The sequence below is a fragment of the Bos grunniens genome, chromosome 17 (genome assembly GCF_055505025.1).
Source record: "Bos grunniens cultivar Pamir isolate PY7600 chromosome 17, Bosgru_T2T1.0, whole genome shotgun sequence".
NCBI lineage: Eukaryota > Metazoa > Chordata > Mammalia > Artiodactyla > Bovidae > Bos > Bos grunniens.
In genome coordinates this window covers 47,497,733-48,533,317 of record NC_141181.1, presented here as the reverse complement: position 1 = coordinate 48,533,317, position 1,035,585 = coordinate 47,497,733, and the positions used below count along the sequence as shown (strand labels likewise).

Below are 1,035,585 nucleotides of genomic sequence, written 5' to 3'. Positions count from 1 at the left end.
CTTGCCCAGAGAATGCCGTGGACAGAGGAGCACGACAGAGCGACTAACACACTCATACATATTATCAGTTAGGGATGGGATTTGGAAATCCTTTGTACTCTCAGCCGGCATGTGGCTTCAAGTGTTCGTTGTATTTCTGTGTCATCTTCAGTAACAATACTTGGCATAGCTGCATAAACTCTTCCCTAGAAGCTTCCTGGTGCTTGACCTTGCAGTTCGTTAATTGCAGCCCATTAGGAGAAGGCAATGGCACCCCACTCCAGTACTCTTGCCTGGAAAATCCCATGGATGGAGGAGCCTGGTGGGCTGCAGTCCATGGGGTCGCTACGAGTCCGACACGACTGAGCAACTTCACTTTCACTTTTCACTTTCATGCACTGGAGAAGGAAATGGCAACCCACTCCAGTGTTCTTGCCTGGAGAATCCCAGGGACGGGGGAGCCTGGTGGGCTGCCATCTATGGGGTCGCACAGAGTCGGACGCTACTGAAGCGACTTAGCAGCAGCAGCAGCAGGAGATGGGGAGAGCCAGCTCTTGTCTTCTTCCTCCTCCCACCTCTCTCTCCTCCCTTTTTCACGTGCATCTCCCCATACTCCACCCTCCCACCTCCCTTCCCCTTTCTGACCCAGTCTCCTCTTGGAGAGTTAGGAGTCTGATGTGGGAATGACACGCAGGAAGTCCTCCCCAGCCAAAGCCAGCCCTCACCAGGGAGGCCAGGTAGTAAAAGCAGCAGTTCCCCAGCCTCAGCTTTTATTTTTAATTTTATTTAATTTTTAAAAATAATTTCATTTATTTATTTATTTTTGGCTGTTGCTGCATGGGCTTTTCTCTAGTTGCAGAGTATGGGCTACTCTAGTTGCCGTGTGTGGGCTTCTCATTGTGATGGCTTCTCTTATTGTGGAGCACAGACTCTAGGGCGTGTGGGCTTCAGTAGCTGTGGCTCCCAGGCTCTAGAGCACAGACTCAATAGTTGCACTGCGTGGGCTTCGTTGCCCTGCAGCATGTGGAATCTTTCTGGGGCAGGGATCGAACCTGTGTCCCCTGCATTGGCAGGCAAATTCTTAACCACTGGACCACCAGAGAAGTCCCCACTGTCACTTTGAAAACTCCTGATGCTTGGGCTGCCTCTCAGACTGATTACATCAGAGTCTTGGAGGTGGAGGCACCCAGGCCCGAAGTTTCCCTGATCCAAAGTGTAGCCACAAGGGACAAGGACTGACTGAAACATCCACTTGAATATGGACCAGAATTTCAGGGAAAACAAGGACCATTGAAATAAAGGTTGGTTGTGACTTTGTATTAAAAACTGAATCCCAACATTAAGAACATAGAGTACATTCGTCTAATGTTTACTAAGATTTATTTCTGCAGATAGAATTGAAACTCTCAGCGCAGTGCCAAGAAATATTTCACACAAACAAATAAGCAAAACCCATCCACTGGGACTTCATCAATATTCCTCAGAGCTTCTTTTCTTCCTTTGATGTTGTGGTTTTCTTTTGCAGTGTCTGCCCTGTCCTCATCCTTAAGTCACTCATTACCTGGTTCCATCCTGCCAGAGCCTCCTTTGCCTGGGTTTTAGGTAATTTTCCAGCATCCATTTCATCCATTTCAGGAAAATCCTGCATCTTCTGCAAGGTTTGCTATTTCACTTTGTAGCTGACTTACACTGTGTTGACATTTAAACATGTAGAATGTGGAACCATCATTAAGAGGGGCCAACTCTATCCTGGGTATGGGGAGTGGAAGGGTATTGTTTAGAATTAATATTTGGATATGACTGACAGAAAATCCAAAATAATAGTGGCTTAAGCAGAAGAGAAATATATATTTATCTATCAAGTAGAGACAGTAATTCAGCTCAGATTGTGCTTCTCAGGGTCAGGGACCCTCCATCCTCAGCAGGTGTTCCTCTCTACCCACCCACCATGGTGTAAGGTGGCTGCCCAAGCACTGCCATCGTGCCTGAATTCCAGGCTGCAGGAAGATGGAAAGTGGGAACAAAGATTTATCTCTTTCCTTTCAGGAAAATTCCTGTTTCTAGTTACATACTGTGCCCACATCCCATTGTAAGGGAAGCTTAGGATTGCAGGCTTTTCTCCCAGCAGCCATGTGCCCGGTTAAAAACCAAGTGTCTGTTATTGAGACTTCCCTGGTGGTCCAATGACTAAGACTCTGTGCTCCCAATGTAGGGGGTTCAGATTTGATCCCTGGTTTGGGAACTAGATCCCACATGCCACAACTAAGAGTTCACATGCTGCAACTAAGACCCACGGCAGCCAAATAAATAAATAAAGTTTAAAAAAAAAAAAACAATGATCTACAATCAAAACAGAAGGGGATGAACAACCAGAGCAGACTATCCTAGAGCTATGGGACAGTTTTAAAAAGTGTAATATGCATAATGAGAATGCCAGAAGGAAAAGAGAGAAAGAAACAGAAGAAATATTTGAAACAATAACTCCGATAGTTCTCCAAGATCAAGGTCAGACACCAAACCACAGATTCAGCAAACTCAGAAATCATCAAGAAAGGTAAATGCCAGAAAAATATACATGTAAGCTTAACACATTCAAACTACAGAAAATCAAAAATAAAGAAAAAAATACCTTGAAAGAAGTCACGGGGGAAAAAACCCCCACTTACGTAGAGAGGGAAAAATTTACAGGAATTATATCTGACTTCTATGGAGCCATGCAAACAAGATGAGAGTGGAGTGAAATATTTAAAGTTTTTTTTTAAAAGAAAGAGGGACTTCCCTGGTGGTCCAGTGGTTTAGAATCCACCTTCCATCTAGAAAGATGGTATTGATTAACCTATTTGAAGGGCAGCAAATGGGCATCCCAAGTGACGCAAGTGATAAAGAACCCACCTGCCAATGCAGGAGACATAAGAGACGCGGGTTTGATCCCTGGCTCGGGAAGATCCCCTGGAGGAGGGCACGGCAACCCACTCCAGTATTCTTGAGTAGAGAATCCCATGGACAGAGGAGCCTGGCAGGCTGCAGTCCATGGGGTCACAAAGAGTCGGACACAACTGAATCGACTTAGCACAACAGAGATGCAGACATAGAGAACAGACCTATGGATTGGAGTTTGGGGGAGGAAGGAGAGGGTGGGACAGAAGGAGAGACTAACATGGAAACACATACACTACCATATTTAAAATAGATTGCCAGTGGGAATTTGCTGTATGACTCAGGGAGCTCAACCCAGTGCTCTGTGACAACTTAGAGGGGTGGGATGGGTGGGAACTGGGAGGGAAGTTTACGAGTGAGGGGTCAACCTATGGCTGATTCATGCTGATGTATGGCAGAAACCAACACAGTATTGTAAAGAAATTATCCTTCAATTAAAAATTAAAAAAAAAAAATCCGTCCTCCAGTGCAGGGGCACAAGTTCAATCCCTGGTGGAGGAACAAAGATCCCACATGCCAGGGGGCAAACGCTCGTGTGCTGCAACTGCTGAGCCTGTGCACCATATTTACAGAGAAACCCACAGGCTGCAATGAAAGATACTGTATTTTGCAGTGAAGATCCTGAGTGCCGTAACTAAGACTCGACACAACCAAATAAATAAATATTAAACAATAAATAAATAAATAGAGAGAAGGGAAAATGCTGATTTGGGACAGCTTGCAGTACAGTAGCCACTGTGAAAAACTGGTTTTAAATTCTGTAGTGGTTACAGCTGTATGACCTCTTACTTATCACTGAAGACCTTTTAATGCCAAGAAAAGTGTTTCCCATAAGGTTTTGATTAAGGCTTGAAGGCCATCTCAACACAGTTCACATTTTCTTCCCAAGATCTTATTTGTATACAAACCCTCAGCTGGAGCCATGTATCGATTATTACCTCAAACCCTGAGTACAAGGGTTTCCAGCTGAATCTCCTACAATGTTTCTTTGTGTGAGGTAAGACACAGTCCTGGAAGACATAATAAAATGAAATGTGTTGACTTTATATGTAATCCCAGTCTTTCCACTGGTTGTTCTCCTGGTTCCCCTAAATGAGTAACCATGGCAATGCTCATGTCGGAAGGTCTTGGGAAATAGAAATAGTTTCTCAAATGATCCATGGGTCAGTTTGACTGAGACAAAACAAAAATTTGGACTAAAAACTAAAATCATGCAGTATTTGTCTTTCTCTGACTTATTTTGCTTAGCCTAATGCCGTCCAAGTCCATCCATGTTGTTGTCCACAGCGACATTTCACTTTTACAGAGTAGCAGTCCATTGCATATATGTATCACATCTTTATCCATTTGTCTGTAGATGGACACTCAGGTGGTTTCCATATCTTTGGTCAGTCTTTCTTTTTTAAAACAGAAAAAAAATTATTTTTTGGCCATGTCACTCATGGCATGTGGGATCTTAGTTACAGAACCAGGAACCAAAAGCATATCCTCTGCACTGGAAGCATGGAATCTTAACCACTGGACTGCCAGGGGAATCCCCTAAGCCTGTATTTCTTATAGCAGTTGAGACAGACACTGCTTTCTGGTATAGATACCATAATGAACACTCCTGATCCTTATGAGAGGGGTCACTTCTTAGTGGGCTCAACCATTCACACAGACATGGATGGATGATTACAAGCAGTCAGTGAGCATGTAGCCAACGCTCAGGAAGGGATCAGATCAAAGGCTGTGAGAATATGACCCATGAGGCAGTTACGCCTCCAAAGTTAGAATGAAAACCCCAGCCAAGGCACCACAGGTCATTTCCAAGAGAATTGTTTTAGACTGTAAAGGAACTTCTGGTAAAAATGATTACAAAAAAAAGTCTATCAGGGGGAGGGTGTCAATTTAAAAAAATAAAAATGACTTCATCTTTATCTGTGGCCACAATCTATTTTAAAGAGATTATTTTACAATCTACTTCTTTCTTCAAACTCATTACTAGTCCTTAAAAATCCAGGCTGAAAGAAATATCTTCCCTCCAAATTACACAATTCTGCTAAATTACAAAATCTTTCTTCTTAGAAAAAAAAATAATAACTTCATGATGCCATTCTCAGTAGAAGCCTTCGAACTCTTTCTACAATCTTTAGAAAGCCCCAGCTATTAGGAGAGTCATGCTTCATTTAAAGTGGATTTTCTTCTTTAGCATCTAATATAAAAATATGCTAAGTATTTCCTCCAAATCAGAAAGGTTAATAACCAGGCATTTGCAAGAAGTCAGAGCATGAGGAACCAAGTAATACTAGGAGACTAGCTTTCTGACTTGGTATTTGGTGCAAATTCCCCCATTTTATAAACAGCTGGAAAAACAACTCACAGAGTCTAAAGATCTTCTAGATTTCTGCTTGCTAAGAAGGGTTTCCTCTCTGTGTTACAGAGTCTAGGCTCATATGGCTCTCTGTACAGCAGGTCAATATATCAAGAGAGGAGATGTTGGGGCAAAGGTTAGCAACTTCATTTAAAAGACCAGCAGATTGAGAAGATGGTGGACAAGTGTCCCAAAGAACCATCTTCCTGAAGTTAGAATTCAGACTTCTTTGATACTAGAAGGGGAGAGGGTATGGCTGGTTGGTACAAACTTCTTGGTGCAGGAATCCTTTGTTCTTGCAGCTGTCCATGTAGGTCAGGTCACCATGTTCCTATAAATGTCTAGCAAGACAAATATTATTCTCTGTTCTGAAACATTTTATCTCTGTATGGATGGAAAAGTTTTACACCTTTAAAGGTCAGAGCCTTGAGAAGGGCCCTCCTGTATATTTCAGGCTCTAGGGAACATTCTTTTACAAAAGGTGCAGGGCCAGCATGACTCAGCCAAGGCAAAAGAGCACAAGAGTTAGAGCTAAAGGAATAGATCCAACATGGAGTCAGATTTGCTCTTCTCTGTTTCATTGTTCCTTTCCTATCCTATTTCTCTGAGTGTCTAATTTAGACACTATCCAGTATCTAAATGAGTTTAGAGGCTCAGCAGGCATATAAAAAATGATAATACACAAGGTGATTGAAAAAAAATCTGTGTTTATGACTTAAAATGGTGTCATTACTCCAATTTTGTCAGTAATCACAAACATTAATTGGACACTGTGTGCTGGGCAGGGTGCTCAATGCTGACGACCTTGAACTTTACCGGAGCTCTGTGTTCCTGGAAAACAGCAAAGGTTAAGAAATGCACTCCCCACGTTTATGTTCAGGGAAATGGTTTACTGTAAAGGACTTCCCTTCCCCACATGGCTTACATGAACTCACAGATTGCCTACTTCCCCCACTTCCCATGCACTTCTCCTTCCTCAGGTTCTGGTCCAGCCTTAGTCAGAGGCAGCAGAGAGCTCATCCATCACAGCCCCCCACCCCCACCCCCACCAGCCTAGTCTCAGGACACAGACATCTCCCACACATCCCACTTCCCCATACCGGGCTCTTTCTAAGCCTTGTTTCCTCTTCCTAGATTTAATAAAAAATCCACTTTGCAAAATGCTTGCAAAGATTTGCTTACAAATCTTATTGTCAGAGAGTCCTCTCTATTGCAAAAAATCCTCACAAATCCACTCCAATAAAATCTCTCTTTGCTAACTCAGGATTTGCTTCTTGTTTGACAGTGCCTTATCTGCGGTATCTCGATCCTCACCCCCATCCCCATTAATTAACAGATGAGGAAACTGAGGCTCTGAAACTGGTCCTGAGTCACAGGGGTGGAAAGAGATAAAGCCAGAAAACAGACTCAGGGCTGCTTAGACTGTTTTCTCCTCTCTCTCATTTCCTGCACCCCGCCTCCGCCCCCTCATTCTCTGTCTCTCTGTCTCATATTCTCTCTCTCATTCTCTCCTTGTCTCTCTCTCTCCAACCCTACGTGTGATTGTCTCCTTATCCCACGCACTTAGTTGTCAGCTAGACTCTAAGGAATTTAGTTTGCACATGAACTAGATAACTGTTCAACCCAAGTCAAAGGCAATTGAAAAGGATCAGAGTATGTGACACCCAAATATGCCTCTTGGTCATATAGATTATTTTGAACTGAAGTCGGTGCCAAGATGAGTGACTGAGAGTGGCACAGTTGTGTCCAACTCTATAACCCCATCAGCTACAGCCTGCCAGGCTCCTTGGTCCATGGGATTTTTCCAGGCAAGAATACTGGAATGGGTTGCCATTTCCTTCTCCAGGGGATCTTCCCAACCCAGGAATCAAAACCAGGTCTCCTATTTTGCAGGCAGTTTCTTTACCATCTGAGCCATCAGACAAACAAATTTTACTAAATAACATTCGTCTTCCATTAGTTTCCCTATCTGTTTATCTTCCCACAACTGATTGCCCCTAGAATCTCAAATCCCCTTTCCATTTGAGGCAGGAGGTAGATGCCCGCCTGCCATTCCAGGGTAAAGCAATTGGAGATTCAATCCTTATAGACTGAAACTCCAAGACAAGAATACCAGAACAATTAAGAGAAGGCTAGACCCTGCCCAGATCACATGTTTCTCATTCTTGAAGTTATGAGACCTCCTTGACCACACATATGCCGAAAGTCTCTTTGGAGGTCAAAGGGGAGTGATGCTAACTAATGCCAGGCTACCCATAGGCCTTTGCAGTAGAATCCATCTTGGCTAAGAGATGCGTGCACACACATGGGAGGATCTGGAGAAGTACCAAAAATGGACTGTGAATCAGGCAAATCAAAATGATTGGCCAAAGGAAGCTAGAAGAAATGCCCTCTATAAGTGATTTAAACACGAAATGGCACCCCACTCCAGTACTCTTGCCTGGAAAATCCCATGGACGGAGGAGCCTGGTAGGCTGCAGTCTATGGGGTCGCTGAGAGTCGGACACGACTGAGCGACTTCACTTTCACTTTTCACTTTCATGCACTGGAGAAGGAAATGGCAACCCACTCCAGTGTTCCTGCCTGGAGAATCCCAGGGACGGGGGAGCCTGGTGGGCTGCCAGATGTCTATGGGGTCGCACAGAGTTGGACACAACTGAAGTGACTTAGCAGCTGCAGCAGCAGCAGGGACTCTCCCTCTGAGTCTAACACATCCTATACTCTTTTCCTCTTAATGAATACTTTACTTGCTCCTCTACTTTCTGTCCTTGTGGAAATTCTCTGCAGAGCTGAGAGGCCAGGGCCCTTGTCACTGACCACTGGTCTAGTGGCTAGGATCTGGTGTCTCGCCGTGTGACCTGGCCTCAGTCTGTGGCTGGGAACCTGAGCCCTGCTTCAAGCCACTGCAGGCTGGGGCTACCAGAGATCACTTTGTCTTTTCACAGCTCCAAATATATGTTGCCCTTTGTAGAAATTGTATGTAAGTCTCTGCCTCTGTAGGATTTTCACTTCTGTGAGCCTTCATATGGATGTGAATAAACTTGTTCCTCCTATTCATCCATCTTTTGTTAGATACGCAGGATTCCGGCCACTGAACCAACAGGGTAGAGGAAAGAGATGTTTTCCCTCACGTAAGTTTTAATATCAATATGTTTATTTTGAATGAATTACATAGTTAGGAGTATTGTTCTTTGTTGATCAGTAGAACCGAGATAGAATTTTGATCAATAGGTCTTAAAAATGTGTGAAAGCATGCTAAGTCCTTTCAGTCGTGTCTGACTCTTTGCAAACCTATGGACTGTTGCCTGTCAGGCTCCTCTGTCCTTGGGATTCTCTAGGCAAGAATACTGGAGTGGGTTGCCATGCTCTCCTCCAGGGGATCTTCCGGACCCAGGGATTGAACCCACGTCTCTTATGTCTCCTGCATTAGCAGGCAGGTTCTTTACCACTAATGCCATCTGGGAAGCCCAGGTCTTAAATATAATAAGACTTTATTGTTTTTAGAATGTTTTTAGCAGCCTGAAAACAACTACGATGTTGCCTTTATTCAAAATTTTTTCCTATTTTGTGGTGGCAGAATACTACACCAATATATTAACTAAGCATATATTTTTTTGCACGCACCCATATAGGTACACACTTACATTAATTCTTTGTGAAAACTGGACCATTTTGAGCTTATTGCATATGGGACTGGAGGTAGGCATTGTCAGACCAGATTCAGATACAAAAGAGTCAAATTCTTGGCGTGAGTTGCTAAGAAGCCTTTGGAATTTCCAGAGAGAGAAAACAAGAGTCTTGAAAACCAAGGCTTTTGAATTGCAAAGCAGAGGTTTTTGAGAGAGACAGAAAGGTTCTGTTGGTTCAAAACAGAAGGTCTAGCCAGTTATCAGAGGCAAAGTCCTGAAGGACTCAAGGCATAATGTCTGTGCTTTAATGATCAGATTGGGAAGAAAACAGATGAGGACTCGGGTCACCTGGGCCTTGAAAATTTGAGGTGTAGCAAGGCAACACATCAGCTGCCATTCAAAAACACTGACTCACTGTTGCCAGGTGGAGGGGGGTACATTGTGCCTTGAGAACCACAAAGGAAGCACCAGGGTACATCAGGAGGCAGAGGGAGCTGGTGAGGGGGATATGTGCATTAAGCCCACATTTTGGCCAGTCATGAGGAGCAGAAGCCTCCATCGGTTTTTTTTAATTGGACAATAGTGGGTTTTTTTTAATATTTATTTTAATTATTTGTTTGGCTGCTGCGGGTCTTAGTTGCAGCACATGGTATCTGGACCACCACAGCACTGGGCCACCAAGGAAGCCCTGGAACACAGTTGATTTACAATGTGGTGTTAGTTTCAGATGTACAGCAAAGTGATTCAGTGATACACGTATATATTCTTTTTCAGATTCATTTCCCTTACAGGTTTTTACAAAATATTGAGTGCAGTTCCCTGGGCTATACAGTGGGTCCTTGTTGGTTACCTATTTTATATTTAGTAGTGTGTTTATGTTCATCCCAAGCTCCCAATTTATCCCTCCCTACTCCCTATTAATGATTTTAGTGCTTTTCTAGGTACGAGAAGATGTAAAAAACTGGGCTTAGAAAATGTTCTCCTGAAAAGGTCTAATTATCTGAAGGCATGTTCTGCCAGTATCTTCTAGACCACAGAGGGCCTCCTTCCTGACTTGTGCTCTGAATTCCTTTCAGGGTGTGTTGAAGATCGGTGGCCGTAGTGACCAGTCACTTTGTCTTTGTAGAATCAGAGGGTGAGTGACAGCTTTCAGCCATCAGACCTAGGACTTGGAACTCAGGAATACTTCCAATTCAGTGTCTATTCTCCAAACTAAGGCAGTCCTATGCCCCATTTTGACAGAAAGTTATTACAGTTATAGTTGCCTTGTTGTTGTGTTGTGAAGTCGCTCAGTCATGTCCGACTCTTTGCGACCCCATGGACTATAGCCTACCAGACTCCTCCCTCCATGGGATTCTCCAGGCAAGAGTACTGGAGTGGGTTGCCATTTCCTTCTCCAGGGGATCTTCCCAACCCAGAAATCAGACCCGGGTCTCCCGCATTCCGGGCAGACGCTTTAACCTCTGAGCCACCAATCGTTGCCTAGTTCCCCAAATTAAAACTGAGCAGGTCTCTGTGGGGCTCCAGAGTACAGATCTGTTCTGTGTTCTGCATTTCTTATCCGTAGGATATAGGCTTCATTCAGCCTCCTTGACCTTCCCTGAGTTCCAAAGGGTGGATTCAAACAATTGCTAATCAGGGAAGGGAGGGGATACAGAAACAGAGGAGAAACAATCAAATGGTGGTACAGCCTTGAGACAGCGTCCTGGTTCCTAGTCAAAAAATATGCATAACAGTATCTTTTAGTTCTTTTGCAGAACTGGGACCCCACCCAGGTGGAGGATGGTAACTTCAGGCTGAGCACAAGATTCCTGGAGCACAGCTCTGCTGCCTCACCACCAACCAATCAAAGTCACAAACTCTGCACCCCTCATCCCAAATGTTGCCTTCTGTTTCTGGGGACCAGTGATGACCATCTGTTAGGTCTCCTGTTTGGCCCCTGTCTATTTCATCTCTGAGAGGAGCCAACAGTTTCAAACTAAATTGCTGTTATTACAAGGGTGAATGCTGGTTCCAGACAAAAAATACCTTGACTTAGATCAGGTAGAGAGAGACATCTGCTCTGCTAGGCAGGCCTACACCCATGCACAGCAGGAAGAAGTTACAGAATAAAAGAGACCTTTACCTCAATTCCCAAGAAGTATCTTGAGTATGAAGTCTCTTAGTGGGGAGTTGTTAAAGGAAGCAGACTGACTGAAACCGTCCACCCTGGGCAGCCACCATAGTAACCATTTGCATGAGTTGTTTTACAACAGGAGGTCCTGGTAAGGAACACGGAACTAATAAGCCACCACCAACTGGAAGTTTGGGAAAGGTCAAAAGGAGACACCACATGTCCAACCACCTCCCAGAATCCTCTCTGGCATCCATCTTGGCTGAACAAGGCGTGGACCACCATGAAGGACTCTGAGTCAGAATGATTGGCTAAAGACAACCTGGAAACTAATCCCATCACCATAAAACCAGAGACTGCAAGCCACAGAGCTGTACTCCTGGGTTCCCTTACCCTACTGCTCTCCACCCGGTGCCTTTTCCCAATAAAATCTCTTGCTTTGTCAGCACATGTGTCTCCTCGTACAATTCATTCCCAAGTGTTAGACAAGAGCCCAGTTTCAGGCCCTGGAAGGGGGTTCCCCTTCCTGCAACATTTCATATTTAGTAGTGTATATATGTTCATCCCAAGCTCCCAATTTGTCTCTCCCTACTCTCTATTAATGATTTTGGTGCTTTTCTAAGTATGAGAAGATGTAAAAAATCAGGCTTATAAAAGCTTCTCCTGAAAAGGTCTAATTATCTGAAGGCTTGTTCTGCTAGTATCTTCCAGAGCACAGAGGGCCTCCTTCCTGACTTCTGCTCTGAATTCCTTTCAGGGTGTGTTGAAGATCAGTGGCCAGTGACTTTGTCTTTGTAGAATCAGAGGGTGAGTGACAGCTTTCAGCCATCAGAGTAAAGTCAGGTCCCTGCTTGGGCCCGCCTGTGCAGGTAATGAGAAAGAATTCCCCAGGTGTCACCTCATATCTTTTTTTAAATTCTTTTTGAGTCTTTTTAAAAAATTATTCATTTCTTTTTGGATGTGTTGGATCTCCACTGTTGTGCATGGCCTTTCTCTAATTGAGGCAAGTGGGGCTACTCCCTACTTGCAGTGCTTCGGCTTCTCACTACAATGTCTTCTCCTGTTGTGAAGCACAGGCTCTAGGGTACAAGGGCTCAGGGGCTGTGGTGCACGGGTTTAGTTGCTCTGCAGCATGTGGGATCTTCCCGGACAAGGGATCAAACCCATGTTCCCTGCATTGGCAGGCAAACTCTTAACACTGGAACACCAGGCAAGTCCCACCCGTCTCTTTAACTCTCTCTGTTGGGATTTCCTTTCTTACACTTATTTATGATGACCCAACACATGCAGGTGAATTTGTACTGAGATGGGTGTTTTGCAGTTACCCACTCTCCATCTTCACAACTCGCCAATAATTGTCCTACTCTTGCGACCTCCAATCCATGGGCATAGGTAATATCACAAATAGGATTTTCAAGGTGTTAAAAACTTAATTCTATGAATGAGACTATGTCAGGTTTCATTTAACACATTAGTGAGGGAACCAGTGGGAAATCAAAACCAGTTTAAAGGACACGAGGAACTGATGTCTGTGCATCACTAAAATTCTAAAAAGTATAAAGTAGGAGCGTGTCAAATGGTAGGTATAGTGGTTGGCTTCTCTAAATAATTTGAGTTGCACCTTGACAAAAATTATTTTTAATATCTAAATATTGAAACTTGTAACATGTCTGACTCCTAATCTATTACACACACACACACACACACACACACACACACGAGTCTCTTCCTCAGAACTCTTAATGCTGGCTACAATTAGCTGGTCCAGGAATGAACATTCGATCCAAGATAGGCAATCAATCTTTCTCTGAGAATTTTGAGTTGGAAAGAGTGAAAACTGCAACAAATGTTACAGAAAAGAGCAGAATGTGAAATGAGAGAGAGAGAGAGAGTTTTAAAGAATTCAATTACCAGACTTTGGTTATTCAGGCTGGTATTTTTTGTCTTTTGTTTTAAAGGGACACCTCTTTAAAATAAATTCTCTGTTTTGCTTACATTAGTTTGGGGTGAATGGAAATGGTATTCTTATAACTACCTGAGTGCTGTTGCTGAACCAGGCTGCTTGGATGGCTGCAGAGTCATTAGTACAGGGCACCAAAAGGTCAAACTGAAAAGCTCTAAGCTGGGTCCAGCCTTTGCGGCTCCTGGCATTCCCTGGCTTTTAGCAGCGTCACTTCAATCTCTGCCTCTTTCTTCACAGGACACCCTTTGTTTGTCTGGATGCTATGAACTGAAGTGAATCAAATTCGTATGTTGAAGCCCCAACTCTGAATGTGACTGTATTCAAAGATAAGGCTTTTCTGTGTGTGCTCAGTTGCTTCAATTGCATCCAACTCTGCAACCCCATGGACTGCAGCCCGCCAGGCTCCTCTCTCCATGGGATTCTCCAGACAAGAATACTGGAGTGGGTTGCTGTTTCCTCTTCCAGGGCATCTTCCTGACCCAGGGATTGCACCTGAGTCTCTTGTGCCTCCTGCATTGGCAAGTGGGTTCTTTACCACTGAGCCACAGGGGAAGTCCTTTCATAGATAAGGCCTCTAGGGAGAGAGTTAAGAATAAATAGAATCATTAGAATGGGTCCCTACTCCAGCAGGACCCGTGTGGGAGATGAAGGAGGAGGGGACACCGTAGGGGAGGAGGAGCAGAAGCCAGAAGAAATATCAGAGACCTCTTTTGCTCCCACATGCTCAGAGGAAAGGCACCTGAGGACACAGCAAGGAAACCATGTGTAAGCCAGAAGATGAGTTTCACTAGAGACCAACCCTGGTGGCTCCTTCATCTTGGACTCCCAGGCTCTAGAACCTTGAAAATAAAGGTCCATCCTGTAAGCCACCCCATCTTGTATTTTACCATGGCACTTGAACTGATACACTATGTCTTCTTTTCTCTCTTCTAAAAGGACACTCATTCTTGGATTTCCCCCTCACCTTTATCCATGGTGGTCTCATCTTGAGATCCTCATCTTATTTACATTTGCAGAGATGCTTGGTCCAACAGAATCATGTTCCTAGGTCCTAGGTGAACATACCTCCTGGGAGCCTGATTCAACCAGCTTAACCAGCACATCTCATTTTTTAGCCAATTTAAGACCACTTACATATAATCCAAGGCAGGGCCTCACTGTTTATAGAATGTAATGTGCCTGGCACCCTTCTGCATTTATGCAGGGCAGTAGCCTCCTTCACAGACACATGCAGCCATTGTGAATGTGGGTTATTTAGGCAGCAGGCCAAGCGTGGCTAGCAGGGCAGCTCTGGGAAACGGTGGAGAGTGGGGCTAGTTGACATCAAATCCCTTGAGATCAATCAGAGCGCTTGTTAACTGCCTCATGGAATTAGGAGGTGGGTGCCGCGGAAGAAAGGAGAACATCAAAGCTCCGGCTAAAGATGTGAGCACTTTAAAAATCATCAAATTCTTGAGTGCTTATCCTGGAAGTGTAATGGGTGCAAACTTTCTTTAGGGCTATTTGGTTTTATATATGTTGTGTAAAAATACTGGAGGGTTGCCATGCCCTCATCTAGGGGATCTTTCTGACCCAGGGATCAAACCCACATCTCATGTGTCTCCTGAATTGGTAGGCAGATTCTTTATCACTGTGCCACCTGGGAAGCTCCATATATAAATTCAATTCAGTTCAGTTCAGTCGCTCAGTCGTGTCCGAATCTTTGCGACCCCATGAACTGCAGCATGCCAGGCCTCCCTGTCCATCACCGACTCCTGGAGTTCACTCAGACTCACATCCATCGAGTCGGTGATGCCATCCAGCCATCTCATCCTCTGTCGTCCCCTTCTCCTCCTGCCCCCAATCCCTCCCAGCATCAGAGTCTTTTCCAGTGACTCAACTCTTCCCATGAGGTGGCCAAAGTACTGGAATTTCAGCTTTAGCATAATTCCTTCCAAAGAACACTCAGGACTGATCTCCTTTAGAATGGACTGGTTAGATCTCCTTGCAGTCCAAGGGACTTTCAAGAGTCTTCTCCAACACCACAGTTCAAAAGCATCAATTCTTCAGCGCTCAGCCTTCTTCACAGTCCAACTCTCACATCCATACATGACCACTGGAAAAACCATAGCCTTGACTAGACGGACCTTTGTTGGCAAAGTAATGTCTCTGCTTTTGAATATGCTATCTAGGTTGGTCATAACTTTCCTTCCAAGGAGTAAGCGTCTTTTAATAATCATGGCTGCAATCACCATCTGCAGTGATTTTGGAGCCCCCCAAAATAAAGTCTGACACTGTTTCCACTGTTTCGCCATCTACTTGCCATGAAGTGATGGGACCAGATGTCATGATCTTAGTTTTCTGAATGTTGAGCTTTAAGCCAACTTTTTCACTCTCCTCTTTCACTTTCATCAAGAGGCTTTTTAGTTCCTCTTCACTTTCTGCTATAAGGGTGGTGTCATCTGCATATCTGAGGTTGTTGATATTTCTCCTGGCAATCTTGATTCCAGCTTGTGCTTCCTCCAGCCCAGCATTTCTCATGATGTACTCTGCATATAAGTTAAATAAGCAGGGTGACAATATACAGCCTTGATGTACTCCTTTTCCTATTTGGAACCAGTCTGTTGTTCCATGTCCAGTTCTAACTGTTGCTTCTTGACCTGCATATAGGTTTCTCAAGAGGTAGGTCAGGTGGTCTGGTATTCCCATCTCTTTCAGAATTTTCTGCAGTTTATTGAGATCCACACAGTCAAAGGCTTTGGCATAGTCAATAAAGCAGAAATAGATGTTTGTTCTGGAACTCTCGTCCTTTTTCCATGATCCAGTGGATGTTGGCAAGTTGACCTCTGGTTCCTCTGTCTTTTCTAAAACCAGCTTGAACATCTGCAAGTTCACAGTTCACGTATTGCTGAAGCCTGGCTTGGAGAATTTTGAGCATTACTTTACTAGCATGTGAGATGAGTGCAATTGTGCAGTAGTTTGAGCATTCTTTGGCATTGCCTTTCTTTGGGATTGGAATGAAAACTGACCTTTTCCAGTCCTGTGGCCACTGCTGAGTTTTCCAAATTTGCTGGCATATTGAGTGCAGCACTTTCACAGCATCATCTTCCAGGATTTGAAATAGCTCAACTGGAATTCCATCACCTCCACTCGCATTGTTCATAGTGAGGCTGTCTAAGGCCCACTTGACTTCACATTCCAGGATGTTTGGCTCTAGGTGAGTGATCACACTATCGTGATTATCTTGGTTGTGAAGATCTTTTTTGTACAGTTCTTCTATGTATTCTTGCCACCTCTTCTTAATATCTTCTGCTTCTGTTAGTTCCATACATTTCTGTCCTTTATCAAGCCCATCTTTGAATGAAATGTTCCCTTGGTATCTCTAATTTTCTTGAAGAGATCTCTAGTCTTTCCCATTCTGTTGTTTTCCTCTATTTATTTGCATTGATCGCTGAGGAAGGCTTTCTTATCTCTCCTTGCTATTCTTTGGAACTCTGCATTCAGATGCTTATTATCTTTCCTTTTCTTCTTTGCTTTTAGCTTCTCTTCTTTTCACAGCTATTTGTAAGGCCTCCTCAGACAGCTATTTTGTGTTAATTATAATGACTAACAATTCCAACAGTGCAAATATCTAGAAACAGCAAATTGATTGTTGCTGTTAGTCTTAACATGGAATAATGTGCAGCTTTTAGAATTTAAAATATAAATGATATGACTGGACAAGGAAACATAGACCGCCTTGTATGTAAAGTATGATCTCAGTTTCCTTATAAATCAGAACTTGTTCACAGGTGTGTATTTGGGTGATGAGGTTATGGGTAACATTTATTTTCTTGTGTGTTTTTTCTGTGGTCTTTAAGCTTCCCAAAGTGAACATATTTTATTTTCATAGGTTAAAAATGATATTTTAAAAATTATTATGAAACAATAATAATGATTATAAAATAATAAATGAAGAAGGAAAAATAATCACAAAGCCCCAAAATCTCCATCTGTCAATGACTAGTCTCGAGTTCCATTAAATGAAAATGCTGATATGAAATGCTACACATGTTTCTGGAACAGACTAGCTGAGGCCACTACATAAAATGAAAGACATCATTCCCTCTTATTCCTAAATGTCCCACTGGAGCTATCTCTTCAAAAAAGAGTCTTAAATATCTTCATCAAGAACAAAAACCATGCTTTGTTTAAGCATTGGCTTCTGGCTTAAGACTGTATTTCAGTTTTCTTGGAAGTGGTTAATAAAACTGTAGTGAAGCAGAAGTTGGACATAGACATAGGGCACATCTCAGATGCACTGCCATAGGCTTGAAAGTAGAAATGCTTATTCATCCATAGACTAGCACCTGACTTTTATCTGAGAGGGTTTATGGGGAGATTTGGAGTCTCTTTCTAGTAAACTATGGCGTGATGGGTAAAGGATCAATATGACCAGTGTTGAAATTAACCTAATTAAAGTAATGGTTCTGTCACTGTAGCTGTCAGGCGTGTCAAGTCCACACAGAGCCCACCTGGTGAAATCCTGGCATTTGTACCAAGTGCGTTCCTTGGATTCATTGCAGGCATTTGGGATGCTAGCTTCAATTCAAAGACAGCTTTGAGTGCCCTCAAAGGAAAATTCTACCAGTTGCTAAGCCTGCTTTGCTTTAGGAGCCACTATATACTTTTTTCATGTGTTAATAATCAAGATAAATTAGAATGTGACCATTTTGTTAAACTTAGGTGACTTGCAGTTCTGAATTTTTGGTTAAAGGTTTTGGCTGATGTAGAAATGTTATTTTAAATATATTTTGAATTATAAGAACAGAAACTTTTTTATAGTTTTTTCCCCCATTTAACTGGAATGATTTCCAAGTTTCTGCAAATAAGGTAATTGTAAATTTAAAGAATTAAGCATTTATTGGTGAATAATGTATATCTTCTCATTCTGAGAAACGTAAGTGGGTGAAGTCAAAATAAATCTTTTAAAGTTTACTATGCTGCAAGTAGTTTCACAGCCATTCTCTTGTATTTATTTTTCAGTTAAGTCAAATAAAAATGATTAAGACTGAAAAAAAAAGTGGTGGCCAGAGTCACCTAAGATTTAAGGGCCAGTCCAGGAGTACTAAAGTAACCAAATGTGGGTGATTTCTGAGCTCTCAGAACTCATGTCTCATTACCTCATAACCTCAGTTATTTGAATTTGAAAATCTCCAAAGAAGACGCTTTATTTTTCCTGGTGGAAGTCAGGGGTGGTAAACTACACTGTAAAAGAAGAAACGAGCCCTCTTTCTATATAAGCAATTTGTAACGCAAGTCCCCTCACACACACAAAAACAACAACACAGGATTAATACTTCATTTTCACTGGATGGGAGAGTGTCATCTATCTTGGGACCTTCTGGTCCTGCCTCTGGCTGTGTCTTGACTGGTGAGCAGTGAAGCTCAGACAAGGCTGCAGTTGGGGAAAACCTTTTTGGTTAATCTTTCTCATCCATAACATTTCCATGAAAAAATAAAGAAACAGTTTGTCAAGAGCTTGTCACAAGCCATGGAGGCTTCCATGTGGAAACCAACCATTTAATGCCTCAGTGGCAGCTGTGAATTTTTCATTAAGTTGTCCAGTATAATTTCATCATTCTGGGAAGAATTCGGCTTTCTTCCGTTCTTTTGGGTTGGAGAGAAGCCAGTCATTGGAAAGTCGACAGCTCTATCTAGGTGCATGGTCAGGGTGAAATTCTGGAAGCATGCTCTTAAAAATCCATTATTTACCACTTTGTTCTTAATTGATATGTGAGTATATCTTTTCATAATTTGTTCTTTCATGATGGACACTTGGTTATTATTTCTGTGTCTCCAATGACAATCCATTCTGATCTCTTCTAGCTTTGCCTGGAATGGGGTTCACCCATTTACCCATTATCTGTTCACTCCACAAGTAATCCTTGATGGTTTGTTACAGATCAGAAACTGGTGTAGACTTTGGGGAAGGTGGCTGTGAACCAAGGAGGGCAAGACTCCTACCATCACGGTGGGGTATATTCTAGAGCAGGGGTCCCCAACTTCCAAAATCTAATGCCTGATGATCTGAGGTGGAGTTGATGCAATAATAGTAGAAATAAAATGCACAATAAATATAATGCACTTTAATCATCCAGGCTTCAGCTATATGTGAACCGTGAACTTCCAGATGTTCAAGCTGGTTTTAGAAAAGGCAGAGGAACCAGAGATCAAATTGCCAACATCTGCTGGATCATCGAAAAAAGCAAGAGAGTTCCAGAAAAACATCTATTTCTGCCTTATTGACTATGCCAAAGCCTTTGACTGTGTGGATCACAATAACCTGTGGAAAAGTCTGAAAGAGATGGGAATACCAAACCACCTGACCTGCTTCTTGAGAAACCTGTATGCAGGTCAGGAAGCAACAGTTAGAACTGGATATGGAACAACAAACTGGTTCCAAATAGGAAAAGGAGTATGTCAAGGCTGTATATTTCCACCCTGTTTATTTAACTTATATGCAGAGTACATCATGAGAAATGCTGGGCTGGAGGAAGCACAAGCTGGAATCAAGATTGCCAGGAGAAATATCAACAACCTCAGATATACAGATGACACCATTCTTATGGCAGAAAGTGAAGAGGAACTAAAGAGCCTCTTGATGAAAGTGAAAGAGGAGAGTGATAAAGTTGGCTTAAAGCTCAACATTGAGAAAGCTACGATCATGGCATCTGGTCCAATCACTTCGTGGCAAATAGATGGCGAAACAGTGGAAACAGTGGCAAAGTTTATTTTTTGGGGCTCCAAAGTCACTGCAGATGGTGATTGTAGCCATGAAAGTAAAAGACACTTACTCCTTGGAAGGAAAGTTACAACAACCTAGACAGCATATTCAAAAGCAGAGACATTACTTTGCCAACAAAAGTCTGTCTAGTCAAGGCTATGGTTTTTCCAGTAAGTCATGTATGGATGTAAGAGTTGAACTATAAAGAAAGCTGAGCACCAAAGAATTGGTGGTTTTGAACTGTGATGTTGGACAAGACTCTTGAGAGTCCCTTGGACAGTAAGGAGATCCAACCAGTCCATCTTAAAAGAGATCAGTCCTGGGTTGTTCATTGGAAGGACTGATGTTGAAGCTGAAACTCCAATACTTTGGCCACCAGATGCGAAGAGCTGACTAATTTGAAAAGACCCTGATGCTGGGAAAGATTGAAGGCAGGAGAAGGGGACGACAGAGGATGAGATGGTTGAATGGCATCACCGACTCAATGGACATAGGTTTGGGTGAACTCCGGGAGTTGGTGATGGGCAGGGAGGCCTGGTGTGCTGCGATTCATGGGGTTGCAAAGTGTCGGACATGACTGAGCGACTGAACTGAACTGAACTGAATCATCCTGAAACCATCTCCCCCCAGTCCGTGGAAAAATTATCTCCCTTGAAGCTGGCCCCTGGTGGCAAAAAAAAGGTTGGGGACCACTGTAGAGGTCCGTGCTCCTCCCATTCCTGGGCATAAAGACCTATTTCTAGATGTATCAAGGCTTTAGGGAGATGTAAACCAATGTCACATCTATCTCTTTACATGACACATCTTTGATTTGTGTAATTGCCCTTCTACATAAAGGTTATTTATAGTTTAAGCTTAATTGAATCAAGCATTAGCAGATATCTGATGGGATCTGAGCAATTTTCAGAGATTACTTGTACTGCAGAATGGCCCAGGTTATTACTGGGGCCCTGGGGAAATAAAATGAGAAGCGGTAACTTTAACATACGTGATCTATCAACATTACATGTGCAAACGGGCCCATACATGTGCACACATGCATGTCTATCTCTAAGAATTTCCTAGAGAAACATTGCAAATAGCTTCTTCTATAAATAAGCTATCATTTCTTCCCCTGTCTTTGGATTCGTTATGAAACGGAAATATGTTACATGGATACCAGCTATTATGGCTTTTACTTTTTAATATATTTAAAAATATATATTTTATTTATTTGGCTATATTGGGTCTTAGTTGCAGCATTCAGGATTTTCAGTTGTGGCATGTGGAATCTAGTTCCCTGACCAGGGATCAAACGCAGGCCCCCTGCATTGTGAGCTTACAGTCTCAGCCACTGGACCGTCAGGGAGGTCCCTACTATGTCTTTTAACTGTATGTCTCTAAAACATATGTTTAAAGGTTCCTAGGAATCAAGGCTTTTTGTTTAAATTTTTAACACTTTATTGAGGTAACACTGTTTATAACACTATTTGTTCCCCATGTACTGACTTCTGTACACACTGCAGAGCGCTCACCACCTAAAGTTTAGGTTCCCAGAGTTTCCTCGTGGTCCAGTGTTTAGGACTCTGCACTTTCACTGCAGCCGGCCGGAGTTCAATCCCTGTTAGGGGAGCTAAAATCCCACAAGAGAGAAACTAAGGAGTAATTCAATAGACCAACAGTTTTTAGTTTTCATCTGTCACAATACAGTTGAGCCCCTGTACCCATTTCACTGCCCCCAACCCCTTCCCCTCTGATAACTACTGCTCTGTTCTCTGTATTTGTGTTTGCTTTTATTCAGTTTGTTATTTTTCTTTCCTTTTTATGTCTGCATATAAGTGAAATCCTATGGTATTTGTCTTCCTGCATCTGACTTATTTCACTTAGCATGATACTCTCAAGGTCCACGCTGTTCCAAGAGGTAAGATTTCATCTTTTAGTATTCTATTCTCTGTGTGTGTGTATGTATCTCACATCTTCTTTATCTATTCATCTATTCATAGACACTTAGGTTTCTTGCATGGGATTCCCTGGTAGCTCAGCTGGTAAAGAATCTGCCAGCAATGCAGGAGACCTGGGTTTGATTCCTGGGTTAGAAAGATCCCCTGGAGAAGGAAATGGCAACCCACTCCAGTATTCTTGCCTGGAGAATGCCATGGACAGGGGAGCCTGGCAGGCTACAGTTCATGGGTTCACAAAAAGTCAGACATGACTGAGCGACTAAGCACAGCACAGCACAGCACAGCACAAGTTGCTTGCATATTTTGGCTGTTGTAAATATTGTTGGAATAAACATGGGAGCTGTGCGTATAGCATGGTGGGGCTCATGGCCCCTTGCTCCATCCTCAAGTTCAGTTCAGTTCAGTCACTCAGTCACGTCTGACTCTGCGACCCCATGGACTGCAGCACACCAGGCCTCCCTGTCCATCACCAACTCCTGGAGTTTACCCAAACTCATGTCCATTAAGTCAGTGATGCCATTCAACCATCTTACCCTCTGTCAACCCCTTCTCCTCCTGCCTTCAATCTTTCCCAGCATCAGGGTCTTTTCAAATGAGTCAGCTCTTCGCATCAGGTGGCCAAAGAACTGGAGTTTCAGCTTCAACATCAGTCCTTACAATGAATATTCAGGACTGATTTCCTTTAGGATGGACTGCTTGGATCTCCTTGCAGTCCAGGGGACTCTCAAGAGTCTTCTCCAATACCACACTTCAAAACCATCAATTCTTCAGTGTTCAGCTTTCTTTATAGTCCAACTCTCACATCCATACATGACCACTGGAAAAACCACAGCTTTGACTAGACGGACCTTTGTTGGCAAAGTAATATCTCTGCTTTTTAATATGCTGTCTAGGTTGGTCATAACTTTCCTTCCAAGGAGTAAGGGTCTTTTAATTTCATGGCTTCAGTCACCATCTGCAGTGATTTTGGAGCCCCTTAAAATAAAGTCAGCCACAGTTTCCAATGTTTCCCCATCTACTTGCCATGAAGTGATGGGACTGGATGTCATGATCTTTGTTTTCTGAATGTTGAGCTTTAAGCCAACTTTTTCACTTTCCTTTTTTACTTTCGTCAAGAGGCTCTTTAGTTCTTCTTTACTTTCTGCCATAAGTGTGGTGTCATCTGCATATCTGAGGTTATTGATATTTCTTCCGGCAATCTTGATTCCAGGTTGTGCTTCATCCAGCTCAGTGTTTCTCATGATGTACTCTGTATGTAAGTTAAATAAGCAGGGTGACAATATACAGCCTTAATGTACTCTTTTTCCTATTTGGAACTAGTCTGTTGTTCCATATCCAGTTCTAACTGTTGCTTTCTGACCTGCATACAGATTTCTCAAGAGGCAGGTCAGGTGGTCCAGTATTCCCATCTCTTGAAGAATTTTCTACAGTTTATTGTGATCCACACAGTCAAAGGCTTTGGCATAGTCAATAAAGCAGAAATAGATGTCTTTGTGGAACTCTCTTGCCTTTTCGATGATTCATGGATGTTGGCAATTTGATCTCTGGTTCCTCTGCCTTTTCTAAAATCAGCTTGAACATCAGGAAGTTCACGGTTCATATATTGCTGAAGCCTGGCTTGGAGAATTTTGAGCATTACTTTACTAGTGTGTGAAATGAGTGCAATTGTGTGGTAGTTTGAGCATTCTTTGGCATTGTCTTTCTTTGGGATTGGAATGAAAACTGACCTTTTCCAGTCCTGTGGCCACTGCTGAGTTTTCCAAATTTGCTGGTCTATCAAGTGCAGCACTTCAACGGTATCATCTTTTAGGATTTGAAATAGCTCAACTGGAATTCTATCACCTCCACTAGCTTTGTTCATAATGATGCTTCCTAAGGCCCACTTGACTTCACATTCCAGGATGTCTGGCTCTATGTGAGTGATCACACCATCGTGATTATCTGGGTCATGAAGACCTTTTTTGTATAGTTCTTCTGTGTATTCTTGCCGCCACTTCTTAATATCTTCTGCTTCTGTTAGGTCCATAGCATTTCTGTCCTTTATTGAGCCCATCTTTGCATGAAATGTTCCCTTGGTATCTCTAATTTTCTTGAAGAGATCTCTAGTCTTTCCTATTCTATTGTTTTCCTCTATTTCTTTGAATTGATCACTGAGGAAGGCTTTCTTATCTCTCCTTGCTATTCTTTGGAACTCTGCACTCAAATGGGTATATCTTTCCTTTTCTCCTTCGCTTTTCACTTCTCTTCTTTTCACAGGTATTTGTAAGGCCTTCTCAGACAGCCATTTTGCTTTTTTGCATTTCTTTTCCATGGGGATAATCTTGCTCCCTGTCTCCTGTACAATGTCACAAACCTCCATCCATAGTTCATCAGGCACTCTATCAGATCTAATCCCTTGAATCTATTTGTCCACTTCCACTGTATAATCATAAGGAATTTGATAAATCAAATCATACATGAATGGTCTAGTGATTTTCCCTACTTTCTTCAATTTAAGTTTGAATTTGGCAATAAGGAGTTCATGATCTGAGCCATAGTCAGCTCCTGGTCTTGTTTTTGCTGACTGTATAGAGCTTCTCCATCTTTGCCTGCAAAAAATATAATCAATCTGATTTTGGTGTTGACCATCTGGTGATGTCCATGTGTACAGTCTTCTCTTGTGTTGTTGGAAGAGGGTGTTTGCTATGACTAGTGCGTTCTTTTGGCAAAACTCTGTTAGCTTTTGCCCTGCCTCATTCTGTACTCCAAGGCCAAATTTTCCTGTTACTCCAGGTGTTTCTTGACTTCCAGTCCCCTATAATGAAAAGGATATCTTTTTTGGGCGTTAGTTCTAGAAGGTCTTGTAGGTCTTCATAGAACCATTTGACTTCAACTTCTTCAGCATTATTGGTCCGGGCATAGACTTGGATTACCGTGATAGTGAATGGTTTGCCTTGGAAACGAACAGAGATCATTCTGTCATTTTTGAGATTGCATCCAAGTACTGCATTTTGGACTCTTGTTGACTATGATGGCTACTCCATTTCTTCTAAGGGATTCTTGCCCATAGTAGTAGATATAATGGTTATCTGAGTTAAATTCACCCATTCCAGTACATTTTAGTTCACTGATTCCTAAAATGTTGACTTTTACTCTTGCCATCTCCTGTTTGATCACTTCCAATTTTCCTTGATTCATGGACCTAATATTCCAGGTTCCTGTGCAATATTGCTCTTTACAGCATCAGACCTTGCTTCTATCACCAGTCACATCCACAACTGGGTGTTGTTTTTGCTTTGGATCCATCTCTTCATCTTTTTTCCATCCTCAAAACTCACAACATATCTTCAAATCTTGCTCTCTGCCCTCTGCTTCTGTCTTCGCATCTCTTCTTATGACCCTCTGTTTCCCTCTGATAAGAATTTTTGATGACACTGAGCCTACCTGAATGATCCAGGAGCATCTCCCCATATTAGGATCTTTCATTGAATCACATCTGCAAAGTCTCCTTTGTTATAAAAGGTAACAAATCTACAAGGTCCATGGATTAAGATGTGGGCATCCTTTTGCTGCTGCTGCTGCTAAGTCGCTTCAGTCGTGTCCGACTCTGTGCAACCCCATACATGGCAGCCCACCAGGTTCCTCTGTCCCCGGGATTCTCCAGGCAAGAACACTGGAGTGGGTTGCCATTTCCTTCTCCAATGCATTAAAGTGAAAAGTGAAAGTGAAGTCGCTCAGTCGTATCTGACTCTTAGCAACCCCATGGACTGCAGCCTACCAGGCTCCTCCATCCATGAGATTTTCCAGGCAAGAGTACTGGAGTGGGTTGCCATTGCCTTCTCAGGGGGATCCTTTTAGGGGAGGTCATAGTCTATTAACCACACTGTCTAAGTCAAGAGTTAGGAGGGCAGAAACACAGAACCAATTTGGTTAACCCACATTCCTGGCTTCTGCAAATCCATTTATTCTAAGTCCTCCCTAAGAATTTGTCATTTTGAAAACTGAATGGCAACGTGATCAGCTAATTTCTACTCAAAGTAGTTGTTCAGTCACTAAGTCTGACTCTTTGCAACCCCATGGACTGAAGCACTCCAGGCTTCCCTGTCCTTCACCATCTCCTGGAGTTTGCTCAAACTCATGTCCAATGAATATTTATTAAATCTTACTGATACCTACCAGGGTTCTTGACCTTCTCCAATCAATAGAAACTGATACAAAGCCAGACAAGGAATTCAGGCAAAAGTTTTATTGGGGCTCCTGCTATAGCAGAGAGGAGTGAGAACAAGTAACAGATTCTGTTGTTCATTCGCTCCCTGAATGGGTGGCAAGGTTGTTCCTTAAATGGAGCAACCAGAAGTTGGATTGGAGAGGTGGCTTAGGTGGTTTGCCCACTTCTCTGGTGGTTTTGAGGGTAGGGGCACGTTCTTGCTCCCTTCTCTTCAGAAGTGGCAGTTGCATTTTTGGTCCTTTTGTATCTTTTGTCCAGAATGCCAACTATGGGTACATGCAGTTATTTTTAGTCCCTTAGGCTTTCTATTTTGTTGCTCAAGGGGACATTTGTCCAGGTTCAAGCACCGCAGCAAAGGGTCCCAGGCCCCAGCCTGTCCCTCTACAAGGCACATTTGTGACATCTTGCACTAAGTAGGTTCTTAGTAAGATTTTTGCGGAATTTATGAGTGATAATAGTGGTAGCTTGCACTCACAGTGTTCTTCCTTTGTTTCACATCAGATCAGATCAGATCAGTCGCTCAGTCATGTCCGACTCTTTGCGACCCCATGAATCGCAGCACTCCAGGCCTCAGTCAAGAGGAGCTACCCCGCGTCCGAGGTCAGGGTGGGCGGCGGAGAGGAGATACCCAGCGTCCAAGGTCAGGGGCGACGACGAGAGGAGTTACCCTGCGTCTGAGGTAAGGGGCGGCGGCCGGAAGGAGATACCCCACCCCGCTAAGCCCGAGGCCAGGGGCGGTGGCTGGGAGGACCAACCCCACGTCCAAGGAGCCGTGGTTGCGCGGGCACAGGAGGGCCTAGAGGAGCTATCCCACATTGAAGGTCAGGAAGGGCGGTGGTGGGGAAATACCCCTCGTCCAAGGTAAGGAGCAATGGCTGTGCTTTGCTGGAGCATCCATGAAGAGATACCCCACGCCCAAGGTAAGAGAAACCCAAGTAAGACGGTAGGTGTTGCAAGAGGGCATCAGAGGGCAGACACACTGAAACCATACTCACAGAAAACTGCTGCTGAGTCACTTCAGTCGTGTCCGATTCTGTGTGACCCCAGAGACGGCAGCCCACCAGGCTCCCCCGTCCCTGGGATTCTCCAGGCTAGAACACTGGAGTGGGTTGCCATTTCCTTCTCCAATGCACGAAAGTGAAAAGTGAAAGTGAAGTCGCTCAGTCGTGTCTGACCCTCAGCGACCCCATGGACTGCAGCCTATGAGGCTCCTCCGTCCATGGGATTTTCCAGGCAAGAGTACTGGAGTGGGGTGCCATTGGCTTCTCCGTCACAGAAAACTAGTCAATCCTTTGTTTCAGGCCCTGTTCTATTCCATTAATATATACCTGCACATTCTAGGCAGAAGGTAGTAAAAGCTCTCTCTGGAGGGTTACAGTGTTAATATATTACTGACCTTTTATTTTAGTTAAGCTTATTCACTTTTTCCATTATTTTCGCAGAGTGCAATCTATAGAATTAACTCCCAATGGTGTTGGGCTTCTAATTGCTAATTCCTTAGGTGACTATTTCCCTGGGAAGGGGAGCAAAGATTAAAATTGGGCCGGGACAGTGGGAATTTATCAGATGGCAATGAACCATCTTACTTAATAGTTCTTCTGAAAGCCTACTTGTTGTTTTTCCACACTTTGTCTTTTGTTAAAACAATCAGCAATGATTTGAGAGAGGAGCTCAGGAAGAGGAGGTAGGAGGGCTACAAAAATGACCCTAGTGTCTTGTTGGTACACTCATCTAGAGTCTTATTTTCTGGACTTCTATGATGGTCCAGTGGTTAAGAATCTGCCTGCCATGCAGGGGACACAGGTTTGATCCATGGTCAGGGAAGATCCCACATACCACGGGGCAACAAAGCCTGTGAGCCACAACTACTGAGCCTGCGCACCCTAGAGCCTGTGCTCCAAAACAAGAGAAGCCACCTGAATGAGAAGCCCATTTCTTTAGGCAACTAAAGAAAGCCTGAACACAGCAACAGAGACCCAGCACAGACAAAAGAAACAGAAGTCTATTTTCCTACTCCCAAGTGGGAAGCAGACTGGCCTTTTGACCTGCCTTGGAGAAAAGAATGCAACAGAACCAGTGTCTTATGAGTCCTGAGTCTGGACCCAAGAAATGTTACATGCTCTTGATCAAGCTTTTCTTAGAAACCCGCAGAACCATTACATAAATAAGCCCAGGCTAGCTGGCTGGAAGATGAGAGTCTTGGTGGAGCATAGAGAAGTCATTCCAGCTGAGGCCTCCTTAAACCATCCAGACCACAGCTGACCAGACACCCGACCACAGAAACATGGGTGATCCCAGCCACAGACAGCCAGCATGACTTAGATCAGTGGGACCACAGATTCCTGAGCAATAATCATGATAATTAACAAATCATTACATGCTTAGTTGCTCAGTTGTGTCTGACTCTTTGCAACCCCATGGACTGTATGGAGCCCACCAGGCTTCTCTGTCCATGGCGATTCTCCAGGCAAGAATACTGGAATGAGTTGCCATGCTCTTCTCCAGGGGATCTTCCCAACCCAGGGATCCAACACAGGTAAATCATTATAATACATTATAATTCATAAGCCATGTCATATTACAGTTAATAATAACAAAACATGATAATGGAAAATAAGCCATCCACTTTCTTTCTAGGTCACTGACATTTGGGGTGTGTGTGTGTGTTTTATGCAATAATAAACAACACAGAGTTAACTTGGTGGGCACTTCAAGCTGGATCTAAAAGAATCACAGAGACATTCCTGACAGTCCAGTGGTTAGGATGCTGCACTTCCACTGAGGGGGCGCAGGTTCAATCCCTGGTTGGGAACTGACATCCTGCATGCTGCACAGCCAAAATAATAAGAATAAAAAATACAAAAGAATCACAAATATGCTGGTCATGTTTGGGTTAACCTTTTCAAGCATCATATTTTCATAGCAAGTTCTAACTCAGAGGTTGTAATGTGATCTATACAGTTATTAAAAACCAAACTGAGTCAATACATAAGCATTGAGATATTTTATAAAGAAATCCTAATTTTGGTCTCTTTCCAGAAAACAAAACATCTGTCGATGCTGAATGTGCCTTCCCCAAAGGCAACAACTGACTCTCGACTATTGCTTCTGGGGGATGAAATCTTGCATTCCCATCATCTGGTTCTGACTCCGGTTGTCAGTTGTAGTGTTGAAAACCAAACTGGATTGTGTTGAGATGTCAGGATTCCAGCACATGCCTTCTGCAGCTAGACTGCTCTGTACTGAGCCCTAGACCTGCTGTTTTCTAGCTGTGATAGCAGGTACACTGCTCAAGCCCTGTCTCGGTTTTCTCATCTGTAAAATGGGGCTATAAAGGTAACCTACTTTCTGGGTTTGTTGTGAGAATCCAATAACTATGACATGCAAAGTGATTGTCCAGTCCTTGGCACCTTGACAGCACTACACAAGTGTTTACTATTCTTATCATTATGATCTTTATTAATTTCTATTCCTTGCCATGCCCCATAGGTAGGTGAGGGTTTTTGAAAGTATTAATTAATTTATTTATTTGGCTGCACCGGGTCTTAGCTGTGGCCCTTAAGATCTCTGATCTTCGTTGCAGTATGCAGGATCTTTGGCTGCATCATGGGGGATCAGTTCCTGATCCCCTGAACTCCTGATCAGTTCCTGATCAGTTCAGTTGACTAGGAACTGAACTCAGTCCCCATGGATTAGAAGCATGGAGTCTTAGTCACTGGACCACCAGGGAAGTCCCACTATGTGAGTTCTAAAACTTCTGCTCGAATTCCCTTTTGCTGATTTATTTCCTATTCTACTCTTCTGCTGTTAATCACCAGTGAAAAGAAAGGACAGCAGTCTAGAATATAGATTTGGGATATTGTAAGATTCCTAGGATATAGATTTTCAATTCTGTGTGAAGTTTTTCCATCGACTCCATGGTAGGAAACCTCCTTAAGGCTACATTGCTTTTAAGAACACTGCATGAGTGTAGCCACTTTGAAGGGCAGTCTGGCAGAAAATATTAAAAGTAAAGATGTGATGCCTTGTGACAGAAATTCCTCTTCTTAAAGGCCTCTCCAGCTCCCCTCCCATGGTGCATGGGTAGTCAGGATAGCAATTGTGCAAGAGGAATAAAGTTTCAAGCTAATTTAATTAAAAATTCAGTTTAGTTCAGTTCAGTCACTCAGTCGTGTCCAACTCTTTGCGACCCCATGAATGGCAGCATGCCAGGCCTCCCTGTCCATCATCAACTCCCAGAATTCACCCAAACTCACGTGCATCAAGTTGGTGATGCCATCAAGCCATCTCACCCTCTTTCTCTGCGTATAGAGTTCCATGAATTTCAGATGTATGGATTCATGGAATTAACACCAGGATCAGGATACAGAAAATTCTTTGTGCCTTCCTTTATTTTTACAAGTCAAATAAGTAGTTTTTACTTCTAAATTGAATTTCTTTCCTAGATCTTTGCGTCCTTTATTTTTAATAAATTTTTTTATTGGAGTGCAGTTGATTTACAATGTTGGTTAGTTTCAGGTGTATAGTAAAGTGAGTCAGTTCTATATATATATATATCCACTCTTTTTTAGATTCTATTCCCATATCGGTCATTACAGAGTATTCAGTAGAGTTTCCTGTGCTCTATAGTAGGTTCTCATTAGTTATCTATCCTATATATAACAGTGTGTATGTGTCAATCCCAATCTTTCAATTTATCCCTCCCCCTTTTTCCCCCTGGTACCTCCCTTTATAATTATACTCTCCCACCCCAACCCCTTACCTCTGATGACCACAATATCTTCGCCATAGGCGCAGTTTTTTTAAGGCTATCACAGAAATGGAATCTTACATATGTCATGTAAGCTTTTGAGATTTGGCTATCAATATTTATAACAGTGTAAAACTGAAAACTAAGCCAGAAGTATACCAATCAGTTCAGTTCAGTCGCTCAGTCGTGTCCGACTCTTTGCGATCCATGAATCGCAGCACACCAGGCCTCCCTGTCCATCACCAACTCCCGGACTTCACTCAGACTCATGTCCATCAAGTCAGTGATGCCATCCAGCCATCTCACCCTCTGTCATCCCCTTCTGCTCCTGCCCCCAATCCCTCCCAGCATCAGAGTCTTTTCCAATGAGTCAACTCTACGCATGAGGTGGCCAAAGTACTGGAATTTCAGCTTTAGCATCATTCCTTCCAAAGAAATCCCAGGGCTGATCTCCTTCAGAATGGACTGGTTGGATCTCCTTGCAGTCCAAGGGACTCTCAAAAGTCTTCTCCAACCCACAGTTCAAAAGCATCAATTCTTCGGTGCTCAGCCTTCTTCACAGTCCAACTCTCACATCCATACATGACCACTGGAAAAACCATAGCCTTGACTAGACGGACCTTTGTTGGCAAAGTAATGTCTCTGCTTTTGAATATGCTATCTAGGTTGGTCATAACTTTCCTTCCAAGAAGTAAGCGTCTTTTAATTTCATGGCTGCAGTCACCATCTGCAGTGATTTTGGAGCCCCCAAAAATAAAGTCTGACACTGTTTCCACTGTTTCGCCATCTACTTGCCATGAAGTGATGGGAACAGATGCCATGATCTTCGTTTTCTGAATGTTGAGCTTTAAGCCACCTTTTTCACTCTCCACTTTCACTTTCATCAAGAGGCTTTTGAGTTCCTCTTCACTTTCTGCCATAAGGGTGGTGTCATCTGCATATCTGAGGTTATTGATATTTCTCCCAGCAATCTTGATTCTAGCTTGTGTTTCTTCCAGTCCAGCGTTTCTCATGATGTACTCTGCATATAAGTTAAATAAGCAGGGTGACAGTATACAGCCTTGACGTACTCCTTTTCCTATTTGGAACCAGTCTGTTGTTCTATGTCCAGTTCTAACTTACTTCCTGACCTGCATACGGATTTCTCAAGAGGCAGGTCAGGTGGTCTGGTATTCCCATCTCTTTCAGAATTTTCCACAGTTTATTGTGATCCACACAGTCAAAAGCTTTGGCATAGTCAATAAATCAGAAATAGATTTTTTTCTGGAACTCTCTTGCTTTTTCCACAATCCAGCAGATGTTGGCAATTTATACCAATAGGAGAATGATTTAATAAACAGCACATACATCCTATGAAATACCATGCAGCAGTTAAAAAAATTAGGTAGTCCTATATATGCCATCAAGGATAGAATTCCATGACATATACTATTGGGTAAAAAAATTGCCAATGGATACATTTGACATATTATCCATTTATGCTAATTTCCTCCCTCATATATAGGTTCTACATAAATGCACAGAGAGGGGCTTCCCTGGTGGTCCAGTGGTTCAGACTCCATGCTCTCAAAGCAGAGCCACGGATTTGATCCTTGGTTGGGGAACTAAAATCCTGCATGCCTCACAGCTCGACATTAAAAAAAATGCATAGACAAAGGACTAAAAGGAAGAGCACCAAATAGATAACAGTGGGTATCTTTTCCTTTTTAACCTCCCCAGATGATGTTGACGTCCATCCAGTCATTGCATTAGTTCAGTAGTTTGTCACCTTCTCTGTACTGTCTTGCCTGGAGAATCCCAGGGATGGGAAGCCTGGTGGGCTGCCATCTATGGGGTCGCACAGAGTCGGACACGACTGAAGCGATGCAACAGCAGCAGCAGCAGGGGGGCTTTTATTTCTTTATTATTATTTTTGGGGAGCATGCTTCAGGGCATGCAGGATCTTAGTTCTCTGACCAGAGAGCCAACTTGCACCCCTACGTTGGAAGCATGGAGTCTCAACCACTGAACCACCTGGGAAGTCCCAGTAGTGGGTGTCTTATAAGGCTAAAGTTCTCCACCTTGTTTCCCATCCTAGTCTGTCTCCGCCGCCCCCCATTGCCCTTATCTCCATCCCCTAGCCCTGGGGCTGTGCTGATATTTCCAGTTCTGTTACAAACATTGTGAAAACAGAGTTTCCAACATGGCGTCCAGTGATCCCCGCCATTTCCATCGCTATATAATTCCCCTCCCATGTAGACTAAACCTGATCTGTGTAACCTCTCAAGGCTCCAGTTGGGGAAGAGGGAGATGCTTCTAAGCCCACCCATGTGGCTGCTGATCATCCTCACTGCTTTGCCACATGGACTTCCCATCGGGCTGCCACCAGAGCCGGCAACCCAAGAGAGAGTCTTTTTTTTTCTCTTTCTCTTTAAAGAGAGTCTCTTTGAAGACCGTAGCTTTCCATTCTTGAGACACGGAAGCTACAGCCTTTTTATAACCTTTTTATAATTCATCTCTTCTGCCACATTGTATTAGTTAGAATTGGGTTGATAAGTCCAGATCACACATAATGGGAGTGGATGGCCCAGGGTGTGAACATCAGAAGACTAGGGTCAGGGATTGGGGCAGGGGAAGCTTTAGAGACTGTGGCTACAACATCTGTAGACACCAACATAAATGACACAAAGCAACTGTCTGAAGACATTTCACTTCCATCTTTTAGAAGCATTCAAACTATACTGGGATTTAGAAAACGGTATTTTTGTTTTGTTTTTAAAAATCTAACCCCTTAGGGACTTCCATGGCGGTCCAATGGTTAAGACTGTGTTTCCACTTCAGGGGACACAGATATGATCTCTGGTCAAGGAACTAAGATCCCACATGCTGTGTGGCAGGCCACCCCCCCCCCCCCACACACAAATCTAACCCCTTAAATAAGCAACACATTTAAATGGTTCAAAAATAATATCCCCGTTGCCCTTCCTCCTTTTACCCCAAACAGGTCATTATTTTAATTATTTGTGTTTTATTACAGAGCATCTTCATGCAAGCAGAAGCAAGGACAAAATACATTCATATTTCCCCCATTTTTTCATATAACTAGTTGTAGTGCTATGCATCCTATTATGTAACCTAAGTTTTTCCCTCGCTGAAATGTGTCTCTGTCTACATCAGTACACATTTTCCTCTTTTCTTTTTTTTTTTCAGATGCACTCTTTTTGATTACATATTCTGTTGGATATAATGCAATTTATCCAACTAGTTCCTTGATGGTGGACATATGGGTTGTTCTCAATCTTTTGCTCTCACCACAAAAATGCAGCAGTGAATACTCTTATGGACATGTATTCCTGCATTTCATATATATGGGTGGGATATTTTCACAGCAGAAGAGTAGATGGGTCAAAGGTATGTGTATTTCTAATTTGATGAACACTGCCAAATTAATCCATATGGAGCTTGTATCAGCTTACGTTTCCACCAGCTACGCAGGAGCGTCTGCTCTCCCTCAGCTTTACCAGCACAGCATGTTGCCAGGCTTTGGGATCTGTGCCAAGCTGCTAGGTTAAAAACATAATATTTCAATCTGCTTCTAGTCTATACTTGTGATGCTATGGAGTCAAGTTGAACCTTTTCCCATATGTTTGAGAGTACTTTTTTTTCCATGTCTGTTCACAAATGGCATTTTCAAGTCTCTGTATTTTCCCAAATTTTTAAATTAGAATACCTTTGCCTCCCTACAGCTGGGGAGTTCCTTAATCCCACTCTTGATTTCATGACTCATTAGAACTCCCAGAACTCAGCAAAACTATTATACTCATACTGCTGTTGTTCAGTCGCTAAATTGTGTCTGACTCTTTGCAACCCCATGGACTGCAGCACACCAGGATCCTCTATCCTTCACTATCTTAAGTTTGCTTGAACTCATGTCCATCCTGTTGGTGATGCTATCTAACTGTCTCATCCTCTGCTGCCCCCTTCTCCTCCTGCCCTCAGTCTTTCCCAACATCAGGGTCTTTTCCAGTGAGTCAGCTCTTCGCCTCAGGTGGCCAAAGTATTGGAGCTTCAGCTTCAGCATCACTCCTTCCAGTGAATATTCAGGGTTGATTTCCTTTAGGATTGACTGGTTTGATCTCCTTGCTGTCCAAGGGACATACTCATGATTATGTTTTATTAGAGCAAAAGGATACAGGATAGAATTAGCAGGTGGAAGACATATATAAGGATGATAATGAATGAAGAAGTACATTGTGGGTAGCTAGCTCAGCGTAGAGTGTAGTATTCCAACATGGGCTCTTCCAGGGATTCCTGGAAGACCCAGTTGAATTTGGGAATAGAGTCGGACATGACTTAGCAACTGAACAATAGAATTTGAGTACGAGGAACACTGGGTCAGGAATTTTGTATTAGTCAGGATGGGTTATCTGACATAAACGGTGGCTAACACAGTTTGTTCCTTGTTCATTTAACAGTTTGGAGCATGTGTATAGTAGGCATCTTCCACATGGTGACTCAGGAACCCAGATTCTTTCCATCTTGTAGCTCTGCCCTTCTCTAGGGCTTCATCGTTTAGCTGGTGGATGGGGGAAACACAGAGATCATACCCACAGGCTTTCTTTGCTCCATGCTTTAATTGGAAGATATCATTTTCTCCCATATTTCTATTGACCATGCCTCAGGCATTTGCTTTCTTCTACCACAAGGAACCCTGAGAAATTTAGTTAAGCTGTGTTTCCAAGTGGAAAGGAAATTAGGGTTTGGTGAACCCTTAGCAGCATCTGCCAGAGTCCCTGAACTAAACAGCTTTATCTCCTTGCTTTCCCCTCACTGTTGGGTAGGATGGAGTTCACCTAAGCTCGCTAGTGTCAGAAGCAGGAGTGTGAGGTCAAGGAGGAGGAGGATGAAGGAGGAATGAAAGCACATCAGATGGGGAGGCGGACAGGCAGCCAGGGGGGTACCCTGATGAATTCACAAACACCGGCTCCAGAGTCTTTCCTGGATCACCTGTAAGTGCCTTCCTTGCCATGCAAACTGTTGCTAAGTATTTTTAGCAAGGCCAAAAGTTCCCTTAAGCACCGTAATTATCTCCATTGGAGATGTCAGGAGAGTTTACTGTTAAAGCAGGAGTTGACTTTCCGCCAGCATAATAAGAAAGTACGCTCTGTGCTGTGTTATATCTTTGGGACAGAGCGCTCCTGCAGTGATATTACATATGGACTGGGGACTCACTTGTCCTTTGGGGGAACCAAAGAGGCATCATTTGTCTTCTGTGGAGTAGGGTAGAGTACGTTATTCTGACCCGCAACACTCCCACCTCAGGAGGGAAGAAAATCAGTCGACACTCTGTGCAAAAGCTTCCCTCGTTAGACCCAGCTCTGATGAGAACCCCTGGGGATCTTGCTGGTCTGAAGGCAGCACCCAGGCTGGATTCCACAGGAAAAAAAGAAAACACCTGAGGTTATGCAGGAGAGCTTTCTCAGAAACTGGGGACTGTGTAAAGAGAAATAGAACATGAGTGTTTGGATCCACCAGGAGAGAAGTTATCTGTTGAAATAAATGGGCTGAAGAGAGGAGGTTGATTGTGAGGATCAAGAGAGTATGTCTGGGGGAGCCAAGCCCCCCGGACCTGAGGTCAGGCTCCACCAATGACTAGCTCTGTGGTAGTGGGCAGGTTCTGTATTACCTCATACATATAAATGGGAGCCTGTAAGGTAAGTCCATGACTGGCCAGCTGAGGCTGATTATTTTCCAGTAACAACCCCCAGATCCAGAGACCTACAACCCCTGAGATTCATTTCAGGCTCATATTATATGTCTACCATGACAGAATGGCTCCTGTTCATGATGCTTCCAATCTTGTGGTGGAAGAAAAAGAAGAGTGCAGATCAGTCAGTGATGCTCTGTCTGGGAAATAGTGAAAGGCACATCTATTCACATCCCATTGCCTAAAGCAAGTCAGTGGTGATGCCTGACCGCATGGTTCTCCCATAGAAACTGGACCTTAGGGGAGGAGCAGGAGTGACTTCTAAACAACAACCCATGGCACACGGGCTTAGTTGCCCAGAAGCATCTGGAATCTTAGTTCCCAGACCAGGGATTGAACTCGTGTTCCCTGCATTGGCAGGCGGATTCTTAACCACTGGACCACCAAGGAAGTCCCTCTCTAGTAAACTTTTTTCTTTATTTTTGAGTAGAGGATAATTGCTTTACAATATTATGTTGGTTTCGGCTGTACAGCAATGTGAATCAGCCATAAGTAAACATATGTCCCCTCCTTCTTAAACCTCCCCCTCCACCTCTTACCCCATCCCACCCCTCTAGGTGGTCACAGAGTCCTGCACTGTGCTCCCTATGTTATACATATGTTGGTTTTATTTCTCGTTTTTAAGGAACCTCTGCAGTGGCTGTATCAATGTATTCTACTTTCTGTCTCTGTGAATTTGAATTCCAGCTACCTTGTAAAGGTGAAATGATGCAGTGTTTGTCCTTCATATCATTTATTCTTCCAAGCACAGTGTTTTCAAGGTCCACCTATGTTGTAGCATTGTATCAAATGTTCATTCCTTTTAATGGCCAAGTAGCATTCCATTGTAGATAGACACATTTTGCTTAACCACTCATCTCTAGATGGACACTTGGATTATCTCTACCTTTTAAATATTGTGAATAATGCTTCCAGGAATGTGGTATACAAATAACCTTGAGTTTCCACTTTCAATTCTTCAAAATTACTCTTTTTTAAAAAAAAAATTTATTTGGCTGTGCTGTGTCTTAGTTGCAACATGAGGGATCTTCAGTCTTTGTTGCGGTATATGGGTTCTTCAGTGGCAGCATGCAAATAGTTGCAGCATGTGGGATCTTGTTTCCTGATCAGGGATTGAACCCTGGTCCCCTGCATTGGAAGCACAGAGTCTTAACCACTGGGCCATCAGGGAAGTCCTCTTCAAAATTATTCTTGATGATTCATTACCATGCTGGAAAACTTCATAGCACACACTCTGTCTCAGAAAACCAACACACACATCTTCATATTTCTCTTACTGAACAAGTGTTGATGAATCTGCTCAATTTAATTGTCTCTACTTTCCTTTGGGGTTCTTCTGAATCATTAGTTTTCAGCAAATCACTGTCATTATTTCCAGAAATTTATATGCTCATCCGTAACTGTAAGCCATTCTCTTCCTGCGATTTTCCCCTATCTTCAGTAAAAACTTTCCAGCCTGGTGTGCCACCTCTCCAAGTCTTGCTAAATAATGACAGTCAATTTTACTGAATCGTGTCAAGAATAATGGATTAAAATCACTCCTCCCTGGGAACACATTTGCATCTGCCTAGGATCTAAAGAATCTTAACTTAAGGCAATGTCGAATGCAGGGAGTTTTGGCATCCAGCTACCATGATGGAGGGAAGGGTAATTGGAGTTTGAGGACTTTTCTAGGTTAGGAAGCCCCCTCATCACAACAACTGACCATCAATCAGGCTGTCAGCTTTGCACCAAGAAAGATGTGCAGTCAGCCCCAAAGTCTGCCTCTGCCCCCAGCCCTGGCTTGCTGCTTGCATCTGCTTTGCCAGGGAACCCTGTGCATCCTGAGAGAGAAGCTGTTTTTCACGGCCCCTCTCTCCCACCAACAGCCAGGAAATCCACTCAAAGGTCAGCTCTGTTTTTGAGAGATGTGACATTTTTTCAGTCAGTTAATGACAAACTGGGGAATTGAAGTGTGTTCGTCCGTGATGCTCAGATCAGGGGAAGACAGATGGCTCATATTTGAACTTCAGACTTTGGGTGAAAGAGTAGGAATCTGCTTCTGTGCGCGCACGTACACACACACACATACAGTCTCCCCAACTGGCCTCCATGAATCACAGCTGGTGACACACAAGTGCTGGCTGGTCCTCTCGGGTGAGTGCTTTGCCTTCCTCTAGAGGTTTAAGTCGGAGAAGGCAATGGCACCCCACTCAAGTACTCTTGCTTGGAAAATCCCATGGACGGAGGAGCCTGGTGGGCTGCAGTCCATGAGGTCGCTAAGAGTCGGACATGACTGAGGGACTTCACGTTCTCTTTTCACTTTCACGCATTGGAGAAGGAAATGGCAAACCCTGCAGTGTTCTTGCCTGGAGAATCCCAGGGACGGAGGGAGCCTGGTGGGCTGCCATCTATGGGGTTGCACAGAGTCGGACACGACTGAAGTGACTTAGCAGCAGAGGTTTAAGTTCTCTTTGTACCTTTCATGGAGACCAGCGCATTCCAGAAGCACTGCTTACATTCCTCACTTGTAAGGGGTTGGAGAGGTGAAATGGTAAATGCCTGTTATATCTTAGTGGGTCCATCCTGACTCACCCCTCTCCAGCCCATGCTGCACACAGCACTCAGAGGCATCTTGTATCAATACAAGTTGCAAACAGGATGATGGCCCAGCTGAGAGCTTCTCATTACATTGCGAAGAAAAATCTTACCTCCCAACACAGCCATAGAAAGTAGAAAAGTGTCAGTGGCTCAGTCGTGTCCAACTCTTTGTGACCCCATGGAGTGTAGCCCACTAGGCTGCCCTGCCCATGGGATTCTTCAGGCAAAAATGCTGGAATGGGCAGTCATTCCCTTCTCCAGGAGATCTTCCTTACTCAAGGATCGAACTCAGGTCTCCTGCACAGTGTGTAGCTTTTTTATTGGCTGAGCCACCAGGGAAGCCTCTAGGATGGTCCTGCCCGTCCTGTCCCTTGGGGATGCTGCACCTTGACCCCTGCCATCCTCTCTCCTGTGGCAACTCCTTCCCCCACGCTCAGACGGCTGACTCTTATGTCACATCCTGTACAGAGACCTTGTTGTTCACCTTCTCCAAAGAGCTGTCTACTTAGGACTTCACTGTATCACCCAGTTTTGTTTTTTGTTTTTAAATTTTATTTATCTATTGTTTTTGTCTGTGCTGAGTCATTGTTGCTGTGCGGGCTCTTCTCTAGTTGCATCGAGTGAGGGCCACTTTTTCTGCATGGATCACCCAGTTTTATTTTCTGTATGGCACCTGTCAGTGTCTGAAATGACCTTGCCCATTGATGGATTTCTTTGCTAACCGTTTGCCCCACCTCCGCCCACTGTGCCGGACCCCATGCTTATAACACTAGGCACCAGCAGGGGCGCTCCAGAGAGGCGTGAAAAATGAATGAATCCTTCAGTTGAGTTCAGTCACTCAGTCGTGTCCACCTCTTTGTGACCCCATGGACTGCAGAACGTCAGGCCTCCCTGTCCATTGCCAGCTCCTGGTGTTTACCCAAACTCATGTCCATTGAGTCCACTGATGGCCATCCAGCCATCTCATCCTCTGTCATTCCCTTCTCCTCATATCTTCAATCTTTCCCAGCATCAGGGTCTTTTCAAATGAGTCACTTCTTCGAATCAGGTGGCCAAAGTATTGGAGCATCAGTCCTTCCAATGAATATTCGGGACTCATTTCCTTTAGGATGGACTGGTTGGAACTCCTTGCAGTCCAAGGGACTCTCAAGAGTCTTCTCCAACACCACAGTTCAAAAGCATCAGTACTTCGGCACTCAGCTTTCTTTATAATCCAACTCTCACATCCATACGTGGCTACTGGAAAAAACACAGCTTTGACTAGATGGACCTTTGTTGGCAAATAAATTTCTCTGCTTTTTAATATGCTTTCTAGATTGGTCATAACTTTTCTTCCAAGCAGCAAACGTCTTTTGATTTCATGGCTGCAGTCACCATCTGCAGTGGTTTTGGAACCCAAAAAAATAAAGTCTGTGACTGTTTCCATTGTTTCCCCATCTATTTGCCATGAAGTGATGGGACCAGATGTTATGATCTTAGTTTTCTGAATGTTGAGTTTTAAGCCAACTTTTTCACTCTCCTGTTTCAATTTCATCAAGAGGCTCTTTAGTTCTTCTTTGCTTTCTGCCATAAGGGTGGTGTCATCTGCATATTTGAGGTTATTGATATTTCTCCCAGCAATCTTGATTCCAGCTTATGCTTCATCCAGCCCAGAGTTTCTCACGATGTACTCTGCATATAAGTTAAAAAAGCAGGGTGGCAATATACAGCCTTGACATACTTCTTTCCCAATTTGGAACCAGTCTGTTGTTCCATGTCCAGTTCTGACTATTGCTTCCTGACCTGCATACAGATTTCTCAAGAGGCAGGTCAGGTGGTCTGGTATTCCCGTCTCTTTCAGAATTTTCCACAGTTTGTTGTGGTCCACACAGTCAAAGGCTTTGGCATAGTCAATAAAGCAGAAGTAGATGTTTTTCTGGAACTCTCTTGCTTTTTCGATGATCCAGAGGATGTTGGCAATTTGATCTCTGGTTCCTCTGCCTTTTCTAAAACCAGCTTGAACATCTGGAAGTTCATGGTTCACGTACTGTTGAAGCCTGGCTTGGAAAATTTTGAGCATTACTTTACTAGTATGTGAGATGAATGCAATTGTGCAGTAGTTTGAGCATTCTTTGGCATTGCCTTTCTTTGGGAATCCTTGTAGACCTGTAATCATATTATATACTATTGTACATCAATTTTAAGTAGTTTATCAGTTTAAATCTCAACATTTAATCAAAAAAAGATTAATGATAAATAAGACCATGTATATGAATACCAAAAAAATGAATGAATGAATGGATAAGCAGCAATTTCTGATGTTGCCAGAAAACTAAGCGACACAAGGTATATGAAGTTCTCAGTACCAGGACTGGTCATGCAGTTGGTGTCACATTAATGTTATTTATCATTATTACCATCGAGAAGTTTCACTGGAAGATAGCGCTCACAGCCTGGACCACAGGCTAACTTTGTGTAATTTGGGGGATTAAAAAAAATATGTTTACATATTTATTTATTTGCCTGCACTTGTCTTAGCTGGACTGTGCAGGATCTTCAATCTTCATTGCACGTGCAGGATCTTTAGTTGTGCAACCTTTAGTTGCTACGTGTGGGAACTAGTTCCCAGACCAGGGATTGAACCCAGGCCCCCTGCATTGGACCACCAGGGAAGTCCCTTTGGAATGCTTTTTAAAAATTGAGCCACTCACAAAATGTTGGAGGGTTTACATTAAATCCTGGTTTCTACATTCTTTTCCACTCTCTATCATCACCCTCCAAAAATCAGAAAATCTGGTGACACCAGACTCACATCTCTCATGGCAACAATGGCTGGCTGGTGCTGGACAGCACAGGCTGCTTTCCCTGGGGGTGTCTGGCCAGGTTGCTGCTGTCTCCACTGTCATTGGGACTGTTCACCTGGCCCCTGGGTGCATCTGAGTTTGCAGGATGAATAGGGGCCTGGTGATCACAGTAGAAACCTTGATTCCTATGGATCTACTTCTTGTAACCAAGGGCTGGGTTGAGGTGGGGGAACCGTAGTAAGCCTAAGCTCCTTCTCCTGACCCTCCAGGGCCACAGATGTCTCCTCGGGCCCTTCATGGCTGTGTGGTGTGGTCCGAAAAGCTGTGATGTTGGGTTTCCCTCTGCTGCAAGCAAGTCCCCCAGGGTCTCAGATCTGGCTGACTAGGCCCTGGGTGATCCCCTTCCAACCTCCAGCTCTCTGCATTCATCTTATCAGGGAGAGTGATTCCTCGATTCCCATAAACTGCAGCCTCCTTCCAGATCTCAGATATTGGGGAGTTTCACTGCCAGTAAGGGGGCAGCATCCCACCATCTAGCTCAGCCTGCAGCAGGAGAAGGGTAGAGACACATGTGGGTCTGACTGCTGGACAGAATTAATAATCAGATGCTCTGGGAGAGGCCCTGTTGCTCCCAGTTATCATCTCTGGGCAGGACCCACCACCCATTCAAATGGTTCAAATCAGCAAATAATTAAGAGCCCCATCCCTAATGTCCAGCCCCCACCCTCCCTCTCCCCAAGGCTCTGCACACAGCTTGGACAAACCAGCCTCTAACAACCAATAGTCAAGTGGACTTTCTGAGCACAGGAGACTTACCAGCCCTGCCATAACTCAGGTAGGGTCTCTTCTGACACAGGAGTGGTCCACAGAGCAAGTAGGATGAAAAAGTGGTGTGGCTGCTGGTGGTTAGGAACCTTTCCACGCTGTCACCCTGGAAATGTATGTTGCTGCAGAACGTTATGCTAGGGTTGCTGGTGCCAGGGGCTCTTTGAAAGTGCCAGAGTTAAACACATCTCTCCCCATTCCATTAAAAGGGGACAGGAAGAATGGTCCCACACACGCTTGTTCTTTTATTAAGGGCTAATGGCTATAGTTTGTCAGCATAATTAGGATATGTATGGGGTCACACAGAGTCGAACACGACTGATGTGACTTAGCAGCAGCAGCATGTCTTTCCAGGTAGCTCAGGATAAAGCATTGATTGGTAAGATGCTTTCTCTGGAGCAGATAAAACTCTTTCCTGGAACTTCCCAGGCGGTCCAGTGTTGAAGAATCTACCTCGCAATGCAGGGAACACAGTTCCCCCCACCACCCTTGTCAGGGAATTATGATCCCATATGCCCCAGAGCAACTAAGCCTGTGTGTGGCAACTACTGAGCTTGTCTGCTCTGGAGCCCCTGCGTTGTAACTAGAGAATCCATGCATGGCAGTGAAAGATCCTGCAGGATGCAGCAAAGATCTTCTCTTGAGGTTCACACTGGTCACAGTAAATATTTTATTTTCAACAGACTCTTTATAACATCTTAAGAGTCTCACAGTTACAGAATTTCTCCCTAGTTGATGCTTCTGATGACAAATCAAGAGGCATTTTAATCTCATCCATAACTTGTCTCCAAGCCGTATTTTCAGGAAGATTTGCTTCAGGGAGGCATCCCTACAGAGAACTAATTCCATCTGTGGAGTATGACTCCTTGTTCCAACCTCATGGATTGATTTATATCATCGCTAGTAGATTAGGGGACTCATTATTTGGGGTTCATTTGTTACTGAGTCCAAGCTCACTCTGCTTGCCCCATGAGAGACCAGTGAATCTGAGAGACCAGGTGTTGTGGCAAGGACTATGACTTTATTTGGAAAGGCAGCTGACCAAGAATACGGCAGACTAATGTCTCAAAATAACCCTCTTGTGGGGGTCTGGATGCCAGGTTCCTTTATGTATCAGAGGTAGAGGGAGGTGAGGAAGCAAAGTAAAAAGGTCATTTAGTCTTGCAAATACCTCCTAGAATGGCAAGCTTCAGGCAGGGGAATGTATTAATTTCTTCCTTTCTGCCATCTACAGATGGACAGGGTTCTGAGAAAAAGGTTTTAGCTTGAGTGGCTCAGACAGTAAAGAACCTGCCTACAGTGCAGGAGACTTGGTTTCGATCCCTGGATCAGGAAGGAGGAGGACGTGGCAACCCACTCCAGTACTCTTACCTGGAGAATCCCCATGGACAGAGAAGCCTGGCAGGCTACATTCCATAGGGTCGCAAAGAGTTGGACATGACTGGGTAACTAAGCACAGCAAGCACTCAGGCATAGGGGCAGGATTCTCTGAGACAGGCCATAATATCTGATTATAATAATAAAAGTGACCAAAAACACAGATCTAGCATGAAGAGTCAAAATTGACTCTTTTCTGTTAGAATCCAACATTCTTTTGTTGTAACAGAAAATGATTTTGACTAATTTTTCCCCACCAGGTCAGCTTTTTTTTTTTTTTTTTTTTCTATTGGAGTATGTGTGTGTGCTCAGTTGCTAAGTCATGTCTGACTCTTGTGACCCCAAGGGCTGTAGCCCATCAGGCTCCTCTGTCCATGGGGTTTTCCAGACAAGAACATCAGAGTGGGTTGCCATTTCCTCCTCTAGGGTGTCTTCCCCGCTCAGGGACTGAACCTGCGTCTCCTGCATCTCCTGCATTGGGAGGCAGATTCTTTACCACTGAGCCACCTGGGAAGCCCCTTATTGGGTGAATAGTTGATTTACAATGTTATGTTAGTTTCAGGTGTACAACAAAGTGGTTCAGTTATATATGCAAGTATGGTGGTGGTTTAGTCGCCAAGTCGTGTCCGACTCTTGCGATCCCATGGACTGTAGCCTGTCAGGCTCCTCTGTCCATGGGATTTTCCATGGACAAGTATACCTATCTTTTATGATTTTGACTAATTTAAAGAGAAATAGGCTTTATTATAAGGTAATGGGGTATCTTACAAAATAGAAAATTGGGGGGAGGGATAAATTAGGAGTTTAGGATTAACAGATACACACTAGTATAAACAAAGTAATCAACAGGGACCTAGTCTACAGCACAGAGTACTAGACTCAATAGTCTGTGTCAACTGAAAGATCAGTCACAACCTGAAAGCAGAGAGCTATTTTATTTGGTGGGAATGTTTGGTACCCGAAGCCCTGGATACAGCATCTCAGTAGCTCTGAGAAAACTGCTCAGGAGGCAGGGCGGGGAGTCACGCTCTATACTTTCTTGCAACAAAGTGGGGCAGGCAGTCTGAACATCAAAGATTATTGTTAAGTAGTAAGAAAACCTAGATATCAAGTGAGGAGTTTAGCGCTCTTCTGTGTATGGGAAGATGCAAGTGTCTGGGCTCACTGAATTCATTCCTTTCATATGCACCTCAGCTATCTGGGGCCAAATCCTGTTTTTTTTTTTTTTTAATTTCTCACATCCCCCAGGGCTCTTCAGCAATCACTGTAGGGGGGTGATGGCATCTGCTCAGGCATTATGCTCCCTTTTGGGAGCCCTCAGTCACATTTGGAGGCTTGAAGTCACTGATGGCTGTTACATCCTTGTTTATTGGGAATACAATCTGAAAAATAATGGACACATGTATATGTATAACTAAATGACTTTGTTGTACACTTTAAACTAACACAACATTGTAAATCAACTATACCACAATCAGTTCAGTTCAGTCACTCAGTCGTGTCCAACTCTTTGCGACCCCATGGACTGCAGCACGCCAGGCCTCCCTGTCCATCGCCAACTCCCAGACCTTACTCAAACTCATGTCCATTGAGTCGCTGATGCCCTCCAACCATCTCATCCTTTGTCATCCCCTTCTCCTCCCACCTTCAATCTTTCCCAGCATCAGGGTCTCTTCAAATGAGTCGATTCTTCACATCAGGTGGCCAAAGTATTGGAGTTTCAGCTTCAGCATCTGTCCTTCCAATGAATATTTAGGACTGACTTCCTTTAAGATGGGCTGCTTGGATATCCTTGCTGTCCAAGGGACTCTCAAGAGTCTTCTCCAACACCACAGTTCAAAACCATCATTCTTCAGTGCTCAGCTTTCTTTATAGTCCAACTCTCACATCCATCCATGACTACTGGAAAAACCATAGCTTTGACTAGATGGACATTTGTTGGCAAAGTAATGTCTCTGCTTTTTAATATGCTGTCTAGGTTGGTCATAACTTTTCTTCCAAGCAGCAAACGTCTTTTAATTTCATGGCTGCAGTCATCATCTGCAGTGATTTTGGAACCCCAAAAAATAAAGTCTGTCACTGTTTCCATTGTTTCCCCATTTATTTGCCATGAAGTGATGGGACCAGATGCCATGATCTTAGTTTTCTGAATGTTGAGTTTTAAGCCAACTTTTTCACTGTCCTCTTTCACTTTCATCAAGAGGCTTTTTAGTTTTTTGCTTTCTGCCACAATATTAAATAAAAATTAAATTAATAAAAGTTTAAAAAGTTAATAATAGATTTCTCTGAAATAGGAAATCAGGCTGAAACCTAGACTTAAAATGGACAGGAAAGGACCAAGGAATCAGAACATCAGTATAATGCAGAAACTGAGGGCACCTGGGTGGACATCCTCTGAATGGAGGAGGCCCGGGCAACTTGACCCACAGCTTCACCAGACTGCATCCAACTGGGCTCAGTCAGTAAAGAATCTGCATGCAATGCAGGAGACCCAGTATCCATCCCTGTGTTGGAAGATTCCTTGAAGAAGGGAATGGCTACCCACTCCAGTATTTTTGCCTGGAGAATTACATGGAAAAGGAGGCTGGTGGGTCACAGTCCATGAGGTTGCAAGGAATCAGACATGACTGAGGGACTAACACTTTCACTTTCATCTTCCTCAAAGCAAATTTGAGATGCTGTCACCAGAGAAAGTGTGATACTAAAACTGCAAAACAACATGTGACCACGATGTCCTGTTTTATCATTTTTTTTTACTTTGTAATTTTTTAGATGTAATGCAATGCCTTTCAAAAGGTAATTTTTAAAAATAAACTTAATATTAATAATGCCACGTTTTGCTATCTAAAACTTACTGTTGCAAGTTGATACACTTCATGCAGGCATTCCCAATTTAGAAAAATGTTTTTCAAGCTTCATAGGAAAACATTTGAACACATTAAATATCACTGCAGCAATGAACAGAGATCTCATATTCCTCTGATTTCCTCCTTTTCTGATTTCTACATCTTTTATTTATCTATTTATTTGGCTGTGTTGAGGCGTAGTTGTGGCATGCAGCATCTTTTGTTGCAAGCACGTGGACTCTCTAGCTGTGGCATGTGGGCTCAGTAGTTGCAAGGGCTTCCCTGGTGGCTGAGAGGTTAAAGCAACTGCCTCCAGTGCAGGAGACCTGGGTTTGATCCCTGGGTCGGGAAGATCCCCTGGAGAAGGAAATGGTAACCCACTCCAGTATTCTTGCCTGGAGAATCCCATGGACGGAGATGCCTGGTAGCCTACAGTCCACAGGATCGCAAAGAGTTGAACACGACTGAGCGACTTCACTTTCTTTCACTTGGTTGTTCCGAGGCAAGTGGGGTCTTAGTTCCCCAATCAGAAATCAAATCCACATCCCCTGCATTGCAAGGCAGATTTTTAACACTGGACCATCAGGGAAGTCCCTCTACATCTATTATATTATGAGCAGACATTGCCAAAGAAAAGGCAATAAATTACTATAAACGACGACATTGATTCTTAGGGAGAAAGGATAGCAAAAATCAGCTCTTTTATGTGACCATAGAATCTCTTTATTTAATGCTCTTATTAATGTGAACTGAACCTAAAAATGTGAACATCTAGATATATATACATATTGCTTAAGTCGAGTTTTACCTGCATTAGATAAACTGCCTTTAACTTCTTTTCTTAAGGAATAATTGTGTATGTTTCTTTTCCTCAATTTCTCACTAAATGTCAAATCTTTTTGGAATAAATAGTATAGTAAGGTATTATATAAATAGGAAAAAGTTAAATACTACATAAGACATCGTAAGATGCCTTCTTTTACATTTATTTTTTATTGAAGTATAATTGATTTATAATGTGTTAATTTCTGCTGTAGAGCAAAGTGACTCAGTTACACACCTATATTATACATTCTTTTAAAAACAATATCCTCTTCCATTATGGTTTATCCCAGGAGATTGGATATAGTTCCCTGTGCTATTCAGTAGGACCTTGCTGTTTATCCATTCTATATATAATAGTTTGCACCTACTAACCTTAAACTCCCAGTCCATCCTTCTCCCTCCCTGCCCGCTTGGCAACTACAAGTCTGTTCTCTATGTCCATAATTCTATGTCAGAGATAAGTTCATTGTGCCATATTTTAGATTCCATGTATAAGTGAAATATGGTATTTGTCTTTCTCTGACTTAGTTCACTTAGTATGATAATCTCTAGTTGCATCCATGTTGCTGCAAATGGCATTATTTCATTCATTTTTAGTATTCCCGTATTTATATGTAACACATCTTTATTCATTCATCTGTCAATGGACATTTAGGCTGTTTCCGTGTCTTGACTATTGTGAATAGTGCTGTTGTAAACATTGGGAGTGCATGTATCTTTTTGATTGTGGTCATATCTGGGTATATGTCCAGGAGCGGGATTGTTGGATTCTATGGTAATTTTATTTTTAGTTTTTTAAAGAGCCTCCGTACTGTTCTCCATAGTGGCTGCACCAGCCTACATTCCCAGCAACAGTGTAGGAGGGTTCCCTTTTTTCTACACCCTCTCCAGCACTGGTAATTTGTAGACATTTTGATGATGACCATTCTGACCACTGTGAGATGATACCTCACTGGAGTTTTGATTTGCATTGCTCTAATAATTGGCGATATTGAGCATCTTTTCACTACGCCTTCCTTTTTAAACTGGTCCTCTCGATAGATGCAGTGACTGTATTCAAAATACTTAATGAGCAGTGCGAACCCTGACCAATCAGAGTGGGGGTGGGACAGCCCTGCAGGGGTACAGCAGTGAACACCAGCTCCACTGCAGGCACACAATTCTATTCTTATAGAAGTTTTCCCTCTCCTGAAAGCTGGAGAAGTAAAAATAAACACACACTGGTTTCTTGTTTGTATCGTCTTCCTTTTCTGTATATTCATCTCTGGATAATTTTGGAGCCAATGTGCCTAATGAGATGAGCACTGAGTTAGGAATTCTGACATTCTGTCATTTCGACTCATCTTCTTAAATCAGTCTTGTTGTTTTACCAGGGGTCTCAGGGTTCCCACTGTGAAACTGGGGCAAGGGACCTTTAAATCCAATTGACCTCAATAAGTTTCTTAAAATCCTGTTCACCTAGCATTTGTTAGCAACAGTTGACAGTCATTAATTGTAGAAAAGCAACACTTTCTGAATGAGTTGGCCACTCGGATTCTGTTTCTTTAGACTGATCAGCTAGATAGCCTAGAACTTGAAGATTTCTGTCTCTCACGTGAATAAAAGTTAAAAGTCCACACACTACGGCCTGTTTAGCATCTCTGCTGTCAGAGTTAGCTTCACCTGGAGAAACCATCCCCTCCAAAAAAAAGACTAAACAATGCCAAAACAGGGTCTCTCTTCATCTTGAAGAACAACAGCTTAATTGGCTCAGCCATTTAGAAGCCAAATCACCGATATGTTCACTAATGAAATGTTTCATGCTCTTTGGAGCCTTTGAGGGGAAAAAAGAAAAACGTTCACGCTGATCTATAAATCACGTTAAATAATTTCTATTCCCTTCCAAGGAAACTTTTTTCACTCTCTGTGTGTTATATTATCTCCGTGAAACAGACACTGGCAGAGGGGAAAATGACAGGACACTCTAAGCAAATTTAATGAAGTAGCTCCAAATATTGTGTCAAAATAAATGAAGTGAATAATGCAAGAGCTCGTTCCTGGGTCTCTTTTCACAACAATAACCATTGTACGAAACACACACCAGAGGGGATTCAGATGGATGGCTGAGTCTGAAGGCGTCATTGTGATGTATTACATACCAGGACACAATAGGCAGCTTCAATCGCTATATTTAATTTCAGTAATTCTTTGAGCCTGGTAATTGGGAAGAGGTAGGAAGGGGTGGGGGAGAATGAGAGTGACAGCCCTTTTGAGCTGTCTACAAACAGTGTTTGCTTTGGCTTCCATCAAAAAACCTAGATGGGTTCTTGAGTGTTTTTATTATTATTATTTTTAATTCTATTGAAGTCTAGTTGATTATAATGATTAACAAAGTGACTCCATTATACATTTGTTGTTAGTGGTGGTGTTTAATCGCTAGTCGCGTCTGATTCTTTTGCAACACCATGGACTGTAGCCCACCAGTCTCCTCTGTCCATGGGGTTTCCCAGGCAAGAATACTGGAGCAGGTTACTGATTCCTTCTGCAAGGGATCTTCTCAATCCAGGAATCAAACCTGCACCTCCTGCTTGGCAGGTGGATTCTTTACCACTGAGCCACCTGGGAAGCCCCCAGAACATATATATATATGTTCTTTTTCATATTCTTTTCAATTCTGACTTATCACAAGATGTTAAATATAGTTCCCTGTGCTCTGCAGCAGGACCTTGCTGTTTATTCACCTATACATGCTAATTTGCATCTGCTAACCCCCAAACTCCCAATCCTTCCTTCTCCTCCCAACTTTTGGCAACCATAAGTCTATCCTCTCTGTCTGTGACTGTTTCTGTTTCGTAGATAAGTTCATTTGTATTGTATTTTAGATTCCACATATAAATGGTATCATACGGTATTTGTCTTTCTCTGACTTACTTGGCTTAGTATGATAATCTCTAGGTCTATCCATGTTGCTGCATGGCTTCTTCAGTTTTTTAAAAATGTTTACTTAAATTTATTTTTATTTATCTGTTTTTTGACTGCACCACCCAGCATGTGGGATCTAATTTCCCCAACCAGGGATCAAATCCGTGTCCCTGCAATGGAAGTGTATATTCTTAACCACTGGACTGCCAGGGTTTGGACTTTCTGGATCTCTTGGTAGGACTCCCTCCATTGTCTGAGGGAGCATTGCTTAGAAATTAGTGGCTCCCACTAGGGTGGACCTTTGTCATCTTTTGGTTGTCCAACACTGGTGATTCCCTTAGGGAAGCCCTCACTGTGAAAGAGTGAGATTCCATCTCTGATGGTGAGGGGGTCAGCACATGTCCTGGATTTGGCCAACCTCATTCTTTTCCAAGAATTCTGATTCTTGAGTAACTGGTGTAGGGAGTTGGGAAATATAGGAGGTCACACAATATTGAGACATATAGAGGTCAAATATAGAGGTGATCACCATATGTCCTATAGCTGGGACATAAGTGGCTTTTGTCACCTTTTCTGTGGTCCCCAGTAGCTGGTTCTCTTGGTTCTTACTCATTTCTCAGGTTTTTAATCTCTGCCTCTGATATCCTTCTAATAATGGGTCACTTTCTGTTGCTTGAAACCAAGAAAACCAACTCTCTTCAACAGCTTCTTAGAAGAACATGCCCCCTTTTTTTGTTTCGGGGGAAAAAGAGGTGTGAGGTATTTTGAAAACATCCTGAGGCTGAAGATAAGAAGATAATATGCCACAAATCCATTAAACTTGTGCTATGTGTCAGAAGTGGTTCTAAGCAGTTTGTATCTATGAGCTCAATCCTCACTATTATATTTTAAAGAGATTTATCATTCTTCCCATTTTAAAGATTAGAAAATGAAAGCAGAGAGATGATCAATAAATCACTTATGTGCATCAAAGTAAAAAGTGGAAGGGCCAGAAATTGAAATCAGGGAGTCTGGGTCTACCTCTTGTTTTTTAAGGATATTCTGTTGCTTCTCTCAAATGATAAAACTGTCCAACTTTTTCAAGATGGATTCCAGCCCAGAGGCCTCTGGGATCACATATTAGCATCACATATTATGGGTTGATGACCCCCATAGAGCCTTTCTGCACACGTGCAGTGTCTCCGTTGCCCCAAGGATGGGAAATATGTGGACTTCTGATCCTTTACTCAGACAAAGTTTAGCCCGTCTCTGTTCCTGCCATGACCATTATCGCACAGCGTCCACAGGAGGCAAAGCCCGGCTGTTTACCCTGTCTCAGTTGCTACTTCCATTCTGGAGAGCAAATAGCAAGCTGGTTATAAATGCCTAACCTGGAGCCTGTCTATCTCTTACTTCACTACCATTTAGATAGCAGAGTAGGCTAGAAATATTACAGTTTGGATATAATGGAGGTGGTTTTTGCTGCTTTTAGCAATTATCTGGCAGCTGTGTGCCCTCTGTTTAGGTCTTGGCTAAATTTGCTGTACCTGGTCCTTCTCAAACCTTGTAGAATTAAGATTCGTCTATCCAAGGACATCATTATGCAGTTCCATCACAGTCTCGCACATATGTTACCTTGTCGTTTTTATACTGTTAGTGGGCAGCATAGCACAAGGCCTAAAATTTTACTCAAAATGGCATGTGAGATTTAGGAGCTGTGGCTCACTCAAAGTTGTCTTTGAGGGGACTTTCTTGGCAGTCCAGTGGTTAAGACTCCACACTCCCACTGCAGAGGGTACGGGTTCGATCCTTAGGGAACTATGATCCCACAAGCTGCATGCTGCTGACAAATAAAGTATCAAGCAGCTTTTTTTGTGTGTGTGTCTTTGAAATCAGGAAAGATGGTTTTGGGGTAGTTTCAGAGAAGCACAGCTGGGGATATAAGAGGCTTGAAAACCTTTCCTTGGGGATTTCTGCAATGCGGGACAGACAGAATGCACTGCCACCATTTTCCTTGGGGAAAGAGAAGGCTTATTGATTATCACCCCTCCCAGGCCTCTGGAATCCATTAAAAAAGATTTATCATTTGCATTGACTGCAGAAGTTGTAGCTTGTGTAAGATTTATGCATCAAATTACTCCTTCCCCCTTGTACCCCAGGCTTCTGCTTCAGTTCTTCATGAGATTACTTAAGCTTTACCTGGGGGCTTCCCAGGTGGTACTAGTGGTACAAAGTCCACTTGCCATATAGAAAAACTGGGTTCGATCACTGGGTCAGGAAGATCCCCTTGAGGAGGAAATGGCAACCCACTCCAGCATTATTGCCTGAAAAATCCAGTGGACAGAGGAACCTGAAGGGCTACAGTCCATAGGGCTGCACAGAGTTGGACATGACTGAAGCGACTTAGTAAGTGTGCAAACTTTACCTGGCTACTTTTTCTCCAGGTATAGCTTTTCTGGCTTGGCCAACCTCCCTCTAATCTTGCAGATTTGGAAACACAATCCAATTACTCTCAATTTCTCCCAATTATGGTCCAGGTCTTACATCTGGATAAGCATATTTTTATTCTTTTTTATTTTCCATTAAGTTGACAAGCACCATGGACAGGTCTACTCATCTACTTCTATCATACCTTGTGGTAATGACCAAGCTGAATGAGTGTTGGGCTCAGCCTTGGTATCTTAAGTGCATTATCACCAACCTAACCCTGTTAACAGATTGAGAAGCTGTAATTAATATGATAACTTTTCACACAGGACATTTCATCTACAGAAATAAATCACAAGAAACATGCATTGGTTTCAGTTAAGGTGAACTCAACTGAATTACTGAGAAGTTATGGCCTCACTGGGAGAGCTGAATGCCTTGAAAACAAAAGTAGAAAATGAATTAGTGAGTCTTAAGTAGACATACACAGATGTAAGTTGGGATTGTCACCTTGAGTTGCTGTGTGTGTGTGTGTGTGTGTGTGTATCTACATGCCGTGTGTGTATCTACCTGCCATGTGTATCTATAGAACAGGGATTAAGAATACAGGCTTTGGAGGCAGCCTGTCTAGTTTCATATCATGGGCCTGCTAATTATGAATTCTATGATCTGGGGCAGGTACCAGTGAACTCAGAATTTGAGCCCAGGCATTCTGGCTCCAAGTCCATACCTTAAGCTACCATGCTTTACTGCTTTTCCAGCAGGATAATAAATAACAAGTCAAGAAGACAAACCAAGTGTTCTTCCCACATCCCCCTTGGTCTTCTGATTCTTTTCAAACAAACTTACTAGTTTCTTATTTTTTTAAATTTATCATTGCTTTACATTTTTTAATTGAAATGTTTCAGGTGTGCTGTGCTATTATTTGATATTTGCATAATTATGAAATGATCACCGTGATAAGTCTAGTAACCATCTGTCCTCATACAAAGTTATTACAATATTGCTGACCATGTTCCTTATGCTGTATATCCCCATGACTTATTTAATATATGAATGGAGGTTTGTACCTCTTAATCCCCTTCACCTATTTTGCTCCCTACTCTCTCTTCTCTGGCAATCCTCTATTTGTTCTCTGGTTCTGTGCATCTGATTTTTGTTTGATTTGTTTTTAAGATTCTACATATAAGGGAGACTGTGGTATTTGTCTTTCTCTGACTTATTTCGTTCAGCACAGTACCCTCTAGATTCACCCATGTTGCCACAAATGGAAAGATTTTATTCTTTTTTTATGGCTGAGTAGTATTTCATTGTGTGTGTGTGTGTGCATGCGCATGTATGTGCTGTGCTGTGCTCAGACACTCAGTCATGTCCAACTCTTTACAACCCCATGGACTGTAGCCTGCCAGGCTCCTCAGTCCATGGAGATTCTTCAGGCAAGAATACTGGAGTGGGTTGCCAAGCCATCCTCCAGGGAATCTTCCCAACCCAAGGATTGAACCCAGGTCCCCTACACTGCAGGTGGATTATATCCCACCTGGACCACCAGAGAAGCCCATATATAAATACATATATATAATCTAAGTCAAAACATTTTGTGTTTATTTGTGTATATTGTGTGAGAAATTAGTCCAATTTTATTCTTTTGCATATAGCTGTCCATTTTCCCCAGCACCATTTATTAAAGAGGCTGTCCTTTTTCCATTGTATAGTCTTTCTCCTTTTGGCATAGGTTAATTGACCATGTAAGTATGGGTTGAGTTACTGGTTTCTTATGTACCACTCCAGGAATATAGATTTTAATTAAGTGTGACCTAGTCTTCATATCTACATGTTTGGCTTAACAACAAAGCATAGAGTGTTCATGTTCTGTAAAGACACCCTTCATTCCTTTTAGTATGCTTTATTTAAACTCCACTGAATGAGCTGGCCCTGATGTGAGACAGGGTGTCACTCCTGCTAGAGTGACATCATGCTTGTGAACAGAAGGTGAACAGCTCAGCCAACACCCAGGTTGACTTCTCCAAAGCCACTCACAATGACAAGACCCTCTATATGGCTGTGGTGGCCCTGTGGCCAGCATCTTCCTCAGAGACATCTATTTCAATGATGATGGAAAGGAGTTCCCCAGGAGCCTGTGGTATCTTCATCCAGGGAGACCTTATGGACCCTCTATTACCATGAAACCTACCGATTCTATGTGGCAAGAGGAAGCCACACTGACTCTACAAATTAAGGCATCATCATGGTCTTACCAAGGTGTATCAGTCAGCTATTGCTGTGTAACATCCAAGCACAAAAAAATCCTACTGCTTAAATTAACAAACATTCTTTAGCTCCTGAGTCTGTGCATTGGCTGGACATTTCTTTTGGTCTCAGGTGGGCTTACTGATATTCCTATGTCAGTTTGTGAGTCAACAGTTAGATTGATTTTGCTGATTTTGGCTGGGCTCTCAGGTGTTTGGAGTTTTGACAGGACAACTGCATTTCCTCTCCTGCTAAATATGACTCATTCTTCAGCAGGCTGCCCCCGGCTCATTGATGTGGAGGCAGAAAGTTCCAAGGAGTGAGCAGGAGCAGGGCTCTTGAGACCTAGGTGTGGAAAGGGCACAATGTCACTTCCACTATACTTTGTGGGCTAAGGCAAGTAACAAGACTAGCTCAAATTTGAAGGCTGAGGAAATATACTGGAAATATACTCTACCTCTTTTTTATCTTTTTAAAATCCTAATTGTTTACCTTAATTTTCCCACAAGCTCAGTTCTTCTTTTTTTAAAAAAAAATTATTTATTTATTTATTTTTGGCTGGGTCTTGATTGCTGCACAGACTTTTCTCTAGTTGAGCTAAGCAGAGGTTACTCTCTAGCTGTGGTGTGGAGGCTTCCTGTTGCAGTGACTTCTCTTGTTGTGGAGCAGGGGCTCTAGGATGTGCTCGGGCTTCAGCACTTGTGGCATGAGGGTTCAGTAGTTGCAGTGCCCAATAGTCGTGGCACATGGGCCCAATCGCTCTGCAGCATATGGGATCCACCCTGGATCAGGGGACCCATGTCCCCTGCCCTGGCAAGCAGACTCTCCACCACTGAGCCACCAAGGAAGCCCCTACCTCTTAATAGAGGGAGCTTCAAAGTTACACTGAAAGTGATGTGCACCTGGGGAAAAGAATTGGAGCCCCTTTTTACAATCAATGCATCACACAACTAGAATATACTGTCCCAGAAGCTTGGAGACACTCACAGGTCGAAAAAAGACCTTGGAAGCCTCTACTGACTGTTAGCAGAAGTTCATGTTCTTGACACACAATGAGACCAAGCAAACTGAAATGACAGAGTTTGGAGCAGAGAAATGTTTACTGTAGGACCATGCAAGGAGAAGGGTGGCTCATGCCCTGAAAAATCCTGAGCTCTCCAAGGGTTTTGACAAAGTGCTTTAAAAATCCAAGTTAGGGGGTTGGGGGTGTCATAGAATATATAATCAGCTTGTGAACAATTCTATGACTGGTGAAGCAACAGGGTGGTGTCACAGGAGTTGACATGATCAGTCCTTAGGCTCCAGGAGAGCTGAGGCTATGAACTCATGAATGTCAACTAGTTAACAAGTTTCATTTGGTGAGAGGTTTTCACATCTGAAAAACAATTCAGGAAATGTGCATCAAATACTGTTATCTAGGTACTTTGGAGAGGAGCTAAACCAGAGGGTATGGAGGAGGGCCTGTCCCCCTACCCTCAGGAAGGCCCCAAGGGGTCCTGCTTGGTTACATGACCACTTGGGGCCTGAGAAGCTAGTTATAACTCAGAGAGCCAGAGGTGCCCTTTGGACTCTGCAGCCAGTTCCCTTTTGATTGTTCCCCAGTATTTTGTCACTCCAAAGAGCTGAGCGAGAAATATCCTGTCTCCATCTGTCTTTGTGCAAAAGTTCAGATCCAGCTGTAGGATAACTCCATGGACAGAGGAGCTTGGTGGGCTATAGTCCATGGGGCTGCAAAAGAGCTGAATATGACTTAGCAACTGAACAAGAAAAGGGGGCCCTTGAGAGAGAATCCTTCTTTTGGGGGGAGGAGTGTTTGGTAAAGTATCTAAATAACTCCATGCAGGCAGGGGCTTCCCAGATGGCTCACGAATCCACTCGCCAATGTAGGAGACACAGGTTCAGTCTCTGGGGTCAGGAAGATCCCCTGGAGGAGGAAATGGCAACCGGTTCCAGTATTCTTGCCTAAAAAATCCCACGGACAAAGGAGCCTGGCGGGTTCCTCTGCCCATGGGGGTCACAAAGAGTCAGACACAACTGAACGACTGAGCACGCACACGCTCTGGTTCCATGCAAAACAGTTCTCCCTGAGACCTGTTCCTAGAGGCTGATTCATCATCAGAGGCACCAGTGTCTAGCAGCAATGGTCATTCTCTGCGTCCAACCTCTGCTATCCATCCCCTCCAGCATTCAGCATCAGTCTTCCAGACAACGTTCCATGGAGTGCCTCTCCCCTCAGCCAGGCACACAGAACCAAGGACTGCACTAAACCAGATCTCGGTTGAATGGCTCAGTATTGCAGGGCATCCTGATTCCAGCCCTGCAGGCCAGTGCTATTGTTTAAAGAGAGGATTCGTTGCCCATCTCTGACCTTGGGAACTCACCCAAGGCTTGCAGGTGAATGCCAAATGCTAAGAGGAATGCTATTGATCAGGACTGGAAGGGGGGAGGAAAGCTGGGTCATAAATGCTTATTAATGGCTTGAAAAGGGACTGACGCTGGGGTTTTTGGCATGACAATAAAAGGGCAGAGAGTGAAGTTAAAGAATTGGAATTAAAAATCTCTGCCTTGGGGGAGCCAGTACTCAGACCAGGTTTACATCAGAATCAACTGGGGGAGCTTTTAAAAATACAAATTCCCGGCCCAGACTCAGCCTTATCAACTCAAAACTTCTTGGGGGAGAGGCCTTAGATTTTTCAAGTCATATTTTGTAAAAGGTCTCCAATTGGATTTTAGGAGCTACTGACGTGGTCCAGTGTTGTAATCCACTCCTCATCACCCCTGAAGGATGAACCCAGGATATTTACAACCATGGTACGTCCTGTGTATGAGGCTGACTGTGGCCAGGCAAAGTGCATTATTTCATCATGTTTCCTCCCAATCCTATCTATCTGTGTGTTGTTTAGTCACTAAGTTATGTCCAACTCTTTGCAAAAGCACGGACTGTAGCCCATCAGGCTCCTCTGTCCACGGAATCTCTGTCAGGGATTCTTTAGGCAAGAATACTGGAGTGGGTTGTCATTTCCTTCTCCAGGGGATCTTTCTGACCCAGGGATCAAACCCACATCTCTTGCACTGGCAGGCAGATTCTTTACCACTGAGCCACTAGGGAAGCCCCAATCCTATCTATAGGTACAATATAATCATTATTCCCATTTCCCACATAAAATAATTGAGGATTAGAAGGGATGGAGTAAACAAAGGTACACAGAAGGGGAGTGGCAGAAAGTGAAAGTGTTAGTCTCTCAGTCATATCCTACTCTTTGCGACCCCATACACTGTAGCCCACCAAAGAGAATACATATATTGGGCTACCCAAAAAGTTCATTAGGGTTTTCTGCAATACATCTTTTTTTTTTCTTCCAGTTGTTTATTCATTTATGGCTGCGCTGGGTTTCTGCTGCTGTGTGCGGGCTTTCTCTAGACGCGGCTACTGGGAATTACTCTTCATTGCAATGTGTGGGCTTCTTGTTGCAGTGGTGTCTCTTGTTGTGAATCATGGGCTCTACGTGTGCTGGTTTCAGAAGTTGTAGTTGCAGTACCCAGGCTTAGTTGCCCCTTGGCATGTGGGAACATCCAAGACCAGGGATCAAACCCATGTCCTCTGCGTTGGCAGGTGGACTTCTAACCACTGGACCACCAGGGAAGTCCTTTTCCATAAGATCTTATGAGAAAAAAACAAATGAGCTTTATGGCTAACTCTACATATAATATTTATATGTATTTATGCTTATATATATTGGAGAAGGAAATGGCACCCCACTCCAGTATTCTTGCCTGGAAAATCCCATGGAAAGAAGAGCCTGGTAGGCTGCAGTCTATGGGGTCGTGAAGAGTCAGACACGGCTGAGCGACTTCATTTTCATTTTTCATTTTCATGCATTGGAGAGGGAAATGGCAACCCACTCCAGTGTTCTTGCCTGGAGAATCCCAGGGACGGCAGAGCCTGGTGGGCTGCTGTCTATGGGGTCGCACAGAGTTGGACACGACTAAAGCGACTTAGCAGCAGCAGCAGCATGCTTATATATACTGAAACAGCTGAAGTTCCAATACTTTGACCACCTGTTGAGAAGAGTCAATTTATTGGAAAAGACCCTGATGCTGGGAAAGATATAAGGCAGGAGGAGAAGGGGAAAACAGTGGACCAGATGGTTGGATGGCATCACCAACTCAGTGGACATGAGTTTGAGCAAGCTCCAGCAGTTGGTGATGGACAGGGAAGCGTGGCATGCTGCAGTCCATGGGGTCACAAAGAATTGGACATGACTGAACAACTGAACAACAAAATGCATGTATATAAAGTGTGTGTATATGTATACACCCAGATGTATATACAAATGTGTGTATATATGTATGTATGTGCATAAACATTTCTGTATCTCTATGTGGATATATATGCATGTATAAATGTATGTATCAATGTGCATAAAGGTATATGTGTTTCAGATCAGATCAGATCAGTTGCTCAGTTGTGTTCAACCCTCTGCGACCCCATGAATCGTAGCACACCAGGCCTCCCTGTCCATCACCAACTCCCGGAGTTCACTCAGGGAGTGAATCAAGTCAGTGATGCCATCCAACCATCTCATCCTCTGTCGTCCCCTTCTCCTCTTGCCCCCAATCCCTCCCAGCATCAGAGTCTTTTCCAATGAGTCAACTCTTCGCATGAGGTGGCCAAAATACTGGAGTTTCAGCTTTAACATCATTCCTTCCAAAGAAATCCCAGGACTGATTTCCTTTAAAATGGACTGGTTGGATCTCCTTGCAGTCCAAGGGACTCTCAAGAGTCTTCTCCAACACCACAGTTCACAAGCATCCATTCTTCGGTGCTCAGCCTTCTTCAGAGTCCAACTCTCACATCCATACATGACCACAGGAAAAACCATAGCCTTGACTAGATGAACCTTTGTTGGCAAAGTAATGTCTCTGCTTTTGAATATGCTATCTAGGTTGGTCATAACTTTCCTTCCAAGGAGTAAGCGTCTTTTAATTTCATGGCTGCAGTCACCATCTGTAGTGATTTTGGAGCCCAGAAAAATAAAGTCTGACACTGTTTCCACTGTTTCCCCATCTATTTCCCATGAAGTGATGGGACCGGATGCCATGATCTTCGTTTTCTGAATGTTGAGCTTTAAGCCAATTTTTTCACTCTCCACTTTCACCTTCATCAAGAGGCTTTTTAGTTCCTTTTCACTTTCTGCCATAAGGGTGGTGTCATCTGCATATCTGAGGTGATTGATATTTCTCCCGGCAATCTTGATTCCAGCTTGTGTTTCTTCCAGCCCAGCGTTTCTCATGATGTACTCTGTATATAAGTTAAATAAACAGGGTGACAATATACAGCCTTGATGTATTCCTTTTCCTATTTGGAACCAGTCTGTTGTTCCATGTCCAGTTCTAATTGTTGCTTCCTGACCTGCATACAGGTTTCTCAAGAGGCAGGTGAGGTGGTCTGGTATTCCCATCTCTTTCAGAATTTTCTTCAGTGTATTGTGATCCACACAGTCAAAGGCTTTGGCATAGTCAATAAAGCAGAAATAGATGTTTTTCTGGAACTCTCTTGCTTTTTCCATGATCCAGCAGATGTTGGCAATTTGGCCTCTGGTTCCTCTGCCTTTTCTAAAACCAGCTTGAACATCAGGAAGTTCACGGTTCACATATTGCTGAAGCCTGGCTTGGAGAATTTTAAGCATTACTTTACTAGCATGTGAGATGAATGCAATTGTGCGGTAGTTTGAGCATTCTTTGGCATTGCCTTTCTTTGGGATTGGAATGAAAACTGACCTTTTCCAGTCCTGTGGCCACTGCTGAGTTTTCCAAATTTGCTGGCATATTGAGTGCAGCACTTTCACAGCATCATCTTTCAGGATTTGGAATAGCTCAACTGGAATTCTATCACCTCCACTAGCTTTGTTTGTAGTGATGCTTTCTAAGGCCCGCTTAACTTCACATTCCAGGATGTCTGGCTCTAGGTCAGTGATCACACCATCGTGATTATCTTGGTCATGAAGATCTTTTTTGTACAGTTCTTCTGTGTATCCTTGCCATCTGTTCTTAATATCTTCTGCTTCTGTTAGGTCCATACCATTTCTGTCCTTTATCGAGCCCATCTTTGCATGAAATGTTCCTTTGGTATCTCTGATTTTCTTGAAGAGATCTCTAGTCTTTCCCATTCTGTTGTTTTCCTCTATTTTTTTGCATTGATCACTGAAGAAGGCTTTCTTATCTCTTCTTGCTATTCTTTGGAACTCTGCATTCAGATGCTTATATCTTTCCTTTTCTCCTTTGCTTTTTGCTTCTCTTCTTTTCACAGCTATTTGTAGGGCCTCCCCAGTCAGCCATTTTGCTTTTTGCATTTCTTTTCCATGGGGATGGTCTTGATCCCTGTCTCCTGTACAATGTCACGAACCTCAATCCATAGCTCATCAGGCACTCTATCTATCAGATCTAGGCCCTTAAATCTATTTCTCACTTCCACTGTATAATCATAAGGGATTTGATTTAGGTCATACCTGAATGGTCTAGTGGTTTTCCCTACTTTCTTCAATTTAAGTCTGAATTTGGCAATAAGGAGTTCATGGTCTGAGCCACAGTCAGCTCCTGGTCTTGTTTTTGCTGACTGTATAGAGCTTCTCCATCTTTGGCTGCAAAGAATATAATCAATGTTTATATATGTGTAAATGTACATATATGTGTATATGTCTATATATCATCTCCACACATAGCTAGCCAAGGAAACTGGAATCTGTGTGCCTTCTTCATATCATGTCTGGGAGATCCCGTGAGATGGCCTTTCAGGGTCTGGGGCAGAGCTTACCCATTGTCCCTGGAATCCATTCTTCCTATATCCCCTTTAGAAAAAGGATCCCCTGCCTTTGAGCCAGGCATAAGGCAGCTCAGGTGGTGACATTTCCCAGCATCCCTTGAAGCCCTGGGTGGACCTGAGACAAGTTCAGGCCAGCGGGATGTGAATGGAAGGGAGGTGAGCAAAATCAGGGTCATGTCCTTCTGAAAGGAGATTACTCACTCTCTACTGCTTTTTCGTTTCTCCCTTTCCTCCCTGAAGGCTGGAATGAGGACCCTGTGGTGGTCACACAGCACTGAGTGGTTCTTGTCTAGAAGCAATTTTGCCCACCCCCACCATTGGCACCTGGGAATACCTGGAGACACATTCTCCTATCACACGACAGAGGGGGTTGCTGCTGACATCTCATGGGTAGAGATGCTGTAAAATATCCTGTGATACACAGGAAGCCCCCTCTCCCAAATAAAGAATTGTTGTTGTCGTTGTTTAGTTGCTCAGTCACAACGGACTCTTTGCGACCCCATGGACTGTAGCCCACCAGGCGCCTCTGTCCATGGGATTCTCCAGGCAAGAATACTGGAGTGGATTGCCATGCCCACTTCCAGGGGATCTTCCTGACAGAGGGATTGAACTTGCATCTCCTGCATTGGCAGGTAGATTCCTTACCACTGAACCACCAGTACAAATAAAGAATCATCCAGCATTAAAACGTCAACTGTGTGGAAGTTGAGAAAGGTTGTAATAAATGTCTCTACATAAATATTTCCTTTTTCCTACAAGCTTAGCTTGTACCACAATATGGGACTTTATTAAAGCATAGGGCATCAGAGATCCCCAAATGATTGTGGACCAGATGCCATTCTGGGAGAACAGAGAAGCCCTTTTATTATCAGGAAGCATAAGAGAAAGACCAGTTTTTAAAGATAAGATATCTGATGGAAGTCAGGAAACTGACATGCTCATTAATACAAGCAAAATATAATTTCCTGGAAGGCCACTGAGAACTGTCAGAATCACTGGGGAGGCTGGAAACAGGCATGTAGCAGTAGAGCTTTGGAGACCTGGAGGTAGAAACTACAAAAATGTTCCCTAGCAGGAACAAACTGGATGAGTGGGTCCAGATTGGGTGGATGCAATTTCGTCTGCTTCTTCTGTCCTTGGGTCACTTGTTGGAAAGTTAGTGGCTCTAGTTAGCATCTACCTGGTTCAGTTCATTTCAGTTCAGTCGCTTAGTTGTGTCCAACTCTTTGTGACCCCATGAACCACAGCATGCCAAGCCTCCCTGTCCATCACCAACTCCCGGAGTTTACCCCAACTCATGTCCATTGAGTTGATGATGCCATCCAACCATCTCATCCTCTGTCATCCCCTTCTCCTCCTGCCCTCAATCTTTCCCAGAATCAGGGTCTTTTCCAATGAGTCAGCTCTTCACATCAGGTGGCCAAAGTATTGGAGTTTCACCTTCAACATCAGTCCTTTCAATGAACACCCAGGACTGATCTCCTTTAGGATGGACTGGTTGGATCTCCTTGCAGTTCAAGGGACTCTCAAGAGTCTGTCTCCTCCAACACCACAGTTCAAAAGCATCCATTCTTTGGTGCTCAGCTTTCCTTGTAGTCCAACTCTCACATCCATACATGACCACTGGAAAAACCATAGCCTTGAGTAGATGGACATTTGTTGGCAAAGTAATGACTCTGCTTTTTAATATGCTGTCTAGGTTGGTCATAACTTTCTTTCCAAGGAGTAAGTGCCTTTTAATTTCATGGCTGCAGTCACCATTTGCAGTGATTTTGGAGCCCCCCAAAATAAAGTCAGCCACTGTTTCCCCATCTATTTGCCATGAAGTGATGGGACCAGATGCCATGGTCTTCGTTTTCTGAATGTTGAGCTTTAAGCCAACTTTTTCACTCTCCACTTTCACTTTCATTAAGAGGCTTTTGAGTTCTTCATTTTCTGCCATAAGGGTGGTGTCATCTGCATATCTGAGGTTATTGATATTTCTCCTGGCAATCTTGATTCCAGCTTGTGCTTCCTCCAGTCCAGCGTTTCTCATGATGTACTCTGCATATAAGTTAAACAAGCAGGGTGACAATATACAGCCTTGACATACTTCTTTCCCAATTTGGAACCAGTCTGTTGTTCCATGTCCAGTTCTAACTGTTGCTTCCTGACCTGCATACAGATTTCTCAAGAGGCAGGTCTGGTGGTCTGGTATTCCCATCTCTTTCAGAATTTTCCACAGTTTACTGTGATCCACACAGTCAAAGGCTTTGGCATAGTTATTAAAGCAAAAATAGATGTTTTTCTGGAACTCTCTTGCTTTCTCAATGATCCAGCGGATGTTGGCAATTTGATCTCTGGTTCCTCTGCTTTTTCTACCTGGTTAACCAAGCTTAAACTCTGAGCCCACCTGCTGGCTGGGTGCCCAGTAGAGATAGGAGTGCAGTTACTCAGGAACTCTCCAGGTGACCTCTGACCTCAGAAGATCCGCCGCCTCCCTGTACTGTCTGACCAGGAATGCACACAGTGTGACCTCCCTGGTGGTTCAAGGGTTACGAATCTGCCTTACAATGCAGGGGACACGGGTTTGATTCCTGGTCAGGGACCTAAGATCATGCATGCTGCTGGGCAGCTAAGCCTTCACGCCACAACTGGAGAGTCTGTGTGTTACAACGAAAGATCCACACGATGCAATGTGGATCCTGTGTGCCACAACTGAGACCTGATGCAGCCAAATAAGTAAACTAAAAAAAGATAATAATAAAATAAAACTTAAAAGGATCTTAAAGAAAGAATGCCCACAATGGAGTAAGATAATTGCAAAGGAATTTGGAGTCACAGTACGAAATGGGGTTGAATGCTATTGTAGCCCTAACCAATGATTCATGTTAGGAAGTCAAGAGAGGAGATTCAACCACTGGCTTTGCCACTTCCTAGCCATGTGACTCCGAGAAAATTCCTTTGATTTCTTGGGGGCCTGATCATCAAGACTAGAATCTCAAATGATCCACATCCTCCAACTTGAAGTATCTCAGATCCACTCAAGCAAGTGCAAAAGATGATTAATAGCTGCTGGTAATAGATTACCCTGCTTGCCAAGATCTATATATTGACACCTACAGCTCAGGCATTTGTCTGTTCAATTACACATCCAAAAAAAAAGGGAACATTTTAATTGCATATATTGATTTTGTCTCAGAGATTTGAGGGACATGGAGACAGACTGGGAATTTTCTTCAAAGCCTTCATGTACTTGAAAGCATCTCAGAAGTTGGGAAGAAGCAGAGCAAGATCTCCTGTCCTGTGAATAAGCCATCTAGCCATAGAGAGGCAGTGAGGGAGTCTCATCATCCCATTCTTGTGTTTAGGGACTTCCCTCACAGCTCAGTTGGTAAAGAATCTGCCTGCAATGCAGGAGACCTGGGTTGGATTCTTGGGTCAAGAAGATTCCCTGGAGAAGGAAGTGGCAACCCACTCTAGTAGTCTTGCCTGGGGAATCCCATGGACAGAGGAGCCTGGTGGGTTACAGTCCATGGGGTCACAAAGAGTCGGACACATTTATCCTACTCTAAATCTCCTGAGTTTGAACCACAGATGATCATTATCACCTTGGGCTGTGTCTAATCACACAGCCTCGAGAAATGTGGACTTTCTAATGTTTCTCGATGACACAGATCTTCCAAACGAGATTGTCTAAGATGAATGTTGGCCCATCCAGTTCTCATTAAAACCCTTTCTTCTTGGCATGGTGATTTGGTTTCTGTTTCCACGGAGGAGGCAATCAAGCCATAGACTCATTATTTAACTCATGCTTTCTCGCGCTCTCTCCTCTCTCTGTCTCTCTCCCAACTACAGTTATTTTCAAACACCTTTTTTGAGAACACTGAGTTTTGCATATTCCTTGAGGCTTTTTTAAACTGGGAGGATTGAGATTTTGTTTACATGGAGAAAAGTACCAATCTGGGAAATCTCATTTGTTGGCGCCTGAGTTCTGCCCCAGGGGCCCCTCCAGGCTAGGTGTAGAGCTCTCCTTTGTGGTAAATCGTAGGTGACAGTCATGTCTGGGAGAACAGCTCTTGGGAACACAGAAATTCACACTGAGAGCGGCAAGAACTGCCTGGTGTAGTGTCAGAGGCAGCCACGGATGCCAGAGCAAGCGATGGCAGGGGACCAGCCAAGGATGACCAGGAGGTTACCCTCTTTAGAACAGAGGGGGCCCAGAATCATCCCAAATAGTGGAAATGGATGGTTCCATTCAGAGCAGTGAAGATTTTGAAAAATTTGAAATATCAATTGGATATTAAGCTTAACCTGGTGACTTGATAGATATTCTTGGGTCTATGTTTTCCTAAGATGGTATGGGGGGAAAGATAGGGCTAAAAGAAAAGCAAGGATCTCATCTTCTAGGACTTCCATAAATCTACTGGGAAGTTACAAAACTCCCCTTCCACCAGGGTCCAGGTTTCCTGGGCTGCAGCACTCTCTCACTGTTCTAAGGCTGAAAAAACCCATATCTGTTTTAGTAGATGGATACAAGATTCAAATAGGTGGTTGATTGGAGACCATGACCCTCTATAACTTCAGCTCCTGAAATATCTGGGGCTAGAGTGGTCAAAGGGCGAAAGAATTGGTGCCAGGCTCGTGGTCAGTCAAAGAGGATGCTACCTTGCAGGGTCCCCAAGGATACTTGTGCCCCATTCAAGATACTCACCTTCATCAAGGGCTATTGATGTCCTTGTTTTAACAGCTCTTTCTGCATCCACATCAAGAAGAGCTTGCTACTCGTCAAAGATGTCATGGATAACCTTACAAGTTCACCCCAATCATCTTAATGGGGCAGCTATGGTCTTCTCATGACAGCCTTGCCTGTTACAGCAAGACTTTGCATCATGGAACAGGAAGCACAGGAGAGGGAATGGAAAGAAAGGAAGCCTCCCACACTGTTGGTGGGAGTGGAAATTGGTGCAGCCACTATGGAGAACAGTATGGAGTTTCTTTAAAAAACTAGAGTTACCATATGACCCAGCACTCCCACTCCAGGGCGTGTAACTGGAGAAAATACTAATTTGAAAAGATATGTCCACCCCTATGTTCCCAGCAGCACGATCTACGATAGCCAGGATATGGGAAAAACCTAAATGTCCATGGATAAAGAAGATGTGGTACATATATACAATGGAATATTACTCAGCCATAAAAAAGAATGAATGATACCATTTGTAGCTACATGGATGAACCTAGAGATGATCATACTAAATGAAATCAGATAGAGAAATCCAAGTATCATATGATATTGCTTATATGTGGAATCTAAGAAAATGATTACAAATGAACATATTTATAAAACAGAAATGGCTTCCCTGGTGGCTCAGGGGTAAAGAAACCACCTACAATGTGGGAGACACGAGTTCAGTTTCTGGGTTGGGAAGATCCCCTGGAGAAGGAAATGGCAACCCACTCCAGTATTTTTGCCTGGGAAATCCCATGGACAGAGGAGCCTGGTGGGCTACAGTCCATGGGGTCACTAGAGTTGAACACAACTTAGAGACTAAACCACCAACCACCATAAAACAGATATAGACTCACAGACATAGAAAACAAACTTATGGTTATCAAAGGGGAAAGTGGGGAGAGAGGGATAAATAAGGAGTTTGGGATTAATGGATACACACTGAATGTATGTGTGTGCTCAGTTGCTCAGTCATGTCCAACTCTTTGTGACCCTATGGAATAAATTAGAAAACCAACAAGGACATACCATATAGCACAAGATACTCAATATCTTGTAATAACATAACGAAAAAGAATCTAAAAAGGAACATATATGTATTATATTCACATACACATTGTGTGTTGTGCTTAGTTGCTCAGTCATGTCTGACTCTTTGTAACCCCATGGGCTATATATAGCCCACTGGGCTCCTCTGTCCATGAGGATTCTCCAGGCAAGAATGCTGGAGTGGGTTGCCATGCCTTCCTCCAGGGGATCTTCCCAACCCAGGGATGGAACCCAGGTCTCCTGCATAGGAAGGCAGATTCTTTACCACCTGAGCCACCTGGGAAGCCCATATATACAAACACATATATGTAAAAAACCAAATCCTAATTTTAAAAAATACAATTAAAATTTTTTTAAAAAGTGAATCACTTTTTCTGTCCACATGAAACTTTATAAATCAGCTATATTTCAATGAAATTTTTTTAAAATAAAAAAACTAAAAATAAGCAGAAAGCATAGATTCCAATCAACTAAATGGGGTCAGCTGAGGTCAGTAGGCAGGAAGCGAGTTTCTCTGGCTCTGTTATGAAAAGGGTGGTCGCTCAGAAAGCAGCAGTGGCCACTAAGCAAAGCATAGGAGTGGGGTCCATAGAGACTCTTCCAGGCAGGACCTCTGCTATATTGTCAAAGATACAGTGGTGCAGGCAAAGAAGTGGCCCTCAGCCAGGTGGCATCCTCTCCATATTGCAGGTCAGATGCATTGAGGCTGGCTGTGTCGGTTCCCGGATACCTTACAGAAACTGATATTAGCAGCATGAAACGCTTCAAACAGCAGCAAGAGCAAGTTTCCCTGGTGGGTCAGCGAAGATTCTGTAATCCCAATGTAGGGGCCTGGGTTCCATCCCTGGTCAGGGAACTAGATCCCACATGCTGCGAATAAGAGTTCACATACCATACCTAAAGATCCTGCATGCTGCAACTAAGACCCGGCACAGACAAATTCATTTAAACAGACAAACAAACATCCACACGGGAACACAGGAGATTTCAGGCAACCTCAGCTTTCCTCCCAGCAACTGAGGCCACGTGGAGATCTAAGCCTGGACGTCTGCCCACATCCGCCGCTCATAGGAGTGGGAGTTGGACCCAAGCTGCCTCCTGCTGTTTCCTGACCTTAGGCTGCTTGGTGGGTCTGAGAGGCTGGGACAGGAGCTGGGAGGCACGGCTGAGCAGAACTTGCCTCCTTAGGACTATAGTACCCACATCCCCATGTATCACTGATATGTGTGCTTCAAACAGTAGCTTGGGAGCAGGGCCACCAGTGGAGCTGGGACAATCAACCAGTACAGAGGCCTTTGGGGAAGGTCAGGCTGCTGAGCGACACTGTCACAGACAGAGCAAAGCAGAGACACTCCTTTCTCAGCCGCCTAATTAGTTCACACCAGCCACGAGACGCCGGCAAGAAAGTCCCTGGTCGTTTCCCTCAAGCTGGTGGTAAGAAGCCCAATTAGGCCTCGAGAGACCTCGTCCCTCTCAAGATGCTATGCTTGTTCCACTCCTTCAGGCCAAGCCTGCATGAGCATCCAAGTCACGTGGACCCTCAAAGGGGAAAAAGAACCTGGTTTGGCATGAATCCGGTCCCCCTCCCTCTGTGCTCCCATCTTTACAGGAAGGTCAGCTCCCCGGAATCCAGCCACTCAATAAGTCAAGAAGCTTCTACTGAACGGCTAGTGCATTAATCAGGCGGGAGTAGGTACTGCGGTAAATAAACCAGAACAGCAGTCAGTGAAACAGAATAAAGGACTGTTTCTTGTCCAGAAGGGTCTGGGAGGTCCCATCCTCTCTAAGGCCATGAACCTCCCACGTGTCCCTGGGTCCTTGGGGACCTGGGCTCCCTCCAACCGGTGGCACTACAAATCAGCATGTGTCTTCCCCAAACTCCATAGGATGCCACTTACATGTGAAACCTAAAATATGACAGATGAACCTACCTAGGAAACAGAAACAGAACCGTGGCCACAGACAACAGACTGGTGGTTGCCAAGGGGTGAGGGTGAAGAGGGAAGGATTGGGAGTTTGGGGTGAGCAGATGCCAGCTACTATATATAGGACGGATAAACAGTAAGGTCCTACTGTAGAGCACAGGGAACTGTATTCAATACCCTGTGATAAACCACCATGGAAAAGAATATGGAAAAGAATATACATACATATATATATGTCTAATTACTTTGCCATATAGTATAAATTAGCATTAGAAGTCAACTATATTTTAATAAAGAAAAAGTCCCCAAACATGTGTCTTCCCAGTCACTGAGGCAGGATAAGGGAGAGCATGCACAGGTCACTCACCCTGGCTCCTGACTGCCCCTGCTGGGAGTGACCTGTCATCACTGTTCACAGTCGTTGCCAGAACTGCTAGTTATGCAGACCCAACTGAACTGCAGGGTTGGTTGGGAAATGTGTTGAGCAGGTGTCCAAGCATGCCCCAAGGATGTGGGGGCTCTACACAAAGAAGGTAACCCCATTCCTTTCCTGGGGGATGTGAAAAGGCCAGAGAGATGTCATGTGTTTTTTCACTAGACTCTGGAAATTCTGATTGAATGGAGCATGACTGGCAAGATTTCGACTCAAGTGAAGACCTCCCCACAGTGAGGTTGATCTGGGAAAAGGGGGGGATGTTTTAATTCTTACCATGCTTCACTCACAGAGGGCTAGGCCTTGATGGCAAGCCAGCAAGGTCTGTATAGAAACAGAGGACAAGGAGTATTGTCTTCTCTGCTCCTCTTGAGGGCAAGAGTTGCATCTAACTATTTTTTTTGCCCCCAGAGTGACCAAATCTACAGACTCAGGGGAAGATGCTGTTGTTACATCCAAGTGGAAGCACAGCCCCACTGTATTAAAAAAGCCTCTGGCATCAGTTTAGTTCCTGGTTCCCACTAGGTGCCTAGCTTAATTTATCAGACTGTGTTTTTGTCATTTATGCTCTGCAAACCATTCATTGTCTCTTGCCCATCCATCCATTCATTCGAACATCCACCCATACATCCAAACATTTGTCTATCCTTTCAAGCATCAAATCATCCATCTATTCATGTGTTTAATTCATCCAAACATCCACTCACTCAACCAACCATCAATCCATCCATCCATTCACTCACCCATCCAAATATCCACGTATCCATCCATCTCTTTTCATCTATCCATCCAAGCATTCATCCATCCACCCAAACATTCATCAATCCATCCAAGAATCTAATCATCCATCTGTCCATCCATTCATTCAAACATTTGTCCATTATTCAAACCTATAATCGTCCATCTTCCAACTGTCCATCCATTCAAACAACCACTCGCTCAACCATCCATCAATCCATTCATCCGTTCACTCATCATCCAAACATCCATCCATCCAAACATCCATCCATTCTTCCAAACATCCATCCATCCAAGCATTCATCTATCCATTCAAGCATCTAATCATCCACCCGTCCATCCATCTGTCCAAGTAAATGTTTACTGATTGCTGACTCTTGCTAGGCATGGCTCTAGTCATGGGGTATATAGCAGAAGACAGGTAGGACTAGATCCTTATTCTTCTGGAACTTATCTTCTATGAGGAAACACATATAGCAAACAAAGAAGCAAATACTTGGAAAGGACAAAGCCAGAGTTGTCTAGGAGATACAAAGACTGTAAGATGGGATGATAACTGGGGGGTAGGGGGAAGGGGAGGGACTTAAATGGAAGGGATGTGAAGCTACTCTCAGGTGGCTAGAGAAAGCCTCACTGAAGAAGCAACCTATGAACTAAGACCTGAATGGTGATGAGGAGTCCAGCCTGTGACAATCTGGGAGAATAGAGTTCTGGAAAGAAGAGGGAAAAGGGGAATAAGCTCCAAGGTGGGGATGGGCTTGTTTTGCCAGAAAAATAGACAAAAGAGAACCAGTGGGACTAGAGTTAGTGACCAAGTGTGGCTATGGTGGGAATTGAAGGTGGGGTTATGGGCAGTGCTGGTAACAAAGTCCGGATTTCATTCTAGGATTTATGATCATCTATTGGAGGATTTTAAGAAGGGGAGTGAGCTCATGTGAATTATGTTTTTAAAAGGTCACTCTGTTAATTTTCACTTAGCAAACATTGACTGTCTGCTTAGTAGATTTCATTTAAGAGGCATGAAATGTTCTGGAGGTAGGGGAAGCAGAGGAAAGCAAGACAGAAGTTTTAGAGTTATAAAACAAACATTGGCCATCGTGCTTTGAGTCCATTAGCATCACTGGTGGACTTGATTGAACATCAGGGGAAAATGGTCATGAGATGTTCAAAGTCTGAAAGTCCTGGACAGAGGAGGTGACCCAGAGCCTGATGCCCCCAGGACTCTCTACTGGGCACCCATCCAAGAGTGACAGATGGGTTTCCATGGGGGATTCACACAGTTTGCTTGTGAAGGGTGTTTGCTGTCTCTCCTTCAGCTTGGACCTCAGTCTTCTGGGGTCCTGTACATGCGGTTCCAGAGTCTTCCTCAATGTCCAGAAAGCAAAGCTCATGGGAATGGAATTGGGGGTGGGGAAGCCAGGAAAAGGCAGTGAAAGGAGGAAGGAGATCCATTGCTTTGCAGGGCAAACATCCATTTTTATTGCAAAAATATCTTGATTTTCCCTTGGAAGTTAGTCCTTTCTCACTTTACTTTTTTTAAACCAAGATTTAATGTACATTTATTCTGTTTACTTAAAGCTGAATTTTATTTATTTATTTTTAAATTTTGGCTGTGCTGGGTCTTCGTTGTGGCATGAGGGGTTCTCTAGTTGCGACACTCGGGCTTAGTTGCCCTGAGACATGCAGGATCTTAGTTCCTTAACCAAGAATGGAACCCACTTCCCCTGCATTGGAAGGCAGATTCATAACTCCTGGACTACCAGGGAAGTCCCTTGTATATTTATTCTCAATGTGTGGAGCATATAGTATAAAGGTTTCATACTGAATAAAAGATATTCTTTAAGCCACAAAGGGAGGAATTCACATCAGGTTTTAGTTACCTTGTTTGCAATACAAATATGCAGATTTTATCACTGAAAGAAATCTCAGTTGTATTTCTTCATCAGAAACTCAACTGAACCTAGAAATTTTCACACCTCGATCAAAAACAAAATAAAACAAAGACACAGGAAATAAAAAATGTAAGTTGATTGTTGAGACAGCAAGGCACTAATCTCTCCCCCTGGCACTAATCAGTCTCTAGGGTTGGAGGAAGATGCCTGTGATGGAGGCCTGGACATTGCATCTTGCAGGTGACAGATTTGATTTCTGTTCAGCTTGTGACTCCAGCCAGCCAATAGGGATCAATTGAAGGATTTCATCTGAAAGTGTCAGGACACTTACTGTCTTTAACTCAAAATTTCTTTCATGGGAAATTACCAAGGCTAGAGTTTCTGGAGGCCACCGTATGCAAGAGCTTTGCCTGAGCCTGAAGTCAAATAAGCAAAATGAGATATGGAGGTTATACATTTATTATTTAAATTTATACAGAGACCTAAACTAAACATTAGACCTAAATTAACATATCCCTAAATTTATGTTGTTAAAATGTAAATTTTAAAATTTTTAAAAATTAAATTGACAACTGCTTGACAATTCCTTTGCCATAAAACCCCCATAGGTGTAATTGGGGTAGCCAGACAAAAAATTGGTTTTATGGCAAAATGGCCCCCTAGAGTGGGTCCATCTGCTTGCTCAAACTAAAAAAGTAGCAGCTTCTTATCCAAGATTGATAGCTACTTTGATATTAAAGGAAAAAAATCAGAACATTAAGTTATTTGGTAAAGAGCCATCAGAAATTGTAATTCCATATAATAAAGAACAACTTGATGCTTTTCTAATGATTGATGAAAATTGGCAGATTGCTATAAGAAACTATTTTGGTCAAATTTTTACATCATTTACCCTCCAACGTTTTGTTAAATTTTATATCTAGACATCCAGTTATTTTCCCTGTTAAATACAAACAGTTCCCTATTCCAGATACCAAAAATTTTGTATAAAATTTCAAATAAATCATAACACAGGCATCCCTTACTATCCCCAGGGACTAGCTATAGCAGGTAGAACACACTAAACATTAAAAATACAAATTCAAAAATTAAAAGAAGGTGAGTTTAAGTATAGTTCCCCCCATCAGATCTTACAACATGCTCTCTTTGTAATAAATAACCTAAATGCTGATTCGTCCAGAACAACAAGATACAAAGCCATTGGTGAAATGGAAGGACCTCCTCTTTGGACAATGGAAGGGTCCTGACCCATTATTAACTAGCAGTCGAGGATGTGCTTGTATTTTTCCACAGGACGCAGATTCTCCAATTTAGATCCTGGACAGGCTGATTCACCGTGTTGCAGTTCCCCAGACATCCGGTTCCCCCATTGCTTCGATCACAATAGAGGAGGGGCACTCCTCTGCTCCTGCCACCGATGCCGCATGGAACAGCCACACGTCAGGAGCCGCGGGCTGGACCAGCCTGGCTGCCAGGGCCCAGCGCACAGCGCTCGCAGCCGGTAGCCCCGCCAGCGTCTGTCTGTGCTTGCTTGGCCGCCGCTGAGCCCGAGGCCAGTTCAGTGAGGGAGCAGGGGCGGCACCCGCCGGTAGGGGAAGCAAGATAAACATCGAGATCCTGGCGAGACTGACAGGGCTGCTGCAGCGTGAACTCCAACCAGAAAATAATTCTACTTATTCTGTTTTAGCTTGTCTACCCTCGCCTTATGTTTTTCTTTTTACTAATGACTCCAAGAAACTCAATGTACATATGAATTAATCAGGTGGACCTAATATAGTAACTTGTGAACAATGTATGCTTTCATCTTGTTTAAACCCTCAATGTAATGTTTGCTCCTTTGTGGTGTTACAACGCCCATCCTATCTTATGGTGCCTATATGATAGCTATGGTCTTGCTGTGTTACAACAACTACAGGATTTAATGTGATCGTGATGGTTTGTGGGCTTACTTATTTTAGAAATATCAGCTTTAATAATCACAATTACATCTGTTACAGTGGCAGCAATATCATTGACTCAACAAGTGCATACTGCCCAATATGTTGATACCATGTCTAAAAATGTTTCTCTAACTCTAACAACACAGGAAGCTACAGATACAAAATTGGAGATGAGAGTAGATGCCTTAGAAGAGACAACAATGCACATTGGGACTGAGTTACAGGCTTTAAAAGTGAAAATGGCTTTAACATGCCAAGCTGATTACAGGTGGATATGCGTGACATCTTTGAAGGTAAACAAGACAGATTATGAATGGGAAAAGATTAAAAATCATATCTCAGGTGTTTGGAATAGGTCTGATATTGGCCTGGACTTAGGGAAACTTCATAATCAAATACAGACCTTGGAACACTCTCAACTGGATTTTACCGCCACTGGAGCAGCTAATGACTTTTTTCTCACCTTCTCTAACTTTATTTCTGGAAAAACATTCTGTCTAATATCCCTAGTTATGCTGTCGTTGGTGCTCTAATCCTACTTCTCATAATCATTCTTCCTTGTATTGTCAGGATTCTTCAGCAGAGCATTCGGAAGCTTGCGACTGAGCTGCATCTGGCTGTTTTAAGAAATAAAAAAGGGGGAGATGTTGGGGGCCGGCGTGAGGCACTCCGCCCACGGCAAAGGTCATGAGGAAGGAGGCTCGACATACACAAAGGCGGGATCGAGCCTCAGGAGTCCCCCTGGAAATCCTCGAGCATCTACCCCCATAACCAGAGCCTGCCTACTTTACTACTTTGTGCTCTCACCTACACCTCTGACTTTACGGGGGGCTGTCCCCCACCACCTCTTTTGGAGAAAGAGTTAACTTAGAGCTCCAGTTAATAATAATTCCTGGGCGTGATAGGAGTGTTTCAACCTACAAACTCCTCTGAAGGTTCTCTAGCCTGCCTGACAGGCTTGTCTGGCCACATGTGATTGCTCACAGCCTCCCAACCATGAGAGGCACGAGATGCTTTAAACCTTCTAAAAATAGGTTCCTTAGAAAAGTTAGAAAACCATTAGTATAAGTATAGTGGGCTGATTAGAAATTGTATTGGTGAAGGGTTTTTCATTTGTTGAGCCAATGTTTACTGCTAAGTCTCCACATCCCCTGCCCTTATACACATTAATGAATATATAGAAGAAATAAGTATTAACCTTTGATATTAATCACGTTAGACCTTAGGCTAAGCAAATTCTTTCCTTAATTAAAACCCACTACACCCTCACCCTATAGGAATGTAACTTTATCTGGTACCTTTGGAAGGTGGCGTCTGTTTCAAAAATAATCACCCCTGGAGAAATAAGTGTTCTGGTTGACTGATCGCTGTCACAAGGAGAGGACCATAAATTGTCAGCAGGCCCCCCTGGCCAGAAGATGATGTAACACCCCTAAGATCTCTCTATACATTTGTACAAAGCACCTGACTTTAATAAAAGTCAGGACTGCTGTCCCTGCGTGACTTTTGTATAACACCTCAGTGTATAAAAACAGACCCTGGAAAATAAAGAATTGGGATCAGTTTCTCGAAAGACTGGTCTCCCCATGTCACTCTCTCTCTCACTCTGGCTGAGTCTCCATCTGGAGCGTGGAACCCACCATGCTTACTAATTATGCCTGGGCTTCTAAGATCCGACCCGGGAGGCCTCAGTGTCTCCTCTCCTTTGGGAGAACGGAAGGATGCCTGTGGCCTACATAAGTGATGCAAACTTCTTGTCTTGAAGTTTTATTGGTCTCCTGCGTAAACCAAGCTACTCAGCCTCTTTTCTCCACTGAATTTTCCTACTGAGCTATCCTCATTCTATTACTCTTTATATCCTTAATGAACATTTAAATAGTCGTCGACGCCGTCTCCCCTTCAAATACCCTGGATCAGCTGGGGCTGGACCCTGGCACAAGAACACTGGAGTGGGTTGCCATTTCCTTCTCCAATGCATGAAAGTGAAAAGTGAAAGTGAAGTCACTCAGTCGTGTGTGACTCCTTGTGACTTAGTCACATACAATTCTTTGAGACTTCATGGACTGTATGTAGCCTTCCAGGCTTCTCTGCCCAAGGAACTTACCAGGCAAGAATGCTGGAATGGGGTGACATTTCCTTCTCCAGGAGATCTTCCTGACCCAGGGGTCAAACCTGCATCTCTTGCACTGGCAGGCGGATTCATTACCAGTAGCGCCACCTGGGAAGCCCGTTGTCCAGTCCTAGGGAGAAATAAATTCTGTCCACTGCCCCTATTCTTCCTGAAGTTTGGTTAAAAAATAATGTTTAAAATCACTTGCTGCATAGATTTTCTCCAAAGCAAACATCAGAAAAGGACTTCTTCCCTCCTAAGGGGACTGCTTCCTCCCTGGAGTGGGTAGAATTGTCTTCCTGAAAAGATATGTTGAAATCCTAACCCTCAGAACCTGGGACTGCAGCCTTATCTGGAAAGATCATCTTTGGAAACAGCTAAAGGATTCCAAAGATTGCTAGTGACCAGCAAAACCCAGGGAAGAAGCATGAGACAGATTCTTTCATAGCCAAGAACCAATTCGATTAACACCTTGATTTGGGGCTCCAGAATGGGGAGTAAATACATTTCTGTTGTCTTAAACCCCTAGTTTGTGATACTTAATGATGGTCACTCCAGGAAAAAATAAGTACACCTCTCAGAGGACACGTAGCCTTAGTCCTTTCAATTCTCTTATCTACAGGAGGCTAGATACACAGCTCAGCACTTTTCCCCATGTCTTGTGATAGACACAGCAACTGGAGCCAGGTGTAGGCAAAGTGTACCATAGAGAACTTAAGAGGAAGGCCTTTGGGGGCCAGGCAGGGGTCAAACTTGCATCTGGAACTCTGGCCATAGCATGTTCTTCGCTCCAAATCCCCTGTCCATCACCCCTCAGGTCATCAATGACGGCTGGGTTTGAGGAGCTGGTCCACGCTGTCAGAATATGCTTGCTTCACCCACATTTCTGCCAGAATCTCCATGGCTGCAGCCACAGCAAAGAGGGGGAGTGGTCCCCAGTGAGGAGCTAAAGACTGCTAATGACTGTGTCTTGGGAAGTGACACATGGGGTAATTAATTCACAGTTCTGAGCTTCCCCAGAGGGAAACAGATAAACTGTTCCCTTGCTCTCCCAGGGTGTCCTTGCACAGCCTCATTTATAAAGTGGGTGTGAAATTGAGGATGAGGTGAGGCTTTTCAAAATAAGACAGTTTCCTGGAAGCCCAGTGCCCTGGTTGGTCCATGGAGCAGTCAATTGCTCTTAGTCTGCTCACGAGTTTAGCTCCTTAGACCTCTGGCCAGAGGCCAGTGCTATGACTTTATTTGTGCCCCTCACATTAATGGGTTGAAGTCCTAACTGCCCAGTAACTAGACGTGACCTTGCTTGGAAATAGGGTCTTTGTGGATGTAGTTAGTTAAGATGAGTCTTCCTGGAGCAGGGCGGGCTCAACTCCAACTTGCCTGGCGTTTGTTTATAAAGGGGAAATTTGGGGACCTCCCTGGCAGTTTAGTGGTTAAGACTCTGCACTTCCAGGTTTGACTCCTGGTCAGGGAACTAAAGGGGTTTCCCTGGTAGCTCAGATGGTAAAGAATCTGCTTGCAATGCAGGAGGCACAGGTTTGATTTCTGGGTTGGGTAGATCCCTAGGAGGAGGGCCTGCAACCCACTCCAGTATTCTTGCCTAGAGAATTCCATGGACAGAGAATCATGGTGGACTACAGCCCATAGTGTGGCAAAAAGTAGGACAGGATTGAGCGACTAGTACTTTCACTTTCAGGGAGCTAAGATCCCATGTGCCTCGTGGCCAAAATAAAAAACCCTGATGACCAAAGAACCCACAAAGCAGCTCTGAATGCAGACCTTCAGTCCTCTTCCCTATAAGAGAGAAATACAAATAAAAAATAAAATGAGGAAATTGGGACACGCACACATGCACATGATGTGGAAAACGCCATGTGAGCATGGAAGGAGAGACGGGGTGAAGCCTCTGCAGGACAAGAGCCACCACCAGGAGGCAGAGAGGGGCTGGATCAGAGCCCCGTAGAGCCTCAGAAGGAACCGACCCTGTGGACACCTGATCTCGGACTTCCAGCCTCAAGACTGTGAGCACATTTCTGTTGTTCAGGTGGCCGAGTGTGTGGAACTCTGTTCAGGGAATGGATCGCTCAACTCTGGCGCACTAAACGCTGCAGGAAGCCACGGAGTCCACCAGGGGGCGCTGATGATCCTGGTTTTTGTGGGCTTGGTGTCTAAGTCTACTGGGTCGGAACTCACCAATTGGCGGGATGGGGGGCCCACGAGGGGTGGAAATGAGCAAGCAGGTCAGGCTAGGAGAAACTGCGCAGCATCCTTTATTTTATTTGCACCCTAAAACACCCTGTCTAAAAGTCAATTCGTTAAGGTGTTCATATCATTTCTTTCTCCTACTCTCCGGGCACACAGATCACATTATGAGCTGTGTGAGCTGTGTTTTTTAAATCAGCGGTCCCCAGCATTTTTGGCACTGCTGCTGCTGCTAAGTCGCTTCAGTCGTGTCCGACTCTGTGCAACCCCATAGACGGCAGCCCACCAGGCTCCCGTGTCCCTGGGATTCTCCAGGCAAGAACACTGGAGTGGGTTGCCATTTCCTTCTCCAATGCATGAAGGTAAAAAGTGAAAGTGAAGTCGCTCAGTCGTGTCCGACTCTTCGCGACCCCATGGACTGCAGGCTACTAGGCTCCTCCATCCATGGGATTTTCAAGGCAACAGTACTGGAGTGCGTTGCCTCTAGGGACCGGTTTCGAGGAAGACATTTTTCCGTCGAAGGGGTGGGGATGGTTTGGGGATGTGTCAGGCGCATTAACATTTACTGACTTTTCTATTATTATTGTCAGTTCCATTTTAGATCATCAGGCATTAGACCTCTGAGACTGGGGATCCCTAAAGACAACAATCTCTATTTTCCTACCAGACACCGAGGGTACTCTCTTTAACATAAGAATATACTTCTCCTAATTTTGTCTAGAGAACACACAGCTCCCTCCATTTATTTTTGTTTTCAGCACTTCTGGGTAGAGACACAGCTGGGGAGAAATATTTCCTTATTAGAAGAAAAATGGTGAAATAGATGGCAAATGAAATTTGCCCTCTGGGTCAGAGAGACAATCTGGGTGTGGAGGAACCTGCAGGGGTGTGGGGGTGTCCTGCCTGGAGGCCACAGCAGTAAATTCAGGATGTCCAATTAGGGCCAAGGTGGATTCTAAGACCCATCTCACCAGAGTCTGAAATTTTCGAGAGAAGACAGAAATTCAGATTTTTTTTTAGGTGCAATGGCCAAAGTCTTAAGCATTGACCCAGTCTTTTTCTATACCATAACCTATTTTATTATCCTTCATATAATGTATGATGATCTGAAAATTACATTGTTGTTAATCTCCTCCACCCCACACTAGAGGTCTTTGAGAGTAGGCATGGGTCTATTTACCACTCATCCTTGGCCTGCAAGGAGATCAAACCAGTCATTCCTAAAGGAAATCCACCTTGACTATTCATTGGAAGGACTGATGCTGAAGTTGAAGTTCCAAAACTTTGGCCACCTAATGCGAAGAGCCGACTCATTGGAAAAGACCCTGATGCTGGGAAAGATTGAGAGCAGGAGGAGAAGGGGGTGACAGAGGATGAGATGGTTGGATGGCATCACCAACTCAATGGACATGAGTTTGAGAAAGCTCTGGGAGATGGTGAAGGACAGGGAAGCCTGGTGTGCTGCAGTCTATGGGGGTCGCAAAGAGCTGGACATGACTGAGCAACTGAACGACAACTAGCATATAGTAGGTGCTCAATAAATACCAGTTGAATAAAAGAATGGTACATCACTTGACATTGCTTGCATGAAGACAAAGATTTCATGCAACTTCTTCTTCTGTGGAATCATCTTGGGACTGCAACTGATTATCAGAGGAATCTGAAAATCAACCTTTAAAAAATTATTTATTTGGCTACATGAGGTCTTAGTTGCAGCACTTGGGATCTTCACTCTGGCAGGCACACTTCTCTCTAGTTGAGGTGCAAGAGTTCAGTAGTTGTGGCATACAGGCTTAGTGGCCCTGCGACACATGGGATCTTAGTTCCCCGAGCAGATGCCGACCCCAAGTCCCCCGCACTGGAAGGTGGATTCCTAACCACGGGGCCACGAGGAAATTCCCTGAAAAATCAACCTTAAAAAAACAACAACAAGAAACCCAGCCCACAGTCACCGTGGGCATATACATCCTTCAGGAAATTGACCTCTGAACGTACAAGAGCGATCTAAAGAAATGACAGAGCCCATTCGTTCCCTCCCTCCAGCCCAAAGGGAGGCTGGGATACACGCTTGCCTGCCGTGGTTCTCACTTACCGCCATCAGTCAGCAGGCTTTTAGCAGAGAATTGCATGTGTGATTGATTTGCAAATCCTTTCAGGTCCTGAAGGAGAGATGCTTAGTACACAATGTACTTTGTCATCATGTGTCAACATCGCCTCGATGCGGAGAGCGGCATTACACGATGTAAGCGTGTAATTGGATTGTTGCTGGGATCTTTCCATCTGCATTTTCATTTACCCAAAGCTGCAGCTTTGGAGGGTCATTTGCTGAGGATGCCAGCCACTGGGGCGGGGAAGGGGGTGGTGTGAGTGCGTAGAAAGACAAAGGACAGCCATAAGCCGCAGAAGGCAAACTTTATATTTACAGTCGGTAAGTTTATAAATATATATTACATTCTTATAATCTACAATACATTCTGCACGCAGACGGATTGGAGAGGGGGCATCGACAGCGGTATGAAAACGAGGGAAAGGCTGAAAGGAACAGGAGTGGGTTACTGAAAGCAAAGGATTATCATTGAAAAAGGGTGACCATTTAGTCACCCAGCCAGACAATGTAAGTCAACTTGGGGACAGGAGCAGGTGGCTGATGGCTCCTGGACTCTCAGTGTTAGGGCAAATGGACAGCACCTTAGTTTTAGAGAGAGTGCTGAGGTTGAGAGGATGAACTGGTGGAATTACACACTTGATCTCAGGAGAATTCAGTTATATGCACAGAGAGAGACTGAGACACAGAGAGAGAGGAAGCAGAGAGATAGGTTCAGAGAGACATAGAGACAGAGAGACAGAGAAAGAGAAATTGACCTTAGAACCCAATGCTCGAATAACCCAGCTCTCTGCCCCATAGGCAGGTACCATGGGTCCCTCTATCCCTCCAAGGTGAAGAAGCAGCAGCCTCATGTTCCCCCCACATGTGAGGGGGGCCAGATTTCCTGCCCAACCCTCGTCACACACACTGAATCTCAACTCTCCTCACCCTGTACCCCTCTATGGGCATGCCCAGATTTATCTCAGCAGCCTTGGGCAGCAGACCAGATGGGACTGTCGCAAGACCCATCACAGACCATCCCTCCCTTCTTTCCAGAAAAGCCAGGAGAATGAGCATCCTTGGGTGTTGTATTCCTTGTGAGCACTGCTGACCCCCAAAGACTAGCCTTTTCAAAGCAAGACACGTGTGAAGTTGGCCCCATGGGGCTTCAGTGTAGACTGATTGACACAGAGGCCACGGTGGAAGAGGCTCAGCAAACAGTGACATGGGTCCCCACTGCCCACGAGTGATTAATGACTTTTGCAAAGGTGGCGATGCAAGGAAGGGTACAAATGTGAACAGAATAAATTTGCTTAAAAAAAAAAAAAAAGCCTGGTTCTTTGAACCTGATTGAAACTCTATGCCCAGGATCCCTAGTTTACCAATAAAGGGATGCTCCGAATGGCTCAGAGGGTTTAGTTTCCTGGGTGTTTGTTCTTGACATCTAGTTACAAAGGTATTGGTGACCTGTTTGCCCTCTTGTTCCCTTTCAACCCCTTGTCAATGATTGCCTTGGTTTGTCAATAACCGGGGTTTACCCTGACCCAGCCTGTGGGAGATAATTGGAAATCATACTTCCCAAGAGCTGACTCTAGGCGGCGCTAGACTCCGCTTCTGCTCAGGCTCACAGCCAGGTGAGTTTCCATGACGCACTTCCTCCCATCCAGCCCGCCCAACCTGAGTCTCCTTTTTTTCCTGTGGTCCGCAACATTGAATATTGCAGCCATGTGGCTTTGGCTGTATCCAAATTGCTTCGATTAAAGAAAGAGAGATGGCAAGTGAGGGACAGTTTTTTCCTGGAGGCTGTCGGAAGCTCAGTGACTCAGAACTCATTTTTCTTCCAAGTTGAAAAAAAATCTCGCCATGAGTGATAAACCTCTTTTCATCGACTGAGACATCGGACCCTGGAATGTGGACATTGATTCCAACTCGGGGCCTCCCTGGGGGATCCAGGGTCGTTTTCTGGGGCTCTGTGGATAGTGTCAGCCTGATCGTGTCCCTTTTTTTTTTTTTTGCCACGCCTGGAGGCATGGGGGACCTTAGTTTCCTGACCAGGGATCAAACCCACGCCCCCTACAGTGGAAGTGTTGAGTCCTAAACCATTGGACTGCCGGGGAAGTCCCCCTTGTCTTTTCATTCCCCCCACTGCGGTCCCCGTTGCCCCGAATCCCCAAGTTAAAGGCCGAAAGGTGAGTGAGAACCAATGTCTGCGAATGCCCAGTTTACACATCTTCACGTAATCCTTCCCTGTAGCCATGTGACTCTTGGCCTCCCCCAGGGTCCAGATCCTGGCCGACCCAGTTCACGGTATCCTCCCTGCTGGCCGCTAGGGAGTTCACAGCAGGGCATCCATCCTCTGGAGAGAGGGTGGCGAAAGTGGTGAATTTGACTCTTTTCCTTTTTGAGGTAGGGGACGTTGGGGGCTCGCTTTTCTGATCTTTCCCGTCCATGAGGGTGGGTCCTGAAGATCTGAACAGCTGCCCGTTGATGCTCTTTTGGGAGTCTGTGCAGAGCAGATACTTACTCTCTTCGAAATCCATGCCCCTGTCGATGGCGGTGATCTGCTCCTCTTGGGAGGAGGCAAAGTGGAGCTGGTTCTCCAGCAGTTCCGTCCGGTGGCTCAGGCCGACCCAGTCGTGGGAGTGAGTCATCCCTTCCTGTTCTTCGAAGGGGACCTGTTTGTGCCTGTACTTTAATGCAAAGGTCACGCAATTGATGAGGAAGACCAAAATGGCCAGGCAGAAGACCCCCAGCAGGGCATACATTCCGATCTCCAGGTCGCTCAGCCCTTTGGAGGACTGGGGGTCGTTCTCCTCTGTCTCCCCGTGGCTTCTGGGCAGGTCCACCTGGGCTGGGAAGCTGGTGAGGTCGATGGAGATGGTCTGCAAATGGCTGCCATCATCCAGAAGACTTTCCTGGCCCCTGTTCTTCTGGAAGGTGGACCTCTCCGTTGTGGAGCCCCTGCCTTCCATGAGGCCTATGGAGGAACTGCTGTAGTACTCTCCCTCCTGACTCCCCCATTCCTGCAAGGGCTTTTTGGGTCTTCTGTCACTGATGTTATTATCCAGGCGACCTCCTGCCCCTGTGTGTCTGCTGTCACTGGTGTTGGGGGTGGCATCGTTTTGGCCAAACTTCACTTTGATATTGGCTGTCCCCACAGCCAGCACGCTCTTCCGCTTGGATTTCTGGCACGATTCGCAAATGACCATTTCGACCTTCACCAGGGCCCCCTGTCCTTCAGCTTCAGCGGCGATTATAGGCCACTTGAATTTGGGGTCTTGGTGGATGGAGACCACCTTCTCATCCAGGGATGTGGCCATCAGGGAGAAGTCTTTTGCATCGTAAATATCCAAGGGGGTGACGGAGCCATCACTGAATTGGACCCAGCAACTGATGGCTGCTTCCTGTTGAAAAGAATAAGTAAGCTCATCAAAGATGGACAGAGAGGGGGAAGGGGAGGGTGGAACAAACTGAAAGAGTAGTGTTCACATATACACACTACCACATGTAAGACAGACAGCTGCTGGGAAGCTGCTATATAGCACAGGGAGCTCAGCTCGGGGCTCTGTGATGACCTAAAGGGACGGGATGGAGTGGGGAGGGGCGGGGGGGCAGTCCCAGAGGGAGGGAATATATGTATACTTATAGCTGATTCATGTAGTTGTACAGCAGAAACTAACACAACATTAACATTGTAAAGCAATTATACTCCAATTAAAAACTAAGGTAAAAAAATTGGGTCCCAAAGCTCATTGCACACAAAGACACTCTGTAGCAAAGAGAATGTTACAAGAACAAAGGGAAACCTGTTACACAGTATAGAAGTAAGAAGCACAAAAGGTATAAAATAGAATGAATTCTTGTAAAGACAAGAGAAGCTAAAGAAAACCCACAACAGTAAAATGACAACCACGAAACACGACCAGGAATAAACACCTCCTAATAAGATTTGCTTTCTTTCCCGAGGTGTTGAAAGAAAGATTTTTTTTTTCCCCTTCGCTGGAAGATCTACTTCTGCACAATAATAGATTGCATGTCAAAGGAGATTTACTGGCTAGTGGGTCATTCACAAGTGTTACACATTTAAATGAAACATATTTATTACATTACTTTTAAGCTGCTTTAATACCCAGTCTCTGAACATTACTCACAACACAGATGAAAGCCCTTGATCTACACAAGGGCGCCTCAGAGGTCTGGCTTTAGGCTTTAGTTGTTTCGGGTCCTGCCACACAAGCATCTAAGGATAGGCTTGTATTGGCTTGCAGACACAGTCCCGGCTTGGAGGTGAGGGGTAATGCTCTCCAGGCAGGGAGAGGGGTTGGGGTGAAGATTAAAGTTAGGAAGCTCTCTATTGGGAGAATTTTTGTACTCCCATCCATCCTCCAACCCACCCATTGGGGGAAACTGGGAGACCAAAGAGTAGCCAGGGCCAAGGTTTGTGTATATCTCAATTTCTTTTCTTTTTACTTTGTTGCTTTAGATCTGATTTCCTAGGGACTAGTCTGACCAGGGAGATCATAAGAGATGAGATAATCTCCAGGCCTTCCAATTCAGTGAAGATGTCATTGGCCTTGACAGCGAACTGGCAGGCCCGTTGCTCCCGCTTCCTCCTGTCTCCTGGAGAAGCTGCTGCATCCCAAGCCCAGAGGGGTGCTCAGCCCCAAGAGGCTTATGCCCCTGCCCACCTGGCCATAGCTGACCTAACCCGGAGAATGGCTGGTCAGAGCCATTCATCTCAGCAGCTCTGAGCTGGCCAGCATCTCCCCCTCCAGTTTGAAATAAGAAAGACAGGACTGAAGCACTTAGCTGTGGGCAGATGAGTGGGAGCTTGTATGAAACTGGGGAATGAAGCCTCACTTTGGAGCAACTACAATGGATCGAGTACAAACAAATGTCTGGGCTCAGCATTTATCTAATGAGATAATGGATATGAGAAAAACTGCTGAACCCGTTTCACCAAGTTCTTATAGCTGGGCTTCCCTGGTGGCTCAGACCATGGAGGATATGTCTGCAATGAGGAAGACGTGGGTTTGATCCCTGGGTCGGGAAGATCCCCTGGAGAAGGAAATGGCTACCTACTCCAGTGTTCTTGCCTGAAGAATTCCATGGACAGAGGAGCCTGGCAGGTTATACAGTCCATGGAGTTGCAAAGAATCAGACACGACTGAGCGACTAACACTTTCACAAAAGCCTTGCTAACCTTGTAGTAAATCCAGTGTTATTTCAACTTGCTTGAGTGGATTTCTCTTTCTTGAAACCAAGGCACCCCAAACCACAACAGATTAAGTTTTCCTGGTGGTATCTGGTCTTTGGAAGTGAGAAGGAAGCTTCTCACATGAGACTGGGGGCTTCTGCTCCTGCTTCCACTCAGTCGGTAAATCCTGACCTTGTTAGACATTGGCTTGGACTGGCTGCTGGGTGGAAAACACCACCAGGAGCCAGTGCAAAAGCCACTGGGCATAACCCTGGTTTACAGGGTCAATTTTTCTTTTAAGCTGTGCCAGCTCTTAGTTGGGGCATGTGAACTTCTTAGTTGTAGCATGTGGGATCTAGTTCCCTGACCAGAGGTCAAACCCCGCCCCCCTGCACTGGGAGCACAAAATCTTAGCCACTGGATCACTAGAGAAGTCCTCTACTAGGGTCTTCCGATTGGCCATGAAATCACAGCAGGAAAGTCAAATGCACACTGGATTTCTTGAAACTGAAATGTCAGAGCCAAGTTGCAGGCAGAGGCCAAGCTCCACCCAAACCAAGCACAGACCAAACCTCAGGGTCACATGGCTTGCTCTGCTTGTGGGGAATGGATCAGCTCTGTGGCCTTATTCTAACTGTGTCTTATCGCTTCCTTAACTCCTCACTGGCCGTCATCTGATTGGATCGCCCCAGGAAGACAGGAAGAAGCCTCAGGTTATTTCTCCTTTGCTACCTGGAATTTGTGTCCTGGCTGGCATTGTGCCCTGAGAAGAGGGAGGTTTGCCTTTGGCAAGAATTCATATCTGTTTCTGAGCTCACCCACTTTCGAGTGCTTTGTAGTCCAAAGCCTTGCACACAGAGACCAGAGTGAAAGGGCAAGCAATTAGCTAACGCCTGATGGAGGAGCATTCAGTGATGGATATGGGCTGGGGAAACTGCAAGACTGACTCTGTGCTTCCAGGGGAAGGTCTGGCTTAGCCCACCTCCCTGCCTGAACGTAGTCACAGCCTCAGTGGGTGCACAAGGGGGCTCAAGTCGTAACGCACCTGCTGAGCATAGAGCTGCTGGGAAAAGGGCTCTTGATTGACAAGGCAAATTGCCTGAAAACTCCCCACAAGGACTGGAGGCCTTCCAGCATCCCCTCGGGAGGACGGTCTGTCTCATGGGGCACAGAGAATCAGCAGCCTGAGACCATCATCCTTGGGTGTTTGGTAAACAAGGCTCCTGAGACTCACAATCCAGGTTCTCTCTAAGAAATAATGTTTCTCCACCTCTGATGAGGGAGGAGATCAGATAACATTTTCAAGTGCCCTGTTTGTTTGGAAACTGTGGCATCAACACACAAACATGCGCTGCACAATACACACAACATGTGCACAACACACAGAAAACACACCCAGCACACACACCCATTCTATTAGCACATGCTGTTTTCCAGTAAAGAGAAAGAACTCCACGTACAACGTAACCAGCAGTTTGTTACTTCTGGTCGGAGCTAAACAATAAATGTGGAAGCAACTCCTCCATTCTCCTTCTGACCCCCCAGACCTGTGGCCCCATCATAGAGGGGCAGGGACTTTACAGGAGTTTGGACACCTCCTTAGGGTCTGTTCCTGCCCTTGCCTTCACCCCACTGCTCGGGGAGGTCAGTGGGGTGAAGAGCCAGGACCATCATGATGTGGAGAAACAGCAAATGCGATGTCCAGTGGGATGTAGAGCCTGCATTGAGCCCCTGGATTCTGCCTAGAATCCATCACGCATGGCAACCTTGTTGTTCAGCATCTCCATTTAGGGGGTAGGAAGCCTGAGGCTGAGCAGTGACTCCTTCACAAACCCTTTTCAAGACTAACAAGGACCTATTGTACAGCACAAGGAGCCCTACTCAGCACTCTGTAGTGACCTATATGGGGAAAGAATCTAAACTAAAGAAAAGAGTAGGTATATGTATATGTATAGCTGATCGACTCTTCTGTACACCTGAAACTAACACAACATTGCAAATCAACTATAGTCCAATAAAATTAAAAAAAAATAACAACAACTGAGGAACACCCAATGTGCAAGCCCACTCTTTTGTGGGACCCCCCCAAACTGGTGACTCCACCAGATGGGCAACCTCACCTGCTGTGTGACCTCAGCTGGTGTGTGACCTCACTTGATGTGTGTGTGTGACCTGCTCAGGGCAGGACCCCACTCAATGAATAAACCCACTGGTGTGTGACCCAAGCCCGCCATGCGGCTCCGAGACACATAGGGTTTCACCCTGGTGTGTGACTCTCCCAGTCGTGTGACCTCCCCAATAGGTGACCCCTCCTCACGGTGTGCCGTTCCCACTCCCACACCTGTTTAGGCCTTTGCAGAAGTTCTTGAGCCACCGCGGTGGCGAAGATGGCTCTGTTGCTCCCTGGGCTGAGTTGCAGGGAGAGGGACAGTCCCGTCACCAGCTGGACCCCAAGGTCTGTGATTGTCACCTTCTCGTCCAGCACGGTGACCGTCTTCTCGGCCAAGATAGCATCTGACAGAGGCGACAGGATCTGAAAGGCAGAAATGACATAGCTCTCTGTGGTTTCAGAAAGCCCCCACTTTGGTGTAAAGGATGCTCCATGCGGGGGAGGGAGAGAGATAGACAGATGAGTGCGTCAACTGCAGGAATTTAGATCTTTTTTAAAAAATTTATTTATTTATTTTAATTGGCGGTTAATTACTTTACAATATTGTAGTGGTTTTTGCCATACATAGACATGAATCAGCCACGGGTGTACATGTGTTCCCCATCCTGAACCTCCCTCCCACCTCCCTTCCCATCCCATCCCTCAGGGTCATCCCAGTGCACCAGCCCTGAGCATCCTGTCTCATGCATCAAACCTGGATTGGCCATCTATTTCACATATGGTAATATACATGTTTCAGTGCTATTCTCTCAAATCATCCCACCCTCGCCCTCTCCCACAGAGTCCAAAAATCTGTTCTTTACATCTGTGTCTCTTTTGCTGTCTCGCATATAGGGTCATCGTTACCCTCTTTCTAAATTCCATATATATGCTTAATATACTGTATTGGTGTTTTTCTTTCTGACTTACTTCACTCTGTATAATAGGCTCCAGTTTCATCCACCTCATTAGAGCTGATTCAAATGCATTCTTTTTAATAGCTGAGTAATAAGGAATTTAGATCTTTTGAGCAAAAGTCTGCTGTGAAGATTGCAAGCACTTGTCCATGGGGCAGGTATGTTTTGTTTGATGTAGTACTTTAAAATGGGATGAATGGCCATCCTTAAAAAATAGAGGATTTCATATTAACGATAGCTTTCTAGCTGTTCTGGAAAACTGGCAATATCTCTCCATGCTGGGCTCCCATTTGCCCTTTGGCAGCTTTTGGAGAGGAATAGCAGCCTCTTCATCACACTCCTCACCACTCCGTATTGTGCTCCTCACATTTAGGTTCCAAATCAGTCATTGTCTTTCATCTGATACCCATCCTAATTTTCTCACTGATGGCTCCTTCTCAGCTTTCAGAGAGCATTGGAACATGTGACTCCTGGGTCCCAATTCAAAGCAATCTATTTTCCTCCTTGATAAAATGATCTCTTTTATTTTCACTATTTTTTTCCAGTGGCAGAAGTACTTTATTAAATTATATCATTTGCAAGTGGTTTCATAAGAATATCTAAAAGGAAAGTTATAAAACATTCTCAAAAAATATAGGGTTAACAGCCAAATTACATTTTCTTGATCATATAAATAAAAACATTTTGTTTCAATAGGCTGTCTGAATATTTTATAATATATGCCCCAACTGACAGCTGCAATAAATCTATTTTAATGAGAAGTCCCATGGTTAATTAAGTCATTTGTTAATAATGGGTTCAAAAATGATCTCTTTTAAATTCAAGCCCATTTCCCAGAGTGATTTAAATTTTCCACAATCCAATATAGTTTCACTTATAAGTCTTTGCAATGCCCAAATACTTTAGAAACCTCACTTGTTGCTTAAGAGGATGATCGCCTCTCCTACAAATGGGGCAGCCACTGAGGAATATTATTTGGTCTCAGACAGGAGGAAAATGACTAAACCCGAGTGGCCCTCGAGAACCATGTCTTGTGAAAGGGTTTGCTTCAAAACTCCCATTCTGCACACTGGTCTACCCCATCCATTCCCAGCAGGAGGTGCTCACAAGACTGGTGGAGTCACAATTACTGTGTTCCTTCCTTCCGCACATTTCTGGAATGTGTGGGAGCTGTGGCCTGGTGAATGCAGCTGAGCATCACGGCAGGATGCAAAGCTTTCAGGTGACAAGGGTCAGTGAGGTAGACTGACAGAGTGAGAAGCTGCTGGCCACGCCCCGAATTCTAATGAGGTTAGTTCATCTCGAGGGCTTTTCAAATTTTGTTTTTAATTTAAAAATTAAAAATTTGTATTTTATATTGGGGTAGAGTTGATTTACAATGTTGTGTTAGTTTCAGGTGTACAACAAAGTGATTCAGTTATACATACACATATATCTATTCTTTTTCAGATTCTTTTCCCACATAGGTTCTTACAGAGTATTGAGTAGAGGTCCCTGTGCTGTACAGTAGGTCTTTGCTGATTGTCTATTTTATATATGTAGTGTGCATATTTTAACCTCAGATTCCTAATTTATTCCTCCATCTACCTTTCCCCTTTAATAACCATAAGTTTGTTTTCTATGTCTGTGAGGCTGTTTCTGTTCTGTAAATAAGTTCATTTGTATCATTTTTTTAGATGTACAAATGAACTTAATATCACATGATATTTGTCCTTCTCTGACTGGCTTACTCCATTTACTATGCTAATTGTTGTTGCAACTGGCATGATTTTGTTCTTTTTAATGTCTGAGTAATATTCCAGTATATATGTGTGTGTATGTGTATATATATACATCTTCTTTACCCATTCTTCTGTTGATGGACACCTGGGTTGCTTCCATATCTTGGCTATGTAAATAGTGCTGCTATGAACACTGGGATGCATGTATCTTTTCGAATTAGAGTTTTTGTCTTTTCCAGATATATGCCCAGAAGTACAATTGCTGGATCATATATATAGTGGCTCTATTTCTAGAGCTTTTGTCCCAAGATGGTAATGTCCACTGTGTCTTACAGACAAGTAATGTCTTGAAGTTTCAGACATGATTCAACCCAAGAAGTCAGGCCAGTGTTGCTCAAATGAAAGGAATATGTGAGGAATTTAAAGACTTGTAACATTATTATACCATTCATGTTATTTACTTGACAGTTCCTTTCAACCTACTCACTCTGAAAATGGGCATTGCCAAATAGTTACCTAATGATCCACGGATAGCACTCCTGGGCAAACATCTAGAGAAAACTCTAATTTGAAAAAATAAATATACCTCTATGTTAATTGCTGCACTATTTGCAGTAGCCAGGGCATGGAAACAACCTAACTGTCAACTGACAAATCAGTGGATAAAGGAGATGTGGTACATGTATGCAGTGGAATACTACTCAGCCATAGAAAAGAATGGAATAATGCCATTTGCAGCAACACGGACAATCTAGACATTATCAAACTAAGTGAACTAAGCCAGATAGAGAAAGACAAATAACATGATATTCATATGTGGAATCTGAAATATGACACATACATATGTACTTACTACTACACACTACTATATATAAAGTTGAAAAACAACAGGGACCTACTGTGCAGCACAGGGAGCTGTATTCAACATCATATAATAATCTATAAGGGAAAAGAATCTCAAAAAGAATAGATACATATGTATGTATAACTGAATCACTTTGTTGCACACCTGAAACTAACACAATATTGTAAATCAACTGTACTTCAATTTAAAGACTGGATATTAGTGTAAGAGACAAATAACAGAGTTCTCATCTGAGCTGTCTTACCTGAATGGTGGTCATCCCCAGTTCCTGGCCAATCAGGACTTGTCCCCCTTGCAGCTTAGCGATCCGGGGCTCCTCCACCTGCATGAAGTCATTTACCAGCTCCGTGATGTCCACCTGCCAATCGGAGCCCAGAAGGTGGGCCAGCTGCCCCCCAGGCTCAGCCGCTTCCACCACAAACTGAGTCAAGACCCGCACCATGGCATGCTGGTATTGGAGCGTGCAGCCCCTGTTCCTCTTCTCGTCTTCATCCTCCTCCTCGCTGTCCTGAGCTGGCCTGTCAAAGGGGCGGTTCAGTTTAACAGATGCTGATTTGTTGGGTCAACGAGGGGGCTGGGTGTGAAACATGGCAGGAGCTGCAAAGGTGAGTGGGTGTAAGTCCTGCTGTTACGGAGTTCATAGCCGGGGTTGGGCAGGATATTTGGGCAGAATATTTGACCACTGCTATGGCCTGAGGACGGGCTTCCCCAGTGGCTCAGCAGTAAAGAATTCGCCTGCAATGCAGGAAATGCAGGAGACTTGGGTTTGATCTCTGGGTCGGTAAGATCCCTTGGAGGAGGGCATGGCAACCTGTTCCAGTATTCTTGCCTGGAGAATCCCATGGACAGAGGAGGCTTGTGGGCTACAGTCCATGGGGTCACAAAGAGTTGCGACTGAGCACCCACCCACACTTACGGCCTGAGTACAGGCCTCCCTAGTGGCTTGGCTGTAAAGAACCCATCTGCCAATGCAGGAGACACAGATTAGATCCCTGGGTGGGGAAGATCCCCTGGAGAAGGAAATGACAGCACACTCTGGTATTCTTGCCTGGGAAATCCCATGGACAGAGGAGCCTCACATGGCTACAGTCCATGAGTCACTAAGAGTTGGATGCGACTTAGCAACTAAACAACATGGCCCGAGTACTGACCAGTCAGAATGGACTGGAGTGGCCAGCAGAGGTCTAAGTTGTCCCTAAACCCCCCTCACCTCCTAGTATTCATTTTGTGAAATCCCCTTCTCCTTGAGTGTGGGCTGGACCTAATAAATTTCTCCTGAAGTAAGATAACTAATTGAGTTTTGCCAAGAAAATACACTGGTCATAGCAAACACCCTCTTCCAACAACACAAGAGAAGACTCTACACATGGACATCACCAGAGCGTCAACACCGGAATCAGATTGATTATATTCTTTGCAGCCAAAGATGGAGAAGCTCTATACAGTCAACAAAAACAAGACCAGGAGCTGACTGTGGCTCAGACCATGAACTCCTTACTGCCAAATTCAGACTTAAATTGAAGAAAGTAGGGAAAACCACTAGACTATTCAGGTATGACCTAAATCAGATCCTTTATGATTATATAGTGGAAGTGAGAAATAGATTTAAGGGACTAGATCTGATAGATAGAGTGCCTGATGAACTATGGACTGAGGTTCATGACGTTGTACAGGAGACAGGGATCAAGGCCATGCCATGGAAAAGAAATGCAAAAAAGCAAAATGGCTGTCTGGGGAGGCCTTACAAATAGCTGTGAAAAGAAGAGAAGCAAAAAGCAAAGGAGAAAAGGAAAGATATAAACATCTGAATGCAGAGTTCCAAAGAACAGCAAGAAGAGATAAGAAAGCCTTCCTCAGCTATCAATGCAAAAAAATAGAGGAAAACAACAGAATGGGAAAGACTGGAGATTTCTTCAAGAAAATTAGAGATACCAAGGGAACATTTCATGCAAAGATGGGCTCGATAAAGGACAGAAATGGTATGGACCTTACAGAAGCAGAAGATACTAAGAAAAGGTGGAAAGAATACACAGAAGAACTGTACAAAAAAAGATCTTCATGACCCAAATAATCACAATGATGTGATCACTCACCTAGAGCCAGACATCCTGGAGTGTGAAGTCAAGTGGGCCTTAGAAAGCATCACTACGAACAAAGCTAGTGGAGGTGATAGAATTCCAGTTGAGCTATTCCAAATTCTGAAAGATGATGCTGTGAAAGTGCTGCACTCAATATGCCAGCACATTTGGAAAACTCAGCAGTGGCCACAGGACTGGAAAAGGTCAGTTTCCATTCCAATCCCAAAGAAAGGCAATGCCAAAGAATGCTCAAACTACCGCACAATTGCACTCATCTCACACGCTAGTAAAGTAATGCTCAAAATTCTCCAAGCCAGGCTTCAGCAATAGGTGAACCATGAACTTCCAGATGTTCAAGCTGGTTTTAGAAAAGGCAGAGGAACCAGAGATCAAATTGCCAACATCCGCTGGATCATGCAAAAAGCAAGAGAGTTCCAGAAAAACATCTATTTCTGCTTTATTGACTATGCCAAAGCCTTTGACTGTGTGGATCATAATACACTGAAGAAAATTCTGAAAGAGATGGGAATACCAGACCACCTGACCTGCCTCTTGAGAAATTTGTATGCAGGTCAGGAAGCAACAGTTAGAACTGGACATGGAACAACAGACTGGTTCCAAATAGGAAAAGGAGTACATCAAGGCTGTATATTGTCACCCTGCTTATTTAACTTCTATGTAGAGTACATCATGAGAAACGCTGGGCTGGAAGAAGCACAGCTGGAATCAAGATTGCCGTGAGAAATATCAATAACCTCAGATATGCAGATGACACACCCTTATGGCAGAAAGTGAAGAGGAACTAAAAAGCCTCTTGATGAAAGTGAAAGAGGAGAGTGAAAAAGTTGGCTTAAAGCTCAACATTCAGAAAATGAAGATCATGGCATCCGGTCCCATGACTTCATGGGAAATAGATGGGGAAACAGTGGAAACAGTGTCAAACTTTATTTTTTGGGGCTCCAAAATCACTGCAGATGGTGATTGCAGCCATGAAATTGAAAGACGCTTATTCCTTGGAAGGAAAGTTATGACCGTTGGTCATATTGAAAAGCAGAGACATTACTTTGCCAACAAAGGTCCATCTAGTCAAGGATATGGTTTTTCCAGTGGTCATGTGTGGATGTGAGAGGTGGACTGTGAAGAAAGCTGAGTGCTGAAGAATTGATGCTTTTGAACTGTGGTGTTGGAGAAGACTCTTGAGAGTCCCTTGGACTGCAAGGAGGTCCAACCAGTCCATTCTTAAGGAGATCAGCCCTGGGATTTCTTTGGAAGGACTGATGCTAAAGCTGAAACTCCAGTACTTTGGCCACCTCATGCGAAGAGTTGACTCATTGGAAAAGACTCTGATGCTGGGAGGGATTGGGGGCAAGAGGAGAAGGGGACAACAGAGGATGAGATGGCTGGATGGCATCACTGACTTGGTGGACGTGAGTCTGAGTGAACTCCGGGAGATGGTGATGGACAGGGAGGCCTGGCCTGCTGCAATTCATGGGGTCGCAAAGAGTCGGACACGACTGACCGACTGAACTGAACTGAACTGATGGTAACAGCAGAAGTTACAGGATGTCACTTTCAAAATCAGATTTTAAGATACTTTCTTGTTTGGCTCTCTTTCCTTGGTTCTTCTCTCTTGCTTGCCCTGATGAAGCCAGCTGCCATGCTGTGGGAAGCTCTCTGAGGACATCCCACAGCTAGAAACTGAGCAGCCTCTGGCCAACAGCCAGTGAGGAACTGTGGCCCTCAGCTCAATAGCCTGTGAGGAGCTAAGACTGGCCAGCAACCATATGAGCTCAGTTGCAGGTCCATCCCCACCGAGCCTCATGATGAGACCACAGCTCTGACTGACAACTGGATGGCAGCCTGAGAGAGACCCAAGCCTTGCCTGGGTTCTTGATGCAGAACTGTGAGATGACAGGTTTTTCCTTTAAGCCACTTGGTTTTGGGATAAGCCATTATATCATGTCACGGTAGTCAATACAATAAGGCTCTGGATGACCAGTGTAGCCCTATAAACCAATACACAAGGAAAGTGAGCGTTTCACTCAAGGTGTTTGGTGACGATAAATGTTGAAAGAACAAGGATGGTGGCCAGGAAGCAGATGTTAGTTGTTCCCTCATCATCTGATGCCTTAGGCACTCTCTCAGCCCTTCCCAGCACCATCACAATCGCCATCAAACCAGCTGTTGATTCCTTGAAATAGTTCTGTAGCTGAAAAGTTGTGACAGCATCTGCACTGTCCATAAAGAGACTCAGCCAGGTCTTTCTTTTTCCCTTTTTTCAGCCAAACAGCATGTGGGATCTTAGTTCCCCAACCAGGGATTGAATCTGCACCCCCTGCATTGGAAACATGGCATCTTAATCACTGGATCATGAGGGAAGTCCCCAATTCTTTGGTGAGTCCCTCCCTGCAACTGCCTCCCCTCAGCAGCATCAATAACCATGCTGAATTCCATTCTTCCAACTCAACATTAGAAACCCCTGTGGTTAAGAAAAAGATCGTGTCTGAAACCATCTTCCAATTGCACATGGAACCCAAACCTCCATTCCTGAAGTCATGCCCTCTCCCAGGGGCCACAAGAACTCAAAGGGGTGGACTTCCAAGGGTAAGAATGTGAAAGCTATCCCTCACGTAAGTACCAATTTTCTCCTCTCTGTTGAGTACCCAGACTCCAGGAATATTTCCTTGTCTAATTCTGCACTTTCTACAAGTCACTTGTATGTGATTCTTTGAGCATGGGTCTCTCTGAGATGATAAAGTTCTCTGAACAAAATTCTCTTTTTATCTGATGCCCACTTATTTGCCTCATGTGGATAGTGCAGACTTGTCATTCCATCAAACACCATCAGAGTGATGCACTAGGCACACAGATGACAAGCTTTGGACTTCATCTCCCCAAGGGAAAGTAATCTCAGAGTTTCTGGGCTGGGGCACAAAGAGACTGCCCAGGTCAGGCAGCATCTGTTCAGACAGGTCTCTAGTGAACCTCTATGGCTTGGGTCCTCCCAGATCAATTCTCCCTTCTCCTGATATTGATCCCTTGGTTTAGGCAGGGTTGACCTTCTTTCTTTAGTTCCTCTGGCTCCAGCCTAGCTGGTCAATCAGTGTATTCTGTCTACCCCCCTTCTCCTCCTCCTCGTCTACAGTGATTAGATCAGGCATGGACACACAACCCAAGTAAGAATAACACTTAACTCCAAGTCTCTAGTAGGAATTATTGGGGAAGAGAGGATGTACTTTTTTCAGAGTCACAAAGAAGGTAGACTAGAAGTTTGGAACCGCAGGAGCAAAACTTGATAGGGAATGAAGCTGATATAAAGCAAATTGGAGCTGAGAAGGGGATAGAGACACACACCCCTAGGCTACCCCTGAACCCCTGGAATGAGACATGCCTGAAGTTAGCTATCCTGTAAATTTCCACCTTTAGGCTAAGCATACTTGACCTGGGTTTCTGCTGTGGAGCCTGATCAGCACACCCACCTCTTGTTGGAGACGATGGGGACTCTCCAGCCCTTGATCTGGTTGAGCTCAGTGTCCGAGATCTCGATCTGCAGGGGCAACCGGGGCACCCATACCGTCATCTCCAGAGGAGTGTTCAGGTGCTGGAAGGTGAAGTTCACCACCACGCCCACCTTGCCCTTCATTTCCTTCCCATTGACAAAGATGTAGTCACATCTGTCAGAAACCTGGAAGAAGAGAGAGAGTGGTAGGGGACCCATGAGTGAGTTTTTATCACACCGCAAAGTGGTAGTGGAGAAGACTCTTGAGAGTCCCTTGGACGGCAAGGAGATCAAACCAGTCAATCCTTAGGGAAATCAACCCTGAATATTCATTGGAAGAACTGATGCTGAAGCTGAAGCTCCAATACTTTGGCCACCTGATGTGAAGAGCTGACTAACTGGAAAAGACTCTGATGCTCGAAAAGATTGAGGGCAAGAGAAGTGGGCAACAGAGGATGAGTTGGTTGGATGGCATCACTGACTAAATGGACATGAGTTTGAGCAAACTCAGGGAGATAGTGAAGGACAGGGAAGCCTAGCATGCTGCAGTCAATGGAGTCACAAAGAGTCAGACATGACTTAGTGACTGAACAGCAACAACACAGGAACAGCAAGAGAAAGCAGAGGAGAAAACTGAAGTGCCATAGCTCTTTTGGGGTCACGACCATGAGAAGTAAGTGGACGCTGCTTTTTTTTTGGCCACACCACATGGCTTGTGGGATCTTAATTCCGGATCAGGGATCGAACCGCGTGCTTGGCAGTGCAAGCGCAGAGTCCCAACCACTGGGCTGCCATGGGATTTCCTGGATACTGGTTTTTGCTTTCTGATACAGCAGAGGCTACAATGACAGATACCATGGGCCCCACCCACCTCTCCTTCGAGCTCTTTGACTAGTTGAGGTCATCCCCACTGGCTGCAGGTGTTCTGCTGATAATTTATGCTGCACCTCCTCTGGGAGATTGCTCTTAGGTGATGGAGCCGTACCTGCAGAGTTACTTGCATGTTATATACCACCCATCCCATCCCGTCCCATCACATCGCATCTCTTTGCCCAGTGATGACTTCCTGGTTTGTCTGAAGGAGGAACAAACTGCGTATTAACACATCCAGGCACAGGTTAGATCATTTCATCCTCAGAACAACTCCGAGACGGGTGTTAGTCCCATATTCCAGATGAGGAAACTGAGAGTAGAGGAGTTTGACCACAGTCCCCTGCTGGGCAGGAGCAGCCATGAATCAGCCCTGGGGTCTGGTTTTGGAATCCACATTCTCACCTCGTGCTGGTGTATGGGACGGCTCCTCTCTGCCCACGTTTGAGAGAAGAGCCAAGTTCAAAGCACCTTGTCCCCTCATCTTTGTGTCCCAGCTCTGCAGGGGAGCCCATGCTCGTCCTAAACAAGACTTGGGGCAAAGCTCCGGAGTTGTGCGATAGGATGAATGATGGCCCTCAACGATACCAAGTCCTAACTTCTGGAACTGGTGCATTAGTTTATTTGGCAAAAGTGACTTCACGGGTTTGATGACATTAAGGGTCTTGAGATGAGCAGGTAGTCCGAGATTATCCAGGTGGTCCCTAAATGTAATCTGAGTGTCCTTATAGGAAAGAAGCAGAGGGAGATTTGAGAACCTCGGGCGGAGGAAGGCTGTGTGTCGCCAAAGCAAGATGCTACATGGCCAGTTTTGTGGATGGAGGAAAGGGTCAAGGAGCCCAAAGAAAGCATCTCGAGGAACTTGGGGAGTCAGGGACTGTTCTCTCCTCTAGAGTTTCAGGGTTCAGGGGGAGTGCAGCCCTGCTGACACCTTGTGAAGCTGATGAAGGGTTTCTTCTCTCAGAACGTGTGGGAGAATACACGTGTGTGGTTTTCAAGAAACTTTTATTTATTTATTTTTGACTTGCGGGATCTTAGTCCCCCAATCAGGGATTGAATCCACACCCCCTACAGTGGAAGTGCAGAATCTTAACCACTGAACCACCAGGGAAGTTCCTCTCCATGGCTTTTTTCCCCAAGATTTTTTGATGTGGACCATTTTAAAAATCTTTACTGAATTTGTTGCAATATGGCTTCCTTTTTTACCCCTCTGGCCACCAGGCATATGGCATCCCAACTCCCTGACCAGGGATCGAACCTGTATATCCTACATTGAGTGGTGAAGTCTTAACCCCTGGACCACCAGGGAAGTCTCACATGTGTAATTTTAAGTCATCAGATTTGTGGTCATTTTTCCCAGAAGCCACAAGAGATGGACACTGAGAGGGAGAGGAGGACAGAACCAGAGGCCATGAGGGTGTCTTCCTTGCTCGGGGCTTGGCTGGTTGAACTTGGAGCAAGATATGAACTGGAGTGAAGCCCTTGGTTTACTGAGCACCTAACCTAATATGTGCCCAGCCCAGCAGGTGACCACCTCCCACATATGGTTCCAGTTACTAGTCAGTCACAAGAACCCAGGAGGTGGGGCCATTACTGTCATTTCACAGGTCCAAGAATTAAGTACCTTTTCTTAAGGACACTTCCCAGGTGGCGCTAGTTGTAAAGAATTTGTCTGCTAATGCAGGAGATGCAGGAGATGCAAGAGACGCAGGTTCGATCCCTGGATTGATAAGATCCCCTGGAGTAGGAAATGTCAATCCATTCCAGTATTCTTGCGTGGGAAATTCCATGGACAGAGGAGCCTGGTGGGCTTCTGCATGGGGTCACAAAGAGTCAGACATGACTGACACACACACACACACAAAGGACGCATGGCTGGAAAGTGGAAAAGACCAGATTCAACCCAAGTCACCTCCCAGCTGCCTCCTGCCTCGGTACAGGCATCACTCTTGCCTGGATGCTCTGTTGTGGTCTGTTTTTTTTTTTTTTTAAACGATGTAAACCTCCTTCCAGCACTTGGAGGGGCATGAAGAAAGCAAATGCAGAAATGACTAGGTTGTTCAAACATCTTAGAAAGGATTGCTGATGATGGCTCCTTGATCTTCCTGGTGAGGCAACAAGGGGGCCAGGGAGGCTCACGGGGAGCTCGGCATCCAGGCGATGGTCAGTGACTTGGAGGGAAATGTGGGCCCGGGTCCATTTCTGAGTGGAGTGGGTGGTCCTCCTAAATGTCCGCCAATAGTGGGAGTACTGAAATCTGATTGGAAAGTGGAATGGAACCAGCCCAGGTAGTTTTACTGTCATTTGTCCTGATCACTGACATTTCATCTTCAGGGCTGCCGAGTCTTGAATCTTAGGCATTTTCTTTCTTTAAATATTTTATTCTTTTTGATGCTTTTATAAGTGTAAATATTTTATTTTTAAATTTTATTTTGGCTGCACTGGATCTTTGTCATGGGGCTTGGGCTTAGTCGCCCTGAGGCAGGTGGAATCTTCACAGATCAGGGATCAAACCTATGTGCCTTGCAATGGAAGGTGGATTCTTAACTATGGACCATCCGGGAAGTCCTAGCTTTTCACTTTTAAGCCTTTCAATTCTGAATGAGGCTGAACTGCCAGAGGTAAGCTGAGAAACAGAGAGACTGAGAGACAGAGGGAGCAAGAAAATACTGAGAAGACTTGCTTTCAGAAAAAGAAGCTGGGACTTCCCTGGTGGTCCAGTGGTTAAGGATCTGCCTGCCAATGCAGGAGACACAGTTCGATCCCTGATCCAGGAAAATCCCATATGCATTGGAGCAACTAAGCCTGTGTACCACAACTATTGAGCCTGTGCTCTAAAGTTCGGGCACCGAACTTTAAAGTTCACTACTGAGCCTATGTGCCACAACTAGAGAAAAGCCGGTGTGGCAACAAAGACCAAGCACAGTCAAAAATAAATAAATAAAAATTTAAACAGGCATTAAAAAAAAAAAAGAAAAAGAAAAAGAAGCTGTTTCATGACTTTAATTTTATGGGCCCTTTTGTCAAATCAGGGGCTCTAAGAAAAGATGCATGAAGCTCACTGTGGGCAAAAAGCCCTATATCCTCCTGTGGATGAGAGATGCTTGGTGTGTTAGCCAAAGCTGTGAGCGCAAAAAATGAAGTCTATGTGTTTTGTTCTTTTTTTTTTTAAAAAACAAACAAACAAACAAACAAACTCAGTGTTTCCCCCCTGAAGCAATGAGGAAAAGTGGGATTTAGACTTTGATACAAAGGACAAGGAAGGAGAGCAGAAGGAGAGCAGGGTTTGACACTTAGAAGGTCACTCTTAGTAGAGATGAGTGGAGGCAACTGATGCTCGGGACTTGAAACAGGAGTGCTAGGTAAGCTGGGCTGAGCACTGAGATAGAGACGGGTTGTGTGTGTGTGTGTGTGTGTGTGTGTGTGTTTACATCAATGAATAAGGACAGCATCTGCATTTGATAAGAGGTTTGTAAGTTTGATTTAAGAGTAAACTCTAGTTATTAAGTACTTTTAAAAAGAAATCCAGAAGCAGCATTTTTCCCTCCTGCGCAATCAAGTTACAAAGTTCAAAAGTGTTTCTTATGCTTCACCACTCAGTTTTTAGATGACATGTACCCCAGTGTGCGAGCTTCCCTGGTGGCTCAGACAGTAAAAAACCTTCCTGCAATGCAGGAGACCCAGGTTCGATCCCTAGGTTGGGAATATCCCCTGGAGAAGGGAATGGCTATCCACTCCAGTATTCTTGCCTAGGAAATTCCATGGACAGAGGAGCCTGGCAGGCTATGCAGTCTATGGGGTCACAAAGAGTTGGACACGACTGAGCGATTAATACACACCTGGGTGTGCATTGCAGCACTGTTTACAACAGCCAGGACATGGAAGCAACCTAGATGTCCATCAACAGATGAATGGATAAAGGAGATGTAGTGCATATATACAATGGTATATCACTCAGCCATAAAAAAGAATGAATTTGAGTCAGTTATAGTGAGGTGGATGAATGTAGAGCCTGTTATATAGAGTGAAGTAAGTCAGAAAGAGAAAAACAGATATTAATACATTTATATGGGATTTCGGAAAGTGATATCGATGAACCTGTGCAGGGAAGGAATGGAGACAGAGATACAGAAAATGGGCTTGTGGACACAGGACGGGAAGAAAAGAGTGGGATGAACAGAGAACGTAGCATCGACACATATACATGGTCATGTGTAAAGCAGATAGCTGGTGAGAAGTTGCTGTATGACACGGGGAGCCCAGCCTGGGGCTCTGTGATGACCTAGAGGGGTGGGGGGAGGGGAGGGAGGCTCCAGAGGGAGGGGATATATGTATACTTAAGGCTGATTTGCATCATTGTATAGCAGAAACCAACACAACATTGGAAAGCAATTTTCCTCCAATTAAAAAATAAAAAAGATAGTAACTAGAAAAAAACCTGTTTTTAACTTTGTAAACCACATCTGAGAGACTTGGCACTTCTGCATTATCATGTTTAATTTCTTTTTTTTTTTTTTTCTGTTTTGGTTGAGGACAGTAGAAGAAGATTTTCTGGCATTCTTGTTCAGTTGGTTACATTTGTCTAAACTTACGATTGCCAGTTGCTCAGATAGCAAGTGACAAGGCAGAATTCTTTAAAGTGTTCAAGTTCCTTAAACCCGAGGCTAAATCCTGAATACAGTATTGAATTCTTTAATATTCTGATGGCTAGCATTGACAGGTGCACATGCGGCATACTTTGGTGTTCGGTTCTTTTTGGACTTTATTTTTCATTGCAGGTTTATGTGGTAACTTAAAGTAAATTTTGTAAACTTGTATCAGGTTTATGAATAAAGAATCAGTAAAAAAGCAAATGGCCCTTCTGGTTTTCCATACCCAGCCCCCGTCCTTGCTCTGGGCGTGGAGGCATCACTAAAGTATTTGCCAACCATACCTGGTTCTTCTTTGGTGACACAGTAGGGGAGGGAGGCGGGAAAGGATGGGGGAGTAAGGAGGCGGGGGAGAGAGAATTTTGGAGAATTCCTCTGGCTGGTGGGAGATGCCTGGTGAGGGTGGGGTCTTCCCACCCCTGCTTATCCTCTGGGCAGCCTGTGGCCAACCACTGGCTGTACAAACACACCTCAGGACAACGTCTCTAGTACATTTCAAACTCCAGAGCTGGCGTGGGGAAGCAGGGTCTCCTGAACCGTATGCGTGGGAGGCTGAATAATGGTTCCCAAAGATGTCAGATCCTGATCCTTAGAAACTGTAAATGTCACCTTCTATGGAAAAAGGGTGTAATTAAGCCCAGGATTTGGGGATGAGAGCATCCTGGATTATGGGCCCTGAATGCAATCCCAGAGTCCTTAACTGGGAGAGGCAGAGGAGGCTGGACATGGACAGAACAGCAGCCCATGTGGAGAGGAGCAGCGGTGTGGCCACAAGCCAGTGAAAGCCGGCTGCACTGCCAAAGCAGTTGGAGCAACTTCTCCCCTGGGGCTCCCAGAGAGAGCATGACTTCACACTCCAAGACTGTGAGAGAAGGCTGGTTTTTTAGAGTCCTTTTTTTTTTTTTTTAAGAGTTTTATTTATTTGTTGACTTATTTATTGGCTCCACTGTGAGGCATTTGAGATCTTAGTTCCCTTCAGTTCAGTTCAGTTCAGTCGCTCAGTCATGTCCGATTCTTTGCAACTCCATGAACTGCAGCATGCCAGGCTTCCCTGTCCGTCACCAACTCCCGGAGCTTGCTCAAACTCATGTACATCGAGTCAGTGATACCATCCAACCATCTCATCCTCTGTCATCCCCTTCGCCTCCTACCTTCAATCTTTCCCAGCATCAGGGTCTTTTCCAATGAGTCAGTTCTTTGCATCAGGTGGCCAAAGTATTGGAGTTTCAGCTTCAGCATCAGTCTTTCCAATGATCAAATGCATGCCCCCTGCATTGGAAGGCAGTCTTAACCGCTGGACCACCAGGCAAGTCCCAAGGTGTGGTTTTAAGACTCCAAGCCTGTGGTCATTTGTGACAGTGGCCACAGGAATCTAATATACCATCCCGGCCCATCTCTTCCCTTGCCCTGTTCTGCCCTCTCACCCCTCACTCCCTTATTTCTTGGGGGCGGGGTTTCATCAATGGGTCTCCTACACACAGTGCCTCAGCTACAGGGAATCTGATCTAAGACTTGGTGACTGTCAGTTGGGAAGATACCAGTCTGGTTTCCCAAGGGCAGACCTGGCCCCTGACCATTTCCTTGGCATCTGCTCAGGACAGATGAGCTGAACTGTGTTCTCACAGGAGCTGATGGGGCAGAACTGGTCCTTCTACCTCGATATCCATCTTTCCCTCCATCTCCTTGGCCACTGAATTCTAGCATTAATTCCTCCTCCCCGAGGAGCTGAACCAGAGAAATAGGACAGTCTAGGTGAGCTGACAAGACCTATTCATTTCCTCTTGTTTAAATACAAATGACTGTACATGTCCAATAATTCATTAACTACCACTTTACAATGCTGAAGGTTTGAAGGAAGGATCCATTAAAACATTTCCTCTCATAATACATTTCCAGCCAGCTGCACTGTTCCGTGACGGGAAAATGGTTAATATTTCTGACTCTGGGTGTGTACAATCTGGCACTTTTGTGAATTTAATGCCATTTGCTTCTTTTCTGTTTAAATGCTGTACAAATTTAAATCTTATTTAAATATCACCAACATTTGTGGTGAAACGTATGTTCTTCTGATGTTTTTCTTTTTTTTTTTTAAGAGTGAGAGCTAAGGATATTAAAATTCCATCCCCCTTCCCTTTAAATTTGGCAAAAAGACACAGTCAGCAGGAGTATTTGTATCCAATTCTCAAGTTAGGCATTACCTACCTGAGATTAGTGTTAATCTTGGACAAAAATGGTACCATTAATAATAACAGTAACAAGAAAAGCAGTGACTGATATTTATTGAATGCTTTCTGTATGCCAGGCACTGGGTTAAGCATCATTCCATTTAATCCTCATGATAAATCTATTAGTAAATGCTATTATCCCATGTTTCAGAGGAGAAACTGAGTTGCCGTGTCCTATGGGCTTGAGGAACATGTAGTGAAGTGACAGTCACTCAGTCGTGTCTGACTCTTCATGACCCCATGTACTGTAGCCCACCAGGCTCCTCTGTCTATAGGATTCTCCAGGCAAGAATACTGGAGTGGGTTGCCATTTCCTTCTCCAAGGGACATGTAACACTGGGCTAATTAATGGGAAGAGAATTTCCCAAGCTTGTGACACTGGTTAATTTATTGGGAGACAACTTTGTCTACCTCAGCGGTGTCTATAAATATATAATAGACACTTTTCTGCCAAGCAAAAAGTTCTACATGAACACACTGGAGGAGGAAGAGCCAAGGCAGGGAGTATATGCAGGTCCTGAGGCTGACACTCAGGTGGATGGAGGTGCCTGGTGTTGTTATTGTTTATTCAATAATTAGAGTCTGACCCTTTGCAACCCCATGGACTGCAGCATGCCAGGCTTTCCTGTCTTGCACTATCTCCTGGAGTTTGCTCAGATTCATGTCCTTTGGTGATGCTATCTAACCATCTCACCCTCTGTCATCCCCTTCTCCTCCCACCTTCAATCTTTCCCAGCATCAGGGTCTTTTCCAATGAGTCAGTTCTTCACATCAGGTGGCCAAAGTATTAGAGCTTCAGCTTCAGCATCAGTCCTTCCAATGAATATTCAGGGTTGATTTCCTTTAGAATGGACTGGTTTGATCATCTTGATAGCTTGTAGGAAAAGGTTTTTAAAACAACATGAAGGGTGAAGGTTACGAGGGTGAACATTGCTTGGGTCGTTAGGTAACAGGGTGGTGTTTCAGGAATTTCATTCATCAATTTTATGGCTCTAACAGGTCTGGAGTCTATGTGCTGGTAGTTAGCATACAGTCAACTTTTTCCACCTGGTGGGGATTTTAGTAAGGATATGGTTCAAGGAAATGGCTCAAGATATTATCTCTAGCCCTTGAGAAGGAACTAAAGGTCATTGACTTGCTTTATGGATAAACCATTATTATTCTGTCTTGCTTGACTGCTTTCCTTGGTTTCTACATTTTTCTCACTTCTCTGATTAAATTTGTTCTTTGGAGATTGGGGAAAGACTAGGAGACTAAAACTTTTCTACAAAGAGGCCAGGGATGTGGTGGAGTCTTCCCCCAGGAAGGTCCTGTAGGGTCCTATTTGGTTCCAAGAGCCCTATTTGGATGGAGCATCTGAGGTCCCTTCCATGTCACCACAATGAACCTCTTCTTGAACAGGGATATTTTTCACATTTTTGGAATCATTTATATTAGATCCTATTTTTCTTCCATTAATAAAACCCTAAATTTAAGTTCCCAAGAAGCTTTGTTATTTTTAACTCAAAACAGAACATTTTTACACAACGCTACATTCTCACTTTCCCTCTTTCCTGGGTCAGAAGGAATAACACATTCAGTGAACGTTCTCTTTTCTTTGTTCTTGAAATTACCCCATGTGGTCTGGGTCACCATTGTTTTCTCACAGTTGCCAATCAGCACTCTGATAGAAAAGAACTTTCATACCAACCCATGCAAGGAGCTCTTGGCCTGTGCCAGCCTTGGCACTGGCAACATCTGGGGATGGATACTTCTTGTTACAAAGGCTGTTTCGGGCATGCTAGCGTGTTTAGCAGCATCCCTGAACTTCAATAACCACATGCCAGTTATGACCATAATATTGTCTCCAGTTATTGTCAAATGCCCCCTGGGCTGAAAAGTCACCCTCAGAGAAGAACTGTCATTTTGAGCACTTCTAAATGATTCCTTTGAGCATCACAAGGCCCTATGTCACAGATTGTACAACTGTGTACAGAGGGGGGTACTCTTTCAATTAAGAAACATTCACATGTTTCTACATTTTGCTTTTTAAAACCATGTGGTAACGAATATCCTTGTGCACACTCCCTGTGCTGCAGTGCATGCTTGGCTTCAGTGCAAACTGAGAAGCTTGCCCTAGGGAATTCCACTAGGTCCTTCTGCTTTTCCCAGCAGTCCTGGGAGGTTGATGTGATGACACTGATTTGTTTTTTTTTTTCCTGGGTAGAGAACTTTGAGACTCAGGGATGCGAGGGAATGTGGTACATTGTATTCCCAAAGGTGGCCACAATTTCTCACAGCTCACATGCTCTTCCCCATGGGGCCTCACTGTACCCCACAGAAGAGGTGGAATCCAATTCCTCTCCTCGAGTTTGGACTGGTCTTAGTGACTCTCTGGACTTACAGGATGTGACACAAGTGGTAACCTGTGACTTCTGATGCCAGGTCATGAGAAGCCCTCCACCTATGGTTCCTGAAATACTTGCCCTTCAGATGTTCCCCCTCAGAAGTCATGTGCCAATATCCTAGGAAGCCTAGGCCAATATCCTGTGGACTCTCCCATCTACAGCTAACACTGGGCTCCCAGCTAACCACCAGCACCAGTTGCTATATGCATGGGTGCTCCACCTTGGATGTTGGTCTGGTTCAACCTTCGGGTGGGTCCACCCAGGAGCCACTGATAGCAACCACATGAGGTCATGAAAACCACTCCACTGTGCCCAGTCAACCCACAGAACTGTGGTCTGTTGTGCAGATAACCAGAACAAGAAAGTATGTGTGGAAACCGAGAAACTGGCCTTGAACCAATATGTGCCTTCCAATTCTTTGTTCTCAGAACCCAGGACCGCCATCAGTGTGGATCCTGTTCTGGTTGTATCACATGCGTAAGAGAGCCTGCTCTCTTGGCTCTCATGGATAATGTCTCAGGAGCACAGAATCTTTGTTCTGGCTTTCCATCCCCAATGTGTTCAGCACGTTGCTTCACCACATCCCACTGTGTCGGAAATTCCAGATTTCCCCTTATATAAATGCTGTCCGGTGCCTTGGTTTCTCGTCAGCTCTGCCCCACTGCCCTGTCTGCCTCAGAGCTCGGTTCCTTAGCCTGGCCTCACTGGTTATAACTCTTCATTGAGACTTCTGAAGCCAGAAGATCTAACATTGATACGTTCCAGTGTCACAGTCTTTGTAGACCAGGACCTGGGGACTGGAGTTGATGAGAAGGACGCAGGGGACCCAAGTCTCGAGTGAAACAAGGGTGCTTTATTTGCAGAAACGCATGTTTATGTATCTTCATACATGGCAGCTTTAGGCAGTAAAAAAATTGAGCAAAAACAAAGCCAAGCAAATAACAATCTTCAAAGGGCCAGAAAGCATTCCACATCCTGAGTAAGAGGGGTATAACTGAATAGATTACCTTTAAGTAAAAAGTCACTGAAGGGGGTCACTAAAGGGGGTCACTGAAGGGAGTCACTGAAGAGGGTCGCTGAAGGGGGTCTATGAAGGGGGTCACTAAAGGGGGTTGCTGAAGGGGGTCACTGAAGGGGGTCGATGAAGGGGGTCACTGAAGGGGGTCACTGAAAGGAATCCAAGCAGGTGCCCTTCTCATGATCTCAGTCCTGAGAACTGCGTGCAGCTCTGCTTGTTCCTGCTTTCCAGGAACTGATAAGGAATAGAGAGTCCTTGAGAAACGACACACAAAAGAAGAAAATAACATACTGGATCCCTTAAAGTTGAATGTCCCCTGACATTCCAGGCTCTGCATTAACCAACTTACATACATTCCCTTACGTCTTATGATAATCTTCTACATAAACAGAGGAGCAGAAAGGGAGGCCTCATTGCTGAAGAGTTGCAAATTAAGAATACAAAATTTCTATATACTTATGGTTACCAAAGGGAAAAGGGAGGGGAACAGATCAATTAGGAACTTGAGGTTAACATGTACACACTGGGCCTCCCTGGTGGCTCAAATGGTAAAGAATCTGCCTGCAATGCAGGAGACCCGGGTTTGATCCCTGGGTTGGGAAGATCTCCTGGAGAAGGGAATGGCTACCCACTCCAGTATTCTGGCCTGGAGAATCCCATGGACAGAGGAGCCTGGAGCGCTTCAGTCCACAGGATCGCAAAGAGTCAGACATGACTGAGTGACTAACACCATTGAACTTTTGATATACACACTACTATATATAAAATAGATAACCAACAAGGACTTATTGTATAGCACAGGGAGCTATGCTCAAATCTTATAATAACCTACTATGGAAAAGAATCTGAAAAGAATATACATATACATACAAATACACACACATATAAACAAAACTGGATTGCTTTGTTGTATTCCTGAAATTAATGTAAGATAGTAAATCAACTATACTTCCATAAAAATTAAAACAAAAAGAATACAAAATTTCTTTTCTTTCTTTTCAAAAAAATTTTTTGAAGTATGGTTTATTTACAATGATTCAGGATTACAGCAAAGTGATTCTATTTTATATATTATATATATGTGTTGTGTGTACATATATATATATATACACATATGTATTCCTTTTCAGATTCTTTTCCATTATAGGTTAATACAAGATATTGAATATAGTTTCCCATGCTTACAGACTTGTTTATCTGTCTTATATGTAATAGTGTGTATCTGTTAATCCCAAATTCCTACATGCATACATGCCAAGTCACTTCAGTTGTGTCCGACTCTTTGCGACCCCATAAACTGTAGCCCGCCAGTCCCCTCTGTCCTTGGAATTCTCCAGGCAAGAATACTGGAGTAGGCGGCAATGCCCTGCTGCAGGGGATCTTCCCAACCCAGGGATCAAACCCATGTCTTCTGTGACTCCTGCATTGAAGGTGTATTCTTTACCACTGAGCCATTAATTCCAAATTCCTAGTTTATTCCTAATTTATCCCTGTCCCTACTTTCACCTTTGGTAACTACAAACTTTTTTTTTTAATGTCTGTGGGTCTACTTCTTTTTTTAATAAATAAAAAAAAGAATTTTATAAATAAATTAATTTGTATCATTTAATCTGTGCTGGGTCTTGGAAGAGAGCCCAGGTAAGGGAGGGGCCATCAAGCCTAAGCTGCATTAGCTTCACAGTAGATCTGCCTCTGGGTAAGAATGATTAAAGTTATGACCAACCTAGATAGCATATTCAAAAGTGGAGACATTACTTTGCCAACAAAGGTCTGTCTAGTCAAGGCTATGGTTTTTCCAGTGGTCATGTATGGATGTGAGAGTTGTACTGTGAGGAAAGCTGAGTGCCGAAGAATTGATGCTGTTGAAATATGGTGTTGGAGAAGACTCTTGAGAGTCCCTTGGACTGCAAGGAGATCCAACCAGTCCATTCTAAAGGAGATCAGCCCTGGGTGTTCTTTGGAAGGACTGATGCTAAAGCTGAAACTCCAATTCTTTGGCCACCTCATGCAAAGAGTTGACTCATTGGAAAAGACTCTGATACTGGGAGGGATTGGGGGCAGGAGGAGGAGGGGACGACAGAGGATAATATGGCTGGATGGCATCACTGACTCGATGGACGTGAGTTTGGGTGAACTCTGGGAGTTGGTGATGGACAGAGAGGCCTGGCGTGCTGCAATTCATGGGGTCTCAAAGAGTCGGACACAACTGAGCAACTGAACTGAACTGAAGAATGATTATTATCTCCAGTTTACAGATGAGGAAACTGAGGCATAGATTGTTTATTTGCCTTGAAAATATTTATGTAAGCTAGAAAATAACAGAATCAAAACTCTGTCCCTAGAAGACTAACAAGCTGCCAACACCGAGTCACACCCCCTCTAGGCAGTGGTCTTCTAAACAGTGTCCCCAGGTAGTGGTGTGCTGGTAAGTGTAACAACCGGCTCTCTGTGAAATAAACACAAGCCTTATTTATAGCGTGTGATTTCCATGGCATAAATGCTCCTGATGTTACGCTATCAACCTAAAGTCACTGGATGCAGACTTGAGAAGAGATGAGCGAGGATGAGTCGTGCTAGATTTACAAGCCAACTCCCATGCACCTCTGTCCCCAGCACTCTCCGGTTCATGGGGTCCCACCACCCCCTATTGTCTTGCCACCAGCATTGGATTGGCAATCCCTAAAAGAGAGGACATCACAAGAGGGAGAGAATCAGCGATGCTACCAGACTTCAAACTCAGTTTTCCAGATGAGAGAACTGTCTGAAAGAGGAAGCCTTCAGGGCCATGAAGAATCACATACATTTCCAAGTGTTGCTCAGCCATTAAACTGTAGATACGAGATCTGACCCAAAGGTTTCCCTGGCCCTGGTGTCCTTGCTCATTTCATCATCTCATGCTGTTTTTCCCTCTTAGCCCCATCAGTGCAGTCCTTCCATCCATTTATCAAGAAAGAGCTATTCCAGAGAGAACAGCATTTGTACTGACAGTGAGAAATCGGAGGAGAAATGCTGATGGCAACCTAGATCCTTTGGCAACTTTCTGGTTATAAATGAGAATCAGTAAATACAAACAATGCTTATAAAAACACAGAGCAAAAGCCGGTCTTCTGGGCATGTCATTCATAAACCTCATGCAACCTCACCCTGTGCAAGTGATGAAGTCTGTGGATCAATGTCGCTGCCTTCATTCCCCATAGAATGGCATGGACATGGGAACAGGCCAGCTTCAGGGCAGTGGAGGCCTTGGATGTGAGACTAAGAGGGTGGCAGAAGAAGCTCTGGTCCGACTGATGGAGCTCTTGACTCCATCCTCATCACCAAAGAACACAGAAAAGTAAACCAGTGATGTATTTGTGAGTCAAACCAGTGAACTGTCAAGAGCCACGCGTCTAGAAAGACTCTGACCCATCTCTTTCTGGGGTATGTATAGACACACATTCATCATTAATCACACATACACACACAGATGAAATATAGATAAAGAGGGGAAATTGGAAGCCTTAAATCTCTAAATGGACAAATGCTTCTTTTGCTACCAGCTGTTGAGTTTTGTTTCCCTCTCTTGCTAAACCTCTCCTTAAATACCTTTATAAAAAATTATTCATGTATTTGACTTTGATGGATCTTAGCTGCGGGACTCAGGCTCTGGAGCACATGGGCTCAGTAGTTGCAGTGTGGGCTTAGTTGCTCTGCAGCATGTGGGATTTTAGTCCCCTGACTAAGGATTGAACCCACGTCCCCTGCACTGCAAGGCAGATTCTTAACCACTGGACCCCCAGGGAAATTCCTAAATACCTTTTAATAGCCCTTGAATACAAACACTGCAGCCCACTTCTGGAAACCACCGCTCCTTTCTTTTCTTTTGGATCACACAACATACTCGACATTGAAGCAGCAGCACAAGTGAACAGGGAGTTGATGGATGTTTTGTGTTTGGTCCAAGGATCCGTCTTCTATTTATGGTCTCTGGAACTCATGGAACCAAAGCCAGGTCTTGGGAGGACAGAGCCTGTGTCTCACAGCACATTCAATAATCACAAAAGAGAAAACACAGCACAGGAGACCAGCAGGTGCTGAGTTCTGCTTTGTGAAAACGAGATAGAGGAGACTGTGAAGATCAGCGCATTGAGAAATGAAATGTTTTGGAAGGTGGTTATTGTCGCTGAGCTCAAGCTCTCCCTGCCATGTCCTGTTCCGGGATTCTGTAAAGTCAGCTGTGCTCTTTCATAGGTTTAGCCAATAAGATGATGAGAAGGCAACTTCCAGGCTGGTGGAGGAAAAGCTGGCTCCTTTCTATTTTCTTCCCAGGAGCCTGTCCTGTCTCCTGTTGGACCTGTGAGCATCACTGTAGCAATGCCTCAGGCCGTAGCAGCTGTGCCTCCTCTGGGGCATCCAGCCCACAGCTCCTTTAACATTTCCAGAACCAGCCTCATCACACCTCTTCAAAGACAAGAGCATTAGCCAGCCAGCATGCCCTCCTCCAAGCTCTGGCTTTACAAATGAACTTATTCGCAAAACAGAAATAGACCGATAGACATAGAGAACATGCTTATGGTTACCAAAAGGGAAAGACAGGCAGGCATAAATTTGGAGTGTGGGTTTAACAGATACACACTAATTTTCAGACTGTGGCCCGCCAGGCTCCTCTGCCCATGGAATTTTCCAGGCAAGAATATTGGAATGCGTTGCCATGCCCTCCTCCAGGGGATCTTCCAGACCCAGGGATCAAACTTGCATCTCTTATGTCTCCTACATTGGCAGGCAGGTTCTTTACCACTAGTGGGGAAGTGGGAAGGCCACTATATAAAACAGAAGTGGGAGGCTATTTTACATATAAAATTGATAATTAATAAGGACCTATTGTATAGCACAGGTAAGTCTACTCAGTACTCTGTAGTGACCTATATGGGGAAAGAATCTAAAGGAGAGTGAATATTTGTATATGTGTAACTTGGGTTTCCCTTGTGGCTCAGCTGGTAAGGAATCCATCTACAATGTGGGATCCCTGGGTTGGGAAGATCCCTTGGAGAAGGGAAAGGCTACCTACTCCACTATCCTGGCCTAGAGAATTCCATGGACTGTATAGTCCATGGGATAGCAAAGAGTCAGACACAACTGAGCGACTCTGACTTCACTTCATAACTGATGCACTTTGCTGCACACCTGAAACTAGCAACACTGTAAAGCAACTATACCCCAATTAGAAAAAAAAAACATAGCATCTAAAAAGAGTCATAAGGAGTAGACAAGTCTGCACACAGTCAGGGATGGCTACATCTCTGACCTCCTATCTGGATATTACCTAAAAGCTTTCACTGTTGAGTAAAATTTTCGAAGATGGTTTTTGGGGACACTGAGTCCACTATCTCCCCCAGATTGCTGGCTTTCTGATTAAAAGCATCTTTCCTTTCTACCAAAATTTGTTTCTCTCGAGTGTTGATTTTTGAGCAGCAAGCAGCCAGACCCAAGTTGGGTAATACAGGTAGAGACCTTGTTTCTAGTTCTCATTTTTCTTTTCATTCCTGACACTCCCCACCTCCTTGACTTAAGCATGGCTGTGAGATTTACTTTGGCCAATAAGGCAGGAATGTGTTTTACTTCTGATCAGAAGCATTTAGGAACCAGTGTACGTTCTCTGAGTCCTTTTCCCTGTCTGGGAGTCCCAAGATGTAAGTGCCCCCAGTGGAAGTGGTCTGGGAGGCTGTGCTGTTACTCCATAAAGGATACTTCCCCTGGGGAGCTTCCAGATGCTGTCTCTGAGAGTGAGAGGAAAAGTCAACAGTGAAAACCTGCCGAGTGTCCTGTGCTGTTTGTTATCTCAGCATCATCTAACCTATTCTGACTAATGGCCTGTTCATCCATTGTATCCACTGTGCCGAGAATTGGACCTGGTATATAATAGGTACACAAGACAGAATTGTTGAATGAATAAATAAAAGAGAACCACTTTGCAAGAAAGTCTTAACTGCAGCTAAGATAAAGCACACACTTCCTAACACCACGGTTTTCAACCTTATCAGACATAATACCTCCATTGTTCAATGAATATTTTATAACGCCTTCAAAATTCCAAAGTGGAATTCACAGATAATGTAACCTATCTGCAAGATCTTGTTATTAACATAAATATATGCCCTAACTGGATATCAAGTAAAATAAAAATTAATTTATAATAGAATGATACACATTTCAACAAGTACCTTCTTAAGTATAATTCGCTAGGAAATGTAGAGAAGGCAGATTCTCCCTCTTCTCCCCCCCTCAATCGAGCCATCATAAATGCTACAGCTATGAGGGTGCTGGTACAGAAGGTGGAGTGGTTGGTGGGGAAATTTTCCCTGGTAGGCACACTCTTGGTAAAGTTACAAACAAACACAAAATATTCTTTTTTAAAAAAATTCATTCATTTATTTTCGGCACTGCTGGGTCTTTATTACTGCATGTAGGGCTTTTGCTAGTTGCAACGAGCAAGCGTTACTCTCTAGTCATGGTGCTTCTCATTGCAGCGGCTTCTCTTGTTGCAAAGCATGGGCTGTAGTCAGTATGCGGGCTTCAGTAGTTGTGGTGTACGAGCTCAGCTGTCCCTTGGCATGTGGGATCTTCCCAGACCAGGGACTGAACCTGTATCCCCTTACTGGCAGGTGGCTCCTTCACCACTCTACCACTAGGGAAGTCCAAGTATTCTTTTGATTTACCCTGAGTTTGCATTACTGAGAAATTCCCGGTTGTGTGTACTAAGCTACTGTACAGATAATAACAGTTCCTCACCCCCTAGTTTGGAGGGACATCTAAAAGTCAAGAATGTATGGAATAATTTTCTATAGTGCAGAGCTGTCCTGGACATTACAGGACATTACTACCTCTGATGTTTGCCTACTAACTATTGGTAATCCCTGAGTGACTGAACTGAACTGAACTGAACTGAATCCTTATGAACAATAACAAACTACTCTCACAAATGTGCCAAACACCCCTGGATCTCTATCACAATCCAGGGCCTCAGACTGAATATTTTAACCTTGGACCATGCCCAGTCACTGCCCCCTGCTGGGTCCATGTCCGGCACTCCATGACCATGATGGATGTGGCTACTTCTACTGTCCTGGTCCCAGTGACCAAAAGGAAGATGTAAGCGGATATAAGGGGGAGAGGACCATCTCTTTTGGGTGCGTGGGCACAGGAGTTAACAACAGTGCATTTTCATTCACCAAGTTCTGGGGATGTGGAGGAATGGGCCAGGTGGAACACTCCGTGCGCCTTATGTTTGGGTGGCAGGAAAAGAAAGAAAAAGAAGCTTCTGGGAACTGCAGAGAAAAAAATACATCTCTCTTCCATGCAAACAGGAACAGGGCAAAGCTTTCCTATTAATGGCCATCCTCTCTCCATCACTCTCATCCTGACCTCCTCCTTTGCGATGTGATTGGCACAAAGCAACCACGAAATGGTCTGTTTACATTCAAGAAGCCATCTCTGTCCCCTTCTCTGGATATCAGGAAGTGGCTGCTTCTGGCCCCTCTATTGGCAGAGGGTGCCCAGGTGTGACCCAGGTCACTGCTCTGAGTTTTTCTTCAGGAAGGAGAGGAGGGGGTACTCTTCAAACCAAGGCATCCATGTGAATGACACCCTCCCCCCAGAGTTCTGCAGCGCACAACCTATTCAAACATACACTGCAACTCCAGAAGGCAGTTCTTGACTTTATAACACCAGAAAACAATATTAAGTCATCCCATCACTGGTCCATTTGCCAAATGCATCATGGACTCTTCTAGGTCAATTTCTTTTCCGGTGATGAGTCCTCCCACGCTAAATGTGCTGGGCATCCCCTGCAGTCATTCTGGCAGCTGCAAAGCACAGGGTTTCTGGGGCTTCTGTGTAGGATATGTTTTGGTTAATATTTACAAGCAAATAGAACTGCCCACTCTTGCTCCTGAAACCATACAGACTTTTTTTTTTTATCAGTCAACCTTTATGAAATAATGCCATTTGCAGCAAGATGGATGGACCTAGAGATTGTCATAGTGAGTGAAATAAGTCAGACAGAGAAGGATAAATATCATAAGGTACCCATACATGTGAAATCTAAAAAGAAATGGTACAAGTTAACTTATTTACAAAACAGAAATAGACTCACAGACTTTAGAGAACAAACTTATGGTTGGTAGTAGGGGTAAGAATGGTGGGAGGGGATAGTTAGGGAGTTTGGATTACACACACTGCTGTATTTAAAATTGATAACCAACAAGGACCTACTGTACAGCACAGGGAACTCTGCTCAATGTCGTGTGGCAGCCTGGATGGCAGGGGAGTTTGGGGGAGAATGGATACATGTATATGTATGGCTGAGTCCCTTTGCCGTCCACCTGAAACTATCACTACATTGTTAACTGGCTATACTCCAATATAAAATAAAAGTTTGTTTTTTAAAAGAAAAAAAACCATCCTTTGATGTTTAAAAGAGGTGTGGATGCAGAGCATAACAGACGTTGAGGGGCATGGCTCCAGAAGCGAGGGAGTAATCAACGCAAACCAGACCGTTTATACCCTTGAACCAAGGGACTCTCTACCAGTCACCAAACAGGAAGATTTTCTTAGTTTTCCCGATGACTTTTCAGACTTTTAGGGGGAGAAATCCCACTAACATCCCAAAGAGGGCAGCAGTACAGACAGGCAGAGTGGGGACTCTGCACCCACTCACAGATCTGGCATCACAAGCACGTGCCCTCCCCTCTCTGCTCCTCATCTGAGCTGGTATTCACTTCACAGGGATGGAGAGTCACATGGTGCCCTCATGGCACTTACAGCAGGTCAAGAACACGGTGAAGAGCATACATTTATTAATACTTAAAACTATGAAAACTCAGGCTGATCACCAACAAATCCAGAAGCCTCTGGCATCCCCTATATCTTTACCCCAGGTAAGGCAGCTTTTCCTGAAGTTGAAAGTCTAGCCTGAACCCATGTTGCTGCAGAATGTATTGATACCTACCTCGCATGCTTGGGCATCATGTACCATCCGTGTTGTGCTTGGTCATTCAGTCGTGTCTGACTCTTTATGACCCCATGGACTGTAGCCCCACCAGGCTCCTCTGTCCATGGAGATTCTCCAGGCAAGAATACTGGCATGGGTTGTCATGCCCTCCTCCAGGGGATCTTCCCAACGCAGGGATCACACCTGGATCTCCTGCATTGTAGGCGGATTCTTTACTGTCTGAGCCACCAAGGAAGCCCCACGTATCGTCTCCCACACAAAAATGCCATAAGCTCTCCAGGGGTCCTTCCTGCGACCCTGCGTTTGCCTTAGACTGTGTGGCTTCGAGGAAACTTTCTGTGAGTTCATTTCGGCTCTGATTTTGGCAGGTGGGCGTGACTCAGGCTGCTTGTCTCACATCCTGATCTGGTTCTTGGCAGCATTACTGGGTTTGGGAAGATGGCTCAGATCTCAAAGCCTTGGACAGTCTGTTTGAGTGACAGCTGTGATGCCACCAGAAGAGGGGAGACCACACTGGACAGGTTAATGCTCCCCCTTCCCCCTGAAGCTGGAGCTCCCCAACCCCCAGTCAGGTCCAGGGAAAGCCTGAGCTGCTTGGTTCGTGCAGACTTTTCTGTCTCCTCTACCATTTGGGGGAGGACCTCTCTAGCCATCACTCACAACTGTACTATTTTCCAAACTCCAGCAATGCTCAATCCACCCACAGAATGACTACCAATCACACATCACCTACAGTTTACAGTTTTGATTAAACTGTTGACCTGCTGTTTTCAACCATTTGTTATGACAAATTTTAAACAAAAAAGAATGAACTCATACAGCAAACACTCATACACCCACCACCAAGCTTCTATCATCAACACAATCTGGACGGGCTTTGTCACACGTCTATCCACTTCTCAGCCTGTAGTCCATTTCCTTTTATGATTCATTTCAAAAGAAGTTGCAAACAATCAGTTTTCCATAAATGCTTCAACCTGCCTGTTAATAACTTCAGTTCAAGAATCAACTTTTTTCGCTTAAACTTTGTACTATTGTCAGAGATGGAAAACTATCATCAGAATGCATAAATAGAATTAATTCCTCTTAAATAAGGATAATGAAAATACTGCAGGGCTAGAAGAAACAAGAATTTGTTCAGAACTTTTACATGATGGAAAGGTCTGTGTGAGTTTTTCCTTCTGGGTAAATCCCAAGGCAGTCGAGTATCACTAGGTTCTGGATCCAGATGTTCCAGGCATTTTACATTATACCAGCTCCTTCATTCACTGGCTGTGTGACCCCGGACAAATCACTTAACCTCTCTATGACTTGGTTTCCTCACCTGTGAAATGGGAGTGGTGAAGGGTTCCAGCTTCATGCACAGTTTGAAGAGTAAATGAGTTAACATACATGCAGTTCTGAGGTTTCTGCAAGCATACAGCAAACAATAAAACTATCAACCCTGTTTGCCTTAGGGTCTACTCTGATGAGGGTGGCAGAACAGATGCTCAGCAGTGGTGAGGAGTGCCATTCAGATTTCCCTTCAGTGGGAGTCTACCATCGGGAGTGTCATTTGCTGACTCCATCTGCCTGCAGGGCCCCCAGCATCTGCCAGCCAGTGTTCGAACACCGTAATGGAACAAGGATGACCATTTTGACCCAGCGTCAGTTTTCCAGGTCATCTGCTTAATGGCCTGAGAATTTTGAGATTTGCTGCAGGCAGGCTCCTTCTCCTCTTCCTGTTCCTACCCCTCTCCTTTCATAGGGATCAAATCCTCACTGCATTCTGAAGCTCACTCTGCTAACTTCCACTCCTTCCCCACTTTATCCTTCCCTTTGATTAATCTCTTACACATATAGCTCTGCCTGTTTGTAAAGAGGTACACTGATCTTGAGGGTGACCCACATGTTGGGATCTGAAACCTAGAGTCAAGAGAGGAAAGAGGAACCTCTTCCACCCTTTCAACCTCATTTAGAAAATTCACTATTAGTGATTCATTCCTTTGGCTATAGGGCTTATGGTCCCTATTAACCACAGAGAGAGTCACACTCAAATCTTTAAAAATTTTTTCACATCATTTTCTGTGTAGTTGTAAATATAACACACACAAATGAATATTAAACACACAAATAGGGCTGCATGAATAATTATGATGCAAATTAGTATACTGCCAAGACAAGAAGTAACTATTTGTATATAAGCACCCTCATAATTTCCTCAGGTGGTACAGTGGTAAAGAACCCAGCCACCAATGCAGTAGATATAAGAGATGCATTTTAATCCCTGGGTTGGAAAGATCTCCTGGAGAAGTTAATGGCAACCCACTCCAGTATTCTTGCCTGGGAAGTTCCATGGACAGAGAAGCCTGGCAGGCTGCAGTCCATGGGGTTGCAAAGAGTCAGACACAACTGTGCTTGGACACACACATCCTCGATGGTATAATAACAATGCTCTGCCTTTTAGTCTTATCAGAGGTGTCTATGCAAGAGGAGAAGAGGGAGGGAAATGCTGACAGAGGAATAGGAGGACCAAGGATGTGCTCTGCCTGCTTCCTGACTCTGCTCAGTATCTCCCTGTTGGCACAGTAAATATGAGGGCCATGCTGCTCAGGTGGACCTGTGACCTTCTATTGAATCACACAGGTGCTAGCTGGATGTACACCTTGTGGGCTGGTAGAGCAAGGGGCAGGCTGGTGCTCCGCCCACTGAAGTGAAGGGATCCAGGATGCATCCCGAAATGAGAAAAGCCAGTGCCCACACAGAGGCCACCCTGGCTGACAGATCATCGAAAATCTCAACTGGATTCTAAGATCATTACTGTCCTCAGTCTCCAGGTCACCCCTGCCACCCCTGGGATTTCTGGGGCCTCTCCATGGCAGAGCAAGGAAGGGGTTTCTCTGTCTTGAAAGGAGTCTTGGGAGTGAGATAAATTGGGAGATTAGTATTGACACATATACACTATGTATAAAATTGATAACTAATGAGAACCCACTGTGTAGCACAGGGAACTCTATTCAGTGTTCTGTGGTGACCTGAATGGGAAGGAAATCCAAAAAAGAGAGGATATATGTGTATATATAACTGATTCACTTTGCTGTATAGCAGAAAACTGACACAACATTGTAAAGCAACTATATTCCAACAAAAAAAATTTTTAATGACCAAACTGGGTGGTTTATAAACAGCAGACATTTATTTCTGACAGCTCTGGGGATGGAAGTCCAAGATCATGGCTCCACCAGATTTGGTGCCCACTACCTGCTGCGTAGATGAACATCTTCTCTGTGTCTTCATGTGGTAGAATAGGCCAGGGCACTCTCTGGGTCTCTTTCATAACGGCACTAATCCCAAAGTAAGGGCCCCATCCACCTGACCTAATCACCAAAGACCCCACCTCCTGCCACCATCACATTGGGCACCAGGTTTCAATGTATGAATTTTGGGGAGGACACAGACCCTCAGTCTAGAGTACCACCTATGATAAGAGCCTATTTTTAAAAAAATATTATTTATTTATTTATTTATTTTTGGTTGCCCTGGATCTTCATTGCTGGGTGAAGCCCTTCTCTAGTTTCAGAGAGCAGGGGCTTTTCTCTAGTTGTGGTGCATGGGCTTTTCATTGCAGGGGCTTCCCTTGTTGGGAAGCACAGGTTCTAGGTTCACGGGGTTCAGTAGTTGCAGCACGCAGGCTCAGTAGTTGCAACGTGCAGGCTCTAGGCATGCAGGCTTTAGCAGTTGCAGCACGTGGGCTCAGTAGCTGTGGTGCCTGTGTTTAGTTGCTCCATGGTATGTGAAATCTTCCCAGACCAGGGATTGAACCTGTGTCCCCTGCATTGGCAGGCAGACTCTTATCCACTGCACCACCAGGCAAGTCCCGATAAGGGTTTCTTAGTGTGTCTTTTCCTCCAGGCAACCTTTGATTTGTCTCGCTTTAGTGGAGAAGTGGAGAAGACAATGGCTGCCCGCTCCAGTATTCTTGCCTGGAGAATCCCAGGGACAGAAGAGTCTGGTGGGCTGCTGTCCATGGGGTTGCACAGAGTTGGACACGACTGAATCGACTCAGCATGCCTGCATGCATTGGAGAAGGAAATGGCAAACCACTCCAGTATTCTTGCCTAGAGAATTCCAGGGACAGAGGAGTCTGGTGGGCTGCTGTCTATGGGGTCGCACAAAGTTGGACATGACTGAGGTGACTTAGCAGCAGCAGCAGCAGCAGCAGCAGCAGGGGAGAAGACTTCATATCAGCAGGTTCCTCACCTCAAATGGTCATGGACCAAGGTCATGGTTCTGATGGCTGAGTTTCCACTAACAGGGGGCTACATAAGATGAGGACTGCCTGAATGTCAGTGTTATTTGAAGTCATGTGGACATATACCCAGATAAGGAAAAAATATATAACAAATACAAATCCCTCGGATCTTTTGCAGATCTATGGTAGTGGATTGAATCCTTCCAAATTCCTGTCTACCCAGCAGCTCAGGGGGTCCTTGCAGATGGAATTAGTTAAAATGCAGTCAGACTGGATTAGGGTGGATTCTAAAGCCAAGGAGAGTGTCCTTGTAAGAGACAAAAAAAGGAGACACAGGAAAGCAGGCCACATGAGGATGGAGGCAGAGACTGGAGGGATGTGGCTGCGGGTCCAGAATGCCCAGAGACACCGGGAACTGGAAGAGGCAGGAAGGATCCTTCTCTGGAACCTCTGGAAGGAGCACAGCCCTGCCCACACCTTGATTTTGGAATTCAGACCTCCAGAATTGCAAGAGAGGAAATGAACTGATCCAGTTAGCGGCGATTTACTACAGTAGGCTCAGAAAGTGAGCAGACTTCCTAGGTGAGCCCTCCCAGTTAAGCCAGTGAATCTGCATTTTGACAGATGCTGTGGCTGATTCTCATTTAGTTGACAGTTGAGAGCTGCTGATGGGAGGGTGTCCTGCACCCAGAGAAGGGATAGTGATATTACCCTCTCACTCCACAAAGAATGAGCTAATACTAGTAACTTCTTTCACAGATGAAATCCACCCATCTGTTCTGAAAGGCTTGGGCTTTGATTACAAGTTCTATGGTGAATAAGGACTGATGATAAAAAACCTCCCTTCCTCTCAGTCCCTCAACAAAAGCTGTTTCCCTGGCTGCTTTGAGCTGGAAGATTCTCTGCTTAATATCCAGCGATGTTGGACAATAATCCTTACAGGGCTAACATGAATGCCATCTAAAACATGCAATGCAAATGCAGCCTGACGATGCCTCTGTCAGCTCAGTGTTATCTACTTAATGTGTTTCCTCACTGCCTCTGTAAGTGATGTTACTGGTGGTCCAGGGGCCCTGGACCAGCAGTTCGGGGGTGGAGATGGTGAGGTGGCAGTGCTATGGCTAGAAATGTCTGCTACATCTCTGACATCCATCCATTCTTTCCTTGATCCATTTGTCCACCCCTCCCTCCATCCCTCCTTCCCTCCATCCATCTCTCCTTCCATCTAATCATCTCTCCATCCCTCCCTTCCTCCATCCCTCCCCCATCCATTCATCCTTTCCTCCATCCATTTATCTCTCATTCCATCTATTAATCTCTCCAACCTCTTCCCTCTCTCCCTCCCTTAATCCCTCCATCTGTCCCTCTCTCCACTCATTGTCCCTCCCTCCATCCATCTCTCCTTCCATCTAATCATCTCTACATCCCTCCTTCCAACTCCCTCCCTCAACCTATCCATTCATCCATCCATCCATCCTTCCTTCCTTCCCCTCCTCCCTCCTTCCTTCCTCCCTTTATTATTTAAAAAATCTTGGGACACCCCTGGTGGTCCAGTAGTTAAGGCTCACACTCCCAATGCAGGAGGCCTGGGTCTGATCCTTGGTCAGCAAACTAAATCCCACATGTCTTGACTAAGAGCCTGCATACCACAATTAAGACCCAGCACAGCCAAAGAGATCAATTAAAAAAAAAATCTTTTTAGGAGCTCATTTTCTGTTGAACTTTATTATCTACAGATAAGTGTGCACATCACTACTGTCCGCTCAGTGACATCTCACAGTGAACAAACTCATAACCTGAACCCGGCTCAAGAACCAGAGCACTATGGTTCGCACTGGAAGCCCCTCGCACCCTTCCAGTCCTGCTCCACCCCCACCACCGGAGTAAAGGCGAACCTCTTTTCTGATATCATAGCTTGGTCTTCCTTGTTTTCAGTCAGGAATAATGAGTCAGCACTGGGTGGACGCCAGGAGCCTGTAGGCACACCGACCTGGCAGGAAGGGTAAGCACTGTCCGCAGGCTTGTGGAAGCCAGAGCCCAGGACAGTCAACATCACAAGCACCAAGGTGGCACATGAGTACGACCTGGATGAACTCCCGTTACTTCCTGGCAGGACTGGCTGCAGGCTTTGGTGCAGGGGGCCCTGCACATGGCAGGTGAGGGCAGCCACACCTCCTTTTGGCTGGACACACTTTTTTTTTTTTCTACTTTTTATTTTCTACTGTAGTATATCCGATTAATGGGCTTCCCATATGGCGCCAGTGGTAAAGAGCCTGCCTGCCAACGCAGGAGACTTTAGAGACGCAGGTTTGATCCCTGGGTCAGGAAGATTCCCTGGAGAAGGGCACGGCAACCCACTCCAGTATTCTTGCCTGGAGAATCCCCATGGACAGAGAAGCCTGGAGGGCTACAGTCCACAGGGTCCCAAAGAGTCGGACATGACTAAATAGACTCAGCACAGCACAGCACAGGACACAGCCGATTAACAGTGTGTGATAGTTTCAGATGAACAGCAAAAGGACTCAGCCATACATATCCCTATATCCGTTCTCCCCCAGATTTCCCTCCCATCCAGGCTGCCACATACCATTGGGCAGATGTCCCTGTGCTATACAGTAGGTCCTTGTTGGTTATCCATTTTAAATATGGCAGTATGGACATGCCGATCCTGAACTCTCTAAACAGCAAAAACCAACCCTTGTCATTTATTAGTGAGAATGGCATTAGAACACTGCAAATCTAAATTTGCATGACTGATAGAGAATAATAGTAATAGCAGCTAATGTTTAGACAAGCGACAGGCTGGGAGAAAATTTTTGCACGCATCTAATAAAGACTGGCATCCAAAATATACAAAGGATTCTTAAAACTTAACAATAAGAAAAAAAAATTTAAATCAGTGAGAGATCTGAACAGATACCTCACCCAAGAAGGTATCCAGATGGCAAATAAGAATATGCAAAGATGCTCCATATGTCATCAGGGAATTGCGAATTAAAACAACAATGAGATGCTACCACACACCCATTAGAATGGCTAAAATCCAAAACATTAACAATACCAAATGCTGGCGAGGATGCAGAGCAAAGGAGACTCTCCTTCACTGCTGGTGGGAATACAAAACGGTACTCAGCCACTTGGAAGGCCATTTGGCAGTGTCTTACAAAGCTGAGCACATTCTTACAATATGATCCAGCAATTGTGCTCCTTGGTATTTACCCAAGCGAGCTGAACAACATATGTCTACATGAAAACCTGTGCGCAAATGTTTGTAGCAGTTTTATTCATCATTACCAAAATCTGGAAGCAACTAAGATGTCCTTCACAGCAGGTGAATGGATGACGAATACACTATGGCCCAGCCAAACAAAGGAGTATTTAGTGCTCAAAAGAAATGAGCTACCAAGTCATGCAAAGACATGGAGGAAACTTAAATGCATATTGCTAAGTCAAAGAAGCCAAACTGAAAAGGCCAGGTACTGTGTGATTCCAACTCTGTGACACTCTGGGAAAAGCCAAATTACAGACGATAAAAGGATGAAGGTGAGGAGGGAGAAGGAATAAGTAGGCAGAGGACTTTTAGGGCAGTGAAATTATTCTGTATGATACCGTGAAGGCAGATACATGTCATATTGTTATTGTTTAATTGCTAAGTCATGTTCAGCTCTTTGTGAACACATGGACTGTAGCCCACCAGGCTCCTCTGTCCATGAGACCTCACGGGCAAGAATACTAGAGTGGGTTACCATTTCCTCTTCCAAGGGATCTTCCCAAACCCAGAGATCAAACTAGAGTCTCCTGCATTGGCAGGCGGATTCTTTACCACTGTGCCGTCAGGGAAGCCCACACGTGTCACATACATTGGTCACAATCCACAGAAGCCACAATGTAGACGTTTCACCAAAAATGAAGGAAAGAAAATGAAATAATGTGATATGCAGCTACATGGATGGACCTGGAGACTATCATCCTAAGTGAAGTAAGCCAGATAGAGAAAGACAAATATGACATGAGATCACTTACACGTGGAATCTAAAATATGATGCAAATGAACCATTTATGAAACACAAACAGACTCATAGCAGAGAAAACAAACTTATGTTTACTAAAGCGGATGGAGGAGAGAGAAATTAGGAGTTCAGGATTAGCAGATACACACTACTATATAGAAAATAGATAAGCAACAAGGTCCTACTGTACAGAACAGGAAGCTATTCACATATTCAATATCCTGTAATAAACTATAATGGAAAAGAATCTGAAAAAAATGTGTATAAGTATATATAACTTTGCTGTATACCAGAAACTAACACAATGCTGAAAATCAACTATACTTCAATAAAAAAAGAGTGGAAACTATGGACTTCAGTTATTAATAAAGTATCAAGATTGGTTCAAAAAGTCCCCTAATGTTTATTATAGTATTTTCTATATTGCAGGCACTGTTTTAAGTGCTTTCCATGTTTTATTGAATCTTCATAACAACTCAGTGAGGTAAGTATTTTTATCATGATTTTTTTTTCATGATTATTTTTTTGAGAGAGGAAATTAAGCCCTGCATGGCCCATGTCACAGCTGGTAAGAACCTAAGCACTCTTGTTTCCTGGGGTTGCACTGTTAGGCTCTCTTCTATAACAGCCTCGGAACACACCAGTCAGTTCCCAAAGGACAGTCTGAGCTCGGACTCCACAGCCATGCAAAGAAACACGTCTATCCATGAGTACAGGTTTCCCTTCAATGATTTTTTAAAATTCATAAAACTTTGTCATATATTCTAAACATTTCAGACTGGGTTTTCAAGTTTGAATACCTCATTGGAGATTTTCAACTGTTACTTATTTTTCAGTATAAAAATGGAAAGTTGGTACAGGTTCATGGTTTAAAGTCAAATAGAACAGGAAGAAGCATTTGCAGTGAAACAAGCATAAATCCGTCCCCCTCCCAGCTGGAGCTCCCCCTGCTTCCCACTCTGAAAGGAACCATCGTCAGCAGTCTCTTGAGCCTCCTTCCAGAAGAGTCTATGCATGTACAAGCATTTAAGTATATATACTTTTCTCATTTTTTAAAAATATGATGGCCAACATTCTATGTTCTGAGCTTTTCCCTTAAAAATACAGCGTGTGGGTAGTTCTAAGTCCTTCTCAGTCCATTTCAGATTTCTAACATTCAGGAATCTAAGAATCAAAACCATACTTTTGAGTTGCCATATATCCCACTCCTGGGCATACATCCAGACAAAACTATAATTCAGAAAGATACATGCAGCCTTTATGTTCATAGAAGTACTATTCTCAATAGCTTAAGACATGGAAACAATCTAAATGTCCATCAACAGATGAATAGATAAAGATGATACGGCATATAGACACAATGGAATACTACTCAGCCATAAAAAAGAATGAAATAGTACCATTTGCAGGAACATGGATAGATCTAGAAGTTATCATCCTAAGTGAAGTAAGTCAGGGAAAGACAAAGGTCATATGATATCACTTATATGTGCAAACTAACATACAACACAACATGAACTTATCTACAAAACAGAAGCGGAATCATGGACAAAGAGTGCATTTGTGGCGGTCGAGGAGGAGGTTGGTAGGGAAGGGATGGACTGGGAGTTTGTGGTTAGCAGATGCAAACTATACATATAGAATGGATAAACAACAAGGCCCTCCTGTAAAGCACTGAGAACTACAGTATCCTGATAAACCATAACGGGAAAGAACATTAAAACAAAGAATGCATGTATTAATATACGTATAACTGAGCCACTTTGCTGTACAGCAGAAATGAAACACTTTGAAGACTAATTATACTTCCATCAAAGACTTCATCAAAATCATACTTTTGAAGATGATGGTTAAATGGAAAATGGACACCAACTTTCTTTTAAACATAGAGGATGGATGCATAGGGGGTGTTGTGAATTATGAAGCATATGGTGCAGTTGGAGCACACAGGAGCTGCAGAGTGGCTTCCCCAGAAACTCTGGGATGTGTGTTCTCAGTCAGCAGTGAATGCCCGTGATGAACCCCCTAGCCATCTCACTCCCCTGGGGGAGGGCACTGGACCCCTTTCATCACCTGCCCCTCCCGTAGCACTGGTTCCCAGTACCCTGACTGCTCTGGTTTCCAGGGATGCAGAGATGCAGGATGTCAGGCTGCCCAATGGCCCATTGGAATGGTGTGTGTTCTCTAACACCTTCTTTCTTTTTTATTTTTAATTGGAGTATAATTGCTTTACTATGCTGTGTTAGTTTCTGCTGTATAACAATGTGAATCAGCTATAAGCATACATATATCCCATCCTTCTTGAGCCTTCCCCCAACCCATCCCGGCCCTCTAGGTCATCACAGAGCCCCGAGCTGAGTTCCCTGTGTTATACAGCAGCTTCTCTGGTAACTTCTGCACACAATGATCAACCTCAGGGCCTTTGAGAGGACATGAAATTAAACAGTGCTGCTTGCAATGAACGTCAAAGCAGAGTGGACTTGGGTGCTGCTGTTTGGAGATCAAAAACAATCTTTGTGAGATGCTCTGGAATGAGACAGGCCATGGAATATACTCAATGATGTCCTGGCAACTCCAGGCAAGGGTTCATGTCTCACCAGCATCTCTCCTCTGTGCTGAGAGCTCTGATGCATCATATACCACAGCTCGCACACAAGGCTGCCGCAGAGAAAGGGACTCGGGGAGAGCACAGCATCTACGTCTCTGCTGCTCAGATGCTCATAAAAGATCCACTTCTCTTCTGTCTGCAGAGGCAGTCTCGCTACTCTTACAAATGAGCTGTCCTAAAAGCAGGCTTCCTGAACTAACACTGTCCCCAGAGAAAAAGAATGCAAACCACGTCATCCTTGCTTTTTTTTTTTTAAACTTTTAATTAATTTTTATTGGAGTACAGTTGATTGACAGTGTTGTTAGTTTTAAGTGTACAGCAAAGTGAATCAGTTATACATATATTCCCTCTTTCTTAGATCCTTTTCCCATTTAGGTCATTATTTCCTGGTGGCTCAGAGGGTAAAGAATCTGTCCGCAATGTGGAAGACCCAGGTTTGATCCCTGGGTCAGGGAGATCCCCTGGAGAAGGAAATGGCAACCCACTCCAGTATTCTTGCCTGGAGAATTCCATGGACAGGGGAGGCTGGCAGGCTACAGTCCATGAAGTCACAAAGAGCCAGACACAACTGAGCGATTAGCACACACACACACATACACACAGGTCATTACAGAATACTGAGTAAAGCTCCCTGTGCTGTACAGTAGGTGCTTATTAGTTATCTATTTTATATATAGCAGTGTGTATATGTCCATCCCAGTTTCCCAATTTATCCCTCCCTCCTTTCCCCCTTGATAACTGTAAGCTTATTTTCTACTAATGTGATTCTATTCATGTTTTGTAAATAGGTTCATTTTTTTTTAGATTCCACATATTTTGTTTTAAATAACAGCTTTATTGAGACCTTATACTATACAATTCAGTTACTTGAAATGTACAGTTGAGTGGTTTTTAGTCTATTCAGAGTGGCACAATCATTGTTTTAGGCTATTTTTGTCTTCTTGTTGCCAGAGTGTTTTTTTTTTTTTCAACTTTATGTATTTTTTAATGTATGTATTGAAGTCTAGTTGATGTACAACATTATATGTTACAGGTATACAAGAGAGTGAGTCACCATTTTAAGTTATACTTCATTTATAGTTATTGTAAAACATTGGCTATATTCTCCATTCTGAACAATATATCCTTGTAGCTTATTTTCTGCCTAATAAATTGTACCTCTTCATCTCCTTCCCCATCTCCCCCCTCCCCCTTCACTGTCCCCATTAGTAATCACTGGTTTGTCCTCTGTATCTCCAAGTCTGTTCTTTGTTATATTCAGTAGTCTGTTATATTCACTAGTCAGTTGTATTTTTCAGATTCCACATGTAAGAGATTTGATACGGTATTTATCTTTCTCTGATTTATTTCACTCAGCATAATGCCCTCCAAGTCCATCCATGTGGCTGCAAATATATTGCCCTTGTTTTTAAGCATCTTCCATGAGTTGTTCCATGACAGGAGACTGACCACAGTAATTGAGGGGATGCTGACGGGGGCCATAGGAGAGGTTGAACTTAAGCAATTGGTAGAATTCCAGTGTGGGAAGACAAGGCTTAAAAAGGGTGTCTCTTGCTCAGATTTTATAGGAAGGCATTATGTTACCAAATCTGGAGGTGCTAGAAGTAGGAGTCCTTTGGACTCTGAAAAAGGTTGTTTGAATCGATGAAATGAACTACTCCTTGATCTGATGTTGGCTAGAGCTATGAACAGGATTAAAGGAATTCATTTATCCAACCAATGTTTTATGAGCACCTTTTGGGGGCCAGGTACTGTCCTCAACACCATAGATAAAATGGTGAATGGTAAGTCAAACAGAGAAAGACAAATATCATATGATATCACTTATACATAGAATCTAAAAAAAAATACAAATGGATTTATTGGCAAAACAGAGATAGACTCACAGAGAAAACAAATTTTATGGTGTATATATGCACACACACACACACACACACACACATATATATATATAACACCGAATTCACTTTGCCATAAACTGGAAACTAACACAATATTGTATGTTAACTATACTTCAAAAAAAGCAGTGGATGGTAGAGATTAAATGTTTGATTTGAAGAAGCTTATAGTGGACTTCCCTGGTGGTCCAGTTGTTAAGAATCCACCAGCCAATGCAGGGGACACAGGTTCAACCCTCGTCTGGGAAGATTTCACATGTAGCAGGGCTACTAAACCCATGCACCATAATTACTGAGCCCACACTCTAGAGCCTGGGAGCCCCAATTACTGAAGCTTTCATGCCCTTGAGCCTGTGCTCCACAGTAAGAGGAGCCCCTGCAATGAGAGTAGCCACTGCTTGCTGCAACTAGAGAAAGCCCACACGCAACAAAGAAGACCCAGCATAGTCAAACATAAATAATAAAAAGAAGAAACTTATGGTATCATTGGGGCAAAGACATGCATTCAGATAATGGTGGGATTTGAGAAAATGAAGTAGAACCCCACACTTGGCCACAGAAGAATGAGAAATGTAATAGAGACAGGGAAGGAGGCAATACTTTAACTAAGATCTGAATCCTAAGTCATGGGTCAACCATGAGAGGACCTGAGCAGAGGGTATTTAGGAAGAGGGAAAAGCAAGTGTAAAAGTCAGACAACAGAAATGAGCATGAAATCTCGAAGAAATAAACCAAATGCAGAATAGGATGACCGAAGCGGAAGGGAGAGAGGCAATGTGGGTGAGAGGAATTTGGCAGGGCCAGATCATACAAGGCCTGAAAGGTTAAAGTGAGAAGGTTAGATTTTAGTAAAACCATACAAAACCACTGCAAAAGGCCATCAGGATGCTTTCTGCATGGGAGTGATACAGCTGACTTACATGTTTAAAAGCCATTTTGACTACTTGGTGAGGTGTGGATTGTGGGGAGGAAGGGCGGAAGGCAACATCCCTGGGTGATGTTAACGTCAGCGGGTGAACATCTAAGGAGAAATGGGATATTTGCATGCTATCAGGATACTACCCCGAGATTAACTGCAAAGGGAAAGAAATAACTTCACAGTGGAGAAACCTGGCTGACACTACCTTAGCCACATAATCAAAGTGAACATCACCGGGAAGAAAGCATACTGATATCACATCACCTCATTTCTGTGCTGTGTTTCCCAGAAAGCTAACCTCTAATCAGGAGAAAACATCAGACAGACCCATATCGGGAAACTCTCTACAATGTTTCTGACTGGGACCCTTCAAAAATGCCAAGATCATAAAAAATAAAGAAGGATGGAGAGATTGTCCAAAGTGCCCACCTGGCCCCAGGAGGATCAGTATCACCCACATCTTGGACCTCCAAGTCTTACCTGCACACACAGGTAGTTAAAAAAAGTTGAGTCATAACTTACTACCTGAATGTGCACACATCTTACCTGTACAACTCGGTGGACGCCTGCGTGTGTACACACCTGTACAGCCTCCCAACTCCAGATCACCGCAGCCCTCTCAAAGTCTCCCTCCTCCTTCTCTTCATCACTCCCCGAACCATTCACAATTAGTTTGGCTTTTCTTCCCAGGGGTTAGTTTTGCGTCTTCTAGAACTCCCCAGAGAAGAAACAATGCCGCGTCTCCTCTCCTCTTTCCAGCTTCATTAGCTCACCTTTAAGCCTGTGGGCTGTGTCCATGCTCACTGCTCTCTTTGAGCAGTGTGTTGTATATGAACCCACAGCCGTGTGTTTATCTATCCTCCTAAAGATGGGCATCTGGCTCATTTCCAGCTTTGGGCAATCACACGTGATGCTGCTGCAAATGTTCCCGTACACAACTTCTTTTTTCATCTCTTTTTTAATTAAAAAAAATTTTTTATTGAAGTGTAGTTTTACAATGCTGTGTTAGTTTCAGGTGTACAGCAAAGTGATTCAGATTCTTTCCCTACATGAGTTACTACAAACTATCACACCATACAGTGGGGCCTTGTCATTTATCTATTTTATATATAGTCGTGTGTATGATGCTTTTGAACTGGGGTGCTGAAGAAGACCCTTAAATTCCTTGGGTAGCAAGGAGATCAAACCAGTCAATCCTAAAGGAAATCAACCCTGAATATTCATTGGAAGGACTGATGCTGAAGCCAATGCTTTGGCTACCTGATGTGAACAGCCAAGTCATTGGAAAAGATCCTGATGCTGGGAAAGACTGATGGCAGGAGAAGAAGTGGGTGACAGAGGATGAGATGATTGGATGGCACCATCGACTCACTGGACATGAGTTTGAGCAAACTCCGAGAGACAGTGAAGGACAGGGAAGCCTGGTATGCTGCAGTCCATGGGGTTGCAAACAGTTGGACACGACTCAGTGGCTGAACAACAACAACAGTGTATATCTGTTAACCCTAAGCTCCTAATTTATCCCCCCTCCACAGTCCTTCCCCTTTGGCAACCATAAGTTTGCTTTTTTTTATTTTTTAAATCTTTTTTTTTTTTTATGGCTGTGCCAGGTCTTCACTGAGTGCATGGGCTCCTGTTGCAGTGGCTGCTCTTGTTGTTGAGCACAGGCTCAGTAGTTGTGGCACATGGGCTTAACTGCTCTGTGGCATGTGGAATCTTCCCAGACCAGGGATCAAACCCGGGTCTCCTGCACTGGCAGGCAGATTCTTAACCACTTTTGGGACATCGGGGAAGTCCTATAGGTTAGTTTTCTATGTCCGTGAGTCTGCTTCTGTTTTGTAAAGTTCCTTTGTACCACTTTCTTTTAGATTCCACATTTAAGTGATATCATATTACATTTGTCCTTTGCGGTCTGACTTACTCAGCCATAAAAATGAAGGAAATAATGCCATTTGCAGCAAGATGGATGGACCTCGAGATGATCACACTAAGTGAAATAAGTGGTATACAACTTTTGATGACACATGCATGCCCTCATTTTTCTTGGGTGGATTTGCTCGGTTCTGGACAGACCTATGTTTCATTCTGCAAACACTTCCCCTTCTCGTTTGGCCAATAAACTCAGTTTCTGCTCTGAGAGGAAGTCTGGTGCCCCCTATTAATGTAATTACATTTCCCCATCTTGTTACAATGACGTGGCTGCCGCTGTAACTAATCCCAGGAGGAAGACGAGAGGAGAATGGACTGTTTGCCTTTGGAATGAAGCACATCCCGACAAGCCTGGGAGAGACGGGGAGATGCCTGATGTCTATTAACGATGTTTCATGCTCTTCTGTCGGTTCCCAAAGAGCGATAATGTGACCCAGCTCAGAAATAATGGGATGTGTTCCTGGAAGTATGCTCATTTCTAGAGGGATTACGTATGTTGATATTAGAAAAATCTAGACCCACCATTAAGCACTCTTCTGGGACATGATCTCCCAATAGAAATTCTACCAGAGAAGTTGAGAGCCACATCCCGTAAACTCGTCCCCAAAGTTTAGCAAGAAACTAGCTCAGTGGGTCTGAGCTGTGTCAACTCAGTTCTTTCAGCTCAGGGCTCCTTCATCTCTGTGTGATAAAGAAAGTTGATTTTTTTTCTTTGATTTCCAATCTAGCACAGACTGACATTTTGGTAAAACACAATGAAAATGTATTTGGAATCTAAAAAGAAATGATACAAATGATCTTACTTACAAACCAGAAACAGACTCAGACTTAGAGAAGGAATTAATGATTGCTGTGCAGAAGGCAGGGAGGAAGGGATGGTTAGGGAGTTTGGGATGGACCTGTACACACTGCTGCATTTAAAATGAACAACCAACAAGAACCGACTGTATGGCACTGGGAGCTCTGCTTGGATGGGAGGAGAGTTTGGGGGAGAATGGATACATGTATATGTATGGCTGATACTCTCTGCTGCCCACCTGAAATTATCCCAACACTGTTAACCAGCTATACTCCAACATACAACAAAAAGTTTTAAAGAATGTGTTTGGAGGATGTGAAGATGCTGAGTTGCTATAGCCTTACTGAGGCAAGAGATGTGATGATATCTTCTTGGCCAGAGAGTTCCTATCAAAACATCATCGACACGGCATTCCTTGCCCTTCCCAATCTTCTGCTAATTTACACAGTGTCCAAGGCAGGTGACCTCCTGGAGGACATGCCCTGGCTGCCCAGCTGTGCTCGACCCAAGCACATCCCTCTGTGAGGTAACAGGAGCTTGGAGCATTGAGTGCATCTTAATTTTCCTTTTCTTTTGCTCAATGAAAAGCAAGAAGTACATGGGCTTTAAAGTTATCCCAGGCCAGACGTACAGACAGAATATTGAAATGCACTGATATTAACATCTATAATCGCTCTCTCTCTATTTATATCTATATACTCTTATTCATGGGCTTCCCAGGTGGCACTAGTGGTAAAGAACCTGCCTGCTGATGCAGGAGACTAAGAGACTAAGTTCAATCCCTGGGTTGGAAAGATCCCTTGGAGGAGAGCATGGCAACCCACTCCAGTACTATTGCTTGGAGAATCCCATGGACAGAGGAGCCTGGTGGGCTGCAAAGTGTTGCAAAGAGTCGGACACAACTGAAGTGACTTAGCACGCACATTCATATTCATGTAAGTATCTGTGGTGTCTATTTCAGTGGCACTCCAGAGCCAGTTAAAAATCTTTGTATTCAGTCACAAAAAAGAATGAGATAATGCCACTTGCAGCAACATGGGTGGACCTATGGACGGTCATACTAAGTGAAGTAAATCAGACACAGGAAGACAAATATCATATGATATCACTTATATGTGGAATCTGAAAAATGATACAAACAAACTTATATACAAAACAGAAACAGAATCACAGACAGAGAAAACTAACTTATGGTCATCAAAGTCGAGAGGTTGGGGAATAAATTAAAGAGTTTGAGATTAACAGATACAAGCCACTATACATAAAATAGATAAACAACAAATAAGGTCCTGCTATATAGCACAGAGAAACATAATAACCTATAATGGAAAAGAACATGAAAAAGAAGACATATATATATATGTCTGAATCACTTTGCTGTACACCTGAAATTAACACAACAGTGTAAATGAACTATGTGTTAAGTCGCTTCAGTCGTGTCTGACTCTTTGTGACCCTCTGGACTGTAGCCCACCAGGCTCCTCTTTGCATGGGGTTCTCCCTCCCTCATTGATAAGGATACTGGCGTGGGGGGCCATGCTCTCCTCCAGGATCTCCCCAACCCAGGAGTCAAACCCACGTCTGTTGCGTCTCCTGCATTGGCAGGCGGGTTCTTTATCATTAACGCCACCTGGGAAGCCCCAGCTATACTCCAATAATAATAATAAAAAATCTTTGGGTGGTTCTGGGACCTTGGTTTTCTCTCTGTTGTCTCTACTTTTGCTTTTTCCAGCAAGATCTTGTTGCAGTTTCTGGCCCCCAGGCCTCTCCTCCAGCAGAAGCATTTGAATAAGGAAGGGACAGACCTCAGAAGCAGCAAGAAACTCTCTGGTGGGTTTCTTCTATCTTGGTTTAATTAGCGTAGATAACATCTCGAGTACAGGAACCCACTCAACGCTGTAAGCCTCTCCGCTGTATCTAAGGGATCTGGCTAATTGAAGAACAAAAATATGCCAGTGCTGTCGGGCTGGTGGGTGAATGGTATGGGAATAACTACATCACAATATGTACGCATGTGGCAGGAATTTATATTAGGGAGTGAATTAGCATTCCTTGAATTAACTCAGGGTTCTAGTTTAATACATTTTCAAGACTCTGATAAAATGAGCTAGAACAGAGAGTTTTTCCTCTTAACAGCACTACATTTTTAAACTTAAGAAAGAGCTTTTCTCTTCCTTATTAGCATCAGGCAGTTACAAGAGAGGACCAAGTTGTACATGAAAAGATGTGTCATTAGGGCTAACAGATCTGTCACTGGGATGCTGAGATGCCACAAGTCATGAGAAAGACATCGCATCTGATTCTGGGGTGTGGGATGCCCTGTAGTTGCGGATGACATTGGAGGGAGGCAGTCTGAACTAACCTGGTGGCCTCAGAGAAACATTCAGAGGAAAAACATTTGGCGCCAAGGAATGACAGACCTGTCCATCCATCATGGAGCCAAGAGGGAGAGGGACTCACAAAACGAATGACATTTGCATTATATCCTGTCATACTCCCTAAAGGTACTGGCGTGCATGTATACCAGAGCATGTGTGTCCTTGATGAAGTTTTTCATATTTCCAATCACTTGCATGCCAAGAACACTTGTTCTCCACAACTTAGGACTTTTTTTTTTTTTAAAAGAAAGACTAGCTCATGGTGTGAAACAGTGCACAAATGTCTCCTGCCTCCTCATGCCAAATGCCTCACTAATCCCAAATCCAAACAGCCCCGGAGCATCTGAGGCTAATTTCATTATAGCGGTTGAGATTCAACAGTTGTCAGATGTGAGGAGACTTGGCCCAGCCGGTGGCTTCCAGCAGGTCCGGAAGGTTTCCCAGGAGCCAAATTTTGGTCCTTATGCATACACAGATGAAAGCAAATAAGCCAAATGCCCAAGAAAATTGGCCCTTCAAGGGTATGTAAACAGCCTACGCTCTAGGCATCTGCTAAATACTGGGGCTTTTGAAAATGCTTCTATTTTACCCTAGGTGCTTGGCCAGGTTGAAGCAGAAAGCCACAGAAACGGTCCTTGAGCCAAAAAAGCAGCAGCTAATTCAAACACAGCAAAACAGATTTTTGCCTAATTGGTGCATCTAAGTTTAAAGGTTCATATAGTCAAAGCTATGTTTTTTCCCAGTCATGTATAGATATGAGATTTGGACCATAAAGAAAGCTGAGTGCCAAAGAATTGATGCTTTTGAATTGTGGTGCTAGAGAAGACTCTTGAGAGTCCCTTGGACAGCAAGGAGATCAAACCAGTCAATCCTAAAGGAAATCAACCCTGAATATTCATTTGAAGGACTGATGCTAAAACTGACATTTCAATACTTTCGACTCCTGATGGGAAGAGCTGACTCACTGGAAAAGACCCTGATGCTGGGAAAGATAGAAGGCAGGAGGAGAAGGGAATGACAGAAGATGAGATGGTTGGATGGCATCACTGACTCAAGGGACATGAGTTCTATACATCACTGTCTCTTTTGCTGTCTCGTACACAGGGTTATTGTTACCATCTTTCTAAATTCCATATATATGCGTTAGTATACTGTATTGGTGTTTTTCTTTCTGGCTTACTTCACTCTGTATAATAGGCTCCAGTTTCATCCATCTCATTAGAACTGATTCAAATGTATTCTTTTTAATGGCTGAGTAATACTCCGACTCTGTTGGAGAGGGAGAGGGTGGGAGGATTTGGGAGAATGGCATTGAAACATGTATAATATCATGTATGAAACCAAAAAAAAAAAAAAAAAGGGACATGAGTTTGAGCAAGCTCCGGGAGATGGTGACAGACAGGGAAACCTGGTGTGCTGCAGTCCATGGGGTTGCAAAGATTCAGACACGACTTAGTGACTGAACAAAAACAACATGTTTCTAAATGAAGATGTCTGGCTGATCAAGAGGAAGGGTAAGAATGGCTGGTGTTTTGTACTGGACACCTCCTGTGTACTGTTTCATATGCTCTTGCCTGCATTTTAACCTTGGTGGTTGCTGCTGGAATCAGCATCCTGCAGGACTAGCCCAAAAGCTTCTCTCTGGTTGCCGCCTGGTGCCTGGAGGAATCTGTCCAAGGGGTGACCAACCGTTCTGGGTTGGCCATGATGGAAGAGTTTCCTGGGATGTGGGACCTTCAGTGCTTAAGCTGGGGCAGTCCTGGGCAAATCAGCTGGTCACCTCCTGTTTGGCCTTAGGAAGGCAAGTGCATACTTGAAGTGCAAGGGAGCTAACATCCCTGGTGGGCCCGGGACTGGTAGGGGAAGGAAGCTGGTAGGAAATTACTCCCCTTCCTGGAGTCACGAACACATGATTCTCAGATGTCTTCTGCATGCCTCCTCTGAGGGCTCTGAGCAGGACGGAGCCCTGTGGTCCACAGCTTGTTGTGTTGTTTTAGTTATTAAGTTGTGTCTGACTCGTTGCACTCCTATGGACTGTAGCCCGCCAGGCTCCTATGTCCATAGAATTTCCCAGGCAAGAATACTGAAGTGGGCTGTCATTTCCTCCTCCAGGGGATCTTCCTGACCCAAGGATTGAACCCACATCTCCTGCTGGTATGAATAAATACATCCTTCACTCTCCCTAGTCCTCCAAACCTGTTCCTTGGGTTAACTCTCCAAGATGAAGTTTGTAAGCTTGAAAATCAAAGGTCTGTTTGGGGTATGGGGAAACAGAAAGTTACTTTCTAAAGTAGTTTTGAGCACCGTGACACTGGCTGTGATGTGCCCCCCGCACCCCAGACCCCCATCTCCAGGAAGGAAGGAAGGGTGAATTTACTCAGGTGCCAGTGGTGTGGGTAGTAGATGGTCCTTCACCGTCAGCCCTCAGGGGATGGCTGTAGCCGAAGCAAACCAGCTCCCCCAAGGTGGCTCTCCTTCCAGGGATGCCTGTACCTGGTGACTGATCAGTGTGGGGGCGTAGAGGTCCAGCCATCTTGCTCTAACTTAGCCCCAGGTCCTCCTGGGGGCCCATCACTGAGCCCTCCCGGAGGCTGCAATGTACCCAGCTTCTCCCTCCTCCCTACTGTGCTTCTGGCCCCTCTCTTTCACAGGTGTGGGTCCCCAAGGAATATCCTGCAGGCTTACCTCCATCTTGGGGTCTTCTTAGGGGAGCCCAACCTGCTAAAGCACTTTCTAGAATGTTCTAGACACTTGAGACAACAGCTAAAAAGCCTTGTCTTCATGGAACTTTATTCTAGGAAGGGATGTGGGCAATAATCAGAGACAGACAGATTTAGGGGCTTTCCTGGTGGTCCAGTGGCTAAGACTTCGCACACCCAATGCAGGGGGCCTGGGTTCGATCCCTGGTCAGGGAAATATCCTGTGTGCCATAACGAAGACCTGGTGCTGCCAAGTAAAGAAATAATTTTTTTTTTTTTTTAAAGAAAGAAACAGATTCAGAGCACAGTGTCAGAGAGTGAGAGGCTCAACGAAGATCAGTAAAGCCTGGTAGGGTGTGGAGAGTGAGGGCTGTGGCAAGGTGATTAGGAGGATGTTCTGGGGGAGGGGCTATGCTTTAAAGAATCAGTGAGCCAACACCTGCTGCAGAAATTAGCAAGAACCTCACACCTGCCGGTTATCCTGGATACACATCAGCTTAGACGCTGACTAAGACTAAAATGCTGGGGCTGAGCCCAGAGTGTGTTTTCCCACCCATTAAAATCATCTGGATAGCTTTAAGAAGGCAAATTCCTGGGCTTCCCCAGTGGTCCAGTCATTAAGACTCTGTGCTTTCACTGCAGGGAATGCGGGTTCGATCCCTACTGGAGAACTAAGATCACACATGCTATACAGAGCAGCCAAAAAAAGAAAAAAAGCCAATTCCCAGGGCCCATGCCAAGAGGTTCTGATTCAGCTGGACAAGAGTGGGGCCCAGGCATGAGCATCGTAATGCCCCCGAGTGTTTTATGTGCATTTGGGTTGATAGCAGTCACCTAAACACTTGTTCAGTTGATCTACCTGGAACACTGTGACATACAGATAACAAAAATTACTAATGAGAAACAGAAACACAAATTGTGTCTTTCCGTGCAATTACATTATATTTATAGTTATATTCATCACGTGTGTACATGCTTAAGTTACTTCAGTCATGTCCGACTCTTTGTGACCTCATGGACTGTAGCCCATCAGGCTCCTCTGTCCATGGATTCTCCAGGCAAGAATACTGGAGTGGGTCGCCATTCCCTTCTCCAGGGGATCTTCCTGACCCAGGGATCAAACCCATGTCTCCCGCATTGCAGGCGGATTCTTTACCGTCTGAGCCACCAGGGAAATCCATGTGTCACATACATGATTGCATAAGTGTGTATGAACTCAGAACACTTTAGAGCGGTATTCCAGATTCCAGTGCATTTTCCTGCTTTGGGGGTCCAAAGATGCCTGCTTTGAGAAGAAACTGGCACCCTCATGTTAGAGAGTCTCCTAAAAATTGCAGGTGGTGAGCAGGTGTCAGAACCCAGCATACTCAAAATATGTTTAATGAAAAAGTCATGAAAAAGAAATCACCAAGCAATGCTGACAACTTTATGCTTAAATAACAACCAGCTCTATTTTCCTGAATTTTCATTAGACCCCAGTAACTTGCTCTAATAATTAAATTCCTACTAAGAGCACATAATCTTTGCTCTTGGACACTTTCAATGAACTAACCAAAATTAAAAGCAAATATTTTCTTAATATTTTCAAACTTTTGCAGGAGGACAAACACTGAATTTTTAGCTAGGCTTCACTTGAATGCTTTCTCATTTAGCCACCCCAAACTTGAAATCAAGACTGCAAAGATTCATGGGTATAGAGCAATTATGCTCTGTGTACAAAAGAGTTGAATTTGAAGTTTTATCCTACCTTCACTCTCGTTTTTACTTGCAATGAGTAATTTAAAAAGGATTTTTAAGGGAAAGGAAAGCTAGTATAATTCTATTGCTCTTATAGAAATGCTTTCCTTTAAATATGTTTGCCAGGAATCTGTTTGCAAAGTAGTAGGAAAAAATATATACACACACATTACTAATATATATATATATATTATATATATTATATTGGGACAAATCTCTTTTTGTCTGTTTATAAATATCAATGAAAATGAAAATTGTTGCTTTTAATTGACAAGAGAAACAATTACTCATAATTTAACTATTTTAGAATTGTAACTATGAGAACTGCATTCCTATTTCCTTAAGACTGACTGCTATAAATTTAGGAACTTATATATATGGAAATATGTGTGTGTGTGTATATATATATATATATATATATATACACATTTAACTATGTGTGAGTTAGTCGCTCAGTCATTTCCGACTCTTTGCTACCCCATGGACTATAGCCCGCCAGGCTTCTCTGTTCATGGAATTCTCCAGGCAAGAATACTGGAGTGGATTGCCATTCCCTTCTCCAGAGGATCTTCCCGACCCAGGGATCGAATTCTAGTTTCCTGCATCAAAGGCAGATTCTTTACTGTTTGAGCTACAGGGAGATCTCTCTATATATTACTATATACATGTACATATAAAATGTATAACATATCATATACACATAATATACATATAATAAAATATAAATTATATACTGTGTATATAATTGCATAATGTAATAATAATATAATAATATATCTATATATAATATATTTATATTATCTATATCTTACATTCCTAAATTTATAGCAGTCAGTCTTAAGGAAATAGGAATGCAGTTCTCATACTTACAACTTTAAAATAGTTAAATTATGAGCAATTGTTTCTCTTGTCAATTAAAAGCAACAGTTTTCATTTTCATTGATATTTAATAAAGAGACAAAAAGAGGTTTGTCCCAAGCAAATGGTGAAAGACAGAGTAACCTGGCGTGCTGCAGTCTGTGGGGTCACAAAGAGTCAGCCACGACTTAGCGACTGAAAAACAGACCTTGAGTCCAAGTCTCAGTGACTGCACGTCCCATATTATATTCGCCCTCTTCAAGTCTGGTGTTCACCCCTTTCTGCCCCTACAGTGCTCAGTGCCGCAGTGTCTTTCCACCTTTCTAATCTTCCTTGAAGATGCCTGCGGCTATGTGATACCTTTTGGACAATAAGAAGCAGGCTGTTCAGTTCTGGAAATGTTTTGCTTCCCTGATATAGCCTGTGCCCCTTCCTGATTCATTCTTTTTCCTACTTAGAATGTAGATTTGTGGCTGGAGGTGTGGCAACCATCTTGTGACCACGAGGCAACAGACCTGAGCAACAAAACCATCATGCTAAAGACGGTGCTGCAAAAAAGGAGAAAGAGACGGCTCCCTGTTATCATTGCTAAACAGCTGCAACAACTCTAGACTCGAACCTCTGGACTCCTTGTCACAAGTCCAGCCCTAAAAATAGAACTTGGTTCTTCTACATGTTGCTATTGTCAGATCCTTGTTATTTCAAGCCACGTGTGACCCTAATCTGATCCCCAAATACAAATGCAGCTTCCTTCTGTTTCAGGAATGCTGGTTTCTAAATTTTTCCCTAAAATTTTTAATTGAATTTGGGGGTCACCAAAGTCCAATAACTACAGAGAGTATATATACATAATATAAATAGACACGTTAAGTGTAAACTATAAAGCTCTCTCCCAGGCAGAAGAAGAATAGCTGTTAAGATTATCTGACTGTTGCCCTGTTAAAAAAAGGGGTCACTGTTGCCAGCTATTTTATTTTCTAAAAAAAGCTATAAATCCCATTTTAAATGCAACTTTTAATATAACAATCCCAGATTTCAAAATTTTGGCCAATATTAAAAACTTTAAGGCCAAACACAATGTGTGTAATGGCTGCACGTAACCCAAGGACCTCAAACCGGCAACCTCTGACTTAGAATATAAAGCTGGCATCATGACATTTATTTAGTTTAGGATATTGGAGAAGAAAAGAGCCATAAGAAAGCAGGCTGGGACTCTGTGATCTCTGAACCAGCCGTAAAAACCAACAGCAAAAAACATGTTGACAAATAGAATCTTCTCACACTGCCATTGTTCATCACCATCAACACAGAGACTGGAAACCGTGAAATATTGTGACGGGAAGCCCCTTCTTCAGCTTCTGCTGTGTCTCTAATCATAGCACCCACACCAGTGACCCCACCTTCATTCTGAAGACAAATGGCTGCCCCCAGACTTAAACTTGGGTGCTGATTTCTAGTGCTGTAAACAGCAGCCCTGACTATTTTAGTAAGAGCACATTAAAATCCTCCCCTTGCCCAAACACTGACTTTTTTTTTGCATTATTGCTGAAGCTTGCAGGAAGCAGGAAAGATGAGTCCCAGTTCAGTTAGGAAAAGAGAGAGGGGAAAAAAAAATATCAACTTTCCAAGGTCCTGCAGGAGGGAGTCTGATGCTGCCTGGATTTGGTTGCATGACTTAAAAAAAAAATATATATATATATATATTTAAATTTATTTTAATGGTAATTAATTTCTATTGGAGTATAGTTGATTTACAACATTGTGTTAGTTTCTGCTGTACAGCAAAGTGAATCACTTATGCATACACATGTATCGACTCTTTAGATTCTATTCCCATCTAGATCATTACAGAATATTGAACAGAGTTCCCTCTGCCATAGAGTAGGTCTTTATTAGTTATCTATTTTATATACTGTAGTGTGCATATGTCAATTGCAATCTCTCAATTTATCCCCTCCACCTTCCTTAGTAAGACAGTCCCTTGGACAGCAAAGAGATCAAACCAGTCAATCCTAAAGGAAATCAACCCTGAATACTCATTGGAAATATGATGGATGCTGAAGCTGAAGCTCCAATACTTTGGCCACCTGATGCGAAGAGTCCACTCATTAGAAAAGACCCTGAAACTGGGAAGGATTGACAGAAGGAGGAGAAGGGAATGGCAGAGGATCAGATGGTTAGATAGCATCACTGACTCAACGGACATGAGTTTGAGCAAACTCCTGGAGAGAGTGAAAGGCAGGGAATCTTGGCAGGCTGCTGTTTATGGGGTCGAAAAGAGCTGGACATGATGGCAACTTATCAACAACCATAAGTTTGTTTTCCACTTCTGTGACTCTATTTCTGTTTTGTAGATGGGTTCATTTGTACCATTTTTTTTTTCAGATTCCACATGTAAGTGATATCATATTTGTCTTTCTCTGTCTGACTTACTTCATTTAGTATGATATTTATGACCTCGCCCACTTTTTCGCTCCCAGAGAAATTCCCTGGACATTTAATTTGGAGCTGTCCTGTGACAGCTGAGCGGCACTCCATTCATTATTTAGCTTTTCTGTTGTTGGACCCTTATCTACTCAAAGAGCTGATCAGGGGCCTGAGGGCTAAGATGGTATCTTCTCACCTTGCTTGGCACCCTCTCCCACACCTAGCATCAAGGTTTTCTCACAGAATTTCAATTAATGAAGAAGAGAAGTGGGCAGAAAGGAAAACAGGGATACACCAGGGTGAAGGACAAGCCTTAAAACTCGAGAACAAGCAGAGCGTGGAAAAGACACACCAGGAATTACATACGAGTCACGCTACAGCAGGGGTTGTGCTAATGGCCCCTAATCACTCACGCCCCCAGTGGCCAGATCCTTGGGGTTAGGGTCCCTTTCCATACTGACTCTGGGCTTCATGTCAAAATGATGATTTTCCAACTTGTTCTGGCCAAAGTAGCATCTGTGAGCATAACACAGAGGCTTGCTAGGTGCCTGGAGAGGAAGCCCTAGTTGGCCAAGTGGAGAAGCCTGGTGCAGGAGAACCAAGGCCACCAGCTGACAGTCTGGCTGATGCTCAGACCTGTGAGGGGGCATCTGGGACCACCCAGCCCTGATTGGGCTGCTGGGTGACTCTAGCTACCTGTGTGTCCACAGCAGAGGTAAGTCCAATTTGCAGTTATATTTATACAACTTAAGAGACTGAACAACAATATATTTAAATATATTTACATATAAATGATTTGTTGTTTGAAACCACTCTGGCTTTTCTGCAGTAATAGATAATTGATGCACGCTCCATTTGCAATGATATAAAGAGGTATGTGTGTGTGTGTGTGTGTGTGTGTGTGTGTGTGTGTGTTTATATATCTGTATATATAAATACAGGGCTTTGCGGGTGGCTCAGAGGGTAAAGAATCTGTCCACAATGCAGGAGACCTGGCTTCAATCTTCCCATGTCGGGAAGATCCCCTGGAGAAGGAAATGGCAACCCACTCAAGTATTCTTGCCTGGAGAATTCCATGGATAGAGGGGCCTGGTAGGTAACAGTCTTAGGGTTGCAAAGAGTTGGACATGACTGAACAACTAACACACATATAAACACATATAGTAATTTATATGCATGCATTATTTTGTATGCATATAGACTGAAACACAAGTGTTCATATATAAGCACATATAACCAAAATGAAAGTTGTAAAAATAAGACTTGCTTCTCTTATATGCATGACAGTATTTTCTATGCTTTTCCTTTCCTTTATTCCATTCTTTCATCCCTTCTCTTTTTTCTCTAATTCTGGTCAAAAACCCACTGAATCTATTTCATAACCCACTAACGGCTCATCACTCACACTTGGAGTTCCTGACCTCAAGAAGAGCTCTTTAACTTGGACAAGGAGGGAGGGACTTCAGGGATGACTTCCAGGGTCATTCCTTAAATTTACATGAATATTTTTTAGTGCAAGTGGGCTTCCAGGAAAGAATCCTTTTCATCAAATGAAAAGAACCCACCACTGATCTTCAGAGTCACCTTACCTGGTGATGTCATACACAACAGCATTGTCATCAAGGTGATGGTGATAACTCTGAATCTCTGTCTCTGACACTGAGCTCTGGGCTCAGCCAACAGACCACTGGACATTTCCATCTGATGTCCTTCAGTTCAGTTCAGTCACTCAGTCGTGTCCAACTCTTTGCAACCCCATGAATCACAGCAGGCCAGGCCTCCCTGTCCATCACCAACTCTTGGAGTTCACTCAAACTCATGTCCATCGAGTTGGTGATGCCATCCAGCCATCTCATCCTCTGTCATCCCCTTTTCCTCCTGCCCCCAATCCCTCCCAGCATCAGGGTCTTTTCCAATGAGTCAACTCTTCACATGAGGTGGCCAAAGTATTGGAGTTTCAGCTTTAGCATCAGTCCTTCCAATGAACACCCAGGACTGATCTCCTTTAGGATGGATTGGTTGGATCTCCTTGCAGTCCAAGGGACTCTCAAGAGTCTTCTCCAACACCACAGTTCAAAAGCATCAATTCTTCGGCGCTCAGCCTTCTTCACAGTCCAACTCTCACATCCATACATGACCACTGGAAAAACCATAGCTTTGACTAGACGGACCTTTGTTGGCAAAGTAATATCTCTGCTTTTCAATATACTATCTGAGTGAGTGAGTGAAGTTGCTCAGTCGTGTCCGACTGTTTGCGACCCCATGGACTGTAGTCCACCAGGCTCCTCCGTCCATGGGATTCTCCAGGCAAGAGTACTGGAGTGGGTTGCCATCATAACTTTCCTTCCAAGGAGTAAGCATCTTTTAATTTCATGGCTGCGGTCACCATCTGTAGTGATTTTGGAGCCCCCCAAAATAAAGTCTGACACTGTTTCCACTGTTTTGCCATCTATTTCCCATGAAGTGATGGGACTAGATGCCATGATCTTAGTTTTCGGAATGTTGAGCTTTAAGGCAACTTTTTCACTCTCCTCATTCAGTTTCATCTAGAGGTTTGATGTTCTTAGGGCACCTCAAATGCATTGTTTCCAAAATTTTTCAATTTTTTTTTATTGTGCAATTTTTGGAAAGAATTTAATACATTCAATGGTTTTTCTTCCATTTATGCTATTCATCCACTATAAAGTATTGTCCACTTCACAACATAAAACCATTTCCAGATAATTGTTGACTGTATCAAGAAGTAGGTAAGCTAAAGCCAACAAATCTGTACAGTTGGGAGAAATGATAATAGCCAGGACCCAGCAGAAGCATTTTGAACCCTTCTGCCTCCACACTGTGGGCCAATGGAGTCCATCTACAGCCTTTAGGACTTTTCAGGATGACAACTGCACATCCTCCACCCCAAACCAGCTCCTCCTGCCATTTTCCAAGCCAGAAGCCTGGAAAGGCATTCATTTAAAAAAAAAATCACTGAAGTATAGTTGATTTCTCACATCATGAGAAATGCCAGGCTGGATGAGTTACAAGCTGGAATCAAGATAGGCAGGAGAAATATCAAAAACCTCACATATGTGGATGATACCACTCTAATGGCAGAAAGCGAAGAGGAACTAAAGAACCTCTTTATGAGGGTGAAGGAGGAGAGTGTAAGAGCTGGCTTAAAACTAAATATTAAAAAAAATGAAGATCCATTACTTCCAGCCCCATTACTTCATGGCAAATAGAAGGGGAAAAGGTGGAAGCAGTGACAAATTTTCTCTTCTTGGGCTCTAAAATAACTGTGAATAGTGACTGCAGCCATGAAATCAGGAAATAATTGCTTCTTGGCAAGAAAGTTATGATAAACCTAGACAGTGTGTTGAAAAGCAGAGACATTACTCTGCTGACAAAGGTCCATACAGTCAAGGCTATGGTCTTCCCAGCGGTCACATATGGTTGTGAGACCTGAACCATAAAAGAATTGATGTCTTCAAACTGGTGCTGGAGAAGACTCCTGAAAGTCTCTTGGACAGCAAGGAAATCAAATCAGTCTATCTTAAGGGAGATCAACCCTGAATATTCATTCATTGAAAGGACTGATGCTGAGGCTGAAGCTCCAGTATTTTGGTCATCTGATACGAACAGCTGACTCATTGGAAAAGTCCCTGATGCTGAGAAAGATTGAGGGCCAAAGGAGAAGAGGGCATCAGAGGAGGAGATGGCTGGCTGGCATCACCGATGCAATGGACATGAACTTGGGCAAACTTCGGCAGATGGTGAGGGACAGGGAGGTCTGGCACACTGCAGTCCATGGGGTCGCAGAGTGGGACGTGATTTGGTAACTAAACAGCAACAATAGCTGATTTACAATGTTGTGTTCATTTTAGGTGTTCAGTTATGTACACATTCTTTTTCATATTCTTCTCCATTCTCATTTATCACAGAATATTAGATATAGTTCCCTGTGCTACACAGTAGGATCTTGTTTATCCACCCTATATATACTAGTTTGCATCTGCTCGTCCTAAATTCTCAATCCTTCCTTACCCCTTGACAACCACAAATCTGTTTTCTATGTCTGTGAGTCTGTCAGTTTCATAGATAAGTTCATTTGTGTCACGTTTCAGATCCCATTTATAAGTGATATGGAATGATATTTGTCTTGCTCTTTCTGACTGACTTCACTTAGCGTGATAGTCTGTAGGTCCATTTGCTTTGCTGCAAATGGCATCATTGTGTTCTTTTTATGGCTGAGTAATATTCTGTTGTATGTCTGTACCAGATTTTCTTTATCCACTCATCTGTTGATGGTCATTTAGGTTGTTTCCATGTCTTGGCTGTTGTGAACAGTGCTGCTCTGAACATAAGCTTGCGTATATTTTTTAAGTTACAGTTTTGTCTGGATATATATGCCCTGGAGTAGGATGGCTGGATCATATGGTAACTCTATTTTTAGGTTTTTTAGGAACCTCTGTCAGAGAAGCCAAAGGCAACCCACTCCAGTATTCTTGCCTGGAAAATCCCAGGGACAGCAGAGCCTGGTGGGCTGCTGTCAATGGGGTCGCACAGAGTCGGACACGACTGAGTGACTTAGCAGCAGCAGCAGCAGCAGGAACCTCTGTCCTGTTTTCTACAGTGGCTGTACGAACCAACATTTCCACAAACAGCATAAGAGTTGGGCAGGCATTCTTGATGTTTCCTCACCACCCACCAAATCACGTCACTCAAACTGCAGATTCTACTGACTGTATCTACCAGATATCTCCAAATCCTTTCCTCCCATTTGGCCTTCCTGCAGTTTCCCTGGTTCCAGTTCTCATTATCTGTTCCCTGGATGGTCACCATCCTTAATGACTTGCTGGCCTGTTATTTCGATTGGTCAGATCCATTTTCTACGATGGCCAGGGTGGTCTTTGAGAATTGCAAATTTTATGCCACCACTCACCTGTGTGAATTGAAGTGAAGTTGCTCAGTCGTGTCCAACTCTTTGCAATCCCATGGACTATAGCCTACCAGACTCCTTTGTTCATGGAATTTTCCAGGCAAGAGTACTGGAGGGGGTTGCCATTTCCTTCTCCAACTCACCTGTCTGGACCTACATTAATCACTCAAACGCTAACCACACTATAGAACAACTAACAACCTTCCTTTGTGTGGGCGAGAGGCACTTCATAGTCTGGCCGCTCCTCATCTGTCCATCTTGTGCCACATCCCACCTCTCACTGTAGTTTTCAGCAACATTTCTTGCAAATCGGCAATGCTCTTATTGTACGTAGCCAGCTGGCAAACTTTGACACATCCTCCAGATCTCAGTTAAATGTTACCTTTCCTGGGGATAATAACACAGGCAGTTCTGCTGAGCACAGAATCCTCTTCCAGGGGCTTCACATGAATTAGTTCATCTGAGCTGCACACAGTCCAACCAGGGAGGTGCTGTTGGAATCCTTATTTTACAGATGGGTAAGCTGAGGCTCAGGGGAATCACAAAATGGGCTGAAGTTAACAGAGAGAATGAGAGGGTACAGCTGAGACTCAATCCCAGGCAAGTCTGGAGTCTGAGTTTACACTGTGTTCATTAAAAATTGCTTTTCATTTGGAAATAATGTCAAGTTTATAGGAAAGCTGCAACAGCAATACAAAGAGGGCTTCCCTGGTGGCTCAGTGGTAAAGAATTCAATGCCAATGCAGGAGACACTGGTTTGATCCCTGGTCCAGGAAGATCTGACATGCCGCAGAGCACCTAAGCCCCTGCACCACATCTACTGACCCTGTGTTCTGAGCCTACGGCTCTAGCCGCACTCTGGCAACAAGAGAAGCCACCACCATGAGAAGCCCGTGCACCCCAACTAGAGAGTAGCCACCACTCTCTGCAACTAAAGAAAAGCCTGAGGAGCAACGAAGACCCAGCATAGCCAAAAATAAATGACTAAAATTAAACAACAAATGATAATACAAAGAGTTTTCTTGACCTACATTCATCTACTGCCAATATTTCACCCATTTGCCATAATGTGTTCTAATCATGACTCCACTATCTATCATCAATTTATTAATCATCTCCTATTCATCTATAATCTAACATCTATCCACAATTTCTTTTTGAACAATATGAGAGTGAGTTACATACATCATGGCCCATTGTTCTTAGATACTCAAGTATGAATTTGTCAAGAGCAAGGATATTCTTGAGAAATTCATATTTGAGTATTTAAGAGCAATGGGCCATGATAACTATAGTATAGTTATCAAATTCAAGAAACAACCTTTCAGTTAAATTCGTCTGATCTTCCATTCATATCCCAAGAACGTTTTCTTAATTATTTTTTCTCTCCAGGACAAGAGCCTGGAGTCTTAGATTGGGCATTGCATTAGATGTCATAGTTTTTCTTTAATTTGGAGCATTTCATCATATGATATCACTTGTGTGTGTGTGTGTGTGTGTGTGTGTGTGTGTGTGTGTGCATGCACACACTCAGTTGTATTTGACTCTTTGAGATCCCATGGACTGTAGCCTGCCAGGCTCCCCTGTCCCTGGGACTTTCCCAGGGAAAGAATATTGGAGTGGGTTGCCATTCAGAATTTAAAAAATGATACAAATGAACTTATTTAGAAAGCAGACTCAGCAAATGAATGTATGGTTACAGGGAGGGAGGGATAGTGGTCAGGAGGGAGTATGGGACGGACAGTGTACACACTGCTATGTTTAAATAGATAACCAACAGGAATCCACAGTATAGCACAGGGAACTCTGCTCAATATTCTGTAATAACCTAAATGAGAAATGAATTTGAAGAAGAATAGGTTGAACAACTTGGAACATTTCCTTGACCTTTTGTTCTCTTTCACAATATTGACATTTTTGAGGAATCTGCCAATTTGTAAAAATAGGATGTTCCCCATTTGGGGCCAATCTAACAGTTTCCTCATGATTAGATAACTCTATGCCTTCCCATCTGGGATGCTGCCCAGGGAATGCTGTATCCTTCTTGGGAGAATTCCATCCACAGGTATGGGACATCCATTTGCCCCTCATTCGTGATGTTAATTTCGATCACCCCTGGTCAAGGTGTGGTTTGATTTCTTCACCCCAGACTTCCTACTTTTTCTTCTTGTAACTTATAAGCGTTGTGAGACACCTAAGACCATGAGAGTATCCCACTCCATCCAACACCCTCCTACCACCCTAGCTTTAAGTGTGACTGACAATTGCTGTCAGAACTAACTTGAGTGTGATCATTTAGAAATCATGACTTTCCATTTCTAGCACTGTCTCCACATTTCCTGGCCAGCATCTGCACAGATGCCATGATTCCTTTCATTCTTCCAGATTTAGGCATCCCATACTTACATCCCCATGCTACTATGACCATAATTTACTGCTTTGTGATTGCTTTGTTGACCTAGCTTTTTCTCTACTAAACCTCTGAGCTGACTGAAGGCAAACACCCCACCTTTCCCTCTTTGCATCTGCAGTGCTTTTAAAGAGCTTGTTCTAAAATAAGCACTCAATTTGTTTTTTAAAAAACTATTTATTTTTATTTATTTAGCTGTGCTGAGTCTTAGTTGTGGCACATGGGATCTAGTTCACTGTGCAGGGATTGAACCTGGAGCCCCTGCATGGGGAGGGTGGAGTCTTAGCCACTGGACCACCAGGGAAGGGCCAGCACTTGCTTTTGAATGAGATAAAGTGTCTCCCCACCATCCCACAAGATGTCCACATCCTAAGCCCTGGAACCAGAGACTATATTGCTTGAATAGGAATGGGAACGTTACAGATGTGATTCAACTAAGGATCTTGAGATGGACAGATTATCTGTTTGGCTACCCCAGACCCCTTCCTGGGACCCTCCCTCCAGACATGCCCAGTATACAGCAACTAAAGGTCCATCCTAAAGGAAATCAGTCCTGAATATTCATTGGAAGGACTGATGCTGAAGCTGAAACTCCAATACTTTGGCCACCCGATGCGAAGAACTGACTCATTGGAAAAGACCCTGATGCTGGGAAAGATTGAAGGCAGGAGGAGAAGGGGACAACAGAGGATGAGATGGCTGGATGGCATCACCAACTCGATGGACATGAGTTTGAGTGAACTCCGGGAGTTGGTTGATGGACAGGGAGGCCTGGTGTGCTGCGATTCATGGGGACGCAAAGAGTCGGACACGACTGAGCGACTGAACTGAACTGAACTGAAAGGGAAGGCCAGGCTTCCGGCATTGAATCTGCTGTTGGCCTGTGCTTGGTTAACAAAGGCACCTTTGTAACATATCTGTATATCATCAATCCAAATCCATATGCCTTTAATTTTATTATTTAGTTACTCTGTGCCTTTTGTAATTTCCAGCTTTATTGAGGTATAATATTATAAGATATTAAAAGTACACATGCGGTGATTTGATATACATACACATTGTGAAAGGATTCTGCAATCTAGTTAATTAACACATCCATCACCTCACATATTTATCTTTGTTTATTATTTATTTTTTTTTGTGACCATTTAAGTTTCTACTCTCTTAGCAAATTTCACGGATACAATCCTGTGTTGTCACCTGTAGTCACATTTTACCTTCAATCCTCACATCTCATTCATCCTATGTACCTTTGAATCAAATTACTTTTGAAGTCAATTTGCTTTATGAATTATATGAAATATTTAAATTTCTATATAGTTTTCAAAAAAATTTTTTAAATATCTTTTTTTAGCTGTGCCCCCGGCTTGGTGAGATCTTATTTCCCTGACCAGGGATCTAACCTGTGCCCCCTGCAGTGGGAGCACAGAGTCTTAATCACTGGACTCCCAGGGAATTTCCTTAATCAATTCACTTTAAAGCAAACAAGCAGTGCACTCTGGGCTTCTGTAGATGGGCTTTTCTGTAGATGGGACTTTTCCTGTGAGGTGTTCCAGTCTCTCTGTTATGGGGTGACAGGGTGTTGAAATAGAGCGTTTTCCCATATTCCTGCCAACTTGAAAATACCATCAGCTGAGGTGGTGATGCATTGTCAATCTGCCTTTTGATTAGTGTCAGGGGAGGGGAAGCAGGGGCAGTTGGGTTGTTAATTCTGCAGTCCTCTTAACCTTCTGCCCAGTAAGGCAGGAGCACCGAGAATGTGCTCAAAAATCCCCCAGGTGGGGCCTGAGATAGGTCTGGGCTCCAGTGGGAAGGCATTGCAGTTGCCAGTTCTTTGTCTTGGAATGGCTGCCCTTGTGAGGCTCTCCAACCATTGCTGCAAGGGCGTTTTCTAACCAGGAGGTGAAAGAGGTCTCCCAGCCAGAGGGGTTCTGGAGCATCCAAGGGGAGAATCAGGATTCTGGGAAGAAGGCTCTCTCTCTCTTGTGTAACGTAGAAGTTATATCCTGGGTGCCTGGAATTTCCTCCTATGACTCACTCCCCTGCTACCCCCACCAGCACTGCTCTGAATCACAGGTCTTTGCAAACCATTCCCAGGCTTCATGGTCAGCTGGCTTCCAAGTAGGTTCAGCCAAGTGGAGGCACTGGTGGGGTTGGAGAGGGATGGGGATACTGGGGGAGATCCAATAATATGATACAGGGTTGTAACCTATAGTTACATTGTACCTCAAATCCTCACACCTCACTCTCTCTGTGCTCAGGACAGCAACTCTGGTAGGGGCTGGGTGACTCCGTGGTTCTGGAGATATCACCTCATCCATTCATCCTTCCAGACCTACTACTCATGGTGCTTGCTGCCCACTGCTGCTAATGTCTCAATTCTTTCGCAATCTCCGCTTGGCCCTTTCAGCTATTTGACAGCAGTCCCACACCTTAAATTCCCTCTGTGGAGGCTTTTGCCTTGGTTTCTGGTGTCCTGATTACACGTGGCTTAATGCACCAACTTTGTATCCAGCCTGGTGCCCAGCACCGGGAGAAAAGAAGGATTCAGACACGATGATGTATAGACCACAGAGATGGCTGTACAACATCCTTGGGAGAGTTGATGATCACTGATCATGGACTTTAAATGTGGTGCTGCCTGTAGTATACAGAGTCTGAATATGATGGAATCAGGGATTTCTGCCTACATACATGAAAACAGATGTTCTGAAGCTTTTCTGTCTCCCCCTCTGAAGCTGGAGCTCAGCGTTCAGGTCCCAGTGAAATGCCACAACCTCCTAGGTTCTGAAGGCAAGATTGGAAGGACAGCTGTGTATACCAATTATTTATTTCTACCTTTGACTTTTCTGTGCTTTGCTTAATGATTCTCAGAAGCTGACCTGGTGAGGAATTTTCACACTTGTAAACAGATATGAAAAGATTGCATCTGAAAAATTAACAAATGTTTTTCAAAACTGCCAAATCAGAAGGAAGGAAGGTGACTTTTCAAAGAACCTCAGGCTTGGCTGGTGGTGACCACCACTGCCAGCCAAGAACAGGAGTTCCTGGGAACCCAATCATTTTAGTTGAGAATCAGTGATAGAGATAGAGGTATCAGGTGGAGTTTATTGGGATGACTCTGGGGGTGGGGATGGTGGTCCTGCACCTTCTCCTGTGTGCCCAGGATGATGTTGGCTCTTATTTCAGTTGGGAGTCATTTCACAGACTGGAAAGTGACATAGGAAATGTATTTTGCAGGAGTGGAGCCAATTAAAAGTCAGAAGATGATACATCACAGCTGCCCATTCTAGGCAAGATTTATTCAGAATATTTACTAAGTTTCTGGTTCTTCTCTGTGTCACAATTTTCTCTGAAAACCATAATTCATCTTATATTTAAAATGCTTGAAGTCTGGGCTTCCTTGGTGGTCCAGTGGTTAAGAATCCATCTTGCAATGCAAGGGACACTGTTTTGACCCCTGGTCCTGGAAGATCCCACATGTTGCAGAGCAACAGAGCCTGAGCGCCACAACTACTAACCCAGTGCTCTAGAGCCCTCCAGCCACAATGACTGAGCCCATGTGCTGCAACTACTGAAGCCTGAGAGCCTAGAGCCTGTGCTCCACAAAAAGAGAAGCCTCCGCAATGAGAAGCCCACACACTGCAATGAAAAGTAGCCCCTGCTTTTTTCCACTAGAGAAAGTCCGTGTGCAGCAACAAAGACCCAGCATGACCAAAAATAAATACATCTAAAAAAATGCATGACATAGTCACATGTCATTGCCTCCTTCTCGACAAATAGGGACAGTGTGATAGATTCCTGGGTGGTCCACAGACTGCAGTTTGAGACGTTCTGGGGATGCGGTGAGAGACAGTGAGTGAGAGACAGTTCTCCGGTGGGATTACAGTGTGGTAGGATAGTAGAGAGACAGGCTGGAACAGCATCCAGAGGACCACATGTATCATTCCCATCTGAGTACTGCCTGCCTTCCCATTTTTAGAAATCGTGGAAAATATGCCTAAGTTTCCCCAATTTTGCAATGTACATTAGAGAGCTAGGATGAGATGATATAGATTGATTCATTAATTCCACAAATATTGACTCTTTAGCACTGATGATGATTCAAGATATACAGAGTTGCATAAAGGGTGGTTTTGTTTTGGGGTACAGTGTCTTCAACATTTGGTATCCTCAGATCATTTAATCAGTGTTTGGATGCAGAGTACAAGTTTATAAATAAGACATAATCTTTTGAGATTTAATAATGATGATTCTAATATTACTAAGAATGATCATATTTCTGATGATTACACCTCTGAGTCAATGACAGATAGCTTACACCCTAAGCTTGCTTGCTTTCTTTTGCTCTTTCTTTCTTCCCCTTTTTCTTTCCTTCTTTCCTCCCTCCCTTCCTTCCATTCTTTCTTTCTCCTGGCTCATTAGAGACAGCAGGTAGAATGAATTAGTTCTAATACTTCTGGATGTCTGAAGTGACCACAGACTCAGAGCATTTGCTGTGGCTTTTAATTGCCAACTGCTTCCTGAGAGTTACGTAATTCCTGCCCCTTTTGCTGCACATCCCTTGAATGGACACATTCCCATTCCATCTTTGATCATATCTACACTTCTCTGACATTACAGAGTCAAGATCAGGTAGCATACTGTCGACCACAAAATAATGAACAGAATATGAAGTCATCTAATATTTCTTTCTGATACACGCAAGAAACAGCACACGCACTGAGAGCTGTTTTGTATGAAACATGCATTTGTAAAATAAAATATTTGCGAGAACACACTGATACAAGTTGCTTTTCTGCAGAGAAAGTTGTCTGATAAAGGAACTTACCAATACTGTACTGCACTCTCTCTCCAAGTATATCTGGTATTCAATTCGCACCTGACTTTGAAGCTTTTTTTTTTTTTTTTTTGGGATATCACATTTAAAGTACATTGATAAGTCAGAGTGTATCCATAGGAATTTTAAATAAAGAAAAGAGGGCGTCAAAGTACCAGAGTTCAAGAGTATGAAGAGCTGTCATGTAACACTGTTTACACTATTCATATGCAGTGGGTAGTGTTAGAGTGAATGAATGGGCTTGCTCAAAGCAGGTTTATACTTTCTATGACAAAATAATTAAGTGATTAGATCTGCCTTTTTTTTTTTTTTCGTTTCATACATGACATTTCTGTAAGGTACTCGTTTTACGCTACAAGGAAGACATACATCTTTGATGGTGATTATGTAATTTTGATTTCTTTACCTTTAACCATGATGCTAATTTGGTATAAAACGCATTATGTTGCTTTTGCTATAAAATGATTATTAGAGAACTACTTCTTTTTTGAAATGTCACAAACATTTCCATGGCTTCCTGTCAGTTAAATAAAATCCAGTTTTCAGGGAGTCATTATTCTTACTAGTTACTCTTTTCTTCTTCATGAAAGCTCATCATATTTTCAGATTCACTGGCCTCAATACATTCAGATCTACATTTGGGATTTGGCCACTCTTTATGTTCATATCATCATTCTAGATAAAATACTAATATTACTATTTTAATCACTAAGTTTGATACTTAGTTAACCTGTGTGGAGTCACTGACCTATGTTTATGATTTGGAGTATAATGACAACACGATAGAAATGATCCACCGTGCAAACTTAATAAATGCCAGCAAAAGCCACAAATTATATAAAAATACTTTAGCTGATATTAATTCCACCCTGATCACTGAACATTCAGTGCAAACAAAACTCCAGACCATCTGGTCTTCGCAATGCCTATACAACTTTAAAGTTGTAACGATTATTAAGAACATAATGTAGTTTCTTTGATAATCACATTTCATCTTACATTTAAAATTTATGACATCTCTAACTCCATTGCTTTTTCCTCTGCAGCTGTCAACGCACTAGCTAGATGGCTGGATGTACTCTACTAGGAGAAGAGGAGTGAAATTTATAGCACAGTGTGTTGGTGGAAGTGTAGTTCAGTTTGGCTGGAAAAATACATTTTGACAGGTGAATGGGGACAAGGTGGGAGAAGGGAGGGAAGCAGAGGCCAGATCGTGACATACTTTGGTAGCAGGGGGGGATAGGTGAGGTTTATATTTTAGTGGCTTGAAGAGGGTAAAACTGGGGACCCAAGAATGATGTAGGAAGTTGTTGTAGGTATGCAGGTGAGAGGTGATGGTGGCTTGGTTGAGGAGAGTTGTGATAAAGAAGGAGAGAAGGACTTCCCTTGGGGTCCAGTGGCAAAGAATCTGCCTTGCAATGCAGGGGATGCAGGTTCTATCCCTGGTCAGGGAACTAAAATCCCACCTGCCACAGAGCAACTAAGCCTGTACGTTGCAACTACTGAGCCTGTGCACTCTGGAGTCCGCTTCACAGCTGTAGAGTCTGTGTGTCATAGCAGAGAGTCCATGCGCCACAAGGAAAGATCCCATGTGCTGCAACTAAGACCCAATGCAGCCAAATAAATTAATAAATAAAAGGAGGGAAGAAGACAGCTTGAAGATATATTAAGGAAGATAAGCCTCAAATCAGGGGTTGACTCCCAGTGATCAAGTACGTGTATGTTTTGCAGGTAGGAGGAGAAAACTGAAGAAGAAGGAGGAATCAGGAATGACTCTCCTTCTGAAACAGAAAATGCAGTTGGATGAGGAGGTTGGGGGTGTGTGCGCACTTTTGATTCTGGACATTTTGCATTCAAGTGGTCCACGTGACAAGTGAGCAGGTATGTGGCCCAGACACTGGAGTTCAAGACAAGCAACTGGGTTGGAATTCATACTTGAGGATCACCAGTTGATGTATGACCATGGAAATGAGTGGGGACTCTCAGAGTGAGTGACACCATGAGAAATGAAGAGGCAGAGGATGGGACATCAGTCTTTGAGTTGCCAACTGAAGAATGTTGCCTGGCCACCAGCTCTATAGGGTTGAGTCATTTGCCACTGTGGTTGCTGACTTTCAACACACGCTGAAAGGAGTTCAGGGTGGAGATCAGGATTAGGGTCCTCTGTGCTCTGGGAAAACTGGCAGAACAGACCTTCTGATAGATATTTTCAGGAGAAATTTTTTGTAAGCCTGGATTCTTGCATCTTCCCATACATTGAAAAGTACCAAAATCATTAACTAAGACATCTGTTCCTTATGACTAGCGGAAACCTTCTATCGAGATGTATGACTGGTTGTTAAGTATCCCCTTCAGCAAAATCACATATATGTTGACCTCCCCCCTTATCTCTTCAGACCAGTTCTCAGAGGTACCTGAGAGGCTGTCTCCCTGGCTATAGTCCTCAGTACGATGCTGAATAAACTTTTCTCACAGCTTTTACATCATGTATTTTTCTTTTTAAGTTGACACAGTCTTGGCCAGGAGGATAAGAGCCAAATGAAGGACAGGAGAAAAACTGGAAGAATGTATCATGGAATTTCAGGGAAGATGGTTTTTCAAGGAAGAGAGAGTGGTCAGTTTTACTAAATGTTGTTGGGAGTTCAAGCAGGATGTGGATGGAAAGTGTGTCTTTTTTTAAACAGCAACTATTTGGTTCTGTGACCCTGGCAGGAGCATTTTTAACCCAGTGACATGACAGATGACAGTGAGTTGGGGGTTGAGATTGAGTAGGGTATACGAGAGGACCTCGTGGGTGCAGACGATGCCTACAAGATTCTAAGCTATGAAAAAGCCCCAAACTGGCCACTAGCTGGAGGACACCCTACCTAGAAGGTCACTCTTTTCCCCCCTTTTAACATGGAAGGAACTTAAACATGTTGATGTCTGGGGAAGAGAGAGAGATGAGAAGGACATATATCGCATGACACTGTCTATATGTGAAATCTAAAAAAAAAAGATACAAATGAACTTATTTAAAAAACAGAAATAGAACCACAAACATAGAAGACAAACTGACGGTTACCAAAGGGAAAAAGGGGAAAGGATAAACTAGGAGTTTGAGATTAACAGATACACACTATCATTATAAAGTAGATAAACAATAAAGTCTTACTGTATAGCACAGGGAACTAAATTAAATATTTTGTAAGAACCTATAAGGGAAAGGGCTTCCCAGGTGGCGCTAGTGGTAAAGAAGCCACCTGCCAATGCAGCAGATATAAGAGAATCCAGTTTCATTTCTGGGTCAGGACGATCCAGTGGAGAAGGGCATGAGAACCTATTCCAGTGTTCTTGCCTGGAGAATCTCACAGTCAGAGGAGCTTGGTGGGCTACAGTCCATGGGGTTGGACATTACTGAAGTGACTTAGTGCACATGCATAAGGGAAAAGAATCTGAAGATTTCATATGTATATTCATGCTGTACACTTGAAACTAACACAACGTTGCAAATCAGCTATACTTCAGTGAAAGATGCAAGAGATGCAGGTTCAATCCCTGGGTCAAGAGGAGCAAATGGCAATCCACTCCAGTAGTTTTGCCTGGGAAATCCCATGGACAGAGGAGCCTGGTGAGCTGTAGTCCATAGGGTCTCAAAGAGCTGGACATGACTTAGTGACTAAACCACCACCACCACCCATACACACACAAAGCACTACATGCGATATGCAGAATAGAAAAGGAGAATGAAAAAGACAAGAACAGTTGGGATTCAGAGAGAAATAGGATCAGCTACGACTCTAAGCAGAGGACGGCCAAATCATCCCTGTGACGAGGGAAGGAGGGTAGAATGACTACAGATGCAGGTGGGTGTTTTGATCTGACTCTTTCTGGTTTCTCTGTGGACTAAGTACTGAGTTGTTGCCTGAGAGGGGTGAAGTGGCAGAATCAGAGTAGAAAAGTGTGGGTCACATGTAAAATATTCACAGTTGTATATGAGGTGAACCGTCATCAATTAAAGAGTATATCACAGTTGACTGTGTTTCTGAAGGAATCTGCACTTCGCTAGAGCATCAGTTCCTGGTGGATATTTGCTGGGCATCTGTTGTTTCGTTCTGTACCAGCCCCACTGCATCCTCTCTCAGATACAGAATTCCTATTTCCCTTGGGGAGTCACCTTTCTCCCACTCTCAGGCCAGGTGATTCAAATGGCTCACTTCAAAAGTGGCATGCACCCATGTCTTGCCCGTCAATCAATCCCATTCTGTCTGGTCACATGGATTGGCTCAGAGATGGGTAAATAGCTCAGAATACACAAATCAGACTCAGTTCCAGGGTACTAGTTTGAATTATTGGAGAAAAGAATGTCTCTTTCAATTGTACTGCTGACTGTGTGGATCATGTAACTGAATCTGCTGACATCCATTTTATTTGAGAATGAGGCCGACCTGTGGGCAGCCAGAGTCGAGAGATGGGCAGAGACTCATACTGATGAGAGTGTTTGAAATCCTAGTTCAAGCCGTATCTGAAAGAAGCACCCCTGGATTTTCAGTTACAAAGGTTAACAATTCCATTGGGAATAAGTTTTCTGATCTTCCAAAGGAAGGGTCCTGGCTACTACAGAAGGATACGGCCTGATGGATTTGGGCACAGAATGGAAAGTTATCTGAGAAGAAAGAAACAGGACTTGGTGACGGACTGGATATGAGAGATGGCAAAACAGGAATTTTCCAGTGTGAGTGCCTGAAAGAACAGAGAGATGCTATTTACAGCAATGCAGATCACGAGTTGAGGGAGATAACAGATTCGGCTTTAGATCAGCTGGTCTGAGATGTGGTCAGATCACTGTAGGCAGACAAGTCCATGCTAACACAACTTGGAGAATTCAGGGGATGCAGTGTTTAATGGAAAAATTTGGTTCATTTCTCTTAGAAATGAGAAGTGAAGCTGCAGGAATGGATCAGTAACCTGAGGGAGAGAAAGAGAGAGGGAATAAGGCTGAAGACAGGACTTTGCGAGGTGTCCAAGTTGCAGGATGAATGGATAGATGCAGTTATAGAGGCAAGCGAGAAATCAGGGGTCCTGGCAAGTGGAAGGATGTGAATGCAGGCAGATATTATGAGAAGAATAAACAATTTACCAACAGCACCCAGAAAGATGGGAGAAGACAGATGATGGGGATGGTCTGAGGTGGGGGTATGGCAAAGAAAAGATTTCATTCTATGCTCAAGACAGCACTTGGCAGAAGTTTAAAGTGTAGACTGTGATGATCCAACAGGTGTTTGTGTTGCAGAATGATGACCACAATACAACGAGTTAACATTTCCATCCCCTCATACAGGTGTCATTTCTTTTTGTAGTGAGGACTTTCAAGAACTATGCTCTTGGCACCTTACAAGTATATGATACATTATTGCAACTACAGACACTATGCCATACATTAGCTCCCAGGACTTAATCTTCTTGTAACCAAGCTTGTACCCTTGGTCCCACATCTTCCCATCCATCCTTTGCCCCATAACTCCTGGAAAACACCATTCTACTCTCTGTTTCTATGAGCTCTGTCTTTCTTTCTTTCTTTTTTTTTTAAACAAAGAGTTTCCATGTAAGTGATTTCATGCAGAATTTGCCTTTATCTGATTTATTTCACTTAGGGTAATGCCCTCAAGATTGATTGATGTTGTCTCAAATGGTGGACTTTTTATGACTGAATAATCTTCCCTTGGATATATATGCTACATTTCTTCATCTGTGCATCATACATGGGCACTTGGGTTATTTCCACCCCTTGGCTATTGTGAATGGTGAACACGTGGATGCAGCTGGGCCTTCAAGAGAGTGCTTTCCTTTCCTGAACACACGATGAAATGTACATTTATTTCTTATGCTTACTAATACTGAAAAAAAAAATCAGAGTGGAAGCATTTAACTGAGTACCTTAGACTTTTGAAACAGGCTTCCAAATATAAAAATCCAGAACTTTCTGGTGAGCAAAACTTTCTGTGGACATTTAGCATGACAACTGATTTATCTCAAGGTGCTATTTCAGAGGGCTGAGAAAAATTATAATAGATTCTTTTTTTGTTAACAAAATGAAGCATATAATATCTCACTTCTAAACCAATCCTTTACGCATTTCCAGTAATTTTGCAATCTCTTATGTAACTGCTTATGTGTCAGAAGTTAGATCATAATCCTACTCTTCTCTTCCAGCTTCTAGTAAAGCATTACTTGCTAAGAACTTGCTGGTTTTCTATTTAACTGCTAAGTTCTTCCTATATTTACCTTATCGTTTGGACAATTTAACTTTTTCCCTGACTTTTTATTTTTCACAGCACCAGCAATGCCAAGATTTTTGTTAGGATTTTGTTTAAAAGCTAAAACTTTGAGCAGCTTCTGAGAAGAAACATTCTTCTTCCTTCATGTGCTCACAACTAGCTCCTTTTTTGGGGGCGGGGGATGAGTTTAATGTGTTACCTTTACCTTTTTAAAAAATTATTTATTTTTAATTGAAAGATAATTGCTCTACAACATTGCACTGGTTTCTGCCATACATCAACATGAATCAGTCATACAACTAGTTCTGTCTTGTTACATCCTAAAGCCCCGTGTCATAAATTTCTCTTTGCTTCTCTCTACAACCTGGATTGGTTCTGACCTGGTGGGTACATTAATATGCTGGTTGGCTTCTGTTCCAGTTATTTGGTTTGTTGTTGCTTAGTTGATGAGTTGTGTTTGACTCTTTGTGACCTCATGGACTGTAGCCTGCCAGGCTCCTCTGTCTAGGGGATTCCCCAGGAAAGAATACTGGAGTGGGTTACCATTTCCTTTTCCAGGAGATCTTCCTGATCCGGGGATCTAACCCATGTCTCCTGCCTGGCAGGCAAATTCTTTACTGCTGAGCCATCTTGGTACCTTGGCCATTTGGAGTCAGACGTGCTACCTTTGCATGGTGAGGTCCTGGTACACCTGGCCATTCTGGACCATGAACTGTTTTAAATACCAGCTCTTCTACATAGGAACGAGCTAATTAATCCCCTGAATCCTCTGTCCTCTTCTTTCTCCTCAAGTCCTGGAATGAAAAACTTATACTCTCCTTTTGAAAATAGTTATAATAGACAGGAAACATCGAAACACCCCTCATTAAGAAATTGATTAAATAAATCATGATGCATCCATGCCACAGAATGCTACAGAGGAGTTACAGCAGAATGAGGCAATTCTGTGCATGCTGGTATTGTGATTTATAAGAAATCACATTAGAAATATACATTTGGTCTTCTCCATGGTTCCTGGCTCATAGCCCCCCAGACCTTTGAGATGTCCTCAGCTACAAAAACAATGGGAGCACCTTTTGCTATAACATTTGGCCTCTTGTCCTCAGTTCCTGAAAAACTGCTTCAGAACCATGAAGATGTAATGAGTGTCTTATTATTCAAAACAAGCCCCTCTCAACCTCAACAGGGTTCATGCTAATGAGGCAACTTTTGGAAATCCTTTAAAGATGGGGAAGCTGGTTGCCAGGGTAACCAACCTTGAATAGAAGGTTAGAACTTTCAGTCCCATCCTCTGATTTTCTGGAGAAAATGGGAGAGGGGCTGGAGGCTGAATCAATCACCAATAGCCATTGATTTCGTCAATATTGCCTGTTAAACGAGGCTTCCATAAAACCAAAAAAGGATGGAGTTCAGAGACCTTTCAGGTTGGGGTATCAGAACATGTTTTTATGCCTGCTGTTGGGGCTCAGACTCCCCTAGGACAGAAGCTCTTTTGTTTGGGACTCCACCTTAAATATCTCTTCCTCTGCCTGTTGATTTGTATCCTTTAATACCCTTTGTAATAAACCAGTAATCCAGGGAATAAACTGATTCCTTGAGTTATGTGAGCCATTCTAGCAGAATAGTTGAACCCAAGGAGTAGGTGCAGGAAACTCTGATTTACACACAGTTGATCAAAAGCACAGGTGATGACTCAATTGGTGTCAGAAGTGGGATGGGGGTGTCTTGTACGATTGAGCCTTTAACCTATGGGATCTTATGTCCCTGGGTAGAGTGTGTCAGAATTGAATTGAAATGTAGGACACCCAACTTGTGTTGGAGAATTTCTTCCTGGTGGGGAATTCCACCTCACTCCCCCAACACATACACACATTTGAATTGATTCCAGAACTTTTAGTATGCTAATCTGATGTGATCACTGAGTTTTAGGGCCGAGAAGAGAAAGCAAGATGCAGGATCCTAGAAATAGTGTGATACACTTTTGTATCAAAAAGGAGGGGGCTATGGGTCCAGATGGCTTCACAGCTGAATTCTACCAAAAATTTAGAGAAGAGCTAACACCTATCCTGCTCAAACTCTTCCAGAAAATTGCAGAGGAAGGTAAACTTCCAAACTCATTCTATGAGGCCACCATCACCCTAATACCAAAACCTGACAAAGATCCCACAAAAAAAGAAAACTACAGGCCAATATTACTGATGAACATAGATGCAAAAATCCTTAACAAAATTCTAGCAATCAGAATCCAACAACACATTAAAAAGATCATACACCATGACCAAGTGGGCTTTATCCCAGGGATGCAAGGATTCTTCAATATCCGCAAATCAATCAATGTAATACACCACATTAACAAATTGAAAAATAAAAACCATATGATTATCTCAATAGATGCAGAGAAAGCCTTTGACAAAATTCAACACCCATTTATGATAAAAACTCTCCAGAAAGCAGGAATAGAAGGAACATACCTCAACATAATAAAAGCTATATATGACAAACCCACAGCAAACATTATACTCAATGGTGAAAAATTGAAAGCATTTCCTCTAAAGTCAGGAACAAGACAAGGGTGCCCACTGTCACCATTACTATTCAACATAGTTTTGGAAGTTTTGGCCACAGCAATCAGAGCAGAAAAAGAAATAAAAGGAATCCAAATTGGAAAAGAAGAAGTAAAACTCTCACTATTTGCAGATGACATGATCCTCTACATAGAAAACCCTAAAGACTCCACCAGAAAATTACTAGAACTAATCAATGACTATAGAAAAGTTGCAGGATATAAAATCAACACACAGAAATCCCTTGCATTCCTATACACTAATAATGAGAAAACAGAAAGAGAAATTAAGGAAATAATTCCATTCACCATTGCAACGGAAAGAATAAAATACTTAGGAATATATCTACCTAAAGAAACTAAAGACCTATATATAGAAAACTATAAAACACTGGTGAAAGAAATCAAAGAGGACACTAATAGATGGAGAAATATACCATGTTCATGGATTGGAAGAATCAATATAGTGAAAATGAGTATACTACCCAAAGCAATTTATAGATTCAATGCAATCCCTATCAAGCTACCAACAGTATTCTTCACAGAGCTAGAACAAATAATTTCACAATTTGTATGGAAATACAAAAAACCTCGAATAGCCAAAGCGATCTTGAGAAAGAAGAATGGAACTGGAGGAATCAACCTACCTGACTTCAGGCTCTACTACAAAGCCACAGTTATCAAGACAGTATGGTACTGGCACAAAGACAGAAATATAGATCAATGGAACAAAATAGAAAGCCCAGAGATAAATCCACGCACATATGGACACCTTATCTTTGACAAAGGAGGCAAGAATATACAATGGATTAAAGACAATCTCTTTAACAAGTGGTGCTGGGAAAACTGGTCAACCACTTGTAAAAGAATGAAACTAGAACACTTTCTAACACCATACACAAAAATAAACTCAAAATGGGTTAAAGATCTAAACGGAAGACCAGAAACTGTAAAACTCCTAGAGGAGAACATAGGCAAAACACTCTCTGACATACATCACAGCAGGATCCTCTATGACCCACCTCCCAGAATATTGGAAATAAAAGCAAAAATAAACAAATGGGACCTAATTAACCTTAAAAGCTTCTGCACATCAAAGGAAACTATTAGCAAGGTGAAAAGATAGTCTTCAGAATGGGAGAAAATAATAGCAAATGAAGCAACTGACAAACAACTAATCTCAAAAATATACAAGCAACTCCTACAGCTCAACTCCAGAAAAATAAATGACCCAATCAAAAAATGGGCCAAAGAACTAAATAGACATTTCTACAAAGAAGACATACAGATGGCTAACAAACACATGAAAAGATGCTCAACATCACTCATTATCAGAGAAATGCAAATCAAGACCATTATGAGGTACCATTTCACACCAGTCAGAATGGCTGCGATCCAAAAGTCTACAAATAATAAATGTTGGAGAGGGTGTGGAGAAAAGGGAACCCTCTTACACTGTTGGTGGGAATGCAAACTAGTACAGCCACTATGGAGAACAGTGTGGAGATTCCTTAAAAAACTGGAAATAGAACTGCCTTATGATCTAGCAATCCCACTGCTGGGCATACACACTGAGGAAACCAGAAGGGAAAGAGACACGTGTACCCCAATGTTCATCGCAGCACTGTTTATAATAGCCAGGACATGGAAGCAGCCTAGATGTCCATCAGCAGATGAATGGATAAGAAAGCAGTGGTACATATACACAATGGAGTATTACTCAGCCATTAAAAAGAATACATTTGAATCAGTTCTAATGAGGTGGATGAAACTGGAGCCTATTATACAGAGTGAAGTAAGCCAGAAGGAAAAACACCAATACAGTATACTAACGCATGTATATGGAATTTAGAAAGATGATAACAATAACCCTGTGTACGAGACAGCAAAAGAGACACTGATGTATGGAACAATCTTATGGACTCTGTGGGAGAGGGAGAGGGTGGGAAGATCTGGGAGAATGGCATTGAAACATGTAAAATATCATGTATGAAACGAGATGCCAGTCCAGGTTCGATGCACGATACTGGATGCTTGGGGCTAGTGCACTGGGACGACCCAGAGGGATGGTATGGGGAGGGAGGAGGGAGGAGGGTTCAGGATGGGGAGCACATGTATACCTGTGATGGATTCATTTTGATATTTGGCAAAACTAATACAATTATGTAAAGTTTAAAAATTAAATTAAATTAAAAAAAAACCCATTCATCCTAACAGTAAAAAAAAAGAAAAAAAGAAAAAAAAGGAGGGGGCTAGATATACGAGGTCTAGAAGCCCACTGAGCATTTGAACTGTATGCTAAGTAGAATGGGTGTCTCAGGTGGATGAGCTGGGCACCTGGGTTCAGGTATGTCTTTACATCATTTCAGTCGTGAGAGGGCATTAAAGTCCTATACATGAGTTGATGTTAACACATGAGTCCTACAAACAGATAGCTTGGGTACCAATCCCAGCCTCTCCACTTACCATGAGTCACTGCACACAAGTTATTTAACCTCACTGAGGATCAGTATTTCTATCTCTATAGTAGAGATAATAATAGTACTTACTTTATATGGTTGTCACAAAGATTATATGAATTAATGCATGATTTTTTAATTGGCTCATATTAAGTGCTATATGAGTGTTAATTATTATATGATCCCTTGCTGGAATGCTTTATCATAGACATATAAAGCCTTTGTTAAATTAGAGGAAAATGTGTGAAAATAGATGAAGGCAAAAAAGTTAAACATTTCACACATAGACTTTGATTGGACTCAAAAGGACCTCTTGTCAAGCCCAGGAAATGAGTGATTTTCTCTTCACTGCCTGCCACCTCAGCTCCCAGCTTAACAAAGATGAAAGCAGAGAGAAGCAAGGCTGCCCAGAGAAAAAGACAGCACTTTTGAAAAGGACTGAATAACTGTGTCCAGATGCAGTAAATGCCAAAGGAGATGGAACCCAGAGGTTCTCAAGTCAGGGGGCTCCAGTTGAAAGTTGACTTGAAAATTCAAATAAACTGATTGGAGCCTCCGTCCAGTCTTCTACGGTGAGACCTTCCTGGCCTGAGAAAAAATATCAAGGTCTTCACACTCTCCCGGTCAGTTCCGTTCTGAGCCCACTTCCTCTTTACCTTTTGGCCACGGCCCTGTGGTTCTTTTGTACATCCTGTCACCCCTGCGGAACAATGCCAAATTCCCTTCCTCCTCCTCCAGAATACCTCCATGAGGTAGCAAACACACCAGACTTTTACTGATCTTTTGGAGTGAGAGCGAGGTCTGCTGGGCAGTTGACATTGGGCCAGCACATGTAGTTCCAAGTCCAGCCACTGGGGGGCGTTGACTGGCCACCGAGCTCTATTGTTTCTTCCTAGTCCTTTTTTTCCTCTTCCTTCCAAATGCCAGTCTCCAACCTCCACTTGGTGGCTTCTATGCTTACAGCACTCACTTTATATTCGTCCCCTCCTTCTAGACCATACCTTGTCCTTAGGGTTAAAGATGGTAGCAGGGAAAACAGTGCAGGGTGGAGGGGGGCACTGGTTTATTTTCTGCCCTCTACCAGCTATTAAAGTGGTTTCTTAAATCTATCCACACTTTTCTGAACACATCTTCTCTGATATAGCTTTGCCTCTTTCTCCATCCCTCTAACAGGCAGAGATGTAGTTGGAGGACCATTGAAATGATCATGGTCTAAATGGTCCAAATGAAATGGTCCAAATGAGGCCAGCCTGTCCTATGCAATGAGTAGTAGCCACAGGCCCCCTTGAGGATGACCTACTTTGCTGTATCAGAATCTCATCATTCTGAAAATGGAGCACTATGAAGCATCTGTTGTCCTGGAGAAAGCAGATAGTAAAAATTCTTGTGGGCTTCTGAAGCCGAGCCCTCCTAACACTCCTTTAGGAAGTGTTAGGAAGTGCTAGGAAGGAGGCAGATTTTTAAAATCAAGTGAGGGTATTGAATGATCCAAAGAGGGATGTTAACCAGTAAGAATAGCCTGACTTGGTGACTCAGGATTAGGACAAAAACCTAATGGTTTGGGGACTTCCTTGGTGGTCCAGTGGTTAAGAATCTGTCTTGCAATGCAGGGGACTCAGGTTTGATCTCTGGTTGGGGAACTAAGATCCTACATGTCACAGGGTAACTGAGCCCGTGTGACTCAACTAGAGAGAAGCCTGACACAGCCAAATAAAAAATACAGTTTCTTTAAAAGCCTAACGAATGATTTTGTTGCAGAGTATGTAGTCTCACCCTCTGAAGTGTCATGCTTTGAGGATTAACAATTTTACCTTTAGACTACATTGTATCTTTTCCCCACCTTAAGTTCCTATGTTGAAGCCCCAACTCCCAATATACTTGGAGATGGGTCCTTTAAGGAGGTGATTAATGTCATGAGGGTGGGATTCTAATTCAATAGGACTGCTGTCCTTAAAAGAGAAGGGGGAGACGTCAAGTCCTCCCGCCCCGCCCCTTTCCTGAATGCTCAGAGGGAAAGCCATGTGAAGACACAGCAAGAAGGTAGCCCTTTGCAATGCAGGAAGAGAGATACGGGAAACCAGCACTGATAGCACCTTGATCTTGGATGTTCAGCCTTCAGAACAATGAGAAAATAAATTCCCACTGCCCAGTCTCGGATATTTTGTAACATCAGCTCAAGGAGTACCGGCAGGGAACATGTGAAGTGAGTATTGATCTGGGAGTCTGTGCAGCCCTGTCTCAGCTCTGGGTTAAAAAGGTCTCCACCCCAACATCAATCACCACGCGGCTGACTCTGCGGACGCACTACTCGGCAGTGCCGCCAAGTGGCCGCAGGATGCAACGGCAGACGTGAACCCGTCGCGCGGAAACCTCCCCCATGCTCCCCCTCTCCCATCCTCCTTGTTCTCTGCAAGCCCCTGTAGTTCTTGGACAATGCATGAGTGGGTGGCCATTGAAAGGAAGATTCTAGACATCCTGATAATAAGGCAGGTGTGTGCTTAAGAAATTAGTTTGCAACAATACAAGAGGTAAATTAATTGTATTTGTGTCCAAATTGGTGAAGCGTTTCATGAGATAACAATGCTAAAGCAGCTGCAGCAGTTATTGTTCTAAATAGCATTTTAATTTCTTCTTCCTACATCGAAGTAACAGCTTATATGATTTCAATGAGCTTTGGGATTGCACTTTTTTTTTTTACTCTCTACCTGTCCTGATACATTCTCTGCCCTTCCCTTCCCTTGTCTTCCCCCAGGAAGTCAACTTTCATGAATCAGATCAATAGATTTCCTTTTTAAAAAAAATATAATTTTATTTATATATTTATTTTTGGCTTTGCTGGGTCTTTGTTGCTGAGTGGGTTTTTCTCTAGTTGCAGTGAGTGGGGGCCACCCTCTAGTCCTGGTACATGGGCTTCTCTTGCTGTGGAGGCTTCTTTTGCTGTGGAGGCTTCTCTTGCTGTGGAGGCTTCTCTTGCTGTGGAGGCTTCTCTTGCTGTGGAGGCTTCTCTTGCTGCGGAGGCTTCTCTTGCTGTGGAGCATGGGTTCTCGGCCATGCGGGCTTCAGCAGTTGCAGCTCCTGGGCTCTAGACCACAGCCTCAGTAGTTGTGGTGCACAGGCTTAGTTTCTCCACGGCTTGTGGGATCCCCCCAGATCAGAGACTGAACCCCTGTCTCCTGGATTGGCAGGTGGATTCTTTATCACTGAACCACCAGGGAAGTCCCACCAGATTTCCTTTTCCCACTAGATCCTGGGCTGGGTTTGACCAAAGGAAGACACTGACAGGAAGTCTGACTAGCGGCAGAGAAAGGCTGGATATTGTCTCTCAGCTCCTCCCTGCCAGGCTGCTGATTGGCCCCTGCTGCCTTACTTCCTGTATCCACGTGCACAGCTGCTCCTGAGCAGTGTCTCTCCTGCTCTGACTTTGTCTGAGGTTCAGCACCGGCAACCTCTCCCTGGCCCTTTCCCCCAGGAGTTCACAGCTTCTCACTGTTACTGTTTCCTGGGTTCTGCATCATGTTTGCCCATGCCTGTGAAAATGCCCTTCTTTCAATTCTGTTCAGTTACCTCTGCAAGTCTCCTGCTAACCCTGAATGTTGTTCAGTCACTCAGTCGTGTCTGACCCATTGCAACCCCATGGACTGCAGCACACCAGGCTTCCCTGTCCTGCAGCATCTCCCGGAGCTTGCTCAAAGTCATGTCCACTGAGTCGGTGATGCCATCCAACCATCTCATCCTCTGTTGTCCGCTTCTCATCCTGCCTTCAGTCTTTCCCAGCATCAGGGCCTTTTCTAATGAGTCGGCTCTTTGTGCATTAGGTGGCCAAAATATTGGAGCTTCAGCTTCAGCATCAGTCCTTCCAATGAATATTCAGGACTGATTTCCTTTAGAAATGACGGATTTGATCCCCTTGCAGTCCAAGGGACCCTCAAGAGTCTTCTCCAGCACCACAATTCAAAAGCATCAATTCTTCAGGGCTCAGCCTTCTTTATGATCCAACTCTCACATCCATACATGACTACTGGAAAAACCATAGCTTTGACTAGATGGACCTTTGTAGGCAAAGTAATGTCTCTGCTTTTTAATATGCTGTCTAAGTTCTTCCAAGGAGCAAGCATCTTTTAATTTCATGGCTACAGTCACCATCTGAAGTGATTTTGGAGCCTAAGAAAATAAAGTCTGAAAATAAACCCTGAATGGTACAGGATAATTGACTCCTTATTCTACTCTAGTTCAACCATCTTTACTCCTTAATCTTCTTCACCCAAAATCTACTCTGCGGGAAAGAGGAACGTTTAGGTGAATCAACTGGATGGAAAATGACACCAAATGGATGATCTGATCTTTGTCCAAGCATGTGGTTTCTGTGACACTGCATGGCCTCCTGTGTGACTGAGGACCCCCAATACTGCAATCTTCTCTGGCAAGTTTCCCCATGGCAGCTGGATTGATATGCAAAGTCAATCAATTGTGGGGAAAACCCACGATGCATGCCTAGGGTCTGGAAGCTGATGGGGCATCATTTCAGCTTCCAGCTTTGTGTCCCCAAGAAACACATTCCCCGGTCAGCTGGTGGTAAGAACTGGATATGATGCTTTTGTTCTGAACCAAGTCAAGCACTGTTGTCCCTGATACCCACAACTCTGCACTGTTCTGGTGGCTCCTTCACCACCAGATCTGACAGTGCACCCACTGGAGTGGCTGCAATTAAAAGAGCTAAGAGCATCATTTAAATATTGCTTGGATGTGGGCAAGAACATGGAGCAACTTGAACTCAGACTTGGTGGGTGGGGAGTTTGGCTCTTTCTAATTGTAGGGCTTATGACCCAGATATTTTACTCATATTTACAGGAAAGCAATGAAAATCATGTCCACATAAAGATTTCCATATGGGGCTTCCCTGATGACTTGGTGGTAAATAATCCACCTGCCAATGCAGGAGACACAGGTTCCACCCCTGGTTCGGGAATCCCATATGCCTCCGAGCAACTAAGCCCGTGCATCACAACTATTGAGTGCTTTCTCTAGAGCCCAGGAACCACAATTACTGAAGCCCAAACTCCCTAGAGTCCATACTCCACAACAAGAGAAGCCCCAGCAATGAGAAGCTCATGCCCCACAGCTAGAGAGTAGCTCCTGCTTGCCGCAACTAGAGAAATGTCCACATAGCAATTAAGACCCAGCACAGCCAAAAATAAACAAAGAAAATTATTCTTAAAAGAATTTACATATGAATGTCCCTCTGTCCATGGGACCCTCTAGGCAAGAATACTGGAGTGTGTTGCCATGCCCTTCTCCAGGGATCTTCCTAATCCAGAGATCGAACCCAAGTCTCCCACTTTACTGGCTGAGCCACCAGGGAAGCCCCAAAATTATTTTAAAAAGGATTTACATATGAATGTCCATACCAGTACTCATATGAGCTAAAAACTGGAATCATCAACAGGAAAGACACAAACAGTGGGATATTCAGAGATGAGAATGGAAAACTATCCAGGCTTTAGAAGGAAAGAATTATTGATTCACATGATAAAGTGAATAAGCCTCAAAAATATTGCACTAAATGAAAGAAGTATTCCATACACGATTCCATTTATGTGAAATTTTCAGACAGGGAAACTAATCTACTGAGAAAAATCTCAGAATAGTGGTTGCGTCTGAAGAAGGCTAGGGTTGACTGGAAAGAGGGATAAAAGAACTTTTTTTCCTAATTTTACTTTCATTGGAGTATAGTTGATTTATAATGTTGTGTTAGTTTTAAGTGTTCAGTTGTACAAAGTGACTCAGTTGTACAAATACAAATATTCACTCTTTTTTAGATTCTTTCCTCACATAGGTTATTCCAGAATATTGAGTAGAGTTCCCAGTGCTATACAGTAGTTGAAGGAACTTTCTTAAATGGTGGGAATGTTCTGTCTTGACAAGAGTTTTGGGTACAAAGGTATATGCTTTTGTCAAAACCCATCACTTAAGGGGACTTTCCTGGTGTTCCAGTGGTTAAAAATATGCCTACCAATGCAGGGCACATTGGGTTCAATTGCTGGTCCTGGAAGATCCCACATGCCATGGGACAGCTAAGCCCATGAGCCACAACCACTGAGCCGGCACTCCAGAGCCCAGGAGCCTGCATGCTGCAACTGCTGAAGCCTGCGTGCCTAAAGATTTGCAACAGGAGAAGCCGCCACAATTAGAGGTCCAAGCACTGTGGTGAAGAGTAGTCCCCAATTCCTGCAACTAGAGAAAGCCCACGTGTAGCAATAAAGACCCAACACAGCCAAAAAAAGTAAAAATAAAATAAAACGACTGTTTCCTTTAAAAAAATCACTTAGTACTGTTAAGATCAGTGCATTTCATGCCATAAATTTTATGGAAATCAATTTAAACAAATACTGAACTCTAGTTAATGATAGACATACTTAAGTGTTCAGAGGTGAAATGGACTGATATCTGCAACTAACCTTGAAACATACAAATAAATAGGTCAGTGGTAGTAGGTATGAATAGATAATGAAAAGTATAATAAAGTAAGTATAGCAAAATATTAATTGCAAAAATTAGACCTTTCCTAACATGGTTTCTCCGACATTATTCTCTAAATGTACTCTTGTGCTGTATGCTAAGTTGTTTGAGTCGTGTCCAACCCTGGGTGACCCATGGACTATAGCCCTCCAGGCTCTTCTGTCCATGGGATTCTCCAGGCAAGAATACTGGAGTAGGTTGCCATTTCCTTCTCCAGGGGATCAAACCCAGGTCTTACAAATTGCAGGCAGAGTCTTTACCATCTGAGCCAAAATTATGAACCGATGAAACGTACTCCTACCACCCTGCAAGTGGAAACAGACTGGCATGACAAATGTAGATTTGGCCATGGGCAGGGCAGTATCACAGCTTTCTACCCCTGCTCTTTTTTTTTTTTTTGCCTGCAGAAAACACGCATGTTAGAAACAAAGCATTAGAGAAAGTTAAATAATGACACCAAGAACGCCTTCCCAGAGAGCCTTGAATTCTTCTGGCTGGATGTTCCCTAGGTTGTTTCTCTTGGTGTGTAAGTACAGGAAAAAAAAATCATAAAACTGATGCCTGTATGATCACTGGCAGAGGCAGGCACTGCCATGGGATGCATAATTTATGACTTTTTCCTTTAGAAGAATCATCCTACAGGGTCCTGGTAACTTGACAACAGCTAATGTTGCAGAAAGAAGTCAATTCTGATTCTGTGTCAAAACTGTTTCTTTGACTTGCTTTCTGTTGCTTTTGTTATAATCACACATAAAGGCCCATCTCAGAGAATCCTGCCCCTCTGCCTGATACTGTTAAGCTAAAGTGCCTTTGTCATAACCTTGTCTACCTGTAGATGGCGGGAAGGAAGAAATCAACACATCCTCCTGCCTGAGGCTTGCCATTCTAGGAGATATTGACAAGATTAATGGGCTTTTTCGTTCGTTTTCTCCCCTCCCATCCCACATCTCTGATCCATAAAAGAACCTGAAATCCAGACCATGACAAGATGGTTATTTTGAGACTTTAGTCTGCCATCTTCCTGGTCAGCCAACTCTCCGACTAAAGCTGTATCCGCTCCCCCGCCAAAAAAAAAAAAAAAAAAAAAGCTGTATCCCTCGCTCAACACCTCATCTCTGACTCATCAGCCCATCAGGCGGTGAGCAGAACTTGGACTCAGTAACACTAAGACCAATATCTGAAGCCAAATGATGATGTTTTTGATTAAGGGCTGACTATTTACATCCTTTCAAAATTCCTGTGTTGGAGACTTATCCCTTAACATGTTGATATTAGGAAGTGGAGGCTTTAAAAGGTTTAGGTGAGGTCATGAGAGCAGGGCCTCCATGATGGGATTGGTGGCCTTATAAGTAGTGGAGAGTGACCAGAGCTTGCAGTCTATGTCCCCCAAGTGGGGATACAGTATGAAGATCATCTGCTAGCCAGGCAGAGGGCTCTCACCAGGACTGAACCTCCCAGGCTTTGATCTTGGACTTGCCAGCCTGGAGAGCCTTGAGAAATAAATGTCTGTTGTTTATGCTGCCAGTGTATAGTATTTTGTCAAAATAGACAGAACCAACTAAGACATTCATGGCATTATTAATAGCGACATTCATTTTATAGCTTACTTTGAGCTGGGCACTGATTTATCTTATTCACATGTATTCTTTTTAATTCTCACAGCCACCATTTGAAAGTACAGTTAGTATGAACATCATTTTAGGAGTGATCAAAACGAGGTTCAGTGAGGTTATATAAGTAGCTACGTCACACAGTGAATCATTAGGGGACCGGGACTTGACAACTAGTCTTTAGGATTTAAAACCCGGTGTCAGAAACTCAAATGCCTGCAGGGCTGAGGCAGGAAAAGAGAAGCAATGGGCTTTGTGCAAAGGGGAACGCCAGTTCACTCTCACTTGATTCAGTGTTGGGGTTGAACTGGGGTTGGTGGGGACTGCAGCAAACCAGACCACCCTGCTCTGCTTCTGTTTAAAGGGCCAGATTGATTTCAGCTCTAGCTGACGTCTGATGAGCATGTATGTATGTGGACTGGGTGTTGCAGGCTTTTTGGTATCTCAACTGATGCCAAATCTATATTCTGACCCAAAATACCTAAATACTTGAATATCAGAAATGAATTCAATATTAAAGTGCTGTAAATTAGCCAGTTTTACATTAACCTTAAAATACAGTATTAAAATATAGAAGTGTACATGCATGCATGCTAAGTAGCTTCAGTCGTGTCCGATTCTTTGTGACCCTATGGACTGTAGCCCGCCATGCTCCTCTGTCCATGGGATTCTCCAGGCAAGAATACTAGAGTGGGTAGCCATTTCCTCCTCCAGGGGATCTTCCTGACCCAGGAATCGAACTCTCACCTCTTACATCTCCTGCATTGGCTGGCAGGTTCTTTACCACTAGCGCCACCTGGGAAGCCCAAAATATAAAAGCAAACAATAACAAAAAACTAAAACTTATTTCTGAGCAGAACAGGGAGCTTCTGTTGTAAGACTCTGGATGTAACTACTACATAAATTGCCAGGCATTTCTGGCCCTATGCAAAGGCCCACTTATGGTGGGTAGTGGTGGTCAATGGCAGAGACATAAGAGACTCCGTGCTGTTGCCTGGGATTGCTGGGCAACCACGCCGATGCTGAGATGGGTAGCAAGCAGAATATTTCTTAAGTGACCTCAGGAACTCCATGTGTTCCTTGGCTAGAAGACTCACTGGGGCCCGTGGTTCTGGCCATTGCTCAGTGGGAGGCATGCGGTAAACTCAACATCTTATGAGATCAAGGGCTCGTGCCCCCCACCAGGAGGGGCGGCAGAGTCACTACCTACTAGGCAGCTCGCTTCCCTGACAAGTCCTATAAATAACTGACTTCTAAAACCGGACTGCTTCTGTCTAGGCTGTCTGCTGCTCTACCAGCTGACAAGGTTGCCTCACACCTGCCAGGTAAAAAGCACCTGCGGCAGCAGGAGTCAGGGGCCCTCTGCAGGTTCCCCGCAGCCCTTGGTCTCAGCACATCTCTCCACGGAACAAGGGAAGATCGGGAAACTTGCCTTCTCTAGCTACTGCTTCTTTTTTTACTTTTTAATTTTATTTATTTATTTTGGCTGTGCTGGGTCTTTGTTGCTGTGTGTGGGCTTTCTCGAGTTGTGGGGAGAGGGGGCCGCTCTCCAGCTGTGGTGCCTGGGGCTTTTCACTGTGGTGGCTTCTCCTGTTCCGGAGCACGGGCTCCAGAGGGTGTAGGCTTCAGCAGTTGTGGTGCACGGGCTTCGTGGCCCAGCAGCATGTGGAACCTTCCCGGACCAGCGATCGAACCCTCATCCCCTGCCCTGACAGGCAGATTCTTATCCACTGCGCCCGCCCCAGGGAAGTCCCTCTCCTGCTGCTCCTTGATTCATGACTTTCCCCATGAAAGCCCACCTCTGAAATACACAATGTGGAATTTCCACATTGACACTGTGGAATTTGCCTTAACCCATTTTGCATGAGAGTAGCCATAACATAGGTCTACAGGATAATGCGAGCATTTGTGTAACGTTTAAATAATTGAGTTTTGAATTCAGATGGCAGCTGGTCAAACTGGGAGCCAGCCCAAGTACTGCATTTGGAGTTACTAAGATATGCAAGCCTGGGGAAGAATTACCTTGACCCCAAATACTACAGAGGCTGCAGTGAGCACAAAGGGCTCCTGCACTTCTAGCTGCTTAAGGAAAGCGTGAGGGTGGGTGGAAGAAGAACGCTGTCGAAAATAGTCTTTTTCATAGCGATTACCAAAACAGTCAAGCTTTTTGCAAAAAGTAAAAATAATAGCCATATTCACAGAGATAAGATGACATATTCAGAGCTAATAGAAGGAAAAGTACCCAGTCATGATGATTCTTGGAAAAATGTATTCTTTTTTGAAAAAAGCTGGGGCATTAGCAGTGGGAAAATTGCAGCTTTTTCTATGAGATAGCACCATGGTTTCTCAACAGAAAGAAAAGTCTTCAGCACGGGAAATGGTTTTACTAAAGAGTTTTCAGTTTAGGGCTTTCAATTTATCCCCCCTTTTTCTTCCCCCCAATAACAGCTTTATTAAGATATTGTTTCCATACCATGAAAATAGTCCTTTTAAGTGCACAATTAAGTAGTTTCAACCATAGTCACAGAATTCTGTAACCATCATCACTTTCAGTTTTCATCATCCCAAACAGGAAACCCCCAGACCCATTAGCAGTCAATGTTCTTTACCCTTCCTGCCAACTCTGGGCAACCAATAACCTACTTTCTTAAGGATTTGCCTCTTCTAGATCTTTCATGTAAATGGAGTCCTACAACACGTGGCCTTTTGTGTCTTGCGTCCTTCGCTTAACAGAATGTTTTCAAGGTTCACCTGTGTCGTGACATCCCTAGAGCCATCCCAGGGTTCCCCAGCCTTACTAGTGACATATGGGGCTGGATAACTCTTTCGTTTGCGGTGCTGTCCTTTGTACTGTAGGCTGTTTAGCATCATTCCTCTCTTCCACCCCCCTAGATGCTAGTAGTGTCTCCTCTCATTTTAATGGCAACCAAAAACATCCCCAGATACTGCCAAAGGTCCTGCGGGGACAGGAATTGCTCCTGGTTGAAAACCACTGATCTGATCAAACCTCTTCTCAAAACTCCCCCCGCCCTTGCACTCCTATCACTGTTTAAATAAATGAAATCTGGGAAGTTAACTTAATTCCAATAACCACACAGTTAGCTAGTGACCAAGAAAGGGACCAGAACCCTAGCACTTGATAACCTACTTTATGTCTTTTTAGCATCTACCTTTCAAATTTAACTTGACTAAAATCAGGCTGCTTTTTACCCAAACAGCATTTTTCCAAAGCAGTGTTTTTTAAACTTGATAATGCAACCAAGGGTTTGTTAAAATACAGATTACTGGTCACCACCCTCAGAGTTCTTGATTTGGTTGGTCTGGGGTAGGATCTGAGAATTGGCATCTGTATGCAATTTCCAGGTGATGTTGACACTGTGAGTCTGGGGATCCTACTCTGAGAATCAGTGGCGGAGAGTAAACTCATCCTACCCTTTTATGGACAATCACAAATATCTTCTCTGGTCAGGCAGGAAACATAACTATGGGACATGGTGGTGTGAGGATGTTGTGGTTGGAGCTGTAGCAGCCATTATGTGACAGTGAATAGAAAACCAAGAGAATCACTGGAAGCCAGGTTGAAGCCCTGATTTCAGGGGCTGCTGACACAGCTGCAGCTGGAACTGGCAACGTCTGAACATGTTGTCTTGTAGAATGGATTATCAGTTCAGTTCAGTTGCTTAGTTATCTCTGACTCTTTGAGACCCCATAGACTGCAACATACCAGGCTTCCCGGCCCATCACCAACTCCCAGAGTTTGTTCAAACTCATATCCGTCAAGTCGGTGATGCCGTCCAACCATCTCATCCTCTGTCGTTCCCTTCTCTTCCTGCTCCCAATCCCTCTCAGCATCAGGGTCTTTTCCAATGAGTCAACTCTTCACATGAGGTGGCCAAAGTATTGGAGTTTCAGCTTTAGCATCAGTCCTTCTAAAGAACACCCAGGACTGATCTCCTTTAGAATGGACTGGTTGGATCTCCTTGCAGTCCAAGGGACTCTTAAGAGTCTTCTCCAACACCACAGTTCAAAAGCATCAATTCTTCGGGGCTCAGCTTTCTTCACAGTCCAACTCTCACATCCATACATGACCACAGGAAAAACCATAGCCTTGACTAGGTGGACCTTTGTTGGCAAAGTAATGTCTCTGCTTTTGAATATGCTATCTATGTTGGTCATAACTTTCCTTCCAAGGAGTAAGCGTCTTTTAATTTCATGGCTGCAGTCACCATCTGCAGATTTTTATTGTCTCTGTATTTCCACTATCTAAAAGAAGGAGGTCTGACATTCAGAGGGTATTCAAGATGTCCTTACTTACTGAATGAATGAATTTACTGCTTACCCTTGCCAAGCTTCAGTCATCCATACATACCATTTTTACTTTTGCCACGTATCTAAGCACCATTTCTGTTATTACCTTTTTTTTTTTCTATTTTTTGGTTGCACCCTAGGGCTTGTGGGATCTTAATTTCTTGACCAGGAATCAATCCAGATCCCGCTGCAGTGAAAGCATGGTGTCTTAACCACTAGAGCACTGGGGAAGTCCCTATTACTTTTTTTTTTTTTTACCCTAACCTTCTTCCAAGTACAATATTTGCAATCCCAGTTTTGATATGTTACTTACAGTTTCTAAGAGATTAAATGAAACACACAAATATTGTGTTTCAAAAGCATCCATCTATGATCTATGTACCACCTAGAATTCTTACACTGGCTATGAGTTGAATCATGTCCACACTTAGGGATACCCTGCTGGACTGCAGCCAGTCCTTAATTGGGTCCAGGGCGGTCTGACTTCTTCATGAATAATCAGGAAGTCTCCAAATCCCTTTCTCACTTAGAGCTGCTCTTTCTAGGTTAGGGGTGAAGCAATGGGGGGAGATTGTTTCTCGAATGCTCTTAGCGTATGCAAACTGTGAATAAATAAAAGATGATGACATCTGAGGCTGGCAGAGAAGATCCTCGAGGCAGTAACTAATCACCAACAGATGTGAGGTACAAATTTCAGTGAAGAGAGCAAGCAAATATGCCCAGGATTTATTGCTATAAAGATGAATAAACCTTGCCTCCTCCAAAAGTCTCTAAAATGGACTGTATTTTAAGAAAAACTACTTGTGAGATGAAGGGCATGATACTTTGTGTCCCTGGACATTTCTCCTACATTGTACCTAAAAAATTGTAAAAAAGGATGTTCTCTAATGAGACATTATTTCTCAGGCCAGCTCAAGCAGCCTGTTTCTAGCTGCCTCCTTTTGGTCCAAACCCTGCTTATTTCTCACCAAAGATTCCCAGCCTGGGGGACTCTTCATCCCGTGAGTATATGATCTTTTCAACATCAGCAGGGCAGTTTCTGACTCTCACATTGCATTAATGCAAGCTTCTTTTGTGATTTATATTTATGCCAATGTTCAATTCTTCCACTTTCTCCTTCCCACAGCCTCAATGTCCTCTCCAATTCTTTTCATCCTGATAATATCCTTTTTGTAGCTAAGTCATAGGCTGTCACTTTGCATTTGTGAATGGAGTCAGAGATGTGCGTGATTATTTTTATGAATGCCCATAATGACTAATGTATTGAGTGAATTCTGAGGGAGGGGCTTTAACTTCTGCCTAATGGATTGTCTCCTCCCCCCCACGAAACGCTCAGCTTTTTAACAATCTGCCTGTGTGGAACAGGTGATGAAAATCTGTCATTCTTTTTCAGGGTTTTCAGAGATTGTGAAAAAAGCCAAGCCTATCTTCCAATTGCTTGAATTTCAGAATCATTTTAAGTTGTGATTCAAAAGAAGAGGGAAATGCACTTCTATTTTAATAAGAATTGGACCAGAATGAGCTTAGCCTGGCTATATAAATACTCCTTCAAAGTCATAATTAGGCTGTCTGAAAAAAAGATGATCTGTTTTTCAAGGGAAAGCAACATGGTGGGCTGAGACGACCCCAGCACGTGATATCCAGAGCTAGATTTCTATGTCACTTCTGACTTGGCTATCAGATACCAAGAATGTCATTTAACATTATGTGTTTCTGCTTCCTCATTTGTCTTACAAGTTTCTGTAAATGAGGAGAATATAAGAAAGTATTTGGAAACCTATAAAGTGCTATATAAATGAAATCATCCTAATAAAGCAAGGCTGCTTAACAAAACTGATTATTGTTGCAAATGCAATGATGCTTTGTCTACCTAACATCCTGGAATTAGGATCCTTAGCCTTCCAAGTTTGTTCTTTTACAAGAAATAATTTTATTTATTTATGGCTGTGGTGGGTCTTTGCTGCTGCCAGGGCTTTCTTCTAATTGCAGAGAGTGGGGGCCACTCTCTAGTTGTGGTTTGAGGGCTTCTCATTGTGATGGGTTCTGTTGTTGCGGAGCACGGGGTCTAGGGCGAGAGGACTTCAGTAGGGGCGTCTCCTGGGCTTAAGAGCACAGGCTCAGTAGTTGTGGTGCATGGGCTTGTTGATCCACCACATTTGGGATCTTCCTGGACCAGGAATTGAACCTATGTCTCCTGTGTCGGCAGGCGGATTCTTTATCACTGAGCCACCAGGGAAGGCCTCAAGTTTGTTTTTGTCATGCCCAAGAACCTTCTAGACTTAGCAGAATGAAATCTCCTATAGGGGTGAGGATGTAAGGCAAAATATTTTGCAGAACATACACCTCCCCTCCCCACTGATCGCAAACTCCTTTGAGAAGCACTGCATTGGATCCAGAGACTGTCTCAGTAATTCCAGCACGGTCCAGCACCCTCCCAGCTCTAGAATTGGTCATCATTTTTTGGATGAACGCTGGATCCACTGAGGGGGCTTGGATCAGAGACCATGCTATGTGAAACTAGGCATTTTCAGAAGCTTCTGCAGGGAGATGCTCACATCCTGAGAACCGTCTGGGGAGGGAGATCATCGGGGAAGAGTAGATTCTGGCTCCCTTTTCCCCATTGCCCCCAGGAAGCTCCTCTGCATGTGGAAGGTGTGAAATCTCCTTATTATTTGATTAAGACTTCTCTTTTGAGGGACTTCCCTGGTGGTCCATGATTAAGACACCAATGCAGGGGGCACAGGTTTGAGCCCTCGTCTTGGAACTAAGATTCCACAGGCCTCATAGCACGGAAAAAAAAAAAAAAAATTCTCTCTCTAAGCTCATGTGTGTACTTGAATTACCATGACAAATTCACACGCGATATGGTTCTACTGGGCTCAGATGCAGCTGCCATTTATAACTATAACTCCTGAATATTCATTGGAAGGACTGATGCTGAAGCTGAAGCTCCAATACTTTGGCCACCTGATGTGAAGAACTGACTCATTAGAAAAGACCCTGAGGCTGGGAAAGATTGAGGGCAGGAGGAAAAGGGGGTGGCAGAGATGACATGGTTAGATAACATCACTGAGTCAATGGACATGAGTTTGAGCAAACTCTGGGAGATAGTGAAGGACAGGGAAGCCTGGTGTGCTACAGTTCATGGGGTCAGAGAGTCAAACACGACTTAGCGGTTGAACAGCTTGAACTTCAGAAAATCTTCCCACCACATGGCAAAAGCCATAGAAGAAAGCAGGTCTCCAAGAGAAGTCTAAATATTAATTTAATTTTTAAAAGAAACTTATTATTTTTTGGCCATACCAAAAGGCATGCACGATCTTCACTCCCCAACCAGGGATTGCGCTTGTGCCCACTGCAGTGGAATCATGGAGTCTTAACCACTGGACTGCCAGGGAAGTCCCGAGACATCTAAATATTAGAAACATCACTTTTTTGTTCTCTGTGCTAGAACCAGGTGAATCCTGGTCTTCTGGAACTCTCCATCCCCTATTCACTTTGCTTGGATGACTCTTTCTACAACCCTACAGAGAATACGTTTCTTTTCATTACAGGCATTAAAATCCATTTTGAGGTTTTTGCTGGGGCCTCTGAGAAAATGTGAAGATCTCACTGTCAGTAATTAGCTTTGCTGAAGGGCAGACACTGATGGCAGCCTGGCCCTGCCCGTCACAGGTGTGAGAACCAAATTCAGCAATTAGTGTCTGAGAAATACAGCTACTTTCCTCTATATGCATCTTGGGCATTGCCCAGTCCCAGATGTGACCAAGCAAACTGCCAGGCATGGAGGTGTATTCAGGCTGAGAAGAAAAGCTGCCATTTGGGAAACAGTCTGTCAAACACATTGGAAGGGAAATATGCCAATAAAGCCAAGGATTGCCTTCAGTGGCTTTGCCCAAATGCCATAGCTTTCTCTCTCTCTTTTAATATGTATTTATTTATTTGGCTGCATTAGGTCTTAGCTGTGGCAGGCAGGATCTTTCCTTGTGGTTTGTGTGCTCAGCAGTTGTAGCACATGGGCTTAAGTGGCCCACGGCATGTGGGATCTTAGTTCCTGGACCAGGGATCAAACCCATGTCTCTTGCATTGAAAGGTGGATTCTTAAGTGTCAGACCACTAAGGAATTCCCACTAGAGTCTTCTCTTTAACATGGCACATGGTTTGGAGATTCCAAAGTCCTGAAAATTATCTTGTTGGCAAAACCACAATAGGTGATATTTAATTCTCACAAAATGGGGAATTAATAGGATGAAAGGAAAAAAAATATTAGATACTTACAAGTGGAATCACAGGGAAGGGTTACTCTCACTTGCAAGTTGTCAATGAATTCATTCATTAAAACAAATATTTTATTGAGGACCTAATGCGTGCTCAATGAGAAATGTTCCTACATGGGCTCCATCAGTCAATAAAACAAAAATTCCTGTTCTTGTGGGGCATATATTCTAATGTGGGTAGAGACAATAAACAATCAATATGATAAATAAGTACACTATGTAGTAGGTTGGAAAATGATGAATGATATGAAAAAATCAACCAGAAGATGGAGAGCCCATGTGGTTTCAAATGAGTAGGGATTCTCTGGTGGTCCAGTGGTTAAGAATCCACCTTCCAATGTAAGGGACACGGGTTCGATCCCTGATCAGGGAACTAAGATCCCACGTGCCTTGGGGCAACTAAACTCACACACAACTACTGAGACCGAGCGCAGCAACTCAGAGAGCCTTGCACTGCAATGATGTCAGTGTCAACATACTGAGCTCCTACTGTGTGCTCTGCACTGTTCTAGGCATCCAGGAGATGCTGAAGCCAAGGAAGTCAGGTCTTTGCTTTCATGGATATCACAGGGAAACTTTTGGATAGTATGGCAAATAGATGGGAAAACAATGGAAACAGTAACAGACTTTATTTTCTGGGCTCCAAAATCACTGCAGATGGTGACTGCAGCCATGAAATTAAAAGACGCTTGCTCCTTGTAAGAAAAGCTACGACCAACCTAGACAGCATTTTAAAAAGCAGAGACATTACTTTACCACAAAGGTCCATCTAGTCAAAGCTGTGGTTTTTCCAGTAGTCATGTATTTCATGTCTGTCATGTATGGACTATAAAGAAAGCTGAGCACTGAAGAATTGATGCTTCTGAACTGTGGTGTTGGAGAAGACTCTTGAGAGTACCTTGGACTGCAAGGAGATCCAACCAGTCCATTCTGAAGGAGATCAGTCCTGAATATTCATTGGAAGGACAGATCCTGGAGCTGAAACTCTGGTACTTTGGCCACCTGATATGAAGAACTGACTCATTGGAAGAGACTCTGATGCTGGGAAAGATTGAAGGTGGGAGGAGAAGGGGACGACAGAGGATGAGATGGTTGGATGGCATCACTGAGATGATGGACGTGAGTTTCAGTAGGCTCTGGGAATTGGTAATGGACAGGGAAGCCTGGCGTGCTGCAATCCATGGGGTTGCAAAGAGTTGGACACGACTGAGCGACTGAACTGAAAGTGAACTGAAGGTCTGTGAAGGAAATGATGGGAAAGATTAAGTAGAGCAATGGGACTGCTTAAGATGGGGGTGGTCAGGAAAGGTCTTTGAGAAAATGACATTTGAGAGTCGAGTGATGGGAAGGAGGTAGCCAACCCCAGATGTGGGGTAAGAGCATCGCAGACAGGAAGCAGAAAGGGCAGAGAGCATAACTCCCTTCTGTTGTCTCCTGGCTCATCAAGCACTGCCCTCCAAAAGAAAAGGAAAGCAGACCAGGGCAGTCATAATCCGGTAAGGGGAACATGGTAAGAGTTAGGGTCAGATGACATCAAGACTTATAAACCATGGAAAGGCATTTGGATTTTTTTTTCCTGGGGGGGATGACAAGATACTGGAGGGCTTCAGCAGAGAGAGGACATGATTTGATGGACTTTATGGGATCATGGAAGGAAATACGGAGACCCATAAGAAGGATGTTGCAATTATCCAGGTAAAGGATGATGTGCTGGACTCGGGTCGTAGCAGTGCGAATGGGATTTGTGAGCAGACACAGGAAACGCTGCAGGCAGCGCATACTCATTATAAACAAACTAAGTTCATTTCTCTTCAGATTTGTTTCTTCTCTTGCTTAGAGGTCAGGTGCTACTCTCCATCCAGAATTGTGGAAGCCATCTGAAATTCCTCCTCCTCCTTCATTTCCGATACCCGATCAGTCATCCAAGCTGGAAGACTCCATCTAAAATAGAGCCTCTAAAATACGTCCTCTTCTCTGTATCCCTACTTTATCATGTCTCACCCAGACTATTGCAATGACCTCCAGATTGGTCTCTCTGCCTCTAATTCCTCACCCTGCTTTGATTGATTCTGCAACATGAGGGAGAGTTTTCTGAAGTGGAAATCTGAAGATGCCATTGCGTTTCTGAAATCTATGCAATGGCTCCCATCCCTGCAGGATAAAGCCCAAACTTTAGCAGGGCACATGTATTGCTCTCTAGATGATCTCCTGCCCGATTTCCCAGCGAGGTCCTACCTCTAACTCTAGGTTAACCTGCCGGATGTAGGACCCAGGCTGTTTTCCCCTCTGCCTTGTGAAAAGCCATTTCCTTTGCCTAGGATGCATCTCTTCTAAACCACACACTGGATGAGATCCTGTTTAATCTCAGCTGATCCAGCTTCAGAGTCATTCTTTGATCACCCTCTTCCTCTGTGCAGCTGTGACCGTTCCCTCCTGTGCGGACCTGTTACGCTCCATTCATTTTTCTATCATCTCCCATGTAATACTTTAGTGCACTGATTTGAAAAGCTGTTTTCCTTTTAGTGCAGACAGATTCCTCTGTTTCTTACTGCCACCATGTGTTCCATTCATCTCAGTGTCCTGAGCACCTAGCAAAGCTTCTGACACACATCAAACACAGAATCTAGCGGGGGTGGGCATGAGCGAAGGTATGAAGGATTTCTCTGCCGCCATATGAATGAAATGTGGAGCAAAAGCAATTGACCTTCCTGTTGAATGGTGGGTGTATCCTGCCACCACACAATAAGCAAGACCAAAACCACCCACACTTGCCTTGGTGGGATGGTGTATCAATCAGGGTTCTCTAGAGAAACAAAACTAGTGAGGTGTATGAGTGTGTCTGTGCACGTGTGACTCTGTGTGTTTGTATACATACATTCACACCTACTTCTATAGATATCAGCGGATATCTATATCAGCTCTCTATACCTTGTGTGAATGCTCAGTCCTGTCTGACTCTTTGCAACCCAATGGACTACAGCCTTCCAGGCTCCTCTGTCCATGGAATTCTCTAGGTAGGAACACTGGAGTGGGTTTCCATTTCCTTCTCCTGGAGATCTTCCCGACCAGGGATCAAATCCACGTCTCCTGCTTGGCAGGTGGATTCTTTAGCACTGAGCCATGAGAAAAGCCCACCAATAAAGCTGTTACCCACCAAAAGAGAGAGAGAGATTTTACCCAAGAACCTGGATTTCTAGTTTCTCTTGAAGAGTTACTAGCTCTGGCAGCACTGGGCCAGTGTCACAGGGACGATTATCTGGGGCCGGGTGGTGAGAGAGTCAATTCCTAGGCAGGTTGATAAAAAGTCTGGGGGTCCTTGAGGAGAGAGGGGTCTGGGGTTCTTGAGGAGGAGATAGGGGTCTGGAATTCTCCAGGAGGAAAGGACAAACATTTTTTTTTTCTTTACATTCCTGAGTCTTGTCACATTAAAATGTTTTTTTTTTTTTCTTTAAGCCTGGAACTAATGATTAACAACAAACAACTTGGTTTAAACTCTGTACTAAGGATTATATAACAACAACGTATCCTGCTTGCGGACAGTTGCTCCTTCCTGAAAACCTTCTGACTAATCCTGATATCTTAGAACGTATATTATGGGAGTGGGTCTGGAAGGATCTTTCTATTGTTAAGTTCTAATCCTGTTATACTAAAATGTAAGTTGTGGGAGTGGGTCTGGTAAAATTTTTACAACCTTGAGACATTCCTTTGATTTATTGTAACAACTAAATTAAAAAGTATGTAATTCCTTTCCTTGCTAACTCTAGCAAGGGGGGCGTTCTCCATCCCCCTGCTGATGTCTATGTCAGAAACTTTCTTTGTCCATTTTCACTGTAATAAAACTTCTGCTACACAAAAGCCTTGAGTGGTCAAGCCTGGTCTCTGGTCCCGAAACTAAATCTTCTTCAGAGATCATGAATCAGACATCATTCACTGTAAGCTATCAGCGGTGGCTTCCCCCCTTTAGTGGGGACCTTCTCCCCAGTTTTACAGAAAGCCCTTCATGTTTTCCCTCTTAAAAGAAGTTACATGCTGGTTGCCATTTATTGTTGAGCTAAGGTTGATGTTTTTCTCTTCATAGAGGTAAATTTCCCTGTGGACATGGTTTTATTACAAGAGAGACGACAAAAGCTGCCTTGGGAGAACTGTGCACACACATACCCTCCACATCCCCGCTCCCCAACCGCTCATGTCACCATGCTCCCCGCCACCACTGAGTCTGTGGTCCTCGGCAAGGCAGACTCTAATGGAGCCAGGCATCACACCAGCAACAGGGCAGGGAAGATAGAAGGTCTGGACGGGCTCCAAGAGGACTAGGGATGCCCTCCTATCTCATGTCTCTCACTGTCAGAATTCCTCACATCCCACAAATAACCAGGACTGAACGCAGAAGCTGGTTGTGTTTCAGGAGTGCCCGTCTGCTGTTGCATTTCAGTAGAGGACTGAGCTCTTCTGAGCTCCTCTCCTCTGTGGGCTGTCTTCTGTATGGGCTGTTCCGAAGCCAAAGAGAAGAGTACTGGCTGATGGGATTTTGCGGGGCCAAAATGCTTACAGGAATGGGGGTCTCAGGGGCTATGTCAGTCCTGGGCATATTCATGGCATCCCCATAGCATACAGAAGAGCTACACTGGATGTTAGTCTCTTCATGGCTTTATATGTGAAGTTCAGGACCATCCATCCTCAGGCACAATCCACTCTAAGAATATACACATGTGATCTTATCTTTGGGACTATTTTTTTTTTTCCTTCTTTTTTCCCAATGACTTGTTCTCTTCAGCCCTGTATTATCTGGTGATCGAGAGAAGGTGCTAAGTCTGACTCAGAGGGGGCTTCATGCCCCTCCCCTTAACCTACTTCCTCTTTCCTATAAAAATCTCCTTTGGTTGTTTCATCAGAAATGTTTCATGCATTAAATTAGGAGGAAAAACAGGACAAGCGTTTGGGCAAAGCCAGGAGGTGGGAGCATGTACTTCTGCTTCAGGTGACCTGAGCTGACCCAAGGCTGAGCCCCACAGGAGAAGAGGGGGCTAATTTGCTAAACAAAGCAGAACCTGGGTGGAAATTATTTCACAGGACCTCAAGTCTAACACCAATGAACGTGAGCTGGGTTGAATCTGGGCTGAACTTGTTTACTTTCTAAAACTACAGAATCGTCTTGGAATTGAACTTGAAGCTGATCAGGTTAAAATTCCCACTTCTACCCCCAGAGAGAGAAGATGCAGGAGCTTGTTGGCATTGCCGCAAGGAAAGGACCAGAGGATACACAGAGCATGGAGGAGAGTAGATGACCACCTACAGAGGAAAAAGCGTTTCTAAGGTTTCAAGAAAAGACAGTTTCTATTATCTGTCAGCACTAGGACAAAGGGTATAGCACGACAGAAAAAAGAATCGCATTTTCAATCAAAAGAGCATTTAAAGCAAACAAAGGAGGACTTCCCTGGTGGTCCAGTGGTTAAGAATCTGCCTGCCAGTGCAGGGGACATGGGTTTGATCCCTGTTCCAGGAAGATGCCCCATGCCATGTGACAAGTAACCCCATGCACCAAACAACTGAGCCCACGTGCTGCAATACTGAATCCCGTGTACCTCGAGCCTGTCCTCTGCAACAAGAGAAGCCCCTGCAGCCTATACGCTGCGACTTGAGAGTAGCCCCCGCCCGCCACAACTAGAGAAAGCCTGCTCAGCGACGAAGACCCAGCAAAGCCAAACTTAAATAAATAAATAGAAGGAACTGATGAAGACAAGTCATCACATTGCAAATTCTTGATGAATTTCTCCACCTAGAAAGTCAAGCTTTCCCCCCTAGTCATTTCCAAATATATCAACAACTGGGAATTTATGTATGTACAACATTCTAAGTTTGCTTCTCAAAATCGGTTGGTTTAAGATTTCCCAAAGGAATGCTTACAGTTTCTTTTTATCTATCTATCTAAAAGAAAGTGAAAGTTGCTTGGTTGTCTTTGCCACCCCATGGACTATACAGTCCATGGAATTTTCCAGGCCAGAATAATGGAGTGGGTAGCCTTTCCCTTCTCCAGGGGATCTTCCCAAACCAGGGATCAAACCCAGGTCTCCTGCATTGCAGGCGAATTTTTTACCAGCTGAGCCACCAGAGAAGCCGAAGAGTACTGGAGTGGGTTGCCATACCCTCCTCCAGGGGATCTTCCTGACCCAGGAATCCAACCGGGGTCTCCTGCACTGCAGGTGGATTCTTTACCAACTGAGCTATCAGGGAAGCCCATCTATCTATCTAATCACCTCCGCATTGGTGAACTTAAGCAACTTCGCTCTGAAGTAGACTGCATAGGGGGGTTTCCCAGGTGGCTCTAGTGGTAAAGAACCTGCCTGCCAATGCAGGAGACATGAAACATAGGTTCAATTCCTGGGTCAGGAAGATCCCCTGGAGGAGGGCATGGCAACCACCTCCAGTATTCTTGCTTGGAGAATCCCAGGGACAGAGGAGCCTAGCAGGCTACAGTCCATGGTTGCAAAGAGTTAGACATGACTGAAGTGACTTAGTATGCAGCCATGCGTAGACTGAAACAATCCAGAGGCCTTGGAAATGTGTCCTGTTTAAATAAATGATTTTCCCCTGACAACACCATGAAAAACCTCTCGATGAAATTGCCACTAGAAATGCTCAGACCTGTGGAGGGTTGCACTAAAAAGTCAAGATTAGGTGTTGAGCCTGACTCCCATCAACAGCAGGGTTCAGAGAGGCTTGCAGTCTGCAAAAGGCCAGACCCTTCTGCAGGGTTTTGAGGAGCTGCTGGGAGCCCCTTGCAGGGGCAGGGAGTAAGTCCAAGGGGGTTCTGCTTGTTCATCTATTCAGAGTGCAGAAACCTCTGCGTATCTGAAGTCCAGGTGAGCCCAGGGCCCCTGTCTGGTGCACCTCTGGTTTAGGTCCTGCTTGTCGAGCCTGATTCGGGCAGTTGTTTTGTAGCCACATTCAGGAACCTTCTGGGTACACTGCCTGTGGCTCAGCTTCACCTGCTCTTCTGGGGCCAGACTCCAATCTTCATCGCTCCCAGGCCTCTGCATATGGTCGTGCTCCACTGGAAGGGGTCCAGGAATCTCCTGTGCAGCACAGGGGTCTGCTTCCTCCCTGCCCTGTCCTTTGTGTGATCATCCACCCCATCCCTCTGCAGGCTGCACTGTTCCTGCCTCCCCGCCTCCTGAAAAAGGCCTCTCCCTTCTGTCTCCTCCTTTATCACAAATTGTCTTCATCTGTGATCAATATCCTGGTGAAGCCTGGGGCCAGACAGCCTGAGTCCAAGCTTGGGCACATGCCCCCGGTTCCTCATCTATAACACAGGACCTTCCTTACAGGGACATTCGGAAGGCGAAGTGAGCGATGGGTCTGAGTGCTCAGGACACTGCTGGGACCAGCAAGACCACGAGGGGTTAGTGTGTACTCATCATTACTTGCTAAACTGCAACAGCAATTGCAGATTCATTGCAAAAGGACAACTTCGTTTCTTCACAATTGATTTTGCATGATATTAGTATCCTTTTTTTCTTGGCTGCACCATGCAACATGTGGGATCTATGTTCTTAGACCAGGGATCGAACCTACACCCCTTGCATTGGAAGTGTGGAATCTTAACCACTGGACAGCCACGGAAGTCTTAGTATAATATTAGTATCTTATGAAGGTTCAGAATTTATTAAAACCATGTTCATTCACAGAAGCACTATTTACAATGGCCATGACATGGAAGCAACCTAAATGTCCATCAACAGATGAATGGATAAAGAAGATGTGGTGTATATGCACAATGTAATATTGGTGGTTTAGTCACCAAGTAATGTCTGACTCTGTGCGACCCTATGGACTATCGCCCACCAGGCTCCTCTGTCCATAGGATTTTCCGGAGAAGAATACTGGAGTGGGTTGCCATTTCCTTCTCCATAATGGAGTATTAGACATAAAAAGGAATAAAATAATGCATTTGAAGCCACATGGGGGGACCTAAAAGATTATTATACTAAGTGAAGTAAGCCAGACAGAGAAAGACAAATATATGATATCACTTACATGTGAAATCTAAGATATTATACAAATGAACTTATTTGCAAAACAGAAATTGACTCACAGACATTGAAAACAAACATGGCCACCCAAGTGAGGGTGGGGGATAAATGAGGAGTACAGGATTAACATATAGACACTACTGTATAGAAAAGAGATCATCAACAAGGCCTTGCTGTATAGCACAGGGAACTATACTCACTATCTTGTAATAAACTAAAATGGAAAATAATCTAAAAAATATATAAACACACACATATATACATGAATAAAAGAATCACTTAACTTTACCCCTAAAACACTGTAAATCAACTATACTTAAATTTAAATTTTTTAAAAGTGAATAATAATTTTAGATATCATATTTTTATGTTATAAAAATCTGTGGTAAATCATACCTTTATAACATGACACGTGTCAATTTAATATAAATAATTAGCTGCCTACAGGCTCTCCTACTTCTTTAGACCTGAGTCTCCTCCACTCAGAGAACTTCTCTGTCAGTACACACCTAGCCTCCCTTGCACTTAGGTGAGACCATGTGACTGTGTTCCAGCCAATGACAGGAGAGTGGAGGCACACCACGCTCAGGCCTAGCCATCATCAACCACTGTGTGTGATTCGCCACGCTCTCCGCAGCTCCACCAGATGGCGCTAGAGGAGCCCCAGGGGATGGAGAAGCCACAAGATGGAAGGAGCTCCACCCTGAATCACCACGTGGAGGATGACAACCAATGCCAAGATTGTAGAAAGGAAAGTAAACTCTGATTGTGTCGTTGCTGCTGCCAAGTCGCTTCTGTCGTGTCCGACTCTGTGCAACCCCAGAGATGGCAGCCCACCAGGGTCCCCCGTCCCTGGGATTCTCCAGGCAAGAATACTGGAGTGGGTTGCCATTTCCTTCTCCAATGCATGAAAGTGAAAAGTGAAAGTGAAGTCGCTCAGTCGTGTCCCACTCCTAGCGACCCCATGGACTGCAGCCCACCAGGCCCCTCCACCCATGGGGATTTTCAAGGCAAGAACACTGGAGTGGGTTGCCATTTCCTTCTCCGCTGGTTGTGTTAGGCTTCTTAAATATGGAGCTTTATTTGCTACAGCAGCAAGCCTTACTGTAACAGATACAGATGGAGAAGGGGAGATGGGAGAATACTATTAATAAGTGAGTAGCGTCAAGCTTCAAGCTTCAAGCTGCAAGGAGATCCAACCAGTCCATCCTAAAGGAAATCAGTTTTGAATACTCATTGGAAGGACTGATGCTGAAGCTGAAACTCCAATACTTTGGCCACCTGACACGAAGAACTGACTCACTGGAAAAGACCCTGATGCTGGGAAAGATTGAAGGTGGGAGGAGAAGGGGACAACAGAGGATGAGAAGGTTGGATGGCATCACCGACTCTATGGACATGAGTTTGAGCAGGCTCCAGGAGTCGGTGATGGACAGGGAAGCCTGGCGTGCTGCAGTCCATGGGGTCACAAAGACTTGGACACACCGGAGTGACTCAACTGAGCTTCAAGATCTTGGAAAATGGGGCTGGAGGGATTTAGGCAAGGGTGTCAGGGATGTGGTGGTGGTAATGGAAGGGTGAGCAGGGAGAAACTGGAGTGAAAGTCTCAGATTGTATTACTTAAAAGTATTTTTTAAATTTAGCTTAGGTTATAAACTTCTATCATAATCATGAAACTAGAACTTTTAATTAAAAAAATATATATTTATTTGGCTGCCTTGTGTCTTAGTTGTGGCACATGAGATCTTCAGTCTTTGAGGCAGCAAATAGGATCTTTAGTTGCAGCAAGTGGGATCTAGTTCCCTGACCAGGAATTGAACCTGGGCTCCCTGCATTTGGGACTGTGGTCTTAGCCACTGGACCACCAGGGAAGTCCCCAGAACATTTACTTTTTAAAAATACTAATAAAGTCAGCTATACAGAGTGGAGGTTTCTTTTTTGTACTACTGCCGCTGCTGCTGCTGCTAAGTAGCTTCAGTCGTGTCCGACTCTGTGCGACCCCATAGATGGCAGCCCACCAGGCTCCCCCATCCCTGGGATTCTCCAGGCAAGAACACTGGAGTGGGTTGCCATTTGTACCACTGCATCCTCACAATTAGAATGATGACCTATAGTTCTGGCATTCTAGGAAGGGACGATGAATCGTTGTATGACACTGGGGCCTTACCCGTGTCTTTTCCTATAGAATCATACTTTTAATGAGTACGCAACAGAGCCATCTCCCGTTTCCATGAAGAGGGTTACCCACGCTTATTGAAGAAGGCAACAATTCCTCCACTTTAATGCAATTGTATGTCGAAGCGGCATTGTCTGATCCCTTGTGTACCACCTTCACTGTTTCTTATTCTTCCCACGTACCACCTGTATTATCGTTTACTAATATGTTTCTTTACATCTTCTTTATACTAACAACTTTTTAAATTTAGTCTGGTCCCAAGGAAGAATATCCGTAAAATCACAGTTGGATGTCCCAGACATATGTTAGCCTAGTAAACATTAAAATAAATAGAAACTGCTAATATAGAAAGTGTTCTTCTCACCCTCTAGAAAAATGTTATATATTCTACCTTAGAAAACACTGCATGAAAGGATCCAGGACGTGAATTTTCCTTAAACTGAACAGTTCAGTGTGTGAACCCCAGAGGCATTCCAGAATCGCTATCGTGTTCCTTCCAAGTCTAACCTCAGGGGTGACTTTTTCTTTGGAAATGGCATTCAATTATAGATTGCTATTCAGTGAGAGACTGCTTTCCGGCTCTGAGCCACAGAAAACACATCAGTGCTCACGGTTCAGTTTCTCTGAGCTCAGAATTCTTGCCCTAAATATCAGATGCACCCCACCCAGTGAAGCAAGCACAGCCCTTTGCTCCTATTTGGGGTCATTGCACACCCTGGTTTGCCCAGGACAAGTCAGCTTTACATCTTTCATCATGAGTACCATCTCCCTCCATTTTCAAAAGTGGCCCACTGTAAGAAATATGCTAAATTACATTCTACCTATTAGCTGCCCTGATTACACTATTCCTTCAGTATCTGAAATATCAAACACGGTGTGGCTATACTGTTTGAACTTCACATCTCCTCCTGTCCCCACGAACCTGCTTTTCGGTATTTTGGTGAGTGGATACACTGTCCCCCAATACGCTCAAGTCAGCCATGGCTGGTCAACGAGGGGATTGGGATTGCAGAATAAAGGGTTGTTTTATTGTGGGAGGATAGTGTTTCTGAGAGGAAAATCTCTCTGGCCCTCAGGCCCCCAGGAGAGAGGAGAGGAAAGTCCTCGAGAGGTTACTGCCCATCAAACCATCAGAAGGAAGCCCCCCAAATACCTATAGCATTTGGAAGCATCCAAACTATCCCCCTTCACAATGTCAGAGGCTGGTGACCCATACTCTGAAAGTGTGGGAGCCCTTGAACAAACAAAGTGTCTGATATGCTTGGAGATAATGAAAGTGAGACTAAAATCGTGGTTTGAGGTAAAAATTCTCAAGTCTCCAACTTCTGAGAAGTAAGGGAGAGGGTTCCTGCTCAGGCTTTGGAATTAAAGCCCAGGGATTAGGTGATGGTGGGGGTGAGCTTGCAAGAGGCAAGAGGGACATGCAAAGGAATATGGCACATGGCCACCACCGACTCCTGCAAAGTGTAGCTGGATATGAAGGGCTGGGCTGGGCTGGGCTGACCCAGTCCCCCCTACAGATGGATAAAACGTGTGATGTTCAATCTGGAGGAAGGTGTGCATGGCCATCACAAGCCACAAGAGACCATGTTTGGCTGTTCTCTCTCCTGTTGTGTCACCTTTAAGCCAGAGATGTTCAGGAGAAAAGGGTGTATGTGACACTTCATCGTCTAAATATCAAGAGAAGCACATCAGGTTGGCAGAGATGTTGGCAAGGTAGCCTGTGTTGGGCAGCACAGAGTGCCCCCAAGGATGTCAACACCCTGCTTCCTGGAAACTGTGCACAGATTGGGTTTCATGACAGAGGTTGTAGATGGAACCGAGTCTGTGATCAGCCGACTGTGAGACACAAAGACCATCCTGGGTGATTCAGGAGGGCCCAGTGTAGCCAGGGGGCCCTTGGAAGTGGAGGACAGAGGCAGAAAAGGAATCAGAGTGAGCACAGAGACGCAACTCTGCTGACTTCACAGATGGAAGGAGGAAGGGGCCACAGACAAGGAGATGAGGGTGGTCTTTAGCTACTTCCTTAAAGGCAGATTTTCAATTTTAAGTGGGAACACCTTTGAAGTATTAGCCAATATGACTCCTGCTTTGAGCATTTAGACACACCTTCCCTAAGGATACTGAAAAAGAAAACAAACAAAAAGAACCCTTTTAAGAATCTAGCATTTGCCTAAAGCAGACTTTGCAAGCCTAGTAGGATTCTGTCCCTAAGAAAAGGACTGAATTTCATCTGTCCTTAGACTGTTCTCGCCTTCTCTCTGTAACATCACCGAAACCAGGACGCGCTTCACAATCAACATTGTCAGCCTTGGGTCACGTTTTACCTCCAGTATTTTTCTTTCTTAGCGGTATTTGAAATCAGTGTGAAAATCAGCGATGGATTAAGTCGGATGAAATACGAAAATTGATTTATTCTTTCATTTTTATAAGCATCATGAAGCCTTATTTAAGTTTATTGTACTTTATTACTTTGTTATTACAGCAGCATCATAATCCTTCCTGTTTTTATGCATTTTCTTTTCACAGAGACAAAAAACCAGAATCACCCATGGTTTCAATATTAGACCCGTTTTTTGCTCGCTTTCCCCTCCTTGCTTTGATGAGATGTACTCAACATGTAACATTGTGTAAATTTAAGGTATACAACCATGATGATTTGACACATGATCCCACATGCCACAACTAAGACCCTGACTTAGCCAAAAATTAAAATTAATTGATTAAAAAAGAAAAACTTTCTATAGGATATAGATAGATTATATCGAATATATATATATATATATGCAATATGCATCTGTAAATAAACAATATGCAAACAGGATATTTACATATATATCCTATTTTTAACCTCCATGGAGAAAACCATATATGTGAAACTACATATATATGAAAGTGTATATACAGGATATACATCTGCCTACGCGTGGGTGTGTGCTAAGTTGCTTCAGTCGTGTGACTTTTGTGACCCTATGAATTTTAGCCCACCAGGCTCCTGCTCATGGAATTCTCCAGGCAAGAATACTGGAGTGGGTTGCCATGCCCTCCTTCACGGATCTTCCCAACTCAGGGATCGAACCCATGTCTCTTATGTCTCCTGCATTGGCAAGTGGGCTCTTTACTGCTAATGCCCCCTGGGAAGCCCATGTCTGCTTATATATGAAACTATATATTATAGGTTGTATCAGATATAAAATTTATAAGAAAATATCTCCTACTTTACTCTTCTGTAAAGTATATGAAATTATATTTGTGAAGAAATATGTATAAGATATAGGGGATATAGAATATATACGTGAAAATAGGATTTTCTTTTTTCCTCTTGAAATCATGAGGGCAGGACTCTGTTTTGCTCACTCCTGAATCTACAGCACCTGAAAACCATGCCTTCTGTGCATCAAAAACTCAGTAATTATTTGCTGAATGATTTATGTTTATAATTAAGCTCTTCATTAGACTAGTTATAAGCCTTTCAGTGCAGTTTTAATTTTGAATACCATATGGTAGCCTCCACAATATTTTCTGAACTTTGGGCCTCTAGAGTCTTAATCTGACTCTGGGAAAAAAAAGATATTTCCCTGGAGAGTGGTGGCTTGAATGCTTACCTCTGGTTTTCATCAATACCTGAGCATTACCTGGCCTGGCCTCTGCTATTTCTTATGGCCTGAGTTGTGCCCAGACTGGAGAGGCCTGGGACCCGGGATAGATCTCTGAACACTCCAGCCAGTTCAGTGTTGCTCAGAGACTTGAGGGTCCAAAGAAGGTCTGCATGTGGGATCTGAAACCACACTGATTCTTCTCCTTGACTGTGACCACTGCCTCCAAACTGAGAAATCTGACTCCCTAGTTTTACTTGCAAGGGCCCCAAGCTGGGTTTTTGTCTCAGTCACAAACACTCATTATGCTCCTGGCATTTTCTCTCCTCTTCTTGGATCAAAGATCATTCCCTCGGGGAAAAGCCAGCAGAAGCTTCTGTAACTCACCCTAAAATTAAAGTCAAGGCTTTGTGTCAAGTTCTTATAAGGCAGAAACCCTCAGTGCCAGGCCTGGAAAGACAAATAATGGAAAAAAACAAAAAACAAACTCCACAACTTTTGGCTAAGTATAATATCAAATATCGGATTTTGTATGTACATTTTTGCCATCATTTCTGCCCTCTATTAATTTTAACTCTGTAGAAGCAGAAGGTAAAGATGTATTGATGGGTTGGTACTAATTATCTCCTGCTGTCTTCATTGATGAGAGTTTCTGATGTTAGTTGGGATTTGAATCACAGCAGTGTGTTGTACACTCACATCCATTTTAGATGTGATGTGCGAGCTGCTAGCTGTATGCCTCATTTTACCACCAATGGAGGTTTGACTCCTAAATCACCATGCAAAACACCATCGTTCTTATGTTGGGTTTCAAAAGAAGAGTGCAAAGGCTCTGTGCCAACAACATGCACTCTGTATAGGACAGTGTTTAAATGTCTGAGCATTGACTCAGAGGATTTAAAAGGGCTTAGGACCTATAACTCATGCTTTAATGCACCTGTTATCAATATGTTTTCCTTCTTCATATAACAATCTACTTTCAGTCACAGAATTGTAAGTCAAAGTAATAATTTCTATCACAGAAATGGAGGGAGGTTGAGCCAAGATGGCAGAGAGGAAAGACACAGGGTCAGTGTCTCCCCACACCTAGGACACTCACCAGGTGCTGGTGGGGGACCTCTGACAACCAGGTAGGCACGAGGAAGCCTGAGTGACCAGCACTGTTTACAATAGCCAGGGCTTGGAAGCAGCCTAGATGTCCACCGACAGATGAATGAATAAAGAAGATGTGGCACATGTACACAATGGAATATTACTTGGTCATGAAAAGGAATGAAATCAAGTCTGTTAAAGTGATGTGGATGAATCTAGAGCCTGCCATACAGAGTTAAGTAAGTCAAAAAAGAGAAAAATAAATATCATATATATATTATTACATATATATGGAATCTAGAAAAATGGTACTAATGAACCTATTTGCAGGGCAGGAATAGAGGCACAGACACAGACAATGGGCTTGTGGACATGGTGAGGGGGAAGAAAAAGGGTGGTGAACTGAGAGAGCAGCATTCACATATACACACTACCATGAGTAAAACAGATAGCAGGGGGGGAGCTGCCGTATAGCACTCAAGGGGCTCAGCTCAGTGCTCTGTGATGACCCAGAGGCTAGGGATGGGAAGGTGGAAGGGAGGCTCAAGAGCGAGGGGATACGTGTATACATATGGCTGATTCACGGTGTTGCATGGCACAAGCTGACACAATGTTGTAGAGCAATTATATTCCAAATAAAAATAGAAAGAAGTGGAGGGGAATTAGTTACTCTCACCCTTATAGGCATTTTAGAATCCTGGAAGGTACTATGCTTGCAACTGGGGCTTCTGCCTGACCAGGCAGTGCTCAACAAGAAACCTTTAGCTCGTAATGAACATCTGGCTCCAGGTGTAGACAGATGATGCCTCTTGGCATCCAGCAAACAACACATCCAAAATCCAAATTTCATCAAGTATGTGTGTTCACAAAAAGACAGCGTAACAGAAAATGCTATGGCAAGGAAACAGAGAGGATCTGGTACTTCATGCCCCACTGGATGTTTATCAATGCTCAATACACATCTGTGTTTATTCTACCATTGATTCATTCCATTTATTTATTAAGAAACTGCTACACGCCAGACTCTCAGTTAAGTCCAGGAAGATAGAAATAAGTCAGAAAAGTCCCCCAACTAGAATGTCTCCAAACCTAACATGTAAATAACTGAGGATAACCACATTCCTCACAGAGTCACATCTTACCTAAGAGTTAAAGTCTAAAGAAAGGTGCATCCACCTAAAGTGAAAATTACTCTTGAAAATCTTTTAAATTGGGTTTTTTTGGACCACAAATGTATTGCTTGACTTCTAACATCTGACTTCTGTCATTTTGATCTTTAGCATCTTGGAAGTAACAGTGTGCAATTCTCCTGCACAGTCTAATTGCCTACCCAGTGTCTGAGAAAGAACGCTCAGCCTCTGGCTTCTTGTTACCATTTAAGCTGCCAAAGAATCCTAATTAGCTGTCACAGTTCCTCCTTCATGTAGAAAACAGAAAATATGGAGGAGTAGCAATGGAGCTGGATCCCTTTCTTTCTGACCTTGCCTTTACAGCCAAGGTATTATTCTCTCTATAGCCACTCTCATCATATCTTTACTGTTTTCTGAGTCAAACTAACAGAGCCATTTAAATACAATTCTGAAAGCTGTCCATCAACTCATTATCCATCATCTATTGGAACTCCTGCATGTTTCCTCTTGGTCTGGAGAAAATTCCCACCCACCATCCTTTAAATGATCTTGCTTTTTCATATAAAGGTTTGGAGAAATTCTGCTGCACAAATGAATATATAGGTGTCTCTTCACTTCAAAGAGGAGAATGCTGAGCTGGGTTCCTTGCTGATTTTTTCCTACTGCAGGGAAGTTTCCCTTGGATATCCGAACCTTCCACGTCACAACCAAGAGAGATGGAGCTCTTCTCCCTCATCCACTTTGTGACTCCGTAGATTAGACCCTTCCTTTCAACAGTTATTGACAAAGCAGCAGGCATTGCTCTAGGCATTGGAAAATCATCAGTGGTCAAACCAAGAAGGTCTTGGCCTCATAAAGGTGGACAGTGAATAGATGAACAAGGTTATGGTGATTAAGTTCCAGGAAGAAAAATAAACCAGGGAAGAGGGGATGGAGAGTTGGGGAGTGATGGAGCCAGCTTATTGCCCTGTGAACTGGGGACTTTGGAGCTAAGAAGGAAGTGAAAGGGTGAGCTTTGTGTGCATCTGGTAGAAGAGACAGCAGATGTTTGAAGGTCTTAGGTGGGAGCATGCCTGCAAGGTCTCTGCAATCTTCAGAAGGCAGTCTGGCTGAAGGGAGAGGCAGGAAATGAGGTCAGGTGGTGAAGATCCATGGGGGAGGACAGGGAGATTGGATGGTCTTAGTGGCAATTGTAAGGCATTTTAGTTTTTATTTTGAGAAAATGGAGAAGCCATAGGACAATTCTGAGTGGAGGAGTGATGCGATGTGTCTTACATTTCCAAAGGAATACTTTCACTGATGAGAGTAGTTTTGGGGGTAGTTTTGGAGAGTAGTTTTAGGACAAAATTAAGGGCAGTAACATGCTTGAGGAAGTTGTGGAAAGTTCATTTTACCTTCTAATCTTGACCCCACTTATTAAGTTCTAAATGAAACTTGAAAAGATTTTGTGCAGATACTCCTGAAGTTAAGACTGTGGCTCAGAGGCAAATTCCTACTTATAAAACAAATATACAAGTGATCAAAGTGGCTCTAATAGATTGCTTTCCCAACACAGTGCAGAATCAAATTTGTCACAAGAATGTTATATCCATCTTACAACTGAAGAAACTGAGGAAAAGGAAGTTTAAGTATCCAGACTCGATCTCATTTATTAAGAGTTAGGATTTAAATCCAGACAATCTGGATGAGAGCCCAAACATGAGAGCCCAAACTCTTAAGCCCCATGTGTCCACCATGCAATAATCACACAGGATGTGGCATTGGCTGCACCTTTAGACAGGATATATGCTGCTCAGTTTGCTGAAGTCTCTACTATTTCCTTTCTCCTTTACACGTTTAAGTTATTGTGTGGATCCTGTTTTCTGGGGTGATGATCCTTGGTCTAAATGTTTTCCGAGATCCTTTGTGTAAATTCTAGGTCAAAGATGATGAAGAGGTTTCATCTCTTAAATCCATGATTGATGGTGTTGAGAAGAGTTCTCAGGAATGTCTGAACATGATAGAAAGATGTGCTATATTTGACTGGCGATGCTGAGTATTTTGTATGAGGTATGTTTGCTGATGCTGCTGTTGGCTAACCCGGGATGGAAGGCAAGGTTGGTTTGCCCTCTCCGACCCAATCTATCCCATTTCCCAAAAAGGCATAATCTCTGCTTGTCCTGATTTTGACTACCAAAGAGCAAAGTTGATCTAAGCAAGTTCATTCTGACAAAATTTTCAGGAAGGGATATATACACAGTCTCTCCCAGAAGTATGTTCAGTTTGACAAAGGAGAGCAGGAGAATGAATGGTTAGTCCAATAATATGATGTCTTGTTGGAGGGATTGCAAGCATCCATGTGTGGAGGAGTTATTTTTGGCTGGGAGCATGGGCTTTCCATGTGCCACGGTAAATGATCACTCACAGAAGGAAAGCCTGATCAGAGTCCTTGAACAGAGGTGGGCAAATATTTTCTGTAAAGAAGTGGATGGTAAGCATTTTTGGCTTTGCGGACTGTGCGATTGCTCTCACAGCTACTCAAGTCTGCCACAGCAGTGCTAAAGCAGCACTGATAAATGGATGGTACATTCCCAACTTGTTACCATGGCAGCCATAGTTTGCCAACCCATATCCCGAATGATGAGCGATAGAAGCAAAAGCAAAACAGGCCTTGGAAATGGGTATCATGGATCTCGGTTTCTGATGATGTGTTAAAATTCTGTGCATTCATCTTCCAAGAGAACTTTGCAGGCAGAAATCTTGCCCTAGTCCACTCTCAACAAAATCCATTTAGAAATACAAAAATTCAACCAGATTTAATCCAGTCTTAGAAAATCCTGAGCATGTACGATTTTAAACATGTGGTTTCTTTAGAGAATATCTCAGGGTGGCACTAAGTACCTTCAGTTTCCTAGATACCTTTAATCTCTCTGCAAAGGGAAGCCAATATTCAATAATTAATGCTTTAGTATCTTATTTCATTTGGAAATTACCTACCCATTAAAAAAACTCCCCCCCAAAATCCCCCCAGAAACAAACAAAAAAACTGTGTGTTCACATCAGCCAGTTGACAGAAGGCTGAAGCAACCCAAGTTCCCACTGATGGATGAATGGATAAATGGTCTGTCCCTACGATGGAATATGACTCAGCCTTGAAAAGGAAGGAAATTCTGACCCATGCAAAAACATGCATGAACCTTGAGGATGTTACAGTCAGTGAAATAAGCCAGACACAGAGGACAAATACCGTATGATTCCACTAATATGCGGCACCTAGAGTGGCCAAATTCACAAAGACAGAAAGTAGAATAGAGGCTACCGGGGCAGAGGGAATTAGTGCTTAATTGGGACTTAGTGTTTAAATGGGTACCAAATTTCAGCTTTGCAAGAAGAAAAGAGTTCTGGAGATAGATGGTGGTGATGGTTGCTCAATAATGTGAATATACTTGACAATACTGCCCTGTACATTTTGGAATTGTTAAGATGGTAATCTTATATGTATTTTGTCACAGTTTAAACAAAAAACCTCTGGGTGCCTCAATATTCTTATCTGAAATATAAGATAAAAACAACACTATTTCTTGGGGTCATAGTGAGGATCAAAGAAATGTTACCTGCTGTGTAATGAACACCCAGGATACATGAAAACATTGCTATTTCTATTATTATTATAATACTTTTCATGTTTAACCTGGATCAGGAGTCAAGACCTACTGACAACTCTGAAATGATGCTTTATATATTAGAAACTGGCAAGTGGATAGAAAGGAAGAGAATCAGGGTCTAAACACTGGGTCCAGGTTTGAGGAAGAGAAATACTGTTTTCTCTAAGCTGAAACATTTACTCTCAATCAAGCAATAAAAATGTTCTGACACTAGTAAGTCAACTTCAGGGAAGGAACACTGTTATTTGGTGTCCAAATAGGATGCTGCCACATGAAGAGAGATGCCAGTAGTTGTACAGGCAGAGTTGATGCTGTGCAGCCTATCGGCTCTTTTTGTGCTTCTGCTGCTTCGTTTGCATCCAAGAGTGTCTCTACTGATGGTGGGGGGGTGGGGACAAATATGAGGTCCAGACATTGCATCCAGCAGGTGGCTTCACCCCACTCTGTAGCTACAGATTCTATTCCTATATGTGAGGTTTATTTATTTTTTTGTTTTTTTTTTAAATATAAATTTATTTATTTTAATTGGAGGCTAATTACTTTACAATATTGTACTGGTTTTGCCATACATTGACATGAATCCGCCACAGGTGTACATGTGTTCCCCATCCTGAACCCCCCTCCCACCTACCTTCCCATTCCATCCCTCTGGGTCATCCCAGTGCACCAGCCCTGAGCATCCTGTATCATGCATCGAACCTGGACTGGCGATTCGCTTCACATATGATAATATACATGTTTCAATGCCATTCTCCCAAACCATCCCACCCTCGCCCTCTCCCACAGAGTCCAAAAGACTGTTCCATACATCTGTGTCTCTTTTGCTGTCTCGCATACAGGGTTATCATTAACATCTTTCTAAATAACCACTGATACAATCTAAATGCTCATTGACAGATAAATGGATAAAGGTGTGGGATATTTATACAATGGAATATTACTTAGCCAGGAATGAACTAAGGCCATTTGCAGCAACATACATGGACCTGGGGATTATCCTACTAAGTGAAGCAAGCCACGCAGAGAAAGACAAGTATCATATGATATCACTTACAGGCGGAAGCTTAAGAAAACAGATACAAATGAATTTATACACAAAATAGACCCACAGACATAGAAAATGAACTTATCGTTATCAAAGGGAGAAGGAAGGGGGAAGGAGGGATGAATTCGGAATTTGTGATTAACAGATGTGTGTACTCAGTCACTCAGCCGTGTCCAACTCTTTGGGACCCCATGAACGTTAGCCCGCCAGGCTCCTCTGTCCATGGGATTTTACAGGCAGGAATACTGGAGTGGGTTGCCATTTCCTTCTCCAGGGGATCTTCCTGATCCAGGGACCGAACCCATGTCTCCTATGTCTTCTGCATTGACAGGTGGATTTTTTACCTCTGAGACACCTGGGAAGCCCAATTAACAGATCAGATCAGATCAGTCGCTCAGTCGTGTCCGACTCTTTGCGACCCCATGAATTGTAGCATGCCAGGCCTCCCTGTCCATCACCAACTCCTGGAGTTCACTCAGACTCACGTCCATCGAGTCAGTGATGCCATCCAGCCATCTCATCCTCTGTCGTCCCCTTCTCCTCCTGCCCCCAATCCTCCCAGCATCAGAGTCTTTTCCAATGAGTCAACTCTTCGCACGAGGTGGCCAAAGTACTGGAGTTTCAGCTTTAGCATCATTCCTTCCAAAGAAATCCCAGGGCTGATCTCCTTTGGAATGGACTGGTTGGATCTCCTTGCAGTCCAAGGGACTCTCAAGAGTCTTCTCCAACACCACAGTTCAAAAGCATCAATTCTTCGGTGCTCAGCCTTCTTTACAGTCCAACTCTCACATCCATACATGACCACAGGAAAAACCATAGCCTTGACTAGACGAACCTTTGTTGGCAAAGTAATGTCTCTGCTTTTGAATATGCTATCTGGGTTGGTCATAACTTTCCTTCCAAGGAGGAAGCGTCTTTTAATTTCATGGCTACAGTCACCATCTATAGTGATTTTGGAGCCCAGAAAAATAAAGTCTGACACTGTTTCCCCTGTTTCCCCATCTATTTCCCATGAAGTGGTGGGACCGGATGCCATGATCTTCGTTTTCTGAATGTTGAGCTTTAAGCCAACTTTTTCACTCTCCACTTTCACTTTCATCAAGAGGCTTTTGAGTTCCTCTTCAATAAAGGAAAACAACAGAATGGGAAAGACTAGGGATCTCTTCAAGAAAATCAGAGATACCAAAGGAACATTTCATGCAAAGATGAGCTCGATAAAGGACAGAAATGGTATGGACCTAAGAGAAGCAGAAGATACTAAGAAGAGATGGCAAGAATACACAGAAGAACTGTACAAAAAAGATCTTCACGACCCAGATAATCACAATGGTGTGATCACTGACCTAGAGCCAGACATCCTGGAATGTGAAGTCAAGTGGGCCTTAGAAAGCATCACTACGAACAAAGCTAGTGGAGGTGATGGAATTCCAGTTGAACTATTCCAAATCCTGAAAGATGATGCTGTGAAAGTGCTGCACTCAATATGCCAGCAAATTTGGAAAACTCAGCAGTGGCCACAGACTGGAAAAGGTCAGTTTTCATTCCAATCACAAAGAAAGGCAATTCCAAAGAATGCTCAAACTACTGCACAATTGCACTCATCTCACAGGCTAGTAAAGTCATGCTCAAAATTCTCCAAGCCAGGCTTCAGCAATATGTGAACTGTGAACTTCCTGATGTTCAAGCTGGTTTTAGAAAAGGCAGAGGAACCAGAGATCAAATTGCCAACATCCGCTGGATCATGGAAAAAGCAAGAGAGTTCCAGAAAAACATCTATTTCTGCTTTATTGACTATGCCAAAGCCTTTGACTGTGTGGATCACAATAAACTGTGGAAAATTCTTCAAGAGATGGGAATACCAGACCACCTGATCTGCCTCTTGAGAAATTTGTATGCAGGTCAGGAAGCAACAGTTAGAACTGGACATGGAACAACGGACTGGTTCCAAATAGGAAAAGGAGTACGTCAAGGCTGCTTATTTAACTTATATGCAGAGTACATCATGAGAAACGCTGGACTGGAAGAAGCACAGCTGGAATCAAGATTGCCAGGAGAAATATCAATAACCTCAGACATGCAAATGACACTACCCTTTTGGCAGAAAGTGAAGAGAAACTCAAAAGCCTCTTGATGAAAATTAACAGATACACACTACTATATATAAACTAGATAACCAACAAGGACCTACTGTATAGCACAGGGAACTATACTCAATATTTTGTAAAACTCTGGAAGGGAAAAGAATCTGATACACACACACACACACACACGTATACGTATAACTGAATCAGTTTGCTGTACACCTGAAACTAACACAACATAGTAAATCAATTATACTTCGATAAAGATAAAATTAAAAAAGAACAAATGCTAAAAAATGATATTGAGGAAACAGCAGCAACAAATAACTACCCATTACGTGCAAGATGGATTGAAGAAGGGGAGTATTGAGAGGTTATTCTAATCTAACAGCCTTGCTCAATAAAGGAACTCAAGGGATATGTGTTCACCAAATGAAAAGTGCGTCGCCTCTATCAGTGCCTGAAAAGCATCACGCTCCTTCTTGGAGGATGCCATGTCCTACAGCCGAACCTCTTCCCAGGAGCTCTTCCCCTGCAAGTAACACAGGGAGAACCTGCAGAGGAGGCAGCAGGGCTGATCGAACAGGCATAATCCACACGATTTCCCGATTCCTTGGCTGGTATTTAAGGAACCACTTGGGGGAGTTTCCTGGTGGTCCAGTGGTTAAGAATCCACCTTGTAATGCAGGGGACCTGAGTTTGATCCCTGGTTGGGGAGATAAAATCACACGTGCCATGGAGCAACTAAGCCCACGTGGACACAACTAGAGAGAATCTTTATACCACAATGAAAGAGCCTGTATAATGCAACAAAGATCCCACGTGCTGCAACTAAGACCCAAAAGAGCCAAGTAAGTAAATAAAACTAAAAAAAAAAGAAGCCACTTCTCTCTGGGAGGGGACAAAAATGATGAGCCCCAGTAAAAGATCAGCAGACTGAGAAAAAAAAAAAAAAAGAAGGGACTCAAGAGGATGCCCTCTCCTCGTGGCTCTCTCTGTGGCTGATCAGGTGACAGGAAGTTCAGCAGGGGTCCCCAAAGTGGGCTGCATGGTGGGCAGGGCCCCCACTATCCCTCTCTCCTCCTCTGGAGCAAGGCCACCGCCAGGACAAGCCATAGCCTGCAGCCCACAGCACAGCGCCCCGCTGGGGAGGCAATCTCTGCTACTCCTTTCCTCTCTTGGGGTTGTTAAGTGTCTCATTCCAGTCCTGAAATCACCCTCCTTCCCCTGGCAGCGGCGGTCTGCTCCTGTGGCAGGAACACTTCTGCCTGGATCAGCCTTGGGAGAACACGTCAGGCTTGATTAAGCCCAGCTTCCAACCCTTGTGAGTTTCTGCTGGAAAGCAGGGTAGGTCCTGATGCTGTCAGAGTATTAGAAGATGCTGAAGTAGGCTCACTGGATCCAGCTGCGATGTGCAGGGGCTGACCTCCCTTCACTGGTAACAGAGGACTTTTCTGTCATTTGGGGAAGATACTTGTCTGTTTAGGAGCAGTTAATGAACGCTTTAAAAACAACTCAGCAAAAAAAGAAGCCTCCTACACTATTGGTTGGAATGTAAATTGGTGCAGCCACTATGGAGAACAGTATGGCGGTTCCTTAAAAAACTAAAAATAGAGCTACCATATGATCCAGCAATCCCACTCTTGGGCATATATCCAGAGAAAAAATCTAATCTGAAAAGATACATGCACCCAAATGTTCACAGCAACATTACTTACAATAGCCAAGACGTGGAAGCAACGCAGTGTCCACCAACAGATGAATGGACAAAGAAGATGTGGTATATATACACTGAAGTGAAGTGTTAGTGGCTCAGTCCTGTCTGACTCTGTGACCCCATGGACCCACCACGTTCCTCTGTCCATGGAATTCTCCAGGCAAGAATACTGGAGTGGGTTGCCATTTCCCTCTCCAGGGGATCTTTCCAACCCAGGGATTGAACCTGGGTCTTCTGCATTGCAGGCAGATTGTTTACGTTCTGAGCCACTGGGGAAGCCCATATATACACTGGAATATATTAAAAAAAGAATAAAATAATGTCATCCGTAGCAACACGGATGGACCAAGAGATTATCACACTAAGTAAAGAAAAAGAAAGACAAATATCACATGACATCACTTATATGTGGAATCTAACTTTTGAACTTATTTGCAAAACAGAAACAGACTCACAGATAGAGACAACAAATTTATGATTACCAAAGGGAACATGTTGGGTAGGGGAGGGATGAGTTAGGAGTTAGAGATACACTCTGCTGCTGCTGCTGCTGCTGCTGCTAAGTTGCTTCAGTCATGGCTGACTCTGTGTGACCCCCATAGATGCCAGCCCACCAGGCTCCCCCATCCCTGGGAGATACATACTACTATATATAAAAGAGATAAACAATGAGATCCTACTGTATAGCACAGATAAATATATTTAATATCTTATAATAACATATAATGGAAAAAATGAAAAAGAATCTCTCTATATATCTATAAAAATATGTATCTCTCTATATTCTATTACCATATATCTGAATACCTTTGCTGTACAACAGAAACTAACTCAACATTGTAAATCAACTGTTGTTCAGTCATTAACTCATGTTCGACAAGTCATGTCCGACTCTCTGAGACCTCGTGGACTGCAGTACGCCAGGCTTCCCTGTTCTTCACTATCTCCTGGAGTTTGCTCAAACTCATGTCCATTGAGTTGGTGATGCTATCCAACAGTCTCATCCTCTCTTGTCCCCTTCTCCTCCTGCCTTCAGTCTTTCCCAGCCTTTTCCAATGAGTCAGCTCTTTGTGCATCAGGGGGGTCAAACTATTGGAGCTTCAGCTTCAGCATCAGTTCTTCCAATGAATAATCAGGGTTGAATTCCTTTAGGATTGACTAGTTGGATCTCCTTGCTGTCCAAGGGACTCTCAGGGGTCTTCTCTAGCACCACAATTGAAAAGCATCAATTCTTTTGGTGTTCAGCCTTATTTATGGTCCAACTCTCATGTCCGTATTTAAAGAAAAAAAAAAAAAACAAAACTCAGCAAGCATTTCAGGAGTGACTCTCGAGCCCAAATCAGTCTTCTCTGCTATGTGTAAAAGTGTAGTTTGGCTTTGCAGTACAGCCACTTCCCACAGGGCAACTGTGGGGCTCTTAAGGGTCCCTGACCTCCATAGCTCTGCCAGTCATAAGTGGCTGCATGCTGCTGCTGCTTCTGCTAAGTCACTTCAGTCGTGTCCGACTCTGTGCGACCCCAGAGACGGCAGCCCACCAGGCTCCCCCGTCCCTGGGATTCTCCAGGCAAGAACACTGGAGTGGGGTGCCATTTCCTTCTCCAATGCATGGAAGTGAAAAGTGAAAGTGAAGTTGCTCAGTCGTGTCCGACTCCTAGCGACCCTTGCAGTATATGCTGTTTCTGTTTCTCGAAGGCCCCACCGTCTTCGGTGGTAAGAGCACTCAGAGTTCCTGGGGCGGGGGAGGGCCTGCCCCTCTCCCCACAACCCCTCCTTTATCAGTTCGTGTCCTTTGGAGTGATGTAGGCTTTGAACATTTGGTGTTTTAGGCTCTCTGAGCTTCAAGGATAAGGAGGTGACCTAAACAGGTCCCATTAGAGCATATCCCAGGACTTACACTGGACTGGCCCAGAGGACGTAGGTTCTTTCCTGTTGGATTTGAATCGGTTCTGAGGCATCCATTTTGCTCCCACAAGGGCAGCCTCTGTCAGAATGAAACTCACCCACAAGAAAGTGTGGCTATATGTGAAGGGGTGGGAAAGAGAGAAAGAATGTTCTTGTGGTTCTGAATAAAACCCTCAGAAATTAGTTCTGACTGAACTCTCCAATGACGTCAGCCACACTTTTTTCCTATTTAAACTTAAGTCAGTGTGGGTGGAATTTCCTGTTATTTCCAACTCCTAAGAATCACAATAGATATTCTCATCAATATCTGAAATGCATCCGTGAGGGACCCGCTGCCTTCTTAAAAACCCAGCAGCCTTGGGAGACACAAGGTAACATGCCTTCATGTAATTTACGATTCAGACCAAATGAGTTTTCCAGTGGATCTCCTGAGAGGTGGTTTTGTATGGAGGGAGGAGAATGCAAGAGCTTATTGGGCCTCTGGCTAGGGAAAGAAGATAAAGCAATGAAAATAAAAAGATGTAGGGGATGGGGAGATGGGCTTTAAAGACAGACCTACTGCTCAGAGATTTCCCAGGAGCCTCTGAGCAGGTGTTGAGATGCTTCTCCAAGGATTCCTTGGCTTTCTTTCTCAAGGGCCTCCAAATGGCACCAAAACATTATCTACACCAAGTGATTCTCCTTCAGCACCTGTGATTCATAGAGCAGCACGGTGACAGCTGTGCAGGCTGTGGGGTTTGATTTTCAAGTTATTCACCAGGCGGTGAGGCCTGTGGATGGACGTGAAACTGAACACAGGAAGGTTTTCCACTTTCCTTGAGCCTCTGCATTTCTGACAATGATTTCATGGACTCCCGAGACGACCCAAGTCATTCTGTACTCTTTAGGGCACATATATAAACCCGGACTTCTTTGGTGACTGGTATTATAAGATAAACAGAAATTGCTTTACACAAAAAAGGACTCCATTGGTTTATGTTTAGGCAGTAGTGCGGTGGGATTCGAGGTCTTGAGCAGTAGCATAAGTTCCTGGTTTTTCTGAACAGTGGTTCTGGCTTCCTCTATTGTTTCTAATTCCCTGGCAGGTTCCTTTCTCAAGATGGAATCTGGACATCCCTGGTGGTACGGTGGATTAGAATCTGCCTGCCAATGCAGGGGACATGGGTTTGATCCCGGGTCCAGGAAGATTCCACATGCTGTGGAGCAACAAAGCCTGTGCACCACAGCTTCTAAGCCCACAAGCTGCAACTACCGAACCCATGTGCTGCAACTATCGAAGCCTGTGTGCCTAGACCCCGTGCTCTGCAATAGGAGAAGCCACTGCAGTGAGAAGCCTATGCACTGCAGTGAAGAGTAGCTTCCACTTGCAGCAACTAGAGAAAGCCTGCACACAGCAACAGAGACCCAGGGCAACCAAAAAAAAAAAGGAACTTAATAACTCTGGCATATCCTCTCAAGGATAAGGAGTAAGAACAAAAGGAGAGAAAAGGTTGTCTTACAGGAATTTCAGCCAAAGTCTCAGGATTGCCTCCCATTGATTGGGATTGAATACTGTGTCTCCCCCTGAGCCAATGAAAGTCTCTGGATGGATGCAGTGCTTTGATTGGCCACTGTGGGTCACATGGCCACTGGAAGCTGGGTTGGACACCATACTATTTAAATTGCATAGATTTAAAATAAATGAGGCATGGTTATGAAATACACAGCATGGGAATACAGTCAATAACTATGTAATATCTTTGTGTGATGACATAGTGACTAGACTTACCGTGGTGATCATTTTGAAATATATAGAAATCTCAAATTACTCGGCTGCATAACACAAACGAACATGGTGTTGCAGGTCAATTATATTTCAAAAACAAACAGATATAAAAGAGATCAGATTTGTGGTTATCAGAGGCATTGGGTGAGGTGAGAGGGAATTGGATGAAGGCAACCAAAGAGACAGACTCCTAGCTATAAGATAAATAGGTGCTAGAGATGTAATGTACAACATAAGAAATAGAAGTAATACTGCTGTATGTTACACGTGAAAGTTGTTATGAGAGAAAATCCTAAGAGTGAGCATCACAAGAAAAAAATTTTTTTTCTATTTCTTTATTTATGTATCTCCCTGGAGTGAGAAGCAACTCACTCCAATATTGCCTGGAGAATCCCATGGACAGGGGAACCTGGCAGGCTCAGACTGACTGAGCACACAATTATGTATCCACGTGAAGTGATGGACATTCACTAAACTTATCATGATCATCATTTCATGACGTACACAGGTTAAATCATTATGCTGGACACCTTAAACCTATACAGTGCTGTATATCAATGATATCCCAATCAAACTGGAAGAAAAAATTTAAATAAATTTTAAAAAGTAAAACATTCAAGACTCTCATACAGTGAAGTTAAGTCACAAAGAGGAAAGCAAATACCGTGGATCACTTGTAAGTGGAATCTAGAAAAATGGTACAGATGAACTTACTTGCAAAGCAGAAATAGAAACGCAGATGTAGAGAACACACGTATGGATACCAAAAGGGTGGGTAGGATAAACTGGGAGACTGAGATTGGCATATACACACTACTGTGTATAAAATAGATAACTGATGAGAACCTACTGTATCGCACAGGGAACTCTACTCAGTGCTCTGTGGTGACCTAAATGGGATGGAAATCTAAAAATCAGCAGATGTAGGTATACATATAACAGATTCACTTTGCTGTACAGCAGAAACTAACACAACATTGTAAAGCAACTATACTCCAATAAAAATTAAAAAAAAATAAAATAAAGAATTTGGGGGGGAAAAAAGGAAAAAAACGTGTACGAATTCGGTGGAGGGATTTTTAGAGAATATCCGGTTATTGTTATCAGAAAAAAGGAAAATGGGAGCTGCAGGACAAAGCTCCCTATCTACTGTAGGAATCAGTAGTACTTCCTAAAAGCGGCGCAAACAGGAAGAAACTCACAGTGGATGATTTACCTAATTCATAATAAATAGCCAACAAAGACTGTCTGGAACATAAAATGCCACCCACAACGTTGCAAACTGGAAGCTGGTGCAGGTTTAAGCAGCAGACCTCCCCAGGGGTATGTATGGTTTCCGTGATCTTCCTCTTCCGCAGGTTCATCTTCAGAGTTTCCTTAGTGTTTTCCTGGAGCCATGATGGAGAGGACCCTTAATAATAATAAGCTAAATAATACGCTTAATAAATATAAGCTAAATAAAGTAAATAATGAGCTAGATCGAATGGCATATGATTTTTACAAAATTTTGCAAAACTTACTCGGGGCTTCCCTGGTGGCTCAGTGGTAAAGAATCTGCCTGCCAATGCACGAGACACAGGTTTGATCCCTGGCCCCGGAAGGTCCCACGTGCTGCAGAACAACAAAGCCTCTGCCCCGCAAATCCTGAGCCTGTGCTCTAGAGCCTGGGAATGGCAAATACTGAGCATAGCCTGCAGGCCCTAGAGCCCACACTCCCCAAGAGAAGTCATCACAATGAGAAGCCTATGCAGCACAACTAAAGAGTAGCCCCTGCTTGCTGCAACTGCAGAAAGCCGGGGCACACTAACAAAGACCTAGCACGGCCAAGAATAAAATAAATAATATCATATATATCAAATGATATATATATATAATTTATTTATATAAATATATATCATATATATATATTATATATATATATATATAAAACTTGCTTAGGAAAGACTTTAGCAAGAAGATAAAGGGGTGAGCATGCCTGAAAACCATCGAGGGGAAGAGAGTTAGGACCTTGCGGAGCAGAAGGATGTCTGAACTGTTAGAGGAAAAGCGAAATCTGCATAGTCCTTGGAACAGAGGTGGTGAGAGGGAGCATGACCAGAGTGAGGTCTGAGTTGAGGCAGGCATAGCTGGCTGGGCTGTACTTCCCCTGTCCTGGTAAACCCTTTGGCTTTACCTTTGAGGTGGGAGGAGGCCAGTGGATGGTTCTGAGCTAAGGAATAACATCACTAGGCTTCCACATGAATCACTCCAGCTGCCTCAGGAGGCCACTGAGAAGCCAACAAGAAGGTCACTGCTTTGATCCAGGAGAGTTATGGTGGCTTGGGCTGGGGTGGTAGCTGTGAGGACTGCTTGGCTCCTGGGTGTGTTTAGAAAGCACTGCCAACGGGAATTGCTGAAGGACTGGATGTGGGGAGAGAGAGAGAACCAGGAATATGGGACGTGCTAAGACACTGGTTTAAAGGATGTGCCAAGATTCTGGTCTGAGCCACTGGGAAGATGAATGTGCCATGTACTGAGGTGAAGGGAATGAAGGGTGGGATGTGTTGTATAATGTGTCACACGGCTCGGTCATCTTCTCACAGCACTGCCTTCTCTCTGAGACTCTAAGGACAGGGCCGTGCCTCTAACTTGTGGTCCCAACATCTGAAACTGGACCCAGAGCTCAGCGACGACTCAATCTGCGTTTGTCCCCTGCCTTCTCGTGGGTGGAAATGCTACCTGGGGTTCACGTGGGGTCAGAGAGGCCCTTCAGTCCCTGAGCAGAACAGGCAGGAAGGCTGGTGGGCTCTGATGAGTCCTGGGACCACAAGGATGGGAGGCCCCCCCCCTCCCCACTGCATCCCTCCCAGGATGGGGGCGTTTGCTGGGAGGCTGGCTCAGAGGAGGTGCCAGGAAGCTCTGTCTGCACAGTGGGTGGCGACAGCGTGACAAACCCTTTCCCCTGCTGACTGGCATCACACTACAAGCTGCTTGGCAGAGCAAACCAGGCACCCCCTTCCTCCCCAGGCATTGCATTCCCCCAAAGGCCTTTGTTTTAGATCACTTTTGCATTCAATTTAAAAGGTAAAAGCAGCCAGAGAGAAGGAGGGAGTCTTCAGCATTTAAAGCAGGGATGGGGGAGCTGGTCACCCCACCCCTAACTCATGGAGAATCCTACTGGTTAGCTAGGGGAGTGGAGCCACTTGTGAATCCTCACTGATCCTCCAAAAACCTTTGTGCTATGAAATCATCCTAGAGCGTGGCGGCATACACATCAACCTAGTTTCTGATGCTCCCTTCTCTCCCCTTCCCAGCCGATGCAGTGAGTGGGGGGACAGTAAGCTCTATTTGGATGGTGGTCCCTCATCCCTCGGCCATCCTCCCTGGGGGCGTGGAAGAGGTCACAGCATTTGGAAACACAGACGGTTAGGATCATCACTGACCAGGACTACCATTCCCCACCACCCCCTGAAGCACCATGTCCTTCTCATCCTGATCTAATCTCGGGCAGGGAATGGAAGCAGCAGGATAACCAGAGTGGGATGGGGGATGGGGGATCTTGGGGGACTCTGTGGTCCCAGCCGGTTGACGAGCACTGATGCTGACTCAACAGTGGATTTCTGCAGGGAGCCGGGGGTGTCAACTTGCCTTAATGACATCTTCATCAGATGATCGACACTCCACGGACTTGAGATCTGTCACCGCACCGTCCTCCTCCACAGAGACCACCTTCACGGGCACGGCCACTGTCTTCCCAGTGAGGATGGCTGTGTTCAGGATTTCCGCCTCCTGGAAGAGCAAACGTATTCTGCCATCACATCCAGACACGTGTAGATTGCCTTCCCTCAGGCTCCCTGTGAAGAAGCTGCCCCCACTCAGGTTCAGGAAGCCTGGCATTCTGCACCAGCCAAGGGATCATGGTGGCCCAGGTAATGTTCCTCCATCACCCAGACTTTTGAGGGGTTGAATATGATGGAGAGGGGTATGGGATGCAGAGGGCGGGGGAGCAAATTCATCATGAATATTGTATTTGACAAACTTCATCATGCACCAAGAACTGTCCTAGCACTGTATAAGTATGGACCTATGAAGTCTCACAGAATCATTTAACGTGCATTCAGATTTGCTCTACTATGTGGTTGGCACAGAGAGGTTTTGTTACTTGACACAGCTAAGAAATGGCGAAGGTGGAGGTGGAAGTAGAACCCAGGATGTTCAACCCCTGAGTCCACGTGTTCATGTTCCAATTGGTCTAAATTCACACAAAAGGATTCCGATGTAAACAGTCAACTGTTGGCCAGGGAACAAGATGCCTAATGTGCGGGACATAAGGAGACTGAGAGACTGTCACTCTGTATGCTGTGGCTCTTGCTTTCTTTCACTTCCTGTCACTTTTCCAAGGCTATCCCAGCCTCTGTATGTGTCTGGAATGCTATGATGACCTCAGTGACACCCCCAGAGCCCCATCAATGTGACACACACACGCACAACACTCATACACACACACTCACCCCAACATGCATTTTCCCTGCTAAACACTTCCTCCAGAGCTCAGCTCAACATGTGTCCTTTAGGACCTCCCTGTTTGCTTCTGTTATTTGCTTTCAGAGCCAAGAACATGACAGTCCCTCAGAGCCCAGGAAAGAAAGGCATGGGCTCTCCTTTGGGGCATCTGACACCACTGCAGTTTTGCTATTCCTTATAGTTGTTCAATCCTTTCATCCTTCTAGATGGTAAGCTCTGTGGGGCTGCCTCTGCTTCCTGCTCAATAGAACCTCACCCAGAGCCTGTGGAAAGCATGGAGAAGGACCCAGCAAGGGAGGAACTGGAACCCACACTAGCATATTCATCTCCTTGTTCTGTATGTTAGCCTTCTGTGCGTAGGTCCCTTCCTTTTAATTTTTTATTTTTTACTGACATATAGATGCTTTACAATGTTGTGCTATTTGTGATACATGGCAAGGTGATTCATATATGTATATATATATTACTTTTCAGATTCTTTTCCATTATTGGTTATTCCAAGATACTGGATATAGTTCCCTGTGCTATACAATAGGTCCTTGTCATTTATCTCTTTTATATATAGTCGAGTGGAAAAGGAAATGGCAACCCACTCCAGTATTCTTGCCTGGAGAATCCCATGGACAGAAAAGCCTGGAGGGCTACAGTCCATGGGGTTGCAAAGAGTCGGACACGACTGAGCGACTAACACACACACACACACACACACACACACACACACACACAGAGTAGTGTGTACCTGTTAATCCTAAACTCCTAGTTTATCCTTTCCCTGCCTTCCTTTTTGGTAACCACAGTTTGTTTTCTATGCTTGTGCGTCTATTTCTGTTTTTGTAGGTAAGTTCATTTGAATCATTTTTTTGGACTCCACGTGTAAGTGATATCATATGACATTTGTCTGCCTGAGTTCTCTCTTCTTGGCAATGGGTACTTTTTCTCTGTGTTGGGAAGATCCCTTGGAGAAGGAAAGAGCAATTCACTCCAGTATTCTTGCTTGGGAAATCCCATGGACAGAGGAGCCTGGTGGGTTACAGTCCGTGGGGTCGCTAAGAGTAGGCTACGACTCAGCGACTGAGCACACACGCACCTTTTCCTGGACACTAAGCAAGAATCCTCACTCCGCACTTCTGCCTCCAACAAACCTATGCCTTCTAGGGTTACTCTCACACTCTTGCGGTTTGTGAACTGGAGCAGTCCTATGGGATCCTGTGAGCCTATTTCTCAGGTGGAGAACACTGAGCCTCAAGCAATAGGAATCTCATTCTTCTCTGCAAGGATCACCTCCTTTAACCACGTGAAGATAAAAATTCCCATATAAGCCTCAATCTTTGTACAACAAGACATTCGAGTTCTGTTCAATCCCCATTCATCACATGTCAGTCGTATTCCTAAGAGATCTTATGTCAGCGTGCACGCCGAGTTTCTTCTATTCATCTGAACTTGACCGGTTGAGCCTGGGTACAGCAACACCACGTCTGGACGGGCCTCAGGACCTATTTAGGAAGCCTTTTACGTCTTTTAGAGACAGGCTTGCAGAGATTCTTGTTAATTTGGTTTTCATGTGAAATCAAAAACGCCCATTTAGCTGTATGCCAGAAGAAGGCGTAGAAGTTTATCAGCTTAAAATTATATAACCGTTTTCCTTATGTTAACTTTCTATTTCTTATGTAAGATTTTACTTTTCCTTTATAGGACTCAGTTCGTTTTATAATTAGTTCATTTGGCTTAGCCTTTGGATATGATAATATATATATATACACACATACATGGATATATATGTGTGTATATATATATTGTTTCTTTAATTCTAAAAGACAAGACTACAGTTTGTAATGTTCCTGAATTTCAAAGACTATGCCTCAAATTGTCTGAATATGCATAGGCCTCCAAATACCCCATTGCTTATGCACCTTTTTTCCCCTCCCCTGTGGGTTTCCAGAGGATTTTTATTTTATTTTGGGTACAAACATAGTAAAAGAATGAAGGAAGCCAATCAGCATGGTGTTGCTACTTCCCGCTGCCTCTGGGGAGGAAAAAGGCCAGCCATATTTTTCCACTCTAAAGGGTAGAGATCAAAAGGAACTGTTCACACTTCGAGAAGAAGTGGAAAAATGCAATTTAACTCTTAGGCCCAAACTGGCTCATCTCTAAGGGAAAAAGCAGACTAGAGAAACAGCATTAGAACATCAGCTTCAGGGAAAACAATTTTGCACACCAGTGGTAGAAAAGTAAAGAGCATCTCTGCCCAACAATAAAACTCAAAAGGCCTGGAATGCATTGCAGTCAGGTCAGCATTGTGGGAAATGACCCTGGGATAACCACTGAGCAGCTGTGAGCCCACAGGTCTGGGATGTTTTCTTATCCTCTAAACAGAGTGCATCAGTCCATCTGCAAGATTTCAGTGGGGATTAGGGACCAAGCTTTCAAGCCTGGCATTTTCCTGCCTCCTCTGTGTGATTATTTGATATCAAGAAACTTCTCTTCACTCTGCTTAATATTCAGCAACAATCTAAATGGGAAAAGGATTTGAAGAAGAATAGACACATGCATATGTATAACAGAATCACTTTGCTGTATACCTGAAACCAACACAGCCTCAGTTGCTCAGTCACGGCCGATTCTTTGTGACCCCATGGACTGCAGCCTGCCAAGCTTCTCTGTCCATGGGGTTTTCCAGGCAAGAATACTGTAGTGGGTTTCCATTTCCTATTCCAGGTTATCTTCCCGACCCAGGGATTGAACCTGTGTCTCCTGCATCAGTAGGCAGATTCTTTACCACTGAGCTACCTGGGAAGCCAACTTCAATATAAAATAGAAATTAAAAAAGAAACCTAGATCTAATCCATGCAATAATTCATGGACTTCATGGTTACACAAAGCAATATATTCCCTACTGCTTATTAAAACAAAAACAAAAACAAAAAAACGTTATTGCTGTGTTTTTTTGAATTAGTTAAGTTTGGTTCTTTTGCTTGTATTAGTAAGGTTCTGAGGGACTTCCCTGGTGGTCCAGTGGTTGAGGACCTGTTTTCCAGTGCAGGGGACAAGGGTTCGATCTCTGGCCCGGGAAGATCCCACATGCCATGGGGGCAACGAAGCCTGTGTGCCACAAGTACCGAGCCCCTGCTCGAGAGCCCATGCTCCGCAGCAAAAGAAGCCTGAGTCCCATAGCAAAGACCCAGCATAGACAAGAAAGAAAGAAGGAAACATAAAGAAAGTTCTGAGTAGTGCAAAAAATTTAAAAAAAGATGAAAAAAGAAGAGAGCCTTCTCTTGTGCATTGCTGACTTTCTCCAGGAGGTGACTGGTGTGTGGATGGCTCACAAAAGTCTCTGGACAAGAAGATGGTGGTGAATGTGCCTGCAGAGGCCTGGCGTGGGTTGAGATGTGATTCCATAAAACCCTTGAAGGCCCAGTTGCCTTATTGACGTGAGTTCCCCTTATCACAGCCCCTGAGCCTCGGATACAAAGGCAGGCATGTCTTGAGAAAGCCCTGTCTCAGTTCTTACTGATAGCTCCATGCTTGTCTTCTGCCATCTGGACACTGTGTTCTTGCTAGTAAGTCCTTTCTGGGAATTGGACCACATGGCTGCAGAACTTGAGGGTCACCAGCGGCTAGGAGAGGGCAAGAGGGGGCAAGAGACTCTGACTGTGGCACCAGGAAAAGGGACGACCTCGTGAGTAAGGGTGCAGATCCTTTTTTGAAATGTAACTCATTATCCTCTATTGTCAGGCAACAATGACTGTCCTCGTTTTACTTGAGAAACGATGACCCGCATCTTAGTTTGGAAAGGCCCCAGAAACAGATGCTGGAATGAGGATTCAAGAGCCATTTGTTTCAGAGACTCAGGAAACTTCAAGAAGGGAGTGGGGAAGTGATACATGGAAAAATGGGCAGACAACAAGGATGCATGTCCTGCCAGTGACCAGAGTTGGGGGCTGGAGCTTAATCTTGCAGGGGTTGATCCCTATGATGAAACACATTGGTTATGTTACATATTTTAATATGTTGAAATGTTTTATAATATATTTTCCTGTGGGGGAAGCTATCTAAAAGACAGAGCTGAGGGGCTCCCCTGGTGGCCCAGGGGTTAAGATTCCATGCTCCCAATGGAAAGGGGCCCAGGTTCAATTGTTGGTCAGGGAACTAGATCCCATATGCCCCAAACTAAGAACCCTAGTGGCGCAGCCAAATAAATTAAAAAAAGAAAACACACCAAAATAAACAGCTAAAAATAATTACAGGAAGGGAGAGGGAGCTGGAGTTTTACCCATCAGCTCCTGCAAGCTGACCATTCCCTGGCTCGTCCAGCCTGCTGTGTGTGCAGACAGACAATCTCAACAAAAGATCCTGGCAGACGGTGATGCTAGGAATTGGTCTGGAGCACTCTGGCAGTGTGTAAGGGAAATGCACACAGCCCTGACAGTCTGCTGTGACTTAAGTGTGAAACACTTTGTCATATGGAGATCTGACGGATTGGAATCAACATTAGAGTGTTTGTTTGTTTTTTTAAATTTCCTCTTGTTTCTAGGGTTCTGATTTTGTGTATGAACACAGTCATTTCTTCATGTGCACTCTTGAACATTATTTTTAAAACAGAGAAGAGGAAGATAATGGATACAGGAAAACACTACTTTTGAAGGGGGACCCTCTAAAACATGTCAAAAACAGAAATAGACTCACAGGCATAGAAAACAAACTCATGGTTACCAAAGGGGAAAGGGGGGAGGAATAAATTAGGAGTTTGGGATTAACAGATACACACCACTATATGTAAAATAGATAGTCGACAAGGTCCTACTGTGTAGCACAGGGAACTATATTCAATATTTTGTAATAACCTATAATGAAAAAAGATTCTAAAAGAATATATATGTATGATTTAACCACTTTGCTGTATGCCTGAAACTAACACAACATTGTAAACTAATTCTATTTCAATAAAAATTAAAAAAGAAAACCACATCAAGAGATGGATCTGTGTGTTACAGGCAGTTTGTAACTCATCCAGTACATATCCTGCTTTCCTGCTTACCTAACAAAATGCCAATTTCCTTTAAGGCTGTAAAATGCCCAGCTAAAATTATTACATCTTTTTGGCTGCCCTTAATCTGTGATATGGTTTTGGTCCATGAGATATAAATGGCAGTCTCTGGGTGAAGTTGCCAGGGAAGTCTGTTTTAAAAAAGCAGATTCTGAAGGTTTGTTTTGCATTTTCCTTTTCTTCCAGCCCACCATGCACAGTTGGGGCTGTCTCTTGCACCCCCAAAGGTGGAGCTTGCTGTTAAGACCCAAATGGTTCAGTGTAGTACAAAGGTTAAGAGCAGGGAGACTCTTGTAGGACCACTGGGTTCAAATCTCACTTTTGACACAACCCACTGGGTGACCTCAGGCAACCTATATAACTTTTTTTTTTTTTAATCTCTTATTAAGTATGCTATTTTTTTCTTTCTTTTTCTTTTAACATTTTGGCTGCGCTTCACAGCATATGGGATCTTAGTTCCCTGAACCCACACCTCCTAAATTGGAAGCTCACAGTCTTAACCACTGGACTGCCAGGGAAGTCTAACTAACTTAACTCTTGGTGCCTAAATTTTCTCAACTATAAAATCAGGATAACAGTGCCCACCTCTTGCTTTTGACCTGGGTTTCAGTGGGTTAAGAATTGCCCGGTGCCTAAGAAATTCAAGTTGCAAACTTTCAAAGATGCTAACGTGCATTCCATCAATGTTAAGTGAGAGTGAAACTGCAGTTTGCCCTCCATCTCCTGTTGCTGACGATCTGCAGCTCTGCTATCTCCCACCTTCTCTCCCTCCTCCAGCCAGTAGCTCTTCTTGCCCGTTCACTCGATGCCAGCGCTTGGATGCCAGCTGTTGTACTATACTACTGTACTTTTCAAGGTCCAGTCCTGTAAGATTAAAAATGTTTTATTTTTTGTATTTTTTTAATGTATTATTTGTGTGAAAGGTATTATAAACCTATTATAGTATAGTACTATATAGCCGATGCTGTTAGTTGGGCACCTAGCTGCCTTTGTAGGACTCGGGAACAAATTGGACTTAGCAATGTGCTCTTAGAACAGAAGTCATTCATATGTAGAGAACTGACTATACCCAAAGGTGCATGATGACTGTGATGGGGTGAACAGTGTCCCCCAGAGTTCCTTTCTACCCAGAACCTCAGGACATGATTTTATTCTAACAGAGAGTCTTTGCAGGTATAATTCGTTAAAATGAGGCCATGTTGGGTTTGAGTGGGCCCTAATCCAACAACCAGTGTCCTCATAGGAAGAGAAAACAGAGTCAAGAGGCACAGGGAGAATGGTCCTGTGAAGACAAAAGCAGAGACGACAGGGATGCAGCTACCAGCCAAGGAGCTTCAAAGATGCTGGCAGCATATGGGATCTTAGTTCCTCAAACCCACACCTCCTAAATTGGAAGCTCAGAGTCTTAACCACTGGACTGCCAGGGAAGTCTAACTAACTTAACTCTTGGTGCCTAAATTTTCTCAACAATAAAATGTGAGAAAGAGGAAGCAGGAAATGTACTCTTCAAGAACAATCAGAGGGAACATGGCTCTGTCAACACCTGAATTTTGGGATTATTGAACTGTGAGAGAATAATTTTTTTTTAATTGAAGTATAGTTGACTTACAACATTGTGTTAATTTCTACTGTATGGTACAGTGATTCAATTATACATACATCCTTTTTCATATTCTTTTCCATGACGGTTTATCACAGGATACTGAATATAGCTCCCTGTGCTACAAGGTAGGACCTTGCTGTTTATCCAGTCCCTATATAGTAGTTTGCATCTGCTAATTCAAAACTCTCAGTCCTTCTTTTTCCTCTGCCCTTGGCAACCACAAGTCTGTTCTTTACGTCTGTGAGTCTGTTTCTGTTTCACAGGTAAGGTCATTTGTGTCATCGTCTAGATTCCACATGTAAGTGATATTGTGATATTCGTCTTTCTCTTTCTGACTTACTTCACTCAGTGTGATAATCTCTAGATGCCTCCTGTTGCTGCAAGTGGCAAGATTGCATTCTTTTTTATGGCTGAGTAATACCCCTTTGTGGGAGAAGGCAATGGCACCCCACTCCAGTACTCTTGCCTGGCAAATCCCATGGACGGAGGAGCCTGGTGGGCTGCAGTCTGTGGGGTCACTAGGAGTCGGACACTACTGAGCGACTTCACTTTCACTTTTCACTTTCATGCATTGGAGAAGGAAATGGCAACCCACTCCAGTGTTCTTGCCTGGAGAATCCCAGGGACGGGGGAGCCTGGTGGGCTGCCGTCTATGGGGTTGCACAGAGTCGGACACGACTGAAGTGACTTAGCAGTAGCAGCAGTAATACCCCTTTGTATACATGTACCACATCTTCTTTATCCATTCATCTGTCAACAGACATTTAGGTTGTTTCCATGTAAATTTCTGTTGTTTGAAGCCACCACGTTTGATGTACTTTGTTACAGCAGCCCCAGGAAACTGGTGCCATCGCTGAGTCTCAAAGAGAAGCAGCCTGATGGTAGATGCCTCACAGCATGAAGCTTGGACTGCTTCCTCTGAACACATCTGGAGAGAAGACTGAGGTCCTGCCCTTTTCATCCTTTTGTATGTGTGTCCCTGTCACTCACAGATAATCACAGTCCTATCTGACACAGCTTGGAAGGAAGAAATATTCATCAGTTTTCACAGCTCTTGGGCTGAAAGAAGTAAGTTAAATTGCCTGTTGTTCCTAATGAGAAGAAAACGATTTGGGAACTTCAACATTACTGTGGCTTTGGGAAATCATGTTAATATGTGGCTTTGAAATGATCCCACAAATGTTAATCTCAATGAACGAGGTTGGAATAGAATAAATGTGGTGTTAGCTGGGTTCACTCCTTCTCTAAACAGAAGCATCATAGACAGGGCTTCGAGTGCCCCATTGGAGGAGGGCAGAGAAGGGCGAACATCCTATAAAACAAACAGGATGAAGCATAAGTGGAAGTCGGGCTCCCAGCTGGGCTGCGGGAAGCCTGGCTTGGGGTCAGCATTTGCAAAATCAGAGGCTTATCTGATCAGGCTGCACACGGTCCCATCCCCTTACCTCCAAGCAGGGCATTTCACATCTTTTTAACTCAGTGAGAGAGAAATTTGAAAGATGGGCGTTATGAGGAGGTGGCAGTAAAAGTGAACTGGCACACTCAGCTTGATTTTACTTAGATTTGCACAAAGATAGCATTTCCTCTGGGGGCTCATGAGGACAGAAGAAGAGCGTGTAAGCTCTCCAACAAATGGGGTTTGAGTGAAATACCACAGTCAATTTCCTTATATTGACAAAAAATTCGTTCGGGTTTTTCTGTAACATCTTTCGGAAAAAGCCACATGAACATTTTAGCCAATGCAGTAATATTTTTAAAGAAATATAATGAGTTTCTGGGATGGACAACCTTGATTTTCACCTGCCCCAAGTCCTTCTGCATAACAGGACTTCAGTTTTCTTTTGGAAATGCAATCCCTTCCTTTTTTTAAAAAAAAAGTATGAACATGATTTATTCTGGAGCTTCATACTATGGATTAGCACTGACATAAGGACTGACAAGTACATCTGTGTAACACACTAGAGAGCCTACAAACAGATTTCTATTATAAACAGCAATTTATAGTATTAATATAAATAAATTTCTATTTACTAGAAATTGGTACATGAAATGGATCGATTTAGAAATAGCTAGGGAATGGCTAGACTGGCTGAAACCATCCCTTTTTTTAGGACTGAAAATCAGCATAATCCTCTGCCCCCAGTGATCTCTGAAGCTCTGACAATCAAGCCCTCTAACCCTGGGATTTGAATTTCATTCAAGAAGACCGAGGCAAGAGTCAAGAATGTTTGGATTCTATTTGTTGCACTGGTGGCACCTGGAAAAGTCTGTCATTTGCCCTGTTATCTGTATTTCCACTAAGGTCCTGATTCCTACCTTTTAAATGGTTTTATCCATTCTCCAACGGAGCCGTATTCATTAGGTAATTACCTTTTTAGAGGGTAGTGAAAGTGAAAGCAAATGTGTTAGTTGCTCAGTCATGTCCAGTTCTTTGCAACACCATGGACTGTAGCCCACCAGGCTCCTCTGTTCATGGAATTCTCCAGGCAAGAATACTGGAGTGGATTGCCATGTCCTTCTCCAGGGGATCTTTCCGACCCAGGGATCAAATCTCTTGCATTGCAGGCAGATTCTTTACCATCTGAACCACCAGAGGGTACAGGGTGTGTTAAATGTTCTTACCACATACATGAGTAATAATAATGACAATGATGACAATAAAGGGGGAGGGAGGAAACACTGAGAGGTGTTGGCTCTGGCCATGATCTTAGCGGTGTCGATGGCTTCACAGGTGTATGTGTGCATTCTAAGTTTCTTCAGTCCTGTCTGACCCTTTGCAACCCTATGGACTATAGCCTGCCAGGCTCCTCTGTCCACGGAATTTTCCAGGCAAGCATACTGGAGTGGGTTGCCACGCCCTCCTCCAGGGGATCTTCCTGATCCAGGGAACCAACCCACGTCTCTTTTGTCTCCTGCATTGGCAGGCTGGCTCGTTACCACTAGTTCCACCTGGGAGGCCCTCACAGGTATATGTGCTGTGCTGCGCTTAGTCGCTCAGTCATGTCCAACTCTTTGTGACCCTATGGACTGTAGCCCACCAGGTTCTTCTGTCCTTAGGGATTCTCCAGGCAAGAATACTGGAGTGGGTTGCCATGCCCTCCTCCAGAGGATCTTCCCAATCCAGGGATCATACCCAGGTCTCCTGCATTGCAGGCAGATTCTTTACTGTCTGAGTCACCACGGAAGACCAAGAATACTGGAGTGGGTAATCTATCCCTTGTCCAGGGGAACTTCCTGACCCAGGAATCAAACTGGGGTCTCCTGCATTGCAGGTGGATTCTTTACCAACTGAGCTACCAGGGAAGCCCAAAAGTACTGGAGTAGAATGCCTATACCTTCTGCAGGGGATCTTCTTGGCCCAGGAATCCAACCAGGGTCTCCTGCTTTGCAGGACCATCAAAGGCATATCAGTTCAAATCAGTTCAGTCGCTCAGTCGTGTCTGACTCTTTGTGACCCTATGGACTGCAGCACGCCAGGCATCCCTGTCCATCACTAACTCCTGGAGTTTACTCAAACTCATGTCCATTGAGTCGGTGATGCCATCCAATCATCTCATCCTCTGTCCTCCCCATCTCCTCCTACCCTCAGTCTTTCCCAGCATCAGGATCTTTTCCAGTGAGTCAGTTCTTCACATCAGGTGGCCAAAGTATTGGAGTTTCAGCTTCAACATCAGTCCTTCCAATGAACATTCAGGACTGATTTCCTTTAGGATGGACGGGTTGGATTTCCTTGCAGTCCAAGGGACTCTCAAGAGTCTTCTCCAACACCACAGTTCAAAAGCATCAATTCTTCGGCACTCAGCTTTCTTTATATTACAACTCTCACATCCATACATGACTACTGGAAAAACCACAGTCTTGACTAGATGGACCTTTGTTGGCAAAGTAATGTCTCTGCCTTTTAACATGCTGTCTAGGTATATGATGCTACTGCTGCTGCTAAGTCACTTCAGTCGTGTCCGACTCTGTGCAACCCCAGAGACGGCAGCCCACCAAGCTCCCCCGTCCCTGGGATTCTCCAGGCAAGAACACTGGAGTGGGTTGCCATTTCCTTCTCCAATGCATGAAAGTGAAAAATGAAAGTGAATATCCCCAAACTCATTGAGTTGTATCCATTAAATATGTACAGCTTTTTACATGTCAGTCATACCTCAAGTGTGGTTAAAAAATAAAAATTAACCAGCATCATTTTCTTTTGGTTACAAAGCATCCTAATCAATAAAGTTGACCAGGAAGGTAGTCAGATGAAAGCACTTTGGTTTACAAAGTTTCCTTCTACTTCTTATTGAGATGCAGACTTGGTGTTTCTTTAACCATTATCAAGCTCACCTTGCCAATGTGCAAATTGGATATTGCATTAGTCTGAGTTTTCCCCAAAGCAGAGCCTGAGCCAAGGCTCTGGATGAAGTTGATTTATTTGCAGCAGGCAGGAGTGAGGGGTGAGGCATGGGAGGTAGGAAAGAAGGGAAAACTGACTGTAGGGTGTGTGGGGCAGCTTGCAGCTGTGGGTGGGGGGAGCATAGACCTGGCCTCCCATAATTGGCTACTGGAAGAGCAGCATACATCCCCCAGGGTTATAAACTGAACACCTGGGCAGAGGCTCCTGGGATGTAAGGAAAGCCCTGGACCAACCTGTAGGAAGTTGTCTGAATGACTCAAGGTGGGACCAGGTCAGGGAAGTGCCCAGAGCAGGGCTGAGGCAGCAGATCCAAAATGGACCCAGCTGTTAGAAAGTTACTCCCAGGTCGGGTGAGAAATTTCCCAGGATCAACTGTGGGACAAGAATTTCACCTCATATTTAAAAAAAGAAACACACCTGGACATTCTCGTTTGCATGGAGATATGTGTCAGAAATTACACTAATAAAGCTGAGCACTGAAGAATTGATGCATTTGAACCGTGGTGTAGGAGAAGACTCTTGAGAGTCCCTTGGACTGCAAGGAGATCCAACCAGTCCATCCTAAAGGATATCAGTCCTGAATATTCATTGGAAGGACTGATGCTGAAGCTGAAACTCCAATACTTTGGCCACCTCACGCGAAGAACTGACTCATTTGGAAAAGACCCTGATGCTGGGAAAGATTGAAGGCAGGACGAGAAGGGGAGGACAGAGGATGAGATGGTTGGATGGCATCACTGACTCAATGGACATGAGTTTGAGTAAACTCCGGGAGTTAGTGATGGACAGGGAGGTCTGGCGTGCTGCAGTCCACGGGGTCACAAAGAGTCAGACACAACTGAGCGACTGAACTGTACTGAACTGAAACAGCAGGTTTCAGAAGTAAAACTCCTTCACTTGCCTGCTTATCACCCTTGGAGAGACTAAAATGCTCAATAAGGCTGTATCAAATGCTCCACTGAAGCAAAGACACAAACAAAATGGCGTCCCTATGGTTCATCAGGAGATGAAGAATTCACACACCCTGAATTAAGGATCCACACTGGGAGCCTTGGCACGATCTGAGGAGTTGACATGGCTCCTTTTGGAGCACAGTTTAGATCTACCTACAATTTGCAACCTTCTTACTCTCCTCCTGATACTCCTGCAACTTCCTATATTGCTAACAAATGTTTAAAACAGGTAGTTGATGTCTTACAATATTTACCCATTCTTCAAAGTATCTTGGAAATGATGTTCAGTTTTGAGAAACACTATGTGAGTCAGGGATCTTAGTTGCACACAACAGAATCCAATATAGCTCAATTCAGCTGAAAGGGGTTTGTTGAGTGTGGACGGAGCCCTGCACTGTTGACAGGATTGAAGGAACAGACTCCAGCCTCACCTCTGAAGCTTAACATCTGGAAACACAGAGTTGGCCCACTTGCTGCTTCTGCCTTGATTAGGAAGCTGACAAATCAGGAAAATTGTTCTAGAATCTCACTGCCTCTTAAGAAATCTCAGGCACACATCCTTTCTCATGGCAGCATTGGAAGTAAAGCATCACAGGTACATCCAACTGGCAGAGACTAAATCATGATGCTAAATCGCCATGGACACTTTGAGCGCACGCGTGCTCTCTCTCCATCTTTCGAGGGAGGCTACATGAAGCAGGTTTCAGAAATTTACCCAGAGAAGATGAGATTTACACTGTGGGGTACAAAGAGGGTACCCTTGGGGCAACTACAAATGATAGCTTTCCACAGTACATGCACTGGTATTTTCCTGATGTTAAAATACAGAGTATTCTATTAAGTCTGTTAACACTCTTAAATTAACATTCTATGTAGGCATGATTCACCCTCTGCTCTTGATGACACCTCGAACGACACAAACAAACAGTATCTTATGATTCTTTGTCCAAAGCAGACTGAATTCTAGGACCTCCAATGTCAAAGGATATAAGGAGTGAGAGTTTAGGTTACACACTAAAATAAGCACACTGTTGAGTTAAAGATGAATGTCCAAGTCAGGTATAGAAATAATTTTCCCCTTCTGCCAAAACATATCGTATTCAAAAGTGACAAGTAAAATATGGACTGGGGCAGGGGTTCCCAGCCTCTGGGATCTAATGCCTGATGATCTGAGGTGAACCTGGTGTAATAATAATAGAGATGAAGGGCACAGTAACTGTAATGAACTTGAATCATCCTGAAACCACCCCTTCAACCCCAGTCCATGGAAAATTTGTCTTCCATGAAACCAGTCCCTGGTGCCAAACAGATTGGGGGTCAATGGGTGGAGGGACCCTAAAACACTGGTATGGCATGGGTACCAATTAATCAGAAGGGATGCCTGGCCAGTTAGACTGGATGTTGGTAGGTATGCCATGCAAGTGAATTCCAGTTTATGCCAGAAAAACAAGGCTCAGCCAATATGTCATTTGCTCTTTTATATTTTCCTTACTTTCTACCCCTGCAGATAGAGCCATGTAAACACTTACAGCCACTAAAATGCCAGAGTCAATGTTATTTGCTACTTCTGGGTTGAGGCATTAAAGCTTTCATAAACAATTATCTGTTCTTTCTCATCACCTGCCCTGATGACTGAAAAGGCTACGCTTCCCAGCTGGTTCAGCTCCAAGAAGGCAGAGCTTGTTAGATCCAGGTTAGCATATGGAGAAGAGCTTCCTAGTGCCCCATGTAAGACATGAAGCAGGAGTAAGAAAAATGCTTTCCTTGTCTTAAGGCAACGAGATGGTGGAGCAACTCGTTACTGCAATATAACGCAATCCACTCTGACTAATATACAACACTTCCCAACGTCATTTCAAAAAATATATATTCATTGAGTTCTGGACTGTGCCCCAGGCCAAAGTATTTTAATAGACAGCTCAGGTATGAAAACTCAACACTGCTGGGTGGCTGGCTCTTCATCTCCTGGTTGACTGTCCTGATTTTTGTTGAAAGGAGCTGGGGCAGACACAGAACAGGAACCTAACATCACCAATGCCATGCTTTCCCTCAGTGTGATTCCTTCACTGTAGTTAATTTCTTACATCTTTTCAATTCACTTCCCAACAAAGATCAACAACCTAATAAATAGAATAGTGACTCATCATCTTGTTGATCTCTTGCTTGTTTGGACAAGGTCTGTTATTCCAGCTCCCCCACCTGCACCCTTAATGAATACCAAACAGGCCAGTTCATACCACATTAAACAGAAGAGCCATTAGATGACCATGGAAATACTCTATCTCATTAGTGATAATGCTGCATCATGATAAATCACCTCTGTGCTTCTTTTAACAAGTGGGAGCATCAGTCAATTTGGCACCTGCTTTGCAAGCAAATTTATAAACCACTCTGTTTTTGAAGGTACATCAGCCCTCAGGCTTGATGGTATAGCGTGGTATGGAGAATTATTTTAGCAGCCATAAAGGCTGCTAAGAAAATAAAAATTTTCTCCCTCCCAAGGGGAAGCAGAGAAATGTCATACCACAGAGCCCACAGGAGACTGGCAGTCTGCTCATGCCTTTCACAGTTAGGCTGTCTTGCGGATGACATTAAGATGCAAACCCAATGCATGGTGTGTTTACTTTTTTATGTGAATTAGAAAATCTTATCAAGGTTATATAACCTCATTGTTAAAATTTTGCATTTGTGAAAAGGTTTATCATAAAATACCATAAAAAGTCATCTCATCCATCCCACTTTCAACTCTCCCACTATGTTAGGAAGGCTTTTCCCCTGTATATCTGAATAACAGTTTCTTGACATAGTATGCTCAAATATTATCCACTGATTTTCTGGGATGACATGGATGAAATCTTTCTCCCTCTGCAATTTCTCCTGTCCCAGTCCACACAGCTAAGTTCCTGGTTTGATTCTTCTATTACCTGTCTTTTTTCTTTTCCAAATCAGAACCTTGCTGTATAGCAACATTAACTTCTTTTTTAAAAACTATTTATTTGACTGTGCCAGGTCTTAGCTGCAGTATGCGGGGTCTTTGATTTGGCAAGTAGGATCTAACTCCCTGACCAGGGATTGAACTCAGGCCTCTGGCATTGAGAATGCAAAGTCTTAGCCATTGGAGCACCAGGGAAGTCCCTTGATAAGCTTTTTTTTTTTTTTTTTTCATTTTAAGCGAAACATACCTCTCATCAAGAGACAAAGTGTTGATTCCCAAGTGGTTTAAAAGTCTGTCTGCTCAGTTTTTGACTCTGCCTATGCAGAAGTGGAGTCTAGGGAGCCTCCCCTGAAGTACAGCCTGGACTTAGTGACTCACGTTCTGAAGCTGAGAATGCAAAGGAAGTGATATGTTTTTTTCTGAGAGTCAGTCATCTAGAGCAATATAACTTCTAGTTTTCTCCCTGGGGATCCTTGTTCTTGGAACTCAACCGCCATGCTGCGAAGGAGCCCAGGCCACGTGGAGAGGGCACTGGCATGTAAGTGGCTGCCGCTGCTGCTAAGTCGCTTCAGTCGTGTCCGACTCTGTGTGATCCCATAGGTGTCAGTCCACCAGGCTCCGCCGTCCCTGGGATTCTCCAGGTAAGAACACTGAAGTGGGTTGCCATTTCCTTCTCCAATTCATGAAAGTGAAAAGTGAAAGGGAAGTCGCTCAGTCATGTCCGACTCTTCACAACCCCATGGACTGCAGCCCACCAGGCTCCTCCATCCATGGGATTTTCCAGGTAAGAGTACGCTGAGTCAGCAGCAAAAATCCAGCACTGACCCACCAGCTACATGAGTGAGGAAGCCTTCGAGGGCACTCCCCCAGCTGAGCCAGATAACTGAGTCCTGACAACTCCCAGAACCAGGACAGAAACAATATAAATGACAATCACCATGTTATGCCACAACATAATACTGTTCCTTCTAATGCAGATAGAGGTAACTGAGACCCCACACACTTTATAAGATGAGAGTATTAGCACGGCTTAAAGCCCCTTCAGCTTATAATACCACATTGACCTCCCAAGTTTTCTCATTTCTAACTGTTCCTTTTATCCTCTTCAGGTTGATAATATCTTTGTTGTGTCCTGATATATAATAAAGCCTCCTTTGCTTGGCACAAAGGTTGAATCTAAAAGTTGAAAACTGGTAATGGATCTATTACACTCATACAAATATTGTTCATTGGGGAGCAGAAATTCTCCGTCTAGACTGTTGATGTTTGGGGCTAGAAAAGTCTTTGCTCTCAGGCTATTCTGTGCACTTTATATATTTAGCCATATCCCTGGGCTCAGCACACAGTGTAATTCCCCTGTCGTGATGACCAAAAATGTCTCCAGACTTCTGATGTCACGTTAGTTGGGAACCGTGGTACGGAAATATACTGTACTACATTTCATTGCTTTCCATGCTATTGATAATACTGGGTTGGCCAAAAAGTTTGTTTGGGTTTTACATAAGATGGGATGGAAAACCCAAATGAACTTTTGGGCCAAGCCAATATTCACAGATGCGGGTGTCTCTGAGTGCCTATTTCTTCTCTTGCCTTTCACAATTCTCTTTATCATAGCTTTAATTGTTGTCAAGCTCTTCACTGACTTCTCCATTCTCCTGGGAGTGTTCCCAGCAGAACTTTCCATGCTTCTGTTCCTGCTAACACATTCTCCAAGCCTACTGCATAGATTTAATTTGGGGACTTTCCTTTCCTAGATTCAGGCTTTAATAAATACATGCACCAAAGGATAGAAAAAAGTTTATTGTTAAAGCAGGAGGGAGGGAAATCCTTGATTTTCTTCATGTCAGCAACCATTACAATAGCACTGTTATCTGTAGGAGATGTGCCTTTGAAAACTGAATATAAATTTGAAAAATTTGAAAAATCGTACTTTTTGTGCCAGTGTAGCTCACTATTAAGAGTGATCCTAAAATGCTAAGATCAAGGTCCAGCTCAAATGGGACATCTTTCTTAATCTCTCTGGGTAGAAACAATCAGTGTGCTATCATGTAAAGTTTATTACAGATATTATAGAAAATAAATTATATATGGAGACAGTAGATCAAAAAGTGAAGAATACTGGCTCTGAAGCCAGACAGGCTGACTTTGAACCCCAGTTGAGCTATTTCAAATCCTGAAAGATGATGCTGTGAAAGTGCTGCACTCAATATGCCAGCAAATTTGGAAAACTCAGCAGTGGCCACAGGACTGGAAAAGGTCAGTTTCCATTCCAATCCCAAAGAAAGGCAATGTCAAAGAATGCTCAAACTACTGCACAATTGCACTCATCTCACACGCTAGTAAAGTAATGCTCAAAATTCTCCAAGCCAGGCTTCAGCAATATGTGAACTGTGAACTTCCTGATGTTCAAGCTGGTTTTAGAAAAGGCAGAGGAACCAGAGATCAAATTGCCAACATCCGCTGGATCATGGAAAAAGCAAGAGAGTTCCAGAAAAACATCTATTTCTGCTTTATTGACTATTTCGAAGCCTTTGACTGTGTGTATCACAATAAACTGTGGAAAATTCTGAAAGAGATGGGAATACCAGACCACCTGACCTGCCTCTTGAGAAACCTGTATGCAGGTCAGGAAGCCACACTTAGAATTGGACATGGAACAACAGACTGGTTCCAAATAGGAAAAGGAGTATGTCAAGGCTGTATATTATCAGCCTGCCTATTTAACTTATATGCAGAGTACATCATGAGAAACGCTGGACTGGAAGAAACACAAGCTGGAATCAAGATTGCCGGGAGAAATATCAATAACCTCATATATGCAGATGACACCACCCTTATGGCAGAAAGTGAAGAGGAACTCAAAAGCCTATTGATGAAAGTGAAAGTGGAGAGTGAAAAAGTTGGCTTAAAGCTCAACATTCAGAAAACGAAGATCATGGCATCCGGTCCCATCACTTCATGGGAAATAGATGGGGAAACAGAGGAAACAATGTCAGACTTTATTTTTCTGGGCTCCAAAATCACTGCAGATGGTGACTTCAGCCATGAAATTAAAAGATGCTTACTCCTTGGAAGGAAAGTTATGACCAACTTAGAGAGCATATTCAAAAGCAGAGACATTACTTTGCCAACAAAGGTTCATCTAGTCAAGGCTATGGTTTTTCCTGTGGTCATGTATGGATGTGAGAGTTGGACTGTGAAGAAGGCTGAGCACTGAAGAATTGATGCTTTTGAACTGTGGTGTTGGAGAAGACTCTTGAGAGTCTTAGACTGCAAGGAGATCCAACCAGTCCATTCTGAAGGAGATCAGCCCTGGGATTTCTTTGGAGGGAATGATGCTGAAGCTGAAACTCCAGTACTTTGGCCACCTCATGTGAAGAGTTGACTCATTGGAAAAGACTCTGATGCTGGGAGGGATTGGGGGCAGGAGGAGAAGGGGACGACAGAGGATGAGATGGCTGGATGGCATCACTGACTCGATGGACGTGAGTGTGAGTGAACCCCGGGAGTTGGTGATGGACAGGGAGGCCTGGCGTGCTGTGATTCATGGAGTCGCAAAGAGTCGGACACGACTGAGTGACTGAACTGAACTGATCTGTCCCTACTAGCTCTGTGGCTGTAGACAAACCAGTGCCTGCACTGTGCCTCAGTTTCTCATCTGTACAATGGGAGTGGCAAATATTTCCATATTATTGAGTTGCTGTGAGGACTGTATGCATGAAAAGTACTTAGATCTGTGACTGGCTTGTGGCCAGCAAAAATGCATGCTAACTATGTCTAAACACAACTCAAATTCAAAAAGATACATGCTCCCCCCCTATATTCATAAGCAGAACTACTTAAAATAGCCAAGACATGAAAGCAACCTAAATATTCATTGAGAGATGAATGGATAAGAGAGATGTATATAATGGAATATTACTCAGCCATAAAAAGAACAAAACAATGCCATTTGCAGCAATGTGGACAGAGAGGGAATCATATTAATTAAAGTCAGTCAGTCAGAGAAAGACAAATATCATATGATATCATGTCTATGTGGAATCTAAGGTATGACATAAATGAACTAATGTACACGGCAGAAATAGACTCACAGACATAGAGAACAGACTTTTGGTTGCTAGGGTGGAAGGGGTGGGGGATGGATAGATTGGAAATTTGGGATTAGTAGATACAAACTATTACATGGAGAATGGATAAACAATAAAGTCCTATTGTATAGCACAGGAAACTATATTCAATACTATGTAATAAAACATAATGGAAAAGAATATGTGTGTGCTTAGTTGCTCATTTGTGTCCAACTCTGTGCAACCCCATGGATTGTAACCCACCAGGCTCCTCAGACCATGGAATTTTCCAGGCAAGCATATTGGAGTGGGGTGCCATTTCCTGCTCCAGGGGATCTTCCTGACCCAGGGATTGAACCTGCGTCTCTTGCATGTCTTGCATCAGCAGGTGGATTCTTCACCGTTGTGACACCTGGGAAGCCCATGTCTATCTATCTATCTATCTATCTATCTATCTATATTTGAGTTGCTTTGCTGTACAGCAGAAGTCAACACAACACTGTAAATCAACCACACTTCAATACAGTTTTAAAAAATAAAACAAAATCATGAATTTATGGCCATATTTATTCTTCATGCAAATCCACATCAGGTTTATTTCTGGAGAAAACATCTGGGCAGGACTGCAGAACCATGTGCTCAGACCTGGAGCATTTTTACTCATGTCCATTTTTCCTATTGAGATTTTTTCAGAGCCTCCAAGTGAGAGCTCACACATCTCAAGGGACAGGGCAATTCTAATACAGTTTGCTCTTACCTTGAGTGGCATTGTCTCTTGATCCAGACAAATGTCCCTGAACTTGGTAAGTCAGGTATGTGTGTGTGTGTGTGTGCTCAGTCATGTCCAACTCCTCTTGACCCCACGGACTGTAGCCCACCAGGCTCCTCTGTCCATGGGATTTTACTGGCAAGAATACTAAAGTGGGTTGCCATTTCCTACTCCAGAGGATCTTCCCAACCTAAGGATCAAACCCGTGTCTCTGGCATCTCCTGAGTTGGCAAGTGGGTTCTTTACCACTGCATTACCTGGGGAGCCCTGGTGTCTCGGGACATGGTATCAAAGCTCTGGTCTCAACCAGCCTGGGAGGTGATGATGGTAACATGAGGACCCTGGTTCTCACATCTGATCAAAAGCGGGCAGTTTTAGCTCCAGCTAAGGGCTACCATGTAAAAATGTGGACCTGGGGTTTGCATGTTTTCTGATTTTCCAAGAGGCACCAAGAATCAATATTTTTATGTATTGTTGTTGTTCAAGCTCTAAGTTATGTCCGTATCTTTGCAATGTCATAGACTGCAGCATGCCAGGCTCCCTTCTCTTCCACCATCTCCCAGAGTTTGCTTAAATTCATGCCCATTGAGTTGGTGATGCTATCTAATCATTTTATTCTCTGCCACCCCCTTCTCCTTCTGCCTTCCATCTTTCTCAGAATCAGGATCTTACCCAGTGTGTTGGCACTTCGCATCAGGTGGCCAAAGTACTGGAGCTACAGCTTCAGTCCTTCCAACGAATATTCAGGGTTGAGTTCCTTTAGGACTGACTGGTTTTTATGTGAGATCTGATTTTTTACCTTTGGTGAAAATCACCAGGAAGCCCAAACAAAACACATTTACCAGTTATGTTGACCTATGGGCTCCAATTTGTGACTTCTGTAGATAGTAGATAATAATCATTCCTAACAGAGAAGTCCCTTTGGGATAAAAGGGAAAGTTCAAACTCTATACTTGTCCGCACTCCCCAGCGGGGTAAGCATTTTCCCAGGACCCCAGTTCATCTCTCTGGGTCACCCCATGACCCCTACTGGCTGTGAATAAGGTCCCTTTTATTCTAGGCCATGAGAAGAAATCCCCTGGTATCACAAAAGCACTGCTTATTTTTGCATCACTAATTTCAAATCTCATTTAGCATCAAGATTCAGAATTAAGAAACTAAGTGACAGCTGTTTAATTAACTCCTTAAGCTGATTAGACAGCATTACTGAAATCCCCTCAAGGGGGAATGCATAGCTGTATGGAGAACGCAGGACCATGCTGCCGCCACTGTTTAAATTTTGAAAGATGCTAAAATTGGCCAAGCATTCTTGACATCCCCAAGGATGTGGTCAAACAGAGATTTTTATTTATTACATTAAGTGCTACAGAACACTCCAAATGATAACAATAACATGAACTTATTTATATCTGCTAAGCAAACGTGTCCTGCATGTGAAAAAGAAAAGGAAAAGGAATGAATTGGGGGTTTTCAAAAAGCACTTTAAGACGCACAGAAATCCCAAGTGTTTAGTTGTGTTGTTTAGAAGGATTTGGATTAACCCTTGGTCCTCACATAATGGGCTGTATATCCTCCTCCTGATTTATAAGACAAAAGCATATTAATGAATTTAAGACTTTAAGCCAATTTTGTCCTTAAGATTTCTGTTTCTAAAGTGAAATTTTCAAGGAAGAGAAGAAATTGTCATTTTTGCCTGATTTTACATGTGAGTCTGAGGTTGGTTGGACATCCTAGCCCTGGAGAAAGGGTACAAAACAATGGATCCCCCCCTCCATTTTCTAATCCCTATTTGGGCAACATTGAGCAGATGACAATGAGAATGTCAAAGATCTTGCAGACAGAGAGTCTAGCAGAATAAACTGTCATTTGCCTAAACTTTTCAGAAATAGATAAGTTTAGCTTCAATTTAAAAAAATTTTTAAATTGAAGTATAGTTGATTGACAACGTTGTTTTAGTTTCCGCTGTACAGCGATTCAGTCATACGTGTATGAATGCAGGCTCAGTCGCTTCACTGACTCTTTGTGATCCTCTGGACTGAAGCCCGCCAGGCTCCTCTGTCTGTGGGATTCTCCAGGCAAGAATACTGATGTGGGTTGCCATGCCCTCCTCCAAGGACTCTTCCTGACCCAGGGATTGAACCCACATCCCCTGTGGCTCCTACATTGCAGGCAGATGTTTTACTGCTGAGCCACCAGGGAAGCTTTCTACATGTATTCTTTTAAAAATTCTTTTCCATTCTGGTTTATCACAGGATACTGGATATAGTTCCCTGTGCTCTACAGTAGGACCTTGTTGTCTTGTTTATCCATTCCATATATAATGGCTTTTATCTGTTGTAAGTTTAACTTTTGAATTGAGTTTTAGAAGGATGTTCCCAAGAGGCTGAGGACACGTGGTATGATGCAGATATGGTGGGCTGGTTTTGTATGCTGAAAATTTCAGTTCCTTTTTCAAGGCAAAGAGGTTTTTGTTGTTATTTATTTTCTAAATGGGCTTCCCTGGTGGCTCAGTGGTAAAAAATCCACCTGCCAATGCAGGAGATGTGGATTTGATCCCTGGGTCAGGAAGATCCCCTGGAGCAAGGCATGGCAATGTACTCCAATATTCTTGCCTGGGAAATCCCATGGACAGAGCAGCCTGGTGAGCTACAGTCCACAGGGTTGCAAAGAGTCAGACAGGACTAAAGAACAACAGTTTTTCAGACAGCTTCATGGAGATGTAATTCACATATTATACAGTTCACCCATTTAAAATGTACTATTCTTTAGTTTTTAATATATTCACAGGTATGTGCAACCATTACCATTTCAGTCAATTTCAGAACATTTCTGTCACCTCAAAAAGAAACCCTGTATCTTGTAGCTTTTTTCCCCCACCTCCTCCAATCATACCCCTACTCTGACCCTAAGCAATTACTAACCTACCTCCTGTCCCTATGGATTTTCCTGTTCTAAATATTTCATAGGAATTGAATTATGCAATGTGTGATCTTTCATTTCTGCTTTTTTAACTTGACGTTTATCCTTTTTAATTTTTAAGAATTGATGTACAATATTACATAAGTTACAGGTGTACAATATGGTAATTCATAATTTTTAAAGGTTATACTTCATTTCAGTTATTATAAAATATTGGCTATATTCCTCATACTGACTCATTGAAGAACTGACTCCTTGGAAAAGACCCTGATGCTGGGAAAGACTGAAGGCAGGAGGAGAAGGGGACGACAGAGGATTGAGATGGTTGGATGGCATCACCAACTCAATGGACATGAGTTTGAGCAAGCTTCGGGAGTTGGGGGTGGACAGGGAAGCCTGGCGTGCTGCAGTCCATGGGGTCGCAAAGAAGCAGACATGACTGAGCGGCTGAACTGAATTGAATACTCCTTGTGGTGTACAATGTATCCTGGTGGCTTATTTTATACCTAATAGGTTGTATTTCTTAATCCCCCACCTCTGTCCTACCCCTTCCCTCACCCCACTGGGAACCACTGGTTTGTTGTTTATATCTGTGAACCTGCTTCTTTTTTGTTACATTCACTAGTTTGCTGTATTTTTCAGATTCCATATGGTATGTGTCTTTATCTGCCTGACTTATTTCACGAAGCATAATATTCCCTAGGTCCATCCCCATTGCTGCAAATGGTAGAATTTCATTGTTTTTTTAATGACTGAGTAGTATTTCATTGTGTATATGTATCACATCTTCTTTTTCTATTCATTTGTCAGTGGACACTAAGGTTGCTTCCATATCTTGGCTATTGTGAATAATGGGGCTATGAACATTAGGGTGCACATATCTTTTCTTTCTGCTTTTGTTTGGGTAAGTACCTAGGAGTGAGTGGAGTTGCTGAATCACACAGAAACTCTACTTTTGGTTTTCTGACGACCCTTCATACTCTTCCCCACAGTGGTTGCTCCATTTTACATTCCTACTGACAATGTTTGAGGGTTCCCTTTTCTCCACATCCTTGCCAACATTTATTATTTGTGTTTCTTTTGATGACAGTCATTTTGACTGGCTTCTTTTACAAAGCATAATGCCATCAAAGTTCATCTGTGGTGTAGCATGTATCACCAATTTATTCCTTTCATGGCTGAATAATATTCCTCAAGCCATGGAGTTTTACTGTCTTCCATTTTGTAAAAGTCAATTCTGAAAGTGAAGTTGCTCAATCGTGTCCGACTCTTTGTGACCCCGTGGACTGTAACCTACCAGGCTCCTCTGTCCATGGGATTCTCCGGGCAAGAATACTGGAGTGGGTTGCCATTTCCTTCTCCAGGGGATCTTTCCAACCCAGGGATTGAACCTCGGTCTCCTGCCTTGCAGACAGACGCTTTAACCTCTGAGCCACCAGGGAATGCTGTTCAAATTAGAGTTTGTAAATTTGGGCTCTGTGGACTGATTCCAGCCCACAGATATACTTTGCTTGGATTATACAGATTTAATTCTTTTTAATAGATCACAACATCTAAAAATTGGGAGATATGCAGAAGTCTGGATTTCTGATTTGTCTTGAAACATGAGAAGTGCAGGCAACTCTGGGGCATCTTTCAGTGGGCATGAAGTAGTAACTCTCCATTTCACTAAGGTCCACTTCTCCTTTGTACAACACAGCTGGCTGCAGGAGGCTTTGAAGCTGGTCTCACTTGTTTAGATGTTTGGAGACTGGCAACATGTGTGTAAATCCCCAATGCCAGGATACAAAAATTGCCCAAGCCCAACAACTAAAGCTAAAATATATAGGAAAGTATGAAAGGCACAATAGTTAAGCACTCAACTTCCTTTATAACACTTTTTTGAAAAGCAAATGATAAATCCAGTGATTCATTGCCCTCTCTGGTAAGAAAAGTCTGACATATGACAAAAATACTACGGAGTGCACTTAGCAAAGATTGACAACTCTGGATGTTGGTGAGGGTTCTTCTAAGAAACTTAAACTTCATTTACTTCATTTATAGCCTCCAAACAGCAATTCCATGAAACCTGGCATGAATATTTAATTTATGTCTGTTGATAGAATCCTCTTGATATCATAAAGAATTTGCTTTTTGAAACTAGGGGAGTTTTTGCCTGTAGCCCTGAATGAAACCAGCTGTTGGACCATTTTCCCTATCGCTACAGAGAAATGCATGTCAAATTGTCAAAGGCAACAGAATTTTCTGTAGGCTGGAAGAAGCCTACTGGTTTTCTGAAACTAAGGAATTAATTCAGTTAGTGTGGAAAGGACATACAAAATTAAGAAACATGAAAGGACTTCATTTCACTGAGTGGGTGCACCTAAAAGTGGGTCTAGAATCTCAACCCTCCAGAGGGACTGTGAGTGGTGCTGAGTGCTTTTCTGACCTGCAAGCTACAGGGATCTCAACAAGACTTATTGGTGGGGCTTGGAGCCCAGCCTTGATGATCTATGCTAACGAGGATTCAGTGGTACGCCTAATTTGAGATGGTATAAAGTCCAAAAGTCATTTGCAGTTTGGCCCCAGAATACATTATGTGCCTTTTCTTTTTTTCCAGCAGACAACTTCTTAATTATGTTTTTCTTAGGCTAATATAAAAATGAATTTGCATGTCATGAGCCCAAACTAATTAGGAAGAGAGGGGATGCAATTAACATTATTTTGGGAGGCAGGGGACACTCCATTTGGGATTTTTAAATTGGCTACAGTCACCCATGCATTGACTTCAGTCCCATAATGTCTTGGCCATGAAAATGCTTTTCAGGCATTGGTGGTGGCAGTGGTTGGTGCTACTTGTGAGAGGGACAAAATCAGTATTCTCTCATTTTGTCTTTGTATCTTTCAGTCTTTTCTCAGTATGTAAGCCTTGGATTCTATGATTCCTGGGTGTGGCTGCCCTAAGATCAGAAAAACAGATGAGGATCACAGGAGCTAGATGTGAATAAAGATGCTTACAGACCCTATTTCAAAAGGAAGCTCTATGATCAAGCTCATGAACACTGATCTTACTCTCAACCTGTTTGAAAATACAGAGAAATGTGTGATCCTTTGTGGGCCACATTGCCATGGAAGACAGCACCATGGAAGGTGATGTCATCCAGCCCCAGGATATTGAAACCAAGCAGGACCTTGTGGGTCTCCTGATCGCAAAAGCCCTTCTCTGTTCCCTTCCTTAAGTTCCAAAGGGCAGGTTCAAACAGTTGCCAACCAGGAAAGGAAGGGCATGTAGAGGCACGGGAAGGGCAGTCAAGAAACAGCAGTGCAGCCTTGGGGCAGGGTCCTGGTTACACCTTAGAGGATACACAGAACAATATCTTTGAGCTCTGCTGCAGAAACAAAACCTTCCCCAAGTCAGGTTAAGAGGTTAACTTCCTGATGAAGCACTCTTCAAGCCAGAAAAGGTCACAGTTTGAACATCACCACCTGATACCCAATGATCTCTAGGTTGATCAGCAATCCTGCCCCTGGACTATAAAACTCCTGACAACCACCTCTCTACCTCAGGTGTGAACACACAGTTTTGAGGGCATTAACCCACTGTGACTGCCTTTGTTTGGCAAAGCAATAAAGCTATTCTTTTGTATTTCACTGAAACTCTATCTCTGAGATTCAATTTGGTAGTAGTGTACAAAGGCTGAATTTTTGGCTACAATATTCACATTCTATTTATTTCCAGATTATGTCTCCAGCTCTGACCTCTCCCATGAGCTCCACACTCAGATGTTCCCTGGCTATTTGACCTCTCTCCCAGGGTGTCTCAAACTCTCTGTGTTGTAGAAGACAGATCCCTTCCTGAGCCCAAGAGTAGGCTCCTGTCTAACACTTGGAAATGAATTGTCTGAGGAGACATACGTGCTGACAAAGCAAGAGATTTTATTGGGAAGGGTAGCCCAGACAGAGAGCAGGAGGGTAAAGGAACCCAGGAGGACTGCTCTGTCACGTGACTCACAGTCTCAGGTTTTATGGTAATTCAGTTAGTTTTTGGGTTTTCTCTGGCCAATCACTCTGACTCAGGGTCCTTCCTGCTGGCACGTGCATCGCTCAGCCAGGAGGATTCTGGGAGGTTAGTAGGACATTGAACTGGCATCCCCTCTCTTCTTTTAATATTTCCTGAATTCTCTTGGTTGGTATTAACTTTTTAGCTCTGCATTTCATACCAGGACCTCCTGTTGTAAGATAACTAATGCAAATGGTTACTATGATGCCTGGCCAGGGTAGGCGGTTTTAGTCGGCGTTTCTCCTAACATCTGGGTCCAAGATAGAACTCGTGATAGCCTCCTTAAAACCTGCTCCTCTTTCAGTGTTCTGAACAGCAAACTGTGCCACTGGGCACCTGGATGCTCCAGCCAGAAACCTCAGAAGTCATCCTTCACTTTCTTCTTTAGCTCATTCCCATACCTCATCCATTCGTGAGGTCCTGTGAGCACTGTCCCAACATGTTCTGTCAACCCAGCCAATTCCTTCCACCTCCGCTGCCATCACCTTAATTAAGCACCAGGATGTGAATCCAAGGTTATGAGAAAGTCTTTGAAACCACTCATCTTGTTTATTTCACTCCATTTAAGAGAGTATTTGTCCCTCTCAGAAGTTATTTTTTCCCCTATGAATTGATTGCCTGTTTGACGAGATCAGCATAAAAGCTTCAGAAGGGCAGGGCTTTTGTGTGACTCCAAAAGGCGATAGCACCCCACTCCAGTACTTTGCCTGGAAAATCCCATGGACAGAGGAGCCTGGTAGGCTGCAGTCCATGGGGTCGCTAAGAGTCGGACACGACTGAGCGACTTCACTTTCACTTTTCACTTTCATGCATTGGAGAAGGAAATGGCAACTCACTCCAGTGTTCTCACCTGGAGAATCCCAGGGACGGGGGAGTCTGGTGGGCTGCCGTCTATGGGGTCGCACAGAGTCGGACACGACTGAAGCGACTTAGCAGACTTAGCAGCAGCAACACACAATCCAGAGCTGACCCCAGGAGGCAAGTGGGACTCACATGTCAAACTTCGAAGTGTCACATGCTTAACTCGGGACTCATCAGTATGCCTGGAATTAGCATCTGAAGTCCTTCCCTCAATTCATCTTCAGCAGATACTCTGTATTACAATCAGGTTTTCTGTCCCCGCTTTTGTTTCTTAAATGATGGGTATTTTAAAATTTATTTACTTATTTATTTTTGGCTGCCCTGGATCACCATGGCTGCGTGCCAGCTTTTTTGAGTTGCGGTGCATGGACTTGTCCTTGCAGTGGCTTCTCTTGTGGTGGAGCACAGGCTGAGGATACACAGGCTTCAGCAGCTGTGGCACGTGGACTCTAGTGCGTGCACAGTATGGCGCACAGGCTTAGTTGCTCTATGGCATATGGAATCTTCCTGGACCAGGGATCAAATGCATGTCCCGTGCACTGGCAGGCAGATTCTTTACCACCGGACCACCAGGGAAGTCCAGCCAGATTCTCTTTGCTATTTTGTTCCACAGTGAAAGCTAAATACATCCTTAGTGGACCCTTGTAGAAACATCTCTAGCTCTCCACAGTTCCTGGCTGGACTTGGGAAATCTTGTCACATCCATAAACCTCAAAGTGAAAAATGAGTCACACATTTAAAGCGACCAGACTTGGTCCAATTCAGAGCAAGAACTTAAGGCGGGGTTACCTCATTTGCTGGAATCACCATGTTATCACCAGTGTGTGTCATCGTTATTATCATTATTTTTTATTTAATTGAGCTGGACTTTGGCAGAAGTCTTCCAATTGATGGGCAGCCAAGGAAGCATCTGTCGTTGATGAGTTCAGCTGGTCAGAGCACGGTGTTAATGAGTCCAAAGCCACGGGTCCATCCCCACCTGGCTGTAGGTTTGCTCAAAATCAGCCAGCTGAGATGATAACAGTAACTCTGGCCAACAGCTTAATGCATAGAAGAGGAAGCATGGACACATAAGAGCCAAACTGTCTTGTCTTTCTTAAGGTTCTGGGGCACCTGAAGTTGGGTCCAGAGCACTGCTTCTCAACCAAGGCCATGGAAGATAATCCTGCAGGGAGGTGTGAAAAATACCAAAGCCAGGAACCTATCTCAAACCAATTATATTACCATCTCTAGGAAGAGAGGGACTTCCCAGGTGAATGGTAAAGCAACCGCCTGTCAATGGGGGAGATGCGAGTTCAATCCCTGGGTTGGGAGGATTACCTGAAGAAGGGCATGGTAACCCAGTATGTTCCAGTATTCTTTCCTGGAGAATCCCATGGACAGAGGAGCCTGGTGGGCTGTAGACCGCGAGGTCACAAAGAGTCAAATATGACTGAGCACAAGCATGAGGGACAGAGACTCAGACACCAGTCATCTTCTTATATCTTCACGGGCGATTCTACCCTAATGGTCCTCAAACTTTGCTGCACATTAGAATCACCTGGGGAGACTAAATATACTGATGCTGGATCCTGTACTTAGGGATTCTGATTTAATTGTTATGGGTTTCGGTCTCAATTTTGAGAGGTTTCAACTCCTCCCAGAGTTCTCATGAGACCCGCTGAGAGTCATCTCTGTCCATAAAGGATGGTCACTTCACCAGCCCACTCCGTCCAATGTATAAAACACATGCACACACCAACATGGCCCAAGACAAATGACTCGACAGAGAGGGCAATTGGCAAAGCAGTGTGAGGCAGAAGGTTTACTGCTCAATGCTCAAGGAATATTAAAAGAGAGTGATGGTGCCATAAAGGAAACACAGAAGCAAGGAAGGTTGGCTGAACACAGAGCTAAATTCAGGAAGAATCATGTGGGCTCGGACTTGCCAGTCCCACCCAATCTGGTCCAGAGATTCCAAGATGCATCCTTGGGAGGCAAGATGTCAGGGGCGAGGTACTGCTTCCTTCCCCCAGTCCTTTATTCACGTTTTCATTCAAATATCATTGCCTCAGAGGGGCTTCTCAAACTGATCTACTGTTAGTTGCCTTCCGCCTCTGGCTCACAACCACCGCCCCTCCCTGAGGGTGCCTCATTTTCGTTTTACCTTGAAAATGATCTGACTTTTACATATATTTAGTTTTAAAATGTAATTCATTAAATTAAATATTATTAAAGGTCCATCTAGTCAAGGCTATGGTTTTTCCAGTAGTCGTGTATGGATGTGAGAGTTGGACTATAAAGAAAGCTGAGTGCCGAAGAATTGATGCTTTTGAACTGTGGTGTTGGAGAAGACTCTTGAGAGTCCCTTGGACTGCAAGGAGATCCAACCAGTCCATCCTAAAGGAGATCAGTCGTTAATGTTCATCGGAAGGACTGATGTTGAAGCTGAAACTCTAATACTTTGGGCACCTGATGTGAAGAGCTGACTCATTTGAAAAGACCCTGATGCTGGGAAGGATTGAGGGCAGGAGGAGAAGGGGACAACAGAGGATGAGATGGTTGGATGCCATCACCGACTCAATGGACATGAGTTTGGGTGTTGGTGATGGACAGGGAGGCCTGGTGTGCTGCAGTTCATGGGGTCGCAAAGAGTCAGACACGATTGAGTGACTGAACTGAACTGAACTGAAGTGACTGAAACACAATGAATTATTTGAACTTTGAAAGTTGTCTGCCTTCTATGCTAGACTTAAAAATGTGTGAGCACACGGATGGTGTGTGTTTTGCTCACTGCTCTGATCCCATACAGGATGTAGTGACACCCAGTGCTGGCTTTCAATCATCCTTGTATGAATGGATGGATGAGCGTTCCCACAGTTTTTAGAAAAAAAGATTCTTTTCCTCCCTAGGCTTATGCTTCTTTTTCATACTCAGATCCCCCAAACAGTAATTTATCTTTTAAAAATGATGCCCTGTTTTAGTGGTTTTGAAAGCTCTTATATCCGGTGTCATTATAGGATATATTTTTGGTGAGAGCAGGATTTATTCTATGAAATATGCTTCCTAGTGTACTGGAGAAACTGAAGCAAACAATGTGATAGAGGGAGGTGTACCTTGGGAGGACAGACTGAAACCACAAAGTGATAGATAGTACTAATTTTATTTTAACGTGATTGGGTCTCTAGGTTTCCAAGGGTCAATGGATTAAAATAAAAAGAGCAAAGTACATATTTTAAAAATCGTGACCTGGCTAATTGTTGCAATAAGTAGTCTAACCAAAACAGAAAGAAAGAAAATGACATGGATATAAATGTGTCCCATGACTTTCAAGCCAAATTTTTAATGAGGGTTGTAAAGGGGTCTTTGTTTTCCACACCCAAGTCAGATATGTGCATAAATACAGGTTTTGAAATGTAAACTCTGTTCAGCCTGTGGCAAAACGTGACTTTAGGAGTTTGAGGGTTGAGACAAATTTCTAAAAGTGATTGTAGAAGAAAATTAAACCCACTCCATATCATCTCTATTGCCATGCAGGAAGGTTGCTCAGAAATTAAAGAATGGAAATTAAAATAAGGGAAAATTATGGAGATCATGCTGCTGGTTATTTGCAAATCTAGGGAGGTTTGGAAATGGGGAATTGGAGAAGCCGTTATGAAGAGACAGAATCTGTCTTGCAATAACATTCTTAGAAAGTCCTGCAAGTAAAGGCTTTCAAGCCTTTCTCACTGTAGGCTCTGTAGCAACAGTTAACTAGCTCATCTTTTCCGACTGCTTCCAAGAGAATTTATGTTAATGCTCACTATGTGCTCAAGAAAATAAATCTGAGCTTGACTTTGGCTTTCAAGCCCATGCCTTGAAAAATCTACATTTCTCCAAAATCTGATTTATAATGACCTGTAATCTTGTTCTCACCTGCCCTGAACACAAAACCAGTATTTCTTTTCTGCTCCTTTACCAGAATGAAGTACATTTTGTGAAATATCCTACTTTATCTAAATCTCTTTAAAATACCATAGGCACACAGAATCACAAATCCATAAAGAGAGCCAATAGTAATGACTTCTTGTTTTAATTGAATAGGTTTTTAATAACTGATAGAAATAGAAGTACTATTATTGTGGGTGAAATAATGATTTTTATTCACAAAGGCAATCTATGTGAGTGAAATCCATTATCTTAGAAGCATTTTGATAAGGATAAATCTATGGAGAAAGGGCTATGTATCTTGCCTGCAATTGTTAAACTCCATTAAACATGCTTAATAATTAGTTGGCCAAAGAATCTCATTAGATGTACATTAAATGTGTATTTAAGGCATATTTGAGACACTTCATTAAGAGTGACATGGTAAACTTTACTGCAAGACTTTAATAAAAATTCTAGTCAAATTAAAACTTGAATTTATGGTCAGTCTTACTATAGCTTTGAGAACAGAATACTGCCTTAAATTCTGTTTTTTTTTTCTCCACAAAGACCAGTCCTGGCCATGATACGTATTTCATAACTTCTATATTTAGATATAATTTACATATGATAAGGGCTTCCCTGGTGGCTCAGATGGTCAAGAATCTGCCTGTAATGCAGGACACCCAGGTTCAATATCTGGGTTGGGAAGATCCCCTGGAGAAGGAAATGGCAACCCACTCCAGTATTCTTGGCCTGGAGAATCCCATGGACGGAGGAGCCTGAAGAGCTATAGTCCTTGAGTCAGATACAACTGAGGGACCAACACTTTCACTACATACAATTAAGTCAATGACTTTAAAGAATTTGATGTTTTTGTAAAAGTATACAATTTTGCAACAATCACCATAATCAATTTCAGAACATTTCCCCAACCCTAAAAATTCCTTCAGCTCCCTTAGTAGTCAATCCTGACTCCCAACCCACCACTCTGATTTTTTTCACTAGCTTGCATTTTCTGGAAATTTCTTATATGTGTCTTCATACAATGTATCGCCTTTTGTGACTAGTTTTATCTTAGTGTAATATCTTCATGTAATCTGTGTAATGTAACTTTTGTTGCTATGTATGTCTGAAGGTCATTTCCTTTTTCACTGCAGAGTAATATTTCATTATGAGGCTCTATCACAATTGGTTCATACATTTGTCAGTTAATAAATATTCTGGCTGCCTCCTTTGGCTCTGATAATTTTTTTGTGGGGGGAGGGGGCCTGCGCCATGCAGCATGTGGGCTCATAGCTTCTGACCAGGATGGAACCCATACCCTCTTCAGTGGAAGTTTGGAGTCTTGACTACTGGATTGCCAGGGAAGTCCCTCATTTGGCTATGATGAATAATACCTATTTGAATATTCATATACAAATCTCTGTGTGGACATATGCTTTCATTTTTTTGTTTGTTTGTTTTTGGTTGGGTGGAAATGCTGGATCTTATGGTAGTTTATGTAACTTTAAAATTCTGCTAACTCTTTTCCAACAAGGCTGTACCATTTACATTCTCACCAGCAAAGATATGGGTTCTAGTTTCTTCACGGCCTTTCCAACACTTGATATTGTCGATCTTTCAAATTTTACCCATTTTAGCAAGTGTGTAGTTGCATCTCATTGTGGTTTTACTGTGCATTTACTTAACAAAAATGATGTTGAATATGTTTTTACATACTTATTGGTCACTTGTATATCTACTCTCATGAACTGTTTATTCAAAAAGTTTGGCTATTTCTCTAGGATTGTTTGTCCTGTATTCTGATTTATAGGATTGACAATGAAAAGTGTTTTTAACACACACTGGATACAAGTTCTCAAAAAGATGTCATTTTCTGAGTCCCGTTGGTGTCTTTGTGTGGCTATAGTATTAGTAAAATCCTGGCCTTGTAAAATAAAATGGAAAATTATTTTTAATCTTTGTAAGGGTCACAGATTGGTATTAATTTTTTTTTAAATTAAACACCTTTCTTGGGGTGTATATGTCATGTTCCTGTGTGCTAAGTCACTTCAGTTGTATATGACTCTTTGCATCGCAATGCAACCCCATGTAGCCCACTAGGCTCCTCTATCCATGGGACTCTTCAGGCAAGAATACTGGTGAGGGTTGCCATGCCGTCCACCAGGGGATCTTCCCAACCCAGGGATCGGACTTGCATCTCTTGTGTCTCCTGTGTTGGCAGATGGGTTCTTTACCACTAGCACCATGGTCACTTGTATATCTATCTATGTCATGAAACCAACCACATATATTTTAAGTCCACTGTTAAGTGTTGTATGTATACACCAGTGAAACCATCTCTACAGGCAATCAATACAATGAACATATCCATCAGTCTCAAAATTTCCTAGTAACTATTGGTCATTTTTAACTTACACCTCTCTGCTACCACCTGTTCCCCACCCCATCTCCTGGCAAGTATATCTGTCCCTATAGATTAGTGTGAATTTTCTAGAGTTTTATATAAATGGAATCATGTAGTATTATTGTACCATGCAACTGAGTTTGAGAATACCCCCCAAAAGATATGTCCCAATCCTAATCTTCAGTTATGAAGCTTATTTGGAAATGAGGTCATTTTTATGGAATTAAGGTGAGTTCCAACTGAATGAGAAAAAGTGAGAAGTGTTAGTTGCACAGTTGTGTCTGACTCTTTGCAATCCCATGGACTGCAGCCCGCCAGGATCCTCTGTCCATGGGATTCTCCAGGCAAGAATTCTGGAGTGGGTTGCCATGCCGTCCACCAGGGGATCTTCTCAATCCAGGGATCGAACCTGGGTCTCCCCCATTGCAGGCAGATTCTTTACTGTCTGAGCTACAAGGGAAGCCCTGACTGAATAAGGGTGGACCCTAATCCAATGACTGGTGTCCTTGTGATGAACGGTAAATTTGAACACTGACACAGAAAAGGGGGAATATCACGACAGCTTGGGCAGAGACTGGAGTAATGCATCTACAAGCTGCTGCTGCTGCTGCTAATGCTGCTAAGTCGCTTCAGTTGTGTCCGACTCTGTGCGACCCCATAGACGGCAGCCCACCAGGCTCCGCCGTCCCTGGGATTCTCCAAGCAAGAACACTGGAGTGGGTTGCCATTTAATTCTCCAATGCATGAAAGTGAAAAGGGAAAGTGAAGTCGCTCAATAAGTGTCCGACTCTTCGCGACCCCATGGACTGCAGCCCACCAGGCTCCTCCGTCCATGGTAGTTTCCAGGCAAGAGTACTGGAGTGGGTTGCCATTGCCTTCTCTGAACTACAAGCTAAGGAATGCCAAAGATTAGAGTCAAGGTTAGAGAGGAAAGGAAAGATTCTTTCCTAGAACCTTCAGGGAGAAAGCATGGCTCCACTGAATTCAGACTTCTTTCTTTAGAACCTTCTGTTGCTTTAAGACACCCAAATATGCAGGAATTTGCTAAGGCAGCCTTATGTGTGTGCGTGTGCATGTTCAGTCATGTGCAACTCTTTGCAACTCCAGGGACTGTAGCCCTCCAGACTCCTCTGTCCATGGGACTTTCCAGGCAAAAGTACTGGAGTGGGCTACCATTTCCTACTCCAGGAGGTCTTCTTGACCTCAGGATCAAACCCACATCTCCTGCATTGGCAGGCAGATTCTTTACCACTGAGCCACCTGGGAAACCCAAGACAGCTTTAGGACACTAACATACTTCATTTTGAACAATTGTGATTTCATTGCTCTGGATCTGGACCCAGATTTCCTGAACATACTTCCTCTCAAAAGCTTAACAAAATTGGTCTTGTTTTAGCCAGAAGGGAGAAATGACCATTAGGTCAGTGATCAATGATGCCTGCCTCCCTGTCCAAAAAGATGGACATCCTGTCTTTTGCATTAGTGATAAAAGTTGACTCAGCATGAAAATTGTAGAACATTTGGAAGCTACATGGAAGCATAAAGAAGAAAACAGACATAAGCAGGAATTCATCCAGACAGAACCTCTGTTAATTGTCACTGCATATCCTCCAGGACTTCCAATATGTAAGAATATTTGTTGGTTTCATGTATAAAATAACTCCTTAGCCTGGTGTGTCTCGTGGATGCCTCTCATTTCCTATTCTATTGCTAATGTACATTTCTTCAATCCTGGTCCAGTAAATTGGTTTGAATTTCCCCCAGGGTAGCAATGATTATGACATTCAAGTAGAGGTTATATCACAGAGAGGCTGAGCTAGCTGGGACCTCGTCAATCCTCAGACAATTTGTGTTGAATGAACAAGAACTTTAGAATTGTTCCAAATGACTTCCCCGGTAGTTAAGTGGTTAAGACTATGCATTTTTAATGCTGGGGGCGTGGATTTGATCCATGGTTGGGGAATTAAGATTCCACATGCCGAGCAATCAAAAAAAATTAAAAAATAAAGAATTGTCCCAAATGAGAATGTATGCACTTAGACAATGTAATGTCTCTAAACTATAATATCAAGAAGCAGAAGAATGAAGGGAGTTATCAGAATAAGCATGGAGAATAACCTCTTGATCCACGATTTTTTTAAAAAGGCTTTGTGATCTGTGAGTATTGAATCCACCTGTGTCTTCATTATATTTTTATGGATATTTTCTCCCCTAGACTGAACTCTTCAAGGTTGAGGCAGTGAGCCTTGTTTATAATATTTACATGGATGCCCAATCTCTAAGGTACCTACATCAAATTCAATATATGCATACCTATAAACTGCCCCCATAAACTTAGTACACTTGAATTTTTCTCATCTTTGAGAAGGACATTCCCTTCTTTCCAGGTGTTCAGGCTATCAGCCTAGGAAGCTCAAAGACATCCCTTCACCTCCCTGTCCATCCATCACTGTGTCCTGTCTCCATTCAACCTTCTGAATCTCCCCCTATCCCATCCCCTTCTCCCCATACCTATCCTATCCATCCCAACCCACAAACACCAGCATCCAACCCCCATGTTTTCCTGCCTGGATTTGGGCAATAGAGTGGACTCAGTCGTTGGCCCACCCACCTCTAACCCATCCATCTCTAGCCTCAAAACCCCTTCTCATCTCCTGGTTCCCCGTTCCCCTGCCCTTCTGCACCTCCAGCCACAAACCAACTTCAATACATTCAATTGCTCCTGGAACAGAAAATCTTCCTTGATCTGATCCACAAGTCTCTGTTTATGACACTCTCCCTGCTCTCTGTTCTCTAGTCTTAGACCTGCTTCCAGCAACCCTGTAAGATGCTCCCTCCTGCCTCAGGTTCTCTGCATGTGGTATTTCCTCACCCTGGAACATGGCATCCTGCTCTGGGACCCTGGTTCCTTCACATCCACCCTTCAGATCTCTAAGCATCACTTCCTTGGAGAAAGCTCCTCCGACTTCTCTTAACAGGTCGGTTGACCTGAGGTTTCAGTACTGTACCTCTTCTAGTACATTTTCTCTCTCCTTTATAGCACTTGTCAGATAATTTTTATATTTCTTTGTGTAATTATTTGATTAGGATCTATATAGATCATCGAACTCTGTGGTCCCCGGGGGCAGAGACCAAGCATGTTCTGTTTTCCATTCTATCTTTGGAGTGTAACAATGTGTTTGGAAAAGGGCAGATAACTAAAAATATTTCCTGATTAGATGATGCATGTCCTCAGTTGTGTCTGACTCTTTGCAACCCTTTGGACTATAGCCCACTAGGCTCCTCAGTCTATGGGATTGCCCAAGCAAGAATACTGGAGTCTGTTGCCATTTCCTTCTCCAGAGGATCTTCCTGCCCCAGGGACTGAAACTGCATCTCTTGTCTCTCCTGCTTTGGCAGGCAGATTCTTTAGCATTGTGCCACCCGGGAAGCCCCCATACAGATGATGCATATAAGGTGCCAATAATAATAAAGAAGGATGCATGAAGAGAGAAAACCAAACTTACTTAAGGAAAGAAAAAAATCTATCATTCCCTTCGACCTCACTATTCTGAGTGTGTGTGTGTGAGAGAGAGAGAGAGAATAAGGGAGAGAGGCCTTGAAGACTGATCCATTGATCCTGAGCTGTGCTCTGTGACAACCATTCCTAGTGTTCAAATGGGTCTCAATTGGGACACCAGGGTCTTTCAACCAGAATGTCATTGAAAAATGGCTGTCGCTCTATTCTTTTCTTTTTTATTAATTTTTATTGCAGCATAGTTGATTTACAATTTGTGGTAGTTTCAGGTGTACAGCAAAGTGAGTCAATTATATATATATATATATATGTATATACACACACGTATACAGATAGTCACTCTTTTTTAGATTCTTTCTCCATATAGGCCATTACAGAGTATTGAGTAGAGTTCCCTGTGCTGTTCAGTGGGTCCTTATTACTTATTTTATATATGGTAGTGTGTATATGTGGGAGGAGGGAATGGCAGCCCACTCCATTACTCTTGCCTGGAGAATCCCAAGGACAGAGGAGCCTGGTAGGGTCCCAAAGAGCTGAACACAACTGAAGTGATTTAGCAGGCAGGCAGGTAGTGTGTATGTATCAAGCCCCCTCTTCCAATTTATTGTTCAGCTGGTAAACAATTTGCCTGTAATGAGGGAGACCTGGGTTTGATCCCTGGGTTGGAAAGATCCCCTGAAGAAGGGAATGGCTTCCAACTCCAGTATTCTGGCCTGGAGAATTTCGTGGACTGTATAGTTCATGGGGTCACAAAGAGTCGGACACGACTGAGCGAGTTTCAGTTTTCACTTTCACTTTTCCCTTTCACTTTTCCCCTTGGTAACCAGAAGTTTGTTCTCTACATCTGTGATTCTGTTTCTATTTTGTAAATAAGTTCATTTGTATCTTTTTTTTTTTTTTTAAAGATTCCACATGTAAGCGATATAAGCCCATCTCTGGAGAGTGGGGTTTTATAGCCTCTCCCATTGACTTTTTCTGGAAAATCCCATGGATGGAGGAGCCTGGAAGGTTGCAGTCCATGGGGTCTCTAAGAGTCAGACACGACTGAGCGACTTCATTTTCATTTTTCACTTTCATGCATTGGAGAAGGAAATGGCAACCCACTCCAGTGTTCTTGCCTGGAGAATCTCAGGGACAGGGGAGCCTGATGGGCTGCCGTCTGTGGGTCACACAGAGTCAGACACAACTGAAGTGACTTAGCATAGCATAGCATTGACTTGTTCTAGAGTTTAATCCTCCTCCACTTCAGGAAGGTTTCCTTATGTCCAATAAATTTGCTTTTCATCCCAGGAGAGGAATAAGGTTTCAGAAGACTATTATTTTGATGAAATATATATGAATGCAGAAAGGGTATAGAATGCATATATGTGGGTACATAGATGGATAGATAGATACATCTACTTACACTTTTTGCTACAAAATCTATTCATTCGATAGTTATATACCCACACTAATTTTCTTTTAACTAGAATTTGCTTTATATATAACTTCCCAACCATCTACTTTCAATCTTTCTTTGTGTGTATATGTTGAATGTGTGTGTTCAGTAAAAACATATAACTGGAGTATTATATTTTTTTAGGTAGTCTTATAATCATGGTCTTTAATGGCAGAGTTTAATTCATTTTTATTGGTTATCATTATCTACATATTTGAATTCATTTATTTCATGCTTTGGGCGTCCCAGGTGGTGCTAGTGGTAAAGAATCCACCTGCCAATGCAGGAGACACAAAAGATGTGGGTTTGATCCTTGGGTTGGGGAGATCCCCTGGAATAGGAAATGGCAACCCGTTTCAGTATTCTTGCCTGGAAAATTGCATGGGCAGAGGAGGCTGAGGAAATGGCAACCCGCTCCAGTATTCTTGCCTGGAAGATTGATGGGCAGAGGAGGCTGACGGGCTACAGTGCATGGGGCCACAAAAGTTGGACACAACTGAGCATAGCACTTTTGCGCTTTATGTATTTTGTGTTTTCTATCTGCCTAGGCTTTTAAAATGTATTTGATTTCTTATTTTTCCTCTTCTTGCTCTTTGTTTGACTCTTTTTTTTGGTTGTTATTTTCTCCCTTCTTTCAATTTTTTCCCCTCTATTTTCTATACCCTTATCTGCCCTCATTCCAATTTTCAGTAATTACTCCAGAGATTTTATTTTTGATGGTCCACTGATTTGTTCTTTAATCATTTAATTGTTACTGAACTGTGATGAAATGCCAGACCCTGGAAATGTGAAAATAAATAAAGCATCCTTGAGGACATGATCATTCAGTAAGAAGGGCAATAGTTTTAAATCAGGGTCTACAAGGATGGCATGGAGGCTGGCTTTCCCACAGCTTGTGTATGGAAACACTATTTTTAACTTTTTATTTATTTATTTTTAGGCCACACCATCAGGCATGCAAAATCTTAGTTCCCAGACGAGGAATGGAACCTATGCCCGCTGCAGTGGAAGTGCATATTTTAGTCACGGGACAACCAAGGAAAGTCCTTGGAAAACACTGTTAACGGGATGCAAAATCTAGACTTCCCTTCATGATTCTCTTAAAGACCAGTGGTTGGATTTAGCCCTTCAGCATAGTCTGGAGAAGCTAAGCAAGCACATGGATGCACCTATTCACACATTTACACGCATACTTTTGCAACCTCTGGTCAGAATGGATAAACCATAGTACAAATCACTAGATGCTTTTTCAAATATGATATAAGCATATGGAGCCTTACAGTTGTAGTTAAAAGCACTTTTACTTGCTCACAGCTTTTCCCCAAGGTTGATAATTTTTTTCATTTTCTGTCCTTTTTCTTTAACTTTATTTTTGGCTGTGTGGGGTCTTCTTTGCTGCCCATGGGCTTTTCTCTAGCTGTGGTGACTGGGGGCTACTCAGTTGCAGCGTGTAGACTTATCGTGGCGGTGGCTTCTTTTACTGTGGAGCACGGGTTCTAGCCACGCAGGCTCAGTAGTTGCGAAGCGCAGGCTTAGCTGCCCTACGGCATATGGGATCTTAGTTCCCCAACCAGGCATTGAATCTGGCTCCCCTGCCTTGGAAGGCAGATTCTGTTTCACAGTGGCTTCTGATCCCATTTTACAGATGAGGACTTGCGAGTTTAGTAGTCAGGAGAGATGAACCCAAGATTTATGAACAACATGGCCCTCTTTCTATTATACTGCAGTTGTTGGATAAGCATAATTTGCATAAAGACATATTTAGATGATATTTGCCTTGTTGTGTGTAGGCTGTAAAACCGTATATGGGTTTGAAGCCCCTAGGGAGAGGGAGCTGCAAATCCAGCTCAGTGGAGTCCTACTCTTCGCATACACATGCAACTGTGGAAGCAATATGATTTTGCACCCTAGATTAGAATAGCTGGAAAGAGTATGACCTTTGGCTGATTTCTTTGTCAACACAGGGCTTTATCTCCAGGTATTTTGTGAGTCTCATTCTTGTCATCAGGTGAGATTTGATTTTCATTCTTGTAAAGGTGAGTTTAATGCAAAGTAAATTAGATTCTGTAATGGGATTTTCTTTAGCATGAATGAGAAATAGAAAAATGTCAATATCAAATAGCAAATTATTCTTGACTAATTTTTTAATGGGTTTAGCTAACAACCGATTGAATACATCTTAGATAATTACTTCTATGACTCCTGCATCTTAGAATTTTAATTAACTGTTGAAATGCTCTCGTTTTGATGGATTTCGTTGTTTTTTTTTTTTTTTTTCCCTTGGGTAAATGAAGCAGGTACCTGGCTTAGTTTTACATCTGGAATCTTAACACTCCTCAGGGAGGGAGTACTAGGGACTCCTATAGTCACAGTCACTGTTCCCCTAAGGACAAGGACAGTGGTGAACAGTGAGGGGGGTGGTTACAGAAAGTGACCACCACTGACCACAGAACCAAGGACAAATATTTCACTGTCTGCATGCATTTTGAATCTACCATGGAGAAATTAGAAAAGGGCAAGAAATGAACTAGAAACTAGGAAAAATGAAGAGGGTGAGCTTAGAAAGATTGACTTATTGTGCCCGAAAATAAAAATCTTAGGAGCAACTTAATATTATAACTCTCTCTTAAAGCACTGAATAGTATTCCATTGTCTGGATGTGCCTCGGTTTGACTTATTCACCTGCTGAAGAATATCTCGGTTGGTTTCAATTTGGGGTCAATTATGAATAAAACTACTATAAACATTTGTATGCAGCTCAGTTTTTATTATATTAGAACATATTTCTGGATAAAGAGAGTTTTTGCCCTTGGTCAATTTCTGATGTCAGCTTATATATTAATAACTTACACTTCCCATATTTTGGGGGGGTTGCAGTTTGTTTATAAAGGACAATGACAGTGAGTGAAGTGGGAAACTGGGCATTGATATGGCTACAAAGCCAGTAGAAGGCAAAGTGGCAGAGAGAGAAGAAAGTTGACACAACATAAAACAGAATATCCCAGAAGGCAGACCTGGCCTACATGGGTTCTGTTTAGCCTGCCTGTTTTTTTTTTTTTTTTAATAAGAGAGTTACTTGCCAACTTATAAAAATTAGGAAGTTTCATAGAAAAATAGAAAATTGGGACTTTTATTGAAAAAAACTGGTTAATCTGTCAGCTTGAGGTACTCTTCTGGAAGGACATTAGCTGACTGATTTGAGAGGCAGCTGTCTCCTCTTAGCTAGAATATGTATTGGTGGACTTGTCATCTTTCCTGCGTGACCCTTTTCATAGCATCCACTGACCTCTACAGGCATTTAAGTTTTTCATTTCCCAAAGTAGGTTACCACGTTCATAGACAACTTCAAGCAACTCTAAGTCCTTTTAGAGGGAAGATCACTAGAAAAGAAAGAATGGTGTAACCACAGCAAGACAGCACCAAGCAGAATCACCGAGGCTGCTTTTTCTTTTCAACATACAAACCTGAGCTGGTAGAAAAAGTGACATGGAAACCTATGGAAAGAGATCAGGTAACAGCTCAACAAGGTCACAACTGAGGAACTTCCTGGTTGTCCCATGGTTGAGTCTCTGTGCTTCCAATGCAAGGGGTGCAAGGTTTCATCCCTGGTGGGGGAACTGAGATCCCACATGCTGCGTGGCCAAGAAAGGAAAAAAAAAATGAAGAAATGGGATAAAAAGATGTTCTACATCCAAAGACAAAGCAGCTGTCTTCATCATGACTTACTTCGTTTGTCTTTGAATGTAGGGTATCTTAAAAAAAAAAGGTCACAGATGAGACTGTACATAACAGGATCAAAAGTCCTCATGCCCAAGACGTGCCAAATATATTATTAGTGATAGGCCAGTTCTGTTTATTTACTGGAGTTGAAGGGTCTTTTATGGTCTAGAATAAACTATATATTTATGCAACCATTTTTTTCATTAAGTTGGTATCGAAGGTGTGAAAACTGTAACTGCTATCATATGGATTTCCTTTGTTTACATCCCTTGTTCCTTAATCCAAAAGATGCTTCAAAAACTTTCTAAGTAGCTCATTTTACTTTCTTGAAAAATGTTTATAGCAAATCGCTAAAGCTAAAAATCTGGAGGTCAAGGTAGATTTTCTTCGGGAAGTGGACACATTGTTATCAATTTATATTTCTCTAATTCTTCAGATTTGGGCTTAGTCATAGAGGTTTTTCTGCATTTCAGGCCAGACATAAATGAACAGACCTCACATGTGCAGAGGGCAAGGATTGGGATCAACGTAAAATAATGACATTTAAAAGAGATATACAGACCAGATTGCCAGTTTCTCCCTCTCCGGTTTTCAGAATTACAACATATATTAAGCTATCAGCCTCCTAAAGTATTACTGAAATAGGTCATGCTCTGGATTTGGCAACTAAATGACATTTTCTGGTATTTAGATGACCACAAAAACCAAATCCTGAACTGCTTTCTCTCCTGTAATATTTTTCTGTGCTTCTCACTCTTTTTCACAAACAGGGAACAAAATTTTAATGTAAATTGTCCTGATAAGATTCATACGAATGTGGAACAAAGATAGACACGATACTATTGAATATAACTACACACAGTTCTATCTAGAATAATGGTAGATAATATTGTCTAGAATAATGAGGCGGAATATTATCTAGAATCACTGAAATTGTCACTAGCTCTCAGGAAAGTTTCCTCATTGTGGATGAGATGTTTCAAGTCAAGGTATGGGGTTGGCTAACGTGGAAACTGAAAATGGTTTTGCCTGGTTATAAAGGTGTCACTGAAATTGGAGGCTTTCGGCCTCAAGGAGCAGTTTTTTAAGATAAAACCTGAAGAACAGGAAACTTGAGCTTTGAAGCAACAAATTTCCTAGCTAGCAATGACATCTTAATAGATAAATAACATTGCATTGATTATTTACATACCTATAACATAAAATTCACGTCAAATTTTTAGTTATTCTCTATCTCAATATCATGGACAACTTCTGCAAGTCTCTTTGCAAAGAAGGGCAAAATGTCTTCATATCAAATTCAAATACCTAATAATTTGAATCACTTTTGACTTGTGATTTTGAGACAAAGGATGATCGCTGAGGAATCTACCTGTGTTGAAATGTTTGCTGAAATAAATAGCATTTCTTCACTTAATGCTGAAACTGTGTCACAGGTGGTTGATTTCCCCTTCAACTTTGTGCCAGAACTCAATATAATCCTCTGATCTCACACTAATTAACTCAGCTATCACAAAAGGCTGCTGCAGATACTCTTAATATTATAAAATAATGAAGATGTTCTGCCTTGCAAAATCCATTCTACAAGTGAAATGAAGACAACTCTAATGGATTCATTTAAAAATCGAATTCAGAATCCTCATTGTGGTGTAGCATAGAAATCATTGAAAGTGCTAAACGAGAACCAAATAAGTGGCTATTTACTGCCACACAAAGGACTTAGAAACTAATGAGAAGAGAGGGTTTTTTTTTTTTTTTTTATTAAAATGTCTGTTTTAAATTTCTTTTCAGACGAGATCAGTATTACGGAAGCTATCTCATCTCTAAAATCCCACGATGCTATAAGACAGCTCATTAAGCATAATAAAATCACCTTACGATCATGGAGGTACTTTGTCATGTTTTAGAATACTGAATTAACTTGAAAAGTCATGTTTATAATCAGTGCTTCCTGGGGAAGCCCTAAAATGCTTTCCAACTCTCTGATTATCTAAAGTACCCTGTCACATCCAGGCATCATACAGTTGCTTAAAGGTCTTCTTAGCATTGAGAACTACTCGCAATTAATATGTTCACTTATAAGTTTACTCACTGTCCTGCCCCCCGAAGGAGGCACCAACAAAAAGGGGCTGGAGAGTACACTTGTTTGTGAAGGGTGGAAGCATGAGGCCACTGTGGGACAGAGGTGTTGCTGTGGTCCTGGCTGCCAAGCCTCCTTCTGGCTGCCTCCACTGGCCTTCTCCTATGCCCCCTTCCAAATGGAATCTCCCTTCTTCTGTCCTTGCTTGGTGACCTGGGTAGTGACTTGTGTGGAGTCCTTTTGCCTTACTGGCTTCTGGTTTGGTTCCTGGGTGGGTTTGGCCCATGGCAAGCACCAGAGAAGATCTGATGGAGGGAAGTTAGCACCTGGTCCTCCTCCTTGCAAGGTGTCCCTGTTGGCTCCATCCTTTTTACTGAAGGTCTCAGTAGTTCTAAGTCATCTTTGACCACACAACCCTCTCTGTCTTCCAATCCTGGTAGTTATTTTCTCTTCTCATCCAGTCAAGTCTCAGGGGTCTGTGAACATCTTTGCTAAATTCTTTGTTAAACTTGCCTCAGATCCTCCTAATGTGAGTGAGCCATCTGTTTTCTACTGGGTCTGTGAATAATCCACTGTCCAATTTCTAAATGTGGTTCTAAGTTTTCCCTCTGTGATTCTTTGAGCCATTCAGTATCTTTTAACTTAAACTCCTTTTCTGTCTCTATCAGCCAGGCGGAATATCTGTTATTGCAACTGAGAGCCCTGACGGACATAGAGATTGGTCACTCCAGATGGGCAAGACCCTGGCCCATATTACCTGCACCTGTTATGGACACTGCCGAATAGAAGGAACTCAGTATATATTTGCTGAATGACTGAATGAGTGTGGCCAATGAAAGAAGACTGAGGGCTCAACATATGTCACAATTATATGCAATGCATTCTGGGACCTTCATAGTTGTTCCTTTGGAAAGTCATCCATTTATTTCATTGCTCAAAGTATTCTTGGAATATGATGTGACTGACAGGGTTTAATTCCCAAAATATACAAACAGCTCATTCGGCTCATACAAACAGCTCATTCAGCTCAATAATGAAAAACCAAACAAGCCAATCAAACAATGGGAAGAAGATCTAAACAGAAATTTCTACAAAGAAAACAGATACATGGCCAGTTAGCACATGAAATGCAAACCAAAACTACACTGAGATATTAGTTTATGCTGGTCAGAATGGCCATCATTAAAAAGCCTACAAATAACAAATGCTGGAGAGGGTGGTGGGAAAAGGGAACCCTCAGACATGTTTGGTGAGAAGGTAAATTGGTGCAGCCACTATGTAAAACAGTATGCAGGGTCCTCAGAAAACTAAAAATAGAATTGCCATGTGGTTTGGCAATCCTACTCTCAGGCATAGATCTTTTCTTGGGAAAAGATTAAAAGTCTAATTTGAAAAGACACACGCACCTCAATGTTCATAAGAGAGCTAGTCACAACACCCAAGACATGGAAGCAACCTAAATGTCCACTGACAGTTGAGTGGATAAATAAGATGTGACACATATATACAATGGAATATTACTCAGCCATGAAAAATGAAATAATGCCATTTACAGCAACATGGATGGGTCTAGAGATTATCATAGTAAGTGAAATAAGTCAGAAAGAGAAACACAAATATCATTGTCTTGATATTATTTATATGTGGAGTTTAGAAAAATAGTACAAATGAACTTACTTGCAAAATAGAAACAAACTCACAGAAATAAAAAATAAACTTGTAACAAAGGGGAAAGGGGTAGTTCAGTTTAGTCGCTCAGTCGTGTCCGACTCTTTGCCACCCCATGAATCGCAGCACGCCAGGCCTCCCTGTCCATCACCAACTCCCGGAGTTCACCCAAACTCATGTCCACTGAGTTGGTGATGCCATCCAGCCATCTCATCCTCTGTTGTCCCCTTCCAGTAATGCTGAAGAAGCTGAAGTTGAACGGTTCTATGAAGACCTACAAGACCTTTTAGAACTAACACCCAAAAAAGATGTCCTTTTCATTATAGGGGACTGGAATGCAAAAGTAGGAAGTCAAGAAACACCTGGGGTAACAGGCGAATTTGGCCTTGGAATACGGAATGAAGCAGGGCAAAGGCTAATAGAGTTTTGCCAAGAGAATGCACTGGTCATAACAAACACCCTCTTCCAACAACACAAGAGAAGACTCTATACATGGACATCACCAGATGGTCAACACCGAAATCAGATTGATTATATTCTTTACAGCCAAAGATGGAGAAGCTCTATACAGTCAGCAAAAACAAGACCGGGAGCTGACTGTGGCTCAGATCATGAACTCCTTACTGCCAAATTCAGACTTAAATTGAAGAAAGTGGGGAAAATCACTAGACCATTCAGGTATGACCTAAATCCAATCCCTTATGATTATACAGTGGAAGTAAGAAATAGATTTAAGGGCCTAGATCTGATAGATCGAGTGCCTGATGAACTATGGACAGAGGTTCGTGACATTGTACAGGAGACAGGGATCAAGACCATCCCCATGGAAAAGAAATGCAAAAAAGCAAAATGGTTGTCTGGGGAGGCTTTACACATAGCTGTGAAAAGAAGAGAAGTGAAAAGCAAAGGAGAAAAGGGAAGAGGTAGAGGGAGGGATAAATTAGGAGTTTGGGATTAATAGATACAAACTACTATATATAAAATAGATAAACAATAAAGTCTTACTACATACCACAGGGAATTGTATTCAGTATCTTCAGTAAACTATAATGGAAAAAATATATATGTGAGCATATATTCACATATATTATATATATATATGTGAATCAGATTACTGTGTACCAGAAACTAACACAACATTGTAAATCAACTATACTTAAATAAAAATTCTTGGAAACTCTTCCTTTTGGAATTCTTTAGAGTAAAACAGTTCATCATTTGTGTAAGTTGCATGGAGGCAAATGTTTACTTCAATTTGTTCAACAGCTCAAATCCTTCTCTACTCCAGTATTTCTGGATCTCTGATAAGGGTCCAGAGCAGACAGAATACTTCTGCACAGATTAAACAAAAAGAGGCAGTTCAGTTCGGTTCTGTTAAGTCGCTCAGTCGTGTCCGACTCTTTGCGACCCCATGAATCACAGCACACCAGGCCTCCCTGTCCATCACCAACTCCCGGAGTTCACCCAAATTCACGTCCATCGAGTTGGTGATGCCATCCAGCCATCTCATCCTCTGTTGGCCCCTTCTCTTCCTGCCCCCAATGCCTCCCAGCATCAAGGTCTTTTCCAATGAGTCAACTCTTCCCATAAGTTGGCCAAAGTATTGGAGTTTCAGCTTTAGCATCATTCCTTCCAATGAACACCGAGGACTGATCTCCTTTAGAATGGACTGGTTGGAAGACTCTCAAGAGTCTTCTCCAAAACCACAGTTCAAAAGCATCAATTCTTCGGCACTCAGCTTTCTTCACAGTCTAACTCTCACGTCCATACATGACCACTGGAAAAACCATAGCCTTGACTAGATGGACCTTTGTTGGCAAAGTAATGTCTCTGCTTTTCAATATGCTATCTAGGTTGGTCATAACTTTTCTTCCAAGGAGTAAGTGTCTTTTAATTTCATGGCTGCAGTCACCATCTGCAGTGATTTTGGAGCCCAAAAAAGTAAAGTCTGACACTGTTTCCACTGTTTCCCCATCTATTTGCCATGAAGTGATGGGACCAGATGCCATGATCTTCGTTTTCTGAATGTTGAGCTTTAAGCCAACTTTTTCTCTCCTCTTTCATTTTCATCAAGAGGCGTTTTAGTTCCTCTTCACTTTCTGCCATAAGGGTGGTGTCGTCTGCTTATCTGAGGTTATTGATATTTCTCCCGGCAATCTTGATTCCAGCTTGTGTTTCTTCCAGTCCAGCGTTTCTCATGATGTACTCTGCTGGAGGGCCCCAAATGCTCTTAGACCAATGGTCACTCTTAGACCAAATGTCTACTTATGTAGAAAATGAGTGATTCATTCATTCTCTCTTTGGGGTGGTTGAAAACAATTTAATGATAGAGCTGCCTAAGTTTTCCAGGAATATTCCCCGATACATATGGGCTGCTGGTGGTGGCTGGCCCTGGAGAGAATGACCAGATTCTCCAAAGATAAAAATTCAAGCCTAACTGGAGTCAGGCTCTCGACCATTGGGGAAGGATCACGCACCCCATGTTCACGAGTGGGAAGAGAGTGTAAGAGGCTAACTCATAGATTTCCACCCCCAGATTTCCTAGTGCAGAGGCATTATATTTTACATAAGAGGTACTTTTGTCAGCAAGTTCATAAGGTAAAGCTGTGTGTAATCAAAAGAAGTTTAGAAAATCAGCTTAGTTGCCCATAAATTTCAACTTCCAAGGTTTAATGTGTGCAACACTGCACAAAAAATTTTCATGCACGCTGAAGTTTGGAAGCACTGAACAAGACAAAAGGAAGGAGTGGAAAGGAAGCTCCAATGTCTTCACTGAAATTGCTCTGCCCTGAAGTTAACTATCAAATCCCTTGGATGGATGAAGGATGTACAAATATTTCTTACATGTTCTGCTTGTCAGCAGGAAGTCCTTCATTCTTTCTTATTATAAGCCTCTAAATTTTACCTGAGATCTCTTCAAGAAAATTAGAGATACCAAGGGAATATTTCATGCAAAGATGGGCTTGATAAAGGAAAGAAATGGTATGGACCTAACAGAAGCAGAAGATATTAAGAAGAGGTGGAGAGAATAGACAGAAGAACTGTACAAAAAAGATCTTCATGACTCAGATAATCACGATGGTGTGATCACTCACCTAGAGCCAGACTTCCTGGAATGTAAAGTCAAGTGGGCCTTAGGAAGCATCACTATGAACAAAGCTAATGGAGGTGATGGAATTCCAGTTGAGCTATTTCAAATCCTGAAAGATGATGCTGTGAAAGTGCTGCACTCAACATGCCAGCAAATTTGGAAAATTTAGCAGTGGCCACAGGACTGGAAAAGGTCAGTTTCCATTCCAATCCCAAAGAAAGGCAATGCCAAAGAATGCTCAAACTACCGCACAATTGCACTCATCTCACACGCTAGTAAAGTAATGCTCAAAATTCTCCAAGCCAGGCTTCAGCAATACGTGAACTGTGAACTTCCAGATGTTCAAGCCGGTTTTAGAAAAGGCAGAGGAACTAGAGACCAAATTGCCAACATCCGCTGGATCATGGAAAAAGCAAGAGAGTTCCAGAAAAACATCTATTTCTGCTTTATTGACTATGCCAAAGCCTTTGACTGTGTGGATCACAATAAACTGTGGAAAATTCTGAAAGAGATAGGAATACCAGACCACCTGACCTGCCTCTTGAGAAACCTATATGCAGGTCAGGAAGCAACAGTTAGAACTGGACATGGAACAACAGACTGGTTCCAAATAGGAAAAGGAGTACGTCAAGGCTGTATATTGTCACCCTGCTTATTTAACTTCTATGCAGAGTACATCATGAGAAACGCTGGACTGGAAGAAACACAAGCTGGAATCAAGATTGCCGGGAGAAATATCAATAACCTCAGATAAGCAGACGACACCACCCTTATGGCAGAAAGTGAAGAGGAACTAAAAAGCCTCTTGATGAAAGTGAAAGAGGAGAGAAAAAGTTGGCTTAAAGCTCAACATTCAGAAAACGAAGATCATGGCATCTGGTCCCATCACTTCATGGCAAATAGATGGGGAAACAGTGGAAGCAGTGTCAGACTTTACTTTTTTGGGCTCCAAAATCACTGCAGATGGTGACTGCAGCCATGAAATTAAAAGACACTTACTCCTTGGAAGAAAAGTTATGACCAACCTAGATAGCATATTGAAAAGCAGAGACATTACTTTGCCAACAAAGGTCCATCTAGTCAAGGCTATGGTTTTTCCAGTGGTCATGTATGGACATGAGAGTTGGACTGTGAAGAAAGTTGAGTGCCAAAGAATTGATGCTTTTGAACTCTGGTGTTGGAGAAGACGCTTGAGAGTCCCTTGGACTGCAAGGAGATCCACCCAGTCCATTCTGAAGGAGATCAGCCCTGGGATTATTTTGGAAGGAATGATGCTAAAGCTGAAACTCCAGTACTTTGGCCACCTCATGCGAAGAGTTGACTCATTGGAAAAGACTCTGATGCTGGGAGGGATTGGGGGCAGGAGGAGAAGGGGACCACAGAGGATGAGATGGCTGGATGGCATCACTGACTCGATGGCTGTGAGTCTGAGTGAACTCCAGGAGATGGTGATGGACAGGGAGGCCTGCCATGCTGCGATTCATGGGGTCACGAAGAGTCGGACATGACTGACTGACTGAACTGAACTGACTGAACTTTTACCTATTTACATTTTTATTGAACACTCAGTGGGATAGAGAAACTGAATAGGTGTTAAAGTGTTAAGGTCAGTGTTTTTGGCACAGATTCTAATCACCTACCTTCACTCTCCCCTTTTTTCCAGAACACAAAGCTGGACTACATTTCCCAGCTTCCCTTGCTGCTGGGTGTGGTCATGTGACTTAGATCACCAATGAATGAGTTGAGATATAAGAACTTCATGGGAAATAGATGGGGAAACAGGGGAAACAGTGTCAGACTTTATTTTTTGGGGCTCCAAAATCACTGCAGATGGTGATTGCAGCCATGAAATTAAAAGATGCCTACTCCCTGGTAGGAAAGTTATGACCAACCTAGACAGCATATTCAAAAGCAGAGACATTACTTTGCCAACAAAGGTCCGTCTAGTCAAGGCTATGGTTTTTCCAGTCGTCATGTATGGATGTGACAGTTGGACTGTAAAGAAAGCTGAGCGCTGAAGAATTGATGCTTTTAAACTGTGGTGTTGGAGAAGACTCTTGAGAGTCCCTTGGACTGCAAGGAGATCCAACCAGTCCATTCTAAAGGAGATCAGTCCTAGGTATTCATTGGAAGGACTGATGCTAAAGCTGAAACTCCTGTACTTTGGCCACCTCATGCGAAGAGTTGACTCATTGGAAAAGACCCCGATGCTGGGAGGGATTGGGGGCAGGAGGAGAAGGGGACGACAGAAGATGAGATGGCTGGATGACATCACCGACTCGATGGACATGAGTTTGGTTGAACTCCGGGAGTTGGTGATGGACAGGGAGGCCCGGCGTGCTGCAGTTCATGGGGTTGCAAAGAGCTGGACACGACTGAGCGACTGAAGTGAACTGAACTGAATGAATGCTCTTTGGAACATCTCATTTAAGAGAGCAAGTGTGCCTGTTCCATGTTCCTTATTGACTGTTGTGCCTGAACCCTGGATGTGATGTCTCAGGGACATGGCAGAGACACAAGATAGAAGAACCCAGGCCCCTAAATCTCTACTTGGATGAGCGCTCCTTGGTAACTGGAAGTGTCCACCTGTCCACCCTCTATGTTTATGCAAATGAGAAATACTTCTATCATGGTTGTGTCATTGCATTTGGGGGCTTATTTGTTACAGCAACTTAGTTTTCCTCACTAATACAAGGTAGTCAAATCATCCGCCTATTTACTAAATATCTGTGTATCTCTATTTGATTTGTAGCACAGAGCTTCCCTGACTCCTATATTTCAAATTTACAGAATCTTAGAAAATGAGAGGATTGTTTAGAAAATAAAAGGAGAGACATAGGCCTAAGGTATCAGGTGAATAAAGAAAGAGAAGAACCAGAATATGGATAGAGTGTTTTGTCCAGAAGTAGTCGACTGGGTGTGGGATCTGCTTGTGCCCCTGACATGGAAGGCTGTTTTTCTGGGTGTGTATCCTTGGCTGTATCTTTGGATAAGGAGGCAGGGGGAAAGAGGATGGGACACCAAGAGAAAAGGTGATTTCTGACTTCAGGCTTCTTGCTGACACTGCTGCAGAAGCAGCAGGAATCCATAGACCTGACTGATGGTGAATCCAAGCAGAGGACCACGGGTTGCCCCCTAGAAGGTTTCCAGGTTCCCAAGCAAGGTCTGGAATCCTCAGAGAATTCCAGTTCATGCTGCCAAGATGACCAAGGCAATGGCCTCCCAGTAGCGCCCTCACAGGGCAGTTGATCTGAGGATCTTATGGGCCCACACCACCCAAAGTCCCAGTACTCTCTGAGTTCATTCACCACACGTTTCAGTGACCTCAGAAACAAACCAAAAGACACCAGGGTTAATTTTCCTGCCAAACCATAAATAATGGGGTCTGGGAAAAGTAATTAAGTTGAGTTACAGAAAAACAAAGAAATAAATATTTCTTGATGACTTGAGCCTGTCCACTGAGATTTATAGCCACTGGAGTCAGACTTTGGGTGTTGAGGAAGACCTCAGACCTACCAGCCAGGAGCGAGTGTTCTGTTGTGCATTTCAACTGAACTCAGCAAACGGCAGGTGTCACAGAGCAGGGATGCATTGAACGGAAGTGCAGATTTAGCTGACTCCTTTCTGGAGCCTTCTGAGGACTACCTCCTATGTTTTCACTTCTCTTTGTGGGAGGTGGGGAAACCGAGTTTCCTACAAACTCAAAGACTCCTAGCTGAGCATCTGCGCTTCTAGGTGAGGTGGGATCTGGTGATTCTTCCCACAGTAATAATTAGGAGGAGAAATAAAGGCGCAGTTGTGAAAAATTAATTTCCTAGTGAAGCCATTTGAATCAAAAAGGCTCTTTGAAAAGAGGTGGGAGTCAGTGGGCAATATAAAAGCTGCAAACAAAACCCATAGACTCTCTTAGAGTCATAGATTCTCTTAGAAGTGATCAGACTTAGGGACGTTGGCTTTCTTGTCAGAAGTGGAGGAACCGATGTTGCAATGAGGCCAATTATTATTGTACTGTGGGAGGTGTGGTGCCCAAAAGACCTGCAGGCACAAATCCTTCAGCCTGGGCATCCTCATCCTCTGGGAAGTTGTGGGAAACTCCCCAAATGAGAAAGTTGCATAACGAAGCTATATTCAAAACTGAGGAGGGTTTCTTTTTTTAATTTAATGTTTTCGTTATTGTGGTAAAAGTCATATAATATTAAAAATACTATTTTAACCATATTTAACTGTACATTTCAGTGGCACTAAGTACATTCAAATTGTTGTGCAACTGCTACCATCATCCATCTCTCGAATTTTTCACCCTCCTAAACGGAAACTCTGTCCCTATTAAAGACTAACTCCCCATCTTTGTCCCCCCATCTCACCCCCAGCCCCTGATATCTACCAATATACTTTCTGATTCTATGAATTTGATTATTCTAGGTACCTTTTTAAAAAAATTTTTACAATGTTGTGTTGGTTTCTGCCATACAACAATGTGAATCAGCCATAATTATACATCTATTCCCTTTCTGCAGAGCCTCTCTCCCTTCCCCCCTCCTATGCCTCTAGATCATCACAGAGTGCCAAACTGGGTTCCCTGTGCTACATGGGAGGGTTTTTTAAATGGTGCTGATGCTTCATAGCATCCCTTAGAAGAACAGAGAATTTAAGAAGGAGCATGGAGTTAGGTGGTCTTGTTCAATCCCACTCTGCCACTTGCTGTATCTGGGACTTAGCAAATTAATCTTCTCTGATTAATCTATCAGATTCCTCAGTAATCAAATGGAAATAAATAAGAGTATCTAAATTGTAGAGCTGCAGGGAGGATTCAATGAGATCACGTCTGTAAGGAGCTTATTCGAAGTGCTTGGAGCATTCAAAGGCTCAGTGAATATTATGGAGCTTTGTTTTTCCTCAGAGGGCATGCCTGTCAAGGACAAGGCTCTTCTGACCACTTCTGGGATGGGTCCTACTCAGGGACACTTCCGTGAATCTCTTTTCTCATTCTCCCCTACCACCTGCCTCCCCTTCCCATTTATACATATCTTTATGTTGTTGTGTGTGTTTAGTCGCTATACAATATTTGAACATACTTTTCCTAAAAAAATAATTTTTTTTATCTGAAATTCAGTAAATTTTACTTGCTAACTCTTGCAACCTTATAAAGCTGATACTTGGAGATGGAGAAGAATCAGGTCCCTACAGAGGGACAGTTTGAGCTCCTGGATCAAGTCTTGCCTGAACACATCCATTACAAAAACAAAAAATTCCCTTTCAGGTTAAGATTGAGTTGGGTTTTCTGTGGCTTGCAGCCAGAGTCCTGACTATTTTCCACAGATGATGTAAAGGGAAAGGTGAGACTTCTAGGCTAGAATGACTGGATTGCAACCTGGTTAAGCTCAGTGGTGAAGAATCCATCTGCCAATGCAGGAGACATGGGTATGATCTCTGGTTCAGGAAGATCCCCTGGAAAAGGAAATGGCAACCCACTCCCGTATTCTTGTCTGGGAAATTCCATGGACCGAAGAGCTTGGTGGGCTACAGTCCATGGGGTCTTAAAGAGTCTGACATGACTGAGTCAACACACACGCATGTGTATAGGTAATATGCAAGTACTACACTAATACTACATAGGCAATACTACAGAAGGATATATGACCCAGACAGAGATATCAAAGTGTAATGATTTTGATTTTCTAAGATGACTTCCTGGAGTTTCTCAGAGAGGCCACTGGAATTGAATCTAGGAGGACTGAACTTGAACTACTGTGGGCATCCTGACACTACATAGCTATGTATGGAGCTATCTGAGAATGGAGCTGGCTCAAGGGATGCAGAGAAAGCAGATCCTAGTGACCTTGTTTGAGCTCCTGGATAAAACTATATCTGAAGTCAGTGCCCCCAACTGTCCTATTACATGCTATTTACATGAGCTGTACAGTTATGTGAGTCTTTTCTAAGCCATTTTGGGTTAGGTTATCAATCTCTTGCAGTGCACAAAGTCCTAACAGATACAACAATTAAGACAGGGTGCACAACCTTTTCACACCCCACTGTTTAAATAAAACACTTTTTTTTTTTCATAAAACTAGACACATGTGTTTGAATTCTATTCCAGTCCCTTCTGGATGGCTCATCCTGGCCAAGTCATTTAAACTCTCTGAACTTCAGTAGTCTCACTTACAAAGCTGGGCTAGATCCCACTTAATTTACAGAGTTGTTTTGAAGATTAAATGAAGTCATCTATGTAAATCAGATAGTACATACATGAGCCATTGTCAGAACACTCTATCAAGGGTAATTATTATTATCAATGTCATTATTAATAGTAATTGGAATATCCTACATACATGTAGGTAGGGTGACTATTCTGGATCTTCTTTGCAAAAATAGCACACTCCATGCTTACAAACTGCTTATTCTCAAATTAAGGAATAAATCATTCCTAATATATATTGGCTTATAGACAGCCATTGGGAGAAATCATTTCTGAATGGGAAGCTATGTGATGATCCTAAATGAATTCCGACTGACATCTGCAAGGGGAAGGATAATGACCCCAGCCATGTGTTCACTTTTTGCCTTGGTGCCAGAAGCCAATCAATTGACTAGTCAGTCACACAAGACAGGCTGTCTGCTTTGCATGGGCTCATTTGTTCAATTTTTCATTTTCTCATGTAATATTTCTGGGCACCCATTATCCACCAAGTACTGTTCTGGGCTTGAATGGCATTTGACATGGATCTCCTCCTTTCACAGAACTTACAGTGAGAGAAAAGGACAGGAAACAAGCAAACAAATAAGTCAACTAGATAAATTCAGAAAATGATCATTGATTCCCAGTGGCTCTGCTGATAAAGAATCTGCCTGTCAATGCAGGAGATACAAGAGTCTCGGGTTTGATTCCTGAGTTGGGAAGATTCCCCTGGAGAAGGAAATGGCAACTCACTCTGATATTCTTGTCTGGAAAATTCCATGGACAGAGGAGCCTGGTGGGCTATAGTCCATGGGGTCACAAAGAGTTAGACACAACAGAGTGCACATGCTTGCACACCCGCATAAAGTAAATAAATATGATAATGGGATGATGTGTGTCTTGGGTTCAGTTTCCAGAAGCAGAGATAAGGTGTGTGACTTATCAAGGGTGTGGTCTTCTGGAAATGCCAAAAAATAATGAGGGAAACAGGTGAGCAAGAATGTGTTTCATGTAGAGAACGGACCTGTGGACCCAGAGAGGGAAGGAGAGGGTGGGATGAATTGAGAGAGAAGCACGGACATATACACACTACCACGTGTGAAATAGACAGCTAGTGGGAAGCTGCTGTATTGCACAGGGAGCTCAGCTCGGGGCTCGGTGGTGACCTAGAGGGGTGGGAGGGAGGTCCAAGAAGGAGATGACATATGCATACTTATAGCTGATTCATGTTGTACAGCAGAAAATAACACAACACTGTAAAACAATTATCCTCCAATTATTTAAAAAAAGAATGTGTCTCAGGTGGAGTCTAGGATTGGTAGAGCCTCATGGGCTCTTGGGACACCAATCATACAGCATGAGTGTCCACAACTGAGATCCAGACATCAGCCATACATTGACTCTGAGCCACCTTTGGGGGGACCACTGCCTCCCAGGTTAGGTGAGACCAGATTGTGAGGGGTGGGAATCAAGAGTCTCATCCGGCCATGCTGAGTCTGAAATGCATCTGACTTCCTCGAGGAACTATCGAGTAGGTAGTTGGAGACAAGGGTATGAATGTCCGTGGAGAAGTCAGGCTTAGATTTGGAATTTCAAGCTTAACAATGAAAGGAGAGAGCTGTGGATGGATGCCTGAGAAACTCTAAATTGGGGAGCTGAGCAAAGCTATCCAAGGAGACTGAGAAGGAGTGGTCCTGAAGGTGGGAGGATAAAAAGCAGGAAAGCCTGAGGATAAAGATGCTGAGACAACAACAAGTGTCTGGAGGCTGACAGAGGCACCCACCTTCTTAATTCCACTGAGAGGCGGGGTGAGATGAGAACAGAGGGGCCACCACTCAACCAGGCACACTGGAGTTCCTTGGAGGCTATGAGTCAAGTGGTTGGGGTCATAGCTGACTCAGACCACATAGAAGAAAGTAAGAAATGAACAGGTGATGGGACTTCTCTGGTGATTCAGTGGTTAAGACTTTGCCTTCCAATGCAGGGCGTGCATGGTTGATCCCTGGTTGGGGAAGTAAGATCCCCACATGCCTCGGGGCTGAAAAACCCCAAAGTTAAAACAGAAGCAATATTGTGACTAATTTAATAAAGACTTTAAAAATGGCCCACCTCCAAAAACCTTGAAAAATAAAAAAGAGGTGAGCAAAGGATTTAGATATTCATTTAAAAATATTTCCAGGAAGGTGGCTTGTAGCTTGAGAAAGAGGGGAGGTCTAAGGGAGAGTGTTTTTAAATTGAAGTCTAGTTGTGGCACCATATTATATAAGTTTCAGGTGTACTATAGATTGTACTATTTATTGACTACGCCAAAGCCTTTGACTGTGTGAATCGCAACAAACGGTGGAAAATTCTTCAAGAGATGGGAATACCAGACCACCTGACCTGCCTTCCGAGAAATCTGTATGCAGGTCAAGAAGCAACAGTTAGAACTGGACATGGAACAGCAGACTGGTTCCAAATAGGGGAAGGAGTATGTCAAGGCTGAATATTGTCACCCTGCTTATTTAACTTCTATGCAGAGAATATGGCACCCCACTCTAGTACTCTTGCCTGGAAAATCCCATGGATGGAGGAGCCTGGTAGGCTGCAGTCCATAGGGTCACTAGAAGTCAGATATGACCGAGCGACTTCACTTTATTTTTTCACTTTCATGCATTGGAGAAGGAAATGCCAACCCACTCCAGTGTTCTTGCCTGGAGAATCCCAGGGACGGTGGAGCCTGGTGGGCTGCCGTCTATGGGGTCGCACAGAGTCGGACACGACTGAAGTGACTTAGCAGCAGTAGCAGCAGAGTATACCGTGTGAAATGCTGGGCTGGAAGAAGCTCAAGCTGGAATCAAGATTGCCGGGAGAAATATCAATAACCTCAGATATGCAGATGACACCACCCTTAGAGCAGAAAGAGAATAACTAAAGAGCCTCTTGGTGAAAGTGAAAGAGGAGAGTGAAAAAGTTGGCTTAAAGCTCAACATTCAGAAAACGAAGATCATGGCATCTGGTCCCATCACATCACGGCAAATAGATGGGGAAACAATGGAAACAGTGAGAGACTTTATTTTTTAGGGCTCCAAAATCACTGCAGATGGTGACTGCAGCCATGAAATTAAAAGACACTTGCTCCTTCCAAGAAAAGCTATAACCAACCCAGACAGCATATTAAAAAGCAGAGACATTACTTTGCCTACAAAGGTCCATCTAGTCAAAGCTATGGTTTTTCCAATAGTCATGTATGAGTGTGAGAGTTGGACTGTAAAGAAAGCTGAGCACTGAAGAATTAATATTTTTGAACTGTGGTGTTGGAGAAGACTGTTGCGAGTCCCTTGGACTGCTAGGAGATCAAACCAGTCCACCCTAAAGGAAATCAATGCTGAATCATTGGAATGACTGATACTGAAGCTGAAACTCCAATGCTTTGCCCACCTGATGGGAAGAACTGGCTCATTTGAAAGACCCTGAAGCTGGGAAAGATTGAAGGCAGAAGAAGGGGACAACAGAGGATGAGATGGTTGGATGCCATCACTGACTCGATAGACATGAGTTTTAGCAAGCTCCAGGAGTTGGTGATGGACAGGGAAACCTGGCATACTGCAGTCCATGGGGTCGCAAAGAGTTGGACACAACTGAGAGACTGAACTGATATAGTGATTTACAGCTTTTAAAGGCTATACTTCATTTATAGTTATAAAGTATTGGCTATATTCCCTGTGTTGTACAATATATCCTTGTAGCTTACTTTATATAAAACAGTTTATACCTCTTTCTCCCCTACCCCTATTTGCCCCTCTCCCAGCCTATCCCCTCTGGTAACTAGTGGTTTGTTCTCTATATCTGTGAGTCCTCTTCTTTCTGTTACATTCACCACTGTGCTGTATTTTTTTAGACTCCACATATTAAGTGATCGCATACAGTATTTTTCCTCCTCTGTCTGACTTACTTCACTTAGTATAATGCCCTCCAAGTCTGTCCATGTTGCTACAAATGGCAAAACTTCATTCTTTTTTATGACTGAGGAGTATTCAGTTGTATACGCATCACATCTTCTTTATCATTCATCTGTGGATGGACACTTATGTTACTTCCATATCTCAGTTATTATAAATAATGCTGCTGTGAACAATGGAGTGCATGGATCTTTTTGAATTAGCGTTTTCCTTTTTTCAGATACATATCCAGGTTTGGAATTGCTAGGTCCTATAGTAGCTCTCGGAGAAGGCAATGTCAAGCCACTCCAGTACTCTTGCCTAGAAAATCCCATGGATGGAGGAGCCTGGTAGGCTACAGTCCATAGGGTCGTTACGAGTCAGCCGTGACTGAGCGACTTCACTTTCACTATTTACTTTCACGAAATGGAGAAGGAAATGGCAACCCACTCCAGTGTTCTTGCCTGGAGAATCCCAGGGATGGCAGAGCCTGGTGGGCTGCTGTCTATGGGGTCGCACAGAGTCGGACACGACTGAAGCAACTTAGCAGCAGCAGCAGCAGCATAGTAGCTCTATTTTTAGTTTCTAGAGGACCCTTCATTCTGTTTCCCACAGTGGCTGCACCATTTTATACTCTGTATAAAATGTACAGTGTATGACAATGGCTCAAAGGGAGGGGTTTGTAATATTCTCTGTCAGTGAAGCTCGGCGTCAACAACAGAAATGTGCATTCTCACAATTCTGAAGGCTAGAAGTCTATGGTTAGGGTGTCAGCAGGGTTGGGTTGTTCTGAGGCCTCTCTCTTTGGTGTGTAGATGGCCGTCTTTCCCCTGTGTCTTCAGTTGGTCACCCCTCTGTGTGTGTCTGTGTCCTTATCTCCTCTTCTCACAGGATACAGTCATCAGGGTGGGTCATCAACTTAATCACCTCTTTAAGGACCCTATCTATAGTTACATCACCTTCTGTGGTGCTGGAGTTAGGACTTCAATATATATGTTGAAATATAAATTTGAGAAGATACTCTTCATTTCATTACAAGATACTAGAGCCTATTCTCTTGATGATATAAATGGGAGAAATGGATGATGCAACAGAGAGGAAAATATCTCAGGTGGCCATGTCCTTAGGTGGGTCAGAGGGGATATGTCCAGGGGCACTGGTACAAGGGCTGCTCCTTTCCTAGAATCCATTTCCTCCAAAGCCTATGCTTGTATATCACTGCCTGTCATGGCTGCTCATGTACTATTTGTTAAAAGGATTCACCAATAATGCAGAGTTTCAGCTAATTTCTTATGGTGATCAAGGCAAACGACCTTAATTGAATAAGCAATTAGCTTTGAAAATATTAGTGTGCACAAAGGCATAACAAATGAGTTTTCTAATTATTTTTTCCTACCAGAAGCATCAGCTGTTTTAGTCTTTGACAGGAAGCTTCTAACTCTTGTAGGTAAGATATTAGCTTCTAGGTAGCTACTGAGTTCTGGGCATGATAAAGCTTTAAGGCAGATGTCCCAAACTCATGTGTCTGCTGGGCTGGGAAGGTAGTGATGGGGTGAATGACCACAGAGAGTAAGAGCTATGAGATTCAAGAAAGTACACACTGCAACTAAAGAAGTAATTGTGGCAGAACTTGGGCTCAGGGCCACCTGTTGAGTCTTTCACAAAAAAGGCTGCAGGACCCAGGTAAACAGTGAATGCATTCTCATTGATATGACCCTAGAGGCTCCAGTGTGCCATCTCTGGTCTGGGGTACCACCACCCTTTTCAGAGGTTCATGGTCCAGATGGGGAAGGTTGGGGTAGTTAACAAAGTCCATGCACAAGGTGTTCTGAGCACAGGTTAGGACAGGACCAAAGAGTAACAATAACTCCTACTCATGTTCTAGGTACTTTATCCTCCCGATTAGTCCTACCCTTCTCCACCATGCTCAGTGACCTGGACGCTGACCAGTATGGGCTATCCATGGCTCCTTGACCTTGGGTTTCCAGTTGGTTAGTCCAATGGGGACCTCCAGCAGCAGACCAGAGACAAGGGACAAAGTAAATCTGAAGATTCATTTCCCATTCCCCTGAGCACCTGTTCTCTGCAGGGTCACTGTGGGCTGGCTCTGCCCTTGGTCTGAGGCCACTGCTCCTGCCCAGTGACTCTCTCCACATAGTGTCTTTCCAGGTCTGAGTAACTGCATCCTCTACTCATTTCTTGAGATCTATGTATGGAAATGGTTCTTGTCACAAATCCTGATACATTACACTGTGCTTTGTTGTTTCTCTACATCCCTTTATTATACTCTTCTCAAATGCCCCAATTTGGTTATTCCTTTTTTTTTTTTTTTTCTGATAATGTCTTAGAAAATACTGGCAATATGGTTGACAATGTTCTAACTGGTTGGAACTCACTTCATCAAATGTTATATCATTCCTATATTGCAGATGTTAAGCCTGAGGTGTAGATTTGCCCACCATCACACAAATGATAAGTGATGGAGCTGGAGCTTGAACCCAGGCAGTCTGTCTCTAGATTCTGTGCTCTTGACTGATATACAGAAGGGAGTCATTTACACCAAGATAGCAGGAGGTCACAATGATCAGGAAAATCTTAAAGATCAACTATTTTAACAGTGTCTAGAAGGATGGATATATAGGCAGAGAGGGAGAGAGGGAGAAGGAAGGAAGGACATACCAGACATATGACTGCTGTGAGCAGAAAAAGGGATTCTGTAGATGTGTCAAGGTGCTGATGAAGCAACTCTTTTCACCCAAGAGTAAAATACCAATCCTTGAAGAGAGGAAAAGGAAGCAGAAGGACAGGCCATGTAGGGCTCTTCAGAACAAAAAAGAAGGGTCTGAATCTAAGACAGGGAGTGTATATACTCACCGTTGTATCAGATGCAAGTAACAGGAAGTCAGTTGAAAATAGATTAAGAAAAAGGAACTTGTGGACTCATGTGACTGAAAGTTCAAGAGGAGGCTCAGCTTTGGGGTGCGGGAGTCAGGATCTGTTTGAGAAATACGCTTTTGCTCTGTATGTGATGTGTAGAGGTCTACACATGACCGATAATCTACAACATTGCCTAAAACATCGGTATGCCCTTCCTCACCTTAGTCCTTCCCCATCCCCCTTGGAGTCACACCCAGTGATGTTCCTATGACCTGCGTAGCTAAACATGATGGGTCATGCTCCTCCTGCATCTTCACTGCTTCCATGACTCCATCTCTACTCTCCTCCCCTTGGTACCTAAAGTCCAGCCAATGTGGCCTCCTCTGTGAGTCTACATCACTCTTGTGCAGCAGGTGTTTGTACTCAATACCCTCTCTGTTTGCAGAGCTCTTCCCCAAGAAACCCAGATGCCCAATTACCATCTTCTATCAAACGTCACATTCTTAGTGAGGTCTCCTCAGACCACTCTAACCAAAAATTGTAACCCCTCCCCTAGCCCCTTGGAAGAAAGGCTATAACAAACCTAGATGGCATATTAAAAAGCAAAGATATCACTTTGCCAACAAAGCTCCACACAGTCAAAGCTATGGCTTTTCCAGTAGTCATGTATGGATGTGAGAGTTGGACTATAAAGAAGGCTGAGCACTGAAGAATTGATGCTTTCGAACTGTGGTGCTGGAGAAGACTCTTGAGAGTCCCTTGGACAGCAAGGAGATTAAACTAGTCAATCTTAAAGGAAATCAACTTTGAATATTCATTGGAAGGACTGATGCTGAAGCTGAAGCTCTAGTACTTTGGCCACATGATACAAAGAGCTGATTCATTGAAAAAGACCCTGATGCTGGGAAAAATTGAAGGCAGGAGGAGAAGGGGGTGACAGGACGAGATGGTTGAATGGCATTACCGGCTCAAATGACATGAGTTTCAGCAAACTCAGGGAGATAGTGAAGGACAGGGAAGCCTGGCATGCTGCAATTCATGGGGTCACAAAGAGTTAGACGTGACTTAGTGACTCAAAAACAACAACCCAGCCCAGACACTGCTGTCCCACTTACATGCTTTATATTATTATTCTCTTTAACATCCATCACTAGTAGAGCATACATCTTACTTATTTATCATAGTTATTATGTCTTTCCAATGATAATGTAAAACAAAGACGTTTGGTTTGTTTTGTCCATTGCCTAACCTGGCATGCTCAGTTGTGTCTGACTCTTTGCAACCCTGTAGACTGTGGCCCACCAAGCTCCTCTGTCCATTGAATTTCCCAGGCAAGAATACTGGGGTGGGTCCATTTCCTTCTCCAGGGGATCTTCCCAACCCAGGGATCAAGCTTGCATCTCCTGCATTGACAGGCAGGTTCTTTACCACTGAGTCTCTAGGGAAGCCCCTCATCAATTCTTTACCTGGTATCATAACGAACTTTAAATAGCTACCCCGCCCTCATTTAAAAACCTCCAGCGGCTTCTGATCACAGGGTATAATCAAATGCAACTTCTCACAAGTCCTGAGATAGGGAACCTCCGAACCCTCTGGGATGTCCTGTTTCGTTCTCTGGATCATCACACTCCAGTCACAAGAGTGTTCCTTCTCTCTTCAAACAGGCCTGATTCCTGTTTGGGTTTTCCATTAGCTGTGTCCCCTTCTAATTACACCTTTTTCCTTATCTTTGCATAACTGGCTCTTTCATCTTACTCAGATCTCAGACTACGTCAAAGGGAATCTTCCCAATCCTCCAGTCAAAGGGCGTCTTTTGTATTTCCTTAGTTTATGTCCTTTCCGGAACAGTACTTATTCTAACATTCTTTACCCACTCCTTTTTTTCCCTCCCTCCTCTCCTTCCTTCCTGATGTCTTTTCCACTGGATTGTCAGTTACACGAAAGCAGGGATTTTTACATGAAAGCAGGGACTTTGCCAATCTTGGACTCTGTTCCATTCTCCCAACCCTAAAAAGGTACTTCATATGTCAGACACGTCAATAAGCATTTGTTGAATGAATGGATGAGTGTATGAATTCCTTAGGTGTTCATGGACAACATGGCAGACAGAATGGGGAGGTGGCTTATCAGCACAGGATGATGGCAAAAGGAGAGGAGATAAGTTTGGCAACTCCGTACTTAACAGAATCCTCAGGGAATCCGTGTTCTCGGCTCTACTTCAGCTCCTTCCCCTCAGTCCCACTGGCAGTCCGGTCCTTTGTGTCTCATTATTGGGTCAGAGTTAGAGCAGACTTCCTCTGAGCAGTGACTTGATCTAGTTTTCATGCTGTATGCAGAACCCAGCATCTTGTTAGTGAAAGTGCCAGAACAACAGGGCTTCAGCTAGTGCCACTTAGTGATGGATGGGATGTGACCAAGCTCCTCCAAAAGGGAAGGTGGAGGCATGAACTCAGGGGGTACCATCTGGTGAATGAATGACACTGACATCTGGGTCAGATTGGGACAATCCAGCGAGCCAGTCAGGGAAAGCTGAGGAAGAGAGGAAAAGCTCTCATAGGAATCTGATACGCTCTGTCTCTTCGGAATCGCCGTTTGTTAAGTCTTGATTTCTGTTCTCGGGGCTGGTGTCCTGTATGCAGACAAGGTCATGCTGGTTCTACATCTGCTCTGTTTTCTCATTTTTCTTCCAGCAATGATTTATCATCTGCATCTCTGCCAGAAGTGTAAGTGTTGTCAAGAGCAGGTCCTGTAACCAAAGCTGAACAGCAGCATCAGGACAAGAAACCCGGCCCTCGCCTATCTGGCCTTGTTACCATAGAAACCACCTAGAACATAGGGTACCACCTGAGTTTAAATTCTCAGAACTGAAGAGACACGGATGGCTTCTGAAAATGGAAGTATATAGACAAGCTATTCAAGAACTGTCTGCATCATTAAGCAAGGTGGCACCAGCCGACGCATGTCATCTTGTATTTCCTGTGAAAACAAAGCTTTGCAACATACCCTACTTAAATGCCATTAGAATCCAGTCTAGACAAATCTCCATCAGGTGACAGAATATGAAATGCAATTGCATATTTAGAGAGTTTCCCTTTGATCTTTGGAAATGCCTTACATCCTTCACGGTCAAAATCCCACATGGTTGGCGTGAGTGTGAGAGTGTGTGTCGAAGGAGTAGGTGTGTACAGCCAATGGCTCAAGTTGCAAAAATACATACTTTCTGTTTTGCTAGGCAAGTGAGAGTCTAAAGTGTTCAGCTAACAAAAGGCTGCGATGTTTTCAAATTAGTCCTCATCCTCCAAGTTGGTCACATGTCAAAATATTAGCATCCCTTTAGAATTCATCAGAGATAATTATAGGCATGACAAGGTTTAATATGCATTTTAAAACTGGTTGTTGTTGAGTATCTTACTGGAGCATCTGTGGGCCTGGCTTTCTCATAGGCAGGGATATTTTTGACCTACATGGTGGTTCCCCATGACAGCTGCCTCAAAGGCTTCATTGTTGAGAGCAAATAAAGGACTAATGCTCATATTTTATGTCACAGAAGTGCACAAAGGTTTTTTTTTTTTGTTGTTGTTGCTTTGTTTTTGGAGTGTATTTTCCTTAAAGCTGTAGCTTTTGAGTTGTGTTTGTAAAGCTGATTAAAAAAAAAAAAAGACCAAGCCATGTTTTGCTGATACTGAGTGATGCTGTCAGGGAAAACAAGACAAAAAAATACAGACAGCCTATTCTCTGAAGATTGGGAGCTCTTTTAAGTGGGTATTCAAGAGGACTGTGATTCTTAGCTTTGTAACATCACAGCTAAAAGCAGGGTTAGAGAGCTTTCTTGCAATAATCTGACTCAAAACATTATACCTCTTCTGTGCAAAGAGAGATCTCAGGAAGATTTTCCTTCTCCAAAGTTGGGATAGTCAAGTGCCAGGTACTAAAATATCTCAGGGGTGATAGGACCAGAAAGCAAAGGCCACCTCAAGTCATGTAGCAGTTGGCTCTTCCAAGGAAAGTCCTTAGGGCACCAGAGATAACACCATCCGGGAGTTTTCCAGCAATGCAGAGTTCCAGGTTCACTCAAGACCAACTCCATCAGTCTCCAGTGTAACCAGATGGCCAGAGAATCTGTCTGCACATCAGATCTGGGAAGCACTACTCTAGTGAGTCAGGGGATTGAGTCATCAATAACCCTTGGTTGTAATGCTAGAGGATCAACTGCCAGCTTCATTAGATGAATTCATTGGCAACATGATTCGTGACTAAATCTATAACAGAAATCCCACAAATCTCAACATTGGGGTCCCACGAGGCTCTTTACAAATTGGATATTTCTTTTCTATTGAGACACAGTCTTGTCCGTAAGCACGTTTGCATCTGACTTGTAATACAGGACTGACCATGTCTTTATTTTGCCAGGTATGGAGATGTGAAAAGCACACCTAATTTAGACACATCCTGTATCTGCCACGTTAAAGAAGAAACATTCTCTGCTGTGCTTCCCACCACTGTGGAATAAAGGATGGACTTTAAATGGCCAGTTTTCGCCATAAAATTGGTAGCTGGGTATGAATATTAGAAGGAATGGGGCCTTGCCTGTCCATCCCATGGGAATAATTTTACTCAAAACAGTGGACTCTTCAAGTGTATTGAAAATAGGACAGAAAATTACCATGAGATATTGCCTCACACCAGTCAGAATGGCCATTATCAAAAATGCTACAAACAATAAATGCTGAGGAAGGTGTAGAGAACAGGAACCCTCCCACACTGTTGGCAGAAATGTAAATTAATTGGTGGAGACATGATGGAGAACAGTACAGAGATTCCTTAGAAAAGCAAAATTAGAGCCACTGAATGATCCAGCAATATGGGCATATATCCTGAGAAAATCTTGGTTTGAAAGGATACTTGCATCCCAGTGTTCATTGCAGCAATATCTATGATAGCCAAGACATGGACTCAACCTAAATATCCATTAACAGATGAATGGATAAAGATGCAGTACATATACACAATGGAATATTACTCGACCATTAAAAAGAATGAAGTAACTCCATTTGCAGCAACATGGATGGACCTGTAGATCTTCACACTAAGTGAAGTAAGTCAGTCAAAAATAAATATATCATATAACTTGATATATGATTTGTTGAGAACCGAAAACAAATGAAACAAATGAACTTATTTACAAAACATAAATAGACTCACAGACTTAGAAAACAAACTTATGGTTACCAACGGGAAGACAAGGTAGGCAGGATAAACTGGGGGTTTGGGATTCACATATATACTAAGCTATGCATAAAATAAACAAAAAGGACCTACTGTTTAGCACAGGGAATTTTGCTCAATATTCTGTGATGACCTAAAAGGGAAAATAATTTGAAAAAGAATAGATAACATAGTGTATGTATAAATGAATTACTTTGTTGTATACCTGAAACCAACACATCATTAATCAACTCCAGGCCAATATAAAATAAATGTTGGGAAAAAAAAGGACAGAGTCTGCTTCTGCAACAGATGTTCCTGCAGCAGAATTCTTGGGTCTAGAGTTTCTCAGATGATGGCACTGGGCCCGGTTTCAGCATGCACGGATGGCAGGAAAAAAACAGAAAGAGATGTTGTAGGGGCCCCTCTTCAGCCACCACCCCCAGTGGTTCTGGGGACATTACAGAGTTTGATGCTGGTGTGACCATACTTCAGACACTGCCAATTCCTTCCCTACATTTTGTTTTTCTTTTAACAAAGAGCAAGACACCTTTTCCTGGCAAGGAGATGCACTGGGATTGTTTGCTTTATAATAGCATTATTTTTACAGTTACTTTATTGCAAGCAATCAGAGCAACAAAAGCAATATAAAGTATCTTTAAAAACATTTGTTAAATGAAGAGTTGAGTCTGTGTGAAGAAGAGCACAAAGCTGTTAGCAGAAGTAGGAATACAGAACCACCCGAAATCATGCAGGTTGAACTTGCATAGCTGAAACTGGGGCAAGGCTGCTGTGATTTAAGCAATAACGGGGTTTATTCATTATTTGGTATCGGTTTATTTCAGTACCACTTGCCAGATTTGAAAAGAAGCTAAAAATGCAAACCACATGCTCAGAAAACTCAAACCCCACATAGAGTGGAGTTTCCAAAATAAATCGTTCGAGAGGGACACAGAGCAGCTGAAACACAGCACCCCAGGGGATGGGAGGACACAGCGGTGAAGGGCAGAGGGATTTGTGTTCCATCTTTGTTCATTCTACAGCTGCTATCAGACCCCTCCCAAGCCCCAGTGAAACGAAGCAGGGGCCTAGGGTTCTTCCCCCGCCATGTCCTCCACCTGCCTTCTGTCTTCAAAAAACTTTAGGCAAAGAATAAATTTAATCAGAGAAGTGAGAAAATGCAGGAACAATGGAAAATAGTCCAACAAGACTAAATAATAATTTAGTACATAAGCAAACTCAAGGACCTCTAGTTCCTTCTCAAGGGCTAAATATAATATTCTGAGCCATCTCTTGTGAGCTGTCTTATAGATACTGAAACCCCCATCCAGGGAGAAGTTAACTACATGATGACCAGACTGTAGCCATGATGTACGCTGCCACAATTCCAAGAAATGGTCTCAAGGAAATGAATGCAAACTGAAGATGACCTGTACTTCAGCAAGATGATGCTGGTCAGATCACAGATGACCAATTTTAAGAGGACTGTCAGAGCTGACTGTGCTGCTTCTGCACATGGCCCCTGCCTTCTATCTAGAAAAGCTCTTGTTCACTGACTGTTTGGGGATGGGGGTGGTTTTTGGATAGGCGTCTGCCCTCCCTGCAGGTTACCAGCATACAAAATAGAACAAACATTTCTTTCTACCAAACTTCCCCCTTTAATTGCTTTTGAGGGGCAAGCAGCCAGACCCCACTTTTGGTTATACCAGGTCCCTTGTAAGTCACTAAAGCCATTCTTGAGATTGGGGACCTTTCTTGACCCAGAGGAGTAGCATCTACAAGGGTATGAGCCTAACCACTGAATGGCTTTTTTAGACTCTGTCCATTTAGGAGTATAATCCCTGATCACTCTTCCAGGCAAACTTTCTCTTTGAATTGTTACTCAAAGATAAAATGTTTCCTACCCAAGGCACCATTTCATTGAATAGCACCTTTTATAGGGAACTAAGTCATTGGCAACTCTGAAAACTATACTGTTAATCTGTGGGGAGCATGCAAAAAAATTTTTTTTAGAGATAGCTTTCAAGGACACTGATGATAAATCTATGAAAAGAACTCTTACAAGCCAGGGATTTATGGAATTTGCCATTTATTTGTGTCTTTGCTTTTGTCAATAACACTACGATCTGCTGTTGGTGTGGAATTATCCACTGACCCAAATCCTAGCAAGCTATCAAAATCTGTTTCTCAGCTAAAGTCGTGCAGGGGGAGATACATTTATCAGTGCCAGGCAGGCGGCCACTCCACAGAGGGGGCTATTTGTGACTCCTTTCAGTGTCGGTCAAAACGGAGAATTAGGGATAAATCACAACCCACTTACACAAATAGTTTTCAACCATTACTAAGCACTCATTGTTTCAAAAGTACCATCACAGAAAGGCTGTCTCCTGGTTTCCTATGAACTTTTAAAGGATAATGACACCCAATTTGTTTATCTAATGCACAGCCCTGAAAATTACTGACACGGCCAACATGATTTATTGTTCTCACATTATGCAAAGTGCTTTGGGGAGATCATGGCTCATTATGCAAAATCAAAACCATTGCTGTTCACGTCAATGAGTCTCAATGTGTCACTGCCAGGTGCCCTCCTTGACTGACGACCGTGTTTGTCAGTGACCTGGTGCCTAAGAGTTCAAGGCAAGACTGAAATGCCAAGTATAGAGTCTTATCTGGGGAGATGCCAAGTTGGACCAAAGTCTGGTCCAAATAATGAAAGGCAGCACATAGGTGCTAAATAATGAAAAGGTGAACCTCAGGGTCTTAGAACACAAATCGGAGAGAAAACAGTGGCAGCGTTTAACACAAAAACTTGAGAAAAAATGCTGGCTTTCTCCCTTTATTTTTCTGGCTAGAGAGAAGTGGACTGTGTGCTTCTGAGTCTCTCTCTTTTTTTTATTATTATTTATTTTTAGTTGTACTGGGCCTTCATTGTGGTGTGAGGGCTTCTCATTACAATGGTTTCTCTTATTTCAGAGCACAGGCTCTAGGCACGTGGGCTGCAGTAGTTGTGGCCTATGGGCTAGTTGCTCCATGGCATGTGGGATCTTCCTGGACCAAGGATTGAACCCTTGTCCCCTGCATTGGCAGACGGATTCCTAACTACTGTACTACCAGGGAAGTCCCCAAGAGTCTCTTTAAAAAAAGAAATGTATTCTCCTCAACTACCAGACCCAAGTCTTAGTGGCATCTATGTCAGATTAGAGCTTCACTGTTACTTTGAAATAGTTATTATAAAATAGTTCTATTAGTTTAGAGATCTACTCAGATTATCACAAGAGATTTCAGCATTCAATTTGTCAAGACAAAGAGACATAGTTTCAACTGATGCAAATTTTTGAGTGCTGGTAAAAATGATTAAATGTATTTTATTACCTATGTATCAATGCTGACTATCAAGAATTTGAAAGGCTCATTAAAAAAGGATTTGATGCGACCATTTCAAGAATGAAATCAGATAGTTAAAAGTTATGCACAGGCATGTCAGCTAAAGTTTCTCATTAACAAATTTAAAAGGTTGTTATTTGGAAGTTATAAACAAATTTAGCATCTAACTTTTAAAATTGCTTGTATTGTGTTTTTTTTAAATCATAATCAGATCATTGTAAGAAACACACCACTTTTTCACGGGCCCCCATATATTCTCTGAAGACCCTCTCAATCCCCCAGAGCTGCTCAAATTTGTGTGGATGATAAAGTTTGGGATGTGTTGATCCCAAGAATGATTCCATAGGGTTAAGAACACTTCTCTCTTTGTATCATCTTTGAAAATTCCCACCTCTATGTAGAGAGAAATGTCCAGACCTTAGTTGAATATCAGCTTTCTGGTCAACCCTCTTCCATTTGCAATGAGAGAATCCAAGCCAGAGTGAGACATCAGAGAACTCAGGAACAAGTGCGCCCAACAGGTAAGAACTCAGATACAAGGTGGGGTCAACAACTGGTCCTCCTCAAGACAGATCTGGTCTTATACCAACTTGAGTTTTCTTCTTTTAATTTTATTGGGTTACAGTTGATTTACAATGCTGTGTTAGTTTCAGGTGTACAGCAAAGTGATTCAATTATATATCCATTCTTTTTCATGTATGCATATATCCATACACATATTCATTCTTTTTCAGATTCTTTTCTCCTATGGGTTATCACAGAATATTGAGTAGAGTTACATGTGCTATACAGTAGGTCCTTATTGGTTATATATCTTATATACAGTAGTGTGTGTATGTTCATCCCAAGCTTCTGATTTATCAATTCAGTTCAGTTCAGTTCAGTCGTTCAGTAGTATCTGACTCTTTGCGACCCCATGAATTGCAGAATGCCAGGCCTCCCTGTCCATCACCAACTCCCAGAGTTCACTCAGACTCACGTCCATCGAGTCAGTGATGCCATCCAGCCATCTCATCCTCTGTTGTCCCCTTCTTCTCTTGCCCCCAATCCCTCCCAGCATCAGGGTCTTTTCCAATGAGTCAACTCTTCACATGAGGTGGCCAAAGTACTGGAGTTTCAGCTTTAGCATCAGTCCTTCCAACGAACTAACCCCTCCCAAATTTCCCCTTTGGTGACTATAAGTTTGTTTTTGATATCTGTAAGTTTTGTCAATAAGTTCATTTGTATCACTTTTTAAAAACTTAAACCCCACATATGAATGATACAATATGATATTTGTCTTTGTCTGATGTGAATGTAAATTGGTAAAACCATATGGAGAACACTATGGAGGTTCCTTGAAAAACTAAAAATAGAACTATTTTATGACCCAGCAATCCCACCACTTGGCATATATCCAGAGAAAACCTCAACTAGAAAAGACATATGCATCCAAATGTTCATTGCAGGACTATTTACAATAGCCAAGAAATGAAAGCAACTGAAATGTCCATGGACAGAAGAATGGATAAAGAAGATGTCAGTTCAGTTCAGTCACTCAGTCATGTCCGACTCTTTGCGACCCCATGAATCGCAGCACGCCAGGCCTCCCTGTCCATCACCAACTCCCGGAGTTCACTCACATTCATGTCCATCGAGTCAGTGATGCCATCCAGCCATCTCATCCTCTGTCGTCCCCTTCTCCTCCTGCCCCCAATCCCTCCCAGCATCAGAGTCTTTTCCAATGAGTCAACTCTTCGCATCAGGTGGCCTAAGTACTGGAGTTTCAACTTTAGCATCATTCCTTCCAAAGAAATCCCAGGGCTGATCTCCTTCAGAATGGACTGGTTGGATCTCCTTGCAGTCCAAGAGACTCTCAAGAGTCTTCTCCAACACCACAGCTCAAAAGCATCAATTCTTCGGCACTCAGCCTTCTTCACAGTCCAACTCTCACATCCATACATGACCACAGGAAAAACCATAGCCTTGACTAGACGAACCTTTGTTGGCAAAGTAATGTCTCTGCTTTAGAATATGCTATCTAGGTTGGTCATAACTTTCTTTCCAAGGAGTAAGTGTCTTTTAATTTCATGGCTGCAATCACCATCTGCAGTGATTTAGTACATATTAATAGATATAATGGAATATTACTTGGCCATAAAAGTGAACAAAATGCCATTTGCAGCAACGTGTATGAGCCTAGAGATTATCATACTAAGTGGTGTAAGCCAGCTTGAGTCTTAACTGTTCTCTCCTTTACATCCCACCCCTGCTCCTCCCAAGCCCTCAAGTGTAATGCAAACTAGCAGCACATTTCCTTGAGATCCCTATTGCCTCTGTGAGTTCAAGATAGCAGCAAACTTCGTATCACAGAGATGGATGTCAAATGAGTAATGCACCCAGATCTGGGGTGGGGGATTCAGGGACTGTCACTCCTGGGAATGACTCAATTACAGCAGCTGGACACACACAGCCCCTGGGTCATGCTGCTACATTACTGCTGGGAGAAGGTCAATGAAAAATTTGGAAAGGAATTTTTCAAAGAAGGGAAGGGATTAGTTCAGAAGGGAGCAGTAATGATTTCATTCCAAACCAAGCACTCCAAGGCTCCATTTTAACCCTAATCTTTCATCTGGGTCACAGCCACGCTTGGCTTCTAGAGGACAGACAACTCTGCCAACTTTCCAGGGTCGAGTAGCCATTTTACTGCGTTTGGATTCCTCTTCAGGAAACTAGATAACCACTGCGTTTAAAAAAGGCACCTGTGTATACACACTGAGGAAACCAGAAGGGAAAGAGACACGTGTACCCCAATGTTCATCGCAGCACTGTTTATAATAGCCAGGACATGGAAGCAACCTAGATGTCCATCAGCAGATGAATGGATAAGAAAGCTGTGGTACATGTACACAATGGAGTATTACTCAGCCATTAAAAAGAATACATTTGAATCAGTTCTAATGAGGTGGATGAAACTGGAGCCTATTATACAGAGTGAAGTAAGCCAGAAGGGAAAACATAAATACAGTATACTAATGCATATATATGGAATTTAGAAAGATGGTAACAATAACCCTGTGTACGAGACAGCAAAAGAGACACTGATGTATAGAACAGTCTTATGGACTCTGTGGGAGAGGGAGAGGGTGGGAAGATTTGGGAGAATGGCACTGAAACATGTAAAATATCATGTAAGAAACGAGTTGCCAGTCCAGGTTTGATGCACGATACTGGATGCTTGGGGCTAGTGCACTGGGACGACCCAGAGGGATGGTATGGGGAGGGAGGAGGGAGGAGGGTTCAGGATGGGGAACACATGTATACCTGTGGTGGATTCATTTTGATATTTGGCAAAACTAATACAATTATGTAAAGTTTAAAAATAAAATAAAATTAGGAAAAAAAAAAAAAGGCACCTGTGGCACAAAGGCTTCTGTGGATTTTGGCTATGGGAAGAATAAAGAGAATTTGGTTTTAGAAAGAATCACGCTTTCCTTCCTTCAAATAAATCTATTATGTGGTCATAATGGCCAGCCCTGAATGGTAGATAAATAAGCAGAAGACTCAATGAATGTTGTGTACATGAACAACTTGCCCAATCTGGGACAATATTTATTTAGACATCATTTTGCTATTGTTGCTGTTTAGATCAGAGGTATCCCACAAATGGGGTCAAAATGGAGTGGATTGGGTGGGTCCTGAGGTCAACTGGAAAATGCAGTTCTGAATTGGAGAAGCTTCAGCAGGCTGTAACCAAGCAGGGCTCTCATCTGCCTGTCAGTTTCTAGTTTTACAAGAGAACTCAGAAATCCAGAATTGACATAAAGTTTGCTATGTTAAACCTAGCAATAAAAATTTACATATTTTTCTTTTAGAAAAAAATCTCTGTGAGTACTCAAGATAACCTTCAGTAGGTGAATGAATCAATAAGCTGTGGTAATTGTTTGTAGATTTTTTGATGATGGCTGGTCTGACTGGTATGAGGTGATACCTTATGGTAATTCTGATTTGCATTTCTCTAATAATTAGTGATGTTCAGCATCTTCTCATGTGCTTTTTGGTCACGTGTATGTCTTCTTTGGAGAAATGTCTAGATCTAGCGCCCATTTTTGGATTGGGTTGTGGTTAATAATGAAATATTGCTCCTCTGTCCATGGGATTCTCTAGGTAAGAATAATGGAGTGGGTTGCCATGTCCTCCTCCAGGAGATCTTCCTGACCCAGGGACTAAATCCATGTCTCCCGCATTGCAAGCGGATTCTTTACCATTGAACCACCAGGGAAGCCCATGAAATATTATTCAGGAATTTTTAAAAAAAAGAGCTATCCTTGCATCCCTGGGATAAAGCACACTTGGTCATGGTGTATGATCTTCTTAACGTGTTGTTGGATTCTGATTGCTAGAATTTTATTAAAGATTTTTGCATCTATGTTCATCAGTGATATTGGCCTGTAGTTTTCTTTTTTTGTGGCATCTTTGTCAGGCTTTGGTATTAGGGTGATGGTGGCCTCATAGAATGAGTTTGAAAGTTTACCTTCCTCTGCAATTTTCTGGAAGAGTTTGAGTAGGATAGGTGTCAGCTCTTCTCCAAATTTTTGGTAGAATTCAGCTGTGAAGCCGTCTGGACCTGGGCTTTTATTTGCTGGAAGATTTCTGATTACAGTTTCAATTTCTGTGCTTGTGATGGGTCTATTAAGATTTTCTATTTCTTTCTGGTTCAGTTTTGGAAAGTTGTACTTTTCTAAGAATTTGTCCATTTCTTCCACGTTGTCCATTTTATTGGCATATAATTGTTGATAGTAGTCTCTTATGATCCTTTGTATTTGTGTGTTTTCTGTTGTGATCTCTCCATTTTCATTTCTAATTTTATTGATTTGATTTTTCTCCCTTTGTTTCTTGATGAGTCTGGCTAATGGTTTGTCAATTTTATTTATCCTTTCAAAGAACCAGCTTTTGACTTTGTTGATTTTTGCTATGGTCTCCTTTGTTTCTTTTGCATTTATTTCTGTCCTAATTTTTAAGATTTCTTTCCTTCTACTAACCCTGGGGTTCTTCATTTCTTCCTTTTCTAGTTGCTTTAGGTGTAGAGTTAGGTTATTTATTTGACTTTTTTCTTGTTTCTTGAGGTATGCCTGTATTGCTATGAACTTTCCCCTAGCACTGCTTTTATAGTGTCCCACAGGTTTTGGGTTGTTGTGTTTTCATTTTCATTCATTTCTATGCATATTTTGATTTCTTCTGTGATTTGTTGGTTATTCAGCAGCGTGTTGTTCAGCCTCCATATGTTGGAATTTTTAATATTTTTTCTCCTGTAACTGAGATCTAATCTTACTGCACTGTGGTCAGAAAAGATGCTTGGAATGATTTCAATTTTTTTAAATTTACCAAGGCTAGATTTATGGTCCAGGATGTGATCTATCCTGGAGAAGGTTCCATGTGTGCTTGAGAAAAAGGTGAAATTCATTGTTTTGGGGTGAAATGTCCTATAGATATCAATTAGGTCTAACTGGTCTATTGTATCATTAAAAGTTTGTGTTTCTTTGTTAGTTTTCTGTTCAGTTGATCTATCCATAGGTGTGAGTGCAAATCAATCAATGTAATACACCACATTAACAAATTGAAAAATAAAAGCCATATGATTATCTCAATAGATGCAGAGAAAGCCTTTGATAAAATTCAACATCCATTTATGATAAAAACTCTCCAGAAAGCAGGAATAGAAGGAACATACCTCAGCATAATAAAAGCTACATATGACAAACCCACAGCAAACATTATCCTCAATGGTGAAAAACTGAAAGCATTTCCCTTAAATTCAGGAACAAGACAAGGGTGCCCACTCTCACCTCTACTATTCAACATAGTTTTGAAAGTTTTGGCCACAGCAATCAGAGCAGAAAAAGAAATAAAAAGAATCCAAGTCGGAAAAGGAGAAGTAAAACTCTCACTGTTTGCAGATGGCACGATTCTCTACATCAGATCAGATCAGATCTGTCGCTCAGTCATGTCCGACTCTTTGTGACCCCATGAATCTCAGCATGCCAGGCCTCCCTGTCCATCACCAACTCCCAGAGTTCACCCAGACTCACGTCCATCGAGTCAGTGATGCCATCCAGCCATCTCATCCTCTGTCGTCCCCTTCTCCTCCTGCCCCCAATCCCTCCCAGCATCAGAGTCTTTTCCAATGAGTCAACACTTCGCATCAGGTGGCCTAAGTACTGGAGTTTCAGCTTTAGCATCATTCCTTCCAAAGAAATCCCAGGGCTGATCTCCTTCAGAATGGACTGGTTGGATCTCCTTGTAGTCCAAGGGACTCTCAAGAGTCTTCTCCAACACCACAGTTCAAAAGCATCAATTCTTCGGCGCTCAGCCTTCTTCACAGTCCAACTCTCACATCCATACATGATCACAGGAAAAACCATAGCCTTGACTAGATGAACTTTTGTTGGCAAAGTATGTCTCTGCTTTTGAATATGCTATCTAGGTTGGTCATAACTTTCCTTCCAAGGAGTAAGCGTCTTTTAATTTCATGGCTGCAGTCACCATCTGTAGTGATTTTGGAGCCCAGAAAAATAAAGTCTGACACTGTTTACACTGTTTCCCCATCTATTTGCCATGAAGTGATGGGACCGGATGCCATGATCTTCGTTTTCTGAGCTTTAAGCCAACTTTTTCACTCTCCACTTTCACTTTCATCAAGAGGCTTTTTAGTTCCTCTTCACTTTCTGCCATAAGGGTGGTGTCATCTGCATATCTGAAGTTATTGATATTTCTCCCAGCAATCTTGATTCAAGCTTGTGTTTCTTCCAGTCCAGTGTTTCTCATGATGTACTCTGCATATAATTTAAATAAACAGGGTGACAATATACATCCGTGACATACTCCTTTTCCTATTTGGAACCAGTCTGTTGTTCCATGTCCAGTTCTAACTGTTGCTTCCTGACCTGCATACATTTTCTCAAGAGGCAGATCAGGTGGTCTGGTATTCCCATCTCTTGAAGAATTTTCCACAGTTGATTGTGATCCACACAGTCAAAGGCTTTGGCATAGTCAATAAAGCAGAAATAGATGTTTTTCTGGAACTCTCTTGCTTTTTCTATGATCCAGCGGATGTTGGTAATTTGATCTCTGGTTCCTCTGCCTTTTCTAAAACCAGTTTGAACATCTGGAAGTTCACGGTTCACATATTGCTGAAGCCTGGCTTAGAGAATTTTGAGCATTACTTTACTAGCGTGTGAGATGAGTGCAATTGTGTGGTAGTTTGAGCATTCTTTGGCATTGCCTTTCTTTGATATTGGAATGAAAACTGACCTTTTCCAGTCCTGTGGCTACTGCTGAGTTTTCCAAATTTGCTGGCATATTGAGTGCAGCACTTTCACAGCATTATCTTTCAGGATTTGGAATAGCTCAACTGGAATTCTATCACCTCCACTAGTTTTGTTTGTAGTCATGCTTCCTAAGGCCCACTTGACTTCACATTGCAGGATGTCTGGCTCTAGGTGAGTGATCACACCATCGTGATTATCGGGATTGTGAAGATCTTTTTTGTACAGTTCTTCTGTGTATTCTTGCCATCTCTTCTTAATATCTTCTGCTTCTGTTAGGTCCATACCATTTCTGTCCTTTATCGAGCCCATCTTTGCATGAAATGTTCCTTTGGTATCTCTAATTTTCTTGAAGAGATCTCTAGTCTTTCCCATTCTGATCCTCTACATAGAAAACCCTAAAGACTCCACTAGAAAATTACTAGAGCTAATCAATGAATATAGTAAAGTTCCAGGACATAAAATCAACACACAGAAATCCCTTGCATTCCTATACACTAATAATGAGAAAACAGAAAGAGAAATTAAGGAAACAATTCCATTCACCGTTGCAATGGAAAGAATAAAATACTTAGGAATATATCTACCTAAAGAAACTGAAGACCTATATATAGAAAACTATAAAACACTGGTAAAAGAAATCAAAGAGGACACTAATACATGGACAAATATACCATGTTCATGGATCGGAAGAATCAATATAGTGAAAATGAGTATACTACCCAAAGCAATCTATAGATTCAATGCAATCCCTATCAATCTACCAACGGTATTTTTCACAGAGCTAGAACAAATAATTTCACAATTCGTATGGAAATACAAAAAACCTCGAATAGCCAAAGCAATCTTGAGAAAGAAGAATGGAACTGGAGGAATCAAGCTGCCTGACTTCAGACTCTACTACAAAGCCACAGTCATCAAGACAGTATGGTACTGGCACAAAGACAGAAATATAGATCAATGGAACAAAATAGAAAGCCCAGAGATAAATTCACACACCTATGGACACCTTATCTTTGACAAAGGAGGCAAGAATATACAATGGAGAAAAGACAATCTCTTTAACAAGTGGTGCTGGGAAAACTGGTCAACCACTTATAAAAGAATGAAACTAGAACACTTTCTAATGCAAACTAGTACAGCCACTACGGAAACAGTGTGGAGATTCCTTAAAAACATGGAAATAGAACTGCCATATGACCCAGCAATCCCACTGCTGGGCATACACACTGAGGAAACCAGAATTGAAAGAGACACGTGTACCCCAATGTTCATCGCAGCACTGTTTATAATAACCAGGACATGGAAGCAACTTAGATGTCCATCAGCAGATGAATGGATAAGAAAGCTGTGGTACGTATACACAGTGGAGTATTACTCAGCCATTAAAAAGAATACATTTGAATCAGTTCTAATGAGGTGGATGAAACTGGAGCGTATTATACAGAGCGAAGTAAGCCTGAAAGAAAAACACCAATACAGTATACTAACGTATATATATGGAGTTTAGAAAGACAGTAACGATAACCCTGTATGCGAGACAGCAAAAGAGACACAGATGTATAGAACAGTCTTTTGGACTCTGTGGGGGGAGTGATTTGGGAGAATGGCATTAAAACATGTATAATATCATATAAGAAATGAATCGCCAGTCCAGGTTTGATGCAGGATACAGGAAGCTTGGGGCTGGTGCACTGGGATGACCCAGAGGGATGGTATGGGGAGGGAGGTGGGAGGGGGGTTCAGGATGGGGAACACGTGTACACCCGTGGTGGATGCATGTTGATGTATGGCAAAACCAATACAATATTGTAAAGTAAAATAATAATAATAAAAATAAAATGTATTTTGTGATAACCTAAAAAAAAAAAAAAGAGCTATTAAGCCATGACAAGACGTAGAGTAACCTTAAATGTATATTACTAGGTGAAAGACTCAACTTGAAAAGGCTACATACAGCACGATTCCAACTATATCATATGAAAAAGGCAAAATGGTGGAGAAAATAGAAAGATCTGTGGTTTCCCAGGGTGGGATGGCAGGGAGGATGAACAGGGAGCACAGAGGATGTTTAGGGCATACTAAAATACTCCATATGAGACCATAATAATGGATGTATTTCATTATACATTTATTCAAACCCATAAAATGTACAACATACAAGTGAACCCCAGTGTAAATTACAGACTTCAGGTAATAACGGATGTCAGTGCAGACTCATCAGTTCTAACAAGTGTCCACTTTGTCAGGGAATGTTGACAATGGAGGTGTGCTTATGTGGGAGCTGGGGGTGAATGGGAAATTTCCCCTCAAGTTTGCTCTGAACCTAAAATTGCTCAAAAAAGTAAAAAAAAAAAAAAAAAAAAAAAAGGTCCTGTGTAGCCCAAGCACCCACATATCTGACTAAGAGGACACCAATTTGCAACTTTTGATTCAAAGGGAGCAGTTACTACCATCTATTTGGGGGCTTCTAAGGTGGTTCTGGGGCTTCCCTCATAGCTCAGTCGGTAAAGAATCTGCCTGCAATGCAGGAGACCCAGGTTCGATTCCTGGCTCGAGAAGATTCCCTGGAGAAGGGAATGGCAACCCACTCCAGTATTCTTGGCTGGAGAATCCCATGGACAGAGCAGTCTGGCAAGCTAGTCTATGGGGTCACAAGAGTCGGAAACGACTGAGTGACTAAGCGCACATGCAAAGTGGTGGTTGTGGTAAAGAAACCAGCAGTGCAGGCAGACATAGAAAACACGGATTTGATCTTTAGGTTGGGAAGACACCCTGGAGGAGGGCATGGCAACCCACTCCAGTATTCTTACGTGGAGAACCCTATGGATGGAGGAGCCTGGTGGGCTGAAGTCCATAGGTTCTCATAGTTGGACAAGACTGAAGCAACTTACCACGCATGCATGCAAGCCCTACCATCTAATTAGTATGTAATTAAGACACTTAAGAAAGTAGGATTTTCTCTTGCTAATAATGGACCTTGGTAAAATAATAAATGTTGTGGCAAAGTGGCAGATGTTTTTTCCACTTCCTCTGCTTCCTAAAGAAATTTTTAGGAATGAGAACTTTGTACTCATTTAGGAGAGAATTACCAGACAGCTCTGGCAATTTGTGAAACATCATCTTAAAACTGGAAACCTGGAATAGAAATCCTAACCATGCTTTGCACTGTTTGAAAAAAAAGTGTGAAAATTCCCTAATGGCTGCAGTCTTTAATATTTGATTTTTTTACCTTGAATTTTTTTTTTTTTGGTAGAAAAGCGCAAACCTAGAAAACCTTTTACCAAGAGTTTAAATAATGAATTAGAGCCAATCCTTTAAGGGCACTAAGTCACTGGGAATCCCACCATCTCTTAAAAAGTGAACTCCTGGTCTCGTGAGTGAAAACTGAGAAATCGTGAAAAAACAAATGTTTGGCCCACCTTTCCTCATGGCTGTGTCACATGACTAGGAAAATCAATAACAGTACAAGCATCCAATGATGATCTCATTTTTTTTTATGGAGCTGCGTCAATTCACTGCTAAATGATGGCACTTCATAAAGGACACAGTCAGATAATTCCATTGTATCTGAAGTCGAGTACGTTAATGTAGCCTGAATTAATTTCCCTGGTGTTAAAGTGCAAACTGGGCTAATAAAAGTGACACATTGACTTTTCCAGAGAATAATGTGCAGCTTATGAGGAATGGCAGCGTAAATGAAAATTAGCCTCAAGACAATGTTAATTATCCTCTACCCATTAGCAGAAGGGGAATTGAATGACTCGTTTTACAGCAAAGAAAACCCTGCTGGCTTCGTAAAGGGAAACTATAGTATTTAATGTTCTAATTAAGGCTAACAATGTGGCTGTATAGAGAGAAGAAATAGTGAAATACACACAGTACATTTGAGATACAAACTGTGAGTGCCATCTTGTTGAGTTCTTTTAACACGCTCATCTTCCCTCTGATTTCTAAGAAACTGCTTCATAAAAAGCATTCAAGATAGGTATGGCGGACTTCCCTGGTGGTTCAGTGGTTAAGAATCCACCTGCCGATGCTGGGGACACAGGTTCTATCTCTGGTCCGGGAAGATCCCACATGCTAAGCCCGTGCACCACAACTACAGAGCCTGAGCTCTAGAGTCTGGGAGCAGCCAGTACAGAAGCCCTCACACCTAGAGCTGGCGCTCCACAATAAGAGAAGCCGCCGTAATGGCAAGACCGCGCACCACAACTAGAGAGCAGCCCCCGCGGAGCAATGACGACCTAACACAGCCAAAAATAACTAATTTTTTAAAACATTAAAAAAAAGAGAGGTACTGTGATGGCAATCATTTCCATGACATACCGTGACCCTGGGAACACACAAAGCTAGTATATTGTTGCAGATACAATTGAAATCAAGTAATTGCATTTACAGTGTACACATAATACAGTATCTGTTTTTTTCCAGAAAAAGAATATAAAATGATTGATTTTTATAAAAAACAGACAGACATCTCCTTAGTTTTTTTTTATATATATAAGCAAGAGGTTCACTTTTAATTGTTGTTGTCCAACATTTTAGAAAATAGAATACAAAGAGAAAAAATTTCAGAAAGTACGCCATACGTTTAATGGGTAGAATAAGAAGCAAATAGTTAAAAATTTGGAGATCTTACTCTAAGTATTATCATTTTAAACTTATTCTATAAAACTCAGTTACTGCATGCATGCCAGTGAAGTTTAAAAAGAGAGAGTAAAGTTTAAGCAGTAAATGCTGTGAACATTTAAATAAATATAACATGTTTGTACATATACAGCTTTCTAGTAGGCATATATCATTTCTGCCTGGTAATTTTCTCCCTCCCCTCTGTGTCTTCCACTTCAGCACAATACAATATGACAAAACAACAGCAATTGAAAAAGAAAAAAAAAAAACTAAAAATAGAACTACCATATGACCCAGCCGTCCCACTGGGTTTTCCTTAGGTCTTTCACCAGAAAGTGCAAGTGAAAGTTACTTAGTAGTGTCGGACTCTCTGAGACCCCATGGACTATACAGTCTATGGAATTCTCCAAGCCAGAATACTGGGGTGGGTAGCTGTTCCCTTCTCCAGGGGATCTTCCCAACCCAGGTCTCCCGCATTGCAGGCAGATTCTTTACCAGCTGAGCCCCCATGTCTTCTATCAACTTCCTACTTTGCTGTAGAACTTCAGGAGCTGGCTTAGATGGGTTCGTGCCAAAGCTGCTGATGGATACATACAGACGTCCCACTAGCTTGAGCCTGAATTTTGTGGATGGAGAGGCATTTGTTTTACAAAATTTGAAATCATGTGGCTAAACGAGATTTTAACTCACTGAGTATGGGAAGAAATTTCTTTTATTTCCCTGTTTTTATTTTATTCTGGAATATTGCCAATTAACAAAGTTGTGATAGTTTTCAGGTAGACAGCAAAGGGACTGAGCCATATACATACATGTATCCGTTTTCCTCCAAACTCCCACTCCCATCCAGGCTGTCCCATATCATTGAACAGAGTTCCCTGTGCTACAAGGTAGGTCCTGGTGGGTTATCCATTTAAAATATAGCAGTGTGTACACGTCCATCCCAAACTCTCTAATTATCCCATCCCCTGCTTCTGCCAATGGAAAGAATCTTCCTGATGCCTCAGTGGTAGAGCATAGTGCTCAGATGTATCCAGTTATCTTCTATCTTCTTTGTTTAAATAAACAAACCATTATTGACACCCCCATCCCAACTCTGAATCTGCTGCTGGGGTTGATGCTAATAGCTTATAGTTCAAGAATCCTGAGAACTACCTTTGGACAATGGGAGCTGCCTCCCCTGGTATTATCTGCAAGATTCTGCTTTTCCTGAAAACCACCCCAAATGATGGCCCATGCCAGACTGATGGGGAAGACAAAAGACTGTCTTCCTTGCCCCCTGGGGCCTCCATTTAGTGACGCATTCGCTAGGACAGCAGTCCCCAACCTTTTTGGCACCAGGAACTGGTTTCATGGAAGACAGTTTTTCCATGGACTGGAAGCGGGGAGGTTTGGGGATGATTCAAGCACATATGTTTATTGTGCATTTTATTTCTAGTCTGATGCTGCTGATATTCTGACAGGAGGTACCGGTATGCCACCTGGAGGTTGGGGACCCCTAACCTAGAGCTTCCCATGGGGTCAGGCTGAGGATTGGCTTCCACAAAGCTGATATCAGATAACAGATAGCCTGGCTCTCTATTCCCCTCCCGCTTTCCTTATAGTTCTCTCCTGAGACCACCTCCTCAATTAATCACTTATTTGAGAAACTTCATCCCACTTCTAGAAAACCCAACCTAAAACAGAGTCATAGCTGTGATACCATAACTCAGAAATAAAGTGAACAGAAAGCTGAGGGTTCCTGCAACCTGACTCCGTCCTGGGCTGAATTGCAGAAGGAATAATAACATCTTCAGGTAAAGTGATGGCTCAGATGGTAAAGAATTCTCCTGCAATGCAGGAAACTCAAGTTCAATCCTTGGCTCGAGAAGATCCCTTGGAGAACCAAATGGCTACCCACTCCCGTATTCTTGCCTGGAGAATCCCATGAACAGAGGAGCCTGGTGGGCTACAGTCCACGGAGTCGCAAAGAGTCGGACATACCTGAGAGACTAGTATATTACTATATTCAGGTAAAGTTGGGACTAGGAGAGCAGAGGGAACAGAGCCATCTGCCTAGTTTTGCCCCACAGCACATACTGGGAACTGACATGGTTACCTTCTGAAGACAGAAGCTGAAGTATTAAAATCTACATGAACAGACTTACAGACTTAGGAAACAAACTTATGGTTACCAAAGGGAAAAGGTAGGGGAAGCAATAGATTTAGAGTTTGGGATTGACAGACACACACTGCTAATATTTAAAAGAGATAACCAACAAGGACCTACTGTATGACGCAGGGTACTCTGCCCAATATTCTGTAAGTAAGCTAAATGGGAAAAGAATTTGAATAAGAAAGGGGCCTTCCCTGGTGGTCCAGTGGTTGAAAGTCCACCTTCCAATGCAGAGGATGTGAGCTGGATCCCTGGTTGGCTGGGGAACTAAGAACCCACATGCTGTGGGGAAATCAAGCCCGGGTACTACAACTACTGAGCCGGAACGCCATAACTAGAGTCCATGTGCCGTAACTAGAGAGTCTGTGGGTCATAACTAGAGAGTCCGGGTGCTGCAACAAAAGATCCCACATGCTGCAACCAAGACCTGATGCAGCCAAATAAATGAATAAATATTTTTTAAAAAGAAAGAAAAAGAATAGACACATGTATAACTGAATCACTTTGCTGTACATATGAAAGTAACACAACATTGTTAAACTATACTCTAATATAAAATAAAAATTAAAAAAATAATCTGAGTGTAATTAAGGTTTGAGACCGCTTGGAAGCATGCTACATCTCCTGGTGGTAAGGCAGTAGAAGGGACATGGGCATGGCTCAGAACCATGGCATCTCTATAGACAGCAGTGGTCCAGACGAAGACCAGTAACATCTGGGTTGATTCACAGCCCAGGAGGAAAAAAGGACTGATACAGAGGTTCGAGGACCTCCCTTGAACCCAAGGCACGACATGGCAAATAAGAAAGTCCCTAGAATTTCTGTCGGATCCTGGAGAAAGAAAGAGTTGCCTTTGGGTCACCTGAGATATAGGAGGAATGCAGGAGAAATGAAAATCAAGTGGAGAATTAATAATAGAATAATAGATACATTTACATTTCTTGCATGGGTAAGGTACTGAGATGATGGTCACACCTGAATAAAAAGTGAAAAGTGAAAGTATTGGTTGCTCAGTCATATTTGACTCTTTCCAACCCTTATGGACTATAGCCCACCAGGCTCCTCTGTCCGTAGAATTCTCCAGGCAAGAATACCAGAAGCCATTCCCTTCTCCAGGGGATCTTTCTGACCCAGGGATTGAACCTGGGTCTCCTGCACTGCAGGCAGATTTTTTATCATCTGAGCCACCAGGGAAGTCCCATGATGGTGGCCTCTAGTAGGCTTCAAAAACATTTCAGATCCTGATCATCTGTCGGATGCTACAGTCCCAAAGCACAAGCTCTGAAAGCAAAAGTCCCTAAACTATGAAGCATGAGGCTGGGGATGCTTTCGTCACTTGTGCCACCTGATAAAGGCACCTGGGTCAGTTTTGTGGGTACAATATTAGCATTTCTGGGCACCTGTATCTGAATGGGTAAGTTTCCTGGGCACAAGAAGAGAAAAAAAAATCCCTGATTCTCAGGTCTGCTCAGAAACTCTATTAACACTGAGTCACAGACAGGACTTGTCAGGAAAGAGCTGACAGTCACAGATCTGTCATTCCGTCATCCGTTCATTCAGGCATTCATGAATCAAGTAAGTATTTATCAAGCGTCTACTATAAATCAGACATTCTTTGGTTTTGGGCATTTAGCAGCTATGGCAACAGAAAAAGACTCATTCTCATAAATATTACATTCTAGAGAAGAAGAAAGACAATTCATAAATAAATACCAATATAATTTTAGATAGTGATAAGTGCTCCAAAAATGATAATCTCTATTTCCTATGCGCCAGAGCCTCTCATGAGTGTTTTATGGGGTTCACTCACTTAATCATAATAAAAAATCCTCACAAGATGCATGAAATTGTTGTTCTAGCCACTTCAGGATTCTTGACTGGATGATCCCATGAACAGAGGAGCTTGGCACTCTACAGTCCAGGAGGTCACAAAGAGTCAGACACGACTTGAGCACTCACACAGGCACATGTGCAGTTTGATAGAAGTATAAATGGAGGGACAAAGGAATAAGAGATAGGCTTAAGGTCAAGGCTAGGAATGTAGTTTGCAGACTAGATGGTTCAATTTCAGTGTCCATATGACTGTGGTTGGCTGTTGCCAGCCTGGCATTATACTATAGTCAGAGTATAATGTGAGTCTATAGACCCCCCTCACAGCATTGTGACTGCAACTGGAAGACCCACTTAAATGGTTACTTTCACATTATTTGACTCCACCTCAATAAATTATATTTAAAGGCAATTATATTACCTTCATGTCTAAAATAATGTCTTTACACAGTGACATGGTCTTCTGTATGGTAGAGACAGATAACAATCTCAGACTGGGACCATGATTCAGGAACAGACCAACAGTAAACCAGATGAAAGGCACCATTCTGATTTCAAGAACTGGGACACCATCCCCAGGTCATGACTGTCGATCTATGATATAACCAGAGAAAGCTATGTCATCGTAAAAGTGAAATGCCTGAAAATTTACTTTCACTTTTATTTTCTCAAATAAGTTGCTATTTTGATGTGTTGTAGCCAATTATATTTAAAACGAATTGCCTAGAATATAGGTGTGAAAGGTACCTTTTTTTCTCCTTCCATCATTATAATTCAGTCTACCTCACTCTTCCCTTTCTACGCCAGCAGTATTCTCCCTTCTGCTTCTCCAGTTTGTCCCTCAAAATCTTCTCCTCTAATCTAGATTTTTCTTTAGCCATAGTGTGTTATAGAAACAATGTAACTTTACTAACCACATCTCACAGTTTCACAGTTCTATTTATTCAGATCAGACGCTTGAAAAAAAACCATGTTATGAAAGCCTCTTGTTTTCTTATTGTTAACAAGAGAGTTTTATTTTAAATGAACGGTTTATAGAAGGCTGTGACCACCAACCCCTGAGTCCAATTATGGAGAGAAGGTTTCTGGAGTTTGGGGTTCATTAGGAAAAAAGTCAAACTAAAAATAAAATAACTAGAACCTGAGTTTCAGACATGCCAGCTTGCCACAATCCACTTTAGATTGTTTTACAGGGAAAACAGCTGATGGCAAACCCGAAAAGAGTGCAGAACCCAAAATACAAGTGGGCCACGGTGTTTCACTTTTGGTGGTGAATAAGATTCAGAAAACATCACCATGGCCAGATTTGAAGCTGTCCTGATCTCCTTATGGATCAGCTGAGATATTTTTTAGTGACAACGAACATGGATAATCTACTGGGACTGTGACCAAGGAGACAGGCTTGGAGGATTACATTGCAGGGTTATTTTTAAGAGTGAAAAGTTGGAAGCCTAGGACGTGGGTAAATACAGAGGGCTCAGCACACTCAGCACTACTGTAATGGCAAGAGCACCACGTGCTCATCACATTGCATCCTTTCTTGGGTATTGAAAACGTAAGATTTCTCGGTCTCCCTGATCTTAGGTTGGGAGTGTGTGACTGAGAGCCAGCAACTGGGAATGAGAGCAGGGGATGAAGCACTGTGTCTGTCCCAAGACAGCATATGCCCCTAGAACCCAGATCTTGTAGCCAAAATAATGTCTTCAATAAAAGGAACCGGGATCCTTGGAGAAATGGCAGATGCCAGTCTGCAACATGACAAGTACACGATGAGCCTGAGATCTCTTCTGAAAGTGAAAGTGTTAGTAGCTCAATCATGTCCGACTCTTTGCGACCCCATGCACTGTAACCTGCCAGGCTTCTCTGTCCATGGAATTCTCCTGGGTTGCCATTCCCTTCTGCAGGGGATCTTTCCAATGTAGGAATCAAACCTAGGTCTCCAGCATTGCAGGCAGATTCTTTACCATCTGAGCCACAAGGGAAGCCCAGGACTCTCAAGGTGGCAGGCAATTTAAAAAGTGCTCAAAAAAAGAAAAAAAAGGATAATGGCATCCTGAAAGGACACAAGGACCAACTGAAGGAGTTTTAAATGGACAAATCTGGGATAATTTGAGCAAGAAACTAAATCATGAGAAGGATGGATTGTATTCCACAGAATATTTACATAGTCTCCAAGTATCTCTATAGTTATTTAATACACAGGAGAAAACAGAAAGGTCACAGTGTATAAGTCTGGAAGATGCTACCTTAACCAAACGCTCCAAGCTAGCCTCCCCTGTAACAGGATATAATGATGCCATCCACCTGCCAGTACAACTCACCAAGAAGGGCACAGCATAATTTCCATGGTATTCATGCCAAAAAAGGACATCCTGAATTTAACCACAAGGAAACATTAGCCAAACCCAAATTGAGGCACGTCCTACAAGATAACTGACCAGTACTCAAGGCAAAAGGAGAAGGGGGTGACAGAGGATGCCATGGTTAGATAGCATCACCAACTCAATGGATGTGAATTTGAGCAAACTTTGGGAGATAGTGGAGGACAGAGGCATCTGGCATGCTGCAGTTCATGGGGTCACAAAGAGTCTGACACAACTTAGTGACTGAACAACAACAACTCATTAAAAATGACAAGGTCATGAAAAACTAAGTATAAGGAATTATCTCAGAGTAAGAGTGTGTGACTCATGCCAGAAAAAGGCATTAACGGGACAATGGCGGAATCCAAATAGGTCTGTATTGATTCACATTCCCATATCAATATTTATTTCCTGGTTTTGATCAACTGCACTGTGGTTATGTAACATGTTGACATTTAGGGAATTTCAGTAAAGAGCCTATGGGAATTCTTTCTATTATTTTTGCAACATATTTTTAAGCCTAAATGTATTTCAAAATGAAAATGGAACAAGTAAGGCCCATGTGTTTCCTCCACCCCTCTCTTTCCTTTCCATGCTATTCTTGGAAACGATGCATTGAGGTGGGAGCATCACAAAATGGAAAAAGCCTGGATCCCCAAGTTAGCAGATAAAAAAACTCCTTGCCAACCTGATGGTAACTCTACATGAGTGAGAAATACATTTTTGTTGTGCTAAGACCCTGAGATTTCCAAGAACATTGGTTACTGTACTATAACCTACATTATTTTGGTTAACATAACTATGTGACAGGTAATGGGAATAACTGGTTTTATGTGCAGAGACATGGGCAGATCACTAGAAATGTTGCTGCTGCTGCTAAGTTACTTCAGTCGTGTCCGACTCTGTGCAACCCCCTAAACAGCAGCCCACCAGGCTCCCCCGTCCCTGGGTTTCTCCAGGCAAGAACACTGGAATGGGTTACCATTTCCTTCTCCAATGCATGAAACTGAAAAGTGAAAGTGAAGTCGCTCAGTCGTGTCCGACTCTTAGCGACCCCATGGACTGCAGCCTACCAGGCTCCTCCATCCATGGGATTTTCCAGGCAAGAGTACTGGAGTGGGGTGCCACTGCCTTCTCCGAGAAACGTTACTGGTGAAGAAAAAAGGGAGTTGCAAGGCAATAACTTCAGAATGACAGCTTTGATGTGGAGATAAAATCTCCAATGTCCACTATAGATTTCACATGTGCATGAATGTGTATGTGTATGAGATGTGGACTAATGTGTATGATATGTGTATATTCTACATGTGCATGAATGGGCATATAAAAGCCTAGAATGAGGCTGAAAAGATCACATGGGTAAAAGAGTGGTCATTCCTGACTGGGGGGAGGGGTAGAAGACAGTAAGATGGGAAACTTCTATGCAATACTTAAAAGGTAATAATATATTCAGCAATCATTCTTAGAAGTAAAATTCACAATAAAAGCAGGCCATTAAGTTGTTGACCTCAACCAAGTGATGTGTCAACCCATGGCAAAGATGTATTTTCATAGCAGACATCATTAGTCTGGTAGGGTCAGACTCTCTATTTATTGTGTAATGAAGTTGCCTTTCCCTAGAGGATTAAGCCTCAGAGTCAGAGCAAGACAGAAACGGCATAAAGTTCATTATTTAAAATTTTTCCTTAATTGTCCATAAAGTATGGTGACTTTATGTACATAAAGTAGGTGGTTTCATGTGTCCAATCAACACAGTGATCTTTACAGACTTGAATGTTGAAGAATCACTGGGCTAGGACTTCCCTGGTGGTCTAGTAGGTAAGAATCTGCCTGCCAATGCAGAGGACACGAGTTTGATCCCTGGTCCGAGAAGACTCTACATGCCTTGGGGTAACTAAGCCCATACTCCACAACTATCAAGCCTTCGTGCTCTGGAATTCACGCTCCCCAACAAGAGAAGCCACCACAATGAGAAGCCTGTTGCATCACAGCTACAGAGTAACTCGAGCACAGCAAAAAGACCCAGTGCAGCCAAAAAGAAATAAACCAATAAGTAAAAGTTTTGAAAAATCATCGAGCTAAAGAGAGAAACCAGACCAAACTCCAGGTGCAGACATCTAGGATAACGCCCTCCAGTGTTAAGTACACAGTTCCTATGAGCCAATGGCTGGAGAGACATCCTTACACGATTTCTTCTACTCTAATATTTTGTGTCTCAAGTTCAAAACATGCTAAAAGATATGTCCAGTGTTGCAGAATTAAGTAAAATAACGAAGTTTCATCTTCCTGGGGTTCATTTCCAAAGATAGTTCTTAAATTAATTACAGCCCAATTTCATTTTACAAGGCTTTCTTTCATTTAAAAAAAATTTTTTTTATTGGAGCAGAGTTGATTTACAAGATTGTGTTAGTTTCAGGTGTACAGCAAAGTGACTCAGTTATACATATACATATATCCACTCTTTTTAAAGATTCTTTCCTCATATGGGTCATTACAGAGTTTTGAGCAGAGTTCCCTGTGCTATACAGTAGGTCCTTATATTAGTTATCTATTTTATATATAGTAGTGTGTATATACGGAGAAGGGAATGGCACCCCACTCCAGTACTCTTGCCTGGAAAATCCCATGGACAGAGGAGCCTGGTAGGCTGCAGTCCATGGGGTCGCTAAGAGTCGGACACGACTGAAGCGACTTAGCAGCAGCAGCAGCAGCATTGTGTATATATCAATCCCAACCTCCCAATTTATCCCTTAGTAACCAGGAGGCTTTCTCAACAGAGACTACATCTTGTCTGTAATCTTTCCATTTGGCTCTTCCTCACAATGATCTGGAATAATTACAATTCTCTTGTTTTCTTCTTTTTCTTCTAGACTTTTTGTCTTAATCTGAACTACTGAATCCAGTCTGCCATCTCTCCCCACCTCCCCTACCTGGAGGAAACTATTTTTAAGAAACATATTTGTTACTTTTATACCAGCAGGTAGGCAATATAAGAAGATGCTTAGTAACACTTGGGGGCATAGGCTATGAAGTTGGAACTCAAGATCTTTGCAGGGTTGGTTTTGACTTGACTATTAAGATAGTCTGGGCTTTCCAGGTGGCTCAGTGGTAAAAGAATCTGCCTGTTGATTCAGGAGAAGAAAGGGATGCAGATTTGATTCCTGGATCAGGAAGATCTGGAGGAGGAAATGGCAACCTACTCCAGTATTCTTGCCTGGGGAATCCCATGGGCAGAGGAGTCTGGTGGGCTACAGTCCATTGGGTCAGACACGATTGAACATGCAAGCATGATTAAGATAGCCCATGGGCTGCAGAGTCCCTTCCAGTGGTTCTAAGACTCCCTCTGGGGTCTTGTATCACTGGGAAGTGGGAGTTGGAGGGGCGAGAAGATCTTTAGGAGAAGGGCTCAGGAATGGCTATGAGGTTATGGTAGAGCAATGATTCGTGGCCTGAGAAGTGGCTGGGAGGCTGAGGAAGGTCAAAGTAAGTGTCACATCCGAGGAAGAAGGTGGAAGAATTTGCTGCAGGGAATCAGAAAGACAGACTGAATGGGTTTGGAGAAGCCCAGGTGAGAAAACCAGAACATTAGGGGAGATGGGGGAAGAAGCTCTTTAATATGATTCCATAGCACAGCCTGTGATGGGGAGGAAGAAATGCAGCTGAGATGATTAGAGCATGCCTGTCACACAGGATGGGGTTTATAATTAGGATTGACTTATATACACTGCCATGCATAAAATAGATAGCTATTGAGGATGTATATCACAGGGAGCTCAGATCGGTGCCCACTGGGAACCCAGCAGGGTGGGATGGTAGGGGTGGTGGGAGAGAGGTCCAGGAGGGAGGAGATAAATGTATACATGTAGCTGATTCACTTCATCGTACAGCAGAAATGAATACAACATTGTAAAGCAGTTACACTTCAAAAAAGGAATGCAGGAGTCACAACACTGTAAATCAACTATGTGCACGCTCAGTCATGTCTGACTCCTTGCGATCCCATGGACTGTAGCCCACCACGCTCCTCTGTCCATGAGCTTTCCCAGGCAAGATTACTAGAGTGTGTTGGCCACTCCCTCCTCCAGGGGATCTTCCCAACCCAAGGATCAAACCCGTGTCTCCTGCATCTCTTGCATTAGTAGGTGGATTCTTTACCACTCCATCACCTTGGGAGCCCCCAAATCAACTATACTTCAATAAAATTTTATAAAGAGACATGGGAGAACATTAATAAAGGGCAAACTTATTTCGACTGGTGCTATTCACATTCTTTGTATGACTCAGCAAACAAACTCATTCTCATCAGTGAGAGGAGAGATGATGCTTCCTCTCCCACTTCCCAAACGTAGCCCTAATGTGGTCAGCAGAGCAAACGGAAGAAATCCATCATCATCTTCCCCCTAGCCCACCTCAGCAAAGCAGATAATGATGCCTGGGCAGACAAAGCTCCTCATAAGAAGAGGGAGCTACCCACATATGCCTCTTATTGCCAGTCAAATCACACCCATGAGAGTGAATGAGGGTGATCCATCCTTTAAAGAGATTCTTTAACTAGAGAAAGGCAGGGTTAATTACCAAAGGAAAAAGATCAGCAAGCACACTTCAACCTTATTCTTGAGCATCTCAGTTCCAGACTCAGATTTATAAACTTTACTTCTGGTTCCTTATATCCTGCACCACTTGTCCTTGGTATAGACGAACACAGAAAAATGCAAGTAGAAACACTCAGAGAGAAAAAAAAAAAGAAACACTCAGAGAGTTCAATTGGTATTAATGAGGATTATAAAGATTTATCTTTTAATAATGTATAATTATGAATAATAATAGAGACATATACGGACTTCCTAGGTGGCGCTAGTGGTAAAGAACCCACTCGCCAATGCAAGAGATATAAGAGATGTGGGTTTGATCTCTGGGTCAGGAAGATCCACTGGAGGAGGGCATGGTGACCCACTCCAGTATTCTTGCCCAGAGAGCCCACAGACAGAGGAGCCTGGCAGGCTTCAGGGTCTGACGTAACTGAGGCAATTTAGCACTTACACAGGCATGCACAGACATACACATGATTAACTATGGCATTGTGTGAAAGAGATGTGCAAATAAAATGTAGAGAAGAAAGCAAAATAAAGAGAGAAAATTTTTTACTGACTTCTTATTTCCAAAAGTCTACACTGGAATAGAGAAAAAATACAGCCAATGTTAAGATTTGAAGGAATACTCAGTGAGTAATGTCAAGTGTCCTTCAATTTCCTGAATTTGCTTCCTCTAGCCAAGAAGAGGGGAAGACAGTCAGTGACGAAGTGGGGTGGGTTTCACACAGAGTCTTAGACTTCAAGCTAAGGAGAGATGAGTGTGAGAGCAGTGAAGTGGCTCCATTTCTTGCTTCCTGAGGCAGTTCCCAGGGATGTGAAGAGTCTCCAAAGATAAGATTTTCTTGAGATTTCACTAGGCTGACAGAGTATCTTGGACATGTGCCATGCCCTGGGTTGTAGAGAAGCAGCAGAAATATTCTCATGTGCCCAGGAGTGGCTTGGAAGTAGCCAAGGGAGTTTCTGGACCTGAAAAGATGCTTCACTATACAGATGAGGGTAAAAAGCTTTTCCTAGTGGATTGTATGCATGGAGACGTTCATGGACCAATGTGTAAAAGCCAGATGGGAGAGTTGGCATCTTAGAAGATGCTTGCAAGAACACGTTCTATGCATTCAGATGTCCTCATCTCCAGACACTTTGGAATATATATTCTGGGACTGGAATATATATTCTGGGACTTCCTGGTATGTCAACAACCCAAGAAGAAAAGGGGAGGTGGATGAGATTAGATTTCTGATAACTAGCCTAGCAGAAACTTGAAAAAAAATTGACTTATTGAAAAGCAATAAAAAATATTGATCTTGCATCTTGACGTTTATGGCTCAGGACACTATTTCCATGGATGGATCATGAACATTTATGTAATCAGAATACAGTGAGTGATACGGACCCAAATTCAGTGCTTCTACCATGATTTAGAACATACTGTAAGATTTTCAACACCTCGAATACAAATTATATATATGGGGAAATCAACAGCTAGCAGATCTTTATGTCTATTTCCTAATCTGTAAAACAAAGTCATTAGAGGAAATATTTTATGAAGTGAAACAATCCAATCAAGCTTATCATAAAATTCATCAATTGCCTGCCGTGTGTTAGGGACTTGGGGCTCAAACAATGAAGGCATCATGAGGAGGCATAGGGCCAGAGTTTTTCTCACTAACTCTGTCCAGACAGCCAACCTTCATTCTCACCATGGGGGCTTGGTGGACAGTTGACATGAGCAAGGACTACAGGAGGGACTCTGGGAGAGCTGAGCATTTCTCACAGAAAACACAGAGTTTTGGTGTGTTTTCCTGCTCTCAGCACCACCTCACACTGATTTCTGAGATGCCTGGAACATCTAAGTCCTAAGCAATTTTATTCACTCTCTCTCTCCACCCTGCCTCTCTCTCTTATCAATATATCCCCCCACCCTTCTGCAGGTGGTTGGCTATCTCTGGTCTGCTAATTCAGTTACCACCTGACAGTCATCTTTCCACTTTTCAACATTTTGTGCAGTCTCTCATATGACTGTTTACTTTTTTCTTCAGTTTGATGGGTTTTTTGAAACAAACAAACAAAAAACTTCACTGTTGTAATGGCTAATTTTATGTATCAGCTTTGATTGGGCTTTGGGGTCCCCAGATAGTTGGCTAAACATTATCCTGAGTGTTTCTGTGAGAATATTTTTGGATGAGATTGACGATGAAAGCAGACTGCTCTCCATAACATGGTGGGCCTCATCCAATCAGACGAAGGCGTGAATGGAACAAAAAGAACGGCCTCTACTGAGCAAGAGAGAATTCTCTTGCACACTGCCTTCAGACTTCATTTGCAACAACAGCTCTTCCTGGCTCAGCAGAAGACAGCCTCTAGACTCAAACTGGAACACTGGCGGCTTGTATCCTCAGTCTGCTAGTCTACCCTGCAGATTTCAGACTTGCCAGACTCCATAATTATTCTTTATTATAAGTCTCTTCATATATATGTGTATATATACATATATAATTCAGTGTATATATATATGCATATATATACACACACATATACATATATGTATAAAAGTAAAAAGTATATGCAGCCACACCTCATTCATTCTGCTTTGCTTTATTGTGTCTTCAGATACTGTGTTTTTTTGTTTCATTTGTGTGTGTGTGTGTGTGTGTGTGTTTTACAAATTCAAGTTTTGTGGCAACCTTGTATTGAGCGAGTCTATCAATGCCCCTTTTTCCAATAGCATTTGCTCATTTTGTGTCACTGGGTCCCCTTTTGGTTAATCTCTCAATATTTTAAACTTTTGCAGTATTATTATACTTGTTACATTTATTTGTGGTCAGTGATCTTTGATGTTATAACTATGACTTGCTGAAGACCCAGATGACCGTTAACATTTTTAGAATTTTATTTATTTTTGGCCATGCTGGGTCTTCACTGCCGCACTGGCTTTTCTCTAATGCAGTGAGCATGGGCTACTTTCTAGTTTCAGTGCACAATATTCTCTTTGCTGTGGTTTTTCCTGTTGCAGAGCACTGGGCTGCAGGGTGTGCGGGCTTTGGTGGTTGCGGTTCCCGGGCTTCAGGGCACAGGCACAATAGTTGTGGCGCATGCACTTAGTTGCTCTGCCGCATTTGGGATCTTCCCAGACTGGGGACTGAACCCGTGTCTCCTGCATTGGCACGTGGATTCTTTACCAGTGAGCCACCAGGGAAGCCCCAGAATTTTTGTTAATAAAGTATTTTTGAATGTATGTTCAGTATTATTTTAGACATAATGCTGTTGCATACAGTATACTACCATATGGGATAAATATAACTTATGTAAGCACTGAGAAACTAAAGAATTCATGTGACTCACTTTACTGTGAAATTCGCTTTATTACAGTGGTCTGGAACCAAACCCACAATACCTCTGAGGTGTGCCTGTACATATACTATTGGTTCTGTTTTGCTGGATCACCTTGACTAACACAATAGTAAATGCAAGTAAACAACCCGCCATAGAAGTCTAGATTTGGTAACAAGAAAGCCTTTGGATTGCATTGTATGTGTTGGGAGAATCTGAATGCATTATCCCACTTAAACCTCCCAATGGTGTTGTAGAGAGATGCTTAGATTGGATAACTGGTTTGCCAAAGGGAAAATGGCAGTACAGATATTTTTTAATATTAAAAATGTTTTCAGCCGTATTGAAGTATATTGAATATAACTACAATTGTAGTTATATTTAAAGTGCAGAATATGATGATCTAATGTATATATAATTTTGAAATGATTATCACAGTCAAGCTAACACATCTATCATCTTACACAGTTACCTTTTCTAAAAAAAGGATACTTTAGATCTATTGTTAGTATAGTTCAAGTGCACAACACATAATTATTAACTATAGTCACCCACTGTCCCCAGAACTTATTCACTTAATAACTAGAAGTTTGGACCCTTGGGCCAACATCTTCCCATCCCCCACCCCCAGACACTGGTAACCACCATTCTACTTTCCGTTTCTATGAGTTCAACTCTCCTTTATTTCAGATTCCATATATAAGTGATAGCAAACAGTGTTTGTGTTTCTCTGTCCAGCTTATTTCACAGTCTCATACCCTTGGAAGGAATGCAAGTTGGTACAGCTTTTATGAAAAACAGAATGGAGGTTCCCCCCACTCCCCAACTTAAAATAGACCTACCACTTCTCTCCAGTTATCCCACTTGTGAGTATACATCCAAAGGCAACAAAATCAATATCTGGAGGAGATATCTGCACCCCTGTGTTTACTGCGGCCATATTCACAACAGCCAAGGTAGGAAGCAACCTAAATGTCCATTGATGGATGAATGGATAAAGAAAGTGCACTATATGTATTCAGCCATAAAAAAGTAGGAAATGCTGCCATTTGCCACAACAGAACAGATATTTTAAGCTAAGTACACCACACCAGAGTTACCTCTCTGATCACCTCTAACTCACCCTTACGTTCTATTCTAGGAGCAACAAGACGTCATTTGGGCAGAATCAAAGAATCTCCTGTGTTATGTACTTTGACTTCATGCTTTTCACAGCCATGCAGCCTCATTAGTGGACAAGTATTAGAAGCTTCCAAACCATCCTACTGTTTCTATGGCTGAGGTGACTCTGGATAAAACCTGTAACTTTGTCTTACTGAAGTTCCCTACACCTTCCCCAACAAGTTCCATAGTGTCCTGGGTGTGTAAGGTACTTTAAGGTGTCTGAGAAAGAAAAGGCATCCCCTTCTTCCAAATGAATCATAATCACTCAACCTGTATTCTACAGAAAACCTGAGGCAGAGGTTATGTGCTGTGAAACAAGAGAGTATGCTAGCCCCTGGGCAGGAGTGCAGAAAAAGGGGGAGGAAATAGGAATGAAGGAAACTGGTATGAACATGCATGATGGAGCTGGTCAGTGTTTGATGTCAAGCATGACAAATTGCTCAAAGTTGCCAGACTCTCTTCTGCGACCAGACCCATGGATGCTTCTCAGATCCATCCATTTGGGGAGGGATTTATCCACTGGATTCCATCTTTTGTTGGTCAAAGATGTGTCCTGAAGGATGCTAACTCCTCTTTGCTTCTGAGTACCATGTGTATACTTGACCACAAAATCTTTTACATTTCAGAATGAACAAGACAGTTCTAGGGCAGGACAGCACAGGTCTAAAGTCAGAGGCTGGTTTTTGTGTGTGTGTGACTCTCCGGAGTCACTAGGGAGTTTGTTACTACTGTATCTAGAAAGAATGGCCCAATGCCCCTGCATCAGGTAGAGCTGAAAAGATCTGAAATGGCACAAAGATATACAACTGATACAAATTCTTTAGTCCAGCTCTCGTTCCCTGTTCACCGAAGCCCATGCTGGGTGATTCTGGCCTGGCTAAATCTCCTGGTGGGTACAGAACAAGCATCCTGATGATACAGCTTAAGCTCCTGGATCAAGCCATACCTGAAATCTATGTGCAGACTGCTTCTTATGAAAGTCAACCAATATCTCTCTTTGGTTTCACCCAGTTGACTGGATTTCTGCCACACACAACAAAGAGTTTTGACAGCTTAACACTGGACTGATGTTTCTCCAAAGCACATTTTGGTCCAAAACTATATAAAGAAAAACTTAGAGACAGCTAGGGCAGCTCAGAAAATGTATTATACATGACAACTCCTCTCGATTTCCCCCACCCCACCTCTCATCAAACTGGAATTACTGAACGACTGACATTTTTTTAAACTCTTGGAACACGCAGACACTATAAATAAGAGATCATGTTCACATCTTCACTGACACTAGATTTAATTCACTGCTAAGACAAAATGGAAGCATTCGCTACGTCTTTCTCAGATGTCCTTCAGGATGGTCTCACAGTGGTGCTAAAGAAGAGGAAGCCATCATCTCCATGAACCTTTTGGTGCTGTAAAGTTAAGCATGTTTCTCCAATGAACCATCCCATTCTGACAGCTCTCCAATCATGCTCCATCATTTTCATAGGCAAGCTTCAGACCTCAAGTACTTTCCTTGTGCTCTCAAAATCTGAAATTAGTCAAACATACAGAGATAACTTGAGCTCTTTAAAGGTTGACAAAAAAAAAAGTGCAAAAATGAAGAAAAAAAAATAAAACCTCACGTCTTTTCTTTTTTTCAAGTCTGTGCACATTTGGAGTTTGGGCGCAAAGAAGATTCATAGAATAATGACTGCTTTAATGGGCCTTTCAAGACATACAGGGGAGCCAGCTGATCTCAGAGGCGATGCTGAATACTTGAGCAGCTACTAATAAAGATGCAGGCATGTGTGGTGTGAGTTCAATACTCCTGAGGCCAATCAATGCTCAGAGAAATTATCAACCTACAGAGCAAGGCACTTTGTCACACAGTTATCCTGTAAAAGGAGAGAATTCTGAAAGTCATAAAAACGGGAATGTGGGACTTCTGATAGTCCAGTGGTTAAGAATCTGCCTTTCAATACAAGGAACCCCAGTTTGGTCCCTGGTCCAGGAAGATGCCACATGCCGAACAGAGCAGCTAAGCCTGTGCACCCCGACTACTGAAGTCCATATGCCCTAGAGCCCATGCTTGGCAACAAGATAAGCCACTGCATTAAGAAGCCCACGCAGAACTAGAGGGTAGTCCCCCTTGCTGCAACTAGACAAAGCTCATGTGCAGCAACAATGACCCACCACAGCCAAAATAGATAAATAAATTTTAAGAAAGGAAAAAAAAAGGAATGTCATTGATTCATTCAAATAAAAAAGGCATTCGATGTTATTGGTAGCCAGGGCTACGAATGGAAGGAGTGCTACAGATAACCCCAGGGCACCTGCCCAGCTTAAGACCTCGCTCAGCTGAGTCTGACTCTTTGCGGCCCCATGGACTGCAGCCCGCCAGGCTCCTCTGTCCGTGGAACTTTTCAGGCATAAATACTAGAGAGGGTTGCCATTTCCTCCTCCAGGGGATCTTCCCGACTCAGGAACTGAACCTGCATCTCCTGCATTGGCAGGTGGATTCTTTACCACTAGTACCGCCTGGGAAGCACCACTTAAGAGCTTACACACGTACAAGCACCTGTTAAGGTCCCTGTATTACTTTCCTGTTGCTGCTGTAACACATGGCCAAAGGCTGGTGGCTCAGAACAATGCAAATAGATTCTCTTTCACTTTTGCAGGTCAGAAGTATAAAAGCAAGGTGTCCACAGGGCACGATCCTTTTGGAGGCTCCGGGGGAGAATTTGTCCACTTGCCGTTTCAAACATTAGAGGCAGCCACCATTCCATGGCTTGTGGCTCCATTCCAACACCACTCCAACCTGTCACTTTCCTCCAGCCTCCTTTTGAAAAATCCCCACATCAGAGCCCTCCTGTAGCCAAATTCTGCTGTTCTCTTCTATCAGGACATGTGTGATCACATTCATACTGATGATCAGGGCAAACCCCCTCATGTCACTTTCTTAACAACACCTGTAGAGCCCCTTTTGTCACAGAAGTGTACGTTCCTAGGTTCCAGATCCAAGGAAGGGATACCTTGGGGCCATTATTAAGTCCACACAGTCTTTTTTTTTAAAGTATTTATTTATTCAGCTGTGCCAGATTTTAGTTGTAGCACACGGGATCTGGTTCCCTGACCAGGGATTGAACCTAGGCCCCCTGCATCAGGAGCAGAGAGCCTTAGCCACTGGACCACCAGGAAAGTCCCTCCCACACAATCTTGAAAGTAGATGATGGAAATCAATGCACAAAGTCCCATTTCAGAAAGGACTGTCCCATTGGAACAAGCCCTGGGTTTTGCTGTGTCATTTATTTAAGCTTCTTGCAAATGCTCGATGTTTTCCAGAGTTTGGTTTCTTAGGTCCCTGTATTAAAAATATTAATATCTGGATCCTCTTTCATGTGTATACTGCATGTCCCTGTACAGAGCTTGGCGGGGGGTGGCGGGTGGCTCATGGCATTGTTCCAGCTCCTTTCTATCTCAACATTTACTCAGTAATGTTGGACAAAGACCTTTTATGAGATGTTGTAAGAAAAGACTCATACAGGAGACTGAAGTGTCTGTGGTAATTTACTTCCTCATCAAACTTGTTTCCAAAGCACAGACATTCCTGGGACTTTCCTGGTGGTTCAGTGGCTAAGACTGTGTGCCCCCCACTGCAGGGGGCCTGGGTTCAATCCCTGGTCAGGGAACTAGATCCCACAGGCCGCAACTAAGAGTTCGCCTGCTGCAGTGAAGACAGCAGCTCCCGTGTGCTGCAACTAAGGCCTGGTGCAGCCAAGTAAATAAATATTTTTTAAAAAGCACAGATGTTCTTCTTATTCTCCAGACTGAGGACCAGAGTGCCCCTGCTGTCTGAGGCATGGTTCTGGGGGCTTTTGTGCATTGTTTTGCTGTCACTTTTTAAAATTCTTATTTTATACTGGAGTATTGGGCTTCCCTGGTGGCTCAGACAAAAAAGAATTTGCCTGTAAAAGCAGGAAACCCAGGTTCGATCCCTGGGCTGGGAAGATCCCCTAGAGAAGGAAATGGCAACCCACTCCAGTATTCTTGCCCAGAGAATCCCATGGACAGAGGAGACTGGTGGGATACAGTCCATGGGGTTGCAAAGAGTCGGACATGACTAAGTGACTAATACACACACACACACACACACACCGTTGATGAACAAGTTTGTGCTTGTTTCAGGCATACAGCAAAATGATTCAGTCATACATATTCAACTACCTATTCTTTTTCAAATTCTTTTCCCACTTAGGTTATTACACAATATTGAGCAGAGTTCCCTGTGCTATGCAATAGGCCCTTCCTTGTTGGTTATATATTTTAAATATAGTAGTGTGTATATGTCTATCCCAAACTCCCACTCTACCACTCCCTCCTACCCTTCCCCACTGGTAACCGTAAATTCACAGGTGCATTGTTTGAGACCTTCACAGCACCAAAAGACCTGAAGAGCTACCAACTCTTTTTTTCCCTCTTTTTATCTTGCATTCACAGCATTTATCTAAAGGACATAAACTGAAGCTATTGTCAACCTTAGCAGATTCTCAGGCTCCAAAGACTTTGATTAAGAAGAGTCAGAACAGGACTTATCCATATTCATAAGGCGTGTCTGCCACACTTCCTACGGCTGGGACTGGTGTTTCTGAAGAGCTCTGACTCAGTTAGAGTGATGTACAACACGAAGCATTTATTCTCAGCATCCCTGATCCTTGGGTCAGCTGATGATGCTCTACTTCAGGCTGTGGGTTAGCTGGGCTCAGAAGGTCCACAGGACTTGGCTCCAGGCTCCAGATGGCGTTCAGTCGTTCTCCACACATCTCTCAGTCTCCTGGGACCACCAGACTACACGACATGTTTTTCTCATAATGATGCCAGAAGCACAAGAGGACAAGTCTGGTCACATAAGCATGTTTCCAGCACCTGTTCTGCTCACATCTGCCACCATCACCTTGGCCAAAGCAAGATGCATGGCAAAGCTCAAAGCCAATGGAAGAGGAAGTGAACTCCACCTTCTAGGAAGCAGGGAGGCAAATACAAAATCCAGGATGGAGCTCTGGGGTCCCAATGTAACCTATCACAGCCTGTTCATTTCTGGTTTGTTTTTCTGACAGTGATTCTCTCACTTCTACATCTGCTTTGATGGAGGAAAAGCCAAAAAAATAAAACACAATGTATTCTACCCCACTTGCAATTTTTTGCTCTCAACTCCATCCCCATCCCTTAAATTCATCCCCAAGGACTAAGTGTCAATGTTTCCACCTCAATGCCACCTGATTTGTTGTCTGTGCCATCTTGCTGCATCCCATCTCCATCATCACAGGATATTCAGAGCTTCAAGCAGCACCCTTGACTCTGTTCAGCACCCTTGTTTTCACACACTGGCCAGGGTGGTCCTTTGAAACAGGGGTCCCCAACTTCCAGGATCTAATGCCTGATGATCTGAGGTAGAGCTGATGTAATAATATTATAAATAAGGTGCACAATAAGTGTAATGTTCTTAAATCATCCTGAAACCATCCTCCCACCCTTGGTCCGTGGAAAAACTGTCTTCCACGAGACCAGTCCGGGGTGCCATAGAGGTTACGTGTAAACTCCCTACTTTACAACTGTGTAGTAGGAGAAGGCAATGGCACCCCACTCCAGTACTCTTGCCTGGAAAATCCCATGGACAGAGGAGCCTGGTAGGCTGCAGCCCATGGGGTCTCGAAGAGTCGGACACGACTGAGTGACTTCACTTTCACTTTTCACTTTCATGCATTGGAGAAGGAAATGGCAACCCACTCCAGTGTTCTTGCCTGGAGAATCCCAGGGATGGGAGCCTGGTGGGCTGCTGTCTACGGGGTCGCACAGAGTTGGACACGACTGAAGTGACTTAGCAGCAGCAGCAGCAGTTACAATAAAATTCAAATTCCAGATCATGCTCCAAAAGACCCCATCTTCCCCAAGGTCCTGCCAACCTCTCTCATGTCATCTTGTCACCATCCCCCAACCTGACTTTGTGTCCCAAGCATACCTGCATCTTGTCATTTTTTTCCAGCTCATGACTAAGTTATTTATTTAAGCCATCTCCTGCTCTAAGCAAAGGGAAGATCAGTGTAAAGGTCATCAAATATGTGTCTACGTGCATGTGTGCTAAGTCGCTTCAGTCGGGTGGGACTCTTTGCAACCCTATGGACTGCAGCCCACCAGGTAATGATCATCAAATACAATGGCCATCACTGGATATAAGAAGCTGAGCTGTCGATCAGATAATTAAACATTTCCAATAAATATCTTAAACAACAACGAAAAAGAAGGTAGGCTCTAGGTCCCATACATTCTTCTGGCTCGTGGGTGCACAGCAGTGGTCCAGTTAGTGCTGTGGTCCCCACTGGGTGGTGGTCCAGGTTCTCTTTGTTCATCTTCATAGCTTGGATCTGATGTGCCCATGAAGATCGGTGATGGACTCAGGTCTCTCCTCCTCTCCGCAGTGAGACTTCAGGAAGAGTTCAGCTTGCTCACTCCCACCCCTGGGAGTGCAATGGAGTAGATGAGGGCCTTCCACATGCAAGCTGAGCCTTCCTCAACATGGGCATCATTGGAAACAGGCTGACCCAACTGCAGCCCAGAACGATCTAGCAGCTCAGAAACCAGCTGCCACTGCCACCTTCCACCTCCATCACCGCCTACCTGGGTTTTCTAATTTGTTGTTAGAATTTGCTGTGCTCTTTACTTGGGGTCGTTGTGACCCTGGGTCTTCACACTGCTAACCCCTCTTGATATCCACATCTCTTGAAGGCTAACTATGGTGGCTCAGTGGTAAAGAATCCGCCTGCCAATGCAGGAGATGGAAGTGGTGATCCCTGGGTCAGGAAGATCACTTGGGGAAGGAAATGGCAACTCACTCCAGTATTCTTGCCTGGGAAATCCCATGGACAGAAGACCCTGGTGGGCTACAGTCCATGGGGTCGCCAAGAGTTGGACACAATGGAGTGACTAAAGAACAACAATGGTACCTGCAAAATCACACACACCCCCACAACCCCCACAAACTAAACTGTTCTTACGGTGGTATCATTTGGTGGCGCCAGTTTCTTCCTTAGAAAGGAACTTAACAGAGCAGGGACCTTATCAGCCCAATTTACACTGTGCCCCCAATAGCAAGCACAGTGCCAGCTTATAATAACATCTCCCTAAATACTGTGTTGAATTAGAAAAATTATCAAACAGAGACATCCGAACAAGAAACTCACACGCGGAAAGTTGCAGAAAGCGATGCTTCGTAGAGATCACTGGACACTAAAGGAACATTGCTCCAAGTCTGAGCTGCTCATTAATGTCAGCTCATGCCTACACGCACTGCTGATATTTGGGAAATGAAAGTTTAGAGTTCAAGGGCCACTGTGCTTTCTGAGGCTTGGTCAAGGGTCTTACGTAATCCCCAAAGAGTAGAACATCAAGATCTGTGTTAGTTACGAAGTCAAGGTAAAGTAAAAATGCATTCCCATAGAAAGTAGGTACAAATACTCTTCAATTCCCCTTGAACAAGATACCCAGAGTAGTCAAATTCACAGAGTCAGAAAGTATGATGACAGATATCAGGAGCTGGGGGTGGGGTGGGTGGTGGGGAGTGGGGGTTAGTGTTTAACGGGGACAGAGTTTCAGTTTAGGAAGGTGAAACATTCGGGAAATGGATGGTGGTGAGAGTTGCAAGGCAATGTGAATGTAGTTAGTGCCACTGAACTGTATAGTTAAGTATGGTTAAAGGAGTATGTTTCATATTATATGACTTTAACCACAATAAAAATCATTAAAAAAACAAAGTCAAGGTCATGTATGTCTGAGGACAGACAGTTACATGATGTACTGCTAAGCTGATGAAAGACAGCCTGATAGGGGTCTGAGCTTTGGAGCTGACCGTCTGTGTCAGAATTTGGTTAGTTTCTTCCCTCTCTTAACCTCAGTCTCAGCATCATTAAAATGAGGATAATAATAGCCCCTACTTCCTAGGCTATCATGAAGATAAAATGGGTTAGTTCATGCAAAGCCCTTGTGAACACTGCTTGGTACATAGTAAGCAATCCATCTGGGTTGGCTATTATTAGTATAAATAAATATTAATTTGGATCAAATTGTAGATACAAAGTGTGGAGAGAGAGGGGAAAAAATCATAATTAGAGCTGTTAAATAACACTTGTTATAATTTGCCTGTGGTGCCTTCTCAAAATAAGGTCTTCTGTAAATGCCACTTCAAATCTCAGAACTCAGCAACTCACCCACCAGCCAGCTGTCGGAAAATGGGTTTAACTCGTAAAAGTGGTTCTGTTCAGCCATTTCTTTTTCTCTGACAATGTGATCTCAGGGTTACCCAGCAGAAAAGTTATACTGCTTATTATAACCATAGTACAAACAAGGCCTGGGATTTATGTAACACCTCGGATACCAAAAGCTAAAAGCCCATCTAAGTGAGCCAGTCCTGTCTCTTTTCACAACATCCATGCAAAATCAAGAGAGTTTGATAATATGGTTCCCTAAGCAGATAAAGAGATCAAGAAGAAATCAAAGAACTCCTTCCGGGTGACCCAAGAGAGACGTTACAAAGCTGAAAAGAGGTCTGAAAACCAAGGTTAGCATGCCAAACCTTCTGTAAATTACCTGACTTTACATTGTTGATCTGTTTACTTATATTTCATCTCTTTCCAAAAAAGGAATGGGGACTTCCCTGGTGATCCAGTGGTTGGGAATCTGCCTTCCAATGCAGGGGACACAGGTTCCATCTCTGGTCAGGAGGATTCCACATGCCGCAGGGCATTTAAGCCTGTGCAGCACAATCACCGAGCCTGCACTGTAGAGCCTGTGCTCTACAACAAGAGAAGCCACCACCACAAGAAGCCCACGACTAGAGATGGCCCTGCTCGCCGCAACTAGAGAAGGGCTGAAGGCAGCAATGAAGAGCCCGGGTGCCACAGCAAGCACCTGATGCAGCCAAACAAATAAGTAAATATATTAAAAAATAAGAAAGGAATTGAAAATATATTTAATATGTCATGTAAGATACCCCAAATTGCATCCTATAGAACAATTACAGATGGTGGTGATGGTGACTTGGGAAAAATCCACTGGCACGTAGGATTCCATGGTGAAGAACATCTTAACCCCCTTCACACAGAAAAGGGTCATTATTTACAGTTCTGAGTGGCCCGACTGCAGAGAAGCCTGCTAACTTTGGTTAACCCAGCATTTTACATCCCTGGCAAAGCATTTTTTTTAAATACAAAATCAATACTCTGCAGAGTGCCAGTGTTCCATGGATCATCTGTTTGGAAAATGCTGACTTGAAGAAATCATGGTACAGAGAAAAATAAGGATGATAACAAGAAATCCAGGGTTGGGCAAGTGCATGAGTCCAAACCACCACTGCCTTGGCATCCAGTGGCGATAAGCAGGCTGCAAATGTGTCCATGAGCACCCTACAGGCCAAGGAAAAGGTAAGAATATCAGCGATTCTAAGCATCAGGTTATGAACAAAAGATAAATCTTGAAACAGCTCATTTTAGGATGTTTAGTGAGCCTTTAACCCCGGCTTCTTCTTCAAATATTTTAAGATTTGAAATAAAGAAGCAACACAGGACAGTGAGCAAAGACTACCCTGGCTTTCTTTTTCCTAAATAAATTTAGCAATTCAAAGTGCAACGTGTGACATTCATAGAGGTACTATTTAAACTTGTTTTAAAATTAGTGCTACTAGTTTGAAAATGATAGTGTAAATGCAGAAAATTTTCAGACTTCCTAGGAGAATTAGAGAGAAACTTGGAAACACTATGGAAAGGATAATAATTTATACAAATAACAGTAACTATGCTGCTGCTGCTGCTAAGTTGCTTCAGTCGTGTCTGACTCTGTGTGACCCCATAGACGGCAGCCCAACAGGCTCCCCCGTCCCTGGGATTCTTCAGGCAAGAACACTGGAGTGGGTTGCCATTGCCTTCTCCAATGCCTGAAAGTGAAAAGTGAAAGTGAAGTCGCTCAGTTGTGCCCGACTCTTAGTGACCCCATGGACTGCAGCCTTCCAGGCTCCTCCGTCCATGGGATTTTCTAGGCAAGAGTACTGGAGTGGGGTGCCATTGCCTTCTCCGACAGTAACTATAAGTCATCTATAATGCACCTAACAGAGACTGGGTATTCAGCAAATGACCCCCTGACATTATTATTACTGCTATTTAAAAAAAAAAAACTAGTGGAAATGTTGTAACTGAAGCTTCAATGCTGTGCTTAGTTGGTAATTCAAGCCTAGAGATCCTTTTTGGCGATGAATGCATGATTTATATAAAGGTTGTAACCTTAACTCGTCTTCCTATTGAAATGGAGCAATGAAATGGTCCTTGCCCACCAGGGCCTCCACCTGCCTTCTGTCTGTGGAAAAACTTTAGCCGAAGAATAACTTTAATCATAGAAGTGAGAAAATGTAGAAACAAAGTAAAACAGTCCAACAAGACTACATAATAGTAGTTTAGTCATTAAGTATGTCTTCCCTGGTGGCTCAGACGGTAAAGCATCTGGCTACAATACAGGAGACCCAGGTTCGATCCCTGGGTGGCAAGGATCTCTAGTTCCTTCTCAAGGGGTAGAGATGATATTCTAAGCCATATCCTGTCCACTGTCTTATAGATGCTGACACCTCCACTGGGTAGAAGAAGTTAACTACATGATGACCAGACTATAGTCATGACATAAGCAGCCACAATTTTGAGAACTGGCCTCAAGAAATGGGAAACAAACTGGCCCTGGAACTGAAGATTAAGTGCAGTTAAAACAATCAATATGACACTGGTTAGGCCACTGATGACCAATTTCAAGATGACCGTCAGAGCTGACTGTGCTGTTTCTGCACATAGCCCCCTCCCTCCATCTATAAAAGCTCTTGCCCACTGATTGTCAGGGAAAGGAGTTGGCCTCTGGACAGGAGTCTGCCCTCTTCCCTGATTGCCAGCATCCAAAATAAAGCAAACTTTCCTTTCCATCAACCTGTTCTTTTTAACAGCTTTTGAGTGGTGAGCAGTTGGACCACATTTTTGGTTCCATATTTTCCAAGTACTCCCAAATTTACATATCAATAACTAAATTTTTGATTTCTCCTTGAAACCATGTCATCTGCTTCTTCACCTCTCCAGTTTGAAGCAACACCTCCTTATTTCTATTTATTTGAAATCAGACACGGACTTCTCAGGATCCTCTTTTTTCTCTAAATGCCCACATGATCATCCACCAGCAAGGCTCAATGGCTATTCCTCTTATGATAACCTCAGATATCTTGACTCTGCCCCCTTCTCTCTACCCCACCCTCTTCCATCGTTTCTCTGCAGGACGCTGTAAAGTAGTCCACAGGTGGTCTTGCTGTCTCCATCTCTGCTCTGCTCTGCTCCAAAACAATCCCCGCTCACAAAGTATTTAAAATCCATAATATATATATATTTGTATTTAAAAATTCTCTAACTGACACTCTCAAATTCTAACTACTGCACTTGAGATAAAATCCAGATAGTCATTTCAAGATCATTTTGAGATACTTTTCTCTGATTTCTTGCCTTCTGGCCTCGAAGGTCACCTTGAGTCCTTTTTCACCTTAGACTCCACCTGCAGAAGTTTCCTTCTGTCTGCAGTCACATTCCTTGCATTATGCAGGAGTAACATACTTTTATCCTGTAAGCCTCAGTTTATTAATTTTTACTGGAGTATATTTGCCTCCCACTGGGCTTCCCTGATGGCTCAGCAGTAAAGAATCTGCAGTGCAGGAGCTGAGGGTGTCAAGGGTTCAGTCTTGGAGTCGGGAAGATTCCCTGGAGGAGGGCATGGCAATCCACTCCAGTATTTCTACCTGGAGAATCCCATGGACAGAGGAGCCTTGTGGGCTACAGTCCATAGTCCATTGGGTTTCAAAGACTGAAGTGACTGAAGTCCATAGGGTCAGACACGACTAAAGTGACTTAGCACACATGAAGTATAATTGCTTTACAATGTTGCATGTGTTTCTGTGTGTACAGCAAAGTGAGTCAGCTATACGTACACATATATCCATTTCCTTTCAAGTCACCACAGAGCACTGACTAGCATTCCTGAGCTACACAGGAGCTTCTTATTAGCTATCTATTTTATACATAGTATGAATAGTGTATATATATCAATCCCAATCTTCCAATTCATCCCACTCCCACTTCCCCTTGTGGTATCCAATATGTTTCCATAAGTCTCAGTTTAAACACCACCTCCTTAAGGCTGATTTTCACTAATATTCCAAACTAAGTACCCTCCCTTCCACAATCCTGAATTCTCTATCATGATATTCTGTTTGATAGTTTATACTATGCTGTCTGATACTCGCAATGTTTACTTATCTGTTCTTTACCTGTTGCCTATGTCTTTACTGCTAAATTCATGGGATTGGGCTCTATGTCTGTTTATTTACCAAACCTTACACTTACCTAGTATATTTAAGGCATGTAAACACACACACACATTTGTAGAAAATATGCATGATTAAATGAATGAGGAAAACACCACAAAGGATTCTTTATGAAAAAGGAATATAATTTGAATTCATGGTACACTATGTTGATGATTTGCAAAACATCCGTGAAAGGCCGATTCACTAATTAATTCCATTTTTCTCTGCCACAAAACCCACTTTGGCCAGCATATCAAAACACAAGCAGGCCTTGCTCACTATCATTTCCCTTGAAGATAATCAATGACCCTTTGCCTTGTTTAGAAATCATAAATTGATTGCAGCAGCAACATAAAATAATTCTCCAGAAAGAGCAGAATACTGCTTAGTTAACTCTCGAGTGAATAATAAAACATGATAAACAGCCTATGTCAGTGGGATGGATTTATTAACTAGGGTTTACGGAAAGAAAGAGCACTTGTAATTCAGCCATTCTTTCTGGACCAATCCCAGCTACACATGGGCAGATACTATTTGATGGAATGAAAATGTCCTAGGTAAGTGGTCTCTATCTGCTAGGATGGGACCAACAGCGGACTCTAGGTGGATACTGATTAATTTGCCATTTTAGATGTTAATCTAAATGACATTCTTAAAGGTACTATCAATATAATGGAAGTAGGTAGTTGCTTGGAGAAGGCAATGGCACCCCACTCCAGTACTCTTGCCTGGAAAATCCCATGGACGGAGGAGCCTGGTGGGCTGCAGTCCATGGGGTCGCTAGGAGTCGGACACGACTGAGCAACTTCACTTTCCGTTTTCACTTTCATGCATTGGGGAAGGAAATGGCAACCCACTCCAGTGTTCTTGCCTGGAGAATCCCAGGGACGGGGGAGCCTGGTGGGCTGCCGTCTATGGGGTCGCACAGAGTTGGACACGACTGAAGCGACTTAGCAGCAGCAGCAGCAGGTAGTTGCTAGGAAGGGAGTATCCGTAGCTTTGGGGCAAAATTTGCAAGGAACATTACATAAGGGTAAGTAGCTAATGTTAACTTACTCTTTAGAATATATGGTCTTTGCAACCTCAGTTTACTCATCCACTGGAGGAAGATCAGCCCTCCTTCTCTCTATGTCATTTGTGTAACTTCCTGAACAAACACATTCAGAAGCCAGTTATAGAGTGTAGCCATTAATAGCAAAATCTATCATCAATATCATCTCTAAAGATTGAGAAAAATGATACAGATGATCCTATTTGCAAAGCAGAAATAGAGAAACAGACATAACAAATATATGGATATCAAGGGGGAAGTTCATCTGACTAGAGTGGGATGAACTGGGAGACTGGGATTGACTTAAACACACTACTGATGCTATGCATAAAATAGGTAAGTAATGAGAACCCCTTGTATAGCACAGGGAACTCTACTTAATGCATTGTGGTGACTTGAAGGGTGAGGAGGCCCAAAAGGGAGGGGATACATGTTTGTGCACAGCTAGTTCATTTTGCTGTAAAAACTTTGGCAGTAGAAACTAATACAACATTGTAAGGCAACTATACTCCAATAAATTTTAAAAAGTAAACACACACACAAAAATCTAACTTTTCCTGGGTTCCTCATCATACATTCTCTCTGGTTCTTTCTGAAAGTTGAGTTGATTTTTCTAATGTTCTTTTTGTGGTTGCTGGTGACATATTGTTGTTGTTAAATGCAGAGGAAATAAACTGTCCAATTACCTATTTAATTACTAGTTCAGTAATTACTTTATCACTACTTAGGTAGCAAATTATCTCAATAGCTTGTGTTCCAAGATCTGTCTTGGAACAAATCTTCTGGGATTTGTCTCTTTAATACATTGGGTTGGCCAAAAAGTTCATTCGAGTTTTCTTTTTTTTTTTTCCTGTAACATCTTATGCAAAAAGCTGAAGATTTCTGGACAATACTTGTAGCGCTCTCTCTTTCCACATGTTAATGTGGGTAGAGTCTTTATGGATGAAAGTAGGACTGGGATTGAGGTGCTCTGTGACTGAAGATGCTTCATAGGTGACGGTCCAACCTGCTGTCCAGTTTCAGAGGCACTCCCAGCCTGACCATCTAGGGCAGAGCTGGACTTCAGGCAGGACCCATGAACTCTGACCCTCCTCTTCATCCATATTTGTTAATTAGTCCACACCCACTGGAGGACAAGGAATCGTACAGCCTGAACAATTGAGATGTGCTCAGGGGCTTCCCTGGTGGGCTCAGTGATAAAGAATCCGCCTGCCAATGCAGGAGACATCAGTTCTATCCCCGGTCTGGGAAGATCCCACATGCCTCATAGCAACTGAGCCCATGTGCCACAACTACTGAGCTGCATGGTGCAACTCCCAAAGCCCACACATCCTACAGCTTGTGATCTGCAACAAGAGACGCCACTGCAATGAGAAGCCCGTGCCCTGCAACTAGAGTAGCCTCCACTTGCCACCACTAGAGGAAGAGGGGGAAAACTGAAATTCTGCATTCAAAAGGCAAAGGACTGATAGAGAAAGAAAAGCCACAAACATCTGAAGGTCTAAGTTTGACCAGGGAAAGGACAGATGGGAGTCTTGTGGTGAGAAGTGGGTCTTTTTAAAATCTTTTATTTTTTTTTTCAAGGTGAACGTTTAAAAAATTATTTATTTATTTATGGCTGTTCTGAGTCTTTGTTGCTGCACAAACTTTTCTCTAGTTTTGGTGAGCAGGGGCTACTCCCCAGTTGCAGTACACAGGCTTCTCACTCTGATGGCTTCTCTTGTTGCAGAGCACAGGCTGTAGGGTACAAGGGCTTCAGTAGTTGCGGCTTCCAGGCTCTGGAGCACAAGCTCAATAGTTGTGGCCCATGGGCTTAGCTGCTCTGGGACATGTGGGATTTTCCCAAACCAAGGATCAAACCCATGTTTCCTCTATTGGCAGGTGGATTCTTTACCACTGAGCCACCAGGGAGGTCCAGATCCTTTTTTAAAATTAAATTTCTACTGGAGTAGAGTTGTTTCACAACATTGTGTTAGTTTCTGCTGTACAGCAAGGTGAATCAGCTGTATGTATACATATATCCACTCTTTTTCTGATTTCCTTCCCATTTAGGTCACCACAGAGCACTGAGTAGAGTTCCCTGTGCTGTAAAGCAGGTTCTCATTAGTTATTTTATACATTGTTGTATCCATGTCAGTCCCAAACTCCTTGCAGGAGGATTCCCAGGGCATCAATCGGGGTTCCGATAGAAAATAGGACAGGTTGAGAAAGGTTCATTTAGGAAGGTGGTGACATAGAAGGACCATAGAAAACCCATCAGTAATCTGGAGCCAGCACCAGGCTGTAGCTGCCACCCCTTGGCTGGAGGGGAGGAGGGATGTTGTTGGGAGGACCAGATATGTTAGGTAGATGGACCCCCTCCTCCAGGGCCTCCCCCAGTGTCCTGGGAAACTTGCAGAGAGGCAGTCAGGAGGGAAAATGTTGATACTACTCTGCCTCCCTTCACTTCTGTCACCTGGACTCCTGCTGGGGCCTCCAGAGACTTCTCTCTGGCCAAGCCTGGCGACAGACCAGAGGGTCTTGAAGCCCTTTAATGTAGAAAAGGGATGACAAAAACAAATGGGTCTGCAGAAGCAAAAAGATTCCAGGCGCACACATCCAGGAAAAGGAAGGCTTTCAGAAAACAGTATCAGCTACCAAAAAGCCTCATTCCCATTTGTGCTTCCATTCTGTTGTCAGAGAATCATCAGAGCAGAAGTGAGAGTGGTTAAGAAGGAACTGGACTCCCAACTGGATAAATAATTTGCAAACCATCATTGAACTTTTTTTTTTTTTTTGGCCCCCACAGTGAGCCTTGTAGGATCTTAGTTCCCTGACCAGTATTTAAACCCATGCCCCACGGTAGTGGACTCATGGGATCTTAACCATTGGACAGCGAGGGAAGTCCTTCACTGAGCCTTTTTAAATGAGATCAAGCCTTCATAATTGAATGTACCACTCTGGGGGACAGACAGACAGACTTTGTAGGGTTTTTACTGAACTTTTGAAGAATCATAAAGAGGCAGAAAAACCCCTGAATAATTTCCAGTGAACAAAAATGTACAGGACAGAAAGTCGATTATGAAAACTGCAGATCAGTAAGCCTGAAGTCAACAGAGACATGGGTGTTGAACAGGTGATCATGGATAAAGAAAGCATGGTATGTATAAACAATGGAATGTTACTCAGTCATAAAAAGGAACAAATTTGAGTCAGTCGTAGTGAGGCAGATGGACCTAGATCCTGTCATACAGAGTAAAGTAAGTTAGAAAGAGAAAAACAAATATCATATATTTAATGCATATAAATAAAATCTAGAAAATGGTACTGATAAGCCTATTTGCAGGGAGGGAATGGAGACACAGACATAGAGAACGAACTTGTGGACATAGTGAGGGAAGAAGAGTGTGGGGTGAGTTAAGAAAGTAGCACTGACATATATACACTACCATGTGTAAAATAGATGGCTAGTGGGAAGCTGCTGTATCAAACAGGCAGAGTGGCTATCGGTGATGACCTGGAGGGGTGGGATAGAGGCTCAAGAGGGAGGGGATATATACATATATATGTAGTTATGACTAATTTGCATTGTTGTACAGCAGAAACCAACACAACCTCGTAAAGCAATTTCCCTCCAATTTAAAAAAAACCTGACAATCACTAGAAGTTGCTATGGCTTCATAAGGACATGCCATGTCTGAATAACCTCAGGTATTAATTGGTTGGATGTTATATGCATCAACATTTAATCATCCAACAAATATTTTGAGCCCCTACCATGTGCGAGTTAATATTCAAGGTGTGTGGATATCACATCAATCAAAATGGACAAGCACCCTGAGCTTAAGAAGTTTAAAACCTGTGTGTGTGTGGGTGTGTGTGTGTGCGTGCACGTGTGTACTAAATTGCTTCAGTCATGTCTGACTCTTTGCAATCCTATGGACTGTAGCCCACCAGCCTCCTCTGTCCATGGGATTCTCTGGGCAAGAATACTGGAGTGGGTTGCCATGCCCTTCTCCAGGCGATCTTCCCAACCCAGGGATCTAACCCACATGTCTTGTGTCTCCTGCATTAGCAGATGAGTTCACCAGTAACATCACCTGGGAAGCCCTTAAAACCTAGGAGGGGAGAAACAAACTCGTAAGTTGATATAAAAATAGGGAGGATAATTTCAGACAACTAAAGATAAAACAAAGCAGATAAACCATGGGATGGAATGTCTTGACAGTGGTGGAGGCAACACTGATTTCTTCACTGATTGAAGAAAGCTTATAAAGAGAGGACAGGTTGAGTGATGAGTCACCTGGAGACATGCTTATGATTGAGACTTCCAGGCAGAAGAACAGCTAGTGCAAACCCAGAGGTCAGAGTAAGTTTCAGGAAGACTAGAGAATGGGACTGTGAAGCTTACCAGCAAGAGAGTTAGTTTTAGGAAATGAGGTCAAAGAGGCAGGAAGGGATCAGACAATGAAGGAGCCTTTGAGTCTTAGTAAGAACTTCATGAAGCAACCTAGATGTCCATCAGCAGATGAATGGATAAGAAAGCTGTGGTACATATACACAATGGAGTATTACTCAGCCATTAAAAAGAATACATTTGAATCAGTTCTAATGAGGTGGATGAAACTGGAGCCTATTATACAGAGTGAAGTAAGCCAGAAGGAAAAACATAAATACAGTATACTAACGCACATATATGGAATTTAGAAAGATGGTAACAATAACCCGGTGTACGAGACAGCAAAAGAGACACTGATGTATAGAACAGTCTTATGGACTCTGTGGGAGAGGGAGAGGGTGGGAAGATTTGGGAGAATGGCAATGAAACATGTAAAATATCATGTAGGAAACGAGTTGCCAGTCCAGGTTCGATGCATGATGCTGGATGCTTGGGGCTGGTGCACTGGGACGGCCCAGAGGGATGGTATGGGGAGGGAGGAGGGAGGAGGGTTTGGGATGGGGAACACACGTATACCTGTGGCGGATTCATTTTGATATTTGGCAAAACTAATACAATTATGTAAAGTTTAAAAATAAAATAAAAATGGAAGAATAAAAAAAAAAAAAGAACTTCATGACCCAGATAATCATGATGGTGTGATCACTCACCTAGAGCCAGGCATCCTGGAATGTGAAGTCAAGTGGGCCTTAGGAAGCATCACTACGAACAAAGCTAGTGGAGGTGATGGAATTCCAGTTGAGCTATTTCAAATCCTGAAAGATGATGCTGTGAAAGTGCTGCACTCAATATGCCAGCAAATTTGGAAAACTCAGCAATGGCCACAGGACTGGAAAAGGTCAGTTTCCATTCCAGTCCCAAAGAAAGGCAATGCCAAAGAATGCTCAAACTACCGCACAATTGCACTCATCTCACACGCTAGTAAAGTCATGCTCAAAATTCTCCAAGCCAGGCTTCAGCAATATGTGAACCGTGAACTTCCGGATGTTCAAGCTGGTTTTAGAAAAGGCAGAGGAACCAGATATCAAATTGCCAACATCCGCTGGATCATGGAAAAAGCAAGAGAGTTCCAGAAAAACATCTATTTCTGCTTTATTGACTATTTCAAAGCCTTTGACTGTGTGGATCACAATAAACTGTGGAAAATTCTGAAAGAGATGGGAATACCAGACCACCTGACCTGCCTCTTGAGAAACCTGTATGCAGGTCAGGAAGCCACACTTAGAATTGGACATGGAACAACAGACTGGTTCCAAATAGGAAAAGGAGTTCATCAAGGCTGTATATTGTCACCTTGCTTATTTAACTTCTATGCAGAGTACATCATGAGAAACGCTGAGCTGGAAGAAGCACAAGCTGGAATCAAGATTGGTGGGAGAAATATCAATAACCTCAGATATGCAGGTGACACCACCCTTATGGCAGAAAGTGAAGAGGATCTAAAAAGCCTCTTGATGAAAGTGAAAGAGGAGAGTGAAAAAGTTGGCTTAAAGCTCAACATTCAGAAAACTAAGATCATGGCATCTGTTCCCATCACTTCACAGGAAATAGATGGGGAAACAGAGGGAACAATGTCAGACTTTATTTTTGGGGGCTCCAAAAATCACTGCAGATGGTGATTGCAGCCATGAAATTAAAAGACGCTTACTCCTTGGAAGGAAAGTTATGACCAACCTAGATAGCATATTCAAAAGCAGAGACATTACTTTGCCAACAAAGGTCATCTAGTCAAGGCTATGGTTTTTCCAGTGGTCATGTATGGATGTGAGAGTTGGACTGTGAAGAAAGCTGAGCACCGAAGAATTGATGCTTTTGATCTGTGGTGTTGGAGAAGACTCTTGAGAGTCCCTTGGACTGCAAGGAGATCCAACTAGTCCATTCTGAAGGAGATCAGCCCTGGGATTTCTTTGGAAGGAATGATGCTGAAGCTGAAACTCCAATACTTTGGCCACCTCACGTGAAGAGTTGACTCATTGGAAAAGACCCTGATGCTGGGAGGGACTGGGGGCAGGAGGAGAAGGGGACGACAGGATGAGATGGCTGGATGGCATCACTGACTCGATGGACATGGGTTTAGGTGAACTCCAGGAGTTGGTGATGGACAGGGAGGCCTGGTGTGCTGTGATTCATGGGGTCGCAAAGAGTCGGACACAACTGAGAGACTGAACTGAACTGAAAAACTCTTAATTTTATTTCAAGTGTGGATGGAAGTGCATGCAATGATCTCAAGCAGAAAAGATAGGAAGATGTCTTGTATTTTATACAGATCTTCCAGCTGATATGAGGAAAATGAATCAAGTGGGAGTAGGGGTAGAAACAAGTGGAGGAAAGGAGACCACGTAATTAGGGCAAGACATTGAAATGTCTTGAACTTAGGGAAAAGCAGAAGAGATCAAACTCAAGGATATACTTTGGAGACAAAACAAAAACTGGGACTTCTCTGGTTTGATCCCCGGTTGGAGAGCTAAGATCCCACATACCTTGCAGTCAAAAAACCAAAACATTAAACAGAGACAATATTGTAACAAATTCAATAAAGCTTTTAAACATGGTCCACGTTAAAAAAAATCTTAAGAGAATAAAGTTCTAAAAACTAACGTGGTTATTGCTTGGCTTGTCAGATAAGAAAAATCAGTACCACAAGAACTCTTAGGTTATTGTGTTGAGAACAAGGTAGATTGAATTATAATTTATTGGGATGCTGAACCCAGGAGAAGAAAAGGTTTAGGGAAATTTTAATTAATTTTTAGAATATGATAGGCATGTTTTACCTAGGATATTGGTCTGACTGTGATAGAATAACTCAGTGTGTCATTTTGGACAATGAGAAGTCATATGAAAATCCCCTGGGCAGAGGAGCCTGGTAAGCTGCAGTCCATGGGGTCACTAAGAGTTGGACATGACTGAGTGACTTCACTTTCACTTTTCACTTTCATGCATTGGAGAAGGAAGTGGCAACCCACTCCAGTGTTCTTGCCTGGAGAATCCCAGGGACAGGGGAGCCTGGTGGGCTTCTGTCTATGGGGTCTCACAGAGTCGGACACAACTGAAGTGATGCAGCAGCAGCAGCAGCAGCAGATGATATTTAACATCACAAGAAAGGTGCAGTCATCAGAGGAGTCAAAGTAGCCAGGAAAGAAGGCTAAAGACTTCCCAGGAGCAGATCAGGTGGGTAGATGAGAAGGAATGGTGAAAGGGGTGGGGGGAGGTCAGGAAAGTAGCCCACAAGTCAGGAGGAAAAGCTGGTACGTGTGCTATCGCAGAAGCTGTGGAATTCCACAGAGAGTGCCATCCTCATCCCTTTTCTGATCAGAATTCCAATTAATGAACTGAATGAGGATACTGACAGGAAGCTAATTACAGTCATACATGACACCAAGCTGAAACGTATCATCAAAATGCTCCAACACAGATTCAGAACCCTAAAATATTTCAAGGGGCTGAAATGATGATGAACTGTATCTAATGAGGTTAGAGTTGAGAAAGAAATGGCACTTTTAGCTTCCTGGATCCAAACCCTCACTGATTCAGAACAATCATAGATAAGATGCGCTGAGGACCCATGTGTGAAAAGGACAGAGATCTGTGTAACTAGGTGTTGGCAATGCCATGAAGCTTCCCAAGAAAGGTCATGGCAAATTGGCCATGATTCATGGGGATATGGTGACCCCAAATGAGATATTAGAGACAAACTCCACTCTCTTGCCAGCTCACGCCCTGAATACTATTTTCAGTTCCAGGACTACAAATTAATTCGGGATCAAAACTGAGACTCAAGCATAATTGAATGCTGAAAAGAAGTGGAGCAGTCATCTCCAAGGACACTAATAACCCAAGGGTATTTAGAGAAGAATGCCTGACATAGTTAGAGATTAATAACAGTTGAAAGAACTGAGAGATATTTAAACCCGAGAAAGACTGAAGACTGTGCTGTGGATTTGCCAGCTCCTTCTTAGGCAGAGAAAACTACAATTTCCAATTCTCTTGCAGAAGAAAACGATGTCAGAAGAGACTGGAAAGGTAGGTAAGACGTAGGTCACAGACAGTAGGCTTCATGTGCGATGTTAAGCATTTTGATGTCTCTTTCCAGAGCAATAAGAACTCATTCAAATGTTTCAAGCAGGAAGTAGTGACATCATCAAAGCTGAGTTTCTAAAAGATTACTATCTGCAGTATGGAGAGTGAACTGGAGAGGGATTAAAAGTAATGAAACATGAGACTTCCCTGGTGGTCCAGTGGTAAAAAAAATCGCCTTCCAATGAAGGGGATGCAGGTTAGATCCCTGGTCAGGGAACTAAGATCCCACATGCCTTGGGATACCACAATTAGAGAAGTCTGCGCATCGCAAAGAAGAGCCCACGAACTGTAACAAACATGCAGCACAGCCAAAAAAAAAGAAAAAATAAATAAAATATATCAATAAAAAGTGATGATTTACTGTATAGCATAGGGAACTATAGTCAATACCTTGTAATAACCTATTATGGAAAATAATTTCAAAAATAATATATGTATATTTGTGTAAACGAATCACCATGCTGTGCGCTGGAAACACTGTAAGTCAATGATACTTCAGTAAAGTATTTATATGAAAAGAAGAGTGATGAAACGTAGGTGATGATTAGAAATAAGGTAATTTGATACAACAGTGGTGGTACGTATGGGAAGAAATGGGTGGTTTTGAGAATTAGGAGGTAAAAAGTTCTTGATATTGGGTTGAACATGAGGATATGGGACAGAGGAGAGTCGAGGATGACTTGAGTGGGTAGCAAAATGGCAAAGAAGCCATCTACTAGGGGTTGAGCATTACAAACCTCTCTCTGTATGTCTTCATTTGTGTATCACTTATAGCTAAATTATCTCTACCACCCATATTCATATTCATACTTTACCCATGTCTTTCCCGTCACCAATTATGTCTGTAGCATGGGCTTTCCTAAGACGTAGTACATTATTCTCTATACCCAGAGAGGATCAATAAAAGTCTATACAGGTCCCTGGTGAGGAGTGCTGTAAGGGAAATTCTATCTTAATATGAAAAACTCACAGGTTGTCGTGAAACATACTACCACGGATCTAACAAAATGTCAAGAATTCTATTCAGTGGATGGGCTCAGTGTGGCATTATTTCATAGATAAGGAAAGGCAGACACAAAGACAGAAACTTGCCAAAGTTACTGTGAGAAGAGGTGAGAGTGACATGGGTTTTCTTTCGTGGGAGTCCCATTTATTTTCTCCTGTCATTCAGAAAGCTCCCAACATCATCCGCCTACCATTTAGCCGTACCATAGCTTTGCTTTCTCGTCTTCTATTTTGAAGAGAAACGTATCTGGGACCATTGCATGAAGTACGCCTTTACCACCCATCCAGGTATGGGATCGATGTTTTACATTTGCTTGTCTTAAGGCACATAGGTACATCTTATGTCCCATGTCCCCGTTCAGAGGACAAGGGATGTTTCTGCATATTCTTAGTGGCATAATTCCACATTTAAACCCTGCTGGTTAACAAGTGCCAGACTTTTTCTAACTGTGTGACTTTTGGTAACTTATTTTCTTTCCATGATCCTCAGTTTTCCCATTTGAAAAATGGCCATGATGCTTCTCATGGTATTGTGGAGCATAAATAGGATCTAGAAAAATGGTACAGATGAACCTAGTTCCAAGGCAGGAACAGAGATGCAGATGCAGAGAGTGGACATGTGGACATGGGGTTGGGGAGAGGAGACGGTGGAACAAATTGGGAGATTAGGACTGATGTATATTCACTACCATGTGTAAAATAGAAAGCTAGCAGGAAGCTGCCGTATAACACAGGGACCTCGGCTCACTACTCTCTGATGACTTAGAGAGGTGGGGTGCAGGTGAGAGGGAGGTCCAAGAGGGAGGGGATATACGTATGGCTGATCTACTCTGTTGTACAGCAGAAACTAACACAACATTGTAAAACAATTATATTCCAGTTTAAAAAAAAAAAGTTTTGTAAAGCATCTAACATGGTGACTCAGGTAATAGAACACAATATAGATACTCAATAAATCAGAGTCTGCTTCTTCTTGCATGATTGAGCTCTTTTCTTACTAATTGAATTGCATGCTTATTATGATTTTGCAACTTCATTAGCACAAAGGGAATTTAAAATCAAGGACAGATTTTTCTAGAAAGACATGGGAACTAGGTTCCATCACTCTACCTGGATTCATAGACTGGAAGGCTAAATTTGCCTCCTGTCTTGTATCTCAGAAATGAGTTCAACCTTTTTCCGTTTTTTAAAAAGATGAATCTGGTATACACCATAAGAGGTAGGTAATACCTGTCGCTCTGATAGTCGTTAAAAGAATTAACTGGCTTGTCACACACACATTTTCAAAATGGAGAAAGACAAGATTTACGGATAGAACTCGCAGATCTCTGGTAACATGCCTAGCAAAATCCTTTTCTTAATTATTCCATTGCCTTTCCATATGTTAGCTTATTATACTTGCATATAACTACAAATTCATAAGGAGTGATGGCCTCCATTTCCATTTCACATTGTCAGGCAAGCAGATCTGCCTGGAATGCACAGAGCAGTTTAAATACTTCCTGTCCCACAGTTAGCTGCAGACAGGTCTAGGAAAAATAAGTTCTAGTTAAAAAAAAGTCACTTTCAACTATAAGTACCACATCCCTCAGATAGTAATTTTGAAGAATTTTGCTGCAGGGCAATCATTGTGATGTGTTATGGTGTAGCTTCCTTTTTAGAAAAGCCGTGCAAAAGTCCCTTCTTTCTATTACTGTTAATATTTCTCATGTTTTTACAATTAAAAAAGCTTAAAGGCTAACTTCTTCCATCTTTTCTGATCTAGTCATGATTGTCTCTGACACATATGATCATTCTATTAGTACAAAAATGAATACACACCCACTTGTTATGGCCCTGGAGATGAACACCAAGCTTTGCGAACATATTCCAAACAGACAAACACGATCTAGCATTAGATGAATTAATAAACCAAAGACTCACCGCTGGTGAGCCATAGAGAATTAAACTGATTCTGAAGAAGAGTGCTGATTTATTAGGAAAGTATGCTCAGAGGCAGTTTGGACTGGAGCTTAAGATGGTCAGCTTACTCTGCTACGTTTTGCTAAAATCCCTTTTGATGAGAAGTTCACAGATCATAGATAAATACATTGCAAAGCTTTAAACCTTGGCTGAAGCTCAATCTTCAACTATTTTACTTTTTTAATCGAAATATAGTTGATTTACAAAGTTGTGTGTTTCTGGTGTATAGCAAAGGGATTCATATATATGCACATATTCTTTTTCAGAATTCTTTTCTCTATGATATATAGGAAATCCTTTTCATTTATCTATTTTATATATAATAGTTCATATGTATCTGACAATCCTGAACTCTTAATTTATGTCCTTCCCCACTTTCCCCTTTGGTAACCATAAGTTTGTTTTCTATGTCTGTGAGTCTAGTTCTGTTTTGTGAAAGTAAAATTCACTCAGTTGTGTCTGACTCTTTGCGACCCCAAGGACTATACAGTCCATGGAATTCTTCAGGCCAGAATACTGGAGTGGGTAGCCGTTCCCTTCTCCAGGGGATCTTCCCAACCCAGGGATTGAACTGGGGTCTCCCGTATTGCAGGCGGATTCTTTATCAGCTGAACCAGCAGGGAAGCCCAAGAATAATGGAGTGGGTATCCTACCCCTTCTCCAGTGGATCTTCCCCACCCAGAAATCAAACTGGGGTCTCCTGCATTACAGACAGATTCTTTATCAGCTGACCTACCAGTTCTGTTTTGTAAATACATTCATTTTTATTCTTCATATCCCACATACAAACAATATCATATATCTGTCTTTCTCTTCCTGACTTACTTCACTTAGTACGATCATCTCTAGGCCCATCTGGGTTGCTGCAAATGGCATTATTTCATTCATTTACTATGGCTGAATAATTCAGTCCTCAACTTTTAATATTACTAACCAAGCATTTTATACCAGCTATTGTGATGAACTATAGCAAGACCCTTATGGTTGCTTCATTAAGGACCACAGTACCATTGGTGGTATCCCAAAGGTGGGGACTAATTTGTTTCATACTGCACGCAGGTGTGTTTCACTAATGAAGGATGGTGTGTGGGTTCTTCCTTCACAAGTCTATCATTTTGATTTTTCAAGCACCTTCTCTATTGAAAAGTTTTCACTGTTGTTGGTTCTAAGATGTGTTTTGTACATGATATGAAAAGGTAGTTTATCTCCTTTCACCCAGAACTCTATGTGATAGTATTTGTCCTGTGTTTTTCTGCTGGAGATTTTCCAGGACACCTCCGTGTCACATGTTCCCCTTCTTTCTTCCCTCCTTCTTATCAGAAACCTGGTTTTAGTTGAATACCCATCCTTACTAACAGCTAGTGGATTCAGAGAATGCTGACATCATCTTCCATCATAGCCAAGCATCGCGGTACTATCCCCTTGGCTGGAATGAGTTTAGACAGTCAGCCTCAAACTTCTCATAGTATCTGGTGATGTTTCGGGGGCAAGTGATCAAGACTGAATCTGGCATGAGCTGATCCAGAGGAAGAACTTCCATTGGATAGCTGCAGGAGAGCTGCGCTTCTTTCTCCGGCTGAATGTGAGCAAAGAATCCCTTTGCCCAGGGGTTTGATGATACCCATGAAGGCTGCATGGAGGACAAGCAACAGCAGAGCAGGACTGAGAGAAGTACAGTGAAACAGAGTGGGCACCCTGGACTGGCCACCACCCCAGAGACTGCCGCCCAAGACTCCCTGGGAGGTGGCATGAGACATTTGCTCGTGCTGTTTGCATGTGTGAACTAGATCCCCCGGTTCTTGCATTCTGAAATCATCTCAACTGGTGACACACTGATACCTCGTAAATGCAGTAATAAGATCCTTAGGTGGCCCACAATCTGTTTAAGCTGGAGACCTGCGAGAGCTGGTGGTATAAGTCCAGGCAGGGTTCATAGGTCTGAGAAGCAGGGGAACTGGTGGTACTAATCCCAGTCCAAAAGCAGGATGAGATGAGATGTCCCAACTCCAGCAGTGAGGCAAGGGACGAGGGGGTAAATTTCCTCCTTTTCTTAGTGTATAATGTAATATTGATACAAAGAAAAGGAGAATAATAATATAATTATATTACATATATACACATGGATATAGATATATATCTATGTATCTATTTCTCTATCATCTGTCTATTATCTATTTACCTATCATTCCCCTGTTATCTATCATGTTATCTATCTATCTGGGTGTCCTGGGTAGCTCAGTGGTAAAGAATCCACCTGCCAATGCAGAAGATGCAAGAAACATGGGTTCGACCCCTAGGTCGGAAAGATCCCCTAGAGAAGGAAATGGCAACTGAGTACAGTATTCTTGCCTGGAAAATTCTATGGACAAAGGAGCCTGATGGGCTATAGTCTACAGGGTCATAAAGAACTGAACATGACTGAGCAACTGAGCACATTTATCTATCATCTATCATCCATCTATAATCTATCTATCTTCCTACCTATCTATTTATCAGGTTTTCTCTGGAAAACCTTGACAAATAGAGGAGGAGAGAAAGGAATAGGGGAGAGAGAACAGGAGGAGACAAAAAGGGAAAAAATAGTCTCTTTCACCAAAATAAGAATCGAGAAAGCATGTCTTCTGCATTTGTATTCATAATCTCTTTGAAGCAAAAGAGAAATTGCATTTAAGGATAAATCAATCCCTTTTGCTTAGGCTAAATTTAAGGAATAATTTAACCACACAACTGAAAAGACTGGTTTATTCCAACTGAAAAGACAGATTTTTTTCCCCTAATTTCTCCATATTGCAAAGCTCTAACTCTGCATTTACCACCCGTCACACAAAGATTAATAGAGCAAAGAGCTTGTGGAAATGTTACTTAAAAATGAGTTTTCTTTAATTCTACACCAACTCAAATTTTCAGCATCTATTGAAATTTCCAGTTTTCTTAGCATCTGTCAAGAAAATAATGCTTTTTGTTGATCACTTCTGAGTTAAAGAACACTGGGAAAATAGTTAAGCCCCACATGAGAAAACCACTACTTTTTGAAAATACATATTTTAATGTGCTCTTTAGAAAAATTTTTCAAAATTTTAATAATATTCTTTTCTCATGACTGACACGTAATTACCAGCATGTTTATATTTAGACTCTTTATGTTTTGTATGAGAGTTCTCTGCCTTCCCTTATACTTTACAGCCAACACTGTGAATACAGAAACTCTTCTTATTTAAGACAAACATTATCTAAAAGAAAGAAACTAAGGTATCCTCAGTGCAGTCACTCAGTCGTGTCTGACTTTTTGCGACCCCATGAATAGCAGCACGCCAGGCCTCCCTGTCCATCACCATCTCCTGAAGTTCACTCAAACACATTTCCATTGAGTCAGTGATGCCATCCAGCCATCTCATCCTCTGTCAGTCCCTTCTCCTCCTGCCCCCAATCCCTCCCAGCATCAGAGTCTTTTCCAATGAGTCAACTCTTCGCATGAGGTGGCCAAAGTACTGGAGTTTCAGCTTTAGCATCATTCCTTCCAAAGAACACCCAGGGCTGATCTCCTTCAGAATGGACTGGTTGGATTTCCTTGCAGTCCAAGGGACTCTCAAGAGTCTTCTCCAACACCACAGTTCAAAAGCATCAGTTCTTTGGCGCTCAGCTTTCTTCACAGTCCAACTCTCGCATCCATACATGACCACTGGAAAAACCATAGCCTTGACTAGACGACCTTTGTTGGCAAAGTAATGTCTCTGCTTTTGAATATGCTATCTAGGTTGGTCATAACTCTTCTTCCAAGGAGTAAGCGTCTTTTAATTTCATGGCTGCAATCACCATCTGCAGTGATTTTGGAGCCCAAAAAATAAAGTCTGACACTGTTTCCACTGTCTCCCCATCTATTTTCCATGAAGTGATGGGACTGGATGCCATGATCTTCGTTTTCTGAATGTTGAGCTTTAAGCCAACTTTTTCACTCTCCTCTTTCACTTTCATCAAGAGGCTTTCTAGTTCCTCTTCACTTTCTGTCATAAGGGTGGTGTCATCTGCATATCACAGAGGTTATTGATATTTCTCCCGGCAATCTTGATTCCAGCTTGTGCTTCTTCCAGTCCAGTGTTTCTCATGATGTACTCTGCATAGAAGTTAAATAAGCAGGGTGACAATAGACAGCCTTGATGTACTCCTTTTCCTATTTGGAACCAGTCTGTTGTTCCATGTCCAGTTCTAACTGTTGCTTCCTGACCTGCATACAGATTTCTCAAGAGGCAGGTCAGGTGGTCTGGCATTCTCATCTCTTTCAGAATTTTCCACAGTTTATTGTGATCCACACAGTCAAAGGCTTTGGCATAGTCAATAAAGCAGAAATAGATGTTTTTCTGGAACTCTCTTGCTTTTTCGATGATCCAGCGAATGCTGGCAATTTGATCTCTGGTTCCTCTGCCTTTTCTAAAACCAGCTTGAACATCTGGAAGTTCACAGTTCACGTATTGCTGAAGCCTGGCTTGGAGAATTTTGAGCATGACTTTACTAGCATGTGAGATGAGTGCAATTGTGTGGTAGTTTGAGCATTCTTTGGCATTGCCTTTCTTTGGGATTGGAATGGAAACTGACCTTTTCCAGTCCTGTGGCCACTGCTGAGTTTTCCAAATTTGCTGGCATATTGAGTGCAGCACTTTCAAAGCATCATCTTTCAGGTATCCTAGAGACTCTCTTATTTGGGGCTGTTCTTCACATGTTATTCTATTTCAGGAAATTTGTATTTTCAAGTCTTGAGTTCTTATTAAAAAGACACCAGATGCATACTAAGTTAACCTTAAAATGCATTCCAATATATAGTACATGCCAGAGAAGGCAATGGCAACCCACTCCAGTATTCTTGCCTGGAAAATCCCATGGACAGAGGAGCCTGGTAGGCTGCAGTCCATGGGTCGAGAAGAGTTGGACACGACTGAGAGACTTCACTTTCACTTTCAGGCATTGGAGAAGGAAATGGCAACCCCCTCCAGTGTTCTTGCCTAGAGAATCCCAGGGATGGGGATCTGGTGGGCTGCCATCTATGGGGTCACACAGTGTTGGGCATGACTGAAATGACTTAGCAGCAGCAGCATACGGTACATGCAAATGAATACTGTTTGATTCCCCTTACATAAGGTATTGAGAGTAGTTAAATCCATAGAGTTATATAACACACTGGTAAATGCTAGGGGCCAGGGGGTGGGGTGGATGGGGAGTTAGAGTTTAGTGGGGACAGGTGAAAAAGTCGGGTCATGGATGATGGTGAGAGTGGTACAGCAACGTGAATATCCTTAGTGCCACTGAACTGTACAGTTAAATATGGTTAAATTAGTATGTTTTATATTATGTGACTTTTACCACAATAAAAAAAAATTTCTAAAGACAACAGATGCCATTTGTCATTCATGTCAAATGTCAAATGTCATTCACGTCTTGACAATATTTTTGGATGGTAGCATTACTAGGTTTCGTAGAAGCTATGCAGTCAGGGATCCGAATACTCAGTCTTGTCTAATGGATTTACATGCTTCTTTGAAGAGTAAGTTTTCAAAATCTACGCGCGTTCACTTTGCCTGAGCAACATAAAGAGGCACAGTGGAATCCATGTGTGCCCCTGACAGCATCTGTGTCTTTCTTCTTGCTTTAATAGTCAGAGACACTTCTTCGAAGAACCATTTCTCATCCTTGGGAAATGGACTTGGGAAAATCAGGATTTGAGACCTGCATAGTCCTCAACATTGCACTACCAAGAGGAGATCAGCCTGAGGGTGAAGCTGGTTCATGGGTGAGAACCAGTACGAGAGAATTTCAGGGAAGCAGACTCAGATCCTGGGTGATATCACATAATTTTTGGAGTAAAATTGGTCAAAGTCAGTTTTCATTGAGTTTGAGGTTATGTATTTGAAATTAGTGTTTGAGGTTATGTGTTTCCAGAAGACTTGGCTCATTGCTAGGGACATCTGGTCTACCCATTTCCTCAGTACTGGAGCCTCAGTTTTATTTAGGTACAGACTTGCCATATATTGCACACCCCCAGAATTGTACTATAATGCAGCCCTCTTTCAGAACCCCTGAACTCAGCCCAAAAACTTCATTTCCCGGTATTCCCAAATATGACCATATGATTATGTTCTGACTGAGGAGATATAAGCAGAAGTGTAGGGGGAGGCTCCTTACAGGAGTGAATTTTTGGTTCCTTTCCTTCTTCCTCTTTAAGTCTGTAACTCAGACTTGATGGCTGGAGCTTTATTAGCTGTTTTGGATCATGAGGTGATTTGAGAATGGAGTCACATGGTAGAGGGACAGATTCAGGTGGCTCCTGGAGCCCTGATAACCAGGAAGTCACCATATATGTCTCAAAATGCCTACCTCTGGACTTCTTTCCGATGCAAAAGAGATAAACTTCCATTGCTGTTATAGTCATTGTGTTTTGGGGTCTCTTGAATGCAGCCAAATGAATCTAATTTTACACAGTGAGTCAATCAATTATGATTTCTGCATAAACCAATTTGGATTGAATTTGAATATGTCCTAACAGATTCATCATTGTCATCCTGTGCCCACATAACTGTTTACTTAAGTCTCCATGTACAGAACTTAGTTATTATTACTTACTATTTTTTTCTTATTTTTTAAATTGAAGTATAGTTGATTTACAATGTTGTATTATTTTCAGGTGTACAGCAAGTGATTCAATTATACATATATATTTACTTATGGCTTAAAATGTTAAAGTCATTTCATTTAAAATTGAGTCATTTCATCTCTATAGGACATTCAAAGCTTATTTTCCCATAATTTCTTGGAAAACTTGTAGAAGAATAATATTGAGAAAATAATAAATACTTCAGTATTTTGTGCTAATATCCACAAACATACCTTCTTATGACTATGATTCTTAATAGTATGATTCTTAATAGTAGTGAGATTATTTATTGTACAGTCACTAAGTGCCAGATCCTGTGCCAAATATTTTATTTTGACACATTAAATTTTACATCACCCTATAAGGTACCTTTATTAATGAAACCATCATTATCCCCACTTTCTAGATAAGAAAAGTGAGGTGCAGGGAGGTAATTTAATTTGCAAAGGGTCCACACAGTTATAAACTCTCATGCCTGGGATACTAATTCAGCTCCATCTGATTCATTCTACATCATAAGCATGTTTATAGGACTCTACTGTGGGCCAGACACTGGTCTAAGTGCTACAGATCCAGCATGAGCCCCACAGGCCATGCCTCTGTTTCCTTGGTGTTTGTGGGTTGAACAAAATCAATCTATGATACATTAGGTGTCAAGAAATACCATGGAAAGAAAGAAAATAAAGATAAGGAGGTCAGAGTGAGAGAGTATGCTCTTTAGATAGGGTGGTGGTGGTTGCTGTTATTTAGTTGCTAAGTCTTGCTTGACTCTTTGTGACCCATGGACTGTAGCACACCAGGCTCCTCTGTCCTTCAGCATCTCCCAGAGTTTGCTCAAATTCACCTCCACTGAGTTACTGATGCTATCTAATCACCTCATCCTCTGCCTCCCCTTCTCCTTGTGCCTTCAATCCTTCCCAGCATCCAGGTCTTTTCCAATGAGTTGGCTCTTTGCATCAGGTGGCCAAAGTACTGGGGCTTCAGCTTCAGCATCAGTCCTTCCAATGAATAGTCAGGATTGATTTCCTTTGGGACTGACTGGTTTGATATCCTTTCTGTCCAAAGGACTCTTAATATACAGTGGTGGAGGAAGCTTTCCTGATGAAGTTGGATTTTATGGATCACAATCTGGACCACGTGGTATATAATGCCAAATTCTGACCCTAACATATAAGCAGGTAGCTAGTATCTCAAAAATACATGGATCCTAATATCTTCCCCCTGGAGAAGGAAATGGCAACCCACTCCAGTATTCTTGCCTGGATAATCCCATGGACAGAGGAACCTGGCGGGCTATAGTCCACGGGGTCGCAAAGAGTCGGACACGATTGAGCGACTTCACTTTCACTTAATATCTTCCAGAAGTCCGAGTTAGGGTTTAGGTCATCTCTTTTGTAAGAAAAATATCAAGATTAACAGATAGACAACAGTGGCTTGGCTGTTGGCATAAATGTCTGAAAAGCCCATGGATCATCTATGCAATCCTGTTTTCTGAGAGGTGTTTTCACCTTCTTTTAATTGCTGCCAAGATTGTGGAGGTCCTGGAGTGAGCCAGCCCTTAACAAATAATTCAAGAGGCAAAGAAATGTTGACACTGAGATTTACCGGCAAGCACGCCCTTAGATTAGTTACCAGCTCTCTTTTTCCTGTACCACCTTCAACTCTTGGATAATGACATTAATTGGAAGGTTAATGGAAGCAGTACAGCCAACAAATTTTGATATCATCCAGTGGAAATCATCAGAGGAAGACGATGAAGTTAACCAAAGAATGTGAGGAATACTGAGGCAGATTTAAGAAGAATAAACATCATGAGTGTGGGGTGGGGAGTCTCCCAGGACTCTGCAAAGATGGAAGACATTCATTTGATTCTAAGTGTCAGGAAAGTTTGTTTCGCTCAGGAGGGGAATTAACGAGTACAAGGCCAAGTAGTCAAAATTGAGATGTTGAGAGTGTGATCATGGCTCAGACTTCCTGCTCTGGTTACCCTGAACCTTTTGGAAACTCTTTATGGAGTGGCATATGGCGGGAAATGTATCCATGTTTACTGCAGAAAATACACTTTGCTCATGCTAATGTTACTATTTAAATTTGTTTTTATTTTTAGGGAAGCTTTCATGCAAAGTGGTTTAGTCACTAAGTCCTATCTGACTCTTGCGACCCCATCAACTGTAGCCCTTCAGGCTTCTCTGTCCATGGGACTTTCCAGGCAGGAATATTGGAGTTGCCATTTTCTTCTCCAGGGGATCTTCCCAACCCAGGGGTCAAACCCTGGTCTCCCGCATTGCAGGTGGCAAAAAGGTCAAGCCTTACAGCATAACTGGACTCCAAGGGAGGGGATGTTCTCAACTTGCAGAAGAAGAAACTGAGACAAAGATAAGAAGAGACTATGTCTACATTAGATCAGCAATGGGCAAATTACGGCCAGCAAGCTATAGTTTTTGTACAGCCTGCAGCTAAGAATAGCTTTTATATTTGGGAGAAAAAGACAGTTTTTACATTTGGAAAAAAATCAAGAGAAGCATACTTTTTTTGGTGACACATGTACATTACATAAAATTCAAATTTCAGTCCCCAGAAATAGTTCCACTGGAACTCAGCCACGCCCATGTGCTTACGTGTTATGGCTACTTCTGAGCTACAAGAATACGGCTGAATTGTTGCAAAAAGACTGTATGGCCTGCAAACCTGAAAATATTTACTATCTGTGCCCTCACAGAAAACATTTGTCAATGCCATTGTTTTTGGCCCTTTTGAGCTATTGCTCCTTTTACATAACAAATATAGTAGTGCTGACTTTATTATCCAAAATAAGAACCATCATGAATATAAGCTTCCAGCACACATGCTTAAAAAATACAATATAATGTTGTAACTGAATTATAAAAGCAGAAATAAAAGTGAATTGTTTGTAATAAAATAATATGTACTTCAATGCATGCATTTGAGGGCAGGAACTATACAAAAAGACATAATGGTGCATTCAGGTTAATTTCACCTAATTGTTGAAGGAGTGTGAATAAGACAACTATTAGTGCAGATGGACACTGATGCCTGTATTTGCAACACAAACTCCACAGCTGGTATTGATGCAGTTCCTTAACCACACTTTTGACTGACAGGAGCTGGTGCTATTGATAGAACAACACAGTCATTGAGAAATGGTGGCTCATCAGGGAAGGAAGTAAGGGAAAACAAAAGCCAACCTTTCTTTTCACCCAATGATCTTCTTCCATTTACTGGACCCAACCAGTGGACAAGACAGACCACTGGAGGTGATCCATACAAGAAACACTCCAAGAGCATAGCTCAGGGTGCAGAAGAGTGGAGTGTGGGTCCACAGACCATGTGGAGAAGGTACAGAACACCATCTCAAAAAACAGCATGATGGCCCTCTCAGTTTCCCAAACCAAAAGTTTAGCACTGTACTGTCTAACCTGATAGACACTAGCTCATATGAGTATTTAAATTAATTCAATTACATGAAATACTCAGTTCCTCCATGATACAAGCCACCTTTCCAGAGCTCAATAATCCCATGTGGCAATGGCCACCATATTAGATGGCTCATACTTTAGAACATCTCAGGGCTTCCCAGGTGGCACAGAGGTAAAGAATCTGCCTGCCAATGCAAGAGATGCAAGAGAAGTAGGTTTGATCCCTGGGTTGGGAAGATCCCCTGGAGGAGGAAATAGCAACCCCCTTCAGTAATCTTGCCTGGAAAATCTCATGAACAGAGGAAACTGGCGGGCTACAGTCCATGAGTCACAAAGAGTTGGACATGACCGAGTGACTGAGCAACAAGAGAGTCCTATTGGACTATAAGAAAACAGTGACTAATCTAGGCTATTTCATCTCCCCATTCAAACACACTCCTTATTTATAAGCAGTTTCTGATGGCTATACTGAGAAAGGACAACCCAAGACCTTCCACTTGTCTTCAATATCGCCATCATCCTAGCCCAAGTCCTCATCCTTTTCCACCTGGACCATTAAAGTAGCCTCCACTGTGATATTTCCATTTTCATTGTTGCCCCCCTTCCAAATTTGTTCTCCCCTTGGTGTTCAGAGTGATATTTTAAAAACAGATCATGAATCAGATGAGACTTAAACACAGAGAAATCAGAAATCCTACTGCACGCATCATGGCTGATAAGGTACCTACTCCAGTGTCTGCCTGCCCTGACCTCATCCCCCCATCTCACTGTTCTCCAGCTTCACTGGATGCTCTCTATTCTAAAGCTTATCAAGCTGGCCTTGCTTTGGGCTTTGGCATCCACTTCTCCTTCTGTCTGGAAAGCCAGCTCTTCTCAGATCTCTCCATTTGTGTCCTTTTTGGCAGCTCAAATATCACCCCTGCAGAGATGACTCCCATCTCAAAGAGCTTGCCCAACCAGTCTTTCTCCTTCCCAACTTTCTGTTCTATTTTCTCCTAAACATAGATCAGTTCTGAATTCACCTTGGTCAATTATTTTTTACTTATTTTTTAAATTGAACTATGCTTGGTTTCAATTCAAAAGCAGAGACATTACTTTGCCAACAAAGGTTCGTCTAGTCAAGGCTATGGTTTTTCCTGTGGTCATGTATGGATGTGAGAGTTGGACTGTGAAGAAAGCTGAGCGCTGAAAAATTGATGCTTTTGAACTGTGTTGTTGGAGAAGACTCTTGAGAGTCCCTTGGACTGCAAAGAGATCCAACCAGTCCATTTTGAAGGAGATCAGCCCTGGGATTTCTTTGGAAGGAATGATGCTAAAATTGAAACTCCAGTACTTTGGCCACCTCATGCGAAGAGTTGACTCATTGGAAAAGACTCTGATGCTGGGAGGGATTGGGGGCAGGAGGAGAAGGGGACGACAGAGGATGAGATGGCTGGATGGCATCACTGACTCGATGGATGTGAGTCTGAGTGAACTCCAGGAGTTGGTGATGGACAGGGAGGCCTGGTGTGCTGTGATTCATGGGGTCACAAAGAGTCGGACACGACTGAGCGACTGATCTGATCTGATCTGATGCTTGGTTTGGGCTTCCCAGGTGGTACAAGTGGTAAAGAACTCTCCCGTCAGTGCAAGAGACATAAGAGGCATGGGTTTGACCCCTGCATTGGGAAGATCCCCTGGAGGAGGGCATGGCAACCCATTCTAGTCTTCTTGCCTGGAGAATCTCATGGATAGAGGAGCCTGGCATGCTACAGTCCAAAGGATCTCAAAGAGTCGAACATGACAGAAGCAACTTAGCATGCATGCTTAGTTTACAAAGTTGTCTTAGTTTCAGGTATACAGCAAAGTAATTCAGTAATTCAGATATTTATATATAAATATAAAGAAAATATCACTGACCTAGAGCCAGACATCCTGGAATGTGAAGTCAAGTGGGCCTTAGAAAGCATCACTATGAACAAAGCTAGTGGAGGTGATAGAATTCCAGGTGAGCTATTCCAAATCGTGAAAGATGATGCTGTGAAAGTGCTGCACTCAATATGCCAGCAAATTTGGAAAACTCAGCAATGGCCACAGGACTGGAAAAGGTCAGTTTCCATTCCAATCCCAAAGAAAGGCAATGCCAAAGAATGCTCAAACTACCGCACAATTGCACTCATCTCACACGCTAGTAAAGTCATGCTCAAAATTCTCCAAGCCAGGCTTCAGCAATACGTGAACCATGAACTTCCAGATGTTCAAGCTGGTTTTAGAAAAGGCAGAGGAACCAGAGACCAAATTGCCAACATCCACTGGATCATGGAAAAAGCAAGAGAGTTCCAGAAAAACATCTATTTCTGCTTTATTGACTATGCCAAAGCCTTTGACTGTGTGGATCACAATCAACTGTGGAAAATTCTGAAAGAGATGGGAATACCAGACCACCTGATCTTCCTCTTGAGAAATTTGTGTGCAGGTCAGGAAGCAACAGTTAGAACTGGATATGGAACAACAGACTGGTTGCAAATAGGAAAAGGAGTACGTCAAGGCTGTATATTGTCACCCTGTTTATTTAACTTATATGCAGAGTACATCATGAGAAACGCTGGACTGGAAGAAACACAAGCTGGAATCAAGATTGGTGGGAGAAATATCAATAACCTCAGATATGCAGATGACACCACCCTTATGGCAGAAAGTGAAGAGGAACTAAAAAGCCTCTTGATGAAAGTGAAAGTGGAGAGTGAAAAAGTTGGCTTAAAGCTCAACATTCAGAAAACAAAGATCATGGCATCCGGTCCCATCACTTCATGGGAAATAGATGGGGAAACAGTGGAAACAGTGTCAGACTTTATTTTTTGGGCTCCAAAATCACTGCAGATGGTGACTGCAGCCATGAAATTAAAAGACGCTTACTCCTTGGAAGGAAAGTTATGACCAACCTAGATAGCATGTTCAAAAGCAGAGACATTACTTTGCCAACAAAGGTTCGTCTAGTCAAGGCTATGGTTTTTCCTGTGGTCATGTATGGATGTGAGAGTTGGACTGTGAAGAAGGCTGAGCACCGAAGAATTGATGCTTTTGAACTGTGTTGTTGGAGAAGACTCTTGAGAGTCCCTTGGACTGCAAGGAGATCCAACCAGTCCATTCTGAAGGAGATCAGTCCTGGGATTTCTTTGGAAGGAATGATGCTAAAATTGAAACTCCAGTACCTGGCCACCTCATGCGAAGAGTTGACTCATTGGAAGAGACTCTGATGCTGGGAGGGATTGGGGGCAGGAGGAGAAGGGTACGACAGAGGATGAGATGGCTGGATGGCATCACTGACTCGATGGACATGAGTCTGAGTGAACTCTGGGAGTTGGTGATGGACAGAGAGGCCTGGCGTGCTGTGATTCATGGGGTCACAAAAAGCTGGACACGACTGAGCAACTGATCTGATCTGATATATATTCTTTTCCATTATATGCAATTGTAAGATATTGAATATAGTTCCCTGTGCTATACAGAAGGTCCTTGTTGTTCATCTGTTTGATATATAGCACTGTGTGTATGTTAATCCCAACTTCCTGGTTTATCCCCCCTTCTCCTTTGGTAGCCATAAGTGTGTATTCTATGTCTGTGAGTCTATTTCAGTTTTATAAATATGTTCATCTGGATCATTTCTTTTTAGAATCCACACATTAAGAGATATCATGATATTTGTCCTTTTCTGCCTGACTTATTTCACTTAATATGACGTCTAGGTCGATCCATGTTGTTGCAAGAGCATTATTTCATTCTTTTTTATGGCTGAGTAGTAGTCCATTTATTAATACAATACACACCACACTTCCTTTATCCATTCATCTCTTTATGGACATTTAGGTTGCTCCCATGTGTTGGCTATTGTGAATAGTGCTGCTATGAACATTGGGGTGCATGTATCTTTTCAAATTACAGTTTTGTCTGGATGGATGCCCAGGACTGCTGGATCATATGGTACATTTTTTACCAGCCACCTCCCATGAGTGCGATGCATGCTGTTATCCCCTACTCACAAAGGCCAGTGCCTGGCACATAGAGGGAAACTCAGTAAATGCTTCTTCAATGGACTACCTTTCTGGGGTACCTGCAAAATGAGTTACATCATGAGCATTTGTTCACGGAGAACAACCAGTTGTACAGTCTCTGGGGCTGTAATAACCACACGACTAAACAACAATAGCAGTAAGTCTCCCTATTTGTTTTGCATCATGTACCTTTAAAAGCACCGAGGTGCAGCTGCCACTGTCTCATTATAAATCACCTCTGGAGAGGACAGCTCATTAGTGAGCATCAAAGGTAGCACAGTGGGCTGAAAAGAAAAGGCAGTGGCTTTGTGCGTAATAAATAATTCATTTTTAGATGACTTTTCCTATTTCAGTTAAGACTTCTCAATTTCATATTTTTACAAGTGCACATTCTTGCATTTGCATTTTCCAAAGATCTTTCCACATATTGAGCTGATCAACAGCCTTAACTCTGTTTTCAGGGAGGTGCAGCACACAGGTTGCGAGCACAGACTCTGTAGCCCATCCATCTAGAATCTAATTCCAGCTCAGTGTCTCACCTGAATCGCTTGGCGCCATTCTTCAAACACTGCGTGCTCTCATCCATCTGTGAAATGGGCATAAGAGTAGTCCAGGGACATCCTTGGTGATCCAGTGGTTAAGAATCTGCCTGCCATTGCAGGCGTGGACATGTGTTCAATCCTTGGTCCGGGAAGATCCCAAACCTGTGGGTCTTAGACTAAGCCCATGCACCACAATTAATGAGCCCGTGTGCCTAGAGCCTATAATCTACAACAAGAGGAGCCAGTGCAATGAGAAGCCCACACACCACAACTATAGGGCAGCAATGAAGACCCAGCAGGGCCAAAAATAAACAATAAAATAAAAGTAAATAAAATGTGAAAAAGAGCAGTACCAACATCAGTGGGTCTCTTAGAACTGAATGAGTTAATCCCTGCAAGGAGGAACCTAGAGGCATACCTGGTACATAATAAACAGTAAGGACCTAGAATCATCATGACTGACGGTGTTTTGGGGAGTTAGTGACTCAACAGACACACAAAGGAAAGAGTACGTCTTGGAGCAGAGATTTTTCTCAAGGCCTGTTGCAGCATCTTAATTTGCACTTGGTTGAGAAAGTATAAAAATGAAAGCAGTGCTATGCCATCCAATGTGATTGAATTTTCAAAAAGTCTGAGGAAAACAACAGAGGGTATCTGGCATATTAATTAGCAGGCTGACACAGGAAAAGGATATCATGAAAAGTCAAATAAAAAAAGAGCCAAGGAATCTGCTTTGATGACAAAAATAAAAAGAAACTTCATTACTGGAGCCAGGAGAGAGAGTTTTTCTTCTATAATTTGGGAGCCTTATCTCAAGTTCAGATCTCAAAAGGTGACAGTCAGGGCACATGACCTGTGCTAAGTTCACAGTTGATGGGGGATAAAGCAGCTGGTGTGACCCTATAAGACCCGCACGGCTCTAGTGAGTGGTAAAACTGTTCTCCAGGCTTCTACTATGGGTGGTACCATGCCTTCAGCCAGGAATACAAATGTGAAGGGGACATGGATTAATAACAACCACAGTGTTCCCAGGAGATCATCCAGGCAAGGTGGTGTGCAAGATTAACTCCTGAAGATCCTAAAACCAGGGGAAGGTGTGGGAGATGAAAGGGCAGTTCATTTGCTTTAAGGAGACAAATGTATTCAATTAAGGAAAGCTTACTTAAAATGCATTAATTTCATCAGGAGCTTTACAATAGCAAATTATATGGTAATGAGCGTGGGGGTGAGTTTTGTCTCTAAGGTTTGCAGAAATGGAATTTCTGCTGAGTCCTGGATTTAGGAGGACATGCCTTGATTGGTAAGATTTAAGAAGATGCAGGTTGAGATCAGGAAGGAAGAGGTTATTTGATGATTACTTTCTTGAAATACCCAAAACTGTAGAATAAAGAACTCAGGCCTCAGTCAAATAAGAGAAGGATCTGGCTACGTCTAAACTTCATGGTTCCCTGGGACTTCCCTGGGTCCAGTGGCTCCCAATGCAGGGGGCAAAGATTTGATCCCTGGTTAAGGAACTAGATCCCACATGCTCCAAATAAGAGTGTGTGTGTCGCAACTAAAGATCCTGCATGCTGCAACTGAAACCCAGCACAACCAATATATAAATAACACAATTTTTTAAATGGCTGCTACCTGCTCTCGTCTGGCTTATGAGGCCCTTAACTAAGGCAAACTCAAGAGAAGAAGGCATTTGGTTTGGACATAAGTGATAAGTCAGGAGTGGCGCCCTGGAGTCTCGCTCCTTCTACTTTGCAAGAGGGACCTGGAGATCAGAAGGATTTAGGTGGAGTTCAAACAATAAGATGACATAAGGAAGGACTTTGAAGGTACATAAAAGGACATCCTGAGTTTCCATCTTTCCAGGATATCCTGAGTTTACGTCTTTCCAAGCATCTTGGGTACAGCTCTTGCTCCCAATGGTGTGATCTCAACCAGCAAAAAGAACTGTGTTTGAATTCCCCAACTTGATTGTTACCCTCACAAATTGTGCAGTAGTCATAGCAGAAGGTCCAATAAGAATCATGTCAGGCTGTGAAGATCCAGGAGGACTCCCTGGAGGAAGTGGCAGGGGAAATGGGCTTATACAGAGAATTCTGAGTGATATCTGTTCTCCCATGAGTGTCATGTTTGAAGAAAGGTTTGGAATATATCAAATTGCACTTCATAAAGAGCACATGGCACATCTGACTGTTTTTGCTTAAAAACTCTGTTGGCCTTCCCCAAGCATCTTCAGGGCTGGGTCTGGCAGACACATCTGTACTCTTATGTCATCTTATGTAAATGCCATGGAACGTCACCATCACCAAGGCACTTTTGATTATTTTCAAGGATAACTGCCTGTCCAGACTATATCTCGTGATTAATTTTTATGTAAAGTTCCAACTCAATTCTAATAACTAAAATTCAGGGACTTCCCTGGTGGTCCAGTGGCTAATACTCCATGCTCCCAATGCAAGGGGCATGGGTTCAATCCCTGGTCAGGAAACTAGATCCCACATGCGGCAACTAAGAGTTTGCAAGCCGCAACTAAAGATTTCACATGCCTCAGTGGAGATCGAAAATCTCGTGTGCCACAACTAAGACACGGTGTAGTCAAATAAATAAATAAATATTAAAAAATAAAATTCAGTGGTCAAGGCTCAGACACAGCAAAATCAGAAACATCAGAAGCTCAGCATTAAGAGGAGGGTGTGCCCTTACAATCCAGAGGAGAGCTGAGTCACCCACATCCATCCTACATTCAGAACAGCCATCACAGTTATGGTACCCAAATAGCTACCACCCAGCATGAATGAAAACACTGTTTGTTTTATATTAAAATAAAGAACACACGTTAATAGGTTTGAAAGGATATTCAACTAACTGATACGGCATTCAAATTGATGAATATCAGTCTCATCATCTTTGAATCCCCACAGAAGCTCAAAACACTTGTTTTAGCCAAAACACAGGAGGCAGATAGGACAGAATGATAAAGAACCTTGAGAAACTGGGTGCCAACTCCCCACCCCTGGAAGAATATTTTCTGATAAGAAATGCAAGAAATGGAAGAAATGCAAACATGCTCCCCAGAACTCGACAATGACATGCAGTTACAGACAAACACTAATTAGATTAATGGCAATGCTCATTTAATGACCTTTTCTTCAGAATTTTCTCCCAAAGGACCAAAAAAAAAAAAAAAAATAGATTTACTCACGAGATAGTAAGGGATCATTTACTGAACAGAAAAAATAAATACTGTAATAACAGAGAGAAACACGAATGGATTTAGGAAAAAGAAATATACAGGTTTTAAGGCCATAGACATCAGGAAAAAATATGCAAAATATTGAGAAAGAAATAAGCATCTTTTGAAAAATGAACTTTGAATAGAAGGGGTTAACTGCGTGTCATCTCAAAGCTTTCCTGGAGATGAAGTTACGCATCTCAGAAAGAACAGAGGGGCCGTGTGCTCACCCCATGTGTACAGGGAGTCACAACTGCATTTACTTTTAGCATTGTTTTCTGAAGATTATAGTACTACCTATTCAAATATGCTGTGGGGGAACATTTTAATATTTGGAGGTTTTATAAGAACACAAAAGACAGGCACGATTTTTCCTCTTGGTTACAATTAGGGAGAGAGGAAGAGATTTCCACTACGGAAAAGATCAGTAGATTTGACTACATAAAAATTAAACAAATACCCACAAACTTCTGCATGCTATAATATATACAGTAAGTGACACCAGAAGACAAATGGTAAACTGGGAGGAATATTTACAGCACTACGATCAAAAGGCATGAAAACAGAAAGTAGAAGGCGTTTCTAACGGCTGGGAGGAGGGCGGGGCGGGGCTAGTGTTCAGCGAGTTGCCAGATGAAAATATTCTGATGATCTGTGGCACAACAGTGAAAATATTAAACACTAATAAACTGAACAGTTAAAAGGCACTGGGGTTTCCAGGTGGCGCTAGTGGTACAGAACCTGTCTGCTAATGCTAGGGACATAAGAGATGCTGTCTGTGGGTCTCCTAGAGGAGCGCAGTTTGGTGGCTCTTATAAAAAAATATTATATAGTACTGCAAAGTTTTTGATTCCCATCCTTTGATTCAAATGTATTTCTAAAAGTTTATCAGAAATGTGGGCAAAGAATTGAGGGTAAAAATATAGACCACAGGAAATTTTATAATAGAAGATCTTTTTAAAAAAACATTTTAATGGCTGAGTAATACTCCATTGTGTATATGTACCACAGCTTTCTTATCCATTCATCTGCTGATGGACATCTAGGTTGCTTCCATGTCCTGGCTATTATAAACAGTGCTGCGATGAACATTGGGGTACACGTGTCTCTTTCCCTTCTGGTTTCCTCAGTGTGTATGCCCAGCAGTGGGATTGCTGGATCATAAGGCAGTTCTATTTCCAGTTTTTTAAGGAATCTCCACACTGTTCTCCATAGTGGCTGTACTAATTTGCATTCCCACCAACAGTGTAAAAGAATACATTTGAATCAGTTCTAATGAGGTGGATGAAACTGGAGACTATTATACAGAGTGAAGTAAGCCAGAAGGAAAAACATAAATACAGTATACTAACGCATGTATACGGAATTTAGAAAGATGGTAACGATAACCCTGTGTACGAGACAGCAAAAGAGACACTGATGTATAGAACAGTCTTATGGACTCTGTGGGAGAGGGTGGGAAGATTTGGGAGAATGTCATTGAAACATGTGAAATGTCATGTATGAAACGAGATGCCAGTCCAGGTTCAGTGCACGATGCTGGATGCTTGGGGCTGGTGCGCTGGGAAGGCCCAGGGGGATGGTATGGGGAGGTTGGGAGGGAGGAGGGTTCAGGATGGGGAGCATGTGATTTTTTTTAAAAAAATAAAATTTAAAAAAAATAAATAAATAAAATTACCATATTCTCCTAGTAATTTGGGATGCCACCTTATCATATACTAAATTTCCATATGCACTTGGGTTTATTTCTTGGCTTTCTGATCTACTCTCTTTGCTTGTCTATTCATGTGTCAGTGTCACACTGTTTTAATTAGATGACTTTATAGATTGTTTTATAACTGAGCTAGACCTTCCTCCTTGCCTTTCCTTTTTAATATCTTTTTGACTATTCTTACATGGGTGGGTTTTTCCACATGATTTTTTAAATATTAATTTGTCTGCAATAGTGGTAAAGAACTTGCCTGCCAATGCAGGAGATGTAATAGGCACGAGTTTGATCTCTGGGTGGGGAAGATACCCTGGAGGAGGAAATGGCAACCTACTCCAGTATTCTTGCATGGAGAATCCCATGGACAGAGGAGCCTTGCAGGCTACGGTCTGTAGAGCTACAAAGAGTCAGACGTGACTGAAGTGACTTACCACACATGCACCTCCCTAAAAACGTTTATTCATGTTTTTGTTGGGTTTGTGTTAAATTTTTCATTAACTTAGGTAATTGACAGTTTATGATGTTGAATCCTAAAAAACTGGGAGTGTCTTTCATTTGTTCAAGTCTCTTTTCATAGCTTTCAGGAAGTCTATGTCTTTCCTTATAGAGTTTGTATACCTTTCATTTAAAGTTTATTGCAAAGTGTTTAATCTTTTTCTTATTGTAAATTGTAATTTTTATATGTCTTCTAACTAGTTATAAATAATATATCTGTAAAATAATTTTGGTATATAATGCTTTTGTTCTGCTACCTTTAAGTTATTTTATCATTTTAGTTAGTACCTTTTCTTGATTTGAACCAGAAATAAATTTTTATCATGTTAAAAAAAAAAAAAAAAACATTTTAAGTTTTTGTGGTGCTATCATATAATTACTGCAGATGGTGATTGCAGCCATGAAATTAAAAGACACTTGTTCCTTGGAAGTAAAGTGATGACAAACCTAGATAGTGTACTAAAAAAGCAGAGATTTCATATAGTCCATATAGTCAAAGGTCCATATAGTCAAGGGTCCATATAGTCAAAGCTATGGTTTTTCTAGTAGTCATGTGCGGATGTGAGAGCTGGACATGAAGGCTGAGTGCCGAAGAACTGATGCTTTCATACTGTGGTGCTGGAGAAGACTCTTGAGAGTCCCTTGGACAGCAGGGAGATCAAACCAGTCAATCATAAAGGAAATCAAACCCTGAATATTCATTGGGAGGACTGATGCTGAAGCTCCAATACTTTGGCCACCAGATGCAAAGACCTGACTCACTGGAAAAGAGCCTGATGCTGGGAAAGATTGAAGGCAGAAGCAGAAGGGGACAGCAGGGGATGAGATGGTTAGACGGCATCACTGACTCAATGGACATGAACTGGAGCAAATTCCTGGAGATAGTGGAGGACAGAGGAGCCTGGCATGCCACAGGATTGCATGCCAGGGGATTGCAAAGAGTCTGACATGACTTAGTGACTGAACAACAACAATCATATATAGGGAGCTTTGGGGCTGGGTCTAAAATCAGACTCATCTTTCCCCCAACTTCTTCCTTCACACCTATAACCGATGTATTGAAAAGTCCTATCATTTGCCTGCTAAGATGTATCCTAAAATGGTCTACCTCTGCATCTCTCCACGGAGATCACTGCAGTCCACTGCAGTCCAGAATAACCTCAGTGTCTCCCCATCATACATCTATATATATACATTCCCCATATACATTTTCACCAAATATATCTATAGCTGGACACAGGGGCTCCTGTGATAAAACTCACTCTCCCAGCCTCCCTTGCTCTGAACGTGATCGTTCAGCTGAGTTCATGGGCTGATGGGATGGGAGCGGAGGTGGTGGATTCAGAGAAGGGTCATGTCCTTCGTGGAGAGGGGCACACCCTCCCCTTGCACGCTTGTCCTAGTCCTATTGGCTGCCACATGGACATGTCTGTTATTAATCTGGGGCTGTGTGGATAAGGTCAGTGTTTTTAGAGTCACTTGGCAAGAGGATAGAAGGATGCTATGTTCTACCCCTTGGGGCCACCTGGTAACGCTGCTCACATTCAGATGGGAGAGGTGGGGACAAGTAAACGCCACGGTTCTTAAGTCACGGTTATTTTACAGCAGCCAAAGTAGTCCTTTCTGATGTTCCCTTGCTCTCCCAAATCCATTCTCTACATACAGCCAGAGTGCTTTCTAAAAACATTCATCAGCACAGCGGCTGCTGTGCTGAAAGCCTTTCAGTGACTCCCTATCACACTGAAATATCCGCCTCTGTTCTCTAGCTTACAAGCCTCCATGTGACCTTGAGCTCAACTCAAAGTATTCTCTCCTCATGGACTCATTATAGTCCAGGTGAGCTGGCCTTCCTTCTGTCTCTAACATTTCAAAAAAAGGTAACACATGTGAGTGATATTATATGGTCTTTGTCTTTCCTTTTCTGGCTTACTTGACTTAGTATGATAATCACTGTGTGCATCCATGTTGCTGCAAATGGCATCATTTCACTCTTTTTTATGGCCGGGTAGCACTCCATTGTATGTATGTATCACTTCTTCTTTATGTGCTAATCTGTGGATGGACATTTAGGCTGTTTCCATGCCTTGGCTGTCGTGAATACTGTTGCTGTGAACATAGTGGGGCGTGTATTTTTTTGAATTATAGGTTTTTCTGGTTATATTTCCAGGAGTGAGACTGTTGGATCTGGCACAAATGAATCTATCCACAAAACAGAAACAGACTCACAGACATACAGAAGAGACCTGTGGTTGCTAAGGGGGATGTGGGGAGGGAGAGGGGTGGACTGGGACTTTGGGATTGGAAGAGGCAAAGTACTGCCTTTGGAATGGATAAACAATAAGGTTCTCATGTACAGCACAGGGAACTATATTCAATATCCTGCCACAAACTATAATGGAAAAGAATACAAAAAGAATGTCTGTATGTACATAACTGAGTCACTTTGCTGTGCAGCAGAGATTGGCACAACATTATCAATCAAACAAACTTCAATAAAAAAGAATATGCAGCACAAATGAGTAGATGACAGAATGATATCCGATTTCAAATACCTCTCAACAAACATATAGGAACAAAAATAAAGTAAAAATGAAAATATACAGCAAAAGGTCTATTTAATGACCACTCCTCTAAAAACAAGTAAAATTTTTTCCCATCAAGTCAAAGGTGAAATGATGCAACTTTCTCTGGAAAAGGGACTCAAAACGTTCCAAATACAAAAAGACTGGGGAGTCAGGACCATGAAGACTTTAAGTTCCAGAGGAAGATGCTCAGAAGGTACTAGCAAAAAACTCCTCAGACCACATATGTTTTAATGCAGTTTTAATGCAATTCATTCACTTCCATTCAAGAATTAGAGAGCATCCCCCAATATTCAGAGCAGCATTATTCACAATAGCCAAGGCATGGAAACAACCTAAGTGTCCAACCACAGATGAGTAGATAAAGAAGATGTGGTGTATATAAACAAAAGAATATGCCTCAGCCACAAAAAGGAACACAATTTTGCCATTTGCAGCAACACGGAAGAACTTGGAAGGCATTATGCTATAAGTGAAATAAGTCAAACAGAGAAAGACGTATATTGTATGATATCACTTATATGTGGAATCTAAAACAATACAACAGACTAGTGAATATAACAAAAAAGAAGCAGACTCACAGATCTAGAGAACAAACTAGGGTACCAGTTGGGAGAGGTGGTGAACAGGCAATATAGGGGTAAGAGAGAGGGAGATATGAAGTATTGGCTGTAAGGTAGGCTCAAAGACTTACTGTTACAACATGGGGAATATAGCTGATACTTTGTAATAACTGTAAATGGAGTGTAACTGTTTAAAATTGTTAAAAAAAAAAAAAGAATCAGTGAGCATATACACACCGCCTGCTGCTGCTGCTGCTGTCGCTTCAGTCATGTCCGACTCTGTGTGACCCCATAGATGGCAGCCCACCAGGCTCCTCTGTCCCTGGGATTCTCCAGGCAAGAACACTAGAGTGGGTTGCCATTTCCTTCTCCAAAGCATCAAAGTGAAAAGTGAAAGTGAAGTCGTTCAGTGGTGTTCGACTCTAGCGACCCCATGGACTGCAGCCCACCAGGCTCCTCCATCCGTGGGATTTTCCAGGCAAGATTACTGGACTAACACTCTTCTTATCTTGGGAAACATGGGGACTAGGAACATTCCCTTTCCTGAAGACTTTACAACATAATTGCTAGAGAATTATTTATCTTTTGCATTTAGTAACTAAATGATTGTAATAAGAGCAAACATTTATTGTATGCTTGACTTCACTGGGCACTCTTCCAGGCCCTCTTGAATTATCACCGTCTCTTACATCAACCTTACGAGTATTATCTCTTTCACCCTTTGTAGATGAGGAAACTGAGCCAGAGTGAAATGAAGCATGGTTGCATAGCTAATAATGGCAACTCACTCCAGTATTCTTGCCTGGAGAATCCCAGGGACAGAGGAGCCTGGCGGGCTACAGTCCATGGGGTTGCAAAGAGTTGGACATGACTGAGCAACCAAACAACAACAATAGCTGCTAAGGGAGACTAAGATATACGTATATTTTATTTTGCTTCCCAGGAGGCTCATAAAGATGAACACAGAATGGAAAACAGGTGCCAGGATGAGGAACCTCTCTGAGCCTCAGTTTCCTCATCTGGAAATGGAGAAGGATTGTTTCAAATACTGCTCATTGCTTTGCAATATTTAATCTCTTGTTGTTTCCTTGTAACAGAACCTGAGCAAATGTGCCATACTAAAAAGTAGACTTCCAACTAAGTATCCATATAACCAAGTTCTTGTTCATTGGATACACACAGAAATATTACATTGGCTTCTTATGAGGACTTCTTGAAAGGGAAAAGGAATGGATCCAATTCTATATCTCTTCCTTTTTCTGGCTGGCAGAATATGGATATGCTGGCTGGATCCCAGGAGCCATTTTGGACCACAGGGTAACCATAAGGATAGAATGTATGCCTTCGAGTGCTGAAGCAGAAATAAAGATGAAGACTGAGTCTCAGATAGCATGGGGCAATGTACCAGCCCTGCACTACAAACCTTAAGAGTTCTTTTACATGAAGGAAAAACACACTTGTATTAAAGTGACTACTGGCCAGGGCAAAGTGGAGTGAGTGGGTAGGGCTAGGCTTGGGGTTAAGGTTAGGGCGTGTTTTCAGCCAAACGCAATTCCTAACTGATAAAAACTGAGATTCTTCTAGCTCTGCCATTACACACACTTCTACAATTATATGTATCATAGCCAGAAAGGGTGATGCAAGGTGAGAACTGTTTCAGAGACCAGGAGAGGACAGAAAGTGGATTCATGTGAGCAGGGATTCATGTAGGTTATGAAGAAGAGTGGGGTCTGAAACAGGCTGACAGTCTAGGCAGAAGAAATGCTGAACTCGGGAAACCAAGCAGACTGTCTGATGCTGAGCCAAGCAACAGAAGCCGTGTAGTGTATGGCTAACAGCTCATCAGACTAAAGGTGCTGAAAAGGGGAACAAATTCAAATAATTACTTATTCAAGACAAACGGTCTTGCCATTGCCAGTAACAGAACCACTAACAGCCTAAACGAAGGAGCGCTGCTGTCACATATGAAATAATGTACCAGGGGAGATCTGGTGCCTTTAAAATATAATAAAAGAAATAGTTAATAAGAGCCCTTATCAACTGAAGGATCCCAACACCTTTACATCGCCTAATGAACAGTATAATAACCAACTTAGTGTCACTAGGCAACTGTCCATGTTACCTTGTATTGAAAGATTGATTCCTGACATCCTTTCATGGCCCCATAATAACTCTTGTCAATAATTCCTAATAGATGGTGAGGGGGAGACATGAGGCTGTCAATCCTTCACTTTCAACAGTAAAAGTACTTTTGTAACATGAGGAAGCTCAAAGTACTCTCAGCAGACTCTCAATCCCAAGCATTTGCACTGTGAAAACTCACATCAGGAAAACGTATGATTCCTTTGTAGAGAGACCCTGGGAAAAGGTTAGGCTAGATAAGGCATTGGTGTGTTTGTTGAGGTCAACCTGGGTGGTTAGTCGTCCCACAGGCAGTGTGGTCCATTGCATAGCAACCAGGGGGTGGATCCTTCTAAGGATGAAAACCCATCTCTATTCCACAAATCCTAGGAAACACATGGAGTGACTTAGAGACCTAAATCTTTTACAAGTTACTAATAGATGGCCTGTGAATGGATTATAGCTAACCCTTTCCTAGACAAGCTTGATTTAAAATAAAATTAGTTCTAACAAGGAGTTGATGGTTCACACTAAAACTACATGGATGTTTTCTGTTGAAAAGTTAGTAGGTCTTAAGAATTCAGACTTTTCCTTGGCTTTCCTGCATGGCTTTCCTTGAATTTCCTGCATGGCTTTCCTGTTGCTTAGGCCTTTTCATTGGGTAGGTATTTGTCAAATCACTTGTCACCTTTCACTCAGATGCTAGATCTGTTTGGTCTCTGCAGGTATACATGTTTAAGATCCTTGACTAGTCTCCAGTGTATCACACAAACACCTTGATAAAATCATCAATACTTTTCTCATAGTGGAAGACCCAAATCTAATGTGTGGACTTTGATTATTTTCTAAATAATATTTTAAAGATACATATAAGTATGTATTTAGAATCAGCATCAGTTCTCCCTGACCCTGGTTTTGGGCTCACTGACATTTTCCCAGTGTGTTTAGGTCATGTGTGTGATGCTGTGCCTTTCCCTGAGGTCTGTATTAACAGCCCAGGGCAGGGACTGTCTTACCATGGCCAGTGGGATGACTCCGATCAAGTCTTTCTGACTCACGTAGATCTTGGAGACACCCAAGTCAGACGTGATGTCTCCTGGATATTCAACCTGCCATGTGACAAGCTGTGTGGCCGGCAGGTCACCGGGTTCTTCGATTTCTACGTCGATCTGCATGACTTCATAGGAGGCACTGTTAGCACTGGACAGAAGGAGAGAGAAGGAGAGAAGAACACTGAGGCCTGGGTGGGCGTGCCTGGCAGGCAACAGACAATTTCCACGCGCACTTATACTATTGTTCAAAGAGTCTGTTGGAAAAGCAATCTTCGATGACCATGGACAGATGAATGGACAAAGAAGATGTGATATATGCACATATATAATCTATATGATATATACATACATATTATACATATATTTATATATAATAGAAAATTACTCAGTCATAAAAAATGAAATAAATGCTATTTGCAGCAATGTGGATGGACCTAGAGATTATTATACTAAGTGAAATATGTCAAAGACAAATATCATATGACATCATTTATATGTGAAATCTAAAAACGAGGGTTCAGGATGGGGAACACATGTATACCTGTGGCGGATTCATTTTGATATTTGGCAAAACTAATACAATTATGTAAAGTTTAAAAATAAAATTAAATTAAAAAAATAAATAAATGAACTTGTTTACAAAACAGAAATAGACTCACAGACATAAAAAACAAACTTACAGTTACCAAAGGGGAAGGGGTAGGGGAGGGAGGAGAGATAAATTAGGAGTTTGAGATTAACAGGTACATACTACTATATATATGATAGATAAGCAATGTGGATTTACTGTATAGCACAGGGAACTATATTCAATATCATGTAATAATCTATAATGGAAAATAATCTGAAAAGAATAGACACACATATATATATGTATAACTTAATCACTTTGTTGTACACCTGAAACTAATACAACATTGTAAATCAACTATATACCAATGAAAAAAGAAAGGAAAAAAAAAGATATTCAATATCCAAAAGATTTGGATATCCAATATCCAATATCCAATATCTTCAAGAAGATTCACAGCCTTGGCCTGGCCTTAGACACCATTGCTCAAGCTTCCCAACCCTTGTTTCTTGTGAGCTGCTCAGAGTCCCCAGAACAGGTGTTTGTGGATGACTACGTGAAGTACTGATTGAATTTCCTAAATATTTCTTCCCTGAGCTCCATCTAGGAGGACAGGATTCTTTCTCCCACTCCCAGAAATCTTTTTGCTGCCTATATTAGATTTTCCAAAGCCACAGTCCCTTCAAGTTGGATGCACAGAATTTTAAAGGTGTTTGAGGGTGATATGGCTTTTTATTTCTGGTGGGGATGAGAAAGAAGTGGAGAGAATCAGAGATGAGCCATGAACAGAAGACTGGGGCTATGAGACCCACACGGATGAGCAAGGAGAAACAGCCAGATGTTACCTGAAAACAGGAGTGATTATGACAATGATTAGTTTTCAGACGTCTTGGGTTTTCTGTAAACACATATCTGAAAATGAATCCAAGTCAGAATATCAGATGATTTTTTTCAGCTATTTTGGTTAGTTTAATTCACTGGCTACCTCTTCTTCTTTTTTATAGTCAGCTTTTATAAAATGTCTGCTTTTCTAAATGACAGGCGAAAAAGATGCAGATGTGGTGCCATCCACACCCCGAGGGAAGATGTGAAGAAGTACAGGTGAGGGTTCACCAAGGAGGCAGCAAGGAGAGATGCTTTTTAACCCTACGTGACCAAAGCCACTTCCACCTATCAGATCTGTCTCTAGAGATCGGAATTTCATGTAACTGCAAAAATGATCACTGACCTTGACATTTAAGAGGATAAGAATTGGCCTTTAAGATAAGAAAAATCTATTGAAACATTTATCATACCATCAGATCCATGCAAATGTATCAATAAGAAGCTCGGAGATAAATGCTGGGGAATTTGGAACATGAGGAGGAGGAGGGCAAGAAAGAGAAGGAAGATCAGAAGATATTCCCAAAGAGAGAGCACCAGTCACAGAGGTAAACTCCCTGCATGAGCATCGGCCTCTCACGTGGAACAGGAGTAGCTACAGTGAACCATGGGCAATGGTGAAAGCAAAATGGCACTGGCTTTGATTTTATGTAATTAGTTAATTTATTCTTTGTTTAAATTTTCTAGTTTTTATTGGAGTATCGTTGATGGACAATGTTGTGTTAGTTTCAGGTGTACAGCAAAGTGAGTCACTTATAAATCCATAATTCAAATAGATACAAGCACTCCAGTGTTCATAGCAGCACTTTGCACTAGAGACAAGACACAGAAACAACACAAATGCCCGTTCATCACTGGCAGATGAATGGATATGTGGTGCATATATACAGTGGACTATTACTCAGCCATAAGAAAGAACAAAACAATGCCATGGCAGCAATATGGATAGACCTAGAGAAGGCAATGGCACCCCACTCCAGTACTCTTGCCTGGGAAATCCCATGGACAGAGGAGCCTGGTAGCTGCAGTCCATGAGGTCGCTCAGAGTCGGACACGACTGAGCGACTTCACTTTCACTTTTCACTTTCATGCATTGGAGAAGGAAATGGCAACCCACTCCAGTGTTCTTGCCTGGAGAATCCCAGGGACGGGGGAGCCTGGTGGGCTGCTGTCTGTGGGGTTGCACAGAGTCGGACACGACTGAAGCGACTTAGCAGCATCAGTAGCAGAGATGATCACACTAAGTGAAGTAAGTCAGAGAAAGACAAATATGTATCACTTATATGTGGAATCTAAAAAAAATGTTACCAATGAACTTATTTAAAAAAGAGAATAGAACCTGATTTTTAAATCCTACAAGAATCACTCTCTCTCGGAAAGACGATGAACTCTTTAAGAAACAGTGGCTGTGATAAGAATTAGAAACAAATTGTGTCAGCCACTGTGGATTGATACCCTGTGCAGATTTCTTTTCCTAAGATGCATGCCGTTGCCTTTTTGGAACTCTGAACGACAGTTTCCACAAGCACAGGAAACTTGGGAAAGTGATACTAGAATGCATCTTGGTTTTTATATTTGGAATTCGCAAGCATTCCAGTATTCCTCTCCCATTCATGAAATGGGATAATCCTTCTTTTGGCTGTTATGAGCCTTGTCTTCTATGTTTAGTCACAAGGAAAGGGAAATTCACAGAGCAGAATTGGTAAAAGTTGAATTCAGAAACTCAACTCCACAATGAAGGCACGTGGGAATTCCTTCAGAGTAGTAATTCCTTGTATGCAATATCATGACCCTGCTCCATACTTTACACTGTTCTCTTTTTTGCCCCCCCTTCCAGGTGCCCTAACCTCAACAAAACTGCACAATTCCAGATTCCACTGGAATATGGGACTTTTCTTACTGCCACATCCCCACCTTTTACTCACAGAGTTCACTTTATCAGAAATACCTTTATAAATCTCTCCATTTGGTCAAATTCTTCCCATTCTGCAAGACCCATCTAAAATAACATCAGCTATATATATATATATATATATATATATATATATATATATATATTACTTATTGGGATATAGTTGTTTTACAATGCTGTGTTAGTTTCTGCTGTACAAAGAACTGAATCAGCTATAAGTGTACATACATTCCCTCCTTCTTGTATTTCCCTCCCACCAAACCCCCTCATCTTACCCATCTAAGTCACCACAGAGCACCAAGCTGAGTTCCCTGTACTATATGGTGGCATATAATTAGTCATCTATTTTATACATGGTAGTGTATATGTGTCAATCTCAATCTCCCAATTCATCCCACCCCCTTCCCCCCAACCCCATGTTCATCCATCCATTCTCTAGGTCTGCATCTCTATTCCTGCTCTGCAAATAGGTTCATCCATGCCATTTTTCTAGATTCCACATATATGCACTAAATATTTTTCTCTTTTGGACTTACTTCATTCTGTATGACAGATTCTAGGTCTATCTAGAATGAAATGACCCAATTTCATTCTTTTTCATGACTGAGTAATATTCCATTGTATATATGTACCACATCTTATCCATTCTCCAAAGAAGACATATGGATGGCCAAGCAGCACATGCAAAGATGTTCAATATCACTAATTATTGGAGAAATGCAGATCAAAACTACAATGAGGTACCATTCCACACTGGTCAGAATAACAGTAATGTTTAAAGTGCTCTATTTACTTCTTCTAATTTTACTCCTTCAGTAATCTTGCACCATTCTCCTATCAGGTCTGATTTTCTTTTTGCCCTTAGATCCATTGCCTGGCCAAAGGGTAAAGCAAACAGTTTCTTTTGAGCTAACTTTCCTCTATTTGATTTGCTGATGCAAACAACGTAGGTTGGAAACGCTTAACCTGGCAGCCAGAGCAAACTCTAGGAAGGTCACGTATTCTGAGATTGTGTGTTTTTCTTGAATGGTTCCTTAGCGTGCAGGAGCTTCTCGGTATTTCTGATGCACTAGGGTGTGCACCAGGTCCCTGACAGTTTCCTCTGCAAATTCTGCATATGGTGATCTAGCTTTGGAAGAACTCACCTTGTGTGTCTTAGCAAATCACTGGAAATTTGAATTTTAATAACTTTTTGTAAATATTTAGCACTTGAGAGTTTCCAGAACTCTTCCATATTTGGCACTATTTATCACTTCTTCATGTTTAACTGGAAAGCTAAGGACTGTATCTTTGCAGTTGGAGTGTTTGGGTGTTAGCCTGAAATATTCTGAAAAGAGTAGTCATCCTTAGGCTGTTCCCAGAGTGCCTTGTGCAGAGGACAATACGTGGTATCTACTGTGTTACAGGAGACAAAGTACTGTGAAGTGGAAGCTTATGAAATATGTCTGCATATATCATATGCAGTGTTTCTCCACTTTACCCAGGGATTAGAAATACCTGGGGAGAACTTCACAAATAAACTAATGACCAGGCAACACTCTCAGTTCTGATTGTTTCTGAGTGGGGTGAGGCACAGATTTTGTTTTTTCTTTTCTCTTATCCCTTTTTTTCTTTGTCATTTCCCTTTCTTTCTCTTTCTTTCTTCTCCTTTTCCACCCCTTTCCCTCCGCTTCCTCCTTCTTCTCTCTCTCCCCTCCCTTCCTTGCTTCCATCTTTCTCTCTTTCCTTTGATCCAGGTCATGCTATTATACCACCAGATCATGAGCAACTATGTTAGAAGTTTTAAAATTTAATTATATGGATACCCACACTCTTGGAAATATTTTGTATATAATGGTATTTGAAATGGAATGTCCTAACTGAGCAGATTTGGGAAATATGGTCAGTAAAATCTGTGAAGACACAGATGAACCAAGAAGAAGAAACATTCAGGGTTTCCAATGTCCATCAGTGAGAGAATGAGGAAGGAAAAGAACAGAGCTCCAGCCAAGGGCGCCTGGGGGTCTGGAGCAGCGTAAAGCGTTCAGATGCCACTTTCAGTGGCCCTAGACCCAGCCCCAACCATTCTGCCTCCTTCTTCTCCTTCCCTCAGTGTTAGCCGCTCAGTTGCATCTGACATTCTGCGAAAGCATGAACTGTAACTTGCCAGTTTCCTCTGTCCATGCAATTCTCCAGGCAAGAAAACTGGAATGGATGGCCACTCCCTCCTCCAGGGGATCTTCCTGATTCAGGGATCAAACCAGGGCTCCTGCATTGTAGACAGATTCTTTATTACCACCAGGGAAGCTCCCTCCCTGCAGAGACCGAGTTAAATAATTAGCAACAGGGATGGGCAACGCTTTATGCGTGAACTCCATCTGGAAGGCAGTATCGCAGTCGAGTTTGAGCAGAGTTTGCATGGAAGACAGTGCAGTCACCCATGGAGAGGCTCAGTTCTGGATTGCGGACCTCAGAGCACTGTGGGCATGGAGCTGCCTGCAGGTTTAGGTTCTTCCACTGGCGTGGCTCCTACCAGCAGAGGAAGCCAAGAGCAACCTTCCTGCCCTGTCTTGCTTGTAGCTGTCCTTTGCACACAAGACAGAAATGGAAGCAGCGGTATGGTAATGCACCCTCTTAGGGACTCCTCAGATCCCTACTGACTGGTTCCACCTCGGTTGGCTTGGAGGCATCTCTTAATAGTTCTCTTTCACAGAGAAGTTGAATAATATATCCTTGATTTGAGGAACTCTTCTTATTTGCCTATAGCTTCCCCCTACATCAGAGAAGGCAATGGCACCCCACTCCAGTACTCTTGCCTGGAGAGTCCCATGGACGGAGGAGCCTGGTGGGCTGCAGTCCATGGGGTCGCTAGGAGTCGGACACGACTGAGCAACTTCACTTTCACTTTCCCCCTACATGGGCCACTTGGTGCATTGGGTTCAAAATCTCAGCCTTTAATTTCTTAATTTTAAAAAGTTGTATTTATTTATTTATTTTTGGCTGTGTTTGGTCTTCACTGTCACACTCGGGTTTTCTCTAGTTGCGGCGAGTGGGGGCTACTCTTTGTTGCAATGCACAGACTTCTCATTGCAGAGCCTTCTCTGGTTGCAGAGCTTGGGTTCTAGTGCATGGGCCCAGTGGTTCCGGTGCATGGGTTTAGTTGCCCCTCGGCATGTGGGATCTTCATAGACCAGGGATCGAATCCATGTCCCCTGCACTGGCAGATGGATTCTTCACCATTGGATCACCAGGCAAGTCCCCAAATCTAAGCCTTTTAGATAAGCAATAAGGACCCACTGTGTGGCACAGGGACTGATATCCACTATCTTGTAATAACCTCTAATGGAATCTAATTTGAAAAACATTGAATCGCTATGCCATACACCTGATACCAACATATTGTAAATCAACCAAACTTTAATAAAAATCTAAGTGTTTTTCACCTTTAAAGACACATGGTTTTTGACATAGCCTGCTGTTGTTCAGTTGCTAAGTTGTGTCTGACTCTTTGCAACCCCATGGACTGTAGTCCGCCAGACACCTTTGTCCCTGGGATTTCCCAGGCAAGAATACTAGAGTAGGTTGCCATTTCCTTCTCCAGGGTATCTTCCTTACCCTGGGATCGAACCCACATCTCCTGCATGGGAAGGTGATTTCTTTACCTCTGAGCCACCAGAGAAGCTCTGCCATAGCCTGAGGCTTCCCCAGATTTAAGGAAAAGAAAACACCCTTTCAGAAAACAAGGCTCTGGGCCAGCTCAGACAGTCAATGACCACATCCTCCAGGATCAAATGGAACCACCCCAGCGCATCCCAAGGTCAAGGAAAGGCATCACTTTCAAGCAAAAAGAAAATCTTCTTTTGGATGGACATGCTTCTTTTCTCAAAGTGATGGAATAATTACCACTGAGTATTTTGAATGTGAGCTGTTTCAAGGGCATTTTATGTCTTACCTCTTGCTATCCTCACAGTATTATAATAAATAACTGTTATTTACTCCCAGTTGGTGGATGAGGAGTTTGGGGTCAAGGAGGGTAAACCATCTTTCCAAGGTCACCCAGCTACTGAGAAAAGGATCCAAGAGATCTGGGTACAGGATGCCCAGTTTGCATCCGTGGGTTATAAACCCCTATCTCTTTTTCCACTGCCAGGACAGGTATGCTTATTAGCAATAAAGATCAGTAAAACAACTTTTCAAACCCCGAGAGAAACACAAGTCAAGGCATTACACAGGGCTTCCTCACGACCCCAGATTGGATGCTTCAAGTGAATTCTGTATAACCAAAGCTGGAACATTTTTTGTAACAAGATGCTTTGAGATGAGCTTGCCTTTAGGGTCTTCAGCCAACTATTTTAAGTTCCACAATGTGTCCATAAATCAGAACAGAGATGTGGAAACAAGAGTATTAGATACGGAGGCCTACCATCATCATTTGGAGAGATGAGAAACCATGCAGACACGGACCTCCCAGCATTAGAACAGTTAGGAGCTACGTATTTGAGATGCAAGTCAATGCATGTTTAAGTTACTGTATTTTTTTTTCCCAGCTTAGAAAATCAACATATTATGGCTAAAAAAAAAAAAAGTGTGCCAACGATCAGAGTGCATTCTGTAACCAACCACGTGGACAACTGGTTTCCACCACAAGTGTGAGTGTCCTGGGTGATATGGTGGGGTGGATGGGGGGAAGCAGAGAGTGGCATTTCATTTGCAACTTAGGTTTCTTTTTCCCAGATGGCACTTTATAAGATAAATAGGTAAAATTGCCAGAAACAAAGGAAAGCTGGAGAGAGAGCACATCTAGTATCTGAATGACTGCCCTTAGGAAAATTGTTCCAGATGAGTTCTAAAAACTTCAGGACACTTTCTAGAGGTCGTGTGAATGAGAGCCACTTATGACCGGGGAGCAAATGGTGATGGACAGTGTCAGGGTTCCAACCAAGTCTCCTCATATCTCTTCATCATTTCCACATGCCTTACTCCTGGCTTCTAAGTGCTTTTTCTTTTTTAAATTTTACTTTTTTTAAAATTATTTACACAATTTTTAAAGGTTACTGTCTATTTATAGTTATTACAAAATTATCAACCATATTCCTTGTGTTATACAGTGAATCCCCGAGCCCATCTTACACCCGATAGTTATACTACCCACCCCCTTCCTCTGTATTGCCCCCCTTCCCCCTCCCCACTGGTAACCACTAGTTTGTTCTCTATATCTGTGACTGCTTCTTTTTAAAATTATATTCACTAGTTTGCTGTAAATATTTTTAGATTTCAGATATAGGTGATATTATATATTATTTAGGAGAAGGAAATGGTGACCCACTCCAGTATTCTTGCCTGGGGAATCCCATGGATAGAGGAGCTTGGCGGGCTATAGTCCACGGGTTTGCAAATGAGTCAGATACGACTTAATGACTGAACAGCAACAACATACAGTATTTGTCTTTCTTTGACATATTTCACTAAGCATAATACCCTCTAGGTCTATCCATGTTGCTGCAAATGGAAAAAAATCATTCATTGTTATGATTGAGTACTATTCCGTTAGGATTTTCCAGGTGGCACACTGGTAAAGAATCCGTCTGCCAGTGCAGGAGATGCAACAGACATGGGTTCGATCACTGGGTCAGGAAGATCCCCTGGAGGAGGGCACGGCAACCCACTCCAGTATTCTTACCTGGAGAATCCCATGGACAGAGGAGCCTGGCGGGCTATAGTCCATGGGGTCTCAAAGAGTCGAACACAACTGAGCACACACACTTACACTGTACCATTCCACTGTATGTATGTACCACATCTTCCTTATTCATTCATCAGTTGAGGACCACTTAGGTTGTTTCCATGTCTTGGCTATTGTAAACAATGTTCCCATGAACACTGGAGTGTATGTATCTTTTCAAATTACTGTTTTTGTTTCTTTCAGATATATCCCCAGGAGTGGAATTGCTGGGTCATACGGTAGCTCTAGTTTCATTTTTTGAGAGCCTTCTATACTCTTTTCCACTGTTGCTGCACCAGTTTACATCCCCACTCACAGTGTAGGAGGGTTCCCTTTTCTCCACATCTAAGTGCTTTCATTTGTAATGATATCTACCTGTGACTTTCCCTGGATGGCTTTTCTTGAGTTTCTGAAGCCATCTTGCCCACAAGTACAAAGGGCTGCATGTGCTGTAGAGATCACTACCCTCGGAGGCTGCCCTTGGGCAGAGCCTGATGGTGCAGAAGGTGAGCCCTCACCTCTAGCTGAATCAGTTGGAGGCACTGAGCATGCTCCATGGGCTCCCTATGGGGTTAGGCTAAAACCACCCTGCACGTGACTTTGAAAACAGCACGAGTGCCTGGGCTCTTCTCTCCTTCTTCTACTCTCCCTGACCTCTTATTGATTTATGGGGGACATTTCCTTTATAAATCACACACAGTCTTGGCTCAGGATCTGCTTGTTGGGAAACTGAAGGAATTTTTCAAGTAAAGAAGACACCACTGGCAAATGACAAATGCTGTGTGGATGATTCTATCAATGAAAGAGACATGAGGAATGAGTGAAGGGGTGGAGGAGCCATTAGTCCAGGCACTAACCCTTTCCAGCTCCACCTGCAGGTATCCTTCTGACCAAGCCAGTATTTGTCTGCAGTGGCATTTTGGAACTTTGCATCAAATCCAGACATGGGCAACTAGATGTCTCCTAAATGCAAGTGCCATGGACTTCTTTTTCCTTCCCTTCACATCTCATGTTCAAGATTAAAATAAGGCTATTATTCAAAAAAATTGTTTTTCTCAGACATTATCACAGGATGAAGGTTTTCTATTACTGACATCTTTTTTCTAACTTTTCATTAACATTTCAGAATAAAAACCTCTCTTTAGGAGAAAAAATAGACACGATCCTTTTAATGTATGTACTTTATAATTAGGGCTTCCCTGGTGGCTCAGTGGTAAACAATCCACTTGCCAATGCAGGAGATGTAGGTTTGATCACTGGGTTGGGAAGATCCCCTGAAAAAGGAAATGGCTACCCACTCCAGTATTCTTGCCTGGAGAATTCCAGGGACAGAGGAGCCTGGCGGGGTACAGTCAGGGGTCACAAACAGTCAGACAGACTGAGCGATTGAGCTTGTACACACTTTATAATGAAGTTTTTGTCCCCATAAATTTGTCTTACCATGTCCTCTGTTTCTACCTTATAATACTCTGAGGTTGGGTAACCAGAGTACTTCTGGAGAAGCAAAATGGAAAGCTTGCAGCTTGAATCAAATTATGCTACATTTCCTCCTTTTATCTATGCTTTCTTGCTTTCCCTGCCAATATTTACTTTATTCATGCGTTCACTCAAGTGATATGTCAGGAATTCTTCTTATTTATTGGACACTGCTGGGTGATAGAGATGCAGATACAAAAGTTAGCTTAAAAAGATGGAGATCCAGTGGTTGCCCAGGCCAAGCTGATTCTAAACATCTCCTTCTACCTCCACATCCACTGACATCATTTTAGTAGCTTGACTTTGACTGGAGTGGAAATACTTTCTTTTCTAAAATTTTTTATTGGGGTATAGTTGATTTATAATTTTGTGTTACTTTCTGCTGAACAGCAAATTGCATCAGTTATATATGCATATATATCCCCCCTTTTAGATTCTTTTCCCATATATGCCATTACAGAGTATTGAGTAGAGTTCCCTGTGCTGTACAGTAGGTGCTTATTAGTTATCTAGTTTACATATAGTAGTATGTATACGTCAATCCCAATCTTCCAATTTAACCCTCCTCTGCTTACCCTCTGGTAACCATAGGTTTGTTTTCCACATCTGTAACTCTATTTCTGTTTTGTAAATAAGTTCATTTGTACCCTTTATTTAGATTCCACATGCTCAGTTCAGTTCAGTTCAGTCACTCAGTCGTGTCCGACTCTTTGCGACCCCATGAATTGCAGCACGCCAGGCCTCCCTGTCCATCACCAACTCCTGGAGTTCACTCAGACTCATGTCCATCAAGTCAGTGATGCCATCCAGCCGTCTCATCCTCTGTCATCCCCTTCTCCTCCTGCCCCCAATCCCTCCCAGCATCAGAGTCTTTTCCAGTGAGTCAACTCTTCGCATGAGGTGGCCAAAGTACTGGAGTTTCGGCTTCAGCATCATTCCCTCCAAAGAAATCCCAGGACTGATCTTCAGAATGGACTGGTTGGATCTCCTTGTAGTCCAAGGGACTCTCAAGAGTCTTCTCCAACACCACAGTTCAAAAGCATCAATTCTTCGGCACTCAGCCTTCTTCACAGTCCAACTCTCACATCCATACATGACCACTGGAAAAACCATAGCCTTGACTAGATGGACCTTTGTTGGCAAAGTAATGTCTCTGCTTTTCAATACACTATCTAGGTTGGTCATAACTTTCCTTCCAAGGAGTAAGCGTCTTTTAATTTCATGGCTGCAGTCACCATCTGTAGTGATTTTGGAGCCCAGAAAAATAAAGTCTGACACTGTTTCCACTGTTTCCCCATCTATTTCCCATGACATGATGGGACCGGATGCCATGATCTTTTGTTTTCTGAATGTTGAGCTTTAAGCCAACTTTTTCACTCTCCACTTTCACTTTCATCAAGAGGCTTTTGAGTTCCTCTTCACTTTCTGCCATAAGGGTGGTGTCATCTGCATATCTGAGGTTACTGATATTTCTCCCGGCAATCTTGATTTCAGCTTGTGTTTCTTCCAGTCCAGTGTTTCTCATGATGTACTCTACATATAAGTTAAACAAGCAGGGTGACAATATACAGCCTTGACGCACTCCTTTTCCTATTTGGAACCAGTCTGTTGTTCCGTGTCCAGTTCTAACTGTTGCTTCCTGACCTGCATACAGATTTCTCAAGAGGCAGGTCAGGTGGTCTGGTATTCCCATCTCTTTCAGAATTTTCCACAGTTGATTGTGATCCACACAGTCAAAGGCTTTGGCATAGTCAATAAAGCAGAAATAGATGTTTTCCTGGAACTCTCTTCCTTTTTGCATGATCCAGCGGATGATGGCAATTTGATCTCTGGTTCCTCTGCCTTTTCTAAAGCCAGCTTGAACATCCGGAAGTTCACGGTTCACATATTGCTGAAGCCTGATGGTGTCATATGATTATTCATCTTTATCTGTTTGATTTATTTCATTCTGCATGACAGTCTCTAGGTCCATCTGTCTTATTGCAAATGGCATTATTTTGTTCCTTTTTATGGCTGAGTAATATTCCATTGTATATATGTACCACACCTTCCCTATCCACTCCTCTGTCAATGGACATTTAGGTTACTTCCAGGTACTGGCTATTATGCACAGTGCTGCAATGAACATAGGAGTGCAAGTATCTTTCCAAATTATAGTTTTCTCCAGATCTATTGCAGAAGCAAATGATGACCCACTCCAGTATTCTGACCTGGAAAATTCCATGGGCAGAGGAGCTTGGCAGGCTACAGTCCATGGGGTCACAAAGAGCTGGACACAACTGAGCACACACACACTGGATACAAGCCCAGGAGTGGGACTGAGAGATCACATAGTAACTCTATTCTGCTTTTTAAGGAACCTCCATACTGTCCTCCATAGTAGCTGCACCAATTTACATTCCCACCAACAGTGTAAGAGGGTTCTGAGGTTGGGGGGAATAGTCGTGCCGTGGAAACTGGCAAACGTCATAATCCAGGGTTCCCTATTAGCCCCCAAAGAGCAGATGGATAAAGATTCTTGCTTTTCCAGAGCATACATTCTAGTGAGGAAGATGGATATGAAATAAATGATCCAGTCAGAAAATGTAATTAGCCACTGTAAGAAGAGGTGAGAGACAGAAGCAGCTGGTGAGATGAGAGCTATGTTAGAGGACCCTCCTGTACTCAGGGAGATAAGGATGCATTTCCTGGTGTAACAAGCGTTGGCCTGTGATCTCCAGGCCAAGTTCCAGGCTGGTTTCCAGGCAGAAAGAACTGCACATACAAATGCCCTGAGTTCGGAGGGAGCAGGGTGGGTTGAAGAAAACAAAAGAAACCAGTGTGACTGGAAGATGCAGAGGGCTTAGAACTGAGGCATGAGAGATACACCTGAAGGGTGAGTAGAGGGAGAGAGTCCTTGTAGCCACATTCAGAGTTGTTGTTTATTTTTTTTTTTTTTCAGAGTCAGCAAACTATGGTCGGTGGTCAAATCCAGCCAAAGCTTGTCTGTGCATAGATCCTGGGCTAAAAGCAGCTTTGCCATTTTTAAACATTGTTTAAAAAGAAACAAGATTATGCAGGCTAGAAAGCATATGGCCCACAAAGCCAAAAATATTTACTATCTTACCCCTTATGGGAAAAGTTTGCAAATCTCTTTATCATAAGGGAAATGGGAAATTATTAAACCTTAAAAAAATAATACGCTAACATTGATTTCAATATGTAAATGCTTGGAAATAATCATTACTGGAAGATATTAGGAGGTGGGGAAATATTTATTCCTAAGGATGAAAAATAAATTTGGATTTAAGAGTTGATCTGAGACTGTTCGGAATGAGAAAAACAGGAAACGAAAAAACACAAGTGTATGCACAAACCCTGGAATAAAAACTGTATACCTAGGATAAGAATTCACAGACCGGACTTATTGTTATAAGATAACTTAAAAAGTACAGAATGACACAGAGAATTATATTCAATACCCTATGATAAACCATAATGGAAAAGAATACTAAAAAAAAACAAAGAATGCATATGTATGTATACCTGAGTGACTTTGCTGTATAGCAGAAATTAACACAACCCTGTGAGTCAACAATACTTCAATTTTTTTAAAAAAGTACAGGATGATAATTGAACTAGGAACGATAAGTCAAGCTAAACTATAGAACTCTGAAACAGGGAAAAGTGAAAAAAGTCACACTCTTTCAGATGAGCTATGAGTCCTACAAAAATGTCTGCAGAACATTAGAATTTCAAACTGCGTAAGGGACATTCTTCATTGTGTGGAACCATCTGTCATTCTGGGCCCCACCTGCAGGTGCCGAAAGCAAACCCCAATCATCACGATGACTATCACTATGCTAAACCACACTCAACACTCTCTAAAGAGAAGTACAGGCCTGCTGTGTGTCTACGATCCTTCCGTATTTTTTCTGTCTTTAGGAAGTCCTTCTGTAAACCAGGTGGGGTACAGAAATGGTTATTTCCTTTCTTTTCTTCCAGTTGCACATCCTATTTTTAGCACTGAGAGCCTTCATGTAAAACTGTGAGTGTAGGGTCAATGGGGAAGAAGTTGGGGAAGGGATGAAACAAGAGGAGGCCTTTGGATGGGGGAGGCAGTGATTACTTGCTCATATCACCATGTGGCGGGGGGCAGGTTCCCCTGAAACTCATGACCACTCCTATCCTCCATCTGAGCACCCAGGGCAGGTTCTTGACCAGAGTATGCTGGGTGGGTTTGCAGTGGGAATGCAGATGGAGGGTGCTCCAGATCAGTCCATGATGGGTGGGAGTCAAGAGAGCCTGCCATAAGGAAGTCAACCCATGAAGTGAGGACTCCCCCGGAAAATTGGCCACCACCTTCTTGATCAAGCCATTTCTGATCCCTCACCTGGATGCCTCCCACTGTAGAGTTTGGCTTTTGTCTTCATTGTTCTGATGACAAAGGTGACTTGTAGAGTCTGCATGTCAGCATATAGCTCCTTCTTGGATAGGCCTATTGCTGGGGTCTGATGGAAGGGACTATAGGGGTCAAGCATTCAAACCATGAATGGGTTTGTCTTTGTCTAGAAACACAAGTTTCCATGGTGGCTCAGATGGTAAAGAATCCACCTGCAATGCAGGAAATCTGGGTTCAATCCCTGGGTTGGGAAGATCTCCTGGAGGAGGGCATGGCCACCCACCCTAGTATTCTTGTCTGGAGAGTCCCACGGACAGAGCAGCCCAGCGGGCTACAGTTCACGGGGTCACAAAGAGTCAGACATAACTGAGCGACTAAGCACACACAGAGAAACACAAACGAAGTTCTGTAGTCAGGGCATCCAGGGGCACACCAGGACATTACACCTGCCAAAGCAGCCCTAGAGTCCCAAGTCTAAATAGGATTCCATCATAAGGGAGGATGGTTTGAAAACACCATGATGGCTACAGTGCTGAGAATGGATTACAGGTGAATCAGAGAATACCAGGTAGATATTTAAAGAAATAAGGCCGTGGGAGAGACACACTTAAGCTTGGGTGGGCAGTAGGAATTTGCAGGACTGAGGCTCAGGGTGTATATATATGAATTTCTGTCTTGAGTTTTTTACTTTTTTTCCATTTTATTAAACTTTTTTAAACTAAAATTTTTTATTTTGTACTGGAGTATAGCCGATTAACAACATTGTAATAGTTTCAGGTGGACAGCAAAGGGACTCAAGCCATACGCGTACATGTATCCATTCTCCCCCAAGCTCCCTCCCACCCAAGTTGCCAGCTAACACTGAGCTGAGTTCCCTGTGCTTTGTTGTTCCCTGGTGGCTCAGTCAGTAAAGAATCCACCTGCAATGCAGGAGACCCAGGTTCTATCCTTGGGTCAGAAAGATCTCCTGGAGAAGGAAATGGCAACCTGCTACAGTATTCTTGCCTGGCGAATCCCATGGATAGAAGAGTCTGGGAGGTTAGAGTCCATGAGGATGCAAGAGTTGGACACAATTTAGCAACTAAACCACCACCACCACCCTGCGCTGTACAGCAAGTTCCTGTTGGTTATCTATTTTATTATTATTTTTTCAATTAATAGTAATTTTTATTTATTTATTTTTATTTTTTTAATTTAATTTTATTTTTAAACTTTACAATATTGTATTGGTTTTGCCAAATATCGAAATGAATCCACCACAGGTATACATGTGTTCCCCATCCTGAACCCTCCTCCCTCCTCCCTCCCCATACCATCCCTCTGGGTCATCCCAGTGCACCAGCCCCAAGTATCCAGTATCGTGCATCGAACCTGGACTGGAGACTCGTTCCATATATGATATTATACATATTTCAATGCCATTCTCCCAAATCATCCCACCCTCTCCCTCTCCCACAGAGTCCAAAAGACTGTTCTATACATCAGTGTCTCTTTGGCTGTCTCGTATACAGGGTTATTGTTTTTAAACATAGCGCTGGGCACCTGTTCATCCCACACTGTGTTGATTTTTTAAACTCCTGTTGATAGAGTCATGATCTTCCTGCCCAATGACTGTGAAGACACTAGTTATCACCTACAATTGCAGGTTTGCCCGTAAAAAGATACACCACAAATACATTCACTGCTCCTTTTAACCACAAACACACAAAGGCATACAGACCAGGTTTCCCTACAGCAAGGAAGGGAAAATGAGAAAACAGAAGGCAGGGAAGATAGCGGAAGAAATATAGGGGCTCCTTGTATCTGGACAAGGGCTCTGTGATGCCGTTGATGGAAATGTAGACCTCATTCGGTGATCTCTCCACACTCAGCATCTGCATCCTAAATGTCCATCATAAATGTCACTGTTGTGTGAACTCTTATATAGAGAATGCATAAACAACAAGGTCCTACTGCACAGCACAGGGAACTATATTCAATATCCTGTGATAAACCATCATGGAAAAGAACATGACAAAGAATGTATAAATGTGTGTAACTGAATCACTTTGGTATACAGGAGAAATTAAATCAAATATTGAAGTAAAACATTAAACATCATCACTGATTGCTATTTGTATATAGAACACAATCACATGTAAACACCATGCAAATCTACTGCAAAGGGATATTTTTAATTTTTTGAAAACTGTCATATTTAATCAAATCCACCAGTGGAATTTCGAAGACAATTGCTTGCATTACGTGATTCACACATGAAATGATTGACAAACAAAGGCTTGGTAGACTTAAACATGTTAAGAGAAACTATACAAGGATGATGACAATTTAGGAATGTCGAAAACATACGATGTAACAAAGGCACAAGTCTTTGAGAAAAGTTAATGAAAACCTAGATTACTTTTTAAAAATTGATCAAAACTGAAAGTTCCCCCTCCCCCAAAGATTACTTCTCCACTCAAGGAATACTGGTTTCAGTCTTTATCTGAGAACAAGACCATAATTCTAATTTTTGCATATTTAAGGTGAAATAACCTGATCATCTGTCTTAAGCTTCATTTACAAATTGTAAGTTCCTAATCAAATGCATTTTAAACTACTTTTACTATGACATTTCAACCTCTATTTGACATAGATGGACTTTGCTGGAAGTATAGTTTGTTTACAAGGTTGTGTTAGTTTCAGGTGTACAGCAAAGTGAATCAGTTATCAGATCAGATCACATCACATCAGTCCCTCAGTCGTGTCCGACTCTTTGCGACCCCATGAATCGCAGCACGCCAGGCCTCCCTGTCCATCACCAACTCCCAGAGTTCACTCAGACTCACGTCCATCGAGTCAGTGATGCCATCCAGCCATCTCATCCTCTGTGGTCCCCTTCTCCTCCTGCCCCCAATCCCTCCCAGAATCAAGTCTTTTCCAATGAGTCAACTCTTCACATGAGGTGACCAAAGTACTGGAGTTTCAGCTTTAGCATCATTCCTTCCAAAGAACACCCAGGGCTGATCTCCTTCAGAATGGACTGGCTGGATCTCCTTGCAGTCCAAGGGACTCTCAAGCATCTTTTCCAACACCACAGTTCAAAAGCATCAATTCTTCAGCACTCAGCTTTCTTCACAGTCCAACTCTCACATTCATACATGACCACTGGAAAAACCATAGCCTTGACTAGATGGACCTTTGTTGGCAAAGTAATGTCTCTGCTTTTCAATATGCCTACTAGATTGGTCATACCTTTCCTTCCAGGGAGTAAGCATCTTTTAATTTCACGGCTGCAATCACCATCTGCCGTGATTTTTGAGCCCCCCAAAATAAAGTCTGACACTGTTTCCACTGTTTCCCCATCTATTTCCCATGAAGTGATAGGACCAGATGCCATGATCTTCGTTTTCTGAATGTTGAGCTTTAAGCCAACTTTTTCACTCTCCTCTTTCACTTTCATCAAGAGGCTTTTTAGTTCCTCTTCGCTTTCTGCCATAAGGGTGGTGTCATCTGCATATATGAGGTTATTGATATTTCTCCCGGCAATCTTGATTCCAGCTTGTGCTTCTTCCAGTCCAGCGTTTCTCATGATGTACTCTGCATATAAGTTAAATAAGCAGGGTGACAATATACAGCCTTGACGTACTCCTTTTCCTATTTGGAACCAGTCTATTGTTCCATGTCCAGTTCTAACTGTTACTTCCTGACCTGCATACAAATTTCTCAAGAGGCAGGTCAGGTGGTCTGGTATTCCCATCTCTTTCAGAATTTTCCACAGTTTATTGTGATCCACACAGTCAAAGGAGGAATAGAGGGTCAGAATCCATGAAGAGGCCCTTCCTCGTTGTCCAGCAGCTAAGACTTCATGCTCCCAATGCAGGGGCCCCAGGGTTCGATCCCTGGTCAGGGAATCAGATCCCACATGTGGCAATGAAGACCTGGCATAGCCAAATTAAATTTAAAAATAAATACTAAAAAAAAAGGAGCCATTACATGTCTCTGCTCAGAATTAGGAAAGAAAGGCAAAATTCTCTCTGAAAGTGAAATGTTCCTGGAGTGATCCTAGAAGCACTTCCCCCACCCCTCCTCCCATCAGAAAGTATTTTCCACACATGAGCTGGAAGTGCTGCTGCAGACAATACAGAAAGGAAAATACAGTAAACTCTTTCCTCTCCATAGCCTGACATTTTCTTAAACATATGCACTTGCAGAGGGAGAGATATTTTATGTATATATTTTTGTTGGGAGTATTATTTTTTACTTGAAAAATCCGATTTGTAGGGCACAGACACGTTAGCATCCTCGCCAGGACTGCAGACGGGTAGAGATCACAACTCGTCTGCATACACAGGTGATGAGAATGCCATCAACTCGGTCTGCTCAGCATCTCCGATGAAACCCTAGATGCGCTTTGGGCAGAACACACAGAACCAGAATACGGCGGAATTGGCAGGGAAGGGAAGCAACACAGTTACGTGCAATTAACTCTACATGTCTCATTCTCTCCTCTTCGGGGGCTGGAAGAGGATCCATCTGAAACACCAGCTCTGTGCGCAGGTTCCTTCACCCTTCTAAGTCAGACTGACAACGGTCCACAGTACAGCTTTCTCCCTCGTCTTTGCCCTCAATCGTTTAAAAAAATATTTTTATATGTAGACCATTTTAAAAGTCTTTATTGAATGTATTACAATATGACTTCTGTTTTATGTTTCTTTGGAATTTTGCCCACGAGGCATGTGGGATCTTGGTTCCTGGACCATGGATTAAACCTGAACCCCTCTGCATTGAATGGAGACATCTTAACTACCGGACCACCACCAGGGAAATCCTTTCTCTCAATAACTTTCAATGAAAAATATTTCCTCTTCAATCTACTGTATAGCACAGGAAACTAGATTCAGTATCTTGTAATAATTTATAATTGAAAAGAATCTGAAAAAGAATACATATATAATATATATAACTGAATGACTGAACTACTTTGCTATACATCTGAAAGTAACCAATTGTAAATCAACTACAGTTCAATATAAAAAATTTTCAAATTAGCATTTCAAAAATTAAAAAAAATTCCTCTAATTCCTCCACTTTAATGCATTTATTTGTTAAGAGAGCACACTAAGAAAAAAACGTCTATTAAGACTCTGTCTCTGAAGGCTATGTCACCAGACGGGTCAAAGGAAGACATTTTGGGATGAAATTCTTTGTGTCTTGACAGGGCTTTTAGTAACTCATCTTAGAGTCAGTGCTACCACTCACAGGTGATGGCCAAAGAACTGTCTTCATCAGAAAAGCAAGGTTGGACTCCCTAAACAAGCACCTCTGACAGTTACATTGCATGGAAAATCTTAGCACAAAAATCTAACAACATCAGCTTGATCCTGGAAGTTACGATAACCAGAGACAAATTTTCTTTAACTAGCCATGATCTCTTTAAGCATGTAGCTGAATTTGTGGAGTAGAATCTCCATTCATGTGAAAATGTAAACACGACTATTAATTGATAGAGATTGGCTCTCCCAATGGTTTTCTCAACTCCCATCTGACATGACAAATGAAAGGTGAGAGGCTCAGATGTTTTATTCTTTCACAACAAAAAATAATTCAAATACGTATCTAGTGAATTTCTCCTCTGCAAGCCAGGGGTCTGTTTCTTTAGGCTTAGCCAGTCGATTCCCACATGACCAAGCCACACCATATCCCATGATCAATGTGTAACTGTGCTCCAGCCCCTCACATGCTCTAGGCCTGAGGTTGAAGAATTAATTTGCTGATCGAGGTTAATAGAATGTCAATGAATTTCTCAGTATAAATGTCAATACATTCAGTTAAGCTTCATGATTTAAATATAATTAAAGACAAACTTTAAGTCAGTGTTGCCTTTCTGGTTTGGGGCATGATGGGGGATTTGCTAAAATCTCGCAAAGCTGCCGTGAAGGAGAATTTCATCAGGAAGTTTGTTTTTCTCACAGAAGCATTTAGATGTGTTTGTTATCAGTTTCATTTGAGGAAAGAAAGATCACTTACATTATTTTATCAAAGGCTTCAAACATCCACCTATTAACCTTCACAGTTGAGGCCACTCCCAGAGGGATTTTACAGCATGAAAGTTTATTTTGTCATCGTGAACATTCTCTAGACAAGATAGTAGGCAGGCAAATATAGTAGTTGACAGAATGGAGTTTGGAGTGAGTTACACTCAGAATAGAATCCTGACTGCTATTAGTTATGAGATCTAATTTTTAATCTCCTTAAACCTCAGGTTTCTCAACTCTAAAATAGTTAATAATCACAACTCCCTCTGCACACATGATCCCATTTAACCACCATCACCAGTGCTAGGATTGGCGTATACATCGGTGCAGGTACTGCCCAACTCAAAGATACACCACACTGACTGTGAATGATGTCCCTAGAATAGTTCAGCGTACATCTGCACACTGCATTCTGAGGGCTGATCACCACACCAAGGGATAGATATGAGGTTGATTAATTACTCATTTACATATCCATTTCTCATAGCAGAGAGTGAATGTTTTGAGGACAGGAAGTATTCTTTCCTCTTCTCATTTCCTTCCATCTTTCATTCCTTTCTTCCTTATCTCTTTCCTCTGTCAGTCCCTCCTTTTTTTTTTTTTTCTTTAATAGAAAATTATTTAATTAGTATACATGTGTTCCCCATCCTGAACCCTCCTCCCTCCTCCCTCCCCACACCATCCCTCTGGGTCGTCCCAGTGCACCAGCCCCAAGCATCCAGCATCGTGCATTGAACCTTGACTGGCACCTCGTTTCATACATGACGTTTCACATGTTTCAATGCCATTCTCCCAAATCTTCCCACCCTCTCCCTCTCCCACAGAGTCCATAAGACTGTTCTATACATCAGTGTCTCTTTTGCTGTCCCGTATACAGGGTTATCGTTACCATCTTTCTAAATTCCATATATATGCGTTAGTATACTGTATTGGTGTTTTTCCTTCTGGCTTACTTCACTCTGTATAATAGGCTCCAGTTTCATCCACCTCATTAGAACTGATTCAAATGTATTCTTTTTAATGGCTGAGTAATACTCCATTGTGTATATGTACCACTGCTTTCTTATCCATTCATCTGCTGATGGACATCTAGGTTGCTTCCATGTCCTGGCTATTATAAACAGTGCTGCGATGAACATTGGGGTACACGTGTGTCTTTCCCTTCCGGTTTCCTCAGTGTGTATGCCCAGCAGTGGGATTGCTGGATCATAAGGCAGTTCTATTTCCAGTTTTTTAAGGAATCTCCACACTGTTCTCCATAGTGGCTGTACTAGTTTGCATTCCCACCAACAGTGTAAGAGGGTTCCCTTTTCTCCACACCCTCTCCAGCATTTATTATTTGTAGACTTTTGGATCGCAGCCATTCTGACTGGCGTGAAATGGTACCTCATAGTGGTTTTGATTTGCATTTCTCTGATAATGAGTGATGTTGAGCATCTTTTCATGTGTTTGTTAGCCATCTGTATGTCTTCTTTGGAGAAATGTCTATATAGATCTTTGGCCCATTTTTTGATTGGGTCATTTATTTTTCTGGAGTTGAGCTGTAGGAGTTGCTTGTATATTTTTGAGATTAGTTGTTTGTCGGTTGCTTCATTTGCTATTATTTTCTCCCATTCTGAAGGCTGTCTTTTCACCTTGCTAATAGTTTCCTTTGATGTGCAGAAGCTTTTAAGTTTAATTAGGTCCCATTTGTTTATTTTTACTTTTATTTCCAATATTCTGGGAGGTGGATCATAGAGGATCCTGCTGTGATGTATGTCAGAGAGTGTTTTGCCTATGTTCTCCTTTAGGAGTTTTATAGTTTCTGGTCTTACGTTGAGATCTTTAATCCATTTTGAGTTTATTTTTGTATATGGTGTTAGAAAGTGTTCTAGTTTCATTCTTTTACAAGTGGTTGACCAGATTTCCCAGCACCACTTGTTAAAGAGATTGTCTTTAATCCATTGTATATTCTTGCCTCCTTTGTCAAAGATAAGGTGTCCATATGTGCGTGGATTTATCTCTGGGCTTTCTATTTTGTTCCATTGATCTATATTTCTGTCTTTGTGCCAGTACCATACTGTCTTGATAACTGTGGCTTTGTAGTAGAAATTCCTTTCATTTTCACTGTTGCTGTTACTCAAACCTTATAGATCCCCATAGGTTCTAGGTACATGAGTATTCAATAATGGAATGATTCAATAACTGTGTGACCAATGTTGGATCTACAGTAAGTTCCCTACATACAAATGAGTTATGTTCTAAGAGAGCATTCATTAAGTTCAATTTGTTCATATGTCCAACAAGGTTAGCCTAGCAAGGATGGTAAAGAATCTGTCTGCCATGTAGGAGACCCAGATTCAATCCTTGGGTTGGGAAGATCCCCTGGAGAAGGGAATGGCAACCCATTCTAGTAGTCCTCCCTAGAGAATCCCATGGACAGAGGAGCCTGGCTGGCTACAGTCCACAGGGTTGCAAAGAGTTGGACACGGCTGAGCGACTAACACACACAGATACCCAACAAAAGCAACCAGCTATATCATACTGTACTGCAATAGGTTTATAATCCTTTTCACACTAATAATACATAAAAAACAAACACAAAAAATAAAGAAAACAGTTTTCATCTCACAGTACCTTGAAATGTAGAGGAGTACAGTACAATAGCTGGCATACAGAGGCTGGCACTGAGTGAATAGGCGAAAAGAACTACTGACTGGAGGAGGGAGAGGAGGTGGGAGATGGTAGAGCTGAAGGACCGTCATGTGTATATTTCTGGAAATCTATTTTGTAGCTTCCAGGAAACAAGATTTTTCCTGATAGAGAGCTGGAGTGTCAGAGGGCATACACTTTTCACCCTCCCCTCTTTCTCTTTCTTGCCTGGAATACACATGTGATGCCTGGAGGTGCAGCTGCCCCCTTGTGATGGTGAGATGGCACAGCAGGAAGGTACAAGGAGGAGACCTCAGTGGGTCGTGCAGCCATCATATCAGGCACAGAGTACCTACGACATCTTTTTGTTATTTGAAATATACAACCCCAGTGTTTTAATGGTAACTATCTCCTTAATCAACAATCCAGTTTTAAAAAATCTAACTTGATAAAAATTATCTGTTCCTCAGGTTTTTTTTTTTTTTTTTAAATTCAGATATCAGTCTTGCTGTATTAGCAGTTCTGTATCTGAGCATTGCCAGGGAAGTTAGATAGGAAATTCAGCGAATGGCACACTATACTAATCTTTGCTAGAACTCTGGAGAATACAATCACAAGATCAGCCCATCGTGTCTAAATGCTCACAGGTAGCTGGATCGGATCCACAGGGGCCAGTGCCCCTGTCATTTATTCTTTAAATGTCCCGCCTCACTGTTCAGAGGCAACTTGGGGCAGATCTAAATAGCTGGGGCTCTATCTGCCAGAAGGCTAATTTGCAAAGATCGCTGCAAGATGAAAGTGATATGAAACATGACAACTGAATTTTCCAGCAGCAAAGAGAATAGCCAAAGGCACGAACAGCCATCTTAAGCTACAAACAGAGAAAGGGAGGGGAAAGCTTCTCTTAGGAAAAGATTAAAGCCAGGTGAGATCAAGTAAGTTTAGCGTGCTTGTAAACTCCCTTTGTATTTGACACATATAAGGGTATCATATTGGGAAAAAGAACTCCAGTTTCAAACACTACAAAGACCAAACAGGTCACACAGTGAGGGGGCACAATGAGCTAAAGGAAAACAGTAGTGGTAGAGACTGTTGACAACTGGAGGAGGTTCTGGAAAAAAATGCAGTATTGGCAGATCTTCTAATCTTTTTCAAAGAAAAGTCCATTTAAAAAAATTGAAAGCTCCTTATTATTAAACATGGATAACTGATTAAACATGTATAACTTTTTTTTTTTAATTTCTTAAAACCAACATGCGAGCCAAACAAATATGTCTTCAAACCAGGTTTGGCACAAATGGCTTGCAATGTCTTCAAGGAAACTTAGAGACTGGATGTTTCACACTGTATTGCCATGAAGCTGGGAAAGTGATAAAGGTTTCCGGAGACTCCTCCTGACCTTTGATATCTTGGGCTCTGAGCAGGGCTGGTCTGCATGGCGCTTGTGTGAATTAGTGCACTGCCCCCTCTCTCTGAAGTGACAGCTCATGTCAGCCACGGCATTGGCAATAGAATGAAGTTGGGGTTCAGAGCCCCTTCCTATAGAAGAACTTAAATAATCAGCCTTGTCCATGAAGGGCCTCCATTAGGTCTTTTTAAAAAAAAACTGAAGTGCAATTACAATGTTGTGTTAGTTTCTGTGCAACACTGTGAATCAGCTATATGTAGACATATATCCCCTACCTCTTGAGCCTCCCTCCCACCCCAGGACTTAATCTTAGTAGACAAAGTATATGCTCTTCCCTCCAGATTTTATGAGTTCGCTTTTCTACATAAAAGTTTTACAAAGTAAAGTAACACTAACCATCTGATCTTTAGAAAAAAAGATGATTTTGATCATGACGATGATGATGACAAAGGTGGTGGTGATGGTGACGATAATGATGGTGGTGACAGTGATAACAGTGGTGATGGTAACCGATGATCATGCTTATGGTGGTGGTGGTGGTGATGGTGACGATAACGATGGTGGTGACAGTGATAACGGTGGTGATGGTAACCGATGATCGTGCTTATGGTGGTGGTGGTGGTGATGGTGACGATAACGATGGTGGTGACAGTGATAACGGTGGTGATGGTAACCGATGATCATGCTTATGGTGGTGATGGTGATGATAACGATGGTGGTGACAGTGATAACGGTGGTGATGGTAACCGATGATCGTGCTTATGGTGGTGGTGGTGGTGATGGTGACGATAACGATGGTGGTGACAGTGATAACGGTGGTGATGGTAACCCATGATCATGCTTATGGTGGTGGTGATGGTGACGATAACGATGGTGGTGACAGTGATAACGGTGGTGATGGTAACCCATGATCATGCTTATGGTGGTGGTGGTGGTGATGGTGACGATAACGATGGTGGTGACAGTGATAACGGTGGTGATGGTAACCCATGATCATGCTTATGGTGGTGGTGGTGGTGATGGTGACGATAACGATGGTGGTGACAGTGATAACGGTGGTGATGGTAACCCATGATCATGCTTATGGTGGTGGTGATGGTGACGATAACGATGGTGGTGACAGTGATAACGGTGGTGATGGTAACCGATGATCATGCTTATGGTGGTGGTGGTGGTGATGGTGACGATAACGATGGTGGTGACAGTGATAACGGTGGTGATGGTAACCGATGATCATGCTTATGGTGGTGGTGGTGGTGATGGTGAGGATAACGATGGTGGTGACAGTGATAACGGTGGTGATGGTAACTGATGATCGTGCTTATGGTGGTGGTGGTGGTGATGGTGACGATAACGATGGTGGTGACAGTGATAACGGTGGTGATGGTAACCGATAATCATGCTTATGGTGGTGGTGGTGGTGATGGTGATGATAAAGATGGTGGTGACAGTGATAACGGTGGTGATGGTAACCAATAATCATGCTTATGATGGTGGTGGTGCTGATGGTGGTAGGGCACTGATTAGAAACGGAAAAATACTGGAGTCTGTACGTCTCTATATTTAGCTGCTAAAAGTGGGTCAATGTTGGGGGTTATCAAGAGACACTGAACAACTTACCTGCCCCCACATTATCTTGCCAAGTCATGATCATGAGCAGTAGGGCACTTCCTGTTGGGCCAACATACATTCTGCAGCCCAGATTCTGCTACATGTTTGTTTGGGCTGTAGTTAATGTATGGGCCACTGTGAGCATGTGATACAATGTATCCTTCAGTGGTTGAGAAGAAAGAAAGGGGTTGTTGCTGTCAGCCCCTGGCCAGGCTTTGGGAGCAGGGAAGGTCTGATGCTGTCTGGGGCCATGGATGGATGGGTGTCACAGGCAGAAATGAAGATCGTGGGGCACGTAGAAAAGAATGCATCACTGCTTTTCACTTTCTTCTCTATCATATCCCCAATACTTCTTTCAACTAAGAACCAGTGTGGTCAAGCTGAATAACAACCCCCAAAGATATCTACATCCTAATCCACAGAACCTGCAAATGCTTCCTTATATGGCTAAGAAAGACTTTGCAGCTGTGATTAAGTTAAGGCTCTTGAGATGAAGAGATTATCCTGGATTATCTAGCCAGGTCTTAAATGTCATTACAAGTGTTCTCCTAAGAGGGAGATTTCCCCACAGAGAGAGAGAAGGCCATGCGACAATGAGAGAAACAGGAACTGCAGGGGTGAGCTTTGAAAATGGAAGGAGAGGTTATAGGCCAAGGAACACCAGGGCCTCTACAAGCTCAAAAAGACAAGGAAACGGTTTCTCCATCAGACTCGCCAGAAGGGACCAGCCCTGCAGACAGCAGTGAGACTGACTGCAGCCTCTGACTTCTGTGAGGTCTGTGAGAGAATAAATGTTTACTGCTTTAAGTCTCACTTTAGTGGTAACTAGTTACAGAGGCCATAGGGAATAAATACAAACAGGGACCCTCTCACTGTTAGAAAAACCAACCTATTAAGGCACCATTCCATTACAAATATTTAGAAAGTCAAATGCCAAGTTCTGCAGACTGAACGTCTGGGGCTCTCCAAAATTCATCTGTTAAGCCCTAACCCTTAATGTGATGGTCTTAGGAGATGGGAACTTTGGAGGTGATTAGATCATGAAGGAAGCCCCCCATGAATGGGATTAGTGCCTTTTTAAAAGAGACCCCGGAGAGCTCCCTGGCCCCTACCACTGGTGAGGACACAGCCAGGAGAAGCCATCTACAAACCAGGAAGAGAGTCCTCACCAGACACTGAATATATTGGCGCCTTGATCTTAGTCATTCCCATCTCCCAAACTGTTAGAAATAGATGTTTATTGTTTAATCCCAGTCTATGGTATTTAGTTGGAGCAGCCTGAGAAAAGTAGCACACCAAGTTTTCTTTAGGTTGATACATGTATCTGAATGTGGAAAATGACTTCATGTCATCACTTATGTGAACAAATCTTTCCAGCCTTCCACCAGCTTCCCTGGTGGCTCAGATGGTAAAGAATCCACCTGCAATGCAGGAGACCCAGGTTTGATTCCTGGGTCAGGATGATCCTCTCAAGACGGAAATGACAACCCACTCCAGTATTCTTGTCTGGAGAATTCCATGGACAGAGGAGCCTGGTGGGCTACAGTCCATGGGTTCTCAAAGAGTTGGACAAAACAGAGCGACTAACTCTTTCCTTTTCCTTCCAGCCTAAATTATTACCCCTCCACTACCCCATCTGTCAAGCCCTTTTCCAATCATAACTGTATTTAAATTATAAACATTTGGGCCTCATAAAAATAGAGAAATTTTACAACAAGCATCATAAATTTGTTTAAAAAAATTAGGTAGAAACTTCTTGGCATGTAATAAACACTTCCTGTTTCTTATTGGTGTTATCCAGGTCACATTTATATTAACTCTAGAAAGCAAAGATCTGGTTCATCCATTTTTTTTTTCTTTAAATAGGCTTTAGTTTTTAGAATAGTTTTAGAGTTACAGAAAAATGGAAAACGCATTTCAGAGAACTTCCATATATTCAACACTGAGATTCCCCAAAAATTAACACCTTAGATTACTAAGGTATATTTGTTACAATATACCATACTGGGAAAGATCAAAGGCAAAAGGAGAAGGGGGCAGCAGAGGATGAGATGGTTGGGTGGCATCACAGACTCAACAGACCTGAGTTTGAGCAAACTCCGGGAGATAGTGAGGGACAGGGAGGCCTGCATGCTGCGGTCCATGTGGTCACAAAGAGTCAGACCTGACTTAGCGACTGAACAACAACAGTAATTTGTTACAATTAATAAACCAATATTGATATATTATTATTAACTGAAGTCCATCTGCTAAGTCACTTCAGTCGTGTCCGACTCTGTGCAACCCCATAGACGGCAGCCCACCAGGCTCCCCCGTCCCTGGGATTCTCCAGGCAAGAACACTGGAGTGGGTTGCCATTTCCTTCTCCGATGCAGGAAAGTGAAAAGCGAAAGTGAAGTCACTCAGTCGTGTCCGACCCCCAGCGATGCCATGGACTGCAGCCTTCCAGGCTCCTCCGTCCATAGGACTCTCCAAGCAAGAGTACTGGAGTGGGGTGCCATTGCCTTCTCCAAACTGAAATCCATAATTTCTCCATATTGCAATCTAATGTTCTTTTTCTGTTCAGGATCCCATCCAGGTTTCTACAAAATATTGAGCTTTTGCATCTCCTTAGCTCTTCTTGGCTGTAAAAGTTTTTCAGACTTTTCTTGCATCTTATGACCTTACCAGTTTTGGGGCATACTGGTACAATATTCTGTAGTATATCTCCACTATTGAAATATGTTTGATGTTTCTTCTCATGATAAGACTAGAGTTTTTGGTTATGGGGAGGAAGACAGATTGTTTTATACATTTGTAATATAGTTAACTTGTCTTGTCACACTCTGCATTCCTTCTTCAGATGCTCTGACTTCCTACATGATTTAAGGCTCACTGTGCTGTAAGGCTCTTTAGGTTCTGACAAATGCATGTCATGGATCCACTCAGACAGTATCATACAGGATACTTAAGGACTACAAGGTACAAAATGAAGCCAAGCCACCTGAGGATTATGGTAGGGTAACATTTTTTGTTTTTACAAGTTAACTGGCTATTTTCTTGATTTTTCTCTTTTCTTCCTTTCACTCTATCAGGCAGAGAGACTAGTGGGTGCTCAGTGCTTCTGAGAAACAAGAAAGAATGGAGTTTCCTTCCTGGCTGCTAAATTTCAAAAGTCTAGAGTCTTAGGGAAATATTTAAAAAATAAATGAGTAAAAGAAAGAAATGAAAATCTTAAAGAATAAAACAGAATGTGCAAGAATGCGTTTCCCCCAGTCCCTGAAGAACTGTCCAAAGACAAATAATCCTATCAGATGAGGGCTCTACTCTTATGACCTTACTTAACTTTAATTACCTCCTAAAGCACTGTCTTCCAGTACAGTCACAGTGGGGCTGAGGACCTCATCATGAATTTTGGAGAGGGAGGGACATCCTTCTGTCTAGAGTAGATGCTTTGAGCTGAGAGTAGAAGGGGATTCAGAGATGGTAGGAACAAGAGGTCTCTAGGTGAGAAGTGAGGACCAGTGCTGGGGAGAAGAGAGTCATGGAACGGACTCACAGCTTTGTTTTGAGAAAGTCAAATCGTCACTGGGACCCAAGAGCTGTGCTGGGCAATTTTCAGGTTGTCTGTGGTTATTTCCTTTGCGTGACTGCATCGTAAAGCCTGATGAGTGACAGCAAGAAGGACACTCATTTTGCCTCAAGCCTGCTTACATAGTTTGGCTTAAGAGATGTAAACAACCCACTGACTCAATATTTCAGGAAGCATTATAGAAGGAGGATAGAAGCTGGTAGGGTAGCAGTGAAGTGGAGTATAATATTTCAAAAACTCTACTTGGGCGGGGCTTCAGGTAACCCCTGGGGAACCACTAAAATGTACCCCAGCTCCAGGAAACATCATAACAACTCCTACCTGGCACTCTCTCTACCTGGGCAGACCAACAGTACTCCAGCCACTTAGAATAGCTATGCCAGAACTCCCCCAGTGGTACAGTAGTTAAGAATCAATCCCCGGTCAGGGGACTAAGATCCCACATGTTGTGGGGCAACTAAGTCCCTACACTCTGGAGCCCATGCACCACTATTTGAGAGAAGCCTGTATGCTGCAACTAGAGAAGCCTGTGTGCTGCAACTAGAGGAGCCTATTTGCTGCAACTAGGGAAGCCTACATGCTGCAACTAGAGGAGCATGCATGCTGCAACAAGAAAAGCCTATGTGCTGCAACTAGAGGAGCCTGTGTGCTGCAATGAAGATCCTCAGTGCCTCAATCAATACCCAACACTGCCAAATAAATAAATAAACAAACAAATATTAAAAAAAGAACAGCTTTGTCCTTGCATGGCCAACCAGAGGAATTCTCAAAGTGACATAAATGTCAACCACAGCACAATGCACAGGGAATGTGGGTGCACTTCAGCTTCCTCTATCTCTCATCATTTCTGCCACAAAAGATCCAACAGTCATTTGCCACTTCATGTAAAGGAGATGATAAATCAACATCAACTGTACTACGCTCAGCCTTATAATAATCAATAAATTATTCAGTACAGCAGTCAGTAAACACAGAGTACTTTACAAATAGCCCAATCATGAGAGACTGTGATTCAGGCCAAACATCTGCAGTTGTGTCTACACTGCAGACTCAAGATGGGTGTCGTTTCAGAACAAAGGTTTATGACGAGGGCTGCGTGTTGGGGATCACCTGCATTGCCAGGTAATACTGATGCCTCCCATAGAGTTTGATTTAATCTTTCTGGAGTGTGCACTGGGCAAGTCTCTGGGTTTTAAAAAATTGCCTTGCATCAGTCAAATATAAAGTCATGATTAAGAACCACCATATTTGAGTACAAGGGAACTAAACTGCTTGGACCACAGATTTGGGAAGAAAGGGTGGCAAAGGTACCACTTAAATCAACGTCCTCTCCTGGAGAGCATATTAGAATCACCTGGATCAGTTGAAGCCTCACCTGAATTGGAGGTCAGTGTCTTCTTCTCCCATCCCCTCCTCCCCTACTTCCTAATAAGTATATTTCCCCACAGCCTCACCAGAAAAACTTCTGCAGTCAACTTTCTTCCTTAAAGTCCATTTCCAGGGAAACCTATCTAAGAGAAAAGCTCTGAAGAATACATAACAAAGGGAGGGGATAGAGGCCCCACTTTTAATACGGTAGGCATAGAAGATGTTATCACCATCACAGAAAACTAATCAAAATGATCACATGGATCACAGTCTTGTGTAACTCAAGGAAACTATGAGCCATATCATGCAGGGCCACCCAAGACGGACAGGTCACGTTGGATAGTTCTGAAAAAATGTGGTCAACTGGAGAAGGGAATGGTAAGCCAAGCTGAAGCTGAAGCTCCAATACTTTGGCCACCTGATGTGAAGAGCCGATTCATTGGAAAAGACCCTGATGCTGGGAAAGATTGAAGGCCTGAGAAGTGGATGACAGAGGATGAGATGGTTGGATGGCATCACTGACTCAGCGGACATGAGTTTGAGCAAGCTCTGGGAGATGGTGAAGGACAGGGAAGCCTGGCATGCTGCAGTCCATGGGGTTTCCAAAAGTTGGATACAACTTAGAGACTGAACAACAAAAGATGTTATGAGCTGAATGATGTCCCCTCAATTTTTGTATATTCAAGTCCTATCCTTCCCACTGCCCAGTACTTCAAAATGTGACTCTTTGGGGAGATATGGTCTTTAAAGAAGACATTAAGCTTAAATGAGGCCTTTAGGGTGTTCTAATCACTGCAGGTGGTGATTGCAGCCATGAAATTAAAAGACGCTTACTCCTTGGAAGGAAAGTTATGACCAACCTAGACAGCATATTAAAAAGCAGAGAAATTACTTTGCCAACAAAGGTCGGTCTAGTCAAGGCTATGGTTTTTCCAGTAGTCATGTATGGATGTGAGAGTTGGACTATAAAGAAAGCTGAGCTCAGAAGAATTGATGCTTTTGAACTGTGGTGTTGGAGAAGACTCTTGAGAGCCCCTTGGACTGCAAGGAGATCCAACCAGTCCATCCTAAAGGAGATCAGTCCTGGGTATTCATTGGATGGACTGATGTTGAAGCTGAAACTCCAATACTTTGGCCACCTGATGCGAAGAACTGACTCATTGGAAAAGACGCTGATGCTGGGAGGGATTGGAGGCAGGAGGAGAAAGGGACAACAGAAGATGAGATGGCTGGATGCCATCACTGACTCGATGGACATGGGTTTGGGTGGACTCCAGGAGTTGGTGATGGACAGGGAGGCTTGGCTTGCTGCAGTTCATGGGGTCACAAAGAGTTGGACACGACTGAGTGTCTGAACTGAACTGAACTGAACTGAATCCAAAACAACTTGTGTCCTTATAAAAAGAGAAGACTGGGAAATAGACACACTCATTTAAAGGAATGACAGTTGAAGACAGAAAGAGAATACGGCCAGGTACAAATCAAGGTACAAGGCCTCAGAAGAAATCAATCACTGAGTTCCTATTTCTCGCCTCTACAACTATGAGAAAATAAATTCATGTGGTTTAAGCCACCCAGTCTGTTGTTCTTTGTTATGGTAGTTCCAGGAAACTAACACACAAGCCTTCTCTGGACATCAGGTATTTCAAACAAATCATATTTCAAGAGAGATATAAACTATGGGACATCTGAGAGAATAGCATTCCGGAAAAGAGCAATTGCATTACGTTCTCAACCTACATTAAGAAATGTTAAATGAAATGGTAGAATTAAAAATGAAATATTCTTCCAATATTTGAGATGTTGCCAAGGGCACAGTCCACCATATTCCACGGTGTCCCTTCTCTGAGGATCAACATAAAACCTCCACCCAGATCCTGTTACCAAGAGAAGTTGTGCATCCCTGAGTTATTGGTTTGGATTCATTTTGTGGTCACTTTGAATCTTTTACTTGATTGCATTCTTTGATCTGTTGACCATTAGGATTTTTAGAAAGAAGCTCTGATTTACCACCTGCAAGTGTGAAGAACCACGTGGTGTTTATTTCCGTTATGAATCCTAACTTAACTTTTCTGTTTCCATCTGTGTTTTCCTTTCACTCCCTAATTCTTTATATTTTATCTTTTCTATGATTAACTATGGTCATCAAGCCACTTTAAGTCATCTTAAAGTGAGGTGAAGTAGGTATAAATACATGAACAGTGAAGTGTTCACATCATAAGAATGTCTGAACTACAGTCACCATCTTCAAAGTCAACATTATTTTGCAAACTTATCAGTTTCTGTTCCTGCTGCACAGTATCCTGAAATATCTGCACACGTCTCTCTTCATGACATTTAACGATCACTACAGTCTCTTTTCTTTTTCAAGTTCACATCAAAATAATCATTTTCTCAAAGTGAAACTTTAAAATATAGTGGAGAACAATCAGGTGCCCCAAACCTCAAAGGGTATTTTAATTAAAAAAATTGGTGATGGTATTTTAAGGGCAAGACCATGGACATCATATATTCAGTTCTGCAGAGGCAGGCAAGTCCAGCCTTTGAGGCCATATTCTAGGTCTAACATGGATATTCCAAAGTTGATCAAAGCAACACTACTTTCAGTTATCCAGCACTTTGAGGGCAGTTCTGCCACCCAGCACTCTTCAAGCTAATTGAAAGCTGTGGTCAGGCTGTGTCCTGATACACACACACTTTCAAAGTTCTCCATAGCTAAGAGTCTATTTCTCAGGAGCTAATCAAAAGTTTTGGGGGGAACCTGAGACAAATAATGTCAAAGGCAGCTGAAAGCTAAAGAGCTTTGTCTGAAACAGAAAATGAAATAATAGGGTCTCTCCATGCTCTGCTAGCTATCCCTGAGGGCTCTCTGCCCTGAAGCAGAACAGGCCAGCTCTAAATGGAAGAATGCCGCCCCCGTCCTCCATTCAGCTATGTGCAGGATCCCATTTCCTCCCTATAGAGGCTCGGTGAACTGTGGCAGAATGGAGCTATTTTCAAAGGTAGCCATCAGCACCATTATTGCTGGCTGAATATTTTCAGTGAGGACTCGCATGCCTTTGGAAAAGTTCAGTCGACACAAACAGCAGAGGTGGATGGAGTGAATTTTGAAATAAATGTCTTAAGCAGCTTCAGAGACAGAAACAAATAAAAGCAATGAGTGTTAGTTTCAATCGCAACATGCCTTTGGATTAGCAGGGAGCTAATTGCCTGGGAACACTGGTGCGCTCAATCTGATAGGTCTCCTCAGAATACACCTTTAATTCAATCAATGGATTACATTTAATAAACCTGATTATGGGTAATAAACGATAAAAATGCATTATCCTGGAGATGGTTTTCATTGCAACATGTGATTTAGTGTTGTGGAAACATTCTTTCAGTCCTGTTCAGCCCATATCTGAATTTGTTCACAGCCCTGCACACAATTACACGCAGACACACACACAAACACATGTGGATAAGTGTAGGCGGTTAAATTACAGGCTTAATAGTTTGCATTCAATAAGAATAAAAAGAAGGTAAGCCATTCTGCACAGTTTTCAAACCTGCACCCCCTGCATCGAAAGGTGGAGTCTCGATCACTGGAAGCAACTTTGATATAAATCACCTGGCCTTTTAATCACCCCTGTAAGGTGATGAGAGGTGGAAGATACAATGGAAACTCATGGTTATTTCCAGAAGCTTAATGTGTGGGAAAGAGTCCAAAGAAGACCCAAGAGATGCAGGTTCAATCCTTGGGTCAGGAAGAACCCCTCAAAGAGGAAAAGGCAACCCACTCCAGTATTCTTGTCTGGAAAATTCCAAGGACAGAAGAACCTGGAGGGTTACAGTCCATGGGGTTACAAAGAGCTGGACACAACTGAGTGACTGAGCACACACACACACACACACACACACATACACATTGTGTTTGAAATCATCTTTTGAACACCTGTATTTTATTTTTACAACACAGTTATCTCTAAGCCCAACTATGCCTTTTGGTATTTGACTCCTTGTTACTTTCCTCATAGAAACTCATAGACAAACCAATAAACAGTGATAAAGTTACCCAGAAAACCTAGCAAATGCAGGCGATTTGGCTCTGAATGACTCACAAAAGGATTAACTGCCTCTGAGAACACTGAAAATGACTTCTATCCTTTCAAACAATCACCTGACTTGGAATTACGGCTTTTCATTACAATTAGGTTGGTGACATTCTGGTTTGGTTTTTTTTTTCATTGTTGTTCTTTTTTTTTTTAATAATTTATTTGCTTCTAGAGTGCTTGCTGCCATCTCTGAGGTGGATTTTGCTTACGACTCCCATTTTGCATGTAAACAAATGTAAACCCAGCACAGTTACAAGAGTTTCCTCAGGTTCTGTGGCTCTGAAGTGAAAACCCAGTATCTGATTGCAGGCAGTCTGGCTCTGGTGTTGGTTTGATTCCCTTATAATTGTTTAAACTTTGTCACGAAAGTCCACATGGCATAGAGGCAGAGTCTGACAAATTTTCATAAAATTAGTCAGGTAGTTAGCAACTGAATCAAGTCACAGGAAATTAACAACATCCCAGAAGTTCCTCTCCAGAAACTGCCCTTGTGCCCAACAGTAATCATGCACCTGGCCTTTCAAGGGATGAGCATGTGCCTGCTACATCACTTCAGTCGTGTCCAACTCTTTGCAACCCTGTGGACTGTAGCCCGTCAGGCTGCTCTGTCCATGGGATACTCCAGGCAAGAATATTGGAATGCGTTGCCATGCCCTCCTGCTTCAAAGCATAGATTCATTTCCCCTGTTTCGGTACTTCATGTAAATGAAATGACAGAGTGTGGACTCTCCCATTAACATGAGCTCATCCCTACTGTTGAGTACAATCATGGATCGTTAATTCTCATAGCGGTATTGTGTTGCATTGTGTGACTACACTGGAATTTATTCATCCTACTCTTGGGTATTTCAGTAGTGTCCCAGTTTGGGCCATGTTCTATGTACATTCTAGTCCATATCTTCTGGTAACATACATGCATCCATTTCTTCTGGAGTATAATTCACTCAGGGGTGTAATTGATGGGTCAGAATCCATCCATCTTAAACACAGCACCATGTTCTTGGAAAAACTTGGTGGTGGTTGAAGTACTGTAAAAGCCTATGAGATTTCAATAACAATCGAAATTTCCATTCTGCTACTGAAAAAGAACTTCTATGCTAAAATATTCAAGAGTCAGTTTAAATATCAAACCCTTCTAGCTGATAATCAAATGTCAATTCAGAAGCCAGTTTACAAGACTCTTTCTTTGAAATTTACCACTTTTCAAGCCACTATCATTTAAGTCAAGGTTAGAACATCAGATCACAGTTTTTTGAGCACTTACATTCTTTCCAGCCCATTAAACTGAAAAGGGGTATTCAATTACCAAGTATTACTGTAATCATCCCTGAAAAATCATTTCTAGGCAATACTTACAGTATAGAGACTTGCTCCAGCAAAAATAATAATTGTCACTTGTCCATCATATTGACCAGTAAGGCTGGACTCGAGATCCCTTTAGCAGGGCAGTTTACAGGTAAGGTGATCTGTGAAGTGGAAAAGTACAGGCTACCCACTGTTGCACGGTACTGCTTGATAGTAGAAAACATAAAGTCCTAAACCTCAAGTATTAAACAAAATATTGATTCAATTGAACCAGAAAGAAGAGGAGACCCTAATTATTAACCCTAGGACGCGCTATTAACTAGAAATCATTACTTTTCCATGATTGTATGCATCATGTTCATTGTAGGTAAAAACGCTAGGCTAGATCAATTTTCACACCATGGCATCTTGAGTTTGTCAACCTTGTATGTAACTTAGAAAATTGGCCACTTTTCACGATATGGAGTTTTTTGAAAGAGTGAAATATGAGAGTTCAGGTGAAGACATGTTTAGACTGTACATTCCCCCAAAAGCCAGGTGTCCAGGGACAGAAGAAATTCTAGTTTTCAGACTTCCCTGGTGATCCAGTGGTTAAGAATCTCCCTGCCAACGCAGGGCACATGGGTTTGGGCCCTGTCCAGTGAAGATTCCACATGCCCTGTGTCATGGTTCGGGTGCGGGTTGGAAAAGAATTTCCAGACATGAGACAGAATGACGGGGAATAAAGTTTATCAGTGTGGGAGACACTGTTAAAACAGCTGGCCAGCTCAAGGAAGAACTGACACTGAACACGGGTCCTTAGTCTACTTTTATACCCAGGGTACAAGGAGTGGGATGGGGTCTTGTGGGTCGTTTGCTGATTGGATGAGGCACGTATACTGGGTTGGGGAAGAGTAAGGCAAATACCTTCTCCCTATGGGATAGGAAGGGAGACAGGTTATACTGATCAGGAGGACATGAAATCTGTTAATAGTTAGAGCATGGGGGAGGGAAAGATGATAAGGGTCTGGTTTTTTTCCTGCATTCCAAGACCCTCCTTGGTTTTATCTGCTCTTTCATCCTTGGGTCACTACACCATGGAACAACTAAGCCTGTGCACTATAACTTCTGAAGCCAGTGCTCTAGAGCCCGTGCTCGAGAAGCCACCACAATGAGAAGCTTGAGCACCACAACCAAAGACTAGCCTGCATGCTGAGATGAGGATCCAGCACAACAGCAGCAAAACCAAGAAAAGTTTCATAGAATCAAACTCCAGACCAAATGGCAAACAGAGATGACACACCAACACAGAGATTCAACAACGTGCTCCCAACAGCACATGCTCATCACAAGAAATAAGAAGGTGCAGACAAAGAGTTGCACTGAAAGAATCTGGGGGATAGCTTGATTAGTAAAACCTCGTGTATGAAAGTGCAACATTCAGGTGCCAAGTCAACTACTGAAAATTTAACAGAGCTTATTGAGACTTTAAGAGTGACCTAAAACAAAAAGGAGCAAAACAAACAATGGAAAATAGACAAAAGACAGCTGGCAACAAATTGCATCACAATAGGAAGGGCTCCACAAAGCTGTCTGGGTGTAAATCTCCAAGAAATTAACATTCAGTAGAACTCATGGGGATTTGGACCATGCTTTTGTCTTTTCTGCAGGACAAAATGTCTCAAAAGTCAAGGTGATCGGTGGGTTCCTAGAAAACAGATGACACGGCAACACTTTGCTTTCCTGGCTCTATTTATGGATAGAAGGTACACATCAGGTCATCATTCCACTTTTTCCTCAAGGATGAACCTTGGCTACTCAGTGTGTGGTCCACAGACCAGCATCTCTTAGAACTGGTTGAAAAGAATATTCTCAAGCTTGCTCCAGACCTCCTGGATCAGAGTCAGCATTTGAACACAATCTCTTGGTGATGTGTACATACAAAACAGTCTTAAAGCACTGGGAAAAAAGTTCCTATACTTCCTCCCATGTTAGAGTGCAAGTGTTTATGCTTCCATTTTAAGGTGTCATGTTCTATCTTAAATTCTTGGAAAATACAAAAAAGAAGCCAATTATCGCTCTTTCCCAAGACAGCATGTGTAGATGGACTCATAGTCAGAAACCATTCCACTCATCTCAAATTGTCTGTAGTATACATACATCATCTGAAACTGCAGCTTTGTCCCCTCTCTGCATCCCAATGAGCATTTTAAATGGTTAAAGGGCTTCTTAAACTTACTGGATTATAGATTTAGTGGGACATTTGGGGGAAAACAGTTTTGTATCTTTGTTATTCCCAGCGACCTGAAAATAAACAGATTATTCATTCATCTCCCACCCACCAGACTATCTGGTTGGTTTTTAAGAGAACAAGACTGCAATCTCCCTCTTCTTTAAATATGCAGCAAGAATTAGTCAAAAACACAAATCAAATTTCCCAGGCACTGACGGGAGAGTTAGGAGACAAGATTAACTGCTAAAAATGTCTCTCTTTCTTATTTTCAGGTTTAATAATTTAGAGCTTGAATTGTTTGCTCAGAAGGCAAACAATATCTTCTGTTGCATATTTTATGACTGTGTATTACAGAGAGCAGCGGGCCAGCAGCCAAACCATTGGTGCATACTTAACAGACTCCCCGGAGATAGAATCTCTATTAGGAAAAGAAGAGGAAGAGGCTGGGATCAACCCTGACATGCTGGCTCAGAGGCTCAGAGAGGATCAATGATGCATCTGGGTGAGTTTTAGAACCTCTTAATTAATTTCCACCGGAGACAGGCCACTATGCGGTGTACACAGTTCCCACGCTGTTCCTGCAGGTCTCTGTCTCTGATGGTTTCCCTACACAATGGCCAGTTAGGACAACACTTCCTGATAATTTACTGTGGCTCAGTCCTGTGTAATGAACTGATTTATGAGATGCACACAGCCCTAAATCCCTTGTTACAAGAGGGTTTCTGATGCTTGCAATGGAACATGCTCCTGACCAATCATGGAAACAGGAACCAAAGTGTAGAGTGACTGTTTCTCAGGACTGGTGCCACAATACTAATAGCAATATCTACATTAATACTGACCCTGACCCCAAACCCAACACTGATACTAATACTGACCCTGGCGCCAAATCCAACGCTAATGTTAATACTAACTCAGACCCCAAACCCAATACTAATACCGTCACTAAACTTGACCCTAAACCCAAAACTAACACTAATGCAAATACTAACACTAATTATGGTACTATAACACAAGTACTCGGAGAAGGCAATGGCACCCCACTCCAGTGCTCTTGCCTGGAAAATCCCAGGGACAGGGGAGCCTGGTGGGCTGCCGTCTATGGGGTCGCACAGAGTCGGACACGACTGAAGCAACTTAGCAGCAGCAGCAGCAACACAAGTACTAACCCTAATACTAACAGCAACACTAACCCCAACCCTAACCCTAACCCTAACATAATATTAACACTGATTCTGTTACCAAAAGAATGTGCGGGGGTCCGGCTACTCACTGCTCAAAAGCCAATAAACAGGCCAGGCTGGTGGAAAGGAAAGTTTGCTTTACTTCCGATGCCAGCCCTGGGGCTGGGGGAGGGCAGATGTCTGTCCAAAGGCCCAGTCGCACCCTGTCAACCAGTGGGCAAGAGCTTTTCTAGAGAGTAAGAGGGGGCTACATGCAGAAACAGCACAGTAAGCTCTGAGAGTCATCTTGAAATTGGTCACTGGTGCTCGGATCAGCATCATCTTGGTTATTTTAGGTACAGTACCCACTCGACTATCCTTGCCTGGAGAATCCCATGGACAGAGAAGCCTGGTGGGCTACAGTCCGTAGGGTCACAAAAGAGTCAGACCCAACTGAAGCAACTTAGCACGCACACAATCTTCAGTTCCAGGGTCCATTTGTTCCCATTTCTTTAAGGCCAGTTCTTAGAATTGTGGCAGCTTCTGTTATGGGTACAATCTGGTCATCATGTAGTTAACTTCTTAAACTTTTTCCACTTGGGGTTTCAGTACCTATAAGACAGCTCACAGGATACGGCTCAGAATGTTATCTATAGTCCTTAAGAAGGAACTAAAGGTCCTTAATTATTACATTATTATTATTTGGTCTCCTTTTACTTGTTTTCCTTTGCTTTTGTATGTTCCCATTTCTCTGATTAAACGTATTCTTTGACTAAAGTTTTCCACAGACAAAAGGCAGGCAGAGGACATGGCCGGGGGAAGGGGCAGCAAGGACCCATAGGGTCCTGGTCTGTTTAAATTCCAACAGGAACACAAATTCTAATACTAACCCTAATACTGATACGAACCCTAACACTAATATCAACTAACACTAACACTGTATACCAACACTATCCCTTACTCTAGTCCCAATACTAATACTAATGCTAGTGTTCATGCTAATATTGTACTATATTTATACCAACACATTCATTAATACCAGGCTTCCCTGGTAGCTCAGCTGGTAAAGAATCTGCCGGCAATGCAGGAGACCCTGGTTCGATTCCTGGGTTGGGAAGATCCCCTGGAGAAGGGATAGGCTACCAGACTCCAGTATTCTTGGGCTTCCCTGGTGACTCAGATTGTAAAGAATCCGTCTACAATGTGGGAGACCTGGGGTTCCATCTCTGGGTTGGGCAGAGCCCCTGGAGGAGTGCATGGCAACCACTCCAGTATTCTTGCCTGAAGAATCCCATGGACAGAGGATCCTGGCAGGCTACAGTCCATGGGGTTGCAAAGAGTTGGAAATGACTGAATGACTAAGCACAGTGCATTTATTAATACCATGCTAATATTGGAACTAATGATATTCTATAAATAAAATTATAAGAGCTAACAAAGTTTGAGCATTTACTATCTGCTCTATGCTATACAAAGTATTTGATCATTTAATTCCTAAAAACCTCTTGGAAGTAGATATATTACCATTTCCAGGAAATGCTGAAGAAAATGAAGCAGAGAGTGGCTAGGTTACTTGTCCAAGGTCAAACGTATGAAGAGAAAGGATGTGAAGACACACAGCCTGATGACATAATTGAGGATTGTAATTCCTCTTCTACTACAGGAAATTTCAAGAGTAAACCCCACCAATAAGTTTCCAAGAAATGTTATATTCAGTCTGAATGGGAGGGGAGTTTGGGGGAGAATGGATACATGTTTTCCTATGGCTGAGTCCATTCGCTGTTCACCTGAAACTGTCACAACATGGTTGATGGGCTACACCCCAATATAAAATAAGATGTTTGAAAATAAAATAGAAACTAAGAAATGCCATATAGGGACCACTGCCATCAGCGACTATCAAGACCTCCTCCTAGAGCATCAGGACCACACCTCCCACATCTGAATCTCACCACCAGCTGCGATGCTGGAGGACCAGCTGAGGAGGAAAATGATTGTATGACAGGGATTATCATGCTGTGGAGGCACGGATACTCCTGTACTTTCTAACACCAACAAACTCCTCTAGAATATAGTCTACCCCAGAGGCTGGCAAACTAGAGGCAAGAGCAAATCAGGCCTCTCTGTTTTTATACATAAAGTTCTACTGGAACACAGCACATTCACCTGTTTACAGAGTATGTGTGGATTTTTAGGGTCACAACGACTGAGATGAGCCAACTGTGCATTTCTCTTTTTTTGTGATGGTTCTGGTCACTGCCTCCTGTACAACGTTAAGAACCTCTGTCCACAGTTCTTCCAATACCCTGTCTGCTGGATCTAATCCCTTGAATCTATTCATCAGTTCCACTGTAAAATTATAAAGAATTTGATTTAGGTCATACCTGAATGGCCTAATAGATTTTGCAATGAGGAGCTCATAATCTGAGTCACAGTCAGCTCTCGGTCTTGCTTTTGCTGACTGTACAGAGCTTCTATATCTTTAGCAGCACAGAACATAATCAATCTGATTTCAGTACTGACCATCTGGTGAGGTCCATGTGTAGAGTCATCTCTTGGGTTGTTGGAAACGGGTGTTTGCTATGACCAGTATGTTCTCTTGACAAAATTCCATTAGCCTTTGCCCTGTTTCATTTTGTACTCCAAGGCCAAACTTGCCTGTTACTTTGGGTATCTCTTGACTTCCATCTTTTGCATTTCAATCCCCTGTAACTCAAGGGACATCTTTTTTGGGGGGTGTTAGTTCTAGAAATGGAGAAGGAAATGGCAACCCACTCCAGTGTTCTTGCCTGGAGAATCCCAGGAACGGCCTGGTGGGCTGCCATCTCTGGGGTCGCACAGAGTCAGTCATGACTGAAGCGACTTAGCAGCAGCAGCAGCAGTTCTAGAAAGTCTTGTAGGTCTTCACAGAACTGTTCAGCTTCTTTGGTATCAGGGACTGGGGCATAAACTTGAATTACTGTGATGATGAATGGTTTGCCTTGGAAACGAACAGAGATTATTCTGTCGTCTTTGATGTTGCACTGAAGTACTGCATTTCAGACTCTTTTTTGACTGTGAGGGCTACTCCAGTTCTTCTAAGGGATTCTTGCCCATAGTAATAAATATAATGATCTTCTGAATTAAATTCGCCCATTTCTATCCATTTTAGTTCATTGATTCTTTTTTTTTTTTTTTATTCTTCCAATTTTATTTTATTTTTAAACTTTACATAATTGTATTAGTTTTTCCAAATATCAAAATGAATCCGCCACAGGTATACATGTGTTCCCCATCCCGAACCCTCCTCCCTCCTCCCTCCCCATACCATCCCTCTGGGCCGTCCCAGTGCACCAGCCCCAAGCATCCAGCATCATGCATCGAACCTGGACTGGCAACTCGTTTCCTACATGATATTTTACATGTTTCATTGCCATTGTCCCAAATCTTCCCACCCTCTCCCTCTCCCACAGAGTCCATAAGACTGCTCTATACATCAGTGTCTCTTTTGCTGTCTCGTACACAGGGTTATTGTTACCATCTTTCTAAATTCCATATATGTGCGTTAGTATACTGTATTTATGTTTTTCCTTCTGGCTTACTTCACTCTGTATAATAGGCTCCAGTTTCATCCACCTCATTAGAACTGATTCAAATGTATTCTTTTTAATGGCTGAGTAATACTCCATTGTGTATATGTACCACAGCTTGCTTATCCATTCATCTGCTGTTGGACATCTAGGTTGCTTCCATGTCCTGGCTATTATAAACAGTGCTGCGATGAACATTGGGGTACACGTGTCTCTTTCCCTTCTGGTTTCCTCAGTGTGTATGCCTAGCAGTGGGATTGCTGGATCATAAGGCAGTTCTACTTCCAGTTTCTTAAGGAATCTCCACACTGTTCTCCATAGTGGCTGTACTAGTTTGCATTCCCACCAACAGTGTAAGAGAGTTCCCTTTTCTCCACACCCTCTCCAGCATTTATTATTTGTAGACTTTTGGATCGCAGCCATTTTGACTGGTGTGAAATGGTACCTCATAGTGGTTTTGATTTGCATTTCTCTGATAATGAGTGATGTTGAGCATCTTTTCATGTGTTTGTTAGCCATCTGTATGTCTTTTTTGGAGAAATGTCTATTTAGTTCTTTGGCCCATTTTTTGATTGGGTCGTTTATTTTTCTGGAGTTGAGCTGTAGGAGTTGCTTGTATATTTTTGAGATTAGTTGTTTGTCGGTTGCTTCATTTGCTATTATTTTCTCCCATTCTGAAGGCTGTCTTTTCACCTTGCTAATAGTTTCCTTTGATGTGCAGAAGCTTTTAAGGTTAATTAGGTCCCATTTGTTTATTTTTGCTTTTATTTCCAATATTCTGGGAGGTGGGTCATAGAGGATCCTGCTGTGATGTATGTCGGAGAGTGTTTTGCCTATGTTCTCCTCTAGGAGTTTTATAGTTTCTGGTCTTACGTTTAGATCTTTAATCCATTTTGAGTTTATTTTTGTGTATGGTGTTAGAAAGTGGTCCAGTTTCATTCTTTTACAAGTGGTTGACCAGATTTCCCAGCACCACTTGTTAAAGAGATTGTCTTTAATCCATTGTATATTCTTGCCTCCTTTGTCGAAGATAAGGTGTCCATATGTGCGTGGATTTATCTCTGGGCTTTCTATTTTATTCCATTGATCAATAATTCTGTCTTTGTGCCAGTACCATACTGTCTTGATAACTGTGGCTTTGTAGTAGAGCCTGAAGTCAGGTAGGTTGATTCCTCCAGTTCCATTCTTCTTTCTCAAGATCGCTTTGGCTATTCGAGGTTTTTTGTATTTCCATACAAATTGTGAAATTATTTGTTCTAGCTCTGTGAAGAATACTGTTGGTAGCTTGATAGGGATTGCGTTGAATCTATAAATTGCTTTGGGTAGTATACTCATTTTCACTATATTGATTCTTCCAATCCATGAACATGGTATATTTCTCCATCTATGATGGAGAAATATATCATTGATTCTTAAGATGTCAATGTTCAATCTTTCCATCTCCTGCTTGACCACATCCAATTTACCTTGATTCATGGACCTAACATTCCAGGTTCTCATGCAACACTGTTCTTTATAGCATCAGACTTTACTTTTACCACCATACACATCCACAACTGGGTGTCATTTCTGCTTCAGCCCAGCTGCTTCTTTCTTTATGGAGTTATTAATAATTGCCCTCTGCTCTTCCCCAGTAGCATACTGGACACCATCTGACCTGGGGAGCTCATCTTCCATTGTCACATCTTTTTGCCTTTTCATACTGTCCATGGGGTTCTCCAGGCAATAATACTGGAGTGGGTTGCCATTTCCTCCTCCCATGGAGCAGTTTTTCAGAACTCTTCACTATGATCCATCTGTCTTAAATGGCCCTGTATGGCATGGCTCATAGCTTCATTGAGTTATGCAAGCCACTTCACCACGACAAGGCTGTGATCCAAGAAGATGAAATCAGATATATGTATACATAGATCACCTTTAAAAAAATGTTTTCCTTTTCATTTAGGTCACTGGAGAGCATTGAGTTGAGTTCCCTGTGCTATACAGTAGGTTCTTATTAGTTATCTATTTATACATGGAAACTACACAAATGTCCATCAACAGATGAATGGATAAAGACGATATGGTACATACATACAATGGACTATTACCCAGCCCTTAAAAGGAATGAAATTGGGTCATTTGCAGAGATGTGGATGGACCTAGAGATTGTCATACAGTGAAGTACGTCAGAAAGAGAAAAACAAGTATCCTGTATTAACACATACATGTGGAATCTAGAAAAGATAGTATCGATGACCTTATTTGATGCCGATATTATGTGTGGAAGGAGTCAGAGATTCCTGATGTCCTCTCTTCTCTCCATGGTTGAGCCATGAGTCAGGGCAAGCCTCCAGAGGAGAACTCAGGTGTACTCATTGGCAGGGCAGGTACAGATGCTGGAAGGAAATCCGAATGACTGTCCATTCTCACCTCCTATTTGCAGATTTCAAAGGACCATCCTTGGTCCTCATGCTTCTTCCTGGTGACTCTGTGATCACCAGTCCCTAACCCCTATGTCACTCGATCTCATCTGGGTCAACCTTTTCTATCTAGAGTATAGTATAAGAGCAGAGGGGGGACTTCCCTGGTGGCTCAGTGGTAAAGAATCTACCTGATAATGCAGGTGATGTGGGTTCGATTCCTGGGTTGGGAAGATCCCCTGGAGAAATAAATAGTAACCCACTTCAGTGTTCTTGCCTGGAAAACCCCATGGACAGAGGAGCCTGGTGGGCTACAGTTCATGGGGTCACAAAAGAGTTAGACTTGATTTAGTGACTAAACAACAACATCAGAGCAGAGTACATCTGTTGAAGATAGGGATCAAGGAGCCAGGCTGTGTTCTTAACCTCAGCTCCAAACTAGTGTTGGGGTGTTGAGAAAGTTACTCAAATTCTTCTTATTTTAGCTTGTTTATTTGTAAAATGTGGGTCTTAATATCATACTATGGTGCGATTTGTGTGAAACAATTATTTAACATGTCCTAATACTCAAATAGGAACAACAGACTGGTTCCAAATAAGAAAAGGAGAACAAAAAGGCTGTATATTGTCACCCTGCTTATTTAACTTCTATGCAGAGTACATCATGAGAAATGCTGGGCTGGAAGAAGCACAAGCTGGAATCAAGATTGCCGGGAGAAATATCAATAACCTCAGATATGCAGATGACACCACCCTTATGGCAGAAAGCGAAGAGGAACTAAAAAGCCTCTTGATGAAAGTGAAAGAGGAGAGTGAAAAAGTTGGCTTAAAGCTCCACATTCAGAAAACGAAGATCATGGCATCCGGTCCCATCACTTCATGGGAAATAAATGGGGAAACAGTGGAAACAGTATCAGACTTTATTTTTGGGGGCTCCAAAATCACTGCAGATGGTGACTGCAGCCATGAAATTAAAAGACGCTTACTCCTTGGAAGGAAAGTTATGACCAACCTAGATAGCATATTCAAAAGCAGAGACATTACTTTGCCAACAAAGGTTCGTCTAGTCAAGGCTATGGTTTTTCCAGTGGTCGTGTATGGATGTGAGAGTTGGACTGTGAAGAAAGCTGAGCGCTGAAGAATTGATGCTTTTGAACTGTGTTGTTGGAGAAGACGCTTGAGAGTCCCTTGGACTGCAAGGAGTTCCAACCAGTGCATTCGAAAGGAGATCAGTCCTGGGTGTTCTTTGGAAGGAACGATGCTAAAGCTGAAACTCCAGTACTTTGGCCACCTCATGTGAAGAGTTGACTCATTGGAAAAGACTCTGACGCTGGGAGGGATTGGGGGCAAGAGGAAGAAGGGGACAACAGAGGATGAGATGGCTGGATGACATCACTGACTCGATGGACGTGAGTTTGAGTGAACTCCAGGAGTTGGTGATGGACAGGGAGGCCTGGTGTGCTGCAATTTATAGGGTCGCAAAGAGTCGGACACGACTGAGCGACTGAACTGAACTGAATACTCATACACCCATATGTACCATATATGTGTGTGTGTGTGTGTGTGTATATTCTAGCACATTATAAGTTCTGTATACTGTTGATTATTATATCTGTGGATTAATAAGACCATTATTCTTTCCATGGTTACTTTTTTCTCTTACCCTACGAAAAGCGAATCTCAAGGTTCTGCCTTAGCATGCTTCTTGTCATTTCACTATTTTCCTTCAATGAACTTATCTCTACTTGAACACTGACACAATAATGACGTAATAATATTATTATTAGCAGATGATATGGTGTGCTTGCCACTTGTATATGTGCTCAGTCACTTAGTCATTACAGATTGTTTTGATTTTTCAAGATGCTGGAAGCCTAGATTTTCACATCAAAGCCCTTGATTTTTCAAACAAGGTGTGTAATGAATTTTCATGAACCACATCCTGGTAGCAACCTAAATGTCCATTGACAGACAGATGAATGGATATAGGCGTGGTGCATGTATACGATGGAATACTACTCATCTATAAGAAGAGAATGAAATAATGCCATTCGCAGCAACACGGATGAATCTAGAGACTATCACACTAAGTGAAGTAAGTCAGAAAGAGCAAGACAAATACCACAGGCTATCACTTCTATGTGGAATCTAAAACATGATATAAATGAACTCGTTTACAAAACAGAAACAGACTCACAGACATAGAAAACAAACTTATGGCTACCAAAGGGGAAGAAGGTGGCAGAGAGATAACTTGGGAGTATAAACAAATACAAACTACTATTAACATATATAAATAGACAAACAACAAGGTCCAATGGTATAGCACAGAGAACTATATTCAGTATCCTGTAAAAAACTGTAATGGAAATGGATATGTATATATAGAGATATTCATGTATATCTATTATCTATATCTATATATACATTGTTAGTTACTCAGCTGTGTCCAACTTTTTATGTATGTATATATACATATGTGTGTGTATATATATATATACATATATATATATATATATAACCACTTGGCTGTACACCAGAAACTAACACAACATTTTAAATCAACTATACTTCAAAAGAAGAAAATCTCACTGGACAACAGAAGTGCTATCTGTGGGACACACTCAGCCAGTGGATGTGAGTTTCTGATTTCTGATCAAGACTGTCAGAGTTCCTGGAAGGAAGGGCTATGTCATATGGACCATCTTTGCCCAGGGTGTGTGACTGCAGAGGTACCAAAATGTATCTAATAAATGAGTGAATGAATCAATGAAGGTGAGCGAATAAACCAACCAGCTCTGTGTTGAAAATGTCCATCAGCCCTGCTGTGTCAGTTTGTTTCACTGGTCAGCATTTAGATGCGGTGACTTCCGGGGATTTTTCCTGTCTTTTTCCAGGAGAGTGGTGGTTGTGTCTGAGGAGTGGCTCAGAGTATGTTACAGGGTTTGCTGAGAGCATACTTAACCTTCTTCCATTGGGATGGCACAGGGCCAGACTGCAGCCTTCGTGTTCTCTTTTTGAGCGGAGCAAAGTTCACATACTTGCCGTAGGCTGCTTCTCAGAAACTTGGCTAAATTGAAAACTACTTTCTTTTACCTAACCCTGAAAAACTTTTCAAAAGCCCCTCTGGAAGAGTCTTGAGTGGCTATACTTTCATGAAGATAAATAAGACTCCAGCTGGCTCAGACACCTCAGCCAGAAACTCATGGCAAACTGAGTACAGTAACATCCATCACTCAAAAATGCCCGTCACAACCCACAGTGACACGCGTACACAGAAGGAGCAAAGCAGCGCTCTCTAAGTACCAACCACGGTCACGCTCTTCCCTGGGAAACATAAATTGTTGTTGTTCAGTTTCTAAGTTATGTCTGACTCTTTTGCGACCCTGTAGATTGTAGCCTGCCAGGGTCCTCTATCCGAGGGATTTCCCAGGCAAGAATACTGGAATAGGTTGCCATTTCCTTCTCCAGGGTATCTTCCCAACCCAGGGATCAAACCTGCAGCTCCTGCATGGCAGGCAGATTCTTTACCACCAAGCCACCAGGGAAGCCCCGGAAACATAAATATCATCCCAGAATTCAATCACTTACCACCAAGCCACCAGGGAAGCCCCGGAAACATAAATATCATCCCAGAATTCAATCACTTATCTGTCAGGCTTCTCCAAAGAGACATCCACCTCACAACCAAATAGAAATACTTTTCTTGACAGGACCATCATTTAAAATTAATATTGAAATAAGCAGCAAGGCTTTTCATCATCACCTCGTTAACAAGGCAGAATTACAAATTGAATTAAACGGCTTCCATCTCAAAGCAGTTTTGTGGCACTGCACATTTTTCAGTAACAAGCCGAGAACGCTAAACCATTGATCAAACTCTGCCATCTCGGAATGATGGGCGGGGAAAGAAATAACACTGGCCTCTGAGCTGGGAGTTGTAGCTATTACTGTCAATTATGGTTTCTGCTGAGAAACATGAAGAAATTTTATCCCTGCTGGCTGCTGCTTCCTTCAATACATTTTTGCAAGAACTGGGGATACAAACCTGGAACATGAAAAGAGGTGATTACGACTGCCTGCTAGGCTGAAATACTACTCAGAAACTCAAGGACTGGACCCGGTTGGTCGATAAAATTATTGAGATCGGTTGGCTCAGAAATGACAGTAAGTGTTTTTCTCCCTGATCACTAACTAAAGAAACAGATAAATCTCTGAGAGGCTGCATTATTTCTTGGAACTTCTGTGGAAGATTCTAGGGGTGATAAAGAACTCCCAAAGCTGGGTCACCCCAGAGTTGGGAGAAGTCAGAAGGAGTTTCCCAGGGGAAGGAGTTTAGAAGCAGGGAACAGCATTTGATGAGGTTTTGAGCTTGGTGCCTCTGTTGTGCTAAACTGCGCACATAAGATGCCCTAAAGGAACTTCCCTGGTTCCAATGAGAATTCCAATGAGAATACGCCTGCCAGTGCAGGGAACCTCAGTTCGATCCATGCTCAGGGAACTAAGATCCCACATGCCTCTGGGCAACTAGAGAAGCCCATGTACTGCAGCGAAGAGCCTGTGCAGCCAAAAAAACTCTTCATTCAAATAATAAAAAATTTTAAAACGATGCCCTAAACACACTCAGTGACATGTCACGTCACACCAGCTAGAAACAAAACAACATTGAAAAGACCACATATTATATGATTCCATTTATATGAAATGTCCAGAAAAGGCAAATCTCTAGACAGAAATTAAATGTGCAGTTGCCTGGGGCTGGTGGAGAAGAGGGAGATTGGCTTTAAAGGCTCCCCGTGATCTTTTTGGGGTGACGGAAGTGTTTTAAAATTGGATTGTGGTGATGGTTACACAATTCAGTACATAAGCCAAAATGTACACTGAATTGTACACAAAAACAGGGAACTTGACAAAATGTAAATTATACATCTGTAAAGTGTTTAAAAAACATGACATGAGGACTCTGTCATCTATTCACTGTCCTCTATGTAAGCACCCCATTGAGGGTACGAGTACACCAAATCATCTAAGAATTTCTACCACCAAGTAGAACAGGAGATTCAAAATAGAAATTAACTTTTATTAAGAAATATTTTAGGTGCTATTTTTTTATCCATTTGCATAGCATGCATGCTCAGTCATGTCTGACTCCTTGCAACCCTATGGACTGTAGCCTGCCAGGCTCCTCTGTCCATGGGATTTTCCAGGCAAGAATACTGGAGTGGGGGCTAATTGTGACTTTTGACAGTAAGAAGGAGAGCAAGAATGAGGAGGTGATATTCTAGTGTAACTTGGCAGGTTGGTGAGTTGCTAAGACCACACTGGGGAGGAATTATGAATATGTGCTATATGCTAAGTCACTTCAGTTGCGTCCGATTCTCTCTGACTTTATGGACTATAGCCCTTCAGGCTCCTCTGTCCACCAGATTCTCCATGCAAGAATACTGAAGTGGTTGTCATGCCCTCATCATATATGAATATGGGTATGGATTAATCTCAAAAAACAAATTCAGTGAAAGGAAAAAACTGCAAAACACTATGTCCAGTATCTTTATTTATGTAAAGTGAAAATTAATTCACATTCGCATAAAAGAGAGATGCACACCAAACAAAGGACAGAGGTGAATCGTGGGACGGTGGGGAAAAGGATGAGGTTGGAGGAGGTGGTTGTGGAAGAAACTGCTAATTGTCTCCTCCAATTCATTTCCCTTCTTCTGCTAATAATAGGACCTTGATTCATAAGCTGAGTTTATGATCTGCTATATTCATAACATCAGTTCAGTTCAGTCGCTCAGTCATGTCCAACTCTTTGTGACCCTGTGGACTGCAGCATGCCAGGTTTTCCTGTCTATCACCAACTCCTGGAGATTGCTCAAACTCATGTCCATCGAGTCAGTGATGCCATCCAACCATCTCATCCTCTGTCATCCCCTTCTCCTCCTGTCTTCAATCTTTCCCAGCATCAGAGTCCTTTCCAGTGAGTCAGTTCTTCGCATTAGGTGGCCAAAGTATTGGAGCTTCAGCTTCAGCATCAGTCCTTCCAGTGAATATTCAGGACTGATCTCCTTTAGAATGGACTAGTTGGATCTCCTCACAGTCCAAGGGACTCTCAAGAGTCTTCTCCAACACCATGGTTCAAAAGCCTCAATTCTTCAGTGCTCATTGGTTGTGAAATGGCCAAACCTGAACAAACTTTCTGGCCAGCCCAATACCACTTAGCTGTAGACATGTGACTAAGTTGTATCCACTGGATGATGAGAAAAAAATCACCTGTGTAACCCCAAGATCACATCTATAAGTGGAATTTCCTTAACGGCCACCTGTTCTTTCCTTTCCTTCTAACTGAAAGAAGGACTTGATGGTGCTGGGCCACTTGTTTCCATGTGGACAAGGGCACTGTCCTAGAAAACAAGACACTAGAAAGAGTCTAGGTCTTGAACAACCATGTAGTTGCATCTGCCTTCCTAGCCTGGGTAACTAGGCAGCTTGGATTTCTGTAGAAGAAAAGAATAAAGTCTTTATCTTTTTCACATTACCAATGATTCTTTCTTAAAGCACCTCAACTCAACACACTACATAAGGTCCTATTTAAAGATGATGTTATATCTGAACATTTTTATTTCTTAACAAATCCAAGAGCAAATATGATAAAACCATATTGTTGTTCATTTTGATGGAAATAAGCTATGTCTACAGAGTTATTTCTACAAATGTGTTAGTTTTTACACTTTCCTGAAACTTTTATCTTTGTCCAAGAAAATATAAAGACAGTCACACTGCTTGTGCACTCAAAATTGTAATTTAAGATCTGTTTCCAGGGACCTTCCTGGTGGTCCAGTGGTTAAGAATCCAAGCTTCCACTGCAGGAGCCTGAATTCAATCCCTGATTGGGGAACTAAGATCCCACATGCTCTGTGGTGCAGCCAAAAAAAAAAAATCTGTTTCCACAAAGTATCTATGGTATCTATCCCATAAACATACTTATATGACTATTTTGTTTGTGGGTTGTTGCTGTTCAGTCGCTAAGTTGTGTCCAATTCTTTGTGACCCCATGGACTGCAGCACACCAGCTTACCTTCACCATCTCCCAGAGTTTGCTCAAACTCATGTCCATTGAGTTAGTGATGCATCCAACCAACCATCTTATCCTCTGTCACCCCTTTCTCCTCCTGCTGTCAATCTTTCCCAGTGTCATGGTCTTTTCCAGTGAGTGGGCTCTTTGCATCAGGTGTCCAAAATATTGAAGCTTCAGCTTGTGGGTAAGTTTATTTAATAACTCATATCTTCTCCCAAGCCCTGATCAGAAGAATAAACCGATTCTTAATCTTATAGGAATATTGCCAATATACGCTTAGTTTTTTTAGTACTCTGGGGTGTAAGAACCTGTAGTCCACTTTGAGCATCTCACCTCACACAGTGCGTCTCAGTATAGAAAACACAACAAATGTTTATTGACCTCTCCAAGTGGCCTTTAATAAATTCGTCTTTGCCCTGTGAGCTTTCTGAGGAGTCTTGCTTGTCTGAGAGACGGAGTTTTCCATGCCCATCACTCACCAAGTGTGTGGCTGTGTCATTTAGGGTCAGAAACTAGATTAATTGTGTTCTTGATGAACAGCATTCTTTACAACACCACCGATCCTTAACCGTGTTATGCATTTAACCTTTCCAACAAACACCATAAAATATAATGAAAAATAGCCCTAGAAGGCAATCAGAGTAGTATCTATCAAAAACTTGGTTGAACACTTTCTCATTTCTTGATTCTATTATGCCTATCCTGGGACTGAGGATCAACAGAGAAAAGAATCTGGGAGCTGAGAATTCAGGAAAACTGCAGTGTCAGTATCTTCATTCATCTTTCTCCATGTCTGGGAATGTATCTGATGCAATCAGTGATCATTCTGGGGTGGTTGAATGATTTCCCACTCAACAAATAATTCTACTCTTCTGTCAGCCAACATTCTTTTCCCTAAAATGGCCTTGAATGGAAAGCATAGCTTAATAGTGGCATCCAGTCTGGACAATCCACATCTGCTTTGGCTTCACTGAGCTCTACTTTGATTCATCTCAGGTTGTGGAACCAGAAGTCTCGCAAGAAGGCAAAAGTCAACCCACAGATGTGGAGTTGACAGACCCCTGCAATCAGGGCCTTTTATTTAGGGCCAAAGCTTTGGTTCCTGCATGGGAACACCTTAGGGAAATAGTATATGTAATACCTGAAAGTCACAGAAGATGAGAGGAGAAGGGACTGGGGAAACTTGTACCTCAGGAGTTATGAGAGAAACCCAGAATGCAGACTAGGTGAAAAGACCAAGTTCAGGGTTAGTGGGAATAAACTGCTGCTGCTGCTAAGTCGCTTCAGTCATGTCCGACTCTGTGCGACCCCATAGACTGCAGCCCACCAGGCTCCCCCGTCCCTGGGATTCTCCAGGCAAGAACACTGGAGTGGGTTGCCATTTCCTTCCCCAATGCAGGAAAGTGAAAAGTGAAAGTGAAGTTGCTCAGTCGTGTCCAACCACAGCAACCCCATGGACTGCAGCCTTCCAGGCTCCTCCATCCATGGGATTTTCCAGGCAAGAGTACTGGAGTGGGGTGCCATTGCCTGAAACAGGCTGGGACTGGGACGCTTTGCTGCACTGCTTGTACCTGGACAAACAACTCCTCGAATAACAAAATGCAAAGAAACTATAAGGGACTAGAAATAACTCTGTGCATGTGCAGTTGGAGCAAATTATGGACAAGATACAAAATGATCAAAAAACCCAACTGCTGCTTCTGAAGAGCTGGGAGCTAAAGCAAGGGTTCAGGAGCTAAAGGAGGGTACTGCACAAGCCCCCTGCAAAGGTAGGCAAAATACCTAAGCCACCTCTCCAGCTGAACCTCAGGACACATCCCTCCCCTCACCCCATATAAGGAACCAGCTCACCCCTGACTTGGGAAGTGAGAGCACAAGGGAGCCTGTTATTTGCTCTCTCTCCCCACTGCTGCAGGAGGGGCCCCAATAAAGCCCTGGCTGAATTTCTTTTCTAGTCTCTGATAAGTTTCTATTGATTAAGGAAGGCCAAGAACCCTGCTTGGTATCACAGATGCAGGCACATTAGTTAACAGAGAATCCTTTTAGTTTGAATCTGTAACCTATGCTGGGTTGAACCATAGTCCTGCCAATGGGTTTACGTGGCCCACACCTCTTTATATGCAGGGCCACCTGGGCTACTTCGGCAGTGAAATTTATTCATTTTGCATCTCCAAGTTCCAATCAATGAACCGCAGGGTCCAATCCACTCAACACTGATGTTTTCAAATCAGTATGATGGGAAGGGAATTGTATAATTTGCACTTTCTGGAAGAAAAATTCTTGGGTAAAATATATAATCTGGATGCCAAGTTACATATGTAATATTTTTCGCATTAACTCTCAGTTGTTCCATTTGAGTGGGAAAACTACCAAGATCTTTGTGGGAAAAACGTGAGTCACAGCAGGTTGGTCATTTAGAAATTATTCAACGAAGGAAAAAATACAGCATAATTTCTTTTAGTCTGACTTCCCAAACATAAGCAAAGTTCTGAGCATGCGTGCAGTCCTCTTAGGCTATTTCTCCGTCGATAGATCTAGGGTGATGCTTCTTTTCCATTACACCCCTCAAGTTTTCACTGAAATCCACTGTTGGTTTAATTTTTCTGCACTGAGTTTGGCTGTGAGGGATCTGTGTGATTTGAGCTGCAGAATGACAGAGGGACTCGGAGGGACTCTTATAGCCCATCTTCTTTTCAGTCCCCAGAGAAAATGTCATTGAACTGGAGCTATACAGGCAATACAGCTATACAGGCTATTGAAGCCCCAGCTTCTGGCTTGAGTCTGGGTGCCCTTCCCTCTACTTCTCCACCTCCTCTGTTCTCTTCAATCTCAGTGACCAGAATAATCTGGCTCTCTATAGATGCCCGCAAGTGTTTAAGGATGTGAACTGATCCCATGAAGTCAGCTGGTGGACTCAGTTTGTCTTCTCTTGATGGGTCTGCTAGCTCTGTGATGGTGGATGCATCAGTCTCAGTACCACCGGGGGAAGCGAATGGAGGGAGATGAGTTCACTGAGAAGCCCAACCATGGAGGCTCCAATTCCATCCCCTTCTACAACCCAGCATCACCAAGGGCAGAAAGCAGCTACCCTAGACTCCATGCGAGGCAGGAGAGGGCGGATTAGTTTCTTGACTAGCCAGGTTTCCCGCGTGTGCATTTACCATCTAGTTTTGGAATTTGTTGTTGCTGTTGTTTGTCTGGAGGATGACCAAAGAGAGAAAGATTAGAAACTCTTAGGGGAGTCTTGACAAATAGCTTTGAACAGATTTCCTAGAAGTCTGCCCCTAAGGCTTCATAAAAGAAATCAAACTTACGGTGGTAGCTAGAACCCAGCATTCATTTGAGCCTGTACAGCTCCAGTTCAATGAGATTTTCACTGGGGACCGAAAGGAAGATGGGCTATAAGAGTTCCTCCGAGTCCCTCTGAGAAGATGTCTGGGAGGTAGAGCTCACTGCCTGTCACACGGGTCTATGAGCTTTCTTACTAGGGTTCTCAACCAGAAATGTTAAATCTCAGCTAATCAACATGCCTCAGCCCTTCAGTTCAAGGACAAGATGTAATCCATCCATTTCATTCTGTAATTGATAGGGTAAAGAAAGTGTTTATTTTCCACCGGCCATGAGGCTGAGAGGATGGCCGGGGAGTCTGGTGGGACAGCTGGTGAAGAGCAGAGAGATTGAGGATCTAGTCCTGGGGGTGTATTTCTCTCAGCATCCGGAGGCAATCTTATTTCTGAATGTCCACGTACTTACATGGATGAATTCTCCTTTGTTTACTAGTTTGAATTGTGTTTTTCAGCCATGGGTTATCAAAGAAGACCCATCCCATGGAATCATTTACCAGGATTGTGGTTGGCTCCTTGAAAGTCCCAACTGAGTGCCAAATACAAATTATTAAAGGACTTTGTCATAAATAAACAATAGTCTTCACTTAGCAGTTCCCTCCAAGTCACCTCAATTACCCAAAGGATAAAGTTCCCATGGCTTGAGTAATTTTACTGCTTGTTATCAAAGACTTGTCAGGCAAGGTGACTGCTACAGTGAGTCTCCGTGTGATTAGAAGATTCATCTGGAATGCTGAAAAGCAGCAAGTGGCTTTAGAAAATGCTCCCAGGCATGTCTCTCTTAGAAGAATGTAGACACATCCTTTAGAATACACACGTATCTCCTTAAAAGGAGTGTCGTAAGGAGGAAATTCACAAAACAGATGTTAGGAAGTGATGGCAGAGCACTCACGTGAAGTGAATGATCTCAAATAGAAAACTGCACTAATGCATTTTAAATAGATTTTCACCTGCAAAAATTCAGCTCATATGTAACTGCTGAAGAACACATCTGCTGTGGAAAGTGCAATGCACTTGTAATGGGGAAAAAAATCAGACAAAAGCAAAGACCTCTCCTGAACAATTTGTCACTGTTCATTTATGTGTTCAATTGCTATCTTTGGAGCATCTACTACTTGTCAGGCAAGGTTGTAGCAATTGTGGATATAGAGGAATGTGAGAGGGAAAAGGTCCCTGCTATTGGCATTCTGCTGAGTGAGTGATGTTGTATTAGTCTTTATTTTTAATTAAAATTTTTAAAATTTAAACTTTAATTAAAAAATAATTGAAAATAAATAATTGAAATATAATTGATTTACAATGTTGCTTTAGTAGCAAAGTGATTCATATATATCTATATATATATATATATATCTATATATATATATTGTTTAGTCTCTGTCTGACTCTTCATAATCCCATGGACTGTAGCCCACCAGGCCTCTCTGTCCATTGGATTTCCTAGGCAAGAATACTGGAGTGGGTTGCCATTTCCTACTCCAGGGGATCTTCCCAACCCAGGGATCCAATTGGCATCTCTTATGTCTCCTGCATTTGCAGACAGATTCTTTAGCACTAGAGCCACCTGGGAAGCCATATATTCGCTCTGGACAAAAGATACAAAGAGACCAAAAAAAAAAAAAAAAAAAACCTAACTGAAGAGCCTGGAGCAAAAACGGGGTGTTGGGAGCAAAAGTAGAATACTGCCCATGCCCTCTGCACACAAAACCACCAGAGGGGTGTGCAAACTACCTAAGCCACGCCTCCTGCCTGACCCTTGCACACACCCCTACCCTCTCTCCATTTAAGGAACAAGCTCACTCCCTCCTTGGAGTGAGCAAGGAAATCTGTTTTTTATTCTTCCTCCCCACTGCTGCAGCAGAGGCCCCAATAAAACCTTGCCTAAAAAATTTTTTTAATTGAAATATGACTGATGTACAATATTGTTTTCATTTCAAGTGTATAGCAGAGTGATTCATTCATATATATATATATATTCTTTTTATAGATTCTCTAAAACTCATAGGTTCATGATGATATGTAAAGTAGATGGAGAATAAAGAGAACATTAATTAGAAAGATGGATCAGCAAAGGCTCTTTGCAGAGGTCACATTCAAGAAAGGGGCTGGATGAAGTGTGAGAACCAGCCAAGGGAGAGCAAAGGGAAGTGTGTTCCAGGTGGGGGGCAGAGCATGAGCAAAGGCCCTGAGGTTGGTGTGTGCTGGGCATGTGTGAGGGATGGTAAGGAAAGAGAAAGTGGGCCAGAAACTATAAGGGCTTTCTCTCTGGTAAAGATTTTGGATTTTATTCTGAGTGACACAGGAAGTCACTTTAGTTCTTAAGCACAGAGGCTCTCTGATTTGAATGTTAAAAACAGCACTCATTTTTTTTTTGAAATGTAAAAATGGATGGAATATAAAAATAAAAGTATAACATTCTAATTGTGGGACCATGGTGTGGCCATGAATGAAATGGGGAGAAGACATCTCAGTCTATATATTTCCATGTCATTTTGTTATTGGAGTCTAATTGCTTTACAGTGTTGTGCTAGTTTCTACTTTACAACTCATTGAATCAGCCTCATGTATACAAACAGCCCCTTTCTCTTGGGCCTCCTGCCCACCCTCCGCACATCTCATCCGTCTAGGTCATCAAAGAGCACTGAGCTGAGCTCCCTGTGCTATACAGCAGGTTCCCACTAGCTGTCTGCTTTACACATGGTAGTGTACATATGTCATGACCCAGAAATCCTGGGCATATATCAGGAGAAAACTCTAATTTGAAAAGTTACATATACCCCAGTGTTAATTGCAACACTATTTTCAATAGCCAAGACATGGAAGAAACCTAAACGCCCATCGACAGAGTGATGGATAAAGAAGATGTGGTACCTATATCCATCATTTTGATTTTTGAAAAACTTAAATATTAGTTATTGAGTAAGACCAAACATACGAGATTTACAAGAATCTCCCTGGATGTCGGGTGAAGAGGAGGCTGTGGGGACAAGGGAAGAAGCAAGGAGTGATGTTGGGGGAGGTGAGCTGACAAGTGGCCAGATTCACGGTTTCTTTCGGAGAGTAGACCCAATGGCATTTGCTGATGGATTCAGAGTGGGCCTTGGGTGAAATAAGAACATCAAGGATGACTCCTTCAAAGACTGCCATATTTCTTTACGAAGATGAATCCCTCTTCTCCACCTCCCATCCTCCCACAGTTCATCACTTGTAGGGATATAGAGTAAGTAGATAACTTCCTTTGAATCTTACAAAAGAGGAAAAATGAGAGTTCGTGAAAGTGGGACTTCCCTGGCAATCCAGTGGTTAAGACTGTGCTTACATGTCACGGGGCATGGGTTCAATCCCTTGTCAGGGAACTAAGATCCCGTGTAGCCAAAAAAGAAAGAAAAGAAAAAGAAAATTTCTTGAATTGAATAAAAATGAAAATACAACATATTGACTTAAAAATCATTTTAAAAAAGAATTTACGAAAGATACCAGATATTTTTCTTTAGAATTTCTTTTTTCTTCTAGAAGGGAAATTTAATCAAGTTCTCATTTTTTTAGATAATGGTTTATTAGACTAAATAGTCTAATAATTTGTCTAATTAAATTATTAAAATCCCCAAATTTCCATAGAATCCAATTAGTTTGATTCACTCAGTTCAGTCACTCAGTCATGTCTGACTCTTTGCAACCCCACGGAGCACAGCACATCAGGCTTCCCTGTCCATCACCAACTCCCAGAGCTTGATCAAATTCATGTCCGTCAAGTCAGTGATGGCATCCAACCATCTCATCCTTTGTCATCCCCTTCTCCTCCTGCCTTCAATCTTTCCCAACCAGGGTCTTCTCCAATGAGTCAGTTCTTCGCATCAGGTGGCCAAAATATTGGAGCTTCAGCTTCAGCTCCATCATCAGTCCTTCCAATGAATATTTAGGACTGATTGCCTTTAGGATGGACTGGTTGAATCGCCTTGCAGTCCAAGGGACTCTCAAGAGTCTTCTCCAACAACACAGTTCAAAAGCATGAATTCTTCAGTGCTCAGCTTTCTTTATGGCCCAAATCTCACATCCATACATGGCTATTGGAAAAACCATAGCTTTGACTAGACGGACCTTTGTAGGCAAAATAATGTCTCTGCTTTTGAATATGCTGTCTAGGTTGGCCATAGCTTTTCTTCCATGAAGCAAGCGTCTTTTTATTTCATGGCTGCAATCACCATCTGCAGCGATTTTGGAGCCCAAGAAAATAAAGTCTGTCATTGTTTCTATTGTTCCCCCATCTATTTGCCATGAAGTGATGGGACCAGACGACATGATCTTTTTTTGAATGTTGAGTTTTAAGCCAGCTTCTTCACTCTCCTCTTTCACTTTCATCAAGAGGCTCTTCAGTTCCTCTTCGCTCTCTGCCATGAGGGTGGTGTCATCTGCATATCTGAGGTTATTGATATTTCTCCAGCAATCTTGATTCCTGTTTGTGCTTCATCCAGCCCAGCGTTTCTCCTGATGTACTCTGCATATAAGTTAAGTAAACAGGGTGACAATATACAGCCAAATTGGGAAAGACTCCTTTCCCAATTTGGAACTAGTCCATTGTTCCATGTCCGGTTCTAACTGTTGCTTCCTGACCTGCATACAGATTTCTCAGGAGGCAGGTAAGGTGGTCTGGTATTCCCATCTCTTTAAGAATTTTCCATAGTTTGTTGTGATCCACACAGTCCAGGAAGGCTTTGACATAGTCAATAAAGCAGACGTAGATGTTTTTCTGGACTCTCTTGCTTTTTATATCATCCAACAGATGTTAGCAATTTGATCTCTGGTTCCTCTACCTTTTTTAAATCCAGCTTGAACATCTGGAAGTTCTTGGTTCACGTACTATTGAAGCCTAGGTTGGAGAATTTCGAGCATTACTTTGCTAGTGTGTGAGATGAGGGCAGTTGTGTGGTAGTTTGAGCATTCTATGGCATTGCCTTTCTTTGGGTTGGAATGAAAACTCACCTTTACCAGTCCTGTGGCCACTGCTGAGTTTTCCAAATTTGCTGGCATATTGAGTGCAACACTTTCACAGCATCATCTCTTAGGACTTGAAATAGCTCAACTGGAATTCCATTACCTCCACTAGAATCACTCAGAAACCTCATTAAAAAGAGGAGCATCCTTCTTCATAAATACATTCATTAATATATTATAAATACATTTTTCATGATGGTTATACAAAATAAAATTTCAGAGTTGTCAAGAATTTAGTCAAATTTTTAGTCAAATTTAGTCAAATTTGTGTTTTAGAGTAATTCAACTTTAGTCTTACAAACTATACTTTTGGAAAACAGTGTTTGTTTATATACTTTAACTGAAAGTGAATTAGGAACAAAGAAAGTTTTTAAAGCAGACTTCAATGTATATTTTTACAAAATATGTCCACATATACATATTTATACGCAAATATTTATACATATGGGCTTCCCAGATGGCTCAGTGGTAAAGAATCCACCTGTCAAGACAGGAGATTCGGGTTCAATCCCTGGGTTTGGAAGATCCCCTAGAGTCGGAAATAGCAACCCACTCCAGATTCTTGCTTGGGAAATTCCATGGACAGAGGAGCCTGGGAGGCTACAGTCCATAGGGTCCAAAAGAGTTGCACAACGACTTACTAAACAGCAGCAGCATTTATACAGACACATACAAACGTGTAATTACACATGCATGCGCCTATATGCATACATACGTCTTGTATGTATTAATGCATACATGGATATTTATGATAAGTAGACACACATGTCCATACACCATATACACACTGCACATTAGGTTTGAACCTGAAGTTTCAGCAGTGAGACAAATGAGACCAGGTTGCTTCCTATGCCTCACAGGTGGTGGGTTGTATATTTAGACTCTTGTGTGAAAGCATCCTACTCACCTCAAACTGTGCAGTATACCAACTATGGTCCCGGGAGTCGCGTTCTCAGATACAGACACAGAATACAGAGTTCTGTTCAAGCCTATTAGTTTTTCTCCTTGCCTCTATTCCTCCAGCACACACTGCATGTTAATGACAGATTAATTTTCTTTTAACAATGTCCTTATTAGATAAACCAAAGGTCCCCTTGATATAAGAAAAATGCTACCAGAAAAGGCAACTTGAAATGACTTTTCCTAAACCAGGGTCCAACTTTTCAAAATCAACAATGAACGAAAAAATTAAGCCTTGATTAAGACCTAATTTAGGAAGCTAAAGTTATTAAAATGTTTGCTATATATCTCTTTAGCAACATTTAGGTTTTAATTGCAATTACAGAGTGATTCGCAGGAAAAACAGAATGCAAGCCAAGTCATTTTCTAATTAACACAATTTTACAGAGGTTAAAAATGTTAATTTGCTAAGTATAAACCTTTAAAATACAATATGACACTTGTAACTGTCTTTGCCATTTCTTCATCAGTTAGAATCGTGGAATTCTTACAAATGGGAAGTGACCCTGGCACTCTCTGTCTCTGAGAAGCTCAGAGAAAAAGTCGTAAGATTGAACTTTAAATTCATGTATTTAGGTATAAATGGTCTTGTCTGCAAAGCATAAATAGAGACCCAGACACAGAGAACAAATATATGGATACAAAGGGAGAAAGTGAGTGTGTGTGGCATGAATTAGGAGACTGGAATTGACATATATACACTACTGATAATATGTATAAAATATTAATAGATAACTAAGGAGAACCTACTGCATAGCACAAGGAACTTTACTTAATGCACTGTGGTAACCTGAATGGGAACAAAGTCCCACAGGGTGGCATACAGATACACGGATAGCTGATTCACTTCGCTCTACAGTAGAAACCAGCACAACATTGTAAAGCAACTGTACTCCAAGAAAAATTAAGAAAAAAAGTCCCCAGGGAAACCAAATGTAAAAAATAATGCCCCACTTAACCATATAATGTGCCTGGACCTTACTTAGGGCAAGGCTGATTAACCCAAAAGGCAATGAGTGTATGTATATCAATTCTAACTTTTTAATAATAATCAATAATACCTAATACTTATTGAGAGTTTGTAACAAGATTTGTTCTAAATGCTTTGTGCTTTTCTGAGTTTTTAGTGAATAAAAAATTTTTCTTTACAAAAAAATCATGTATTTATTTTATCAGAAACAATTACAGAAACATCTAGACAACCATGGTGGGATGATTTGAAATATCACCATGAATAGATGCCAAATTACTAAAATAAACTAGTTCATTTCTGGATTTGAAAGAAATTGACCATTGTGCCATTGACCTATTGTTCTTAGAGAAACCTTTCCTGGCAATCCATCCAATTTTAGCATTGTATTTTTCCTGAAGCACCACCCTTTACACTGTTTTATTTTTACCATCACTCTGTCTGTAAGATAGCATTTTCTCCTCCATTTGCACACATTAGAACGTAAAGGATCTTGTCTTTCTTGCTTAATTTCAGCATTTGGACAGTGCCTGGCATCATGTATACTCACTGAGTATGAATTTTTCCATTCTATTTTTTTCATACGTGATTAGCATGTAGGTTTATAATTTATGTGCAGGATGTATCTTCATTTTTTGAAATATTTTGGTTATTTCATTACTTCTCTTTTTTGAAATATTTTGGTTCTTTTAAGCATTCTTTTTTCTAGATGAATTTGAGAATTATTTGGTTATTTTTCTGACCACCCTGTTAGGATTTAAATGAGCATAATACTGCATTTATAAATTAATTTGCTGTGGATCTGCCACTTCTTGGTATCAACTTTTTTTTTTTTTTTAATCATCCAGGAACATGAATAAGACTTCAATGACAGAAGTCTTATTTCTTATCCCTTAGTTGAGTTTGAGGGTTTTTTTCCATATTGCTCCCAAACAACTGTTCTTGAGTTTATTCTTGGGTGCCTTATATTTTTACACATGGTCATTTAATACCATTGACAGATGGTCAGAGGAAAAGTAATAAAGCATGCTCTGGTCAGTGGTTCTAAAATTTTGGGGTCACTAATTTCTTTGAGAATATGAAGTTCATGACATTTATGAACTCTCTGTACATATAAATGTGTTTATGCGTGTGTGTCTGAGTTTCATGGGTTCCATGAACATAGGTTGACCATAAGTAGGTAAACCTTATGACTTTTAAATGAATTTTTATTTATTTTGCTTTACTTGGTCTTCATTGCTGCATGTGGGCTTTTCCTAGTTGCAGCGAGCAAGGGCTACTCATCATTGCAGTGCATGACTTCTTATTGCAGAGCACAGGCTCTAGGCGCATGGGCTTCAGTAGCTGTGGCTCTCAGGCTTAGTTACTCTGCAACATGTGGGATCTTCCCAGACCAGGGATTGAACCTGTGTCCCCTGCATTGGCAGGCAGATTCTTAACCATTGGCCCACCAGGGAAGTCTTGTAATGACTTTTTAAGTACAGAGACTGATAGACATTCAGAGAGAAATCCACTTTTATTTAAAGGAAGCATTATGTCTGTATGTCTCTACTCCAACTTACCTATGTCTTTCTTGGGAAAAAAAAATGTGTAAGAAATAGAAGTGAATTAAGATAGAAAGTCTGTCTGTCTGATACACACACATACACAGACACGTTTTCATGAACACAGGTTCAGAAGAAGACAAGCAAAGCAATATGAATATTTTACTGGATTCTCTTGGAGAAAACATAAACATTTTCTGTGTCTTTAATCATTTCTGTTCCAGTGACAAAAACACCACGGGAGAAAATTTTTCATCCTGTGGATGCTGAGAACCTAGTGGGTGAACCACCTGTAGGAAATGTGAATGACAGTGTTCGGCAGTTCAGGAGATTATATTGCCAGCAATGTTCTGACATTTCCGTATATTGTTCCAACTTCTGTAAGATAAACAGAAGCATTTCTTTACACATAGAGTGTGAAAGCACTGGGTACCTATCAATAGTAAATACACATATTTGAACACTACGTTATTTCATATTTATATGCCACAGAACTCCGACAGTAGAACTTAATAATGCGTATAAAATAGTAAACATCATTCACTCACTTTGATACAAGCACAGAAACACAACCGAAATGCTTGAATGGCCCAGAAAGTCAAGCATGTTTATAAATGGATAGAAAAAAAACAACAAAAAAACAAAAACTAGAGGAATGTAAAATCTGCCAACCTCAGTAATACTCTGGGAAGTGGACATGCTTTTAGAGTAAGTCTTTGGCTTTCAAAAATATTTAATTTATTTATTTTTGGTTGTGCTAGGTCTTTGTTGCTGCCGATGAACCTTCTCTAGTTGCAGTGAGCAGAAGGTACTTTAGTTGTGTGTGGGCTTCTCATTGTGGTGGCTTCTCTTGTTGCAAAGCATGGGCTCTCGAGCTTGGTAGTTGCAGCGTGTGGCTCGGCTGTTCAGAGGGATGTAGGATCTTCCCAGACCAGGGATCAAATCCACATCCCCTGCGTTGGCAGATAGAGTCTCCACCACTGGACCACAAGGGAAGTCCCAAATCTTTGAGTTTTTTAATACATTTTTATTAAAAACATTTTTATAATGAACATACATATAAGAAAAATCATAATCATCACAAGAAATACAGCTATTTCCACTTGGAGAAAAAATATAGAGGTTTCTAGCACTAAAAATGTGGCCAGTGTGACTGAAATCACTTAAAATTTTAATTTAAATAGCCACAGGGGTCCAGTGGTGTCCATAATGGACAGTGTGAGTTCACTTCCATGGAACAATAGTAAGAAGCAAGAAAATAAAGTCTATATGGATTTAAAATACCTGGTTTATTTATATTTATATTATTATATATTCTCCTAAGAGAATACCATGGACAAAGGAGCTTGGCGGGCTGCAGTCTGTAGCATCGCAGATCCTACATGACTGTGCAACTGAGCACACACACAAGACTGGTCCTAAGGATGACTGTGGAATGAACAATGCTGATGCCTAAGGCACCCTCAAGCAAGCAGGCAGGCTCCTATATTCTTTCATTTACCTCCCAAGTCCTAATTGACAGGTTCTTACACTTTCTTTTTGCAAGTTCTCCCAATCCATCTCCCAATTCCTCTTTGCAGATGGAGCTCACAAAACAGGTGTTACTATGGCAAACTACTGTTGATATCATTAGCAGGAGCAGGGGGCAATGAATGAGGGCATTGCAGTGGTACCCGAGTGGTTCAAATGCAGGCAGAGATCACCTTTCAGGGGTAAATTCCACACATCTTTCCCTATGACAAACAACCTTGCAAGATGCATATCCATCTTTTCATGTATTAATATTTGACACTGTCCATTGAAGAGAGATCTCTTGACCTGGAATTGCTGGTCAAACAGCACATGCCTGTCTAATCATTGGGATATCATAAAATTCCCTCTCTTAGGAGTTGTGGCATTTTTAATTCATCTGCTCCCTTCCTCACGGCTATGCCAAAAGAGGATGCTATGAAACATTCGATTTTTTTTTTATTAATTTGGGGGTGGGGGTTGAGATGTGGTATCTCAAAACACTTTTAATTTACATCTCCTTGTATATGATCAACAGTGAGCATATTTGATATATTGAATGACCATGTGCTTTTACTTTCTGCAAACTGTTTATACCTCTGAACGTTTCCCTTTAGGGCCAGTGACCTTTTTTCTCTCTGGTTTTAAAAATTCTTCATAGGTATATGGTTAGGTCTGTCTTAAAATTTATAGATATTTTCTGAAGTTTGTTATGTTTGCCTTCTGGTGAATTTTCCCCCATTCATAGCTTTGTTTATGTCATCCTATTTGTCTATCTTTTTTCTCTCTGAATTTTGGGTCCTAGGAGGGTTTTTTTTTTTTTTCTCAGATTATGGAGGAATTTCAGATTATGGAGGAATTCATCCATATTATCTACTAGTATTTGCATTTATTGCTTCAGTGTGTTTTGCTTTTACATTTACATCTCTGATTCATGTGTTATTTACCCTGGTATGATATGCGCAGAGCAGCATATCATGTCATTTTCACAAGGTGTATTCAGCTATTCCTATACCTCTTATTAAAAAGTTCATCTTTTCTCCACTGATTTGTAATGCTTTCTCATAATAAATCTCAGCATGATAAATTTTTTCTACTATGACCTATGGATTTATCTCACTACCCATGTAACAATACTACAAAGACCAATACTATGATCCTGCTTTAATTATACAAGATTTCTGATATGCTTTTTAATTTTTTTAATATTTATTCATCTATTTGGCTGTGGCAGGTCTTAGTTGCAGCATGCAAACTCTTAGTTGTGGATGTGGGATCTAGTTCCCTGACTAGAGACTGAACTCAGGTCCCCTGGGTTGGAAGCATGGAGTCAGCTGCTGGACCACCAGGGAAGTCCCATCTCATATGTTATAAGATTAGGTAGGCTTCCCTGGTGGCTCAGATGGGAAAGAATCCACCTTCAATGCAGGAGACCTGGGTTTGACCTCCAAGTTGGGCAGATCCCCTGGAGGAGGGCATGGCAACCCACTCCACTATTCTAGCCTGGAGAATCCCCATGGACAGAGGAGCCCGGTGGGCTACAGTCCACGGGGTCGCAAGAGTCGGACATGATTGAGTGACTAAGCACAGCACAGCACAGGTATACTGCACCGTGTTTTTCTTGTTCAATATATTCATGAATCTTCTTGTTCATTTAGTTTTCTAAATGAACTTTTAAAGCAACCTGTATAGCTCCAGAAAAAAAATACGATAGTAATTTTATTAAAGATCACTGAGTTTATTATTTTCAGGAAAACTACCTTCATGATGTAAAGACTTCCTATTCAACGACATGGTATATCTTTCTATTTTGAAATAGGGTTTTCATTTTTCTTTTGAACTTTAAAGAAGGTTTTATAATTTCCTACATTTTGGTTTTGAATTTTTTTTCTAAGTTTGTGCTTCAGCACTTTATGTAATTTTTGCTATTACAAGAGCAGTCTTGTTAATAAAAATAAAAAGTTAAGTCTTTGTTGTCTGCATATAGAATGCCTATGAGTTTTGTGCTGATTTTTATAAATCCATTATTTCATTAGTTTGTCTTACTATTTTTCTCAGTTTTCCCATTGATTCCTTGGAATTTTCTGGATATATAACTATATCATCTGCAAAGAGAGATGCTTTCATGTCTCCTTTTCCAATTCTTATGCCTCTAATTGCTTTCATTTGTCTAGTTAATGGAGTAATATCACCAACAAAATGTTAAAAGTTTGGGAAGAGCACAGACATCTTTATTTTGTTCCTGGTTTTAGTGAATGCCTGTGCTTTGGTTAATGGCTGTAACACTAGCTTTCTGCTAGACTTGATATTTTTGAGTCCTAAGCTCTCTCTGAGGTTCTGTGGGGACACACAGCCCTTTAGCTGTTCATCCCTACACCTGGGGCTACACTGCCCCCAGCCCCCTCCAACCACACAGATCTCCACATTTCCTCTTCCCAGTCCCCCATATCTCATCTTTCTCTGTTCTGTGTTCATAGCTTTTTCTTTTCTTTTCTATATTTTATATGGTACCTTGGCAGGGAAGGATATAATATGTGTGTATAAAACTGAAAGTTGTGCAGTCGTGTCCAACTCTTTGCGACCCCATAGACTATACAGTCCATGGAATTCTTTAGGCCAGAATACTGGAGTGGGTAGCTGTACCCTTCTCCAGGAGATCTTCCCAACCCAGGGACTGAACTCAGGTCTCACACATTGCAGGCAGATTCTTTACCAGCTGATCCACAAGGGAAGCCCAAGAATACTGGAGTGGGTAACCTATCCCTTCTCCAGCAGATCTTCATGACCCAGGAATCAAACAGAGTTCTCCTGCATTGCAGGTGGATTCTTTACCAACTGAGCTACTATGGAAGCCCATGTATGTTTAAGCTTCACCTTAAACTAGATTTACCAAAGGAGAAGTTGACTGAAATGTAGTACTCCCGTCAACCACCTTTTTTGTTGTTGCTGTTCATTTGCTTTGAAAATTAGTTTCTTATCAACAGTCTGCATTGGAACAATTAGCCAAAATGTCAGAAAATCTCATTTGAAAGACAGTCTATATATATAATATCAATATTTATTTTTCAATGTATTTATATTTAAAATATAAGTGTATTTAATAAACATATATTATATACCATATATAATAATACATATTATATGTCATATATACAACATACGACATATATATAATGTGTATATATGGCAGACAAATTCTATGGTAAATGCTACAAAATAGAGGTTTTAGACGGTGAGCTAAAATTTACAAAAATACTCATTGCTTTTGAAGAGTCTAAAGTCTATTTTTTAGAAAATAAAATATGACTGAGCTCTCTCTCTGAAGCAGGAGCAGTTTGAATAAACTGACTTGTTTACTCAGGAACCCTGTGTGGATGACATTGCTAGTCGTCTATCCAAAATCCATTTCCCTTTTTCTCTTATTATAAGAGCCTCGATTTTGCTTGAGTTGGCAGTGATCCTAGCTTTGATAAACACAAACAACGACTCCCCTTGCCTTCAGGGTGGCCAGGGCACAGTTCTGCCAGGCATTTAGGAAGCAGAAGTCTGCTGGGGATTCTGAAAACACTTAGCTTTCCTGCTCTATGTGTCACTCCTGCCTCATTCTTCCTTCACAGAAGGAAGGAGGGGGAAGAGCTGTCTGAAAACCAACAGGGAGAAAGCCATACTTTGGGGACAGGATAGTGGAAAGATGGTGCCAACCTGGGACATCGAACGCATCAGTCCTGGACCATCTTCCTCTGGGCTAATTTTCTTCATGAGAAAACTATAATCCTCTATTGGGTTAAAAAGGTTAAACTACAGTAGTCCAGTTTCAGCCACACAGATTCAAACAATATCTAGTGAAGGCAGATTTCTGTACATTTAATATAATTAGTTTGAGATAGAAAATTCCTCTAGAAAGTAAGCTATGCTATTTCCTACAGTTTGGGCATCAAACCCATTTGGGAGGATGGGGTGATTTTTGTACCCTAAGAAATACAGGCGATATTAGAAAACATTAGATAAATCCGCTTTCCAGCAAGCACCATTCTAGAACCTTTAGTCTTTGGAAGATGGTAATACATCCTCAAGGTTTCAAGTTCCACAAATATTTATTGCACACCAAGTACTTCTCTGAGTGCAACATGAATAGGAAACTCTTATTTTGACCTTGGAGAGATTACACTTTATCTATTCTAGGAGACAGACAATCAAACAATATGGTAAATACTGTAATAGAGGTTTTGGACAGTGATCTATTGAAATACAAACAAGGAGTAATTATTCTTTCCATGAAGTCATATGAATTAAGTATTAAAAACATCTTAGCTGGCTGTGAATGAACAATGTCTTACACCCAATAAGCCCTTACAAAATATTTTCTAAGCAGAATTACAGCATTTCACTATGCCTCCAGTGAGAACACAATCCACACACGCCTTTGAGTGTCCTAGCCCTGTGATGCTGTATTATAAAGAATCAAAATTAAGTCACTGAACTTCCCTGGTGGCTCAGACGGTAAAGAATCTGCCTGCAATGCAGGAGACCCCGGATGAATCCCTGGGTTTGGAAGATCCCTGGAGGAGGGCATGGCAACCCACTTCAATATTCTTGACTTGGAGAATCCCATGAACAGCGGAGCCCGGTGGCCACAGTCCACAGGGTTGCACAGACTTGGACACGATAGATGAAACTTAGCACAACATGGTGTTAAATACTGGCCCTCAAATAGTCGTGTCTACAGACTTTATGATGATGTCCAAGTGATATGCATTTAATAGAAACTGTACTTTGAGTTTTGAATTGTGACCTTATCCCAGCCTGGTGATACATGATTCAGTCCTCCCTCGAGATTCGGGATAGTGGCAGCTACATCTCACATCAGCCACATCATGACCAGGGTAAACAACTGATACACTTACAACCATCCTTGACCAGACAACCATTCTGTTTTTCACTTTCACTACAGTATTTAATAAATTACATGAGACATTCAACACTTTATGATAAAATAGGTTTCGTGACAGGTGATTTTGCCCAATTGCAGGTTAATGTATGTATTCTGAGCAGGGCAAGGCTAAGTTACGATGTTCAGGAGTTTAGATGTATTAAATGCATTTTTGACTTACAATATTTTCAACTTAAGATGGGTTATATTAAGACATATTGAGACATAATCTTATTGTAAATCAGGGAAGATCTGTACTTGGAACCTGAGAATGTGATCTTAAGTAGGGTCTTTGCAGATGTAATTAGTTAAGATGAGGTCATAATGTATTAGGGCCCTAAACTCAACAGCTGGTGTCCCTAAATCCAATGGTTGGTCGCAGAAGCAGATAAAAAAGCCATGTAAAGGTCCAGTGGTGAAGAAAGTGTCTGCAATGAAGGTGACACAGGTGCGATCACGGGTCTGGGAAGATCTCACGTGCCCCACAGCACAAAGCCCACACGTTATAACTACCGAAGCCCACACGTCTAGAGCTCTGGAGCCACAGCGAGAGAAGTCACCACAATGAGAATCCCAAGAGTTGCCCCTGCTCACTACAACTGGAGAAAAGCCTACAGCAACGAAGACCCATCACAGCCATAAATAAATATACATAAATAAAATAATTTTAAAATAGCCATGTAAAGACACAGGGGCAGATACAGACTCAGGGAGAAGGTCATGTGATGATGGAGGAGGAAATTAGAGGGATGTGCTACAATCGAGGAACACCAAGGATTCCTGACAATACCAGAAGCTTGAAGGAAACAGGGAAAAGTCCTACCCTGGAGGTTTCAGAAGGAGCAGAGCCCTGCCAACACCTTGACTCCAGATTTCTAGTCCATGGAACTGTGAGAGGATGAATTTCCATTATCTGAAGCCACCTAGTTTGTGGTGCCTTATTCCTGAAAATTAGGTGCAGGAAATGAATCCACCATCTTTCTTGTATGTTCCTTGGGGAGCCACCATTTCCCAGCTTCACTCCCAGGTTCAGGAGGTGCTAATGTCACATCCCCAAGTTTCCATGGTGTAGGATGTAGACCTGGCCAATCAGTCTTGTCTGTGATTGGGTCACAGGGAGGAGGGATGTGACCCAGTTTTGGCCAAAGAGAGAGGACTGAATTCCAGAAATTCCATGGAAACTCCTGAAGCATTTCTATTATCCTTGGATGCTCTGGGATAAAGATTTAAGTTCAGGTGCAGCAGCAAGTATTTTGCCACCATGAGGGAGACAGGCACTGACAGAAGACATGTGTGGAGCTTAAAGACAAAGGCTTCCACAGAAGTAATACGGCAAAGAAGATAGAAACCCTGACCCTGGTGATGTCATTCAGGGGAATTAATGAAGCTTTGCCTCAAACCGGAACCACCACTCTACTTTGCAGAGATGTGAGCTAATGTTATAACCAAGAAAATCCTAAATAAGTAAATAAATAGTATATATATATATACAGACACACAGTATACATATACACTATATATATGTGTATATGTATATTCATATTATATATATATATATAAGCTATACTACACTATGTTTTCTTCACTGCATCCACAGTTAAACCCTATCACATAAGAATATAAAATGCCAAGTCCACAGTCTTTCACTTCACAGGTAGCAAGTAGCTGCTAGATTTTATTTAGTCATATATTTTTTAAAAATGTAAATGTATATTGTATGACATCACTTACTTGCAAAATCTAAAAAGAAATTATACACATGGACTTATTTACAAAACAGAAAGAAACTCAGACTTAGAGAACAAACTTATGGTTACCAGGGGGCAAGGGTGGTTGGTAGGGGAGGGATAATTAGGGAGTTGGGATGGACATGTACAAACTGCTATATTTAAAGTGAATAACCAACCAGGACCTACTGTACAGCACAGGGAACTCTGTTCAATATTCTGTAACAACCTAAATGGGAAAATAATTTAAAAAACAATCTATACATGTATATGCATAGCTGAATCACTTTGCTGTACACCTGAAATTATCACAGTGTTGTTTATCAATTACACTCCAATATAAAATACGTTAAAAAAAATGACCTGAATGGGAAGGAAGTCCAAAAAAGAGGGAATATATGTGTATACGGCTGATTCACTTTGTGGTACAGTAGAAACTAACATAACATTGTAAAGCAACTATACTCCAATAAAAATTAATTTTAAAAAACTGTCAATCATCGCCACACACATCCTGCTGCTGACAGTTCCAAATCATGCCTAAGAAAGCAGAGTAAAGTTTCCTGTGCACAGCATCATGGCAGAACCGTCCAATAAATGAGGAAAACAGCAGGGGAAAAATGCGAGCCAACAGGACAGCCAGGAAAACCGAAAGCAAATCTATTTCTTTTGCTAGACTGTTTATGTACTTTCTCACTAAGCTCAGGTCCTGCAGGAAGTCACAAAGGCAGATAATCATCCCTGCTGCCAAGAAGCTGCCAGTACAACCAACAACATAGTGAAGGATAAAGGCCCCCCATCACCCCAGTAGACACGCTCGTTTCTGCCTCCCTCCAAAATCTATCTCCAACTAAACCAACACAGAGTAGGTGCAGCCTCCAATATTTTTTGAGTACTGACATAGGATACCCAGTATAAACCTACTAATTGGTGAAAGATTCCAGGAACATTTTTATATTTCCATATTTAAGCATTACATATGGTGTCTGATGTGGAGTTTTGGTATCTAGTCTTCATATAGTTAAAAAAAATTCTCATCCATTCCTACAACTTGAGCTTATTGTGTATTTTAAAAATCTTTGAGACATTTTCTTCAGATGTTTATAAGACATCAAGATGATCACATGTTTCTTTATTTATTCTATTGATCAATGATTTTAACCAGTTTCTCATGTAGGGGAGATTTTGCCACCCAGGGAATATCTGGCAATTTCTGGAGATATTTTTGATTGTCATATATGATGGAGGTTACTATGATATCTAGGTAGTAAAGACCAGTGAAAAAGTGAAAGTGTTAGTCATTCAGTCATGTCTGACTCTTTGTGACCCCATGGACTATATATAGCCCAGCTCCTCTGTCCATGGGATTCTCCAGGCAAGAATACTGGAGTGGGTTGCCATGACCTTCTCCAGGGGATCTTCCCAACCCAGGGATCAAACCCATGTCTACTGAATTGCAGGCAGATTCTTTACCATCTGAGCCACCTGGAAAGCCCAGTGGAGGCCAGAGATGCTGCTAAACACCCCTCAGTGTCCAGGACAACACCCCCTGGACCCCTGAACAAAGAATCCTCTGCTCTAAACTGCAATAATGCAGAGACACTGGAGAAACTCCTAAAGCTGATTCCCTGATGTTCTAATGTTGAATACCTACTGAATTGTATTCCAACACAATCTCTACTTGGTCATATTTTTAATACACTGTTGGATTTGATTTACTAATATTTTAGGTAAGATTTTGGCCCCTATGCTCCCAAATGAGTTGACCCTTATTTTTCTTTGTTTTTCAACTATTGTCAAATTTTGTCATCAGGGTAAAGCTAGATTCATATAATGGGAATCTTTTCTCTCATGAAACTGATTATGCTCAATTAACATACAGTACAGTTTCTTCTTACTGTGCACACTTTTGTGAGTTTCGACAAGAGTATAGTTTTATGACCATCACCACAGTAAAGATACAGAAGAGTTCCATCAGTGTCACCCCCACCCCAAAACGATTTCCTTGTCCTGCTTCTTCAGGTCAAATCCTCCCCTAACTACTTTCATTTTTCTGTTTTTTTTTTTCTTTCTTCCCTCTCTCCCGCCCTCCCTCCCTTCCTTCCTTCTTCATATTTTTAATTTTCAAATTAATTCATGCTCATTCAATTAATCAAATCATATAGCAATTTAAATAATGCTTTTCTACTTTTCTCTTATTCTCACCCCTTACTGGCATTAATCCTAGTGTTTAAGAGAATATTTACATATTTGGGGATCATGAACTGTCATATAAAATAGACAACAATTCACATCCATATAACTGTTTAACTTTGGTTGGTGAAGGCACCATCAACAAAAGCAAAAGAGAGATACATGGTAGCTGTATCATTGAACAGAAATGTCACCATCTTGACACAGGACAAGGACACTTAAAGATAATAAGGTGCCCTTGTTATAAGACAAACAACAAGAAACAAAACCCTTAGCATATATGTACCACAATTTCTTTATCCATTCATCTGTCAGTGGACGTCTAGGTTGCTTCCGTGTTCTAGCTATTGTAAATAGTGCTGCAATGAACAATGGGATACATGTGTCTTTTTCTATTTTGGTTTCCTCAGGGTATATGCCTAAGAGTGGAATTGCTGGGTCACATGGTGGCTTTATTCCTAGTTTTTTGGGAATTTTCTGTATGGCTCAGAAAACTCAAACAGGGGCTCTGTATCAACCTAGAGGGGTGAGATGAGGAGGGAGATGAGAGGCAGGGTCAAAAGGGAGGGGATATATGTGTTCCTATGGCTGATTCATATTAAGGTTTGACAGAAAACAACAAAATTTTATAAAGTAATTATCCTTCAATAAAAAATTAATTAATTAAAAAAACCCAAAACCTTAGCATAGGGCATCAACAGGCACATCCCCAAAGAGAAGCTGCCAGAGGCCAGAAAACATCTGGAAAACACTCTTCCTTATAAGCAGTCAAGACAAAATAGAACCACAAAGATTACACAGTTCCTCATCAGATTAGGAAAAAATGAGCTAACATCTAAGTCCAGGGAGCTTGTTGCTAAATAAGAACTTTCACAAACGTTGTCAGACAAATGAAATGCTTTGGTGTTCTGAAAATTAATTTGGCCTTGCTTATTATCCTAAAGAATTAAATATTCTTTGACCCATAAATCTCAATTGGGATTTTATCTTCAGTAGTAAAATCACCAGTACATAAGGATGTGTGCAGAATTATTCACACTGACAAAATATTGGGAAGAGACTTACCTGTCAGTAGGTGAATGGCTGAATCAATTATAGTAAAACTTTCCTTTTGATTATCATGCAGATTTTTTTTTAAAAGATATAAGTAATTCGGTATATACTGATGTGGAAGAAGAAGAATACACAGAATATACCTTTAAGCCAAAATATGTTAATCTTTTATGAAAAACTATGCATATATACAAACATTCATTTAGATAGTATAGTTGACATTTCAGGCTTCCCTGGTGGCTCAGTGGTAAAGAATCCACCTGCCAATGCAGGAGACATGGGTTTGATCCCTGGGTCAGGAAGATCCCCTGGAGAAGGAAATGGCAACCCGTTCTAGTATTCTCGCCTGGAAAATCCCATGGACAGAAGAGTCTGGTCGGCTATAGTCAATGGGGTCACAAAGAGTCAGACATGACTAAAGTGACTTAGCACAGCTGACATTTTAACTGAAATCATATTATTTGATAGTTTCCTTTCTTTGTTTTACCTCTCCTGCACAGAAACATGAAAAAGTGTTCTGCAAATTATGGCATTCCAGTTGAGCTATTTCAAATCCTGAAAGATGATGCTGTGAAAGTGCTGCACTCAATGTGCCAGCAAATCTGGAAAACTCAGCAAGGGCCACAGGACTGGAAAAGGTCAGTTTTCATTCCAATCCCAAAGAAAGGCAATGACAAAGAATGCTCAAACTACCACACAATTGCACTCATCTCACACGCTAGTAAAGTAATGCTCAAAATTCTCCAAGCCAGGCTTCAGGAATATGTGAACTGTGAATTTTCAGATGTTCAAGCTGGTTTTAGAAAAGGCAGAGGAACCAGAGGCCAAATTGCCAACATCTGCTGGATTATGGAAAAAGCAAGAGAGTTCCAGAAAAACATCTATTTCTGCTTTATTGACTATGCCAAAGCCTTTGACTGTGTGGATCACAATAAACTGTGGAAAATTCTGAAAGAGATGGGAATACCAGACCACCTGACCTACCTCTTGAGAAATTTGTATGCAGGTCAGGAAGTAACAGTTAGAACTGGACATGGAACAACAGACTGGTTCCAAATAGGAAAAGGAGTACGTCAAGGCTGTATATTGTCACCCTGCTTATTTAACTTATATGCAGAGTACATCATGAGAAACACTGGGCTGGAAGAAGCACAAGCTGGAATCAAGATTGCTGGGAGAAATATCAATAACCTCAGATATGCAGATGACACCACCCTTATGGCAGAAAGTGAAGAAGAACTAAAGAGCTTCTTGATGAAAGTGAAAGAGGAGAGTGAAAAAGTTGGCTTAAAGCTCAACATTCAGAAAACGAAGATCATGGCATCTGGTCCCATCACTTCATGGGAAATAGACGGGGAAACAGTGGAAACAGTGTCAGACTTTATTTTTTGGGGGGCTCCAAAATCACTGCAGATGCTGACTGCAGCCATGAAATTAAAAGACGCTTACTCCTTGGAAGAAAAGTTATGACCAACCTAGATAGCACATTGAAAAGCAGAGACATTACTTTGTCAACAAAGGTCTGTCTAGTTAAGGCTATGGTTTTTCCAGTGGTCATGTATGGATGTGAGAGTTGGACTGTGAAGAAAGCTGAGCGCCAAAGAATTGATGCTTTTGAACTGTGGTGTTGGAGAAGACTCTTGAGAGTCCCTTGGACTGTGAGGAGATCCAACCAGTCCATTCTAAAGGAAATCAGTCCTGGGTGTTCATTGGAAGGACTGAGGCTGAAGCTGAAACTCCAATACTTTGGCCACCTCCTGTGAAGGGTTGACTCATTGGAAAAGACCCTGATGCTGGGAGGGATTTGGGGCAGGAGGAGAAGGGGACGACAGAGGAGGAGATGGCTGGATGGCATCACCGACTCAATGTACGTGAGTCTGAGTGAACTCTGGGAGTTGGTGAAGGACAGGGAAGCCTGGCCTGCTGCAGTCTGTGGGGTTGCAAAGAGTCGAACACAACTGAGCAACTGAACAACAACAACAAAACAATGGAAATAAGCCACAGTGGACTGACTTACATGACTGAGTGGGTTGCAAGTCTTTGCACTGGTAACAGTCACTATCCCTGTCCTGTCTTGTCACAGAAAGCACACTCTCTTTCATGACATTTTGGTGACATTCTCATTAGGGGGCCTGATTCTTCCAGAGTTGGGCTAGCAAATAGATTCCATCTCAAGAGCAAACTTGGGTGATTGGTAGTGGCGTCTGAAGCTAGGTCAGGGCTTAATGGAAAAACATCATGATTAATTACCAAAGCCTTCCTTTCACCAGTGGAGGTGGGGACTGTTGAAGGAGAGTCTGAATGTTGACAATCTAGTTATAGATGATGTTTAAGACAGGTGTTCTGGGTGGTTCAGTGGTCAAGACTCTGCACTTCTACTTCATGGGGCACGGGTTTGATCCCTGGTCAGGGAACTAAGATCCCCACATGCTGTGGTATGGTCAGAAAGAACAAAACAAGATACAAAAGGGGAAAAAAAAGACAGGTGTTCTGTGATGGGAAACAGAAATCACAGTGTCCATTAGTCGAAAAAACTAATACCAGATACCTTCAGAAAGTCTCCGCACATAAATATTAATTTGTAATCTGTTGACTTGAAATAGAAAGATGTCACAAATTTTTATAAGGAAAGCCCACTACATCCTAATTTTTAAAACATATTTTTACAATCACAGCCATTTAGGGCACGAAATCCAATTCATTAAAGCCAAACAGATCATAAGTGTGAAATTCCTTCGATTATAATAGCCTCATGGATAAGTCTCCTGGGCAGCTTTGGCTGATGAAATACTTGACATTTTTAGAAAATTACATACAAATTTTACAACCTTTAAAAAAAACTTTACAAAGATGTATTATTTTCTATGAGTATTATATCTGTTTGATACTAGTGACACTTGGATGATGATAATCAAGAAATTTGGAAGCATTTCTGTACACGGATGACTTACTTCCCAAAAAGTTACGTGTAAGTGCTTTCATTTGTGTTCAAGGCGAGTCTATGACAAAACTTTCTTAATAGGATTTCCACTCTTTTTACCATGAAGTTTCCCAATAATGTAGTTTTCTCTCAACATCACACCAACGATATAGGTGTTCAATATCGGGGCTGACTCTCTAATACAACATTCACAGTTTCTTGTACCCCATCACCCTTCCCTTTCCTCACCCTAATTTTGACTTAGCCAAGGCATGTCTACCTCTTATTTGATAATACTCTAGCCTTCAGAATTCTTCCTATTTTCCACTGACTCTTAAAATACACAAAGAATTCTTCACCATGAAACAGCTTTGGGGTTTTAAAACATATGTATTGAAGTACATTTTAAATACTATTTAATACAACCATTGCTGGTGTATATTTCAATCACTGTAATTACATTTCCCAAATTGTGCGATCATCTAGACCATTTTGAGGGTATTTCCACCATCCTAGCAAGATCCCTCATGCTTATTTACGGTTAATCTCCATTTCTATCCTAAGCCCCTAGCAACCACTAATCTACCTTCTGTCTCTGTAACAGTTTGCCTTCTCTGGACATTTTTCATGTAAATGGAATCATGCAATATGTGGTCTTGCGTCTGCTGCTTTCACTTAGAATAATGGTTTTGAGGTTCAGCCCATGTTGCTATCTTTATCAACAGACCATTTCTTTTTATTGCTTACTGTTTCTTTGCATGAATATCACACATTGGGCTTACCCATTCATAAGCTGATGGACATTTGTGCTGCTTCCAATTTTTTATCATTGTTAATAATGGTGCTGAAATCACTCGTGTGCAAGTCTTTGTGTGGACATAAAATTTCATTTCTTTTGCATACATATCTAGTATTGAAATTGCTAGGTCACGTGGTAAAGCTATGTTGAGCATTGTAAGACAAAGTTTTCCAAAGTTGCTGCACCTTCTTCCATTTCTACCAGCAAGGTAGGAGGCTTCCTGTTTGCCATATGCTTCTATTGTAGGTTTGTTTTTAAATTCCTACGTTTGTTTCATTATAATGGAAGTTTTTATATTGCAGTTGGTTTTATACTAATTGACATTATAAGATTAACATACATATGTCCCAACCTTCATAGCAGCTCTATTTACAATAGCCAAGATACAGAAGCAACCCAAGTGCCCCAAAACAGACAACTGGATTAAGAAGACGTGATATATACATGATATAATATTACTCAGTCATAAAAAGAACGAAGTAATACCATTTGCACAACATGGATGGACCTAGAGAATATTATGCTTAGTGAAATAAGTTATACAAAGACAAATACCATATATCATTTGTATGTGGACTCTAAAAAAATAATACAAATGAATATATATACACAAAACAGAAACAGACTTACAGATATAGAAGACAAACTTCTGGTTACCAAAGAGGAGAAGAAAGTGGGGAGGGACAAATTAGGAGTATGGAATTAACAGATTAAAAACTACTATGTATAAAATAGATAAGCAATAAAAGGATATGGTAGAGCACAAGGAATTATATCAAATATCTTATAAAAAACTTACAATGTTATCTAATCTGCAAAAAAAAAAAAACTAAGCTAAATCACCATGCTGTACACGTGAAACTCATATAACATTTTAAATCAACTACAGTGCAATAAAAACATTAATCTCTTTTGAAAAGCACTCTGGAAACACAACAACATGCAAATGACTAAATGAACACGGTGGTCAAGAAAAAGTGACCATGAGACTTCCCTGGCGGTCCAGTGGCTCGGACTCCACACTATCAATGCGGGGGGCCCAGGTTCGATCCCTGGTCAGGGAACTAGATCCCACATGCCACAACTAAGAGTTTGCATGCTGCAACGAAGACAGCAGATTCTGAGTGCCGCAACTATTAATAAGATCTGTGTAGTCAAATAAACACATATTTAAGAAAAGTAAAATTATAGTTAAGTTCCATCACAATAACTTGGAGATCAGAAATTTTTTATGTGCAGAAAGAAAAGAACTGTCAATACAAAATTTTATGTCCAGTAAAAATATCTTTCAGAAATGAGGGTGAAAATTAATGTATCTTTAGATAAAGAAAAAGCAAGAGAATTTTCCATCAAGATCTACCCTAAAAGAATTTTTCTAAACAGAAATGATAAAAGATGCTATCTTTAAATATTAGGAAGAAAGTACATAATAAGCAAAATATGGGTAAATAAAATCAACTTTCTTTTAAAAAAAAAAAGAAAAGTAAAATTGACCACACACACATATGCTGACAGAGCTTAATCACGCCCTTCTTTTTGAAGTAGAACTTTGTTCCTGTTTATACAGTCAAATAGAAGTGAGTCTCTGATACTGATGTGAGGTGGGCAGGATATGGTATTCATAGTTGCCATTCACCGAACATGTTTCAAGAACAGGAACCAACTGTGATCATTTCCAGCTTTATCGAGTGTGGTTTAGAACAACCCAGTGAAGCAGCTTTGATTGTCTCTATCTACACTCAGAGACCAGTATTTGGAAAGTTTAGCACATTCCCCAGGCCTGCACAGGCAAGGCAGGACTGAGATGACATGTGAAGCCTTGCCATAACATGTGAAGAGCTCATGTTCCAGCATGAGATCTTTGGGAGAACAGCATGACAATTGGTGTACAGTTGAAGAAGAATGAGATGTGGCTGTGTTTGGTGCACACATTTTCAGGGGCCCAGAAAACTGGCAGCTGAGAGACACCCATCTCTCTATCTAGGTCCACTGAAGGCCACTGTTAGTATTGGCTAGAAATTGTGCTCAGGAGCTTGAAAGTGAAACCATAGAAGTGATTCCTTTTTCTCAAACAGCCACGAGTCCAGAAGTAGGCACTTCAGGTTTGCATAACATCTTGCATCTTCATGACCTAGTGCATGGCCTTCCTCTTATAACTGCCTCATTATCACAAGATGGCTGCACCACATCCTTCCTTCAGTCAGCAATTCAGGAAGGGAGATTATGAAGGAGAAAACAACAAGGAGAAAGAAAGCTCTTAGAGCAAAAAAGGAAAACCTTTCCAGAAATTGTTTGGAATCCCTTTCATAAGACCCCACCTAAGACCAGAGGAGGCTCAGAAATGTAGTCTTATAGCTGAGACAGTTGTTTCTCTGCAGAGAGTCAGGACTCTGTAAATACGAAAGAAGGCAGAAGGAGGATGAGGAAGGCAGTGAGTAGCAGTTGCCACATTAATGTTTAAATGTCTCTCATCTTAAGAGAAGCTCAACACACTCCCTCTCCAATCCTGTCTCAAATTGTTAAAATATTGGAAGAACCACTTGCTGAGCATGAAATTTCTAAATAATAATAATGATAATAGCAGCAGCTCACAAATAGTGCTTACTGTGAACCAAGTGCTCTTCTAAGCTCTTTACATATATTAATTACATTTATTTAATTTTTATTGGCGTATAGTTGCTTTTTTTTTTTTTTTGCCACACTCTGCAAGCATGTGGGATCTCAGTTTCCCCACCAGGGATTGACCTGCAAGCCCTGCAGTGGAAGCTCAGAGTCCTAACCACTGGACCGCTAGGGAAGTCTCAATATATTACCTAAATTTAAATCCAACAATCATGTGAGGGAAGCAATATGTGAGTATCATCACCATTATTCAAATGGGGACACTGAGGCACAGAGAGGTTGGGTAATTTGCCTCAAGCCACACAGTCTGGCAGAAGTCGGAGGAGCCACGGATGCAGTGCGGCTGCAATGCACATGACATTTTCATCCATCTGACGCTCTTTCACAAGCAGAATGTGTGGTCTCGTTTAGAGACCTATAACCTCTTAAGAGATACATGACCTTGGCAAAGTCACTTTCCTCTTGCTGAAGTTTTATTGCTCACGTGCCACGAGGGTGATGACAAAAACCTCAAAGGATGTTTGTAAGGCGTAAGTAAGACCTCATATGTGAAGCACACATACCAAGCGAGCTTTGCATCATCAGTGCTTCTGCTGAAATGTTTATCATCTCTGAGATTTGAATCTCATTTAGGGTGAGAACAATGATGTGTGTGTGGATGGTAGGAGATAGGGAGGCGGATGACCTAGGGGGTACACTTGCCAGGTTTGGCAGAGGGATAACACTCCATCATTTCTTCTCTTGGTCAGAAAATAAAGCCTAGGGCTTTCCTGGTTGGCTCAGTGGTAAAGAATCTGCCTGCCAATGCAGGAGACGTGGGTTCAATCCCTGATCTGGGAAGATCCCATGTGCTGAGGAGCAGCTAAGCCCATCACCACAACTACTGAGCTCGAGAGCCACAACTACTGAGCTCGTGAGCCACAACTAATAAAACCCGCATGCCTAGAGCCCACGCTCCACAACAAGGGAAGCCACAGCAGTGAGAAGCTGGAGCCCTGCAACTAGACAGGAGTAGTTCTTGCTCGCCACAGCTAGAGAAAACGCCTGTGCAGCAACGAAGACACAGCACAGTCAGTAGATAAATAAACAGAGGAATATAAAGCCTACCATTAAGGAAGCCTCCTCTGCTTTTCATTTGATCCCGGTCATTTTGACTCCCTATGCACCCAGTTTTTTTTAAGAATACTGATAAAATTAAAAAGCACTTAAAAAAATAGCATTTCTGGGAGAAAGTGAACCTTGTGAATTTCCTACAGGAGGAAAATAAAATAGTGGATCTGAGGATGCCGCAATGCAAGAGGTATTAAGACTCTGAGTTTACTTCAAGGGGGATTTTCACTTTAATTGCTGTATTAACAGATTTTCCAGGTATTAAGTCCCACTGAGCTGATCTCAATCATCTTTTCACATCCTGTCTCTGCTCTTATTGCTGTGTTTTCAATCCTCTCTACAATTAATGGAAATTTGTAGATGGGTCATTGAAGCTTCTATAAAGATGTATATACAATAGTAAATGTTTTCAATTACCTGATAAACAAAAACACAAAATCCATGAAGGGAAGAGTGAATAGAGGGACAAAAGACACAGAAACACAAAGAGGAGAAAACCAAGAATACGGCAGGTCAGATGTGACAGAACTGGGGACAAGAGATCGGTTTCTTTTAAGTGAATTTAAAAATCCGTTTTAAATTGGATAGTTCAGTGTCCAGGTGTACTTTACAACTATGTCACAACACAACAACATTTTGTTATAGAACATCCAAACACTTTTCCTTTAAAACAAAAACAAAAGGAAAAAAACAAAACCCTTCAGGGCCCAAGTGTGAAATTTGAATGATGAAGACCAAAGAGGTGAAGTCTTCGCATTTGCATTTTTCTATTTTGCAACTTTGCGGTTAATGTGATCCATGTTCAAGAATTCTTAACATGTGTTATTACTGGGATGAGGGATTCCATTGCTTATATAAGATAGAGAGGGTTCAAATAGAAACTTTGATTTTTATTTATTTTTTTGGCCCTAGGACAAAAATCTAGTTTTCCTTGGTAGAGAAATGGTTTAGCCATGGCCAGTTCTCAATTTTCCATATTCATGAAGGCTGACATCAAACAGCCAAAGACAACCCAAAACAAAACAGAAAACAATATTTGGCTTCAGGAGGCATTATGCTTTTTAATGGAAATACATGTCTTGGACATTTTCTCAAGGGAAAAGCTATTACCTTTCATTACCTGGTCCTCAATCCTTACGAAGGCCCTCGAGAACGATGAATTCCTCTCACTACTGAGGGGGAGGGGATGGAGAAAATGCCATCAGCCATGGCTAGAGATTATCCTTGGGAAATAAGCCTCCTTGAGAGCAGCTGAAGAAATGTGAATTTTGCCACTTAATTGTATTCAACAGCTCATCATCACTCATTGGAAATCTCTTAGGTTGGTCTGGCCAAGTGTTTGGGAATTGCGCCCTAAACTCTACTGGGTGCTGAATTAGATGAGCTGGGTCTGTCAGTAGGGGTTCAGCTGCCATTCACAGAAAGCCCCCTCATGGTGATACACAGAAAGGGGGGCTACTAGATGGAATGACTTTACAAAATCATTGTCAGATTAATGTGATTAATTAATCAAGAGCTGGAGAAACCAGCTCCAGAGTGGGATTAGAAACCCACAGAGAAGGACTACCAAGGAGTTGCTGCAGCCTCTGCTGATTAGGAATTCAGAAATTCAGGAAACACTGTCCCACCAGGGGCTCCTGGAACACACTTTAGCTCTTGTTGGGGAAGTTTGGCCAGAACTGCTGGATCCAGAGCAATGACACTGGCCCTTGCTAGATCCACACCAGGTAAAGGTTGCTTCAGCCTGCTGCTTATCACCTTATAAGGTAGTTCTGAGGTTTGATTGTGTTTGAGAGCATCTGATGGACAGATCCCTAATATGCAGGATCTTGGCTTCCTGGGAGTCTGCAAAGTACAGTTTTTAGATTTTTCCATCTATAAAGTCTCAAAGGATGTTGACTGGGCCAACTGACCATTCCTAACTCATCTAGGTTTAAACCCAGCTCTGCATTTTGCCTGTGGAACAGCCCTTAGACACCACTCTGCCTTATTTTTATGATCTGTAAATAGTGATAAACTATCTCATGGGGTTGATTGTGAGAATTAAATCACTATAAAGCCCATGACAAAGTGCAAGCTCACAATAAATGCTGATTAGCCCTGACTCCCCTGACCTTTTCCCATGGGTACTATCTTCCAACTGGCAACAAGAGATGGAGACATACAGGAAGGAAAATGTCCTTGCTCCTTAAACTTGGGGAGGTAACGACGGATATTGCTAAGGAGAGTGAAGGAGACAGGCATATATCTCAGCCAAATTAGACTGAATACCCAGTGCATACTCTGGCTAGGCCTTGGGTGCATGCCTGGTGGTGGGAACCTGGCTTGAGATGAAGGATCAGTGACGGTTAGCTTAGACTCACTGGGGACAATCCCAGGACTCAGTCATGTCCAGCTCTTTGTGACCTCATGGATCATCACCCACCAGCCTCCTCTGTCTGTGGAATTTTTCAGGCAAGAATACTGGAGTGGGTTGCCAAAGCCCTCCTCTAAGGGATCTTCCCGACCCAGGGATCGAACTCACATCTCTTGCATCTCCTGCATTGACAGGTAGATTCTTTACCACTGTGCCTCCAGGGAAGCCCCCAGGTTCATGTTCTTCTGGCTTTATTCTGGGGAGCTTCCAAGAATGGAAACTGGTCCTGCACTTCCTTATCACAGCAAGGAGGATGGATGCCTCCCACCTCTATCTCATCAGGTACTCACAGCTTGCCCTTGTGCGGGCCATTGTCCTTGTCCCATATTTGCAAAAAAGGACACCGAGTTTCAGAGCGATTCAGTGACTTACTTGATGATCCCAGCAGCTGAGTCTAGTGCTCACATGTTTCTGCTTCAATGTGCTGCTTATCTGGATTTCCCAAAGGATTATTCTTCTGGGCCTCAGATGTTCCAGAAAGTCAATTTTCTTTCAGTTTACCTCTCATGGGAGATGAAGGGCAAAGACCCATCTGTCACGTCTGGGCTGAGAGCCTAAGAACCCAGCTGCCTGGAGTGTCTCTCGTCTTCTCCAGAGTGATGCACATGAGATTCCTTTTGGGTATTGGATCCGATCAGCGGGTCTTACTTTACACACCAGATCTGGGTTCCAACCACGTGTTCTCAGCTTTATCACTCTTGCTCTGCTGGAAGCCATCATCACCTCCTCCCAAAGAATTATCGGGTTGGTCAAAAACTTGGTTCAGGTTTTCCCGGAGATCTTACAGAAAAGGCCAAATGAACTTTTTGGCCAGCCCGATACAGTAGCCTAAGTGGACATCCTGCTCCACTGTGATCCCTGTAATTTTATTGTTCATGTAGCAGCCAGGAAGAATTCAGAACAGGCCTCTCATCTCTGCTGGTTTCCCATCTCACTGTAGACAAAACTTGAGTGCTCATCACCTGCCCAAGTCCCCACATGGTCTGGTCCTAGGCTCCTTGGTTGACTCACCTCTCATTCCCTGCTACTCCTCTGCTCCATCCCCTTGGCATCTGCACTTTCCTAAAGCACAGCAATTGCACGCCTGCCCCAGAGCCTTTGCATCTGCTATTCTCTCTGTCTTTTGTCCTCCCACATACCTACCGAACAGTCAGGTCTCTCTCTGATGTGACTTCTCCCACCATCCAACACAAAATTCCACTGAAACTTACTTCATCATCTTGCTTTATCCATCTCCAAGCATTTATCCATACTCACAGGTTAAGTAGCTAGGTATGTTTGGATTTTACTTCCTCCTACTAGCTTTTGAATCATGCTGGAGAATACTCTTTAGAGTCCTTGGACAGCAAGAAGATCAAACCAATCAATCCTAAAGAAAATTAACCCTGAATATTCATTGGAAGGACTAAGGCTGAAGGTGAAGCTCCAATAATTTGGCCACCTGATTCGAAGAGCTGACTTGTTGGAAAAGACCCTGATGCTAGGGAAGATTGAGGGCAGGAGGAGCAGGGTGCAACAGAGGAAAAGATGGAGGGCATCACTGATTTAACATGAGTTTGAGCAAACTCTGGGAGATGATAGTGAAGAACAGGGAAGCCTGGCGTGTTGCAGTCCATGGGGTCGCAAAGAGTACGATGTGACTTAGCAATTGAACAACAACGAGGATGTAAGCTTCTTTTAATGACATGCATCTACTTTTTAAAAATGTATTTTATGGAAGGAGAGTTGATTTACAATGTTGTGTTCATTTCTAGTGTATAGCAAAGTGACTCAGTTAAATATATATATACTCTTTTTCATGTTCTTTTCCATAATGGCTTGTCACAGGATATTGAATATAGTTGTCCATGCTACACAGTAGGATCTTGTTGCTTATCCATCCTCTATATACTATTGCATCTACTAATCATAAATTCACAATCATTTTATATTTATCTATTGATTGATATATATATATATTTATACATATCACACACATCTTGTTTATCCATTCATCTGTCGATGGACATGTAGGTTGTTTCCATGTCTTGACTATAGTAAACAGTGCTGCTATGAACATAAGGGTGCATGTATCTGTTTGAATTACAGTTTGCTCTGAATATATGTCCAGCAGTAGGATTGCTGGATCCTATCGCAACTCTTTAGTTTTTTTGAGAAACCTCTATACTGTTCTCCATAGTGGCTGCATCAATTTACATTCCCACCAACAGTTTATAAGAGGGTTTCCTTTTCTCTTCCCTCCCTAGCATTTGTTAAATTTGTAGATTTTTTTAAATGGCGGCCATTCTGACTGGTATGAGGTGGTACCTCACTGTAGTTTTGATTTAAAACACACGCATGTTTCTGACAAGCAGAAAATTCTGAGCTCACCTGGTACTTAGTACTTGCCATGGGAGGTTGCTGCTCGGGGAGCCAACACAGGTCACAGCCACCCTCACCTGGCCGTCTTTCACACCTTTACGCTACTCTCCTGGCTACTTCAGCAAATGAAGGTGATGTTCAAATCAGTCCTAAAGGTTGGTTTCTTACCTGCTTGCTTTTCCCATACCACCTCTCTACCTCAAATGTTCTCCACTCCTTTTTCCCTGATCAACTCTCAATTCTTCTTAGGGTTTACCTCCCCAGGAACTTCTGGGGACCCCTTGGTTTGTACATTCTTACTCAATGCTCAAAGAAGGAACCTGTGCAGACCTGTATTCCTGCCCTTCCCCCATCACTCAAGCCTCCTGTTAGGACCTAACTAGCATTGCTCTACAAATATTACATGTAATTTACTCTTTCCAACAATCCCACAAGGAAGTGTGGTTCATATCATTACCAAAAGCATCTGTACAAAGGCTGACTCCCTCCAGCCGACAATCAATGGCCAAAAGATTTTATAGACAGAGGGAGGGGGCTATATGCAGAAACAGCACCGTCAGCTCTGACAGTCATCTTCACATTGATCATCAGTGGTCTGACCCATGTCACTCTATTTGTTTTAGGTACAGTAATCTTCAGTTCCAGGGTCAGATTCTTTCCATTTCTTTGAGGCCAATTCTCAGAACTGTGGCAGCTTATGTCATGGCGACAAGCTGGTCATCATGTAATTAACTTCTCTCCCTGGTGGGGGTTTCAGTATCTATAAGACAGCTTCACAGGATGGCTCAGAATATTATCTACAGCCCTTGAGGAGGAACTAAAGGTATTTGACTGTGCTTAATGAGTACACTATCATTATTATTATTATTATTTGGTCTTGACTGTTTTCCTCTGTTTCTGCATTTTCTCACTTCTGTGATTAAACTTATTCTTTGGCTAAAGTTTTTCCACAGACAAAAGGCAGCAGGGGACATGGAGGTCAGGGACCGTAGAGTCATGCTCCATTTCAGTATCATCTTTATTTACAGAAGAGGAAACAGGACCGAACAAGCCTGGCCAAGAACATTCACCCAGCACATGGCCAAGTCAAGATTTAGTATCGGGTTGCCTGGCTTCAGACTCCAGGATTCTGTTTACTATAGGAGACTATCTCTCCTGTACACTGGAGTTTATTTAATGAACTGTCTCCTTCATTAGTGAGAGAAATTCTACAAGGGAGAAGATCCGTCTCTTTCATCCTCTCCTGGTTGCTGCAACTCCTTGTCTGAGCTGAGAAGAATGTTTTCATTCTATAGCAACTCATGTCTACTGTACATGAGACCTTAGAATGTCATTCAGGTGTGTGCAACCCTGGAACAAATATCAGGGATGGTATTCCACTTGGGTTTTCCCCCAAAACATTGCCTAGTGACACTTCTTTTGTTCCTTGGTTACTGGGTACAAACTTAGGATCATAAAATGAATTGTGTAAAAAATATCAGTATATCTGTTTGTGTGTGTACTAAGTCGCTTTAGTCATGTTCGACTTTTTGCAACCGTTTGGACTGTAGCCCTCTAGACTCCTCTGTCCATAGGATTCTCCAGGCAAGAATACTGGAGTGGCTTGCCATGCCCTCCTCCAGGGGATCTTCTGGACCCAGGGATCGAATCCTCATCCCTTATGTCTCTTGCATCGGCAGACGGGTTCTTTACCACTGCCCCATCTTGGAAGCCCACGTCTCTTTACTGCCACTCAAATCACTTTTTAATTCCAGAACCCATCAGTCTCTCTGGTGGACATTTAAACTCTACTATGCTCAGGAATTTCCCCCCAATCTTTTTGTTAAAGTGTTTTAAAAGAATGAAAACATGGTCATACTTGTGTTTAGAAAAGATCAAAAAAATCAACTAAAAAAAAAGACCTTTTGATTGATGTCAAGTGTTGGTGAGGATATGGAATAACTGGAGTGCTCCTACACTGCTGGGGAGACGAGCGGAACTTGGCGTAATCACCCTGAGAAAGTGTCTGCCAGCGTTTGTGCAAAACATACCTACTCTACACAACAAATGTATGGATACCAAGGGGGAAGCAGGGTGGGATGAACTGGGAGACTGGGATTGTTATATATACACTGCTATTATAAAACAGATAACTACAGTATAGCACAGGGAACTCTATTCATTGCCCTGTGGAGACTCAAATGGGAAGGAAATCCAAAACAGGGGATATATGTATATGTATAGCTGACTCACCTCGCTGTACAGTAGAAACCAACACAACACTGTAAAGCAATTATACTCCAATAAAAAGTAATTTAAAATGAAAAAAAGAAAACACATCTCCTTACAATATCATAGATAAATCTCACTGATACAATTTTGAGCAAAAGAAGACAGACACGAAAGAGTGTATACTGTATGACTTCATTTCTGTGAAGCTCAGTAACAGGGAAGACAAGTTTATGATGAGCGAGGTCCGAATAACTCTTCTCCTCCAGTGGAGGCGGGTCCTGGCACGCAAGAGTGAGAGCATCTGTTGGGATGATGGAGAAGTTCTGTATTTAGATCTGGGAGGTGGGGACCTGACTTCACATGTGACATTTCATCACGATTGACACTTACGACTTTTGCACATTTACTGTATATGTTAGAATTTGCTAATTTTAAAAATTATATTCTTCTATCACCAATAAAGTGCTGAACAGGAATAAACTGTAATTAAAGGGTAACTCAGACATAATATGACAGAGCAGTATGTGTTTTCAGAATCAGTTTACTTGTCAGTTCCATGTATAGTACGCCATATGGAATCTGCTTTGAATGTTTTTTTTAATTGCAATTCTCAATGGAATCGCTTACGCAATAGCTTCTGGCCACTGTTTTCTCATTCCAAATCCCCAGGTTTTATGCCTGGTACAGGATTAAAAATAGACCAATAGCTACAGGATTCATAACTCCCTTTTGGGATTTTCCTCCTATAAACATTCAATTCAGTTCAGTTCAGTTCAGTCGCTCAGTCATGTCCGACTCTTTGAGACCCTATGAATCGCAGCATGCCAGGCCTCCTGTCCATCACCAACTCCCGGAGTTCACTCAGACTCACGTCCAGTGAGTCAGTGATGCCATCCAGCCATCTCATCCTCTGTCGCCCCCTTCTCCTCCTGCCCCCAATCCCTCCCAGCATCAGGGTCTTTTCCAATGAGTCAACTCTTCGCGTGAGTTGGCCAATTTCTGGAGTTTCAGCTTCAGCATCAGTCCTTCCAATGAACACCCAGGACTGATCTCCTTTAGGATAGACTGGTTGGATCTCTTTGCAGTCCAAGGGACTCTCAAGAGTCTTTTCCAACACCACAGTTCAAAGGCATCAATTCTTCTGCACTCAGCTTTCTTCACAGTCCATTGCTGCAGGAAATTAGGGGGAAAGTGCACTACAGCAGGAATTGGGACTTTGGGAATTATTCTTAACAAAGACATTAACACATTAATATTAAATACCCCAAACTTGAAATGTACAAAGTTAATCAGGTTTACTTTGGGGGTCAGATTCCTCTCTTTAGGGGCTCTGAAACGCAGTACAAGAGGTTCTATTTCAGTCAAATATCCCCACCTGGTAACAGACAAATCCCGGCAAGAATAAGGTCAGTCCAAACACCTGATGGTCAATACTCTGCTTGCATACATGGCAAGATCATGTTTTTAAAAAATTTTTAATTGAAGTATAGTTGATTTACAACATTGTGTTAGTTTCTGCTGTACAACAAACTGACGCTGTGATACATACATATATATACACACATTCTTTTTCATTGTGGTTTATCACAGGATATTGAATAGAGTTCTCTATGCTCTACAGTAGGACCTTGTTGCTTATCCATCCTGCATAAAACAGTTTGCATCTGCTAACCCCAACCTCCCAATTCATCCCTCTTCCACCCCCTGCCCTCCTTCTTGGCAACCACAAATCTGTTCTCTATGAGACTATTTTTTAAACATTAGCTTAGGTCTGCCCTACTCCCTGCTTTTGTCTCCTAACCCACTTTCTCTTCACCATTCACCCATAATCTAGTCAGTTCTGTTCTTAATGTTCAGCATAAGGGCAGACAAAGACTGTTTCCCAAGCAGTGAAATTTTCAAAAGTATGGCAGATTATTCAATTGTTTCCAAATACATGCTGGCCCTCCCTTTGGTAGACTTCTGTTTTTCTGCCTATTGATATCAAGCTTGGACATGTGACTTGCTTTAACCCATGAAGTTAACAGAAGTGACATATGGCACTTTGAGACAGATGCTTAAAGACTTATGATGTGTTTCCAAAATATTTCTTTATCCCAAAACAAAGCTGTCCTCAACAGCAATGGAACATAGATAGAATGGAAAAGAGGCGCCCCATAGCTATTTGTCACCAAGCATGGACTGGCAGAGAGAGCAAAAAGCAAGCTTTGGTTGGCATGAGCCCCTGAGACTTCAGGGTCATCCATTACCTAAGCTGACTTGCATAAAACATAGTTCTCCTAGGAAACAAGAAGGACACAGGTGCACAAAAGTAGAAATGGATTTTGAAGTATCCATGATAATGTAAGAGTGAAGCATCCAGTTCTTAAAACAAAAAATTATTTATTTTTTTAATGAATTTACAAGAGAGATATTTGAAAGGAAATCAAGGAATGAGTAGAAACTGTGGACATCTGGAAAAAAAATGGCCAGGTCTGTCTCCCTAAGTCTCAGAGAGAGAAGGCTGCAGACAATGAAGAGATTTAGGGATTGACGAACCATGGAGACCATGACTCTATCTCTTAAAAAGAAGAAGAACCCAGAGAGGAAATGATTGTGCAGTGTGATGAGGCAAAGGATTCAAACAACAGAGGTATTTTTCCAGATTCAGTGATGTAAGGACATGATGATAAACATCTCACATGTCCCAGAGAAGCAGCAGAGTCTTTGAGGCATCTCTCTGTGTTGGAGTCATTCTCCATGACTTGTAGAATGAAAGATTCATGATGTATAAAAAGCCTAGACAGACCCACACCTGAAGCCCAGGTAGACCTCAGACATCTCAGATGTTAGCTGGCTAAGTGATGACCAAATACACTTTCCCTTCACTTTCCTCTTGAACCCTTGGCAACTGCAGATCACTCAAGACTTAGATACAATTGTGCAAAGCAATTGGAAGCCTGGATCAGGAGGGTGAAGTATGTAAAAGAACCTGATATGATTGAGAGTGAAGTGCCTTCATCCAAAAGAATGGAAGTTTGAAGTAGATACTAAGATCAACTATAGAAAAATAATATTAAGTCTTGCCCATAGGAGTTTTTAGATTGGGATTTGTATCCCTCTCTATTCTATTTAACAATTATTTTGAAATTTTCATTTATCTAGCTTTGATTAATGATCTTATGGGTTTAAAATCCAGTCAGGAAAACAGTCTTTGTCTGGAGTTAACAGAGTGAATTTAATCCAGGGGATTAGTTTAGAAGATGTTGGATGTTCATGAAGATGTACAAAATTACATGCACTTAACTGTATACATAATACATTTTAGCAAAAACTTCAAAAGGTATTGGAAGAACCAAAAACCATAAAAAGAAGCAGTGAGGCAACTTAGGAAAGCAACTAACATCTCCAGGGATGGAGGTGGCCAGAAGGAGGTGGTCTTACTAGAGTCAGAAATGGAAGCCACCTGTTAGGAGCTGGAGTCATGGTGGAGGATGTTTGGTATGAGACAGAGCCATAGGGGAGGGAAGGCCACTGAGTGAGATGTTGCCCACAGCAGAGACAGAGAGACAGAAAGAGAGAAAGAGACAGAAATCCTGGGTTCTCCATTCTTCCTGCTCTCAAATCTCCTAAACTTTCTTCCATTAACTAAACGTTATGAGCACCCAGTGGGCCAGGGAGCTTGAAATATGGAATTTGGAACAATCAACCCTTTGTGATTGGAAGTAGAGCAAGGAAAGTGTGAAGAAGGGGTCTGTGAACAACTTGCCAGAAATACCTGGTTCTACATGTGCATCGCTAGTGGCTCAGAAGATAAAGCATCTGCATGCAATGCAGGAGACCTGGCTTCAATCCCTGGGTTGGGAAGATCCCCCAGAGGAGGGCATGGCAACCCACTCCAGTATTCCTGCCTGGAGAATCCTCTGTCCATGAGGTCACAAAGACTCGAACATGACAGTGACTAAGCACATTCTTAGCTCTCTCCGAGGAGAGAGCCCCATGCCTCTGTGGTAAAGTAGAAATGATCCTGAACTTAGATGTCTCAAGACTCTTCCCTTTCCCCCTGCTGTGTAATTCTGGGCAAGTCACTGAACAGTCCCTATGTACTGAGATATAAAAGCCAGGACTCAACAAGCTGCAAGGCAGTAGAGGAGTCTTCAAATTATCCACCCAATTCCCCTTCCATTTTGTCCTGGTGCCTCTTGAGTGGTACAGACATGTTTGGAATAGGGTGCTGGAATTGACTGTAGCCTCAAAGCACAGCAAAACCCTGAACACACATCTGTGTTTGATGATGCCAGAATGCACACCCAAGGCAGTACAATTGCATCTGGATTAGATGTGGGAATTTCCTTCTATGAACACAGTCAAAACAAGGAAAAGGGAAGAGCCACATGCATTTCATTCATGACCCAAAGTCCTTCCAATTCCTTACCTTTATTGAGTAAATAAGGTATATAATGGGTTTCCTCAATGGCTCAGTGGTAAAGAATTGGCCCACGATGCAAGAGACGTAGGAGACATGGGTTTGATCCCTGGGTCAGGAAGATCCCCCGGAGGAGGAAATGGCCACCCACTCAAGTATTCTTGACTGGAAAATCCCATGGACAGAGGAGCCTGGTGGGCTACAGTCAACAGGGTTGCAAAGAGTTGGACACAACTGAAGCGACTGAACACACACCATGGATGTCCTGGGGTGCTTTATCTGCCCTGCTTCCAGAAGAAGGCAGGGATCCCCAGCTGATTGGCACATTGGGAGTGGACAACTTCTAGGAACTGCCCCCAGATGAACAGACCCACCAACCCATTGCCTCCCACCCCATGCCAGGTCATGCTTCCTTCCAGACAGAAGCTGCTATTGAAAGACTGGTCGAGCCTGATACAAAGATCTAGTACCCTGGCTTCACCCCAACCTCAGGGCTCCCCTAGGGATGGACTGAGACTTTTGTTGAAACTGCACTGAATATGCTCAGTCCTGCTTCCTCCACAAGCTTTTCCCAAGGACACACCCTTAAATACCTCCTGCACACACAAATAAGGGCTAAGGGCTGGAGCAGAAAATGTGGGTGGTGCACCAAGACACCCACCACTAGTGCAGCCAGTCCTTCACGGAAGAGAGAATGGGAGACCTTGGAGAGAATATGGTGTGACTTGGTCAGTACTTCTATCCCTATGACCCAGGGTTGCAGGATCGCTGCTTACACTAGACACGGCTTGACTTTCAGGGCTGTGCACCTTAGCTGCCCTGCTGGTGCCCATGCAGAAATGACTTATCTATTCATTCAAAACTATGTGCTGAGAATACAATGTCCCAGATGTGGGAGGTCCAGCTTTGCATGAGGGAGACAAGATTCCTGCCTTCACAGTAGAATAAGACATTGAATCAGCACATGGATATACCGATGGATGTATTTACAAATTGATGTTTAATGTCTCCTGTTGACATGAACATTTCTCAGATCTCTGCCCTTAAAGAGCCCAGTCCTCCCTTGCCTTCTGAGCCTGGGTGAGCAGTAAATACATCCACTGTTCCACATTTGGCCGAGTGAGGTGTGTGAAACTGATTTTAAAAAGGCAATTGAAAGCTGGTGTCAATGATATCTTTCAGGCTTTGGTTTTTCTCTTTCTGTCACTTTAAGAAGAAAAGATGCTGTAGGGAGTAAGTTCTTCATTGTGCTTGTTTGTGGTTGTGCTTAGTCGCTCAATCGTGTCCGACTCTTTGCGACCACATGGACTGTAGCCTGCCAGGCTCCTCTGTCCATGAGGATTCTCCAGGCATGAATACCGGAGTGGGTTGCCATGCCTTCCTCCAAGGGATCTTCCCAACCCAGGGATCGAACCCAGGTCTCCCGCACTGTAGGCGGATTCTTCACCATCTGAGCCACCACTGGAGTGTGAAGCCTATCCCTTCTCCAGGGGGGACTTCCTGACCCAGGAATCAAACCAGGGTTTCCTGCATTGCAGGTGGATTCTTCACCAGCTGAGCTACCCGAGTCTTCATTAGAAACAGCAATTGCACCTGCCAAGCTTTAATCAATTGCCTGGCCATGAGACCAGGCTGGCATTAGCTGTCTTTCCCAGAAATGAAATGTCTCTGATTCTGATCACACAGCAAAGCCCCGAAGTGGACCACACGTGGCATTATTTAACCATATTTGAAATCTAAAATAGGCTAATCTGCAGTGATAAAAGCCTGGAATCTCAGGTGCTGAGTTTGTCCTTCTCAGACATAAACTGACAGTTTCTCTGTTTCTCTTCTCATCTTTCCTGACACAAGGAAAGTGACTTTTTGGCACAGAAGCCACAGAACACATGCACAATTCGCTTTTCCAACTACTATTCAAAACGCAGCACTTTCTCCAATTTTATCTTTTCTTGAAAGAGTTATTTTTAGCTCAGTAAATAGTCTGGCTCAGGGCTTTTCTGCTTCAGTCATTCTGGAATCCGATGTTTGCTCCATATGCATGCAAGTGACACTTAGGCAAACTTAATATTTTTATTAAACTGACTTGCTTTCTTGACTTAAATACATTCATTTGGAAAGGAAGTTTTATTGCACGGCTGTTAAGTTAAAATGGTGCTATTTGCCATAAATAGAAGGCAGTCATAAACATAACCAAGGAGAAAATAAACAACATGATTAATTCTAACTGTATACTATTGCCTGCCAAAGGCTCTGCCTCTGACTTGTACTTCACTGTGAAAAATGAGTGAAGCAAATACAGGGATTTAAAGACACCCGAGTATGAATGGATAAAGAAGATGTGGTATATATACAAAGGAATATTACTCAGCTATAAAAAGAATGAAATATCATTGCAGTAACGGGATAGACTCAGACATTATCATACCAAGTGAAGTAAGCCAGATAAAGAAAGGCAAATATCATGTGATATCGCTTGTATGTGGAATCTAAAAAATGATGGAAATAAACACATTTACCAAATTTGGGGGCGGGGGGCGGGGAACCTCACAGACATGGAAAACAAACATATTGGTTTCCAAAGGAGATGGGGGGAATAAATTAGGAGTTTGGGATTAAGGATTTCCTGGGTGGCTCAGACGGTAAAGCATCTGCCTACAATGCAGGAGACCTGGGTTCGATCCATGGGTCGGGAAGATCCTCTGAAGAAGGAAATGACAACCCGCTCCATAACACACTACTATATTACTAAACATAAAATAGATAAATAACTAGGACCAAATATATAGCACAGGGAACTATATTCAATATGCTTTAATAACCTATAAAGGAAAAGGATCTTAAAAATATATATATGCACATTATATATATATATATATACACATATATGTATATATATACATAAATCACTGAGCTGTACACTTGAAGCTAGTAAAACATTGTAAATCAACTATCTTCAGTAAAATAAAAACAAGATATTCTAGTATCAAATACAGCCTTTCTACATGGGGGAACCTGTATGGTGGGAAAAGAAAGGAAGAGACTCATATTCTTCCCCTGTGAGTTATTGTTGTCTAGTGCTATGTCCATGTTCCTCCACTGCAGCACCTTCAGCTTTCCTAGATATACAATAATGCAAAACATGGTCATTCATCTGGTGACCTGGAAGCAACATCAGAATCAGGAGCCCTCAGTTCCTGGTCTCTGCCACTAACCAGCTGTGTGAAGCTACCTAATCACTTCACCCGTCTGGGTACCACTCATCTGAGTTGTAATAATCTTTAAGCCTGACCACCAGTGAACTGTGAGCTCCTAGAAGTTGAAAATTACACCCTGCACATTGCGATCTTTAGGGCAGGCAGAAGAAGAGAGGAGCACTTTCAGCATGATGCTCAGTGCACTGTGGGTGCTCAGTGAATTTATGTGTGCTGAATGTCTGGACACCAGGCACTTTACACATTAATGACTTTATTCTTGACAATTACACAACAGAGTATCCATTCTCTGGGTCTCACAGATGAGGAAACAGACTTACTTTGGTTATTATTCTTGACAATTACACAACAGAGTATCCATTCTCTGTGTTTTACAGATGAGGAAACTGAGACTTACTTTGGTTAAACAACTTTTTCAAAGGATGTACCAATATGTGGTGAAGTATACAGTTTTTAAAACTTTTCTTTTTTTTCATTCTGAAACACTTGAAGTTCACAGGAAAAATAGAGGGAATGACATAATGAAAGCTTGCATATCCTGCACCTGGATGTAAACAGCTGTCTGTGCTCTGTCATACTTGCTCTGTCTCATACTAAAAGGCAAAAGTACTTGAAAGTAATGTACAATAAATCCCCTACATACGAACCTTCAAGCTGAGAACTTTCAGTGATGCAAACATACATGCCAGCCCCTGTATGACAGCTGTTGTACTATATTACTGTAGTATTCAAGGTACTGTACTGTAAGATTAAACATGCTTTCTTTATTTTTATATTTGTTTGTCTTTTATGTATTATTTGTGTGAAAAGTATTATAAACTTATTACAGTACTATAGAGCCAATTGTGTTATTTCGGTCCCTGAGCTAACTGTGAAATTAAAAGATGCTTGCTCCTTGGAAGAAAAGCTGTGACAAACCTAGATAGCATATTAAAAAGCAGAGACATCACTTTGCTGACTCTAGTCAAAGCTATGGTTTTTCCAGCAGTCATGTATAGATTGAGAGTTGGACCACAAAGAAGGCTGAACACCAAAGAATTGATGCTTTCAAACTATGGTGCTGGACAAGACTCTTGAGAGTTCCTTTGACAGCAAGGAGGTCAAACCAGTCAATCCTAAAGGAAATCAACTCAGCATTCATTGAAAAGACTGATGCTGAAGCTGAAGCTCCAATACTTTGGCCTCTTGAGGCAAAGTGCCAACTCACTGGAAAAGACCCTGATGCTGAGAAAGATTGAGGGCATGAGGAGAAGGGGGTGACAGAGGATGAGATGGTTGCATGGTATCACCAATCAATGGACATGAGTTTGAGCAAACTGTGAGAGATAGTGAAAGACAGGGAAACCTGGCATGCTGAAGTCCATGGGGTCACAAAGAGTTGGACATGACTGAGGGACTGAACAATAACAGGCTAACTTTGTTTGACTTACGAACAAATTGGACTTACAAGTGTGCTTTCAGGACAAAATTCATTTATATGGAGGGGACTTACTATAGTAGTTTCTTATTCATTCCTACACTATACTAACTGCTATGGATTGAATATTTGTTACCTCTTCCTCCACTAAAAAATTCATATGCTGAAACCCGATGCCCAGTGTGATGGTGTCAGGAGATGGGGCCTTTGGGAGGTGATCAGGTCATGAGGATGGAGCCCCCATAAATGGGGTTAGTGCCCCTATTAAAGAGGCCCAAGAGCTCCCTCTCTCCTCCTACCATGTGAGGACGCAGCAAGAAGTTGGCCCTCTGCAACCCTGAGAAGCACTGCCACCAGAATTCACCCTCACTGCCCCCTGATCTCAGACTTACAGGATCTAGAATGGTGAAAACTAAATTTCTGTCCTTTGCAAGCCACCCAGTCTGTGGTATTTTGCTATATCAGCCCAAACAGACTAAGTTCCTATTTGATGTAATGCCAGTAACATATCACCACTCAAATATTTTCAAAAGACTGAATGTATCAATATTCTGTGCTCCAAATCTGCTAAAAGAAAGATAAGGGACCCCAGTATTTCATTTAGCCATTAGTCACCAATCAAATAGTGATGAAGATTTTGAAGCTCTCTCTCACACTCATATGACTTGCCTGATTTTTATCTTCTGATAAGTGAGATTTCATTGTTCACAGTGGGTATGGAGTTTGGTTGGGGGGTTGGAAAGGGTATAGGAACCAGCAGAGCTATTGGCATTGGGAGGTCCAAGGTTCAAATCCCAGGTAAGTCACTTCATCAGTCTTGGGTATTTATCTATTAAATGGTAACAATTTAAAAAAATCAGCTCCATAAAAAAAATGCTTTGAGAATAAGCTCCTTGATGACAATGTTTAACCCTGCCCAGCATTCAATCAAGGAGCTCACTGATCCAATGGCAAATAAACTTGCAATGCAAATAAACTTCCAGGGGATGGTAAGATTGCAGTGTAAGTTTCCACCACACCCACTGGGGCTCCAGAGGCTTAGGAGAAGTCTCTGAGGTGTAACACATCTTTACACCTCCAGATTTTGTTGGAGGAGCAACCATTATATGGCCTTGCCCTCCCAGTCAGCACCCTAAGTGCGGAACAGTCCTTAGGTGGAGGCCAGATGGGAACTTTCATTCGGTCCATAGTCTTCTTCCAAGTTGGAAGAAACATTTCTGTTGTTCCAGGCACACAGTGAACTTCATAATATTGACCAAGAATGTGGTCATGTGGCACCTGACATCAATCCCATCAGTGTATCTGCCCACCTTAGGGAGGAAGTGGGTCTTTGTCTGCAGAATGAGAGGGGTACCTGCAGCCCATCAGTTGGTGGGAGCCGTTAGGAGGGACCCATCACTTCTTCCTGCCAACTGGTGCCTTGTGTTTTAAGCCTTCCTTGGCATCTCCAAGCCTGGAGAGGATGCAATGGCTCAGGTCTGTGGGTGTCTACTTTTTGTGCTTGGCATCACCGGGATCTTTTTCCTTCACTTGGTGGGAGGCCTCCTTTGGGGTTGATAGGTGAATCTTCCAGCCTCCCCTGGTCATGCTAGATGCTAACACAAGTCCTGCAGAATCTCAGCATATGTGTGGTTACTTATACAAATGCAGCTTCAAATGACATTCGTCCATCCAACTGATCAGCACCTTGGACAGTGACTCAGTGGACAGCATGAATATGCTGTCTTCTAGAATCTCACAGTATGAGAAATCTCAGCACACCAAGTATGAGTCCAGGGTGTGAAAATGTACATTTTCCTACAGCGTGATCCTTGGTGTCAGCCAACCAGTGACTTCTTTGGGTACCTCAGAAAAACAAAACAAACCTCCCAAGCTGGAAACTGTAATCTGCTCAGAGCTGGGGGATAAACAGATATGTTTGATTAGTTGAAAGTGAGTATACTTGTCTTGTGACAAGGATTTTCAAAAGTGATTTTGATTCTAAGTGATTTTCAATGATGCTTTGATTTCAGTCTGATCCTTATGTAAGTTAAGATCCCAGGTTTGATTTTTAAGTAGCAGTGAAACGTACTCCTATTAGAAAAGAAAAGAAGCAAACAGTGCTACGCTTTGCAAAATTATTAGCTATAATGTCCTGATAGTAGCATCAGCCATGAAACTTGCAAATTACTCTGCTTCTTTGCAAATAGCAGGTATTAGGGCTCATTAAAGAAATCACTTGGCACCCAGACAGGCATTTCTGCCCTGGGAAGTTTCCATAACTTCTTATCAAGGTTTCCTGGGCTTTCTGGCAAGTGTGTCTGACTTTTGCTTCCCGATGCAGTGAAATTCAAATCATGGTTCACAGATACTCTGTCTTCTGTGAATGTTCACTTCATGGGTTTCCCACGAAGTGACTGAAGCTCCTCAATGTTGTCAAGGAAAACAAAATACACAGATGCTGGCAAGAAGGTCATCATAAATTTACCACCCCCCAAAATATGCTGGAATTTACCCAGCTGGCAACACAGACCTCTGATAAACAGGCATTAATCATGGTAGAAGCATTGTTAAAACTCAAATCTGTATTGCTGCATAGCTGCCTCCCCCTTTATGCATCTTGTTTCCCTGTGTAAACATTTTGCTGCATATCTGGTGCCTGCAGACTGCACATTAGTTAAAGCTTCTACGGAATTCACACAGAAGTTTGAGTGGCAATTACAGGGCAATAAATCATGTAAACTAACTAAATGTTCAGAAAGAAGGGGCCCAGCATATTGATAACCGAGCAGAAACATTTCTCAAAGTACATAAAGCCAAAGAAAGAACTTCAAGAACAAAGCAGAGATAAAGTAAATTCATTAAAGATGTCAAAAATCAGAAACCTGACTATAGAGGTTTGTCAGTTTAACGTGACCTGCCCATCAAGGTTCTTCTCCTGTAACAAGTAATCCAGATAAAGGACAGCCAGGGGCTTTCCTGGTGGTTCAGTGGTAAAGAATCCACCTGCCAATGCAAGAGACACACGTTCAATCCCTGGTCTGGGAAGATCCCACATGCTGTCGGGCAGTTAAGCCCATGTGCCACAACTGTTAAGCCTGTGCTCTAAAGCCCAGGATCCACAACAACTGCAGTCCACATACCTAAAGGCTGTGTTCCACAACAAGAGGAGCCACCGCGATGAGAAGCTCACACACAGCAACTAGAGAGGAGTCCCTGTTTGCCGCAACTAGAGAAAAGCCTGAGCAACAATGAAGACCCATCATAGCCATAAACAAACAAATAAATAAAATCATATATATAAGGACAGCCAGGTCTGGGCAGCAGCTTAATGATAAGAGGAACCCAGGCAGGAGGGGAAGTATATCCTCGTAGGAGCTCCGCCTGGAAAATTCCACCTGTCCTTATTACAAGAATTGTGTCACATGACTTCTTAGTGGCAAAGATCTAGGAAGGTGGTTTCACCTAGAACACTGTTCTGTCCCACGGTGAGTGCAGAGGAAGGGCAGAATTGACATTAAGCAGACAAACAGCCATCTGCCACAGTGACATAAAAGGTTAGAACAAATAGTTCATCTTGAGTCTGGGTTCCTTGAGGTCAGTATAAACAGATGAAATGCTGTCTCCCAGCCCTGGTGAACGTTCCTCTTTTTCCTCATTTCCTCAAAGACACCACTCAGGAATCATGATGGATGATACCTCCACCTACCCCATTCCACATGGCCCACTTTTCAGAGCAGCGAGGAGAACTGTGGCATTTTGCTTGAAAAGAGGGCAGTGTGGAATAGTGCCTGCTTGGGGAAAAAAGTAGTGTGTGGACCCTGGAAAGAAATTCTCTCTGTTTATTGCAAAGATAACTATAAATGGACATGAGTTGATGGAGAATCAAGTCTTCACACTTGCTTTCTTGTCTATCAATAAAACTTGGAAGTCATCTCCAAAAGAAAGGATGCTGTTTCATCAATCACATGCAAGATGAGATGCTGATTGCATTCTTTCTTCCTGCTCTCCCTGGATGTTGACTTAACTCTTGTCACGGGTATTATCTTCATCACAACCCAAGTCTCTGCTTATGTTTCCCAGCCAGTGTCTGAAGAAATGAACGGGCATTCACATCGGTGGTGACACTATCCTAACAGAAACATCCTGGGAACTCATGAGTTGATCATTTTTACTGTTAAACCTTTGTTGAGCCTTGGTTTCTGAGTACTTTTTTAGAATGAAGGATGGATGGGAGGGAGGGAGAGAGGAAGGAAAGGAAGGAGGGAGGGGCAGGAACCTGTTATTTATCCCTTGTTTTCTCAGATTCACTCATCCCCCCCATCCCCCACCCTCTGCAACAGTTTAACCAGGATGCAGTGTACAGATTCTTTTACCATATTTTAGGATCACCTTTGCATTCTAGCTCTTAGCACAAACCCAGGCATATTGTAGATGATCTGAAAATCTTTGCAGACTAAAAAGCGAGCGTCCATATCTGTTCGTTTCTGCCTCCTGGCTTCTGTGTGTGGCAGTCCTTGGCCTGGAATCTCCTACCACAATATTCAATCCTTTCTAAAGGATTCAAGTTGTATTCAAAGAAGGGGTTAAAGCTGCTTCCTCCAACTGAATGAGACTCTTTCCAATAATCATCTTGGTTGGTTGCAAATACTAGAAACCTTAAACTAACTGAAGCTAACAATAATCATTTTAAAAAGAATGTATTTGCATGCAATGAAACAGTCTAGCAGTGGCTGGACGCAGGGGTTCAAACCAGGTGCAGGCATAGCATAGCTACTTCCTCTACCTGTTTCTGTTTGTTTTCTAGCTTTACTGAGGTGTAACTGTCATATGTTTCAAGCATACAACATGGTGATTCTTCCAGCTTTTGACTGCGTTATCTATCTCCTCTGTGACTCCATTCCCTGGACAGGCCCCGGGAGCTACAGGCTTCCACGCTCAGTGCCATTAAACCCAGGGGATTAGAACCATCTCACCCTTAAGGTCTACCCAACAGCCCTAGAATTAAATTGCATTGTGTCCTGTTGACTTGGCGTGGGTCCTGCACTCACACTGGAGCTAATCACTGTCACTACTATCTGTGTGTGTGTGTCTCATTGTGTGTACATGTGTGTGTCTGTGTGTGTCTCTGCATGTGCGTCTGCCTTTGTGCCTGTGTGTCTGTGTGTGAATCTGTGTGTTTGTGTATATTTGTGTGTCTGTGCATGTGTGTGTGTATCCGTCATGTCTCTATGTGTGTCTCTGTGTGTTTTTATTCACGTGTGTGTCTCTGTGTATATCTCAGTGACTGTGTCTGCATACGTCTCTCTGTGTTTGTATCTGTGAGTGTGCCCATGTGTGTCTCTGTGTGTATATGGGTGTGTATCCGTGTGTGTCTGTGGCTGTCTGTGTATATGTGTGTGTATCTCTCTGTGTGAATCCATGTGTGTCTGTGGGTGTATCTGAGTATGTGTTCATTTGTGCTTGTGTCTAAGTGTCTGCGCCTGTGTGTGATGTCCTGTTTGGTTTTCCTTTGTTCTCACATCCCCTCCCCGACTCCCACCCCGAAGCCAGTGTCCTGTCAATTACCCCGTAACCACATAACAGGAGAAGTAGTTGGAGTTCTATTTCTAAAACGGCTACTAAGTAGCAACCATAATGCTTCCTCTCTATCATCACTCATGATATACCTTGTTGAATAAATCTCTGTAGGGTTCGATTATCCCTCAGGCAAGAACATAACTCCTCCAGGTCACATTCTGTGTCTTTGAGCTTGTTTCCTGCCAGTGCTAAACGGAGTGCACAACTATTATGCATCGCACTGAATGAGTTTTGAGCATCATTATTAGTATTGAAGAAGAACCTTCAATTCTTCTTAAACTATTACACTGGAGACATTAAATTACTCTTAATATTGAAAATACACTATGGGGGCTTCCCTGGTAGCTCAGTGGTAAAGAATCTGCTTGCCAATGAAGGAGACATGGGTTTGATCCCTGATCTAGGAGACCCCACATGCCGTGGGGCTAAGCACCATGACTGCTGTGCTCTAGAGCCCGGGAGCCACGACTACTGAGCCCACGTGCTGTAACTACTGAAGCCCACTGCCTAGAGAAGCCCACATGCTGCAACTAGAGAGTAACTAACCCCTGCTCGCTGCAACTAGAGAAAAGTCTGCATAGCAACAAAGACCCAGCACAGCCAAAAATAAATAAATAATTTTTTTAAAAGAAAATACACAATGGAATTTTAGAAAAGATGAGACTTCGAATGTAGGGCTTTCAGTGTAAGGTCCTCCCCTAAGCAGTGGGTGTGGTGCAAAGTGACTGACTCAAGGAGCAAAGTCAACAGGGGCAATAAGATCTGGGAGGCACCAAGACACATTCCTGTGAAAGATTTTCCCTGTGAGGACATCATACAGGTGATGTCACTGACTTTAAGAGGTCTCCCTTTTTGCTTCTAGCTGGGGAATGAAAGAGTTCTCTGATGGTTAATTTAAGGCTCTCTAGGCACAATGATACTTCACCAGCAAGTGAAAAATATCTTTACCAATGTGCTAAACCACATAATCCTTCAGTTGGTGTAGGAGCATCACATTTGCCCTCCAAATAGGAGCTTTCTCCCTGGAAATCACCTCTTCAGCCCTTGCATTAGCCAAGGATGGTACCATCTAAGAAGGAGTTGATTCTCCTGCAAGAAGGTGTACTTCCTGTCTCTCTCTGCCCCTCCTCTCCAGCTCACAGACACTGTGTTCTGAGCCATTGTCTGTGACTACCATTACAGTTCAAGATAGCAGGCAGTCTGTCTACCTGTTTGTTTTTCCCCAAGAACTCCATGGCTGCAAACACTGGATGTGACCTCCCATCTCTCATGCATGACAACCAAAGTTAAGTGCAAGAAATTCTGCTAATTAACAGCTGACCTTTAGAGAGTTTGAAAAGAGTCCAAAAGGCAAAGGGGACTCATAATCCAGCATGCTTCCTCGGAACCATAGGCAACACATCTAAAGTAGACAGGTGCAGGTATGGGAGCCCTAAAGCTCACAGGGCTCATCAATTAACAGCCAAGTGTCTGGGCTCTGGCTGCTGATTCCAGGAGCATTTATCCAATGAACATGCATTTGGGTTTTATCACGGTCTAGAACTATAAAAGTTTAGGGCTTCCTGGGGGGCTTCAGTGGTAAGGAATCCACCTGACAATGCAAGAGGTGTGTGTTTGATCCCTGGATAGAAGATCTCTTGAAGAAGGAAATGGCAACCCATTCCAGTAGTCTTCCCTGGGAAATCCCATGGACAGAGGAGCTTGATGTGCTAAGGGCCATGGGGTCACAAAGAGACAGGACTTAGTGACTAAACAACAACAAGAAGGGTAGTCAGAGATAATCATACAAAGCCATGGGATATGACACACACACTGTAGAGACAGGAGTGATGCTATAGAGCAGTAAGAATGAGCAAAGCTAGGGGCTGGGGTGGACATCCTGGCTCTAACCCAACTTCAGCACTTAAATGCTGTGCATCTTTGGACAGAGTACTTGACCTTTCTAAGTCTCCACTTCCCCAGTTTGAATTGAGGATAATCATACACTTGTCTCACCAGGCTTTTCTTTTTTAGTACTACCGGAGGTAATACAAACGATTGTGTTACTGTTTTAAAGATCACAGATTTGAGGTGGAAGCTGACTTCAGCAATGTGATTACAACACGTTATGATGACAAACATAATGAGGAGAAAGGGCAGAAGAGGAGGACAAATAACTAAGAAGCAGGGAGCTGGGGCAGGCTTGTAAGGAGAGCATCATTTCCCTGGGTGCTGAATTGTTACTAAGAATTCTCCACGTGGGGGGAAGGAAGAAGGGAACTACAAGCAGAAATCACAGCACGTGCAAAACCATCGAGTGTTCCAGTAGGGATCTGATACATGGCTGCAGCTTAAAGGGCAGAAAGCAGTGCCTAAAGAGAAGCTTCTGGTGAGAATGGTTTGGATGGTCTTGTGATGATGACCTTGCCTTGGGACGAAATGGAGGTTGTACTTGTCCTCTGGGGAGCCAGAGGTTTTCAGTTCAGGGGACAATGGCTGTGTGTTTTCCCAGAAGGACAACTCTACTCTTTGCATGTAGGAGGGGCTTCTCAAAAGGAGAGACAGGACAAGCAGGGAAATGATTTAAGGGCTCAGTGCAATCACCCAGGAAAGACATGATGGCGGGAGGTGAAGAGTTCAAAAGATGCTTAGTAGACAGAACAGACAGAACCACATTATTGATTGAACGTACAGGCGAAAGGATATTGCAGAAGTTAAGAGGAAAAACAAGGATATATAAGGATATATATATATATATACAGGCTTCCCAAGTGGTGCTAGTGGTAAAGAACCTGCCTGCCCATGCAGGAGACATAAGACATGTGGGTTCGATCCCTGGGTCAGAAAGATCCCCTGGAGGAGGGCATGACAAGCCACTCTAGTATTCTTGCTTGGAGAATTGCATGGACAGAGGAGACTTGTGGGCTATAGTCGTCAGGGTGGCAAAGAGTCGAACATGACTGAAGCGATTTAGTGTATATATCACAGGGAACTCTGTTCCAATATTATGGAACGACCTAAATGGGAGGAGAACTTGAAAAACAATAGATACATGTATATGAATAATTGAATCTCTTTGCTGTACACCAGAAACTAACACAACATTGTTAATCAACTTCAACATAAAATACAACTTAAAAAAAAAAGAAGAAGTTAAGAGAAAAACCTGGAGACTCAAATAGCACTAACCTCAGATCCTGAGTTTGCCACCTAATCACTCTGTGTGGATATATTATTACGCTTGTGTACACCGTTTCCTCATTTCTCAACTGGAGATGATTTTAGTGGCTCTTTTATTTTTTTAGGACCATCAAGAGGATTAAATGAAAGAACATTAAAAGTTGTTAGCATAGAGCCAGATTCATGGAAAGCATCCAGGAAATGTTAGTGGCTATTATCACTGATTTTATTACCATTGTCATTATAATGATCGTGGTGACACTGGGGGAGTGGGGCAGGGAGGAAGACGAATAGACTGAGTTCTCCCCACTCCTGCTGAGCCTGTCTCAGGGTCCCCTGGCTTAGAAGCCGACCCCAACATCTTCCCTTCTTTCCAGTCACCGACTCCCCAGTATCTTCAGATTCCTCCTGGAACAAATTGATCTGGCCTTCCAGATGGCCCCCTCTCTGCAGACATAAAATAAACAGTCCCTGTGTACAACAGCAAGGGCTTGTGCTGGTCCCTGAAAATCAAAGTGGTGGGGCTACCACCTGCTTTCTTTTAGGCTGAAGGTGAAGGAGGCCTCTTCATCTGCTCCCTTTATCAATAAATGATTAATAGAGCTGGGTTTTCTCTATTTATATCACTCCCCCACTTACCCATCTGCCACCCCAGTTCCACCCCCCTTCCTTCTGCTCTGTTTTAGAATCCCTAAGGGCTACAGCTCTAAGATCCTTTATTTTCTGGCTTCTGGTTAGTTTTGGACAAAAGACAGAGGAACAGAGGGGAAGGGGTGTTTATTCCCCAACTCTCCCCTGATCAGTTGCCCCATTTCTGACAGCAGTTGAATCTCTCTGGGCTAACAGCTCTTATCCTGGGGTCCTTCTCCAGGAGTCCAGTTCCACCTTCACTCTGGATATTGTTTTCTCTCTTGGCCTTCAGACCCAGGGAGGTAAGAACTTCCTGCTGCTTTAGTCACTTATTGGGCCTTTCTCCCTGCCCACACCTCTATGAATAATCTCTCTGTAACTCTTTCTCTCCCCTCTCACTGTATCTCTTCTGCTTCCTGCTGTGACTTCAGCTGTAACAACAATAAATGGGGCAAAAACTCAGCCAGGCTGACTCTTTTTGGTATAAGTCCTCTCCACTGCAGAGGATATTAAAGGGGAAAAAAAAAAGCGTAACAACAACATAAGAGCATTGCTATTTCACAAGCTAGTATTTGCCTTACATCTGAGTAGGAAGAGGTTTGTGTTTTATTTTATTTTTCTCAAGATGGGATTTGAGTCCACTGATAATGATACCACAAGACACAAGCTAAATTCATTACAATTTTCTTCCTTTTCTACTAAAAGACCTTCTGATGTGGTTTAATCAGATGCCTCGGAGAAAGATAATTACACAGACAGCTTTGGGCATCACACAGAGAAAGAAATAGATTTGAAAGACCTGCTGATGAAACTCTGTCCCTAAGGAGACTTGAACTCACAGTCTTCCAACCAGGAGTTAAGACGTTCCAGGAAAGAGGCAACAAGCTAAACAGCGGAGTTCAGAAGGAACACCCTGGACTTCCTTGGTGGTCCAGTGGTTAAGAGTCCACCTGCCAATGCAGGGGACACAGATTCCATCCCTGGTCCAGGAAAGATTCCACATTGTTGTTTTTCAGTAGCTAAGTCTTGTTCGACTCTTTGCGACCCCATGGACTGCAGCACACCAGACTTCCCTGTTCTTTACTATCTCCCAGAGTTTGCTCAGAATCATGCCCTTTGAGTCCGTGATGCCATCCAACCATCTCATCCTCTGTTCCCCCACTTTTCCTCCTATCCTCAATCTTTCCCAGCAACAGAGTCTTTTCCAGTGAATCGGTTCTTTGCATCAAGTGGCCAAAGTACTGGAACTTCAGCTTCAGCATCAGTCCTTCCAATGAATATTCAGGGTGGATTACCTTTAGGATCTACTGGTTTGGTCTCCTTGCTGACATGCCTTGGGGCGATTAAGCCCCTGAGCCACAACTAAGCCTGAGGACCCTAGAGCCTGTGTTCAGCAATAAGAGAAGCGACTGCAATGAGAAGCCTGTGGACTACAATTAGAGAGTGAGCCTGGTTTGTTGAAACTAAAGAAAACCTGTGCGCAGCAATGAAGACCCAGCAGAGCCAAAAATAAATAAATAAATAATTTTTAAAGAAAGAAAGAATACCAGGTCGCTGTTAAATTATTCCCCAAGAGAGGCTCACAGTAGTTCTGTAATTCATCAGCTACAACCTACAGTAAGACTGGAACTGAACACACACACACATAAGTCAGCTTTCTACTCTGACAGTTTCACCCAGGGAAGTTGAGAGAAGAGACATCCAGCTCAGGGTAGGCAGGTAAGACCCACTGAATCCCCTGGGAGCTAGAAGGCAGCTCAGAAACCATGGTCTCCACTCTCTCCCATTTGACAGAAAAGGGAAAGACATTTTTCTCAATTACCAAGAAAAAGCCCAGGGCTAGTGTTTCCTGTCTGAGGTTTGGAACGTCACAAGTTTCCTGAATGAGCCCACTGGGGCTCTTTGCTCAGTAGGTTGTAATGACACCAGAAACACCTCCCCGTGTGTTCTCTGAATATCTCCAATGATGTTCCTGTCACCTTGGCACCTAGCGACACTCTGCTAGATGGATATCCTGGTGAAGCTCAGAAAATCACCCGGAAATGAGGACGAGCTGCAGGCTGGTAGTCCTGCTGATGTCCATAAAAGGATTTCTTCTGCAGTCAAAATCAAGAAAGCATCCATTTTCTTCAGTGACTAGGATCAGAACACTCTTTCGTCATTTGCAATGCTTTGCTTTTGCACAGTGTAAACAACTGGCCATGCTAATTCAGTCACAGATCCATCAAATGTCTACTGAGCCCCTAAAACTTGGCAGGAGCTCTTCTTGGTGCTGAAGTTACGTGGTGGACAAGGCAGACAAGATTCCATGATGGCGGGCAACACAGACTATAGGCAAAATGATTTCCATTTGTAATGGTAATATGGGTATTTTATAAAATGTGAATTGTATGGCTAGACATATTCTAGAACACTGGCTAAAAGCAGGACTTCATGCAGGTTGGTGCTCTGAATTCTTATACAATATGAATATTTGGAACTTGCAAAAGAGAAACTGAATGTCCCAGGAATTCTCAGAGGATTTTTAAAATCATAGGTTATTCCTAAAATACTACCAACACTTCACACCCTCTACTCATTATTATGGATAAATAAAGTGTGTCTAATAAGTCTTACGTTTAGTTGAATTTATAGATAACGATATTCCATGGTGAATACTGCAACTCTAGAAAACACTAGTGAACATTTTGGGGTAGTCTATGAGTAATTTTACATTAATATTTCGTATTAGGGTGAATGGCAATCACAGAAATGGCCAATTTAAGGACTTAATTTGCTTTGAAGATGTGTTATTTCTTGATATGTTATTTCAAGGGTTGATATAAAGTGTGCTGTGTGTACAAACATATTGTTATTTCTTTTATTAGCAATAGTGACTTACTGTTAACAGAAGTCAGGGCCACCAGCAAATATCAAAAGGGACACAGTTACAGGAAAGACCCATTAGATCACAAGGGATTTACCCCTACATACTGCAACCTCAGTGTTCCCAAATGTTCACCTTGCCCTTCAGTGCCACTCCTAGTGTTCCCGCTCTTGTTTTCACCTTGACTTTGGGGAATTTTCCTGAAGCAGGACATCTCTGTGTGGTTTGTTAAGCTTGAATACTTGTGTAAGAAGTGCCATACTTTTTCTCAATTTCCCCACTCAATTTTCTCAGGATTCAAGATTTGAAACATCTCAAGATGTTTCTCAAGACAGGGTGGGAAGAAATTCCTGCCTGGGAACACTAACTCATGCTGTCTGTGTTTAAGGAGCAGCTGTGTTATTCACTGACACAGATCAACTTTTCAAGTTTGGATGTTTTTCTAACCTTCTATGGGACTCCATCTCCTTGTCTGAAAAGGGCATAATAATTAGCACCTATGTCATAGAACTGAAGTGAGATTAGATTCTTGAATGGGTAGAAAGCAGTGAAAACAGCATTTGGCATGTAATTAGCACTGAATAAATGTTAGCTGTTGTTAAAAAGGTTACAGTTGGGATTGCTGACGACTGTATGCAGAAAATGAGGAATGAATCAGTGAAGACTTATGTGTTTGCATATGAGTGTGATGAGTCGCTACAGAATTCAGTGAGCTGATTAGGAGAGCTATACAGAAATGCCTAAGGTGATTATAAAGACCTTACTTCTCACTGGGTGCTGAGGACACCCCCATTTTCAGATACCCATGCCTATAAGGCAAACCCAGACTGCTAGAGGTCCCCCCACAAAATGAAAGTGAAATTGAAACAAGTGTGTGAAGCATGTTACTGGATATCGAACATACATTAAATGAGAGAAGTTAACTCGAGCTGGCCAGATGTGAATGGAGGTGGTCCTTGAATGGAGGTGGTCCTTGAAGAGGTTACAGGCTTTCTGGTTACCAAGCTCACCAGTGTGAGTTTGATGGCAGAGCTGGAAGTTTTACAGTGACTCTGCTGATCAGGGTTGAAGGTGATGGGAAGTCCGGTCAATATAACTATGGACAGTAAAGGCTTAGAAAAAATCAGTTGGATGGAGGAAATAGAGACAAGAAAGCACAGAGGCTGGCAATTCAGGAAGGTTTTTTATTTTGCTGGAAGGTTCCATTCAGGAATATGAAGTCTGAGCCAAGAGAAAGACCAAGAACCAGAATGGGGACTCTAGGAACAAAGTCATGTGTGACCGCTGACCTGAGCTTTCCAGTGGATGCAGGGAAAGAGATTCAAATGGAAGCTCTTAAAGGGCAGAAGTAGACATGTGGATTGAGAAACAAGACCAGAAGATTCTGTTAGCCCAGTGGCCTGACAGGTTAAAGGGGTGTTTGGTTTGTAGACAGACATAGATGGACTCAGATGAAAAAAGTAAAAACAAGACAAACAACAAAAACAAACCCAGGGACTTCTCTGGCGGTCCAGCGGTTAGGATTTTGCTTTTCAATGCAGGGGGTATGGGTTCAATCCCTAGTCAGGGAGCTAAGATCCTACATGCCTTGTGGCCCAAAAACATAAAACAGAAACAATATTTTAACACATTCAATAAAGACTTTAAAAATGGTACACATGAAAACAATTTCAAGGGAGAAAAAAGAAAAAACTCAAAGAAAATCCCGGTAGGTGAGATAAAATCTCTATCCTTGTGTTTCATGAAAGGATCAGTCTAAAAATTCCACCTTCCTTCTGACTCATTTGTCTTTTTGAGGGTCTTCACATGAAACTGGAAAGGCTAGTGTGGCTGAGCAGATGTGTAAGCTCTTTTGCAGGGACCAAGAAAGAAGAGAAGACAACCAATCGATGGATGATTGATAGATTCATATAGGTAGACGTGTCCATACGGACATGTTCCTCTCAAAGATGGAAGGCTCAGTTCAAGAAGACTGAGTAAGGAAGCATCAGAGGCTAGACATTCCAGGAAACTTCATCTCATTTAATTCTCCAGAATTCTAGAAGGAAGGCATTGCTAGCTTGTGTTACAGATAGAATGTTTGAGGGATTTCCCTGGTGGTCCAGTGGTTAAGAATCTGCTTTTCAATGCAGGAGAAGGGGGTTCGATCTCTGGTTGGGGAATCAAGATCCCACATGCCTGCAACCACTGAGCCTGTGTGCTCTAGAGCCTGTGCTCCACAATTAGAGGAGCCCCCACGTGTCACAACTAGAAAAAAGCCCACACACCACAATGAAGAGCCTGCATGCTGCAATGAAGACCCAGTGCAGCCGAATAATAATAATTTGAGAAAGGATAAAGAAGCTGTGGTACATATATACAAAGGAATATTACTCAGCCATTAAAAGGAACACCTTAGAGTCAGTGCTAGTGAGTGGAAGAACCTAGAACCCATTATATAGAGTGAAGTGAGCCAGAAGAAGAAAAACAAATATTGTATATTAACACATATATATGGAATCTAGAAAGACGGTACTGAGGAACCTATTTGCAGGGCAGCAATGGAGACCCAGACATAGAGAACAGACTTATGGATGTGGTGGTGGTGGGGAGGGGAGTAGGAAGGAGAGAGCGCGGCAAATGCAGAGAGTGGCATGGAAACATATACACTAACGTATGTAAATTAGACAGCCAATGAGAATTTGTTGCATGACTCAGGGAATTCAAACTGAGTCTCTGTACCAACCTAGAGGGGTAGGATGGGAAGGGAGGTGAGAGGGAGGTTCAAGAGGGAGGGGACATAGGTATACTTATGTCTGATCTATGTTGATGCATGGCAGAAACCAACACAATATTGTAATTACCCTTCAATTAAAAAGTAAGAAAAACAAACCAAAAATGTAATTTGAGCAGGAAGAAAGAGTTAAGTGACTCACTCTGAGTTTCAGAGCTGGGATCTGAACCAGATCTGAATGACATTAAAACCCAGGGCCTTTCTTCTGAAGGGGTAGGAGAGAAGAGAAATTCACAAACTGAGGAGAAATGAATCTTTGCAGTGAGACCACTGTAGGGGCACTTTTCCCCAAAGTTTAAAGAGAGGGATGAATGGGAGACACTGATTAAGGATATGCTTAGGAGGGCATTCCATAGACAGAGAGAAACAGAGACACAGAGACAGAGAGACCAATGGAAGGAGGTAGAGATAGAAAAAAAAAAATAGAGAGGGGGGGACATGGAGAAAACCTGAAAGAAAGGACGGGGACTTAATTTTCTTAAAATGGACAAGGAATTTGAGGAATTGAAATGGTATCACAGACCAGAATAAGAAAAATGTTACAATTTTGAGTTACAAATCTGAGTTGTAATTTTCACATTTGTATGACAGAACTAAAATGGTGCTTAGGACAGGGTTTTATGGCTGACTTTGCAAAGGAAATTATTATGAAATCTATGCGGTTAATAAACACTATTCACATTACCAGTCTCTCAGCCCTCTGACTATTGTGGGGGTCGAAGCATAACACACCCAATTAATTTTACAACAGCATTAAATATCCCTCTTTGTTAGACAGAAATTGCCTGCACAAACAAGGCTGCAGCAATTAAATTTTGGCTACCCTTGGGATATGGTAATAAAGAATTCTTTTGTCCAATTAACAACCTCAAATTGATTATAAACGGGACTTTGTAAACGGGAGGTCAAGGCAATAGAGAATTAACCCGTTGAATTTTAAGCCTTCAATGGAATGAGACATGTAGTCCATACCCTGTTCATCTTATGCTTTCACCACTTTTATGAGAAGCAGGTCTTGGCAAATAGGCTCCATCGACTTTGATTCAGGGAACCCACCCAGTAATCTCAGAGCACACATTCGTGCATACTCAGTTGCTTTAGTCATGTCCAACTCTTTGTGACCCTATGGACTGTTGCCTGCCAGACTCCTCTATCTATGGGATTCTCCAGCAAGAATACTGGAGTGGGTTGCCATGCCCTCCTCCAGAGCAGAGCCCACAGCAAACCACAAAATCTCAAGCTGATAGACACGTGAAATTCTTATTTTAAGAAGTCTGATCTAAAGGGCACACAAAAGGATATTGGATCCAGCCAACATCACTTATTCTTCAGATACAATTGATCAGATTGTTTTGAACAAGAGCTCAGAATAGAGACAGTCCTTTCTGGTTTTCCCTCCTACCAGCCTTTGAGTACGCATATTCACTTAACTGGAGGATAAACTGTAGCCTTGTTGGTACAGGCAATTTTTGTCTATCCGGATGAACTTGGTCTCTTAGCCTCATTTCCTTCATTTTAAAAATGGGGACGGTTTCCTCGTGGTTCTGTGGCTCAGGGGCTTCCCTGGTGGCTCAGTGGTAAAGAATCTACCTGCAATTCAGGAGACAGGAGATGCGGGTTTGATCTCTGGGTTGGGAAAATCCCCTGGAGAAGGAAATAACAACCCACTACAGTATTCTTGCTGGGAAAATCCCATGGATAGAGGAGTCTCGTGGGCTACAGTCCATGGGGTTGCAAAGAGTCAGACATGGCTGAGTGCCTAAGCACTCACTCACTCAGTGTCTAAGACACCAAGTTCCCAATGCAGAGTGCATGGTTCGATCCCTGGTCAGGGAACTAGATCCCACATGTCACCACTAAACATGCCTCATGTCACAACTAAGACTAACTAGAGCTAAATAAATAAATAAGAATAAAATATGAAAATAAAAATGAGAATATTCATAATTTCCGTATCTCTGGATTACTATCAACAGTGATTGACACAATGCAAGTAAATTGCTTAACACAATTCCTAGCACCAAGAAAAGCCTTCACAAATAACAAATCATTGCTGTTAAGAATACTTTTGTTATCATTTGCTACATGCCCAATCCAATCAAATGACAAAGGCTGTCGTGTCTGGTCTCTCATTCACAGTTGGTTTGACAGGAAAGACTAGTATAACACTGGTTGGTTGAACAGACTTTTAATTTTCACATAACAATTATTTTTCTGAGCCTCAATGAATCATTCCTTCTCACAGTAGCTGTTATGAATTTTCTATGACCTGTAACAGCACTTGACAATGATGTTCACTCATTAACTCACTCACTCACAAACATTCCTTCGGGAAAGCACTGTTCCTTAGGTACTTCAGAAATCAGCTGGGGGAATTCCCTGGCGGTCCAGTGGTGAAGATTCAACGCTTTCACAAATACCATATATTCATGCATTTATATGGAGTTTAGAAAGATGGTACTGATGGCTTTATGTACAGGGTAGTAAAGGAGATGCAGGGGGCTTCCATGGTGGCTCAGACAGTAAACAATCTCCCTGCAATGCAGGAGACCTGGGTTCAATCCCTGGGTTGGGAAGGTCCCCTGGATAAGGGAATGGCAATCCACTCCAGTATTCTTGCCTGGAGAATCCCATGGACAGAGGAGCCTGGTGGGCTACAGTCCACGGGGTTGCAGAGTTGGACACGACTGAGAAACTGACACTAAAGCAGACGCAGACATAAAGGACAGAATTTTGGACATAATGGGGGAAGAAGCAGGTAGGACGAATGGAGAGAGTAGCATGAAAACATAAAATAGATAGCCAGTGGGAATCTGCTGATTAATGCAGGGAACCCAAAGCCGATGCTCTGTGAAAACTTAGAGGGGTGGGATGGGGAGGGAGGTCCAAAATGGAAGTGACGTAAGCACATCTATGACTGATTCATACTGATGTATGGCAGAAACCATCACAATATTGTCAAGTAATTATCCTCCAGTTAAAAATAAAATAAAAAAAAATTTTTAGAAGACTCCACACTTTCGATGCAAGGGGCACGATTTAGATTCCTGGTCAGAGAGCTAAGATCTCACATACTGTGTGGTGCAGCCAAAAAAAAAGGGGGGAGGGTATCAGTCAAGAACATCGGACAGTCTCCCTGCCATGATGAATTACATGTTATTTTCCCCCCAAATCACTATACACCCTCTTATTTGTTCTCACATATTATTTCCTTGGCTTGGAATGCTTAGTCCCTGCTGATCTGGTAGGAAACTCTTATTTATTCGTCAACATCCAGCTTAAATGTCACTACCTCCAAGAAGTCTACTCAGTTATATCTGGAGTTGCAGGAACAAGGCAGATTCTCCGAAGTGTCTACTAAGCTACTTTGCACTGCTGTAATTATTTACATCTCCCCCATTTGGTTGGATCAATAGCCCTTAAGAGGCAGGAACTGAACTCAGTGCCTGATAGGGAATCTGACAGATACTACATACTTCATAAAAAACGTATGTTAACTGAATAATCAAAAACAAAATTTAAAATATGCATCCATGATTATAATCCAGCCAAGAAAATAAATGTTACTGCTTTTATAAGTACCTAAATAGAAAAGTCAGTAATACAACTCTGGCTTAGACCAAAAAGAAAATAATTTATTGGGTTATAGTCCTGGGAAATTCAAATGGTTGGTCTTAATCCAGACCCAGCTGAATCCACAGTTTAAATTCTGTCACCAGTATATGCTTTAAGCCTTGCTTTTCTCCATCTCAATTTTATTCCCAAGCAGGCTTTCAGAGATGGTGGAGAGCAGTTCCAGGCTTATGTGATACCAGCTCTGTTCTTGCTCTATAAAGAGACGGATTTGCCTAGTAACTTCAGCCCAAAGTCCAGAGATGGAATCTCATTGGCTATCCTTGAATCATATGACCACCCCCAGCCAATCACTGTGGCCCAGGGGAGTGGGCTGTTCTGATTGATGGGGCCTCAGTTACCTGCCCACATCTCTCAAAGGGAGCAGATTCTCCTTACATATTCAGGATGCAAATAACGGGAAGAAGAGGCAAGGATGCTGGGCAGCCAGAGGAGCAAACCTCCACCTTACAAACCTTATAAAGAAAATGTGATATCTCCTAGGAATTCGGAAATGATGACAGGGCAGGCATGGAGGGGTCAAGGCATGTGTACATGGCCTTCAAACCAGGAAGAATTTAGACAAGTATAGGGGCCTCCTATCAGAAGGCACCAAGGGTGATGGGTCCACCTCTGTGCTTGAACAACTTTGTTGTTCAATTGCTCAGTTGTGTCTCTTTCTGACCCCTTGGACTGCAGCACACCATGCCTTCCTGTCCTTCACCATCTCCCAGAGTTTGCTCAAACTCATGTCCATTGAATTGGTGGTGCCATCCAACCATCTCATCCTCTGTCAGCCCCTTCTCCTCCTGCCTTCAATCTTTCCCAACATCAGGGTCTTTTCCAGTGAGTCACTTCTTTGCGTCAGGTGGCCAAAGTATAGGAGCTTCAGCAACAATCTTTCCAATGAATATTCAGAGTTGACTTCCTTTAGGATTGACTGGTTTAATATCCTTGCAGTCCAAGGGACTCTCAAGAGTCTTCTTCAGCACCACAGTTCAAAAGCATCAGTTCTTCAGTGTTCAGCCTTCTTTATGGCCCAACTCTCACATCCATACCTGACTACTAGAAACACCATAGCTTTGACTAGATGGACCTTTGTAGGCAAAGTAATGGCTCTGCTTTTTTATACACTGTCTAGGTTTGCATAGCTTTTCTTCCAAGGAGCAAGCATCTTTTAATTTCACAGTTGCAGTCACTGTCCACAGTGATTTTGGAGCCCAAGAAAATAAAATCTGTCACTGTTTCCATTGTTTCCCCATCTGTTGGCCCTGAAGTGATGGGTCGGATGCCATGATCTTAGTTTTTTGAATGTTGAGTTTTAAGCCAGCTTTTTCACTGTCTTCTTTCACTTTCATCAAAAGGCTCTTTAGTTTCTCTTCACTTTCTGTCATAAGGATAGTGTCATCTGCATATCTGAAGTTATTGATATTTCTCCCAGCAATCTTGACTCCAGCTTGTGCTTCATCCAGCCCAGGATTTCACATGCATATAAGTTAAATAAGCAGGTGACAATATATAGCCTTGATGTACTCCTTTCCCAATTTTGAACAATTATAATGGGCTAGGCATTTGGAAATACACTTTAGAACCAGTGCCCCAAAGACCTTGCATGCTGGACAGCAGGAGCTGAATTTTATTGAGAAGCCAGTGGGAGACCACTGTAGCTTTTCACTCACAAGGAGGATGGAACCAGTTGCTGCTTTAGAAAGCTGGATCAGGCAGCTGCATGAGCTACGCCTGGGGAGCATGAAGAGAGAGGTTCAGTCATCCAGGGAACAGATAAGGAAGGCCAGGCATTCTAAGAAAAGCACATGGGACAGTGCGATTCGGGAGTGACTGGGAATGCAAGGGCTGCTTCTGAAGTAGTTTTTCCACACAGAAAGCTCCTCGCTTCAGCCGCTTGGCATCTGGGGGTGGCATTTAGGAGAGAAAACAAAGATGTTTTCAAGGCTAGCATATTAGGCATTACACACAACTACTTTTGTTTTTTTTCCCCTGGCTTCTGCCTCCCAGTAATTGCTTTTTCTTTCTCTTGCAGCGAGAAGAGGAAGATGAGCCAGGAAGGCGATTTCCATCATTCTTTGTGGTGCTCTGACCCTGGGTGAGGCAATTTGTGGCTGATTCCTCTGGACCATGATGACTGGAGACAGAAGGTGGGAAGCCCACATTCCTGGTTCCCTTCCTGGACATATGCACATCAGCATTCATTATCACAAAGGCAACGTGGAAGGTGCTGATTCAAATGTGGCCCACCCATCATTCCTACATCCACAGCAGGACAGTGAAGCAAAGAAAACTTGTCACCAGCCCCAGCCTCAAAGAGGCTCCAAGCATCCACCCAGCCTCTTCAGAAACCTTCCATTGATAGCTTTTGGTTTTCATTTTTTACCTTTTTGGCTTTCCAAAATGCAGTTCATGAGGCCTTCATCAAGAATGCAACTTGGGCTTCCCTGGTGGTTCAGTGGTAAAGAATCTCCTGCCAATGCAGGGGACATGGGTTCGAGCCCTGATCTGGGAAGATCCCTCCTGCCAATGGGCAATGAAGCCTGTGTGCCGCAACTACCAAAGCCCAGGTGCCTGGAGCCCATGCTGAGCAACAAGAGAAAGCACTGTAATTAGAAGCCTGCACCCTGCAACTAGAGGGTAGCCCCCGTGCGCCGCAAATGGAGAAGGTCCACGCACAGCAACCAAGACCCAGGGCAGCCAGAAATAAATCAATCTGTAAAAAATGCCAACGAGATCCAGAAATATTTCTCCAATTGTATCTTGGTGATTACACTTCTTTGAAACCCCCCTCAGTAGCCTCTCCTGTTCTGTCTTCACACTTCATGAAACAATATTTTCCATGCGATATTTTGCAAACTGCTTTTTACCCTGACAGCCGTATATTTCTAATTACTCCAAGCCGAGGGTGCGTGCTGCATTTTATTTTGCTTTATCTTTATGATTGGATAAATCAATTTTAATGTCACGCCTTTAAAAATCTGGCTTATTCCAGCTGGAAACAGATGTTTTGTTTTCTTGATGATACCTTAACGGGTCGTTCTTTGAAAGAGGCCCCAGTGGTAAGACAGACTCCTTAAACTCTCCTATCTTACATGGTGCTCCAAACCTGCATGTCACCTAACACATTAAAACAGCAAGAAAACAAAACATCTCCTCCTTGACTTAATGAAGAAAAATAGCCCACAGACAAGGGACCATAAGATCAAAAAGAAAGAGCTTGATTACATGCTCTAAAGATACAAGAGATTGTACCTTTTTTAAAAAAAAAAATTATTTTGTACTGGAATATAGCCAATTAACAATGTTGTGATAGTTTCAGCTTCACAGCAGAGTGACTAAGCCATATATACACATGTATCCATCTTCCCTCTGGTGGCTCAGACCATAAAGAATCTTCCTGCAAGGCAGGGGACCTGGGTTCAGTTCCTGGATCAGGAAGATCTCCTGGAGAAGGGAATGACAACCCACTCCAGTATTCTTCCCTGGAGAGACCCAGGCACAGATGGGCCTGGTGGGCTACAATCAATGAGGCTGCAAAGAGTTCGACAAGACAGAGGGACTAACACATTCTCCCCAAAATTCTTCTCCCATCCAGGTTGCCACATAACATTGAGCAGAGTTCCCTGTGCTATACAGTAGGTTCTTGTTGGTTATCCATTTAGAATACAGCAGTGTGTTCATGTCTATCCGAAACTCCCTAACTATCCTTTCCCCCACTCCTTTTCCCCTGGTAACCATGAATTCCTTTTCTAAGTCTACGAGTCTGTTCTCAGTTTTGTAAATAAGTTTATTTGCATCATTTCCTTTTAGATTCTGCATATAGGGGATAATACTACTACTAAGTCGCTTCAGTCGTGTGACCCCATAGACTACAGCACATCAGGCTTCCCTAAAATAGGTATAAAACAACAAGGACCTAATGCATAACACAGGGATCTATATTCAACGTCTTGTAATAACCTATGACGGAAAAGAATCTGAAAAAATAATACACATACACAAATAAATATACATATATACATACATAAATATAAGAAGAAAAGCTATGACCAACCTAGCTGCTGCTGCTGCTGCTAAGTCGCTTCAGTCATGTCCGACTCTGTGCGACCCCATAGACGGCAGCCCACCAGGCTCCCCTGTCCCTGGGATTCTCCAGGCAAGAACACTGGAGTGGGTTGCCATTTCCTTCTCCAATGCATGAAAGTGAAAAGTGAAAGTGAAGTCACTCAGTCGTGCCTGACTCTTAGCGACCCCATGGACTGCAGCCCACCAGGCTCCTCCGCCCATGGGATTTTCCAGGCAAGAGTACTGGAGTGGGGCGCCATTAGCATACCATATTTCCCTTTCTCTGTTTGACTTACTTCACTCAGTATGACAATCTCTAGATCCATCCATGTTGTTGCAAATGGAGACTGTATCTTTTTAAAAGATTTCAAAGTAATACATGCTAATTGTAGAAAATTAGGAAAATGAAAACAAGTAAAAAGATGGTCAGTATTCTTGCCTGGAAAAAATCTCACTACCGGAGAAGCCTGATGGGCTACAGTCCACAGAGTTGCAAAGAGTCAGACATGACTGAGTACGCGCACACACACAAAAAGATGATCAAACATCAGCTACAAATATTCCACTCATATATAAGTTTTTTTTAATACAAAATAATTTTGGTGTTTTCTTGTTTCGCTTTACATCGTGTACCTGTGTAATCTATCTACCTACCTGTCTATCTGTCATCTGTCCCTTTGTCAATGTCAGACTATACTGTAAATAGTTTCCTTTATTTTTCATCTGACAATACATTATAGGTAGCTTTAACAGGATGACTTTCAGGTGGTCCTTTTCTTTTCTCCCATTCTCTTTCATAGAATGGCCTGATAGCTCTTTAATACAGTGCATTCATTTACTTTGAATTATCAGATATGTTTTTTAGAAGTGTTTTGTGAACCACCTTGTTCTAAGTGCAATTGGTTGATGAGGGATTTTAATTGAGAAAATTTCAAGGCTGAAAGAGAAAGCATAAGCAAAATGACCCAGAACTAGAGAAGTATTAACTAGAAACAAGCTAATAGCTTTTGAAATTTTTTTCCTGATTTTAAAAATAAACAAAACAAAACCACTCCAATTCCCAACTTGTCTCTGAGCTCTTGTGATTTATATTTCAATTCAACTTCAACTATTCATAAATTGCTATTGTAAATGTACTCCTGTGGGTGACACATGGACCTGTATTTTCACAGAGTGAATGCTTTTTAGATATTTACTGCATATTTCACCCATAAGAGACCGAGCAAAACTGCAAGAGCAAGACGGAGCAAGAGAGAGAGCAAGACTGCTACTTTTTTGTCTTCCTTTAGTACAACAGCTGCCGTCTATGGGGTGGCACAGAGTCGAACATGACTGAAGCGACTTAGAAGCAGCAGCAGCAGCACAACAGAAATTTATTCATTGCCTTGAGTCAAAACAGTAAAAAGTGTCTGTCTTGAAAGGATAAAGAAGATGTGGTACAGAATGTACAATGGAATATTACTCAGCCCTAAATAATGAAATAATACCATTTGTAGCAATATAGATGGACCTGGAGAAGGCAATGGCACCCACTCCAGTGCTCTTGCCTGGAAAATCCCACGGGCGGAGGAGCCTGGTGGGCTCCAGTCCATGGGGTCGCTAAGAGTCAGGCACGACTGAGCGCCTTCACTTCCACTTTTCACTTTCATGCATCAGAGAAGGAAATGGTAACCCACTCCAGTGTTCTCAGAGAATCCCAGGGACAGGGGAGCCTGGTGGGCTGCCATCTCTGGGGTCGCACAGAGTCGGACACGACTGAAGCGACTTAGCAGCAGCAGCAGCAGAGATTATCATACCAAGTGAAGTCAGAGAAAGACAAATATCATATGATATCACTCATATGTCAATCTAAAAAAAATATACAAATAAATTTATATACAAAAACAGAACTAGGCTAACAGACATAGAAAACCAATCATTGGTTACCAAAGGGGAAACAAGGGAGGGAAGGGATAAATCAGAAGGTTAGGATTAACAGATACACACTACTATATATAAAATATATAACAACAAGAACCTACTGTACAGCCCAGGGAACTATACTGGATATTTTATAATATCCTATAAGGAGAAAGATTCTGAAATTGATTTTATATATACGTATGTATATATACGTATATATCTGAGTCACACTGTTATAAACCTGAAACTAACACAACATTATAAATTAACTACACTTTAATTTAAAAATGTCTGTCTTTTCTAGCTTCTATGCCTGTAAGACATTTTTTGTTTTTGAGTCTACAGATGTTTAAAACAATTAAGGGGCTGAAATGTGATAGGAGTTCTCGAAGTGTGTCCCACCACCTGGGAGCTTGTTAGAAACACAAATTCTCCAGACTGATTAAATCTAAAATTCTGAGAGTGGGCCTAGCAATCTGTGTTTTAACAAGCCCTCCAGGGTGATTCTGGTAAGTGTTAAAATTTAAGAACCACTCCTGTAGGGTAACTGAGAAATTAAAAATTAAAACAATCTAATGATAGAACAGAATGTTCATTCCATCCATCATCACTAACAGAATCACTGATCATGTATTCAGTTCAAGATACAGGACACTGACCACCCCACTGGGCACAGAGACTGAGAATAATATTCATCATCATTGCTGTTGTAGTACAGTTGTTTTTTTAATGGGGAGAATGTAGGATCTATGAGCTTATTAATAATTGCATTCCTTTTTTAAATATTTATTTATTTAGTTTTGGCTGAGGCAGGCTTACTTGAGCCACAGCATGTGGGATCTTAGTTCCCTGACCAGGGATTGAAATCACCTCCCTTGCACTGGAAGGCAGATTCTTGACCACTAGACCACCAGGGAAGTCTCTGTAATATAGCTCTTGCTTTCTTACAAAGTCAGACAGAAATACCTCTCTCTGTTTCCAAAATTTACTTCAGGGACTTCAGATTACAAAGATCCAAACATTGTGGACTTTCCACTGGGGTAAACCTGTGCAAAGGGAAATAAGAATTTCCCCTACGAAGCTGAAAGGACAGACTTCAGCCTATGTCTTCACATCACTTTGAGTTGTTGCCTCTGTCAAAACCCCAGAAGCCTCTAAAGTGAAATCACAGAAAATGTTTGACAAGGTGATGTTGGGAAACTTAAAACTGAACCCCCCCGCACCCCAGGCCCTGTTGGATGCAAAATTAACCTTTATGAACTGCCACTCCCAAAGAGGAGGTGAACGTTTGGGGCTTCCCTAGTGGCTCAAATGGTAAAGAATCTGTCTGCAATGCAGGAGATCTGGGTTTGATCCCTGGATCAGGAAGATCTCCTGGAGAAGGGAATGGCAACCCACTCCAGTATTCTGGCCTGGAGAATTCCATGGACAGAGGAGCCTGGTGAACTATAGTCCACAGAGTCGCAAGGAGTCAGACACGACTGAGAGACTAATGCTTCTCACTGGGGTCATAGTCCCCTTCAAGCCTCGGTGAAACATGCTGAGCGGAAAAGTTATCGACTATGTAATTTTGAAGAGGGATGGAATGTGGCTGCCTGGCCTGAAAAGAGTATGTGAATCAACCTGGAAGCTATAGATGGGAAGATACTGGGCTGATCAATCTTTATTCCCAGGCAATCAAGCAAGGTAGCATCTTTAGTTCTCTCCACCGACAGCTCATAAAATAGGGGTATTGATCAAGGGGTCTAAATTTGTCATTTTGACTATAAAAGCAATTTGTTTTTGTGGAATGGTCATAAAAGATGAATGCATTTGGGTTCCAAACTTCAAAAACTATTCTTCTGGATAACTTTGCAAGGTATCTTTGCAAGGTAACTTTGCAAGGTATAACTTCTTTGGGAAGTTACCAAGCTTTCTTCAAGTATTTTTATGGGTATGTGCATGTAAATTACTTTAGGTGATTGAAGTGCCTACCAACACATCTGGAAGTGTATTTCATAGAGAAGTTCATACTTTTCAATCCTCTGAAAGACATAAGCTAGCATTTATTAAGGGTTCCCTACTTTGTGTCAGGCATATTATGAGGATTTTGCTTATGATTCCTGATTTAATGTATCCTGATAAGTCTATGTGTGAGATATTTGGGTTTTTGTCTTTATTTTTTGGGTGATGAAACTTTTGCTACAACAGTGATGTAATGTGCTTAAGGACACATAGCTAGGAAGCCAATAATGGACTCAGGGCTGTTCCTTTCGAAATCCTGTATTCCTTAAGAAGGTTGAAAATATTGTGGAAAATGTACATGCGGGTTCCAGGCCACATAGACCACAGGCAAAGATGTATACAATTTTAGAAACAGCTTCTTTCCTCCAAAACAGACATTTATGAAACAGGTTGCTCCTTCACTGAGCTAAAAACTGGCCTGTATGTTGTCTTAGTTAGCACCTTTTGTCCCTAGAAAAGTAGAGGAAGATTGTAATTTGTAGTGAGAGTTTGGAGGCAATCAGCAGTATATGTAAACGCACATCAGTAAATGATCCTGGTGGCTCAGATGGTAAAGAATCTGCCTGCAATGCAAGACACCCGAGTTCAAAGCCTAAGTCAGGAAGATCCCCTGGAGAAGGGCATGGTCACCCATTCCAGTATTCTTGCCTGGAGAATCCTATGGACAGAGAAGCCTGGTGGGCTACTGTCCATGGGATCACAAAGAGTCAAGACACAACTGAGCAGCCAACACTTTCAGCCGTACATGTAAAGTACATCAGTAAATGATCAGAGAACTAATCTGCAGTGTAAGAAGAAAAAAGTAGAATGAAATAGAGATGATAAGTCATGAGGACCCAGAGAGACAGAGATGAGAAAGCAGGTAATCGAGAATTTTCAGGACCTGTGAAAGCTGAGCATGTGTCTTCCACTAATTTGTAACAATCTGGATCTTCACCATAAATCCTCCATGACATAAACAAGCATTTGTAAATTTCTCCTTGTGATCAAATAGACACTTAACCAGGATATAAGCTACTGTCTATGAGCTACAAGGAAGCAGATATCAAATCTTTCTTTTTCTCCATTGTTTACACATGCCTAGTATAACACCTGGCACATCATAGGTACTCCAACAAAAATAGACCAATAAGTGAATTAACTCCTTAAATATATGTTGTTAGAAACTGCATTCCTGTGCAAACAACACACAAGCCAACTCTATCCCCAAGCTGTGCCTTTTCGGGTGGAACTAGGGACTTAAACAACAAGGCTTTTCAAAATGCAGAGACTAGCAAAGTGAATCACTTAATCCTTTTTTTTTTTTTTTTTCTTTTCCCTTTCAAAGATCTCTCTTCTGGGGAGTTTCCTGGTGGACTAGTGGTTAGGACTCCAGAATTTCACTGCCATGGCCTGGGTATAATCCTTGATTGGGGAACTGAGATCCCACAAGTCCTGTGGTGTGGCCAAATATATATCTATATCTATCTATCTATACACATGTATAGGTATATATATGATAGATATAGATATATATCTATATATGTAGATGGGCTTCCCTGGTGGCTCAGATGATAAAGAATCTGCCTGTAATGTAGGAGACTGGAGTCCTATCTCTGGGTTGGGAAGATCTCTGGAGAAGGGAATGGCAACCCACTCTAGTATTACTGCTTGGAGAATTCCATGGACAGAGGAGCCTGATGGGCTACAATCCACAGGGTCACAAAGAGTTGGACACGACTGAGTAACTAACACACACACACACACACACACACATGTATCTGGTAGCTCAGTTGTAAAGAATCCACCTGCCAATTCAGGAGACGCAAGAGACGCAGGTTCAATCCCTGGGTCAAGAAGATCCCTTGGAGAAGGAAATGGCAATCTTCTGCTCCAGTATTTTTGCCTGGAAAATCCCATGGACAGAGGAGCCAGGTGGGTCACAGAGAGTCAGACAAGATTGAGTGACTGAGCATGCATACTTCCCTTCTAATAGTTCTGATGCCTGAGTTAATTCAGGTCAACGGATGACAGAGTTGTTTATCAATGCTAATCCTTCAAAGATATCTTCAGTATAGTAGAGGATTCTGGGATACAGTAGTACTCAAAATTGTAGAAATACTATAGCGACATGTATGCATATAGCAACATGTATGCATAGATACATTCTCTTCTAACACATTACCTATTAATTTGCTGAGTGCTCGCTCTGGTCCAGGCCTAGTGGTGCTTTAGGTAATTTATTATGTTTGATTCTCATATCAATCCATCACTCCAGTGAGGCAGGTATGATTATTCTCTTGTTCAGGTCAGTTCAGTCGCTCAGTCGTGTCAGACTTTGTGACCCCATGAACCGCAGCACGCCAGGCCTTCCTGTCCATCACCAACTCTGGGAGTCTACCCAAACCCATGTCCATCGAGTCGGTGATGCCATCCAACCATCTCATCCTCTGTCATCCCCTTCTCCTCCTGCCCTCAATCTTTCCCAGCATCAGGGTCTTTTCAAATGAGTCAGCTCTTCACATGAGGTGGCCAAAGTATTGGAGTTTCAGCTTCAACATCAGTCCTTCCAATGAACACCCAGGACTGATCTCCTTTAGGATGGACTGGTTGGATCTCCTTGCAGTCCAAGGGACTCTCAAGAGTCTTCTCCAACACCACAGTTCAAAATCATCCATTCTTCAGTGGGCTGTACAAACTAAAGCTCAAAGGTAAGATATTTTGCATAATAAGTTCATGGATAATAAGTAGAATCACTGGTGCTAAGTGATGTCCACGGCACCAAAGTGTGCAGGGCTGACATCTGGCCCACTTCCCTTTTGTGCAGACTAAACTGGTGTCTCTACTGACCCACTGTTCAAAGTAGAAGGGATTTGGTGACAGACACACCAAACATTGTGTCACACCAGCAGGTGAAAATTCCATCAAGGTGCACAGCTCACGTTGACCATATCTAACCTACTGGCCACAACAGGGCGAAGACTAAATCATAGATATTTCTACTGGCTCAGTCTGCTGGGCCATCTTGTCGAGCTCAGGTATCAGACTATCAGACTGAGATATTTTCTGGAATGTGTGACATTGGCCTCACGAGGTTAGCACCATAGTCTAGCTTTTAAATATCTGAGAGAAGACAGAAAAAGAGAGAGAAAGGACTTTCTTGGTGGTCCAGTGGTTAAGAATCTGCCTTCCAATGCAGAGACAAAGGTTCAATCCCTGGTTTGGGAACTAAGATCCCACACACTATGAGGCAACTAAGTCCATGCATCACAACCACCCAGTCTGTGCTCTAGAGCCCAGAAAGCCACTTTAATGAGAAGCACAAACACCACAACTGGAGAGTAGCCCCTATTCACCACAACTAGAGAAAGCCTGTGAACAGCAACAAAGACCCAGAGCAGCCAAAAATAAAATAAAACAAATATTTTTAAAAAGAAAGGTGACATTAACTGACATGTAAAGAATAAGCCGGATGCTGCTTGATAAGTAGCAAGGGGCCAGCAAAGATGAAGGCCCTGGTGTGGAAATTGCTTGGTGTTCCAGGAACCTCAAAAAAGGTCACTGTGGCTGGATGTTCCTGGATGATGAGAAGGTGGGATGCTGGAGTTAAGTAGGCATCTCCCATTGCCCATCCTTGTGTTAACTCACTCTGTGTACATGACCCTTCATGAGGCAGGGCCTACTAGAATAAGCTTGCCTCCACAAACTGCTTCCTCAATTCGGGGCGTATAGGAAAGAACACACACAAAACACAGAGAGGGAAAATAAAGGGGTCATATCTTCTCAAAAAAGTGGATTTTGCTTGGAATCTGTCCAGGACAGTATTTTCAATGCCCCTTCTTTATAACAATCATTGTGTTTTGTCCTCTTTCCTCTCTAAAATGAAATTCATACATAACAGGATTATCTACATGCATAATTCAAAAGAAATATAATGACTTATCCATAAGGTAATGAACCCATGAAAGGAAAGTGATTTTGAATGAAACAATATGCATTTCAATGTGAAGATGCGTCAACATGACTACTCTGAAAGGCACAATGAAATCATCAAAGGCTTTAGCCATTGGAAGAGATATCATAAATGTGGTACCATACAAAGTGATAGACTTCTCTAGAAAGCTTAATAACTTTTGAAACTTCTCTGAACTCAACAGAATGCAATCTTATCTTGACATCCCCCAAATTTGGTGTATATTGAAATGATGCAAAGTACTGTATTTCTATATCAATGGTGTCAAGCAGTAAGACCCACTATTTTTATATAGGCTTCCCTATCTATCATCAGACTTCCCTGATGGCTCATCAGTAAAGAATTCGCCTGCAATGCAGGAGCTGCAGGAGGTGTGGGTTCGATTCCTGGGTCGGGAAGATCCCATGGAGGAGGGCATGGCAACCCACTCCAGTTTTCTTGCCTGGAGAATTTCATGGACAGAGGAACCTGGCGGGCTTCAGTCCATGGGGCTGCAAAGAGTCAGACACAACTGAAGTGACTGAGCATGCATGCTCGCACTCATCTATCATTACCACTGTCCTGTGCGGTATTTGAAAACCGACTTGATTCTCTGTTGGATGAACAGCCCCATCCCATCACTATAGGAGATTAAACATCCCTGGTCTTTGTCCACTAAACATGAATGGCATCTCCCAGCACGTATGTTGACCAAAAATAATGCCTCCCACACATTATGAGGTGTGTGCATGTGTATCCGTGTTTGCATGCAGTGGTGGCGGGGGGACTATTAGGAAAATCTGTGGGGCTGTGGCTTTTGGTTGGGGACTCAACCATGCTGAGAAGCAATGCTCCTTGTGACCAGAATGATGAAGATATCAGCATGACTTCCTAAATTGTACATGACCAGGTGACCCACAGCCATATTTACATATATTTGTGTATTAATAAAGGAGAATGAAAACAGCATGATAAATGAAATGTTATATTCCTGAAAGGAAAAACTCATGATCTCAAAGATCTCTGTCCTCCAACCAATTAATCTATAAATTCATCACCATTCCAATCCACAACAGTGGTATTTATTAGGGGATTTTCCAGACAATTTTTAAATCCACACAAAGGAGGAGGGATCTGTAAGAATAACCACCACGATTTTGCAAATGATGAACCATTAGGGAGGACATGTGGTACCCACTATCAAAGACAAAAGTATAATGTTCACATGATTAAAAGAGGGTGATATTTGCTCAGTGGAGTAGGGACCGGGGATGAAACAGAATAGTGAGTCTAGAAATAGATGGACTGGATTTACATGCAGTGATCAGTACACATCAAAATCAGACATTTCAGATCAGCAGGAAAATGAGATTAGTTATTCCATAAATGATCTTAGAATATTTTGGATATCCAGGACAGAACAGGGGGAGGGGGTTCTTTAAGGTGTCTGTGAGGTTAAAAAGAAAAATGAGAAAATTCACGTGAAAGTGTTATGGTAGAATAGGGACTTCCCTGGTGGTGCAGTGAATGGTTAAGACTCAGCGATCCCAATGTGGGGGGCCTGGGGTCCATGCTGGTCAGGGCGCTAGATCCCACCTATCACAACTAAAGATCCCACATGTGGCAACTAAGACTAGCACAGACAAATTAATTAATCATAAAACGAATTTGTTAAAAAAATTACTAATACTGAAAAAAAAGAAAAAAATTACTAATACTAAATTACTAATATAACATTAGATCCAATGTGAAGAATGACTGTCATGCCCAAATGAGCCAGTGTTGAAGTTCAGGATGAAAGGTTGCATGATAATTAAAGGCTTTAGTGCCCTGACCATTCATTTTTCAAAAGATATTTTAGCTTCCTCTCAAAATGAAATAAAACATAATAAATGAATTAATAAAATATAATGATATGTGTATTACAGAAATAAAAACATTATAATTTATAGTTATATTATTATAGAAATATAAAAATAAATTCTAATTAATTATCTAATTAATTAGTGGATCCACTGCACAAACACTAAATTAACTTCTGAAGTGTTGTCTCTCTGACTATGAGTGTTCCACACTTTGCTTAGGTTGCAGTGTTGTTCAGGTGTGGAGAACCTGGCCCAAGTTACTCAGACCTTGATCTTCCCATCACTCTCCGGGGCCAATGGATGCCACCTGTTGTTCAGTTTTATGCTAAAGCTCACATTCTCTAAATTAATTAACAGCACATCTCTGAGCTTGCCATGCTGAAATACCATCAGGCATAGTTTCTCAACCTGGACATCTTGGGCCAAATAATTCTCTGTTTTGGGAAGCCCTTCTGTGCCCTGTAGGGTGTTTAGCAGCATACTGGGGTGGCATCTAACCACTGGATACCAGTAGCGAACCTGTATCCTACAAAAAAATGTCCCTAAATGTCCCTGCCAATCTACCCAAGCTGAGAACCACTGGAGTAAAATGTAATATTTGATTTCTTTTGGTGTTACCAAAAACGGGATCCAGCTGCATGCCATTCAACAGTCAATAAAGAGGCCAAGTTGGTGGAAAGTTAAGTTTGCTTTATTCTGGATGCCAGCAACTGAGAGTTGATGGGGAGGGCAGATATCTGTCCAAAGGTCGACTCCCCCTACTTAAAATCAGGGGTCAAGAGCTTTTACATTACAGATGGAGGGAGGTGGGTCCATGCAGAAATAGCACAGTCAGCTCTGATGGCCATCTTGAAATTGGTCATCAGTGATCTGACCAGCATCATCTTGATTGTTTTAAGTACAGTTAATCTTCAGTTCCAGGGACAGTCTGTTTCCATTTTCTTGAGGCCAATTCTTAGCACTGTGACAGCTATGTCATGCCTGCAGTCTGGTCATCATGTAGTTAACTTCTTACACCTGGGGGGGTTTCAGTATCTACAAGACAGCTTCCAAGATATGGCTCAGAATATTATCTTTAGCCCTTAATAAGGAACTGAAGGTCCCTGACTATGGTTACTGACTAAACTACCACTATCTGTTTCCTTTGTTTCTGCATTTTCTCACTTCTCTGTTAACTTATTCTTTGGCTAAAGTTTTCACACAGACAAAAGGCAGACTGAGGACATGCAGGGCAAGGACTGTAGGGTCCCACTCCACTTCACTGATAGCCACATCAAAAGACTCTTCAGCTGTCTTAAGATTCCCCTTGTGCTTTACAAGCCTGACATGCTGAAATATTCTATGCTAACTCTCAAAACTGCCCCTGGCCCAAATAGAGATGCTAAGGGAGAGATAAAATATATATATATATATATATATATATATATATATATATATATATATATAATTTTTTAAAGTGTTGCCTTTTCTTCACTAGATCATCATCTTCTATTCCATAAGTATCACCTCCTCTTAAACCTGGTCCTGCCTCAAGGTCTAACTTTGGAGAGCAACAGATTAAAAAAAAAAAATATATATATATATACTGGACCAAAGTGACAAGGCTGGGGTGTGTAGTGGCCTTTCATCTGTGGGGCGGTTCAGAACATGCAGGCAAGTATTTCATCTGAAACTAGACAGAGGTACCCACAGTGTCTTTCCATCCCACTTCCCAAAGCTCCTTGGCTGTGCTGAGAGAATTTCCCTCTTGGCTTCAAAACTGACTACACATTTAGCTGTAAGGGATGCAGGATGCTGACTTCAAATTTTAGAATCTGAGCTTCATAAAGAAGTTTCCTTTGAAAAAGACTGAAGGTACAATAAAATGTGACTACTTGCCCCTTTTTCATTTTTCAGTTTTTTAGGGTTTGGTATTCTTCCCTGATAGCTCAGCAGGTAAAGAATCTGCCTGCAGTGCAGGAGACACAGGAGGCATAGGTTCAATCCCTGGATTGGGAAGATCCCCTGAAGAAGGAAAATGGCAACCCAGTCCAGTATTCTTGCCTGGGAAATCTCATGGACAGAGGAGCTTGGTGAGCTATAGTCCAAAGTGTAGCAAACAGTTGGATACAACTGAGCAACTATGCCCACATGATTCTGCCCTCCAACATCACAGTGACTTAAAATGTTAGAAATACATACAAACAGAAGCCAACACATGTGAATGAGGACATATTTGCTGGTCACTGCTGGAGCAGAATTCATCATTTAATCCTCTCTGTTCTCTGCTCTCTGAGGGGTTTCCAGTGACTGCATCTTCAATTTACATCCAGTTGGTTGGGACCATCTCAAGAACTCAGTGTTGAGAACAACCCTTTCAGACAAGGGTGTTAGGTCAGTAGCCTTTGAGTCTTCAGCATCCGAAAAAGTACATGAAATGAATTTGATTTCATTTTGATAAAAAAGTCTGCTGAAAACTAGTCCTTATTATTAAGGGAAGCAGGAAGAGATTCCACCATATGGATAAGCCTGGGCAAAGAAAAACGAAACCAAACCTCTATTTTGCTGCAAATTTAAGGACTCTATGTCTAAATTGGGAATAAAGAGAATGATCTCCTTTACTGGTTAAGTGTCTAGCCTGGAGATCAGAATCCAGGGTTTCTGGGAGGTTGGAATCCCAACGATCACTACTGGCCTTCATGCTGCTGTTGTTTAGTTGCTTCAGTTGTGTCCGACTCTTTGCAACTCCATAGACTGTAGCCTGCCAGGCTCCTCTGTCCATGGGATTTCCCAGGCAAGAATACTGGAGTGGGTTGTCATTTCCTTCTCCAGGGGATTTTCCTGACCCAGAGATTGAGCCAGGGTCTCCTGCGTTGGTAGGTGGATTCTTTACCACTGACCCACCAAGGAAGCACCTCTTAAATATTTATTGAACTTCCAAGATGTCCCAGGTACTGGAGGTACAGGAATAAAACAATAAAAAGTAAAATAATATCAAATAAATGATCTAGGGTATAGCTGAAAGCTTCTCCAGTGGTCATGTATGGATGTGAGAGTTGGACTGTGAAGAAAGCTGAGCGCTGAAGAATTGATGCTTTTGAACTGTGGTGTTGGAGAAGACTCTTGAGAGTCCCTTGGACTGCAAGGAGATCCAACCAGTCCATTCTGAAGGAGATCAGCCCTGGGATTTCTTTGGCAGGAATGATGCTAAAGCTGAAACTCCAGTACTTTGGCCACTTCATGAGAAGAGCTGACTCATTGGAAAAGGCTCTGATGGTGGGAGGGATTGGGGGCAGGAGGAGAAGGGGATGACAGAGGATGAGATGGCTGGATGGCATCACTGACTCGATGGACGTGAGTCTCAGTGAACTCCGGGAGTTGGTAATGGACAGGCAGGCCTGGTGTGCTGTGGTTCTTGGGGTCGCAAAGAGTCGGACACAACTGAGCGACTGAACTGAACTGAGAGATCTAATAGAACAGTTCCTATTGAACTAGAACTTAAGGAAGAGCTTAATACACAAAAAGATTTTCCCCAAACTATACAACAACCTTCTATATAAAAATGTAAAACAGTTTGCAGAAGACGTGAGGGATTCGGCTGAACAGCAAATATGTGAAAAGATTCTCAATCTTAGTTTTGGTAAAGGAAATGGAAACTAAGCATATACCAGTTTTCACCTATAATATTGTTAAATTAAAAAATTAACATTTACTATGTGCATCGATTTTGGAAATGAGCTCTCATAGGTTCCTTGTGATAATGTTAATAGCCCCACCTATTTGTAAGGTGATTTGCAGGATTTACTAAGATTAAAACTGTATATACCCTTTGACCAAGTAAAATTGCTCTTGGGACTTTGCTGGCAGTCCAGTGGTTAGGAATCTGCATTTACATTGCAGGGAGTATGTCTTTGATCCCTGGTTGGGAACTAAGATCACACATGCTGTGAAACAGAGTAAAAAAAATTAGACTGCTCTTAGGTGGCTCCAGGGAGCCATTTCTCCCTATAGTCATACCATTCTGTACCCATCCCCTGCACCACACACATGCAGACATTGGACTTGACCATGACACTTGCTTTGGCCAATGGAACGTGAGGATGTATGAGGCAATGACAAGGCTTGGATCATTCCCTCTTGGAGACCTAAAAACTGCCGTGTTGTTATACTCCAGCCATATTGAGAGACCTCTGAGAGAGAACAAAGTTGTCCAGCTGATCAGCCAGAAGGAGGTCCCAGACCTACAGCCTTAGAAGAGCTGGGTCAGTTACACCCTTGCCATTCAGGCAATCCTAGCTGAGACCTCAGATGTCATGCCCCAGAGTTGATCCATCTCCACCATGGTTGTATCATTACTGCAGTGAGTGGAGTGGTGAAAAACAGATGCAGCCAGAATGTCTACCAACAGGGGAGGGATGAACGAACCATGCTACAACCATTCTATAGATTCAAGCAAGTGTCAGGACCACAGAAGAAAAAATCTTCCACCTGCCCATCTGAATACATACCATCCTATGATAAACGGAAAACGGCAGCATTGTAGACAATCCTGGTGTTGTCAAAGTACATTCAAATCCTTAAATAAATGCAAAGTAAATGTGAGTATGAACAGGAAAAATGTGGAAGACTGTATTGGGTTGTTGATACTAGCCATTTCAGGAGGGTGGGAGGAGGGACATGGTGAGGTGGAGATTATTGCCTTTTTAAATCTTTTTAGAGTAATGCAGTCATTACATGCACAATTCTGGTAATTAAAGAAAATCTAATGAAAAAATGGGAGCAAAAACAGCGTTTTAAAAAGATCAGCCTCTGAAAAAAATCAACATCAAAGGAAAAAAAACAGGGAGAGTAAAACTAAGGGTGCCTGCAAGAAAGTTCTTTCACAAATTTTAAATGAGCATTATTATTATTTTATTTTTTTGGCCAGCCTTAAATTCAGATTAATTCTGTGAAAAGTTTCAGTAGCCTTTTTCCACCTGGGTTTTCAAGATTCATTTACTATGATGATTTGGCATTTTTCCTAGCAAGTCCCACTGGAAAGCGCACACATCGGCTTTTATCTCTGTGAACACATTTACCGTGTGTGTCTGTGTGTTGCAGGAAGTGCACTAAATGGTCAATTTAAGTCCTTTTGCTCTGGAATTCGAATGACCTGGAAGCTTAAGAAAATATTCTGTCTTCTAAATATCATACACATGGAACAAATGATCCCGAAATGTTGCTGTCTGATACCTGTCATTGTGTTTCTTTTTTTGTAGGAAACTCCTGCATGTACAATAGAATCTAGACAAATTCATGCCGATATGCTTGACTTTTTCCTTCCTTTGTCTAATACCGTGGTTCTCCACTTTGCCTTCCTATTGAAAACTTCTAGAAGGCTTTGAAAATACACAAGTGCCTGGATCTCACCCAGAGATTTTGATTTAATGTGGATGAAGCCTCGGCATGAGCATTTGGGAAAGAAACCTCAAGTGATTTTAATCCTCACTCAACGTCGAGAACCACTGGTGTTACAAAGAGCATGAGTAATAATTATTCTCAATGAACACAACATATTTTTATCATTTCTTTTGAATCCATGACAAATTGAATACTATTTCACAAAGTTTTAACATGAATTGTACCTTATGGGAGTTGAGTTGTTTTGAAAATTGGTCAAAGAAATGATCATTTAATTAAAAAATTCTGCTAACCAGGAGTATCATTTAATGAGAACACAAGTCCTGCGTGAATTGCAAGAGGTTTTCAGAGGATGGCATGTGTGTTTCCGTATCAAAATATCAAAGCCTCACTTGATAGTAACAAAAAATAGTGTTTAGGACTTGGGGCTATAATTAGGTTGGCATTTTATAGCTGTGTTGTAATGTTTAATCAGGTTGTAGCATTTCATTCACAAAATTCCTTCCATGAGGTAACCTATGATTTAAAAAAAAAAAATCTGTGTTTCACAATGATTTTTCTCTAATGTAGGTTGAACTTAACAAAACATATGTGGACAAGATTCCTTTAAAATCGTGAACTTAGAATAGCATTGACATATATACAGTGCCTTTTGTAAAACAGCTAGCTAGCAGGGACCTGCTGTACAGCACAGGGAGCTCAGCTCGGTACTCTGTGATGACCTAGAGAAGTGGGCTGGGGAGATGGGAGAGACGCTCAAGAGGGAGTGGGTATATGTGTACATACAGCTGATTCACACTGTTGTACGGCAGAAGCCAACACAACTCCGTAAAGCAATTATACTCCAATTAAAAAGATACACATAGAATCATGAACTTGCCCTGAATTGGTCTTCACTCACTTCTTTACTCTTATAGGCATCTTTGAGCAGTTGATTTTATGCCTCAAATGCTTCTAAACTCTTCCCCTGGACTGTACACTTCTCCGGGGGACAGAAAGTTTGCGTTCACAGTGCTAGGCACATAATAGGGTAATTAAATGCCTGCTCCCCTGGTTAATCATTTTTGCTTGGTAATTTTGTTTGCTATAAAATATCATCCCATGCACTAGAAAGGTCGCCAAGATTCTGGCATATTTGAGGAAAAGTCATCAGATCCCTGGGGTTTTGACAAGTAGTATATTAACTCTATGAGTGGTGAGACAGACTTCATCTTGTTTCTTTTCTCAAAAGGTCTAATGTGTTCTCTTGTGACTCTTGGGTTTTCATCAGCCCAGTACCAGCCCACCATAAGTGTGACTTATAAAAACCAGACATTGATTTTTCACAGTTCTGGAAGCTGGAACTCCAAGATGTCAGTGCCAGTACGGCCAGGATCTGGTGAGAGACCTCCGCTAGATTGCAGCCTTCTTATTGTGTCCTCACATGGCTGAAAGAGATTCTTGGCCTTCTCTTGTGTATGCATGCATGCTAAGTCACTTCTGCTGTGTCCAACTCTTTGCCAACCCATGGACTATAGCCCGCCAGGCTCCTCTGTCCATGGGATTCTCCAGGCAAGAATACTGGAGTGGGTTGCCATGCCCTCCTCCAGGGGATCTTCCCAACCCAGGGACTGAACCTGTGTCTCTTATATCTCCTGTATTGGCAGGCAGGTTCTTTACCACTTGTGCCACCTGGGAAGCTCTTAGAAAGAAAGTCAAGTCACTCAGTCGTGCCTGACTCTTTGCGACCCCATAGACAGTAGCCACACCATGCTCCTCCCATCCATGGGATTTTCAAGGCAAGAGTACTGGAGTGGGTTGCCATTTCCTTCTCCAGGAAGCTCTTATAAGGGCACTAATCCCATTTGTGTGAGCTCCACCCTCATGATCTACTCACCCTCCAAAGGCCCCACATCCTAATACCATCACACTAGGGATTACGACAACGACTTCTGGGGGTCCTTCGGCCACTGTGAGGTCAGCTTTCATGGGCACAGTAAGGATGGAGGCGCTAGCAGTCAGGCACTATCAGTGTTCGTCGCCTGGGGACCCTGAAAGCTGTTGTCCCAGTGGACCAACCCACTTCTGCATCTGCACATCCTCTTCCCTGGATGCATCCTCAGCGAACCCACATGGGTCCACTGCCCATGTGTTTACAGCCAGACCCAAGGGGTGGTGAGGGGCAGCTCTTTGCAGAGGGCACTTAAGATGCTCTCCAAATGCCTGTGTATGCCCCTCGTGGTTGGCCAGGTGGGGAGGCTTGGAAGTGGGCCCAGGTTGATTGTGCCATGGGACACAGATTCTAAGGCAGAATCTGAGGACTTGCATCCAAGAATTCTGGATCCTAATGTGGCAGCCCAGGTAGTTACAAAGGTAGATTAGCCATGATGGGAGGACAGAGCATCTTTTATTTATCAGCTTGTTTACTTGATTTATAACTCTTGAGTATGGAGACATATGTTGTGTGCAGCAGATGCTGAGGGTGCCCCTCACCCCTCCTCGTGTTCCCAGGCTTCCCCACTCAGGTGCACTCAGCCTGACTTCCAATTGTCAAGACTGCATCTCTGTGCCTCGGGGCTTCAGGTTCCTGCTGGAGTCTGCTCTGCTGCCAGAACAGCAGGCGGAACATGAGAGAAATGGGTCTCCCAGGAGCAACTTCCAACAAAAGACCGATGGGTGTTGGGACAGAAGTACCCCAGGTTCTCCACTCAGGGGTGTTCACCCTCAGTTACCCCATCAGGGGAAGTCTGCCGTCATCCACATGACTGACACACTTGATGCCACCTTTTATTGGCTCTATGCCCTTCCTTGTCTTACTTCCCCTTCCCTTTTTGTCCACAAAATATACCTGCATTTCAATGTTTGTTTCAGCTTCTGCTTCTGGGAGAATCCAAACCAAGATGGTGCACAAGCTCCATTTACGTGCTTGTTCCAAGTCTACAAATGTAAGGGGGTGGGCCTGGTGTGACCACTTTGTCTCCCTCATCTTGACTCCTCTCTTCAGCCAAATGAACGAGGTTGTGATGATCCCCATTTGAAAAGGCTTTGAGCATGAAAGTCATTTGTGCAAAGTCATAAGACAATAATTAAAAGTGTATATAATCTCATCTGTGCAGGTGGCATCTGATGCACAAGATGGAGATGATGGGGAAGTCGTATCCATCTGAACTATTTACTGGACTGCTGCCAAGGTCCAGGGAGATGATGGCAGTGAGAGATCAGATACACTATGAACTGCTTTCTTCTCAGGATTATTACATCCACACTGCTCTAACCTCAAGACAACGGAATTGGGTTCCCACCTCTTCTCTACCTCTTTATCAATTTCTTATTTCTTCTTCCCTTTCCTCTCTTCCCTTCTGAGACCTGAATGATAAGAATTAAGATTTCTTATTTTATGACAATCATAATTATCTAGACTCAAGTAAAAATATAACACAAAATTTTCTCGTTGAATGTCCCTCTTTTTCAGTATAACTTCAGTTGAACAAAAACTAAGGTCTTTACTGCTCTGCTAGAACCATGGAAACATCAGACATTAGTGTCCCTAGGCAAAGAATCCAGGGGCTTCCCAGGTGGCTCAGTGGTAAAGAATCCACCTGACAATGCAGGAGACTCAAGTTCAATCTCTGGGTCAGGAAAATGCCCTGGAGAAGGAAATGGAGACCTCCTCTAGTATTCTTGCCTGGGAAATCCCAAGGACAGATGAGCCCGGCGGGCTACAGTCCAAAGGGTCGCAAAGAGTCAGACACAACTGAGAGACTAAACAACACAAAGCCAAAGAATCCACTAGCTCTTGGGAATACATGTCATCTTTAATCAATGTTTATTGGTTCTCAAACAGTATTTGAGCATCGAAAAACAAAAAACACTATTATGTAAGATTCTGTCTTGTGTGCTTGCTAAGTTGCCTCAGCAGGGCCCAACTCTTTGTGACCCTGTGGACTCTAGTCCACCCGGCTCCTCTTTCCATGGGATTCTCCAGGCAAGAACACTAGAGTAGGTTACCATGCCCTCCTCCAGGGGATCATCCCAATCCAGGGATCGAACCCATGTCTCTTAAATCTCCTGCATTGGCAGGTGGGTTCTTTACCACTAGCACTACCTGGGCCACCTAAGATATTATCTTATTTATTTAAAATAAAATGATCAGGGATACTTGTGAATGTATATATGTGACGTGTATATGTTAAGCGACACACATTCCTTGGCCCTATAGTTTTGACAACTGCAGTTGTAAATGTTATTTGGCCTTGACCTTTTAAAGAATACCATTTTTATGTGCTATATTCCTGTGAGATCATTTGAGGGAAATGGGAATCATTAGGGTAGAATATAATTATCTCTTTAAAAACTTTTATTATTTTCTAAAATATGCAAATAGTATTCTTAAACAGTAGACGAGTTCATAATTACAGACACACAAGTGGATTCTTAAAATCATCATTATAAAATCCCACCATCCAAAGAGAATTAACATTTTGATACAGATTCTTTTAAAGTCTTTTGTATATAATACAACAGTTGTCCACATGACTAGCTGACCCATTCTTTCAGGACAGAGACTAAGCCCTCCTTCCCATTGCCTATCTGCTGAGAGAGAGAAAGCGTATCTAGGCAACCATAGGCCCATGGGGACAGAGGCTAAAGCCATGTGCCTCTTGAAATTAGAGTAAGCAGACTCTTTCTTAAAATGCTTTGGGCTTAAATATGTACCAAGGAAAGCTTTCCAACTATTTCATCATATCTAATGACCACACGATATTCTGTTTAATATAGCTACTATAATCCATTTGGTCAATTCGGAATGACTGGGTACTTGAGCTTCTCTAGTGTCAATCTACTATATACAATACTCATAAATAAATAAGTTTCTACACCCACTTCAGGGCACTTGACATAATTTGCCAATCTGTTTGCTTCAGGTCTCCGGATACCCATTTGGCTTTGTAAGACCCATCAAAACATCAGTTCCTTCAACCTTCAGCTAGAATTTGCAGACTGATGACCCACAGATGTATTCTGTTTGTTCTAGATGATATTGTCAATATTTGGAAACTCCACCTGAATATATGAATGTTTTCTTTCTCAGAAAGAACTGGCCACTGTAGATCCATAACCCCATATAGCAATAAGCAGCAGGGTCTGAGTTTCAGGGCCTCATTAGTTTGTACCCCGGTTTCCACAATATCCTCCTCCCCATACCTCCACTCACAATTTGTTTGCTCATTCATATCTTCTGCCTGCCCTCACTCCTCAGGCATTTCAATGTGTGACCATCTGTTGGTCACCATGGGTTTCTTAGTCATTGAATGGCACCTACCTGTGTTACCCTATAAGCACTGGAATCTGGGCTAAAATGTAATGTCCCAACTCTAAATTTAAGAGATGTGTGACTTTAGACAACTGAGTTTCCCAAAGACTAAATTTGCCCTCTGATGATATAACCTCATTAACTCATGATCCTTATGAATATCAAATTAGATAACTCATGTTGAAAGCCCCTTGAATACAGCACAATCCCCAACAAATGTGCACTATGATTATCAGCCCATGGGAGAAAGCTTCCTGTTTCATTAATATGTCCACTCTGAGTGCAAGATAAAAATGAGGGTAAGCATAGCGCAAGCAGGCCAATTAGACTATTAACCCACGGTAAAGAATAACAAAACACCAAATTTACATTACTGGTGTCACCAACACTCATTGGCTGTTCACCAAAACCATTTCTTCTTATTTGTGGCACAGAGATAGACTACATTTCCCAAGCTATCTTGCTACATAGATGGTCATGTGACTGAGGTCAACAGAATGTGAACATAAGTGATGTATGCCACTCAGGTCTATCCCAACAGCCTCTCCCATGATCCTCACTGCTTTCTTCCTCCCTTCACTTCATCCTGATAACTTTGGTAACCTTGGAACCTATGTACCAAAGGCAATGGGATGAAATTGGATTTGTCAATCTTCGCTTAATGAGAGCTATCTATTAGCAATATCTGTTTGTATTTTACATGCAATAGAAATGAATATCACGTGTATAAGCCATTATCAATTTGGGTGTGTTTGTTAACAATTTCTATTTTTAAGGGAGAATTTTCCGGTGGTCCAGTGGTTAGGACTCCACACTCTCATTGCTGAGGGCCCAGGTTCAATTCCTGGTCAGGGAACTAAAATCCCACAGTCAAACAGTTCCTCAAAAAAAAAAAAAAAAAAAAAAAGTTCCGTAATAAAGAGTGTTAATGGAAATAACCAATAAACCTACTTGTAGTAGGAATTTTAAATGAATTTTAAAAGAATTTTAAAAAGGATTTTATTCACTCCAAACTGAGGACTATAGCCTGGGAGCCACAGATTCAAGAAGCACTTGAATTCTATTTTGTTGAACTACAACATGAAGGAGGCTTAGAAAAAGCAAAAACTGCAAAATACATAAGCTGTTTGTCAAGAATTAGGATTGGAGCTGGCAAGAAGTAAGGTGCTTGTTAAGCAAGGGTTGGTTGGGGTCTGAAATGGTTGCTTAGTTACAAGAGGAAGCCTTGAGATGCAGCTGGCAGCTGCTCACAGATACTGTTTTGAGAATGTCTGGTGGTGTCCTTGAGTCTAATAGAGTTCAGAAAATTTAAGTTCTCGGTATTATAGGAACATGTCTACAACTATGTCCACAAGGGCCACCCAGCTCCATTTTGATGCATGAATGCATTCTTTTATTTAATGGTTAAAGTCTAAGCACAATGCATGTTTAATAGGCTACAAAAAGGCTATTTTGTTTACCCTAAAGTCCACATGGGGCTTTTCTGGTGGTTCAGTAGTAAAGAATCTGCCTGCAATGCAGGAGATGTGGGTTTGATCCCTGGGTCAGGAAGATCCCCTAGGGAAGGAAATGGCAACCCACTCCAGTATACTTGACTGGGAAATCCCATGGACTGGCAGGCTACAGTCCATTGGGTCACAAAAGAATGGATGCGACTTAGCAACTAAACAACAACAACAAAAGCTGAGGTGAGATCATGTAGAAGTCAGAACGACTTCCCCAGGGGTCAATGTGTGAAAATTCTTTCCATCAATAGTTTGCAATGTCTGAAATATTATAGGTCGAAAAACTTCCTGAATCTAGTTATGAATTTCTTATCTTTTTCTGTCTTTTATTTTTTGAGTTAAAATCAGTAAGAAAAAAATAGAAAATGTCAGTTTCAAGCCAATTAAGGATACTTTTGGTTACAAATGCAGTACTTGGAAACTGATTATAAAATACTTCCTGGGAGACACATCTTTTTGCTCACAGAGTTAGCTGAAAAGCAATTAATTTTTATTTTAAGAAAACATGAGAGAGCTTTTCAGTACAAAGCAGAGAAATCAAGAAAGAAATGTGTCTATAAAGTGATAGAACGTAAGTGCACTTAGATGGATAGCAGAGAACATCTAATTATATATCATATCATTAAGTACACTGTCACAGAATCACAATTCATGCACAAAATATAACTATATGCAGCCCCCATATTTCTACATTGCACACTCCACTCATTACCTAAGCACGACCTACAATTTTCTTTCTGTCACTTTACTTATCGGAAGGTCTTTTTCCTCGGATGCCAAATGAAATGCAGTATACATGCAAGACAAAGTTGACTTTGTCTTTCATGTGATGATAGAACATTTTTGTTTTTTGGGGGGCAATGACACCTTACATTTTGTGGGAGGGTTGGCTGCAGTCCATGGGATCGCGAAGAGTTGGACACGACTGAGCGACTTCACTTTCACTTTTCACTTTCACGCAGTGGAGAAGGAAATGGCAACCCACTCCAGTGTTCTTGCCTGGAGAATCCCAGGCATGGGGCAGCCTGGTGGGGTCTATGGGGTCTATGGGGTCGCACAGAGTCGGACACAACTGAAGTGACTTAGCAGCAGCAGTATCTATTACCCATTCTTTAGGTTCCTAAGAGGTTGCCCTATCCTAAAGTACATAAGGCTAGCATGAACCAAGCCTGGACAGTAGGGCCTGTCTTTTTAAGGCTTAATACTTAGACAGGACACATGGCCCAAGGCAGATCAGAGACGGACCTGAAACTTTCACTGTGACTCTTGTGAATTAGTAATCTTCATTCTTCCTGAGATTATAATCTAAATGGTGGGCCCAAGCCACTGCATGGAGTCTTCTGAGAACAAGATGATGTGAAGAACGCTGAGTCCAGTGGTGGAAAAACCATGCCCTCATGACACCATTTGTGTCTTCATATCCAGCTGAAGCTATGTATGCTGGGCACCTATAGGTCCTTGAGCCAATAAATGCACTCTCTCTCCCATTTTGTTTTTGTTTAATTTTGAGTTTGGATTCCATCACTTGCAATCAAAGAGTCCAGATTAATCCAACAGTGAATGGGAAACTATTTTCTTATAGCTACCATGATTAACTATCTATTCTATGACAGGCATCAAATTTGGTAAGGCACAGACCCATTTGAATCTCCAAAACAATATTGAGGGTGATGTCAGTTAACATCTATTAGGTACTTGCTTCATACTGAGCAGCACTCTGTGTAATTTTCATTGTTGGAATAGTAATCGATACATATGGTTCAAAAATTCAAACAATACAAATTGGTGTAAAATTAAAATCAAGTCTCTTCACTCTCCCAGACCTCATTCCCCAGTTCTCGGGCTCAAATACAGTACTATAGCCAGCTACTCTGTAATCTCTTGGGATATTCAATATAAATAAATGTGCATAAGAATAAAATGGATGTGAGGGTGTGTTCATTTTTAACACAAATAGCACCAGCTAATAATAAAAGACTGGCTATCATAGACTAGGTACACTTTTAAACACATGACACTGATTTAATTAAATTTTATTTTAAATGTAATTTATTATTAAATTTAATAATTATTTAAATTTAATAAATTATATCTTATTTAATTATCATGAGACTCAGGACATGAGTCATCCTATGAGGAAAACGAAACATGGACAAATTAGGGAAACCAAGCAAGCCTTCTGAGCATGAACTCTGTGGATGTGTTAAGGGATCGGTAGATAACATCCCAGTTTTCCACCTGAGTCTGCAAGAAAGTGAGAGGTGAAGCTCAACTCATGCCATCTTGGAATCAGGGTTAGGCTGTAGGAAGCAGCTTGGGAATACAATCATGTTGGCAGTGGCGGGGTGGAGTTCTAAAACCTTTCCCTCCCACATGGGGAAAAGGGAACCCATATGTACTGCCAGTGGTAATGTGAACTGTACAACCACTATGGAAAACGGTACGGAAAAAAGCTAATAGTAGAGTTTCCATATGATCCAGCAGTCCCACTTCTGGGCATATACCCAGAAAAAACTAATTCAAGAAGATACAAGCATTTCAGAGTTCAAAGCAGCCTTATTGACAATAGCCAAGACATGAAGACAACCTCAGTGTCCATCAACAGATGACTGGATTAAGAAGATGTGGTACAATGAGAAAGAAAGAATTCTGCCATTTGTGGCAACATGGATAGACCTAGAGATTATCATACGAGGTAAAGTAAGAAAGAGAAAGACAAATATCATGTGATACCACTCATTATGTCAAATCTAAAAAATAATACAGATGGATGCATATACAAAATAGAAACAGATAGATAGAGAAAACAAACTTGTGGTTTCCCAAGGGGAGAGGGAAGGAGGAGCTGGACAAATTAGGGGTTTGGGGTTAATAGATACAAACTACTCTGTATAAAATAAACAACAAAGATTTACTGTATAGCACAGGGAACTATACCCAGTATCTTATAATGACCTATGAAAGTGAAAGTGTTAGTCACTCAGCTGTGTCCAACTCTTTGTGACCCTATGGGCTGGGGCCTGCCAGGCTCCTCTGTTCATGGAATTCTTCAAGCAAGAATACTGGAGTGGGCTGCACTTTGCTTCTAAAGGGGATTTTCCTGACCCAGTAATCGAGCCTGGGTCTTCTGCTTTGCAGGCAGATTCTTTACTGTCTGAGCCATATAATCTGCAAAAATACTGAATCACTATGCTCAACACCTGAAACTAACAAAATACTGTAAATCGACTACATTTCAATAAAAGCTTTCCCTCTCTTTCCTACTCCCACTATCCAGCCTAGAGTTTGGGGCAGACCCCCTCTTGGAAAGTTAAAATCAACAGAGGCAAGCTCATCCAATATTCCTGCCTCACCCTGTTGCGGATGGAGAGGAAAATTAAGAGAAAATCTTCATGGTTCAGGCATTTAATAGAAACTTGGATTTAGGTGGGAAATTAGATGGATGTCACCTACCTAGTAAGTAAGAGGACAGAAGTGCTTCTCTAGTGCCTGTATATGGACTCGTGCTCGGATGCTCAGTTGTGTCTGACTCTGCAACCCTATGGACTGTACCCTGCAAGTTCCTCTGCCCATGGGCTTTTCCAGGCAAGAATACTGGCGTGGGTTGCCATTTTCTCCTCCAGGGGATCTTCCCAATAAAGGGATGAAATGCTCTGTCTCTCATGTCTCCTGTATTGGCAGACAGGTTCTTTACCACAAATGCCACCTGGGAAGCCGATATGGACCCATGAGGGGGTGAGTTATTCATGTTTTCTTTAGCATCCTTAGTCACTTTATGAGGAATTGAGGGTCAGAGGAGTTAAGGAATATGCCTAAGTCATACAGCTAAGTGTCAGGGCTGGAAAATCTCTGGCTCCAAAGTGTGTATAAATTCACTACCATGAGCTGCCTCCCAGAGACAAGCTGCATTGAAAGACAGGAGCCGCCTACCTGCAGGCACACCTTTTCTTTTTGACATGACTCATGAATCTAATTTTCTTAACATTGCAAGCATATGCCTGCTGGGTGGACAGAATATGTAAATGACTTGTTTACATTTGCATATTAAGAAATGTACAAAGAAGTATAAATCGGCTTATAAGTAATGGATTTTTCAGCTTCAATCACTGGCATTGCCTCGAATTCTGTCCCTGTGCTTCTGCTGGTCTTTGATAATATTTTATTGTAGAATGATGATCTCCTCCCCTAAGAAAAGAAAAAGGACAAAGCATGACATATCCTCCTTCAATCTCTTAAATATCCTCATCACTGAATCAAACCAGATGTCTGTATCTTGGCCTTGTGTCTGTCTGTCTTCTCCTTCTCTCAGCTCTAAGCATCCTGGCCTCTTGCCGATCCCCAAACACTTCAGTAGTCAGCCCTGTGTTCAACAGTGGGTGTCCAGTGTCTAGAACAGTGTTTGGCATGTGGTACATGCTTAGGCATTGCCAGCTGAATAAATGGGCAAGCATTTCTAAGCAAAGCAATGAGCACACACAGAGTCCCAGGGTTTGAGGCCAGCGTTTGAGGCCAGCAGGGTGGAATGAGAGTGGGCAGAAGTGGACTTGGGCATTTTTTTTTAATTATTCTTTTTATTTGACTCCATCTCGTGGCATGCAAGATCTTAGTTCCCCAACCGGGGATTGAACCCATGCCTCCTGCAGTGGAACTGCAGAGTCTTAACCTCTGGACTGTCAGGGAAGTCCTTGGTCGTATTCTGAAAAAGCTAATTTTCTCAACAAAGGGGTAAGGAACTTAGCAGTAAGATAATATGTGTTTTGATGATCAAAACAGATTCACATACACAAAAGAAGATGAAAGCCATCATCAAGCTTTACCAATAATTTCAAAAGATACAAATGACTGATTGATACAGGCAGAACAGAAACAGCTTCGGAACAAGAGGGTCAGGCATCCAGATCTTTCTCCCCACTTTGTTTTTATTTATTTTTACTTTTATTTTCTAATTCTCATTTTCTTGGCCGTGCACCATGCAGGCTTTCTCCAGTTGAGTCCCATGGGCTTCTCTTGTTTCAGAGCATGGGCTCTAGAGCACACGGGTTCAGTTATTTGCAGCATGTGGGCTCTCTAGTTGTAGTTCACAGGCTTAGCTGACCCTGGCATGTGGGATCATTAGTTCCCCGACCTAGGATTGAAACTGCTCCCCCTGCATTGGACGGCAGATCCTTAACTGCTGGATCACCAGAAAAATCCATTTCTCCCCACTTTGCACAAAGCAGCCTCACGTGAACATCTGAAATCTCCAAGTGGTGCATGTACACGGTGAATGTCACTTCAAAGAAAGTTGGCAGCCACCAAGCATCTCCGTTTTATTAATATAAGCAGATGGTCACCAGCTTATGTGATTGTCCTATGAGGCATGACATAACTCCATTGATTCCAGCTTTGTTTGTGTGGAAGCTTTGTTTTGACCATCAAGACACTGCAGCCACCCCTGAAGATGCATGCACTCTGGGGGGATTCAGATGGAGACAAGTAGGATACTGGCCCCAGACAGATGAAGTGCATATCAAAGGAAAGATTTCAGTGAGCCCAGATTATTGCATCTTCCCATACATAGAAAAACACAAAAATCATTAATCTGAGATGTCTGGCTTTGTGACTAGCTGTCATCTTTTGAAGTTTCACTACATGTTTTGTTTGTTTGCTTGCTTTCCCCCACTCCCCCCAGCAAAACCTTCTATATATCCTAGCTCCCTCTTCGGAGCAGCCCCTCAGATTGATCTGAGAGGCTGCCATTCTGTGCTATTGCCCTCAGTAGGGTATTGGACTAAAACATAGTTCTCAATTTTTAGGTTGTTTTTTTTCTTTTCTCCAGTCTATACTTACCTTTAGCAATATTAGGCTTAAAGCATTGTCAAGATAAGGGTACTCCTGACTGCAAACACCAGGGAGTCTGTTATTAAGTTACTGAACCAGTTGACTTGGACCCATCCTCAGGGTCCTAACCCCAGTTGAGACCCCCTGTGTTGGCCAGAGAGATTCTTTTTCCACTAGGATTTGCCCAATCAATAATGAAACCAATGCAGAAACTGGAACAGTAGTAGCTCTATTCAATGGTCAAAACATGAAGAAATGAGAATTTAATTCACAAGTCAAATTCTCAACCTGATTTGAGAGGGAAATCACATATATGGGACGGTCGAGGTAAAAGGGAAGGAATTCTAAAGAATGGAAGGAATATTCATTACTTATCCAAAAACAGAGGTGTGGTTTGGACCCCAAACTGATACAACTCTCCTTTTCAGTCCTTGCCTGGGCTTTTCTGGTGGTTACTATGGTAAAGTCAACTGTCGTGACATCCATGGGTGTGTCATTTAGCTAAGATATTACAATGAGCAGGTGAAGTTCAAGGTTTATTGGAAGTCAAGTCTTCTGCCATCTTGGACCTTGGACGTTCTAACCAGTTTTGCTTTTCTCTTTGCAGCTTTCTCTTGAAACTGAGATTACAGTAACTGGTTTCCATTTGAGGGAGGGGCAGGGGTATGGTCCTGCAGTGATGGCCTTGGTTACAATTAGTGTGAACAGAAGGTGAGACGCAATCACTTTCCTTCTTTTTGGTGGTGTCCTCACCACTCCCTCCTTAACCTAGGGAGAGAATTGTGAACCTGCTGATTAAGCCTTTCCTTTCAAACCAAAATCTGATAGAGAGCTTTGAAGGGTTTTATAAAGAGAGTGACTCGTGACACAATTAGACTGTCTTTCTATTATGAAGTTGCTTCTGATCACCTTCTAAAGAGAAGGGCACTGGTTTAACATCCTCAGGGTGGGAACTTACAGCTTAGTTCTTTCCGAATCTCATTTCACTCTGGGGTAAAAATGCCAATCTCTCAACAAATGGTTTTTGAAGTGATTACAAAATAATGAGGAGTTTCATTTTGACTTTTACAAATGCATTACAAAAGAATTCTATGATAAATAGAAAACACAGTAGGAAAGGGGTCTAGAAATTTACGATGAACACAAAGAGAACAATATTCGTGCTTTTTTTTGGCAAGAGATTTATTTGGAAGCTCTGTGAGTTGAGAGATTAAATTGTTTCATTCATCATCATACCCTTCACATTTAGTACAGTACATCCATACAATTAATATTTTCTTGAATGAATTTATTGAATGAATACCTACAAAAAATTGGAAGTTATTGAGAAGGATAATGGCTATATTTAGAAGCACACATGGGGGGGTGTGGCAGCAATAAAATTTAAGATATATATGCACTCAGAGAAAATTACTAAGCCCTTTAGGAGAGAATTAGAAAATTCAGGAGAGTAATTCTGAACTAGTTTTGGCAACAATGGAAAAAAAAATCACTAATGATGACAAGGCTAGCTTGTGGAAGAAAGAACATTGCTTGGCTGACTCAGTCTGGACCCCCTGATGTTGAAAGAGTAAGGCCTTAAGCAGATCACAAAGGAGGAAATTACACTCATCAGTGTGGGAAAAGATGTTGGCATGAATAATGATCAGGGTAAGGATACATTTTGGAAATGTTCCAAAGATGGTAAAAGGCAACTCACCAGCCAGAAATATTCGTGTGGGAAGAAAAGAAAATATGTATCTCTGTACTACTAATAATATTATATTTCCCAACTGCAACTTATAGTGGGGGGAGAGGAAGTCATGAACCCCCAGTATAAGGAGAGGAAGAAGAAAATCCTAAAGGTTTCCATGGCTTTCTTGAAAGTAAACACTACATATTGACTGAACCTGAAATGTAGAAGTCTACTGAAAGTCATGGTGCACTGATTATTTTCTATTTATCTCTTCTTTTGTCCAAGATTCATTCTCCGCCTCCTGTGAACCCAGGGCTGACTGAGATGGACCACATCACCCAGGGGCTCAGATCAAGGTCCCCATTAGCCTTCAGCTTCCAACTGGGTTTGCCAATGGGATTTTCCTGGCATGAGAATAGAAGACAGAGGATAGGTATCAGTCTTCTTTCCCACTTCTCTGCTATATTCCAGATTGCATATGGCTGCTGTATTCCTTCAAAACCCTAGCTTGTGACAGGTGGTCCCCTATCTCTGAGTCTACCTCTTACTGGGCCCTCCTCCCTCGTCAAGCAAGAGTCGTGGCTTGTGACCACCCTTGGGAGTCTGAGGGAACTAACACTGCAATTTGCCTTACTCCTGCTCACACCTCATTCTTCACTGAAGTTTCTCCCATTCCAACCATCTGGAGTTTCCTGCTGGAGCCCTGGCTCATATGAAATAATTCAGTTTGTTTAATAAGGTATTTGAACACATCTAAGATTCAAAATAATCTGGGGGTGTCAACTGGCTAGAGCTACAAGTTAGAAACTATCCATTGGTTTTCAGAAAGTTTTTTAAAAGTCCTATTATTTGAGATTACTTAGCCACACAATTTCCCAGGCTTGGTTGTTGGGGTTCCTCTTTGAGCAGCAGAAATTAAATAGATAAAAAGAAGTCACACTAACACCATTCCCCCCGTGGCTCACCTTCCCACATGAACTCAGACAGGAAACAGGACATAGGATGCCCAATAATAAAATGTTCCAGGGGCTTCTTGGTGAGAAGAAGGCACTGTCAGAATGAATAAATGCAAAGGTATGCTGTAAGCTTCAAGATGAGACACGACATACCAAGATCTCGATGATTAGAAACAGTGCTATTTGCAATTTCCCAAATCCTTCTCAGAAATATACTAGTTGGCTTGGGTCAGAATGCAGAGTTTTGAGTACATAACAATACAGATACACATTTAGGCAAATAAAAGTAAGTCTACTCAGTCTACAGCAGTGTCTCTATTCAGCATCTCCTATTTGCCTTTATCAAATAAGCTTCTTTAGCAGCAAGAAAAAGAGTTTGACTCAATATTGTTTAAGAAGAAGGAAATATTGGGACTTCTTCGTGGTCCAGAGGTTAAGACTCTGGGCTTCCACCGCAGAGGGCTCAGGTTCCCAACCCTGGTCTGGAAACTAAGATCCCGAGGGCCTCGCGGTGAAGCCAAAAAAACCCCCACAAGTCTCACACGAGAATATAGGACCACCCAATGGAATCAAAGACTGGGGATATATAGAGATTCAGATAAGAACTGAAGTTAGGAGTCCATACGCGTAAGAGCTCTCTCTCTCTCTCCTCGCCTAGGCTGCTCCCCAAGTATCATGTCCACTCTTTCTCTATTTCTCTAGCATCGTCTTCTGTTTCTCTGCCTTCAAAGAATATGTCTGCCAAATTCAGGAAAATGCCAGCTTGCCTCTATCCATTCACTCATTTAAAATACTTATAGATTCCTTATCACATATACTGTATTGTTCTAGGAGCTGGAGAAACCATAGGGAGAAAAAAAGGAAGGTGACAATGTTACTGCTCTCATAAAGTTCGCTTTTCAGTGGGAGAGACAGGTCATACTTAAGTATATATATATAGTGTGTGTGATATTGAAGTGTGTGTGTGTGTGTGTGTGCACCATGTGGTTTATTTTATATTTTAGCTAATTTAGTATCATATCATATAAATATACAACATGGGATTCCCTGGTGGCTCAGATGGTAAGGAATCTGCCTGCAATGTGGAAGACCTGGGTTCAATCCCTGGGTCAGGGAGATCCCCTGGAGAAGGAAATGGCAACCTACTCTCGCATTCTTGCCTGGAGGAACCTGGCAGGCAACAGTCCATAGGGTCACAAAGAGTCACACAAGACTGAGTGACTGACACTTTCACAAGTATACAACATGATAAAATTACATCCTAGAATATGTAAGGTTGACCTTGGGAAGATGGGTTTATATCATAAATTAAAAACCCTGGAAAGAGGTCCTGGGTGACACTTAATCAGAACAGAAATATACTGCACTGGAGAAGTGAACGGAATAGAATCAGAATTAGTGTGTTATGTGAAAAGGTATGAATACAAGGTTAAGCATGCTTCAAGTATTCTCTATGTTTCTAGAGCAGAAGAACAGTGTTCATCCAGTTGACCTTGGTCCGTGAGATCAATAGCCAGGACAGAGGTATCGTGAAGAAGATGTAGAGTTTTGACCTTTTTGAACCCACAAGAGCACATAAACTGAGTATATGTGGAATCAGTCCCAGTATAACAATCATTCTTAATGTTCCGATAAGAGGCCTCTTCTCCACGCTGGTGACATCATGAAGAAAATGAAGCAAAATGGATAGGAGTGAGGGATTATGTGCTACTAGAAATGCTACTAGAAATGGTCCAGGGACCATTTTTCGGGGGACCTTCACTGTAGGGGAATCACTGGGTAAGTTTGAAAAGAAATCTGAGTATGACCTCACCAACAGTGAGATCATACATGGGAGGTCATGGCAGTATTCCTTAATGTTTCCCCCACCATGAGATCCTCTAGCAGGGCTTAGAGGAGCTCCCCCATCTGGAGGAGAGACCACCCCAGCCTCCCTACGGCTGTTGTGAGTTGCCTGGATCACCAGCAGTTGAGTCTGCCTTTCTACCCTTGGCTGCTGTTAGAAGATGTCACACGAGATGTGCCCAGAGGACACGAGGTGAGGTCTTCCCAGGAGGTTCAGTTCAGTTCAATCGCTCAGTCCTGTCCAACTCTTTGCAACCCCATGGACTGCAGCGTGCCAGGCTTCCCTGTCCATCACCAGCTCCTGGAGCTTGCTCAAATTCAAGTCCATTGAGTCGGTTCTGCCATCTAACGATCTCATCCTCTGTCGTCCCCTTCTCCTCCCACCTTCAATCTTTCCCAGCATCAAGGTCTGAAATGAGTCGGTTCTTTGCATCAGGTGGCCAAAGTATTGGAGTTTCAGCTTCAGCATCAGTCCTTCCAATGAATATTCCCAGGCAGAGTGAGGCATTTAAGTACTCAGTCCAACCCTTGATGAACAAAGTATGCTATTGCGTGTACAAACACCACCTGAGTGCTCCACTTCCCTTCTCTACCTGCTCCTGATGGACAAAGAGAAATTCTATCACGGATCACAGCAACATGTCTAATGAAAGCAGCTCTTTTGCCCTTCCCCACCTTGATCTGACCTTAAAAGAACCTAATTATACAAATTAGCTCAGTAGGCAATTTAAACAAACTCCTGACCGCGCTCTCCTGAATGCACACCGTGCCATGCCTAACCTGTTGATTCTTTTCCGGGATTCAAAGAAGTCCGAATGAAGAAGGAAGTAGTTAAAGAATGACTAGTTCTCTACACCCAGAGGCCCGCTTAGCAATCCTGCAGGCAGATCACATGGGTATGATAACATCTGAAGAGAGTCAGCCAGTCTGCATGCAGTGGAGAAGAATGCAGAACCCCCCCTCCTGGGAATTCCCTGGCTGTCCTGTGGTTAGTACTCTGCTTTCATTGGTATGGGTGGGACAGGCTGACACATGTCTGGGACCCTTTGCTGCAGTGCATGCACTTCAGCACACCTCGCCTTGAGCAAAAATTACAAAGGGAGCTATGGAATGAGGTTCGTGACATTGTACAGGAGACAGGGATCAAGACCATCCCCATGGAAAAGAAATGCAAAAAAGCAAAGTGGCTGTCTGGGGAGGCCTTACAAATGGCTGTGAAAAGAAGAGAAGCGAAAAGCAAAGGAGAAAAGGAAAGATATAAACATCTGAGTGAAGAGTTCCAAAGAATAGCAAGAAGAGATAAGAAAGCCTTCTTCAGCGATCAATGCAAAGAAATAGAGGAAAACAACAGAATGGGAAAGACGAGAGATCTCTTCAAGAAAATCAGAGATACCAAGGGAACATTTCATGCAAAGATGGGCTCGATAAAGGACAGAAATGGTATGGACCTAACAGAAGCAGAAGATATTAAGAAGAGATGGCAAGAATACAGAAGAACTGTACAAAAAAGATCTTCAAGACCCAGATAATCACGATGGTGTGATCACTGACCTAGAGCCAGACATCCTGGAATGTGAAGTCAAGTGGGCCTTAGAAAGAATCACTATGAACAAAGCTAGTGGAGGTGATAGAATTCCAGTTGAGCTATTCCAAATCCTGAAAGATGATGCTGTGAAAGTGCTGCACTCAATATGCCAGCAAATTTGGAAAACTCAGCAGGGGCCACAGGACTGGAAAAGGTCAGTTTTCATTCCAATCCCAAAGAAAGGCAATGCCAAACAATGCTCAAACTATCGCACAATTGCAGTCATCTCACACCCTAGTAAAGTAATGCTCAAAATTCTCCAAGCCAGGCTTCAGCAATATGTGAACCGTGAACTTCCAGATGTTCAAGCCGGTTTTAGAAAAGGCAGAGGAACCAGAGGCCAAATTGCCAACATCTGCTGGATCATGGAAAAAGCAAGAGAGTTCCAGAAAAACATCTATTTCTGCTTTATTGACTATGACAAAGCCTTTGACAGTGTGGATCACAATCAACTGTGGAAAATTCTGAAAGAGATGGGAATACCAGACCACCTGATCCGCCTCTTGAGAAATTTGTATGCAGGTCAGGAAGCAACAGTTAGAACTGGACATGGAACAACAGACTGGTTCCAAATAGGAAAAGGAGTATGTCAAGGATGCATATTGTCACCCTGTTTATTTAACTTATATGCAGAGTACATCATGAGAAATGCTGGACTGGAAGAAACACAAACTGGAATCAAGATTGCCAGGAGAAATATCAATAACCTCAGATATGCAGATGACACCACCTTTATGGCAGAAAGTGAAGAGGAACTCAAAAGCCTCTGGATGAAAGTGAAAGTGGAGAGTGAAAAAGTTGGCTTAAAGCTCAACATTCAGAAAACAAAGATCATGGCATCCGGTCCCATCACTTCATGGGAAATAGATGGGGAAACAGTGGAAACAGTGTCAGACTTTACTTTTTTTGGGCTCCAAAATCACTGCAGATGGTGACTGCAGCTATGAAATTAAAAGACACTTACTCCTTGGAAGGAAAGTTATGACCAACCTAGATAGCTAAAGCCTAACTCTACAACTAAAGCAACTAGAAAAGGAAGAAATGAAGAACCCCAGGGTTAGTAGAAGGAAAGAAATCTTAAAAATTAGAGCAGAAATAAATGCAAAAGAAACAAAAGAGACCATAGCAAAAATCAACAAAACCAAAAGCTGGTTCTTTGAAAGGATAAATAAAATTGACAAACCATTAGCCAGACTCATCAAGAAACAAAGGGAGAAAAATCAAATCAACAAAATTAGAAACGAAAATGGAGAGATCACAACAGACAACACAGAAATACAAAGGATCATAAGAGACTACTATCAACAATTATATGCCAATAAAATGGACAACGTGGAAGAAATGGATAAATTCTTAGAAAAGTACAACTTGCCAAAACTCGACCAGGAAGAAATAGAAAATCTTAACAGACCCATCACAAGCATGGAAATTGAAACTGTAATCAAAAATCTTCCAGCAAACAAAAGCCCCGGTCCAGACAGCTTCACAGCTGAATTCTACCAAAAATTTAGAGAAGAGCTGACACCTATCCTGCTCAAACTCTTCCAAAAAATTGCAGAGGAAGGTAAACTTTCAAACTCATTCTATGAGGCCACCATTACCCTAATACCAAAACCTGACAAAGATGCCACAAAAAAAGAAAACTACAGGCCAATATCACTGATGAACATAGATGCAAAAATCCTTAACAAAATTCTAGCAATCAGAATCCAACAACACATTAAAAAGATCATACACCATGATCAAGTGGGCTTTATCCCAGGGATGCAAGGATTCTTCAATATCCGCAAATCAATCAATGTAATACACCACATTAACAAATTGAAAAATAAAAACCATATGATTATCTCAATAGATGCAGAGAAAGCCTTTGACAAAATTCAACACCCATTTATGATAAAAACTCTCCAGAAAGCAGGAATAGAAGGAACATACCTCAACATAATAAAAGCTATATATGACAAACCCACAGCAAACATTATCCTCAATGGTGAAAAATTGAAAGCATTTCCTCTAAAGTCAGGAACAAGACAAGGGTGCCCACTTTCACCATTACTATTCAACATAGTTTTGGAAGTTTTGGCCACAGCAATCAGAGCAGAAAAAGAAATAAAAGGAATCCAAATTGGAAAAGAAGAAGTAAAACTCTCACTATTTGCAGATGACATGATCCTCTACATAGAAAACCAAAAGCAGAGACATTACTTTGCCAACAAAGGTTCGTCTAGTCAAGGCTATGGTTTTTCCTGTGGTCATGTATGGATGTGAGAGTTGGACTGTGAAGACTGAGCGCCGAAGAATTGATGCTTTTGAACTGTGGTGTTGGAGAAGACTCATGAGAGTCCCTTGGACTGCAAGGAGATCCAACCAGTCCATTCTGAAGGAGATCAGCCCTGGGATTTCTTTGGAAGGAATGATGCTAAAGCTGAAAGTCCAGTACTTTGGCCACTTCATGTGAAGAGTTGACTCATTGGAAAAGACTCTGATGCTGGGAGGGATTGGGGGCAGTAGGAGAAGGGGACGACAGAGGATGAGATGGCTGGATGGCATCACTGACTCGATGGACGTGAGTCTCAGTGAGTTGGTGATGGACAGGGAGGCCTGGTGTGCTGCGATTCATGGGGTCACACAGAGTCGGACACGACTGAGTGACTGATCTGATCTGATCTGAAAAATAACCACGTGCATGTGCATTTGGGACAAATTCTGGACAAAAGATACAAAAAGACCAAAAAACTCAACTGCAACTTCTGAACAGCCAGAGCAAAAACAGGATGTTAGTAGTAGTAGGGCTCAGAGCATGACCCCTGCACACCGTGCCATCAGAGGGGTGGGCAAATCATCTGGGCCACCCCTCTGGCCAGACCCTTGGACACACCCCTACCCTCACCCCATGTAAGGCAGCAGCTTGCCCGTCCTTGCCCACCCTCCACTCCCCTTACCCTGGCCAGGGAGCGAGCAAGAGAACTTGTTACTTGTTCTCACTGCTCCTGTTGCAGCTGGAGCCTCAGTAAAGCCTTGCCTGTATTTCTTATCTGGGCTCTGTGCATGCACCTGTGGTCACTTCGGTCATGTCAGACTCTCTGCGACCCCATGGACTGTGCCCACCAGGCTCCTCTGTCCATGGGATTCTCCAGGCAACAATACTGGACTGGGCTGACATGCACTCCTCCAGGGGATCTTCCCAACCCAGGGATAGAACCCACATCTCTTAGTCTCCCACACTGGCAGGCGGGTGCTTGACCACAACACCACCTGGCGGCTGTCGGGCCTCTAATGAATTTCTATTGGTTGAAGAAGACCAACAACCCTAAGAGTATAGGTTCAATCCCAGGTTGGGTGCAGCCAAAAAGAAAAAAACAAACCCAGCTTCCTTAATGATTCACTGAGCTTCTGCACAGTCTTCGGAGATGGCCTCTGGACATGAGGTCACTTTCTCCCCTGATTACCAGCTTTTCTGACTAAAGCAATTTTCCTTTCTCCTGACACTTGCCTCTAGAATTACCAGCTTTTGAGTGATGGGCAGCTGAACTTGAGTTCAGTACTGCTTGTTCCTGAGTTGGATTCATCTCTGGCAGGAAAATGGACACTCTGCTCCTGAACGGCCCACCAAGACCCAAGTACCTAATTGTGTTTATGCTATCATGCATCTCATTTCCAACACCGATGACCCTGGTCCTTTATGGGCATCTGATAACACATCATATGGGAGTGATAATAAGCATGTCATGGTGATTCCAATGGTTCACAAGAAAACGGGGCTGATAAAATGAGTTTAACTTCAAAACATTATAATTTCAATTATGATAGCATTTGTTTCTTTTCTGTTTTCTCCCTACAGACTCCCCGGTAAATGAAGGTACAGTTTGAGCGCCTTTTGTCTGCCCCAAAGCACAATGCCCTACATAGAGAACAGAAGCTTGAAATTACAGCATCAAAGTAGAATTAAATTTCAGGCTATAGATAGAGGAGCAAAATGAAATAAAGCTTTCAGGATTAAGGGGAAATTCATACTTAAAATGACAACCAAAGTGAAAATCATTTCACAGAGATTGAAAGACTCAAGATCTATCTCCTTAGATTAGAAAAATGAGGCAGGGGAGGAGAGACGGAGGTTTACTTAGACAATCCTAAAATACAATCTCACATCTCATGATTTCTGAGGCTGCTAAGAAAAGTAGCTTGGGGAACCACCCTGCAATTTCTCTTCTGAAAAAAAAAAATCTGATTATATCCAAGAGACGTGCTTATTTCTCATTTAAAAACTTTCTAAAATCTCCAGACTTCCGAATATCTTCAAAGCAATACATGCAAAGAACTATCAAAAGTTTGCAGCAGATCCTAAATTCAACTAAGGCTAACTCCCAGATGGGAATTGGTAATGATAAATGCCTTGAACATCCTGAGACCTGGATTCTAATGATCCAGGCTCAGAACAATTTCTCCATCTGTGAAATATATGTCTTAGACCAAACACCGCTTACTCACAATTTCTGTGATTTTCTTAAGTGATGTTGGCGACCACAGGAGAGATTAAATGCCAAGTATTAGATAATGGCTTTGTAATTTGGCCAAAGATGCAAAATCACAGAAAAACAGATGTTAATATATTCCCTACTTGAAGCCACAGATCAAATGAAGAGATACTCAGAGGGCACCCTCCCAAAGATTTAAAATTTTTTACATAAGAAGTACTCATATATAGAAACCTAGTAATTTCAAGCTCTATATCTTTAGTCATTTTAAATAAATGCTTTTGCACACTGGCTGGAACCAGAAGTTCTTCTTTTTGTGCCATTGTTGCAATTCCATGACATGTATTCTAAAATAAAATTTGACATTTTTATACTAATTTGTGGTATATAAGCAGAACAGTAACCTGGTGTATAAGACAGGTCTGCAACGAGCAGAAACCCAGCTTCGACTGGTTTTTGCCAATAAACATTATTGGCAAGTGTATGTGACAAATCCAGGGAAAGTACTAACTTCAGGTAAAGCTTGACTTAGGTGTAAAACATGGCTACCTAGAAGACACATCTAATTTTATGTCTTTCTCTGTGCATACTATTCTCAGAAAGAGTCATGCCACATTATGGCAAATTAATTACCAGCAGCTCTGAGTCTGCATCCTACCATTCCATGTAGAAGGAGCAGAAGAAAACTGAAAAGCTTATTTCCTGTAAAAGTTGTAGAAACGGAGACTTCACTGGTGGCCCAGGGGCTGGGACTTTTCCCTCCCAGTGCAGAGGGTAGGGGTGGAGGTTCATTCCCTGGTCAGGGAACGAGATCGCACATGCTGCAGCTGAAGATTCCACATGCCATAGCTCAAAGATCCTGCATGCTGCAACTGGGACCCAGCACAGTTAAATAAATATTATTTTTCAAGTCATGGAAAATGACATTCAAACATATTTTTCATCTACCTAGACCAGGGGAACTATGTGGATTTGGACCATGTCCCTCCCTCCTCTAGAGTCAGAGGGTGGGCTTGGTTCTACTCTAAGCAAGTGAACTGAGAAGTGGGGAGGACTGGTCCCAATTTTATCTAGTTATGCATTAATCTGTCTTTGGCCCCTAGAATATAAGCTCCATGAGGGCAGGAAACTTGTCAGTCTTCTTTACTACTGTATCCCTAGTACCTATAATACCAAATATCACATAATAGGTGCACAATGAGTATTTCATGAATGAATGAAAAGAAGAATAGATGACGGTCAGCCAAAAGCAACAGAAGTCCAGTACCCTAGGATACTTGGTTTGTAAACTCATAATAAGTATTGACTATCTGGTCATAGTCAACAAATCTGTAAATCAACCTAAACAGACACACAGATATCAAAAGCAAACTTCTAGTTACCAAAGAGGAAACCTAAGGTGTGTGTGGTGGGGGAAGAGGGGATAAATCGAGAGTTTGGGATGAACAAACACATACTACATAATATAGATAACCAACAAGGACCTACTGTTTGGCACAGGGGACTTTACTCAATATTCTGTGATAACCTATATGAGAAAAGAATCTGAAAAAGAACGAATATATGTACATGTATAACTGAAACACTTTGCTATACATCTGAAACTAACACAAACCAGTACATTATAAATCAACTATAATCCAATAAAATTAAAAAAAAAACACCCAAATCTATAAATCACCAAGAGTGATTTTCTAGTTGCTTTAATATTTATGTGTGATATGCAGAGTCTACAGAGGAAGTCTAAAGATTCCCCAAGTCTGGAAACAGAGACAAAAGTCCCAAACAGCAGCATATACACACTGTCGTTGTTCAGTCACTAAGTTGTGTCTGACTCTTTGTGACCCCATAGACTACAGCACATCAGGCTTCCCTAAAATAGGTATAAAACAACAAGGACCTAACGCATAACACAGGGATCTATATTCAACGTCTTGTAATAACCTATGATGGAAAAAATCTGAAAAAATAATACACATACACATATAAATATACATATATACACACATAAATATAAGAAGAAAAGCTATGACAAACCTAGCTGCTGCTGCTGCTGCTAAGTCGCTTCAGTCATGTCCAACTCTGTGAGACCCCACAGATGGCAGCCCACCAGGCTCCCCCGTCCCTGGGATTCTCCGGGCAAGAATACTGGAGCAGGTTGCCATTTCCTTCTCCAATGCATGAAAGTGAAAAGTGAAAGTGAAGTCGCTCAGTCGTGCCCGACTCTTAGCGACCCCATGGACTGCAGCCTACCAGGCTCCTCCGTCCATGGGATTTTCCAGGCAAGAGTACTGGAGTGGGGTGCCATCACCTTCTCCATGACCAACCTAGACAGCACAGTAAAAAGCAGAGACTACTTTGTTGACAAAGGTCCATATAGTCAAAGCTATGGTTTTTCCAGTAGTCATGTAAGGATGTGAGAGTTGGGCCATAAAGAAAGCTGAATGCTAAAGAACTGATGCTTTCTAACTGTGATGTAGGAGAAGACTCTTGAGAGTCCCTTGGACAGCAAGGAGATCAAACCAGTCAATCCTAAAGGAAATCAATGCTGAATATTCATTGGAAAGACTGATACTGAAACTGAAACTCCAATACTTTGGCCACCTGATCCGAAGAATTGACTCACTGGAAAAGACCCTGATGCTGGGAAAGATTGAAGGCAGGAGAAGGGGATGACAGGATCAGATGGTTGGATGGCATCACCAGCTCAATGGACATGAGTTTGAGCAAGCTTCGGGAGTTAGTGATGGACAGGGAAGCCTGGCATGCTACAGTCTGTGGGGTCGCAAAGAGTTGGACACGACTGAGTGACTGAACTGAACGTATATATGTAAAACTGAATCACTCTGCTGTACTCCTGAAGCTAACACAACATTGTAAATTGACTATACTTCAATGTAAAAACACAATAAAAAATAAATAAAATTTACAGTGGTTGAAAAAGAAATCTAAAACAGCAAATGAACAATGGTCAGTGTGTTACAGGAGCAGAGAAGAGAAACAGTTCCATTTATCTTCATTCAGGAGGCTAGGGTTGAAGACACCCAGAAATGAGGACATTTAAACTGAATAATAAAGGATGTGTATATTTGGATAGGAACCCAGGTTCGATCCCTGGGCCAGGAAGATGGCTTGGAGGAGGGAATGGCAACCCACTCCAGTATTCTTGCCTGGAGAATCCCATGGACAGAGGACCCTGGTGGGCTACAGTCCAAGGGGTTGCAAAGAGTTGGACACGACTGAGCGACTAACATTTTCACTTCACATATCTGGATAGGCAGAGAGGGGAGGGAAGGACACTGCAGGCAAAGGAAACAGCATATGCAAATGCAAAGAGAATGTTTTAAAAACCTATCTTATATACTGTATACACACATTTTAAATTTAGAAATTGATGTTGTTTTATAATGGAATTTCTCAGCATCATAACCTACCCCCTGAGTGATAACCACCATCAGCTGTACAGTCAACTTTTTTTAAAACCTACACAGGAATACCACAGGAGAAGGCAATGGCACCCCACTCCAGTACTTTCACCTGGAAAATCCCATGGCTGGTGGAGCCTGGTAGGCGGCAGTCCATGGGGTCGCTAAGAGTCAGACACAATTGAGCGACTTCACTTTCACACTTTTCACTTTCATGCATTGGAGAAGGAAATGGCAACCCACTCCAGTGTTCTTGCTTGGAGAGTCCCAGGCACGGGGAAGCCTGGTGGGCTGCCGTCTATGGGGTCGCACAGAGTCGGACACGACTGAAGTGACTTAGCAGCAGCAGCAGCAGCAAGAATACCACAGAGGGGGGTTGAGATGCGGGTAAAGAAAGATGGGAAACAAGTCAAAAGATGGACCCAAGTAAGTTTCTGGAATGTTTCTTCTGTCTGAAGTTGCAGCTGAGAGTTCCTTTTTTTCCTTCTCTTTAGAAACATAATGGTCCAGATTCCTGTCCTCCCCTTCGCCCCCTCTTCTTCAGCCCCCTCCTCCTTCTTATTCTTGTTTCCCTTCCCTTCCTCCTTCATAATCTGAGCCCTCATTGGATGGTTCTCCTCTCTCCTTGGAACCCCAAAGCTTCCACACCCACTGCAACTTCATCTACAAGCCTGTTAATCCCACTTCTCACACTTCATCACTGAGGACCTGTTCTTCTCTGGCTCTTCAATTCTATTTGGTCCACCGCCCATCAGCATCGTGGTCTTCCCACCGTCCCTCTTCTGTGTACTCTTGGGCACACAATTCAGCCCACCAGCTTTGTGAATGACTGCTTATTCTCTCCATTGAGAGGATGGGGTCAGCTCTGATCAGCCTGAGGATGGCAAGTGGTGCTGGTGCATCTGTGGACCAAACATGCTGAAAGGACAGTGAGATTCTAGCATCTGAAGGGTTCTCAAGAGCATGCTACAGAGTCTTGTTTCTGTTACACAATATTCTTTTCAGTTTTTAAAATGGTGTATAATACATGAAAGGTAATGCTTTGGAATGCTTTTTTCAAGAGTTGACATGGAGGGAATATTTGATTTAAAAAAAAAAAATGAAGCAGGGAAAGGAGGTGACTTCCCTGGTGGTCCAGTGGCTAAGGCTCCGAGCTCTCAATGCAAGGGGGCCCGGGTTCAATCCCTGGTCTGGGAAATAGATCCCACATGCTGCAACTAAGACTCAGCGCAGCCAAATAAATGAATAAAAATGAGCGAAGGGGCCTGGGTCTCAGGGCTGCGTACTGATGCAAACTGGTCTGTGATTTCTTCTACAGAGGGTAACCCCTCCACTTGCGCTGACTGCAGTCACAGCCCAGCAGACCGAGATCATACTGATTTGCGGGAGATGCAAAAGTCTATATTTTGAAGTAAAATTTCCCAAATTCTAAAAGAACAGTGTGAGGGAAATAAAAAAACGTGTACGGAGACCTGATCTAACGGGTGGTTCACCCTATTGCAACCCTTGATTATACAGATTGTTTATTGAAGCTACTACTTTGCACAATCAAAACAATTGAAATGATTCAGAACCTCCCTGCCTGCTGTACAGAAATGTCTAAAGCTCAAATTCTCCAAGGTCATTTGAGAGGACTTCACTTCTACTCATCACCAGAAGGCCATTTAAACCCTTGAAAGGTCAGAGGAAGCCCTAGTGAAATGTTAACTTACTTTTCAATGAAATTTATTGAAGTACAATTTGCATATAATAAAAAGCCACCACTTGAGGCATATAGTTAAACGAATTCTGACAAATGTACACAGTCATGTAACACAATCAAGTTATAGAACGGATCCATCAATGCAATAAGTCCCTTATGAATCCATGGAGTCAATTCCCAGCCTTTCCACTGCCCTAGGTAAGGCCTAACATGCTTTCTGTCACTATCATTTAGCTTTTCCATTCATCAAGTTTCATATAAAAAAAACAGTACACTATGCACTTATTTGTTTCTGGCTTCTTTTACTCAGCAAAATGTTTTTGAGATTCATCCATGTTGTGTGCATCAGTACCCCATTTCTTTTAATTTTTGAGTCTTATTCCATTTATAGATATATAGAAATGTATTCACCAATTAGCCTGATGACAGACATTGGGTTATTGTGAATAAAGCTGCTATAAATAAATGTAAGTATAAGCTATCCACCTTTTAAAACTTCATTCTAGTGGGTATGTGTGGTACCTCATTGTAGTTTAAATTTAGGTTTCTTTGATAACTAGTAGTGAATATTTTTTTTCATGTATTCATTTACCATATGTATATATATTTTTGGGAAACCTCTGTTCAAATGTTTTGTCCATTTTTCAGATTGGTCATTTGTCTTCTCTTCTGGATACTGGTACTTTGTCAGCAGTATGATTTGCAAGTATTTTCTTCCAGTCTGTGAACTTGGTTTCAATATTGAAAACAATATTCTGTACTTCATATATTATTTCCACATACATCACCTCATCTCATCCTTAGGGTAGGGTGCAGGGGGGACTTGCCAATAGAGAGAAGAAGGTTGTATTTTAATTTTTCAGAGGAAAAAATAAGAGGAGAAGAATATGACTTATTCTGGGTCACACAGCTGTTAACTTGATAAATATTGCACCATTAGTTAGATTTGCAGTATTTTTAACCACCTCAGAATTCATTTGCTGAAATGTAAGCAATACAAAATGGAAATTTTTGTTCTTTTTTCCAAGCCCTGATGTATCCTCAGGGCTTAGAACTGTGCCTGCACATAGCAGTCGTTGAAATAATTGTTGACTAAATTCCTCTCTCTTTTCATAATAAGACCATGTTCTGACTGGATAATTGCCTCGCATCCCGCCTCTTTCTGTGTTTCACTGACTAACTAATCCCTCTCTCCATCATGGAACCTAGGTCCCGGCTCCACTGATTGGTCCAGAGAGAGGCACATGACTAAGGCTGGTCCAATCAGAGTAAGTCTCAGGATTTCTGGAGGAATTAACTGGAGAGACACTTTATCGTGTCTTTCCTACTGTAAAATGAGATGATTTGATGTTGGAGCAGTTGTAATCAACCTGCCATGAAGAGAGGTAACCTTTCTGAGAATGTAGCCAGCCCAGAGAAGAGTCAGGGATTAGATAGAAATTCAGGACTGACGCCATCTTCTAAACTACAAATCCAGATTGGTGTAGCAAAACAAGAGTAAATGTTTATCATTCTCATGTTCTCTGAGGTCACAGATTTTGGAGTGGCTCAGTTGGGTTGTTTTGGCTGAGTCTCTCAGAAGGCTACAGTTAAGATGTAGCTAGGGCTGCAGTTATCTGAAGGCTTGACTGGGGTGGAAGACGGACTTCAAAGGAGCATGATGCATAAGACTGGCAAATTGGGCTGGCTGTGGCCAGGGTGCTGTGTTCATCCCCACATGACTTCTCCATCGGCTACTTGAGTGTCTACATGTCACGGCAGCTGGCTAGCTTGTGCCAGAGTGAATGTTTCAACAAAGATCAAAGTAGAAGTGGTGATGTCTTATGATCTAGCTTCAACTGTCACACATCATTAATCTGCCATGCTCTATTCATTAGAGAAAAACAACTGAGTCTGACCCACACTTAGAGGGAGGGTTATTAGACTGTGCCTTTTGAAGGGAAGAATGTCAAAGAATTTCTAGAAGCTTAAAATTTTTATTTTATTGAAGTATAGTTGATTTACAATGTTGTGTTACTTTCTGCTGTACATCAGAGTGATTCAGTTATACATACATATGCATCCTTTTTCATATTCTTTTCCACTATGGTTTATCACAGGGTATTCAAAATAGTTGCCTGTGCTATACAGTAGGACCTTGTTGTTTATCAATCCTATATATAATAGTTTACATCTGATGATCCCAAAATCTCAATCCTTCCTCCCCTTGCCGCCCGACCCTGGGAACCAGAAATCTGTTTCTAGACATATTTTAAAACCATTACACCAGCCATACTTGCAGCTCCACATTAAGACCTGTTTCATGAGCCGATAATTCCACCACCATCATCTCCACCAAATCTCCTAGTTTATTTTTTCTTTGTACCTTGAGTAAACTAGCTGGACTTGGGTTTTCTGACACTTTCAATAGGAGACTCCTAGCTGATATAGAAATCAGAAAGACGTTTTCTCACTCTAAATGTAGTGTTCCTTCTGATACACCACAGTAGTCAAATTATGGTCTGATTTTTGACACTGATGGGCTAGGTTTTTATGTTTTGTAGAGAACACTGGGGCTTCTTTTAAAAAAAAAATCGATAGTTCAGTGCTCACATCACTCATCTTGCTCACCTCAACGAAATGACCTGATTTATCTGTGCCTGTGAACTGCATGAACATGCAAGGCTGTATTTTATTATCTTTGCATCTCCAGTGCCTAGCAAAGTGTCTGCTGTAAATTAGACGCTTAATATATATTTGCTGAATAGGGCAAAACTGATTGCATTTCACTGCGTGAAATGAGTGCCAGTATTTAAGATGGTTAGAATTCTGCTTTTACGATACATTCTTTTCATAGCCATGATTTGTTGGAAACTGGAGCCCTCCATCAGGAATGTGACCCTCCAATTGCAGTGCTGTTCTTACGGGAAAATATGGTCCAGTGTGAGACAATATGCTATATGATTAGTGATGTTCCAGAATGCCCAGTGATGGAAAACAAGGACTGCCCATAATAGAATTGCTCTTCAGTCATTTGGAGAGACTCATTTAATCAAAGCCTTCCAGCACCAACTGCTGCTCTGTACCATGAGAGGCAGTTTCCAAAGAACATTAACCCTTGCATCTCCCCAGAACCCCAATTCAGCATGTTTGGAAATCAGCGAAAAGAAAGTCAAAGTGTTGGTTGTTCAGTCATGTTGGACTCTTTGTGACAACATGGACTGTAGCATCTGTCCATGAATTCTCCAGGCAAGAATACTGGAGTTGGTACCCATTCCCTTTTCCAGGGGATCTCTTCAACCCAGGGATTGAACCCAGATCTCCTGCATTGCAGGCAGATTCTTTACCATCTGAGCCAGCAGAAAAGCCCCAGGGAAATCAGTTTATATATATCCCATAATAACCATAGACACAATACTGCCCACTTTATTTCACTTATCTATTAATCTACTTGCTTATCAATTTTCCCAGTGTGAAACCAGGTGTCCATATACATAACTCTCCCTAAAAATCAAAACTCTGTCTCATAACTATCAGTGACTTGGCTTTCAGCCTTTCACTGTCTTTTAAAATTCATTCCAGGAAAGACTTTTTGGACACACACCTCCCTTCACATACTAGTTACAAATAGAATAAATACATACTGCTTTATTTAAAATGGATAACCCACAAGGACCTTCTGTATAGCACAGGGAACTCTGATCAATTTTATGTGGCAGCCTGGATGGGAGGGAAGTTTGGAATAGAATGGATACATGTATATGGATGGCTGAGTCCTTTTGCTGTCCACCTGAAACTATGACACATTGTTAATCAGCTACATTCCAGTGCAAGATAAAGAATTTAATAAAAAATAATAAAATGATTGTGAATGAATGAAGAGTCCAAGAAATGTTATTGAAGCTTCACACTTGAAAACTTAATTGGCCTTTCAAAGTCTTCATGTGCCTTCTGTTACTAAATGTGATTGTGACATTGACAATGAGATAAGAATCTTGTAAAGTGCTTTCCAGACATCAATTCCTCCATCCTTAGGATCCCTAAATGCATGTGTGACTATCATGTCCATTTCTCATGTAGATAGTGAGATTAGGAAGCCATATATCTTGACCAATGCCACACAGCTGCCAAGTGCCAGGACAGGGACTCTGTTCATTTAACCACTAAGCATTCATAACTTTAGGGGACTTAACTTGAGTCAAATGATCTTTAAGTGCAGCACTATGGCTAAAAGCTCCAGCCTAGGGACTGTCTCCCTGGAGTTTGAGACCTCATTATACCATTACTGCAGGAGTGAAAGAAGGATGTGTTCTAGATTCCTGCTGCTGCTGTAACAAACTACCACAAACTGAGTAGCCTAAATCATACACATCTACTCGCACAGCTCTGGAGGTCAGAAGTCTGAAATCAAGGGTCAGCTGGACTAGTCCTGAGGTTTGGAGACATCACTGGAGAATCCACTGCCTGCCTTTTTCAACTTTTAGAGGCTGCTTGCATTCCTTGTCTCCCTGTCTCTTTTTGAATTCATCAAACATCTAATTCCATTGTCACTTCTCTACTTCAGTAGTCAAGCTTCCCTCTACCTCCCTCATATAAGGACAATTGTAATCACCTTAAGTCTACCAGGATATTGCTGTTGTTAATACAAGAGTTGTTGTTGTTCAGTCGCTAAGTTGTGTCCGACTCTTTGTGACCCCATGGACTGCAGCATGCCAGGCTCCTCTGTCCTCTACTATCTCCCAAAGGACAGAATTTGCTCAAATTCACATCCATTGAGTCAATAATGTGATCCAACCATCTCAACTTCTGCTGTCCCTTTCTCCTCTTGCCTTCAATCTTTGCCAGCATCAGAGTCTTTTCCAGTGAGTCAGCTCTTCTCATCAGGTGGCCAAAGTACTGAACCTTCAGCTTCAGCATCAGTCCTTCCATTGAATACTTAGGGTTGATATCTTTTATGACTGACTGATTTGATCTCCTTGCAGTCCAAGGGACTCTCCAGAGTCTTCTCCAGCACCATAATTTGAAAACATCAATTCTTTGGCGCTCAGCTTTCTCTGTGATCCAACTCTCACATCTGTACATGACTATGGGAAAAACCATGGCTTTGACGATGCGGACTTTGTCGACAGAGTGATATCTCTGCTTTTAAATACACTGTGTAGGTTTGTCGCAGCTTTCCTTCCAAGGAGCAAACGTCTTTTAATTTCATGGGTATGGTCAGTGTCCGCAGTGATTTTGGATACTAGGATAACTGGATAACTACCAGGATAACTTGCTGTAATCTGCCCATCTCAAGATGCCTAATGTAAACACATCTGCAAAGTCTTTTTAACCTATAAGGTAACAAATTCACAGACTCCAAAATTTAGGAGATAGACACATTCTGCAGAGAGGGAAGGAGGAAGGCATTATTCAGCCTACTCCAGGGAGTCATTTAGATTACCAAAATTTAGCTGGGTCTCCATGATGCATGGAGAAGGCAATGGCACCCCACTCCAGCACTCTTGCCTGGAAAATCCCATGGATGGAGGAGCCTGGTGGGCTGCAGTCCATGGGGTCGCTAAGAGTCGGACACGACTGAGCGACTTCACTTTCACTTTTTCACTCTCACGCACTGGAGAAGGAAATGGCAACCCGCTCCAGTGTTCTTGCCTGGAGAATCCCAGGGGCAGGAGAGCCTTGGTGGGCTGACGTCTATGGGGTCACACAGAGTCGGACATGACTGAAGTGACTTAGCAGCAGCAGCAGCCATGATGCATAAAATGAGGATGATATTTCTACCTGTAGGGTTAGGAAGATGAATCAAATGAACTAACTGTACAGTAGTATAGGTAAAACACTGGAAGACATTGGATCATTACTCATCTCTTAATAAGTGGAAGACATTAGCAGTCAAATGACTGTTTGGAGGGGTCCAAAAATAGACAGTAGACTGTAATGAAAAGGGCTCAGCTGAGATCCTGGGAGTATCTAAAAATGGCAGAGATGAGGGGAGGGATAAAGACAGACAGCAAAGCCATTAGGGTTTGAGGGATCACAACTGCCCACCCAGGGTGGGGTGAAGCTGGGGGTCATCTTCAAGGGTGTCAAGCCATCTCATTGCCTTATGTTAAAACAGCACTTGACAACAAATACTAAATGAAATTTCCCTTCCCCATGCAAAATTCAATTCACATCTTCTCATAAATCCTGCCTAAGGCTCCTGCTACAATTTCTTAGGCTATAACCCCATCACAAGGTCACTCTGAAATTAGTTTGGAGATTTTCTCTGTGGCAAGCATGGGCGAATAAGGAATAGGGGGAAATTATGCTTTTTTTAAAAAAAATATTTTTTGTTTTAAAAAGAAAATTGAACTTTTGATGCTATCTGTTGAATCACAATTTGTTGATTTCTTTTTTTATATTATTTTGATATATGTCCTAAGAATATTATATAATAGATCAATTCCAATATATCTTACTAAAAGATAAGTGAGGTACGGCATGAGTATTGCAAATATTTTCATTAATCCAATCCAAAGTGAATTTAGCTTTGTGTTCTTAAATGTAGACAGATACAAAAATGCACAATGTATGTAATTACCAAGATAATCAAAAGGCAATCATTTTCAAAGACAGTTCTTTTCTAAGGAGAAGAAACGATTTCACAAATACCTTGACAGCTCCCTTCAAGCCAACCCTGATATCCTGAAGAAAATGTGTGTATTTCTCTATAGCAAGTTTGGAATAATAAAACTAAAATTTCTGGAGAGGGCATTCCTTGGCAGTTCAGTGGTTAAGGGTACCTGTCCATACAGGGGACACAGGTTTCATCTCTGGTCTGGGAAGATCCCATGTGCCCCAACGCAACTATCCTCACAAGAGCCCAAGCTCTGCAGCAAGAAAAGCCACCATAAGGAGAAGCCCACGTATCCCAGCTAGAGAGTAGACCCTGCTCCCCACAGCTAGAGAAGCCCACACACAGCAACCAAGACCCAGTGCAGCAAAAAAAAAACAAAAAACCTTCTGGGTATTTTATGTAATTATTAAAACTAGTCTAAGTTCATTGTAAAGACTCCCAAATGTCAACAAATTAAAAACAGACTTTAAGATCCACGAGAACAGATGCTCTGTTTTGTTACCATTGAACTCATGTACAATCCAGTACCACACACATACTGCTGCTGCTGCTGCTAAGTCGCTTCAGTCGTGTCCGACTGTGCGACCCCAGAGACGGCTGCCCACCAGGCTCGCCCGTGCCTGGGATTCTCCAGGCAAGAACAATGGACTGGGTTGCCATTTCCTTCCCCAATGCATGAAAGTGAAAACGGAAAGTGAAGTTGCTCAGTCGTGTCCGACTCCTAGCGACCCCATGGACTGCAGCTCACCAGGCTCCTCCGTCCATGGGATTTTCCAGGCAAGAGTACTGGAGTGGGGTGCCACTGCCTTCTCCAAGGTTCTCAAAAAATAGTGTAGAGATTGGATTGAGGACAAAATAAATACGACGTATAATCTCACTGTTATTAAAATTCTGTGTTACAAATTCCGTTTTTGTAGCCTTCAGACAATGCTGTATGTATGTGTGTATGTGTGCGTGCGTGCTCAGTCATGTCACTCTTTTGTGACACCATGGACTACAGCCTGCCAGGCTCCTCTGTCCGTGGGCTTTCCCAGGTAAGACTACTGGAGAGGGGTGCCATTTCCTCCTCCAGGGGATCTTCCTGAGCCAGGGATCAAACTCATGTCTCCTGTGGTTCATGCACTGGCAGGCAGATTCTCTACCACTGAGCCACCTGGAAAGCTCCTCATATTTGTACACCCACAAGTCAAGTAAAAGCATTTTCTGGTATCAGTAAATCTTTAAAATAGCATTCTACTGACCCTGTCATATTCTGCTATGTGAATATCCTCAAGTTTTATTTTAATCACCCCCATCCTTAATATTTAGTGCTATTAATTTTTATTAATGCTATTAATTAAAGTGTGAAGATCATGCTTGTGCACAATATTTGTGATTACTTATTTAGAACAAGTTCCTAGAATATAGGACCAAAGGGTGAGTAACCATTTTAACAAATTCTGGCACATGCAGATATATTATTTTTCTGTATAAGAACTTTTGTGAAGACTTTTTTGTTGTGTACAAATACATCCAAGTGTACTAAAATATACTTTTCTGTATTTAATGCAGCATAGAGAGGTTTAGGTTTTGACTTGTTACGAATATTAAGTCCTTGAATTTATGTCTTACCCTGTTTTAAGAAACCTAAACTCCTTTTTTTTAAAGAAACTATTCATGTATTTATTTTGGTATTACTTGACCTGCATCAGGTCTTAGTTGCGGCCCTCGTCCTCTTTGTTGTGTTACGCACAATATTTCATTGCGGCACACGAACTTTCTAGTTGCCGTTCTCGGATACAGCAGTGGCCACATACAGGTTTAGTTTCTCTGGGGCATGTGGGATCATTGTTCCCCAGCCAGGAATCAAACCCAAGTCCCCTGCACTGCAAGGCAGATTCTCAACCACTGGACCACCAGGGATGTCCCTAAATTCCTTTTAAGGAAGGCTCATTAATCGAGTGCTCAAGGAGATGAAATTCAGGGATGCTGGAGTAGAAAAATGTACCTTTAAATTAATTCATTCATTCAGTCTTGAACTGAAATTTAGCATAGCCTTCAAAAATGAATGAGAGCAACAAGCAAAGTGGTGATGATGGTAACTTCCAGCACCCAAAGTCACGGTGATCTTCATATCAACTGTATTTGTAAAAGAGATTTCAAAACGTATTCTGCCCTTCACACTTACTTAAAAAGCATAGTACTTATCAGACATGCTGCGAGTCTTTCTTATTTTAAAATACTTATTTATTTATTTGGCTGCTCCTGATCTTGGTTGCGGCATGTGAAATCTTCAGTTGTGGCCTGTAGGATCTAGTTTTCTGACCAGGTATCGAACCCAGACCCCCTGCGTTGGGAGTGCAGAATCTTGGCCATTGGACCAACAGGGAAGTTCCTTTCCAGGGTTTTATTAAGGAAACACATACAATAAAAAATATTTTGAAAGATGTAAAAGAAAAGTCTATGCACACAACCATGAAGCTGTGCATGTTGACAAACATCTTTATTCCTCCAACTTCTATATATGGTATTTAACACTGACATTCATTCTCTCCATGTAGCCCCTTCAGAAGCCTGTGCTGTCTCATTTCTTTCCTAGGACTTCACACAGGTTTTCTCTGAGAGGATTTGTTATAACAAGCATCTGCACACCACGCAAAGTGCTTCTCTCATCCACGTTCCGTTTGGCTCCAGGAGTGTGTAATCAAAACCACATTTAGCAAGTATCTCAGACTTCAAGAGTTCCACAAGCAAAACGCTGAGTGGCTATAGACAAGCACAACATCCATCACAAAAACTGATGTTGACTGAACTGAAAGAAAACCTTGGTATGTTTAGGCAGTTCCCATGTGATTTTTGCACATTGTGAAATTGATCCTAATACAATTACATCTATAGGTATTCTGTCTACAACGGAAAAAAACAGACATTTTTTTTTTCTTCTGAAATATTTCAGACTTCAGATTATATATCAAAGGGATCACCGACTTTGCAGTGTGAGTTAAAGTCATCCTTAGCATCTCATTTCTATGATATAAAGACTTGGATCTACTTTTATGACAAAGATGAATGATCTTAGAGTTCCCTGCATTTATTGATTGGCATCTTTTGTTTAAAGAAACAAATCCCTTCAAAATAGTGAGATGAAACCTTTTCATATTGCCTGTAATTAGAATGGCTGGTCAGTGGGTCATTTCTTCTCCTGATGATTGTGTGTGTGCTCAGCTGTTCAGTCATGTCTGACTCTTTGCAACCCCATGAACTGTAGCCCCCCAGTCTCATGGCTCCTCTGTCCCTGGGATTTCTCAGGCAAGAAAAATCAAATGGATTGCTGATTCCTTCTCCAGGGGATGTTCCTGTGGACTTCCCTGCTGCTCAGTGGTAAAGAATCCCCCTGCCAATGCAGGAACATAAGAGACGCAGGTTCGATCCCTAGGTCAGGAAGATGTCCTAGAGAAGGAAAGGGCAACCCACTCCAGTATTCTTGCCTGGGAAATCCCATGGACAAAGAAGCTTGGTGGGCTACAGTCCATGGAGTCACAGAGTGGACACAACTGAGCGCGTGCACACACACACACACACACACTCACACACACACGAATATATATGAAAAAGTGAAGTGAAAGTGTTAGTTGCTGAGTTGTGTGTGACTCTTTGCAACCCCATGGACTGTAGCCCACCAGACTCCTCTGTCCATGGGATTTCCCAAGCAAGAATGCTAAAGTGGGTAGCTATTCACTTCTCCAGGGGATCTTCCTGAACCAGGGATCGAACCTGGGTCTCCTGCAATGCAGGAGGATTCTTTACTGTCTGAGCTACCAGGGAAGACTGTATATACACATACACATAGTCATTCCTCAATATCTGTAGGGATTAGTTCCCACCACCACCCCTGAGGCTACCAAACTCTGAGATGCTCATATCCCTTTACATACATGGTGTGGCATTTGCATATAATCTACACCTCCTCTTACATACTTTAAATCATTTCTAATTACTCACAATACTTAATACAGAGCAAATGTTTCGTAAAGAGTTGTAGATACAATATAAATGCTATGTACATAGTTGCTGGTGTGAGCAAATGCAAATTTTGCTTTTTGGGAACTTTCTTGAATTTAAAAATTTTTGATCTACAGTTGGTTGAATTTGTGGATGTGGGACCTGCAGATATGGAGAACTTATTGTAAATGGACTCATTGAATAGGTCATCTCATGTGACTGGCTCCTTCCAATCAGTGTAATACTTTTGAGTTTTATCCAGATTTTTTGTTTGATTTTTCTATCTTTTTTATTCCCCCACACTTCATGGCTTGTGGGATCTTAGTTGCCCGACCTGGGATCGAACCCTGAGCCCTTGGCAGTAAGAGCACAGAGTCCTAAACACTGGACCATCAGGGGACTCCCTAACCATATTTTTTCATGCATCAGTGGCCACTTCCTTTTCACTGCTGTGTAGTATTCCATTGCTAAAGTGTAGCACAGCTTTTAATCCACTCACCAGTTGATACATATTTGGATTGTTTCTGACTTGAGCTATTATGGAAAAAGCAAAATTATGGATTCAGAAAAGAGACAAGTGGTTGCCTGAAATCGGTGAAGAAGTGGGGTTTCATGGCAAATTGGTAAAAAGGGACTTTTTCCACAGATGGAAATCTTCTTAAACAAGATGACTGGATAAAAAAATTTTTTTCTAAAATTCATTTAACTGCACACTTAAAATGGGTGCATTTTATGTTACATAATTTATAACAAAACTTTTTTTTAAGAGCTCTAGGTAGGAATATAAAGTCCTGTGCCCCACCACTAATTTTTCCAACTATGTCTCAGTTCAAGTACAATTCCAAAGCAGACAAGGCCCACCAGACTAACTGCTGACCAAATCAACCACCAGGGTTAAAAGACTAATAAGTTACCAAAGAAACTTTTTGAACTGGCACCCAGCATGGAAGGTGAGTGCTGTCAGAAAAAAAAAAAAAAAACGAGTTTAGAAATGATAGCAAATCTAAAACATGTGCTCTTAAAAATAAAATAAGACATCCTGGCTGAAAAAACAATAATCAGAGCAAAATTTTTAGAACATAAGAAACAAGATGATACTTTTCACAGTTGGACTGTAAATAAAGCTTCTTTGGATGGATCCCATAATTTTTCTTTTGTTTCTTTTTTAATGTTCCATGAAATACTATTATCTTTCTAAACTGCTCCCCAGGCCTTCAAGAAAACAGATAATCCAAATATAGCTTTTGCTTCTTCCAGCTAAGCACACAGGAAAAACCTGGGGATTTTGAGAGGCTTGGTAGGGTGCTGACAGCAAAGGCTTGTCATCGAGGATGAATGCACAGATCAGAGACTGTGGAGGCTCATACAGGTAAATGATCCAAAAAAAAAAAAAAAAATGACTTTCCCAAAGAACTTGGCCCCTAGAAAACATCTAAGTTATGCAGTGCACCATTTTTGCAATGGATACTTAGCAAAACAAATTTGACTACAAAAGCTCATGACCCTTTCAAAATAAAAATAATTTTATTTTTTGCATGATGCATATTTATTATGCATACATGTGTAATTATAAACTGAGACATGTATAGGTAAGTTATCAGTATGGATATATATGAAAATACAGATGCAGAGATAAAGACATACAGATATATACATATCAATGTAGATACAGACTTGTTTTTTTTTTCCTTTAAGACTTCTACTGATAATGTTCTCCATGTTTGGAAGGAAGGACACTAAGGACTATGATTTGTGGCTGTAGACACACACATACACACGTGTACACACACTTATCCAATGAAGTTTCAAGTTCAGAAATTTACTATTTAATATTGTATTTAATTTACTATTTAAATTTAATATTGAAGACAAATATTAGCCCATGGTTTTCTTGATGGGATATTACATGTCACACCAGATACTTCTGCTACTGCAGACATTTTTCATCATTTCTGTGAAGGAAGAGGCAATATATAGTGGCTTGGTATGACTTTGTGAAATCACAAACCTGGGCAACCCAACATTAGCCATGATCTACAACCCTGGAGTGTGCTTATGAAATATTCTGATGAACACCAGCCAGTGCCATCATATAATTATTGCTGCTATTAGGTTATTATTTATGCTGCATTCGTGTAGCTCTAGCAGAGAAAACAGTTGGCATTTTTTATTATAGTGCCCTGGATATCCTACCCAAAACAAAGGCAGATTCTCTAGTAAAGATGTACAGCGGTAACTCACATTGTTCCCTGCCGAGAGTGGGTGTTTAATAATTTAATTCTAAGCGTGGTACTCTACTTGGAAATGGGAGATGTTAAATATCAAATATATGGATGTAATAAAAGTAAAGCCACACCAGGGTACATTCAGGCAAATCTCACACTCCCCCCTGCGACCACCTAATAAGATGGTGTATGTGTCAGGAAGTGGTAAATGAGTCAGCCCAAGGTATAAATTCATTGGGAATTGGGCTTGTAATTTTCCTTCACTGTAATGCCATGGGCTTGAAGGATTGCTGCCTCCTTTCTCAGTCTATCTGTTTCTAGAGGAAGTGATACAAATAAGCTTACCTTTCCAGGGACACAACTAGGATGCTATTTTAGGAAAATTTTAAAGCTTTCCCCTACATGATGCCTGCCTGACACCCTCACACACCTTCCTCTGGATTATCTTTCAATGGTTGGTCTTTTAAGAAGCAGCCATGGCTCATCCCATTTATATCTGTATTAATCCAGATTAATACAGATAGAATGACTTGAGTAGAATCATACTCTACACGTTATTTAATTTAATTTTCAGTTGGAAAAATATTACTTTACAATATTGTGATGGCTTCTACTATACATCAGCATGAATCAGCCATCAGTTCAGTTCAGTTCAGTCTCTCAGTTGTGTTTGACTCTTTGTAACTCCATGGAGTGCAGCATGCCAGGCTTCCTTGTCCATCACCAACTCCTGGAGCTTGCTCAGACTCATGTTCATTGAGTCTGCGATGCCATCCAAGCATCTCATCTTCTGCCTTCAATCTTTCCCAGTATCAGGTTCTTTTCCAATGAGTCAGTTCTTCACATCAGGTGGCCAAAGTATTGGAGCTTCAGCTTCACAGTCCTTCCAATGAGTATTCAAGACTGATGTCCTTTAGGATTGACTGGTTTGATCTCCTTGCTGTCCAAGGGACTCTCAAGAGTCTTCTCCAACAGCACAGTTCAAAAGCATCAATTCTAGCCATAGATACACATATGTCCCCACCCTCGTAAAGCCCCTTCCCACACCCTCCCCATCCCACCCCTCTAGGTTGTCACAGAGCCCCAGGTTGGAGTTTCCTGCTTCATACAGCAGATTCCCACTGGCTGTCTATGTTGCATATGGTAATGTATATGTTTCAGTTCTAGTCTCCCAAGTCATCCCACCCTCTCCCTCCCCACTGTGACTATAAGTCTGTGTTTCGCATCTTTGTGACCTCTGCTGCCCCGCAAATAGGATCATCAGTACCATATTTCTAAACTCCATATATATGTGTCAATATATGATATCTGTCTTTCTCTTTCTGACTTAACTTCTTTCTGTATAACAGGCTCTAGGTTCATACACCTCATTAGAATGGATTCAAATGCATTCTTTTATATAGTTGAGTAATGTTTCATTGTGTATATGTATCACAACTTCCTCATCTATTCATCTGTTGAGGCACCTCAGCAACCTCTCCAGCTGGACCCCTGGATACACCCCTATCCTCACCTCTTATAAGGGAACAGCTCTCACGCCCTCCAAGAGTGAACATGGGGGCCTGTTACTTGTTCTCGCTCCCTCCTGCTGCAGCAGGGGCCTCACTGAAGCCTTGCTTGAATGTTTTGTTTGGCATCTTATCCATTTCTATTGATTAAGGAAACCAAGAACCCTGCCTATCAAAACAAATGTTAATAAACATTCATTAATAATTACACTTAGGTAATTCATAATTGTTGTCTTATTGCTTCATAATTGTTGTCTTATTGCTGCATAGATTTCAATTAGATAAATGTACAATTTTAAAATCAATTTATCTTTTGATGGATATTCAGGCTGCTTTTAACAGTTAGCTGTTTTTCAAAAATGCAATAATGAATACTCCCGTACCCATCTCTCCATATCCATGGCTAAGTGTTTATCTGGAGAAGTATCTAGACCTGTCCTTTCAGGGTCACATGGATGCATGTTTTAAACATGCATCAATGGCCAGTAGGTCCCTGCTGATTATCTATTTTATGTATGGTAGAGTGTTTATTTTTCTCTTAACCTCCTAATTTATCACTCCCCCCACCTTTCCCCTTTAGTAACCATAAATTTGTTGTCTATGTCTGTGACTAAGAACCTACTGTATAGCACAGGAAACTATTCAATATCTTGTAATAACTTAGAAGAGAATGTGAAAAAAGAATATATATGTATAACTTTGCTGTACACATGAAAGTTGCTGTTGTTGTTTAATCGCTCAGTACTGTCTGACTCTTTGCAACCCCATGGACTGTAGCACACCAGGCTTCCCTGCCCTTCACTATCTTCCTGAGTTTGCTCAAACTCATGTCTATTGAGTTAGTGATCCTATCTAACCATCTCATGCTCTGTTGCCCACTTCTCCTCCTGCCCTCAGTCTTTCCCAGCAACAAGGTCTTCTCCAATGAGTCAGCTCTTCACATCAGGTGGCCAGAGTATTGGAGCTTCAGCTTCAGGATCGGCCCTTCCAGTGAATATTCAGGGTTGATTTCCTTTAAGATTGACTGGCTTGATCTCACTGCTATCCAAGGAACTCTCAAGAGTCTTCTCTAGCACCATAATGAAGTAACACATTGTAAATCAACTATATTTCAGTAAAAAAAAAAATTTTAAGTCAATAGTTGGATACTGACAAGTATTTCTCCAAGGAGGACAAACTATTTTATAATTCTTTCAATGGTGTATGAGGATTCTGTGTTCTTCCTCATTCTCAGAAAAATATTTCATTATTTGTATCTTTGTTTTGCCAATATAATTAGGACAAAGGTCCATATAGACAAAGCTCTGATTTTTCCAGTAGTTACGTATATATATGAGAGTTAGACCACAAAGAAGGCTGAGCACTGAAGAGTTGATGCTTTCAAACTGTGGTGCTGAGAAGACTCTTGAGAGTCCCTTGGACAGCAAGGAGATCAAGCCAGTCAATCCTAAAGGAAATCAACCCGGAATATTCTTTGGAAGGACTGATGCTAAAGCTGAAGCTCCAATACTTTGGCCAGATGAAGCGAAGAGCCGGCTGATTAGAAAAGACCCTGATGCTGGGAAAGACTGAGGACAAGAGGAGAAGAGGCCAACAGAGGATGAGATGGTTGGATGGCGTCACTGACTCAATGGGCATGAGTTTGAGCAAACTCCGGTAGATAGTGAAGGACAGGAAAGACTTGCTGCTGCAGTTCATGGGGTCACAAAGAGTCAGACATGACTGAGCAACCAAACAACAACCACAAATAACAACTAAATCCGTATGTTCCACACCTGAAACTAACACAACACTGTAAATAAACTACAGTCCAACATAAAATATAAAAAAATAATAAAGACAGTGGGAAAACTTTCTTCATACTCAAGTACGAAGCTCCATATACAACTCAAGCTCCATGTACAACTAATGTAATTCATCTGGTATATTAAGGAATTTTCAGTTAGGCTGTGGAAATAAAGCAAAATCTTTCATGATCAAGGAGAACTTGGGTATGTGTTCTTTTTAAAAAAAAAAAATATATATATATATATATTTTGCTGCCCTGGGTCTTCATTGCTGCACACAGGCTTTCTCGAGTTGTGGTGAATGGGGGCTATTCTCTAGTTGCAGTAAGAGGGCTTCTCATTGTGGTGGCTTCTCTTGTTGCAGGGCACAGGTTCTAGGGTGTGCAGGTATCTGTAGTTGTGGTGTATGGGCTTAGTTGCCCCATGGCCTGTGGGATCTTCCTAGACTAAGGATTGAATCCACGTCCCCTGCCTTGCAAAGTTGATTCTTAACCACTGGACCACCAGGGAAATCCAGGTATGTATTCTTGATTATTTCAAAGTGTGTCTGTTCTTGTTTAGGATTACATGAGATTCTCACAACTGTCCAGTGAAGGCTAACATTGATAGGGTTGATGTTTAACCTTTTATTGCCTCTTTGGTGAACTGCAAGATGGCCAGGATAAAAATGAGCAATGAATATTAGATTTCATGAATCTTACACCTGTATTGTTTCTACTCTTTGTGAAAGAATTATCATTCAGATGGTAATACGTATTACTATTATAATCCATAACAGCCAACAATAAGGATACTGAAAGCATTTAAGGCGTCAAAAAAAAAATCACACTTTCCACAAGAAAGACATAAAATTTTGATAACTTTATACCATTGTCTCAGGTCTTGTTGTTAAACTCAAGTTCTGGATGTCAGAAGACCTGAATTGCCTTGACGAAGAGAAATTGCTAGAAAATAACTCTAATCAAATCATTACATTAATAAAAAAAAAAGATCTTTTTATTTCTATCACTTGATCTGTCATCCTGACATTGTCAAGTAGCTGTAAATTGCAATCATTAAAACTTCGCTTTCTAAAGCAAAACTGAACATTTTTAACCGATCTATAACATCTTTATTACGAGATTTTTTGCCTGGAGCCAAAAAGAAGGGCCAGCTCTTTCCGGCTTCAAATTTGGACAAGTCAGCAGATGAATAAGGCATTGCTAAACTGTCAATATTCCACTGCACAATGACAAGAGAGATGTACAGACTCTATTAAACAATTTTCCTAGCCACAGTGCATTACAACTTTATTTTTTGTTGTTTGTTTTCCATATCTGATATTTTCCTAATTAAAAGAATTTTACGTTCACCACGGGAATTTTCAGAAATACATACTGAGTCAATGAAGGGGACATTATGAATCACGAGTCATGTTGCCATCTGGCAACATCCTGATTGAATATCTGCTAAATTTTCCCTCTCCTATATTTATTGATAAAATTGGTCTTATCTCATTAGCTTTTTTGTAATAAACTGACTTTATAGCAGATTTATCAAGATATAATTCATATACTATAAAAGTCACCATTTTAACGGTGGTTTAAATCCAGAGGTTTTTAGTTGAACAACCAGCATGTGTGCATGTGTGCTAAAGCTGCTTCAGTCCTGTCCAACTCTTTCAGACTCCATGGACTATAGCCCATCAGGCTCCTCTGTTCATGGGGATTCTCCAGGCAACAATACTGAAGTGAGTTGCCATGCCCTCCTCCAGGGGAATCTTCCTGATTCAGGGATTGAACCTGCATCTCTTACGGTTTTCACATTGGCAGGCGGGTTCTTTACCACTAGCACCAGCTGGGAAGCCCTGAACAAACCTCAGCACTATCTAATTTTAGAATATTTTTTATTACTTCCGAAAGAAGCCCCATATTCATGACCAAAATCTCTCCATTCTCCCCTTCCCAGGCAACCACTAATCTACCTTCTTCCTTAAAAAAAAAATTTTTATTGGAGTATTGTTGGTTTACAATGTTGTATCAGTTTCTGCTGTATAGCAAAGTGAGAGGTATACATATATTCCGCCCCCCTCCGGCTTTTTTTTTTTTATTTCCTTCCCATTTCAGTTACCACAGAGCACTGAGTAGAGTTCCTTGCATTCCTTTGCACGGATAGGTCATGTGTTTATCTGCTCATCTACTAGCTGTGATAACAAATGCTGCTGTGAACATGTTTGTACTTAGTTCTTGTGTGGACATTTGTTTTCAGTTCTCTTGGGTATAGAACTAGTTGTGCCAGACCTTATGGTAACAGGTTATCTTCAGCTGTACCTGTGGTCATTCTTTCTATATAGCCTTGTTTGATTGGTTTTTAGGGATTTCTTTATTTTCAGTTCTTTTATTCTCTCTTCTAAAAATTCTTTCTCCCAAAGTTTTCTCTCAAGTTCACTGACTTCATTTTAAGAATTTTTTAAAAATGTACAGCATTTTTTAAGTTTTTATTGAATCTTTTACAATACTGCTTCTTTTTTATGTTTCAGTTTTTTTGGCGTGAGACATGGACTCTTAGCTCCATGACTAGGGATCAAACCTGTACCCCTTGCATTAGAAGGCAGAGTCTCAACTGCTGGACCACCAGGAAGTCCCTGATTGCAGTTTCTACAGTGGCAAGTCCAAAAGTCATTGAGTTTCTCATTCCATCTTTCTTACCTCACGGACTTTCTCTCCTTGCTGGCTTCATCTGTCTTTGATGACATCATGCTTATTTAGAATCTGAGACCACTGGTCAGTGTTTAAAATTATCTCTATTTCATGCACAAAATTCTGTTTCTGTCTCTGATTTTTAAGAATTTTTCCAAAATTTCTTGAGGTGATATTTTTAAATGCCTATGGGTTTTCTGCAGCTTCCCAACTGGTGCGGTGGTATTGAATCCACCTGCCAATGCAAAAGACACAAGAGACTTGAGATCAAGTTGGGAACATCCCCTGGAGTAGAAAATAATAACCCACTCCAGTATTCCTGCTTGTAAAATTCCATGGACTGAGGAGCCTGGCGGGCTACAGTCCATGGGATCACAAAGAGTCAGACACGACGGAGGGACTTAGCACACACACACATGGGTTTTCCACCTGCTTGAGTACCTGCTCCAAAAGTGTGCTCCTCGTCCAGTAACTGCCTTTTATTGTTACCAGTCCAAAGAGGAAATCTTACTGGCTTTGACATGTCCGTGCCCACCTGTACTAGCACCTGCTGTCAATATTAGGAGACAGTCCTGATTTGTGTGTGTGTGTGTGTGTATGTGTGTACCTGGATTTCTTCTACACAAATTCCTGGTCCTTTTCTTTTTTTAAATTAATTTATTTTTTATTGAAGGATAATTGCTTTACAGAATTTTGCAGTTTTCTTTGAAACCACAACATGAATCAGCCATAGGTATACATATATACCCTAATGCACAATTGAGATTGGCAATCTTGGTATCTTCCTTCAATCCAGTCTTGTACTTTTCACAAATATGTCTGTACATTTCTAACATATGCATGATAATTTTTTCCTATATGTATGTACTTATTTATTTAATTGGAGTATAGCTGATTTATAATGGTATGTTAGTTTCTGGTGTACAGCAAAGTGATTTATATACATATACAGACATATATGTGTGTACACATATATATCCTTTTTCATATTATTTTCCATTATCATTTATTACATAGTATTTAACATTGTTCCCTGTGCTATACAGTAGGACCTTGTTATTTATCTATTTAAAATACAATAACTGAAAATTTCCATGGGAACCTGGCAGAATGAAAGGAATGGTTAGGTATCATGTCCTTTCCATCATCCTACTGGAAATCCCACAAGATTTACACTTTATAAATTGCTGAGATCAAGGTTTCTGGTCCCTTAACCCATCCAGTCCACTTTTCTCTTTGGAGCAGAAAACTGATTCTGACTTAAGTATACTGCTGCCTGCAATACATGATGTTTCTTACTTCCCTCTGAAGTCTGGTTAGGCCATGTGATTAAGTCCTGACCAATGAGAAGCAGGAGAGTATTGGAGGTTGGCCTAAATTTCTAGAAAAGTTGTTCAAACGGAACTGATCCAGTGGAGAAGGCTCTTTTCTGTCAGTTTTTTTTTTTTTTTTTAGCCTGCAATGCAGATATGGTGGCTGGCACTCCAGCAGCCATCTTATTCTATGAGGATAAGAATCATGCATTAACATGGTGTTAAAGAAAAATAGGTGCCTGGGACCCTGATGGTACTGAGGAGCTGCCAGGCCATCTATGGCCTGCCTGTATCATGGTTTCTCCTATGAGACAGAGAAGTAAACTTTTACTTTACTTAAGTCATTTTATTTTTTGTAAGTCATTCATTGAATTATCAAACTTAATCCTAATAAAAGTATTATGAGATGGATTTATCATGCCAGCATATATTTTTTGAACACACATTCATGATTGTAATCATATCTGTGTATCCTTTAAATATTACTTTCTACTTATGGTATGTCATGCTATTACTTAAGCTATATTTGTTTTAAAATGAAACATATTGTTACAGGGAAGAACAAATCTGACTCCATATTGGATCTCTTTATTTTTACTTTAACTTCTGTGTTCTATTGCTTTTGCTACAAGTTAAGAATTTGTCTATAGCCTGAAATATACAGCATAGTCCATTCTCAAGGCTCTGATCTTTAAAGCTTTAATACTTTATAGAGATTAAAAGGTTGCAGAATGGGCTGTAAGGTTGCAACCTGACTTACATGGATAGTTCCAAGAACAAAGGATTCCTGCACCAGAAGTATGCAACAGTCAACACCCCCCGCCTCCCGTTTTAGTATAAAAGAAGCCTGAATTCTAACACAGGTAAGATGATTCTTTGCAACACTAGTCCACCCATCTTCTCAGTCTGCTGGCTTTCTGAATAAAGTCACTATCTCTTTCCCCAACAACTCATTCATCAATTTATTGTCCTGTCATGTGGCAAGCAGTATGAGCATGAAGTCGTAACAAAATTACCTATAATAAATGGAAAAGCAGTATCTTATGAAGTAAATGGATAATCATGAGAAAGGATTAAGCCTAACTATGTACTCTTGCTTGTCTACAATCTATTAACAAAGGATAGAGACTTTTAAGACATATTAGCCCCAAAAGAGATGAATTTCTCTTCAATTAAAAGTCCTGCTGGATAACTGGAAAACACACACATTTTTGTCATTTAAGTTTATTTGATCCTGTTTCTTTATACCACCTAAAATCATTTAGATAGAAACTATGGCAAACTTTGGAAAACACTCATCTATGCAAAGAAGAACAAAGAAATAAAAAAATACATGACTTTTGTTACACATTTATTTAAGTTTACAAAGTGCTAGAGTGAGCAAGATTTAGAAAATGCCAAATGGAATTTGATGGATAGAGCATAATTAGTTATTCTCCTTCTGTTCCATAATATTTCCTGGCAATGCTTAGTCAAAACAGATCTGATAGCTGTGGGTAACATTCATATGTTAATACTCTGATGATAAGGCTTTGAATAACCACAGTTCTTTAAAAAAATGAAGGATGTAGTTCAACTTAGATAAGAGATCTTCACTTACTCCTGTTGAGTTCATCACTAGACAAGCATCTCCTTAATCCATAAAATTACACCTGTCACAGGAACTTAACTTCATTAATGCACCTTCACAGTCCATGGTAAATTATTAGCAATACACAACCCATGATTCTCAAGTTCATTAAGACTGACTCTTTTGCATCTTTATGATCTGACTCTGACTCTAAGAATAACGGATGCATTTTCCTGGTGGTCCAGTGGTTAAGAATCCACCTTGAAATGTAGGGGACATGGGTTCGATTCCTGGTCAGGGAACTAAGATCCTACATGCCATGGGGCAGCAAAGCCCATGAGCTGCAACTAGAGAATCCCTGTCCCACAACGAAAGATCCCACATGACACAACAGAGATCCCTCATGCTGCAACTAAGACTCAGCGTAGCCAAAATAAGTAAATAAATAAAGTCCAAAAGAAAAAAAAAAAGAATAACTGAAAAACATTCAAAGAGAGTAGGGAGAATGTATAAAGCAAAACTGCTTCTGAAGCAAAACCTATTAACATGAAAATATCCAATCCATCATATGTTCTCCAATTATCCTTCAAGGAAAAGGAAACGGATCTTCTGGTGTGCTCACTACCCCCAAGAGTAGAGCATGATTCTTCTGCATTTAACCCCATAAAGACAGAAGCAAAATAAAAACAATTTAAAGGGAGGATAAAAGTTGAACATAGTAATTTACATTCAGCTTTCTTCCCCAACTTCCCAGCTCATTCCAAAAGAAATTACAGTTGCCAGTCCCTCTGCTGAAAAAGTGTCCTTTTCTGGGTTTTCCCTCAATAGGTCATCAATGCAGATGCTCTTATGCACCTTACTTGATATGAACAGGTATGTCAAGAGACTATTCAGTATGTGTACTTACAGATTTGCATAGTAATACATAAAGTAATGTCTTTATAGTCTTATATATAGTCTTATTCTAGGATGTCACTAAAGGAATATTCATGGAGACTCTCACAGGTAACATGTGTTGCTGTAGGGTCTGGAAACAGCTACCAACCAGACCCACCGGTGGTGTGGTTTTCCATCGGATTCATTTTGATATTTGGCAAAACTAATACAATTATGTAAAGTTTAAAAATAAAATAAAATTAGAAAAAAGAATCTAAAAATAAATAAATAAATAAAAGAGCATGCATTCTACAGCTTCCTCATTAAGCAAAGCCTTCCTGGCTGTAGTGTAACAACTAGAGTGAAAAACACTGAATAAACTTCTGCATCATAACATACTTTTCTATTTCTTATTGTGGGTCCAGATGATGAAAGAAAGCATATGTACTCATGCAGACATACACAAGTACGCATAAGTATGTCATGTATACATGCAGATACTGAAACACCCATATCCCTTATATGTCCTAGATACATATACTATATATATGACATATTACAAAGACATGTAATATACTGCATATGCACATACATATAATAGTCTACATATGCACACAAATATAACATATTATAGATATAGAGTTGTGTGTGTTTCTGTATGTCTATATTAGGCCACATGCTTTCTTTCGTCATCTAGACCCATAGTAGAAAATAGAAAACTGATATCAGAATCTACAAATGGATAAGGAATAGTCTCCATAGTGAGTGGCATGATGATATCAGAACTGTGAAGGAGTAGCTTGACAGTCCATTCAGCAAATTTGTTTCTTAAAGATACTGATACAGATGAAAGGGGGGAAAATGGCAAGCACCATACATTTGTACATTTTGATATGTCCTAGAGCTGTTGATTTTCTGTTTCATCTGAGGAAGTGTTAAAGCCCCTTGGGAATGCCTATCTTAGCTGATGCATAAAAAGGCAGCTTACACCTTACATCTTAATGGGAATGAGCTTCTCTTGGAAAGTTTCCTTAATTTCTCCATGCCCAAGACAGACTGAATGAACGCTTAGCCAGAAAGTCAAGAATACATTTCAAATGATTCAAATCTCTTCGCATTTCATACATAACACTACAATCACTGCTACTCCCACTAATCCATACAGTAAATGGCAAGAAGAAGCAAGCTGGAAAAAAAGCACCTTGGTTGGGATTTCTCCCAAGTCTCCCCCAGACTCCTGCAACTTTCTGGTAAAGAAAAAAATATATGTTTGTCTATATATCTATCTGTATATGTATCATTTATCTCTCCACCCATCCATCCATCACATTATCTATTATTTATCTAACTATCATCTATTTATTGTTTATATATCTATCATTATTCATCTACCTACCTATCTATCCTCCTAATTTTTGCTAACATTACAACACAAAGGAAACCCTTAAGGGAGCTGGCACCTTACTTCCCAAACCACGTCACTGGCACAGACACTTTTGGACGTGACCTTATTTATAAGTTCTTGAAGGTACTCCACATGGCAGACCATTACTACATAAAGACTTAGGGCAGAACTCAGATACAGATCTCTTCTTCTCTGCTCTCATTTGCTCTACAAGCAAATCTTCAAGAAAAAAATTCTTGAAACACTGGTCACAAGAGGAACGTCTTGACAGAGCTTGACAGTTGATAACCCAAATCTCAGAGCACCCACGTGAAACAGGAGCATGGAGGGAAATTCACATCATGTCACCCCCAAATTCACATCAAATGCTCTTTGGAAATAAATCCCCAAAGGCAAACTAGACATCAGCTGAGATTCATGACCTCCATATTAGAATAAACAATGGAAAATAAACTTTCTCTAAACATGGAGCTAGGAAGTTTAAAAACCTGACTCCAGAAATAATGCGTATAGGTATGGCTGGTCCATTTATTATTATTTCAATTGCCGGTAATACAATGAGCAAAAAAAAAACCCAACCAACCCCAAAGTGGCAAAAACAGGTGACCAGACCAGAAATATTTTGGAATCACAAATGCTGCTGCTGCTGCTGCTAAGTCGCTTCAGTCATGTCCGACTCTGTGTGACCCCATAGACAGCAGCCCACCAGGCTCCCCCGACTCCGGGATTCTCCAGGCAATAACACTGGAGTGGCTTGCCATTTCCTTCTCCAATGCATGAAAGGAAAAGTGAAAGTGAAGTCGCTCAGTTGTATCCAACTCTTAGCGACCCCATGGGCTGCAGCCTACCAGGCTCCTGCGTCCATGGGATTTTCCAGGCGAGAGTACTGGAGTGGGTTGCCACTGCCTTCTCCGGAATCACAAATGAGGTTTCAGGAAACAGAACTAAATCAGGAACCACTGAGTTTCCAAGTCTCTCTGCCCAGCTGTGAATCAACTGCTTCTAATTTGGTGAGTATCAGAGACAAAGTCACAATTCTCTATAATTCCACAGCAGATTGTTCACATGCCCATCAGAAAATGCCCACACAAAATGCAATCCTTGCATTATATTTAAATGACACGGCAAATGTAAAAGGCACCTTTTCAGGCCAGGAAATCTACCAACTTTACTCGTTTGTTTGTTTGCTTTCTCGAGAAACTCTTGTTTGGAACACTTGCAAAATGGGCCGTTTTATCAGAGCTGCCCAGACTTTCCGTTTTCCCTAATCGTACAGATTAGAGAGAGGTCGCGTTGCCATGTAACATCATTTGGAGATTAAACTCCATCTGCACGGAGGAGTCCCTGCAGGTGACCCAGAGCTGCACTGGGACTGTAAGCAGGTCCACCGTGAATAATAGCTCACCTTTTTCCAAATGAAGGACTTCATCCGTCTTACCTAGAAGCGCTAATAATACAGACGCACAGCAAATGCAAACCACAGTGAAAGTGGCTGTTAACGATGTGGGGAAAACAGAGGCCGCCCTCACTGATAATCTGAATACACGGCAGGCCGTGGGGACTCACCTTTTTTCCGAGCCAGCCGACTTCTTCTGACAAACAATGACAGCGGGTGTGTACTTCCCAGCATAATCTGTGCTCTCCTTGACTTCCCACACGGAAGGGCTGCTGGCTCTCACCCCAATGATGTTCATGCCTTTCATCACCTTTACCCTGTTGGAGACAGCAAGTGCACAACTGAGACGCCGGTGGGCATCCCTGGGTCACCTCTGCTTCTGGGGACACCCAGCACTTAATGGCACATGGTCAACTGAGACGCCGGTGGGCATCCCTGGGTCACCTCTGCTTCTGGGGACACCCAGCACTTAATGGCACATGGTCGCCTGGCAGGTGTCACCCCATGTTTAACAGAATTTAATCACACATTGACAATTCCATTCCAATCCATCCATCCTCATTTTTTCTCCTGGTCATTACTTCCTTTAACAGAAACAGAATAGTGACACAGGCAAGGATCGGTCACATAATAGTGGATGGCTTTAATTAAAAAAAAAAACTACCTGAATACCAGTAGACTGTTAAAATTAAATAGAAAAAAGAAATTCATTCAAACTGCAAAAGTGAATTAATAATAACAATGCACAGTTTAGGAATGTCTTTTCCATGCCGCATACTGATGGGCCCTTTCTCTGTATTATCTAATTTCCCAAGCATCGTTCCAAGTTCAAGGGTGGAGGACAGGCCCTGCCACTCAGACAGTTTTGAGAAGCATGCTAGTTCATAGGAAAACAGATGTTGACAGGGTACAGAGGCATGCCTTAATTCCTTTTTTTTTAAAGATTTTTTTAATGTGTACTATTTTTAAAGTCTTTATTGAATTTGCTGCAATATTGCTTCTGTTTTATGTTTTGGTTTTTTGGCCGCAAGGCACGTGGGATCTTAGCTTCCCAACCAGGGATCGAACCTGCAACCCCTGCATTGGAAGGCAAAGGCTTAAGCACTAGACTGCCAGGGAAGTCCCTGCCTGACTTCTACTCTTGTGTTCCTCCCACAACATCCTCATCATCAGCATTGTCATCACCAGGACCATCATTCCATCATCACTATCACTTATCGATTCCTTTCCACAAACTGGGTGCTCTTCTGAGTTCATGACAGTTTTATTTCATTTCACTCCCACGTATGCCCTGTGAGGTCAGGATCATTTTAATTTTCACTGAGAAGCTGAGCAACCAGGGGATCTGGCTGCAGGTGAAGCAGGATTTGAAACGGTTCCTGAATCACAGTGTGGGTCCAACGAGTCTCAGGGCTTTCCTTGGCATCACATAAAACTTCCTCGTGCTCAAGCCACTTATTTGAGCTGGTTGATTTCTTTGTTAGCCAACACTGGCCAGTACCTGTCCTGAGATTTAACATCTTCTCAGACCTAATGACAAATTTGTGAAAGCAGGTGAGGCCTCATACCAGACTGCTTATTATTTCTCTCCTTCCCTGGTGGCTCAGGCAGTACAGAATCTGCCTGCAATGCAGAAAACCTGGGTTTGATCCCTAGATCGGGGAGATACCCGTTGAGAAGGGAATGGTACCCACTCTAGTACTTTTGCCTGGAGAAGGAAATGGCAACCCACTCTAGTATTCTTGCCTGGAGAATTCCATAGACGGAGGAGCCTGGTGGGCTACAGTCCATGGGGTCGCAAAGAGTCAGACAGGACTGAGTGACTAACACTTTTACTTTCCATTCACACATTCCTTCTTTCATTCATTCACGGAAAGGGACAGATGACACGCTTGCAAATTTTTCCCCCAGATATCAGAGAAGCAGGATGAGAGAGGCAGAGAATGCATGGCGGAGCTGGTTTCCTCATACACCCTTGTTTTTCTCTAAGAGATTTCAAGTGAATAAATATATGGGAAATGGAAAGGATATAGTCAAAGGACAACGCAATAAATCGCAAACAGTTGGATGCACAAACTGCTGGGAAGAGTCATGCTTCCTGTTGTGTCTTCTTTTCTTAGTCCCTTGAGGAAAACATGAATGGATCTGAAGCAAGAAGGCCAGGGGACAAATGGGGCAGGCTGATGGGTGACCAGGTGGAAGATGCTCCCAAGAGGGGAGCCCCAGAGGTATGCTCCCCAGACTTATAGCTGTGGTACCTGTAATGACACAGAGGCAAGGAGGTGGGCTCTGAGTCTCCATCTCTAAAATCCTCACTCTTATCACCAGATGAGACAAGCCAAGTCACCCCTAATATTAAGAACAAAGCGGGAAGAAAAGATGCCACTTTTAGGAATGGGGCTTGGTGAGAAAAGGACTTGCCTGCATGCACTATGAATGGAATTTCCCAAAGAAACAACTTGAAGACAGATTGTGCAAAGAAAAGTGAACTCAGCAGGTCTGAGACTGCCCCCCTAGAAAGGCATGCTGGCAAGGCTGCCCTCTGGTATCTGGATTTTGAAAGGGGTTTCCTCAACTCTTTAATAATGGGCTCACTAAGTCTAAATTTTTTGTACAAGCAATATAGTTGATGACGGACTCCTGCTTTCTTTCTGGTGGTCTGAAGTTACCGTGCCTGCCAGGCAGGTGGTGTCTAGGAGACCTGCCCCCAGTAAAAAATGCTTGGCTCTCAGGCTTGGATGAGCTTTCCAGAGAGACAACTGTTTATCCGTGTTGTCATAACTTGTTGCTGGAGGGATGAAGGGCACCCTGTACAACTTCCTGAGAGGGGACTTTCCCAAGCTTGTGTCTAGTACCCCGAGACTCCACCCCGTGTCTCTTTTCCTTTTGCTGAACTTGCTTTGTGTCCTTTTAATCCAATTATGACTGTACGCTGAGTCCTTAGAGTTTTCCCCGCAAGTCATCAAACTCAGGGGTGGTCCCGGGGACCCCAAAACACATACTACTTTGCCTTATCTAACAAAGACAAGAGGAATCACTTCTTACATTTGAACCCCAGGGCTGAAGTTAGCATTTGTAGGTGAGCACCATGCACATTGGTGCTTCTAGAGGAAAAACAATACAATGCTTTGTGTCATAAATAATCCAAGTAGAAACCAACATCTTGAATGCAGTCACTTATAAATTGGGGATTGTATGCACAGACTAGGAAGCCATCTGACCTTCTGGTGACAGGAGCTGGGATTCCTGCCTTGCAGGAACTTATTTAAATTGTAAGCAACCAAGATGGTTGATGAAAAGTTCAATTCACTACGGACAGCTGCTAGTCTATGAAGATGAATTCTAAGGGCTGTTCCAATTACTGTGCACTGGGATTTTATTGAGTCAAATTTACTTTAAATAAATAGGTCATCATCAACTTGGATTTGGCAATCTTTTCGTGATACAGGAGTTATTAGTATCTAAGCTTTTTCTGATTATAGAATAGGCTCTTATTTTTCTTAAAATTTATTCATACGTAGGTTATTTAGAATTCAGATACTGTTTCTCCAATGAATCATTTTTAAGTTCTTAGGAAAGAACATGGTTGCTTATTTAACCCACAAAGTACCTAATATCTGTTGCCAATAATTCCAGTGCAGCTACCCGAAGCTATAATTTATAGCATTATTTCTAAAGAGGGATTATGAAATTGAGCACTGGGCACTAAGAAATGGTGCTTTGTGGACATAGAATGTTTTCATAAGAGAAGACACATTTCTATAGCATATTTCAGATGTTCTGAATTGGGCAAGAGGTCCCTGCTCAAGAAACATCCGTGAATAGAGTACAAACATCAAGAACGAATGAATGTATGAAAGAAACGAGAGTGGTTGTTTCTCAGAGACACATCTGTGGTACACACTGAATATGGTTTGTGTTGGGAGCATCATTTTGAAACATTCATCTCAGCGCTGTAAGTAGCAGCATTTTGGAACTATTAAGATAATCCTCAGAACACATGAAATTTGGCTCTGCTGGGTCTGAACCAAATGCTACTTCCTTCTTTTGTTGATGACAACTGGGTTACTTACATTCATTAGTGGAAATTTTATAATCTACTTGTGGTTCAATAAATACAGGTTACACTGACAGCTTTACTACATAGAGATAAACACAGCACTTGATTTCCAAAGACATTTACTATATATTTACATTTAATAGTATGACTACTGTAGTGGCTGGAGAAAAAGCCATACATTTACTATATATTTACATTTAATAGTATGACTACTGTAGTGGCTGGAGAAAAAGCCATAATTTCTCCCCACAGAATGTACATGGACTGTGGACTGGAATAAACAAACCCTGCTTGGCTTAAAGGTATAGTTTATTTCAAAAACATAACAGAGTTATTGTATTTATATAGGTTACACACACAAATATATCCATAGATAGATGTAAATACACATACAAACACAAATACACATACACGCATATAAACACAAATATAAACGCATTGATATACACATCATATATACACACATGGACATGTACACACACAGACATATACAGATGCATATACACGCATATACATACACAACAACATATGCATACATGTGCACACACAAATATACATGTATATACACATAGACATATTCATGACAATATATGCACATTACATATACACACAGGTATATATACACATATTGACATACACAGACATATATACCTGCACATACACATACTCATATATACACACAGTGACACACACAAGCACAAATATAAACATATATATATACACACATACATGCATGCACACATAGATACATACAGAGACATATAGAAACATGATACACATATATACATACACACATATGTATATACACATATATCTCTGGCATTGCAGGCAGATTCTTTACCATCTAAGTCACCAAGGAAGTCCATATATACACACACACACACAGATATATATAGACACACATAAACAAATATTATGCATGCATATATGCATATGTTTATATATACATATAGACACATACCCATATACACACATGCGTGCACATCTATGCTTGTGAGTGTTTCAAATACAGTATCCAGTAACAGTTGAAACAGCCAGCAGCCTGGGATCAGAGCTGTGGTGTGCACCTGTTATTTCTGCTCTCCCTCATCCCATCTCTCATATCCTGGGTAACAGAAGGATGCTACACGCTTCCAAGTGCTGTGGATTTGGTTAGCGGCATCCTTTCCAATTAACTGATGGGAAACCTGTCACTTCTCATTGGTTCATAGCCCAAAAAACCCCTTTGGTTCAAAATAAAGCTGTTTTGAATTCCTCCCTGTCTCCTTACTTATCTTCCCTCATTAATTATGGAAAAGAATTAAATATACTGTGTTTTCTCATACTCAGTAACTTTATTGTAATATTAATAGTCCACAATCACTCATTATTCTAATTTCTAATTGATGAGGATCAATTTATGACCATATTATGTCCCACCAAGACCACATCTTTTATAGCCTATAACATTTCATTTAAGAACCATTTTCAGACAAACACCACATGATATCATGTAGATGTGGAATCTAAAATATGACACAAGTGAACTTATTTATGAAACAAAAACAGACGCTCAGTCATAGAAAACAAAATTATGGTTACCAAAGAGGGAAGGTGTGGGAGAAGGGATAAATTAGAAGTTTGGTATTAGCAGATACAAATTCCTATATATAAAATATCTTGAAAAGGTCCTACTACACAGCACAGGGAACTCTACTCAATATCCTGTAATAAACCATAATGCAAAAGATTAAAACATAGAACAACTTTCAGCCCCATCCCTACATCTTGGACCTGCCCCAGCCAAAAATTATTTTAATGTGATTATTTATGATGTAATTAACAGCCTTTGTTAATCTTGTCCCATTTCTCCTTCCTGGGACACTGGGCCCCTCTTCCCATCACTGGAATGTACTTTGCTGAATTTCTCTGCGCATGACTTTGGGACTAACCTAATATATGTAGTTCAAGGCCGACAATGCTACACACGAGTGAACCCTAGTTAAAGCCGTAGTGTGAATTAGCAGGTTCTAAAGCATTTCTTTTACAACCAGGAACTCCTATCGGTAAATTATTTTTTAGCATTTCACTTTAATATAAATATATTTATCAAATCTATACTTGAACTACTGACATAACATGCATGCTAGAAAATATGCAGAAAAATATAAATAAAAATGATGAGATTACAAAACAACATGGTGAGAGGTCCTATTTTTGCATCATTGCAATTTTTTCATCACTTTGCATATCTCTTGGGGTGCACACACCTCACTTACAGGGAATTGCTCAAATCTCCAGACCCTTTAATTCCCAAGCGTGACATGAATAAACATAATGAACAGAAGTCCTGTTATATGGAAGCAAGTAAATAAATGCACATTAATAAGGAGATAAAACTCTACTGCTGATTCCGTGTGTTCCTATAAGTATGAAGAATCTGTTTCCACACTGCCATTTTGGTAAAGTTAAATTCAGAATGAAGGCCAGTCACTTCAAGGCAAGTCGTTTTTGATGTATTGCTATCTTGAGGCATTGAAAGTCCTAGGCTGACACAAGGCGTGTGTACCATCATCCCAGCTGTCAAAGGACCACACTCTGAGGGGGATTAAAGAGCAGAAGATCAAACACGGAGTGGATCTGCGTCACACAGGAAGGGGCATTCCCCAAAACCCACAGTGGGAGGAGCCAACAGTGGAGAAAGAGGGGGACATGGCCTCCAGGAGCCCCTGCCAGCCAGACGGGAGGGAGGTGGACACTTTTTAGTCACTGGCTGATCAACTGAATTTTCAAAGGCCGTGGAAGTGGAGATGATGTCATTCCTTATAAAGTGCAAACTTAAGGAGGGTTGGACAACTCAGACTATGAGCCCAGGCCTGGTGTTGCCAAGTCTTTAAACATTGAAGGGAGGGCAGAAATTCTCAGATGTATGTGAAATTCCAAAAATGTAAAAACACCATCCTCGCTAAGCAAAGTCATTCAAGGATTGGAAGCTGCTCAGCGTTTGTGACCTCTGTTAGCTGGAACGCAGTAAGATCAATCCATCATGAATGAGTGAATGAATCAATGAGGTATGTGACGTCACGTTACCTCAGAAGTATCACTGAGGTCTCCAAGCACAGAAAAGCACACCAACATCTTGCCCCTCCCTACACGCACACTGGACATGATTAATACCTTTATCATTTTTGTCCTGATTAAGGGGTTGGGATATGCTCACTGTAGAAAAACACTGAGTAATACACACAGGTATAAGGAAAAAAGTAAAATCTGCCTGAACTTCCATCACACTGAACTTAGATCATCAAAATTTTAGTCATCATCCTGCTTTGTTCACACCTGTGGATAAAGAATGTCACCTGCCATTTCAGTAAACAAAGGACGGTCTAGACATCAAGCCCTCAGCTCCTGCAGCCACCCTGACTGTTCACCCTGAGGGGACTCAGGATGGAGAAAAACAGGATACTGGCTCTGGACAGCTGTAGTGAACATCAAAGGAGTAATTTCAATGAGCTCAGACTCTTGGATCTTCCTATACAAAGAAAAGCACCAAAATTATTCACTCGAAATGTCTGTTTTTGTGATTAGCAGTAATCTTTCAAACTTCAACTACTTTTTTTTTTTTCCCAGCAAAAACTTCTATACATCCAGTTCCTCCCTGACCTCTTTGGAGTAGACCCTCAGAGCAATCTGAGAAGATGTCTTCAAGTCCATTGAATAAAATGTAATTCTTGACTTTGAAGCTGTATTTTTTTTTTACAGTTGACACACCCAGGTTATAATTCTATAATTTTCTATAAATAAGATCATGCCCAGGATTGTCATGTGGCCATATAACTTGTGCCCTGACCAACTCCAGGAAGTACCCTGCATAGAAATTAGGACGTTAATTGGGCCTCGTAGAGTTGAGCAGTGTACAGTCTCTACAACTGTCTGCAACAATCCCGATCATACAAAAGATGCTGCTTTATTCACAGATCACCCTGGCCGCTCTTCTCAACTGACTCCGAGGACAAATTAATTGCTGAAAGCAGGAAGCAGGCTGGCCGCCAACCAACTCAGAAGAGCCCAGTGAGAAGAAAAGCCAAAGCAACAGAACTCTGCATCTTGACCCAAAGGGTGAGCGACATGTGATGCCAGTCTCTGGCCAGGCTGGCTGCTGGTGCAGAGGCTGAGGACTTGCTGTTTCTCCCGGAACTTCCATGAGTCACCACCTTTCACCCCAGTAAACTCAACCTGTGGGCTACCTTTGCCAGCACAGAGAGATGCTCTCTAACTCTTTAAAAGCCATTGTAGAGCTAAAGGTGTCCTGTACATAGTCCTTAGTCTCTCCAAGTACCTGGTTTCCTCTGACTCTCAGTTCATTCACAAGAAGGTTCCAGAGACCCATCTTTCCTATGGGCACATGTCCAAAACATGTGGTGAGTAGAAACGGGACAGGAAGGACTGCACACCACACGGGAAGCACACCAACAGGACGAGTCTGGGTGCTAACTGTTAGAAGCTTTGGGGGGAGACTTCCCTGGTGGTCCAGTGGCTACGACTTTGCACTTCCAATGCGGGGGCCTGGGTTCAATCCCTGGTCTGAGAACTTGACCCTGCATGCTAAAACAAAGAGTTTGCATGCTGCAACTAAAGATTCCACAGTCAAATAATAAAACAAAAAATAATATTAAATATTTATTTAAAAAGAAGCTTTAGAGGAAGTGATGATCCCCCTCCTAGTACCTCCCTTCCACCAAAATGTTCAGATATAAATGCCTAAAGCAGGTCATGAATGTAATGAGTAACACTAGGTGAGTAAACCAATCCTGTCTCTTTGTCTGCTTCTTCAGTCACTGATTCATTCAACAAACACTGAGTCCCACCTGTTCTCCAGGCATCATTCACAGTCCAGGAAGCTTGTTAGGCACAAACCATGCATACTTCCTATTGACAGGGAACTAACATTCCTGGGGAAGAGACAAAACACACACACAAACCCACACACGCTTCTTACGTTGATAAATCCTACGAAGAAAAAAGAAAGCAAGACACAGAGATGGAGATCCCAGGATGAGGATGACTATCTTACACAAAGATGGAGATCCCAAGATGTGAGTGACTATCTTAAAAAGACTTTGTTACCCACATAATACAAAATGGTAAAGCCAGGAACCAAAACATGTGGGAAAGTAGAAGGGAAATATATCTATTGGGGGGAAAATTTGCCAGCCCAAAATGTCTCTGGCATGCAGATTATTTTCAGATGAAGACAATCACAGACCCAAAAACTCAGGAAGAAACTTTGACCCTTCCCTAACTGCCTGAAGAATTTCAATAGTGGTCCTATTGCAGGAACAGAGCTATCACCAGGGATAGAGGACCTGAGAAGAACAGAGACTAGGTGTGGTGGAGGGAACTCTTAGAGATCAGAGATGTCTCTGTGTCCCACGGTCTCTGCCTGGCCCAGCAAACATTTGTTCACCAAACACTTGCTTTTCCATCTCCATGTCAGTTGCCTTTCTCCCCACCAAAGTACCAAACCTCTATCCCCAACATCCTCTTCAGCCATTAGCTGAAGCTATTGTTGAAGGTGAAGATTTTGGTCTTTTTTCGAGTTAGTCAATTTTCCTGGTTTCTCCAATGTATACATGTGATTACACTTTTGTTTGACATTCTCCTGTTCATCTGTTTCATCTCAATTTAATTCTTGAACCAGCCAGAAGGACCTAGAAGGGGTGAGGAAACTTTCTTCCTCGCTCCAAAATAGATATATGAATGTCTTCTAGATGTGATTTGATCTTTGCCTGGCATGTGAGCAGGAAGCACAATTCTTGTTCCTACTGAAAAATGGCAGACCACCATCCAACCATCAAGGATGCAATTTAAATATTTCATAGCTTATTATGTGAGACTAGTATCTAACATACAGGACTTCCCTGTAGCGCAAACTGTAAAGAATCTCCCTGTGATGCAGGAGACCAGGGTTTGATCCTTGGGTGGGGAAGTTCCTCTGGAGAAGGAAATGGCAATCCACTCCAGTATTCTTGCCCGGAGAATCCCATGGACAGAGAAGCCTGGAGGGCCACAGTTCGTGGGGTTGCAAAGAATCGGACAGGACTGAGCAATTAACAAAAAGTATATAATGTAAATATGTTATATATATGTTGACAGAACTTGATAGAACTCTGTATGTGTTACTAGAATACATAGACTGGGGCTTCCTTGGTGGTCCAGTGGTAAAGAATCCACCTGCTAATGCAGGAGATATAAGACATGCAATTTTAAGCTCTGGATCAGGAAGATCCCTTGGAGGAAGAAATGGCAAACCACTATAGTATTCTTAACTGGAAAATTCCATAGACAGAGGAGCCTGGAGGGCTACAGTCCATAGGGCTACAGTCCATACAGTCACAAAGAGTCAGACACGACTGAACACACACGCGCATGCACAGCGTTTATGGATTCCTTTGAAAAACCAAAGCCTTAGTATAGACAAGATCTCTCATCACAGCTTCCCAGTAAATGATGGCTGAGCTCAGAGGGGTAGCAAAGGCATGCAGAAGGCATGCCACATGAGCACATCACATTTCTTGAAAAGCAGGAGAAATTATTTGCCTCATTGTTACCAAAGCAATAAGTAACTACACTCTGTGAACTGACCATATGTCCATGAATTAGGCCACCTCATTCTTTACATGCTATTGAGTCTCTTATCACAGAGTCACAGATACATCAGCAAATACATCAGTGAAATACATCAGCATTCATGCAAGAAAAAAAGTCCTATTCTTTGTTGAACATAATGAACTCTACAAGATACAGTGTGCACCACTATACTTAAAATGGATAAAAAATAAAATAACCAACAAGGAGCAAGTGTTTATCACCGGGAACCCTGCTCATTATTAGGTGGCAGTCTGGATGGAAGGGGAGTTTGGGGGAGAATGGTTACATCCGTCGCTATGCTACACACCTGAAACTATCACAATGTAGTTAATCAACTATAATATAAAATTGAAAGTTTTTTTAAACAGATACAGCATGCCAACTCCATAATGTCCACTAAAAATAGTCTATTATTATTATTACTATTACGATTATTATTTCCCTTGTTACATAAAAGTTTACTGGGTGAGTAAATCAAACTGGTCTCTTTGTTTGCTTCTTCGGTCATTGATTCATTCAACAAACACTTCCTGAGTCTCATCTCTTTTTCCAGGCACCATTTTGAAAGCTGGACAGCTATTTTGAATCTCTTTCCATCTCATCCTCACAACAGTCACTACCCAATGGCCTGGTTTTCCTAAAAAACCAAAACGAAATGAAATAAATCTGCATCCACGCTGTCCCGTGGGAGGTGGAAGATGCAGAGTCAAAGTTCACGTCGGTCTCAGGAGTTCCAAATTCCCAAGGGCGGAATCGCAGCAGAGCAAGCGCGATGAGTATCTGGAGCACAGCAAGCCTGGTGGCCTTCCTCAGTGACTCGTGTTTGGAACATTAGTCTCCCGACTCTGCTCCCAGGGCATAGAGATGCACTGGGGGCTGGGAGGGGTCTGGCTCCCGGGGTTTGGAATAAGACCTAATTCTCTTATCTGTTATGAGTCCCCATCCTCTAATTTCACTACAGCACATAATAGAACAGGATGGCTGTTTCCTTCAGCTTTCAAGGTTACCAGGGTTTTAGAGGGATTGTTTAAATATACTTCTTTAATTAAGGAAAACATTCTAAATCAAAACCAGAGTTATAGTTAACAAACTTGTATTTTCAGAGGCTCTTTTTGGAGGGATTCAGTGTTAATTAACTTTTTTTTTTCATTGAAAAGAATCATACAAGCATGTTGGTAAATATTTCAACATAACAAAGGCAGAAACACAAAAAGTTTCACTGCAGACTTCTCCCCCCAGACTTCTCCCCAGTTCAGTGCCCATTTTCTAGGAGATTAACACATTTAGAAAAGTAGATCTTTGGAGACTTCCTTGTGGTCCAGTGCTCAAGACTTCACTTTCCAATGCAGGGGGTGCAAGTTCAATCCCTGGTGGGGGAGCTAGGATCCCACATGCCTTGTGGCCAAAAAAACAAAAAGATGAAACAGAAGCAATACTGCAACAAACTCAATAAAGACTTTATTAAAAAAAATAAAGAAGTATAGATCTTTTAAAAATACCAATGGCAACATACTGTATACACTTTTACACATCTTATCTGTCATTTCAGCTCAGTCGCTCAGTTGTGTCTGACTCTTTGCAATACTGTATCTTTTCATGCATCTATATCAGTGTTTATATTCCCACTTCCTTCGATGTACTACTTCAATGTGTAGATTTATTTGAATAAAATTTAACTGCCTGTTGGCCATCTGATGGTCTTATAGGAGGTGTCCAATCTTTGCTACTTACAACCAGCACTTCAGAGAATTTCCATACACTCACAGCTTTGTAGACACAGACAAGCAGGTCTACAGTAACAGTTCTTAAAAAAGAAATTGCCAAGTCAAAAAAGATGTCCGTGTTCAATTTTGATAGAACGTGCTAAATTACCACTCAAAGAGATTCTACCAATTTGCACATTCACTGAGAATGTGTTAATGTGCCTTTTGATCACTACAGATCTAATACAAACAATACTTCATTAAGTTTGAGTTTCACTGAATATTTTTCATATACCTATAACTTTTTTTTTTTTGCTAAATATCTGTTCAAATCCTTTATCTACTTCTCTGTTGTTTTCTTGGTCTTGGAAGACTCTTGAGAGTCCCTTGCACAGCAAGGAGACCAAATCAGTCAATCCTAAAGGAAATCAACTCTGAATATTCCTAAGAACTGATGCTAAAGCTGAAGCTCCAATACTTGGGCCACCTAATGCAAAGAGCTAACTCACTAGAAAAGACTCTGATGCTGGGAAAGATTGAGGGCAGGCAGGGAAGGGGGCAACAGAAGATGAGATGGTTGGATGGCATCACTGACTCAATGGACATGAGTTTGAGCAAACTCTTGGAGACAGTGAAGGACAGGGAAGCCTGGAGTGCTGCAGTCCATGGAGTCGCAGAGTTAGACATGACTTAGCGATTGAACAACAATAAGAACATGTTATTAGTAAGGAAGTTAGTCCCTTGATCCATCAGGAACTCATTTTAGTGCAAGAAGTTAATGAAAGAGGGATCTTCCTTTATCTTTTCTCTGTATGGGTTTTACCAGCATGTGGTTTATTAAATGATTCCCTCAGTACTTGATTTAAAATGCCATCTTCAATATGCACTAAATTCGCCTTTTTATGTTTATTTTTGGCCTCTCCACTTACTTTCATCGATCTGTCTGATCTGTCTTCACATGAGCCAGTACCCAAATGTTTTACACACAATAGCTAATGACATTTTAATATCTGATAGAGCTATTTCCTTCTTATTATCCCCATTTTTTCGGGAGTATTTTGATGCCTATTTCAACAAGAATCATTTATGTCAGCACATCTTCAAAGATGGCCTTTCAGCTTCCAAGAAAAAAGAAAAATGTGCTTTTTAATATCCCTCTCTGAAACTGAAGCGCATACACGTCAATCAATTAAGACAGGTGATGGCCACAGCAGAACTTATCTCTTGCAAAGATAACATGCATGTGTGTTAGCATTAGGGTGACAGCTGGATTCGAACACAACACTGGCTGCTTCAAAAACCAGGTTTTCGAGGACAGTGATAACCTTCCAGGGATTTGTGGTTTGCCTTGAAAGTATTCCAATTCTTTGGGAACTGCCTTGGGTCCACGTGTCCTATGGATTACAGTGGTGTGGTCCAATCAGACTGATGGGCTCAGGAATTTTCCCAGAGCAGCAAGAAAAGACTATCTCTCCACCTCAAAATATCCTCACTAGCACGTGCATTGTCATATAGGACCCTTTGGGACCCTTTTTGGGGACCCTTTAGACTGTAGCCCTCCGGGCTCCTCTGTCCATGGGATTTTTTTCAGGCAAGAATACTGGAGTGGGTTGCCATTTTCCTCTTCCAGGTGATCTTCCCCATCCAAGGATCAAACCCAGGCTTCCTGCATTGGCAGGAGGATTCTTTACCCACTGAGCAATCAGGGACACCTGACCTAACCAGAGCCTTTTTTTTTCTTTTCATTTTTATCTTTACTTTTTAAAAAAAGCAGTAAGAACACTTAACTTGATATCTACTCCATTAACATATTTTTAAGTGCACAATACTGTATTGGATTTATTCTATTTAAAAAGACTCTATTTCCAAATAAAGTCACATCCACAGGTACTGTGAGGTAGGAATTGAGGGGGACACAATTCAACTCACAGCAAGGTCAGTTCGGTTGGTTCTCTGCAAACTCTAGTGGGCAGCTCTTAATGCAATTTCACCCAAACATGATGGACTGTTAAAATTTGTTCTACATGATATTCTCCAACTAGAAAGCATCCAGTGAATAAGTTAGTGCATGGGTCTTTGCTTAAAATTTTAATGTTGAACTAGCACTTTTTAACAAATTAATAAACTTTATTTTTTAGAGCAGTTTTACATCAACAGCAAAACTGAGCAAAAGGAGAGATTGTTCAGGTACTCCTTGCAAGCTCACCACACACACACACACACACACACACACACACACATACACTAAACCTCTCCATCACTGACATCCCAGAGTACAGTGGACAGACTACAATAACGCCTCATCATCACATCTCATATTGTGTTTCTGGAGAGAAAAATCAATACACCACATAAAAGAATCTTGTCCAACATAGAGAGTAGACATACAGTTGCCAAGAAGGAGGGAGAAGGGAGTGAGGAATGGGTTTGAGTTTAGGGTCAACAGATGCAAACTATCATATATAAAATGGATAAACAACAAGATCCTATTGCAAGCACAGGGAGCTCTATTCAATATCCTGTGGTAAAACATAATGGAAAAGAATACAAAAATAATATACATATATGTATAAGTGAATCAGTTTGCTGTACAGCAGAAACTAACCCAACATTGTAAATCAAATATACTTTCATTAAAAAAAAGAATCTTTTTTCCAAGTCTTCTGTAAATGTCTTATCATACTTCCATAATTTAAAAAGTAAAAAAGAAATAAAATTCCTATCTGAAAATGGTATAATTTTTCAAGGGTGCTTATGGAGACAAGACATAGCCTTATGAAGACTGAGGCACAGGGAAATTAAGCAAGTTGCTTAAAGCCACATGGCTAATAATGCCTCCAGGAGCCCTACTCTTACCCACTATGTCTTATTGGTCCTTTTTTCTTCCTGTAGGATATCCCCTGGCTAAGTTGACAGTCCATGCCCTCAGCTACCCTCCCCTGCCCCTCCAAGGACACATGGGGACTTGGTACATGGATATGCTATCCCACACTATTACAATTGGGCTGACATAAATTTAGACCTGGGCTTACCAAACACTGACGATTGAGTCATTGTGTAATCCACCACTGAGACAACTTCTTTCCAGAAGCTAAATGCTACTTGCTAGCAGAGGTCCTTCCGCCCTTGGAGTTCCTAATGACTTTTCTGGCAAAGTCCTGTCACCCAGCTCAGATTTTCTGCCCCATTGGTGGCAACACAGACACGCAGCTCATCCTGTTTCCACTATTTCTGGCCCTTTTCTTCTTTCCACAGTCCCTCAGGACCACGTTTACATCCGCAGAGGTGGGATTTGGTCTTTCTACATCCTCTTCTCCCCACTCTGGCCCCTGCAGTATAGCAGAATCTATTATCTGCTGGGCCCCCATCTTAGTGGGTTGCAAAGTGGGGGATAAAGAAGGTTTTCAAGAGATTTTTCTCTCACTCTGTAAACCTGGCTTCCCAATGAATCATCTAAGGACAAGAGAATCCCACTTTGGAAATTAGAATCTGAACATTGACCCTTTCTATTTCTCTCTTTAACTTCCATCTGTACCACTCTCCCTCACAACACCATGGGGTGGTTTCAATTCCTCAAACTCCCCCCTGAATTCGACACCTGTCACTTCCCCTCACATTTTGTTGGCTGAAGCAAGTTACGTGACTATACCTACGTTCAAAGCGGGGGTGGGAAAAGTTGATCCTACCTTCTGACTTCCCCGGTGACTTAGATGGTAAAGCAAGCATCTGCCTACAACGCGGGAGACCTGGGTTCGATGCCTGGGTTGGGAATATCTCCTGGAGAGGGAAACAGCAACCCACTCCAGTATTCTTGCCTGGAAAACCCCATGGACAGAGGAACCTGGTAGGCTATAGTCCATGGGATTGCAAAGAGTCGGACACAACTGTGCGACATTTACTTTACTCTGCCACACTTAGACATGGGATTGCCTTGAACGAAGAAGAAAGCTATTTTCCCCCCCATGAAAGTATTTCCAAAACTTGTTCAACTTTCTCATTGCACAATGAGAAAACCAAGATTTAAAAGAGATTAGAGGGACTTCCCTGATGGTCCAGTGGTTAAGAATCAGCCTGCCAATGCAGAGGACATGGGTTCAATCCCTGGTCTGGGAAGATTCCACATGCCTCAGAGCAACTAAGCCTGTGCATCACAACTACTGAGTCCATGTGCCTAGAGCCCATACTCCACAACAAGAGAAGCCAGAGCAATGAGAAGCCATGTGCACCACAACTAGAGTAGCCCCTAATCATTGGAAGTAGAGAAAGCCCAAGCTCAGCAACAAAGACCCAATGCAGCCAAAAACAGACAAATGAAGTTTAAAAAATTTTTAACGTTTAAAAAATATTTTTTTAAGAAGAGATTAGAAAGACTGGCTGTTTCCTTAGAACGCCTGATGAATTATTAGACACACAAAGAAAGGGAAACTTAGGACATGTACTGTCACTTGTAGAGAGTGGCAGTTGCATGACTTTCCTGTTTTTTCTTCCAGGTGCGTGGTATGATTTATTTCTCCACCTCTCCTTGAAGTGAGATCTGGGTTTGTGGCTCTGGCCAATAAAATGTGGGCTGGAGAGACACGCATCACATTTGGTGAGGTTGGAGCGTGCTCGGTGTGATGTCTTCCCCTCCCCGCCAGAGACAGTGAGTGTTCCAGGTGGTGACTTTCCCATCATCCCAGATCCCGACTGAGGACACACCAAAGCAGGGGCACCAGCAGATATGTAGTGTGACAGAGAAATAAAACCAGCTGGCCTCAAAACACTGCAGTCTAGGGGCTGTTTGTTACAGCAGCATAACCCGGACTATACTCTCTTTTAGAGAAATTCTACTCTGACTCCTTTTCCTAGGAACATATAAACTGAAAGCCTGAGTAAGAATCTGTGAATGTTTCTTCAGTTCTGATTAGATAACAAATAAACTGATCAGGCAGTCATTTGAAAGATCTGTTCTTTGGGTGAAAGAGAGAATTTTCCAGATTCAATGGCACTCACTGGGTGAAAAAAGGATAATTCCAGTCTTAAAAAAATTTATTTCATTGACATATAGTTGATTTACAATGTTTTGTTAATTTCTGATATACAGTAAAGTGGCTCAGTTATACTTCTATATACATTCTCTTCTCTTTGAATAGTCTTTTCCATTATGGTTTATCACAGGATACCAAATAGAGTTCCCCATACTCTAGAGTAGCACTTTGCTGTTTATCCATTCTCTGTACACTAGTTTGCAACTGCTAACCCCAAATCCCAACTGATCCCTCTTCCATCTCTTCTCTCTTGGCACCCACAAGTCTGTTCTCTGTATCCGTGAGTCTGTTTCTGTTTCAGAGATAAGTTCACTTGTGTCATATTTTAGATTCCAGATATAAGGGATACATTTCATTTTTGAAACTAATTATTATTTCATTCTCATGTGTTTTTTCATATTTTTATATTTAAAAAATCCTGACAGGGACTTGCCCAGTGGTCCAGTGGTTAAGACTCTGCCTTCCACTCCAGGGGTTGCGGGTTTGAGCCCTTAGTCTGGCAACTAAGTTCCCACATGCTGTAGGGTGTGGTCAAAAAAAAAAAAAAATCCTGATAGAGAAACTTGATGTTGAAGCCTTGGGAGCAAAGGGTAAGGATTTAATTCCTCTGCTTTCACTACTGAAAAGTGGGATTTATTCAACAAAGGGAAGGCTTGGTATTCGTCCTCCCTGATTGCACCTCGGAGACTGTTCTTTCCTGTTGCGATCCATGAGGCTCTTGAGTGACAGCAAAGAGGGATCCTCAGCTCACATGTGAACCAGCATCTCTGTTGACACTGCGCAGCGGCCCCTTCCAGCCCACATGCTGCAGGGCTGGTGTTTGTCAGCAGCCAGCTGTTTCACTTTATACAACACTTAGGTAACAATTTCACAGCCATTACCAGCCTGCAATCACGACTCTGGCTGAAAGCTAAGTGCTAAGCTGGTTGTAAACTACAAAGCCAACCAGGGGAGGTGAACACAGAGGCGCTGATAAACAGGAAGAGACAGCCTGTACATTTTAATGGCTTGATTTAAATCTCCATTCAGCTTTGCTTTCATCACCTCAGTCTACTGGTTTTTAGCAGATAGGGAAGGTTGTCTTGTCCGAAAACAACCCTAAGAGCATCTATCTCTTCTTTCAGTGTGAGCTTGTCTCTCCTTCTGTGAAGGAGGGAGAATTGCATGTAGGGCAAAAGAGAGGGTACAAGACTTGTGAATTAGGTCAGAGAAGATCCGTCGGCTTCCATGGTTTTCCCACGATGCTGAGCCTCTCCTGAGCAGTCTGAAGCTGCCATGCTGTGATGCAGCCCTACTGCTAAGGATGACAGGGCTTTGGAGGACACGCCCAGCTGAGGCCCAGGAATGAGCCAGCATCCACCATCAGGCATGTCTGCAGTGAGACTTAACAGGATTCCCACCATCAATGGTCTTGTCATCTCTTTCAAGCTTTCCTGGTTGAAGCCCCAACTTTCACGGTGTAAGCACCACCTTGGCCAGAGAACTTAGTTGTACTTTATACTCAAAGCCTTTACATAAGATAAAATATACTAGTTTAGTCACTAAGCAAGGCCAAAGACCTTTATTTTCTCCTCAAGAGTCATAGGTAATATTCAGAGCCATCTCCTGGGAGGTGTTTTACAGATACTGAAGGCCCCCCCAGGTGGAAGATGACTTCATGATGACCTATTTGAAGCCATGGTATCAGCTGCTCTACTTCACACAGTTCTAAGAACTGGTCTCAAAAAACTGGGAATAGACCATGGAACTAAAAATTAACTGTACTCAAAACAACCAAAGGTGTTTTAACCACCTTCTGGTGGCTCAGTGGTAAAGAATCTGCCTACCAATGCAAGAGACATGGGTTTGATCTGCATGATGTAGTTTGATCTCTATGGGTTTGATCTCCATGATTCGGGAAGATCCCATATGCCGAGTAGCAACTAAGCATGTACCACAACTACTGAGCCTGTGCTCTAGAGCCCAGGAGCCATGACTACCGAAGCCTGCACACTCTAGAGCCTGTGCTCCAAAACAAGAGAAGCCACTGCAATGAGAAGCCCGAGCACTGCAACTAGAGAGTAGCCTCTGCTTGCCGCAACTAGAGAAAAGCCTGCACAGAGACGAAGACACAGCACAGCCAAAAATAAAATAAATAAATAAATAAAACAACCAAGGTGACATTGGTCAGATCACTGCATTACTGATGTTGAGATGACTATGCTGCTCTCTTCCCTCCCTCTGCCTATACAACGCTTAAACTCCCCTTTAAAAGCTCCTGTTCCCTGAGCAGCAATCGGGGGCTGGTTTTCAGATGGGAATCCACCTTCTCCTCCTGTTGCCAGCCTCCACAATAAAGCAAATTTTCCCTCCCTATGAACACAGGTCTCTGAAGAATCGGCTTTCAAGCAGCGGGTGGCTGGACCTGGGTTCCATAACAATGGAGCAGAGACATTTACTCTAGACACACTGCTTCACAATGCCTGACACACAGAATCCATGAATGAAGAAAATGGGTGTTGTCTGGAGCACTAGATGTGTTATGCAGCAAGAAAAACTAGCACTTGTTTCTCAGTTGTGTCTGTCTCTTTTGCAACCCCATGGACTGTAGCCCTCCAGGCACCTCTGTCCATGGGATTTTCCAGGCAAGAATACTGGAGTGGGTTGCCATTTCCTACTCCAGAGGATCTTCCCAACCCAGGAATAGAACCCATGTCTATTGTGTCTCCTGCATTGGCAGGCGGATTCTGTACCACTGAGCCACCTGGGAAGCCCATGTAGCAAGAGAAAATGCAACAACAATGTTCTGATGCAAAACTGGAAAACCATTGCCTGCCTGTCCTTAGTCTACATTGGAGGCTGGGCTCTACCTGGGAAGGTGGGTTTCTCCCTCGGAAGTCATAAATGGCGGCCCATGGACTGAATTGAGCCTACACATCTCTTGTTTGACATTGTTCTATTCCATTTTGATAATTTGAACCAGTTATTTTCAAATTAAAGCATTTCCTTTAAGAATCCACATCATTGACTTGTCTTGAAACATAGTGTATAACAGTACCTGATCTGCTGCCTTAAACACCAATCAACTGAGGCTACCACCTGAAACGGTACACAAGTTGTCCAGTTTTCCCTGGTGTCCACCATCCCCTAGTGCATCTTCATCCATCAACAATTTTCTTAGGCCCAACCTGAATTAATTCACTCAATTTTGTTGTCGTTTAGTCACTAAGTCATGTCTGACTCCTTTGGCACTCCATGGACTGTAGCCTGCCAGGCTCCCCTGTCCATGGGATTTCCCAGGCAAGAATATTTGAGTGCATTGCCATTTCCTTCTCTAGAGCCACCAGAGAAGCCCAATTCACTCAATTTTATTACTTGTCTGCCTCTTGAAGGCAACCAAGTTCGGGACCCCTGCTTTTGTCCTTGGAACTAACAGAGTCCAACATTGCCTTTGCATCAGTGATCACAGAGTCTAACAGTTTAATTACAGTCCTGTGACATTAAACAACAAAGAGAACTCAGTGTTCTCTGATGTTTTGGTTAAGGTGATGAATACAAAACTGGAAAGAAGAAGTAACACACACGGCCAGAAACAACAGTAAGTCCTCCTCTGATTGAAAAGTTCTTGTTACAGGGATTAGTAGGTTTCTCTCCTGCTCTAAATTCCTTCCCATCAGATTGGAAAAGAGTATGTCTATTGGGGCCTGAGAGTAAATGAACAAACTGTGTTCAGAAATAAACATCACAAAGAAATGAGGAAGGTAAACCTGTGTGTTACATGGAAAACTTCCAACAAAGCCATTTAAGTGTACGAAGATTGGCAATTGAAAGATTCAATTTGCAACGGGAACGTAACCTTGAAATGGTGTTATCTCCCATATTAAATCTTATCTACCTATTTAACCATATGTCTGTCTTTCTACAGAGATGTCTGTCCTACAGACAGAGGGTGAGATGGTTGGATGGCATCACTGACTCCATGGACATGAGTTTGGGTAAACTCCGGGAGTTGGTGATGGACAGGGAGGCCTGGTGTGCTGCAGTCCATGGGGTCGCAAAGAGTCGGATATGACTGAGCAACTGAACTGAACTGTTTTTCTATTTTCTTTCTATGTACCTGTCTACATATCAATCATCTATCTACATATCTATCAATTGTCTATCTACCTACCTACTTAGCTTTTATTTATCTACTTACCTACCTATCAATCATGTATTAATTATCTATCATCTATCTAACTATTGATTATTTATCTGTCACCTCTTGTCATTAACTGTTTCTCTTCTAGTTTCATGCATGCTCCTTTAATTGTGTTCTCTTTTCTGAATCAAAAAGCCTGATCCCGGCCCCATCTATTACCACCTTCTCTTCACTATCATCTCTCACATCAGTTCAGTTCAGTCGCTCAGTTGTGTCCGACTCTTTGTGACAGAATGAATCACAGCACACCAGCCCTCCCTGTCCATCACCAACTCCTAGAGTTCACTCAAACTCACAAGTCCATCAAGTTGGTGATGTCATCCAGCCATCTCATCCTCTGTTGTCCCCTCCTCCTCCTGCCCCCAATCCCTCCCAGCATCAGAGTCTTTTCCAATGAGTCAACTCTTCTCATGAGGTGGCCAAAGTATTGGAGTTTCAGCTTTAGCATCAGTCCTTCCAATGAACACCCAGGACTTATCTCCTTTAGGATGGACTGGTTGGATCTCCTTGAAGTCCAAGGGACTCTCAAGAGTCTTCTCCAACACCACAGTTCAAAAGCATCAATTCTTCGGCGCTCAGCTTTCTTCATAGTCCAACTCTCACATCCATACATGACCACTGGAAAAACCATAGCCTTGACTAGACAGACCTTTGATGGCAAAGTAATGTCTCCGCTTTTGAATACGCTATCTAGGTTGGTCATAACTTTCCTTCCAAGGAATAAGCGTCTTTTAATTTCATGGCTGCAGTCACCATCTGCAGTGATTTTGGAGCCCAAAAAAATAAAGTCTGACACTGTTTCCACTGTTTCCCCATCTATTTCCCATGAAGTGATGGGACCAGATGCCATGATCTTCATTTTCTGAATGTTGAGCTTTAAGCCAACTTTTTCACTCTCTTCTTTCACTTTCATTACTTTTAGTTCCTCTTCACTTTCTGCCATAAGGGTGGTATCATCTGCATATCTGAGGTTATTGATATTTCTCCTGGCAATCTTGATTCCAGCTTGTGCTTCTTCCAGCCCAGCATTTCTCATGATGTACTCTGCATATAAGTTAAATAAGCAGGGTGACAATATACAGCCTTGACGTACTCCTTTTCCTATTTGGAACCAGTCTGCTGTTCCATGTCCAGTTCTAACTGTTGCTTCCTGACCTGCATATAGGTTTCTCAAGAGGCAGGTCAGGTGGTCTGGTATTCCCATCTCTTTCAGAATTTTCCACAGTTTATTGTGATCCACACAGTCAAAGGCTTTGGCATAGTCAATAAAGCAGAAATAGATGTTTTTCTGGAACTCTCTTGCTTTTTCGATGATCCAGCAGACGTTGGCAATTTGATCCCTTACATAGAGACCTATAAAATGTGACCATGCACTGAATTTGATATTCCCCACCAAGTAACTCTCCTTTTATGAGGAAGAGAAATCTGGAGACCTGTATCCAGGGGGAATCCAACCAGCTTCCCTGTAGGAGGCAGACTGTAAGGCTTATTGTGCTTAAGATGGTAGTACCTGAGTTCAACTTCCTAAAATTTTTCAACGATATGCACTCAAGCTAGATCAGACCCTCAAGTCACCAAGCCTGTGACTTTGAGATATTGATGGTCTGATCTCTGGCACTTTCTCCCTATTCCTGATGAAGTCCCAGTCACTTGAATAACCTTTCTTCTAGCCCTACTGTGACTTAAAGCATCCAGTTTTCCAGTGTATCTTCCCCAGCTATTTTGCTGTCTCTCTCTGTCCTTCCAAGACACCAAATATCCTGCCAATTCTTAGGTTGCTAGTGAAAACATGCCAACAGGAACTGTACCACGTCACTAAACCCGTTACAGTGTCTTCTTGTCCCCAATTTGGAAAGAGAAGCTGTTTATACAGAACTTAAACCCATTGTTTACTGGAGTTTGACAGCCCCATGGCATTGATAGAGAGCTGGGAGGGTATCAGCCAGATTGGATGCATAAGAAAATATTAACCTATCATAGAGCACATTTGAATTTGAGGATGCCTTAATGAAAAGGTGGATCTGTTCTAGGCAGTATCTTTCAAAGAACAAGCTGCCAGGTGGCATGACCTGGGTCTGCAGCCACAGAATTAAGCCTGGGTTGACCCCTTAGTAATTGATGACTTGAGAAGTGTTCATTGTTTACTGTGCAGAATATGTGTGAAATATATACACAAAAAAGCTAGAGAAACAAAAGACATTTATTTTAAAGTCATTGATCTAAAAAGGATATTAGATCATCATCAGAAGATTTTTTGGGCCTTTGAAAATGTATTTTGCCTTTCATATTTTATTTCTACTGGAAAATAATTAGCAGAAGAACGTGGTTCTCATAATCTGACAGTGCCTAGGGCTTTTAAGGTTCTTAATGTGATTCTGCTAATCTATGTCATATCTCCCCTAGAATCTGAATACAGTGAAAACAAAAGAAGAATAAAGAAAATAAACTTATGATATAGATTTAAGTGAGCAGACTTTCTGACATTACAGTTTTACTTGATATGTTCCTCCCTGTAGATACTATAGATGAATGTATAGATATGTATCAGAAGGCTGGGCATATATGTCAAAACTGAGTAGTGACATCTTGGGCAATTGGGTTACAAGTGATTTACATATTGTGCTTTGTACTTCCTCCATAAAGACACTGGTTTTCTCTCATGAATATTCATGAATTATGAATGAAGGCAAAGTTTAGAGGATGTCGCAGGGAGTTTTACATTTCCTTTCTGCCTTCATTGCTTGCATATATAACTGACTTGAATACAGCCTTGAGGAATGTGCAGGGCAATGGGAAAAACATTCACTTGTTTTCTGAGCTGTTCATCCTTGAATTTAAACACCTGCAGCAGTCCACACCCCCACCAACCCCATCACTGGCCCATGTATCAAAGTGAGAGGAGGAAGTGGTATCTCTATCTAGACCACCACTTCTGCCAACACCAAACCACCTGGCACCCAGATCCTCACTGGGTTGAAAGAAGTCTCTGAAACTCCACCCCATCAGTCCAAGTTGAGCCAAATCCCAACATATCCTTCATTACAACGGGGATGCCTCTCACTGCACTTCCTCTGGCAATGGAATGGAGCTTTATCTTCCACAGGTGCTGAAGTGAGAAGGACAGGGTTGTCTCTGTAGAGGTTAAAAATTGCTGAACATACCTCAAGTGCTTACCCTTCTTTTACAGCAGTGAATGTAAATAATTTCACAATTTTACTTGGCCCTTTTTTGCTAGTTTTTAAAGTTTTTTTTTTAATGGTTATTGCAGTTGACTTACACTGTTGTTAGTTTCTTCTGTACAGCAAAGTGAGTCAATTAAACACGTACTTACTTGTATGGCTCTTTTTTCCATCTGATAGCCCATAACTATTCGCCTGGCATGCACAGACCCTGAAAATGCACTATTCAAAAAGTTAGCTCTTGGTCCTGTGAATCTATTTAAATTTAAAATTGTAGAGACTGGCACTTCCCCAGAGGTACATTGGTTAGCACTCTGAGCTTTCTCTGCCAACAGAGCCCAGGTTCCATCTCTGATTGGGGAAACTAAGATTCCTGCAAGCTGCATGCAGTGGCCAAAAAAAAAAAAAAAGTAAAGATAAGATAAATTCAGTTCCTCAGGGGCATAACCATAATTTGAGAACATAACACATGCAGATAGGCACTACTCTGTAAGCTAGGATAGGTAGAGAACATACCCATGTCATAGAAAATGTCGTGGGATAGTAATGCTCCAGAATAATTTTTACAAAACAAGGTCTCTGCAGGCACATTTGAAAGGTGGCATTTAAAACTTTCCTTCTCAGCGGCAAAGGTTGAAATTTTCAGTATATTGTAACCATTGGCATTTTAAAATTAAACTGCTATATCAAAGTATTCACCGGAATCTAAATATTGTAGTGATTTGATACCTCCCATTATTTGTTTTAAAAAAGCACACAGACCACCTGTTCTTTACCAGGCTTGAATTTTATATTTCTTTTTTCTCTTTTAGTTTGTATATCCATTTTATTTCTTTCACAGAAGTTAACTCTAATGTGTTATGTTTTCGTGCCTGAAAGTTTTTTATTGATTACTCTGTCACACTTCTTTGCAACAGATATATGTATATAAATTCAAATTTATTTTTCCCTGTGTCCACGTCTCTAAATGTGGTTTTTAAAATTCTAGACTGAGATGCATTACAATTATGTTCAGTATACATTTAAGAATATATATATATATGTATATATGTATTTGAAAGAATAATTATTCAACACAAGACAGTGAAGGATTATCGGGAATGAATTGATTAATAACAGGAAGGGGGTTCTATAGTCAGGAGAGCCCTTCTTATGCTGACGCAGCAAACAACCCTGATGCTTACTGGCTTAGAGTAACAGATTTATTTTTTGCTCAGATCCGCCTGTCAACGCAGCAGACATAAGAGACAGGGGTTCGATCCCTGGTTCAGGAAGATTCCCATGGAGTGGGCCTGGCAACCCACTCCTGTATTCTTGCCTGGAAAATTCCATGGGTAGAGGGACCTGGTGGGCTACAGTCCATAGAGTCACAAAGAGTTAAACACAACTGAAGTGACTTTGCATGCATGCATGCAGACAGGGAAGAATTCAGACTGATGGCGCTTTAGAATTTCTCAGCCAAAGGAAGATAGAACATGAAACATCACCCCATGTTTCATACTTTCTTCTACATGGAAACGACATACATCAGATTGGCCAAAGCAAGTCACATGACTGCAGCATACTCCATGGGAGCAGAGAAATGCAGGGTTCCTGTGGGTCCCATCAGGGTAGAAGAACTGAAGCAAGTCCAAGTGGAGAGTATTTAATACAAGGAAGCAGAAACTATTGGCAACCTGGAAATAAGGGCTGGAAAGCCCCTTCCAACTATCTCTACCATCTGCTGCAGGAAAATGGATGATTCCCAGTACTAGCTCCCCAGCTTCTGGGAATATCTGGAATCTTCAGAAGCCACACAGGAGAACAACGCCTATTCTCTTCTACTTTCCAAAGCCTCATGCCTCTGCTTGGCAGACTCTAACCCAGCAAGACATGGGGAAAGGACATCTGGAAAGCATAGGTGCAGGTTTCTGCTCTGAGATAAAGAGAAGAATACAGAAGGGGTAGCAATTACAGCAAACGGATAAAGATGTTCTAGTTCAGGAACCTTCTTCCTGAGTTAGCACATGTCAGTGGATGTGTTTCACATCATAGGATGTGTTTCATGAACTGCAAGAATGAGATGGTCAGCTTCCATTCCAGTCCTGCAACTCGACCTCATAGGTGGAGTCCAGGGCACTTTGTGACAGAGATGTCACTCGTGGTTCTCAACTCTTTAGAAGAGAAACACCACATTGTGATTCATCCTCAAAGGGGATGTTTAAAGATCTGACAGTGTGATCAGAGCCCCTTCTACTGCTTTGTTAAAAGCAAAGGATTAGAGATTCTGTGGCTTACAAAGGAATTTGTTATCTAGTCATTAGAGTAATCTGCTTTCTCAAAGGCACTAATATCACTAAACTGTCTATAGCTCCTAAGCCGTTACCCAGCGCAATCCATCCAAGTGAGATCCTAGATGGGTGCATAGAACAAATAAGAAGCTGATGGGTACCTTCATGGTACATCAACTTCAAGAAAGACAATGTATGGAAGTAGAGAACTCAGAAAACAGATTCCATTTTTAAGAGAATGTCTTAAATGTTCTCTTTAAGAGAATGACTTATTTCTATATACTCTTTGAATGGCTTGGCATAACATCAGGCATACATGTACCCCAGGCTGAAGACCTTTATAATTTAAAACTGTCTTCAAAATTCCAAAAGAAGAATGGAGTTCTGGTAGATTAATAATCACAGACAACCCACCAACACCTAACTGAACACACCAGCTATTTTTTCCAGCAACTACAAAGATTCTGAGTTTTCTGCACATGTAATATTTTATACATGTTGTGAGGTTAGATGAGGTAATACGTGAGAGAATAGACAGGAAATCTATTTTAATTTTCATTCCTTTTCATCTAACATGCAGAGATTATGATTTAACCTAGAATACTTCTTCCTCCCTAAATCAAAAGTGTTTATTAATAGTCTTTCTACTTTGGGTTCAATGTTGGAAGACACCTAGAAAAATGTCAACTAGACAGATTCTTTGATACGAAGCCCACCCAAAAAGACTTCGATTTCTCTATAATATTTTTTGATGTAGAAAGAACAAGTATAACCTTGCTTCCTGTCATGTGAATCTAATCTAAAAGATATAAGGAAAGTTTTCATATTGAAAATCTACTGGTAAAATAAGAAAGGACATGAGCATGGCTTCAAGTAACATGAGAAGTGTGAAGTGAAGTGGGCTGTAGGTGGGACGTGAACACCTGAGAGGCCAGAGAAACGTAGAAACATTGATAGAAGGTGCATTTTGCTTCAATATGAAGAGTGTCTGAGCACTCGAAGCTAACTGAAGCTTAAAGAGGCACACTTATAAGTGCAGCCATACGTAAATTTCTAAGAATGAGCCCAGTTCTCCATTGATGAGATCCCAAGGGTTTTATTTGTAAATTAAAAACATTTACTATGCATCATCCGTGTACCTGGCCTTGTTTATTGCTAGGGGTACAGTGGAGCACAAAATAGTTCCAGTTCCTGTTCTCATGGAGCTTATCAAGTTAATGGGAATGAACAGTCAGGTTAGGGCATGTGATGCTGCAATAACAATTCATGCCTACGAAATAAATGACACAAGGTTATTTCTCATCTGTGCACCTGCTCACCCAGGTCAGTGGGAGAGCCAAGAGAGGCTGTACCATCTGGAATGTTGGCAGACCCCCACTAGAGAAGAAAAGATGGAAACTTTTCACATCAGTTTGCCCTTGCATCCGTGGTGGAGTGACACGTCACTGTCACTTGTCTTTAGTCTGAACAAGTCATAGCATGCCTACCTTCACGGTTATGGGAAAACATAACCCAGTTCTCTTCCTAGAGTAGATATTAGCCTATGGCTGTTGTTGTGTTAGTTGATAAGTTGTGTCTGACTCTTTGTGATACTATGGACTGTAGCCCACCAGGCTCCTCTGTCTATGGGATTGCCCAGGAAAGAATACAGGAGTGGGGTGCCATGTCCTTCTCTAGGGGATTTCCCCAACCCAGGGATGGAACCCGTGTCTCTTCATTGGCAGGCGGATTCTTTACCACTGAGCCACCTGGGAAGTCCCATTAATGGTTGGTAACAATGGCCAATAAAGGAAGACAGATGATAAACAAATGATTACATGACGATGGATCATGGTGACTGGACTGAAGAAGTCTCAGGTGTCATGAGAAAGTAAATAGGGGATCTAATTTGGCTGCGTGGGCACAGGAGGGCTTAGAAGAGCTATCCCATGTTGAAGGTCAGGAAGAGCAACGGTGAGGAGATACCCCTCGTCCAAGGTAAGGAGCAATGGCTGCACTTTGCTGGAGCAGCCATGAAGAGATACCCCACGCCCAAGGTAAGAGAAACACAAGTAAGATGGTAGGTGTTGCAAGAGGGCATCAGAGGGCAAACACACTGAAACCATACTCACAGAAAACTATTCAGTCTAATCATACTAGGACCACAGCCTTGTCTAACTCAATGAAACTAAGCCATGCCCGTGGGGCAACCCAAGACAGGCGGGTCATGGTGGAGAGATTTGACAGAATGTGGTCCACTGGAGAAGGGAATGGCAAACCACTTCAGTATTCTTGCCTTGAGAACCCCATGAACAGTATGAAAAGGCAAAATGATAGGATACTGAAAGAGGAACTCCCCAGGTCAGTAGGTGCCCAATATGCTACTGGAGATCAGTGGAGAAATAACTCCAGAAAGAATGAAGGGATGGAGCCAAAGCAAAAACAAAACCCAGCTGTAGATGTGACTGGTGATAGAAGCAAGGTCCGATGCTATAAAGAGCAATATTGCATAGGAACCTGGAATGTCAGGTCCATGAATCAAGGCAAATTGGAAGTGGTCAAACAAGAGATGGCAAGAGTGAATGTTGACATTCTAGGAATCAGCGAACTGAAATGGACTGGAATGGGTTAATTTAACTCAGATGACCATTATATCTACTACTGCGGGCAGGAATCCCTCAGAAGAAATGGAGTGGCCATAATGGTCAACAAGAGTCCAAAATGCAGTACTTGGATGCAATCTCAAAAACAACAGAATGATCTCTGTTCGTTTCCAAGGCAAACCATTCAGTATCACAGTAATCCAAGTCTATGCCCCAACCAGTAATGCTGAGGAAACTGAAGTTGAACGGTTCTATGAAGACCTACAAGACCTTTTAGAACTAACACCCAAAAAAGATGTCCTTTTCATTATAGGGGACTGGAATGCAAAAGTAGGAAGTCAAGAAACACCTGGAGTAACAGGCAAATTTGGCCTTGGAATACGGAATGAAGCAGGGCAAAGACTAATAGAGTTTTGCCAAGAAAATGCACTGGTCATAACAAACACCCTCTTCCAACAACACAAGAGAAGACTCTACACATGGACATCACCAGATGGTCAACACTGAAATCATATTGATTATATTCTTTGCAGCCAAAGATGAAGAAGCTCTATACAGTCAGCAAAAACAAGACCAAGAGCTGACTGTGGCTCAGATCATGAACTCCTTATTGCCAAATTCAGACTTAAATTGAAGAAAGTGGGGAAAACCACTAGACCATTCAGGTATGACCTAAATCAAATCCCTTATGATTATACAGTGGAAGTGAGAAATAGATTTAAGGGCCTAGATCTGATAGATAGAGTGCCTGATGATCTATGGAATGAGGTTTGTGACATAGTACAGGAGACAGGGATCAAGACCATTCCCATAGAAAAGAAATGAAAAAGCAAAATGGCTGTCTGGGGAGGCCTTACAAATAGCTGTGAAAAGAAGAGACGCGAAAAGCAAAGAAGAAACGGAAAGATATAAACATCTGAATGCAGAGTTCCAAAGAATAGCAAGAAGGGATAAGAAAGCCTTCTTCAGCGATCAAGGCAAAGAAATAGAGGAAAACAACAGAATGGGAAAGACTAGAGATCTCTTCAAGAAAATCAGAGATACCAAAGGAATATTTCATGCAAAGATGAGCTCGATAAAGGACAGAAATGGTATGGACCTAACAGAAGCAGAAGATATTAAGAAGAGATGGCAAGAATACACAGAAGACCTGTACAAAAAAGATCTTCACGACCCAGATAATCACGATGGTGTGATCACTGACCTAGAGCCAGACATCCTGGAAAGTTAAGTCAAGTGGGCCTTAGAAAGCATCACTACGAACAAAGCTAGTGGAGGTGATGGAATTCCAGTTGAGCTATTCCAAATTCTGAAAGATGATGCTGTGAAAGTGCTGCACTCAATATGCCAGCAAATCTGGAAAACTCAGCAGGGGCCATAGGACTAGAAAAGGTCAGTTTTCATTCCAATCCCAAAGAAAGGCAATGCCAAACAATGCTCAAACTACCCCACAATTGCACTCATCTCACACACTAGTAAAAGAATGCTCAAAATTCTCCAAGCCAGGCTTCAGCAATATGTGAACCGTGAACTTCCTGATGTTCAAGCTGGTTTTAGAAAAGGCAGAGGAACCAGAGATCAAATTGCCAACATCTGCTGGATCATGGAAAAAGCAAGAGAGTTCCAGAAAAACATCTATTTCTGCTTTATTGACCATGACAAAGCCTTTGAATGTGTGGATCACAATAAACTGTGGAAAATTCTGAAAGAGATGGGAATACCAGACCACCTGACCTGCCTCTTGAGAAATTTGTATGCAGGTCAGGAAGCAACAGTTAGAACTGGACATGGAACAACAGACTGGCTCCAAATAGGAAAAGGAGTACGTCAAGGCTGTATATTGTCACCCTGCTTATTTAACTTATATGCAGAGTACATCATGAGAAATGCTGGACTGGAAGAAACACAAGCTGGAATCAAGTTTGCCGGGAGAAATATCAATAACCTCAGATATGGAGATGACACCACCCTTATGGCAGAAAGCGAAGAGGAACTAAAAAGCCTCTTGATGAAAGTAAAGAGGAGAGTGAAAAAGTTGGCTTAAAACTCAACATTCAGAAAATGAGATCATGGCATCCGGTCCTACCACTTCATGGGAAATAGATGGGGAAACAGTGGAAACAGTGTCAAATTTATTTTTCTGGGCTCCAAAGTCACTACAGATGGCGACTGCAGCCATGAAATTAAAAGATGCTTACTCCTTGGAAGGAATTTATGACCAACCTAGATAACATATTCAAAAGCAGAGACATTACTTTGCCAACAAAGGTTCGTCTAGTCAAGGCTGTGGTTTTTCCTGTGGTCATGTATGGATGTGAGAGTTGGACTGTGAAGAAGGCTGAGCACCGAAGAATTGATGCTTTTGAACTGTGGTGTTGGAGAAGACTCTTGAGAGTCCCTTGGACTGCAAGGAGATCCAACTAGCCCATTCTGAAGGAGATCAGCCCTGGGATTTCTTTGGAAGGAATGATGCTAAAGCTGAAACTCCAGTTCTTTGGCCACCTCATGCAAAGAGTTGACTCATTGAAAAGACTCTGATGCTGGGAGGGATTGGGAGCAGGAAGAGAAGGGGACGACAGAGGATGAGATGGCTGAATGGCATCACTGACTCGATGGACGTGAGTCTGAGTGAACTCCGGGAGTTGGTGATGCACAGGGAGGCCTGGTGTGCTGCGATTCATGGGGTCGCAAAGAGTCGGGCACGACTGAGCGACTGATGATCTGACAATTGATGTTGAAGGATTCAGATAATGCTTCTCTGAGGGATTGAAAAAGGGCAAGTTAAGAACCTAAAAATTCTGTCCCATTTTGAGAGTCAATTCTGATTCTAACTAGGCAATGTAAAGTGAAAGTCACTCAGTCATGTCTGACTCTTTGTGACCCCATGGACTATACAGTTCTTGGAATTCTCCAGGCCAGAATACTCGAGTGGGTAGCCTTTCCCTTCTCCAGGGGATCATCCCAACCCAGTGATCGAACCCAGGTCTCCCGCACTGCAGGCGGATTCTTTATCCGCTGAGCCACAAGGGAAGCCCAAGAATACTGGAGTGGGCAGCCTTTCCCTTCTCCAGCAGATCTTCCCAACCCAGGAATTAAGCTGGGGTCTTCTGCATTGCAGGCGGATTCTTCATCACCTGAGCTAATCAGGGAAGCCCCAACTAGGCGATAGCTATGCCTAATTCAAAATAATTAGGCAAAATAAACAACTCCAAATCAATCATCTAACCAATGTCTGAGCACCTACTATGTGAAGTTCATTTCCGATGACCATGTGTGAAAGCCTGTGTGTCTCTTCTCTACCTGTGCTGCTATTCACCAGGGACAGTGAGCATGGCTAGTTTCTCCAGAACTAATCTCATTTATGGAACACTAGGCATGCAATCAGTGCTGTTCTTCATAGAAGTAGGCTCAGAGTTGCTTCATGTCACACTAATAGTCTCAGTGATTGAAAATCTGCAGCAGACAAGAACTAGGAGTCCCCGAGATACTGCTGGAGTTAGAATAATTTATGGAGAGCAGTCTAGCACAACATAAGCTATTTAGAGCTGCATAATATACCCGAAAACTCTTATTAAGGGCTGTGGTTTTCAACCCTAGGAGACAGAAACCAGTTATCATTATGCATCACCATGAAAGCAGATTAAAATTAAATCAATTTGTTTATCTCTGGGTTCTCTGCACAATTAACAGTTCAGAAAGAAAAGCATTCTGTCCAGATACGAGGACAACCCTCATTCAAATAGAGATATTAAAAATATAAATCTCGGGAGGTTTCAGGGCTAAATTCAGTTATGAAAAGGGCAGAAAACTAGTTTATGAATGATTTGTACTATGAGATAGAGCTGGAATTCTTGGACACTATCCACTTGGATTAATGGTAGGTAAAAGTTTTCTATATATAATGATTACAGTAATATATAATAATTCAGAATATAAGTAGATTTCTTTCTAGAAATAGAAAAACCACTTTATTTTGATGGCTTTATACATATACATATACACACATATTTCTTGAAAAATGTTTTACAGTGAAATATTGAAACTTTGGTAGAATAATCTATGTATTTATTAATAAATTCATAAAGTTTATGGAGAACTTTGGCTTCAACTGGGCTTCCCTGGTGGCTCAGATAGTAAAGAATCTGCCTGCAATGCAGGAGATCTTGGTTCAATCCCTGGTTGGGAAGATCTCCTGGAGAAAGGAATGGGTACCCACTCCAGTATTCTTGCGTGGATAATTCCATGGACAGAGGAGCCTGGCGGGCTACAGTCCATTGGATCACAAAGAGTCAGACATGACTGAGTGAATAAAACCTTGGCTTCAACTACCAAGGATTTCCTCCCTCTGAGTGTGGATAATCTTTTATAGCTTGATTTCAATTGGACAGTCCAAGTCCAGGTAATTCTTGAATTCCCAAATCATGTGTTTGAAAGATGACATTGAATTTAGCAATTTTTCCATGGTAGAATGTAATAGGTTGAGAGCATAATATACTCTCAGTCAGAAAGCTAATGCTGCTTCAGACCAATTAACCCAGTTCAAAGAGCGCTTCCTACTAGCCAGAAACCCTACTTTTCATCAAATGAGTTAAGAAATCTTTCATAGACAGGTAGCCAGACGACAAAGAATAGATTAGACCAGAGAGGCTGTGAGCAGGCCCTGAGTCCCCCAGACCTCTTGGAATCTCATGGAATAGTAGATACATCCCCATCCTCGTAGAAGGAAGACCCAGATTCCAGCTCAAGAACAGGCACTCACCAGCCCTGTTTTCTTGGACAATGAATGTGACAGTCTTCCTGACCCTGAACTTCCTCTTTTGAGATAACCCGACTGGGTTATCCCAAATTAGTCTCAAGAATCAGCAAAGCCTATGTGTGTATAAGATCTCAACCACTGCATCCTCTGCTATTCCCCAAGGTACCCCATGCTCCCATCTGGGTGTTTAAATGCCCATGCTCTTCCATGGTATAGAACCGGGGTCCTTAATTCCCAGGCCACAGACTAGTTACCAGTCTGTGGCTTGTTATAAACCAGGGCACACAGCAGGAGGTGGGCTCCAGGCAAGCCAGAGAAGCTTCACCTATATTTACAGCTGCTCCCCCTTGCTTGCATTACCACCTGAGCCCTGCCTTCCATTCAGTCAGTGGCAGCATTAGGACTGGGAACACTACTGTGAACTACAAATGCAAGGTATCTAGGGTGTAAGCTCTTTTTGAGAAGCATCCCCAAACCATCCCCCATCACACAACATCTGTGGAAAAACTGTCTTCCATGAAACCAGTCTATGGTGCCAAAAAGGTTGGGGACCTTGTCTACAAGGTACTTCAACCGTTTTCCTCATCTGGATAAATCTCATGCTTCCTTTGTGACCTCCTTTATAGCAAGTCCTCTAGTGAAGTCATCCCTGATTTATTCTTCTTTGACCAAGTCCTATAAACTTCCCTGTTCTCCACAAGTACTTCTATTAGGCATCTACTGCCTTGCATGTAATTGACATGCAATCAATGTGTCATTTATCATACTAAGTAGCAAACTTCTCTATCTATGTACTTCTCATCAAGATTGCCCTAGCCTCTAACAGAACCGTAGGCATAGGAGGTGCTCAGGTAACAGGGTGACTTATCGTATGGATTAATTATTTCAGAGGGTGCTTTCATTTACTGAAGATATAAAACTAAGATTCTAAAATTACACAATAAAGAATAACCACAAGCTATAATGTCCCAAAATAACATTTAAACAGACAGTATTTCTCTGTCTTCTCCAATCCTCTGTTCATCTTCATAAAAATTCCAAGACCTTGTTCAAGGACCACGGTGACATAAATGTCTACTTTCCTTAAGATGGTAACATAAAGGTCCACTTTTTCAGAAGGCACACAGCTTTGCTTTACTGTTTTATATATTTTTGATCCTGAGTGCTTTTGATCCTGTGCATAGTTGAAGATATTTATGGATATTTTCCCCCATCCTTCTTTCTTTTACCCCTCCCCACTTAACCCTTCTTGAGGGGTAGAAGGATAACAACCCAATTCTGCTACAGAGACCCAGAATTGGTCAGCAGAACAGAACAGTTAAATTATGAGGAATGTTACAAAAGAGATGTTCATTTTTCTGGTAGGTATCTCATTCTGTAAAATCTGAAGGACCTAAAGCCCTCTTCCTGGTCTGTATGTCACAGAGCAACTAAGGTTGTCCTTTCAGAATGAATTCCTGGAGACCTTGGGAGAAGAACAACCTGACTGGGAAAAGATATAAGACTGTCAAGGAGGAAAGAGAGAAGGTTAACCTTATCTGAATGCCCATCTGAGATGATGTCTTATATCCGGGGAGTGGTAATCAAAGTATTTTTTTTTTTTAACAATTGGTATATTACTAAACCTGTCAGGACAGCCATGAATTCTTTCAGTTGCCCTGACTTGGGATGGTGTGGAGTGTAAAAGGAAATGACTAAAGAAAGAATCAAACCCTTGGCTGATCTGATATGAGGTAAATGGTGTCTATTTCTGAAGACAGACGATAGGTACTTTTACACACTGGTAGTATTTCAGGTAGACGGACAGAGTTAACAGATCAAAAGGAACACAGTACAACAGCCCAAGGCATTTCACAAGATTTCACTTGTTTCTCCCAGAGAATCTGGTCTATGCAACAATTTAGTGATGATCTACTCAACCTGCCTTATTTTTTAGACAAGAAGACAGAAACAAGAAGTTGAACAACAGCCCAAGGTCAAAACTGCTGATCAGTGGCAGTGCTGGCCTTAGAATTCTATTCTCCTTCATTTGTTGAATTTATTGAAATAGAAGCAGGCATTCTTCTGATGGGTCATGTGACACAGCTGCAGTGTGGTTATAGGATCTGACAAAGTTGACAGACTAAAAGGAACATGAACCAACAGCCTGGTGCCTTCTGGCAGGACAGGGCTTGAATCATCTGGACCAAGGTCGTCTTCTTGATCCTTAGGAACTTTGTGGACAAAGGGTCCCATGACCTTCCTGGACAGTTGTCTGAAGCATCTGCTATTTTATTTAATATTTATTTATTTGGCTATGATGGCTCTTATTTGCAGCACTCAGGATGATGAATCTTATAGTTGCGATGTGCAAACTCAGTTGCCGCATGTGGGATCTTGGCTTCCTGACCAACAATTGAACCTGTGTCCCCTGCATTGGGAGCACGGAGTCAGCCCCTGGGCCACTAGGGAAGTCTTGCATCTGCTATTTTTGTCACTCTGCTTTCTTTTACTCTGACTCAGATGGTAAAGAATCTGCCTGCAGTGTGGGAGACTCAGGTTCAAACCCTGGGTCAGGAAGATCCCCTGGAGAAGGGAATGTCAACCCACTCCAATATTCTTGCCTGGAGAACTCCATAGACAGAGGAGCCTGGTAGGCTACAGTCCATGAGATAGCAAAGAATCGGACACCACTAAGCAACTAACACTTTTGTTGAAACAGTACATTTTTGTCTCTCCAGACAATATTTCCCTGTGACTTAGCGGAAATGACCCATGTCTCAGTTGTAACCAGGGTTCTTGATGGCTGACCTCTGTGATTCTCAAAGTACAGCCTGGGAACCCCCGGGGAATCCTTCAAATGTTTTCAGGCACTCTAAAAAGGCAGAACTATATCCATAATGAAACTAAGATGCGACCCACTTTTTTTCTAAGTTGTCATTTGTAATAATGTTGCAAAAGCAATGCTGGATAAAACTGCTGTCACCTCAGCATAAACCAAGGCAATGAAATCGGCCTGTACTCCTAATAATGCTATTATTCACGGTAACACACTCAAAGTAAAATGCCAATTTTACTGGAGGATGTCCTTGATGGAACAGTAAAAATGACTGTTTTTATTAAATGTGTCTTTGAATACATGTCTTTTTTAAATATTCTGTGTGACAAATATATACAAACTTATATCTCTCTTTTTAAAAATTTTTGGCCCTACCAACATAAGTGGGATCTTAGTTCCCTGACCAGGGATCAGACCTGTTCCCCCTGCATTGGAAACATGGAGTCTTAATCACTGGATCACCAGGGAAGTTCTATAGATACATATAAACTTCTACTACATACTGAGTTCTTATGGTCTTCTTGAGGAAACATGCATACTATTCTTTGAGCTGTGAGTTAAGCTGGCTACTTTTTTTTTTATGGAATACCATTTTTTAAAAAAAAACAACTAACAAGCTATGGGTATTCAGTTTGGGTATTTCACAAACAAATATGACAAATTGAGGTTGCCACTTCAAGAAAAACATCTAACAGTACTTGTTACCAGTAAGCCATTGACAGTTTTCTAGCAAAAAGTGGATTTTGGAAAACTGGTATCTGCCACTGTGATTCTGAAGTGTCACAGTGGGTATAGGCTTTTTCTGATGTTTAAAAGAAGATGTGAATTTTTAATGCTGTGCAATAAATCGGTCAGCATTTGAAAGTTGTACATAACCAGTGAATCAGTATTTTCTAAATAACCAATGCATGATTTTACAATTCATGAGTGGTTTTTGAACCACTCAAAAGTTTTAGTATCCACATTGCAACTAAGAAACTATATGACAAGTTTTGGTGTAGTATTAAAAACACACACATATACACACACAATGATCTGAAAGATTATTAAAAATTCCTCTCTTTTCCAACTACATCCACATGAGGCCAAACTCTATTTTTATGTCAATAAAAACAATGTTGTCACCACAGCTTGAATTCAGAAGTATATATAAGAACCCAGCTCTTACTTGTTAAGTCAGATGTTTAAAAAAATTGACAAAAATGTAAGAGTGCTGCCTTTCTCATGAATTTTGTTTGAACACGAAAAGTAGAGTTGCATTTCATAAAAATATACTGTTATGTTCACGTGCATTGGCTTTACAACTGTTTTTTTTTAATAAATTCATAAATACACATTTTTTGCATTTCTCAGTTTTAATTTCTAGTGGGGTAACTATTGATGGGTACAATTTAAATAAACAAATGTTTTTTAGAGTCCTCAATAATTTTAAAAAGTGTAGCCTGAGACCATGAAGTCTGAGAACTTTAAGCCAGTTAATGCATCCAAATGTCTGATCATTGTAGGTGGTTTTAGGGATGAACACGTGACCTGAATAGAACAAAAGTTAAGAAGATGTTCTAAGACCTTTGGAAGAGCAAAAAATTAACTTTATCACCCACAAGGGCTTCCAGGAGGTGGGTGTCTACTATGGGCCCTTCAAGGGAAGAGCAGACAGGAGCTTGGGCGCTCCACACAGCCAAGTCCAAAAGCAAAGTGCTTAAGGATATTGTTTGAAATGCTAAATTGAACCTCCCTAAAGCCTGGCGTGCTGCGATTCATGGGGTCGCAAAGAGTCGGACACGACTGAGCAACTGAACTGAACTGAAAGCCACCCTGTGGGCTTCTCTGGTGGCTCAGACAGTAAACAGTCTGCCTGCAATGCCGGAGACCTGGGTTCGATCCCTGGGTCAGGAAGATCCCCTGGAGAAGGAAATGGCTACCCATTCCAATATTCTTGCCTGGAGAATTCCAGGGACAGAGGAGGCTGGTGGGCTACAGTCCATAGGGGTCGCAAAGAGTTGGATCTGACCAAGTGACTAACACTTCCACTTAACAAAGCCACCTTGCACTTGAAGTTTTCGTTTCACAAGTCATATATTCCCTCTGCTGTTAAGTCAGTTTGAGTGTTTTCTGTCACTTGCCACCAGAATCCTAACTTATACAATTGGTTCAAATGATAACATATTATCTGATAGTCAATAATTCACCACACTGACACATCAAACTCCCTTATGCTAGAAGCTGAGGAGAGTCTTATTTCTTGGGAAATGAACATCACCCCAGAGTACTCATGAATCATTATTTTATGACATAATTTTCCCTACTGTTGTGTCTTAGACATCAACTTTGATTGCCTCGATGTTATATTTAAATATATCTGTTGTATTTTAAAATCTCAAATCATATTGTTCTCTTCCCTATGAAGTCCCACTGCACATCTGTGGAAAGGCAGGTCATTTATTAAGAAAATTTGTTTCTAAAAAAAATCTTTCAAACGTATTAAGCAATGCATTAAGCAATAGAAACTTCTTATATTTATTTCATTATTTTATTGTATGTTATATCATATTAATACCTTCTTACTACTAATATTATATTAGTATAGCATGATATTATTATTTTATTTTTAATCCATCATATGTTTGAAGAGAATCTGATTAATTTTTTTATTGTTCAGTTGATTCAACAGAAAAGAAAACAAAGTAGGTAAAGGTATATCTGTGGACTTCTTTTTAAAAATATTATTGAAGTATAGCTGATTTACAATGTTCTGTTAATTTCTAATGTATAGCAAAATGACTGAGTTATACATATACATATTCTATTTCATATTCTTTCCCAGGATGTTTATCACAGGATACTGAATACAGTTTCATGTGCTATGCAGTAGGACACTGTTGTGTATCCATCCTATATATGTGCTGTGTTCAGTCGCTTCAGTCGTGTCCAACTCTGTGACCCTATAGAGTGTAGCCTGTCAGGCTCCTCTGTCCATGAGATTCTCCAGGCAAGAATACTGGAGTGGGTTGCCATGCCCTCCTCTAGAGGATCTTTCTGACCCAGGGATTGAACCCTCGTCTCCTGTATTGTAGGCGGATTCTTTACCTGCTCAGCCATCGGGGAAGCCCCCATCCTATATAGACTAATTTGCATCTGCTCAACCCAAACTCCCAATCCTTCCCTTCCCCACCCACCTGCTTGCCAAACCTGTGGACTTCTACAGTAACTAGTTCTACAGGTCAGAAAGTTCAATATAGTATAAACAGGGATACACTGTCTGCTGCTAAAGCAGTGGTTCCCAAATCCTGGCACACATCAGAATCACACTGAAGGCATCAAATTACTGGCTCCTGCTGTCACAGTCTTTGCCTCAGCAAGGCTGGAGAGTTTGCAAGTCTCCACTGCCAAGTGACCCTAGAGTGACTTAGGGTCATCTCACATGACATGGCTAGTTGTGAGATATTAAAGTTCTACCAGTTAGATTTAGAAACACTAGAGGAGTAAGAAGAGTCGAGGTAGGAGAGCATCTTCATTCATAAACAAATTAGTAAGATTTCACACGGATGGTCCTCTGATTACAACATAACAGAGATTATCTGACTTTGATCAATGTACCTATCATGACAGCAGCATTAAAAGCGCAAAAATGGAGGAGTTCCCTGGTGACCTAGTGGTGAGGATTCTGAGCTTTCACAACCATGGCTCAATTCAGTTCCTGGATGAAGAACTGAGCTCATGCAAGCCACAGAGTATGGCCAAAAGTAAATAAATAGATAAAAATCAAATGTAAATAAATAAAAGTGCAAAAAATGACCTATTGTATAACATAGGCAACTATACTCAGTATCTTGTAATAATTTATAATGGAAAAGAATCTGAGAAAGATAATACATATATTGTATATAATACATATATATAGCATATAGGAGACTATATATTACATTAGTGTATATAATACAGATATGTTATATACATAACTGAATCACATTGTTGCACACATGAAACTAACACAGCATTGTAAATTAACTATATCAATTTGAAAAAAAAAACCAGATTAAAGTGATCAAAAATATGACTACCACATTGTAAAAAGGATAATGAAATTTTCACAAGTTGTATGATTGCAAACTTTTCTCTATCAAAACATTCTTTAATCTTCTTTTTAAATTTTTCATCCCAATTTTTCAGAAGTTTATTAAACTTTATATTGAACAAAGAAAAAAGTCCAATAAAATTCGAGGTTAAAGGTAAACTTGGACATCTGGGGGCATTTTCCATACTTAGGCACAAGAAAGAGATAATGGTTTTCAGATTGGCATTACAGTACGATGCTTGCCACTGGCCGTAGCACTTAAACAAACATCACCATCTTCTGGATTTGATCAGTGATTTCAATTGCCGCTAATACTCTCCTGCGTGCTCGATACTATAGGAAGGGCAGGGTGGCAGAGAGATATATATGTATAAAAGAGCTTCTCTTCTGTATGACACTGTAGAGTGAAAAGATTGCAGTATGTAAAATTTTAAATACAGATTTATTTGACTTTCCAAAACTACATTTGTGAAAGGTGTAAGCACAGAATTAAAGTATTGCTCAAGGTTATACAACCTGCCAATTTCCGGAACACGCATCAAAGCTGAACCTGCAGGCTTTGCAAAGGAAGTCAAATGAAGCAACAGCTTCATCTCAGCAAGTGGCACTGGGAGATGACTGCCTGCTGGAAACGGAGACCTGGGACCGACACTCAAGGTCGATTACCACACAGTTGCTGCTATCATATAGGGAAGAGGAAGCCTTTTATTTTCATGGTTGCGTTTTTGTGGGAGGTAGATGAAACTGTACACTGAGCGTTTTTAATTAAAGTGGACATAGCTAATGACAGCTTGTCATCCCCGTAAGGCAGTTGTGTGTGTTTTTCACTAGATGGCAAATAAAGCCAGATGTTTCTTCAACTCTAAAGGAAACAGCTCTTAGATAAAAAGAATGAAATGATGGCTTTTGCAGCAACATGGATGGAACTGGAGATTATTGTACTAACGAAGAAAGTCAGACAGACAAACATCATATGACATTACTTACATGCGGAATCTTAAAAAATAAAACACTTCTTTACAAAACAGAAATAGACTCACAGACTTAGAGAACAAATTCTTGATTACCAGGGCTGGGAGCGGGAGAGAGTGAGACTTCGGGATTTACATGTACACACTATTGTATTTAAGACAGATAACCACAAGGACCTACTGTATAGCACAGGGAACTCTGCTCCACACTCTGCAATAACTTAAATGGGAAAAGACTTTGAAAAAAGAACAGATACATCTATGTGTGTAACTGAATCACTGTGCTATACACCCGAAACTAACACAGCATTGTTAATCAACGGAACTAAAATATAAAAGACAAAGTTTAAAACTTAAAAATATAAAAATTATTAAAATGAAAATAGAAAAATTTAAAGGAAGGAACCCTTGGAAGAGGAGCAGGATGGTGGAATAAATCTTTAATGTTTTTCAGTTGGCTAAATAAAGCCACCCAGAAATGACTTATTAGAGACAATGGTGGGTCAAAAACAAAAGAAACATTGGGACAACAGTTAGGAACTTTGGCTTGAAGTAACAAAAGACCACCTACAAGGTGCTTAAATAAATAAGGAACTTATCATCTCACAAACCATTAAATCTAGAGGCACAGCAGCATCAGGGTTGGTTAATTTTGCAGCCCAGTAAAGATTCTGTTTTGATGCCATCTAAGTCCAAGGTGTTCCTTTTCTCACAGTTCCAAGATGACTATGGTACTTCCAAGCACCTCAGCAGAAAGATATTTATCTTAATTTAGTTTTATCTAGAATTATACTCTGAAATGCAGGAGACTCCGGTTCGATTCCTGGGTCAAGGAGATCCCCTGGAGAAGGGATAGGCTAACCCACTCCAGCATTCTTGGGCTTCGCTTGTGGCTCAGCTGGTAAAGAATCCGCCTGCAATGTGGGAGACCTGGGTTCTATCCCTGGGTTGGGAAGCTTCCCTGGAGAAGGGGAAGGCTACCCACTTCACTATTCTGCCCTGGAGAATTCCATGGATCCTATAGTCCATAGGATCGCAAAGAGTTGGACATGACTTAGCAGCTAGACACACTGCAGTCACCAAGGGAGTAAGAACAGAGGAGCTAATGGAGGAAATCAATTATGGTTGCTATAATTAGACTAAGTTAGAGAGAATTCCATTCCATTTAAATGTAACCAGAAGAGAGGACCTCTTCTTCTGTGTCCTCAGACGGACACTGTTGAATAAAAATTTAATTTTTTTTAAGTTGCCAAGCTTTATTTAGGTTGCAGTGGTGATGCCTTCTTGATGAGCATGAAGCAATTTCTTTTTTGGCCATGCTGTGTGGCACGTGGGATCCTATCTCCCTGATCAGGGATTGAACCCATGTCCCCTGCACTGGAAGCATGAAGTCTTAACCACTCAACCACTAGGGAAGTCCCTAGAAATTTCTTACTGTGGGGTGGCTAAAAGTCCTTATGAATGCTAGAAGTTATTTGCATATTACTCTTCATTCTTCATTCAAATATTAATTCAAAATTTAAATGTGTGTGGGGAATGGAGGGATTAACAGACGCCAACTATTATATATAGGATGGATAAATAAGGACCTACTGTATAGCACAGGGAACTATATTCAACATCTTGTGACACATCATAATGGAAAATAATATATGCTGAATACATATCAAAGAATCACTGTGCTGCACACCAGAAATTAACACATTGTAAACCAACTGTATTTCCATAAAATACAATTTTAAAAATAAACACATAATAAAGTCTTGCTATATGTGCACTACTTGAAATAGCATTGAACTGACTTGCTATTACATGTTAAATGATGTGGAGTTGGCAGGTATAAGGTTGTTCACGTGTTTTCCCTGAACAAATAGGTGGGGTGTTGCAGACTGTACACTAGAGTGAGAAGGTACGAGGAATAGGGGGAGACAGGTGTGGACTGAGGGCCGCGGGGTCTCTGTGAACTGGAGGTGCACCCACTGCAAGACTTCCATTTCAAAATAATCATTCTACTACTACTTGGATTCTGGGGAAAGCTAGTTTAGTGCTCTTAAAGTCTTTTCTCTCTCTCTTTTTTAATTGAAGTAGAGCTGATTTACAATGTGTGTTAATTTCTGCTATACAGAAAAATGAATCAGTTATACATATATTTTTGTCTTTTTAATTTTTTAATAGTTTATCATAGGTTACTGAATATAGTCCCCTGCAGTATACAGTAAGACCTGTTGTTTATCCACGCTATATATAATAGCTTACAACTGCCAACTCTAACTTTTCTCTTTTAAATTAATCTGATGGCCATAAAAGGGCAAAGCAGCTCTGTGTGGAGGCCTTGGGATGACTGAATACCCAGGGTGGCAGCCTTGAGGACCCCATACCTATATGGAGTGGCCAGTTCTTATCAGAGGATGATGCTTCAGCCAGTGGGCCAGATTCTTTTTTGGGATACTGATTTTGAAATGCATCAGAAATAAGATGGATCAATAAATGCAAAGAAAGATACATTGATGGATGTATGAGACATTTACATAATAATGTAAAGGAGACATTATTAAAAAGTCCTTTGTAGGGACTACCCTGGTGGTCCAGTGGATAAGGCTCCATGCTCCCGATGCAGGGGGTCTGGGTTCAATCCCTGATCAGGGAACTAGATCCCACATGCCGCAACTAAGAGTTCACCTGTGGCAACTAAACAAACTTCATGCCGCAAAATGAGACCCGGTGTAGCCAAATAAATACGTATATTTAAAATATTATTTGAAGAATTTCGATGAAGGATATAGGTGTGAAATCTAACATTTGATTAATATAACTGCATGTTCAAAATTTTTTATCAGTATAATAAAATGTTGGGGGGAATATATATGCCTGAACTCTATCCAGTTTAAATCAGAATCTTTAGGGATATTAAAACTCCAAAATGTTAAAAAAAAATTAACAAAAGGCCAAGACACACTGTTTTTCTTGGGAGGGAATAATGATACATGAACAGAAGTGGCAGCTGTGTGCAGAACAAATCCCATTACAAAAGTCGCTGAAACCCATTCACTTGTCTGACAGCGGAGGTGGTGGTTTAGCCGCTAAGTCGTATCCTACTCTTGAGACCCAGTGGAGTATAGCCCGCCAGGCTCCTCTGTCCATGGGATTCCCCAGGCAAGAATACTGGAGTGGGTGACCGAACTTGGGTCTCCTGCAGCGCAGGCAGATTCTTTACCGACTGCGCCACCAGGGAACCGGACAGTACAGGGGTGGGACTTCATGGATGCCCTTTTGAGTAGAAAGGAAGCTGAAGCTCAGAGAAGGAAAGTGATGTGTCCAAGCGCCCTCAGCAAGTCAGCGACTGAGTTCAAATGAAAATCTAGGAATCGAGTTCACAGCTCTTTCCAGTATTTGGGAACCTGAGGACTGCAGTATCCTTCAGTGTTTTCTGATATCAATGACAGATGATAAGATATGAAATGAAGTAAATAAGAAAGACTTCCAACTAAGGAAGCAGCAAAGTCAAAATAAAAGAAGCTAAGAAGAAGCTTGATATCAGAGAAGATGAGACGTAGATGCCAAATATTCCCCCAGGTTCGGCTGGCTCTGTGTAGAGATGGAATCAGAGAAACTGTAAAGCCAAATTCTATAGGAGGGCAGTTCACTTCCTCATCACATCTGCAAGGAGATACATTTTAAGTCTAAGCAGATCCCTCTGCCACCCAGAGGGTGTAAGGAAGTTTCTCAGAAGAACAGATCATTGAAATGGAAGCTCTCAGTTTCCCAGAAAACTTTCCTCACATGAGCCTGGTTACTGGTCCCTGCATTATTATGGCTTCCCAATTGCTGCTCGTTGAAATTATTCAATGCTCTCTGCTTCCATGAAGTAGTTAGAAATCTCTCCCTAAATTAGTGAGCTGCTGCTGCTGCTAAGTCACTTCAATCGTGTCCGACTCTGTGCAACCCCATAGACGTCAGCCCACCAGACTCCCCCGTCCCTGGGATTCTCCAGGCAAGAACACTGGAGTGGGTTGCCATTTCCTTCTCCAATGCATTAAAGTGAAAAGTGAAAGTGAAGTCTCTCAGTCATGTCCAACTCTTTGCAACCCCATGGACTATAGCCTACCAGGCTCCTCCGTCCATTGGATTTTCCAGGCAAGAGTACTGGAGTGTGTTGCCATTTCCTTCTCCCAAATTTGAGAGCAAATAACTCTTTATGGACAAAAGTGAAATGATTACTGAAGCTGGGCTGGGTGTCAAACAGGAAATAAGAAGTGATGGCACCGATCAGAATGGCTATCATCAAAAAGTCTCCAAATAATAAATGGCAGAGAGGGTCACACTGTTGGTGGGAATAAACGCTCCCACAATGTTGGTGCTGCCAATATGTAGAACAGTATGGAGGTTCCTTAAAAAACTAAAAATAAAGTTACCGTATGATCCTTCAATCCTATTCCTGGACATATATATGGAGAAAACCACAATTTGAAAAGATACATGCACCCCAATATTCATTGCAGTACTGTTATCTACAATAATCAAGACATAGAAGTACAATGGAATATTACTCAGCCAGAAAAGAGAATGAAATAATGTCATCTGCAGCAACATGGATGGACCTAAAGATTATCAAACCAAATGAAGTCAGACAAAGACAAATATCATATGGTATCTTTATATGTAGAATCTAAAAAAAAAGATATAAATGAACTTAGACACAAAACAGAAACAGATCCACAGACATAGAAAACAAACTTATGGTTACCAAAGGGGAAATAGGGAAGGGAGAGAGAAATTAGGAGTTTGGCATTAACATATACACACTACTATCTATCTACTCTTTACATGAGTGTTCGGTTGCTTCACTTGTGTCCAACTCTGCGTTGGTACCCGCCAGGCTCCTCTGTCCATGGGATTCTCCAGGCCAGAATACTGGAGTGGGTTGCCATCCCCTCCTCCAGTGGATCTTCCTGACCCAGGGACTGAGCTCACATCTCCTGCATTGCAGGCAGATTCTTTATCCACTGAGTCACCAGGGAAGCCCATCTATCTACAAAATAGACAACCAACAGGACGACTGTATATCACAGGGAAATATATTCGATATTTTGTAACAAACTATAATGGAAAAGAATTTTTAAAAGAATCACTTTGCTATATAGCCCTGAAGCTAACACAACATTGTAAATCAACTATACTTCAATGAAAATGTTTTTTAAAAAACATATTTAATTACTGAAAATAGCTGTTATGCAAACAAGCAATAATATAAAAGTAATTTGTAGTACAAAAATGTAAAAGAAAATAAAACCCTTAAAAGAGGAAATGGGAAGTGATAGGAATGTGTGCCCAACTGGATTGCTAAAGCCAGTATTGGCTAGAAAGGTCCAACCAATTTTTGCTCAGTATAAATATGGACAGAGTGTTGTCAAATCTAAGTTTTTGATGAAATTAAAAAATCCAGTTTTATCTGAAATCTGTACATATGTCAGAGATTAATTCAATTACACATACTTATAAATAAACAAAGTTTTCAGGCCAGTTTTCCCATTTGTGAGTCAGTTTCAACTTACGGACCTTTGTGTACAAAGATCATTTTTTCTCAAGACAGAATTAGCTGTCTTCACAATAACACTGCCTAAAAAACCAACACAAAATGTAGCAGCTCAAACAACAATAATTTTTCCTGAATGTCACCTGAGGGTATTTCACTATGATTTTTATCAATTTTTCTGAATTTCTAATTGAAATAGACCCATACAATGAGCTCCCTGAAAATAGCAATTTTGTCTTATCACCATCATAGTCCCATTACCTAGAATAGGACTTAGGTGTGGAATATCTGTTGAAAAACTAAATAAATACATGCCTCTCTGATTTTAAATACAGTTTTCCTGGGGAAAAAATCCATTTTAGATCATCAATGCAAATCCTATTCCACTTTTCACCCCTTTTAAAGACAGAAACATCAGATTTATTGACAATATTACCAGAAGAGGAAATTGGAATGATTTCAACTAAATTTACCTTCCTTCACATGTTCTGAACATTTACAGAAGAGTTTTTCCTGTTAGAGGCATCTTAGCTTGAATTGCTCCAGAAAGAAAGTCAAAGATAAAGTCTGATCACACTGATATGGCAGTGTGATCTCAGGGTGTGGAGTCAGGGATAAAGGCATGAGGAAGAGGAGAGAGTAAACAAGAGACGTGTTATTGAATCGGCAATCAAAGACGCAGTAGTTTCCTGACCAGGGAACTCTCTGAAAGAGAGGAGGCAATGCAGAGCCAACGCTGGAGAAAGAAAGAAAAGGTGATGTGCTTGCTTCAGTCCCCTAGTTATTCAAGAGTTGCCCCAAGAGGCATATGCTTTTCCCAAGTTTCTGGGAAGCACACACATCAATGTCAAGTGGTTCCTTCAAGGTGAGAGAAACCCTGGGGTAGAAACACATACAACATGCGTGAACTGGGAGCCTGTCAGACAGTGTCTGGACCAATCGAATTGAAGCCCATGTAGAACTAGTCTCTGCTTCCGTGCCTGGAATAAGAGCTGAATTTGAGAGGCTTTCCTAGTTGCCCCATGGTTAAAAATCTGCCTTCCAATGCAGGGGATGCAGGTTCGATCCCTGGTGGGGAAACTAAGATCCCACATGCTGTGAGGCAACTGAGCCCACACATCACCACCAGAAAAGCCTGTGTGCCATAACGAAAACCCAGCACAACCAAAATGAAAAAGGTTGAACTTGACAGAACTTGAAGGAGTGCCCCAGAGGTGCCTCATATACAAACGTCTTGTGTTAAAAAAGAACACCCCTCACATAAAATGTTGGGGGGAGGTATGCGGTGGCTAACACAATTTTCATTTACTAACAGAAGTCTACATTCTTCTAAGCATTGCCTTAAAAATTTCCAGATACGAACACTCAGATCAGATCAGATCAGATCAGTCGCTCAGTCGTGTCCGACTCTTTGTGACCCCATGAATCGCAGCATGCCAGGCCTCCCTGTCCATCACCAACTCGCAGAGTTCACTCAGATTCACGTCCATCGAGTCAGTGATGCCATCCGGCCATCTCATCCTCTGTCATCCACTTTTCCTCTTGCCCCCAATCCCTCCCAGTCTACGGTTTGTCTTGACCTTTTTTTGTTCATGTAAATTAGATTGGCAGAGTCTATTATTGATTTTTAGAGATTTCAAATGACAGGCAGGATCTTGGTGTGAAAATGTCTACCTCTAAAACTGGTACCAGGTAGACAATGGCTGATTGTCTATCACTGATTAACAGTGATAGCAACTGATGGTTCCAGATTTTGGGATTTGGGTCATTCTCCAATGCACACTGACAAAGTTTGTGGTTAAAAATAAACTCTGCCTTAACATCATTTGCCAAAAACACCATCCCTGATGGGCTTTTTTAATTTAATTTTTTACATGGATAAAGGCATATGTGCTGATGGGAAGAGTCAGCGAGACAGAGCTGGAACAAACCAAGTGTTCATATTGGATAAGTTATGCCAAGGGGCTCACAGGTCCTCTCTGATTTTATTTCCCATCTCACCGAAAAAATGTTGAGTTTTGATCTCGTGGCAGAACAAAAAATTGTGGTTCACACTTCACAATTTCCATGGCCAATCTCATGTGCTATTGACATTTCCCCTGCTTTAGCCAGTATTTTTTAATTGTTCTTAATTGACGTAGAGTTGATTTACAATGACTCATGTGTACAGCAAAGTGATTCAGTTATAAATACATATATATATACACACATTATATACATATATATATATACATGTGTATTCCTTTTCAGATTCTTTTCCATTACAGATTATTACAATATACTGAATGTAATTCCCTCTGCTATAAGTAGGCCTTGTTGTACACCTATTTTATACACAGTAGTGTGCATCTGCTAATCCCGTACTCCCAATGTATCTGTTCTCCCACTTTCCCTTTTGATAATCAGACATTGGTTATCTGTGTCTGTGAGTCTGTTTCTGTTTTGCAAAGAAGTTCCCTTGCATCATTTTTTAAGGTTCCACATAAAAGTGATACCATATATTTGTCTTTGTCTGACTTACTTCATTCAGTGTGATGATCTCTAGGTCCGACCATGTTGCTGCAAGTGGCAGAATTTTCTTATTTTTAAGGCTGTGTAATATTCCATTGTATATATAAGCACTACATCTTCTTTATCCATTCATCATCTATTAATGGGCACTTAGGTTGCTTTGGTGTCTCAGGTATTGTAAACAGTGATGCTATGAACACTGGGGTACATGTATCTTTTCGAATTTGTATTTTTATTTTTTTCCAGATATATACCCAGGAGTGGAATTGCTGGATTAATGGCATCTCTATTTTTAGCTTTTTAAGGAATCTCTATACTACTTTCCACAGTGGCTGCACTGATTTACATTCCTGCCAACAATCCAGAAGGGTGCCCTTTTCTCCACAGCCTCACCCACAAGTCTGTCATGTGTAGACCTTTGTATGATACCCCTTCTGACAGGTGTCTCATCCTTGTTTTAAAAACTAAATTGGAATATGTTCTTTTTACTGCTGTTAGTAGTCTTCATTCTAAGCATGGTAGACGCAGGTGAAGTACTTGCTTTCACAGAAGTTACATTCTGGAGGGAACAGAGCCGTAAATAAGGAAGTAGGGAAACTGGTGATAAAAATAAAATGCGATAATGTAGTAGGAAATGACCAGTCTGGGCACGTGCCTGTTTTAGAGAGTAGTGAGACAGCTGTCTCTGAAAGGGAATCAAGGTCAAACTGGAAGACTAGAAAGAATCAGTCAAGTGCAAAATTGGGGAAAAGCTATGTCAGCTTTATTACACTTATAACAACATGCTAGGTGTTCTCATTTAATAATGTCTCCTGATTCAAGAGCCCAAAGGGAAAAAAAAAAGGCAGCTGTCTTTGTTTTATCTTTTTCTCATTATTAGTTCAATAGACCACTCTTACACATTTTCTATTTTATAAATAAACATTTCATTTTTGAAACTCAATTGCTTTTGTTCAATGTGACAAACGATTTTCTCATTATAGCTTCAGTTAGACATGGTTTAAAGGTTAGAAGTTTTAAATCACACTCTGTTGTAACTGGAAGGGAGACAAATAATTTGCTGATAACAATTTATCCCTGTTTTTTCAAGTTTTGACTGAAGGAGCACATAGCAAGAAATTCAGATTGTCATAAAACTACAAAGGAGAAAAATAAAACCCCTTTCTCTTTTGCCAGTCTTCAGATGCAACTTCTATTTCTAGCTTATTATTCACATCAATGATAGCTTTCTCTCATTCCCTCTGCTATTATTTTTTCACTTAATAATATACCTGGGAGATTGATTCAGATTGGTCAATTTATACACTGATGCTTTCCCCTTTCAGCACACACTATCCTATTTTAAAGTAGACCATCATTTATGGAAACAGATGTTTTTTTGATAAGCATTCACCTACTCCCAGCCTTTGAAAGTATAAATGATGCTACATAAGTGTCCTTTATACAATTGTCAGAGGCCAAGGCTCTAGGTTATGTCCCTAAAATGGAATTTCTGGGTAAACAAAGATGCTTCTTTGACAAATACTGAGGGAGGTCAAATTGCCTTTCAAGCTGATTGTACCAGTTTCAACTTCCAAGAAAAATGTGGAGAGAGCTTTCTTTTCACATCCCTGCCAATACTTTTTTTCAAGAATCTTAATCCTGGGCATCCCTGATGGTTCAGTAGTAAAGAATCCACCTGCCAATGCAGGAGACACGAGATCAAAGTCTGGCCTGGGAAGATCCCACATGCCACAGAGCAACTAAGCCTGTGGACCACAGCTACTGAGCTTGTGCTCTAGAGGCCAGGGGTTGCAACTCTTGAGCCCACAGGCCGCAACTACTGAAGCCCTAGCACCCTAGAGCCCATGTTCTGCGACAAGATAAGTCAATGCAGTGAGAAGCCCAAGTACCGCAATGAAGAGTTGATTCTGCCTGCAGCAACTAGAGCAAGCCCTCACAGCAAAGAAGACCTACAGCCAAAAATGAATAAATAAAATTTTTAAAAAGAATTTCGATTCTTACAAATCTGTTGGATGAAAATTGACACTCCTTTTCTGAGGCAGGGTACCTATTTAATGCTTGAAACCACTTGTAGAGCCTCATGGTAAATTTTCTGTTCCAGACATCTGACTCTTTTTATATTGAATTGTTAGCAGTTTTCTTATTGATTTCTTAGAGTTCTTAATATAACGAAGAAATTAGCTCTTTCATCCCATATTTACATGTGATAGTTATTCTGTGTGTTCAGTTAAAGGATGTTACCGCTTGATTCAAGCCCATTTGGTTCCCCTTCCAATTTATAACCTTTATATCAGGGGTTGCCAGTTATAAGTGGATGGGTCAAATCCACTGACCATTTGGTGTTTTTTAACTTTTTATCTTGTATAGTATAGCCAATTGACAATGTTGTGATAGTTTTAGGTGGACAGCAAAGTAACTCTGCCATACATATACATGTATCTATTTTCCCCCAAACTCTTCTCCCATCCAGGCTGCCACATAACATTAAGCAGAGTTCCCTGTGCTATACAGTAGGTCCTTATTGGTTATCCACTTTAAATACAGTAGTGTGTACATGTCAATATCAGTCTCAGTTTTTTATTTTATCAAAGTATAGTCGCTTTACCATGGTGTGTTAGTTTCAGGTGTACAGCACGATGATTCTGTTATACACACACACGCAGGTATGCTCTTTTTCAGATTCTTCTTCCATCATAGGTTATTACAAAATATTGGGTATAGTTCCCTGTGCTACACAACATGTCCTTGTCAACCACCCATTTTTTAACAGCTTATAAACTAAAAAAAAAAAAAAAACTACATTTTTAATTGTTGAAAACAGTCAAAAGAAGAGCGATATTTCATGACATATGAGACTTACGTATCATTTAAATTTAAATGTCTACAAATAAAATTTTATGGGAAAGATGGCCACATTGAATTCATGATTCCTCCACTGACTTCAGTTGCTTTCCCACTAGAATGCAGGGGCTGAACAGCTGCCGGGAGGACCATATGGCTCGCAAAGCCTCAAATTTTAGTATCTGGCCCTTTACAGGAGATGTTAACGTAGACCGGAATTTATAGCTAATATTGGTACTTTTTCTAGTTGAGCAGGAATTCTCTAACAGACTCACTTTCAAAATGTTGCTGCTGCTGCTACTGCTAAGTCGCTTCAGTTGTGTCTGACTCTGTGCGACCCCATAGATGGCAGCCCACCAGGCTCCCCTGTCCCTGGGATTCTCCAGGCAAGAACACTAGAGTGGGTTGCCATTTCCTTCTCCAATGCATGAAAGTGAAAAGTTAAGGTGAAATTGCTCAGTCGTGTCCAACTCTTAGTGACCCCATGGACTGCAGCCTACCAGGTCCTCCATCCATGGGATTTACCAGGCAAGAGTACTGGAGTGGGGTGCCATTGCCTTCTCCAAAATGTTGCTAGACAGACATTAACCAATTGGTCAAGTTCGGCACAAGTGATAAAATTCATCACCACCAGGGTCTAGGTTCAACTATTTCTATTATTTCTTTACATTGTCTCATTTAGAAATTTTCATACAAGGAAAGTTCAAAAATAGTCTCTTTTGAGACAAACCCAAATGCTCATAGAAAACATTATAGTCATCTTGCTAGAAATCTTTTATTGACTTATGTGCAAAGTCTTTAAACTCACTTTCCCACTTTAAAAAAATGCATTAATTTATTTATTGGCTGGGTCTTCATTGCTGCTCAGATTTTGTTCCCTAGCTGCGGCGAGTGGGGGCTACTCCTCACTGCAGCGTGCAGGCTTCTCACTGCAGCGGCTTCTCTCATTGTGGAGCACGGGCTCTAGAGCGTGGGCTCTGCAGGTGCAGGTCTGGGGCTCTAGAGCACAGGCTCAATAGTTGTGGCACACAACACTAGTTGCTCCACGGCGTGTGGGATCTTCTGGGACCAGAGATCAAACCCATGTCCCCTGCACTGGCAAGCAGATTCTTAACCACTAGACCACCAGGGAATCCCCCACCTTCCCACTTTTAAATACCTTTCTTCCTCAGTTAGAATTTTCCATCCCAAGAACTGCTAATTTACCAAGATGAGTATCTTCCTTGATAAGAGAAGTATTTATGAGGAAGTAATCTGTCTTATTCACCAAAATTTTCAGACATTTTTAAAAATTCAGGTTTTTTTAAAAAAACTTTGCTTCCTTTATGTGCATGCAAGTAAGGGTCATTTTCAATGGAATGTTTTCCAAAATAATATTTTTACTTTGATATGAGAAAACTAACCATCCACACTAACAAAAGATAACATCTACCATCTTTGAATTTCTGCCATTGACCTATATACAATGGATTCAATGTTTTAAACCAACGTTTGAGAAGAAGGTAATAAAATGCCCCAGACTTGCCATAGGATATTTTCTGAGGTTTTCTCCCCGTGGAATCACAGTACGATCATAAACCTTGGCATGAATTTAGTAAACTTCTAGTGGATTCCAGTTAGTACATTCAGATGAGAATTTTCACCTGGTTCCTCTGATAGTGTCACCTAGACATTATTTCATATCCATTTACTTTCTGTGAAGAGGAAAAGCAAAACACATCATTCATGTACTTTCTCAAACCTATCACCTTGCAAACTCACAGGAAAAGTTTTTCTGGAGAAACAGTTTTATGTAGCTTTAAATAATTCTATTAGTGTTTTCCCTTACTCTCTGAGAAAGACATTTTCTGCTCCTTCTGTATTTAGAAGTGCTATCTTAACAGCAGAGTAATGGAAGGCTGTCACCGATGTTTATCCCCTCTCTTTAAGAGAATCATGAACAATTTAATATTTTTAAGTTTGAAATTATTGTTACTGTTTTAAGAAAGCTTCTGGAATAATGTATCCTAAAGGAAAGTAAAGAAACTTTGAAAAGTATGCTCATATGAGCTCCCATCAAATAAAATTTCTGAAAAATGACTTCTACAAAGAGTTGGCAGAGACACTCCTTATTAGAAACAACAAAAATACTTTTATTTCGTGTTATGTAGTTTTACTTTTTTTCCCCTCTGTGTGAACCATTATACTGAATTGTGAAAACTGGCATCTTGTTGGATTTGGTTTTTGGTGATTCAGGAACTAGCTTGAGCTTTGTGTTTGTGCTCATATTTATTTTGTCTTAGCAATACTCCAAAGTTTTTGGCTTAGGGAAATCTGTCTGTGTTTTTTAAATTCCAAGGATAGTATTGGCATTGTTCCTGAAATGAATATATGGTAGGTGAAATTATCATTTATAAATAATATCCCACTCTTTCCAGAGAAGAAGCATATTTTCCACCTTACTGATCTTTGAATATGGCTACATGAATTCCTTTAGGACCTCCCCCAGAGGCTCAGTGTTGAAGAATCTGCATGCAATGCAGGAGATGCAGGTTTGATCCTTGGGTTGGGAAAATTCTCTGGAAGATGAAAAGGAAACACACTCCAGTATTTTTGCCAGGAAAATCCCATGGACAGAGAAGCCTGGTGGGCTTCAGTCAATAGGGTCGTAAAGAGTCAGACATGACTGAGCACGCACACACACACGAATGCCTTTAAGCTCATGAGGATGGTGGTCACTTCCTCATCATTTGCCTTTGGGCTCTGCCATGTGACTTGCTTTGGCCAATGGGATGTGAGCAGGTGTAACATACGCAAGCCTGAAGTAGGGTGTTATGACTGGACTTTGTCTATTTCACTTTAACCATCACAGAGAAGTACCTTCCTTGACTACCCTCCATGGTCCAAGTAGCCTAAGAGAAACAGCCTAAGCTGGGCACCACAAGGCTTGGCTGCAAGCTGTAAGTTGGGTTCCCCGCATTGATTCAAATGACTTTCTGTATTTATCAAAGATGGGAATGTTCCAGGAGATTGTGGAAAAGATCAAGGCTTTCTCCAGTCACTAAACATTTATAATGAGATAGATAATAGCAAGAGGAAAGAATAACTCTGAATTTCTGTGTAAGCTGCCCAAAGAGAACTGAAAGGGAACGTCATTCCATGAGTGGAAGAAGCGTGGGAACAGAGCCTGAAGACTGGAAACTGGTTACCGGCTCTGGGCTTGCAGTTTGAGAGACCTTCAAGATTACTCTCTCTGTCCCAGTTTCCACCCCTGAACAATGACGAAAATAATAGTGCCTACTTCACACGTGGATCTGAGGATGAAATACACTGATGCAAAGAAAACAATGAGAATGCTGTTGACACACAACACACGCTTAATCAACAGTAGCTTTGTTGTTATCATTATTAATCAGACAGAAGTTTAATTAGTCATTGAAGAAGACTTCATCTATATTAAAGAAGCATGTGTGATCACTGGAGTGGCAGAGAAGTTTAAAAATGATTTCCGTAAGATGCATGAAAAGGCTTAGTTGCTATGAATATCAGTGTAATATTTGAACAACTGCAGTTTCCTTTCAAAAGAGTCAAGGGCGAACTAGATACATTGTCATGCCCCTGTCTTGCACTTAGTGGGGATGAGGTTTTGAGAAAAAGAAAGCATATCCTCACACCCTTAGAACTATCAGTTTGTCCTGGATTGCAATTTAGGAATCTGAAAACAAGATGAACAATTTTTTAAAACATTTGAAAATGGACCGAACCCATGGCAGGCAGCAAGCTCTGCCATGTGTTGGACAGACATTGAACCAAGGGTCCCTGGGCACGATTTACCATGAAGGAGAGACCCTTGCAGGATTGACTGACAAGTCATAATCTGTCCCCAATGATTCTTCAAATGCACAAGGGCCTGGTGAACTGTGTGATTTGTTCACAGGGATTTCCACGTCTGATTTCTTTCTACTCCATTAAATAATGTTATCACAGGATAACTGTCCCACAGATTCTTTCAAAGGGACTTTGGGTTAAAATTGCAGGTATTTTTGTTTTGTTTTCAAAATATCAGCAACTGAAGGAAATAATGAATAATATATAGATATTGATGTTTCTCCTCAAAATGAAAATATGAATGTAATACATTTCCAATCAAAATGCCAGTGAGATTGTGTGTATGTTTGTGTTGAGAATATCTTCATCATTTTATTAAATGAATTTATTTGCATAAGAAAAGCCAGGAATATTTAAGGGAAAAAAGACATAAAATAAAAAGATTTTTTCCTACTCTATGTCAAAATGTACTGGAAAAATATAATAATAGTCATTAAAAGAGAGCTGTGCTAAAATAAGAATAGATAAATAGTTCTTTGGAACAAAATGGAGCATCTAAGATCAGAACCATGCATGTGATGATCTAGGGTTGAGATACTGCTATATGCTCACCAAAGCTTCTTTTCTCCATATACATACAGGATGAATAAATCTCTAAACATTCTCTGAAATTAGATTGGAAACATGCAACTGAGTTTTGCCTATGAAGGGTGGCAGAAGTCACATAAGACACATCTAGATTTAGCACTTAAACTCATGTCTTTGATTCTCCAGCCCATTTCTGACCTATAGCATCCAACTTGAGGGCCATCTCTTTTTTGTGTGTGTGTGTGGGGGGGGGGGGCCATCTCTTCATCTCTTCCAGATGGCATAACTTTAAGATAGAGGAGGATCCCATGACCAGCCTCAGAGTGAGCTGGGTACGGCAAACACGTGTTTATAATGCTATGCTAATGATTTCCTAAAGCTTACAGTGCTACAATACCATAGCCTGGCCTATCTCCACTAATACAGGCAGATAACGTGTAATAAAGGTCACAACAGCATTTACAAGGAATAAGGAAAGAATCGATTACTCAATAGATAATGTTCAAATAATTAGTCACTTTGAAAATGAAAAAAATGAGAGAGAGATACCAAGAACCAAATGTAAAAATTATTTTTGTTGGTTTCCCACAACAAAAATGTATTAAGGGCTTCCCTGGTGGTCCAGTGGTCAAGAATCTGCCTGCCAGTGGAGGGGACATAGGTTCAGTCTCTAGTCCAGGAAGATCTCACATGCCAGGGAGCACCTAAGCCCATGCACCACAACTACTCAAGCCTGCGCTCCTAGATCTGTGCTCTGCAACAAGAGAAGCAACCCTGATGAGAAGTCTGTACAACACAATTAGAGAAGGCCTGTGTGCAGCAACGAAGGCCCACCATAGCCATAAGTAAATAAATAAATTTTTAAAACATGTATTAATTCCTCCCAAGGCAGTCAGAGATGGGTCTAAAGACCATGAAATAAGTTGGAAAATACTCATTAAATACCAAGTTAAAAATACAGATTTTAAATAATATTTATGTAGTAATATCAGCCAGGCTTCCCAGGTGGCTCAGTGGTAAAGAATCCGCCTGCCAAAGTAGGAAACAGAGGAGACTGGGGTTTGATCCCTGGGTCAGGAAGATCCCCTGGAAGAGGAAATGGCAACCCATTCCAGTATCTTTCCCTGGGAAATTCAAGGCACAGAGGAGCCTGGCGAGCTAGAGTTCATGGGGTCACGAAGAGTCAGACACGCAGAGCATGCACACACAGCAACACAGTAATATCAACTAGAATAAAAGTTATCACTGAAAAGAGAATCAATGCAGAGATCTCAGAAATTACATTTGCAAACCTGCAAATAAGGAAGGATTTGTATTTGGACAGATGCCCAGTTTTGTCGAGAATCACATTTCCATTAAGACTGCACACCCGCCTTGGCGTGCACTGCCAGGCTGGACAGCTCTCACTATCACAATTTCCTCTATTCAACAGGTGGTTTGCACAAAGAAGAACTATTTTAATCAATGCAAAAGGTTATGACAAAAAGCAACTAGAAGGAAAAAGTCAAGGTGACAGAAATGCTGGTCAGTATTAGTTTCCTGCTGCTGTAATAAATTACCACAATCTCAGTGGCTTAAGAAAAATAACATGAACAGCCATCTCACAGCACTGAAAGTCAGAAGTCCAAATTCAGTCTCCATAAGTTAAAATCAAAGGGGCAAGAGGCTGCATTTTTAGGGGAAGGATCAGGGCTTCTGAGGCGGTGCTAGTGGTAAAGAACCTGCCTGCCAATGCAGGAGACAAAAGTGATGAGGGTTAGATCCCCAAGTGGGGAAGATTCCCTGGAGGAGAGCATCACAACCCACTCCAGTATTCTTGCCTGGAGAATCACATGACAGAGGAGGCTGGTGGGCTAGAGTCCATGGGGTCGCAAAATAGACACGACTTAGTGACGACTGAGTGACTTCACTTTCACTTTTCACTTTCATGCATTGGAGAAGGAAATGGCAACCCACTCCAGTATTTTTGCCTGGAGAATCCCAGGGACAGAGGAGCCTAGTGGGCTGCCGTCTATGGGGTTGCACAGAGTTGGACACGACTGAAGCGACTTAGCAGCAGCAGCAGCAGTGACTAAACAACAACAACAAGATTCTGGTGTAAACATAATTGCTTTAAGACAAATAAAAGGAATGGAAGAAAATACACCTGAGGTAACATACATAGAGTTGCAAGAGTGCTTGAATGAATGATGAACTGTGTCTTCTCAACCCCATTTTCATTTTTTAATGATCAGCTACACTCTTATAAAGACAAATATATCTTACTTTAAATATATTAATAATGATGACTCTAGAATCACACCTAAAAGGGAAAATAGCTAAAAAAAAAATCACAGCAAAGGAAACTATAAGCAAGGTGTAAAGACAACTCTCAGAATGGGAGAAAATAATAGCAAATGAAACAATTGATAAAGGATTAATTTCAAAATATACAAGCAGCTCATACAACTCAATACCAGAAAAACAAACAACCCAATCAAAAAGTGGGGAAAATGACCTAAACAGACATTTCTTCAAAGAAGACATACAGATGGCTAACAAACTCACAAAAAGATGCTTAACATTGCTCATTATTAGAGAACTGTAAATCTAAACTACAATGAGATATCACCTCACACAGGTCAGAATGGCCCTCATCAAAAAGTCTACAAATAATCCATGCTGGAGAGGGTGTGGAGAAAAGGGAACGCTCTTGCACTGTTGGTGGGAATGTAAATCGATACAGCCACTATGGAAGACGGTATGGAGATTCCTCAAAATACTAGGAATAAAACCACAATATGACCCAGCAATCCCACTCCTAGGCATATACCCTGAGGAAACCAAAATTGAAAAGACACATGTATCCCAGTGTTCACTGCAGCACTATTTACAATAGCTAGAACATGGAAGCAACCTAAATATCCATTGACAGATGAATGGATAAATACACAACGGAATATTACTCAGCCATAAAAAGGAATACATTTGAGTCCATTCTAATGAGGTAGATAAACCTAGAGCCTATTATATAGAGTGAAGTAAGGCATAAAGAGAAAGATAAATATTGTATTTTAATACATATATATGGAATGTAGAAAAAACGGTACTGAAGAATTTATTTGCAGGCAACAGTGGAGAAACAGACATAGAGAACAGACTTATGGGCATGGAGAGAGGTGAGGAGAGGGTGAGATGTATGGAGAGAGTAACATGGAAACTTATATTACCATACATAAAATAGATAGCCAACGGGAATTTGCTCTATGGCTCAGGAAACTCAAACAGGGGCTCTGTATCAACATAGAGGGGTGGGATGGGGGAGGCAGATGGGAGGGGGGTTCAGAAGGGAGGGGACATATGTGTACCTATGGCTGATTCATGTTGAGGTTTGACAGAAAACAACAAAATTCTGTAAAGCAATTATCCTTCAATAAAAATAAATTAATTTAAAAAAATCACTTATCATTAGTATTCATATAAATATTACCAGAATGAACTTCTAAGTGTGGTTCTATAATGTAATATCAATTCTTTAAATAGGAAACTGCCCTGTAGCAGTTCAAATGGTTCAAAGTATTCAATCTTTCAAATTTTTTAGACAAGGGAGAGATCCTTGCCAGAAATTCTTTATTTTCTGATGAATTTATTTATTTTTATTGAAGTATAGTTGATTCACATTGTGTCAGTTTCTGGTATACAGCAAGATGACTCAGTTATTTATATAACATATATATAATTATTATTCTATATAATAATATATTATACATAATTGTATGTATTTATAATAATTAATATATATTATATACAACTGAATATATATATATATATATATATCCTGTTTAAGATTCTTTTCCATTACAGATTACAAGATATTGAACATGGTTCCCTGTACTATACAAGAGGACCTTGCTGTTTATCTGTTTTATACTTAGTAGTGTGATTCTGTTAATGCCAAACTCCTAATTTATCCCTTCCTTCCCTTTTCCCTTTGGTAACCATAAATTTGCTTACTGTATCTGTTAGTCTGTTTATGTTTCTTAGGTAAATTCATTTGTATCATTTTTTTTAGATCCCACGTTTAAGTGATATCATATGATATTTGTCTTTCTCTGACTTCACTTAATATGATCATCTCTAGGTCCACCTACGTTGCTGAAAATGGCACTCTTTCTTTTTTATGGCTGAGTAATATTCCATTGTATATATGTACCATGTCATTCCTTATCTATTCATCTCCCCATGAATACTTTGGTGGCTTCCATATCTTGATTATTGTAAATAATGCTTCTATGACCATTGGGGTACATGTATTTTTTTGAATGACAGTTTTGTTCATAAGTTTTCTCCGTGGGAAGTGTGGGGGAGGAATTGGTGTCTGGCTACAGATTCAAGAACTAATGTTCCTGATATATAGATAATATATCTTTGTCCAGCAGTCCTTTTTGCTATTTCCTACTCCAAGTCTAGATCCCTACACAGATTTCCACAATCAACCAGCATGGCAGGGAAAGAAGATTCAAACAGCTTATACATATTCTTGAGGAGAGCCACCTGTTGCCACGTGGTTCTTCTGGGCTCGTGGAGCAGACTGATCTTCATGGCTGGTTTAGTAAATTTACTGGCACAGTCCCACAGTGAGCAGAGAGCAACTACATCTCAACATAGAAGCATTTATCCCATTCTCACCAATAGGATTAAGTCCATTAGGCGCTGAATCTTCCACGGCAAGACTGGTGTGATCAGACGGAGTTCATTGCCTGGATTGCTCCCTGGACACTTGGAGTACATTTCTCTTTTCTGAATTTCACTTCCTTTCCTCCTGGGTCAATGACATTAAATGATTCCTTCCTGTCTTTGTCACTTCAAGACTGTATAGTTACCATGAAAGATACATATTTAGTTGGTTTTATCTTCCTTCATGAATCAGTTTCTTCAGTATCCTGCTTCATGTGTTGTTCTTTTTGCCTTTTATTTTTCATCTAAAACCCCCTCTATTTGCGTGTGTCTCGATCCTGGGGGAGAAAGATCCCCTGGAGAAGAAAATGCAACCCACTCCAGTGTTCTTGCATGGGAAATTCCATGGACGGCAAAGCCTGGGAGGCCACAGTCCATGGGGTCACAAAAGAGTCAGACATGCCCGAGGATGTACGCACCTTCTGAGAAAAAGGTATCTCAAATGAAATGCATTTTTCCAGTTTCCATCTGATTTGTGAGCCTGAGTTGTTTGTCACAGCTCCTGACTCACCAAGAAATGCCAGATCAGGACGGCCCTTTACCTGACACAGCCACCACTGAAACAGATCTCTTTTCGCACACGGCCACCCCTAAGTCTGTTTGAAAGCATGTGAGTCCCCTGTACCCACCAATCACCCATTTTTCATATCACAAGTTCACTTTCAGGTACAAATTCTTTCAAATACCATTTCATTTTTTGCCCCTGGTTCTCATAATTCTTGCAAGAGTCTGGCCCACATGCCCAAAGAAAAGGAGAAAATTTTACTTCCGTTCTTCTTGGCTGGCTGTGTGAGGAAAGATCAGAATTGTATCATTTAGGGTAAAGTTTCAGCAGCTGGAGCAGAGATCAAAAGTAATGGTAGTGTCAGTACAATAAAATAGCAGTTTATTTTTTATTCTTAATATTTTTTGTTGCAGTAAGGTGGCACCAGTAGTAGAGAACCCACCTGCCAGTGCAGACTCAGGTTCAATTCCTAGGTTGGGAAGATGCCCTGGACGAGGGCATGGCAACCCATTCCAGTATTCTTGCCTGGAAAACCCCCATGGACAGAGGATCCTGGTGGGCTACAGTCTACAGGTTCACAAAGAGCTGGACACTACTGAAGGGACATAGCACACACACATAGTTGATTCACAATGTTGTGCTAATTTTAGGTGTACAGCAAAGAAATGCAGCTGCATATTTACACACACACACAAATATATGAGTGAGTGAAAGTTGCTCAGTCGTGTCCAACTCTTCGTGACCGCATGGAGTATACACTCCTGGAATTCTCTCAGCCAGAATACTGGAGTAGATAGCCTTTGCCTTCTCCAGAGGATCTTCCCAACCGAGGGACTGAACCCAGTTCTCCTGCATTGCAGGCAGATTCTTTACCAGCTGAGCCACAAGGGAAACCCATACACACACACACACACGCGCACACACGCACACACACACACACACACACATATTCTTTCTCAGAGTCTTTTCCCATATTGGTTATTATAAAACACTGAGTAGAGTTCCCTGTGTCATACAATAGTATCTTGTTGTTTATCTATTTTATATATAGCAGTGTGTATGTGTTAATTCCAAACTTCTAATTTATCTCCCCTCACACATTTCCCCTTTGATAACCATAGTTTGTTTTCTATGTCTGTGAGTCTGCTTCTGTTTTGCAAACAAGTTTATTTGTATCATTTTTATAGATTCCGTATATTTGGTTGAATACTCCAACCAAAAGACAAAGACTGGATGAATGGATACAAAAACAAGACCCCTACATATGTTGTCTACAAGAGACCCACCTCAAAACAAGGGACACATACAGACTGAAAGTGAAGGGCTGGAAAAAGATATTCCATGCAAATAGAGACCAAAAGAAAGCAGGAGTAGCAATACTCATATCAGATAAAATAGACTTTAAAACAAAGGCTGTGAAAAGAGACAAAGAAGAACACTACATCATGATCAAAGGATCAAAGAAGAAGCAATAACAATTATAAATATATATGCACCCAACATAGGAGCACCACAATATGTAAGACAAATGCTAACAAGTATGAAAGGGGAAATTAACAATAACACAATAATAATGGGAGACTTTAATACCCCACTCACACCTATGGATAGATCAACTAAACAGAAAATTAACAAGGAAACACAAAATTTAAATGATACAATAGACCAGTTAGACCTAACTGATATCTATAGGACATTTCACCCCAAAACAATGAATTTCACCTTTTTCTCAAGTGCACACGGAACCTTCTCAGGATAGATCACATCCTGGGCCATAAATCTCAAGTGCACACGGAACCTTCTCAGGATAGATCACATCCTGGGCCATAAATCTAGCCTTGGTAAATTCAAAATATTGAAATCATTCCAAGCATCTTTTCTGACCACAATGCAGTAAGATTAGATCTCAATTACAGGAGAAAAACTACTAAAAACTCCAACATATGGAGGCTGAACAACATGCTGCTGAATAACCATCAAATCACAGAAGAAATCAAAATATGCATAGAAACAAATGAAAATGAAAACACAAAAACCTAAAACCTGTGGGACACTGTAAAAGCAGTGCTAAGGGGAAGGTTCATAGCAATACAGGCATACCTCAAGAAACAAGAAAAAAGTCAAATAAATAACTTAACTCTACTCCTAAACCAATTAGAAAAGGAAGAAATGAAGAACCCCAGGGTTAGTAGAAGGAAAGAAATCTTAAAAATTAGGGCAGAGATAAATGCAAAAGAAACAAAAGAGACCATAGCAAAAATCAACAAAACCAAAAGCTGGTTCTTTGAAAGGATAAATAAAATTGACAAACCATTAGTCAGACTCATCAAGAAACAAAGGGAGAAAAATCAAATCAATAAAATTAGAAATGAAAATGGAGAGATCACAACAGACAACACAGAAATACATATACAGAGTGAAGTAAGCCAGAAAGAAAAACACCAATACAGTATACTAACACATATATATGGAATTTAGAAAGATGATAATAATAACCCTGTATGCGAGACAGCAAAAGAGACACAGATATATAAACAGTCTTATGGACTCTGTGGGAGAGGGCGAGGGTGGGATGATTTGGGAGAATGGCATTGAAACATGTATAATATCATATGTGAAATGAATCGCCAGTCCAGGTTCGATGCATGATACAGGATGCTCGGGGCTGGTGCACTGGGGTGACCCAGAGGGATGGGATGGGGAGGGAGGTGGGTGGGGGATTCAGGATGGGGAACATGTGTACATCCGTGGAGGATTCATGTTGATGTATGGCAAAACCAATACAATATTGTAAAGGAAAAAAAAAAAAAAGAACTGGACATGGGACAACAGACTTCTTCTAAATAAGAAGCAGGAGTACATCAAGGCTGTATATTGTCACCCTGCTTATTTAACTTATATGCAGAGTACAGTTCTGAAATGCAGTTCTTGGGTGCAGTCTCAAAAATGACAGATTGATCCCTGTTTGTTTCCAAGGCAAACCATTCAATATCACAGTAATCCAAGTCTATGCCCCAACCACTAATGCTGAAGAAGTTGAAGTTGAACAGTTCTAAGAAGACCTAAAAGATCTTCTAGAATCAGATCAGATCAGTCTCTCAGTCATGTCCGACTCTTCGCGACCCCATGAATCGCAGCATGCCAGGCCTCCCTGTCCATCACCAACTCCCGGAGTTCACTCAGACTCACGTCCGTCGAGTCAGTGATGCCATCCAGCCATCTCATCCTCTGTTATCCTCTTCTCCTCTTGCCCCCAATCCCTCCCAGCATCAGAGTCTTTTCCAATGAGTCAAGTCTTCGCATGAGGTGGCCAAAGTACTGGAGTTTCAGCTTTAGCAGCATTCCTTCCAAAGAAATCCCAGGGCTGATCTCCTTTAGAATGGACTGGTTGGATGTTCTTGAAGTCCAAGGGACTCTCAAGAGTCTTTTCCAACACCACAGTTCAAAAGCATCAATTCTTTCTCTTCAGACCGTATAAATCTTCTAGAATAAACACCCCAAAAAAATGTCATTTCCATTATAGGGGACTGGAATGGAAAAGTAGGAAGTCAAGAGATATTTGGAGTAACAAGCAAATTTGGCCTTGGAATTCAAAATGAAACAGGGAAGAGGCTAGCAGTTTTGCCAAGAAAATGCACTGGTCATAGCAAACACCGTCTTCCAACAACACAAGAGAAGACTCTACACATGGACATCACCAGATGGTCAATACTGAAATCAGATTGATTATATTCTTGACAGCCAAAGATGGAGAAGCTCTATACAGTCAACAAAAACAAGATCAGGAGCTGACTGTGGCTCAGATCATGAACTCTTTATTGCCAAATTCAAACTTAAATTGAAGAAAGTAGGGAAAACCACTAGACCATTCAGGCATGACTTAAATCAAATCCCTTACGATTATACATTGGAAGTGACAAATAGATTCAAGGGATTAGATCTGACAGAGTGCCTGAAGAACTATGGATGGAGCTTCATGACATTGTACAGGAGGCAGTGATCGAGACCATCCCCAAGAAATGGGAATGCAAAAAGGCAAAATGGTTGTCTGAGGAGACCTTACAAATAACTGAGAAAAGAAAAGAAGCTAAAGGAAAAGGAGAAAAGATATACGCATTTGAATGCAGAGTTCCAAAGAATAGTGAGGAGAGATAAGAAAGCCTTCCTCACTGATTAATGAAAAGAAATAGAGGAAAACTAGAAAAGAATGGAAAAAGAAAAAAGGAAAAGAAAGGGAAAGACTAGAGATCTTTCAAGAAAATTAAGAGATATCAAGGGAAGATTTTATGCAAAGATGGGCACAATAAAGAACAGAAACAGTATGGACATAACAGAAGCAGATGTTAAGAAGTAGTGGCAAGAATATACAGAAAAAGTATACAAAAAAGATCTTCATGACTGAGATATCCACAATGGTGTGATCACCCTCCTGAGCGCGACATCCTGGAATGTGAAGTCAAGTGGACCACTCAAACAAAGCTAGTGGAGGTGATAGAATTCCAGTTGAGCTATTTCAAATCCTGAAAGATGATGCTGTGAAAGTGCTGCACTCAATATGCCAGCAAATTTGGAAAACTCAGCAGTGGCCACAGGACTGGGAAAGGTCAGTTTTCGTTCCAGTGCCAAAGAAAGGCAATGCCAAAGAATGCTCATGCTACCACACAATTGCACGTGCGTCACACACTAGCAAAGTAATGCTCAAAATTCTCCAAGCCAGGCTTCAACAGTACGTGAATCATGAACTTCCAGATGTTCAAGATGGATTTAGAATAGGCAGAGGAATCAGAGATCAAATTGCCAATATCCATTGGATCATTGAAAAACCAAGAGAGTTTCAGAAAAACATCTACTTTTGCTTTATTGAGTAGGCCAAAGCCTTTGACTGTGTGGATGAAAATGAACTGTGGAAAATTCTTCAAGAGATGGGAATACCAGGACACCTTACCTGTCTTCTGAGAAATCTGTATGCAGGTCAAGAAGAAACAGTTAGAACTGGACATGGAACAACAGAGTGGTTCCAAATCGGGAAAGGAGTAGGTCAAGGCTGTATATTGTCACCCTGCAAAGAGTTGGACACGACTGAGCAACTTTCACTTCACTTTACTTCAAGACACTGCTGATTTGCAAGACATGCCATGGTTCATGTATGATTCAGTTCAGTTCAGTTGCTCAGTCATGTCCAACTCATTGTGACCCCATGGACTGTGGCACTACAGGCCTCCCTGTCCATCACCAACTCCCAGAGTTTATGCAAACTCATGTCCATTGAGTTGGTGATGTCATCCAACATCTTATTCGCTGCTGTCCCCTTCTCCTCTTGCCTTCAATCTTTCCCAGCATCAGGGTATTTTCCAATGAGTCAGTTCTTCACATCAGGTGGCCAAAGTATTGGAGTTTCAGTTTCAGCATCAGTCCTTCCAATGAGTATTCAGGGCCGATTTCCTTTAGGATGGACTGGTTGGATCTCCTTGTTGTCCAAGGGACTCTCAAGAGTCTTCTCCAACATGTATGATTAAGAAAACAAAAACACCACTGAATCTAATTGTAAGCCATCACGAGTATAACACCCATCTGATTCCAGGGAGTGAGAAGAGAAAGTGACTTGGAACTGGTTAAAAAAAATGATGAAATATCTTACTTTCCTGTTCTAGATGGTTCTCTGTCCCCCAGTTCTACTGATCAGCTTTCTAGATGGAACAAGAGGTTATAAGAAAAACTATAAGGCATCCACAAAATACAGGCTGTTTAAAGATAACGCTTACCTATCCTAAGCACTATGAATTAGCTTTGCTTTGAAGTCTCCCATTTCATAGGATAATCCAATAGTCCTATAGAATTTGGCAATATTGTTCCTTTGAGCCAACTTCTTTTTAAAAAGTTTTTAAAATGAAAAAAATTGAAGTATAGCTGAATTACAATATTGTGTTAATTTATGCTATACGACAAAATGATTCATTTATACATTATTAAAGGACAGTGACTGCGGCCATGAAATTAAAAGATGCTGGCTCCTTGGAAGAAAGGTTATGACAAACCTGCCAGCATATTAAAAAGCAGAGATGTCACTTTGCCGACAAAGGTCCGTATAGTCAAAGCTATAGTTTTCCAGTGGTCATGTACAGATGTGACAGCTGGACCATAAAGGTTGAGCAACCAAGGATTGATTCTTTCCAATAGTGGAAAGACCACCTGACCTGCCTCTTGAGAAATCTGTATGCAGGTCAGGAAGCAACAGTTAGAACTGGACATGGAACAACAGACTGGTTCCAAATAGGAAAAGGAGTTCATCAAGGCTGTATATTGTCACCCTGTTTATTTAACTTATATGCAGAGTACATCATGAGAAATGCTGGACTGGAAGAAACACAAACTGGAATCAAGATTGCCGGGAGAAATATCAATAACCTCAGATATGCAGATGACACCACCCTTATGGCAGAAAGTGAAGAGGAACTCAAAAGCCTCTGGATGAAAGTGAAAGTGGAGAGTGAAAAAGTTGGCTTAAAGCTCAACATTCAGAAAACGAAGATCATGGCATCCGGTCCCATCACTCCATGGGAAATAGATGGGGAAACAGTGGAAACAGTGTCAGACTTTATTTTCCTGGGCTCCAAAATCACTGCAGATGGTGACTGCAGCCATGAAATTAAAAGACACTTACTCCTTGGAAGGAAAGTTATGACCAACCTAGATAGCATATTCAAAAGCAGAGACATTACTTTGCCAACAAAGGTTCATCTAGTCAAGGCTGTGGTTTTTCCTGTGGTCATGTATGGATGTGAGAGTTGGACTGTGAAGAAGGCTGAGCACTGAAGAATTGATGCTTTTGAACTGTGGTGTTGGAGAAGACTCTTGCGAGTCCCTTGGACTGCAAGGAGATCCAACCAGCCCATTCGGAAGGAGATCAGCCCTGGGATTTCTTTGGAAGGAATGATGCTGAAGCTGAAACTCCAGTACTTTGGCCACCTCAGGCGAAGAGTTGACTCATTGGAAAAGACTCTGATGCTGGGAGGGATTGAGGGCAGGAGGAGAAGGGGACGACAGAGGATGAGATGGCTGGATGGCATCCCTGACTCGAGGGACTTGAGTCTGAGTGAACTCTGGGAGTTGGTGATGGACAGGGAGGCCTGGCGTGCTGTGATTCATGAGGTCGCAAAGAGTCGGACACGACTGAGCGACTGAACTGAACTGAACTGAATTGTGGTGCTGGAGAAGACTCTCAAGAGTCCCATGGACAGCAAGGAGATCAAACCAGTCAATTCTAAGAGAAATCAACCCTGAATATTCATTGGAAGAACCGGTGCTTAAGTTGGAGCTCCAATACTTTGGCCACCTGATACAAAGAGCTCACTCAGTGGAAAAGACCTTGATGCTGGGAATGATTGAGGGCAAGAGAGAAGGGGATGACAGAGGATAAGATGGTTGGATGGCATCACTGACTCAGTGGACATGAATCTGAGCAAACTCCAGGAGACAGTGAAGGACAGGGAAGCCTGGGATGCTGAGTTCATGGGGTTTCAAAGATCGGGACATGACTTAAAAACAACAACAAGAAGGGCGCTAGGCAGGTAAAACCATGTATCTGAAAGGAGAGACCCAGGGAAAAGGACACAGCTCAGACACTGGATTATATTGGGAAATGTTAGAAAGAGGATTATTTTAATAGTACACATCTTTGTACTTTATAGTTTTTTGATCTGTCTCTCTCTATATATATGTATATATATATGCTATATGTATATGTGTATATATATGTGCTATGTGTGTGTGTGTATATATATATATATATATATAACATATATATATGCTATTCTGTGCTTAGTCGCTTAGTTGTGTCCAACTCTTTGTGACCCTATGGACTGTAGCCCCCAGGCTCCTCTGTCCATGGGGATTCTCCAGGCCAGAATACTGGAGTTGGTAGCCTTTTCCTTCTCCAGGGCATCTTCCCAACCCAGGGATCAAACCCAGGTCTCCTACATTGCAGGTGGATTTTTTCCCAGCTGAGCCACCAGGGAAACCCATATATATGTGTTGCCAACTCAATACTGATGATGAGGAGGCAGAGGAAGGGGACAAGGAAAAGGGGATGAAACCAGAATACATTCCCCATCTGCTGTGATATCAGTTGTGAAGAAGTAAAGGGTATATATTAGTCAGGGAAATTAAATACTTGGAGGGTCTCTTGTTCTGACTTACAGTGCAAAGTGGGCAAGGCCCCAGGCAGCACAATGATGGTAAAGGAACCATCCCTTAATGGCACGTTGGTAAAACTATACCAGCTCAAGACAACAGAAGATGAAAATGCCACATGACCCAGATATTTTACAGCCATAAAAATTCCATTACCAGTATGGGAGCAAAGCAAGTAAAACTGGCCACATACGTTGGCTGGATTCAAGGGTGTTTTAATATATCAATGAAATAAATCAGGTCTCAGACACCTGAAGCCCAGGAACGGCTTGGACAGATTTCAAATGTACTAGAAAGTGAATGGTAGCAGGAGGCAGAGAAGGTTTAAAAGCTGAGTTAAGAGAAAATATATTGAGGTCAAACACTAAAAAATTTATGGTTTTGGCTTTGGGAGGAAGACTAGCAATTCTCATGAAAAAATGAAGACCAATTTCTGAGAGGAAGAGGTTTTTCCTTTACTTGCTCAGTATTCACTATTTTGTGTTGTGCTGTGCTTAGTTGCTCAGTCACGTCTGACTCTTTGCGACCCCATGGACAGTAACCCACCCAGCTTCTCTGTCCATGGAGATTTTCCAGGCAAGAATATTCGAGTAAGCCTCCATGCCCTCCTCCAGGTAATCTTCCCAACCCAGATATTGAACCCAGGTCTCCAGCATTGCAGGCAGATTCTTTACCACCTGAGCCACCAGGGAAGCCCATTCACTATTTTAGGCCAAGATAAATTAGCATGGTGCCAATTGAAACACTATAATTTGTACCTTCAGTTCTCAGGAGGTGAGAACACCTGATCTGCCTCTTGAGAAATCTGTATGCAGGTCAGGAAGCAACAGTTAGAACTGGACATGGAACAACAGACTGGTTCCAAATAGGAAAAGGAGTTCATCAAGGCTGTATATTGTCACCCTGTTCATTTAACTTCTATGCAGAGTACATCATGAGAAATGCTGGACTGGAAGAAACACAAACTGGAATCAAGATTGCCGGGAGAAATATCAATAACCTCAGATATGCAGACGACACCACCCTTTTGGCAGAAAATGAAGAGGAACTCAAAAGCCTCTGGATGAAAGTGAAAGTGGAGAGTGAAAAAGTTGGCTTAAAGCTCAACATTCAGAAAACGAAGATCATGGCATCCGGTCTCACCACTTCCTGGGAAATAGATGGGGAAACAGTGGAAACAGTGTCAAATTTATTTTTCTGGGCTCCAAAATCACTACAGATGGTGACTGCAGCCATGAAATTAAAAGATGCTTACTCCTTGGAAGGAAAGTTATGACCAACCTAGATAACATATTCAAAAGCAGAGACATTACTTTGCCAACAAAGGTTCATCTAATCAAGGCTATGGTTTTTCCTGTGGTCATGTATGGATGTGAGAGTTGGACTGTGAAGAAGGTTGAGCGCCGAAGAATTGATGCTTTTGAACTGTGGTGTTGGAGAAGACTCTTGAGAGTCCCTTGGACTGCAAGGAGATCCAACCAGCCCATTCGGAAGGAGATCAGCCCTGGGATTTCTTTGGAAGGAATGATGCTGAAGCTGAAACTCCAGTACTTTGGCCACCTCAGGCGAAGAGTTGACTCATTGGAAAAGACTCTGATGCTGGGAAGGATTGGGGGCATGAGGAGAAGGGGACGACAGAGGATGAGATGGCTGGATGGTATCACTGACTCGATGGAAGTGTGTCTGAGTGAACTCCAGGAGATGGTGATGGACAGGGAGGCCTGGCGTGCTGCGATTCATGGGGTCGCAAAGAGTCAGACACGACTGAGCGACTGATCTGATCTGATCTGATAGTAAAAGCAAGTGAAGCTGTGATGAAGTGTCACAGGGAACTCCTTCGCTTGATCTAGATTTTTCTAAAATAATAAATTCCTTGAAGATCCCAGAGTTTTATCAATGGAGAAGTCCTGACTTAAACCTGCAAACCATCATGTGCTTGTTTCCTGGGCTTCGCATGATAACCTGCTGTAACTGGCTTCCCCAGTTCCCCAAGGGCTTTCTTCTGTTTTTAGCAGAAGATGACGTATTTAAGGTGATGGTTTTGGTCATCTCAGGGAGTGACTCAGTCTTCCTTCAAATCAACCCTGTATAAAAGAGGTATACATGTTATTAAACTTCTGGTTTTGTCCTGGTTTAAAAAGAAAAAAGCTTGCAGGATTTTTAAAGCTTGCATGATTTCAACTACTCTTCACCAATGCTTTTCCTTTCCCCCACCTTTTATCACCCTGATCTTAAGCCACCTCCTATGATGTATCATTTGATGTCAGACTAAGAGAAATCCTTAGAGATTCCATTTTGACAGATTTCCAAGCCATGGTATAAAAACAAGGGGCTTGCTTCTGGGCTTTCATGGTTCGTGTTTAAGTGATGAGTACATGTCACTTTGACCTGTGGATACACCAAAGAAAGAGGAATGGCTTAATGCCAGAAACACAAAGCACTTCCTGGGGCTTCCCCCTCCATATTCAGAAGTGGTTTTAAAAGCTTTTGTAAGCTGACTCAGCTTAGTAACTCCATAAGCCACATGACCTTGATTGAGACCATAATTTGCTTCTATGTGATTTTTATATTTAAGGTTCATCAAGAGATTTTATTGACGTTTATCAGGTAGATTGCCAGCTAAATGAACATTAATGGTCATGTCCAGAGGAAATTAATACATTTGTTTACCCAACTGTCAGGAGGAATGATGATTAAGAGAGGTTCTCAGTAATACACAGCAAGTTGCCTTCAGTTTTCACTGGAAGACATGTAAAAAGGGATATATCACATATTCTACGTTTAGCCAAACTATGGAGAATACCTGAGCTTCCTTGGTGGTTCAGACAATAAAAAGTCTGCCTGCAATGCAGGAGACCCAGATTCGATCCCTGGTCTGGGAAGATCCCACATGCCCTGGAGCAACTAGGCCCATGAACCATAACTACCGAAACCTGCACACCTACAGCCTGTACGCTGCAATAAGGAAAACCACTGCAGTGAGAAGCCCACACAACACAAGAAGAGTCACCCTTGTTTCGCCACAACTAGAGAAAGCCCACTTCAGCAATGAAGACCCAGAGCAGCCAAAGATAAATAAAAAATTTTCTAAAGTGGCTACAATAACTTCCCACTGAGATTAGAGATGTGTGGCCAAAACCAGTTGCAGGAATCACATTCAGCCTTGCACTAATGCTCCACAGCTTTCCTAAATCCTCTATAAATTATTCCTCAGTATTGTACATTCTACCTTTTCACATCAGTGCTTCACATTTGCTATTCTCATAACTTTCTTGGAGCAGATTCCTTGGCATGCTAGTATATCCGGTCCTCCATCTCAAATACACTATGTATTTAGTATGAACATGACTGACACTTGCTGAAAAGCTTTCCATATCTGGGGCTGCTGCTCCGATTGTGGACAGATCATTTCCTATGGCTCTAAGAATGAAAGCAATGTAAATTTACCTTATTCAACAGACTCAGGGTCTATCATCAGAGATGGGGAGAATTGAAAGCGAAGTAACAAGCCAAAAGAGTTAATAGTTTCCTTTTACAGACTGAAGAAAAGAAGGCTGGAGAGAATTAACTTGCTTCTAGACACAGATTGTGCTCAAGGGGGACTCTGGATAAGAAATCTGATCTCCTAATTAATTTCAGAGAAATCAGATACAATGCAAACATAAATGTGATTAGAAGCTGACATTTAAACCCGTCATTGATGCAAGAACACTATATAAAGTGCCCACTTTGTACTTATGCTGAATCTTATATTAAAGGGAGGTGAGAGGAAGTAATATGGAAACAAGATAACTTTAGGAAAGGAGGAAGTAAAATGGAAACAAAATAACTTTAGGAAGTAAAATGCAGTCTTGTAATAGGGAAACCCCTGCTGGAAGATTGGGGCATATTCAATGAACTAGTGAGAAGCTGTCAGCCAGGATGGTAATGTGAGTTATTGGACCCAATTCTTCACCCAGTTCTTAAGGTTTGCTCTACAACTTCACAGCTGTATAAGAGGGGCACGGACATTTCTCCACCATTGACTTTGAATTCAGTTCATGGGACACACTTTGGTCAACAGAATGAGGTAAGCATGCCTTTGAGCCAGTTCTCAAGAAGTCTTGTGCATTTCCACCTGCCCTCCTGCACTTTGGCTCTTGCCATGAGAATACCCCTGGGCTGGCCTGCTGATTCTGGGAACTGGAAGAGAGGCATGTGGAAAGCAGCCAGCCCCAGAAGAGCCAGATGGTTGCAGATGTGTGTGTGAGAACAGTTGATACCAGCCCAGCCACTGAACTGAGCCCAGCCTGGATCAGCCAATCTCCAGCTGACCCTCAGCTGCTGCTGCTGCTGCTAAGTCACTTCAGTCATGTCCGACTCTGTGCGACTCCATAGATGGCAGCCTACCAGGCTCCCCTGTCCCTGGGATTCTCCAGGCAAGAACACTGGAGTGGGTTGCCATTTCCTTGTCCATGAAAGTGAAAACTGAAAGTGAACTTGCTCAGTTGTGTCTGACTGTTAGCAACCCCACGGACTGCAGCCTACCAGGCTCCTCTGCCCATGGGATTTTCCAGGCAAGAGTACTGGAGTGGGGTGCCATTGACCCTCAGCTATCCTGTAACATAGGACCGATAGAAGGGCAGACTCTTTCATGCTGCCCATCTTTGGGGGCTGTCCGCTCTACAGCACGGTGCCGTCAAAGCTGCAATATATTTGCACACAGCTGCGTTCATACACTTTGGAAACAGATGATTCCAAAAATGCAACAACTTCAAATATTCCAAGAAAAGTACAAGTCAGGCTTTGAGAAACAGAAAGGGGTCCAGTGTGACTGAGCCACTCATTAAATGCTTGAAAACTTGCAGAATGTGGTTTCAAACAAATAGAAAAGGGCTAGGTTCAGTGTGGTCCTATGGGACAAGGTGGAGATTTTATCACAACTACAATGGAAAGATGTTGAAAAGTTATAAAACTAGTAACTGACAGAATCTCCTTATCTTGCTGATACATAACTGGATACTCTGCAAGCATCAGATACAGGCTGGTGAACAGAGAAGAAGGTAGATGAAAGGGGGCTATTTCAATAGTTGCCATGAGACAATATACTTCTTGATGTCTCTGAACAAGTATATTATATATTTGTGTATACATGTTGAGTGCACATATATATAATAAATTTATACGTTTAATTATACTACATTACATATAAAATCATACTTACAAATGCATATATTATCTATATACTATATTACATATATATTTTACATATTATGTATTATATAATATATACATATATAATTATATATATAATATATAATTGTATATATACACTATATATAATATATAATCACTTTTATCATATATGATATGTATCATACATACATATATATAGTTATATCTGTATTTAATAGTGGATAATATTATCAAGCTAATGGACCACAGTTGCGCTGCTATCAACTAGGAGGACATTAAAAAGAATAGTGATATAATCCTCTCCAATTTATTTGCATAAATTGGTGACCAGAATGTCCTAAGATATTTTTCAGGTCCTGAAACAGGTACATTTAGAAATAAAATATAACTCAATCTTCTATAATGAACACCCAGTATTTACATAAAGCAGAGCTATAGAACTTCCCAGGATGATAACTAAAATGATGTTATAAAGAGAAATGTTCCATCAGAATTCCCCAGAAGCAAATAACACATCCATGCGGTCCAAGTAGGAGTGTCCCCTGAGAAGGCAATACTACCTCTCAATTCATCCTTTATACAGGTTCCCTGAGGCAGTCCAAGGACAAAAGTCATTCCCCTTAGATGAACATGGAAAAATTCTTTAAAAAATAAAATGAAGAGCCAGGAAATCCAAATATCATGTTAAAGAGCCTTAACTACACCACAGTTGTGTTTAACCACAACCGCCGTTCGACCACAACGTAGCATTTGAACTTGTAGCTATATTGGCTGAACCACTGTCTGCAGATCACAAAATGCCTCAAAGGTGGGCCTGCCGTTATTCACAGATCAACCATTTCCCATCTGGCTTGGACCATGGGTAAAGTTTAGACAACCTCAGAATATCCCAGAGTTCAAGCTGGTCCTACATTAGATGTGCTTTATTGGGGGGTGATGAGTCCCTTCAAACATGTTTTTTAAAATGCTATTTGAAAGAGACACGTGTACCCCAATGTTCATCGCAGCACTGTTTATAATAGCCAGGACATGGAAGCAACCTAGATGCCCATCAGCAGATGAATGGATAAGAAAGCTGTGGTACATATACACAATGGAGTATTACTCAGCCATTAAAAAGAATACATTTGAATCAGTTCTAATGAGATAGATGAAACTGGAACCTATTATACAGAGTGAAGTAAGCCAGAAAGAAAAACACCAATACAGTATACTAACGCATATATATGGAATTTAGAAAGATGGTAACAATAACCCTATGTACGAGACTGCAAAAGAGACACCGATGTATAGATCAGTCTTATGGACTCTGTGGGAGAGGGAGAGGGTGGGGAGATTTGGGAGAATGGCATTGAAACATGTATAATATCATGTATGAAACGAGTCGCCAGTCCAGGTTCGATGCACGGTACTGGATGCTTGGGGCTGGTGCACTGGGATGACCCAGAGGGAGGGTAGGGGAGGGAGGAGGGAGGAGGGTTCAGGATGGGGAACGCGGGTATACCTGTGGCGGATCCATTTCGATATTTGGCAAAACTAATACAATATTGTAAAGTTTAAAATAAAATAAAATTTAAAAAACAAATAAAATAAAATGCTATTTGAATAAGGTCAGAGACATATCAGAATTCAATGAAATTAGTGGGGAATATAAGAATTTCAAAGGTGGAAACCCAGTCATGACATTCTTTGCGAAAAAATAAATAAATAAATAAATAAATAAATAAATAAATACAATAAAATTCTGTCACAGGGATTTCCCTGGCGTCCAGGAATTAGATTTCAACTTTCACTGAAGGGGTGCAAGCTTGATACCTAGTCGGGGAGCTAAGATCCAATATGCCTTGAGGCCAAATAAAATGAAACGTAAAACAGAAACAATATGTAACAAATTTTTAAAAAAGACTTAAAAAATGGTCCACATCAAACAATTTACCAAAATATTTGATCACAAATATAAATTACATATATCTTTGAGGGGTAGAATCCTGGCACATGGTAAGCCAGATTTCTAGGATAGATTCTTAGGAAACACAGGAGTGTTTTCACACATTTCAATCTTCCATGAGAAAAATGCATCCTACAAGATGCTCTTCATTCCTTTCTGGGCTGTTGAGCACAGTGTAGCCTGGAATGACTCTCAGAAGTGGCTGAAAAAGGGCTGTAAAAATAGACTTACTTAGGTCAACCCTCAGACCACCTAAACACATCAAACCAGACTGACATCTGAGCAAGGCATCCAGATCTGGATTTTCTATGATTTTTCTTTGCCCCAAATAGAATCATCACTCTCTCTCTCTCAGCCAAAGGTTCCTACTGCTGTTGCACAATTAAGATAGACTTTGTACGTGTTTGTATTTTCTATTGTCGCTATAGTTCCAGGTGTGTATTGGCACTAATGGCAGAAAATAAGCAAGAAATGGTACAATCAAGATAAACGTAAGCCAAAGGAATACCACCAACAGAGGAACAATAAAAATATAAAACAACAAAGATGGATGGAAAAGTCACAGCTTACAGAAACATTGCTTTGATTTCTAGATAATGGTGGTCATGGGTACTGGATACCAGTTTCCCTGTTTTCCAAGACTTGTTCTCTCTTTATCTCATGCTGGGGACTTCACTGATGGTCCGTTGGTTAAGAATCTGCCTGCCAATGCAAAGAACATGGGGTCGACCCTGGTCCGGGAAGATTCCACATGCTGCAGGGCAACGAAGCCCGTGGACGCAACTACTGAAGCCTGCGTGCCTAGAGCCTGAGCTCAGCAACAAAAGAAGCCACCACACCAAGAAGTCCATGCTCTGCAATGAAGAGCAGCCCCCACTTGCTGCAACAAGAGAAAGCTCAAGTGCAGCAATGAAGACCTAGCACAGCTAAAAACATAAAAGATAAATAAATACATTTTAAAAAATCTGATGCCACTAGCATCAGTTTCCACTTCTTCTTCATCCAAAGTCCATGTGGTTTGGTGGGGTGAGTCTATCCCAAGCTAGGCTGGGCATTTGATCAAGGCAGGACCATCATACCTTTTCATAGCATTGCATCGTATTTGACTGGAAAACTCATTTTGTGTCGTGTATTTGGATGCCTGATGTGATTAAACCAGCCACAGAAAATCCCTAGGCTTCTGAGGGATGCTGGGGACTACTGACCTTCCCCTGTAACTGTTCAGGGACAGAATGCAGGCTTGGGGTTTCTGGAAGCCATATTTCATCAAGAAGGGGAAGCAATGGAGAAAGGAGAGCAGGGCTGAGAAGCAGAGAAAGATTTATTGCCCTTGGCTCCTAATCCTAGAACTAGCCATGCATGAAAGCAGGGCCACCCTTGGAATTCCCAGTTTTATGAACCAATAAATCCCTCATTCTGCTTAATCTGGTTTCAGGAGGGTTTCTGTCCCTTGCAATTAACACATTCACAACTGATATATTTTGGTGCATATGACTGTCATTCTTTGTGTATAATCCAAGGCGAAAGTAATAATAAACATGAAACTTGGAATTACAGAAGCTTTTAAATACCAGTGACTATACAATATTCATACAAAAAATTCCCTGCCAGTCAAATAAGAAAGAATTTAAAAACAACAAATGACTACTGCTATCATATAATTTGTTTCATCAGTTGGCATGTATAATTGCCCCAAAGAGGTTACATTTTAGTTTTGTTTTTTAATTATTTATTTATTTGACTGTGTCAGGTCTTAGTTGTGGCACACAGGATCTTCTTCATTGTGTTCTGCAGGGTTTTTCGTTGCAGTGCACAGACTCTCTAGTTGTGGCACATGGGCTCCAGAGCATATGGGCTCAATAGCTGTAGTTTGTGGCTTAGTTGCTCCTCAGCATGTAGGATTTTAGTTCCCTGAACAGGGATTGAACCTGTGTTGCAAGGATTCCTAACTACTGCACCAACGGGGAAGTCCCAAGACGTTGCATTTGAAACCACAATTCAGAACCACCAAAAAGCTCTCCGTCGTGAATCAGTGGAATTTCTCCTGTATTTTATACTTTGTGCATTTTAAACGTTCCATCTATATCTTGTGAATGTTGTCGCAATCGCTTGTACTGAATGGATTATGATTATTTATTTCTGCCTCCCCAGCTGGAGTCTATTCAAACTTGTAAATTCAGTACCTAGGACAGCACCTGGCAAAGCCTGTGCTCTGTTGGAACATCTTTAAGGGCCGACTGATAACATTAAAAACCATCAGGCAGAGAGGTTAAAGGTGAAACCTGAGCAGCTTATCTCTGTTTATTACAACCACACCGTATAGGTTAAGAATGTGCAAACACCTACCCATATTTCCAAAAACAGTGCACCAAAAAACAAATACTGATACCAGAACAGATTAATGAAGCTATCAACAGTCAGTTCAACTTTTGTTTTTAAAAGCAGACAGCAGTTATGCCTGGATGCTACTGGCTTATTTAAATGTAGGCAGGAGACGATGATAAAATGAAAAGTATGAGAAAACAGTAAGAGAAAATAAGTGAAGAACAGGAAATAATAAGAACATGAGAGGGAAAAGACAATTTGAGGTAATACCAGAAGTTTATACAGGTCACCTCCAGCTCTCATGACATCAACTTTGGGGCCCACTGATTGCATTTCTTTGGGCCTCGTATTGATTTTAGTCACATGGGCAAATGCCATTTTTGATTCAGAACATCACAGATGTCATCATTTCCAGACCTGACCCAACTGTCTAGCCTCTGGTAATTGTTTTCAGTTGAATGAGGAAAGAACGGACGCATTCAAATCACTATAATGCAACTAACCAATTGGAAAATGACACAGACAGGAAAAAACTCCCCCCCTCATGCCTGAAGCACTATCATACTTAGATGCTGAAGCATGAGATTTCATTATCATTATCGTTATCTAAGCTTGACTAGCTGCAAATGAATTTCAAGTTCCGGGTACCTAGCCAAGGCACAAAATGAAGACGCTGTTGGCAGACAATATTAAACAATACAAATGCATACCTTCCTAAGAAAATAGTTTTAATTAAAACAGCTTTGCCCTTGAGGGAGTAAGGGTAGGGAATGAACACATTGAGATGTGAGATAACCATTTCAGAGCAAAGTTCCCCCCCAACAAATTGAGTGACCTATCCACATATAAATTTCAGAATTTTCCTCTTCATACTGTAGGTATTAATACAAATGAATCATTTGCCCTTAAAATATACTAGAGGTATAAATCCAAGATGACCTTGATGGGACTCACTCTTAAAGGTTCTCATCATTGGTCCCCTTCCAGATTTTCTTCTCACGTACTTTGTAGCTTGTGTTCTGCTGTGTCACAAACACCCATCACTGTGCCACTGAAGACTTAAATATGATGGGTATGATTATTAAAATGATATGCACTTGTGGGGACATGACTTTTTATCATGGCATTGTGGATTTCCTCTCCTACCAAGTCATCCCTAAATGGGCACACACCAAATACAAAGTAACAGACAACTGGAAAGGAATACAGATGCCCTCACTTTAACTCCTCAACAGTCATGAGGGTTCTAGCCTCTCTTTCACCTCCAGGAAAAAAAGATCTTGTCTCATCTTATATTCTCCTGAACAGTCCTTGAGTGACACTGGATCTAAGGGTTAGAAAATTCTGTAGTTTCTCTTGCAATATCTTCATGCCTCTATCTACATAGCCTTTTGATGATTATGGGCAATTAGGGCTCCATGTAGAGAAGTTGTATTTAGGGAGAAAATGTGCTGATTGGCAAACACTCATTTGGAAACCTTGAAGACCACATTGTCCATTGTAAATCAATAACCAGGCAATGCAGTTTTTCATATATCCTTGTTTTTATGGGTTGGTGTTCTTGGTTGCCATCAACAGCTGCCATATTGAATCTGTGAAGGCCAGATAAACAGGCTTAGTTGCTGGGAAGCCAGAAACAAGGCAGCCAGGAAAAACGCTCAACTCTGCCCCAAGGCTGTTGTGACGATATCACAGCAGATGCTCCTACTTCTGTGCAGCTGTCCATGTTAGGGATCAGACGACACACAAACCAACAAAGCTGGTTAGGAAGGACCAGACCCTCAGCCACCCAGCTTGATAATTTCCCTGCACAGGGAAACCTGAGCTTGTATAGTTACCCACTCACCTCTCCCCCTTGGTCTTGTGAGTGGTGTCTCCTTGGGAGAACAGGTTATAGATGGACCCCAATTATAAAGGCCTTTAGGAAATATCATTTTAGCCTATTTTTCACCCTTCACAGTATAAAAGGAAAGTTGGAAGTGAGTCACAGTGGGTATGGATGAAGACAAACTACAGACGCCTCTACAGACTTTCTTGAATAAAACCTGGGAAGATGGAGGAAACTGACAAGGAAGATGTAGAAGGATGAGACAAGTCATCATACCCAGGTGCAGAGACTCTAAGACAGGCCCAGAGTTTGCCAGGGTCCCCTAGCCATGTGGGAAAGCTGCTAAAATTCCCCTGTATCCAAGAGATGGTGTAGACTGGCTCAGTTACCAGCCCAGCTAGAGAGAAGCCTGCAGAGAAACTCAGTAAGGTCATAGCTTTGGTGAGAGTGGATGAACACCCAAGGACCTGAGACCACACCAACCTCATTCTCCATCACTCTCACCCAAAGGCAGGTACTATCAAACTGCCTGAATCTTAGAAGCAACTACCCAGAAAAGCAGAGAACTCAGAATTGACAATAAGAACCATATTGAATTACCTGACTGATTGAGATAAATTTTCTGCTGTTTGGGTAAAAAGTAGGGAGAAGAAAAAGAAATTACCTTAAATTTGGAGGAATACAATTGCATTTCTTACACACCTAAGTATATAACTTGATGTAAGCACCCTCTACAAAATACTTAGGGTACAGTGTAACTCAGAATGCAGCCTTATCCCAAACAATGCATTTGGAATAGAAAGGGCAGTAAGTGTACTGATTCTCTGGTATACAAAGAGCCTTTATTATGCTCTTCCGCCATTATCGGTTTCCTTTTCTCTCTTGGAAATGAAGAAAGAGACTTTGTTCTCATCTCTGTGTCTCCAGCTCTAACATAGTCCCTGACTTTTTGAGCAGGCACTGAAATACAGGAGGTCCCCAGGTTTATCCTGAATAAGAATTAACTAGAACTCAGCAAACTCAGTAAAGCTATAATACTCCCAGTTATGGTTTATTACAATGAGAGAACACAGATTAAAATCGGCAATGGGGGAAAACGCATAATGGCAGGGTCCAGGAGAGACCAGGTGTAAAACTTTCTGTGGTCCTCTTCCAGAAAAGCCGTGCAGACAATGCATATTTCTCCCATCAATGATGTGTGATAATATGCACAGAGTATTGTCAAACAGGGAAGCCCAGGGAAGCTTGGTGTCCAGAGATTTTATTGGAGTTTGGTCCTATAGGCATGGCTGATCACCTGCATGGTTGACCTTAGTCTCTAGCTGCTCCAAAGATGGAGTTGGTATCTTTTGGATGAATCAAGGGCTCCACCATAAATCATATTGCTGCCACTGACTATCTGGCATGACCCAAGGTCCTCAGGTAAACAAAGATACTTACCAGGCAGAACATTCCAAAGGCGGAAAGGTTAAACCCCAGGAGCTGGGGACCAAGGACCTGTCTTCTGGAGACATTAATCTTTTAGTGCATCTTTCAGTATTTGTTTAATAAACAGAATGGCTGATAAATAAACGAATGACAATTCCACTGTTGCTGTCCAGTCACTAAGCTGTGTCCAGCCCTTTGTGACCCCATAGTCTGCAGCATGCCAGGCTTCCCTGTCCTTCACTACCCACCAAGATTCACTCAAATTTATGTCCATTGAGTCAGTGATGCCATCCAACCATCTCATCCTCTGCCATCCTCTTCTCCTCCTGCCCTCAATCTTTCTCAGCATCAGAGTCTTTTCCAATGAGTCGGCTCTTCGCATCAGGTGGGCAAAGTATTAGAGCTTCAACTTCAGCATCAGTCCTTCCAATGAATATTGAGGGTTGATTTCCTTTAGGATTGACCCACATGATCAGTATGAAAAGACAATTCTATAATAAATATGTATTTTTTAAAGCCCCTTTCTGTATTTGTGGGCACTCGGGTATCACACAAGCTTTCTCCCACAACTCTCAAAAGATATAGAGGTTTCTTGTTGAGTTGTTCAAGGCATGAATTCATCTTTTAATTCTACCAATCAGCTTATAACATGCTTTACCAGGCCAGAATCGCTATCGTCCAAGTGTACTGTATCAGATAAAGATTTCCAGACCCCATTGGGTGTACTGGATAGGGTCGGGGAGGCTGGCAAACAAAGAGTTGTTTCTACTAGATTCCATGAGATATTGATTGCTATGGGGAAACCAGATAACACACTGCAAGAAGAACAGAATAATCACCCACGAATCCCTGGCTTTTAAATGAAAATCACTGTGAAGGAACAGTGAAGTGTGGTTTAAGGAGCTTTAATTCAGCACTCTTGACCCTGCAGTGGCAGAAACAAGAACGCTGATGTTTATTCACTCGAGACGCACTGGCTTGCCACTTAACAGAGTAGAGGAGTCTGTAAAAGCTAACAAAATGCCAACGTTGCTGCAGGGAGTGGGCTGAGATGCCCAGCTGGGGAGACTAAAAGCTCTCTTTTGAAACCCATCTTCATTCTATCCAGATCCAGAGTTGTTTTTCATCTGCAAAGATGGAACCTAACTATGTCGATGATGGATGAAAGTTCAAATGTCACCAGAAAAGATAAGAAACCATGAGGCAGGAGAGCTCTTAGATAAGCACAGCTCGCATTTGACAAATGATGGATGCTGTTAATGAGAGACCAGTTCACTGGATGGAAATGCAATTGATTTTTTTTTTAAGATTTTTTTTTAATGTGGACCATTTAAAAAATCTTTATTGAATTTGTTACAATATTGCTTCTGTTTTATGTTTTGATTTTTTGGCATGTGAGATCATAGCTCCCTAACCAGGGATCAACCCCACACCTTCAGCATTGGAAGGTGAAGTCTTAACCACTGGACCACCAGGGAAGTCCCTGATTTTCTTTCTGAAACCTGTACACAGAGTCTTCTTTTAACACTCTGTTTCTGGGGGGAAAATACAGAATTTGGAGTTAGAGAACAAAAACTGTGTGCCCTGTAGAAAACCAGGTGATTTCTGTTAACAGATAAATCTAAAATATCAGTTTATTGACCCATCAGCTCCTGTCTTTCTCCCTCTCTCTGCACCATCCTCATTCCTTTCCATCGCACAATTTCCAACCAACTCCCCTCGTATTTTGTCCACAAAGAAACCCATCAGAGAAGTGGCTCTCAAAATTCAAGTGTACCCCAACCACCTGGTGGCTTGTTAAAACACAAACGGCTAGATTCCCACCCCAAAATTTTCCAGTTGAGTGGGTCTGGGTTGGGGTCACCAAATATTCATTTCTAGTTTAAGTTCCCAGGTGTTGCGGCTGGGAAACTATCCTTGAGAAACACTTACGGGTAGTATTAGAGTCTCAATATATCACTCAAAAGAAAATTAGGTGTCTTCAGTTAGGACATGGAGGTAAGGCACAAGGGCATCATGAAAAGGAGCAGCAGAATTGAACTCGTCTGACCTCTAAGAGCTTTGTTGAAGATCCATGCCTCCTTCCTCCTCTGGGTGTGAGTGGTTTTCCAAGAAAGATGGTGGCCTCTGCAAGGTTAGAGGAAAACTGACAGTGGTTCAGTAATTGATCACAGTCACTGACAAGCTGAGGCTCTGTCCCCTTGAGACCAGCTGGGACCCGGGATGCTTTGCTGCAATGCTTGCACTTGGACACACATTTTCTCCAACAACAAAATACGAAGAAACTATCTGGAACTAAACATAACTACATGCATGTGCAGTTAGGGCAAATTCTGGACAAAAGATACAAAAAGACCAAAAAAAAAAAAAAAACCCTACTTCTGAAGAGTCAGGAGCAAAAGTTGAGTGCATGCCCCCTGCACTCACCACCACCCAATAGCTCAGTAAACCACCTAAGCCACTCCTCCAGCCTGACCCGTGGACACAACCTTGCCCTCACACCATATAAGGAGCAACCTCACTACCCGCCCATCCTGGGGAGCAAGAAGCAAGGGAACCTATTGTTTGTTCTTAGTCCCCCCTGTGCAGCAGGGGTTGCAATAAAGCCTTGACTAAATTTCTGCTCTGGCCTCTCAGTTCAGCTCAGTTCAGTTCAGTCACTCAGTCGTGTCCGACTCTTTGCGACCACATGGACTGCTGCATGCCAGGCTTCCCTGTCCATCACCAACTCCCGGAGCTTGCTCAAACCTATGTCCACTGAGTTGATGATGCCATCTAACCATCTCATCTTCTGTCATCCCCTTCTCCTCCTGCCTTCAATCTTTCCCAGCATCAGGGTCTTTTCAAATGAGTCAGTTCTTCATGTCAGGTGGCCAAAGTATTGGAGTTTCAGCTTCAACATCAGCCCTTCCAATGAACGTTCAGGACTGATTTCCTTTAGGATGGACTGGGTGGATCTCCTTGCAGTCCAAGGGACTCTCACGAGTCTTCTCCACCACCACAGTTCAAAAGCATCAATTCTTCAGCTCTCAGCTTTCTTTATAGTCCAACTCTCACATCCATACATGACTACTGGAATAACGATAGTTTGACTAGATGGACCTTTGTCGGCAAAGTAATATCTCTGCTTTTTAATATGCTGTCTAGGTTGGTCATAACTTTTCTTCCAAGAAGAAAGCATCTTTTAATTTCATGGCTGTAGTCACCATCTGCAATGATTTTGGAGCCCCCAAAAATAAAGTCTCTCACTGTTTTCATTGTTTCTCCATCTATTTGCCATGAAGTGATGGGACTGAATGCCACAATCTTAGTTTTCTGAATGTTGAGTTTTAAGCCAACTGTTTTCACTCTCCTCTTTCACTTTCATCAGGAGGCTCTTTAGTTCTTTGCTTTCTGCCATAAGGGTGGTATCTTCTGTGTATCTGAGGCTATTGATATTTCTCCCAGCAATTCTGATTCCAGCTTTTGCTTCATCCACAATCTGGAATCATCTCTGGCCTCTAGTCAAGTTCTATTAATTGGGAAAGGCAAGAACCCAGGTCAGTATCACTCTGATCACACCAGGAAGAGTCTGGTCCTCCCCCCAAACCAAATGCTGGGCTGGCAGGTTGGGCACAAGATTCTGCCTTCACTCATGCCACTTATGCTCTGGCCCCAGATCATGCTGGAGGCAGAGCCAGTGTTTAATTTTTGAAGCTGAAGAGTTGGGAGCCCTCCCTTTTAACCCTGTAACCATGCTAGGTCTCCACACGCTGCTAAGTGAAAGTCAAAGTCAAAGTCAAAGTGTTAATCACTCAGTCCTGTCCGACTCTTTGCGACCCCACTGACTGTAGCCTGCCAGGCTCCTCTGTCCATGGGATTTTCCAGGCAAGAGTATTGTAGTGGCTTACCAGTAACACAGTGCTGCTAACACAAAGCTAACAAAGACCCACACACCTGCCACTTCTCCTATTTCTGTGATTCCCCTCAGTCCCCTGACAAGCTGTGTTCTACAATTTGGTGTATGAGCCTCTTGACCATTTGCCATTGTTTTAAAGACAACATAGAAAAAACAATGGCCCTTTATTGGGGAACACGAAAGTATGATCCAAAGCATTTGTCAGAGGCAACAGCAAAGTTAACAGGTTTTTCTCCCTGGTTATTTTGTTCCTACGCCTATTACTGCAATTATATGCATCTCTTCAAACACAGTCGCTTCAGTCGTGTCCGACTCTGTGCGACCCCATAGACGGCAGCCCAACAGGCTCCCCCGTCCCTGGGACTCTCTAGGCAAGAACACTGGAGTGGGTTGCCATTTCCTTCTCCAATGTATGAAAGTGAAAAGTGAAAGTGAAGTTGCTCAGTAGTGTCTGATTCTTCGCGACCCCATGGACTGCAGCCTACCAGGCTCCTCCATCCATGGGATTTTCCAGACAAGAGTACTGGAATGGGGTGCCATTGCCTTCTCCTCAAACACAGTGATTTTTTTAAGAGTAAAGATTATGTGCTCACTCAACAGTTCTCAATGTTGTGGTTAAAATGGAGATTCAGATTCTGTAGGTCTGGGGTGGGGTCAGAAATTTTATGTTTCTAACCAACTCCCAAGTGACGTGGTCCAAACATATGTAGCACGGTCTTAGCTCATATTTTTCTCTTTTAATCTCATGACTGTAGAAGAATAATTAGTACACAGTGGGCCGCAAATTCAATAAACACTTCTTTAATAGGAATATATAAGCATTCTACTTCTGAATCAGTCAAAATCCTTAGTTGCAAGCAACAGAAAGCAATGCTGGTTAACTGCAACAAGAAATAACCAACTGCAAGGACACTAAGGGTCTACAGAACTGATGAGAGCTTTGAGGATGTGCTTCCCTGGCAGCTCAGTTGGTTAACAATCTGCCTGCAATGCAGGAGATCCCCGTTCAATTCCTGGGCTGGGAAGATCCCCTGGAGAAGGGATAGGCTACGCATTCCAGTATTCCTGGGCTTCCCTGTTGGCTCAGCTGGTAAAGAATCTGCCTGCAATGAGGGAGACCTGGGTTCTATGCCTGGGTTGGGAAGATCCCCTGGAGAAGGGAAAGGCTACCCACTCCAGTATTCTGGCCTAGAGAATAATCCCACAGACTGTATGGGGCTGCAAAGAGTCAGATATGACTGAGCGACTTTCACTTTCACACTTGAGGAGGTGCAGGAGGTTAAAAGAAGGAGTAATAGGGAGAGATTAGAAGCAGGAATGGTCTACTTAGAATCTTGTCACTCAGAGGGCAACCTAACCATCATCTCTTCGTGCCTCTGTTTCATATTCCTAGTTCATGGAAGGGATGTCTGGCTGACTTGGTTTGAGTCGTATGCCTGCTCCACATAGGAAGATGAGCAGCCCTTGATCTATTTCCCTAGACTGTATCCAGTTGGTGAAAGTAATTCAGGTGAAGGAATCAGGGATGCTCTGAAAAAAAAGAAAATGCCTGATGGATGTGGCAGAGGGCACACATCCTCTTAATTTAAGAGAAATTAAAGGGACCACGTTGAAAATCATTAGTTCATGTCCTGAGTCATTGCTTTTAAATAAATCTGTGTTGACCAGCCTTGAAATGTTAGCATCATAAAAAGAATTTATCACAAGTTTTATAGAAACTTAGAAATCAGCCCTGTTAAGTCCGAGTATAGAAGTCAATAGGTTTCTGACCTTAGGCAAGTTATTTCACCTCTGAATTTGAATAATAAGGATAATAATACAGGATTTAAATCTTATTGATCAAGTGCACATCAATGGATCACTGGATGAATGGATAAACAAGATGTAGGGTTTATAGACAATGGCATATTATTCAGCCTTAGAAAGGAAGGAAATTCTGACACACATTATAACATGGATGAACTGTAAAAAGAGTATACTAATGAAAGAAAGGAAACACCGAAGACAATCATATAGAAGTTTCACTTATGTGAGGTTCCCAGAGCAGTCGTATTCATAGGGTGAGAAAACAGAATGGTGGTTGCCAGGGGAAAAGGACAAATGAGGAATTATTGTTTAATGGACACACAGTTTAACTTTTGGATGATGAAACTGTTCTGGAAATGGATAGTTAACACAACACTGTAAATCAACTATATTTCAATGACATTTAATGGATAGTGCTGACTGTCCAAAAATGTCACAGTACTTAATGCCACTGAACTGTGTATTTAAAAATTGTTAAAATGGTGAGCTTTATGTTGTGTATATTTTATCACAATAGAAAAATTTACTGTAAATGGGAAAGTGCACATAATCAGAAAGCACTCAAAATGTAATGGGTAGCATTTAATTTTTATGTTCACTCAAATACCATATGATATCACTTATAGGTGGAGTCCCAAATATGACACAAATGAATTTATCTGTGAAACAGAAGGGAATTCCTAGGGTAGCTCAGTGGGTAAAGAATACTGCTGCAATGCAGGAGACACAGGAGATGCAGGTTCAATCCCTGGGTTGGGAAGATCCCGTAGAGAAGGAAATGGCTACCCACTCCTGCATTCTTGCCTGGAAAATCCCAGAGGAGCCTGGCAGGCTATGGTCCATAGGGTTGCAGAGAGTCGGACATGACTGAAGTGACTAAGCACGCACACGCATGAAAAAAAACAGACTCACCGACAAAGAGAACAGAGGTGTGGTTGCCTGGGAGGGGGCGGGAGGTGAAGGAGGGATGGATTGGGAGTGTGGAGTTGGGGCAAAGTAGTATATACAGGATGGATAAACAACATAAACAACAGGGTCCTACTGCACAGCTCAGGAAACTATTAATATATTTGATGTCTTGTGATAAATCATAATGGAAAAGAATATTATATATATATATATACACACACACACATATCTGAGTCACTTTGCTATACAGCGTCAATCAACACTACATTGCAAATCAGCTATACATCAACAAAGTTTAAAAAATACATAAATAATTCTTATGTCCACTTAACTAGTAGAGTTTTCTATGGTCTGTGTATCCTATGAACTAATCAGCATTAATTCATCCATTTATTCTATGTCTGCCCTGGTAACAAAAAGACGAATAAGACAGAGTCATGAGACCAAGGAAATGCTCTCCAGTGGGAACTGATCTCTCATTTCCTGCCTGAGACAGGAGCTTCTGCTAGAGCTCATGAAGACAAAGGCACATTCCTCTCCTTTAAAAACCAGAGAAAGAGAAAGAGGGGTGGAATGCAGTAAGCTGTCATCTTGAATGGACACCTGTGTTGTCCTTTTTGCCTCTTAAAACTTATAACCCAATACCTGTAAAGAGCTTCAGCAACAGCACTCCCTTACACATTAGTGAATCTATTCCTTGTTCCATTACAAAACTCTCACTTCTTTTTCTTCTTTGTCACCCAGTTCAATAAGACAATGAAACAATTCAAAACACCTGAGATTCGTTTTCTAGCAGTCAGGCAGTTAGTTTCCTGCAGGCTTGGGGATTCTGTTAAAGATGCTCTGAAAAGCTGTTGTCCAGTCAAGCAGAACAGAGCAAAGAGTTCTGACCACTTCATTCCACAGTGCATGTCCAGCATCGCTTAAAATCTCAAATGTATGAATTTGGGGGCTGTATTCCTCAGGTTACAAGCAGGCAAGCGATGGATGATGTTAATAGAAAGAAAACAATAATATTAGAACGTGGCTCTGTTCATCCATAAGTGAATTACAAACGTGTTCATAGGACGTGTTAGGAAGTAAACAGCACATAATCGGAGGGATTTACAGGACAATTAGGTTAAGTACCGACAAAAGTGCATTAGTCTGACACTGCACTAATGTTCTGATAACAGACCTGCAAGGCACTGGTCCAAATTGCCACCCAAGGGGAAGCCCGTGTTCACCTAGGTCCAGGAAGAACAGCAGTGCTCATTAATCCCCAATGTCCCGATCTCAGCTGCACCCCAGCTGACAACGCAGGAGTCAAAAATTCTGCAGTAGAATTCAAAGCAGGATGGCTTACAAAGTATCAGAAGATTGCTCTCTCCGTGTGTCTCTCTTCCCCTCTCCTCTCTCTCTCTACATTTACCATGTATGAGATGTTGTCCAAAGCTCTTCATGTATGCATTACATAACTCTTGCAGCCCCCCCAAGTTAGATACTATTTTTATTGTTCAGTAGCTAAGTATCCAATTCTTTGGGACCCTATGGATTGCAGCATGCCAGGCTTCCCTGTCCTTCACTATCACCCAGAGTTTGCCAAACTCATGTCTATTGAGTCCATGATGCTATCCAACCCATCTCATCCTCTGTCTAGATTTACAGCTATACATCTAATCCTCTGTATTAAAGTCTAGATTTCATTTATAAGGAAACGGAGGCAAGGAGAGGTAGAATGACCTGCTCAAGCATGACCATAATGCTATTGTCTTTCTAAGGTAATTAACATCAACTGCCATCAACCTTTCTGCCCTGATCATGCTACTCTATTCTCTTGTCTGCAGCTGACATTTGCTTCTGGATTTGCATCTTGGCAGGTTTTCCTCTCAGGTATCTCCCAATTACATCTGAAATGAAGGTGGAGGAGCTGAAGAGCTGCACAACTTTCATAGCTGTTCCTTTTTCCTGGAACCTTGGGCACCCAAGGTTTACTTTAAGCCTAACACAACAAAACTTTCCTTCTCGCTCATACCAGCTCCAGCGTGTGTTGACTGGCAGTGTCCTCCATCCAGTGACTCAAGGCTCCCTCCATCCTGTGATGCTATCCTATCAACTCACGGCTTCCAAGTCCATCCCACTGTGGGAAGAGAGGGATGGGGGAGGCACACAGATGCTGGTGCTTCCTGGACCTATATGCCTGGGATTCAAGGTGATGTACTGTCTTTTTACATCCCTACTTGCCAGAACTCAGTCCCACTGACCCATCTCATACCACAAAGGAGGCCAGGGATATAGACAGGCAGATGGATGGCAGATATGCATGGTCATCTCAGCAACAACTAGAATGCAGAAAAGCCAGTATTGATAGCCAGGCAATGTGGCTCCAGAGACAATGCTCTTGGACATTCATCAGTTAGCAGTGTCAGTTCAGTTCAGTTCAGTCACTCAGTCGTGTCTGACTCTTTGTGACCCCATGAATCGCAGCACGCCAGGCCTCCCTGTCCATCACCAACTCCCGGAGTTCACTCAGACTCACGTCCATCGAGTCAGTGATGCCATCCAGCCATCTCATCCTCTGTCGTCCCCCTCTCCTCCTGCCCCCAATCCCTCCCAGCATCAGAGTCTTTTCCAATGAGTCAACTCTTCGCATGAGGTGGCCAAAGTACTGGAGTTTCAGCTTTAGCATCATTCCTTCCAAAGAAATCCCAGGGCTGATCTTCTTCAGAATGGACTGGTTGGATCTCCTTGCAGTCCAAGGGACTCTCAAGAGTCTTCTCCAAAACCACAGTTTAAAAGCATCAATTCTTCGGCACTCAGCTTTCTTCACAGTCTAATTCTCACATCCATACGTGACCACTGGAAAAACCATAGCCTTGACTAGATGGACCTTTGTTGACAAAGTAATGTCTCTGCTTTTCAATATGCTATCTAGGTTGGTCATAACTTTTCTTCCAAGGAGTAAGTGTCTTTTTTAGGTACAAATAACAGGAATACAAGCAGAGTGGCTTAACCAAAGAGGCATTTCTTTTTCTCACAAGACGGAAAGTCCAGAAACAAGCTATTTCTATGATAGTTTCAATAGCTTTTGATGTCAAAGCCAGACTAAGTCATCCCAGCTGTAAAGAGGCTGGGAAGGTGGGTGAAAAGTTTGTCATGAGTGAGCTGGGTCAACCAGAGTTTGGATGCAGAGGAAGAAGATAAGGCAACAGTTGGCAGACAGCAGGGGCATAGCCAACCATTCTGTCCTACTCCCTCTTGCAGCACCCCTGAGTTAGATACTATTACTATCTAGAGTTCATTTGTGAGGAAACTGAGGCTTGGAAAGTAGAATGATCTCTTGGTTGGAATACCGCTACCCCTGGAGCTAAAATTCCAATCAAATGCATCTAAAATATGTTGGCCACTGTGAGCTATGGTACCAGATGATGCTAAAAGAGAGCTGAACTTGAAGAGTCACAAACTCCAGGGCCCACAGGGCCAGGTGGATAGAAGGAATGAGCGAAACAGACTGGCTGGGGAAAACTTAAACATGGCAGGTGGCAGCTCCCAAGTGTCAGCAAGTCACGGGCAGGCGAACCACATCAGGCCACATCTTCTGGGACTGCAAATGACAGCAGAAATAGGGATTTTTGTGTGACATATCCTGATTCTACATGGTTGGCACTTCCTAATTAATTTGTGATTTACATTTTGGTCCCCAAACCTAGAAAGATTTCGTGTTCCTAACCACAGCTGAGACGCTAAGAGAATAGATCTGATCAAGCAGGACCGCTGGGATTCAGAGAAGGACAAAAGTCCTGATGGACAGGAATCCCCACCCCCAGTCCTAAGATCACAATCCTATTAAGGGACTACTGGAGCCAGGCAGATCTTGCTTAATGACAGGGAACAAGGTTAGAATTCGGGGTTGAATTTACAACCCAGGCCAAAGGACCTCCAGGATATCTGCTGATGCTGAAAGAGTCACTTGCAAAGAACCCATGATATCACCTCACCTAAAGTGTAAGGAGTGACTGAGTCCTGAATTCCACGCTTGTGAGACTTGGACCTCAGATAAGCACTCATGCAGCAAAGCAAGACCAGGGTGCCAACTGCCTGACATTCTAGAAACATACAGTTTCAAGGCTAATGCAGAAAATGAATGATAGAAAGACTAAAAGAATCTATGAGAAGAGATTCTAGACCCCAGACTCAGGCAAGAGAGGGTTCATCTACCTTTCAACCAATCATTGGCATCAGGTCTTAGAGTTCCCCTTCACCCTCTTACACCTTGTTCTCCATCTATGGGATAAGGATGTAGCTTGGGAAGCAGACCGGCTTCATTCAACATCTCAAGTCTGATCCATCCTGACATCTCCTAGCTGTATGGCCTTGGGCAAGTCATTTTACTTCCCTGTGTATTAACTTCCCAGCCTGTAACAAAGCAGAAAGGAAACCTACTTTATACTGTTGTTATGAGGACCACAGAGAAAGCAGGAAAATTGCCCAAAACAAGGCCTGCAGGTGGTGATTTCTGAATTAGATAAAACAATGCAAAAGGACACAAGTAGGAAATACATGGATGCAAAGAAGACTGAGCACCGAAGAACTGATGCTTTTCAATTGAGAGTCCCTTGGAAACCAAGGAGATCAAACCAGTCAATCCTAATGGAAATCAACCTTGAATATTCACTGGAAAGACTGATTCAGAAACTGAAGCTCCAATACTTTGGCCACCTGATGCAAAGAGCTAATTCATTGGAAAAGACCCTGATGCTGGGAAAGATGGAAGGCAGGAGGAAAAGGGGATGACAAAGGACAAGATGGTTGGATGGCATCACTGACTCGATGGGCATGAGTTTGAGCAAGCTCTGGGAGATGGTGAAGGACAGGGAAGCCTGGCCTGCTGCAGTCCATGGGGTCACAAACAGGACGCAATTGAGTGAGTGAACAATAACAGTGGCCATGTCACTTTTAAAGGTTGTGCCCTGTCCACTTCCCTTCTGTTTCATACAGTTTCTGTCATAACTACCGTGCTCAAGTTAAACTCAATAACCGAGAGAGAAAAATATCTCAACAGTAATATTCAAGTCCTTAAAATTTGTGCAGTTTCAATAATAATTTAAGACAACATAGGTTTTTTTCTGTATTCAGTAAATTTGCTATTATCATTATTTTTTATTTTTATTGAAATATAGATGATATATATATATGTATTCTTTTTCAGCTTCTTTACTACAGGTTACTACAAGCTATTGAGTATAATTACCCCTGCTATACAGTAGCTTGTTCATCTATTTTATATATGGTAGTGTGTATCTGTTAATACCATAATCCTAATTTACACTCCCCCCACCTTCCCCTTTGGTAGCTACAAGTTTGTTTTCTATGTGCATCTATTTCTGGTTTGTTTATTTACTAGTTCATTTGTATCATTTTTTAAGGCAATATGGATTTCAGATTTTGAAATACACACACACAAACACAGACACACACACACACAAGAACAGATATACCTATGTCCCCAGAGAAATTCATTATGAACACAGCACCCTATAAGGGACAAGTTTCATTTCTCTGCGACACTCACATCACCTCTAGCGGGGGACTCCACCGAGACACAGTGTATGTGCAGGAACGTTTCTGCCAATGAAGGACTAATTACTTAATTAAATATGCAAACACTTAGCCCATTTCCCCACGCTTAGCTAATGTCCCAAAGTGTTTCCATTCATAGGCATTCAACTGTCCCGGGTTATCACAACCTCTCTACCACCGTTTGATTTTTTAAACTTCAGCCAAATTGCCTTAATTTAAACTCAATTAACTTCTGCAAGGAAAGGTATCACTGTAATCCCATTTGCTGAACTAAATTCTCTTAATGTTCCCATTACCAATTCCTGTTTTCAGTGTTTTAAATATGAGGATCATCTGACATTTGGTGTAAAGGTCTCCATCAGTAGTGTTAATGAAAATCATTAAATGACTTGCTTTGATTCAAACTGAGTTACAGTCATCATTTTCTTCTTAATTTAAACACTGTTAAGATTTTCTTTTTAAAGGACATTTCATTTTACAATTGAGTGCATTCCCCTAACAGGAAAGGGACATTTAGGACATAAAAACCAAACTCCCCTCTAGAAAGACATCCAGAATTAGTTGTATTTGATTACAGAACCCTAAAATAGCCCCAAGTTACCCAATCCAAGGCATCAGTGTGTCTCTATTCTATACATATTCATTTCTACTTTTGTCCCCAAGCCTGTTCCACCTACAAGAACTGTCTGCCAAATCTTTGGGGTCATCTTAGACTACGCTCCCTCTTTCTAGCTCACAATCAACCCACTGGAAAATTCTGGTAACCTACCCTTTGAGGTTGACCCAACATCCAGCCACCTGTTTCCCCCTCCCCTGAACACCCCTGGGGAGAGCCACCCTCGCCTCATCGCAATGAGGCAGGAGATTTATGGGGCCCCAGCGCAAACAGTTGGGATTTGTCCTCTGTGGATTGATGGTCCAAGATGAAAACAGCAGGACAACTGAGGGGAGGAGGGCCCTGCCCAGATAGAAGATAAGAGACCACATATTTCTCATACGTGAAGTCAGGAGACCTCCCCTACTATGCATGTGCAGAAAGGCTTCTTAGAGGTCAAAGAGGGATGATGCTAAGTGATGCTAAATACCCATACGCCTCTGGGGTAGAATCCAGCTTGGCTGAGAGATGCAGGCGTACATGTGGGAGGATTCCGAGGTCTACCAAATACGGACCCAGGACCAGGCAAATCAGAATGACTGGCCAAGGAAAACTGGAAGAAATGCTCCACAAAAGTGATGTATGTTCCACAAGGGTGTGACTCAAGGACTCTCTGAGCCCACCTGTGTGTCTCTCCACACGTACTGTACTCTTTTCCTCTGAATAAACACTTTACTTGTTTCACTACTTTATGTCTTTGTGGGAATTCTTTACTGCAAAGTTGAAGGGCCAAGGCCTGGTCCCTGACCACTGGCCTAGTTCCTAGGATTTGTTGCTCTCACTGCCATGACCCAGCCTCAGTTTCTGGCTGGAAACCAAAGACCTGCTTTAAGGAGCTGCAGACTAAGGCCACTTGAGATCAGTAACAGCCTTTTCCATTTGTTACCAAACACAAGATCATGTGCCTGATGCACAGAGAGGCCAAACAAGCCCAAACATCAGAGTCTGGAGCACAGAAAGGTTCACTGCAGGGTATCACAAAGAGAATGAGTGGCTCCTGCTTAAAACTCCTGAACTCCCCAGGGATTTTCAGGGAGTTTTCACAGGCAAAATTTGGGGTGAGGGCCGCAGGGAGTGACTTTCTTCTGATTGGTTGGTGCTGAGGTAACAAAGCTCTATTCCAGCAGTTTTGTGCTCAGCCTGAAGCTACCATCCTTCATCTGAGTGGGAGCCTGAATTCTGGAAGAACTCACAAGTATCATTAGGTGTATACCATATATACCTGGGACAGACCCAGGAAAACTGAATAAGTTGCCTAGATGGATGAAGCCCTCAATTTAAATACCATCTTCAGCTAAAGACAAAAGAAGATGCTGGGGATGGTGGTTTAGGATCTCAGAAGGAAGGAAGGCAATTCACATGGAGATGGAAAGCAAATGTTTGGTGAATAACTGTTCTCTGGTTTGGAGACCATGGGGCACAGAGTGGACTCCATCTCTCCTTCATCATGCCAAGACCTTATTCTTCACAAAGATCTCTGGTGATCACTCTATTCTAGAAACAGCCCTTCTATCTAAATTCTTTTAGGCAGTTAAGCGGGGATGGAGTGGAAGTTTCTTCCTGTGTCTTTTCAGTCTTGATTATTTTCAGCCTGAAATATCCACGTGCCAAAGAGGCATTTGGGGCTGCCAAGTTTTGTTCCCCTACAAATGCCTTTACAAGTTTATTTTCTCTCTTGACTAGAATGCACATTTCACGAGGTAGGGACCTTGTCTATCTTTTCAGTATTGGATCCCCACCAGTCATAACTGCATGCTTGGCACCGTGTCTGTATCCAACAAATGATGCACATGAACGAGGCTCCTGGTCTCTGGCTTTAGTATCCTAATAAAGTAAGATGATGCCGAGGGCCTGCTAGCAGGTGCCAGGCATGGTCCCAAGTCTTTGAAAGATTCGCATATTACATCTTCCAACAGTGGGAGATAGGTTCATTATCCCACTTACCAACAAAGAGTCTGAAGCCCAGAGAGGCAAGCAAACTTGCCTGAGGACACACAGCTGCTTGGCAGAGGCAAGCTGTGAACACAGGTGGTCTGGGTCCAGGGTGCTTGTGCATAACTGCCCACGGCCACTCCTGCTGAGTGCTGTTATTTATCTATTCATTGTATTTGTCTATGCTACGTTCCATCCTTTACCCAACACCCACTTGACTTTTTGGAAAAGTGAAGAAGGTTGTACTTTATGTGACTTAAAAGCCTGAAAGGTCATCTGTTCTCAGAAGGAGATGCTCTGAGCCATAGAGAGGGATCTTGTTTTAGCTATGCTCACTGAGTCCAATGAAGGTGGAAATGTTGAGAACAGGAGTCTGCTAGACCCTGAAGGTATAATGCCACCAAGGGAGGCAGGCTGTGCTCTAAGATCTTCATTCCCAATAAGGAGGCCAGGACCAGAAACCTGCAAATACATTAAAAATAGCTATGATCCTGAAAGTCTACCAACATGCCAGCACACAGGAGTTGCTCTATATGCAAATGCAAAGGAGCCCTTCAAAATCTTAACATATCATATGGGCAACTGACCGTGAATAAATTTGGGGGAAAGTATACCTAGGAAAAGGTTCAAAGGTCAGACACTGAAAAGGTGTTCTGACCACCTATATCCTATGCCAGATTCATCTTCTCAAAATATGAAGAGAAAAAAAAAAAAACCTTAATCTCCCAGTGCCCTGAGGTGGGAGAGGATCCATATATCAGTTAATAGGGCTTTCCCTCTTCTCTTCACTCCTCTACTAAATGTTCTTGTAAATATCATGAGTCATTGTCTACTCTTGTAGGGAAGATGTGTCTGCTTTATCTCAATACCACCCTGTCTTATCCATGTGGCACTAGCAGGGCTGTCAGTCATGGAACCCTGCCCTCTAGTTATGGGAATGATCACGTGACATGGGATGGCCAATCAGAATAATCCATTCTCATTGTCTTGGTGCTTGGCTAGGCTAGGGACAAATGACCTAACCCAGGATGGTAAGAGCCTTCCTTTGGACTCTGTTACAGCTATTGGGGGTAAGCCTGGCTTTGGCTAGTTGGGGAGTAAAAGTTAAGGCTGGCATAGGCATTTCCCCAGGATATATGATGCAAAGGAGTTCATCAGTAATAGAGGAAAATGAAAATAACACACAGACAAGTCAGAGCTGAGAGGAAGGTAAGAAGAAGATGGGGTGAGAAAGAGAGATCTAATGATAGCACTTGACTAACTGGATCCAGCTGTCCCTAAAGCCAGAAGCATGCTTTCTTGCTTAAACCAGTTGGATTTGGGTTTTCTTTCTTATTTAACAGCAACCAAAACAAAGGTCTGTAAAGTCAAAGCTATGGTTTTTCCAGTAGTCATGTATGGATGTGAGAGTTGGACTATAAAGAATGCTGAGTGCCAATGAATTGATGCTTTTGAACTGTGGTGTTGGAGAAGACTCTTTAGAGTCCCTTGGCCAGCAAGGAGAACAAGCCAGTCAATCCTAAAGGAAACCAATCCTGAATATTCATTGGAAGAACTGATGCTGAAGCTGAAACTCCAATACTTTGGCCACTTGATGCAAAGAGCTGACTCATTAGAAAAGACACTGATGCTGGGAAAGATTGAAGGCTGGAGAAGGGGACGACAGAGGATAAGATGTTTGGGTGGCATCACAGACTCAATGGACATGAGTTTGAGCAAGCTCTGGGAGACGGTGAAGGACAGGGAAGCCTGGAGTGTTGCAGTCCATGGGGTTGCAAAGAGTCAGACACAACTAAGAGACTGAACAACAAACTAAGCTCACTGTAACACATCAACAGGTGGTGCTGGTAGTAAAGAACCCACCTGCCAACACAGAAGACATAAGAGATATGGGTTTGATCTCTGTGTCAGGAAGATACCCTGGAGAAGGAAATGGCAACCCACTCCAGTATTCATGCTTGGAGAATCCCATGGACAGAGGAGCCTGGCAGGCTACAGTCCATGGGGTGGCAAAGAGTCAAACAAGACTGAGTGACTAACACACACACAACACATCAACAAGCTAAATGACACACGTGGGTGCCATGACAATTCCAAGGTCAACCATCAAAGACCAAATAGTGGGTGGTGACCCCGTTACTGGAAATCTCTGTCCCTTTTCCCCAAATAGTTGGAATAATCCTCCCACTCATTAGCCTATGAAATTATCCAGCCCATAACAGCTAATCACATCAGATTTCCAGGCTACTCTTGCCTTCAAATGGCCCACACTCTGCATGTGGAGTACATTTCTCTAAATAAATCTACTTCTTACCTATCACTGTCACTGAATTCTCTCTGTGAAAAGACATCAAGAACCTGAGCTTTGTTAAGTGCTGAAACCAGGTTGGGGGGGGGGGTCTCAGTTGGAAGACGGTGGGTTCAAGTCCCAATCTGAGGTGCACAGTTTCATCATGGACTACTGCAATATCCTTTTGGGGATTGCCCATTTATCATTCGGGTATCCATCAATTTTCCATGACTTGTGGGGAGGTCTTTATATTTTCTAGATTGTACTGAGCCATGTTTTTTAAGATCATCCAGTTCTGGCACTGGTACCCAGTGTTATTTAAAGTTTCAAGAAAAAGATACAGAAACATAATTTTCCCCAATCAAGTGACATTATTCTCTGAACTGGTTTTCACTTTTTAGAAATTACTGTTCTACTCCACCCTAGGAACCCACACTCCAAAGGTTTGCTTTTGTCATATCAGTACACAGAGGAGCTATTGAAGCTATTGAAAAACAAAATCAGAGAAGCCAATTCTATCTCCAGGATCAGAATGTTTGCATGAGTCTGGTCTCCCCAGTAACGAGCACCTCCTCTGTTTCATACTGCTGTTAATCTTACAGTTTTTGCAACTGCCTCAGCCCACAGACCTGCAAAACAATTATCATGTCTCCAACAGTTAGAGTGTGGATAGGCTCCGCCACACTTTAGAAACACTAGGCAAACATGAGCTATTTCAAAGAAAGCCCTGCACAGTAGGTGCATTATTTAAAGACAGGATTTGTTACTTACAACACAATTAGTTACTGTACACCCACAGGAACTTCTTATCCCCTCCACTTGTGAGGTTGCGATTAAACAACACCTACTCAGAGGGGGTATGTGAAGTCTCAATTTGGGATGTTTAAAGAAGATTGCTGTTATTGCAAATTACATAAATAACTGTCTAACTTTAAAAGATTTAACTTGGAGCACTGCTCTTCGTGTTGAAAAGAATATAATTCACTATAGCTGTAAGTGGTCCGTGGCTATTATAAACTTATCAACTTACAGTTGTTTCCCAATTGTCTTTCCTCGGAACACTAGCTTCTAATGGAATTTTAATCAGTATTAGGCTGAAAACAAAAGAGCTCCGTGGTCGATTAATTTCGAGAAACATGGAATTAAATAAAGCTACACAGGTTTCTCCTGTGTGCCTTCTCAGAGGCTCTACTGGTCCAGGGCTTTGAGATGCTCTGGAATAAAGATGTAGGATGCAGTGTTCTCCAAACCTATTTTCTGATAACCTGTGTAACAGACTGCCTGTGTTCCTCCAAATGAGTTTAGAATATCAACTTCCAGAAGTTTCAGAAAAACTCTGATCAGGAAAGAATAGGCTGCGGCTATTTATACGATGCTTCACATTTTGCTGAATGTTTGAAGGACAGGTCCAGGAAAAGGGCAAAGTGATGTTGCAGGAGGCAGGAAGGGTGGATGGATGGAGTGTCTGTTGAGTAGTGACCCCTGGATGTCACTGGATATCTTACCAGTAGATGGAGTTGGCTGTATCACAAACAAAGTGGTTGTTAGGCTGACAGCCTTGGCCAGTCACTCATACACTTTCCCTACATTCAGGAAATATATACTAAGCACCTACTCTCTGCCTGGAACTGTGCTTGGCATGGGAGATTCAGCAGTACACAGGAAGGACCTGGTCCCAGCTTTGTGGAACTTACTGTCTAATTGGGAAACATACAGTGGTCAAGTAGATAAGTAAATGAACAACGCAATTGCAGAAAGGGATGTGTGTCACTTAAGGAGCATGCAAAATGAGTACATTGGGTGTGATCACATCTCACCTCCCCTCTTTCATCTTCTAGTGAACTTCCTTCACTTACTTCCTATCACCTTAAGAAAAAAGTCAGAATCCCTTACCAAGGATAGAGGACCACAAGGGATCTTACTACATTTCTATTCTTATCAATTTCTCTTTCTCTCTCTCACACACAGACAGACATTCTCTGTCTTTCCCTCCATCCCTCCTTCTGCTCTAGTCAAGCTGAAGCCCACCTACAATCCTCTGCTCCACCACAGTGGCTTTGCACATTCCAAGTCCATCATCTGGCATATTCTTTCCCCCTATCTCCCCTAGATAGGCTTCTTATTTTTCAGATCTTGCCTAGATCATCTCTGCCCCTGGGGAGGTTCTCTTTACATTCCCTCAAACCTTCTCAGAGTATCAGGTAAGGCTCTTTGGTGGCAGGTACCAGAATTATAATGGTGATTTAGAATGATTTGGGAGAAGGCAATGGCACCCCACTCCAGTACTCTTGCCTGGAAAATCCCATGGATGGAGGAGCCTGGAAGGCTGCAGTCCATGGGGTCGCTGAGGGTCGGGCATGACTGAGTGACTTCACTTTCACTTTTCACTTTCATGAATTGGAGAAGGAAATGACAACCCACTCCAGTGCTCTTGCCTGGAGAATCCCAGGGACAGGGGAGCCTGGTGGGCTGCCGTCTATGGGGTCACACAGAGTCGGACATGACTGAAGTGACTTAGCAGCAGCAGCAGAATAATTTAGAATTAGAATGGTGTCCGTGTCTGCTCACCATTGAAGCCCTCGCACCTAGAGCAGCGCATGATATACAGTTATGCTGGGCAAGTTTCTGATGAATGAATCCATCAAAACTCAGTTCATGTGTCTTCTCCCACCCCCTCCTCCTACCTGGAAGACATTATCCTTAATTCCCTTAATTTATCTCTGCCTCTTCCATGATATCTGTCTGCCACCTTCTTCCCTAGAGTTACTAAAGCTCATGTCTTATGTTTCCTATGACTTTATTTGTGCTGTTGTATTTTACTTAGGAATTAGATCCTCCAACGAGTTCATAAGAAAGAAAAAACTATACAATCAAAGTCATCCTTGAAAATCTCCCCAACAAGGTCAGTATTTATGACTTTGAACACAAACATGTGACCATATATTGTCCCTCAGTGTGACCAGAGAGAAGGGGCAGACTGCTGGGTTTCAGGAGAGCAACCAGATGGTGTAGTGTGGCTTGTGTTTAGGATACACTTTGTATAAAAATATGGGCACGTATAGTTGAATGTATGAAGTTAACCATTTATTTGGTAAAAGTGCAATGTATTCAAAGGGAAGAGACACATTGTGGGATGGGTTTAAGAGGTACAAACTACTAGGTCTAAAATGGATAAGCAACAAGGATATGTTGTTCAGCACAGGGAATCAAACCATTGTCTTGTAATAACTTTTAACACAGTATCATCTATAAAAACACTGAATCACTATGCTCTACACCTGAAACTAATATTGTAAGTCAACTGTAATTCAAGTTTTAAAAAGTGCAATGTATTCTTTTTTTTTCTAATTTTATTTTATTTTTAAACTTTACATAATTGTATTAGTTTTGCCAAACATCAAAATGAATCCGCCACAGGTATACATGTGTTCCCCATCCTGAACCCTCCTCCCTCCTCCCTCCCCATACCATCCCTCTGGGTCGTCCCAGTGCTCTAGCCCCAAGCATCCAGCATCCTGCATCGAACCTGTACTGGCAACTCATCTCTTACATGACATTTTACATGTTTCAATGCCATTCTCCCAAATCTTCCCACCCTCTCCCTCTCCCACAGAGTCCATAAGACTGTTCTATACGTCAGTGTGTCCTTTGCTGTCTCGTACACCGGGTTATTGTTACCATCTTTCTAAATTCCATATATATGCGTTAGTATACTGTATTTATGTTTTTCCTTCTGGCTTACTTCACTCTGTATAATAGGCTCCAGTTTCATCCACCTCATTAGAACTGATTCAAATGTATTCTTTTTAATGGCTGAGTAATACTCCATTGTGTATATGTACCACAGCTTTCTTATCCATTCATCTGCTGATGGACATCTAGGTTGCTTCCATGTCCTGGCTATTATAAACAGTGCTGCGATGAACATTGGGGTACACGTGTCTCTTTCCCTTCTGGTTTCCTCATGCAATGTATTCTTGAAAAACAAAATTTGTTTCTGATTTATCTTTGGGTCTAGATAGACAGCAATGAAAAAGAGTTTTGCACATAGCAGGAAGTTAATGCATGTCTGCTGGGTAGCTGGTTAAATAGTTTTTTGAAAGTGGCATATTTGGATACACACCAAATACACAAAACATGTTTGTGTGTGAGGTCGACATGTGATTTTCCAGATGTCCAGTTGGTCTGGGAGCTTGGGTTTACTCCTGTTGTCTTGATATAATAATGGGTGCTGTCTGTTTTCAATTGAAAAGTGCTCTAGTTTGGAACATAATTTATATGTGGCATGTGTGTGTTGGAGAAAAACAGACAGATGGAAACTGTTCAACTCAATGGTTTATGTTTGGAGTTCAGGGCAGTCGCCATGGAGGAAAAAGAAAAGAGGAAACTACACTGCAAAGGTTCAAAAGACATCCAAGAATCAGATGGGGAAACCAGGAAAATAAGAAATGACGAGGCTGTTCATTCTTTGTACAGGGATTACCTTGGAATAAACTAAAACAATCTGAATGTTTCCCATGTCATAGAGAAATGAGGTCTCCCGGAACATTTCTAAGAAGCAAGAGTTTGGAACACTGAAAGAAAGCAAATAGAGACAAGGCAGTTAGCCTGATCCAATAACTGCCACCTAATCTACTGTTCTAGTTATCAGAGTAGCTCCTGATAAGAACTGATATTTACCTGATATTTACCAAAAGCTCGTGACATGTGGCTCAGCTGGTAAAGAATCCGCCTGCAATGCGGGAGACCTGGGTTCAATCCCTGGGTTGGGAAAATCCCCTGGAGAAGGGAAAGGCTACCCACTCCAGTATTCTGGCCTGGAGAATTCCATGGACTGTATAGTCCATGGGGTCGCAAAGAGTTGGACACAACTGATGACTTTTCCTTTCCTTTCCATGACATATCAAGCCACTGGTGAGTCCACCCCAGGCTTCTTCTCTTCCAATGACTATATGAGGTATAGCACTATACTTATGATCATGACACCCATTTTACAGATGAGAACACTGGAACTCAGAGATGTTCATCAACTTGCCCAAAGCCACCAGGGGAGACATTGGAAAAGCCAAACTCAACCAAGGGCTGTGATGTCAGAAGCAGCTCTTCTTTCAGGGCTCCTGTATGCTTGTTCCTGGAGAGAGGGGAAAGGTTAAATGGTCTGCACAAAAGTCCTGCAATATCCAGACATCTCACCCAGGACCGTCTCATGAGAAAGAGCAGAAAGCAGCAAAGTCCAACCTTAAGAGTAAAGGCTTCATCAGACCATCAAAAGAAGCAGAAAGGATTTCAAGTTACTCATTTCACAAACCTCCCAACCAATAGACACAGCCAGACATGGCTTTAGAAACATGCTACCTATGAACAAATTCGTGTCCTAGAGAGAATGATTGAGGGAAATTCTGAACATCCAAACTGAAAGTTTAGAAACACACACTTAGAAAAGCAAAGAAGTTTTCTTCAGGAGTGAAGTAAAGGGAGTAGGAAGGAAATCACAAGACTGATGATCCTTGGTAACATATTTGACAAACTCTTAGCTGGGAAAAGATCATTTGAAAAGATCAAAATGAGATGTCAGGGTTCCACAAAGTCTCACCTCTCAGACAAATGAAACTTTCACCAAAGAGCAGCGAAACTGTTCACATCTTTTTGACTGATGGTCACTCTCAGTTGTTAAGTCGTGTCCAACTCTTTATGACCCCATATAGCCTGTCAAGCTCCTTTGTCTAAGGGACTTTTCAGGCAAGAATACAGGAGTGGGTTGCCACGGCCTTCTCCAGGGGATCTTCCTGACTCACGGATTGAACCCATATCTCTGCATTAGCAGCTGGATCCTTTACTATTGTGCCACCAGGAAAGCCAATTTGGAATGGTGCAAATTTGGTGAGCAATGTCATTCTGAGGAAGAATCCCTTGTTAATAGTAGTGAATGTGACTTGTGGACAATCACAGCTGCCATTTCAGTAAACAAAGGATGTTGCAGCCACAAAGCCACCAGGGTCAACAGCAACTCCACCCCACCTTCACCATGGTACACCCTGAGAGGAATTCATGATGAAGAAAAACAGGATACTGTCCCTACATAATTAAGGGGGATGTCAAAGGAATAATTTCAACAAGCCCAGACTCTTTTATCTTCCCATTGTTTCTGAGAAATTAAACAGCTGATCTAAGAAAAAAATGGAAAATTTTACCTGAGCCAAATCTAAGGATTATAAGCTGGCAAGAGCATTTTGGAAAGCTCCCAGAACTGTTCTGCACAGTAGAAATCAAGGCACAGTTAACGTAAATTTTTTTGAGACAGAGGGCTGTACATTAAGTGACATATCACTAACAGTTTACATAATCCATATCTAAGCATCATCGTGGTCCCTTACAAGATCCAGAAGGAATGTTATCAGTTAAGGAACTGTGAATTTGATGCTAAGAGAATGTTGCTGTCTATGGCTGAGCAGGTATTCCTGCCAATGGGGGAGCTTTGGTGGATGTATAATGCAAATATACAGTGCGCTATGTGGGGGGAGAGGAGGCCAAAGAGCAGATAAATTTTTACTTTTCAAGTTTTCTTGCCTTGCCAAGAATATGAATTTGATTTCACAATTTCTCCTTTTTGTTCATTAATCTTTTGTTAGAAAGTATTAAATGATCAAATATAGTTCCTCAAAGCCTGGGTGGCTCCTATTCCAAACATATCACACAAGAACTTTAGAATTTAAGACTAATTCACATACAAGAAAAAAGAAAAAAAAAAGGAACTATTTCTAGGAATAAAAAAAAAAATGCCAGTGAAAATGACATGAAGATGTTCACTACAGCATTATTTACAACCAGAGAACCAGACAAGCAACATCAATCCACTGTGACTAGGAAGAGTCCTTTCTCTGCCTCCTGTTTCTTGTTTGCAGGTCAAGGCATATACATAAAACAACATCTTTGAGCTCTTCTGCAGAACTAAACACTCCAACAAATGGAAGATGCTAACTACTTAATGAAGCATTCTTCAGAGAAGTTCAGGAGACCACTTGAGGCCAGATTAAAGGAACCACAGAAGTTCAACAGGAGGACCACCTGAGGCCAAATTAAAGGAACACAGGCCCTGCACACACCCCATCATCAACCCTACCCTGGATCCATTGCTGTAAAGCTCCTCACCAAATGCTCGCAGGTTGGGACACACCGTTTTCCAGGGCATGAGCCCACCATGTCCCCCTTTGCCTGGCAAAGCAATAAAGCTATTCATTTCTACTTCACCCAAAACTCTGTCTCTGAGATTTGAGTCCTAGTGCACAGAAACTGAGCATCCAGCATCAAATTTTCGAGTATTTCGCTGCTTACTTACAAAAGATTATTAAGGGCATTGAAAGTTATAATTAGAAAGTTTACCACATTGGGAAACGGTTGCATATAAATGGGAAAAGCTAGACCTGAATTGTATCTGTATACAATTACGATGAGATAAAAATCTTGCCCATTATAGCCAAGGACTGACTGAGAAAAAGAACACAGAACCAATGCAAACTTTGCTCAGTCCAACCTCAGGGTTGGAGGTTTTATTTGATTTTCTTAATGCTTTTTAGGAAAAAAGAAGAGAGAGAGACAAGAAGGATGAAAAAGAAAGAAAAACAGAAGAAAGGGAGGGAGGAAAAAGTAGAAATACTGTTCTCAGCTCTGATGATGTTAACCCTCAACTCAAAATTCATTTATGATCCTCTGTTTCTCTCTCTCCTTTATATAGAATTGGACCCAATATTTGAAGCTTAATCTTAGAGCCGTTATATGTGCATGTTAGACATTCAGCCCTGTCTGACTCTTTGCAACCCCATGGACTGCAGCCCACCAGGCTCCTCTGTCCATAGAATTCTCCAGGCAAGAATACTGGAGTGGGTAGCCATGCCCGCCTCCAGGGGATCTTCCCAACCCAGGGATCAAACCCAGGTCTCCTGCATTTCAGGCAGAATCTATTAAAATTAGGATCTAATCTCTCTTTCATTTTATACTGTTTTCATCCTGGCTGTGTTTTACTTCTCCTGGATCAGCCTCCAGGCCTCACCATCGTGAACCCTGAGTTCCCTCAGGTAAGAAACAGGATGCCCACCATCCAGCTCTCAGCCACTGTAGCCACCCCAGATGATGTACCCAAAGGGACCCAAGATGAGAAAACACAGGATACTGGCCCCATATAGCTGATATGCTTATCAAAGGAATGATTTCAGTGAGCTCAGATTCATATCTCCCCATACATAGAAAAGTGTTAAATTCCTTGAGAATTTTTCTTTTGCTGTTGGAGAAGACTCTTGAGAGTCCCTTGGACTGCAAGGAGATCCAACCAGTCCATCCTAAAGGAGATCAGTCCTGGGTGTTCATTGGAAGGACTGATGTTGAATCTGAAACTCCAGTACTTTGGCCACCTGATGCGAGGAGCTGACTCACTGGAAAAGACCCTGATGCTGGGAAAGATTGAGGGCAGGAGGAGAAGGGGACGACAGAGGATGGGATGGTTGGATGGCATCATCGACTCGATGGACATGGGTTTGGGTGAACTCCGGTAGTTGGTGATGGACAGGGAGGCCTGGCGTGCTACGGTTCATGGGGTTGCAAAACGTCAGACACAACTGAGCGACTGAACTGAACTGCACTGCACTGAATCGCTAGATGTTCCAACTACCTGGTCTTTGTTGAAGAAACTCCCCTCTTGCTTCTTCAGCACAGTCCCTCCGAGCTAAGATGCTGTGTCTTGTGCTTAAGTCCTCAGTTTTATTCACTGAATAAAACATAACTCTCAACGTTTATTTAGGTTGTGCTTTTTTTTTTTTTTTGGTCAATACCCACATTGGGACAAGTATGGAGCTCAGCTTATAACAGAAGGCAATTCACATGAAGATGGAAAAGTAAATGTTTGGGAAACAAAGTTTGCTGGGCCTGGCAGAGGCCTTGGGACACAGAGAGGACTCTGATCTCTAGGTTTGTTCCCCCCACCACATTCAGCCCATTTTCTTTGCTAATATCTCTGCTGATAGCTTTCTGGGAACAAACCCTCTAAGTTTTTTCAGTAAGGAAGGGCCAAGGTAAAAATTTCTTCTTGAGCCTATTGGAGGTTTGATTGTTGTCATCTTGAAATAATCTGCTTGTTAAAGAGACATTTGGGGATGACATATTTTGTTCCCCTACCGCCCCTCACCCACACACGTTATAAATGAAACAAAGCCTTGGACCAAGAGATAAGCTTCCTCCCCACGGGCTTTGGCTGATTTGTCTCCTGTATTTTTTTTCACCAATGTCTCACAACACTAAACGCATCAGGGAATCAACCATGTAATGGTATTCTGAAACTAGGCAAATTCAAGGTTTCAAAAGTCACATACTTTCTGATTCTTTTTTCTTTTAACTTATTTTTAATTGAAGGATAATTGCTTTACAATGTTGTGTTAGTTCCTGCTGTACAACAACGTGAATCAACTCTACGTAAACATATATCAGCTCCCTCTTAAGCCTCCCTCCCACTCCCCATGCCACCCCTCTAGGTCATCACGGAGCACCCAGCTGAGCTCCCTGTGCTACACACAGCTTCCCAGTAGCTATTTACATAGCATCCAGTTATTACAAAGAGTTTCTTATCTGTTTAAACTCAAGAAACAATATAAAGCCAGTGATCTGATGTTGGTCTAAATTACAGAGATGCTGGAGATTGGTGAGGAAATCTGATCTGTGGGAGAAACTTCTGGGTAATACCTGGGCAGCAAGAAAACTCACAACATGTTTTATTTGTCACCTAAGAACAAACAGAAGCACTGACATCTGAATTCCACAAAAAAATGGCGCCTGCTAAGGGTTCAGTGAACACAGACTCTATGGCTTCTATTTCTTCATGGGGTTAATACAGTTTGAAGTCCAGGGGACCAGGATTAATGCAAGACCTAAGCTTTTTTTAACTGGATTCATTTTATCAGCTTTTTGGGAATTTAAGTACATCCAAATGGCATCTCCCGCTCCTGGTAGAAGTGTGATGGATGAGGGCAGAGTGACAGCAAGGAAGCCTGCTCACACGCTGTCAGGACTCATCGCATCCACCATCCATCTCCTGTTTACCCCCGGGCCTGACAGCCTTCTTTCAAATTGGTTCATTTTCCTACTGCTGAAGAACCACTAATGCATTCTTCCTGGATGCTAGGAAGCTAGAGAAACATAACCATGGTTACTTTGGAGGTGTTTGTCCCTGAAACTAAAAAATATTCAGTCAAGAGCAGGTAAGCCAACAAACTTCTGAGTCTGAGGTTTCCATCTAAGTTAATAAATAGAATAATATTAAAAAAAATTTTTTTAAACCCTTTCTCCCCTAAGATCTGTCTCTGTTACAGAAGAGGCAATGAACTTGTGCTGAAACTATTATGATTTTCAGAATATTATCTATTCTGCCCATCTCCCTTCCAACTGCTCACCTCTCCCTTCCCTGAGGTTGTCTAGTCCTGTGGGAGGGGCGACGGGGGCCCTCCTGGAGGTGCATCCTTTCAGTTCAATTCAGTACCTTGAACTGAACTGTCCACCATGGACACTTTTTTTTTTTTTAAGTTTTAGGTTTATTCATTCTCCTGTAGAACTTCAATTCTATCAGAATCTTGGATACAAACCTGATGCTTTTCACGTCTCTATCTTGGACTTTACTAAACGGTTCATGGGACTGATCATTTCGTGTTTAAATGTCATGCAAAGAAAACAAAATTTGGACATGTCAGTATCAGAATGTTATTTTTGAAAATTTGTTTAAAGTATTTGCTTTTTAAAAAAAAAACTACATCATTCATATTCTCTTAGCATCTTCTGGGCTTGCACGTTAAAGTGAAAACAAGAGGTTTTGCCTTTTAAAAAATGTACATTAGAGTTCCATTAACACCTAAGAGATTATGAAAAGAAACAAATTTAAGCCAGTAACCTCTGCTTTGCAATTTACTTATTTTAGAATGTTCTACTGCTTTGGGAAGCAGAAACCATGTTTAGGAAAGAATTTGTATTTCCTGGGCTTCTGCAATTCCTTTATTGAAAAGTTTAAGTTTCCAAACCAAGTCTACAACTGTATTAAAATGCTTCCCCATAAGGTATATCTTGTTACATTTACATATACATAAGGTAGACTGAATTATGAAAGAGAATATTTTTTTTATTCTGCATTTCTTTTTTTTTAACTTTTTATTTTATATTGGAGCATAGTTGATTAACAATATTGTGTTAATTTCAGGAATACAGCAACATACATATTCATGTATCTATTCTTTTTCAAATTCTTTTTCCCATTTAGGTTGTTACACAATATTCAATCTCCCTGTTCCATACAGTAGTTCCTTGTTGGGTATCCATTTTAAATATAGCAGTATGTACACGTCCATCCCTAACTACCCCTCCCCTCCCTTCTCCCCTGGGAACCGTAAGCTTGTTCAGAGAACATTTCTAAACCTCATATCTGATGGTGACCCTCACCTTCCCCCACGGTCCCAGCAACTGTGTATTTAGATGTGGCATCTACATTATTTGCTTTAAAAAAATGTTGGTGGCTTAGAATTCGAGTCATTTCATCTTTGCACATATCTCTACAATAGTAAGTCCTCAAATTACTGAAACAAACAAAGGGAAAACAGACGGCCCCACAAAGAGATGGAAGCAAAGAAGGACAAAGAAGCCTCAAAGAAAAGGAAAAGAAACCCAGCCAGTCACCTGTCCGTCCCTATGACCTCCATTCCCCACAAGCACCAGCTCAGTAAATACCTTCCCTCCTCTAAGTATCTTCACTCCAAGCAACAGCTAAAATAGAAACCATCACTCAGAAGACAAGTGCTTAGTTTTCATTTGATGGCAAAGGGCTCTCATCATGCAGAATCAAAGCAAGTTTTAATTGATTACATTAGGCAGAGATGACAAATAAATATTTGGAGAAGTAGTCTGTCAACGCAAAGCGTTGCCCAAATCCCCAATCTGGTTGTTCCATGGCATTTTCCCATGGGGTAATCAAGTAAGTATCTTTGTACAGATGCAGAGTGAGTGTGTGAGAGAGAGAGAGACAGAGAGGAAGAGGAAAGGGCAGGGGGGAGATGGCTTGAATTCAAAAGTCAAAACTGTTAAAAAGAACACCACAAGCCTGGACTTCTCTGGTGGCACAGTGGATAGGAATTCACCTGCCAATACAGAGAATGAGGCTACAATCCCTAGAGAATGAGGAAGATCCCACATGCCTCGGGGCAACTAAGCCTGTGCACCACAACTGAGCCCATGGGCTGCAAATATTGAAGCCCCTGTGCTCCAGAGCCCATGCTCCGCAACAAGAGGAACCACCACAAGGACACACCCGTGCATTGCAACAAATAGTAGCCCCCGCTGGCCACAACTAGAGAAAGTTCACACGCAGCGACGAAGACCCAGCACTGCCATAAATAAACAAATAATTTTTTTTAAATAAAGAAAACCACAAGCCCAAGATGGAGTCACATATGTGAGGCCACCAAACTGGGGCTTAATGTATGACTTATCTAACTGAAGCCTCAGCTTCCAAAAATAGAGTCTGAACCTGTCACTCAGCAAGAATGAAGTCACCTGTCACAAGGGCGCTTTCCATCCCCCAAAGGTAAATGGAGTATCTGCCACACAGACCCCTTCCTTCCCTGTGGGCTACCTAAGCCTGACACACTCTTTTTTGCTTTTTATCTCCTTGTCTTGCCTTTAGAAACCTTCCCCTTTCTTTAACCCTCTGGAGATGCCCTCTCCATGCTAGATAGGAGGGTCTCCCATTCATGAATAGTTCAATAAAGACAAGTAGATCTTTAAAATATACTTGGTTGAATTCCATGTTTTGTTTTTTTTTTTTTAAAAATAAGTCACAGCTGAACCTCCTTTTCATTTTTCTCCATTTTTTGGACAATTGAAGACCATATCAGGATTTAGGACAATTGTGGATCAGTTATAACACAGCTTTGCATTTATAAAGTACCCATCATGAGAAAGGACCTCAAAGCTGTCACATACATAAAACAGCTGGGGGACCAAATCCTGCAACCCTGACACACACCCAGTGCTGCCATATGAATTTCTCAGCACTAAATGGACTCGCACACACACAGGTCAGATTTCCAAAGCAAAGATGACTCAGGTATGCATAACCACTCTAACTGCTTTGGATAAAAATCCCCATGCCATCCTACCATAGCTTTTTTTCTCAAAAAGCTTTTATTTAACTAAAATAGACTTTTTTGTAAAGCTTACTCCTTCTCTATGCAAATGACTCAGACATTTTTTCAGTTAGTTACATTGTATTCAAATCTATAATTTTTCTCTAAAACTTACACTGAAAAATGAGTTTGCAGACCTGCTATTCTGTCGGATAGTCATAAAAGGAATTATTTGAATACCTTGGGAAGATCATTATTAGGAGGTTTTCTAGGTTTTTTTTCCCAATAAAAACCATGGATTATATCGATCATTGCTCTTCAATTTACTTTCCAAAAAGATCTAAAAATTCTAGGATGAGGTTTGCATTGTGGAAGGTGTGGCTCTGAGAATTGTGTCCGTGACCCAGAGGGCTTCATACTTGCCTCAGCTTAGCTACACCTTAGCCAGGCCTCCCCTGCCCCCAGCCCTTACAGAATCCAGACAGACTATCCAATGAACCCCTCCTTTTTTTTAGAGCACACACTTTAGAAAACTTGTCACCAGTAAGTTCTTTCTCCACCCCTTTGAGATGTTTTAAAATCTTTTTGAAAGCCTCTTACCAGGGACTTCCCTGATAGTCCAATGGCTAAGACTCCAAGCTCCCAATGCAGGGGGCCTGGGTTCAGTCCCTAATCAGAGAACTGGATCCCACATTCTGCATCTAAAAGACCCTGCATGCTGCAATGAAGATCAAAGATTCCTGGGAGCCACACCTAAGACCTGGAGCAGCCAAGGAAATTTAAAAAAATAATTAAAATAAAAAAACAAAGTCTTTTGCCAGTTTTGCAACCCAGCAATGTCTTTCTCAAGGACCTGGGGGCCAGCCCTTTGAAAACTTCAGGGGAAACAGTGCCACCTGCCTCCTGGTTTTCTAAGAAGGGAGGAGCCTAAAGTGGGTGGGAACTTTGCTCTGAGTTGTCAACCTCCCTCCTGTGGGGAAGAGGTAAGAAAGTTAACTTTCCTTTAGATTAAGCTGACTAGCACACACAGTATCAGTATCAGTTCAATCACTCAGTTGTGTTCAACTCTTTGCGACCCCATGGACTGCAGCATGACAGGCTTCCCTGACCATCACCGACTCCCAGAGTTTGCTCAAACTCGTGTCCATCGAGTCAGTGAAGCCATCCAACCATCTCATCCTCTGTTGTCCCCTTCTCCTCCTGCCTTCAATCTTTCCCAGCATCAGGGTCTTTTCAAATGAGTCAGTTCTCCGCATCAGATGGCCAAAGTATTGGGAGTTTCAGCTTCAACATCAGTCCTTCCAATGAATATTCAAGACTTATTTCCTTTAGGATGAAGTGGTTGGATCTCCTTGCAGTCCAAAGGACTCTCAAGAGTCTTCTCCAACACCACAGTTCAAAAGCATCAATTCTTCAGCACTCAGCTTTCTTATAATCCAACTCTCCAATCCATACATGTCTACTGGAAAAACCATAGCTTTGACTAGATGGAACTTTGTCAGCACAGTAATGTCTCTGCTTTTTAACATGCTGTCTAGGTTGGTCATAGCTTTTCTTCCAAGGAGCAAGCATCTCTTAATGTCATGGCTGCAGTGATTTTGGAGCCCCCAAAAAATAAAGTCTGTCACTGTTTTCCATTGTTTCCCCATCTATCTGCCATGAAGTGATGGGACCAGATGCCATGATCTTTGTTTTTCGAATGTTGAGTTTTAAGCTAGCTTTTTCACTCTCCTCTTTCATTTTCATCAAGAAGCTCTTTAGTTCTTCTTCACTTTCTGCCATAAGGGTGGTGTCATCTGTGTATCTGAGGTTATTCATATTTCTCCCAGCAATCTTGATTCCAGCTTGTGCTTCATCCAGTCTGGCATTTCATATGATGTACTCTGCATATAAGTTAAATAAGCAGGGTGACAATATACAGCCTTGACATACTCCTTTCCTAATTTGGAGCCAGTCTATTGTTCTATGTCAGGTTCTAACTGTTTCTTCTTAATCTGCATACAGATTTCTGAGGAGGCAGGTCAGGTGGTCTCGTATTCCCATCTCTTTCAGAATTTTCCACAGCTTGTTGTCATATACACAAAGGATTTGGCATAATCAACAAAGCAGAAGGAGATGTTTTTCTGGAATTCTCTTGCTTTTTTGATGATCCAACAGTTGTTGACAATTTGATCTCTGGTTCCTCTGCCTTTTCTAAATCCAGCTTGAACATCTGGAAGTTCACGGTCCATTTACTGTTGAAGCCTGGCTTGGAGAATTTTGAACATTACTTTGCTAGCGTGTGAGATTAGTGCAATTGTGCAGTAGTTTGAGCATTCTTTGGCATTGCCTTCTTTGGGATTGAAATGAAAACTGACCTTTTCCAGTCCTGTGGCCACTGCTGAGTTTTCCAAATTTGCTGGCATATTTAGTGCAGCATTTTCACAGCATCATCTTTTAGGATTTGAAATAGCTCAACTGGAACTCCATCACCTCCACTAGCTTTGTGCATAGTGATGCTTCCTAAGGCCCACTTGACTTCGCATTCCAGGATGTCTGGCTCTGGGTGAGTGATTAGCACACACAGTTGGCCTCAAATCTCCCCACCCCAACTCATACAAACCCTTCCACCCTTCTTCAGTGGAGCTGAGCTCAGACTGCGTCCTGGTCTCCCTCTTCTCTGTTACAATAGTTTTGAATAAAATCCTCTTGCTTATTTTAACTCCATCCAGTGCAACGTTTCTGCTTAGATACCTGTTTTAATTCATTACTTCCTACAACAAAATTGTGATCTAAGTATTACTGCTTCTCTGTTTTACAGGTAAGAGGTCATGACCTACCCCAGATCCCACCAAGTGTAACTCTTGCAATTCACATCCAGGTTGAGATTCAAATTCTACAGCACACTTCTTTCCCTACACAGATTAAGAAGATATGCTTCCATGGAAATATTTCACAGGTTAAATTTCTTAATTCTCACACTCAAGCCAACTCCTTCACTTTATTAATGGCCACGCCTTTTCATTTGCAAAATTCAAGGTGAAAAAAATCAGTATTAGCTATAAATCTGTGATGCTTCTATTAAAAAGACTCCAAAACAGTCCTGTGGTGGGTTTTGTTTTTGTTTTTGTTTGGTAGACTTTGAGAAAAGAGTAGAGTGTTAACATAATGCCTCTTCTCAAAGAACTTCTCTGTACCCAAAATGACACAGGGGTTAGCCTGCCAGCCAGGAGCTTGAAGACATTCTCTATCCTCCCATAGAAATTTCAAAGCAACACAATACAGCATAAAGAAGATGACAAAATAGCTGGAAGCTTCTGTCATTATTTGGTTTATTAGTTTGATTTTATACTACTATCTTATTTCTGGAGCAGTGCTTGAAACAGCTCCAATAAGTGAAATTCAATCAGATTGCAAGTTATCTGAAATCTCAGTCTTCCTGTATCCTGGTTTTTAAATTCCATGAAGACACACATTGCTCTAGAGAAGAATGAATCGTTTAATTTTGAGGATGATTTCTCCCCTGATACCAAGGCATAAGAGCAAATTCCACATTGCATGGGAAGCCCTGATTAGCTGCCTGGTGGCTGATAAATGACGCTCCAATCTTCATCCACAAATACTAAGGCACATCTAAGGTAAGAGGGGGAACACTGTTCAGTCCAACCACTTGGATGAGTCTGAGAGTAGAGGTATGTAAAGACCATACCTGGAATTTTAAAATTACATTTCTTTGCTACCAAAAGTTTAACCAAAGATATTATTTCTGAATCACTGAAGGCACATGGAAGGTGGAACTATCAAATCTCTTAACAATTGTGGAGAATGTGGGTCCCTCTTCATAGAATGTCTTCTCGGCTTTGGATGGGAAATTTATCAACCACACAGGTGTGATGCTTGTGAACATCGTTCCTGGGTAAGCCTAATGTGATAAGCACTCTCTGCAATTATGTCTCTAAACCATAATTAACGCTGAAGGTGTCCACATTGCTTCCTCACTTAGAATGGCAAGGGTGCAGGCACATTAGATTAAGTGGAGATTCCTGGAGCCCTGGATAAGTCAGGAGTTCCCAACAGCACAGCAAAAACAAAACACAGGGGTGATGTGTCCAAAAACAGGATGCATTTCTAATCATCATTCTAGCCCTCAGGTAGCAAGAAGTGCATCACAAATGGATTTCAAATGAGCTGGCAGTTTCTAATACTGTATGAAAAGCAATAATTTTGAGAGATACTGCTCAATCACTCAGTCGTGTCCAACTCTTTGTGACTCCATGGACTGTAGCCCACCAGGATCCTCTGTCCATGGGATTCTCCAGGCAAGAATATTGGAGTGGGTTGCCATTTCATTCTCCTGAGAGATACTATGCATTAGGAAATACTGATGCGTTTCAACTGCGGTGTTGGAGAAGACTCTTGAGAGTCCCTTGGACTGCAAGGAGATCCAACCAGTCCATTCTGAAGGAGATCAGACCTGGGATTTCTTTGGAAGGAATGATGCTGAAGCTGAAACTCCAGTACTTTGGCCACCTCATGCAAAGAGTTGACTCATTGGAAAAGACTCTGATGCTGGGAGGGATTGGGGGCAGGAGGAAAAGGGGATGACATGGTTGGATGGCATCACTGACTCGATGGACATGAGTTTGAGTGAACTCCGGGAGTTGGTGATGGACAGGGAGGCCTGGCGTGCTGCAAATCATGGGGTTGCAAAGAGTCGGACACGCCTGAGTGATTGAACTGAACTGAACTGAACTGAAGTCCAAATCATATGAACCTTCAAGTTGTGAACTGTCAGAGATGCAAATGAGCGTTCACATGTCCAATCACAGAAGTTAGTCCGATGTCTGACATACAATGTCGTATGCATGCATCCTCTGGACGTGTGGTTGTGCTTTTGTGTGCTTATTGTACAGCACTGTATGAAGTACCATAAGACAATATCTTTATTTCAAGCCCAGGATGTCCAGGAGCAAATGTAAAAGCAGCAGTGATGCAGATGATACTACTGTACTTTCCAAGGTCATGTAATATATGATTAAAAGTGTTTTATCTATTTTTGTTTGTTTTTATGTATTATTTGTGTGAAAAGTATTATAAATCTATTACAGCATAGTGCCATTTGGCTGATTGTGTTAGTTGGGTAGCTAGGCTAACTTTGTTGAACTTACAAACAAATTGGACTTACGAACATGTTCTCAGAACAGAACTCATTTGTATGTAGGAGACTTACTATATTTCTATTGTTTCATATATACCTGCACAAAACGTCCTTGTTTGAGCTCTTGCCCATTTTTATTCTTGATAGCCCTCTGCTCAGCTCATGGCTCTGGTGGCTTAGGCTGCTGTTAGAATATCCTACCTGAGGTCCACGCCAGCTGCCATGTATGGATGTGAGAGCTGGACTATAAAAAAAGCTGAGCACTGAAGAATTGGTGCTTTTGAACTGCAGTGTTGGAGAAGACTCTTGAGAGTTCTTTGGACTGCAAGGAGATCCAATCAGTCCATCCTAAAGGAAATCAGTCCTGAATATTCATTGGAAGGACTGATGTTGAAGCTGAAACTCTAATACTTTAGCCACCTGATACGAAGAGCTGACTCATTTGAAAAGACCCTGATGCTGGGAAAGATTGAAGGCAGGAGGAGAAGGGGACAACAGAGGATGAGATGGTTGGATGGCACCACCACTGACTCAATGGACATGAATTCAAGTAAACTCCGGGAGTTGGTGATGGACAGGGAGGCCTGGCGTGCTGCAGTCCATGGGGTCGCAAAGAGTCGGACACGACTGAGGGACTGAACTGAACTGAACTGCCCTTAATACCATATTCTACAAGGCTACCAGCAAGCAACATCTTTAAAAATGTAAACCACACACACACACACAATAGAATTGCCATGGGATCCAGCAACCCCACTATTGGGTATATACCCAGACGAAACTAGAATTCAAAAGGATACATGCACTCAATGTTCATAGCAGCACTATTCAAAACAGCCAAGACTCACATGAAGGCAAGCTAAATGTCCATCAACAGCTGAATGGATAAAGAATAAGTGGTACATATATACAATGGAATATTACTTGGTCATAAAAATGAATGAAATTATGCCATCTCAGCAATGAGGATGCAATTAGAGATGATCATACTAAGTGAAGTAAGTAAGACAAATATCATATGATACCACTGATATGTAGAATTTAAAATGGGCTTCCCTGTGGCTCAGATGGTAAAGAATCTGCCTGCAATGCAAGAGACCCAGGTTCGCCTATGTATGAAACAGAAAGAGAATCAGGGACATAGAGAACAGACTTGAGATTGCCAAGAGGGATGGGCATGCAGGGATAGAGTTGGGATTGGCACAGGGATTGGGAGGTTGGGATTGGCAGGTGTAAGCTTTTAGACACAGAATGGATAAACAACAAGGTCCTACTGTATAGTAGAGGGAACTCTATTCAATATTATGTGATAAATCATAGTGAAAGTGAAAGTCAGTTATGTCCAACTCTTTGCAAGCCCAGGGACTATACAGTCCATGGAATTCTCCGGGCCAGAAAACTGGAATGGATAGCCGTTCCCTTCTCCAGGAGATCTTCCCAACCTAGGGATTGAACCCAGGTCTCCTGCATTGCAGGCAGATTCTTTACCAGCTGAGCCACCAGGGAAGCCCCAATAAACCATAAGGGAAAAGCACATGAAAAATTATGTATGCATATGTATAACTGAGTCATTTTGCTGTACAGCAGAAATTAACAAAAACATTATAAATCAACTATACTTCAATTAAAAAGAAATTAAAAAAATAATCTGGTGGCCTCCTGCATTTCACGTGATTTCCAATAAAGCTGTCAAGACCCATCAGGAAACTCTGCACCCCATTGTGTCCTGACTCAAGTGAGCTTCTACTGGAGGAGGCTGATTGTAGCCACAGACCCCGAGACCCTTTCCTCTCCTGCACCTGCTCTGTCTGGACGCCAGTGACACAGAGCCCTACCACACCCACCTGAGGAGCTATTGTCATAACACCTGGAGCAGAATCGGGGCCGGAGGTGGGCAGCAAGACAGGCTGAGATTCATTCCACTGCCGTTATTGTTCAGATAAGTTAGAGCAGCTCAGAATATGCTTTTCCTTGTACAATGGCAAGTCCTGCAACAGTGCCTTTTAAGAGCCCATTATTCTATTTTCAGATTTTAACTGTGCAAATGTCTCATTGCAGCTCATTTTGTAGCTTACTGAGCTGTGTTATATCATGAAAATTCTCCAAGTGCAAACTGAACATGTCTCAGCGAACACGATTACAGCTCCATCCCATGTTAAACCAAGTAGAAAATCCAGTGGTTCAGAGGTGTGGGGATGGCAGTGTTGTAACAGACAGAGGAGATGGTGGCAAGAGGGCTATAGGCTCTATGGCTAAAGATTAATTGGGTAGCTCTGAATTGAAGTGGATTTTGCTGTGAGAAAGAGAGAGATGGAGACAGGTGAAATTTCATCACACTCTTTGAACAGTTACAAAAGCAAACACATTAGTTCACCTTTTGTAACTACAGAAAATATTCCCAAGTTTCACTTTCTGTGATTGTAAAAACAAACTCATCAGATCCCATGCAAGAGAGGGCAAAAAGCCCTCACACACAGCAAGTGTTGTTATAGATGTTGGCCCTAGACGCAGAGGCTGGTTCGTGTCCAGTGAGAAAGAATAGCCCCGGGACAAAGTACAGTAAACCATTGACTGTAGCCAGAGTCGCTGCTTTACAGACGCCTGGACCAACCAGGTCAACCCTTTCACTCCACCCCTCACTGTTTGCACTCTGACCCCTGCGTCCAGCTCATCCTGGGTTCTTTAACCATCCAAACTCAAGCCAAGCTTCCAGCCCCCAGCTCACAACCAAGGTTCCCTCTAAGATGGATTTGTACCCAACTGGTTCCATGGTTTGTGATCAGCTACCTTGCTGAGCTTCATTTTCTTGAACAACCATAAAATGTGGAATGTGGACAAGAATTGTGTCTTTCACACCTCAGATATTCAGGCAGACCCTTTGTGATTTTTTTTTTCCAGAATGTATATACCACCAATATTGTAATAGAGTAAATATTACCCTTTAAATCAACTCACTTTAGAAAAAAACTCCATTTCTTTTGAAGAGAAACCTCATATTATTGCTGCATACCCCATTAGCACTCTAGAAGAAGTCTTAGCTTGGTGGCAGCTTATCTTTGCTGTTTATCCTTGCTGCAACCAGAAATTGTCAAGAGTTAGCGACATGTTAAACGCCTTCTGATCACAATTGAGCAATTCTCCTTGACATCACCAAAAGGACTCACAAATAGTTTGAAAAGGAATGACTCACTCAACTCGGGCTCAAATATTATGTGTGCTGAATCACTGAACCACCTCAGATCCTTTCACACACCCTGATGAAGGGGTTGGCAAACTGCAATCCCTGCATCCAATCATGCCCACACTGCCTGCTCTTGTAAAGAGTTTTATTGGAAGACAGCCCAGTAGAGTCATTTATGTATTTTCTATGGCTGCTTCCGCTATACAATGGCAGACTTGAGTAGTCACAATAGAAACTGTATGACCCACAAAGCCAAAAATACTGACTATTTGGCTTTTTACCGAATATTTGTTCACACCTGCACTGATGGATGGATGCAATTTGTAGAACATTGCTGTATATATAAAGCTTCTTGCCTGTGTATATTAAGCTCCTTCCCTTTGCGCCTCGAATCCATATCTGATACAACCTCTTTACTGCCTTAATTGTTTGTCTGTGCATCTTCTGGCTTTAATAGACTATCAGGTCCCCAAGGGTAAGAAGGGCACAAAAAGAGCATTGCCATGGGAATCAAGAGAGGGCGAAAGTGTGAACAAGGGCAAGTGATCACCCTCAGGAGCTAAGGTCTGCTTCCTATTATGAAAGGAAGAACTATAATAACTATTTTGACAATTAAAAATAATTTAGGTCCAGAGAAAAAATCTAATTCAAAAAGATACATGTACCCCAATGTTCATTGCACCACTATTCACAATAGCCAAGACATGGAAGCAGCATGTCACATGAATGGATAAAGAAGACATGGTAAAAGAATGAAATAATGTCATCCAGCAACCTGGACGGACCGCGAGATTATCATAATAAGTGAAGTAAAGTCAGAAGAGAAAGACAAATACTGTATGATATCACTTATATGTGGAATCTTTAAAAATGATATAAATGAACTTGTTTACAAAACAGAAATGTATTCATAGACACAGAAAACAAACTTACGGTTACCAAAGGGGAAAGGAGGAAAGGATAAATTAGGAGTCTGGGATTAACATATACACACTATGATTTGTGAAATAGATAACCAACAAGGACCTACTGAATAGTACATGGAACTATATTCAATATCTTATAATAGTCTATAATAGAAAAGAATCTGAAAGAGAAAATTAAATATACACATATAAATACATATCTGAATCACTTTACTGTACACCTGAAATTGACACAACATTGTAAGTTAACTATAATTTAAAGATGGTTGAAAAAGAATAATATAGGTAAACCACCAAGCACATCCTATCACATTCAATGAGTATTTTGAAACTAAATGAACAAATCTGTAAATCAATGTATTTGTAACACACTGATTTTTTCTTCATTCCAAGAGTAAAGCCCTTAGATCTGGTTTGTAATTAGAACTGTTTGCAATTATATCCAATCAGTGTTAGCATAGTCCTCCAGGGCTGCAATGTCCAATAAGGTAGACACTAGTCAAAGAAAAGCAGGGCTCTGAATTGAGCTGTGCTGTGAGTGTAAAAGCCACACTGGATTTCAAGACCAAGTACAAAAAAGAAGAATGTATCATGAATATTTGTATATTGATTATATATTGAAACGAACATGATTTGAGTTTCTTGGATTCAATAACCTATCTCACTAAAATTCATTTATTCTGTTTGTTTTTGTTTGTAGAGTGGCTACTAGAATGTTTTCTATGATTTGTTTTGTTGGAGTGTATCTGATTTACAATGTTCTGTTAGTTTCAGGGGCCCAGCAAAGCGATTCAGTCATACATATACATGTATCAGTTCTTTTTCAGATTCTTCTCTCATATGTTACTACAGAGCACTGAGTAGAGTTCTCTCTGCTGTACAGGAGGAAATTTTAAATTCTGCACGTGGCACACACTTGTGGCTCGCACTGTGTTTCTCACAGGCAACACTGCTGCAGAGTTGACAAAGTTCATTTCTCCATCATTGCTCACAACTACCATTGAGAAGGAATGACCTTGCCCATTTTGCAGAATCAGATGCTGAGCATCCAAGAAGGTAAGTATTCTATCTGAGGAGGCCTTGCTCATACTGTTGGTGCCTGGACTCCCACTTGTGACCTTTCCACCACATAGCCGAGCCTCTCTTGGTCATTTAGGTCAGCACTTCGTAGGACTTCTTTACAGCATCTCTTCATGTCCACATAAGGGAGGGACAAGGGCTTTCATATCAGGGAATACTTCAGGAATACAAGAGATGTCACTGTCTTAGAGTCAACATCCATGTTGCCACCACCCAGTTTGAGAGAAATACTCTTTCCAGATCCCACTGGACTCTCCTTCCCTCAAAGCAACTACTATCATAAACTTGCACTTACCACCACAACTTGTGTTTATCATTCCTAGATGTGATTTTATACAAATATATGTATGCTTGTAAATAAATTTGTATAAATATGCATACACATGCATACATGCATATACATGCATATAAGCACACAGATACACACACACACACATGACACTAAGGACAGGGAAGCCTGGCATGCTGAAGTCCATGGGGTCGTACAGAGTAGGACATGACTGAGAACTGAACAACAACATACGATATAAAATGTATGCATATGTTTTTAATATGTATACACACACAAGCCAGAGTATTGCTTTGCATGTCTTTTAAATGGCTATAGGGTCATACCATACCTTTTCTACAACTTACTTTATTTCCTGTTTGTTTGTAGTTTGAGAGGAATGTATCCATTTTGATGCATAAGCTCTATTTTAACTCACATACATTGCATGACTGTACGCATAAGTCACAAGGTTTGTATTTAATTCTTTCCTGGGTGGAAGTTTAGAGGGTTTCTAATCTTTCTCTAGGGCTTCCCAGGTGTCTCAGAGGTAAAGAATCCACCTGCCAATGCAGGAGATGCAGGAGACACAGATCCCTGGGTTAGGAAGATCTCTTGGAGGAAATGGCAACCCATTCCAGTATTCTTGCAGGGAAAATCCCATGGACAAAGGAGCCTGGCAGGCTACAATCCATGGGGTCACAAAGAATCAGATGTGACTGAGCCCCCAAACACAATCTTTATTGCAATGAGTGGACATCTTTGTAGCTGCCTCTGGATCCAGATGCCAAGAATTTCACAAGTGTCTGTCTAGCAGAACTGCTGGTCACAGAGGAAGACCTTCTGCTTGGCTTTATTGCCAAATTGCTCCCTTGAGGAGACACACCAATTTACACACCTGTCCCCAGGGAACCCCAGTGAACCAGTATGCCCATTATCCCACTTCTTGTCAGAATTCTCTTTCCACCAATATGATAAATGTGAAACGACATTGTGCATTTTGTGTTTCCCTGATTCCTGAAGACAGAGCATCCTGGGGGCTGGTGACATTTTTTTCCTCTGAGAATTGCTTACTCATGTCGTTTGCTAGATTTTCTATCCTGTTGTTTAGTTTTTCCTTGATGATTTGCATAAGATCTTTAATTATTTGAATCTTTAGTTATTTTTACTGTTTCAGACTGAGTCTGCTTTATGATTCTCCTGTCATATACTTTGCACATAGGGTACCAAGCACATGGCCTATGCTTTTAAAAATGAGAATTAATGATGAATTGGTTTCTCCCTTAAGGATGTATCTATTTATGTTCAATTGTGATACAAGTCAATTTTATTTGCAACAAATCCTCAATGCCCTGTCTAAACAACTGCATTTTATTAACAGATAATTTGATTTCAATGAATAATGCATCAAATAAATGGGAAATTCCATTCTAAAATTTTCATATGATACACATTTTCACTCCATCAAGATTTATTAGAAGAGGATTTTACCTTTATAAATTCATATGTATAATTGGTAAATGAAAACCCCAGGATGAATGAACAACAGAATGCAAAGCAAAATGGACAAGTCTTCCAAATCTAATGGGAAACACATTTCATATGGACTCACTGAGGATGACAGGAAGGAAGATATAAATACCTACTGCGGGCGAGCATAACACTGTGTGTCTCTTAAATGAAATGAAAATGAGTCCATCTTTCATTTAATTCCCACAAGAATTCCGGAAGGTAGTGTGGGGTAATTTGGGGTAGCTAAGCTAAGTCGTTTCAGTTGTGTCCGACTCTGTGCGACCCCATAGACGGCAGCCCACCAGGCTCCCCCGTCCCTGGGATTCTCCAGGCAAGATCACTGGAATGGGTTGCCATTTCCTTCTCCAATACATGAAAGTGAAAAGTGAAAGTGAAGTCTCTCAGTTGTGTCCGAGTCTCAGTAACCCCATGGACTGCAGCCCACCAGGCTCCTACATCCATGGGACTCTCCAGGCAAGAGTACTGGAGTGGGGTGCCATTGCCTTCTCCATATTTGGGGTAGGCTGCCCCCAAATGTGCCTCGATGGCACATTATTTTGAATTGAAATTACTTAAATGGCCAAGGCAAGAGAGACACTCTAACCCTCCATTGTCATCTCCCTGAAGCAAGAAGTAAATCTCCCCAAATAAGAAGGAGATTTGTGTCTGTATGCAGAAGGATACCTTATCACCAGAGATGGAGAATTCAAGTCAAGAAGCCTACATGAAGAAACCTTGTTCCTGCTTTCATTGACAACTCCAGCACCAACTCTGTTTGGATTCTTCATTAACTGAGCACCAAAACCTAAGTTTGTTTGTCTGTCAATTCTTTACCAACTAATGGTTTCTTTGCCTAAAACGTATGAAAACTGCCTGCTTTGGCCAATTCTAAAGTCCCGTCTCTGTAAGACTGAAACCGAGCAGGCTCCTGGTCACAAAAGCCTTTCTGTGTTCCCCATTTCTTGATTACAAGAAATAGGCTTCATTCAGCCTCCATAACTGTCCCTGAGTCCCAAAAGGACTGGTTCAAACAGATGCTAATCAGGGGAGGGAGGTGATGCAGAGACAAGGGCGAACTCAAGAAACAGTAGTGCAGTCTCAGGGCAGAGTCCTGGCCCCCCTCAAAGGATGCACACAACATCTTTGAGCTGTTTTGCAGATACTGAAATCCTCACCAGGTGGGAGAAGTTACCTGTCTGCTGCCCACAAGCATGTAGACCTCAGACCAGATGGACCAGAAGGTTGATGATGCTGACTCCCACTTAGCTTATCAACAACCAAATAGAAAAATGTCCATGAGTTGAACACACCCTCTTTGAACCATGACGGTAAAACTCCTCACTACCCTCTTCTGGGGGGGACACACAGTTTTGAGGGCATTAGCCCCCTACGGCCCCCTTTGCCTGACAAAGCAATAAAGCTATTCTTTTGTACTTCACCCAAAACTCTGTCTCTGAGGTTTAATTTGGTGTAGGGGGAAAGGAGGCCACACTTGGCTTCAAGACCTCCATGTGCATGATTCAAATATGTTTGTTTTTCTCCCATTCATGTGTCTTGCATCAATTTTATTATCACTCCAGCCACAAGCACTCAAGAGGAGTAGAGGCAGAAATTTCCCCCTCCCTCACAATAGATATTATTTTCCCATGTTTTCAAATGAAGAAACTAAATACTCAGAGAGGAGAAGAAACTTTACTAAAGTCACACCCTGAGTGAAACAGTTAGGACCCATAGTTTTTATTACTTATTCAACAAGGTCTTTCTTCCAGAAACTCAGTTCTGAGAAATCAGATAAATGGGGAATCATCACTAACCTGGCTTCCAAATGCTTTCTCTTGTGATCCATCCCCAGATGTTGAGAGTGGTAGTGGGTAAGCTTGGAGTTGCATTGTCAGCAATTTAGGCTATGAAATACCCTATGTGCCTCTGCCCCTGCTTCCCTGCAAAGTTATCAATTAGCTAAATACAACATAAGCGTAAAAAAGCACTTTAAAACGTAAGACAGGGCATAGGATGAGACAGAAACCTTTTGTATCATTTCATAGTGAATTTGTTATCACCCACCACTCTACAGTCTTTGTGAAAGAATTATGATGAATAGAACTCTTTTCCCCTAATCTCCGGAGAAAGCTTACCTCTAGAAAATGTGGTTTCAGATACACAGTAAGACATAGGTACCTAGCACTCAGCTGAAGAAATAAAATGTTCAAATGCAACTGAAGTCCCCAGGGAACTCTTCTTCCTACTGTTCTACAGTTGTTTCACCTCACCTCCCCTCCCCCTCCCCACAGCCAGGTTCCATCTCTTACCCTGTGCCTGGGGTTGCCATTCATATGTATATAGTTATGCTTTCAATACACACATAAATCTTAATGTAGGTTTATATATAACTATTTTACAAGTTAATAGAAAGTACACCATATTGTCCATGCCTACCTAGAATTTTACCTTTTCCCTCACTATTGTGTGTGATATTGTATTAATAACAGGGACGAACAAAATCTGACTCTATGTTGGATTGTTTCTTTTTTTTTAACCTTTACTTTCCACTGCTTTTGTTACTACGATCACTAAAAGGATGCTGACTATAGCTATAAGCATACATAATGGCCTGTCTCCTGGAAAACTGCCCCCTGCCTGAATGTTAAAGTGCCTTTATTCAGCTCAGAGAGACACTGCGACCGCGTCCACCTGTAAATGGCTGCAGAACAAAAAGAAATTAACAAATCCCCTCCCCGATGTTGGCCAAACCAGGAGATATTTTACAAGACTTATGGCCCTTTTTTTTTTACTTTACTTCCTCACCTCCTCCCCCATCTGCTTAATAAAAGAAACTAGCATCCAGACCCCCATAAGATGGTATTCTAGGTCTCTAGTGCACTATCTTCTCAGACGCCCAGCTTTCCGAAATAAGTCACTGTTCCTTGCCTCAACACCTCATCTCCAGATTATTGGTCTGTTGTGTGGACAGCAAACAGAGCTTGGACTCAGTAACAATGTTGACACCACTGTAGTGCACTTACTTTCTCTGCTGTGGAACACATGTTGAATAAGCATTTGAAATGTATGCGTTACTTTTTTTATGCATTACTTTTTGACAAACGTACGTTTGTTTCTCATGTTTTTCTATTAAAAGCGATGCTGTTTCAAACAGTCTTGTATTTATCCTAGTTTAGATGACCAAGAGCTTCCTCTGGAACAGATCATTAAAGAACAGAAAAGAACTACTGGGTCATTTAGATCGTGCATCTTCAAATTAACTCTATGTGGCCAAATCACTTTTCAAAATAGTTCTAACATTTGACCCTCTTACTGGCAGAACCTTGGAATTCTCATTGTTTCATTTTATTTCCAACAGTTGGTCTTGTCACACTTTTTCATTTTGTCAATCTGACAGGGTTGAAACTGTACCCTGATGTGGTTTTAATTTTCCATTTCCATGATTTTATTTCACTTTATTTCTTTGTGAAATTGAGCATCTTTTCTATGGCCATTGACAGGATGATGCAGGTTTCCTCTCTAAGGAATCACATGTTCACGTGTTATGGTTTAGTCTCTAAGTCATGCCCACCTCTTGAGACCCCATGGAATATAGCCTGCCAGGCTCCTCTGTCCATGGAATTCTCCAGGCAGGAATACTGGAGTGGGTTGCCATTTCTTCTCCAGGGGATCTTTCTGACCCAAGAATCGAACCCACGTCTCCTGCGTTGCAGGCAGATTCTTTACCAACTGAGCTACGAGTGAAGTCCCTCCTGTTCACATACTTTTTCCATTTTATTTTGAGTATTCTTCATAATAGAGCTGCTGCTAATGACTTCTACACCTTGAACACTTAATAAATAAGTTACTACTATGTTCGAGCTTGAATGTTGGCTGACTCATAGGTAAACAGGGAAATCAGAAGTAAGTATATATAAAGCCCCAGGGCACGCAAAATTCACTTTGTTTGCCTCACTATCTTCAACCCAGCATCCCTACATAGGTATCAGCCTCTGCGCATGGTGTTCCTTATCTATTCCTTAACCCCAGGCAATGAAAGAGTTTTTGCCTGGTCAACCTATTCCTTTCTAGATATGCTGGTATATTTCTGATCATTTTGGGTTTTGTGGGGATTTTAAGATTTTTTTTTTAAAGGAAGCTTTACACTGCTAAAGATAACAGAAAACCAGTATCAGTGGCCGCCAACAGAAGGTGTCTTCAGAAATAAACATGATGGAAAGAAAAAGCTGTTATGAGAAACCAGCCTTGATGGCATTCCTTGGCTGTTCTTATGTTTGTTTTGCTTTTTGTCTTTTAATTTTTATTTTATAGTGGAATATATAGCTCATTGACAATGTGTTAGTTTCAGGTGTACAGCAAAGTGATTCGTTTACACATGTATCTACCCACCTTCTTGCTTGGAGAATCCCATGGACAGAGGAGCTGGCGGGCCATATATAGTCCATGGGGTCGCACAGAGTTGGACATGACTGAAGTGACTTAGCGCATTTTTTTTTCAAATTTCTTTCCCATTTGGGTTATTACATACAGACTACTGAGCAAAGTTCCCTGTGCTACAGTAGGTTCTTCCTCGTTATCTGTTTTACATATAGTAGTGTGGACGTGTCAGTCCCAACCTCCCATTCTATCCCTCCCCACCCCCAACCCTGTAACCATAAATTCATTCTTTAAGTCTGTGAGTCTGGCCCTGCTCCACAAACAAGTTCATCTGGATTTTTTTTTTAATTTCAAATATTAGGAACATCATAGGATATTTGTCTCTCTCTGTCCAACCCACCCCATCCAGCATGGTAATCTCCAGTCATTGTATTCCTTTCTGGGTGTGCTGATATGCTTGTGGTCATTTTGAATACTTAACCCTCTCTCCCAGCTAGGAGAGTCACTGTGATGCCAAAAGCAAGGACTTAATCACTTTGATTCAAAGGTAATTCCCTGAGTTATCTGAATTTATTCTCTTCCTTCATGATTGAGCCTCATTAATGCTTTAAGGGATGAGGACAGTGCATACCTGTGGTTCTCAATTTATTTTCAATCTTGGTTCATTTAGACAAAACAAAAGATCCATTTCCTAGGCTGTTTCCCCACCATTTTCTATTCCCCAATGGGGTAATTGGGAAACACACATACTTAATGTATTTAATGTAATAATACTACCTATATAACATATAAATATATTTAATATAATATATACTATGTATTTAAGATAACATAATATACATTTCCCAAAATTGGACTTCTTTATTTATATACACTGCATTTAAATTTATATACATACTTTAAACAAACAGTTATATTTAAACCACAGCATGTCTTTAAGTGTAGCTAATGGAAAGTTCCAAGTTGTTACAGAAATAGTTTCTCCAGCATCACAATGACTCTGAAGCTAAACAGACAACCCGTAACAGATTAAGTAGATAATGTTGAGGGTAAACTGAACAGTCATTCATAACTGAGAAGCAAGAGCAGCAATGACTGAGAGCTGCAAACAAGCCAGGACGTCCTCTCCCAGCTCTCCTCTGGCCACTCATGCCCACAGTGGGGACCCTGCAATGTTACAGAGGTTGTGCGACTGCAGCCTTCATAGGAGAACAACAAGGTCTTCAGCAAACTGCAGTAAAATATTGATGTTAGTCTTTGGATTCCAAACTTCTGTAATTTTGATAACTCACTTAGTCGATTCTTCGGAGTAAGCTTTCAGTTCAGTTCGGTTCAGTCGCTCAGTCGTGTCCGACTCTTTGTGACCCCATGAATCACAGCACACCAGGCTTCCCTGTCCATCACCAACTCCCGGAGTTCACTCAGACTCACGTCCATCGAGTCAGTGATGCCATCCAGCCATCTCATCCTCTGTCGTCCCCTTCTCCTCTTGCCCCCAATCCTTCCCAGCATCAGAGTCTTTTCCAATGAGTCAACTCTTCGCATGAGGTGGCCAAAGTACTGGAGTTTCAGCTTTAGCATCATTCCTTCCAAAGAAATCCCAGGGCTGATCTCCTTCAGAATGGACTGGTTGGATCTCCTTGCAGTCCAAGGGACTCTCAAGAGTCTTCTCCAACACCACAGTTCAAAAGCATCAATTCTTCAGTGCTCAGCTTTCTGCACAGTCCAACGCTCACATCCATATATGACCACTGGGAAAACCATAGCCTTGACTAGACGAACCTTTGTTGGCAAAGTAATGTCTCTGCTTTTGAATATGCTGTCTAGGTTGGTCATAACTTTTCTCTAGTCCCATGTAAAAGTGGAATCTATAGCCTCACAAATCATTTAAAGAATCAAAGCAAGGATGTGTACCTTTAGATCAGTCAGCTTGTAAGGGGGCTCTGAAAATCTCTACCAAGTGCTTTGAAACCCAGTATAGATGTCAACAATCCCAGGGACGGGGGAGCCTGGTGGGCTGCCGTCTACAGGATCGCACAGAGTCAGACACGACTAATGTAACTTAGCAGCAGGGTAACACATTCTTTGAATCAAGGTAGCTCATGGAAATCCTTTCTTGGTTCTCTCAGTGGAGAAGAGGATCATTTATTTTCAAATAAAGTTCAGTAGGAGATTATGGGGCCACCTTTACGTAAGAACTTTGGTTATAGAACACTCATTCATTCATTCATTCACTTATTGATTCATTCAACAATAGATAGCTGTCATTTTGAGCACTGCTGGTAAGCACTAAAATAGCCCCCAAAGATATTCATGTCCTATTCCCAGGATTCTGAGACAATGTTATACTAGTAGGCAAGGGGGATTAAGGTTGGACTTCTCTGGTGGTCCAGTGGTTAAGAATCCACCTGCCAATGTAGGAGACACAGATTTGATCCCTGGTCCAGGGAGATTCCACATGCTTTGGGGCAACTAAGCCCATGTACCGTAACTACCAAAGCCCACGTGCTCAAGGGCCTATGGTCCACAACAAGAGAAGTCACCACAATGAGAAGCTACTTACTGCAACTAGTGGGTAGCCCCCACTCCCAACTAGAGAAAGCCCATGCACAGCAAAGGAGATCAGCACAGCCAATACATAAATAAAGAGGGATTAAAGTTGCAAATGAAAGTAGTTGTCAACCAGTTGATTTCATGTTGAGATGACCCTGGATTATCTGGGCAGCCTGATATAATTATAAGGGCCCTTTTTATGTAGAAGAGGGAGGCAGAAGGTCAGAGTCAGACAGAGTTTTAAAAATGCTATGATGCTGGGTTTCAAGATGAAGAAAGGGGTTACTAGTCAAGGAGCATTGACAGCCTTTTAGGAGCAAAAAACTAAATTCTTCCCTAAAATCTCTCAAAAAAACACAATACATCCCTGCTCATACCTTGAAGTTAGGCCAATGAGATCCATCCACTTCTGATGTACAGAACTTAAAATATTAGTTGTTTCAAGTCATCACGTTCATCATCATTTGTTAGAGCAGCTACATGAAACTAATACAAGCATCACTGTTTGCCAGGCATGAACTAGGAACTGGGTGCAGAGTGATGAGCCCAGTTGGTCTGTTCACCTGTCTCTGTCCACCATCCCACTATCAGTCAACAGTCCAAGGCCGTCATTAAGAAAATAAATTATAATATATACTTTAAGTTGCCTTAAATCTTTGAAAGAAGTCAACCTGATGTTAAGGAATAAAGTAAGTTGACACATTATAAGTCAGAAGGTCAAGGAAGCTCCCTGGACACGGTGAAGGCAACCAGGTGAAGCTTGAAGGTCATGACGGTTGGGGACACAAAAGGAGAAATGGCCAGAATGGAGTTGGAGAGGGAGACAGGGCCCAGAACATGCCAGGCCTGCTTGGTTTGGCTTCAGTCTAAATGCAATGAAGCCACTGGAGAACTTAGCCTGATCGCCAGCTTACAGCTGAAAGTGGGATCTGGCTGCTTACCACTCAAAAACCACGAAACAGTCAGGCTGGTGGAAAGAAAAGTTTGCTTTATTTTGGAGTCTGGTGATGGGGGTGGAGTGGAACTCCTGTCCAAGGGCCAACTCCTTCCCTCTACCCCCACCAGACAATCAGTGGGCAAGAGCTTTTATAGATGGAAGGAGGGGGCTCTATACAGAAATGGCAGTAACTCTGACAGTCATCTTAAAATTGGTCACACAGTGGGCTGACCAGCATCTTGATTGTTTTTAGGTACAGTTAATCTTCACTTTCAGGGTCGGTTTGTTTCCATTTCTTGAGACCAGTTCTTAGATTTGTGGCAGCTTACTTATACCATGGCTACAGTCTGGTCATCATGGAGTTAACTTCTCTCACCTGCTTGGACTTTCAGTATTTACAAGACAGTTCCCAGGACATCACTCAGAATATTATCTATTGCCCTTGAGAAGGAACTCAAGGTCCTTGACTTTGCTTACTGGCTAAATGACTATTATTTAGTCTTATTGGGCTATTTTCCTTTGCTTCTGCATTTTCTCACTTTTCTGATTAAACTTATTCTTTGGTTAAAGTTTTCCCACAGACAAAAGGCAGGTGGAGGACATGGATTGGGGGGGAAGGGGGAAAGAATAGAAGGTCCAGCTCCGTTTTAAGTTTCTGGTGCAGAACAGGCAAATAAGTGCATCGTGAAAGATAGTTCTCCTTGGAAGAAGCCTCAAGTTATCTTGCAGTTTGTTCTATTTTGCTACTTTTACTTTAAAACTAACTGATCAAGGGAGAAAACTGAGAGTAGGTAATCTTGGATAAGACTAATCCATATCAGAAAAAGCCAGCAGTCACTTCGGGACTGGAACTGAGCCACCCACCAGGATAAACGGTGCCTCCAACTGCAACCAGCTGCGTTTCTCCATATTTGTCTCCAGATCAGGGTTTCTCAGCCCTTATTTTTTCATTATTGCTCCCTAGGGAGACCTTTTTAAAATAAGCTTTGCAAAATTTTAGAACCATTTTAGAAAAATGGCTAAGAAAGTACAGAATATTCTCCCCAAATCCAGTTTCTCCTATTTTATAGCATCTTCTATTCCTATAGTACATTTGTTACAAATAATGAACCAATATTGGTACATGAGTAACTAAATTCAAGAAGGTATTCAATTTTCCTGTTTTTAAACTAATGTTTCCACCCCCCGCCCCCATTCCAGGATTCCATCTGGGGTTATCACGTGACATTTACTCATCAAATCTCCTTGGGCTTTTCTTGGCTGTGACTGGTATTCAGATTTTCCCTCTTTCTGATGACCTTGACAGTTTTCAGAAGTACTCACCAAGTATTTTGTAGAACGCTTCTTAAATGAAACTTAATGTTTTTCCTCCTGATTAGACTGGGGTGAAGTGTCTTTCGAGAAAGGCCGTACATGTAAACCGGCATTTCTCTTATATCACTTCAAAGGTACCTGCCCAGCTGTGGCCTTTGGGGCCTTTTTCCAGGGGCCTCCTGTGTCTCTGGCATGTTCCCATCTGTGTGTGTGTCTGTCAGCGCTTCTTTCCTTTCTGCCACTAAAAGGTGCTCCAGGTCTGATACTATGTATAAAATAGAGAACTAATGAGAATATACTGTATAGACAGGAAACTCTACTCTTTGCTCTGTGGTGATCTGAATAAGAAGGAAGATCAAAAGGGAGGGGATATAACAATATATGTATGTATAGCTGATTCATTTTGCTGTACAAAAATTAACCCAACATGGTAAGGCAACTATACTCCAATAAAAATTATTTTTAAAAATAATAATTAAAAAAAAGCAAGATGCTCCAGGTCTAAGAAGCTCTGTCACACTTAAATTTCCTAATCACTTTTTTCCCACAAAACCTTAAGCCCACAGATGTCTTGTACATCTGTTAAGTACTATGAATATATCTGTATTTTCTACATAATAAGGGTAAGATTCTTTTTGTCCCCACCCTCCCACCAAAGTAACAACTACATGCCCTTGGAGGTCAATCCAACTGCACTGAAAATGCATGATCTATATCTATATTTACACTTTTTAAAAAGCTATCACAATAGTGGTGCTGGGTCACCATAGTTTCCAGCCTGCTCCTTGCAGAGGAGACATTTGGATAAACCCTTGACTCTTATCTAATTTAGAATTACTCCTTTTTTTTTTAAGGGCTGCTCCAAGACTCAGGGTATTTGATATCTGACAGAGAGGGAAACGTATGTATTTTCGAGAAATAAAAAGGGTACCACCGAAATGGAGGGAGAGACTCTAAAAACTAAAGAAACAAACAAACCAAAGCCCCTCTGATCTCAGACACTTTCCTTCCATTTCTGTCTCCTCTAATTTCCTGTATTCCGCTCCTACTCTTCCTTCAGTGTTGGATGACTCTGAGTTTTCAAACTTCACATGAGGAGACCGAGAGCTAACTTCACAAACCGTGAGCAGCAGTATTCATCACCCCAGCGTGGTCGCAAAGCCCTTCATTTGTTCTGTAATCTGGCTAGAGGGGCAAATGAGCTGCTGACAGCTGAACCGGAAAACAGCATCATCTTAAAACAGCCATTTCTGGGATTGGGCTGCATTTTGTCTCTCTTTGGATAATGCAATATTATGAAAGGAATGAGAACACATAGAAGCAAGTGTGATGACTTTCTGCGTGCTGAACCATCTGGATACAGGCCAAAAAGTAGCCACGGAGATACAATTTTAAGTCAACAAACTTCTCATTCGATTTCTCTAGCCTTCAGACGGGCTCCCATGAATCCAGGCTGTTCCAATGCCAAGAGAGACCAGCTCCCTCTCCCCCAAGAGCTGGCTCTGATTGCTTAGGTAACAACAGGACAGAGATGACCCCACCTTTCCATCATCAGTAGGGAAGTAAAGTCTCTAAGCAGCCCTTTAACCACCCTTCAAATATATTTTTGCAATGAAAATAAATTCTGAAGGTCATCATTTCAGAAGGCAGCCTCCCCTTGGGACAGCAAGGCCTTGAGGTCTATAAAATTGCATGGGTAAGTTAATGGCAATGAATGCAGTGGGCCATTTGCCTTTCTCTCATTTTCAAAGCACTTGGCATCTGGTCATGGGTCTGCAGGAAAACAGCTGTGGTTAAAGGAAAGAAAACTTGAAACTGAGACTCTGAGGGTGAACATGAGTCAGTGCTAAGAGACAATTTCCTGAGCTTGCAGCCAAATCACATGGGCTGCTGAAAATGAAGCTCGGTACCTAGCATTTTCCTTTGTGTGTTCAACTATTTATTTTTGGTTGCGCTGTGGGATTCTCTGGCCAGAGTTTGAAGCCATGCCCCCTACACTGGACGTGCAGCATCCTAACTATTGGACCACCAGGGACGTTCCCTGTGTTTGACTATTAATTCAGAACATCAAGAGGGCATCACCAGCTGGACTGGGCCCAGAGCTGGGTTGTAGGTGTGAACCAACCAACCAATTCAACCTGCCTTTCAGCAATTTGGGACAAAGGATCAACAAACTCAAGTGATACACATAAATAATGCATTTCAGATAATGATAGGTGCTCGAGAGAACCGCCATGGAAAGCGTATTTCAGGAGGTGATATTTGGAATGAGACTTGTTCCCGGGAAAATCACAAACTATGCAAAGATGATAGGGAAGGAACAAGCTTTCTAGGCTAAGGGACTCACCAGAACCCAATAACACCTGGTGATGACAATAACCACTAGTTTGAGCAATTTAGATAAACAGGTGCAAAAACTTAGATATTAACTCAGAAGGGTCTTAGAAGGTCTTCTTTCATCTCTCCCACAAACCTTCAATAAACCTCCTTCATCTAATGGGGGAATTTAATCTTTGTTATTACTCAACTATTCATGGTTTTCTCTCTTCCCTTAATTCATTCTATGGTTTCAAGGTTCTCATCCTAGAAATGTCAGCTCCAAAAATCTGCATTTCAGACTATCAGGGAAAATAGTAGCAAACATCACATGGTTGAACTAAAAATGGCTCCAGATTCTTTGCTACACCTGCCATTGGAAGGTGATGTCTGATTCCCTTGATCTGAAACTTGGACTGGCTTCTGTGAATTGCTTGATGGACAGGATGGCTTCTGAAGCTAGGTCCTAAAATAGACTGAGGGACCTCCCTAGGAATCCATGACTAAGACTCTGAGTTCCCAAGGCAGGGGGCCTGGATACGATCCCTCGTCAGGGAACTAGATCCCACATCATGCAACTAAGGGTTCGAATGCCACAATTAAAGATCCCACATGCTGCAACAATGATCGAAGACCCTCTGTGCCACAGCGAAGACCTCGTGGGTCAGATGGTAAAGAATCTGCCTGCAATGCAGGAGACACAGGTTCCTTGGGTCAGGAAGATCCCCTAGAGAATGGAATGGCTACCCACTCCGGCATTCTTGCCTGGGAAATCACATAGACAGAGGGGCTACAGTCCATGGGGTCACAAAGAGTCGGATATGACAGAGAGACTAACCCAGAACCAGGTGCAGCCAAAGTAATTAATTAAAAAAAAAATTTTTTTTTTTTAAGACTGAAACTTTGGCTTAGTTCCTTGAAACACACAACTTTGGAAGCCAGCCTCTAGGTAAGCTGTGTGACTATTCTAAGCCCACCAAGCTGTGTGACAATTGGGGATGGAGGATGCAAGGTCATAGGTAAAGAGGTCAAAGGCACCACGGTTCAGGTATATGGGTTTAAGAGCCACTAAGCAGTCAAGCAGTGAGTACTGCCCCATCAGCTATCCCACTGATGCCCCCTGGAGCTGACCTGAGCCCTTCCTGAGCTTCTGACACAAAGACTGTCAACAAATGCCAACAAATCAAGTGCTGGTTTAAGTCACTAAGTCAGGGGTGGTTCCTTCATTTAGTGCTGGTTTAAGTCACTAAGTCAGGGGTGGTTCCTTACGTAGTAATAGAGACTCAAAATACATGTGCTTTTTTCTTTTTTTGGTCAAGAATCCAAACATTATCAGATTGATTGCTATACTGGGAAAGTGTTAGTCACTCAGTTGTGTCCAACTCTTTGCAACCCCATGGACTGTAGCCTACCAGGCTCCTCTGTCTGTGGGATTTCCCAGGCAAGAATACTGGAGCAGGTTGCCATTCCCTTCTCCAGGGGATCTTCCCAACCCAGGGATCGAATCTGGGTCTCCTGCATTGCAGGCAGATTCTTTACCATCTGAGCCACCAGGGAAGATTCCCTCAGAAAAGGAAACTTCCTAAAATGTTGGCCATGGGGGCGGAAAAAAGGTCATTTTCTTATATTCCAGCTACTTAGAAATTTCCAAAAACTAATGTGTTTACTCATGCCCCTTGCTCTAATAAACTATAAAGGATCAGTCAGCTTGAAAAGTTATTTTGTGAAGTGAGAACAACTTGATTTTCTCCTAATAATGGGTAAAATAACAGGTGAGTAAAAAAAAAAAAATACAAAAACAAAAACCCTGTTGTTCTTCTCTGTTTTGTGCAATTAACCTTAAGAACAGAGAATGCCTTTTCTGCAGATTATTATAAATAGCTTTAGCAATATTATAATATATGACAGGGTGGAGTAGATTTTAATTATGACTATTTTCTTATGAAATGCAGTAGAGCTCTTTAAAAAATAATAGCTATTTCAAAGAATGGTTCAGTTGGAATTATTGAATGGTATTCTCTAAATCTTCAAAGTAGGTCTAATTTCCAGCTAATCAACAAAAGGGTTCCTGTCCTTTTAAGTGAAGACCAAGGAATTTTATTTGGAAATGCCTGTGAATTAAGAACAAACTGGATGGGATTACCAGGAGCATTAAGCAGATGACCCAGAAAGAATGTTATCTGAGTTGTCAGGAGAATTATCGCTGGGACATGATTCAGAGTCTCCATCTCCATTCCCAGAAAAAGAGGAGTTATGCTTTACAGGAAGGGTGAGAGTAACGGGTCGTGGAGGTGGATGGAGGCTAGTGGATGGGATAAAATACATACCGTAAAAAAAGAGATATGCCCCCAATTCCTGGAGGTGATACAGTAACATTATATGGATATATGAAGAAGTGACAAATAGATAAGAAAGGCAATTCATTCTGTCCCCAGATGCTCTGAGACCTCCTGGAGGTCTTGTGTCTAAGTTGTAAATACAGTTCCAGGGAAAGTTATATTCATGCTGCTTTCTTCTCACCTCTGAACAGGCCTCTCCTGCTTCTTTTGCTTGCATCTCCTATTCATAATAATCCAGACAGTGGTCTGGTTGAATTAGCTTGTGGCCATCCAATATGGAGAACCACGTTGGGTGAATGGTTATGACCAGTGCTGTACTGAATACAATTTTGACATGACTTTGCTTAATGTTGGCTTCTGTGTTGATCCCAGCCTTTGATCCAATCAAGGGGGTAAGAATGAGAGACTCATGTGGCATAAAGTGCAGCCTGATGCTTTCATTAAAAAGAGAGCTGTCCAGGACTTCCCTGCTGGCACAGTGGATAAGAATCCACCGGCCAAGGCAAGGGACATGGGTGTGATCCCTGCTCCAGGAAGATCCTACATGCCATGGAGCAACTAAGCCCATGTGCTGCAACTACCGAAGCCCACGTGCTCTAGAGCCTGTGCTCTGCAACGAGAGAAGCCACCACAATGAGAAGCCCGAGCACCTCAAGAAGGGCAGCCCCTGCTCACCGCAACTAGAGAAAGCACAATGAAGTAACGAATAGCCAGCACAGCCCCCCCCCCCAAAATAGATCAATTCATTTTAAAAAATAAAAGGAGAGAAATCATAGAAAATATGCTTTAAAAAACGAGGGCTGTCCAGTACAGAGCAAGGAGCAGCTCAAGCCTGGGGGGCACAAGACCTGCTTACACACTTTGTACCAAAATGTAGCACCTTGATTCCCCTGCATGTGGTGCTGAGGATGCGCCATGTGCTGGCAGGAGATACACCAATGGATTTGTCAAGTGAGTCTCCAAGACAGACAGTCTACCTTAATTTCTCAAGTCGACATCCTCTTGACACAATTTGTCTAGAACATCACTATCGCCACCATTATGACTGAGGAAGCAGGGCCCTGGGGGACCAGAACCCACTGCCACCAACGTGTCTCTCTGGACTAAGAATGATACCCGCCCCCAGCAGTAAACAAGCCGCCAGCCGCTGCAGCTGCCCCGTCCTCAAATGCAGACCCTGTGGGGATTCAGGATGGAGAAAAACAGGATTTCAGCCCTAGACTTTTCTGGTGCATGATGAAATCTAAGGAATTATTTCAACGAGCCCTGACTCTTGCATCTTCCTATCCATAGAAAAGTGCTAAATTCTTTAACTCACATTGTCTGGTTTTCCTTAATTAACAGTACTCTTTTGATATTCTGACTACCTGGATTTTGTTGCAAAAACCCTTATATATCCTGGCTCCTCTGTTACCACTTTGGAACAACCCCTCAGAGCTCTCTGAGAGGCTGTCTCCTGGGAATGAATCCTGAGAAAGTTCACCTAATTTAATTCTAAACTTTTAGGCTGTGCTTTTCTTTTTCCAGTTGACATCCCCTCCAATGTTGATATTTTCCACAGCTCTATTTATTTCCTGAATCTTATTGGACCATTCAAACACCACTGCTAAAATACAAGCCGTAGTGTAGCAAGTTGAGAAAGCAGTACCTAAAAAAGAAAAGAAGGGACTTCCCTAGCAGTCTAGTGGTTAAGACGTCTCCTTCTAATGTAGGGGGTGCAGGTCCAATCCCTGTTAGGGAGCTAAGATCTCATATGCCTTAGAGCCCAAAACAACAAAACATTAAACAGAAGCAACGCTGCAACAAATTCAAGAAAGACTTTTAAAAATGGCTCACATCAAAAAATCTTGAAGGAAAGACAGAAAAGGTTGTGGGAGAAGTGGTTTGCATGTCTGGATTAAAGAAAAATCTCCCACCAATGGCCAAGTGTCTCTTAACTTGCAGCTGATGTTTGAAAGCCAGAGACACAGGCACAGCTGAGTGGCTATCCCAAGGCCACTTATATTTTCAAGGAAATGAAGCTTTACTTCTGCTTTTCAGGGGCTTCTGGAGTTGACAAATACAAACAATTGCACTGAAAAGCTAACTTTCAAGACTGAAAAACATTTCAAAAACGGAGGAGAAGGTGGAAAGGTTATTTGGTGCTCTGGAAATACAGTGTTCTGATGGTGAGCTAAGCAACTAGTTCCTGCAGCCCCATTAGCCAGGAAAGTTGTTCTCAAGTCGTACCTCCATAAAGGCCAAACTGTAGTCCACCAACCTCCCCATGACTGAAGGGGGATTCGATGAATCTGATAATTCATCTCAGATTGTAGGTGAGAGCAGGGTTGCATTTGCCTTTAAAACATTCTCTCCAGCTGGGACTTTCTGTTCTCACTTTTTTTTCACCTCTGAACGCTGCAGTACTGCTAAATGGCTGCACTGGGTCTTCCTTGCTGCGCACGGGGCTTCTCAAGTTGCAGCAAGTGGGGGCTACTCTCTAGTTGCGGTGCACAGGCTTCTCAGTCCGGTGGCTTCTCTTGTGGTGGAGCACAGGCTCTAAAGCTCAGGCTCAGTAATTGTGGCACACGGCTGTAGTTGCCTGATGGTATGTGGAATCTTCCTGGACTAGGATTCAAATCCATGTCCCCTTCATTGGCAGAAAGATTGTTAATCAGTGGAATACCTGGGAAGCCCCAAATAACACAATCTGACTGAGTCCACAAATCAGTATCAGGCTAGGTATGTCCTATGGAATATTCAAGTTGTATAAAAAGTCTATGATATCTTCATAGACAATAAACTGGAAAGTAAATACAATAAATATTTGAGCAACAGAAGGAAACAAGCTCTAGCATGTGATGCACATCAGAAATGTAATGAAAGTGCAGGTGAGGGAATATTCTCAGGTGAGAGCCAGTGGACTACCTATTCTGATAGACCGCAGGCTAAGAGCCTGGAGATCAAACACCATCCATGAGCTGGATGTAAGTTTGAGCTTTCTCTTTGTGCTACCCAGGCCATACATCTTACAAAGAAGATAAGGATAGGTCTAAATTTTGCATTAAACTCAGAGGTCTCCTTAGAATGAACACAGTACCAATGCATCTTCAACTTGTATGTGAGCTGTTTCCACTCTGTGGAATCAGCTGGCTCATCCATTTGTGGATGGTCTTTTACCTGGTCTGTCTCTCCTCTGAATTACTCACGAGGAGCAGCCACGTTCAAGCATATCTGTCTTGTAATTCAACAAAGCTAATAATTTATGCAAATAGAACACACCATCTTGGCTCTTTCTGCCCAAGACTCAAATTCATTGACCTTGTAAGACAGGTAAAAATACGAGTCATTAGGGACTTCCTTGGTGGTCCAGTTCCAGGTGGAACCCATGTCCCCTGTCAATGCAGGGGACATGGGTTCCACCCATTCCTGATCTGGGAACTAAGATCCCACATGCCACTGGGCAACTAAGCCCAGTGCCACAACAACTGAGCCCGTGAGCGGTAGTGAAGATCCAGCACAGCCAAAAATAAATAAGTAAAATGACTAAAAATATGAATCATGAACAGTGAGGGCTGCACTGGGCTACATACAGGTCACAGATTTAATCACAGCAGTTTAAAAAAAAAACAGAGGGGGAGATCATTTTCCCATGTAAAAGAAATGCAGATGAGAGGCAAGGCTCAAGCCTTGAACTGGGTTATCAAGGACCCAGGCTCCTTCTAGCTTCCTGCTACATGTCTAGGTCATGACACTCAGTCTCTCAGTCTCAAGTTTTATTCTCCACACCCATCCTTATGACGCTGTGCCAGGAAGGAAGAAGGGCGAAAGGCAGATGGTGTGTCCTCCACCATCTTGGACTAATCAGGAAGTAAAGACTTTAGCAGGACACTGCTCCCCTGAATTAAATCAGAATTTTATTAGCAAGGAATAAGGGGTAAATGAAGCTGCTAGGCAACTAGCAGCTCTGCATGGCAGACTGACCATGAATTAATTCTAAATAATTGATAGCAAATCAACATACAGTCCATCTGTGACTATCCAAGTAAAGGAACAAAATCTCTGGCAATGGATATAGTCCTCTCCCCCAGATATTTATATTTGGATTATGAGATTCCCTTGGGGGAAACTCTCCTCCACGCGATTGTGTTGTGGCTTTTACTTTCTGTTCTCATAGGCATAGATCATACAGAACATTTGACAATTATGCTCAAATGAGAGAAAATCACTCTTTGGGGGCCTTTTCTAAAGTTAGCCTATGGTATTTGTCTTTCTCTGTCTAACTTCTTTCACTAAACATAATGCCCTCCAAGTCCATCCATGTTGCTGCAAATGGCAAAATTTCATTCCTTTTTTATAGCTGAGTAGGAGCCATAAAAAGACAAATACTCTATGATATCGCTTCTGTATGGAATCTGAAAAAAAATACAACAAACCAGTGAATATAACAAAAGAGAAACAGACTCACAGATACAGGGAACAAACTAGTGGTTACCAGTGGGGAGAGGGCAGTGGGGAGGAGCAAGACAGAGGTAGGGGATTAAGAGGTACAAACTGCTAGGTAAAAAATAAATAAGCTACACGCATACATTGTCCAGCACATGGAACAGGGCCAAACATTTTTTTTAAATTGGTCTACATATTCAGGAGAAAGGATGACAAATGTAATGTTTACACATCTCCTTCATGAAAACTTTTGTGATTGGAAATTAACTATTGCTTGCTTTTTAAAATTTCTATTAATGAAAAAAAGAATTATAGTGAGAAATTTTCCCTGAGACTTTAAATAGAGGTAAGAAAACTGGAATTAGATGCCATTGAGGACTCATTAGAGGAATCTAGAAAAAATCAATACAAGATCTGGGACCACAGCCCTCCTGGAAGGGTGATGGAGCTCTCTCCACACCCATGGCTCAGACCAACAGTCGGGGGAACTTAGGACAATAAAAGGATTCCGCCTCTAAATGCTGAGCAAATAGCAACTAGCTCTAGCTCGGAGCCAGATTTGTGAGGCAATAAGAGAATGTCTGTATGCAGGTCAGGAAGTAACAGAGCTGAACATGGAAAAACAGACTGGTTCCAAATAGGGAAACGAATACATCAAGGCTGAATATTGTCACCCTGCTTATTTAACTTATATGCAGAGCACATCATGAGAAATGCCGAACTGGATGAAGCACAAGCTGGAATCAAGATTGCTGGGAGAAATATCAGTAACCTCAGATATGCAGATGACACCACCTTTATGGCAGAAAGCAAAGAAGACCTAAAGAGCCTCTTGATGAAAGTGAAAGAGGAGAGTGAAAAAGCTGACTTAAAGCTCAACATTCAGAAAACTAAGATCATGGCATCTGGTCCCATCACTTCATGGTAAATAGATGGGGAAACAGTGGAAATAGTGGCAGACTTTTTTTTTTTTTTTGGCTCCAAAATCACTACAGAGGGTGACTGCAGCCATGAAATTAAAAGATGCTCACTCCTTGGAAGAAAAGTTATGACCAACCTGCTGCTGCTGCTGCTGCTGCTAAGTCGCTTCAGTCGTGTCCAACTCTGTGAGACTCCATAGATGGCAGCCCACCAGGCTCCCCTGTCCTGGGGATTTGCCAGGCAAGAACACTGGAGTGGGTTGCCATTTCCTTCTTCAATGTATGAAAGTTAAAAGTGAAAGTGAAGTTGCTCAGTCGTGTCCGACTCTTAGCCATCCCATGGACTGCAGCCTACCAGGCTCCTCCATCCATGGGATTCTCCAGGCAAGAGTACTGGAGTGGGATGCCATTGCTTCTCCATGACCAACCTAGACAGCATATTACAAAGCAGAGACATTACTTTGCCAACAAAGGTCCATCTAGTCAAAGCTATGGCTTTTCCAGTAGTCATGGATGGATGTGAGAGTTGAACTATCAAGAAAGCTGAGCACTCAAGAATTGATGTTTTTGATCTGTGGTGTTGGAGAAGACTCTTGAGAGTGCCTTGGACTGCAAGGAAATCCAATCAGTCCATCCTAAAGGAAATCAGTCCTGAATATTCATTGGAAGGACTGATGTTGAAGCTGAAACTCCAATACTTTGGCCACCTCATGTGAAGAGCTGACTCATTTGAAAAGACCCTGATGCTGGGAAAGATTGAAGGTGGGAGGAGAAGGGGACAACAGAGGATGAGATGGTTGGATGGCACCACCACCAACTCAATGGACATGAATTTGAGTAAACTCCGGGAGTTGGTGATGGACAGGGAGGCCTGGTGTGCTGCAATCCATTGGGTTGCAAAAAGTCAGACACGACTGAGCGACTAAACTGAATTGAAGATAATGTCCTAATCAAACAACTAAGGGACTTCCCTTGTGGAATGCAGGGGAAATGAGTTCGATCCCTCGTCAGGGAACTAAGATCTCACGTGCCCTGCAAGGCAACAAAGTCCGCACACTGCCACTGCTGAGCCGACATGCCTCAAGTACAGAGAAGCCTGTGCCACAACTATAGAAATCTACGTGCTCCAACAAGATCCTGTATCCACAGTGAAGATCTGACACAGCCAAATTAGTTAATTTAAAAAGGCATACTTTAATGGTTGGATTTAAAAAAAAATAAAAAGGAACTAAAACTCTGTGAACTACTTTGTGTCTCTTGGTGTTACACAATTAAAAAAAAAAAATCTCAAAAAATGAAGCTTGTACAGAGAAGCTGGGAATCCTCAATTTTGGTCAGTCCTGAAACATTCTGACATAAAACTATGGACATAAAACCATTCAGCCCATGAACACGACAAAAACAATGTCAACAGCATTGAGAAGAACAACTAACATGTACGGAGTACTTACTATGTACACGGCACCATTCTAAGTGATTCAGATGTATTCATCACTATGAGGGGCGGATGCTACCTCTATTTTGTGGTTGAGGAATCTCACGTTTAGAGGACCCAGGCAGCCTGGACTCCTAACTATGGCACCACAGTTGCTTCTTTACACATAGAAGTAGTTACATGTGGTTAACACAGTTTGTTTTCTCTGGATATAGGTACAGGAGTGGGATTGCTGGATCCTATGGCAGCTCTATGGAGTTGGATCCTATGACCTAAACATAACCCAGGTATAAAATGAAGAACCAGAGGGATGTTTAGATGTATCAGCCTTGGGACGTGCTTGTGTCACCCATGGAAGATGCAGCCCTGAGAGTGATGCAGGGCTCAGTTTCGACCTGATCAATACGAGAGAAAGTCAGGAAACCAAGGCACATGCAAGTTCAAATAGGACAAAAGGCAGCAAAACATGGTACTCACAGAAAATAGAAGCAGAAAGCAGAGGAGCTCAGAAAGGGACTTGTGTGATGTTTCTTTGTTTGCTTTGTTTTGATTTTTATTTCATATTGGAGTAGAGTTGATTAACAACATCGTGTTAATTTCAGGTGTACAGCAAAGTGATTCAGTTATACATACACATGTATCTGTTCTTTTTCAAGTTCTTTTCCCATTTAGGTTATTACAGAATATTGAGCAGAGTTCCTTGTGCTATGCAGTAGTGCCTTGATTGTTGTCTATTTTAAATGTACCAGTATGTATATATAAATTGCAAACTCTGTTTTAATATGCTATTTAAAATATCGACCTCTTTCAGACACAGAATAATTGAACATTTCATCATTTCTGAGGCATTTACAAGTAGTTTCATAAGGATTTTTTAGACTTTCTAACTAAGATATGGAGAAGGCACTGGCAACACACTCCATTACTCTTGCCTGGAAAATCACATGGACGGAGGGGCCTGGTGGGCTGCAGTTCATGGGGTCGCTAAGAGTCAGACACGACTGAGCGACTTCACTTTGACTTTTCACTTTCATGCATTGGAGAAGGAAATGGCAACCCACTCCAGTATTCTTGCCTGGAGAATCCCAGGGACAGGGGAGCCTGGTCCGCTGCCGTCTCTGGGGTCACACAGAGTCAGACACGACTGAAGCAACTTAGTAGCAGCAACTAAGATATGGAACTTCCCTGGTGGCTCAGACGGTAAAGCTTCTGCCTGCAGTGCAGGAGACCTGCGTTTGATCCCTGGGTTGGGAAGATCCCCTGGAGAAGGAAATGGCAACTCACTCTAGTATCCTTGCCTGGAAAATTTCATGGACTGACGAGCTTGGCGGGAAATAGTCCATGGGGTCGCAAAGAGTTGGACATGACTAAGCTACTTTCTTTCAACTAAAAGGTGAGCTCTCTATGGGTAGAGATGTTTATATTACCATTTTTTCTACAAATCATACATGTAGGACCACATATAGGACCATCATTTCTGTACATATATCTATAAGTATTTTTTTGCACAGAGATAGGCAGACAGTAGATAGTCAAATACATTTTGATTTATTACCTAATAATTCAGAACCTCAAGGCATTAATCTGTTTTAGCACGTTTTTGAAAAAATCTGCAAAATTGATGTTCGAAGACTTTCTTCTGCATTTAATAACTACCCCGGTTGAACCTGGGAAGTCTTGAGGAACCTTCAATCACTCTCTCTTCTAATATGAAGTGCATTCTATTTTAATTCTCTTGATTCAACTTTACAAAGAAACAGAACTCATTTCTCTCTTAAGCACATTATTGAAACCATGGCTCAGAAGTCCTCCCCATCATGCCACCAGAAATCTGAACTAAGGTTTGAGCCAGAGGGAGCCAAGAGCTGGGGGAATATTGGGAAGACACACATGTTTACATTTGGCAGGAATCTGTGCAATATTTCTTCCCCATTTGGCAAAGCAAAAGAAAAAAAAGTGGAATTTGGAAGCTTTTGTTTTAAAATCTTGGAACTCTTTCTGATGTTTCCTTCTCACTGGAATGATGAGGTACTAAACATTTGTTTGGCAAAAGAGAGAGGAAGCAAAGACAAGGTAAATACTGAGATGATGCATAAAACCATTGTTTCAGAACACTCCTTGCAAAGACAATAGAAGAGCAAATGTTGACAGCCAGAGGAAAGAAGCCACACATGGAACACTTTTCACATTCAGGAATTTGTATAACTTTGGAGGAAAGACAGTAACTTAAAAGATCACTGGTGGATCACACTTTGTGGATGAGAAGAGTTCCAGTCCCTGTCAGATAAAAAATGAGTTTCCACTATGTTCAATATCCTGCAATAAACCGTAATGGAAAAGAGTATACACACATATATATAGATATATGTATACATATGTAAGTGAATCACTTTGCTATACATCAGAAACTAAACTAACATTGTAAAGCAATTACACTCCAATTAAAACATAAATACAAAATAAATAAAACACAAATACATTTTAAAAAATCACTGCTGGATATCGATTTGTGGAATAAATGTGCTCTAATCCCTGGTAAAATGGTTGCTTCCAATTGGTTTCCAATATAAAATAAAAAATGAGTTACTACTACATTCAATATACCATAATAAATCATAATGGAAAACAATATTATATATACATACTAATATATTATGTATAATATATATGAAACTGAATCGCCTTGCTGTCCACCAGAAACCAACACAACATTGTACATCAACTACACTTCAATTCTTAAAAAGTTTCCATAAAAATGTACCCCAAGAAATTAAGGTGAGTGCATTTTTAGATAAGAAGTAAATATGGCTGCTTTCAAATTGTGGTGCTAGAGAAGACTCTTGAGAGTCCCTTGGACTGCAAGGAGATCAAACCAGTCAGTGCTAAAGGAAATCAACCCTGAATATTCATTGGATGGCCTGGTGCTAAAGCTGAAGCTCAATATTTTGGCTACCTGATGTGAAGGTCTTTTCATCGGAAAAGACCCTGATGCTGGGAAAGACTGAGGGCGGGAGAAGAGGGTGATGGAGGATGAGATGGTTGGATGGCATCACTGAATCAACGGACATGAGTTTGAGCAAACTCTGGCAGATAGAAAAGGACAGGGAAGCCTGGCATGCTGCAGCTTCTAGGGTCACAAAGAGTCAGACACGACTTAGCAACTGAAAAACAACAACAAATATGGCCAGGACTCTGGCCAGGGAAGGCTTTATCATCACTGTCAGAAATCAGAAGATCAGCTATTTAAGTTAGTTAAAGAATGTACAATATTGGTTTAATACCAATGGGAATGCAAGAAAGTGAGAAAACAGAGCTGGCTTAAGGAATAAGGGAAGACTATATAGGATAGATAAGATTATGAGGCTGAAGCATTTAAACAATTTGGAGCAGGGCTGGGGAACCAGGCATGATGCCAGGAGTGGCCGGGTAAGATCACAAGGGAGAGGAGATTCCCAAGGAATCACAGACACAATCCTGAGTGGAGGTACTGCCTTCGGTGCAGCAGAAGGAGCAAGGCTCCCTTAGATATTGAAACAAAGAGTTCATTTATAAATTTAGGAGACACTGTACCTCATCTGACCTGGAAGAAATGAGATGGAAAATCAAGGTAGCACTGAGTTTGATATCAGCTGTGGGTTTCTCAAAACTATCCTGTATCGTATTGAGCACTTTCCTTGCTGTTCCTAGCATCTTGAGAACTTTTACCAGGGGAGAAATTGGATTCCGTCAACTTCCTTTTATGTGTAAGTTGAAATGACCTTTTGTTTTACTTTTTCCTTTCATTATACTCAGGTCATGTATTATACTGGTTGACTTACTTTTGGTTAACCTCCCAAGTATAATTAGAATAAATAGTATTTTATGATGGCAGAAAAAAAAATAAAAGCAAAGTAGCAAAACAGCAGTGCCGCATGGTTAATATTCCTCTAAATCACAAGACTAAGAGTAGACAACAGAACAGTGGGGAATCAGACCACCGAAGACAGAGAGTAAAATGTCAGAAGAAAGGTTAAGAAGTGCTTAATGTCACGATGTACTTCCCAACTCGAGGTTGCTGTAGTGACAGAATTTCCCCTTATATGGTGATGTTGGATGTTAAAAAATATTCCTACCTCATAGTAATGACATGATAATGGGAGAAAAATTCAAAAGAGGTAGATCGTGATTAAGGGTAAAGAGCCATGTTATCTACCTTTGGGCACCAACAATATAATTATAAGGGATGGAAAAGAGACGACCACAGACCAAACCATCGTTATCGGAGTGCACAGCCAGGTCTTGTGTTTTCATGGCCTATGAGTGATGTGTAACCACCTGACCAGTGGAATCTGACCAACAGCATCACAGAGAAAGTGATGTGCGTTTCCAGGAGGGTCACAACTCCCTACATGACCCTCCACACTTAATGCCCACTGGCTGGAAGTGAAGGACTTAATGTCCTATACGAAAGCAGAGGCTCAGAGAAGCACGGGTTCCCACATCCTCCGTGGATGCCTCCTAGTGAACACTGGACTCTGTGTGAGCAAGAAGCACACATGTATTGTGAGAGGCATCTGAGATGTAGTGGTTGGCTTGTTCCAGCATCTGAAGATACCTATTCTAACACAAAGAGGAAGACTAGGATTTAGGTCGGAGAAGGCAATGGCACCCCACTCCAGTACTCTTGCCTGGAAAATCCCATAGACGGAAGAGCCTGGTAGGCTGCGGTCCATGGAGTCGCTGAGGGTCGGACATGACTGAGAGACTTCACTTTCACTTTTCACTTTCATGCACTGGAGAAGGAAATGGCAACCCACTCCAGTGTTCTTGCCTGGAGAATCCCAGGGATGGGGGAGCCTGGTAGGCTGCCGTCTATGGGGTCGCACAGAGTTGGACATGACTGAAGCAACTTGGCAGCAGCAGCAGCAGCAGGATTTAGGTAAGCAAAGCTAACCAGAGACTGTATACTTGAGAAGAGATAAAAAGAAACCATCAATGGGACTTCTCTGGTGGTCCAGTGGCTAAGACTCTGAGCTCCCAATGCAAGAGGCCCAGGTTCAATCCTTGGTCATGGATCTAGATTTGGAATGTCCTAACTCCGGGAGATGGTGATGGACAAGGAGGCCTGGCGTGCTGCGATTCGTGGGGTCACAAAGAGTTAGACATGACTGAGCAAATGAACTGAACTGAACTGAACTGAACTAAGACTTGGCACAGCCAAACAATAAAAAGAAATCTTAAAAAGCAAAATCAATTTTTCACCATTGAGGATAATGTTTGCTGTGGGTTTGTCATATATAGCTTTTATTATGTTGAGGTATGTTCCTTCTATTCCTGCTTTCTGGAGAGTTTTTATCATAAATGGATGTTGAATTTTGTCAAAGGCTTTCTCTGCATCTATTGAGATAATCATATGGTTTTTATTTTTCAATTTGTTAATGTGGTGTATTACATTGATTGATTTGCGGATATTGAAGAATCCTTGCATCCCTGGGATAAAGCCCACTTGGTCATGGTGTATGATCTTTTTAATGTGTTGTTGGATTCTGATTGCTAGAATTTTGTTAAGGATTTTTGCATCTATGTTCATCAGTGATATTGGCCTGTAGTTTTCTTTTTTTGTGGGATCTTTGTCAGGTTTTGGTATTAGGGTGATGGTGGCCTCATAGAATGAGTTTGGAAGTTTACCTTCCTCTGCAATTTTCTGGAAGAGTTTGAGCAGGATACGTGTCAGCTCTTCTCTAAATTTTTGGTAGAATTCAGCTGTGAAGCCGTCTGGACCTGGGCTTTTGTTTGCTGGAAGATTTTTGATTACAGTTTCAATTTCCATGCTTGTGATGGGTCTGTTAAGATTTTCTATTTCTTCCTGGTCCAGTTTTGGAAAGTTGTACTTTTCTAAGAACTTGACCATTTCTTCCACGTTGTCCATTTTATTGGCATATAATTGTTGATAGTAGTCTCTTATGATCCTTTGTATTTCTGTGTTATCTGTTATGATCTCTCCATTTTCATTTCTAATTTTATTGATTTGATTTTTCTCCCTTTGTTTCTTGATGAGTCTGGCTAATGGTTTGTCAATTTTATTTATCCTTTCAAAGAACCAGCTTTTGGCTTTTTTGATTTTTGCTATGGTCTCTTTTGTTTCTTTTGCATTTATTTCTGCTCTAATTTTTAAGATTTCTTTCCTTCTACTAACCCTGGGGTTCTTCATTTCTTCCTTTTCTAGTTGCTTTAGGTGTAGAGTTAGGTTATTTATTTGACTTTTTTCTTGTTTCTTGAGGTATGCCTGTATTGCTATGAACTTTCCCCTTAGGACTGCTTTTACAGTGTCCCATAGGTTTTGGGTTGTTGTGTTTTCATTTTCATTCATTTCTATGCAAATTTTGATCTCTTTTTTGATTTCTTCTGTGATTTTTTGGTTATTCAGCAGCGTGTTGTTCAGCCTCCATATGTTGGAATTTTTAATAGTTTTTCTCCTGTAATTGAGATCTAATGTTACTTCATTGTGGTCAGAAAAGATGCTTGGAATGATTTCTATTTTTTTGAATTTACCAAGGCTAGATTTATGGCCCAGGATGTGATCTATCCTGGAGAAGGTTCCATGTGCACTTGAGAAAAAGATGAAATTCATTGTTTTGGGATGAAATGTCCTATAGATATCAATTAGGTCTAACTGGTCTATTGTATCATTTAAAGTTTGTGTTTCCTTGTTAATTTTCTGTTTAGTTGATCTATCCATAGGTGTGAGTGGGGTATTAAAGTCTTCCAGTACAAGACAAGGGTGCCCACTTTCACCATTACTATTCAACATAGTTTTCGAAGTTTTGGCCACAGCAATCAGAGCAGAAAAAGAAATAAAAGGAATCCAAATTGGAAAAGAAGAAGTAAAACTCTCACTATTTGCAGATGACATGATCCTCTACATAGAAAACCCTAAAGACTCCACCAGAAAATTACTAGAACTAATCAATGATTATAGTAAAGTTGCAGGATATAAAATCAACACACAGAAATCCCTTGCATTCCTATACACTAATAATGAGAAAACAGAAAGAGAAATTAAGGAAATAATTCCATTCACCATTGCAACGGAAAGAATAAAATACTTAGGAATATATCTACCTAAAGAAACTAAAGACCTATATATAGAAAACTATAAAACACTGGTGAAAGAAATCAAAGAGGACACTAATAGATGGAGAAATATACCATGTTCATGGATTGGAAGAATCAATATAGTGAAAATGAGTATACTACCCAAAGCAATTTATAGATTCAATGCAATCCCTATCAAGCTACCAACAGTATTCTTCACAGAGCTAGAACAAATAATTTCACAATTTGTATGGAAATACAAAAAACCTCGAATAGCCAAAGCTATCTTCAGAAAGAAGAATGGAACTGGAGAAATCAACCTACCTGACTTCAGGCTCTATTACAAAGCCACAGTTATCAAGACAGTATGGTACTGGCACAAAGACAGAAATATAGATCAATGGAACAAAATAGAAAGCCCAGAGATAAATCCACGCACATATGGACACCTTATCTTTGACAAAGGAGGCAAGAATATACAATGGATTAAAGACAATCTCTTTAACAAGTGGTGCTGGGAAATCTGGTCAACCACTTGTAAAAGAATGCAACTAGACCACTTTCTAACACCATACACAAAAATAAACTCAAAATGGATTAAAGATCTAAATGTAAGACCAGAAACTATAAAACTCCTAGAGGAGAACATAGGCAAAACACTCTCCGACATACATCACAGCAGGATCCTCTATGACCCACCTCCCAGAATATTGGAAATAAAAGCAAAAATAAACAAATGGGACCTAATTAAACTTAAAAGCTTCTGCACAACAAAGGAAACTATTAGCAAGGTGAAAAGGCAGCCTTCAGAATGGGAGAAAATAATAGCAAATGAAGCAACAGACAAACAACTAATCTCAAAAATATACAAGCAACTCCTACAGCTCAACTCCAGAAGAATAAATGACCCAATCAAAAAATGGGCCAAAGAACTAAATAGACATTTCTCCAAAGAAGACATATAGATGGCTAACAAACACATGAAAAGATGCTCAACATCACTCATTATCAGAGAAATGCAAATCAAAACCACTATGAGGTACCATTTCACCCCAGTCAGAATGGCTGCGATCCAAAAGTCTACAAGCAATAAATGCTGGAGAGGGTGTGGAGAAAAGGGAACCCTCTTACACTGTTGGTGGGAATGCAAACTAGTACAGCCACTATGGAGAACAGTGTGGAGATTCCTTAAAAAACTGGAAATAGAACTGCCTTATGATCCAGCAATCCCACTGCTGGGCATACACACTGAGGAAACCAGAAGGGAAAGAGACACGTGTACCCCAGTGTTCATCGCAGCACTGTTTATAATAGCCAGGACATGGAAGCAACCTAGATGCCCCTCAGCAGATGAATGGATAAGAAAGCTGTGGTACATATACACAATGGAGTTTTACTCAGCCATTAAAAAGAATACATTTGAATCAGTTCTAATGAGGTGGACGAAACTGGAGCCTATTATACAGAGCGAAGTAAGGCAGAAAGAAAAACACCAATACAGTATACTAATGCATATATATGGAATTTAGAAAGATGGTAACAATAACCCTGTGTAAGAGACAGCAAAAGAGACACTGATGTATAGATCAGTCTTATGGACTCTGTGGGAGAGGGAGAGGGTGGGAAGATTTGGGAGAATGACATTGAAACATGTATAATATCATGTATGAAACGAGTCACCAGTCTAGGTTCGATGCACAATACTGGATGCTTGGGGCTGGTGCACTGGGATGATCCAGAGGGATGGTATAGGGAGGGAGGAGGGAGGAAGGAGGAGGGTTCAGGATGGGGAACACATGTATACCTGTGGCGGATTCATTTCGATATTTGGCAAAACTAATACAATATTGTAAAGTTTAAAAATAAAATTAAAAATAAATAAATAAAAATAAAAGAAAAATCAATTATTTTAAAAAACAGAGAGTGAGCATATGGGTAAGACTGACAACAGCAAGCTATTAGATTTTTTTAGATATATGGGGTTAAAAATAGATAGTGTTTCGTACAATTAAATTCATCCATTTGACATGCTTATTGAGTTCTGACAATTTTATAAACCCATGTGATCAGGCAATGTACATAGATGTGTTTCTGTATGTCTGTACATGTATATAAATATTTTGCAGTCCACTGCTATGAGTTTTCAGACCTGTATTGATTCAGGCAACCACCCACACAATCAAGGTATAGATGTTTCATCAGCCCCCAAACCTCCTGACTGTTTCCGTTTGCAATGAAAACACTTCTCCTCCCAATCTATAGCAACAATTGACCAATTTTCCATCCCCATACTGTGCCTTTTCCGGAATATCACAGAAAAACGGGAGCACACAACACCTGGCCTTTTGTAGCTGACTTCTTCCACTCGGCATATTGCCTTTAAAGTCGATTTTTAAGAAATGTTGGTGAGAGGGGGAAATGACACAAAAGTGGTGAAAACTGGCAACCAATGGATCTGGGAAACTGATAACTGGAGGCTCATTAATTCATTCTCACTACTTTCACATGTGTTTGGAAATTTCTATAATAAAAGAAGGTTTCAAATTTTGAAAAAAAAACAAAACACATGTTTTCTCTGGTCGTATATAACCATTTGCTGCTTAAAAGGAATCTAAAGACAGGACTTCCCTGGTGGTCCAGTGGTCAGGACTCCATGCCTCCATGGCAGGAGCCATGGGTTTAATCCCTGGTTGGGGAACTAAGATCCCACAAGCCACACTGCCAAAAAATTGATAAGTAAAAACAAACAAATAAATAAACTAGTATCTCTTAAAAAAAAAAAAAAAACTAAAGAAACAAAAGACCCTGGACTGAGGAAAAGCCTGGACTCATTCAGTTCAGGCCACCAGATACTGGAATTATGCTGGTACCCTTGCAAGAGGCAGGCAGTAAATAAAACAGTTCCTGAGTCTGCGTGTTCAGGATTTTACTGTTTCCAGGATCTGACAAAGCCAAGAGGCAATGTCCTATTTCTCCAGCAAAAAACCAATATCAAACCTTTGCTCTTTACCATTCTGAGAATCTCTTAAGTTTCTGATTCAAAAGCTCCATAAAGCAGAAATAGGGCAGGCTCCTTCTCTAGGATGAAACTTACCAAAATGAGGGAACCTACTGCAAAAATGGAATTTGCCCCCTTTTCCCAGATGACACAGATCTGCAAGGAGAAAAGACCTAATTTTAGGCATGAGGACTGTCACCACATCAGCCCAGCACAGAGAAAACTCCTGCCTCCTGTCTGCAGATGAACAGGGGAAGCCTTAAATCTGTACCTCCCAGATCCGCTCCATTTATACTTGTCTGAAATATAAGCCCTCCTGAGTTTTCTTTGCTGTTAATATAGTCAAGAGTTTGAAAAGTAGAATTAAAATAAATCTTCCTCAAACCAATGGAAAAGGGCATCAGGTGCTAATTCTGGAGGCAACAAGGAACTGAAATAAGCTTTGAAAAGGGCACATTTTCTGAGCAGCAGGTTGGAAATCCAGGCAGCCCTGCCATAGGTGTCCCTTCTGGCAAAGAAAATGGATAAATCCAGAGCTTTTCAAGCACTTTGATTTTTACTTAGGTAGAGAATGTCAGATATTTTATTTTCTTCTGAGAGTGTGTACTTAGTTTCACCAAAGTAAACTGCGTTTTCAGACATCTTTTCCCAACAAATCATGTCTACAGTAGCACAGTGATTCCCTTGTTTGATCAATTCTTGGTTTAAAAGACACTTCAATACTGAATTTTTAACTCGACATTTATTTTACGTTTTAACCCTAAACCACATCAATTCTGGGGAATTTTCCACACAAAAGATGATGCTGAATCTTATGATACAGAATCAAAATTACTCTCTACCATTCTGCTTGCTTTATTTTTCTAAATATTTACTTATTTGGCTGCACTGGGTCTTAGCAGTGGCTTGCAGGATCTTCCATGTTTGTTGGCGTGCAAGATCTTTAGTTGCAGCATGTGGGATCCAAGTTGGGGCATGTACGATCTAGTTCCCTGACCAGGGATTGAACCCAGGCCCTCTGCATCGGGATTGCAGAGTCTTAGCCACTGGATCGGCAGGGAAGTCCCTCTGGTTGCTTTTAGCATGTAAGTTTTGGTCCCTCAACAAAGTTTCCTTCTGTTTTCTTTCAACAGTATCTAGAGAGCGCTAATATATGTGTCTTCAGAGCCAAATGAGATTGTTCACCATGACGAATGAGGAAATGCCTAGAAAACACCAGAAGATTATGGTAGAAGAAGTTAAGTCATGACAAATCAAGGTATCAGTGAGAAGACGGAACTAGATTTCATTGAAAATAACTGTGTAGGTTAGAAAGGGAGTCTGTAATTCAACTAATATTTCATTCCACGATAAGAAAATGTTTCCTTAGGATAACGGTTTCAGCTGAGGGTGATCTGGACTTCTGGAGATATCTGCCAACCACAACTAAAGGAGGAGGAGGGCTACTAGTGGCGAGGGACCAGGGATGCTGCCCCAAATCCTACAATTCTTAGAACACCCTCTCCCACCCCCCAACTCCTTAGACACAACAAGAAGTATGTGCTAGGGTTCAGAAACCCTGCCTCAGGATAAGACCTGGGAAAACCTTAAGTACAGAATCTGAGATGTAGGACCATAGGTGGGTGGCCCTAGTGGTAAAGAACTCGCCTGCCAATGCAAGAGACAGAGACACCAGGCAGTTGGTGATGGACAGGGAAGCCTGGCGTGAAGCAGTTCATGGGGTCACAAAAAGTCAAACGTGACTGAGCGACTGAACTGAACTGAAGAGACACCAGTTCAGTCCCTGGATTGGGAAGATCCCCTGGAGGAGGTCACGGTAACCCACTTCAGTAATCTTGCCTGGGAAATCTCAAGGACAGAGGAGCCTGGCCAGCCATAGTCCATAGAGTTGCAAAGAGTCAGACACAACTGAAGTGACTTAGAACACACACACAGGTAAAAATTCATCCAGATTTCCACATCAGCAAACCTGGGCTCTGTCAACATACAGAGACTCTTTCAGGGCCTTTAAATTTGCCATGGTTTCTGGCTTTACATGAATCAAAGCACTCGATCCCCAGAGATAAACTGCGATCGACTATGTATCAGAAGCTGCACTTGGGTTTTGAGGATGCACAAGAAAGGAAAGAGGTCTGCTCATGTGGAGCTCACAGGAAGAAGAGCAAAACGGTCAAAGCACAGAGACCTAAACAGCTGGATACCAGGCAGTGGTAAGGTCTGCTGCTGCTGCTGAGTCACTTCAGTCGTGTCCAACTCTGTGTGACCCCATAGACGGCAGCCCACCAGGCTCCTCTGTCCCTGGGATTCTCCAGGCAAGAACACTGGAGTGGGTTGCCATTTCCTTCTCCAATGCATGAAAGTGAAAAGTAAAAGCGAAGTCGCTCAGTTGTGTCCGACTCTTCGCGACCCCATGTACTGCAGCCTACCAGGCTCCTCCATCCACGGGATGTTCCAGGCAAGAGTACTGGAGTGGGGTGCCATTGCCTTCTCCATCTACTGAAGAACAAATTAAAGAAAGATGATGAAAGGAAGAAAAGGACCCGACTTGAGTTGGAATAGTTATAAAAGATCTCTCAATGCCTATTATCTATATATGACGCAATAAAGTACACCTGCAAGTATCTGTGTACCTACTCAGGCAGCCAACCAGCCATGATTCACCCACCCATCCACCCACACATGTAACCACTGATATATGCACCTTAGTATCTGTATATCTAGCTACCTACTTACCTCACTATCTACTTATCCATCCATCCCTATTTATCTATCTATCCATCATCTATCTATATATCTGCCTTCCCATCCATCCATCCATCCATCCTTTATCTTTCTCCCTTTCCATCCATCCATCCATTCATCCTCTATCTAACTAGCTATCACCATCATCCTCAATCTATGACCTCTCTGCCTTTCCATCTGTCTATCCTATGCCATCTTCTGCCCTTCATGTTTCTCACCTAATGTTTTGGAAAACTTTCATATCAAAAAAGCTAGATAGTCTTTTGTGAACAGTATAATGCAAATTTAAAATAACCGATATCCCTTTAATGAGCACTTTAGTCACTTGCAGATATTGCTCTATTATCTTCTGCACTGATGCCATGGAATGTTTCTGTGGAAAAGTCTAAAAACAGCCTGAAATTTTCCCCCTGGTAAATGACAAGTGACTCATTTTCTTTACAAAGCATTTTGAAATCTGGAATGTATCACTCACATACATACACCAATGTACATAAGTATATATAAAGCTTTCACTGAAATTACATATATGTAGATTAAAGAAAATACTATATACCATACAGACATTTTAAAAGACAATAGTAATCACTACTGTAGTAGACCCCAGGTTAAAAACTAGAATATACCCAGTATTTTGAAGCTTCCAGCATGTTTCTCCTTATTAATATCTTCATCCTTCATTCTGAGACCGATTACTCTAAGTTTTATGTGCATCGCCTTGTCGTTTTTCAATAATTTTACCTAAGTGAATGTATATATCCATCATCCATCAACACTTTGCTAATTTATGCTTAGTTTTTAATCTTTACATAAATGTTTTTTTCTGAAACTTTCCATTAAATTTAATATTCCAGATCAGAGGTTACCCATAGGGATGTAATTCAATCATTTTTGTGAATGTATAGGAGTCCACTGTAGGAATATGTCAACATTTATTTATCCATCCTCTCAATGGTCATTTGGGACATTTCCAGTTTTTTCCTATTAGAACGGCACTGCTATGAATATTTATGAATGTCTTCTGGTGATCAAATATAAGAGTTCTATACCTTAGAAGTGTAAATTTGGGGTCATAGTGTATACATATCTTTGATATAGCTGGGTGATTCCATATTATTTTCTAAAGAGCTTGCATCAATTTTGCCCACCAGCAATAAAGAAAGTTTCCTTTGTTCCACATCCTCTACAATTCATATTATCAGACTTTTGGAAATCTGGTGCACATAGAAATGAAATGTATAATAGTGTTCATTTGTTCTTCTCTGATTTCTAATGAGATGCGGTATCCTTGCTATTCATTGACTACTTTGTTTTTTCTTCTGTGAAATGCCTGCTCATATTTTTTGCCCATTTTTCTTTTCAGTTATTTTTTTACTGAATTATAGGCATTCTTTATATATTCTTCATCCTAATTCTCCATCAGTCTTTACATGTTACAAATACCTTCCCTCAAATTATGATCAATTTTTTATTGTTGAAAAAAGTACTTATTTTAAAACATAGCCATTTGTATCATTTTTTCCTTTGTGGCCAGGGTTTTGGTGTCTTGTTTAAAGAAATTCTTTCATCTCAGAACTTGTAAAGATATCCTTCAGTATATTCTTCTATATTGATTTTTTTTCCTTTGAAAAAAGAATCCTAACTGATCTGGAATTGATGTCTTAGACATCTGATTCCATTTTTCTCATTTGGATAATCAATGTGCTAGTGCCATTTCTGAAAAATGCATCTCTTCTCACTGATCTGTAATTTTAGTTCCATTACACAAACTCCCCTTTATTTACTTGGCTGTGCCGAGTCTTAGCTACAGCACACAGGACCTTTAGTTGCAGCATATGAACTCTTAGCATGTGGGATCTATTTTCCTGACCAGTGATTGAACCTGGCCCCCTGCCCTGGACATGGAGTCTTAGCCACTGGACTACCGGGGAAATCCTCACAAAATATCCTTCTTCTGTTTATTATTCTATTCACCCATTGTGTTCCACTATCACACCATTTGAATATTTATGACTTTTAAAGAACCCATCAATGTTTTTCTTTGCTTTAGTTACCCACCAATTCTTGACATTTTGGTCTTTGTATATATTTAAAAATTAACATATCAAGTTCCTTGAAACATATTCCAGCTGATATTTTATTGCAATAGCATTGACTCTAATGATTAATGTGGGGAAACAGCATGCTTTTCAAACTGAATATGGCATATCCATTTCTTCAGGGTTTTGATTGAATATTTGTTCTACCTGAATAATTAGTTGATTATTTCACTAAGATTGAAATTTCGTAATTAGGATATATCTTGGTATTTACTTTTGCATTATTTTCTTTTTCTGTAACACGAGAATGTCCTTTGGATCTACAGATTTAACTATTTCTAAATTTTAGAAACAAATATATTTGTGAATTTTTTGGGGGGGTATTCATTCTGTGGGATTCTCAGCTCTAGGACACGAATCATCCTTATATTAGATTAACTTTCTTCTTCATGTCTATTATTTTCTTCTTAGTCCTTTTTTCCTTTTTATTTTTTGAGTTACAATCTACATACAATTTACTTTCTTTAATTGCACAATTCAAGGATTCTGGTATACTTAGAGAGTTGTGTAACTATCACCACAGGCACAGATTTTGTTTTGTTTTTGGTGGTGCAGCATGTGGGATCTTTGCTCCCCAACCAGGGATCAAACCCACTCCCCCTACATTGGAAGCATGGCGTCTCAACTGCTAGGCCACCAGGGAAGTCCCTCTTCCTAATTCTTTACTTTTTCATGTTTCCCTAGCACTCACCAAGATTGCCACCCTGCTTATTTAACTTCTATGCAGAGTACATCATGAGAAACTCTGGGCTGGAAGAAGCACAAGCTGAAATCAAGATTGCCAGGAGAAATATCAGTAACCTCAGATATGCAGATGACACCACCCTTATGGCAGAAAGTGAAGAGGAATTAAAAAACCTCTTGATGAAAATGAAAGAGGAGAGTGAAAAAGTTGGCTTCAAGTTCAACAATCAGAAAACGAAGATCACGGCATCTGGTCCCATCATTTCATGGCAAATAGATGGGGAAACAGTGTCAGACTTTATTTTTTTGGGCTCCAAAATCACTGCCAATGGTGACTGCAGCCATGAAATTAAAAGACAATTACTCCTTGGAAGGAAAGTTAGGACCAACCTAGATAGCATATTGAAAAGCAGAGACATTACTTTGCCAACAAAGGTCCGTCTAGTCAAGGCTATGATTTTTCCAGTGGTCATGTATGGATGTGAGAGTTGGACTGTGAAGAAAGCTGAGCGCCAAAGAATTGATGCTTTTTGAACTGTGGTGTTGGAGAAGACTCTTGAAAGTTCCTTGGACTGCAAAGAGATCCAACCAGTCCATCCTAAAGGAGATCAGTCCTGGGTGTTCATTGGAAGGACTGATGCTGAAGCTGAAACTCCAGTACTTTGGCCACCTCATGCAAAGAGTTGACTACTTGGAAAAGACCCTGATGCTGGGAGCGATTGGGGGCAGGAGGAAAAGGGGACGACAGAGGATGAGATGGCTGGATGGCATCACCGACTCGATGGACATGAGTTTGGGTAAACTCCAAGTGTTGGTGATGGACAGGGAGGCCTGGTGTGCTGCGATTCATGGGGTCACAAATAGTCAGACATGACTGAACGACTGAACTGAACACCAAGATTGCCTCCATCTTTTCTATATATGCCAATAATTCCCCTTTAAACTATGTCTATCTTATTTCTTGTTTAATTTCTATTTTTCACTGTTGGATCCTCAATTCATGTGTTAGCTCTCTGGTCTACCTTATCTTTATTTTCTTTTTATATTTTAACTTCATTTATTTAGTTCATGTCCTTTAAAAAATTTTTTCTACCCATATAAACACTCACAGAAAAAAAAATTACCTTAAATTTATGTTTCTTCCCAAATAAATTCCTCTTCTCTTATATTGCTGTATTTCCTTCCATATTCCTTTCTTTCTTCCTTTCCTTTCTGCAATATATTTACATAGATGGATGGCCATGTCTTTTGCAATCTGATTCATGTCCAACTTGGATGACTCTGAGCCACCTATTCATGTGGAATGTGGATGAATTTTACTTAACAAGCTTTATCTTGCAAAATATGTACCAACACCTGAGTTTTCAATGGCCTGGGATTTACCTAGAGAGGGTAGAGAGGAGGGGAGTTGGGTCAGGGCCTTGATGGGTGGGTTAGGATCTGTCTCCTCTTTCTGCAGGTTTTCAAATGCTCTGTGCCTGAGTCCACTCAGTGCTTTGTGTGTGCATTTGTGCTGAGATGGGGAAACGAAAGGGAGAGGGTTAGTATTGTATTGGGTTGGCCAAAAAGTTTGTTCAGGTTTTTTCTTGTGTGTGTGTGTGTCTTTTCATACAATGTAACAGAAAAACCCAAATGACCTTTTTGGCCAGCTGCAATATTTCTTCCATCTACTTGGGCTTCAGATTATCCTTCCAATTCTTCTCTGGGTCCAGGATCCTTGCTTTTCATAAAGACAAACATCCCTAGATAGTCTTTTATCATCATCAATCCTTCCACCAGCCAAAATGAGAATGGAGACAGAAACAGAAATGTTGATTTTTTACTTTTGCATAAGGAGTTCACAGACTGGAGAGAAAAGTATTATCTCATGTCTCCGTGTTCTCTTTCTTCTGCCTCTTGGTCTTTCAAAAGCTGTTATCTTGTTTATGATGTTTTCTGTTAGAGTAAGTTCATTTCTGCATTGCTTATGACCCTTCTGCCTTTGCTCCCAGCTGAGGTCGACACAAATGACAAACCTCCAAGACTGTCTCTGCTTTTGGTACAATTCTCGCCTGGAGAATCCCAGGGACGGGGGAGCCTGGTGGGCTGCCATCTCTGGGGTCACACAGAGTCGGACACGACTGAAGCGACTTAGCAGTAGCAGCAGCAGAGTTGATCGGAAAAGATAGTCGGCTTTCATAAAAATTATCTTTTCCGACTGCTGCTACACCCACAGGGTCAAGTCAGGGGACAGAAACCACAGCAGATAAGTGACCAGAAGCACTTGTGACAGAGGGGCTGAAATTACTGACAAAACAAGTAGATGATGGTGATGCAGCCGTGATGATATTAACCGCAGGAAGTCTCTTCTCCTCGGGTCAGAAGGACAAAGCAAAGAGGGGGATTCTAAGGTGCCATCAGTGAGGCCTCACTGAAGGGTTTGGAGCCATGGCACCGGTTGCCTGGCAGGAGCTTGAACCATGGAGGAGCTTTCTGGCCTGAGTAGGGACTGGGAAGCAAGGGAGAAAACTATCCTAACTTTTCCCATTTTCCAGGCCATAAGAGTCCTGCCATGGAGTCACACTGGTCGAACCCAGTTAAAAGCCAGATCTGGATAGTGTAGGGCATCTGGAAGATGCAGGTCACAGAGGTGGACTTAATCACGGCAGAGCAGGAGAAGGGTGAGGAGTAAACGTCAGAGCAAGCAGCTCCAGGGCATCACCTCTGCACTTTTGCAAGTAAAAGTGCAACGATCTTTTGCAAGTTCATTGGCAATCTTTTTCTTGATTATTATTGGATTGGCCAAAAAGTTTGTTTGAGTTTTCCAGGTTAGGGAAAAACTCGAAATTTCTGGCCAACCCAACAGTTACTGAAAACTCCAGCTAACAACCTACCCCAAAACGTAGTGGCCTAGAACACCACAGTTTTCATGTACATCACGATTTTATGTACCAGGAGTCTAAGCAGGGCTCAGCTGTGAGATGTCTCCACTCCACCTGGAGGTGGTGAGGTCCCCTGGTGGTTCTGAGCTGTCATCTGGCTGGTCTACAGCACCCAAGACAGCTTCACACACATGTCTGGGATCCAGACAGGAATAGCTAAAAGATGGGGCTCACCAGGTCTCCCCTCTCTCCACAGAGCTGCAGAGCCTCCCATGGGATCTCCCAGAAGATGAGCTGGACTTTTTACAGGTGGCTCTGGGCTCCCAGAACAAGTGTTCCTGGAGACTGAGGTGGAAGGTCACAGCTTATGTCTCATCTCAGATGTTCCAGGTCCTCACTTCTGCTGTCTTCTACCAGGAAAGAGATACACTAAGCCTAAATTTAAGTGGGTGGGGAAGAGCATACAAGTATGCAAGCCACAGTCAGTTTGCTATTGCCCCTTGAAGAGCCACTGAAGGAAAAGAAACTACACTTGTGATCTGTGATCAGATCAGATGCACTGAGCTGATTTTTGCACTTCCATCACTCAGCTGATTTCCGTCTCACTCTTGAGCTGATGTCTGCCCGAGTCCTTTGCTTGTACATTGATGTTAGCATTATTTTTGCTGGATTTTTTTAAAAGAATCAGTTTACTTCCATTCCTTCAGATTTGGGAGAGAGGATTCTGACATCTGGGTCCACTCTCCCGTCTCATACTGGAAGATGCTGAGTCAGTTGCTTTCTGGAGTTACCCAAGAAAATGACTCCTCAGCAGCTTCAAACATGCACCTTCTTTTGTTTCTTCTTCATAGTTTAAGTTAGAGGTGACCTGCTCCTTGTGTTAACAGGGGCCCCTTTCAGAATGAATTGACACTGCTCAGGGTGAAATGACCCAAGGTCATCTGTTTGCATTTCAGAGGACACCTAATACATCCCTTGACTGATTGGTTATTTCCTAAATGCCTGATCTGGAGCCTCACAAACTGCTCAAGGCTTACCTGTCATCTTTTATTTACATTAACAACACCTGGAATGGTAAGAGCCCAGAGACTAAGGCTCAATGACTTTCGATGACCTTCCCAAGAGTGCACTGGCAGTGAGGATGCCAAGAGAGGTGACCATGGTCTTGGCCCCATGACCTGTCTTCTTCCTCATAAACCCAGGTGGTCTTCAAGAGGTCAGTTCTGCCTCCAGATCTGAAACTGTCATCCCACAGTTCAGACTGTGATAAATCAGTTCAGACACTGATAATTATCAGTGTCTGAAGTCCCTGGAAAGGCCCATGAAAATCCATCTAGCGTTCTTCAGAGCTCTTTACTCTGCAATGACTGGTAAGCCTGACAGATGTTCATGACGGTGGACATACCTTAGTCTGTCTACGCTCCAAAGCACTGTCTGAAGTTGGCATCTCATTCCCAGAAAAGACACCCCAGGTTCACATTCACAGCACCGGCCACTCATTACAGGGCTGTATCCATGTTTTATTCTCTGTTAACATCCCCGGCACCAAGCATCACACTCAAGAAACATCTGCTCAATAAGGGAAATGTTTCAGGTAATTCATTTCCTTAAGTGCTTTTATAAAAATGAGATTTTGGAGTATCTGTGTCTGCCTCTCTGCCTGGCACTGATGAAGATGGATTTTCCAAAACGTGTGCTCGGCAGTGTAAGTCAGCGAGGGTGAGTTCTCAGGACCTCAAAGTAGATGTGGTATGAGCACAAGGGCATCTGCCAGGCTGTTCACCTCTTGTGTTTCTGTTTCCACTTCTGGAAAATCGAGGTGATAATAGTACCTACGTTGTGGGGTTGTTCTGAGAATTAAACATGTGAAAAATATTTTAAGCAATTAGAAGAGTACCAGGCACAAATGCACAAATAGATACTTAATAAATGCTTGTTATTATACTAACATTCTTATTATCACTATCATTATCATTAAAATGATTGTACTCAGCAATCTCTCCCTCAAACCTCCTAGCCTCTGCACATTATTCTTGTGTTCCCATGAGTGACCCAGAAGAGGTACACAGAAAAACCACGTCTGAAGGTGACTGGCAAAGGATATGAAGATATTCGATCAACAGCCTCTGTGGCCTCCTGACCAAAGACCACCTGGGAAATGGAATCTCCATGGATACCAAATGCACAGATGACATCAAGGACCAAAACCCATCCCCGACTCCTCCCCATTAAGGTCATATAACCCTTCACCCAGTCCTTTCCCTCTGGCTGCTTGCAGTCTGGTTGAAAAGGAGACTGTCAGGTGGGTCTAGCATGCAAGGGATGTGATGAGGTCCTCACACGGAGACGAAGGTCAGTTCAAGGTTATAGAGTACAAACATCTGTAACCAGAAGCGGGCACAGTCAAAGAAGACCACAGGGAGCTTTGGTTGCAAGACATCTTTTCTGTGTGTACATCTCTAATGTAACAATATTTTTTTTAATACACAAAGGCTAAACATACTGAAAAAATTATTTTCATAAAAATCACTGCACCCAGCCCACAGTCAAAGGATATAATGGCAGCCACCTGGCTCATATCCTTATATTCTTTGAAAACCAAACCCCACACAATCACTTCTCAGAGAAACTTCTAGAACTATATGCAGAGAGGAACGGCCATGTCCATTCATATCTTTTCCTCTTCCACATTTCTTGGACTCTGCCTCAATAGACAGAGACTTGAGAAAGAATGTCATGACCCTCCTTCCTGAGGCCCCCATTAGCTGCCCTACTCCAACTCCCAGAAAAATATAAAGATTGTGAGCAAAACACTTCCCTGTGGTTTTTTGTTTTCTCCTTCTGGCTCTTTTCCAAGTCCAGTGAATATAGGAATTTCACGTTGACAGCCACCTTTTGGCTCCCTTGAGGTTTTATGTTTTGAGGCAGGGAGGAGAAAATTGCTCCTTTCATGAGGGGTGGAGATAAATTAGGAGTTGGGGATTAACAGAAACACACTACTATTTATAAAATAGGTAACAATGATGTCCTACTATGTAGCACAGGAGACTACATTTAATAGCAGGTAATAACCTACAGTGGAAAAGAATCCGAAACTGTACACCTGACACTAACACAAGATTGTAAATCAACTGTAACTTAATAAATAAAAAAAGAAATTGAAGGCATTATGCGAAATGTTGCAAATTTATTCTATCAGTGTTTGGTGTATCCTGGCCACCATGGTGAGCAAAATGACATTCAGAATAAGCAGAATTTGTCTGCAGATGCATTTCATAAGGGATTTTGTTTTTTTCCTGAACAAAGATGAAAGTGTCAGGTGATGTAATGGGTAATGAACGGCCCCACCTATAATGAAAAAGAATTCAAAAGAGAACATGTGTGTGTGTGAATAACTGAGTCCCTCTGTTGTGCACTTGAAACTAACACAACACTGTAAATTATCCATAGCTCAATTAAAAAATTGCTCCTTTCAAACATGCTTCTCACCAAGCCTTGAAGGCAGTGTCCTGAACACCACACGATCATTCCTTAGAGCCCCCGGGGCCTCGAAGACACACAACAGTTTCCTGTAGCGCCTGCATTTTCTGGGCCTGTCCGAAGCGTAAACAACACACATACACACACAGTGGACTCTAGGGGGTTTCAGGCCACACTGCACAAACCATGAAGAGGAGTGTGGAGGTATGTCCACCCTGCTCTTTTTGTGTGTGCAAATTAATTTCATTTCATCTCATCCATGGGGATGATAACCTTTCCCTGAAGGAGTGTGCAGCAATCATGTGTCCTATTTTGGCTACCAGTCTCTCTGCCCTCTTTCTGGAAGCCCCCTGAGTTCTGAGTCGGGGGATCAGTGGTCTCTCACTGGGACTGATCAAGGAGGGATGGTAAATGCAGCACCTACTTCCCTCCCAGAAGTTACTGAGGGGGTCACATATTTTCTCTCACTGCTCTGGCATGGCCAAGGGGTGGACACAGGACTCAAGCTTGAGAGAATGACCTCCTCCCTAGGTTGGTGAGGTCTAGGCTAGAGATAAAAGAATGGAAGAAATGTACAAAGAGCATTGATTTCTGCAGGAGCTCTTCCTGTTACAGAACAGCTGCTTCTTGTTTCAACTCCGACCCCCCAGAATGGCATGGATCCTACTTCATTCAGCATCTTTTCTCTAGTCATTTCATTGATTTCTTTTTGTTTTCTGGCTTTCTTGAGATGTAATTGACATATAATACTGTGTAAGCTTAGGGTGTACAGTGTGATAATTTAAAGTGTAATGTGTAATATATATGACACACATACATAGTGTAAAATGATTTTACAGCAATAAGGTTAGTTTATAACTCCATCATCTCATTTAGTTATCTCTTTTTTCATGATGAGAACTTTTAATATTTACTCTCTTAGCAACTTTCAAGTATGCAATACAGTATGATTAACTGCAGTTACCATGCCGTACATTAAATCCCCAGAACTTGTTTATCTCAGAACCAGTAGTTGGTACCTTCGGACCAGCATCCCTTTTCCCCCTTCCTCAAGCCTCTGGCAACCATCCATCTATTCTCTGATTCTAGAAGCTTTCATCAGATTCCACCTGGAAGTGACATTATTCAGAATCTGAATTTCTTGGACTTATGTCACTGAACATAATGCCTTTAAGGTTTATCCCTGTTGTTGCAGGAAAAAATGAAATCACTGTCTCAAGGAGATATCTGTTCCCCGCTGTTCACTGCAGCATTATTTGCAAGAGTCAAGACATGGAAACAACCTGAGTGTCCAGTAATGGATGAATGGATAAAGAAAATGTGATGTATATACACGAAGAAATATTATCCAGCCATAAAAAAGAAAGAAACCCTTCCATTATCTTCAGAACTTCCAACTCTGCCAAGTTGGCCAAAGTCAATTTCTCTTGCTCATGAGATGAGCCTCCTGCTAGAACATGGCAAAGAGATTCAAGGAAATCTCAAGCAACAGTCCCAGTATCAATATCAGAGCACAGCTCGTACCACAGTTGGCATCTTCCTTCTTTCCTCTCTTCCCCAAAAGAATCAGAGCCATCAGTTTGTTTAACTCAAAAATGGATGTATAGCCATCAGCTTGGGGCAAAGGGTAGTGCTAGTGGTAAGGAACTCACCTGCCAATGCAACAGACACAAGAGATACAGATTGGATTTCTGGGTCAGGAAGATCCCCTGGAGGAGGGCACAGCAACCTATTCCAGTATTATTGCCTGGAGAATCCCACGGACACAGGAGCCTGGCAGGCGATGATCCATAGGGTCACAAAGAGTCAGAAACAACCGTAGTGACTTATCATGAACACTTGGTTAAAACACAGTACAGCTGGAAAGGAAAGGGAGCTATCAGCGGATGGAGGGATTCTTGAGTTGGAGATCACTATGGATTGACATCTTGAAATGTGTGAAGCTGTATGCAGAGAGGCTATGTGTATTGTTACACAGTGGAGTTTGCACAAAAGTTCGTTAAACAATGTGATTCAATTATATAGCGGGAGAGAGGAGCATGAGCAGTTTAATTAACTTAAATTTCTAACTTCACCATTCGACTTAACAAGCATTGACCAGAATAGCAAGAAGGGTGACGTGAACCCAATGGCTCCCAACTCCAACTGCAAGTTCGTATCTCTTGGAGAGGTTTTTGAAAATGCCAGTACCAGGGACTTTTCTGGTAGTCAAGTAGTTAAGAATCCACCTGCCAATGCAGGGGACACGGGTTCGATCCCTGGTCCAGGAAGATCTAACATGCCGAGGGGCAACTAAGCCCGCTTGCCACAATGACTGAAGCCTGCATGCTCTAGGGCCTTTGAGCCACAGGTACTGAGCCCATATGCTGCAATCACTGAAGCCCACTAGAGCTTCTGCTCTGCAACAAGAGAAGCGATCGCAATGAGAAGTCCATGCACCGCAATGAGAAAGCAGCCCTGAGTACCCACACCCAGAGAAAGCCCACTCATAGGAATGAAGACTCAGCACAACCAAAAATAAATAAATAAATAAACAGAAAAAATACTAGCATAATACATGATATTATAAATCAACTATATTTCAGTAAAATAATAATATTAATAAAAGAGATAATGAAAAAGATAGAAGAACAATTTTTTAAAATCTATTCACAGTATAGGTTTGGATTTCCGTTACCTTAGGGTACATGAATTATAACAGATGGATAAATTACTTAAAGAAAGAAATATGCATTCTTTTAGGTTCATGGATATGTGTGCTCAGTCACTCAGTTATGTCCAATGCTTTGCGACCCCATGGACTGTACCCCACCAGGTTCCTCTGTCTACGGGATTCATCCAAACAAGAATACTGGAGTGGATTGCCATTTCCTCCTCCATGGGATCGTCCCGATCCAGGGATTGAACCCACACCTCCTGTGTCTCCTGTACTGGCAAGAGGATTCTTTACCACTGAGCCATCATGGGTATTGTTGTTACTAAAAAAAAAAAAAATTACTAACACCAAGGCTTCACCCCAGACTGTTATGGAGGCCAGAAGATCCTAGAAGCTGTCATTGTTGGAAACAATGGCCTCAGATCATCTCAGATTGGGGTTCCTCTTACAGAGCAAGTATCTTAATAGGACTACACCTGACTCTGTTATTTTATATTGTTGCTATTGTTCTTTAGTTGCTAAGTTCTGTCCAACTGTTTGCGACACCATGGACTAGCTCACCAGGCTCTTCTGTCCATGGGATTTCCCAGGCAAGCATACTGGAGTGGGTTGCCCTTTCCTTCTTCAGGGGGTCTTCCTGACCCAGGGATTGAACTGAGGCCTCCTGCTTGGCAGACAAGACTCTTTACCACTTGAGCCACCTGGAAAGCCCATTATTTTGTATACATGGCCTTGAAATACACACCAGCCACTTCATCTCAAGTCTAAATGAAGAACCTTGTCTCTGGTCCCCTCCTAAACGGAAGATACATGGAGTGAACTCATGGAGACTGTAACTACTACTCAATCCTCCAACAGTTAATGAGTGGCTGTTTAGGCCAGATATTGTATGAGAAATGAAGAAACAACAGCGAGCAGATGGAAGATTCTGCTCATCTCATGATTCAAGATTCTCACGGAATACATGCTCAGGTGGAAGTAAAACCCATATGTTGGGTACAACATAAGGGATTTTCAAGAAAAATCTGACTCCACACAGTATTTATTTATTCTAAACCTGGTACCTCCCTCTCTGTAAGAGCTGAGCTTTTTAATTTTATTTATTCTTTTTTTTTTTTTTTGCTGTGCTAAAAGTCTTTGTTGCTGCAAGTGAGCTTTCTCTGGTTGTGGTGAGCAGGGGTTACTCTCTAGTTGTGGTGCCCAGACTTCTCATTGTGGTGGCTTCTATTGTTGGGGAGCACAGACTCTAGTGCTCAGGTTCAGAGTTGTGGTGCACAGGCTTAGTTACTTCAAGTTATGTGGGATTTTCCTGGAGCAGGGATTGAACCCGTGTCCCCTGCATTGGCAGGTGGATTCTTATCCACTAAACCACCAGGGGGAAGTCCAAGAGTAGAGTAGTTTCCCAACAACCACAGTCATAATTTTTCAGTTGTAAGGGTGATTCCATCCCCACCCAGGAGATATTAGGAAATATCTGGACCATCTTGGGATATCACAATTCAGGTTGTGTATATAGTGGGTCAAGTCAGAGATGCAGTTACTCAAACTACAATGTACAGACCAGACGGCACCTCTCAACAAAACATAAGATCCAAATGTCAACAGCCAAAGACTGAGAAGTGTCTATTCTATGGGATTATAACCCAAACTGTAAAGTATTAATAAATATCCAGATGTCCTTATTGAAATCAATGATTGAATAAATATATGCATGAGGGAAAATTAACAAATTTCCCCCACAGAATTCCAAATGATTTACATAGATATACCACTGGCAAGAAGGCACACTATAATTCCATAACTGTGAGCTGTGGATAATTACTTCCTTTTGGAAAATACTGTATAGGACGTGTTGAAAAATCAACTTTACAGTGGAAAAACCCAAGAAATATCACCCCAACCAGTGACCAAAGTTCACATCAACAATGACTAAGTCAGATTGGGAGTAAATATCCTTGATATGATGAAATGAAAATGGCACTTTATTTTTATGTGTTTATTTTTTGTTTTTAAAAATCCCATTTGGTTTTTTTTTTTTAATATTTCAATTGACATTTTTATTCATAAAATCCTTTCTTTCAATAACTGTCATTTAAAAAACATGTTACAGATTGGAAAATAAATGTTCTCTTTCGGAAGAGCTGTTTTTCTCCTAAAAGTAAAACATTGGCAAGGTTTAAGGTTATTATATAGAACAGATCAAATATCTCATCAATGCAGGGATTCCTTTCCTAAAACCCATGATTATTGATAATCTGGCCTCTGCTTGAACAACTCTTTTGCCGAAGTCATTTTTTTATCTTGCATCAAAATCTACATTTTGGTTTCACTGAATTTATTAATAAATACACAGGTACACCATCTTAACCTTACCTCTTATGACCATTTTTTTAAATATTTGAAGGCAGCCATTTTATTTATTTATTTTTTGCATTGATTGATTTTATTTTTAAACTTTACATAATTGTATTAGTTTTGCCAAATATCAAAATGAATCCACCACAGGTATACATGTGTTCCCCATCCTGAACCCTCCTCCTTCCTCCCTCCCCATACCATCCCTCTGGGTCATCCCAGTGCACTAGCCCCAAGCATCCAGTATCGTGCATCGAACCTGGACTGGCAACTCATTTCTTACATGATATTTTACGTGTTTCAATGTCATTCTCCCAAATCTTCCCACCCTCTCGCTCTCCCACAGAGTCCACAAGACTGTTCTATACATCAGTGTCTCTTTTGCTGTCTCGTACACAGGGTTATTGTTACCATCTTTCTAAATTCCATATATATGCATTAGTATACTGTATTGATGTTTTTCCTTCTGGCTTACTTCACTCTGTATAATAGGCTCCAGTTTCATCCACCTCATTAGAACTGATTCAAATGTATTCTTTTTAATGGCTGAGTAAAACTCCATTGTGTATATGTACCACTGCTTTCTTATCCATTCATCTGCTGATGGACATCTAGGTTGCTTCCATGTCCTGGCTATTATAAACAGTGCTGCGATGAACATTGGGGTACACGTGTCTCTTTCCCTTCTGGTTTCCTCAGTGTGTATGCCTAGCAGTGGGATTGCTGGATCATAAGGCAGTTCTACTTCCAGTTTTTTAAGGAATCTCCACATTGTTCTCCATAGTGACTGTACTAGTTTGCATTCCCACCAACAGTGTAAGAGGGTTCCCTTTTCTCCACACCCTCTCCAGCATTTATTGCTTGTAGACTTTTGGATCACAGCCGTTCTGACTGGTGTGAAATGGTACCTCATAGTGGTTTTGATTTGCAATTCTCTGATAATGAGTGATGTTGAGCATCTTTTCATGTGTTTGTTAGCCATCTGTATGTCTTCTTTGGAGAAATGTCTATTTAGTTCTTTGGCCCATTTTTTGATTGGGTCACTTATTTTTCTGGAGTTGAGCTGTAGGAGTTGCTTGTATATTTTTGAGATTAGTTGTTTGTCAGTTGCTTCATTTGCTATTATTTTCTCCCATTCTGAAGGCTGTCTTTTCACCTTGCTAATAGTTTCCTTTGATGTGCAGAAGCTTTTAAGGTTAATTAGGTCCCATTTGTTTATTTTTGCTTTTATTTCCAATATTCTGGGAGGTGGGTCATAGAGGATCCTGCTGTGATGTATGTCAGAGAGTGTTTTGCCTATGTTCTCCTCTAGGAGTTTTATAGTTTCTGGTCTTACGTTTAGATCTTTAATCCATTTTGAGTTTATTTTTGTGTAAGGTGTTAGAAAGTGGTCTAGTTTCATTCTTTTACAAGTGGTTGACCAGATTTCCCAGCACCACTTGTTAAAGAGATTGTCTTTAATCCATTGTATATTCTTGCCTCCTTTGTCAAAGATAAGGTGTCCATATGTGCGTGGATTTATCTCTGGGCTTTCTATTTTGTTCCATTGATCTATATTTCTGTCTTTGTGCCAGTACCATACTGTCTTGATAACTGTGGCTTTGTAGTAGAGCCTGAAGTCAGGTAGGTTGATTCCTCCAGTTCCATTCTTCTTTCTCAAGATCGCTTTGGCTATTCGAGGTTTTTTGTATTTCCATACAAATTGTGAAATTATTTGTTCTAGCTCTGTGAAGAATACTGTTGGTAGCTTGATAGGGATTGCATTGAATCTATAAATTGCTTTGGGTAGTATACTCATTTTCACTATATTGATTCTTCCAATCCATGAACATGGTATATTTCTCCATCTATTAGTGTCCTCTTTGATTTCTTTCACCAGTGTTTTATAGTTTTCTATATATAGGTCTTTAGTTTCTTTAGGTAGATATATTCCTAAGTATTTTATTCTTTCCGTTGCAATGGTGAATGGAATTGTTTCCTTAATTTCTCTTTCTGTTTTCTCATTATTGGTGTATAGGAATGCAAGGGATTTCTGTGTGTTGATTTTATATCCTGCAACTTTACTATAGTCATTGATTATTTCTAGTAATTTTCTGGTGGAGTCTTTAGGGTTTTCTATGTAGAGGATCATGTCATCTGCAAATAGTGAGAGTTTTACTTCTTCTTTTCCAATTTGGATTCCTTTTATTTCTTTTTCTGCTCTGATTGCTGTGGCCAAAACTTCCAAAACTATGTTGAATAGTAATGGTGAAAGTGGGCACCCTTGTCTTGTTCCTGACTTTAGAGGAAATGCTTTCAATTTTTCACCATTGAGGATAATGTTTGCTGTGGGTTTGTCATATATAGCTTTTATTATGTTGAGGTATGTTCCTTCTATTCCTGCTTTCTGGAGAGTTTTTATCATAAATGGATGTTGAATTTTGTCAAAGGCTTTCTCTGCATCTATTGAGATAATCATATGGTTTTTATTTTTCAATTTGTTAATGTGGTGTATTACATTGATTGATTTGCGGATATTGAAGAATCCTTGCATCCCTGGGATAAAGCCCACTTGGTCATGGTGTATGATCTTTTTAATGTGTTGTTGGATTCTGATTGCTAGAATTTTGTTAAGGATTTTTGCATCTATGTTCATCAGTGATATTGGCCTGTAGTTTTCTTTTTTTGTGGGATCTTTGTCAGGTTTTGGTATTAGGGTGATGGTGGCCTCATAGAATGAGTTTGGAAATTTACCTTCCTCTCCCGTTTGGTTTTTATTTCAAAATGACTGGGGATAAAAGAGCATAGAGATACACCTGATGTCTTTGTGTTTTTATCTGTACTGTTCCCTTTGCCTGAATTTCCTTTCTTGGAAAAGAGAAGTACTACACAAACAACAAGGATCTACTGTACAGTATAGGGAACTCCACTCAATATTCCACAATGATAATATGGGGAAAATCCAAAAAAAAAAAAAAACCCAGATACATGCATATGCACGACTGAACCACCCCGTTGTACATCCAAAACCAACACAATAAATCTGCAAACCAACTACACCTCAGTACAAAACAAAAATCAAATTAAAGTGAACCACTACATATTCTCCACTCTTCCAGGGCAGAGCTCACTCTCTCATGCTCCTGTTCCTCAAATAGGAGTCATTTTTCCTTTTTACTCATCTGTGTACTTCCTGACATCCTCAATCAATGTTTATTCAATGAAAAGGTGAAAGAGAGTAGTTTGCAGACAAATACAAAACATTATCTCTGTGGTTTTTTCTTTTTTTTAATCCCCAAGCCCACTCTTTGGTCTTATCACACGAAAAACATCAGATAAATCCCAATTGAGGGACATTCTTCAGAAAGTCTGAACAGGACGTCTCGTAGCTGTCAATGTCAACAGAAAGCAAATCTGAGAAACAGTCACAGACAACAGAAATTAAAAAGACATGATGATTAAATGTGATATCCTGAGCAGGAGCCTGGAACAGAAAAGGGGGCATCAGGCAAACACTAAGAGAGTATGAATGAGTGTGGACTTCAGCTAATAATAATAGTGGAGCATTGATCGTGACAAATGAATGAAGCTAATGTCAGGTGTTAATTACAGGGGGAAGCTAACCATGAGGCACCTGGCACTATCCTGTACTGACCTCACAACTTTTTCCTTAAATCTGAATCTATTCTCAAACAGGGCATTGAAACATGTAAAATATCATGTAAGAAACCAGTGGCCAGTCCAGGTTCAATGCACGATACTGGATGCTTGGAGCTAGTGCACTGGGATGACCCAGAGGGATGGTATGGGGAGGGAGGAGGGAGGAGGGTTCAGGATGGGGAACACATGTATACCTGTGGCGGATTCATTTTGATATTTGGCAAAACTAATACAATTATGTAAAGTTTAAAAATAAAATAAAATTAAAAAAAAAAGAAAAAGATGGATCGCCCTCCTTTCTCTGTCTGCCTCGCACTCCAGTCTGCTGCAGAAGCAACTCCCTGAATCCATCAGATGACAAAGGGAGATGCAGTGCCAGGCATGGATGTCATGGACCTTTGTGGGGTTTGGAGATACCCAGCATCATCCTCTTCCTTAAAAGCACCCCACTTTTCTCAGGAGGGAAATACCACCTCCCCTGGGATGTGCTCTTAGTGACAGGTGACTCCAGAAGCCCACCTCTCATTCTGGAAGCACACCAGGTAACTCTGCTACCCTGGGCTCAGACACAGCAACTAGGTCTGTGAGCCACTGGGAGCGTCCCAAGAGTCTTTTTTAAAAATCTGAGTGAGTATTTTATCTTGTTTTATTTTGTACCACCTATTTTATTCTATATTTATGTGACCCAAGATTAAGTAACTTGCATGACTGTCTTCATCTCACAGAATCTAATTCACTCTTTGCCTGCAGGCACTGCCTATATTTTCCAGATATATTTTTCCAAAGCAAATAACAAATAAAATGAAAGCTGTTTTCGTTCTTAAAATATACTGGAAATCTCATCTCTTCTTGCTTTCTTTATGATCTAAATCAGTTAAACTTCATTCAGGTCTTAAAGCAGTAATTTTTCCACATCATGAGTTTTCTTGCTTGACAATACTTCATCCATGTCCACTTTGCCTTGTTGTTGCTCTTAAGTTCCTCAGTTGTGTCTGACTCTTTGTGACCCCACAGACTGCAATATGCCAGGCTTCCCTGTCCTTCACTATCTTCCAGAGTTTGCTCAAACTCATGTCCATTGAGTCAATGATGCCATGCAACCATATCATCCTCAGTCATCCCCTTCTCCTCCTGCCTTCAGTCTTTCCCAGCATCAGGGTCTTTTCCAAACAGTTTGCTTTTTGCATCAGGTGGCCAAAGTATTATAGCTTCAGCATCAGCAACAGTCTTTCCAAAGAATATTCAGGGTTGATTTCCTTTAGGATTGACCTGGTTTGATCTCTTTGCAGTCCAAGGGACTCTCAAGAGTCCTGTCCAGCACCACAATTTGAAAGCATCAGTTCTTCAGCACTCAGCCTCCTTTATGGTCCAACTCTCACATTTGTATATGACTACTGGAAAAACCATAGCTTTGACTAGAAGGATCTTTGTTAGCCAAGCGCTCCCTGGTGGTCTAGTGGTTAGGATTCAGCACTCTCATGGCCGCAGCCCCCATGGGGTTCTATTCCCAGTCAGGGAAGCCTTTCGTCTCCCTCTCTGCCTCCCACTTTTCCTTATTTTGCACTAATCCATGAAATTTTGGACTCTATTCAATACATTTCTTTGTTGTCAATGCAGTTCAGTTTAATGTTCAACTTCATCAATGGGATTAACTTCTGTAAACATCCTGCCATAAAGTAGGACATATTTAACATTCAGCACATGAGAACCCTGAGCCTTGAGATGGTTGTGAAATTTCTACAACCATACTGGCAACAAAACATATTACAGAGTCAAACTAGACTATAACTCCTGACTCTTAAAAACCTTTTTATTTTATATTGGAGTATAGCCAATTAACGAGGCAAAACTACAGTCATCAAAACAGTATGGTATTGGCACAAAACAGAAACACAGATCAATGGAACAGGATACAAAGCCTAGAAATAAACCCATGCACCTATGGTTAATTAATCTACAACCAAGGAGACAAGAATATAATGTTGGAAAGACAGTCTCTTCAACACAAATGGTGCTGGGAAAACTGGATAGCTACAAGGAAAAAAATTAGAATTAGATCATTCTTTAAACATCCAAGAGTCTTTGCACCTTTGATTATAAAAAGAACAGAGGGAACTTTTGGAAGAATTCATTATGCCAGGTGGGGAAGAGGTGCTGGGCAAGCAGGCTGTTGCCTCTAAACCAAGGGCATCCTCCGCCTCCCACACTGTGCATTGTCAAGGCAAGTGGTCCCATGCCTTATTAATTCTTAAGACTAACAACATACACTCAACTAACCCTTTCATTTATTTATGTTCTTAAATTATGTAGGTTGGGATTTATGGCATGCAACTAAGAATATCATTCGGTATACCAGGGCATACTTTACCTGCAATAGAACAAGGAGAGACTTTCTGCTTCAAGGCAGCGTCAAAGGCTACATCATTCAAGTGACTCAAGTTCAGGGCCAAACCACCAAAACACACCACATATTATTTCTAACAAGCTCAAAACCTTCTGCAAAGCAAGCTTCCCAAACCACCAAAAAATACATTTGAGCCTTATCAACCCCAGGCCCACTTTGTCCTCTTGTCAATTATTCTTATTTTGGTTTTTTCCCCTCTTTTATATCTCTCATTTTTGCAAGAATAGTGAATATCTACTTCTTAATAATGCCTTATTCAGAAACCTGCTCTGAGACCTGACCACCTTCTGAGCACAAGATTCTTAACAAATTCTTGAAGATTTAGCATATAAAACTGCAAAGACTTCAGCAAAGTATATGCATTTGTTAATAATTAACAAGACGTCTAAACTTTCCAGGTGGCTTGGTTGGTAAAGAATCCACCTGCAATGCAGGAGATGTGGGTTCAATCCCTGGCAAGATCCCCTGGAGAAGGAAATGGCAACCCATTTCAGTATTCTTGCCTGTAGAATCTCATGGACCAAGGATCCTGGCGGGCTATAGTCCACGGGGTCGCAAAAGAGTTGGACGTGATTTTGTGACTAAACCACCACCACCAAGACAGCCATTCATTCATTCATTCATTTAACCAATCTTAACATATCTCTGACTTTGAGAAAGGCACCCAGACAGTTCTGAGTGCTGTATCTCTGATTTGGACCTTTCCACCTCTTTTTCCTGGATTGTCAGGGAGCCAAGCTAATACTGTGCAAATATTTGGCTCCAGGCTTACATTCAGATCAGACAACCAGAAGCCTTTGAAACTGACTTCTTGTGGGAAGAAGCAACCGAAGAATAGGTGGGGGAGATGAGCAAGAAAGAGTTCTTTGATTCTCCAGACACATAATCAGGTGACAAGAGGCCTCGGATGTTTCTGAAATTGACTCTCTGTGGGAGAAGAAAAAGGGATGGAGTGGTGAGAATGTGCAAAAAAGGTCCACGTGCTGGGTGATGCTTTTGTTGTCCACTGGAAGGAAAACATTCTCTGAAATTAAAAGGGATCCTTAGATGTTTAAAGAATGAAAGTGCTTTGCTTTTCTTCCTTTGTGAAGGTCTGCTTTGGAAGATTTGGGCTCCAGGAGAGAAGAGAACTTCTAAGATGACAAACAGCCCCATTCTGGTTTTCCTCTTTGCAATGGCTAATGCACACACATGCACACACCCAGCTATTTTTGTAAATTGCCCTTGGAGATAATTTGCACCACAAAACTTGATTCTCAGGATAGAAGACAAGCCTCTTTGTGTCAGCTAGAAATGAGAGGCACAGAAGTGACAGGGAAGTGGCAGTTTTTAGGTGGTCAATCACTGTCTGCAGCAGAAGTCCTCAATCCAGATGGGTTCCCTTCTGTTGCTGGCAGTTAATCTGGTCCCCTCTCCACCCTGGCCATCCTTAAGTGGAAAGCTATGTCCTACTGGCACCTGACCCACAAAACATGAACCCACCTGTGGACTTCATTAGCACTGTCACCCCTGAGTCTAGAAACAAGTCACTATTGCAGAGGAAAGCACCCAAGGATACATGGTTGTATCCTTCAGGGTTGTATATACAGCAGATGGCTAGATAGAGCTGGGGCTTCCTGGTGGCTCAGCGGTAAAGAACCCACATGCCAAGGCAGGAGATGTGGGTTTGATCCCTAGGTCGGGAAGATTCCCTGGAGAAGGAAATGGCAACCCACTACAGTATTTTTGTCTGGGAAATCCCATAGACAGAAGAAGTCTGACAGGCTATAGCCCATGGGGCTACAAAGAATTGGACACGATTGAGTAACTAAGCACAGAACACAGCAAAGCCATCAGTTCATGCTGGATATTACAGAAATGCCTCTAGTCATTTAACAGATACCCTTAGTATTTTACTTTGCCAACAAAGGTCCATCTAGTCAATCTATGGTTTTTCCTGTGGTCATGTATGGATGTGAGAGTTGGGACTGTGAAGAAGGCTGAGCACTGAAGAATTGATACTTTTGAACTGTGGTGTTGGAGAAGACTCTTGAGAGTCCCTTGGTCTGCAAGGAGATCCAACCAATCCATTCTGAAGGAGATCAGCCCTGGGATTTCTTTGGAAGGAATGATGCTGAAGCTGAAACTCCAGTACTTTGGCCACCTCATTCGAAGAGTTGACTCATTGGAAAAGACTCTGATGCTGGGAGGGATTGGGGGCGGGAGGAGAAGGGGACAACAGAGGATGAGATGGCTGGATGGCATCACTGACTCGATGGCTGTGAGTCTGAGTGAACTCCGGGAGTTGGTGATGGACAGGGAGGCCTGGCGTGCTGCGATTCATGGGGTCACAAAGAGTCGGACACGACTGAGTGAATGAACTGAACTGAACTGAACTGATAGTATTTTATGGATATATTAATACATGTATGTATGTGTACACACACATACACACACACATATGGGCTTCCAAGGTGGCTCAGTGGTAAAGAACCTGCCTGCCAATGAAGGAGATGCAGGTTTGATCTTTGATCCCTGGGTGGAGAAGAACCCCTGGAGAAGGAAATGGCACCCTACTTCAGTATTCTTGACTGGAAAATCCCATGGACAGAGGACCCTGGCAGGCTACAGTCCATGAGGTCACAAAAGAGTCAGACACGACTTAGCATCTAAACAACAACAACAGAGCAGACCCAGGCTAATTCTAAATACTCGGAAGCTGTGCTAAACGAGTGTCAAATTGACTTCATTAAAAAAGATACACAGCTTCATTATTTTCTAATTATGAGAATTCCAACTAAAGGCTAACGACATTGCCAGATCCAGGTTTCCCGCCAGCTGTTTTCATAAACAGATAAGACTCATTCGTAATTAGTGTGTGTTAAGTATTCAGCAGGCACATTATTAATGCAACTTTTAAAGAGATGGAAAGCGTGCTACTTTACCAACTTAAATACACATTTGTAAAGTATTTACTGATTTATTTTACTATTGTCTTAAATGGAAAGCACCTTTCTAAATGATGGACTCTGAACAAACACACTTTGGCTCTACATCCAAAATTTTCCAATCTTTTGACTTCTAAGTGGCAAGATGCTTATTTCTGAATCTGCAAAGCTGTGGATCCCTCAGAATACATAGCCCAGAAACGAACCTCTCCTGGCCATGGCACAGCTTGCCAGTGGCAGGGCTGCCCTCAGGATGCATGTGAACACACTAGTGGGCAATGGATTGTGGTCAGATGCACAGTTTTCTGTGAAATGTAATTCTACACTGATAGCTGCTTCCCAATAAAGGCTGATGTGAATATCATCTACTGGAGAGTTAAAGCTTTAGGAGATTCTAGTTTGTAAATCATGGGTCCAGGAATTCAACAAGCAGTAGCTGGCAAATGAAAAAAAATGGTAGATTATGAAATTGTTTGACTTCTTCTTATTCAAGACCTTGAGTTTCCACTGGCAAAATATTTCTCTATATAGGCAGTCATCTCCAAAAAGAATATTATATAAATGTGTCAAGCCTGGGAAAACCAAGCACAAAGCTACACATCAGGCAGAGGGAGGGCCCATGACCAGCTGGATCTAGGTCTGATTTCCAAAGGACAGAAGGGAGCAATCACGAGGTCTCAGTCCCACAGACGTGTTGTTCATACTAAATCCCTGTGTTTAATCCCCAGATGCACCCCCACCCGGCTGAAGGTTTTTCCTGCCAACATCAGCCAGGTCCGATCATGAGGTTAATACTGTCCATTGGTTTCTGTGTCTTTGGTTGAGATTCAAAGGAAATTCCCAGCACTAGGTCACAATCAACAAAACTGAAATGTGCAAAGTATAAGCAAGAGAATGATTTCTTTCTTAAACTCATCCACCCCCTTAACAAACACAGAATTTTTTTTTTTTAAGGAAAGAACAGTGGGGGACTTCATCATTCCACCTACACAATGTAAGTGGGATCATCCAGACAGAAAATTCATAAGAAAACACAAGCTTTAAATGACACATTAGAACAGATAGACTTAACTGATATTCATAGGACATTCCAACTGAAAGCAGCAGAATACACTTCTTTCTCAAGAGCACATGGAACATTCTCCAGGATAGATCACACCTTGGGTCACAAATCAAGGCATGGTAAATTTAATAAAACTGAAATCACATCAAGCATCTATGCTCACAATGCTATGAGACTAAAAATAAATTATAGAAAAAACTGTAAAAAACACACACACACAAACATATGGAGGCTAAACAATTTGTTACTAAATAATCAATAGATCACTGAAGAAACCAAAGAGGAAATCAAAAAGTACCTAGAGACAAATGACAACAAAAATACGATGATCCAAAACCTATGGGATGCAGCAAAAGCAGTTCTAAGAGTGAAGTTTATAGCAAGACAATCTTGGCTCAAGAAAAGAGAAAAATCTCAAATAAACAACCTAACCTTACAGCTAAGCAACTAGAGAAAGAACAAATAAAACTCAAAGTTAGTAGAGCAAAAGGAATCAGAAAGATAAGAGAAATAAATGAAACATAGACAAAGTAAAAAAGAAAAGAAAGAAAGAAAAACAGCTATTGAGCCCCAGGGGAGAGGGACAAGAGGGCTTTTCATTGTTGGATAAGCTTTAAAAACCCACATATAAATGTGGTCCCATGTCCAGTAACACTCAGGGGTCATACCAAACTTGATTAGATGGCACTTCAGGTCAACTTTCTGGATTATGTAGCAATGTGAGGACACATTTAGTGATCTAATAATACTTACACCAAATAGCTGTTATAATCAAACTCATGTATGTTTAAAACAAATGAAACAACAACAAAACTGTAATGAAAATCCAATCAAGCCAAACTTCCCTCACAAGCTACTGTATGTTCCAAAGAGAAAACTCATCCCTTCTTTTTTCTTAAATCCCACAGGACTCATTTTAAATGCCTCCTCTTGGTATAATTTTTATATAAGACAATCCACAAACTCTACTGGATATCTTCACACTTTCTGCTCTTTTATATTTTGAACACTAAGTTCTATTTCCAGAGAGAAACAAAAGGGTAACTTTGAGGTTGGTGCCACAGAGTGTACTTAGAACTCACATGCTCCGAAGAGATTGTGAGTTGGCAACACTGTATCCTCTATCCTCCCTGACAATTTTTGCCAACCCATTTGCAGAGTTATGTCAACTCTGAGCCATTGAACTCTCCTAAGACCTGCTGAGAACCACCTAAGCCAGGTCCAAGATAGAATATCAGCCTGCTCCTGACTTTTCTGGGACAGCCCAGAAAATCTATTAACAACATCTTCACTGAATCAACTGCCAATTCAGAGAGCTCTAACTGGTCTTTCTACTTGACAGTGAACATTGGAGTCCGCAAAAAGTGGAGGGACGTTTCTACCCTGGCCAGCGCTAACACAGATCTATGCATCACACATAGGGGAAGGGTCTCAGAAGCGCCCTTGACCTTGGAGGTGCTACCGGAAGATAATGAACTCACCTTAACGTGAAGCGGTCCTCGGTGGAGTTTTTGGAGATGGAGACTGGAAAAGTCAGCACGTCTCCCTGCCTGACTGTCTTTGGCACGTACTGCACAGCCACGTGGTTATCCAAGCGCAGCTCTCTCAGCGGCGGCCGGCTGGGGGTCTGGTAAAGAAAAACACTCCCGATCCTGTGCAAGGGAGGCCCAGACTCATCGATGTCATTACGGCCCGTCCGCATACCGCCGGCTCTCCGGGCATCCTCCTTGGCGCAGTCTCCACGCTCGTCCCCTTGCTGCACGGCGTAGTAGAGCTCCACCGGACTCCCTTCGGGGGGCTCCGGCGTCTTCTTCCTTCCGGCCACCACCGTCGGGGGGCCGAACCAGCTGGCCGGGAGCTCCAGCTGCGCCACGCACAGCCCCAGAGCCCCCCGCAGGCGGCAGCTGCCTCGTACCTCCCGGGTCTCCCGGAAGGCGAACACCCGCAGGCAGGGCAGGCTCTGCACCGGGCCAGGGTCATCCCAGTCCCTGCCCACCACGTGGAACAGCACCTGCACGCGGGGCCGGCTCAGGTAGATCTTGTCCCGCAGGATGTGCGCCTTCAGCTTCCAGTTCAGAGAAAACGTGCTGGTGAATCCAAAGGGGCTGGAGGGGAGCATCAAGTCCTGGGGTACCACCTGCTCAATGGCGAAAGGCCCATAGCTGGCATTCAGGACTGGTAGCCTCTTGGATTTGTAAATCAGAAAGGACTCCACCCGCGACTGTAGACTGGAGTTTCTCATGATGTCCTGGTTGGCTTCCTTGAGGAAGAAGGACACGTCTGCGTGGTGGATGTGGTAGGTCACCGGGAGGTAGGTGGGCAGCAAAGAGAACCTCTGGATACTCTCCAGTATGCCTCGGCTTTCAGCCACTGTTGGGAGGAATCGGGGTTCAGGGGTTAGAAACTTGAGGGCAGTGATACCAATATTTCAGACCTCTTTGTAACCCCTTTATAGTGGATTGCCCTGCCTTAGCATTAATTAAGCGATTCTTTATCCAAAATGTCTTAAATCAATTCATTTTATATTAAATGTATTTCTTTAAAGAAAAATTGATGCCACTGGAGTAAGTAGAGAACCAGCCACCAGCCTCATTGGCCATGCACAGAAGCTAAGCGAGCAAATACAAATAGAATATTACTCGGCTGTAAAAAAAAGAACAATTTTGAGTCAGTTGTAGTGAGGTGGATGAACCTAGACCCTGTTATACAAAGTGAAGTCAGAAAGAGAGAAACAAATACCATATATTGAGGCATATATATGGAATCCAGAAAAACAGTACTGATGAACCTATATATAGAGAAGAAATGGAGATGCAGGTGTAGAGAATGGACTTGTAGACACAGCAGGATAAGAAGAGAGAAAGGAGAAATGAAGTACAAATTGACAAAGTAGCACTGACATTTATACACTATGCTAAAGCATTTCAGTCCTGTCTGACTCTTTCTGATCCCATGGACTTTAGCCCCCCAGGCTCCTCTGTCCATGGGATTCTTCAGGCAAGAATACTGGAGTGGGTTGCCATGCACTCCCCCGGGGGATCTTCCCTATCATGTGTGAAGTAGATAACTAGAAGGAAGTTGCTATAGAACACAGGGAGCCCAGCCTGGTGCTCTGTCATGACCTAGAGGGGTAGCATGAGGAGGGGAGGCTCAAGAGGGAAGGGTATAAATATAAGTTTATAATTATACATATTAATTATATATATACATAAATAATTATGTATATATGGAAAAGGGAGGCTCAAGAGGGAGGGGTATATATATATGTATACATATATACACATATATAATTATGTATATATGGGAAGAGGAGGTTCAAGAGGGAGGGTGTGTATGTGTATATATATATATGTATGAGGGAGGGGTGTGTGTGTGTGTGTGTATACATATAGATGTATGATAGATGTATGGCAGAGACCACCACAACAATGTAAAACAATTATCCTCCAATAAAAAAGAAAGAAAATTCAAAGTAATGCCTTTAATTTTCAACTAGCAGTCCTCATGCCTTTTAGGGGGTGATGGCTTATGCCTAAGACTTGCTCTCTTTCAGTTAGAGGGAAAGATCCTCATGAGAAAGGTCTTAAGAAACTGCTGGCATCCAGCAGAGAAGAGTGCTCCCATTAGCTCCACCAGATGGACTGAGATTGGAAACAAGAATGACTTTCTCAGCATGTGGCTTGATGTTGTGTCCATATTTTATCCAATACTATTTCCTGTTCCACCAGATACATACTCTACCCTTGACACATTTACCATGGGAACATGATAAAAGACTTTAAAGATGGACAATCATAAATCACTTGCACATCATGTACTTTCCTCGGGTCTAAGCTGAGAGATGGACAGAAAAGACCTTGGAAAGATACTGCTGGAAGGAAACCTGAAATAGATGCGATGACCCAACCCCATCATGTCGAGTCCATGTGACCCTAAAAACCCAAGAAGCAAGGGAAGTCCATCACTTTTGTGGCCTCCACATCCTTCGTGAAAGCTGTGTTGACACCAATGCACAGAAAGTCTTTTTCCCCCCACCCCCTTCCTGAACATATCCCGCCCTCAGGGAGAAAAAGAATCCAAAAATGTTATTTTTACAATGTGCCTTACATTCTGTAAGAAAAACACAGAAACAGAGATTACATAATTCAAGAACCAATTTAAGGGGCTTTAGAAATGGAAATTACTGGCTCTGGAAACACTGACTTTCTAGGCAAAGCTCCACAAATTATCCAGACCCCTTCTCATTAGCCCTGTCACTCTCTCTGGTTATTTTGCAATAAAAGCAACTCAGGCCCTGACATTCATCAGGCGGACCTGTTTCAGAGGCCCACGTGAGCACATTTTCTGATACATGACGCCTACAGGAGTCCGGACCCCTCCTGGCAGTTGTCTGTGAACAGAGGGGAAAGCAAAGAACTCAGAGAAAGGAGTCTTCACTGTGGCTTTGCTGCTCAGATCTCGTGAGAGAACAGGCAAGTCCCTTAGCCTCTCTGCCTCTCCGGTGCTGCTCTGTAGGAGGGGCCCGACCAGAGGGCAGAAGCCCCCATCCAGTTCTAGCAGCACAGGGCACTCAGCTGAAGTCCATCCTACCCTGGACAAGGAGTCAGCTTGGCATATACTCGTCCTGAGTTGATGGACAACCCCTGTGGGAAGGGCTCCCTCCATTCCATGGCATCACCCAGCTCAGGCCAGGCTGAGCTCCACTTCAGCAATGAAGGCTTCCATAGGCCTGAACCATCTGAAACCTCCAATATCTTGAGGAGTTCTGATTCACCCAAGCACTGATTTCATATGACTCAACCTAATACCTAGGAGGAGAAGGCAATGGCAACCCACTCCAGTACTCTTGCCTGGAAAATCCCAGGGATGGAGGAGCCTGGTAGGCTGCAGTCCATGGGGTCGCTAAGAGTCGGACACGACTGAAGCGACTTAGCAGCAGCAGCAGCAATACCTAGGAATTCCTTTTTCAAACATCAAAATATCATGGACTTCACAAGAGACTGGAGAAGGCAATGGCACCCCACTCCAGTACTCTTGCTTGGAAAATCTCATGGACGGAGGAGCCTGTTAGGTTGTAGTCCATGGGGTCACTAAGAGTCAGACATGACTGAGCGACTTCACTTTGACTTTTCACTTTCATGCATTGGAGAAGGAAATGGCAACCCACTCCAGTATTCTTGCCTGGAGAATCCCAGGGACGGGGGAGCCTGGTGGGCTGCCGTCTATGGGGACGCACAGAGTTGGACACGACTGAAATGACTTAGCATAGCACAAGAGACCTCATTCCTTAGGAGAATTACATTTTTCTTAACATTCTGGAAATCTCTCAGGATTTATATTTTCAATAAGAGTGCACTGTCACTTGTGAATTTTCATGCAAGTGAAGTACAGGGAGTGAATTTTGTGCTCATGTTCAGGGTTGAAGCTTCCTCCTTCGTCCCTTCTCTGGGTACCACCTCCCCTCCCCGACTCTGCTGGGACATCGCAGGCTGCGTCGTAAAAGTCACTTCTCTTGACTGCACGATTCTGCATTATATGCCCCACTGATGTCCTCCTGTAGATCTTATACTTTCCTATTACAGGACTTTATTCTCTGCTGTAATTCCCTCCATGCCCCAGTAGGTTATATGCAAGTGAGCAGAGATGACACGTTGGCCTTTTCTCTGTTTTATTCACAGTCCTTAGAAGAGCACCTGGCAAATATTAGGTTCTCAGTAAATATTTGAGAAATGAATGAGTCAACGAATGCATGGTGCTTTCAGTATTACAAAAAGCTGATTATATTTTTACATCGGGACTTTATACTCTGCCTCCTCTGTTGCATCCCTCTATAATTAGAATCCTCCATTCTTTTACCCCATGAGGAGCTTCAAGTAATGGTGATGATAGGGGACTAACGAAGGGAGGCACCTCTCTATGGAATAAGGTCCCTGATTCTCTTTTATAAATTTTATTGGATTATAGTTGATTTATAATGTTGTGTTGGTTTCAGGTGCACAGCAAAGTTATACATATTTATATATATATTCCTTTTATTTCAGATTATTTTCTCATATAAGTTATCACAAGATACTGAGTAGCATTCCCCATGCAATACAGTAGATCACTGTTGGTTATCTGCCATACATATAGTAGTGTGTATACATTTATCCCAAGCCCCTGATTTATGCCTACCCCTACCACATTTCCCTTTTGGTAACCATAGGTTTATTTTCAATACCTGTTAAGTCTGTTTCTATTTTGTAAATAATTTTTTAAAAAATAACCACTGATTAAGAATCCACCTGCCAATGCAGGGGGCATGGGTTCAATCTCTGGTTTGGGAAGATCCCACATGACACAGACCAGCTACGCCCAGGAGCCACGTCAAGAGAAAGTCCCCGTGCAGCAAGGTCAAATATAAACAAATAAATAACTTTTAAAAAAATGATACAGATTAACTTATTTACAAAATGGAAACAGACTCACAGATCCCGTGATTCTTAAAAATACATCTTGGCACCACCTGGAGTGGTTATTCTGGTTGTCATCACATCAGCCTGTCATTCACTGTAGACACTGCTGAAGCCAAATAAATGGTCAGGTTGTAAATAAGGAACAATATCTGACACCGAGGCTCCCTGAACTTTCCTGTTGAACATCTGATCCCTACTACTTGAGAATACCTAACTTTATTGTGCAACTAATTACATATCCCAAAGACAATGGCTGTGGGTCCCCTGACTCTATTTGGGAAAGCAATCAGGGGTTACCACGGGCATCATTCAAAGGGAAGTAATTTCTAAGCTGCATTCTACAAATGGCCTATTTGTCTTTTCACCTGGTTATCTAACCTCGATGTTTATTGCTTAAAAATGCTCCAAGTTGACCCAAAGCTAGTTGTTATTTCCTTTTCCAGTCATTCCTTTTTAAAAAAACAAAACTGAAAAAAAAAAAAAACAACAACAGTGTTCCACAATGCACAGAATGGACTAAGAAGTAAAGCTGAATATCCTGGAATCCCCATGGGGATGACTATTATAAATGAAGAACACCATTTCCATGTAAAAAAAGAGCAAGGTGTCAAATAACAAAGAAGTTGCATGTGGTAAATCTCAGTTAATAATCTCTTAAAGAAAAAAAATTACATCTGACTTTTGTGCTGTGACTTACATGCTTATTTGAAAGAAAGTGACATGTTCCCATCTTTAAGCAACGCAAGCAGCCTTGCAGAGATTTTCTGTTAATTTTAACATTTTGAAAAAAAAAATAATTTCCCCTAAATAATATCTTTAAGAAACCTGAGGAAGATGGCAATTTGAGCACAGACCTTTAAAATGTCCCCTGAGTGGACTCAAAAGCAGTAGCTAAGAGAACATGGTAATAAGTAAAAATCGGCATCTGTGCTGAACATTCAGGGCAAACTGCAAGCCCTAGCCTGGGAGAATTCCTGAGAAATTGCATGAGATGCCAACACCTCATGCAGAAAAAACAGCATGGTGAGGGTTGCCAGATGAAATGTAGGAAAATCAACTATGTTTCCTTTTCTAATTTACAGAAAGGTTACATGGGGGCATGCTTATAATTAAGAACAAAAACAAAATTTGTCAGGTATCTGAAATCCAAATGTAACCAGGGACCCTGTATCGTTATTGGCTAACTCTAGTAGCCCTAAGCATGACATCATAAAAGAAGGTAATAGCCTGGTAGAAATAACCTGATAGTTCTAAAAGCAAAGGGCATGCATCCCAGGGATGCTCTGCACTTGGTAATGCTTCCCGATGCTGACTGCCGACAACATTTGTAATCAGCCAAATTGAATGACTCAAGAGTGAGTGTGACCACACAGTGCAGAAAACCCCAGAATCAGGGCTTCTTGCTGACTTGGAGCGGAAGGTGTGACACAGCCTTGCTGTGGACTGAGTCCAGGCCACACCAAAATGATTTACAGGAAACTGGCCCCCAGGGCAGCAGCTGTACCAAACTGAGAGAAGGGCTGTTATAGCGACCGTCTGGGAATATCAGCAATCCCAATGCATCCCCACGCTGCTCCAGCTGCAGCGTCACGGATACAGGAATGTAGGACCAGTGGCCCTTCCAGGTGGACATTTCCTGTACAGCTATAACAAGAGCAGGTGAAAACCGAATGGAGAAAAGAGGAACCCACTCCACTGTGCCAGTGAAATGCCAAGGCACGATGAGATGACCCTCATTCAAGGACCATGAGAGAGAAGGCAAATATAGATGGAAAACAGGAGAATAAAAAAAAATTTTTTTTATAAATAAAAACTGCAAAATCAAAGAAAGACATTTCAAAGGGCAATGAAGAGGTAGTTTCAAGAGTAGTTACCACAGAGGACTAAAGTATATTTCACACAGAATAACTTTTATACTCTCACTAATCAAGGAAATGCAGGCCCTTTGTTACTTTATAATGAAATAAGACCAAGATGGAAGAAGATATGGCAGTATTAAAAGTAAGGGATTTAAAATGGTTTCAGAAGCAATAAAATAGATATGAAAAAGAAGAAAATTGAATTTATCCTAAAAAAAGGAGAATTTATGAAGCTTTCCCTAAAGCTAAATGGCAAAGACAAGAAATGAAAATGATCAGTGGCAGACTGCAAACAAATATGAGACACATTAGATATATACACAGATAATAGAACTTCTAAGAAAAATAGCAGGAAAATGCAAAAGAAGAATTATTAAAAGACAATAGAGAAAGGAAAACAGTCCTGGGGTAAAAGTAAATATTCCACTGAATTCCAACAAAAACTGTAAACACCAACTTTTAGATATTTCCTAAAAACATTTCTTAATGCCACAGATGATGAATAATTCTATAAGTGCTTATTTAAAAGTAAAACTTTTAAAAGAAAAAACTAATGAAATTGGCCTCAGTCATGCCCACTGTACAAAAGTATTATAAAATAACAAGTATTTCCCCAAATCTTATGGGGAGTGTTCTAATTGAACAATTAATTCTCTAAACTAGAGATTGTCCTGATAATATGCGAAGATAACACAAAGATGCAAGGTTACATCCTATCTACCTTTCCTTACAAACATCACTGAACCAAATTATTCAGGCAACCAGGAAGTGAACCAAAGTATAATATTCAGTAACAAGAAAATCATAGCATAAATACAAAAACATTTAAGCATATAGAATAAATTCAAATAAAGTTTAAAACATAGGCAAAACAAAGAAGTTCAAAATAGTTATTGATCAAAAAAGATTCATAACCCAAATATTGTAGCTTTTAAAAATCATATACTTGGTAAAAATCCCAAAAGAAGCATGAAAAGAAAAAAAAAGTAAAAGTGTACTAATTTTGCAATAGAAATGGCTTTATTTTTGTCAACAGTAACCAAATAAATATATATTTAACTGTACTTTTCTCTAAGTTTAAAATCAAGCTGTTTGGCTTACAAACTGGGAAGGGAGAGAGAAAAAGAGAGAAAACAGAAACAGCTCATCAAGTGATATATTGAAAATAAAGAACATTGATCATCAAGAAAGAAAATTGATAAAAAGTATAAAATATGATGAAAGGAATAAGAACAAATTTGTTAACTATGACACTAAATATAAATAAGTTAAACTCTCTTGTGAAAAGAGAGACTGACAGATGACTCAAAAATCATAAGAAAGTAAGTTTAAATTGTCTGCAAGAGAACTCCTAAATAAAGTGACTGAGACATTTTTTTAAAAAACCTAACCATAGATATTTCATAGGGGGTGAAAAAAATAGCACAATTTTAACATCAGAGGATAAGGTAAATTCCAGAGAAAAAATAACTACCTGGGTTAAAGATCTTAATTTTTGTGGAAGGATACAATTCATAGTGCATATGTAGTAATAAGTATTCTAAGCAAAAATATATCTCCAAAATTAATATAGCAAATCTCTTAAAGTTACAATTGGAAATTGACAGCTACTAATTTTTTAAAAACTTTATATACCTTCTTTTCCAACCTCTGACTTAAGAAGGATGAAAAAGTAAGGCTATGAAGATATAAATAATATGAATTATGAAGTTGTAATCTCTACAAAGGATACTCTTATATATATTATTCATGACTCTTGACAAATATCATATATAAAGTCACAAGAAAAACCAAAAATTTCACAAAAAGAATTTAAATTGTAGTCCATAAGCATATGTATTAAAATATAAATCAATAACAACAGAAAAATAGAAACAGTGCTACTTGCTTAGGAAAAAAAAAACTACTAAACTGTTCTTGAATACAAAATTAAAAGAAAGCTTTTAATTGCACTATATTTACAAATCCTAATAACGATGATAGTACACATCAAAACATGTGAAGCAGCCAAAGTGTTAGTTGCTTGGTCATGTCTGATTTTTTGCAATCCTGTGGACTGTAGCCCTCTAGGCTTCTCTGTGCATGGAATTCTCCAGACAAGAATACTGGAGTAGGTAGCCATTCCCTTGTCCAGGGGATCTCCCTGACAGAGGAATTGAACCCAAGTCTTCTGCATTGCACGCAGATTCTTTACCATCTTAGCCACTAGGGAAGCCTGTGAAGCAGACAAAGATGTAATCAAAAGGAAAGTCATACTATCTTCAATACTGTCAGTATAAAACAAAATAGAAGGAAGTTGGTAAACTAAGCATTCTACTCAAGAAAAGAGAAATCCCAAACAAAACAAAAAAAATTATGCGGAAAAAATGATAAAACCAAAGGTAAGAAATAATAATATAAAAAATAACAAAATTGAAAATTAAGCCAAAAAAATGCTAAATTTAAAAAAATAAACACAAAATGGATAGTTACAGATGGCAGATTAAGATTGTTCATTTACATATGAATTACAGAAAATCCTCATGAAACGGCCTAAAAGAAAAAATAGGAAAAGCTGGTATAAATCTGGAAAGCAAATATACAATATCAATGGGCCAGAGATACTGATAAGTTCTAAAAGATATCCGATGGGAGGAATTGGTCCCATATTGTGGTCTTTTGGTAACTGTACTCTCAATTTTACTACAGAATCTCTTAGTTTTGTCTGCTATATTTGTCAATGTCTGAGAAAGGTATGTTAAATTATTTCCCAGGGATTCTGAAATGGTTAGGTTCTTATATTTCAAAAACACAAGACCATACCTGTCCTCAATATGTTAGACACTACCCAAGGAATCATGACCATGATAAATTCTTGTGTATTATGTCTCCTGTTGCCAATAATAAAACCTTTTCTTTGGTCCTTCTTAATGTTTTTGGCTTTGAACGTATTTTTTTTTCCTGAAATTAATACAGCCATCCATCTCAGATTTCTCTGATTCTTGTAAACATTTTCTTAATGCAACGTTTTGCTTACTTTTATTTTCAGTGATCTGTGTATTTTTCTTTAGTGTTGATGTCTAAATAGATTTTGATTGTAAGCCTCTACTTGATTGATTTGTTTGGATTTATTCCTGCTATCTTATTTTATGTTTAAATGTCCCACAATACTATGTGGGTTGTTTTTTCCATTTCTTATCCTTCACTGGATTTATTCTTATATGCCTTTATTTTTTTCTGTCTAGTGATTGGAAAATGCTAAAGAAGTTCTTTATTGCCAAGGAAAAAATATGCATTCAACTTGACTAATGATCAAGGAGAAAATACACAAATTTGAAGAGATTCATGACCTTATTACTATGGGAAAATATTTTGGAATTTCAGTTTAATAAATCAAACTGAAGGAATATTAGGTCCACTGCGGTCCTCTCTCTTAAAAGTCAGTGAAAATAACAACAAAAACTTACATGAAGGATAGAAAATTTTCCTCCTCCAATATAAGAATAAGAATGCATTCCAAAACCCGCAAATCACAGTGTCCAACTTAACCTGAATTGGATAGCTTTCCCCAAGAGTGAAAGAAGGTCTCTTCTTGGACCAGAAGGATCTCAGCATGCTTGAAATGACAAGACCTTATTATATAGCAGACCCCACAATCACTGTGGTTTGGGGAAACCTTGGCACTTCCTGTTTCCTGTGCCCTTATACTGGGTCACAGACGAATATGTCAGAGATGGGACGGAAAGCAGATGGCTTTACTGAGAGCTGGGACACACTAGATACCCTGAGTTTCACTAAGTTCCTAAAGGCCCCAGACTGAGATGAGAGGTGTGCCCTCTGAGAACTTGGATTAGAGAGTATTTAACACACAAACCCAAATCAAACTTCCAGATTGGCTCAGCTCACCCACTTTGCTCCTTCCTACTCCTGAGTATCAGGGCTGCCCTACACGGAGATGAATAATCAACAGTCAAAATCATATCATCCCACTGAACCCCAACACAAGTTCAGCTGATGACTTATACTTCAGAATCCACCAGAAAGGAACTCTCTCCTCTTCTCTCCAGAGAAGCTGCCAGCAACTTAGAATTTGTTACCTGTCTTTGTCTGTGATTATAAGCATCTCCTTCTCCTTCAAAAACCAGTCTTTACAGTCCACTTTTCCCTCTCAAGCTTTCACATCATCTATTTCTGCCTCTCAACTGGATAGCTTGCCTCAGTTTATAAGCATGGTATACTCAAACTTCAAAAACAAACAAGCAAAACTGGTCCTTGACTCTAAAGCCTCTTCTATTTTATCTCTCTGCTCCTTTGTCTATACATGAAACTGAAAGTCGCTCAGTCAAGTCATGGACTGTAGCCCTCCAAGCTTCTCTGTAGATGGAATTCTCCAGGCAAGAATATTGGAGTGAGTTGCCATTCCCTTCTCCAGGGGGTCTTCCCAACCCACGAATCAAAACCGGATCTCCTGCATTACAGGCAGATTCTTTACCATCTGAGCCACCAGGGAAGCCCTTGTCTATACACATTAATGAACAATATATAGACACTATTATACATATGCTTGTAGACATGTTTGTATTTATGCCAATGATTGTAAACAGATCCTCAAACACTTGTGCATGTGCACACACAGTTGTCCCTGGTTACTGTCACGGGCTAAAAAATACCTCCCTCCAAAGATATCCACGACCTAACCCCAAGAATCTGAGAATATGGGACCTTCATAGCAAAAGGGACTTTGCGGTTGTGATTCAGTGAAACATTATGAGATGGGGAGATGATTTTGGTTCGTCCAGTGGAACCAATGTCATCACAAGGGTCTTAATAAGAGAATGCCAGGAGGTCAGAGAAGAAGGACATATTTCTTGCTGGCTTTGAGGATGAAGGAAGGGGCTGTGAGTTCAGGCATGGAGGCAGGGAGCTTTAAAGGCAGGGAGACGATTGTCCTCTGGGACAATTGCTGGGACAACACTACCCTGGGGAAAAGTTTACACTTCTGACCTCACTGCCTTTCTCTTTTTATAACTGCAAATGTCATTGATGTTGTTTTACATTATTCTCCTCCTTTTGTAGATAAGGAAACTGAGAGTCAAAGGGATTGACCCCCTGACCAGGGTCACACAGCTAGCCAGTGCCTGGAGGACTGGAGGAGGCAGGTCTAGTCAATGGTGTTGCTGGACCTGGCAGGTGCAGACTCACAAGAGCTGATTCTATGCACCACCCTCCAGCTGGGTCCAGGAACTTCAGGAGCCAATCGTCCATGCTGAGACTGTTCACACCATGGACACTGGCAAATCCTCCCGACAGGTGTGTCCTTCCCTTGCACCACAGACCAGCATGTACCCTGTTGGTCTGCTGCCTGGGTTGGAATTCCTCACAGTCTACTGTGTCCCTGTCACGCTTTCTGCTATCATTAAAAAAGATGTCCTTAACTCTTCAATGACTTCCATGTGAAATTTAGTAGCCCATTCAAAATCTCTGGGTTTCAATTCTCGCTTCCCAGCCTCAGGATCTTGCTGTCTGCCACATCAAACCTATGCCCCAACCAGGCCAAACTGCTGGTAATTCATCAAATGGCATCCTAGGTTCCCTCCTCTACTGCTCCCACCCTCCAGGTTGCCATGGCCTTTCCCCCAAAGCAAATCTCTAGTAGATAAATGCTCATCTGCTCTAGAACACTGCACATTAGGGCCTCCAGACCTAAGAAACCCTCCCTAGGAACCTCAGTCAAATGGTATCTCCACATCTATGCAATACTTTGATTCTGTGCTTCTCCTTGGGTAGGTAGCAAACTGCTTTGTATCACAGTTAGTTTTGAAATTATTTATTTAATGACTACACTTACTTCATTCTGGACACTGTTTTACACGCTCTAGAATGACCAATGAATGTAATACTCCCAACAACCCCATGCATTAGGTGCTTTTTATCATCCTCACATCACAGTGAGGAAACTGAGGCTCAGAGAGGTTAAGGGACTTGCCTTAAGTCACACAGGTGGTAAATGACAAAGAATTCTAATACAACAGTCTTGACTCCTTTACCACAAAGCAATGCAGCCCTCAAGGATTCATTCAAGGGCCCAGACCCACTGGGTTCATCTTTCCAGATTCAATCAGGCTTTTCCCAGAATATGGCTTGAGTATCAATGACATCATGATTAGTTAATTCACAGTGATACACAGAAAAACATTTTTAAAATTTGCAACTGGCCATGCATCTCTCTTTTTTTAAAAAATAATTTATTTATTTTTGGCTGTATGGGATTTTCATTATTGGGTGAGGTTTTTCTCTGGTTGCGGTGAGTGGGGGCTACTCTCCAGTGCAGTCCACAGGCTTCTCATTGAAGTGGCTTCTCTTGGTGCGGACCACAGGCTCTTGGTGCACAGGCTTCAGCAGTTGCTGCACGTGGGCTCAGCAGTTGAGGTTCCCAGGCTCTACAGCAGAGGCTTAAGAGTTGTGGAACTCAAGCTTAGTTGCTCCGCAGCATGTGGGATCTTGCCCGATCAGGGATAGAACCTGTGTCTTCTGCACAGGTAGGTGGATTCTTTACCACTGAGCCACTGGGGAAGCCCCATGCATATCTTAATGAATACTGGAAAAATATAACTCACACATCAAGTCCAAGAACCATAATTGTTAAAGCTGAGGTTGACGTGAAAGTAGGTACTTCTTGGTGATTGGTCTACAGTGGCTGCTTGACTTCCAGGTCCAGGGCTTACAGGATTTGCTGCTGTAGCACAGATTGGAAGATGACAACTGTCATGCCCCCAGGACCCAGCACAGAGCTGGACACATTTGGGGGGCTTGTCATGTCGTCTTTAATTGAGAAAATGTTAGCTCCAGGAAAAAGACACTGGTTGTCCTTTGGGATTTGCATCAACAAAAGGACACTTTTTGAAGACCTTGAAAAAGCACGGTATCCCTCCCCCTGACTCCAAGGACACCATACATGAAGTATAGGAGAAAGGTCCAGCTATGCAGATGAACAAACACATTTACTTTATTTTTTTAATGACATCAAATATATTTAAATATAAAACATGGAAGGAACTGCATTGCCAAAATAGCTTTTTTTTCCAAATTTATAATTGTTGAAAATTTGACACAAAACATTAACTCTGATATCCGTTAATTACTCTCTAAAAACTTTCATGATGCCCCAGATCTTTAGAATAACACAGAAGAGAATTTTATAAATCTGGAACCAACATACTTTTCCAGATTAAATTATCCTCACTAAAAATTAACCAAAATGGACAAGTAACCATTTTTCTAACTTTATATGGGAAAACAGACTTCATTGAAGGGAAATTTCAATCTCTGGGAATTATGCCAAGAGATATTTATGCATATTTTGCTATTACAATAAAAGATCTTGCTTCCTCATCTTCTCTTATTCCAGTCCCTTCATATTTGTCCCTCCTAGATCCAGTCCCTTCTAGATAGATCCATCTTCTCTTTTCTCCTTGGGATGAGCACATTTACTTTATACACATGGCTCTTAATTTGTTTCTAAAACATTGAGTTTGTTGCTTCTGATATTTCAGAAGGGAATTTGTCTTCATTTCTCAAGCACATTTTCTTTCATACTTTGAATGATTCAGGAAGCTGGTATCTGACTGCAGCTTCCCCAAGGAGTGTGACAACTAAAGACTGTAGCCAGTGGCAAATGCAGCCGATTTAAGTGTAGATTTAAGTGTGAGAAGCACTCTAGCTTAAAGAATAATTTGTTATGAGAAATATGTTTGGCATCCGTAGAGTTCTTTTAAAAGCAAGATACCTCTCTGCCTTTATTCATATTGTCATTCACGGCACGAATACATGTGTCGGGCGCTGTCCACGGTGCTGGAGAGATGGAATTAAATAGAAAGAGTAATATCCCTATCCTCATGAGGCTCACATATTAGTGAGGAGGGCAGATTAAAACACAAGTAAAGAAATAAGCCCACGTAATGTAATTTCATGCAGCAGTAAGTGCCATGAAGAAAAATAAACCAGGGTGCACAGATGGAAGCATGGCCAGTCAAGTAGGTCTGTAACCTGAGACAGGACGGCTGTAAGGAGAGTTATACATTCCCACATATATTAATCATATTTAGTCCCTGTCAGCCTTTACATTTCACTAGCTAAGTGCAAAAGCCAGGAAATTAAACAGAAATTCCGACAGTCTTAACCAAGGTCTTTCCACCCCAGCACTACTGAGGGTAAGTCTTTCTGCGGATGGTACACTGTTGAATATTTATCAGCCTCCTTGACCTCAACTAGATGCCAGAACTCCCCTGTCCAGTTATGACAACGACAAATGTCTCCAGACAGTCACAAATGCACCTCAGGGTAAAGTTGCCTGATAAATACAAGTGAAGTGAACTCGCTCAGTCGAGTCCGACTCTTTGCGACCCTGTGGACTGTAGCTCCGCTGTCCAGGCAAGAATACTGGAGTGGGTTGCCATTTCCTTCCCCAGGGGATCTTCCCAACCCAGGGATTGAACCCGGGTCTCCCGCATGGCAGGCACATGCTTTATCCTCTGAGCCACCAGGGAACTCAATAAATACAAGATGCCCATTTAAATTTGAATTTCAGAATAATAACGAGTACTCTTCTTAGTGTAAGTGACTCCCAAATATTTCATGGGCCATTCAATGTTTATTTGAAAATCAAATTTAGCTGGATACCCTGTATTCTTGTTTGCTATATCTGGCAACCCTAATTGGGAAGAAAAATCATTCCCATTAGAGAACCACCACTCCAGTTTTACAATTTAGGAAACTGTACATATGTATGCCAGGTACATATATATGCATGCCAGTGACATATATATATATATATTAGGCCACAACAAACTCGCTGACCATCCACAGGAATGAAGACACAATTGCAATGACCTTCCAAACAAAGTGAGTGTAGGAGACCCACTTAGATGGGATGAAGGAGACCAGGATCTGTTATTTCCAGATTCTGAAAGTAGAGATAAAATTCATGTCATGCTCAATATATCTTTCCTTACAGACTTGATGAAGAGTTTTTAAAATCACAATGAACAATGCTTCCTGGAGTTTAGTCATCACTATGCTCTCATACAAAGCTTGAGTGGAAACATAACATGTGTCATATTTCCGGAAGAGAACTTGACAATATCTAAGAGAAGTTTGGAGTTCCCTTTCTCTCTGCCCCATTCAGTGCACACTTTGGAATCTATTCCTAGACATGAAAAAATAAATAAATGCTAAGAAATGTTTATATTGAAAGAAAATTCAGTGCACATCAGGTTTAAAGTTTAAGTAAAAAGGAGCAAACTAAATATCCAACAAAACATCTATATAACCACTACACACCTCATGAAATAGCCAGAATCCAAAACACTGACACATCAAATGCTGGCGAGGATGTGGAGCAACAGGAACCCTCATTCAGTGTTGGTGGGAATGCAAAATGGTACAGCCACTTTCAAAGGCAAGTTTGTCAATTCTTGTAAAACTAAACATGCTTTTTCTATACCATCCAGCAATCATGCTCCTTGATATTTACTGAAAGGAGTGGAAAATTTATGTCCACACAAAAGCCTATATGGGAATATTAACAGCAGCTTTATTCATAACTACCAAACTTGGAAGTAACCGAGATGTCCTTCAATAGGTTAATGGAAACAAACAGTGGTTCATGCAATACTGAGGAGGAATAGCATGTTAGAAAGACAGGGCCGCGAAGGTACAGTTTCCAGACGACCCGAGAGCCACCACATTAGCTGGGACATTTATGCAAGTAAGAATAAATTTCTAGTTTGTTTCAGCCACTGTTATAGTTCAGCTTGTTATTCACAGCTGAGTCTAATCCCATCTTTAAGACAGAGTCATAGCTTTTTGAACTCTGTGTTCCAGCAACGGGAACTCCACCTGTAGTCCTGGTGGTACTGGCAGCATCAGCATCACATAAGAATTTGTTGGAGATCCAAATTCTCAGGTCCTGCTGCAACCCCGCTGATCCAGACACTCTAGCTGGGACTCAGTGATCTTTGCTTTCACAATCTCCCAAGGGATTCTGTTAAATGCTACAGTTTGAGAACAACTATTCTAGCCAATTTTGGTAAAATGGTTCTCCTATATAATGTGTAAACATGCATGGGTGACTGCAAACATGTAAAAATCCATCTGCAGAAGAATTTTTTTAAATAGTCATAACTGGGTCCCCTTTAAAGCACCCTGTTTTTTTTAAAAATGCAATAAATTTATTTTTGGCTGTGCTTTGGTTGCTGCATGCAGGCTTTTCTATAGTTGTGGCACATGGGGGCTACTCTCTGGTTATGGTATGTGGGTTTCTCATTGTGGTGGCTTCTCTTGTTGCAGAGCACAGGCTCTATAGCAAGGGCTCAGTAGTTGTGGCGCATGAGCTTAGTTGCCCCATGGCATGTAGAATCTTCCCAGACCAGGGGTCGAACCTGTGTCACCTTCATTGGCAGGTGAATTCTTAACCACTGGACCACCAGGGAGGTTCTCTGCAGAAGAATTTTTTGTGTTTGTTCAAATGGAGGTCGCTCTTATCTCAAAGAATTTTTTTTCTAATTAAGAAATTGCAATACTACTTTAAATAATGTGTGTAAAAGCTCTTTTAGGAAGAAGGCGGAAATGATAAATCCAACTTAATTTTGAAAAATCTAACTAGTCAGGCATCCTAGACAGTTAGATGAGAAGGTTTGGTCCCATCCTCACCAGTCAGGTTTCACTTGAACTTTTGCATAGAAATTCCATAGCTACTGTAAGCCATTAAATTAAAAGACAGTTCCTTCTTGGAATAAAAGCTATGACAAACCTAGACAGCATATTGAAAAGCAGAGTCATCACTTTGCCAATAAAGGTCTGTATAGGCAAGGATATGGTTTTTCCAGTAGTTGCATATGGATGTGAGAGTTCGACCATGAAGAAGACTGAGAGACAAAAAAATTGATGCTTTTGAACCGTGATGCTGGAGAAGACTCTTGAGAGTCCCTTGGACAGCAAAGAGATCAAATCAGTCGATGCTGAAAGAAATCAACCCTGAATATTCATTGGAAGGACTCATGCTGATGCTGAAGCTCCAATATTTTGACCACCTGATGCGAGGAGCCAACTCACTGGTAAAGACGCTGATGCTGGGAAAGATTGAGAGCAAGAGGAGAAGAGGTGACAGAGTATGAGAAGGTTGGATGACATCACTGACTCAGTGGCCATGAGTTTAAACAAACTCTGGGAGACAGTGAAGGACAGGGAAGCCTGGCATGCTACAGACCATGGGGTTGCAAAGAGCTAGACACAACTGAGTGACTGAACAACAATGAAAACTATGAAGACTATATCTGGCAAATGCGGCTGAAAGGGGAGGTGTGTGAGTTCTGACCATAATTTTTAAGACTGCAAAGAAGCAGAGAAACAAAACCCTCTTGCTGTCATTGCATACAAGGGTTCTCACCCTCTGGTCAGCATTGGGAATTACTTGGAGGGCTTGCTGTGGTGGGGTTTCACCACAGAGCTTCTGATTCAGAAGGAGTAGGTCTGGGGTGGAACCAAGAATTTGTATTTTAACAGGTGAGGCTGATTCACCTGGTCCAGGGGCCACACTTTGAGAACCACATACTCACTGCCTCCTTGACCTGGGAACTCATCTGAGAACTATTCAGAAGGAGAATAAGGCTGAACAAAGCAGATACCTTGAGATACCATGCAAGGCCATGGACAAAGTCTTGCATGACACAGCTGTGACCTCTGTCTTCCACTGTAACCTTCCCCCACTCCCCAGCCCACATCCATTCATGCCCTTCATGCCCTTTTTCAAATGCACTAACTCCTGCCTCAGGGCCTTTGCAGTGGCCCCTTCTTCCTGAAATGCTATCTATTCTGCATGGCTAGCTGTTTTTCCTGGGACAGGTCTCAGCACAAGAAGGACCTTGAAGTGGCCTGTCTGGTCCCTGCCTCCTGCCCTGCTTAGTTTCTTTCCATCTTAAATTGCCTTTTCTATTTGTTTTCTTGATTAAACCTGAAGACCCCACCTTCTTTGCTGGGACCTTGGAGGCAGACATCTGACACGACTTGTTCATAGCTATCAATTCAGGACCCGGAACAATACCAGGGCACAGAAGGACGTTAAGTAAATGCATGAATTAAAGAATAAACAAATGGATAAATGAAAGAATAATGGACAAATAGCTCAAAGCCAATCTCTTGGTCTCAGGGTCAGCAACTCATTAACCCCAGACTTTCCCCTGAGATGGTCATCGCTGTTGAACCCCCCTGAAAGCCCACTGAAATACACTCTAGTAAGGAAGACGAGGCCTGAATACAGAGCACTGACTTCATCTCTAACCTCTGACCTGTCAATGTGTAAGCATCCCCAGAAGCCTGGGTGCACACACTCAGTATGCAGGGAGTGTGCTTCATTAAGTTGCTTATATTAAAATTGGTAGAGTGTCACATCTCGTAATTTTGAAAAAACTTGTTTATATTAATATTTAATTAGTTCAGGGATTAAAAACCCCATAAACAACTTTTTCCTCCCTCTCTTGTTTTCTGAGGGCCAAGTGGATTTGAGATTTTTAATCAGTATACCAAATTCTCTGAAAAGAAGGTAAGAGATAGCAAGGGAACAAGAAGGCAAGAGGAAAAAGAAGGAGGAGGTAAGAGGAGATGGAGAAGGAGGAGGGGGAGGGAGGAGGGAGGGGATGAGGGAGGACGGAGGGCAACGGGGAGGGGGGCCCCTGGGCAAGAAAAATAAATACCAACAGAAAATAGCAACCACCGCCATTCACTCCTGCCTGAGGTTCACAGGCCAGCAAACGAAGACCTGCAATCAGAGAAGAGTCAAGGATGCCAAGAGTGGTACAGGCTGCTCAGAGGAGAGTTCATCTAGTAGAAATTGGGGCAGAGACAGAACTCTGTGCTTTTGTGGAAACTTTTCATGCCATTCTAGATTTTCAGAGTGTGATGCCATGGGAACTATTTTATAAGGCCGTAGATAACAGAGAGTAATTCAAAATAAATTTTGTCTATAGGAATGCACATCAGCTCTCTCTGGCAGAGGGACCACCCCTCCCCCACTACTGGAAAAGTCAGGTTTGTGTCTGCAGGTGTGAATTTTGACATTCCTCCTGTGCTTCTCTGCCTTCTCCTTGGGATCAGCTATCACATCTGCTGGGTGTCCCCATTTCATTAATGAGCTACATAAAAATTTTAACATCTTCATTTTATATCCATAAGACAGTCAACGACTTTATCTCTTTCTGAAAATTATCTTTTAATGGGGAAGAAGAAAAGAGGCTGGGGGTGTCTTCCAGGTCCCATGCCTGTGAGGATATGAAATTTCAGTCTCACTCAGCCTACTCCTGCCAGCCACCTCTGCACTCTCCCGCAACGGCTCGCATTGGTACCACTGGGATGTTCCACAAAGACCCAGCACAGCATCAAACAAAGAAACCGAATCAGAGAGCATACCATGTGTAGGAAGTCATCATGATCATCCCAGGAAAAAAACTGAAAACCTCAACTGAAGAACAGAACAGATATATTTCCAAGCAGAAGATGATCATTCACTTACCACATTGCAATATCCAAATTACCAGAGGTGAGAGTTCCTAATTCTTAAAGGGCAGATACAGCAAGGTAACCCAGAAAGATGCCAGCCCCGGAAAGATTCGGGAATTACTTCCCTAGCCTAAGCAGCTTCAGGTTGGCAGTCTCAAGTGTGATTTGAATGCAATTGTAAAAACATGAAATCTGTATGGACTGAAAACAATGCATCTGGGGAAAGGGCCATCCCCTGAATCAAAAGGACACAGCAGGAAGAATGAGATCCCCCAGGGCAATGTTCTCATTCAGTTACCTGGAAAGTGAGATGAGTTCCGATTGCCCAGCTGCATAGAAAAATGGTTCCTGATGTCAAGTGAGCAACAGGGGCTGCTGGTGAGGGTAACAGTGACTCTCCCTCAACAGTTAACTAACATTGAATTTAGCCCAGAAATTAAAAATCTTAAAACAAGTCCGGGAATAATTGACCAAATTTTCTAAAAAATGTAGTAGGTGGAAGAAGATTCCTCCCAAGAGTCTCACCTGACTCCAGTGCTTGTGAACATGTGCCTGACACAGCAACAGGAGCTCTGCGGATGCAATGATGATAAGGACCAGGAGAGGAGAGGTCAGTCTGGAGCATCTGTGTGGGCGCAATGCCATCACAGGGGGTCCTTCAAAGTGAAGATGATCTATCCACTGATGTAAAAGGGGTGTGAAAGTCCCTTCTAATATCTATTATTGTACTCCTGTCCATTTCTTTCACAGCTGTTAATACTTGTCTTACATGTTTAGGTGACTGCCAAGATATGGAGGCAACCTAAGTATCACAGATGGATGGATAAAAATGATATGGTATGTACATACAATGGAATACTGTGCTGTGCTGTGCTCATTCACTCAGTCATGTCCAACTCTGAAATCCCATGGACTGTAGCCCGCCAGGCTCCTCTGTCCATGAGGATTCTCCAGGCAAGAATATTATGTCCTCCTCCAGGGGATTGTCCCAATCCAGGGATCAAACACAGGTCTCCTGCATTGCAGGCGGATTCTTTATCATCTGAGCCACCAGGGAAGCCCAAGAATACTGGAGTGGGTAGCCTATCCCTTCTCCAGGGGAATCTTCCCGACCCAGGAATCGAACCAGGGTCTCCTGCATTGCAGGTGGATTCTCTACCTGCTGAGCTACTAGGAAGCCCATCAAAATACTACTCAGCCATAAAAAGAATAAAATGCTGCCGTTTGCAGCAACATGGATAGACTTGGAGGCTCTTCTGCTAAAGGAAGTAAGTCAGAGAGAAAGACAAATACTGTTTGTAAGCACTAATATGTGGAATCTAAAAAACTACAACCAACTAGTGAATATAACAAAAAGAAGCAGACTTACAGATACAGAGAGCAAACTAGAGGTTACCTGTGGGGAGGGGGAAGCAGGACGGACAATAAAGGGGTGGAGGAGTAAGAGATACAAAGTATTAGGTATAAAATAAGCTACAAGGATATACTGTACAACACAGGCCAATATTTTATAACCATAAATGGAATATAAACTTTAAAAATTGTGAATGACTGTATTATACACCTGTGACATATAATACTGTACACCAACTAGACTTCAAATTGTAAAAAGTGGAAGAGGGAGGCAGAAGGGGAAGCTGGAGTGATGGGATATGAAAGACTCAACATACTGTCTTGGATGTTGAAGGAGGTAGTGAGCCAGGAGCCAAGGAATGAAGGCAATTTCTAGAAGCTGGAAAACTCAAGAAAACATTCTCCCTTAAAACTTCCAGAAAGGAATGCTGCTGCAATGACACTTGGCTTTTAGCTCAGAGAGACCTGTGTCGGACATCAAACCTACAGAACTGAAAGATGACAAATTTGTGTCATCTCTAGTCACTAAAAGCAATAGAAAACTAACACAGCTGTCAATGATGAATTAACACAGGGACCAATCCGCATGATCACAGCATCTAGTTTTTAGGGACATTCAGCATCTGGGTGTAGTAATGGAGCAGGTTAATACCAAGGTGGAGTTCTGCCAGGCCTGAAACTAACTAACATACAAAACATTTGTATAATTAGAAGTAAGTGTCCCTCTTCCCAGGCCAATACAGGCTCATGATAGCCAGCACAGTTCACTGAACGCAACACAGACTGGCCTTTAGCTCCAGGACTCCTCTAGCATGAGAGCATTTGTACAGTGCACAACCTAAACAACCATACATGGCAGCCCATAACAGGGATCATGAGCCATTTCATCATGGAAGGCTTTTTCTCTCCATGCAGATGAAGGAACTTAATCTGCATTCTAGAGAAGAGGGTACACTCAGTTTCTTATGTGCCATGAAACCTGTCATTTCGCACTTCTTGACAGAGTCCTTTGGAGCTCTCATCTGATTTTGCCCATGCATGCTTTATGTCTCAGATCAAAAATCTGCACATAAATGGGACAGGACCCACATTCTCAGGTGTTTGGTAAGTGTTGCTTGCTTGCTTATCTGCATTTTTGTAAAAGCTATTAAAAAATCCAAATCTATCAACTTAGGCAAGTAAGCAATTTCTTTAACCCAAAATCTAAAAAGTCCAGAAGCATGAAGTCAAGGTTCAAGCACACTAGCAGCACCATGTCTTGTAACTGTTTCCTACAAAATGAATGGATCTATTTTCAGGGTGACTCACTCAGGCCAGTGGCCCCTAGCAGCTCCTGGCTTATCATCTCGCAAGGACAAATCCACTGGAAGCGGTAGTTTCTTTCTCTTCCTTAAACACTTTAAAATCCCAGACCTGATGATCATTGGCCCAGCGCAGGTCACGTGCTCACAACTCAACCAATCACATAGGCCAAGGAAATGGAGTATGCTAATTGGCCAGGCCTGAGTCACGTTTCCACCCTGACACTGTGGTGGATTCAATCCCATATGTGTCTTGGACTAACGGGTTATGGCAGAGGATACAGGAGGTTCCCCAGAGGATGTCATGGAACGAATAAAAACAGTAGTGTCTGCTACCTCAGGTTTGCGGTGAACATTTTATTCCTAAAGTACAAAAAGTGGCTTCCCAGGTGGTACAGTGGTAAAGAATCTGCCTGCCGATGCATGAGATGCAGGAGACGTGGGTTTGAACCTTGGGTCAGGAAGATCCCCTGGAAGAGGAAATAGCAACCCACTCCAGTATGTTTGCCTGGAAAATTCCATGGACAGAGGAGCCTGGGGGCTACAGTCCATGTGATCACAGAGTCAGACACAACTGAGCATGCACACACAAAGTAAATAAAACCTGAACAGCCCTGTTGTCCTTACGTTATTCTGGTATTTACGTTTGCATTCTGGTTTCTTTGGAGGAAAACTGAGGGAGAGAAAGTAACATCTGTTGTGTTTTTGCCACGTGTCAGACACTTCATTTATTCATGATCTTGTTCAGTGTTCGTGTGATATTGTTCAGGGTTTCCCTGGGGTCTCTGCTGGTAAAGAATCTGCCTGCAATGGGGGAGACCAGGGTTCGATCCCTGGGTTGGGAAGATACCCTGGAGAAGGGAATGGCGACCCACCCCAGTATTCTGGCCTGGAGAATTATAGGGACAGAGGAGCCTGGCAGGTTACAGTCCATGGGGTTGAAAAGAGTCGGACACAGCTGAGCACCTTCCACGTTTACTTTCTTTCAGTGTTTGTGTAACACCAAGGTAAGGAGTGTATTGTCCCCATTTAGCAGTTAGGAAAATTAAGGCCAAGACAATTGAAGATGCTTGGCTCACTGAGCTCAAAAGTACCTGTGCCTGGATTTGAAGGAGCCTGCCAGAGTCCAGAATGTGTGCTCTGAACCTCTAAAATGCCTGGCTTCACAGCACAATGGGAACTGATTAACTGTCAAAGCACTAATTAGGGCATTAGGAAGAAGAAGTGATTTCCTCTCTGTGCATCTCTGAGCATAAATATGAGTTAGAGAAACTGCCACACCCCAACACGCGCAAATACTTAATTCATTTTCCTCTCAATTCATGTCCTTTTAATATTAATGAGACAAGGAATAAACAGCCAATAATTAACTCGTTTTCTACCACTATTTTAAGAAAAAAATTGAACACGAAAATCAGGCAGTGAAGGGAAAGTTAAGAAACAGGTTCTAAGGAACTTCCCTTATAGTTCAGTGGTTAAGAATCTCCGTTGCAATGCAGGGGACACGGGTTCGATCCTTTGTCAGAGAACTAAGATCCCACATACCACAGGGCAACTAAGCCCGCGTGCTTCAACTACTGTGTCTGCTCCCCTAAACAAGACAGCCTGTGTGCCGCAAGGAAGATTCCGCGTGCCTCAACTAAGGCCCAACACAGCTAAATAAATAAGTTTTGTTTTTGTCTTTTTTTTAAAAAAAGAAAACAGGCTCTGGATCAGGTGGCCTGGGTTTCTGACCAGGTTATATTGAAGCATAACCCTTCAATAGTTTTCTGTCTCCTTGGCTTGGTAACTTTAGGAAATCATTTAAATTCTCTTAAATTCAGTTTCTTGAATCTATAAAATGGGGGTAATAACAGTATGCACCTCATACAATTGTTGAGAAAATTCCATGAGCTATTTTGTAGAAGTGTTCAATACACATGCGTGAATATATTAATCTTACTGCTTTCAGAAATGATAATCTGGCCATTCTATTGAAAAAGCCACCAAAAGCTACCAACATACTCAAGATGTAGCCTTAAAAAAAAAAAAAGAGATCAACGATATAGCAATACAAAAGAAAATTAAAAAGAAAAGAAAACCTAGCTATGCAAAATGGACCAGAAGCACTTGAGGGACCTAGAGACTTATTAAAAATGCAGTGGTAGAGGTCCCACTCCACGGTTACTAAATCAAAATTTGGATGCTAGTAAGATCCCCAGGTGATTTACACATTAAAGATTGAAAAATACTTTCTTAGATATCATCAGTTTTGCCCAAAATGTTTAGAATTCTTAGCAACAATCAGATACAACACAATCACCTGTGTGCAAGATGCTCATTTCTTTTCTGTTGGAATTCAGACACTTATGGTGTTATGTTTCCAATGCTACGTGCTGTGCTGTGCTTAGTTGCTCAGTCAGTATCTGACTCTTTGCGACCCTGTGGACTGTAGCCTGCCAGGCTCCTCTGTCCATGGGATTCTCCAGGCAAGAATACTGGAGTGGGTTGCCATGCCCTCCTCCAGGGAATCTTCCCAACCCAGGAATCAAACCAGGGTCTCCTGCATTGCAGGTGGATCTTTACCAGCTGAGCTCCCAGAAAAGTCCTTACAATGCAGTACTCCCTTGTTAATCCTTTTTAAAATTTTAAAAAGCCAACAAGGGAAAAAAATAAAGAGGTGAAAATTTGTTAGAACCAGCTCAGTTCTATAGTATAAAATGTACTTCCTAGAATGGAAAAAATGCTCGAGTCTAAAAACAAAACTCGAGGGATACCATGGTTCACAACAATATTACAAAATTTTTTCAGTAGTCCTCTCTGCTGCTGCTGCTGCTAAGTCGCTTCAGTTGTGTCCGACTCTGTGCGACCCCATAGACAGCAGCCAACCAGGCTCCCCCGTCCCTGGGATTCTCCAAGCAAGAACACTGGAGTGGGTTGCCATTTCCTTCTCCAAAGCATGAAAGTGAAAAGTGAAAGTCAAGTCGCTCAGTCGTGTCCGACTCTTCGCAACCCCATGGACTGCAGCCTACCAGGCTCCTCCGCCCATGGGATTTTCCAGGCAAGAGTACTGAAGTGGGGTGCCATAGTCCTCTCTAGAAAAAGGTCTAAATCCACATGAATGACAGATGCAGGGAAAACCTTAATGATTTATTTTTACCATCAGACGTTTCTTCAGATAGTACATGTTTCTGGAAGCCTTAGTACTGAGTTGTGCAAACATCGGGTAGCTGAGATGCTTTGAAAATGATTCCGTTAAGTTATTTATTCAATCAGAAAGTGCTTATTTGAGAGCCCTGGGTTCTTCTGTGGAATATTTGCCTAAAGCAGTACTCTCCATTATTTTAAACTTTTGATTAACTGTTGTGCCTCTCGGTGACAAGTTGATTTCACCCTGACAGAGGAAATACATGGCTTTATATGTGCGTCTTTAAATAGAGCTTCTGGGACTGACTTGCTTGTTTGTGGACTGCCTTCTTCCAAGCTATTCAGTGGCTGGAATTTGCCAATCAAATTTTATAACCAGTAGTCTGGACCCATGATCCCACCAAAAGAAAGAGAGTCAGCTGTGCCGTTGAGGATTCATAATCAAGAATACAGTAAGTATTCTAATAGGACTAGATTCTGGAGTCATCTTCAGCGTGGAATGGATCCCTACTAGACGTGTGACACATCACTATCCTTTTTAAAAAACAATTTTATTTATTTATATTTTTTGCTGTGCTGGGTCTTCATTGCTGCATGCAGGCTTTCTTTAGTTGCAGCATCCACAGGCTGCTTTTGAGCTGCAATGCATGGGCCTCTCTCATTGCAGAGCACAGGCTCCATGGCGTGGGCTCAGGAGTTGTGGTGCATGGTTTAGTTGCCCCAAGGCAAGGGGGATCGTCCCTGATCAGGGATTGAACCTTTGTCTGCTGCACAGGCAGGCAGATTCGTAACAACTGGAACCACCAGGGAAGTCCAGTAAAGGCAGATTCCCAATCACTAGACTACTATGGAAGTCCACACCATTAGTTAAAGACAAGGTATTTGTAAAAATGTTGCACACGTAAATGACGCCAGGCTAATCTCAACAGTGTTCTAAATGAAAGTGTTGACATGACTCTGCAATGATGATAACTCAGATGTGTGGAGAACACATCCATACCCAGGACGGTCCTATTCATCGAAGCATCCAATCACAAGAGGGTTATATCCACGTAGCGCCTTGCATGAAATTTGATAGGAAATGAAAGGGGGCAGGGAGGATGCCCTGTTCAAGTCAAGTGATAGGGAAGAACAAATCTCATTCCATATTTAATCTGTTTTTATTTTTTTTTAACTTTAACCTTTGTATCTTATTGCTTTTGTTACAAGTTAGAAATGTTGCCTATAGCTTGAAATACACCGGAGAACCATTCTCAAGGCTTTGACCTTTAAAGGTATAACACTTTCCCATTCATAGAGAGTTAAAAAGTTGCAGAACAGAGAATGCATTTGTCTTGCTGGAGATTTACTGGAACATCATGAGGTGACCTACTGGACAGTTGTAAGAACAAAGGATTCCAACACCAAGATGCCTGCAACAACCAATCCCCTCCCCCTCCCCCTGCACCCATCTTGCCTTTAAAAATGCTTTGCTGAAACACTTTGTGGAATTTGAGGTTTGGGGGCACGAGTCTGCATCAAGTGGCCAAAGTATTGGAGTTTCAGCTTCAACATCAGTCCTTCCAATGAACACCCATTACTGATCTCCTTTAGGATGGACTGGTTGGATCTCCTTGCAGTCCAAGGGACTCTCAAAAGTCTTTTCCAACACCACAGTTCAAAAGCATCAATTCTTCAGCACTAAGCTTTCTTTATAGTCCCAGTCTCACATCCATACATGACTACTGGTAAAACCAGAGCCTTGACTAGATGGACCTTTGTTGGCAAAGTTAATCCTTCCTTAGCTGAATGCAGCTCCATCTCCAGCTCTGACACTCAAGTATCAGCATCCCTGACTCCAAATGAGAGGACTAAGGCATAGCAAGATTCTCAATCCTGGCAGCAGGTTGGGCCATTTTAAAGAAATATTAGTACCCAACCACACATCCATGCTGATTTCTTTGCATACATGTGACCCAAACATATAATTTTAAAATATATTTTTTTTTTCCTGGTGGGGCTTCCATGGTGACTCAGTGGTAAAGAATCCACTGGCCAATGCAGGAGACACAGGTTTGGAAAGATCCTGGTCTGGGAAGATCCCACATGCCACAGAGCAAGTAAGCCCATGTGCCACAGCTGTTGAGCCTGAGCTCTAGAGCCATGGAAGTGCGACGAGAGGCCACCACAATGAGAAGTCCCTGCATCACCGTAGCCCCCACTTGCAGCAACTAGAGAAAAGGCCGCAGAGCAACAAAGACTCAGCATAGCCAAAAATAAATAAATGAATAAAAGTATTTTAAAAAATTTCCAAGTGATCCTAAAGTGCAGCTGAGATGAGCAGCCCCCAACCAAACGGTCTCCAAGCTTCCTTTTTCAATCTCATATGACAACAATGCAACGGTCCTCATCTGAGTGATTCAAAGACCAAGACTGAAAACAAAACAAGGCAGAACAAAATATCGGGGATTTGTACGTCCTGGTCTAAGAGACAGTAAGAGGGCTGGCTGGAACCATGCGAGTCTCTCCACTAGCCTCCCCAAAACCACTTAGTGGTTTATATCACTAAGATCTCGTTACTCAGCACAAGCTATTTTTTCCCTAAAGTGACTTATAATCAAATGAAATTAACAGCTCAAATGTGGAACGTTAAGTATGGGAGAATTAATAGGAATCACTGGAAGAAATTTTGAAACCACAACCTTAAAAGCCTGAATATTTTTTGAACTGAGAGGGGGAAAAGAGCAGGGAGACGCCTATTAGCACTGCAGACAGCTAACCCTGCCTGGTTTATGCAAGCTCCTTACCCTCCCTCACCCATACTTTCAATCAGGAAATTATATTCTTCGTGGATCACAGAGCTGTATCCAGCTTGTCAGCATTTCTCTTCCAAGGCCATTATGCTGCCTCTATTTCTGCATCTCTTTTGTACAGCATTAAATTTTTTTTTGAAAGATAGAGTAAGAAACCAGAAGGATGGCAGCCCATTGATGGTATTGTCGGGGGGAAGAGGGGTCTCCCAAGAGTCTTCCACTTCATTGCATTATAAAAGAAGAATATAGACACAGAAAGTAAAGGACGCAATATGACATGGTGGCAGAGGAAATTCATTCATACAGAAGCTTCACTGAAGCCAGAACAGAATTAAAATATGCCCTGTTTTCTTTAAAGTGTTATCAATGACATTCACATATAACAACAAGTTTTGTTCTTGTTTCTCAATTCATTTGCCAGCAAGTTTTGTTTCTGAGTGAGCGCAGCTCACAGTTTTATTGTCGGTGGCATCAGTGGTAAAGAACCTGCCTACCAAAGCAGGAGACACAAGAGACACAGGTGCAATCCCTGGGTTGGGAAGATCCCCTGGAGAAGGAAATGTCAACCCACTCTAGTATTCTTGCCTGGAAAATCTCATAGACAGAGGGGCCTGGCAGGCTACAGCCCATGGGGTTGCAGAGAGTCGGACACGACTGAGTACACACACACTAAGAGTAATTATAATTAATGTGCAGCTCACTTAATTTTGCCTGGAAATTCTGCTCCAACTGCTTTGTTTTGTGAGAACTCCAGGAGAGGGACAGCACGGAGTAAGGAGCAGTCAGGACCTGGGAAAACCTAGCAGAAGCAGCAGTCTGTGAGACGTGGCCACTGAAGCAGGTCAGAAGCCTGAGAAGCAATGGGGCTTTTACTTTTTGGAGTAAATTATGTTTCCCTGAGTTCAGGTTCTGGCCACTTGGAAAGGAAAAGAGTCAGTTTCGAGTCCCTTTTTAAAAATTCTACTCACTAGAAGTAGAAGAGGATCTAAACAGACATTTCTTTAAAGAAGACATACAGATGACCAACAGGCACAAGAAAAGATGCTCAACATCACTAATTATTAGAGAAATGCAAATCAAAACTACAATGAGGTACAACCTCATACCAGTCAGAATGGACATCATTAAAAAGTTGACAAATAATAAAGGCTGGAGAGGGTACAGAGAAAAGGGCACCCTCCCACACTGTTGGTTTGAATGTAAATTGGTACAGCTTCTATGGAGAGAACACATGGAAGTTCCTCAAAAAAATAAAAATACAGTTGCATATGATCCAGCAATCCCACTCCTAGGCATAAACCAGAAAAGACAAAAACCTCAATTTGAAAAGATACATACACCCCAATGTTCATAACAATATTACTTATAACAGCAAAGACATGGAAGGAACCTAAATGTCTATCAACAGAGGAATGGATAAAGAAGATGTTACATATATTTTCCAATGTAATATCACTCAGCCATAAAAAGGAATGAAATAAAAAAAAAAGAATGAAATAATGCCATTTGTAGCAACATGGATGGACATAGAGATGATCATACCAAGAGAAATAAGTCAGACTGAGAAAGATAAATAACATGACATCACTTATATGTGAAATCTGAAAAATGATACTAATGAACTTATTTACAAAACAGAAATAGACTCACAGACATAGAAAACAAACTTCTGGTTACCAAAGAAAGGGAGGCAGGGAATAAATCAAGAGTTGGGATTAACAGATACACATTGCTATATATAAAATAAACAAGAACCTACTGTACAGCATAGGACTAACTCTACTCAGTATCTTGTAATAATCCATAATGGTAAATAATCTGAAAAAGAACACCACATAACTGACTCACTTTGCTTTATACCTAAAACTAACACAGCATTGTCAATCAACTATGCTTCAACAAGAATTCTATTGTTTTGAAAAAAATTCTACTTGTTAAATTCCAGGGTAGCTTTCATCTGGGCAAAGGGCATCTGCAGTCATAAAGAGGGTTATAGGTGGCACTTGTTCTACAATAATCTGAGAAGAAATTGTCATTTCCCCAAACTCGTGCTGCAGAGAGAAGCTCAGGTAGATGATGGCAAAAGGTCATCCTCCAGGTCTTACTTCTTGTTTTAAAACTCTCCCCAATGCCCACAGCAGATTTTGTTACCTGGGTTGAATCTGGCTTCAAAGAATTTTAGTTGATTCTTCATGGCGTTACTGAAATTCACAATTAGCTCTTAATGCCCAATACCGACAAAACAGATGATTTCACGTAAGAATCTGTTTCACATTTTTCTTTAAAACACTGCAACATGTGAGAAATCAGGGAATCCATTGCCATCCAGCCACAAACCACAGAGCTGTGCCCTGGGGCAAGAATTCACTAGTTGGCCACAGTCCCCACCCAGCCCTTATGCCTCATTTAGGTCACATACTTATCCCAACAGGTATTTGATTTTTTTAATCTTTAGGCTGCAGCTGTTTACTTTCTATGTATTTTTTTCAGTTTTACTGAAAAATAATTCACATGCATCACTGTGTAAGTTTAAGATACAGTATGATGGTTTGATTTACATATATTGTGAAATGATTACCACAGCAAGTTTAGTTAAGATCCATTTAGTTAACATCCAGTAAAAAGAAAAAAAAACTTATCATGATACATCTTAGGATCTACTCTATTAAGAGTTTTCCTACATAGCATAATTGGAATAACTATTGTCAACATGTTGGACATTACCTTGCTAGTACTAACCCTAGGTGTTTAAAATGACCTGGCTACTACAGGGAGATTAGATGGGGGTGGGGGTAGGACAGATGAAGAAGAAGGACTAGATGGGGAATGCAGCAGCAATCCAGACTAGAGAGGATGGTGGTTTGGGCCAGGACGGCAGCGGTGCTGGTGGTAAGAATCCATGATGTGGACATGTTTCGAGATAGACACCCTGTTGATGGATTCGATGGGGTGTGTAGGGCACATTGTGTACTCGGCCAAGTCAGTCTTGCCTATGCTACCTCCCATCCCATTCTCCCCAGTCCTCTCCCTCCCTCACAAAGCATAGTGGAAGAGTCAGGAGATAAAAAGCAAAGCAGCTGGCCTTCCAATGTCAGAGACAAGGACTCAAACAGTTTGGCACTAAGAACACTGGTCATTCATGAGTGAAGAAGGACAACAGTGGCCAGCAATAGGAGACCCAATGTCAGCTCCCCTGATGAATAAAAAAATCACAATACTTAATTACCCGTAATTAGGTATCACGGTTGTCTACTCACGCTGCCCTTGCATTTGGACCTCATGAAAATGTAAGGTGTCATAGATAAAGAGAATATATTTACAAAAGCCACAAATGATGTCCAGAAAAACTCTTCACCTATTGTTTTAAGGTGTTTCAGCAACCTGAAATGAGCTTTTGCCTCTATCATCAAAATTCCATTTGGAATATAAAGAATCAGGTCAAATTCCACCTCTTCAGTGAAGCTTTCTTTCTGATCACCCCATTTGATCCTATTTCTCCCTGAACTTCTACAGCAATTATTATTTGTTCCATTCACTGTGCAATTAGCGGCTAAGTTCCATGCAACAGCCCTTCTATTATTATGGAACTGCTATTCAGATTGTTAATTGTTATGAACAACAGAATACTTTATCAAATCCATAACCCTATAAACCCAATCAAAATCAAGTTTACCACAAATGAGATCTTATATTCTTTGGTATATAAGATTTTGTTTTATACACTGATAAATTGGAGATTATTTTGTTTAATTTAGAACTTAATTCCCAGAAAAGTCTCCACTTCCATCCACCCCCTGTGTTCTTAGGGCTTGAAAAAAAAAGATGAAGCTCTAAAATGATGAAGAATTTGGTTTCTTTACTCACAGAAAGGTAGACTCAGATAGAAGACATCATAACTTAAATTTCTGAATCTAAACCAACATCTAGTTTCTCAGTGGTAAGATAGTTCAGAGACCAGGAGATAATCAAAGAACAAAGAAAGTGCATATACTCTAATCCTTGCAAATAAAAGTATCAAGAATCAATGCTATTTCCATAGTTGCTAAGGTATTAGATGCTAGAATAAATGAGTCACCCTGTAACAGGATGACAACAAAAAAATGAAAAGTTACAAGGATCTGAAAGTGACACACTCCAAATATTATAATTTAGGAAAAAATACTAAAGGTTCACAGTAATTGTTTGGCCGCCACCTAATTACATGGCAGTAGGAACTGTTAAATGAAATTGTGTTAACATTCCCTATCTCAGTTTTTATCATATTTTGCATTCTTGCTTTTTTAATTATCTGTGAAAGGCAAGGACTTTATTCTGAAAAAATATTTATCCCCAGATTTTTGCCCATGTCTGACACTTAGAGAGCCTTTATCCAGTGCACAATTGTGGGGTAAAGCACAACTACTATATAAATTAGGCAGCTGCTCAAAGGACACATTAGAATAAAAACATTTAATGGTCTGGAGATATTTTCATCACACGTATATGTAAAAATATACACTGGTATTACATTTTTGGAAACAAAAATGCAGAACCCTGTATATTTATGCATATCATGGTGGTGTTGCTGTTCTTTAGTTGCTAAGTCATGTCCAACTCTTGCAGTACACTCTGTCCATGAGCTTTTCCAGGCAATAACACTGGAGAGGGTTGCCATTTCCTTTGCAGAAGTTCTTCCCGACCCAGGGATCAAACCCACATCTCCTGCATTGGCAAGAGAGTTCTTTATCACTGAGCCACCAGGAAAGCTCACTTAATACATATAAACAGGGCTAAACGAACAGAAGAGTACAAAACAGAAAACCCAATAAAAAGAGGCAAAACATTGGAACAGACATAACAACCAACAGAAAACTCATGAACATCATGTAGCTGTAAGAAGCCATACACAAACAGCTACAGAGTATAGGATGCTACTTGCATAAAACTCAAGAACAGGAAAAAGCAAAGTATGTTCAGGTAATGGCTACCTTTGAGAAAATAAAGACAGTAAATGGAAGAGGGTGACAGTAAGTTCAGGGATGCCAAGAATGTTCTCTTTTTTTCCTTTTTCAGCTTGATGAAGGTATAATCCACATATAACATTGCAATATATTAATATATGAGCACGGAAGGTCTACCCTCAGCAAATTTCAGTTACATAATACAATATTATCATCCATATGACCACTGCATTAGAAGCTCAGATTACTGTTTCACATTAGATCCCTGAACTTATTCCTCTAATAGATGAAAGTTTGTACCCTTTTCCCCAACCTCTCCCTACTTCCCCATTCCCCAGCTCCTGGCAAGCACATTTCTATCCCTGGATTATAGAAATGTTATATATAATGATTCATTTGTTTCATTTTCTTCATAGACATTATACTTTCAAAAATAACATTTATTTAAAAATATTGATATGGGTTCTCACGGGATATCAAGTTTATGACTGATTTACTAATTTTCTTTTTCACAATATTTATTTCTATTTTATTTATCTGCTTGCACCAAGTCTTAATTGCACTACGCAGGATCTTTAGCTTTGGCATATGCGATCTAGTTCCCTGACCAAAGATAAAACCTCAGCCCTCTGCATGGAGTCTAAGCCATTGGACCACCAGGGAAACCTCTGTTTTGCTGATTTTCTTATTTTTGCCCATCATTTTTGTTTTCTATTTTCTACAGTGATCAAGTATTACTTCTTTTTAATCTAATTTTTATTTATGAGACAGTTTTCCATACCAGTATATATCAATCACATTTTGTACGATAATGTTCTAGTACATTTAACCCACCAATCCTCTACTGGTAGACTTTTGGACTATTTCTAATTTTTTTTTTTATATATAACATGTGATGAACAGTCCTATGTAGGTATCTTTATATAATTGTGCTGTTTTCCATAGGATGACCAAGGATCGGTTTCAGAATAATACTTCCATAATATTTAAAAAAGTATTTTATTATAACTATAGTATTTTTGACTACTATTAAGTCCCACAGATCAGCATACAAGAGTAGGGTCATTGTGGAGCTTTTAATGCAGCAAAAGCCACCAGGGGAGTTGCAGTACTTCAGATCATCACTAGAGGGAGCCACCATCGCCTCGAGAGGAAGCCCACTGTGAGGCCCAGAGAAACAAACCTGACCCTTTCTCCTCCCTCCTGCAATGCCTAAGGATCAACCTCCTGGGGCACCAGGCAGACAGAGAAGGCAGGAGAGTGAATATGATGACTCAGCAAACAGAAAGTAATCCTTCCCACTATGTGGAATCCCTGCCCCAGTCTGTAATCTCATCCTCTCTGTGTCCTCTGAAACTCATGAAAGGCTGGGTCCGTCTCTCTCTCTCTTTCCTTGGAATGTTAACTCACCCGCCTCTGGATTCCCACTTTTACAATCACATTATTCTTTGGCATCCACTATTTTCTTCCATTTAGGTAACAGACCACCTTAAAGACAAACTTTATTTATTGCTGTTTCTTTAAAGAAGTATGTGCCCAACAGAAGTCACCCTCTTTATAGACTGTTCACTTATAACAGTGCGATCCTTCTTTTTTATGGTACAGCTAGTTTCCCTTGATGCTGGTTTCACAGAAGCAGGAATAAATATTCTTTTACTCATGGTAGCAATACAATTCACATGAATAAAAATATATTTCATATCTGAAATGTCGCTCTCTCCAAGTATTTTCATAAGCACTTTACACATAATATAAAACACTGGATAATTCTGAAACAAATATACTATATCTCAGGGGTAGTGAAGAGACCAGTAGGAAAAGGAGTCAGGTCATTGATTAGAGAGGAAGGAAGTCGGCAGTGGGTAATGGAGTGACGGGCTTCCTGAGGAATTAGTGTTTCAACAAAGAGCAACAGTAAGTTTTTCTATTGAAAAAAACTTATTTACCACATATAATCCCTTAGATAAAAAATGCTCTGAGACAGATGATAATGGTCTTTTGTTGCTGTTGTTTAGTCGCTAAGTCATATCCAACTCTTTGCAAACCCATGGACTGTAGCCCACCAGGTTCATCTGCCCACGGGATTCTCCAGGCAAGAATACTGGAGTGGGTTGCCATTTCCTTCTCCGGGGGATCTTCCTGACCAAGGAATCGAACCTGTGTCTCCTGCTTGGCAGGCAGATTCTCTACCACTGAGCCACCTGGGAAACCCCAACTGTGGCCTTCCTTTATATAAAAATGAATTTTTACTTCTTAAAAGTGAAAGAAAATCTTCGAGACAGCTATTTAGAGAAACATTAATATACTACGTGGCCCATGCTCAAAATCAACCTAAGTTACTGTTGTCTTAAAAACAATTTACATTGTGAAAGTTGTGCATTAAGTTTTATTTGGGGCAAAATGAGGACTACAGCCCAGGAGTCTGTGTTTCAGATAGCTCTGGGAAATACCCCAAGGAGGTGAAAGGGGAGCCAAGATACGTAGGAGTTTTTCGCAACAAAGGGCAGGTAGTTGGAATATCAAAAGATTACCATTAATTAAAGAAAACCAGATACCCCAAGTTAAGGAACTTAGGGCTTTTCTATATATGTGAAGACGCAAAGTCTGTGCTCACTGAAATCATTCCTTTTGTATGCACCTCAGCTTTCTGGGGCCAGTATCTTGTATTTCACATCCTGAGTTTCGTCAGAGCTCACCATCAGGAGTGGCTACAGTCTGATGGCTACTAGATGGCAGGTATTCTATGCTTTCCTGAGTTCCCTCAGGGTTCACCAGTTCATACTGGAGGGCTGTAATTGCTGATGACTATGGAGATCAGTCCTGGGTATTCTTTGGAAGGTCTGATGCTAAAGCTGAAACTCCATTACTTTGGCCACCTCATGCAAAGAGTTGACTCATTGGAAAAGACTCTGATGCTGGGAGGGATTGGGGGCAGGAGGAGAAGGGGAAGACAGAGGATGAGATGGCTGGATGGCATCACCGACTCGATGGACGTGAGTCTGGGTGAACTCCGGGAGTTGGTAATGAACAGGGAGGCCTGGCGTGCTGCAATTCATGCGGTCGCAAAGAGTCAGACACAACTGAGTGACTGAACTGAACTGACTGATGACATCCTTGCTTACTGATAAGGCAGGAAATATTCCGCTTCTCAATATGGTTTCTCAACAGACATTGAAGGCTGGATAACGTTCTTTGTTGTGGGGGCTGTTCCGTGTGATGAAGAATGTTTAATAGCATCTCTGGCCTCTACCCAGGGGCCAGCAGCATTTCCTGCAGGTGTGATGACGAAAAATGTCTCCACACATTACCAAATGTCCTTTAAATATTTTTTTAATTAGTTGCCAACAATGAACACTAGAAATATTTCACAAGGAAATTTCAACTTCTTACACCTCTTGAGTTATCAGAAGATAAGGAATCCCTGAACTTTTGGGCTGACTGGTTTGACACAACTAGCAGCTCCCTTTAGAGCGTGCCCGACCTCTCGTTTATCGATGGTCCACACCAGTCTCTACAGTTCTTCACCGACGGTGTCCCCAGCCGTGCACTATGTGCTTCACACTATTTTTTCCACTTTACACTTGTTAGTTTCACTCAGATTTCACCTTGGCCACTATAAAATCTGAATTTGCAGCATCTCCCCCAATCACAAAGGACCTAGGAATTTCTGCTGTGAACAAGAAAGTAACTGATTTTTACTCCAAATAAAATATAAATAGCAATAAAGAAAATTACCTAAAGAGCAAGGTTAAAAACAGTCATCATGGTCTCACCGAGACCCAGGGCAGTGGCCTGTTATCTGATCTGTAGGGGAAAGCTAGCCCCACCCTCTGTTCTTCTTCAGTTTGTAGCCATTGTGACAACATCACCATGAATCATTTGCAACCAAAACTGGCATTTTTTTTTTAAAAATTGGTCACTCCTCCCCCTCCCAGTAATCTACATGGCCATCCATCATGTGACAGAGTCTGCAGCATCTCTATACCCAATAATGCACTGTATTGATCGATCATTACTGAACAAGCAGATTAAATGACTCCTGCGTTCATTTATCAAAATCTTATTTAAATCGCCTCAGCTATAATATCTGACCAAATACCAAGAAAAATCAATGAGATTAGAAATCTTGCTGCGAAACCTAAATGGCCACGTTAGTCCTTGCTGCGTAATGGATGGAATTAATGTAATCACTGTCTGCAGCCTCAGTCCCACCAGACACGGGGACAGAAGAGATGCTTTTTGCAGGAGAAAAGAAGAAAGAACAGAAACGAGGGTAGATGGGTGAGAAGGGGAGGGAGGGCGGAGGGAGTCTGTGTGAACACAACACGCACCAAACATTTGATATACAGCCTTTTACTAGAGACTCCAGAGATGTAAAAACAAGAAAAAAAAATCCCGACACATTATAGCATAGCAAGACATGGGGACACCCACGTAGCAGGGCAAGCTATTCACCCGCTACTACGAGAAGAGCTCTTCTCCGAGATGGAGCCTCTGCCTTAAACGACTCAGTCAGACCCAGCTCCTTGACTCTCTGTCTTTTCTCACAAAAGCAAACCCAGGTCAAAAGCAAATTCTCCTGAGCACAGTCAAACCAGGGATTTTAATTTCCAAAAGAATAGGGCCATCTTAAGAGTAGAACACAAGTTCCCTCTGCAAGAAAATTCCATTAGAAGACAATTCCCCTGTCCCAATAGGCTCTGTTCACCCTACATGACCTAGAAGGAGGAAAAGGGAGTCAGAGCTGGTAGGGGCACTAGCTGGTCCAAGTCCTACCTGCCCTCCACCCCCGCCCAGGTGATGGGGCCAGAGGCGGCTCCATCCCTCTGCAGGAGGGGACAAAATGTTCCAGTCCTAAGGCAGGGTTTCACACCTCCCTCTCACCCCGCCCAGTCCCAGGAGGTACAAGCGGGTGGGTGGGTCATCCACAGAGGCACACAACTCCCAGCCCTGCAACCTGCCCTGTTCTTCTTCGGAGGTTTACCTGGCCTCTCAAAAAGAGAACTGCTTCAACTTCATCTGAGTTCACACTAAGGGGGACAAGTGATGGGGAATACTCAGTGGGGAGGAATTTCTGCCTCCCAAAGAACTGATGAGCTCTCATCTGAGGTAAGGGGTGTGTAGGTGGGGGACCCAAAGAACAGCAAGATGGAGGAGGCACTATAGCCCCTCCAGCACACGTGGGCCTCCCCGGAAAAAGGAGAAGAAATGCTGAGAAATCCAGTTCCCTTGGAGCTCTCTCTAATATAAGAGAGGAAGAATAACTCTCTACTGGGGACAGAGATGGGATTTCCTGGGCCACAGTCATTATGGTCCATTGAATTCACACACAGCAACCTCTACTTTGGATGCAGCATTAGGAAACTACCTTTAGTTAACCATCTCAACTAATGAGTTGGATGCTCTGCTTGCCCATTCATATTTGTGCAGCATGAGTTTGCTCTGTGTGGACTGGACAACATCTACTGGTCATCACAGCTGCTTCAGCTGAGTGCAGGCAGTGGAAGGGACCAGCAGGAGATGTGGGAGGGGAAGCAAAGAAGTGGGGAATTTCCTCTGTCTTCACTCCCCTTTGAGGCCCAGCTTCAGTGGAATGACCTGGCTTCTGCAGGGACCCCTCTCCTAGTCCCAGGATCAAATTTTCCCACCCTACCGTGGGCCAAGCGGCAGTGACTCCACCCAACTGGTGCTGCCCCCTAGGTTTCATCCCTTAACTCTGACCACACTTCTATCATTAACCCCACTAACACATTCCCTGCAAGCACCCATCTGGAGTATGTTACCTATTTCCTTCTAGGATTTCGACTCATGCACTGATGCAGAAGAATTCCGTGACTTTGATAGTTGAAGTTTTTAAGATATTCATATATCTTTTCTAAAATAATTTTTTTAATTTATTTATTTAGGCTATGCTGCGCAGTGCTGTGCAGGCTTTTCTCTTAACTGCCTTGAGCATGGCTCCTTTCTAGTTGTGGCACGCAGGCTGCTCACTGCGGTAGCTTCTCTTGTTGCAGAGCACAAGCTTTAGGGCACACAGGCTTCAGTAGCTGTGGCACGTGGGTTCACGGACTCTAGAGTGCAGGCTCAATAGTTGTGGGGCATGGGATTGGTTGTCGCCTGGCATGTGGGATCTTCCTGGGCCAGGGATCGAACCCACGTCTCCTACATTGGCAAGTGGATTCATTTCCACTGGGCCACCAGGTCAGCCGATATTCATATTATCTTATCAATACTTCTATAATTCGTGTGGCAAACATCCACACCTTTAGTGGTTCTTATATACCAGGGCATCATTGCTGGACCAGGGAAATCCAAATAAATAAGACATGGTATCTACCCAGAGTCATTTTCAATGCCGGCAATCTCTCTTATTTCTGATATGTCCATTTCTACCCCGGCAGCTACAGGAATTTTCATCACTCCAGGTATCAGAACCCTTGTTCCTCGTACACAGACATATCCTCCTGATTGACACCTAATTATTGACAACTGAAAAAAAATATTCTACGGCTCTTGAAGATCTCAACCTGACAGAGCATACGTGAAAGCATGAGAGAAAAACACATTATATTCTGGCTTGTGCTACAAAGTCTTTTTTGTAGCCATCACAAAATCATTTTAAAACCACTCAATTCCTTTTAAAAATATGTGATTCTATTATAAGATGAATAGAGGGTTCATGCTGGAAAAGTCAGCTGATGGGATGGGAATGGATTTGTACATTTCTGCTGCTTTCTGTTAGCTCAAGGATTCATTCTGTCCACCATTCAGTTACCCTCAGCCGTTCCAATGTAATTATGACATTAAAAATGGATGGTGTCATTTTCATATTTGGGAGTTCTGAAATGAAGTCCAGTGTACAGCTTTTGTTGAAGAACTTTGGAAAAGTCGTGGTTTATAACATGTTGACTCAAGTGTGACCTCCCAAAGAATTTTTACCCTGGCTTAGTTTAAGGTTTTTCTGATGTGGACATTTTAAAAGTCTTTATTGAACGTGTTACAGGACAGCTTCTGCTTTTTGTTTTGGTTTTTTTGGCACCGAGGCAAGTGGGATCCTAGCTCCACAACCAATTATAGAACCTACACACCCCTGCATTGGAAGGTGAGGTCCTAACAACCGGACCACCAGGGAACTCCCTCTATCCTGGCTTTGATGTCAAGTGTCTCCCAGGTGGAAGAGCACAAATTCTTGAAATACCAATGGATATGACTTCATGTCTCATAAACACAAATATACAAGGCAGGTGTAGCAGGCTAATATTTGAAACGTGAAGTTGATCTCCCTTCTGGAAGTCTGAAAACCCTGGGTACCCTAGCCCCTGTTTCTGGCAGGAGATACATTTCCAGCTATTTTCTCAGATGAAGGCTGCTGCTGCTGCTAAGTCGCTCCAGTTGTATCCGACTCTGTGCGACCCCATAGACGGCAGCCCACCAGACTCCCCCGTCCCTGGGATTCTCCAGGCAAGAGTACTGGAGTGGGTGCCATTGCCTTCTTCACAGATGAAGGCAGAACCCAAGAATTTCTTCCTTGTTTTTCATTGTTAAAATTCGTGCGTGCTAAGTCGCTTCAGTTCAGTTCAGTCACTCAGTCGTGTCTGACTCTGCAACCTTATGGACTGTAGCCCACCAGGCTCCTCTGTCCATGGGATTCTCCAGGCAAGAATACTGGAGAGGGTTGCCATGCCCTCTTCCAGGGGATCTTCCTGACCCAGAGATTGAACCCACATCTCTTACATCTCCTGCATTGGCAGGCAGGTTCTTTACTGCTGGTGTGACCTGGGAAGCCCCTTGTTAAAATGAACTCCTTTCAAAGACAGGAAAGGATTCATCGTGTACACCACAGATGATGAGTGCCAGAGAGGCATCCAGAGACAGAGACGGAAAAAAACAATGCATAGATATTGACAGGGCCTCCCTGGAAGGGATCTGGCCCCTGCCCCTGGAGTAAGCCAGGCCTGAGCTTTTTTTTTAAGTTCTGAGAGATCTTTCTTTTTTTAATTTTTTTTTACATTGACATATAGTTGATTTACAACATTGAATTAATTTCTGCTGCACAGTAAAGTGATTCAAGTGTACATATTTATATATCCATTCTTTTTCATATTCTTTGCCATGATGGTTTTTCACAGGACATTAACTACTCCACAGTAGGGCTTTGCTGTTTATCCAGTCTATAGATAATAGTTGGCACCTGCTAATCCTAAAACCCTAATCCATCCCTCCCTGAACACCTCCCCCTCAGCAACCACAAATCTGCTCTGTACATCCATGATTCTGTTTCTGCTTCATTGATAAGTTCAGTTGTGTCATATGTGGTATCATATGGTATTTGTCTTCCTCCCTCTGACTTACTTCATTTAGTATGATAATTGCTAGCTGCATTCATGTTTCTGCAAATGGCATTATTTCATTCCTTTTTATGGCTGAGGAGTATTTCATTGTTTATTTGTACTATGTCTTCTTTATTCATTCATCTGTCTGTGGATATTTAGGTTGCTTCCAGGTCTTGGCTATTGTGAACCGTGCTGCTATGAACATAGGAGTGCATGTATCTTTTCTGTCTGGCCAGGCCTGTGCTTTGAATGAGGGTAGGCCCTATGGAGAGTGGAAACTGAAGACTCAGAAAGGCAACAGCAGCCTAGTGCTTGGAAAACCTCCTAGACTCTCCTGTGCCTTAAGCCAGGACCCAGCTGAGACAGGCACTAGAGCTCCTCATGCAAGTGCAGGGAAACCTCGGCAGGAACCTATGTGGATGGACGTGCAAGCATTAGGGAGGATGATGAACATTTTGGAAGACGCAAGTACAGGCAGATGACATGAGGAACCCAGACGGCCACCCCAGATCCTCCTGGGCACAATGCGTGTTCCCCGATTCAAGACAGAGCCTTGGCACCAGACCAGCTGGGGGCTGGCTCCTGCCACCCTCCTGAAATAGGGTTCAGAACAGAAGGTGACTGAAATTATAAGCAAGGACTCTCTGGGGCAGTCAGATCCTGACCTCAGATCTTCAAATCTCATTTCCATCTTCTGCTCATTCTGTGACTTTAGTGGCCTGTGTCGCCCTTTCTAACTGGTTTTCTCTTCTGTCAACTATGGGGATTAGCAGCAACCATATCCTATAGTTGATGGATTAGATGTGTTGATCCATGAAAATTAGCGCCCAGCCCTTTGTTAGTTCACAATAAATAGAAGCCACTGTTACACAACAATAATGGAAGACACATTCATTTGCCAGCTGTTCCTCATATGAGAAAGAACAACCAAGGCTCAAAGGATTCTTAAATCGCCAGTAAGACATCGACAAAGATCAACAAGTCAATGCAAAATGGCAGTAAGTTTGGAGAAAAAGACCATCATCTCTCAGGATGGCAGGAAAAGCAGGAGGAAGCACTTCAGCTGGGACTCAAATGAGAACCACGTGGGAGGAGCACTGGGGCCATCAAGGTCAAGTCTTTTCTCAAACTCCTCTGAATCAAAAATTAGGAAATACAATGTAAGTCCCATGTCTGTTGCTTTGGATGAGCCATGCAAGATCCTGGAGACTTCCGTAGCTTATCTACAAAATGAGAACCGTCTTCAAGGTGCTGTTTTACCTTTAAATGTCTGTGATATTGACACAATGGAAAGAGAGTCTTGATGTTTTCATCCTTGAGAAAAAGTGGCAAATAACTATAGCTGACCTTGGACACTTTTAAAGAAAACAGATTCCAAGACCATGACTGGGATCATTACTTTTCCTAAACTAACAACATCTGTATCTTCAGCAGATCACAAAGCATACACAATGATGACCTGAGGGTATTAGTCAGGATTCTCCAGAGAAAGAGAACCAGTAGTAGATAAATAGATAGATAATTGATAGATAGTAGATGATGGATGGGCTTCCCTGGTGGCTCAGATGGAAAAGAATCTGCCTGCCAATGTGGGAGACCTGGGTTCGATCTCTGGGTTGGGAAGATTCCCTGGAGAAGTGAATGGCTACCCAGTCCAGTATTCTCGCCTGGAGAATTCCTAGGTCAGAGGAGCCCAGCGGGCTACAGTCCATGTGGTCGCAAGGAGTCAGACACGACTGAGTGACTAGCACCATGCCACCAGATGATGGATGGATGGTTAGATACATGACAGATGTGATTAGTCACTCAAATGTGTCTGACTCTCTGTGACCCCACGACTGTAGCCCCCCAGGCTCCTCTGTCCATGGGATTCTCCAGGCAAGAGCACTGGAGTGGGTTGCCATTTCCTGTTCCAAGACGATAGATAAATAAATGATAAATAAATGAATAGATAGATAATAGATGATTGATGGATGGATGGATAGAAAATTAAGTAACAGATACTATATGATTGATGGATGGAGGGATGGATGGATAGATAGACAGACAGAGACGAGAAACAGAGATTGATTACAGACACTGGCTCATGCAGTTAGAAGACCCATGAGACCTCTGCAAGATGGAGGCCTGAGAAAGCAGGTGATGTAATTCATTCCAAGTCAGAACATCTGAGAGTCAGGAGCACTGACGTCTGAGGGCAGGAGAAGGTAGACAGATCAACCCAAGAGAGACAGAGATGGCTTATCCTTCCTCCATCTGTTTGTTCTGTTCAGACCCTCAGATTGGTAAGATGCCCTCCCACATGGGTAAGGGTGATCTTCAGTTCACCAGTTCAAATGCTAATCTCTTCCAGAAACACCCTTGCAGACACACCCAGAGATCTTGTTTTACCAGTTCTCTGGGTGTCCCTAAGCCCAGGCAAGTGGGCACCTGACATGGACCATCACATGGGGTATGAGAATGTTAAAGGCTTTTCTGGGGGATTCTCCTGGCAAAGAGAGGTCCTCTGCGGCAAGTACATTAGAATGACTTCCAACAAAAAGTTTTTAGTCAAATACTGAAAAGTTTCATCAACAACCTTCTGAGAAAAGGAGGCCACACAGAAAATGCATTCATTCTGGGTCCTTAAACAAATAAGATTTGCTCCTTGTAAAGTTAACAGAAAATGTATTCTACTCGAACAAAACCTGCAGTGTTCTCCACGAGGAGTCGATTTCCCTGGGGTGCCTGTGATCTTCAGTCCCTCAGAACCCTTTAGAACAAATTGTCATAGGCCAGCATGCTTGGTGCAGCCCTGTGTCTTCCAGCTCTGTGACTCTGCTGATACCCTCCATCCCTGAGACCAAAAGTGATGAAACCCCATTCTTTGAAGCACTGGAATGCAAGAATCTCATCAATTTCAATTGCCCTCTGGCTTCCAGAAGAGGAACCCACTGGGAAGTTAGACCGAGGACTCTGACCCAGCAATATTGAGAAAATGAACACATCGCCTTTGTTTAAAGTGACTGAGGACCCACCGGGACATCACACTGTGAAGGCATCCTGAGAGGGCTTCTAGGACTCGCCATGCAACCCCAGGGCAAAAATCCAACTTCTTGTCCTATGTCTTTTATCACAACCACCTCGGCGCATCTCAATTCAGGCACCCGCTTTCCATGTCTCTGCTTGAGACAGGCTTGGACTTGGGACCTTTTGTTGCAATGTATGCGCCTGGACACACCTCTCCTCCAGCAACAAAATACAAAGAAACTATATGGGATTAAAAATAACTGGAGCAAATTCTGGACAAAGGATACAAGAAGACCAATAGACACCTACTGCCGCTTCTGAAGAGTCCGGAGCAAATGCGGGCTACTGCGCAAGTCCCCTGCACACAACATCGCCAAAGGTGGGGCGAAACACCTGAGCCGCCCTTTCAGCCTGACCCCTGGACACACCCGTACCCTCACTCCCATAAGGAACCAGCTCGTCCCCACCTCAGGGAGCAAGCCCTGTGCAGCAGAGCCCCCAGTAATGCCTTGCCTGAATTTCTTGTCTGGCCTCTAGTCAATTTCTATTGATTGAGGAAGGCCAAGAACTCTGGTCAGTATCGTGAACATGATAAGAAAACCTGCCCACCACGTAGCCTCTCTGCTGTGTCAGAAATTTCCTCCTTTGTTTTTAGCAATTATAATAGACAAAAGAATGACTTCCCTCCTCTCCACCAACAAATTCACATTCAGATCCTTAGAGTGTGTGAATATGCCACCTTACAGGGCAAAGGAGCTTTACAGATAAGATGGAGTCAAGACTCTTGAGATGGGAGATGCTCCTGGATTATTAAGGTGGGCTCTACGTGATCCCAAGTGTCCTTATCAGAGGGAGGCAAAAGGAGCTACAGTGATCAGTGCATGTTAGACCAGGAAGACCGAGAAGAGCCAGGAGCCAGAGGGCAACTTCTAGAAGCTGAACAAGGAAGGAAGCAAACACTCCCCTGGAGCCTGCAGAAGCAATAGAGCCTTGCTGACACCGTGATTTTAGCTCACTGAAACCCATTTCAGACTTCTGACCTCTGGAAATGCAAGAGGGAAAAAACATGTGTTTAAAGCTATGAAATCTGTGGAAATTTGTGAAGCCACATCAGGTAATTAATCCAGGTATTTACCATGTTGTAAATTGTCTGAGGGCTATGAAGTCAGACTCTGTGTTGTGTGAGTAAATAATTTCATCTCCAGTATATAAACACTGAGAATATACAAAATGGAATATTACTCAGCCATAAAAAAGAATGAAATAAGTGACTTGCTGCAACATGGATGGACCTAGAGATTATCATACTAAATGAAGTAAGACAGAAAAAGAAAGACAAATATCATATGATATCACTTATATTTGGAATCCAAAAAAGTGATACAAATGAACTTATTTGCAAAAAAAAAAAAAAAACCAGATGCACAGACACAGAAAACAAACTATGGGTAAACAAAGGGGAGAGGCAGCAGGGTGAATAAATTAGAAGTTTGGGATTCAGAGGTATAAAGACAGATGAACAGCAAGGTTCTACTGTATAGCACAGGGAACTATACTCAACATGTTTCGATAACCCTGGTGAAAAACAGAATCTGAAAAAGAATATATATATATATATATGTATACATATACACACACACATATATATACAAACTCAATATATATATTGAGCAAACTCTGGGAGATAGTGGAGGACAGGGAAGCCTGGCATGCTACAATCCACTGGGTTGCAAAGAGTTGGACATGACTTAGTGACTGAACTACAACAGCATACACATATATAAGATCGAATCACATTGCTGTACACCTAAAACTAACACAACATTGTACACCAACTGTACTTCAATGAAAGAAAATCATCTTCCTCATCTGTGCAATGGGGGTAATAGCAGTTGCTAGCCAATGGGCTATTTTAAAGATTACTGGTGGCGTTAGTGGTAAAGAATCCACCTACCAATGCAGGAGATATGAGAGACATGGGTTCGATCCCTGGGTCAGGAAGATCCCCTGGAAAAAGGCATGGTAACCCATTCCAGTAATCTTTCCTGGAGAATCCCATGGACAGAGGAGCCTGGCAGGCCTTGGTCCACAAGGTCGCAAAGAGTCAGGCACGACTAAGCAACTTAGCTCATGGCACATTCTTCAAACAATGCCCAGCACATATCAATGTTAACTATCACTATTCTACTGAATGTCAATTTTCACTGTTTAATATTGCAAATTCTACAAAGTTAGGATAGCTCGGGGATGTACTTTCCTCAGCTCTGTGCTGAAACTATTATTGTTACATTTCAAGATTCTACTCCAGGATCTCATGTGCCTGAATGATTCCTATTTAATGATTAAAAGTGGGTGGGGAGGGAGATTTTATATAGCCCGCAGCAAGAGGAGACAGGCTGAAACGAAGCCTGTGACAAATATATATGTCTGTGCGTAATTGGAAACTGCAGTGCTAAATGTAGAGATTACGTATTTGCAGCCTTGCATATATCCCAATGTCTAAAAGCTCTCCAGGCTTTAAGAGCTGAGCTTGAGTGAGACAAGTGGAGGGTCCAGGTTCAAAACACAAGGAGGCCTCCACTGCCCAGCACAATCCCTGGACTTCAAGAGCTGGACTGAGTGCCAGGGCACCATATTGGACTCACCCTGGTCCCATCCTGAGCAGACCCCAGTGAGGAGGAAATCCCCAAATTGGAGACTCATAAAGACCTAGGGGGAAACACGCAATGGCATCCAGACAGGGAAGTTGGATTCATCTACATAACATCACCTTCAAAACCAATCAGGAGAACTGGCTGGAAGTGTTGGGTAAGCAAAGCTCTATCACAGCATTTGCTTATCTTTAGACAACTTCCTTGCAATAGTGATGCTTACAAATGGATGATAGACAGACAGGCAGACAGATACGTTGTTATTGTTTAGTCCCTGAGTTTACTCTTTGGCAAACCCATGGACTGTAGCCCACCAGGTTCCTCTGCCCATGGGATTTCCCAGGCAAGAATACTGGAGTGGATTACCATTTCCTTTTGCAGGGGATCTTCCTGACCCAGGAACTGAACCCATGTCTCCTGCCACTGCAGGCGGATTCTTTACCACTGAGCCACCAAGGAAGTCAGATAGATACATACATACACACATAGATGATGGATGGATGGATGCAAAGGCAGAGATATAGATGACAGTCAGATGCATAGATGGCTGGATAGATAGATAATAGAGGGATGGGGAGGTAGGTACATAGACAGATAGATAAGATAGACATAGATACACTTCCCTGGCGGTACACTGGTTAAGACTCGGTGCTTCCACTACATGGGGCATGCGTTCAACCCCTGGTTGAGAAACTTAGATCCTGCATGCTGCAAGGTGTGGCCAAAAAAATATATATAGATGATAGATGGACAGATGGTTGGACATATGTATAGACAGATAGATAGGCAGATAGACAGACAAGTGGATGTCTATCTATCTATAGACATCCACAAACACAGATCTGGTCATTTTCCCAAGACCCCAGATGGTCCAGCCCAGGGATCTGGGGATGTCTTCCAGGCCATGTGGTAGTCGTTACCTTCTCACAACCAGCCCACCTGGATGGCCCTCTCACTCCACCCATTCCCCAGCATCTTCTGGTCCTGCTGCTCTAAGCTAGGAGGTGGAGCCCAGACTGCTGGATAGCTTTCTGGAGCTCTCTCACTAATCTAATTGCTTTTTCTTCATTTAAAAATGGAGATCCTAACAGTGGCAAGATGAAACCACACAAGTTAAGGTCTGTCTGTGTCCAGGGCTTACAGTCAGTTCTGGCGTGTGAATGACAGCTGGCAAATGTCAGCTATTAGTATCATCATAAAGAACAGCAGCTGGGCTGCTCCTGCCTGCAGGTCCCTCAGGACAGAGAACACACGGAACGCGCTCAATATGACATATGCTAAAAAAACAAAACAAAACAAGGAGCAAATTAATGAGCTTGAGGGGTGACTTTCAAAGGTAAGGATGATGGAAATTGTTCACATGTGTAGAGTGAAGGTCTCTGATTCTTTTAGCCCATAAACCATTCTTCCCCACCTCCAAACAGACCTACCCAGCCCCACTGAGTAAGGATGCTGAGGACACTCTTAGGAGGGCCAGGGGTGGGCAGAGCTCACAGAGGGCGTGCCCATCAGTCAGGAACCTGCCCCAGGGGAGTGAGTGAGGCCAAGGATCCAGCTTTCCAAGACTGAGAACAACATCTACGGATGAATGAAAAGAAGTCAACTAATCAACTTTTTCAGGTAGAGGAGGGACACTTACAAGGGCTTTGGTGAAACAAGAGGTTTGAACAATCCAATCAGGGAAGCCAGGATGACTGGAACACAGGGAGGTGGGCTGATACCAGCTCATGCACAACCTTGCAGGTCAAGAACCTGCATCTTCTCTTGACCACAATGAAGCCATCAAAGGATGACTTCTGGAGATGACACTGGAGAGAGAGTCTTCCCTGGTGGTCCAGGGATTAAGAATCCACCTTGCAATACAAGGGATATGGGTTTGATCCCTGGTCAGGGAACTAAGATCCCACGTGCTGCATAGCAACTAAGCTGAGTGTGCCAGCTACTGAGCTCACACAATCCAAAGCCCATAAGCCACAGTGAAGACCCTGCATGTCACAACTAAAACCCAATGCACCTAAATAAATGAATGGGAGAGAGAATTGATTTCATGTGCCCTGAAAATCACTCCTGCTGCTGGGAGGGGAATGGGTTGCAAGGAGCCAGGAACAGAACTGGGGTGGATCCATGTGGACACTAACAAGGAAGAAAGATGCCAACAACCTGTACCAATGTAGTGAAACTGGATATAGGGAGATGTCATTGGGCTCACAGCTGACTCGTTGGAAAAGACTCTGATGCTGGGAAAGATTGAAGGCAAAAGGAGAAGAAGGTGGCAGAGGATGAGATGGTTGGATGGCATCACCAACTCAATGGACACAAACTTGGGCAAACTTCAGGAGATAGTGAGGGACAGGGAGGCCTGGTGTGCTGCAGTCCGCGGGATCACAAAGAGTCAGATGCGACTGCGTGACTGAACAGTGACAAAACTTTGGGCTCAAAACACATTAAGGAGAACTTTGGGCTCAAAACACATGAAGGAGAACTCAGGACTTGAAAAGAACCCTAAAGCATGGGAGCGGGCAGTGGGCTGGAGTGCTTTGTAATATTGAACAAAGAATGTTCTATTTTCTTCTCTCTCAATCAAGAAACATTATTTCTCATGTATACACACAAGCCATTTTTGCCGGGAGGAAAGAGGTTTCATCATTTATGTAATCCTTTATTGAAGGCCTCCCAAGGCTGATGATGAGGTAATGAGAGCAAAATGCTTTATACTCTAAAGAGCCCCTGTATAGTGTGGGAGAGACACATGGTCTGGGGAACTTCAGGAAACCACCTGGTCACCCCATGCCTGAAATTGCTTCTCCTGCAGCCTCCCCGGCTTTGTGGACAGAGCCCCATCCTTCCCTCGGTCGGGGCCCTCAAACACTCTTGATCTCAGTCAGTCAGTTCATGTCCAACTCTTTGCAACCCCATGGACTGCAGCACGCCAGCCTTCCCCATCCATCACCAACTCCCAGAGCCTGCTCAAGCTCATGTCCATCAAGTCGGTGATGTCATCCAACCATTTTATCCTCAGTTGCCCCCTTCTCCTCCCGCCTTCAATCTTTCCCAGCATCAGGGTCTTTTCCAAGGAGTCAATTCTTTGCATCAGGTGGCCAAAGTACTGGAGCTTCAGCTTCAGCATCAGTCCTTCCAATGAATACCCAGGACTGATCTCCTTTAGGATGGACTGGTTGGATCTCCTTGCAGTCCAAGGGACTCTCAAGAGTCTTCTTGAACACCACAGTTCAAAAGCATCAATTCTTCGGTGCTCAACTTTTCTTTATGGTCCAACTCTCACATCCATACATAACTACTGGAAAAACCATAGCTTTGACTAGATGGACCTTTGTTGGCAAAGTAATGTCTCTGCTTTTTAATATGTGATCTAGGTTGGTCATAGCTTTCTTCCAAGGAGCAAACATCTTTTAATTTCATGGCTGCAGTCACCATCTGCAGTGATTTTGGAGACCCCAAAAATAAAGTCTATCATTGTTTCCATTGTTTCCCAATCTATTTCCCATGAAGTGATGGGACTGGATGCCATGATCTTCATTTTTTGAATGTTGAGCTTACTTCAGCAACAAAATAGAGGCTTGTAAATCAAAAGAGGCAGGGAGCAACAGTGGCTCTCTCTGCCTGTTAAAATGAAATGCTGTTTCAAAATACAATTGAGTCCAAAGCATCTCCCTATGGTTCTGATTTGCATTTCTCTTAGGATGAAAAATGCTGAGCATCTTTTCATGTACCCGTTGGCCATTTGATTATTTCCTGGTTAACTTTCCAAAATCAAGAGTTTCAAGTTTAGAAATCATGTCGGGGCCTCGTTCCCACTCAGCCAGGACTGAACATCCGCTACTCTCATGGGCATATTCCCGCATATTCCCCCATCCTTCATGTGTCCCATCACTTCCTGCCTTTCCCAGGCGCCCTGCACTCATCAATTTCCTTGTAGGCATGGATTCAGGGCCCTGCCTTTTAAATGCTGGTTGGAAGTCATTTGCCAAGGCTGTTATCACTCACACACACAGAACTGCTTGTTTGTTTTTGCATTACATGTAGACTAACAAGACTATGTCTGCATCTACTGAACAGGATTTGCAACTTCAGTAAAAACACCATGATGATTTTGTTACTGGAAACATTGGCTGAAACCATTCTCCCTACACAGGCACCACAGTAACCATTTGCATGAGTTATTTTACAAAAGGAGGTCCTGGTAAGGAATATGGAACTAACAAGCCACCACCAACCGGAAGAATTCAGGAAAGATCAAAAGGAGATTCCACATGTCTTACCAACCTCCCAGAATCCTCCTCACTGGAATCACCTTGGCTGAGTGATGTGCACACCACAAGGAAGGAACCTGAGTCACGGTGATTGGCCAGAGACAACCTAGAAACTAACTCTATCACCATAAAACCCAAGGCTGTGAGCCATGTGGCAGAGCAGTTCTCCTGGGTTCACTTACCCTGCTGCTCTCACTCAGCCCAGGCACGCCTTCCCAGTGAAGTCTCTTGCTTTGTGAGCACAAGTGTCTGCTCAGACAATTCATTTCCAAGTGTTAGACAACAGCCCACTCTTGGGCCCTGGAAGGGAGGGCGTCCCCAGCTTCCTGCAATAATTTTGTATTGTGTTAAAGCATTTTCCTAAGAAACCTTAAGGGCACTTCCAAATAGATTTGCTGGACAGAAAACTTGTCTTAGTATAATTTCACTCTTTCACTTTGCTGTCCTCACTCAGCCTTGTGATCTTAATTAAAACCAATCTCATCAGAGACTAATTCATACATTAATCTTGCATGATGCATCGCCAAACTTCAGTTATTATTTGCTTGATAGAATCCTAATTCTTTAAAATGATGAGGAGAGAAACATCAATTTGCAACTGCTCTGTCCCTGTGCCACCCCCCTATGACATTCCTGCTAAGATTTTTTTAAGTGGATTATAGTTCACCTTATCAGATATGGGGGAAAAAAAAAACAGATGACTTCAGTATTTTTTAAATATTAAAAAGGGGGGTTAAAAGTTTACTATATTTTAAATGCTTAACTTTACAATTTTACATTCCTACACACACACACAATGTGTGTGTTCCATCGCTGGAAGATAACTCAAAATATATCAAATGTAACAAATACCAAGGATGCGAGACTTAGGTCCAGTGGCACCTCATATATTGTCCTCTTACATCCTAAGAAAAGATGTCAATATCTTGACAGCAGGAATTTTTGAAGGAAGAGCCAGCAAATCAAACTTTCATGTCTCAGAACATTGGGAAAAATAAACTTTAAACTCTCTGTGGCTAGATAAGCTCTATCAAATTACCCTTTGACATTATTTGGAAACTTCAAGACTCTCTAATATTGCAACCAGAGGTTTTGGCTGACTTAAACACAACTCAGGACACTCCGGCTGTAAGCAGGAGCAGCAGAGTCCCTAACGTGCAAATCAGAGAGATTTGAAAGGCTCCTGGGGTTGGTCACTGTTATACTGTTATTTATAAGAATAAATATACATTTGGCCTTTCTCTACATTTCTGGCATAAAGCTTCTAAAACTCCTGGAATTTACTGTTAGAAGAGGTGTAAAGATATCTTTTGTTATTGATATATTAATGAGATGACTTTGGGACACATCTAAGGGTGGTGGCTGGTTGCCAGTGGAGCCAACCATCTGACTGGAGGATTGGGGCTCTCAGTCTCCCTAGCATCCCCTTCACTTTCACGTTTCACTTTCATGCCCTGGAGAAGGAAATGGCAACCCACTCCAGTATTCTTGCCTGGAGAATCCCAGGGACAGGGGAGCCTGGTGGGCTGCCATCTATGGGGTCGCACAGAGTCAGACATGACTGAAGCAACTTAGCAGCAGCAGCAGCAGCATCCCCTACCCAACCCTGACTGCAGGGAAGGGAGAGAGGTTGCAAGTTCAGTCAGTCATCAGTGGTCAATAATTTAATCAATTGCGCCTATGTAATGGAGCTTCCCTGGTGGCTTAGTGGTAAAGAATCTGATTGCAATGCAGGAGATCCAGGAGACATGGGTTTGATCCCCAGGGTTTGGAAGATCTCCTGGAGGAGGGCATAATAACCCATTCCAGTATTCTTGCCTGGAAAATCCCATGGACAGAGGCGCCTGGTGGGCTACAGTCCATGGGATCATGAAGAATCAAATATGACTGAAGCGACTGGGCACACATGCATGCCTATGTGATGTGTGCTGTACGCTGTGCTGAGCCACTCAGTTGTGTCCGACTCTTTGCGACCCCATAGACTGTAGCTCGCCAGGTTCCTCTGTCCATGGGGAATGAAGTCTCCATGAAAACCCAAGAGATACGTATATGTATGTCTGAGTCCCTTCACTGTTCACCTGAAACTATCACAACACTGTTAATCAGCTATACTTCAATACAAAATTTAAAAAAAAATTAAAATAAACGCAAGAGGACTAGACTGGGAGAACTTTGGGGCTGAGAACACTTAGAAGCCTGGGCATCGCGGTGCCTGAAGAGCTCTGTACCCTTCCCCCACCTTGCTCTGGGCTCTTCAGTCTGTCTGTTCCTGAGTTATAGCCTTTTATAATAAACCAGTAATCTATGAGTAAAACGTCTCTCTGGATTCCATGAGTCGCTCCAGCAAGTTAATTGAGCCCACGGAGGAGAGGTGTCATTGGTACCTACAATCTATAGCCAGTCGGTCACAGGCAACAGATGACCTGGGGTGGGGCTGTCTCATGGGACTGAGCCTTTAACCTCTGAGGTCTGATGCTGTCCGCCTGGTAGATAGGGTCAGAACTGAGGTGAATCGCAGGACATTCAGCTGGCGTGGGAACAACTGCCACCCCAACACACTCTTCCTTGGAACTGGTCTCAGAACAGCAGTCACGGAAACAAAACTCCACCTGGAAAGGACAGAACCCTGAGCAGCTTTGGAGATTCAGGCGTGAGAACCAAGGAAATCATGTCCAAGATGCCCCAGTTTTGATAAAATAAAGCCCTACCACTTCTGGGTGTTTTTTGTCCCTCCGCTGGGAAATAACGTCTTACTGGTCCAGTGTTGGCAAGACTAGCTGCCCTGGCCAGGAGAGGTGAGGTGTCTTAATAATTCCACCAAAAAGAATAATAATAATAATTCCACCAAGCCTGTATCTGAAGGAGACAGTATGGTACCCAAAGCAACTAGTCGGAGGTTGTTGGATGAACGGAGCGTGGATGTTGGACAGGCAACAGCCACAGACCTCCATCAACCTGTCTGTTAACATTTAACTTTCAGGACCCAAGGGTATGGCTACTTGTTCTTTTTTTATAAAGGAATCTTTTATAAAAAATCTTTTATAAAAGATTTCACGTATAGTTGTTGTGCATGCATGTCCAGTTGTGTCTGACTCTTTGCCACCAGCCCGCCAGGCTGCTCTGCACGAAATTTTCCAGGCAAGAATACTGGGGTGGGTCACCATTTCCTACTCCAAGAGATCCTCCTGATCCTGTGTCTCTTGCATTGGCAGGCAGATTCTTTTACTACTGAGTCACCTGGGAAGCCCATATATATATGCATGTATGTATAAGCTGTATGTATTACATGCCTTCAGAGAAGGCAATGGCACCCCGCTCCAGTACTCTTGCCTGGAAAATCCCATGGACAGAGGAGCCTGGTAGGCTACAGTCCGTGGGGTCGCTAAGAGTTAGACACGACAGAGCGACTTCAGTTTCACTTTTCACTTTCCTGCTTTGGAGAAGGAAATGGCAGCCCACTCCAGTGTTCTTGCCTGGAGAATCCCAGGGATGGGGGAGCCTGGTGGGCTGCCGTCTCTGGGGTCACACAGAGTCAGACACAACTGAAGTGACTTAGCAGCAGTAGCAGCATAAGCTGTAATGCACAGCATGTGGGATCCTACTAGTTTCCTGATCAGGGATTGAACCCATGACCCCTGTGGTGGAAGTACAGTCTCAACCACTGGACTGCCAGGGAAATCCCACGGTTTCTTGTTCTTGATGAGGGTTTGCTCAAGGCAAGCAGTAGTGAAACTTCTCTCTAAAAAAACCTAGAGATGGTTATTTAAACAGAGGCTTCTCTGTAAACCCAGATTTACTGGAAACATTTCTATCAGTGCAGCTATCCTCAGAACTTAAGGATACGATGCTTCCAAATTTCCTTTGATTTGCACCTCGCACTAACATCAGGGCCCGCTCCCCGCAACAGACTGAATACCCCACAGGCATCCTTTCTCATCATCATTGCTCTTGTCTGAAAAGTGCCAAAAGCACTCAATATCGAAAAATTCACAAAACACAATGCAATATATAAAGTCCTTTAAAGCCAATAGCTCTTGCATTATTCAGATCTGAAAGAAATCAGAAAGAATCTTTTCCCCTAAACTTCATCCAATTGATTTAAAGAAAGAATTATTTTTTTATAGGCCTTCCAAATGTCCTCCAAATTACAAAGAGATTCCGGTAAAAATACGGCAGATCAAGTCCTGGATTTTCACAAATCAGTAAGCGCATTTATTTAAACAATGTAGAATAATTTGAAATGCTTTCTTTCCCTGAAAAATAAGGGTAGACTGACAAGTTAATTGAAAAAAGACATACACACTCATACACAATCACACGATGTTCAGCAAGTACTGGAAATGACACACTTAGAAATCATCAGTTTCAACAAAAGGAAATTAAAGAAGCCCATTTCCTGTGTGTTTTCTGTTACATAAGGCACATTTATTCCCTTGATGACTATATATATAACTCTCTACTGGTGCAGGGCACTCTGGTAAGTGTAGTGGAAAAATATTTTTGATCGTTACTTGATACATCCCTCCCTATAATTCTTTTCTCATCTTTGTCATAACATTTTATTTTATTCTTTCCCTTGGTGCCTCCCTCCCGCCCCTCGCCCCAAACACTCTCTCTATCAGATCCTGATACTACCAGGCCACAAATTCCCAATTCACTTGTAGCATAAATGCAATGAATAAAAGCAAAACCTTAGCTTCTGAGTGTAAGAAACTCAGGTCAACCCAGCCCTATACAATATAGATTTTGAAGAATCGGTCCTTTATTCAAACAATTAGAGGATAATTTTCTGATTCAAGGAAGGGGAACAGATACAAAGCAAAGAAGAAGAAAATATACATTAGGAAGAGATTCAATGAAATGGTATTTGAATCTGCCTGCTCTTCAGAATTGCCTCAAAGGGCAGGTGGAGTGAGGTGAGATAGAATCTCACCCCGCTTCAAATATATTGGAAGATCTCTCAGCAGAAGCCATCTGTGCCTTAAATTTCCATGGAAAATCTTGGGTGTCCAAACCTATCAGAATCCCCTACTCTTCCATGGGAAGAAAACCAAAGAACTAATACAAACAGCTGTTAAGTAAGGAAGTTTGGGAAACTGAAGCAACACCACTAACAGTCTGTTTGACCCCAAAGAAGAACAGGAGAGCTAGTCCGCAAGGGGTTCATGCTCTGCTGGAATAACGAGTCTAGATGAAGGGACACCATGGTAGAATGACATCTGGACCAGGCAGCCAGAGAGCAAACACGGAGGTGATGTTCTCAGAAGATGCGAGTATGGATGCAGAAGCGCTAAGGGCTGAAACCCAGCTGAGATAACATGCATCTAGCTTAAGCCCCGTGACCTGGGACTCAGATCCCACCCAAGGGGAAAAAAGAGGAGGCCGGAAAATCTTCAAGGATTATATATACTGCAGTGCTTCTACATTTGGTGAAGTAGCCTGAAAAATCACCTCCATTAAAGGGAGTGGGATGAACATAAAGACTAAAGAGACAGGGATTCTGCCTTTAGTAGCTTATCGTCTAGATGAAGACCAAGCACTTATAAAATTGAGAAACATTCTAACTTAACACTTACACAGGGACTGGAGGCATCTTGTGATATCTTAAGTAAACAGAGCAGAAATGGGTTTAGGAAATCTGCCACATTGTTCAGCAGGACAACACAGAGATATACGGGCATTTTCCAATCACAATGACACTTCTGTTAAGAAATACTGTCCAGGGACTTCCCTATTGGTCCAGTGGCGAAGACTCTGTGCTCCCAAAGCAGGGGACCTAGGTTCAATCCCTAGTCAGGGAACAAGATCCCACATGCTGCAAATAAGACCTAGCATGGTCAAATAAATAAATTTTGTTTTCTTTAAAAAGAAATATTGTCCAAAACCTGGAAACAAGACAAGAGCATGACTTCTGTCCTTCCATTATTATTGGTTAACAGGCTCACCTGAGGGCTGTTTAATTTTCTAGAAGGAGGCACCTATGTTTGGCTTGGCTATTTACTACTGGTTTGGTGTCTGTATACAGTGAAGCTATATATTACTTGGGGTTACAGCTTATTTGCCCTGTAGGGCATAAACCCTCCTTGCAGCTAACTCAGTAGCTCGATATAACATCCCTTTATCGAGTTATCTATAAATATCCAGCTTTTCAAAGTTGACCTTCAAAGGTCTTGAAAGACAACCTTGCCACCTATCCGGTTCCCTCATTAATGAATGAAAGGAATCATGCTCATGTTACAGGTGACACATGTTCATGCATATTTTATTTTCTGGGCATGCTGCACAACTGGTAGGACCTTGAGTGTGTGTGCTCAGCTGTGTCCAACTCTTTGCAACCCCACAAACTGTGGCCCACCAGGCTCCTCTGTCCATGGGATTTCCCAGACAAGAACCCTGGAGCAGGTTTCCCTTTCCTTCTCCAGGGGATCTTTCCAACCCAGGGATCGAACCCACGTCTTTCACATCTCCTGCACTGGCAGGTGGGCTCTTTACCTCTAGGCCACCTAGGATCTTAGTCCCACTCCAGTATTCTTGCCTGGAAAATCCCATGGACAGAAGAGCCTGGTGGTTGACAGTCCATGGGGTCACAAAGAGTCGGACGCAACTGAGCACACACATGACAGACAGATGTGTCTGTCACGCACAGTGAAGTGAGTCAGAAAGAAAAAACAAGTATCGAATATTAACACATGTATGTGGAATCTAGAAAAACAGTACAGACGAACCTATTTTCAGGGCAGGAATAGAAAAAAAGACTTGTGGACACACAGGGGAAAGGGGTGGGTGAGATGTGCTGGGAGAGATTAGGACTGACATGTATACACTTGTGTGCATTAAACAGATATCCTGTGGGAAGCTGCTGTATAGCACAGGGAGTCCAGCTTGGTGCTCGGTGGTGACCTAGAGGGCTGGGGTGCAGTGGGGAGGTGAGAGGGAAGTCCAAGAGGGAGGAGATATATGTGTACACATAGCTGATTCACTTCACTGTACAGCAGAAACCAATACCACCTTGTAAAGCAACTATACCCCAATTGTTTTTTAAAGGCTTGAAATGGTAAATTTTATGCAATGCATATTTTACCACCATTAAAAATAAAAATTCAAAAAGAAAACAGAAAAAGAACAAGTGTTCTAAGGAATGATGTTACACAGTGCTAGAATAATTCAAATCGAGTTTATCACTCACCCAGCTGTCCAGCACGAGGTTCACAGAGCTCCACCATCAACAGTCAGCATGCCACCCTCTGCCTCCTTCTGGGTATGGCTCTGACATTCCCTTCCTTAGTGCACACCACTGTCCCTCACCCTCTCCAAGCACCTCTTCCTCCTCCTCTCATCTCCCCTTCATCCCTTTCCCAACTGATGGCTGTTACTTAAAAGACTGCTGCTAAGTCGCTTCGGTCGTGTCCAACTCTGTGCGACCCCATAGATGGCAGCCCACCAGGCTCCGCCATCCCTGGGATTCTCCAGGCAAGAACACTGGAGTGGGTTGCCATTTCCTTCTCTAATGCAGGAAAGTGAAAAGTGAAAGTGAAGTCACTCAGTCGTGTCCAACTCTTTGCGACTCCATGGACTGCAGCCCACCAGGCTCCTGCACCATGGGATTCTCCAGGCAAGAGCGCTGGAGTTGGGTGCCATCGCCTTCTCCTACTTAAAAGACACTCGGTCTTTATTGAAACAGATATGTGGATTCAACACACACAAGAATTATTTTTAGGGGGCAGATTCTTTTTATTCTTTCAATTTAATTTTTATTTCCTATTTATTTCATACCTCATATTTAATTTTTATTTCATAGTTGATTTACAATGCTGTGTTAGTTTCAGGTGTACACCTAAGTGATTCAGTTATACATATAAATACATCCATTCTTTTTCAGGTTCTTTTCCCATGCCCATTATTAACCAATATTGAGCACAGTTTCCCTGAGCCATACAGTAGGTCCTAGTTATTCATCTATTTTTTATATAGCAATGTGTATCTGTTCATCTCAAATTCCCAATGTATCCCTCCTCCCCATCTTTCCCCTTTGGTAAGCTTAACTTTGTTTTGAAGTCTGTGAGTCTGTTTCTGTTGTATAAATCAGTTCATTTGTATCATTTGCTTAGATTCTACATATAAGTGATGTCATACGATATCTGTCCTTCTCTTTCTGACTTGTTTCACTTAGTATGATACTGTCTAGGTCCATCCGTGTTGCTGCAAATGGCATTACTATGCTCTTTTTTATGGCTGAGTAGTATTCCATTGTAAACATGTATCACATCTTCTTTATCCGTTCCTCCATCAATGGACATGCACATTGCTTCCATGCCTTGGCTATTGTGAATAGGGCTGCTATGAATATTGGGGTGCATGCATCTTTTCACACCACACACAAAAATTTGGTTGCCATAATCATGAAAATAAATGCAAGCCAAAGTCAGAGTCAAGGGAAAAGCAGACCACTATCCAGATGTGCTATTTAACCTATCATTTATCAGATGCTCTCTAAAGTTTTCACATTAAAAATGAGCTTTAAAGGTAGCCCCCATTTTCCAGGAGGGAGATTCTGCCATTATCTCAAAAATTAACAGCACCTATGGGAAAACACGATCTTGGTGTTAAGAATAATCCAGTATGAGATGTCTTCTTTTTTTTCCTTTCATCTCATGCTTTGGCAGAGGGGTCACTGCTGAAAGGTTGCCAGTTTAGTTTGTTCTGACTATATGTCTGTGGATTCAAATACCATCTATATGCCAATGACTCAAAAATTCAAAATCTCAGCCAAAATCCTGCCTGTGAGCTTCAGACCTTTGTATCTAGCTGCCTACTCACCAGGTTCTTATGGATGTCTTGCTGGCATCCCAAATGCAACTTGTCCAAAGCCAGCCTCAAGATTGCTCCGGCCCCAACCTGCTTCTTGGCCAAAGTTTGTTGTCTAAGCAGAGAATGGGAATCTTGGGGACCTCCTTGTCACTTTCTTTTCTTTCAACCTCAGCGTCATTCATTTGCCAAGTTCTCTTAAATCCATCCAGTCCTCTCCACTGTCATCACCCCGATCCAAATTGCCTTCCAATGCAATGAAAGTAAACTACTGTTTCTCTCTCTCCCCACCCCCCGCTTTTTTTTTGACCACACCTTACAGCTTGTAGAATTTAGTTCCCCAGTTCAGTTCAGTTCAGTTCAGTCACTCATTTGTGTCTGACTCTTTGCGACCCCATGAACTGCAGCACGCCAGGCCTCCCTGTCCATCACCAACTCCCAGAGTTCACCCAAACCCATGTCCATTGAGTCGGTGATGCCATCCAGCCATCTCATCCTCTGTCGTCCCCTTCTCCTCCCGCCCCCAATCCCTCCCAGCATCAGAGTCTTTTCCAATGAGTCAACTCTTCGCATGAGGTGGCCAAAGGATTGGAGTTTCAGCTCCCCGACCAAGGATCAAATTTGCACCCACTGCAGTGGAAGCACAGAGTCATAACCACTGGACTTCCAGGGAAGTCCCTGTTTGTTTCTCTTTAAGGGAAACATGATCATGCCTCACCTTGGCTGAAAAGCTTGCAACAGTATCCACAGCTCAGGAAAAAGCCATGACGTGTCCACCCTGCACTTCCTGTGCCTCCTACTAACAGTCCTTCTCACCACCTGCTCCCCTGCCCTCTCTGTGTTACGTACATGGGCTTTTCTTAATTTAGACTATTTCTCTATTTCTGAGCTCAAATAGCTGAATTTGTGTAAATTTTTATTCCTTGTTTTCATTTTATTGTTTTTATTGAAGTATAATTGATTTACAATGCTATGTTAATTTCTGCTATACAGCAAAGTGATTCATATACACAAATATATATATATGTATGTGTATATATATATATATATAGAGAGAGAGAGAGAGAGAGTGCCATGGAAGCAACCCAAATGTCCGTTGACAGATGAATAGGTAAAGGAGATGTGGTACATGTACATAATGGAATATGATGGAATATTACTCAGTCATAAACAAAACAATAATGTCATTTGCTGCAACATGGATGGACCTAGAGATTATTATACTCAGTGAGCTAAATCAGCTAGAGAAAGACAAATATCATATGATATCACTTGTACTTGGAATCTAAAAAAACACAAAATGATACAAATGAACTAATTTACAAAATAGAAACAGACTCACAGACTTTAAAAACAAATTTATGGTTACCCAAGGGGAAAAGTGGTGGGGAGGGTAAAATTAGGAGTTTGGGATTAACAGATATGCACTACTATATATAAAGCAGGTCACCAACAAGACCTACTATATAGCACAGGGAACTCAACTCAGTATTGTGTAATAATCTAAATGGGAAAAGAATCTGAAAAAGAAGAGATATATGTGTGTGTATATATATATATAAAAAAACTAAAAAAAGAAATTAATTAGGAATGCAACTTGGTTTCTGCTTCCTACACTAGAATAAATACCCCATGAGGGGTTGCTCCTGCTAAGCTGCAAAGTCACTTCAGTCGTGTCCGACTCTGTGCGACCCCATAGACGGCAGCCCACCAGGCTCCCCTGTCCCTGGGATTCTCCAGGCAAGAACACTGGAGTGGGTTGCCATTTCCTTCTCCAATGCATGAAAGTGAAAAGTGAAAAGTGAAAGTGAAGTCACTCAGTCATGTCCGACTCTTCGAGACCCCATGGACTGCAGCCTACCCAGCTCCTCCGTCCATGGGATGTTCCAGGCAAGAGTACTGGAGTGGGGTGCATAAGAGGTTACTCTTTTTTAAATCATCTCTGTAATTCCAGAACATCTAAATGCCTGGCAAGAGACAGCCATAATATACACATTTGTTGTATAAATGAGTGAAGGAATGATGATAATAACATATATCCAAAGTGGTGCCAATTCCCCTAATAACAGTTATGAAATTTAATTCATTTGGCAGCTTTTATACTTATTTAAAAATCCTTCCAACCTAAATATTTTCTGGAAGTCTCCATAACTAGAAATATTGGAATCTCAATGCCTTGGAACTTTCTGGAACGGTCCAGAATTAGAAATATTGAAACTTTCATGCCTTGGAACTTTCTAAAGTGTTATTTTTGGAAGACATTTTTTTGGAATTTCTCAGCATTCCAAGCCTCAAATCTTTCAAGGTGATCTACTAATTTTATAGAAGTATGAACCGAATCTCTAGAAGGACAGTGAATCTTCAGTAAACCTCAACCTTGCCGCACTCCTTTCATTTCTTGGCCACTGAGCCGTGTTCCCACACTGAGACTATTTCTATGGACAAAATTTAAGAAAAACATTTGTTGGAGCTGGGCCTTTGGTTGTTTTTATATGCCGTGAAAAAGTGTAAAGTAATATAATCTTTCTGAAGAGAAACTGGCTCTGAAGTCCAAAGACCCTTTGAACCAGCAGAGACAGACAGGAAGCTTTGCCCTCAGGAGACAAGAACTCAAAGGCTGGACCAACTCATCTGCAAAACGGAGATTATTACAATGTCCTGCTCATTAAATGAGAGAGCATCTAAGTATTACAGAACCAGACACACACAGGAATTAAATTTCTGTTATTATTTCTATCACTCCTACATGCAGGGATTTATCCAAAAGGAAAAATCAAAGATAAGCAAAAGTTGATGTGTATCGCCATGGTTACTGACACACCATTCACAACAGTGAAACATCAGGCACAAAGTCACTTTTAGGCAAATAAACCAGTGAGAGAAGACCAGATAAACTGCTACAATCAGATTCGACAGAGACCATTAAATGTGGTTGTGGACAATGACATTTCCTCTCTCGATGCATAGGAAGTCCACCCTGAGATTCAGAGAGGGGTCATGTGTCTGAGATTTAGTCCAGGGAATGGACAGAGGCAATTAAGCCAATTCTAAACCTGGACCTTAAAATGGTGCCTTATGGTTCCTGGGGAAAAAAAAAAAAACTAAACTAATAACAGAGTTGTCATGTGGCCCAGCAATCCCATCCCTAGGCATATATCTGAACACAACTCTAATTTGAAACGATGCATGCACTCTAACATTCATAGCAGCACTATTTACAACAGCCAAGGCACAGAAGCAACCTAAATGTCCATCAACAGAGGAATGGATAAAGAAGACGTGGTCCATATACACAATGGAGTACTACTCAGCCATAAAAAAAGAATAAAATGCATTTGCGGCAACATGATTGGGCCTAGAGATTATCATACTAAGCGAAGTATGCTAGAAAGAGAGAGACAAATATCATATGAGATTGCTTATATGTGGAATCTAAAATATGATGCAAATCGGTATGTCTAGGAAACAAAAACAGACTCACATACATAGAGAACAGACTTGTGTTTGCCAAGGGGCAGGGGAGTGGGTTTGGGAGAGAGGAGAATTGGGAGTGTGGGATTAGCAGATGTAAACTCTTGTACATAGGATGGATAAACCACAAGGACCTACTGTACAGCACAGGGAACCACATTCAGTATCCTGTAATAAACCATCACGGAGAAGAATATGAAAAAGAATAACTGGATGCTTGGGGCTAGTGCACTGGGACGACCCAGAGGGATGGTATGGGGAGGGAGGAGGGAGGAGGGTTCAGGATGGGGAGCACATGTATACCTGTGATGGATTCATTTTGATATTTGGCAAAACTAATACAATTATGTAAAGTTTAAAAATAAAATAAAATTTAAAAAAAAGAAAAAGAATATATATGCGTGTGTGTATAAATGTATAACTGACTCACTTTGCTGTCAGCAGAAGCTAACAGAACATGTAAGTCAACTGCTCTTCCATGAAATATCAACTAGAAAAAAAATCACTCCCTTTTGGATGTGCAGCTCTCTCTTCTCTTTTTACATGGATCCTGGAAACCATATGTTCCAGAAGGATCAAACAACCCAAATACTTGGTCAATGCTTGAAAGAGTTTCTCAAGAGAGATGCTTCAACCAGAAACTTTAAAGGAGACTTTGCATAAGGATGAAATATACATTTGCTGTAGAAAACCACTAATAGTCACAATTTATGAGTTACTGCAACCAAACCTCTCCTATCTTGATGAATAGCTATGCCAAAACGCATACATAAAATGGAAAATAAATCTGTTCATGATCCCAGATAAATAACAATTCAAAAACATGCATAGAAAAAGAGAAAGATATTTACCAAAACATCGACAGTTGCTGCATCTGAATACAATATTGTGAATTTTATGTCCATGTTTTCCTATAATACTGGTCCTCTGAATAGCCCTTGTAAGCCATATTTAATTTCAAAATAAAATTTAAAATAGTAAAAACATATAATCAAGCAGCCAAATTCACTGTGGGGATTAAGCTTTTGTCATTGACTTTATCTTGATCATCATATCGAGACACATTGAGAGAAATTATGTATGTGGCTATGATTATGGAGTGGGGAGGAATACAAGCTTTAAATACAGGGATTTAGCAAAATAAGCACATTCATCCTGAGCCCATTTGTATAAGTGTATTTAATAGCATCTGGCATAGTGCATGGCACACTGAAGGCATTTAGAAAACACTAATTTTCCTATGGTTTGTGTATCTTCACTCTTTTAGTCCATTAGGAGATAAGTGCCTTATAAATGGTAAGAATAACTCAGTAAACAAGGGCTGACGGATTCAACTGTAACATCTAAATATTGTTTTGCTCCCGGTACATGTCTGCTATAATGTCAGAAGGAAGAGAGAGCTTTATTCTGGAGCAGACACTCCCACTCTCCAGCATGGGGCTGGCTGCCCCCCACACAGGCCTGGTACATGTACCCTCCTCCTAAATATCGGATGACACCCCTTACATGTGGAATCTAAAAAGAAATAATACAAATGAACTTATTTTACAAAACAGAAACAGACTCCCAAACTTAGAGAACAAATTTTTGGTTGGCGGGGGGAGGATGGGGAGAAGGGGTATTTAGAGTTTGGGACTGCCATGTACATACGGCTATATTTAAAATGAATAGCAAACAGGACCTACTGTATAGCACAAGGAGCTCTGCTCAATGTTATGTGGCAGCCTGGATGGGAGGGGAGTTTGGGAGAGAAAGGATACGTATATATGTATGGAGGGCTTCCCACGTGGCTCAGTGGTAAGGAATCCACCTGCTAAAGCAGGAGATGCGAGTTCGACCTCTGGATCAGGAAGATCCCCTGGAGAAGGACATGGCAACCCACTCCGATAATCTTACCTGGGAAATCCCATGGACAGAGGAGCCTGGCGGGCTACAATCTATGAGGTCAAAAGACTTGGACATGACTTAGAGGCTGGACAACAGCAACATATGTATGGCTAAGTCTCTTTGCTGTTCTCCTGAAACTATCACAACATTGTGAACTGGCTGTATCCCAATGAACAGTTAAAAACATGTACCCTCTCCCCTGATCCTCAGATTGAATCCCCAAGCCTGAACTCTGTGCTCAGAGCCTAGAGCCCAAGATAAGCCCCAGGGCTGGACCACCCCACATGAACCTGGAGAATATGGCTTCCCCTACCACCTGTGAAGTAACCTAGAGCACTACCATGGATTTGCCTTCCCAAGTATCCTCCCAGGAAGAGTTGATAACATCTGGAATTGCAGGGGCATTTCATCCACTAATATTTGGGAATCAGTAAAGAATTGGCAGATAGATCCACTTCTATCCTCCCAGTTGGACTGCCAAGCCCCACCCAAACACACAGAAAAGTGACACGTGCAAGCTTTGTCTCAGGGTCTGCTTTTTAGGGCTTTTTAGGGAAGGTGGGCTGACAACCCTGAGCACCCATGTCTCTCCATGTCCTGTTTTAACTTCCAACAACTTCTGTTTGCACCTATGACACGTTCCTAGAAACTGAGTCAATATCCCTTCCCGAGAAAAGAATCTGCCGTCCTGGGCTAGGTCATCAGACTATTGCATTTTCTGTCGACCATGGTGGGTACACAAGTGAGTCCATGGCCAACATGGATCCCAACAGGGTGACCATCAAGATACACTACTCAAAGGCTGGAATAATGTGCTCGCTTCCCTTCAGGACTGGGGTCAATGCAGTGATTTTTTTTTCTGCCACGAGACACTCTAGCCTGAGGAGGAAGCAAGCCAAGAACAGAACTGGGACAATCCAAAAGAAGTGAAGCTAGAGCTTCCAATGTACAGTTATACCACTGAATCAATCTATACCCGAATCTGACAATCCCTAAGTGTTTCAATTACATGTGCCTATGAATTCTTCTCATTGTTTAAGTCAGTTTGATTTGTCTTTCTAGTCATTTGCAAACAAAACATGCTCAATGAAGGTAGGGATGGATATGTGACTGCAAAAAATAGCTCAAATCTAAATCTCCTAATGAGAGGGACACAGTAAAGAGACAAAGTGGGTGATAAAATAGTTAATCCCACCAGGGGACTGTAAGTAGAAAAATATGGGAGACCCCCATAAGTTAATGATTACTCAAGAGAGGTTTGCTTAAAGGCAAAACCAAGCAGGCTTGCTTAGCAACAAAACCATGTGGCAGAAGCATGAGACATGCCCCCAAACAGTAAAACAATGAGACCCACATCCTGCCCAGTGAACTCAGTATGTTAATGATCCCTAGGACACGCTCTCTGCACACATGAATGACAATCATCTGTGCACCCAGCTTGACCATGTAGAGAGAAGAAAACCTCCATGCTCAACCTGGAGAAAGAACTGATGATGGAAGCATGACATCTACTCCGAGAAAGACAAAGATGGTCTTGTCCCCATCCCCACTTTTCCCTTGATTATAAAACCATAGCCTAGTAAGTTCTCGGGGCGTGGCCTTTCTCACCCGCCCACTTGTAAGTCTCAGAAGCATCCTAGTCTAATAAATCGCTTTTTATCTATCACTTCGTCTCTCACTGAATTCTTTTCTGTGCTGAGACATGAAGGACTGAGGTACCAGAGCTCTCCGGAGCTCTCAAAATGACACCCAAAAGGTTTCACTAATCCCAATGATAACAAGAGCTGACAACTTGTGCCTGCTTAAGATGAACAGACCGAGTTCTTTTAAAAATCAGCAATGCTTCTCCAAAAGGGTTGGGCTTTCTAAAATCCTAGAATCAAGCTATATTGCAGTGACTATTCCATCAGAATACAGAGAATTATTCCAACGCTGCTCACAGTCCCTATTCTGTGCAGGGATTTTGCCTCTGTCTCCTTCTCACCCTCCTGAAGTCTCTGGCAGTTGTGCTCATTTTAAGGGCAGCATTAGCATTCTGCCTTCATAAGCAAGTAGGTGAGACAGACAGTGCTAATGGCTGAAGATGCCTCATCAAAGCTGCAAACTCCAGGGGCCTCCTGTCATGCATACCTTCTCCTGACTTAAGAGCCTGGCCCAGTTCACTAGAGTCAGGCAGACTGTTTCTGGAGTCTTTAGCCATTGATTGTGCACATCAACTGGTTTATCCCAGTTTGGGGAGATGGATCAAAAAGCAATCGTTTTCACTCTCACAGCCCCGTGCATCAAGCCACTGAAAAAGCAACCCACTGCGTTTTGTGCCATCCAGGCAAACACACTAGGGTGGGTGGAAATACATCTATTGAATTCTTACAGTTGTTTTCCTACACATTGCTTGAAAAGTACAAAAGGATCCTTTCTGTGCAGATGAAATTAACAGGACACTAACTCACAGGGTACAGTTTTAGCAATTACATTTTAGTTACCAAGGTAAAGGCTGCAAACAGGCTTAAAGGTGATCTATATTAAAATGTTTAAAATGATTTTTTAAATTGTACTAGAACTCAAAATTTTAAAATAATTTCCACATGGACCTCTAGACTTTGGGCTTTTTTTCTAAAGTAGTAAAACATCAGCCACCCTGGGTGTGGCACCAGAATGCCAATCATGCGTTGGCAAGGAGTTATACAGCCTCTCTTGTTTAGTTGCTAAGTCGTGTCCAGTTGTTTTGTAACCCCACAGACTGTAGCCCACCAGGCTCTTCTGTCCATGGGATTTCCCAGGCAAGAATACTGGAGTAGTTGGCATACCCTCCTCCAGGGGATCCTCCTGACCCAGGGACGGAATCCACATCTCCTGCAGTGATTGGCAGGTGGATTCTTTACCAATGAGCCACTAGGGAAGCCCCACAGGCTCTTACTCCCACTGTTTTATACCAGCCTGCTTTACACATATGGGTCACCTAACAGCAACCCACTATTCTGAGAGTTTGTAAAACTTTCTTTTAAAGCATGTCCTTAGAGAACAAGGTGGGTGGGATAGGGATGAATTGGGAGTTTGGGGTTAATAGATGCAAACTATTACAGTTAGAATGGATAAAATAAGGTCCCACTCTGTAGAACAGGGAACTATATTCAATATCCTGTGATAAACCATCATAGAAAAGAATATGAAAAAGAAAGTACATATATGTATAACTGAATCACTTTGCTCTACAGCAGAAATTAACACATTCTAAATCAACTATACTTCAATAAAAAAAATTTTAAATAACTAAAGCATGCCTTGTTTTTGTTATGGTTTCTAGATTTTGAGAAACTGTTCATGAAAATCTTCCCAATAAGACACAACAGTGTTGAGAAAAGCTTTGAATAAATGAAACCCTTTGTGTTTACAATGCAAACTGTGATTATCTCATTCTTTTTTTTTTTTTTTTTTTCTTTCTTTCTTTAGCCTCCTAAGAATTGGAAGCCTGTAACATATACTAACACAACGCACATGGATAATTGGGACAGGAAAATAGGAAACCATACAGTCCTTTCTCTCCTCCTGGATTTCCACTCCAAATTCAAACTCTAATAAAACAGTGGGGTCGATAAAAGTGAAAAAGCAAAATTACTTCCACACAACAGAAAAATAATTTGAAAAAGAACTTCACAAATGATAGACTTTTCTCACCAGGGATCTTTTCAATGGATATAAACAGGTTACAAATATTCTAGCAACAATCAGATTCTAGGAAATCAATAATGTATTCATTGTGGAGAAAATACTAACAAACACACACACACATATTCACATGTGAATGTCTGTGTGTCATAAGGCAACACAGCAGACTATTCATTGGCTGCTAATAATCAACTTCTATCACTTCCTTGAAAATAAACACTCTACCTGTTCAGGTAGTAAAGACATATGGGTTCCTCTCAGGCAGTAGCCAACCCTACACCAGCCACTCCCTGGTCTAATTTAACAAGGGAGAACCGATTCTTGGCCTGGGATTGGCCTAAAAGCAGGCATGTGATCTGGTTCTGGCTACAGGAAAATTCATGTACTCCTGTGGTGAAGTGTGTATTGTCTAGATTCTAGAGGGAAGCCCTGGGGTCATTTGATTCTATGGAAGCTATTTTGCAACTCTAGGTGTTAGATAACTTACCCGCAGGAGTGCCCACTCCCATTCCCCAATAAAATGGCAAAGTCATTTTAGAATACCCTGTGTGTGTTTCTTTATTTCTGTGTTTTATTTTTAATTTTTTAACTTTTTATTTTATATTGGCATATGAGCAGTTAACGGGCTTTCCAGGTGGTGCTAGTGGTCAAGAACCTGCCTGCCAATGCAGGAGCTATAAAGACATGGTCTGATCCCTGGGTCGGGAAGATCCCCTGGAGGGGGGCATAGCAACCCACTCCAGGATTCTTGCCTAGAGAATCCCACGGACAGAGGAGCATGGAAGACAATGGCCCATAGGGTTTTATAGAGTCAGACAGGACTGAAGCAACTTAACACGCACACACACACAGCCAATTAACAATGATGTGATAGTTTCAGGTAGACAGCAGAGGGACTCAGACCTACATATGCATGTAGCCACTCTCCCCTAAACTCCCTTCCCATCCAGGCTGCCACAGAACACTGAGCAGAGTTCCCTGTGCTATACAGTAGATCCTTGTTGGTTATCCATTTTGAATATAGCAGCATGTACATGCTGACTCAAACTGCCTAACTACCCTTTTACCGCATTCTTCTTCTCCAGGAACCAGAAGTTCATTCTCTAAGTCTGTGAGTCTGTTTCTGTTTTGTAAATATGTTCAATTGTGTCATTTATTTTTAGATTCTGCATATAAAAGACATCATACCGTATTTCTCTTTGTCTGACTTCGCTATGTATGACAATCTCTAGGTCCATCCATGTTGCTGCAAATGGCATATTTCATTCTTTTTAATGTCCGAGTAGTATTTCATTGTATATAGGTGCCACATCTTCTTTATCCATTCTTCTCTCAATGGGCATTTAGCTTGTATCCACGTCTTGACTCTTCTGAATAAGGCTGCTATGAACATTGACGCACAGGCATCTTTTTGCAAATACACACAAAAATTCAGTTGTCACCCATAAATAGGGCTTTCTAGTTTTTTAGCCAAAAGCTAAATAAGAGAGGTACAAAGGATTTTCAGCAAACTTTTAGGATATGTTGGGGTCACAGCCTATGCTGGCAATTTAGTTCTGAAGTCGCCAGGCAAGGAGGAAATCACATTTGTTTTCAACTATCTTTGAAAATTCCTCCAACATGTAAAATGCAGTCAACAATATGATAGACATAAGTAAGGCTCTATAGTTTTGGCTGGTACAGAGGAAAAGATGACTGACTTTGGGTTGGAAAAAAAGACATTTTCATTTTATGAGAATCATGCTGATGAGCTAGAAGAGGAGATGCTTGTCAGCAAGAAGCTGGTGCCCCCTCCCCTGAGTTCCTAACACAGCCCAATTTCAGGCTGTTTTATTACTTGAGGACACAAGACTCCCCCTCAAGAACAGCTTTGATTGCAGAGAGAAGAAAGACCTCTTCACACTTGGAAAGAGAAGATTACAAAAGATGTGTCTTGGGAAGGACTCCTCTGGAAGTTAACCTAAGAAGGCCGTTAGAAAGGGGTGTTGCCCACATGCATCTGAAGGAAGGCCCAGTACTCATCAAGGAAGAGTTGGAGGATCAATATTAGAGGCTGTAAAGAAATCATACAGTTGGGGACTTCCCTGCTGGTCCAGTGGCTAAGACTCCACATTCCCAATGCAGGTGGTGTGGGTTTGATTCCTGGTCAGGGAACTAGATCTCATATGTTGCAGTTAAAGAACCCAAGTGCCACAACTAAGACCACGTGCAGCCAAATAATTTTTTTTTAAAGAAAGAGAATAATTCACACAGTCGTCCAGGAATGCAAACCACTAAGGATACAAATCGAGAAGATTCCCCTGGAGTAGGAAATGGCAGCCTGCTCCAGTATTCTTCCCCAGAAAATTCCATGGACAGAGAAGCCTGGCAGGCTACAGCCACGAAGACACAAAGAGTCAGCATGACTGGGCAACCAAGCATGCAAACACACAGGTGAGTAAGGATACACAGAGTGAAATTCTGCTGATAATGGATAGGCTGATTTCCTTATTTCAGTCTCATCCGTGTACCATGTTGGAGATAGAAATTCTCTCAGTGACATTATAATATGACATGAAAACACGCCACTGGGAACCAGCTGCAGTAGGTGTCTTATGTTTAATTAAATAATTACATCTCACTGAGATCTGAGAGATACACAGCACCAAAGGCCTCTGAGAAGACAGCTCATTCTTCCCTCCCAGCTCAACCTCCTTCCAGGCTCCATGTGTAGAAAGAAAGGAGGGTGACTCTCTTCCAAGAGTATACATCACTAACTTCATTCAAGGTAAGCATCCCACGGTAGGACCCCTCTTCTGGGCATTCCAGGTCCCAAGGCAGGTGACAGAACTACTTGATTTTATATAGACCCACACCTGAGAGGCAGGGCTTTCCTGGTGGCTCAGCTGGTAAAGAATCCACCTACAATGCAGGAGACCTGGGTTCAATCCCTGGGTCGGGAAGATCCCCTGGAGGAGCTAATGGCAACCCACTCCAGTATTCTCGCCCGGAGAATCCCATGGACAGAGAAGCCTGGTGGGCTGCAGTCCATGGAGTCACAAGAGTCAGACATGACTGAGTGACTAAGCACATCTGAGAGGCAGCATGGGCTAGAATTTCAAATCCCAGTTCTTCTCAGCTGTGTGGCTCTGAATAGGTTTAACCACTGTGCTTCCGTTTCCCCATCTGTAAAATAAAATGTAATATGAGGCACCTGCCTCAGTGAGTTTCTGTAATTATAAAATAGATGGTGTTTAGTAATTGTCATATCAGTGTTTGCTATTGCTATCAACATGGTGAATCATGGCAGCATGTCTTAGTAACTGTTGGAACCAATGCAGCTACTCATCTCACCTCAGTTGGGCTTACGTGTGTGTATTAGTCGCTCAGTTGTGTTCAACTCTTTGCAACCCCATGGACTGTAGCCCACCAGGCTCCTCTGTCCAGGGATTCTCCAGGCAAGAATACTGGAGTGGGTAGCCATTCCCTTCTCCAGGGGAAATTCCCAACCCAGGGATCAAACTCTGGGTCTCCTGCATTGCAGGTGGATTCTTTACTGTCTGTGCCACCAGGGAAGCCCAACAGACTTGCACAAGAAGACCATATATGAGCTTCAGAATAATTCAGTGTTTCTGTCAAAGCCACCACGTTCCTCAACACCAAAGTCTCAAGAGAAAGAAAAGTATCAAGTTCACACTGTGATCTCTGGAATCTAGTTCCAGATACTGAGCCCACTTCTATAATCCCCTTAACCACTGGATGTTTCTACTAGTTGCATGTTGTACACAGTGTAGAATCTCTGACAGCTGGGATTAGGGTAAATCTATCAATCACACTCACATGAAAAAGTTTAACAAAACATTTAGTACTTTACAAATACTAGCTCATCAATTTGCACAACTCTATGAGGTCAGTACTATTATCCCATCTTCTTCGAGTGACTGCCACAGTTACATACACAACAGATGATGCTGATACTAACCTGGGGCAGGGGTGGGGGGTGGGGGTCTGCATTTCCACCAGTACCAACAGGAGGAGATAAATGGACTGAGGTGTACCTTTTGTGAATCGCAAATGGGATCCCACAGGGACATGAAATGTGTCTTTATTTCACTTAATGAGTCCTAAGACTATTTCTGTTTGAAAAACTATAAAACTGCCTCATTCTTTTTAACAGGTGCACAGTGTCCCAAAGTATGACTGTAATAGGACTTTTTTGAGTAATTTTATAAATATATATGTGAAATATAATAGGATATACACCAAAAATTTATTTTTTATACATTTCAAGTAAGAAAGAATTTTTGTAAGAAAACAAACTTTGAAGGTTTTTTTTTATAATTATTTGGATTCCAAACACTTGGAATGATTTGAATTTGAAATTCCAGATGATTTAATGATTTGGATTCCACATACCTTCAATGATTTAGACTTGGAACTCCAAATGATTTAATGCTTTGGATTCCACATACTTGGAGTCACTTGGGCCATTTAATTTGAAAAAAAAAAAAAGTCAAAAGATAAAAGATACAAGTGCAGTATTTCAAAGAAAATAAATGTATACACTCAGTCTATACCTCAAATATTTAAATCCTGCCCACAACTTGCAGAAAGGACTTCACATCAAAATAACAGTTGCATTCAATCTCTGTTTCTAAAAGGCAAAGGAAGTCCTATCAGAGCCTGAAAGGAGACAATTTAAGGTAGCAGAAGCACAGGACCATGTAACTGTGTTGCCGACAATTCCAAGGTCTGGGTGAGCCCAGGTTCCTGGACCTGTAAGAACAGAAGCATCATGTACTTAAGCCAGTCGAAGCTGGGACTTCTCCCCCATCATTTATCTTCCTTAACATCTTAGAGGAATGGAGGAGACACAGACGCTGACAGAGTACACAAGATTCATGGCTGCGCCACTGAGAAAGGGAAGCAAGAGGACACAGAAGTCTTTTCATCTCCGGGGCTGAGCAGCAGTAGGGAGGAAGAGGCAGGGGATTGTTTGAGGGAGCCTGAAGGGAACACAGGCTGCTTTTTTGTGCATTGGCCATGACGGGTGCCTGGAGATCTTGGGCACAAATGCCCCCTGGGCAGAATAACCCCATTCCTGGGGGATTCATTCAGATGAAACACTTGTATAAAAATCCAAAAAGGTATAGTCAAGCAATCACATGTTCAACATGGAAAGCCTACTGAGTGGTATGTACAGTACCAGGGCTGCAAAGGTGAGTAGGCAGATGTGCTGCAGTGGAGGGAGGGAGGCAGACAAGACAGACAAAGCAGCAGAGGATGGTAAGTGCTATAAAGACAACATAAAATGAGAAATGAGCAGTAGCAGGTAATTGCATCCAGTTTCAATGGACTCGGGAAAGCCTTGACCAAAGAGGTGGAATTTGAGCAGAGGGCTGTCTATCAAGAAAGAGTTGGGTGGTTGAAGATATGGAAGTAGCAGAATGTTACAGGCAAGGGAACAGCTAGTGCAAAGGCCCTGGGGTAGGGTTAAGTTTGTCTTCTCTCAAGAACAGAAAGGTTTAAGTGGTTGGAGTGTGTAGGTTAAAAGCATCTTTGCTCAGTGGATAGGCACATTGGCACAGTGGATAGGAATCCACCTGCCAATGCAGGGGACACAGGTTGGATCCTTAGTCCAGGAAGATTCCACATGCAGTGGAGCAACTAAGCCTATGCACCACAACTTCAGAGCCCTCTACTCAAATTCCACCTCTTGGGTCAAGGCTGTCCTGAGTCCATCGAAACTGGATGCCCTTACCTGCTACTGCTCACTTCTCATCTTATGTTGTCTTTATAGCACTTAGCATCCTCTGCTGCTTTCTCCGTCTTGTCTGCCTCCCTCCCTCCACTGCAGCAGATCTGTCTACTCACCTCTGCAGCCCTCAAACGTACATACCACTCGGCAGGCTTTCCATATTGAACGTGTGATTGCTTGACTATACCTTTTTGGATTTTATGCAAGTATTTCATGCTCCAGGGCCCCTGAGCCACAACTACGGAGCCTACATGCTGTAACTACTGAAGCTCTCATGCCTAGAGTCTGAGCTCCTCAACAAGAGGAACCATTGCAATGAGAAGCCTCTGTATCACAACAAAAAGTTGCCCCGGCTCGCTGCAACTAGAGAAAGACTGAGCACAGCAAAGAAGACCCGGTGCAACCCAAAAGAAATAAATAAATTAATTAATTAAAAACCTTTTTTTAGAAAGAGTATCTTTGTACACCCCCAAAGATGTTCAGACTGTGATCATCCAGACTAAGGAAGAATGGAACCAATCTAAATGTCCATGAATGCAAGAAAGTTTAAACAAACAGCAGCACATCACTGGATACAATGTTTCTGTATTAACCTTGGAAACCAGTCAGATGAATGGGATGTCAATTCCAGTCCCACCACTTATAAGACTTAGGCAAATTTCTTAATGCCTCCATTTCCTCAGAAGTTAAATGTGGATAATAATGTAGCTCTGTGGGTTATCCTGAGTTTTAAGTGCTTATAAAAACTGTGCATGGTGCTGGGAATATAGTACACCCTCAGTAAATGCTAGCTGTCATTATGGGTGGGGGTTGGTGATCCTATAGTGAATAGAAAGGAGAAGAATATTGATCAAGAAATCACACAATCAATGGAAAATTGGCATCTGTCCTAATATCTGTGGTTGAGAACTCCAGGGCACTGTGACAACATCAAGAGCACTGATCCAATCAGGGAGGTGTGAAAGGCAGGTGTGCCCAAGGAAGTGACAATTTCCCATGCTCACATGGGAACACATTACATTACACATGTTCATAGGCTCCATTTCCTGTCTTTCTTCTCCACTGCTTTGGAACTCAGATTTCTTTCTTCTTTTCTCCATTTATAGACCCATGTCCCTTTACTTCATGGGCCCATCCTATAGCTCTTCACAAATTACTGACCAGGGGATTTCTGCAGAAACTAACACCTGTGGCTAGTGATTTGTTATGTAAAAGAATATTGAAGCACTCTGGTCAATAATGTTTGGGTAGCAAAAGATGTGTTCATATGTCTTTGGTCAATCAGCTGTTAAGAAAATCTACCTTGGGTCACAAATGACTGCCCACGGGTCTTGGTGCCAAGTCTGTGTTTGCCAGGAAAAGACTTTCATGGATGCTACCTAAGTCAAGCATTATCCCAAGGTGAGATGGAGTGTCACTGTATTTGCTCTGCTGTGGTTGAAACCACTGTTGCATGGGGTGGAGAATAAACAGGGATGGAAAAGCAAAAACTGATGGTAAAAAGTAGGGACTGAAGTGTAACCTGGGCTGACACTCTAAACATATGACTGCTGTTGTTACACAGATTATAATAAGAACAGAAATGTAGAGTTTCTAATAAAATGAGAAGTGAACAAAAGCAGAAAACAAACTCACACAAGGGTTGTACCCACAATAAAACATACACAGATGTGGGCAAAAACTAGGAAGGAATAGATGAAAACAGGAGACAAAGTATTGCACTGAATCTGTTACTGGCTCAGTCTCTAGAATCGACGGGATTCCAACCAGTCCCTGCCGTGCTCTGTGGATGGCCTGGGCAAGCTGAGTGATCTCTGTGCCTCAGTTTTCCCACCTGCAAAAGTGGGGGTAATGACAGCATGTTCCTCACTGACCAAGAGCATCAACAGATGACTAGGATAAATAAGGGGCAGAGAACAATGCCTGCGTTCATTTGGAAAGCATGAGTCAGTGCTAGCCATGAATGCCAGAGCCCTGGAATTAATTGGATGGCAGCTTCCTTTTCTTTCCTCAAGTTTTTCTATTTTTTTTTTTGGCTTGAAAAACAGAAAGAATACTCTCCATACGTGCTTAACTTTAATTCCCACCAAAGTTTAATAATCCAAAGAAAAAAGACCTGTATTCTGCAGCTGTTGAGAGGTTAGAGAGGACTTAGAGAGGTGTTGCTATTACATAATTCTGATGTATATCCTGACTTTATTCAAGGCATCCCTTCTTTTCTCCTGCACTCTTTCCTACCCCGAACCCCCACCCTTCTGCAACCAGGGCTCTGTATAAGCAGCACCCTCACAAAATCAGGCATCGATCTTGCAAAGTATCTGGCTGAAGGGAACATCCTAATTCCCCAAAGAATCAGCCTTCTGAAGCCCATCCAGGCTGCACAGAGGGATCGCTCTGAGGCTGCTGGAGAGAAGTACAAACGGCCTCTGTTCCAGGCTCAGAGTCGCTAAGGGATTCTCGGGGCTGTCACATTTCTGCTGCCATTAGCATTTCTGTGACAGACACTGAGACCAATTAACAAAGCAACCCGGGTCTATAGAAGAGATGGGGGCAGATAAATACAAAAAGGAAAAGCGCAGGAGAAAATCAAGGGAGTGAGAGTAAAACCACATAGACAACATCAAGTGGCACTCTGTTAAATGTGATTGCATTCTCACCCCCAGGGACATCCCTCCCTTTGCATTCTTGCCATATAGCAGCTACCAAAGGCATTAAATCCATCACATACACAAACACACACACTAGTTGTAATTATGGTAAAAAAAAAAATACATGCACACACACAAATACATATACACATATACAAACACACACACATATATACAAACGTATGTGTATATATGTGTGTTCATGTATCTGTATATATGTATGTGTGTCTATGTGTATATATACACAAACATATGTATATTTTTTGACACTGAGTACTCTATGCTACGCTACTTCAACAATAAGGAAAAAAATTCTCTCCTGTCTTGGTGAGAAACCAAGATCCAACAACTAATGAGCCTTGAAACCAAGCTGTAATGAATTTTGTATTTGTGCTGTAATTTGAAAAAAAAAATCATTCCAGGAAGGCGGAAAAAAGGCATGTATCTTTAAACTCTTTGCTCTGTAAAAGTAAGACCTCAGGAAGGAAAAAAAGGAAAAGGTGATATTCTTGTGCGGGGATGCTGTGAATCTCCTTTAAGATGCCAAATACTCCACAATCCGTTGATTTCAATCCCAGGGACCATGAATCACCTAGTTGGGTGAAAACTCTACCCCCAGGGTACCTGGTTTCACAGAGCTGATGCTTGAGTTCAAAGGGTTAGTATGGAGGAGATTTTAGGATTGCTGTTTGGGAAGTCTTTTCCAGAAGCTGACATGGAAAAGCTCCACTCTTTTCAACAGGTTGGTTCTTTCATTATTTCAAGTACTAGTGACCACCCCGCCCCCTGTCCTCATTCCGCCCCCAATCTCCCAAAGTCTCTCGGTTCTTTCTCAGGTTCTTCCTCTTTTGGTTCTTTCTCACGTTGACAGTGGAGTGAGCCAAGATGAGCTCTGAATACTTCCTGGCTGTGAGTCCATGGGGGTGGCAAACAGTGTGTGAGCGCGCGCACACACACACACACACACGCACACACACACTCACTACTAGTTAAGAAAGCAAGGTGTTAACCTGCCATTCCTGATACATCACAGAAAAATGTCAGCCTTACCTTGAGGCTTCTATTTTGCTAGCTGTTTTGTAAAAATGGCTCAATTCATTTTTTCAAGCAGACTTGGTGATAAACATATTTAAATTGGATACTTAAGAAGGAAAAGACTGCATTCCTTCATCATTTATGCAAGTTCTTGCTTCTTAACTAGGAAAAAAAGTAACAAGAACAACTTGTCAGGTCTGCAGCTACATTTTTAGATAATAGGCTTCAAAAAAATTTCATCTTTCCAAGGAGGGAAAAAAAATGACATCCTCTTTAATCATCAAGTCCATTGCTTCATTAGCTGCTCTTAATCAACCTTCACACACTTGAGTAAGAAAATAAATCTATACCTTTGAACAGTGGCATTTCTAACAACAAAGTCAGACACCAGGATGTCTTTTTTATTAACAGAGGTGTTTTTAAATATCTGCCATATACATATGTTCAATTCAGACATTTTAGAAAACCCTGGAGAATAGCCGAGCTGGGTCTATAAACTGCTAGGCTGCCCCAAGGCGAAGTGTCATTTGTGATGTTTCTTACTGTTATTACCTGTGGCATTTAGCTAGGCAGGAATAAGAAGCCCAGACTCCATGGGTTCAGGGTGAGTCTAATAGTGTGCAGGTGAAAACTGAGTCAGGTAGGAGCTGCAGGGTACTGGAGCTCATGCCCCATTTCAAGAAGTTAGGACTCTGCTGATCATTATACAGAAGCCAGACACCCTTTTTCCCTCTATGGGACACTAATGGATTTTTTCAGTTCAGTTCAGTTCAGTCGCTCAGTCGTGTCCGACTCTTTGCGACCCCATGAATTGCAGCACGCCAGGCCTCCCTGCCCATCACCAACTCCTGGAGTTCACTCAGACTCATGTCCATCAAGTCAGTGATGCCATCCAGCCATCTCATCCTCTGTCATCCCCTTCTCCTCCTGCCCCCAATCCCTCCCAGCATCAGAGTCTTTTCCAAGGAGTCAACTCTTCACATGAGGTGGCCAAAGTACTGGAGTTTCAGCTTCAGCATCAGTCCTTCCAAAGAACACCCAGGACTGATCACCTTTAGAATGGACTGGTTGGATTTCCTTGCAGTCCAAGGGACTCTCAAGAGTCTTCTCCAACACCACAGTTCAAAAGCATCAATTCTTCGGTGCTCAGCTTTCTTCACAGGGCAACTCTCACATCCATACATGACCACTGGAAAAACCATAGCATTGACTAAATGAACCTTTGTTGGCAAAGTAATGTCTCTGCTTTTGAATATGCTATCTAGGTTGGTCATAACTTTCCTTCCAAGGAGTAAGCATCTTTTAATTTCATGACTGCAATCACCATCTGCAATGATTTTGGAGCCCCCCAAAATAAAGTCTGACACTGTTTCCATGGTTTCCCCATCTATTTCCCATGAAGTGATGGGACCAGATGCCATGATCTTCATTTTCTGAATGTTGAGCTTTCAGCCAACTTTTTCACTCTCCTCTTTCACTTTCATCAAAAGGCTTTTTAGTTCCTCTTCACTTTCTGCCATAAGGGTGGTGTCATCTGCGTATCTGATAGAGTTTTTAATGGCAAATAATCCAAACTTTAAAAAAACAACAACAACAACTCTGAGCAGGGCAAATAAAATACATCTGTAAGACTTCTGGTTACCAGGCAGGAAGAAAAGGGGAAAGAAATGGGGAGTTTGAGATAGACATGTACACACTGTTATATTGAAAATGGATAACCAACAAGGTCCTACCGTATAGCACATGGAACTCTGCTCAGCGTTGTGTGACAGCCCGGATGGGAGGGGAGTTTGAGGGAGAGTGGATACACGTGCATGTGTGGCTGAGTTTCTTTGTTGTTCACGTGAGACGATCACAACACTGTTAATCAACTATACCCCAATATAAAATAAAAAGTTAAAAAAATACTCTGAGTTATATTCAGCCTATACATTCTCAATTTCAACCTCTAATCAACAGGTTCTCCACTGGACCAGAGCCGTCACCTGGCGTGCCCCAACCCATCTCTGACTTTTCATCATCAGAGGCACCAAAAAGTGATCATTCCACATCCTGTGAATACGGGACCATTGGGGAGATTTCATAAAGCGCCCCTCAAGAACTTTCTTCTTTTCTTATACTACACCGAGTTCTTACCACTCTTTCAGAAAACACAAGGGCATCATCAACTATCACCAAGAGCACCCCAAATAGCAAACAAAAACCCTCAAATGCAAAGAAATTTAAATGGGATTCAATTCGAAGGGCAAAATGAAAAATGACACGTTAAAATCACTACAAAGCATGTATCGTTTTTAACAACCTAAGACAAAAAGGAATCTCTGCAAAAGGACAAATCAACAGAAATCCTTGCTCCTCGCCCCAGCAGAAAAGAAAACTTGTTTCATCAATTGCCGTCTTTAAAAGACTAATGCCCTTTGCAGCAACATGGCTGGACCCAGACAGAGACGATCATACGAAATCAAGTCAGTCAGAAAGAGACAGATACCATAGAAAACCACTTACGTGCAAAATCTAAAATACGGCACAAATGAACTTATCTACAAAACAGAAACAGAGAACAGACTGTAGATGCCAAGGGGCAGGAAGGTGCGGGAGCGGGGGATTGAGAGTTCCGGGTTAGCAGATGCAAACTATTACGTATAAACAAAAGTCCTGCTGTACAGCACAGGGAACTACATTCAACATCCTGTGATAAGCTATAGTCGAAAAGCACGTGAAAAAGAGTATGTATGTATAACTGAATCACTCTGCTATATATTAAAAATTAATACAGCACAAATCAACTCTACTTCAATAAAATAAATTTTAACATAAACTCTCCTCTTTCAATTTTAAAAACTTTTCCTAATTTATGGTGCAAGCTCAACTACCCAGACTATACCGTTCCCAAGCGCGATGCTCAGACAACCCAGGGTAGACTCTGATGTGTGAATTCTCAGTCGCTCAGTCGTCTCCAACTCGTTGTGACCCCATGGAGTGCAGCCCGCCAGGCTCCTCTGTCCATGGGATTTTTCCAGCAAGAATCCTGGAATGGGTTGCCACTTCCCATTCCAGGGCATTTTCCCAAGTGAACAATGGAACCCGTGTCTCCTGCTTCTGCTGCATTGGCAGGCAGCTTCTTTACCACTGAGAAATTAACTTCTCAAAACTTTTATAGGATTGTACAGTCTGGGCTCAATCCCATAAAAGTCTTGAGAATATGCATTGATCTAAAATGAACTCAGCTGCCAGCATACTGGTAAAAAGCATCTGGAGAATTTGTCAGTAGTTATTCCCAGCTGTTTATCATTCCTGGAAGACTCCTCTGCACACTCGGCACCATCAAGTTAGCATTAATATGACTCAGTCACCCCACTGGGTACAGTAAATCCTGTGCATCAAAGATGCTTTAGAAAATTGTTTGCAAGTTGCTTGTTGCACTGGGATGATTTCTGACAATCTGAGGCTTTTACAGTAAATAAATGTTTGGAACAGGTGACTATAAAAAATAGTAGCTTGAATCCTGACCCAGATATAGTTTTATTTTTACTTATTTGGGGATGCAGTGCTGTGTGGAGGAAGGTGCTATCTATAATTCTAACATTGAGGAGCTTAAGTTTTATACATTTTGAGGGCTTTTAATTTTTTTTTTTTTTTTTAATTTTGGGATGGGAGTTCTACCACTTTCAACCACCCCTGGACTGGCCCATCATCATCAGACGACTCCTTCAATTGCACATGACAACAGACTCCACGTGTGAATGAAAGGACAACAACAGAGGCCAAAGGAGCAAAAAATGAACCGTGGTTTCAACAAGTTTACCTGTCATGTAAATGCCGTCTAGTGCTAAGCATTCTAGGGCTGGAACTGTGCCTTCATGATCAGAAAGGAGCCTGGCTCCTTTCATCTTTTCCCACATAGGTCTTTAAAATTCTTATGAAACACAGTGGTTGCAACAGCTCCAGCCATCACATCCAAAATCCAGACAGCAGAAAGGAGAGAAGATTAAAGAGAGGCACTTGCATTTTAAGGACACTATTGGACATCTCCATTCCACAATTCTGCTTACAATCAAATGGCTATACCTAGCTACAAGGAAATGGGACATGTACACCAGGTGGCATGTGCTTGTTGTAAATTAGGGCCCTGTTTTTAAGGAAGGAGAACATATACTGGGAGAGACAATGAGAAGGATCTCATAATAACGGTTCTAGCTATTTTACATTGCAGCCCCTGTGCTGGCAAGTTTCATATCAGTTCAGTTCAGTTGCTCAGTCGTGTCCGACTCTTTGCGACCCCATGAACTGCAGCACGTCAGGCCTCCCTGTCCATCACCAACTCCCAGAATTCACTCAGACTCACGTCCATCGAGTCAGTGATGCCATCCAGCCATCTTATCCTCTGTTGTCCCCTTCTCCTCCTGCCCCAATCCCTCCCAGCATCAGAGTCTTTTCCAAGGAGTCAACTCTTCACATGAGGTGGCCAAAGTACTGGAGTTTCAGCTTTAGCATCAGTCCTTCCAAAGAACACCCAGGACTGATCTCCTTCAGAATGGACTGGTTGGATCTCCTTGCAGTCCAAGGGACTCTCAAGAGTCTTCTCCAACACCACAGTTCAAAAGCATCAATTCTTCAGCGCTCAGCTTTCTTCACAATCCAACTCTCACATGCATACATGACTACTGGAAAAGCCATAGCCTTGACTAGACTACTTATGGTTTATTATTATTACTACTATTGTTGTTGCTGTTATTGTTCAGTCAGTCATGTCTGACTCTTTGTGACACCATGGACTGTAGCACACTAGGCTTCCCTGTCCTTCACCATCTCCTGGAGCTGGCTCAAATTTATGACCATTGAGTTGGTGATGCCATCCAACCATTTCATCCTCTGTCGCCCCCTTCTCCCCCTGCTGTCAATTTTTCCCAGCATCAGGGTCTTTTCCAATGACTCGGCTTTTCTCATCAGGTGGCCAAAGTTTTGTAACTGCAGCTTCAGCATCAGTCCTTCCAGTGAATATTCAAGGTTGATTTTCTTTAGGAAGGACTGGTTGGATATCTCCTTGCTATCCAAGGGACTCTCAAGAGTCTTCTCCATCATCACATTTCAAAAGCATCAATTCTTCGGCACTCAGCCTTCTTTATGGTCCAACTCTAACATTCATACATGCCTACTGGAAAAACCATAGCTTTGATTATATGGGCCTTTGTCAGCATTGTGATGTTTCTGCTTTTTAATATGCTGTCTAGGTTGGTCATAGCTTTTCTTCCAAAGAGCAAGCATCTTTAAATTTCATGGCTGCAGTCACCACCCAAAGTGATTAATAATATTTATTAATATTAATAATAATAATTATTATTATTATTATTAATCACTGAATATTGCAACCACATGCATTTACATGTAATTCTTAGAACCATCCTCCAAGGTAGCACACTCAGCATCATCAGGGAGGAATCGGGGGCTCAGAATTTGGAGCTGCACAAGGTGACACAGCAGGATGTCTGAAGAGCTGAGTGTCCCGTCCAAGGTGAGGAGCATCCTGCAGCCTCAGAGATGCCCTACAGTGTGCCGCTTCCCACTGATTCTGGTCCTCACACACCTGGCCTCAAGTCAGCTTAGATGCGTCTTGCCCAGCCTGCCCAAGCCTGGGGACTCGCTGCCTTTCTGACGTTTAGGTATCGTATACCCAGTCTCGCTTGAATGACGTGATTCGACCCATCAAGTAATTATTCAGCCTGACTATGTGCAGGACACTGTGATGAGCTATGACCTTTTTATCCATTAGGCATCTGCAGGCCAGCCAGTCATAAATAAGCCGCCAGGGTTTTAATTTAGCTCACAGTTTATTGGGGGGTGGGCAAAATGTTTTAAAAACCTTTTGTGAAAATTAGTTATTCACCTTTAAAAGTCAGGTTTTTCATCAAAATCTGCATGCCTGTCTTCTCTTTAGAGGACGGTCCAGTAACCCTGGGTCTACACCGCAATCAGGATGGAGAACTGGCTGCCTCCTAAGCCAGGATGCATCTCCATGGAGACCAAGTTTCCACCTGGCCTGCTTCACTTAAATTTACTCTTCCTGCCTGGCTCTGTGGGCATTTGAGTTTATGACCCATGGGAAGGGGGGAAATTACACAGGGAGCTAGGCTCCAGGCAAAAGGCTGTAATAACTGAATTTCAAGCTTCCACAAACCCCAGTACCTGCTACATAGATAAATAACTAAAAAGCACCTCAGGGCTATTAATCCAGGACCTTTTTATCATCATTAAATTGAAGAGAAAATTGAAACAGTGGCTGAAATCTCTCTTTGATCTACAGCAAAGGGATGTTAATAACTACGTTTCTGGGGAGAGAGCTTATTAACACGGAACTTAGTGGTATTCCTGTAACAGCCATTATCAGGAATGTTCCCAATAAATGAATTTCAGACTAGCTCGTGAATATATGAATGAGGGGATTCTCTGGGTTGCTATGGCCATTCATTCCCAGCAAGTGAAAGCATTTTGAGTTTTGTGAGCTCAAAGGCATATTTGAGAGCTGCAATGTGAATACAAAGGGCTATTTAGTCAAAGGCTCTGTTGCAAAATACATTTTTAAAAATATATAAAATTTATATAAATATATTAAAAATATACAAAATTCTAAGATCAGGGTTTGGTTTTAAGTTTCTTAAGAATCCTAGTAGAAACTAACAGTACAGAAATTACCACATTTGTTTTTCTTAGCCTTTTATCTATAAATATTGAAGTGATTCATCTGTCTTAATTCATGCACACCTCACAAAATTTCTAACTTGTGTGTGACAGACACAGTTCCAAGTATGAAATGAGAGAGACTGTGCAAAGCAGTCTGGGAAAAATTCTACAGATGGCTAGACTTGAGGCATACTTCTGAGTGTACCACTTGGGGTACAACACAAAAGTGACTCTCCAATATAGCAGCTTATACAAGACACAAGCTTACATTTTTTTCTCACATATAGAGTCCTGGGCTAGTAAGGCAGTTCCAAACTCTTACCATATGGCTTCTAACTCTGGGTCCAAAGTGGCTGCTTCGGTTCCCACCATCACATCTATATTGAGACAGTGGGAAGCAAAGATCCAGGCAGCACTTTAAACTACTTCTCATATCTCTCTGATAAAAGTGTAATCCCTGGAGTTCAGTGAACTGTAACAAAGGTCAGGAAATGTAAACTTGAGCTACATTCAAGTGCCTAGCTAAAACTTGGGAGCTACATTGTTGAGGAGAGTGAGAAAAGATCCTGGTAAGCGATCACCAGTCACATTCATACTAGAGAAAGGAGCTCTTTCTAAATTTAAAACACAAAAAGTCCAAAACATTCATAGCCTTTCTGAATACAACCTCATATGCAATGCAATAATAACTCTAGAAAAAGAAGACAGATGGACATTCAAGAAGAGATTAATGCATCTTGTGATCCCTAAGATAAAATACAGGGAACCATGTGTAACATAGCACTTCAGACCATGCACTCTGCAGTTGGACCTTTTGTATTGGGGTTAGCAGATATTTGGTCCTGTCAAAATGCACATAAGGCATTTGATCAACTCCAAAATGTCCTTAATATTTAGTCCTGTCCAAAACCATTTGCCATAAGCCAAATATGCTCATGGACATTTTGGACAGGACCAAAGTTCAAGGGCATTTTGTGTGCTTAGTCATTCAGTCATGTCCAACTCTTTGCAACCCCATGGACTGTAGCCCACCATGCTTCTCTGTCCATGGGGATTCTCCAGGCAAGAATACTGGAGTGGGTTGCCATGCCTTCCTCCAGGGGATCTTCCCAACTCAGGGATCAAACCCAGGTCTCCCACAATGCAGGTAGATTCTTTACTGTCTGAGCCACCAGGGTGTGAACCGAACATCTTAGAAACATTTTCAGGCAGTTCATCTCAGTTGCTCAGTCACGTTTGACTCTTTGCGACATCATGGACTGCAGCATGCCAGGCCTCCCTGTGCATCAACAACTCCTGGAGTTTACTCAAACTCTTGTTCATTGAGTCAGTGATGCCATCCAACCGTCTCATCCTCTGTCATCCCCTTCTCCTCCTGCCTTCAATCTTTCCCAGCATCAGGGTCTTCTCAGATGAGTCAATTCTTCACATCAGGTGGCCAAAGTATTGGAGTTTCAGCTTCAGCACCAGTCCTTTCAATGAATATTCAGGACTGATTTCCTTTAGGATGTACTGGTTGGGTCTCCTTCTGTCCAAGGGACTCTCAAGAGTCTTCTCCAACACCACAGTTCAAAAGCACCAATTCTTTGGCACTCAGCTTTCTTTATAGTCCAACTCTCACATCCACACATAACTACTGGAAAAACCATAGCTTTGACTAGACAGACCTTTGTGGGCAAAGAAATATCTCTGCTTTTTAATATGCTGTCCAGGTTGGTCATAATAACTTTTCTTTTCTTCCAAGGAGTAAGAGTTTTTTAGACAGGACCAGGTGTCGTGCAAGATGTATTTGAGTTCTGCTTCCACTCCTTTTCCTGCTGTTTGACCTTGAGGAAGTGATTCAACCTCTCTGTGCCTTTACTGGCAACAGCATAATGCTTGCCCAGCTATAAAATCATGCCTCACTTCAATTTGCAGCATCCTGCCCATCTCCCAGACAGTGGGAAAGAAGGGAGAAAGGAACCCATACTTATTTCTTACAAATCAATGTCCATTGTGAGACATGTGTTACTCTCACTCACATCTTTGTGGCCAGAAATGAGTCACAGTTTCACCTAGGTTGGGAAATGAAGTCTTGACCTATTTTGTGCTCTGAAAATTCCAACAGAGTCAAGCGCTCCATAATGCAGCTCAATTCCTGCTCCTGAGAACCCCCAATTCTATTTCCAGGGCTGTGCACTTTTTTGTTTGTTCTTGTTATCTTGGTCGTTGTGGTCAGTAAGTGAAGTCTTTGCTAGTAAGTGTCACCCTAAACTTGGAAACTGAGTACCTTTATGCTTCTCTGAAATGGTCATTTCCGTTTCTAAAAGTTTTGCAGCTTGAAGATTCATGTGAGAGCTTTCTGGAAAGAGCCACCCTGTCAGATTCACAGGTTTTCTTTGTAGAGCCCTCCAAACAGACAACTCTGAGAGCCTGGGGATAAATCTGATTCAACCTTTGGTTCACAGTTAAGTAAAAACTAGGGAGCTTCGGTCTTGTCTCCTTTTTTGGAATATAATTGCTTTACAATCTTGTGTTAGCTTCTGCTGTACAACAAATTGAATCAGCTACATGTATAAATATATCCCATCCTTCTTGAGGCTCCCTTCCACCTTCCCCCATCCCACCCATCTAGGACCTCATAGAGCACTGGGCTGTATAGCAGCCTCTCACTGGCTGTCTATTCTATATACGATGGCATATATATGCTCAATGTTACTCTCCCTATTCATCCCACCTTCCCTGTCCCCAGCCCCACCATCTATTCCACGTCTATTCTCTACATCTGCATCTCTGTTCCTGCCCTGCAAATAGGTTCATCTGCACTGTTTTGCTAGATTCCATATACATATGTTAATATACAATATTTGAAGACCATAATTCAAAACCACACATGCACCCCAATGTTTATTCATTTACAATAACCAGGACATGGAAACAACCTAAATGTCCATCAGCACATGAAAGTATAAAAAGTGGTTCATATATACAATGGAATACTACTCAGCCATAGAAACCAATGAAACTGAGTCATTTGCAGTGACGTGGATGGACCTAGAGTCTGTTATACATAGTGAAGCAAGTCTGAAAGAGCTGTGGTCTCACCTTAGAGGACCAGCAGGGTTAAAAAAAAAAAAAACAGTAAACATGTCCTATGTTCGAAGATGCAAATTGTCGAAAATAGTATCATAAATACGATCTCATTCTGCAAAGGATGTTGTTGGTAATAAATTGCTTTCCTTCCCATCATCCATGTTCTATTCTCAGGACAATCCCACAGACATGATACAGTCTTGGAATCACCTTTTTCTCATGGAAAGTTACAGGGCTCCTGTGTGGTCAAACCAGAATTCTATTCCGGGTTCCAGTACTTTCGCTGTAGGGTGTCCAGGGCAACTGCTGCAGATGAATGCAACTGGGAAAACAGCTCTTTTGTCTTTGAGTTCTGAAAGTTGTTTGCATTTGAACTCCATGTTTGGAATAACTTTAATTTTGAGTATTCTGGTTGGAGTCAAAAGCTCGGTATTTGATGAAAAGTAAAGTTAGTGGATAGCACTAGAGCCAGTGTGAAAACAGTACAAATAATGAAACCACTTAACAACTGATTGAATGGTGCTTGCTGGTATCCTGTGCCAAGCCTGAAAGCAAAGATCATTTCTGTCTGTGAGATAAGACAGCATCACAGATTATCTTTGAAATCTCTCAGCAAGGCTCATTATAAATGATCAGGATGATGTCTTTCCATAATTCCAACAGAGTAAGAATCTTCCTCTTTGCTTTTATCCACCTTTTTCCTCTTCCAAGATCAGAGGAGATGACTGTTTCTTTAGCACATCTCCAGGTAAAGCCACTGGCTGGCATTTAGTGCCCGTTTTCTAGGAAAAACTCCCCTTGAAATCTGAAAATTACTCTCTGAGTAGCAGGAAGCTCATTCCAGGAATGTTAAGTGGGAACTTAATATCAAAATAGAGAAAAATGAAGCAGCTTCCATTCACTTGAAAAGGGTGTAATTGCTCTCATTGGTGGTTTTTATTTTTTTCATCTTCCTTGTTCAGTTCTTAACTCCTTAAAATCCATTTCATTTATCATTCATGTTTCTCAAAAGTATTTATTCTCATGGTATTCTATGGCATGACTCTTTATTTTCCATGGAGCTAAGGTAATAAACCCACACCCAGCCAATGTGCCGATCACGGATTTTTTTTCTCTTTATCTTATCTTTGTTGTGTCCAAAAACACATATTTAAACTCAAAGTCAATGAACTTGAAAAGTGTCTGATTTAATTCCCTCCTATTAGTGAACAACCTCTGGGTGAGCTGAAGATCGATCCTTTTACCTCGCATCATTAGGAGGCTTATCCTGCAGCGAACGCTTCACAGGGTCCAGAGAGGGGGGGTTGCATTTCCACCCCATAAACCACTGACAGTCAGGAAGTCACCCTGTGCTAAACGTCACATCATGTGTGCACACAAGTAACTTTCTGAAGGATGAGCCACAGCCTTCTAGCTAATCCTCAAAAGCCATCTCTGGCACGAGCCACATGACAGAGAGCTGAAACACTGGCGTGGTGAATTTCATGAGATCCATCACCATTTCTACTTGAATAATGTAGTATAATGTAGAATAATGTAATCTGGAACCGTGAACTTCCAGATGTTCAAGCTGGTTTTAGAAAAGGCAGAGGAACCAGAGATCAAATCGCCAACATCTGCTGGATCATCGAAAAAGCAAGACAGTTTCAAAAAAACATCTACTTCTGCTTTATTGACTATGCCAAAGCCTTTGACTGTGTGGATCACAATAAACTGTGGAAAATTCTGAAAGAGATGGGAATACCAGACCACCTGACCTGCCTCTTGAGAAACCTATATGCAGGTCAGGAAGCAACAGTTAAAACTGGACATGGAACAACAGACTTGTTCCAAATAGGAAAAGGAGTACATCAAGGCTGTATATTATCACCCTGCTTATTTAACTTATATGCAGAGTACATCATGAGAAACGCTGGGCTGGAGGAACCACAGGCTGGAATCAAGATTACCGGAAGAAATATCAATAACCTCAGATATGCAGATGACACCACCCTTATGGCAGAAAGTGAAGAAGAACTAAAGAGCCTCTTGATGAAAGTGAAAGAGGAGAGTGAAAAAGTTGGCTTCAAGCTCAACATTCAGAAAACGAAGACCATGGCATCTGGTCCCATCGCTTCATGGCAGATAGATGGGGAAACAGTGGAAACAGTGGCTGACTTTATTTTTCTGGGCTCCAAAATCACTGCAGCTGGTGACTGCAGCCATGAAATTAAAAGACACTTGCTCCTTGGAAGGAAAGTTATGACCAACCTAGACAGCATGTTAAAAGCAGAGACGTTACTTTGTCAACAAAGGTCCATCTAGTCAAGGCTATGGTTTTTCCAGTGGTCGTATATGGATGTGAGAGTTGGCCTATAAAGAAAGCTGAGCACTGAAGAATCGATGCTTTTGAACTGTGGTGTTGGAGAAAACTCTTGAGAGTCCCTTGGACTGCAAGGAGATCCAACCAGTACATCCTAAAGGAGATCAATCCTGGGTGTTCATTGGAAGGACTGATGCTGAAGCTGAAACTCCAGTACTTTGGCCACCTGATGCGAAGAGCTGACTCATTTGAAAAGACCCTGATGCTGGGAAAGATTGAAGGCAGGAGGGGAAGGGGATGACAGAAGTTAAGATGGTTGGATGGCATCACCGACTCAATGGACATGGGTTTGGGTGAACTCTGGGAGTTGGTGATGGACAGGGAGGCCTGGCATGCTGCGATTCATGGGGTTGCAAAGAGTCAGACACAACTGAGCAACTGAACTGAACTGAACTGAACATCACTGTTTCTACTTGAATGTACTTTCAGCCCACTTACTGGCAAGTTTATCTTTGTTGTCGCCCATTTACTGAGAGCTTTCAGAATCAACAAGCTCTCACACGAAGTTTCCTTGCACCAGTGGCCTCAGAGGCCCTTTTCAGCTGTGATGTATCACTGGGTGCCAGGCACTGTCCAAGGTGCTAGGATTACCATTACGAGCTGAGCTGAGGGCATCCAGGCTTCTTGGAGCCCCCAGTCTAGCCGCTGCATCCCACAGCCAGTCTGATCCACTCATTGACATCATCTTCCTTGTTCTGTAGGCTCTCAGGTCAGCCCTGCCCCTCGCTGAGTGTGATGTCTGAGCACATACAACCTTTAGGGGACCAGGTGTTTTCAAGAGTAAAATGGAACTAATAGAACTTCCCTGGTGTTCCAGTGGTAAAGAATCCGCCTGCCAATGCAAGAGACACGGGTTTGATCCCTGATCCGGGAGGATTCCACACACTGCGGAGCACCTAAGCCCATGTGTCACAACTTCTGAGCCCGCACGCCCTAGAGCAACAAGAGAATCCACCGCAATGAGAAGCTCTCCCACCTCAGGGGAGCAGTCTCCACTTGCCACAACTAGAGAAAGCCCGAGTGCAGCAACAAAAACCCAGTGCAACTAAAAAAATTAAGTGAATAAATAAATTATGAAAATGGAAATAATAGTATCTACCTCCATAGACTCCATCAGAATTAAGGTAACACACAGGACTGCCTGGTATGGGGATGGTGCTAAATAAATGGTGTTTCCTGACTTCAATCACACTCTTATCTGCTCAGTTGCTAAATATGCCAAGGAACATTGCATACATGAGACAGAGTGGCCTTAAGTGGCCTTAAGTGGCCTTAAGTGGCCTCAGAGTGGCCACTGAGAACAGTGGCCCAGACTGTTCAGATTTATAGCTCTTCTCATGCAGAGTGGGAAGGCTTTTATAAAAGGTGGCTTCATCTTTCATGGCTGCCATGGACTGAACTGTGTCCCCTCAGATGCATCCATTGAAGCCTTATGCCATCCCCATGATGTGTTTGTTAGGGGGCCTTTGGGAGAGAACTAGGCACAGATGAGGTCACAAGGGTGGGGCCCCATGAAGGGATTAATGTTCTTTGGTGGGGGGCATGTCCTGAGGCCTGTGAGATCTTAGTTCCCTGACGGAGGATTGAACCTGCAGAGGAAGCACGAAGTCCTAACCACTGGACCACCAGCAAAGTCCCAAGGGACTGTGTGTGCTGTGTGCTCAGTTGCTCAGTCATGTCTGACTCTTTGTGATCCCATAGGCTATAGCCCATGAGGCTCCTCTGTCCATGAGGGTTTCCCGGCAAGAATACTGGAGTGGGTTGCCATTTCCTACCCCAGGGGGTCTTTCCAACCCAGGGACCGAACCTGCGTCTCCTGCATTGGCAGGCGGGTTCTCTACCACTGCACCACCTGGGAAGCCTTTTATATTAATAAGAAGAGGAAGAGACAGCAAAGCACTCTCTCTACCCTGTGAGGACACGGTGAGAAGGTGGCCGTTTGCAGCCGGGAAGGGAATCCTCACCAGAACCCACCAGCCTGGCACCCAGACTTCAGACTCCCAGCCTCTGGAACTGAGAGAAATAAATCTTTCTTGGTTCAGTCAAAAGGTCTATGGTACTTTGTTACGGCAGCCCACCTGGATGAATCCAGTATCTCAAATGGGATAGATACCAGCTGAGGGATGCAGTATGCTCTTTCCTATTGTAAACATTTAAGTTGCCTCTTTAAAATAAGTGTGACTGTCAAATAAAGTGATCTGTGGAAAGAAAACAGACTCTGACATAGAGAACAGACTTGTGTTGGCCACAGGTGAAGGGGAAGGTTTGATTGGGACTTTGGGACTAGCAGAGGCAACCTTATATATAGGATGGAAAAAAAAAAAATAATGTCCTACTGTATAACACTGAGAACTACCTTCAGTACCCGGTGATAAACCATGATGAAAAAGAATATTAAAAAGAGTATATATATACACACACACACACACATATGCACAGCAGAATCACTTTGCTGTACAGCCAAAGTTAACATGTAAATCAACTATACTTCAGTAAAATAAATTTTAAAAAAGAACTACTCAGTAATGTGTTTTTTATCCTCATCTACTTCTGACACTACAGGAAGCCCCAAGCTCCCTGGCCATCCTACATCCTTCAGGCTCTAATCCACATGCATTAAAACTGATACAAGTGTGAGTGTCTCCCAACCCACCCCACTTCCTGTCCCCTCTCCCACATCCTTCCTATTTGCCTTCACCAGACTATATGGTCCATGGGGGCAAGGATTTTTATCTCTTTTGTTCAACTGGTGTGTATCCAGGGCCTAGAACAGTGCTGGCATGTTGTGAGTACCAAAGACTATGCAGTGAATGAATGCGTAAATGAATGACTGCAGGAATAAATGGATCAGTCAATCAGTCAGTTCAGTTGCTCAGTAGTGTCCAACTCTTCATGACCCTATGGACTGCAGCATTCCAGGCATCCCTGTCCATCACCAACTCCTGGAGCTTGCTCAAACTCATGTCCATCAAGTCGGTGAAGCCATCCAACCACCTCATCCTCTGTTTTTCTCTTCTCCTCCTGCCTTCAATCTTTCCTAGCATTAGGGTCTTTCCTAATGAGTCAGTTCTTTGCATCAGGTGGCTAAAATAAGTGGATGTGTAAATCAATTACCTTGTAAACAATGCATACATGAATGCTGAAATAAATGAACATAGGTGCATGGGTTCACGAAAGAACCAGGAATGAACAGTGAAAATGAAAGTAGCTCAGTCGTGTCCAGCTCTTTGCGACCCCATGAACTATAGACCACCAGTTACCTCTGCCCATGGAATTCTGCAGGCAAGCATATTGGAGTGTATTTCCAATCCCTTCTCCAGGGGATCTTCCCAACCCAAGGATTGAACCTGGGTCTCCTGCATTGCAGGCAGATTCTTTACCATCTGAGCCACCAAGAATAAACAGATGCATGCATAAATCAATGCACATGAATTTAAACCTGGGGTTTAAAGCCCACACTTCTTCAGTGGTCAAGTATTGGGCTTTTATGGATAAAAGGTATCAGGATGAGTGGATAAACATGGCTCCCATCACGTGCACCAGAGCACGCCCATTTATCTTTCTATTAGAGACTGGTGTTTTGCATTAAGATTTTAAACAAAAACTTAAAAACCGGCACTCATATTTTAAAAGTGTGAACCATCGCTGTCTGAATTGAGTAAAACTGGAAAGAGAAAAAATTGTTATCAAACACAGGCATGAACACACAACCCAAGTTGGTGAGAAAGGTATAAATTACACAACTCCTTCATGAACAATAAAATACAATATGATGGGGATGAGCTATTCAAAAAGCTACGCTCTTTCACCAGTTCCTAAGAGACAATAGGGGCATTAAAAATACAGATTTTTGACCTGAAGGTGTTTTGCATAACAGCAACCCCTGAAACCCCAGCCCATCTTTTTCTCTCTTACAGAACTTGCTCAAGACGGCAAGCCTATGAAAGTACACAAGATTAAAAGATTCCATTTCACTTGGTCTGAACAAAGCATAAAGTCTCAAGGGTAAAGGAAAGCATACCCTTCTCCGCAAACTTTTCAACATGTCCCTGACTTCCCTGGTAATCAGAAATGAAGTTAATTCTTATTGAATTTCCTGACAGCTAGCCTCATCGAGATTTTAAATTTTACTGACTCTACTTATTACATTCATGTATCAGAATCTATTTTATCCGTTCTATCAGAAATATGTGGGTTGTAAGTTTCACGGCTGATGCTTGTCAATCAGAGCTGCCAAGGAGTGGAAAGGACCCCATGTACCAGAAAGAAACCTACAGAAAAGGACGTGCAATCAATCAGTTCCCTGACAGGAGAAAAGACAAACTTCCACGTGCACTGTGTCTTCATGTCATGTCTCTTCCTTCACTCCAGGGCAATGATTTTATCCAACCGGAGGGGTTCCTGTTATCACATAAAATAAAAGAGGGTAAGGAAAATAGTGAAGATGGAAGCTCTGAGTACATCTGCATGGGCAAATTTGAGAATGATAAGATGCTGGCCAGGCCATTGGGGTCTCTACTCACACAAGAAAAGAAGGGACCAGGCAGGACACACAGCAAGTGAAAAAAAAAAAGTGAAAGCATTAGCCGCTCAGTTGTGTCCAGCTCTTTGCAATTCCATGGACTGTAGCCCACCAGGCTCCTCTGTCCATGGAATTCTCCAGACAAGAATACTGGAGTGGGTAGCCATTCCCTTCTCCAGGGGATCTTCCCAACCCAGGGATCAAACCTGAGTCTCTTGCATTGTAGGCAGATTCTTTATCATCTGAGCCACCAGGGAAGCCCACACAATAGGCAGAGGAAGTGGCTTTGGAAAGCTCAGCCTCCCCTAGGTGAGGGGAGGTCAACCCAGGAAACACTACTTCCCTTCCTTGTTGCAATCTCTACCAAAATAAATAAATAAAAATGTGAACCATGTTACTAAAAAATGCTTTCATCTTATTAAAGAATGATCCTAAATTTACAGACATTAACATTTTGGCTACTGATGACTTGATGGAAGGAAGGAGGGAAAGATGGAGAGAGGTAACAGTGAGGCAGAAAGCAGATGGGCCCCAGGTTGAGCAGCTGGAATCTTGTCCGCTGTGGACAGATCCTTCAAGACTAAGATAAGATAAGAGCAGGAGCAGAGAGGAGCTGAGTGCTGCCCAGATAAAAGACCACACATTTCTCATCCTGGAGGTCAAGGACACCCAACTACACATGCACAGAGAGGCTCCCCATGGGTCCAAGAAAGGAGGGGTGCCACCCCACTGTAGGTGGTGTCAACCTACCCACAGGCCTCTTCACTAGAATCCATCCTGGCTAAGAGATGTGTGTGCACACAGGGGAGGACTCAGATGTACCAAAGATGGGCTCAGAGTCAGACAAAGCAAAATGACTGGACAGAGGTAACCCAGAAGAAATGCCCCATATAAGTGATTCAGACTACAGCAAGTCCCTACATATGAATGAGATCCCTTGTGAGACAGCACTGGCAAGTCCAACAAAGTCAGTCTAGGGACCTAACTAACACAATTTACACTTAATTTACACTTGCTCCTGGACATTCTGGACTTGAAATAAAGATGCTGTCCCACGGTACTCTATACAGTACTGGGGGCTTCCCAGGTGGAGCCAGTGGTAAAGAACCTGCCTGCCAATGCAGGGTACACACAGATGTGGGTTCGATCCCTGGATTGGGAAGATCCCGTGGAGGAGGGCACAGCAACCTACTCCAGTATTCTTGCCTGGAGAATCCCATGGACAGAGGAGCCTGGCAGGCTACAGTCCACAGGGTTGCACAGAGTCGGACATGACTGAAGTCATGACTTAGCACACATGCATACAGTACTGTACAGTAAAGTGCACAAAAGCACAACCACTTGTACAGGAGGCGTGTACGGGACAACATACACCAGATATGTGAACTAACTTAGGTGACTGGACATGTGAACACATGTTCGCATCTTCGAAATTTCACAACCTGAAGATTCGTATGTAGGGGACTTACTGTACCACAAAGACACAATTCTCTCTCCGAGTCTGCGCGTGTGTCTCTCCACACATACTCTTTTCTCTGCTAATAAACACTTTACTTGTTTCCCTTCTTTCCATCTCATTGTGGAGATTCATTTCTACACAGCCAACAGCCCAGGGCCTTGTCACTGGCCACAGGCCCTCATGGTCTAGTGGTTAGGATTCAGTACTCTCACTGCCATGGCCTGACTTCAATCTCCAGCTGGGAACAAAAACTCTGCTTCAAGACCCTGCTGGCCAAGGCCACCCAGATCAATGAGAGGGGAAGGGGAGAGAGGGGAGAGGTCACAGAGGCAGATGAGAGAGGAGGAAGGAATGAAGTAAGTAAAAAGAGTACCTTCCATTGACGGGGCCTTCCCCCCTTTACAGATGGTATTAGGATTGTCTCTGAACTCTAACTCCACCAAAGACTGGTGTTGTGACCTCGGGGATATCTCTTCTCTTTGCTGGGCCTCTTTCCTCACAGTATATGGAAGCATTGCACTAGATGTTCTCAAAAAAATGCTGTAGCTCCATCTTATTACAGAGAAAGGGGAAGTTTTACTTGTCCAAATTGATCTGAAAGTAGAATCAACATTTAACTGATTTTTCCCTAAAACCTCAGTCCTGGGACTTCCCTGGTGGTCCAGTGGCTAAGACTCTGTGCTTCCAAAGCAGGGGACCTGGGTACCATCCCTGGTCAGGGATCTAGATCTCACATGTCAAAACTAAAAGTTCACATGCCACTACTAAGATCCAGTCAAATAAATCAATAAATATTAAAAAAAAAAAAAAAAAAAGAATCAATCCTACACACTTCAGGAAGGGTCGCTTTCCTCCAAAGAGCAAAAACTATTCCAGATGCTCCTGGTTAAGTGTGTAGTGGGTTTATCTCTGCTCTCCGCTCACCCAACATCCTATGAACGTGAGCAAATGGAGTTCGAGAAGGAAAAGGAAGAAGGCCACCAGGACAAAGAGAATGCAGGAGAGACGGCATCAGATGGATGATAACTGCCTGGGGAAGACAAAACACTGATGAAGCATTAGGACAACTGGGTTTCTGGAGCAGAGGAGTCAGCAGCCAAGATGCCCACAGAGAGGGGTGGTGCTGGAGGAGCGAGAGGATGGGCCAGCTCATCCCAGAAAGATGCAGAGGCAGAAACAGCAGGTACCAAGGGAGGTGTGGGGTTAGGCAGGGGCCTGAGAAGAGGAAAAATGGTTCAAGATGTGTGGGCTAATCCAGACATCCCCCGCCCACCACCTACTCCCCTCTCCCCGCCCCAGGGACCCAGGTGACTACCCTCCCCCACCCACTCAGGAAGCAAGGAATTCACACAAGCTTGAGCATAGCTATTTGCTTCTCAAGGGGGTCTTCCTGACTCAGGGCTTGGACCCAGGTCTCCTGCACTGTAGGCAGATTCTTTACGGTCTGAGCCATCAGAGAAGACGATGAAGGAAACCAAGGCATTCACACAGTGCCTCCTCTCAGCTCATTGATAGATGGTGAGACAGAACCATGAGAAAGGTCAGCACATTGTCAGATACGGGCACTCCCAGAGATGCTGACATAGAGAAAAGACGTGTGGACACGGGGGTGGGGCAGGGGCTGGGATGAATTGAGAGATTAGGATTGACATATATACAATACCATGTGTCAAATAGAGAGCTTTAGTGGGAAGCTGCTGTAGAGCGCAGGGAGCTCAGCTCAGTGCTCTGTGATGACCTAGAGGGTGGGAAGGAGGTTCAAGAGGGAGGGAATATATGTATACATAGAGCTAATTCACTTTGTTTTATAGAAGAAAGTGACACAACATTGTAAAACAATTATAATCCAATTTAAACAATGGGTATCCCTTTTCTCTCTTTCACAAAAAAAGCCATTCAGGGAATTGAATTTTCTTGACAAGTAGCTTAGAGTAGACCCCTCTCTAGAATTTTTGGTTCAAACTACTATTTCCTGTGTTCTAATGAATATCCTTGGGATCAATTCCAAACACTAGATTAGAAGCTATGTGAGAGTGGGAATTTGGTCTTTTGAGTACTAACATCCTCAAAAGTACATAGCATATGAAAGAGATGGGAATACCAGACCACCTGACCTGCCTATTGACCTATATGCAGGTCAGGAAGCAACAGTTAGAACTGGACAACAGACTGGTTCCAAATAGGAAAAGGAGTAAGTCAAGGCTGTATATTGTCACCCTGCTTATTTAACTTCTATGCAGAGTACATCATGAGAAACGCTGGGCTGGAAGAAACACAAGCTGGAATCAAGATTGCCGGGAGAAATATCAATAACCTCAGATATGCAGATGACATCACCCTTATGGCAGAAAGTGAAGAGGAACTCAAAAGCCTCTTGATGAAAGTGAAAGAGGAGAGTGAAAAAGTTGGCTTCAAGCTCAACATTCAGAAAACGAAGATCATGGCATCTGGTCCCATCACTTCATGGCAAATAGATGGGGAAACAGTGGAAACAGTGTCAGACTTTATTTTGGGGGGCTCCAAAATCACTGCAGATGGTGATTGCAGCCATGAAATTAAAAGATGCTTACTTTTTGGAAGGAAACTTATGACCAACCTAGAAAGCATATTGAAAAGCAGAGATATTACTTTGCCAACAAGTCCATACTAAAGGAGATCAGTCCTGAGTGTTCATTGGAACGACTGATGCTGAAGCTGAAACTCCAATACTTTGGCCACCTCATGCGAACAGTTGACACATTGGAAAAGACCCTGATGCTGGGAGGGATTGGGGTCAGGAGGAGAAGGGGACAACAGAGGATGAGATGGCTGGATGGCATCACTGACTCGATGGACATGAGCATGAGTGAACTCCAGGAGATGGTGATGGACAGGGAGGCCTGGCATGCTTCAATTCATGGGGTCGCAAAGAGTCGGACACGACTGAGCGACTGAACTGAACTGAACTGAGTTGTATAAAAACAGGAAGAATGAATCAAAGATTGGAGGTTCAAAGTCAAGGACAGGAGATTATGGCTCATTCTATTTTTCGAAAGAAAAAACCATTATTTTTCAGCAAGATGGACAGATACATAAGTACACATACACACACCAAGATCACCATACTCAACTCAGAAGACTGCTCATACACTTAACTCAAGTCTTCAAGAAGACTTGTGCACACAAAATATTTAACCAAATTATGATTAAACTCAGGAGGGACAAATATGACCTAGGGTATGAATTGGTCTATCCATCCACAGAACAACATTTATGGAGCATGTACTTTGCACTAGACATTGTGCTGGGTTTTGGGGGATTTGTCAGTCACCAGCAAGGGAGCCAACATTGTCTCCGAGGAGTTGGTATTTAAAGGACAAGCGATCCAGCTATGGAAGGAGCTGGGGAAAGAGTGTTCCAACTGGATGGAAGACCGAAATAGACAGACAGGAGGTTGGTATTCATAAGGAATAGAGAGAAGACTAGTGAGCCTTGACCACTGTGAGGAATGAACAAATGATTGAAGAAGTCTGGGACATAAAAAGAGATCAGCTCCTGTAGTGAGTCACAGTAAGAAGTTCTAAATATGATTGCAAACCATGATTGCAATCTTCTTATGTTTATACACTGACAGCTGTTTTCAATGAATGATTAGAGATGAGTGTGGAGGACAAGGGTTACAGCAAGGAGTCCTAGCAGGAGGCTGGGGCACTAGCCAGGCAAGGACATAATTGCTTGGGGATGGATGGGGTCAAGGAGACAAGAGAAGTCAATGGACTGAGGATCTATGGATGTCTACAGGGTGTCTTCTATGTTTTTGTACTATAACCACAACATGTATGTACTATGTGTTCAGTCATGTCTGACTCTTTGTAACTCCATGGACAGCAGCCCGCCAGGCTCTGCTGTCCATGGGATTTTTCAGGCAAGAATATTGGAGTGGGGTGCCATTTCCTTCTCCAAAACCACAATATAAGGAGCCTCAAAATCTTTTTAATTTTTAAAAATTTTTTCCATTATAAAATCTTTTTCCATTTAAAATCTTTTCCATTATAGTTTATAGCTAATATTGAGCAGAGGTCCCTGTGCTATACACTAGGTCCTTGTTGGTTACCATATATATAGTGGTGTGTATATGTTTATCCCAAACTTCTAATTTATCCGTCTCTCAAGATCTTATAACCATGGAAATCTCTCAATAATCCTTAGACAGCCACGAAGAAACAGAATGGGTCGTTCACCCTGGGTGGTCTATTCAGATGGCATGTATCTACATTCCATAAGTGAGTACACTGAAGACTTTTTGCACTGGCTATGCCATCATCACAATTCTATTTTCTCTACAAATAAAAGATCTTAGATCCCCCCCAGCAAGCCCAGTGTCTGAAACACAAAGAATGCTTCATAGATACTAGTTGAACTGCATCTTAATAACTCTCCAGAGAGTCAGATTATCTTGCTTTAGGAGTTTCTGAATTTGTTTTCAACAGGAAAAAAACAAAATTGTAAACCGGCAACCTTCCAAGAGTCAAAGATCCGAAGACCTTTAATCCAGTATTGCCTTTCTGTCATCCATACTCTGCTGACACATTCCCATTTCCATCTCCACTGGACGTGTCGTAAGTTTAATGTCTATTGCATACATTTCTTTCATTTCAATAGTTTGCGTAAACTGCCTCGCAAGACACAATCAAATTTGCAATGTCTGGTAAAGGCAACAGGACAGACAGACAGTAAAAATCAGCGGTCCTGATTTTTACATTTTTCTGAGCTGCTCCAAGGAACAAGGTCTTAAATATATTGATCAAAAAGCAAAATGGAAATAAAATTTATGAAAGTATACCTCCAACACTGACGACAAAAGAGAAATTGACCTTTAACAATTAATTATGTAGAGCATTTGAATAATACAGAAAATTATATAACCAGTTTCATCTTTTTTTCAAATAAAATGTTGCTTCTAAAGCAAAGGAATGGAGAGAAATAAAGCTATTCATTTTGAATGTCAAGCAAGAGAGGTAGTGAAAAATGGTTCAAATGGCTTAAGAAACTATCATTGCCTTGAACTCTGACTGCTTTAGAACACAAAGGAAAATATTCTAATTTAGATATTTTTCTGGTCCAATTACAAACATCCCCTCTTCCTTGGGAGGAACGACTGAATTAACTTTCACAGTATCCAATCTATGCTTCCCCACACATTTCAAGAACCAAGGTCATGATTTCTCAAAATCTAATTACCAAATGAATCTCTCCATTTCAGGCCAGCTCTGAGTTTTTTTAGCCACTGATGCCTGGAATCTTGGCTGAAAAAAAAAATCAATTTGAAAAGCAAATATTCTAGCAGCCATCAGCAGAGTAAGAAAATCCACAGATCATTTCAATAAAGCACCTATTTTGCTACATATTAGGACAAAGACCAAAAGAAGCTATCAGATCAGATCACATCAGTAGCTCAGTCGTGTCCGACTCTTTGCAACCCCATGAACTGCAGCACGCCAGGCCTCCCTGTCCATCACCAACTCCTGGAGTTCACTCAGACTCACGTCCATCGAGTCACTGATGCCATCCAGCCATCTCATCCTCTGTCGTCCCCTTCTCCTCTTGCCCCCAATCCCTCCCAGCATCAGAGTCTTTTCCAAGGAGTCAACTCTTCGCATGAGGTGGCCAAAGTACTGGAGTTTCAGCTTTAGCATCAGTTCTTCCAAAGAAATCCCAGGGCTGATCTCCTTCAGAATGCACTGGTTGGATCTCCTTGCAGTCCAAGGGACTCTCAAGAGTCTTCTCCAACACCACAGTTCAAAAGCATCAATTCTTCTGTGTTCAGCCTTCTTCACAGTCCAACTCTCACATCGAAACATGACCACAGGAAAAACCATAGCCTTGACTAGATGGACCTTTGTTGGCAAAGTAATATCTCTGCTTTTGAATATGCTATCTAGGTTGGTCATAACTTACCTTCCAAGGAGTAAGCGTCTTTTAATTTCATGGCTGCAGTCACCATCTGCAGTGATTTTGGAGCCCAGAAAAATAAAGTCTGACACTGTTTCCACTGTTTCCCCATCTATTTCCCATGAAGTGATGGGACCGGATGCCATGATCTTTGTTTTCTGAATGTTGAGCTTGAAGCCAACTTTTTCACTCTCCACTTTCACTTTCATCAACAGGCTTTTGAGTTCCTCTTCACTTTCTGCCATAAGGGTGATGTCATCTGCATATCCAAGGTTATTGATATTTCTCCCGGCAATCTTGATTCCAGCTTGTGTTTCTTCCAGTCCAGCGTTTCTCATGATGTACTCTGCATAGAAGTTAAATAACAGGGTGACAATATACAGCCTTGACAAACTCCTTTTCCTATTTGGAACCAATCTATTGTTGCATGCCCAGTTCTAACTGTTGCTCCTGACCTGCATACAAATTTCTCAAGAGGCAGATCAGGTGATCTGGTATTCCTATCTCTTTCATAATTTTCCACAGTTTATTGTGATCCACACAGTCAAAGGCTTTGGCATAGTCAATAAAGCAGAAATAGATGCTTTTCTGGAACTCTCTTGCTTTTTCCATGATCCAGCGGATGTTGGCAATTTGATCTCTGGTTCCTCTGCCTTTTCTAAAACCAGCTTGAACATCAGGAAGTTCACGGTTCACATACTCTCCCTTGAAGAGGAGAGATACCCCATTTTTTTCCAGGGTGCTAGAAAAGTGTTTGTTATTTATTACGGTGCTAAGTTACAGGGATAAGAGAATTGACTGACCTCAGAAGGTGCCATCAGGCTCCAAAGTAAATGTTTGAATCACTCTGGGAGAAAAGTCCCACATCAGTGATTTCCAGACAGACTAAACATCTCAGCATAAGACATGATTCCCCCACGGCAGCCTAGCTCACTTTATGTGCACTGCTATTAAGTTTCCTTTCCATTCTGTCAGATATTGGAGGGCAAAAAAGTCAAAAGCCCCAGTGTCAGAGTTCATTCTAAATTACCCTTCTCACCATCTCTGTAATCTTCAATAGGGTCTTTCATCTCAATAAGCCTCAGTTTCCTCACCTGCAAAATGGGAGCCATTTATACAGGGGTGTTATGGGAATGAATGAAACAAGACATGTTAAATGAATAACACATGAGAAGTATCCCATAGATTCCATAGGTGTTAGCCATTTTAATGAGCATCCATTTATTCACTCATTCTTCATCCAGTAAATCTTTACTGAGAACCCGTTAGCTGCCAGGTGCTAAGTACAATGTATGGGAAATGACCAGACACAGTCCCGAGGAACACGGGCCTCACGGTCTAGTGGAGAGGGATAGGCACTGAACAAATCAGTACACCAGTAAATACAGAAATAAAATCTGTCATAACCGCTAGAAAAGAAAAATGGTTCTGAAAGAAACTTACTGAAGGAATCTCACTCAGATTGGGGATTTCGGGGGTGGGGGAAAGCTCTTTTAAAAAATGACTTCAGAAGATTATCCTGGTGTTTCAGTGGCTAAGACTTTGTGTTCCCCAGGCAGGAGGCCTGGGTTCAATCCCTGGGCAGGAAATTACATCCCACATGCCCCAAGGAAGACCCAGTGCAGCCAAATAAATAAATAAAAATATTTTTTAAAAAGAGTGACTTCTTTTTGGAGTATAATTGCTTTACAATGTTGTGTTAGTTTCTGCTGTGCCACAGTGTGAATCAGCTGATACATATACAAATATCTCCTTCCTCTTGGACCTTCCACCCATTCCCCATCCCACCCCTCTAGGTTGCCACAGAGCACTGAGTTGAGCTCTCTGGGCTATAGCAGCTTCCCCCTGGCTGTCTATCTCACACATGGAGGTGTAAATATGTCAATGCTACTGTCTCAATTTGTCCCAAGAAAGTGACTTTAAGAGGAAGCCTGAAGGATGAACATACATTATCAGAGGGAAGAGTCAGGAAAGCTCACGTATAGCGCTTGTTTTTCTGAATGTAATTTATTACATTTTCACTAATACAAGAGAATATAGAAAAGTACAAAGAAAATTAATATCACTCATGATCCATCACCAGGAGGCAAATAGGTATGCATTTTACCAAATGTTTTCTCTAGAAAATATATATTACAGGACATGATATATGCCCACGCACATGAATTCCTAGCCCTGTATATGAATGTGTGAATTAGAACTATCATTTTTACTTACAAATATGTCTTGAGCCCTTCCCCATGCCCTCAAGAATTCTCTAATGAATAAATATGCGAAAAATATATTTGCAAATCATCTAATTTTATTTCCATAGGAAAAATATTCCAGCTGGGCTGTGGTATGAAACAGCAGGAATGTTTTAATGTCTCTCCTAAGAACTGCTAAACTGTCTTTGAAACTTTTGTTTGATTTTCCAAGCTCCACTCTCACCAAGAGTGTGGGAGCATCTTTTTGCTCTACTTCATGGTAGGTCCCTAAACCTCTGTCAGGGCATTAGGGAAAAGCAGTCCCACATCATTCTAATTCCTTCCATTTAAATAAAGATGACAGTATTTTTCAGATGTTATTTTAAATTATTTTGTGAATTGCCTATTAATAGCCAATCTGACTTCTGTGTCAGTGTTACTGTGTGTCAATGTTAGTCTACTTGTTAAAAGCACAATGTATGTTGTCAGGTATTTCGAAAATGTTGTTACAGGTCAGTAAGTCAGCAAAGACGCTTGCTCTTTGGAAGAAAAGCTATGACAAACCTAAACAGCGTATTAAATAGCAGAGACCTTACTTTGCCAACAAAGGTCTGGATAGTCAAAAAAGCCCTGGTTTTTCCAGTAGTTACGTATGGATGTGAGAGTTGGACCATAAAGAAAGCTAAGTACCAAAGAATTGATGCTTTCAAACTGTAGTACTGGAGAAGACTCTTGAGAGTCCCTTGGACTGCAAGGAGATCAAACCAGTCAATCCTAAAGAAAATCAACCCTGACTATTCATTGGAAGGACTGATGCTGAAGCTGAAACTCCAATACTTGGGCAACCTGATGTGAAGAGCTGACTCACTGGAAAAGACCCTGATGCTGGGAAAGATAGAAGGCAGGAGGAGAAGGGGACAACAGAGGATGAGATGGTTGGATGGCATCACGGCTCAATGGACATGAGTTTGAGTAAGCCCTGGGAGATAGTGAGGGACAGGGAAGCCTGGTGTGCTGCAGTCCATGGCGTCACAAGGAGTCGGACATGACTGAGCAACTGAACAGCAACAACTTTACTTTTAAAATCTTGAATACAGTGTTTTAAATATATGTATGTTTTTGCCTGTAAGTAATCAGAGCAATAAATGTTTTCAAAGTTGTTCTTTTACATTAAATACATACATATAACACAGAGACACTATGACCGGCTTTCTGTTTTAGTCTATTAAACTTCTCCTTCTTAAGCTTCTACTGCAGTATTTTATTTATTTTTATAGGGTGTTTTAATATCTTACAGTTCAGCGTCTTCAAAATTATTCTTCCTTTAAATATCTGCCTTATTACATATAGTCGTACATTTTACTAAATAAAATTCAAAATTACTTTGCCAAGTTATCCTTAAATAAAACACTGCTAGTTTGATTGGAAAAGTAAGATCACAGATTAATTTCAGAAAATTACACTGTATAATACTGTGCTCAGTTGCTCAGTCATGACCTACTCTTTGCTCACCAGGCTCCTCTATCCATGGGATTTTCCAGGCAAGAATGCTGGAGTGGATTGCCATTTTCCCCTCCAGGGGATATTCCCAACCCCGTGTCTCCTGCATTGCCAGCGGATTCTTCACCACTGAGCCATCGGGGAAGCCCCTATGATATTGATCCTTCCATAATTTCACATAAGTGGTCTTTTTTGTCTTCATTTATAGTTTGTAGATTTTAGTTTTGTGAACCAGTTAGTTCAATTTTGTACGTTTTTATTAAGTTCTTCCTAGATCATTTATATTTTTGTTATTTTCAAGTGGGATCTTTTTTCCGTGTCATTTGCAAAGTAATTGTTGCTATTTTGGGGCAAAATTACAGATGTCTGAGTTTCTCAAATCCCCTAAAATGATATCACATTATATCTTCTCTTAATAATGATTTTCCTCTTGGGTAAATAAAAAAGAATACACACACATATATGCACATGCATTTCTGGAAGAAACTTAAAGAATAGTACTAAACTATTTCATGTGAACAGGCAGGCTAGAGGAAAGTGTCTTTGCTTTCCTATTTGTCACCAGTGCATATATTTATATTAATTTGAGTAATATAATCTTGCACGTGTTACTATTATTATTTTTAACACGAGGGAAGTTTACCAAAGGAAAGCGAATTATTGAATTGTATTCTTTATACCTCTTCACATTAAAGACATTAATAACAGCTTACAATCCTTTTCATCCTTTCCAGTGGTTAGTCTGATCCTTTTCTGACTCATTGCATAACTATGATGTGATTGTTTTAAATATTGATCTCTTTGGCTGCACTGGGTCTCATTTGCAGCATCTTTATTTATGGCATAAGAACTCTTAGTTGTGGCATGTGGGATCTAGTTCCCCGACCAGAGATGGAACCCAGGGCTCCTGCATCGGGAACGTGGAGTCTTAGCCACTGGACCACCAGGGAAGTCCCAATATAATATGATTCTTGATTGTTTTCAGCCTCTGCCCTGGTAGAGGATGCTCACAGGCCCAGAACATCCCCAGGCATGCACAGTGCACCTGCTGAAGTGCAGACACTGCAGGCAGAAGCCACAACTCTCAACCAGACAATGGCTGGGTAGGAAGGACCAGGTTGTTCAGGTACTGCATCCTCTACAGTAAATCACTTATAAACGTCGATAAACACACACAGTAATCTAAAAAAGCATTTGACCAACCTCACAAGTGATGCTCACAAAACAGTATTTTATGGCACCGAAGCTCACAACAGCACCGCTACATCATCGTGTCCACAGCCCGGCATCCGACACTGTCTTTTATTTATATTTTGCCCTTACATGTAACATAGTTACTGGACTCAGATAGACACAGTGTGTAACTCTGAGAAAGGATCACCCAATTCCTATAATACTGTTTCTATTTCCTTAAATCAGATACACCTATTGGATTTAATCAAAATTATTGATATAAATCAAAAAGTCAGCTTTACCCTTAGAAAACTAAAAATCGAGTTACCATATAATCCAGTAATCCTACTTTGGGGCATCTATCTGGAAAAGAGAAATACTCTAATTCAAAAAGATACATAAATCTCAGAGCAGCACTGTTTACAAATAGCCAAAACATGGAAGCAATCTAAGTGTCCACTGACAGATGAATGGATAAAGAAAATTATGTATGAAATACTACTCAGTCATAAATAAAGAATGAAGTAATTCCATTTGCAACAACATGGATGAGCCTAGAGATCATCATACCAAGTGAACTAAGTCAGACAAAGAAGGACAAACATCACTTATATCTGGAGTCCAAAACAGTGATACAAAAGAACTTACTTATAAAACAGAAACAGATTTACACACATAGAACACAAACTTATGGGGGAGGGAGGGAAATATTAAGAGTTTGGGATTAACCAATACACACCACTACATATAAAATAGATAAGCAACAAGGACCTACAGTATAGCATGGGGAACTATTTCAATATCTTGTAACATCCTATAATGGAAAAGAATCTGAAAAAGAATGAATCACTTTGCTGTACACCTGAAACTAACACAGCATTGTAAATCAATTCTACCTCAATTGAAATTAGTCACCTTTACTAACACATTTCTTAATATTATACCATTCTTGCAGATTTTTTTAAAGTTTTTGGCTTCATTGATGTATTGTATTACTCCACTTGACATGTCAGTATTTTATTGAGGATTTTTACAGCTATTTTTATGAGTGAGATTTTTCTTTAAAATTTCTTTTACTATTTTTTCAATTTTCATTTGAGGATTATGTGGCCTCATAAGATTCACTGAAAGAGTTTTATTTTTGTCTATGACTTATTTATATTTCCTTTCCATTTATTTCTGTTAATGTACAATGGAAATGAACATTTCTTTTACATTTACAGGAAAACATAAAACACCTAGGCCCAATCTGGTTTTTTCAGAGTAGGAAGATTTAATAATACTTTGGGTTTTTGGTTACAAACTCATTTATTACAATTTGTGTTTTTGTTTTAAAAAAATAGTTTACCTACAATAGCATTTACTGTAGTTTCCATTTCTGTAAACACTTTTCCTATCATATCTAGCTGTTTTAATTCTTGCTTTCCCCACTTGCATCCAATTCTGTTACCTTATCTCAACTTCCAGTTCTTACTTTATAAAGTCTGCCTTTCTCAAATGCTAATGTGATGTCTTCTAACATTTACTTGTCCTGTGCATCAACATTTTCTTTCCAAACCATAAACACCCTGTGCATCCTTAACACCACACTCTTCATCTATTATGTAACCAAATCATTCTATTCTGTTGCTGTTTCTCTTTCTTCAACTTTGATTAAAATTTCTATCCAGCCCAGGGACTATTTGGGTGATGGAAGATCTTTTCGGAAGATATTTTACTGCTTTCCTCTTTGCTTTTCAGATCCCCTACTTACATCTTTTTATTTTCATTTTCAATAAGAACTTTTTTAACTTTTTAAAAATTTTGTATTGGAGTATAGCCAATCATCAACTTTGTGATAGTTTTAGGTGGACAGCAAAGCGACTCAGTCATACATACACATGTATCCATGTGTGCGTTAGTCGCTCAGTCTTGTCCAACTCAGTGACTGCGTGGACTGTAGCTTGCCAGGCTCTTCTGTCAATGAAATTCTCCAGGCAACAACACTGGAGTAGGTTGCAGTACTGCACTCGCTTCTCCCTGGGATCTTCCAGATCCAGGGGTCGAACCCAGGCCTGCATTGCAGGCAGACTCTTTACTATTTGAGCCACCAGGGAAGCCCACACATGTATCCATTCTCCCCTAAAATCTTCTCCCATCCAGGCTGCCACGTAACACTGAGCAGAATTCCCTGCGCTATACAGTAGGTCCTTGCTATATATAGCAGTGTGTACATGTCAATCCCGAGCTCCCTAAGTATCTCTACACTCATTCTTCACCCCCTAGCATTTTTTATGTCCATGAGTCTGGTTCTGTTTTGTTAAGTTCATGCCTATCATTTTTTTTTTTAGATTCTGCATTTAATATGATATTTCTCCTTTCTCTGACTTGCTTCACTCAACTTGACAATCTCTAGCTCCATCCATGTAGCTACAAATGGCATTATTTCATTCTTTTTCATGAGTAACATTCCATTGTAGATATGCACCATGTCTTCTTTATCCATTTCTCTGTTGATGGACATTTAAGCGGCTTCCACGTCTTGGCTACTGTAAACAGTGCTGCAATGTGTCCTTTGGTCTAACCCACTTTAAATGTTTTCAGTTCCATGTTCTGGGGGCATCTGTTGTCCTTTGGAATAATTCCCTAATCCTGCAGTATTTTTTTTTTATAGTACTTTTTTGAGAAACGTTAATTTCCCAGCAACACGGCATACCATTATCAGCTACTCCCTTCTCAAGAGCACGCAGAGCATCCTGTTCCCTTAGACCTTCTGGGTTCAGCTTTCACCATGGCTGCTGGTACCTTTGTCCACCTGCACAGATGCTTCATTACTTCACTGACTACAATCTCAGATTAATAGGAATGGAGGATTCCAGAGTTGGGGAGGCTAGGTAGGAGAAAGCTCCAAAAGTATCTACTGTGCATTTATCATTAAAGATTGCAAATGTTTCCAAGGCCATTTGTTAGAAATTATAAATGAGTTATGAAAATTCACAGTCTCCTCCCATAGCATCCTGTACCCAGGAAGAAGCCAAGATGGCTGAGGGCTTCACCAAAGCTCTGTCCAGGAACACTTTCCTTGACAGCCCAGAAGACTACATATATTCTAAATTCTGGGTCCCATGCCTGTCTTGGTAAGAATACCCCATTTACTGGTAGTGTTTTTTTTTTTTAATTCAATTTCTGCATTACCATTGGATTTCATTCATCCTGTATGAGAAAAACAGAGTAACACATTATTTCAAAAATCTCTGCAGTTTGGCAACAAGACAGGAACATGATTAAATTGACATGTTATATTTATTAATCTAAACATTCTGCAGAGCCAAATAGGTTAAGTGTTTTCAAGTTCTGTAAAGGAATGAAAAGAGCTACAATAATTAGTAGTAACATAGCTAAGCTCATATTTGGCAAAACTAATACAATTATGTAAAGTTTAAAAATAAAATAAAATAAAAAAAAAAAAAAGTTAGGTAGAGCAGCACAATTCTCGATCAGAACCCCATCTAATTTGTGCTTGCCCTGGAAGAAGCAGGGAATGGGAGCCAGGCTTCCAGTGTGAACTCAGGGGATCTTGCCGCCCAACGTTGCTCTAACCTGGGGGAGCATCTCTGAGAGGGAATGAAGAGAGGCGAGCGGGGTGGGAGTAGGGAGGGCAGATTAAGTCTGACTTTCCAAGGACTGTGTCTCCAGGGTTCTTGCCTTCTGGCTTGAACAAAAGTTGCAAACTGATGACCCACAGAGCAAATCTAGCATACCCAATGGTTTTGTCTGGTCTGAACAACATTTTTTCAATAAAAAAATTTTTAAGTTTTTAAGACTTGGAAGATTTCAGAGACTTCCCTGGCCATCCAACGGTTAAGACTCTCCGCTTCCCCTGTAGGGGGCACAATTCGATTCCTGGTTGGGAAACTAAGATCCTATATGCCACACAGCACAGCCAGAAAAAAAAAAAAAAAAAGAATTGGAAGGTTTCACATAAAAATAGAGATTTCAGGGACTTCCCTAGTGGCTCCAGTGGTTAGGAATCTGCCTGCCAGTGAAGAGGACACAGGTTTGATCCCTGGTTGGGGAAGATCCCACATGCCGCAGAACAACTAAGCCGGGGAGTCAGAACTACTGAAGCCCACACACCCTTGAGCCCATGCTCTGCAACAAAAGAAGCCACCACAATGAGAAACCTGCACACCACTACGAAGAGTAGCCCCCTGCTCGCCGCAACTAGAGAAAAGCGCGCGGCGCAACGAAGACCCAGCACAGCCAAAATAAACAAACAGAAGATGTCAGGCATCCTTCGGATATGGGAAGCTCTGCCAATGTTGGGCCTGCGTTCCAGATCAGCTGTCACCTGGGGAAGGTGGATCCAGACTCTGGTAGGACACAGCGCCCTCCTCCACCTGGCTCCTCCCCATCAGTTTTGAGTCCCTGGGTCTCACACCTGCCCGCATCACTCACTCTCACCATCTGCCTGGTCCCTGTGAGTGTGTGTGTTTTTCACTCCTGCTGCAGGGAAAGCAAGAGACCGTGATGTTGTGGATTATCAGGACAACAGCCACAGGTCTGTCAAGAAAAGGGTGAGCCTTCTCCCCCGGCCTTTGGGAGGCTGACCCAGGATGGGATGGTACTTGTCCTCTGAAGGTCCTCTGTGCTCAGCTCTGCAGCCTGGGGCCTTGGACTGTGCCCCTCATAGAAGGCTTTTTGTATGAGCCCTCATCCTACTTGTGTCAAAACTCATTTCACCCTGAGATGCTGGCACAAAAACACTCTGGTCACAGGACATACCGCCTCAGGCTTACATGTTGATTTGTTATACCAGCTACAGAATGGAAAGCATCCTTGGTGATCATCAAAATCCAAGAGAGCTTTCTCCATGACATGACACCCCACCCCCAATCACCCTACTGAGGCCCGCATGTTCCCAACAAGAAAGCCCATCATTAAGGAAGTGAATGCAAGGCTTAAGAGCAATTTCTCCAGAAATGCTAAGATACAGACTTCACGAGAGATGACATCTTGCTAGTGACAAAAGAAATGTTCCCACGTTGAGGGACAGAGAAGTCATTCTTGCTTATCCATGAGTTCACTTGAACTCGACACTAATTAGCCTATCAAACATGCATTGTCTATCTGCTTTAAACATTGAAGAAGAGGGCACACTGACCAGAAGTAAAGAATGACCATGTTAAAAATAAAGACTAAGAGGGTGGAATGAATAGGGAGATTCCAGGAAGATGGTGAAGGACAGGAAGCCTGGAATGCTGCAGTCCATGGGGTTGCAAAGAGTCAGACACGACTTAGCGATGGAACAGTATAGCTGATTCACTTTGCTGGACAGCAGAAACTGACGCAGCAGTGTAAAGCAACTATACTCCAATGAAAAAACAGTACATTAATTAATTTGAAAATAAATAAAGACTAAATCAGAGAAGGCAATGGCCCCACTCCAGTACTTTTGCCTGGAGAATCCCATGGACGGAGGAGCCTGGTAGGCTGCAGTCCATGGGGTCGCTAGATTCGGACACGACTGAGCGACTTTACTTTCACTTTTCACTTTCATGCATTGGAGAAGGAAATGGACACGACTGAAGTGACTTAGCAGCAAAGACTAAATGCCTCCCTTCCTGGGACACCTGTGCTGGTCCTCCTTCAACGATAAGACTCCCTCCCCAGGTGTCAAGGCCGGGCTGACTTACTGTAAACACGCTAACCGGTTTGTTTTTTTAAACTTGAGGGGATATATCTCTGACTTGTTTGATGGTCTTTGTTCTGAGAAGACATAAAACTGCTGAAAACCCTGATGTGGGGGAGGGAGCAATTCCACAGAGCTATCTGAGGGACTGTTTTCCAGGCTAGAGTCCTCAGTTTGTCTCAAATAAACCTATTTTCTACATCTACTATAGACTGCTTATTGATCACTTTCATCAACATTATTAATCTTTCCAAGATTTTAAATGCAGGATGGAGGGGACAGTGGGGAGGAATGTGTAAAGGAAGAGGGTGTATTTAGAACCCAAACCTATATATAGACTGTACCTGTGTGCTCAGTCACTTAGTCGTGTCCAACTTTTTGCAACCCCATGGACTGTAGCCCACCAGGCTCCTCTGTCCATGGGATTTCCCAAGCAAGAATACTGGAGTGGATTGCCGTTTCCTCCTCCAGGGGATCTTCCCAACCCAGGGATCAAACCCACGTCTCCTGTGTCTTCTGCACTGCAGGCAGATTCTTTACCCGCTGTGCCAGAGGGCAAGCCCCAAGCTTTTAGTCTAAACTCCTAAATTAAGAGGAGGGGAGTTCAGAAATGAGGCCCAGGGTGGAGACAATGGAAAATTAAAGTAACAAAGGAAAAAAGTTCATCTTCCAACGAGTCTATTTTGAGATCATTGCACGTCAGGCCCTGAGCCATACTCTGAGGCCCCCCGAGCTCTCGGATCTCTCTCTTCCTGGAGTTGTCTGGCTAGGACTCCAGATATGGAACCAGCAATTCTGTCTCGTTCACGGTACACATAGAAGAGAAGTGGTGTGCAGGAGCCTGCAATCAGGCAGCCACGTTTAGAGCTTCAGGGAAGGAGTGACAGGTACACACCGCCCCCTGAGCAACTTGACAGTGGCCAGAAAACGCTTTGGCCTTTAATCAACGTAGCCTGTGAGGCCTACAGACATGTCTGAACATGTAGAACTTGGTAAACAGTGGATTTTCCCCACCTTTGGGTTTAAATTAATTGCCAAGTGAAAAGGGAGAGTTTTACATGAAGATGCAGATTTTCTGAGTTCTCTTGGCAACCAAGACTGAAAGACCTAAGCAGGATGCGGCTGGTGGTCCAAGCGGTTAAGAATCTGCCTGCCAACGCAGGGGACACGGGTTCGATTCCTGGTCTGGGACGATTCCACATCCACTAAGCCCGAGTGCCAGGACTACTGAGCCCACACACCACCACAGGAGAAGCCACCACAGTGAGAAGCCTGCACACCACAACTAGAGAGTGGCCCCTGCACACCGCAACTAGACAAAGCCCATGCAGCAACAAAGACCCGGCGCAGCCAAAAAGTAATTATTAAAAAAAAAAAAAAAAAAAGACCTAAACACAATCCATTTGCTGTGACCACCATGACCTGCGACCTGTAGCCAGGGCCAGCCTGCTCCTAGAAATGAAGGCCCCACCCACTCCTAGCACATCACCCCGGGCTCTGTTCTGCGTTGTTACTGCCTGACCAGGAAGTCTTGTGGCCATAAATGCCCACTCCCCTCCAAGGTGGCATTCACACAGCAGACACAAGACTCTCATCCTTCCACTGAAGTTAACAGATGGGCAGACATACTTCTCCACCCCCAACCCCCACTACACACCCAGTCCCTACAACACTACTTCATGGAAAAGTAAAAATGGAAAATTGTTTCTCAATGGGCCATACCATGCAATCCTTTTTCTCTCACAGTCCTCGGGTAGAAACTGCTTCTATTTGGCACTGCTGCCGTTAACTTTTATAGCTTATTTTTGTAAAGTTAAGAGCAGATATCCTGTTGGTTGTTCAAATCCATCTTTGGTTTCTCCTTGTGTTCTACCTGAAAACAATTCATGCTGAACTGATTCTGATTAGGTTGTACCACTGGGGATGAAAACAGCTCCATGAGATTGAGGTCCAAGAGTAGCTGAAAAACAACCAAATAGCCATTTGCTTACAGCTGCTCAACATTATTTCATTATCACTCTTTTTTCCAGCAATCTGTGCTATCTTAGATAGCACTCTGGCTTAATATTCAGCGTCATCTGTGGAGGTTGACTTAAGGGTGCTGACTTAGACAGAACAATGAACTCCAGAGCAGCAGGAAGTCTCGGGAATTAGCATGAGAAAAACCTTGAAAATGTAATTATTTTGGCTAACAAAACTCATACTGTCAGTCTTGGCTTCTGACTTAGTACTATGTCATTACAAAATATAGGACTCTATTGAGGAAACAATGATTTCAATTCTCAGCTGAAAGGAACGAGGTGCATGTGGAATATTACTGTTAATGATGAAAAAAATTTAAATCGCACAAATATTGTACAACATAGCTTAATCACAGACATCTACAGACAACTACACTCTCCTACCCTTTCTGCCTAGTGAACGCTATTCTTTACCCAAGTCAAGGGAATAGCAGAATTAGATCTGGAATAGAGATGTAGCATAAAAACAAGAGATCTCAAACTGCCATAATTCACCTATTATTAACAAAAGAAAAATACTGTCAAATTGGGTCAGAAAACAAAATATACCTCTGTGAAAACTGCAAAGGGTAAAAAAATAAAGATTGAGCACAGGTCAGTCAATCGAGAAAGCAGGGGTTGCAATAGGAATATGAGATAAAGTTAAATTCAAGATCAAAAGAATGAAACGAGGCAAAGACAAGTTATGAATACAAAGAGTAAAATGTACAATGTCAACACAGTGATTATAAATGCTTAAGGGCTTACTTGCATAGCACTGAAATATTGAAAACAGAATTATATACTGAAATATATAAAGCAAAAGTGGATAAACATAGAAATAAGGAGAACTTGGGCAGAACTCAGTAGAAACAAGAAATACTTAACATACTACATTTACTTCTGGCAGATTATGTGCATGAAAAAAACGTAAGGAAGAAAAGAGCTACAGAGAATGTGGAAAATGTAAGTAACAAAGTTTAGTTAAAGCTATCTCTACACTTGAAGCTAAGTATTACAAGGACTAGTATACTTTTTCTTTTTTAAAAACTGACTTTTAATTGAAAGATAACTGCTTTACAATGTTGTGTGGTATACTTTTTCAAATGTGCCAAACCATTTAGGAAAAATGTTCACAAGAAATGTCAATAAATCCCTGAAGAAGAAATAAGAGAATAAACTTTTAGACCACAATCTAGTGATTCTGAAAGCAGCTCTTCTGCCCTTTCCTGTTTGCCTATTTCTGTTCCCCTCTGACCTTAAAAGAACCTAATAATTGGAATGAGTTCACTAGGTAATTGACATGATCTCCTGAATGAAAACCATGCTGTGCCTAACCTGCTGATTCTTTCCCAGATTAAAAGAAATCAGAATGAAGTATGAAGTAGATAAAGAATGACCAGAGATCTAACCCCAGCAGCCACCTTATCAAACAAGCAAGAGATCACATGGGCAAGATAACATTTAAAGAGAGAGCAAGCCAGTCTGCACCCAGTGAAGAAGCAAGTCGAACCCACCATCCTGCCTCCATGATTTCCTGAGATTCTCCCCACTATTTTTTCCCTTCTTAAAACTATCATGCCAAAGCAGATAAGTTTGAAGTTGGTTTTAGCTGCTTTCACATGAAAGCAATGTTTCTTTCTGCCAATACTTGCCTCTCAAGGACTGGCTTTTGAGCAGTGAGCCGTTGAACTTGAGTTGGGTAACAATATTCTGCTATTATAAAACAGGAAGAAAATAAAACCAACAAGCCAACTACTTAGAACTCTTCAAGCAAATCTTGGGTAATAGTATAATCAAAGGCACTTGTAGACTGGCTAATGAATCATTTGGATGAGAACAGAATGTATGGAAGCCTACAGGAGACATCTCTGGGGAGCTCACTCCATGAGTCACTGAAGGAGGGTCCATTGAGTTGGCTGGAAGACAGTCTCCTGCAGAGAAGTAGGGTAGAGTTTTTCTCTAACACTTACTGTGTAATAAATACATCATCAATATTACCAAGCCCTTTGTTTTTGAAAACCTACTGAGCCTCAATGTAACTCAGTTATAAAGTAGTTCTGAATCTCTGGGGAAAATGGTAGCGGATGTGTATTTTCTTTAAAAAAAGAATCCTGTAGAAAGACCAGTAATAAAAAATGCTAAGCCTCCAGTTAACCTAATCTAGAAAACGTGAGCAGAAAAAACAAATGATGAAAATTAAAAATGAGAGTAAATAAACACAGATGCTTAGGAAATTTAAAGGCTTATCACACTGTGTAAATTAACCCAAAGTTAATAAATTTGAAAAGCTGGAGCAAAGGGATGTTTCTAGGAAGCTGGAAAAATACAAAAATGGACTTGGGGAAAAAGATAAGATTAAAATGTAAAAATAAGTGTCTAATAAGTTATAAAACTTACTGAGGAACTGTTCCTAAGAAAAAGCATTTGTAATTAAAAGAAGAGGAAGTGGAGCACCAATAATAGGAGGCAACTCTCCAACCTGCAGTCTACCAAGACCTACAATCAAACACAAAACTCATCTTAATGGTGAAACAAGACCAGCATTTTTATCAGGAAGAAGGGCAGAATACTTTTATCATCAGCATTGATCACTAGAGATCTAGTGAAGCAAGGAAACAAAAATAAATAAGCAAGAGACATATTGGATTTGAAAAAAAACAAACATTATCCTCTGCAAAGTATTCATGTATTTTTAAAAGTCTAAGCTACTCCACAAATCTGAAATACTGTTTTTACATATTTAAAAAATTTAAAGAAAAAAAAAAACACAAAATGTTAACATTTCTTCTATGATAGTCAATAAAAAAAGTGATTGTTAGGCTGCTTCTGGTTGTGTGTGTGGTAAGTGTCTTTGTCTGTGTCAGTACCTATCTATGTGTGTGTATACATATATATACATGTACGTATGTGCGTGTGCTCAACATTTAGCAAAGAAAGGGTAGCAGGGGATGGAAATCAGACTCTTGGCAGTTTCAAACGTAAACTGTTTTACACGTTCAAGGAACACCATCACTATTTAATCTGTTCCCCAGCACATAGAAAGAACATTCTAGAAAAATACAATAAGAAATGTATCAAAGATAGGACTTAAAAAAATCAAATTAATTTTAGCAGGATTATATCTAAATGGAACCATTCAAGGACATGAATAGAGTGAAGAAGAAACACACAGACCCATTTAACAAAAATCAAAACATCCCTAACTAAAAATTAAATCCTAACTAAGCAAGATAAGGGCTTTCCTGGTGGCTCAGAGGTTAAAGCGTCTGCCTACAATGAGGAAGACCCAGGTTCGATACCTGGGTCGGGAAGATCCCCAGGAGAAGGAAATGGTAACCCACTCCAGTACTCTTGCCTGGAGAATCCTATGGACAGAGAAGCCTGGTAGGCTACCGTCCATAGCGTCGCAAAGAGTGGGACACAACTGAAAGACTTCACTTTCACTTTCAAGCAAGATAAAAGAAATAGGTAATCTTAAAGCAAACAACATTGCATGCATGGAAAATCCAATCAAAGCTACATGAAAATATTGCTCCTTGTCTTTTAATGTCTTTTAATAAACTATAATACAAATAATCTGAAAATATATATATCAGTCAGTTCAGTTCAGTGGCTCAGTTGTGTCCGACTCTTTGAGACCCCATGAATCACAGCACGCCAGGCCTCCCCATCCATCACCAACTCCCAGAGTTCATTCAGACTCACATCCATCGAGTCAGTGATGCCATCCAGCCATCTCATCCTCTGTCGTCCCCTTCTCCTCCTGCCCCTAATCCCTCCCAGCATCAGAGTCTTTTCCAATGAGTCAACTCTTCGCATGAGGTGGCCAAAATACTGGAGTTTCAGCTTTAGCATCATTCCTTCCAAAGAAATCCCAGGGCTGATCTCCTTCAGAATGGACTGGTTGGATCTCCTTGAAGTCCAAGGGACTCTCAAGAGTCTTCTCCAACACCACAGTTCAAAAGCATCAATTCTTCAGCGCTCAGCCTTCTTCACAGTCAACTCTCACATCCATACATGACCACTGGAAAAACCATAACCTTGACTAGACAGACCTTTGTTGGCAAAGTAATGTCTTTGCTTTTGAATATGCTATCTAGGTTGGTCATAACCTTCCTTCCAAGGAGTAAGTGTCTTTTAATTTCATGGCTGCAATCACCATCTGCAGTGATTTTGGAGCCCAGAAAAATAAAGTCTGACACTATATATATATATATATATATATATATACACACACACACACACACACAATTTAACCAAATCACTTTACTGTACACCCAAAACTAACACAATATTATAAAGAAACTATAGGCCAATAAGAAAAAAAAAACTACAGGAAAGGGATGATAAAAGAAAATATCAACATAATTAAAACACAAAAGCAGGGAACTTCTCTGGTGGTCTGGTGGTTAACAATCCGCCTGCCAATGCAGGGAGTATGGGTTCAATCCCTGGTCCAGAAAGATCCCATATGCCACAGGGCAACTAAGCCTGTGCACCACAACTGCTGAAGGCCCATAGAGCCTGTGGTCGGTAACAAAAGAAGCCACCGCAGTGAGAAGCCCACGCACCTGAGCTAGAGAGGAGCCCCCACTCCCCACAACTAGAGAAAGCCTGCATACAGCCACAAAGTCTTAGCACAGCCAAAAATAAATTAATTAATTTGTTGTTCAGTCGTGTCTGACTCTTCATGACACCATGGACTGAAGCACACTAGGCCCCTCTATCCCTCGCCATCTCCCGAAGTTTGCCCCCCAAGTTCACGTCCATTACATCGGTGATGCGATCCAGCCATCTCATCCTCTGATGACCTCTTCCCCTTCTGCTCTTCTAATTTAATTTAAATTAACTAATTTAAAAACCCACAAAATCAAGGACTTTTTAATAAGAATACATAAGTGGTTATAAATGCAGTGACAGAAAGATTCCATTCATAAATTTGCAGAGAAAACTACAACTAGATTAATGAGAAATTTGTCAGACCTCTATAAGAAAATGTTTACATTCTACTGAAGAATATAAATTGTCTGGTCAAAAAATGACAGATGTCAGTTCCTTTCTAAAGTAATCTGTTTGCTCCTACATTCAGTATTCCTCAGGGCAGGGACTGGGGTCAGCTTGACCTGTGGCCCCATCCCCTTCCTCTGAGGCGCCCACCAGTTGATGATACCCCACGTCCCGCTGGGGGTCCCTCGCCCCATCCTTGCTTCACCTGGATCCTGAGTGCCTGTCACATCCACAGTGACCTCAATAGTCACAAACGTGAGCCTCCCACCTCTGGGCTCCCAGTTCCTTCGCTCCACCTTCACCTCCTGGGCTGGGCAGAGTTAGGGACTCCCCAGAAGATTTCTTGCCCTAATCCTGGGGATATGGGCTCCCAGTTCCTTCACTCCACCTTTACCTCCTGGGCTGGGCAGAATTAGGGACTCCTCAGAAGATTTTTACTAATCCCAGGGAACATGAGGATATTGAAATACCATCTGTGACCACGTTGCCTTATATGGCAAAAGGGACTCTGCAGATGTGATTAAGGTTACTGACTCACTGACTGTCTTATAATAGGGCGGTCACTGTGGATCATTCCAGCAGACTCCATGTAATCCAGGGAACCCTTAAAAGTAGATGCAGGAGAGGAAGCCAGGCTGAAAAGTGAGAAGGCAGCACCGTGCCAAGGCTGACTTTGAGGATGGAGACAGGAAAGTGGGAGATCCCAGGCAGCAATGGGGACCTCAGTTCTACCCCTCCCAGGAACTGGACTTTTCCAACAGCCTGACTGAGTCTGGAAGCAGATGGTCCCCCAAAGCCTGTAGTCGAAATTCCAGCCTGGCAGACACCTAGCCTTGTGAAACCCTGGGCAGAAAACCTAGCTGGTTTTCTAGCTGGTTTCTCACCGGGACTTCTGATGCAGAGAAACTGGGGTAACACACTGAAGAGATCTCATCCACTCCGCCATTCATTCCCACTCAGTCTGTATAAGAAAGTGCACCAGACCTCAAGTGCCCACACTCTCACCATCAAGTCCTGCCCCAAGTTCTCCCCCTCCACCAGCACCCCTCTTCTGCCTAATGGAGGCAATTCTCTCCATCTTGGTGGTGTTTCCACGAAAAGCACCTCTGTGCTATCAATGAGCGTGATTCCTGGCTGTGGAGTTTCAACAACCCTCTGAGTCTCTGTGTATTGCAAAGGTTCTTTTAAAAAATCATTCTTCTGCTTAAAGTTACCAGGCTGGCTTTGCTCATCGGTATCAAACAGCCCAGCTCACACAATCATGTCCTACTATTCTGCATCTTCAAAAATATCCCTTTTCCATTTTAAACACCTCGTTCAGCCCTCTTCACCAAACCTAAGAATCGTCTCTGGAAGTTGGCTCTGTTTCCTTCAGCTCAGTCCTCCAGATTTTCCAGTTTGGTTTCTTTTTAAATAGTTTCTTTATTGATTTGACTGTGCCAAGTCTTAGCTGTGGCACGCGGGATCTTCCATCTTCACTGTGGCACACAGCATCTTTAGTTGCAGCGTGCAGGATCTATAGTTGCCACATATGGGATCTAGTTCTCTGACCAGGGATCGATCCTGGGCCCCCTGCATTAGGAGAGTGGCTCTCAGCCACTGGACCACTTGGGAAGTCCCTCCAGTATGGTTTCTGTCTCCACCTCACCTGCCAAGATCACCAGTCATCTCGTCTCTGAATCATCGGAGCAGGATCTATCTCTTCTGGACTTTCAACAGCATTTGGTAGTATCAGCCCTTCTCCCAGCATGGAAGCATCCTTCTTTCTGGGGTACCACCAATTCCAGGTATTCCTTTTACCTCTCTCTCTCTCTGGCCACTTCTCAACCTCTTTGCCTGGATAATGCTTTGCCAAACGAATATTAAATGTGGGCATCACTCAAGGCATCACCCTTCAAGTTTCTCTCTACTGTCTCCTGAGAAGAGCGCATCCATCTCCTGAATCTAAGCACCATCCACAAGTTGTCCCTTCCTGAACATATACGCCCAAGTCTAACAATTCCACGAAACCCTGGATTTGTAAATCCTGTGCCTACTTGACAGAGTCACTCAGAGGTCATCCAAGTTTATCAAAAGTTCAAAAATCGAGCTCATGCATTGATCCTCAACTCTCCACTTTTCCCATCTCCATCAGTGGTACCTTCTCAGTGATAGTTGCTCAAACCAGAAACAGTTGAGTCATTTTTCATGGCTTCCACTCCCTTACCAGCCAAACCTTTGAAAATTTGACAATTGGAGATACTCACTTGCCAAGTATCTCCCAAACCTGTCCACTTCTCTCCAGATCCAGTCACCACCCTGGTCAGACTCATTCTCGTTGCTTTTGTGGGCCATGGCAAAGAGGTACCATTGGTTTTGTTCCTTCATCCCCTCCAGTTCATGCTTATCAGCTGTCAGCGTGAACTGAGAAACGTAAGATCATCTCATTTCCTGTTTAAAACCCTTCTCTGGCTTCCTAGCATACTGTGAAAATAATCTAAAGTCCTTGGTCCAGTGGTCCTATGGGCACTGAACTCTAGGTTAGCTTCCCAGTGGCTTTTCCAAGGTCAAAGCCTTTCCCAGTTATCACCCACTTTACTAGCAAAGCACTGATCATGCCAGTCAGCGTTCAGTCCCTCTCATGATCCTCTTCCTTTACCCAAAATCAGAGCTCTGCTTTCATTCTACAATGTCTTTCTCCTGCTATTCATTTAACTGACACCTTCATATTTTCCACGATTCAGCTTAAACTTAACAGGAGGCTGCTCCAGAAAAGCCTACCTCAAGCTCCTCCATCACCTGTTATTCTCCACCAGATTGCCTTTTCATTTCCTTCCGTTTGTAATCACGGGCGCCCCTGTCTTTCCTCAGACTCCTTTACTACTCTAAGAGTTCCAAGAAACTGAAGATTTTTCCTAGAATACTCAAGATGCATAATGGCTGTTTACTGTCAAACTATTCAAGATGTAAACAAGGGTGTTAATGGTGCTGGAATGATTCACCTAAGGGCATCTGTTATATAAATCTTAGCACATACATACAGAAGATGAGCATGCAGCCATTAAGAGAGTGATTTAGTTCCTGGTTCTATAAGAACATGGCAGAATCTAGAATATATTGCTGAGTGAAAACAGCAGGTTGCAAAACAGCAAATGATATGATCCTTCCAGGCACCACGTGGGAGAATTGTTAAGCAACATGATAAATAAATAAGTCCCTGCCACCTCTCCAGGTGGTTTGCACACGGACACAGCAAGCAGGACCAATCCACGCCTGCAGCTATTCGGATGGATGAATGTTCTAGGTCTGCTCCCACCCTCCGGAGCTCTAGTTGCATCACCAGAAGACCATTTTATCAATACTCTATCAGATGACTTCAAGCATTTCTGTTCAAACAGGTGCATTTGCAACAGCTGTCAGGGACTTAATTTTTGTTTCTAAGCATAGGCATGTGTGTGCTTGGGTGTATGTCTGTCTGTCCATATGACTGTGGGAAAGTGCCCCCAAGCACGAGCAGTATTTTCTTCAGGTGGTGGGATTTTAGATCCTATTTGTTTTTTTGCTTTAGGCCTGTCTGCACTGTCTGAATTCCTTACAATGACTCTGTATTCCTTTTCCAATTAGAAATCAGAGTTCCTTTTCTTTGGAAACAAAGACAATGACTGAGAGATGGTTTGAATTCAGTGGCAGCTCAGGAAAGCTACCGACCACGGAGAAGCATCAGTTGGTCACTACAAACCAGATGATTCAGAACGATTTGCTTGGTCTGACTTTCTCTCTCCTCTACACCAGACCACTGGCAAAGGATAGGATGGTAAAGGAAAGTCAATACAGGAATCTGCACTGACCATGATCACCTCTTGCCTACCTGCCTCATACAAGAAAACCTGCCAAGCAGGAACCCAAGGTCAGACTCTTTTTCAAGAAAAGTACCTTATTCTACCTCGACACTTCAGAATATATTTTCTAGAGCCCTTGCCCTCTTTTTTGTTTTTGTGGTTTAGTCACTAAGCTCTGTCTGACTCTTGTGACCCCATGGACTGTAACCCACCAGGCTGCTCTGTCCATGGGATTTCCCAAGCAGGAATACTGGGGTGGATTGCCATTTCCTCCTCCAGAGGATCTTCCCAACCCAGGGGTTGAATCCTGGTCTCCAGTGATGTAGGTGGTCTCCTGCACTGCAGGCAGCTTCTTTACCGACTGAGTCACCAGAATGCAAAAAAGTATCAGCCAGAATATAAATCTGTACACGTGAGACTACAAATATAAACTTCACCCTTTTACAAATATGTTTTGAATTTCTCACCATGTGTTGGAATATCTGTCATTTATAAACCACACAAAGAAGCAAGAACACAGGGAGGTACTAGCTCCATTTTCCAGATAAAAAAACTGAGTCACTTACTATGTCCGGGAGCTAACCAATGCTCCCCTCTTAGACACTGTGGGACTAAGTGATTGCAAAAGGCATACACGATCTTCCAACCTGCTTGCATCAGAGAAAAACTAAATATTAATTACAGAAAAACAGGAGCAAAATAAAACACACACAAACAGGAAAAGTCCAAATAAAAGAGAAGCAAATTCTATCTCTGGGCCATAAAAGGATGATAAAAATGATGAATACCACAATTAAGATGAAAGGGGAGAAAGATCTATTTTGTAATCATCAGTCTTCCCAAGTCTAGGAGAAAGGTTTACTTCTAAGACACGTCACGGGCTCCTTGTGAAAACATCCTGAGATGATTTATTCTGTAGCCTCAGTCTCTTTGCTGATACGAGGCCTTTGATTACAGCATTTGCCAAAACACGTGCATGCGATGCTCTCATGCGTGAATGAAGATCTCTAAAACACTGAGCTCATTTAATCAGAGACAAAAAATCTGAAAAAAATCACAAACAGGAACATAAATAGGTACCATCATTTCCTATTCAAATAATGAGTAGCTTTTATTACAGTCATCCAATTTGATCCAAGAATAGCACTTGGCTAATTAGACAGGAGTCAATTTAATAACTAGCTGACATTAATAAGAAGAGAAATGGATTACATGAAGAAGTGTTTACAATTGGAAAAGAATGGTTAAAAACTGGTACAACATTGTATGAAACTGGAGGGATTATATGTTCATTTCTTATCAATATGCAAGGGCTACAATGAAAATTCCTGGCAGTAAAAACTTCATGGCACCTTAATATATTCATGCATTCATTCACCAAATGTGTATTTATCAAAGACCTACTAAGTGTCAGACATTGTTAGGTTTTTCTAATGTTTTCTTTCTGCAGGAGACAAGGAACTGAATGCTTTAGCAGTTAGTGACCATAAATGAAAGTCACTCTGTACTGTCCAACTCTTTGCAACCCCATGGACTATACAGTTTATAGAATTCTCCAGGCCAGAATAGCAAAATGGGTTGCCATTCCCTTCTCCAGGGGATCTTCCCAACCCAGGGATTGAACCCAGGTCTACAACACTGCAGGCAGATTCTTAACCAGCTGAGCCACCAGGGAAGCTCAAAGACCATAAACTTCTTGGTAATCAGTCTTCACTAGGAAGACCAGAGGCAAAAGAGGTAACAAATTCACAGAGGCAGAAATGAACAAATTCAGGCACTATGTTGAAGAGCTTGGGAAAATCAAGCTGGGTTTTGACCAACCAAGCATCTTCTATCTGGGAAGCCTCAGAATGTTCTGGCTCCATTTTCAGTTTAAGAAGTGAAGGAGGTGAGAGAGTCAATTCCTGGGCAGGTTGATAAGAAGTCCAGGGTCTCCGAGGAGGAGAGAGGGGTCTGGGGCTTCTGAGGAGGAGAAAGGAGTCTGGAATTCTCAAGGAGAAGGAAAGAACAAACATCTTTTTTAATCTCTACATTCCTTAGTCTTAGTCACATAAAACCTTTTTTTCTTTAAGCCCAGAACTGATGATTACACAACTCAGTTTAAACTCTGTACTAGGGATTACATAACAACAATGTATCCTGCTTGAGGACAGTTTCTCCTTCCTGAAAACCTTCTGACTAATCCTGATATCTTAGAATGTATATTATGGGAGTGGGTCTGGTAGGATATTTCTATTGTTAAGTTCTAATCCTGTTATCCTAAAATGTAAATTGTGGGAGTGGGTCTGGTAAAATTTTCACAAACTTGGGACATTCTTTTGATTTATTGTAATAACTAATTAAAAAGTACATAGCTTCCTTGCTAACACTAGGGGGGGGGGGCACTCTCCATCCCCCTTCTGATGTCTATGTCAGAAGCTTTCTCTGCCCCTTTTCATACTTTAATAAAACTCTGCTACACAAAAGCTCTTGAGTGATCAAGCCTGGTCCCTCTTCCCGAAGCTAAATCTTCTTCAGAGATCAAGAATCCGACATCGTTCATTGTAAGCTATCAGAGGCTACATTTCAGCCAACAGGAAGAATAGAAGAAATCAAGACAAAAAGCGAAGATAAGAAGACATGATGTTTATGGATTTTTCCAAGATGGTATATTGGCTTGAACCCGCCATGTTGGAAATATGGTCTTTAATACTTGAAGGCTATATTGATAAATGTATGCATTTATGTACACACTCTGCACATGGGTTCATGGGACATAGAGTAGAATGTGTGGTTCTCATTCCTTAGGAGCCTCTGGAATTTATTTAACAACCTGTTCCCACTCTCCCTCTGTCCACTGCATACAGTTCTTACCTTGCTGAAGAAAGCCTTCACATGGAATGAAAACACAGGTTCATGTCATCAAATACAAAAGTGCTTTCTTGTAATATAAATTGTTTAAAGACAAGGAAATTTGTCTTATTCTTCTTCAAATCACCCCATCCCAGAGTGCCAAATAGCACACTTCATTCATAGAGGCTGACTTTTCAAGAACAAGAGCTAGAAAGGACAGCCAACCCCCAGGTTCAACTTTCAATAAAAAATAATTGGGTAAATAAAATATGCTGAGTCTTCCATTTCAAGACGGTGCAGTAGAAGGACGTGCATCCATCTCCTCCTGCAGGAGCACCAAAATGGAAACTAGCTGTTGAACCATCATCGACAGGAGGACACTGCAACCCACCAAAAAAAGATACCCCTCATCCAAAGACAAAGAAGAAGTTGCAGCGAGATGGTAGGAGGGGCACAATTACGATAAAATCAAATCCCATGCCCACCAGGTGGGTGACCCACAAACTGGAGAACAATAATACCAAAGAAGTTCTCCCACTGTTGTGAAGGTTCTGAACCCCACGTCATGCTTCCCAGTCTTGGGATCTGACAAAGGACTGGGAATCCTTTGGTCCAGGGAATCTGGTCTTGAAGGCCACTGGGATTTGATCACAAGACTTCTGCAGGACTAAGGGAAACAGAGACTTCAGTCTTGGAGGGCACAAGCAAAGTCTTGCATGCACCAAGACCCTGAGGAAAGGAGCAGTGACCCCACAGGAAACAGAACCAAAACTACCTTCTAGTGTTGGAGGGTCTCCTGTGGAGGCAGTTGGCAGGGGCTCACCACAGGAACAGGGTAACTAAGAGCAGCTGTCTGGGAAGGTCCCCTTCGGCATAAACAGCTCTTGGAGTTTGCCATTAACCCTACCATAGAGTCCATAGACCCCAGGCCCCGGTGGCCTCAGGCCAAAAAACTACCAGGGAAGGTACCCCACACATCAGCAAATAATTGGGTTAAAGCTTTACTGAGCAAGGTCCTGCCCACCAGAACAAGACCCAGTTTTTCCCACCACCTGTTTCTCCCATGAGGAAGCTTACATAAAACTCTTAACCTCCTCCATCAGAGGGCAGACAGAAGAAGTAAGAAGAACCACAATCCCACAACAACTAATACAAAAACCACATTAAAAAAGTTAATCAGCATGAAAAAGCAGAAAGTCATGTCCCAGATGAAGGGACAATATAAAACCCCAGAAAAATAACTAAATGAGGTAGAGATAGGCAATCTTCCAGAAAAAGAATTCAGAAAAATGATAATGAAGATGATTCTGAATCTCAGAAAAAGAATGGAGGCAAAGACTGAGAAGATGCAAGAAATGTTTACCAAAGACCTAGAAGAACTAAAGAACAAACAAACAGAGATGAATAATACACTAGAAGGAATCTATAGCTGAATAATTGAGTCAGAAGCACAGATAAATGACCTGGAGGACAGAATGGTGGGAATCACTACCTCAGAATAGAATATAGGAAAAAAAAAAAAAGAATGAAAAGAAATGAAGACAGCCTAAGAGACCTCTGGGACAACATTCAATGCGCTAACATTTGTATTATAGCAGTCTCCGAAGAAGAGAGAGAGAAGGGATCTGAGTAAATATTTGAAAAGACAATAGCTGAAAACTTCCTGAACATGAGAAAGGAAATTAAATCAATCAAGCCCAGGAAGTGCAGAGACTCCCAGGAAGGATAAACCCAAGTAGGAAAACACTGAGACACACAGTAATCAAACAAACAAAAATTAAAGAGATAAAATATTAAATGCAACAAGGGAAAAACAACAAATAACATACAAGGGAATTCCCATCAGCCCATCAGCTGATTTCTCAACAGAAACTCTACAAGCCAGAAGTGAATGTCATGACATACTTAAAGTGATGAAAGCAATGAAACTACAACCAAGAATTCTCTACCTAGCAAGACTTTCCTTCAGATTTGATGGAGAAATAAATGCTAAAGGAACTCCTTTTAGGTAGAAAACAAGAGAAGGAAAGCCCTACCTACAGAAAATAAACTCAAAACAATTAAGAAAATGGTAGTAAAATCATCTATATCAATAATTACATTAACTGTAAATGGATTAAATGCACAAACCAAAAGACAGACTTGCCAAGTAGGAAGAAACATGCACTTTCACTTACCACATTACTCTGCTTGACCCTCCAGATTGTATGCAATTACGTTACATTGTTGGGTTAATCACGTTCCCATGATGACTTGTGATTGTAATTATCAAGTACAGTAGAAAAGTTTTTGTATACAGATATATAAATAACATGTATAATATATATATTTTAGAAAACTAGAAAATTTTTGCCTAACTAAAAAATTTATGACATTTCAATTCCATTTGTTTGACTTAGTATGAATAGAATGCTATATTTCTAATTCAAAAAAAAATATGCAATAAGCAACAAAAGTTTACTGTATAGCATAGGGAACTATATTCAGTATCTTGTAATAACCTGTAATGGAAAATAATTTCAAAAATAATATATGTGTATATGTATAAATGAATCACACACACACACAAAATTCTACTTTTTGAAATTTAGTAATGTTTTATCTTTTTGCCAGTTTTTCTAAATGTCCTATGGATATCTAATAAAAATGTATGGGATACAGAATTTTAAATATATTTTGTGTAGGATTAATATAAATTAAATATAAATATATTATATTTAAATTATTAATGATATCATTAAAGATCCCCATTATTTTTTCTGCACTTGATAAAATATTCGAGATATGTTAATATGTCTCACTATGATTATATATTTTTTCTTTTCCCTTATATTTCTTCTGACTTTTGCTCTATGTATCTTTGTTTCTCTGTTAAGAAGTCTAATGGTTTATGATGTCTATCTTCTTTGTGAATTGCATCTTTTACCATTAAAAATATTCATCTTTTTTTCATTTAAAATAAATATCAAAAAATTTCATCAAAAAATATGCTAAAAATCGTTTAATACCATATAGACATTAACTTAGCCACTGGTGGGGAATCTCTAGCTCTTGAGATCTGGATAAAACTGATTTAAGCCCCAAGTCCACCATATATGAAGGTATGAATCCATCCTAAGGTCCATGTATGTGTGTGTGTGTGTGTGTAGACTCTGGAGCCTGTGGAATGTGACCTACAGCAATTTTTTTTTTTAACCTGCCTAAAATTCCTTCACCTGTGACATGGAAATAAAAACAGTGCTTAAGAGTAACCTGCTTTGAACAGTGCCTGGTATATGCTAAGAGCTAACTACTACTGGTATAACTACTACTATGATCACCACTATTGTTCAATTCTGTATTTTCTTCTCATTCTTGGTACTTTTTTTAAATAGTCAAAAAGGAAGTTCTACCCATCCAAATGTATTCACGAGTGTGATACACAGTATTTGGGGGCTGAGGCTGAAGATGAGAAGAAATCCCAAGACTTAACTGGAAGCAAAAGCTCCCAGTGGTACCCCGGCCACTCCTGTTCTCTGAATCTTTCTGACACTATCTATGGTTTCTCAGCCTCTCCTCATGAAGAACCAAGGGTCACTTCCTCTTCTGGCTCCTCTCCCCTCTCCCCTCACTCCTTAATTCTCCAACCTCTGAAATCTTGGACACAGCAGAAATCAGCTCCCTCAAGTACCTGAATTCTTTCCAAGATATATTTTCCCCCCTCTGAAGACCGTGAGTTTGGGTGAACTCCAGGAGTTGGTTATGGACAGGGAGGCCTGGTGTGCTGCAATTCACGGAGTCACAAAGAGTCAGACACAACTGAGCGACTGAACTGAACTGAAGACCATTCTCCCTCTACAAGGAATTCAAGAACTGGTTGTTGGAAATGTATTTCAACCTCATCATAAGAATTTACAAAGTTTTTTTCCATCTGTTGTTTCACTGGCACCTCCCAACAACACTGTCAGCTTAGTGGGGATCCTGAATGTCCCTTTGCAGGTAAGGCAATCAAGGGTGGGGAGTCTACAGGGTTTACTCAAGTGTGGCAGAGCTGGGACACAAACCCAGGGCTCTTCACACAAATCTAGCATTGTTTTCTGCTCTGAAACACTTGCCTGTACATTATATGGATCTCGCAGTCAGATTTAGTCAAGATTTTCCAAGTAGAATGTTTGCAGTTCATTGGAGGTAGACCAGAAATCCATTTAGTTCAAAATATACTTATGTTTTATGCCCAATACTTTGTGTTGTACTTTGAGAGTTCCAACTGTAAAGACAATACATTTGAGGGCTCCTCTATGAAGGAGCTTATATTCTAGGTTTAAAGATATGACCCAGAGTGAAGTGAGTCAGAAAGAGAAAGATAAATATCGTATTCTAACACATATATACAGAATCTAGAAAAATGGTACAAAAGAATTTATTTACAGGGCAACAATGGAGAAACATAGAGAATAGATTTATGGACATGGGGAGAGGGGAGGAGAGGGTAGGAGAGGGTGAGATGTATAGAAAGAGTAACATGGAAACTTACATTCCCATATGTAAAATAGATAGCCAACGGGAATTTGCTGTATGGCTCAGGAAACTCAAACAGGGGCTCTGTATCAACCTAGGCAGGTGGGATGGGAGGGAGTTTCAAAAGGGAGGAGATATATGTATACCTTTGCTGATTCATGTTGAGGTTTGACAGAAAACAGCAAAATTCTGTAAAGCAATTATCCTTCAATTAAAAAAAAAAAAACTAGAGCAAAAGACAAAATTCAATTAAGTAACTCTCAATTTTTAAATAAATCTGAAAAGAGTCAAGACAAGCTCGGAACTGTCTTACACATAGCCAGGTGATTGCAGCCTCTCTGGTCTGTCCTCTACTCTTCTCTCTTCCCTCTCGTCCCCTCTTCCCTTCCTCTGTCTCTCCAGCCCTCATCCCTACCTAAACCCTTTCTAACCCTGCTCCAAGAAGGGACTGAAATTAACCACCCCTAAGATGGCATGTTCTGGGTCTGATTCTGATCTATACATGCCACAGTAAAAGCAGTCCATGGTCAAAACCATTTGGGAAACACCGGGCTCAACACTGGAGAGGATTTTCTCCCTGTGGGATTTCTTGGAATCTTTAGCCTAACAACATGTGCTGTAAGTTTACATTTCTCAAAAGCATTTGACCACAGAGGACTTCATTTCATGGAGAAGCTCATGGGGTTGGTTTTCTCAGAAATATATCCACAAATACAAACGAGATAGAGAATGACTGAAGAAACTAGAGGGCTTCCCTTCTGAGAGTTTTGAATTTTAACAGATGAAAATGACCAAGCAAAATGGAATCTGCATCATCAAAATATAGGCCAACGGAGACCAACAGGGATTTAATTTCCAAAATATACCAAAAGCCCATGCAACTCAATAACAAAAAAAGCAAACCACTCAATAAAAAATGAGCAGAATACCTAAATAGACATTTCTCCAAAGATGACAATCACATGGCCAATAAGCACAGGAAGAGATGCTCAACTTTGCTGATTATTAGAGAAATGCAAATAAAAACTACAATGAAGTGTAACTTCACACTAGACATAATGGTCATCATTAAAAAGTCTGAAAATAATAAATGCTGGAGAGAGTTTAGAGTAAAAGGAACCCTCCTACACAGTTGGTGAAAATGTCAGGTGGTGCAGCCACTGTGGAAAATAGTATGCAGGTGCCTCAAAAACTAAAAATAGAGTTGCCATATAACCCAGCAATCATATTCCTGGGCAATATATCTGGAAAAAACTATAATTCAAAAAGATCCTTGCACCCCTATGTTCATAGCAGCACTATTTACAATAGGCAAGACACAGAAGCAACCTAAGTGTCCATCAACAGATGAATAAAGATGAAACATATATATATATATAGTTTTGTTTTTTTTTTTAATCACTTTGCTGTATACCTGAAGCATACAGAACACTGTAAGTTAAGTGGAAGAAAAAAGAACTGGATCCTCCTGCTGACCAAGGATAAGCTCCTAGCATGAGTAAGAAAGGAGTTTTCTTTGGGGTGAGCCCTTCAAGTTTTGTGGCTGTTTGTTGATACAATGTAACAGAGCCTGGGTTTCCCAGGGGGCACTAGTGGTAAAGAACCAGCCTGCCAATGCAGGAGATGTTAAGAGACCTGAGTTTGATCCCTAGGTTGGGAAGATCCCCTGGAGAAGGAAACGGCAACCCATCCCAGTATTCCTGCCTGGAGAATCCCATGGACAGAGGAGTCTAGCAGGATACGGTCCATAAAGTCAGAGTCGAGTACAAGTGAAGCAATTTAGCGTGCACACACGCACAACAGAGCCCATTTCCTCCAGAAGGTGACAAGGAGGAGTGTGTGACTCTCCATGCCCCACAGCATCCCTCAATGTCGATCTTTGTCATTCCCACGCCTCCTCCGATGTTTCTAGATGGTGGAAGGCACCCAGAACTCAGCCTGATAAAAGAACACAGAGCCTTTTATCAAGAGTAATGAGGTCTTCTTTGAACTTGACGCTGGAGAATGTAGCCACTTTGGATTGAAGGAAGTGCTGGGACTCCTGGCCACCACTCACGGTCAGGAAAGGCCACCCAGGTGCCCCATGTTGTCACATCACACAGGAATTTCAAAAGCCAGAGTAGAGGGGTGGGACTTGACCTCACAGGGTGAAGAATACTCAGCCTGGTCACAAGGCACTGTGAGGATCTGAGACAGGGAGCCCCCAGAATACTGTCATGAAATAGGGAAGTGTTGGAGTCCTTCTTTAAATAAAAACCATATATACTTAAGGTGTGCAATGTGAAGTTTTGCTCTATGTGTACAAGGGAAATGATCACTATCATCAAGCTGATTAATCTGCCTTCTCTTCACACAGGTTCCATCTTGGGGTGGCTATGAGCACTGAAATCTCCTCTCTTGGTTAGCTTCCAATATTCAATACAGGATGACTGGGACTTGCCCAGTGGTCCAATGGCTAAGACTTTGAGCCCCCAATGCAGGAGGCCCATGTTTGATCCCAGGTTCAGGGAACTAGATCCCACATGCTGCAACTAAGAGTTTGCCTGCCTCAACTAAGATCCAGCCAAATAAGTTTTAATTTAAATAAATGTCAAAGATACAGTATGATGGCTGTAGCTGCCAACGCTGTCCATTCCTCTCTAGACTCCTGCACTCTACACAACAGCAAGTCGGAACTGTGACCAGCACCTCCCCATTGCTCACCTCCAGGATTGTTCACAAGGGGTGCCAACCATGAAAAGGAGGAAAGAGATAAAATAAAACAAAGCTATGGTTTTTCCAGTAGTCATGTATGGTTGTGAGAACTGGACTATAAAAAAGGCTGAGCGCTGAAAAATGGAAGCTTTTGAACTGTGGTGCTGGAGAAGACCCTTGGGAGTCCCTTGGACAGCAAGGAGATCAAATCAGTCAATCCTAAAGAAATCAACCCTTAACATTCGTTGGAAGGACTGATGCTGAAGCTGAAGTGCCAATACTTCGGCGATCTGATACAAAGAACCGACTCACTGGAAAAGACCTTGATGCTGAAGAAAAAATGAAGGCAAAAAGAGAATGGGGCAAGAGAGGATGAGATGGTTAGATAGCATCATCAATTCAATGGAACTGAATTTAAGCAAACTCCGGGAGACAGAGGAGGACAGATGAGCATGGTGTGCTGCAGTCCATGGGGGTGCAAAGGGTCAGACACAAGTGAGCAAGTGAACAACAAGAAGAAGCAACTGAATATCACACGGCAATAAATATTAATGCTAGAAGGTAATAATTGAGCACTTCTCTCCTTTTCCTCTTTAAAAAAAAAATATTGATTTGGCTGGGCCAGGTCTTAATTTCAGCATGCAGAATCTTTAGCTGTGGCAAGCAAACTCTTAGTTGTGGCTTGTGGGATCTAGTTCCCAGACCAGGAATCAAATTCATGCCCCCTGCATTGGGAGCTCAGAGTCTTAGCCACAGGACCATTAGGGAAGTCCCTTTCTCTTTGCTCTTATGCTAAGCTCTATGGATGCCTGACATCCTTAAATCTTTCCTGTGACCCTATGAAATAAAGACTATTACTAGCATCCCCATTTTCAGATAAAGATATTGAAGCTTGATGAAATCCTGTAACTTGCCCAATTGGTACCCAGTTAACAAACAATAAAATCTATTCTTTCTTGGCCCAAAATTCATGCTTTCATCCATAAATGGTCAGAGAACTGAGAACTCTAGAACACTGGATAAAAAATAGTTGTACCAATATTTCCTTACTCCTTTTTAACTTTGTTCTCATATAAGCAAGGAATAAAATTTGCAAAATACCATTTAGTGTAATTGAAGCTTTATGATTTATTAAAGAGAGTCCATAGTAATTTCTGTCCATCCTAATTAGTCATATTAGTTGTTAGAAGCCATCTTCTGAGCAAGGAACCTCCAAGGAAACCCAGCATTTCTTGTTTCCTATTCTGACATTTCATGAAGTTAAATTTTAAAACCTTGCTCGTTGTAGATGGAGATATCCTTAACCAACAAATTAGAGCAACTCTCAAGTGTAAAAAGGTGTCTGAAGAAATTGTTGTTTGTCACTGGAAGAGAAAAGTTCCTTTTTAACCCCCCTCACCTCAATTAAGTGCATTCTGAGCTAACTGATGCAAAGTGCCTGGAATTATGTTTTTAATGTGAATATGGAAACTGAGAAAGCACAGCCATTAAAAAAATAAAATATGTAGACTCTGCCTGCTACATTCACTAAGTGATTAAAAACGCAATCTTCCCTAAGAAATGCGCCACATATTTGTTTATATTAATGTTAATAACTTGCTAACTAATGATAAATGTATGATAATTTATTCTAAGTGAAATGAAGTGTGCCCTAAAGACAGACTCTGTAAATGAAAGCTTATGCTCACCCTAGTTTTGAGCGGGCATATGAATAACTGTATTCTTTCACTGCAGTGAAAATGACTGTATGCAAATTATATGCAAAGGTACCCACAGTCTCCAAATAATGACAAAGCAGGGGGTTGGGAGGGGTCTCCAAAGCGGCAACTACTGCAAAGACTCTGTGAAATGATCTTGGCCTCTTTGCAATGGCTCAGAAATTCCTCTCATAAGGCAAGAGAATTTTCTAGAGTCTGTTCTATGGGCATATTAAAGATTCAGGATTCTCAGTCTTGGTTTCTCCCTACATGAACAGCATTAATAAAAACCTCTTAATGTGATACTGTGTGCATTTAGAAATCATTAAGCCAAATTATTTCTGTGAACTTAGAAATTATATAATTACCCGTATAAATAATGTTAACAATTCTAATTTATCCACGCAGCCACATCTCAAAATGTCTATTAGCATTTACAATGGTCTTTCTTCCCCTCTCAACATCACAGCCATCATCTATGATGCTGGTACTATATGACGCACAAATTAAATCCATGGTATTTTTTGTGGCAAACGTGGGTGATGAGTAATCCAAAGATCCTTAGCCTCCCTCTTTGCTGGAAGGGAGGAAAGTAGGAAGGGAGAGAAGGAGAGAAGGAGGGTAGCAATCACCCATGTCAGTGCTCAGAATGTTACAGCAAACACCATTCAAAACTCCAGCTATAATGCCAGGCTCTAAGTGCATCTCCTTTCGGGTTAAGTTTCATTTCTTACTTGTGAAACACAATTCAGTGTGCAATCTCACTAAGTTTTGTGTCTTTCTGGAACAGAGTGGTCCAGCGATCAAGCCACATTGCCTGCCAGCACTTCCTTTTCCAACTTAGGGTAAAATCTTATCCTGGTAATAATCTCATGCTACTCCGTGCAGTTGTTGGATGGATTGAAAGAGGAGACAGAGAAGGACAGAGGACAGAGAAAGAGAGAGAGATGGGTGGGTAGATGGATGAGGCACGCACATGTCTTCTAGAACAGCACATGGAACACAGAAATTATTTTATCAGGCTTAGGCTTACTTATTATTATTACAACCTCAGTGTTTTAGCCAGAATTTTCAGTAACTGGTGACAGAAAAGTCAACTTATTTGGACATAGCCGAGGAGTGATTTTCACTGCTTATATGTTACTTAAATTTCTAAGTGGCAATGGGTTCAAGTGGCCAAATGGTCTCAGTATTTTCTTTCCCTCTCTCCACCTCCCTCATTTTCTCCTCCCTCCCAGTCTCAGATTATGAGTCAGCTCCACCCACAAGCAGCCCCTCTGTTACCTTGGCCTTGGAGGGATCAAGGTGAAGGGAGATGTAAGGGACCATTTGTGATTTGCAAAAAAAAAAGAAAACCATTGAGCCCTTAATAGGAAAAGTCTGCCGACCTCTATCCTAAACCAACAGGAGCTTCTTTACTCATGACATGAAGATTACATCTGTCCGATTTCTGGCACAGAGCAGCGGGAGAACTAAACCAGATGATGTTTTGGAAGTGCCGTGTGGCTTACCCATCAGCAGATAAACACCAGCATTTTCTCTCTGCCTTCCAAGTCTCTGTCACCTGCAGGAAGGAGGTCTGAGTAGGTAAGTTCAGATGCAGCTGAGTCTGATGCCAGAACGTATTCAGCTCTGCCTGCAACTGTTGCCCCAAACCTGACCATAAATCCCTCAGGAAACTTCCTTTACTGAGTCATCACATCTCTGAGTCCCAGAAAGTGCATCATAAATGATGACGTGAAAGATCCAACTTTCACCTCTCAAGGAGCTTTTGCCTATGTGGGCCAGACCTTCCACTGCACATCTTTCTCACAAAGAACTAGAAAATTCCTCTGAAGCTTTTATTGTTCAGCATCTACCCCAACTCGAGTTGGTCACCAGCAGAGAATTGCTCTTGATACACAGCATTCTTCACAGGGAAGTCACTTGTAAATTATAAACAGCTCTTGCAGATTTCCACGCCTTGTTCTGAAAAACCCTCCTGCCTCAGTTTAGGTTGCCCTTTGGTTTCTATGTACTTTGATCCCTGACACATTTCTCTAATTAAAGCTATCCTCGGGTATATTTGTGAAATTTGCAATGGAATTATTTTTAATATAGACCATACTCAATCACACACACACCCAAATGCAAACCTATTTCCCTTAACACATCATTAAAGAATGTTTCCTGTTTGATTCACTTATCTATTTTCACATTTTTCATTGTTGTTGTTTAGTCGCTAAGTTATGATTGATTCGTTTGCAACCCCATGGGCTACAGCCCAACAGGCTCCTCTGTCCATGGGATTTTCCAGGCAAGAATACTAGAGTGGGTTGCCATTTCTTTCTCCAGAGGATCTTCCTGATCCAAGAATGGAATGCTCATCTCCTGCATTAGCAGGTAGATTCTTTGCCACCAGGGAAGCCTGTTTTTATATTTTAATTGAATTAAAATATAAATTTAATTTTAATTTTTTAAGTCAGTGCTTTTTATGACTAATAAAATTACACCAATGGGATGTCCACTCCCCTGCCCCACAGAAACCTTCCAAACACAGCATGAATTTCCATCCTCTCCCCTAAAGCAACACATCAAATCACTTGGTGTGTGTCTTCAAGAAATACAGACTTCCCAGCCAATACAAACATCAGGTCTGTGGATCTCTATCACTGTGTCCAAATGCCCACAGCCCTAAAACTAATGAGATTTTTTTTTTTTAATTTCTGCATGCAGCATAGTGGGGGTTAGGGGTGTGTATGCCCAGAATTCTTTACTTTGGAACCAAACTCTCCAGAAAGTCTGCAGCTGAGGCTGGTTTAGAATCACTGGCGAGGGTGTCAGCCCTCTTGCCCTCTGCACAGTGGGACTTTGGGAAGCTGGTCAGAGTCTGGAGCTTGTCTGGAACTTTTCCTGCACCAAAGGCAATAGATCTACAGATGGGACCCAGCCCACAGAGGGACTGTGGACCACCACATTTTAAATAATTTGAATCCAGCCATCATAAGATGGGTGGATGGCATCACTGATACAATGGACGTCAGTTTGAGCAAATTCTGAGAGATAGTGAAGGACAAGGAAGCCTGGCGTGCTGCCATCCGTGGGGTCCCAAAGAGTTAGATATGACTTAACAACTGAACAACAACAATCATAAGTGGAAATCGCATGCTCCATGAGGAGTTCCATACCTAGGTCACAGGTTCGAGGCCCTTCGTGAAGGCCACAGAAATGGAGTCCGGAGCCAAGGTCATCTCTGTAATTGACTGAGCCCCACTGTAACCACTGCCAAAATCCCCCCAGTCCTTACTGGCCAGCTTCCTGACACCATGTTAGGCAAAAATGTATGGTACTCACCCTACAGCACCCTAACTAATCACCTAATGCCACCCTTCCAGTACGAATTTTGTCTTGAGGTTGTAAAAATTGGCTACTAACCCATGAGAAGAGATGACTCATTGGAAAAGATCCTGAAGCTGGGAAAGACTCAGGGAAGGAGAAGGGAGCAAGAGATAGACAATGAGATGGTTGGATGGCATAATGGACTCAATGCACATGAGTTTGAGCAAACTCTGGGAGATAGTGAAGGACAGGGAAGCCTGGTGTGCTGCAGTCCACAGAGTCACAAAGAGTCAAACATGACTGAGTGACTGAACAACTACCCACAAAAAGCCTCAGCTCTCCCTTGAGTCCATCCACAGTTGCAAGAACATCTCCCACTCCAGTAAACTCTATTCTCCCTTCAGCTGGCTCTCCCTGGCCGGTCAGGAGGTCAGCCCACTATGCTCACAGCACCCACGTTATCTCTGCTCTTTGTTCTTAATAAACTCACTCTCTTCTTCAATACTCTGTGTCTAGAAATTCTTTTCCAACCCCCACTCTGAGTGCCACGACACTCTAGTTTTCCACAAGCTGCACACTGGACCATTTTATTCTCCAAGACCTAGAGGTTGAGCTTCCCAGGTGGCATTCATGATAAAGAACCCACCAACCAATACAAGAGATGCAGGTTCGATCCCTGGGTCTGGAAGATCCCCTGGAGGAGGGCATGGCAATCCACTCCAGTATTCCGGCCTGGAGAATCCCATGGACAGAGGAGTCTGGTGGGTTACAGTCCATAGGATTGCAAAGAGTCGCACATGACTGATGAGACATAGCACACACAGAGGTTTTCCACATTCTACCAGAAGATGATAAAAATGGCAAATGAATGCTACGGACAACCAAACAAAAGTTTAGGTAAACAACACGCCTAAATCTTAAAATATACCAGGTAAAACAATGAGAAACAGAAGCAAGGATGTAAGATAATACCCATCAAATGCCTTAACACATACCTACACACAATGAGTACGTATTTTACAAAGATACGTAACATTGGCAGCTCCACATCAAGTGTGTTAGGACAGGAGCCCATGGGGAAGAGAAATGGACCAGGGTTGGAAGGTAAGGGAAACGCAGAAAATAAAGCAAGAAGGGGTCTTGCTAGGGGTTAATGACAGTCCGACCTTAAACTGTTAGGTTAACTCAATTTTCTGTACTTTAGGCTTTTGGTTTGTTTTTATAAAGACTGTTCTTTAGAGCAGTCTATGAGTTTGGACAAATGGACAATGACATGCAATCCACCATTAAGGCCCCAAACCTCTCTGGGCTTTGCCAAATTCATCCTTTCACCCCCACCCCTGGCCACCACTGATCTGTTCCCTGTCTCCACAGTTTTCCCTTTTCCACGATATCATAAATCTGAAACCATACAGCATTAGCCTTCTCAGATTGGCTTCTTTCATTTATTAATATGTATTTGATATAAAGGGCTTCCTACATGGCGTTAATAGTAAAGAACCTGCCTGCCAATGTAAGAGACATAAGAGACCCTGGGTTGAGAAGATCCCCTGGAGGAGGGCACAGCAACCAACTCCAAGACTCTTTTGCCCGGAGAATCCTATGGACAAAGAAGCCTGGTGGGCTACGGCCCACAGGATCACAAAGAGTCAGACATGACTGAAGCAACTTAGCATGCATGCATGGTAAAGAATCCACCTGCAATGCAGCAGACCCTGGTTCGATTCCTGGGTCAGGAAGATCTGCTGGAGAAGGGATAGGTTACCCACTCCAGTATTCTTGCCTGGAGAATTCCATGGACAAAGGAGCCTGGCAGGCTACAGTCCATAGGGTCACAAAGACTTGGACATGACTGAGTGACTTTCACAAGACAAGATGCATGCATCTGATATAAAGTTATAAAAGCAAAATCACACAAAAGACTATTCTATGAAAAAACTGTATTGATTAGAAAAGTGAAAAAACCTTGAAATGTACAGTTGTTAAATTACATGGAAGGACATTTGCTGAAGGACAAATAACCATGTAATTTCCCCATTTCTCTAGCACCTCTGTGTACATGAGCAGCTATGACCAAGGATTTCCGCAGACCATGGACATGATATTACAACTGAGCATTACAACTGATCTTTCAACTGAGCATGATCTTACAACTGAGTCTTACAACTCAGCATTGTGGACCTGGTGTGTGACCAGGCACACTCTTTCCTGCCACAGGAAGCCTCTGAGCCAGAGGGTACACCAACCAGCTGTCTGAGATTCCACGAGCCTGGACCCTGCACAAGGGGACTCTACCAACCTGCAGGAAATGTGTGATGAGGTTAGAAATAAACCATGTTCAGTCCTGAGCTGTACTCAGCAGGTCTCAAGAGTCCCAACTGATGTAACTGTAGGGACACATCATTTGTGATGCAACTATTATATTTTTATCTATTCATCATATTTAATTGGAGAGGCAATGGCAACCCACTCCAGTATTCTTGCCTAGAAAATCCCTCGGGCGGAGGAGCCTGGTAGGCTGCAGTCCATGTGGTCGAGAAGAGTCGGACATGACTGAGTGACTTCACTCTCACTTTTCACTTTCACGCATTGGAGAAGGAAATGGCAACCCACTCCAGTGTTATTGCCTGGAGAATCCCAAGGACGGGGGAGCCTGGTGGGCTGCTGTCTATGAGGTCGCACAGAGTCGGACACGACTAAAACGATTTAGCAGCAGCAGCAGCAGCAGCATATTTAATGAGGAGCAAGCAGGTTTCATATAACTGAGAAGACAGAGGTGAAGCCATTAAGGGTATGGATGCTGCCAATTCCTTAAAAGTCTCTGGTACTATTATTTCACACCTGTGTGTGTGTGTGTGTGAATACCAACTCAGTTCAGTCACTCAGTCATGTCCAACTTTTTGCGACCCCATGGACTGCAGCACGCCAGGCCTCCCTGTCCATTACCAACTCCTGCAGCCTGCTCAAACTCATGTCCATTGCATTGGTGACGCCATCCAACCATCTCATCCTCTGTCATCCCCTTCTCCTCCCGCCTTCAATATTTCCCAGCATCAGGGTCTTTTCCAATGAGTTGATTCTTTGTATCAGGTGGCCAAAGTATTGGAGTTTCAGCTTCAGCATCAGTCCTTCCAATGAATATTCAGGACTGACTTCCTTTAGGACGGACTGGTTGGATCTCCTTGCAGTGCAAGCGACTCTCAAGAGTCTTCTCCAACATCACAGTTCTAAAGCATCAATTCTTAGGTGCTCAGCTTTCTTTATAGTCCAACTCTCACATCCACACATGACTACTGGAAAAACCATAGCTTTGACTAGACAAACCTTTGTTGGTAAAGTAATGTCTCTGCTTTTTAATATGCTGTCTAGGTTGATCATAGCTTTTCTTCCAAGGAGCAAGCATCTTTCAATTTCATGGCTGCAGTCACCATCTGCAGTGATTTTGGAGCCCCCAAAAATAGTTTTTCACTGCTTCCATTGTCTCCCCATCTATCTGCCATGAAGTGATGGGACTGGATGGCATGATCTTAGTTTTCTGAATGTTGAGTTTTAAGCTGGATTTTTCACTCTCCTCTTTCACTTTCATCAAGAGGCTCTTTAGTTCTGCACTTTCTGCCACAAGGGTGGTGTCATCTGCATATCTGAGGTTATTGATATTTCTCCCGGCAATCTTGATTCCAGCTTCTGCTTCATTCAGCCAGGCATTTCACATGATGTACTCTGCATATAAGTTAAATAAGCAGGGTGACAATATACAGCCTTGACGTATTCCTTTCCCAATTTGGAACCAGTCTGTTTTTCCATGCCCAGTTCTAACTCTTGTTTCTTGACCTGCATACAGATTTATCAGGAGGCGGGTCAGGTAGTCTGGTATTCCCATCTCTTTAAGAATTTTTCACAGTTTGCTGTGATCCACACAGTCAAAGGCTTTGGCATAGTCAATAAAGCAAAAGTAGGTGTTTTTCTGGACTACCGACTGGGAGCTGGTAAATTACACGAGTACATTCTGTGTTTCATAAATGTAAAGACATATACATTAGCTCTTTATCAAGCAAGAGTAGAGCTTACCTACCAGAATAATGGCATTATTTTCCTTCTACGGACATAAAAGCACTTCCCATGAATCACTAAAATCAGAAAAAGGGTCCCCTCCCCAACACTATAAAAAGAGATGAATGACCGCAGTAAAACCACTCCCTGGCTGTCTATTGATGTTTACATACATTGTTAGCAAAATACAGCACTCTGAAGCGATGATTATTATACTTATATCTCTACAAACCTAAAGATTCAGGCAGTTTGGAAAAAATTACTTTGTGGTTGTACCTATTAGCAAACTAATTAAGGCAACCGTTAACAAATCTATCCCCCTAATTGATTCCAAATTTTGCAAAGCAATGAAGAAAAAGCAAATGAAAAGGGGAGAAAAATCTATTCTTCACCCAGAGGGAAAAGAATTTGATTCAAAGACACTTGCTAGGAAATGAAAAACATGACTTCGGTGTTTCATGTTTGTGACCACTGCCACTTAAAGTAATGTCTCCGAGGGGAAATTATGTAATTTATACAGCAACAGATGTGCCAACCAAATCTGAAAATTATTTTTTTAAAGGCACCGCTTGCTTCAGTTGAAATGTGTACATTTGAGGCAAATACTTTCTGATAATTTTCTCATCTGACATCTCTCCCAAAAGACTTTATTCTCAATATTACTTTTTAATGGGAAATGAATCTGGAAATACCCAAACTAAATTCAAGCCCTGAGTGTTAATTTCCAAGGTGATGAGTTGAGTGGTGAAGATCTGAGTACAAAATTCACACATGCAAATGAGTTTAATTACCAGGTTTACAAACAAAATGCCTTCTCAAGTTTTCTGTAGTACAATCAGGTTCCAAAACAGCACCTTGGTTTTGTCTTCCTCCACGAGGCAAGTTCTCTAAACAGAAGCATCTATGCTTTCGATGGAAAAATAAAGATGGAACCGTACTCCTACTCCAAACTTGCTCAGACCTTACTAATACTGATTTCTCCACCAAACAAAAAGTTCTGGGGCTTGCTGTTAATATTTTTAACCCAAAACATAAATGCAGACAATTTATTCCCCCATCACGTGCCCGCATCTGCTTCAGAACAGTGTCTGCTTCAGAATGAATGGGCTGAGACCTCACATTTCTGCGCGGACTTTTCTGGCTCTTTGGAGCCCATGAAATATACATGAAATGGTTTCATGCCACCTGCAAATGAAAAAGTCAAATAAAATTTACAGTGTGGAGGCAGCACTCCAAAAGCCTTGTTAAGGCTAATTTAATATATCTGTCATACAGAATTACACACAAAATGTAATCCAAAACACCTATTTTTTTTTTCCCCTCTCTTCAGACAAAAAATAAAGCAACTTCCCAGATTTCGGATTAAACAGCTGTCCCACCAAACAAAGATACTCACCTCTGACGTTTTTATGAACTAATAACCCCTCGTTCAGGCTGCTTTTCGGGGCAGTGGTTCGCTCCATTACATAAATTGCTGCACTAGATTCCTGCTCTTAAACCATAGCCATAAATCAGGATTAAAAGCCATGGGTGAGCGGCTATTAACTCAAAGATGTCAATACCATCTTCCCTAAATCACTCATCAGCCCGGATAAAAATAAGTAAATAAGACTGCCCTGAGGTATCCTCTACAATAGGAAAGCCCTTTCTAATCTTCCTAAAAATGGAATTTAGAAAGATGGTAACAATAACCTGGTGTACGAGACAGCAAAAGAGACACTGATGTATAGAACAGTCTTATGGACTCTGTGGGAGAGGGAGAGGGTGGGAAGATTTGGGAGAATGGCATTGAAACATGTAAAATATCATGTAAGAAACGAGTTGCCAGTCCAGGTTCGATGCACGATACTGGATGCTTGGGGCTAGTGCACTGGGACGACCCAGAGGGATGGTATGGGGGGGGAGGAGGGAGGAGGGTTCAGGATGGGGAACACATGTATACCTGTGGCGGATTCATTTTGATATTTGGCAAAACTAATACAATTATGTAAAGTTTAAAAATAAAAAAAAAATTGGCGGTGAAAGACTGCCAATCCCATCTGGACCCAAATTTAGTGAATTCAGCAACCTCTCCGTCTGCAGAGCTAGAAGCCACATCACAGAACTCCACCTGCAGCAATGACTAATGCACCCCTTGCCATCTTTCTTAGGTCTGATTCCCCATCAGCCTCTCAAATTTTCAATCAGTCCCTCCTTACTGAATTATAAGGGAAGGTGGTTTAAAAAAAAAAAAAAAGACCAGTTTAACATAGATGCAGTTCTGAAATTATTGCTAACCTTTCTCTCTGTATATATATATATCATACATACATATGTGATATATTTGAGCAAGGTTGTTCTCAACACAAAAGAACCTCTAATTTTTTAAAAAAAGATGGACACCCCAACAAAAATCAACCTAGGATATGAAGATACAAAGTCGATTCCCAAAAGAAATAAAGGGGGAAAACCAACAAGATGATTTAACCTACTAGCAATCAAAGATATACAAATGAAAAGAATTGGGGGACCTCCCTGGGAGTCCAGGTAGGCTTCCCAGGTGGCACAGTGGTAAAGAAGCCACCTGCCAAGGCAGGAGACACCGGAGACACTTGTTCAATCCCTCGATCTGGAAGATCCCCTGGAGTAGGAAATGGCAACCCGCTCCAGTATTCTTGTCTGGAGAACTCCTTGGACAGAGGAGCCAGGTGGGCTGCAGTTCATGGGGTCACAAAGAGTCGACACGAGCATGCACGCACAGGCACTGGGAGTCCAGTGCCTAAGACCCTGCCCTCAGATGCAGGGGGTGCAGGTTCGATCCCTGGTTGGGGAACCATGATACCACATGCCACAGGGTGCTACTAAAAAAACAAATTTAAAAAGGTTTTAAAAAAAAAGAATAAAGAGATATCCTTTTTCCTCTCATCATGATACCAATATAGATAAGGGGACAGGGAACTGAGATATATACACAAATAAAAGCAGTGGAGATGTCTGCAACATTTTGGAGGCAAATGTAGAATAGAATTTTCCAAAATGAAAGACTTTTAAAGATACTCTTGGCCCCCAGAAATTCTACTTTTTGGGAAAATGCCTGTTTAAAAGATTGGACAAATGTTATGGAATATGGATATGAAGAGAGTTATCATAGCACAACTCACTGCTGCAGCAAAAACAGAAATGAGTGAACAGCTTTTGGCATATACCAGCCAAACAGGCCTTCAAGAGTTAAGCAATCTGGATTACTTCTTAGCTGTTACTACTAACAAACACTTGTAGCTGGACTTGTCTTTAACAAAGCTAATTACTCTCTGACTCCATATAGATGATACACTGCATCCGGCATTCTTCTCCCCCTACACTCTCTTGCAGCATTCTACGTCTCAGAAAGAAGGTCAGAGGCTGATAACTTCAGGGACGCCAGACCTGACAGCTGAGTTGCCAAGCTATGGCCATTTTGAAATTCTGCAGAGGAAAAAAAAAAGTAAGACCTTCGCTGGGATATAAAACCTCACCCAGAGGGGCGGCACAATTCTATGTATTCCCCTTTGCTAGGCAGAGATAAAGGCATTTCTCTCATTCCTCTGAAAATCTCTGTATTTCTTTTGGTTCTCAGTGCACAGAGGGGGAAGAATTTTGGCAACATGCAGAAAGATGAGAAAGCCCGCACAAACTACAGGTGCTCACCTGGAAAGTCTGAGGCAGAGAGAAAGCATTCCAGCGCGTCCTCTACAGACACATAAGGGGCGCTCAAAAGAGTGTTTAAGCCCAGGGTCAATCTGATTTTAGCAATAAAACATGTGAGGGCACCCCAGGCCAAACTTCCCCGAATTCTAGACTCACACACCAGGCCAGCAAGGGTTCAACCCACCAGCTTCTGAATTTTTCATTGTAAAATCAAATGCACCCTGGAAAGTAAGCAGTATTTTAAATACCTACTGTGTGTATGTCTGTGTGTGTGTGTGTATCTGTGTTTGTGTATAAACTTAGTCACACATTATTCTATATAAATATATTCTCTACATAAGCGTGTATACTCTATACAACACATATAGAGTGCAAGAGTATATTAGTACAGCAGTATATCACATAATTCACACAGAAGCAATATTAATATATATCTTTATATATAAGTGGGCCTCCCAGGTAGCGCTAGTGGTAAAGAATCCACCTGCCTACGCAGGAGACCCAAAAGAAGCTGTTTTGATCCCTGGATTGGGAAGATCTCCTCAGATAGAAAGTGGCACCCCACTCCAGTATTCTTGCCTGAAAAATCCTATGGACAGAGGAGTCTGGCAAGCTACAGGCCAAGAGGCTGCAAAAAGTCGGACATGACTGAGCAAGCGAGTGAGCAAAGGAGCCATATATATGTGTGTACCAAATATTCTGTGCTATATAGGTATACATGTATATAATAAAATATTATATATGTATATTTTCCCTTATATGTGAATTAGGTACACAAAGTACTATAATAAGATATTACGTTCATTACAAAATGGAATCGCAAAATTTTTCTATCCTGTGATAAACCGTAATGGAAAAGAAAATGAAAAAGAATGCAGGGATTTCCCCAGTGGTCCAGTGGTTAAGAATCCACCAGTCAATGCAGGGGGTGTGGGTTCGATCCCTGCTCAGGAAACTAAAATCCCACAGGCTGTAGGACAACCAAGGCCCCACAACACAACTGCTGAGCTGGCATCCTGCAACTAGAGACAGAAACTCATGTGCAACTAAGACCACACGCACCCAAATAAAAAAAAGAATGTATACATATGTATAAATGAATCACTTTGCTGTACAGCAAAATACATTGCAAATAGCTATACTTCAATAAAGTAGATTAAAAATCCCTTTTTCTAAACACTGTTTGTTGCTGTTCGGTTGCTCAGTCGTGTCAAACTCTTTGTGACCCCAAGGATTGCAGCACACCAGGCTTTCCTGTCCTTCAGCATCTCCAAGTGCTTGTTCAAACTCAAGTCCATTGAGTCAGTGATCCCACCCAACCATCTTGTCCTCTGTCTGCCCCTTCTCCTCCAGCTTTCAACCTTTCCCAGCATTAAGAGTCTTTTCCAATGAGTCAGTTCTTTGTATCAGGTGGCCAAAGTATTCTTCCACTTCAGCATCAGTCCTTCCAATGAATATTCAGGGTTGATTTCCTTCAGGATTGACTGGTTGGATCTCCTTGCAGTTCAAGGAACTCTCAAGAGTCTTCTCCACACCACAGTTCAAAAGCATCCATTCTTCGGTGCTCAGCCTTCTTTATAGTCCAACTCTCACATCCACATATGACTACTGGAAAAACCATAGCTTTGACTAGATGGACCTTTGTTGGTAAAGTAATGTCTCTTCTTTTTAATATGTTGTCTAGGTTTGTTATAGCTTTTCTTCCAAGGAGCAAGCGTCTTTTAATTTCATGGCTGCAGTCACCATCTGCAGTGATTTTGGAGTCCAAAAAAATAAAGTCTGTCACTGTTTCCATTGTTTCCCCCATTGATTTGCCACAAAGTGATGGGACAGTATGAAAATATTGTTTAGGATAATATATAAATTATATGTAAAGAGAAGCTCCACTATTTTCCTTCCACAGCCCCCACCCCCATCCATCACTCTCTTTGGAGAACACGCCTCCTTTCAAATGTAGCTGGTGTCCTGGAAAAGCAGTGAGATTGGTAAGGGAAGATTCCTGGCCAGCAGGTAGCCTTGGGCAGTGACACCCCTGCCCCCGGCCCCCCGCAGGCTTCAGTCCTCTTATCCATCAGGGTCCAAACAGCACCCATCTCACAGGCCCGGAGTGATGATCAGTGATGATTAGTGACACGCCTGTATCAAGTTTCTGGTACCCAGGGAGTCCTTTATTTGAATACTTTGAGTTCTCAGTACATAACAAGTGGAAATAAAAAAGAACAACATTCCATGTTCACCCAGGAAGTACATGATCCTTAGACAAAAGTAAAAACAGAAGGATAATGCAAATTTTTTAAAATGCACAAAGTGGAAATAAAATGTCCAGCTACCTGTGTTGTACAAATAGCCCCCAGGCCTTCCTGAGGCCCCAGTGGGGGCTTATAAACCAATTCCTCCTCCAGCAACTGCAGAGGTGGGTCCAGCTGACCCCTCACCACCCAGGGAGTAGGCAAGCCACTGATGCTCTTAAGTCTCTCTCCCTAATCTGTCCGCACAGATGACAGAGACCAGCCCCCCACAAAGGACTGTTATGACAGTTAAATAAGCCAACACCCAAAAGACCCACTGCATAGCACAAGAAGTATGTGTGTGTTAGTTGCTTAGTCGTGTCCAACTCTTTGCAACCCCATAGACTGCAGCCCACCAGGCCCCTCCATCCACGGGACTCTCCAGGCAAGAACACTGGAGTGGGTTGCCATTTCCCTCTCCAAAAGGAACTATAGAAAGAAAGAAAGTAAAGTTGCTCAGTTGTGTCCGACTCTTTGCGACTCCATGGACCATAGCCCACCAGGCTCCTCCATCCATGGAATTTTCCAGGCAAGAGTACTGGAGTGGGTTGCCATTTCCTTCTCCAACAGGAAGTATAGTTATACTCAATATCTTGCGGTAACCTAAATAATCTACAGTGGAAAAGAATATCAATGTATTGGTACTTAATAGCTTGTCATAACCTACAACAGAAAAGTATCTGAAAAACAATACATATATACTCACAACTGAATCACTTTACTGTACATGATACTGTAAATCAACTATGTTGTTGCTGTTATTTAATTGCTAAGTCATATCTTACTCTTTTGCAAGCCTATGGACTGTAACCTGCAAGGCTCCGCTGTCCATGGGATTTTCCAGGCAAGAACACTGGAATGGGTTGCCATTTCCTTTTACAGGGGATCTGCTCAACTATATTTCAATAGAAAAAAAAAAATTATTGAAAAAAAAAGACAACACCCACTACAAAGGCTAACATGCAGTACATGTTTAAATACTTGAAAGGATTACTGTTACTGTAATCACTAAATTTAAAAATAATCATTCATTGAACTTGTTTGGTCATGAAACTGTGGAAGTCTTTAGGAATAGTATAAATTAGGCTTTATCACAATGCAGGGGTACAAATTTGGAAACAATGTTATGGACCTAACAGAAGCAGAAGAAATTAAGCAGAGGTGGCAAGAATACACAGAAGAACTATACAGAAAAGATCTTAATGACCCAGATAACCATGATGGTGTAATCACTCACCTAGAGCCAGACATCCTGGAGTGTGAAGTCAGGTAGGCATCACTACAAACAAAGCTAGTGGAGATGATGGAATTCCAGTGGAGCTATGTCAAATCCTAACAGATGAAGCTGTGAAACTGCTGCTGCACTCAATATGCCAGCAAATTTGGAAAACTCAGCAGTAGCCACAGGATTGGAAAAGGTCAGTTTTCATTCCAATCCCAAAGAAAGCAATGCCAAAGAATGTTCAAACTGCCGCACAGTTGCACTCATCTCACACGCTAGCAAAGTAATGCTCAAAATTCTCCAAGCCAGGCTTCAACAATAGGTGAACCATGAACTTTCAGATATTCAGAATGGATTTAGAAAAGGCAGAGGAACCAGAGATCAAACTGCCAACATCCGTTGGATCATCGAAAAAGCAAAAGAGTTTCAGAAAAACATCTACTTATGCTTTATTGACTACGCCAAAGCCTTTGACTGTGTGGATCACAACAAAATGTGGAAAATTCTTCAAGAGATGGGAACACCAGACCACCTGACCTGCCTCCTGAGAAACCTATATGCAGGTCAGGAAGCAACAGTTAGAACTGGACATGGAACAACAGACTGGTTCCAAATCGGGAAAGGAGTACCTCAAGGCTATATATTGTAACCCCGCTTATTTAACTTCTATGCTAAGTACATCATGCGAAATGCTAGGCTGGACGAAGCACAAGCTGGAATCAAGATTGCCAGGAGAAATATCAATAACCTTAGATACGCAGATTACACCACCCTTATGGCAGAAAGCAAAGAAGAAATAAAGAGTCTCTTGATGAAAGTGAAAGAGGAGAGTGAAAAAGCTGGCTTAAAACTCAACATTCAGAAAACTAAGATCATGGTATCTGGCCCCATCTAAATTAAAGTGAAGTCGCTTAGTCGTGTCCAACTCTTTGCGACCCCATGAAATGTAGCCTACCAGGCTCCTCCGTCCATGGGATTTTCCAGGCAAGAGTAAAAGAACGGGTTGCCATTTCATTCTCCAGGGGATCCTCTCAAACCAGGGATCAAACCCGGGTTTCCCGCATTGCAAGTAGATGCTTTACCGTCTAAGACACCAGGGAAGCCTGGCAAATAGATGGGTAAACAATGGAAACAGTGACAGACTTTATTTTTTTGGACTTCAAAATCACTGCAGGTGGTGACTGCAGCCATGAAATTAAAAGACGCTTACTCCTTGTAAGAAAAGCTATGAAAAACGTAGACAACATATTAAAAAGCAGAGACATTACTTTGCCAACAAAGGTCCATCTAGTCAAAGCTATGGTTTTTCCAGTAGTCGTGTATGGATGTGAGAGTTGGACTATAATGAAAGCTGCTGCTGCTGCTGCTAAGTCACTTCAGTCGTGTCCAACTCTGTGCGCCAAGGAATTTGATGCCTTTGAACTGTGTGGTGTTGGAGAAGCCTCTTGAGAGTCCTTTGGACTACAAGGAGATCAAACCAATCAATCCAAAAGGAGAGCAACCCTGAATATTCATTGGAAGGACTAATGCTGAAGCTGAAACCCCAATAATTTGGCCACCTGATGCAAAGAAATGACTCACTGGAAATGACTCTGATGCTGGGATTGATTGAGGGCAGGAGAAGGGGAGGACAGAGGATGAGATGGTTGGATGGCATAACTGACTCGATGGACAGGAGTTTGAGCAAGCTCCAGGAATTGGTGATGGACAAGGAAGCCTGGCATGCTGCAGTCCAAGGGGTTGCAAAGAATTGGACATGACTGAACTGAACATATATATATATACACACACACACACACAGAATATATATACACATATATGTATATATATAGAAACATATACATATAAAACACATTATTTAAGATCACATAATACATATGCTGTATACACATGCATACACACATGTGCATGTGTGTGTACACATATACATTACATACAAATTTTATACCTACTATATTTTGCAATGCAAAGATGATAAAGTAAAAGAAAGGGGGAAACACCTATCGTTCACCCAGAGGGGAAAAGAATTTGACTCAAAGACACTTGCTAGGACATGAAAGACATGACTTTGAGTGTTTCATGTGTGTGATCACTGCCACTGAAAGTAATGTCTCCACCAAGGGGCTTCCCTGCTGGCTCAAATGGCAAAGAATCTGCCTGCAACATGAGAAACCGAGGTCAATCTCTGTGTGGGTAAGATCCCCTGGAGAAGGGAATGGCTAGCCACTCCAGTATTTTTGCCTGGAGAATCCCATGGACAGAGGAGCTTGGCAGGCTCCAGTCCATGGGGTCACAATGAGTCCGACAGGACTGAGCAACTAACATTCACTATATTTTGATATTATATGTTTTAAAAGTGTCAATAATGTAGCCACAAAAATTTTTCAAGGTGTGAAGAATCATGTGTTTCCTCCATGGAGAGTACCAAGTTGCAACTGAAGGAAAAAAGACTCTGAAAATCCACTTCTAAGATTAAAAGAAGAAAAAAATCAGCATAGATGGGTGTTTGGAAGCCCCCATAAGACTGTCTAATTAGACTGAATGACTTTTCATCTCTCTCATCAGAGCTGAGAGATGCTGGAAATCCCAGTTTAATCAACCCTAAGCCCCCTGCTCCTCAGAGGGAACTTTTTTTTCAAAGCCATGAACTTGAGCCAAGAATGTGTTAATTTTACCTTTTGTATTTCCTGCCCTCCACTATGGTAATAATGAAGTGTGCTGAAGTGTTAATGCTATTTGAATTTTCATTTAAAGTCTTTCTTAAACTTTTGCCCCAAGTTCCCTCCTTTTAATAGACAAAGTTAAGATTCACAGGGAATGGCAAAGAGAGAAAGCAGGAACAATGAGAAGCTGAGAGATGAATCCATCAACACTAAAATATTAATTGTATTTAAAGGAGAATCCCCCAAAGTACAAAAGCAATAATCTCAAGACTATTGTGTTGGATAATAGTCCCTTTAATAAAAATTAAAGTAAGATATATGAGAAGTAATAATATTAATGATTATATATTTATATGTGCATACAGTCTTTTCCAATGAGTCAACTCTTTGCATGAGGTGGCCAAAGTATTGGACATAACTATATATAATTAATATAATTCTATATTGTGTATTGATTACAATTAATAAAATAGTAACAATAATCATAATGCTAATATTCATTAAGTGCTTACTCAGAGCCAGATTCTGCACCTTTGTGTTTTAACTTTATATAACTTAATATGACAAGATCCCGTTTTCCCAGAGTCTGACGGGCATCCCTGAAGGTCCACTCAGGGATTTCAGGTAGGTCACACACAGGCATCAAACAGGACAAAGCCCCACCAGGAGGAAGTTATCCTCTTTTCCTCTCCCTCCCTCCTGTGCTACATCAGAGCATTCTCTTCCTGCTGCTGTGTCTCTGGTCTCTCTCTGGTTGCTCAGATGTCCTTTGAATGGAGCTAGAACAGATCATAGTATCTAATGAGAGAATCTTCACCTGGTGTCCTTTCACTGAGTTTAACTTTATTTCTGTTTTTCATAAATAATTCAGGTTTCCCATTTATATTTATAATAAAAATTAATTTATAAAATTAATTTTTATTTAAAAAGTATCTCTCTACCGAAAAAAGAATATTAAGCTAACAACAGTACTTTGGGTTTCAGACAGGATAAAAATTGTAAAGCTGAGACACAAATAACTCAACTTTGGAAATCTTTGGCCAGGCTCATGTGTAGTGTCTGAAAAGTACCGTCTCCAACAGACTGCTTCACCGTGACAGCATTTCTTCAAAATACACGATGGCAGGACCCACTTTGTAAAGAGGAATCTTTAAAGACTGATCCACACCGTGTCCCTAAATCAGTCCTTGTAAGACTTTCACTTCAAAAAAAATTTTTAAGAAGCTAGATTTATTTATTTTTATTTACATATTTAGTTATTCCACGTGGCTTGTGGAATCTTAGTTCCCTGACCAGGGACTGAACCCAGCCCTGGCAGTGAAAGCTCCAAGTCCTAACCACTGGACCTCCAGGGAGCACCCGTCATTTCAGAACGTTTTCAAACATTAAAAAATAACATGTTTTAAATAAAACAGGAATATGACTCAATAATAGACGAAGATTTTTAAAAACACACCTATGGAAAATATTCGAGTCTACAAATACGCATTTTTCAAACAGGAATCACATTCATACCATCATGAAATATTTAAAACCATGAGTCCAGCTCATAAGTCATTATAATTTCCCTGGAAACCTAAGACATAGTTCAAATATGGGGAATGGAGAACAACACAATAAATGACCCAATGAAAACCATCAAATGCAGAAATGAATGATATTGACAAAGTACTACAGTCAAAGGGGAAAGGATCGAAATTACCCGAAAAAACAAACAAAAAAACAGCTCTGGGGTCTGCGGGCAAGATGCTTGGAAGAGGAAAGGTGAAACTCAGATTTGAGGAGTTTGCTGCAGTTTCTGGACTTTAAAACCTCTCCATTTTTCATTCTTACGAAATACTTGGTCAAATCGATGCTGTGTTTCTGTTAGAACTGAGTCCTTTCTGGATAATGTGAAGGGGTGCTGTCCCTTTTCTAAGCAGGAACAAAGAGCACCTACAGCATGGGTCCAAGTGACAATTTGCATATTTAAAAGTTTATTTTTTTTATTGCAAATAGATTGTGTTTGTAGTAAGAAAACACCATTGTTACACAAAAAAATGACTACTGATTAATAAAACAGAACTGAAAGATACTTTCATGACCATCTAACTAATAAGTGACCTAGAATCTTTCAGAACTTATCCATTCCACAGAACGGGTATCTTTTTCTATCTTGTCAATATGAAGATGCACATTTTCATATATCTGAAAACAGGATAAATCTTACAGGATGACATCTTATTTTCAGCGAAATACAGCAACTTAAACCAATTTCATTTTATGTGCTTGTAAAATTGAGAGGGTGAGAAAGGCAGAATAATTTAAAAGATACAGGTGCGGGCGTGTGTGCTCAGTCACCTCCAGCTCTGTGTGATCCTATGGACTGTAGCCCACCAGGCTCCTCCTCTTGCCTGGGATTTTCCAGGCAAGAATACTGGAGTGGGTTGCCATGCCCTCCGCCAGGAGATCTTCCAGACCCAGGGATCGAACCTGTGTCTCTTGTGTCTCTTGCATTGGCAGGTGGATTCTTTACCACTGGCACCACCTGGGAAACCCAAAAGATGCAGGTAAGCCTGCTAATTATTCTGCGTAACGAGCCTCTGTCCTGGCAGGAGTGTGAAATGAAGACACATACACCTGCCCTTTCTTCAGACTGCTGAATCCCCCATACCTCTTAGACAGCAAGTACCTTGCTGAAACAAGTGTGATCCCAACATTTACGGACAATGTTATTGTTGCTATTAATTCTTTAAAAAAAAAAAACAATTATTTATTTGGCTGTTCGAGGTCTTGGTTGCAGCATGTGGGATCTTTAGCTGCGACACACGAACTCTTAGTTGTGGCATGTGGGAACTAGTTCCCTGACCAGGGATTGAACCTGGGGCCCCTGCACTAGGTGTGCGGAGTCTTAGCCACAGGAGCACCAGGGAAGCCCCTAGAGTAAAGAACCTGCCTACCAGTGCAGGAGATGTAAGAGACGTGGATTCAGTCCCTGGGTCTGGAAGATCCCCTGGAGGAGGGTTTGGCAACCCACTCCATTTATTCTTGCCTGAAAAAACGTAGGGACAGATGAGTCTGGCAGGCTGCGGTCCATAGGGTCACACAGAGTCGGACACGACTGAAGGGACTTAGCATATATGCACAGTCTAAGCAGCCTGAAGCCCACAGTGGTGAAATCACGTTCTTCATTCCCAAACAGCCATGCCCTCTCCCTCTTACAGTTCCAGAATGCATTCTTCTCTTAGCCAAGGGACCAAATCCCAGCCCTTCACTGACTAACAGTAGCATGTCCGGTTAGAATGCACACTGCATTTTAGCTTTAAGTGGTGTAAGCCACACAAAGCGCTCTCCATTTTAAAAAGGATGGAGTCACCCAATTCATGAGACAGCAGGGACAGTCAGGACACTGGGTCATTGTTATGCTCCATCGTCAGCTAGCACTGACCTCCTTCACCACTGATGTCAAGTCAGTGAGAAAGTTTGGGACTTCCTGACAAAAACTCTCATGGAGGAAACAGGTGAAGCAATCTAAATACTCCCTTTCTCTGTGTTCTCAAACAAGAAGTTTACCTGTTGGTAGAGAGAGAACTGGTTAGGTCAGCCACTTTCCTTATTCATTATTTTTCAATAGCTGGAACAAAATATTCAAACTACCCAGAGGGAAATAAACATGAAATTGAATATATCTATTTTGTTTATCTACAGGATGAGATGGTTAGACAGCATCAATGACTCAATGGACATGAATTTGAGCCAACTCTGGGAGATAGTGGAGGACAAGGAAGCCTGATGTGCTGCAGTCCATGAAGTCGAAAAGTATAGGACATGACTTAGTTAATGAACAACAGAACAATATATTTTAAACATGCATCCAAAATAAATCTGTTTTGTAGCTAATATTTCAGCAATGGCTAATCATCAAAACTCTTATAATAATGTTGAGATGCAGAATAAATTGCTAAAAAATAGCCCAGTCTAAGAGTAGCTTCTAAAACAAAAGTAAGCTTGAATGTTTTTCCCTCATGTTCTAGAGGTATTTAAGACTAGCATGTCTCAGTCAGAAATCAATAAAAGAAAACCATTTATAACCATTTGGGGGAAAGCAAAAGACAAGATCATACAGATCATCACCACAAATCACCCTCTATCTTACTTACAAAATCCTGCATACTTTGTATTCAAATATCCCCACAAAAACCAATCAGCTGCCTCACACAGGCAAGGCATGCCTCCAAAGTTAGTTACAAATGCATATTACATTTATGCCAAAATAAGATGATTCTCAAGAGCAAAATCGCAGTGTCATAAACAGATTTTATGTATGTGCTCAGTGGTATACGACTCTTTGTGACCCCAGGAACTGTAGCTCACCAAGCTCTTCTGTCCATGGGATTTTCCAGGCAAGAATACTGGAGCCGGTTGCTATTCCCTTCTCCAGGGGATCTTCCCAACCCAGGGATGGAAACCCTTCTTTCCAGCCTCTCCTGCACTGGCAGGTAGATCTTTACCACTGAGCCACCCGGGAAGCCATCAACAATTCCTAGTCAAATTCAAATGATATAAAAAAGGTTTCTCATTAATACTTTGTGTGGCTCATTGTCATTTCGATTACCCACATATCTACCATCACTCCATCACAGTCTGCCTTTGTGTGCTTCCCACTGGGAATCATGCTCCTTCTAGTTGAAAAAATACATTTTAGCATCCCTTTCACAGCAGGTCTGCAGTGTCAAATTCTCTTTGTTTCTGTTTGTCAGAAAATATCATTATTTAGTCTTCATTTTTGAGTCATATATTTTTTATATATCAAACCCTAGGTTTTAACAGTTAATTTTCATCTGTACTTTAAATACATGGTTCCACTGTCTTCTGAATTTTATTTCTATTGAAAGTCAACCGTAAGTCTTACTATGGTTTCCTTCCATTTAAATGTCATTTTTCTCTTTTTAGCAGTTTGATGATGATATACTTAGATGTGATTTCCTTTGCATCTATGCTGGGGGGTGTCATAGCACTTCTTGAATCTATATCTGTGGCTTCATGCTTTTCACCAATTTTATAAATTCCTCTCTCCCTCTCCTCTTGGTTCTTCACAATATTCTGTGACCTGTATTTCAGTTCTGAGTGCTCAGTTGCTCAGACATGTCCGACTCTTTGTGAACCCATGCCCTGTAGCCCACCAGGCTCCTGTGCCCATGGAATTTTCCAGGGAAGAATACTGGAGTGAGCTGCCATTTCCTACTACAGGGAATCTTCCCGACCCAGGGATCAACCCACATCTCTTGCAGCTCCTGCACTGGCAGTGGCCTTTTTACCACTGGGTCATTTGCTGATTGGATGAGGCACATGTACTGGGTTGGGGACGAGTAAGGCAAATGTCTTCTCCCTATGGGATAGGAGGGGAGACAGGTTATACTGCTCAGAAGGACCTGAAATCTGTTAATAGTTACAACGTGGGGGAGGGAAGGACAATAAGGATCTGGTTTTTCCATTCCTGCATTCCAAGACCCGCCTTGGTTTTACCTGTTCTTTCATCCTGGGTCACCACAGGGACCACCCTGGGTCTCTTTCTGCCCCCTCCACTATTGGTCCTGGCCTCTGGTGTCCCTAGGAATTTTTTGATGGAATTTCAGACAATATATATGAAAATCTGTAAAGACCCTGTGGAATATGTTAACTTCCCCAGAGAGGACTTATTTTGCTTCACGAAGGCACTTAGAGTAAGGGCAGCCGATCTTACTCCAGCCTGTCGCTGAACTATTTCAAGGCTGATGCTGAGATTTTGTGAGGGTTAACCTGTCTCTGGTTCACTCTTATTCTTGGCCTCTGTTGCACTGGGAATCCCAACTAAAAGCATGTTTATGGGCCCAGATTCCTTGGCAGGTTCTGAACTGCGTCTCTGTCTCTCCCGAGCAAATGCATAATGAGACTGCTGAGAGAGACCTTGCCTATCAGCTTCATCAGCCTCTGAGTCGCCACTTTCTCTTCAATTCCTCAGCCTTTCAACTGCTGCTGTTAGTTGGCAAATACTTAAAGAGAAACAGGAGAAGCAGTGATGCAGAATGTTGGGCTCACTTCTAAGCTTTTCCCTCCTGCCTGGGTTCTTAATCTCAGTCCCTGCTGCCTTCACAACCTTGAACCTCAGTTTTGATCTGTCCAGGTCCAGAAGACTTCCAACAGCTGTGATCTACTTTGTTCCTTCTCAGCTGGGGCTCAAAGTCAGGACGTGCCTTGAGTCAAAAAGTGGTTCCGAATATCAGGGATGTTCAGCGCACGAGTGCATGTAGTTTTCGCCGTGGGTTATAGACATCTGCACATCCATGAAAAGGTGAGGCCTGCCCTTGAAGCTGGGCAGGTTCTGTGATTGCTCTGACCTATAGAGTATGGCTGAAGTGATGCTCTGACACGCTCCAGGCTCAGGCCTGAAGAGCCTGGTACCTTCCCCTGCCTGTCTCTTGGGAGTAACTGCTCTGGAAGAAAAGAGGTGCTTCTTAAAGAGGTCTGACTACCCTAAGACCACCAAGCTTGAGGAAACCCAAGTTCATCACATGAACAGACAAGACATGAGATTGGAGAAGACTCAGTAACTCCAGCCTTGGCCACCATCTGCCTGTAATGGTATTGGGGACCCCAAGCAAGAATGACCCAGCTGAATCCACCAACTCCAAGAGCCATGAAGGATAATGATAAATTTTAAAAAAATTTTTATTGGAGTAAAACTGATTTGCAATGTTGTGTTAATTTCAGGTGTACAGCAAAGTGAAGCAGTTATACATACACATAAATACACTCTCTTTTTTAGATTCTTTTCCCATTGGAGCCATTACAGAGTATTGATAAATTATTGCTTTAATAGTTTTGGGGTGGTTTGCTTCTCTGCAACAGATAACCAGACATTTTCTTTCTTCAAGTTTTAGCCTTCTGGCAGTCTCTCCAGCAAGAGAAAGTGTGTGTGCACACGTGTATGTGTGTGTAGGGGTGGGGGTGGGTGGGTGGGTGCGTGAGTGGGTGCACAAAATATTATTCCATGTCATTGCTTGACCTCAGTAATTAGACCTCAGTCTAATTCGAGACATCCCATCACACAGCTGGAAATAGAAGTCGTGTCCATGACAACCATAAAATCATTCATTAAGCCTTCAATGCCAACAACTTTCACGGTGTCAAAGTAAGAGACACAGAACCTTGTGACTGGTCTTCTCATTCCATTCAGGCCTCTCATCAAGTTAGCTCCTCAGAGATGCACTTTCCAACTTTCCTCTGTTGAACAATTATCCTCTGTCATTTTTCACTCCTTTCACCATCTTTAACTTTCTTCATAGTGTTCATCCCCACATCACATATCTGTACTTCTCTCCACAAAGTCATTTCCATAAATGACATGCAATGACAATCGTGAAGCCTCTTCACATTGGCTGGTTCCCATTTTCCTTCCTGGCATATGCTAGTAATTCACTTCCCTACCCTGGCCATGTGGTTGGTCATGGCCTATGAAAGGTGAGAAACTGACGTATGTCCCTTCGGTGTGAAGAGCCAGGGCACACTTTGCTACCCTCTCTTTCCCTCCACTATGTGATCAGCCTGGGTCCCAGGGTGAGAATAGTGCCAGAATCCACAGCTGAAACTCAAGGAATGCATAGAGTGAAAAGACATAAATCTTTTGTTGTTTTATTTTTTACAGTTCAATATATGTGTATTATTTTAATCCATTTATTTTCTATTGAGGTTGACAGTATCTTAACCTAACAATATCATATTAGTTCCAGGTGTACAGCACAATAATTCAGATATATATAGATATAAATATAGATATAGATATTTGTAGATTCTTTTCTACAAAAGAATGGTCCCTTATAAGTTATGACAGAATTTTGAGCATAGTTCCCTGTGCTGTACAAGTTGTTGTTTTGAACACCAGAAATTCAAGGGGCTATTTGTTAGTGTAGCATATCACAACTCATACTGATGGCATCAAGCAGAACTTCCTATGTTATGACCACTGCCAGAGACCAGTCGCCTTAGTGACTAGGGTTTTACACAGAAGTAGCCAAAGATGGTGAACAAGTTTAAGAAACTCACATCCTGATGTATTGAACATGTAACTAAGTTTTATAGATGACAATTCTCTGATGATACATTTTAAGCCTAAGAGTAGAATTTTCCTCATTCCCCAAGTTCAACATCATTTTACTAGATTTTATTCATAAGTAACTCATCATCCAAACATGACATTTTCTCCAAGGCAAGTCATTCACCTTCAGTCCCCCAAATTATCATGTTTTTAAAAAAGAAAAACAGAATATTACCTGCAACGAGTGTGCTGGCTCCAAATCAGTTAGCATTACGTGTAATTTGTGGCTCAGCCATGATTTTGCATCATCTGCACATTATTGATCTATTCAGTGAACTTGTAAATAAGCGAAAGTTGACTGCCCTTTGGATGGGCCACGAGCATCATAACTCATTCCAGGAGGATTTCACCTCTGAGCTACAGGTATTTTCTTTTTATTTGATATCTGACATACTCAAAGGTAATTTCCTCATGGTTCCTTTGAACATTATCACAGCAGTTTCGTAAAGACTTCAGGTGAAAATGGTCCCTTAAGGATCTGCCCTTAAACGAAACCAAGGAGGAATCAGGACACAGAAGTGACAATTTTTGTTCCTTGACATATAAAAAGAACTGTCACCTGCACTATCACTGAAGTGTTTATGTAAACACTTCAGCTTAGTCTTAGGATAAAAATGGCTTGTTTGGATGAGTGGATCCTAGCAGCAAGGAGATTTGAAAATTAAAAAAAAGTTTTTTCCAATGAGGAAAAACGAAGAAAAATATCCTATGAAGGTAAAACCAGGCCACGTGACTCTCAACCAGGACAACTGGCCTGGGCAGAAGCATGGACGAGGCACCTGCAAATGAAAAGCTTTATTTTAGGAAAATTTGAGCACTTTGGTTTCAGTTTAGTTTGGTTACTTCCATTTCTTCAATTTCTCACTTTAAATCATGAAGATTAAAAGTAATTGTGAGTGGCCATTTGAGTCATCACTCGCAAAAGATTCAACTGACTGACTCCCTGAGTATTTTGAGATGATGTCAACCAGTTTTAAGGTCCCTTCCCTGATGGCTCAGCAGGTAAAGAATCCACCTGCCAAGGTAGGAGACAGTAGGAGGTGCTGATTCAATCCCTGGGTAAGGAAGACCCCCCTGGAGAAGGAAAATGGCAACCCACTCCAGTAGGCTTGCCTGAAAAATCCCAGGGACAGAGGAGCCTGGTAGATGACAGTCCAAAAGGTTGCAAAGAGTCGGACATGACTGAGCAATTAAGCAGCAGCAGCACCCCATGTAGATCAGCACATCCCAGAAGCAAGAACCACAGGGAAGAAATAAGACTCCCATGTTCTCATACATCTTCCTTTTTTTTTTTTTTTGGCTACACCATACAGCATGTGGGATCTTAGTTCCCCTGCTGCTGCAGCTGCTGCTAAGTCACTTCAGTTGTGTCTGACTCTGTGCGACCCCAGAGACAGCAGCCCACCAGGCTCCCCCGTCCCTGGGATTCTCCAGGCAAGAACACTGGAGTGGGTTGCCATTTCCTTCTCCAATGCATGAAAGTGAAAAGTGAAAGTGAAGTCGCTCAATCGTGTCCGACTCCTAGCGACCCCAGGGACTGCAGCCTACCAGGCTCCTCCGTCCATGGGATTTGCCAGGCAAGAGTATTTGAGTGGGGTGCCATTGCCTTCTCCGCTTATTCCCTCTACCAGGGATCAAACCCATGTGCCTGCAATGGAAGTGCAGAGTCTTAACCAGTGGACCACCAGGGACCACCAGCGAAGTCCCCACATCTTCCTTTGATGCTTTGCTCAGTTTCATCCCATTGTCCTTATCAATACCCCTTTTCTTTTTATACTCCAGCCATCTTTCTTCCTGCCTCTTATAATTGGAAAATTATCATTTTCAGGTTGCAAATCATTCTTGCCCCAGACTGGAGTATGGACTCAGTAATTAAAAGGCAGATGCTCCAGAGGGGGAAAAAAAGTTATCTGTGCAATCATGGGTAGGAGTTTGTAATGCAACAAATCAGACTATAAGCATCTCTGGTTTTCCAACTTTCATCTTTACAAAGGGACATCTCAAAGTCCTTTGGTAGTATGGCCACATCTGATCCATTTTCATGTTCTAAACTCCAAATTATTTCATTTTTGTCATTTTTCTGTATAAACATATAGTTTTTTTCATATAGCTTTTTAAAATACTACTTTTAAGGATATAAATGAGCTCTTCTACAATGTATAACTAAATACCAAGCACATACAAGCATAAAACTATATTTCTGTTTGTTAGAGGAAAAAGCAAATCCCTCCTTTTGTTTAAGTCATGAATCTAAAACCAAACCAAGGCCAAAAATCTTGGAATGGAGTATGCTTTGACTTTACAAAAAGCTAACTGTTTTATTTATATAATTAGATTTGGTTTTACTACAGTTGTGTGGATATAGTACCCATGATACATACATACACAATTACTAAATTACAACATCACTGACTACCCCCCAAATATAAGTTTTACCACTTAAAAAACCTATTTGGTCTAGTTGGTCACCACGTGAATGTTACTGATCAGGGAGGCTGGCGACAAAATAGCAGTAAGGAACTGATTTTTATGGAGGTCAACTCCTTGCCATGTACCAGGCTCAGTATTTCCTACATGGTGACTCATTTGAATCTTGCAACATTCCCATGATTAACATATCCGAATACCCATTAAGCATATAAGAGAACTGAGTCAGAGGATGTTCACGCTGAACAGTTAATACATAAGCAGAGCTGAACTATTCATAATCACCAAAACATGAAAGTAACCTAAATGTTCATTGACGAATGGATAAAGAAGATGTGGTACATATATATAATGAAATATTACTCAGCCATAAGAACAAATGAAGCAATGCCAACTGCAATAATGGATGGACCCAGAGATAATCAAACTAAGTCAAAGAAAGACCAATACCATATGATATCACTTGTACGTGGAATTTAAAATATGACACAAATGAAGTTATCTACAAAAGAGAAACAGACTCTAGAGAAGAGGCATGTAGTTGCCACTGAGGGTGAGGGAGGGGTAGATTGGGAGTTTAGGATTAGAAGATGCAAACTAGTATATATAGAATGGATAAACAATAAGGACCTACTGTATAGCACAGAGAACTATATGCAATATTCTGTGATAAATCATAATGGAAAAGAATATGAAAAAGAGTATATACACATAACATATATATAACTGAATTACTTTGTTGTATACCAGAAACTAATACAACAGTGTAAATGAACTCTACTTTAATGAAGTAGTTTTTAAAGGAAATATGCAGGAGTTCCCTGGTGGTCCAGTGGTTAGGAGTCTGCCTGTCAATACAAGGGACACAGGTTCAATCCCTGGCCTGGGAAGATTCCACATGCCTTGGAGCAACTAAACCCACGTGCCACAACTATTGGGCCTGCATGCCTTACAGCCAAGTTCCACAACAAGAGAAACCACGACATCCGAGAAGCCCACGTGCCGTAGCCAGAGAGTAGCCCCAGTTTGCCACGACTAGAGAAAGCCTGCGTGCAGCAACAAAGACCCAGTGCAGCCAAACATGAATACAATTTAAGATAAAAATGGTAAAAAAAAAATAATCAGAGCTGAAATTTTCCCTTGTCACCGAATGACCACCTGAACACACCCACAGACTCCATGACGCCACACTGCACACCACTTCCGAGCCTGAGGATACATGGAAATTATTTGTAACAGCCAAGAGAAAAGTGCTAACAGACACAACCACAGCCTTCTGTTTGCGTAAGAGCTTTCACCGCAATGGAAGCTTCCATGTATTAGTAGCTCTGAGCTTTGAAAACTCAGACCTCTGACTTATTTTTGGAGTTCTTGAATATGAGAACTGAGGAATGTAGATGCCCAGGTCTGAAAGGCTCTCTCCCCAGGGCTCACATTGACATTGTTGGGGTCATGACGTGGAGCATGACTTGAAGACAGAGGAGGGACCAAACCAACAGACAACTTTCATGTAAATATGAGATGTGCAGTGTGTCGGGTTTGGGGAGTTGTTGTTGTTCAGTCACTCAGTTGTGTCTGACTCTGCAACCCCATGGACTGCAGCATGCCTGGTTTCCCTGTCTTTTACCAGCTCCTGGGTTTTGTTCAAACTCATGTCCATCGAGTTGGTGATGCTGTCCAACCATCTCATCCTCTGTCATTTGGGGAGTGTTGAGCTATTAAACATTGTTTTGATTCCTCTTTGTTTATAGAGGTCCAGGTGTGAACAGCACATCTTACAAACATGTTTTCTGTAGAAACCGGATGTTTTCTCAAATACTTCCCTGAGTAAGGAGCCTGAGGGGTCATTTCATCAGGGGAACTTTCTGCAGATGGATTAGGACTTTTTAGGAAGCTTAGCAAGTCAACAGGCTGAGCTACATATTTGGTATTGGTTTTGGTATGTTTGGTTTTGCTATGTTTCCAAATTTCAGAATTTGGAAAATTCTGAAAGAGATGGGAATACCAGAATGAGAAAGACTAGAGATCTCTTCAAAAAAATTAGAGATACCAAGGGAACACTTCATGCAAAGATGGGCTCAATAAAGAACAGAAATGGTATGGACCTAACAGAAGCAGAAGATATTAAGAAGAGGTGGCAAGAATACATAGAAAAACTGTACAAAAAAGATCTTCATGACCCAGATAATCACGATGGTGTGATCACTCACCTAGAGCCAGACATCCTGTAATCTGAAGTCAAGTGGGCCTTAGGAAGCAACACTACAAACAAAGCTAGTGGAGGTGATGGAATACCAGTTGAGCTATTTCAAATCCTGAAAGAGGATGCTGTGAAAGTGCTGCACTCAATATGCCAGCAAATTTGGAAAACTCAGCAGTGGCCACAGGACTGGAAAAAGTCAACTTTCATTCCAATCCCAAAGAAAGGCAATGCCAAAGAATGCTCAAACTACCGCACAATTGCACTCATCTCACACGCTAGTAAAGTAATGCTCAAAATTCTCCAAGCAGGCTTCAGCAGTATGTGGACCATGAACTTCCAGATGTTCAAGCTGGATTTAGAAAAGGCAGAGGAACCAGAGATCAAATTGCCAACATCGTCTGGGCCATCGAAAAAGCAAGAGAGTTCCAGAAAAACATCTATTTCTGCTTTATTGACTATGCCAAAGCCTTTGACTGTGTGGATCACAATCAACTGTGGAAAATTCTGAAAGAGATGGGAATACCAGACCACCTGATCTGCCTCTTGAGAAATCTGTATGCAGGTCAGGAACCAATAGTTAGAACTGGACATGGAACAACAGACTGGTTCCAAACAGGAAAAGGAGTACATCAAGGCTGTATATTGTCACCCTGCTTATTTAACTTATATGCAGAGTACATCATGAGAAATGCTGGGCTGGAGGAAGCACAAGCTGGAATGAAGATTGCTGGGAGAAATATCAATAACCTCAGATATGCAGATGACACCACCCTTATGGCAGAAAGTGAAGAGGAACTAAAAAGCCTCTTGATGAAAGTGAAAGAGGAGAGTGAAAAAGTTGGCTTAAAGCTCAACATTCAGAAAACGAAGATCATGGCATCTGGTCTCATCACTTCATGGCAAATAGATGGGGAAACAGTGGAAACAGTGTCAGACTTTATTTTTCTGGGCTCCAAAATCACTGCAGATGGTGATTGCAGCCATGAAATTAAAAGACGCTTACTCCTTGGAAAGAAAGTTATGACCAACTGAGACAGCATATTAAAAAGCAGAGACATTACTTTGCCAACAAAGGTCTGTCTAGTCAAGACTATGGTTTTTCCTGTGGTCATGTATGGATATGAAAGTTGGACTGTAAAGAAAGCTGAGTGCCGAAGAATTGATGCTTTTGAACTGTGGTGTTGGAGAAGACTCTTGAGAGTCCCTTGGACTGCAAGGAGATCCAACCTAAAGGAGATCATCCTAAAGGAGATCAGTCCTGGGTTTTCATTGGAAGGACTAATGTTGAAGCTGAAATGCCAATACTTTGGCCACCTGATGCGAAGAGCTGACTCATTTGAAAAGACCCTGATGCTGGGAAAGATTGAGGGCAAAAGGAGAAGAGGACGACAGAAGATGAGATGGTTGGATGGTCACTGACTCAATGGACATGAGTTTGAGTAAGCTCCGGGAGTTGGTGATGGACAGGGAGGCCTGGCGTGCTGCAGTCCATGGGGTTGCAAAGAGTTGAACATGACTGAGCAACTAAACTGAACTGAATTACTATGAACTATGAGTTATTAATATGTAAGCGAGGATACACAAACTGAGGACCTTTCCATGGCAAAAACAAAACAAATACTTTTCTTAATTGTTGTTGTTTTTCAGTTGCTAAGTCATGTCCAACTCTTTGTAACGCCATGGGCTGTGGCACGCCAGGCTTCCCTGTCCAGTATCTCCAGGAGTTTGCTCCAGATCACGTCCATTGACTCAGTGATGTCATCCAACCATCTCATCTTCTGTCGCCCCCTTCTCCTCCTGCCCTCAATCTTTCCCAGCATCAGGGTCTTTTGCAGTGAGTCAGCTCTTCACATTAGGTGGCCAAAGCTGAGCTTCAGCTTCAGCATCAGTCCTTCCAATGAATATTCAGGGTTGATTTCCTTTAGGGAAATCTCTTTGAAAGAAAGGGGCCATCAAGAAACAGCAGCAGCCACTCTGATGGCTTCTAGCAGATTCCGTCATGATAAAAACCCATTTCTTGAGCAGTTACTGGTGCACGTTGACCTCAGCACTGAAATAAGGGTGAAACTCAGGTCGATTATTTACCTTGGAGATAACAACATCTCAATATTCATGCAAATACTAGCACCGTTCAAAAGATACAGTCTCTATTCTGGATCCTTTTGTCCAAATATCCAGCTTAGATGTAGACAAAGGCAGATGTTGCTACCCGCAGGGAAAACCGACTTCTACATAGGGAATCAGGACCCAATTTGCATATGGAGCTAATCCAGGCACGTGCAACAAGATATTTTCTCCACGCTAAACAGTTTCCCCATTATTTGGAAATGAGTTGACTTGCTTTTCACATTTACAATTTGAAAACCTCCCAACTCATTATAGACATTTTTTTTTCTTTTTTTGCCACTCAGAAGAGATTTTCCTCTCTCAGGCTGCCATCATAAACAGTAAATTGAAAAATTGTTCATTTATCACAAGTTGCCACATTGCGGATGACATGGTACACGTGCAGGTATTTATACTGCTCTCGGCTGGAGATCATTGTAACTTTAGAAGCATGCAGAAGCTGATCTAAAAGAACAAGGATGTTGACTACAGCATTATTTGCCATTGTGAAAAATTAGAGACAAGCAAGCAGTGCTGTGCAGTGCAAGTCGCTCAGTCGTGTCCGACCCTTTGCGACCCCATGGACTATACAGTCCATGGAATTCTCCAGGCCAGAATACGGGAGTGGGTAGCCTTTCCCTTCTCCAGGGGATCTTCCCAACCCAGGGATCGAACCCAGGTCTCCCACATTGCAGGCAGATTCTTTACCAGCTGAGCCACAAAGGAAGCCCAGAGACAAGCACAGTGTCTGCTTTTATAAAATAAATTACAGGATGACAGCATTGTTTGACTTTGTAAAATACGTGTACGTCTACATGCCGCTTCCGTACAGCTGCGCATGTCGGGCACTGCACAATTTCACCAGGCATCCACATCATAGTCTATATCATGGGCAGGAACTCTTTCAGAAAAGGACCAGATAAGTCAAGGTTCTGGGCTTTTCAAGCCATAATGTCAATTCCACAATTACTCAACTCTGCGTGTGTGTGTGCTCAGTTGCCAAGCTGTGTCCCACTCTTTGTGACCTCACAGACTGTAGCCCACCAGGATCCTCAGCCCATGGGATTCACTGAAGTGGGTTGCCATTTCCTCCTCCAGGGGATCTTCTCAACCCAGGGACTGAACCCATGTCGCCTGCATCTCCTGCATTGTCAGGCAGATTCGTTACCACTGAGCCACCTGGGAAGCCCATTCAACTCTGACACTGTAGGGAAAGCAGCCAAAAGTACTACTGAATGAGTGTGGCCACATTCCAATAAAACTTTTTATCCGGACACTAAAATGGGAATCTCATCTAATTTTCACCTGGCATGAAATATCATTCTTTTGATTTTTAAACCATTTTCAAATGTGAAAACTGCTTTTAGTTCAAGGGCCTCCAAAAAACAGGTGTCAGACTGGCAATGACCATTGACGGAAGAGCCACAGATGTCTCACCCCGATCTGTGTGAAAGTCGAAAGTTGCCAAATGAACTTGTGTTCAATGCACTGCCTGATGTGAAAATCTTGTTTTGCTGAAACAAAGTTGGAGGATTTTCACACCCAAGTGTGAACACCTGTTATCTCTAAAACCTTTTGGGGTCGGAATACCGATAAGAATTTGTAAGTTTTGCCTTATTTGCTGAATGTATCTATTTTTCTCAGTAGAAATACACAACCAGTTCTTTCCAAAGGCTATAACAAGAAAAGCTAAAGCTGACCGCTTGGGGTCCACACTCAGGTAAAAGTGACTCCCCTGTGTGTCTGAGTAGCGGCATCCGCCTGGAGATGGACAGGAAGAGCTGTGATTAAGAAGCAGCGCACTGGGATTACAAGGTTTCCTATGTTGTCCTGTAAGGTGGTTACACAAAGCAGTGCCTTATCACAATTCACGAAACTGTCGTTGATGTTTTATGAACTTTTCAGTGTGTCTATTACAGCGGATGATGGAAGGATGAAAAGATTCCTGGAGAGACTAATCTTTCTGCCTTTTAGTACTCTCCAAACTTCCCTAAAACAATCAAGAGGCTGAGTCTGGTCATTACAAATTAAAAGAAATTGTGCAGTAATTAAATAATCACACCTAAAATACCACCCTTAAGTCCACATCACTGCAGCAAAGCCTCCTTTCACTATGATGGAAAACAGATGGACAGATATTTTTTCCAAATGGGGTAGAAAGATCTGAGATCCCAATCCCATCACAGTTTAACAAATGCCCATTGAAAAATGACTCCACAAGAAGATTTCTTTGTCCTGTATCTCACCTCTATCATGCTTGCTGGAACTGGCAGTTACAAGAGAAAAGTTACAAAAAACTGCTCTGCATAATCCACTCTGGTATACATTTAACTTTGGAAATCAACACTTTTTTTTTTTTTAACTTTTTGACTGTACCTCACCAGCATGGAAGATCTTAGTTCCTCAATCAGGGATCAAACCCGTGCCCCCTGCAGTGAAAACACAGAGCCTGGACTGCCAGGGAAGTGAACGTTGTTTTAAAATGAAAGTCAACATTGTTTTTAAATAAGAGACAAGGGCTTCCTAGACACCAGACAAGGATGCTGCTGCTGCTGCTGCTGCTGCTGCTGCTACTAAGTCGCTTCAGTCCTGTCGGACTCTGTGCGATCCCATAGACGGCAGCCCACCAGGCTCCCCCGTCCCTGGGATTCTCCAGGCAAGAACACTGGAGTGGGTTGCCATTTCCTTCTCCAATGCATGAAAGTGAAAAGTGAAAGTGAAGTCTCTCACTCATGTCCCCTCTTCACGACCCCATGGACTGCAGCCTACCAGGCTCCTCCGTCCATGGGATTTTCCAGGCAAGAGTACTGGAGTGGGTTGCCATTGCCTTCTCTGGACAAGGATGCTATGGTGTCCTAAAACAAGGATGCTATGGTGTCCTAAACCTCCAAAGAAAAGCACAGAAAACACAGACCAGGGATAAGGGGGAGAGTCAGCTGGCAGGAAGGACAGAGCTACGGTGTACCACATACAAAGGCCCCCAAGATCAACTCCTCACCCAGCCACGAGCCTAAAGAGGAGAGATCTCATGGAAAGTAATGACTCTTCAAGCTTTAGTGGGCCTGGTGTCAGAAGCCCGGACACTGTTCCCCGTTCACTGTAGACTGAGCCTCATTCTTGAAGAGCCTGCTGTGGGATTGATTGGGAATCTGGAAATAGAAGAGGCTCTGGGGGTTCTTTGATTGAATCCCTTCAAAAGGACCATCAGCCTCTGTCTAGGAGGGCAGATGCCCACTGCCAGCCCTCCGCATCCATTCCCCTACTCTGCCCTCAGCTCCTTTAGGATCCAACGATGCATCTCATCTTCCATGCAGTTTTTAAAATCACTCCAGATGCACTGGTACTTCTGTCTTTTCCTAACATTTATTTATGTGACAGACTTGTCTCTTTCTGAAAATCACTTGAAGTGTCCTGCCACTGGCGGCCACTTGGTTATCACATTCTGGGCATCTCACAGGTAGGGTTAGGATCAGCATGGCCCCAAATTATTCTATCTGTGTGTGTGTCTACTTCTTCACATGTTAGATTACTCTCTCCTCTCCTCTCTTTCCTCTTTCTAATTCTGATGCCTGTTTCTGTGTTCTATCTGTATGAACAGCTATTTCTCCACCCCTGGTTTTAGAGTTCTTTCTGGAAGAACCAATTTCTCAACCTCTCTCGCCCCATCTCTTCCTCCCTCCCTCTTTCTCTTCCCTCTGCCTCGTCCTCTTCCTCTTTCTGGATCTACCACATCTCACTCAGGATGGCAAACATTTACAGAAACCAGTAATAAACCTGCTGAATTTCCCAGGGCAGGTATTTTCTTCTGAGTCTTCAGAATGAGTGTGATTTAAAATATCTTCCCTTCGCTCAGTCACGTCCGACTCTTTGCGACCCCGTGGACAGTAGCCTACCAGGCTCCGCCGTCCATGGGATTTTCCAGGCAAGGATACTGGAGAGGGCTGCCATTTCCTTCTCCAGGGGATCTTCCCAACCCAGGGATCGAACCCGGGTCTGCTGCATTGCAGACAGACACTTTACCGTCTGAGCCACCAGGGAAGCCCGTGATTTAAAATATACATATATATATTTATTAATTTTCAGCTGTGCTGGGTCTTTGTTGCTGCACAGGCTTGCAGTGAGTGGGGGCTACTCTCTAGCTGTGGTGCACTGGCTTCTCACTGCGACGGCTTCTCTCGTTGCAGAGCGTGGGCTTCTTTTGCAGAGCACGGGCTTCTCTTGTTGCAGAGCATGGGCCTCTCTTGCAGAGCACGGGCTTCTCTTGCAGAGCACAGGCATTCAAACCGAGTGCATTCAGGTTTCGGTAGTTGTGGAACGTGGGCTCAGTAGTTGTGGCTCCCGGGGCTCTACGGCGCAGGCTCAGGAGTTGTGGCCCACAGACTCAGCTGCTCCACAGCATGTGGGATCTTCCTGGATCAGGGATCGAACCCGTGTCTCCTGCATTGGCAGGTGGATTCTTTACCGCTGAGCCACCATGGAAGGCTCAAGTGTGATATTTTAACTCAAATAAACAGCCCATGGAATAGAAGTAAGGAGGTCTGGAAGACACAGAAGTAACTTACGCACAGCCATAGACAACGACACAGATGAAGATTCCAGAATATAGCTGGACCACCTTCTGCTTTGTAACTTTTGTTTTTTAAGGATGTTTCCAGATTTTCTGATATGGAGAGATCCTAGACTCTGATATTCCTAAAAACATTTCCACTGGATAAAAGGGAATAATTTTCATTTATTTAATAGGATATCTGTGTGTCTCAGGCCCCCAACATTTACCACGTGAAGTGGAGGAGAGAGAAAAGGTGAGAACTTCATTTACTCTGTATGACAGAGTGAAATAAAACAGAAAGAGAAAAACAAATATAGTATATTAACATATATGTGGAATCTGCATGCGTGCATGCTAAGTCACTTCAGTCGTGTCTGACTCTTAGCGACCCCATGGACTGCAGCCCACCAGGCTCCTCCGTCCATGGGATTCTCCAGGCAAGAATACTGGAGTGGGTTGCCATGCCCTCCTCCAGGGGATCTTCCTACCCAGGGATCGAATCCAGGTCTCCTACATTGCAGGCAGACTCTTTACCATCTGAGCCACCAGAGAAGCCCTATGTGGAATCTAGAACATGGTATAATGATCTTATTTGCAAAGCAGAAACAGAGACACAGACAGAGAGAACAAATGTGTGGACATCAAGGGGGTAGAGGGATGTGGGATGAACTGGGAGATTGAGATTGACATACGTACACTATCAGTGAAGTGAAGTGAAATCGCTCAGTCGTGTCTGACTCTTTGCGACCCCATGAACTGTAGCCTACCAGGCTCCTTGGTCCATGGGATTTTCTAGGCAAGAGTACTGGAGTGGGTTGCCATTGCCTTCTCCAGGGAATCTTCCAGACCCAAGGATCGAACCTGGGTCTCCCGCATGGTAGGCAGATGCTTTACCATCTGAGCTACCAGGGAAGCCACAGTACACTATCAGTACTATGTATAAAATAGATAACCAACAAGAACGTACGTTACAGCACATTAAACTCTACTCAGTGCTCTGTGGTGACCTAAATAGTAAGGAAACCTAAAAAAGAGGGGACATGTGTATACACACAGCTGATTCACTCTGCTGTACAGCAGAAACTAACACAACACAGTAAAGCAACTGTACTCCAGTAAAAATAGAAAAATAGCTGAGAATCTAAGGTAAAAACTGCACATACTCCAGATCATCTTGAAAAATCCCTTAAGCTTCCAATAACACACAGTACATATTCTAGTGGAGAATTCTCATGCCTTCTGATGTGTCAGAACCACATGACGGGACAAAAGAAAGGTTATACACAGATACCTTGCAACCAGCCTTCTGCCCTAGGCTGGCTGTCACTACCTGGGGGCCATCGCTGGTGACCAACACTCAAGTTGGCCTGCCTGTCCAGAAGTTGCACATGTTCTGCATTAACCAAAGCTTCTACTATCCAGTTTCCTTTTTGCAGCTGATTTACAATGTCATGTTAATTTCTACTATCCAGCAAAGTGACTCAGTTACATATACATACACATTCTTTTTCATATTCTTTCCCATTATGGTTTATCTCAGGAAATTGAATATAGTTTCCTGTGCTATACAGCAGGATCTTGTTTATCCACTCTATAACAGATCTATTTTCTTCTTTTTTAAGAGTTTTGTGTGTGTGGACCATTTTAAAAGTATTTGTTACAACATTGCTTCTGTTTTATGTTTTGGTTTTTGGCCTCAAGGCATGTGGGATCTTAGTTACTGGAGCAGCAATCAAACCCATACCACCTGCATTGGAAGGTGAAGTCAATACTAGACTGCCAGGGAAGTCCCACAGATCTGTTTTCATAATACAAGTCTTAACAGAAAACCTAGGCTTGGAAGCACCTGTCAGATGCTTTGCACGCAGGCACTGGGTTGACACTGCCAGGTGTGAATTCTGCCGAGGTCCACATGCAAACTGTTCTGTTCTCTGCAGAATAGAACAGGAATGAACCCTTTCGCCCTTGGTCTTTGGTCCCTGCCAGGTGTGCTGTCTACCGGAGATTTGCATTTTATTGGGGCTGGAAGTATGTTCTGGGTAAGGGAAAGGTTTTGTTTGGCACCCAAAGTAAGGAGAGCACACTTGCATCTCCACTGACACCTCACAAGGAATCGAGAAAAACCCAGAGCGACTTCCAAGTAAGAGCGTTCCATCATGTTGCACAGGCATAACACTAGGTGACCATCGTAACCAAGCAGGAAAGTAACTCAATGATACAAACTAAGAGAGTCACCAGGGGTGGGTGGGGGGGCTGGCCTCAGTTTTCTCATTGTAAAATGAGCTAGCGCTCAATCAAGTCCTCGTTCCCCTCCCCTCCCAGAACCAACTTGCATCACACTCTTTGTCCAAGTGTGCAGTATGCACGGCGAGCTGATGAGGCTTCAAGGTGGTCCTGGGGGGCTCTCATACCTCACCTCATGTATATCATCTGTCATACATCATGCATCACCTCTCATACATCATCTCACCCATCGATGCGGTAAGCGCTATAGTCACCCCGCTTTACAGAAAGAATAATGAGAAGGAGCCCCAGGCAACAGGATCAGTGATGGGCAGGAGGAGGATTCCACCTGCGCCAAGAACAGCAGGCATTTCCTGGATCTGTAAGCATCTCTCCACACTCTAGAGCCCTTCCGGAAAGGCACTCCAAGGTGATGAAGCAAAGTGCAAGAGAAACCAACCTCATGGAGCAAACCAAAACCATAACACATGCTGTCCACCCGGAGAGAGTCTTGAAATCCTTTTACCCCAACGGCACACACGGTAGCATCTACTGGCTGCCAGGCACGCCCCTATTCATGGATGCCATCCTCACCTTGTAACTGAGTAGGACTCTATCAGGTCTTCCCAGAATAAATTCCCTCCCATGTCCTCCACCTGCCTTTTGTTTAGTCAAAGAATAAATTCAATCAGATTAACAAGAAAATGCAGAAAGGAAAACAGTCAAGCAAAACAAAAGAATAACAGTTTAACTATTAAACAAAGTCAAGGACCTTTAGTTCCTCCTCAAGGACTACAGATAATATTCTGAGCCAAGTCCTTCAGGTTATTTTGCAAATACAGAAACCCCCACTAGGTAGAAGTTAACTGTCTGCTCCACCAGCATGTAGACCTCAGACTTGTTGGAATCAGAAGGTGGATGATGCTGGGTCCCATTTGTCTCTCCACCAATCAGAAGAATGCTCAGAAGTTGATCACATTCTCCTCTTTGAACCATTTCTATAAAACTCTTCCCTAAGAAAGTAGGGAAAACCACTAGACCATTCAGGTATGACCTAAATCAAATCACTTACAATTATACAGTGGAAGTGTCAACCAGATTCATAGCATCAGAACTGATAGACAGAGTGCCTGAAGAACTATGGACAGAGATTCATGACACTGTATGGGAGGCAGTGATCAGGACCATCCCCAAGAAAAAGAAATGCAAAAAGGCAAAATGGTTGTCTGAAGAGGCCTTACAAATAGCTGAGAAAAGAAGAGAATCAAAAGGCAAAGGAGAAAAGGAAAGATACACCCATCTGAATGCAGACTTCCAAAGAATAGCAAGGAGAGATAAGCAAGCCTTCCTCAGTGATCAATGCAAAGAAATAGAGGAAAACAATAGAATGGGAAACACTAGAGATCTCCTCAAGAAAATTAGAGATACCAAGGGAACATTTCAAGCAGAGATGGGCACAATAAAGGACAGATATACTATGGACCTAACAGAAGCAGAAGATATTAAGAAGAGGTGGCAAGAATACACAGAAGAACTATACAAAAAAGATCATCATGACCCAGATAACCATGATGGTGTGATCACTCACCTAGAGCCAGACATCCTGGAATGTGAAGTCAAGTGGGCCTTAGAAAGCATCACTATGAACAAAGCTAGTGGAGGTGACGGAATTCCAGTTGAGCTCTTTCAAATCCTAAAATATGATGCTGTGAAAGTGCTGCACTCAATATGCCAGCAAATTTGGAAAACTCAGCAGTTGGCCACAGGACTGGAAAAGGTCAGTTTTCATTCCAATCCCAAAGAAGGGCAATGCCAAAGAATGCTCAAACTACCACACAATTGCACTCATATCACACGTTAGCGAAGTAATGCTCAAAATTCTCCAAGCCAGGCTTCAACAGTACGTGAACTGTGAAGTTCTAGATGTTCAAGCTGGATTTAGAAAAGGCAGAGGAACCAGAGATCAAATTGCCAACATCCTTTGGATCATAGAAAAAGCAAGAGAGTTCCAGGAAAATATCTACTTCTGCTTTATTGACTATGCCAAAGCCTTTGACTGTGTAGATCACAACCAACTGTGGAAAATTTTTCAAGAGATGGGAATACCAGACCACCTTATCTGACTCCTAAGAAATCTGTATGCAGGTCAAGAAGCAACAGTTAGAACCAGACATGGGACAACGGACTGGTTCCAAATTAGGAAAGGAGTACATCAAGGCTGTACATTGTAACCCTGCTTATTTAACTTCTATGCAGAGTATATCATGCGAACCGGGCTGCATGAAGCACAAGCTGGAATCAAAGAGTGCTGGGAGAAATATCAATAACCTCAGATACGCAGATGACACCACCCTTATGGCAAAAAGTGAAGAGGAACTGAAGAGCCTCTTGATGAAAGTGAGAGTGAAAAAACTGGCTTGAAACTCAACATTCAAAAAACTAAAATCATGGTATCTGGTCCTATCACTTCATGGCAAATAGATGGGGAAACAATGGAAACAGTGATGACTTCATTTTCTTGGGCTCCAAAATCACTGCAGATGGTGACTGCAGCCATTAAATTAAAAGACACTTGCTCCTTGGAAGAAAAGCTATGACCAACCTAGACATCATATTAAAAAGCAGAGACATTACTTTGCCAGCAAATGTCCATCTAGTCAAGGCTATTGTTTTTCCAGTAGTCATGTATGGATTTGAGAGTTGGACTATGAGGAAAGCTGAGTGCCAAAGAATTGATGTTTTTGAATTGTGGTGTTGGAGAAGATTCTTGAGAGTCCCTTGCACTGCAAGGAGATCAAACCAGTTAATCCTAAAGGAAATCAGTCCTGAATATTCACTGGAAGGACTGATGCTGACGCTGAAGCTCCAATACTTTGGCCACCTGATGAGAAGAGCTGTCTCACTGGAAAAGACCCTGATGCTGGGAAAGATTGAAGGCAGGAGGAGAAGGGGATGACTGAGGATGACATGGTTGGATGGCATCATTGACTCATCACAGACATGATGGACATGAGTTTGAGCAAGCTAAGGAGTTAGTCATGGACAGGGAGGCCTGGCATGCTGCAGTCCATGGGGTCGCAAAGAGTTGGACACAACTGAGTGAGGACTGAACTGACTGAATTAACAGACCACCGCCAGGGCAGGGTACACAGTCTTGATGGCTTAGCCCTCTGCAACATGGCATGCTGTGCCTGGGAAGGTACAAGCTATTCTCTTCTACTTCACCCAAACTCTTGTCTCCAAGATTCAATTCAGCATCAGTACACAGAGGCCAGATTTGGTAACAGCCTCACCAGCGAATGACAAGGTACCCAGTTACCACCCATTAGAGCATCTTCACATAGTAAGCAAAACCCAGGGTTGGATGTGAATGGACCATTCTACTCCCCAGCCCCTGATTCTCAGCATTCTCCCGACTGAGCCAGAGCAGGGTCTAGTCAATCACTTTTCAGAGGCATCATATGGCCCTGTTGGGGCCCAGGGCAGGCTGCCCCAAAATGTGTCTCAACAGCATATGGACTATTTTGAATTTAAATCATTTAAGAAACATGTGGTTGCCAAGGAGGAGGATGGGGAAGGGAGGGAGTGGGAGTTTGGGGTTATCAGATGCAACTACTTGTATATAAAATGGATAAACAACAAGGTCCTACTGTGTAGCACAGGGAACTACGTTCACTATCCTGTGAGAGACCATCATGGAGAAGAATATGAACAAGAATATATATTGCATAACTGAGTCAATTTGCTGTATATACACACACACACACAGAAGTCACTCAGTCGTGTCTGACTCTTTGCAATCCCATGGATTGTAGCCCACCAGGCTCCTCAGTCCATGGGATTTCCCAGGCAAGAGTACTGGAGTGGGTTGTCATTTCCTACTCCAGGGGATCTTCCTGACCCAGGGTTGCCGGGCAGAAATTAATACAACATTGTAAATCAATTACATTTTAATAAAATTGAAAAAAGAAACGGCCAATGCAAGAGGGACACTCTGACCCTCCTCTCTGTCTCCCTGAAGCAGAACATAAAGGTCCCATGAGAAAGGTGTCCGACCCTTACTTACATGTAGAAGGACACCACTGTCACCAGAGATGGGGGATTCAGGTCAAGAAGCTTGCATACAGAACCGTGTTAGCTCTGCACTTGATGACTCCAGGCCCCAACTCTGTTTAGATTCTCTGCTCATTGAGCAGCACCCACACCTAAGTTTCTTTTTCCTGCCAACCTCAAAATGTATTGTTTCTTGGGATATATGTAAAGACATAACTGATCCACTTTGCAGTACAGGAGAAAGTAATGCAACACTGTAAAGCAACTATACTCCAATAAAAAAAAAAATAAAATTTCAAGAAAGGTATTGTTTCTTTGTCTAAAAAGTATAAAAGCTGCCTGCCTTGGTCACTTCTTAGGTCCCATTTCTATGAGACCTCCATGCACATGAATTAAAATGTGTTTCTTCACACCACCCCCCACCCCCGATCATTTGTCTTGTGCCCATTTTATTATTAGTTCAGCCACTAGCTCTCAAGAAAGGTAGGGGTGGGAAGAATCTCCCCCTCCCTGACACATATCCATTTTTGTTAATGAACTAGTTGCCCAAATTTTTTAAATTGGGACTTTTCCCATAAAGACCTGGATTGACATTTTATTGTGGGCACTTGGAAGTTCTAGCCACCCTGCACCTGGGAATGAGTCCTTGGCCATGAGTCAGGGCCTTCACACCCCCGGTCACCGCCGTCACTCTGCCTCCTTTCCTCCAATCTTTCCATCACCCCATCTGCCTTTACAGAATGCAACCTGCTAAGATAAAGTGTGCACAGTTTGGAAGAAAGGCAACAAGCTCACCGCGTGCCCTTTCAAGACCAGGTGAGAACATTCAACAGCCACAAGAAAATGTCACAGGATCCTCCTGGGAAAGAGGACTCCACTGCACTCACCGTTTACTATTGATCAGGGCCCAGACTCTGTAAATAGAGATGTTAAGTTGCAGAAGACTGACAAGCTGAAAACGACTTTTGTCCAGGAGAGATGCAAATTGTTTCTGCCACATGGAAAAGAAAACCTCAGAAGTGATTTTTTTTTAATGCCCAGGGGGTGTCAAACTTTATAATTCTATTCCAGCATCCTTTTACTTTTTCCACTGAGTGTGTGTGTGTGTATGTATCAGTTTCTCACAATCCCCTTTTCTTTAGCTCTACCACGTCACCAACTCCAAATTTGGCTTATTTTGCTCCATTATGTTTTGAACTTTTGAAAATGTTACACTTTTGAACTGCGGTGCTGGAGAAGACTCTTGAGAGACCCTGGGACAGCAAGGACATCAAACCAGTCGACCCTAAAGGAAATCAACCCTGAATATTCATTGGAAGGACGGATGCTAAAGCTGAAAGTCCAACACTTTGGCCGTCTGATGCTAAGAGCCAACTCATTGGAAAAGACCTTGATGCAGGCAGAGACTGAGGGCAGAAGGAGAAGGGAACAACAGAGGATGAAATAGTTGGATGGCATCATCAGCTCACTGGACATGAGTTTGAGAAAACTCTGGGACATAGTGAAGGGCAGGGAAGCCTGGTGTGTTGCAGTCCATGGGGTCACAGAGTTGGACACAACTGAGTGATTGAAAACAATGTTTTGAAAAATCACACTTTTTAGAATGTTCTACTCTGACCAACCTTTGACTTTTCCAATGGAATAAAGCTAGAGATGTTCTCCTTGCAAAGCTGCTTTGAGAAGACTGACTTGGATCCAGACCTTTCCCAGAACACAGAAGAGGAGGAAACACTTTCAAATTCATTTGACAAGGCCAGTCTTCCCCTCATAACAAAACCAGCAAGGCCACCACAAAAAGAGAAAATGACAGGCTAATGTCCCTGATGAACACAGATACCAAAATCCTCAGCAAAATATTAGCAAAATGAAATTAACCACATAAAAGAATCATAGACCATGATCAAGTGGGATTTATTCCAGGGAAGCAAGGATAGTAAAAATAAACAAATAAATAAATAAAATAAGGGACTTCCCTGGTGGTCCAGTGGTTAAGACTCCACACTTCCAATGTAGGGCGTGAGGGTCTGATCCCTGATCAGGGAACTAGATCCCACACGCCGCAACTAAGAGATCACATGCAGCAACTAAAGATTTTGTGTGCCTCAACTAAGACCTGGTGTAGCAAATAAATAAAAATAGAAAATGTATATATATACACACATATATAGCTTTTAAATAAATAAATAAAATAAAAGACTGACTTGGAAAGCCACAAAAAGCAGACACTCTCACCCCTATATTTCAGGCCCCTAAATCAGGCAGGAATTTCAAGTTCAATAACCAACAGGTGAGATCTTAGTTCCCAGACCAGGGATTGAACCTGCACACTCCTGCAGTGGAAGGAGGGAGTATCAACCACTGGAGAAGGAAATGGCAACCCACTCCAGTATTCTTGCCTGGAGAATCCCATGAAGAGAGGAGCCTGGCAGGCTACAGTCCATGGGGTCACAAAGAGTCGGAACACGACTGAAGCGACTTAGCACTCAAGCACGCACGGGCTGCCAGGGAAGTCCTGATGCTGCATATTTATGATATGCTCAACGCACGTGCTCCACCGATAAAGCACAAAATACACCTGTCCTTTCCATTTACTCCGAGCCACTAGTTCAATCTATCCCTTCTGTGCTGTCTGAACTTTTCATTTCCAATAGATTCAGACTAATTCACCACAGCTACCGAAGTTGATCACTTGTGCCTTCTCCTCACATCCTGGGGTGCTACCTGCTGACATCCTTAAGAGAATTTAGAAATAAATCTAATAGACGGCCTTTCACGCCAGAGAACTGTTTATTTGAATTCCATCAAGAGGGGACACAAGTAGAATCCAAGAATGGGTCTGGGATTCAAAAGCACTTAGCTAAGACATTTACCTATGCGCTGCCTAGAACCATTCCATGGTAATAAAATAAAAACACCATTGAAAGTTGACACCGCCTAGGCTAAATGCTTGCTGTTTGAAGATGAAGCAAGACAAGCTTAGTTTAAAGCCACAGTAGCCAAGCTACAAGACTGAAGCACCGGACAACACGCCTGTTTCTCAATGAAAAGAGAGGATACCAGTGCATGCAGACCAGCAATGGAGGAATTCCAGGGCAGATGAAATGGGGCTCCAAGACCACTCATCCATCCATGCCAAGAATTGAGGCATGGAAAAGGAACTTGGTTCATCAGCACCGTCTTTCTAGATTCCATATATATGCGTTAATGTACGATATTTGTTTTTCTCTTTCTGACTTACTTCACTCTGTAAAACAGGCTCCAGGTTCATCCACTTCAGTTCAACTGACTCACATTCATTCCTTTTTACAGCTGAATCTATTTTCAGGGCAAGAATACAGACACAGATATAAAGAGACTTGTGGTTACAGTGGGGGAAGGAGAAGGTGGGACGAATTGAGAGTAGCATTGAAACATATACATTACCATATGTAAAATAAGTAGCTAATGGAAAGCTGCCGTATAACACAGGGAACTCAACCCAGTGCTCTGGGACAATCCAGAGGGGTGGCACCGGGAGGTGGGAGGGAGGTTCAAGAGAGAGGGGATATATATATACTTATGGCTGATTCACGTTGTTGTATGGCAGAAACCAATACTACCTGGTAAAGCAATTATCCTCCAATTAAAAACAAGTTTAAAAAAAAAGAAAGAAAAGGAACTGACTTGGAGTGGGCAACAGGAAGGTTGTCAGACAAATACGAGCTGTGTCACATGAAAGTCGCTATAATTTTTACATTGGGCAAGAGTCTTAATTACAGACTTTGTGTCTGTCTTAGAAGCTGGGTTTAAAAGGACATGGTTCTAGATAGCTACGTGGAAGCTGCTATATAGCACAGGGAGCTCAGCTCGGTGCGCTGAGATGACTAGAGGGGTGGCTTGGGGGATAGTGGGAGGAAGACCCAAGAGGGAGGGCATTATGTACGCCTGCATGCGTGCTTTCGCTCCAGTCATGTCCAGCTCTTTATGACTCTATGGACTTCGGCCCACCAGGGATCTATCCATGGGATTCTCCAGGCAAGAATACTGGAGTGGGTTGTCACGCCCTCCTCCAGGGGATCTCCCCAACCCAGGCACTGAACCCGTGTCTCGTGTCCCCTGCATTGGCAGGTGAGTTTTTTACCACTAGCACCACCTGGGAAACCCAGATATATGTATAGATATAGCCAACTCACTTTGCTGTACAGCAGAAACTAACAAAATATTGTAAAGTAACTATGCCCCAATAAAAAAGGAGATGCTTCTTCTATGGGAATGCTGGTGGGGAACATTGGGAATCCTTCCAAAACAGAAAAGGATGGATCCTGTACCACTGCTAAAGGACCAGCCCAGAGTCACAGAAATCAGCAGATGCCCAGAGGCAAAACGGCATCCTTCCCAAGAAACTCCCAGGTGCTCCCCTTCCTTCCTATGGGGTTACCCTTGCAGAGACTGAGGTGCACAGTGCCGACATTTCACGTTAACATAGGGAGTCTGCTATTTTAAGTAACCTGCTGGTCAGCTCTTTTGTAAAATGAAGAGCCTTAGTTTACAGAACCTAATGCTCCTGCTTCACAAGGATGGAATTTTATCTTTGTTTTTTGTGTATATCAAGTTTGCTACAGCAGCCCTTACACATTTACATCCAAGTGAGACATCCATGAGCCTGGCTAAGTCCTGCTTCAGGATAATGCATGTGTCCTAACAGTTATTAGAAATCCAGAGCACAGGGAACTATGTCTAGGATCTTACAATAATCTATAAGGGAAAAGAATCTGAAAAAGTATATATATACACACATATATGTATATACACACACACATGTATATAAACTGCATTCTTTGCTGCACACCTGACACTAGCACAACACTGTAAATCAACTAGACTAATAGTGAACACAAGTAAATAAACAGGGCTTCGCTGGTGGCTCAGCGCTAAAGAGACACCTGACACTAGCACAACACTGTAAATCAACTAGACTAATAGTGAACACAAGTAAATAAACAGGGCTTCGCTGGTGGCTCAGCGCTAAAGAGATCGCCTGCCAAGGCAGGAAACGTGGGTTCGATCTCTGGTCCAGGAAGATCCCACATGCTGTGGAACAGTTAAAGCCGGTGCGCCACAACTACTGAGCCTGTGCTCTAGAGCCCGAGAGCTGTAACTACTGTAGTCCATGTGCTGCAACTACTGAAGCCTGTATACACCCTAGAGCTCGAGTTCTGCAGTGAGAAGCCCCTGCATCACAACTGGAGAGTAGCCTCCCGCTCACTGCAACTAGAGAAAATCCTACGCAGCGATGAAACCCCAGCACAGTCAAAAATAAATGAATAAATTCAATTAAAAAACAAATAAACAAATGTAAAACATATATATATATATATGGGGGTTTGTGGAAAATCAGTGGCTTTCCCCAGAGAAGAAGAAAGTCTGTAGCCCTAGCATATTTTAGTGTATAAAATACCCAGCATGGTGACATCATGGTTTGGGGGGTTTTTTCCGGGAGGGGGTATAACAGAATTTTTCCTTTTGTCCTTTGCTGGTTTCAGCACTCCCATGCACTGCTGCAGCATCAATCACCGAGTCCAGCAACTGTGTTTAGTCTAGGGCTGTGGTGGTTTGGAAATACGCCTGTAAATTCTTCTACCACTCATCCTCTTAAAGTCGCAGCCTGACTGTACCACTGGCGGCCCCAGTGAGGCTGGAACTGCTATTACCTTCCAAAGAGTAGCACATGGTGACTCCAGCAGAGGTCACAGGGGACATCGCTGCTCCCAGCCTGCCCTCTCTGGGGGAACCAGTGCCACCTTGGAAGAAAACTAACAGCCTTGACAACTGGCCCAGTTGGGAAGGAGCCAAGAACAACTTGCCAGGAGAGATGAATGATTCTCCAGCTCAGCCAAGTCTTCAAAAGATTGCAGACTTCAGGCTTCACGTCTCCCAGCTGAGGACCCAGACATTATAAAGCAAAGACAAGCCACCGCCACAGGGCCCTGCCTGAATTTCTGTCCTACCTGAAATGATAAATGCTTATCTTGCTTTACCTTACTGTCACCATCTGGAGGTTGTTTGTTCCTTTCTGCCACTGTTATCATCCAGAGGCTGTATGTTATTGAGCAATTGATAAGCAACACAAGGGCTGAGCATACGCCCACAGGCTAAGCAACACAAGGGCTGAGCACACGCCCACAGGCAAGCCAACAGGAGGAGGAACTTTCTGTTGTAAGCACCAAAAAAGAGGTGTTTTTCCTGCTGAACATGAGGTTTGCTGCTAAGTCACTTCAGTCGTGTCTGACTCTGTGCAACCCCATAGACGGCAGCCCATCAGGTTCCCCGTCCCTGGGATTCCCCAGGCAAGAACACTGGAGTGGGTTGCCATTTCCTTCTCCAATGCATGAAAATGAAAAGTGAAAGTGAAGTCGATCAGTCGTGTCCGACCCTCAGCGACCCCATGGCCTGCAGCCTTCCAGGCTCCTCCGTCCATTGGATTTTCCAGGCAAGAGTACTGGAGTGGGGTGCCATTGCCTTCTCTAGAACAAGAGGCTTGGGGGGATATAATTCAGGACCTACTGGAGTATACCATGTGAGCAGACTGCCTGAGGAAAAGTCGATCCGGAGAACAAAAACAACACATGGGGAGAGACTGAGTGTTGATGATGTCATCTGAGCTCCTGGATCAAGCTATACCTGAAGGCCACTCTGGAATTTTTAGTTGCTTAAGCCAATATATCTTCTCACCACCTGTGCTTTTACCTTAAGTCAGTTTGGGTTGATTCCTCTCATTAGGTGCTCAAAAACCCCTGACTCTACACACTCAGTGTTCCCTGGGCTGCCCCTAGCATAGTAGACTAGATAGCATACTTGATCAGCTATGTCCCTCTGAGGTAAATGGGTAGGTCCAAATGTTTGGAGCCAAAACAACCCTGCTACATTAGCCACAACCAATTAGACTAAGGATTAGGGAAAGACAGTCCAGAAGAGGTGAGGTGTATCCAAACTCCATGTGAGTTCCTTATAGAATGCACTGTCATGAACTTCTGCTCCTAACAGGGTCTCCAATGACAGAACCTATTTCCCAGTGGGAGGAGACAGAAATCCAGAAAATAAGCAGACACACAAAGAAATAGACAAGATAATTCCAGGTGTAGATGCGTGCCATGAAACAGAAAAGTGTGTGGCCCTGGGGAGCGACGAGCACAGACTGGGCAGGGTAGACCCCCTCACCGCATGACAATCAGGCTGGCACTGAATGCAAAGGTGCAAAGCCTGGGGAAAGATTTCTAGGCAGAGGAAACAGCAGGTGCAAACCCCATGGTAATGAAATGAACCTGAAGCTGGGCTTACACAAACAGAAAAACGTGTCCAGTGTAGCTAGAGCATAGAGAAGGAGATGGGATGCCAGGAGTTGAGTCCAGGAAGAGAGAACGACCACATCTGCAGTGAACAGTAGGAATTTGGGCTTACTGTATGTGTAATGATTTCTTTTGCATTTCCTTTTAAGCATCCTGGCTGCCGTGTGAAGAATGAATTGTCAGGAGTACGAGCCATCAGGTTAATGCACAGGCTGCACTGACATTACACTTGATGGGATTACTGGGGCTTCCTCTGAGCCCACTCCCTGGTGGGCTTCTATGGTGGCTCAAACAATAAAGAATTTGCCTGCAATGCAGGAGACCGGGATTCGATCTCTGGGTCAGGAAGATCCCCTGGAGGTAGAGCATGGCAACCCACTCTAGTATTCTCACCTGTAGAATTTCATGGACAGAGAAGCCTGACAGGCTACAGTCCATGGAGTCACAAAGAGTTGTACACAACTGAGTGACTGTAACTTTCTGAGCCCACTCTAAGCTCTTTATGGTATCATTTCACTCAATTCTCAACAATCTCACAAAGGAGGCATTTTCTAATTTGCATTCTGCAGTCAAAGGAATGGAGGAACACCCTTGCCTGTGGTCAGATGGCTAGTGGGTTGAGGAGGCTGGATTTGAACCTGGGCAGTCTGGCTCCAGATCCCGATTCCTGAGTGACACTTCCCTGTGTTTTGGGACAGGGGTTGTCTCGCTGTTTCAGATCGTGTCCACCAACAACCCAGAGGCCATTGTTAGGGGATGAGTTGAGCTTTCCTATCACACTTCTGTGGCTCCATTCAACACGCCTGGAGTTAAAAACGTTATGTTCCAGACAAAACCAAACCTGTGGCAATAAACAGTTGGCAGCATGAGGCCAGGGATGCGGTAGGGTTGACATCAAGGGGGTAGAAGGTACTTCTTGGGATGACAGAAATCATCTATATCTTGATTGTGACAATGCTGACATGGTGCATATATGTGTCAAAAAATCAATAACTATACACTTGAAATGGGTGTGTTTGATTGTATGCAAATCACACCTCAATAAACAGATTTAGAATTTGTTCAGCCTATGTTCACTTCTAGTAAATAACTACTTCTTTGGATTTCAGTCTGTATATACTATATACACAATGAAAAGCCATCTGATAACCTCCAGGAGGGACTCCTGGAAGATGTATGCATGAAAAAATGCTGTTTCAATCAGTTCCTGAGGTCCCAGCAAACTCCATTCATGCAGGATTTCATGTAGCGAAAGTATCTGGGCTGATCCACCCCATCCCACCACTATCCCCTGCACGCCTGTGAGCAGGTGCCAGGTGTATGCACAGCTGATTCCAGCAAAATCTGGCCAGATGTTTCAGAACCCCAAGACTGCAGGACTGGCCTTTTAAGGCTACAACAAGCTGATATTCTGGAAACTCATTTCTCAGGCAGCTCAGGATGTAACAGACTGCCCCTCCCATGCCAACCCATGCTGCCCCCAGCACTCTGTCTGTCCTCCAGCAGAAGGAGTGAGTTCAAAGATGCCTGTCTGGCAGAGACAAATCAAGGAGCAAGGCAGGAGCCCCCAGCGACAGAGCAACAGCAGCTTGACGTCGAAGATCCAAACTTCAGGGACCCGAACCCTGCTTTACCTCTCTGTGGGTTGCAAACCAGCCCTTACTATACCCAGCCCTTAGAACTCTTTTCAGCATCACAGTGTTTCTCTTTTGCTTTATCTATTTTTGGATGTAAATGTCTTAAGGCAGGATAAGACTCTCCAGCACCATGCACCCCATTATTCTTTGTCCTATGCCCAGTCTGTCCTCGGAATAAAACACCTCCTGGTGCCTAAAGATATGTGTCCATCAACTCCTTTATACAAACCACAGCAAGCAAACACCTGCTCAAAGTCAGCACCAAGGCATGGAGTGACCTGTCTTTTTCAGCTTCATTTTATGCACCAAATTAAATATAGTAAATGAGAAAACATAATTCTTTCTCAAAGTAGGCACAAAAATCCTTTTTCATCTGAATTAGGAGCAATTACCTTGCTATGCTTCTTGAGCTCTGCATTTCCCAGTGGAGATTTATGGAAGAAAGGGTTTAATGATGAACTGTTCCACCAATGGGTTTGCAGCACAAGACGAATGTACACACACATCTATATCTATACCCATATATGTCATACCCATACTTAAATCTATATCTAATATAATAAAGACTCTACCTGATCTCTGTCTGAGTCCTTGTCAGGAGTTTCAAAAACCCTTGGAATTTGCCTCAGTGATAACAGCCTTTGTTATTCACAAGCACAGACAGCACTTTGCCAACAAGGTCTGAACAGTCAAGGTTATGTTCCAGTCAAGTTCCAGGAGTCATGTATGGATGACAGTCCATGCGGTCGCAGAGTCAGACATGGCTGAGTGACTGAACAACAGCAACAACCATTCACAAGCTTATGCTAATGAGGTGATTTGTGGGTGGACCCTTAGAAAACACCCGTGGAGGAGCTGCCCAAACCAGAAACAGCAAGCAGGACTAAACTTTCAGCTCACACCTCAATCTCTGGGAGATAAGTAGACCAATGAGTGAATCAACCAAACCTATGTACTGGATTCCATATAATAACCCTGGACCTTGGGACTTCCCTGGCAGTTCAGTGGTTAAGATTAAGACTCCATGCTTAAACTGCAGGGGGCACAGTTTCGATCCCTGGTTGGGGAACAAAGATCCCACATGCTGCACGGTGTGGCAAAAAAAAATAAAAATTATACAAAAAAAAAAAAATCCCAGACCTCTACACTCAGTGGAACTGCCCATGGAGGAACCCGTCAATAGCTGAGATCACCTGCCCAGATTGCACAAGGAAAGTCCATCCCAGCTCTGCATCCACCCCTAGGCCTTATCCTGTGCCTCTCTTCCATTTGCCTGTTCTTGAGTCGTGGCCTTTATAATAAGGCAATCATTGGATTGATAAGGACAGTTTTCTGGATGAGTTCTGTGATTCATTCTGAAACCGAGCAGGACCCGGGGCGGGGGAGCGGGCGGCGCTACCAGGCAAGAACACCTTTTTGTCCCCTGCTTCTTGTAGATAAGACTCCAGCCTCCATGACCTTCCCTGAGTTCCAAAGGGCAGGGTTACTGATCGAGGGAGGAGCTGTCATGAAACTACCTGAGGCAAGATGAAAGGGACCAGAGAAGCTAGCCGAGAATAAGATACTGACCGCCTGACACCCTGCACACAGCCTAATCTTGTCAACAAAGCCACCCTGGAACCATTCCTATAAAAGGCCTCATCAAGTCCTCCCAGGTTGGGACACACAGTTTTCCAGGGGAGGAGCTCCCTGTGTCCTCCCTGTGCCTGGCAAAGCAATAAAGCTATTATTTTCCACTTCACTCAAATCTCTGTCTCTGAGATTCGATTTGGCACTGGTTTACAGAGGCCATCCTTTAGGCATCAGTTCTAGCAAGTTATGAAACCTAAGCAAACATCATGGGAACCCCCAAATTTGTAGTCTGTTGAAGAAAAGTGCAGGTAGCCTGGGGAGTCTCTCTCGCCTTGCAGCTGGTGTCTGAAATGAGGGAGGGTCTGGTTGGAACTAAGCCCTTAACCTGAGGGTGTTCACTGACTCTGGGGAGTTATTCGAGACTGAATTGAATTGTAGGACATTCAGTCAGAAACATGATCAATAACCACATCTCCTGCCAATGCAGGAGATACAGGCTCAAGCCCTGGGTCAGGAAGATCCCCTGGAGTACTGGCAACTCACTCTAGTATTCTTGACTGGATAATCCCATAGACAGAGGAGCCTGGTGTGCTGCAAACCACAGGGTCACAAAGAGTTGGGCACAACTTAGCAACTGAACAACAGCAACCCCATTTCCAGCCTCCATAGGTCAGGTCCCAAGAACTGGAGGGGAAATGGATAGGTAAAAAATGCAGCATCAAAGCCACATCCGTTGGGTCTACAATCACCACTGAGCTGCCTCCCTATTTCACCGTCTTGACTCAGACAAAGATAAGGGCTCCCAAAGGCTCAGATTCTTCAGAGCTGCCTAGACACACGCTGCCAAGCTCCTCCCAGCAATTTCCACCAAACACCAACACAAAACCACGTTCTAACTGAGGGAGTACTCACCATGGACAGCAGGCTATACACACAGGATGAAATCTTGCTCTGCTGATATTGTTAAAGAAACAGACAGCAGAACCTGTTTTAATGCCTGTTCTCTTTTGTCCTGATAGGAAGAACTCTCTCCAAGAAAAAAAATGGGAGTTGAAAGGCTCAAAATCCCTAATCCAGTTTGTACAGGGAGTGGAAAAATAGAAGACATTTACAGCCTGGGGAATGTGAACTTTGTGATCAAGCAGCCTTCTTGATCTCCAAATTGAACAACACAATCCACCGCGCTACAGCCTCCTCTCAGGGCCCCTAGCTGCAGTATTATCTCCCCAGCATTAGCTGTTCAAAAAGCCTTTATATCTGCCTGCAGGATAACTTAAGAACTTATCTTCCTCCCCGTCTGAAAGCTTTAAAGGTCAAATCTGCTCCCCTCAAGGAAGAAAACAAATACAAAGAAGTTGTTTAGAGGTACGTTGTTCGTGTTATGTGTCCATCTATAAGTTAAAACTGTGAAAATTTCACAGCAAATGCCAATGAACAACGAATAGTTCTAAAGCCAAGCAGGACCCTGTTAGGCTCCTGGGCACAAATCTTTTTGTGTCCCCCTTCTCTCCCCGCTACCCCTGGCCCAGTCCTGCTGTTTTCTTGTTTGCAGAAAATAAGCTTCATTCAGCCTCCAGGAACTTCCTTCCCCAAGTTCCAACAGGCAAGTTCAAACAGTTGCTAATCAAGGATGGGAGGGGATGCAGAGACAAGGGAGAAGCAGTCAAGAAACAATAGTGCAGCCTTGGGGCGGGGTCCTGGGTCCTCCTTAAGGGATCAGTTCAGTTCGTCGCTCAGTCCTGTCCAACTCTTTGCGACCTCATGGACTGCAGCACGCCAGGCTTCCCTGTCCATCACCAACTCCTGGAGCCTGCTCAAACTCATGTCCATTGAGTCGGTGATGCCATCCAACCATCTCATCCTCTGTCATCCTCTTCTCCCACCTTCAATCTTTCCCAGCATCAGGGTCTTTTCAAATGAGTCAGCTTTTCACATCAGGTGGCCAAAGTATTGGCATTTCAGCTTCAGCATCAGTCCTTCCAATGAATATTCAGGACTGATTTCCTTTAGGATGGACTGGTTGGATCCCCTTGCAGTCCGAGGGACTCTCAAGAGTCTTCTCCAACACCACAGTTCAAAAGCATCAATTCTTCGGCGCTCAGCCTTCTTCACAGTCCAACTCTCACATCCATACATGACCCCTGGAAGAACCATAGCCTTGACTAGATGGACCTTTGTTGGCAAAGTAATGTCTCTGCTTTTGAATATGGCGTCTAGGTTGATCATAGCTTTTCTTCCAAGGAGCAAGAGTCTTTCAATTTCATGGCTGCAGTCACCATCTGCAGTGGTTTTGGAGTCCAAAAAAGTAAAGTCTGTCACTGTTTCCCCATCTGTTCACCACAAAGTGATGGGACCAGATGCCATGATCTTAGTTTTCTGAATGTTGGGTTTTAAGCTAACTTTTTCACTCTCCTCTTTCACTTTCATCAAGAGGCTCTATTTCTTCGCTTGCTGCCATCTGCATATCTGAGGTTACTGATGTATCTCCCAGGAATCTTGATTCCAGCTTGTGCTTCATCCAGCGCAGCATTTCACATGATGTACTCTGCATATAAGTTAAATAAGCAGGGTGACAATATACAACATTGACGTACTCCTTTCCTGATTTGGAACCAGTCTGTTGTTCCATGTCCAGTTCTAACTGTTGCTTTTTGACCTGCATACAGATTTCTCATGGTGGTCTGGTATTCCCATTTCTTGAAGAATTTTCCACAGTTGATTGTGATCCACATAGTCAAAGACTTTGGCATAGTCAATAAAGCAGAAGTAGATGTTTCTCTGGAACTCTTTTGCTTTTTTGATGATCTTGTGGATGTTGGCAATTTGATCTCTGGTTCCTCTGCCTTTTCTAAATCCAGCTTGAACATCTAGAAATTCATGGTTCACATACTGTTGAAGCCTGGCTTGGAAAATTTTGAGCATTTCTTTGCCAGCATGTGAGATGAGTGCAGTTGTACAGTAGTTTGAAAAGTCTTTGGCATTACCTTTCTTTGGGATTGGAATGGAAACTGACCTTTTCCAGTCCTTAAGGGATACACAGAACAGTATCTTTGAGCTATTCTGCAGATACTGAAACCCCTCCCAGGTGGAAGTAGTTAATTGTAAGCTGCTCACCAGCACGTAGACCCCAGACCTGTTGGAACCAGAAGGTTGTTGTTGAGGCTGACTCCTGATTACCTCACCACCAACCAATCAGAAGAGTGTCCATGAGCTGATCATGCCTTCCTCTTTGAACCATTTATGTAAAACCCTTCACTACCTCATCCAGGGCAGGACACACAGTTTTGAGGGCATCAGCCCACGCTGACCCCCTTTGCCTGGCAAAGTATTAAAGCTATTCTTTTCTACTTTACTGAAACTCTGTCTCCCAGATTTAACTGGGTACAGAGGCTGAATTTCAGCTACAGTTCTTCGTGCAGCATTCTCAGATACCTCTATGTCTATAGGGTGTAACTTTAAACACAAGTTTCTGGGTTAAATGCTTAATGGGATATTGACTGTCCATGCTTGCATAGTGCCTTTCAATAAACATCAGAAAGCATACTCCACAGAGGCAAAGGTTTCTTCTTGCAGAACAGAGTAGGCAAGCTCTACTGGGAATACTTAAATCTTCCTCTTGTCGTGTGGGAAGACCCTAAGCCAGTCAGAGCCAGATCTGGCCTCTGATCACTATTACAAAAAGAAAGTCGGAGAAATTCTTTAAAATTCTTGTACTACAATTGTTGTAAAGGAGGCAATATTTTGATTGAATAGTTCAGACAGTTATTTTTCCTTTAATTCACTGCATCAAATTCATGCAACAAAGACGATTTATCTTCAAATTTCTTTGTCTCTCCTTCTAAGATCTGATAGGAGAGGGGCCCTCTGAGCAGATGCACTATTCTGATTGTGATTAACAAAATGGAAAGGAGCCCTGCATGCCAAGAGGGAAAAAAGCTGTTGTGATTGTCATTATCACACCATTTCACTGATTTACTGCAACTCCAATAAGGGCAGAAATGAAGACAATTAAAAGAGAACCAGACTGCTGTCGCCTACTTGATTATAAAAACAAACAATAGGAATTTAAGCTGATTTGTTAAAAGCAGCAGGAAGTTTCAACAAAAGAATTTTTAAAAGCCCAGCTCTTTGCTGAACTATTCCGATGGTGAGACTCTAAACCAATGTGAACCCCTTGCACAAAGAAAGATGTAGCTAGCTCCTTAAGCGGAGAAGACAATGGCACCCTACTCCAGTACTCTTGCCTGGAAAATCCATGGACGGAGGAGCCTGGTGGGCTGCAGTCCATGGGGTCGCTAGGAGTTGGACTTGACTAAGCGACTTCACTTTCACTTTTCATTTTCATGCTTTGGAGAAGGAAATGGCAACCCACTCCAGTGTTCTTGCCTGGAGAATCCCAGGGACGGGGGAGCCTGGTGGGCTGCCGTCTATGGGGTCACATAGAGCTGGACACGACTGAAGCAACTTAGCAGTAGCAGCTCCTTAAGATGCTCTGAAAGTCAAACTGTTAGTTGTTTAGTCGTGTCCCACTATTTGTGACCCCACGGACTGTAGCGCCCCAGGCTTCTCTGTCCATGGGGTTTTCCAGGCAAGAATACTGGAGTGGGTTGCCATTCCCTTCTCCAGGAGATCTTCTGATCCAGGCATCGAACCCAGGTCTCCTGAACTGCAGGCAGATTCCTTACCATCTGAGCTACTAGGCAAGTACCTTGTTTCAAATCAGCGCTTTTACAGACTCAAGGAGCAGATAAATTACAGACAATCAAATCCACCAACACTTAAACTCACAAAGATCTGATTTCACAAAAGCAGAAACATACCCTTGTTTTCATCTTTGTGGGTAGAAAAAAAAAAAACATGTTCTTTTTGAGAGAAAAGTATTCTAGGAAGAAATTAGAAGTTAAGGAGATGGTAAACTTTTTGAAAAATGTAAATTGGATCATGTCTTTCTATTTTTTGAAAACTTCTCAAAAAGGAGGTTGAGGGATAATGGATACAGGTATATGTATGCCTGAGTACCTTTGCTGTCCAAATGAAACAACTACAACACAGTTCATCAGATATACTCCAATATAAAATAAAATGTTTAAAAACTCGCATCGACTGCCCATTGATTTACCCTCTGTGAACTGTTTTCAACCTGCATCTCAGATTGCACTTCCTACTGTTCTCTGTATTGGCTACACACCACCCCCAGCAACCTGCTTACAACAGGGGTCAGAAAATCAGGGCTCTTGGATCAAATCCAGACTGCTGTTTCCATACAGCTGGAAAGTGAAAATGGTCTTCATGTTTTAAAATGGTTCAAAAAAAAGGGGGGCGGGGTGTGGAGAATATTACCTGGTATGTGAAAAGTATATGAAATTCCAATGCTAGAGATTATAAATAAAGTTTTATTGGAACAGAGGCAGGGACATTTTGTTTACATAATGTCTGGCTGCTTTCGCATTGCAACAGAGATGGCTAGTTATGACAGAGATCATAGGGCCCACAGTCTCAAAAACATGCTATTTTGCTGAACCTGGCTTAGCACATCAAGTTTACTCACACTTTAGGGCCTGCCTTCACTAGGACTCTAAGAAGTTCTGGCTCAGTTGGTAAAGAATCCGCCTGCAATGCAGGAGACCCATGTTCCATTTCTGGGTCAGGAAAATATGCTGGAGAAGGGATAGACTACCCACCCAGTATTCTTGGCCTTCCCTTGTGACTCAGATGGTAAAGAATCCACCTGCAATGTGGGAGACCTGGGCTTAATCCCTGAGTTGGGAAGATCCTCTGGAGAAAGGAAAGGCTACCCACTCCAGTATTCTGGCCTGGAGAATTCCATGGATTGTATAGTCTATGGGGTCTCAAAGAATCGGACATGATGAAGTGAATTTCACTTTCTTTCACTTCCAGATATCCTCACAAGGGCCTCAGGTCTTGGCTTAACCAGTTCAGGCAGCCATGACAAAGTGCCATAGATGGGATGGCTTAGAAAGAACATAAATGTAGTCCTTATAGTTCTGGAGGTCAAAGTCCAAGTGAGACAGGAAGGGGACTGGGCAGGAACTTTAGCTTTTGCCCAAGGACAGTACAAAAACTGATTAGAACCAAATAGATCCAAGATGGCGACTAGCTGACTTCCATTGTAACATATCAGCAAGATAAATGACGCATCCACAGAATCCATGACAGTTCTAAGGGGGACAAAGGGAAAGAGGGCAGTGGCCCAATTCCTGGAAATTCCCACTCCTTCCCCATAATAGCTGGAATATTCCTCCCTCTCATTAGCCTATGAGATTGTGAAAGTGAAAGTCGCTCAGTTGTGTCCGACTCTTTGCGATCCCATGGACTATACAGTGCATGGAATTCTCCAGGCCAGAATACTGGAATGAGTAGCCTTTCCCTTCTCCAGGGAATCTTCCCAACCCAGGGATCGAACCCAGGTCTCCCACATTGCAGGTGGATTCTGTATCAGCTGAGCCACCCGGGAAGCCCCAGCCCATAAAAATTGACAACCCTATACCCTGGGGCCTCTCTTGCCTTCCCAGATGGGCCACACTTCCATCTAGGAGTGTGTTACCTCCTTGAATAAATCTTCTTTCACATTACCATGGCTCACTCTTGAATTCTTACCTGCATGAAGCCAAGAACCTACATTTGGTGGCCATTCCAGGGACTCAGCCATGACCTGGGATGTGATCATCCCCTGGCACTACCCGCCTCCCGCCCCCTCTTTCCTGCAACCCAAGATCAGGGCACCAGCATGGTCCATTTTGGGGAAGACATTCTTCCTTCCAAGTTGCAGGGGACCATTCTTTCACTGTATCCTCCACTGTGGAGTGCAAAGGCAGGATGCCAGCCCTCTGTCACTGGTAAAGGCTCTAATCCTATCTTCAAGGGCCCAAGCTTCACAACCTCACCTAATCCTAACCACCTCCCAAAGGCTCCATTTCTTAAGACCATCACATTTGGGGGTAAGGTTTCAAGATAGGAATCTGGGGGAGACACAAACATAACAGGTCTCTACTTAAATATCACCTCTATGGGGACATACCTGACCACCTCATCCACAGACTGGCCCTCCTCACTCTTAACTCACTCTGTATTATTTGCTTCCTAGCATACAGCATTTCTGAAATTACTCCATGCCACTTTTTTTTATTGTCAGCCTCCTCATTAGAAAATAAGCTCCATGCAGGCAGACACTTCTGTCCTGTTCACCACCCTGTACGGGTAGGCACTCATCAAATATTGAATGAATGAACAAACTTATAGCAGAGAAAGCACCAAGATAGCTATTTGGCCTGAACTCCATTCCCAAAGGACTTACTAGGAAAATAAACATTTAATATTGCTTACAAATGAGACCTGAAAGGTATAGTATGTGGGTTTTTTTAAAAGTATTTATTCATTTATTCATTTAGCTGCACCAGGTCTTAGCTGCCACTCATGAGATCTTCAGTCTTCACTGTGGCATGTGGGGGTCTTTAGTCTCAGCATGTGGGATCTAGTTCCCTGACCAGAGATCAAACCTAGGCCCCCTGCACTGAAAGCATGGAGTCTTAGCCACTGAACCACCAGGGTAGTCCCCAAGGCACATTATGTTTATATGTGTATATGTGAGTGCACCGAGCAGGACCCTGTGGGGCTCCTAAGCATGGAAGCCTTTTAAACAGTTACTAATCAGGGAAGGGATTGTTGTTCAGTCTCTCAGTCGTGTCTGACTCTTTGTGACCCCATGGACTGCAGCACACCAGGATTCCCTGTCTTTCACTATCTCCCAGAGTTTACTCAGACTGATGTCCACTGAGTGAGTGATGTCATCCAACCATCTCATCCTCGGTCACCCCCTTCTCCTCCTGTCTTCAATCTTTCCCAGCATCAGGGTCTTTTCCAATGAGTTGGCTCTTTGCATCAGGTGGCCAAAGCATTGGAGCTTCAGCATCAGTCCTTCTAATGAGACAAGGGAGGAACAGTCAAGAAACAATAGTGCAGCCTTGGGGCAGGGCCCCGATTCCACGTCAAGGGACACATGTAACAACATCTTTGAGTCCTTTTACAGAGCTAATTCCCCCAACAAATGGAAGATATTAGCATTCTTCATTCCAGAGAGAAGGTCTTAATTTGATAGCCTTGGGAACCAGAAAAGTTTATCAGGAGACCACCTGAGGTCAGAATAAAGGGGTGCAGGCCCTGCCCACACACACCCTGATCCTTGTCAGCAACCCCACCCTTGAACCATTGCTGGAGAACTCCTCAACAAATCCTCCCAGGATGGGATACACTTTTGAAAGGCAGGAGCCCGCTGTGTCCTCATTTGCCTGACAAAGCAATAAAGCTTTTCTTTCCTACTTTACCCATAACTCTCTCTGAGATTCAATTAGGCACCAGTGCATAGAAGCTGAGTTTTCAGCATCAAGAGAACCATTAATTATTAGATGTAAATATAAATGCATAATAGAATTTGGGCATGTCTTTCATTTCTGGTCCTCTTCCGTATTCTTCTTAAATGTAATACCAGACTCAAAAACTCATGAAATGATGCTGTCCTGACTCACACTTAGAAAGGCCTTGTGCTGCTGCTAAGTCGCATCAGTCATGTCAGACTCTGTGCAACCCCATAGACAGCAGCCCACCAGGCTCCACTGTCCCTGGGATTCTCCAGGCAAGAACACTGGAGTCAGTTGCCATTTCCTTCTCCAATGCATGAAAGTGAAAAGTGAAAGTGAAGTTGCTCAGTCATGTCTGACTCTTAGCGACCCCATGGACTCCAGCCCACCAGGCTCCTCCGTCCATGGGATTTTCCAGGCAAGAGTGCTGGAGTGGGGTGCCATTGCCTTCTCCAGAAAGGCCTTGTAGGTTCAAATTAAGACAGTGTTAAGGGACTTCCCTAGTCATCCAGTGGTCAAGACTTTGTCTTCCAATGCAGGGGAAACCAGAAAATAAAGCAGAAGCAGTATTATAACAAATTCAATAAAGATTTTAACATATATGTAACATATATTTTTTAACATACATGTAATATATAAGGACAGTGTTAAAGGAGAGACAGAAGGACGTCAAGCAGGCACAGCTCAGAAGAGAGATACTGCCATCCTGACAACTCAAAGGCCTGGAGTGCAGTTCAGGGGTGAAACAGATAACAAAATGAGTGAGACTGGCTTCGTGGGGTGTATGAGGCAAACAGAGGTGTGCACGCATCATCAAAGGAGGAAGCAGCCTTTCAACCTCCACTGAGAGGGGACCATGGCAATACCAGCTCCACCGGGACTTACGACTTTCAAAGTCACCAGAAACCCAACGGCACGTGAATTCTCCTGATTTGAAAATGTTGACAATTTAATTAAGAAAACAACATCTATTGATCCATCACATGTCCATAGGCAATGTCTGACGTATCGGCTGCCATTTTGTCAACTCTGGTCTGGAGATTTCCAAATTAATCAACCTTCCTATATGCACTCATTCATTATTTACCAAGAGCTTTGCAAGTCCTTCTGCAGCAATGCTCTCAGCATTGGTAAGTGGTGTCCCTCATGCTGTACATGAATTTTCAGAACTAAAAGGGCAAGATGAGAGCCCAGAAGTGTTCATTCTATTCCAAATACAACTGTTTGGTGATTTATACTAAGCCCTAAGCATCCTCATCAAATCATTATTTCCAACTCAGCAAGAACTCTCACTTAGAAGTTTGTTTTGAGATTCAGTAGGAAAAATGGCTGGGGATGATGTGATGACTGGCATTTCTCCCAGCTGTCTCCATGACTATGGCTGTACTCCCTCCATGAGTATATCTGTCAGGCCTCTTTTAGCAACAAATGATACAAACTTAAATTAGCTTAAAGGAAAAAAAGAGAGAGATTTTATTAACTTATGTAACTGAACAGCTCTGGAGTCAAGCTGGGGGATTCAGGCATGGCTGGATCAAGCCTCAAGTAACACCATCGTGCTTGCCTTCTCTCTGTGTCTTTGTGTTGGCTTCATTCTTGGGCTCTGTGAAGTGGCCCCCAACAGCCCCTGCTCACATCATCCTTACTGCCAGTGCATCCCCATATAATGGGAAATGGGGTACGACACAACATTTAAAAGAATGACAAAGCCCAAGGAAGCAACATGAACTGATTAGAACCAAACAAGTCCAAGATGGCAGATGAGTTGACGTCCACTAGACCTTGAGTCTCAGTGTACTCTCACTGTAGCACATCAGTAAGCTAAATGACATACCCACAGGCATCATGACAGTTCTAAGGCCAATCATAAAGACTAGAGAGTAGGCTGGATTTAGAAAAGGGAGAGGAACCAGAGAGCAAATTGCCAATATCCGATGAATCATCGATAAAGCAAGAGAATTTCAGAAAAATATCTACTTCTGCTTCACTGACTATGCTAAAGCCTTGACTGTGTGGATCACAGCAAACTGTGGAAAATTCTTCAAGAAATGGGAATACCAGACCACCTGACCTGCCTCCTGAGAAATCTGTACACAGGTCAAGAAGCAACAGTTAGAATCGGACATGGAACAACAGACTGGTTCAAAACTGGGAAAGGAGTACATCAAGGCTATATATTGTCACTCTACTTATTTAACTTATATGCAGAGTACCTCATGTGAAATGCTGGGCTGGATGAAGCACAAGCTGGAATCAAGATTGCAGGGAGAAATATCAATAACCTCAAATATGCAGGTAACACCATCCTTATGGTAGAAAGCAAAGAGGAAGTAAGGAGCCTCTTAATGAAGGTGAAAGAGGAGAGTGAAAAAGCTGGCCTAAAGCTCAACATTAAGAAAATAAAGATCATGGCATCCGGTCCCATCACCTCATGGCAAATAGATGGGGAAACAATGGAAACAGTGACAGACTTTATTTTCTTGGGCTCCAAAATCACTACAGGTGATGACTGCAGCCATGAAATTAAAAGATGCTTGCTCCTTGGAAGAAAAGCTATGAAAAACCTAGACAACATATTAAAAAGCAGAGACATCACTTTGCAGACAAAGGTCCATATGGTCAAAGCTATGGTTTTTCCAGTAGTCACCTATGGATGTGAGAGTTGGACCATAAAGAAGGCTGAGAGCCAAAGAATTGATGCTTATGAACTATGGTGTTGGAGAAGACTCTTGAGAGTCCCTTGGACTGCAACGAGATCCAACCACACAATCCTAAAGGAAAGCAACCCTGAATATTCATTGGAAGAACCGATGCTAAAGTTGAAGCTCCAATACTTTGGCCACCTGATGCAAAAAGCTGACTCCTTGGAAAAGACCCTGATGTTGGGAAAGATAGAAGGCAGGAGGTGAAAGGTATGACAGAGGACGAGATGGTTGGATGGCATCACCGACTCAATGGACATGAGTCTGAGCAAGCTCCAGGAGACGGTGAAGGACAGGGAAGCCTGGCATGCTGCAGTCCATGGGGTTGCAAAGAGTCAGACATGACTGAGCAACTGAACAACAATAACAAAAAGAGTAGGCAGTGGCCCCGTTCCTGAAAATTCTCACCTCCTCCCCAAAATAGTTGGAATAACCCTCCCACTCAATAGTCTATGAAATTACCCGGCCCATAAAAACTAACCATGCCATAATTCAAAGCTGTTCCTGTCTTCTCAGATGGCCCACACTCTGTCTGTGGAATGCGTTTCCCTCTAAATAAATCCATTTCTTACCTATCACTTTGTCTCTCACTGAATTCTTTCTCTGATGAGACATTGATAACCTTAGCTCCATTAAGTCCTGAAAACAGGTGTGTGATCTCAGTTAAAAGACCATGAGCTGGGGCTTCCTGGTGACTCAGAGGTAAAGAATCCACCTGCCAATGCAAGACACGGGTTTGATCCTTGATCTGGAGAGATCCCACATGCTTAGAAGCATCTAGGCCCGTGAGTCACAGCTATTGAGCCTGTGCTCTAGGTCCAGGGAGCCCCAAATACTAAGCCCACATACCCTTTAGCCCGTGCTCTGCAACAAAAGAAGCTACCACAATGAGAAGCTTGCGCACTGCAACTAGAGAGAAGTCCCCACTTCCTGCAACTAGAGAAGAGCTTGCACAGCAATAAAGACCCAGCACAGCCAAAAATAAATATTTTTCTAAATAGCCAAACTATTAAAAAAAAAAGACCATGGGTTTTGGCTGGGTTTGAGTCCCAAGCACATGGGTTAAGTTCCAATCTGAGATGCACAGTTTCAAATGTGACCTTATGTTTTTCTGATGTTTCCACCAAAAGCTATGAAATGAACCTGTCTCTCCTTTACTGAAATTGAATCAGGTACCAAGCCCCTGCTCAATCACCGTGGTTGGATGGATGGAATGTGGTGACTGCCTCATTCCGGGTCCATGTACCCACCTCTGGAACAAGGCTCACTCTATGAACTGATACTAGGGATGGAGTTTTGTCGTTCAGTCGCTCAGTAGTGTGACTCTTTGAGACCCCATGGACTGCAGCATGCCAGGCTTCCCTGTCCTTCACTGTCTCCTGGAGCTTGCTCAAACTCATGTCCATTGAGTCAGTGATGCCATCCAACCATCTCATCCTCTGTTATCCCCTTCTCCTCTGCCTTCAATCTTTTCCAGCATCAGGGACTTTTCTAATGAATCGGCTCTACGCATCAGGTGGGCAAAGTATTGGAGCTTCAGTTTCAGCTTCATGGGATGGGGTGATTTCCCCCTAAAGGAAAACAGATGATGCTGTAAAAAGTGGAATGAAGACTGGGTGTGCAAGCACACTTTCTGTCCACATCAATAGGTATGAACCTCCTCCCCACTCCAGAAAGTGGAGTATCTTTATGAAGAAACAACCCCCTTCTGTCCGTAAACAGGAAGAACAACAGGAAACTACCACTACCGTCCAGAGCTGAGACCAAGAGAAGAATGTTCGCTACGGTGCACACGCATTTGCACAAGCACACACGAGCGAGACGAATTACAGAGCAATGCTGTGACCTTTCCTCAGCCCCAGCCATTTCCTCCACACGTGTCAGATCCAGGAACCCAGCTGATCAATAGCTGATTCTACAAGGCACTTGAGAGCAGAGAGGGGGCACATGCCCCATTGGCTCAGCTAAGAAGCATCCTGAAACGCTCAGGACAAATAAGGTCAGGGAGTGTCATTCATCTGCCTCCCACGGTCAGCCTGCAAATAAATAGTGGCTAAACAGCAGGCACCTCTACTGAAGAACAGCAGCCTAATTCTACCTGTTAACCACACACACACACACACACACAGACAAACACACACACACACACACACACACACACACACACACACACAGAGCAATAACCTAAAGCTTCATCCTGCAGTCTCCCCACAGAGCTGTTAGCACTGATGACAACCCATTTCGGAAAGCGGACTCCTGGGTATCTGTGATTTGGCTCAGAAGTAGCTGTTTCTCCTCCAAGCACACCAGAAGTTATTCTAATGTCTTCATATCAACCACTCACTAGAACATACACGCGTGAGGCTGCACTGATTTAGCTTCAACCCCAGAGACGACTGAAGCCTAGAATCTATCTTACTGATGGGGAGTGGCAGTTTCTGTCCCTTTTGTCCTAAGAACTGAGACCCTCAGGAATCCCAAAGCTTAAGCAACAAGACGAATAAGAGATCATCTATATCAAAATGGCTTTACCATCTGTTTCAGGAGATTCCTATCCAGGAAGATAAAACTACAAAATAATATGTAACTTCATTGTTTGGCTAGGAGATTCCTGGAAACTGATTTATGGAAACCATCTATTGCTAACCTGGGCAAAGAGGCCCCTTTTCAGAGCAAGAGATGGCTCACTTGGCCTCAAAACTCACTTATAAGATAACTGGGGATCCAGATTCCCCACAAGCCCCTCACTTTGCTATCTACATGATCCCCAAAGTGAAAGAATCACCTTAAGCTACTGGGGCCTGGGCCCTAAAATTCTAAATATCCATCCCTGACCTCCCTTTTCTGGGATACTACTAACAGTCTGGAGAGATGTTTTTGGGGTACAGGTGCCACCCCACGTGGCTTGCAGGATTTTAGCTCCCCAACCAAGAACTGAACCCAGGATCCAGCAGTGAAAGTACCAAGTTCCAACCACTGGACCACCTGGAAATTCCCAAGAAGTGCTTTTTTTAAACTTTATCACAGTAAGTAATAAAGTTTTCTTTGCCTAACTAGGCAGTTATCTAGGAAGTCTTTGGTTGATGAATAGTGGCCACCTCGGGGCATCTCCTTAACTATTGCTGTTCTGTTCTGCCTTGTAGGTGGACTGACCCCTGCAGCTTGCATTCCCAGGCTTCCATGCCAGCTGGCTGTAGGCAGGGCTGAAACAATGAAGGCCACTGGCAGGAGACAGAAGGGTGAAAGAGAGAGAGGCCAGGGCTTCTGTCCCCCTCACACTGGGGTGACTTCAGAGGAGTCAGCTGCATCTTTTTTACTGGCAGCTCCAGAAGGTAATACTTGCCCTGGAAACAGGACTGTGAGGACACATCTCCTCCCCTTGTCCCTTCTGCCTGGAGATGGCAGGGGTCCCTGCCGTAAGAAATCTCTGAATTCCCTGAGCTTCCCCCAAAATGAAACAAGATGGTGCTGTGAGAGGTGGGATGGAGGCTGGGTGTGCAAACACACTTTCTGTCCATAACGATGGGAGCGAATCTCCTCGCCACTAAGAACACAGTTCATTTGTATGAAGAAACAACCCCCTTCACCATCGGAAAGAAAGACCAACAGGAAACTACCACTGCTGTCCAGAGCTGAGACTGAATTTTTTTTTCTACTAAACTGATGTCTTCTGCTAAATTCCCCATGTGGACAATATTTTGACATGTTTTCTGTTCTCCTGGTTAAACCAAAAGGGAGACCTAAAATAATTGCACTAGGGAAATGTCATGACATAAATGCCAAACATCAGACTTTGCACCTCATCCCCCACATCACAGCCCCACAGCATTTGAGCCTCAGAATCAAAATTACTGGGAGGCTTTTAGAACTAGACCTTTGTCTGGGCCAAACCACAAATCACATAAATCAGAATCTCTGCATCTGTTTTTTGGTTTTTGTTTTTGTTTTTGTTTTTTTTTAAGTTTTTGCCTAAGAAGCAGAGAATGGGAAAAAGGACTGAGCCCATCCTAACAATAACAACAACAGCAACAGAAAACACTGGATAAACCATCGACTAATAGAGTTTCTGGGACACATCAAAGAGCTGAAGTTGCAGAGAAACCAACTAGCCTGAAATCCAGGGGAAAAAAAGAGGTTCCTTAAAAAAGACAATAGACATTGGTTCACTTGGGCCAAAGACTGGGTAGGAGACACTCAGGGTGCTATGCAAGGAGATTCTGGTGGAAAAGGTGGACAACTGCATGCCCACATGGGCAGTCTGGGCAAAGAGAAGGAATAAGAAAATGTCCAGATGGAAACATTAAAAATAACAGAACAATGAAAACCCCACACGGTCAGACATGAAGAATATCTTCAATGGGTTTATTCATAAACTAAAAATGGCTAAGAGAAGAGTCAGTGATAGAAGAACAGGTCAAAAGTAGTTACTGGAAGTGAAACACTTAGTGAAAAAAGAGAAGAGTGAGAAAACAGAACACCCAGGAGCTCAGGGACAACATGAAAAAGTCTACCACGTGTGTAATTGGAACGGTAAGAGATAGAGAGAGAAAAGAAGGAATGACTGAAAACAGAGCATGTGCTATTTTCCCAAAATAATGAAAGTTATTAAACCACAGACCAAGACGCTCAGAGAATCCCAAGCAGGATAAATAAATCCGAAACAGCACGTCTTGGGACTTCCCTGGTGGTCTGGTGGCTAAGATTGCACATTCCCAACACAGGAGGCCCAGGTTCGACCTCTGGTCTAGATCCCGCGTGCCACAGCTAAGCGTTCACATGCCAACTAAGGATTTTGCATGTTATAGTGAAGATCCAAGATTCCACATACCACAACTGAGGCCTGGCACAGCCAAATAAGGGAATAAACATAAATAGAGACAGACAGAAAGCATCTTGACACATCATATCCAAACTGCTGAAAGAGAAACATAAAGAGAAAGCTTAAAGGGCAACCCAAGAAAAAAAGACACATTACATTCAGAAGAACAAAGATAAAGATTTCAGTAGACTTCTTGTCAGAAGCTATGTAAGACAGGAGACAGTGAAGTGACATCGTGAAGCAAATATTTTTGGAAATAAAAATAAAGATACTTTCAGAAAAGTAAAAGCCAGGAATGCCTTACCATCAGATCTCTGACAAAAAGATATGTTACAAGATGTTCTTCAGAAAGAAAGAATATGTTACCAGGCAGAAACTTGATTCTACACAAAGAAATGAAGACCTCCAGAAATTGTTAAAATGTAAGTAGATATAAAATCCATTTTTTTAATTTACAATTGCTCTAAAAGATGAATGTGTGTATGAAACAAAAGTAATAACAACAAGAAAAAGCATAAAAATGCCTGATATCATGACCCATGATAGATACTAAATATATATTCATTTCTTTCCCCATTTCATCTTTTTCTATTAAAAAAAATATGTTAAAAAATAATAACAATATACTGTGGGTTTATAGCATGAATAAAAATTAAAAATGACATCAATATAACTAAAAGTGAGAAAGAAAAAGTGTAAATATACGGTTTAGAGCTTCTTACACTCTATGTGGTGTAATAGTATTTGGAAATTAGTTTTGTGATAAATTAAGAGTCTGTATTCAAAACTCTAGAGCAATCACTGTAATGAGTTGTTTTAAAGGTACAAGTAATAGCTGAAGAGTAGAGATAAAACAGAATTATAAATAATGTTTCATTAACTAAAAAACAGTCAAGGGAGGGCACAAGGATCAGAGAGTACATCATAGAACTAGGAAGATGGTAGATTTTAACCGTTAAATAAGAAATTACACAGCAAGAAAACTGTCTAAGCACACCAATTAAAAAACAGATTGTTGGAGTGGATATAAAGCAACAGCCAGCTAGATGCTGTCTATAAGACACACACTGTAAATATAAAGGTATTCACTGGTTAAAAAATTTAAAACAGGAGAAAGGTAACATGCAAACACTAACCAAAAAAACTGAAGGAGCTACATTAATGAGAAAAAACAGACTTCCAAATAAGCACTAATACAAGGGGAAAAAGTATTATATGCTCATAAAGGAGTCAATTCACTTACAATATGTAACAATCCTAAATGTGTATGCACCTAACAACAGAACTCTAAAATACATGAAGCAGAAACTCACAATACTAATAGGAGAAACATAAAAACCCATAAATTTAGTTGGAGAGGTCAACACTCACTACTGGAAGGAGCAGGTAGGCAGAAAATCAGTAAGGATATAAAATATTAGACAACAATATAAACATAACAATCTTTTCAGGAACACACGGAGTAGGTAGCACATAGACCATATTCTGGAAGATAAAAAAATACTCAAAAACATAAATGAATTAACGTGCTACAAACTATATTCTAAATAAAATAGAATTAAATTTAAAAAAAAAAACTAAGATCATAGCATCAGATCTATCACTTCATGGCAAATAGATGGGGAAAAATGGAAACAGGGATAGACTTTATTTTCTTGGGCTCCAAAATCACTGCGGACAGTGACTTCAGCCATCAAATTAAAAGACACTTACTCTTTGGAAGAAAAGCTATGACAAACCTAGACAGTATATTAAAAAGCAGAGACATCACTTTGCCTACAAAGGTCTGTATAGTTAAAGCTATGGTTTTTCCAGTAATCACATAAAGCTGTGAGAGTTGGACCATAAAGAAGGGTGAGCCCCAAAGAACTGATGGTTTTGAACTGTAGTGCTGGAGAAGATTCTTCAACACCCCTTGGACAACAAGGAGATCAAACCAGTCCATCCTAAAGGAAATCAGTCCTGAATATTCATTGGAAGGACTGATCTGAAGCTGAAACTCCAATACTTTGGCTATCTGATGCAAAGAGCCGACTCACTGGAAAAGACCCTGATACTGGGAAAGATTGAAGGCAGGAGGAGAAAGCGGAAACAGAGAATGAGACGGCTGGATGGCATCACCAACTCAATGGACATGAGTTTGAGAAAACTCCAGGAAAGAGCAAAGAACAGGGTAGCTCGGCGTGCTGTAGTCCATGGGGGTCACAAAGAGTCGGACACAACTTAGTGAACAACAAGTCAATAACAGAAAGGTATTCAGAAAATTCTCAAATATTTTAAAAGTAAACAACAAAAAACCTAAACAATATATGAGGCAAACAAGAGGTAACCAGAAAAATTAATTTAAAAAATAGAAATTGTACGAAAACAGAAGTATAACATAAAAGTTTGAGAAAGAAAGTGAAAGTCACTCAGTCATGTCCAACTCTTTGCAACCCCATGGAATTCTCAGTCCAGAATACAGTCCAGTATTCTGGCATGGGTAGTCTTTCCCTTCTCCAGGGGATCTTCCCAACCCAGGGACTGAACCCAGGTCTCCTGCATTGCAGGCAGATTCTTTACCACCTGAGCCAGGAGGGAAGACAGAGCTAAAACAGTGCCCAGAAGAAAATGGGTAGCAGCAGATGCTTATGTTAGAAAAAAAAATTATCTGAGAAACTGATCCAAGCTTCCAGGAGAAGAAACTATATAAGGAGGAGAAAATTAAAGTTGAAGTCACCAAAGGAAATAATAAAGATTACCACATAAATCAATAAACATACTATAGAAAACTTTCATTCATTGGAGAAGGAAATGGCAACCCACTCCAGTGTTCTTGCCTGGAGAATCCCAGGGACAGGGGAGCCTGGTGGGCTGCCGTCTATGGGGTCGCACAGAGTCAGACATGACTGAAGCGACTTAGCAGCAGCAGCAGAAAACAACAGGAAAAAAAAGAAAATTGAAATCTGTTTCTTTGAAAAGACAGATAAAAGTCTTAAACCTCTAGCCAGACTGACCAAGAAAAAAGAGAAAAGAACATACAACCAACTGCAGGAATGAAATAAATGGCATCACTACAAATCACAAGGCATGAAAAAGGCTAGTAAAGCAACACTGTGAACATTACTTCCACAAATTCAACAATTTAGATAAACCAGACCCATTTGTAAAAAAACACAACTACCAAAACTCACTCAATAAGATAATCTGAGCAGTTTTAGCACTATTATATTGAATCTGCAATTTAAAAGCTTCTTTAAAAAAATTGCTAAGCACAAGCAGTTTCATCAGAAAATTTAAACCAAACATTTAAAGAAATAGTAGCACTGAATTTATACAATCTCCTCCAGAAAACAAAACAGGAGGGAATGCTCCACACTTCCTTTTATAAAACTGGTATTATCCCGATACAGAAACTAGACAAAACAGTACTTAAGAGAAAAGTACAGAAAATAACTCAGACACAAAAGCCCCAAACAAAATATCAGCCAAAGAAATACAGCAATGCATTAAAAATTATACCATGACTAAATTGGGTTGGTACAAGGAATACGGGGTGATTTGATATTTGAAAAAGCAATGTAATCCACAGTATCAGCACACTAAAAAATAAAATCAGCTTGTGGCAAGTGATGCAATAAAAGGATTGGACAAAGTTCAACATCCATTTATGATAAAATCTCTCAACAAATTAGGAAAAGAGCAGAAGTTCATCTCAATATTTTGTGAAATTACATATTTCATAACATATATATTCATCTAAAAGAAACCTCCAACATCATAGATAGTGGTGTAAGACCAACTGTCTTTCTCCTAAGACTGGGAAAAGATAAGGACGAAAACTCTCACCACTTTTATTCAACGCGAGAAATAGAATATTTCCTGCCGTATCTGTAAACAAAGGATGTTACTGTCATCAGCAATTGCAGCCACTATGGATGGTGAGCTGGCGAGCCCCGAGGAAACTCAGGATGTGAAAACACAGTCTCCAGATAGCTGAGGAAAGATTTCAGTGAACCCAGACCCTTGCATCTTACCATACATAGAAAAGCCCTAAATTCCTTAACTTGAGATATCTGGTTTTCTTTAACAACAATATTTAGACATTACTGACTACCTGCCCTCTGCTGCAAAACTCTTACATATGCTAGGTCCTTCCCTTACCTCCTCAGAGCAGTTTCTCAAAGCTATTTGAAATGCTGTCTCCCACACTGCAGGACTCATTTTGTCCCAAATAAAACTGAATCTGCAACCCTTATGTTGTGGAGTTTTTTTTCAACAAACATCATACTGGCGGTTCTAGCTGGTGCAAAGGGAAGGCAAGGGAAGGGAAGGTATATAGACTGAAAAGTGGGCAATAAAAACTATATTCACAAATGACTTGACTGTTCATAAAATGTTCCCAAAAGTCTACCAAAAAAGTTATTAAATGAATGAAATAAGTAGTTTTAGGATGTAAGGTCAACATATGAAAACCAATTTTATTCTGTATGTTTGCAATAAAAGTCATATGTTTAAGTTTTAAAAAGAATACTATTCTATTCATGAATAGTATCCCAAACCCTGGAACACTTTGGCATAAATCTAAAACTTTTGTGTGGTATCTGTATGCTGGAAACTATAAAAGAGTGATGATAAAAAATCAAAGAAAGCATAAATAAATTGTTAGCTATACCATGTTCATGCATTAGAGAGTTCATTACTATTAAAATGAATGTTCTCATTATTATGAAGGTGTGTTTTCTGCACATTCAGTGCAATCCCAATCAAAATCCCAACCAGGATCTTTTTTCAGAAATCAAGAAATTAGTTCCAAAATTTATATTGCAAATTGCGAAGAGACTAGAATAGTCAACACGATTTAAAAAAAAAAAGCACAAAGTTAGATGATCCCCATTACCTTATTTCAAGATTTATTATAAAGAATAATCATCAAGACAGACTGGTACTGCTGAAAGGATAGACACATAAATCAGAGCAACAAGACAGACTCCAGAATATGCCTACCATACATAGTTAAATGATCTTAACAAAAATATATGAAGCCAATTTAAGACAGCAGTCTTTAACAATAAAATATGCTGGATCAATTGGTACATTCATATGTAAAAAGAGAAAACACAACCCATACATTGTACCATATACAAAAATTAACCCAAAAGAATCATAGCCCTCAGTGTAAAACCTAAAACTATTAAATTTATTAGAATATTAAACAAGAGGAAAGTTTTGTGACCTTTCTTTGGGCAAAGATACCTAAAATACGATGACAAAACCAATTCCATTTAAAAAAAAGTAAATTAGTCTTCATCAAAATAAAAAGTCGGGGGACTTCGCTGGCAGTCTACTGTTTAATTCTCCACACTTCCAATACAGGGGATATGGGTTCTAGTCCTGGTCAGGTAACTAAGACCCCAAATGCCATGGGACTCAGCCAAACACTTAAAAACACTAAAAAAATTTTTAATAAAAAACTGTTTTAAAGTCTACTCTGCCAAACATCTGTTAAAAGAAATGACATGTTACAGACTAAGAACAATATTTTCAAACCACATATATAAGAGATTTATATTCAAGATATACAGACAATTCTCAAGACTGTATAAGATAACCCAAATTAGTTGCCCATTTCAAAACAGAAATGATTAGATCAGATACTTTATAAAGAAAAAAAAAAAAGATATACAGACGGCAAATAAGCCACTAAAAACTGCTCAACATCATTAGTGATTAAGGAAATGAAAATTTAAATTACCAAGAGATACGATTACACGTGTATTACAGTAGCTAAAATTGAATCGCAAGGTGAAAACATCACATGTTGGCAAGGATGAAGAACAGCTGGAACCTTACACAGCTCTGGTGTAAATGCCAAATGGTTCAACCATTCTGCAAAACAGCCTGGCACTATCATAGAATGTCAAACAGGCAGGTTCCACATTTACCCAATAATCTCATCCCCAGATATTTACCCACAGAGAAATGAAAACATAAATTGACACCAGAACTTGTCCACAAGCGCTTAAGAGTGGCTTTATCCATGATAGCCAAAACTATTAGCCACTTGGGCATCTGTGCCCTGGAGAACAGATAAACTAACTCTGGTACACCTGTGCCATGGCACACTACTTAGCAGAAATGAACTCCTGACACATCTGGAACAGAGAGGAACAAACCTGCCTCCATATTGGACCTATTCTTACTTTTGTGCTCGTTACTCTGGCTTAGTCATGCTGGTTCTGCACCCTCTGTCTTGTCAATCAGTGCCTGAAATATACATAACAACCCTTTCTCAAGTCTTTGCCTCCCAGGCTTGACCTTTAAAGGTATAACCTTTTATATGCATATAGAGAAATGGCAACCCACTCCAGTGTTCTTGCCTGGAGAATCCCAGGGACGGGAGAGCCTGGTGGGTTGCTGTCTATGGGGTCGCACAGAGTCGGACACAACTGAAGCGACTTAGCAGCAGCAGCAGCAGCAGCAGCAGCAGTACACTATCTGTGGGAATTTAAATTGATGCAGCTACATCTGGTCCCATCACTTCATGGGAAATAGATGGGGAAACAGTGGAAACAGTGTTAGACTTTATTTTTGGGGGGTCCAAAATCACTGCAGATGGAGATTGCAGCCATGAAATTAAAAGATGCTCACTCCTTGGAAGGAAAGTTATGACCAGCTTAGATAGCATATTCAAAAGCAGAGACATTACTTTGCCAACAAAGGTCCGTCTAGTCAAGGCTATGGTTTTTCCACTGGTCATGTATGGATGTGAGAGTTGGACTGTGAAGAAAGCTGAGCGCTGAAGAATTGATGCTTTTGAACTGTGGTGTTGGAGAAGACTCTTGAGAGTCCCTTGGACTGCAAGGAGATCCAACCAGTCCATTCTAAAGGAGATCAGCCCTGGGTGTTCATTGGAAGGTCTGATGCTAAAGCTGAAACTCCAATATTTTGGCCACCTCATGGGAACAGTTGAGTCATTGGAAAAGACACTGATGATGGGAGGGATTGGGGGCAGGAGGAGAAGGGGACGACAGAGGATGAGATGGCTGGATGGCATCACCGACTCGACGGACATGCGTTTGGGTGAACTCCGGGAGTTGGTGATGGACAGGGAGGCCTGGAGTGCTGCAGTTCATAGGGTCGCAGAGATGGACATGACTGAGTGACTGAACTGAACTGAACTGAACTGTGGAAAAGAATATGGAGGTTTCTCAAAAATCTAGAGTATTAAAAAGAGATCCAGCAATTCTAGTCCTGGGTATGTATCCGAAAAAAACCCAAAAACACTAACTTGAAAAGATACACTAATGTTCAAAGCAACATTATTTACAATTGCCAAGATAAGAAAGCAACCTAAGTGTCCATCAACAGCTGAATGAATGAAGATGATATAGTATATATACAATTGTTGTTGTTTAGTCACTAAGTCATGTCTGACTCTTGTGACCTCATAGCCCGCCAGGCTCCTCAGTCCATGGGATTTCCCAGGCAAGAATACTGGAGTGGGTTGCCAGTTCCTTCTCCAAGGGATATTCCCGACCCAGGGATCAAACCCACTATCTCCTGCCTTGGGAAGCTGATTCTTTACCACTGAGTCACCAGGGAAGCCCTAAATATATACAATACTCATCCACAAAAAAAGAATGAAAGTTTGCCATTTGCAACAACGTAGATGGACTTTGTAGGAGAAGGCGATGGCACCCACCCCAGTGCTCTTGCCTGGAAAATCCCATGGACGGAGGAGCCTGGTGGGCTGCAGTCCATGGGGTCGCTAAGAGTCGGACACGACTGAGTGACTTCACTTTCACTTTTCACTTTCCTGCATTGGAGAAGGAAATGGCAACCCACTCCAGTGTTCTTGCCTGGAGAATCCCAGGGACAGGGGAGCCTGGTGGGCTGCCATCTATGGGGTCGCACAAAGTCGGACATGACTGAAGCGACTTAGCAGCAGCAGCAGCAGCAGCAGATGGACTTCACGGAGAAGGAAATGGCAGACAGATTTGGAGGGCATTGTGCTAAGTGAAATAAGTCAGACAGAGGAAGACAAATACCATATGACAGCAGTTATATGTGGAATCTTAAAAATACAATAAACCAGAGGATATAACAAAAAAGAAGCAAACTCATAAATAAAGAGAACAAACTAGTGGTTACCAGTGGGGACAGGGAACGGGGTGGGGGGGGAACACAAAGGTGGAGGAGTGGAAGGTACAAACTATTAGGTATAAAATAAGCTAGAGGGAAAAAAAATAATATAACCAACATTTTGTAATAACTATAAATGGAGTATAACCTTCAAAAATTTTGAACCATAATACTATATACCTATAACATCTAATATTGTATAGCAATTATACTTTAATAAAATAGTTTATCAAGATTTATTTTATGAAAAAACTTTTAAACTTTTAAATTTAAATTTTTTAAAAATTATTTAAAAAGAAGTCTGAGGGCTTCCCTGGTGGTTGTGGCTAAGCCTCCACATTGCCAAAGCAGGGGGCCCAGGTTCAATTCCTGGTCAGGGAACTAGATCCTACGTGCCACAACTAAGACCTGACATAGCCAGATAAATAAATATTTTTAATTAAATATAATGTTAACTCAAGTACATCACTCAAAAAGAGAAGTGATCTGAATTCTGTCTTGGTAAGCTGGCTCTTTGGAACACAGTGTTTTGGATTTCCTGACTTTCTGAATAAAGTTGCTATACCTTGTTTCCTCTCAATTTATCATCTCACCCTGTGGTGAGCAATAGGAGCTTGGACTTGGTAACATACCCAACAACCTGGAAGAATACGAAATGCACTGAACTAAGTGAAGTAAGTCTAACTCAGAAAGTTACATAAGGTAGGGTACCATGTATATAACATTCTGGAAAAAGCAAAATTTTATGGACAGGAAACAGATCTTCATTGCTAGGGGATGAAGGTGGAGAGAGGGACAAACTAAAGGAGTAGGAGACAACTTGGGGTGGGTGGGTGGGTGATGGAAATGTTCTGCATCTTCACTACCTTAACTGTGGCAATGGCTACAAGACTATATGCATTTGTCAACATTTACAAAACTGTACAAAGAGGTGAACTGTATGCCATGCAAACTGGCCTCATATAAGCTGACACCCACTCTACATCTCTTCTCAGGAGATTTTAGTGCAGCCAGATTTCAGAATCTGTTTACCTCTTCTCTGCATGGACAGATGACTTTCTCTTGATGGTTTTGTTTCATGGTTCTCAGCCTTGATTTCTCAAAACCCCCAACGCTTGAATGTGACCCAAAGATATTCTGGTTTCCTCAGCCAACAGTGTTGAAAAGGTTGAGAGGCAACTGTAATGTGTAATCCAGGCTGAGAACTACTATTAGAAAGCCAATGGTCTTCCAAGAGGATTGTTCCTCTCTCTCCTGGGAGAAAACTTCTAAAACTATGTAGTCACTGGTACATTTTAGAGAGGGGAATGGCAACCCACTCCAGCATTCCTGCCTGGAGAATCCCCATCGACAGAGGAGTCTGGCATGCTACAGTCCATGGGGTTGCAAAGAGTCGGACACAACTGAGCAACTAAGCTCACACTGGTATATTTAAAAACTGATTTCTAATAGTTTTCATCAGAGTTTCAATAGTTGCTAAGGATAAACTTCGCAGTATATTGTAAATCTTGACATTTAAAATGAAACTGTTACATCACTCTTTTAAATGCATCTATTGGAATATAAATAACAGAATGACTCCACACCCACCACCATCCATTTATAAAATCTTTTAAAAATCTTCATTAACAATCAAAATGTTACACTGCTCCTTTCCCCCCTAAACTCACATTTCCATTCTGATTCCTTTACAGAATTTAATCCTAATGTAATATACCTTTTTAAATTCAATTACAGTGGATTTACAGTGTTGTGTTAGTTTCAGGTGCACAGGAAAGTGACTCATATATATATATATATATATATAATGTTAATAAATATAATATTTTTCAGAATCTTTTCCCTTATAGCTTATTACAAAATATTGAGTACACTTTCCTGTGCTATATGGTAGGTCCCTCTTGATCATCTATTTTATACACAGTAGTGTGTATCTGTTACAGAGAAGGCAATGGCACCCTACTCCAGTACTCTTGCCTGGAAAATCCCATGGATGGAGGAGTCTGGTAGGCTGCTGTCCATGTGGTCGCTAAGAGTCGGACACATCTGAGCAACTTCACTTTCACTTTCCACTTTCATGCATTGGAGAAGGCAATGGCGGCCCACTCCAGTGTTTTTGAATCCCAGGAACGGGGGAGCCTGGTGGGCTGCCGTCTTTAGGGTCGCACAGAGTCGGACACGACTGAAGTGACTTAGCAGCAGCAGCAGCAGCAGTGTGTATCTGTTAATCCGAAACTCCTAATTTATTCCCCACCCCCTCAATTCCCCTTTGGTAACCATAAGTTTGTTTTTATGTCTGTGGGCTTTATTTCCATTTTGTATATAAGTTCTTTAAATGATGCTACCAAGGTATTAATGTTCAAAATATAATGTTCAAACAGCTTATACAGCTCAGTATTTTTAAAAAATCCAACCAACCTAATAAAAAAGTGGGTAGAAGATCCAAATAACATTTGTCCAAAGAAGACATACAGAGGGCCAAAAGGTACATGCAAATACGCTCAACATCGCTAACAATTAGAGAAATGCAAATCAAAACTACAGCGAGGTACCACCTCACACCATCAAAAAGTCTACAAACAACAATGCTGGAGAAGACGTGGAGAAAAAGGAATCCCCATACAGTGTTGGTAGGAATGTAACTGGCACAGCCACTGTGGAGAACAGTATGGAGGTATCCTTAAAAACTAAAAACAGAGCTACTGTGGGATCCTGCAATACTGCTCCTGGGCATATATCTAGAGAAAATTATAATTGAAAAGATATATGCACCCCAATATTCACTGCAGCACTATTTACAATAGCCAAGACATGGAAATATCCGAATGTAATATACTTTTAATCTTGAAAGTAATGTATACCCATCACCTCTAATACATTCTTACAATAAAAATATAGTTGTGGATACTGAACTTAAGCTTTTTCATTTCTTCTTAAGACTGTAAAATTCTCAGTTTTTACAAACTTCATCAAGTTTGTTACAATCATGATTATGATACAACATAAGTATTATATTTGAGTATATAATACTCAAATATTACACATTTTGATAAATAACTTTTTTAAATAAAAAGTAATTCTCTTCTTGTAAATATACCTCTCAACCAGCTATGTGGGGGGAGTATTATGCTGCACTGGTTAAACTAATTACTAATTTTGCTGGGGGTACTGAGGAGGTTTTAACACCTGGGAGAAATGCATCATAGTAAGACATTAGATGGATGAGAGGTTAAGTTTTTATTGTAAAATCAAAGAAGTTCCGTGTGTGCATGTGTGAGTGTGTGTGTGTGTGTGACAGTGCAGGAGAGAGAGACAGAGGAAGGGAGAGAGAAGATGAACAATGTAACTGCAAATTAATATACGGATGTCAAGTTTAAGAGTGAATACATACAGAAGTTGAGCATTTGTAAATACATCTCCTTTAAAATATCTCCACTTACATACCCCTTGGAAGGTCTTTGCATGACCCCTCCATGCATATATTAGAATATATGTCAAGGGCACTGCTCCAGTAAATAAACAATGTAAAAACAAAGCAGAACACAAAATCAAACAATTCCTGGAAATTAAGGTAAATATGATCCAGCAGGGACTGTCAATTCACACATCTCCAGAGCCCAGCAAAATAATATAAATGAGTGAAGCTCTGTGGATTCAACAAATAGAGGGATTCCCATCCAGAGTTCATTTCCCCACTTTTGACAGACACCCAAACCCAGGGTACCAGTTCTCTAGTAGTTCAAGTCCAGGGATAATGTAACTAGGAAAAGAGATATGTACTAAGATGCACCCAGGGCAGAGCAACCGGTTGGAATAGCAGATGCCCAGCTTGGAACCACTGTTGACATGCAGAAATATCAGGGCTGCTCACCATTGAAAAGAAACCGGAAAATCCACACTTTATGAAAATCTATCTCAAAATATTCACCGCAAAAGCCATATATAATGTATTTGCAGGCCACATGTACCACCGCACTTATCTGTCAATCAAAAGGCACACCTCTACCTAGAGATTATCACAATGAGTGAAGTAAGTCAGATAAAGGAGAAATATTGTATGAGACTAATCATATGTGGAGTCTAAAAAAAAAAAGACACAAATGAACTTATTTACAAAATAGAAACAGACTCACGGATTTAGAGATGGAACTTAAGGTTGCCAGGATGGAGGGAAGGGACAGTTAGGGAGTTTGGGATGGACACTTACACACACTGCTATATTTAAAATGGATAACCAGCAGGGACCTACTGTATAGCAACAAGGAACTCTGCTCAATGTAATGGAGCAGTCTGGACAGGAGGAGAGTTTGGGGGAGAAAGGATGCATGTACGTGTATGGCTGAGTTCCTTTGCTCTCCACCTGAAACCATCACAGCATTGTTCATTGGCTATCAGTTCAGTTCAGTCGCTCAGTCGTGTCCGACTCTTTGTGACCCCGTGAATCGCAGCACGCCAGGCCTCCCTGTCCATCACCAACTCCCGGAGTTCACCCAAACCCATGTCCATCGAGTCGGTGATGCCATCCAGCCATCTCATCCTCTGTCGTCCCCTTCTCCTCCTGCCCCCAATCCCTCCCAGCATCAGGGTCTTTTCCAATGAGTCAACTCTTCTACTCCAACACAAAAAAACAAGTTTAGAAGAAAAAAAAAAGCCACACCTCTGACATACAAGTACAGGAGGAAATCTGAAGGCTTTTTAAAAAGACACTCAATAGCTTATAATAACTTATAATGGAAGAGAATGTGCAAAAGGAACATGTATACACATACATACACATGTATGTATACATGAAGCACGTTGCTGCACACCTGAAACTAACACAACATTGCAAATCACCTGCATTTCAATCAGCATTGTTTTAAACAAAGCACTTTTCCTTCCCTACCAGTTAAAGGCTTATGGCACCCTATCGCTTTATTTGTTTTGCATCCTTTAGATTCATGAGGCCTTCTTTTTAAATTTCAATCATAAAAGAATAGTAATAATGTCCTTTCCCTATTAAACATCTCTTTACCACATCCAAAACAATTCCAGGAAAATAACTTTAGGATAGTAAAAAGGTGACATTTGGCCCAAATGTGCACTGCAAGCTTTGGTCTGTTCCGAAATGTAAATATTAGGTTATCCGTAATACCAGAATGCGCTGGAAACTGTTTTTCCCCTTTGTTTTAAGGTTACATTTATCTGAAGTACAGGCAAAAACCCAACTCCCTAATGTGTATTACCTAATTAAGGAAATCAAGCAGAACACTAGCTTTATGGGAACCAGATACGCAGAACTTAAAGGGCTAAGGCAGAACTCAGTGGTGAGCTGCTTTTACATTTCTGTACATCAAAATCACTGTTTTCCCTCCTTTTGCTGGCGCCGCTCCCTTGAAAATGTAAATAATATGATTTAAGCTGCTCTCTCTCCCTTTCAATAGAGTTCTCAGTCATTTCACTGATCTCACATTTCAAAATATTGAATGCTTGTAAAACAAGCAATTGTGCGTTTTGATGCTTGCTTTTAACAGCCCATAATGCAAATATTTATTCACAATGGTAATTTCCATTGTGCATAGTTTTTACATCTCATTAAGGACTCTGAAAAATTACAATCATTGGAAACGAAAGTGTACATTACATTTAAACAAATATTCAAAGGACAAAGTAACTTATCAGAGAGGGGACAGTTCTGTACTGGGAGTTGTCATCTGTGTGAGAATGGATGCCTTCGAACTGTGGTGCTGGAGAAGACTCTTAAGAGTCCCTTGAACTCTAAGGAGATCAAACCAGTCAATCCTAAAGGAACTCAACCATGAATGTTCACTGGAAGGATTAATGCTGAAGTTCTAATACTTTGGCCACCTGATGCAAAGAGCCAACTCATTAGATTGGGAAAGATTAGCTGGGAAAGATTGAAGGCAGGAGAAGGGGGTGGCAGAGGATGAGATGGTTGGATAGCATCACCGACTCAATGGACATGAGTTTGAGCAAACTCCAGGGAGATGGGGAAGGACAAGGAAGACTGGTGGGCTGCAGTCCATGGAGGTACAAAGACTCAAACATGACTTAATGACTGAACAACAACAAAGGAGAGAACATGTGAATATTTTCATATTAGGTTGGAAAATGAAAATGATCCTAAGAGTGGAATGCTGCTATCTATCAACCAGCCAGCATCCATCTCCCCAATTTGGCAAAATAATTATTTTGCATAACCTGCCCCTCATTTTCATAGCAGGTGGTCTCAGTGGGTTCCTCCTCCAGGCTCTAAAGGGGGAGCTTATTGGCTAAATGTAAGCCAATCAGGCTGCTCTATCCCATCCTTCTGTGCTCAGTGACTGATGTAGGAAGGCTCATGGAGTGATGTGGGCCTTTAACAGTCAGGACCAGAACTTTGATGGAAGTGTTAAGAGAACACTCTAATTACTAAATTTAGGGTTAAAAAAGGTGTAATTCTGAGCTGGTGGAGCATCTTGCTTAAATGAAGGGCAGTGTGTCTTAGACTAGAATGAATATAGTTAAAGAAGAGCAAAGAGATTTCAGGCATCATGTGAGCACCTGGATCAAGCCTTGCCTGATGCCCGGGATTTCAGCTGTGCGAATCAGTTCATTTCTCTTTTCCTTAGGCAGAGACTGTTACTGTTGAACAACTATATCCATTCTTCTCGACAAGTCCCAGTCCTCCCTGTGGTTAGATGGAGGCTCTGTTTCTAATGCTGATCAATGGGATGTGAGTGCAATGAAGCCATTTCCAAATCTGGACCTTAAATGCATCCCACAAAATCCCCTAGCTCTCTCATCCCCTGCTGCCATGTGTCCAAAATGGCATAACCACAAAGTCAAAGAGGACTGACTGGACTCTAAGCAAATAAGAAATAAATTTTTGTCAAATTATGCCACAGAGACATGGACATTTATTCATATATCAATATAAGTATGTGTAATAGATGTGTGTGTATAATGTATGTATCTAATATATTGACATATATGCAATATATATATTTCATTATAGCCTACCCATCATTCTAGCCCATCCTCACTAACGTATTCCTCAGGCAATTTTAGATTTTTGTTTTGTACCTGCAACCAAAATATGTCTAGTTATTCATCACAGTATTTCCTTAAATAAATCACACTCAAGCAGAATTCTCCCATCCAACCCATGGCTTCTTGGGGATTCTCTTACACTTTGCTTCCTATTTCAAAAAAAGGATCCTCACAGCTGAAGACCCACTTTGATTTCTCCCTTCACAGCATCTGTTAAAGGCTGACTGACGACAGTAATCTAGAGGCCTTTGGGAGGATAAAACAGTATCTCCTCTTGAGAGCCTCCAGTTCAAAGAAACCCAAGGAATACTTTCAAATCCTAGAAGCCTGTTTAGAAAAATCAAAATTGAATCAGCCCATTCACTGAGCACCTGTTCACCAACATCATGACCATGAACATGAGAAACACACATTAAGGTCTGTGTTTCCTTCCCATAGTCCTCTTGGGAAGAGAAAAGGCACACAATTGAGATACTTTAACATGACTTTTTCCAATGTCATGAAAATCAATTTGAACAAGATGAGAATTTCTGCAGATACTGAAGACTGGCACATTTCACACCCATTGCAGATCCCTTCTGCTGTGCCTTTCTGAACTGAAGAGACTGGAGTCCTGATAGCAAGGTTGGCAGGAATCTCTGGGTTCCTGAGAACCAGAAAAGCCCATAGAAAAGATCTCTAGGAACTTCCCCTGTGGTCCAGTGGTTAAGACTCTGCGTTGCCCCTACAGGAGGCCTGGGTTTAATCCCTGGTGAGGGAACTAAGATCCCACATGCCATATGTCACAGCAAAAAAAAAAAAAAAAAAAAAAACCTCTAAAGGTCTTTAAGGGGAAACCAAGGCTGCTTTCCTTCTTTTCTTCACCTTATCAATGACTTTTCCTTATCTGCATTCAGCTGCTTACTACAGACAGGTAGGGGTTCACATCTCAGTCTCCCCCACTTTAAGGGCAGCGTAGATTTCATATTCATTGCTATATATTTGGAGCCTGTCTCACTGTGTTTATAATTTGGCTTCAAAAAATAATTGTTGGATAAATAACTCAAAGCCCTTGGTGCTCAGTACGAGTGACAGTCCCAGTTGGAGACAAAATATGAGAACTAGGTCAATCTCGGGGCTGAACTTGAATATTTTTTGCTGTATTTAGGCAGCGGGGGACCTTTCAAATTCTATCAACATCACAGAATCAAGGAATTCTGGGTTTAAATGTCCACCTGCTGTTTCGCTTCTGTTCTATAATGGTGATTCACAAACAGCTCGTCCTAGAGGGGCTTCATCTTCCCAGGTAACTAAATCAAATCCTTCTTACTCCATTTCTAAATGCATTTTCATTTTCCCTCGTCACCTTGAAGCCACAGTCTGCCTCCATGATACCTGTTGACTAAGGTCCTCTGAGCAAAGCATCCCAGGAAGAACCCTCTGTACGCAACTCTGCGTCTTCCCCATTGGCCACATACTGTGACTTCATCCACTGCAATCCCGCAGCCCTTAGACACAAAGCATCTCAGGGGGCTCGACCACACTTCAAGGAAAACATCTTCAGACCCATAGAAGCCACGTTCTTGATGTGACTCCCTCCATGTCGTCTCTTTTTTAAAACAACAACAAAAATCTTTTTATGTTACATTGGGGTATAGCTGATTCATGATGTTGTGATAATTTCAGGTGGACATCAAAAGGACTCAGCCATACATAACCATGTATCCATTCTCCCCCAAACTCCCCTCCCATCCAGGCTGCCACACAGCATTGGGCAGAGTTCCCTCTGCTATACAGTAGGCCCCTATTGGCTATCCATTTTAAATAGAGCAGTGTGTACGTGTCCATCCCAAACTCCCTAACTATGCCTTCTCTCACCTTTCCCTCTGGCATCCATAAGTTCTGTCTATGTTTTGAATACTTTTCAGGGCCACCAAGGCAGTCTACAAAGATTGTGGGAGTACAGCAGACACCCATAGTGCCATCACTAAGGGCAACAAGGTTCAACATGATGGTCACTTTCAGGTATCATTAACACCTGTACAAAAAGGTGAGCCCTTTTGGAAAAGAATTTGGCAGCAAATCTCTATCTATATTCTTTGGCTCCATCATTAAATAACTGTGATTCTAAGAAAGTAACTCAAAGGAAAAATTATGCACAAAGATAATGATTTCCTCACAATAGCAAAAAAAACCCCCATAAATTATATAATTGTGTAGCAAGAGTTGAAAATTTTAAGCTATAGCAAAGACATTAAAAATATATTTGTGATACATCTTTAAAACATGAGAAATACGCTTACATAAACATATGAACTCAGAAAAGTAAAAAACCAATTATGTGTCCCAGAGACCGTGTGAACACAACTGTTTCAAAAATTCATAGAGAAACAACCAAAACGAAAGACATTAAACTGCTGCAGCAGTCGTCTTCAGGGAGTGAGATTATTTATTTTTACCTCTCCCTTGTGTCAGGATTACTTTGAAGTAGCTTACAAAAAATAAATGCACTGGGATAGAAAAAGTAGGCAAGGAGGCAGACAAGAGAGACAGAATAAGGAAAATAAAATAAAGCCAAGGCTGGAGCTGAGTCACAAGATGTGTCTCTTAAGTTCCTAGACTTATAAATAGCGAAGTTGGCTCCGAGACTCCTAGGAGTTCAAGCAAAGACAGACAGTTGGAAATTCACTTAGAAAATTCATGGTGTTCTTAGGATGAGGTGTAAACTATCTCTCAGGATAAACATAGCTTTTTTTCCTTTTTTTTCCTGGTACTAAGGCCTAAGAAGGATTTCTTAGAAAAGCAACTTGAAAAGGAGACAGATTTTTTTTAAATATATTTTATTTATTTGACTGAATCAGGTCTTAATTGTAGCACCTGGGACTGTTGCAGCGCAAGGACTCGGCCTTAGTCACTCCACGGCATGTGGGACCTTAGGTCCCCAACCAGGGATCGAACCCAGGCCCCCTGCATTAGGAGCATGGCGTCTTAGCCACCGGACCACCAGGGAAGTCTCTGTGCCCAGAATCTGAGAACCTCAGCAAGTTGTATCAAAATTTAAGCATCCCCCACAACCTACCAACATTGTTTTCCTGACCAAACACAGAAGCAAAAACAACAAAAATGAAATCTAATTGCCACCTTCTTTACTTAGTGAGTCTGCTCAGCATCTCTCCCTAAAACATAAGAATTTATGTTTCTCACATGGAAAATAACTAATGTCGCTAATGGCTAAAAATTCTTTGCGAATTCCTGTCTTTTCAAATGTATATCTCAGTCTCATTTCTAGGCTTTGGTTAAGAAAAAGAGGGAGAAAAGTTTTATTCCCTTTCAACTCTTTCAAATGTATTTTTCACCTTGGTTACTGCTGTCCCGTCATGACAATATGTGCTTAATCTCTTTTTAAATGTATTTCACAAATTTGTTTGAGTTCAAGGGCCTTCCTTCCCTGTAGATTCTTAATTTCTGAGAGTTAACAGGACAGACATATTGGATGATACATTTGTATAAAAGGGACCCTTGAAACCCTCCTACACTGTTGGTATGAATGAAAGTTGGTGCAGCCACTATGGAAAAAAGTGTGCAGGCTCCTCAGAAAACTAAATATAGAATTACCATATGATCCCGCAGTCCCACTCCTGGGCATATATCCAGATAAATTATAATTCAAATAGATACATGCACCCTGTGTTCATAACAGCACTATTCATAAAAGCCAAGACATGGAAACAACATAAATGTCCATCAGCAGATGAATGGAGAAAGACGTGGTGCGTAAGGGAAGTCGCTCAGTCGTGTCCCACTCTTTGTGACCCCACAGACTGTAGCCTACCAGGCTTCTCCATCCACGGGATTTTCCAGGCAAGAGTACTGGAGTGGGGTGCCATTGCCTTTTCCAAGTGGAATGCTGCTGCTGCTACTGCTAAGTCACTTCAGTCGTGTCCGACTCTGTGCGACCCCATAGACGGCAGCCCACCAGGCTCCCCTACCCCTGGGATTCTCCAGGCAAGAGTACTGGAGTGGGGTGCCATCGCCTTCTCAGCCACAAAAAAGAATGAGATAATGCCATTGGCAGCAACATGGATGCACCTAGAGACAAATGAAGTAAGTCAGAAAGAGAGAGACAAATATCACATGATATTACTTATATGCGGAATCTAAGATATGACACAAATGATCCTATCTATGAAACAGAAACAGACATATGGACATAGAGAAGAGACTTGTGGTTGCCAAGGGGAGGAGGGGGGGTTAAAGACTGGGAGTTTGAGAATAGCAAATGCAAGATATTATATGTGGGGTGGATAAACAATAAGGTTCTATTGTATAGCCCAGTGAACTATATTCAATATCCTGTGATAAACCCTAATGGAAAAGAATATAAAAAAGGGTGTCTATACAGATATACCTGAATCACTTTGCTGTACAGCAGAGATTGGCACTACACTGTAAATCGACTATACTTCAATAAAAAATAATAAAGATTTTAAGAACATATCAGTACCCTGACATTTAAATTTTTTAAATAAATAAGATTTTCAAAGTTGCCAAATCTTGAAAAACAGTAAAATTAAAAAGACCAAAATTTTTTTTTTTTTAATAAATAAAAGGAACCCTTAAAACTGACACTGAAATGAATACAACCCTGGTTTCAAGCTGTTGGGTGCTCCTCTTAATCCTTCCTATAGATTTTTTTAAAGCAGATTTTTAAATGAATGATAAAAGTGATATCAAAATATCTGGAGTCTCTGGTCTCATGTCATGACAAATCCATGCTGGTTTCCCGTGATCACCACTCACGTCTGCCAGAACCCGCACAATATTCTCCCCATAACTCATTCAAGCTTGTGGTCTGGCATCATAAGTTAAACTCGCCAATCCATATGTTCACAGAACCTAACATTCTCCTTTTGGAAACAGGAAAAATATTTGTCTGCCTTCATGCTACATGCTTCTTTCTCTTTTTTTACAATGGTATTAAAGAGTCACCTAAGTTACCCAGAGGTTTAGTCTTATTAGAACAGAGGTCACGTCAGTCTCCCCTCCACCAGGACCCATGCATGTTAGCTGAGGTGATGAATGAATGATGGGATCCTGGGATTCAGGGAGCACAACCAAAGATGCATCAGCATCCTGGCCTCGGAGACAACCACACCATGACTCATCATCAGATCACCTCCTCCACCCCTGTGACAGCCTTGGGATTAAAATCTGTTTTAGGGGCTTCCTGGTAGCTCAGCAGAGAGGAATCCGAGTTTGCCAGTGCAGGAGACACGGGTTCAACCACTGATCTGGGAAGATGCCACAAGCCACGGAGCAACTAAGCCCATGAGCTGCAATTATTGAGCCCGTGCTCTATCAGCCACATGCCACAGCCACTGAAGCCCTTGTGCCCAGAGCCCGCGCTCCACTACAAGAGAAGCCACCACAGTGAGAGGCCCACGCACTGCAACCAGAGAGTAGCCCGCAGCAGCAACACAGACCTAGCACAGCCAATAAATAAAATTATATTTGAAAATCTATGTTTTAATCCTTTTTTGCTATCTTTCCCGATTGCTGTTGGAAAAATGAAGACTGAGAAAATTAAAAAAACAAAAAACAGGATATTCATTTATCCATTTCCAGCAACAAATAATGAGCGCCAAGCACATCCAAGGCTTGGAGCTGAAATTCCAGGGAAACCACTCTGTACACAAAGTTTATCAAGTCCAGCACCAGACGTAATTTTTGCCTGACAAAGGGATTCATTGTAAGTAATATACATAAACATGAGCAGGATGTAAAAGAGCTAACAGCAAGGTGCTTCGGCATCAGAATTCAGACTGTGCTACTTTAGTTGTAAGATCTTGGACACTAGGTCTCCGAGTCTCCATTTCTCCATCTACAAAATGGGGCGAATAAAATCCACCCTACTGGGTTTATCTGCGAATTCACAAAAACCATTTTCATCAATCACTCAGCTCAGTGTCTGGCATGCAATAATTACTTTAAAATTCGCTGTTATTATTATCGACCAAAGTATGTCCTGGGGCTCTTTGAATTACTGGAGAAAAAAACAAAACCAGCATCAAACAATTTTACTGTCGCAAAAAGTTTCTTTTAACAATAATTTACAGTCCTAAGGATACTTAAAAACTTATTGTGCCCCTGCAGGGTCCAAAGTACTATACCAAGTACTGGAGAGAAAGCAGATAGAAAAATACATAGATGTTGCTTCTAGAGGTAATGAAAGCTTTAGAGGAGACAGAAAATAGTTTTAAAATGTTACCCCTGTAAAAAGTGCCCTCCAAAAGGTATCTATATGCCTTGAACCTGTGAGTGCTCCCTTATTTTTAGGGGGAAGGGGGAAGGGAGGGGGTCTTCGCAGATGTGATTACAGTAGAATGGGAGACAGTCCGGATTATTCCCAGTGGTCCCTAAATCCAATCACTTGTATCTTTATGTAAGAGGGAAGCATGGGAGGTTTGACACAGAAGAGAAGGTTTGAGAATGGAACAGAGAGAGATGGGAAGACAGCAACCTTGAAAATTGCAGTGCTTCTGCCATAAAGTAAGGACTACAGGCAGTCACCAGGACCCAAAAGATTTTCCCCTAAAGCCTCTAGCCGACACCTTGATTTTGGCCCAGGGACATTGATTTTGGACTACTGGCTCTAGAACTACGCTAGAATGAAGTTCTATTGTTTTAAGTCACCTTGTTCGTGGTAAGATGTTAAGGAAGCTACAAGAAATTTACAGACCCTTGAAAAGTCCGTCTGTACCTGACATCTGGGCTTTCCCTGATGACTCATGAGTGCATGCTAAGTCACTTCAGTCATATCTGACTCTTCCACATCCCATGGACTATAGCCCGCTAGGCTCCTCTGTCCATGGGATTTTTCAGGCAAGAATACTGGAGAGTGCTGCCATGCCTTCCTCCAGGGGATCTTCCCAACCAAGGGATAGAACCCGCGCCTCTTATGTCTCCTACATTGGCGGATGGATTCTTTACCACTAGCATCACCTGGGTGGTTCAGAAGTCAAGAATTCACTTGCCAACGCAGAAGACTAGGGTTGGATGCCACGGATACCTCCACACCCCATCTGACTGCTGCCTGTCTCCAGGTCAGGGTGACAGGATCCTGTCCCTTCATGCAGTACCACAAGCTCCACTGCTCTCTCTGCCCAGCCACACTGCCCTCTGGAGTCCACGTACGTGTCTGCACCCTCCCTCTCATATACCAGCTCTGTTGACACTTAGCCACTCCCCAGATGCGCTAAGTTCAAGGCCAACATACCTGTACTCAGAGATGATTGCTCTGTGCCTCTAGCACATCACAGTTGAAAGCTGGCATTCCTTTATATAACATTTTTATGTAATGTATAATTACTTTTTTTTTGACTGTGCCAGGTGGCATGGGAGATCTTAGGTCCCAGACCAGGGATCAAACGCATGCCCCCAGGATTGGGAGTGCAGAGTATTAACCACTAGAACACCAGAGAAGCCTTACAATTTTATACAGTTAAGCACTTTTCTCTGTCTCCTCTATGAACTGCCAGTTCTGGAAGGATAGTAACCTTATCTGGGTGGGTTCTTCTCACTGCTGTAATCCTACGGCCAGCATAAAGTGTGTAATAATACAACTGGTGCTCCAAAAGTAGCTACTGTGATAAAATAAGGAAGCAGAGGGAACCAAGAAAAGCAGAAGAGGAAAGGAAGAGGGACCTGAACACAGAACAGGAGGGGTTTGAGTTCACAACTTAAAATCGTGGATGATTTGTGTGCTTTACAAGCTAGAGAAATGGCCAGCAATGACTTTACACCTTCCTAATCCTGTGTCCTCAGAACACTGGCAAATAGTTCCTGCAGGGTTCTGTGCTCTTTGAAACTTTTTGAATTATCAAATTTTTTAGACTTAAGGATGGATAGGTGGCTACATAGATGAAAGAACGGAAGGATGGATGGGCACATGGATGAAAGGATGGATAAATGGAGGGATATATGGATGAATACATAATGGATGATGACTGGTTGAATAAATTGGTCAATGGATAAATGGCTAGATGAATTTTAAAAATGTAAAAGTCAAGGGTAAAGTGCAGAAGTGTAAAAATGTAAAAGTCAAAAGTCCATATAGTCAAAGTTATAGTTTTTCTAGTAATCACATACGGGTGTAAGAGTTGGACCATAAAGAAGGTTGAGCGCCAAAGAATTGATGCTTTTGAACAGTGGTGTTGGAGAAGGTTCTTGAGGGTCCCTTGGACAGCAAGGATATCAAACCAGTCAATCCTAAAGGAAATCAACCCTGAATATTCATTGGAAGGACTGATGTTGAAGCTGAAGCTCCAGTACTTTGGCCACCTGATGCAAACAGCCAACTCATTGGAAAAGATCTTGATGCTGGGAAAGACTGAAGGCAGGATGAGAAGGGGGCGACAGAGGATGAGATGATTGGATGGCATTGCTGACTCGATGGACATGAGTTTGAGCAAACTCTGGGAGATACTGAAGGGCTGGGAAGCCTAGGCATGCCACAGTCCATGGGGTCTCAAAGAGTCAGACAGGACTTAGCGACCAAACAACAAGTAAGCTTCTACAATAGGGTATTTTTGGAGTTTTTGTTTTTCATTTTCCCTTGGCTTTCAGAATTGAACTAAATTAAGCAGATCTGAATAGTTAGAATTCTAACTTTCTATGTATTTAAGTACTTTTTATAAAATCATATTTAGCATTTAACTTTTTAATTCAGGAAAAATGAAATTTCATGGTCTCCCCATTTCTTAGCCTTTTAATTTTGTCACTGTTTAAATGTAAGCAGTGAAGTCTATTCTGTCTCTGTGTCTCTCTCAAACATACACACACACCCCAGAATGCTCCCTCCTGGAATATGCCTTCCTCCCCAACAGCCCAGACAAAGTGTCACTGGAAACCGAAGTTCCTTCCAGTCCAGAAGGATGGGATGTGGGAGGATATTCTTAAATAAGAGGTGATGCTTGGCCAGCCAGACACTTCAGTTCTGACCTAAGAAGAAAGCTCAGTCCTGGATGTTCACTGGAAGGACTGATGTTGAAGCTGAAACTCCAATACTTTGCCCACCTGATGCGAAGAGCTTACTCATTTGAAAAGACCCTGATGCTGGGAAAGATTGAGGGCAGGAGGAGAAGGGGACAATGGAGGATGAGATGGCTGGATGGCATCACTGACTCAATGGACATGAGTTTGGGTAAACTCTGGCAGTTGGTGATGGATGGAGGCCTGGCGTGCTGTGGTTCATGGGGTCGCAAAGAGTAGGACATGACTGAGCGACTAAACTGAACTGAACTGATCAAGGTGGAAACATTCTGCAGAAGGTGACCTCACAATGCCACTGCCCAGCAGGCTGGCTGTACTGCTCCGGATGCAGGTGGAGCACATGACTGGCACAGCCTGAAGACGGTGCCCCATCACCCCAGCAGTTCCTCTCCCGGGATCCCAGGCCTCTGAGTGTCTGCTTCTTATTGGCATTTGCAAGAAAACACAACTCTGGGGGATGCAGGTCAGGGTCATGACAAGCAGTCTACATGTGGCAACCTTCCTGATTTTGTATTGAAAGCCTTCCCAGCTCTTTGACGGTCACTAGTCTTGTAAGTCTGGTAGCTCAGATGGTAAAGAATCTGCCTGTAATGCAGGGGACCAGGGTTCGATCCTTGGGTCGGGAAGATCCTTTAGAGAAGGAAATGGTAACCCACTCCAGTATTCTTGCCTGGAGAATTCCATAGACAGAGGAGCCCGGCGGGCTACAGTCTATGGGGTCACCAAGAGTCAGACATGACTGAGCGACTAACACATGCATAGTTTTGTAAGAGAAGGAACCCCTGGGACCTTCCTGGGACAGGCCTTTCCCCATATCCTCTGCTTTAGCTCCTCTCTGAAGTACCTAAATAATAGTATTTGATGCACATTTCCGGAGTTGTTTTGCAGACAAGAAACCCCACCACCAAATGGAAGATATTAACTACTTAAGGACCGAGAGCACATAGCCCCACAACCCTTGGAGCCTAAGGATAGATAAAGTTAACCCCTGTAACCCTGCCCTGTTCCCTCATCATCAGCCAGAGAATTGTGCACCATCTGATCAGGTACCCTGTGACCCCCACCACCACCTGCCTTACTTGGCTTTTAAAAACGCTTTGCCAAAACTCTTCAGGAAGCTCGAGGCTTTTTAGGGCATAAGCCACCTGTCTCCTTGCATGGTCCTGCAATAAACCTTTCTCTGTTCCAAATTCTGACGTTTCAGTTTGTCTGGCCTATGTGGCCGACAGGTGAACTTGCCTTAACAGTCTCATTAATTTGTCTTTGGGCCCCTTTCCTTTCCATGCCCTGCCCCCTTCCACGAAGCCAATAGCAGCATAGAAAACCACATTCGCAAGCTGGCACAGCTGTAATCTGCATGAAGTTTTTAAGTAAGTTAATATCCTAAACTTAAGACACAAGCCCTCTGATGACTTGACATAAAGATCATTCTCCAGTGAAGGCTGGGACCACCTGACGACAGTGCTGATCAAACTTTTTGTGTCATAGTAGAGTTCCCAGTTCCCAAGGGATAGAAGTGCAAGCAATGAAATTTTATTTTTATTTGATTTTCAAAAGATCTATGAGGTTGCTCTATGTCCAATCACTTCCTGTGCATAAAATTTAAACAAATGTGAATTTCAAAGACCTTAGCCTGTTGTTAAAATGTACACATCTGTTCCTTTAAAGCTTCATCTTTAGAAAGAACTAGAGCAATGCAGTAAAAACAATAATACACTGAAGCAATATTTAGTATTTGGTAACAATCTCCATCTTTGCATTGGACCCAGATAAACTGGGCACTTTGGATGGGTGTGTGTCTATGCATATGTTTTCTTCCAATCAAAATCCTCTGAAATATAGTCCATCTTGGATTTCAAGCTGGTTCAGAACTTTCAGGCAGTCAGAGGATCTGAGAGCGCAAAGTGACTTGAACATAATGGAAAAAGAAATGCACGGTCCCTGCATTTAAAACACCATTATTATCTGCACCAGGAAATTTTATAGGACAGAATGGTTTTAGGGGTGTTCAAATCAAAATATGCCATAGGCTGGGCTTATAGCATCTTTCCACAAGCCAAGACCTTCACGTCAGAGTTTCTCATTTTAAGGACATTTTCAGAGTTTCCACTTGAAAAAGTTCAAGAGACTATCAGGGGAAATACATTTCTTTTCAACCCTACTCAGTCTAATAAGGAGATCAGTAAGAGAACTATGTACCTAACCAAGGAAACACAATAGTTAGGTCATATTTACAAAGCAATTCTGTACCTTTCTTAGTAAAACCTTGTTACTGCAGCATAAAACACAGGAGTCCATTCCTACTATCAAATCAAGCGACAACCAATAGAAAACATGCCTCGTAGCAAAAGGCAAGTCTGCTGGGCTGTTGTTGCTGTGGATTCAGGTTTTTTTAACCTCATGTTTGCCTGGGTTGGCTTCACCAAATTCATCAACCTTTTCTTGCTTCTTGTGCACATCAAAAACCCCCGAGGCTCTGGCCCTCAGAATTGCTCTAACTCATAATTAGGAGACATGAGCCCTTTAGACCACACTTGAAAAGACAGCCAAGCAGAGTGGGCACGGGTCACCCTGTTCCTAAATCACACCAGCACAAAAGCCGGCTATTGTCAGATCTAAAGCAATGTAACCTCAGTGATGCCGGAAAGGCTCTGAGAACAGAAAATTCCTGTAATTAAAAGGCTCTGTGCATGATAATTGGCTTTGAAGTTTCTAAGAGCGATCTCATCTCGGAAATCTTCTCCGGAGAACAAAAATCTGTTTACAGGGTTTTAGGGACACACATGGGAGACTGCTAAAAAGCTCCACGTTTCTTCTAATCTCTCTCTCTCTCTCTGTAGGAAAGAGGCTCTTGGGAGAAAGAACCACACACAGATAGAGTCCTGATCAGTAAGCAGGAAGAACTGCTGATCCTTTCTACAACCTCACGTGTGAATCAAATAATTTCCCTTCAAGGAATTCGTGTCCTGAGCATTCCAACTTGCTGTACCAATGACAGAGAGGGATGCTGACAGAAGGGAAGCAGATGGGGAATCCCGGCTTTTCTGGCAGCTGCAAATTAGGGGCTCTGCTGGGGGAACGCAGGTGATAAGCACGGTTTAAACTCTGCGCCCAACCCTCACGGATGCTGCCCTCGGACAAACAGCCACAGAAGGCAAAGGAAGAGAAGTCTGCCCCCAAAATCTCTCTTAGAGAAACTCAGGGCCACCTCTCCAGAGCTGGACCCATTTCATAGGCGTCGCAGCCGACGAATGTACTCAACTGCATTCCCATACAGAGGCGCGCTCTGGAATTATATCCTCACGGGTGCCTGCCAGCAGAAAAAGTCAAGTCCAAATTCCAGAACCTTTTCAGGAGGTCATTTCAATCCCTTCCTCGGACATCCTCCTCAGCCCTCCCAGGGCCCACGTCTCCTTTCAAGGTTCTCCACGCGACCCCCTCCCCGAGGCTGCCATGTGGACCGGGCTATTTTGCCGCCCTTGGCACTCTCACTCAGGGCCTCCCGCCCAAGTCTTCCCGGGAGGCACCTGCTGCAAAGGGGCCTCTGAGGACCTTGGCTGCCGCACGCGCGCGCGTGCACACGCATCAACGCACACCCACACCCACTCTCCCGGCCACCCCCATCCACGCACACCCTCCCACACACTCACTCCCAGCAAAGTTCGTCCCGGGGCCCCAGGTGGCGGCGGCGGCGTCTCCTCACCTTTGGAGAAGAGGGCGGCCAGGCTGATGAGCACGGGGGACCAGCGGTGCCACAGCGTCCCCATCGCAGACGCGCACATCCCGGAGACCCGGAGCGCAGATCCTCGGCTCCACGGTGCCGTCTGGGCGATGAAGACACGGTCGCCAAGCTCCCCGAGGGTCGGAGCGGGGCGGGAAGGCGAGGGAGCGCCGGGCTAGGGGCGCGAGCGGCCGCGGCGCCCTGCGCCTTCCTCCCGCCAGTCCATGGCCGGCCGGGAGGCGACACCGCACGCCGCTCCGGAGTTGCTCTCCCGAGTCCAACGCGCGCGCAGACAAACCCCACCTCCCTTTCACCCCCACCAGGATATTTTTATTTTCATCCACACGAATTTGTTCCTTTCCGTTTACCCAGCGAGAACTGGCTCCCAGGTGGCTCCCAAAGGGCGCCTCCGGGAGCGCAGGGACGCGGGTAGGCTAACGGGCGGCGGGGCGGCCGGGATGCGGCGCCCGGGGCGCGGGCGGAGGTGGCGCGAGGACTCCCGGCCGGGTGGCCCGGCGCCCGGAACGGCGCGGGGCGCCCGGGCGCGCGGTCCCCATCCCGCCCGGCCGCGCCCCGGGGCGCGCACCGGCGCCAAAGTTTGGCTGGGAGCAGTCACTCCCCTTGCCGCCCGCCCCGGCCCGGCTCCCGCCCGGGATCAAGCTCGCGGGGACCTAAGCGCGCGGCGCGCACCGCCGACTCCGAGGACGCAGGGCTGCCCCCGCCGCCTGGGGGAGGCGCGCTAGCCGCGCGCGGAGGAGGACCCGCGGGCCCTGGGACCTCGCCGCCCGCGCACCGGCCGCGCTCCGCCGAGACTGCATCCGGCACGGACGCGAGCGCCACGGTGCCGGGTGCGGACTCGGGGTCTGCCTTAAAAATTTGTCTTTTTTAAAAAAGCCCCACCCTTTCGGAGTGACAGCCGCAAGCCCCAATCCGCACAGTCAATCCCACCTCTCCGGGTCTGCCCCTCACCCACCCTCCCGGCCACCCCTCCCTGCGCGCCGGAGCGGCAGTGGAGGGGCTGGGAGGCGGGCTAGTACCCGGCCGGCTCGGCCAGCGCGGAGGAGGCGGCAGGGAGCTGCCCACTCTCCCAACAGGTGTCAAGAAGGCCGTTTACCTTCTCCTGCTAGTCAGACCTGACGCTAAGAGCAGGTCCTCTGTCTTGGGGGTTTCTAATGCTCTCCGCCTGCCAGTAAACGAGAAGATGGCTGTAAAGGGCCCATCACCCCCGCGCTGGATCTTCCCCACAATATCTAGGGAGGAAGACTTCGACTTGCCAGCCGTCCTGAGGATCATGCTGGCCTCACCCCGCCTCTACCCTGGAATGACCACCAAGTCACTGATCCTAAAAGAATTCCGTCCCGAATCCCCTCTGGCCCATTTGGAACTAGGAATGGATCCGTTAGGGGCCAACTTGGCCTTGAGAAGATAAAAGACGAGTTCTTCATTTATCCTTCCTGAATGCCTAATTAAGACACACTGGAAACCAAGGCTACAGAGCATCAGCCTCTGATTTTAGCCCAAGGACTTCTCCATGGGAGCCTTTGAATTACCCGAATCAGAAATGAGAGCGAGAGAAAGCGGTCTGAATATTTAAAGAATATTGTAAACCGACAACAACCAAATCAAATGAGGTGACTTTACCTCAGTAGGTAAAAATGGGTCATTATCATTCAGCCAAGGGAGCCACAGAAGTTTTATTATATATGCCCGTCATTGCAAAAATATATCAACACTTTGGGTGCTTAGCTTGCAAATTTTCAAGAGTGTCTGTCTGGGTTTCATTCTCTATGAGATGTGGCTTCTATTTTATTCTGTATTTACTTTTTTGAATGTCTGTCTGTCTTTCTGGATGGTTTTGTTGTTTGGGTTTTTTTTTTTTCATTTACTTTTTAAACTCTCTGCATTTTCACTTTGCATCTCTCTCCTATAAAACTCTAGAGTTAATACAGCAAAGAACCTAAGAGAGTATGTGTTTCAGTACTTGCAAAATTTGAGTAAGTATCAACATCACCCGGGATAGTGAGTCCTCCATCGCCACCCCTAGAGCCTCTTATTTATCAAGTCTAGGACTTAGCAGCAGCAGCCGCAGCAGGTGACACTCAAGAATCTGTGTTTCTAACAATTGCCAGGTGATACTGATGCTGCCCATCCAAGGACCACTGGTCGAGTCCCCTATCCCCTCCACCTCAATGATGGGGAAGCTGAGGTTTAGTCCCTGGCACATCTCCATCTGTCTTCTTAATGGCGGAGCCAGTAGATTGCACAAAATGCCAACTCCAGATTGCCAGAGCCCGTTTCAATGTGAAACGGAGTCTATTTCTAAAACATTTTTCAAATGTATTGACTAGGATCTAATGATCCTATGCTTTATTAAAAACAATCTTTTTATGTATTCTAATTCAAAATGTTTCGTTGTTTTTTTTTTTCCAGAACTGCAATCACCAAGTACATTTTGGGAGGAGGATGGGAGGTATGTCACGCTCTATCTGCATCCTCAGGGCAAAAAGTAGCTAACAGATTCCAGGGTAAACCATTTCCCCATTATACACAGCTGACTCACAAAAATTTTTCCTATTCTTTGGTATTCAAGTTTTGGGAAGCTGCAACTCCAGGTACTGGATCAGTGGCTGAAATACGATGTAAGCATGGCTACTCACTCTCCAAGAAGCTGTTCTAGCTAATATATCTAATCTTCTTTGGGTAATTAGCACAACTAATCCTGGGAGAGGCAACACCTTAGGAAGGCTTTAGAGAAGTAGGCTGAGGCCTACCAGCTCTTCAGTAGCATCCCAAGCCTCTGGGAGCACTTCCCATCTGAAGAGCCTGCCTCAAATTAATTGTGAGAAATCTGCTTTCCTCCAAGAATATCTGTTTCCTCTGTAAGGCCATAAATCAATCTGTAAGCCTAATTCTGTCAGTAATTAAACAGTACTAACTGTTCCCACTTTGTGAATTAAGCTGGGACACCAGGCAGTTTGCGTTGGGTCGACTTTCCATAAAAACAAAACATTTTTCTGCAGCAGTTTCCTGAAAGACCAGGAAATGATGAAGGTGGAATTCCAGGATGGGTGGATCCCACGGGTGGATATAGGAGGCTTCTGGATACCACAAAGATGGGGCCTCCTCTAAAACGGAATCAGTTCCTCTTCCAACCTTTCTAATCACATCAGGGAGAAAGGCTGAAACCTAAGCAACTCTTAGGATGACTTTTCACGATTATAAATGCCCTTGGTTTCAAAATAGAAGGCATATTTTTCTGTGCAGAGTGATGGTGTCTAGCTAGAATTTTTGAATGCTGGTTTTATTTTTACTTTGGCTATTGATGTGTTTGATGTCTCAGTTTCCCTTTAGTGATGTAAGTTGCATTTTCAATTAAGTTACCTAAGTTTTTGAAGCATTAGGCTTATTTCAAGGAGAGCATTGAATCACTAGTAACACAAGGACATTTGTCATCATCCCCCCTTGACAAAACTCATAAGGATGGTGAGAAATGCCTGAAGTTTGAGAATCATGGGGATGACATGCAAGCTACCAGATCAGTCCTTCTTGAGGGTGCAGAGGAGCCTTTCCAAAACTTCTATTAACTTTTTTAAAATGTTTATTTTTCTTTATTTATGTTTGGCTGTGCTGGCCTTCGTTGTGGCAAGCGGGGGTTGCAGTGTGCAGGCTTCTCACTGCAGTGGCTTCTCTTGTTGCGAAGCACGGGCTTTAGGGTGCATGGGCTTCATTAACTGTGGCTCCCAGGCTCTAGAACGAGGGCTCAGTAATTGTGATGCACAGGCTTTGTTGCTCCATGGCGTGTGGAATCTTCCTGGATCAGGGATTGAACCTGTGTCTCCAGCATTGGCAGGCAGATTCTTTACCACTGAGCCACCAGGGAAGCCCCCTGAAACTTCTTTTCTTCTCAGTTTCTCAAAATTCGTGGGCTGGCCTGGAAATAGAATGGCCAGATCCAAGGACTTGTCTCTTTCGAGAACAGAGACAGCATTCTGATGTGGAGGGCACGGTGCACAGCAGCTATGCCTCTCACCCTTCCTGATAAGGCTGGGCAAGGTCATCCCTCCAAAAAGAGCATTCTGGAAAGCCCCCATGAAGTGCTTTTGAGGATGGTGCAGGGTCTGCTGTTCTCAGCCCCCCTTCAGGGGACCAGTAAAACACTAGTGGAAATGATGAGGGCCCTTCTGAGATGAGGCAGTGGCAAATCACCTGTGATTGTCCACTCTGCACCTCCCCACATCCCTGCCAAGGGGGATGAATAGACTACATGCTTGAGATGGTACAGCTGCTCCAAGGCAGGGACCCCTCATCAGCCAGCCCAGCAGCAGGCCTAGGGAGGCAAAGCCTCCTCCAGGTCACATGAGACATCCAGCAGGAGAAAGGAATCGCCATTCTGTAGTTCTGGGGTCTTCTGGGACACCAGAGTGAAATGCAGACTCTTCTACTCTTCTCCTTCTGATTCATGTCCTCCCAGGGGTCCACAAGCAGATGTTAAAAAACCAGGTGACTCCTGGTCTCGCCAGGTAACCCCAAAGTGAACCTAAAGGTGTAGACTCTTTAGCAAAGACTAATAGTAGGGTGCTCCTTTTGCCTTATTTTACTGATTCATGGATCAATACAGAAAGCTCAGGGGTGCCTTAAATAGTCTTCTTTGAAGTTATACGCAGTGCTGCCTGGAAGAAATCCTGCATTTCTACCTGTAGCCCCTGAGAGCCCTTCCATCAGGGGTGAGGCCTCTTCTACCGGAGGGCAAGGAGAGCCTGCAAGGCTGCCTCTCCCAAGAACACACCATTGAAAGACCTCCTGGGTGTTTCACTCACTTGTTCACTCACGGGAGCTTGATGGATGCTCCCTGTTCACTAAAACCCCCTTTATCTACCTGTAGCCAAATCAGGTCCCCTGGCCTTCCTAAGGGCTTCCCTTGTGGCTTAGCTGGTAAAGAATCCACCTGCAATGCAGGAGACCTGGATTCAATCCCTGGATTGGGAAGATCCCCTGGAGAAGGGAAAGGCTACCCACTCCAGTATTCTGACCTGGAGAATTCCCTGGACTGCAGCCCGTGGGGTTGCGTTAAGTGTGGCTATAGATTTGAGTTGTGGCCAAAGGAATGTGGGCGGAAGTGATGCCCATTCCTTCCAGGAAGAGCCTACAGTACCTCCACCCGGCGTGACTCTTTTCCTCTATTTTCCAGGTGGAGACGAAAGTCCAATAGGGAAGTGAGAACAAAGGCCGAGTGATGAGAAGGAAGGAGGCTGGGCCCCCTAAGTGTGAAAGGCCTGGATTTAGCACATTCCAACACTGAATTTAGGGCCAGCAAGAAATAAGACTGTATCATGTTGGGACTTCCCTGGTGGTCCAGCGGTTGGAAATCCACCTTCCAATGCAGGGGACGGGACACGTGTTCAATCCCTGGTTGGGAAACTCAGACCCCACGTGCCGTGGGGCAACTAAGCCCAACTGCTGAGCCTGTGAGCTCTAGAGCCTGTGCTCCAAACCCAAAGAAGCATGAGTGCCACAACTAGAGAAGCCCCCCACACAGAAACTGGAGAAAGCCCACATGCCACAAAGAGGACCCGATGCAGCCCAAACAAAAAATTAACTAAATAAAAATAAAATTTAACAAGATCGTGTATCATGTTAAGTCACTGGAGTTTGAGGGCTTGTTTGTTACGACAGCTGATGTGAAAAATCCTAACCAATACACCTCCATTGATCTCAGCCTGTCTCCACAGAAGCAGGAGTGGTGTGCAAGCAAAGCATAAAATAAAACCCACACCCTCCAACTCTACTCACCAAGAAATGGCTTAGAGTCCAGTGGAGGGAACCATACTTAAGCTTTGGATCACTTATGATACGTATCAGGAGAGCTCAAAGGAGGAAGGCATGGTTTTGCACTGAAGTGAAGGCTGCACCAAGCACACTAATTAGTGAACCTGTAGGGTGCTCTGGGTCCCACACCAGGATGCAGTGTGGGGCACCATGCACCCTTATATTTGAGTCTATGTTAACCTCTTGGGACCTTTAGAGTGTATCACAGAGAAGAAGCGCTGGAACTTCCAAGAGAGGGTCCTCATGGCTGGGGTACTCTGAGGAAAGGAATTTATATGGATCCCATTCTCCACTGGGGAGAAGGCAATGGCAACCCACTCCAGTACTCTTGCCTAGGAAGTCCCATGGACGGAGGAGCCTGGTGGGCTGCAGTTCATGGAGTCGCAAAGAGTCTAACACGACTGAGGGACTTCACTTTCACTTTTCACTTTCATGCATTGGAGAAGGAAATGGCAACCCACTCCAGTGTTCTTGCCTGGAGAATCCTAGGGATGGTGGAGCCTGGTGAGCTGCCGTCTATGGGGTTGCACAGAGTCGGACACGACTGAAGCAACTTAGCAGCAGCATTCTCCATTGAATATGTATTTACTATATGCCTATTATTGGCCAGGCACTGGAGGCTTAGCAAGTGTAAAAGCCACCACTGAGCTTATGTTCTCCTGAGGATGGACAGACAGAAGACAAGCAAATAGTGAACAAGATACTTTCAAAAATAGCCTAAGAAGACACTCAAACAGGACAGTATTTACTTCTACTCAGAGGGGTCAGGCGAGGCTTCTCTGGGAAGGTGACCTTAGAAAGGGGACCCCACTAGTGAGAAGGACCCTCTGTGTACAGATCTGAGTCCTAAGATGTCTGATGGAGGGCACAGCAAGTGCAAAGGCCCTAAGGTGCAAAAAAATCCTGCGAGAATCAGATAGAAGAATGTGGGGCTGGGGCTGAGTGAGCCTTGGAGAGCAAGGAAGGAGGTGAAGTCAGGGGACAGGTGGGAGACAGAGGCACAGCCTAGATTTGGGTTGATGTAAGGCAATAGGAAGGCCTGTGTGAAATGTCAAATCATATGAGCCAATTCACATTTCTAGAAGGTCTCTGGATGTTCCAATAGCGCCTATAGAGGCAGGGGCCAAGCATGAGCTCTCCGGCCTCTCATCTTCTCCTGGAGCCCACACCTTCCTGCCTTCACAACATGGGGCCTCTGTGTGGTCATGTGGGTTCCAGGGAAGCTGGAAAGTTAAGAATCACATACACAGAACCAGATCAGCTTTGCTGTGCCCAGGGTGGCTGAGACCTTTCCCGCTTTCCTGTCTGATTTCAGGTCCCTGTGTTCTGGCTTGAAAACACCTATGTTCATTCCTCAGCTATCAAGTATCAATCATGAGGCTCAAATACAGCCCTGCACTGGCTGTATTATCCTCCAGGGTGGAGAAAACGGGCTGATGAGCTGATTAGCATTAAAGTGCAGGCCAGAGCTGGAGATCCATCTGACCGCATCTTGCTGGGCAGCTGGTAGCCACCACCATATGGAGCTCCTGCCACTGTGGTCCTTAGGTGCAGCCACTTCTTAGCCTGGTTCCATGAGGCTTCTCGGTTGAGAGTGGGCTGAGCACACCATCATAAAGAAAATGAGGGTGTCAGACTGAAGGTCTTATTGCAGAGAGCATCCTTCCCAGAGAAAGAGCCAGTCCCCACCTACTCTTCAAGAGCACTTGAAAAGTGAAAGTGTTAGTCGCTCTACTACTACTACTACTACTACTGCTACTAAGTCGCTTCAGTTGTGTCCGACTCTGCGACCCCACAGACGGCAGCCCATCAGGCTCCACCATCCTGGGGATTCTCCAGGCAAGAACCCTGGAGTGGGTTGCCATTTCCTCCTCCAATGCATGAAAGTGAAAAGTGAAAGTGAAGTCGCTCAGTCATGTCTGACTCTTAGCGACCCCATGGACTGCAGCCCACCAGGCTCCTCCGTCCATGGAGTTTTCCAGGCAAGAGTACTGGAGTGGGGTGCCATTGCCTTCTCCAGGGAATCTTCTGGACCTAGGGATCAAATCTGGGTCTCCCACATTGTGGGCAGATTCTTTACTGTCTGAGCCACCAGGGAAGGACTTGATCACAGACGAAAGAGAACACTGGTGTCTGTATGGCCTGAACCAGCATCCCATGGTAAGTCTGAATCTGACACGTCGAAAGGACCCATTTTCTCTTCTGAGCTCAGCATCAAATGGTCTGATTTCTTTAACCCCTTTGAAATCAGTGTTTCCAATGGGTTTGAAAGGCTGGGTCTTGGGTTCCATACACCTTTGTCAGGGAGCAAACGATCCCCTTTGCAGACCTTTGAATAAGATGTTACACATCCCAGGTTGTGATGGGAGGAGATGGCTTCCTGCCCCCCTGCCCCTCCACCAAATGCTATGAAAATGACACAGAGGGAGTTGATCTTGCCCCAGAGGAACTCAGAGCAGTCACGGAGGGAACGCTTTATTTGGCAATTTGTAGAGTTTGCCAACATCAAAGAGAAATTGAGCGCCGGGAGTTGTTACAAGAGAACATTCCACAGCTTCAAAGCTGAAATCTGAGGATGTTTTCAACGGACTAATTTGGAAGTTATTTAAGGATGCTTTGGGGGAATAAACAAATGGAAAGAATAGGGCTGGGAAGACTTCTGGCTTAAAAAAAAAAAAAAAAAACTCTACCTTTCCTCTTAATAAAAGTCCTCTAAGATCACCGAGTAAATTGGGTGTACACTCCAGTTTCTTCCCGACGGCTAACTTGTCTCAACAGTACAGAGTTCTCTTCTTGGGATTTCAATAACTTGCTTTTGTCTCATCTTCCACAGATTTGTTGGTCCAAGTCAGGACATAGAGTCCCTCCTCCAAACAGCCACAAAAAGTCTTTCAAAAGATTATTTCTAACAATTCTCAAATAGTTTTCCATTTTGTCAGAAGGTCTCCGTCTGGTGTTTAAACTGATTAGCGTAGGAGTCATCCAATGTGATTAAATACGATCAGTTGTTTTAGATTGATCTTTGTCGTATCAGATGAGACAGGTCCATCTCGAAAAAATAACTAGTGACATCAGTGAGCTCTTTGGATCTTAAATGCAGTGACTGATGCTATAGTATCACTGAAGGAATGATTTTAAAAATCATTTTCAAAAAAAATAAAAATCATTTTCAACTATTACCCCCAAATAATAAAATATATGTGACACTGGATAAATGTTGTTTTTGTTGCTATTTTAATACCTCAGAAAGGCTGCAAAGCAGCACCTGGAAACAGTCTCTCAAGGTTTCCTTTTGCACAGCCAGCAAGAACAGCGGTGCAGCACTCTGGCGCTGGGACCCCCTGGGCAGCCGGCTGCACCACCGCGCGGACTCACAGCATCAGTGGGCCTGCAGTGACCCCTAGTGTTGAAGTGGTGGCATCTCATCTTGTTCTCCCATCCAAGAACAAATGAGTTCTCTCCCGGGGCAATCAGCAGTCACAGGCTGTCATGTTTTAAATTATAGCCAAATTATATTTTCTAAAACTGGAAATTTAATTTATTACATCATTTTAAATGAAAAGGGTGGCCAAGCACATGACTGTGGTGAAGGAAATTCTGAATCTGGTCTTGTGGAATGAAAGTCACCACCTTGAGCCTTATATGCTCCTAAAAATGAAAATAAAAACATTGTGGAATTAACTTAAAAATGAAAACTTAAGTGTTCATACAGCATGCGTCCACTGTAATACTTGAGTTGAACTTGGGCTGTTCTTTAAAATCCGCCAGCGTGTTAGTCACTCAGTCGTGTCCAGTTCTTTGTACCCTATCAACTGTGGCCCGTCGGGCTCCTCTGTCCATGGGATCCTCCAGGCAAGAATACTGCAGCAGGTAGCCATTCCCTTCTCCAGGGTATCTTCCTGACCCAGAGATCGAACTTGAGTCTGATGCACTGCAGGCAGATTCTTTACCATCTGAACTACCAGTTCAGTTCAGTTCATTCGCTCAGTCGTGTCTGACTTTTTGCAACCCCATGAACTGCAGCATGCGAGGCCTCCCTGTCCATCACCAACTCCCAGAGTTCATTCAAACTCATTTCCATCGAGTCAGTGATGCCATCCAGCCATCTCATCCTCTGTCGTCCCCTTTTCCTCCTGCCCCCAGTCCCTCCCAGCATCAGGGTCTTTTCCAATGAGTCAACTCTTTGCATGAGGTGGCCAAAGTACTGGAGTTTCAGCTTTAGCATCCTTCCTTCCAAAGAAATCCCAGGACTGATCTCCTTCAGAATGGACCGGTTGGGAAGCCCCCAAATCTGCCAAGTAACTGATAATTTTAAATAGGTATAGGCAACCATGTTGATAATTCAAATGAATGTTTTCGAACAAGAGGAAGCTGGAAGCCTCCTTCACTTTCTCAGGACCAAATGTGTCTCTTAAGAAAAGGCAAATTCTTTAGAGGGAGTTTAAAGAGTTGCATAAGGTGTGTTCATAGCAGCACTATTTACAATACCCAAGACATGGAGCAGGTGAATGGATAAAGGACATGTGGTGTATATACAATGGAATACTCCTCAGTCATAGAAAACAAAGAAATAATGCCATTGCCAACAACATGGATGGACCTAGAGATGATCAAACTAAGCAAAACAAATCAGAAAGAGAGAAACAAATGCCATATGATATCACTTACACGTGGAATCTAAAATGTGATGTAAATCCACATAACTGTGAAACAAAACAGACTCGCAGACAAAGAGGCCAGACTTGTTGCCAAAGGGGAGGGATGGATTGGCTTTTGGAATTAGCAGATGCAGACTAGTACATAGAGAATAGATAAACAAGATCTCACTGTATAGCCGGGGGAACTATATTCAATATCCTAAGACAAACCATAATGGAAAAGAATATGAAAAAGAAAGTGTGTGTGTGCGTGTGTGTGAAAAGAGTTGCACAAGAAGAAGAGATCTCAAATAGGGAGCACCTTTGGTCTGACTCCTGGAGGAGAGAACTTTACGTGTGATAGTTTAGAGCCTTGTGGGTTTTCGAGATGCCCAGAGTCACACCAGTGTCGTTGACAATGGCAATGACCAATTAAAATGGAAAACCTTAGAGTTGGGGCGGCCCGTCATCTCCTGCTTCAAGCCTCCAATGTTGAACCTGAGCAAATAAAGACCAGACAGAGAATCCCTTAATTTAGTTATTGCTGCCTTTTAAAAACTCTGCTATGAGGATAAAATAATTTAGGATGTAGAAATCTGAGCATAAACCACTTCTGATCATCAAAATTGGCCGGTCCTAGTCATCATTTTCAGTTAGCTCTGAAAGGGACTACTAGTGAGTATCTGCAGGTGTTATATGTTTCAAGTAAACTAAAATACAAATTTTGGGGGTTTCTTTTCTTTTCTTTGTCTTTGATTCTGGTGTTTTTGTACTGGGATCACTATGGAAATGACTTCTAGAAAACCCATTATGAGACCTGTGTGATTAAAACATATTTATTTAGCAAACATTTCAAAATTCTTTCCGAACCTAGCCTTCAAGCAGTTACCGTTTTGTGGACTTCCCTAGGGGTACAGTGTCCCCTGACAGTGCAGGGGACCTAGGTTCAATCCCTGGTCCAGGAAGATTCCATATGCTATGGAGCAACTAAAGCCCATGTGCCACAGCTACTGAAGCCCACTTGCCCTAGAGCCTGCGCTCTGCGACCAGAGATGCCCCTGCAGTGAGAAGCCTGCATACTGCAACTAGAGAAAGCCCCAGCGCAGCAAGGAAGACCCAGCACAACCAACAAATAAATATTAAAAAAAAAAAAAAAAAGGTTACACTTTGGTTAAAATTTCCATGCTAGCAAAACTAGAGTTAATCACATATGTACCCACCCTGAATGGATGCTTTTTAATAACTGGCAGATTCTCAAACCATGTATCTTGTTGGCATATCTGGCACTGCTATGTTTCAACCACAGGATGCCTGTCTGGAAGTGGCATCTAAGCCCGACTCATCACAGCCCTGCCCCGGGACATTTGCATGGGAAGTGAGGTGTGGGGGAAGCCGTCTCCCTACGTGATGCAAGACTGAGAAGCCACTGGCCACGCTACCCGCTCCGAACAATCTGGAGGAAAGCAACACGAGGAGAAAAGATCTAAGAGACAAAATCTGTCTGCTGTTCCAGTCCCTTATTCTGATCATTTCTAACCTTCCGTGAAATATCTTAGTTTCACATAAACTCAAAAAAATACATTTATTTTTTTGACTGTGTCGGGTCTTAGCTGTGGCACATGGGACCTTCACTGCGACACACAGGCTCTCAAGTTGTGGGGCACAGGCTTAGTTGCCCCGCGGCATGTTGGATCTTAGTTCCCAGACCAGGGATCAAACCCACATCCCCTGCATTGCAAGGCAGATTCTTAACCACTGGTCCACCAGGGAAGTTCCCAAACCCCACCTTTTAAAGCTGGTCTAGGTTGAGTTGGCTCCTCATTACTAGATCATCTCTCATCTCTCCTCTAACCTGACCCACTGGTTGAGCTCCGGCTTCTCCCCTGGTTGAGGACAGACTGAATCAACCCTCGCCACTCTTCAATCATTCCCTCCCATGGCTCCCATCCCAGTGAAAAGCTCAAGTCCCAACAGTACCCTTCAAGCTGTTGGTGGGGTGTCCATCCCCCTCCTCCATGCTCAGTGGTATCCCCTCCTCCTCTCCTGCTTCAGCCAGCCCTGCTCCTGCCTGCACCACACATGATTTGTCACAATGCATGGCCTCGCCAGACTTCTTTCTCTGCCTGGAACACGTGTTCATCAGATATCCATACAGTTCCTCCCTCACTTCACTTTCGGTCTCTGCTAAGCATCCCTTCGCCTCCCTTAGACGCAATGCTTAAGTAGCAGCCTCCATGGATTTCTCTCTTCTTAAACTGTGTTGTGTTTCCTGTCGTTGGTCAACACCTGTCTCTCTCTGCCACCTGGAGTGCAAGGTCCCTGAGAACAATACCTGTGTTTTCTCACTTCTCTATTCCCACCACTCAGAATACTACAGAAAAACCCAGTCGTTCAGTAACATTTTTAAAAGAAAGTAAATCAAAGAGAGAAATAGAATATGATATCACTTATACATGGAAAGTAAATCAAAGAAAGAACAATATCATGTGATATCACTTACATGCAGAATCTTAAAAAAAATGATACAGATGAACTTATTTACAAAACAGAAGAAGATCACACAGACTTAGAAAATAAATGCATAGTTACAGAAGGGGAAAAGGGGAAGGAATAAATTGGGAGTTTGGGATTAATATATACACACTGCTGCTGCTGCTAAGTCGCTTCAGTTGTGTCCGCTTCAGTCGCACTCTGTGCGACCCCATAGACGGCAGCCCACCAGGCTCCCCCGTCCCTGGGATTCTCCAGGCAAGAACACTGGAGTGGGTTGCCATTTCCTTCTCCAATGCCTGAAAGTGAAAAGTAAAAATGAAGTTGCTCAGTCGTGTCCGACTCTTTGAGACCCCATGGACTGCAGCCTACCAGACTCCTCCGCCCATGGGATTTTTCCAGGCTGCTACTAGGTATAAAGCAGAGAAACAACAAGGACCTGCAGCATAGCACAGGGAACTCTATTCAAAATTCTGTAAGAACCTAAATGGAAAGAGAATGTGCAAAAGAATAGTTATACATATTCCTGAATCACCGCTGTACCCCTGAAACTAAACAGCCATACTCCAAGTGTCGTCAACTGTAAACTGTAAATCAACCACACGCCAGTACAAAACTCTAAAAATCAAGAAATGAATCAGCTACTCCTTCCCCGCCTCCCCCAGCCTGAGAGAATGTGCATTCTCCTTCTTATTTGAAGAAGACACTGCTTAGGGACTATTTACCTGCTATCTTTGGGCCGTATAACTGGTCAACATAACGAATTTAACATTGAACTCCAGCTTGGAGCTCAGTTAATTAGACCAGTCCTTTCACTGGTAGGGAAACAGATACTGAAAGAAGCAATGTGACTTGCCTTGTCTATATTTCCTTTTCCCAAAGGAGCGAGAGGGGTGGGTTTTAATATGAAACTCACCACATGGCTATCTCCTAGGTCTCCTGTCTACCCAGTACTATTCTGAGGCAGGGCAGTGGGGTGGTTAAAGCAAAGTCTGCTTGGATCTGAATTAATAGCTGTGTGACCTTGGTCAAATTACTTAACCCCTCTGAGGTTCAGTTTCCTTAACTTAAACAATCTAGGCTATTGTATCACTTGATATGTTGGGCTGTTACAGAATTGAGAAAACCCATATATAGCATCTACATGATACTCAGCATCCTAGAATATAGTCAGCATTATAATAGAGAGTTATTGCTAGTCACTGTTTCCTGTGGGAATAGAAGTGTATTTTTTTTAATCTTTTGGCCACACTGCATGGCATATAGGATCTTAGTTCCCCAGCCAGGGATTAAATCCATGCCCTCTGCATTGGCAGTGCAAACTTTTAACCAATGGACCACTAGGGAAGTCCCAGAAATATATTTTTCTTTCAAAATGTTATATTTATCCTCGTCCAATTACCTGTATAACTATGCACATAATTCATTGGGTTTCTGTAGGGTCCAAGTCAGGAACAGATTTTCTTAGCATGATGTTAAATCAGTATGTCTGATCCCTGAGGATCAGACTTATAAACAAAAGTCTTGTTTGTTTCATGCCCACATGAGATCTCTTAAAAAACACCAATCATTAAGCCAGAGAAACAATGCATATAAATCAACTTTACTCATCTTGGAGTTTAAGAATCTTGCTCTTTCTCAGTTAAAGTTTTTCTTTTCTCCACACACACAAAAAAATTCCAAGTCTTGGAAAACAAAAACAAAATAAGACACCTTATGTACTTGCAAATTTTTCCAAGATGAAGCATCTGCAGGTGTAAGCTCTGTTTGTTGATTTTTCATCTTGGTGCACACGATCAGGAAAAAGTGCTGACTGGGATGCAAACTGTTCTGTCACGTCCCATTTCCAGGTTTCATTCCTGAGTTGTTGCACCTCCAAGTTCAAGTTGAGTGTCAGACTTGCCATTTTAAAATGGTGTTGCTGGGGTGTGTATATAACTATTTCGCAGTGTAGCAAGAAAACAGAGTTGCTCACCTGAGCTGGGGGATGGTGAGCAGCTTAGGTGCCTTTCCTAAGCTCAATGCCAGCCCCGCCCCCACAGTCAAATGACTCATTGGAGAAAGGAAAACTTTCTCTTCGTCTTCTTCCAAGGTCAGTACAGGTGCCTGCTTCCGCCTTCCTCCTCCAAAATACACTTGTCCTTATACGTTCTACCTTCAAGCTGGTTGGGGAAAGCAAGACCACTTAAACTAATGCTAATAAATAATGGTGGTGGTGGTTTAGTTGCTAAGTTGTGTCCGACTCTTGCAACCCCGTGGACTGTAGCCTGCCAGGCTCCTCTGTTCATGGGACTCTCTAGGCAAGAATACTGGAGTGGGCTGCCATTTCCTTCTCCAGGAGATCTTCCTGGAGATCCAGGAATCGAACCCAGGTCTCCTGTATTGCAGGCAGATTCTTTACCAACTGAGCTACAATCATTGCTAATTCCAATCATTTACTTCATCCAATATGGCCAGTCTCTCCCCACCATCCTCCAAATAAACACCTTATCCCAAACTATGGCATTGTATTTTCCAAAGACAGCCACAACCATGTGCCCAACCACCTGATCTTTTCAATGTAATCTTAACTCCCTCCCCCATCAGGAGGTGGGGTCTCTATCCCTTTCCCTGGAATCTACATGGGCTTGTGCCTCCAGGTAAACCAATAGAAGAGTGATGCTGTATGACTTCCAGGGTAAATCAGAGAAAATAGGTCACCTTGCTCACTAGAGCCATTTTTCCTGGAGCCTTGAGGTGCTAACTGCCTGTGACCTGGGACAGCTGGGTCACATGGAGAAGTTATACATCATCATTCCAGGGAGCAGTCCTAATCTTCAGGGTCTCTAGCTGAGACCCCAAATAGACAAGTGTCAGAGCATTCAGATAATGCCAGTCCCCAGTTAACTGGTCAACCCCTGCTCAACATGTCCAAATGAGTCCCTGGTCACTGTGGAATAGAGACCCAACCCTACAGTGTGAATTCCTGAGCCACAAAATCTGTAACCATAATAAAAGAGATTGTTATTTTATGCCATTGAGTTTGGGTGGCTTGGTAAGCAGTATAGGTAATCAGAACCCTTGCTAACAGCAAAGTAGTCCTTTGTTCATTTCAGCACAACTCAATAAACAGTAACTGAACACCTACATTCTGCCAGACATTAGGGGTACAGAAATCGTAAGTGGTCCCTGTCCTACATCCGTGAAGTTCAGTTCAGTTCAGTCACTCAGTCGTGAAAGGAACCCACAAATCGAAAGTTTGATGGAGAATCCTTCAGGAATGGCTGGATCCAGGTGGTCACCCAGCCTTAGTCTCTCTCCACCTCTAGGCTTGACTTTCTTTGGTATTGACATCTCTCTCTGGCAGCCCCTCCCCACCCAGTGGCCCCTGCAGCTACTCTCTTACAAATCTACAGGCCCAAATCTAAGTGAGAGGGAACTCTTTTTCTGATGATTCCAACAATATATCTCAGCCTGACTGTCAGCATCTCAAATAGGACCACAGGCCCATTGCTTAGGGATAGCCTGGCTGAACTGGATTTGAGGTTGTAAAGCTACCCAAACCACACGTACTGAGAGTAGGAAGGACTGTTTCACCAAGGATAATCCTACTGTGGTTATCAAAAGGAATGATTTGTGTGCATCCACTAACAGCATGGACATCCAATAACAACACAGGTCTGTACATCATTCTCCAGTGGAGGGGAAAATGCTTATCTATGTGCTCAAGAATATCCAAGAATATGAACACAAAAATTCTGGGGACTTCCTTCTCTTTTTTCAGATGAAGTCAAGACACAAACACTGCAATGGCAAGTCCAGATTGCACATGTAATTGGCAGCAAAGTCGACTAGATACAGGTCTCCCAGTACCCAGTACCTACTGCCCTGTCCCAGACCACCAATTCCACATACTTCAGACACACCCTTGCTTTCTGATCTCCAAATGGAAGGGATTTAAGCTCATTATTTTTTTTTAATTAAAGTATAGTTGATTAACAATATTCTGTTAGTTTCAAGTATAAATAGTCCTGCTATGAACACTGAGATGCATGTAACTTTTCAAATTAGACTTTTTGTCTTTTCCTGATATATGCCCAAGAGTAAAATTACTAGGTCATATAGTAACTCTATTTTTAGTTTTTAAAGAAACTTCCATATTATTTTCCATAGGGTAAGCTCATAATTTTTATTCCAACCTCAGATAAGTGTTAGTTGCTCAGTTGTGTCTGATCCTGACCAAGGTATGAAACTCCAGTCTCCTTCATTGCAGGCAGCTTTTTTGTTTTTTTAACCATCTGAGCCACCAAGGAAGTAGCCTCAGATAAATAGAAAAGCAAATCAGAAATGTTAGTTTTTCCTGATTTCTACCTTGTCAAACTCAAATACTTAAAGCCCCCAAATCTTGCAAAGTGTGATATGTGAATGGTAGTGTTGTGTCCATCAGGTGGCTCACAGCTCTGCTCCTCTTAGAGTAGACATGGCCACGGGCAAGGTATTGGCCCATAAACGTAAATGGGGGATTGCGGGTGAACGTGAGTCTCTGAGCCTAAGCTGAGATTTGTTTTTGAGTTCACGGGATGGGTGAGACACAGCATTTGTTTTGCATGGGTTGACTTACAAGGTGCGGTGGGACTGGTCGGGAAGGTTTTCTGATCAAGCACATCATGGTAGGGGTGGGAAGCTGGTTGCAGTCATAGGTGTGTTTTACCAGAATCTCTCTGAAAATCCTTCTATAACTGCTTGTCCCAGACATGAAATTGGGTCTGTGGTCTATACTGAACCCAACATACCAGCTCTTCCCTCTTCTTCCAGGCAACATTGACTGGCCCATTGAAGGGATACGTAACCCAGGAGGCAACAGTGACTGATAGATAGAATGAATGGATGTGTAACCCAGGAGGGCCAGTAAGAGTCCTTCCCTGAGATTTTTCAAATTGGATCTCAGAAGTAGAAGCTCTTTTTTCTTCTTGCTGAAAGGCTGAAAAGCTGTGGGATCCCGGGACTTCCCTGGCAGTCCGGTGGTTAAGATTTCCCCTCCCACTGCAAGAGGTGCAGGATCATCACTGGTCACTGGTTGGGAAGATAAGATCCCAGATGTCCTGCAGCCAAAAAACCTAAACAAAACAGAAGCAAAAGCAATATTGTAACATAAAATTAAATAAAAGAAAGAAATATCCCACTTAATGATTGTGCTGATGTTTACACTATTACATACATTGTCAAAACAAACAGACCTGTTCATTCAAAAAGAGTGAATTTTATTGCATGTAAAACATACCTTAAACCTATTTTTTTTTTTAAAAAGAACGAAATAATGCCATTTGCAGCAACATGGTAAGTCAGACAAAGAAAAATATAATATGATAGCACTTACATGTGGACTCCAAAAGTGATGCAGATGAACTTGTTTATAGCACAGAAACAGACTCACAGACTTAAGAGGTGGGCTTGTGGTCACCAAGGGGGAAAGATGTGGGAGGGATGAATTGGGAGGTCTTGAGTGGCATATGCACACCTCTATAATGTAAAACAGATAATCAACAAGGACCTACTGTACAGCACAGGGAATTCTATGCAATACTCTGGAATGACCTATATGGGAAAAGAGTCTGAAAAAGAATATATATGCGAACATGTAAAACTAAATCACTTTACTGTATACCTGAAACTATCACAAATTGTGGATCAGCTATACGCCAATATAAAAATTTTTTAAAAGCAATATAGTAACAGATTTGATAAAGACTTTAAAATGGTCCACATCCAAAAAGAAAGCTGTAAGGCTGTAAGATTCAGAGCCACCAGTAACTGGGTCCTTCACATGGTAGAAAGCAGATATAAGAGAATGAAGCCAATGTTTAGTGAGCAAAAGAAATCCCAAGGGAATCTGAGAGCCTGCCTCCAGTTTTCTTGACATCAAATCTGTGCCTCCACTTTAAATCATTTTATAACATGAACCAATGAATTATCATTTTGCTTGAGCTGTTTAGAGATGAATTTCACTGAGTGATGGCCAACACCATAGAGTCTTCTCCAACTCTACCCAAGAGCCGACTCCTAAAAGAAGTAGTGACAAGGAAGGGGAGAGCCCAAAAAGTGAAACTGGGGGATCGATGTCCATGGCCTCATTTGTTCTCAGGGACAAGGACCCTGGAGTTATAAGGATGGAAGAAATAAAACAAGAGATGGGAAGTTTCTGGCTCATAAGTTATTCAATAAACATTAGCTCTTGATTGTACTTAGCACATATGTAAGCACCTGCAATTTGCATCAGAATATACAGTTCCCACTGCAACAAATGTTCAATTTTGATTATTAATTTTGTCATTATTCTGCATGTGTGTCTAACATTAAATCTTCTGAAGAGTAGAAATCTCTTTCATTAATTGGTTGTAGAGTACAAATAACCATTTATCCTTCATTGCTAGAATCCAGGGTTCCTGTTGAAAATCTCTTTTGTCTGCCAATACTAAATAGATTTTTCACTCTTCAGCCAACTGCAATTTATCTTTTCCCCATCAGTCTGTGGACACAATTTCCAATCATGTCACAGGTGACCTACTAATTAGGAATCTCAAGGATGTGTTTAATTTCTCATCTGTCCTATTTTTCCATAACACTTAACATGACCCACTTCTTTCCTCTTGAGGCTATGAGCTCATGGTTTTGTCATTTTTTCCTCCTTTACTGATTTCCTCCTTAGTATTAATCTGTGGGGTTATTTCCCTCTTTACCTACCTCTTAAGTATCCTCTGGGAATATATTCTTTCTTCAATTCTAAGTCCACTCCTCGGCATCTTATGGACACCACAACTTTCACCGGTAACTATGAAAAGATGGCCCCATATTTATCCAAGAAATTGCACCTGAGATTCAGACTGAATTCCCAAGTACCTATTGGACACTTTCCATAAGCAATTAACATTTAATTTTTTATAGTGTCACAAAATATATACCTTCTATTTCTTTTCTCTGCCCCTTGTAGCTATAAAATGGTCTTTAAAATTCCCTAGTTGCTCACTGCATTTGAAACTCTTCTCAAAGTCTTACCTACTCCTTACTCCTTACCGTCTACATAGAATTAATCATCAATCTCTACTGACACTTCACCCTAAATACATAAGGATTTTCTCTTTCCTTTCGTCCACACTGCTACCACCCTGGTTCAGATCTCATCTGTTTCTCACATAGAATATTGCAGGAATCTCTCAGTTATTTTCTTTGCTTACCTCCTTAATGTGTGTGCATTTGGGCTCAGTAATGTCCGAGTCTTTGTGACCCCATGGACTGTAGCCCTCCAGGCTCCTCTGTCCATGGGATTCTCCAGGAAAGAATACTGGAGTGGTTGCCATTTCCTACTCCAGGGGATCTTCCCAACCCAGGGATAAAACCTGCATTTCCAGCATCTCCTGCATTGGCAGGCAGATTCTTTACCACTGCACCACCTGGGAAGCCCATTTACTGATACAGGGGTGTCATTTTCCACCCACACTTCCTTTCAATAGCAATGCAAGTGAGGCATTTAAAAATGCATCCTCCAGCTGCAGACAAGCCTTCAGACGATGCAACCTCAGCTGCCATCTTGGTAGCAACCTTGTGAGAGACTCTGAGCTAGGTCCACCCAGCTGAACAGTCTCACCTGGAATTCCTGACCCACAGAAACAAAGAGATAATGAGCTTTGCTTTAAGCCAGTTAATTTGTGGCTTGTTTTATAGCAGTAGATAACTAATATAACCAAAACTTACCATCCAGCACCAGTTTGATAATTGTCCTGGCAGTATTTTTCTGTGCACATTTATACCCCACTCATCTCCCCGTTTCCTAAGCTAAATATTGTTTCATAGCTAGACACTTTGTGTACATTGGTCACAGTTTTATTTATAGTTATAGAGACCCCAGATAACAACGTTACTGTTCTATACCAAATCATTCACTCCTTGCTGTTGCAGGTTATGTGATTTATCATTGTTTGCAATTAAAAACAAGCTTTGGATATTATAACAAATTCAAATGTTAGTGCTGCAGGCTTCAAAAAAATGCAAAACATGAGAGTTGCGGGTTAAGCTTTATTTGTGGCAAAATGAGGACTGCAGCCCAGGAGAGAGCACTGATAGGACTATAGCCCAGGAGATAGCTCTGGGAAACTGTTCTGAAGAGGCAGGGGGTAGATCAGATCAATCGCTCGGTCGTGTCGGACTCTTTGCGACCCCATGAATCGCAGCACGCCAGGCCTCCCTGTCCATCACCAACTCCCAGAGTTCACTCAGACTCATGTCCATCGAGTCAGTGATGCCATCCAGCCATGTCATCCTCTGTCATCCCCTTCTCCTCCTGCCCCCAATCCCTTCCAGCATCAGAGTCAACTCTTTGCATGAAGTGGCCAAAGTACTGGAGTTTCAGTTTTAGCATCATTCCTTCCAAAGAAATCCCAGGGCTGATCTCCTTCAGAATGGACTGGTTGGATCTCCTTGCAGTCCAAGGGACTCTTAAGAGTCTTCTCCAACACCACAGTTCAAAAGCATCAATTCTTCGGTGCTCAGCCTTCTTCACAGTCCAACTCTCACATCCATACATGACCACTGGAAAAACCATAGCCTTAACTAGACGAACCTTTGTTGGCAAAGTAATGTCTCTGCTTTTGAATATGCTATCTAGGTTGGTCATAACTTTCCTTCCAAGGAGTAAGCGTCTTTTAATTTCATGGCTGCAGTCACCATCTGTAGCGATTTTGGAGCCCAGAAAAATAAAGTCTGACACTGTTTCCCCATCTATTTCCCATGAAGTGGTGGGACCGGATGCCATGATCTTCGTTTTCTGAATGTTGAGCTTTAAGCCAACTTTTTCACTCTCCACTTTCACTTTCATCCAGAGGCTTTTTAGTTCCTCTTCACTTTCTGCCATAAGGGTGGTGTCATCTGCATATCTAAGGTCAGCATATATGTGATTTTGGTGAAGAAGGAATACATGCGATCAAGCATATACTCTTTTGCAGTTTCTGCTAGTCACGAGGAGCAGACATCACCATGAAGGATTTTGGTGCTTTTTTGGATAGGAGGAGATACAAAAATTGGGCTCATAAAATCAGCTTCTGACAATATCTAACTATCCAAAAACCTGCTCTGCCAGGTTTTCCAGGACACAGAGAGCCTCGTCTCTGTTTTCCACCCTGAACTTTCTGAGGATTTTGGAAATCAGCAACTGCAGCAGCACATAATTTAATCCTTGTAGAAGTGGATGGCAAGTGCCAATGGCAAGCCAATTTGTAGTTGACAGTGCACAGATACTTTCCTCGGGATAAATGCTATGAATATAACTGCTAGATAAGAGAGGATGTATGTTCCCAGATCTTTTAATACATATTTCCATGTTTCTTTCCCAAAATTTCTCTGAGCCAGAAATGTACAAGACTGCAAATTTCCTTGCAGCCTAACCAAGTGGGAAATTTGGGGCCCAAGAGGATATGGGATATTGTCTGGAGACCTTTCTCAGGGTCAGAGGGAGAGGGTGCAAGGGGCATCTGGTGGGTAGAGACTCAGTGCAGGATGTTGCCCCCCAAACTCAGCCTCTGTTCACTGGTGCCAAATAGAAATGCAGAGACAGAGCTTTGGAGGGGTAGAAAGGAGTAGCTTTGTTACTTTGCCAGGCAAAGGAGGCCACAGACTAATGCTCTCAAGACTATGCCCCACTTCCTGGGAAGCTGGAAGAGGTCTTACAGTTTTAGAATGGAAAACAGAGCTGTAGATAAGGATTGCGACTGATGTAGTTCTTGCATTTTTCTCCTTCTCCTGGGGGCATTGAGATCATTAGGGCTGGTGTCAGGTGATTCCAGAACATGTGGTCCTCAAGATTTTCCTTCCCTGATCTTTCTGAAATGAAGAATGCTCCCAGGGGAAAGGAGTGTTGGGGAGTATTATCTTGGAGGGGTAAACATCAGGTACATAGTGCAACCTTAGCTAGAGGGCAATCATTTTCAGAGTGTGATTAAGCAAGAAAGAAAATCTATAGTTTGCATGAGTAGAGAGGAAGCACTAACATAATGGGGTACCTCAATTAATTTCTGCTACAAGGATAACCCTTCCCAAAAATAATCATCCAAAAATATTACATAGTAGTGCCAAAGTTGGGAAATGCTGTTTAATGGCCTTATTTCAAAAGTGGTTTGCCAGTTGATAGTTGAAAAGCAGTATCTCAATGTTTTAGATTTTTTTTTTATTTTTTGTTTTTACTACTAATAAACATTTTTTCCACAAATTTTCAGTTCTGTTTGATCACTTGCCTACTCACTCCTTTTTCCTCTTTCTTCAATAATGTGTGAGACTGTTAAGGTGGTTGGTATGAGTCCTTAATGAGATTTCAATACTTTGTTGTACTTAGTAAGTATTTTCCCCCAGTGGTTCATTAGCTCTTTAATTTTATTTATGGTCACTGGGGCATGTATAAATTTGTTTTTATTTTATGTAGTTGAAACCATAAACTGAACTTTCTTCCCTGGCTCTTGGGCTTCGGAAGGCTAACTTCACACTGAGAACTACTAATACACCAGCTCTGTTTTCTTGGTTTCATTTCCTTAAATTTATTCTTTCTTTTATTTGAAATTCATCTCACTCTATGGTGTGAGGTGAAGCTGTAATTCTTTTCTACATCAATAACCAATTGTCCTGTTGCCAGCAATTAAATAATCTTTGTCTCCCCTCTGAACAGAAATATAAACATAATAGAAATATATACAGTATGTTTGAACTTCTTAAGAGACTAAAAATAACACTTGTGAGATCCTAGGTATCATGAGGCAATAAGTCACAATTTTCCTTATGCGTTAATTTGTCTTAATCATGAGAAAATATAATTATAGACAAATGCTGAGTGTATTTTATGTGAAATGGTACTTCACATGAATGATTAGGAATTTAATATTTGGCAGCCAATCCAAAACCAACCCATTTTGCTTTTCTGGTGTAAGGTTACTAATGAAAAGGAATTGCTTTGTTCCAAGTAATGCATTGTTGGCTACTATACAGCATGAACACATACAACAGAATCTTTTTGTACTTCGTGGAGTTTTAATCAAAGCTATTTCATGTGCCATGGCAGAAATAAAGCTTCTTCTCAATCTCCATTGCAGTATTTTAAGAGCCATATTTAATCTTAGTTGAATAAGGAAGAAGGAACACTCCCCCCTCCCCAACCCCCAACCAAATTTATAAGTGTCCTCAGAAAGCACTGTGGGATCTTGCTTCATTATTAAGTTTTCTATCGACTGGACACAAGGCTGGTAAATGGTGCAGTAAAAAGGATTTCATTAAAGTAAGGAGGTAACTTGCCAGGTAAACTGTGTCTTATTGCCATTTTTATTTTCTTTATTACGCATTTATATTTCCAAGTGCATTTATTTATCCCTTGCTCCCTGGCAACTAGGAACAAGGTGATGCTTGTTTCAGAGAAACGTGGCCTTCCCCCAGGAACTCTTAATCCATATGGAGAATGGCCTTGTGGAAGATGGGTTTATGAGAGCCCTGAGCATTTACAACCTGGACGAGGAGTTTCATGAATAATTTGGGCCACACTTGTACTCTCCCTCCCACTGCCTCAGGTTCCCCTGGAACCCACCAAGTCCTCTGCACTGCTCCATCCTCAGAGGACACAGCTCCCCATGTAGTCCTCAGCCTCAAGCATGCATGGTTTCCTTTATTCTCACACTATCTCTCTTCTCCTTTCGCTCTGCCACTTCTCCTCCTCATCTTTGTCTCTTTTCACTTGTGAAGAAACATCCTTTGTGACATCAACATAAGTCCAAAGGGTCCTTTAATCTATCATTGTGTGATGGGCTCCTGGCAACTATAAAAGGCAACTATAAAAGTCTCCACACTAGGAGACTTTTTCTGTTGGCCACTGTTGATTAGACCATTGGGAGGTCCCTGTCACAAGCCAGATCCTCCAGAAAGCTTCCCTACAGGAGCATCTTAGGACCTGCAGAAAGGTGTCATCCATCTGCTGCAGGCGCGAAGCCTCACAGGAGGGCACTCACAGATAAAGAAGAGCAGAGCTCGTATGCACAGAGCAGTGGGCACAATGCAGAGCTCTTACAGCTGTATTCCATGGGAAACTCCTGGGCACCGATTTTACGTTTGTTCAAATTCTCATGAGGATTCTGTGCTCAGTCCCTTCAATCATATCTGACTCTTTGTAACCCCGTGGACCATGGCCCACCAGGCTCCTCTGTCCATGGGATTTTCCCACCAAGGATACTGGAAGTAGGTTGTCATGCCCACATCCAGGGGATCTTCCTGACCCAGGGATCAAACATGTGTCTCTTGTCTCTCCTGCATTGCAGGCAGATTCCTTTCCACTGAGCCACCAGGGAAGCCTGGTTTCTGGTTTCTTGTTTCAGGGAAGCCATCATGCAACCTCTGATAGAGGTTTCTGTTACTTCCATCCAAACACACAAAATTCCCCCACAAAAATCTTCCCACCATAAAAAGATGAATTTAGCTTGCTTATTTTTAGGGGTGATATTAGGATTATTAGAATGATTAAGATTATCACCAAATCTATATTTTGTATAGATTTTCTTGCTGTGTGAAGAGAATATTCCATTGTGGTCTAGATGAGGGTTTATGTATATGTTTATTTGAATTGGATAAATGGGACTCTAGAAACTTAGAAACAAGAAGCTAAATAATGGACAAAAATAAAATGTAAAGACCAATAGGTAAACATAAAATTTTAAATTGCAAGAAATAATCTGTGAGTAAGGGAGAAAGACAAGGGAACCAGATTAAGTTGAGGAACCCTCATATATTCATGGTAGAATTTTTTAATGATTCTTCAGCCATAAAAAGAAATGAAGCACTGATGCAGGCAATAACATGGACAAACTTTGAAAACCTGATACTAAGTGAAAGAAGCCAGATGCAAAAGGTTACATACAGTATGATTCCTTTATATGAAATAGCCAGAGTAGATAAATCTATAGGCACAGGAGGCAAATTAGTGGTTACCAGGGGCTGGGCATGGAGGGGCATTGAGGGGTGACTGCTAATGGGTATGGGGTTGCTTTGGGGGTGATGAAAATATTGTAGAATACATAGTAGTGATGATTGTACAATCCTTTAAGTATGCTAAAAAGTACCAAATTGCACACTTAACATGGTGAATTTTATTTTATATAAAGTCCATGTCAATTCCAAAACAGAAAAAGAAAGCATCCAGGAAGGAAGAATAAGTGCTATTTGCCCATTACACTGAGTCTACCAAGATCTTGCCTTGCTCTGGACCCTTCTGTTTACAGTTCTCCACTGGAATGGTCTGTACAAGAGTCTGCTCTTCCTGATAGCAAGGGTGTGAACTCCTTAATGTTGGAGGGTGTGTCTTGGTATCTCTCTGTTGACTGGCTGACTGTTAAATGACTGATTCCATGAGACCTGTAAATACCCAGCCACTTTGAGTAGGACAAGAATGTTATTTAGGCAAAATTGAAAGACAAGACAGCAGATTCAGGCAGGAGGGTGATTCCATGGTAATCAGGGGGTGAATCTAAATAAAAAGGCAAGTTTTTTGGGCTGGAAGTAGAATAAATAGGAGACATTGAACAAGAAACAAATTTCTCCCAGACCCAGACAGACACTGAGCTGGGAGAAAAAAACCAAGCAGTTCTCAGTCCTCTGTTTCTTCCAAAATGAAGGAAACTCCATTAAAGAATTGTCAGTATGCTCTGAACCAACAACTCCTTCTCTCCCCAGAGGGGCTCCTCAAGTCTTTAAGTGATAGTTGAAAATATGAGTAGAGAAGAAAAAAAAAAAAAAAAAAGATAGCTTAAGTCTAGGATTTTATCCTAGTTTGATTCAACCCCCTGAAGAACAGCAGCAGCAGTGAATCACACACAGAACACACTAAACCCAAAAGAAATAAGACAAGTCTCCACCCACACCCAGGCATCCTACACGGATCTTGACACAAAGACAATGGAGATTGCTAGAAGCCTCTGGAAAGTGACTCAAACACTGACAGCAGAAGATATAATCAGAAGTGACAAGCGTCCTCAACAAGTTTCTCAAAATTCAACAAGTGAACAACGCACTTAGGTATTTTTCCTGATCTGGATTTGTTCTTTCAAGACAACCCACCTTCCCCAGTCAAGCCAAGCAGTCTGGATGGTACTGGTTCACTAGGGTGCTCAACCTGAGTCCTGGCATAGGTGTGTGGACCAGGGATGGATCATCAAAGTGTCATACTCCTCCACTGCAGTGATTGGCTAAAGGATGAGCACATTATCTCGTCTAAGCCCATCATACCTCTTCCTAGGTCTTTTGCTCGAGCCACCAGAAGGGCACTAAAAAAATTGGGAGGTGGATCTGAGCTGCTCCATTTGCCATCTCAACACCAAAAGGGAATATGCTCCCTGGGAACAAAAATAACCCAGAAGACTGGAAATCTTTGTAGCGAAAAGAGATCAGTCCATTGTTTGAGTGTCTGAGTCCAGCCATACCTGAAGCTAACATTTCCTATCAACTTTATGGTTTTTTCAACCAAATTCCCTTTTAATTTTTGCTTTTGTCAGTTTGAATTGCATTCCTGTCACTTGCTACCCTGAGTCCTAACTAGTAAATGTCCACAGCGTTAAAAACAAAATGAATTGCAGGATCACTAGGTGACATTGTACCCTTTTTCAGAAGTAGCAAGATACCTCTCCACTGCTGCATTTCTTCATTGGTTCACAAAATAAAATATTACCTGGAATTTATGATTTGTTGGGCTTCCCAGGTAGCTAAGTGTTAAAGAATCCGTCTGCCAATGCAGGAGATGCAGTTTTGATCCTTGGGTTAGGAAGATCCCCTGGAGTAGGAAATGGTAACCCACTCCAGTCCTCTTGCCTGGAGCATCCCACGCCAGCGGAGCCTGGCGGGCTACAGTCTGTGGGGTCACAAAGAATTGGACATGACTGAGTGACTAAGCGCAAGCACATAATACATTCAGAGGAGATGATTAATGGTTAAAATAACAGGATCTTGAATGGCCAGAGCCAGCTATGAGCTTGGAGTGCTTTCTTAGCCCTGGATCACAATGTTATGGTGAGAATTTAATCAGATCGTATTTGTAATCCACACAGCATAGTATCTTACACATAGTTTACACCCTTAAAGGTTAGCCAGCATTCGTAAAAAGTTCAAAACGTGGCCCCTGCTCCCAATCAGCATACAATCTTGGAAAATTTTTTTGCATGAAACAGTTGCAGTCAATTTCCTTGACTGGAAAAAAAAAAAGGCCTTGCATGCATTTCAAAGCATCTGTACAATCATTTATCTAAACAGAAACTATGACCACAAATGAAAAGACATCTAAAAAAAAATAAATATTAAGCCCACTGCTAATGAGATATCTGCTGTTGTTTCTTTTAGGGATGGCTAATTGACTTCTGGCAGCCTCAATAAAGGAGGAGAAAATGACACACAGACTCGATATAATCAAAGTCCCTCAAAATTAAACAATTCCGTGAATAATTCACTCTCAAATCTGTTTAATAGGAATAAAAAATGGAAAAAAATGGTCTGTTTCCCAAATGACATCAGACACAGACAGAAAACACCCTAGATATCAAATTAAATAAGCACCATTAATAAATAATTTGAACTGCATTGCTTAATGTGTTGAATAAACAGCATTTGCATCCAAAAGGCTCAAGGGCCCTCAATGAAGTCAGAAAAGAAGGAAATTCAGATTCCACGGGGGCCTGGTTAATATTTTAATAATGTATGACCATAAACACTGCGTTTTCCTTTTCTATTTAGTTATTATCTAATAACAAAACATTTGGGCACTAATGGGATTTTCAAAAGTAATTTTTCTTTAATTGCATCCCTTCCATCCATGCCTCTTATTCTCAGGCAGAGGATTGAGCTCAAGCTTTTCCAGGCATGGGATGTGGTTTCTCCCCGCCCCCCCGCTCACCGTCCTTAATCCTGCATCACTGAGTTTGCTTTCAGACCCAGTCCCAGATCCGCCCCTGCCCTCTTCTGCATCTGTGAGGCTTGATCCTTGAGGTTTACTTTTCCCAGGACCCCTGGTCACCTGGTTTCTCACGACGTCGGCCTACAGGGACTCGGGTGGCAGGAAAGACGTCCCCAAGGCACTAGTTCTCTCCAGGGGGTCTCAGGACTGTCCCTTCCCTCTGTGTCCTCCAAGCGCTAGGATTTCTGGTTTCCTCACCATGCTCTGTTGGGCTCTCCTCCCTGCCCATGATTTTGGCCAGTGCCCCAGATCATGCTGTCCTGGCAAGTAGCTGGTGTGGACTCTATTCCTAGCCAGAATCTGACTAAGGCACCATCTCTCATTCCTCTTCCACTCACACTTATCCCCTTATACCTCCTGATGCCTCATGATCAGAAGATGCTATTTCTTCCTCCTTGAGACCTTCCTCTCCCCCGGCAGCACCATCTTCAGAGCAGCCCTCTAGACTGGACGTCTATTCAGTGATTCTCAAAGGGTGTTTCCATCTTCCAGTTCATGGTGTTCAGACAGAAAGCATCTGCTGAAGTTCACACCTGCACATTCTCCACTCACCTTGGCATCTCTTTAATTTTGATCTTTAAGACAACCCACCAGTTTTATGGTGGATTATGAGAGCTGGTCAGAGAAGGCAATAGCACCCCACTCCAGTACTCTTGCCTGGAAAATCCCATGGACGGAAGAGCCTGGTAGACTGCAATCCATGGGGTTGCTGAGTCAGACACGACTGAGAGACTTCACTTCCACTTTTCACTTTCATGCACTGGAGAAGGAAATGGCAACCCACTCCAGTGTTCTTGCCTAGAGAATCCCAGGGATGGGGAAGCCTGGTGGGCTGCCATCTATGGGGTCACACGGAGTCATACCCGACTGCAGGGCTTAGCAGCAGCAGCAGCATGAGAGCTGGTCCAAGGCACTTTTCTAGTGTTGCTTTGGGGCACTTCCATCTGGGAGCCTCGTGTGATGCTCTGCCCTCTTTTTCCCTTTACATACTCACATTCTAGAGGTTATGAAGAGGAATTGCATCCCAGCTCTATTGATAGTGCAGTCCTGAGCATGTTACCTCATATCTCTGAGCCTGGTTTTCTTATTCTTACACTAAATTGTTCCTGAAGTCCTACAACATACAGGGACGTAGTAGTAAACAAGATTACATCAAAAACTATGTCTTATTGCAGTTTTATTCTAGCAGAAGAGAGAAGCAGTACAATTAATTTTCCTTCTTATGCCACTAATAATTTAATTAGTATTGTGATAATACAAGGGAAAAATATAAGAGCATATTACAAGGGGAAAAAAATTTTTATATGTTTATATATATGGGCTTCCTTGGTGGCTCAGATGGTAAAGAACCCGCCTGCAATGTGAGAGACCTGGGTTCGATTCCTGGGTTGGGGAGATCCCCTGGAGGAGGGCATGGCAACCCATTCCAGTATTCTTGCCTGGAGAATCTCCATAGACAGAGGATTCTGGAGGGCTACAGTCCATAGGGCCACAAAAAATTGGACACGACTGAGCTACTAAGCACAGCACAATATGAATATATATGTGTTTTTCCTGAAGCCACCATCTTCTCCCTTGGACCTTCCAACCATGATGCCTTGGGATTAGAAATCAACTACAAGGGACTACCCTGGTGGTCTAGTGGCTAAGTCTCTACATTGCCAATGCAGGGGGCCTGAGTTCAATCCCTAGTCAAGGAACTAGATCCCACATGCCACAAATAAGACCTAGCGCAAGTAAATAAGTAAATAAATATTTAAAAAAAGAAATCAACTACAAGGAAAAATAAGCTATAAAAAACACAAACACATAAAGGCTAAGAAGTATGTTACTAAACAACAAAAAATACCTGGAGAAAAGTGAAAATGAGAACACGATGATCCAAAACCTATGGGATGCAGTTAAGCTGTTCTATGAAGGAAGTTTACAGCAATACAATCTAACCTCAGGAAACAAGAGAAGTCTCAAATAAACAACCTAACCATATACCTAAAGCAACTAGAGAAAGAAGAACAAACGAAACCCAAAGTTAGTAGAGAGAAATAAACCATAAAACTCAGAGCAGAAATAAATGAAATAGAGATGAAGAAAACGATAGAAAAGATCAATAAAATTAAAAACTGGTTCTTTGAAAAGATAAACGAAATAAACCTTTAGCCAACTCATCAGGACACAAAGGGAGAGAGCTCAAATCAATAAAACTAGAAATGAAAAAGGAGAAGTTACAACTGACACCACAAAAATACAAAAGATCATAAGAGACTACTGCAAGCAACGGTAAGCCAATAAAATGAACAGCCTAGTAGAGATGAGCAAATTCTTAGAAAGGTACAGTCTCCCAAGACCCGACCAGAAAGAAACAGAAAACACAAACAGACCGATCGCAACTACTGAAATTGAACCTATGATTTAAAAAATTCCAACAGACAAACCTTATTGTCGGTTACTAGTTAAGGTGAAAGCAAACCGTGTCTTGTTGCCTTAGGACTCGGTCTTTTCACTCTCTGCACAAATCAACGTCTGCCTTCAAGCACAGTGACACCAACACTTACATCTCTAGGTGAACTCAAAGGGCAAGACTGCAGGTGGTGAAAGTTCTTTTTTATATATGTATATAAATTTATTTATTTTAATTGGAGGCTAATTACAATATTGTATTCATTTTGCCATACATCAACATGAATCCACCACAGGTGTACACATGTTCCCCATCCTGAAACCCCTCCCACCTCCCTCCCCATACCATCCCTCTGGGTTATCCCAGTGCACCAGCCCTGAGCATTCTGTATCATGCTTCGAACCTGGACTGGCAATTCGTTTCACATATAATATTATACATGCTTCAATGCCATTCTCCCAAGTCATCCCCCCTTTCCCTCTTCCACAGAGTCCAAAAGACTGTTCTAGACATCTGTGTCTCTTTTGCTGTCTCACATACACGGTTATCGTTACCATTTTTCTGAATTCCATATATATGTGTTAATATACTGTATTGGGGAGAAGGCAATGGCACCCCACTCCAGTACTCTTGCTGGAAAATCCCATGGACGGAGGAGCCTGGTGGGCTGCAGTCCATGGGGTCAAGAAGAGTCGGACACGACTGAGTGACTTCACTTTCACTTTTCACTTTCATGCATTGGAGAAGGAAATGGCAACCCACTCCAGTGTTCTTGCCTGGAGAATCCCAGGGTCAGGGGAGCCTGATGGGCTGCCGTCTATGGGGTCGCACAGAGTCGGACACAACTGAAGCAACTTAGCAGCAGCAGCAGCATACTGTATTGGTGTTTTTCTTTCTGGCTTACTTCACTCTGTATAATAGGCTCCAGTTTCATCCACCTCATTAGAACTGATTCAAATGTATTCTTTTTAATGGCTGAGTAATACTCCATTGTGTATATGTACCATAGCTTTCTTATCCATTCATCTGCTGATGGACACCTAGGTTGCTTCCATGTCCTGGCTATTATAAACAGTGCTGCGATGAACATTGCGGTACACGTGTCTCTTTCAATTCTGGTTTCCTCAGTGTGTATGCCCAGCAGTGGGATTGCTGGGTCATATGGCAGTTCTATCAATAATTAACACAAAGGGCATTTAACCAATAAATGGACCACCTTTTTTCCTTCGTATCAAACAGATAGTTCAAGCCATCCATCAATCTTTGCCCATTTGATGTCTCACTAAGAAATCAAACTTTTACAACCCAACCCAAGTAGGCAGAAGGAAAAAAATTTATTAGACCATGTAACTAGAAAGGCTCAGATCTGGCTTTACACATGGCTTAATCTGAGTTCAAAGGATGACATAGAAATCTGATTTCTCTCTCTCCCTTTCAGCTGTACTTTGATGCAAACACCACTGTCTGCCATGCTCTCTCCTCCTGGTGGCACAATGGTTGCAGGAGTGTCAGCCCACATCCTCCCAAATTCAAGTTAGGGTGATCAGCAGTCTTCTTTTTCAGTGGATCTTACAAAGCCCTGAGCTTTGTTCTGATTGGACCAGCTTAGATCACCTGCTTGTGCTTGAGCCAATCAACTCATTTGGAGGATGCTGTGCTTGGTTGCCTGGACCACTCATGCTAAAACTGATAGAAGGGAAATTGGGGGTTGTGGTTGACTGATATTTTTAGGGGTCCAGAAAGCCAAATCAAAATGACTTCCTGTACCTCAAAAGAGCGTGAAAGTAGAAAATTTCACCATTGCTTCTGCAAAGTTCTTAATCTCTAAAAAATAAGAAGTCAAAAATTAATTATATGTATTAATTATATTATATATTATTGTATATATTAATATAATATACTACATAATTATTGGGGAACAAACTATTTATATTATAAATAATTAAAATATGCTATACTAGATAATAATAGGATTGATATGATTATATATATATTCCTCATACATATAAATTAATTTATAATAGGTATCATTAGTTCTGGCTCTTACATGGTAGCTTGTCAGTGTCACTGAACTTCTGTTTGCACTTCTGCAACTCTGAGCTCAGTGAAACACCAGAGCAGCCAATGCAACCTGCACAGCAAACCACCTTTTTAAAAAAGCATCACCTGTTTCCTACTGACCTTTTAATGATGTAAGCAATTAATTCACAACATTTTCTGGACAATTAATCTTACAGACAGGTTCAAAAAGCAAGTGGTCTGCCTGCTTGCTGGAGTTAAAAAAGAGAGAACTTCTGAAAAACAAACAAAAATAACCTTTAATACATGTGAAAGTTCCCCAAACTTCTATAATAGGACGCACTGTCTATTCTCAGATAGGAATTACAGAGGCTGTATTAGTTTGTCAGGGCTGCCATAACAAAGTAACACAAGAAATTAATTTTCTCACATTGCCAGAGGCTCTAAGTTCAAGATCCAGGTGTCAACAGAATTGATTTGAGACCATTCTCCTCAGCTGGCCGTCTTCTCCACGTGTTTTGATGGTGTTCCATCTGTGTGTCTGCGTCCAGATTTTCTCCTCTTCTCTATTCTCCTCTCCTCTTCTCTACCAGTGCCCTGTAGTGACCCAAATGGGAAGGAAATCCAAGGAAGAGGGGATGTATGTACATGTGGCTGATTCACCTTACTCTACAGCAGAAACTAACACAACATCGTAAAGCAGCTATACTCCAACAACAACAAAAAAAAATTTCTTCCTCTTATAGGACACCAGCTATATAGGATTGGACCACTCATATGACCTCATTTTACCTTGCATGTATGTGTGCTAAGATGCTTCAGTTACATCCGACTCTTTGCAACCCTGTGGACTGTAGCCCACCAGGCTCCTCTGTCCATGTGAGTCTCCAGACAAGAAGAGTGGAGTGGGTTGCCGTGCCCTCCTCCAGGGGATCTTCCCCACCCAGGGACTGAATCCGTGTCTCTTATGTCTCCTATATTGGCAGACAGGTTCTTTACCACTAGCGCCATCTGGGAAGGCCTCATTTTCCCTTTATTACCTTTATAAAGACCCTCTATCTCCAAATACAGTCACATTCTCAGGTACTGAGGGTTAGGACAACAACAGATGAACTTGGGGAGGAGTGCACAGTTCAGCCCATCCCAGCGGCTTTGCACTGTTGCTGATAAGAACAGTGCTCTTTCTGTATAAATGAGAATGAAACTCATGATACATAAAAACCCTATAGTTGTATATTATTGCCCTCAACATCAAAATGTGAACATATTTTAACCATCTTCTCCCCAAAGGAGATTGCAAGTGACATGAAGAGATTCAGATCCAAAAATTTGGAACCTCCGATTCAGACCATGTGGGACCAGCAGGAGAAGGACCTGAGTGGCCAGCTGTTGTGTGTCCATCTGGCATTGTTCCACCTGTTCTGGGAGCCGTACCTGTTCTCCTTGGGAGAACCAAACCCCACCCCCAGGCCCTGTTTGCATGTGGCCTCTCTAGGCCTGTGACCCAGGCTAAATGCATCAGATCTTCTCTTTTCCGAATCCAAATCTTGAGCTCTGTGACAAAGATGGGAGATGGTGGGGGTGGCTCCATGCTCAGGTGTCTGAGATCTTGCTTACAGCCCTCTGTCCCCTGAAATCCACCTTCTCTGACTTGTTAACAGCTCTTTGGAGCTGCTTGTAGGACATTATTTATACCCGTGTGGATCCCAATGCCCAGCACACCAACCCACCCAAACCACCTCTGTGTACTTTACACTAGAAGACTCAAAGTGCAGGAAGAAAATGCAACCGAGCATAGAACCCCATGGGGCCTTTGAGGCGGGGGTAGGGGGATAAGACTTCCACCATATCCTCCACTTTATCTCCTCTCAGAATTAACTAAGTAATAGTTTCTGATGCACATTTCCTGAATCATTTTGCAGATGTGAAAATCCCCCCTACCACATGGATATCAACCACTTGATGACCTTGAGCAGAGCCCCAGGCCCCCTGGCACCTAAGGACTGATACTGTTAACCCCTGTGACACTGCACTGTTACCCTACCATCAGCCAATCAGAGAATCATGCACAAGCCATCCTCCTCCCCCACACCACCCCCTCCTCCCCCACAATACCCCCTCCCCTACACCTTGCCTTTAAAAGTGCTTTGCTTTGGGGAGCTTGAGGCTTTTTAGGGCCTGGGGCACCCACCTCCTTGCACGGCCCTGTAATAAGCCTTTTCTGCTCCGAACTCCAGCATTTCAGTTTGTTTGGCATCACTGTGCTTCGGGCACATGAACTTGCCTAAACAGAACCATTTAAGAGAAAGGCCTGAAAGGACCTTTTTGTGGGAATGTACCTCTGCTGTTTATTCCTGAAGAGCAGCTCTGAAGGACACACCTGGGCCTTCAGAGCCTGAGATCTGAAAGGCCAGCTCCAGTCAAAACCCTACATGTGATCTTTCAGGTCCATCACAAGTCATTGTAAGGCTTTGACTGACAGGCCCACAGGGGATGTTGCCCTCCACACACCAGACTTGGTGAACAGCCAAGAACAGCCTTTCTGAGTTTTCTGAAAGGATTTCCATCAAGGACTCAGGTCCCCTGGGCCGGCCATGCCCAAGTGACATCCAACTTCCTAGCGGAGGCATCTGCATGTGGAGGCCTTTTAGGAGGCTCTTGGCTGGGGCACTTTTGTCTGCTCTGACCCTCTACTTTCCCACCCCCAGCCCTTCCTCTCTTGCCCCTCCTCATTCCTGACTCCAATCCAGAGCCTTTTGTGGGGGTCTTCTCAGCACTGAGCTCATCTAACTGACCCTCATCCCATTGCAGTTCTGTGCGTGTATGCTCAGTCGCTTCAGTTGTGCCTGACTCTGTGTGACCCTATGGACTGCAGGCTCCCAAGCTCATCTGTCCATGGGATTCTCCAGGCAAGAATAGAGGAGTGGGTTGCCATTTCCTCCTCCAGGGGATCTTCCCGACCCAGGGATCGAACCCAGGTCTCCTGTATTGCAGGCAGATTCTTTACCGCTGAGCCACTGGAGAAGCCCTGCAGTTTTGTAGAGAAATAAAAAACATTGATAGCTGGAACATTTCAGTGTTTATCTTTTTCTCTTGCCTGCACTGTTGCAGGGCTTCCCTGGTGGCTCAGCTGGTAAAGAATCTGCTTGCAATGCGGGAGACCTGGGTTCTATCCCTGGGTTGGGAAGATCCCCTGGAGAAGGGAACAGCTACCCACTCCAGTATTCTGACTTGGTGAATTCCATGGACTATTCCATGGGGTTGCAAAGAGCTGGACATGACTAATCTTGCTCATTACATTATCATTAGCCTTGCTGTCAGTTTGGCTCATGGTTCTCAGTGACCCCCTCAACACCTGGAAGCTTGACAAGAACCCCTCTTAGGGTGGTCCTCTTCTGATTCCTGCTCAGTTAGCCCACCTCCTCCGAATGGTGGTGACCAAGGCTGTGCTGGCCACCAGGCTCTGAGGACAGATACTGGGAGTTACGTGATGCTCAGAATCAGCAGGAAACATGGAAGACACACCTTGCAGAGGTCACCAGTGGAGTTCCTGGTGGCAGAAAGTATTTGGATGGGACTTCCCTGGTGGTCCAGGGGCCAAGACTCTGCACTCTCAGTGCAGGGGGCCTGCGTCTGACCCCCGGTCAGGGAACAAGATCTCACATGCCACAAACTAAGAGTTCACATGCTGCAACTAAAGACCCCACACCCCACAAATGGAGATCAATGATCTTGTGTGCTTAAACTAAGACCTGGGACAATAGGATAAATAAACGAATAGAAGTATTTGGTTATCATGCTCACTTTGACAGCACGTGTACTAAGCTGGAATGATACAGAGAAGATTAGCATGGCTCTTGCACAAGGACGACAGGCAAATTCATCAAGCATTCCATAAAAAAAAAAAAAAAAAGGTATTTGGTTATCTTTCCAAGGTCTTTCTGGAAGCATTCATTCGTTCCAGTCCCTCTCAGTATTCATGATCTGAATTCCAGGGAAGGAACTCGAGACATCCCCCAATGCACTCGGAAAGAGCAGGTCGTCTGGGTTAGCAACCTGCTGGGCAACCCATGTGACACTGATTATTTCCCAATGCGGAAATCAGGGTGCTATTTCCCAAAGTGAGTAGATGCTGAACTGCCACGAATTAAAGGTACAGTGAGTGAGACATCTGCAAAGGAAAATCCCAGGGCCTGAGAAGGAATGTTCTACAATGAGGTTCTCATCCACAGCCTTTTCCCTCTTAGGCCTGGAATAAACTGATGGGGATCTAGACCATGGAGACACTAAGATAGACAGGAAGTGGGGAAAGAGCGTATTAGGACTAAATCACGTCAAGCTGTGGGAGCCTGAGTGGTAGTCCTGATACCACTCATAATTATCTCATGTCTTCCTGGGAACCATAAGATGAAGTGTCCTCTGGCCTCAGCCTGAAGCCAAATTCAACTGAATTAAAACTTGGACACAAGTGGAAATGAATAGCTTTGTTGCTTTGCCAGACAAAGGAGGCCACAGTGGGCTAATGCCCTCAAGACTGCATGCCCCCAAGACTGCATGCCCCCACCTGGAGGGGGAATGAGGAATTTTATAGTAATGGTTCAAAAAGGGTGTGGTCAGCTCATGAATATTCTTCTGATTGGTTGGTGGTGATATACTCTGAAATCAGCCTCATCAACCTTCTGGTTCTAACAAGTCTGGGGTCTACATGCTTGTGAACAGAAGACAGTTAGCTTCTTCCACCTGGGGTGGGTTTCAGTATCTGCAAAACAGTTCAAAGATATTGTTCTGTGTATCCCTTGATGGGGAACAGGACCCTGCCCCTCTTTTCCCTGATTAGCAACTGTTTGAACCTGCCCCTTGGAATTCAGGGAAGGTCATGGAGGCAGAATGAAGACTATTTTCTGTAATCAAGAAAAGAGGGACACAGAAAGGCTTTGTGTCCAGGAGCCCCACAGGATCCTGCTTGGTTTCAAGCCTTCACGCTGCCCCCCTTCAGAGACACTGGTTCACTGGCTGGTCCTCCTCCATCCCCATCCTCACCCATCACCTCAGCCCACTCCCATCACTGGAGACTCTCCTTTTGACCTCAGGGGAACCAAAGTTTCTCCTTTTAACTGCATCCTCCTAGACAAGCTCCCTGCTTTATTCAGTACCCATGGCTCCAACTTTGGAGTTCAAGTCACCCTTTAGAGACCTTAAGACCTTAAGCTTGGTGGGAGCAGGAACCTGGGTCTGAGTCCTGACTCTACCACTTACTGGCTATGTGACCCAGAACAAGTTATTTGACCTTTCTGAACTCATTTTCCTCTTGTATGAAATGGAGATGATAACAGAACCTTCCTTAAAGGGCTGCATGAGGATTAAATGAGAAACTATAAATTAAATACTTAGCACATAGTGTTCACTAGGGAGCATTAATTGTTAATGATTTACTGTTACTAATATTATCCAGCTAGCCTATATCATACAGCAGTACAACAAAATAATCCACTCTTCTGGGTCATTTTCTTCCCTGGAGGGATTCTAAGATGACTCAGAAAGGACCTGGAGGACTTTGAAGGTAAGCAGGGAACTTCCCAGTGGAACCGCAAAAGGCTTACAGCTTTTCAAGTTAGCTGTAGACTTGCTACTATATATAAACTATAAATTACAAAAACCCCTACAAAACCCAGTAATGCTTCAACAAAGAAACTAGGATTCTAGACCTGGGAATAAACAGAGAATCCACTTTGCCCGAGTTGGCAATAGATTCACGTTGACACCAACAAAAATCTCTGAAAAACAAACAGGAGCCCCCCCACACAGATTTCTGAACTGCACACAGCAGACTGCAACTGGGAAAGATAATTCATCGTCATAAAAACAAACATCCATTTTACACTTGCATGGCAACGAGGATGTTCTTATTTGCATAATGATGGTGATTTGCATATGATAAAAATTTGCCTGAGTGAGTCTCAAGCTCAAAATACATTCAAATATGATACCATCGGTACAATTTTCTCAAGGATCCCAATTTATACTATTTATCTAATGAAAGGAAAAAAATAAATATTGGCTGTAACATCCCATTATGCTCAAGAGTTGGTTTTAAATTACACTTAAGTAAGCAAGTGAGTGTGTTTGCCTTTCTTCATGGACAAAGTAAAGACTATTATTATAGGTGAGAACACCTCCACTCAAAATGGAGACTTTCAGCCACACACATGCAAAATTATCTGTAATAAGCATTTGATGCATATTGATTAAAAAAAAAAAGCACAACGTGAGAGTTGCAAGTTAAGTTCTATTTGGGGCAAAGTGAGAACTGCAGCCTGGGAGACAGCACCTCAGAGAGCTCGGAGAAGCTGCTCCAAAGAAGCAGGGGGTAAAGCTTCTACATATATAATTTTGGTGAAGGGGGAATACATGCAGTCAAGCACATATTTTTCCAAAAGGTTTCTACTAGCCTGGTGAACTTTGATAGTCACAAGGAACAATCATCACCATGAAGGATTTTGGTGCTTAATGAGGAGATACAAGAATTGGACTCGTAAAATTGGCTGAGAATATCTAACTATCTGAAGACCTGTCCTGCCAGTTTTCCCTGAGCACCGAGTGCCTCATTTCTGTGCTCTATGCTGAACTCAGCAGCTGCAGCAGCACATGATTTAATCCTTGTAGAAGTAGATGGCAAATACCCATGGCAAGTGCCAAGTTGTAGGTGACATGCATGAACACAGTGCTTGCACTGTAGGTTAGGTGCCAATCAAGAGCAGGAGATGTGTCTTGAAAAGATGGACATCCTCAAGGAAAGGGAAGAGAAGGGAAGGGAAGAAGAGAAAAGATATTCTTAAGGTGTGTAAAAGGTGGATAACTTTCAAACCTGCAGCACACACAAAAACTGAAGTACAGTGAAGTGGTTTCTAGGCTCCATGTCTTAAGAGCGAATGGTATGGGAAACTATCTTCCATCTGGCTCGGCAAAATAGAGAAATGCAGCGTGAGACTTTGTGGGTCTGATTGCTCTTGGGAAGTTTCTCACATGACTCTTTAAAAGATGCTTGTTCCTCTCTGCTTCCACCTGCCTCTGAGGGTGGGTGGACAGTGCCTTCCTTTAATTTCAGTCTCTAAGAGAGGATCTCTGGGGCAATCAAAACCAAAATAGTATTTGTCTAATGCCCACATGATTACAGCACGAGGCGGGTGACCACACACTGTCCCCATCACTGTCCTTCCCACTCAGATGGGATGTTGCTGACGGGATGTTCTCTGAGCACAGCTGGGGAAGGCTGGGGTGGGGGCAAGGGTGAAGAATCCTTTCCATATAATATATGCGATTCACAGCAGTTTTCTTTTACCGATTTTGACTGCAACCCAAAATAAGAAATAGATTTGACATTACCTGAAATATACAAATTTGTGTGTCCCGGTGAATCACAACTGAAACACAAGCATCATAACTGAAACACAATTTCAAAAAATGATACTTTTCCTACTGTGCTGGTGGTGCTCAGTTGTATCCAACTCTTTGCGACCCCATGGACTCTAACCCACCCAGGTGCCCCTGAGCATGGGATTTCCCAGGCAAGAATACTGGAGTGGGTTGCCATTCTCTTCTCCAGAGGATCTTCCCAACCCAGGAATTGAACCTGCCTCTCCTGCATTGCAGGCAGATTCTATACTGCTGAGCCATCAGAGAAGTCCACCTTTATTTATGTGAAGCATCTCATTTTCTATTCCATCCTGTCCCATGTCAGTTCACATTAAATCCTGGTATGTGATGGCCTCTCATTTCTTTTTAAATGATGACGGCATTTCTCTACATTAATTTCAAAATTGACAAATGAACTAAAACAACATTGATTGAGATTCTAAAAAATGGTGGGGGTGGGGTGCAAATCTTAGGATTTATATGTTAAGGACAAACTCATACACCCTGTTCCAAGTGTTGCAAGTTCATTTCTGCTGTCTACTCATCTTCCTTCTTCTCTGCCTTTAACAGAGAGAAGTCAGTTCTTTGCACCTATTATCTGTGAGTTACTGAATGACTGTGCAAAGTCTTACAGGAAAACTAAGGTTTACACTTAGAGAGAAATGACATGGTGGCTAATAAAGGTTATCAAAAAATAAACAAAGAGCTTCTTAGCCAGAACTGTGGTACAAGCATAAGAACTCACCTGTGGATCTGGGAACTAATTTGAGCTTTTATCTTTAAAGGAAGGTGCATTTTGAGCTGATAAGTGAGAAATGTCATCAACTATACTTTAAATATCTATATGTAAAAAACAAACCTATCAATCTAACCATCTGAAACTGCTTAAAGCCATTATTCCAGTGGGGTCAAATTTGTAAGAAGTGTGATGCTATTCCTTACCTCTCTACCCACAGGAGACATCAGTAGTAGATCACGCTGGACCTTCCCTAGTGGTCCAGTGGTTAAGAATCCACCTTATGCAGGATTGATTCCACATGCCACAGAGCAAGTAAGCCCACACTCCAGAGCCCCTGTGCCACAACTAGAGTTTATGCATTGCAACAAAAGATCTGCATGAGGCACTGAAGATTCTGTGTGCTGCAACTAAGACCCAATGCAGTCAAACAAACATATAAATAAATAAAACATTTAAAAAATAGTGGATCAGACCACTCGTGGGCTGTGAACCCAGATTAGACTTCAGAATCCCTCTCCCTGGAAGCCCCCACCTGTCAATTTTAGTTGGCAAGGTTGATGAAATGTACATGAACCTCAAGTTGACACAAAGACAAGTGTGAGGGCTTCCAAGTCAAGATCCAGATGGGCGACAGGTCCTTACGTAAGCGAATATTTCCCTTTTCATCCAGGACAGTCTGGTCTTGATTAATCATGGCTGATGTCTGAAGTGTCTTTTTTATTCTTTATGAAGAAAAGAGAAAAAGATAGGTTTACTGTAAAAGTTCTGGGTGGCAAGGAAAAGAACTTCCTCAAATATTACTGGCAGTTGTTCAAAGTTATCTTTAAAATTCCTTGCAGTTTTGGTCTTTAATAATTAAATAATAAATCAAAAGCAGTTGATGATTTTAGTTTTACCAAGTCCTAGCACCAGAAAAATACTGCTTAATAAAGAAAGAAGATATTTATTTCTAAATGGCAACCCACTCCAGTGTTCTTGCCTGGAGAATCCCAGGGATGGGGGAACCTGATGGGCTGTCATCTCTGGGGTCACACAGAGTTGGATACAACTGAAGCGACTTAGCTGCAGTAGCAGCAGCATGGCTTCAACAAGTATGTATTAAGCATTTACTAGGTTAAGTAGATTAACTGGTTTATAGTCATCTTTCTAATGATGGAATGAAGTAGCTAAAACTTCTATAAAATAATAGATGTATAGATTTTTGTAAGAATATTTGGAGAATGTAATAACAAAATGAGCTGCCACCTCAAAGATGAGAAATCAAGACTTCCCTGGTGGTCCATTGGCTAAGACTCTGCACTCCCAATACATTGGGCTCAGGTTAGATCCCTCATCAGGAGACTGCATCCCACATGCTGCAACTAGATATCCTGCATGCTGCAACAAAGACAGAAGATTCCACAAGGTGCGGCTAAGACTGGTGCAGTCAAACAAACAAATAAATATTTTTAAAAAGAGAGAGAGAGAGAGAAACCACCAAGGCAGAAAACGCAGCTGCACTCTGTGCAGTGTTTGTTGACATTGGTATCCCCTGGGGAAGGGGACTGAGTTTGCCCTGAGATGTCCATTCACAGAGTCAACTAGATGCTGCTTTGATTTAAGTAAGACCTACCATACTGATCAGCCAAGTGAGCTGTTCAGAGTCTCCCTGGGGGGATTTTTCCCCTAGCGACATCCATTAAGATGTTCTATGCATCTTAACCATTGACACACCTAGAAATAATGTTTAGTCATCCTGCACCCTGATCAAGCTTTATATGTATACATACATTTAATATATTTAAGTATCATGTAGAAAATTGTCACATATAGAGAATATATATCATATATAGAATATATCATATGCATAAGATATATGACATATATGTAATTGGAAAATTAGGTCTGACATATATATACACTGCCATGTGTAAGATAGATAGCTAGGGGGAAGCTGCTATACAGCACAGGGAGCTCTCAGCTCGGTACTCAGTGATGACCTGGGTGGAGGGATGGGGGGTTGGGAGAAAGGTTCAAAAGAAAGGGGATATATGTATCCCCTTTACAATGACTCACTTCATTGTATGGCAGAAACTAACACAGCATTGTAAAGCAATGATATTCCAATAAAAAATTTTTTTAAAAAATGCAATGTGATATCCTGAATGGGATCTGGGAACAGAAATAAGACAATAGTGCGAAAATAGTGAATTTCAAGTGAAATTGGAAAGTATAGTTAAGGGCTGAACCAATGTTAATTTTGTAGTTTTGATAATTATATTATAGTTATGTAAGACATTATCACTGCAGATGGTGACTGCAGCCATGAAATTAAAAGACGCTTACTCCTTGGAAGAAAAGTTATGACCAACCTAGATAGCATATTAAAAAGCAGAGACATTACTTTGCCAACAAAGGTCCGTCTAGTCAAGGCTATGGTTTTTCCAGTGGTCATGTATGGATGTGAGAGTTGGATTGTGAAGAAAGCTGAGCGCCGAAGAATTGATGCTTTTGAACTGTGGTGTTGGAGAAGACTCTTGAGAGTCCCTTGGACTGCAAGGAGATCCAACCAGTCCATTCTGAAGGAGATCAGCCCTGGGATTTCTTTGGGAGGAATGATGCTAAAGCTGAAACTCCAGTACTTTGGCCACCTCATGTGAAGAGTTGACTCATTGGAAAAGACTCTGATGCTGGGAGGGATTGGGGGCAAGAGGAGAAGGGGACAACAGAGGATGAGATGATTGGATGGCATCACTGACTCGATGGAGGTTAGTCTGAGTGAACTCTGGGAGTTGGTGATGGACAGGGAGGCCTGGCATGCTGCAATTCATGGGGTCACAAAGAGTCAGACACGACTGAGCAACTGATCTGAACTGAACTTAAAGACATTAGCATCAGTAGAAGCTGGGTAAAGGGTATGTTAAAAAAAATCCTGTACTTCCCTTGCAACTTTTACTGTATTATCTCCAAATAAAAAGTTAACAACAAAATAAGAATATGTGTATCATCTTTAAAATACGTATGTATATAGAATATATCATATATAGAATATATAAGTAGAATACATGTATCCTATATAGAATATATGCACCATATATAGAATATATCTATCATATATGGAATATATGTATCATGTAGACTATATCATAGAAAATGTATATAGAAAATATATATCATATAGAATATGTGAAGAAAATACACCATATATAAAGAATAAGGTGGCATAGTGGTACAGAATCCGCCTGCCAATGCAGGAGACACAAGAGACATGGGTTCAATCCCTGGGTCAGGAAGATCCCCTGGAGTAAGAAATGGCAACCCACTCCAGTATTCTTGCCTGGAAAATTCATGGACAGAGGAGCCTGGCAGACTACAGTCCAAGGGGTCACAAAGAGTCAGACGTGACAGCACATATGCACCATGCATTGCATATCATATATAGAATACATGTCATACGTACAATACATATCATACATAGAGCATATATATACACAGAGAGAGAGTATATATATATCTGTGTATATATATATACTCTTTGGAGAACCCTAACTATACACCTCCTCTGTCCAAAAGGTCTCGGTGGCTTTCATCTCATGCAGCATAAAATCCACATTCCTTACAGTGGTCTACGTGGCCCCGCACAATCCCACTCCGTCATCTTGGTGTCTTCGCCTCCCCCTCTGCACTCTCTCTGTGAAGCATCCAAACTGGCCTCCCTGCATTCTGTCCCCCTCTTTGAACCTCTTTTCCCCCAAACTCTTTCTCACCTTCTCCAACTTTTTTTTTTTTTTTATCAAATGACACTCTCTGTAAAATATCCCCGGAACCTAAGCCCAGCACCCCACCATGACAGGAGTGTACACCAGTGCTGTACCCCTGAAACTAGCACAACATAGTCAATTATACGCCAATAAAAATTTTAAAATGACTGTAGGTCTACCAGGCAGTTGCCACTCTTGCGTCTTTTGAAGACATCCCGGCAGCCTTTGAGTCACACACCGGTTCCAACCCAGTGTTGGCAAGTCTGTCATCACCAAGTCCTCCTTCATATAAACAGCTGCCTCTTTCTTTAAGGCCTTTGTTACAATAAATGTACTCAGAGCTAACAAATTATTTAACATGCTATTTCCTTAACATCTCAGTAAGAAAGATTATGTCATATAGTTTTCTTCTAGCCAGAGAAACAAAGTTTAAGAGGGGAGTGTGAAAAACATCCTTGTCTCTCCCCAAAAGATTCACTGAACCTGTCTTGCGGGACCTTGCAAGTCCACTAGCAGGACGCCGCGCCCTCCCGAGATGTACGCATCCGGGGTTCAGTCGGCAGGCGGGATGACTTCCGTGTTTATTAGTATAAAAGAGAGCAATCAGCTGAAACCCTGGCACCATCTGGAGGAAAATCGATGTCTCTATATTTAGACCAGCTGGGAGCCCATTCAACCAAACCCAATGCACATGTCTATGCAAGTACGTGTCAACCGCACATTCGACAGACACCTCACATCTCACTTCTGCTATTTATCAGCCTGGGGAAACAAGGGCTCCACCCAGACTCGGGGCAGTCCCCTTGTTTATAAGGGAGCAACCCATAAAAATAAGAAGAGACGTGGACGCAAGCAGCACCCAGCAGACATCACTGGAAAACACAGCTTTCATATCCTACCCTGAGCTCTGTTTAAAAGGAATCCAGCGGCCAGCTCCTGCTTCATAAACAAAGGACATTATGCTGTCCTTTGGACCTCATTGTCCATGTTCAGACTTGAGTCATTAGAGCTCCGTGTCAGTTCCATGGATGCTTAACTGAATCCCTGGTACTCAGGAGATGTTTATTAATTTCATCACTTATTCAGTGCAACCAACATTAATTGTCAGCTGTGAGCAAGGTGGCTGGATTAAGTGTCTGTAGTGGACAATTGTATTTTTTTAGCTTTATTGAGATACAAATGACAAATGAAAATTGTAAACATTTAGGATATACAATATGATGTTCTGGTCTACATCATGACGTGATTACCATAATCAAGCCACTTAACAACTTATTGACCAGAGACCTACTAATAAGAGTTTTGTTACCTGAATATTATTGACTGGGGACATTCCAATATTCAGTTACATAACAAATTTCCAGCCACAGGTGTTAGTTTCTGCAAAAATCCCCTGGTCAATAACGTGTTAATGTATTGATAGGAATGGCAACCCATTCCAGAATTCTTGCCTGGAAAATCCCATGGACAGTGGAAGCTGGCATTCCACAGTCCATGGGGTCACAAAGAATCAGACATGACTGAGTAACTGAGCATGGATGCATGCATCAGTAATTTCACAGTTACTCTTATTGTGCTGAGAACACTTGAGATCTCTCAGGGGGATTTATTAGGCTTTGGCGTTGCAGTCAACAGGAAGTCTGGCTAACTGAAGCAGAAAAGAGACTGAGAAAATCTTGGGTAATTCATAGGAGCTCTATGTGCTTCCCAGGTGGTACTAGTGGTAAAGAACCCACCTGCCAATGCAAGAGACATAAGAGACGAGGGTTCGATCCGTGGGTTGGAAAGATTCCCCTGGAGGAGGGCATGACAGCCCACTCCAGTAATCTTGCCTGGAGAATCCCATGGACAGAGAAGCCTGGCGGGTTAGAGTCCATGGGGTCTCAAAGAGTCTGACATGACTGAAGCGACTTAGCAGCAGCTGTGTGTAAAAACCATACAGAGAGCAATGCTGCCCAATGCTGTGGTGTTGAGGATGAGGTGGGAGAAGACACATGTGTCCCAACTGCTGTGAAGATGCTGTCCTGCCTGTGTGGTGGTGTGGCATCTCTGATCCACAGAGAAATGGAAATCTGCCCATTTTAAATCTCTCTTCCTGGAGCAGCACAGTGTGTCTTTGAGAGTGCTAACCTCACCCTCTGACATTCCTTCTGGCGATGGCATCAGCCAGCTCTTGGCTTACCTCTCTTTTCTGAAATGATAGGCACACATGCATTTCCTGACCTCCCCTGCCTCTAGCTATGGCCATGTGTCTGAATACCAGCCAAAGAAATATGGGGAAGTGGCACACCCAATCCCAGGCATGCGCCAGAAACATTGCTATGCATGATCATCTTTCTCTGCCTCCATGCACTGGCTTATAAAGAAGATCTGGAGGAGTACGGAGCCAGAAGATGCAAAGGACTTGGGTCATCGTCTTCCAGAGAAAAGACTATATACCAACTCCCACTGGATTGTGACATGAAGGAAAAATAGACAGTGTTAAGACACTAAGATTCTACAATGTAGCTTATCTGTTTGACCAGCCATATTATTTATCTTAATTAATATAGGGACATCATGGGAAGTAACCCACTCCATATTCCAAAAAAGTTAATAGGTTTTTGTTCTTTTATTTTTCCACTTACAGATGACCAATGACTTGTATGTATTTTCCTGAGTTTTTCTGTTTTCTGAATCTTTATAAAGGAAATGTTCTCAAATATGGGAAAAGTCTAATAAGTTTGGTTATGAAGAATTTACAAAAACATTCATTCAGCAATGACTACATTCCTGCTGTCATATTACTCTGTAATGGAAAACTAAATAATAACCTTTATTAAAACTTTAAAAAGGGACAAAAAGAGACCCTCTTCCTCCCACCAGAAGTAATAATATCAGGACACAAATTACTTGAGACATTAGGAAATCCATTGAGATTTCAGCAAGAAAACATTAAACTAATGTGATGTTGAGATATGGATGACATCAAAGATGCTATGATTTTATTAAATATATATATATTTAGCCCCATTAAATATATATATATCCATAAAATATTATTGATATCTATTAAAATGTCTGATGTCTTTGCTAGACCAATATAAAAATAGGATCATCAATAATCATTGCACACCTGAGTATTCTGTATTTATTATTTATTTAATCTTCACAGTGCCACTTAGTTAACCTCAAATCCATTTACAAATTCCCTTTCTTCTGCTGCTTTCAACAAGAATGGAAAACCAAATATCCCAAGGGAGGCCTTATAATACTGTACTGGCCAATAACTCATAAAGAGAAATTTAGAGCATAGGATAGGGTAAGGTAGAGGCAAGTCTGGTAAACCTTGTGTGTGTGTTTTTCTTTATTAAAAAGCAACATATCTGGGAGAAAGGGAAAGGAAAGGAACCCCACAGCTACCACCATCCCCAAATAATTCTTGCCTTGACCCCTGATATGATGGCAGGAGCTCCAGCAGCCATACTATGATGATGAGGTAAAGATTAGGGGACTCGTAGACATACTCTTTGGACATGAGTAAGCCACTGAACTGATACATCAGGACTTCTTTTTGTGAGAAAAAGAACTCCCTACTTGTGAAAATTACTAATAATTCACGTGTTTCTAATTAATATATCTTATCTCCATAGTGTAGATGAGGAATTTGAGGCACAGGGAGATTACGTAACTTTCCCAAGCTAGTGAGCCATTAAGCCAGCATCAGATCCTGGTCTGTCTGAATTCAGAATCTGTATAATTAGTTGCAATCCTGCAGTATAGAAAGAGGAGAACAACAACAACAAAAAAAGTAAGAGCAGAACAGGCAGTCAAGAATATGAGTATTTGCTCAATTTTATTTAGGAGCGAATTATGTTAACTTACCTGAAAAAAATTGATCACTAAAAACACTTTCTATAAGGAAGCAGGAGAAATTCATCAGGTATTTTTTCATAGCTTCGATGAAATATCCTTCAGGATAATCTATCTTCCCACTTGTCTCTGTATCCATGTATACCAGACCTCTCTGCTAATGAATTAGCCTAGGAAGTGGCATTGTGTGGGCCTCTAGAAAGTTCTAGAATGTCACAGAGGAGCTTTCTGCTGTCTTTGGAGCCTGGGTGTGAGGGCTGATGCATGTGTCCCCAGCCAGGTCCCCCATGGATAGCTGATTTTTATCAAAGCTGAGAAACAGAACTTGGTGAAGGACCCCTCTCCACTCAAAAGCAAAGCCGTGAGTCCTCAGTGCTTCTGAGCATGGCTGAAATGAGAGCAAGAGACAATTACTAGAGCAATGCCCTTCTAGAACATTCTGTCATGAGAAACTCAGGCTGTAGACACAGAGCCAGTCTTTTACACTCTCCTTGAGTGGAATATATAATTCAATATGTATTTCATAACGATGGAGTGATGTTGTGGGTTCAGGAGAGGCACAGTAACCTTGAAAATGTTAACGCAGTTAGCTGGCTTCTCTTACATCTTTTCTTGCCGAAAAAGCTGAAATTCTTAAAGGCACCAGGGATTGCTTTGCTTCAGCCCAGATTTCAGAGACAAGGGTAGAAGCTGTTGTGTATGGTTATTTAGTGATGAGAGACGACCTCCTTGTAATTCCTGTATCTACACTCCTACAACAGGGCTCACTAGAGTCCTTAAATTAGTCAGGACACTTTTCTGCAAGATGGGAAATAAACAGGCTCATGACTCTGATGAAGGAGTGGGTGAGTAACAGTAGGAAGGGCATGAACGTCAGGAAAATCACAAGTGGGATTTGAAAGACAGTTGGATCCTTTCTTCCACGTCTCATCCTTCTCTATGCAAATCAGTTTATTCTCTCTCTCTAGGGACCTGAATTCTCTGTCCAGCAGGAAATGTGGCTGCCAACGATTCCCAGGTTTTATGGATAATGGTTCCACTGACCTCAGAGAGACAGCAGTGGGCAGTAACTTGAATCGAGATCTTAGTTCCCTGTCCAGGAATTGAACCTGGGTGGCCTGGGTGAAAAGCAGGAATCCTAGTCACTAGTCCACCAGGGGCTAGAGGCTAGAAGCAGAGTTCCACTGGCTCTAGGCCCCCTTGAAAAAAAATGCATTTCCCAAGGAGGCAAAGACTGTACAAACAGGTACAAAGTTTATTATTAGAGACACAGCTCAAGGAGGAGAGCACACAAAAAAACAGCTTGTTAAGATAGAAGCAAGGTAGGGGGCTTCTCTGGTGGCTCAGTGGTAAAGAATACATCTGCCAAAGCAGGAGACATGAGTTCAATCCCTGGTCCTGGAGGATCCCACATGCCTCAGAGCAATGAAGCTTGTGCACCTCAACTAACTGAGGCTGTGCTCTAGAGCCCACAAACTGCAACTCCTGAGTGTGTGCCGCAACTACTTAAGCCCAAGTGCCTAGAGCCTGTGCTCCTCAACAGGAGAAGTCACCACAGTGAGAAGCCGGCACACCACAGCAAAGAATAGCCTCCACTCACCACAACTAGAGAAAGCCCTCATGCAGTAGTGAAGATCCAGCACTGCCATAAATAAATAAAATTATTATTTAAAAAAAAAAAAGAAGAAGAAACAGGCAGAGATGCACACCTGGAGAGAAAGGATGTGGGTGGCACCTCTGACAAGCAGCACATTAAGGAGGTGGTCAAATTGCTTATGCAGGGCAGTTCTTCTGGGTCTTTGCTTACCTTTGGCCAATTATCTGGTTTCTTTTTCCACACCTGAACTGCCATAGGACCCCTCCCAACATGCATGCTCAATTTTTTCCCAGATGAAATTCCAGGGCAAGAGGGACTTGACATCTCATGTTATGGGTTGGTGCCACCTCCTTTTGATCTCCCAAGAAGCCTTTCTGCCCATGTGCAGTGTCTCCCTTGCCCCCAAAGATGAGAACTATGTGACCTCCTGGTCTTCTCCTCAAGGTTTAGCCCCTCTCTACCACTGCCATGGCTATTATCTTAAGGTGCCCACAGGAGACAAAATCCTGCTATTTATCCTGTTCCTGTTGTTATTTTCATCTCCGAGTGCAGACAGGAGGCTGGTTGTAAATGTCTAGCCTAGAGCCCACCTGCCTCCTTCCCCAGGAAATGTAAATAGGAGGCTAGTTTTAAATGCCCAGGCTGGAGCTCATCTATCTCCTGCCTCACCATTACCATCAGGAATTCTTTCCCAGTTTCAGTTCTATACATCCTCCTCTGATGGGTTTCAGTGGGGTTGGTTGGGTGCCATGGAGTAATCCAATGTGGCGGCATAGACGGACGGCAGGTGCAAATGTGGCCTCTTCTCTAGGATCTTATGGTTTAGCAGGACCCAGAAAGAACTTGTTTCTACAATAAGAGGAGATGCTGACAGCAAAACAAAGTGTCTTTACATCCCCTGAGGCACGCATGGGTCAAGTCAGGTGAGAGCCTTTTCCTCCTCCATCTCTGCTGTCTCATAACTCTTCAGCTCCTATTTGTCTCCAGGCTACTTACATAAGAAATGCTTCATGAATTCAATCCAGAGTACAGAGTGCACGATCTACAATGACAAGTGTTAGCAGCCTGTGTTGAGTGAGCTATTTCCAGAAAGCCTTTGGCCATCTCTTGTGTTAGGAATAAGAAAGAGTCTTAATCTCACAGAACAAGTCAGAATCAGAGTATGACATCATTAGCTGGTGTTGCCATTTCTTTCCCCACCACACACACAATTATGTTTGGTTTTCTGATTTATAACCATGAGTGTGTGTGCTAAGTTTCTTTAGTCGTGTCTGACTCTTTGTGATCCTATGGACTGTAGCTCGAGAGGCTCCTCTGTCCATGGGATTCTCCAGGCAAGAATACTGGAGTTGGTTGCCATGCCCTCCTCCAGGAGATCTTCCCGACTTAGGGATCAAACCCACATCTCTTACGTCTCCTGCTTTGGCAGCATGGGTTCTTTACCACTAGCACCACTTGGGGGATCCTGATTAATAACCATAGTATTTTCATTTTTTATTTATATATTTTAAAGAGAAAAATTTTAAATACTATTTAAAAAAATTTTTATTTACTTACTTACTTTTGGCTGTGCTGAGTCTTCATTGCTGCTCGGGCTTTTCTCTAGTTGCGTCAAGTGGGGGCTACACTGTAGTTGTGGTACGTGGGCTTCTCATCGTGGTGGCTTCTCTTTTTGTGGAGAACGGGCTCTAGGGTGCTCGGGCTTCAGTAGTTGTAGCACGTGGACTCAGTAGTTGCAATTCCTGGGCTCTAGAGCACAGGATCCATAGTTATGGTGCACGGGCTTAGTTGCTCCGAGGCATGTGGGATCCTCCAAGATCAGGCATTGAACCTGTATCTCCTGCACTGGCAGGCGGATTCTTTACTTCTGAGCCATCTGGGAAGCCCATAAATATTTCTTTTATTTATTTATTTGGCTGCACTGAGCCTTAGGTGCAGCACGTGGGATCTTCGCTCTTCGTCATGGCATGTGGAATCTTTAGCTGCGGCATGCAAACTCTTAGCTGTGGCCTGTGAGACCTAGTTCCCTGACCAGGGATAGAACCCCTGCATTGAAAGCGAGGAGTCTTAGCCACTGGACCACCAGGGAAGTCCCAAACAGTAATTTTAAATTAAATTTTAATTGCTGGCAATGCATATATTTATACCACTTGTAAGAGGCTGAAATTCAAGGATAGCACTGAAGTGCTCATCTACTTCTCCCTCAAGTCCAGATTCTTTTCTTTCTTCCCTAGAATCATTCATTGCTGTTTGTTTTGTACCTTCTTGGACATTTTTCTACGAATTTCCATGCATGTATCAGAGCAGAAGACTTGAGAGGTGTGTGTTTGTTGTATCAGCATGGGTTTATCATTAAAAGTCAATAAATTTAGGTCTCGTTACATCATTTTTTTATTCAACAATATATCATGGAAATATTTATACATCACTGTGTGTAGGATTGCTGCATTCTTTCAAACTACATTTTTATTTCTAATGGGAATTTTAGGTTGTTTCCAGTTTTCCCCCTGTTAACCTAGGATGAAATAAATATCTTTGTATATGAATTACTCTAGCGGAAAGTTTTGAGATATGAAATTGGTATATGCTTTAAAATATCAATTTATTCTGTTATCAGTGGCATACCTGTTTCCAACATACTCACCAACACGATACTAATAATTTTTTTAACTTTTTATTATCATTTTCTTGAGTGGCAGTTTTAAAACCTGAAATGTGGTCCATGAACATTGGGTTTGTATATTATATCAGCTGATGGGCACTTCCAAGACACAGAGATGATTCGAGGAAAGCATAGCATTTCACTAACAAAAGATGACTTTTTAAAATCAAATGGCCTAATAGTTGCAGGATTTTAGCCATTCACTCATCTTAACAGTTATTTGTAAAATTGACAGTCTTTGTAAGGGGCACACACTTAGATTCCAAACAAGGTGTCATTAAGAGGCTTCGTTTTACATGGGTGATGGAACAGCAGCTGTTTCTTTGCCCACAAAAGAATAGTATTTTTTAAGGGCTTTAAATTAAAGTCAGAAAAACGTTCGCGGATGTGATTCTGTAATAGACGGCACTTTGGATTCATGTGCTGGGTAGAAAATTGGGCTGGGAGAAGTTAAACATCCTTCTCAACTTTGAGAGTCTGTGTGTCTGTGATTCACTGGGTGATTCTCAATCAAGAGGATGACTCATTCATTCAACGAATTTTGATTTCTTTTCCTGCCATCTGCCAGCCCTGCTCTGGATCTTGGGAAAGAAGGAGGGAACAAGATGGTCATGGCACCTGCGGTGAGGGCTGGGAGGAAACATACAGGTTGTCACGATGGAAGGGGAGAGAGAGTTTAGGGTGCAGGACCAGGGAAGGGCGCTCAAGCTCAGCTGCTGAGAAGAGACTCATTTAGAAAGATTTAAAGGAACTAAATTCTGGGATGAGGTCCTGAGGGAAGGTCTAGAGCTTACCTGTCTGTCTTCCAGGACAGGGAGGACCATCAACTTTATCTAAAGGCAGGGGACTTGGGACTTCCCTGGTGGTCCAGTGCTTAAGAATCTGCCTTGCAATGCAGAGGATGAAGGTTTGATCCCTGGTTGGGGAACTAAGACTGCACATGCCAAAGGGCAACTTACACTGCAACTACTGAGCCCTCGAGTTGCAACTAGAGAGTGCGTGCACCGCAACAAATGATCCCATGTGATGCAACGAAGATCCAGTGTACCAAGACCCAACACAGCCAAATAAATAAATAAGACCACGGTTTAACAAATAAATAAATAATAAAGACAGGACACAAAGCATCCCTTCCAGCTTTGGATTTTTCAGCTTTCTAAAATAATTAGCAAATCTAGTATAATTGAATCCCTTTGCATGCAGAAGAAATTAACATAACATTGTAAATCAACTACACTTCAATAAAAAATTTGAAAAAATAGAGACGTAATGAAAGATCTAAATAAATAGAAACATATATTTTAAAAAATTAACAAATCATAAACCTTAGCTTTTCTCTCTGTGGACCCAGAGTCCACCACCTGAATGATATGGCAGCTCAACGCAAAAGAAACAGCTTTCTTTGTGTTTCATGGGTTTATTCAGTTTGGTGAAAGTGAAATGAAAGTGTTAGTCCCTCAGTTGTGACAGACTCTTTTCGAACCCATGGTCTGTAGCCCACCAGACTCCTCAGTTCATGGAATTCTCCAAGCAAGAATACTGGAGAAAGAATTCTTTCCGGGCCTCAGTTTCCTCATTGGTAAAGTCCTCTAAGGGCTTCTCTGGTGGCTCAGTTGTAAAGAATCCTCCTGCCAGTGCAGGAGCCGTGGGTTCAATCTCTGGGTCAGGAAGATCCCCTGGAGAAGGAAATGGCAACCCACTCCAGTATTCTTGCCTGGAAAATCCCATGGACAGAGGAGCCTGGCAGGCTACAGTCCATGGGATCACAAAAGAGTCAGACATGACTTCATGACTAAACAACAACAAAAGTCTTCATGGATTTAGGAAGGATCGGTTACTTATCCATTTAAGGCCCTGGATGTCTGGTACATGATAAGCATGTAATATAACCAAACAAACTTCTTCCTATGTCCAACATGGCGTCAGGGTTCCCTGGGGAGATACATAATGGGATACAGGGCCAGGTAGGATGTCCTCTTCCCTGTGTTTGCAGAGATGGCCTCTGAGATGACTGCTGAGTAGGTGAGCATTTTCCTTCAGGCCCACCCTTGACATACAGCTGTATCTCCAGGTTGTCTGTCCATGGTCTGCCAGGGCTCCATCTTCCTAATCATACCTTGTGCCTTCTTTCGCTGAGGCCTTGACACCTTCACACCAATGCTAAAAGATCCATAGAGCTGTTGGCCTGTAGAAAAGCCCCTCCGTGGTCCTTCCTACTTTTGAAGTCGACAGTATTTGAGACAGGCCTGGGACCTGGAATCCTTTGCTGCAGTGCTGCAAAGCTTGCACATGGACATGCCTCTTCTCAAGGAACAAAATACAAAGAAACAATAGGGGACTAAAAATAACGATGTGCAGGCACAGTCGGGGTGAATTCTGGACAAAAGATACAAAGAGACCAAAACATCCAACTGCCATTTCCGGTGGGTGGGCAGAACACTAAGCCATCCCTCTGGCCTGACCCCTGGACACACCGCTACCGTCATCCTATGTAAGGAGTGAGTTCAGCCCACCTCAGGGAGCCAGTGAACAAGGGAACCTGTTACTTGTTTTAGCTCCCTGCTGTAGCCAGTTCGGGAGTCCTAACAATAAAGCCTTGCTTAAATTTCTTGTCTGGCTTCTAGTCATTTCTATTGATTGGGGAAGGCTCAGAACCCTGGTCAGTATCATTGATCCCCAAGTTCTGTCTCCAAGAGTAATAATTTGAGATCAAATCCAAAGGATTTCCCAGGCCATTTCTGCTTTATTCTCCATCAGGTCCTGAGACATGGAATACAGAGCTGACTTTCAGCTGGGGGAGAGAGTCACTAGTGCATAGATGGTGCTCCAAAGGGGAGGCTGGGGAGAGGTTGGTAAAGAGACCATTGACAAAGGTGAGGGCAAAATTACAGGAACCAGACAAAGCAGGAGGCCAGGGACAAAGAAGCCTGAGGCCAACTCAGGTCCTGCTGGCGCAGGGAACCTTCCTTACAGGAGCTGAGAAGATCGGTGGACAGGTGCAGCCAACTAGGGGTGACCCTGCTGGAAAAGAGCCAGGAGATCAGTCACCCCATGCTCTGTCTCCCTCTGCTCTGTCTTCTGCCAGGGTGTCTCCTTAAGCCAGTTTCAACCATAAGACAACTAAACCACTGATGCCATTTACGAAGTTTAGTCTCCCAAGGAATACAGCAGCACAGAAGAATCTGGAAGGACAGATGGGAAATGCCTAGTCCAACATGCTTCTGTCAGACCTGTGATGATGAACACTAGAGTCTTGGCTGGAAAGAGTTTTTGTCACACTTGATGTAACTTATACATTCAGGGGAACAGACTGAGAAATTCAATCTCTGCACACCCCTGACTCCCACTAGTGAAAAGTTGACCGATTAGGAATACATGTATAGGAAAAGTACCAATGTGGTGACAATTACTGCTACCCCCAGTGGTGGAAAAGGGGCAGCCACGGAATGCACAATGTTGTCTGAGGGATGGGCTTTCTATTCACAGATCGAATTATATTTAATCACAAGCCAGAGAGAAGATTTTGCCACCTCACGTCCCATCCATAAATTATCCCAGTATACTTAAGAGTTGGGCTCATTGATTTATAATACAGTTCATTTATAAAAACCAAACTTATTTCACAGATGACAGCAGTGGCTTGAAACACTCTTTAAAGTGAAGGTGGCCTACAAATTATCCAGTGGTTTCAACTGAAACAAATTATTCATGAAGAATGCAGTGTCAGCAGAAAAGAGGCTACATATTAATCCCCCAACAGGAGGAGACCATATCGGTATCTGATAATTATTTCAACACTTCAAGATGCGAATACAACAGTTTGATGCAGAAGGGGGAGTGCCAAGGGAGGTGACAGATCCACAGTAAGCAGAGAAATGTCATGCACAATATATTAAAAAAAGCATTTCAGGGGCTACTGATTTTCTTCTTTACAAGAGGCAAGGTGGGTATAGCCATTGCTTTGTAACCAATTATTAGGAATTTAGGACCTAAAAGGAACTCACTTTTATTATCTCACAGTTTCTGCAAGGGAGGAGTGCGGACGTGGCTGGGCTGAGTCCTCTGAGAACATAATTAACGTTGCCAGTTGGGATGAGGTCTCATCTGAGTACTGATGGGGAAGGGTCTGTTTCCAAGCTCACCTTGGGTGTTGGCAGAGGTTCCTTTTGGCTGTGCTTGGCTCTTTGCCTTGTACGCCCCCAGTATGGCCACCTGCTTCATCAAGCCCACAATAGGATCTTAGCAAGATGGGTGTTACAGAGACTTCCCCAGTAGTACAGTGGTTAAGAATCTGCCTAATGCAGGGAACATGGGTCTGATCCCTGGTCCAGGAAGAGCCCACGTGCTGTGGGACAACTAATCCTGTGCACCACAAGTACTGAAGCCCACATGCCCTGGAACCCAGTGCTCAGCAACAAGAAAAGCCACCGCAATGAGAAGCCCTGCCAACCACTGGAGAAAGCCCATGTATGACAACACACAATCAGTCCAGACAAAAATAAGTAGATAATAACAATTTTTTTTAAAGATGGACGTTACAATACTGCATAATATACATATGTATTTCCCTTCACTGACCGTCTGCGATCTGGTTAGAAACAAGTTGCAGTCCCCACTCCCCACACTTGGGGAGGAGAGCATATAAGATGTGAATATCAGGTGTGAGAAGGGGGCCCCCTGCAGATCGTGCCCCAAGGAGAAAGGCAAAAAAGGGCCCTGGAGGAGGAAAAGGAAGCTGAGAAGAGAAAAAGAGAGGGATAGAGATAAAAGTTGCAAGAAAATAGCTCAAAAACATTGGTTCTTTCTGGATATCTTAGACTCTGGTGCAAAGTAAAGGAATAAGACAACGGTCTTAACAAACACCAGGGAACCTCCCTGGTGGTCCAGTGGTTAAGAATCCACCTTACAATGCAGGGGACATGAATTCGATCCCTGGTCACAGAACTAAGATGCCACAGGCTGTGGGACAACTAAACCCACGTCAGCAACTACTGAGCCTCTGTGCTCTAGAGTCCACACCACAACTAGAGAATTCACATGCCACAACGGAAGATGCTGCATGACAGATCCTACTCTCTGAAGCTAAGACCTAATGCAACCAAATAAATAAATATTTTCAAAAATACATTAAAAAATGCTAGGAGGAAAGCTCAGCTCTTATTTAATTTAGTGTAAAACAGTCCGGCACCAAGCGCTAACCAAAGAAATTCCCACTGACTTTAGAGGAGAGAGCTTTTATCTTTTTCTTCCCAAGAAAGCCTGGTCAAATATTGTTTCCCTCACAGTCAGTTCTAAAGGGAATCAACCCTGAATGTTCATTGGAAGGACTGATGCTGAAGCTAAAGCTCCAGTACTTTGGCCACCTGATGTGAAAAGTTGACTCACTGGAAAAGACCACGATGCTGGGAAAGATGGAAGGCAAAAGGAGAATGGGGTGGCAGA

The 1,035,585-nt window shown here is 42.3% G+C and overlaps 1 protein-coding gene and 1 non-coding gene across 2 annotated transcripts; one reads left to right on the top strand and one right to left on the bottom strand.

The window, feature by feature from the left end:
* Window positions 1–81,371: 81,371 nt before the first annotated feature.
* TMEM132D (transmembrane protein 132D) lies at window positions 81,372–977,534 on the bottom strand. Its single transcript, XM_086345974.1, has 9 exons — window positions 976,765–977,534; window positions 743,075–743,963; window positions 558,219–558,365; window positions 366,597–366,780; window positions 216,089–216,229; window positions 97,469–97,674; window positions 92,156–92,429; window positions 88,601–88,792; window positions 81,372–84,466 (listed from the first exon to the last, which is right to left on the bottom strand). The coding sequence occupies exons 1-9, from the start codon at window positions 976,841–976,843 to the stop codon at window positions 83,285–83,287; spliced, it is 3,294 nt and encodes a 1,097-aa protein (XP_086202100.1). The 5' UTR covers window positions 976,844–977,534; the 3' UTR covers window positions 81,372–83,284.
* Window positions 977,535–1,013,936: 36,402 nt separating this feature from the next.
* On the top strand, window positions 1,013,937–1,014,042 carry LOC147355301 (U6 spliceosomal RNA). The gene has a single exon (XR_015144952.1). It is a non-coding gene; the product is annotated as a U6 spliceosomal RNA (small nuclear RNA).
* Window positions 1,014,043–1,035,585: the final 21,543 nt, after the last annotated feature.

Bases quoted from the DNA above. Each gene is read 5' to 3' on its own strand.
- TMEM132D (XM_086345974.1), bottom strand. From the start codon at position 976,843: ATGTGCGCGTCTGCGATGGGGACGCTGTGGCACCGCTGGTCCCCCGTG. The intron at 216,230-366,596 runs GTAAGACAGTCC...TTGCTCTTCCAG, and splicing joins GAGTCATCCCACTGGCCATG to GAGGCGGAAATCCTGAACAC. The intron at 88,793-92,155 runs GTAAGACAGCTC...TCTGCCTTTCAG, and splicing joins TGGGGATGACCACCATTCAG to ATCCTGTCGCCTCTGTCAGA.